We start from the raw sequence: 900,341 nt of genomic DNA on the forward strand, positions 1-900,341 counted from the left end.
ACACCTTGTGGCACAGCGGTGCTCCTGGGCAACATCAACGATTATGCCAAACCCGCCACGTCGTCATCATGGGAACAATATTGTGCACTTCTTGCTGGTTGTAGCTCCCCGACGTCACGTATGCGTGAATGCAGCTGCATCATGATATGACGAGATCTCTCTCTCTCTCTCCTCTTTGGTGTGGGCCAAACATCAGGACGATTAACACTGGGATAAGCGTATGTATGGGGTGATGTTATCCCGCTGTTAACCGCAGCACTTGAACGATCACGGAGCTCGTAACCTCGAAGAAAAGACGCAACCGACATGCAAAGATGGCACTCGTGAAATGGTGTTAATGAATGTGCACACATTATTATGCACCAGCACGGTGCACCCCACTTAGGAAAAGGCGTGTTGCCCTCAAGTGGCCGCCCGCCGGAGAAGACGACGAATTACCGGTAGGACAGCCATCTCGGGTGCGGTTTCGGTTGATTTCCCGCCCAATGTCTGTTTAGGGCTGGTTGGCCCAATTTTACCACACGCTCGCTCTTGCAGCATCGATTGGAAATGCGGTTTTATTTATAACGCCCGAGGGCGTCATCCGTTCCTTGCACTCTCCCTGTCTGTGTGTGTGTTTTTGCTGACGACGAGCGAGGACGATGGGCAAATTAAAATGTGTTTAACCACAGGAGATGAGCTCGACCGGGCCTGGGCTTAAGAAGTTGCATCGCACCGGTCTGCTATAAATAGGAATGCAATTTTATGGAAAGACGCTAGTAATGAAACAAGGCTCACATAAGAGGAAAACAACCTCTACACTTTCCTGGGTACGTAATTATGAGCAGCATCGTGTGTGAACGGGTGCCAAAAACGTGATTTGCCGTAAATTTAATAGCAAAAAGGTGATAAACGCGTATGTCTCCACCGTGAATCATGCCCGTAGTGGCCGGGGAAGCTTGTGGTTTTGAGAAGTTCCGGTTGAACATTCGCCAATCAATCGACCGAGAAATGGCTGTATGTATGGTGCAAAAAATACGACCTGCTTGACCAGCATTCCATCAGGTTCGCTTGATCGTGCCAAATGCTCGTCTTAAATGTATTTCTATCTTCCATTTCATGCCCCAGAGGCATTGGTTGCGATTGAAGCAGAGGGGACATGCGTTTATTGGACAGTAGCGCGCTCCGTTAAACGATCGTTTTATTGATCGTAAACTTGGGCAGTTTTTGTTTTTTGTGTGCTACCACCACTTCCCGCTTTTATCGAAACGCATAAAACACGCACCCTAAACGCTCAATTATTCATTCATAAAAACAACAGCGATCGAAACCGGGTGGGAGCCACGAGAGATCGTAAACCGACGGAACGGAGCTAACTCCAAATGCGCTAAATCAATCATGATCGCACACGCACAAAAAAACCTGCCACCACTCTGTTTGGAAGAGTTTATCATGGTGCAAAAAATTGCACCATTTGCAAACATGCTTCTTCTTCTTCCTCTTAAAGCAAGTGGTTCGCGGTCCCGGGCGCTACACATCATCCATCGCGCGCAGTTGATCTCGCTGCAAATGGAATGGAGAGGTGGAATCGGTGTCACAGCCGCCTAACCCAGCACACACACACACCCTACACCATCTCGCTGCTGATGTTTGTATTTTTAGAGGCGAGCAATGTTCGTCATCACTTGGTTGGCGGTGTTGGCGGTAGATTGTTGTTTCGATAAGCAAACTAATATTGCTTACTTTGAACAATCGAGAATCGCATCGAAAGCGTCGCAAGATTTTATGCAATAAAAGCATACCAATAAAAACCCACGGCAAATGAAAGTGTTGAATTGAGACAGCTGTCTCGGATGGGCGACAGCTTTTATTTAGAAATTAGCGTGCCTGGAATGTGCCGACTGTAAACATCGGGCAGGACTTTAATGATTTATTCGAGTTTACTATTTCCGTAAGCAATCCTCTAGCACGATCAGCACCATCAGCTATTCAATAGAGGTTAGTTTTGGATAAACTGAATAAGTGATTTTATGTATACAGTCTTTCCCCGAGTTTCGTGAATTTTTAATTTTAAAAGTTAATATGTCAAATCAGTACAATTTTCTCCAACAATTGTCAAATGCAAAATAAATTTAATTACAGGCGCCCCCTGAGGTACAATCCCTTTGAGTTACGACGATTTGCAGATACGACGATTTGATTTTCACGGTTTAAAGTTGTCATTGAAATTCCACAACTATCCGATCTTGAATATCTATATCGTGTACACAGCTTTTGGAGCAAAATTAATACATTATCGAACATTGTTTGAAATAAAATACACGATATTATTAATTTTGACTCTCCAACTTCGTTTATTAACGTTATATTCACAAATATTCGACATACGACTATTTTGACCTACGCCTTGCTTTGGGACATTTTTTCGGTCCCAAATATAGTCGTATCTCGAGGGACACCTGTACCGTCCAATATTTGAAATCGCTTAAAAGAAAAAAATAATCTAAAGATTAGATTTATATTAAATATATAATTTAGTGCATCAAAGTACTAGATTTAATTCAAAATAACCATTCATGAACATTATTTTGGCTTAAAACACGTGATATTCGACTTACGCGAATGTCTCCGGGATGCATTATTCGCGTAACTCGGGGAAAGACTGTATAACTAAAATAGAAATACATATACATAAGTACAATACTACCTCTGATCTCTGATTTATGAAAGATTTGCAGAAGCTCTTGATGATTATCTCTAGAATGATATATTTAGCACATGTTGATCAAAAGCATACTGCATCTTTTTGGTGATTATTTAGCTGGAATGAGCTGGACACGTCATATTAATGATACCGGACAACCCTTGAGCTCGAAATATCGCTATAATTAATTGTTAATTTATTACCAATGTGTACCAAGTAGTCAGAATAATCCAATCTTGTATATTATTAATTTCTAAGCTCAATTAAACTATGCATTTCAAAATGGTTATAAAACGGTAAACAGCTCCAGTGAGCAATAGCGTTGATAAAAGTACGCAACACCATTCGATCGTGCACAACCAAGAACTGCTTTTATAATTTTAAAACACAGCATTAAGCCAAAGGGCAATTGTGATCTCATGCGCTCGATTGCGGCGAAACTAACTGCTTTTGCTGCTCTACACAAGTTGTATGTTTGCCTCGTGCGAAAACTTTACACGTTTGCATTTATATTGATGCGGTGTTGCTTTTAAAGTCCGTGAATAAATAATATCGACACGTTTGGTTTGACTCATGCGTATCTGGAGCGTGATGATCAAAAGTGTTGTTTTTTTCTTATGGTTTGGGTCTTATTCTTATTAGAAATATTCTATTAAAAAATCTTGCTAGTTTTATGTTGTTTGCTTCAAACGGTGAAAGACAAAACAAGACTAATTAAATAATCCTAGCTTTAGGTTTAGCAATGTAATGTTAGGACATCCACTCTCCATGCCACGTGAACAGAAGCGTAGAAGCTCTAATAAAGTATATTTATATAAAACCACCATCGCGACGACGGTCGAATCGGTCGAAAATTCCATTTTTCATCCACATGCTGTACAATGTGTACGAACTGACGCAAACATAATTCCTGCTCGCAATATATAACCCTCCCTCTGCTAGAGAGAGCGAGAGCACCAGCACACACTTCCCCATTATGTTGGCGAATTTGTGCGAAACACTGGTTCAAAATTCAAATCGTATTTTACACGCACGCCTAGCACCACATCTCCATCGTGACCAGGGCATCCTGACAAGCAAAGCATCGGCCTGGGGTTGTGCCAAAAGTAGCGTGGGGTTATCATTTGGCAAACAGATTCACTCACTGCATACTGGTTTGGTGGAGTTGGTTGGTAGCACATCAAACAACGTGCAAACGCGTACCACAAGAAGCGCCACAACAAGCTTGGGTATTGTAATATTGCTTTCGCTTGGAAAAGGCGAGCGAATTAGTATGCAGATCAAACACCGTACCGTACCACTTTAATTGAATCCAAAGCACCAAGCACATTCCGCAATGGGACAAGGGTTTGTTTGGAGTTGGGGACACCTGATGCATGGCAGACAGCAGCCACCTGTTGCTTCCGGTTGGTTCGTTCGGCCGTTCGGTCGTTCGGCCAAAGGAGAAGATCTCTTATCCTCTCGTCGTCGGGGTCGGCTTAATTGTGTCTCGAGCATATCTTATCCTGCCCCTGTACACCTATTAATCGAACGTACAACGACCCGATGGAAAGAGAAAGAGAGAGCAAAACCGGAATAATAAATTCCAACCCAAACTGCCCTCGACGACGAAAGGTATTCAGGTCAACCGTGAAGCAGATTGACAGATTCTACCGAACTCCACTGACGCGCAATCCCGGCGCTAAACGAGACACACACACACACACACTGTTGCTGGCTTTATGCTGGCGTTGGACGTTCGCTGCTGGTCCGCCAATTGGCGAATGGCCGCGGGAAAATGGCCAACAAACCCCCCTTTTGCCTGCCTCTCTCAACCAGGCCTCCTCTGTTGGGCCATCGGCGAAGGAAGGAAATTAATTGAATCAACAAATCGCGCATCCTTCCCGCGAGCGCATCTCGTTCGCTTCGATCGAAGCAGACGTGAATTGTGCATAAATTGTTTATAATGGGACCTCTAGTCCCAAGCGACGAAGAGGTTCGCTGTCTTGGCTTGAACCTTCGGCTTAAAAACTGATTACAAATAAAAAAGTCCAACTGACTGAAGGATGAAGATGATGATGATGATGATGATGGTTGCAGTTTCGCACACAATGCACAATTCTTCGTTTGCTCTGTTGCATCCTCTTCATTCAGCCTTGGGCGATTGTCAGCATCATCAGCAGTCAGTCAGTTTCTACGCTCTCCCATGGGACGTATTGTGCTAGTTTTTACGCGAATAAAGCTTCCAAATTCCATTCCTGAAATCATTTTCCTATTGTTCACTACTTGCGCTCACCACCTTTGGGTATTGGGAGAAGTGGGAAAACTTTCAATCCCGAGCGCTTGCGAGAGGATGGCGGTAAAGGATTGGTTGGTTGAGATTTGTTTGTCTTTCTCTTGCCAAACCCCCGGAGAAGCGGAAAACTTTACTCTACGGGTTCCTGGGTCCAGTGTGTACATTGATCAACTCTGCACCCCCCGTGATACTTACACCTGGTTGCTGGCTTTAAACTTTCTGGGCCGGTGAATCCGATCGATCAATAAACAGTTGTTAGCTGTTGGGAACGCGCGTACTTGGGAGGAAAGAAGTCCTGCCAAAAGCAGTACAGCGTGGCAATATGGCTCTCACTTACTTCCTGCTGCGGGCATTATGCATTATTATTACGACGATGGCGTCTTCGCCCGCCACCGTTGTTGACAGGCCGGATATAATTCACGGAGTAAGGTAAGGTATGGTAAGGAAAAGGATTTGCCGTCACTTTCTTTTGCTTAAATTTGTCTTTTTTCTACTCTCTGGGTCTGGGTGCCTGTGTTTCTTCCATTTAATCGATCCTTGAACGCAGACATCCTTCGGGCGTATTTGATGCGATGTATTTAGCTTGTTTCTGTGAAGATAAATAGAGCGAAAGAATTATTAATGATTTCTACACCAGAAGATTCAACATTTTTGTGAATATTTTGTAGTCAATAAATTTTCAATTATCCTAAATATAAACAGGGACAACTATCTCCATGAAAATCTGATAAAATCAAATAATTGTAAAAGTTAAATGGATGAATTTAATTAAAAGCATCAGTGTGTCTTCTAATGATACTAGCGGACAACGTCTATGAGCGTTCACTACCGTAAGGATAATTGTTCAAACCTCCATCCCGACAATGAACGACCCTCAGGCTGAGTGTAATGGTGGAAAAACAGCGCAATTATTATTTCCAATAAATAACAAATCAATTACAAAGTTGCTCACCGTCGCCACATTATGATCGTTCGCATCCTCGTCATGCGCTGAGCGCTATCAGAAGCGGCAATAGCGGCAAACCCAAACGCAGAAAGTTAGTTTAATTGCCATCCTGATATGAACCGGTGGGCCTCGTATACATTCAGCTAGCACGTCAGCAACGAGCTCCGACTTGAATTCCCACTTCCCCGTCGGCTAATTGCCACTGGTTGCTGCTGCTGCTGCTACATTACCTGGAAGTTTAAAATTACTTCCTCCCAGCGGCTACTGGCGCAGCCACCGTGTTTTGTGCGTTTCTCAATAACGCATTGAAAAATAAACGATTTTTGCCGTCTGACTTTTACCGCCCGCAACATCGTCCCCGCCCGTCTCGGGGTTTCGCAAAATAAAGCAAACGGTGTGGGTAGGGAAAACGGCAAAATCAAATAAACAGCATTATCCATTATTGGCATTGCTGGCTTCGAGTAGGAGCAAAACAAATCCGCACTGTCGGTGTTGGTGTACACTGCTCGACTTCACTTCCGGTGGCATCGCACGTTCGATTAATTGGACAACATAAATCATCACGCCGAGGTACTGGGCGTCTCCATGCGGCGTGTACGGACGGATGAACAGGTGCGAAGCTAATTACACGGTTGGACGCATATTAAAATATGATAAATTCCCCATGAAATAAACAGCAAAATGGAGCAAAATAAACTTATTTACAAAATTGTCTAAAATACCTCTTGCAACGAATTTGCTTAGCTTCTACCGATGTGTGAACTGCAGAAAGTAAGCTGCACGGTTTAATCTATGTGTTCCTCTTTACGCTCAGACGAATATGATTGAGTTAGGTCGGAGTTTATTTTCGTCTTTCACACTGTACCCTTTGCGCCTTGCCAACACGTGCAGGCATGAAATGGAACCGCATCGCGGGCTTGCAGCAACACTCTGCTCCGCTGTGCTTCAGGACGTCGGCTTCGCGCGAACGTCAATTTCCATTCCGCTTCCCCATGGCTGTGTGGGTGCGTTTGTACGTACTGCTTCTCGGTATAATTCCTTCGTCCTGTGCGCTCTCCCGCACCCTCTTTGGCAACAGGTTTTAACGATAAGTGGCAAGAAAATCGCATAACAGCCTGTGCCCGCCAACAAACCACCTGTTGAATGTTGAGTTGATTTCGAAACGAAGGGGTGATGAGTAGTGCTTTGAGACCGAAAATCTGACACCGAAAAGAACAAAAAAAAGGTCCATATGGTAGAGTATAAACAGGAGAAAAGGGTTAAATAGGCAATGTTGAACATCTTTTACCTTCATTCGTGACTTGTTTCGTGAAAAATAGTAAAAATGGACGATAATAAGCACATTTTGTATGACAGACTGCATACTTTCAGGCGTTTTTATGCGTTGATTCAACTCTATCTTCGCCACCCGCTTGTGTGATTGAATTAGCAGCCGCGCTCTTCTCATGGCTATTAGTTGTGCGATGCATCCAAGTGGGCTTTGAGTTTCCAATTAGCATCGCGGTAGGTGTTAATAGCAGGCCTCCACCATTCGGGTAGGTCAAACACGCACACGCCTAATCATCAGGAGCGGCGGTATGATGTGTTTGACTCGCGTGCGCTAAAACAATCTCGTCTTTAACATTGACCGTGGAGATAGGAACAGGCCTTCGTCGTCGGGGCGGGTGAGCCAACAAAAAAAGCGTGCAAATGAAGGTCAAATTTTGTTATTTGATGGCTGCAGTAGAGGAATATTTTGTCCAGCTATTTGTCGCTTTGATGAGCGTTACGATGGTTATGGAATTGGAAGGATCCAGTGATGCTGCGGAGGGGGGAAAAGAAATGCTCCGAAACCGTTATTTGTTTGACCCAACACACAAGGCAGGTAGAAAATAAAAGGGATCTTGAAATGGTTTTCTCTTCTTCTTATTCCAAATTCCAAATTTTCACTTTTCTTCAGTGTGGTTCTCCGTTGGCCTGATCGGTGTACAAAGCGGCAGAAGTAGAAAAAGGGCTCCTCACTTCACGCAGCAAAATGTCGTCGTCCCAATTCTAATTTCGATCCCTTTTTCTGCCTTTCCAGGGGTTTAATGCGCGTGTTTTTTGGGACCGACAATAGGGATGGTTTTTTGTGCGTGTGTGTGTCTGTGTGTCTGTGCGTCGTTTAAATTTACTTCAATTCATCCCCAAAAAGGCTCCGCTCGTGTTTGTTACCCCCGCTCCCCGTGACTGCTGCAAGTACCTTCTTAGCTTTTGCGCCTCAAGGACGCATCCATTCCATGCACAGCACCACTTCATACCGCCAGCGCAGGATTGTTTCCCTATCCTGTACTGAAGGAGGAGGTACAAGTGAAAGTGCTGCTGCTGGTGCTGGTGCTGCTCGTGGTATTTCCAGTTAGCGACCGAAAGGCAAATGGAAGCAATTTCAATTCAATGGAAAGATAAATCGCATTTCCGTCAAAATTCAACCCTCCGGTTGGCGGCTATTCATTGCGCGCCTCAATCCGCACCTTCACACTGTGTGTTGAGTGTGTTGGAAACAGCACTCGGAGCAAGTGTGCTGAAGAAAACACTGACAAAAAAAATACTTGCCGCTTTATTTACCCAAACCGAACAATTTCTTCAACTCAACGGGGACAAGAAGGCGCAGGAGAGATAGCACGTCGTTCGGGGTCGGGCTCTCGAGAAGTTTATTTACCGCGCAAAATCTGATTCCTCCTGCACGACGTAAATGACGTCGGAACTTGGCACGCCTGGGAAGTGTTGTGGACTCGAACGCAATTGCACACACACACACACACACACACACACATACAAGATGAGAAAAAGAAGCTGTAAGATGCTCCAAACGTACCGTCCCTTCGTCTCATCGTCTCGGGAGTGCAATGGGAAAGTGATGACTGGTGGCCGTGTGTAAGCGCCCCATCGTCAGTCAACGGCGCTGTAACGAAGACATTCCCATAGACATGCACAGCAAGAAGAAGAAGGAAAAAAAAACAAGGTGCTACGTAGTGGGTGGGTACGGTAAATCTAATTTTCTCCCAAAAAGATTGCCTCCGTACGCTGCACACCACATCCTGTCCTGCTGTTGCCCTGGCTCTGTTCGTGTTTCGTGAGCCTCTACCTAACACGCTCCAGCTGCTTGATCCTTGTTTTACTCATTGCTTCACCATTTGACGTGCTCATCAAACAATCTGCCCCCACTGGTTCCATCCCCAGCCGTCCCTTTTCTACCGGCGGATCGTCCCGTAGTCGAGTTTTTATTTCTAATATTTATGGCACACCGGGAACACCAGGCACCGGGAGCCAGCACGGAGATCATAATTTTAACGATGAAAAGAATTGGGCGGGACAGACTCGGAAGCACCACCACCTCCTATAGCACCAGCGGAGGGACACACTTGAAATGGGATTAATTTTATTTCGTGTTTCTTCACCACCGCGTGTTGAGTGAGGTTGTGATTTCTTCCCGAACTTAATCTTGATAGCTCCGAACCGTTGTCATGGAGATGCTGGGAAAGTGTGCTCACTCTCACTGGAAGAAGAGTGGACGGACCTGGGGAGCTGGCATAATCAACGGTTTGGATAACTTCAGCTCGGAAGCTCTGCAGTGCGGTGCTGGGACAAGATTATTATTTAGCCGTCCCGTTGCCCGTCCGCCCAGCGTTTCGTCTTTCCAGCGCGACAAACCTTGTCCAGCATTGGGTGACCGATCGGGCCAACACCATCATCCCCGTGTGCAAAGGACAAAAAGAGCGCTTTGAAAAGTGGATCCCTCTGCTAGCGCACCCGGACCGGCGAACGACGAATCTGTCAGGATTTGTACTTCGGGGCCGTCCCTGGTTTCTGAGTATTTTGCACACCGCAAAACATCGCGACAATATACAGCAGTTGCTGAAAAAAGGCTAGAAAAAACTGGATAGCGTTTGAACGTCCTCTGTGACGTGAGTAGTACACAAGCGGATTAGCTAGTGTGCGGTCCTCAGGGCAGGGAGAGCACCCTATCCATAACGTCCTTATTGTCCTTTGATGGTATACATATCTCCATCGTAGGGTTGCTTTGAACCACGCGAAACTGAATCCAGGAATATCGTGTCCATCGACCTGCGACACTATCAACCATCACAAAGCACTGTGCCACTGTGTATCATTACTATGCGCAGCATTTCTCAGGACTCGGCACATTGACGGGACCTTTGATTTTAGTGATTTCACCGTGTGGAGGAGCCTCTCGATTCTGTGGAAATTCGCTTCAACTCGCTGCACATGTTTGCAGGCATGTTTTGCGTCAGCACCGGGACCTAAAGTACAGGGAACAACAAGTCCTATAGCACACCAACACCATATGGAAAAAGTATGGGACGAAGAACCAGCATTAGTGGGTGTGGGTTAGTAGAATGGCAACTTTTCAAGTAGTCACATTATTTGGTCCCGGGGTTTGGGGTTATGTGTGTTGTGTGGAGTAGTAGACTTTAAAGTACCGCAAACTGCTGGAGTATGGAGCATGTGGCTTGTTGGTTGCCTTAGTTGTGCTCTTGTTGCGTTTGCTCGGCAGTTTTCAGTTTTCCAGACAAGCACACACCAACACACCGAGTTACAGTGCCCGTGAAGTGTCCTGTTTGCCACTACTAAGAAGCGGAAAAGTGTCCTTTAAATCATGCCCCCGTCCTCCATGAGCGCTGCTGACGAGAGCTGGCGAGGTGGCCCTTGCAATGATGTCAAGTGCGCATTAAACTACCAATGGCTTCCTTTTCAGTTTTCTTCCCCAACAAGGGGCCAGGGATTGCCGTCGGGGGAAACAAGGTTAAGCAAAACATGCCTTACGTTCAAACGAGCCGCGGCGATACGACAACTTGTGGGGAGTTGAGCCTGGAACTCGGTCGTATGTACATTTTTCAAAACACTGCTCAGCGTTCATTTCAACTTCGATCCGACTGTTGATAAACGGCGGCTGCGATAGAACTCCACAAAGCCACGGCGGAGGACGATGAGATCATTTCGCGCCTCTTTTCTACTGTTAGTTGTACGTTTACAGCTGTTTGTTTGTGTCGATGTGCAGCGCTGCTGCTGCTGCTTCTCCGTCGCTCTTCTCTTCCATTGCCATTTGCATTCGCCGGGTTTGACCGTTGCAGCCGTACTTTGGAGCACAGTTCTCGCCGGTGTTGGGCCCAACGTCCACTCGCATATAGATTGTGGTCGGTGGCCCCATCTCCCATCCCATCATCCGTGTCCGTCATCAGAAAGAGTGAGAAAGAGTGGCTAAAGTATGGCCGATAATTGATAGAATCAACTCGCTGACAACACTTAACACATCCCGATGAATGATTTGTATGGATGTTTACTGTTCTATGGGTCGTCGCCGAGTGGTGCGCATGGGGCCGCGCATTCTTCGCGTCTTTTGAAACCATTAGCAATTATAGTAGGACAATGAGGAGTACAGTGGAAAGGGGGTAGTAGGCAATTATTGGGCGGCGGTCAAGTTCGGGCTATCTCCCGGGTGTCCCGCGTGTTTGCCAGGTCACGGGCAGAACGGACTGGACCTTCGAGACGGGCCAGAGCTAAGCGAACTGCTTCCAGCCACTTGTTGAGTGATTGCTGCCACCCTTATCGATCGCAATGCAATAAAACAAGAGCAACGAAAAAAAGTGATTTAATCTTCAATTGGATTGCATGCTTTCGTTAGCGCCAAGCCAGAGGGAGTGGCAGTACGACCAGAAGAATCAGGAAAAAATAGTGTATCTTCAATAGACTGATAGCGGTCGTGCATGGATGGCATACGGTGGACAATCTCACTCTGCTGATAAGCTTAGTGGTGGAGGTGTTTAGAGACTGATTCCAATAATAGCGTCGACGCTACAGTTGCATTGTTGATGTGCAATCTGCAGCTGTCAGTGATTATTCTCGTTAAGATATTGGTAACATCACTAAAATCTTGCGCGTAATTTCATTTCGCTTATCAGAACTCATAAAAAAACGATAGCATATCTTACAATTAGTACCTCCCTTTGGACATCAGTCCAATGATGATGGTCACTTGTGATTGCCCCGAAACTCCCATCACACACACACACACAGACTAATCGTTGGATTGTAATTTATTTCACTCGCCACAGCTGATGGAACTCCGGAATGAACCAGATTGAAGATTGAAGGCAGCAGAATGTGTGCTAACGAACCAGCGTCCTGGTTTGGTTACAGCAAACTCCGCTTCGTGCACCAATTGGGCAGCTACATATTTCAATTAAGAGCTTTCTATAGCATCGCTCAATTTAAAATATTCATTCAGTGACAAAAAATGAAAGTAAATCTTTCGTACATCTTCATTCCAACGATTGATGTGTGTCATCATCGTTTCCAACAGGGCTATTTAAAACTTTCAAAACTTTGAATAACTTCCAACCAAAACAGGGGATTATTTCAATGAAAAAGTTGTAATTGAAATAGCTTTCCTCCCTTCCAAAAGGGACACCACCTTCTTTTCAAGCGAGCAATCACAATAATGGAGGTTGTTTGTTGCGTATTACACCAGCCTTGAACTCCCTCCCATAGCGAAGGTCTATTCAGGCTACGTTTTTGGAGTTCACCCGCACCGCAGCCGTGCTTGTCGCTCGCCCAAATACACTCATTAAATAGGAATATTCCACCCCAGGAGCATCATCGAGAAGACACCAGTGTAATGATAATAGCAACATTTGCTTAACTTTTTATCGCATCCTCTCCTGCGCAGCCCTCAAACCTGTTGGACGCAATTAATCTTACTGCTGTTTGAGGCGCACTACTACCCGGCGTAGAAGCTTATCGTTGTTTTGCTAGATATTCCACTGATTTGCCATAACAATACGGCTTTCAGCAGTAGACAACAGAGCACGAAATCCAGTAGCAAAAAGGTGGAAAGACATCTTAAGGCCCAGAAGATACGAAGAAGCTTGTTGTCATCATACAATTTAATCTTGCTCCAAGATGCCACTGATACTGATACTGCGCCCGTTTGCCATCCTTTTTCTTCGCAGATTTCCCTCAAACACCGAACTCTCCAGAAGGGGTGCGTTTTAGCCAGAACCCGGAACTCGGACCTTACGCATTGAGCCTAAAAACATGTCGAACTCATACGCGACTGCCGGCGCACGGCCAACGTCACGATGGAAGCAGTTCATAAAGTCGAACCTGCTCACCTTTCTGACCGTGCTGGGCGTGTTCGGCGGCACTGCCCTCGGACTGACGCTCAAGAACTCGGCCGAACCGTGGACGCAGCGTGAGGTGATGTACATCCAGTATCCGGGCGATCTGTTCCTACGGTAAGGTATCTGTTTCCGTATCCTGGCGGCCCGTCCGGTCGGGCTATACTAATGGTCTCTCTTCATCTGTCTCTCGCTCCGCTGCTCTGCCCTCAAGGATGCTCAAGTGTCTGATCGTGCCGCTGCTCGTCTCGTCGATCACCAGTGCGATCGGTTCGCTGGATTTGAGCATGTCGAAGAAGATCGCTTTCCGGGCGATCATCTACTACTTCACCACCACGGTCTGTGCCGTCATCTTGGGCATCATACTGGTCAGCACGATCCGGCCGGGTGCGGGCCGTGAGGTGAGCAACCTCGGTGGCAAGGCAACGACGCGGCAGGTCCTGACCGCCGACACGCTGCTCGATCTCGTCAGGTACGTCTCCGAAGGGGGCATTGGAGCTCCGAAGTGTTTGGGCCAATTGATCAAATGTATCGTCTCTTCTTTTTGCAGAAATCTATTCCCACCGAACATCATCCAGGCTACAATGTTCCAGGTACAAAACTGTGTGGCATTGTACACATTTGAGCTTATGAGTTAATAACGATAGTACCGCATTCTCTCTATTACATCCACAGTTCCGAACCATTCTTGTCCCTCCAGCCAATGCCACCGGTGGTAAGTAGTGCGATGTGGGGGGAACGATCTTTCATACTTACAAGCGCACATTGGAATTGATCAGAGGGGGCGGAATTTCGCACCGGAAATTGCACGCTGTGTGCCGCAATTTTGTGCTTTGTTGGCGCACAGACTTGTAGCGGGGTTGTACATCCAACATCAAACAAATAGTAATGTAACGCCCTGAAGCAATGGCAACGACAGGAAACTCTCACGAACCCCAAATCCAAAACGGTTGTGCTTCTAATCACCACCACCCCCCCAGTGTACTGTCGGTTAGAGTTTGGTCTCCTACTCCTGTCCACCCTATCCCATCTGTCCAACAACTGGTGGAATAAATTGCGGAAACGATCACTTGTCACCGTCATATCAATTTTAACCGGGGCGGTAATGCATATACCCCTGTGACAAGTCGTGTGTATATGTGTGGATGTCACTGACGGTGGTCACTGCTGCTGCTGCAGAAAAATACGCAGAACCATTTATCCCATCAATTGACGGGGTGACCTTCTGGGAGGAAATCCCCCCCAAATGCGCTTGCTAATGCTAATTGCTGGCAGTATGAGGAATGCAAAAGAAGGAAGAGTTGCCTCTGCAAATGTGTGACTTTGGGCGTGATATTAATAAGAAACTCCTTTCGTGTTGCGCTTTTTTCCCTCCTCCCGCTCGCAGTTCCATTGACCCAGTACAAGATCACGTCCGAGTTTACCGAGGGCACGAATGTGCTCGGTCTCGTCATGTTTAGCGTGGTGCTCGGCACCTGCATAGGCAAGATGCGCGAGAAGGGCAAGCCGCTGCTCGGGCTCTTTGAAACGCTCAGCGAAGCGATGATGATCATCACCTCGTGGGTGATCTGGATCTCGCCGATCGGTGTGCTGTTTCTGGTCGCGGCCAAGCTGCTGGAGATGGCGTCCTTCGTCGAGGTGCTGGGACAGCTGGGCTGGTACTTTATGACTGTGATGCTGGGGCTGATGCTGCACGGTTTCGGTACGTATCGTAAGGGGGGTTATAGCTTAGCGCGCGAAAAGGTCCTTCAATTCATCCTTCCTTTGGCCACTCCATCCTGCAGGTACGATTTCGGTCATCTTCTTCCTTACCACGCGCAAGATCGCATTCCCGTACATTGCCAAGATGAGCCAGGTGCTGGCCACTGCCTTCGGTACCGGTTCGAGCTCGGCCACGATGCCCATCACGATCCGCTGCCTGGACAATATGGGCATTGATCCGCGCGTGACGCGGTTCGTCATTCCCGTCGGTGCCACGATCAACATGGACGGTACGGCACTGTACGAAGCCGTCGCCGCCCTGTTCATTGCTCAACTGCGTAACATTCATTTGACCTTTGGTCATATCGTTGCTGTGAGGTACGTCAAGGAGTTTCTTCTTGGTTTTTTTTTAACAGTAATTGTCAAAACTTTGATTCATTTGTTGCGTTCAATTCCACTTCTAGTGTGACTGCCACGGCAGCCTCCATCGGTGCGGCTGGTATTCCGCAAGCTGGACTTATCACGATGGTTATGGTGCTGGACACTGTAGGTTTGCCGGCCGAGGATGTTACCATCATTATTGCCGTCGATTGGCTGCTGTAAGGAGAGCACAATGCACAACGCTTTGAAACCTTGTCCGATTGATGATTGATGTGTTTTTTTCCCCCTCTAGCGATCGATTCCGTACGACTATTAACGTTATGTGTGACGCCCTGGGAACGATTCTGGTCAACTCACTTTCCAAAAAGGATCTATCCGGTGATGCCAACGGCCATGTAAGTGTCCATCTTGTACTGTTTATGGGCCTAAGGTGTACAATAAGCAACGTATCTCTTTCCTTTCTACTTCTTTGTCTATTAGCTGGAACTGGCTGAACCACACGAACTGGTAGAACTCCGACCCGACCAGAAGGAATAAGTGTGTCCACCATCCCGTTTCATCGCGGGTCCCTCACCGTCATCCCCGGAGCATATGGAACAATAGAGTTAATTTCATCGCCACTTTAGAACGCGCACTTTCTTTTTGCGCATTTCGGCGCACGTGCCACACGAGTCGATACGTAAAACTTGTACGTAGTAATTGCACACAGTTTTGACATGTCCTCAATGCAGAAAATACACACAAACACACACACACACGATGGTGTAGAAGTCTCTCTGCTGCTGCTAGGCGTACGATTGCGCCACGAAGCACGTGCTTCGAAAAAGCGCAAAGATGGCGCGTAGCGATTGGAGCGAAAACGTTGGCGCATGCGATGGCAACTAGATTGATGCAATGAAATTTTAATGTTACTTTCTCGCTATTAGAGATATGAATAGTAGCGGATAGAAAATGTCGCCTTGTTTCTTTCTCTCTATCTATCTTTCGAGGGCATTTAAGAGTGGAAAGACGTTTTCCACCCAATGGCACATCGAATGGGGTTCAAACTGTGTACCACACACTGCCCTTCAATTTTCGCTTTTCCATAACTTTCTTACCATTTAACAAAAGCCAAAAAGCTCCCTCAAAGTCAGGCGGAAGTGTGTTGGACGTACGTGTGTAGAGAGAGAAGTGTGTACCCCGTGTGCCATGGCAACAATATGACGCGACAATAGCAAAAGTAGGCGAACAAAACCCATTTTTGACCGGTTCGGTTAGGGGCAAAGCATCACTTTCATTTGACCCGATTGTGTTTACCGTGTTTATTAAACTATTAGTGTAAGTCACCACGCGCAAGTAACAAACCAAACACACATAACAGTATATCTATGTAAGAGCAAAACGTGCGGTGCGGTGTGCGTGTGTGCAAAGCACGATCACTTTGCAGCAAGGCGCGCGCGGCATCATTTAGGGGACAGAACCGCGCACTGTAAAAGCGCAGGACCACTCACCCGCTCAACTGACCAGGATACCGATATACGTGGTACGTGAGGCAATGTGAGGATTGTGGCTCCACCGCATGCCCCCTCATCACTCTCATCACATCAGCGCATCAGCGGGGAATATCGATGTTTGTATGTAAACATATCAAAATATCGATGTTTAATCACCAAACACTAATAGTACCGACGGCTCTCGGTCGGTCAAATGTTCCCCACCAACCATTACACATATATGAACTACCGCGAAACGCGATCAACATTCGAAAGTACTCGAGAGAAGAAAAAAAGAAAAAAAAAACAGAACATAGCCGATTGTGTGTGTATGTGCCAAAACAAAAAAAAACAAAAAGAAACGGACGTCCTCCTCACAATCTGCTTCCGGTTTAACTCAGCATTGCATTTTTCACGCGCACACACAACACGTGCGTAACACATTTCCTTTTCATGCGCTTTCTTTACCCGCCCTCCCCAACCCGTACACGCACACAGACGCGCCCGCGCTTGGTTGCAGTTATCGAAATGTGTGCGTGCGCGCGCTCAGATGTAGATTTTAGTTACGTTCGTTTTCCTTCTGTTTTTTTCTGTTTTTTTTTTTGTTCCCTTCGGAGTCGAAAGCGAAAGAAGAGTGTTTGTATATTTCAAAATACTTACAAATATATTTTAATGATTCACCTTTTTCCTTTTGTATCATATACTTTCATCGTTTCTTCTTCTGTGTCTTCACGGTATGATTTCTCCTGCCCTTCATTTTGGGTTTTTGTTTTTTGGGCTCAAGATTCAACGTATTTCTATTTGTGTTCGTCTTTCCGTTCTGTGGGCTGTTCAGTTCGGCTACTACTGTTCATGGTTACTCTATGATTAAAATGCCAAATGCGTCGGCAAGTTCAGCAGTGTGGCACGTTCAGTGGCTACTCTGATGTGGTTCATTTCACCGTTGGTGCAGGAGCGAAATTTTGGAAGGAGGGTTGGTGTTCATTGGTAGGTAAGAGGAGGGAGTTGCAGTTGTCACCCATCAGTTCGTAAGTTGTATTGTAGGAAGAGCTATTCCGATTCGAAGGAATGCGGAAAGCATGCGTGTGCTGCCCCCGAAGGGAAGATTGTGTTAGCTGAGATTGTGAATGTTTAGAGAGCAAATGTAAAACCCGTTGTAAGTGTGCGTGTTGCTGTGTTCACTGTAATTGCTTCTGAAACGAAGCCTAAAAACCCTAACGATGGCAAAAATAAAGATTGTTTAATGTATAATATGATAGCCACGGGAAATTCCGAAGTCCTTGCAGAGAACAATCCAGAGAAGAGCGCGCTCGGTATGTATTGTTAACGTAGTTATTTGTTACATTTATTCAAATATTCCATTAGTTAAATTCAGATATTGTCGAGTAAAGGAGATGAGGGGGGATAGGGGGGTAGTAGTGGGGGGAGTCGACATGCAACTAGTGAAAGAGAGAGAGATAGAGAAAAATAGTAATAATGGGGGGCACAAAAATTTGCGGAAAGATAACCGAAATCATCATTCTAATTCTAAACTCAAACGTCATTAAAAGTAAACCGTCTAGCGTCGCACACGGGATTCGCTCCCGCATCCGTTCCCTGGGCCCGTCGTCTACTGCTCCCTCTCCCGCGCCGCTGCTCTTTCGCACTTAATCTACCTGCGACTGATCGACCGTCTGCCAGATGAGGCGCTCCTCGTAGAAGTCTATCACGAGCTGGGGACAGTGCTTGCGCGCCTCCTTCGATTTGACCAGCTGCGCCTTGTCCTTGTCCTTCCACTGGATCAGGAAGAGCAGCTCATTGTCTCCCTCGGTGGCGCCGAGAATCTTCTCCGGCACGTAGCCCTTCTCGAAGCCATTCAGCTCCTCGACCGCTTCCCCATCCGCCTGCTTGGGATCGCCGCCGTCATCGTTGCTTTTGGATTTGTTCGACTTGGTAGACGCGTTGTCGTCGCGTCCCTCATCGTCCGAGCCGTCGTTGTCGTTCTCCGATTCGCCGCCCGTTCGCTTCTTCTTTGTTGTCGTCCGCTTCTTGCCGGCGGCCGCACCATCCTTTTTCGCCGCATCCGTGCGCGACTGCTCGAACGCTTTGATCAGCTCGGGGCAGTCGAGGTTTTCGCGCGGTTCCCAGGAATTGCTGCCCGAGTCGTACCCCTTCCATTTGAGCAGATATTCTACCTTGCCCTTGCGCTCCCGCCGGTCCACGATCTTCTCCACCACGTACTCTTCCTCGGTGTCACTATCGTTCCCGCTGTTTCCGTTCGTGTTTTTCGGTTCCTTGGTGCGGCCCATGGTGTATTTTTTAACCGCTATTCGCTGTTCTGTGTGGATAGAGAGGGAAGCGGAAAAAAACACACCATCAAACGACGCGCTCACGGGGATGCGAGTGATGCTATGCGGCGAACGCGCCTCGCAGGGCAAAAAATGGCGCCCACCGAGCGCATCTCGCTTTCGCACAAGCCGCAATACAAACCTTGACCTAGATGGAGAGATTCTGCTGCAAGTTGCGTTTTCGGCAAGTTTGTGGAACGTTGCGGCTGGATGATTCTTTTCAGGGATTGTTTTTTGCGCTTTCCTTTCAACGCAGCGTTCCTTTCAGCGACGAATGGTCAAAGCAGTGACGCTTGGCGTGAATGTATTTTGATGGCACTTCTTGCCGCAAAAAAGGGCAGCGTTTACACGGGTTGGTTCAAGCGCGACACCGGCAACCGTTGCGGGGAGCTTGGGTGACAGTTTGGGAATGCATTTTCCGGCGCATCTGTATGCTGTTTGAAGCAAAATCATATTCTGTAAACCAGAAATGTAAATTGAAAGATAAAACAAATACATCAGTCAATAGAAATCGAATTAAATTCAAACATTTTCAAATATTGATGAGCTGTCAGAATGTGTTTGCCTGTCATTCATTTGTCAATCTCTGTTCGGCATGAACCAACCCGCCCATGGCGCTCTTTCCCATCAATCACCACAGGGTGGTGCAGTAAGTTCCTGTTTTGCCGCGCATCCTGTTTATTTCAATATGTTTTTATATGAACAAAAAAACGAAATATTAACGACTTTTTTCTTAGAACATTTGAAACTACACGCAGTTAAATTCAATCGTTATTGTTTTATTTTCATTTCTTTGTCGTGTGTCAAATATACTGAGGATTGAAAGATTATAGTTCGTCCACCGGACGTTGCCGTAATATCATTCTGTACGCAACGATCATCATATCCCTATTGACTGGCAACACACACGCACACTTCACTAAACCGCATTATTAATCGAAAGCATAGAAAGTATGTCCCTATAGCATGAATATGTATGCACTATTTACGCGTTCATTAACGTTAATGGGGTACGAGAGGGGAACAGAATGTCAAAAATAATTTCCATCTACGGTCGGAGTTCGCAAGTAAAGCCGTCGTGAAGTGCCTATCTTCTACTGCTTTGCCCATCTTAAACCGTCTTTTCGATGTTTCACTGATATAGAAGGGAGAAAGAATGTAACAACAAAAAGTACTCTAAACCACGCAAATACACACACACTCGCTCCACCGGTAATCTATCTGTAGAAGGTTAAACAAATAAGAAACAGAACAACGCTTAAAGCTATGCGCCAAAGGCTCCGCGTATTGGGCTTTACTTGGGTCGGTTGGTAAAGGGTGGGGGAGGTGGTGCAGCTCCAGCGGTAGCTTACATCGTGGACGTTGTCGGTCCACCGCCGGTACTGCTACCACTACTGCTGACAACGTTCGTCGCGTCCAGGTTGATCAGGTTGGAGGATACGGATGGGGATTTGGGCAGTCCTTCCACTGGGCCCGGGGACGGTAGACTAGCGGTGCCCAGCTGGGAGGATGCCACTGGGAGCGGTGCCGCTGGTAGCTGTTTGCCACCGCTACTACTGCTCGTGGGTGGCGGAGGTAATGCTATCGCTGGACGGTCCACGGTCATCGGGAAACCGGTAAACGGTGGCAGCCCACCAAACTGTGGCTGCTGCTGCTGATGATGATGCCCGTGGCTATGCCCATGCCCACCGTGATGGTGTTGCCCGTGATGATGATGATGATGATGGTGTTTGCCGGTGGTTTGTGGGAACGATTTCGGCACGGTATTCTGACGGCTGGAGTCGGTCGTTTTCGATAACCGCTCGCTTAATGCTTTCAGTGCAATTTGTCTAAGGAAGAGAAGCGTGTTAGTAAACGATATTGATGGCATGAGCAATACTAGAGCACGCCTTACCGCCGCCGTTCCATGTCGTGTGGATCCACACCGGGCAGCTGCACGCTGACCGAGTGCAGCGAGCCAGAGTTTGACTGCGGTGGGCTTAGCCGCTTCACCAGCCCTATCCGCAGACAGCACAGGTACACAGGGTTCGCGAAGATCGCAATGAACGGTTGCAGCACGTTCGGGAAGAAGCTGGCGAAGCGGAAGTTTTCCGCACTGTCGCCACGCGTACCGTTCGAGTGCCGCTGGTAGAACCGCAGATACACCCAGGACACGTACAGGCCCGACGCGAACATTGCCGGATAGGTGCCATCCAGTAGCCCGACGGCCCATAGCAAAATCGATGCTATGACAACGGTCAATGGTACGTTTCTGCGCAAATCAATGTGAAGTTATTGCAATGCCAATGCGAACGTGCCAGCTAGTATACGTACCGGTTGGAGAATTTACCGATCGGTGTTCGGGCTATCAGATGGTCGGGCATTATCTGCGTAACGGCTACACTTATCGCTGCAACCGGTCGAAAAAGGGTACGAAGGTCAGTGTGCGCACCAACTGGCTCAACTGCTGCTCGCCCACCTGCATACACTTACCTGCATTCATGCCGGCCAGCCCGTAGATGCGAACGTTGAACAGAATCTCCGCATCGGCCGTTGCCATCGAGTAGAGCAGATAGTAGAGGCTGGTCAGGATGGCCACCCCCGTGTTGGTGATGGCGAAGTAGTGCAGCATCTCCATCTGGCCCCAGGACGGTTCGATCAGCTTGCCGCACAGCCCGACCGTCACCAGATCGACCAGCACCTCCCAGAAGTGCTGCTCGATGAAGAAGTAGGTAAAGATGGTCCACACCCAGAAGGTGGGCGGCATCAGGTAGCCGGGCGTCACGCACAGCATCACCGATATGCGCTCGGAGAAGGAAATCAGGTAGCCGACCAGCGTGGCGATGCAGATGAACTTGATCGACGTCGAGGTGCTGCCGAGCAGGGCCGCCATCTGCTGCCGGAGGTACAGTGCATTGTTGCTGCTCGCCATCGCCGCCAATCGAATCGAACACCGGGATCAGCGGAGGAGGGGGAGGAGGAGGGTGTACGCAATCCTCCGGTTCCGGTCGTCGTCGTCGTCGTCGTCCTGCAGCAGCGACCCGTTGCTTCCCGCTCTAGCACGGCCAAAAGCGCACGGATCCCGGCACGGTGCGTGTGCCTTTGTATATCCTTACATTTATGCCGTGTCAGCAGCAGCAGCAGCAGCAGCAGCAGCAGCGACGATAACAGCGGCAACGGCAGTCACGGACAGGGTGGCTGGAGCAGCTCGGGTTGGCGTGCATGCAAACGGGGAACACTTACGGTAAAGGGGAGGTACGTGCACGCCGAAGTAGATATGCGGTCGGAACGGTCCAACTTCTGTGAAAATGGAGAAGGGGTGGTAAATTTGGTAAAGCTGCGTTTTTTTTTGCGGTCGATTGCTTTGTAATGTGTAGATTTACAATCTTAGATCGCTGTGTTGTTTTGCTGCACTGTCAAAATAGCTATTTTGCTACGGTGCAGTGTGGCCAGATTTTTTTGGCGGTTTTGGTAGGAGCATCAAAATTTGTATCGGTAGTTTTCGGTAGGAGTTTCAATTTTTTTTGGTATTTTTCGGAATTTGTTTTTAATTAAAAGAGATGGACCAGATTTGGTCGATAGCGGTCGCATGAAAGAGGCACTCCTGTAGATAATTATGGAAATTGTGAAAACAAATTGATGACTTCTCGGTTAGTATTATGAAAAAATCGCTAATTTTAGGTAGGCTAAATGAAACATCGGTAGTTTTATGGTGCTCATCTGTGAATCGGTTGCCATATCAAAAATCGGTAGGAACACAGATAACTCGATATTTCTGGTCACTCTGAGTGTGCTGATGTGCGTGCGGTTACGCAGTCGAGTTGAGGTGCCCACCGTTACCGGTTGTCAGGGAGGCGCGCGCGGTTTCGGCATTTACCGTTTTATTTCTTTCAACTTTTAAAAATAACTGGTGATCTAATGCGTAACTTGTTTATAAAAAGCTTCACTTTTTACAAGATTGTATGTGACACACTATATGTAAATTTAATATTGCCCTTTTCAAATTCCATATCCACACGTGCTCTCAAACACGTGTGAGAACAGCCGTTGGAGGACAGCTGCAACGTTCGAAAGGCTGGCATAACCCACGAAAAAAAACATCTGGGGGATTGTTTTGCGCAACATTCTTCAATGTTGCAATTATGATTTCCCCACCATACACACACAAACATCTTCCAATGATCATGACCATCACCAATCGATTACTGTTTACGATTGCGCGCATTATCACCAATTCGCAATTCGAAAGGGAAAGCAAACAGTTTGCTATATCACGTGCAAACCGATGCAGAAACCTCCAGCTCCTCCTGCACCGAGACCCAGAAGAAAAATACCCAGCAGCAACGTTTATTTTTAAAAGTGTAGAAATTTGTTATTTTTCCCCGACAAATTCCCCCCCACCCAAACCCGTCGGTCGGTCGCCCATTTCCAATGTAACCCCAAACAAGTACCGGCCCGCCCGGGGGGTGGGCAACTGCACATTAGATTACCACCACCCTCCGGTGGCGTGACGTGGTTGCACCATGTCAGCAGCCTGGCTACACCTTGCGGGCACCTCCGTTATCTTATCTACTGGGCAGTCAAGGTACCAATTATTACGGCCTACGAAGCTTACCTCTCTTCCAGTGGCGTTACCGGGGTTTGGGGTTTTTCAAATGAAACATCTTAGAGCGGCAGCGACCTGTTGCGAAACGGTTTTGTTTATTGGTAACGATAGCTTAGAGACACAAACAATATTACACATATTGAGAAGGAGAGAGAGGGGAATAGTAAAACCTAGATAAATAACACTGTTTATGAAGCACTGGAGAAAAATGGAGCGAAGGCGCTCGAGGAGAGCTGGGAGGAAAACTTAAAGCGTGGTGCGCTGTGGTTTGAAACAGTTCTATGGAAACGGTTGGCGGCGATAGATTCCGGCGATAGATTATTTTATGCTCACACACGCACATGACACGTGTTCGATCGTGAGGCGATGAGATGGGGGGGTTGTGTTTAAGCGTAAATATGTCTCCCACACCGTTCTGCCACACAAAACAAAAAGCTGATACAATACTTGTGCGATTGGTTAACTTTCACTGCAATATTCCCTATAAATGAGCTACACTCGATCATACTTGGTAATAATGTGGTATAATAATTCTTGATTATTGCCCTAACTACCTTCAAATACTAGATTCAATGTATCGACGTTTTAAAGATTCGTTTACTGCTGTGGAGGGTGTGTGTGTAGGTAGTTAAATCGTTATTTTAATTTGTCTATTACAAAATCTAGGTGAATGTTGCTACCGACAGAGAGACCCCATATCTCGGGGTATCTCGGAAAAGCGGGAAAGTAGTGAAAATCGTACCCTTTGTTCGTTAAACGTCCCCTTTCCCCCATTTGCCCCTGTTTTTCGTTTCCGTTTGACTAGCGAATTATCACCCGATAATTAATTTTTACACGTAATTGCACGTAATTTGTTTACACGATAAAAAAAAGAAAACAAAACGGTTGCCCGATAACTAACACCTTTCCTTTCTGCAATAAAACATGCACCACACACCACATACATTGCCCAGCACCTGCACTACCCGTGCGATACACGGTGACTTGCTTTCGTGGCTTCGGCACATTTCATTTTTACGTATTTTGTATATATCCGTATAACTTTGCACAGCACAGCAAACACACACGCAAACACACATTCGTTCGCTGGAGAATGATGTTGGGCCACTTACAGGAAATCGACCGTGCGCAGGGGCGACGTATCGTAAAGGGCTCCCTCGTGCCCGGGCAGACAGTCCGCTATGGGGTGCTCCCGGCCGATCGGTGGTTCCGGCACCGACGAGGTCGGTGATGTTGGAACCGGCAGGGAGCGTATCACGTGCCCGGGCAGCTCACTGGATCAGGATTTGGTGCTGCGGCTGCTCGGCCCAGGGAACACGATGTTGGTCGTGGAACGTTCCGAAATGGCATCCGCATCGGGATCATCCTCGTCCTCCTCGTCCGGATCGTCGGGGGATATTCGGATCGCCTGGTACCATTTGTTGGTCAGATCGGCCATCTGGCTCTTGCAATCGTGAAGCTCCTACGAATAAAAGAAACAAACAAAAAAAAGCTGTTTGTTTATATGCATCTAAATAATAAGCTTATTTTTGGGGTTTAACTCACCTGATGCGTAAAGCGACGCGTAAAGAACGGCGTGAAGAACTTTCGATCCCACCGGGTAAAGCCACCGATGCGGGACTGGGTAAAGCTGACCTCCTCCTCCTCCGTCAGCTCGGACAGATGCTCGGAATCGATTGCCTGGCCCCACTCGCGCGTCTTACTCAGCGACAGGGCCTTTTCCTTGCGCTTGCGGCCCGCACGCCCTGCCCGTGCCGTGCGCTTTACCTTCTTCCCGCCCTGCAGGTACTTCATGAGCGGCATCGTCGACCCGCCAAAGAACAGCGTCGTAAAGAGCACGATGATCAGCGTCGTCGTGATGACCACGTGCCGCGACTCCTCCGTGCTGAACTGCATGTGCAGCGACAGCGCGTACGAGATGGCACCGCGCAACCCCGAGAACCACATGATGAACGCCATCCGGTTGGTGATCTTGTGCTCGCGGAACCGGTTCACCAGCCACGCCAGCGGGAAGATGTTGCAGGCGCGCCCGATCAGGCACAGCACGATCGCCCAGATCACGAACGACAGCTCGCACCGGTGCTTGAAGGAAAAGATGGCCAGCCCGAGGTACGCGAACACGCACGTTTCCGCAATGAACGCGAGCGTGCGCATCGTTTGCTGCATCGTGATTTGCGTCACCGTCGACAGGTTGAAGTGGGTGTAGTGGGACATTACGATGCCGCAGAACAGGATCGCCATTATGCCGGACAGATGGATGCCCTCGGCCAGCACGTACGGCGCGTACGTAAACACCAGCATCAGGCCGAACTCGAGCGACGGGTGCTTGCGCAGATCGACGTGCTTGAGCAGCAGTGCGCTCATCAGCGCAAACACCACGCCAATGCCGGCCGACGCGAAGAACATCATGCAGAATGTGTTCAGTGCGGAGAAGATGGACTCGCCCGTGCTGCTGCCGGAATCGGACACCATCGGCATGACCGTCGTCGTCAGCACGATCGAAATGGCATCGTTCAGGATGGACTCGCCAAACACCAGCATGTTCAGCACCGGGTCCACGTCGAGCGCGTGAAAGATGGCCACCGTCGCGACCGGATCGACGGCCGATATGAGCGATCCGAAGGCGAACGATTCGACAAAGTTCAGCCGGTACGCCACCTCCGCCAGCCCGAGCAGATACACGCCCGATCCGATCACGAGCGCGGAAATTGTCGTCCCAATGATGGCAAACACCAGTATTGAGCCAATGTTTTGGAAAAAGTTGCCCTTGTGCAGGTTGTACCCGGACTCGAAGATGATCGGGGGCAGCAGCACCAGGAAGAACGCGGTCGGCGAGAACACTTCCTCCCGCTCCCAGTTGGCGATGTGCTTGACGGACGATACGTTCAGGATGAGCCCGATCAGGGCGCCCAAAAACACGACCACGATGCTTTCCGGCAGGTACTGGAAGCCGGTCTGCAGCATCATGTGGATCAGTAGGATGCCGAGCGCGATCACGCACAGCACGAAAAAGATCGACATCGAGCTGTAGTGCTCCTGCTCGACCGCGCTCTTCTCCGGCGACATCGTGGCGGATGATGTGCTGGTGTTGCCGCCGTTCGGTGGTGCGGTTGCCGTCGCCGCCGTACCGTTGGCGGTGGCCGGAGCAGGAGCCGGGGAGGCAGACGGTACAGTGGCGACGGTGGACGCAGAGACGGATGCATTGCCGTGGTGGATCGCTGCCAGTACGACGGATGGCGATGCCGCTGTCGTACCGGTGGCGCCGGGCGAACCGGGCACCGTCGGCCGCTGGTTGGCCGCGTCCGACGCGACATTGTAGAACGAGGTGAACAGGAACGCACAGACCACTAGAAAGTAGATTCCGGCCGACTTCATCGTGTCCTTGAGCGATTGAGTCATCGGAGCAAACTGGGTACGCAATCGTTCCGCTGCAGTGGGAAGTGTTGTTTGTTGTTGTTGTGTGCACTCCACTTGGAAAAAGTTGATATCGCAAAAAAAGGGACTGGTTTTACGTTTTCACGCCCGTCGAATGTTCGCGAGCTAGATGGGCCATTGCAGCCGTCCGTTTCGTCGTCGTCGTCGCTGGGTTCTCCGAAGGTGACTAGATTGGCTGATTGCGTTTGGAATGTTTTTCCACCGCAGCAGTCTCACAGACTAAAAACAAGGGGAAGGGGTGTGTATGACAATTTGGTGTGGTGTTGGGTGGGGGGAAGCAAACACACATCCGAAAACGTCAAAGCGAGAAAAAGATAAACAGTGTACGAGGCACCCTGTGCGGGCCCGACTTGATCGAACTGGTGCGCTGCGGAACATTTATCTTTTGTTGTGATGTTTGATGGTTCAAATTTCTTTGAATTTTGCTTTGTTTTAGGGTGAAAGCATCGACAGGGTCTCTTATAAAAAAGGAAAAGGAATAAACAGTGAAAAAGATACCTCTGTTAGCAATGGTGGCAACGTGTAGAAGAGATTGGATGAAGTTGCAAGATTGTATGTCCCCGTCACGAGCAAGAGCAACTTAAAATTCACAACTAACATATGTTTTCATGTGTCTGTTTAATTTTAGGCTGGAAATAGACGAACCGAGATCATCGCGGTACCGCGAAAATCGCGTATGACTTGAGCTGTCAATTATGTTATAAAATCTGACAGATAGGCGAGATAATCGCGGTTCGTGTATGGAACCATCCGAGGTCTAGTGACGATTGAATGTGCCAAGAAGAAATATTTTACTATCAATTTGCGAATCAAATTATCTATTTCACGTAGTTTGTGCAAAATAACATACAAAACTCATTTCTCGACACGAGTTTTCACACAAATCCGCCAGAAAAAGTAAAAATAATCGGTTCGCGCTACCGCGAAAATCTCAGCAATACCGAAGTTGGGTATCTCTGCGAAACAGCAGGCGCGATTGGAGGCGCGGAAGTTTTTGACAGCTCTACTGTTCTACAACTGTTATAAACAAGGCGCGAATTTCGCGGTACCGCGACGATCTCGGTTCGTCTATTTCCAGCCTTAGGTACATGCGGAGTCTGTCCGTCGGTCGGATTTAGAACCGAAATTCAATTTTTAGGAACCGACATACAGCAATAGCTTCAAAGCACCATTTTCGAACGTAATCTTTGGCCTTGATCATCCGTTGAACATGCGTGAGCGGTAGGCTTCTCCGGCTTGGGAGGCTTTACTTTACCATGCACACACACACACGCGCGCGCACCGGAAGAAGGATTGCATTCTATTCTTAGAATCTAACCCATCGGCAAGCGCCTGCAGCCAGTTCCCAGCCTGCCCTGGAGCACGCAAACACGGGTACGAGTAAGGCAAACCGACATTACCATACGAATGGGCACGCTCGTGGTCGCGTGTTTGCTCGAGATCTGCGGGCGGACACGGGTTGTTCCGCATCCGTGCACACAGGCGCAAGCCGGAGGAACGAAACAGCGACACAAAGCGCACGGCTTATCATCGGCATCGGACGACTCGCATCGGCAAGGTATTGCTGTAGCTGTAGCGAGAAGAAGAGGGGAGCCATCCCTCTCAACGGCCGACCATGTGCTGGCGCTCGCCAAGGGTCAACCGTGTTTGGCGAAGTGATTTCAAATAGGCAGCAAAAAAAAAACAACAACAAATCTATGTTGTCGGTCGATCCGCGAACGGGAGCGGGAGGAAGCTGTTTTGCCCGAGCTGCTGTTGCACCGCTACAACCCAACGTAGAGAAATAGGGGGGGGGGGGGGAGAGGGTAGGTTTGGTTATTTTGAATCTTTTGCGATCGCAGCAGGACGGAAAAACCTTATCAACAAGAACACCGCATGACGAGGGCCTCGCCTGGCCCCTGACATGGCCCGAACAGTTTCGGACAGAGCGAAAAATTCACAACACAAGCTTTATAAAATATGCCAGTCTCGGCCAGCGAACGGTTAGTTGTGGCAAGATCGTCGTGCACGAAGCATCCGGTAGCCGTGGTGAAGTGAAACAGAGTTTACGTACGTAGAAAAATCAGCTTCCAGCTCTCATCATACTATTTTTGGTTGGTTTTGATTTTTTTATAGCGTGTTTGTTAATTAGAATATGTTCTCTAAATGGTGCAACTTAAACGACCAAAATTGTCAAAAAAAAAGTTAAACAGAAACAGCTTTTGTAGAGCATTTCTGTTGTGAATTTAAATTTTAAACGTTTGTTATTTAAATTGCTGTTCAACCGGCACACGCGCGACAAACAAAGCAGGCTCCTGGGTTTTCTAATGACATTTCTAACTATCCTACCCCCCTTTATCCCGGCTGCGCACATTTCGACGTTTGACAGCTGAGAGAAAAGAGAAAAAAATAGAGAAAAAAATCACCCCAAAACGGTTCGCTTCGGCCAGAACTGCCCCCTGTCGTTCTCTTTTCCACAAACATTCGCGGCGCTAGGACGGGTTTCACGCGGGCTGCGGGTTTTATTTTTTGCATCATCCTTTGCAAAAGTGTCGAAACAGTAAAAGGTTGCATCCGTTTTCGAAAAGTTGAACTAAAAATAGCCTCCCCCTTCAATCGAGCCCTTTTTTGATACAATATTTTTGCTTTTTTCTGCTCATTTCATACACACGTCCTTCCCGGTGTTGCCGCAAACCGTACCGGAATACTTCGCAAACCGCACCATCTTCACCACCAGCAGCAGTAGCAGCAGCATCCCGCGAAAAGGTCAGCTAGAAAGAGAGAGAGAAGCAGCAGTAGCTCCCTTCTCCTTGCCTGTGTCTGTGTGCGTGAGTGAAAAAAAGCCAAAAAGGAGTAGCAGCAGCAGTGTGAAAAACCTTTTTGGTTAACAAAAGTGTGAAGTTTTTTGTGCGGTGCGGTGTGCTCTGCAAAAAAAGTGCAAAAGGGCGTGTGTTTGTGTGTGCGTTAAAAGCCTAACAAAAAGAAGTTAAAATGCCGCAAACAAACGGATTCGCTGCCAGCAACTCCAACGGCCACAGCGGGTACGAGATGGAGGACGGCTGCTCCTTCCTCTTCACATCCGAGTCGGTCGGCGAGGGCCATCCGGGTAAGCACTAAAGAAAAGCGCGCGTGTGTGTGTGTTTGTGTGTGTTTAATTGCAGCAGTATTTTCAGCCGCAAAAAAGTGTGTTTTTCTGTGCGTTATTCCACCACGCGATGTAAATGCAACTCGGAACGCTTGCAGAAGGAAGAAACAAGGGTGTATGGAGGTGGTGGTGGTGTGTTAAATATCAATTGTGTGTTTCCCTGTCTCTGGGAGGGCACACCAACCCAACCCACCCGCCCGGCAGCCATGCCATGCCGCGCCGCCGTTGTGCATAGGCGGGGAGTGTGTGCGCGCTGCGACGATCTTATTTTTAGGTTAGGATTGCGTGTACGAGAGAGGATGATATTTCGATCGGTCGTGTGCAGTTGTGGTCCCTTGCGAGAGGAAAACCCATCTTTAATTCGACACATCCGTGTCTCGCCTTCGAGGGTGGCCTCAATTAGAAACTCCTATACTCGTCTAGCGTGCCAGCTATAGAGAGGAAATAGTCACAGGAACGATCTCCCCCTATCCCTATGCCGAAGCATGCTGCGATAAGGGCGAAATTCGAGGGATGAAGTTTCACATAGGAATCAAATCTGATTCCAATAGCACTCTGCGGTGATAGAAGATGCTGCCTGTTTGTTGTTTTTCTTGTTATGCAATTTGACAGACAGACAGCCGCGACATAAGGGCGTGTTGGTAGGAAATGGTCGATTCTGCCAAGAAATGGAGGAAATGTGTAGAACCTCTGTATAGACTTTTTTTGTTTCGGGGTACAGTAAAAGGGCCTTTCCGTATGAAGAGATGAAATCCTTATCAGGTCGTAAGAATGAATAGTAAGAAGCGTATAATCTTCTAGGCTTTAGGGCTGTTGCTATGGTGCCTCCCTTTTTAGAGGCGACTTTGCGTTCGCGTTATTGATTTTTTTGTTCCATCATCGCCATCATCATCATCTCCCGGTCGCCAACAACACATACGAGCTGCTAACCGCGACCATATCAGATTCTTTGGTTGGGATTTCCCCTCCCCAGTGCTTCAAATTACACCATTTTTAATACTTTTGCGTCGACATTTAGCGCCGACATTGGAAGCGCCTTCCGGACTTTGCCGTCCCCGTCGCATGGTAAAAACACGTGGAGAATCGCCTGCTTTTATTACGCACTACCTGAACGGCGGCACACACACATACACCTACATTCGTATACGGGTACCAACCCTACGCTCCGCTCCAAGGTTTTTGGGGGCCGGCAATGATGGTTGATGAATAATCATTTGGCGGCGACGGCACCGCGTGGACGACAAGCATGGTCCCTCTCGATGGAGGGGTGTTTTTTTCTTCTATCACCATTACCAACACGGACATGCTTTACATGAAAGGCACACAATGCACGCACAAACACGTTCGCGGCTGCATTACATATATCGTATAGGAACGAGCGCGAATGCATATGTGTGCGCGAGAGCGGGCGCGCGCGCTCGAATGTAACGGTGTGTTTGTTTATGTTTTTTTGCCCCTTTGCTTTCTTCTTTTCCCGGGTGTGTGTGGGGTGATTTCTGTCTCCCGGGGGCAGGGAGTGTGTTTTGGTATTCTTCTTTAATGATGGTTTTATGTTTTGGCTTTTCCTTTTCGGTTCGCATATTCTTTGCCTGCGACTATCTGCGACCCCTTGCCAAAAGGTGATGAACGGCTTGGGAGGGAGAGTGATGGAGAGGCAACAAGAGGGTATCATTAAAGTAAAGATGCAATGGTCCCGTAATTACAGGACAGTGGGGAAAAATATGCTTTTTAATTTTTTCCACAAACGCGGCAACGGAATGTCTACACACACCGCCATGTTGCCAGTTTAACATGAATATTTATAGTTTTTTTTTTAATTTATATATTTTTTCCTTCTCCACTTTTAGACAAGATGTGCGACCAGATTAGTGACGCCATCCTGGACGCTCACCTGCAGCAGGACCCGAACGCAAAGGTGGCATGCGGTAAGCGCTACTTGCTGCGAAAGGCCTTCTACCCCAAGAAGCAGCAGTAGAGCAATGGATAACTGTGTCTTTTCTTCTACTCACAGAAACAATCTCCAAAACCGGCATGATTCTCCTGTGCGGAGAGATCACCTCCAAGGCAGTCATCGATTACCAGCGCGTTGTGCGCGAAACGGTAAAGCACATTGGCTACGATGATTCCTCCAAAGGTAATTGAAGGCGGATCAAAACCGACGACCGAATACATACACTTCCTTACCCGAAACACTTAACTCCTGTTTTCCAACCTCCAACTTCCCTCCTTACTTCACTTAATTCTATTTTTGTTGTTGCTTAATTGCAACCAACCCAGCCATCCAAGAGTCTGTCGTTAAAGCGCGGCCCGGTAGTCTGTTGCCCCGGCCGCATCCGTTTCCGCTTGTAAATTATCCTTCCCGTTTTATAATCTACCATGTTGTCGCTCAACCGTTGTCATAGGATTCGATCACCGTACGCTGAATCTGCTGGTAGCGATCGAGCAGCAGTCGGAGAACATTGCCCAAGGAGTACACATCGATCGCGACGATGACAGCGTCGGTGCGGGCGATCAGGTACGCGGACTGTTTACGCAATTGCGATCCAATATGCGATCCAGCCTAGTTAAGGACACGGACCCCATTTTGACCTCGTGTTCGTGTACGCCTTGCTGTTGTCACTGTGTTGTTAATGTGTTATGTTGTCGTGTTTCACTAGACTACGGGTGCTATCACGCGAGTGCGACGCAGACGCGTGTCCGTTGCTGCCCCAGCCAAGCATGCCATTCTGTGAGGCAAACTCATATAACAACGCCGCCCTTCATTTAATCATCCCCAAATGTAACAGTTTCCAACAGAGCTCCTATATTGGCAAAATGAAGCGTAATGTTTAGTGTAACTTTTCTAAAACAAGGAAACCGTAAATCCACATTAACACTGCATGATTCAGTCTTGAAAGAGCGGCCACCGAGAGATAGAGAGTGAGAGAGATAGACACGTAATCCAAATATTCTAGAAGCTAGTTTTTTTGTTTGTTTCCTTGATCACGATCATCATCTTCCTGTCGAATAACAAGCGATAGGGTCGGAAGGAAGCGTCACGAACTGCAAATCACGCCCAAAGTTCACAGGTTACACTAACACTGTCCATGTACGTCCGATTGTGTTTGTCTGTGAGTCCTTGCGGCTGAGTGGCGTGGAGAAGCCCCCTTCTCGCTCGATTAATCAGCTGAATCTGTAAGGCGGGCCCGTCGCTGATAACATCAGCAGTTGACCAATCAACCGAACGTGTCGAAGAATTTCGTCTGCGTATGCTGCTGTGTTGCTTGGCCACGATGACGACGATGGTGATGATGATGATGTGCACGTGGTCGCAATGCTACTTTGTGTCGTACGATTCCATCACGATGTGTCGTGATCGATTCGGAAGGAATTTGACGTCAATGACCGTCCGAGCTTCGATCTGCTGATAATGGCGGGGTCGTACGGGTTACCCGTCGCTGTAATAAGAAGAAGAAGAAGAAAAAAAGGGATGTCTACATTTTGGGGCAGAAGTATTCCACCCTATCATCATGTCTGGTGTTGTGTGTATGTTACGTCTAGGAGTCCTTTTAGGGTCGAACAACCTTTGTCCCTTCCAGTCCATTTCCATTTCTACCCATGCTCATCTGTCTCTTTTCAGCTACATCTACACACACACACAAGCACATCTGTCGATTGTGTTGATGAAATTAATGGAAGTTAATAATGTTTCCACAATTTTATCTTTCTTTGCATGTTTGGTCGAATCGAATCTCCTCTCGCTCCAAATTTGAAACGCGCGCGCATTTTCCATTTGGTTACATTAAATTCCCATCTACGCATGATGATCGGGGGGGTTATTTTCGGGGGGAATCGGGTTACCTCGTTCGGGGGAATGCACCATTCACCATCAATCTGGTCCGGTCGGGGTGATGCCGCTGAACCGCTTCCATCCATTCCATCCGTGGCGCTGCCGCTGCCCAGGGTTCGACTATAAGACATGCAACGTGCTGCTCGCACTGGACCAGCAATCGCCCAACATTGCCGCCGGGGTGCATGTGAACAGGCCCGAGGAAGAGGTCGGCGCAGGTGACCAGGTTAGCACATTTAAACCCCCGGGGAGGGGAGGGAGGGATGAAAGGGAAGGTGTTTTGCTTTCCCGCTTCCGTTCCCCTCCCCCAAGGGGGCTTTCAGTTTCGATGTGTGTACAGTTTGCTCTTACTTCTTCTTCCTCTTCTTTTTGCTGAACCTTTAAGAATCATTTACCGCACTCCTAATTAACTTTGTTAGAACCCTTTTTTCCTGTTTGGTTTCTGGTAGTACATGTTGCGTTTTGTGGGGGGGGGGGGGATTTAATAATGCACGTTTCACACTATCTCTTGGGCACGGGAAACGGGAAAATCATTCGTTCGTATTCGAACCTTTTACCGTGGAAAAAAGATTGGAATTGGTGGTAGAATGGTTTTTAGGAAGTTATCACAAACACAATTGACTTTAATTTATTGCCAAATTTTGTTAGAAAACTTAAAAAAAGAATGTTTTTATTTTACTCTCTTTCATAATTTCATTAAATTATTTGGTGTAGGGTGGTTAAGTTTCTTCTACTAATCGAACATTATCATCCTCATTCTTGCTTGTTGTAGTTTCTTTTCTTTGTTTTCTGTTGCACTTACTAACTGTTATGTTTTCTATTTTTACTTAGAATTAATATTCCGTGTAATCGCATGTTTGCTTAGCTGTGTATGCGTACTTCAATCTAATCGAATCGAATCAGAGAAGTAGAGCAGCGGGCTCGGTTGGCAGCGCAGACGTGGCTCGGTCTTCGCGCGAAACAGCGCATGTATCTGTTCGGACAGAAGCCACACACGCGCGCCTGGGTATGTGTGTCCAGCTGCTATCAAAGCGGGTGTTTTTACAGCCCAAAATCGTGTGCCCCAGCCTCCAGGGCTTCGAACCTCAGCCACACACACACACACCGCCCAAGAAGGTCAGCTGAAGGCGCCCTTTCAGTCAACCATTCCTTTGCCCCATGCTGGCCATGCTTGCGCGAGTTGTCAAAACAAGTGCCATTCATGATGACCCTCCGGCTTGGCTCTCTCTCTCTCTCTCTCGCATTCGATTCGATTCAGTTGATGTAATATTCTATCAGTAGCGGTTAGGAAGAACAAAATAAAATAGGGGATGGGCCCACTGTTAAAACACTGGCGAGATAAGCCTCTGTTCGGTTTTGCGCACTGGCTGGGTTGGCTGGCTGAACTATTGACATGCTTTTCCAGTAGATTCTCGCGTACGTTTGAACCTTGCGAGCGGGTATACTTTGTAGCGCGAAGGCAAAGCCCCCGTTGCGTACATTGTTTTCGGCCGCAAAACAGGGGCAAAACATGAATGCCAATTCCAACCCGCGAGCGCGCGCTCTCGCCATGACGTCAATGTCGTTGAACTCGGAGCACTATTTTTAGATTAGAAGCGCATTTCCCCGTGCGTGCGCTGCGTTCTGGGCGGGGAGGGCAAGCCCCCCTTCCCCCCATTTCGTTCTATGAACCAAAATTAGGCTACGAGACGAGACGCAGAAAATTCGACGGAAACGCTTGTCAATCGTTCAGCCAGCTAAAACGCTTTGCTTTTGTGCTTTGCTTGGACCGTGTTCATGGTTCTGTGCAACTAAGTACTAATTACTATCTCTCTTTTCTTCCCCAAAACTCTCGCCCCTCCCCTTGAATGTATTTTCCCAGGGTTTGATGTTCGGTTACGCCACCGATGAGACGGAGGAGTGCATGCCGCTGACGGTCGTGCTCGCCCACCGGCTGAACGAGAAGATTGCGGAGCTGCGCCGCAGCGGCGACTTCTGGTGGGCCCGCCCGGACTCGAAGACCCAGGTCACGGCCGAGTACGTGTTCGAGTCGGGCGCGTGCATCCCGCAGCGCGTGCACACGGTCGTCGTGTCGCTGCAGCACTCGGACAAGATTACGCTCGAGGAGCTGCGCAAGGAAATCATGGACAAGGTGATCAAGGACGTGATCCCGGCCAAGTACTTCGACGCGAACACGATCGTGCACATCAACCCGTGCGGGCTGTTCATCATCGGTGGGCCGCAGGGCGACGCCGGCCTGACCGGGCGCAAAATCATCGTCGACACGTACGGCGGCTGGGGTGCGCACGGTGGCGGTGCGTTCTCGGGCAAGGACTTTACGAAGGTGGACCGGTCGGCGGCGTACGCCGCCCGCTGGGTCGCCAAATCGCTCGTGAAGGCGGGCATCTGCCGCCGGTGCCTGGTGCAGGTGGCGTACGCCATCGGGTTGGCCGAGCCGCTGTCCATCACAGTATTCCACTACGGCACGTCCAAGTACAACCAGCAGGAGCTGCTGAAGATCGTCTCGGACAACTTCGATCTGCGCCCGGGCAAGATCGTGAAGGATCTGAACCTGCGCACGCCGTTCTACCAGCGCACCAGCACGTACGGCCACTTTGGCCGCCCGGGCTTCCCGTGGGAGGAGCCGAAGGAGCTGGTGATTGAATGATGCCGGCCGGCGGCCGATGCTGCGGTCGAGCCGCCGGCGCCGGTCGCTGGCGAGGGAGAGCGTGCCACGTACCGTCCGGCGGGCGGTAGTGCTGACGGTGCGGCGACCGGTGCCGGGGCGGCAGCTTCTTGCGCCAGCGCTGGGACGGAAGCGAGCGCTTGCAAGAAAGCGAAACTAGATATTTAAGTGTCTTCAGTGTGGACGTAATAGCTCGTTTATTTTTTGCAATCAACTTTTTTTTTGTCACTTAATGATGCACACACACACACTCCAAGCGGGGGACCGTCTTTTCTGCTGAAGCCCGTCTTTAGCTGTCGCATACAGGTGGGTGTGTACTTCGGTGTTTGTAACGGCTACATCTCTCTATCTCCTTCCATTGTCCATTATCTTCGGCTAACCCGTTTTGGACACTTAATACCATGGCATAAAGCAAAATGACGAAGATAGTGACGTAGATATCCTATCGTATAAACAGAACAAAAAAACAACTACAAGCCATAACAGAAACACACAGAGCATTTCAACACAAAAATGATGGGAATGCAATTGCCAACAATAGCAATGGAGCGCAAAAAGTAATCGCGTTTATGAAAAGACGAAGACAATTTACTATGTAAGAGCCGAGCGAGCGCGCGCGCAGTGTTTGAAAGTGCTAGAATTGTAAGGATTGAAACAACAACAAAAAAACGTTAAATTTATGGGAGTATGTTTCCCCACGTTCGGCGTCGTCCCCGCACTACTCGAGCGGAGCTAGACCATTCGGTAGGCCACAGTAGGACCAACAAAAAAAAAACGAGATCAAAGTACGCACGCACACCCACATTACGCGGGTTTGCGCAGTGTACTGCCTGCTGCAAAACTTGCTGTGCGGTGGGAGGGGAAGATTGGTGCCACCACGGGAGCCACTGTGACACAGGTTTGTTCCACTAGAGCCACTAAACAGCTAGGGAAATGCTTGTGAGAGTGTGCTCTCTCGTGTGTGCCGCATGGTTATCGACATTTCGACGCAGGGCTTTCGAATATTAGATTAAAGGAAGGGCACCACCGTCGTTGCAGCAAAATGTTGCTACCCATGAAGCACGAAGATGATGCGCCTGTAAACCGCATTTAATTTGGACTCTAGATATCGCTATCGAAGAAGCAGGTGTAGTCGTATTGCTAGTGCAGAAGAGGAGCTAGTAGTTCCAGCGTGTATAGGATTCTTCCAAGCTACTAGATGTAGGCAGCTATAGGTGAAACTTTCCTGGTCGGCGCGTTCTCATCCCCGCATAACTTTCCTATCGTGAAAACGGTTTTTACGTTCCTTTCCACTAAATGATGAGTGAGCATTTACACAAAAGCAGGAAGGCAGTGTTCAGGACGAAGCTAGGGCGAAAAGGGCGTTAATGGAATCCAAACGGTGCTGTTGTGGATGCCGGGAGGGCTTAGCCTTCCCGGGAATCCCTCTAAATCTAGGACACGAGAGAGAGAGAGAGAGCAGGAGAAGCTAGGAGAATGATAATTTTACACACTTGATGAACACACGCGCATCAAAATTTGGTTTTGCTTGCCAGGAATGTATCATACTGCCAGTTAAAGACAGAGTTCAGAGGTCAAGAAGACATGTGTTCGCTCAGACACACACTTTTGCACAAATATGTTCATGCTGCCCTCTTCTTCTTCCCCTAATTTTTGAGTTGTTTTGGCATTGAGAGAGAACAAACCAGGACAAAGCAGTGCAATACCTGAATACCGCCTTTGTTTTGTGGTTTTAGGATTTAAAATCCATAAATTTAAATTCTAAGAGTACGAAATCGTGACGCACACACACCGATACACACCGGTAATTGGCATTATTAATTGCACTGAAAAACCCGATATTGTAGAGCAGTCGGCGCACACCCAACAGGTGAGGGGTAGCTTTAGAGTAGGTTTTGGTGTAGGACGTTTGGCAAAGCAGGACCAAAAAAAAAAGTAAGAGACAAACCCCCCCAACAATGCGGGTTTCAGAAAACATTTTTTGGAACATTTTGTCATCGTTGTTCAACCAAACCTAGTGCTCTTAGGGAAAGTCCAAAGGAAATGCGGTTTTATCTTACCCTCCCTTACCAGCACACGTTTTGTGTTGTGTTTACGAAAAGGATTTTATTTGTGGAAAAGAGCTTTTTCGAAAATACTCCGGTTCGCCGATTTGGTCGAAGGGTGCATTCTCGGTACGACAAAAAAATGGAGCAAAATTGTGAAATGAAACAGAAAAAAAGGAAACAAAAAAAAAGAAACTAGATTTATGTACTAAGCAGCGCACAGATCGCGCAAGCAGAGAGGGAGAGAGAGGAATCTGTTGTGCTTTCTAACAATGATACAATTAAACAAACAATGAAAACATACACACATAACATAGATGCCATACACACAGCAGTGGCGGTGGAAGAAGAATCGAAGCAAAAGATCAGTAAATTATGGTACAAAAAGTGTAAAGAATCGGTTCCACGCCACGGGACGCTAACAATCGTACAGCGGTACGAACGTCTTAAAGATCAATCGTACAGCGGTACCACAAGCGCTTGTTAACAACACGCTCTTAGGTTTTTGCACATAGAAACACACACATTTTATAATTTTAAAAAGATGAAACTCCTGCAAAGCACACACAAAAGTATAGAAAACAACAGAAACCGAAAAAGATAGAACGAAAGGAAAAGAAAGGTTTAAAAAAGCGAGAAAGAAAAGCTAGTACCGAGACACGCTCCGTGACAGAGTGCGGGCGAGCACAACACCCTAAGCTAATAAAACAAACAAACAAACAAACAAAGTGTAAAACATATAAGATGCATCTTTAACAAACGAAAGCAAACAAAAAATCATTATAAAAGTGTTTGAAACAAAACCAGATTTTTCCCGCTATTTTTGCATGTGCGACAAGCAAAATCGGAGATAATTGTGAGTAACAAGCAAAAAAAAAAAACAAAACAAAACAAACAAGATGATTTAAAATACACCTACTTCTATTCTATTTCAAGTGATTGAGATACATTAGAACGTTTGTGGAATTTGGTACCTTTTTTATGGCATTTTAGAAAGAAAATCTGCACTCGAAAACAGCATCGGAAGAGAAGTGTGTTCCAAACGGGCATTGCCCGCGTACACACGACGCCCACGGGCCTGCCCGAATGACCGGATGTAGAGCCGATAGAATTCGATCTTCACCATTAACGTAACAGGGATAGGCTTATACCACGAACGTAACCGAAAAGGAATGCATGCCTCACTCATCAGGATATAAGGGAAGCAAAAGGCAAAAGAGACAGGTTATACATGTCCTCTAGATGCCTATGCGTCTCGCTCGGAATCACAGCGGCATACGGCAGGTGAGCAGTACAACTGGTGCAACCAGATACGCACACATGATAAACGAACTATTCGGTTCGGCTCGGTAAATGTCGGGTGGACGGCGGAACGCAAAGGAGCAGACTTTTTCATGATTTTGTATAACTTCGGCTGTTTTGAACCTCACGTGTGGATGCAGGCAATGGGGTTAACGCTTGATTCATTCGCAAAGCTCGTGATCTACACAGGCAAGACTATGTCCGAAGTACGAAGCAGTCAATTAGACAGGGGAAACATTTCCATTAACTCATCACTGACTTTCCTAAACGTTTTAAGGTAATTAGTCCCTATGCAATGATCATTCTTTTACCGCGCCTACCATCCTAAGTAAAGATGTGTCATTAATTTATACAAAATTCTTACATCATTACAGGGCGAAACCGCTACATGAAGGAGTAATGCTTTTGACCGTACATTAATCTCCTCTGCCGTTTACACAACCATAGCGAGGAAGGTCTGCAGCGTGTGTGCAGGAAGTTACGTCGGTGATCGATTGTCAAGTTCAAGTTCATTGCTCATGAGAAGCTGGTTTGCACCTCAAAGGGAGAGCAAAGAAATGTCTCGTGCGAAATGTAGCTGATTTTGTTGAACACAATGCTCTCTCGTTTGTGCGTGTGTTACGGTAAATCGGTTAAATATGGGGTGTGCCGTTGGTGGTGCAGTATTATTTTGTTATGATTGTAGGGTTCGTGCGTGTGATTTGCGCGCCACAAAAAAGTTTGAAGAGCGAGAGAGAAAGGGAGGACGCAGAGTTCATGCCGCTTTCAGCAGGGGTAGGTGAAAAACGGCGTGGGTTGTGGAAGAACCGATTAACCGACGTGCGAACCGACGTGCGAAACGGTGTGAAGTTACAAAAATAGCGGAAGAAGCCATGAGGAGGATAAGAAGGAGAGGACCACATTATTATGCTGCCCGATGATGATAAGATCAGTCGCAGTGGATTTGATTAGGCAGCGAGTGGCGTCGCTTAAGATTGGCAGACTATGGGAAAGGTGAGCGATCGTGCGCCCACACACACACACACACACACCCATCCAGCGGGACTTTATCGGGACGGAAATGTTCTTCCTCCTCTAATCATCTCACCATCTCCCAACTCCGGTCATAATTTGTGGCTTGTTTCGCCCGCACAGCACCGAAGTTCAGTGGTCCAAGCAGGGGGAAGGGTGGCACACTGGCTTGCGTAATCTTTGATCGTGGATTTTCTGCCCGATTCTTCCGCAGTGCGCGCACCGTTCTAGACGGGGGTGGTGGTTTGGTGCATAATTTGTAGCATCTGGTCGGAAAATAGGGTGCCCATTATGGCTGCCCAGAGATGAGTGTGCGATCGATTTTCGCTCGATGGGAAAGGGTCCCTTCCCGTCGACCCGTCCGTCTTCGGCATGGTGCAGATCACATGAAGCCAGCCATAATAATGAGCTGATAATTGGTCATTTTCGCAACGAAACCAGAAGTTGGTGGTTTGGGGCTGTCCGATATCAAAACCCACTGGCTCAGGCTACAGCTGCGCCAGACGTGTTCGGAAACGTGTTTGGAATCATCATCCAGTCATAACGATCGCCTCCAGTTTCAGGGCAATCAGATATTCAAATTTGCCTCCCTCCAATCTTAATGATTGTGGATTTCTCCCTTGTTTTCCTTTTCTGTTGTTTTTTTGCAATTCCAGCAACGAAAACAAATTTAAAATTTATAATTGATTACCATGGGGCAATGGATATGGGCAGAGAGGCCACAGACAGTCGACGGAGTGAGTTCTGCTGCGTTATGACCGTTAAATTGTCAGCACTGCTAAACGTTAGGCGGAAGAGAAAGCGTTTACCATTTTCGCACGCGTTTGTGTGGCCCATTAGAACAGTAAAAACGAAATCATCACCCCTTGGTGAATTGCACGATCGCACCACTCCCGGCGGGCCCGCTTTTGATGTTCAAGGGATGATATGATTCATGGAAATGGTCGGTGAAAATCATTTACAAGCGAGCTGGAAGCAGTGTAACGGCCGTTTGCCAATGCGCTGTTATGTGCTGTTGGTGCAATTTTTGTTTCCTTCTTCTCATCGCCACCAAATTCCAACGGTGGATGATCGATATAAGCAGATTTCTATTATTGGCTGCCATAAATAGGCTCGTTTGTGAGATGATATTTGCAACATTTTCTTATGGTAGCTGTTTTCCAAATTTCGCAGTGAAATGGATAAGCTTTGATTGTCGTATTACAATGTTGAATGTATAAACAAAGCTTTGCAGTCCTTACTAATTATTGTTATTAACTTCAATGAATGACTTTGACTTCAGCTCTTCAATGCTTTCAATGCGCTCTAAAAACGATTTTTTGCTACTTTATGCTAGGATTAGGTAATATATAAATAATTAAGAAGTGTTTCGGTCACAATACTGGCCATACATATATAAATACTCTAAATAAATAAATTAATTAATTAAGTCCATGACGGAATTATCAATACAGTAGAACGTCGATTATCCGGGGGCGGATTAACCGGTGGGTGGCTTAACCGTGCGCATAAATGTGACAGCTGTTCAAACGTACAGCGAACATATACAGCGATAGTCAAGTGGGCAACCAGTTTTTTGTGCAGCTCAGTAGTATCTAGTGGTATTTTCGAAATTCATTTTTGTTAATGAACAGTTGTTAAACCTATGGTTATTCTTCTTCTTTTTCTTCTTCGGCGAGTGAGGATGTATTCTCCTACATTTGACGTTTCAAATGTATTCACCGTAGCAATAGACGATGTGCAATCTCAGATTCCGCATATATTTATCTGTCAAACGGCCCGATTTGATATATTTATCTGTCAAAATTTTTTTATATATCTCGGGCATATATTCTTGTAAATTTATGCGCAATCTTGGCGCAATCTGAAATTGTATGGAAATGACGTTTATAGCTCAGGGTTGGCTACGTGAAATGACATATGTTTTGATAAAACGAATATATGCGCAATCTGAGATAGCGCATCGTGTATTAATACGGTCAGAGTTTTACCCACTCTTTATTTTAACCTGACAGTTGTCATTTGGTTTTTCTTGGTTATTTTTTTTTTATTTTTGTTTTGAATTTATTTTTGTCTTTCTATGCTATTTGGTTTGTATTTTTTTTTATTTTTTTTTGAATTTCCTTCATGAATTTGGTATTTTTTTAATTGGTTATGGTTATTGATTTAAATAATATTCTACTAACGATTAATTGGTTGATTCAAGGCGAATTAATCATAAAACGAGTGAATTTTATAATTTTTATATGAATTTTACACTTCTTGGACCATTATCCGTGCAAATCGATTAACCGGCAACTGTCCGGTCCCGAGCTGCCCGAATAATCGACGTTCTACTGTACTTTATTCGCAAAATAATAATTCAGCGATAGCTCATTCCTCTCTTGTTTACTGTTCGTATCAAGCTTGTCAGCTGGGGGATGCGCGGATTTGTTTTGCGCGGCTTTTTATCTGTCAAATAATCAGTTGCATTGTGTCCGGATTCGCACGAACAGATCAGAGCAATCCGCGTTTTATCCTTGCATCGTTTGCCTCTGGTTGTGCAGAGATTTGGAAGCCGCTACAATTGTTTTTGTGCTAATTAACAGCCATAAATACACACATCGAATTAAATCATATTGTGTGCGATCGTTTTTGAGCGAAGCCGCAATGAATGTCCTCGATCAGGAAGTATTGGACGCTCTGCAGCGGGAGGAACACTGTACGACCCACCTGTTCGAAGAACTGTGGACCGGTTCGCTCGAACCTGCTTTGGACATTGCGATTGGACACAATCCTCATGCGGAACATTCGGTACAGATAATCGCTCGGATAGTGGAGGAATGCCTTAGCGAGTTTCCGTTTCGAGAATTCCTGCAATTGCACAACGAGGTGAAGTACGATGAGCAAGCGGCGAAGCTGCGCACCGAAGGGAACAAAATGGTTGACCCGAAAGTGAAGCGCCTGTACGAGGCAGTGAAGTTGTACAACGAAAGCATCACGTACACGAAGCCTGGATCGACGGAACGATCGCTAGCCTATGCCAACCGATCGGTAGTGTGTCTGCAGATGCACCGGTACGAGGAGTGTTTGGCGAACATCCGGCTTGCTCGCGAGGCCAACTATCCGGCCCGGTTGGCGGACAAGCTGGACAAACGAGAGGAACAAGCGAAAGAAGAGTTGGCAAAGAGCAACGGAAAGAAGAAGAAAAAGGATGATCCGAAGCCAGAACTACCATTGAGCTTTCCGGGCCACGAGAACATGCCACACGTGGCCAACTGTCTGCAACTGCAACAGAACGAACAGTACGGGCGGCATGTGGTCACCACTCGCCGGCTGAAGGTGGGCGATGTGGTGATGCTGGACACGCCGTTCGTGAAAACGCTGCACGATCCGCTCCGGCATGTGCGGTGTGATTTTTGTCACGCCGAGCGCCCATTCACCCTGATACCGTGTGAAGGGTGTACCTGGGTGATGTACTGTTCGGCGGAATGTTTGGGCAAGGCGTACAGCCAGTACCATCGATATGAGTGTGGCGTCATGCGGGACCTGTGGCGAGTGGCGGGAAAGTGTCCCATGACGGCGGTACGCACCGTAGCCTCCGCGTTCGGCACGTTCGATGACGATCCGGACGCACTGCAAGCGCATCTGGATGGGTTGGATGAGTCGCAGGTGAACGGATTCACGATGGACTGGCGAACGGCCACACCGAAGGACGTGTACAGCACGGTGCACGTGCTGTCGACCAACCAAGAGCGCCGACCGTTTATGCAGCTGGTGTTCAAGGTATACCTGGCGATCATTAAGGCCGGGCTACATTGATCGTACTCCTTAGTGTAATTTTTGTGAACGCGTACGCCATCTAGCGGCGGCGGGTTGAAGCTAGATGCTGGCATAATTTATCTGTCAAAAAACGTTTTGGGTCGAGGAGGCTATAATTTTACCCAATGATGGATAGAGATTGTAAGATGGGGAAAAATGTGGCCCAGCGCTTTGTATCAATGACGATTTGTCCAACAACAACAATTAACGGCCTACTTTGTTGCAATTTATAGGCGTATATCAACATTTCAAACGGCATACAAGTAGCCTGTTCAAAACTTGATGAGACACCAAGCATGAATAATTTTGACACATAAATTATACCGACATCTAGCTTGCGCTGGTCGCCGCCAGATGCGCTAGTGAAAATAAAAATTACACTTGCGAGTACGACCAATGTAGCCCGGCCTTTATACACAAGCTCATGCTGGAAAGGACTGAGCTGGGACCGCGGAGCCGGGCAAAGCCCAGCATAGACAAGCTGCTGTTCGATTTGATCTTTCGCCACGTGCAAGTGTTACGAATTAATCGGCAATTTTTGTCCTTCTACGAGCACCGCCCGGACAGGCAGCGGTTCCAGGCGAAAGAGTATGGAACGGCATGCTATCCGTTGGTCAGCATGTTTAACCATTCCTGTGCGTCGAACGTACGGCGGCTTATTTTGCGCGACGGCCGCTGCGCTATGATCGTTATTCGCCCGATCGGGCCGGGTGAACAGCTGTTCGATAGTTACGGGTAAGCGGAGAGTGTAAGGAAAAATGACGTTTTTTTGTTACGCATATTTAATGTAAATTTCGTATGCTTTCAGGTTGCATCACTTTTCGTTTGAACGGTCACACAGACAAAAAGGCACGTTTGTAATGTTCAACTTTGAATGCTCCTGTGAAGCCTGTGCATTGAATTATCCGACGCTAAATCAAATAGTTAACCAGCAGTCAAGAGCACCTATGCCTATGGCCGATGCGATGGAACTGTGCTCGTTTGAGGAAGCTTTGGAAACGCATGACCCGAAGCTGGCACTAGAGGTGAAGGCTAAGCTGCAAACGGATCTCAACCGCAGGGCACGTCGATATCCGTCGGGCGAAATGATGTTGAAAATGTTTAATTACGACTTTAGCCTTTTTGTTGCGTATCAGTATACGTCCGAGAGCTACAAGTACTGGAAGTACTGCAACCCGTGAGCCCAGAGAATGCGGGTGCGTTTCATTGATAGGAGATAACACGGTAGACATGGTTTTACATTCGAACACTTGCATTAGACGTAATGGCTGAGCATATAGAGCTGTGAATATGTACTGCCAAGCTGAACTAGATAATAGAAATACCGGTACCAAAGGATATACCGTTCGAACGAACGAATTGCATTTGTTGAACTAATGCGGAAAAAAGTGGTGAATACATTGAATGAATTCTTCGAAGCTTATTATTAGGTGGACGTTATTATCATAGATGATGCATTCGAAAAGCTTTCTGTTGCTGCGGACTATTTGCTACGAAATGAATAAGATGGGTGTTTACAGAGCTTTTTGAGTCATTTTCCAATGTGGACACAATTAAGAGACAGGTAGGCAATGCTGCTCACAGTTAACCGTTGTCTGAATGGCCAAATTTATGCCTTGAACTCTATGATCTACGGGTATCCCATACATTTTGTTCGGGAAATTGAACTTTTTCTTATCAAAAATTTAATAATTTTTTAACGTACATGATTTTAAAATTTCAAATTGGGTGTAAAGATAATGGTATTTGTCTTATTTACTTTAGTGGCAAAATTGGGATTTAGAAAAAATAGGTTGCTACCATTTTCATTTAAAAAGTGATTTCGATTTGAAAATTAAAATCATACTCCCGGTATCCGGTAGGCATCTGGAGTAGAATTTGGTGTAAATTTGGTAATTGAGATAGCGGTTGAAACAAAAGCATAACATACGAACCTCTGAGATGCCTCAACCTGAGGATATACACTGAATACAAAACAAAGCACGACAGAAAGAGGATATAAAGCGGAATAGAACGAGATAGACAAACCTCTGATTATTTCGCAAAAACAACATACGAGGCCTTAAAGAAGTTGAAGAAGATTCCTTTTTGATAATGAGCGCACGAATAATACGTTGTTGTTCAGGCGAAAAGAGTGTTTATTACAATTTAGGGTTAAAGTAAGGCTCAGCCCTCTACGTTACGCTAGCGTTACGCGTAACGCCTGTTAATCACAAACCCAAGCAACATTTTATAACGTTTGTTTTAACCGCCGTGGATGAGCAAATTAATAGATAATCATGTCTTATTATTGTTTACTTTTATATGATAATTAGAAAAGCTTTGTTGATAATTAGAAAAGTTGTCACAACTTCAAGAATTATAATTTTAACAATCTTATAAATAAAATATGTAAATAATAAAAAAAAGATTATTTATTTATTTACCCAGTTATTGATAAAGTAATATAATGAAATACTTACAAGTATTTATTAACTTCATTGACCTCATTTTAAAAAGAGCCCTTGCATCTAAAGTAATTTTTATTTAAAATGGCCAGAAACATAGATTGAAAAGGTAATAGTTATATTTCATATATATAATTTAATTAAAAAATATTTTAATATTTTATATTTTCTAATCATAGAAAATTTTACTCCAATTGAAAGCTTTTGGGGTGTTCATGAGCTTCCTGATTTCAGACATTTTTTCATTAATCATAATGCAACAATGAAAAATATTAAACCTGTTATTTAATTGTTATTTAAAAATTAAATCTCCTTGAAATCGGTTAATCTTACAGCAATTAACTTTTTTTCATCTCAATTTAAAATATTTTTTATTCAAATAATGTACACTGGTCGGTCGCCTGGATGACAAAACTGTAGTAAAAATGCTGCTTGGGAATATTTTAAGGGATGTAACGCTTCTCCAATGTAACGTAGAGGGCTGAGCCTTACTTTTACCCAATTTAGTGGCATCATATTGCTTGCATATCTCTGCACATTTAGCATTTACTGTTGATGGCTTGATTCGCTCTTGTTTACCGGGCTAAGTTGTTTCGTGTTAAGGTGTCTACTGGGGGGAGTGTATGTATTTGGTTTTACCACCCGACATTTTCAGTGTCAAAAACTCCTTAACCTAGTAGGGCAGTGTGTCGTCCACGAGGTGCCTTTGCACAATTGTTGAAAAAAGCTACATTTCATTTGTTAGTTGCTATCATGCCCTTTCCAACCGTATACAGTCCCCGCTATCATCCAAACTCGGAAATGCATTTTATCGATTTGAATACAATCTATCATAAGGAAGAATGGGGATTGACTGCGCAGTTCGAAACTCTATGGCACAAGACGCTTGGAAGTTCTTTACAAAGTTTTATGTTCTTTCGATCGCAGAGGTGGTCGAATAAAACTCACGCGTTACTAATAAATTTACTAACGTATATATTCAATTTCACTTGGTTACAATTTGGTGTTGGCTTCGAGCACGCTTCCTTGTTGACCGCTAGTTCTTCAGTGCGCGCTGGTGTTTGGCGGTCAACGTCCGTGACCGCGCAACCGATGACCCCCGGATCGATCACACGCATACATTGACGGATGACGCTTTGCTGTCATCCGTGAGTTACCGCCGTGAATGAGTCCGGGCCAGGTTAGCTCACAACATCTCCCCCTCTTAATTACAGACGATACCCCTCGAGCCTACGCGGAAGTCTTCTAAGCCTAGAAGACCGGCGTGGCGACCGTATCGGCTGCTGGCGTTTTGTAGTAGCGAACGGGATTGGGCGTGGAGATGGTTGTGTGGGTGACGCGCTAGTTTGATGGTCCGTCAAGGGAACAGAACTCGATTCCGCTACCGCGCTGTCCGTCAGCAGATCAAACGGCAAATGATCTATGTCCACGTCCTCGCTGGAAGCCCCCACGGCCGAATCACGTTTTCGCAGCTGGTTCACATGGCGCCTGTGAACCCGTTGATTGTTCGTCTGCACCTCGAACATAACGCTGCCCAACTCTCGTATGATTTGCACCGGAACCCACTTCCATGAATTCCGCGCATAGAACTTGGCGTAGACGAGGTCACCGCGCTGAAATCGTCTATCCAAGTTGGCCGGTTCTGCTTGCGCTGCAGGTGGAGGTTTCAGCAATTCCAACGCTGTTCGCATTTTTCTGCCTAGCATGGCTTCAGCTGGCGACTGCATGTCCGGCAAAATAGCGTTGGGAGTTGACCGGTAGCTCGCCAGAAAAACGTCAAGCGCTTCGTCCTGCGTTGTTCCCCCTTCCTGGATCTTCCTCATCGACCGCTTGAAGGTGTCAACAAAGCGCTCCGCCTGCCCATTCGATTGCGGATGGAATGGCGCAGTTGTGACGTGCTGTATACCGCGACTACTGCAATACTCCGAAAACTCAGCACTGACAAATTGTGGCCCGTTGTCGCTCACCATCGTTTCCGGGTATCCAAATCTCGCAAAGATTGACCTCAGTATCGCGATCGTTGCTGCTGATGTGGTACTTCGCGTTCGTATCACCTCTGGCCACTTGGTAAACGCGTCTACCACGATCAGAAAATAGTCACCATCGATTGGCCCAGCGAAATCGATGTGAATACGTTCCCAAGGTTTCTGTGTCGCTGGCCAGGGAACAGGTTTTTCGCGAGGTGAAGTCTTTGCCGCTATCGCACAAGCATGGCATCCCTTTACGTGCTCCGTTATGTCCTTATCAACGGATGGCCAGTACACGTAACTCCGGGCCTTCGACTTCATTCGCTGGATACCGGGGTGCCCTTCATGTAGTTGCTTCAAACAACGCTGCTGCAGCTTGCTAGGGATCACCACTCTTTCCCCAAACAAAATGCAACCACGCACCGTGGTTAGGGCTTCGCTTCTGTGGTAAAAGCAAGCCAGCTCTGCAGCATACGCGACATTTTGGGGCCACCCTTCCATGATGTATCCGTAAACCTTCTTCAGGACAGGGTCGGACTCCGTGGCCTTCGCAACGTCTCTAAAATTGAGTGGAAATATATTAATACAGTATGATGCTATGGAACTTACATCATTTTCCAACTCAGCGCTTGCGATTATGTATTCCGGATCCGGTTTTGCGTGCTCGTGTATCAGCCTTGAGAGCACGTCCGCATTGCCAAACTTATCGGTTTGCACGTACTCGATGGTAAAATCATACATCAGCAACTGCAATGCAAACCGCTGCAACCTATTTGCCGTGTACACTGGTATACCCTTATGTGACCCGAAAATCCGCAACAAGGGTCGATGATCGGTTTGCAGTCGGAAGTGGCGCCCAAACAGCATCTTATGAAACTTTTTCACAGCAAATATAATCGCCAAACCTTCGCGGTCAATTTGGCTGTAATTTGCTTCAGCCTTCGTAAGGGCTCTCGATGCGTGCTGAACAACCTTCAGCGAGCCATCCGCGTACCTGTGGCTTATGGTCGCGCCTAGTCCAACCGACGATGCATCGGCAGAGACCACTATCTCTGCATTCGGGTCGTAGTGCGTCAGCAGCAAGTCGGATGCTAACAGGTCTTTGAACCTGTTAAAAGCATTTGCGCACTCCCGTGTCCAAACAAATTTGGTGTCATTTTTGAGCAATGCATCCAGCGGGTATCGCATCTTTGGTACAAATTTGCCGTAATAATTCACAGCACCCAGAAAGGACCGAACCTCACTAACGTTCGTCGGTGCTGGCATCTTCAGGATCGCATCTATTTTCGCTGGGTTTGGTCTGAGACCCTGTCTGTCGATAACAAAACCCAGGTACTCTATCCTTGGCATTTTAAACGAACACTTTTCCGCTCGGATTGTAAATCCGTACTCCTTTATGCGCCAGAAAAGGTTGAGCAAATTCTCATCGTGCTCGCGTTCTGTTTTGCCTCCAACAACTACATCATCCATGTACCCAGATGTACATTTTAGGCCGGAGAGCATTGCATCGATGAGTTGCTGGAACGCGGCTGGAGCAATTTTAATGCCAGGTGGTAGACGGTTGTAATGGTACAATCCGCGATGCGTGTTAATCGTCAGGAGTGGACGATATTCCTCTTTAATTTGTACCTGCAAGAATGCATCCGTTAGATCAATTTTTGAGAAATACTTGCATTGTGCCAGTTTTGCAAAAATATCCTCTGGGAGTGGAAGTGGATATTCGTACGATTGAAGAGCTGCATTCAACCCAGTTGAATAATCTCCACAAATCCGCACGCTGCCGTTCTGCTTCCTCACCACCACAATTGGGGCCGCCCAGTCCGAATAATCCACCGGAGTAATCACCCCTAGATCCTCTAAGCGATCGAGCTCCTTGTCCACCGTTGCTCGCATCGCGTACGCTACCGGGCGCTTAGGACAAAACACAGAACGGTGATTTGGCTTGAGCTGAATCTGTACATTCGCCTTGGTGCACAATCCGTTGCCTTTAAACAATGCAGGGAATCGGCTCTCCCATTTCACTCCCTCTGCTTCCACCTTGTTGCAAAACTGGTCCATGGGGACGGCACCGAGCTCGAACGTTGCTATCATATCGGCCCCCAAAAGATGCAAGGCCGAGTCCATAACGCGTATAACAGCAGACCGCGTTCTGTCACCGATCGTTATCTGTGCCTCGAATTCACCATCCAATTCAAGGCGGGACCCAGATGCTGTTTTTGCGTGGACTGTTACCGGCTTCAGTGTTGGCTTACCCAGCTGCTGCCACGTTTCTCGTCCGATTACTGTAATATCCGATCCAGTGTCAAGCTGCAGGCGGACCCTGTTACTGTTGATGAAAATGTTAACAAATTTTCTAGCTTGCTGGACATTACAAACATTGACCGTCACCGTACGCATGTCCACCGACGTGCGTTTTTTTTTCTTGTACTTCCCCTTTTTGTTGCCTCTTTTCTGCTGGTTGCAAAAACCTTCTCGGTGACCGGTTACGTTACAATCGCGACACTTGTGCAGAGCATATGAGCACTCACTTGCCCAATGAGCCTCACCACATAACCAACACGGCCCAGGTGGTTTGTTTACATTATCACTGTTCCTCGTATGCTGGTACTGCTTTCTTTGTTTCCACTTGCTCGCCTGCTGTTGTGCATTGCTTCTACTTCTTAGTGCTAGGATTTGCTCCTCCGCCTGAGTAGCGATCATGGCGCTATCCACCTTCAAGCTGGAGATTCGCTCACACTCAGCGGAGAGCTGCTCTAGCGTGACGTCGGTTCTCTCCTCGATACGAGAGAGAAGTCTCGTGCGCACGTCCGCATCAGCATCATCCTGTAAGCCGCACACTAATATCAGGCATTTGAACTGCTCCTCGCTCATTGCGGACAGCTGAAAGTTGACGCAGGAGCGGTTCACGCGGCAAACAAACGACACGAAATCCTCCGTACGAGATTTCGTTAGCTGCAAACACTTGTAGCGCTTACTCACAAGCGTTTCAGCTCTCCCAAAAAGGGCCTTCAGCTTTTTCACCGTTTCATCGAACGGTATCTCCCGAGGAACGCTGGGCAGGATGAAACTAGCGTAGCGTGCGTGCTCCGCAGGGCCTAACTTGCGCACCAGTAAGCGCACCTTTGCTGCATCGTCGAGGCGGGAGGCATCCTGTGCGAACAGGTCCTCGTAGCGCGCGAACCACGTATCGAAAGTTATTTCGGATTCCGCCTCGTACCGGAACTCGGTGATGCTACCCGACAACGCATCAATAATCAACTCCGGATTACTGGGGGCAATGACCTGCGTCGGGAAGGCCTGGCTTTGCTGGTTTGTAACTTGTGACTGCTGCAATACTTGCGTGATTAGTTGCTGCTGTTGCTGCATCTGTTGCTGCACCTGCTGCTGCTGCTGCTGCATCTGCTGTTGCATTAACTGCATCATCTGCATCAGCATCGCAGAATCGGGTGACTGCGCCGGCACTGATGATGATGCAGCAAAATGATGTAGCGATGGCTGCCCCGCTGCATTCTGCGATGGCAGATTCACCGTTGGCACAACATTCTCGTTCGCGGGTGGAAAAATTTGCTGTCCCGTAGCAAAACCAGTCGAACGCAGCAAGGATGATCTTCGCTGCTCTCCTTCCATGGGAAAATCCGATGCACCGTTTTCGCTGGTGCTCATCCTTCTGCGTTTTGCTCGCGGGCGCGTAATTTTTCGAACAGCACAACTTCACTCACAGTCGAAATGCAATAAAAAAAAAAAACCTTTTTTTTTACGTCGCTTTTTTTTTTTACTCGTCGCCACTTTTATGTTCTTTCGATCGCAGAGGTGGTCGAATAAAACTCACGCGTTACTAATAAATTTACTAACGTATATATTCAATTTCACTTGGTTACAATTTGGTGTTGGCTTCGAGCACGCTTCCTTGTTGACCGCTAGTTCTTCAGTGCGCGCTGGTGTTTGGCGGTCAACGTCCGTGACCGCGCAACCGATGACCCCCGGATCGATCACACGCATACATTGACGGATGACGCTTTGCTGTCATCCGTGAGTTACCGCCGTGAATGAGTCCGGGCCAGGTTAGCTCACAACACAAAGTGCGATTATAAACAATCCCAATGCGACACAATCGGTAGAGATGATCGCTGAGATAGTAAGAAATTGTCTTAGCAGCGTTAGCCATCCCAATCTGGAACAATATTATTACGATACAAAGAACAACAAACTAGCGGTCAGTTCTCGCATCAGGGGAAACAAAATGCTAGACAAGAGTGTGAATCGGTTGAACGAAGCTATTGTGTTGTACAACGAGAGTCTTTCGGACACGCAAGCAAATTCGGAGGAACGGTCCCTAGCCTATGCCAACCGATCGATAGTTTGCCTGCAGTTGCACCGGTACGAGGAGTGTTTGGCGAACATCCGGTTAGCTCGCGAGTCCAACTATCCGGCACGGTTGGCGGAAAAGCTGAGTCAGCGAGAAGCCGTAGCTAAGAAAGCGTTGGCGAAGGCCATGAAGCAGGATGCTAAACGGATGGAAGAGGATCCGAAGGAAGAACTACGGCTTAGCCATCCGGGCCACGAGCACATGCCACATGTGGCCAACTGTCTGCAACTGCAACAGAACGAACAGTACGGGCGGCATGTGGTCACCACTCGCCGGCTGAAGGTGGGCGATGTGGTGATGCTGGACACGCCGTTCGTGAAAACGCTGCAGGAAGATTGCCGTTATGTGCGGTGTGATTTTTGTCACGCCGAGCGCCCATTTACCCTGATACCGTGTGAAGGGTGTACCTGTGTAATGTACTGCTCGCAGGAATGTTTGAGTAAGGCGTTCGACCAGTACCATCGCTATGAGTGCGGCGTCATGCGAGTTGCGTACAGTGTTTGTGGAAGATTTCCAGCGACTGCTTTACGCGCGACTGCCACTGCAATCAGTATCTTTGATGGTGACCTAGTGGCATTGCAAAACCATCTGGATGCGCTGGACGAGTCCCAGGTGAACGGATTCACGATGGACTGGAGGATGGCCACACCGAAGGACGTGTACAGCACGATGCACATGCTGACAACCAATCAAGAACGACGAGGTTTGGTCGATCGTACGTACCAAATCCTTGTTGCGATTCTACTGCATAAGGCTATGGTGGAAAGGACTGAGTTGGGACCAAAGTGCAAAGCAAGCCCTAAAATGGATAAGCTTTTGTTCGATCTGATCCTGCGCCATGCGCAAACCATTCGATGTAATCATCAATTGTTATCCTTTTACGAGGGTCAACCGGAGGAGAAAGGTTTCGAACATAAACTATATGGTGCGGCTTGCTATCCGTCGGTCAGCATGTTGAACCATTCCTGTGCCTCGAACGTACGGCGACTTATTTTGCCCGACGGTCGCTGCGCTATGATCGTTATCCGCCCGATCGGCAAGGATTGCCAACTGTTCGATAGTTACGGGTAAGCTAATTTATTATTTATAATTACAGGAATGGTTACCAAAGTTCATTGTAAAGTGGCATACTTCCACCGTATGGTTGCACGATTCCACTAATCAGTTGAAACATAGTGCTAACTGCTTGAACCGCTAATATGCTTCGAACCCCAGTATACGAGTACTTTTTTTTCGCATGCTTTCAGATTGCACCACCTCGTTGAAGATCGGGTACTGAGACAAAGGGTTATTCGATTGCTGTTCAACTTTCAATGTTCGTGTGAAGCATGTACGCACAATTATCGTACATTCAAGGAACTATCATTCCAATATGGAGGTGATTTTACTTTGATAAGTCATAGTCAACAGGAAGGGATTTACAAAACCTTAGCAACCCGTAACCGGAAGTTAGCATTCAAGATCATGAGAGAACTGCAAACTGACTTAAACCGTAAGCATAGCCGGTATCCATCCTATGATGTGTGCGGGAAGATGCGTTGTTATGAGCTCTCCTTATGCCTGGTGTATAAGTACGTGTCGGAAAATTTCCTGTACTGTAGGAAATGCACGGATATTTTGGAACTCCAGCACTTGCATCCAGAATCTTTGTCTTAGAGTACTTAGATGATCCTTCTGAATGCTTTGTTGAGCTATATAACATAATTAACAGTAGAAAAGGGTTTGTTGCTTGAGCGAATGAATCTCTGTCGAACATTTTGCCTTAGAATGCTTAGATGATCCAGCTGAATGATTGGTTGAAGCAGATACGTATGAATATCAGTACTAAATAATGCTGTTGCCACGATTGAATTGCATGTGTTGAAAATAGTTAGGAATTAGGGAATGTTATTACCAGGGATGATGCATTCGCGAAACGTATTCTCTGAAAATTGATTAATTGGCGCAAAATCAGGGGAAATAATGAATTTAAGGAATTTAATTTAATAATGAAATTTGAAATTCATAAGGTAATTTAATACCATTTATACATTTTGTTTCATCTTCGAAACATTTCGCCCGGAGCGATCCGGGTCGTAATTTTGGTTCCAGTAGGTTCAGTGGGTTCAGTACATTCGTTAAACCTCACGACGTAGATGCGACACAGAGAAGAGGATTGCACAGAAAGGAGATGCACAAAATCACAATAAAACGAACCAATAATCATCCTATACAATTCCAGAATGTTTACATGAATCCATTAATCTTAAGAGAACATCACTAGTTATCACTAGTTCAGTGATGGGAAAAATGAACTTTATGTCGGAATCGATTTCGGCTAGTTCCGCAGTTTTCTGGAATAGATTCCGGATAGTATGTCTGGATAGTAGTAGGATAGTAGATCCGGAATCAGTTTTCGGAATCGATTCCAGAATCGGGTCGGGAATCAGAATCGACTCCGGAATTGATTCCGGAATCGGCTCCAGAATCGGAACCGACTCGCGAGTTGGAATCAGTTGTGGATTAGAAATCGGTTCTCGAATCGGAATTGGCTACTATATTAGAATCGGTTTTCAAACGGAGTCAGTTTCGGTATCGCCACTGGACCGGCGTTTGAGTAGAATCATACTACGTATTGATAACCGCAAAAATTCAAAATTTACTTGTAAAAGATCCATTCTCGTGGAGTTTCCCGGACTGTTTTCGCTTCTAAAACTTCTTTTTTCAATTAAAGAACTTCAGAAATTCACATTCTGGAGCTAATTCTAATGCTGGAGTCAATTATGATTCCGTTATCGGGGCAAATAGTGATTTCCAGGTCAATTCCGATTCCGGAGCCGATTCTGATGGCGGGATCGATTCTGGAGACGACTCGGAAATCGGCTCCGGAGTCAACTTCGGAATCGGCTCCGGAGTCAACTCCGGATTCGGCTCCGGAGTCAACTCTGAAATCAGCTCCGGAGTCAACTCTGGAATCGGCTCCGGAGTCAACTCTGAAATCGGCTCCGGTGTCAACACCGGAATCGGCTCCGGAGTCGGCTCCTGAATCGGCTCCGGAATCGGAATCGATTCCAGCATCGGAATCGGCTCCGGAATTGATTCCGGTACACGGATTCGGAATCGGGCACAATGACACTCCATAGCAACACGTTGATTTTGTTACTCTTTTGTGACTAAATTGTACGATCCTTTAAAATTCAACTTAGAGAAATATCGGTTTGGTTCGCTGTTTATTTATTTTTTTTTTAAATATTTATCTAATTTTGTAAGTCTTTTTTCTGTTTCTCCCTTTCCAAAAAAAGTGTCTTTTGAAACGGTTCAATAATCTTCCCGTAGCTAATCAATTAAATTCCCATGAAATGTACACACCGCTGGACCCTGTGCGCTGGAAAGAAAAGCGGCTGGCAACATCGGACGGAAAATCAATCGCCAAGCCGCATCGGATAACGGATAAAAGCAGCCGCTGGTGGCGCTGTAGATAATGGACACTTATCTGACCCGGTCGGCTTAGCGTGTGCGGTGGTTTTCGTAGAACTCGAACCACTTGAGCATGATTAGCATGATCAGTCGCTCAACTCGGTGCTCGGTGCTGTTAGGTAGGTGTAGGGGTATGGCGTTGTATTTAAGCGGGGAGTTGCGTGAGCTAATGAGGCATCAGGAGGGAGCTGGGAAAGATTGGGTTGGCTTCAGTTCGGTTGCTCTCTCTCTTGCTTGGTGCTTTTGTGCTGTTGGGCCCGTTTGGCACTAATTATAAGCATCCTCCCGGAGGCGGACTGACCGCAACCACCACCGACTACACCACCGACAACAACTTTTCATGCTGAAAAGTGCAGATAAACGAGCAGCTTTCCACTCCACATTTACGAAAAAACACACACACACACACACACACACACACACTCCACAGTCAGACACAGTTATCGACCACCGGATCTCGGTGCGATGATGATGATCGGATGACACACAGCGGGGGTACAGGAGGAGGGGGCTGAATTAAAGCACGTTTTTCAATTTTCAGTGTGCCGCCGATTCTGCCACCACAGCCGCAGCAGCGGGAACACCACCACCGGGGTTGGGGGTTGATTACATTTATCTATCGGATCGGACGAGATATGCACGATCGACCAAACGTCCGCACGATCTGGAAGAGAAGAGAAGTTCACGCCCGATTTCCCGCGCCCGCGTCCCATCCGGTCGTAGGTCGAACGACGGTTGCCTCTTCGTTGCCTTCGTTCCTCGCTCGCTATCCTCTCCCTATCCCTCGCCTCGTGGTATGTTTATGTTTGACGTTGTGTTTTTCGTGCTGTGGTACTGGCTTTCGATTGCCATTTTGTACAGTTTCTTCCGCTATCCCGCATTCAGCCAATGCCAGATTTTATCCCAACGGCCGGCGTTTCGAAATTGCTCTAACTGTTTGCGGTAATTGGATTACACTAGTGTACAGGCGGAGTTCTGGTGTAAGCGCGAGCGCGCGCGCGGGAACCTGGTGGATCGAGTACACACGTACGTACGTGTACGTAATCGACTGACCTGAAGACCGAGTGGAAGAACTCAAAAAAAAAAAACCAAAAACGGGAAGCTTAGCATACAGAGAATACACCGGACTTGGTGGGCCAAATTGGCGGGGCCGTTGCGAAGAAGCGGTTGGGAAGAAAAATTCAAAAATTGCTACTGTGTACGTTCTTCTGCAGCAAGTGCTTCAGTGCCCCCCAAAATGTGGGCTAAATCGGGGGTTGCTAGATCGTAATTTCTGGGTAGTGGAATAATTCTAATTTAAACTGCCCGAGACCAATGGGGCGCCGTTGAGTTTGAAGATGTGAGATTGAAACGACACGATTACCTCAATTTGTAGAATTTAGGTTGCTGTCCTGATCGTATCGGACGGTTCTGCGCCTTTTCTTTTGTTGGCTGATGTTGTAGACTAATAGAAAAAGGCTCCCCATTTAATGATGATTGCCAATTTACTCGCAAATTCAAATCAATTACTTAGTGTAATTGAATTTTTGAGACATTTGTGGGGAGCTTTTTTTGTGCCCTAAAGAGGTTCGTCGCTTGCTGACCGCACGAAAGTCTTTTGTTTTTTTTTTTCGAAATTCTTTAACTAGATTTTGTTTTGCGCCTCTTTAAAGAGCAACGGGACAAGAATTCTATAACACCCTATGAGTTTTTTTTTGTTGTTTTTGCATGCCATTTCATGTCAATAATGTCGTTCGATCAAACGTTGACGTGATCGTGGAACGGCGGGAACGGAGGCAAGCGTCCGGGATTTTGATCACGACGTGACAATTTGTTTCCATTCCATTCATCCGAAACCGTTAGCTGCTGCGCCGGCAAATCTGGGAAGGAAATCCCTGTTCCCTGTCCCAGTGGTTTGAAGTGCTTTTACCCAGTGCCGGACTCACCCCACCCCGCCTCCTAGCCTGCCTTCTCTGTCAACATGATGGGTGACAGTAACGGCATTGTGTCCGTTTTGCGGACATGCGATCGTACATCGTACAGCACCGTGTGTGGGTGTTCGAGCTCGGTAACCACATCGAACCCAAGACGGGGACGGATGACAACATCGTAAAGAGGCACGATGTGTGGCACGACATGTGAAGATCGGGTGACAAAAAATATACGGGAGAAGAAAATGATCTTATCCGAGCAGTGGACGGAGCAGAACATAGACAGGAGGGGAACGTTTGTATCGTGTTCAATTTGTCAGCAAATGAAATGGAAGAATTTGTCACCGCCTGCTGGGATGGACAGGGAGAGAGAGAGAGTGCATTGAATGGAAATCAATTGACCCTTGCCTGTTTCTTCCGCCTGGTTGTTGGGAGTGTTTGGTTTGCTGAATGCTTCAACGATCGGCCTGCTTGTTTAGCACACAAGGGATAAACGACATTCCAGCTGAAGAATAATGGGTTGCTGACCACACCGGGAGAATAAATGTTTATTATTTTGAGGTAGTAGACCAACCGCCCCATCCACTAAAAGGGAGCTTTTCGTGCGGACAAGTGTTAAAGAGGCACCACACCATTCCAAACACTTGCTGCGCGCATAGCGCAAAGCTGTTTTTTTTAATAGCGCAACTTTCACACACACTCCATGTGGCGCCTCGATCGAGCTCGTTCGATCGTGCGCCCTTCAGAGAGGAGAAGCTTTATATCGCGCGACTAATTTAAAACCAATTAATTTCCTCCTGATTACAGCAAACGGTTCGATCGTTCTTTGGGCGTGCGCGCGGGCAACTCTCTGCGGCTACTACTTAAACCGAGCGCGCGCGCTCTTGGGATCGGGCCGGGGAACTCACGTGATAACGAGCGATTTCCACCCAAAGGGGAGAGAGGAGGGAAACCGGTTGACGTTGCACGGCAAATTGGAACAGTGATCCGATTTATTGCATTGCGCCGGTCTAGTCCAGTGTGTCTGCTTGCGCTAAGGGCATCGCGGTGACCCAGAAACTGAATGGGGGAAGGAGCGTTCACGCACGCTTGTCGCTTTAATTAGAAGGCACCTGCAATGGGTTCGGTTTGGAAGTGAAAAAAAGCCAACCGTTTGAAGCGTTTCCTACTTACCTTCACCGAGGCCGAGGGATAATTACATGATCCATTGCCTGGGTTGGTATCGGTGGTGCATCAAAGGAGCTGCTGGGAAGAACTAACCATCGTTCACCGACACACGTCCAAGCGCCTACGCTACTTTGATGCCGCGTGTCGCTGCTGCTTTACTGTCACATGTGTTTTATCCCACCGGGGTGACTCTGATCTGATTTTGAAGCGATGAAGCAAACCGAACGAAATATAGAACATCGCAGATAATCGTGCAGATGGTGGTAGGGGTAGTGTGTGCAGCATGGACTGCATGTGTGCACCATGTGGTTTTGGTTGGATCGCTGCTCTTTTGCGCGCGCGCGCGGGTGTGGTTTTAGGTGGTGGGAAAGGGGAAACAATAGCGCTCTAGAAATGAGGAAGCGAGGAACCGACCGATTATTAGCAATTATTGTCATCGTTTTTCATCCAGCCCCATGGTCAAGCCGGTTGTGGTGATGGTGGAGTTGGTGCAGTTTTGTGGTTTTAAAAATTGGGCCACTCCGGTACCTACTGGTTGTGGAAATGGGGAAGCTGGTAGTGGTTACCAGTGTCTTGTTGCACTTAGACTTCCGTTGAAGGAGACACAACATTTATTATTGTTTTTATTATTTGTGTGTCTGTTACTTTCAATCCAATGTTGAATGTCAGTCTTATCGTTGACTTGATGGTGGAGCACAAAGTTACCAAAAACAAAGCCAGCAAAAAGAGGAAACATAAACCCCATTACGCCTGTCTTAGACCGTAAGCAGGCGCAGCACCGACCAAAAACTGTAATCGGTTTTCCCACGTTCGCTGCAGTTTCCGTTCTGGGCCTGTGGAGGGTGGTGGTGGTGGTGGCACCGTTCGAACGATTGCGATTCTCTTGCTCTCTTTAAACGCTTATGCTGAAGCCCGTTTGCCCGGTACCGTAACTCTGATTGAAGCCAAATCTCGCCTCGAGTGCGCCAAAAAAAGTGCAGAAATTAATTGAAAACAAACAAAATTCTGGAACAAAAACGAACGATAAAGCAACACAAAAAACTCCGAAATCGGAAAACAAATGAGAACCATTTCAGCAACAGAAGCAAAGTAATGGGAAGAATCAGATCAGAAGTGCAGCAACGGTTGATCGATGTGCGTTTTTGGCTCTCTGCGTCCAAAAAAAAAAAAAGCCAACGGAAAGAACAGAACAGAACTGAAAACGGAGCGAATTTCATTTTCTGTTCTTGCTGTTTTCTCAACATGTTCTCTACACGAGCAGTGCATCTCGGGGTGAAAAGGTAAGTTGAAAATTGCAACTTTTTTGTTTGTTTCGAATGCACGATGATTCTTCTTTAAAACGGATTCAAACGATGGTTCTGCCCCTCGCATTAGGAGGGCCAGCATGTCTGTGTGCGTGTGTGTGTGTGTGTTCGTTTAGGCAGTTTTGGGCAGCGGAAATATAAAATTGCATTTTTAGCTTTTTTGTTGTTGCTGTTGTAGTGATCGTCGTTGCAGCTTAAGTGATTCTTTGCGTTGCAGGGGTTATCAAGTCGTTTTTATTTGCTATTATTAATTCCAACTCCAACTGTTTCATATTAAATTAATTACAATACTATTACTTTGTGAGTTGATCATGAGTAGGAAAAAAGAATGATTTTAGGATTTCTTGGTCGCAGAATTTTTGAAGAAGTTTGCGTCCAAGAAATTTGCGACCAAGAAGTTTGCAAGCAAGATTTTTGCGACCAAGACTTTTGCGACCAAGCCTTTGAGACCAAGACTTTTGCGACCAGCAGGTTGACGATCAAGAAGTTTGCGACCAAGAAGTTTGCGATCAAGATTTTGGACTAGTGGTGGGAGCTTGGAATCGGACTTACCCGATTACGATTCCGTGTTCGGAATCGATTCCGGAGTTGATTCCGATGCTGGAATCGATTCCGATTTCGGAAACGATTCCGGAGCCGATTCCGGAGCCGATTCCGGAGCCGATTCCGGAGCCGATTCCGGAGCCAATTCCAGAGCCGATTCCGGAGTTGATTCCGAAGTTGACTCCGGAGCCGATTCCCGAGTCGGCTCCAGAATCGATTCCGCGATCAGAATCGGCTCCGGAATCGGAATTGACGTGGGAATAGCTATTTGCCCTGATAATGGAATAAAAATTGACTCCAGAATTAGAATTAGCTGCGGAATGTGAATTAGTTCTTGAATTGAAAAAAGAAGTATTAGAAGCGAAATCAGTCCGGGCATCTCCATAAGAATGGATCTTTCACAAGTAATTTTTGATTTTTTGCGGTTATTAGAACGTAGTATGATTTGGCCCAAACGCCTATTTTTATTGCTATGCCGAAGCGGAAGCCGATTCTAATATAGGAGCCAATTCCGATTCGAGAGTTGATTGCGATTCCGGAACCGATTCCAATTCCGGAGTCAAATCCGGAACCGATTCCGATTCCGGAGCCAATTCCGGAATCAATTATGGAGCCGATTCCGGAACCAATTCCGGAGTCAGTTCCGTTTCTGGAATCGATTCCGGAAACTGATCCCGGACCTATTATCCCGAATCGATTTCAGAAAACTGCGGAGCTAGCCGGAATCAATTCCGACAAAAACTTCATTTTTCCCATTACTATTTTGGACTTCTTGGTTCCAAAAATCTTGGTCGCAAACTTCTTGATCGCTAAAATCCTGGTCGCAAAAGTCTTGTTCGCAAACTTCTTGGTCGCAAAGTTCTTGGTTGCAATCTCCTTAATTGAAAACGTCTTGGTAGCAAAATTATTTGATTTAGATTGATATGATTTGATCACTCATTCCCCACCCTTGACGATAGCGTCTGTTTGTTTGCAACTTTTACTCAGTGTGCTCACTCATTACTCCAGGGAAGCCATTTGCCAATCCCTGCTTGCAAATATGCGCTGTCCGATGCGCATCAGAGTTCCCATGAACGAACACGCTTGCATAATTGGAACCATTCCACTCTTCCCGAGGGGGTGAGTGTTTCGTTTTTCTCTTCACGCCTGTTGCAGTTTTTCATCCTTTTTGCATCTGTTGTAAGTTTCTACACATCAAAGCCGGTTTTGTGTGTGTGTGTGTCTGTATTTTAACATTAATTCCATGCGTCTTCAGAGCTGTCTCAATGATCCTCTTTTCCCTGTCAGGATCGTATCCGCTTAGGGGGAAGGCTTTAACTGTTGTTCTTCGCTACTTTCGCACAGGGCAATCACCTGGCACAAGAAACCAGACCAGATCCTTTTGCCCCACCACTGTTCCACGTTCACAATATACGGGTGTGTGTGTGATCTCCGCATCTTCCACTGAAACCTCACAAGCCCCCAAGAGCGGCAAGATGATCGTGTAATTAGGCTCCGGGTCTGGGCTGCTGATACACGTGCTAATTCTCTTCCCAGTGAGTGGCCCGTTTATTAGCGCGCCCACAAACGGGAAGCAGAAAAACTGCATCCTCAACAAACCCGCTTTCATGCACGGCCACAAATCACAGGTTGCTTCCCCAATCCCGTCCGTAGCAAAATTGCATACAATCCCAACAGCAAGCCAAGTTGCGCGAAAAAAAAAATAGATCGAATTTGAAAATCAGTTCCTCTCGGGAGGAAGAAGGGTGTTAACTTACAAGCCAGGAATCAGCATCGCCAGATCGGGATGAATGGTAGCTTCAAATTACCGTGCAATTCAACCCGGTTTTAGTGGCCGTGCTCCCTAGTTGATGTATGGGTAAAAGGAAGCTATCTCCTCCCTCCCTTGTTGGTCACACCGAAGAAGCCGGCAATGACCGAATTTTTCGGTAAATACATGATCTTCATACACGATCCCGCATAGTTTGGCTTATTAAAGCTGCACCCGTTTCGCGAGCATGGAGGAAATCATACAGAGGAAATCAGTGTGTGTGTGTGTGTGTGTAGTTGTACTGTACAAAGGGCAGCCCGCAAGAAATGAGCCGTTCCGGGAGTCAGTTATTTCCCTAAGCCCTCCCGGAAGCAACACAGGAGTTGCACACAGAAGAGTTCAGTTCGTCATCTTAGTACGGGTGGTTTTGTTTTTCTCCCGACGGGTTTTAGCACTAAACCATCATGCTGGGCAGTGAAATTAGGCGTATTCAAAGCAGGTCAATGTTTACGGCGGATTATGCCGTCCATTATCTGGACGAATTTTCCCGTGCTTTTTCCTTTCTTCCAATTCTTGATTAGATCGTCGTTTTTCGGGGTTTTAGAAAACTCATTTACTCTAAAACTCAACCGGTCGCTCGGTCATCATGATCTATACAAAGTGGTCCGCTGGCTCAACCAGATAAACGGTTCAATGTTCCCTTTTTTCAATTAACTTGGTGTGAGTCTTGCCTTTTATTTCTCGTTTTTTCCCTTTTTTTTGGGTGAAGTCTGCTTTGGACGGAAAATAAAATGCCCATTAAATAATTAAGGCTGATTTTGTGCGACTTATCATACCACCCTTCCCTCTTGCTTCTGGCCATAAAGCGTGATCATGAATTTCGGAGAACTCTGTAAAAGTGACTGATTTTGTGTTGTAGAGCACAAGGAAGTAGAGACAGAGAGAGCGAAAAACAGTTCCCAACATGGTGTGAATGTTTCAATGGGCCGCGTAGTGGCTCCATGTCTCACCCTCAAAACGGGGCCCCGTAAATTCATAAATATCTTCGCCTCGGAGGCACCATAGACACGCCCGGGTCAGATTGGAGCTTGTATATGGCACCTATAAAAGTTTGAAGGTCACGGTTTTGAACGGCGTCTTTCACTCGCGCCAAGACGATCTTCGCGATCGATTCGCGATAAGCAATCTTCGGTGGACCGGGTGGAACAGCGGTGGAGCGACAAAACGCTCTGGACGATCATAAAAATGCCATTTTGTGAAAGAAAAACAAAACAAAAAACTACACCAGAAAAATACTCTAACGATGCTAACGATACGCTTCGACAAACCTACCTTCCCATCCCACCGGTTTGGAATGTTGCGTCTTTTGCGCTGCCTGCCTCGTTTCGCTTTCATTTTTATTATAATCGCCCGTTGAAGAACACAAACGGTTTGTGTGACGGTGCGGGAAGAGGAAACGGTCGTGTATGTTTAGTTTCAATTTATTAAATTACTTTTGAGTATCGGCGAGCAACCCGCGGATCGGGCCGGATCGGTAAAGTCGATCATAATTTTCATATGAAATGTGACGCGGCGTCCAACGTTAACGTTTGTTTTGCAAAACGTCGAGCCATTTAAACGGTGCAGCCGGGTGTGCGGAGTTGCTGTGAGTTTGCACAAAACTTTGAAGATCATATCTTCAGTGGCGAATCGTTTGGTAACATATGCAACTGACAATGCTGGCTCGGAGTGCATCCATTCCTGTCCCCGACAGCGCGGGGCCAGTAATGCGAAACCGATCGGGTGACATTGTTTCACCCGTGCTGGGTGCATATATTGTTTCCTGTCCGCGATGTCTGCCCACGATAATGGTTTTCAAGCGGTTCCAAGAACAAAAAACTGCACATTACACCTTACACCTTATGCGCGGTATGATCATGTTTGCGCAAGGGAAAATGAACGCAACATGCAGGGGTGGGTTTGCTTTCACATTGCGTTGCGCATGTTTTGATTTTATTTAACGCTAGATTCATATTGGAATGTTTAGCTTAAAGGTAGAAAAACACTAAAATGGTTTAACTCAACGCCTTTAGCTATGCAATCGATACGGCAATTGGGCATTATTACATTTTTTTTTTAAATTTTAGTATTCTTATTGCACTCTTCATGCAATTGAACCAACTAAACAAGTGGTTTCATTAATTATTTTGTTATCATTTAAATATTCTTCCTAGAACCTTTCTAGATGAATCAAAACGAGCTGTTATATTAATTAGACGCCTGTAACTATGCAATCGCTACGAATACAATTGATTATTATTTTACTGTTCTTAGTACACTCGTCATAGAGTTGAACCCAAACGAGTTGTTAAATTAACTTAACGCCTATATCTATGCAATTCATTTAACATTTTTGCTTTAATGAAAGATAACGTTTCTATACTTTCTATACAAAAAACGTTTCTACCTTTTTACTATTTTTACTAGAACACTCAAGTAAAACAAAAAAAAAGTTGTAACGTCAACTAAACGCCGCAACCTATGCAATCTGTACGGCATTCGGATTGTTCTATTATTTAAATGCATATTTTGAAATGACTAATGCCTTGTTAAAATATATACAGTAAATATACTTTTCTATCGTTTTGAATGGACTGCATTTTAAATCTTGTAGCGATTGTTGCATTTATTAATAGTCCGAAACGTTGAACGGCCGTTTTGTACTCAAAAACAGCTATTACACATCGTTAATAGCAACGATATGCTAAGCCATTTGCATAATTTTAGGCGTTTATTAATGGAATTTACCAACAAAATGAATGTGAACAAAACCTAGCATCGTACAAGTTTGTCTACACTTTTGTTTGTATTTCTTTAATTACCTTGTAAGCTTTTATATCTCTTACAACAAATTGCATTGCAATTGCATGAAACGAATTTTCCATTCTAAAGGCCAAAGCACCCTGCAGCGAAATGTTAGCCCTTCACATCAGCGGCACGTCTCATAACTCGTCCGTTATGTTGTGGAGTTTCTAGAAATCCACAACACCCCACAACACACACACACCTTTCCACCTCATAAATTAGACCCCCTTTCGAGACGAGCGGGCCTGTTGTTGCGTGTTCTAAAACCCTTTCGGACCACTGCGGCGGCCACCGGTAACGGTTGGTCACACCATGTGATTTACCACGCGCCGCGGCGGATGAAGTTGTTAAATCAAGTGAGCTTCTTTTTTTTTGGACGGCTAGTGCCGCGCACCGGAAGCAACGTACGTCTTACGCGCACAAACAGGAAGTGTGTTACGTACGTAGCCGCTTGCAAATGTGACCCCTTCTCGTAGCTGGCTCTGGAGAACAACCGACCGCAAGACCGAGAACATCGCCGGAGCGCCAACGAGCCTCAAATGGGTCTATTTACGGGGGGGCTCTTAAATTATGGTCGTTTTGGTCGGCATCGAGATCGAGATGATTGGATTTTCTGGATGGGTGGGGAGAGGTGGAATAGCAAACAAACACAAAATGGGGAGAAGAATCAAAAACGCCCAAAATCGATCGAAATCGTGAACCATTAGTGAGGTTGAGGTAACGTTGCATTGGTTGGAGAGTTTCTGAAGCGCTACGGGAAAATAAGGCAATGTGTGGGAGGAAGTAGAGGGAAAGATCTAACGTTCCGGCTTCTCTCCCCACGGCCTCTTGCAAGGGGAAAGATCTCTAATCGATTCTATCAATCGCATTCGAACGGGAGCTCTCTTCAGGGCAGAGAGAGAGAGAGAGAGAGAGAGAGAGAGAGAGAGAGAGAGAGAGAGAGAGACGAAAAAAAAAGGTTGATCTAGAAAAAGATCCGTTTTCTTACGCTAGAAATCTTTCCACCTCGTCATCGTTGTGATGTTTGAAGAACGCGAAGCAAGGGCTTCCCCCCCCTGCGACCCCCTTAAAACCCTAAAACATGCTAATCAAACACAAACGCCCGCCGGTGCGGAAAGTGTGGTAATTAATCCCAAATCTTAAACCCTCACCCCCTCCGGCACCGGTGCAACGTAACCGTAAGGCACCGTTTTCTTGAGGTTCGAGCTTTTGCTGGCTTCTAGAGCCGTTGCTTGGGGGCAGTTTGGGGTCATCTTCCTACGCCTTCCATGTACGGCTAGAACTGCACCCTGTGCAGGGGAAGGGAAAGTTCATACAAATGAACAAATTATGCTAACGATCCCCGAGGCTCAGGGTGGAGCTTCTTGATTAACGGAAACGGTCGGAACCCCTGCCCATAAAATCACGCGGACCTCCCAGGGGTTGAAAAAAGTTCCGCAGGGCACGACGCGTTAGGACGCTTTGCAAGTGACAGATAAAATGGGGATTTGGTGTTTTGACATGCATGTTGGTTGGGCTTCTTAGGTTAGCCTTAAGGCAGATTGAATTATTGCACCATTCTTTGTTGTGCGACGACTTAGAGAGACGTGTCACTCGGAAGATGAACATCGCGCATGGGAGAGATGCAAAAGCCGTTAGCAAAAAAAAATGTGAAATCAGAAAATCTCGTGACCCGGCTGACCGGTGGGCCCCATCCATTCTGGGAGGCTGCAGTAGCTCTCTACAAGCTCTTCCATTTGGAAACTCTCCGTTTACTGTTCCCTCGCACTGGTGGGAATTCGCAACAAACAGCTACTGCTACTGCCGAATGAAATGCTGCTGCGAAAAGCGCACTCATTAGCGCCGTTGATGGAAACAGAACTTTGCTTTGGATGCCCGCAAGATGCCCCAAGACACGGAAACACTGGGCCAGGTTCGTCGCTTGCCTCCCTTAGCGACTGCAAACAGTAAAGGTCAGTACACACGGAGCACAATCGCGCAGCGCAAAAGCAATTTGCGTTAAATGGCCGCACAAGATAACTGTTTTTTCGCCAACAGTGGCTTTGGGAGGGAGGGAGGGAGGGAGGGAGGGAGGGAGGGAGGGAGGGAGGGAGCGAGTTGACCCCACACCCCGAAGGGGCCTGCCCAGTATGTAACTATTCTTTGCTGTATTTCTTTATGATTTGTTTGTGGTCCGATGGTCCGAGGCAAAAGTAACATAGGGAGAGGGAGAGAGAGAGAGAGAGAGAGAGAGAGAGAGAGAGAGAGCGAGAGAGAGAGAGAAAAGCTTTCACCGGTTGAAGGGTGCTTCGGGTTGGGGTGGTGGGTTTCGTTCTTATGCAGATGGGAGATCGCCAGCCCCTGGCTGCTGCACTGTACAGCATCTTTTTGGTGAAAGGGAGCTAGCGGGAAATGGTAAGAATTTTTACACTTTCTTTTGTACACAAAGAGGAAGAAATGCCCCCCTCATATAATATGTTTGTTTGTTTGTTTATCTACTCTTTTGTTTCTTTACCCCCATGTCAAGGAACCCTTGCTGGCTGGTTCAGGAGCTTCCGCAATGAGAAGCATTATAATTGAAGTGCAAATATTGGATGGAGGGTTTACGTCTCTTAAAGTGCCTGAATAGCTTTAATGGCGGCGCTTAATGACACTTCAGTGTATGTATGTGTGTTTGTGTGTATGGGGGCGCCACCTCATGTGAGAGTGCGTTCCTTTTCATCATCATTATTAGCACCGTAATTAGCATGCTGCGCGTTATCTGTGCAGATCGAGGGGACAAACACACACACACACACACACACACACACACACACACGCATTACATAAGAATGATCATTGCATGTAATTTGTTCTTTGTAAGGGTGGGTGGTCATTTTTTGCGTTTCAAAGAAAGTCATTCCAACCCCTCGTAATTATGAGGAAAAGTACAGTTGAAGATCATTTGAGATATTCTCCTGTAGGAATTAGTCCAGTTTAGAGGGCTCAGTAGATCTGGAAGATGATCGAGGGGTCATTGACTTGGTAAATGAACCTTTGTGATTAAAAGAAGCTATGTAAATTGCTTTCCTTTTAGGTACGAAAACTCAGTCTTTTGAGCAAAAAGCATCAAGAATAAACATCAAAACTCTTACGCCTAAATTGTTGCAATACGTAAAACAATAGTCATTCAATAAGGCCGGGGTACATTGTCCGTATTTGCTAGTGTAATTTCGATTTTCACTAGCGCATCTGGCGGTGGCTGGTAGAAGTTTTTTTGGTCATCGAGGGAATGGTCGTGTCGTATCTCATATTTAAGTAGTTTTTTCACCGTTTTTTGATGCCAAAATGGCCCAAATACTTGCACAACATTATTATTTATCAATTACAAAGCTTTTCCAGTTCAGTTTAAATAAAAAAACATAAAGCACTAACATATTTTCTGAAGTGGCTCCAAATTGTTTGGCAAAATGCTTTGGTGCAGTCTCCGTCAGATGCGCTAGTGAAAATTGAAATTACACTAGGGAGTACGGACAATGTGAATCTAAGAAAAGTTATTGCGTAAAAAGCCATTTGGAAGAGAACAAAATACAATTGTATTCTAAGACATTTTTTGCAATGTTTTTAGTACGTTAGGGGTCACTTCAAGAAGAGGGTGAACAATCACAAACGGCAACAAAACAACTTTCGTTCAAAACACAATCTACTTCAAGGGTGAGTTAATTAAAGTTGAATTGAACAGACAGCTGCCCTTCCAAACGGTACAATATCACCACGAAGACCCGTAGATAAAAAAGAGTCAAATAGAAGGGGTCTAAAAGAAATTACAGTTCTATGTGTGTGTGTGTTTGTGTCTCCGTTTTGTTTAGTGAAGAAAGTTCTCGGAACTGTAATCGGATCGCCTTCGCTCCCCCTTGGCAGTGCAGTGGGAGACGTTTAAATTTATGATGTGTGGTAATGTTTTACCGTACGGGCGAGATAAACAAACAAAAAACCATTAAAACCGAAGCGTACATGAAGCCGCCGCGCGCGAGGGGCGAGTCTTCTTGCAACCATTACCCGTTAAGTGGTTAAGCATTGAGGGTCACTTTATAGGTGTGTGCCCTTGACAGACAGATCAGACGGGCCCGTTGGTGATGATGTAACTGAATCCCAGCCCACCTCAAAAACCGCTACAGGAAGCCAAACACGTGCCAAACATGCAGCGCATGCAACGGATTGCAACGTTTCGCACACCACCACCACCACCGTCGCGCACACGTGAATGACAAAGGAATGTCTAATCCCATCTTTATCCCATAATATGGTCAGCGGGTTAATGACCCACCAAGATCTGCACTCGCACGAGGGGCGGTCTTGACATTTAACGCGCAAGGGTGTGTATTGCGTGCTGGAAGTGCAAATTTGATATGATGCAACTAGCCGGGCCAGGTTCGTCGCTTGTGCTGGAAGTCGTTTGATTTTGCTGCATTGAAGTCACCGGGGTCCATTTATGGTCGTTGCTAACCGTATGGGGAGGGTGATATCTCGCGACGATGGAGACGCGATCGGGATCGATCAAAGCAGGCTCGCAGGTAAGATTTCATGGTCGTATATGGAGCGACACTTGAAAGTAGGTTATGTGTGTATTTGTTATTATACAATCACAGAAAGTGAGGCAATTGTTGGATGCAACTTGATAGGGTCTAGGCTGAAACACAAGAAGAAAAAACTCTCAGTCTATAAAACAAAACAAACGCTGATGAATTTGTTTAGTGTTAGAAAGATAGACAAAAGCGCCTTCCCCACTTCCACCTGCCCGTAATTCCGGAGGTGGCAAACCCCGTCTAAACAGATGCGCAATGAATTATGCTCAATTAATGGAGGCACCTTCTTTCGGCCGAGGCTTGATTTCGAGGTTTCAAAACCCTCACCCGGAATGGTGTTAAATTTATGCCAAGGTGGCGAAGATGCGAAGATGCGAACGCATATAATGGCGGATAATTGCCCGGGACATTTATTACACTTTCCCCAAGGCGTCATATTTTGGTTTTGGTGTTTCCCGAAAGCCACCCTCGAAGCACGCCAGTCCCTCCACAACAACAATCTATTAAAAATGGTTTCAGCCACAGCTTCCCCGGACGTCACCTGACAGATGCCGAATTTTGATGCCGAGGTCTAGGAAGGGGGCGTGAGAATCTGGGGCTCGCGCGTATCTTACTGCTGAGGCCAAAACAATAAACATCGCAAATCTGATGTTAATGTTCGCGGTCGACCGTCGGACCAGAGCGTTGGTGGGCATTATTCCTCGCCGGTGGTGCTATTGATGGGTGGTGCGTTGCTGTCCAGTGTCTAACGACTTTCGGGGCTGGAATAGAAAGGCACCCGAAAGCACTGGATAGAGCACACTGTGTGTTTAGGTTTTTTCCTCTCCTTTCTTTCTTGTCTTGGAGTTCTATTGACCCAGTTTTGGTTGGGGCTAAGGAACGTTTCAGATAAGCAGATGCAGTGCAGGCAGGAAACTTAAACACAAACACACACACATTCATTCGACCCGTGCGGAATTGTGGCCGCGCTGGTGTCAAGGAACGTGAATGCCGGCCATTCCGAGCGGTACAAAATTATGAAACAACAAATCATCATTTATCAGCCCGAAACCATGGACTCACGTGAAGCGGGTGGTAAGAGGCAAAGTTACGATTTCAAAGTCAAGATCAGGGTGCACGATCGGGCCCGGCCGGCGCTTGAGCGATCGAGCGAGCGTGCACACCCGTGGGCTGCACAAAGGGGAAAACCGTTTTCACACCCTTTAAAGGCCCCAAAAGGAAGGTGGAAGGACCGGATCAAGTGAAGCCGCCGGCCCAGAAGCGCTGTCGGTAATCGTTTCGGAGGGGGGGGGGGGGAGGGAGGAGCGGGAGGAAAAAAGAGATTGTGGCCGATTCCGATGTGCCCGGGTGAAGGGGTTATTCTCACAATTACGGGGCCATTTTTCTCTGACCGGTCGATAGCCGTAGCAAAGCGCACAATAAAGTGTGTTGAAAGTTTAAATAATTGTTATATCTCTGGGCGGAACGAGAAGCTGAAACTGTTTACCCTGTTTGTGGAAGCCGCAAATGGGGAAGGTTACGGGAGGGGTGGTTGGGACAGCTAGTTGGTTTTGCAAAATGTGAAATCTGCACACACACACACACGATGGGGTCGATTTTGGACGGCGGAAATGGACGCCTAAATCGGGCGGAGACCATTCGCAAAACGTTTCAGCCACAGTTCAGCCACACCACGCACAAAGCGAAGCTCCGCTTCTGTCTCGGACTGGAGAGTAGCTGGCGTAGAGTGCATAGAACGAAAACGAAGCTGCTAGGCGGGGCCGAAAGTAGCACAACCACTTCGGGAAAATAGCATAACCCGTACGCCCGGTACGGGATGGGTTACGAATGTAGACAGTCGGCATTGGGCCGCACTGCTTCCCCTGATGTGGGTTTAATGCTACTAACGTGCCCGCGTGGTGTGCCCGCTTACTATTGCGTTCGTCGCTTACGTTTGCGTTGAAGTCGCTGCTCGAGGGTAGGGGTGTCAAACACGGCGTGTGTGAGGATTGTAGTTTTTGGGCCACAGGAAAGGGGTTTGAACTACTTGGAAGGTCTAAAACTTGTAGATTTTTTATGCAATTAGTGTTCTGTTTTGTCTGCTATTTATTTGCTATTTATTAGTGATTCTGTTACTACTAAACTAGAGATATCGATCATCGTTGATCGCTTGATAATTAATCGATTATCTGAAGGTTGGGCTGAGATTTGATTCATGATGCGGTCTCTGTGACCTTTTATGCTTGATACCAGTTGCTGATAGGCATTATGCTTGCTATGTCGAGTACACTCTGGGGTTAAAAAACCTTATTTGGTAGCTTTGTCTAAAAATAATTCATTTCTAGGGACTTCTAAGTGCTTATTTGTCTTTTGAAAAATGTATTCATGCATCTATGACATCAATTTCGATTAAAAGTACATAATTCTAAACGATTTGAAAGGTTTTTTAAACCAATCTCATACACTACTTCATGTCTGTCATTCGACGACTTGTGTTGGACAACCCTGCCCAAAGCGTGTTCCTAGCGCGCGCGCGTGCGTACAATATATAATGCAACAAAATTTGTACCCCTTTTTTCCTTCCGAGTTTCAGGAGTAATGCTAGCAGTAACCACCACTCCGGCCAGTGGCCGGAATAACGGGTTCGCTGCTGTGCGGACGGGACGGCTGGAACGCTTATTACGCTTTTGGGCCTGTGGGCCTGTGGTACGATATCGGCATCTTCGAACCCGTCCGTGGATGGAAGAAGAAGAAATGGATACGCGGACGGAGACATATAATAATGAAAACAAAAACAAAACGAAAAAAACGTTCAGACAAAATCGGTATGTGCCTACGCGCGTGCGACAATGTAAAGAAAAAAAGCTTCAGTCGGAAAGAGCTTTGCGGGACAGAGAGAGGGACAACAAAACCGGGGCTGTGGTGTCCGTGACAAATCAACCCACGAAATTGAGTCCCCATCGGAGAGTTTCACTTGCTTTCCTTCGGGAACGCTTGTTTTCATTTCGTTCTATCTGGTACTACCCTGATGGCGATCGCTTCAGCCGGGGCAGGTGAAGTCAGACTAAATGACGACCATTTGCTGTTGTTTTTTAGTTCCAACAGGCAGGCGCGTGTTGGTGTGTGTTGGTGGAAAGGAAAGTGGTGCAGTTTCACTGAAGATTTGCCTACGCAAGTGCTTAGCCTTAGCGAGTTGACTACGCATTGACGGTTGACAAATTGCTGATGTCAATTGACGATAAGTGCGCGATCGTGATTGCTTGGGAAAAGTGATATGATGTGGCTAGAGAGATACAATTGTCTTATTTGCGTCGTGTCGTTGAACTCCAATGAGAATAGAGGAGCGTTTCGTGGGGGAGAGTTTTTTATCCACAAAACGCAAACGCCGTTCGTTCTAGCTCTGCTGCAGGCCACGGTTGAGCATCCGCAAACCGCAAGGTGCGATAGCCTTTTCACAACAAACACGCAACACAACACAGGCGCGTTTGCTGTTTTTGTTTAGCATCTAAATCAAGTGCTTCATTAGTCATTAGCACGCCAATTGTTGAACTCTCCCAGCATCTTTCTCCAGAACGAAGCACATATTTCTCTTTTTTTTCGGGGGAACATTAATCTACTGCCCTGTCACAGCGAAATGTGTCTCGCCCCGTGTCTTCCAACGTGGGATCACACGAACTCGGGAACAATCATCCGAAAATCCCATCATGCGTGACCGGTTCGGTTCGGTTTGGGGAGGTGCAAAATCAGGCGCATCCGTGCGCGAACACGATTACTCCGCAGTGGATTAGGTGACTTCCCGCTGGCGCTGGTGCGCGGTGGATGGTGCAAACACAGCACGCTAACGCAACACGAGATGGCGTATATACCACAACCAACCCTAGAATTGTGCGCACATCGCACCCAAGGTACTGGTGTACTGTGGGAGCTGAGAATGAACATATCTCGTACCTGCTGTTCGTTCCCGATGGCTCCCCGTTGGTCTTCAGCAAGGGTGGCGTCTGCGCTACCTCTTTTTCCCAAACACTCTCCTGAGAACGCAACACCGCGCCGGTCGACGTCCTCAGAGAACGCTAGGCTGTGCGCCTTCTTTTCGCCTTCTATTAGCACCAGACAGAACTATGACAAACATCTGCTAATTGGGTACGGGATTTATTTTATTCCACGCTTTGCGTCCCCATGCAAACGGCGCAGGGCAGCGGGGCAGGGCAGTGGAGTCAGCCGGGGCTCAGGTTTCATAATTCCTGATGATCACAGTAACATGTTAATTTAAGTAGACACGATCGTGTTTTAACGTACCTTCCCGGGGTACGGTAGTTGGGATGCTGGTTTGCGGGATCTTCAGGGTGATTGCGTGTCGGGAGCAGGTTTTTTTTGCAGGTATTCTGTGGGATTTTTGCATCTGAATGCATTCTTGGAGTTGACTGTTTGGTGTATTCTGGCCGATCTTTGCAGATAAAATGAGTAAGAAAAGAGAGAGAGACTTGGAAGACCATTGCAGGATGTTCTAAAAATAAATGACTTTATCAGTTTCATGTAACACAAGTTGAAGTCTGGAGAAGGTACCAGATGTTGATAAGAGGCCAATAAAAGCTCAAAAAGGGTTCAAGCTCTAGGTTCCTAAAAACATTTGCCGAATTCTTACAAAACTCGTGAAGGATGGATCTTATGTGCAAGAGTTGTTTTAAAGAGCACTGGAAGTTCTAAATATAAATTATTTTATCTGTTTCATATAAGTAATATAAGTCTAGGTCTAGACATAAGCAATAAGTTCTTTACAAAATGCCAAATTGTTATACAAACAAAGAAGAACAATATTCTAAAAGAATGTGAAATAATGATCTTGTGGAAGAATGATCTTATAACGATGAAAGTGGCATATCTCTGGAGAAATGAGAAGAGGAACTCCCATTCCCATTAAAATGTCCAAACAACTCCATCAAGCAGCCTCATTTGCAATCAAACGCAAACCATTGATCTTCTATAATTAACTTCCTGCATTTCCCGCTCCTCCTTCCCCATAGACATCCCTCATTTCCATTGGCAATTTTCGGCAAAATCCATCCAATTGTCGTGTCTCACGCCTTCAAGAACGCACCAGAAAATGGAGCAAAACACACCACACCAGCGGTCCTGATGATCTGCTTCACTACCATCTTCCGGGATTTTCCCCTGCGCACGGTTGCATTGGTGGTGTTTTCCCAAACCCCGGGTCCGGATCTTATCCCCTTCAAAAGGCGAACTCATTTCCATACACGCGTGGATATAGGCGAGATATTATTGTTTTCTTTCGCCGTTTCTTTTTCCGTTTCGGTCTCTAATGATGGTTTGATAGTCTGATTATGTTTGTCTAACGGGTTTGAGCGTCGTCTCTTTCTCTCATCCTCTCGCCCTTAGTTCTTTTAGGGTTGACCTTACCTTTTGCCTGTGCGGGGTTTAGGTTCTTGAAAGAGGAAGGCCCATTGAAGCGCGTTCTTGCCTGTGAAGAAATCGGAAGCTTGTGGTATCTTTCTCCCCAAATTGGGAGAGATCTTGCAGGTCTGCTGTACCTAAAGTCACCGAGCTAAAGTGAGTATGTACTCCACTGATCATAGTGGAGTCATTTGAAGTCTTAAAGTCTTATGTGGTTTGGTTTTTTGTTTTTATTGTTCGGACAACACATATTGTTGACTTTCGTTTTGTGGTGCTTGTGTGTGGACCAAACCGGGCATAGCTCGTACTCTTCCCTCTACAGGTCCAGCAAGTGAGAGAGAAACAGAGAGAGAGAGAGAGAGAGAGAGAGAAAGAGGTTCGTGAGCGCTTGCGCGCGCGAAATGCTTCGCTTTCGGTGGATTCTTACATTCTTGCGCATACACACGCATCATCCGCTTTACGCTTCGCATCTCTTTCGCTTGGCGTTGGCTTGCATTAGGTCCACCCGTCCACCCGTTAAGACCCCCCCCCACACATTTGCCCGGGCTGGTTGGAAGCATGGCACTTTTTCCCCATCACTGGAGAAAATCCGTTTTCTTCTCCGACCGGATCGCAAGCGGCTCGCGATCATTCGTGGTTGAACCAGCGAACCGAACGGACCGTGGACGCTCTCCGACTCCGGAACCTCTGTGTGTGTTTGTCGCGCAGCAGCAAGTGTACTTGTGTAGTGGGGTCGTGTGGTGCGTGTGATCTTGTGTTTTTTCCATAAATTTGTGAGTGGAACAACACATTAACAAAATAATAGTACAAAATTCTACAATTAAGCTAAAATCACGTGTGTGCGGTGTGTTCAGAAAGAGCGCGCACGCCTCTGTTACGTTCTTCTCCCAATATTGCTTGGCCCGAAATAAAGTGTATCAAAATGATTGATGATGATGAAGTGTGCTATCGACCGCAGTTCGCTAATGTGTTTTGCCCCCTTTGGAGCCACTCTTCCGGTCGCGATTGATTCCAGTTCGACGGTCGACCGCGTGTGTTAAAAGATATTTCCCCCCCGGGGTGGCTTGTGCTTCGCTGAGAGCGTCTTTCAGAAGCATCAGAAGAAACGAAATACTGCGAAGAAGCGTTCAGTGTACGTTTAAAAAGGCAAAAAAAGCTAAAGGAAAGCATTTCTGGCAAACAAAACGATCTGTTGCTCGTGTGTCCTCCGGTTCTTTGGGTGCATCAGTGTGGCGTGGTGCTGGTAAAGTGCTAACGTGCTAAAAAGTGCGCAAAACGTTCTGCCCGAAACGAGTTCTGCACCAGTTTTTTGTTCTTCTCTCAGCCACGATGACCCTCCAAAATACCAAAAGTCACTTGGTGACCGCACGGAAGGGTTCGTCGCCTTCGATAAGGCGCCTGCCAGCGCATCTCGGTCTCCTGTCCGCGATGCTGGTGATGCTGGTCGGGTTGCAATTCCCGTTCGCCGATGGATATCGCATGCAGCGAACCCGTAAGTGCTTTTGCAGGCCCAGGAATGGGGAGATTTTTATTCTTTAAATTTTAATGGAGGAAAAGCTTTTATGGGATGTTTTCTTTTCGATCTTTCTCTCTCTCTCTCTCGCTCGCTTGCTTGCAAAGAGTCCATTTTTACGTGTGGCAGTGTGAAATTGGCATTTTAATGTGCGTATGTCTGTGTTTGTGTGTTGCGTAAAAAGTTTAGATAAGAAGAGTGCGATAAGTGTAAAAGGGTTTAATGGGACGGATTGGATGAGGGAAAAAAAGAAACCGCCTTTGAAAGAATTTTAGCTTTTTCAAAGTGTTTCTTTTTATTGCACGCGAAATTTTACACTTAAGAAGCAGGTTTATGTTGAATTTCAATGATGTTACATTCTTTCACTTTGCTGCAGACAACTTTTGTGTGGATTTTACTCAAGAGGAGTTTGTATAAACACATTCAAATTGCATTATATTTTATTAAAAAGTAATGTTTTGCCAAAAGAACATAAAATTGCCATTTCTTCATTTTTAAATGCTTTTGAAAATTAATTACCTCCACTCAGGGATATTTTTTGGAAATTTATGAGTGTTGCTGGTCATGGTGGGATTCAAATGTGCCTGGTCATTCGTTGGTCAAACACCTCAAATTTGCTACCTTTTTATCATACCGACGATCACTCATCGCAGCATATGATCGTTTGCATAATACCATGCTTCCTTCCGGTCAACTTCTAGAGCACCGTGCTTCGTCATGGTAAGATTCCTTTCTAAATCGACCCCCAAAAAAATGGCACAAAAAAGACACAAAATTCCACTTCATCCAGCTCATTATACTTGCAGAGTGGCACAAGCTAACATGCACTTGAAACATCTTCCACAGCCATGTTCTTTCTGCCAGCTGTGTGGCGCGTCGCTGATCTTCTATTTGGGAGTGCCAAGTAAATGGAACTTTGAAGATGGTCAAACAGCGACCGGACTCTGGCTAACAGCAACAAATATGATGAAAAATGGTTCCTGGAGCTTCCTGGAGCGTATCTATCGCCAGAGATGAAGTTTGGTCTAGAGATTCCCCTTCCTCACCGAGGTGGGTGGATAATTATAAAAGGGGTTTGAACAGGGCCTACCCCATGTGTACAAATTAGTACCTTCTTTATGAGCATTCTGCCGCAGGTCGACCACTGTTTAGCTACTGCGCCGGAGGCTTTACGCAAGCGCTAGAAGAAGGCGGCTTGTCAGATTTCGAGCATCTTGACAGCAGGCTGGTAGGCTGTTTATTTGTGTGAGCGGGGGGCCTTCAAGCGTACCACGGCCACAAATTGGAATCCACACACTCAAGAGGAAGAGCAACAACAACAAAAAAACACTAATCAACAATCCAGCAAGCCCTAAAGTGTTGTTCAGTTTCACTTTTCCATTTTCCGTTTGTAACCTGCCCGACAACGATTATTTGTGCTATTATCTATTCGCGTGCGAGCGAGTGTTTTTCTCTTTCGTGCAGATGAAGCTGGTGGCTGGTGTGCACAGAACACCCGCAGAAGAGTTCGCAGGAGAGGCATTTACCTTTGCTTTGCTAGAGCTCTTGAGTGTAGAGATAGCACACACACACAATTAGGAAGCCGGGTTTGGGTACCGTTTCGCTACGTTATCGAACGAGCGCTATCGTTCGTTTGGCAAACGTTCACCTCGCCGGTGCGGGTCGCGAAGATGATAATTGAATGGCCAAACCGGCATGTCGAAGATGTGTGGGGTTTGTTTTAGAAGGCAGGGCATGACAACCATTTGAAAACGGTTTGCAGTTCAAAAAGTGGGGAGATGTTTTAACATTGTAACTAAAAGGGTAAAATTATTTTATTTTTGGAGACAATTAATAAAATATTGTAATTTTTAAGAAGTTTTAATAGCATTGATACATCTGGGCAGGGTAAAATCAAGCCTATTGTATAATAAAAGCGTTAAGTAAGATGTAAAACTGGCAAGTGAACTTCATGTCTAAGACTCAATGCTCCAGGTTGCACATCCCTGGTGGAAACAAACTGTTCTTGTATGGCATCGTGCTTGGATGTTGGATAAGCCTGGGTGTATTAATTAAGGCGGGGCATCATTGTAATGATGTGTGGCTACTGACTACATCGTGTGAGACAATTAAAGCCCGAAAAGCGGAAGCTTAAGCGGGTGGATGGTGGAAGCAGCAAAGGAAGTAATTCCCAAGAGCGTCCTAGCCTTTGGTAACCAGCGAAGTGTGTTACGCCGGCGCGCACCACAAACACACACACGGATTAGCTTTTATTTTAGCAACAATATTTCCCCCCCCCAACAAACGTGTTTTCCCGTTAGAACTATGTTAACAAGCTCGGAATGGGCTACTCTCGCTGTGGAGAAAAGGAAAGAAAATGTACACATTATAGGCCCAGGTGGGTCGTCAAACACAGGCACATGACACACCAGCTGTCTTTGGCCTCATGCGGGCAAGCACTTTCACGCTTCCCGTTGTGTACTGTGTGTGTGTGTGTATGTGCCAAAAAAGCTTTGGGTAATATCTAGACCACCACACACCCTATAGGGGCTTTTTGGCGAGCAAAAAAACAAGCGTAAAACCTTTGCATTTCTCACTGTGCAACAGTCTAGCCCGAAAAACTAGTTTAAATGAACTGGCCCAATCGAGCTGCTGGTCGTGAAAATGCGACCGCCTAGCGTACAAAATGCGGGAAAAACCTTGACCATTTCCAGCTCAACAACGCTGGATCCATTTCCAGCTCAATTGGGAACCACCACCTGCGAGGAGAGTCCTCATTTTTGCGCTACGTGCATGTACTATCCAAAGGGGAGGCGAGTAAAAGGAGAAGTGAAGCAGCCGGGGAGGGGATCGTGTACAAATTAATTGTATACAAAACTACCCACCCACCCCCATCGAGCGGTGGGGGCAATTGAGCCGATCGTTAAGAATTTAGACAGCAAAACAGAAGAAGCAAACAGAGGGGTTCGTCGCTTGCACTTTGTAGAGGGATCGCGGCCACGGTACCCACCGCGCGAGCCACCTAGTGCTGCAGCCAGTTTCCTGCAAACTGGGTCATGCGGGATGGGTCAGCATTCGGTCAGCGATTCTATGCGCACTCCAAACCCGGCCCCGGAATGCTGTAAGGCTGCTGTCCTTGTTCCCGAGCGAGCGAGCGGGCAAAAAAACAGCACGATCATCACGCAAACCCCGGGTGCGCTCCTGGCTGGTCCCGGCGGAATGTGCCCGGCGGAGGAGCACACATTTGAGCTTGAGAGGAAAAGTAATTCTTGCTGAGTAGGTAACTTTACAAGTACGGGCGAGAGTGCTGATCGTTAATTAAACCCTGCCAGCGTAGCACTTGCAGAGCTTGTTTACTGAGCAGAGTGGAGTAGCAGCATGATAAATTCGTTTGCAAGGGAACGAGATGTTCTTCTCTACTACTCTCTACACAACATGAACAAGGTTTTTGTGTACAGTGAAGATGACCCAAATGTGGAAGCCCTGAGATCGGTTTGATTATGCAAAAAAGGTTCTTCCAAGCGGCGATCGTTTCTCGAAACGAAAGACTTGAACGATCGATCAAGCGAGAAACGGTTCGGTTTTTCTTGTTGTTTGTTTATGGCGCCCTCCTCATTGTGACGTTCTTCATGTCATTATGTAAGTGACGCATAAGACGTATACTCCATGTCAAGACTCTATTGTGCTCGTGTATGCAGCAGGGTTACGAAAAGCGATGCACCTCATCGCCACCCAGAGCCCGGATGACATGATTCGTTCGCTTGTTCGATGATGTTTCACCTCACTTATCTATTTTGTTGCAAACGCCTACCTACACTGCAATCGAAAACAACAGCAGAGAGAGAGAGAGAGCGGGGAAAAAAGGGGAAAAACGGCATGTGTGTTTGACCTGCATTTTTCCCGGAGCGCCCGGGCTGGAGGAGCAAAGTGGAAGAAAAGTGGTCCACAAACGCGAGGTCCGGTACACACACACCGTACCTACGGAGCGAATGCAAATTAGTTCCCGCGCAAGGTGTATCTGTTGCGCTACGGTTTACCGTACGCGCCAAGGTGCGCCATAATTTAGCGCATGGTGGTGGTGCTGGTGGTACGGAGATAATGGGAATCGGTGGTGAAAACAGTGAACCCCTCCCACCCCCGGGCTTGTGGCAGCGACGATGACAGCGATCACCATCATCATCAAGACGGCGACGACGACCACGATCCGAGGATCCCCCATGGCTGACTGAGTGTGAAATTATCGTGTGCTAAATATTATGATCGAGCGCACACATTCCCGCCCAGTGTCGTCCCGAGATCGTTCACCAGCGGGTTGGGTTGGGTTGGGCATGATAGTAGGTTGGAATTTTCACTTTAAACTAGCAGCTCCACCCCAACGCAGCTGGTGACAACGCGGCTTGTGTTTCCTGCCTTGGGTCTTCTCGAGGAAAGTTATGCGGCCTGAATGTAACAGGCAAACAGGTTCACTGGGGTTTAGAGGCATTTCCGATGAGTCCGAAATTTCTTTACAACTCTCCATACCTCCGTTATAGCTGTGCGATGCAGTTCAGTGGGACGATCCACTTGCAAGGCCCTTTACTCGATTGGGTAGTTAAAAAGGTAGAGTCCCAATTTGTGTTGAAGCTTCCATAAATCTAAACCAAAACCGGACGCATTCTAGGGAGCCGTTAAACAATCGATCGATCGTACATAATATAGGGGTAGGTAAATGATCCCCCTGTCACGTTTAGTAGGACACCGAACTGGGCGTCTTCGTGAGTGTTTTGAAAAATAGAACCTGTGTGCCTTGCGAATTGATGTTTTCGAATAGATTTCTTCCTCCATTTCTCCAATTCTTCTAATAGCGCTGTAACGCAGAGGAATGTAAAGCTTTAAAAGATGAACGGTGCATGGGAAACCTCTTTGAGGTCAGTTTCAGGTTCAATCCTCCACCCATAAAGCAGTGGAGATAGGTACACACTGTAAAACGATTAGCTTTAATGAAATATTTATGACCTTTATCTTCATCGTAAACGGTTCTTTGACGGGCGTGTCGTTTTGTTTTATGAATCAAACATGCGGCGAAATTAAATTCGATAACATTAATATTTATAGCAAATTATGGCGGTGAATTGTTGTTCGCTTTGATTTGACAGCCCGTGTGTACAGTCGGAATAGCTTCATTCGCCTCGGCTCAAAACCGTTTGATTTTTAAAGTCAAACAAACTGATTTAGATAAATGACCGATAAATCGGGGGGTTTGCTTTTAACGTCTTTCTTTCAACGTCCGAAGAAAAAAGAACTGTTTAAATGAGGTCCCGAGGGAGGAGCAAATAAAATCGAGGCCAGAACGAAACTTTCGCCTTCCTTTGTACAAAAGCGTCCGCGTCACAATTATGCACACAGTCTTCTTTTTTTTATTTTGTTTGACAAGTGCTGTCCATTTTTTAGCTGTGCGGCTATTGTGGTCAGTTCGTAAAGCCCCCTTGCACGCAAAAACGAGCTTCTTTGCTAAGTGTCCGTCACAAAACAGCACACACACACACCTTGATACACCTTCGCTTACCGTCCCCAATGTTCCCTGTGGTGTTCCCATTTCTCTTGGTGACTTTGTATGGGGAATGGGCCCTCTATTTAGTCGAGCCACTTCCAAGCTTTGGTGGAGAATTGATTTGGTGTGCTCTAGTGTACCGGTGTTATGGAGGGCCTCAGCCACTCCTCGGTTTTCGTTTGAAAAGCGAAAAAGGGGCGTCGGTTGGCCTGTGAAGTGACTAAAGTCAGACAAGTGAGCCAAACCCCTGGATGAATGGAATCTTCTAGTAAAAAAAACACACAAGACGAAACGAAAGGACAACCCCCATTCCGCGAAGGTGTCAAGAATGTACGCGCGAGGCGAGGGTTTAGCAAGCAAAAACAAACACAACACTTGCCCCGGGAAGAAAGTGAAGCGCCAGAGAAAGGGAGAAACCGATCGTAGGAGCAGCAGTCACGTCCTCCGTGGGGGTTTGGAAAAGAATCTCTGGCGCAATTTGTTTTGCGCCGTCCGCCGTTCGGTGTGTTTGTGTTGGAAGGTTCGAGCCCCGGGGTCCCAAATCTAGGACACCGCACGATGAGTGGGCTGAAATTAGTCGGCCGGCGGTCGGGTTTGTCAATGGCGGAGTCGGTCGCGTTGAGTAAATAGCAGGGTTCGCAACGCCCGTCCGAACCTTTCAGCGGCAATTGAAGATATTTCGCGTTCGCGTCTAATCATCTCCGCTGTGATTGCGCACGAGATTCTCGTGCCCAATTAGAGCCTCGCACACTTGAACTCCGCCCGTGTGAGAACTTCGCCCGGGTTGCTCAGCAGTGGGTCGATGAACCGGTCCGCGGTCCGGACCCGGCGTGTGACGTAAACCGGAGCTCCGACCTGGAGAGGCCTTGATCATGGACTACTTTCGCGGCTAGGGCCACGGTTCGTGGTGCGCAGTGTTGACCCTCATTTTCCATTCCCTGGTGTGCGCGCTCTCGGTCGTACCGAACAGGTCAATGGATTGTGTTGTGGGGCGATTCGATTCGCAGTTTTGTTCCGCTCAACATACACACACACATAGTTTGTTGATTTTCGATCGATTCTTTTGCAGTGAGCGCGGTTTTTGGAAAGTGGCGGCAAGCGAGTGTTTGTAAAAAGGTTTGATTAGCTCTCGCACTTTGCGGCACGTTTGGGAGATTAGCCCGTAAAAAAGGCCCCAACATTAAGGGAAGTTTATCTCGCCAAAAACACAAGAAAGCAAAAGATGGGAGGAAAACGATCAATAAACGATATGTTATTGAGGGTTTTTTTTTCAATCATTAGCGCAGACGATCAAATTCACGATCGTGCCGAGTGATTTCATTTTTCTTCTCCTTTATTTTCCTGATCATTATGCAGCTTTGGGTGCTTTTGTTTTTTGGGATTTTTTTTGTTCGATTTCTCATGTCAACATGCATTTAATGTGAATTCCAGAAGGGTTTAGAAATCGGAAATTTTGGAATATTAATTTTGCTATGCGAAGGCAGGAAGCAAAAAAGCCGATTCGGAATGCACACCGAGTGAAAGAATGAATAAGAAGCTGCTGATATAATGGCGAAAAAATGTATATATGATCACGGTGGCGGGACGCCGAAAAATGTGTCACCGGGTGTCTGATGATCTCAGCAAGGGGTAGATCGCGTGTCTTTCATTAATGACGTCCCTTTTTTTGTCACATTCGGTGTCTTCTGTTGCCTTCCCGCCTAATACTCTACCAGAGGGTGTCAATAACCGGGGGCGTTTGTGTGTGTGTCTGTAAATCTAGCGGATTTTGGTGTTATTGTTTGCTATCTTTTTGCCTCAAAAGATCAGTCGCTTCGGGAACAGAATGCTTTAACATATTTATGATGCCGGTCCGGTGTCACCTAATGATGGTGCGAAAGTGGCAAAAAAGTAGCTGCGTGCTTCACACCAATCCTCTCTCTAACGGGAGTTCATCGTGACAGTGGAGTTCATTATTCTTTGTGCTGCTGATCCTGTATCGTGATTAAACAGGGTGGCAGAGGATAGACAACATTTCGTGCATAAATCATCCCAAATTGATTCGGAGCAGCGCGATACTGCCGGAGCACAATAAATAATGTAAATCACACCAATAATCTTACCGGTTTTGTTGTTGTTTTCATCCTATTCCATCCAGAATCCAGTTGCTACTACAATGGGACCCACTTTATGGAGGGTTCGATCGTGCCGACCAAGGAACCCTGCCTGATGTGCAAATGTACGGAGAAGACGCTGATCTGCGCGCTGAAGGTTTGCCCAGGTGCGTATTGCATACCCGCTAGGCGCAAAAGCGCAATATTAACACGTTCTGTTTGCTTGCTTCGCACCACAACACAGAACAACCGATTCCACCACCAAGGGGATGCATTTTGGTGCATAAGGCTGGGTCCTGCTGCCCGTACCTGCAGTGCTCGAAGCTGAATCTGGCCGTCAAGAACAATGGTGATAGGAAGAAGCTCCACTTTCTGGATTACTACGAAAAGGCGGCCCAGGAGCGGTTTGAAAACCCGAACGCGTACCTGCGCCGCTCCGATGACGACGAGGTGGAAGATAATGGAGGTTCGTCGTTCAATGCCAGTTACTGGATCGTTTGCTCAGTTTGCTTATCTTCTTTTCTCGATCGGTTGTTTCATTTTCATTGCAGCTTGCATCGTTAACGGCACGGTGTACAAATCGGGCTCGGCCATGGTTAGCTCCACGCTCTGCTCGTACTGCTACTGCATCAACGGGCGGCAGCAGTGCGTGAAGCCGAAGTGTGCCCTGCCGAGCCAAAAGTGTGCCCCGGTGTTTGTGGACTCGGCCTGCTGCCCGATCCGGTACGATTGTAGTGGCAAAACGCCGATCAAAAACGCCGAGCTGGCGACCACGGAATCGGCCAATCATGTGCGGCGGATTAACAACAAGCACTATCAGCGGATGGCCGAGCGGCGTGGATATCGTAGCAATGGGTGTACCGCTGGTGGACATACGTATCCGGATGGGGAGAAGATGAAGTCGGAAGATCCGTGTGAGGTGTGCTACTGTATCCGGGGGCAGCGCAAGTGTACGCCCAAGAAGTGTGCCCCGACGATTAAGGGCTGTACGCCACGTGTACCGCGTGGGGAGTGCTGTGCGGTGCGCTACGATTGCAGTGAGTAGAAGCTGTTTTTTGCGGTTGAAGAATGAATGTTTTATGAGTTGTTTTCTTCAATTCCAGAGCACGGAGAGCAGAAACCCTTCGGTCGCAAGATGGAAGATGAGGAAGAGTCGTTTGACTTTTTCTCTATCCTCTTCGGACCCGACCCAGATGCACCGAAGGAAGAGACGAAGAATGTTACTGAAGTGATGGAAGCACCAGTCACTGAAACCGCTCCGGTGAGTACCACTTCGGAGAAGAGTTTCCTCGACCTGCTGCGTGCTGGGCTTGACTTTATCGATGATGCCGGTGAAGATGAGCTGCTACTAAGTACGGCAGCCCCATCGGAAGCAAACACCTTGCTCACGTCGACCGAAGTACCACCCGAGCTGCAAACGGTAAAGGTGGAGATCATTCAAGAACCGCAAGCGATCTACATCGAAAAGCCGGACTTTAATTTCCCCGTGCGGAAGATACCGCCGGTACCGATCATGTTTAAACCGCTGCCGAAGATACCGACTCTGATGATGAACGAACCACAGTTCCAGAATTTGGAGTCGGACTCTTTGCTGAAGGAAAATCCGACCGAAGTGTCGAACTCTCTGTTGGAAACAACGGTGAAGAATGTTCCGACTGTTGGTAGTGAGGAGGAGGAGGAACAAACGGAAGCAACAGAAGCGATCATTTCGACGACTACCGAGGAGAGGACCACTACTCGCACTACAACTACGACCACAGTGGCACCGAGTACGGAAAAATCTACACAGCGAACTACGACCACAACGACTCCGAAACCGACTACGACTACTACTACGACAACGATGGCTCCAACTACTACCAGGACAACAACAACTACTACTACAACGGTAATGCCGACTACTAGTACTACAACTACAACGCCTCGTACAACTACTACAAAGCGGACGACTACAGAAGCCCCTACAACGACCACAGAAGCTCCTACGACAACCACGGAACCTCCAACAACTACTACTTTAACCAGTACGACAGTAGTGGCGAAAGCAAAGCCTTTAGAAGATGAAAGTACAATTCTTCCGACAACTACAATAACTCCGACAAAGAAAGCAGAACTGACCACATCCACCACAAGCTATTCTTCTAAGACTAAAACTATCGAGAAGATCTCGTCGACTTCTTTGCCTACAAGTACACTAGAAGTTAATACAACTGCTGAATACATCAAGACCACAACAACACCACCTCCACTACCAACTAAAAAGGTAGTAGTGTCTGAAAAACTACTACAAACAACTCCACCACCGGCTGTTAGCCACTCCACGCCAGTCGATGTCGTCATAAAGATCGATCAATTAGTCGACAAACAAACGGTAGAAACCATCCTCAACTCCCTGAATGCAAAGATTGAAAAGGTAACCAAGGTAACGGAGCCGATTGTCACCACAACCATCGCAACCAAGCGACCCAACAACAAGTTTGTTGGATTTGTGCCGGAAAAAATACCCACGACGGTGTTCTCAAGGGTGACCTCACCGGTGACAACAGAGTCGACCGAATCGACTGTCTTGTTGAATGATCCAACAACATCTGCTACGACGGAGGGTGATATTACTTCCACAATTGAACCGGATGTAACGACCACGCTGCGAGATACAACTACCGATCGACAGTCGGAAGAGATAACCACCAGCACTCAGCGGATGGGAGAGAGTGAAGAATCGACCACCGTCACTTCAACAGTGCCTTCGGAAACATCGACTATGCAAGAGGAAAGCTCTGCGGAAATGTCCACCGAAGTGACGGACACAACGATCGCCAATTCTTACACGGAAACCACACACGAAGAGCTGCGAACGGAACCGTTTGTAGTGGAGAATAACGATACGGCAACAACGACTGAAACGATCACATCAGTCGCACCGACAAAGCAAGCGCCACTGCCGCCGACACGTCCACCGAATCCATTGAAAGAGAACAATCTCCTCTCGGTACTGCTGAGCGGCCTTTCCAACATCTTCGACGCAACGAAGAACGATTCGGGTAAGCAGTCGCAGAAGAATCGCACCGAGTACCGACCCATCACCCCGAAACCGATCCCGATCAGTGGCTTCCACAAGGTGAGCAACATACCGTCGATCCTGGAGTCGGACATCGGGATGGATTACGACGAGCCGACGTTGCCACCCAGTCTGCCAAACCTGAAGATCATCCCATTCCTGCCGGCCGATGCGGTGAAAAAGAACGATCCCCCGAAGCCGGTCAGCATCGTACCGCCGACGTACACGTACTTCAAGAACCACCCGAACAACTACCCGATCGTGAACGATCCGTACGAGGCACCGCCGAGCGGGTATGGCGTGAGCAATGAGCATGAGATCCTACACCCCGGGATGACGTACAAGGCGCCGGGCAAACCGATGACGGCGGAGTACGAGTACGCGTACGATCCGGCGATCAACTATCCGGCGCTGACGGAGAGCTACGATGTGGATGCAAAGAATGGGTACTACAACACGAAGGTGATCCGCGATAAGTACGATACGGTGGATGAGATGGACTATGATTACGATACGGACACGATACACAAGTACGCCGAGCATCCGGCCAAGCAGGATCTGTTCCAGAACGAGCTGAAGAAGTTCATCCCGACCAAGTACGAGGTACCGCAGGAGGGAACGTACGTGCCGGTGTACGACAAGTATGGAGTGGGCTATCCGGAGAAGAATGTTTATTACACGAACCACAAGGAACTGGCGTATGGTGCCGGTGCAAAGCTGGACAAGGTACAGGTACAGAGCACGGATAATCCACTGTTCCGGATCGATGGGACGGATATGAGCGGGTTCTCGCCGCCGACGAAAACGGAAGGTAAGCACTCGGTTGATCGGTTGAAGATATGATAGTGTATAACACTTCTTTGGGCTTTCAACAGGTGGATTTGTACCAAAGGAGCCGATAAAGGATGAGTTTTACTACGAAAGTTACGCGACGACACCGTTCCCGACCGAGCTGACGGACGACCATCATGTGAAGTTACCATACAATGCCACTCCAACCAGTTCCTATGGAGGTAACTTGGTCTAACGACTTCAATTAGAAACTGTTATACTCCAAATTTCATCCAAATTTCTTCCTTTCCAGTGACTCCATCCAATCCGTTCATTGATGTGATCCGAACGGAGCCGGCACCGCCCCTGATGTCACTGATCGAGGACAAGGAGAAGCTTCTCTCGACACTGCAGTCGAAGAATACCTCCCTGGAGGATCTGCTAGGAGATCCGAGCGAGGGAAGCGACGAGTACGAGAAGCAAATCATCTCCATTACGACCGACGCGAACTACCTTTCTTCGATGGCGGAAGAGCACGTGCCAACACAGCGTACGACCTCATCGAAGCCTAACTTTACCGGGTTTGAGTTGAACTTCCCCGTTTCGGTTCATCACCCCGAGGAGCCCGTGTCGGAAGCTACGAAACCGGCCAGTCCGGCTGAAGCACAGCACAGCGAACCGGAACCGAGTGGAATGTTTAGCTTGGAGAACATGCTCAACTATCTGCTGCGCGAGGAAGATCCTATCAATGAGAATCGGCTGAGGAATACTACCAACAGTGAGACGACAGGAGCCGTTAGTGATGGTGTTCCACCGTTCAAAACACTGCCTTCACGACTTACCGCCGTTTACGATCCAACGGTTGGGTTGGAAGCATCCCTTGGGGATGTGAAACCACCCTCAGATGAGGAGTTACACGACGGCACGGTTACTCTCAAGGTGGAGAGTGCCAAAAATGACACGAAAACGCTATACCGACCTTCGCTACTCGATCTACCGTTCCTGAATCCTGGCTTTCACACGAAACCCATCAACCAACCGGAATCGGACCCAGAAACACAGAACGAGCTGGATCGATACGGGTACGGAGGAACTCCCGAGCATCACACCGATCAGTATCAGGTGATTGCTGAAGGTACGCCCGGTGCAAACGCACAATCGTACGTCGTCAACCCGGTGGACATTAACAAGCTGAAGCAGCACCACTCGGAAGGTACGGCGGAGATTACCATGAAGTCGAAGGTGAAGGATACGGTCGGCATACTCAAGCTGGCCGGCTGTAACATCTACGGCCGAATGTACCGGGTGGGACGGATCATATCGGAGCTTTCTGGGCCGTGTCTGGAGTGTAAGTGTACCGAGGTGGGTGTGCACTGTACGCCCCTAGATTGCCGGAGACGGCGGTAAGCGCAGCCCGCCGACACTACCTAGCAGCTAGATTTAGGGACGCGTGGCACGGGTAATGCTACATATGTAAGTGTATAGGACTGTACGTGCATGTATGTATGTCTAGTTTCATCGAGTGAACGCGTACCAACGGATGAACGGGGAGCGAGTGAACGGGTGTTACTGTGATTTTCGTGATATTAATCTATAGGTTTAAGCCGCACCGTCGTCTGATACGGTGTCTGGGGCGGAAATGTCTGGGTGTCTTCGAATCGTAGACACGTACCCCTCTTTATCACGGTGAAGTGGAACTGTAGCGTAAGCAGGTTAAGACAACGAATAACATTCAGGTTAGGGTGAGCTTGTAATCCATTTCCTTACTGTCCGGGTAGCGAACCCCGGAAGACTTACCTTAAGTTTTGCGTAGCCAACCTACACCGGAAGCGTTATTCGATTGGTGTCGGCCACTGTCGGGCCCGAATACGACTTGGATATCGCTTCTGGGAAGCGTGTTTGGCAACGGTAACGGTATTAGCTGGTAGAGTGGTCTAAAGATGTAATGCATAACTCTAAGCACCACCTGTTCGGATGTAAGACGAATAAACGAATCACACTGATAGCGTCGTATTAAATATGTCATAAAAAAACGTTTGTTTCGGTCATTCTTACTTATTCTTACTCTACATGGTAGCTTTGAATAGATCATTGGGCGTTTTTTTCGAAACTTAACTTATGCGTTGACTAATTTGCGATTGACTAATCTGGGCTGCCTAGAGTATCTGAATCACATGGCTTCGTTCGAGGTTGTACAGCACGGTACCGACTACCCAGGCTAGCAGCAGTACGACTGCCAGATAGCGCAGGGATCGAAACATCACGACCGCTTTGGACGCCTCTGGCTCCACCTTGGGCCGATAGATGACGAACCCTATGAGGAGGCCACAAAGCGCCCCACTAATGTGAGCTGCCACACCGATGCGTGGCTGAAGGTTTCCTTTGGTAAGGCAGTGGCGTATCGAGTACAGCACGTCGCTAATGCACAGCATCAGCACGGCAATGAGCCGGTAGTAGCGGTAAGATAGCGTGCGGAAGTTCTACACGTAATTGATGTAGAAAAAGGATATTAGATGAAGGAAGAATGCGTTTTGGAATGAAGGAAAGACTTACCATCATGATATGTGGTATGTGGCTCATCAGTAAACAGTACACGCCCGCGGAAGCACCCACCATCAGCGACGGCTCGAACACGGAAGCACCCAAACCGCCGGCAACGATGCCAGCGAAGTAGACGAGCAGCACCTTACCGTGGCCCTGTTCCGTTTCCAGTGGAAATGCTACTAAAAGCTGTGGATAAAAAGGGAGAATATAATTTGGGGTAAGAAAGAAATTCGCCTGAAGGTATGCAATGTTAGCACTATTGCTTTAAAGCGTGCTCGTTTTTTTTGTATAAATGGACTGCATTTTCTAAGCTATATGTACTTTTGATCAAATAAGAGGCGAATGAGCTAGACCTCAAAGTCTCTATAAAAATAAGAAAAGGTAAAGTAAAGTTTGATCAAATGTGTACAATTTAATGCAGTGCAAAATATCAGAAGGAAGTTTTAGGAAATAAAACGCCTAAAGGTATGCAATTTCTGATACAAAATCACACTGTGACGTTTATTTACGCTACTGTTCAATTAAAACGACCTACATAACAGTTTTTAAACATGCTAAGCCAAGTACGCCTTGAGGTATGCAATATATAAGTAAAATTACGATACAAATAAGAAAAGAATCAATGTAATACTCGTTAACTGTTGAAATGGACTTATTCCCAATAAAGTTATAATACCATTTTCAAAGTTGACTAGTTTTGAGGTCTGAACGCCTGAAAGTATGCAATTACAGTAAAGATGATTATCTCTTCCTGTTTTTTTAAATCAAATCGTACTCTTTTACCAAAACTGGTAATATAATTCTGTTTTACTAACCTGTATGATGATGTTAAGCACCAGATGTACGCTGCCAGCATGTAGAAACGTATAAGTAATAAACCTCCAAACCTGTTCGGAGAGAGTTTTTGAATAATTGAACACACATAACGGCTAACGGTTGAAGGGATTTCAGCAAAAGGAACTGCACCTACCTCGTACTGTTTTACGGGTGAGAAGATGAGTTTCTGGTTAATGGCATCGTTACTGTACGTGAAAGCTGCTATCTGTAAAAAAACAAAGGAAAAGGAAAAAGTTTATTAATAATTGTTACGATGATTTTCAGCACCAAACGATGCATTCACTCCAAGCGAGGGTTTGCTAGCTATCAATGTTTAAGAATATTATGATTTTTAGTACGCGCCAGATTTAAATCCAGTCCCTATCCATATCGCAGCGCCTTACGAATGATTGCTATCTAAACAAACAAAAAATATCATAAAAAAGTGGACTCAATTCCTAGATCAAAAGCAAACGGCAGCCTGTTCGCAACACGGTACACACCAATCGGGGGGGGGGGGGGGGGGGGGGGGGGGGGGAGCCAAAAGCGTCGTTAATTTGTTCGACGTGCAGTGGAATAAAAATATGAGCGAAATGGTACAGAATCGAGGTGCCGTATGGTGTTGTGTGCTCGTAAATCTTGAAGATGTTCTAAAGGACCACGGCCACCGCTTTCCGCCGTTCTCGAGATCGTTCAAGTTGGCGTAGTTTGATTTACGTTTACGACCATCATCACCACCACCACCACCACCACCACCAACCAGTAGTGTGTAAAAGCACGTCATCGCGCCAAGGGGTGGAAAACGGGAACCCAGCGTGAAAAACCAAAACACCACCTACGGTATCGAATGTCTAACAAATAGTCAAATACGCACCATACGCACCATACCACCCTGTGACCTGTGGGGTTTGATTGGTGGGGGGAAAAAGCCAGAAGGGTCCCATTTGTTAGGATTGGTGTTTTTATGACCATTCGTTTCAGTTACCAGAGAGGCGTAAAACAGCTAAAGCAAAATGGGGATTCATGCTCAATGATTAGCCGTTACATTGCTTCGAAATTGAAAATACCTTACCGTCAGCCACGGTATTTGGAGCCAACGGGCATTTACGTTACGCTGTAAATTGAGACGTTTTTCGCGCATGGATTGCCCTGGATGTGGAACCGCTGGCAGTTACGCTAATTATGTCAAACCTTCCCACCAGCGCTTGACTTTGCAGCGACCGCCTTGATCGCGGTCATGCCGGCAGGCCGTGCGTGGCAAATCATTTTCCAAGCAGCAAACAAAGTACGTTAGCGGCGTCCAACACCTTGTTTGGTGCATCCGCCACGGCCAGGACAATGGTTGCATCGAACGGAACAGGGCAGAAAATCAGAGCAGCAAAGCACGCAATACGGGCTGCAGCAGTTGGGTGGCTTTCCTCGTTGTTTGGTGCGCGCTCTCGGAAGCCATACACAAGCCATCCCCTGCGGCTGGGGACGATCTAGTCAGGGTTACAGGCACAAAACATACAAAACATTGGTGACACACAAAGAGAGGCACATCACCACTGTTCTACTGACACAATGCGCGCCCGCTCGATTAGTCACAGCCCCCACACCCGACGTGTGGCGCAATGTTCCCGAATCACTCCCCGTCCTCATCGTGGCTTTTAATCTCAGCGCGATTTACACGCGATGGCGCGACACAGGTTGGGGTTTGGTGGCGATGCAGCAGCATAAAGGTGCACACCGATGTGCTGACAGATGTGGTGCATTGTCCCGCGGGGCAAGCGCGTGAAGTTGTCAACGGCGCGAACGAATCAATCGCTTGCATTAGCCCGGCAACGTGCAACGGCCACAATCGATAGAGTTGTTCCCAATTTACCCATGACCCATTGGCGAGGCAGTAGGGCAGTGTCGGCAAATATTGGATTTGGTTGCCGTTTTCGTTTGGCCGGCGTGTGTGCGCGACCGCGTGCACCCGCGCCTTTGTTTACATTCCGCTGCAGTTAGCCGTTGTTAGGAATTAGATGCGAAACGACCTAAGAGGAGATGGCAACTGCACTGTAAACTGCATTGCACGCTGCACAAAATGCGCTGGTCTTTCCACAGATGTTCATAGCTGCCAACGTTCGAACACCGGTGGAATGTGTGTTTAGCCACCAAAGCGTTCCCTCAATTGAACACATTGAACAATCTCGGAGGCTTTTTATTTCATCTCACGAGGAGGCCGTAAGGCCGTGAGGTAGCACACCCTTACAAGGATGCTGCTCGGTAGTTGCCTGGGCAAGGGAAACTGCATGCGGTCGCGAAACCTCAGTGCCATCAATCAAGCACTGGCACTGGCCGTTGCAACCCGCGAAGGGAGGGGAGTTTGTCATTCTTTAGCCAAAAACGGAACGGAACACCTGGGGCTGGGGAGGAGAAACTGGCCTACCTGAAGGGAATTGATTGGTCGATCGATAGTTCAATGGCGAAGATTATGCTGCAAATGGACCAGACCAGAGGGGGCCCACCGAATGCCGAAGGCCGGAGAAACCTTAAGCCTGCATTTTATTGCAATTTTATTCAATCATTGTCTTTCTTTCCAGTGACAACCATGCCATAATTACTTCTGAAAGCAAGGGGGACGATAGTGAAGTCCTCTCTTGGTCAGAGGTCGGCAAGTCAGCTTTGTTTGATAAAGATTTTGGAATATTTGGGAATAAATTTGAAATAAAAACTGGAAATTACACTTATGTAAAAAGACACAAATTTCAAATAAGCTGGAGCTAGAGTTGGATGACTTTATATTAGGATTATGCTAGTTTTACAGTCGTTGCTATCTAATTTTGGCTCTCATGCATCAATTTTTGACAGTGCGCATCAATTTTTAACTCAAAGGCATCAATTTTTGATTATTTTTGTCTGTAAGTTATCAATTTTTGACTTTTGTAGCAATCATAATAAATTTTACAAAGTATTTGAACAGATTTATGACAATTGTAATATTACATCACAAAAAATTACAAAAAGCGTGTAATTTATTTTTTTCTGAGACAAAATGATGAAATTTTAGAAAATTTCAAAGAGTTTTTTACATCTGAAAATATATGCTAACTTTTTTCACTTCATTAAAATTTCCAAAATTATTAAGCCTACCTTTTTGGACCGTTACTCCTGAATAATTAAAAAATCCAAAATTGGCATAACTATTGTTTTATTTTTAATTCTATCAATGGCATTATTCACTAATTAACTTAATTTCAATAATTTCGGAAAACACAGTTTTGTAAATTACTTAAAGTTTTGTAAATGAAGCGATGGACTCACATTCAAATATTGATACCTCAGAGACAAAAATTAACGTGAACTGTCAAAAATTGATGGCTTCGAGCCAAAAAATAGGTGAGTTAGAGTCAAAATGTAGCGGCAACTACGGTAACATCTCCAAAATGTTCATCACCAAGAGTTGCTTTTAATCCAGCTAGAATATTTCGATAAAATCCCAAAGTTTCTTACCAAAAATCGAACACCAAACATTGAAGTTTGCCAATCCCTGGCTTCAATGATAAGAGCACGGTAGAAGGAAATCCACAACGATGAGGTTAGGGTAGCGTGCCAAGACGTGAAGGACACGTGCCAGGGGATGTATCTACACGCTAGTCTAAAGATGCAGGGCAGAATTAGATCTCTGAAGGGGACATTAAATAGCTCTGCAGACTGCAGTTGACAGTGAGAGGGGACACGAAACGAAGAATTGATTGAAGGAAGCAAAAAGAAACATTAAGAAAAGATGTTATCAGCAGGAATGATGCCTAAGGGTGGACAGTTTTGTTTGTTTGGTTGAGGCCTCTTTAAGATGTGATTCTGAGCCGTCTCGGTAGCATATAGCAAAATATTTGCTTTGCTCATGCTTTGCAAATAGCTGACTTTAAAGCAATATTTACTAAAGCATCAGATGTTGCAACATGGCAACTATTTGAGAACAAACACCGCTTGTTCGTCATGGAAACTGCTCCATGACGATACAGAATTTTCCAAATGAGCAACAAAGAGATCTCTTTTATAAAAAAGTAAAAAATCACTCATCCACCTCCCCTCAAAACAAAGGTGATTGTTCCGTTGGTATCTCCCAACTACGTTGGACGCAGTCTTCGTCGATACGTAGCGACCATCTTCGCTTGACTAAACACAATGCAACGCCGCCAGCAACTCGGTACGAATCATCCGGCGTGCAATGCGTAACATAGATTAAATAAATTAATAGACTCGGAACAGTCCGTCCCGTTTCCGTAGGGACGTAAATCTCGGCGCAAATGACGCAAAGGAGGCTGACCTCCACAGAACAAGACTCCCCGTGCGAAGGGCAAGGTCTAATGCTCTGGTGTTCGATAGTGCCGTTGGTATCGGGGGGTTATTATGTCACACAATCTGTTTCTGAAAATGGCTTGAAAATAGCTTCTAATTGAGGGCTTAGTGTCGCTTTGTTTTGGTGCCGTCAATATTGCGCTACAATGGCGAATCGATGCGCCAAAGAACAGCAAGCCAACGCGACGTAATCAGGTTTCCCCCCCCCCCCCCTTAACGCTCTAATGACTCATTTATCTTGGCTTGTTAGCGCATCAAGCTGCAACAATTTATCAGTCCCCCCAACGGTGCCAGTGTGTCTCGGATAGGGGAATGAGTGGCTCCCAAATAGAAAAAAACAGCATCCCTGAACATCCAAGCGTAAACTGCCACACCCTTCTAGCCTGGCGCTCACGTACTACCTCGGACTTGCCAATCGATTTTTTCGCCATCCGAATCTTCCCTTTCGTTCCGTGCCAAAACCAAAACCAAACCAAGCGTGAGCGTTGTGTCCTTTTCACTTCCCTGGAACGCTTTTCTAGGTTAATGTTCTTTTCACTTCGTACACACGTGAGCGTAACAAGAGCCCACCCAAGCCGGGTGAAAGTGAAACCATTTGACCGGGAACAGCTGAAGACAAGTGGCGCTGCGGTACATGTGGTACAGGGAGATTCAGGGATACGAGGGAAAAATCAGCGCCAAGGGAAAAATCGATATGCAGCGTCTTGTACATATGTGCGAAATATGTGCTAAGAATGGACTGAATTGGGCTGGTTGATTGATCTGGGCATTAGTATAGGGAAGTTTGACCGGAAGAAGCGAACGTTAGCAAAGAAAAGGGTTGGACTGATGGTGTTTATCATTCGCGAAAAAAGGGGCTTTGTAAGGTAGATAGAAGAAGAGGACGATAATACAGTAGCTTTGCAAGATTGTCTGCAAATCGTAAACATAGCTATCAAGAAATTCCGTTGGGTCGTTAAACCAAAAGTGAACGGAGGCTTATCAAAATGTTAGCTTATCAAGCTAGACTGAGCATTTCTGATTGGCATCTGGGTCAAACCGCCACACACAAAAAAAGCCGATGATTCATAAACCGTCACCTCTAACCCGAAGTGTTTAATAAACCAATTTACGCGTTCAAGGCAGCACCTCCAAAACCACAAAAAAAAACCAACGAGGCCACGCGACCCGTGCCTTAGGCGGTACCGAATCACACCACAATCAAAAAATCAAAACTTACCTGCAGGGCACTGACAATCAGCAGACTCCATGGCACGGTCCAAGGACAGCACTGACACAACTGGAGCAGCCGACTCGCCGGCCGTTTCCGCTTCCGCCGGTTCGCCTTTCGGTTCGCCGGCCCACCGGCCCACAGTTTGGCATCGCTGTGAGAATCATCGTTACTGGTACAGTCGCCGCTCCCGTCCGACCCGGACGGCGTTACCTGTCCGCTTGTCTTGCCGTGACCGCCACCACCACGCTCGAGATCGATGGAGAAAATGCGCGCCTTCTTCGGGAACACCTGCACCGTGCAGAGCCGTTCACACTCCAGGCTGGAAGTTTCGCTACCGTCCGAACCGCCCGCGGCGCCAAGGAACGGTTCCCGTTCCGATTCTGGCGGGACCCGGTCGGGTCTATCACTTTCCATCCAGGCTCGCTGACAGGTGTCGGGTTCGGTGGTGGTTGTGGCTTTCCCCCGATGAACGGGCACTATCCTGGCCGGTGGCATCGGTTTGCGCGAATCGGTCATTGTTTTAGGGAGCACCGGGAGCACCGGGGGGTTGTGAGAGGAGTTGTTTTTGGAGGTTTCTTTGGATACGATACGGTGTACGGTCGATGGCTACTGTGCTTCGTCACATTGGCACGTTTGGTTTTATTTGCAGTTGACGGCGTTATGGCATCGTAGTTGTCTGGGCAGGTGAAATCGCCTACTTTGTTGAGGTGTTCATTATCTCCGATCCGATAAGGCGGTTGCGGTGCGATAGGGCGGTATATATTAATTGCAACCAAATGCACTGTTTTAGCTGATAAGAGTGCGCCTGACTGGCGCGAAGGAGTCTATTCGTTGGGGTGCATACACAACCCTGTATCTTAATCCCGCGTCGCTATTGCCTTCGAAATACAAATCCAATTCTTTGTATGTTTGAGATGATTCAGCATCATCTGAACGCTTGCTTGACAAAACCGCACACACTTCCTTGACTATCTAACAAGGAACTGGTCTCCGTCATTTCCCTCTATGACGAAGACTTTCTTGTTTACATTTCCTTGCTCTCCAGCCGTCCATTAAACTCGCCCGCGTGACATCTTCAATCCTGCGTCAAAGTCAAAGGCACCAGATCACTCATCCACAGTACCCCCGCGGGTGGTCAGAACAGATGCGTCCCCGTTTGACGGCGACAAATCGTATGCCTCACTGGCGTATGCCAGCTTCGTTCGGCCGGAGAGTGATAACCTCAGCGAAGAGGCGCTTTGGCATGGTTGTCGTGCCGCCAGTAGGCCCAGCACCAGGGTTGTACGACATTGGCGGCACACGTTTGTTCTCCGGGTTTGTTGTTTGTTTCTGTGTGTGTGTGCGTTTTTTGCGACTTTGACGTTGTCAATTCTGAAAAAATTGATAAGAAAGGGAAAAGAATGCAGAGGATTAATGAATGCTGGTTGCTGGTGTGCAGGCACCATGCCCAATGTCGATCAGCTGGTGTGCATCATTAATGCCGTGAACTTGACAAGAATGTGATGCTTTTTATGTCTGTTCTGGAAGTTCCTATGCCCGTGGAGGACATACAAAAACAACACACACACAAATTCTGAAAATAATCTCTTTTCACAGTTTCACTGGTGGACCCAATTTGTCGGGCGTAAAATAATTAATTAGTACCTCCAAAAACCATTCCCTTGTGGGTGGTTATACTGAAAACATACATCAGCGTACGCGTACTTTGTTTACACAAGCTGCACTAATGACACAAACCAGCGCATCTTCCGAACCTTTAGTTTTGCCTTCTTTCCACCGTTTGGAAGAGGAGTGGCTTGCCTTTCAATTAGAATAACATTCTCACCGTACGCACGCACGCACGCACGGATCGGAATATCTGGATGGCACGGCTGAGAATATAATCAATTACGGTCAACTGCATCAACTGCGCCGATGGAGTCGAAACAGATGTGTCAGACCCTGTAAGGTCGGCCAGCGAGCGAGGGTGACTTAATTGAACAGCTTAGCCGACACCTTCGCGTGATACGTCCTGCTATGGGAATGCTATCAACTTCTTACTTTGACTTTCTCCAAAAGTAAATATGGAAGAAGAAAATAACAAATCTATCCAAATAGCCTCTTCGACATCTGATCGTTCACCCTGGAATGGAATGGATCGGGAATACCCTGAGCGCGCGGTCCCATATCGTCCATCACTCTGCTGCTAGTTGAAGTTGGCATTCTAGCTCCACTATCGAGCGGGAAAAGTGGGATTATTTATAGAACTACTATTGCGCTAGTGCTCTCAGCCAAACGTGACAGCCAACCCGGGCGAGGGAAGCTGTTGGAACCATAAAAAGTGGGTAGCTGGCTCCAAGAAAGCGACGCAGTCGTGTGACGTTTTCGACCGATCGTCATCATTCGGAGTCGCTCCGAGTCGTTAAGTCGATTGACAGATGATCTACATTTCTGTGGTTACGCTGTGGCAGAGAGTCCGCGGAGATATTTCATAATAAGCGCTAGATGGTTGCGGTTTTTTCGGGAGCCTACCCCCGCGAGGGATCTAAATGGAGGCCAACGACGGTGCACCTGTCTTGCGATCATTGGAGAACTTATGAACTTATTTCCAATCTTGCGTGCGATCTTTCTGTGTTTTGTGGACAAGATCTCAATGACGTGCAAGGAAACCTTACGCAGCCAGCCTCTCGCTTCGCTATGGCGTGTCACTAAATCATCGTGATGAGTTTTTTTTTCTACTGGCACAACTTGTTGTTCAATCGCGTGTTTGTGGTTTTTTTCTCCGTTCTTTTTAAATGACATTGCGCGGCGCTAATATTTCGTCAATCAAAACCACAAGTGAAAACCAATTTGCTGGGTTGTACAGCCACTGCACGCGCTTGTAAGGGTATTGGTTCTTTTTTTTATTCTGCAAACTGCAAGGAAGGGTGATCATTAGGCCGAAACTTTGTTGCCAGTTACAGAGTGCTGACTTTGGGTCTCCTGTTTTGCCACCGTCGGCTGGCAAATAATTGTTCCGCGCCAGGGGTGTTATTTCCAAAACGGTCGGCGGTTGCACGCTTTTTAAACGGTTCCGACCAGTTGCATGACGAATGGTGGTAATGGTTGACATTTTACCATTTGGTCATTGAGAACAATTCCATTGAGTCATTGGCGAAGATGCGGATATTTGTGCAAGATTGTAGAAGCAGTGTGTGTGTGGCAATTGATTAGTTTTAAATTGGTATCGATTGAACATGCATATAAAAAAACCCCAACTATTTAATCAAATTGAGGACATTGGGTTGGAAATCCCAGGAAACATTAAGCAGCAGCATCCTGTCACGATGGAATCATCGATGGAGAGAGAGAGTGTGTTTATTGGTTGATTATCTCATACACAGCCTTTGGTGTTCACCGTCACAGTCGATATCAGATACACGGTGGCGGTGCAAATCGAACCACAAACCATGGTGGATTGAAACTTGTAGAGTTTAATTCAAACCAGCTCCGACAAGTCACAAAGCACAAGCGAAAAACTGCACTTTAAAGTCCTTTAAGAAAAAAGCGAAACAAAAAGTCACGTTTTAAAGTACTTTTCACCTGGTACACATACACACACAAACCAAGCTATTTCATTCCAATCAAATGGCTTTGCAAAGAAGCCGAAAAAATGGCTACAAAATCACAAACACGCGCGCACTACCTTTTTCTGTTTACAAATAGCGTAATCCAATAAAACACCGCGAAACGACGGCTTGCAAGGCAGCGATCTAAACAATTGGCGATAATGATCGATAGAAGATCGATGGAGCCAAGGGGGGGTGCTGATCTATTTTAAACCCCATTTCTTCTCGCTGCTGGAAGTGTGCGGCTTTGTAAATGTTTCACAGCACAAATGTTGTGAGTTTGATTTCATTCATGTTTTGTGGCATTTTCAAACAACTCTATGACACGTTTTGATAAGCGAACTGTTTTTGCGAACACTACGAGAACTGCATTATGTTGTGTTGTGTTTATAATACAATTTTGGTGAGGACAAGATTTGCTGCCTTCCACACGTTGTTTCCCTTCTTCTCACCTCAACGATCAGTGCAGCAGTTTGTAAAACGCTCCAACCGTTGCTGGAACACTTTATCTCGATCTCGGTGTATCAATTTTTCTCCTCTACACAAACGCCACACACGCAACGGGTTTTTAAAGAAAAACAAACAAACAGTAAAACCAAAAAAAAAAATCACTGCCACTTGAAATCACCTATTTTGTGTGTAAATTTTTTCGCGGCTTTTTCCCGGCCCACTGCCACTTTCGCACACGCCACACTGACTGCTGCTAGCAGCACACCAGACACACGCAGTTCGACACCGAGGACTGCAAGCCGGCCCCGAGAGCAACACGCAGCATTTTCCACGGCACGCAGTTGCTGCTGGTCTTTAAAAATGCTTCCACTACTACTACTGCTAGCACTGATTACCACTGCCGTCCATGCTAGAACAGCGACCGGAATAGACTGACTGCTGCTCTGCACCGCGAACAACGTCGCGTCGACCGCGTGTAGTGTGCGCGGCTGGGGGCTGGGGCAATGCGATGTCAAGACTAGGGAGCAGCGCTCGTAATGCGGCCCGGCCCCTGTTGTCCTTTCCATACCGCGCGTTCTGTCTGCCGTTCGGGTGACTGTTTCGCGGCGCTTCCGGTAAATCGCTGCTCGATCGTATTGATCAAATGGCAGGGGTTTTCTGGATTGAGAGGCTTTTTCGAATGTGTTTAGTAACAACGAAAGTGAAGATATGGTTTTCAATTCTTCTTGAAAATACATATTAGTAATTGCTTTTATGTGTCTAATTTGCACCATTTCAATCATGTATATCAGGAGCATTATTTACCAAATAAAATGCCATAACGACTTTGTTTAGATGTTCAATTAGCATAACATTTCGCCTATCTAATTTAAAATATAGTTAAAGTATGCAAAAATTAAACAAATATATGCAAAAGGTTGTAAATTCCATAATTATTTAAATTTAGTTTAGAAATTACAGTGTAAATTATCATTTTTCATTTTTTTTTGTGTAATCATCATTTTTATCTTGAGTACAGTCTTTCCCCAAGTTACACGAATAATGCGTTCCGAAGACATTCATGTAACTCGGATATTCGCGTAAGTCTACAATCGTGTTTTACAGTCAAAATATACTTGATTAATGATGATTTTTGATTGAATTTAGTTCATTTATGTAATTTATTACTTATGTGACGAATTGTTTGAAAATTTGATTATTTCTGTCATTTTAGTGATTTACAACTTTTGGAAAAAAGAAAACTATTTTTCATTTAACAATTCACGGAGAAATTTGTACTGATTTGACATCTGAACTGTCAAAAATCAAAATTCAAAAATCAAACTTATTTAATATTCTATAACTTGAGCTACTAATTGACTCCATAGTTACATGTTTTCGTACTTGTAAATTTTATAAAATCTACAATTCACAGAGTATATAAACGTTTCGTGGAAAATATAAATTCACAAGAGCTCTTTTAAAAAACGAAACAATTTAATTTGGAATAGTTTTGATTCTAGTAATTTAAATTTGAAGCGTTGAGCCTGCCGTTAGCAGCCCTGCCGCTTCTTTTTCAACTGTATAACTGAGCTGTATAACTGTATTGAGCTTGAAATGAATGTATTAATGTGCAATCATTTGTTAACCTCGCCGTTTGAGTTTCAGTCAACTAAAATTTAAGTAAATTGTTAATTGTAAATTGTTTGAGTAAATTATAAACTTTCATTTGTTATTGATCTAGTTAGTTCTTATTTTGGTAATATCCAACGAGTATGAAAAAAGTTGTAAAATACACTACAGCTATTGAATTTATAGGTATTAGATTGAAACTTTTAAAAAATATGGATGCTTATTATACATCTCAATCACCATTTTCCCCAGAAGCGTTTATGTTCTAAACGATAACATGTTTTAAACATAAAAATACAAAATCACAAAAATAATTACCACAGCATATGATGGGCAGAAAACCCCTGCATACTTAAATGCATGTCGCGTGCGACTTTTTTACGACTTCTAGCATTAGTCGTGTGACAAAGTTTAAAAAAAGAAACTCCTTACCTTTAATCGATGGGTTTGATTGATATCAAAGGCTTATCCTAAATTAACATTCAACCGTACCTCACACACAATGTGTCAATGTAATCTTATCAAGACGTTGTCCCCTCGCTAAAGTAAGCTGCCATTGCAATCTGTAGCAAATGATTAAACAGAATAGCTTCAAGAAAGCGTTTTACCAGCTGTGTTGCTGGTGCTGCCCCGAACATTCGTCACACCAGACGGCACCACAAATAAGGCAATGCCGTTTGGTGGGTCCGCGGTGCACTCCGAAGCCGGTTTTCCCACGAGCGGCCGTTCGTGTGGTGCGTTTCCGCGTACGCAGCGAAACACACACCGCGGAGAGGAGATGCATTTTTAGAAGAAGTCTTTTAGCTCGTTGTCACGCGTGGTGATGCATTTTCAGTGCCCAGTTGCCAACCCCTCCCCCCCCCCCCCCCCCCCCCCCCTTGCCAGACCCAGAACGGGCCTAGAGAGAACGGATTCTTTTTGGTTCTTTGGGTTAAAAATATACATTTGAATGCTTCGAGCACACGGTGTGGAGTGCAATTAGTGCGACGAAAAACTCCTTGGTGGGTTGCCTGCCTGCATGCCAACGCCCTCGCTGTGGGGCATGCCAAGAAGCCGAACTTGGCGTGTGCTTGTGTGTTTGGCGTACTCCATCGGGGAATCCACTTCCCGTACCACTTTGGTGACACTTGTTCTTGGGCCTCGTTCCAGCCCGATGCCGGAAATGTGACGTGGGCGATCTTCGTGGGAGATTACGAGCGTTTTGTTTGGTTAGGTTTAACGGCAGTTTTTGCTAGAATCGTTAAGGGAATAGTGTTTTGCATTCCCCATCACCATTGGGAAAGTGTTGAAAGAGGCGACAGTGTATGCAAAGTGCAGCTGTCCCGCTTCGTACGTTTGTCCACTAAGCTAGGCTATTAAGAACGTTTTTGGTGGAAACGTATTGTACAAGCTGGAGAAACTAAAATGGGAACTCAGAACTATTACGGTGTCAGCTGATGAGTGAGATATGCTTCAGCAGAATGATGACTAATATACATTTAATTACCAATTCTGATTCACCCCCCATGCACGTGCATCCAACGACAGATGCAATAGAATGCAAACGCATCAGCTCTGCACGGGATAAAATTCCAAACAACTTCCTTCGCGTCCAATAAATCTCTCGCACGATCAATGTCAACGACAGCGGTTGGATTAGGCAAATCTCCTTCGCTGTAATGCTGAACGAGCTGCCACTGATTTATCGCTGCCTGTTTCCGATCGTACCTAGCTAGCGCACGCGAGATTCCCTTCCAATTTCAAACGACGTCCACCGAAGACCCTTTTTTGGAGAGGCACGATAGGCACGGTTTCAATGTTTATATTTGGCAGTGTTTTTTTCGGCAATTAATAGCACCACCACTACCACCAGTTTTGGTAGACTGAGCGCACTGTGAGGGAAGCGCCAATAAACACACACACGGATACTCAGCTGGTGATGACATATGCCCGTTCCCTCCATATCGCCATGCTGCTTAGTAGTCACGGCGTATAACACTTTGACAACCGATTAAGTATTCCATACCGAAGCACAAGCTCTGGTACGTCTGGTGCGTCTGGCAGCGGGTGCAGGTGATCGCAATGTTCTCTCCCCAAAGATGGCATTCGATTATGTACTGCAGGGTGTGTTTGTTGGTGTGCTAAGAAACAGATTTAGGCGCCGCAAACTACACGCAAGCGTTAGTAGTTGTTGTTTTCGAAACGGATATATCCCGCCTGTGCCGCCAGGAACGGAAGTGTTTTCATTGGATTTATTGGCGTTATCGTTGTCGCCATTGTTATGAGCAGAGTGTCGATTGCTGGAATCGATCGCACCCGATCGAACGCTCACTGGATGGGGATGACAGAGAGAAGACGTAATTAACGATTCGTGACACGATTCTCCCAGTGCGCGCAGGAATCAAAGGGGTGTCGTTTGATCACGCCACAATACATACCGATGCGTCATCTGCGTGATCTGCGTGAGCTTGGGAGAACCTATTAATAGGAGAATGGGATGCATTGTTCGGAGTACCAGACAGTTTGTTTGTTGCGAGTTTTTATGAATCGCTTCCCGGTTGGATTGTGTCCCTAGGGATCATTTAGAAGTTATTGTTTTGAATGTGGCGAACGAAGTGGTTAGAAGCAGAAGTGAAACCAAAACACCACGCCACTAAATCAATAAAATATTATGATCTCTTCATTCGGATTTGGGGGGGCTCGTATTCGTACCTTCTACCAATCCCTTAATTTCAGTTTCTTCCTTCCGAATGTCAGAATGCAACGAAAGGGAAGACCGGGAGACAACCCCTCTGGATGAGAAAGTGGGACAAAACTAATGGCATTTCTGTTTCATAAATCTTAGCACCAACTCGTGCACGTGACTCCCCGGGAACAGGGTCGTATGCGCTTAGAAGAGGGAAAGGAAACGGTGCTGATGCTTTATGATCAGTTTGTGGCTACCGTTTATTACGAGGAGAGTCTTTCTTTGCCGTATTCTTCCCAGGATTTGGGATTAAGATTGTTGTTTCGTGTCCCGTTCACCCCGGCAATCGGTGTGTGGCACGTGCCGCGACAATATGACGACACTGCGGTCGGAACTCGTACGGTGGCGACTCGAGGTCTCGCACTGTGCATTTCCTGTGCGTTCCTCGATAGGAATGAAAGTGAAAATATGTTTCTGGTGCTAATGTATGTTCAACATTTTTTCTTATCCTACTTCTTGAGAAAAGATTTCTAACGAGTTTAGTGTCTGCTACTGATTGATTGATTGCGTAGCAGGCGATAAGTTAACGCCACCGTTTTGACTTTTGACAATCAATCACGTGGACGTGCTTTGATGGTTCAGAATGACCATTTAAATGAGGATTTTTTTTATTCCAACACATCTCACGAATGGCAGAAACATTGTTCACCATTAAGATGTTGCCAAGAAACACACAAACAACATTAAAACGTGTCATGTTTGGTGGACTTTTATAATGTCTTACTTTCATGGGAACAGATATTCCTAATGAACTAAAGCATTTCAGTGAGAAAACATGTGTGTACAGCGTAGGAGTGCAAAACACAAACAAACATGCTTTGAAAACTTCCTCAGACAAGAAGCAAGCACTCTCGATCAAACACGTTCCTGGAATGAACCTCTCAGAGGAAGCGAAAAGAATAAAAAAAAAGAGAGAGAGAGAGACCTATCATAACAAGCACACCGGGACGGTGTGGATTTAAATTTAGAACACTTGTTTGCCCATTAAGAAAAACTTCCCAGCCTGCCTGGCCTCCCTGCACGGTGGCCATGTCAATGTGTGGGCAGAAACGGAACTCAACATACATGTTCCGCATTCTTTCGTGATGATTCCCGATGAAAGTGATGAGTATTTGTTTACGGATTCGTTACTTACCGGGTAATGGTGTTCTGTCTGCACGAGTGTTACATTCACCTGTTACGAAACACAACCTTCTTTATCACACTTTCAGCATGATCCGGCTTGCTGTCCCTTACTCTGCAGCGCCAATCACCAACAATCTGCACAAATCCATCGCTGATACAGCGCACTGATAACGACACACACGCACACGAGGACGGGTGAACCGAAACTGACGGGCGAGACAACGACAGCGAAGAGATGCTGTTGCCCGTGTTGCCTACCATTCAGGCGCGCGCGTACTCCCTACTGTTTCTGTGCTGCCGTATGAATGAAAATCGTACGCATTCCGTGGTTCGGTGCGTAGTTACCAAGGCAACGAGGGCTCGTTACAGCATGCAGCAGACAAGTGTGAGTGAGCGAGCACGGGCAAGACGGGTTTTTTAAAACACAGTCTGACGTTTTCGCACGGGTCAGCCCTTCGGTTTTGCGTTCGTCGGGAGGAATGACTTCGCCCATTTCACCCCAACCTTAGACTTTGATGTGTAGAATTATTTTATTACCATCTCGCACCCGGCATTGCCGGAGATGTTGAAAGATTCCAGGACCTGGTGCCGGTTGCAGCATCGCACCCTCTCGTTTTTTCGTGTTTGTGTCACTTGAGGGCGGCTGCGTAAACGAGCGTTTGGGAGGGTTTTTTGGGACGTTTTTTAAGGGGAGCCATGCTGTTCGAGCTGCTGTTTGTGTACGATAAGGACGACGTCCCGGACGGGGTTTCGGGTTTGCAAACAATCGGTACAGCGGCAACGGTTTGACGTTCGACCCAGCGGGAGGTTACACAGGTTTAGGTTGTTGCACTCGACCCACGAACAAATGAGCGCGTCATAAGCAATAATGCACTTTAGATGGTGCAGCAGCATGGAATTACGGGGGGAAGTGGTTTGTTGCGTGTGTGTGGGACGACGCAGCACGGAACAGGACAGTTCGGGGCGTCAATTCAATGTGTAATTGAGTTACCTTTCAAGGGAAAGTGAATTTCATCAACCGTTGGCGTGATTGTGCGCCATCGTTCAAGGGGTAGGGAAAACAACTCGTAAAAAAGGGGGATTGAGAAAATACAAAAATTTGAATCGATACTCGAACGTTGTCGATTGAGCGTCGCGTATATTGCGCTCTGAGCAGCATTTGTTATGGCAGCATATTGTGTGCATCGTTAAAGTGCCTCTAGTCTGGGCTGGGACGGTTTGTACCGTGTTTGTCACCGCGCTGTGTAATCGTACGTCCTCTCGAGAGAATTCATTACCGAATATGAATTATTTGTTCTGGGAAAATGACAAGGCCTCGGTTGAAGCAGTAGTGCAAGGGCGATAGTAAGGTTTTGCTGTATGCAGCCGGAAAACCGACCGATAAACACGTTGCTCTCTGTTTACCGTGTGTGTGTGAGTCCGTGTCTGGTCGTAAACGTTGTGCCAACAGGGGAAAAAGCAATAGGTACTTTCTTTAGGCCGGGGTGGATGGCGGGTGGAGTCAAGGCACACAACTGATTTGCAATTAACTTTATAGCGATAATGTAAACCGTTCCGGCGTCAGCTTGCGTTAATGAGTATGCGTGCCAACGGAGAGACGTGAAGCTAGAAGGAGTTGACGGAAAAGGATATTGAATTGGGCGATTGTGCTGAGGCAGCTGTGGTTGAGGTGAAATGGATGATTTACGAACATTTTCTACTCAAATATAGGTAAACGAATATAGGCTTTTATGTATCGTCGAATCGTAAATATTTTTATATATTGTAATAAACATTTGGAAATTATCATTTATGCTTTCCAAGATTTGCAAAATTTTATCAAAAATAGAAACTAATTTTAAAACATAGTATAATAATAATTATGACGAAATGAACTGATTACTTTAAAAAGCAATTATAAAAAAAAACTAAAATGACGTCACTATATATAATTCTATTCGGTACTGCGCAGCGCTCGGGACAAAAAAGTAACGCCTCTTTGCTGGACAATGCGTTATGCGTTACATTCACTGGTGTTATATGCTTGCATGAAACATTGTACTCCTTCTGTGAAAGTGCTTGTACGTTGTATGCAAGATCGATATAGCACAGGGTGTATCGCTCTACATATGCAGCATGTTCGTGGCGTGATGCATGGCGTATAACAGTGCGCGAAATCAAAAAAAAATTGGAGCTAACGTTTCGCAAGTTTTGCAACATTATGGCCTCAAAATATTAACGCAATGTTAAAAAGTCAGATTGAAAGTAAAAATAAACTCCAACAAAACATGTATTTCACTTGGCTCATAAAGACACGCATAAAAGTAATTTTTTAAATACTAAAAATTCGTTTTTTTCTAATTTGAAATAACGCACGGAAAACACGTTACCTTGTTGTTTCGCTCAATAGTATTATAACACACGCACACAGTTGAAAAACTGTGGTAAACAAACCGTTTCTGACACTTGCCGGCAAAGGTGAGCGCTTGCATGTGTGCGTGTGCTGTAGCAGCATAAACCCGACCAAATCCGAAGTCGAATGCCTTCGGATCGTCTTAAGGGAAACGGCATCGAATGCGAAATAGAAACAGTATTTCAGAATAAATAGCAAAAAATTGCTTGCAATTTTAGTGACAGTATTACCAAAATTGTGGAATTTATAAATTTTGAAAACTATAAAAAAGAAGAAATTGAATGTTTAAAAATTTCAGAGAATATGTGGCAATTGTGTAATTATTGACATTGACTGGTAAATATTTCTTATTTAGATTTTGTTGTTTTTTTTTTTTAATGTAGAAATGTGTAAAATTATTTTTATTGATTTATTTAGACTTAAATTTATAAATTTAATTTTACTTTTATTTAAATTATAATAATTATATTTTTAATAATAGTTTACCTGTGCTTTTAAATTGTTCGTTTCGAGTTTTTACGACCAACTGAATTTTATTAAACGACTAAAAATGAACATTAAAAGTTAAAAATGAGGTAATTCATTTATTGAATCCAATCTCTCCAATCTCTAATAAATCCATTTACTAAATCCTTTTTCAAGCAGAAATAACGAAAAGCAGCACAACCGTTCAAATGTGCTGCAGTTTCCCTCAACTCCAATCCGAAGTCTGTGCCACCTTTGCCGCTTCGTGCAGTTCGTCGGAATTATGCTACCACACACGTACACTAACACACTGTCATCGCTTGCCGGCAGCAAGGCAAGTGTCAGATGAACACACGGTACGCGGTTTGTTTACCACGCGCGCCACGCGTGTCGGTGTGTGCGTGCAACCGACTCGCTCCGTGCCCCGGTTGGAGGGTCTAGTACGCTCTTGTGCGCCCGGGTGCGTTACTCTCCGCTTTAGTCGCTTTCTTATTTTTCTAGCGTTAACACACGCGAGCGAGCGCGTACCCGTTGGTTCGCTCGAAACGGCAATCCCGGCATTCGCGGTTGCGTAAATTTTGATTTCTCCGAACGGTGGGTTTCGATTCGCGCGCGCGCTTACAGAAATTAGCCGTTTGGCTGCAAAGTGGAGATTGGTAAATGCACCGAGTTTGGGGAGCAAAAATTGTTATAGAAAAGAAGTGAAAAAAAAAACATACCGTAAAGTGCCGTTCCAGTGCAGTATTTTTGTTGTTGTTTTTGTGTGGTCACTGTGGTGGTGCATTGTGCGTGAAGGTGAACCGTTGGAAGGAGGCTCCAGCAAAAAGGTGTGTGTTTGTGGCGTGTGTTTTCAGCCGCTTCATCCGCTGGCCCGTTTGCCAAACTTTCACTGCAAAAACACACACGCACGCATGCACGAAATTGCACGACGCGACCGGCATTTTGCGTGTCTGTTATTGTCAGTTGAAAGCAAATTGAAGCAAGCAAAGGATCAAGGGTTGGTTCGAGGAAGAAAGTGGCACTGTACTGTCAATATTACCGATCGCCTTCGGTACGCCTGACAGGTGTGCTCAGTGTATTTGAATGTCATCAAATGATCAAAAACCGGTTGTGTGCGTTCGAAACAAAAGAGTTCTAGTTTACGGAGTTCGCTTCGCACACAGCACGACAATAGAAATAGAGGCAATCGGCGCGAGGGCGAAAGTATTGGTGCCGGTGTGAGTAACAGGGAGCGAGAGAGAGAGAAAGAGGAGGACACGGTGCTGCACACCTGTAGCAGTTCTATGTCTTGTCAGAAGAACGAGATAGCAGACGCAGCGAGCTAAACAATTCACCGCAGTCCGTGTTCTGTGCGCTTTGTAAAAGGGAAGAACAACATAAGGGAATGGGCAAGCCCTGGGAAAGGTATTTCTTCATTACGATCCACCCTTCTCCCCTCTTCCACGTGTGTTACCTGTGTGCGTGTGTGTGTGTATGAGTGTGCCGGTTTGCATCATCCAAGCAGGCAAAAGGTTTTTGTTTTTACTCTAGCGTCTCGCGTCATTGTTGTTCCTCTCGAGACGCGTCTTCTCGAACGTTGAGTGATGGGAAAGGGAGTGAGAGAAGGAGAGGAAGATAGTGCCGCCCTTTTGATAGTGGCCGGTGTGTGTGTGTGCGGGTTCAGGACCAGACCCGAGAACTGGGCTGTATAACAAAAAAACAAGACGCAAAACAAGAGAGAAAAGCTTGAAAATAGCGCAAGATGAAGAAATCTAGTTGATCGTGTGTGTGTGTGTGTGTGTGTGTGTGTGTGTGTGTGTGACGGATCGTATTACTCACCCCTTTGAGCGTAAGAAATGGATCCTCTGATCGATCCTGCTCTCGCTCGCATTAGAACAATAGATGGTGCAGAGGGAGCCAAAAGGAGGCGAAAGTCCGTTCACGATCATGACTTGCTTTACATAGATTTTCGGCTGAGTAATTAGATTCGATTTTCTGTTCCCCCTCGGATGATGATCAAGACGACGGCGATGGGGCGGTTGATGGGTAAATTAGTCATCAGTGGAGCGCACACACACACACACGCGCGCACAGAATATAATGATCTTTAGCATGAAATTACGCAACAAGCGGAGCCTTTCTTTCGCACTTCTACGCACCGTTCAGCGGTATTCGATCTTTGGCGCTTCTGTCCATCCCGCTCACTCAATCTCCCTTCGAGCGACGCGATAAGGCCACTACTGATCGACTGGCTTCATCTCGTACACACGCACCCAGTTTGGCGCGGTTGTAGTGGTACCAGTGGGAATGCTTTATTAGAATACGCACCACACACGGTGACACGGTTTTTGCATTGCTAATCAGTCGGGTCTTTTGGGTAAGAAAACAGTTTCTGTAACGTCCACGCCACGTTTTTCCACGCCACGAGCACGATTGAACCTGTTTCGACGGTGGCGCGAACGATCTCTCCCTCCCCCCCAGCCCGATCGTCCATGTATCGAAGGAGCGCTTATCATCAGGAATAAAAAACCGGTTTATTGGTACTCACGCACACAGAGACACGGGCGCCCGGGTCCAAAACCTCGGGGATTGACGTTTGACGGTGAGGTCTGAGCCGCTGACGATCGCGATCCGATTTAATGACCGCTAACGATCGCTCATCCTTTCGTGTGGTGTGGGAATTGCAGTGGTGCCGATCACAAGATCACTTTTGCTTCTGCTTTTCTCGTTGTTGTTGTGTCCAACAGCGACGTCCTTCTTCTCCCTCGAAGGCCAGTGTGTGTATCGACGAAATTGGATTCTTAACTTTAATTGCCTCCTTAATGGACGCCTTGGAGAGGGCGAGCGCTGGGGAAAGATCGCATAATAATATACCGCTGCCTGCGGGACGACCCCTTGGACACCCCCGGGTTTTTTGGGGCTGTGTTATTATGAGTATTTATTCTTTGCCCACATTGGGGAGGCATTAATGTTTGTCAAAGCTTAATGTGTACCTTAATGTTAAATACTGTGATTTTGGCCCTTTGCGATGATGCTGGAGTTCCAATCGATGGACCGATAAAGTAAACAATAACATTTACGTCGAGGAACCAAATAATCATTGATGCACACTATCAGACATTTTCTGGGTGCAATTTTGTGCCACGCAGTTGTCGGGATACCCGTTTTTGATTCGATGTTAATGGCAAAAGTATCGTTGGGTGCATTGCGCAAGATCACAAAGAACATGATATCATGTAATTTTGCAGAAATTCATTTGCATTTGAATCATAATAATTATTTGTTTGGACCGTTTGGTTGGTTTGCGCTACGGACCTCAAGTGTCTCAAGTATCATCGTGCGTGATTTATTGAGGATTAGTCATGGTGGGATGAATCTCAGAGTTTCTGTATAAAGCAGTGATTCGATCCTGTGAAGTTGTTTTCGGAACTAGGACAGGAACCATCCCAGTCTGATATTGTACTCTTCAATGGGATGGATGTCTAGGTTGAAGTTTTGATGATTTGGGATGAGAAGTGGAAGCAAAATTAGAAGCTCTCGAGTCAAGATGATAGGAACATTCAGATATAGGACCGCACTAGGCAACTCCTCTGTTTTACACCTTCAAACGGGTCACAATATTTTGCAAACTGGACTATTTTAATTTTGAATAATTGTTGATGAAACACAACATTTACGCTTTCAACTTCATCCTCACTCGTTTATAAATGGTTAGAAGTCGCGTTCAGATGAAAACTGAAAATTAAAAGTTAATGGTTTGTTTACATTGACTACAAAACAGGCTGCAGTATGTAGTTGTTTGCTCCAAACGATGAAATTTGCTTAAATTCTCAAATGGATACAAAATATCAAGCTGAATGAACGTTTTGTTAAATATTTCGTCACTATTTTTTTCTTATTTCCTCAGTAATTTGCTTGAAATTATCAGAAAAAATCCAATAAATGTTATTCGGAGGGCGGTTCCCGTAGTACAGTCGTCAACTCGAACGACTCAATAACATGTATGTCATGGGTTAAAGCCTAGAATGGACCGTGCCCCCGTAGCAAGGCTTGACTATCCGGCTACGTGGTAATGAATTAAGTCTCGGAAGCCTGTTGTTTAGGCTGGCATGTCCGCGTAGGACGTTACGCCAAATAGAAGAAGAAGTTATTCGGAGGGTTTAAAAGGATACAAAATGAAATTGAGTCATTGGAAAGCTCTCTTAGCTTACGTCTGGTAGAATTATAATGGGACATCAAAATCTCAGAATAATATTCTCGCTAAAGGCCTTATTAGACGGAGGAAAATACTGTCATTCGATTTTGGAATCTATCCTTCAAGCAGGGTTTGACAGATAGATGCCAGTCGGGAAATCGGAATTCGGCATGCTCAATTCCGATTTGCTCTCGAGTAGATATTTTCTGTCAACGTCGATAGAGCGAATTGGATTTCGTGATGATGATGTACAAAAACAACAAAAATGGGAAATAACGAATGATTATTATGGAAAAAGCCAAGAAAATCAATAAATTAAATAATAAATATGAAAGGTGTCAGAACAATTCTCTTGCCTTATTACACGTACGAGAGGCATTTTTGTGCCAAAGTCTTAGTTTGACAGATAAATGCCAATCGAGAAATGACAGTATTTTCCTCCGTCTAATAAGGCCTTAACTCTGCTTGGTCCTCTAGGAAAAAGTCAAGAATAGAATTGAACTTGTACCTATAAATATGTTGAATAACACTCGTAATTATTGGTAGACTTTTAAATTTGGTAAAAAAACTAAATGAAACACAGGAACTCAACAACAGTGATCTGGATTTAAAGACTTCCGTATGAATCATTTCTAAACAGCTACCGATGAACACCTCACAATGCCCTATCATCCATAATTTGCCACACAGTGGACGTGTCTAGCCCCGGTACATTCTGCCCCGAGTTTAATATCTCCAACATCACTGCACCGGGTGCGCAGCACTCCATCCGATTCATTGCATTTTGTGCCATTTGTGCGCAGCATTACTGCGCGATGCACATTTGTGCATTCGTTTTGCATATTTGCATACACACGCCCTTGCGCGCTGTGCTAATTACAAAGACTGCAGCAGCATCAGTGAGCAGCAGCAGCAGCAGCAGCAGCGCAAAACGGATGCCAGTCGGCTGTGTCACATGCCGTCGTTTCATAGCGGCGGCGCGTTTATATTGCCCAGCGCGCGTGAGTGGCTACGTGCACGCGAAGAAGAAGCATCGCGCACATTACGATCGGTCGCGCACTGCCGTCGTACCGCTGCTGCAACGCGTGCTAAATACGTGCGTTTTGTGGCTGGCCAACGGTCGGAAACTAATCCTAGCACAGTGCACAGTAAAGAAAGCGTGCCATTGTTTTGCACATGTAGTCGTTTAGTTTAATCGATGTAATCTCTTTGCTGATTCCCGTTTTTTTATCTCGTTTTTAGGAATTCTTGTCCGTTGCTCAAGTGTCGCACCCGTCCCCGTGCGGCGCCCCAAAGTGAAGCACGCGATCGACGCTAAACACATACGCGCACCAAGCGGTTGGTGTGATTCATCCCTCATCTGTTGTGGGGTAGAAGGGGGAAGCGAAAAAGGCCGAGAAACCCCAACCATTCTCGACCGTTTGTGTGGAAAGTGTAGAGCATTTAAGAGTGTACCGTGGGCGCCGATGAGATCGTCAAGTAAGTCGATCATACGCACCCGCCACACGGGGAAGGAAAATCCCTAAAGCGAGCATAAAAAATAACGCCAGTGAGTGAAACGAAACGAAAAGAGAGGAAAAATCTCCGCGCGCTCGCACATCAACCCCGAGAAGAGGAAATAGAAATCGTTGCGTGCGGCGTGTGGCTTATGCTGCTGATGATCTATTACAGTGTGTTTGTGTGTGTGTGCGTGTGTATGTAACTGTGCTGTATTGTCGCGATTCCGTCCGGTTTTCCCTCACCCGTGCTCGATCTGTGTCACGCGTCAAGTGAAAAGTCGCCCGCGCAACTAAAAGAAAATACAAGCGCCTTCCCGGCAACCATCGCTACTCCAGCGTTTAAGGAGTAGGACGTGGTGCTGGTGGTTGATCGTTTGTGATAGTGTGTGATTAGTTTTTGCTTATAAAAGAGTGCGTCCACAGAGTGCGTGCGGAACCGGATTGAAGAGCCGGGAAAATAGAGCACGGGCAAAGAAAAACAGCCGTTGACCAAAAATGTGCAGCCTACTTTCGCTGGTTGCGTTCGGGTTGGTCCTGCTGGCCGTCCCTGGGCTGGCCGGGACCCGGCCCCAGGAGGTCCGGATCAACAAATGCTGCCGGCTGGGCGAGTTCTACAACGTGGCCGAGCGGCAGTGCGTGGCGGGCGGTATAGCCAAATGGGTGCCGCGCATCTTCCTCCCCGCCAAGGGTCAACTGTACAAGGATCTCGGTTCGGCACCACCGTTCATGAAGTTTGCCGAACAGCAGCAACCGGACACCTGTCCCCGCCCGAACGTGTACGCCGTCGATCTGGTCACGCTGATGGGCAATGGGTCACTGTTCCTAAATCAAAAGCACGTGCTAGTGCCCGTGCCGGACTACTGCATCGATGAGAAGGTGGCCCTGGTATGTCCGGAACGTCCGACCGAGCTCCCGGCAGCCGACGGTACGAACGGCGGTGGTCAGATGGATTCCCTTCAGGCGCCGGAAAAGACGAGCGTTGTGTTGCGCTGCTGCGGTTCCAACTTTGCGTACGATCGGGGCAATCGGACCTGCTCCAAGTTGCCGCGCGGCCACGAGCTGTACGATTCGCGCATCGTAAACTCCCCGTACGTGGAGCTGAGCTACGGCTTTCCGGCTTGCAAGGAGCACGCGATCGCGGGCGCTTTCGAGGAGTCCCGGCTGCAGGAACAGACCGGCTCGGTAACGACCGACTCCGGCAAGATCTTTGCGTCGGGCGAGTTCTGCCTGGAGCATGTGCGGGACGACGATCGGACGGTGTACGTGTTCACGTGCGCCGAGCACTTCCAGCCGGCTTCGGTGCCGATTGCGAAGCAGGTAAGCAAATCAGAAGTCAAAGTATCATTTCCAAAGCTTGAAGTTGTCGATCCAATCCCCTGAGGGATGAGAGCGTTTTCCGCAGAAAAGCAAGGGGATGGTGTTAAATTTTCCACATCATCGCCATCCCTTCGTGTTGTAGAAGGTTTTTCCCTGCTGTGATACACATCCCACAAGTCTCGTTTCCCCTTGAAATCGTCCACTCAAAATCCTGAAGTCTAGCAGTGGTCGCGTTGAACCCCGGAGAGGGGAATGATTTTATCCTCAATATTCAATCTCCTCCGGGCAAATGTTGCAGAAACTCCACTCGTCTCGATGATGACGATTGTGATGATGATGATGGCAGTGATGATTTTAATAACATTGGCAATATTGTTTTCGAGGTTTCGAGGGGCGCTTGGCGCACTTTTCCGCAAGGGAAATATCGCTGATGAGAATGCAATAAACGTTTTTCGCCCATTTCTGTGCCCGGTGCGCTGCGGGAACGCAAACAGAAGCGTTGTGAAAAGTAAATACAAAACTCTTGTTGTGTAGCGAGGTTTCAATTTATGGCAAAACAGAATGAGAGCAAAATTACTTGTTCGAGTATATTATTGGATGCTTTTTGTTGGGGATTTTTTGAGTTTGTTATGAGTTAGTAGTCCTTTTTGCAATGTTTTGTTGGATTTACATCAGTTTTTTTGTAGTTCAAATGGCCATGGAGCCTTGAAACTCATCCTTCAGGCTATCTTTTTGTCATTTTTCTATTGCATTATGCATCTTCCTGGTAATACTTTGTATTTGAATCACTACAACTTCAATCTGTATCATTTAAAACGCACCCTGAACGATTCTTATCACAATAATCCTCATAATAAACGTTAAGAACCTCCTGCAAAGCAAACATTCACTCTCGTCAACCCCCATAATTCCATCGTTAAAACAATCCCATCGCCACATTCTAACCCTATTTCTCTTCCTGATTTCATTCACAGGACGGCCGGTTGGTCCTCTACTCGGCCGGGCTGCTCATCTCGACCATCTTTCTGGCGGCGACGCTCGCCACCGGTCTGCTCGTACCGTCCCAGCATCACGTGCTGCACTGGCGCTGCCAGACGCACTACGTCGCCTGCCTGCTCGTGGGCGATCTGCTCCTTGCCATCACTCAACTTTCCGGCAACTCCATCACCGGACCGGCCTGCACACTGATAGGTAAGTGGTGTGGTAGTGCGAGCAAAATTATGCAATTATGCAACGGAGATAGGCTTCCCGCCGCCATTCCCTTTTCTCGTTGCGCGCGTAATTGAGTGTCCCCTAAGAATGGGTAGCGATTGTTTCAGTGGTGAAAGTGGCTTCGTAGTCGTACAAGTAGTACAAGAGCACACCCATTTATGGAGGAGAAGGTTATCTATAATTAAGATCTTATTATGTGTTTTTCGCATGCCATGGCGCATGTTTACGAACGGATCGTTTCCGCCTTTTCCGCTTGCGTGGTATTGGAGAGGTGCTAGGGGTCATTTTTCGGGGGGGGGGCACTTCCTGAATGTTGGGCTGCTAGCGGGAAGCGCAAGTGTTGATAATTTACGATTTAAAGAAGGCGTGCTGTCGTCCCTTATCAACGGAACTGTAGCAAAACACGACGACAAGGATGACGATCATGGGCGAACGATTATGAGAGCACTCACTGTTATTCTGACATCGTATGTGTGTGTGTGCGTGTGTGGGTACTGTCCCGGTGTCGTTATCAGGAATGCGTTTCGAATAAATTTCAGCATGAAAATGGGCACAAATGGGCGAAATCCGGCTCCCACGGACCTCTCGCAATCACGCATTCCGAAACCCCAAAGCGAGCCTGGTTTTTGGATTGTTCTTCCTCCTGTTCTCTTGTCTCTGAGGTTAGAGTCTAATAAATGTTTCCGTGTGCATCATCGCACATCGGCACATGCTCTCCTCCTTACCGGGACCGGGGTTCTGTGCGAATGTAGCCGAATACTGGTACAATTTAATATCACCACAGAAGTGTGCTTCGTTCCGTTGGTCCATTCCGTGCCGGGGAGTACTTTTCAAATGGTCAAATATTTAGCAGGCGATTGGTCCGCTTCCCACCATCACCACCACGCGCTGGCACTGAACTGGTTGGTTCATAAATTATAGATCTCTGCTGATAGGATTAAGGTCGGTAGGTGGAGACCAGAGAGGAGATCTCCGCTGCTTCTGTAACCAAAAGGGGCCTCAGTTTTTTGGGGGCGAGAAATTTGTGGAAATTTTCTTCCTACCGTGTCTATCGTACATGTTCGTTCAAGTCGTCGCTCCCAAGGCCAAACGGAGAATTGGAGGTTTTGGAATTTGGATGGATTTATGGTGCACACTCCGAGTGAGATTTGCAACCCGCAAGCCGAGGGAAATCGGTAGAATGGACCAGTTCTCGATGGTTACGGAATGCTCAAGCAGCTTAGAAGCACGTTGCGATAGAATCAAGCAGAGTGCATTGTACATCGTTGGAGAGAAGGAATGTTTGACATTTATTGTATTGTTTCTGTGATTCAGTAGTAGAGAGTCTTGTGTGCCTGGAATGAGAATCTTTCCCAGAGAATATTAACTTAGGATTAAAATATCTATATATTATCTTCAGATATCTTTTCCACAATTTCTCTAGTTAGATTCGCTCACATGAAATTGATCGAATGTTTGTATTTCATTTGAATGACAAAGTGATAGAATCCTGCCATCCATTTCATTGTGATTCGTTCCGACCTGATCCATTGCACCCAGCCGGAGAAGATTTATTGAACATTTTATTATACACTGCGGCAAAGTTGACTGCTGGAAGTTGGGTCGTTCCCTTGCAGAAGTCGCACTGAAGGCAACAACATTGAATAGGAAACAATCTACCCGTACTCCTCACGCTTACTTGTCCAATGCCGTGAAGGTTGGAGTTGGAGTGAAGTTTGTAAATTTTAGGGAGAATTCGTCTCGCTACTTCCTGGTTTCTCCGTCGTTCCCTCTTTTCCTCGGTTTGGATGTAGTTCTTGCCACTATTAAATGTTATTGCAAGCGTGATTGTACGCCCCTCCCGGGCGGGAGGTTCTAAGGATGTTAGGCGGTAGCATAGTAGGGTGTTGCTCGTGTTGCTTTTCCGTCCGACTGATGCTCTACGTGGAGATGTTCGCTGCATCAGTTCGAATTTCAATTTACAAACCTTCCCTCCAGTTTGTCGTTTGCCAAACAGGGCGAGCGGCGGGGCATCGAGTTCTTCCGGTAAGCCGTCCGGGTTTGAATCTAATGTAATCTAAATCACTGCAATCATTTTACTCTGGATCATCTTCGCTCGTAAGCCTGGAATGGTTTAGGTCGATTTGGACGCAAAACGAAATCGCCCGAGCCTGCCGGCAAAGGAATTGGACAAAAATTGAACCAATGTACTGCCAATGGGAAATGGGACTGCTGGACGATTCCTGGACTTTGGGAAATAAACTGCCGCAACTGGGGGTTTACAGCTCTGTGAAGCCCTAGAAGAGCTTAAGCAAAAGGATGAAGAGCATAACATTTAATCAGAGCAGATAGGGCGCATCATAAATTGAAATCTAAAATGTATGGTTCTCGTTTCTGCTTCGGATTTGTGTGGAGCACCCGAGACCGAGATTACCGGGACGGAAATAACCAGTTGAAATTGGAGCCTTTTTGCAGGCTTTCGGTAGGATGATCCCGGGCTATCCCCACAGATGAGAGAACTTCAAACATTGCTTATGATTAGCGAGGGACATGTGTGTGTGTGTGTGGGTATAAAGTGTTGTAGGTTTATATTAGATTACTTGAAATGCTTTCATCATCATTGGAATGGCTATGTAAATGAGTTTTTCTCCAGCTCGAGAAGGGGACATATACGTAAGCTATTTATTCTCCCCTTCCTAATGCATTGGCCGACTCATTGGCCCATAGACACCTTCTGCACATTTGTGCAATAAAATTAATCACCTCCATTTGCGCACGGGAAAAATACCGGGCGCTTGACTACGCCTGGATGGGTGTCGTACGCTCCCTTTATTTCGTTTATGGGCAGATGTGGGAGAGTGTTTAAATGGGGTAAATGAAATTAATTTCATAGGATGTCCAGCGATTAGAGCGATTTCAGAGGATGTCCAGATGATGATGGGGGGGCATTGTGTTAGGGAGAGCATACCTATTTAGAGGTGTCAGTTGCAAGTGGAGGTGTAGGGTGTAAGCTAATGTACGTGCATTTGTTCCGCCGATTAATCTCCAGGGAATAAGCACTTATTTAGTATTTGTTATGTTTTTACGTTAAAATAGATAAAAAATGGTTATTTGATTCTATTTTGATGATATTATGAGTTTGAAGTTCCTAAAATATTGTGCAATAATTACAATTTTAGTTGTAAATAAGGTGTTTTTTCCGTAATTTTAAAGAATATTTAAATTGTTTTAAATCATCCATACATTTCGGATCATTTTAGCAACAATCGAAACTATTTTTGTAGATTATAAAGATGTAATTTGTAGATTTTTTTGGATTTCCGCTAGGAATATCAGGATCACTCTACTTTGAGATGGGACATGAGTTTTATGTCTAATAATGAAGTTGAACATTCTTCACTATCAACAATCAGTAAAGCTTTCAAATTAATCAGCAGATTGCGCAGTAGATAGATTTGTATTTATTGAAGAAGCTACAGCACTATTTGCTCAACTTTTCCCTACGATATCATATCTCCCACCGAGATAAAAAGCATGTAATCTAATTACATGGAGCTCGGGTTGGCAACCTAAGCACATCGATCAATATTTATACGAGCCGGCCGTTCTAACACCACCCTTATAATCAACGCCAACTTCTTGCCAAGAGTGTGTTAAGCGTTGTTTGTTGCCTACGTGCCTACCACCACTAGCCCTAGCTATTGATATATTTTATTAGAACACACTCTTAAGAACTCACTCAGCGCTGCTGGACGAGGGCAGCGTTTTCCGATAATTTCCAGGTTCAATATTATTCCGCACACACCACCTCCACCTCCAGAAGCCAAGGAGTTGTTGAATCCCCGTGCGAGTTTGCACCTCGAGCGCCATTAAACCATTAAAAGCACGTGTCATCGCCGGAAATCATGGCGGCACAGCAACGGCCCGCCGGGAAACCCGCCCGGACATAGGGATAACTCACCAAGCCCTTTTGTTGTTTGCGAAATTGCTTGTTTGCTTTAGTATCTCGTACTGCAGGCGTACAAAAAGGCGGGGAGGTTGCGTGTGTAGGAGGTATAATAATAATACTCTTCTCGGCTCACAATCCTCTTGGAGAGTTCGCCCCCATTGCTGGGTTTGGGTGCACAGTAAACTTCCGCTTTGGAAGTCAAAAGGGCCGAGTAGTGCTTGTGCGCTGCCTGTACAGTCCGTAAGTCAAACGTTTCACCCTGTCTGTCGCATCTTCCGGGGTTGCGAGGTATGGGGTAGAAACCGCAACCATTGGTCACTGATAACAATAAACCACCGAGAGAGAGAACACCGTGTGCTGCTGGGGGTAAAGTATGGCGCCGGGTAATAATAGTAGCAATCAAACTTCGGTATAATTACCGAAAGTTGTCGTCTCCAGTGTCGGGTGCTCTTCTTGTACCACAGCTTGAGATAAGGGGAAGGAATTATTGGCGCTACTCGAAGCGGTGTCCGAAGATGCCGAAGGACTTACTGCATTCGTCGCTCGCGCGTGTCTTTCCTTTTCCGGCGGCGTGTGGGTTTTGCGGTATGGACACACACACACACACACTGACTGGTCAGTGTGGAAAACCCGCAAACCACATTCTGCGGTAAAATCTGGCAATGATGGACGACAATGAGATGTGTCGTTGCAGTGCAGAACCGCTAGTACGCTGCCGATGCAGTCGCGTGGTACAGGGGTGTCTTGCGTTTCGTGTTCTGGTACTGGCAGGTTGCAGAGCAAATTCGCCAGGCATTAGAATGGTGGAACCAATAGGAAAACTAATCGCTTACTGCTCGGCCCTAGGTAACCTAGGGTTGAACATAAATAACGTATTATTGCCGATATACCTCAAACCGCGTGGTTTGCTCGCTCACGCGAAAGGTCCATGGAAACAGGCCTTCCGGAACAGACGCTCCAGGATATTCGTGATAAAAAAATCCCTGATAAATAAATTGATTTTAGGCTTTTTTGTCGAGTGCACTTTAGAGTTCCCCCCACTCCCCCCCAAATCCTGGAGTTGCGGGAGCTGCTGTTAGCTTTTCCATTAAAAAGGGATATCCATTTGCTGTGGCTACGCAACTCACACCACACAGCAAAAAAAAGGAGTGATCTGAGGACCACTCTGGTAGTGTGTTCCGAGGATGCATTAGGTCCGATGAAGCGTAAAAGAAAGAACTCTGTCCGAAAAATCGTTCCGGAGAATCGTTCTCTCCATGGATGGAGGTTCGGTGTGTGTTGTGGTTAGTGCTGCACTGGACACTCTCTAGATGGATTAACGGATCAGATAGGACTGGCGAAGAATAGGGAAATAGCAAAAAAAAAAAAAAAAAACGGAGGGTAACCCAGGCCTCTGCTTCTGACGGTTCTGAGGTTGGCAAAATCGAATATTTGACTGTTTACCGGGTGAGCGAGAGGAAATTGAAAATAGCCATAGGAATCTCATTCGAGGGGGGAGAATTTTTTAATGGAAAAGCTACCGGTAGCCTAGAACCGCTGAGCTCCGATTACTACGGCGTTTTGGAATGGAGAACTAACCCTCATCCCATTTTTGCCTTTTATATTACCGAATCTGATGAAGTAACGGATGGTTTGCAGTGATGGAATTCCGGGACTCGAATTTTCCCGCCCTGGGTGAAGGGAAAATGAAGGAAATGAGTTCACAATAAAAAAAGGAAATAATAGAAAAATGTAAATATGCTCCTGGTTTTTGCTATGCTTTTGATGAAAGTGTAAGGAACAGGAATGGGAAAGAGAAGCAAAAACACACGCGCCCTGCGGGTTAGAAATGGTAGCAAAGTGGAGAGTTATGGTTTATGGGAAAAATATTCATAGTGAAAGTGGATTTTTTTCTCCTTTTGATATTCATAATCTGTTGCTGTTGCGTTTCCCTTCTAGGCTTTTTCTCTTATCAAACAAACAGAGCTGCCAAAAACAGAGGAAAACGAATCTGTCAAAATGGGAACTCCCGTTTGTGCAGGTCAGAATTGTAGTAATTGAGCAGTGATTTTACAACAAGCCCTCGCTCCTCGCCCATTGGGAGATTGTTTGTGTGAGATAGGCTTGCTTTTGAATGTAATCACACACTTCATAAGAGTGTTAAAACCCAATCAAGATTTGAATCAAGAACGCGTGTGTCATAAAACGGTGCGTTACAAGCGTTACAGACGGTCGTGGTCGGGGAGAGACGGCACGCAATGTGTCGTGTAAACAGTGACTTAGTACACACACACACACAGCAAACATTTCCTTGTTGGTGATCGTAAAAAAATGCTCGATCAGCTCTTAATTAAGTTCGTCGTTTGTTGCTTTTCCCGCACTCCCCCCGGGTTTTCCCCCGGGCTGGTTCTCACTCATATCTCGTAATGAATCGTGCCGTCTCATGGGACGCTCATCGTAAAGGAATGAAAAGTCACCTTCCTATCATTAAATATTACTTCCCCCGGTCCCTTTTCCGTCCGTACGTACAATTTCCGTTGCTTAACCTTTACTCGTTTCTTTGAGCCACACGTTGTAACAGTTAAAACGGAAAGTTTTCCCTCTATTTTCGACGCCATTTGGCCCGTTGGTGGTGGTGGTTTTCATTAGGGCCTCTACAGTACACCGACTGCACCACCAAACCACGAACCTTGAACTACCCCCACGTGTCATAATTTTAGCGGTGCGCCATTATTTCGTGCACGGGGAAAACAGTGCTCCAAATCCCAAATCGCAAAAATAGTCATTTATCAAAATCGTCTAGAACGAATTGGTGGTTTTTTTTTCGGGTAGAAAGGTTTGAGTAATACCTCACACACACACACAAACAGCCCTGGAATGCCCGGAGAGCGAGAGACGGCAAGGTTTGCAATTTAAATTTAAAATTAAACGTAAATCTACCGGAACTATACCACGCTTGTACTTCGGTATTCGGTGACGCACGGGGGTGTAGATCTGTGGTTGTAATCGAACCGTGCGTTTGAAGGTTTGAACCTGTCCCTTTAAACGCTGCTTGGAGGATTGCTGCCCAGCGTTTCGGTTCAATTGTACGGATGTTCGCATATGAAGCAGTCCCTCACCGGGGGACTTTGGCGACAGAACAGGGATTCGAAAAGGGATTTAGTTTAATTTTACGCCTTGGCACTCGTCGTCGTGCACGAAGGGTGAAAGAATAATTTGTGCAATACGATGCGGAAACCGCTTTGAAAGTCTCGTGCGCCTAGTGAGAAGCTGCATGAAGTGTCGGGTTTTCGAAACCGCGTCAGCGACATTGGCGAACATTCCAATTTCTCCTCCTCCAAATGGCAATTGTAAGGGAAATTCTCCGGGACAGAGTGAATGGGGAAACAGGTGGGAAGATGGCACCACGAGTTTGAGCCAATTCCAGACCATGCATTTCCTCTCGCGATTTGTAATGGGTGTTGATTTATGGGCAATCCAGGCAAAACGGCCAAACACGGACCAAGGGAAAGCCCGGTCTTTTCCTCCCCAGTGTGGCCTGCTGGATTGTAATTTGGAAAATTTATGATCCGTGATTCGTGCGAAGGAAGAAGCGTCGGGTGGAACATTATGATTGTGCTGGAGGAATGTGATTTGCCTGCGAGAAAGGGGGAAGAATTTGCCACGCATCATCTCACTCTCCACCCCCCTAGGAATATCACACAAACAACCTTTCTCTCGCTCTCGGTACTTTGCAATGTAGCTTCGAATAGAAAGACTGAAAGCTTATGACGCGTGGAACGGACGAGGTGCATGATGTGACGAGTTGCTTCTTTTTAGTTTTGCACTCAACCCATACAGCCGACCCATTGAGGGATGTAGCATTGACCGACGAGCCAGCTTCTCAGCTCTTGACATCAAACGCATCCCACACGCGAGGGATTGGGTGGGCGGGCAAATGTCACGAGTGACGGGGCGAGTTTGATGTAACCCCTTGTTGTCATATGGTACCCCTTGTTCGATGTAATGGTAGGGTTATGGATGCGTTCCTTTCTACAAACTAGAATCGTGTTCGTTGTGCATTTCACCTCTTCAAGACGGGATGTCCGTTGGAAGACATTAGCTGTAGCAAAATGTTATTTATTCATTGCAAAAAAGGGGAAAAAGGAAGGCACAATTGTGCAGGCTGGTGCTATGACAACAATTTAAAAAATTGATTTAATTTGTTTATTAAACTAAGCTCACTGCCTTGAGTAATATTGAATCATTCCAAGATATTCAGAGATTCATGTCGAGAAAGAGAAGAAGACTCATTATTTTAAGTGAGATGAATTAGAGTAGAAGAGAATGAGTAGGACTGCAAGAATTCGTATTTTTAACTTGCTCCTTTTAACCTCTTAACAAAAGTTCCCTTCAGAAATACTGTAAAGTAACATAGTGACTCACTCCAATACACAGTATCGACTAGCAACTAACTCTTTTGCAATTTGAATCTGTCCAACTCACCGTATGGACTAGCTAAAATTGATTTATTTCACTTTCTCTCTATCTTTGAGTTGAATAACTCTTATTATTATTCTACTCTAACGCATCTCCAACGCTCCTTGTCGTTTAGCTACTGGCTCTTTTATGCTCTCTTTTTCCGAATAGCGGCTCGCTATTATGTGATTCAATTCATTTCAAGTGATTCGTTTATTAGCCCAGAGTGTGTGAGGCGAGAGAACTTCGTTGGAGCAAAAGCCTCACAAAACTATACATAAAAAAGCCCCGAGTGTGATTGAATTGAATCACAAAGGCGCCATAAACACTCTTCAAGCTGAGTTTAACTCAAATCAGCTCTTACATCATTCAAATCACTCACTCTAACTCAGAGCGCTCTTTGCAGTTGTTGTTTTCAGCCATTTTAAACCAAAAAGTTACTAGAAATACTTCAATAATATTCTAGAACTCTAGGCTGCTATGATGATTGAAGCTACTGTTGCACTTACAATGCGCATCTAGACTGCATCTAGAACGATCTTACCGAACGTTGCCCCTCAACGTTGTGTCAGAATGGCCCACCAACTCGCCCACTCACACTAGGCAAAGCGAAGGGGTCCAGTAAACTGCAATTAGCAAAACGACGATCTTTTCACACTTCCCAGACCCTCGGGACAGTGTTCGTTTGCTTACGCTGGTGTGAAAATGACGATGATGATGAGTTCCTCTCACTTCCTCTCACACGGCCTGACGGCTTTTAATGCAATCGCACTCGTTGCACTCGCCGCGTATGCACTGTATGTCATTGTTCCCATTTTCTCGATTGGTGTCAATATTGACCATGCGACACCCTCTGCCAACCCTCATTGATTAGACCCCGCGGAGAGACCACCCCGGGGTTAGAAGATGAGAATAATTTCTATTGCGCAGCACAACCACTAGGCATTGCTTGGGCATTTGGGTATAGAGGCGTCGTGTCCACAGCACCATCCCTCGGCAAACACACGACGTTCCATTCCGTCCTTTTGCAATATTGGAGTTTGTTCTCCATAGGTCGCGGCACTACTGTTAATTGATTTCTATATCGTTTGAGCACCGAAAGCTGAGAGTAGGTGTTTACAATTTCCCAGTAAAACAGCAATTCTGGAGACACTCGGTGTTCGAACGGTGTTCGAAGGGAAGAGTGTTGCATGCTACCGCCACCGTAATGATGTCGTTGTAAATGCAATCAACACTAATGAGAGGACACGGAAAGTTCCTGTCCCGATATGAAACACGGAGCACATTCCGCCATCCTGGTTTCTGGTTCCTGTTCCCGTGCGAATGTGTCCGCAGGGGTACTCTGTGTGCGTGCCCGCTTTGTTCCTGGAGTATACTTATGATGGTATTGAATTAATTGCACATGCAGCACATGCCGTGGTGGTTACTAATTTTTGCACCGATTTCCCATCAAAACTTGTGCGCCCGTGCTCAACGGGCTCAAACGGTCTATAACGGAACCCGGTCTGTTGTGGACTGTGTGCCAATCTGTAACCATGAATTAGTTTTCCGCGTGCACCACCGGAAGCGCCTCGCAATGTGTCGTCGCTAAAGTGTGGACTAAAATAATCGCCACCGATCCGATAGGTTTCGCTGTGTGCAGGGGAACGTTAAGCTGCTCAAGTGGAATATTGACACCCTTCCTGGTGAAATGTGTGGATGCGGGTGGGAATTCAATGGTGCTAGGAGGTATTCATGCCTGGTGGTCCCATTCTTCCTTGTTGCAAGCGCTCAGTACGGTGATCGCTCCACGGTTGCAATTGCAGACAAGGTGTGAGACATTAATTATTGGTCCTGGTCGGTCCACGAGGTGCCTGAGGCTGTTGCCCTTCCCCGTCTGGTCTGACGCGGGTGGTCAAACCATTTAGAAAACCATATGCTCAATGTCTCGCTGCGTCCACTGTGATGCATTGTGAAGATGGGGAGTTTTTGGGGAAGGTTTATTAATAGCTCTTTGGGGGAAACGTTGTGCTGAAACGTTGTTTTTCGCTTGTTTTACGCAAATGTCGCAGCAATGTACAAAAAGAGTGTATGAGATGATGCACTGAATGAATGTGATGGAACTTTAATTCAATTATGAGTGCATGAGACGTATTCTACGACAGTGCTTAGTTTCCTTTTAATGTGTTTTTGCTAACGCATTATGAAGAGTTTCATGAGGAATTAAATAATCCTATTTTATTTTCCAAATATTATAAAGGACTTGCTTAGAGGACCATTTTTAGACTGCTTAAGGTCCTCTCAAGTTAACACTTTCATAGCTTTTTTGCAACCATTAATTCCACAAAAGTGTGTGAGATGATGCTCTGAATGAATGTGATGGAATTTTAATTCAATTATGAGTGCATGAGACGTATTCTACGACAGTGCTTAGTTTCCTTTTAATGTGTTTTTGCTAACGCATTATGAAGAGTTTCATGAGGAATTAAATAATCCTATTTTATTTTTCAAATATTATGAAGAACTTGCTTAGATGACCATGCTTAGACTGCTTAAGGACCTCTCAAGTTAACACTTTCGTTCCGGCTTTTTTGCAACCATTAATTCCACAAAAGTATGTGAGATGATGCTCTGAATGAATGTGATGGAGCTTTAATTCAATTATGAGTGCATGAGAGGTATTCTACGACAGTTTTTAGTTTAGTTTACGTTAGTAAAAACACATAATCAATTTTATGTGTTTTTACTAACGCATTATGAAGAGTTTCACGAGGAATTAAATAATCCTATTTTATTTTCTAAATATTATAAAGGATTTGCTTAGAGGACCATTTTTAGACTGCTTAAGGTCCTCTCAAGTTAACATTTTCAAAGAATTTTTTAGCAACCACTAATTAGAGTCCTATGGCAACTCCAAAATATGTCATCCCATATGTCTTGGAAACATAATTGGGAAGTGTTTCTGCCCGCTTTTTGATTGACACAAACTCGCCAGACATGTAATTAGTCATCCCCAGTTACTTTAGCTGAAGACCCACCTCCCACCCCCCCGCCTTCAGCTGACAGATCCCAACCTGCCACTCACCATTCTCGGCACAACACCTTTCTAGCATTTGCGTCTTACATGCCGGTTGGTAGACACGTTACAAAATAGCAATTCGCACGCGCGGTGCCGCGCAAAAGTGCACTTCAAAGTGCATTCAAATGCGCTTAACGACTGTCGGACACGAGGGGATGGTAGGAAGGCTATTTGCCAAATAGAACACATTTTGAGCAGGGCAGAAAAGAAGTGCCAATTTTAAAAGCCGGACGCGAAGAGAACATATGTGTGTGTGTGCTTTTGAGTACGAACTCCTACTCGAGCACCCACTGTGCGCTTTGTTGGTCGGGCAGCGACGTGCCAGACCGTTCGATGCATCGCTGCACCCGTCTAAAGAGCAAGAGGGTGTGCATTGGGTGTGCGTTTTTACATTGTTAAGCTTCTTGTTACTTCTTTTTGTATTATTTTTTTATACAGCATAAGAAACAAAAAGTGCCTCTGTTTATATTAAAGCGTGTGGCATTGTGTGATGTGTGAAATTGTTTATTCCTTTTTTATCTTAAACTCTTTGCAGGTTGTTTATTTAACTTGCACTTGTGGCACGGCGCTTTTTGTGTGTATGTGCTGTTTGTTACCCATTGAAGCTTAATCTCTTAATAAATAACCTCTCTCTCTCTCTCTCGTTCATGGCTGGCGTACGTGTCTTCAAATATTGCGAATAAAATTCGTTTAAAAATGTTTAATACTTTCCAAGAAATAAAACGAAAAAAATGCTTGTTCATTCGTATTTTGCATATACGCCACAGCGCCCTAGAGCGCCGTTATGCATTGCGCTGCTGTTGTGGATTGGGTTGTGTTGTGTTTATAAGAGACGATGGCATTTTATTTTTATGAAATAATAAACATTGCATAAACAACTCTCTCTCTCTGTCTCTCCCGCTTTTCGTTTTGTGCCTTCCAGTGCCATGAAAAACACGTGTGCCTTGTGACGTCATGTCAGATCGTGGTGGAGCATATGTCTTTCTTCCTCTTCTTCGGTCCGTCACAAACGCCAAAATCCGCGTTGCCTGCGCGGACGTTAAAATCAAGAATTTTTTTGATAGCCAGGTTGATAGCCGTGTTCGGTTGAATCCTTGACGTGAGAATGCATTTTAACCGTTCCCATCGTGTGCGCGACGATAACGGATGAGGTTTGAGTAGCGTCTATTCATTTAGTGGCCTTTTTTGTGCGCTGTTCGATCACACCGAGTGATGAGCGATTGGCGTGTATATTTATTAAATCGTTGGGAAATATTTTTATTCATAGCTTATTTTTTGCTCAGAAAGGGGGGGTGCAGGGAAATTGCTTTTTCTCATGTAGCTTGCCGAGTACATCTACAGGCTTTATTAAAAATTGTTCAGAAAATGGTATGTGTGATTGAATGGTTTAGCGTTATTTTCAGTACGAAGTGATTCAACATTTTATTACACTTTTTATCCTTTTTCGTGCTATTTTAGGACTTGTTTTATAGTTTAATGATCCTAGATGAGTTTGTAGTTATGTTTTATCCTCCCAGTTTTTGGTAGAGGAGCTACAAATTCACCTTGGTTTGCCTTGAATTTGGCCTTTCGAGCCATGCAAAATGAACTCACTGAAGGCTTATCTAGGCCGCTGCCTTTTTGTGACATTTTTGCGCGGTGTTTTAGCACAACAAGTGAATAATCCAACATTTTCTTAAGAATCCTGATAAGCAACATTTGTTTTATATTAATACCCACATAAGTCTGCTTTATTTTGCACACCAAACCTCATCGTGCATTAATCGGCATTTTGATTAAATATTAAAAAGACTTCAACAGCAACAAAAAATCGCAACCGTGGCCACATGTTTGTACATTTTACATTTCAAAAAAAAGGTGGTCAGTATACCGTGCTTTCATGTGTTTTTCTCGCTCCCGGTTTGCCATCCCCGATCGTAGGCGCGTGGTAGCATAAACACTCATTAACTATTGAGCGTTCAGTGGTGGTGGGGTGCGCACCAGTGGTTTGGGGTTCTGGTTTTGCAGCTGTTTGGGGCTTAAAACAAAGCTAGGGATGGCAAAAAAAAAACGCGAACGCTATACTCAATTTCCACTCCCCGTTTCGCGAACAGCCGGGTTGGGTTGGGTGTTTTTCCACCACCCAGCTTGGCCCCAGCTTGCTTGGTTGTTTTATTCACAAGCTCACCATACACCACACACATTCAGAGCCTGGAAGCAGCAGCACAGTGACCACATCAAACGGGAAAAATGCGTTGTTGGCGTTGTGTGTTGGCTTGCAGCTATACAGTTTGTAAAATATTGTGTATATTATGTGCGTTTGTTAAGGCTTGGAGGAAGGGATGTGTGTAGACCGAGTGATATAGCGTTTGAAGGCGAAAAAAGAATTGGAAGTAAATTTATGAATTTAAACAACCTCGCTTCCCGTGCCTATGTTCGAGCAACGAAAAAGGGACCCTCGACGGGTGACGCGCTGTGGTTGTTAATTATGTTTGATGTTTACCTAAGTAAACTTGGCATGTGTTGTGTGTCCGTGTGTAGCGCGCATGCTTTGCACTGATACTGGAACTGTACTAAACAACAACAGCGTAGTGGCTTTTTTGCACCAATTTTAAAGTTCCAATAATGAACAAAGCGTTTAAGAAGCGTGCGCCAGCGTTTTATGCTTTACCAAAATGGAGCAATTTTTCACTGCACTGGGAAAATAATTATTCTGTTGTTTTTTTTTTGCAAAAAGAAGACCCTTTTATGCTCGAAAATTAATGGCACTGAGTAGGGTGGGTTTTGGTGCGGCCATAAACTATTTTCCGCACATTTTCGATTTTCGCTCACTATTTTGCAATATTTTCCTTCCCTCCTCCTCAATTTATCAGCTCCGACCCGTAAAATAGGTCGGGAAAATGCTCCATCGTTAATCAGTGCAACAAAAAAAAAAATAGGAAAACCCCTCCAAAAGCCCATTATCGGGCGCACGCCATTGATTCGATGAGCCGCCGAGCCGAGCGGATGAGTGGCGGATAATTAACGGTACGAGGCAGGCTCCCTCGCAAATGCTGCTGGTTTGTTCATTTCGAACTGCCTGTGTGTTTTGTTTGAGTTTTTGCAAAACAGCGCGAAAATAAAAAAAAATAGCAATTCATTCATTCATTCATTTCGGAGCCAACGGATTTTCCGTACGACCTAGTTTTTCGCACGCGCAACCAACACGATGCGCGAATGGTCCGACAGCACCGAAACGGTGCTTCCGCTTTGATTGCCGGTGTGGTAGGATGCTTCGTGTGCGCTTCAAACTGAACCTGTTTTTTTAGTGCACTTTTTTCCCTGTTTTTAATGCAAAATTAAACAGAAAGCAATGTGCACCTCCCCGGGAGTCGTCAAAGCGGTAATTACTATCTCCATTTAACAAGTGACGTAATTTCATGCTTATCTAGATTGCTGTGCGGAGCGGTTTTGTTCCTGCTGGACTTGCTAATTTTGGGAATCGTTTTATTCCCTTTTGGGCTGTGCCGAATAATAATTGCACTCCCAAAATGCTCTGCCTGATAATGGGGGAAATGGGTGATGGAAGTGTGATGGAAAAACCCTTTTCCCGCTCGAAACCTAAACCAATAAAACACAGCCAAGGGAGAAAAGTCGCGATAGAACGGTGCAAATACTGAATTTTGCTTGCCGCAGAGACAGGCACACACAACGGTTTCGGGGTGACTCATTATACCGTTGCGTCCGTTCGTCAAACCGGGCACACGTCCGCAAGGTCCGGTTTTGGTATCGTAAGAAGCTATCATATGTTGGCATTACATCCCCCCCCCCCCCTCGCTAGTTGGTCGGCTTCATTTCGTCATTTGTTCCGTTTCGATTCGCTTTCATTCGGGCGGGCGCGCGCGCGCGAGTGCTCGCTTGCGGAAAAATTATGCACCCAAGAGCGTCCGGCCGTGGCACTGTAACGTGCGGCTTGAACCGGAACCCCGGGCCCGGCCGACCAAACACTCCTACAGCGCGCTGAAAAGAAGAGAAACAGACAGACGTCAGACGGAAGAAGGGGAAGACAAATACGCGCAAAAAAATGCTCAAAGTCCAGCTTTACAAAACCGCAAAATTATATGGCCCTGGCGCGTACTGGCGCGTTCTGCTGCTGCTGCAGCAGCGAAGTTTTTCGGCTGCTTTATTTTATTGGCGCACTTGGTGGTTTGTTTGTTCGCTTCGGGATGGTTTATGAGTGGACTGGTTCGGTTCTCTCCTTTCTTCTTTCACCTCTCTCGGGTGTTTTGTTTTGGCAACCCGTCCGGACGACGCTTTTAGACTTTGCAGACTTTCGTCTGCCGGCGTTTGGGGAAGCGCTTACTTGTTGAGATTATCCATTTCATTCTAATTTGATCCAAATGATCCTATTTTTTGCACTGGTTTACCTTTTTTTTTGGTGTGTGCTTCCCGTTCCTCAACAAGAGGAGTGGGATGTAAATTACACTCCGCGTTTGGTGTGGCGTATTTTCTGCCTTCATCCCCACACCATATCTGCCCTTGGTGTTGTAAAGTAAACAGTTCCTAAATTATATGCTTGCTTGGAATCGGAACGCTAGAGGTGAACGATGGTTTAGAGCTGTATTTTTTGCACACAAAACACACCTAACCCCATCAAAAACCGTTCTCAACATCGTGGATCATCGTACGCGTTTGAGACGCGGGGTTGCATCGTCGCTAGAGCCGCTAATTATGCTGCTGCTGTTGCTGCTGCTGCTGCTACATAGCACCGTAGCAACGCGACCCTGCTGTATGCAACGAGAATGCGCATACCGGCTGCCGAAAGGTTGCAAACATTTGCAAACATTCCCTCGCTTTGCCGCAGGAGACGCGCATTTTCGTCTAGACAGATATTTCCTTCCATTCAGTTTATGATAGGGATCGAGCGGACGCGCCGTGGAGCCTACGGAGAAAGAAACCGAATAAAAAAAGAAAGATAAAATGAAATGAGCGAAACGCAAGCTACTACCATATGATTATTTGGCAGCGGTCGAAATAGGAGCAAAATAAATTAGGAAGGCGTATTTTCTAACGTTCCCCGTTTGTTTGCTGCTCGGCGCTGCTGTGCAATCGCTCTTCCGAAGCCGTCATTTGTCTTGCCGGTCTATTTTTGGTGCGCCGCCGGTGATTATAATGAAGCGTACGAGGGGTCAACACTGAACGGGTTAAAACTTGACGCAGCAGCAAACTAGCAATCATACTGGCTCGAAGGTTTTGCAAACTGCCAATAAGAGTTTCAAGAGCGATTTTGGGGCCCAGTTAATGAGCGTTGCTGTGCCGCTGTTGCGACCAGAAAGCCGGGCCGTTGTTTAGCTGTGATTGAAGGGGGATTAACTTTCTTTCGTTTCGGTATTGTTATTACGTGATTTTATGGTTTTTATCTTTTGACGATGGGTGTAATTTGGAAGACGTTGTAGAATTTGTTGCTTCATTAGTCATTTTTGTTTTGTTTTAATGGAATTATGCAGTGTCCGTGCTGAACGATTTTATCGAACTTTAACGCTGCCCGGAAGAGAGCGCTCAATGGTGCGTGTCGTTAGTGCATGCAGGTAAAAGGTGAAGTCTCTCCGTGCGTGGGTTCAAGTCTCGTGTCGCGCCATTTTGTAATCAAAAATCTTATCATTGGGTAATCATGACTTCTATTTACAAGTGATGACAACATGATCCTAAAAATGTCCTAATCAACAAAAGCCTCCAACTAAAGCCAACGTGATAAATCGCACAAACACAAAACAAGGAAGAAAAGACGCTACTTTGTCGTCATCAAAAGGCATATTGTTGTGTGTTGTGCCCTTAATCTTTCGTGTGCACGTGCGCGAGGTGCCGCTTCCTTCTCGAACATTATCGAGGGCCTCACGTGTCTCCAATTTATTGGCAGTGAATTAGAATTCAATCCCCGTATCCTTCCATATAGATATAGTACATCCCTGCGTCGCTTATTGCGTTGAATTAGATTATCAGCCCAGCCGCGTAGCCACCGCACACGGTATCATATCGGTATCGGTGCATGAAATCATCTCACTTCGCTGTGTTTGCACACACATACAACCACCGTATCGTGTGCTGCTGCACACCGCGCTGTTGTTATCAGTGAAGCATGAACAACGTTTGAACGCCTTTTATGCTAATTTATGCTGGTATCGAGTAACGTTTCGCACGAATGCAAGGGCGAAGCGGGGAAGCTTCTTTATTCAAATCTTATGCTCAAACACGGAAACAGGGGGAACAAAGGTAGGAAGTAGGGAAGTAGAGGGTTTTGTTGTTGTTGTTGCTGTTGGCCTATTTCGTTCGCTAAGCTTTAGGGTGCAATAAGTCAATAGAATTTCCTCCTTTTACGGAGGAAACACTCTTTTAATCATAAATCGGAAATCTGCTGGTAGCAGCAGCGGCATGGTTTGGTTCGGGAACTCGTCGTCGTGGCGGCTTGTTTTGGAAGCGCCACCTCTAATCCATAGGACGGCTTGCCATACAAATATAGACTTCCGCTTAGGCGGCTGCATACATGGGATTGAGTCGCTTTCCGTTGCTGCTCGAGCGCGAATCGTATGAATGAAAATAAATTCGCAATGGCAGCAGCAGCAGCAGCAGCACCGCGGTGACCATGTGGGGATAGCGTTCCTCCCCTTTTTTGCAGCGTTCTTTCCACACTCGACATAATCGATGACACTTGGCGCAATGAGTGTCGCACGAAAGTTTGCTTTTAGTTTATCTTTGCTTCATGCATCGATACACCTTCTCGCTACCCTCGGTGAGGGCGCGCGTATCGCTTCGATGGTCACGATATTGCTGCGGCTGCGGTGTGCTCTTTATTCACGCGCAAAACAGGCCCCCGAAACAGAAGACCCAAGTCCCGTGCAGCAAGCAACCATGTACGAAGTAGGCTCCCCACGCCACACCGGTACAACGAAACTTTATCACCCGAGACAACAACAACTTCATCGTAGTAAGCGTGGCGGGGTGTGCGGAAACTAACCCGTTTTTTGGAGGAGCGTGAGCCTCCTGGCTGGGATGAAAAATCGTCGTCTCTTCATCTTCCTGATGGTAGTGTGCCCGGGCTCACTACAGTTTTGGGAGATTGGTGATGGGAGATCTGCATTATTTCCTTTGTACTCTCGGACCGTTGTTCACCTGTTCGTGTGGTTCTGGAGCTACCGATAAACCGGTTGATGGAGGATGATCGTGTTTGCGATCCAGCTTGGGGCAGTTTGGAGCGCAAGCAAGAGGTGCTTGATTTTCGGACGATGTTCAATCTCGGGACGGGAACTGTACCGGTGCGTACATGTAGCGGCGGCGAGTAATGAATGGGAAAACATTGCACCGGCACACGTTCGACTTGGCCGTTGGTCGTTGCTCGGTATCGTACCACAGGTGCCTGTGTTGTTCTTGGTCGTTATCGACGTTTGGGTTGTGAAGTGAAAGCTGCAGTACAGTCAGGATCGCATGATATCTTCACCAGGGCTTTAGATTTAAAGGAGATTTTAATCAGGCTTTCAAGAGACATGGTTTTGCGGTTTATCCAATAAGTTTGCTTGTTGATAATTTTCACCAATTAATCAAGAATAGCAAGGTACGGTTTCCTGAACTTCACTTCAATTTGGAGATAAGGAGCTGTAGTTATGTTCTCTTTTCAATTTGTGTTCTATCAAGTACTTTAAAGCTATCCTACATCTAATTATAACTACAATAATGCCTCTTCTTGAGGTTTTGAACTCGCACACTGTGTCCACCACTGTAATTACCGCATTTGGAGTTCAATCGAGACGCTGTTTGCTGTCCGCCCTTTCAAACCTACCGTTCCGTGGCCCGGTTGGTTTGCGCTCGTTAGCTCACAATCCATTTCCTTTCGCCCAAACAACGAACCTCCGGTCGTGTCCCCGGTATCAGTAAGAGCCACAGCAATAAACGTGATAGCAACCAAGAACACACCTTTGCCGCGCGTTAGTTGCGCACGGACAACAAAGCTTTACCCCCGTGTGTACTCCATTCCAGCCATCGCCATGTGTACTTCCTCAACGAGCGATTCTGCATCCGGTTCGAACCGTGGTCGAAAAGTTGTTGTTTGGTGTGAGTTTTTCCAAAACCAGAAAAAGGCATCGCTCCAGTTTTTCCGCGCCTTCCCTTAAGCTCGTTGGTGCAATGATAACAACAACAACCTTCTCCCACTCCATGTTTAGCGTCCATAGCTGGTGAAAGGAATCTTTGTGTTGTGGGGTGGGACCCTTTTTGGAGTGTACAACAACGGGCCCGAACCCAAAACCTATGCTCCGAGTGGGCACAAACTTGCATTTGCCCGATAGGTGTGTTGTGCTTTGCTCTGTTGCCTTTCACTGGTGCGGATTTTACGGAGTTGGAGTTTCGAAAGCTTAAAACAATGTGGAAAAGTGTGGGACGACAAAAAGTCGGTGGAAAATCCTCATTCAATTCGGAGGAAAGACTAAACAAAAAACCAGGAAGCTTGATAAGGAAACTGCCGGCAAACCTTTGCTCGGGTTGTTTGGGTGGAAAGGTAACCGAAAGGTGCTCAGGAACCAGCTCCAAATCCTAACGCCCGTTGGTCGTTGTCAATAGCGAGGTGAATCGAATGCAATTTTTATTTCTTCATCATACCCGTGGTGGTTGTTCCTGGCGTGGTGTTCCTTGCTTAATCTACATTAGAGCCGTATTATTGGATGCTTCGTTTCCTGCTGGCCCATTCACCGGGTCCAAAAGTTGCTGCCCGTCCCTGTGACTTTCGCGCGCGCGCCCGCACCCGTTTCGGGTTTGGCTTCCATTATGCTGGAAAATGGCTCGCTTGGATCGCAAAATGTGGAAAATAAGCTTTCCACCGGATACTACACGGTGCGTTCGGATGTGCCGGCGGGCCGGCGACAACGGCACGCTGGTACGCCGTGTTTGCGCTGTGCATTTGAGTGGAAAATGGAAAAGTGAATGGAACGGCTGGGGGATGCATCCGGGGGATAATGCCTTCACGCGGGAGCTGCAAGCGGGTGGAAATGTTATCGATGGGATAGAAAATTGCGTTTATCAACGTTGCTTTTCACGGCGGAGTCTCCGTGTTGCTTGCTCGCTTGCGCTCTCTTCCGTTCAGTGTATCGGAAACGATCGAAAAAGTCATTTTCCAATTCGCGGATGATCAAAGCGGGCAAGTTTTTTTGCTGTTGTTGCATTCGCCTTTTTTGTGTCGCATTCCTGTTTTTTGCTGGCACTTGTTAGAAACATCTGAGTAAAAAAAGTGTCCCCGTGACAGAAAACAAAAGGAAAAAAGCTGAGTGATTGGGGCAATGTTTCCCTCCCGCCGACACACTGCAGTGACAATATTTTAGCAGATCTGTCTGTCAAAGTAAAGTGACAGCGGCAGCCATGGCTTCATGCGTTTCATGAGCTTTTTGGCTTTTAACACAGCACCCCTTTTTGCATGTCCCTCACGGCAAAACCGTCCCCAACAAACCGGAACTGATGCTGGTAATTCCATGTAACGACGACGGGAGTGTGACGCTTTACACCCTGCACCGTCTGTTTGCGGATCTCTGAGTTTGTCTGTCTGCCTTTTTTGTGTATAATGTTTATTGGACCATTGGCTGCCGGTGCTGCTGCTGCTGCTACTGCTGCGGCAGCTGGATGGAATTGATTTTTGCCTGTGTCTGATTTCGAAACATTTGCATCGTGGCATTCGTGTTAGGTTCGTTAGGAGTGTCATTTCGAAGTTTGCGATCGATCGATTGATTAGGATGGCCGGGTCGTACGAATGGACAGGGATGGTTTTTATTAGCCTACCGCGTCTAAATGGGATCAAGCAGCTGCTTTGAAAGTGATATAACAGCGAGACAGGGAGCGAAAAACAAACCTGCAATTAAGCGAAGTGTATTTTTTGTTATTTATTTACACAACACTATGATGTCCTTGCTTTGTATTGAACGCCTAAAATGGCTGTGGATGGATACAAAATGCTTGATATTCAGACTGTTTTTAATCCAACCTTAAGATACAAACCAACGATAACTATTTACGTTCGACATTTGATTTGAAACGGTTGTTTACATGCTCTGTTGCAAAGTGAGCCTGATATATCAAGGGCTTATCCAGTGCAATTTGACGTCTAAAAACGAAAATAGGAAGAAAAGCTGGTTTAACAGTTAGATCCATAACAAACTATATGCTTTGATGATTTTTCTATGGACTCACTTCTAACTCTATCCAAAATTTTCACAATTTTACTCGAAATTTGAGATAAATCGGTGGTCTGTTGAACAGGACCAAAGGATATATGCGCAGGCACTCTGATAAATTCCTCACTTTCAGTATAAAATCACATTTGGTTCGGTTGTTACACTGCTCTTTGCTTGCTGGCAGCAAGGATTCAATAATTGTTGGCTATGTATCAGATTTGGCGAAGGAAATGTTTTTCTTTAACCTAGAGCCTTCAAATCTTTGTTTTAATCCAAGAACTGGCTGCCACGTAAGTTTTTTTGGCTTCTTTCTTCGTGCTACGCCTGAGTAAAACCACATACAATTTCTGCGAGATTTCGTTTAAACTTCAAGGCATACTAGATTTTGTTATGGAACAAACCAAAGTCTATATAATACAGAGGTCGAGTCGTCCAGAACATTTGATCAAAAAGCGTGGGAAAGTTTTGACAGCTGGATGAAAAAGCTTCAATAGTTTCATCGTAGCATACATTGAGGTTTTAGTTGTTGTGCATGCAGTGGTCTGAAAGCATTTTCGGCCATTTTTACATCGTTTTTTGTAATATTGTACATTAAAAAGTTGACGAATATCAAGAAAAGATAGAATTATAGTGAAATTATCAATTACAACAAGATCAGTGCCCGAAATTACGACCACGATTTTAAATCCCGAAAAAATGGCTTCACAAAACAGGAAGACACTACACCAATGCATCAAATGATTAGCATCAATTTGGGCGCCCAACGTTCGCGTGCTTAGCCATCATTCGGCGTCAAATTGCCAAAAAGCATGCCAAAAATTGTGTTTGCAATTTAGCAACATTGCTACCGTATAAAACATCCTCAATATTGGAATTACACATTTTCAACCCCTAACGTACAGGGGCCACCCTCGAAGGGGCACACTATAGTTGTGTGGGGAATGAAGAAGCAACATAAAAAAAACAACACAACCAAACATGTTGATCGCGTGCGGACGGCATTTGCTTCCGGTGAAATTTGTTTGCAATTTGCACTTAACCGGCACCGAAGAATGAAGCGGTTTGTCTGAAGACTCTTGCCAACACACGGACAGACAGCGGCGGCGGCGGTGGTGGTGGTGGTAGCACCACTGTTCTGCCATTTATAAAAACAACAACAGCTAAAGCACCAGCAACAAAAACAAAGCAAAACGGAAAAGATCAAAGATGAAACTACCACCTCCTCCTCGCTGGTGCTACGCTGGCTCTAGCGAGACATGAAACAGAACCTCCGGGACCGGCCGGAGACACATGGCGCCAGCGCCAGCGCTTTTCTCGAACGCGTTCTTTTGCCGTTGCCGGTTCGGTGGCGTCAAGAGTCAAGAGTCTTATCGGTGTAATTAAATCATGCTGCGCTGTGGCGCTGTGGGACCCATCAACTTCCCCGGCAATCGATTCAATTTTTATTGCATTCTCTCGCCTTGCCTCTCTCTTCCCTTCTCTCTGTCTCTCTCTCTAGGGGTAAGGAAAATGTGTTTTTCCTCAATACAAAAGTACACACAAAAAGCGTAGAGCAACAACAAGCATGTCTCTCGTTGATTCGCATTCAAAACGCGCGCGCGCCTCTTTCGTCGCCGTAGCAAATTGAAGTTGTTTGTAGCCCTTGGTTGACTTGAAGTCTAGTATGTGTGTGTTAAGATCACTATCGGGGTAGAAAAAAAAATCACTTCCAACAATTGAGGGAGACAGAGACAGGGCTTCTTTTACCGGGAAAATTGTTTCCTTCGAAAATGTGTCTCGAGTGTAATTAGAGCGATTATGCAAATTGTTTATGGGAAGTTAACTACTGTACCTAAAACACTGCTTCCCTGCAGTAGAAAAGTCCTTCATTCAAGGGTAGAAAAAGGTCTTTGACTCTTAAAAAAATTGAATTCATTTGTTAAGGATGCCTGCCAAAACTAGTCAAACTGGCCAAACACGGCTTCATAAATCGTGTCCCCCAGAACGCATATAAATCCTGTCACGAACAGTCGCGTCCCTGGCATGACGTGTGTGAGTGTCGGTGCCGGTGGAAGAAGAGTTATTGCTTCGAAAAATTTAGTTTAATCTGCACGCAGGAAAATAGTCAGCAGCTTTGCAAATGAAAAGCAAAAACAAAAGGCCGTCATGCAAATAAATTTTGCTACAATAGATATGAGGAGATTGGGGGAAAAAAGCGAGCGCCAGTGCATACCACTACCCATCAAAAACAGATGATATGAACGTGAAATAGGAGATGGTGCCAAAAAAAGACCAAAGCCCGGAATTGGTAATTCTTGTATTTTTGTTTCTACACCGTCACAAAGCTTCCAACTACAAAAACCACAACCACCAGCAACGGAGTATTGAACATGTGACTGACGGATTTATGGTGTGATAATCCTTCTGTTTGGGCTCTTCTGGGTGGTGGGTTTGTTGTTTCTGTCTGCTGCTGTGAGCCTGGAAAGCTTTTTTCGGTTCAGCTTTACGGGGTATTTTGCAAGACTCGTCTGTCACAATTTTTAGTCGCATCGGAGTGAAATTTGGCTCCCTGTATGACTGTGCCAATAAATCATTGTTTCGTGCTACTGCTTTGTTTCGACGAGTTGCATTCTAACTATGCAAATCCCCGTGCCTTTTAAAATCTCAAAGTCTGAAGCTTAACGCAACAAACAACACACAAATGTGTTTGGACTCACACTCCTGTTCTGGTCTAGCTTCTAGGCTTTAGCTGAAGAACAGCTACAAATTCCTCACTTAGTTACCAATCCGTTGACAGCGAAACGTCACTCGGTTGGTGCTTATCGTGGTGTGGTGCATCCAGCTGTCAGCTTCCGGGGTGATTGCGGAAACCTCGCACAGGAATGTGACATTGATTGGATGCCAATCGGCTGGGTTGTGGAGGATGCCAACGGTGTACTACCTGCAATCGCGCCTTCTCCAATCAAGCGTAAAACGCAAATCGAACTCCAAAGTGAGCTTGGTTCGTTCGTACGGTGCAGGGCTATCTGACGGTTGCGATCTTGTAAAACAATTTTATTGCCTATGCTAAAGCCAACTCCAACATCGTTCGGTCTAAATGCACGCCAAGGAGTCTGCTCACTCCTCCCGTCCCGTGGGATCAAATGCACCTTGCACAAATGCGGGATGAAACGCTGACTTACCTTTCGCTTTCGGTGGTAGCCACAAGACATGCTCGTAGTTACCTTTTTACCTCCGTGACGGGCGCTGTCATGGCTTGATGGACTCACTCAGTGCCGTCAGGTGCAGGCACATGGACAGAAACGGTAAGAACTCTTCTCTCTAAGGGGAAAAGAAGGCCTCCATTCCGTCTTCACCTCCAAACAACCCAAAACAGGTAATGGAAGAAAGTTATTAAGCACAGCGAAGTTCATCCAGTTGGTTGAGGTGAACCGGGGTGCGTAAGTTTTTGCATTAAACTCCCCAGCGGAGCGCGGTTTTTGAGAGAAAAGACACGTCGAAGTGCATCGACTTCCTTTTTTGCCGCGGTTGAACATGGTTCGCGTCGTCTCGGAATCTCGGATCGTTCTTGCACCAGTGGGGCGGGAGAATGAACTCAGAAATTTATGAATGAAGAGCAGATCGTGCTGCTTCCTGTTTCTTCGGGGTCTAGGATCTCTTAAGTGCACGGAGAAAACGGTCTTCACATCCTTTCCAGTCGTGTCCCATCTTCAGGTGAGGGTGCGCTCAACTTTTGGACCAGTTTTTGCAGACCAAATTTGTGGAAAGTTGTACCGTACGCGCGCGTTTTTGGAGTTTGGTCCCATCCATCTTTCTGGACCTTTGGGGGGTTCGGTGGGCCCTTCCAGGATGAAAGCATATTTCACTTGCGCACGTAAAGAGAGTCCGCTTTACCGCAGCAGCAGCAGCAGGGCAGCAATACGGGGACGGTGGCAAGGTTTGGCATTATAATTTAGTTTCCCTGTTGACTCGACACGACTCGAACGATGACGGAACCAAACCCGAAACGCTTATAAGATCTTATAAGAGCGCATTGAGTGAAAGTTGATTCACGGTCGGCAGGTGGCTTGGCAGATGAATTATTTCTGCTACTGGAACCAGTGGAGGGAAAACACTGGGAAATTTCCCACCCCGCGAGTGTTCCGAAGCGCATTAAAGCGCGTCTTATTTTCGACGAAACCGTCAACGGTTTTTTGTGTTGGCTACGTTTAGCCAAATTTACGTTGGTGATGATGTGAAAGGTAATTTTTCATCGACTCCGTACTTTGGAGGTGTGTTTTTGTTACTGTTACTCCTACAAGCCGTTGAAGCAGACGTGTTGGGAGTGCAATTTTGATAGCAGCTAGATTAGTTGATTATAATTCTGTCAGTCTCGTTTTTCGGCACTTGGACGGTGGAAGGATGGTCCTTTTTGGGCGAGCTGAAAATGGCAAAGTAATTGCAGGAGTAGTTTGTAATTCTGACGCATTAAATAGTCATGTTTTTAAGCTGTAGTCGGGGCAGGGGCAGAGAAGTCCTTTCGCAAAGCGGCTTTGCTCTATTATGCTAATGGATTGCTTTATTATTCGTCAGCTACTAGAGGTGTGGCGGATGTTATCTAGAAAGTAAGAAAAAAAATGGTTTCATTTTTTGGATTGTATTTCATCCGGCTCGTAGGACCAAAACTGTAAAGCTACCTGTGTGCGATGCAAAAATTGAAAATAAACACAAATATAGTACATATTTGTGAAAAATCTCTGTAGCGCTTGGTGTTGAAAGTTCCTGGATTACTTCCTGCTGTATCCCCCGTCCAGCTTTTATGCTCTGCCGGGGGATTTTGTAGGGATTCTCCATGAATTAAGTATGTATTCGTCTTCGCTAAAAAGAGACGCCAGGAAGTGCAAACCGTAAGTGCCGTAAGAAGCTACCGGTCTTGTTTAAATTCCTGCAATACACGGCAAATGTTACACTGTGACAGGCTGTGCCGGGGAAAAGGTGCAAGAAGTCGGCATGTTATTTAATTTCGCCCCTGTACCGAAAGTGGCGTAAAACAACGGTTGACTTTTCCCGAACGGTTGCTCTTGGCCGGGAGAAAGGCGAAGAAAAATACCGTAGAGCGAAGACTGCTTCTGCTGCTACTAACGTTGTCCATTTAATAAGGCTTGCGCTAGAAGCATGCAAAAGTTATGCAAAAAAAGGGCAACACAAGGGCATGCTTTCATGCTTGGCAGCTATGTTTACACATGTTTTCATGACAAATAGAAGTCTTATTAAATCGTTCGGTTCGGCAATGCGCCAACCTAGCCGCCCGGCGGTGCGTCTGGGCTTTTCACTTCAAAGAATGTTCTGCTGGCACTGTTGGGGTCGGAGAGGTAGTAGGTGCTGACGTTCCTCAGTAAATAAAGGTGAAGCATTTTACGAGAAAATTTTGCGCGCGATAAACAAATAGGTGTCCGCACAAAACCCCTGTGGCGCAACCAGGGAGCGGTTGCTGGTGGTGTGCTCGAAAAAGGTGAGCAAACACATGCACGCTTGCTTTTGGAGTATAGGGCAGTGGGAAATGAATTTTCAATTTTACTCCCGACGCTGGAGGAGCGGTGGTGTGTGCTGGTACGGTCTCGAAGGGAACATTTTGTGAGGTATTTTTTGTGTGTTCGCGAAAGACATAGCGTCCTTTAGAGGGACATTTATACAGATTCTAGCACGTATGTGTGTGTGAGGAAAAATTTACATACAACGTGTACTGTTTTTGTCCTGCTTTCTGCTGTGATATGTGGATATGGAGCACATAAAATGTGAAGTTAACCTGCACTGCTGACCACTGGGAGAAGCCGTAGACATTTATTTCAGTTTGTGAGTTGTTTAATAAAAAAGAACCCCTTTGTTGACTTTTTTTTAACATCAGTTGCAAGATTGCGGGAAAAAAAGGATTTTTTAAAATTATCGTACTAAATGGCAAACAATTCAGTTTAAGTTTCAAAGAACTCGCTTCAAAATAAGGTGTGTTTTGACGTTTTAAACGTTTCAGAAGTAAAATTTAAGTAGTTTATCGTGTTTAACTCTTGATTGTCTAATTTAAAACAGCAAAAAGCCCAAAGAATCTCATGAAATTCAAATTACATAGCGTATTGCATGAGAAATTTGATTTTAAACATTTAATTTGGAAGCAAGGACCCTGAATTTAAACCCATTTAAATATGTATTTTATGAGTTATATATCCAGCTCATCGTTTCCACTGCTTTGTTTATTATTTACTGCCACATTGACACGTCCACGTCCCTCCCCCCTCCCAACTGAGTTCGTGTTCGTACATCCATTTCCTGATAAAGTTCTTGAAGCAACGCGGCAATTACTCATACCCTCAGCAGCGGGCCGTTTAACGGGTAAGACAGCAAACACTTAAACAGATTGATTTGCAGCGATTTCTCACTGTATCGCCTCACACCAAAGCCAGTCCAAAACACTACCAATAGTGCTGACGTTTGTTGTGGAGGGTTCGGTCGTATGAAATTCAATCGCTTTCGGTTTCGTATTTCTTATTGTCCCCCTTTTACCCCGACAATGGAACTACAAGGGCGCAATATGCTTCTTGCAGGGGGAGAGCAAAACAAAGGCGAAAAAATAACTTTGACCATCATCATAAACCACCGCAGTCGCAGGGGTGCGGAGCATCTAGAAGACACTAGAACGCGAGCGCGCGCTCGCTGCCCCCAAGTCTGCCGAAGGTGAAGACGTCTTCCGAGAGAGAGGAAAAAAACGCTACTTCCGACAGTTATGTCTGGGTGAAAGGAGCGGCAAAGAAAAAGGCCCAGTCCGCCAATGTGACGCCAAAGTAACAAATTATTATTACGCTCCCTTCCCCATCTCTGTTGTATCGGTTTGTGTGCTGTGCTTTAAACATGGGAGAAAGAAAATACACACAAAAAAACGCGATGAATTTCCTTTTTGCTCGACGGTACGGCGGTACCGAGCTAGGCAGTAGTACCTCAATTATTAAGCGGAAATTACGGTACGAGTATAATGGTTGAAGAAGTTCTTGTGTTTTTGTTATTTTCACAACGAAACACAACAGCAACATCGAGCGATAAAACAAGTTATCGTGATGTTAATAATGCGATTATTGTTGCAGCGAGCCGGCTTGCCGGTCACCTCACGGACGATCGTTCAAGTCTTTTGTATTTGGTGGGACCAATTTACTCCTATTTGTCAACGGGACCATGGGACCAGCATTGTCATAAGGATAATAATGAACGGCAAACCCGTCCACCACCCGGGTGAGGAATGTGTCCCTCGAGAAATTCCTTTCTTATGCAAATGATTTATGGCTGAACAGCAACGAAACATCCCGAGCGAGTCGCTCGGGGAAGGAAAGTAGTCTCCGCTCCGCCACGATTGTGGCTTATCGAGCCCGTCGCTAAGAAGTAGCAAATTAAATGTTTTCATTAAACATGTAAATGCTTTCACATAGCGTTTTATTTGCTTCCCAATGTGTACCACCTGCTCGGGGCGGGAGGGAGAAGGTTCGATCGCGTTCGGTGTGTAATTGAAATGCCGTTCCCTTTCATGTTCACACACACACACTCTATACGCTCGGCTTTCCTTTTATTGGGTGTGGAATGTGATTGTAATGAAAATAAGCAAGGATATTTGCTGTGCGTTGTGCGTGTTGAAACGCTGGAATGTGTCATGTTTAGCACAGTTTGATCGTTGATTTGTTTGATTTTATTTACCCAACTTGCTGGCGGTCTGTGTCTGTGTGGGAACGTGGAGAAAAAATCCCTTCATGAAACACTGCCGTCTGTCGGATGAAACTGTATTTGCATGCTGCAAACCCTCGCCGTAAAGAAGGAAAAGCGAACGGCGGCAACTCCCTGCTTTTCGGTACGTGACAATAACGTGTAGGGTGTGTTTCTTTCGATCGTTTTTGTTTTTTTGCACACCAAGCAAGCCACGAAGAAAGGTTTCTTCTCAATCAAAACCCATCCCTCGGGAAGGCCCGGACTGCGGTCGTCGGCACGCTCTGTGCAAAACTTTCACCTAAAGGGAAACGACAAACGACGGGTTCGTCGTCTACTTTTTTCAGGACCCGTTTTTAATGAACAATCCTGTGACAGGATCGGAACGAAACAAATTGCTTGGAAAGGGGGAAGGACTTTCTTCTACCACAAGTAGAAAGGTAGGGCATACACATATACAATTCCTGGGGAAGTCTCCTGTGTCACGCCCTTAGATGAAGCGTGTCGTGAAAATAAGGTTTTAATCGAAGTTTTTGACTGACGACAAGGGTTTAGTCGTAGTGTTGGCCAAAGCACAATAGGGGAAGTGCTTCATTAAATTTGAATATTCCGCCCTTTCCGCATGAGCGGTATGTTGGTTGAGTAACTTAGGGAAGCAAGAAATACCCTCTGTGTGTATGTGTTCTTGATGAGTAGTAGCAGTGTGGTGGTTCGGTAAAATTCGGTAGTTTCAGGAAACAATTAAAACCGTTTGGCGGCGAACGCCTTGGGATGTTTTGATGTTTCTTCTGGATGTTTGCTGCCAGCGAGGAGGAGAGTTTGAGCAGAGTTTCGTACATAATTTATGCACGCATCATAGCAGATGGTGGTGGTGTTGGTGTGTAGATGATGAAAAGGTTCGCGCGTTCTAAATGTTGATTTAGGTGTCGTTTAGGAAATTACGTTCTGCTGAACCGAGGGACAGGAGATCGTAAAAGAAAAGGTCCTCTCTGGACACACTGTGGATGCAAGGCGAGGCGTTAAGCTGGAACATAAATATTAGATTAGCCATCAAATGCAAATTCAATTTCTTTTGGGTCCATTCTTTCGAAAATTGGTATACATTTTTTACATCATTTTAATAATTGTTCTTCTCTTTTTCTTCTTTTAGGTAAGTTGATGTCTCTTTCACAAAACTGTCTGGTTCCAAGGACCATAACTTACAGTGGCACATGTGTAAGTGTAAATTCTTATTTAGGAAACATAATGTATTTAAAGCTCCCAACATCTCTAAATGCTTTCTGACGCCAAGAAACAATCTAATTAGAAGGCGCTAACAGTGTCCATCTCGTCATCCCATCCCAGAATCAATCTCGGCACCCTGCCCCGAACTGAATTCCCTCCTCCACCAAAAACCCATTACGTTTGAATCCGGTTTCCTCTACTCCAATGGCTGGAGGAATGCCTGTAGGCAATAAATTAGAGCCTGCGCTGCCTCTGGCAGGAACGCGTTCCTGGAAATTGGAGGAAGAAAAAAAGAGATCCCTTTTTTCCCCATTAACAAGGCTATCCGAGGGTCGCGAAGCCGTGAAGCTGTGATTCACCTTAATTTCCTTAAAAGGATCGATTTATCTTCATGGCCGGGGAGCGAACAAGCACTACGGGGTTTGCTGGTGTTTACGCGCTTGAGTTGAGCTTCTTTTTTGACTGCTAGTGCTCGGGTGCAAGTGAACCCGATTGACGATTTATGGTTTGAGATGTTGAGGCTTTGAGTCCTGTGCGCTGGGGGTTGTAGAGGAGTGTTGATGAGTCATGTAACTGTGGTATCTACTGGAGCGTCCAATAAATGGACATATTGGGATAGGACTTTTTGGTGGAAGATCTCTTCTGAAAATCTCCAAGAATATCTTTAAAAATATCCCTATATTATGGACTATTTATATTCTTCTTCTTCTTCTTTGGCCCAACAACCACTGTCGGACAAGGCCTGCCTGTACCCACTACTGATGAAGTGAGCTTGGCTTTCAGTGACTTATTGTTACCATCGCAGGATAGTCAGTCCTACGCAAGGTCTATTCGGGACTTGAACCCATGACGGGCATGCTGTTACGTCTATTGATCAGTCTCCCGAATATTTCTTCAATAGCAACAGGAATATCCAAGGAACTAATGCTCTAAATGGTCAGCAAATCTTCGACTTACAAGTTGAAAAACAAAGAAATGTCATAAAAAATGAATTACTCTTAAGTTCCAAACGAAGCGACCAAATGGCACCTGATTGACACTCGCACTTAATTTCCACTTGATATCTTTTTGCATTCTTGCACCTGACTCTACTTTCTTGAGGGCCACACTGAAAAGAGGGTTCGTATTTTTTGCTCTCTGTCTCACTCCTTCTCCCATTCTTCGCCCATTTCACTTTTGGGAGGCTCAGAAGATCCTTCTCTGGTGCACCAGGTCATGTTTCAATGTTTTAACCTCATTTAAACGCAGCAAAGCTACCAGCGCAATGAAAGGCGGTGGCGGTGGCATGCACCCCGGGTGCAAAAATTTAGGTCGGAACTGTTCGGTTTTTTGCCATTTCACCAGCTGCGTGGCACGTTTTGTTCCAATTGTGGAGTGTGTAGTTGTTGTTGTTTCCTGTTTTTTGTTGTTATTTATTTTTCATCTTCCAATCGCTAGGTTTCCCCGATCGATGTTTGCACCTTACTCAAGCGCTCGAAAGAGTTGCAGAAGAATGCAGGTGTGTGGTAGGGAGGACCAGGTTGAGCTGTAACTTCTGGATGCTGTGGGTTTGCCAATTTCGATGCGAGGTGCAGTGCGATAATGGTGGTTCAGTGTTGTGATTAAAAGGAAATGAAAATATCATTCGGTAATTGGCGTCTGGGTGTTGTGTTTCTTTCCTTAAGTCCTTGCGTTTCCCAATGTTTCGATGTTGGGGCGGTGCATGCTTTTTTAATCGATATATGGGGTGTTTGTTTCCTCATTTCATCGATTCGGTGGGTAGCAAAGCAAAGCTATAAACCCATTTCGAATGCAGCAGCAGCAGCAGCAGCAAAAAATTGAACACCAGTGCTTTAGCGCGAACGATAAAATTTATGGACTCGCTTAATCTCATCCCGCTTGCTGGTAGTGCCGGCGTAAGTATGATGTTCACATGCAATCGTACAAAAGTTCATTGGCATTTAAAGCGGATAGGGGAACAACAAAACTACAAAACATACTTTAAAAAATGCGAACCAGAACCAGCACCACCGAGCGAGGGTTTTGTTTTATCAACAAATCATTCGACAAGCCGCTTTAATGAAACAACAGTACACACTCGCGCACTGTGTTTTGTTTTGATCCCTTTATCCGGTTTAATGATGGGGCGGTGAGTGGGGAATGAGTGAGTTTCGGTGCAATTGTGCACTGGTACCGAAAAAAAGTGATGCTCGAGCGCAGCTGTAAAAATTAGCGGTAACGAGATGAGTTACAAATCAACGCCACTTCGGTGGATCCACACATTGGTTTAATGGTCCCCGCTGTATGCTGTTGTTTGTGCTGATAAAATCTCATACTGTCCCGGTTGTTTCAACCAGAACAATGCTCGTTCAACTCCTGACGTCCACTTTTTGTCCCGTTTGTTGGTATGTCCTTTCCAAAGCACATCATGTACGGTCAGAGAGTGTATCGCGGCCGGCGAAACATTAACATGTTAAAACATTAATGTCATGTCCCGACCACTCGCTCGGGAAAACAATGCGCCGACTTTACTGACCGTCCATCATCGGGAGTGACTTTTTTTGTGTGGCGTTTTTTGTTGTTGCGAAATGCTGTTTATAGACTTACGCACAATTTATCTACTGAATCTGCCATTGTTACTACCATTGGTGGATTGATAGATCATGTATGTTCCCCGATCGTTTAGATATGGTTTTGATATGATTTTGCAAATTCCCTGAATATGAAAGTTTGCGTTAACCGTTGACAGCTGTCAGTTTTGAGGGTTTGATGCTTCCTTTCACCCGTGATTGAAGGTTTTCAAACAACGCGCCGGGTGGTCAACTGCTGTCCTTTGCTGTGCTATTTCCATGGTAAGTCCTTTCAAACTGAGGTCTGTCTGGGGATTATTCTAACAAAAAAACAGCGACATCATCATCATCAACGCGTCCTCTGTTGAATACAGTCAAATGTAACATTCCTTTCAAGTTGTGAATTGTTGCTCCAGCGCTACCGCAGAGAGGAAGTCTTTGTGTATGCGGTTGATGTTTTAATCAGCATCGCTCTAACAAAACATTCCAAAATTGCTACCAAAAACGCCTTCACGATGAGACGCAACGGCTGACTTGACTGCGTGCTACCTCTCGTACCTCGCAATACGGTCACGGACCATCGTGTGTCGTGCTGGGCGAGCGTGTATGGCTCCTGCTGGGAGCATCTCCGCCTGCGCCTACTTCGACGGTTGAACTTTTCATTTCTTTTGCCAATATTTTTATTTCCTTTTGTTTTGCCCTCGTGGTGGTGTGATTGGCGGTAAAAAAGTGAAAGCGCATGTTGACCTTCTGTGATATGGTATGGAAGGTATTTTTAATACTGATCCTGTACTGATTTTGCTCCCTCATCGGGTTGGTGAAAGATTCCTGCGCTAGAAGAGATTGCTTTTTGCATTGAATTTGTCACTCAAGTACGTGTTTGCGTGACCCGTGACTCGAAGAACGGACGCGAAGCCACCCGGCACAATTTGAAGCGTTTCGGATGGGTAATTCCATTGACGTGGATGCGGCTTGGCCAGATGAAACGACGCCAACTTTCACCACTACTTTGCATGCTTTGCGGGTTTGTATGGCTCTTGCTTGATCGCGTGTGGTTCAGCCTGCTTCTTCTGCGCCTTGTTCCGGCTGCGATCCGGTGGCACAAGGTGAAACAGACTCGCGGCGGCGGCGGCGGCAGCGGTGGTTAGTACCGTACCGTGTTGTAACATTGTCCAACCACACTTGGCACAATTTCGTGCGCTGCGGGAAGGTGTCGAGTGTGCTCGAAACTGTGTGCTTCGTGTGCACAAATGTTCTTCGGCTTCTTTTTTGCTCCGCCTCTCTGGGTGGAAGGTCAGTTATGATGTTGGGTGAGTTGCAGAAAAGGGTGAAAGAAAACAGGCTAGCTAAAAAATGAATGAGTTGCTGAAACTGGTGACAATGACACCGGAACACTTACGAAGAAAGTGAAAATAAGACGTTTGATTGTCAGAGGTGATGGGTGAAAGGTAGCTTTTCAAATAAAGTCATTTTTTAAGACAATCTGAGAAATACTGCAAATCAGTTGTTAAAAACAATATTACTAATTCTTTAAATGAAGTAGTAGTGGCTTCATACAATTGAATTGTACAATTTCAGCCCAACTGTGTTCTTTGAGATCTCCTCTTTCTTCTTCACGAATTGAGCATCTTTACTTACAAATCATTGACTATTTTCTTAAATTGATGTTGTCATAATTCCCATCCGCTGCATCACAGATTCGAACTTACTACCTTCACTATATAAGACCAATGGCTTGACACGCTGCTATGCCGCCCTTGATCTGTTGCCTCGTTACATATTGACCAGTATCAAGATGTTTAATATTCAAACAACCATTTATAACAATTTTTATTTGTTTATTTTGATTCGCTTAGCACTGACCGCGACTGAAATAAATTTGTAAAAATTGCTTAAAAAGAAATAACAATATACCTTATTTATGATATCAACAATGTTGGCGTGAACGCTTTTTTATTGCCACGTCCAAAGCTATATGCAAAATAAAATGTCAATTCCAAACAAGGCTCCTGATGTGACAGTGCGACCATAACGTGATAATACCTTGTCCCTAACCTTGTGACTTATTTGTATACATTTTTTTTGTAGATATTATTATGCATTGTTGTACGATGTGATTCCCATTTTAACAATTTGTCTGCCTTTATACTCAACCACATTCCTTCGCCGCCGCGGTGCACGATTACACTATTTGTTTTCAAAATTGCAACCCATTAGTGGTGCATCATACCCCACCTCCCTCCCCGATGCTCGGTGAGGCAAAGGCAACTAGCAGCGGGTTGGGAAAATATTCCCAACCGGAGCGCCGTAAATAAATGTCACATGTGTGTTTGTATTTAAAATGCATGACAGGTACACTGGCGGTGTGGAGAAAAATGGAACTGTGCAGAAAAAAACAACAGAATCCACAAACAAGCAACGACAGTAACGGTAACAAATAGAAAGGGGAGGGTACAAAAAATATACGTCCACCGTGTGTGCATGGGGCAAGGGGACGATCGTTATGATCGTCGTTCATCGTCGAGCGCTGGGGCATGAAAAATGTTTGCTTGCTGTCCCATTGCCTGTTGAACCATGTTTTTTCGCCGACGCGCTGTGATTTGTGTGAGTGCAGTTGGTTGTCCGTCCCTTGCAGGCTTGTTCCACCTTTCCCAACATACTGACATACTGAAAAAAATCAGCCGATCGAAGCAAACCCGTTGAGAGGAATTGATCATTAATTTAAAACAAAATCACGCCTCACTTATGGCATAACAAAAACCGCCGACCTGTGTGTCACACCCGGGCTTGGGCATTGTTTGGCCCGAGTGGCTGGCAAGCTAGCACCTTTGGTCAGGTGGCGTCAGAATGTGCTTTTTTTAGTGCGAGCCTGCCCTCTGTTTGTTTATCACAATCGTTATTTATTCGATCGTAACGCGTTTCGGTAATAACTCATCTGTTTGCAGGATAAATACATTTAAATCCACGCATGATAAAACTGATCCACTTTTTTGCTTTCCTTCCTCTCTTTTTTGCTACCACATAAATCGCCTTATCATCCACCGGTGTTGTACCGGGCTGATAAAGTGTTGTGGGAAATGCACAATCTGCAGTCTAGTGCAGCCCGGGCAGGGTCAAACATTTGAGAGAATAAAAAAGAATCTACTGTCGTATTTTTGGGAAGAGAGCTTTTTTTTGCGCTGTCATCTCCGCCACCATCATCAGTTCAATCTGATGCCATTATTTGCCATTATATCGAATATATTGGGTGATGAAATGGTAATGATGGGGGTGGGATGTGAGCAAAAGGCTGGTTGCTTCTACGCTGCACTGTAGTAAGTGTGCAGCTTGGCGACAGTTGTGTGCACACGGTGTTATTTGTTTTAATTTAATTTTACGCCATAAATATCCAGGTTTCCAGGGAGCGGAAATAATGCCCCCCGAGGGGGAAGCTGGGGCAGACAGCATCGGAAGCACAATCGGAATATCGGGGTGGTATGGTAAACGGAAAATTATATTGAATCCGGGTCATAAGGGAGGAAGGAAAGCAAAGAAATTGTAAATTGAGGTGTAATTTTTTGCGACCGTTGACCATTACCGGAACAGTTGCAATTAATTCAACGACACATGGGGTTGGTACACGCAAAAAAAAGACCCACACCCACCCCAAACACAAGGTTTCGATTACACTCCACACAGAGCTTCCTGACCCGAAAGGCACCTTGTTGGGCCGGGGGTTCGAAAATATGTATCGTTAATTATATATGTATATACGCGGTGCGCACCGGTGTAAATTGATCTTTCGGGCGGTTTTTTGTCGTTGTTGTTGCCGTTTGTTGTTTGTTTGTGTTCTACACCGTGCTCGCTTTTTTTCATTTTGCATTCGTTTGCAAACGGAAAAATCGGAACATGATACACGGCTCGGTCCTGGCTTTTGGGTGAAAATTGCATTCCCTCGCTTTCTCGGAAATTGCATCGACGATCCGAACGTCTTGCTGCGCACATCGAAAGAGACATAGACAGCGCACACGTGCCGCTCCGTAGAAGGCGATTCGAGATGCGTTTCGAATTCTTTTCAGGTGAAATTTATGTTTGCATTTTTTTTCTCTGCTCACTTGGGCCATGCTCTGGGACATACAATGCATGGGAACATAACGGTGGGTCTCTCGGTTGGTTGCATGTCGCTGACAAAGCGCTTTGCATGCGATACTACTTCATACAGCACCCCTCCCCTCTCGGGCGTTGGCGTTCCGAAGAAGACGCTGCTCGGTTCGGTTCGGTCGACGTTTGATGGTGGATTTTTCCCCGTTTTGTGCCGATGCCGAATGCCGGTGTTTAATTACCCTTTATTGCCCCCCCTGGTTTTGGTTGTTTGCCGATGATGAATGTAGCTGTGTTTTTTGTTGTTGCTTTGTTTAATGTGTCTTTTGGTTGTGGACAGAAAAAGAAGTTCCGAAGTCATAAAATGAGGGGTGAAAGTTTTGGTTTTACTGTGATGAAGATATTGCTTCGCAGCACAGATTTTGTCTGACAGGACAATCAATCATGTGTTGTTTTTTTTGCAGGGATCAATGCAAAATTTTGATTGGTATTTCGTTAAAACGATGTTATTTCGTTGTTTTTGCATTTGTTTTGCATAAAAATGACCAAAATTTGCCGTATCGTGGATAAGAGATGATTTCATCTAATAAATAAAATAATTTTGCTCCAGTTTTCTGACATACAGAAGGTTTTACGTATTCATTTTGAAAATTGAAAACTGGCTGATAGTTTTAGTAAAATATGTATCAACCAGGTTAAATTTTCCATGCGTTTTATGGCCCATAAAGAGTCATAATATATTTGATACATTTGAAACCTTCGTTTAAAACGTTTTTTCACACTATACTTTTCCTTTGTACATCGTCCATCAATTACGTCAATTACGCTTAAAGAGTAAGTGAAAGAAGGGATATTACAGGGCAAACTAAAAAAATATACTTTAAATAACTCTCGACTGAACGATTGTTTGATGGCAAATCTTTCCCCTTCCACCGTCAAAAAAAAAAAAAAAAAAAATCGCGAACTGTTTGGCGTTTCGATGACAAGATTCTTATGTGGATTTCAAAATGGCACTTTTATGAACGTATACACATTGACACTTGTTTTTACTGTATGAATATCACTAAAACCCTTAAACGAATGTTCTCTCATGCTCCAAAAATCCCAGGGATCCCAAAAATATGTTTAAATACCAAAATACACAGTGTTCTTTGCACTTGTCAAAAGATTACAAGTACAGATGCATGCCATCCAGCCTGCGGAGGATGGCGAAAATTGCACGAATAACCGCAAGGCCAGACGAGGCGAAATATACAGCGAAACTATTTGGCAAGCGAAATATTTGACAGGTAAAGCTAAAGGGTTGGGTGTTACAGATAGAATATACAGAACATAGAAGATACAACATCCGCTTTTGAAAATCATTTAAAATGAGTTATTTTTTTTAGCGGAACATTTACAAATGAGAGAAAATGATGATTTTTTGACTGAAAATTAACGAAATATTTAAGTTTTTTAATGGATTTAGTTGTGATTTTGTACACGTTATTTGTTTACATTGCACCTCGGCTGGTTGCTATGATACGTTATCTGGCAGATATTTCACCTGTCAAATAGTTCATTTCGCTGTATTCACCTCGTCTGGCCTTGCGGTAAGATTCGCCGAACTTTGCCCGAGTTTCCATTGCCATGGGAAACGGTGATTTTGGAAAGAGTTTTCAAGCAGAAATCGTTTCGTCGAAACGCGGCTATTGTTAAAAATTGAATGCAATATGTGGGAGTGAGTGAAAAATTTGTCATTTCTGAATTACGGAATTTATGGATAACGCTTTAGTAACAGGCTTATAATTTAAATAAAAATATATTTAAATATTTTTATAAATATATCAATATAATTTAATTTAGAGAATCCTGGCCGTATGACCTATTGTTTTGTACAGATCGTTGACATTTTAGTCGTCAAATGTCAAACTCTAGTTACAAAAAAAAAAAAAATAGAATGAAAACTCACTGTGTTGTAAACAAATGTCTACAGAACATTTCTGTCAATTATATCTATTATTTCAAGAACAGATATCAAAAATGTAGAAATGCTAATTATCATCAGCTGTATAGTTTCCTTAACCAAACATCTCACTAATCAGCTCTAATACCATAACAAAACAAATGAAATGCCGTTTGTTGTAGCAGCAAACAGCATTAAACCAATAATGTGACGAATTGTGCAACGGGATTGCTGAGAACCCGACCGCCAACAACAACAACATATCGTTCCTGTCACACCGCATACACCGATTAAATGTTGTTATCCGTTCCGAGGTCTATCTTGCCTATCGATTTCCTTCTCGCTGCTGTGTCGTCTCAAGCATGTTTACGTTGGTGTCAAAAGAGCAGGGAGGAAGAAATGGCATTCTCCCCCCCCCCCCCTCCGAACACCGAGATGTGATTGCCATCCTCTTGGCCAATGCATTTTGCCCTCGAAAGTTGGATCACATTCCAATGCGCCGCATGGGACACACACATACGGCCGGTCGTGATCATGATGCAATGACAACACACCAGCGGTCTAGCGGTGTTGTAAGTGATATCATCATCGCCCAGTGGAAAAGCAAGACATCAGACACGGCGGCACGGTGTGTGTGGCTGTGTGTTCTTCCCCAAACAAATGATCGTGAAGTGATCGATACGCAGGCAGGAAAAGTCAAACAACAGTTGCTATACATCCTGAAACAATCTTGCTTGCGCCCTTTTCTACCTCCCTGCTTGCTTTCAGCTTAAGCCGAGCCGCGATCCTTTGCTATTGATGATCTCTTCGATTGATGTGGTCGTTGGTGGTGGTAGAGCACTGGTGGTTGCTATAATGAGCTTCAGAATTAGACCGATCCGTCCGTATACATCCATTTCGACCCGGTTCGAGGGTGGGCAAAATGGGAAAAAAAATAAACATCTTCTACCGTGTCAGTGCAGCGAACGCGACTGTGTTTTCCACCCACCCTTTGCGGAACATTGTTTCGGATAAATCCCCCAGCTATTTTCTCTTTTTTTTTATTTCGCCGGTTTGGTTTCGCTTTTCTTTTCCCACCCATCCATCGATTCATCCAGATCCATGCCGCACGGTGGTTTGTTGTTATTTTGTTTATCGAATTTTTGCTCCACTTTCCGAGGGCCAATGAATTTGCCAGCTCGATCCGATTGCTTTCCCCATCTCGCTTCCACCTTTCATCTCCTCTTTGCTTGTGAAGACAGACGGCATTGTTCCTGTTTTTTTACGTGAGTGTTTGTGAAAGTGAAACCGAATTGCGTCGACTGGTGGATTTTTCCCATTATTATAACGTAGCTTTTTACTGCCCAGAGGGAAATGTTCTTTCTATTGCGGAATTGCTTCATTTGCACACTTTTCCACCCTGCTCAAAAATAATGGTGGTGTAGAGGTGAGGTACCTGATGGCGTGGTGGGGCGTAAAGGACTGTAAATAAATTCGCGTTCCACGATCGTAGTCGTATTTCGACGCATGGCGGCTAATGTAAACAACGATTTTTGCACACAAGCACAGCTCGGTGCAGTGTTTGCTTCTCGTAGGTGGAAAATCGAGCAGGAAAAGTGACAGCACACAGCATGGTGGGGTTGTTTCGGGTTCCGGGAAATTGTTTTGACTATTCGACAGACTGTTGCCACCAATAACAACACAAAAAAGCGAATGGTAAGAGTAACCACCTTTCACAGTGTTTTGGGCAAAACGGGTTAGAAGTTATGCATTCGTTTAAGGTACGGCGGGGTTATTTGGACACGTTTATACACAATATTATTTATCACTAAAAGCTTCTAGTTTATGAGAAAACGTTAAGCCTTTTTGATGTAATTGAGTTATAATGCTTTTAATATAATTTTAACTCAATTTATTAAGAGTTTCATACTCCATTTTTCCTACCAAACAGGAGTGTAGTAAGTCATCCTTGCTGGTAACGGGAAAAGTTGCACCTTTGCTGGCGCTATTTGCAAATCAAACCAATTCAAAACCGATGATGACAGCGAGCGGTTCGACTGTTTGCGGTTTGCTCGATCAAACCCGCCCGCACTGTGGTTTATGAATTATTTAGAAAACCCTCCAGCGCCGGGACGAACGATTAGTAGTCATTGGAAGTGCTCGTGCCATTCAGTGAGCTGTCGCCAGAATGTCAAACCCATCAACGTGGTGTTGGATGTCTGTTGGATTATTGGTTTTTGGATTCAGGGTTTTTCGGGGTGGAAGCGACCGAACAATTTCACTTTTCCGTCCGAGTGGCTCTGGATGCGAAATGATGGAAATAATTGTCCCACCGTGCATCTCGCGTCATTATTCGTTTGATTGAATTTTCAATTAACGAAACAGTTTCAGGTCTGCACAGCCTGGGAGACTGGGAATGTTGCCGCCGGAGGGCACTTCCAAGCGCGGTCCGCTTCTTCTCATAATATGAGCTGGACAATAATTATTCAAATCATACGCAGCACCCGAACGTGCGAATCATTTATGAACGGACGATGCAACGGCACTGCATCCGGTACAGTACACCACCGGGACCACGTTTTGGGGGAGAGGGACTGTGTAGACAACATATTTGCACGTCTAAAGATCCGTTTTTTACACCCGGTCCCAGCTCGAGTCGTGGAGGGACCAGCTTCTGTCGCTTTATCTACGCTTTATTTATTCATTATTGTGCAGAAAGCGCAAAGCGGTTTGCTGAAAGTTTGCAATCCATCTCGTCCCAGACTGCACACCAGGCTGGAGTTGCAGCAGCTGTTCCCCGGTTTGGATGGAATTTTATCTCCCATTTCCTACGCTAGACGACCGGCGACGACCCAAAAGGGAGGACAGTTTTACAAGCACGTCTTTTTTCAGGCATTTTCCATCATACCTTCTCCCGGTGGTCTCGCGAGCGGCACGAATGCACATCACGTAGGATGGTTTTCCGTGAAGCGAAGAAAATTGTCCCCAGCGTTGCGTTATGAGAAGTTTTTTTTTATCCTTATCCAACTCCTTCGTTTGTGCGAAAATCCCGCCGGGTTATTGGAGCACTAAATCTATTTCGCTGCGGCCGGGGGTGGGAATTGTATCCCATGAACCGCTGTCGTGGATAGAGCCTAACTTATGGGAACCAGAAATTGAATTGTGCAATTCCCCTTTCGGGGGAAGAATTGCAGGAAATTAGCTACAGCTTCAGGGGCGTGGAGTGACCAGAGATCATTCTGAAGTCACGAGGGGGCGCGCGCAATTGGAGTTAGAGTTGGTCACCGTTCTGTGATTACCAATGAATTGACGTTTGATGTGCGAAATAGACCATCAGCTCCCACGTTCTGTGCCAAAGGGAGTTGTATATTTCGCTCCCAACAGTTTTATGAGATGCAGGGTTTGAGAGTTAAATTGAACCGTAAGTCGTCGTACAAAGTCCGATTGATGCTCTATTACACCGACACGAAACCCAACATGATCCTAGTGCTAGCCGACGATCGTTCAGCTCATTACTCCTCCAACAGAGTTGAGTTGTAGTTTGGCTGTAAAATGCATCCGCTAAACCGTTCTTTTGCCCCTCCCGGTTCGTTAGCCGTGGAAACCTTGAAGGCGTTTGCTTCGTGTTACAGAATTCAGCACGGCGCATTCTATGCCACGGTGTGCCTCAAACTGTAATAACTTCTTTACCGCCAGTCCGCCCGTGGTGGTTTGTAATGATTGGTTTTCCGACCACTCCATTAGTTACGCAGGGCAGCGATCCCGCTACGGTTGCGGTTTGAGAACGTACGTCGCCGCCGCGCGCTACGTCTTAATACGTTTTGCATCCCCCTGGGGGCAACCCCGTTCGGGGGCATTAGAAATGGTGAAGAATGCTCTGCACAACTGCAGCACGATGCCTGCGCACGATGCGAATTTATGGGCGAATGCTGAACAAAAATGGTTACATTTCCTGGTTGCTTTCTTTCGATCCTGTTGCCGCGATGGTGTTCGAGGCGTTCGTAAGTACTTTTTAATAGTCGAATGCAGTACTGCATTGTGGCAGTACCTCGCCGGCAGTACCGTTCGGTTGTGGAGGCGTTTCGGGAAATCAATGCTCCGGGGGTTACGTTTGTTCCCGGTTTGTGGGCTGTTGGCTGAGGTTGGCTGTCGAAGTCGAGATTTCTCTAAACGCACGTGTGCAAGCAAGGCTCCAATCAATCCCTTTTCTATGTGCGTAGGAAGCGCACTACTTTTTCTCTCTCTCTCTTGGGTTGGGTGGACAGTTTGGCGTAGGCTTTTTGTCGTGGGTAATGGCAAATGGGTAGAGAGATCATTACGAAGTTAGAAAATAGGCCTGATTGGCAATGCGATGGCCTAGTTTAAGTGGATGCTTTCAAATCTTGTGAAGCCTTCTGTAGCAGCAGACTTTCGATCACAAATGGAGCTTAATTTCAATTAAGAAGAGCTCAGATTTTGTTTGGAGTCAAATTACACAGGCACGTGCAACCTGTTTGCTGAATTATTCATCGTTACTCAAAAGTGATACCTGATTATTTAATTAGTCGAGCTTAAGAAGCAACGTAAACATCGCATTATAAATGCTTGCTCTTTCCTTTTGTTTTGGGGAAATAAAACTGGAAATCGAAAATAAAAAGAAGGGTTTGATCAAAGGCGCTAATGCGACACAATTTCCAATAGGCAATGCTGGAAATCGAACTCTCGGTGAAAAATGTGAAAGAAATCCTCTCGGACTCGAGGTGAAGTGTGCGCCCGACCGTTTAGATAAGGGAGCGAATAAATCAAGGAATTTTATTTCCAATCCAATCCCGTTCCCCCATTAGGTCGTTGGAGCAACTGGAGTTGGCCCGACCTGGACAGGAAGTTAATAAAACCAACAGATTATTATGGGCATGGAATGTGCATTTCACTTCACTTCAAGCCCGGCACATGGGCTGCTTGGCCATGGTTCGTCGTTCAACTGATTAGAGGTGTCCAGAAGCGGACCGAAAAGGTGAAGGCTTTCTCGTAAATTAACCTCACCAGGTTGTGAACTGTGCTTGTGAGGGCTTTTAACTCTCGGATCTGATACGCGCTGTCACTCATGCGGGTGCGGGTGGTGCTCAGTTCTGTCCTGGTCGGTGGTCTGCAAGCGAGCTGCAAGCGAAGGTTGATATCGTGACCTGAACGGTTTGGATAACCAATACCGGGAGTCATCATCACGCCCCTGCTGCTGCTGCTGCCGCTCGACCTGCAGTGACCTGGAAGAGTCCACATTCGAAAGGTAGATTGTCCGCCAAAGACAGCAGGGTGAAGTTCCATCTTCGATTGTCCGCATGCGCTTGGGAAGGGGAAAAGGCATTAGGAAAGTAGGTCTCCTGATTCTACACACGCGAAGAATTGGAATCGGGTTATGCCCTATTCCGGAATGGCGGAACGAATGCGGCGGACGGGTCAAGATGTGTGTTCTGTCTGTCTGTCGGCTGTCTGCCGACTGTCAGAGTATTAACTTCCACGCACGGTGGTTTGTGACCATGGCTGAACAAGCTTGCGCGAGAAATTCCGTGCGGTACACGCACGGCATGTAATAGCGTCACATTCTTTGGGAAATGGCGATTTGTGAGACGGGCGGCACGACGATGAATCACATTAATTATCACGCATCACTTCAGGGAATGGAATCGTTTGACAAATCGAAATAGGTGAAGAAGAGTCGTTGCCTCTTCTTGAGCTGTAACTACAATGCGTCCCCAATTGCCAATGTTGCGCATTCTTCTGCTCTTGCTCAACATCCGATCGTTCGCTTGGTTTGCGGGTTGTTCCGGACCTCCTGGTTCGTCGCAACTCATCCGCAAATCGATTGCGATGAAGATTTATGACATTTTAAATGGCTACAGAAACAACGTTGGCGTTATATTTACCGACGCTCCAGTGTCTACGAACAGGCGATCACTGTTTGACTTCAAGGACGCGCGCCGTTGGATTCGCTGTTGTACCAACGCAATGCCCGCAAGCGTTCGGTGGCGCCGGAAACTCAAGTGGAAGCAGATGTGGCACACACACACAAACTTGCGGCCCAGAATGCCCGGTTGATCACGAACCAATGTCAAGCTGTTTGGCCGCGTGCCACAAACTGGCACGGTAAACCGGCGTGGCAATTGCAGTAAGCCAGCCTGCAAGAAACTCGCAACGTCGCTCCGCAAGACAACTCGTGAATCAATTGTGTCGAACAGAGAGTTAACAAAAAGGGATGAAATGGAACCAATATGGTGCAGTAATTATTTTGCAAAAATCTGTTTTCTGTACGGTTGCAGCTTGCGCACGCGACCTCCCCGAGTCGGCGTAGAGAGCACGAATGTTCTGCACACCACTCGAAAGATGTTACGTCGGATGAACTCCCGTTTCCCAAGACAGCCGCCTGAGCGAGAACGATGGCAGCGCAATTGGCGCAGTTCTGCTGACCACGGGGGTGGATGATGATGATGATGCCGAGACGATCCGTTGCCGCTGCAAAGAAATTCGAGATTGAGGCCAAATGAAAATTCCTTTCGCAGCGCGCTCGCACACACCAATCAACCACCCGCTGCACGCGGCTGTCTGTCTGTCTGTGGCACTGTCTGTGCCACAGTGCCGCCGGATGCACGCTTGAAAGTGAAATGGATTTCGTGATGCTCGAACTGGCCGGCTCTCTTTGGTTTGATTTCGGTCGAAGATGACGGCTGCAGGGCCCTGTCCAGGCGAAAGCCAGTACAAGCATTGGGGGTGTTGTGATTAGAGAAAGTATGCTCGGCTTGAGATGTACCCCAGAAGCAGAAGCGCCAAAGGTCACGATCGAGATCGCGGGAGGCATTTTAATTTTTCTCTGGAAGCGTTTCGCATGCCGTTCGGACGATGATGGTGGTTGCGTTTTTAATTCTATTTCTGACCGGAATGTCAATTCGCAAACGTAAAGAAGATGGGAAGACATCACACCGTCCGAACGTCATAGAAAAATGTCGCTTGATGGTGCCACCTTTCATCCGGTGGGGTGATGGAATTTCTTAGCGCAAAAACCCCACCAGCATGTGCGCACACACCGCGCGCCAAGTGTGCTGCTTGCAAGCTGCACGGAGCTAATTAAATCAATTATCAACAGCTAATTATATACGCGCAGCAGCAGCAACAGATGCATGAGTGACTGAGTGTATCAGGCACGTTCCACCCACAAGTGGCGTCCCCTCCAGCAAAGGAAAGGGGTAATAGTTGTTGAAGCGAAACATGAAAATCTAGCCCACACACTGGGGGCTGCTTTCTTACGCGCGCAACACCACGGTGACAAATGGTCGGTGCACTCGTCTGTCATTAATCAGCTCACAGGAGGGAGAGAGAGATTGTTACCATGGCGATGAATGGCTTATTATATGCTTTCGCAAAGAAACGTTTCATTTGCTAAACCGTCGGATCGGGGTTTTGGGACATGCGCGAGGAGGTGATGGCACAATTGCCTAGACAACCACCTTTCCGTGCAATTCACGCGCGTCCGCTGCATGAATTGCATTCAGTGAGTTTTATTCCTAGGGAGCTCCAGCAAGCTTCAGCATAATAGTTCGTTCTAGAAGTTGTCCGGGACGAAGCAAGCGAACAAAGTTTGCAACTGTTCCGACACGAACAGATCACTTTCACCGTGACAACCGGGTTTGATGGTGCGAGACAAACGTTCGCACAAGATGTGACTGGTCTCTCTCCCCCAAAAAAAGAGAATTTGGAATACAACTTTCCTTTAATGTTTGAAGTTCCCCGTTCAGAATGCCGCTCAGTTTGTCGCAGAAACTTCCTGTGTATATTATACGCCTTGTCCCGTCTTGTTGCTCCCCAAAGGATCCAAAGTTTGCGCGTTCTTTGAGCCGGAACGCAACAATTGCCTGCGTCTGTAAATATCAAGCTCCATGTGTCCGTGTGTGTGTGTGTACGTCCGAGACGGCAGAAGTTCGGCCCAAAGTAGTAACCCGTTCCTCGGCACTGTCGATTGTGATGAACTGTTCTTTGAACGGTTGTTACCGGTTGTCCCAGTAGAAGCAGAGTAGAAGTCAAAGGCAAGCAGCATGCCATGGACACCGCTTCTTCTGACGAGACCGATTTCATCTTGCATCAAAACCACAAATCTCCGGTTCTTTGCCTGTCCGCTCCAGTAGACGCATCAGGACGCCGTGTCGTGCCGTGTTTGGCTTGTGTGCGGACTTTGGCCGGAGACGTTGGAGACGAGTTTGTAATTATTGTATGACTTCTTGCTGTGCTCAGCTCAGACGTACGGCAACCGCAACATATGAAGTACGTACGTGTGTGTGTACTTTGTGAGTGTATTTGCGAAGGTTTTGGTTTGGATACAGGAAATTCTGACAGTTTTGCTGCTACTTCTAACCGGAGCAAAAGAGGATTCCGAGATGACGAGACAATTCCGGGTCCAGGGTTTCAAGAGTGCAAATGGCATCCGAACCTCGATGCCGAGGTTAGTCGGGATTTTGCTGAAAAGAGAGAGAAAAAACGGAGGCCAAATGAGTCGAATAATTATCACCCCGGATAGCGTTGCAAGCGCGCGTTATGCCGGCAGGCCCTGAAGTGACGCTGGGTGCAAACGTGAAGCCGTGGGGCCCGAGACCGAGAAGTGTCATTGCGGTTGTCTGATGTCATTCGTACGTGACTTTTTAGTGTTTATATTTTCATTCCGAATGCAGGGGAAGAGTGTGTCCTGGATGTGCATCCTGACAGGAAGAAAGGAATGAGCGGAATAAAAAAAAAAGACACTGAAATGCCCTCCGTCACAGGAACCTTCATCCAGTGCCAGTGGCTTCTTTCGACTCCTCTCCCGGGCGCCTCGGGATTCGTGCAAACAGTTGCAGAAAAACCTTGGCAGAAATTCTGCTCTATTCATTCGGTTGACAGTGGTTAAGGTTTAATGGTACCGGTGCAATGGAAATGTGAAGGTCTTTCGGGCTTGCATTAAAAGCCTACCGAAGCGACTATGCGGCGGCTTGTACATCCTGGCGTTTGCCTTCGCCCCGCTTGTTCAAATACTTGAACAAAATAAATGAATAACTTCCTGCACTGTGGGGAGGTACAAGGAACGAAGGAACGAAAATCCCAAGCCTGGGGAAGATTGTTTACTGCTGACATACGCATTCCATTTCTTGCATACCCATGGCGTTTGCGTATTTGCTCTGTTTGCTCAAGGATAAGAGGAGGGGTTTTTTGCCAACATCTGCTCTCGGGTATGTGCTCTCTGTGTCTGTATCCCTCACAAGGGGACTTGTGGCAAATTTTGCAAATAATATACACAGAAGTCGGGTCTTTTCATATGCAAATGCGTGCGTGCAGTAGAAAAGGGTCTTTGGGAGGATGCATTTAGGTGAATTAGGTTTTTAATTATTTAGCTTAAATTGCTCGTGAAGAGTGGCCTGACGTACAGCGAGAGAGAGAGAGAGGAATTACCCGTAATAGTCGTCACAATTTGCCACAGATTGGAAATGTAATTTCAAAAGAAAACATCTGTCCACATGTCGTCATCCGGCACTGTTGACAGCAGCTTCAGCAGCGGTAGAGGTATCTACCAAGAAGTGAAAAGGGTCAATTGCAGGTAATGTACCCTGAAATCTGATCCACCGCCATGAACATGGACAAGTCCGGCTTTTCGGTTTCAATAACGACCAGATTACATGTTTCCTGAGACGGTCAATTTTGTGTCTGGCATTTCTTCCGACCGAAATCACTGTCTTGTTCACGTGAGGGGGGTAACACGATCACGTGCGCTGACCGCTCGCTCTCTCGCCCCAAACCCCGCGGCCTAACCAGCATCGGATTCCAAGAAGTCCTTGAAGGTTTCGAGGAGAAATTGATTCGTTTCTCGGCAGGCAGCCCTACCAGCACTTTGCAACCGTACACCGTTAAAGAGTTCGTGACGTTTAATCTTTGCTTGCCGAAGCGAAATAAATCCACTTCTCAATTTACCTTGCCCAGCAGCGAAGATCCGTGTAACGTGTCCTAACTCACCGTTCTTCTTCTCTTGTTTCATTACAGGTAAGCGCTACAAACGATTCTGACATTTGGGTAGAGGTCCACTGGAGAGGAGGTATGGAATCCTCTCTGGAGAGGAGGAGGAGGTATGATAATGATGAAGGTTTGCTCCCGCACAGTTCGTGATCAGAGATCCGGGGTGTCATAATCATTAACCGTGGTCGTGGCTAATCTTCTTCATCATCCGCCGGTCGTTTGCGGAATCTTCACGCGGTCAGAAGCATTTGCGCGCATGTTGTGCCTCAAGGTTGTGGCACGAGTGAAAGTTTGGCGCATCTCACGACGAGAAGTTGAGACAGCGTCATGTCCGACAGCGAAGATGGGTGCAAAAAGCCCGGGATAAGTATTGTTCTTCTGCCTGCTCCCTTCTTTGTGTCGATGAGTTTCACTTTTTTGCGGGCGTTGGTAAAAAGAAATGTCCCTGCGGGGAGGGTTTTGCCCGTATCCGGATGAATTGAGTCCGGTCGTGAGTCGATCGCGCTAAAAAGCAGGTCAATGCCAAATGGAATGAATCAGTGAGGGAAGGGAATAAAGGTGCATGACGCTTGCTTGCTGTCGTTTCGTGTGCGTTTCTGAGAAGGACCTGCCGGATGTTTGGTGGATTTTTTTTTGTGTGTAACCCGTCAGTGTGACTGTGAAATGTCTGCTGTCAAATCCAAAAGAGTGCAAATCGATCGGCTTCTTCCCCGCAAAATAGCGACAAATGAGCAAATGTTTAAATTTGACATTTTAATGACAGCTGATTCCCCACAGAACAGACCTACCGGCAGTTGCGGTGTGCAATAATGATGTTTGCTTTTGGAATGTGGCAGCCATGTTTTATGCTAACAGTAAATTCTTTCGACGTGGATTTTGTTGTGGATTACCTTCTCCGAAAGAATCGTCTCCGACGGAAGCTGACGTGTGGAATTGAATTTGACAGATTCGTGCCGTTCCAAACACACCAGCCGACAGTTCTGTGAGGGACTAATTAATCAACACCCAACGTACCCCCGGGGAAAGGGTACGGGGTCGCCCGAGAATCTTGTTTTGGTTTACTATTTTTAGAGAGGTTATGAATGCTAATGACCCTCTCTGTAAGGGGTTTGTAAGGGTTCCCAAACCCAGGTAACTGATACCGGGATATGCTCTGAAGTTGCGGGATATGGGGACTGGAATTGGGGGAAAGTGATAATCTTGTACAGAAAGGGCCTTAGCTAAGAAGGAAGCCTACTCGAGTGCTGGAGGAAGTAAATTTGAAACTCCAGTGCGCTCTCCACAGAAACCCCTTTCACTTTCATATTCTTGCACTGCTGTTCTCCATCTTTTCGCCCACCAAAAAAAGAAGGGGGTTTCACGCGTAACGTGAGATGACTGCTGAAGATTTCCCCATGCTTCTTTTGGGCAGCAGTCTTTCGGGCGGTCTTTTGGGGCGGTAGGCGAAGAAGTCTTGGAGAGGAATGTTTTGAGATGAACATTTTATTGACACCTTTTTACTCACGTCTCACTTTCACGTTCGGGGCGAGCAGCCGGATGATGATGATGGTTCGGGCACAGATGAAGATGATGATGTTGGGATGTAACGTTACGAAGGTTAGTAAATAAGTTATTTATACACGGCAGCGGTGAAGATAGTAGTGCTGCACTAGAAATTAAGTTTTGAAATGTGTCACAATATTATGCGCGCTGGTTGGTTGGTTGGTTGCGGTGTGCGTGGGGACATTAAAAAGTTTGGGTTAAGGTTTATGGCCTCGGTCTCGGTTACGTGGAATTAAATTTTAAATGATGCCGCAAACATTCCAACCACAGACGTTGGTTGGTTCTCAGTGGTTCCGAAAAGCAGCAAGGCAAGTGGTGGTGGTACGCTTTGGAGTGCGTTTGGCTTCCATTTTCACACCATTGAGTGGATTGATTTTTGTGGACGATTATTTTTGAGACGCAAAGCAAAAAGAAACAAATGCATAGCTCAAGTGTGGCTGCTGCTGCTGCAACATTTCCAAGCCGCTTGCAGTCGTAAACGAGCAACTTTTAATACTTCTTTTCAATTACTCAAGTCAAGTGTGTGTGTGGAGAAGGTTGGGCCGTGCCGATCGCACGAGATGCATTTCCTGCTGCTCGGATGTCATAAAACTTTTCCAGACACTACTGCTGGAAGGCATTCTGGAAGGAATGTGTTTGGCTCCACAACATTGTTTATAATTGATTCTTTCGACTTTGAAACTGCGTAAAAGGGTTCGTTGAAGACTTCCCCGAGGTTTGTGGTTTGTTAAGAATGCTGTTGTTTTTTCTTCAGCAAATTAAAAGTATGTATATTTGTTTTCCTCTGAATCCACTCCCTTAGTAGAGGGTGAAAAAAACGACAAATTTCCATCAGAACGGTGCTCCAATCTTTGGTCTGCGCTCTCTGGTGCGTACACCAGGCAGCGCTATAAATAAACCATAAAACAAGGATTCACAAGTACGTGTAAATAAAGTTTAATTGCGCCACGGATGAACTCTCTGTATCTCTCTCTGTCTCCTTAGTTCCCTTCATCCAAGCCAAAGTCTCCTAGACATTCTAACGGGGTGTAGCACACAATTTTTCCCACTTTCGCGTATGTGAAGCAAGAACAAAAAAAATGGATTTACGAGAATGTGTTCCAAAAGATAAATTTAAATGCGCGTGTGACAGTGGCAGACACACGAGGCAAAAAAAAAAACAACATACCAGTCACACATGCAATGAGGCTTGGAAAGAGAAAAGGCATGATGATAGATTGTGTTTGGGTGCAAATGCCGAAGAAAAACTCCCCGTTGAAGCAGGATCGCTCATAAGAATTTCTCCCAAACGACAGTTTTGGTTTACCCCAATTAGTCGCTACATCGCGTGAAAGGGCCGGGAGTCCGGGGTTTTCCGAAAATTTCTCATTAAGATTTACGATAATATGCATCATTTTTCGATCTCGCCTGCAATTTTCATCTGTTTTTTTTTTTTTTTGGTGTTGTTCCGGAGTGTGATGGAGTTATCTTCCTGCTTATATGCTGCCTGTTCAAAGGTGGTCTGTGGCAATTAGTCCTCTTGAGAATGCAACCGACGACCGACGTCTGCTGCGCCTATTCTCAAGTTGTTTATGTATGTAGCGCCCTAACATATTCTACACCTCTTCCACGCTGGAAGCTGTATGGAGGAGCCTGGGTGGGCACAGTGTTCCGGTGCTCTTGCGTCGCTAGAAGCGATTGTTTATGTTTGCATGCACGATGTTGTTGTTTTTCACTTTCACTTTCAGCAGAGCGTACATAGGGAAAGATAGGTCTGCTGAACTTGGGTCCCTCTGTGTTATTTGGTTCTGGATATCGATTTGAGTTCTGGGAGTGAGATGACGCTGCGTCACCATGCAGCACAGCACAGCGCAGTCATTAATAAATAAAGTGAAATTATAAAATGTACAAATAAACATCGCTGCCATGTGTGGTTTCGAGCGAGGGAAGAGTGCTGGAGTCTGGAAAGAAAGACGCAGTCGAAAACAGACGCTCGGAGTTGGAAGAATTGTTGAACAGTGTTTTCCATGTTTTTGAATTTTTTTGGGGAAATTCGGTATTCAACATTAAAAATATCATAATTCGACTTCTTGTCGAGTTAGTCCCTCAAATCTGATAGAAGTAATAGCTTCTTACCTTAAACATGAATTTATGTGATGATTCTACACTTAATAATGGATAAAAACTCCCTCCTACTTCCTCAAACTGTTTGTCACACCCTGTAAATCTGAAACACCGCTTGAACCATTACTGTCTCATGGCTTCCGTAGATAAATGGCAAGCAAAAGTGAGAGCCCTAAGCCCCCCCGTCCATAGAACCGTGCAGTGCAACTTCCGTCGCTACCAAACAATCTCACAGCCAACTAGCTCAAGCAAAAGAGCATAGGACGACAGCGTCCAGCCGTGTGTAGTGGCAGTGTGTAGTGGCAGATCCATTCTTCTCGGCCTACTTTACCGCCTGCGATCGCACTTTTGCGCGGCGAAGTGTGCCTGCACGTGAGGCAGATCTTGTTTACCGACCTCTTCTCGCTCGGCAGTCGGTTCTTGGCTACGGCCGGCCACAAAAATAATGAACTTAATTAAAAGTCGACGAGATTGTAAATTGCGCCACCATTTTGCGTGACACCCACACACGCGCGCGCGCACTCGTTCGGTCCCCCATGTTTGGCCGTTTGTGCGGTTTGGCCGCCCCTTTAGGCAAACGTTCCTTTTTACCGTATTTTGCGGAAAGGATTGTGAGGTGGAGGTGATTTTTTCATCTGTTTATCTCAACCACTCGGTAAGGTATAGAACAAAACTCCCCGTACCGCGCAGCGAAAGATTAGTTTAATTTAAAGTTCCAGATAGAGACGATGCGCCTTTCGCGCGCGCGACACACCACTCGATTAAAGGGCTGGCAAGGACAGGCAAAAGCAAGCGATAGAGAGAATGAAGTTTTTCCAAGCATGCGGAGGGGAGGGGGGGGGGGGAATTAATGGCTAGATTATAAATTAAACACCGCTCTGTTTTCCACCGGCAGTTCTTCGGCGTGGGCCGCAGCTTCCGGACATCGTACGGTTGCGATTGCATTAATCCGACCTTGGCGTTTTTCGAGAGATTGGAAAAGGGGAAAAAAATTATGGCTTCTTTCTTACTGTTTCCACCACAACGACGACCACACCACACCGCGATAGCTATTGAACTATTTCCAATTCCAGCACATTGCATCGTTATGTTTCTCGACACCCCATTAGTGTCGTGGCCGTGGTGGAATGTACGGTCTTGGCATTGGCCTTCTGCTAGCCCTCACCGTTCCGTTTGATGTGTTGCGCCAATGTTTAGGGTCAATGTTGGGGATGTTCGGATGCCCCCTCTAGCCGACACAGGGTCGGAATGGTAGTAGGAAGGTGAGTGCCGGTGAGATTTGTGATACGTCTTCAGGGGGAAAAAAACCTCGGAGAGATCATTTTCTAACAAGCGTAGTTTCGAGCTTGTTTACATTGGGGAATTTATTTAGTGAAACGAAATTGTTGTAAATGCACTTTTCCCCACTCTTACACAAGGTAGTGTGTGATATTTTATGTCCAGGATTACATTTATGAGGTAAATCACATCCGGTTATTTTCCCATGTTTCTTCTTCCCCCGCCGCCTTTTTGTCCGTATGCCTTGGTTCATCGTCTACTGGAAGCTGTCATAAATAATGACAGCAGCCTGTTGCCCGAACCATCTGAAACATCGTTTGTTGTTTATTTATTTACCTTGGGTTTTTGAACATCTTGGATTAAGGCGGGGCGTAAATGGCTAAGGGCAGAAAACTAGGGAAACACACAAAAAAATGAGAAAACGAAGCGTTTCTTTCAACATTTTTCCTTGATATGTAATTTCATATGCTGCTGAGTGTCTTCAAAAGCCCGGGATCTTCGCTCTCACTTGTTGTCTTATCGTCAGCAAATTGTCGCATTGTCGACTATACGGGGAGGGGAAAGAGCTTAAGATTGCTCCTGTTACGCGTCAATCGGAAGGGGAGCTTGAGCTCTTTTGCCATTAGCAATACAACAAAAAACGTAGCAAGAACGCCCGGTGACAGGAAGGAAATGAAAATGAAGCGGAAATTCTATTATTTCAGCATCAGCGTTAGAAAAACAAAGCTAGAAACGCCACGCCATGCGTCCCGGTGACTCAGTGGGGAGCGCCTTTACCTTGAAGTATCGCCACCGACGTTTGTGAGATGTTAGGTGGTTTGGTGGTGGAAAAATATGTCATTATCTTTAGAATCCGTCTGCACTGGCGGGAACAAAAAAAAGGACGAAAGCCACACGCGCTATTTTTCCTCCCTAGGTAGCTAGTTGTGTTATGTTTTCATTCTTGCTCCAGTTGCACTGGCTTTCGGTATTGTCTATCGGTTTGGAGCGTCTGGCAGCTCTAAAGAACAAAGCAAAATACCACCTTCCAGACAAATCCGGGCTGGAAGGACCAAGCAAGCAAGCAACGTAACTGGAGAGCTGGAAAGTGCAATGTTATGGGAGATGAAAATTTAAGCGTTAAGAACCAACGGGCTGAGGATCTTGAAGGGTAGACTTTTGTGAAATTAAATCCTTCCCGCTCAGCTTGAGCTGCACTTGAGGAGAGCAGGAATTTTCATTCTGCGACAGAAGATTAAATATATTCTACGCTTTTCATCTCGATGCTTAGGATGTTTTTATTAAAACTTAAGCAACAGGATCGTGCTGGATGGTTCAATAATGGAAGGGACGGAGCTTTAAAGACATAAGCCTTTCTGCAATGCTGCCATTTTGCTCAAGAAAACTAGGCCAAGAAAATCCTCTCGTGTGTGCTCTAACGGAAAAGGCTTTAAGATCGTTTCTGTCCAGAAAAGTACACAAAACTCATGATAAAAGGGAAATGCATACGAGTGACACACTTGGCACAACAACAAACATAAGAAGGAAAGGTGCAGTGAAAGTTTTCGGAGCAAACATTTATTGGGTCCCGTTTCCGGCAATGCCAAAACGGATACCGGGGCCAATCAACGAAGCTAGCAACCGGTCCTTTACTGAGGCCAAAAATCAAGGAAATGGCACACAGCACAAAAAAGAGCGCCAGTCACTCAAGATAAGCTAGTTTTTCCGGGCTTTGTGAGAAGTTTTCCTTGTGAGATCGACGACTGCCTAGGTTCACAATCCTCTTTCCAGGTTTTCTTTTTGTTTGGCTGGGCCAAAGGGAAGGAGCCCTGCTAGCGGAAGAAAAATAAAGTTTTATTGGTCTTCTATCGCTTTTGCGGAAGACCAACAGAAGAAGTAAAGCGTCGAAAAAGTAATGCGTCTGTTGAGTACGAGTTGGGGGATATCTTCTCTCAACGTTTGCATTGTATGCTGTGTGACGTTTGTTTCCATGAAGATAATAAATGTTACGCTCCAAGTTTGTTACGCCCTGGTCAAAGGTAGTTGCCAAAGGTACAGGAGGCATAAAAAATGTGAAACTAGTTTTGTGCTCACAAAACTTCCACCCGGTGCTGGTGGTAAAGATTGACGGGAAAAAAAGCAAGTTATATTTGCGACAGTTATCTTAAGGTTAAGTGGTGACGTAAAAACAGGAACAGCTTTTAAGAGACAATGTGTCAAGCATAGGTTAGTAACAGCTAAAACTTACTTCAAGCTATTTCGGCAAGATTCGTTTTTGTCTGTTTTATGTACCTTTGTTTGGAAGGTTTTGTTGCTTTCTGTTTAAAGTTTTTTATTAATATATCTAGCAAACTGGATATTTTTTCGAATCAAAGTCAAGTCAGTTTCAAACATTTGAAAGTTGAAAGTGACTTTAGCCAGAAACTTTGAACTGCAAACATTTCCAGGAGAACTGAAAACAAGTTTAATTTTTTCTTACCAGATAAGACCAGATAAGACTGGAGTAAGATTCTATATTCTAGGGTCCTAATCCTAACAATCCCTAAAAGAATATGTCCAGTTTTTGGCAAAACTCCAAAATTGTTAGTAGAAATCTTTACAAGGAAGGGAATTTTATTATTCTTCAAAATTAAATTAATCCAACAAAGAAAAAAAAAATGTTGAGATCATGTGTATTTTTCGTTGCGCTACTGTTGAAAATTCTTTCTCCTTGAGCAATCAAAACCATTGCTCGTCTACTGAAGAAGACGAAACCACTCGTGTCACGATCGGTTTGTATAAAAATCTCACAAACGAAGTTGGCCCTGATGTTTGTGTGTTACAGTTTTCTTCCCTGTTCCCTTTTCCTTCCCTTTGGGTAAATCGGTCAAACCTTCTCTCGCCGGCTTTCGTAGTAGTTGTCTTTGCCTCTACTGGGTCAGAGGAGGAAACCCCTTACTGAAGGGATCTTTTCATGGGGGAGGGATTTCGAGATGCTCACTAATTGGGTCATAGATCAAGGGGCTCTAGATATTCGTGCGATTGTCGTGACGATGAGCTGCGGAGGGTGGTACGATGTGTGTAACCGACCTACGGTGTTTTAGATAGCTGCTTCGGAATAAATCAACCGCTCTTGGTTTTTTGAAGATCATCTTTGATCGTGTTTTTCTTATGCCGTTTGCGAAAGGTAAAAGGGTGATACACGTGAGAATTTCGTTGCCGTTGAATTTTAATCAAACGGTTGACTCTTTCTGCTTGAAATGGTTTGTAGAGCATAAAAGTGCGGTTTTGATTTATCGAGTCAACGAAGTGAATGTTTTGCAAAATACACACTACAAAAAAAACTGCGTGCGTGTGTGTATTTTTATCCTTAGAGCAAACAGTCTAGACACCGTTCGCAGCTCTGCAACGTCCATTTGCTGCCATCTTTCAACAGCAACTCTTCAAACGGTTTTTGATCGTCACGCGTGTAGGACGGGAATGGGAATTTATCACATTCCTGACTAAAATGTTGTGGCCTGGGCCCGGGGACGGAGCATGTGCTAAATGTTTTCACCTCACTCAACGCGCGCCTCAAAACACGCTCCACTCGAGGAGTGTGCCAATCTTGACCAGGGCGGGGGAAAAGGACGGCTCCGTCAACAGATCCGTCGACGAGCTGGGACCGAGTCGTCCGGTTGATTTTCCCCTAAATCAAACTGAAACAGTAAATTGATTCAATTACATATCCAGCCCCGTTTAGAGTGGAAACTTTCAACAGGCTTTCCACACGAGGGCCACCTTCCGTGTTATCCCCCGTATTTCCCGTCCGTGATGTATCGTTCAGTGCTATAGTGAAGAGCTCGAGAAAAAAACAATCTTTCCCATACCACTCTTGTCTAGAGAACATACGGCACAAAACGGTTCTAATTTTGGAGCAAATTTAATGGAGCTGAGGTTTTGGAGATCTCGGGGTGTTTTTAGATCTCTGTGTGAGTCGGAACTTTCCAACCAGCTTACACGTATGGCCCAGCTGGCCGACGAAGATGAGACCAATTCCGGAAGAGAATAATTTGTTTGTATTGTCATTGGTCCCGGATGGTCTCTCTCTCGAAAGCTGTTAGAACGTTGGGTTAACTTCACGCCGTCTAAAAACAGATACCGTCCGTTCGGTGTTCCCTTTAAATGAACAGTCTGAACAAACTGTTTTTTTGTTGTTGATCCTTGTGTGCATTATTCTCCTCATGATTGGGAGGGGAAAAAACAAGAAAGAACCCACAGTGTGTGGTGCTTTTGTTCTAAAGGTCCCCGAGGAAAAATGTCGCATCTCTCCCAGACTACGCCCATGGACATGTTATTCACCCTTACCCACAAGGACGTGTTTCCTGTTCCGCCCTGCCGTGCGCTCCCGAGATGAGAAGTTTCGAACACTGACCGTGATACGATGGAATTTGTACCCTATTTCCGGTGCTTTGAAAGCTTCCCAGGTTCTTCCACTCTTACTCGTGACTTCTGGACATCCTTGTCGTACGAGCAAAAGGGGGAACATATTTTCGTCGCAACTGTAATGAATTTAATTTGGGTCTACTTCCTGGTCTACGTTCGTGCAATTCTCTCTCTGCTCCCTCTGCTCTCACTCTCTCCTTTGGAGTTGTCCATGTTGTCAGGAAATAGGTTTCACGGGGTTCTTCTTTTTTGGAGACTAGAGTGGCTTATACTTGTGGTCCTATCATTAGGTATCGGAAGACTAAAGTTCGTGAGGAGCCTGGGATGGGTGAAGCCTGGTAAAATTTATGAAATTCAATTTACTAACACCAGGATCCGGTGTGTGTGACTACTCGGGCTCACTGCGCCTGGAGTGCAGTTACTTCACCGTATGAAGTTACTTACCCATCTCTGGATACACAGTCTGCTGTCGAGGCTTTTGATGATTTAGTACGGTTCCGGAACTGTATCGTTACAAATCCCAGCAGGCGCTTCCCGGTCGGTCGGTCGGTCGGTCGGTTGGACGGTTCGTGCTGTTGTAGGTGGGTGGTCATTTTCCGGAGGTCCGGAAATCGGCAAAAAATTAATGACCGTCTCCACCATGAAAAATGTATTTCCGAAGTCGGCTTGGTCGAGGGAAATCGATAGTTTGTGTCTACTACCGGCTGGCTTGGGGCATCGACGAATTGGTAGAAGCAGTTTTCTTTAATGACCACAGCATATAATGGGTCAATTTGATTAGACATAATTTGAAGGCATTATTTTATGATCGTTTTTTGCGTTTAAAATTACACGCTTTCCCTTACGCTTGATAATATTTCTCCTCTAAACGTTCGCACTAAATCACGCGTATGATGAGAGCGCATTACTTTGGACGTGGCCATCACCTGCGATTTACTGTCGTGTTTCAAAACGGACTGATCACCATGAACTTAATTTTTCAACCGCCCCAAACGCGTGCAAGTCATCGCCGAAACGCTCTCTTTCAGCAGGCACCAAGATCATCAATTACACGGCCGGCAGGCAGGTTAATTTACAGACGGGAGATTAAACAACTTCCATTCCTCGACTTCGACTACTGGCGGGTCCGTTGATTCAACGCCCATGCCTGTTGCTCAGTAGGTGTGTTACGCAGCTCTCCCTCCCGCAGGTCGTCCAGGTCTCACCGCCTTGACCGGCATTGAATTGTGTACTATTTTGGTCATCGCCCATGATCGTCGCGCAATAAAACGAACGCAGCGGTGTAATCTGCAGAGCGTCGCGCGCGCTTCTCTCAATCTTTTTATGGTATCGTGTCGCCCTGCCCAAAAAACGTTGGCAGCATATTATGTGAACGATTTTTATTTGCCATTTATAACGCACCGCAACTGCCATCAAAGGCCGAGCAATACCGATGGGTCGGCCCCCAGTAGCAGTTTGTCAACGGATTACAGTGAAGAGAAATTTGCACAAAAAGAAGATTTTCTGTGCAGCGATATTCTCAAGCCATTACACAAACCAAACAACGCTCAAACAACGTGCTGGAAAAACTGCCGTCATTAAATTGGAGACGTATTGGGGTGTATTTTTGTGACGTTTTTTCTTTTAGCCACACCGTTACTAGAGGAACACTCAATCGTACAAAAAAGTTGGTGAGATCGTTGGGAAAGGTGTTGGCTTCTCTCTTCGCTCCTCCTTTCAGACATGGCTTCAAGATAAATACCACTACCGCCCAGTGAAAAGTTGAACGCAACAACACATCAACAGTCGGAACACCATCGCGGGGAGTTTCTTTTGTGATTTTCCGCAGCGCTCCGCATAATAATGGTTCCGGTGGCAAGCGATTCTTCGCCGACAGTTTTCGACAGAATCTCCCGGATACGATCGAGATTGAGCGTTGAGCGTTGGGGGTTTTTTTATGTCACTTCACAAGAAGTGCGGCTTCTTTCCCCCTTTCTGCTCGAATTGTAGCTCGCGATGAAAAGGGTTCGTTTGCCCCGATCGCGTACGACCCTTTCGAATTTCCTCGACCACCTTAATTAACTCACCGAGCGGAAATGTAGAATTTACGATTCTTCACGGAAATTGCGACCCGGCTGCGAAGAACCGACGATCGTTGGAGCTGGAAGAAAGCAAACAAACACGAATCGAGACCAGCGAGCTGACGAGATCGGGAAGAGGGAGAGAGCAAACATTGATTTTTTCACATTAAAATTGTACAACAACATCATCGTCGGGATTGCGATCCGGTAGCGATCATGCTGCTGCTGCTGCTGATGCTGAGTCCACGTCCCAATGGTCATGATGCTTTGTGTGGGTGCAGGGGAAAAGGGGAGGCCGGTGGTGAAAGTAAGACAGCCAGATTACAACCGAGCGATTGGAAAAATATCTAAGATCACCCGCAGGAATGGAGTGGATGTTTTTCTGTGTGTGTTTGTGTGCTCCGTGATCTTGCTCTCACGCCGGCTCGTTGTAGTGGCGGAAATGGAAAACCTCATCTGATAAGCCTTCCTTTGCCCTTAGTTTTCAAACCTGGAAAGAAAATCGTTAACTGGCGTAGAAAAGGGAATGAGTTCAAAGCGTTTCTCACCTTCTTAAAATCTCGGTGAGTACGCGCGCGAGCGCTCCGACTTGACACAGTTTTGTGCAGCAGCGGTGGCATTTTTAACGTGCAAAAATACACCCGACGTGATCTGATGGTTGTCTAATGATGGTACAGTGTCTGGGACAGAAATGGTTTGCGAGAAAACGGATAATGACCACCACCAGACACAAAGCGTTTTCTCTCGATTAACACACTTTTTGCCCCGTTGTTGTCAAGGAAAGTGAAGATGCGTTAAGGTAAGGTAAGATCATGTCTTTAGAGGTTCACAAAAAGAGGAGTGTATTATTTTGTGATAATTATGAATTCTTGTTGAGGAGTATTGTTGGAGATGAAGTTGTGAGAATGAGGAATGCAACTTAAGTACCATGTTTAAAGCCTACAATTATAGTCTCAAAAGCTGTTTTTGTGGAATGGTTGGAATTGCAATTATGGAAATTCAACTGAGAAATAGAACACACCAAAAATTCATCCATTTTACCTGTCATCGAAATCGTAAACAAATGTTCTCTTTCCAATGGATTCCACAATGCTCTGGATCCACCTAGATTCCAGCTTTAACGTCACATACACATTTCGTACCGCTAAAATTGGGCCACACTTAACGCCCAGCTCACGAACGCGGACTTTGGCTTGGGTCATGGAAACGCTACGTTTCAGCTGGCGTACCATGTACGCCCATATACGCTGGCCCACTGCATGCCGGGCATAATTCACGTACATCGACACCTGTCAGCATTCTTGTTCACATTGCGCGAGAACAGGGAAGGAAAACGCAGCAGCAAATGGTGATTCCGTGCGCGCAAAACTGGGCACGATTGGTAAATTCCAAAATAAACAGCACCGTGCGCTAATGGTCGCAGAAGCCGTAGTAGCAATTAAGTGTGGGGGATAGGAAGACCCACAGCGGAACGAGACGAGATAAGACGAGCGCGCAATCCCTAGGCAGAGAGTGCAAACCGTTATAAAATAAATTCTACGCTAAATACCATAAATTACAATGCAAATTTATTCCGCGAGGTCTTGCGTCGGAGCTCCTGTCGTCAGCGGTTTACAAGACTACACCGCGTGCTTACCTTTCTCGCGCACTACTACGGGTATTAGGTAAAAGTCCGGAAGTGTCTGACACACTGTCTGAAGTCTGTCCCAATCGGGTGAGAGGGAACTGATCGACCAGTGACGATGTGCAATGATGCACGTGGAATCTGCACCTCTCAACAACGCCTCAACGCCACATTTGGGATGATAATTTTTTCAAATGAATTCACCTTAATTGCTTATCACCGAGTGCCAGTGTGCCCACCAAGCGTCTAGCGATTCCAACGGTGGACGCGATTCGTCGTCTTTCGCTTCCCTGTCAGCTTTCTTTTGGCTCCCGTTCCACCGACAATGGCGACGTGTGGCGAACAAGGGTGATCAGTTTTCAGCAGCCGACAGTGGTAACTCGTGCTACTGGTGAGTGTGGTGTTCCCGCAGCTCCCGGATGGATGGGAAGTCTTCATTATCATATGCCCCCAAGGCGTACAGTCGGACGCACACCATGCCTTCCAGAGAAATAGATCATCACGCGCACACTGCGGTCGTTCTACAGCTCCACACAGAGGGCGAGTTCTTTGGTTTTCGAATTCGATTCTAACGGTTCAGAGCTACGCTCCATCTCTCTCTCTCTCTCACTCTGTGGTTTCTTCCGTCTTCTGATGTGCACGTGTACATCCAGGCAGGCCGCAGGCTACTTAGCATAAAGTGAGTTTGCACGATTTACAATGAGTCGGCCTGTATGTGTGTCTGTGTGGATTAGCTGCTTCCTAGGTAGTAGTAGTAGGCGTGTTGCGATCGAATAGGGGAAGAAAACACAAAAAGATCTGTTCTGGAATAAAGCCAGAAGCTAGAATCAAAGGGCGTACGGAGCGTACAGTACAGAGTGCGCGTGTAGTACCAGCAACTAGCGTTTATTAATCGCCCGCGGCAATCAAGGCTAAAGATTGAGAAACCGTTAGCAACACTGCTGATGATGATGTTGCTCTTCTCTGTTACACACAGGTTGCAGGTTCTAGACGAGAACTTCGCTACTGGTGAGAGTGGGTCTGCGTGACTCTGTGACGAATGTGTCGACTCTTCCCGTTCGAATGGCGTCGAAGAATCCGTTTAGCACGCCCGTCGATACATTGTTGATATAATTGGAGGTTATGTTTTCTTCGATAGTCGATCGATCCTCGGCAAAAGTTCTCGACGCTGTAATCGCAACTTTGACACGGTTGTCATCGTTGAAGTATGCGATTGTCAGAACAGGGCTGACGTAACGGTAATTTCTACAGTTCGAGGGGTTAGTTCAATGTATTAACCACCCAGTAATAGATTTGCTGCTAATGAGTTACTTCCTTACGACGAGCGGTTTTGAGGTTATATGCCATAATGTATTCATAAGTTTTATTGCTCCTTGTTTTGGGTTCGTTTTGTTGGTCTCTTTCTTTTCGGCACGCAAATAACAGAAGCTAATTAATTTAAATCACCTTCTTCAAATAATTGGTCACTTCTTTCTGAAGTTCGTATATTGACTTTTCTAATTATGGAGTCATTTCTCCTTCCTCTTCTACACTTTATCAGCGCATAAATCAGCCGCAAGTGGCGCGTTTTATTATGATTGATGTAATACACTGCTGGCCGTTTTCACACCTTCGGTCGTGCACAAACGCCTACCCCGACCGGTGTGTGTATGTTTATTTTGATTCTCGCGTGCCACCGTTAAGCTCTGCTGCTGTTTGTCTTTCCCTCTTTGCGGGGCCTATTAGTATGGCATAATTTAAAGCAATACTCGAGCGCGTGACCGAAAAGCCATCGCCTGTTTATGCTGCTGGCACCACTTGGTGGCAGTTACGGCAGCAAAAGGTGAAAACAATTGAAGTGTATTAGCCTAGCCCTCCTCCTTCTAGATGATGACTTTTGGGGAGGATGCGAGGTCATTGAAACGTTGATTGAAACCAGTAGTGTACCTGCCCCGAAAAGGGAGATCTTACAGCCAACGGGGTTGTAAGGTTAGGATGATTATGACGTTTGATTGTGTGTTGGTTTGCTCGTTTCTCTAACTGCTCGAAACACACTGAGAGGTGTCAAAGGAGTCGCACCAAGACGCATGTACGCCTCACATGTACTTCAACAGCTGCGGGGCGGTGATCGAGCAGGTCACTCGCGTAACAGATGAAACCCTTCAACGTCGAGTGAGATCAAAGTGGACAGAGAGCGCACTGTGTTGCGTAATGTAAATTACAAGTGATCATACACATCACACACACAGTCCAAGCGTACGTACTCCTCGCGTGGTTTCGATGCAATCGAATAGATATTCCGCCGCGGTTAGGGCATGGTCCGCGCACGGTACGCATAGAAACACTCGTCAATCAGAAATTGTCAATATTAATTACAACCGACCGGCCTGGTGCGATCTATCCGGTGATCTAACGGCGGTCTTGATGATTAATGAGATTTAATTACAGCACTGAGCGACTCGCGCGCACCCGTTTCCAGTTCATTCGATTTGCAGTGTGCGAGTTTGCGAGTCATTCTCAGGAGAAAAAAATAGTCATCAAGACCAGTGTTGTATGTCACAAAGGGAGGAAGGTAGTACGCCAAAGGTGGCAAAGGTGTCGCGACCATTTTTCCATAATCTAAATTGTTCTTTTATGACGCAGCGCAGCGGAAAGGGGCTCGATTGTAGTGGACCACGCTCCTGGGTGGAGCTTAATGTTAGTTCGTATTTCCGGACCTTCTATTGAAGGTGGAATGACATCATGGCAGCATGGCTACTCATGGCAGTTAGCGTAACTTGCTAATGAACAAGTCCTTACCGTTTTTTCGAGAGGGATAATAGTTTTGTAACAAATTTCGCCGCTGTCTTGCCAACGGACTTGAACGTGGGTGGAAAATTATGTTGTTTTTTTTTGTTTGTTTTGGCATTAACTAGACTAGTATGAGGAAAACTTACAATGGCACAGACACCGTCCGGACACCTATTGTGAAAAGATTGTTCGCACATCCGGCTTGTGTAAAACTCCAACGCCCCGTGCTGTTGTACGGTGAAAAGCAGTGAAAAGTGAACGATGAAACAAAACCAACGAGCGAAAAGACCCGGGAATGGATCTGCAAGATAAAAGCTCTTTCCGTTTTGCTTCAAAATGGTCATCTCCCCCCGTTGGAGGAGCTGTGGTGGGTTGAAAATAAAAGAAGATTGTTTTGAAAGAACCTTGTGACGTTGGATGGGGTGGAAGAATGAAAAACACATCACGCGATGCGTTGAAGTTTAGCTGGGCATTAACAGGAAACAACTCGAGCGCCCTACCTAGTTCGTACAATGGACCACTGAGGAGCGACCAACAAGCGAAACGTAACAAACGCGCTGGACATTCAGCTTAACTCGCGTATTTTTTTCTCCTCTTTCACTTTCTACCCTTTTCCAACGTTAATGTTTCGCTTTCATCTAATGTTTTGTGTTTTGTTTGTTTTTTTTCTCTCTTTTTAGCAATCTCCATGCATTTCTTCTTCCTGGCTGCGTTCTTCTGGCTCAACACGATGTGCTTCAATATCTGGTGGACTTTCCGGTAAGTTGGACAGCGAGACATATTATTTCACAATTTGTCGACTGCTCTTAGTAGTGGTTTTTTGTTGTTGGACGTGCTGGTAAACTCCATTTCCATCAAAGAGCTATAAAAAATCCAAATTTTGAAAGCAGAAAAAAACCTCGAATCTACACGGATGGTACGTCCTTTCGGTAAACCATCAAACTAATTGACAGCAACTGTTGCGTACATCCTTCAGTCACCATGCCGGATGGCGAAACCTAGCAACCAGGGATATTAGTGACATGTTTTTGGAAGCTTTTCCCAGCATACGCTCACGTGCGGTGTATGTCGTCGGTGTAAATTCCACTCCAAGGAATCTCGTGTCGGCATAATCTCTCCATGCTGGCAACAACGAGGCTGCCCCTATTTCCGTAGTTGGAAAGTTTTGACTGACGAATCCATGAGGATTTGTTGATGCGTTGATGCGTGTTACTTGGGATGGAAAAGTAAGGAAGGAGAGAGAGAAATGCATTTCGTTTCTGCACTCAACTTCCAGGCAACTCATCGAACCGTTGAGCAAGCGTGCAGTGTGAGATGAAATGCAATTAGGGAAAAGTTTTTGGCACATGCACACGACCATGTGTACCTCGTCGACATCATCCGCTGTTTGGTGCGGATGGCATAGCTTCAGCGTGTAACGTAAGGGCGTGTAACGTAATGAAATGGGAGTAAAGATGGTGCAAAACTCGTTGCAAACAACGTCAATATGAAGTGGGTAGGATCATTACTCGTCGGTGCGGAACACAGGAACACTCGCGCGTTAAACTTCGTGGAAAATTCGCGCGAAGCAAAGTTTGTGGCGTCTCCGGGTTTACCCGGAGTTTGTGCAAGATTGGCAGATTGGATTTAGAGCAGTGTCTAAGAATCTCGTGTTTCGTTGCACATTGATTGGATTATCGTGTCCCCGGTATCAGCGATTAGTGCGATCGAGTGTGGCTGCTAGAAGCTGCTGCGGGAAAGTTTTCGCTTGGAAGCTGATATTTTAAGACCCTGGGGATTACCACCAATACCAACTCCGAGCTACTACACGGGACGACTAATGGAGCAGATTTTATCGCTTCTTGCAAACACGCTGCTGAAACCCGGCTTACATTGAAGCTTAATTGCCGTAACATTGCCCAAAAAGTAGGAAGCTTTTTACAGGCTATTTATCTACCAGCCAGTCGCCTTGATTGAAACGTTTTCAGTTTTTGGCACATGCCGACACCGAAAGACAACGTGAAAGAAACTGTAACAATATTATCATTCAATCACGAGGGGGGGGGGAAGGCTTCATTGCCTAATGTACCTGTGCTTACTTGCATTTTTAGACGGTCGCCAAATGTAAGAAGTGCCTCGAGAACAGCCTACTCAACCAGGCTGTGATCGGTAGAATACCTTTACCATGATTTGCAGAAACCATCTGCAGCCACGAGAGTGTGATCTCGTTTCGATCTGCTCCGCCCTTGGGGATCGTGCAAACTTTGTAACGGTTTGCAAATGACAGCAGCACAAAGAACACGCCCGGAGCCCTGAAATCACAATCATGAGTGGGCAATTTTGGGGCACGCTGTTGCTGGTACGACCGTACGGGGCTGCAGGAAGGATGTGGATTGTTATTCTTGTTGAAGTCTAGGCTTGTTGTGGAGCAAGTGGAGCACATTTACTGCGCCGCAGAGCCTTGCAGACTTGCGTTGGGATATTCAGGCTATTGTGCAAGCGAACGACAAACGACAAAAGCCTTTCAAAATATAGTGAACAGAATGGTACTCAAGCTACTGTGGAACGTGGTCGTATGGCTGGAACAAGCAGCTAGTGAACCTTCTCTTCTCGGGTGATCTTGCACCATTAAACGTAACAAGCTGTATAAGTGAGCAACGTTGAATGCGGAAGCGGTGAGTCTAGCAAAAGACTGCGAGCCCGATAAAGCAGCTGCCATTACGTCAAGGTCATCCGACGAGGTGGACACTGTTTACCTACGACGACACTGTGCTCCATCTGTTTACAACGTTTCTTTCGCCCGTCGCGGTAAAGCTCCCGTAGTTCTATTTCCAGTTTTAACCCGGCAGTTACTGTTTTTCGAAAGCGAGTTGGTTGACGAGCGGGGAGAAGCGAAGAAGAGATCTCTTGGGTACGGTAGCAAAACACGGCACCAAAAAGGCGGGTTCGCCAAAGACGATGTGGCGCAAGCAGCACACACAGCATCTCGAATCTGTGAGTTCAGTGCTCCAGGGCATTTCAAGGCAACTCAAGGACGCCCACCTAGGCGGTGGTGCCCCGAGTTGTGTGTTGCACCGTCCAAGCAGTTCGGAACCGCACCAGAACGGCACAAAAATGTGGCGTTCTCTACGCCTTTATGGGCACACGGAGATGACGGTCGTTAACGAGATTGTCTCTCGGGCAGCCGACTCGGCCACCTCGGCACCACATGAATGCGGGCGTGTACGGTAATGGAGTTCTGCATTCTATTAACCAGTGGTTGAAGCGATGATCATCGATCGACGGTGGTTAAAATTGATCCTCTCTTGTACGGCGCAGGGGATGATGGTACTGCTGTACTGATTGAATATCTTGATGTACTTCTTGCCTAGATCGATCGCACTTCGGAGCCAGACAGCATTAGAGAGGATGATTGACAAAAACTGTCGCACAGTGGAGCTGACCAGGTTCAATTAAAATGCGTTGCTGATTTAAATTGAATGCATCAGCTGGTGATTGCAATCGTTCCGTCTGCCAACTACCTCCCCTCCCTTCCTCTTGGTGAGCGAAGAATGCTTTAGTTGGTGTTGGCAACTATTCAGCGGAATTCTTCAACTACGGCGGGATGTATCTTTTCGCCAACACTTGGACGATCGCAACAAAGTTGCAACATAGTATGGCGTGCAAAACGTGTACACACGTGTGCAGCAGCATCAGCGGCATTACTTCAGAAGCCGCCGACGGTGGTATGAAAATGGAATTGGCATGTTTACATTATGTTTTGCAGCGGGAACCTCCCTTCTTGTTGTCCCGAAAAGTGATATCCTCTGGTGGGTGTATTTGTGGTGGTTTTTTTAAAGGCACGCGTCCGCCGGTGAAGATGATGAGGAATTTTTCCAATACCTTTTCGAGAAAACCGGGAGTGGGTCTATGTTTACCATTCATAAATTTAGATTGACTTGGTGGTCTCACCGCGTGTGTGTGCCTCGGTGTGTCTGGTGTGTGCGGTTTCGGTTTCAAAAGACTGATGTTTGCGGAAGGAACTACGTTGTGAAAAGGTTTTCGGTTGTAGCATATCTACGCACCTCGGAACGGCTGTAATGTAAAGTCCCGGCCCGAGAAGGATGGTGAATTTGAATGATTGATTTATGTGTGGCACCAGTTTTTGCACCGGCTCGCCATCTTCTATTGTTTGCACCGACTCTCCGAATCGTGGAAGCGATACTATCGCTAGAGGGCGCTTTTGTTTAGCCAGCGTGCCTTGGCCGGGGGACGGGATGTGGGATGCGCGTGTAGTGCGCTCTCAAGATGGCGTTGATGGAATAGCAACAGTGGTGTAGGAGTGTTTTGGCGAAGTGTTTGCCTTTTAAAATCGACCAAGAGCTGTTCCTGCCACAAGCGGCAAAGAGACACATACACACGGTGTTGCCCCTGGAGATGACTCTACGAGCGACTCAACCGCACCAGAACCGTGGACGACCTACCCATGTGTCGCGGTACGCAAATATGGTTTCCGCTTTGGCAGCAAGACACACGCCTCGTTTGAAAAGGCCTTTGAAATTGAGCGTAAAATTGATGCATTAAATATTTACGAAGACACACGCAGAAAGCTCCTGAGAGAATGGGTGGAAGTTCTGTTTTTTTTCGGCAGACCGGCATTGAATGGCATACGTACTGTAAGTTTGCAGGTCTTTTGCCACTCAATGCTCTTAAGAGCGGATGGTTATCAAAGGGAACAATAAAAAAACTATTCCATTGTGAGCAGCGTTTCACGTGATGCGTGACACGCAGAAGAAGGTGTCCGCCAGAAGTCCTTTGACGCGTAATGATTCGTAGCGTTTTAGGCTTAGAAGCATCATACATGCTTCCCCACTCTCCGACTCCGGTTCTATAAGCTCTGTTTGTTGAATTCTGCTCCCAAAGAAAACCTCGAAAATGTTGGCATTTTTGTATGGCGAGTCACATCGTTTGTCATGCGAATGGTGATTAGCTACATTGTACGGACGGCTCTACGTGCCATTACAATGGGATCGTTATACGGGAATTCGGGAGCTTGTTGAAAAGAAGTCTTAAGAATATTTTGGAAGAGAATAGAGCAGCCGATAAAAGAGCACAGGAAGTGGGTGAGAAGTATTCCAGAAAGCAACACTATACCAAACAGACAAGCACGACTATCAGGCGAGGGATTTAACGTCTGATTCAAATGCAGATTTCCCCGACATCGTTTATACAATGTATGAAAGAACCCTCGTTAAGTCGCTACCTTTGCGAGAAACAGCCAAGAGCTTTGCGCGCGGACTTAAGCCGCCAAAGACACGAATTCAATTTTCCATCAATTATAACTGCCGCGACACAAACATTAGGTAGCGCTTTGGCCACTTAGCCCGGGCCACGTCTCAATCTATCTTGGTGTGTTTGTCCTACGCCCATCGGCACCGCATCCGTTGCACCGTGTGGGTTTTTGTGCGTTTGCGGGGAGAAAATATTTGAGCCTAAACCGTAAGACAAACAACAAATATGAACCAGACCCCGTGTGTGTGTGTGTATCCGTGGGCAAACTGTGGGGTTGACCTTTTTAGCGTGAATCCAAACAGTGTCTGTATGAGCAATGTTTTGAGAGAGAGGCAGGGAAAATAAGATAAAGACTTGAAGCAGCTAAAACCCGGGGCCCCGACTCACCTGTCTCGGCGGGACTTGCAACTCCCGTAGGCGGATGGTGGAGACTGTCATCATCATCATCATCATCGGGCTACTACGGGAGTCTTCCGGCAAGCTCCACCAATCTAAAGAAACCCACCACCACCTTCTGGCTTTACTGTACAGCAGCATAGCACCAGTAGATAAAGTGAGCAAATGTTTACCGTCCGCTGCCTACCGTGCGCTCGGGAGAAAGAAAATCGACTGAGAGACGACCGTGGAAAAGTAAAAATAAATATTGTACAATGAATTATGAGCTTATATCTGGACAAACACGGATCAACACACACACACACATAAATACGCTGTGTGTTCTGTTTCGGCTTGTCAAGTGCGGCTCGAGTCCCAAGAATGGGCCACGGACAAGCTGGATTTTTCATCAGCTTTTGGTTTATTTCTTGGAGATGAAACTCAAATCAATTCGAAAGACACATTCTTTTGGGAAGTATTTTGAGCGCTTTTTTTATTTTTTTTTTTGTGAAATTTCCCCGAGTCAATGACCCTTGCCGATGTCCAGATTTTGTGGAAGAATGAGTGTGGGAGATCGTATGTAAATTGGTGAGTCTGTGTCCATTTATACATCTTCCACAACAAGTCTGGAAGATTCCTCTGACCGCGTCGATCTCGTTCGGACAGTGACGCTTACCATCCGTTAATCCGCATTCCGTCACTGGCACACACACACACAGAGCTCTTTAACTCTTCCCCTTTTTCCTCCCCAAAACCCAAAGACATGATTCACGTGGGAGGGGCGCGTTTTATGCGTGCATCCGATCTTGAGCCCCAGATCTTGACATTGGAGAAATATGAATTTCTCGCACAGCTGTAAACGCTCGTAAGCAACAAGGCTGTGAGAAAGTGACATTGCCAATGCCAGATGATCGTGTCTGGATCGAAATACCCGCCCGCCTTCCTTCCTGCGATCGTGTTAATAGTGATCGTCGGAAAATGGTTCGCCTGCTTTGCTCGAACAACGCTTAAACATGCGTCGTACATGCGTGTGATAAATGGGAATGCATTAATCTTGCTGCCATTTCCACGACTTCCACCTCTCGGGGATCATCCCAGCGACTCGCGATCGTTTTTATGTTGCACCGTCCAAATCCGATAGATTACACACTACTCACCAGTCCTCAGTGGGGCATTTGGTTTAGGGAAAAAAGCGCAATAAACAACACACGCGCACCCCTGGGAAATGGAAGACGAGTGAGCTCACGCTCACGATTTAAAGTTCATCAGTTCTCGGGGCCGATGTTCGAACTCCGTTCGGCCGCCGGGTGAAATGATGGTGTGATTTGTGATGATGATAATGACGGGGGCGCAGAGATGGGTTTCGTTTTGTTTTCTTTCTTCCCCCTCTTGCGCTTGTGACATAGGGTGTGGAAGATACTGTGTTTGTCACATGGTTCGCGTTCCCTTAGCTCACCTTTTGGACCCGAGACCTGGGATGGGAAATGATACCGTTCGCGTCGTTATTGTGATGGAAATGACGGCGGAGGCTTAAGATGAGACCCACGCCTGATCAGTGATTCATTTTCTCACACCTTTTTTTTGTTACGAAACCGAACCGATGCCGATGCGACGGTAATTATGCAGATGATGGGACGATTTTGAGCGGCTTTGTACACAGTAGCGTTGAGGCATTTTTTGAATAAATTTCACTTTCAATAATGAGTCGCTCGAAAAGAAACGGTCGCGAACGGTGGACGAAGCTGTTGAATAAAATGAGCACGGAGCTCGCTTGTTTTTTTGTTGCGTTGAGAAAGATGTTGAAAGGAAACTCGCCCATCCATTGTTAACCCGTCAACGATGCTTGAATAATGTCAAAAGCATATCACAAAACCCGACCCATCTAGGGCTTCAGGGGTATTGAGCGGATGCTCTGTTTAATATGACACGACTAACAAAGCAAGTACCGGCGTGGTTCGCACTCCCGTTCCCCGCCACATTCGACTCAATTGCAACCTGCACTTGAATGCACTTACAAACACACACACAGAAACACAACCAATGTATGCCCTTCATCATCCCGACGCGCTTGCAACAGCTGCTCTTGTGCCGATGGCATTTAATTACAAGCAGTCAGATGAAAATAATTCACCACTTCGATCATTAACCGGTCGGTGGGTGGGTTGGGTTGCTTGCGGTGGGATGCTGTGTTCGTATGCACGACAGTATGGAGTCATTTGAAACCACTGCACCAGTGCCAAAGCCACCGCACACGGCACCATCTGTCGAGCCCCGGTCCATGTGTTGCTTATCACGCATCTCGCATGACACACACGCACCACGATGCGGAGTTGCAATGGACTCTCGCGAACAACTATAGCTATAGTGTGTCCCATCCAGCCCCCCACCCATTCCCACCCCCACCGTGACAGGTTCGGGTGCGTTTTTGCATCGAGTGCATGTTGCATTTTGGTTTTGCCAACGACCGTTGTTAGAGTGTATAATTGTTCGATAGATGGACCACATTGATTTTGCCACGCACCATGTCCCCTCGCCGTCCTCGACAGTGGGCGGTGTGGGCGTAAGTGTAGCGATGTGTAGCGGGTGAAAATGGTACCTATTCATAACTTGGTGCACGCTAATGGGTAACATTAGCGGTGAATCGGTGTGCGGTAAAAAAAGGAATGAGCAATACTGAATGTATCAAAATGCTGAAGGAAAATTTATTCCAGTTGCAGGGAATTGGGAAGCATTGTGGATCCTTTTTATGGATTTTGAAATATGTAATCGGAGCTTAAAATTAAATGTTTTGTGCGACACAATTTTGAAGCGCTATGAAAAATACAAAAAAGTAGTAAAGGGGAGGCGGAAAGTAATAAAAGATAAAGCTTAAATACAATAGAAAGATCAATAAAAAAATAGTAAAATACAAAAGAAAAAAAGGAAAAAGAAGTAATAACATCAAGAAAAGATCAAGAAAAGAAAATGAAAAGAAGAAAAAGATGAGAACAAATAATGAAAGCAAGAGAAAATCCGAAAAGAATAACTAAAGATACTAGTAAGATGCAAAAAACACAAGAAAAATGGTAATATAATAAAGATGACGAAACTACAATACAATCAGAAGAAAATCTTAAAAGAGGAAAGAAAAAAAACAAACTAAATCATGAAAAATATGGAAAACATTTATAGTTCTAACTAAAAATCTAAAGGAAAAATAAAGACTCTAATTAGATTTAAAATAAAAGAAGCAAACATAAAATAAAAACATAAAGAATGAAGATAAACTAATATAATCAGGAAAAAATAGACTTGAATTAAGAAATATGAAATAATATTGTACCTTATTTAGATATTTTCTTTGAAAAATGTATTTACGAACGTAACTGATGAATCCAACAGCTTCAGCTCATTACCCCATGCTACCTTCAACCAAGCTTCCATAGCATTCAACGCGCAACTTACAGAAGGATGCGTTTCAATAGCAAGCAGTACTTGACGATCACCTTTTGTGTGGCCTTTGCCAACGGTCAGTAGTTTTAAAAATATTTGCATGCCCCCCCCCCCCCCCCTCCCGCCCCATATTGCATATACATTAATGTTTCAATAGCAAAAGAGATGCAATGAGACAGGGAGCGAGAGGAGGTTGGAAGGACACAATTTTTTAATTATCGATACGCTGACAAGGCCAACAGACAGTGTCGTCTCGTAACATTTGCCTCTTTGTGCGCGACCCTTGCGCTTGCGGCCGATCGACTGGCTTGCGTATGTGAGCGCGCGCGCGCTGATGGAATGTGGCGCTGCGGAAAAGATCAGCGATCTGGTAAACCAATAAAGATCATCTCTCCACGTCCGCGTCCCTTCTTCCATGGCTTCTTCTTCTTCTTTGCGCGCAATGCTTCCACGAGCCAGGCGAATGTGTGCGAAACCACACGCGCCTGGCGCCATGCTGATGCCGGCGCCAACCCGTTTGACCATCGGAAATTTGCAATGAATGGACCATCGGCTTGACATCTGTGTGCGCCTACATTGCGTACGTGGAGTGGTGGAGGACAGCATAATTTTAGTAGCTGCTGCTCTCTCACACACACACACGCAGCCTCATGTCGCTAACCAATGTCACCGGCACCGGCAGTGGTGTACGGGAACAAGCGTGGAGTGTGGTGAGGATTTTGTTTGACTATGTTTGGTTGTTTGGTGGACGAAAGGCACCAAAAGGCAGCCTCCAGCCATTAGTGGACATTGTAACGAATAAGAGGAGGGAAACCTGGTGTGTGGAGTCGGTTGGCGGAGTCGCGGTAACATGTTTAATCGAACGGCATAAGCCGATGCTACTTCAGTGGCCAATTATTGCCTTTGACATAAATACACACGAATTAAACATCGCTACCATCAGGTTCGTGCGGCATTATTTTATACCAATGGATACGCTGACAGAGTAAGTGGGGAGGGAGATATGTTATGCTGTCGTGTTTACTTTATCAACTGTAATCCGCGTGTCGGCTGGTGGTCGGGTTGGCCATTTTCAACTGAAATGGTCTATCCCTCCCCGGGAAGGTCCAAGGCTTCGTCCGAAAACCACCGAAACCGAAACCTCAATGCAAAGCGGATGGGGGAAAAGTGCATCGAGGACTTGTTGGGTTGACTTCTGAACTCCTGAACCCCTCATTCCTTCATCCAGAATGCCTCATACCCCAAGTCTTTGCACAAGTTGCATTTTGTAGTGCGAAATGGAAAATCTGGGTGAAAGCCCATCTCCCCTCCAACGTTTGCAGAGCGGGCAGCGTTATTAAACTCACTGGCAACTAAAGCGACTAAACATTTGCCATTGCCCCAACGTGTACCCCAACTCTCTGCAATCCGAGAAATCCTGTCGGTTGCCGGCGGCGGTACTTTTAGGAAGATAATCTTGTTTCCGGTGTCGTCATTCGGAATAACATGATTTGTTGAGCGTGATGATGGTGAAAGCCTCGAGCAGAAGAGAGCGAGAGCACGTAGGGTCGTACACAGAGTGAGCTTTGCCGGCAGATGGTTGTAGCATCAAACCGCAACGAAGCCTAGTCTTCTCCTGTCTCCTGTCTGGTCTCCTAAAATTGCAGCTCTTCGTCTCGTGCAATTGCGACCTCAGACACAGAGGAAGGGAGGGTGCCAGTTGCAGCAGTGTTTGCACCAACTGCAACTGCAACTGAAAAGTATAATTTGTTTCACCCGCTCTCTCGTCCGGTTGGCCGGTTTTTGGGCGAAGGCTCCACCAATTTTGTGATTATGTTTTAGCAAAAAGGGGATGGCAGGAACGCGGCTGGGGGGGTTGACTTTTCCGCTAGAGCAAAGCGTAATTGTTAACATAGCTCATCTACTTCATGGTTTTGATTTATTCTGCCAAATGAAACATTCTGACACACACTGGTGCGCCGTGGCGTTTGCGATGCGAGCGAACCGTTTTGACTGTGGAGTAGTGTTGTCTGTTTAAGGGCAGTGGAACAAACACTAGAAAGGACTTCACTTTTGTAGCAGCAACGAGTTGCTATGGGGTTTCGGCCCATGTTTGCTCGCTTAATTTCATCGCATTCTAAATGAATGAGTATATAAATAGCCAGTGATGCCATTATCAAACAACCTAATCCATGGTTATTAAACTCTCGTAGCATTTGCCATGACGCAGAGAGAGAGAGAGAGAGAGAGATAGAGACGCATTTCGGTCATAAAGTACCAAATCTGCGCTGATAAGAAGGTGCTAACTGTTAATCGGTTTGGGCTTAGATTAGTCATAACATGCCTTGAAGTACGCTGATAAGGCAAAAAACATCGATGAAGTATGATGTTTTAATTCTCGTCGATTGTGTAATCTTAATTTGAAGACAAAAACAAAAATAGAAGTATGCATCGGCCGGGAATCGAACCCGGGCCGCCCGCGTGGCAGGCGAGCATTCTACCACTGAACCACCTATGCTTGTGTTAGTTGGCAAGCTTAGAAACGACGCCGTCTGGCATTGCTTTTCTCGATGTTTCCGCGGTATGTTGAAGGGAATAGATTTTCCCACAACAAGGAATAGACTACATTTCGACACAGACAAACACACGCAAACGCTTTTCATGCGCCATCATAAATCCTCCAAGAGCAAAAGGGTAGAGAAAATTAAGCAAAGGGCGCAAACCCACCAGCAAACCGCGCTTCACCATTAATTTTGTGTGTGTGTGTTCAGGGCCTATCTGCTTTCGTCACGTTTTATGCTAAATTGCCAATCATAGTAATATGATATGCTTTATTCTAATTTATAGTTCCTGACCATCGTATTCCACCGCTACTGCATTCGCTACGCGAAGCACGATGCAACGTTGCAGATGAGATGAGCCTCAGTTTAGGTCTTTCGCAGTTCCCAACTCCACGCAGTGCTCCAGGCCGCTGGTTGGGCATACATCTCATTATTCGACATTCTTGTCCGGATGGCCGACTGGGTCCGTGAAATCGCCCTCACGTGATGCATCGCTGAAGGAGTGGTCGCGTTTGTTTGAGGGGACTGAGTAGATGGCATTCCACTGGGCGCGCGCAATAGATTGCTACGGTCTGCGGACGATCGCACAGCAAACCGGGTCTCTCTCCGCCTCCGATTGCATAATGCATGAGCTACAAGTGCATAACGAATGTGCATACGCACTGGCAAAGTGCACTTGTACTTGGGCTGTTGTTGGATCACAGCGAGCAAGAGAGTTATAATACGCTAATGCCGAAATAAGTATAAAAAGCACTAAACGGTTCGCGAAACGAGTGGACAGAAATGACGCCATCAACTGCCTGCCTAGTGCATTCGATCTTGCGGGCCTAGTACCTGCCCGCCCTGTAACCCGGTGGACATTCTCGTAAAATGCACCTTTGCCACGCTTATCGTTCGAACGGGCGAAATGTTTTGACATATTCAAGCACCCTCTCCCAAACGTGGGTAACCTCTGTAGAGTTTACCCACACACGAATCGCGTTTCCACGGTGAAACCGGCCGGATCGGTCACAAGTGCAACCGAAAGCCATCCGACCGGCCGATGTTTATGATGCAATTTAGATTTAAATATGGAACAATTAATCACCGTAAGGTTTATTTATTGTGGCTGCGGTGCTGCGGGAGCACCGCCACTAGGGCCGTGCGTTTCGCTAAATATTGACCATCCCACATTGGGCGGGAGGAGCGCGGGATCGTTGTTTTGTAAAAACGATTACCTCTTCCTTCTCCTCCTCCTCCTCTAACCGCCTGAGGATGCTGCAGCCGGAGGTAGATCGTTTGCGCAATTGCGTGGTACGCTTTTGGTATTGATGATTGTTTGCATAATGTCCGGCATCATGCAGTCACAAACGCCACCTGACGTGAGGCAATACCGTTCACTCTTTGAATGTAACCCGCCAGTTTAACCAGCTTCCCAATAGGTTTGGCCAATTAAAATGACACTCATCCAGGAGTTTACGGGGAGGGAGCAGGGGAACGTTTGTTTTGGAAGAAAATTAAACCCGCCGTAAATGCTAGTGTTGGGTTTTGTGGGTAAATAGACGTTCGATTGCTTTTCCACTTTATTGCTTTTTGAGATGGTTTCCCGTGACGGTGGGTTGATGGGTGATTTGTTTGCGGTGCTGTTTTGGGTATTGAGGTTTTGGGAGTTATTCTTTTCACTGGTTGAGAAGATAGAGCTAAAAACTGTATCATTGCTAATCGCCTGGTTGTGGGCTCATGTATGATTTTTGGAGAAAATAAAGAATAGAAATAAATATTTCTTGTTGATAGAAATTACCCTAAACATGAACATATTTTGCTTCAAAATTAGCAGTTTCGAAACACAAAAGATGACCAAGGCAAACCAAAGGAATGCCATTTTGTGACGAAATATAGCCAGAAAAAAACTGAAATTTTGTGTTGAAAAAAGGATTAAAATTCCTTTCCTTAAACCCAGCCATCTTAATGAACTAGATCGACTCTCTCGCTAACATTTCCCAACCCAATTGCCCTGTTACTAAAATAACGCTCCATCCTTCCCTTCGCGCACCGTTTATTTACATCGATGTCACCGGTACAAGAAATTAACATATTTTAATTGATTTGTTTTAACGCAACAACGCGCCTGATTTTCACGGGGCAGGCATGTATATGTAACTTCAAACAAAAAAAAACCCACCCCACAAGAGTTATGTCGTGTTCCGCTTTTTATCGTGACAATAAAAGAATACCACTTTTTTACGAACTTCGTGAGGTTACAACATGACCACCTCATCGCACACAGTCACAGTCACACACAAAAAACCACCCTTGCGATCATTGAGCGAGGTAATCGTTAGGCGTTTGTCTTTTTTCTTCGGAGCTGCGTAAGAAAGGGACGGGTTTTGGGGCTTAATTTATGCTAATAGATTGTGTATAATTTTCAGGGTCATCAACCGGACATCGCGGCGGGTGGCGATGTGATACAAAACGGTTTTGAGGAGGAGGGACTTGGAATGGGGCGACAGCAAAACACCCGAAACCTCACGCTCGGTTTGGGATGGTTTTGATGAGGGGTGGGAAATTGTAAAATTCAATAATTCATTTGTCTCACGACACGAAACAAGCGGTGGTGCGCGGTGAAAATATCGCCCACATGCTCTTGCCGCCCTTCGACACCTGTTCGGTCGGTGATGATACTGTTCCTTCTTCTGGGCACGAACACTCGAAACGAAAGCAGTGTTTGATCGCGCACAGAGGCTCTGTTTTCCCACTGGGTTGTGAAGATTGTGTCCCATAACTCACTTGCACTTGCACATCCGGTGTAAAGCGGCGTAAAGCGGAGAGAGAGCCACCATGCATTCACTTTCTTCTCGTTTCCGCCCGAGCAGCCCGAGTCTAGTAACCGATAGCGGATAGACGACGAAACAGAGCGCAAAGACCGGGAACGATGTGATGATAAATCGCTAGAGAAAAATATGCCGTGCTAGTCGTTAATCACGGGCTACAAATGCGAGAAAATGTGTGTCTCTGTAGGTGTGTGTGTGTGTACTGTCCCACGGCGTGTTGGAACACCGAGCAAAGGAAGATGGCAGAGTTCTTTCGCGCTATCTTGTTCGCTGCCGGGATGCGTATGGCACACGCGGTCAAAGCAAAACGGGAGGGTTTTGTTCCGAGGGCGATGGAAAATCGACCCTCTCCCGGTTGGATGGGAAAATAAGCATAACGAGCATGTAAGTGGACGAGCGAGCGAGCGGGCAAGGGGAGCCCCGAATGCATGCTTGCGCGCGAGATTTCGCCTAATTGTTGTCATTAATTTTCCACCGCGATGCTGCGCCACTTTCGCCGCCTCTGTGTGTGCGCGCGCGCGTACCGCTCAACGACGAAGGATAGGGTTGAGATTTCGACTTTGGTTTGTCCCTTATGCCGCGAGACACACGCGTACACACGTTTCGCTTTCTTCTCCCATGAGGGAAGCATCCCACGGAGGACCAGGCAGCATAAACGGGCCACGGTGGGCGCATAGAAAGAAGAGGTTTGAAATATCGTACCGATCGATGATTAATTGGGAATCGATCGGGCAGAAGAGTTGTGGCACCCGCTGACAACGTGTTTTGTACACTGGTTGGCTGGCTGGCTGGTTGGCTTGTTTCCATTTTCTCGTTCGGGGTGTGCAAGTGGGAACGCGAATAAATCATCCTGTAATGCTCGAGATTTTATTCAAAATATTAGCTGTACACAGAGACCCATAAATAACGGGTGGACAAATGAAGATAGCAGGGGTGGCCCCGGTTGCTAATGAAACGATCCCATTGAACGATCACGATCGCGGAGCAGTTTGTTGTTGGTCGGTAAATAAACAGCTCAGCCTTTAAGGGTGGGGCGTTTGGGGGGCGCTTATTTTTGGCTCCCTTTCACTTTATCCCTTGTCATCTTGGGGTGGGATTGGTTCTGGTTTGGGTGCGCGTGTGTGTTATGAAAAGGGAGGCTGTTGTCGGTCCACTGCACGCATGCGAGCTGTAGTTGGAGTGGAGTTTATATTGAAGGATAGGCAGTGGGAAAGCAAGCGGCGCCGTGGCTTAGTTGGTTAAAGCGCCTGTCTAGTAAACAGGAGATCGTGAGTTCGAATCTCGCCGGAGCCTAAGCGTTGGATCTTCTCATGACATGAGGTCGTGAAAAGGTACGATGACGTGGAAATATTTTATACGGTGAAATGATGGGTTTGGCCTTGAATATCATACAAAAATGCACTTACCTATCATCTTTAGAACATTATTCTTCTATACATCATCGCTCCGTTGCTGCACTTCTTCAATTTGTGAAACGGACAATTGTGTTGTGGCACTTCGGAGGGATCAATTCAAAGGTCAGTTTGGTGGGACTACAGCGACTACAAACTCGTGACAATTAACTCCATTCTCTGATGTTTGAACATGTCTGATTCACGTCAATGTGTCATTGACGTCTCTCTTGCCGAGACCACCCCAAAAACTGTTCCGATTCCACTGAAGCACAACTCCCCACTCCCAGAGTTTGAATCGTCTTCGGGGGATAAATAACCCTTTGCTCTGCTTTTTCATTTACTTTTACTCGGTGTGGAGTAGACAACCCTCCCGAATCAAAGATAAAAAACTTCTTCCTGATCGAAAAACTAAAGTAAACATTTACGTTACCGCCCAGGTTGATTACACTGGGCACTAGGCCCGATTCGAGCAAAGTAAAGAGGAGAGAAACCCCAGTACATAAAAACACGCTCATAAAACAAACATCAAATCACGGTTGAAGAAGCCCCACCATCGACAGAGAACACTTCATTGTCCGAAAAGGTTGGATGGCTCGTTTTTTTTTTTTCGTTTGAGGCCACCCGAAAGTTGCGGAGTAGCGGGGATTTGATAGGACGGCAATTGAGCGTGCCCCGTACATTTCTGTATCAGGAATAGTTCTAGATTGGATAAGGTAAAATGAGCCACCGGGGGCTTCCCTTTTTTTAAGACTACCATTCCCAAAAACCGGATGGAAATTTGAAACGTAAGCTCTAGATTTGATCAAATCGTTAGAGACCATATGATCAGAGCGATAGAGCGTAATGGACGAAATTGGAATTCAGAGCTCTGCTTTTCTGCGCATACGTTCTCACATTCCCTGCCTTGGCAAACCCATTTCGGATTGATTACGAAACACACCGGCACCGGCTCCGAATCGTACCAATTTAAAGAACTTTGCACTCGTAGTGCTTCCTGTGGCTGTGCTTCAAGAAACTCTGTTGACCAACATTTAACGGCAAACGCCTAGATCTAGAGGTTTTGTGGCTGGGAATTAACATCTACGGGCGAGGTCTTAGAACCTCGCTGCTAGAAGTTTGTGGGAATAGATAGCAGGTTGAAAGTACCGCAAATTATTTATGCCCCCTTTGGCGGGCTCGAGGCCGTATCGAATTCAACTCGGTCGATTCGGTAGCATATAATCATTGACCGCAAAAAATCCCGTGCTCCTCTCGTTAGTGCTTCTCGATTCGGGTGCTTTGCCGGTAGAATGCAAACTAGTCGCAACTAATCAGCATCCGAGCGCAAAACGGGATGGTTTAGTGGGTTGTGTGTGTGTGTGTGCTGTGTGTACTGTGGGTAGCCACGTAGATGTGTTTTTTACTCATCTCTTCTAAATTCTCGTTTGATGTACACCTGACGAATGATTGTGGGAAGGACTCGCTCGTACTAGATTGTTGTGGCGAACACAACACAAACAACTTAATTTGTTTTAACCCGGTGCCAGTGGCCTGTGATCAGCAAAGGAATCAAACCGAAAGGTTGAACACTTCTATATTGTATTCAAAACAGCTATGGTCAGTCTTTAGAGTCGACAGCCACTGGCACTACGTTTGCGTGTCACAGGCACAGAAACACAAGCGTGGTGAAATCAATCCCACACAGCGATGACTGTAGGGCATCCCTGGCTACAATCACAGAACATCGTTGCATCGTTGGTGCATCGGAAGCGTGTTTTTCGGGAATGGATTCAAAATTTTATTGCATCCAAGCATCCTGCTCCGATTTCGATTTTCGAGTTTGCTTCGATCAGCACGGGAGGTACACGGTATTCATTGGACCGGAAATCATGACCTGACTCGAACTCTCAAAACTGCTCGGGCAGGCAAGCCGGAAATTAGATTGATTCGGTCGTGTTTTTCCAAATGGTAATCGGATCCAAAGCGAAAGAGGGTGACGAGAGACGGGGAGCAGAACAGAACACAACACCTGCCGAATAAACGTTTGAAGTGGAGGTAGAACTTCCCTTCTGAAACAAACCGAGACCTCCCCGAGATTGGAGCTGGGATGTTCCGGGGCGCGGACTGAGATTTAATTAAATTTGAAACATTTTTTCACGCTCTCTCTCTCTCTTTCTCTGTTAGCTCAGGTGGTTTTGTGTTCGTTTTAGACCAACAGACACCTGTATGCGACCAGATTCGGTCTGGTGAGCCTGTACCGGGTTTCATAACCGGGTGTTATATTTCCTCCCGGAGTGTCAATAATTTAATATCGTATCACGATCGGATAAGCTAATCTCAACCAGAGGTGTGAAGCAAAATATAAAAGGAACAACAAATTGATAAAACCCTAATGAAACTCTGCAAATATGGCCGTGACCTAGAGTTTTGCTGGAGTTCCCAGCGCGTTTATCACGTATTCTGCGGGGACTGATAAGAACATTAAGTTAGAGAGATGGAGTTGTCATTATGGTGGCACCTGGTGGAAGCTTTATTTATGTTTGTCTCTACGGAGTACTTACCACGATGAATGGTGGACATGCATTGTGTCCTCTGGCATTGTTTGTGACGTCCTACTCGCCTCAATCTACGGCTTCTCCCCGAACGAAACACTGCAGTCCTGCGGGAGTCGTTAGATGACACCGTTCGCGTGTGGTGATTATGAACCCAAATGCCAGCGGGTTCCGTCCAAGCGTTTGTCTCTCGCGTTTGATAACGGATTCCCGACCCGTGCCGCTCACACAGCATGCTGTTGCCAAAATAGAACGGTCCGCCGCGCCAAAGTCCCGTTTAATCTGGTTTTCGGTGGTGTAAAAATAAAATCACACACACACATGCACACAGCGAGTCAGCTGCCGCGATGCCAAATGCCGACTAAAGGAATGCACAAACGTTTGGTCTCTCGGCCGTTGATTGGCAGGTCATTGGAGACAGGGAAGAGCACGGGAGCAGAACAGGTTCTGCTGTGACGTCTCTGTGTGTGCCACTGAAGTGGATCGGGAAGGGAAGAAAAACAAAACCACCGAGCCGCACACAGACACAGCTCTGAAGGGGTTAGAATAAGAGAGGAGATCTTAATCCCAGAAGCACACGACCAGCCTTCATATTCGTTCGTTGACATCGGAGTTCGTTCCAGATGTCTCCGAAACGGTGCACGATCTAATCAATCTGTGACCGGGGCAAAGTCGATTGCGATTGAAGCGTTTGAGGATTTATTGTTTCCTATATGAAACGGGAAGCTGAATCCCATTCCGGCTCCCACCAGCTATCAATTGGGTCGAGTTTACGCGGATAAAGTCGAACACTTCAACATTGTATCAGTACACTCTGCCGCTCACTAATCATAGTCCATCACGACGATCGTGCTCGTTTCGAAATGTCACCCCGGCGGAGGGTAGATCGTTTTGCATAGCCTCAGTTCCCCCCAGATGCTGCGAGTGAACGAGCCAGATATTAGCGCAAGTGTTGGAATGTCGTTCCGTGCAAGGGTAGCTGATTTGAATTTGGACGTCAGTGGTAGCAGCCGGACGTTTCTCACCGTTCACTCGACGGTGCCTAGGATCGTGCGCTCGCTCGCATTTAGCCCATAAATCAACAAGTTCTACACAGCAAACACCTTGAAACACAGACGGAGGGACACACTGTAAACTGTGCACCCTAAAGCCAATGCCAAACATTCCACAACGGCCACCGGCCGGGCTGCGGGGTGGTTCATATGCGGCCTTAAACCGTTGACATTATGCAAACGCACTGCCCGCCCGGTCCCAGCGGTCCATTTCGGGACATTTCCACTTATCAGCTCGTTGTGGCAGTGTGACGAGTGACTTCGCTTCGATGGTGGTGTCCATAACAGATCATTAGATCCTATTTCGATGAACATTTCTGTCATGATGCTGATCGGTGCGTACTTGAAAGACGAGATGATCGGCATGATCAGCCATGATCTTTTGCTAATCGATTCACTGTAATCACTGCGAATTCCGCGATGCTTCATGCTCGGGTCTGTACCTTTCTTCTTCTGTACGTTGTATTTTTAGGCGGTTGTTTATCTACTAATGCGTGTCTTGAATGTTAATTGAATGGAAGGTGTTTCACCTATTTTTTTTGGTTTGCTGGCGTCTTTCGAGGTGCGGGCATTGGGCGAACCTCGTCCGACGACGACGACAACAAAGAGCTACAATTGCGCTTGAACGATCGTATTGCCTCGTGGCCGTCATAAAACAGCGACTGATTGCATCGGCGACCTTCCCTCATATTGCATTCATAATGCAGCGCTCTAACTCCTTGCGAATTGCCAATAAATTAGCTCGTTCAGTTCGACGTCTATTAGCGATGGTTAGCTCTGGGCGGAAGATACCCGATGCCGTCCCGTTTAAGATCTCGTAGCCCCGTTTTCTTCGACCGTCCGGCGGCTCCGGTGCAGCGATCATAAATATTCAAATGATCAAAAGCACTGGGTGCGTTTGGGTTGCGCATTCCACCTTACCGTGTGCATCGTAACAACGGTTGCGCAAAACTTGAAATGGTTATTTTAATGCGTGTTTATATGGTGCTCCTATTGCGAATTGCAGCAGGCGAGCGCGCGCGCCCGATGGTTTTCAAACGTAGTCTTTGCACTGCATCTGTCGCTAAGGCAATTGTTAACGACTTTAAAAGACATTATCCTCAATAGTTGCCGGTGTGTTATGATTGAAAGGGCTCCAATATTGCGCCATCCATTCTTTTGACACCAGACGGCACCCTTGAAGAATGTTTGCCTCGTCCAAAGTGAGTTGTTATGATCGAATGTGACCCATTGGCGGTCCAGAATGCTTTTAGTAAGCATTATTACCTCGAGTTAACCGATCGAAGGTTAATTGCGCCATTGCCATATTGTCAATATGGCTTATGATATAAAATTATTACCGCCAGAGTTGAAAAAATTACCTTCTCACGATCTTACAACCACTACGTTCAGAGAACCGTATGTCTCGTTTGATACCTGTTGCAAGCTCTGCTGCCATCTTCGAAGCCCTAATTGATTGCTTGGGTTTTGATGGGTTTGGTTCGTATGGGCGAGCAAATTGCCGCTCATTACAGCATCCAATTTGATTGATTCTAGCAAGGGCGAGATGGCGGGAGTACGTACAAGGTTTACATTGCATATGACCACCTACATCATCGGTTTCATCATCATCATCATCATCATTCCCATCCCACAACCCTGATCGGCATCTTCGCACATCTTCGATTGATCTTGCCTCGACATGGTTCGGTTGACGTCGAGGCGGGCCAAACGGTGCCGGGATGGAAATGGCTTATCCAAAAGCGGAAAAGACGTCGGTAATATTGGTGGAAAATAGGTTATTATGCGCGGGTCGGTAAAAGGTTAAAACCATTAACATGGGGTTCCACCGTGTGAGCAACGCTCCTCGGGTACATTTTAAAAGCGCCCGAAACAGCTCACGGTACTTCACTCAGGTGCGCTGGTGCTTGAATGTATGTAAAATGACGAGTGTGTTTCGATGCGAGTATGCATTAAATGAAAACATGAAATAGTGCTTGCAGCAGCGTCGTGTAATGTGTGAGTGAGCGCCGTAGAACGTTTGAAGCGCATAGAAGCCACCGTGAAGTAGGAAGGATTAATGTGTGAACTCCCCTCTTTCGTTTGGTGCGTCTTTTCCACCCGAGAGTCGGCAAAGAAGTTACTGAGTGGAAGATTATGTCGTATTCGATAGACATCGATTTTAATGGTGGATATGCGTACGAGGAGCGTAAAGGTGGAGCTACGGTCTGGGAGAAGTCTCTCGACTTGACGACTTATCAACGACGTAAAGAGACGACAATATTTAAGCGGTCTTTAAGGCAAGCAGCGGCTGTAAGTAGAGTCGTTCCCAGAGCAACGACAAGAGGTCAATAAGAGGATAAAACACAACTTGGTTGAATGCTTAATGGCGGGAGACGGGATTCGTTTGTAAACATCGCTCGGTGGTCTTTTAGCTCGAGTCTTTACTTAAGATTTTGAGACGTTAGTCCATCATTAAGGTACTTGAGAACAGAAACAATAATGAGCAAACATTACTGTTGAGGGGTGAGTTTGAACAGCATAAAAGCTTACCTTTTGGATTTCAGTTCCATCACAACTCAAACTCAAGCTCAACTCACTTCAGCCATGCACGTGATTTCCACAATGTATGAACTTTGGATGAAAATTCCAATATTTTCTATCAAACTATTGCCCTTGCCCATAAACCATATCGAGTTGCGATACAGCACACGTACTACAGTAACATTTTAAAATCACTTTAATTGCTCTCCATCTGCCACCGGGAACGTGTTTTAATTTGCCCATCAAAATCGATTCCTGCGCGCTCTCTCTCTCTCTCTGGACACTACGCAAGGACCGCTATGCGCACGATTTTGGGCCAAAAACATTTTTAATTGAATTTTCACACCACCCATGCAACCTGCCAAGCATTTCAATCGTGGTTACGTGACGAAAGCTACGCATAGAAGCGAGGTAGCCCTTGGCTAGTGTGCCGCTATCGAACGACTTCAACCAGACCACGGGATGGGGAGAAGGGGAATGCGGAAGTTTAATTGGAAACGGTTCTTGCGAAATATCAGTCGTCCTGCGGAAAAGACACATCCTTCGGGGCAATGTTTGTGCAACTCGTGTGATGCATGATGTGGGGCGATAGTCATCATCTTGTTTTACCTTTGCCGTACATCACTCATCAGTATGCTCCCGGTGGTATGATGGTTGTTCTGGTCAGCGTTCGTTAGTTCCCTTTGGCTACTCTGCCATAGACAGTTCCACAGTTCGAGTTCCAGGTGCGATGTGTCATGGTCCTCATAAATCCCCTTTATTTCATCTCTCACGCTTCATTCGGTGGAATGGGTGGAAGAGCCAGATGGATGGATCAATATTTATAATTACATCTTGTCTGGCTGTTGGATTTGTGTCCTCTTTGGACTTGGGAAGCGTGGTTGTTCGTGCAAGATGTAAGCAAGTCTGATTACCTTTAATATCATTTAGATATCCCTGCTATTGAAAGTATTAAATAAAAAAGCTTTTGGAAGGATTTTTGAATTGGAAAATGACCTTCCATACATGATGTATATGATGTACCGTAGCATTTTAAAATAAAGTGAGATTAATTATCCAGATGTTCGAAACACCATCGCACTAAAACTAGCCAATGCAGCCTGAAAACAGTTCCATCGATATGATCATCGATTGAAAAGAATCCCCGTGCGATGATAAGTGTCTTGAGCGACCTCCACTGAAAATAGCCGGCATCGACGTCCAAAATGGACATACCATCGTGGAACTGGTTTTATGCCGCGGCTACAGTTCCAGCATCGAGATTTATCGATACCAATCAACAAAATACATCACTATCAGCATGTGCACCGCCACTTGGTGTGAATGAAGAGAGCGGACTTGGCCTGGGCCCTCAACCAGATTCGAACCGTTGCAACGAGTGGCTGCACCTGAAGCACCTTCATATACGGCTTTTAACGAGTAGTGCTTATCGGTGAGTCCACTTACAGATGCGGTTTTTGAATAATTGCGCTTAACAACAAATCGTGCGATTCACTTCAAGAAGCTTGAGGTGGTCATTGCTCAAATTACAATGATCAAGCGATCGTCCGACGTGAAAGCACTACTCAGGGGGACTGTTTTTTGTTGTTGGTGGTGATATGAAACACAACACCACTCGATAAGGTCAGTTGCCATTTTGAGGATGCCATAAAACTGAAGAGCAACGTCACTAACGGACACCATTTGAATGCCACCAAGCGCAGCACCAGCATGGACGCAAGGTGAAAGGACACGGTCGACTTTAGGACGATTAATTTTCAGCTTAATTAAAAACACGAATAATTTGTGTCATTAGAGAGAGAGGACGTCTTCGGAACCGATTAGAGTCGATGAGAACCGAACCACCTTTTTGAGTGTGTGTGATGGTGCTTTAAAAGCTGTTCAACAAAACTGCTCTGCTCTGCTCTTCCCGCTTTGAGCCCGTTGAAGCTGTTTCTCCTGTTAAGAAGACTGTTAAGAAACCCGTTGACGACACACACACGCACTCACACACACATCGAGTGTGCGGATCTTTTTACTTTAATGATGGTGATAAAAACAGCAATCACTAATTGACGATAAATGCCGAGCCGAGCGTTGCTTTGCGGGCTTCTGGAATTGAGCAGCCCAGCAGCAAGCAACCTGACAATTATGGCGATGCGCGTTGCGTTTGCTCGACCGGGGATGTGTTTTGTGCGTCCCCTTTTCAGCTCCTGTTCAGCACAAGATGCTCCCACTGTCCCGCTGTCCGGATGGGAGCATATGTTTTCCAGAGCTCCCCACGAGGAGAAGGCCCCGGCCCTGGGCCGGTGGGCTCACTCGTCATAGAGCTCGAGTTTCGGTGCGGAAGAATTCCTGAAGTGTCTGGCTTCACTGTTTTCCCCCATGGGGCGGGAAGAAATCAAGTCACCGGCTTTGTTGTTGGCACCGGTAAGCGATGGCAACTGTCCATCAGGTCAGCTTGCTGAGCAGTGTGTGTGTGTGTGTGTGGAGCTGGATTCCAACGCATACGTACGTGAAGGATGTACGAACCGGTGGTAAAAGTGGTCCATCCGATGAGTGTCGTCGCAGGAATGTCTTCAATTGCCACATCAGAACAATTCCACCAGTCATCTGGTGCTGCCGAGAAGCATCTCGAACTTGACAGGTAGACCCTCTCGCGCGCGCTTACCTTAGAACGCGTAGAAAGCTAAGCCTTAAATATTGACTTCTTTGGAGTGATCTTTGTGGAGTGCCTTTGTCTAAAAACCAGTAGCCGAAGCTGTGTCTCGTGTCATGTGGAAACCGATTGCGGTGGAGTAGTTTTCAACAGCGATGCGTTAAAGAGCGCTAACGTGGACAGGTGATTTACGGCTCAACCGTATCCATCTCGAGACCTTTGCGCACTTACTAAATCGTGTCCATCAGATCCGTTTATATATACGGCGTCCTGTCAGAACTGCGACGACAAACACGGCGACACGGCGGCGAGAGGTCAAACTTCTCGTTATGATCGGTACAACACTAAAAGAGCTTTCCATCTGGAGAACGAACGAAACGAGTCGTAACGACGACTCGAAACAACGCAACTGATTGTTCTCTCCCCCCCCCCCCCCCCCCTACGCTAGGAAGATCTCTGTTTGTGTTTATGTTGAGCTGAGTTGTGAGCTGGCGGCATTTGTCCAAGGCAAAGTCGCCGTGTCGCTTTCTTCCATCGATCTATCATCTCAGAGTTGTGCGGAGTGCCTCTGCCATTTGCAAATCCCGTTCGGAACCGTTTTCCAGAACTGTCATAAAGATCGTTAGCGTTGATCGTAGCAATCTGGAAAACACGATAATCGACGATAATTATGATAATCTCGATCGCAACGGCGCTCGATTGAATTATCTCTGCATCGACTAAACGATCTCTGGACTGGATCGTTACGATAAGCTTAGCTAAGGCTGGAAGAATTGCAAGGGAAGGTTACACACACGGGGAAGGCCAGAGAGATCGCACAAGATCAACGTGGTTGGTGCCTGTCGCGTTGGGGGCTTGTTCGTGGGCTGGAGGAGCTGTTTGAAGGATGCTGATTCAATTAAAATTGTCCAAGTACCACGAAGCAAGGGGGCAGTTTGTTGGGAACTCGCGCTCTACGTCAGCTATTCAGCACTGGTCTAATGGAGCCGTGTAATATAGGGGATAGGGAGGAATGGTTTAGTAGTGAAGCCTCGGAGAACCAGAAATGATTTATGACAGTACGCAGACACATACACACATGCTCTACGCACTGGAAACTAGTAGCAAAAGAGAGAAAAGACAAAATCTATGATGTGGCGGAGCTTTCCGCCTTCTTCGTGTACACTGACTGCATTGGTCGGGCAATAAAGGTGGCGATAGAAATCGATCACAATCGCCTGCGAGCTATCGCCGACGACAGAATCTGCAAAACGCACCAACTTTATTAGATTGAAACATTGTGTGTGTGTGTGGATATTGGTGCAACGGCTGAGGCTCCAAAAAGGCCCCTGACGGCCCTTATAAGCTGTTTTTTTCCTCTCCAACTAGCCATTCATTTCATTACACCGCTGACGTTGAAATGTAGCCGACGTATAGGCATTCGCTTTAATATAGAATTCAAGATTTAAGGCTTATCTCTTGTCGGCTTGCAGCGTTGCAGGGCCCCAATGTTTGCCAATCTGGCATAAATCATGTGATCAAAGGGATTCTGTGTTTTTTTTCCTCCTCCTCCTCCTCCTCCTCTTCTCGTCAAATGTTTTGTGCAACGAATGGTGTGTGTGAGAAATTGGATCCGGGTGGATTGGGTGTATGGATGCTACTGTCGCGCCGTGGCAGCGTTTGCCCCCGGTTTGACGGTATTAGAAATGCGCATATGATACGAGATTATTTATGCTGCAATGGGGCGGCCGCCCATTTAAAACCCGCGGCCGTGGTTGTGATTGATGGCTGTGACAAAAGGCCGACTCCTCGATGTTGTAGGAGAAGGAGGAGGAGGTGGAAGAGAAGAACTGGAAAATTGATCCATGAACAGAGTGTGTGTGAGAGAGAGCGAGAGTAGGCTCCCTCCAATTCCTCGCGAAGGGAGAGCCATAAATATTGACATGGAAAAGGTTTTGACATGGCTGTGTAATTTTTGTGCCAGACCTTTTTCCCGCACCATCCTCCTTCGCCCCCCTATCTGAGAGGGTTGCATTTTTCCGCTTTCTCCCGCAAGGTATGAACATGGAAATCAATTCCCACCACCGAATCGAAAGGGGCAGGGTGATGTTCTCCCTTCATAGTGTGGCATAAACTTTCACTGCAAGATTCGATGCACTTGGTTCCCGAGGAAAGAATATCCCAATGGGCACACACACACACACACACACACACACACGCACACACACATTCACACATGTGGCTGCATTTATGGAATTGCATTACGTGTTTCCAGTGCCCTCCCCGTTCGGGGGCCCATTCCTCGCAGTCAAACCATTTATTTGCCTATTTATCATAATAATAACAGTTTCTTTCTTCTCTTTTCTCTCTCTTCTTCTCTTCTTCTCTCCTCATAGGTAAGTGATTCATCTGAAAGCGTCTCAGGTGCACACCATAGACGGATACAAACCTTGAAGGGGGACAGGTTTGTTGTGCTCTGTTCACCTTCTCGGAGCGCGCGCATTATGCATCCGGGCCTCCGGGGGGAGGAGTGCAGGGTTTCCATTTCCTTTGCATACAGCTAGCAGCCTCCTGAAGGTAACTTCCAACCATCACCCCCTGGGGGTGGCAACTGTCGTCGGCGGTGTAATGGTGCGGCGGTGAGCATTGAGCGTACCTTGCAGCGAGTTGGGGCTATTTGAAATGGGCAGCCAATGGTCGTTACGGCTGAACCCGTATTCGAGCACACTCTCAATAGAGCATCTGGCCTTGCCAAATTCGCGATGTCACAAGGCAGCAACCATTGATGAGATGCACCTTTTGTCCGCTCCCTTCTCACTCGTTTCTTGCCGCTTGTTCGTTCGTTCGTTTCACTTTCGCCGTTTTGCTCCATCGCAGATTAATGACGGACCCTTTGCATACTTGTCCACGGGAGGTAAGGAATGAAACACGATTTACGACTCGCGACTGTACCGGGCCGCACCGCTGGACGTCCAGACTTGCTCCCCGGTTGGACACGTGCGAATGGAGCAATGCATTTGCCCGGTGCTGACGGTGGCACATGCACATTAACGTTTGTGCATCCGGCACCCGTCTGGGCCCGCCGGTTGTCGAGATGGATGGTCATGGGTTCGACCTGTTCGGGCGCAGACCTTGGGCCGGGATGAGCTGATTTCTTGATCGGTTTCCCGATGAAAGGGAAAAGAACCAACCGACTGCACCGTTTTGACAGTGAAAGTTTATCTTGTTTCTTTCTCCGGGGCTGGTCGTCGTTGTGCCCGGAGAACGTCGCCGTGATGAGCGAACCGGATCACCGGTCGGTGTTTGATGGATGATGGAGTACAATTTGGCGTCGTGGCGTTAGTGAAAGTGAACCGGACAAGAAGAAGGATTAGATTTTGCAGAGAAATTATGATGATTTTCCCCCTAGACTGACATACGATTGACATTACAATCCAATTCAATTGCGATTTTATTACGATCCTACGGAATTCATTCAATGTACCACAAAAAAGTAACTCATAAATCGAGAGCAAAACATTGGCTAATGTTTCAACCGCTCCGGTCAAAAGAAGCCGCATTACTTTTCGTTCGTAATAGCCGTTTCGTTCGTAATTAGAAACAGGCGGTCAGTGAGCATGCTCAAAGGAAAAGGGTCCGACGCTATCTCGGGAACGCAATCTCAAAATTGCGACCTCTGGCCGGGGTCTGAAAGTGAAGGCATACATTCAATTAGCTTTCCTCTTTTTCAGAAACGCACACGTGCAATCTGCAACTCTTGGAGAAAAAAAACGAACCCCATGGACCGGAAGTAAGCAATCTTCAGCGCTTAGATTGCTCCATCGGAATCGGAGCGTTTTTTGTTTGGGTTTGTTAAACTTTCCTTTCACTGTTTGGTGGGCGTTTGGAAGCGATTCTTGGAATCAAGAACGAGCCAATGCCAATGACTTGCGCCCTCCGAAAATCCAAACATTCGTTTCTCCGGACGGCTTTCCCAAGAGTGGAGTTTATTGAAATTAATGAATGAAATTAATTTAGTGCAGATCAGACTGGCCAGACTGGTAGCGGCCAATAATTTACTGCACAAACGAACCACACACACACACACACACATACACTATCAGAGGGCATGTTTTCGGTGCTCTCTCACTCTCATTCTCGCTCCGACGCATCGCCTCGGTGGGCGTAGAACCAGTGTTTGTGCTTGATTTTTAAATATTAAATTGCTTCTTTGAACTTCTGACGAGAGAGAGGAGCAAGAAAAGGCGGCAAAAGAGCATTGCAAGAAACGTCATGCGAGTGGTTGACCAGAACGATACCGTACGCTGATGAGGATATCACTAATTATAGTTACACGGACGGGTTAATTTTCATTCGAGCGTCGTTCTTCGGGACAGGTTTCCCCTATTCCTCAGACATCACAAGAGTTGCCGCGTAAGCAGGTTGACTCTTTGTCGCTGATAAGATTGGGCACTTGGGGAAGTAATTTTTCAATTTCGTTCACTAACTGTCTCTCTCGCCATCAAGAGAGCGGTTCTAATTAATTCAGGCCGTTTCTTTTCCATCGCAATGTCCATTAGAGTCGTCGTCGTGTAACTCTTTTCCTGCTGGATTTAATTGAAATAAAATCACGCCTTAACGACGTGATGTACGGCTGGCGTATGTATAGTTTTAGAAAATAGAGTACGACACTCACGCATACGCAGCAAACTGTACGCAAAAAGGAAGCACTTCGTGTGTCTAGCTTCTAGCTTCCAGTCCGCTTATGCACTGGCGCAAAGAATGTGCAAAGAAACATGTTTCCGCTGGTGGATTTTCATTCTAATTGAATTCACACTCAGCACAGGCCAGCCAGTGGTCGTGGTGGTCGTGCTAGCGTTGTCGTCGTTAGTGTGAAAAACGACCGCATCGCCGACACAGTGTACCAGTACAGTGCGGGGGCCAGGCCCGTCTGGTGACATATTCCTCATTGTTTTCTCTATTTGGAGCTCGCGCCGGACGGGATGGAAACAAATAGAAAACGTGGGATAAAGGGAAGAAAAATTGCGGAAACCTTCGCTCGCACGCATAACCGCCCTCTCAAGTCTCCCCTACCCAAAAGTTCTCGATGTCACTGCCCCGGGACGGCGGTGTCGGCGGCGGCGACGTTTTATTTGCTGTTTGGCAACTGTTCTTTCTATTCTCCTCCAGCCGCCGCGGCATAGACATCTATTCACGCAGCACAAACACGCTGCTGCTGGTAGCCGCACACGCAAAACGCCTACACGTCGTCCACCTACAGGGGAACGAGAGCGAGCGCGTACTTCTTCGCGTATATGTGTTCGATTCCGATCCATAGCTGTGTGGGTGGTGGGTGGAGGGGTATGGCGATAAATAATTGCTTTAATCCGCGTGGCGCGCATTTTTGGTGCTCTTGTAAGTTGCACGACGACAGCTTCCGTTCTCTACTGGTGTTGCGTCGGTGTTGATAGCGTAAGTAGACACAATTTACTGTACACACACGTGTGTATGTGCGTGTAAATACCATTTCTGATCACCATTCACAATTGCATAAAACCTATTAAAAGAATCTGAAAAGTAAAAGTTACTGTGACTATACACATCACTTAGGCTCCGGCGAGATTCGAACTCACGATCTCCTGTTTACTAGACAGGCGCTTTAACCAACTAAGCCACGGCGCCGTTGTGAAGGGAGCACGTTCATAGTCCAATATATAATCTTGTTTGCGACCGACTGCACACCTTTACCGTGTGTTGCGTTTTACAATCTCTTTCGTGCTCGCGTACCGGTGATAAACAGTTTCAATTGCATTTAATATTTATTTTTACTGTCCTTTTCTTTTTTGCTTTCGGGGTGGCCGGTTGAAATCTGGCTCTCGTTTTAAAAGGATAAATAATCCCGATTTGCTATTTTTACCTTATTCGACCCCTATTTTTGCCGTAGTGCAAACTGTTCGAGTGCTCAGACACCTAGTGGAGAGGGGTCGTATGATTCATTTTCATATTTTCACATGATTTATCCGGAAATTTATAGCCTCGAAACGTAGAGCGTTCTATTTGTTGCAGGCGCACGTACGCGATACGCGTGCTGCTCTGAGCAATGGATGTATGGTGGAAGGTTTGGTTTTGTCGTTTTCATTAGGAACCAATGTGTGGCCAAAGGTATTAAAAAGGATGAATGGATACGAGGGAAGCAAGAGACAGAGAGAGAGAAAGCGTAAAAAAACTACATCGCATCCAATTTTCCTCCCTGTGTATGATTTTTGTCGAACGCCAACCGTGGTCGGTGGTCGTGATCTGGAAAGTCTTTCGTAGGTATGAGTTTTGGGTGGTTTTTTGTCTGCGCAAAAAAAAGAAGTTACCTACTCCGCATAGCTTCCATCGTTTCGCTGTTGTGTGGAGCGGAACATGGAACAAACTTTAGCGACCTGCACACACAAACCATGCCCTTTGCAACTGGCTGCATTAAACATGGCAAACACAGCGCACGGGCTGCATCCATTCCCCCACCAGAAGCTCGGGTAATGCTTATTTGTTCAATTTTGATCGTTTGCAAATTTATTGGCTCACTTTTGCAAGCCGTTGTTTTGCTTTCTTCCGTTGTTGCAACACCGTTCTTTCATTTTCTCCCTTTCAGTGTACGGTTCTGCTGCATTCTGCTACTGTTTGGATGATGAGTGCGTTAAGCGCCGAAAATCCGATCGAAAAGGTTTTTAGAGACTAGCAAAAACGTCCTTCCAAAACTCGGAAACGATGACACAAGCCGCCAGTGAGCGAGACGAACATTCGGAGGCGATTAATTATGCTGAATTGGCAGAAAAGTATCCTTCCTGGGTGTGGGCTGTGTATCTCCGGTGCCGCTTTTTGTTGAGTTGTGCAAGGATAATTAATGACACTTGAATGATGGTAAGCGAACGCGAACGGGTGAACAAAAAAGGGCTACCCGTTGTTCGTGTTTATTAAACGTTTCGGTATGCAAGCGCATCGGTATTGATATTTGAAGTGAGCGTCACACACACACTGCACACTCATTTCCGCTTCCGATGGTGACCGACGGTTGCTGTAGTTGCCGGGCGAGCGAACTACCGGATGCTAGGATCAAACGTGCCAAAGTGATTGATGATAAAATGATGGATCAAATTGTCCCGGCTTTGACGATAAGCTGGTGAAATTTGCTTTGATTTACTGCTGGAAACTCAACAGGAAATTGGAGTATTGAAGCGTTCATAATTTATCACACGCATGCGATCGAACGGTGTGTGTGGGTCGTTGTAATTAGGCTTAAGTGATGAGGCTTTATGTCGTCGCCTTTGATGAACGGATAATATTTGGCTTTAGTTACCGATGCAGATGCTATCGATCGGTGCCTTTGGGTGTAATTCATTTGGAAAATGTTACCCTCAAATGTGAATGGATGGTTGTAGGCAAATAAACCGGTATTGCAACGAATGCTGAACGATATGCGTTTTAATGGAAAAATGTCATAAAATATTCTACTTGCTTTGCTCAAACCAAATGATCCAAAATCAACAGCAACGATATGTTATGGGATATTCTAAGGCTGTTTTTCTCCCGTATAAAAACCCTACCTACTCACCAAAACCTTCTTTGCTTAATAATCTGTCTGAGCGATTTCTCGCCATTGAACAAACATAAAAGACGCAGGTCTGAATGGAGAGAGCGAGATGAATTTGCATTTCCTGTTTCATCCAGCGATGCAAATGCCAGACTAGAGGCCAGGCTGAATGAAATTTAATTCCCCCTTGTCCCGGTGCCCTCGGGAACACGGGTCAAATTTCTAATGGAATTGGAAGCAACTGGCAAACAAAGCTTTAGCACACGGATCCGTACTTAAAGGAGTGTGCGAAGCGAAGAAAATCGCCAAACACAACCCAAACAAAAGAACGGGACCCCACGGCTCAACTACGGGACGGAAATCATGCGAGAGTAATTTAATTCAGCAACGTCCGCCTTCGCCCAACGGCGGGATTCATTGCAGGAGGAACCTCCTTTTTTGGACACAATCGTGGGAGTTCTGGCCGGTTCGGTTCGTTCGCGAATACGAATCGCTTAATGACATAATCATTAGCAATGTGACGAGGCGGGAAGGAATGGCAAGAATCGAATATTGACCGGCTGAAGGTGGTTTGGAGTTAATAATCCGGTTCCGGGCGGGCATTGCTGTGGAGCTTTGGCGCTGGAGAACTGTGCAAGGATTTGAACTTGACCACCGGCAATGTGTGGAGGTGGACAGGTTGGTTCTTTTTTTGGCTGGTGAAGTTTGTTGGATGTCTTACAGGAATTAATCGGTTCATGGACCTCCTGTTGAGGGTGATGCAATCCGCTACGAGGGAAATAATAACGATCGGAAATGCACTTATTGGAACACAATGAAGCCTCTTATTGCGTTGGCTGGAGTATTTTTTGTCTGAAGTACATTCAGGAGCTTTTCACACTCTTAATACCATCTCATTGAATAAAAGCTCTTCCAAAGCCTTCATCAGAGTAATGAACTATCATTTTATCCTATTCTACATAAGATTAGCTGTTGAAAATTCCAAAACTCAACCTAATTGATCTGTCGAAGACTTCATCATCAGAATGTTGGAGCGTACCTTTGAAGTTTACATTAGATTCCACCTACACCTGTACCTCCAAATGCTTCAATGGCGTTGCGTTCGATTGCGTGCCTTGAAACAATTTCGCCCCAAAATGGCACTATTTCCAAACCTTCAGAACCTTCCAACATCGCATCATTGTGCGTTTATTTGCTCAAAACGGTGCTGTGTCCCACACAACATTCCATGGCAATAAAACATGATGATCCCACCGGTTTATTTTGGACACACAGGCCTTTTGAAGTGTTCTGGTTTCGCTTGGTTTCGATGTCCCTCCGCGCAAGGCGATCCTTCCCGCGTTTGTTGTTTTGTACATCTGAACTACGCGTGCGTGTGTGCGTGTGGGCGAACGGGAATTGAAGTATTTGGCCAGTTTTGTAGTTTTGAATAATTGATTTTTCGTGCGGAAATTTCAATTCACAGCGCTGTGTGTTGTGCGTAGTTGTGGGTTTGCACGCTGTTCTGTGCACTTGTGCGTTTGGAGAGCAATTGTTTATTGCGCGGAGGTCGCTTTGTCTTTATTTGACGGTGTGGGGGCGTGAGAAATGTTTGTTGTGGAGAGTGCGTTTTGTGAAACAATTTATTTCACATATGGAGAAGGTATTTTATTCTGTTTGTTCATGGGTATAAGCGAGCTCGAAATAACATGTCATTTTAAGCACATCAAACAATAACGAAAGTAGAAAGCATATTGAAACGACGGCAAATGGGAATCGTGGGACATAAATTGAGTTGTGTAAATGTTTTTATTTTCAGATTGATAGTTCAATCTAAATTACCCGCTTTGACGAGTTCATTTCATTTACTCAATTTCATCCGTGCTGGATGAAATCCCAGATACTGGTAATCTAAATGTGTCATCTAAAACAATCACGCCCGGGTGCTGTATCGATAAACTGTAATCAGAAACCGATCAACCATAGTTAAATGCTTCGTCAATTTCCGGCCTCCGTGCGTAGCAACGTTGCGCTAAACAATCCATTTCAAATCAAACAAGCTGTTTTGAAAATTTACGTGTTCGTGTTCGAGAGTGCCGCTTGTCAGCAGCCGGACAATCGAATACGACACCCGTAAACGTAAAATGCCATTCCGGAGTATGTTTGGCACTGTCCCTCTGGTGTCTGGACAGGGCCGGATGAAATTTGATACGAAAATCGGTGGTACCTTCCATTCATTACACGAATGACAGGATCAATAAATGTGTGACATTCGGGGGAAAAGGTGTCACAAGCTCACACCAACAGTTGCGGTGATTTGCGATGCGAAAGAAGGACGGGAACGGGATAATAAACAGAGCCACACACACACAGGACACAGAGCGAAAATGCTCGTCGAACCTTAACCGATCGGATAACAATCGAACATCGAATAATCCGAGCGGGTCTGTGTGTGTGTTCTGGTTGTAATATTGGTTTTTATGATGCACCAACCATTCGACACTGTTTGGGGTGATGTCCCTTAAGGGAAGTTGTAGTCGGTGTGTTGGGAATGTAGCACACCCGAGCACACAAACAATGATTGTTTGACATAATTTCAAGGCTTAAAGGTGTTCGTGTGAAGGGAACTAAAGAGGAGAACGTTTCAACAGCTGGCCATAATAGGCGCTTATGTTGTTGAAGCTTACATGATGGAAGTTTGGCAAAAGAATTGCGCACACAGGCTTCGTCAAAAGCCAAACGCAGTGTATCGTAGAGTTTGATCTATGGAGGAGTGTCTGCCAACGGATAAAGAAGCCAAAGTCGGCTGGTTTTACTGGTGTACGTAGAGAGTTTACGTTTTACAACCCAACCTCTCCACACTGCACCAGAACAATCAAACAATGTGTTGAAGTTAACAGTGACGGAGACAAATACAGTTTGCAAAAAAAACACACACACATTCCTTTCAATAAAACGGATGCTATTCAGGTCTCTTCCTTGTTTCGCTGACTTCCGGTCGTGTCATGGCGACCGAAGTGCGACAGATGATGGGATTCGCACTCACCCGACCGTAACGACGCATGCATGGAACGAATTACGTATCCTTCAGGCGCTCAGAGGACATTGTCACGTCATGCCCGGAATGGAATGAACAGGCTGGTTCGAGAATTTTCAAAAAAAAAAAAAAAAAAAACAATGGCACACGCACAAAAAAGAATGCTCCCAAAAAAACGTCCTCTTTTTCCTTGAAGGCTTTTCCGTTGCTATGCCGATAGTGCACACTAGACTATCTGGCAACATTGCTGTCATGTGGTGCTACGGGCGGGCGTTAGAAAACGCGCCTGAAAGGTAGGCTACACGCAATGCGTTTCTCACGTTGTCCGACACTCCGCAAAACGCAATAGGCAGTGTCGAGCGGGACATGTGACACTGACACTCGCACTGACAGCTTGGGCTCTCGCTGAGCTTGGCCGTCAGCTGCAGGGAAGAAAGATCACCTATTCCCACTGGGAGTGTGCGTGTGTGGGAATGCCGGGCATAGTGTCGTTGCATTAATTTCGTCGAGCAGGCTATAAAACACGGGCATGGTGAATGGAAACTGTCGCGAGCTAATATGTTTATGCTAATGTGGCTGAGCGACACGTTTGATGAGCTTTTCACACCCAGCTGTCACGGGATCTTAAATCCCATTTTCTAGGGCTAGGCGTGGGTACCACGCTGCTGATACTCTGGCCGAGAGCCACCCAAATTTCTTCCGCTCTTTACGTATCGATCGGAAAGGGGTTAAATGGTTTCTTATTGACCTCCGCTAACTAAAGTGTATGTTTTTAGGGTTAATGGGCGCACCCCATTTAGTGTACGAAGTCTCGTGGGAAGGGAGAAATCTAGGTAACGAAGAAGAGCGATCCCTTCTCCCGAAAAAGAAAGAAAATCGATCGATTGGATCCAATGATCGTTCGTTTCACTTTTCAACAAACCTAAAGGGCATTAATAACCCATGTTTACGCCTGATGCCCTCCCATTATCTCGTTATCTTTCTGTGGCGTTTTTCACTGGCGATTGCTTTCAAAAGCTGAATCGTTTTGAGGATTTACTGGGAAGAGTGCAATATATCACTGTTCAGCAACGTAGGGCCCGCTCGCTGACAGGGCGAACTAGTTTCCGTTCTGTTTGCAGAGTGTGTTGGGGTTTTTTTTTACCCCCGCTGAAAAGTCATTACTGCTTTAATCTAACAAACTGTTCGTTTGAAGATAATCAAGCAAAACTTTCGTTTTTCGTGTAGTACATGACACAACACAGTTCATGGTATAAAACCAATCGTGTACGACCTGGTGAAAGGGGTCCTGTTGGGGCACTTGGCTGTCAACTCACGTGCAGCAGACTTCAGATCGCAACGGAATGATCTCTACCCCTTAACGAGCTCTCTAGCCAAATGACGCTGGTTTTGTGATGTACAGATATTATGTACCCTACTTAAGCAAATTGTTATGACATGTGAAAATAACCATAGCCTAATGCGACTTCTGCGCCTCCGCACACAACAAAAACAATAACGAATGCCTCTTTATCGCTTTCCATCAATTCCAGCTATTGAAAAGAAGTTTCATTTCCACTGTTTGTTTCGGTATGGCATGGATGTCACCGTGTCCATCGACTCCTAGACTCCAACTTACCTACCCCCATCACACACACACTCAGGGTCAAGTAGGGCAATTGGGAGAAACCATCGGGTGGTTGACAGTGCGGGTCACAAAAGTATGTGAAAATAATTACCTTTTCCAAATGGATACGAGTGGCTAGAACAGAGAAGCCGCTACCGTAATGGGACGCGGACGACGACAACAACAAAAAAAACGGCATAATGACACCAATTTCTGTACGCAGGAGGGGGGGGAAGGGGGGTCCTACTGTGCGCGACATGCGACAAACCTTACGACGGGACGATGTTTCACGCCTCGCTAGAGCTTACGTCGGTGTAGCCGTTTTTATGAGCCCAGGGAAGCATGTCAGAGGAAGTACAGTGGAGGGAAATGTGTCGTGAAAGGTGTTGAAACGTTCCAGGAAGATCATCACTCTCGCCACACTGCTCTAACGGTATCGGGCGGGCCAGGAAAGAAGAAGTGTCTTTGCCCTTTTCCTGCTTTAAACCCCAAAACGAAACATGTAACATGTCCACTTTATGCCCTCTCTTCCCATTTTAACATTGAAGCAAAATATATTGCCAGTTTTAGGTTAAAAAATAGTTCACCATCATTTAAAGAACGCCTCGAAAACGAAACGACCGGGCTAAAATTGCTCATTGAAATGCATCATTCTTTACTGCGAGCGAGAAAAATGAAACACATGACAAGCAAATTTCAAAAACCCCAGTACAGCTTCATCCCAATTCTCTCGGCGGGTCTTTCTCGGCATAATTTATGTGCTGCATTTAATCTTCTTCCATTTTCCCCACTCCCGAGCGATATATATATATTAGCCTGTTGTTCTGTTAACGCTGCATTCACACGCGCGCAATTCATTCCCCTGTTTTGTGAGTCTGTGAGTAGCGCAAGGGCCAGTGAATAATGGTAACTTTATCGTATTTCCGCTTCATTTCTCAAACGGCGTCAAACGAAACGAGCGCACTGTGCGGATGGAGATCTCAACCAACTATCAATTCGTTGCAGGGTATTGGGATTAAGGTGTCTGTGTGTGTGTGAGGGGTAGTGTCCGCTGAATGGATAAGTAAGGTGCTCTATTCTTTCGCACGATCATGACGCTTCTTTGTGATCTTAAACGGTGGATGAGCTAATGTTTCCAAAAAAAGTCCCTTAAATCATGCCCACCCAAACCGACAGCTGATGTCTACAACGCGTGGGCCAAAAAGGGGACCCTGCAAACTTAAAACCTTGTACAACCTTGTGTACTACCTTCTGCATGCTCTCCCGCGCGCAAATGTGAACGTGCCGTGTCCTTTCCGATCAGATGGACAACAACCGAAACTGTCGCACGTAAAAGTTTTTAATCCGCAACAAAGTCACACCAGCACGCTACAGGGGAGTTTTTTTGCCTAATCCAAGCGTTTTTTAGGCTCTGAAATAGGAAGGTGTTAATAGAAGGGGGACCTACAGAATCGAGAAGATAAATCTGAAACACGAAACAACCAAACAACGTTTCGGTTTGCTACTTGTTCAACAGTACATGTACACACCGTCCCGGCACTCCATGCTCAAGCGTCCTTGACAGTGCTACCCCTCCGCGTAGGGTTGAAAGTTAGAATTCACACCAACCCTGTCCCATGAGGAAAATCCCGCTCGTCAGTCGGAGGCAAACGCTCGGATTCGCACGACAGCTTGCCGAGCTGTGTGTGTTAGCTCGGTTGATAATTCTACTCAATTATGATAATAGCCAATCGTGGGGGAAAGAGTTGTCGTGTGATTTTTCCAGCATTCTGGTAATCCTTTCCAACTGCTGACATGTACACCATGCCGCACTACAAAACCAGACAATAATTGCATTTCGGTGAAACAAGGCAGGACGGGGTTTTTTTTGGGAAGTTGCTAAAAAAGTGTGCTCCAAAATCTCAACCCATAAAAAAGGGGGATGAAATGACACTTTTCAAAGCACTTCCAAAGTCCTCTTTCTCTCTCTCTCTCTCTCTCTCTCTCTCTCTCTCTCTCTCTCTCTCTCTCTCTTTTTGGGCAAACCCAAAAAAAATCCCACCTAACGAGCCTGATGATACTATATTCCGTCAGCTGCAGATGACAAACGGCATGATTGGAGGTGACACATTTTTGGCACCAATCGGAATCATCGCTTTGGTGTTTCAGTAGCCGCTTCCCGGTGGCGCCCTATTTGGTGCCAGATTCTCCTCACCATCCATGGTACAGAGTGCAATCACATTGTGGTCCAGATTTGCTAGTTGCTCTGCCCCAAACGTTATTCAAACGCTCTCGCTTTCGGTTAGCGGCGTCCTGCAACAAGACCTGACAAGTACGTCTGTCACCATCATCATCATCATCATCGTCATTGGCAGCACGGGAGGTTTTTGAAAGCAATCAAATTCAATTTGCATAAATTACATTGTTCTAATGGATTTCATAAAGTTTGTTGGTTTTTCGCTGTCGATCGGGTTCCGGTAGGTGATGGTTCGGGACACACCGGTCGCTTTCAATAACTTTGGAAAGAGTGGACACGTTTTCTGTGTGCTGTTCAAATGAAATTTGATAAAAGCATTACCACCCCGCGCTATGTTCCTTGCACCGGGGGTGTGCGCAAAGAGAAGTGTCGGAATAGTAGGACTATTTTCACGGATTATTATCTTAAACGGTCGCTCGTGTTTGCGCGATTTGAGTGAGTTAATGGAGCGAAGTGGTTGTACCAGATTGGTCCGAAAAGCGGGAAGTATGAGTTACCCAATGTTTACATTTCTATTTTGAGGAGGCAAATCAGTTGAACAAAACGGATGGAATAGTACGAGATGATGTCGAAGTAAACAAAGTTATTAAAATCATTCCTTTAGAGCATAAAACTGTGTCCATTGAAGCTAATTTCGTTTTATCGTTTTTCCTCCTTAATTTCAGGTGAGTTTTGATGACGCTTCTGCAACCTGCCTTCAAAGAAAGATTCCGTAAATATAACCCCATACATGTGGAACCACCACTAGCTACAAAGTCCTAAATGTTTGACTTCATTACGCATTATCACCGGTTACGCATCACGATCACGTCCAGACCGGATCGAATCGTTTCCCCTCTATTTCGTGTCTGTGGTCTGTGTTTTTCAAATATAGGTTAGGGAAGTGATCGACTGTTTGCCGACACCACCACCACTGCTGCTGTTGCTATACAGCAAGCGAGTTCAAACTGTACCGGACAAACAAAGCGCACTACCACCTTTATCATCCTCTCCGTTCCCTTCTCCGTCTTCTTGTGATCGCGTCTGCGTGAAATCAAGTCAGTGGCCATGTCGTTACGTCTGCTAGACGACCGTGAGTTACGTTTTTAACGGTTTTCTGGAGTTCACTGAACAGCAGCACACGCCGTCAAGGCGGAAGAACAGGGCAACAACCGGCACACAAAACGTGTGTGTTTATCGGCAGAACCGGATCAAGAGAGACGGGAGAACACACCACGTGCTACACGTGGTGGATGCCTCCGGGGCATTTCGGACGGGTCTTCGTGGAATGGAATCTTACCCATTTTGATATTGGGAATTGGTTGCTAATGCTTTATCAGTAGTTTTCAAGATTTCTAATGCACTGGAATTACGATCGGTAGATACTCTTCTTATCATCCATCGTCCCTATTTATAGTGTGAGCTAAGATCGTACCATTTCAACAGTTCAATAATGGAGTGCATTTTGATTGATATGATTCGGTATGAACTCAATCCTAGAGTTGCTGACGAGGTACTGGCTGACGCCTTGTATATGCCCCCCTCGTCAGAACACAGTTGTTTGATCAGTGATACCAAACTGATATGCCGTCCCGAATAGATGGGAAATCCGAACGGGATCATGTGTGCTACTGCCACACGGTTCATCGACCGTGCTACACGTGTGCACTGCAACTGGTCAACGTACTTCCCTTTCGGCGAAGAATTATCACCGTACCCGAAACGCTCGTCACTTCACTCTGTGAACTCACATAATCCAACATCAAAACCCATTTCCAAAAGCACCGCGTTTTGACAAGCGACAGAAAGCCTTCTGGGGTTAATTTTTCAAACAACTTCCCACGGCACACGACATCAACGAACGCGAGGGAGTCCTTGAAGGAACAAACCCGGAACTGAAAAAGCTTTCCCAGGGTGAGTGTTTGACTTTATCATAATTAGATTTTCCAATTTGGCGCTCGAGGACGATGTTGGTAGCGAGCAGGACCGGTACCGTTTTCGCCTGCATTTCTGCAATGAAAAGATCAATATGGGTTGTGACATGCTTCCGTGCTTGCTCTGCCAGTGAAGATTGTGATGATGTGGGTCGCGAACAGTGCGCGTCATACGCTCGACGATGAAACATGTTTTCATCATCCATCGTCCGTTTGATGTTTTGCCGGAATCTGTCGCTCGTTTAATGCCAAACCATTGCTGATGTCATGTGCTTTTATTCTACGATTCTTCAAAGGATGAATTTTTAAGATAACTACACCGTATTTAGGTGCAATCATTCAAAGTGATCTAAATTCAGAATGCATTTTAGTGTCACAAGTTCTTGACTGTTATGATAGTTATGTCCTCTACGAAACATTACAAACGACAAATTGCACCAAATTATCACCATTCCTTCACCGATGCGACCTAATGCTTGCATGACTTAACTTAATTGATTTAAAATGATCCATCATCAAGACAGACCCCGCTCCACTGTAGAGAGATCTGATAAATAATCACCTCTGCAAATGGCCGTGAAAAGTTCAGGCATTTGAAGTGAATCATTGCACGCTCGGAATGTACGTTCCGTTCTTCGTTACGGCAAATTATAACGCAGAAATAATGCGACAACTGCAAACTCAAGCAGACACACACACATGTAGACTCAACGTCACGCCATTGCTTTATCTTGTGCACTCTTCTGTGCACAGTTGTTTATGTTTTGCATAGCTTCCGATGTATGCCGAGTCTCGTGTTTCGGTTCGTTTGCACACTTCAGAAGAAGGTGGCCATGCTAGCCAATGTTAGACGAGCTGCAGACGGAAGGTGCCATTAGAATCAGCAAACATTTTACTGCATCTTGGCGTACTGTTTGGGCAGCATTTATTTTCGTGCTTAAAGTGTCGCCGAGTGGCTTTAATGTTACACACTTTGTGTGCCTCCTCTCCCGGCGCAGGCCCTTAATGTTTGCAACTCCAAGGCACCACAGGAATCGGTTTATCTTAAACACATTCAGACCGCGTAACTGTCAGCCGGAGATCGGGGTAGTGGTTTCGACCGTCGCCACCACCACAAGCCATGTCCTTAGTGTGAGATAACAAAATTGTGGAAGAAAAATATGCAAATCGGTTGGAAAAACGTGCCTTTGGTTTTGGTATCTTTTGCTGCAGAGAAAAGAGGGAGAACGATTCAGTTGTACCTATAAAGCATCCCTACGCCCGATGGAAAGTCCCACGCCTGAATGGTATGCAAATGGTAGTGCATCATCAAACATGGCACCCAGAACAAGGGAAGTATCACGAGGGCAAAAGAAGAAAAAAAAAGAAGAAATTCCGGAAGACATCTAACCGAGCAGCTCCTAATTAGTCCACTCTTTCAATTCATTTCCATGTCTCCGGTGACGAGTTCAGCTTTAATCGGTTGGCTCGATGCCAGTGTAAAGTGCTTTTCACCCCCAAAAAACAGTGTCTGAATTCCCCTTGTCGACCAAAGCCGACGGTAATCCAGCAGGTTTTAGCTTAAACGGTTCAGGATATTCATCGTCTCGGTAAAATTTCCGCTCCAGAATGTCATGGAGAAAGTCGACCAATTTACAACTTTCATTCATGAAGCTTCCGGAGCCATGTTTGCAACTTCCCACCCGGCTTCCCGGCACTTCTCCGGAGCTGTCTGGCTGTTTGCACCGGCACAAAAACCGTTTCAGAATTTCCCCAACATTTTCTCATAATGCAAACGGAATGCCAAATATGCCCACTCGCCGTCGCCAATATGTGAGGAAAGTCAAACGAACGGCTGAAGAACGACTTTTTGCTCTCATTTCCTGGAGTGTGTGCAGTTTGCAGTTAAATGTGTAGCAGCAACTCTTTCTCTCGGACTGTGTCCGGGCACAAACTCTTGCCGCGTGTATCGTTACAGCCAACCGGCCAGCACTTCACCAATGTGTACCACACCACAAAGAGAAACCGCCGAACAGAGTCCTCCCGGTCGGTGATCGACTTTTGTGTAAATAAAGACGCACGTTCGACCAAGCAAAACCCTCATCCGACATCCGATCCGACCTCAGTATCCGACGGGTTCGTAACGTTACAGCACAGTGTGTAAAGCCCGACCCCGGATGTGGAACAGCGTACCGCGCGAGAAGAGCCGTTGGTGTCGTGGTTTTGGGAAGTTTTCCTTTACGTTCGTCCGGCGGGCGGTGTGTTTGTATCGCTGTGTGTATCGCTGCTAATTGTGTGAACGGGCAAAGGTCCATATATAGAGAGCGTTAGCTAAGTACTTTGAACCGGGTGGGTGCATCCGGATGTATCGCTTGCTAATGGAAACCCCGGTGCCCCCGTTGTTTGGATACTCATTTACACCCAGCCAGCCCACGCTAGTGATCCACTTTTTGCGCACAAAGTGTATACCGAAGGGCATAAACTTTCTTTGGCCGTTGGGTTTTGCCAAAGAGCCACGAACCCGGTGCTCTTAAAGCCGCCTGTGTTTGAAGGATCGTTTGCGTGGGGCGTTACTGTTTGGGAAAGGCTCGCTCGGGGGAGAGGACAAACTGTTTAGCAAAATCCTACTCCCTCTATTAGCATGCCAGTGATTAAATTACCATAAGCGAAACGAACAAACCTCGTCAGTTTGAGCTCTGTTTGGTGCTCTTTAAAAAAACACACACACGGCAACGAAACCTTTCCAGCCACTGTACCTCACATACCACCACAACCGCGTTCATAAATCAAAACACATGTCACCATTACGGGTGAAGTTTCATCACTCCTGGATCATACGTCACCCCGCCTTTCGTGGTGGTGATTGTGGTGCTGTGATTTAAATAAATTGAAATTTGCACTCCACCGAATGTACTAACCGTGTACCAACCCCCGGGAGGGGCGCTCAAAGGCACGCGACCGAGATTCGTTCCGACCGCGATTTGGATGCAAATTTGAGACACATAGTTTCGGCACAGAATGCCCTGCCGCTGGAAGGCAAATTGGGTGTCACAGCGCGCTCTCTCTCTCTCTCGCACCCACCGTTCTGCTTTCTTCGCGATCAATCAGCTGGGAGCATGTGCAGAGCGCCAGGGCAGAGCGCTAACTTAATTCAATTAAGTTAGATTAATCAAATTCTTATTCAAACTGAAAGCGAGCAATCTGTCCTGTTGCGTGTGCCCTGTGTGCTAGAAATCGGTCCACAGCGATGCAAGAGTGGTTTTGCTGCAGCCCCTGCACCCCGTTTGCAAAATGTCTAGCAAATGTTCAAATCATCCTAGCCAAACAATAAACGGCACCCCACGAAAAGCACATAATAACCGCACGACGGTGACGGCCATACCACATTGAGACATTAAAGTTAATCGGTCGTCTTCGTTTTGTACCGGAACGCAGCGAGCAAGAACGATATGGTATGGTTGATGGTTGGCTGAACGTTGTGCACATTTCCGGTCGGAATGCAATTTGTACTCCTCCGTACTACTGGTCTCACTTGGGAGCGGGCCGTCGTGGTCCCGGGAGGGTCGGTGGTTTGGTTAATTGGATTAAAGCCAATTTCACTCTCGGGTGTTGATAATTATTTGCAAATAATCTAATTGTTTCCAATCGACAAGACCCGAGAGCGCATCATATCGACGGAGCACGGTGTAATGTGACGGTGATGTATCTTGTGGTAGCGTTGTATGTGTGACATATTGATTTGTCGTACCTGCCCACCCACAGGGAAGAACTATCTGAAGTTGGGAAGGTTATTTCGTAGATGATGTTTCAATAAATTGCACTTCTTAATTGGAAATTATTGAATTCACTTCGCTATCCTAAATTACGATGTTATTGCTTACAGGGTTTCCCACGATTTATTGGTCAGTTACCATGATTTTTTGGTGCGTTCCCACGATTTTTTGGTAGTATCCCATAGATTGTTGGTTCGATCCCATAATTTATTGGTATTTTCCGATTGGATATCAATACAATTAGACCAAAAAATTCTGGGAAACGACCAAAAAATCGTGGGAACGCACGAAAAAAATATGGGAATACACCAAAAATTAATGGGAACCAACCAATAAATCGTGGGAAACCCTGTATTCAAGAGAGCATTAAAGCGGCATTCATAAGAACTCCCCAACTTCATTCCATCCAACATTATCCTCCCAATAAAGGCCGAAGAACGAAACTTAAAGGACGTGACGCAACTTTGATGGTGAAAGTACCGCTTAGCGAAATTTTCACTTTCACAATATGCTGCCAAAAAATCTCCCAATCGTAGTCTTTTGTATAATTTCTTCGATTCGATTTCATTTTTATACCACTCTGCTTCTACCATCAGAAAGAAACGTTTCTCTTTCATTTAAAAAATAGCATCAAAACCCTGAAAGCAGGAAACATTCATCATAGTGCTAGTGGGGATCCCTCCGAGCGACGTCCGGCCGAGGGACGCGTGATTTAGCATTCAAACTCAAACTGGTGGAACGAAAACAGCAGCACCCAACAATAAATACGATAACCATCGTTGAGCTTCTGCTCCATTCGTGGTGGAGTTTCGCAAAGCAAGATTCCCTGGTTGAGAGGGGTTGAGGTTTTATTGGTCCTACCGCCATAATGTATCCTCACAATGAACCGTGACCTTTCTCCCGAGGAGACGCTCACTATCTCACCCCCCCTTCGAAGGCATCGTTTCCGGTTGAAGTTAAACACAAAACGCAAAAGCCTGCCTCCCGTCCGGGTATCTGCAAAAAAACCCTGACCTTCCCTGTGGCGGCGAAAGCGAAAGCCCTTCCCGGTTTCTGGAGAGTGTGATAAAACCCCACCGACGATCACGCCGCCGCAGCAGCAGCAGCAGCAGCAGTTGGATAGAAAATTCCTTCTGCTGGTCACACATTTATGGTGGCAATAATTTTAATTTTATTGTCAAATTTTATAACCGCCAATTCATCGTGTCTGAGTACGCTTCATACTGCCATGGGCAAGATAGGGTGCAAAGATTCACGCCAACGGGCTAGAACGGAGTTCACGTGGTTGGCATGCCCGGTACAAAGCGATACATAAAGTTCCAGGAAATGTGTGTCCAGGAATAAAACGGTGAGTGGTTAAAAACGAGACATCTCCAATCACTGTCTGTGTGTGTGTGTGTGTATGTGCCATCTTCTCCAATAATGAGTTTGGGTTCGTCCTCATCGCCGCATATCTTTCTGAAGCATCCCTTTGTCCAACGGACGGGTTTAATTGCCTTGCTAGCCCTGTCATTAAAAACGAATCCAAACGAAAGCACGCACCCGCCGGGTGAGGTTTTGTGGTTTGTTTTGCAAATTAACGTGTCTCGGGGGCCTTGCTTCTTCTGAATTAGCCATTTTGCTCATCAAAATCCACATTAAATGAGATGTCACGATGTGCAGCCTTCAGCGAAACATCCGCAGGCATTAAGCTTAATTCTAGTAATCGAGAAGAGTGATGCTTCCTCAATTTGGGATGTTCCACTGGAAGGCAATCCTCGAGGCTAAAGACTCTTTTGTATCTAAAAAGAGAAAGTGTTGGTTTGTCTAACGGGATCATTCAAATGATACCTCGATCTATCATTCTTATGACTAGAATGTTCTAAAGTGTGTAATAAAGCGAACCTCAGACGTCTCGAAAGTGATACTTGATGGTGCTGATTATTGCTCTTGATTTCGTGGCCTTAGTGTCGTGTCATTAGCGTCTCCCAAAAAAAAACGTGATGCGTAGGGAGACTCTTTGATGTGTTCAACATAACCGGTTTGTGAGGTACACGCCCGTTACCTTAGCAAGGGGCCTGCAATCTAGCGGTAGTTTCCTCAAGATATTGATCACCTCAATCCGCCCTGTGATTTGTTCGTCTCCGTTCTTGCTGCATTTCACTTTTTAATCAAATTAAGATTCATTCTCGATGCCATACTGAGCCGAGCGGAAGGTTTCAACTTCACGCTTTCACTCGCCCGCTGGAGCGTCTTTCAAAAAGACGCTCGTTAGCTACCAAAAACCAGAATCGTCATGATGTTCTTCTCCATTGCAGCAGCATCGTTGCCCTTTTGTTCATTCTGCTGCCCTCGCCAAGAGGAGACCCCAAACCGAAATTGACCGTAAATGATGAGATTTAACGGTTCGTTTACTTTCGGTTATTGAACTCTCCGTCTTCTTCCACCTGTGTACGCGCACCTGGTTGGATAGAGGCAAAACGGAAGACAGAGTGCGGACTACATGGCGATCCACTTCACCAACGCCATACTCAAAGTTCCAGTTGCAGGGGCGAGATGTTTGATAGGATTTCATAGAATCTGTAATCTTCAAAGCCGCGCTTTATAAAGCTTAGCACGAGCGTAAGAGTGACAGAAAGAGAGACAGAGAGAGAGAGAGAGAGAGAGAGAGAGAGAGTGCATATCGAGTAATTCTATTTTGACAAATGTGTCCCTGACAAAGAGCTACAAATTGAACAATAAAACATTGGAATTCATGCATTTTGTGAAGCGATCTTGCATCTACCCCCTTTTTCCCCCATTTCATAATGGACCCTTAATAGCACCGATCTTCATTTAGGATTAAACGCGCTTGCACCGTGGCTCTGATGCTCTTGGATCCTACGCATTCTTCATCCTACACACGTTGACTATTTGGTAAAAACCTGTAACCGTCTCTGCGGGAAAAGGGCGTCCGGGATCAGAAATGGTGTATCGTAAATGAATACGTCGCTTTGGTTGATTTATGCTGCTTTAATAGCATCGATTTCATCGACCGATGATCGCGATCGACGAGCGCAGGGCACTCCGAAAGTGGGGAGTGCAACAATGCGCATGCCGATGAATCAATATGTTACAGGGAGAGATCATCATTTGGGGAGGGTTTTGGAATGGATTTATAATGGGCGATTGCATTCTTCAGATCAAGATGCGTGTTTTTGGAATTTAAACCCTTGTTGATAAATATGTACAAAAGAAAGTTTGTATCACAAACATCCAATCACTGCAATCCAGTCGGGTAAGTTTTGTTATGTGATCTTCAACTTCATCTGCTATAAGAACGATCGCTTTTAACTTACTCTCGACTCCAATAGAGTTTTTGTTGTCCAAGTCTTCCAATGACTAGACTGTAATCGATGCGACAGCTACAAAGGTGTTAAAATAAGTTTAAAAATTGTTTGTAATCCATTCCCTGTTATTCGGTTCCAGTATGCAGTTTGTTGAAGTCTGTTTTGTATTTGTCGTGTACGTGACAGTCTGGTTGGATTTTTGCAGGAAAACTTTTGCTGCTCCCGCTACGTAAAAATACGTTACATTCTTTTGTGATTTTATTTAGCTTTTCGCTGCCCGAAAGCTAGTTGACATGGACACTGCTGTTCCGGCTTTTTCCATTCGTTTTCCACTCGCAAATAACTTTCCGTCGCCGAATACATTCGTGCACGGTGTTTGTCGTTTGTTGTCTACACTGGTATCCGCATAACTATTCGAAATGTAACTCGAACGAAGTAAAGATAACTTCTGCCCTCTCGCGTTTACTTGTTTACATCCCGCAAGGTTAGCGCAACAACACCAGGGCAACCAGCACCAGGCTGTAACGGCTGTCTTTGTGCATACCACAGCTTGCAGAGCGCTGGTGTGTGCCGCCGGAACACTTGGAAAGAAGCGAGGATGAGGATGATAACTTTCAAACGGGCAGAAATAAAACCAGGAACACTTGAGACATCGTCACAGAAAATCGGTAACTGTAACGATCTTCGCTCCCGGTGCCGCTTCGCCGACACAAAGTTTGGCGCACCAAGTGGGAAATAAAGCACTCGTCGTGATGCGATGGTCGTGCCGTCGGTGGTCGCTTGAAGACTGTTTTCGCTTTTAATTAAAACTTGTACAATTTTAAAATGTTTTAATTGATAAAACTCGACCCATTCCCGCCCGGTGGGCAAAATGCAGCCACCGAGCGGGCCGATAGTTTCCTGCTCGGGGCAGCCAGCTACCTCAACCTCTACCGCCGTAGAGCCGTACAATGCCGGAAGAACTTTTGCAAAAACGGTGGAACGGGATTTCTTTTTCAACTCCTCCGCTTCCTTTTCTCTTCAACTATAATTGCACTGGAGGCGCGTGAAAAGAGGCACTTCTTGCTGCTTGTTCGTCCTGGCTTAGCTTGCTCCTGCATCCTCTCTCTCCCTCTTAAACCCCCAATACTTATTCCCTTCCACTTTATCGCATCGAGGCAAAGAGTGCGACAATTAGAGAATCTGTTTCGTGAGTAAATAAGAACAGGCGTGAACACTGCGAGCGTTGCTGTGCAGGGAAATTTAAATTAATTAATTCGTTTACTTAAGAAGTGGTATTTCCCTCCCCCACTGGAAGGGATGAAATTCATCATCCTCACCATCAGCATCAACATCATCAACATCCCACGACACAGAATAATCGTACAACCATGATCCATTACACCACCGTCGCCGCCACCGCCAGAATAGTGTCTCGGGCTGGCACTACTTGTTGGGCTGAAAGTTGTTACAAGTAATTTGAGCCAACTCTTCCGGCACCGGTTCGTCTTCCACCGCACCGCATCGCACGAAATGAAGAAATGTCTCGTTAAACTGACACCACGGATGAATGAGTTAAGAGTTTATTGGACCAGGAAAGTAAGGTTTCTTCCAGGCTTCTGCCATCTGCCGAGAAAAGGTCCCTTTCGAACGGCTAGAACCATCGCAGAAAGTGTTGAAAGTCAATCATCATTGCTGTGGTGTGTAGTGCAGGGGGTACGAAACGAAGAACCACTACAAACTTGTGATTGATTGCTCGGTTGTTTTGTCCGTCGTGGCTGGTAGATTTGATTGTGGCAATTAAAACGTAAATGCAGCTGCCATTTTGTTCTGAGGCTGATGAAGGGAAGGAGTTATGCAATTTGCTGGTTGGTTGGTTCGAATATTCTGAAGCAAGACAGCGCTAACAAGAAGCTTTATGCCAATTTCGCGTAAATTTTAATGCAAATAATTATTAGTTAAAAGAACGTTTTGAAATTGTATACATAACTCAAAGCATATCAAGGTCCTTTAGGTACAATTGGGGCAATTTCGTAAAGGCATGAAATTCCCCTCAAAAACTCCTTCCTTAAACCAATGCTCGATGTCATTTGTTCGTTCGCACCTCATCGACATAGTGTTGACGTTTGATTCGTGTACACTAGGCGATCGAATTCCACCTCTCGGGGCGCGTGATTTGTGATATGCCAAGGTAGGACGTTCAGCTCATCGCCCGGTACGCGGACCCACCCCTTCTTCCTCTTCGGTGGACAGAATTTATCGACCCCCCAAACCATTAGCAAAAGGCATGGTTAATGGTTCCGGCGAAAGAAAAGTGTCGTTCGATCGATTCTCGCCCTTCGGTTGTTTTGTAATGTGCAATAAAAATTTCGTAATTTCACACCGCATAACTCTTTTGCTCCGTGGTGTGTCGGTGTCTACACCCGACGACAAGCGAAGAATTACACAAACACAGAGCTCTACATCCACCGACATTGGCGTGTGAAAATCGAAACCGAACCGACGGCCAAAGCCCCACGGTTCAATGATCGAAGTTTCGATCGCGAATCGATGGACAAGTTGGTGGCGACGCTGGCCGGTGGCCTTGGTGAGTTTAGATGCATTGCGAAAACCATCTTCCACCGCCGTCGTGGCGACGTGTTCATTTAATTGCAACGCTTTTGGACGGAGGAAGTGTGTGGAAAAAGCCGCATAAAACTGCCGGAGAATGCCTTTCAGTTTCTAATTCATTTCCGTGCCGGGTATGCTTTTGTGCCTTTATGTGAGGTTAGAATTCAATTTCCGGCACAATTTCCTCCGGCACAGAAGTCGTTGCAGGCAGGCAGGCTTTGTGGCACACAATTAGTGTGGCACACGATTTATCGATTGATATGCAAATCTGAGCACTTTCCCAAGTGGTTTCCTGCTCGTCTTCTTCCTTTGTGTAGCTGTGTGTAGTTCCAGGAGATAACATCACACAGCTATGATTAATGGTACGAAAGACATTCCTCTTGACGGGCATGATGCCCTCCTGTCGTCGGTTCGTAGCTTGTCTTACTGACATCACGGAAACATCTTGCAAGAAACTTCATTAGTTTGCCTGGGTGTGTGCATGTGTTTGACTTTTATCACGTGTTCGCATTGGAAAAGTGCAAAAGCAGCATCAGACACTTAAACCCGTGTGTGTGTATGTGTGGCCTTTTCGGACGTTCCCGAAGCTCACGTGCCGTCCATAAATCATGCAACCAAATGGTGCCGAATTTCTAATAAAACACAATTTTCACTCAAATATTGAACCCGTCCCGTCCAAGTAAGCAACGGTCTTGGGAGTCCCTATTGGGTGTGAGAAGCATCGAAGTATGCCACATTTTCACATTTTTCGTTCTTTCGGTAAGAGCCATCCCCAAAAGCACCGAGCGCGTTTGTTGGGTCCATTTCCGGGTGTGTCGTCCCGCGCTGTTCGATCATAAATTTTCATAAATTTCGTCCCATATCAACCTCGGATGTTCAGGGCGAACTGTGGCCAATGGTCACGGAACTCTCTCGGTGTGTGTATTTTTTTATCCTCCACATAGAGAAGGATGTTGTAGCATCTCTCGAGCTTACGTGTGCGTTTGATGATGGTGCAGCAGTGTTTCAACACTGTGCAGCGATGCTTTCATAACACACCCCACAAGACACAACCGGAAATCAAAGCTTCCAAAAACGTTGTGAAATGCAATTCATAACGGCCCCAAAGGGCGTCCGGGATTGCAAACCGTCCCCAAAAAAATATGAGATAACGTCGTTACTAGCTTAGTCGGATGTGCCTTCAGTAGTGCCCACTTTTGCGAAGTTGCGAGGAAGGGAGAACATGATGGCAGGAAGAAGGTAACATCTTGAAAAAAAACTCTTATCAAACATCTAGCAGAAGAGGAAAAAATCTACAAGTTCAGAAGAAATGGCAAAAAGTCTTCTCTCCAAAAAAACTGTCCCCACTCGAACAACTTCCCCAAAATGGAGAACATACGCCAAAGCAAAAATCTGCCAAAAACGGATGTGAGATATTGGGAGGAGCACAACATTTGAATAAATCATACCGACGATAGCATTGCCAGGAGTGGAATTCTGGCTTTCCATTTGATTCCTTCCGGTGGTATCTACGTCCTTCCAGACATCCATTCCAATGGCACCAAAAAAAAGAAGCACAGTCTCTGTTTTTTCCTCTGATTTGTTACTTTCCCGAATCGAATCGAACCGATGATAAGAACGAATAACATCGCTGATCAGTGTTTCAAGTTCCGGCGCACTTAAAGCACTTCTAGTGTATGAAACACTTTCGATGCAATTTGCTTCCTTCTTGGATTGAGTCCTAAAAGCAAGATTAAATATTTAAAGCACTTGCCTAGCTTTGTGGTGTGTGAGTGTTCGTGTTTTGTATATTTATAGAGATCCGTTCAACTCGCAAACGAGGGACAAAGGTACTGTTGCCTGGCCTGGCCAATCAATTGTGGTGTGCTCATTTGACCGGTTGGTTAATTTTGTTCTACTAGCTGCTGCTCGTAGTAGTGATGTGAGTAATCAAATTATGGTTCTTAGTTTTGGGAATAGATACATCTGCAGTGCTCAACACAGTGAGTTTGCACAAAAAGTGCTTAAAATAAAGCAATGTGTATGTTATAAACCAAGTCAGGTAGTGCTACTGGAAGTATCTCAATTGCATCCTCACATCCTCCCCATCAGCGCAGCGCAAAGAATGGGGTACTTAAAGCTCACTCAACCGATTTGCTTCGTTCGCTTGGGCTCTGCCAACACCTCTGCCATTCATTTGGCAGCTTTGCACTGTTAGCACTTCATTTACTGATCTCGGGTACGCTGCACTCCACATCTCTCGGGGTGTGTGGACAATCTCCCGGAAAAGCTTCATTTTCCGCATACGCAGACAGTGGCGCAGTCTGGCAGCATCAGCCGGAATCCATCCCAATCGCTGATGCAGCATTACCCCGTCACAATGAGGACGATACTACTGCAGCCAGCCAGCCAGCCAGTGTTTGAGGCAGCGTGTGGCAGGCCAGTCGGTGAAACTATTTATTTATTCATGCATGCATGTCTCTTTATTTATCTTTTCCGTCGATTTCGTCGAGCACACAGTGTGTGTGTGTATGCCTGGCAATGATACAGAAATCTGGCAATAGACAGAGTGTGTGTATACGTCAGGGATAGTGCTAGTGGTCAGTGGTTATAGTCTGGTATTTATAATATTTCCCCCCTCCCTTCTTCTTCTCCTCCACACAGTGATCTACGGCCAACGTCGCTGGAGAAAAGCCAGGAAATCTGTCGGCTGCGCATCTACGAGGTGTACGCGTGGGGTGGCCCGCTGGTCTTTGCCGGCGTGGCGGCGATTCTGGACAACCTGCCGGACAGCAACGATACGTACTTGAGGCCACGCTTTGGTGAAGCAAAATGCTGGTTCTACGGTAAGTGCAAACCACCGAACATGGGGTATATAATCTAACCATCAAATTCCAAACAAATACACACCGCCCCAGCCCGGAACTAAATTCCAACGTCAACGGCATCATCATCATCACCATTGACGGCTCGGGTGAAGTACCTTGGTGCCCACATCCTCAAGGCGTACGTTCAGTCCCGTTAGACATCGATGCATCAATGACGCACGGCACAGCAATCAAACCGACTAACATTTCATTTCATTATGTTAATTATACGAACCAATATGAAGGCGTTGTGCCCACACACACATACACACATGCCTACACGCCCAGAGGAAGCCTTTGGAGAAGCGTAAGCCCCTTGAGTCTTACTTGAGGGCGTACTCCAGCACAGATAGCATTGTGCCACTAGGTTAGTGGCTTCGATTCCATTTTCACGACCAATATTTACCACCAACATCTCTGTCTCGGGGTGGAGCGTTGAGATACCGAGACCGGTGAGATGGAAGCGGAAGAGAAGGATTAAATTACTTCCGCCACAGGAAGCAAGTGAGCCTTTGAACCGGGCTCGGGCTAGGGGGTTTTATGTGGGCTCCAACTGCTTCAATCCCACTCCTTTCCGTGCATGTGCATTCATCAATGTCGACTCCAGTGTGCCACTGGTTTTGCTGCAATTTGCTGAGCATCCCTGAGGAAGCAGGATGCCTTTGTTGTTGGTTGCTCATCATGAGCATCATCCCCCAAAACCGCAAACGCCGCCGTTCTCCAAAAGATGACGAATGTCTAGACGGAACGGGTTTGCTGCCGCCTCTGCCCTTTGTAGGAATGCTTGACGGCATGACGTGGGACTTGAAATGCATTCCGACGTTTGCACTCTGCATGCAGCTTCTGCCGATCGTTTGGCCTGCACAGCTTAAACCAAGCGTGATGGACATTAACGGAAGCATGAAAGCAATCCAAACAGGACCGGCGGATGAGACGGTGGGCGATGGTGTCTATTAGAAAGCATCTTCGCTTTGATTGACCACAACAAACAATCATCCACACTAATTTCCCGGATTGGGTAGAGAAAGTAAGCGTATCATCCAGCGGGTTTACAGGCTTTCGGCATCAACGATCGGTGTTGGTTACAGTTAAAATCAATTGAAATTGCACATACTTTCTGTGGAAGCGCCCTTCGTCCGTTATCACCTTCAAAGTACGCAATGCTTTTAGGCTTTGCACTGAATATTTCAAATGTGTGTACATCTCCATTTGAAACAACTCCTTGGTCGAGGCTTTCTGGTAGGACATGCATAGTGTAGGTGAACAAAGACAGACTTTATATCGATCCATTCGCATTCTTTGGAGAGAGAGGCAGCAATGCTTTGATATTTTTTCAGGAAATATGTACTTGCCTTACCTCCAAACATTCATCTCAACGCAAAACTTGTTGTACTGTTGAGTGTAGAGTATGCAAAATTAATGACTAAAAGAGAGTTTAGTGTGTGTGTCTTTCGTCCTTTCCAACTTGCCTGGAAAAGTTGTTCGTTATCAGTGACTATTCGACAAAACATTTAGGCTCAGAGGAACAGAGTCATCTCGTACGTTTGTGTATCTTCATGTTAGAATCGTCGAGCTGTGCATACATAACTTTCGCAATTATTAATGTAATGGCAAAATTGGGCATGCTATGGAGCAGGGGAAAAGGTGAAAATCTTATCTATGAGAGTAAATAGACGAATGATAAAGAGTTTATCGATTTTGAAACTCTTATCGCTTTTCTAATATTCTTCACACGAGTGTCATTTCAACTTGCGCTGTTCTGTCGATTGTGTTCAATGCTAATAATTAAACCTCTTTCACCACAATCCTTTACTAAAAAGAAGTGGTTTTATAGTGTTATAATTCAATCTGTAGTTGTGTGTATCCATCAGAATGAAGCATTATCCTTGATCAGGCGCAAGGACGCCGGCCATGGGTTTCATATTCACTATCATTGCCCATCTCACACCGGAACACACAAGCACAAGTGAAACTACTGAGACTATCTTGAACTGCATTCAACATGCTCTCATGGTCGATAATTACCGAGGCACATGGGTTATTTTATCTAATCCATCTCCATCCCGGAACCACTCAGAACGCTTGCTAGCGTACCGAGCTGGGGCTTAATGGCTAAAGCAGCAGTAGGTGCTGAAAACGTCCCAAGGCTAACCAGAGTGAAAGGAGAACGAAGACTCAATCGTTGCCCGTTGAAATGGAAATCAATCTCCAATTTATCACTCCTGACATTATCTCCCACGCTCGGAACGCTCCCGGGGTCCCAGTTCCTAGTGTCTGATGGCAAATTGTGCACTGATGTCTACGATAACTACAGTGGACTTGCCGGTAGACCAGCAATCTGCAGCCCGAGGAGTTATCAATTATGGAGGGAAATCGAAGTACTTATCAATATTCAATCGATGACACTTTCACTCCACCCAGGTAACGACGATGTCCAATAATAACCTGAAGCAGCTCTCGAGACGATGAGGCGCTCTTAGATTGCAGATTGGCTGTATCCTTTGTAGCAGGTTTATGTTATTCATAGCAACACACACATACCAACTCCCGTAGGAGGAGAATTAGGCAATTTGATTGGATATCATATTAACATGCGATGACATAAATCATTCCATTAGAAGAACTACACGCTCAGATTGATGCACAGAGTGCATACATGAATAGTAATAAGCGAGATAACGCCGTCTGTGGCATCCTCCAATCGACCCTGCCCAGACGCGCCCATGTTTATTTTTATTTTCCCCTTCATTAACCAATTTTCTTCAACAATGTCGCTGTTTGATGCATTAAAAAGGTGACATGAATTATTGCTCAACGCTCGATGCCTGCCGCAGAGGCAGTGCTAAAGCGGGGATTTGCCACTGGTGGTGGTAGTACCCCAATGGAGCCATCGATTTCGCTAACCTGTTGTAAGACGCGCTCTGCTCCAACTCCAATCGTAAAAGCTGCATCAGACGCTGTTTGCTTGGAAAGCCTGCTAAGGAGCTAAGAAATCACACCGGGTCTCCAGCCGTTTGCTTGTCGGCCTTTTGCATGTCGTGCTGCCTTTTAATTAAACCCGGGCGCACAGCCTTTTTGTCGCCGGTGTCGATCGCTGTTGAGTTGCTTATTGCACCACCGACAGGCGGCTGGGAATGAGGTGGACGGTGTATGGAAGTTTTATTGCCCGCTGGCCAGATTTGCTACTGCTGGTGGTGGTGGTGCTGTTGCTTGTGTTGCTGCTCGGGTGTATCTAGCTTCCGTTTTCCCTGACTACTCGCTCACTCTCCGCCGCTTGCAGAAAGCCAATTTGCACCGATAAAAAGTACGAAGTGAAGGTGTTTGGGAGGGTTGGCAGTCCGTACCGAATGCAACCTGAGCTGAGGGATGCTAATCAAAACGCTTGCGGCCATCGTAATTGGCAGCGAGAGAGAGCAAGAGAGAGAGAGAGTCAGCTATCAAAGTCTATCGAACCAGTCCCCAGGCCTTCTTGCACATCGTGTCCAGTTAAAGTGTCCATGCACAAGGGAGCAGGTCTATCGGCAGCCTGGCGAAGCGGCGGCTTGGTACCACTTGGTATTGGGAAGTGTAATTTAAATCAAATTATGCGATAAATCTCGTTGCCTCCACCACCGTTCCTCCGGTGGTGAGAAATTGCGTGAGAAAGTGAAAATTACGAAACCACATGTCGGGAGCGCTCCTTGGTCAGCGCTACCCGGGAAACCGAAGGAATAGAGCTGTGCGTCTCGTATCGATCGGTATCGCCGGGGCGCCGGCCATCGATCGAGGTGTACAAGCCGCCGTAGCCTTGAAACGTTACAGGCGGTTTTAAAAACACACACACACATCCGACTGGTCGGTGCTTGGTGAAGCGGTGAATCCTCGTTAGTTCAATGACACTCGCCTCGATCGCACCCGCACACACACACACCCGGGGAAATAAATCAGCCAGCATCGGCATGCCGGGAGCATAAAATATTTCTCACCTCGGAACACACGGAGTACACGGATCCGAGCGAAGCATGGACACACTGAACGGCGAATGTTGCGAAAGGTTAAGATCTCTTGTACACCTCGTACGCTTGTGTTCCGTGCTCTTTCCTCTGAGTGGTAGGTCACGAGTTTTACACGGCCAGATTTTTCGGATGTTACTACGGGCGAGTTGTCGGTAAGCAAACACAAACCACCACCACCACCAACCAGGGGTCAAACCAGCAGACCAGCAACGGGAAGAAATTCGAACCAAATCGTGCCCACCTCGCGTCTAGTGATCGTATTCCAAGGAAAGCAAAAAGAAAAAGAATAAACAGCAAAATAAATCAGCCCTCATCGGAAGGGTCCATGCGGGGAGACGGGGGGAGAAAGCGTTGGCAGCTAAAATCAGTGGTCCAGCAACAGCAACACAAAACGGACAAACACATTTCTCGCCTAATAAATATGTCCGCGATTCTCCCCATACACCCAGGGTACGTGACGACAAGCGGAGCAGTACACCTCCACCAGGAGACCGTCGAGATCCCATGTCAACCTCTCTACCCGATCCCTCGTAGGTTCTTCATAGGAAGAGTTTATAAATTTGCTCCGACAACCTCCCCAAAATCCGTCCGACATCGACCACTCGAGACAACGGTATCCTCGCAGCATGTTGCTCGCGCGGGTGGAGAAAGAATTTCCGAGCAATCTGCAAACTTAATCCGACAAACCCTGTTCCTCCAATCCCGTCCTGTTTCGGTGGGGGAGGCTGATGGGAGGTAAAATAGTAAAATCATTCTCCACTCGCCCTATCGAACAAGGTTTGCGGGAGGTTACCTCTCACTCTCCCATTCCCATTTGCCCAATGATTTCTTCGTCCTCTGTGGCCGTATAATTTGATTTGTCTTTGGCCGGAACCGACACGACGACACACAACGACGACGACCATTAAAGCCGGATTTTGACGACGGAACGAAACTGGATCGTTGCCAACGACGACGACGATGATGATGAGGATGACGAGCACGAGATCGTCCCGAATCTCTTGTTGAACATGAACGCGCAGCAGTCGGAGGGGTCGGGACGAGTGTGTACGAGTTTTTGATTATGTTCCATCGAATGTCTGTTATTTCTGCCTATTTAGTTAGTCGTTCCAGCTGGTAGCTCTGGTGTCGTTTTTCTGCCAGCATAGACTGTTGGGTTTGTTTGATGAAGTCGTTGATTGTTGGCAGTGAGAAGTTTGTCTTAACGTTTCTGAACATGATTTTATATTTACAATTTTCAACATTGACTGATCATGATATTGTTTTCTATCTCAATATTTATTCAATGAGAAAATAGAGCCCAATAACTTAGTTTCCCAGTATTATCCGAAGTTAGCAACTTATTCATCAACCTCAACATCCTTCAACAATTTCCCATCCCGCCGGGCGAGTTTTGGCGGTAAAACCTGTCAAGAGCTGTCCCCGCAAAACGAATGGATTATAAATATGTGCCTGATGATGTTCAAACATTGGCATCCGTTTTTGGCATCCAGAGAGACCACCCGCGGGGGATGAAAGAAGTATATACAAATCGTGTTGAAAATTGGATGCAGTTCTCGCACGATGTCAACAAGAAAGTTGAATGCATACATCGGGGTAGTAGCGTTATTTTTCCCCTTCTTTCGTTTGCTGTTTCGTTGGAAAATGGTTGACATTTTCCGATGCTTCAGCTGACATCCAAAACTGGCAAACATATTGACAAATTGGTACAGCAGCGCGCACTGCACTGGATAAATATCGAGAACTCGAGCGCTCTCTTCTGGTCGCAAATCACGCTTCCTTCTTCCTCCGCTGCTCGCTGCAGCTGCAGTGGTTAATTCGATCAGCAACGATGCTGGAAAGTTTATTTGTCCACCACCACCGCCGGCTGTGGAGGTTGTAGGATGGTGTCAACATACACACACAGAGTTTGACCATTTCGAACCCACTTTGGTATGAATAAATGAACAGAGACAATTCGTGGGGCCGTTTGTCCGTTTGTGTGTGGTCTTCGTCACAATGAATCCTCGTCGATAACACGTTCATACGCTTGCTTGATTTTTCCCACCAATGCTTTTCCCCGATCGAGTGTGGTGGATTTATGTCAACTTCGAGTACTCGCATCCGGATTTGCAGGGCGACCGTGTGGCGACCGGACATAATTGAATTATTCTGCAGCGCGGGGAAGAAGAATTTGCTGATGTGCAGATTAAAACACCGTACCACCGTGTTTTTGTGTGGGATTTGGAATATTGAGCTTTATGTGGGAGGTCGATGTGTTGGGATGTTTTCATCACATTTAAAGGATTATTCTATTTTAAGTCCATCAGTCTTTTTTTCATAAAAAATGTCTTTAAAGTGATATTTCTTGACCATTTTTGCATGAATTTTAATATCCAGTACATCAGCAACATGTAGCCACGCAGAAGTACTTCCTGATGTGCGCTAAAACGCTTTGTAAATAGATTATATCCTTCCAGCTTGGAGTGGCGAGTTGGCAGCAAAAGCTGCCTTTCATCCCAGACAGTGGCCAGGGTATACTGCAGCACTTGGCAGTTTGCTGGCACGCTCTCAGACGCCGGTGCAATGCGGAACATCGGCGTTTTTTTTACATCGCCCATTGCACTCGTAATTATGAGCAGCATCATTCAGCTGTTAGCTAACGATATCCGTACCGGATGGTAGTGGTCGTTTATCTTCCCCTCTTGCAAAAAAAGCCAAAGGACCACGCGAGGACTGGGTGTAATTATAACTCTAGAAAATTAATACAATCTCAAAGCCGTTGGTGCGCTAAACGAGGAGGCAATGTAAGAATATTACGGTGTGAGGAAAAGAGTTACTTTCTTCTGCTCGGAATCGCATTTTGTAGTGCAAACATCCCATAAAAAGGGGTTTTCTGTGAGTCTCTGTGCACAGAACTCTAATGCGTTCACTGGCGTACAATCTGGATGAGCTGGGAGTCAATTATTTAATCATGATTTATTCATCACCTTTCACTGTTTTTTTTTTTTCTCCAATCCAAAGCCTCCCAGTGAGCGGGAGAGAGGGAGAATGTTTTTACGGATTAAATCGATCATTTGTACCGCTCTGCTGCTGGTCGGTGGGATGGCGGAAGTATTTACGCATAAAATGGAAGAGCAATATTCATCCCGACGTGGGCAAGTAACTGGCCCGCTTGCTGCAAGGAGCATCCGACAGAGGAACCGGAGGATGGTTGGTAGTGGTGTGCGATACGGGTATTTGCGATTCGTTGCGACCGGTGGCGGCGGCAGTGGCGGAGAATTTGCGATCATTATGCATCAGAATTAACATAATTATAATTGTTAATTGAGCAACTTCATTACCGCGAATTAAAGCGTTTTCCAGATGCATCGGGATTAAGTGGACACAAAGATTATCATAAGAGGGGTATCGGTTGTGGGCAGTGCAGGTAGGTGTATCTCTTGTTGGATGGTAGAAAAAATGTGTGTAATTAATTTTCAATTATGCATCAAAATGGGATGAATTTATGAGCCTGATGGAGGACGTACTGGTTTGATCTTCGGAATCTTCGGTTTATCGAATTCATCTTTGATTGGAGCTTAATACGATTTCGAGGGTAATTTCTAGATCGATAACTTTGCCTACACCATGCTCCCTCTGTTTCAAATCACTTTAAATGCCTCTAATCGGAGGTTAATTTGTCTAATTGCCCCATGGTGTACGATTCAGATTTAATGTGCTTTCACAATCAAAAGCACCAACGATGTATCTCCAAACGCCAAATAAGTCTCGCACAGTATATTGTGCCAAGGTATTGTGCGCATATAAAGCAATAAAAAGTAATCCCCATAACAGCAGCAGCAAACAGCAGGGAAAGGTGCACACACTGAATTTATGACGCAAACGATAATGTGACAATAAAAAGCATTCCCTTCACCCGAATTGAGCCACACCTTGGTTGAGGTTTGTACTGCTCGACAAAGACTTCAAGAATGCATCTCACGTTCACATTCGAATCAACAGTCGGCCCGCAATGTTTAGGCACGCTGCTGGTTTGTTATGCTGATTATGTTTACCCTACCCCTCCGCTATTTCGGTGCTTCTAGAAGGTGACTTTTGAGCGATTTTCAAACCTCAAACCAAATCGGCGTCCACCTTCTCCAAGAAAAGAAAAGGCACAAAAAAGAGTGGTCGTACCAGAGAGTTTATCGCATGTGCAGATCGAGCCGTGCAGATCGCTCGGAGAGTTTAGCAGCGTACCACAATCAATCATGCCATTGTTTTGGAACGGGGATTGCTTTTTGGGGAGTTTTGCCCGCAAAGTGGAGCTGCCGCTTTATCTCATTGTGTGCTGCTTTTATTACTGTTCCCTTTCTTCGCGTGTTGGGCGCTTTTGTGTGGATGCTTTCCCTTTTCGCTGTTAACGATCGTTCAGGATCGGGGCGCTTATCGATCTGGGAGTTATGTTACCGATGTGAATGGGTTTGCGATTATCACATACATATCTCTGTTTTGTATGGGATAAAGCCACCCCAAAATCCTAAATCACATGTAATAAATGTAGGTTAAGGTGGGTTAGAAAGAATCAAGCGAGGGAGAAATCTATGACGTGAAATCTTTGACACAGACATCCCTAGGGGGGATCAACTCCTCCTTTCTTTTTCGCTAATCGGAGGTTTGGGAGTTATGCTCGAAGCGAGAAAGGCGGCATTTGTTAATGTTAATGTGGACATTTGAAAGTGGATTGCACGTGCTTAGAGTTGAAGATATTAGCAAGAAGTTGTATCAGAACATTGCCTAAATTAAGGCGTATACATTACTTCCGTAACAGCTCGTCAGGGAAGCGTTTTCAACCATTTTAGAAACAATTTTAGAAAAACAAATCACAATTGGGTGCTTCCTCTTTTGTTTCCCATTTATGGTAGAACCGTTTTGAGAAAACACATAAATCAACGATGATGATACGATAATGGTTCACGCTGTTTCAAACAACCCCAAGACCAGGCCTACCCCACACGTGGATAGACCGAACGGATGGTCAGAATGAATGGTACAAGCTTGTTTTCACGTCAGTGCGATCTTCAATTAGCACCTGGTTCCACCGGCTTCCAACCCGAAAAAAAGCAGGCCATACAAAGCATACAGCACAAAAAATGTGCTAATCTATTGCCGCTCTTCCTTTGCTCAGCTTTCTTTCGCGAATCGTTGCGGTCTAATTTGCATGTAAAAGGGAAACAACCCGGGCGAAGAGAAATCGGCAGCTCGCGGCCACGATTAATAAGATTACTAATCACTCCACACAGTAGAGCAGTTGTAAAACTGATGCGATGCGATTTCTTCCCCTGTGAGCGCATTCTTCAGCCCGGTAAGCGGAACGATCTGCTTGTCACTTGGGGAGCGCAAGATTGGACAGATGTCGTTTTGGTTGGCTGTGGCGCGGTGTGTTCGCTCTCTAAACTATTCGACTTATCATTCAATTTTGGCCCGATTGAATTGATGTTTGTTTTCGCGCGATGCTGATGAAGTTGCTTTTCATCGCTGTTTTTTTATGGCGGAATCAAAAACCTGCAAGACCGGATCCGATTGATATTAAAGTTGGGAGCAAAAAAGCAAAAGGATAATAACTATTAGGGAACATTTTCACCCTGGGAAGTTTATCCAGCGACTGTACACTCAGAAAAAAAGAGCATCAGAAAATAGCAAATATTGCCACCCCAAAAATCCACCCGTACCCGTTGATTAATAGAAAATGACTCGTGATATTTTGCCAGCTTCTCTTTTTGCTTCACAGAACCGACCGCGTGCTAAGGGGACTATTGCTGGGAGGGTTAAACTTTGCACCACCAGGAATGGAACGTTTAATTTCTAGCCAACGACAGTGTGCGTGTGTGTGTGTATGTCGTTTCAGAAAAGTTGGCACATGGTAAAAACATAAATTGAGTTCGCAAACACGGCGCAACGTTCGTCGTGTGTGAAGAATTTAATTAAAGCTTATGACGTGTTCTGCGTTGTCTAGTGTGGGCCACTTTAATTTAAAATTTTGCTCCGTTTTTCATGCATTTGGCTTAATGCGGAACTGCAGAGGGTATCCATGTACGTTTAAAGAACATTTACTGAGCTCTAGGATATTTGTTTCATAAGATGTTATTGATGTTTTTTTGAGTAGTGGATGGACATGTCCATAGAAATTAAATTAAGTTCAATCTTTTTTATGATTATTTAATTTCATTACATTGCGTAAAAATATAAGCCAAAAACGACCATCATAACAACGATTCAAGGCTGCCAAATTGTTTGCTTCTGTACATTCTAAAACTGGATTTCACTGCATCGCATGTCCGGCATAAATAATTTCCTCTGTAACATGTACAACCTAGGCCCTATAAGTTCCAAATATACCAATTTTCACCGTTCTCACAGTACGATAACGATACGTTTTGCCCGGGGGACATCGCGAAACATTGCGACACGGCAACCCCGTCCAATCGCATGCGATGATAAAGAGATACACCACACAAATACCTCACAAATTGCTATTTTCGACCGCGGTCGGCCCTGTTGAAGATTCCTTCATAATTTGCTGGAACACATCCACCGGGAAGGGAATTCGCAGTTCCCAGAATTACCCCCCCAAAAAAAAAAAAAGAAAGATGAACCAAGATCTGTCGCAACCCTTTTGCTGTGTCTCACATTGAGACAGTTTGTCATTCAGTGGCCGTATGCGTATTCGACTGACACTGAGCAAACCAGACGGACGTAAACGGGCGCACAACCACGCGGGGAAAGGGAAGGAACCCACAAGACACACGTTATTCGCTCCGTTGTAATCGCTCCGGTGGGAAATGGGTCATGAAGTCAGTGAGTTCGGCAAAAGGGAGTGTGGAGTGTGTGTGGTTTTTCGTTTTCGTTTTCGACCCCGATGCTCCTGGTACACATGCAAACGCACGATGAACGATCTGTTTTCACAGATTGTCTGCCCGCGTCTCTGCCCATAGACTCGCAGGCCGCACATCCGGTGTTTTTCTGAGGTCTGTTTCGCCCGTGGCCAGAGATCGTAATTATCCGCACGTTTTCAGAATTTCCAAACTGTTTGCTCTTGAGCTGTTGCTTTTGTTTTTTTTCGCCGGGTTGTTGCAGACAAATTATTACAACCACCGTAATGAGTAATGGTTGAGGGGGAATTGAGACGGGATTGGAAGGATTTTTCGAATTTTCTGTGAAGTCGTCCACAGATGATGTGAATAATTTTCAACATCCGTCAACAGGCGTTCATGGCATTAAAGAAGTTGACACAACACTGGGAACAAGTTTTCAATATCAAAAGCGTACGAGGAACAGATTCAACACGTTACTCCAAGACGAAGCATATCTTCCTTATCGAGTGCTTGAAGTCTCCCAATGCCGGATATCCTCTACTCCATGTATCAAGCCTTAAAAAGGTAGAACTATCTGCAAACTATGCAATCTAAATGCAAATTGTTGCTTTCAAATTGCTATGGCAAAAAAGCTACGTTGCGCCACACACTCGCTTTGATCACGACCAATTCAATGGTGCCGTAAAGAAATTGAATACTGCTTCCTGAGTCCGCATTCTGAGCGGGAGGAAACATTGCTCCAAACGTGCCATAAAAATGGTTCAAAAGCACTCACAATCATATCGTATTGTGTTTAGATCACGAGCTCCTTGGCGTGCTCCAAGAAATAGCAATTGCACGGTTGGTCTGGTGAACTGTTGCTTTTTTGATAGATATTAGAGAGAAGAAAAAGAGAAGAAAAAAACACCCCCGGTCTGCTCTACATCAAACCGGAACCTCATCTGATTTTCTGCCTGAATAAACTAACACAAAAAGTGCGCTGCTCACAAAGGGAGACTTTCGTGGAGGGTTTTCAAATGTGCAAGTATAAAAAAATCTACCAAAAACCTCATCTCAACCACAGGAACAACTCTGCTCTGGTGAAGAGCAGAAATGGCACACAATTTCGTATAAACAAAAACATCCATTTTCCAATGGGCTAGAAAAAACAAAAGCTCCCACAGCACAATCGCGCAATCGATTTGAAGGAACAGACGCAGGAACTGATCACATTAATGTGCAAAATTTCGGGTTTGAAATGACGGGCGAATATTTACGATGTGATTCCTTTTGGTTGTGGTGGGACTAGCCGCCATTCTCACCAGGGGAAAAATGGAGTTGCGTTTTAGTTTAAATGATAACGGACCCTCTCTCGTGGTTATTTGTTGGAAATTCCATTTCTTCTTTGCGAGTGATTTATTTTTGACCCTGTCATCATTACTCGCCCGTGTGGCGTTCATTGCATTAGAAGAAAAATCGCCTAGATCGCGATTACATTACATCCGCTTTTTGACGCTCCACCTCAGATGGAGGCCTAATTTTAAGAAGAAACCATTGGTGATCCCTTGCCATATTGTTTGAGGTGTCTTCGGGCTCTCTTTTTCAACGCGATCACGCATTACTTTCCCCAAAAAAAAGCCTCGACCCTCACCCACACACGGGATGAATAGCTTCAGAGGTACTTGTTAATGGATCCGGAAGAGGATGTTGCCACAACCCCACCGGACCGCGCACACGTTTCCAAGCATAGAGGCATAGAGGCCCGAAGATAAACGACGAAACTGTTCGTCGACAACACAGGTCAGCCCCCGTTGTACAATGTGCGAAAAGTGAAATTTGTTTTTGCATTCCCATCCGTCCACCGGGTGTGTGTTGCGCTATGCGTCTCCCCCTTTGCAGGCGCGAAGCAAACGTAAAGAGTCCGTCCGTCCGACCGTCCAGTTTCTTGACGATCACGGCCATACTGATAGCTGCCGCCACGGGTATAAGGGCAAACAAACGCGCAGGCGGCTCAAGATCGTGCGGCGGGGCGCGCATACATTTGACACCAATCCGCGGAGCCAAAGCTGTCAATCAAAGCCGGCGTGCGGATGGAAAACAGCACCGCAGCAGATCACACCGGGAACAACGACTACGACCCGGGTTGGAGCAACTACAACAAAAAAAAAACGAGAAGAAAATGGGAATAAAAAAACGAGCAACCGGCAGCATCGGGGTGAACGATGTGCGATAGCTCGTGGAAAAGAGCATGAATGAACAAACAAGTAAAGATTAGAGCACCACCACGGTACTACCACGGTGTACACCAAGACGCGGAAGATCGCCGGTGGTTTGTTTTAGAAGAGAAACGCGGAGCGAAACACCCCGGGAGTTCCTGGGGGGAGGTGGTTGGTGTCGTCGGTCCATTTGATGGGGCAGCATCGAGTTGGAATATGCGACTACGGCAACGACGGTGACGAGCAAATAAGTGATGCTGCACATTAAAAATAGAAACGTATTCATGGCCATGATTCATAAATAATGCTGGATTTTGGGTCGCCGATGGTGTGTCTGTGTGATGGATCGACAGACACGGTCAGCAGAGAGGACCGTGCGTTCGATGTGGAGGGTGAGGAGTGGGGTGTTGGGTATTATGCTTGAAATCAATTACATCGATAAAGTGTACGTAATGAATAATGAGGAAGAGCGGAGAGAAATGGGCAACTGTTGTTTGTTTCAATTTAATTAACAGCTTTGCGGAGTTCATAGAGCTGCAGGAATATTTTCCTATAAAACTGTGATTTAAATTATGCATTTGTGTAACAATTCAAAGGCTTTTCATAATGTATGCGTCATAAAAGGGATTTAATTGCAATCGATGCATAGAATAATTAGGAAATATATTTTGCAAATTATTGTCAATTATTTAGGACATTGTGAAGACATTGCATTTAATTCCACGTTTAACGCAAAGAGATGATTGCTGACAAGGTTTATACATATCTATTTATGGCATCTTTTGATCACTTATTTTACAAAACTGCAGCTCCTTGACTGAAATACGCAAAACATAAAATTTATACTTTTTTTTGTAAGAATTAGTATATTTAATCACTATTTAACAAACAGTGTAAGTTAAAACATTAGAGGAACCTTGTTTTGTGCCATAAAACATAAGGTATTGTGCTATAATCAATAGATAAGAAGCAATATTTTTAACCATTTTCATGACGATTTTGTTATGTACCAACTTTCTAGTACCATTGCTCGTAGAGGACACATCTGTAATCTTTACACCTTCACCCTAATATGAACTTTAAAGAAAAGACACTTCCCTCGACAATAGTGATGGGCAAAACGGCTCCGAAGCCGGCTCCGACCGGCTCCGCTCCGACGGCTCCGGAGCCGGTTTTAACACAAAGGACCAAAATAACTTTTTCAATGAAGTTTCAATCGAGAAAATCCGTAAATAGCGGAGTAGGTCATGTTTCAAAGAATTTATCAAAGAAGATATATTCTTTTTTTTATTACGCTATCATACAATGATGTCTCTATTGAACCGTTAGTTCGGAGCCGTTGATCTGGAGCCGTTGATTCGTCGCCGGCCCCGGAACGGTGGGCCTGAAGCTGGCTCCGCAGCCGTTGGAACGGAGCCGTGAGTGCAGAGTCGTTATTCCGGAGCCGACTACGGAGCCGTCGGAGCAGAGCCGGCTCCGGAGCCATGGGTGCGGAGCCGGCTCCGGAGCCGTTGGTGCGGAGCCGGCTCCGGAGCCGTCGGAGCGGAGCCGGCTCCGGGAAAAAGTCGGAGCCGGCTGCGGAGCCGTTAGTCCGGAGCCGGCTCCGGAGCCGTTGGTGCGCTCCGAAACGCCCATCACTACTCGACAACTCGAGACCAGATAAGCAACATCTGGAACGGGGCAAGCAGTGTGCAAAAATATTGATCTTGACCAACCGTCCAATTTTCCAACCCTCACCAACCTGTCCAGTGCTTAAGCATTGACTAATGGAACGATTACACTATCTACGTTACAGCTGCAAGCATACAAAAAAACGATAAAAAGTAAGGGTTCCACAAGATAAAACAGTACCGGCTGGATGCAGCGAGACTGCACCTGACTTGCACTTGAAGGGGAAGTGAAAATTCACCCTCCGGGACAAGCACGCTTGGCCGAGTGTGGCACCCATCCGTGGTAATGTTCGCAAATTTGTAATGAAGAAAACTGTTGTTTTTACTTTTTTTTTGCTGTCGCCCCTTCATCATTTCGTTCCTTTCTTTATCCTGCGGCACTTTTCGTTTCTTACTCTTTACGGTTTAGGCCGGCGAAGGTTTAGCATTAAAGGCTGAAGAGATGACGAGAGTTTTTGTTTTCTCTTCTGTCTCTGTTTTGACTCTGTCGCCAATTCTACGAAGCTATGAAACTAACTCTACGGCAAACGCGCCTAATTGGTGCGACCTTACTTGCCTTGTCCCGTTTCGAGGGATAGCCGAGACCTTTTGGCGTTTGGCCTACTCCCCCCAGCCCAGACCTGACCGTTCGTGATAAGAGAGAAATTCTCCCCCACTTGATGCTCGATTACGATCTCCCCGCCGACCTCGGTGTTGGAAGGCCAAAATAATAGGAAAAAACAGCGCAGAAACGCATCAACAGAAAAGTTCCAAACATTGTTTCTAACCGTTGCGCAAATCGTGGTCGAAGTCCACCAATGCCACCAATAACAAAAAAAAGCCTAACCATAGTGTCTGCAGACCGATCGGAGACGGCTTCTTCCCTTTGGCGGCAAAAGTTTGCAAACGCAGCCCCGCAAGAACCGCAGCATGTCGACCGACCGCTGGATGGGTTGGGTTGCGGCTCGAGTTGATTTATGGACGACCCGCAGTTTGGCCCATAAATTTTACTTCGTTTAGACGTTTAGCCGGTGCCGGTCCATAGGGCCACCCGGCCCGTTTCCCGACTTCCCGACGGGGGGAAAATACAGATTCACGCCGCTCCAAGCCGGCCAGCGGAGATGCGTACCGGCTCCGTTGTGTTTTGTTGTTTGGTGGATGCGTTATTTTTTTCTCTCTATTGGACTATTAACGTTTGCGGGAGGATTCTCGGAAACAGCATCGCGGTACCTGCGCAAGGGTCGATGATGTGTGAGCACACATATATACGTTCGTCTATGAACTGCTCTTTTCGGGCTGCTGTCGCTGTTTTCCCGTTAGTTTATGCGAGCTCCGCTCAGCACGCCTGGGTTATCGTGCGATCTTGTTACTCCGCAACACGATTTATGCTCCAATCCTTGGCCCACCCCACGTTGCATTCGGCTGTTAACGAGAAGCTGTGAATTATGACACGCTGCTCTGTATCAATGCTAAATATTAGTTTTTGAGCTCAGCGGCCTCTCTCACACACGCACACACACACGCGGCACAACATCACTAATCGGCACTATCCATTATGTTATGCCGAAGAACAAAGTGTGGAAGTGAAAGGATATGGAGCGCCCTCCAGGAAGAAGACGAAGGATTGTGTCTTATCACGAAGGATACAACCATTGGCAAGTGGTTGGGATTTGACAAATTAAATGAACATTTGAGTTGCGTGTTGGAAGTAGCAACACCTGTATCTCATTCCTACATTCCATTAGAATCGTTCACATTAATCATCACACACTGTGCGAGCTCTTTGTTTGGTTACTGTTCCGCTTTAAGAACTTATTTCTCGTGTGTTTGCGTTTAAATCATCAATTTGTGTAAAACGGTTGACCGATTCGTGACGATAATTGTGCAACGACTCTTGACTCTATTTCTACAACCTCCTCTTCCTCACTAAAGTGCATCCTAATTGCATTCTAAGCACGCCCGGTCACGCATTGCAATGTTGCAGTGTTTGATTCAATTAAACTTATAATTAATGACGCCCTACCCGTCTGCCCACAACAAGCTACTTCTTCGCAGACTGGGTTTGAGAAAATGGCACGGAAGTTCAATGCACGCCCAGTGTTGGCGCTGCTGCAAACGTGTTGGTTTGATCGATTCCCACCAAGCGATTGTTTTAATTCGTCTTCACGTACAATTTAATTGGCCAACGATTGGATATTAAAAATAACTTAGAGAATGTTATTTTAAAAGTAAACCATTTGGGATCATTTAAATGAGACCAGTTTGTTGTGACTCTACAGTCAGCAAAAGCCCACGTATCGTACGGCATTTGAGTGTCATTGCCCGTTGTTAGGGTAATTTATTTGATAAATCCCTCAAGACCGTTCCTCTACGACTTCCAACCAGACGCTAGCAAAAGAAGGCATAAGCCACGGCACGTCTGTGAGAGGGCGTTTGTTTAATTGAAAATATGTATAGCGTCAAATAAATAAAACGCTTTTCACCACCACCCATTCCACGTGCACGATGTTGGATGCCAATATGCGTGGTAAACACACACACGCAGGCAAGGGTCGTGCATGTTTCGCGCAAACACTGCGCCACCGCCCTCGCGAAACACGCGCTTTCGTTCGACAGAATGACACATTTTATGGCAAACGGGGTGTTTGTGAGTGTGTACGGTTACCATGTTTCAACAAAACCCCGCAAGTACAGTGCACAGGAGCACCTGTCTGGATAATCGTTTCCCGTTTCGTATGTCCACCACCCTGCATGTTGTTCCAGTGGGATGTATTGGCGTGGTCGGGTGTCCGGTAAATAAATAAGTAAATATGACAACATGTAGACAGAGACGCTACTGGACGCTACTTTGCCGATGCAATTGAGGCTGGATGCAGCTTATAAAGTCTACAGTTCGATGACAGCACGACTTCGAAGACAACCGTGGACAGTAGCTGACCATGAGGAAGAGACAGTTGATGTTGCATGTTTTATGTCAGTTGAATTTAAAGACAATTTTAAACAAGAAATTTGCCAACAACTGAAAATGAACAGGATTTTCTAATTGAGTTTTAGTGCACAAAATAACCAATCAATCCCAACAATATTGAGCTTGAAATTGATCGGAAACTGTGCGTTCGTTGCTACTTCTCACACTGCCAGCACCAAATGCGCACCTTCTTTCCTTCATTATTCTGTCAATCACTCAATTGCTCTCTTTATTAGTCAGTCAAATTCGTTTCCGGCGTGCTTGATTGTAATGGAATGGGGGGAAAAGTGAAAGGACCACTCCACTACCAGTAGCCGCCGCAGTCACGGCGGAGCGAAAGGGACCTTGCTATGCTACGCGGAAGCTGTTTTGAATTAGCAGCCAAAGGCATGACCCTTTCATAGAAAACTTACCTTTACTACTACTACGCCACCTTCACTTTCTTTCCGTGCAGGGGTACTAAATCATCCATCGAACGGTTGGTAATTGTTTTCCTGGGGTTTTTTGTTCGGGAGGAATGAAGGTTGTAACGTCAAATCCGCTCCTGCAGGGGGAAACACCAACGACGACGACAACAGCGACGAACGGTGATGGTAATAAAAATTGCGTTCCTTCCCGTCACTCGAGAATCATTAGTGCACGTTCCGGGGGGGAATGTAGACACTCTTTTTGTCCCGTTGAGCTTAAAGTAAGAAAAACACAAACACACACGGTGTATTAACAGTGCGTTTTGTTGCCGCGCAATAAGTTTGGCGATGGCTTTTTAAGTTAGAGCTCTCTCTCCTTCTCTCCCCTTGGAATTGGGTCACTTGTGCCACCTTCGAGTCTTCGAGGAGGACAATCCTTGCGTCGTTTCTAATGCCCTGCGGCGATCATTGCGGCAATTGCTTGCTATTCCATTCGTTCTGCGGAACGAACACAGCTCCACCGCTTGATCGCGCGACGACTTTCGCTTCATTAAACTTCATTTTCGATTAACGCTCAACTGCGAGAAATAACGTTAATGGAATACTGGAATACTGCACTGTTTTTTACTGCACAGCACAGGGTTTGACGATAATGATGGACCAAGAGTTACTGTTCTTTGCGCATCGCCTCGGGCGAAGAATCTCGTGCTGCTGCCTAACGATCAGCGCCTTGGACTTGGAGTGGCCGTCAGTTCGATACACCTTTGCCAAGGTCGTCTTGTTCGAATTGAACCGAAAACAACCCATTGCCGTTTATTAGGCTTTAAACGCGCAGACAGCAGAAACTAACCTACAAAGTTAAGGCTACTCCTTCCCAGCGTCGGGTGTGGTGTGTTTGTTGGAGAAACGCTAATTAAATTATCAGTCCCATCCGGTTTCGCTACCGAGAACCGATCCCGGTCTCCGATATATGTCCATCGTGAGAACTTCCTCGACGTTCGACCACAGCGCACCGGGGGGAGCGCACTTTGAATAATAAATTAAAGCCCCTCTTAACATCTCCTCTCGCGAACGCCATTTGCTTTCGTTCGGATTAAAGGCCTACAAAACAACAACAAAAAACACTGGAAGCGTTTGAGAGTACACCTCCGGAGGCCATTCACTGACCAACTGCTCCACATTTCAACGTCCGCATCATCACCATCATCCGGGCTATAATCAATCATGGCCGTTTGTCGTCTGCGACAGCACAGACAGTCCAAATGGGTGGAGATTCCTTCCGATTTTTATACTCCAAAAAGTGAGGCTCTACTGCTACCGTGTTTGTGTGTTTTTGGAAGTTTCCATTTCAACTGTCGGGCGAGGAGAGAGTGTCATCCATCTATGCACGTAATTAAGTCGGGGATGAAAAATCAATGCCACTCGCTGTCACCATGTGATAACCAACTCTTTCCAAAGCGTCACAGAAGCCATCGGAAATTAGGCTTCCGAAACTGTGTCGCACCCTAATAAGTCGTACGAGTGACTATTAATGGATTATTTTCCAGTTTTTTTGGTGCCCAAATTGTGTTCAACGTGCCCTAAACGCTCTCGTCCCGCGCACCATACACGGTAGGGCGGCTAAGATTTAGCCTTGAAATTGACTTATTTTTTGTTCAGATTTGATTTCTTTCAACCAAAGAGCAACGAAACAAAATTATAATCCAAATCAAGGGCGTAGATAAATGAGCCGAAAGTGTTGAAAATAGCCTCCGGGCCATTACCTATCAACGGACTGTCGCGGAGGTGACGCGAAAATCGGGCGACTTAAAGAAGCGTGAAGTTGGGTGTCGAATTTCCACCCATTATGGGAGGAGGAAAAAATGTGGAACGAATCATATTGCGAACGGCGGTGAAACAAGTGGAGTGTTGTCCAGATGGATTTATTTACAGAGAGAGAGAGAGAGAGAGAGAGAGAGAGCGGGCGAAGTCAGGCGACGTATCGGTGCGATCGGTTCAGATTGACAGCTGGCTCTCTGATCTCTGAGCTCTGATGATCGATGGTTGGAAGTTCGGGACGGACGAGATCGTCGTCCTACGTTCGCAAGCGCTTTGACTATGTATCGAATTAATCATGGAACAGAGCTTGAGCATGCAACGATCGCACAGATCTGGCCCGCTTGTGCCCCGGACCTTGAACATGAAAGTAATGCGTGGTCAGCTTTCCCGATCGGGTTCGAGTTTTGGCCGACACTGCTCGAGTGGGTGGGAAGAAGAGTCAACACAGGAGGGGTGCGCAAGTGTTTCAAAAAGTTCGACCTGTGGCTAAAGGCGTGAAACCGATATAGACTTAGGTGTGCGCGCACGCGGAGAATTGATCTAAAGCAACCTGCCAATCCCCTCCTCAGGGAAAGAGTGATTGAACGATGAAAACAGCGAAAACCAGCGTGCAAATTTATGTGTACTATGTGCGCGCACTTTCACTCATACCTCAGCGGCAATGTATACGGGCTATTGAGGAAGAAAACAGTGAAATGTCGCCTGGAGTGGTTTTCTTATCGTCCGGCAAGCACACGGACAATGTAATCCTTGGTTGTACGCGGTGCGCACACTGTGTGTATTTGTGCTTGGTCGGGCCACATCGATGACCACCAGCTGACAGACACCATAATGGGTGGGTTGGTGGCTTTAGCATAGAAATCGATAGACGATTTGATTTATGTATTGGCATTGCCGTCAGCGACAGGAAACAGGAAACGAGACAGACACAGCTCTCCTTGTCCTGGATCCGTAACAATGTTGCCTTGGAGTTTGCGCGCTTTCTTCCCTTCATAAGGTGGATTAATACCTTTCCAAGCTTCAAATTCATTTCTAATAGCTTTTTGAACATGTAATTCTCAAATTTCAAACATATTCTTACGATCAGTTGAATAAAAACTATTGCTGTAGAAAAAAAGATTGACTGGTAGACGCACAAATCTTAACAAGAATTGTACTCCTCACGGCAAAAATATTTTCCGAAAAAAATGCCACTAAACTCCCGCCAACTCCAATTTGTCACACGATAGCTACATTACAATCTATTTTTATCGAATGATCGCTTTTGTGAAAAGTTTTCCAACCCAGTGGAATTGCTACATCTTCTCCGCTCTTCAATTGTTGCCACGGAGACGGGTCCAACAGGATCGCTGCACGTGCCCGGTTTTGGGTCGTCCTAGCAACTGCCATAAAGTAGCATAAAATTCCCGTTAGTTCCATTCACTGACGCCACCCACCGGAACACCGGGAAAATGTCCACCTTGGCACTACTCCCCTCGGTGGCACGACTCAAGCCACCTTTTATCAAAAAGAATGTGAAAGCAGTGAAGAGATCCTGCATGGAATTCCTCTATTTCCTAGTCCCGAACAATTCGCCGGCACCGTTCCGTGAAGGTGAAGGTAGAGCAGCATTTCGATTTTCCTCGAACCCAACTAGAATGGTGAACCGATTGGAACGTGAGGCTTGGACGAGGAACTGCTCGACAGAGCGCAGAGGATAAGTGGGAAAAGTATTGGCGAAGAAATGCGATATCCTTCCCATCGTCAACAACAGGTGCACACACGGAGACAGAGAGATAATGCAAAACAAATAATGCACGGAAACAGAAGCGTGAAAGAAGGATGGGACGGGTAAAATCGTTAATTTAAAATTCCTTTTTCCGCTTTGTCGATAAAATGTAAATATTTGCACACATCCTCCTGCCGGAGAGAAAGCGGAAATATCCTATCCTTCACCATACATTGTCGATGGGTATCTTTGTTTCATCAATTAACAGCAGTTGCTGTGACGATCGATGGAATCGCGCACGTCCTTCGTACCCGGCAGTCGTTAGAACCCAACGCTGGAAGCGTTCTATTTTCTCGTTCTCGCGTATCTTTCAACGGTGTTTTTTGTTGGTTTGTGTTCTACTGTGTTTTTCTTTGCCGGCATTTCCCGCTTTACATTGTAGACTTTTCCGGGCTAGGGTTCTCTTTGTCGTTCTCTTGCAACGGGTCGGTGTATCCGGGTGTACTCGGTGTCGTTTATCGGAACGGACAAATCTAATCCACTTCAATATCCACCGACTCTGCCCGGGGATTGCCACGAGAGGACGTAGAAGAGTCAATACTGCAAATTTATTGCCATCAGACAATGAGATACACTGTTGTGTTGTGTGTCTGGAGTCCGTCTCCCTATGTTGGGCAACTCTTCCAATGTCTGGAGTGGAACTGGGCAGGATTATACGATACAATCAAATTATACGGTTGAGTTCATTTATTGTGTGGCGTTTGTATTTTCGGTATAAAATTAAGCACCAGCATTTCCAAGACCAGTCAATTTCAAATCGATGATTCAGTTTGCTGTTCATTGGACATCAACGCTTCGAAGTTGGCAAGTTGGTCGCTGTCAGACTACATCCCCGCGATGACATTAATGCTTATTTCATTGCCCATAATAAATGATTTAACACCGGGGCTGACGCGAAGCAACTGATTTGGCCCAGTTTCAGCCAACTTCAAGCTCCAAGTCTCCATCATCAAAACAAAATCCATCTCCACGAAAGAAACGTACACACGCCCCAGAGAAAGGTGTGTGCGCTGCTGACTTGCACCTTGCTTCTTCGCACACGGCCCGCGAGATGAGCACGAGCGGCCTCCGGGGGGAAACAGCGCCGCCGTTGTTGATCCATTAATGATGGGTTGGTCCCTGGATTACATCAAATCGCCTCGGGGGCAAGGTCCCGGAGACAGGGGGACAGATCCGTCTGTGGGTCGTGCGTGCATAACATTTATACAGCTTGTGTGTGTGTGTGTGTGTGTGTGTGTGTGTGTGTGGATCTTTCCGTACGATCGTTTGCTCACATGTGTCAGCACATTATGTTCATTGCGTTTTCTTTGCTTCTCCTTCATCTCATCACCTCACAGGTAATATGGAAATGCTGACCTACTTCTTCGGCCCGATCGGCATCCTGCTCGGCATCAATCTGCTACTGTTCGCCTCGACCGCCCGCCAGCTGACCTGTGGCCTATGGAAGCGGGACGATGTCAAGTCTACGACGGAACGGTAAGACTCTTGGGCACCAATTTGGGTTATCGTTTTCTTTCTTCGCGACTCTTTCCTGTCTATAATTCTATCCGTAACTAGCCTTCACTTGTTGCTTCCCCTGTCTGTGGTTAATCGCTGTAGCGTCACGGGTAGGATCTGCTAGAGATCGCACCCCGAGTAGTTGAGTACTAGCAGTACTAATGCAATGAAACGAACACTAACACACCACGATCTCGTACATACGGACACATACTGGACTGCTCAAAATATGGATTGTGTTAATGCTATTAACGGGATGCTTTTGTTGGAATTTGAGAACGTTTGACAGGACACCACACGAAGACGTTATTCATTATCCATCACAACAGCTTGTCGAATGCTCTGGGATTTAGAGTAAGTGGATGAAACAGAACGATTTTGGACAAATATTAGTAAACACTAAGAATTTTGGGAAATTTAGATAACTGAAGATCCATGTTTGATTCTTCAAATCCTCTTTAATGTTCATATTATTAGACATGAGAGCATATTTGGCAAACATTCAAGCATTGTTTGTGCTCTTTCAAGGTATCTCAAGGACATCAAAGTCAAATTGATATCGTATTTAAAGAACACTGGCAGAATTGAATTTCGTTATTCTTTCCAAAGCATTTTATTCAGGCACTGATCCACTATAGGAATGAAAAAATATGACATTTCAAGCTCCTTTATTTCTATAAAATGCTCACCGATTTGCCATTTTAAAAATATCATCTCCAAATTAATTCCCATTTTTCTTGCCTGCTTTATATGTTCCAAAGAGCTTTATCGGTGCGAAGACAACCAAAACCGGCCACCATGAGCTCCTGTAGCAAACCAATATAAATGGTGGGCAATATATTCTTGTTCACGAACGAGAACGAGTAGTTTCCCCCCGGCAAAATCGTACGACGCTGGTGGTTGTCGTCGTCCACCTTTCGCGATCATAATTTGTCGCTGGCGTTGTTCAAATATTAGTTTCCATTATGAATCCTCCGGTGGTGGTATAAAGCAGGGGTCTCCAAAACGGGTTCGGAAAATCACTTTTGCAAACTTCACTCGCAGAGCGACGACGAGCTGTGTTGCGGTACACGAAACGCCATGTTCACGTTCGATTTTCTCTCCCCAATCCAGCAGAACGGGCAAAAAGCGTTCAATCAGCAGAAAAGTAGCGGTGGCAGCCGCTTAAATCGGATGTTAAACACACTAGAGTTGGAAAAACGTTTGCTTTTCCTTTCCCCCGGAAGTAGAGAGAGAGAGAGCGAGAAAGACTGGTTAAGCTTTCTCTTTCAAGCTCCCCTACTTCTCCGTACATATATGGGTCAGCACATTTTAACGTGCCCCCAGTCGAAAGCAATTTTCGATTTATAGCAAATTTGTACAACCGGACACAGCGGATATCCACATACTGCTTCATAGACGGCTGGTGGAACGATTTTCCGTTCCGAGAAGGTAGAATAAGGAACCGACAAACCGATCCCATTACGCGCGCGCTCAACCTCAATTTCCGGGCGCATGGATCGAGTGGTCCAAAAAGTCGCTCCAAAACTTCGACCTCCGAAAAAATAGAAACCAAAAAAAGGGAATCTGAGGTCATCATCTCCTCCGCTACACACACTTGGTACCCCGACAAGTACTAAAAACCACTCCAATGTGCACAGGAGCATCAAAACGGGTGGAAAATAATTAAAATCCTCCCTAACCCGACTGTTTAGTGTGTGTGTGTGTGTGTCTGCTGTGTTTTTATGCCTTCATTTGGCACTCGATGAAAATCATTTCAAGGACTTCTCCAGTGCCGGTAGAAGCGCAGCCAAAGTTTTCTACTTTTCATTATAGCATAGACGTTGAGTTTTTTTTCCGTTGGAGAGGAAAATTTCCGCTCGATTGTTGCTCGATAGAATTCGTACACCCCCGGTTAACACTGGAATGTGATGTCGTAAATCTGAAAGGAGAAATTGTTTAATTAGGTACAATTACCTCATTCCCTCCCCGTTTTGCCTCCTGCTTGAGAAGGCAATGTTTTACTGTCACATGAACAATAAATTGCCACTTTATCAATGTGTACGTTCTTCGATACAGTTTTGGAGAAGGTCGGCAGTGTAATTTGGCACCATTCGTAAATCTAAAATTGAAATCAAATTAAAAGGATGTTAAAATTGCCAAGAAGCGAAGGAAATGGAACTGATGCTTTGCAGCACCAGAAGAGCCACTCTGGATGGATACACAGCCAAGAGATATCGCAGAAAAGAAACTCGTCCTCAAATGAACGGAGCCTCTCAACGTCATCTCAGAACGCAGCAGGGGGAAAAAGAACAGTTTCCTAATTGAGGCATCCGTCTCAAGCCGACACCGCGAAAAAAAAGGAAACTTTTAAACGATTACCCAAAAAGTGCACTAACTGGCACATTCTACTCACGTTTTTATTCACATTGTTTTCATTGTTCACCTTGAGTGAAGGAAAACGAATGCTGCTAAAAGAGAGGTTGAACTGCATCCAGCCCAAGCAAGATGCACTTTCAGCAAATGAATCAAGATCAATTAGCGTAGGAAAAGGGGCGAAAACTATGCAAAAACCGGGTACAAAACAATTGGTTTCTAATTTTATTTCCAGTGCTTGGAAAACACGAAGCAAGAAAGCTTCAAACGTACTTGCTCACATGTCCTTAAAAAGAGACAAAAAGAGAAAAATCCCCAACCCGCATCATTAGGGAGCACTTCCTTCTGGAGTTATGCGCAAACAGTAGAAGCATGGAGAGATTTTTATGCTTTTTATTCTGTAGCAACTACAAAGACTACAATTTGAAAGCTTGCCCACGAAAACAACAAAATAATGGAGAGGTTTCATTCATAAACAAAGTGCAAGTGAAATTTGATCTCCTCTGCAGAACGGAAGACTTCAAGAGCACCCCTAACGACCAGGTCAATCTGTCGTTCTGCCTCACGGGGCGGAGAATGTTGTTTTCCAATTAAATCTCCGACCCTCCGGGTCCAGGTTGTTAACGAATCTCTATGCCTTAAAGGACACCATGGGAAGGGGACACGGTCGACGACAAGCGTTCGAACCTGCACGCCGACATAAATCGGACTTCACGGCGATAAACTGCCATGGCAACCCGGCGTATTACCAGGCTTTCCCCCGAAATGGGGAGAATTGTTTGAATTTAATTTCATCAGCAGTTTTCATCACATCAATCGTTCAATTACACACACACACACTGATTACTCGGTGAGTTCGATTGGGTCGAGTGGCCACCTGGTAGTTGTCAAGGGCACAAGTGCGCTTCAAAGATCGCGAGAGACTGTACGCTGTACGTTTATCTCGTGTCAGGTTTCCCGTCGTGGTGAATATAGATTTATTGGTGCAAGCCGAGAGTGTGTCTACGTTCAATCTCGCCTGTCTTTTCCGCCCAGCAAATCCAACGCTCGGCCTTGGTAATGAACTCCCTGAAGTAAAAATGGGGTAAAGCTTTTCCCCCGGTTGCCCTCCCGTTTGGCAAAAGACACGAAAGCTGAGGCCAATTTGCTCCAGTGTTTGTGCGAGAGAGGAAGCTGCTGGTTAGGGATGAAGGATGGGACAGTTTCCCACCCCGCCTGGGTGGGCTCTTGCCGCGCGACACAACGAGGCCGGAAAAGTCGACCACCTACGGTGTGTGTACATAGGCCTCGGTACAAGGCCTGGCGCTACGAGTCGGCAAGTACAAAAATCTGTATCATTGCGGGCGATAGTTTTTTTTCCTGTGTCTGTCTGTCTGTATATTTATCCCTCTCTCGCCCTCTTTACGAGGATTTATTGCAACCTTTTTTTGCGCTATTTTTTTTCGGTACACCGTCGTTGTGTTGCTCCTTGTGGCGGAAATCCATTTGTGTGGAGAGAATGCTTGTGTTGTGCTGTGTTTTATCTGTTGGTAGAAAGCAACCTTTTTCCCCCGCTTTCTGTCTGCCGCTTCTGTCTCCGGAATCTGCAATCTGCAAAAGGCGGAACAAGGACGATAGTGCACCGTCGCGGTACTTTGCGCCGATCTCGGTTACCAGGGCAACCGACTATGGGGGGGGTGCGCAAGACGACAGACGAGTGATAAATCTAATAGTAAAATGGTAATAAAATAAAATACACGCCACAGAGCAATGGTGGCCAACGAGTAGCGAGCGGGCAGGTTTTGCTCTACTAATAAATAGGGCTGCTGCAGGGTATCTTGTACCCAGACCACGAGGAATATGAGGACCTACGAAGCGATGTGTAGTTGGCGTAAAAATTATGGCAAAATGGCCACATGCCACATTACCTCCCATGCATTGGGGACGCGCTTTGCATGTTTCCGCCAGCCAACTGTGGCCATTTTTGGTGCACTTTTTAATTCCCCATTCGGGTGGGTCGGGATGGTATGTGCTGTTGTGGAAATTTGGACTTATGTGCTCTCCCCGCCTGTGTGTGTGGGTCTGTGTATCTGTAGAACATGACGTAGTTAGAGTATCTCCCCCCATCTGTGTTGTTGTTTGGTCCGGTTAGAATAAGCAAAAAAAAAACGGGAATATGTTACGTCCTTTCAGGGTGAATGTGTGTATGTGTTCTGTGCGTGCGTTATGTTTCGTTTCTGGCATGATTTAATGACCCACCAACCCCCTTCTTTCTCTCTCCCTCTCTTTGTTTGCCCTCTCCCTTCCCCTCTCTCTCTCTCTCTTTCTCTCTCTCTTTCTCTCTCTCCATGTGGTATGCTTAGCCGCGGTTTGGTTTCTTCTCCCTCTTACAGTGCCGCGCTGGGGCGCGTCTGCCTCAAGCTGGTGGTCGTGATGGGTGTCACCTGGGTGGCGGACGTCATCTCCTGGGCCGTCGGCGGCCCGAACTACATCTGGATCGTGACCGATCTGATCAACGCGCTGCAGGGCGTCTTCATCTTTATCGTCGTCGGCTGTCAACCGCAGGTAAGTTTCTGCTGACTTTTGCTTTACCTTCTGCTGCCAAATCAAGTCGATAATCATCGATCGAACTTTAGCTGTGTGTGTGTGTGTGTCTGTTTTTTTATTATTATTATCGCCAGTCGAAAGGAGTTTCTCTTCCAGCGCTGCTTGTTGTTAGCAGCAAGAAGAGAGCATGGAATGGTTGAACCTGCTGAAGAAGCAGTCCGTTACGCTACGTAGCAGTTTGATAGGTTAGCGTGCTAATAATTAGAGCAAAAAAGGGCATTTAATAATTTTGCTTGAGTTATTTTAAATTGTAAAAATTTAAAACAAACTGCACTTTAATGAAATTGAGAGAATAATTTGCAATTATTTTTAACTTAGTATTTTCCCCATAAAATGAACCCTAAACCTCTAAATTTTTACATTTTAACCGTCTTAAAACACTGTATTGGGATGTTTTACTATTTTGTAGTTATTTTCAAAATCCAAAATATAGAAAACAGCCTTTTGATGATCCAAAAATAGCACAAGACGCTCACCAATACATCTATTTTCACTTCCATAATATTATCCACAACCAACCGCTTCACCTTTTGCGAACCGCGAAACAAACTAGCGCTTCCAACAGATGGTGGCGGCTCCATTGTTAACGCTCCACCAACGTCTCCTTTGCCCTTTGGAAGCATAGAGAGATAGAGAGCGAAAGCTCAAAACCACAAAATCTCATTTGGCACCGGTGTCATCTGCGGATGGCTCCGGACACGAACGATGGTGGTTAGAGCGGCATCCGACCATCGCCGTCCGTCGGACGGACGGACGAACCGAAATTAACCTTTACCGCCCAGGCGTCGTAAAGCCAACCGAAGCGAAGCCTTGTTCTGCCTAGTTGACTGACAATTGGAGCTGTCTTCCTCTGCTGCAATGCACTGTAAGAGTAACTTTGGCACAAACAGGAAGCAAACGAGAGAGAGAAAAAAAAACAAAACTCCGCAAAGCTTATAACAGCATAATGCACTCACTCACCCTCTTCACACCTGCACGGTGCAGTCGAGTGAAATAGGGCAGCATAGGTCAGAAAACTAATGTCCTGTGAGGAAAAACAAAAGCACCGCGAGAAACCCCTTCTCCCGGTTGCGATGCACATTCATATTCATTATCCTAATTTTAGGCATGCGAAAATAAAATCACAATTTATAACTATTCCCATTTTTCCGTCTTTTTTCCCCGCCCTGCGGCCATCTTGTTTTCCCCCTATCTCCCCCTCATAGGTCTGGGCCGCCATGAAGCGCTTGTGGAACTCGAAAACGGGCCGCTCGTTCACGAACACCACGCACGGTCCGCAGCACTCCAGCTCGTCGCACGGGCTGCCCTCGATGGGCGAATCGATCACGAACAACACCTGCACGAACAACACGACCACCACCACCTCCAACCGGGTGCCGATGGAAACGGTCTGCTGAGCTGTCCCCGGGGCCTGTGGGTAAGGGTAGACCACTGCACATAATCGACGGAGACGGGATTGATGCGGGGATCACACAGCTAAGCGGACCAAAAACTCATACAACACACACACAGCTAAACTTCTAACGACGAAGATGCCACCAAGATGTGTCGAAAGCAACCGGTAATCGACGATGGCCAAATGCGTGCCCAAATGTACGCGAAATGGTCGGAAAATAGTGTTTTTATCATCCATCATCATCCTCATCCTTAAGATAGCATCAGTGGGTCGCGCGCGATTAGCAAATCATCCTCTCAGCAATATGATTCTCTCGTGGATGTGTGTGTATTTGTGGGGAAGAGCGTGGAAAAATATTTAATTTAATCACTTGGAAGACTTTTGGGGAAGACTGTGCAGAGTATTCGTAGCGAATTACGAAGCCGAATTTGAAGCCTGGTTTGATGTGGGGGCACATCTTGGGCCAGCTAAAAAACACACTTAAAGTTGTTTTTTTCTGGTTCCATTATCCACCCCGAGCAGTTCGCTTACCTTCATGCTAATAGTTTGTAGAAAAAGTATACATAAATACATAGATCGCCTACATACTTGAAGGACTTGAACGGAGAGCCCCTGTGTTGTACTATGAACAAACAAACAAACAAACAAACAAACAAGCCAGGGAGTAAAGGATGCAAGTAGACATATACTAATACGGATAATATATTTAATAAAATCAGTCATGTTTCGACACTCATTCTCTCACTCACACCAAGTTCATGCTAAACCATGCTAAATAGGCAACGAGCGGCTTCAGGCACAAACAATCCTTTCTTACAAAGGGGAGTTTGTTTGGGAGGGAGAACGAACACGTTGAATGGACGTCAATTGAACATCAATAATGAAGACTGATCATCAAAGATCAATGATTGGGATTAAATTGACAGTTCCCCTTTTTTGAAACGGACGCTTGAATCCTCTGCCTCACAACAAATACGCATTCTTAGTATAGGGATTAGCAATTAACATTAACAATTTTTAATTTAAAAAAACAACGTAGCTACAGAGAAGACGTATACTAAGCACGATGATGCCTCGAACCTCGAATTTGATCGACAGTTATGATCGACTTTCTTTTGTTGTAATAAGTAGTGTAGAATGATTGCCAAAAATCGAAATCCCAAAAAAGTGTCCCTGCAAACCGGGAGAACCGAACAGAACAGGAGAAGAAGGAGCCAATTTGAGTTATGCGAAGGCATGGGGAAGCGCGTTACGATCGAGCGATGATCACGCCGTTGTGTACATTTTATGTTATGACATTAGTTTTAGCTGTTGCTCGGCCCAAAAGGGGGGTAGGCATTGGAGAAGGGCGGTCCCTCTGCCAGGCCAGGCCAACAACAATGCTGTCGCACAAGAATGCATTAGCCTGTACGGTATATATATATATATATATATATATATATATATATATATATATATATATATATATATATATATATATATTGAGTTTAGTTATTGTTATGTTAAACACCCAAAACACTGCCCTACTGCCCCTATTACTCCGGTAGCTTCACCGGTAGCGTTGCTTTTGCTTTGTTTTCATTTCCAACAAATTAAATTGGAGAAAAAGGCGATTTTCGAAGCATTATTTACTGAGCTTTACTTAAGTTTATAAGTCCGTTTGCGTTTCTTTCTAGCGAAGGTTTTGTGGCCGTCTCATGCCAACCACTGTGTAACATGTGTCTTTTAGACTTGTAGACGGAAGAGAGTATTAATTACTTAACACACCTTATATGACTCCCTTTCACGCGCTCCACCACTCATTTGCTGTAACACAATGTGTATTTATGTAAATAGTGTATAAAACTTTGATTCGAATGAGTTATATGCAGCTTCCAGCATCAACAAACAAAAAACGGGACAAATTGTTCTCTTCGTTTTCATCTCCTCGGTTTTGACTGATCCATCTGAAGCCAAGTTCTCAAGTGATCGTGGGTAGGGGCGATTGTTTGAAGTCGAATGTAACACAACACAGTTAAAACACAATATGTATTTAAACGCGCCGTGTTTGATAATCGTGTCCTTTTTAAACTATATACACATACGCATACAAGCACGAGTATAAAGAACGTGTGCATTAAAGGTAATTAAACTATTATACTATTTCTGAACATATAACAGCGAGAAACAAAACAAAACAAAATGGGAAAACAATAACGCAAATAAAACGAAATTAGAGCAATTTACAGTCGAAAGCAGCGGGAGCAGCAAAGGGGAGTAACAATTCGGAATCGGTATCGGTTTTTTTGTGTATGTATTCTACACGTTTTAGAAACGTTTACAAAATTTTATGCCAAAACGGAACGATCGGAAATAAAAAATCGGTACATTTTTTGTGTCGCGAAGCAAGCAAAATAAAATAAAGAAAAACGGAAAATTATTAGAAATTAATAAACGAATAAAAACGTAATAAACAAGCCGCCCACCGGAACTGCACACATTGAAGTCATACGTAGAGATATACAAATACATTTAAAAAACACAGTTTCACAATCGAAATCACAATTACAAATGAATAACCGTTACATATTTCAATCAGAATCAGCCGTTAACGTTCATAATCCACAATAGAAACATTTCACATAAAAAAAAATTTCTACAGTAGAGCATTTTTTCCTCCCAATTAAATTGAAACTAATACGATATAAAATAGCGAGAAAACCCCCACAGGAAACGGTTCTAAAGCGAAGATGGAAGAAGCTTTCCTTGAACTTTCCTATACTCACACCCGCTCACACCGCAGCACATGGAGCTGGGATAGAATTGGGATTTTGCATAATCGAAGCAGGCATCGAAGCATCGGCGCAAAACAAACAAACAAACAGGAGCGAACTGGCAGCAGCAGCGAATGCAGCAGAATCAATTAAACTTTCCTCTCCAATTAAGCTAAAAAGCGTAGTTAATCAATTCACGCGATAGATGTACTAATCCGGCAATAGGGTGATAAATAGCAGTAACATATGCAAAAAAGGGAAAAGCGCACAACAGTAGCAGTATCAGTATTTTTGTTCTGTCTGTTTTTACAGCGGAACATTGAGAAGGGCGTAGAAAGGAGGAACAGGACATTGGCCGTTGCTTAAATAAATCGATCCGGAGCAGCATGCAAGCGAGCGAGCGAGCTAGCAACTGGTTGGTCGTAGCTGGTCGCTTGGCAACTACTGTTTTAGCATTAATCTTGTTCACCCCTTGGTGCGATGGATAACATACATTTTGCTTCGTTTCGGAACATCCTGCCACCTGCCGCAAGCAGCGTAGTCTTGGATCTTTAAACCCCCTTTTCAATGTGCAGCTTTGAAACCAGACAAGCTGCTGTGCACCTAGAAAATGCCATTTGCATTCTTCCACCTTAACGTTGTCAGTGTCACACAACTTTATAACATTATAATCACAATAACAACAACAAAAACACAGAATTTCCCCCATTTTCATCTCATCACTCGCAAATACAAAACAGCTGTAAAGTAACATTAATCGATACCACAATATAGCGTCTTATAAATCGAACCATATACTAGGTGTTAATGCGATATTGCGCCTGCGAAGAATGCACTCTGGCGTGTGTGTTTGTTTGAGGTAACGGAATTTTCGTTTGTTTTTTGGAACAATTTACAAATTTCGAAAAACGATCGGAGCATGTCCCGGCTGCGAAGTGTGCTTATATTGTGCAGTTTACGATGCCGTTTTAACATTCAATACAATAAGCGCAATAAAGCTATACACAAAGGAAGGAACTCCTTCGCTCCCTCCCTCCCCCCTTTAACTATACACGTATTATCAGTGGAAAACTGTAGGAGGAACAAGTGCGTGGAACTGTGTAGATGGAAAATAAAGAGAATAGAAAAAAACAACAAACACTGCATGGAGTGTGGGGGTTGGTTTTTGCTTTGCTTTTCATGTTGTGCTAAAACATCCGAAAATATAGATTTTAATTAATGTATTTCGTATGCTCTCTATTTGCCAGAACCTTCACGATTTTTTATACTTATTGATGAAAATTGTGATGAATAGTAAAAATTGATCTTAAATCTTTGACAATTGAATGTCATTTTCTAGAACAATCAAGAGAATCGAGTGATTCCTGCTCTGGTTGTGTGTTTTTGCTTGTCCAAGCAGCTTCCATGCTGCTTAAAGGCTGCCGAAGGGTTGCTTGAACCTCTAAGCTTATGCAAAGCTGCAAAACCCCAATTCAAATCCTTAATTTGATGTTTAAATTTCTTTCCCTAATGTGTTCAAATAAACACATTAACAGATCCCGCCACTTTGAAGAATATCCGAAGAAAATAGGAAAAACAGGGGAAAAAGGTAAGTCTTCTTAAGCAACAATGTAGTACATCACTTTAAAGCACTATCAACGCATCGTTAAATCATCTTATCAATTTTAAATCGTGACATGTTCGCATTACATCATCTCCGGGCCACCTGCCCCCCTTCCTTCACCATCGAACAAAACACACGCCCAATCTAACATGATTGACACACGCGTAAGAAATGGTTAGAAGGCGACGACCAAGACGACTTGGAAGGCGACGGCTTCCCGGAACTTTATCGCGTGTAAATGATGCTCCACGTTTTGCTTCCCTCACTTTACGTAATCGGGGTGGGGTGAGGGGGGTGGTAGGAAAAAAACGCAAATCCCTTTCCCCCCCCCCCCTCTCCCCCTTGGCAGATCGTCCAGCAAAATGGCAATCAAGTTGTCATCTTGTGCGCACTCCTTTCGCTGGCGCCATCCTGACCACTGCTACCGATGGGCTCAGAAACGCAATGAATGCACACAGTCACACACACACACGTGGCTCTATCGTTGTTGCTTGGTTGGTGTGTTGGTGTGTGAGTAATTATGCATCCGTCATGCGGTGAGCGGAGTGTGCCATGGAAGAAAGCCATTGCGTCGCATGACATAAGTCAACGTGCGCGCGATGACGCCGACGACGACGGTTGGTTTGGCGCGGCACTTGCGCGACACACACACATACACACGCACACCGTACAATTAGCATAATAACTGCCGGGAATTACACTACATAAAGCGGACTGTCCGTCCGTGTGCGCGTGTGTGTTGGTGCGTTTAGGGCTGATTGAAGTAGTAACGTGTTGCGTGAGTGGTTTGACGCACTGGCACAGGTTGATTGCAGAAAGAGGGTTTTTCCTCTCCGTTGCTGAATTTAGTGGGATGATTCACTCTCTGTGGGTTGGGTTAGCTTATTTCCGTCTTAAGCGCGGAGGTCACTACTCATAAGCCACGGGGAGAGAAAGCAGTAATTCACCTTTGTGGTACCCACATGTGGTCACACAGTCATTCATCACGATAGTGCTCATAATCACCATAGAAAGGATGACATCACGACAACAACCATCATCAAACTATGCTTCGGGGCGCCGTGTTGGTTACTGTGTATAATATATCACCTTAGTTTTGACCTACTTGGATTAGAGAGAGGAAGGAAGAGTGTTCGATTTTAGTGTATTGGATTGTAGTTTGATAAAATCCAAAATGTTGATAAGCGCGCGCCGATCACCTCCTCCTAGATCCGATCAAGATTCGAACTGAAACTTGAATGGTACATGGCCGTGCTGTAACTGATTCCACCACACAGGAGCTTGAACTGCTGGACGATAATTGCTCATTTAAATGACTTTCTTTTAAATTAATATCCAAATGAGGAATAGGAAAGGGTTTTTCTTTTACGATTTCAAAGCGATTTTTCAATTTTTTTCTCTTCAACTGCATCCACTGCGTAGGGCCTTTTCCCCCAACCTCCATATCCCAGATGCCCTTTAGTGGTCATCGACCGATAACAGTCCCCTTTTGAGCTCGCTGAGGCCAGGTGGTCTGGTGGAATCGTAAAAGGCATTACGGTATGATAAAATAGACTGAGAAAACTCTTCCATATCGACCCGTACAATGTTTTTCGTTTTATCAGTAGGCTGTGAGAGAGTGTCCATTGTAACCCCCCCGACTGACACTAGCCAAAGACCCCGCTTACTGTTATGGTAATTCCTTTGCTCGAATCTTTTGGAGCTGAATGGAAATGAAACATTTCCTTTAAAGCACTTACCAACTTGCCGATGCGTAGAGAGAGGGCCTGACAATTCGCGGAATTTCACCAAACTCCACCAACAACAACTACAACCACCACTGTCCAAAAAAGCGGCCAAACAAAATGCCCCAGGTGCGGCGCGGGGCGAAAGTAAAGCAAAACATGGCAGCCCCATCATCAACCCCGTGTTTTAACTCGCGCACCCACAGGTGACTTTGTTTTTGCATACACTTACACTTTCCGTGCACCAAGGTTACCGTGGTGCTACACGCCGCCCATGAGTAACCGAACGCAAACGGGGCCTGCAAAGATGAACTTCATTTGGGGAGGCTTTCCTTTGCTTGCCCCCCCCCCCCCCCTCAGGGGAGAAGCCGTGAAATTGGTCGCCAACACATATATATGTATGCGTACACACGTGTCCGAATGCAAATACACAGATGAAGGGGGCGAAAACGGACGGCCTTGGCCGTAGGGAAATTGGTGAGCCCTGGGCGAGCAGGCCGCATACGTAAAGCCGCTTCGGTATCCATCATCACGGCAGAGGAAGTATTTGTTGCAGCTGGGTCAAATGGAGTGCAAGATTTTGGGTAAGCGAAAAAAAAACTGCAGAAAACTAAGGTCGTCACGGTGTGACCGTTTGTGTGTTGAATTTTGGAACCGAAGCGTGTTTCACAATAACGCAACATGCTAAACACATGCTCAATTTTTTTGTGAGTGCAATTTTTTTTTGTAATGATAAAACAGGCCCTTGTTTTATGACCCTTTTTTTGCTTGTTTTTGTACTTGTTGGCGCAGCTTTAATTGCTCCTCAAAGTGCAGTCATTAGTTGATTGCACGATTAGATGACAATCTCTTGCACGGCTTGCTGCGCACAAACTTCCCGATAAAGAGCTGGCGCGCCGTGTCGAATCCGCACCGCCATTAACCAGCCCAAGTAGGCTGTGAATGTTTCATTTAAAACTGTCGTCACATCCTCCAAAAAAAAAAAGAAGCTCCTCGTACGCCGCTAGGTCCACCATCTCGCTAGTGTGTCGCGTCCCAAGTGCGTCCAAACGTCTTTTGATAGCGTTTGATTAGCGGATGTGTGCTTTATTGGACAATTATGCACAAAGTCGCAGCCACCACCACCACCACCAGGGACCCCTTCCACCAGCAAACCAACCGTGCCAAATTGATTCATTGAAGAGTCCAACACTAACACACTCGTCACATCGTTTAAACACGTGACAATTGGGACAAAATAGACTGGCCCGGGGAGGAAGGAGCAGCAGCAGCAGCAGCAGGAGGGTGTTCTACGTACCAAGTACCTACTGACCAAGTTCGAACACAAGCGGAGAAAGAAATCTTCCAAATCCCACTCATAAATCCTCTCACTTCTTGCTCGGCCTGTGAGCATAGAAGCATAGAAGCATAGGAAGAAGAAAGAAAAAACCGGGCGATAAAGAACAAGGCAAATCGGTCCCTGACTGACCTAAAACCTGTCCCGTAGCATAACAAATACTTCAGTCGGCTTAACAAGAGAGACACCCCGAACGCAAATCTGCGCACCGCGCTGCATCGGTGCAAAAAGGGGTTTTCTCCTCTATGACCGGGCCCCTGTACCTGTGGGTGTGTTTGTGGTTCGAGCGTTAAGGGCTCAGGCGTTAAGGGAAAAAAGGAAAGGGAAAAAATACAGTCCACAACACTACCGAAATTGCAATTTCGAAACAAACGACCGAGGCCATTTTCAATGGTAAATCTGGTAAAAAGTGTTCAAGTGCGGTGGAAAAACCCCTGGTCTCATGCTCTTTCTCTGCCTACTACGGCTTGGTTTGCATCCGGTACTGCTGGCTTGGGGTTTGGGTAGGACAATAAACATAAAAGCATAAAAGGCGCTTACATTTCTTCCACCGTCTTTCGCCGAGCGCCGAGCCTGCCTTCCATCACTGTCCATGGGACCGTTGTGCAGTCTTCCGGAGGTTCAGGTACGATTTGAAGTGAACATTTTTGCAAACAATTATGCTTAGAAATTGCTTTAGAATTTATTTTGAAATATTATTTACACTTAATTCAAGGATAAAGTCAGGATTTTAAAATACTCCGCGAAATAATTGAATGAAATAAATCTTTATCCTTAAAAATCAAGTAAAAAATGTCTTTCTTATGGGATTTGCAACAATTGTGCGGAATAGTTTATCAAAACAAATTCAAACCAGAAAGAAAAAAAATAAACAAAATGAGTTGTAGTGATCCCCAGCAGCGGGCATCAAAAACATCGCATAGGGATGGCTTGAACGCATTATTGATGGTGTGCACACTGACATTTGTAACTGCAATTGACATGTTTCTCTTGATGATTTATTTTTACATGTAAAATGCTTTTTTGCTTTTTCTATAATTAGTTGAATTTGCAATAATAATAGTGTAAATAACTTACTCATAACTTTTTTGGACAAATTGAAATCATTAAAGACAATGTGTCACCTTCCAAAGGTGGCAAAACTCGCTCAAAAAGTTTTTTTTACATCGTAAGAATATTCTTGTAATAAAATAAGCGTATTTTTTTATTAAATTGTGCATCAAAACAAAGTTTAAAAACATATCCACACAATTTACGCCATTCCGATCCCTCAAAAGTGCACCCGCTCCATCCACAGTGTGTGTGTCTGCAGCGCGCCAGTGCTCTCTTTGTGTGTTTGCTTTGCGATGTTTTGCGCTCACCAGCCGCAGCGCGACGTTTCGGAACGGAACGGCACGTTCCGCTCGGGCAGCGCAGCCCGACCGGGGTGCTGCCCATCACTAGTTTGTCTCGTTCGCTCATCGCGATAGGGTGCGTCCTGTTCGCGTGCTGCCATTTTTTCGCGAAAAATACGTATTTCAAGCCAGCCTTTTCCACCCACACACGGGGCCGGGCTGCGTGCGTGCGGAGGTGTTCGTGGGCGTGTGTGCGTGTGTGTGTCGCGGGCCGTGTGACGAATGCAATCTGCTTCCGGCGCGCGGTCCACGGTTTGCTGCCAGTGCCGCGGTGCAACGATGTGAAAAGTGTACGCTCAGCCTTCCTCTCTCTCTCTCTCGCTCGCTCGTCCGAACAGCAGAGGGTGTGCGGAAAAGTGCGTGCGTCACACAGTGCCAGTGGAGAACACCGTGTGTGTGTGTGCGCCTCTGTGTTTCGGGTTGTTTCGGTCCCTTCGGTGGCTGTGTTTAGTTTAGTAGCAGCAACAACAGCAAAGGCAACAACAACAACAGCGAGGCCTTTTGTTTCGGATGGTGCTGTCGAACGCGCATACATGTGTGTATGCGTGCGTGCATGTGTGTGCGGTGTGCGTGTACGTGTGTATGTGTGTGCGCGCGTGATGAGATTTAAAGATGGCGGCATCGAATAACAGGCGGAGAGAAAGCACTTTATCAAAGTTATCATGCGCCCGGTGCTGTGGCGATTTCTTCGGCTACCTGCTGCGGCTACGGGTCAGCCCGGAGGAGCTCGAGCAGCGCTATAAATCGCGCGAGATCGACAAAATTCTCGAGAAAGATAAACATGCGTTCCGGCGACAGGTAAAATGTGTTTCACTGTGTGTGTTCATTGGTGGGTGGGTGAATGTGTGTGTGTGGATGTGTCGAAGAGGGGCGAGGAGTGCGGAATGGTGTTGTTTGTTTGCTCTCGTTAAATATTTGGCACGCCGGTTCTAATCATCCGAAACCGCAGCCGTCGTCGTCCCGGCAAGCGTAAAGGAAAGAGAAAGCGAGGGAGAGAAAGAGAGAGAGGCGGTGGTTTGATTAATCGTTTCAGGTGGAATATTTTTAGCTTGTGCTGCTTAAACGCTCCAAAGGAATGCTATTTCCGGTTCATGTCCGATGATGTGACACCCTCCTTCCCCCCCCCCCCCCCTCCACGATCAGCTGATTTGTTGTGGAGTGTGTATTGTGTGTGTGTTTTTATTGTGCAATTATGATGATTACAACAGCAAAAAAGTGTCACCGTTTGTTGTGTTTTCCAGTGTGCCTTGTGTCTGTGTGGTAGTGCTCTTCGCGTTTACGTGGCCATTAAGTGATGATTGTTTTGATCGAATGATTCACCTCCCCTGTGTGTGTATATCCGTGTTCGACACAAGCACAAGTAGGCTGTGTGGCGTCATCCCTCCGGGTGCCGGTTTCAAGGATACAAAACCGCTGCTGGATCGTGTTGAATCGTGAATATTCCCGTAGAAAATGAGCTCCACCGTTGGTTTGGAACGAATCGCGCGTGTGTGTGTGCCTCTGCGGCTTTGTGTGTAGGACGCGTCAACCCCTGCAAACGAGCATATTCAACTCAAACCTCCATATCACACACCGTTGCTAATTTCAAACCCGCTCGAACACTCCAGGCAGCGCAGTAGGCGTATGCAAAAAAGCGCAACAACGGCTTCTCCCCGTCTTCCCCCTTGCACACCACCTTTAATGTCATCCGGTTGAGGAGAGAGGCAGTAGTGCACCTTCAGGGAGGGAGAGTGTGGGTGTATTTCCCCTTATACCGAAACGTACCAACGGCAAACGACGCACTTGCTAAAACACAGCCCCAGGCCTTGCGAGGGTCGTTTTTTGTTTGTTATAAAATTCAACCACACCTTGTCTTTCTTTTGGTGTACGCGGAACAGGCGTAGGAAGAGAGGAGGAGTGGAGGAAGGGGACTACCTACCCCAACACATGTAAAGCTCTGTTGGACGAGGTGAAGGAAAAACCATCTAGAAGCGTATAGAAATTGCCTGGCATCGATTTGATTGGAAAAGTTTTTCATCCCCCCCCCCCCCCCCCCCTTCTCGGTGTGTCTGTAGCAACTACTACCAAGAGGCACGAGCACGCACTAATTTTGATTATTTTTATAATTTCATGTACTCATGCCGGCGGTTCCCTCCTGTGTCCCGTCTCGTCATGAAGACACCCACGATCACAGACGACACAGTGGGGTGGGGGACGAGAGAACAAACCCACGAAAATACCAAGAATCGGTTGTGTTGATAAACAAACAAGCTATGGATTGGATTTGAAAATCCCCCGAAACCCCCTTGGCATACTTGATTGAGGTGGGGTGAGGAGTGTATTGAGCAGCATAAAATGCTTCGAAAATATCGCTCCGCAGCTTGCTACGATATTTGCTCTATCGCACCATCGAGAAGGAATATTTGTCCACATGGCGACACGGTGGTTAGATTGGAGGGGGATGTACTATTTTTAAACTACAAAGAAAGAAAGAGAGAGAGAGTTTACAGGGTTTTCCACGAGTTCTCATAACCGTGGGACACTTAATGAACTCTTTCTAACGTGAAATGAACTAAATGTAATGGGAATTGAACTCTATAGCACCCTTGTTGGACAAATCCAATAGGAATTTCCAAGGAGCCTGTCGAAAAAGGGTCCAATAGAGTCCAATATGGAGCTCATTTCCAACAGGAAAGAGTCAAGGAAGTGTTCCACAACTATGTGAACCCCTGGAAAACCCTGTATTGTCAATTTGAAAGGTAGTTAGGTTAGGAAATGAAGCTAATCCATGTGATGATGACGTGTATTTTCCATTTTATTGCATATATTTTGCAAAACTTCTTAGAACACGTTACAAAAAAGTAAGATAGCTTCTATAAATCTTTGTTGTGGAATGTCGATCACTTGCCAGGGAGGTCTTAAAACACCCTCACCTCTCAGGAGGAGATTCACAATACGATAGACGATCTACAGAGTGGCGAGGGGATGAACGTTACACATTCCGCCACTGTCCGCATTGTCCCGTTCTCTCTCTCTCTTTCTCGGTCTCTCACTTGCCCTTCTCCTCGCGATCACGTTTGTGCGTGATCGTGTTTCATCCTCAAAACGACCTTGCCCCATTCCATCCACCACCTTTCTTTTTTTGCGGCTGCTGCTGCTGCCGCTCCCACTTTCTCGCCAGCACATTTGTGCCCCCTTTCCTTTCCTTTCCGCTCCTGCCTTGCCGTCGTTGTTGTTGGTTCGGCGACGAGCGCACATTTCCGTTTTGTTGCGGTCAACTTTCGCCGCGCGCTCACAAACCACAACGCGAACCCACCGTCGTCCACTCTGTTTTGTATCGTTCTTTTTTCCGTTGTTGTTGCTTCGACACATTCCCACCTGGTGGTGGTGGTGGTGATGCTGCCGGTGGCTTTCTCCCGGCCTATTCGCCGCCTCCACCTCTCTCTCCCCTTTTGCCGGTAGGGCTTTCAGGGAAAACTGTTTTTCTTTTTCGTTTTTTTTGTTGTGTTTGTGTGGCGGAAACAGTCACGTCTCTTGTGTGACAGGCGGCGGCCGGTGCACAGGGAGCCACTTCTTGGCGTCCCATTCCGTACCATGCCTGTACACTTGTGCGTCAAACTTGCGCATACACACATATTAATCTTCCCGTCGGTGGCGTTTTCCCCGTCCTCCTCCGTACATCACCCGGCTTTCGGTTGGAAAAACATTGTCCCTAAGCAAAATTTGGTAAAATAATCAAAACGATGGTGTAAAGTGTAAGTAACCGTTGTTTGGATTGGAGCATCCTGCATCCGGGGTTGTTGAGGAACAGAAATTGTTTCGGTTTTTTTTTGTTGTTGCTTTCTTGCTCTGTACGGTGTTTTTCGATACATTAAGGCGGTTTTTCACTTGTGTTACTTCCCCCTCCCTTAAACAAAAAACACGTGTTATTTTTGGTGGTCATGTTGAAATTATTCATTTTTCTGGTGGGTTTGCCATATAGTTTCCATCAATGAGTAATCGAAGAAAAAGTGCTGCTTCTACTTGGTAATACATTTCCCACGCCTTAATTCTATTCTAAGAAGGCAATGAACACATTTTAACAGAGATTGAACGTTTCTTTACCATTGGAATGACGTAAAAGCTGTTTGAGTTGTTTGTTGTTAACGAATTCAGCGACATTTAAGCAGGTTATTGTGACCTGACGAGTGTTGGGTAAAACTGATTCAGATTCATGAAGTATCTCAATGATTCTGAAACTCAATTTGAAGAATTATCAAACTCAAAGATTCTAGGAGCTCCAGAGAGTCATGAATCTCGAAAGATGAATGTATCTCAAAAGATTCATGAATTTCAAGGAATTAATTAATCTCCATGGATTCATAGAGCTTGAGCTATTCATTATTCTTTTTTCTTGGAATAACATCCTACGTGATCATGCTAGCCTATACAGGCTTTCGAGACTTCTTGACAAGTACCACGCAGCCGGATAGTTTGTTTTGATACGGGGAGACGGTCCATGCATGGCTTGAACCCAAGACAGGCATGTTGTTAGGATTTTAATAGATTTTTGAATCTTTAGAGAAATTGGAGATTATAAATCTTTGGAGATCAGTGGATCTTTGAGGAGTCGAGATTCGAATCATCACTGAAGATTCATATGAATGAATCTCAACGAAAGATTCATGAAACCCAACACTAGACCCAACACTTGTCCTGCACTGTTACTTACTTACTTATCCGGCGCAACAACCGCTTTGCGGTCTTGGCCTGCCTCAGGAGTGTCCGAAACCGCTCACGGTCTCGCGCCTTCGTCTGCCAGTCTGTTATCCCTGCCTTAATGGCGGACGCCTCCACGCCATCTTGCCACCTCAATTTGGGCCTACCACGCCTCCTCTGTCCTTGTGGACGGCCTAAAAAGACTTTACGGGGTGGGTCGTCCGTTTCCAAGCGTACAACATGGCCAGCCCACCGGAGCCTGGCGAGCTTGATACGCTGCTCGACAGTGAGGTCGCTGTACATCTCGTATAGCTCGTCATTATAGCGGCTCCTCCATTGTCCTTCCACATATACGGGGCCAAGTATCCTTCTGAGCATCTTCCTCTCGAACGCGGCTTAGAGGGCTTCGTCAGATTTGGACAGTGTCCATGTCTCAGAGGCGTATGTGAGTACCGGAACTATATAGGTACTATATAGTCCCAGCTTCCCAGACCCAAGATAGGTAAATTGTGGGACGACTTCAAAAGTGCGTTCACCTATCTGCACGTCACGCCTACGTAGATTCTGATTATTTATTGGTAGGCCCGCTGATGTTGCCACCATCAGTTTGGTCTTTGCCTCATTTATCTGCAATCCGAGGCTCTCTGCCGCCTGCTCGATCCCTTGGTAGGCTTCTGCTACATAGGAGAGCCGCAGACCAATGATGTCTATATAATCAGCGTATGACAGGATACTTCCCTGTTACTTCCCTGTAAAATGTAGATTGGGGATCTAGATCTAGGGATCTAAGGAGAAGATCTGCGTAGAAAGTAACTGACGATTCCTTGGTAGCGTAATGACCTCGATAGCGTTAATAACCTCAATAAGAGGATATTCGGGATGTTGTAAGATACCTCAAAAATAGTCCTAAATCGAGTGAGAAATAATGAAAACCCCCTGGCTTGAACCCGATGGCATTTGCAAGTCTCAAACACACACTTTCCAGTCGCTATCGCCTACCGTCTCCCGGAAGTAGCTCGACATTTGACGGGTTTCAAAACCCGCGAAGAAGCGTTACGATGAGCGCAAATACGCGAATGTTTCACGACAGCTCATTATGTGTATACTTCCTTATCAGCATCCCTCTCCCCCCAAAAAAAAAAAGGTCAACGTTGACCTTTTCCTGTTGGTGGAAGAGGTTGGAATAGATTTGGAACCAAATCAAATCAAAAAAACCTAACCGATGTGAGCAAACATGAGGGACATCCCAATCATTTGAACGAATCAAACACCCCAAACCACAACCCGAAACTGGAACGGCCACACTACGATGGAGGGAGAGAGTCAGAAAACGACGAGAACGGCGCGCACTGTTTTGACATTGACCCATGGCAACGAAAGCCTAGCGTCTTTCCACGGGTGTACCGAGGTAGAAGGAAGGAAGGTCGTGATCAATCCCCCTTCCTTGTAGAAGATCCAATCCAGAGACGGAACGCTGACAACCCCAAAACCACCCTCCAAAGACCGATGGTGAAAGAGGCGCTCCCAAACACAGACCCACACACAACAGCAGAGTTCTCTTCACAGACACTGGAAAAGATGCGCTGGTTGTGCGCACTATCGGAAACTTGTTGTAAACAATGTTAATTGGACAAATGAATTACACTTTGGTACGGTCAGCGCACGCGCGCTCGCGCGCAATAGCGCAATTGCAGGCAGGACTCTGGATGATGCGCACGAAGCTGTTGTTGATTCGATTGAGCGGTTCACCCGCTTCACCCCTCATGCAAGGGGGGGGAAAGGGAAAGTATTGAACGAAGAAGACGACGATGCCAAAGCGCAACACTCTCGTTCCGGTTGGAATCATTCGTCACCAAATGGAACAAAGAAAGGACGGAGCAGCAAGGGCTTCGGTGGAGCTGCTGAACGCGAAGGGAGAGTGATCGTCGCCGATTATCAATCCAATTGGATGGCGTTGAATCGAGGGGGACTTCTCTTTTTAGAGCCCTTTGTTTGGTTTGGGTAAAGTGCAAAAAACGGGAAGAAGGGAGCTCAATATCCCGCTCTAACACCACAACCTTTCCCCTACAAAAGTGGGGATGCTATTTGGATTATAATTGTTTTTTGTGTGCTTGTTTTAGGTGAACGTTCCGGCAGAAGAGAAAGCGATTAAGGGACACCGAAGGTCGCAGCAATCTGTCCCGCCGCTGCGCTGAGGACACAATTTCTGATTTATTGCCTATTGATTCATCCGGATCGGAAGCTGCCAAAGGCGCCCGGAGGCGCTCGAGCGCGTGCCATTCGATGCTGCGATCGTCTCAGCCCGTCGTCACGATCTACACTTGAGTTCCGATTGTTGTCTCGAGCCACCCCACGATACGGCCTGCTGTGTGCAGCACACATTCACACACAAATACGCGCGGCAAAAGCAAAAAAAAAACAGCGCTACTTGTTGTGACTGCTGGTGACCCAGAAAGGAGACACCCTTTGGCACCAATCCGACGACCGACCGACGACATCTCGTGATCGCGCTGCGCTCAGATTCCCCGCGTTCTCGACGATGCGCCACGGGTGCCGATTTAAAGTTTTGCCGCGATGCGTCGTCGTCGTCGTCGGGCGGCTGTGATGCTTGCCGACCTTCCCCCCCCCACCCTCTGCGCGTAGTATGCCAACGCGCTTCTGCCCGCTCGGTCGGAATGAACGCCGTCAAGATGAAGGAAGAACGTGCCCGCGCGCGCTTTGTGGTGGTGAGCTGCACGCGGTGCGTGTGCGGTTTAGCGAAAATATTTATGTTTTGTTTTCACCTTTTGCATCAAAACCTGCTGCTGCTGCTGCTGCTGCTGTTGACGCTGTTTGTCATCGTTTTCAATCGCTACTGTGTCACGACCGCGTGTTGGGTGTAGAGCGAGAGCGAGCGAAATCTCTTGTACTTGATTTACTTTTGCGTCTATTACAAGAGGATTAAGCTACTGTTTTTTTTTCGTTTGTATTTATTTACACGCTTCTCACGAGATAAGTCCTAGTGCGAGCTGCGTTGTTTGCATTCTTCCCAGCTGTTTGTTTACACGCCAAGATGCCCCAAAAGAATCGGAGCAGCCGCAACAGCAGCAGAAGAACGCTGCAGGCGGCCACAGTCACGGTGGCGTCTGGGCGGGTTAGTCGTTGTTTAAATATTTGAACAGTCTAAATCTGCATCTAAATGCTCTGTTTTCACACGGATCTCGTATGCGGATCGTGATCCTCTTATCCAAACTGATAAGACAGCATGATAAGCTTTTGCAAAACGAGAAAGTGCAAACAATTTTCTGCTCAAACTCTCACGCAAAAAAACTAGCATTGCCTTTAAAGCGGCTCCTTATTTGATTTTCCTATGGTATTTCTTTTCTTTTTTTTAGTACGGGAACGAAATAGCCGGAAAAAAGAGGCGCCTTTTTGGATCGTTGGCAGGAGAAAAGGTGCTAATGGATGTCGGCTCACGACGATGTCGAGCGACGGCGCTGGCGGAGTGGAAGCGTCGTGATAAAAAGACCGAACCCCACCAACAAACTCGCCAAAAGTGGGTTAACGAAGGAGGGTGGAGGGGAAGGGGGGAGAGGCCACCACGACGCGACGCGTCCATTACCCTCTTCTATGTGAAATGTCCAGCATGCGTCTCTCTGGTGGAGGCAGTGGGCAGCATAAAAGCATTCTTGTAGCATAGTTTTTGTTTTAAAATTCCACTAGCTTGGAGTAGCACAGGAGAGAGAGAGAGACCCGTATCATCACTTTCACTTGGCTCAGTGCTAAAAGGGGAAGGATTGTGGGGGGAGGGTTCAGAGCTCGTTGCAACAAATTCCACACCATAACAAGATCGCGCCGAGTCGAGAGATAGATCACGCCGCTCGTCGTATCTCGCCCGTCCACCCGGGGGGGGGGGGGGGGGGGGGGGGGGGGGAGGTGTAAAAGTGATAAAAGCTTCGATTTAAATGTAAGCCCGCACTCTCGCTTTACCTCGAGTGTGTGCAGCTACATGCAGCGCGTCTCATTAGCGCGGGTCCCTCCACACACCTGCCTTCTAACGGCGTCAGCGAAATGGGCAGATTTATGGTGCAACAAGAGTCTGTTGCTGCTGCTGCTGCTGCTGCGGTGGCTGCTGCTGCATCGAATTGCAGCTAATTGAAAAATCTGATTACCCTTTCACATGGGCGCGCGTCGTACACGGGGGGTGGTGCAAAAGTTACAAGGAGAGGAGGAAAAGAGCACGTGTTGTCGGGCGCTAATTCGTTCAACGGTTTCGAATCAATTCAAACACCCCGTAGCAAGCAAGCAAGTTGGTCAAACCTCTGTAGCAAATCGTTATTTCATTTGCCCTGTGTGTGTGTGTGCGTGTACAGTGGATGTGTGAAAAATTATGAAGAAATATTAAAATTAATAATCTGCTGAACGCGACACCAAAGCGGTAACCGAGGGTTGACGTTCGTCGCTTGCTGCGTTTAAAGGCATCCGAAATTGCACCTGCGTCAGCGGGGTGTACCTGTCCGCAAAACCCCTTTTCCACCCCCGGGGAAAAAAGGGTGATTTACACCTTACCTACCCATACACCCGTTTCGCTGCACCGGCAGCATTACCTGTGACGCGTTATAATCCGTGCAACAAAACGCTTCGCCCCATAAATCGTCTTGTCCTCGGCGGCTCCTTTATCTTTACGTAATCATGTGTGTGTGTGTGTGTATGTGTTTATGTGTATGTTGCAGCGCAGGAAGGAATAGTCCTTCACCCGTTTGTCGCAAAGTGTAAAACCCCCTCCCGGTTTCGGAATGATTATTGAGCCGATGCGTATCGCAATAGAAATTTATGAGCTAACAACACCATTCCGTCGCCCTTTGTACCTGAATGTTCATACCTGAATGTTGTGGGATTTTAATGGCTAATATGTTTATGCATTTTAAGTAACACACCCTCACACACACATCCTCTCTAACTTGCCTTCTTTTTCCCTCGCAGGTTAAGCTACTGTTGCTGGGCGCGGGCGAATCCGGCAAATCGACGTTTCTCAAGCAGATGCGAATCATTCACGGGATCAACTTTGAGCCCGAACTAATTAAAGAATACCAACATGTGATCTACCAAAACATAGTCAAAGGTAAAAAAACCGGGCCCTGCTGGTCTTTAGCTAAAAAAAAAGAAACCATTAATATATTAATTACGCCTTCCCTTTCCCCAGGCATGCAAGTGTTGTGTGACGCTAGAGATAAGCTAGATATACCCTGGGAGCACCCGACATCGCAGCTGGCCGCGAACGAAGCGGTAATGTTTCACAGCGGCTGCCTGCTGGACGCCGAACAGTTCCACCAGTACGTACCGCTCATCAACATCCTGTGGACGGATGGCGCCATCCGGAAGGCGTACGATCGACGAAGGGAGTTCCAAATTGTAAGTCAAATTGTGCGGGAGAAGGGAAACAAAGAATCTTCATGAAGCGCCCCCCCCCGTTCCGTTTGTGCGGGGAATTCCAGTGCAAACTGTCGACGCACACGCTGGACAGAATCGATCGCGAAAAAGAAAGTCATGTCACGTACAGGAGGGTGTTTTTTTCTTTCTTGGACTGTATTCAATCGGTTATAAACGGATAATTAGTCCGTCTTCTTGGCTGAAAAAAACGCTGCTCGGAAAAGGAGTTTTGAGGTGGCCCGGTGGCAGCTGTTGCACTGACGACACTTCACGATAATGGAACAAAGTGACCATGAGACTGCGTTTGACCATAAGAATGAGATTTGAACTCATCACTTGATGCGTGCAATGCTAATATCTTCAGTATTCAGCACTATGCGACCACAGCAAAACATGGCAGTGTGCGCCTTCATTGTTACTAAACACTCGAATTCCAAGGTGCCAAACGACTGTTTGCGACGTTGTGACACATTGTTTTCCAAACCCTTACAACCCGTCGACTGCTGGCAGATGTTCACGTCTCCTGGTCACGTATGAAAGCGATCTTGATCTTGAGAGTGAAAGAGCCAAAGACACTTTATTTGGAGAGACAGCTTAGGTGCATTGGTCTGCTAAATAGGAAGCAAACGGATGATGTCTCCATTAAACGCGAACCTTTGGAGATGCTTTACCAGTGTTTGGCCTAGGTCCAGCTAGTCTCTCAAGAGTCAATTCGCGAAAACGAGCAAAGGTTAAGCAGTTGTAAAAATGGCTTTTTATTGGCGGGTGTCAAATTTTACGAGCTCGCGCGCGCGACCCGCTTTTTGCATACTACTGCTGCTCTTGCTTCTCTAACGGAACGCGTATCGAAGGTCGTACGTAGATCGCCACCCATCCATATACCGCTGGTCGTCATCTCTCCGGGGCCCGAGCAGGGCGAGAGCAATTATAGTGAGACGGAATCAACAACAACACTTCACTCTGGGACTGGGGCTTGGGAATTAGCTCCTACCGGTCGGTTAACACAGCATCGAAGTGCTTTTGCCACATCATCACCCTGAAGCACATTACGCGCTTTTGCGTTTGGCATGCGCGATCATCAAGCGGTATCAAACGACTCTCAATCGACGGCGTGTGTCTTTATCATCATGCAGAAAAGTAGGGAGGGGGGAAGCTTCTTTTTTCCCACGGCAAAACGGCAAACCGGCTCCCGCGCCCGAAGTCGAGAAGATCATATTAATTTGCGTTAAATCACTTCCATGACCTCGACCATGTCGGTGTGCATGTGTGTGAATGTATGCAAATATTTGGCCCGAAAACGTTAGACACCATCGCGCTTCCAAACTAACGACGCTCCAAACAAAACATCTGCCAGCTGTTGCAGTCGTTGGCAGCTAAAAGTTCGCGATTTTATCCCTGCGCAGTGCCTGTCTGACTGGAACCAGCTGCTGCTGCTGCTGCTGCTGCTGGCCAACAACCTCTGGACGGACGGAGTGGCGATATTGTTTTGCTTTTTTGTCCATACACCCGGTGGTGCGCCGGTGTTTAGGAGCAACACGGCCGCCGCAATGTGCAACGACTTTCTTTTGCCTCTCGGGCAAGACGAACAACACACACGCGGCACGGACCGAAGGGACGGCATTCCGCACATACGATTCCCATAACTCACATGTGTGTGTGTTGCTTATTTTTTAGGGAGCTTCTAGCACAGTCTGTTTTCCCTTGGCTGGTGAAACATGGATGCTTCCGCGAATAACGTTGTTTTTTTTGTGTCGATAAGCGACGAGATGATGATGATCATGATCATGATGGAGAGAAACACACACACACTCACCGAATGGGCCTTGACCTAGAAAGTGGGTATTTTTCCCCCTCGCCGGCCTGAAGACTGGAACGGGAAATATACCTCAGCTCAGCCACAGAGTGTGGCCAAATAGACCGAACGGGTTTTTGGGGGGCTATGCCGAGATATGCCCGTGAGGTTGATTATTTGAAAGTGGAAGCGCACACAGCGTCGGGCCCGGGTCGGACGTGCGTGATTTATGTGACGAAAGATGTTCCTTGCGTGCAAGTGGAAGTGAAGGAAATGATCTTTCACCAGGCAGTGCCGACTGACGGCGTGGTTAGTGGCTTCCACAATTCCAAATTGCAAGTGCTGATGCTTGTAACAATATTTACCCCCACGCGGGATGCTGTTCGTTCCTGTTTATGCTCCAGATTGCAAATACAAAAAAGTGGGCATGGAAGGCAGTTTTAATGCCACATTGCGCAGTTCCGCAGTTTCGCACGCTCCTCCGTGGTGTGCCTTCTGAATGGGGGGGGAATTATGAAAAATAAATAAATAGTCTCGATTGGAGCGCGCACTAATTAAATGAAAATTGTGCACCACAATCACCACCACCGTCATTGCTGCTACCGTGCCCACATTTGTATGGTGGTGATCGGCCAACGCGGAGGTCAGGTGATATGAGTATATCCAATCTAGTATCGCTGTTCGCAACGAGCGAACGATCGATCGATCGATCCGCCTGCGTCAATCCAAAGACGGGGTGTTTTACTCGGCAAATGCGAGAGCTGCTGAAGCGAGGTGGCAAAAATGTGCAATGTGTATCACAAACGCCCGCCTTTGCTCTTTGCAAGCACACACACACATTTTCGCGCTTCTAACGTTCTCTCGCTCTCTTTCCTTTCGCCACCCCGGTATGGGATGCTGTGTCATTGCCAATTGACTATGGATTGGATGGGAGTGCGCGCGCGTGCAACCGTATCGGTACCTGGTCCTCCCCCCTCCCTAGGATCGTTAGCGTGTGGAGGCCACCTTTTTTCACTGCGTAATCGACGCATCGGCCTACAACCAATAGGGGAAAAAGCATTGCATTCAATTTCAAAATCGACAACGATTCGGTTTGCGCGCTTAAACTTCACCGCGCACTGGAGGAGATCTCGTAGGCGATCGTGTGGTGATGTGTATGTGTGATTTATCATAATTCAAAACAAACTACACTCGGCCACCGAAGGGAGAGGGACATTCATTCTCTCACGGTGCTCAATGATGTTTTAAAGGCTTTTAAAATGATAAACACATAATCTTGTCCTCTCCACGCCCGCGACCCGTCCAGCAATCTTAAACTGAAACGACGCGGAATGGTTTGATATGGCAGAAACAGTGTGTGTGTGTATGCAGGGGGCAAAGTAAAATAAATAACGACAAATCCGTGTTGGTACGCGGTTCCTGCAAATAAATGCTTGTGCCGCGCGAGTGACGACATCTGGCCTGGTCGCTCCAGGTTTGTGCCGGCTCGTGAAAGGCGCTGTGCGCTTGCTCGAAATGGACACTAATAAAGTCGCTAGAGCGGGTAAGAGAAGGGACAAACACAGGGGCTTCGGAATTGATAGGTTCGCAGGTACGGTTGGTTAGCGATGGAATCAGATCGGTACACAGAACGAGATCAGCCACCACCAGTTAGCGGATTATTCACGTTCGCGAATGTAATGCGTGTATTTAATTTCAATTTTAATTAAATTTATGACAACCACCGCCGCGCCGTGTTGCGTTTTAAATGCTGCTGCTGCTGCTGCTGCACAGCAAACAAAACCAGTAAGGACGTGAACGGCGGGACACACTTTCATGCTTTGGTAATGGAGGAATGTATGAATGAATGTGATACAGGCCGAGCCGAGACGTTGTGTTGGTGGTGCGTTTACGCTGTGTGAGGATTAAGATTTTACGTGTAAGCTGTCGATCTCAGCAGCAAAGAAGCGAAGAGGTATGATGGGAGCATGCGAAACTTCTAGTACCAAGCTTTGCCCCGGTGTGGGCTCACGCGAAGGTGCCAATGGGGACGTCAAATTGGCGGCTGCAGCAGCAGCGACGGTTTTCAGACCCCCACAGCAGCATGTTGCATTCGTGGCGGGGAGAATTTTGAACCATATGGGTGGAGAGAAGTAATAAACCACCACCACCGAGTTAAGGTGTGCGGTATTGCACTCGGATCGGCGCAACAGCGGCTTTCGGTGTGGTGGGTTGTCGCCTCCACAACTGGCAAAGCACAACCGAGAGTGCAACCGAGACGAGAACCAACCACCGCGTTGGCGAGTGTTGTGAACCATATTGGAATGGTAAAATAACACATTAGCAACATTTTCCTGCCACGACGATCCCTTCTGCGTTTAGTGGAAAAGTGCGCCAGCTTTCAAAAGCGGGTGGTGGTTCGGTACGGTTGTGATGGTGGTCACAACATGTGGTGCAATGGTGCTGTGAGGTACACGGTACCTAATCTTTGCGACCGAACTGTCGGTGTGGTGCATGCGTGTGTGGGAGAACAAGAATCCGGGAGATTGATGGTTGGTGGCAATTATACCCGCCAGCGGCAAAGTCTACTAATCGCAATACTTTGGTTGGCCGTTAGTCGCATAGCCGAGCAATAGTGTGCGCTTCCGTCGATCGGTGTTGCTGTCGCTTGACTGATGAGTGGAGCTCTAAACGGCGTATAAATTGACTGTTTAGCGGAACCAGTTTCATTAGGCGACTGGTGGGGGAACCTGTGCCGCTGGTACAGGTGTGGGAATCGTTTTGCCTGAAACTGGAACTTTGTAGGGTTGGATGGGGAGTATCTGTTGCAAGAAATTGCGTTCTTTTAAGACGGTAATTAATGTATATTTAAAACATTAAAGCTAGTAGGATATCAACCAATTACAAGACCTCATAGATTATTTGTTCATCCCTGATACATGACCCTTTTAGTTTTCGATAAGGACCTTACACAGGGTTTTCCGAGAGTATTAAAGGAGAGTTCCTTGAGAAAGTGTTAAAAGCCTCTATTGAAGCACTCTCCATACACAACAGTAGTAGAATTAAAAGACGTCCTAACATAGAATTGCCTGCCTCAGGAGTGTCCGAAACTGCCCGCGATCTCCCACCTTTGTCTGCCAATCCGTTATCCGTTATCTCGGTCTTAATGGCGGACGTCTCCACGCCATTTTGGGCCTAAAAAGACTTTACGGGTTGGTTCGTTCGTTTTCATGTTCCAAAGCCTGGCAAGCTTGGTACGCTACACAACAATGAGAGCTCGCCGTACATCTCGTATAGCTCGTTGTCGTATAGCGATTACTCCATTGCAATATGGGGCGGCCTCTCGAATGCATTGCATTGTATTTAAGACGCGTATGTGAGTACCAGGTTCTTTGAGGTGAATTGATTTTTCAGGCTGTAGAAAGACCGGTTGGCAGCATGCATTCTTGCGTGCAACTCCACGTTCACTGCTGACCTTTGACCCGAGATTGATGAATTCTGTTGTTGTTGGTAGGGGCGCTGATGTTGTCACCATCAGTTTGGTCTTTGCCTCGTTTATCTTCAATCCGAGATTCTCTGCTGGGCTCTCGCTGTTGGCCTGCTAACGACGACGTGCTCTATCGTCGTCGTCACATAGCCCGGTCAACAATAATTCTCCTGAATGTTTGGTCCCTGGTTGCAGCCTCCCGTCCATGTAGACATCCGATCTCCAACAGGTATCATTTCATCTGATCCAGCCATCATCGAGTTCGCTGTGCTCTCTCCTGCGCCTTATGCCGAACTGGAGGTCGCTGGTATCCTCATAACATGCCCCAGCCATCGTAGCCGGCCTGCCTTCATATCCACCGTCAGGATGGTTAATTCTTCTCCTCCACGCTCCACGCTCGAAAACACCGCAAAAGATGGTTCTGAGGATGCGTCGCTCAAACACGCCCAGAGCGGTTGCAACCTCCGCTCGAATGGTCCAAGACTCGGTGTCCATAGAGAACCACAGGATAAAACAGTGTGTGATATATGTAACATTTCGTGCGGGATCGAAATCTTCTGGATCTCAGTCGTCGGCAAAGTCCATAGTATGCACGATTCCTCTGCACAATGCATCTGCGTATTTCGCTGCAGATGTCGTTGTCCGAAGTAACGACCGCCCCAAGATAGTAAAACTCCTTTACTTAATACCTTGAGATTGTCGCCGGCAACTAATACGCTGCTTCCCAGATGGTCTGAGTCTCCAGCAAGCAGGTACTTCGTCTTCGTCGCATTGGTTCTCAAAACCGATTCTTCCTGCTTCGCGTTTGAGTCTGGTCTGGTACGCTGCACACACCTTCGCTGTTGTCCTTCCGATGATTTCAATGTCATCCACGAAGCTAAGAAATTGGAGAAAAAAACTGGTAGAGGATTGTGCCACAGATATCGTTATCTAGCCCTGCGCTTCGAATGACACCTTCCAAGGCGATGTTGAAGGCGCAGACCAATGATGTCTATATCATCAGCGTATGCCAGGATCTGTCAGGTGGACTTATGCCTCCATCGTTGGTTCCCAAAGTCTCTACCTCTCAAGTCCTAGATGGCCCTCTCTAGCCCCAAGTTGACTAGGAGACATGCAAACCAGCCCCCCTCAGGCAAACTTTTGGTGGTAGCAAAAGTTCCTGAGAGTTTTCCATCCACGTTCACCTAGCAAGTGACGTTGGTCATAGTCATTCTAACTAGCCTTATCAATTTGGCCGGGATTCTAAAGGAGCTCATAGCGTCGTCGTATAGTTTAACCCTGGTTAGAAGTCAATGAAGAGATGGTTCATGTTGTGTCTATATTCTGTCATCTTCTCCAAGTTCTGGTGAACATCTGGTCAGTGGTTGATGCTCCGCACTGTGTTTAAAGGGTTAAGAAAATAGGATCAACAATTAAACCCTTAGAAAATGTATTCGAGGTATCAAAAAAGCTCTCTCAACGAACGTCAAATTCATTTCAAATGAAAAGGGAAGCTAAATAGCTCAAACAAAGGAGAAACAAACCGTTTCAATACATCCTTTCTCCCCTTTCTGCCCCGTTTGTATGCAAATTACCATTTTAACTGTACGCGGATGGGGGTGCAGGTGAAGTAGGTGTCTCGAAAAGCGATCTCGTTTATCGTTTTAATAAAGGGCAAAAAGTATGCATACAAAATTCCACCTCCTGCCTGTGCTCTGTGGACACTAGAACACGCAAAACCGGCACGAAAAGCACACCACCCGCCCGCCACTGTCGTGAGGAGCATATGCACGAAATTACACGAGACCACCAAACACTATCGAAGGCGAGAGTGTTATTCAAATTATAATATTTCCGATGCCTTTCTATCGATAAGAAGGAGTCGGGGGTAGAGTGTGTGGGGTGGTCCTGTGAGTTTGTAGGCATGGGTGGTAGTAGTAATCGCCCTACGCCGCCGTCGTCATCGTGGTGGTGGCGTAGAGAAGAAGGTTCGTTTGGGGGTTGGATCAAGAAACAAGTACACGTACTCTCCAGACTCGTTGGATGAAGGTGAGGAGAGGGTTGAGGAAAAAGGTCCAAGGAAGGTAGGTCTGTGTGTGTACAACATGCGCGCGCGATATGTTGTGCCCCATGCTGAATGTAGGGCAATGTTCTTGGCACCGGGGTGGTAGTGTGCAGATTGTTTGCATAAGATTAGCCCTTCGTCGTCGGTCTTGGATCGTGCGCGCGCGCGCGTGTGTGTGTGTGTAGGGCGATCGAATGTGTGCCAGGGAAGGGGGGGGAGGTGGTATTGTGAACGGAGTTCATTATACGATTGATGGTGACGGTTGTTGGTTGGTGAAAACGGAAAGCGATCGAGCGTGGGGCGCAACCACTAGCTGCTGCTGCTGCTGCTGCCCTCCACGACCCGTCCTTAATTGGGCGATTATATTTACGTTAAGATATTCCAACGCTGGGGGAAGAGCGGGAGGAGAGATGTAAGCACCAGGTTACAGTGTTACGAACGATTACAATCCTCAGCCAGCAGCAGGATATTATGCTTGTGATAACGCTTTCAGTTGCAAGTTTCCGTGGACAGAAATCATCGCATTTGCATAACGTTTTTCTGAGGTGTATAATTGAAATCTAATGTCGTTTGCTTTTCCATTTCTTTCTCCCTATTTTTTGCAGAGTGATTCTGTTAGTTATTTCCTAGATGAATTAGACCGAATATCGAGGTTAGATTACAAGCCCACCCATCGTGATATTTTGCACTGTCGCAAAGCAACTAAAGGTGTATTTGAGTTTACGATAAGGATACAGGTAAGATGAACGCCCTCTATTAATAAAGCCCTTGCATTAGACTATTATTAATGCTTTGTTTTTTCTATTTTGCAGAACATTCCATTTGTGTTCGTTGACGTCGGAGGACAGAGGACACAGCGCCAAAAATGGACCAAATGTTTCGACTGCTCCGTCACGTCGATCCTGTTTCTCGTATCGACCTCCGAGTTCGATCAGGTGTTGGCTGAGGATAGGTCAGTACAGTTTCCCTTCGGTTCACCTTGGCCCCCTCGCTCAATCGCACTCTAACGCGCCATCGCTTTCGATTTGCAGAAAAACGAACCGTCTGGAAGAGTCGCGCAACATCTTCGACACGATCGTGAACAATACCACGTTCGAGGGTATTTCGATCATCCTGTTCCTCAACAAGACGGACCTGCTGCAGCAGAAGGTGAAAAACCCGGAGACGGACATCCGCTGGTACTATCCGCAGTTCACCGGCAACCCGCACTCGATCCTGGACGTGCAGAACTTCATCCTGCAGATGTTTATGAACGTGCGGAAAAACACCAAAACGCCCATCTACCATCACTTCACCAACGCGGTCGACACGCAGAACATTCAGGTCGTGTTCAGCTCGGTGAAGGACACGATCCTGCACCGCAACCTGTCCGCGCTGATGCTGCAGTAGTAGGGCACGGATCGGTCGTTGTAGTTTTGTTTAGTGATTAGGTTAGCAGCACGAACTGGAAACTCCTTTTTGTGGCTTTCTGCTCGGGTTTAGTTTTTGTTTTTTTTCCCGATTGTTTTTTTCTCTCTCTCTTTTGCTCGTTTCATCACACTTTCGTTTGCCATAAGGAACGAAACGCAAATGCATCGGAATGTACATTATTACGTTGTTTGGTCCTTTCTCCCGGCGAGGACAGTAGCGGAGGGACAGCCTGAAAGCGGGGCTCTTTTGCTACTGCTAATGTGCGCGGGGAACTTGTAGATATATCGGATAGTGTAAGCGTGCGCTCTCGATTCAGGGTTTTGTTTGCCCTAGCTCGTTGTGTGGCTCTGTTGTTGAGGGAAAAATCGGTTCCCGTTCATCCGTGGTTTCCCCCCTCTTTTGATTTCGCCTCACTCAAACCAAACGTGTATCTCCACTGTCAAAGGGATATGTGTGGCCGGTTTTTCTTTTTGTTCTGGGTACAGCTTTCCACCCGAATGTGCACCGTGAGTGTGTGCGCGTGACGACTGCTCAATGGAAGAATGAATGGTTTGAAATATTATAACCTTAATTACAGTAATGAACTTGATTTCGTGAACTATTCGCTTTTCTGCGGCCGTTGCTCCATTCCAGGGCAAACCAAGCAGCCCTACACTGCCCTCGTTTTCCCCCTCACCCAGCTCCCCTCTCCCGGAATTAGCATTGTAATCGAACTGTTCGACACGACACGGAACTGGGGCGGGAAAGCGTTTACTCTTCTTTGTAATTGTTTATTAGCGCCTTATGAACAAAGTTCTTGAAGAATAGAAATAGAAGTAAACAAAAAGAAAAGGGTACGGATGCAGCATCGAGTGCATTTCCAAAATGAAACGTTCACTAGCCTCCTCACCTAAACGCGCGCTCTCTCTCTATATATATACATATAAATCGTCTCACCGCAATACTGTACTAGACTGGAATTTTTACAACACTACTAAAGAATCTCCTCTTTGTACTGATACACATCTATAGAACAGTTGTTAAGCTAAAGCAAACATGCAGCATCGAGAGGGGATAGAAGAAGAATAACCACTACTACACACACACGTCCGAACAGAGCCGAAAGAGGATGGGAAGGGGCAAACAAAAACGAATGCAAAAAACAGTGCAACACAAACAACACGCATACATACACACATACAAACACACACAAAATCACGTAAAAGAAAGGGATACACACACAATTTACACCAAAAACTAATTTTAATCTTTAAACAAAAACCATGTTCATAAATAACCCACAAATCTCTAATTACGCGGCTATATAGAGCAAGAAACAATCGAACGATCGAACGAACGGTACGGAAGCGATCGAGCACAGCAGTAGCGGTGTGCAGTGTGGCGTGTAAGGTAAATACAATACAACAAGAGTCTCACTGGCGGAGATGGACGAGCGCATATTACGCGGGGTACGATCGGGGGGGTCAATGGAAGGATTATGACGTGTGATTTGCGTGTGAATTGGTGCCGGAAATTTGGGAAGCTTTTTTTAAATGTAAAATAGTATGCAAACAGTGTCATTTGCACACCTTTCTCTTGTACTTGTACTGCTCGTAGTCATACGTTTGTTTGCCATATCTGTATCTCTCTCTTGCATTGCAGTTGGACTGGAATTGTACACTCCAGTCCCACTGGAGTTAGGAGAGAATCGTTTTGCTTGTGTTTTTAAATACGCTCCTTCTTTCCTGTTTTGCACCTAAAAAAACCCTGTTATTTTGTGAAGTGTGCCATAAGAGCGCGCGTGCCTATCGGGCACGGATATATGTTGAACGATTTCTGACTGACTTTCCCTACTGGAGTTTCTAGCAACCAATTACACAAGTCAGCTGAGCGCGAAGTGCAATACACGGCACAATCTTCCGGCGCATTTTCCCCCTCGCTACACACCACCCCCCATGTGTACGCTCCTTCCACCGCTCAGTGTTGGACACGTTTTGAAGAAAGACAAATCATTAGATTGTAGCTAGTGCGAATGTAAAGGGTTTATAGTAGGTCGCTTATGCGTCCCATACCGCCTAATTCCCTATAGTTGGTCCTGGGTGGCGACGTGTAGCGATGTGTGTATATCGAGGAAAACTCCCCTGAAAAGGGGAAAGGAATTTGTGGTTAGTTTATCGTCTTATAACGCCTGTTGTAAATAGCCGGAACATTGAAAATTACATCCTCCCCTCCATTTTTTCCCATTTTATAAAACATGTGCTGTGCTCTGGTACTTTATCATCACACAAAGTAAAGGCACAAAAGCCACTCGCCACTCGTGTAAGCATTTAATCACCTAAAACCCCCGGAGGGGAAAGGAACAGAAGCGAGTGTGTGCGGGAATATAATCGTAAATATGTGAATGAACGTTCGAAAGGAAATTGGGGTGGAAATTGGGTAAAGATGATATTGAACGATAAGCCACCGTCAAGTCGTACTACGGTCAGGTTTAGGTTTTGTGTTTGTCCATCAGCTACCACAAATTTTGTTACAATAATAATAATAATAACGATAATGATGATAATGGAGATAAACACACACACTCACACACAGAGGCACAGATGGATAACGGATCCAGATGAGCACAAATACAAGCATACACACACACACAGCTACCGGAGCAGCATTATACAAAACAGCATTCCTCTATGAAAGTAAGCGGCTGGAGAAAATGGTCGAGAGTTGAGCATAGTAGAAAAAGAAAAACAAGTGTAAACCAAATGAACCAATCTCTACTGTAAGCGATCTTAGAAATCTGCAAACTCTAGGAATTAGGAAAGTGAAACTCTCAACACGAACATAACAAACAAACAAAGCTGATTATCAGGAGGAGAAACACACACACGTAAAAAAGTAAGATTCAACATAAACGAAGCAGAGCAAATTAAGAAAAGGGGAAGTATAGAAGTAAAAGACTTTCGCAGCAATGAAACAAGGAAAAAGAGGCAATACAGCGCAATACCACAAACCCATATTAGCTAGGTTAGCAGCTAGGCGTGTGTGTGAGTGTTGTGGGCCAATTTTTGGCTCCTTTAGGGCTCTTTTTGGGCAATTTTTTCGATATTCGTAAATGTTTTTTATACAAAAATCATTATGCTCGATTTTAAGAGGAAGGATACTAGGTAAGGTCCTTAGACGAAGCTTTCTTTTTGGTAAGCGAACGCAAACGCATTTTGAGACGCAATTTTTAGAGCAAAGTGTGGCTCCTTTCTAAGTGGTATTTTGCGATTGATATACAAGCAGTTTTTCGTCGTGCTCTCCTCGCTAGTTAGTAGAGAGAGCTTTTTTGCTTTTTTTGCCATTGTTTTGATATATACGAATCGCTTTTGCGAACCTGTTTTTGTCGTCGTCGTCGTCGTCACACTTTGGAAAAAGTATGAAATTTTGATACGGAAGTAGGATATGGGAATGCAATGTTCTTTCGTTTGTTTTATCCATAATTGGCTCATATGTTAGAAACAAGATAGAAACACAGTCGTGTTGAGGGATAGGACGGAAACGGATTTCATCTCCTTTTTATTGTATTTTGCGCGAAAGCTGATAAGAAGCAGGAACTTCAGCTCACCACCCTCAAACCAACCCTCCCCCCAAACAAACCAAGATCGAATGATTTTATATGATCTTTTGTAGTGTAGTATTTATGTGGGTTTCTGTTTTCACATATTACAATTATTGATTATTAATTACTATGATTTACATCCTGCCCCATCCCAAACAATTTTCAAAACATATATATGAATATATGTATGTATATGTATTTTGTATATGTATATGCATAAGCAGGACATATATATATATATATTGAAAACCGCGAAAAAAGGATATAAGTTGTTGTTCGATGTTACTTTGTATGGAGATTTTATTTGTATATGTGTACTCTGTATATTCGATTAGAAGGAAGAAGTGGTAATGAGGAAAATGAAGCAGCTAAAACGAAAGTGCGATTTTGTTGTCAACTTACGCTTTCTCTCCAGCACTGTGCTTTTGTTTTGAAAATGAATATTAATAATTCAGCAAAATCCGTGGCTCTTTGGAGGCAGAGAGAGAGAGAGTATTAGCAAGGATTAGGCAACTAATAGGCAGGAGAGATATGGGATGCGAGGTGTGTGTGTGTGTGTGTGTGTTTGTAAAGGGTGGAAAGGAAAGAGTTCTAGTTCCCACCTTTTACACATGCACACGCTAAGGCACAACACTCGCGCAACAAGTTATACGGTCATATATACAACATTTGTTCGATGGCAAAAACATGATTGAAATACGATAATAAAAACAAAACAAACGCATCAATGAAGGCTAATACGCGTAGGAAACATATGAGTGATAGATGGGGTTCATTTATTTGCTTTCTACTAAAGCAGCTTTGCTTGGAGAAACCTTCATTTTCTCTTATCACAGTGTTTACAACTTTCATCCTTTCCATATCACTTCCTCTCCGATCGTTCGATCCTCACCACATAAAGATGTTCCCCCCGTATCCTTCGCTCCTTAATTATGCTACCCTGTAAATTCATTCCCCTAATTTGCTCTAACACTTCCTCCGGTTTGTTCTCCTTCAGCAGCAACAGGTAAAACAGCCCGGTGGGTGAGAGAACCCTCGGCAGGTCGGCCAGCACCCGGTCCGTTACGACTCTCCCATCAGCACCGCCGGCCCAGGCGTGAACCAACGTTTGACCAACGTCCACCGAAGAGCGAAACTCATCGATGTGTTCTTCCAGCGAGGCTGTTGCATGTGCGGTAGTTGCGACTGGTTGCGTCGGCACGTACGGTGGATTGAACACGAGTAAATCGACACTCGTCGGCCGTAGTCCAGCAAGTAAGTCCATATTTACAACATCCACCCGGGAGCCGTTTAAATGGGCAGTTTTTTGGGTCATTCGACATGCGTTTGGATTAAGGTCGAACCCGATGCAGTGCGTCTGCCCGGCGGGAAGATGTTTGCTCAGTGCGACGATAACCACACCGCTGCCGGGACCGATCTCTACGCACAGGGAGGGTTGGCGTGCTTTTATTGTGTCGAGCTCGGCTTCTAGTGCGTCCAGCAGGAGGAACGTATCTTCCGCTGGTTCGTAAACCGTATCGTAATCGTGTGGTTCGAATTTATACACAGGAGTTTCCATTGCTGCGTGCGTGCGTTCGTGCGTGGTTTTGGGTGCCTTTTTGGGGGAAGTGTTTGTTTACAAATAACAAGCACCGCGGTGGTGAAATGTCAAAAGGAGACTGGAAAAGGAAAATGGAAAGAAAAGCATTTGGATAATTTTAAATATTTCCTGCAGACAAATGGAAGAACTTTGTTGATGTCATAATTAGAAATGTAGTTAAATCTTTTTTCTGCCTTATTTTGCTACACAATACAAAGAGACGACACAATTCCAAACAAACGTAGACAATTTGTCATCCACGCGACAAACCATTCCCATCACCACCCATTGCTTTTCGACCAAAAACTGCTCGACTGTATCGAGCGCGCTCGGCAAACGTCAACCGCTCACCGCCTGACAGTCGAGCGGCTAACGTCCGCTTCGGGCTGCTTTTCAAACATAACGAACGCCATTTATGCCGCGCTCGCACCTTGTTTACAACGCTCCACAAATCGTAGTTGGCACCTTTCGTCGCAACATTTCCTGTTGCTGCGTGTTGTAAAAAAACGGTGAAAAACTCGACCAAAAAGACGGGCAACGGCGGTGAAGGCGAAAGGAAACACATACAAACAGAGCGATGGAGGACTTTCAGAAGATTGAAAAGATTGGCGAGGGTACGTACGGTGTGGTGTACAAGGGACGCAACAAGCACACCGGTGAGATCGTGGCCATGAAGAAGATCCGGCTGGAAACGGAGGACGAGGGCATCCCATCCACTGCGATCAGGTAAGGGGACAGTGTTCCCGTTGCACGTGATGTAGCGAATGTGCGTGTGTGCCCGTACTAACTTCCCCCCTTCTTCCTCTCACCGTCTCCACACACAGAGAGATATCCCTGCTGAAGGAGCTGAAGCACCGGAACGTGGTATCGCTGAAGGATGTGCTGATGGAGGAGAACCGGCTCTATCTAATCTTTGAGTTCCTGTCGATGGATCTGAAGAAGTACATGGACAGCCTGCCGCCGGAGAAGATGATCGATGCGGATCTGGTCAAGAGCTACATGTATCAGATCACGGCCGCGATGCTGTTCTGTCACCGTCGGCGCGTCCTGCACCGCGATCTGAAGCCCCAGAATCTGCTCATCAACAAGGAGGGCGTGATCAAGGTGGCCGACTTTGGGTTGGGCCGATCGTTCGGCATCCCCGTGCGCAACTACACACACGAGATCGTGACGCTGTGGTACCGGGCGCCGGAAGTGCTGCTGGGGTCGCTGCGCTACTCCTGCCCCGTGGACATCTGGTCGATTGGGTGTATCTTTGCCGAGATGGCCACCCGGAAGCCACTGTTCCAGGGCGATTCGGAGATCGATCAGCTGTTCCGGATGTTCCGCATACTGCGCACGCCGACGGATGACATCTGGCCGGGGGTGACCTCGCTGCCGGATTACAAATCATCCTTCCCGTGCTGGACGCAGAACAATCTCGCTAGTCAGGTGTCGAATCTGGATTCGGCCGGTATCGATCTGCTGCAGAAGTGCCTTATCTACGATCCGATGCTGCGCATCTCGGCGAAGAAGATCCTCGAGCACAAGTACTTCGATGGGTTCGAGCGGTGCAACATCCCGACGGAGTAATTGTAATTCCCCGTTTTTTTCTTCCCCTCTTGCGCTGTCAGGTGTTTTGCCATTCCTTCCTCTTTTTCTCTCTTTAAAAGGTGTGCTCGTGAATTACGTTACTGAATTTGCGCGCGTGTTTGTCCGCGTGTGCCGAATTATTAGGAATTATTACTGTACATTTTTACACAAACAAAACACACACGCCACCTTTTTTCATTCCAAACTCTTTCTTTCCAATCTTCTCCGCCTCGTCGTCCTCGTCGTCGTCGTCTTCGTTTTGTGTCCATTTTGTTGGACGCATGTCGATGTAAATATTCGTCTCGCGAAGAAAGGCCCTCGTTTGTCGTGTCCCATTTTTCTAAAAGCCATTCCTCCCACCCCCTCCAACACTACTCGACTCTCTGCACCGCTTTTGCGGGCTGTTTAGACACTAGAAATTGTAAGTAATTATTTCACTTCGCTCCGTTATTAAAGAACAAATATTCTACAAAAATTTATTTAATAAACAATGTTCTTAGTAAAGCGACCAAAAATCAATCGAGACGCGTTTACCGTAGAAACTGAGAGAAAAAAAAACAATATTAACGTATCGCTACAACTTTCACTAACATTAATAGCGTAAATAAGTATAAATGCCTAGGGAGAGATTGAGAGGAACGTTCCCACTACTGTTTCTGCTTACAATACACAAGTCTCTAGGGGTTTTAAAGCTAGCATCATTACTTACCCTACGCGACTAAACTAACAAATAACAGCCTCTTGAAAGGAAACGCAAATGGCCTTCGGTGTGTGTGTGATTGCTTCCCATCCCACTGTGCAACCCCCCCCCCACCCTTCCCTTCACCCTTCCTCATCCAACGACATCGTCCGCTGGATGTCCTGAATCTCCTCAAACAGCAACCGCTTCCACTGCTCCACCGTCAAGTTCCGCGCATCGAGCGCATGGTCGTACGGCTTCGGCGGCGGTCGCATCACATCCTCCTCGTAGTACCACACACTAACGTACGGATGGGCCAGCGCCTCGTCCACCGAAATCCTTTCCATCGGATCAAACGCAAGCATGCGGCGCAGAAAGTCCCTTGCCGCATCGTTCGTCAGCTGGGGCACATTCGGCGATGCCATCCCCTCGAACACCTCGTCCGGAAACAGCTCCCCAAACGGACGTCCCGCCACAACCGGCTGATTGCTTATGTATCGCTGCGTGCCGGGCGTTGTGCGTGCGATAAACTCTGGCCGCGGCGTACCGAGCGTTTCGACGATGCGCATCCACTGGTCGACATGGTCGGTGCCGGGGAACAGGACCGCCCCCGTGATCAGCTCCGCCATGATGCAGCCGATCGACCATAGGTCCACCTTGGTGTCGTACTCCATGTTGAGGATGATCTCGGGCGCACGGTAGTGGCGCGTCACGACGTACTGCGTCATCGTGAAGCTGGTGTCGATGCTGCGCGCCAACCCAAAGTCCAGTATCTTGAGCGTACAGTTCTTGCGCACCACAATGTTGGAGGGTTTCAGGTCCCGGTGGATGATGCCGGCCGAGTGGAGGTAGCGAATGCCGCACAGCATTTGGTACACGAGGAAGGATATGCGCTCGTGGTCGAGCTTGGTACCGAACACGTGCTGCAGGCTGCTGTCCATCAGCTCGGTGAAGATGTACACATCGCGGAAGGTGTCGAGCGTTTGCTGCGGGGTGTACGCGTACAGGAGCTTAATGATCTGGAAGATGATGTTAGGAGAAGATGTTAGTGGTGCAGTGGTGAGAAGCAGAGAAAAAAGAAGCCTCTCTCACATTGGGATGATCGACAAGCCGCATCAGCTTCAGCTCACGGTAGGCGCGCTTGGCAAAGGTAACATCCTGGAATGGTTGCGACAGCTTCTTCACTGCTAACCTTCTGCCCGTCTTTATATCCACGGCACTACTGTAATGTTATGATTAGGACATTGATTAAATATTGCTAAATTATTGTTTCTTCTAATTCCAGAGGCTTACCACACGGCACCCTGTACACCGATCCCGATCGGCATCATGTGTGAGGCAGGAAAGCGAGCCGGCAGATGGAAGTAGAACTCATTCGAACTCGGTGGATTTGCTGGAGCAGGGTGGTCACCGCCGGCAGGTTTGTTGTGGACACCCTCCGTGCCCTCTGCAGCTTCCTCTTGAGATTGCATGCTGAAAAGGGAAGATAGAGCGTCAGGTAAGCATTTTAACAATTTTTGAGGAGTGTTCCCCTAAATTGGAGTGTTTATTTAGCTTAATGAAGGGAAAATATCGTACAGACACATTGGGAGACACACACACTGTAGTAGGCTGTGGGAAGACATGTTTGCCCGTTCGATTAGCACCTTTGGCTAATGTGCAATCTTTTGGGCTGTGGGTGCCCCCCTCGAGCACAGTAAGCCGTGGGACATTTTAACGAGCGCTACAAGAAGACACATTGTGCTGCGCATCGGACCCGGAAAAAAGCAGGCTACGGAAAAGGAAGGAAAAGGTGTGCTGACGGCCATTTAGTCCAGTGCATAATGGAACCCATTCAACATGGGCGAGGAATTTATTGCCCTTCAAAACACTGGACGGGGCGCGTCCAGAGAAGCTTGAATCGAAGCGGAAAACAGGTTCGTCGTCTGATAAGAGTGTGATCTCCATTTCTTAAAACAAACGATGACACGTAGGGGGGTACCACCGTAGCTTCTAGTTGATGAGTTTATGACAATCCTCCCCGCACTCGGGGAAGGTATCGGTAATGGAGATGAACTAATGGGTGTCTGATAATGTGAACGACCGCGGTGAGTGTGTGGTAATGGATCGGTATGACATCGGTGTGTGCCATCATTGTTTTTATTTCTAACTTCTCGTTTGCTCCTTCTTTTTAGATGATACGACCACCAAGTGCGGTGTACTGCATGAATCATCCAGTTCCGAATTGTCGGAATCGTTGGAGGTATAGTGGTGGGAACGAACGAGTTTGGAGGGTACGCTCTGGTGTGTGCGGTGATTGATTTGACGCCACATACAATGCGATAAACACGTCATCGTTCGCTAGCGTGAAATTCGCTCAATACGTGAGTGAGAGTGAGAGAGTAACATCATCAGTAGCGTCGTCATCATCATACCGTTCACCACGTGCGAAGGGCACCAGCAGCAACTCACACAGACGGTTTGATGATGATGATGATGCTGGTGATGATTTCGGAAGGTTTTGAGAGAACGGTCGCGCACCCGCCTACTCGATCAGACGGTCGCGGATGTGTGGAGGTGATCGCAAATGTGTGTCTGTGTGTGCAGTATGGAGAGTAGGTCAACAAAGAGCGTACGGAACAACGTTGTCTAGCGCGTCAGGGGTTTTCAAGCGGGTAAGCCCTTAAATTTTGTGTCATTTTTAACATTTTTTTAAATGAAAAAATCCATTTTTTTTAGGATGAAACTTCTCCCAAGTTTTACTTATAGAGCAGGCTGCATTCATTGAATACTGTATATCTAATCATGTTTAATCGTTCATGTGATGCGGATGGAAATTTGACGATACAGGTTTACGAGACTTATTCAGCACCACGCAGTCGGATAAGTCAGTCCTTGCTACGGGGGGACAGTCCATACCAGGCTCAAACCCAACGCGGGCATATTGTTAAGTTGTGCAGGTTGACTGTACCGAGGGACGACCCAGCTCGAAAGTTCCTTTATGCCGGCCACAAGATCAGAGGCGGTGTGGTAAGCCCAAGCTGGGGTGAAAAGATGGCAAAAAAGAAGAAAAGGTGGCAAAAAAGATGGCAAAAAAGAAAAGAAGGTGTTCGCCATTTAAACCGGGATAACGGATACGCTGACGGTACGGATTTTGGACACTCCTACATCTAGCATAGACTACAAATCCATAACACCAGGTAAGTGAATAATCATTGGTCTATATTGCGAGAAATGTGCATCGTTTTATAAGCAAATAATTAATCAACATTTAGTAAAGGTATCATTTTCAAATAAACGCTACAGTCTGTTCCCGAGTTACACGGTTCTCGACTAACGCGGATTCGGAGATGCGCGGTTTTCTAAATGTGACAAATAAAATGTCAAATCAGTACAATTTGCTTCAAGTTCGGTATAAATTGCATTTTTGCTAACAAATTGAAACCGCTAAAAGCCAGAAATATTAGAATTTTCTGCACGAATCATAGCAAATAAATGATAAAGTGTACAAAAGTATTAATTTAAATCAAAAACTGCGAATAATGAACAGTATTTAGTCAAAAAACGTGAAATTCGACTTACGCGGATATTCGAGTTACGCGGATTCGTCGGGAACGCGGAAACCGCGTAACTCGGAAACAGACTGTACAGAGCGAAAGAAGGTTTTTCAATTAATAAAATTAATCATTTTGACAAATAGGTTCGAGATGCAAACATCTGAAGTACAAAACAAATCACAAACGGATAACTCAATACCACCAAAAAGCTCAAAATACCTACAAAAAGTCTCCTTTCAACAACACGATTTTTTCCCGATTTAAATAGTTTCCTCAAAAGATAAATGAAGAACCTTTAGTTACTGTCTAAATAGTATATTACAGCGTTTTCCAGGAGTGCTCATAAATGTGGGACACTTTATTGACTCCTTCTTACGTGTAATGAACTTAATGTATGGGAATTGGGCTATAGCACCCTTGTTGGACAAATCCAATGGGAATTTCCAAGGAGCCTGTCTAACAAGAGAGTCTAATTTCCATCATATGAAGTTCACGGCCCATAAGAAAGAGTCAAGGAAGTGTCCCACAACCATGACGTGTTCATAAGTTTTTGTTTGCGATTATATGACTAAAAATCTTTTCCAAAGGCCACCGTTTGCAGGTTGCTCACCCCTGGCAGAGAGAACAAGCTCGCGCAACGCCCTTTCTAACACAGCTGATCCAGCCAAACACGGGAGGGCAAACGGTTCTAGCTCCACCGTTCACACCGCACTCCGATCGACGGTAAGTAGCAGAAGGGAACACCACCACTACTAAACACACACATAGCGCCCTTTTTGTTACGTACGCGAGAGATGATGCTATAATGCGCGCCGCTTACTCACTCACAGTTCCGCGAACGCGCACGAACACGATCGCGCGACGTCATCGATCGGAGTTTCGCAAATCCAACCGCGAGCGCGCTGCCGCTGTTGGTGCACGGCAGTGTTGGGCCGTAACGCCTGGTATGTCTGCCGTTTCCGACTGCGACGGTTGGGAGCGTGATCGGCCGGGCGCCGGTCTTCGCTTTACTCATCTCGATTTTTTGTTTTGGAAACTCCCAGATCGTGCGTGCGTGCGTCTGGCGTGAGTGCGTGAGTTACAGCTGACTAATGGAATTTTTCGTGTGCTCTCTCTCTCTATCTCTGTCTCTGCAGATCGATGAGTCAGATGGTGTGAAGAAGGATACCACTACTCACCTTGCTGGCGTGACGTTTGCTCGTCTTTTCGGAAGTTTTTGGCACCTTTGGAAGCAAACAGGAACAGCAGGAGGACAGCAGCGCGGACGAACTCGAATTGAACTCTGCACACGATCGCGAACGGTGTTGTGTGTGTACGTGTCTGTTGGCACGCGCTCGCGCACCACCTCCGTTTGAAGAAGCACAACACACCGTAAACAAAGAACTTTACATTCGCATACACACTCACACGCAAACCACACACGATCCAGAGACCCGTCGCAGGGCCAAACACGCGGGTAAGTTCCCTTTCGCACAAACCCACTCACTGGCACTGGCACAACAGCAGGAGCGTGAACTTTCTTTTCGTGTGTTTTTTTCGAACCAAACTGTGCGTTAGAACAATGACACAAAAGCGCAACGTGTGCGCCACCCACAAGTGTTGTATATCCGCGGCAAAACACACTCCTTTGTGTCCGGCTCGTCAAGCGTGCGCGCGCGCGCTCACACACTCTTCAGGTGGCGGGCGCAAACAACACCGATCGCGACAACGGTGGACATCAGCATCATCCGACTCACAACACACAACGCCAACAACATGATCTTTATACCTCGCGCGAAGAAATTGGAAGAGAGCAAAAAACAAACGCGACCGATCGCAGCGCCGGGATGCTTAAGACTGTGTTACCCCGCGCCGATGTTGCGCGAGCGTGCGCGCATGTTCGACTGCGTTCGCGCTCACAAACAACAACCACGACAACGACGACGTCGTCGTTACCGCCAGCCCAACCAGCCGCGGCTACCGCTGTCTTGTGGCCGCGGGACAAGTTTTTGTTCAATGAATCATCAAACGTGCAGAACAAGACACACACAAACAGACAGCCATACGGTGCTGTGGGCCCCCTGCCGTGCCGCGGCCTAAAGGTGTGTTTTGTTAGTCCATTGGCGCACACCTACGGGTCCGGTCGCGCGCAGAGAGCATCAAACTCCCGTTCGCGTACTCTCTCTCTCTCTCTGTCTGTGGTGCGCGCAATCGCTCGCCCAACAAGGGACGTTTTGGAAAGGGACGCTCGTATTGATAATCGAAACCGCAATCAATGCAATCGCTGTTGATGACGTCGTGTTTGGGAGACGGCTTTTCGGCTTCTTTTTGAGGGAAGGGATAGCCCGCTCTCTCTCTCTCTCACTCTCTTTTAAATTGCAACACTCACCCCACCACACCCCCCGGGTTTGCATATTGGGACATACTACGGCTTGTGCTGCTGCGTCTAGTTTACTTAATGCTGGGAAACTCCACAACGCTCCCACCCAAGGTTTTTTTTTTCGGGGCGGATATGCGTTCGTTCAGGGACTTTTGGTAGCTAGATCAATAGGTCGAAGCACGGAATGTCCACAAGGGCCACCGCACGTCCTCGTTGGTTTTTGGGGGGAAACCAGCGTGTTAAAGGTCACAGTTATTGTAGATGTGTTTATCTACCAACCAGTTCCGGGATAGGTTTATTGGACCAGTTTTAACGAGCATAAATGTTCGGAGTAGGGCTTTAGTAGAATATTTGTAAGATATCTTTAGAAAGATAATATGAAAAGTATGATACGGTGTATAGTACAGTGAAGTCTCTCTAAGGTGTAGTCTGTCAAGAATAATTGTTTCTTTAAGATGCAAATGTTAATGGTTTGAAGATGATCGTCTCTATAATTACTCCAAGTTTCATATGCGATTTGGCTAGAGGTGAATACTTGGAATTGTCGAAGGTAGGTCTCTTGGAAATACACCTTAGGCAGACTTCAGTCTAATTCCATCAATAATTCAATATTTTTAAACTTGTCAATGACCTGGGGTGACAATTACGAACCTACAGCGCGTAATTCACGATCTTCTTATCAAAGCTTTTGTTTGTCGTTTAAAGTGTCTTTCCTATACTTTTGTGTGCCAATTCTTGCTGAAGTCTTCATTAGGGCTGGAGTTAATTTCAGGAGGTATATCTTATGTTCTGAAGAATTCTGTTAATTTTAGTTTGATTTAAGTTTTGTATTAATTGAATCCTGAATTCAAAATTGTCTTTGAGTTTTGGGAGCTCTGAAACTACGCGCTTGGGATGCTTTCCAGAATTGTTAAAGGTTTGGACTATTTGGCGAACATAAAGGTTGAAGAAAGATCATTACGAATAGGAATCAAAGTTAGGATAGGGTAAACCTTGAGACCTCTAGTGGTGAACTGGAGATGATGGGAAAAAGATACTGGAGTAGATAAAATGAAGAAACTCTCATCCGGATAGAGTATGGTAAACTATCAGAGATTAAGACTTAGAAAGCCAAGTAGTCAAGAGGATCGAGCGAATTTAGCAGATAAGTTATACTTAATTATCAAAATTTTGAGAAAAAAACGAAACACAAAATCATTAAAATCAGAGTGCAGCATTCACAACAATTTTGGAGATGAAAATTACCAAAGTTTATCGAAAAGCTAAAAAGCATATGTAAAGGCAATCCAGAAGTCATAGGAGCACCTCAAAGTTATTTAAAGCCAACCTATTTATAGGTATGATAAACGCTTTAAAATGTGCTTTTATGACTGGGAGGAGCATCCGGACACCAGACGCGTTCATTACGCGTCTAATGCCCTCCTCCATTCATACTGCGATAAGCTAAGCGCAAATGCAGAGAGCACACACACGGGAGATGATGTGTTACGCTATTGCCAGCTGGTGTGACAAATGGACAACAATGCTATCTTACACGGGGCAGCAAACCGAAAAAGGGAACTGCCTGTCCCATTCGGAAAGACAACAGCACGCACGTGCTTTTTTGCCCGAGTCGCCCGAGTTATAAGCAGAAGGAAGGAGAAGGTGGTGACGCCATCGGTTAGAATGTCAGCGCCTCTGCTTATCTCTCACGCGGGGAGATGATGATTCAAGGTGGTTCCACATGTGTGAAGATAGCGATATGGGATGGTATGGATGACCCCCAAAAGCACGTGCCCCCAAGTGTCCTAGTTGTTGGCTTTAGATACATTTCTAAAGCACAATTTGGAACAGCGTTATCAGGTCAAATCATTCATTCAAAGGCTTTCTGTCGTTATGAATCATATAATAACAAACTTCTAGAATAAACTGGGGGGCGCGCACGTTTTATCGTTAGCCAGTGGGACTTTACGATGGCCTAGTCTGCAGTAAGCCGCTCAGTAAGCCACCATGCCAAACATACACAAGATATGCAGGCGCCTTTATAGCATGATTGAATCATAAATCGCAAACATGTCCAGCTGGGACCCTGAACACTACGTACGGTCCGGCAATTGATAAGGAAGGCCAAACCAAGCAGCAGTTAGCACGCGACAAACCCCCCCCACTAACCGCTTCGCTTTATCATTTTTGTAAACTCAGCCCGATCTTAATGGAAAGTCCAAAAGCCGCTGTTCCCGCACAGACGAGAGCTTGTTGGTTCCTTAATATATGGTACATTTTTTCGGGGGCCCCGGCGCATAAACTGACGTGACTCATCGACGGCTGGCAGATGGCAGATGAAGAAGCTGCCGAGACGCCACCACCAGCGCTTGATCGACAAAGATTCGTCCCGTTGCTTCAAAATGTCACGGCAGTGCCAAGTGAAAAGCTCCGTGTGGCGCGCCTCTATGATCCAGAAAAAGCTGGTTTTTTTTATCACCCAGACACTGGCAACCGGCCTGGCCCGCCGACACACCGACATAGGGAACGCGATCACGATGATGAGTCAGCGATGCTGTTCCTCTCAGCGTTTCACATCGAAGATCGAAGATAGCAGCTCTCTCGCTGCAAATCAAATGCAAATTTTCTCACGAATATTGTGTTACCAAGATTGGCGAGATTTTGGCGCTCAAAGCGCTTCTTCGTGCCGCCGCGCAATGCTCGATCAGCTGTTAATGCGCGAGAAAGGTATCTCTCGCAGAGAGCTGCGCGTATTGCTCTCTGTGGCGCATGTTGGCGCGTTCTCGCTGTCCATTGCGCAACACTGGAGCGGCGGTGGCCGTTGTTTACGACAGTGACGTCAGAGAAGATATGTGTCGGTGCGGTGCCGGTCTTGTGATTGCCATGGTCAGGGTAGGCACGCGCTCGTTGATGATTCATGCGCCTCGCGCGCGCGCGCTTGCCGGCTTCTTCCTGCGTGTGACGAAACGCGCGTTCATTGAAGAGAAAGAGTAGCACAGAGAAAGGGATGGGAAACGGACAGGTTACTATCGTGTGATTGTACGAGATAACCTTACACATACACAATCTATCAATTTCCTGCTGATAAATGGCGTGCATGATGTATCAGTCTAACAGAAAGAGGGAGGAGCAACAACGGGCAATTAGAGATTACTGCTGTGTGGTGGTATGGTCAGCAAATAGCAATCGGGTAAAAGATAATTCATGTGTTGATCGTGATGCTCGACTGTAAACACGTGTTAGTGACACGTGTTAAAAAGGATAAATATGCAGGGATTTTTTTAAATGAGAGAAAACGCCTACGTTCGGTGCTCTCGCGTTTTCTAGTCCTATACTGCCTTCTCTCTGTATACAGTATATGGTTTTCTCTCTGGTATTAGGCGCTGATCACATGCTCTTATCACACGAGAGTAAAGATGACGGACGGAGTGTATCTTTTCTCTCACTCCTTCCGCTACTTCTAAAGGATGCTGCGACCAATCAAAACGCTACTAACGCGGACCAAAATACCAGGCATCGTAACAGGAGATCATCCAAATCAGGAGGTAGCTCTATCGATCCACACTCTCACCATGTCTCGCTCTCGCTAGTGTGAGAAGATCTAACGCTCCTCTCTCTTATTGGGCGCTTATCACATGCTCTTATCATGCGAGAGGAAAGATGACGAGGAGAGTGTGTATCGTTTCTCTCTCGCTCCTTCCGCTACCTCTAAAGGATGCTGCGACCAAAATAGCAGTCATCGTAACAGGAGATCATCCAAATCAGGAGGCAGCTCTATCGATCCACACTCTCACCATGTCTCGCTCTCGCTAGTGTGAGAAGATCTAACGCTCCTCTCTCTTATTGGGCGCTTATCACATGCTCTTATCACACGAGAGGAAAGATGACGAGGAGAGTGTATATCGCTTCTCTCGCTCCTTCCGCTACCTCTGAAGGATGCTGCGACCAATCAAAACGCTACCAGCGCGGAATAAAATACCAGGCATCGTAACAGGAGATCATCCAAATCAGGAGGTAGCTCTATCGATCCACACTCTCACCATGTCTCGCTCTCGCTAGTGTGAGAAGATCTAACGCTCCTCTCTCTTATTGGGCGCTTATCACATGCTCTTATCATGCGAGAGGAAAGATGACGAGGAGAGTGTGTATCGTTTCTCTCTCGCTCCTTCCGCTACCTTTGAGGGATGCTGCGACCAATCAAAACGCTACTAACGCGGGCCAAAATACCAGGCATCGTAACAGGAGATCATCCAAATCAGGAGGCAGCTCTATCGATCCACACTCTCACCATGTCTCGCTCTCGCTAGTGTGAGAAGATCTAACGCTCCTCTCTCTTATTGGGCGCTTATCACATGCTCTTATCACACGAGAGAAAAGGTGACGGGCGGAGAGTGTATTCTTTCTCTCGCTCCTTCCGCTACTTCTAAAGGATGCTGCGACCAATCAAAACCAAAATAGCAGTCATCGTAACAGGAGATCATCCAAATCAGGAGGTAGCTCTATCGATCCACACTCTCACCATGTCTCGCTCTCGCCAGTGTGAGAAGATCTAACGCTCCTCTCTTATTGGGCGCTTATCACATGCTCTTATCACACGAGAGAAAAGGTGACGGGCGGAGTGTGTATCCTTTCCCTCGCTCCTTCCGCTACTTCTAAAGGATGCTGCGACCAATCAAAACGCTACTAACGCGGACCAAAATACCAGGCATCGTAACAGGAGATCATTCAAATCAGGAAGTAGCTCTATCGATCCACACTCTCACCATGTCTCGCTCTCGCTAGTGTGAGAAGATCTAACGCACCTCTCTCTTATTGGGCGCTTATCACATGCTCTTATCACACGAGAGAAAAGGTGACGGGCGGAGAGTGTATTCTTTCTCTCGCTCCTTCCGCTACTTCTAAAGGATGCTGCGACCAATCAAAACCAAAATAGCAGTCATCGTAACAGGAGATCATCCAAATCAGGAGGTAGCTCTATCGATCCACACTCTCACCATGTCTCGCTCTCGCTAGTGTGAGAAGATCTAACGCACCTCTCTCTTATTGGGCGCTTATCACATGCTCTTATCATGCGAGACGAAAGATGACGAGGAGAGTGTGTATCGCTTCTCTCGCTCCTTCCACTACCTTTGAGGGATGCTGCGACCAATCAAAACGCTACTAACGCGGGCCAAAATACCAGGCATCGTAACAGGAGATCATCCAAATCAGGAGGCAGCTCTATCGATCCACACTCTCACCATGTCTCGCTCTCGCTAGTGTGAGAAGATCTAACGCTCCTCTCTCTTATTGGGCGCTTATCACATGCTCTTATCACACGAGAGAAAAGGTGACGGGCGGAGAGTGTATTCTTTCTCTCGCTCCTTCCGCTACTTCTAAAGGATGCTGCGACCAATCAAAACCAAAATAGCAGTCATCGTAACAGGAGATCATCCAAATCAGGAGGTAGCTCTATCGATCCACACTCTCACCATGTCTCGCTCTCGCCAGTGTGAGAAGATCTAACGCTCCTCTCTTATTGGGCGCTTATCACATGCTCTTATCACACGAGAGAAAAGGTGACGGGCGGAGTGTGTATCCTTTCCCTCGCTCCTTCCGCTACTTCTAAAGGATGCTGCGACCAATCAAAACGCTACTAACGCGGACCAAAATACCAGGCATCGTAACAGGAGATCATTCAAATCAGGAAGTAGCTCTATCGATCCACACTCTCACCATGTCTCGCTCTCGCTAGTGTGAGAAGATCTAACGCACCTCTCTCTTATTGGGCGCTTATCACATGCTCTTATCACACGAGAGAAAAGGTGACGGGCGGAGAGTGTATTCTTTCTCTCGCTCCTTCCGCTACTTCTAAAGGATGCTGCGACCAATCAAAACCAAAATAGCAGTCATCGTAACAGGAGATCATCCAAATCAGGAGGTAGCTCTATCGATCCACACTCTCACCATGTCTCGCTCTCGCTAGTGTGAGAAGATCTAACGCACCTCTCTCTTATTGGGCGCTTATCACATGCTCTTATCATGCGAGACGAAAGATGACGAGGAGAGTGTGTATCGCTTCTCTCGCTCCTTCCACTACCTTTGAGGGATGCTGCGACCAATCAAAACGCTATTAACGCGGGCCAAAATACCAGGCATCGTAATCACATGCTCTTATCACACGAGAGAAAAGGTGACGGGCGGAGAGTGTGTGGTGAATAAAGTCGCAAAAGTTTTTGTGACAATCGCAAAAGTCGCAGAAGTTTTTGCGACAATCGCAGAAGTTTTTGCGACAATCGCAAAAGTCGCAGAAGTTTTTGCGACAATCGCAAAAGTCGCAAAAGTTTTTGCGACAATCGCAAAAGTCGCAGAAGTTTTTGCGACAATCGCAGAAGTTTTTGCGACAATCACAAAAGTCGCAAAAGTTTTTGCGACAATCGCAAAAGTCGCAGAAGTTTTTGCGACAATCGCAAAAGTCGCAGAAGTTCTTGCGACAATTGCAAAAGTCGCAGAAGTTTTTGCGACAATCGCAAAAGTCGCAAAAGTTTTTGCGACAATCCCAAAAGTCGCAGAAGTTTTTGCGACAATCGCAAATGTGTATTCTTTCTCTCGCTCCTTCCGCTACTTCTAAAGGATGCTGCGACCAATCGAAACGCTACTAACGCGGACCAAAATACCAGGCATCGTAACAGGAGATTATCCAAATCAGGAGGTAACTCTATCGATCCACTCTCTCACCATGTCTCGCTCTCGCTAGTGTGAGAAGATCTAACGCTCCTCTCTCTTATTGGGCGCTTATCACATGCTCTGATCACACGAGAGGAAAGATGACGAGGAGAGTGTATATCGCTTCTCTCGCTCCTTCCACTACCTTTGAGGGATGCTGCGACCAATCAAAACGCTACTAACGCGGGCCAAAATACCAGGCATCGTAACAGGAGATCATCCAAATCAGGAGGTAGCTCTACCGATCCACACTCTCACCATGTCTCGCTCTCGCTAGTGTGAGAAGATCTAACGTTCCTCTCTCTTATTGGGCGCTTATCACATGCTCTTATCACACGAGAGAAAAGGTAACGGGCGGAGAGTGTGTGGTGAATAAAGTCGCAAAAGTTTTTGTGACAATCGCAAAAGTCGCAGAAGTTTTTGCGACAATCGCAGAAGTTTTTGCGACAATCGCAAAAGTCGCAGAAGTTTTTGCGACAATCGCAAAAGTCGCAAAAGTTTTTGCGACAATCGCAAAAGTCGCAGAAGTTTTTGCGACAATCGCAGAAGTTTTTGCGACAATCGCAAAAATCGCAAAAGTTTTTGCGACAATCGCAAAAGTCGCAAAAGTTTTTGCGACAATCGCAAAAGTCGCAGAAGTTTTTGCGACAATTGCAAAAGTCGCAAAAGTTTTTGCGACAATCGCAAAAGTCGCAGAAGTTTTTGCGACAATCGCAAAAGTCGCAGAAGTTTTTGCGACAATCGCAAAAGTCGCAGAAGTTTTTGCGACAATCGCAAGAGTTTTTGCGACAATCTCAAAAGTCGCAGAAGTTTTTGCGACAATCGCAAAAGTCGCAGAAGTTTTTGCGACAATCACAAAAGTCGCAGAAGTTTTTGCGACAATCGCAAAAGTCGCAGAAGTTTTTGCGACAATCGCAGAAGTTTTTGCGACAATCGCAAAAGTCGCAGAAGTTTTTGCGACAATTGCAAAAGTCGCAGAAGTTTTTGCGACAATCACAAAAGTCGCAGAAGTTTTTGCGACAATCGCAAAAGTCGCAGAAGTTTTTGCGACAATCGCAGAAGTTTTTGCGACAATCGCAGAAGTTTTTGCGACAATTGCAAAAGTCGCAAAAGTTTTTGCGACAATCGCAAGTTTTTGCGAAAATCGCAAAAGTTTTTGCGACAATCGCAAAAGTCGCAGAAGTTTTTGCAAAAATCGCAGAAGTTTTTGCGACAATCGCAAAAGTCGCAAAAGTTTTTGCGACAATCGCAAAAGTCGCAAAAGTTTTTGCGACAATCGCAAAAGTCGCAGAAGTTTTTGCGACAATCGCAGAAGTTTTTGCGACAATCGCAAAAGTCGCAGAAGTTTTTGCGACAATTGCAAAAGTCGCAGAAGTTTTTGCGACAATCGCAAAAGTCGCAAAAGTTTTTGCGACAATCACAAAAGTCGCAAAAGTTTTTGCGACAATCGCAAAAGTCGCAGAAGTTTTTGCGACATTCGCAAAAGTCGCAGAAATTTTCGCGACAATTGCAAAATTCGCAGAAGTTTTTGTGACAATCGCAAAAGTCGCAGAAGTTTTTGCGACAATCGCAAGAGTTTTTGCGACAATCGCAAAAGTCGCAAAAGTTTTTGCGACAATTGCAAAAGTCGCAAAAGTTTTTGCGACGATCGCAAAAGTCGCAGAAGTTTTTGCGACAATTGCAAAAGTCGCAGAAGTTTTTGCGACGATCGCAAAAGTCGCAAAAGTTTTTGCGACAATCGCAAAAGTCGCAGAAGTTTTTGCGACAATCGCAAAAGTCGCAGAAGTTTTTGCGACATTTGCAAAGTCGCAAAAGTTTTTGCGACAGTCGCAAAAGTCGCAAAAGTTTTTGCGACAATCGCAAAAGTCGCAAAAGTTTTTGCGACAATCGCAAAAGTCGCAAAAGTTTTTGCGACAATCGCAAAAGTCGCAGAAGTTTTTGCGACAATCGCAAAAGTCGCAGAAGTTTTTGCGACAATTGCAAAAGTCGCAGAAGTTTTTGCGACGATCGCAAAAGTCGCAAAAGTTTTTGCGACAATCGCAAGTCGCAAAAGTTTTTGCGACAATCGCAAGAGTTTTTGCGACAATCTCAAAAGTCGCAGAAGTTTTTGCGACAATCGCAAAAGTCGCAGAAGTTTTTGCGACAATCACAAAAGTCGCAGAAGTTTTTGCGACAATCGCAAAAGTCGCAGAAGTTTTTGCGACAATCGCAAAAGTCGCAGAAGTTTTTGCGACAATCGCAGAAGTTTTTGCGACAATCGCAGAAGTTTTTGCGACAATTGCAAAAGTCGCAAAAGTTTTTGCGACAATCGCAAAAGTTTTTGCGAAAATCGCAAAAGTTTTTGCGACAATCGCAAAAGTCGCAGAAGTTTTTGCGAAAATCGCAGAAGTTTTTGCGACAATCGCAAAAGTCGCAAAAGTTTTTGCGACAATCGCAAAAGTCGCAAAAGTTTTTGCGACAATCGCAAAAGTCGCAGAAGTTTTTGCGACAATCGCAAAAGTCGCAAAAGTTTTTGCGACAATCACAAAAGTCGCAAAAGTTTTTGCGACAATCGCAAAAGTCGCAAAAGTTTTTGCGACAATCGCAAAAGTCGCAGAAATTTTCGCGACAATTGCAAAATTCGCAGAAGTTTTTGTGACAATCGCAAAAGTCGCAGAAGTTTTTGCGACAATCGCAAGAGTTTTTGCGACAATCGCAAAAGTCGCAAAAGTTTTTGCGACAATTGCAAAAGTCGCAGAAGTTTTTGCGACAATCGCAAAAGTCGCAGAAGTTTTTGCGACAATTGCAAAAGTCGCAGAAGTTTTTGCGACGATCGCAAAAGTCGCAAAAGTTTTTGCGACAATCGCAAAAGTCGCAGAAGTTTTTGCGACAATCGCAAAAGTCGCAGAAGTTTTTGCGACAATTGCAAAGTCGCAAAAGTTTTTGCGACAGTCGCAAAAGTCGCAAAAGTTTTTGCGACAATCGCAAAAGTCGCAAAAGTTTTTGCGACAATCGCAAAAGTCGCAGAAGTTTTTGCGACAATCGCAAAAGTCGCAGAAGTTTTTGCGACAATCGCAAAAGTCGCAGAAGTTTTTGCGACAATCGCAAAAGTCGCAGAAGTTTTTGCGACAATCGCAAAAGTCGCAGAAGTTTTTGCGACAATCGCAAAAGTCGCAAAAGTTTTTGCGACAATCGCAAAAGTCGCAGAAGTTTTTGCGACAATCGCAAAAGTTTTTGCGACAATCGCAGAAGTTTTTGCGACAATTGCAAAAGTCGCAAAAGTTTTTGCGACAATCGCAAAAGTTTTTGCGACAATCGCAAAAGTCGCAAAAGTTTTTGCGACAATCGCAAAAGTCGCAGAAGTTTTTGCGACAATCGCAAAAGTCGCAAAAGTTTTTGCGACAATCCCAAAAGTCGCAGAAGTTTTTGCGACAATCGCAAATGTGTATTCTTTCTCTCGCTCCTTCCGCTACTTCTAAAGGATGCTGCGACCAATCGAAACGCTACTAACGCGGACCAAAATACCAGGCATCGTAACAGGAGATCATCCAAATCAGGAGGTAACTCTATCGATCCACACTCTCACCATGTCTCGCTCTCGCTAGTGTGAGAAGATCTAACGCTCCTCTCTCTTATTGGGCGCTTATCACATGCTCTGATCACACGAGAGGAAAGATGACGAGAGTGTGTATCGCTTCTCTCGCTCCTTCCACTACCTTTGAGGGATGCTGCGACCAATCAAAACGCTACTAACGCGGGCCAACATACCAGGCATCGTAACAGGAGATCATCCAAATCAGGAGGTAGCTCTATCGATCCACACTCTCACCATGTCTCGCTCTCGCTAGTGTGAGAAGCTCTAACGCACCTCTCTCTTATTGGGCGCTTATCACATGCTCTTATCATGCGAGACGAAAGATGACGAGGAGAGTGTGTATCGCTTCTCTCGCTCCTTCCACTACCTTTGAGGGATGCTGCGACCAATCAAAACGCTACTAACGCGGGCCAAAATACCAGGCATCGTAACAGGAGATCATCCAAATCAGGAGGTAGCTCTATCGATCCACACTCTCACCATGTCTCGCTCTCGCTAGTGTGAGAAGATCTAACGTTCCTCTCTCTTATTGGGCGCTTATCACATGCTCTTATCACACGAGAGAAAAGGTGACGGGCGGAGAGTGTATTCTTTCTCTCGCTCCTTCCGCTACTTCTAAAGGATGCTGCGACCAATCGAAACGCTACTAACGCGGACCAAAATACCAGGCATCGTAACAGGAGATCATCCAAATCAGGAGGTAGCTCTATCGATCCACACTCTCACCATGTCTCGCTCTCGCCAGTGTGAGAAGATCTAACGTTCCTCTCTTATTGGGCGCTTATCACATGCTCTTATCATGCGAAAGGAAAGATAACGAGGAGAGTGTGTATCGCTTCTCTCGCTCCTTCCACTACCTTTGAGGGATGCTGCGACCAATCAAAACGCTACTAACGCGGGCCAAAATACCAGGCATCGTAACAGGAGATCATCCAAATCAGGAGGTAGCTCTATCGATCCACACTCTCACCATGTCTCGCTCTCGCTAGTGTGAGAAGCTCTAACGCACCTCTCTCTTATTGGGCGCTTATCACATGCTCTTATCATGCGAGACGAAAGATGACGAGGAGAGTGTGTATCGCTTCTCTCGCTCCTTCCACTACCTTTGAGGGATGCTGCGACCAATCAAAACGCTACTAACGCGGGCCAAAATACCAGGCATCGTAACAGGAGATCATCCAAATCAGGAGGTAGCTCTATCGATCCACACTCTCACCATGTCTCGCTCTCGCTAGTGTGAGAAGATCTAACGTTCCTCTCTTATTGGGCGCTTATCACATGCTCTTATCATGCGAAAGGAAAGATAACGAGGAGAGTGTGTATCGCTTCTCTCGCTCCTTCCACTACCTTTGAGGGATGCTGCGACCAATCAAAACGCTACTAACGCGGGCCAAAATACCAGGCATCGTAACAGGAGATCATCCAAATCAGGAGGTAGCTCTATCGATCCACACTCTCACCATGTCTCGCTCTCGCTAGTGTGAGAAGCTCTAACGCACCTCTCTCTTATTGGGCGCTTATCACATGCTCTTATCATGCGAGACGAAAGATGACGAGGAGAGTGTGTATCGCTTCTCTCGCTCCTTCCACTACCTTTGAGGGATGCTGCGACCAATCAAAACGCTACTAACGCGGGCCAAAATACCAGGCATCGTAACAGGAGATCATCCAAATCAGGAGGTAGCTCTATCGATCCACACTCTCACCATGTCTCGCTCTCGCTAGTGTGAGAAGATCTAACGTTCCTCTCTCTTATTGGGCGCTTATCACATGCTCTTATCACACGAGAGAAAAGGTGACGGGCGGAGAGTGTGTGGTGAATAAAGTCGCAAAAGTTTTTGTGACAATCGCAAAAGTCGCAGAAGTTTTTGCGACAATCGCAGAAGTTTTTGCGACAATCGCAAAAGTCGCAGAAGTTTTTGCGACAATCGCAAAAGTCGCAAAAGTTTTTGCGACAATCGCAAAAGTCGCAGAAGTTTTTGCGACAATCGCAGAAGTTTTTGCGACAATCGCAAAAGTCGCAGAAGTTTTTGCGACAATCGCAAAAGTCGCAGAAGTTTTTGCGACAATCGCAAAAGTCGCAGAAGTTCTTGCGACAATTGCAAAAGTCGCAGAAGTTTTTGCGACAATCGCAAAAGTCGCAAAAGTTTTTGCGACAATCCCAAAAGTCGCAGAAGTTTTTGCGACAATCGCAAATGTGTATTCTTTCTCTCGCTCCTTCCGCTACTTCTAAAGGATGCTGCGACCAATCGAAACGCTACTAACGCGGACCAAAATACCAGGCATCGTAACAGGAGATCATCCAAATCAGGAGGTAACTCTATCGATCCACACTCTCACCATGTCTCGCTCTCGCTAGTGTGAGAAGATCTAACGCTCCTCTCTCTTATTGGGCGCTTATCACATGCTCTGATCACACGAGAGGAAAGATGACGAGGAGAGTGTATATCGCTTCTCTCGCTCCTTCCACTACCTTTGAGGGATGCTGCGACCAATCAAAACGCTACTAACGCGGGCCAAAATACCAGGCATCGTAACAGGAGATCATCCAAATCAGGAGGTAGCTCTACCGATCCACACTCTCACCATGTCTCGCTCTCGCTAGTGTGAGAAGATCTAACGTTCCTCTCTCTTATTGGGCGCTTATCACATGCTCTTATCACACGAGAGAAAAGGTGACGGGCGGAGAGTGTATTCTTTCTCTCGCTCCTTCCGCTACTTCTAAAGGATGCTGCGACCAATCGAAACGCTACTAACGCGGACCAAAATACCAGGCATCGTAACAGGAGATCATCCAAATCAGGAGGTAGCTCTATCGATCCACACTCTCACCATGTCTCGCTCTCGCTAGTGTGAGAAGATCTAACGCTCCTCTCTCTTATTGGGCGCTTATCACATGCTCTTATCACATGAGAGAAAAGGTGACGGGCGGAGAGTGTGTGGTGAATAAAGTCGCAAAAGTTTTTGTGACAATCGCAAAAGTCGCAGAAGTTTTTGCGACAATCGCAGAAGTTTTTGCGACAATCGCAAAAGTCGCAGAAGTTTTTGCGACAATCGCAAAAGTCGCAAAAGTTTTTGCGACAATCGCAAAAGTCGCAGAAGTTTTTGCGACAATCGCAGAAGTTTTTGCGACAATCGCAAAAGTCGCAGAAGTTTTTGCGACAATCGCAGAAGTTTTTGCGACAATCGCAAAAGTCGCAGAAGTTTTTGCGACAATTGCAAAAGTCGCAGAAGTTTTTGCGACAATTGCAAAAGTCGCAAAAGTCGCAGAAGTTTTTGCGACAATTGCAAGAGTCGCAGAAGTTTTCGCGACAATTGCAAAATTCGCAAAAGTTTTTGCGACAATCGCAAAAGTCGCCGAAGTTTTTGCGACAATCGCAAAAGTTTTTGGGACAATCGCAAAAGTCGCAGAAGTTTTTGCGACCATTGCAAAAGTCGCAGAAGTTTTTGCGACAATCGCAAAAGTCGCAAAAGTTTTTGCGACAATCGCAAAAGTCGCAGAAGTTTTTGCGACAATCGCAAAAGTCGCAGAAGTTTTTGCGGCAATTGCAACGTCGCAAAAGTTTTTGCGACAATCGCAAAAGTCGCAAAAGTTTTTGCGACAATCGCAAAAGTCGCAGAAGTTTTTGCGACAATCGCAGAAGTTTTTGCGACAATCGCAAAAGTCGCAGAAGTTTTTGCGACAATCGCAAAAATCGCAAAAGTTTTTGCGACAATCGCAAAAGTCGCAGAAGTTTTTGCGACAATTGCAGAAGTTTTTGCGACAATCGCAAAAGTCGCAGAAGTTTTTGCGACAATCGCAAAAGTCGCAGAAGTTTTTGCGACAATCGCAAAAGTCGCAGAAGTTTTTGGGACAATCGCAAAAGTCGCAGAAGTTTTTGCGACAATTGCAAAAGTCGCAGAAGTTTTTGCGACAATTGCAAAAGTCGCAAAAGTTTTTGTGACAATTGCAAAAGTCGCAGAAGTTTTTGCGACAATCGCAGAAGTTTTTGCGACAATCGCAAAAGTCGCAGAAGTTTTTGCGACAATCGCAAAAGTCGCAGAAGTTTTTGCGACAATCGCAAAAGTCGCAGAAGTTTTTGCGACAATCGCAAAAGTCGCAAAAGTTTTTGCGACAATCGCAAGAGTTTTTGCGACAATCGCAAAAGTCGCAGAAGTTTTTGCGACAATCGCAAAAGTCGCAAATGTTTTTGCGAGAATCACAAAAGTCGCAGAAGTTTTTGCGACAATCGCAAAAGTCGCAGAAGTTTTTGCGACAATCGCAAAAGTTTTTGCGACAATCGCAAAAGTCGCAGAAGTTTTTGCGACAATTGCAAAAGTCGCAGAAGTTTTTGCGACAATTGCAAAAGTCGCAAAAGTTTTTGTGACAATCGCAAAAGTCGCAGAAGTTTTTGCGAAAATCGCAAAAGTTTTTGCGACAGTTGCAAAAGTCGCAAAAGTTTTTGTGACAATCGCAAAAGTCGCAGAAGTTTTTGCGACAATCGCAAAAGTCGCAAAAGTTTTTGCGACAATCGCAAAAGTCGCAGAAGTTTTTGCGACAATTGCAAAAGTCGCAGAAGTTTTTGCGACAATCGCAAAAGTCGCAAAAGTTTTTGTGACAATCGCAAAAGTCGCAGAAGTTTTTGCGAAAATCGCAAAAGTTTTTGCGACAGTTGCAAAAGTCGCAAAAGTTTTTGTGACAATCGCAAAAGTCGCAGAAGTTTTTGCGACAATTGCAAAAGTCGCAGAAGTTTTTGCGACAATCGCAAAAGTCGCAGAAGTTTTTGCGACAATTGCAAAAGTCGCAAAAGTTTTTGCGACAATCGCAAAAGTCGCAAAAGTTTTTGTGACAATCGCAAAAGTCGCAGAAGTTTTTGCGACAATCGCAAAAGTTTTTGCGACAATCGCAAAAGTCGCAGAAGTTTTTGCGACAATTGCAAAAGTCGCAGAAGTTTTTGCAAAAAGTTTTTGCGACAATCGCAAAAGTCGCAGAAGTTTTTGCGACAATCGCAAAAGTCGCAAAAGTTTTTGCGACATTCGCAAAAGTCGCAGAAGTTTTTGCGACAATCGCAAAAGTCGCAGAAGTTTTTGCGACAATCGCAAAAGTCGCAGAAGTTTTTGCGACAATTGCAAAAGTCGCAGAAGGTTTTGCGACAATCGCAAAAGTCGCAGAAGGTTTTGCGAAAATCGCAAAAGTTTTTGCGACAGTTGCAAAAGTCGCAAAAGTTTTTGTGACAATCGCAAAAGTCGCAGAAGTTTTTGCGACAATCGCAAAAGTCGCAGAAGTTTTTGCGACAATCGCAAAAGTCGCAGAAGTTTTTGCGACAATTGCAAAAGTCGCAGAAGTTTTTGCGAAAATCGCAAAAGTTTTTGCGACAATTGCAAAAGTCGCAAAAGTTTTTGTGACAATCGCAGAAGTTTTTGCGACAATCGCAAAAGTCGCAGAAGTTTTTGCGAAAATCGCAAAAGTTTTTGCGACAGTTGCAAAAGTCGCAAAAGTTTTTGTGACAATCGCAAAAGTCGCAGAAGTTTTTGCGACAATCGCAAAAGTCGCAAAAGTTTTTGCGACAATCGCAAAAGTCGCAAAAGTTTTTGCGACAATCGCAAAAGTCGCAAAAGTTTTTGCGACAATCGCAAAAGTCGCAAAAGTTTTTGCGACAATCGAAAAAGTCGCAAAAGTTTTTGCGATAATCGAAAAAGTCGCAAAAGTTTTTGCAACAATCGCAAAAGTCGCAAAAGTTTTTGCGATAATCGCAAAAGTCGCAAAAGTTTTTGCGACAATCGCAAAAGTCGCAAAAGTTTTTGCGACAATCGAAAAAGTCGTAGAAGTTTTTGCGACAATCGCAAAAGTCGCAGAAGTTTTTGCGACAATCGAAAAAGTCGCAAAAGTTTTTGCGATAATCGCAAAAGTCGCAAAAGTTTTTGCGACAATCGAAAAAGTCGCAGAAGTTTTTGCGACAATCGCAAAAGTCGCAGAAGTTTTTGCGACATTCGCAAAAGTCGCAAAAGTTTTTGCGACAATCGCAAAAGTCGCAGAAGTTTTTGCGACAATCGCAAAAGTCGCAGAAGTTTTTGCGGCAATTGCAACGTCGCAAAAGTTTTTGCGACAATCGCAAAAGTCGCAAAAGTTTTTGCGACAATCGCAAAAGTCGCAGAAGTTTTTGCGACAATCGCAGAAGTTTTTGCGACAATCGCAAAAGTCGCAGAAGTTTTTGCGACAATCGCAAAAGTCGCAAAAGATTTTGCGACAATCGCAAAAGTCGCAGAAGTTTTTGCGACAATCGCAGAAGTTTTTGCGACAATCGCAAAAGTCGCAGAAGTTTTTGCGACAATCGCAAAAGTCGCAGAAGTTTTTGCGACAATCGCAAAAGTCGCAGAAGTTTTTGTGACAATCGTAAAAGTCGCAGAAGTTTTTGCGACAATTGCAAAAGCCGCAGAAGTTTTTGCGACAATTGCAAAAGTCGCAAAAGTTTTTGTGACAATTGCAAAAGTCGCAGAAGTTTTTGCGACAATTGCAAAAGTCGCAGAAGTTTTTGCGACAATCGCAAAAGTCGCAGAAGTTTTTGCGACAATCGCAAAAGTCGCAGAAGTTTTTGCGACAATCGCAAAAGTCGCAGAAGTTTTTGCGACAATCGCAAAAGTCGCAAAAGTTTTTGCGACAATCGCAAGAGTTTTTGCGACAATCGCAAAAGTCGCAGAAGTTTTTGCGACAATCGCAAAAGTCGCAAATGTTTTTGCGAGAATCACAAAAGTCGCAGAAGTTTTTGCGACAGTCGCAAAAGTCGCAGAAGTTTTTGCGACAATCGCAGAAGTTTTTGCGACAATCGCAAAAGTCGCAGAAGTTTTTGCGACAATTGCAAAAGTCGCAGAAGTTTTTGCGACAATTGCAAAAGTCGCAAAAGTTTTTGTGACAATCGCAAAAGTCGCAGAAGTTTTTGCGAAAATCGCAAAAGTTTTTGCGACAGTTGCAAAAGTCGCAAAAGTTTTTGTGACAATCGCAAAAGTCGCAGAAGTTTTTGCGACAATCGCAAAAGTCGCAAAAGTTTTTGCGACAATCGCAAAAGTCGCAGAAGTTTTTGCGACAATTGCAAAAGTCGCAGAAGTTTTTGCGACAATCGCAAAAGTCGCAAAAGTTTTTGTGACAATCGCAAAAGTCGCAGAAGTTTTTGCGACAATTGCAAAAGTCGCAGAAGTTTTTGCGACAATCGCAAAAGTCGCAGAAGTTTTTGCGACAATTGCAAAAGTCGCAAAAGTTTTTGCGACAATCGCAAAAGTCGCAAAAGTTTTTGTGACAATCGCAAAAGTCGCAGAAGTTTTTGCGACAATCGCAAAAGTTTTTGCGACAATCGCAAAAGTCGCAGAAGTTTTTGCGACAATTGCAAAAGTCGCAGAAGTTTTTGCAAAAAGTTTTTGCGACAATCGCAAAAGTCGCAGAAGTTTTTGCGACAATCGCAAAAGTCGAAAAAGTTTTTGCGACATTCGCAAAAGTCGCAGAAGTTTTTGCGACAATCGCAAAAGTCGCAGAAGTTTTTGCGACAATCGCAAAAGTCGCAGAAGTTTTTGCGACAATTGCAAAAGTCGCAGAAGGTTTTGCGACAATCGCAAAAGTCGCAGAAGTTTTTGCGAAAATCGCAAAAGTTTTTGCGACAGTTGCAAAAGTCGCAAAAGTTTTTGTGACAATCGCAAAAGTCGCAGAAGTTTTTGCGACAATCGCAAAAGTCGCAGAAGTTTTTGCGACAATCGCAAAAGTCGCAGAAGTTTTTGCGACAATTGCAAAAGTCGCAGAAGTTTTTGCGAAAATCGCAAAAGTTTTTGCGACAATTGCAAAAGTCGCAAAAGTTTTTGTGACAATCGCAGAAGTTTTTGCGACAATCGCAAAAGTCGCAGAAGTTTTTGCGAAAATCGCAAAAGTTTTTGCGACAGTTGCAAAAGTCGCAAAAGTTTTTGTGACAATCGCAAAAGTCGCAGAAGTTTTTGCGACAATCGCAAAAGTCGCAGAAGTTTTTGCGACAATCGCAAAAGTCGCAAAAGTTTTTGCGACAATCGAAAAAGTCGCAAAAGTTTTTGCGACAATCAAAAAGTCGCAAAAGTTTTTGCGACAATCGCAAAAGTCGCAGAAGTTTTTGCGAAAATCGCAAAAGTTTTTGCGACAATTGCAAAAGTCGCAAAAGTTTTTGTGACAATCGCAGAAGTTTTTGCGACAATCGCAAAAGTCGCAGAAGTTTTTGCGACAATTGCAAAAGTCGCAAAAGTTTTTGCGACAATCGCAAAAGTCGCAAAAGTTTTTGTGACAATCGCAAAAGTCGCAGAAGTTTTTGCGACAATCGCAAAAGTTTTTGCGACAATCGCAAAAGTCGCAGAAGTTTTTGCGACAATTGCAAAAGTCGCAGAAGTTTTTGCAAAAAGTTTTTGCGACAATCGCAAAAGTCGCAGAAGTTTTTGCGACAATCGCAAAAGTCGAAAAAGTTTTTGCGACATTCGCAAAAGTCGCAGAAGTTTTTGCGACAATCGCAAAAGTCGCAGAAGTTTTTGCGACAATCGCAAAAGTCGCAGAAGTTTTTGCGACAATTGCAAAAGTCGCAGAAGGTTTTGCGACAATCGCAAAAGTCGCAGAAGTTTTTGCGAAAATCGCAAAAGTTTTTGCGACAGTTGCAAAAGTCGCAAAAGTTTTTGTGACAATCGCAAAAGTCGCAGAAGTTTTTGCGACAATCGCAAAAGTCGCAGAAGTTTTTGCGACAATCGCAAAAGTCGCAGAAGTTTTTGCGACAATTGCAAAAGTCGCAGAAGTTTTTGCGAAAATCGCAAAAGTTTTTGCGACAATTGCAAAAGTCGCAAAAGTTTTTGTGACAATCGCAAAAGTCGCAGAAGTTTTTGCGACAATCGCAAAAGTCGCAGAAGTTTTTGCGAAAATCGCAAAAGTTTTTGCGACAGTTGCAAAAGTCGCAAAAGTTTTTGTGACAATCGCAAAAGTCGCAGAAGTTTTTGCGACAATCGCAAAAGTCGCAGAAGTTTTTGCGACAATCGCAAAAGTCGCAAAAGTTTTTGCGACAATCGAAAAAGTCGCAAAAGTTTTTGCGACAATCAAAAAGTCGCAAAAGTTTTTGCGACAATCGCAAAAGTCGCAGAAGCTTTTGCGACAATCGCAAAAGTTGCAAAAGTTTTTGCGACAATCGAAAAAAAAGTTTTTGCGAAACAGTTTTTGCGACAATCGAAAAAAAAGTCGCAGAAGTTTTTGCGACAATCGCAAAAGTCGCAGAAGTTTTTGCGACAATCGCAAAAGTCGCAAAAGTTTTTGCGACAATCGAAAAAGTCGCAAAAGTTTTTGCGACAATCGAAAAAGTCGCAAAAGTTTTTGCGATAATCGAAAAAGTCGCAAAAGTTTTTGCAACAATCGCAAAAGTCGCAAAAGTTTTTGCGATAATCGCAAAAGTCGCAAAAGTTTTTGTGACAATCGCAAAAGTCGCAAAAGTTTTTGCGACAATCGCAAAAGTCGCAGAAGTTTTTGCGAAAATCGCAAAAGTTTTTGCGACAGTTGCAAAAGTCGCAAAAGTTTTTGTGACAATCGCAAAAGTCGCAGAAGTTTTTGCGACAATCGCAAAAGTCGCAGAAGTTTTTGCGACAATCGCAAAAGTCGCAAAAGTTTTTGCGACAATCGAAAAAGTCGCAAAAGTTTTTGCGACAATCGAAAAAGTCGCAAAAGTTTTTGCGACAATCGCAAAAGTCGCAGAAGTTTTTGCGACAATCGCAAAAGTCGCAGAAGTTTTTGTGACAATCTCAAAAGTCGCAGAAGTTTTTGCGACAATTGCAAAAGTCGCAGAAGTTTTTGCGACAATTGCAAAAGTCGCAAAAGTTTTTGTGACAATTGCAAAAGTCGCAGAAGTTTTTGCGACAATCGCAGAAGTTTTTGCGACAATCGCAAAAGTCGCAGAAGTTTTTGCGACAATCGCAAAAGTCGCAGAAGTTTTTGCGACAATCGCAAAAGTCGCAGAAGTTTTTGCGACAATCGCAAAAGTCGCAAAAGTTTTTGCGACAATCGCAAGAGTTTTTGCGACAATCGCAAAAGTCGCAGAAGTTTTTGCGACAATCGCAAAAGTCGCAAATGTTTTTGCGAGAATCACAAAAGTCGCAGAAGTTTTTGCGACAATCGCAAAAGTCGCAGAAGTTTTTGCGACAATCGCAAAAGTTTTTGCGACAATCGCAAAAGTCGCAGAAGTTTTTGCGACAATTGCAAAAGTCGCAGAAGTTTTTGCGACAATTGCAAAAGTCGCAAAAGTTTTTGTGACAATCGCAAAAGTCGCAGAAGTTTTTGCGAAAATCGCAAAAGTTTTTGCGACAGTTGCAAAAGTCGCAAAAGTTTTTGTGACAATCGCAAAAGTCGCAGAAGTTTTTGCGACAATCGCAAAAGTCGCAAAAGTTTTTGCGACAATCGCAAAAGTCGCAGAAGTTTTTGCGACAATTGCAAAAGTCGCAGAAGTTTTTGCGACAATCGCAAAAGTCGCAAAAGTTTTTGTGACAATCGCAAAAGTCGCAGAAGTTTTTGCGAAAATCGCAAAAGTTTTTGCGACAGTTGCAAAAGTCGCAAAAGTTTTTGTGACAATCGCAAAAGTCGCAGAAGTTTTTGCGACAATTGCAAAAGTCGCAGAAGTTTTTGCGACAATCGCAAAAGTCGCAGAAGTTTTTGCGACAATTGCAAAAGTCGCAAAAGTTTTTGCGACAATCGCAAAAGTCGCAAAAGTTTTTGTGACAATCGCAAAAGTCGCAGAAGTTTTTGCGACAATCGCAAAAGTTTTTGCGACAATCGCAAAAGTCGCAGAAGTTTTTGCGACAATTGCAAAAGTCGCAGAAGTTTTTGCAAAAAGTTTTTGCGACAATCGCAAAAGTCGCAGAAGTTTTTGCGACAATCGCAAAAGTCGCAAAAGTTTTTGCGACATTCGCAAAAGTCGCAGAAGTTTTTGCGACAATCGCAAAAGTCGCAGAAGTTTTTGCGACAATCGCAAAAGTCGCAGAAGTTTTTGCGACAATTGCAAAAGTCGCAGAAGGTTTTGCGACAATCGCAAAAGTCGCAGAAGTTTTTGCGAAAATCGCAAAAGTTTTTGCGACAGTTGCAAAAGTCGCAAAAGTTTTTGTGACAATCGCAAAAGTCGCAGAAGTTTTTGCGACAATCGCAAAAGTCGCAGAAGTTTTTGCGACAATCGCAAAAGTCGCAGAAGTTTTTGCGACAATTGCAAAAGTCGCAGAAGTTTTTGCGAAAATCGCAAAAGTTTTTGCGACAATTGCAAAAGTCGCAAAAGTTTTTGTGACAATCGCAGAAGTTTTTGCGACAATCGCAAAAGTCGCAGAAGTTTTTGCGACAATCGCAAAAGTCGCAGAAGTTTTTGCGAAAATCGCAAAAGTTTTTGCGACAGTTGCAAAAGTCGCAAAAGTTTTTGTGACAATCGCAAAAGTCGCAGAAGTTTTTGCGACAATCGCAAAAGTCGCAGAAGTTTTTGCGACAATCGCAAAAGTCGCAAAAGTTTTTGCGACAATCGAAAAAGTCGCAAAAGTTTTTGCGACAATCAAAAAGTCGCAAAAGTTTTTGCGACAATCGCAAAAGTCGCAGAAGCTTTTGCGACAATCGCAAAAGTTGCAAAAGTTTTTGCGACAATCGAAAAAAAAGTTTTTGCGAAACAGTTTTTGCGACAATCGAAAAAAAAGTCGCAGAAGTTTTTGCGACAATCGCAAAAGTCGCAGAAGTTTTTGCGACAATCGCAAAAGTCGCAAAAGTTTTTGCGACAATCGCAAAAGTCGCAAAAGTTTTTGCGACAATCGAAAAAGTCGCAAAAGTTTTTGCAATAATCGAAAAAGTCGCAAAAGTTTTTGCAACAATCGCAAAAGTCGCAAAAGTTTTTGCGATAATCGCAAAAGTCGCAAAAGTTTTTGCGAGAATCACAAAAGTCGCAGAAGTTTTTGCGACAATCGCAAAAGTCGCAGAAGTTTTTGCGACAATCGCAAAAGTTTTTGCGACAATCGCAAAAGTCGCAGAAGTTTTTGCGACAATTGCAAAAGTCGCAGAAGTTTTTGCGACAATCGCAAAAGTCGCAGAAGTTTTTGCGACAATTGCAAAGTCGCAAAAGTTTTTGCGACAGTCGCAAAAGTCGCAAAAGTTTTTGCGACAATCGCAAAAGTCGCAAAAGTTTTTGCGACAATCGCAAAAGTCGCAGAAGTTTTTGCGACAATCGCAAAAGTCGCAGAAGTTTTTGCGACAATCGCAAAAGTCGCAGAAGTTTTTGTGACAATCGCAAAAGTCGCAGAAGTTTTTGCGACAATTGCAAAAGCCGCAGAAGTTTTTGCGACAATTGCAAAAGTCGCAAAAGTTTTTGTGACAATTGCAAAAGTCGCAGAAGTTTTTGCGACAATCGCAGAAGTTTTTGCGACAATCGCAAAAGTCGCAGAAGTTTTTGCGACAATCGCAAAAGTCGCAGAAGTTTTTGCGACAATCGCAAAAGTCGCAGAAGTTTTTGCGACAATCGCAAAAGTCGCAAAAGTTTTTGCGACAATCGCAAGAGTTTTTGCGACAATCGCAAAAGTCGCAGAAGTTTTTGCGACAATCGCAAAAGTCGCAAATGTTTTTGCGAGAATCACAAAAGTCGCAGAAGTTTTTGCGACAATCGCAAAAGTCGCAGAAGTTTTTGCGACAATCGCAGAAGTTTTTGCGACAATCGCAAAAGTCGCAGAAGTTTTTGCGACAATTGCAAAAGTCGCAGAAGTTTTTGCGACAATTGCAAAAGTCGCAAAAGTTTTTGTGACAATCGCAAAAGTCGCAGAAGTTTTTGCGAAAATCGCAAAAGTTTTTGCGACAGTTGCAAAAGTCGCAAAAGTTTTTGTGACAATCGCAAAAGTCGCAGAAGTTTTTGCGACAATCGCAAAAGTCGCAAAAGTTTTTGCGACAATCGCAAAAGTCGCAGAAGTTTTTGCGACAATTGCAAAAGTCGCAGAAGTTTTTGCGACAATCGCAAAAGTCGCAAAAGTTTTTGTGACAATCGCAAAAGTCGCAGAAGTTTTTGCGACAATTGCAAAAGTCGCAGAAGTTTTTGCGACAATCGCAAAAGTCGCAGAAGTTTTTGCGACAATTGCAAAAGTCGCAAAAGTTTTTGCGACAATCGCAAAAGTCGCAAAAGTTTTTGTGACAATCGCAAAAGTCGCAGAAGTTTTTGCGACAATCGCAAAAGTTTTTGCGACAATCGCAAAAGTCGCAGAAGTTTTTGCGACAATTGCAAAAGTCGCAGAAGTTTTTGCAAAAAGTTTTTGCGACAATCGCAAAAGTCGCAGAAGTTTTTGCGACAATCGCAAAAGTCGAAAAAGTTTTTGCGACATTCGCAAAAGTCGCAGAAGTTTTTGCGACAATCGAAAAAGTCGCAGAAGTTTTTGCGACAATCGCAAAAGTCGCAAAAGTTTTTGCGATAATCGAAAAAGTCGCAAAAGTTTTTGCAACAATCGCAAAAGTCGCAAAAGTTTTTGCGATAATCGCAAAAGTCGCAAAAGTTTTTGTGACAATCGCAAAAGTCGCAAAAGTTTTTGCGACAATCGCAAAAGTCGCAGAAGTTTTTGCGAAAATCGCAAAAGTCGCAGAAGTTTTTGCGACAATCGCAAAAGTCGCAGAAGTTTTTGCGACAATCGCAAAAGTCGCAGAAGTTTTTGCGACAATCGCAAAAGTCGCAAAAGTTTTTGCGACAATCGCAAAAGTCGCAGAAGTTTTTGCGACAATCGCAAAAGTTTTTGCGACAATCGCAGAAGTTTTTGCGACAATTGCAAAAGTCGCAAAAGTTTTTGCGACAATCGCAAAAGTCGCAAAAGTTTTTGTGACAATCGCAAAAGTCGCAGAAGTTTTTGCGACGATCGCAAAAGTCGCAAAAGTTTTTGCGACAATCGCAAAAGTCGCAGAAGTTTTTGCGACAATCGCAAAAGTCGCAGAAGTTTTTGCGACAATTGCAAAGTCGCAAAAGTTTTTGCGACAGTCGCAAAAGTCGCAAAAGTTTTTGCGACAATCGCAAAAGTCGCAAAAGTTTTTGCGACAATCGCAAAAGTCGCAGAAGTTTTTGCGACAATCGCAAAAGTCGCAGAAGTTTTTGCGACAATCGCAAAAGTCGCAGAAGTTTTTGCGACAATCGCAAAAGTCGCAGAAGTTTTTGCGACAATCGCAAAAGTCGCAGAAGTTTTTGCGACAATCGCAAAAGTCGCAAAAGTTTTTGCGACAATCGCAAAAGTCGCAGAAGTTTTTGCGACAATCGCAAAAGTTTTTGCGACAATCGCAGAAGTTTTTGCGACAATTGCAAAAGTCGCAAAAGTTTTTGCGACAATCGCAAAAGTCGCAAAAGTTTTTGCGACAATCGCAAAAGTCGCAGAAGTTTTTGCGACAATCGCAAAAGTCGCAAAAGTTTTTGCGACAATCCCAAAAGTCGCAGAAGTTTTTGCGACAATCGCAAATGTGTATTCTTTCTCTCGCTCCTTCCGCTACTTCTAAAGGATGCTGCGACCAATCGAAACGCTACTAACGCGGACCAAAATACCAGGCATCGTAACAGGAGATCATCCAAATCAGGAGGTAACTCTATCGATCCACACTCTCACCATGTCTCGCTCTCGCTAGTGTGAGAAGATCTAACGCTCCTCTCTCTTATTGGGCGCTTATCACATGCTCTGATCACACGAGAGGAAAGATGACGAGAGTGTGTATCGCTTCTCTCGCTCCTTCCACTACCTTTGAGGGATGCTGCGACCAATCAAAACGCTACTAACGCGGGCCAACATACCAGGCATCGTAACAGGAGATCATCCAAATCAGGAGGTAGCTCTATCGATCCACACTCTCACCATGTCTCGCTCTCGCTAGTGTGAGAAGCTCTAACGCACCTCTCTCTTATTGGGCGCTTATCACTTGCTCTTATCATGCGAGACGAAAGATGACGAGGAGAGTGTGTATCGCTTCTCTCGCTCCTTCCACTACCTTTGAGGGATGCTGCGACCAATCAAAACGCTACTAACGCGGGCCAAAATACCAGGCATCGTAACAGGAGATCATCCAAATCAGGAGGTAGCTCTATCGATCCACACTCTCACCATGTCTCGCTCTCGCTAGTGTGAGAAGATCTAACGTTCCTCTCTCTTATTGGGCGCTTATCACATGCTCTTATCACACGAGAGAAAAGGTGACGGGCGGAGAGTGTATTCTTTCTCTCGCTCCTTCCGCTACTTCTAAAGGATGCTGCGACCAATCGAAACGCTACTAACGCGGACCAAAATACCAGGCATCGTAACAGGAGATCATCCAAATCAGGAGGTAGCTCTATCGATCCACACTCTCACCATGTCTCGCTCTCGCCAGTGTGAGAAGATCTAACGTTCCTCTCTTATTGGGCGCTTATCACATGCTCTTATCATGCGAAAGGAAAGATAACGAGGAGAGTGTGTATCGCTTCTCTCGCTCCTTCCACTACCTTTGAGGGATGCTGCGACCAATCAAAACGCTACTAACGCGGGCCAAAATACCAGGCATCGTAACAGGAGATCATCCAAATCAGGAGGTAGCTCTATCGATCCACACTCTCACCATGTCTCGCTCTCGCTAGTGTGAGAAGATCTAACGCACCTCTCTCTTATTGGGCGCTTATCACATGCTCTTATCATGCGAGACGAAAGATGACGAGGAGAGTGTGTATCGCTTCTCTCGCTCCTTCCACTACCTTTGAGGGATGCTGCGACCAATCAAAACGCTACTAACGCGGGCCAAAATACCAGGCATCGTAACAGGAGATCATCCAAATCAGGAGGTAGCTCTATCGATCCACACTCTCACCATGTCTCGCTCTCGCTAGTGTGAGAAGATCTAACGTTCCTCTCTCTTATTGGGCGCTTATCACATGCTCTTATCACACGAGAGAAAAGGTGACGGGCGGAGAGTGTGTGGTGAATAAAGTCGCAAAAGTTTTTGTGACAATCGCAAAAGTCGCAGAAGTTTTTGCGACAATCGCAGAAGTTTTTGCGACAATCGCAAAAGTCGCAGAAGTTTTTGCGACAATCGCAAAAGTCGCAAAAGTTTTTGCGACAATCGCAAAAGTCGCAGAAGTTTTTGCGACAATCGCAGAAGTTTTTGCGACAATCGCAAAAGTCGCAGAAGTTTTTGCGACAATCGCAAAAGTCGCAGAAGTTTTTGCGACAATCGCAAAAGTCGCAGAAGTTCTTGCGACAATCGCAAAAGTCGCAGAAGTTTTTGCGACAATCGCAAAAGTCGCAAAAGTTTTTGCGACAATCCCAAAAGTCGCAGAAGTTTTTGCGACAATCGCAAATGTGTATTCTTTCTCTCGCTCCTTCCGCTACTTCTAAAGGATGCTGCGACCAATCGAAACGCTACTAACGCGGGCCAAAATACCAGGCATCGTAACAGGAGATCATCCAAATCAGGAGGTAGCTCTACCGATCCACACTCTCACCATGTCTCGCTCTCGCTAGTGTGAGAAGATCTAACGTTCCTCTCTCTTATTGGGCGCTTATCACATGCTCTTATCACACGAGAGAAAAGGTGACGGGCGGAGAGTGTATTCTTTCTCTCGCTCCTTCCGCTACTTCTAAAGGATGCTGCGACCAATCGAAACGCTACTAACGCGGACCAAAATACCAGGCATCGTAACAGGAGATCATCCAAATCAGGAGGTAGCTCTATCGATCCACACTCTCACCATGTCTCGCTCTCGCTAGTGTGAGAAGATCTAACGCTCCTCTCTCTTATTGGGCGCTTATCACATGCTCTTATCACACGAGAGAAAAGGTGACGGGCGGAGAGTGTGTGGTGAATAAAGTCGCAAAAGTTTTTGTGACAATCGCAAAAGTCGCAGAAGTTTTTGCGACAATCGCAGAAGTTTTTGCGACAATCGCAAAAGTCGCAGAAGTTTTTGCGACAATCGCAAAAGTCGCAAAAGTTTTTGCGACAATCGCAAAAGTCGCAGAAGTTTTTGCGACAATCGCAGAAGTTTTTGCGACAATCGCAAAAGTCGCAGAAGTTTTTGCGACAATCGCAAAAGTCGCAGAAGTTTTTGCGACAATCGCAAAAGTCGCAAAAGTTTTTGCGACAATCGCAAAAGTCGCAGAAGTTTTTGCGACAATCGCAGAAGTTTTTGCGACAATCGCAGAAGTTTTTGCGACAATCGCAAAAGTCGCAGAAGTTTTTGCGACAATCGCAAAAGTCGCAAAAGTTTTTGCGACAATTGCAAAAGTCGCAGAAGTTTTTGCGACAATCGCAAAAGTCGCAAAAGTTTTTGCGACAATCGCAGAAGTTTTTGCGACAATCGCAAAAGTCGCAAAAGTTTTTGCGACAATCACAAAAGTCGCAGAAGTTTTTGCGACAATCGCAAAAGTCGCAGAAGTTTTTGCGACAATCGCAGAAGTTTTTGCGACAATCGCAGAAGTTTTTGCGACAATCGCAAAAGTCGCAGAAGTTTTTGCGACAATCGCAAAAGTCGCAAAAGTTTTTGCGACAATCGCAAAAGTCGCAGAAGTTTTTGCGACAATCGCAAAAGTCGCAAAAGTTTTTGCGACAATCGCAAAAGTCGCAGAAGTTTTTGCGACAATCGCAGAAGTTTTTGCGACAATCGCAAAAGTCGCAGAAGTTTTTGCGACAATCGCAAAAGTCGCAGAAGTTTTTGCGACAATCGCAAAAGTCGCAAAAGTTTTTGCGACAATCACAAAAGTCGCAGAAGTTTTTGCGACAATCGCAAAAGTCGCAGAAGTTTTTGCGACAATCGCAGAAGTTTTTGCGACAATCGCAAAAGTCGCAGAAGTTTTTGCGACAATTGCAAAAGTCGCAGAAGTTTTTGCGACAATTGCAAAAGTCGCAAAAGTCGCAGAAGTTTTTGCGACAATTGCAAGAGTCGCAGAAGTTTTCGCGACAATTGCAAAATTCGCAAAAATTTTTGCGACAATCGCAAAAGTCGCCGAAGTTTTTGCGACAATCGCAAAAGTTTTTGGGACAATCGCAAAAGTCGCAGAAGTTTTTGCGACCATTGCAAAAGTCGCAGAAGTTTTTGCGACAATCGCAAAAGTCGCAAAAGTTTTTGCGACAATCACAAAAGTCGCAGAAGTTTTTGCGACAATCGCAAAAGTCGCAGAAGTTTTTGCGGCAATTGCAACGTCGCAAAAGTTTTTGCGACAATCGCAAAAGTCGCAAAAGTTTTTGCGACAATCGCAAAAGTCGCAGAAGTTTTTGCGACAATCGCAGAAGTTTTTGCGACAATCGCAAAAGTCGCAGAAGTTTTTGCGACAATCGCAAAAGTCGCAAAAGTTTTTGCGACAATCGCAAAAGTCGCAGAAGTTTTTGCGACAATCGCAGAAGTTTTTGCGACAATCGCAAAAGTCGCAGAAGTTTTTGCGACAATCGCAAAAGTCGCAGAAGTTTTTGCGACAATCGCAAAAGTCGCAGAAGTTTTTGTGACAATCGCAAAAGTCGCAGAAGTTTTTGCGACAATTGCAAAAGTCGCAGAAGTTTTTGCGACAATTGCAAAAGTCGCAAAAGTTTTTGTGACAATTGCAAAAGTCGCAGAAGTTTTTGCGACAATCGCAGAAGTTTTTGCGACAATCGCAAAAGTCGCAGAAGTTTTTGCGACAATCGCAAAAGTCGCAGAAGTTTTTGCGACAATCGCAAAAGTCGCAGAAGTTTTTGCGACAATCGCAAAAGTCGCAAAAGTTTTTGCGACAATCGCAAGAGTTTTTGCGACAATCGCAAAAGTCGCAGAAGTTTTTGCGACAATCGCAAAAGTCGCAAATGTTTTTGCGAGAATCACAAAAGTCGCAGAAGTTTTTGCGACAATCGCAAAAGTCGCAGAAGTTTTTGCGACAATCGCAGAAGTTTTTGCGACAATCGCAAAAGTCGCAGAAGTTTTTGCGACAATTGCAAAAGTCGCAGAAGTTTTTGCGACAATTGCAAAAGTCGCAAAAGTTTTTGTGACAATCGCAAAAGTCGCAGAAGTTTTTGCGAAAATCGCAAAAGTTTTTGCGACAGTTGCAAAAGTCGCAAAAGTTTTTGTGACAATCGCAAAAGTCGCAGAAGTTTTTGCGACAATCGCAAAAGTCGCAAAAGTTTTTGCGACAATCGCAAAAGTCGCAGAAGTTTTTGCGACAATTGCAAAAGTCGCAGAAGTTTTTGCGACAATCGCAAAAGTCGCAAAAGTTTTTGTGACAATCGCAAAAGTCGCAGAAGTTTTTGCGAAAATCGCAAAAGTTTTTGCGACAGTTGCAAAAGTCGCAAAAGTTTTTGTGACAATCGCAAAAGTCGCAGAAGTTTTTGCGACAATTGCAAAAGTCGCAGAAGTTTTTGCGACAATCGCAAAAGTCGCAGAAGTTTTTGCGACAATTGCAAAAGTCGCAAAAGTTTTTGCGACAATCGCAAAAGTCGCAAAAGTTTTTGTGACAATCGCAAAAGTCGCAGAAGTTTTTGCGACAATCGCAAAAGTTTTTGCGACAATCGCAAAAGTCGCAGAAGTTTTTGCGACAATTGCAAAAGTCGCAGAAGTTTTTGCAAAAAGTTTTTGCGACAATCGCAAAAGTCGCAGAAGTTTTTGCGACAATCGCAAAAGTCGCAAAAGTTTTTGCGACATTCGCAAAAGTCGCAGAAGTTTTTGCGACAATCGCAAAAGTCGCAGAAGTTTTTGCGACAATCGCAAAAGTCGCAGAAGTTTTTGCGACAATTGCAAAAGTCGCAGAAGGTTTTGCGACAATCGCAAAAGTCGCAGAAGTTTTTGCGAAAATCGCAAAAGTTTTTGCGACAGTTGCAAAAGTCGCAAAAGTTTTTGTGACAATCGCAAAAGTCGCAGAAGTTTTTGCGACAATCGCAAAAGTCGCAGAAGTTTTTGCGACAATCGCAAAAGTCGCAGAAGTTTTTGCGACAATTGCAAAAGTCGCAGAAGTTTTTGCGAAAATCGCAAAAGTTTTTGCGACAATTGCAAAAGTCGCAAAAGTTTTTGTGACAATCGCAGAAGTTTTTGCGACAATCGCAAAAGTCGCAGAAGTTTTTGCGAAAATCGCAAAAGTTTTTGCGACAGTTGCAAAAGTCGCAAAAGTTTTTGTGACAATCGCAAAAGTCGCAGAAGTTTTTGCGACAATCGCAAAAGTCGCAGAAGTTTTTGCGACAATTGCAAAAGTCGCAAAAGTTTTTGCGACAATCGAAAAAGTCGCAAAAGTTTTTGCGACAATCGCAAAAGTCGCAAAAGTTTTTGCGACAATCGCAAAAGTCGCAGAAGCTTTTGCGACAATCGCAAAAGTTGCAAAAGTTTTTGCGACAATCGAAAAAAAAGTTTTTGCGAAACAGTTTTTGCGACAATCGAAAAAAAAGTCGCAGAAGTTTTTGCGACAATCGCAAAAGTCGCAGAAGTTTTTGCGACAATCGCAAAAGTCGCAAAAGTTTTTGCGACAATCGAAAAAGTCGCAAAAGTTTTTGCGACAATCGAAAAAGTCGCAAAAGTTTTTGCGATAATCGAAAAAGTCGCAAAAGTTTTTGCAACAATCGCAAAAGTCGCAAAAGTTTTTGCGATAATCGCAAAAGTCGCAAAAGTTTTTGCGACAATCGCAAAAGTCGCAAAAGTTTTTGCGACAATCGAAAAAGTCGTAGAAGTTTTTGCGACAATCGCAAAAGTCGCAGAAGTTTTTGCGACAATCGAAAAAGTCGCAAAAGTTTTTGCGATAATCGCAAAAGTCGCAAAAGTTTTTGCGACAATCGAAAAAGTCGCAGAAGTTTTTGCGACAATCGCAAAAGTCGCAGAAGTTTTTGCGACAATCGCAAAAGTCGCAAAAGTTTTTGCGACAATCGCAAAAGTCGCAGAAGTTTTTGCGACAATCGCAAAAGTCGCAGAAGTTTTTGCGGCAATTGCAACGTCGCAAAAGTTTTTGCGACAATCGCAAAAGTCGCAAAAGTTTTTGCGACAATCGCAAAAGTCGCAGAAGTTTTTGCGACAATCGCAGAAGTTTTTGCGACAATCGCAAAAGTCGCAGAAGTTTTTGCGACAATCGCAAAAGTCGCAAAAGTTTTTGCGACAATCGCAAAAGTCGCAGAAGTTTTTGCGACAATCGCAGAAGTTTTTGCGACAATCGCAAAAGTCGCAAAAGTTTTTGCGACAATCACAAAAGTCGCAGAAGTTTTTGCGACAATCGCAAAAGTCGCAGAAGTTTTTGCGACAATCGCAGAAGTTTTTGCGACAATCGCAGAAGTTTTTGCGACAATCGCAAAAGTCGCAGAAGTTTTTGCGACAATCGCAAAAGTCGCAGAAGTTTTTGCGACAATCGCAAAAGTCGCAGAAGTTTTTGCGACAATCGCAAAAGTCGCAGAAGTTTTTGCGACAATTGCAAAAGTCGCAGAAGTTTTTGCGACAATTGCAAAAGTCGCAAAAGTTTTTGTGACAATCGCAAAAGTCGCAGAAGTTTTTGCGACAATCGCAGAAGTTTTTGCGACAATCGCAAAAGTCGCAGAAGTTTTTGCGACAATCGCAAAAGTCGCAGAAGTTTTTGCGACAATCGCAAAAGTCGCAGAAGTTCTTGCGACAATCGCAAAAGTCGCAAAAGTTTTTGCGACAATCGCAAGAGTTTTTGCGACAATCGCAAAAGTCGCAGAAGTTTTTGCGACAATCGCAAAAGTCGCAAATGTTTTTGCGAGAATCACAAAAGTCGCAGAAGTTTTTGCGACAATCGCAAAAGTCGCAGAAGTTTTTGCGACAATCGCAGAAGTTTTTGCGACAATCGCAGAAGTTTTTGCGACAATCGCAAAAGTCGCAGAAGTTTTTGCGACAATTGCAAAAGTCGCAGAAGTTTTTGCGACAATTGCAAAAGTCGCAAAAGTTTTTGTGACAATCGCAAAAGTCGCAGAAGTTTTTGCGAAAAGTCGCAAAAGTTTTTGCGACAGTTGCAAAAGTCGCAAAAGTTTTTGCGACAATCGCAAAAGTCGCAGAAGTTTTTGCGACAATCGCAAAAGTCGCAAAAGTTTTTGCGACAATCGCAAAAGTCGCAGAAGTTTTTGCGACAATTGCAAAAGTCGCAGAAGTTTTTGCGACAATCGCAAAAGTCGCAAAAGTTTTTGTGACAATCGCAAAAGTCGCAGAAGTTTTTGCGAAAATCGCAAAAGTTTTTGCGACAGTTGCAAAAGTCGCAAAAGTTTTTGTGACAATCGCAAAAGTCGCAGAAGTTTTTGCGACAATTGCAAAAGTCGCAGAAGTTTTTGCGACAATCGCAAAAGTCGCAGAAGTTTTTGCGACAATTGCAAAAGTCGCAAAAGTTTTTGCGACAATCGCAAAAGTCGCAAAAGTTTTTGTGACAATCGCAAAAGTCGCAGAAGTTTTTGCGACAATCGCAAAAGTTTTTGCGACAATCGCAAAAGTCGCAGAAGTTTTTGCAAAAAGTTTTTGCGACAATCGCAAAAGTCGCAGAAGTTTTTGCGACAATCGCAAAAGTCGAAAAAGTTTTTGCGACATTCGCAAAAGTCGCAGAAGTTTTTGCGACAATCGCAAAAGTCGCAGAAGTTTTTGCGACAATCGCAAAAGTCGCAGAAGTTTTTGCGACAATTGCAAAAGTCGCAGAAGGTTTTGCGACAATCGCAAAAGTCGCAGAAGTTTTTGCGAAAATCGCAAAAGTTTTTGCGACAGTTGCAAAAGTCGCAAAAGTTTTTGTGACAATCGCAAAAGTCGCAGAAGTTTTTGCGACAATCGCAAAAGTCGCAGAAGTTTTTGCGACAATCGCAAAAGTCGCAGAAGTTTTTGCGACAATTGCAAAAGTCGCAGAAGTTTTTGCGAAAATCGCAAAAGTTTTTGCGACAATTGCAAAAGTCGCAAAAGTTTTTGTGACAATCGCAGAAGTTTTTGCGACAATCGCAAAAGTCGCAGAAGTTTTTGCGAAAATCGCAAAAGTTTTTGCGACAGTTGCAAAAGTCGCAAAAGTTTTTGTGACAATCGCAAAAGTCGCAGAAGTTTTTGCGACAATCGCAAAAGTCGCAGAAGTTTTTGCGACAATCGCAAAAGTCGCAAAAGTTTTTGCGACAATCGAAAAAGTCGCAAAAGTTTTTGCGACAATCAAAAAGTCGCAAAAGTTTTTGCGACAATCGCAAAAGTCGCAGAAGCTTTTGCGACAATCGCAAAAGTTGCAAAAGTTTTTGCGACAATCGAAAAAAAAGTTTTTGCGAAACAGTTTTTGCGACAATCGAAAAAAAAGTCGCAGAAGTTTTTGCGACAATCGCAAAAGTCGCAGAAGTTTTTGCGACAATCGCAAAAGTCGCAGAAGTTTTTGCGACAATCGCAAAAGTCGCCGAAGTTTTTGCGACAATCGAAAAAGTCGCAAAAGTCGCAAAAGTTTTTGCAATTGCAAAAGTCGCAAAAGTTTTTGCGACAATCGCAGAAGTTTTTGCGACAATCGAAAAAGTCACAAAAGTTTTTGCGACAATTGCAAAAGTCGCAAAAGTTTTTGTGACAATCGCAGAAGTTTTTGCGACAATCGAAAAAGTCGCAAAAGTTTTTGCGATAATCGCAAAAGTTTTTGCGACAATCGAAAAGTCGCAGAAGTTTTTGCGACAATCGCAAAAGTCGCAAAAGTTTTTGCGACAATCGAAAAAGTCGCAGAAGTTTTTGCGACAATCGCAAAAGTCGCCGAAGTTTTTGCGACAATCGAAAAAGTCGCAAAAGTCGCAAAAGTTTTTGCAATTGCAAAAGTCGCAAAAGTTTTTGCGACAATCGCAGAAGTTTTTGCGACAATCGAAAAAGTCACAAAAGTTTTTGCGACAATTGCAAAAGTCGCAAAAGTTTTTGTGACAATCGCAGAAGTTTTTGCGACAATCGAAAAAGTCGCAAAAGTTTTTGCGACAATCGCAAAAGTCGCAAAAGTTTTTGCAACAATCGCAAAAGTCGCAAAAGTTTTTGCGACAATCTCAAAAGTCGCAAAAGTTTTTGCGACAATCGCAAAAGTCGCAAAAGTTTTTGCAACAATCGCAAAAGTCGCAAAAGTTTTTGCGACAATTGCAAAAGTCGCAAAAGTTTTTGCGACAATCAAAAAGTCGCAAAAGTTTTTGCGACAATCGCAAAAGTCGCAGAAGCTTTTGCGACAATCGCAAAAGTTGCAAAAGTTTTTGCGACAATCGAAAAAGTCGCAGAAGTTTTTGCGACAATCGCAAAAGTCGCAGAAGTTTTTGCGACAATCGTAAAAGTCGCAAAAGTTTTTAAGACAATCGCAGAAGTTTTTGCGACAATCGCAAAAGTCGCAAAAGTTTTTGCGACAATCGAAAAAGTCGCAGAAGTTTTTGCGACAATCGAAAAAGTCGCAAAAGTTTTTGCGACAATCGAAAAAGTCGCAGAAGTTTTTGCGATAATCAAAAAAGTCGCAAAAGTTTTTGCAACAATCGCAAAAGTCGCAAAAGTTTTTGCGATAATCGCAAAAGTCGCAAAAGTTTTTGCGACAATAGAAAAAGTCGCAAAAGTTTTTGCGACAATCGCAAAAGTCGCAGAAGCTTTTGCGACAATCGCAAAAGTTGCAAAAGTTTTTGCGACAATCGAAAAAGTCGCAAAAGTTTTTGCGACAATCGAAAAAGTCGCAAAAGTTTTTGCGATAATCGCAAAAGTCGCAAAAGTTTTTGCGACAATCGAAAAAGTCGCAGAAGTTTTTGCGACAATCGAAAAAGTCGCAGAAGTTTTTGTGACAATCGCAAAAGTCGCAAAAGTTTTTGCGACAATCGCAAAAGTCGCAGAAGTTTTTGCGACAATCGTAAAAGTCGCAAAAGTTTTTGCGATAATCGAAAAAGTCGCAAAAGTTTTTGCGACAATCGAAAAAGTCGCAGAAGTTTTTGCGACAATCGCAAAAGTCGCAGAAGTTTTTGCGACAATCGAAAAAGTCGCAAAAGTTTTTGCGATAATCGCAAAAGTTTTTGCGATAATCGCAAAAGTCGCAAAAGTTTTTGCGACAATTGCAAAAGTCGCAAAAGTTTTTGCGACAATCGAAAAAGTCGCAGAAGCTTTTGCGACAATCGCAAAAGTCGCAGAAGTTTTTGCGACAATTGCAAAAGTCGCAGAAGTTTTTGCGACAATTGCAAAAGTCGCAAAAGTTTTTGCGACAATCGCAAAAGTCGCAGAAGTTTTTGCGACAATCGCAAAAGTCGCAAAAGATTTTGCGACAATCGCAAAAGTCGCAGAAGTTTTTGCGACAGTCGCAGAAGTTTTTGCGACAATTGCAAAAGTCGCAAAAGTTTTTGCGACAATCGCAAAAGTCGCAGAAGTTTTTGCGACAATCGCAAAAGTCGCAGAAGATTTTGCGACAATTGCAAAAGTCGCAAAAGTTTTTGCGACAATCGCAAAAGTCGCAGAAGTTTTTGCGACAATCGCAAAAGTCGCAGAAGTTTTTGCGACAATTGAAAAAGTCGCAAAAGTTTTTGCGATAATCGCAAAAGTCGCAAAAGTTTTTGCGACAATCGCAGAAGTTTTTGCGACAATCGCAAAAGTCGCAAAAGTTTTTGCGATAATCGCAAAAGTCGCAAAAGTTTTTGCGACAATTGCAAAAGTCGCAAAAGTTTTTGTGACAATCGTAGAAGTTTTTGCGACAATCGCAAAAGTCGCAAAAGTTTTTGCGACAATCGCAAAAGTTTTTGCGACAATCGCAAAAGTCGCAAAAGTTTTTGCGACAATCGAAAAAGTCGCAGAAGTTTTTGCGACAATCGCAAAAGTCGCAAAAGTTTTTGCGACAATCGAAAAAGTCGCAGAAGTTTTTGCGACAATCGTAAAAGTCGCAAAAGTTTTTAAGACAATCGCAGAAGTTTTTGCGACAATCGCAAAAGTCGCAAAAGTTTTTGCGACAATCGCAAAAGTCGCAAAAGTTTTTGCGACAATCGAAAAAGTCGCAGAAGTTTTTGCGACAATCGCAAAAGTCGCAAAAGTTTTTGCGACAATCGAAAAAGTCGCAGAAGTTTTTGCGACAATCGCAAAAGTCGCAGAAGTTTTTGCGACAATCGCAAAAGTCGCAAAAGTTTTTGCGATAATCGCAAAAGTTTTTGCGACAATCGCAAAAGTCGCAGAAGTTTTTGCGACAATCGCAAAATTCGCAAAAGTTTTTGCGACAATCGCAAAAGTCGCAGAAGTTTTTGCGACAATCGCAAAAGTCGCAAAAGTTTTTGCGACAATCGCAAAAGTCGCAAAAGTTTTTGCGACAATCGAAAAAGTCGCAGAAGTTTTTGCGACAATCGCAAAAGTCGCAAAAGTTTTTGCGACAATCGAAAAAGTCGCAGAAGTTTTTGCGACAATCGCAAAAGTCGCAGAAGTTTTTGCGACAATCGCAAAAGTCGCAAAAGTTTTTGCGATAATCGCAAAAGTTTTTGCGACAATCGCAAAAGTCGCAGAAGTTTTTGCGACAATCGCAAAATTCGCAAAAGTTTTTGCGACAATCGCAAAAGTCGCAGAAGTTTTTGCGACAATCGCAAAAGTCGCAGAAGTTTTTGCGACAATCGCAAAATTCGCAAAAGTTTTTGCGATAATCGCAAAAGTCGCAAAAGTTTTTGCGACAATCGCAAAAGTCGCAAAAGTTTTTGCGACAATCGAAAAAGTCGCAGAAGCTTTTGCGACAATCGCAAAAGTCGCAGAAGTTTTTGCGACAATCGCAAAAGTCGCAAAAGTTTTTGCGACAATCGCAGAAGTTTTTGCGACAATCGCAAAAGTCGCAAAAGTTTTTGCGACAATCGCAAAAGTCGCAAAAGTTTTTGCGACAATCGCAGAAGTTTTTGCGACCATCGAAAAAGTCGCAAAAGTTTTTGCGACAATCGCAAAAGTCGCAAAAGTTTTTGCGATAATCGCAAAAGTCGCAAAAGTTTTTGCAACAATCGCAAAAGTCGCAAAAGTTTTTGCGACAATCTCAAAAGTCGCAAAAGTTTTTGCGACAATCGCAAAAGTCGCAGAAGTTTTTGCGACAATCGTAAAAGTCGCAAAAGTTTTTGCAACAATCTCAAAAGTCGCAAAAGTTTTTGCGATAATCGCAAAAGTCGCAGAAGTTTTTGCGACAATCGCAAAAGTCGCAAAAGTTTTTGCGACAATCGCAGAAGTTTTTGCGACAATCGAAAAAGTCGCAAAAGTTTTTGCGACAATCGCAAAAGTCGCAGAAGTTTTTGCGACAATCGCAGAAGTTTTTGCGACAATCGCAAAAGTCGCAAAAGTTTTTGCGACAATCGCAAAAGTCGCAGAAGTTTTTACGACAATCGCAAAAGTCGCAGAAGTTTTTGCGACAATCGCAGAAGTTTTTGCGACAATCGCAAAAGTCGCAATAGTTTTTGCGATAATCGCAAAAGTCGCAAAAGTTTTTGCAACAATCGCAAAAGTCGCAAAAGTTTTTGCGACAATCTCAAAAGTCGCAGAAGTTTTTGCGACAATCGCAAAAGTCGCAGAAGTTTTTGCGACAATCGTAAAAGTCGCAAAAGTTTTTGCGACAATCTCAAAAGTCGCAAAAGTTTTTGCGACAATCGCAAAAGTCGCAAAAGTTTTTGCAACAATCGCAAAAGTCGCAAAAGTTTTTGCGACAATTGCAAAAGTCGCAAAAGTTTTTGCGACAATCAAAAAGTCGCAAAAGTTTTTGCGACAATCGCAAAAGTCGCAGAAGCTTTTGCGACAATCGCAAAAGTTGCAAAAGTTTTTGCGACAATCGAAAAAGTCGCAGAAGTTTTTGCGACAATCGCAAAAGTCGCAGAAGTTTTTGCGACAATCGTAAAAGTCGCAAAAGTTTTTGCGACAATCGCAGAAGTTTTTGCGACAATCGCAAAAGTCGCAAAAGTTTTTGCGACAATCGAAAAAGTCGCAGAAGTTTTTGCGACAATCGAAAAAGTCGCAGAAGTTTTTGCGACAATCGCAAAAGTCGCAGAAGTTTTTGCGACAATCGCAAAAGTCGCAAAAGTTTTTGCGACAATCGCAAAAGTCGCAGAAGTTTTTGCGACAATCGCAAAAGTCGCAAAAGTTTTTGCGATAATCGAAAAAGTCGCAAAAGTTTTTGCGACAATCGAAAAAGTCGCAGAAGTTTTTGCGACAATCGCAAAAGTCGCAGAAGTTTTTGCGATAATCGCAAAAGTTTTTGCGATAATCGCAAAAGTCGCAAAAGTTTTTGCGACAATTGCAAAAGTCGCAAAAGTTTTTGCGACAATCGAAAAAGTCGCAGAAGCTTTTGCGACAATCGAAAAAGTCGCAGAAGTTTTTGCGACAATCGCAGAAGTTTTTGCGACAATCGCAAAAGTCGCAAAAGTTTTTGCGACAATCGAAAAAGTCGCAGAAGTTTTTGCGACAATCGCAAAAGTCGCAAAAGTTTTTGCGATAATCGCAAAAGTCGCAAAAGTTTTTGCGACAATCGCAAAAGTCGCAGAAGTTCTTGCGACAATCGAAAAAGTCGCAAAAGTTTTTGCGACAATCGCAAAAGTCGCAGAAGTTTTTGCGACAATCGCAAAAGTCGCAAAAGTTTTTGCGATAATCGAAAAAGTCGCAGAAGTTTTTGCGACAATCGCAAAAGTCGCAAAAGTTTTTGCGACAATCGTAAAAGTCGCAAAAGTTTTTGCGATAATCGAAAAAGTCGCAAAAGTTTTTGTGACAATCGCAGAAGTTTTTGGGACAATCGCAAAAGTCGCAAAAGTTTTTGCGACAATCGAAAAAGTCGCAAAAGTTTTTGCGACAATCGCAAAAGTCGCAAAAGTTTTTGCGACAATCGAAAAAGTCGCAGAAGTTTTTGCGACAATCGCAAAAGTCGCAGAAGTTTTTGCGACAATCGTAAAAGTCGCAAAAGTTTTTGCGACAATCGAAAAAGTCGCAAAAGTTTTTGCGATAATCGCAAAAGTCGCAAAAGTTTTTGCGACAACCGAAAAAGTCGCAAAAGCTTTTGCGACAATCGCAAAAGTCGCAAAAGTTTTTGCGACAATCGCAAAAGTTTTTGCGACAATCGCAAAAGTCGCAAAAGTTTTTGCGACAATCGCAAAAGTCGCAGAAGTTTTTGCGACAATCGCAGAAGTCGCAGAAGTTTTTGCGACAATCGAAAAAGTCGCAGAAGTTTTTGCGACAATCGAAAAAGTCGCAAAAGTTTTTGCGACAATCGAAAAAGTCGCAAAAGTTTTTGCGAAAGTCGCAAAAGTTTTTGCGACAATCGCAGAAGTTTTTGCGACAATCGAAAAAGTCGCAAAAGTTTTTGCGACAATCGCAAAAGTCGCAAAAGTTTTTGCGATAATCGCAAAAGTCGCAAAAGTTTTTGCGACAATCGAAAAAGTCGCAGAAGTTTTTGCGACAATCGCAAAAGTCGCAGAAGTTTTTGCGACAATCGTAAAAGTCGCAAAAGTTTTTGCGATAATCGAAAAAGTCGCAAAAGTTTTTGCGACAATCGCAAAAGTCGCAGAAGTTTTTGCGACAATCGAAAAAGTCGCAGAAGTTTTTGCGACAATCGAAAAAGTCGCAAAAGTTTTTGCGACAATCGCAAAAGTCGCAGAAGTTTTTGCGACAATTGCAAAAGTCGCAAAAGTTTTTGCGACAATCGCAAAAGTCGCAAAAGTTTTTGCGACAATCGCAAAAGTTTTTGCGACAATCGCAAAAGTCGCAGAAGCTTTTGCGACAATCGCAAAAGTCGCAAAAGTTTTTGCGACAATCGAAAAAGTCGCAGAAGTTTTTGCGACAATCGTAAAAGTCGCAAAAGCTTTTGCGACAATCGCAAAAGTCGCAGAAGTTTTTGCGACAATCGCAAAAGTTTTTGCGACAATCGCAAAAGTCGCAAAAGTTTTTGCGACAATCGCAAAAGTCGCAGAAGTTTTTGCGACAAATCTCAGAAGTCGCAGAAGTTTTTGCGACAATCGTAAAAGTCGCAAAAGTTTTTGCGATAATCGAAAAAGTCGCAAAAGTTTTTGCGACAATCGCAAAAGTCGCAGAAGTTTTTGCGACAATCGCAAAAGTCGCAGAAGTTTTTGCGACAATCGTAAAAGTCGCAAAAGTTTTTGCGATAATCGAAAAAGTCGCAAAAGTTTTTGCGACAATCGCAAAAGTCGCAAAAGTTTTTGCGACAATCGCAAAAGTCGCAAAAGTTTTTGCGATAATCGCAAAAGTCGCAGAAGTTTTTGCGACAATCGAAAAATTCGCGGAAGTTTTTGCATATCGCAAAAGTCGCAGAAGTTTTTGCGACAATCGCAAAAGTCGCAAAAGTTTTTGCGACAATCAAAAAGTCGCAAAAGTTTTTGCGACAATCGCAAAAGTCGCAGAAGCTTTTGCGACAATCGCAAAAAAGTTTTTGCGACAATCGCAAAAGTCGCAAAAGTTTTTGCGATAATCGCAAAAGTCGCAAAAGTTTTTGCGACAATCGCAAAAGTCGCAAAAGTTTTTGCGACAATCGAAAAAGTCGCAGAAGTTTTTGCGACAATCGCAAAAGTCGCAAAAGTTTTTGCGACAATCAAAAAGTCGCAAAAGTTTTTGCGACAATCGCAAAAGTCGCAGAAGTTTTTGCGACAATCGTAAAAGTCGCAAAAGTTTTTGCGATAATCGAAAAAGTCGCAAAAGTTTTTGCGACAATCGCAAAAGTCGCAAAAGTTTTTGCGACAATCGCAAAAGTCGCAAAAGTTTTTGCGATAATCGCAAAAGTCGCAAAAGTTTTTGCGACAATCGCAAAAGTCGCAAAAGTTTTTGCGACAATCGAAAAAGTCGCAGAAGTTTTTGCGACAATCGCAAAAGCCGCAAAAGTTTTTGCGACAATCGAAAAAGTCGCAGAAGTTTTTGCGACAATCGCAAAAGTCGCAGAAGTTTTTGCGACAATCGTAAAAGTCGCAAAAGTTTTTGCGACAATCGAAAAAGTCGCAAAAGTTTTTGCGACAATCGCAAAAGTCGCAGAAGTTTTTGCGATAATCGAAAAAGTCGCAAAAGTTTTTGCGACAATCGCAAAAGTCGCAAAAGTTTTTGCGACAATCGCAAAAGTCGCTAAAGTTTTTGCGATAATCGCAAAAGTCGCAAAAGTTTTTGCGACAATCGCAAAAGTCGCAAAAGCTTTTGCGACAATCGAAAAAGTCGCAGAAGTTTTTGCGACAATCGAAAAAGTCGCAAAAGTTTTTGCGACAATCGCAAAAGTCGCAGAAGTTTTTGCGACAATCGCAAAAGTCGAAAAAGTTTTTGCGACAATCAAAAAGTCGCAAAAGTTTTTGCGACAATCGCAAAAGTCGCAAAAGTTTTTGCGACAATCGTAAAAGTCGCAAAAGTTTTTGCGATAATCGAAAAAGTCGCAAAAGTTTTTGCGATAATCGCAAAAGTCGCAAAAGTTTTTGCGACAATCGCAAAAGTCGCAAAAGTTTTTGCGACAATCGAAAAAGTCGCAGAAGTTTTTGCGACAATCGAAAAAGTCGCAGAAGTTTTTGCGACAATCGCAAAAGCCGCAGAAGCTTTTGCGACAATCGCAAAAGTCGCAGAAGTTTTTGCGACAATTGAAAAAGTCGCAGAAGTTTTTGCGACAATCGCAAAAGTCGCAGAAGCTTTTGCGACAATCGCAAAAGTCGCAAAAGTTTTTGCGATAATCGAAAAAGTCGCAAAAGTTTTTGCGACAATCGCAGAAGTTTTTGCGACAATCGAAAAAGTCGCAAAAGTTTTTGCGACAATCGAAAAAGTCGCAAAAGTTTTTGCGATAATCAAAAAAGTCGCAGAAGTTTTTGCGACAATCGCAAAAGTCGCAGAAGTTTTTGCGACAATCGCAAAAGTCGCAAAAATTTTTGCGACAATCGAAAAAGTCGCAGAAGTTTTTGCGACAATCGCAAAAGTCGCAGAAGTTTTTGCGACAATCGTAAAAGTCGCAAAAGTTTTTGCGACAATCGAAAAAGTCGCAGAAGTTTTTGTGACAATCGCAAAAGTCGCAGAAGTTTTTGCGACAATCGTAAAAGTCGCAAAAGTTTTTGCGATAATCGAAAAAGTCGCAAAAGTTTTTGCGACAATCGCAGAAGTTTTTGCGACAATCGAAAAAGTCGCAAAAGTTTTTGCGACAATCGTAAAAGTCGCAAAAGTTTTTGCGATAATCGAAAAAGTCGCAAAAGTTTTTGCGACAATCGAAAAAGTCGCAAAAGTTTTTGCGACAATCGAAAAAGTCGCAAAAGTTTTTGCGACAATCGCAAAAGTCGCAGAAGTTTTTGCGACAATCGAAAAAGTCGCAAAAGTTTTTGCGACAATCGCAAAAGTCGCAGAAGTTTTTGCGACAATTGAAAAAGTCGCAGAAGTTTTTGCGACAATCGCAAAAGTCGCAGAAGCTTTTGCGACAATCGCAAAAGTCGCAAAAGTTTTTGCGACAATCGAAAAAGTCGCAGAAGTTTTTGTGACAATCGCAAAAGTCGCAGAAGTTTTTGCGACAATCGTAAAAGTCGCAAAAGTTTTTGCGATAATCGAAAAAGTCGCAAAAGTTTTTGCGACAATCGCAGAAGTTTTTGCGACAATCGAAAAAGTCGCAAAAGTTTTTGCGACAATCGTAAAAGTCGCAAAAGTTTTTGCGATAATCGAAAAAGTCGCAAAAGTTTTTGCGATAATCGAAAAAGTCGCAGAAGTTTTTGCGACAATCGCAAAAGTCGCAGAAGTTTTTGCGACAATCGCAAAAGTCGCAAAAATTTTTGCGACAATCGAAAAAGTCGCAGAAGTTTTTGCGACAATCGCAAAAGTCGCAGAAGTTTTTGCGACAATCGTAAAAGTCGCAAAAGTTTTTGCGATAATCGAAAAAGTCGCAAAAGTTTTTGCGACAATCGCAAAAGTCGCAGAAGTTTTTGCGACAATCGCAAAAGTCGCAAAAGTTTTTGCGATAATCGAAAAAGTCGCAAAAGTTTTTGCGACAATCGCAGAAGTTTTTGCGACAATCGAAAAAGTCGCAAAAGTTATTGCGATAATCGAAAAAGTCGCAAAAGTTTTTGCGACAATCGCAAAAGTCGCAAAAGTTTTTGCGACAATCGCAGAAGTTTTTGCGACAATCGAAAAAGTCGCAAAAGTTTTTGCGACAATCGAAAAAGTCGCAGAAGTTTTTGCGACAATCGCAAAAGTCGCAGAAGTTTTTGCGACAATCGCAAAAGTCGCAAAAGTTTTTGCGATAATCGAAAAAGTCGCAAAAGTTTTTGCGACAATCGCAAAAGTCGCAAAAGTTTTTGCGACAATCGAAAAAGTCGCAGAAGTTTTTGCGACAATCGCAAAAGTCGCAGAAGTTTTTGCGACAATCGCAAAAGTCGCAAAAGTTTTTGCGACAATCGCAGAAGTTTTTGCGACAATCGAAAAAGTCGCAAAAGTTTTTGCGACAATCGCAAAAGCCGCAAAAGTTTTTGCGACAATCGCAGAAGTTTTTGGGACAATCGCAAAAGTCGCAGAAGTTTTTGGGACAATCGCAAAAGTCGCAGAAGTTTTTGCGACAATCGCAAAAGTCGCAAAAGTTTTTGCGACAATCGCAAAAGTCGCAAAAGTTTTTGCGACAATCGCAAAAGTCGCAAAAGTTTTTGCGACAATCGCAAAAGTCGCAGAAGCTTTTGCGACAATCGCAAAAGTCGCAAAAGTTTTTGCGATAATCGCAAAAGTCGCAAAAGTTTTTGCGACAATCGCAAAAGTCGCAAAAGTTTTTGCGACAATCGAAAAAGTCGCAGAAGTTTTTGCGACAATCGCAAAAGTCGCAGAAGTTTTTGCGACAATCGAAAAAGTCGCAAAAGTTTTTGCGACAATCGAAAAAGTCGCAGAAGTTTTTGCGACAATCGCAAAAGTCGCAGAAGTTTTTGCGACAATCGTAAAAGTCGCAAAAGTTTTTGCGACAATCGAAAAAGTCGCAAAAGTTTTTGCGACAATCGCAAAAGTCGCAGAAGTTTTTGCGATAATCGAAAAAGTCGCAAAAGTTTTTGCGACAATCGCAAAAGTCGCAAAAGTTTTTGCGACAATCGCAAAAGTCGCTAAAGTTTTTGCGATAATCGCAAAAGTCGCAAAAGTTTTTGCGACAATCGCAAAAGTCGCAAAAGCTTTTGCGACAATCGAAAAAGTCGCAGAAGTTTTTGCGACAATCGAAAAAGTCGCAAAAGTTTTTGCGACAATCGCAAAAGTCGCAGAAGTTTTTGCGACAATCGCAAAAGTCGAAAAAGTTTTTGCGACAATCAAAAAGTCGCAAAAGTTTTTGCGACAATCGCAAAAGTCGCAAAAGTTTTTGCGACAATCGTAAAAGTCGCAAAAGTTTTTGCGATAATCGAAAAAGTCGCAAAAGTTTTTGCGATAATCGCAAAAGTCGCAAAAGTTTTTGCGACAATCGCAAAAGTCGCAAAAGTTTTTGCGACAATCGAAAAAGTCGCAGAAGTTTTTGCGACAATCGAAAAAGTCGCAGAAGTTTTTGCGACAATCGCAAAAGCCGCAGAAGCTTTTGCGACAATCGCAAAAGTCGCAGAAGTTTTTGCGACAATTGAAAAAGTCGCAGAAGTTTTTGCGACAATCGCAAAAGTCGCAGAAGCTTTTGCGACAATCGCAAAAGTCGCAAAAGTTTTTGCGATAATCGAAAAAGTCGCAAAAGTTTTTGCGACAATCGCAGAAGTTTTTGCGACAATCGAAAAAGTCGCAAAAGTTTTTGCGACAATCGAAAAAGTCGCAAAAGTTTTTGCGATAATCAAAAAAGTCGCAGAAGTTTTTGCGACAATCGCAAAAGTCGCAGAAGTTTTTGCGACAATCGCAAAAGTCGCAAAAATTTTTGCGACAATCGAAAAAGTCGCAGAAGTTTTTGCGACAATCGCAAAAGTCGCAGAAGTTTTTGCGACAATCGTAAAAGTCGCAAAAGTTTTTGCGACAATCGAAAAAGTCGCAGAAGTTTTTGTGACAATCGCAAAAGTCGCAGAAGTTTTTGCGACAATCGTAAAAGTCGCAAAAGTTTTTGTGATAATCGAAAAAGTCGCAAAAGTTTTTGCGACAATCGCAGAAGTTTTTGCGACAATCGAAAAAGTCGCAAAAGTTTTTGCGACAATCGTAAAAGTCGCAAAAGTTTTTGCGATAATCGAAAAAGTCGCAAAAGTTTTTGCGACAATCGAAAAAGTCGCAAAAGTTTTTGCGACAATCGAAAAAGTCGCAAAAGTTTTTGCGACAATCGCAAAAGTCGCAGAAGTTTTTGCGACAATCGAAAAAGTCGCAAAAGTTTTTGCGACAATCGCAAAAGTCGCAGAAGTTTTTGCGACAATTGAAAAAGTCGCAGAAGTTTTTGCGACAATCGCAAAAGTCGCAGAAGCTTTTGCGACAATCGCAAAAGTCGCAAAAGTTTTTGCGACAATCGAAAAAGTCGCAGAAGTTTTTGTGACAATCGCAAAAGTCGCAGAAGTTTTTGCGACAATCGTAAAAGTCGCAAAAGTTTTTGCGATAATCGAAAAAGTCGCAAAAGTTTTTGCGACAATCGCAGAAGTTTTTGCGACAATCGAAAAAGTCGCAAAAGTTTTTGCGACAATCGTAAAAGTCGCAAAAGTTTTTGCGATAATCGAAAAAGTCGCAAAAGTTTTTGCGATAATCGAAAAAGTCGCAGAAGTTTTTGCGACAATCGCAAAAGTCGCAGAAGTTTTTGCGACAATCGCAAAAGTCGCAGAAGTTTTTGCGACAATCGAAAAAGTCGCAAAAGTTTTTGCGACAATCGCAAAAGTCGCAGAAGTTTTTGCGACAATCGAAAAAGTCGCAGAAGTTTTTGTGACAATCGCAAAAGTCGCAGAAGTTTTTGCGACAATCGTAAAAGTCGCAAAAGTTTTTGCGATAATCGAAAAAGTCGCAAAAGTTTTTGCGACAATCGCAGAAGTTTTTGCGACAATCGAAAAAGTCGCAAAAGTTTTTGCGACAATCGTAAAAGTCGCAAAAGTTTTTGCGATAATCGAAAAAGTCGCAAAAGTTATTGCGATAATCGAAAAAGTCGCAAAAGTTTTTGCGACAATCGCAAAAGTCGCAAAAGTTTTTGCGACAATCGCAGAAGTTTTTGCGACAATCGAAAAAGTCGCAAAAGTTTTTGCGACAATCAAAAAAGTCGCAGAAGTTTTTGCGACAATCGCAAAAGTCGCAGAAGTTTTTGCGACAATCGTAAAAGTCGCAAAAGTTTTTGCGATAATCGAAAAAGTCGCAAAAGTTTTTGCGACAATCGCAAAAGTCGCAAAAGTTTTTGCGACAATCGAAAAAGTCGCAGAAGTTTTTGCGACAATCGCAAAAGTCGCAGAAGTTTTTGCGACAATCGCAAAAGTCGCAAAAGTTTTTGCGACAATCGCAGAAGTTTTTGCGACAATCGAAAAAGTCGCAAAAGTTTTTGCGACAATCGCAAAAGTCGCAGAAGTTTTTGCGACAATTGCAAAAGTCGCAAAAGTTTTTGCGATAATCGAAAAAGTCGCAAAAGTTTTTGCGACAATCGCAAAAGTCGCAAAAGTTTTTGCGACAATCGAAAAAGTCGCAGAAGCTTTTGCGACAATCGCAAAAGTCGCAAAAGTTTTTGCGACAATCGAAAAAGTCGCAGAAGTTTTTGCGACAATCGCAAAAGTCGCAGAAGTTTTTGCGACAATCGTAAAAGTCGCAAAAGTTTTTGCGATAATCGAAAAAGTCGCAAAAGTTTTTGCGACAATCGCAAAAGTCGCAAAAGTTTTTGCGACAATCGAAAAATTCGCAGAAGTTTTTGCGACAATCGAAAAAGTCGCAGAAGTTTTTGCGACAATCGCAAAAGTCGCAAAAGTTTTTGCGATAATCGCAAAAGTCGCAAAAGTTTTTGCGACAATCAAAAAGTCGCAAAAGTTTTTGCGACAATCGCAAAAGTCGCAGAAGCTTTTGCGACAATCGCAAAAGTCGCAGAAGTTTTTGCGACAATCGCAGAAGTTTTTGCGACAATCGAAAAAGTCGCAAAAGTTTTTGCGACAATCGCAAAAGTCGCAAAAGTTTTTGCGACAATCGCAGAAGTTTTTGGGACAATCGCAAAAGTCGCAGAAGTTTTTGCGACAATCGCAAAAGTCGCAAAAGTTTTTGCGACAATCGCAAAAGTCGCAAAAGTTTTTGCGACAATCGAAAAAGTCGCAGAAGTTTTTGCGACAATCGCAAAAGTCGCAGAAGTTTTTGCGACAATCGTAAAAGTCGCAAAAGTTTTTGCGATAATCGAAAAAGTCGCAAAAGTTTTTGCGACAATCGCAAAAGTCGCAAAAGTTTTTGCGACAATCGAAAAAGTCGCAGAAGTTTTTGCGACAATCGCAAAAGTCGCAGAAGTTTTTGCGACAATCGCAAAAGTCGCAAAAGTTTTTGCGACAATCGCAGAAGTTTTTGCGACAATCGAAAAAGTTGCAAAAGTTTTTGCGACAATCGCAAAAGTCGCAAAAGTTTTTGCGACAATCGCGGAAGTTTTTGGGACAATCGCAAAAGTCGCAGAAGTTTTTGCGACAATCGCAAAAGTCGCAAAAGTTTTTGCGACAATCGCAAAAGTCGCAAAAGTTTTTGCGACAATCGCAAAAGTCGCAAAAGTTTTTGCGACAATCGCAAAAGTCGCAAAAGTTTTTGCGACAATCGCAAAAGTCGCAGAAGCTTTTGCGACAATCGCAAAAGTCGCAAAAGTTTTTGCGATAATCGCAAAAGTCGCAAAAGTTTTTGCGATAATCGCAAAAGTCGCAAAAGTTTTTGCGACAATCGAAAAAGTCGCAGAAGTTTTTGCGACAATCGCAAAAGTCGCAGAAGTTTTTGCGACAATCGAAAAAGTCGCAGAAGTTTTTGCGACAATCGCAAAAGTCGCAAAAGTTTTTGCGACAATCGAAAAATTCGCAGAAGTTTTTGCGACAATCGAAAAAGTCGCAGAAGTTTTTGCGACAATCGCAAAAGTCGCAAAAGTTTTTGCGATAATCGCAAAAGTCGCAAAAGTTTTTGCGACAATCGAAAAAGTCGCAGAAGTTTTTGCGACAATCGCAAAAGTCGCAAAAGTTTTTGCGACAATCGCAGAAGTTTTTGCGACAATCGAAAAAGTCGCAAAAGTTTTTGCGACAATCGCAAAAGTCGCAAAAGTTTTTGCGACAATCGCAGAAGTTTTTGGGACAATCGTAAAAGTCGCAAAAGTTTTTGCGACAATCGCAAAAGTCGCAGAAGCTTTTGCGACAATCGCAAAAGTCGCAAAAATTTTTGCGACAATCGCAGAAGTTTTTGCGACAATTGAAAAAGTCGCAAAAGTTTTTGCGACAATCGCAAAAGTCGCAAAAGTTTTTGCGACAATCGCAGAAGTTTTTGCGACAATCGAAAAAGTCGCAGAAGTTTTTGCGACAATCGCAAAAGTCGCAGAAGCTTTTGCGACAATCGCAAAAGTCGCAAAAATTTTTGCGACAATCGCAGAAGTTTTTGCGACAATCGAAAAAGTCGCAAAAGTTTTTGCGACAATCGCAAAAGTCGCAAAAGTTTTTGCGACAATCGCAAAAGTCGCAAAAGTTTTTGCGACAATCGCAAAAGTCGCAAAAGTTTTTGCGACAATCGCAAAAGTCGCAGAAGCTTTTGCGACAATCGCAAAAGTCGCAAAAGTTTTTGCGACAATCGAAAAATTCGCAGAAGTTTTTGCGACAATCGAAAAAGTCGCAGAAGTTTTTGCGACAATCGCAAAAGTCGCAAAAGTTTTTGCGATAATCGCAAAAGTCGCAAAAGTTTTTGCGACAATCAAAAAGTCGCAAAAGTTTTTGCGACAATCGCAAAAGTCGCAGAAGCTTTTGCGACAATCGCAAAAGTCGCAAAAATTTTTGCGACAATCGCAGAAGTTTTTGCGACAATCGAAAAAGTCGCAAAAGTTTTTGCGACAATCGCAAAAGTCGCAAAAGTTTTTGCGACAATCGCAAAAGTCGCAAAAGTTTTTGCGACAATCGCAAAAGTCGCAAAAGTTTTTGCGACAATCGCAAAAGTCGCAGAAGCTTTTGCGACAATCGCAAAAGTCGCAAAAGTTTTTGCGATAATCGCAAAAGTCGCAAAAGTTTTTGCGACAATCGCAAAAGTCGCAAAAGTTTTTGCGACAATCGCAAAAGTCGCAAAAGTTTTTGCGACAATCGAAAAATTCGCAGAAGTTTTTGCGACAATCGCAAAAGTCGCAAAAGTTTTTGCGACAATCGCAAAAGTCGCAGAAGCTTTTGCGACAATCGCAAAAGTCGCAAAAGTTTTTGCGATAATCGCAAAAGTCGCAAAAGTTTTTGCGACAATCGCAAAAGTCGCAAAAGTTTTTGCGACAATCGAAAAAGTCGCAGAAGTTTTTGCGACAATCGAAAAAGTCGCAGAAGTTTTTGCGACAATCGCAAAAGTCGCAGAAGTTTTTGCGACAATCGCAAAAGTCGCAAAAGTTTTTGCGACAATCGAAAAATTCGCAGAAGTTTTTGCGACAATCGCAAAAGTCGCAAAAGTTTTTGCGACAATCGCAAAAGTCGCAGAAGCTTTTGCGACAATCGCAAAAGTCGCAAAAGTTTTTGCGACAATCGCAAAAGTCGCAGAAGCTTTTGCGACAATCGCAAAAGTCGCAAAAGTTTTTGCGACAATCGAAAAAGTCGCAAAAGTTTTTGCGACAATCGCAAAAGTCGCAAAAGTTTTTGCGATAATCGAAAAAGTCGCAAAAGTTTTTGCGACAATCGCAAAAGTCGCAAAAGTTTTTGCGACAATCGAAAAATTCGCAGAAGTTTTTGCGACAATCGAAAAAGTCGCAGAAGTTTTTGCGACAATCGCAAAAGTCGCAAAAGTTTTTGCGACAATCGCAAAAGTCGCAAAAGTTTTTGCGACAATCAAAAAGTCGCAAAAGTTTTTGCGACAATCGCAAAAGTCGCAGAAGCTTTTGCGACAATCGCAAAAGTCGCAAAAATTTTTGTGACAATCGCAGAAGTTTTTGCGACAATCGAAAAATTCGCAGAAGTTTTTGCGACAATCGAAAAAGTCGCAGAAGTTTTTGCGACAATCGCAAAAGTCGCAAAAGTTTTTGCGACAATCGCAAAAGTCGCAAAAGTTTTTGCGACAATCAAAAAGTCGCAAAAGTTTTTGCGACAATCGCAAAAGTCGCAAAAGTTTTTGCGACAATCGCAGAAGTTTTTGGGACAATCGCAAAAGTCGCAGAAGTTTTTGCGACAATCGCAAAAGTCGCAAAAGTTTTTGCGACAATCGCAAAAGTCGCAAAAGTTTTTGCGACAATCGCAAAAGTCGCAAAAGTTTTTGCGACAATCGCAAAAGTCGCAAAAGTTTTTGCGACAATCGCAAAAGTCGCAGAAGCTTTTGCGACAATAGCAAAAGTCGCAAAAGTTTTTGCGATAATCGCAAAAGTCGCAAAAGTTTTTGCGACAATCGCAAAAGTCGCAAAAGTTTTTGCGACAATCGAAAAAGTCGCAGAAGTTTTTGCGACAATCGCAAAAGTCGCAGAAGTTTTTGCGACAATCGAAAAAGTCGCAAAAGTTTTTGCGACAATCGAAAAAGTCGCAGAAGTTTTTGCGACAATCGAAAAAGTCGCAGAAGTTTTTGCGACAATCGCAAAAGTCGCAGAAGTTTTTGCGACAATCGCAAAAGTCGCAAAAGTTTTTGCGACAATCGCAAAAGTCGCAAAAGTTTTTGCGACAATCGCAAAAGTCGCAGAAGTTTTTGCGATAATCGAAAAAGTCGCAAAAGTTTTTGCGACAATCGCAAAAGTCGCAAAAGTTTTTGCGACAATCGGAAAAGTCGCAAAAGTTTTTGCGACAATTGCAAAAGTTTTTGCGACAATCGCAAAAGTCGCAAAAGTTTTTGCGACAATCGCAGAAGTTTTTGCGACAATCGCAAAAGTCGCAAAAGTTTTTGCGACAATCGCAGAAGTTTTTGCGACAATCGCAAAAGTCCCAGAAGTTTTTGCGACAATCTAAAAAGTCGCAGAAGTTTTTGCGACAATCGCAAAAGTCGCAAAAGATTTTGCGACCATCGCAAAAGTCGCAGAAGTTTTTGCGACAATCGCAAAAGTCGCAAAAGTTTTTGCGACAATCGCAAAAGTCGCAAAAGTTTTTGCGACAATCGCAAAAGTCGCAAAAGTTGCAGAAGTTTTTGCGACAATCGCAAAAGTCGCAAAAGTTTTTGTGACAATCGCAAAAGTCGCAAAAGTTTTTGCGACAATCGCAAAAGTCGCAGAAGTTTTTGCGACAATCGCAAAAGTCGCAAAAGTTTTTGCAACAATCGCAGAAGTTTTTGCGACAATCGCAAAAGTCGCAAAAGTTTTTGCAACAATCGCAAAAGTCGCAAAAGTTTTTGCGATAATCGCAAAAGTCGCAAAAGTTTTTGCGACAATCGCAAAAGTCGCAGAAGTTTTTGCGACAATCGCAAAAGTCGCAAAAGTTTTTGCGACAATCGCAAAAGTCGCAAAAGATTTTGCGACAATCGCAAAAGTCGCAAAAGTTTTTGCGACAATCGCAAAAGTCGCAAAAGTTCTTGCGACAATCGCAGAAGTTTTTGCGACAATCGCAAAAGTCGCAAAAGTTTTTGCGACAATCGCAAAAGTCGCAAAAGTTTTTGCGACAATCGCAGAAGTTTTTGCGACAATCGCAAAAGTCGCAAAAGTTTTTGCGACAATCGCAGAAGTTTTTGCGACAATCGCAAAAGTCCCAGAAGTTTTTGCGACAATCTAAAAAGTCGCAGAAGTTTTTGCGACAATCGCAGAAGTTTTTGCGACAATCGAAAAAGTCGCAAAAGTTTTTGCGACAATCGCAAAAGTCGCAGAAGTTTTTGCGACAATCGCAGAAGTTTTTGCGACAATCGCAAAAGTCGCAAAAGTTTTTGCGACAATCGCAAAAGTCGCAGAAGTTTTTGCGACAATCGAAAAAGTCGCAAAAGTTTTTGCGACAATCGCTGAAGTTTTTGCGACAATCGCAAAAGTCGCAAAAGTTTTTGCGACAATCGCAAAAGTCGCAGAAGTTTTTGCGACAATCGCAAAAGTTTTTGCGACAATCGCAAAAGTCGCAAAAGTTTTTGCGACAATCGCAAAAGTCGCAGAAGTTTTTGCGACAATCGCAAAAGTTTTTGCGACAATCGCAAAAGTCGCAGAAGTTTTTGCGACAATCGCAGAAGTTTTTGCGACAATCGAAAAAGTCGCAAAAGTTTTTGCGACAATCGCAAAAGTCGCAGAAGTTTTTGCGACAATCGCAGAAGTTTTTGCGACAATCGAAAAAGTCGCAAAAGTTTTTGCGACAATCGCAAAAGTCGCAGAAGTTTTTGCGACAATCGCAGAAGTTTTTGCGACAATCGCAAAAGTCGCAAAAGTTTTTGCGACAATCGCAAAAGTCGCAGAAGTTTTTGCGACAATCGAAAAAGTCGCAAAAGTTTTTGCGACAATCGCTGAAGTTTTTGCGACAATCGCAAAAGTCGCAAAAGTTTTTGCGACAATCGCAAAAGTCGCAGAAGTTTTTGCGACAATCGCAAAAGTTTTTGCGACAATCGCAAAAGTCGCAAAAGTTTTTGCGACAATCGCAAAAGTCGCAGAAGTTTTTGCGACAATCGCAAAAGTTTTTGCGACAATCGCAAAAGTCGCAGAAGTTTTTGCGACAATCGCAGAAGTTTTTGCGACAATCGAAAAAGTCGCAAAAGTTTTTGCGACAATCGCAAAAGTCGCAGAAGTTTTTGCGACAATCGCAGAAGTTTTTGCGACAATCGCAAAAGTCGCAAAAGTTTTTGCGACAATCGCAAAAGTCGCAAAAGTTTTTGCGACAATCGCAAAAGTCGCAGAAGTTTTTGCGACAATCGCAAAAGTCGCAGAAGTTTTTGCGACATTCGCAAAAGTCGCAGAAGTTTTTGCGACAATCGCAAAAGTCGCAAAAGTTTTTGCGACAATCGCAAAAGTCGCAAAAGTTTTTGCGACAATCGCAAAAGTCGCAAAAGTTCTTGCGACAATCGCAGAAGTTTTTGCGACAATCGCAAAAGTCGCAAAAGTTTTTGCGACAATCGCAAAAGTCGCAAAAGTTTTTGCGACAATCGCAGAAGTTTTTGCGACAATCGCAAAAGTCGCAAAAGTTTTTGCGACAATCGCAGAAGTTTTTGCGACAATCGAAAAAGTCCCAGAAGTTTTTGCGACAATCTAAAAAGTCGCAGAAGTTTTTGCGATAATCGCAAAAGTCGCAAAAGATTTTGCGACCATCGCTAAAGTCGCAGAAGTTTTTGCGACAATCGCAAAAGTCGCAAAAGTTTTTGCGACAATCGCAAAAGTCGCAAAAGTTTTTGCGACAATCGCAAAAGTCGCAAAAGTTTTTGCGACAATCGCAAAAGTCGCAGAAGTTTTTGCGACAATCGCAGAAGTTTTTGCGACAATCGCAAAAGTCGCAGAAGTTTTTGCGACAATCGCAAAAGTCGCAAAAGTTTTTGCGACAATCGCAGAAGTTTTTGCGACAATCGCAAAAGTCGCAAAAGTTTTTGCGACAATCGCAAAAGTCGCAAAAGTTTTTGCGACAATCGCAAAAGTCGCAGAAGTTTTTGCGACAATCGCAAAAGTCGCAGAAGTTTTTGCGACATTCGCAAAAGTCGCAGAAGTTTTTGCGACAATCGCAAAAGTCGCAAAAGTTTTTGCGACAATCGCAAAAGTCGCAAAAGTTTTTGCGACAATCGCAAAAGTTTTTGCGACAATCGCAAAAGTCGCAAAAGTTTTTGCGACAATCGCAAAAGTCGCAGAAGTTTTTGCGACAATCGCAGAAGTTTTTGCGACAATCGCAAAAGTCGCAAAAGTTTTTGCGACAATCGCAGAAGTTTTTGCGACAATCGAAAAAGTCGCAAAAGTTTTTGCGACAATCGCAAAAGTCGCAGAAGTTTTTGCGACAATCGCAGAAGTTTTTGCGACAATCGCAAAAGTCGCAGAAGTTTTTGCGACAATCGCAAAAGTCGCAAAAGTTTTTGCGACAATCGCAAAAGTCGCAGAAGTTTTTGCGACAATCGCAGAAATTTTTGCGACAATCGCAAAAGTCGCAAAAGTTTTTGCGACAATCGCAAAAGTCGCAGAAGTTTTTGCGACAATCGAAAAAGTCGCAAAAGTTTTTGCGACAATCGCTGAAGTTTTTGCGACAATCGCAAAAGTCGCAAAAGTTTTTGCGACAATCGCAAAAGTCGCAGAAGTTTTTGCGACAATCGCAAAAGTTTTTGCGACAATCGCAAAAGTCGCAAAAGTTTTTGCGACAATCGCAAAAGTCGCAGAAGTTTTTGCGACAATCGCAAAAGTTTTTGCGACAATCGCAAAAGTCGCAGAAGTTTTTGCGACAATCGCAGAAGTTTTTGCGACAATCGAAAAAGTCGCAAAAGTTTTTGCGACAATCGCAAAAGTCGCAGAAGTTTTTGCGACAATCGCAGAAGTTTTTGCGACAATCGCAAAAGTCGCAAAAGTTTTTGCGACAATCGCAAAAGTCGCAAAAGTTTTTGCGACAATCGCAAAAGTCGCAGAAGTTTTTGCGACAATCGCAAAAGTCGCAGAAGTTTTTGCGACATTCGCAAAAGTCGCAGAAGTTTTTGCGACAATCGCAAAAGTCGCAAAAGTTTTTGCGACAATCGCAAAAGTCGCAAAAGTTTTTGCGACAATCGCAAAAGTTTTTGCGACAATCGCAAAAGTCGCAAAAGTTTTTGCGACAATCGCAAAAGTCGCAGAAGTTTTTGCGACAATCGCAGAAGTTTTTGCGACAATCGCAAAAGTCGCAAAAGTTTTTGCGACAATCGCAGAAGTTTTTGCGACAATCGAAAAAGTCGCAAAAGTTTTTGCGACAATCGCAAAAGTCGCAGAAGTTTTTGCGACAATCGCAGAAGTTTTTGCGACAATCGCAAAAGTCGCAGAAGTTTTTGCGACAATCGCAAAAGTCGCAAAAGTTTTTGCGACAATCGCAAAAGTCGCAGAAGTTTTTGCGACAATCGCAGAAGTTTTTGCGACAATCGCAAAAGTCGCAAAAGTTTTTGCGACAATCGCAAAAGTCGCAGAAGTTTTTGCGACAATCGAAAAAGTCGCAAAAGTTTTTGCTACAATCGCTGAAGTTTTTGCGACAATCGCAAAAGTCGCAAAAGTTTTTGCGACAATCGCAAAAGTCGCAGAAGTTTTTGCGACAATCGCAAAAGTTTTTGCGACAATCGCAAAAGTCGCAAAAGTTTTTGCGACAATCGCAAAAGTCGCAGAAGTTTTTGCGACAATCGCAAAAGTTTTTGCGACAATCGCAAAAGTCGCAGGAGTTTTTGCGACAATCGCAGAAGTTTTTGCGACAATCGAAAAAGTCGCAAAAGTTTTTGCGACAATCGCAAAAGTCGCAGAAGTTTTTGCGACAATCGCAGAAGTTTTTGCGACAATCGCAAAAGTCGCAAAAGTTTTTGCAACAATCGCAAAAGTCGCAGAAGTTTTTGCGACAATCGCAAAAGTCGCAAAAGTTTTTGCGACAATCGCAGAAGTTTTTGCGACAATCGCAAAAGTCGCAAAAGTTTTTGCGACAATCGCAAAAGTCGCAAAAGTTTTTGCGACAATCGAAAAAGTCGCAGAAGTTTTTGCGACAATCGCAAAAGTCGCAGAAGTTTTTGCGACAATCGCAAAAGTCGCAGAAGTTTTTGCGACAATCGCAGAAGTTTTTGCGACAATCGAAAAAGTCGCAAAAGTTTTTGCAACAATCGCAAAAGTCGCAGAAGTTTTTGCGACAATCGCAGAAGTTTTTGCGACAATCGCAAAAGTCGCAGAAGTTTTTGCGACAATCGCAAAAGTCGCAAAAGTTTTTGCGACAATCGCAGAAGTTTTTGCGACAATCGTAGAAGTCGCAAAAGTTTTTGCGACAATCGCAAAAGTCGCAGAAGTTTTTGCGACAATCTCAAAAGTCGCAAAAGTTTTTGCGACAATCGAAAAAGTCGCAGAAGTTTTTGCGACAATCGCAAAAGTCGCAAAAGTTTTTGCGACAATCGCAAAAGTCGCAGAAGTTTTTGCGACAATCGAAAAAGTCGCAGAAGTTTTTGCGACAATCGCAAAAGTCGCAAAAGTTTTTGCGACAATCGCAAAAGTCGCAGAAGTTTTTGCGACAATCGAAAAAGTCGCAAAAGTTTTTGCGACAATCGCAAAAGTCGCAGAAGTTTTTGCGACAATCGCAGAAGTTTTTGCGACAATCGAAAAAGTCGCAAAAGTTTTTGCGACAATCGCAAAAGTCGCAGAAGTTTTTGCGACAATCGCAGAAGTTTTTGCGACAATCGCAAAAGTCGCAAAAGTTTTTGCAACAATCGCAAAAGTCGCAGAAGTTTTTGCGACAATCGCAAAAGTCGCAAAAGTTTTTGCGATAATCGCAAAAGTTTTTGCGACAATCGCAAAAGTCGCAAAAGTTTTTGCGATAATCGCAAAAGTCGCAGAAGTTTTTGCGACAATCGCAGAAGTTTTTGCGACAATCGCAAAAGTCGCAAAAGTTTTTGCGACAATCGCAGAAGTTTTTGCGACAATCGCAAAAGTCCCAGAAGTTTTTGCGACAATCTAAAAAGTCGCAGAAGTTTTTGCGACAATCGCAAAAGTCGCAAAAGATTTTGCGACCATCGCTAAAGTCGCAGAAGTTTTTGCGACAATCGCAAAAGTCGCAAAAGTTTTTGCGACAATCGCAAAAGTCGCAAAAGTTTTTGCGACAATCGCAAAAGTCGCAGAAGTTTTTGCGACAATCGCAGAAGTTTTTGCGACAATCGCAAAAGTCGCAAAAATTTTTGCGACAATCGCAGAAGTTTTTGCGACAATCGAAAAAGTCGCAAAAGTTTTTGCGACAATCGCAAAAGTCGCAAAAGTTTTTGCGACAATCGCAAAAGTCGCAAAAGTTTTTGCGACAATCGCAAAAGTCGCAAAAGTTTTTGCGACAATCGCAAAAGTCGCAGAAGCTTTTGCGACAATCGCAAAAGTCGCAAAAGTTTTTGCGATAATCGCAAAAGTCGCAAAAGTTTTTGCGACAATCGCAAAAGTCGCAAAAGTTTTTGCGACAATCGCAAAAGTCGCAAAAGTTTTTGCGACAATCGAAAAATTCGCAGAAGTTTTTGCGACAATCGCAAAAGTCGCAAAAGTTTTTGCGACAATCGCAAAAGTCGCAGAAGCTTTTGCGACAATCGCAAAAGTCGCAAAAGTTTTTGCGATAATCGCAAAAGTCGCAAAAGTTTTTGCGACAATCGCAAAAGTCGCAAAAGTTTTTGCGACAATCGAAAAAGTCGCAGAAGTTTTTGCGACAATCGAAAAAGTCGCAGAAGTTTTTGCGACAATCGCAAAAGTCGCAGAAGTTTTTGCGACAATTGCAAAAGTCGCAAAAGTTTTTGCGACAATCGCAAAAGTCGCAAAAGTTTTTGCGACAATCGCAAAAGTCGCAAAAGTTTTTGCGACAATCGCAAAAGTCGCAGAAGCTTTTGCGACAATCGCAAAAGTCGCAAAAGTTTTTGCGATAATCGCAAAAGTCGCAAAAGTTTTTGCGACAATCGAAAAAGTCGCAGAAGTTTTTGCGACAATCGCAAAAGTCGCAAAAGTTTTTGCGACAATCGCAAAAGTCGCAAAAGTTTTTGCGACAATCGCAGAAGTTTTTGCGACAATCGAAAAAGTCGCAAAAGTTTTTGCGACAATCGCAAAAGTCGCAAAAGTTTTTGCGATAATCGAAAAAGTCGCAAAAGTTTTTGCGACAATCGCAAAAGTCGCAAAAGTTTTTGCGACAATCGAAAAATTCGCAGAAGTTTTTGCGACAATCGAAAAAGTCGCAGAAGTTTTTGCGACAATCGCAAAAGTCGCAAAAGTTTTTGCGACAATCGCAAAAGTCGCAAAAGTTTTTGCGACAATCAAAAAGTCGCAAAAGTTTTTGCGACAATCGCAAAAGTCGCAGAAGCTTTTGCGACAATCGCAAAAGTCGCAAAAATTTTTGTGACAATCGCAGAAGTTTTTGCGACAATCGAAAAAGTCGCAAAAGTTTTTGCGACAATCGCAAAAGTCGCAAAAGTTTTTAGACAATCGCAGAAGTTTTTGCGACAATCGCAAAAGTCGCAAAAGTTTTTGCGACAATCGCAAAAGTCGCAAAAGTTTTTGCGACAATCGCAAAAGTCGCAAAAGTTTTTGCGACAATCGCAAAAGTTGCAAAAGTTTTTGCGACAATCGCAAAAGTCGCAAAAGTTTTTGCGACAATCGCAAAAGTCGCAAAAGTTTTTGCGACAATCGCAGAAGTTTTTGCGACAATCGCAAAAGTCGCAAAAGTTTTTGCGACAATCGCAGAAGTTTTTGCGACAATCGCAAAAGTCCCAGAAGTTTTTGCGACAATCGCAAAAGTCGCAAAAGTTTTTGCAACAATCGCAGAAGTTTTTGCGACAATCGCAAAAGTCGCAGAAGTTTTTGCGACAATCGCAAAAGTCGCAAAAGTTTTTGCAACAATCGCAGAAGTTTTTGCGACAATCGCAAAAGTCGCAAAAGTTTTTGCGACAATCGCAAAAGTCGCAAAAGTTTTTGCGATAATCGCAAAAGTCGCAAAAGTTTTTGCGACAATCGCAAAAGTCGCAGAAGTTTTTGCGACAATCGCAAAAGTCGCAAAAGTTTTTGCGACAATCGCAAAAGTCGCAAAAGATTTTGCGACAATCGCAAAAGTCGCAAAAGTTTTTGCGACAATCGCAAAAGTCGCAAAAGTTCTTGCGACAATCGCAGAAGTTTTTGCGACAATCGCAAAAGTCGCAAAAGTTTTTGCGACAATCGCAAAAGTCGCAAAAGTTTTTGCGACAATCGCAGAAGTTTTTGCGACAATCGCAAAAGTCGCAAAAGTTTTTGCGACAATCGCAGAAGTTTTTGCGACAATCGCAAAAGTCCCAGAAGTTTTTGCGACAATCTAAAAAGTCGCAGAAGTTTTTGCGACAATCGCAAAAGTCGCAAAAGATTTTGCGACCATCGCTAAAGTCGCAGAAGTTTTTGCGACAATCGCAAAAGTCGCAAAAGTTTTTGCGACAATCGCAAAAGTCGCAAAAGTTTTTGCGACAATCGCAAAAGTCGCAAAAGTTTTTGCGACAATCGCAAAAGTCGCAGAAGTTTTTGCGACAATCGCAGAAGTTTTTGCGACAATCGCAAAAGTCGCAGAAGTTTTTGCGACAATCGCAAAAGTCGCAGAAGTTTTTGCGACAATCGCAAAAGTTTTTGCGACAATCGCAAAAGTCGCAAAAGTTTTTGCGACAATCGCAAAAGTCGCAGAAGTTTTTGCGACAATCGCAAAAGTTTTTGCGACAATCGCAAAAGTCGCAGGAGTTTTTGCGACAATCGCAGAAGTTTTTGCGACAATCGAAAAAGTCGCAAAAGTTTTTGCGACAATCGCAAAAGTCGCAGAAGTTTTTGCGACAATCGCAGAAGTTTTTGCGACAATCGCAAAAGTCGCAAAAGTTTTTGCAACAATCGCAAAAGTCGCAGAAGTTTCTGCGACAATCGCAAAAGTCGCAAAAGTTTTTGCGACAATCGCAGAAGTTTTTGCGACAATCGCAAAACTCGCAAAAGTTTTTGCGACAATCGCAAAAGTCGCAAAAGTTTTTGCGACAATCGAAAAAGTCGCAGAAGTTTTTGCGACAATCGCAAAAGTCGCAGAAGTTTTTGCGACAATCGCAAAAGTCGCAGAAGTTTTTGCGACAATCGCAGAAGTTTTTGCGACAATCGAAAAAGTCGCAAAAGTTTTTGCAACAATCGCAAAAGTCGCAGAAGTTTTTGCGACAATCGCAGAAGTTTTTGCGACAATCGCAAAAGTCGCAGAAGTTTTTGCGACAATCGCAAAAGTCGCAGAAGTTTTTGCGACAATCGCAGAAGTTTTTGCGACAATCGTAGAAGTCGCAAAAGTTTTTGCGACAATCGCAAAAGTCGCAGAAGTTTTTGCGACAATCTCAAAAGTCGCAAAAGTTTTTGCGACAATCGAAAAAGTCGCAGAAGTTTTTGCGACAATCGCAAAAGTCGCAAAAGTTTTTGCGACAATCGCAAAAGTCGCAGAAGTTTTTGCGACAATCGAAAAAGTCGCAGAAGTTTTTGCGACAATCGCAAAAGTCGCAAAAGTTTTTGCGACAATCGCAAAAGTCGCAGAAGTTTTTGCGACAATCGAAAAAGTCGCAAAAGTTTTTGCGACAATCGCAAAAGTCGCAGAAGTTTTTGCGACAATCGCAGAAGTTTTTGCGACAATCGAAAAAGTCGCAAAAGTTTTTGCGACAATCGCAAAAGTCGCAAAAGTTTTTGCGACAATCGCAGAAGTTTTTGCGACAATCGCAAAAGTCGCAAAAGTTTTTGCAACAATCGCAAAAGTCGCAGAAGTTTTTGCGACAATCGCAAAAGTCGCAAAAGTTTTTGCGATAATCGCAAAAGTTTTTGCGACAATCGCAAAAGTCGCAAAAGTTTTTGCGATAATCGCAAAAGTCGCAGAAGTTTTTGCGACAATCGCAGAAGTTTTTGCGACAATCGCAAAAGTCGCAAAAGTTTTTGCGACAATCGCAGAAGTTTTTGCGACAATCGCAAAAGTCCCAGAAGTTTTTGCGACAATCTAAAAAGTCGCAGAAGTTTTTGCGACAATCGCAAAAGTCGCAAAAGATTTTGCGACCATCGCTAAAGTCGCAGAAGTTTTTGCGACAATCGCAAAAGTCGCAAAAGTTTTTGCGACAATCGCAAAAGTCGCAAAAGTTTTTGCGACAATCGCAAAAGTCGCAGAAGTTTTTGCGACAATCGCAGAAGTTTTTGCGACAATCGCAAAAGTCGCAAAAATTTTTGCGACAATCGCAGAAGTTTTTGCGACAATCGAAAAAGTCGCAAAAGTTTTTGCGACAATCGCAAAAGTCGCAAAAGTTTTTGCGACAATCGCAAAAGTCGCAAAAGTTTTTGCGACAATCGCAAAAGTCGCAAAAGTTTTTGCGACAATCGCAAAAGTCGCAGAAGCTTTTGCGACAATCGCAAAAGTCGCAAAAGTTTTTGCGATAATCGCAAAAGTCGCAAAAGTTTTTGCGACAATCGCAAAAGTCGCAAAAGTTTTTGCGACAATCGCAAAAGTCGCAAAAGTTTTTGCGACAATCGAAAAATTCGCAGAAGTTTTTGCGACAATCGCAAAAGTCGCAAAAGTTTTTGCGACAATCGCAAAAGTCGCAGAATCTTTTGCGACAATCGCAAAAGTCGCAAAAGTTTTTGCGATAATCGCAAAAGTCGCAAAAGTTTTTGCGACAATCGCAAAAGTCGCAAAAGTTTTTGCGACAATCGAAAAAGTCGCAGAAGTTTTTGCGACAATCGAAAAAGTCGCAGAAGTTTTTGCGACAATCGCAAAAGTCGCAGAAGTTTTTGCGACAATTGCAAAAGTCGCAAAAGTTTTTGCGACAATCGCAAAAGTCGCAAAAGTTTTTGCGACAATCCCAAAAGTCGCAAAAGTTTTTGCGACAATCGCAAAAGTCGCAGAAGCTTTTGCGACAATCGCAAAAGCCGCAAAAGTTTTTGCGATAATCGCAAAAGTCGCAAAAGTTTTTGCGACAATCGAAAAAGTCGCAGAAGTTTTTGCGACAATCGCAAAAGTCGCAAAAGTTTTTGCGACAATCGCAAAAGTCGCAAAAGTTTTTGCGACAATCGCAGAAGTTTTTGCGACAATCGAAAAAGTCGCAAAAGTTTTTGCGACAATCGCAAAAGTCGCAAAAGTTTTTGCGATAATCGAAAAAGTCGCAAAAGTTTTTGCGACAATCGCAAAAGTCGCAAAAGTTTTTGCGACAATCGAAAAATTCGCAGAAGTTTTTGCGACAATCGAAAAAGTCGCAGAAGTTTTTGCGACAATCGCAAAAGTCGCAAAAGTTTTTGCGACAATCGCAAAAGTCGCAAAAGTTTTTGCGACAATCAAAAAGTCGCAAAAGTTTTTGCGACAATCGCAAAAGTCGCAGAAGCTTTTGCGACAATCGCAAAAGTCGCAAAAATTTTTGTGACAATCGCAGAAGTTTTTGCGACAATCGAAAAAGTCGCAAAAGTTTTTGCGACAATCGCAAAAGTCGCAAAAGTTTTTGCGACAATCGCAGAAGTTTTTGCGACAATCGCAAAAGTCGCAAAAGTTTTTGCGACAATCGCAAAAGTCGCAAAAGTTTTTGCGACAATCGCAAAAGTCGCAAAAGTTTTTGCGACAATCGCAAAAGTCGCAAAAGTTTTTGCGACAATCGCAAAAGTCGCAAAAGTTTTTGCGACAATCGCAAAAGTCGCAAAAGTTTTTGCGACAATCGCAGAAGTTTTTGCGACAATCGCAAAAGTCGCAAAAGTTTTTGCGACAATCGCAGAAGTTTTTGCGACAATCGCAAAAGTCCCAGAAGTTTTTGCGACAATCGCAAAAGTCGCAAAAGTTTTTGCAACAATCGCAGAAGTTTTTGCGACAATCGCAAAAGTCGCAGAAGTTTTTGCGACAATCGCAAAAGTCGCAGAAGTTTTTGCGACAATCGCAGAAGTTTTTGCGACAATCGCAAAAGTCGCAAAAGTTTTTGCGACAATCGCAAAAGTCGCAAAAGTTTTTGCGATAATCGCAAAAGTCGCAAAAGTTTTTGCGACAATCGCAAAAGTCGCAGAAGTTTTTGCGACAATCGCAAAAGTCGCAAAAGTTTTTGCGACAATCGCAAAAGTCGCAAAAGATTTTGCGACAATCGCAAAAGTCGCAAAAGTTCTTGCGACAATCGCAGAAGTTTTTGCGACAATCGCAAAAGTCGCAAAAGTTTTTGCGACAATCGCAAAAGTCGCAAAAGTTTTTGCGACAATCGCAGAAGTTTTTGCGACAATCGCAAAAGTCGCAAAAGTTTTTGCGACAATCGCAGAAGTTTTTGCGACAATCGCAAAAGTCCCAGAAGTTTTTGCGACAATCTAAAAAGTCGCAGAAGTTTTTGCGACAATCGCAAAAGTCGCAAAAGATTTTGCGACCATCGCTGAAGTCGCAGAAGTTTTTGCGACAATCGCAAAAGTCGCAAAAGTTTTTGCGACAATCGCAAAAGTCGCAAAAGTTTTTGCGACAATCGCAAAAGTCGCAAAAGTTTTTGCGACAATCGCAAAAGTCGCAGAAGTTTTTGCGACAATCGCAGAAGTTTTTGCGACAATCGCAAAAGTCGCAGAAGTTTTTGCGACAATCGCAAAAGTCGCAAAAGTTTTTGCGACAATCGCAGAAGTTTTTGCGACAATCGCAAAAGTCGCAAAAGTTTTTGCGACAATCGCAAAAGTCGCAAAAGTTTTTGCGACAATCGCAAAAGTCGCAAAAGTTTTTGCGACAATCGCAAAAGTCGCAGAAGTTTTTGCGACAATCGCAAAAGTCGCAGAAGTTTTTGCGACATTCGCAAAAGTCGCAGAAGTTTTTGCGACAATCGCAAAAGTCGCAAAAGTTTTTGCGACAATCGCAAAAGTCGCAAAAGTTTTTGCGACAATCGCAAAAGTTTTTGCGACAATCGCAAAAGTCGCAAAAGTTTTTGCGACAATCGCAAAAGTCGCAGAAGTTTTTGCGACAATCGCAGAAGTTTTTGCGACAATCGCAAAAGTCGCAAAAATTTTTGCGACAATCGCAGAAGTTTTTGCGACAATCGAAAAAGTCGCAAAAGTTTTTGCGACAATCGCAAAAGTCGCAAAAGTTTTTGCGACAATCGCAAAAGTCGCAAAAGTTTTTGCGACAATCGCAAAAGTCGCAAAAGTTTTTGCGACAATCGCAAAAGTCGCAAAAGTTTTTGCGACAATCGCAAAAGTCGCAAAAGTTTTTGCGACAATCGCAAAAGTCGCAAAAGTTTTTGCGACAATCGCAAAAGTCGCAGAAGTTTTTGCGACAATCGCAGAAGTTTTTGCGACAATCGCAAAAGTCGCAGAAGTTTTTGCGACAATCGCAAAAGTCGCAAAAGTTTTTGCGACAATCGCAGAAGTTTTTGCGACAATCGCAAAAGTCGCAAAAGTTTTTGCGACAATCGCAAAAGTCGCAGAAGTTTTTGCGACAATCGCAAAAGTCGCAGAAGTTTTTGCGACATTCGCAAAAGTCGCAGAAGTTTTTGCGACAATCGCAAAAGTCGCAAAAGTTTTTGCGACAATCGCAAAAGTCGCAAAAGTTTTTGCGACAATCGCAAAAGTTTTTGCGACAATCGCAAAAGTCGCAAAAGTTTTTGCGACAATCGCAAAAGTCGCAGAAGTTTTTGCGACAATCGCAGAAGTTTTTGCGACAATCGAAAAAGTCGCAAAAGTTTTTGCGACAATCGCAAAAGTCGCAGAAGTTTTTGCGACAATCGCAAAAGTCGCAGAAGTTTTTGCGACAATCGCAGAAGTTTTTGCGACAATCGCAAAAGTCGCAAAAGTTTTTGCGACAATCGCAGAAGTTTTTGCGACAATCGAAAAAGTCGCAAAAGTTTTTGCGACAATCGCAAAAGTCGCAGAAGTTTTTGCGACAATCGCAGAAGTTTTTGCGACAATCGCAAAAGTCGCAAAAGTTTTTGCGACAATCGCAAAAGTCGCAGAAGTTTTTGCGACAATCGCAAAAGTCGCAAAAGTTTTTGCGACAATCGCAAAAGTCGCAGAAGTTTTTGCGACAATCGCAGAAGTTTTTGCGACAATCGCAAAAGTCGCAAAAGTTTTTGCGACAATCGCAAAAGTCGCAGAAGTTTTTGCGACAATCGAAAAAGTCGCAAAAGTTTTTGCGACAATCGCTGAAGTTTTTGCGACAATCGCAAAAGTCGCAAAAGTTTTTGCGACAATCGCAAAAGTCGCAGAAGTTTTTGCGACAATCGCAAAAGTTTTTGCGACAATCGCAAAAGTCGCAAAAGTTTTTGCGACAATCGCAAGAGTCGCAGAAGTTTTTGCGACAATCGCAAAAGTTTTTGCGACAATCGCAAAAGTCGCAGAAGTTTTTGCGACAATCGCAGAAGTTTTTGCGACAATCGCAAAAGTCGCAAAAGTTTTTGCGACAATCGCAAAAGTCGCAGAAGTTTTTGCGACAATCGCAAAAGTTTTTGCGACAATCGCAAAAGTCGCAGAAGTTTTTGCGACAATCGCAAAAGTTTTTGCGACAATCGCAAAAGTCGCAGAAGTTTTTGCGACAATCGCAAAAGTTTTTGCGACAATCGCAAAAGTCGCAAAAGTTTTTGCGACAATCGCAAAAGTCGCAGAAGTTTTTGCGACAATCGCAAAAGTTTTTGCGACAATCGCAAAAGTCGCAGAAGTTTTTGCGACAATCGCAGAAGTTTTTGCGACAATCGCAAAAGTCGCAAAAGTTTTTGCGACAATCGCAAAAGTCGCAAAAGTTTTTGCGACAATCGCAAAAGTCGCAGAAGTTTTTGCGACAATCGCAGAAGTCGCAGAAGTTTTTGCGACATTCGCAAAAGTCGCAGAAGTTTTTGCGACAATCGCAAAAGTCGCAAAAGTTTTTGCGACAATCGCAAAAGTCGCTAAAGTTTTTGCGACAATCGCAAAAGTTTTTGCGACAATCGCAAAAGTCGCAAAAGTTTTTGCGACAATCGCAAAAGTCGCAGAAGTTTTTGCGACAATCGCAGAAGTTTTTGCGACAATCGCAAAAGTCGCAAAAGTTTTTGCGACAATCGCAGAAGTTTTTGCGACAATCGAAAAAGTCGCAAAAGTTTTTGCGACAATCGCAAAAGTCGCAGAAGTTTTTGCGACAATCGCAGAAGTTTTTGCGACAATCGCAAAAGTCGCAGAAGTTTTTGCGACAATCGCAAAAGTCGCAAAAGTTTTTGCGACAATCGCAAAAGTCGCAGAAGTTTTTGCGACAATCGCAGAAGTTTTTGCGACAATCGCAAAAGTCGCAAAAGTTTTTGCGACAATCGCAAAAGTCGCAGAAGTTTTTGCGACAATCGCAAAAGTCGCAAAAGTTTTTGCGACAATCGCTGAAGTTTTTGCGACAATCGCAAAAGTCGCAAAAGTTTTTGCGACAATCGCAAAAGTCGCAGAAGTTTTTGCGACAATCGAAAAAGTCGCAGAAGTTTTTGCGACAATCGCAAAAGTCGCAGAAGTTTTTGCGACAATCGCAAAAGTCGCAGAAGTTTTTGCGACAATCGCAGAAGTTTTTGCGACAATCGAAAAAGTCGCAAAAGTTTTTGCAACAATCGCAAAAGTCGCAGAAGTTTTTGCGACAATCGCAGAAGTTTTTGCGACAATCGCAAAAGTCGCAGAAGTTTTTGCGACAATCGCAAAAGTCGCAGAAGTTTTTGCGACAATCGCAGAAGTTTTTGCGACAATCGTAGAAGTCGCAAAAGTTTTTGCGACAATCGCAAAAGTCGCAGAAGTTTTTGCGACAATCTCAAAAGTCGCAAAAGTTTTTGCGACAATCGAAAAAGTCGCAGAAGTTTTTGCGACAATCGCAAAAGTCGCAAAAGTTTTTGCGACAATCGCAAAAGTCGCAGAAGTTTTTGCGACAATCGAAAAAGTCGCAGAAGTTTTTGCGACAATCGAAAAAGTCGCAAAAGTTTTTGCAACAATCGCAAAAGTCGCAGAAGTTTTTGCGACAATCGCAGAAGTTTTTGCGACAATCGCAAAAGTCGCAGAAGTTTTTGCGACAATCGCAAAAGTCGCAGAAGTTTTTGCGACAATCGCAGAAGTTTTTGCGACAATCGAAAAAGTCGCAAAAGTTTTTGCGACAATCGCAAAAGTCGCAGAAGTTTTTGCGACAATCACAGAAGTTTTTGCGACAATCGAAAAAGTCGCAAAAGTTTTTGCGACAATCGCAAAAGTCGCAGAAGTTTTTGCGACAATCGCAGAAGTTTTTGCGACAATCGCAAAAGTCGCAAAAGTTTTTGCAACAATCGCAAAAGTCGCAGAAGTTTTTGCGACAATCGCAAAAGTCGCAAAAGTTTTTGCGATAATCGCAAAAGTTTTTGCGACAATCGCAAAAGTCGCAAAAGTTTTTGCGATAATCGCAAAAGTCGCAGAAGTTTTTGCGACAATCGCAGAAGTTTTTGCGACAATCGCAAAAGTCGCAGAAGTTTTTGCGACAATCGCAGAAGTTTTTGCGACAATCGCAAAAGTCGCAAAAGTTTTTGCGACAATCGCAAAAGTCCCAGAAGTTTTTGCGACAATCGCAAAAGTCGCAGAAGTTTTTGCGACAATCGCAAAAGTCGCAAAAGATTTTGCGACCATCGCTAAAGTCGCAGAAGTTTTTGCGACAATCGAAAAAGTCGCAAAAGTTTTTGCGACAATCGCAAAAGTCGCAGAAGTTTTTGCGACAATCACAGAAGTTTTTGCGACAATCGAAAAAGTCGCAAAAGTTTTTGCGACAATCGCAAAAGTTGCAGAAGTTTTTGCGACAATCGCAGAAGTTTTTGCGACAATCGCAAAAGTCGCAAAAGTTTTTGCAACAATCGCAAAAGTCGCAGAAGTTTTTGCGACAATCGCAAAAGTCGCAAAAGTTTTTGCGATAATCGCAAAAGTTTTTGCGACAATCGCAAAAGTCGCAAAAGTTTTTGCGATAATCGCAAAAGTCGCAGAAGTTTTTGCGACAATCGCAGAAGTTTTTGCGACAATCGCAAAAGTCGCAGAAGTTTTTGCGACAATCGCAAAAGTCGCAAAAGTTTTTGCGACAATCGCAGAAGTTTTTGCGACAATCGCAAAAGTCGCAAAAGTTTTTGCGACAATCGCAAAAGTCGCAAAAGTTTTTGCGACAATCGCAAAAGTCGCAAAAGTTTTTGCGACAATCGCAAAAGTCGCAGAAGTTTTTGCGACAATCGCAGAAGTTTTTGCGACAATCGCAAAAGTCGCAGAAGTTTTTGCGACAATCGCAAAAGTCGCAGAAGTTTTTGCGACAATCGCAGAAGTTTTTGCGACAATCGCAAAAGTCGCAAAAGTTTTTGCGACAATCGCAAAAGTCGCAAAAGTTTTTGCGACAATCGCAAAAGTCGCAAAAGTTTTTGCGACAATCGCAAAAGTCGCAGAAGTTTTTGCGACAATCGCAAAAGTCGCAGAAGTTTTTGCGACATTCGCAAAAGTCGCAGAAGTTTTTGCGACAATCGCAAAAGTCGCAAAAGTTTTTGCGACAATCGCAAAAGTCGCAAAAGTTTTTGCGACAATCGCAAAAGTTTTTGCGACAATCGCAAAAGTCGCAAAAGTTTTTGCGACAATCGCAAAAGTCGCAGAAGTTTTTGCGACAATCGCAGAAGTTTTTGCGACAATCGCAAAAGTCGCAAAAGTTTTTGCGACAATCGCAGAAGTTTTTGCGACAATCGAAAAAGTCGCAAAAGTTTTTGCGACAATCGCAGAAGTTTTTGCGACAATCGCAAAAGTCGCAAAAGTTTTTGCGACAATCGCAAAAGTCGCAGAAGTTTTTGCGACAATCGAAAAAGTCGCAAAAGTTTTGCGCAATCGCGTCGTTTGCGTCGTTTCGTCAAAAACTTTTGCGACTTTTGCGATTGTCGCAAAAACTTTTGCGATTGTCGCAAAAACTTCTGCGACTTTTGCGATTGTCGCAAAAACTTTTGCGACTTTTGCGATTGTCGCAAAAACTTCAGCGATTGTCGCAAAAACTTTTGCGACTTTTTCGATTGTCGCAAAAACTTCTGCGACTTTTGCGATTGTCGCAAAAACTTTTGCGACTTTTGCGATTGTCGCAAAAACTTCTGCGATTGTCGCAAAAACTTCTGCGACTTTTGCGATTGTCGCAAAAACTTTTGCGACTTTTGCGATTGTCGCAAAAACTTCTGCGACTTTTGCGATTGTCGCAAAAACTTCTGCGATTGTCGCAAAAACTTCTGCGACTTTTGCGATTGTCGCAAAAACTTTTGCGACTTTTTCGATTGTCGCAAAAACTTCTGCGATTGTCGCAAAAACTTTTGCGACTTTTGCGATTGTCGCAAAAACTTCTGCGATTGTCGCAAAAACTTCTGCGACTTTTGCGATTGTCGCAAAAACTTTTGCGACTTTTGCGATTGTCGCAAAAACTTTTGCGATTGTCGCAAAAACTTTTGCGACTTTTGCGATTGTCGCAAAAACTTTTGCGACTTTTGCGATTGTCGCAAAAACTTCTGCGAATTTTGCGAATGTCGCAAAAACTTCTGCGACTTTTGCGATTGTCGCAAAAACTTCTGCGACTTTTGCGATTGTCGCAAAAACTTTTGCGACTTTTGCGATTGTCGCAAAAACTTTTGCGACTTTTGCGATTGTCGCAAAAACTTCTGCGATTGTCGCAAAAACTTCTGCGACTTTTGCGATTGTCGCAAAAACTTCTGCGACTTTTGCGATTGTCGCAAAAACTTCTGCGATTGTCGCAAAAACTTCTGCGACTTTTGCGATTGTCGCAAAAACTTTTGCGACTTTTGCGATTGTCGCAAAAACTTTTGCGACTTTTGCGATTGTCGCAAAAACTTTTGCGACTTTTGCGATTGTCGCAAAAACTTCTGCGACTTTAGCGATGGTCGCAAAATCTTTTGCGACTTTTGCGATTGTCGCAAAAACTTCTGCGACTTTTTAGATTGTCGCGAAAACTTCTGGGACTTTTGCGATTGTCGCAAAAACTTCTGCGATTGTCGCAAAAACTTTTGCGACTTTTGCGATTGTCGCAAAAACTTCTGCGATTGTCGCAAAAACTTCTGCGACTTTTGCGATTATCGCAAAAACTTTTGCGACTTTTGCGATTGTCGCAAAAACTTTTGCGATTATCGCAAAAACTTTTGCGACTTTTGCGATTGTCGCAAAAACTTCTGCGACTTTTGCGATTGTTGCAAAAACTTTTGCGACTTTTGCGATTGTCGCAAAAACTTCTGCGATTGTCGCAAAAACTTCTGCGACTTTTGCGATTGTCGCAAAAACTTTTGCGACTTTTTCGATTGTCGCAAAAACTTCTGTGATTGTCGCAAAAACTTCTGCGACTTTTGCGATTGTCGCAAAAACTTTTGCGACTTTTTCGATTGTCGCAAAAACTTCTGCGACTTTTGCGATTGTCGCAAAAACTTTTGCGACTTTTGCGATTGTCGCAAAAACTTCTGCGACTTTTTCGATTGTCGCAAAAACTTCTGCGACTTTTGCGATTGTCGCAAAAACTTTTGCGACTTTTGCGATTGTCGCAAAAACTTCTGCGACTTTTTCGATTGTCGCAAAAACTTTTGCGACTTTTGAGATTGTCGCAAAAACTTCTGCGACTTTTGCGATTGTCGCAAAAACTTTTGCGACTTCTACGATTGTCGCAAAAACTTCTGCGATTGTCGCAAAAACTTCTGCGACTTTTGCGATTGTCGCAAAAACTTCTGCGACTTTTGCGATTGTCGCAAAAACTTCTGCGATTGTCGCAAAAACTTCTGCGACTTTTGCGATTGTTGCAAAAACTTTTGCGACTTTTTCGATTGTCGCAAAAACTTCTGCGATTGTCGCAAAAACTTCTGCGACTTTTGCGATTGTCGCAAAAACTTCTGCGACTTTTGCGATTGTCGCAAAAACTTCTGCGACTTTTTCGATTGTCGCAAAAACTTCTGCGACTTTTGCGATTGTCGCAAAAACTTTTGCGACTTTTGCGATTGTCGCAAAAACTTCAGCGATTGTCGCAAAAACTTTTGCGACTTTTGCGATTGTCGCAAAAACTTCTGCGACTTTTGCGATTGTCGCAAAAACTTTTGCGACTTTTGCGATTGTCGCAAAAACTTCTGCGATTGTCGCAAAAACTTCTGCGACTTTTGCGATTGTCGCAAAAACTTTTGCGACTTTTGCGATTGTCGCAAAAACTTCTGCGACTTTTGCGATTGTCGCAAAAACTTCTGCGATTGTCGCAAAAACTTCTGCGACTTTTGCGATTGTCGCAAAAACTTTTGCGACTTTTTCGATTGTCGCAAAAACTTCTGCGATTGTCGTAAAAACTTTTGCGACTTTTGCGATTGTCGCAAAAACTTCTGCGATTGTCGCAAAAACTTCTGCGACTTTTGCGATTGTCGTTTTTGTTTTTGCGACAATCGCAAAAGTCGCAGAAGTTTTTGCGACAATCGCAGAAGTTTTTGCGACAATCGCAAAAGTCGCAAAAGTTTTTGCGACAATCGCAAAAGTCGCAGAAGTTTTTGCGACAATCGAAAAAGTCGCAAAAGTTTTTGCGACAATCGCTGAAGTTTTTGCGACAATCGCAAAAGTCGCAAAAGTTTTTGCGACAATCGCAAAAGTCGCAGAAGTTTTTGCGACAATCGCAAAAGTCGCAAAAGTTTTTGCGACAATCGCAAAAGTCGCAGAAGTTTTTGCGACAATCGCAAAAGTTTTTGCGACAATCGCAAAAGTCGCAGAAGTTTTTGCGACAATCGCAGAAGTTTTTGCGACAATCGAAAAAGTCGCAAAAGTTTTTGCGACAATCGCAAAAGTCGCAGAAGTTTTTGCGACAATCGCAGAAGTTTTTGCGACAATCGCAAAAGTCGCAAAAGTTTTTGCGACAATCGCAAAAGTCGCAAAAGTTTTTGCGACAATCGCAAAAGTCGCAGAAGTTTTTGCGACAATCGCAAAAGTCGCAGAAGTTTTTGCGACATTCGCAAAAGTCGCAGAAGTTTTTGCGACAATCGCAAAAGTCGCAAAAGTTTTTGCGACAATCGCAAAAGTCGCAAAAGTTTTTGCGACAATCGCAAAAGTTTTTGCGACAATCGCAAAAGTCGCAAAAGTTTTTGCGACAATCGCAAAAGTCGCAGAAGTTTTTGCGACAATCGCAGAAGTTTTTGCGACAATCGCAAAAGTCGCAAAAGTTTTTGCGACAATCGCAAAAGTCGCAGAAGTTTTTGCGACAATCGAAAAAGTCGCAAAAGTTTTTGCGACAATCGCTGAAGTTTTTGCGACAATCGCAAAAGTCGCAAAAGTTTTTGCGACAATCGCAAAAGTCGCAGAAGTTTTTGCGACAATCGCAAAAGTTTTTGCGACAATCGCAAAAGTCGCAAAAGTTTTTGCGACAATCGCAAAAGTCGCAGAAGTTTTTGCGACAATCGCAAAAGTTTTTGCGACAATCGCAAAAGTCGCAGAAGTTTTTGCGACAATCGCAGAAGTTTTTGCGACAATCGAAAAAGTCGCAAAAGTTTTTGCGACAATCGCAAAAGTCGCAGAAGTTTTTGCGACAATCGCAGAAGTTTTTGCGACAATCGCAAAAGTCGCAAAAGTTTTTGCAACAATCGCAAAAGTCGCAGAAGTTTTTGCGACAATCGCAAAAGTCGCAAAAGTTTTTGCGACAATCGCAGAAGTTTTTGCGACAATCGCAAAACTCGCAAAAGTTTTTGCGACAATCGCAAAAGTCGCAAAAGTTTTTGCGACAATCGTAGAATTCGCAGAAGTTTTTGCGACAATCGCAAAAGTCGCAGAAGTTTTTGCGACAATCGCAAAAGTCGCAGAAGTTTTTGCGACAATCGCAGAAGTTTTTGCGACAATCGAAAAAGTTGCAAAAGTTTTTGCAACAATCGCAAAAGTCGCAGAAGTTTTTGCGACAATCGCAGAAGTTTTTGCGACAATCGCAAAAGTCGCAGAAGTTTTTGCGACAATCGCAAAAGTCGCAGAAGTTTTTGCGACAATCGCAGAAGTTTTTGCGACAATCGTAGAAGTCGCAAAAGTTTTTGCGACAATCGCAAAAGTCGCAGAAGTTTTTGCGACAATCTCAAAAGTCGCAAAAGTTTTTGCGACAATCGAAAAAGTCGCAGAAGTTTTTGCGACAATCGCAAAAGTCGCAAAAGTTTTTGCGACAATCGCAAAAGTCGCAGAAGTTTTTGCGACAATCGAAAAAGTCGCAGAAGTTTTTGCGACAATCGCAAAAGTCGCAAAAGTTTTTGCGACAATCGCAAAAGTCGCAAAAGTTTTTGCGACAATCGCAAAAGTCGCAGAAGTTTTTGCGACAATCGCAAAAGTCGCAGAAGTTTTTGCGACAATCGCAAAAGTCGCAGACGTTTTTGCGACAATCGCAGAAGTTTTTGCGACAATCGAAAAAGTCGCAAAAGTTTTTGCGACAATCGCAAAAGTCGCAGAAGTTTTTGCGACAATCGCAGAAGTTTTTGCGACAATCGCAAAAGTCGCAAAAGTTTTTGCGACAATCGAAAAAGTCGCAGAAGTTTTTGCGACAATCGAAAAAGTCGCAGAAGTTTTTGCGACAATCGCAGAATTTTTGCGACAATCGCAAAAGTCGCAAAAGTTTTTGCAACAATCGCAAAAGTCGCAGAAGTTTTTGCGACAATCGCAAAAGTCGCAAAAGTTTTTGCGACAATCGCAGAAGTTTTTGCGACAATCGCAAAACTCGCAAAAGTTTTTGCGACAATCGCAAAAGTCGCAAAAGTTTTTGCGACAATCGCAAAAGTCGCAGAAGTTTTTGCGACAATCGCAAAAGTCGCAAAAGTTTTTGCGACAATCGAAAAATTCGCAGAAGTTTTTGCGACAATCGCAAAAGTCGCAAAAGTTTTTGCGACAATCGCAAAAGTCGCAGAAGTTTTTGCGACAATCGAAAAAGTCGCAGAAGTTTTTGCGACAATCGCAAAAGTCGCAAAAGTTTTTGCGACAATCGCAAAAGTCGCAGAAGTTTTTGCGACAATCGCAAAAGTCGCAGAAGTTTTTGCGACAATCGCAAAAGTCGCAGAAGTTTTTGCGACAATCGCAGAAGTTTTTGCGACAATCGAAAAAGTCGCAAAAGTTTTTGCGACAATCGCAAAAGTCGCAGAAGTTTTTGCGACAATCGCAGAAGTTTTTGCGACAATCGCAAAAGTCGCAAAAGTTTTTGCGACAATCGCAAAAGTCGCAGAAGTTTTTGCGACAATCGTAGAATTCGCAAAAGTTTTTGCAATAATCGCAAAAGTCGCAAAAGTTTTTGCGACAATCGCAAAAGTCGCAAAAGTTTTTGCGACAATCGCAAAAGTCGCAGAAGTTTTTGCGACAATCGCAGAAGTTTTTGCGACAATCGTAGAATTCGCAAAAGTTTTTGCAACAATCGCAAAAGTCGCAAAAGTTTTTGCGACAATCGCAAAAGTCGCAGAAGTTTTTGCGACAATCGCAAAAGTCGCAAAAGTTTTTGCGACAATCACAAAAGTCGCAAAAGTTTTTGCGACAATCGCAGAAGTTTTTGCGACAATCGCAAAAGTCGCAAAAGTTTTTGCGACACTCGCAGAAGTTTTTGCGACAATCGCAAAAGTCGCAAAAGTTTTTGCGACAATCGAAAAAGTCGCAAAAGGTTTTGCGACAATCGCAAAAGTCGCAGAAGTTTTTGCGACAATCGCAAAAGTCGCAAAAGTTTTTGCGACAATCGCAAAAGTCACAAAAGTTTTTGCGACAATCGCAAAAGTCGCAGAAGTTTTTACGACAATCGCAAAAGTCGCAAAAGTTTTTGCGACAATCGCAAAAGTCACAAAAGTTTTTGCGACAATCGCAGAAGTTTTTGCGACAATCGCAAAAGTCGCAAAAGTTTTTGCGACAATCGCAAAAGTCGCAAAAGTTTTTGCGACAATCGCAGAAGTTTTTGCGACAATCGCAAAAGTCGCAAAAGTTTTTGCGACAATCTCAAAAGTCGCAAAAGGTTTTGCGACAATCGCAAAAGTCGCAGAAGTTTTTGCGACAATTGCATAAGTCGCAAAAATTTTTGCGACAATCGCAAAAGTCGCAAAACTTTTTGCGACAATCGCAAAAGTCGCAAAAGTTTTTGCGACAATCGCAAAAGTCGCAAAAGTTTTTGCGACAATCGCAAAAGTTTTTGCGACAATCGCAAAAGTCGCAAAAGTTTTTGCGACAATCGCAAAAGTCGCAGAAGTTTTTGCGACAATTGCATAAGTCGCAAAAATTTTTGCGACAATCGCAAAAGTCGCAAAACTTTTTGCGACAATCGCAAAAGTCGCAAAAGTTTTTGCGACAATCGCAAAAGTCGCAGAAGTTTTTGCGACAATCGCAAAAGTCGCAAAAGTTTTTGCAACAATCGCAAAAGTCACAAAAGTTTTTGCGACAATCGCAAAAGTCGCAGAAGTTTTTACGACAATCGCAAAAGTCGCAAAAGTTTTTGCGACAATCGCAAAAGTCACAAAAGTTTTTGCGACAATCGCAGAAGTTTTTGCGACAATCGCAAAAGTCGCAAAAGTTTTTGCGACAATCGCAAAAGTCGCAAAAGTTTTTGCGACAATCTCAAAAGTCGCAAAAGATTATGCGACAATCGCAAAAGTCGCAAAAGTTTTTGCGACAATCGCAAAAGTCGCAAAAGTTTTTGCGACAATCGCAAAAGTCGCAAAAGTTTTTGCGACAATCGCAGAAGTTTTTGCGACAATCGTAGAAGTCGCAAAAATTTTTGCGACAATCGCAAAAGTCGCAAAAGTTTTTGTGACAATCGCAAAAGTCGCAAAAGTTTTTGCGACAATCGCAGAAGTTTTTGCGACAATCGCAAAAGTCGCAAAAGTTTTTGTGACAATCGCAAAAGTCGCAAAAGTTTTTGCGACAATCGCAGAAGTTTTTGCGACAATCGCAAAAGTCGCAAAAGTTTTTGCGACAATCGCAAAAGTCGCAAAAGTTTTTGCGACAATCGCAAAAGTCGCAAAAGTTTTTGCGACAATCGCAGAAGTTTTTGCAACAATCGCAAAAGTCGCAAAAGTTTTTGCGACAATCGCAAAAGTCGCAAAAGTTTTTGCGACAATCGCAAAAGTCGCAAAAGTTTTTGCGACAATCGCAAAAGTCGCAGAAGTTTTTGCGATAATCGCAAAAGTCGCAAAAGTTTTTGCAACAATCGCAAAAGTCGCAAAAGTTTTTGCGACAATCGCAGAAGTTTTTGGGACCATCGCAAAAGTCGCAAAAGTTTTTGCGACAATCGCAAAAGTCGCAGAAGCTTTTGCGACAATCGCAGAAGTTTTTGCGACAATCGCAAAAGTCGCAGAAGTTTTTGCGACAATCGTAAAAGTCGCAAAAGTTTTTGCGATAATCGCAAAAGTCGCAAAAGTTTTTGCAACAATCGCAAAAGTCGCAAAAGTTTTTGCGATAATCGCAAAAGTCGCAAAAGTTTTTGCGATAATCGAAAAAGTCGCAAAAGTTTTTGCAACAATCGCAAAAGTCGCAAAAGTTTTTGCGATAATCGCAAAAGTCGTAAAAGTTTTTGCGACAATCGCAAAAGTCGCAAAAGTTTTTGCGACAATCGAAAAAGTCGTAGAAGTTTTTGCGACAATCGCAAAACTCGCAGAAGTTTTTGCGACAATCGAAAAAGTCGCAAAAGTTTTTGCGATAATCGCAAAAGTCGCAAAAGTTTTTGCGACAATCGAAAAAGTCGCAAAAGTTTTTGCGACAATCGCAAAAGTCGCAGAAGTTTTTGCGACAATCGCAAAAGTCGCAGAAGTTTTTGCGACAATTGCAAAAGTCGCAAAAGTTTTTGCGACAATCGCAAAAGTCGCAGAAGTTTTTGCGACAATCGCAAAAGTCGCAGAAGTTTTTGCGACAATCGCAGAAGTTTTTGGGACCATCGCAAAAGTCGCAAAAGTTTTTGCGACAATCGCAAAAGTCGCAGAAGCTTTTGCGACAATCGCAGAAGTTTTTGCGACAATCGCAAAAGTCGCAGAAGTTTTTGCGACAATCGTAAAAGTCGCAAAAGTTTTTGCGATAATCGAAAAAGTCGCAAAAGTTTTTGCAACAATCGCAAAAGTCGCAAAAGTTTTTGCGATAATCGCAAAAGTCGCAAAAGTTTTTGCGATAATCGAAAAAGTCGCAAAAGTTTTTGCAACAATCGCAAAAGTCGCAAAAGTTTTTGCGATAATCGAAAAAGTCGCAAAAGTTTTTGCGACAATCGCAAAAGTCGCAAAAGTTTTTGCGACAATCGAAAAAGTCGTAGAAGTTTTTGCGACAATCGCAAAAGTCGCAGAAGTTTTTGCGACAATCGAAAAAGTCGCAAAAGTTTTTGCGATAATCGCAAAAGTCGCAAAAGTTTTTGCGACAATCGAAAAAGTCGCAAAAGTTTTTGCGACAATCGCAAAAGTCGCAGAAGTTTTTGCGACAATCGCAAAAGTCGCAGAAGTTTTTGCGACAATTGCAAAAGTCGCAAAAGTTTTTGCGACAATCGCAAAAGTCGCAGAAGTTTTTGCGACAATCGCAAAAGTCGCAGAAGTTTTTGCGACAATCGAAAAAGTCGCAAAAGTTTTTGCGATAATCGCAAAAGTCGCAAAAGTTTTTGCGAAAATTGCAAAAGTCGCAAAAGTTTTTGCGACAATCGCAGAAGTTTTTGCGACAATCGCAAAAGTCGCAAAAGTTTTTGCGATAATCGCAAAAGTCGCAAAAGTTTTTGCGACAATTGCAAAAGTCGCAGAAGTTTTTGTGACAATCGCAGAAGTTTTTGCGACAATCGAAAAAGTCGCAAAAGTTTTTGCGACAATCGCAAAAGTCGCAAAAGTTTTTGCGACAATCGCAAAAGTCGCAAAAGTTTTTGCGACAATCGCAAAAGTCGCAAAAGTTTTTGCGACAATCGCAAAAGTCGCAAAAGTTTTTGCGACAATCGCAAAAGTCGCAGAAGTTTTTGTGACAATCGCAGAAGTTTTTGCGACAATCGCAAAAGTCGCAAAAGTTTTTGCGATAATCGCAAAAGTCGCAAAAGTTTTTGCGACAATTGCAAAAGTCGCAGAAGTTTTTGTGACAATCGCAGAAGTTTTTGCGACAATCGAAAAAGTCGCAAAAGTTTTTGCGACAATCGCAAAAGTCGCAGAAGTTTTTGCGACAATCGAAAAAGTCGCAAAAGTTTTTGCGACAATCGCAAAAGTCGCAAAAGTTTTTGCGACAATCGCAAAAGTCGCAAAAGTTTTTGCGACAATCGAAAAAGTCGCAGAAGTTTTTGCGACAATCGCAAAAGTCGCAAAAGTTTTTGCGACAATCGAAAAAGTCGCAGAAGTTTTTACGACAATCGCAAAAGTCGCAGAAGTTTTTGCGACAATCGCAGAAGTTTTTGCGACAATCGCAAAAGTCGCAAAAGTTTTTGCGACAATCGAAAAAGTCGCAAAAGTTTTTGCGACAATCGCAAAAGTCGCAGAAGTTTTTGCGACAATCGCAAAAGTCGCAGAAGTTTTTGCGACAATTGCAAAAGTCGCAAAAGTTTTTGCGACAATCGCAAAAGTCGCAGAAGTTTTTGCGACAATCGCAAAAGTCGCAGAAGTTTTTGCGACAATCGCAAAAGTCGCAAAAGTTTTTGCGACAATCGCAGAAGTTTTTGCGACAATCGCAAAAGTCGCAAAAGTTTTTGCGACAATCGCAAAAGTCGCAAAAGTTTTTGCGACAATCGCAAAAGTCGCAAAAGTTTTTGCGACAATCGCAAAAGTCGCAAAAGTTTTTGCGACAATCGCAAAAGTCGCAAAAGTTTTTGCGACAATCGCAAAAGTCGCAAAAGTTTTTGCGACAATCGCAGAAGTTTTTGCGACAATCGCAAAAGTCGCAAAAGTTTTTGCGACAATCGCAGAAGTTTTTGCGACAATCGCAAAAGTCCCAGAAGTTTTTGCGACAATCGCAAAAGTCGCAAAAGTTTTTGCAACAATCGCAGAAGTTTTTGCGACAATCGCAAAAGTCGCAGAAGTTTTTGCGACAATCGCAAAAGTCGCAAAAGTTTTTGCAACAATCGCAGAAGTTTTTGCGACAATCGCAAAAGTCGCAAAAGTTTTTGCGACAATCGCAAAAGTCGCAAAAGTTTTTGCGATAATCGCAAAAGTCGCAAAAGTTTTTGCGACAATCGCAAAAGTCGCAGAAGTTTTTGCGACAATCGCAAAAGTCGCAAAAGTTTTTGCGACAATCGCAAAAGTCGCAAAAGATTTTGCGACAATCGCAAAAGTCGCAAAAGTTTTTGCGACAATCGCAAAAGTCGCAAAAGTTCTTGCGACAATCGCAGAAGTTTTTGCGACAATCGCAAAAGTCGCAAAAGTTTTTGCGACAATCGCAAAAGTCGCAAAAGTTTTTGCGACAATCGCAGAAGTTTTTGCGACAATCGCAAAAGTCGCAAAAGTTTTTGCGACAATCGCAGAAGTTTTTGCGACAATCGCAAAAGTCCCAGAAGTTTTTGCGACAATCTAAAAAGTCGCAGAAGTTTTTGCGACAATCGCAAAAGTCGCAAAAGATTTTGCGACCATCGCTAAAGTCGCAGAAGTTTTTGCGACAATCGCAAAAGTCGCAAAAGTTTTTGCGACAATCGCAAAAGTCGCAAAAGTTTTTGCGACAATCGCAAAAGTCGCAAAAGTTTTTGCGACAATCGCAAAAGTCGCAGAAGTTTTTGCGACAATCGCAGAAGTTTTTGCGACAATCGCAAAAGTCGCAGAAGTTTTTGCGACAATCGCAAAAGTCGCAAAAGTTTTTGCGACAATCGCAAAAGTCGCAAAAGTTTTTGCGACAATCGCAAAAGTCGCAGAAGTTTTTGCGACAATCGCAAAAGTCGCAGAAGTTTTTGCGACATTCGCAAAAGTCGCAGAAGTTTTTGCGACAATCGCAAAAGTCGCAAAAGTTTTTGCGACAATCGCAAAAGTCGCAAAAGTTTTTGCGACAATCGCAAAAGTTTTTGCGACAATCGCAAAAGTCGCAAAAGTTTTTGCGACAATCGCAAAAGTCGCAGAAGTTTTTGCGACAATCGCAGAAGTTTTTGCGACAATCGCAAAAGTCGCAAAAATTTTTGCGACAATCGCAGAAGTTTTTGCGACAATCGAAAAAGTCGCAAAAGTTTTTGCGACAATCGCAAAAGTCGCAAAAGTTTTTGCGACAATCGCAAAAGTCGCAAAAGTTTTTGCGACAATCGCAAAAGTCGCAAAAGTTTTTGCGACAATCGCAAAAGTCGCAAAAGTTTTTGCGACAATCGCAAAAGTCGCAAAAGTTTTTGCGACAATCGCAAAAGTCGCAAAAGTTTTTGCGACAATCGCAAAAGTCGCAGAAGTTTTTGCGACAATCGCAGAAGTTTTTGCGACAATCGCAAAAGTCGCAGAAGTTTTTGCGACAATCGCAAAAGTCGCAAAAGTTTTTGCGACAATCGCAGAAGTTTTTGCGACAATCGCAAAAGTCGCAAAAGTTTTTGCGACAATCGCAAAAGTCGCAGAAGTTTTTGCGACAATCGCAAAAGTCGCAGAAGTTTTTGCGACATTCGCAAAAGTCGCAGAAGTTTTTGCGACAATCGCAAAAGTCGCAAAAGTTTTTGCGACAATCGCAAAAGTCGCAAAAGTTTTTGCGACAATCGCAAAAGTTTTTGCGACAATCGCAAAAGTCGCAAAAGTTTTTGCGACAATCGCAAAAGTCGCAGAAGTTTTTGCGACAATCGCAGAAGTTTTTGCGACAATCGAAAAAGTCGCAAAAGTTTTTGCGACAATCGCAAAAGTCGCAAAAGTTTTTGCGACAATCGCAAAAGTCGCAGAAGTTTTTGCGACAATCGCAGAAGTTTTTGCGACAATCGCAAAAGTCGCAAAAGTTTTTGCGACAATCGCAGAAGTTTTTGCGACAATCGAAAAAGTCGCAAAAGTTTTTGCGACAATCGCAAAAGTCGCAGAAGTTTTTGCGACAATCGCAGAAGTTTTTGCGACAATCGCAAAAGTCGCAAAAGTTTTTGCGACAATCGCAAAAGTCGCAGAAGTTTTTGCGACAATCGCAAAAGTCGCAAAAGTTTTTGCGACAATCGCAAAAGTCGCAGAAGTTTTTGCGACAATCGCAGAAGTTTTTGCGACAATCGCAAAAGTCGCAAAAGTTTTTGCGACAATCGCAAAAGTCGCAGAAGTTTTTGCGACAATCGAAAAAGTCGCAAAAGTTTTTGCGACAATCGCAGAAGTTTTTGCGACAATCGCAAAAGTCGCAAAAGTTTTTGCGACAATCGCAAAAGTCGCAGAAGTTTTTGCGACAATCGCAGAAGTTTTTGCGACATTCGCAAAAGTCGCAGAAGTTTTTGCGACAATCGCAAAAGTCGCAAAAGTTTTTGCGACAATCGCAAAAGTCGCAAAAGTTTTTGCGACAATCGCAAAAGTTTTTGCGACAATCGCAAAAGTCGCAAAAGTTTTTGCGACAATCGCAAAAGTCGCAGAAGTTTTTGCGACAATCGCAGAAGTTTTTGCGACAATCGCAAAAGTCGCAAAAGTTTTTGCGACAATCGCAGAAGTTTTTGCGACAATCGAAAAAGTCGCAAAAGTTTTTGCGACAATCGCAAAAGTCGCAGAAGTTTTTGCGACAATCGCAGAAGTTTTTGCGACAATCGCAAAAGTCGCAGAAGTTTTTGCGACAATCGCAAAAGTCGCAAAAGTTTTTGCGACAATCGCAAAAGTCGCAGAAGTTTTTGCGACAATCGCAGAAGTTTTTGCGACAATCGCAAAAGTCGCAAAAGTTTTTGCGACAATCGCAAAAGTCGCAGAAGTTTTTGCGACAATCGCAAAAGTCGCAAAAGTTTTTGCGACAATCGCTGAAGTTTTTGCGACAATCGCAAAAGTCGCAAAAGTTTTTGCGACAATCGCAAAAGTCGCAGAAGTTTTTGCGACAATCGAAAAAGTCGCAGAAGTTTTTGCGACAATCGCAAAAGTCGCAGAAGTTTTTGCGACAATCGCAAAAGTCGCAGAAGTTTTTGCGACAATCGCAGAAGTTTTTGCGACAATCGAAAAAGTCGCAAAAGTTTTTGCAACAATCGCAAAAGTCGCAGAAGTTTTTGCGACAATCGCAGAAGTTTTTGCGACAATCGCAAAAGTCGCAGAAGTTTTTGCGACAATCGCAAAAGTCGCAGAAGTTTTTGCGACAATCGCAGAAGTTTTTGCGACAATCGTAGAAGTCGCAAAAGTTTTTGCGACAATCGCAAAAGTCGCAGAAGTTTTTGCGACAATCTCAAAAGTCGCAAAAGTTTTTGCGACAATCGAAAAAGTCGCAGAAGTTTTTGCGACAATCGCAAAAGTCGCAAAAGTTTTTGCGACAATCGCAAAAGTCGCAGAAGTTTTTGCGACAATCGAAAAAGTCGCAGAAGTTTTTGCGACAATCGCAAAAGTCGCAAAAGTTTTTGCGACAATCGCAAAAGTCGCAGAAGTTTTTGCGACAATCGAAAAAGTCGCAAAAGTTTTTGCGACAATCGCAAAAGTCGCAGAAGTTTTTGCGACAATCACAGAAGTTTTTGCGACAATCGAAAAAGTCGCAAAAGTTTTTGCGACAATCGCAAAAGTCGCAGAAGTTTTTGCGACAATCGCAGAAGTTTTTGCGACAATCGCAAAAGTCGCAAAAGTTTTTGCAACAATCGCAAAAGTCGCAGAAGTTTTTGCGACAATCGCAAAAGTCGCAAAAGTTTTTGCGATAATCGCAAAAGTCGCAGAAGTTTTTGCGACAATCGCAGAAGTTTTTGCGACAATCGCAAAAGTCGCAAAAGTTTTTGCGACAATCGCAGAAGTTTTTGCGACAATCGCAAAAGTCCCAGAAGTTTTTGCGACAATCTAAAAAGTCGCAGAAGTTTTTGCGACAATCGCAAAAGTCGCAAAAGATTTTGCGACCATCGCTAAAGTCGCAGAAGTTTTTGCGACAATCGAAAAAGTCGCAAAAGTTTTTGCGACAATCGCAAAAGTCGCAGAAGTTTTTGCGACAATCACAGAAGTTTTTGCGACAATCGAAAAAGTCGCAAAAGTTTTTGCGACAATCGCAAAAGTCGCAGAAGTTTTTGCGACAATCGCAGAAGTTTTTGCGACAATCGCAAAAGTCGCAAAAGTTTTTGCAACAATCGCAAAAGTCGCAGAAGTTTTTGCGACAATCGCAAAAGTCGCAAAAGTTTTTGCGATAATCGCAAAAGTTTTTGCGACAATCGCAAAAGTCGCAAAAGTTTTTGCGATAATCGCAAAAGTCGCAGAAGTTTTTGCGACAATCGCAGAAGTTTTTGCGACAATCGCAAAAGTCGCAGAAGTTTTTGCGACAATCGCAAAAGTCGCAGAAGTTTTTGCGACAATCGCAGAAGTTTTTGCGACAATCGCAAAAGTCGCAAAAGTTTTTGCGACAATCGCAAAAGTCGCAAAAGTTTTTGCGACAATCGCAAAAGTCGCAAAAGTTTTTGCGACAATCGCAAAAGTCGCAGAAGTTTTTGCGACAATCGCAGAAGTTTTTGCGACAATCGCAAAAGTCGCAGAAGTTTTTGCGACAATCGCAAAAGTCGCAGAAGTTTTTGCGACAATCGCAGAAGTTTTTGCGACAATCGCAAAAGTCGCAAAAGTTTTTGCGACAATCGCAAAAGTCGCAAAAGTTTTTGCGACAATCGCAAAAGTCGCAGAAGTTTTTGCGACAATCGCAAAAGTCGCAGAAGTTTTTGCGACATTCGCAAAAGTCGCAGAAGTTTTTGCGACAATCGCAAAAGTCGCAAAAGTTTTTGCGACAATCGCAAAAGTCGCAAAAGTTTTTGCGACAATCGCAAAAGTTTTTGCGACAATCGCAAAAGTCGCAAAAGTTTTTGCGACAATCGCAAAAGTCGCAGAAGTTTTTGCGACAATCGCAGAAGTTTTTGCGACAATCGCAAAAGTCGCAAAAGTTTTTGCGACAATCGCAGAAGTTTTTGCGACAATCGAAAAAGTCGCAAAAGTTTTTGCGACAATCGCAGAAGTTTTTGCGACAATCGCAAAAGTCGCAAAAGTTTTTGCGACAATCGCAAAAGTCGCAGAAGTTTTTGCGACAATCGAAAAAGTCGCAAAAGTTTTGCGCAATCGCGTCGTTTGCGTCGTTTCGTCAAAAACTTTTGCGACTTTTGCGATTGTCGCAAAAACTTTTGCGATTGTCGCAAAAACTTCTGCGACTTTTGCGATTGTCGCAAAAACTTTTGCGACTTTTGCGATTGTCGCAAAAACTTCAGCGATTGTCGCAAAAACTTTTGCGACTTTTTCGATTGTCGCAAAAACTTCTGCGACTTTTGCGATTGTCGCAAAAACTTTTGCGACTTTTGCGATTGTCGCAAAAACTTCTGCGATTGTCGCAAAAACTTCTGCGACTTTTGCGATTGTCGCAAAAACTTTTGCGACTTTTGCGATTGTCGCAAAAACTTCTGCGACTTTTGCGATTGTCGCAAAAACTTCTGCGATTGTCGCAAAAACTTCTGCGACTTTTGCGATTGTCGCAAAAACTTTTGCGACTTTTTCGATTGTCGCAAAAACTTCTGCGATTGTCGCAAAAACTTTTGCGACTTTTGCGATTGTCGCAAAAACTTCTGCGATTGTCGCAAAAACTTCTGCGACTTTTGCGATTGTCGCAAAAACTTTTGCGACTTTTGCGATTGTCGCAAAAACTTTTGCGATTGTCGCAAAAACTTTTGCGACTTTTGCGATTGTCGCAAAAACTTTTGCGACTTTTGCGATTGTCGCAAAAACTTCTGCGACTTTTGCGAATGTCGCAAAAACTTCTGCGACTTTTGCGATTGTCGCAAAAACTTCTGCGACTTTTGCGATTGTCGCAAAAACTTTTGCGACTTTTGCGATTGTCGCAAAAACTTTTGCGACTTTTGCGATTGTCGCAAAAACTTCTGCGATTGTCGCAAAAACTTCTGCGACTTTTGCGATTGTCGCAAAAACTTCTGCGACTTTTGCGATTGTCGCAAAAACTTCTGCGATTGTCGCAAAAACTTCTGCGACTTTTGCGATTGTCGCAAAAACTTTTGCGACTTTTGCGATTGTCGCAAAAACTTTTGCGACTTTTGCGATTGTCGCAAAAACTTTTGCGACTTTTGCGATTGTCGCAAAAACTTCTGCGACTTTAGCGATGGTCGCAAAATCTTTTGCGACTTTTGCGATTGTCGCAAAAACTTCTGCGACTTTTTAGATTGTCGCAAAAACTTCTGGGACTTTTGCGATTGTCGCAAAAACTTCTGCGATTGTCGCAAAAACTTTTGCGACTTTTGCGATTGTCGCAAAAACTTCTGCGATTGTCGCAAAAACTTCTGCGACTTTTGCGATTGTCGCAAAAACTTTTGCGACTTTTGCGATTGTCGCAAAAACTTTTGCGATTATCGCAAAAACTTTTGCGACTTTTGCGATTGTCGCAAAAACTTCTGCGACTTTTGCGATTGTTGCAAAAACTTTTGCGACTTTTGCGATTGTCGCAAAAACTTCTGCGATTGTCGCAAAAACTTCTGCGACTTTTGCGATTGTCGCAAAAACTTTTGCGACTTTTTCGATTGTCGCAAAAACTTCTGTGATTGTCGCAAAAACTTCTGCGACTTTTGCGATTGTCGCAAAAACTTTTGCGACTTTTTCGATTGTCGCAAAAACTTCTGCGACTTTTGCGATTGTCGCAAAAACTTTTGCGACTTTTGCGATTGTCGCAAAAACTTCTGCGACTTTTTCGATTGTCGCAAAAACTTCTGCGACTTTTGCGATTGTCGCAAAAACTTTTGCGACTTTTGCGATTGTCGCAAAAACTTCTGCGACTTTTTCGATTGTCGCAAAAACTTTTGCGACTTTTGAGATTGTCGCAAAAACTTCTGCGACTTTTGCGATTGTCGCAAAAACTTTTGCGACTTTTGCGATTGTCGCAAAAACTTCTGCGATTGTCGCAAAAACTTCTGCGACTTTTGCGATTGTCGCAAAAACTTCTGCGACTTTTGCGATTGTCGCAAAAACTTCTGCGATTGTCGCAAAAACTTCTGCGACTTTTGCGATTGTTGCAAAAACTTTTGCGACTTTTTCGATTGTCGCAAAAACTTCTGCGATTGTCGCAAAAACTTCTGCGACTTTTGCGATTGTCGCAAAAACTTCTGCGACTTTTGCGATTGTCGCAAAAACTTCTGCGACTTTTTCGATTGTCGCAAAAACTTCTGCGACTTTTGCGATTGTCGCAAAAACTTTTGCGACTTTTGCGATTGTCGCAAAAACTTCAGCGATTGTCGCAAAAACTTTTGCGACTTTTGCGATTGTCGCAAAAACTTCTGCGACTTTTGCGATTGTCGCAAAAACTTTTGCGACTTTTGCGATTGTCGCAAAAACTTCTGCGATTGTCGCAAAAACTTCTGCGACTTTTGCGATTGTCGCAAAAACTTTTGCGACTTTTGCGATTGTCGCAAAAACTTCTGCGACTTTTGCGATTGTCGCAAAAACTTCTGCGATTGTCGCAAAAACTTCTGCGACTTTTGCGATTGTCGCAAAAACTTTTGCGACTTTTTCGATTGTCGCAAAAACTTCTGCGATTGTCGTAAAAACTTTTGCGACTTTTGCGATTGTCGCAAAAACTTCTGCGATTGTCGCAAAAACTTCTGCGACTTTTGCGATTGTCGTTTTTGTTTTTGCGACAATCGCAAAAGTCGCAGAAGTTTTTGCGACAATCGCAGAAGTTTTTGCGACAATCGCAAAAGTCGCAAAAGTTTTTGCGACAATCGCAAAAGTCGCAGAAGTTTTTGCGACAATCGAAAAAGTCGCAAAAGTTTTTGCGACAATCGCTGAAGTTTTTGCGACAATCGCAAAAGTCGCAAAAGTTTTTGCGACAATCGCAAAAGTCGCAGAAGTTTTTGCGACAATCGCAAAAGTTTTTGCGACAATCGCAAAAGTCGCAAAAGTTTTTGCGACAATCGCAAAAGTCGCAGAAGTTTTTGCGACAATCGCAAAAGTTTTTGCGACAATCGCAAAAGTCGCAGAAGTTTTTGCGACAATCGCAGAAGTTTTTGCGACAATCGAAAAAGTCGCAAAAGTTTTTGCGACAATCGCAAAAGTCGCAGAAGTTTTTGCGACAATCGCAGAAGTTTTTGCGACAATCGCAAAAGTCGCAAAAGTTTTTGCGACAATCGCAAAAGTCGCAAAAGTTTTTGCGACAATCGCAAAAGTCGCAGAAGTTTTTGCGACAATCGCAAAAGTCGCAGAAGTTTTTGCGACATTCGCAAAAGTCGCAGAAGTTTTTGCGACAATCGCAAAAGTCGCAAAAGTTTTTGCGACAATCGCAAAAGTCGCAAAAGTTTTTGCGACAATCGCAAAAGTTTTTGCGACAATCGCAAAAGTCGCAAAAGTTTTTGCGACAATCGCAAAAGTCGCAGAAGTTTTTGCGACAATCGCAGAAGTTTTTGCGACAATCGCAAAAGTCGCAAAAGTTTTTGCGACAATCGCAGAAGTTTTTGCGACAATCGAAAAAGTCGCAAAAGTTTTTGCGACAATCGCAAAAGTCGCAGAAGTTTTTGCGACAATCGCAGAAGTTTTTGCGACAATCGCAAAAGTCGCAGAAGTTTTTGCGACAATCGCAAAAGTCGCAAAAGTTTTTGCGACAATCGCAAAAGTCGCAGAAGTTTTTGCGACAATCGCAGAAGTTTTTGCGACAATCGCAAAAGTCGCAAAAGTTTTTGCGACAATCGCAAAAGTCGCAGAAGTTTTTGCGACAATCGAAAAAGTCGCAAAAGTTTTTGCGACAATCGCTGAAGTTTTTGCGACAATCGCAAAAGTCGCAAAAGTTTTTGCGACAATCGCAAAAGTCGCAGAAGTTTTTGCGACAATCGCAAAAGTTTTTGCGACAATCGCAAAAGTCGCAAAAGTTTTTGCGACAATCGCAAAAGTCGCAGAAGTTTTTGCGACAATCGCAAAAGTTTTTGCGACAATCGCAAAAGTCGCAGAAGTTTTTGCGACAATCGCAGAAGTTTTTGCGACAATCGAAAAAGTCGCAAAAGTTTTTGCGACAATCGCAAAAGTCGCAGAAGTTTTTGCGACAATCGCAGAAGTTTTTGCGACAATCGCAAAAGTCGCAAAAGTTTTTGCAACAATCGCAAAAGTCGCAGAAGTTTTTGCGACAATCGCAAAAGTCGCAAAAGTTTTTGCGACAATCGCAGAAGTTTTTGCGACAATCGCAAAACTCGCAAAAGTTTTTGCGACAATCGCAAAAGTCGCAAAAGTTTTTGCGACAATCGAAAAAGTCGCAGAAGTTTTTGCGACAATCGCAAAAGTCGCAGAAGTTTTTGCGACAATCGCAAAAGTCGCAGAAGTTTTTGCGACAATCGCAGAAGTTTTTGCGACAATCGCAAAAGTCGCAAAAGTTTTTGCAACAATCGCAAAAGTCGCAGAAGTTTTTGCGACAATCGCAGAAGTTTTTGCGACAATCGCAAAAGTCGCAGAAGTTTTTGCGACAATCGCAAAAGTCGCAGAAGTTTTTGCGACAATCGCAGAAGTTTTTGCGACAATCGTAGAAGTCGCAAAAGTTTTTGCGACAATCGCAAAAGTCGCAGAAGTTTTTGCGACAATCTCAAAAGTCGCAAAAGTTTTTGCGACAATCGAAAAAGTCGCAGAAGTTTTTGCGACAATCGCAAAAGTCGCAAAAGTTTTTGCGACAATCGCAAAAGTCGCAGAAGTTTTTGCGACAATCGAAAAAGTCGCAGAAGTTTTTGCGACAATCGCAAAAGTCGCAAAAGTTTTTGCGACAATCGCAAAAGTCGCAAAAGTTTTTGCGACAATCGCAAAAGTCGCAGAAGTTTTTGCGACAATCGCAAAAGTCGCAGAAGTTTTTGCGACAATCGCAAAAGTCGCAGAAGTTTTTGCGACAATCGCAGAAGTTTTTGCGACAATCGAAAAAGTCGCAAAAGTTTTTGCGACAATCGCAAAAGTCGCAGAAGTTTTTGCGACAATCGCAGAAGTTTTTGCGACAATCGCAAAAGTCGCAAAAGTTTTTGCGACAATCGAAAAAGTCGCAGAAGTTTTTGCGACAATCGAAAAAGTCGCAGAAGTTTTTGCGACAATCGCAGAAGTTTTTGCGACAATCGCAAAAGTCGCAAAAGTTTTTGCAACAATCGCAAAAGTCGCAGAAGTTTTTGCGACAATCGCAAAAGTCGCAAAAGTTTTTGCGACAATCGCAGAAGTTTTTGCGACAATCGCAAAACTCGCAAAAGTTTTTGCGACAATCGCAAAAGTCGCAAAAGTTTTTGCGACAATCGCAAAAGTCGCAGAAGTTTTTGCGACAATCGCAAAAGTCGCAAAAGTTTTTGCGACAATCGAAAAATTCGCAGAAGTTTTTGCGACAATCGCAAAAGTCGCAAAAGTTTTTGCGACAATCGCAAAAGTCGCAGAAGTTTTTGCGACAATCGAAAAAGTCGCAGAAGTTTTTGCGACAATCGCAAAAGTCGCAAAAGTTTTTGCGACAATCGCAAAAGTCGCAGAAGTTTTTGCGACAATCGCAAAAGTCGCAGAAGTTTTTGCGACAATCGCAAAAGTCGCAGAAGTTTTTGCGACAATCGCAGAAGTTTTTGCGACAATCGAAAAAGTCGCAAAAGTTTTTGCGACAATCGCAAAAGTCGCAGAAGTTTTTGCGACAATCGCAGAAGTTTTTGCGACAATCGCAAAAGTCGCAAAAGTTTTTGCGACAATCGCAAAAGTCGCAGAAGTTTTTGCGACAATCGTAGAATTCGCAAAAGTTTTTGCAATAATCGCAAAAGTCGCAAAAGTTTTTGCGACAATCGCAAAAGTCGCAAAAGTTTTTGCGACAATCGCAAAAGTCGCAGAAGTTTTTGCGACAATCGCAGAAGTTTTTGCGACAATCGTAGAATTCGCAAAAGTTTTTGCAACAATCGCAAAAGTCGCAAAAGTTTTTGCGACAATCGCAAAAGTCGCAGAAGTTTTTGCGACAATCGCAAAAGTCGCAAAAGTTTTTGCGACAATCACAAAAGTCGCAAAAGTTTTTGCGACAATCGCAGAAGTTTTTGCGACAATCGCAAAAGTCGCAAAAGTTTTTGCGACACTCGCAGAAGTTTTTGCGACAATCGCAAAAGTCGCAAAAGTTTTTGCGACAATCGAAAAAGTCGCAAAAGGTTTTGCGACAATCGCAAAAGTCGCAGAAGTTTTTGCGACAATCGCAAAAGTCGCAAAAGTTTTTGCGACAATCGCAAAAGTCACAAAAGTTTTTGCGACAATCGCAAAAGTCGCAGAAGTTTTTACGACAATCGCAAAAGTCGCAAAAGTTTTTGCGACAATCGCAAAAGTCACAAAAGTTTTTGCGACAATCGCAGAAGTTTTTGCGACAATCGCAAAAGTCGCAAAAGTTTTTGCGACAATCGCAAAAGTCGCAAAAGTTTTTGCGACAATCGCAGAAGTTTTTGCGACAATCGCAAAAGTCGCAAAAGTTTTTGCGACAATCTCAAAAGTCGCAAAAGGTTTTGCGACAATCGCAAAAGTCGCAGAAGTTTTTGCGACAATTGCATAAGTCGCAAAAATTTTTGCGACAATCGCAAAAGTCGCAAAACTTTTTGCGACAATCGCAAAAGTCGCAAAAGTTTTTGCGACAATCGCAAAAGTCGCAAAAGTTTTTGCGACAATCGCAAAAGTTTTTGCGACAATCGCAAAAGTCGCAAAAGTTTTTGCGACAATCGCAAAAGTCGCAGAAGTTTTTGCGACAATTGCATAAGTCGCAAAAATTTTTGCGACAATCGCAAAAGTCGCAAAACTTTTTGCGACAATCGCAAAAGTCGCAAAAGTTTTTGCGACAATCGCAAAAGTCGCAGAAGTTTTTGCGACAATCGCAAAAGTCGCAAAAGTTTTTGCAACAATCGCAAAAGTCGCAAAAGTTTTTGCGACAATCGCAAAAGTCGCAGAAGTTTTTGCGACAATCGCAAAAGTCGCAAAAGTTTTTGCAACAATCGCAAAAGTCGCAGAAGTTTTTGCGACAATTGCATAAGTCGCAAAAATTTTTGCGACAATCGCAAAAGTCGCAAAAGTTTTTGCGACAATCGCAAAAGTCGCAGAAGTTTTTACGACAATCGCAAAAGTCGCAAAAGTTTTTGCGACAATCGCAAAAGTCACAAAAGTTTTTGCGACAATCGCAGAAGTTTTTGCGACAATCGCAAAAGTCGCAAAAGTTTTTGCGACAATCGCAAAAGTCGCAAAAGTTTTTGCGACAATCTCAAAAGTCGCAAAAGATTATGCGACAATCGCAAAAGTCGCAAAAGTTTTTGCGACAATCGCAAAAGTCGCAAAAGTTTTTGCGACAATCGCAAAAGTCGCAAAAGTTTTTGCGACAATCGCAGAAGTTTTTGCGACAATCGTAGAAGTCGCAAAAATTTTTGCGACAATCGCAAAAGTCGCAAAAGTTTTTGTGACAATCGCAAAAGTCGCAAAAGTTTTTGCGACAATCGCAGAAGTTTTTGCGACAATCGCAAAAGTCGCAAAAGTTTTTGTGACAATCGCAAAAGTCGCAAAAGTTTTTGCGACAATCGCAGAAGTTTTTGCGACAATCGCAAAAGTCGCAAAAGTTTTTGCGACAATCGCAAAAGTCGCAAAAGTTTTTGCGACAATCGCAAAAGTCGCAAAAGTTTTTGCGACAATCGCAGAAGTTTTTGCAACAATCGCAAAAGTCGCAAAAGTTTTTGCGACAATCGCAAAAGTCGCAAAAGTTTTTGCGACAATCGCAAAAGTCGCAAAAGTTTTTGCGACAATCGCAAAAGTCGCAGAAGTTTTTGCGATAATCGCAAAAGTCGCAAAAGTTTTTGCAACAATCGCAAAAGTCGCAAAAGTTTTTGCGACAATCGCAGAAGTTTTTGGGACCATCGCAAAAGTCGCAAAAGTTTTTGCGACAATCGCAAAAGTCGCAGAAGCTTTTGCGACAATCGCAGAAGTTTTTGCGACAATCGCAAAAGTCGCAGAAGTTTTTGCGACAATCGTAAAAGTCGCAAAAGTTTTTGCGATAATCGCAAAAGTCGCAAAAGTTTTTGCAACAATCGCAAAAGTCGCAAAAGTTTTTGCGATAATCGCAAAAGTCGCAAAAGTTTTTGCGATAATCGAAAAAGTCGCAAAAGTTTTTGCAACAATCGCAAAAGTCGCAAAAGTTTTTGCGATAATCGCAAAAGTCGTAAAAGTTTTTGCGACAATCGCAAAAGTCGCAAAAGTTTTTGCGACAATCGAAAAAGTCGTAGAAGTTTTTGCGACAATCGCAAAACTCGCAGAAGTTTTTGCGACAATCGAAAAAGTCGCAAAAGTTTTTGCGATAATCGCAAAAGTCGCAAAAGTTTTTGCGACAATCGAAAAAGTCGCAAAAGTTTTTGCGACAATCGCAAAAGTCGCAGAAGTTTTTGCGACAATCGCAAAAGTCGCAGAAGTTTTTGCGACAATTGCAAAAGTCGCAAAAGTTTTTGCGACAATCGCAAAAGTCGCAGAAGTTTTTGCGACAATCGCAAAAGTCGCAGAAGTTTTTGCGACAATCGCAGAAGTTTTTGGGACCATCGCAAAAGTCGCAAAAGTTTTTGCGACAATCGCAAAAGTCGCAGAAGCTTTTGCGACAATCGCAGAAGTTTTTGCGACAATCGCAAAAGTCGCAGAAGTTTTTGCGACAATCGTAAAAGTCGCAAAAGTTTTTGCGATAATCGAAAAAGTCGCAAAAGTTTTTGCAACAATCGCAAAAGTCGCAAAAGTTTTTGCGATAATCGCAAAAGTCGCAAAAGTTTTTGCGATAATCGAAAAAGTCGCAAAAGTTTTTGCAACAATCGCAAAAGTCGCAAAAGTTTTTGCGATAATCGAAAAAGTCGCAAAAGTTTTTGCGACAATCGCAAAAGTCGCAAAAGTTTTTGCGACAATCGAAAAAGTCGTAGAAGTTTTTGCGACAATCGCAAAAGTCGCAGAAGTTTTTGCGACAATCGAAAAAGTCGCAAAAGTTTTTGCGATAATCGCAAAAGTCGCAAAAGTTTTTGCGACAATCGAAAAAGTCGCAAAAGTTTTTGCGACAATCGCAAAAGTCGCAGAAGTTTTTGCGACAATCGCAAAAGTCGCAGAAGTTTTTGCGACAATTGCAAAAGTCGCAAAAGTTTTTGCGACAATCGCAAAAGTCGCAGAAGTTTTTGCGACAATCGCAAAAGTCGCAGAAGTTTTTGCGACAATCGAAAAAGTCGCAAAAGTTTTTGCGATAATCGCAAAAGTCGCAAAAGTTTTTGCGAAAATTGCAAAAGTCGCAAAAGTTTTTGCGACAATCGCAGAAGTTTTTGCGACAATCGCAAAAGTCGCAAAAGTTTTTGCGATAATCGCAAAAGTCGCAAAAGTTTTTGCGACAATTGCAAAAGTAGCAGAAGTTTTTGTGACAATCGCAGAAGTTTTTGCGACAATCGAAAAAGTCGCAAAAGTTTTTGCGACAATCGCAAAAGTCGCAAAAGTTTTTGCGACAATCGCAAAAGTCGCAAAAGTTTTTGCGACAATCGAAAAAGTCGCAGAAGTTTTTGCGACAATCGCAAAAGTCGCAAAAGTTTTTGCGACAATCGAAAAAGTCGCAGAAGTTTTTACGACAATCGCAAAAGTCGCAGAAGTTTTTGCGACAATCGCAGAAGTTTTTGCGACAATCGCAAAAGTCGCAAAAGTTTTTGCGACAATCGCAAAAGTCGCAAAAGTTTTTGCGACAATCGCAGAAGTTTTTGCGACAATCGTAGAATTCGCAAAAGTTTTTGCAACAATCGCAAAAGTCGCAAAAGTTTTTGCGACAATCGCAAAAGTCGCAGAAGTTTTTGCGACAATCGCAAAAGTCGCAAAAGTTTTTGCGACAATCACAAAAGTCGCAAAAGTTTTTGCGACAATCGCAAAAGTCGCAGAAGTTTTTGCGACAATCGCAAAAGTTTTTGCGACAATCGCAAAAGTCGCAAAAGTTTTTGCGACAATCGCAAAAGTCGCAGAAGTTTTTACGACAATCGCAAAAGTCGCAGAAGTTTTTGCGACAATCGCAGAAGTTTTTGCGACAATCGCAAAAGTCGCAAAAGTTTTTGCGACAATCGCAAAAGTCGCAAAAGTTTTTGCGACAATCGCAGAAGTTTTTGCGACAATCGTAGAATTCGCAAAAGTTTTTGCGACAATCGCAAAAGTCGCAAAAGTTTTTGCGACAATTGAAAAAGTCGCAAAAGTTTTGCGACAATCGCAAAAGTCGCAAAAGTTTTTGCGACAATCGCAGAAGTTTTTGCGACAATCGCAAAAGTCGCAAAAGTTTTTGCGACAATCGCAAAAGTCGCAGAAGTTTTTGCGACAATCGCAAAAGTCGCAAAAGTTTTTGCGACAATCGAAAAAGTCGCTAAAGTTTTTGCGACAATCGCAAAAGTCGCAGAAGTTTTTGCGACAATCGCAAAAGTCGCAGAAGTTTTTGCGACAATTGCAAAAGTCGCAAAAGTTTTTGCGACAATCGCAAAAGTCGCAGAAGTTTTTGCGACAATCGCAAAAGTCGCAGAAGTTTTTGCGACAATCGAAAAAGTCGCAAAAGTTTTTGCGATAATCGCAAAAGTCGCAAAAGTTTTTGCGAAAATTGCAAAAGTCGCAAAAGTTTTTGCGACAATCGCAGAAGTTTTTGCGACAATCGCAAAAGTCGCAAAAGTTTTTGCGATAATCGCAAAAGTCGCAAAAGTTTTTGCGACAATTGCAAAAGTCGCAGAAGTTTTTGTGACAATCGCAGAAGTTTTTGCGACAATCGAAAAAGTCGCAAAAGTTTTTGCGACAATCGCAAAAGTCGCAAAAGTTTTTGCGACAATCGCAAAAGTCGCAAAAGTTTTTGCGACAATCGAAAAAGTCGTAGAAGTTTTTGCGACAATCGCAAAAGTCGCAGAAGTTTTTGCGACAATCGAAAAAGTCGCAAAAGTTTTTGCGATAATCGCAAAAGTCGCAAAAGTTTTTGCGACAATCGAAAAAGTCGCAAAAGTTTTTGCGACAATCGCAAAAGTCGCAGAAGTTTTTGCGACAATCGCAAAAGTCGCAGAAGTTTTTGCGACAATTGCAAAAGTCGCAAAAGTTTTTGCGACAATCGCAAAAGTCGCAGAAGTTTTTGCGACAATCGCAAAAGTCGCAGAAGTTTTTGCGACAATCGAAAAAGTCGCAAAAGTTTTTGCGATAATCGCAAAAGTCGCAAAAGTTTTTGCGAAAATTGCAAAAGTCGCAAAAGTTTTTGCGACAATCGCATAAGTTTTTGCGACAATCGCAAAAGTCGCAAAAGTTTTTGCGATAATCGCAAAAGTCGCAAAAGTTTTTGCGACAATTGCAAAAGTCGCAGAAGTTTTTGTGACAATCGCAGAAGTTTTTGCGACAATCGAAAAAGTCGCAAAAGTTTTTGCGACAATCGCAAAAGTCGCAAAAGTTTTTGCGACAATCGCAAAAGTCGCAAAAGTTTTTGCGACAATCGAAAAAGTCGCAGAAGTTTTTGCGACAATCGCAAAAGTCGCAAAAGTTTTTGCGACAATCGAAAAAGTCGCAGAAGTTTTTACGACAATCGCAAAAGTCGCAGAAGTTTTTGCGACAATCGCAGAAGTTTTTGCGACAATCGCAAAAGTCGCAAAAGTTTTTGCGACAATCGCAAAAGTCGCAAAAGTTTTTGCGACAATCGCAGAAGTTTTTGCGACAATCGTAGAATTCGCAAAAGTTTTTGCAACAATCGCAAAAGTCGCAAAAGTTTTTGCGACAATCGCAAAAGTCGCAGAAGTTTTTGCGACAATCGCAAAAGTCGCAAAAGTTTTTGCGACAATCACAAAAGTCGCAAAAGTTTTTGCGACAATCGCAAAAGTCGCAGAAGTTTTTGCGACAATCGCAAAAGTTTTTGCGACAATCGCAAAAGTCGTAAAAGTTTTTGCGACAATCGCAAAAGTCGCAGAAGTTTTTACGACAATCGCAAAAGTCGCAGAAGTTTTTGCGACAATCGCAGAAGTTTTTGCGACAATCGCAAAAGTCGCAAAAGTTTTTGCGACAATCGCAAAAGTCGCAAAAGTTTTTGCGACAATCGCAGAAGTTTTTGCGACAATCGTAGAATTCGCAAAAGTTTTTGCGACAATCGCAAAAGTCGCAAAAGTTTTTGCGACAATTGAAAAAGTCGCAAAAGTTTTGCGACAATCGCAAAAGTCGCAAAAGTTTTTGCGACAATCGCAGAAGTTTTTGCGACAATCGCAAAAGTCGCAAAAGTTTTTGCGACAATCGCAAAAGTCGCAGAAGTTTTTGCGACAATCGCAAAAGTCGCAAAAGTTTTTGCGACAATCGAAAAAGTCGCTAAAGTTTTTGCGACAATCGCAAAAGTCGCAGAAGTTTTTGCGACAATCGCAGCAGTTTTTGCGACAATCGCAAAAGTCGCAAAAGTTTTTGCGACACTCGCAGAAGTTTTTGCGACAATCGCAAAAGTCGCAAAAGTTTTTGCGACAATCGCAAAAGTCGCAGAAGTTTTTGCGACAATCGCAAAAGTCGCAAAAGGTTTTGCGACAATCGCAAAAGTCGCAGAAGTTTTTGCGACAATCGCAAAAGTCGCAAAAGTTTTTGCGACAATCGCAAAAGTCACAAAAGTTTTTGCGACAATCGCAAAAGTCGCAGAAGTTTTTACGACAATCGCAAAAGTCGCAAAAGTTTTTGCGACAATCGCAAAAGTCGCAAAAGTTTTTGCGACAATCGCAAAAGTCGCAAAAGTTTTTGCGACAATCGAAAAAGTCGCAGAAGTTTTTGCGACAATCGCAAAAGTCGCAAAAGTTTTTGCGACAATCGAAAAAGTCGCAGAAGTTTTTACGACAATCGCAAAAGTCGCAGAAGTTTTTGCGACAATCGCAGAAGTTTTTGCGACAATCGCAAAAGTCGCAAAAGTTTTTGCGACAATCGCAAAAGTCGCAAAAGTTTTTGCGACAATCGCAGAAGTTTTTGCGACAATCGTAGAATTCGCAAAAGTTTTTGCAACAATCGCAAAAGTCGCAAAAGTTTTTGCGACAATCGCAAAAGTCGCAGAAGTTTTTGCGACAATCGCAAAAGTCGCAAAAGTTTTTGCGACAATCACAAAAGTCGCAAAAGTTTTTGCGACAATCGCAAAAGTCGCAGAAGTTTTTGCGACAATCGCAAAAGTTTTTGCGACAATCGCAAAAGTCGCAAAAGTTTTTGCGACAATCGCAGAAGTTTTTGCGACAATCGTAGAATTCGCAAAAGTTTTTGCGACAATCGCAAAAGTCGCAAAAGTTTTTGCGACAATTGAAAAAGTCGCAAAAGTTTTTGCGACAATCGCAAAAGTCGCAAAAGTTTTTGCGACAATCGCAGAAGTTTTTGCGACAATCGCAAAAGTCGCAAAAGTTTTTGCGACAATCGCAAAAGTCGCAGAAGTTTTTGCGACAATCGCAAAAGTCGCAAAAGTTTTTGCGACAATCGAAAAAGTCGCTAAAGTTTTTGCGACAATCGCAAAAGTCGCAGAAGTTTTTGCGACAATCGCAGCAGTTTTTGCGACAATCGCAAAAGTCGCAAAAGTTTTTGCGACACTCGCAGAAGTTTTTGCGACAATCGCAAAAGTCGCAAAAGTTTTTGCGACAATCGCAAAAGTCGCAAAAGTTTTTGCGACAATCGCAAAAGTCGCAAAAGGTTTTGCGACAATCGCAAAAGTCGCAGAAGTTTTTGCGACAATCGCAAAAGTCGCAAAAGTTTTTGCGACAATCGCAAAAGTCACAAAAGTTTTTGCGACAATCGCAAAAGTCGCAGAAGTTTTTACGACAATCGCAAAAGTCGCAAAAGTTTTTGCGACAATCGCAAAAGTCACAAAAGTTTTTGCGACAATCGCAGAAGTTTTTGCGACAATCGCAAAAGTCGCAAAAGTTTTTGCGACAATCTCAAAAGTCGCAAAAGGTTTTGCGACAATCGCAAAAGTCGCAGAAGTTTTTGCGACAATTGCATAAGTCGCAAAAATTTTTGCGACAATCGCAAAAGTCGCAAAACTTTTTGCGACAATCGCAAAAGTCGCAAAAGTTTTTGCGACAATCGCAGAAGTTTTTGCGACAATCGCAAAAGTCGCAAAAGTTTTTGCGACAATTGCAAAAGTTTTTGCGACAATTGCAAAAGTTTTTAAGACAATCGCAAAAGTCGCAAAAGTTTTTGCGACAATCGCAAAAGTCGCAGAAGTTTTTGCGACAATTGCATAAGTCGCAAAAATTTTTGCGACAATCGCAAAAGTCGCAAAACTTTTTGCGACAATCGCAAAAGTCGCAAAAGTTTTTGCGACAATCGCAAAAGTCGCAGAAGTTTTTGCGACAATCGCAAAAGTCGCAAAAGTTTTTGCAACAATCGCAAAAGTCACAAAAGTTTTTGCGACAATCGCAAAAGTCGCAGAAGTTTTTACGACAATCGCAAAAGTCGCAAAAGTTTTTGCGACAACCGCAAAAGTCACAAAAGTTTTTGCGACAATCGCAGAAGTTTTTGCGACAATCGCAAAAGTCGCAAAAGTTTTTGCGACAATCGCAAAAGTCGCAAAAGTTTTTGCGACAATCGCAGAAGTTTTTGCGACAATCGCAAAAGTCGCAAAAGTTTTTGCGACAATCTCAAAAGTCGCAAAAGGTTTTGCGACAATCGCAAAAGTCGCAGAAGTTTTTGCGACAATTGCATAAGTCGCAAAAATTTTTGCGACAATCGCAAAAGTCGCAAAACTTTTTGCGACAATCGCAAAAGTCGCAAAAGTTTTTGCGACAATCGCAGAAGTTTTTGCGACAACCGCAAAAGTCGCAAAAGTTTTTGCGACAATCGCAGAAGTTTTTGCGACAATCGCAAAAGTCGCAAAAGTTTTTGCGACAATCTCAAAAGTCGCAAAAGGTTTTGCGACAATCGCAAAAGTCGCAGAAGTTTTTGCGACAATTGCATAAGTCGCAAAAATTTTTGCGACAATCGCAAAAGTCGCAAAACTTTTTGCGACAATCGCAAAAGTCGCAAAAGTTTTTGCGACAATCGCAGAAGTTTTTGCGACAATCGCAAAAGTCGCAGAAGTTTTTGCGACAATCGCAGAAGTTTTTGCGACAATCGCAAAAGTCGTAGAAGTTTTTGCGACAATTGCAAAAGTCGCAAAAGTTTTTGCGACAATCGCAAAAGTCGCAAAAGTTTTTGCGACAATCTCAAAAGTCGCAAAAGATTATGCGACAATCGCAAAAGTCGCAAAAGTTTTTGCGACAATCGCAAAAGTCGCAGAAGTTTTTGCGACAATCGCAAAAGTCGCAAAAGTTTTTGCGACAATCGCAGAAGTTTTTGCGACAATCGTAGAAGTCGCAAAAATTTTTGCGACAATCGCAAAAGTCGCAAAAGTTTTTGTGACAATCGCAAAAGTCGCAAAAGTTTTTGCGACAATCGCAGAAGTTTTTGCGACAATCGCAAAAGTCGCAAAAGTTTTTGCGACAATCGCAAAAGTCGCAAAAGTTTTTGCGACAATCGCAGAAGTTTTTGCGACAATCGCAAAAGTCGCAAAAGTTTTTGCGACAATCGTAGAAGTCGCAAAAGTTTTTGCGACAATCGCAAAAGTCGCAAAAGTTTTTGCGACAATCGCAAAAGTCGCAAAAGTTTTTGCGACAATCGCAAAAGTCGCAAAAGTTTTTGCGACAATCGCAAAAGTCGCAAAAGTTTTTGCAACAATCGCAAAAGTCACAAAAGTTTTTGCGACAATCGCAAAAGTCGCAGAAGTTTTTACGACAATCGCAAAAGTCGCAAAAGTTTTTGCGACAACCGCAAAAGTCACAAAAGTTTTTGCGACAATCGCAGAAGTTTTTGCGACAATCGCAAAAGTCGCAAAAGTTTTTGCGACAATCGCAAAAGTCGCAAAAGTTTTTGCGACAATCGCAGAAGTTTTTGCGACAATCGCAAAAGTCGCAAAAGTTTTTGCGACAATCTCAAAAGTCGCAAAAGGTTTTGCGACAATCGCAAAAGTCGCAGAAGTTTTTGCGACAATTGCATAAGTCGCAGAAATTTTTGCGACAATCGCAAAAGTCGCAAAACTTTTTGCGACAATCGCAAAAGTCGCAAAAGTTTTTGCGACAATCGCAGAAGTTTTTGCGACAATCGCAAAAGTCGCAAAAGTTTTTGCGACAATCGCAGAAGTTTTTGCGACAATCGCAAAAGTCGCAAAAGTTTTTGCGACAATCTCAAAAGTCGCAAAAGGTTTTGCGACAATCGCAAAAGTCGCAGAAGTTTTTGCGACAATTGCATAAGTCGCAAAAATTTTTGCGACAATCGCAAAAGTCGCAAAACTTTTTGCGACAATCGCAAAAGTCGCAAAAGTTTTTGCGACAATCGCAGAAGTTTTTGCGACAATCGCAAAAGTCGCAGAAGTTTTTGCGACAATCGCAGAAGTTTTTGCGACAATCGCAAAAGTCGTAGAAGTTTTTGCGACAATTGCAAAAGTCGCAAAAGTTTTTGCGACAATCGCAAAAGTCGCAAAAGTTTTTGCGACAATCTCAAAAGTCGCAAAAGATTATGCGACAATCGCAAAAGTCGCAAAAGTTTTTGCGACAATCGCAAAAGTCGCAAAAGTTTTTGCGACAATCGCAAAAGTCGCAAAAGTTTTTGCGACAATCGCAGAAGTTTTTGCGACAATCGTAGAAGTCGCAAAAATTTTTGCGACAATCGCAAAAGTCGCAAAAGTTTTTGTGACAATCGCAAAAGTCGCAAAAGTTTTTGCGACAATCGCAGAAGTTTTTGCGACAATCGCAAAAGTCGCAAAAGTTTTTGCGACAATCGCAAAAGTCGCAAAAGTTTTTGCGACAATCGCAGAAGTTTTTGCGACAATCGCAAAAGTCGCAAAAGTTTTTGCGACAATCGTAGAAGTCGCAAAAGTTTTTGCGACAATCGCAAAAGTCGCAAAAGTTTTTGCGACAATCGCAAAAGTCGCAAAAGTTTTTGCGACAATCGCAAAAGTCGCAAAAGTTTTTGCGACAATCGCAGAAGTTTTTGCAACAATCGCAAAAGTCGCAAAAGTTTTTGCGACAATCGCAAAAGTCGCAAAAGTTTTTGCGACAATCGCAAAAGTCGCAAAAGTTTTTGCGACAATCGCAAAAGTCGCAGAAGTTTTTGCGATAATCGCAAAAGTCGCAAAAGTTTTTGCAACAATCGCAAAAGTCGCAGAAGTTTTTGCGACAATCGCAAAAGTCGCAGAAGTTTTTGCGACAATCGTAAAAGTCGCAAAAGTTTTTGCGATAATCGCAAAAGTCGCAAAAGTTTTTGCGACAATCGTAAAAGTCGCAAAAGTTTTTGCGATAATCGCAAAAGTCGCAAAAGTTTTTGCGACAATCGTAAAAGTCGCAAAAGTTTTTGCGACAATCGCAGAAGTTTTTGGGACAATCGCAAAAGTCGCAAAAGTTTTTGCGACAATCGCAAAAGTCGCAGAAGCTTTTGCGACAATCGCAGAAGTTTTTGCGACAATCGCAACAGTCGCAAAAGTTTTTGCGACAATCGAAAAAGTCGCAGAAGTTTTTGCGACAATCGCAAAAGTCGCAGAAGTTTTTGCGACAATCGTAAAAGTCGCAAAAGTTTTTGCGATAATCGCAAAAGTCGTAAAAGTTTTTGCGACAATCGCAAAAGTCGCAAAAGTTTTTGCGACAATCGAAAAAGTCGTAGAAGTTTTTGCGACAATCGCAAAAGTCGCAGAAGTTTTTGCGACAATCGAAAAAGTCGCAAAAGTTTTTGCGATAATCGCAAAAGTCGCAAAAGTTTTTGCGACAATCGAAAAAGTCGCAAAAGTTTTTGCGACAATCGCAAAAGTCGCAGAAGTTTTTGCGACAATCGCAAAAGTCGCAGAAGTTTTTGCGAAAATTGCAAAAGTCGCAAAAGTTTTTGCGACAATCGCAAAAGTCGCAGAAGTTTTTGCGACAATCGCAAAAGTCGCAGAAGTTTTTGCGACAATCGAAAAAGTCGCAAAAGTTTTTGCGATAATCGCAAAAGTCGCAAAAGTTTTTGCGAAAATTGCAAAAGTCGCAAAAGTTTTTGCGACAATCGCAGAAGTTTTTGCGACAATCGCAAAAGTCGCAAAAGTTTTTGCGATAATCGCAAAAGTCGCAAAAGTTTTTGCGACAATTGCAAAAGTCGCAAAAGTTTTTGTGACAATCGCAGAAGTTTTTGCGACAATCGAAAAAGTCGCAAAAGTTTTTGCGACAATCGCAAAAGTCGCAAAAGTTTTTGCGACAATCGCAAAAGTCGCAAAAGTTTTTGCGACAATCGAAAAAGTCGCAGAAGTTTTTGCGACAATCGCAAAAGTCGCAAAAGTTTTTGCGACAATCGAAAAAGTCGCAGAAGTTTTTGCGACAATCGCAAAAGTCGCAGAAGTTTTTGCGACAATCGCAAAAGTCGCAAAAGTTTTTGCGATAATCGCAAAAGTTTTTGCGACAATCGCAAAAGTCGCAAAAGTTTTTGCGACAATCGCAAAAGTCGCAAAAGTTTTTGCGACAATCGAAAAAGTCGCAGAAGTTTTTGCGACAATCGCAAAAGTCGCAGAAGTTTTTGCGACAATCGCAAAAGTCGCAAAAGTTTTTGCGATAATCGCAAAAGTCGCAAAAGTTTTTGCGACATCGCAAAAGTCGCAAAAGTTTTTGCGACAATCGAAAAAGTCGCAGAAGTTTTTGCGACAATCGCAAAAGTCGCAGAAGTTTTTGCGACAATCGCAAAAGTCGCAAAAGTTTTTGCGATAATCGCAAAAGTCGCAAAAGTTTTTGCGACATCGCAAAAGTCGCAAAAGTTTTTGCGACAATCGAAAAAGTCGCAGAAGTTTTTGCGACAATCGCAAAAGTCGCAGAAGTTTTTGCGACAATCGCAAAAGTCGCAAAAGTTTTTGCAATTGCAAAAGTCGCAAAAGTTTTTGCGACAATCGCAGAAGTTTTTGCGACAATCGAAAAAGTCGCAAAAGTTTTTGCGACAATCGTAAAAGTCGCAGAAGCTTTTGCGACAATCGCAGAAGTTTTTGCGACAATCGCAACAGTCGCAAAAGTTTTTGCGACAATCGAAAAAGTCGCAGAAGTTTTTGCGACAATCGCAAAAGTCGCAGAAGTTTTTGCGACAATCGTAAAAGTCGCAAAAGTTTTTGCGATAATCGCAAAAGTCGCAAAAGTTTTTGCGATAATCGAAAAAGTCGCAAAAGTTTTTGCAACAATCGCAAAAGTCGCAAAAGTTTTTGCGATAATCGCAAAAGCCGTAAAAGTTTTTGCGACAATCGCAAAAGTCGCAAAAGTTTTTGCGACAATCGAAAAAGTCGTAGAAGTTTTTGCGACAATCGCAAAAGTCGCAGAAGTTTTTGCGACAATCGAAAAAGTCGCAAAAGTTTTTGCGATAATCGCAAAAGTCGCAAAAGTTTTTGCGACAATCGAAAAAGTCGCAAAAGTTTTTGCGACAATCGCAAAAGTCGCAGAAGTTTTTGCGACAATCGCAAAAGTCGCAGAAGTTTTTGCGAAAATTGCAAAAGTCGCAAAAGTTTTTGCGACAATCGCAAAAGTCGCAAAAGTTTTTGCGACAATCGCAAAAGTCGCAGAAGTTTTTGCGACAATCGCAAAAGTCGCAAAAGTTTTTGCGATAATCGCAAAAGTCGCAAAAGTTTTTGCGACAATTGCAAAAGTCGCAAAAGTTTTTGTGACAATCGCAGAAGTTTTTGCGACAATCGAAAAAGTCGCAAAAGTTTTTGCGACAATCGCAAAAGTCGCAAAAGTTTTTGCGACAATCGCAAAAGTCGCAAAAGTTTTTGCGACAATCGAAAAAGTCGCAGAAGTTTTTGCGACAATCGCAAAATTCGCAAAAGTTTTTGCGACAATCGAAAAAGTCGCAGAAGTTTTTGCGACAATCGCAAAAGTCGCAGAAGTTTTTGCGACAATCGCAAAAGTCGCAAAAGTTTTTGCGATAATCGCAAAAGTTTTTGCGACAATCGCAAAAGTCGCAAAAGTTTTTGCGACAATCGAAAAAGTCGCAGAAGTTTTTGCGACAATCGCAAAAGTCGCAGAAGTTTTTGCGACAATCGCAAAAGTCGCAAAAGTTTTTGCGATAATCGCAAAAGTCGCAAAAGTTTTTGCGACATCGCAAAAGTCGCAAAAGTTTTTGCGACAATCGAAAAAGTCGCAGAAGTTTTTGCGACAATCGCAAAAGTCGCAGAAGTTTTTGCGACAATCGCAAAAGTCGCAAAAGTTTTTGCAATTGCAAAAGTCGCAAAAGTTTTTGCGACAATCGCAGAAGTTTTTGCGACAATCGAAAAAGTCGCAAAAGTTTTTGCGACAATCGTAAAAGTCGCAAAAGTTTTTGCGACAATCGCAGAAGTTTTTGGGACAATCGCAAAAGTCGCAAAAGTTTTTGCGACAATCGCAAAAGTCGCAAAAGTTTTTGCGACAATCGCAAAAGTCGCAAAAGTTTTTGCGACAATCACAAAAGTCGCAGAAGTTTTTACGACAATCGCAAAAGTCGCAAAAGTTTTTGCGACAATCGCAGAAGTTTTTGCGACAATCGCAAAAGTCGCAAAAGTTTTTGCGATAATCGCAAAAGTCGCAAAAGTTTTTGCGACAATTGCAAAAGTCGCAAAAGTTTTTGTGACAATCGCAGAAGTTTTTGCGACAATCGCAAAAGTCGCAAAAGTTTTTGCGACAATCGCAAAAGTCGCAAAAGTTTTTACGACAATCGCAAAAGTCGCAAAAGTTTTTGCGATAATCGAAAAAGTCGCAGAAGTTTTTGCGACAATCGAAAAAGTCGCAAAAGTTTTTGCGACAATCGCAAAAGTCGCAAAAGTTTTTGCGACAATCGAAAAAGTCGCAGAAGTTTTTGCGACAATCGTAAAAGTCGCAAAAGTTTTTGCGACAATCGTAAAAGTCGCAAAAGTTTTTGCGATAATCGAAAAAGTCGCAGAAGTTTTTGCGACAATCGTAAAAGTCGCAGAAGTTTTTGCGACAATCGCAAAAGTCGCAAAAGTTTTTGCGACAATCGAAAAAGTCGCAAAAGTTTTTGCGATAATCGAAAAAGTCGCAAAAGTTTTTGCGACAATCGCAAAAGTTTTTGCGACAATCGAAAAAGTCGCAGAAGTTTTTGCGACAATCGCAAAAGTGGCAGATGTTTTTGCGACAATCGCAAAAGTCGCAGAAGCTTTTGCGACAATCGCAAAAGTCGCAAAAGTTTTTGCGACAATCGCAAAAGTCGCAGTAGCTTTTGCGACAATCGCAAAAGTCGCAAAAGTTTTTGCGACAATCGCAGAAGTTTTTGCGACAATCGAAAAAGTCGCAAAAGTTTTTGCGACAATCGCAAAAGTCGCAAAAGTTTTTGCGACAATCGCAAAAGTCGCAAAAGTTTTTGCGACAATCGCAAAAGTCGCAGAAGTTTTTGCGACAATCGCAGAAGTTTTTGCGACAATCGAAAAAGTCGCAGAAGTTTTTACGACAATCGCAAAAGACGCAAAAGTTTTTGCGAAAATCGCAAAAGTTTTTGCGACAATCGCAAAAGTCGCAAAAGTTTTTGCGACAATCGCAAAAGTCGCAAAAATTTTTGCGACAATCGAAAAAGTCGCAGAAGTTTTTGCGACAATCGCAAAAGTCGCAAAAGTTTTTGCGACAATCGAAAAAGTCGCAGAAGTTTTTGCGACAATCGCAAAAGTCGCAGAAGTTTTTGCGACAATCGAAAAAGTCGCAGAAGTTTTTGCGACAATCGCAGAAGTTTTTGCGACAATCGCAAAAGTCGCAAAAGTTTTTGCGATAATCGAAAAAGTCGCAAAAGTTTTTGCGACAATCGCAAAAGTCGCAGAAGTTTTTGCGACAATCGCAGAAGTTTTTGCGACAATCGCAAAAGTCGCAAAAGTTTTTGCGATAATCGAAAAAGTCGCAAAAGTTTTTGCGACAATCGCAAAAGTCGCAAAAGTTTTTGCGACAATCGAAAAAGTCGCAGAAGTTTTTGCGACAATCGCAAAAGTGGCAGAAGTTTTTGCAACAATCGCAAAAGTCTCAGAAGCTTTTGCGACAATCGCAAAAGTCGCAAAAGTTTTTGCGACAATCGCAAAAGTCGCAGTAGCTTTTGCGACAATCGCAAAAGTCGCAAAAGTTTTTGCGACAATCGCAGAAGTTTTTGCGACAATCGAAAAAGTCGCAAAAGTTTTTGCGACAATCGCAAAAGTCGCAAAAGTTTTTGCGACAATCGCAAAAGTCGCAAAAGTTTTTGCGACAATCGCAAAAGTCGCAGAAGTTTTTGCGACAATCGCAGAAGTTTTTGCGACAATCGCAAAAGTCGCAAAAGTTTTTGCGACAATCGAAAAAGTCGCAGAAGTTTTTACGACAATCGCAAAAGTCGCAAAAGTTTTTGCGACAATCGCAAAAGTCGCAAAAGTTTTTGCGACAATCGAAAAAGTCGCAGAAGTTTTTGCGACAATCGCAGAAGTTTTTGCGACAATCGCAAAAGTCGCAAAAGTTTTTGTGACAATCGCAAAAGTCGCAAAAGTTTTTGCGACAATCGAAAAAGTCGCAGAAGTTTTTGCGACAATCGCAAAAGTGGCAGAAGTTTTTGCGACAATCGCAAAAGTCTCAGAAGCTTTTGCGACAATCGCAAAAGTCGCAAAAGTTTTTGCGACAATCGCAGAAGTTTTTGCGACAATCGCAAAAGTCGCAAAAGTTTTTGCGACAATCGAAAAAGTCGCAGAAGTTTTTGTGACAATCGCAAAAGTCGCAAAAGTTTTTGCGACAATCGAAAAAGTCGCAGAAGTTTTTGCGACAATCGCAAAAGTGGCAGAAGTTTTTGCGACAATCGCAAAAGTCTCAGAAGTTTTTGCGACAATCGCAAAAGTCGCAGAAGTTTTTGCGACAATCGCAGAAGTTTTTGCGACAATCGCAAAAGTCGCAAAAGTTTTTGCGACAATCGAAAAAGTCGCAGAAGTTTTTACGACAATCGCAAAAGTCGCAAAAGTTTTTGCGACAATCGCAAAAGTCGCAAAAGTTTTTGCGACAATCGAAAAAGTCGCAGAAGTTTTTGCGACAATCGCAGAAGTTTTTGCGATAATCGAAAAAGTCGCAAAAGTTTTTGCGACAATCGCAAAAGTCGCAAAAGTTTTTGCGACAATCGAAAAAGTCGCAGAAGTTTTTGCGACAATCGCAAAAGTGGCAGAAGTTTTTGCGACAATCGCAAAAGTCTCAGAAGCTTTTGCGACAATCGCAAAAGTCGCAAAAGTTTTTGCGACAATCGCAAAAGTCGCAGTAGCTTTTGCGACAATCGCAAAAGTCGCAAAAGTTTTTGCGACAATCGCAGAAGTTTTTGCGACAATCGAAAAAGTCGCAAAAGTTTTTGCGACAATCGCAAAAGTCGCAAAAGTTTTTGCGACAATCGCAAAAGTCGCAAAAGTTTTTGCGACAATCGCAAAAGTCGCAGAAGTTTTTGCGACAATCGCAGAAGTTTTTGCGACAATCGCAAAAGTCGCAAAAGTTTTTGCGACAATCGAAAAAGTCGCAGAAGTTTTTACGACAATCGCAAAAGTCGCAAAAGTTTTTGCGAAAATCGCAGAAGTTTTTGCGACAATCGCAAAAGTCGCAAAAGTTTTTGCGACAATCGCAAAAGTCGCAAAAGTTTTTGCGACAATCGAAAAAGTCGCAGAAGTTTTTGCGACAATCGCAAAAGTCGCAAAAGTTTTTGCGACAATCGAAAAAGTCGCAGAAGTTTTTGCGACAATCGCAGAAGTTTTTGCGACAATCGCAAAAGTCGCAAAAGTTTTTGCGACAATCGCAAAAGTCGCAGAAGTTTTTGCGACAATCGCAAAAGTCGCAAAAGTTTTTGCGACAATCGAAAAAGTCGCAGAAGTTTTTGCGACAATCGCAAAAGTCGCAAAAGTTTTTGCGACAATCGAAAAAGTCGCAGAAGTTTTTGCGACAATCGCAGAAGTTTTTGCGACAATCGCAAAAGTCGCAGAAGTTTTTGCGACAATCGCAAAAGTCGCAGAAGTTTTTGCGACAATCGCAAAAGTCGCAAAAGTTTTTGCGACAATCGCAAAAGTCGCAGAAGGTTTTGCGACAGTCGCAGAAGTTTTTGCGACAATTGCAAAAGTCGCAAAAGTATTTGCGACAATCGCAAAAGTCGCAGAAGTTTTTGCGACAATCGCAAAAGTCACAGAAGTTTTTGCGACAATCGAAAAAGTTTTTGCGACAATCGCAAAAGTCGCAAAAGTTTTTGCGACAATCGCAAAAGTCGCAAAAGTTTTTGCGACAATCGAAAAAGTCGCAGAAGTTTTTGCGACAATCGCAAAAGTCGCAAAAGTTTTTGCGACAATCGAAAAAGTCGCAGAAGTTTTTACGACAATCGCAAAAGTCGCAGAAGTTTTTGCGAAAATCGCAAAAGTTTTTGCGACAATCGCAAAAGTCGCAAAAGTTTTTGCGACAATCGCAAAAGTCGCAAAAGTTTTTGCGACAATCGAAAAAGTCGCAGAAGTTTTTGCGACAATCGCAAAAGTCGCAAAAGTTTTTGCGACAATCGAAAAAGTCGCAGAAGTTTTTGCGACAATCGCAAAAGTCGCAGAAGTTTTTGCGACAATCGCAAAAGTCGCAAAAGTTTTTGCGATAATCGCAAAAGTTTTTGCGACAATCGCAAAAGTCGCAAAAGTTTTTGCGACAATCGCAAAAGTCGCAGAAGTTTTTGCGACAATCGCAAAAGTCGCAAAAGTTTTTGCGACAATCGAAAAAGTCGCAGAAGTTTTTGCGATAATCGCAAAAGTTTTTGCGACAATCGAAAAAGTCGCAAAAGTTTTTGCGACAATCGCAAAAGTCGCAGAAGTTTTTGCGACAATCGCAAAAGTCGCAAAAGTTTTTGCGATAATCGCAAAAGTTTTTGCGACAATCGAAAAAGTCGCAAAAGTTTTTGCGACAATCGCAAAAGTCGCAGAAGTTTTTGCGACAATCGCAAAAGTCGCAAAAGTTTTTGCGATAATCGCAAAAGTTTTTGCGACAATCGAAAAAGTCGCAAAAGTTTTTGCGACAATCGCAAAAGTCGCAAAAGTTTTTGCGACAATCGAAAAAGTCGCAGAAGTTTTTGCGACAATCGCAAAAGTCGCAAAAGTTTTTGCGACAATCGAAAAAGTCGCAGAAGTTTTTGCGACAATCGCAAAAGTCGCAGAAGTTTTTGCGTCAATTGCAAAAGTCGCAGAAGTTTTTGCGACAATTGCAAAAGTCGCAGAAGTTTTTGCGACAATCGCGAAAGTCGCAGAAGTTTTTGCGACAATCGCAAAAGTCGCAAAAGTTTTTGCGACAATCGCAAAAGTCGCAGAAGTTTTTGCGACAGTCGCAGAAGTTTTTGCGACAATTGCAAAAGTCGCAAAAGTATTTGCGACAATCGCAAAAGTCGCAGAAGTTTTTGCGACAATCGCAAAAGTCGCAGAAGTTTTTGCGACAATCGAAAAAGTCGCAAAAGTTTTTGCGACAATCGCAAAAGTCGCAAAAGTTTTTGCGACAATCGAAAAAGTCGCAGAAGTTTTTGCGACAATCGCAAAAGTCGCAGAAGTTTTTGCGACAATCGCAAAAGTCGCAAAAGTTTTTGCGATAATCGCAAAAGTTTTTGCGACAATCGCAAAAGTCGCAAAAGTTTTTGCGACAATCGAAAAAGTCGCAGAAGTTTTTGCGACAATCGCAAAAGTCGCAGAAGTTTTTGCGACAATCGCAAAAGTCGCAAAAGTTTTTGCGATAATCGCAAAAGTCGCAGAAGTTTTTGCGACAATCGCAGAAGTTTTTGCGACAATCGCAAAAGTCGCAGAAGTTTTTGCGACAATTGCAAAAGTCGCAAAAGTTTTTGCGACAATTGCAAAAGTCGCAGAAGTTTTTGCGACAATCGCAAAAGTCGCAGAAGTTTTTGCGACAATCACAAAAGTCGCAGAAGTTTTTGCGACAATTGCAAAAGTCGCAGAAGTTTTTGCGACAATTGCAAAAGTCGCAAAAGTTTTTGCGACAATTGCAAAAGTCGCAGAAGTTTTTGCGACAATCGCAAAAGTCGCAGAAGTTTTTGCGACAATCGCAAAAGTCGCAGAAGTTTTTGCGACAATCGCAAAAGTCGCAAAAGTTTTTGCGATAATCGCAAAAGTCGCAGAAGTTTTTGCGACAATCGCAGAAGTTTTTGCGACAATCGCAAAAGTCGCAGAAGTTTTTGCGACAATTGCAAAAGTCGCAAAAGTTTTTGCGACAATTGCAAAAGTCGCAGAAGTTTTTGCGACAATCGCAAAAGTCGCAGAAGTTTTTGCGACAATCACAAAAGTCGCAAAAGTATTTGCGACAATCGCAAAAGTCGCAGAAGTTTTTGCGACAATCGCAAAAGTCGCAGAAGTTTTTGCGACAATCGAAAAAGTCGCAAAAGTTTTTGCGACAATCGCAAAAGTCGCAAAAGTTTTTGCGACAATCGCAAAAGTCGCAGAAGTTTTTGCGACAATCGCAGAAGTTTTTGCGACAATCGCAAAAGTCGCAGAAGTTTTTGCGACAATTGCAAAAGTCGCAAAAGTTTTTGCGACAATTGCAAAAGTCGCAGAAGTTTTTGCGACAATCGCAAAAGTCGCAGAAGTTTTTGCGACAATCGCAAAAGTCGCAGAAGTTTTTGCGACAATCGCAAAAGTCGCAAAAGTTTTTGCGACAATTGCAAAAGTCGCAGAAGTTTTTGCGACAATCGCAAAAGTCGCAAAAGTTTTTGCGATAATCGCAAAAGTTTTTGCGACAATCGCAAAAGTCGCAAAAGTTTTTGCGACAATCGCAAAAGTCGCAGAAGTTTTTGCGACAATTGCAAAAGTCGCAGAAATTTTCGCGACAATTGCAAAATTCGCAAAAGTTTTTGTGACAATCGCAAAAGTCGCAGAAGTTTTTGCGACAATCGCAAGAGTTTTTGCGACAATCGCAAAAGTCGCAGAAGTTTTTGCGACAATTGCAAAAGTCGCAGAAGTTTTTGCGACAATCGCAAAAGTCGCAGAAGTTTTTGCGACAATCGCAAAAGTCGCAGAAGTTTTTGCGACAATTGCAAAGTCGCAAAAGTTTTTGCGACAATCGCAAAAGTCGCAAAAGTTTTTGCGACAATCGCAAAAGTCGCAAAAGTTTTTGCGACAATCGCAAAAGTCGCAGAAGTTTTTGCGACAATCGCAAAAGTCGCAGAAGTTTTTGCGACAATCGCAAAAGTTTTTGCGACAATCGCAAAAGTCGCAGAAGTTTTTGCGACAATCGCAAAAGTCGCAGAAGTTTTTGCGACAATCTCAAGAGTTTTTGCGACAATTGCAAAAGTCGCAGAAGTTTTTGCGACAATCGCAAAAGTCGCAAAAGTTTTTGCGACAATCGCAAAAGTCGCAGAAGTTTTTGCGACAATCGCAAAAGTCGCAAAAGTTTTTGCGACAATCGCAAAAGTCGCAGAATTTTTTGCGACAATTGCAAAAGTCGCAAAAGTTTTTGCGACAATCGCAAAAGTTTTTGCGACAATCGCAAAAGTTTTTGCGACAATCGCAAAAGTCGCAAAAGTTTTTGCGACAATCGCAAAAGTCGCAAAAGTTTTTGCGACAATCGCAAAAGTCGCAAAAGTTTTTGCGACAATCCCAAAAGTCGCAGAAGTTTTTGCGACAATCGCAAATGTGTATTCTTTCTCTCGCTCCTTCCGCTACTTTTAAAGGATGCTGCGACCAATCGAAACGCTACTAACGCGGACCAAAATACCAGGCATCGTAACAGGAGATCATCCAAATCAGGAGGTAACTCTATCGATCCACACTCTCACCATGTCTCGCTCTCGCTAGTGTGAGAAGATCTAACGCACCTCTCTCTTATTGGGCGCTTATCACATGCTCTTATCACACGAGAGGAAAGATGACGAGAGTGTGTATCGCTTCTCTCGCTCCTTCCACTACCTTTGAGGGATGCTGCGACCAATCAAAACGCTACTAACGCGGGCCAAAATACCAGGCATCGTAACAGGAGATCATCCAAATCAGGAGGTAGCTATATCGATCCACACTCTCACCATGTCTCGCTCTCGCTAGTGTGAGAAGATCTAACGTTCCTCTCTCTTATTGTGCGCTTATCACATGCTCTTATCACACGAGAGAAAAGGTGACGGGCGGAGAGTGTGTGGTGAATAAAGTCGCAAAAGTTTTTGTGACAATCGCAAAAGTCGCAGAAGTTTTTGCGACAATCGCAGAAGTTTTTGCGACAATCGCAAAAGTCGCAGAAGTTTTTGCGACAATCGCAAAAGTCGCAAAAGTTTTTGCGACAATCGCAAAAGTCGCAGAAGTTTTTGCGACAATCGCAAGAGTTTTTGCGACAATCGCAAAAGTCGCAGAAGTTTTTGCGACAATCGCAAAAGTTTTTGCGACAATCGCAAAAGTCGCAGAAGTTTTTGCGACAATTGCAAAAGTCGCAGAAGTTTTTGCGACAATCGCAAAAGTCGCAAAAGTTTTTGCGACAATCGCAAAAGTCGCAAAAGTTTTTGCGACAATCGCAAAAGTCGCAGAAGTTTTTGCGACAATTGCAAAAGTCGCAAAAGTTTTTGCGACAATCGCAAAAGTCGCAGAAGTTTTTGCGACAATCGCAAAAGTCGCAGAAGTTTTTGCGACAATCGCAAGAGTTTTTGCGACAATCTCAAAAGTCGCAGAAGTTTTTGCGACAATCGCAAAAGTCGCAAAAGTTTTTGCGACAATCACAAAAGTCGCAGAAGTTTTTGCGACAATCGCAAAAGTCGCAGAAGTTTTTGCGACAATCGCAGAAGTTTTTGCGACAATCGCAAAAGTCGCAGAAGTTTTTGCGACAATTGCAAAAGTCGCAGAAGTTTTTTCGACAATCACAAAAGTCGCAGAAGTTTTTGCGACAATCGCAAAAGTCGCAGAAGTTTTTGCGACAATCGCAGAAGTTTTTGCGACAATCGCAGAAGTTTTTGCGACAATTGCAAAAGTCGCAAAAGTTTTTGCGACAATCGCAAAAGTTTTTGCGAAAATCGCAAAAGTTTTTGCGACAATCGCAAAAGTCGCAAAAGTTTTTGCGAAAATCGCAGAAGTTTTTGCGACAATCGCAAAAGTCGCAAAAGTTTTTGCGACAATCACAAAAGTCGCAAAACTTTTTGCGACAATCGCAAAAGTCGCAGAAGTTTTTGCGACAATCGCAGAAGTTTTTGCGACAATCGCAAAAGTCGCAAAAGTTTTTGCGACAATTGCAAAAGTCGCAGAAGTTTTTGCGACAATCGCAAAAGTCGCAAAAGTTTTTGTGACAATCGCAAAAGTCGCAGAAGTTTTTGCGACAATCGCAAAAGTTTTTGCGACAATCGCAAAAGTCGCAGAAGTTTTTGCGACAATTGCAAAAGTCGCAGAAGTTTTTGCGACAATCGCAAAAGTCGCAAAAGTTTTTGCGACAATCGCAAAAGTCGCAAAAGTTTTTGCGACATTCGCAAAAGTCGCAAAAGTTTTTGCGACAATCGCAAAAGTCGCAGAAGTTTTTGCGACAATTGCAAAAGTCGCAGAAGTTTTTGCGACAATCGCAAAAGTCGCAGAAGTTTTAGCGACAATCGCAAAAGTTTTTGCGACATTCGCAAAAGTCGCAGAAGTTTTTGTGACAATCGCAAAAGCCGCAGAAGTTTTTGCGACAATTGCAAAAGTCGCAGAAGTTTTTGCGACAATCGCAAAAGTCGCAGAAGTTTTCGCGACAATTGCAAAATTCGCAAAAGTTTTTGCGACAATCGCAAAAGTCGCAGAAGTTTTTGCGACAATCGCAAAAGTTTTTGTGACAATCGCAAAAGTCGCAGAAGTTTTTGCGACAATCGCAAAAGTTTTTGCGACAATCGCAAAAGTCGCAGAAGTTTTTGCGACAATTGCAAAAGTCGCAGAAGTTTTTGCGACAATCGCAAAAGTCGCAAAAGTTTTTGCGACATTCGCAAAAGTCGCAAAAGTTTTTGTGACAATCGCAAAAGTCGCAGAAGTTTTTGCGACAATTGCAAAAGTCGCAGAAGTTTTCGCGACAATTGCAAAATTCGCAAAAGTTTTTGTGACAATCGCAAAAGTCGCAGAAGTTTTTGCGACAATCGCAAAAGTCGCAGAAGTTTTTGCGACAATCGCAAAAGTCGCAGAAGTTTTTGCGACAATTGCAAAAGTCGCAGAAGTTTTTGCGACAATCGCAAAAGTCGCAAAAGTTTTTGCGACAATCGCAAAAGTCGCAGAAGTTTTTGCGACAATCGCAAAAGTCGCAGAAGTTTTTGCGACAATTGCAAAGTCGCAAAAGTTTTTGCGACAATCGCAAAAGTCGCAAAAGTTTTTGCGACATTCGCAAAAGTCGCAAAAGTTTTTGCGACAATCGCAAAAGTCGCAGAAGTTTTTGCGACAATTGCAAAAGTCGCAGAAGTTTTTGCGACAATCGCAAAAGTCGCAGAAGTTTTAGCGACAATCGCAAAAGTCGCAGAAGTTTTTGCGACAATCGCAAAAGTCGCAAAAGTTTTTGCGACAATTGCAAAGTCGCAAAAGTTTTTGCGACAATCGCAAAAGTCGCAAAAGTTTTTGCGACAATCGCAAAAGTCGCAGAAGTTTTTGCGACAATCGCAAAAGTCGCAGAAGTTTTTGCGACAATCGCAAAAGTCGCAGAAGTTTTTGCGACAATCGCAAAAGTCGCAGAAGTTTTTGCGACAATCGCAAAAGTCGCAGAAGTTTTTGCGACAATCGCAAAAGTCGCAGAAGTTTTTGCGACAATCGCAAAAGTCGCAAAAGTTTTTGCGACAATCGCAAAAGTCGCAGAAGTTTTTGCGACAATCGCAAAAGTTTTTGCGACAATCGCAAAAGTCGCAGAAGTTTTTGCGACAATTGCAAAAGTCGCAAAAGTTTTTGCGACAATCGCAAAAGTTTTTGCGACAATCGCAAAAGTCGCAAAAGTTTTTGCGACAATCGCAAAAGTCGCAAAAGTTTTTGCGACAATCGCAAAAGTCGCAAAAGTTTTTGCGACAATCCCAAAAGTCGCAGAAGTTTTTGCGACAATCGCAAATGTGTATTCTTTCTCTCGCTCCTTCCGCTACTTCTAAAGGATGCTGCGACCAATCGAAACGCTACTAACGCGGACCAAAATACCAGGCATCGTAACAGGAGATCATCCAAATCAGGAGGTAGCTCTATCGATCCACACTCTCACCATGTCTCGCTCTCGCTAGTGTGAGAAGATCTAACGCTCCTCGCTCTTGTTGGGCGCTTATCACATGCTCTTATCACACGAGAGAAAAGGTGACGGGCGGAGTGTGTATCCTTTCCCTCGCTCCTTCAGCTACTTCTAAAGGATGCTGCGACCAATCGAAACGCTACTAACGCGGACCAAAATACCAGGCATCGTAACAGGATATCATCCAAATCAGGAGGTAGCTCTATCGATCCACACTCTCACCATGTCTCGCTCTCGCTAGTGTGAGAAGATCTAACGCTCCTCTCTCTTATTGGGCGCTTATCACATGCTCTTATCATGCGAGAGGAAAGATGACGAGGAGAGTGTGTATCGCTTCTCTCGCTCCTTCCACTACCTTTGAGGGATGCTGCGACCAATCGAAACGCTACTAACGCGGACCAAAATACCAGGCATCGTAACAGGAGATCATCCAAATCAGGAGGTAGTTCTATCGATTCACACTCTCACCATGTCTCGCTCTCGCTAGTGTGAGAAGCTCTAACGCACCTCTCTCTTATTGGGCGCTTATCACATGCTCTTATCATGCGAGACGAAAGATGACGAGGACAGTGAGTATCGCTTCTCTCGCTCCTTCCACTACCTTTGAGGGATGCTGCGACCAATCAAAACGCTACTAACGCGGGCCAAAATACCAGGCATCGTAACAGGAGATCATCCAAATCAGGAGGTAGCTCTATCGATCCACACTCTCACCATGTCTCGCTCTCGCTAGGGTGAGGAGATCTAACGCTCCTCTCTCTTATTGGGCGCTTATCACATGCTCTTATCACACGAGAGGAAAGATGACGAGGAGAGTGTATATCGCTTCTCTCGCTCCTTCCGCTACCTTTGAAGGATGCTGCGACCAATCGAAACGCTACTAACGCGGACCAAAATACCAGGCATCGTAACAGGAGATCATCCAAATCAGGAGGTAGCTCTATCGATCCACACTCTCACCATGTCTCGCTCTCGCTAGTGTGAGAAGATCTAACGCTCCTCTCTTATTGGGCGCTTATCACATGCTCTTATCACACGAGAGAAAAGGTGACGGGCGGAGAGTGTGTGGTGAATAAAGTCGCAAAAGTTTTTGTGACAATCGCAAAAGTTGCAGAAGTTTTTGCGACAATCGCAGAAGTTTTTGTGACAATCGCAAAAGTCGCAGAAGTTTTTGCGACAATCGCAAAAGTCGCAAAAGTTTTTGCGACAATCGCAAAAGTCGCAGAAGTTTTTGCGACAATCGCAAGAGTTTTTGCGACAATTGCAAAAGTCGCAGAAGTTTTTGCGACAATCGCAAAAGTCGCAGAAGTTTTTGCGACAATCGCAAAAGTCACAGAAGTTTTCGCGACAGTTGCAAAATTCGCAAAAGTTTTTGTGACAATCGCAAAAGTCGCAGAAGTTTTTGCGACAATCGCAAAAGTTTTTGCGACAATCGCAAAAGTCGCAGAAGTTTTTGCGACAATTGCAAAAGTCGCAGAAGTTTTTGCGACAATCGCAAAAGTCGCAAAAGTTTTTGCGACAATCGCAAAAGTCGCAAAAGTTTTTGCGACATTCGCAAAAGTCGCAAAAGTTTTTGCGACAATCGCAAAAGTCGCAGAAGTTTTTGCGACAATTGCAAAAGTCGCAGAAGTTTTTGCGACAATCGCAAAAGTCGCAGAAGTTTTAGCGACAATCGCAAAAGTTTTTGCGACATTCGCAAAAGTCGCAGAAGTTTTTGTGACAATCGCAAAAGTCGCAGAAGTTTTTGCGACAATTGCAAAAGTCGCAGAAGTTTTTGCGACAATCGCAAAAGTCGCAGAAGTTTTCGCGACAATTGCAAAATTCGCAAAAGTTTTTGCGACAATCGCAAAAGTCGCAGAAGTTTTTGCGACAATCGCAAAAGTTTTTGTGACAATCGCAAAAGTCGCAGAAGTTTTTGCGACAATCGCAAAAGTTTTTGCGACAATCGCAAAAGTCGCAGAAGTTTTTGCGACAATTGCAAAAGTCGCAGAAGTTTTTGCGACAATCGCAAAAGTCGCAAAAGTTTTTGCGACATTCGCAAAAGTCGCAAAAGTTTTTGTGACAATCGCAAAAGTCGCAGAAGTTTTTGCGACAATTGCAAAAGTCGCAGAAGTTTTCGCGACAATTGCAAAATTCGCAAAAGTTTTTGTGACAATCGCAAAAGTCGCAGAAGTTTTTGCGACAATCGCAAAAGTCGCAGAAGTTTTTGCGACAATCGCAAAAGTCGCAGAAGTTTTTGCGACAATTGCAAAAGTCGCAGAAGTTTTTGCGACAATCGCAAAAGTCGCAAAAGTTTTTGCGACAATCGCAAAAGTCGCAGAAGTTTTTGCGACAATCGCAAAAGTCGCAGAAGTTTTTGCGACAATTGCAAAGTCGCAAAAGTTTTTGCGACAATCGCAAAAGTCGCAAAAGTTTTTGCGACAATCGCAAAAGTCGCAAAAATTTTTGCGACAATCGCAAAAGTCGCAAAAGTTTTTGCGACAATCGCAAAAGTCGCAGAAGTTTTTGCGACAATCGCAAAAGTTTTTGCGACAATCGCAGAAGTTTTTGCGACAATTGCAAAAGTCGCAGAAGTTTTTGCGACAATCGCAAAAGTCGCAGAAGTTTTTGCGACAATCGCAAAAGTCGCAAAAGTTTTTGCGACAATCGCAAAAGTCGCAGAAGTTTTTGCGACAATCGCAAAAGTTTTTGCGACAATCGCAGAAGTTTTTGCGACAATTGCAAAAGTCGCAAAAGTTTTTGCGACAATCGCAAAAGTTTTTGCGACAATCGCAAAAGTTTTTGCGACAATCGCAAAAGTCGCAAAAGGTTTTGCGACAATCGCAAAAGTCGCAAAAGTTTTTGCGACAATCGCAAAAGTCGCAGAAGTTCTTGCGACAATTGCAAAAGTCGCAGAAGTTTTTGCGACAATCGCAAATGTGTTTTCTTTCTCTCGCTCCTTCCGCTACTTCTAAAGGATGCTGCGACCAATCAAAACGCTACTAACGCGGGCCAAAATACCAGGCATCGTAACAGGAGATCATTCAAATCAGGAAGTAGCTCTATCGATCCACACTCTCACCATGTCTCGCTCTCGCTAGTGTGAGAAGCTCTAACGCACCTCTCTCTTATTGGGCGCTTATCACATGCTCTTATCATGCGAGACGAAAGATGACGAGGAGAGTGTGTATCGCTTCTCTCGCTCCTTCCACTACCTTTGAGGGATGCTGCGACCAATCAAAACGCTACTAACGCGGGCCAAAATACCAGGCATCGTAACAGGAGATCATCCAAATCAGGAGGTAACTCTATCGATCCACACTCTCACCATGTCTCGCTCTCGCTAGTGTGAGAAGATCTAACGCTCCTCTCTCTTATTGGGCGCTTATCACATGCTCTTATCACACGAGAGAAAAGATGACGGATGGAGTGTGTATCTTTTCCCTCACTTCCCCATACTACAAGCGTTACGTTGATGGATTACGCCTTATGAAGAAATCATTTACCCACGTGGATTATTGGTAGTTATTAATTCATTTATTTTCATTTATCGCGTGCATTCGAATAATTCTTCCTTTGTTTTTTTTTTTCTTCAGTTTTTTTCTTACTGCTTCTTCCAATCTTTCCTCTCACACACGTGTTTCGCTTGTTCACTTCTTCTTCTTCTTCTTCTTGTCTTATGAACTTTTACCAATCCCTGCTCTGCTTCTGCTGCTGCTGCTGCTATTACTATTGTGATTTTCCTCGTCTTTGCTCGTCTCCTACTTCAGTTCAACCGTTCAGCAGCACACTTATCCCTCTAAACGCAACTGCTTGCGTACGAAGAAGTGGAACTCTCTCTCTCTCTCTCTCCCATGTTTCAGCCTTTCAAACGCACACCAACGCACAACACGCGGATTTTTTTTTATTATTATATGTCGCCCACTACACGGTTTTGCTTTTTTTGTTGCTGTTCTTTTCTTCCTTCCTTCTTCCCAGCTGCTCTTGCTAAATTATGCTTTTATTTATATATCTGCTTGTTTTAATTTCCACTGCAGCACACATGGCTTTCGGGAGGGTTGGAGCGGTTCAGAGCCTAACTGGTTTGTCATTTTCTTCCGTTTGTTTGCTCTTCCTTTGCTTTCATTTTTAATATCTTTTTGTTTTTGCTTTTTGGAGTTCCCTTACTTTTTGCTCCTTCTGCCAGTGTGTGTGTGTGTGTATCTGTGTGTGTTTTGTTTTATTCTTTTTTGTTTGTTATGTTTTGTTATCACTCTCACGAAATCATTTATTACGCTTTTATAATCTTGGTAGTTCTTCATGTATTCTTTTCTTCTTTTTTTGAATTTATTTTCCTTTTTTTCCTGCCAGTACAAGTATACACACATGGAGGCGCGTCTGTTTTCTTTTATCTAGATGTGTTTTTTCTTCTTTCTCTTTCTCTCTTTTTCTTTTTCTTTCTCTTTAGTCAATTTTGTTATCTTCTTCATTCGTTTTATAATAACAGACACAACTCTCTCTCTCTCTCTCTATCTCAATCGCTTGCAAATGCATAATGCTAATGCCTGCTCCTAATTAGAGGCTTGTATGGCGGGTGCAGTACCTATTGCCTATTTCCCCCCGCCACTGGGGACTGGGGAACTTTCGCTTACGTCCCAGGCACCGAGCGAAGGGAAAAATACGAACAAAACGCACCGGAAAAGATGGATTAACGGATGCAGATGATGATAATCCAGCATATTTTGCTATTGCTTTCTGTGTGTTGGTTTGCACTACGAGCTTAGTGTGAGCTGGGTTGCGACGGTCACTCTCCTTTATTCTCTATTATTAAGGGGGGTTGTTTCTCTCTGTTTTGCTGTTTTTTTTAAATCTGTTTCTAACAAACGAGCTGAAAGGGAATGAGATTTTGTTGGAGAGAGGTAAGTAAGTTCACATTAGTTTTGTGGTTGCTGTTGTCTGTTTCTACTATGTGGTATGTACGTTTTGTTGCTCTCTTTATCATTATCTCTCTCTCTATATAGTAGTGGCTTTGTTTTGCTGTGGTGTTGCTTTTATAAGTGTTTAGAGCTACGAATATATCATGGTAAGCAGCATTTCCCCGCGCTTTGCCTCGACTATGGACGCATGAAAGAGTGTGTGCATGTACGTGTGTGTGTGTGTCTTGTAATTCCATTCGACTGATCCTTTCGAACGTCTTTCGGGTTCCAACCGGACGCTTTTCTTCTATTGCTGATGGACAAAAGGAAGGCAGAACTGTGTACTGAGGCGACCAAAAGTTGAAGCGATTGTCACTAGGTGTGTGTGGGTGTGCGTGTGTATGTCCCGTGTATGTTACTTTTACTCTGCAAATAGGATCATTTCGTTCACTTCACCCCCTTCACTATGCAGGTTGTAAAGAGTCGAGAAGATGTACGCTTAAGTAGAGAAGAACTCGAGTTTCTGTATGGCTGTGTGTTTTTCTTCGTAATTCGGAAAGCTTCTACTTATAAATCCACAATATTATTAGTTTCTTCCTAAGCCATATGTAGCGTAGTTTGTGTCTGTGTGTGAGTGTTTGTGAACGTTTTTTCCCCCCATCACGCATTGTCCAAAAAATTCCCCCTTGATTCACCCTATTTCTTCACTGAAAGGGGCGCGTGCGCGGGCATCCCAACGGGGAGGGGGGCAAAACAGTGTTTGTGAACAAGTGTTTCTTCTGTTTCTGTTGTTGTTGGTTTAGCTTGTAGTTTTAGCGGACAATACAATGTTTTTTTTTTTGTTTGTTTTTGGGACATATTTTTTTGTTTTTTTTTTCTCTATTATTTTATCATGTTTCAGAGCAAATTGTTTTCCCCTTCTAACGTCTGCTTCACCTTTAACTTTTGTTTTTATAAAAAGGGCGGATTCGTAAAACTGTACCATCTTGTTTTCTTCTTCTTCTTCTTCTTCTTCTTCTTCTTCTTCTTTTGCTTCAAATGTGTGCTACTTCTTTTCTGTCTCTCTCCTCTTTTCTCTCTGTGTTTCATCTTTTCTTTTTGTTTGTTTGTTTGTTTTGGTTATTTGTTTGTTTTTTTTTTCATGTAAGCTTGCTTAATGTTTTATTATTTTTTTTAATTTCTTTACCACTCGCTACCTTCATCTAACTCCGAGTCCTTTTTCTCTATTTTTCTGTGTCCGAGTGTGTGTGTGTGTACGAATTGCTTGCGCTCTATTTTGCACTAAATTGTTTGCTTTGCTTTAGAGTGTGTTTTGTTTGTTTGTTCGCAATGTTTATGTTTTTTGCTGCTGCTTTTCGTTTTAAAGTTTTAATTTTTCCTACTACACTCTTTTTTCTTCTTCATTTTCCACGTTTGTTTTCCTTCGACTGTTGATACGATTGAGAAGAGAGCGGGTGGAAAAACTTTAAACCGCAATTAACATTCGATTAGTTTAGAGAAATAGAGGGGAGGTTTTCCTTTTTCCTTTTCATAGAATGTTGCAGCATACGGGACGAGGAGGTGTTGTGCCAACGGGGAGACAAACAAAGCTACTGCTGTCTGCTGCTGTGTGTGTGTTTTGTTTTGCGCTTGAAGAATTGGATATTTGTTTCATTAATTTGTGTCCTTGTGTTGTGTTACGATCTATTCCGAGGATGCTTTTCGTTTTCATTATTCGAACTAATCACTCTCAATACACAGCAGCGTTTCCCCATAATGTCTCCTTGTTCTTCCCCAAAAGAGTGAGGGGTATGATTGTGTATGTGTGTGAGTCAAAACCGTGGCGTGTGACGCCCGGTCAGTTGTTTTCACCTCTCTCTACACAAATGATGAGAATTGGTAGAAGGAAGAGAGACTTCCTGCCTTCCTTCCTTCCTGCGCATTGCGTTTCAATAGTCTGCTGTTTTTGTAATAGTCTTTTTCCAGTAACCATAATTATTTAGCTTGATTATTTGCGAAATCTGCCGCTCTCTCTCTTTCTCGCGCACACGGCTCCTCTGTACGCATTTTCCCTACCCCATTTCGATAGCGTTATAAAGTGAGGGGAACACACTAGAGCTGTTTGCTATGTACACGGATATTTCCTGCTACGGTATCATATATTCATTATAAGGTATTATTGTATTATGGTATTTAATGATATATATATATATAGACTAAAGTAATATTTACTGCCTTACTGCCGACGACGTCTTTATTCAAATGAGTTTGCAATTAACAAATACACATGACGCGCACCCCACTCTTCCTTAAACTCTTCCCGAAGGATGCGTGTCTGTCTCCTTACTGTGAGTCAAATAATTTATCAATACCTTCCATTTTTTGCTTGTTTTTGTTTGTTTTACTTTGCTGTACCGTTGTTGTCAATTTTAGCGTTTTTATGGAGGCATGGTATGCTCATGAACTGAATCAAAGATGCTTTAACTATTTCTTTTTCCCCCTTCTCGTGTCTGTCTGTCGGTTTAAGTACGTGTTTTTATTTTTGTTCCTTTTCTGCATCGATTTTCTGACAGTGCGGGGGGTGTGTGGTGGTATTGGTTCAACCCTTATTTGAGGCTGTCTTTCTGTCTGTGTTCGGTGTCTTTGCCTTTGTCGTTTCGAGTTTGCTTCTTAAATTCAAAATAGAGGGCAGTGGGTGGGTGTGTATGTGTATTGAGCACTGCAGCTATACAATGTTGGAATCCATAGTACAGTTTGTCCCTAACGTTTAGTGCTCTCGGTAAATCAACAACAGCCTAATCCGTCGATGGTGATGTATCATCGGTCCATAATTCAATTAAAGAGCGAAATAAGATAACAAACAGTACTGCAACGGGGGTAAAAGTGTTTGAACTTTGAACTCTGTGTGATTACTACTATCGACAGTAGTTGATCGAGCACTTGCGAAACAATTAATAACAAAAGAAAAGGGAAAACTTACCTCGAAACGAAATGAAAACGGAAATGTGAACCTAAAATTCCAACTAAACGTTTGTCTTCACAGTTCCCTCTCGCTCGCTCTAGTTCTTGAGTTTTCTGTAGTTCTGGTTCATTCGCTTGACTGCTCTACTCTTCTGTTCTTAGTGTTCTCGGTTACTAATCATTCGGAATACCGACCAGACACCGATCGCAATTTCTACTAAGGACATTCTCGTTCTTTGTCAGGCTGTAAATATCACTTTTTTCGCTCTCTCTCTCTCGATCTATCTATCCCTCACATTCCTCATTCATGCCACTGTTGCTTCCTCTTTTTTTCTCCAAGCAGGCTGCCGTGTGGACGACACATTATTGCACTTATTCATATGACCAGATACGGAAGAGATAGAGAGAAGGAGAGAGAGAGGACGACGTACAAAGGGAAATGTCCCACCACACATACACACACATACACACACACACACACACTACCATCACCAACCAAAAGACGCACAGCTGCCGGCATCACTTCAGCAACTCCCTTTTTTTCCTTTCTCTACGCTAGGATAGATACTTGAAACCATATCACTCTCTCTCTCTCTCTCTCTCTCTCTCTCTCTCTCTCTCTCTCTCTTTCTCTCTCTCTCTCTTTTTCCTCTGGCTCCCTCTGGTGTTGCATTTGCATCCAGACACTTTTTAGTTGCGTGTGTGTGTGTCTTGGTTTTCCCTCTCGAAACTGACCGCAACGCCGCACGTGTGAGCGCCGATGAGCTTCAACCGAGGGTCAGGTCTCCTTGGTCTCCAGGGTTAATGGTGGTGGTTTTTTGTTTGCTAAAAAGGTAGCATATTATTGCTTTCACTTGTTCTTGCTTGTGCATGTGCGCGCGTCAGGGTGGAGGAGAGGGAACAAAGAGTGGCCTGGCGCCTCACTCCTCAGCAGTAGGCTCCTCCTGCTCCGCCGTCGTCGTCGTCGTTCCTTCTTCTACCGGGTGGTGGTGTGGTGGTGCGGTTGTTGCTGCTCCTGCTGCCTCGTCCGTCGCTAAAGAGGAAGAAGTTGGCTGTGAACCGGACCGAGCGGTACAGCTGCCCTCTGGTTTCTACCGTGGAGCGCCCTCCCCGTCCGCCAGATTATTGCGCGCCTCGTACTCCATCACCTCCTGGTAGATCAGCTCCTTCCACTGCTCGACCGTGTGCTCACGCTCGTCCACGCTGTGATCGTACGGGCCGGGTGCGGGCTGCAAAAGCGAAGGTGAATGCAATACATTATCATCTAATCTTGTCATGTTCTTTGCTCAACAGATTAACTCTTACCGCATTCACTTCGCTCTCGTCGAACCACACGTTGATGTAGCTGTGCACCAGCGCCTGGTCGACCGAGATGCGGTGCTCCGGATCGACCACCAGCATCCTGCTGAGCAGATCCCGCGCCTGACTAGCCTTCAGTCGGTTGTGCTCGTTCGAGTCGGTCGGGAACAGCACGTCCGGGAAGAGCCGATCGAACGCGTACCCCGAGTAGCGGGGCCTGTTCTCCACGTAGTTCCGCACGGTCGGTTGCAACCGTGTCATAAAGTTCTGGGACGGAGTACCCAATTGTTCTGAAGAAGAAGAAGAAGAGTTGCTATTATTCGCGTACTTTTGATCACGCGGGATTTCGAGAGCACTCACCAATGATTTTATTCCACTGATCAATATGATCTGTACCGGGGAACAGGACGCCGCCGCGTATCATCTCCCCCATGATGCAGCCGACCGACCAGATGTCGACGTTCTCCTTGTACCCCATCCCGAGGATGACCTCCGGCGCACGGTAGTACCGCGTAACGACGTACGGCGTCATCATGAAGGTGGTGCCGGCCGTACGGGCCAGCCCAAAGTCGAGGATTTTCAGTGTGCAGTCCGACTTTACCACAATGTTGGAGGGCTTCAAATCCTGCAAAGGCGCAACGAGAATCATGTTAATACGATGTAAGTACTAGAGCAGCAGATACACGATTGTGAGATCAGTGCTGCAAAATGTCACTGTCAATGTCATACAAAAAATCTGACTTAAAAAAAATCCATGTCAGCGTCACGTACAGAATTGTGATGATTAGAGGTGATACTCAATCAGTTGCTGTGTCCAATTATATGCTTTGTGACATTTTAGCAATCAACGTTTGGTCAGTCATTTTTGATGACTTTTTTTAAAACAGTGATCAGTTATGCAAAATGTCACTGACATTGTCATGACAAATTCCGACTGAAACAAAATCATGTCAGTGTCAAGAGCTCTACTTCAATGATCAGAGGTTGGCGCGACCATCACTTGCTTGGTGACATTTTGTGCAGCCAACTCTTGGTCAGTCACTTGGTCGCCAGTTTTAGGGAGTAAATGTCATAACCAAGTGAGTGACCAAGAGTTTGATGCTAAAAAAATATCACGAAGCATATGATTGATCCACCAACTGTTTGAGTTTCACATCATCACAGTAGTGTACGAGAGCTGACTTGCACTTCGTTCATGCTTGCGACGGCATTAGGCTCAGCTTGTCAGTCAAAGTATCGTGTTAGACTCAAGCATTCACATGTCGCACTTTCATGGAGTATCAGCATCGTGAACACCAAGCTACCACAGATACGTTCATTGGTTGCGGTTGTGATTAACAGCACGTGTTGCACATGACATTTTTGCCGCGCTGCTAATTGTTGACCACCTACCCGGTGAATAATTCCCGCCGAGTGGAGATGCTTGATGCCGCACAGCATCTGGTAGAGCAGGTAGGACATCCGCTCGTGGTCCAGATCCATCTGTATGACCTGGCAGAGGTTCGCATCCATAAGCTCCATGACCAGGTACACATCCTGGAACTCTTCTAGTGTGCGCTGGGGCGTGAACGCGTTCAGCAGTCCAATGATCTACGGACGGGGGAGGAGAGAGAAAAAAAACACAAATCACAGTTTAATATGATTATTCTGTTGCAATAACACACACAGACCGGGTCGTGTGCACTTACATTTTTATGATTGACTAATTTCATAAGCTTAAACTCCCTGTAGGCTCGTTTGGCGTGAGTGACATTTTGGAAAGGTCTGGATAGCTTTTTGATGGCAACGTTCTGCTGTGTTACTGTATCGTATGCGGCACTGGAGGTAAAAGAGAGAAAGAAAGAAAAAAAAAAGAACGAACGGTAAGTGACATTGGTTTCTGGGATTTTTGCATCAATTTTGTAGCGTGTTTTGCTGCAAAACGTGTGCACACACAGAGAAAGAGAAGGAAATGTAAGACAAGTAAAGAAGAGGGCAGGAAAATGTTAATATTACTGCGGACATCTGCAGCGTGTAGTATGCCTGCAGGCATGGTATTCGTGTTCTTTCTTGCGGATATCTTGAAGCAGCAAACGACATAAAGCGAACCAACCAATCACCGAGAACCACCACCACCGGTAAAGGGGACCACCGGCAACTACTAATCTGATTGACAAAGAGGTTTGGTTAGATGTAAAAGACACAGGACAGGCAAGGGGAACGGAGATTTTTCTTAATAACGTTAGAGGCACATCAGTGACGGCAGAGGGTTGTAAGTAAAACGTGTGTTAGCGTCCTTTCCATGTTAGGGAGTGGTTGTTAATCTGTAATCTCTTTCGATTGGCGAGAGGATTATGTTAGCGAACGGACGACGACGACGACGGCGACGACGGGGAGATGAGCAGGGAGGCGTTGTAATCAATTTCGCTCGCTTTTGCATGCACATTAATAATGGAAGATTCTACTTGTCTACACACACACACATCTCCGCCGGGAGCTCCAATTTTGCTGAGCTTTTGGTACTTAATAGGGTGCTTTTAGTCGGAAGTCGGAAAGCGCTCTAAAACACAGATTATAAAAGACTTTAATTTCATCCTACACAAAGCATTTCAAACAGCGGCGTCGTTACACATTAAGACAACTCTCTCGTTCTCTGCACCATCGCCGTCTTTTTGGGGCTTGCTGTTGCTGCGTGCGGTTAACGTTCACATAACATAGTAGAGAGGCGAGAGGCGTACGGGGACTTACCAAACCGTGCCCTGGGCACCGAACCCTTTCGCCTCCAGTTTGGTGTACCGCTCCGGGACCTCGAACTCCGTGTCCGAGAACTGGTACCGCACATAGTTTGTCGTTCTTCGGCTCATGGTTTTTTTTTCTCTTCTTCTATTGCCTCAAGCGGAGCTCTTCTGTGAGCTTTTTTTTGCTTTCTTTAGGGATATGAGGGGCTCTTGACTAGACCAAAAGGCTTGGTGGGTGTAACAACACAACACAGAGAGAAACAGGAAATTGCACCGCCCGGGAAAGGACCGGACCTTCTCGAACGCAACGGAATCGCGTTTCGAACACACTTGGTAGCAACGTAACGACAACGACAACAGTTGCTAAATTAAAAACACGGCAATTGCAACTGCACACACACACACACTCAACTAAAATGAAATAAGAAAAAAAGGATCAAACACTATTAAAAGCATAATAAAAGAATGTGAAAATCATAGTTACAATGAAGAATAATATAAAACAAAGAAAAAAAAATTGTAAAAAATCAAGCAAAATTATCAACAGAAGAAAGCAAAAGAAGGAAATGAAAATGAGAAAAATACAAACAAAAAAGACAATCCCAAATGAATCATTCTCAAGCTTGTGTTCGGTTCATTTAGCTTAAGCTTAATAAACGATGTTCGTGAGCCATGCCCACTATGGTCCCTTCCCATTCCTCAATTTTTCTTCCTCCCAGCTGGACACACTGAATTGACCATTAAAATTAATGACCTGTTTTGCTTTCACCATCATATCCACAGCCGCAGCGCGTATAGAGATGGAGACGACCACACACACACACACTCCTCCAGAAAGCAACAACCATTTTGGGGCACGCCAAAGCCAAGTCTTTGCCGTCTCCCAAACCCTGTAACGATTCTGACGGGTCGATTTGACGCGCAGTTGATTGCCGTTACTGGATGCGGCTCGCAAAAACCATCGGGCTGCAGCAGTAAATCTCTCACACACACACACACACACGCATACGTAAATCCGCAGTGATTTACGACTTCGAGCTTCGAGGATGTACCGGATAATGGAGAAGAAAGGACATTTTCCGAATGCCAAAAATCCACTCGATTACACAACGAATTTTGGACCCCAAGCAGCAGCAAAGGAAGAGAGTATGGCATCGAGATGATGTCAATGTTTGTGATGGAAGAGGCCTGTATCCCTCCCCTAGGAGTGTTATACATACAGCAGCAGCTCTTCAAGCAGCGTCAAACCCACACAGACTGGTGGAACTGAACATCCTGGTGCAATAACCTTTTAATTACTCTCCTGTGTTTGCGATTAATTACTACTTCCAGCGACATATCCGGGGGTATGGTGGTACGTGCAGTCGCGGACAGGACTACCGGCTTCCTCTTTCCTTTCTGGCCGGTCTACTGGTTGGTTGTTTGGTAGGTTGTTGTACTTATATGCAAATTGGTAAACAATTCTGCAACATAATCCCCGATGTTCCCCGTCGTCTGCAGCTCGCCGGGCCAATCATATCGCACGCCAATGCATCACTCGCAGCAGTAACCCTTCTCCCAGGCATTCCCCCCCCCTCATTTGGTGTGTGTGTGTGGTTGCACCACAGTTGCACACGAAAATGCCATTATTTCTGGGAGGTCTGCACTCACAGCAATTCTCAATCGACCGGAAGATTGTGGTTGATGTTCGAGTTTTGAGGCCTCTCTCGAATCATAAATTTAGACGCAACGCGGCACACATACACATGCGAACACAGCCACAATGGTACACAAAGGTGATTAGTGGCAGATTTTCTCTTGGCAAACCAGTTTTGGTGGTGGTTCCCCTGTCTCTCCTATCCAGCCGCAGGCCGGGCACCAAAACCCGAACCGGTGTTGGTCTCTAATGGCGGCCGTTTCTCGTTCGGCGGTCGACGTAGGCAAATGCTGTGTGTGTGCTGTGCCTGCATCCTCTGCAAAAGAAGGGGAGTGGGTGATGGGAGGGCCATAAAAATAATAAAAATTATTATTATCATCACAGGCACAAATTTCATGCATGGAAAAGTTACTCATGCCGAGCTCACGGAGAGCTTGCTGCTACAGACGGGCTCTCGTTTCTGTTGTTTTCCAGCTTTGTGCATGAAACACGATTCCATATGTGTACTTGGTACGGCATAGGGGCGCACACAGCAACATCCATTTTCATAGAAAATATATGTGCAACTACTCCTTCTCCTGCTCCACCACCTCGAGAAAGCTCCCGGAAGAGATACAGCCGGAAAAATGAAACGACTTATGCCGTCTCGTACCGCGAGGGCTGCTTTGGGAAATGTATTCCAGAAAGCAGCGCACGAGACACGACTCAAGATCTATATTCCCATGTTTTGCTGCGCTGCTTTCCTGCTGCTAGAGCAAGCAAATTAGGCGCACGAAATAACTTCACTTCAGCTTTCTTCTTCAGCAAGCTCTGCACCGGGTTGCAAGCAGAGTGTACCACTGCCACCACTGCCACCAGAGGGTGTGAAACGCCAGAATTGGGTAGAGATTTAAGGGGCAATATTAATATTTGTCAAACGATATTTCCCGCCACGGTATAACGGTGGAGTGAGAATTCAAAATTTGCTCTGCTTACGCCCCCGGGGAAGTGGCGAGATTAAAGGTTGCGTAGCGCGGGCGATGTATGAAAACATCACCTGACTGTGCGTGTGTGTGTGTGTGTGTGTGTGTGTGTGTGTGTGTGTGTGTGTGTGTGTGTGTGTGTGTGTGTGTGTGTGTGTGTGTGTGTGTGTGTGTGTGTGTGTGTGTGTGTGTGTGTGTGTGTGTGTGTGTGTGTGTGTGTGTGTGTGTGTGTGTGTATGTGTGTGTGTGTGTGTGTGTGTGTGTGTGTGTGTGTGTGTGTGTGTGTGTAAATAAATAAATTAAAAAATATTTCCCAAAGGAAAGAAGCACGTTCGCGCGCAGAGAGTGGAACGAACATTAACCATATTTCATGGCTTTAAAGTGTAAAAACACACCTTTTGAGCCGCAAATTGCATACATCCAGGCGCTTAGCTGTTTGTGAAAGCTCGTACACTTGCTCGCAAATTGGAAATCCGCCTAAATATATGCAATTTACAACACAATGTTCTCCCTTTTTAAAGGCGAAAATCGGCCCAACACGATGGGTCTGTGTTGAAGTGATAAAACATTAAAGCTGTGCACAGGCAGCAGTGCAAAACTCAATCAGGCAATTAAAGTGACTGGGGAAGCACTTCCCCATTGTGCTGTTGGGGAATGGTTTTTGTAACAAGCCAACCCTCATCAAACCTGCCCCGTCGCCGTGGGGCAAATCTTTTGGAAAATGGGGGAAACAGACCAAAAAAAATGGCAGAAGAACGCAAATCCATTTCAATCCAAGCAGCCAGGACTCGAGGAGTGCTCGAGTGCAATGCGATATTCGCAAACTGCACACACACACACAAACGAGAGATAGCAGTTACATTTCCTCCCGAGTTAGCAGTGGAGGAAGAGCCCACATACAGTGAATGAAAAGTATTCTTCTCTTCTGGGGCAAACCCATCTCCAAATGCCCGAACAAAAAAAAAAAAAACTAAACGAGGCTTGCTGCTTTCCATTCAATAATGCACTAACGCACACACCAACACACACACATGTTGAGGGGTTTTGTGTGGGTTTGAACTTTCTGCATAATTGAAAATTGTTTCGCCCTTTGCACTTCGGGAACCAAAGCGCGCCCCCTCCTCTCGCGATGGATGCACACACGCTGGCAAACCTGAAACTTGCTGCTTCTTTATTCATCAACAGGCATGCTCACACATACGTTTTGGGGGCGCAAACCTATATCCCAACCAAGGAGCAATGGTAGAAGCAGCACAATAGAGGCTGCACAGCCGGAGAGATTGACTTTTTGCCGTTTGGAAACTGCAACCTCTCAAGGGAATATAATAGGACGTGTCCTGAGCAGCAGCAGCAGCAGTAAAACGCGGTTCAACTAATCTAAAAGCGTTGTAAAAGGTGTATGCTCACAGCAGTGTGTGTGACACTCCCGTCCCCGTCGTCGTCCGTCTGTCTGTGCGTGTTTAATTGCAAAGGAATGTGTCCGGTTGGCGGCGGATGCCGTAAGCTGTAGGTGTGTGTGGGTTTGGGGGCATATTAGTACACTTACCATACAATGCCTTGAGCACCGGAACCGATCGGTTTCAGGTTTTGGTATCGCTTTAGAATGGTAAACTTGGTGTCGCCCACCTCGACGGTGTAGAAGGCGTGACGCGAGCTCATGTTGAAGCCCCGAAGTTATTATTCACTTGCTTCTCAATGGTTGTTATTGTCTGTAAAGAGAGCAGAAGAAGAAGAAGAAGAGGGGAGTTTTGAATTGATTATTTACTTTTAACATCGCATGCTGTTAACTGTAGAAATGTAAAGTTAGTTTCCTGTAATTACGGAAAGAATCATCGTTTGCCGCCAAGTCACATAAAAAGCCTTTACAGCTTTCATTTACGCTGCTGTTTCGCCTGCACACAGAACGAGTAGGTACACTACAAGAAGCACCTCAAGCAGTAATGATAATTATTCGTGCCGGGTCGTTCAAGAACGGCTTCGGGCAAAGTTCATTCTAAATTCTTCGGTGCAAAGAAGCGTTTCGGGGCAGCCGAGACGGGGCATCTGCTCTGCTCTGTTCAACCTTTTCTCCCGAAACCGATTTCGCAATGGCCTTTTCTCGAAGTGATTTAGGAAAAACTTTACTCGTTTCGAAATAGTTCCCTTCAGAATAAAAAAAAAAACAACCCCAGCCCCGGGAGCACACACAAAGGATTGCGAGCGTCCGTTGTGCAAGGGAATGTGTGCTGCTGTTCGATGTGCAGGGAGCTGCAAAGCGTTGTTCGAGCATGGTCGTACGGAAAGAAGGAACACAATTGTACCCGGCAAGCGCATTTTTGTTCGGCTCGAGGATGGTTTTGAAGCTTTTGAGTGCATTTTAGAGAGCATTTTGTACCAATTGAAGCAGAGTAGAGCAACGTAAAAAGTACTGTTTTAGAGAGTAATGTTATGAAATGTAGAAGCTCGGCATAAAATGATTAAAATAAAAATTGAATAAAATGACATTCACCAGGCAGAATGATGACGATCAGTCACAATATTGTGCCACAGTCACTACGACGCGATTGCTGTGTAGTCAATATCGCCTCTAAACACTGCAATAAGGAATTTAATCTGCTGCTCATATAAATTCCATCCACAATCGCATAGTCGTACGCTTTATTGTGCAATCTAGAGAGCTAAAATACCTTCCGAGAATAGAACGAGTCAAGAAAAAAACGAAACATTAAAAGGGCAAGGTGAAACTGGCAGTGCGTTGCAGCCCAACATCAAAGAACATTGTGCAAAAAAACACGCACCACATGCCCGAACAAAAAAAAAACAAAAAGCTCAAAAAAGCCCACCCGCTGGCTTCTGCTTTCTGCTGGAGTGGAAGTCCCATTCGTTAAGAGTTAAACTGAACCGTAGGGTTGTTAAGAAAAAAATGCTTGGTTTAGTAGCGAAACAAGAAGAATGCAACCAAACGATACTGGGCTCGTTCTGTTCGCTTTGGGTCGACGTCCACGCGCGCACCCGAGTGAAGTACCAAGCGCCTCCATCGAACCGTGTGGTGGTCGCTCTCCAAAATTACCAAAGCGAAAATACAGCACACCGTCCGCACCACGTCGTAAGTACAATTATTACGTTAGATTAATTAAATGCTACAGCACAAAAAACAAGAGCACTGTTTGCTATTGCTGATTGGCGCGCACGAATTTGTCGTTCGGAAAAGTTCTTGCCGCATGTAGAGAGAAGAAAGTTGGCAAAAGTTAGCAACTCTCTACCGTCTGGGTGAAAGAAAAACAACCCCCCCCCACCGAATCGAAGAAACATCCGCCCAATCACTTATTTCGTTTGCCTGTAATGTAACTGCCTTATCCGGGCAGGGAGGCAGCAAAGCAAATTACTTATTCGCACTCTCTCCTCCAATTGGGTGAAATTTGTTTTGCACAACGCTGCGCTTCCAAGAGCTTTTATCGCGTTTGCTTTGTAAGTGTGTGTGTGTGTGTGTGAGCTGATTTTTTTGTTTGCTACAATAAACAGCTAAGGTAGATACGGAGCCACTTTTCATTCAGCGTGAATGCCCACGTTCGGTAAAAGTCTCGCTCGGGCTGGGCCCTCCCCAGTGACGCATGAAGGTAAAATCGGCTCTCTGACACGACCGTAAAGTGATCGTTTCTTTTCATAATGTTTGAGCACCAAAGCCACAAAAAAAGAATACCTTACGTCAAACCTCACGGTTCCACGGTCGTTGTTCACCTTCTTCTCCCCCCTTTGTGCACCCCCGGGGGAAAACAGTGCCCTCAGTTCGTTCATCGACGTCATTGTGGCTGTACGTTCGTTCTTTCGTTCATTCGCGTTCGGATTGGTCGATGGAGAAGCGATTGAAATGATTGCGAATCCGTTTGGTAGCAATCTAAACTGAATGGAATAAAACACTGTAGAGCAAATAAAAAAAAAATAGAAACACAGAAGATAAAGCTTTTCGCAGAACCGGGAAGCTTTTCGCGGGACTGTGTGGAGCGGAACCTGATTTTCATTGTGAACTTTTGCTCCAGTTTCGAGATCGTTGGGCGTCAGATAGGGCCGCGCAGCCGTTTCGCCATTTACAAGGGGATTTTGTTTTCAGTTTTTTTTACCATTTTCAACATTACGTGCCTAACTTTTGATGTCGGGTCTATTTTTGGCATTTGAAGTTTTTTGCTTTTAGTAGCAAAGTGGTAAAACAAATGTCATTTTGTTAATTACATAATATCAGAGCAATTATTTTAATCAATCCATTCGATATTGTGTCACAAAAACGGTTTGTTGGTAACACAAAAAACGCCTAAAGTTATGCAATTTGTTTACAAAAATTGACCTTACTCCGTGTTCGTGGAAACAAAATATACAAACAGTGCTGCAAAATATCAATGTCAATGTCATAAAAAATCTGACTGATAAAAACTCCATGTCAGCGTCACGTACTGAATTGTGATAATCAGAAATGATACTCAAAATGATTGGTGTGACCAATACCAATTTTACTTTTGCGACCAACGCTTGGTCATGACACATTCACTATGTCATGACTTTTTTTTCCTGTGATCAGTTCTGCATAATGTCACTGACATAGTCATGACAAATTCCGGCTGAAACAAAATCATATCACCGTCCCGAGCTCTACTGTGATGATCAGAGGTGAGACTCAAGCAGTTATTGCGACCATCACGTTCTTCGTGACTCAAACTAAACAGAGCGAGAAAGCATGCTAATTTTGCTGCTTGGGACCACACGCCATGTATATTCCAAGAATGTCGTGATTATCATCGACAGAAAATGTCGTTACCAAGTGAGTGATCAAGAGTTGGGTGCTAAACAAAATGTCACCAAGCATGTGATTGATCCAACAACTGTTGAGAGTGTCACATCTGATCATCTCAGATGTGTACGTGAGCTGGTTTGAGCTTCGTTTCAGTCATGAGTGTTGGTGACTGAAAAAGTGTCATTTGGCAAGCACTGTTCACAGCCAGCAAAAAATCATGATTATGCTTGCGCCGACATTAAGCTCAGTTTGTCAGTAAGAGTGTCGCTTTGGACTCAAGCATTCGCATGTCGCGTTCGGCATGTCATGGCGCACTTTCATTGCGTATCAGCAGTGAGCATCAAGCTACCACGGATAGGTTCATTGTTTTCGTTGGTGAACAATCTCGTGATGGTCATGAGATTTTACAGCACTGCATACAAATACATGATTAAAAACCTAAAGTTATTCAACAAGCGGGATACAATTTGCGTTTTTTTTTTTCAATTTAGCGAGCGGGACAGTGAACAATGTGTATTTTCAGCAGTTTCTTTGAGCTAAATTCGTTGGAATATTCGATTGGAGTTCGTTTGTAACTCATTCACGATACAAATATATACATATTATTGAACATGAAATTTCATCTCGCACTCAATCTGCTCTGTCGTTGACGTTTACAAGGCAAATTAAGCATCCGTTGATGTGTTACAGGGTACAAATAAATTCCCCAACCGTATTGCTACTGTGCAGTAACAGCCAGAATGGGAATTGACTACATCCACACCACCATCATTCAATGACAATGGTTCGTTATTATGCAAAAAAAAAACGGGGCTCGAGTAGCACAACCTAGAGCAGCATGATGTTCATTTTGGTTCTGGTGGTGGTGCTGCGCTGGCCGCACAGGAAACATCAAATAGGAGGGAGAGCTTATCCGCCGGCAAGCACCGAAAGTTAATGTACCGCGAACACCGGGGAGGCGGAGGAGTGTGCTTGTGTTCACGACGACGATTCGGCGGTCTTCTCGCTTGTTCGATTGTCCCATCGGTTCGCATTCCCACCCTCCCCTGGGGCATACCATCCCCACCCCATTTGCTTGTTCAGCCCGTGTATCTGTCAACACAGTAACTCTCCTCGCTATCCGCTGCCCGTGCTCATGAATAAATGAATTCCATTTCCACATCAATCCTGACTGGTTTTTCTTTTTCCGCTTGCCCCTTCCGGTATGCTGATTATGCTGTTCGGTAGTAGCATGTCGATTGTCCAGCCCGTGTCCCAGCGCACTTTTCCCTTGCAGGCGCGCTACTGAGTGTACGTGTGTGTGCTCATTAAAAATGATTGATTGAGGAAATAATAAACACTCCTGTATGGGGGGCAAGTGTGCTTTGGCTACCACCTTCTGTTAGCCGTTTCCTGTCGCATTGCTGCCGGGGATTAAACGGTCAAGCTCAACGTACACGTGGCGGGCAATGCGCTAAAACGAACATCGAATGACCGATCGCCATTTAATGAACGTACGATCAAACACACACACGGACAACATGTCACAAGGATGCAGGCTTTTCCCGTCCTGTCCAAATTGCCAATTGGCACACATCCCCGGCCTCTGACACTGATCTTTTCACGGCGAAAGTAGCGTTGTCTCCTGAACACGAGCGTAATGATGCAGTTTTCCCATCATTTTGCACAAATGGCGAAGTTTCTTTCACACACACACAGCAGCTGTATGTGTTGTGCCAAGGAATTAAGCGCGTGAAAATTGCGCCCAACTTAATGATTCATTTTTGGTGCTCGTGATTATCATCCGTGGTCATGTGAGCGCAGTTCAGCGTAGTTAGAAGCGCGAACAATTACTTATTCAGTAGCTTCTGCTTTCCATCACAGCCACAGGAGCATGCAGCAGCGTGTGTGTGTGCCTTTTCTAAGTACCAAAAACCACCGAGTTTGTGAGCTTTCGCTGGAAGAGAAGCGCACTTTTAACATATTACTTCCACATAACCGTAACACGAGCGGGGTTTGTTTGCTAGAAGCAGCGCAGTAAAATGACAACATTGCTTCACATTGCTTTACCGAGAATAAAGCTTTCCCCAGATACCCCGGTAGTAGTACCATTGCTTTCCCACGGCACAGAGTTCATTAGCAAATTTTGCAAATCCTTTCTTTCCACCATTTACATGGGGTTATGCAAATAAACTTCTGCAGACATTATGTCTCTTTCTCTCTTCTCGCCATTGCCTCTAAGAAGGATGTGCATACATCTTTGTCACACAAATTTGCAATTCGCCTCACTTCTTCGGACATCTCGCGCAGGCAGTGGGCCAACCGGAAATGGGGAAAAATGACAAAATTAAATTCCAACTGTGAGGCACACTTAAGTCGAGAAACGATGACCCCAAGGGACCTTACACCACCTCCCATCGTCCCATTGACGACTCTTTCCAATGAAAATCAGCTCTCGAGGCTGCACAGCAGGAGTAGGAGAGCGCGAGCCAAGCTTCAGATTTTAACCTCTTTCTGAGAAGCAGTGAAAATCTCCCGCAATGTAAGAAGAAAAAGAACATTTCGATGAGCTTGAAAAAAAACAGATCCTCAACATGAAGGTATTGCTTTGCAACCGCTAGCAGATGGAGAAACGTTCAGTTGGACGTACGATTTGGATCGAGAATCTATTGGGACGCTGCTACCAACGCCATAAGACACTTCTTCCCAGCGTGAGCTTGCTTTCGTTTGCTCTGCAGTTGGTCCATTCTGTCCACAGCACAGAGCAAATGGACCCCCAAAAGAAAGAAGAAAGCTTCAATGTTCCAAAAATAGCAAAACTATTGGAAAGATATGACGAGAAAGAGAAGGAAAGAGTTTAGCTGCAGCTTTTACACCCGATTTGATGACGATGATGATGATGATGCTCAACTTTGGAGTCACGCAGTCTGTGTGTCGTAACAGGGCACTATACTTGTGTCCTTCCTTGCCTTGCGTTCTTCCCATATGCTTCCTAACGATGCCTACTGACCGAAGCGGCAGCAGCAGCAGCAGCAAGTCGATGGAAAACAAAAGGGCACCGCGCACAAGGTTTTCAGTTGCACCATCGGAGGGGGCCCTTGCCTTTAATGACCCTATTTGGGATGAAGGCTACTGGGTGTGTGTGTATGTTCGAACGCCCCATTTGGCCCTCGTTCGGTGCGATCCGTTTGGCTGTGGTCCAAAAATAACACAATGCCAAAAGCACGAAAGCTGTCCGCCCAGTTTAACCCACGGCTTGCGTTCGTTCGTATGCATCCTCACCGCAGTCCTTGCAATGCTCTCTGTGTGTGTTTCCTGCGTGTAGTAGGAATGTGTAGGTCTGTGTGTGTTTGTGTGTGTCGAAGTTGCTTCCGAGGCATTCTGGCGCCACATGATGAAGAACTTTTCGTCTCTTTGCCCTGTTCTGTACCCAGAGCATTTTGTGCGGGTTTGAAAGCATTTTGCGAGGCATTTTTGGAACAATAGGGTTGCCTTCTTGTTTGCCAACATCTCTGGGCGCGTGTTGAAAACGTAGAAACATACCAGCATAACATGTAATCCCGAGCCTGGATTTGGTTCGTTAAAAAATAACAAATAAAAACAACAAATAATACCCTGCGCTCTGCGGTGGAGTTAGGTAAAGCTTTGCACCAAGCGACGAACCGGATTGGTGGCGGCGATCGGGCATCGCCATACATAACGCGCCCATCATCGCGACTGCCGGGCATAATGGTGGGGAAACTATTGCCACGCAAAAGGGAAAGATTTATCACTGCGAAAAAGGAAAAATATAAAAAACAGAAAACAGGAAAGCTCGGGGTAAAATAAAAACCCAGCGCATTCCATTCCTTTGCAGCATCTACTAAATCATTCTTCATGTCTTTTCATCCGCGTCCCATCACTCTGGCATGTGGTGTTTTTGGGACAGGTGCAAGTACAACAACAAAAAACTCACATCCAAACGGGCAGAGTAGTTTTGCGAAATGGCAGCATCACTTACCATAATGCAGAAGATCCCGTCATAGTTCGGAAGCTGTCAACGCAATGGTGGCCGTCTTTATGTCTTAACACCTGCCCGGAGAAGAGAGGAAGAGAGAGAGAGAAAATTAGCACACACACACACACACAAAGACACAGTACACACCAGTTACTCAAGCACTGGTGGAAAATGGTAAAACCGACTCAGCAGGGCGAATGGAAATGTGTAAGCCGCGGACGACAGAGCGGGACGGTTTGGGAAGCTTAACGGGAACACCGAACCAGAGGGTAAATGTAAAGTTAAATCCTTTAGCTGCAGTAATTTTATTCAAGCACACATCATCATCATCATACTGAGTGTGGTGAGCGCGCCCGTTCTGTAAAAGGCACAATTTTAAATGCATTCTTTGAACTTTGGGCATTTCTCACTTTCGGAAGTCTCGTGGCGGTGTTTTGAGAATTTATCACTGCCTGGGAGCTGCACCAGTTTGGTAGATCTCCAACTGAGGGGTTTGGGTACCAAAAGGACCAATTTTCAACTACCTTTTCCCACAAAGAGTTTCGCATAAGCCCTTCAGGAATTGCCAGAAAAGATTGCCAGAAGAGCTGTGGATAGAATAATACATTTTAATGGATTTTTGTGAAGGTATATGTAAAGAGTTCCATGGAGATCAATAAATCCATATCCCTACCACTTCATCCGAAAAGAGAGAAAATGTCATGCTCCATTACTTAGGTACAATTTTCATCTTAAAAGGTAAGAAGGAATGTTTCAACTAGTTTCTACGTAAAGAACAATGCGAATAAAATACAAGATTGATCTGAAGTCACTCATTTTAGCCGTTAATTTAACCTAAAAGTAGTGCAAAAATGTGATTACTATTCTCAACCAACATTTGATTAAAGCTAACGCTGTAGTTAATCAAAAGCACGACACGAGTTCATGGTACATGTCCCTTTCCCCCTGTTCAGAAGTAAACGTGATCGATAAGGATCAATTACATTCCCTTTAGCAAACACATGCACATAAACGAATAAAACCGAGAAAACAGCGAAAAGGTAGGTAGAAACGGATGCATTTATTTTGTTGCGGCTGGCTTTCCCGGGATTTTGATCGGAGTTCCACAAACACACCTCCATGTTGTCCCACTGTGTGTGGGATTCGTTACCGTGTATCATCAAGTGCGCGGGATCTCCCCGTACTGTCGATGGTAATTTATGGCATATTTTAAAAAAGAAAGAAAAGTACAAAACACTGACATTGTCCATATGCTGACACTGCTGCTGCTGCTGCTGCTGCTTCTGAACGTTAGGAATTGGATTGCAATAGCGAAAGGTATGAAAATATGCAAAATAAAATCAGCGCGACAAACACCCAGCCCTGCCACCTGTTTCCGTAGAATAGAGCAGGAGTAGGTGTGTTTGCTTTTTTGTGGGATTTTGTTTTTTACAATGCTAACTGATTTTACAGATTTTTTTCTGGATTTTATTTTGCTTTCAAATTGTTGATTGTTACACGTTTTGCTTTCCTCTTTGATATGAGTGCAACAACATTTTTTGCCTCCGTTTTTCCTATTTGAATAGCAATCATGGGATAAAAACGGTGTAAAAGTGAGGGAAAAATCAATGCAAAATCGTCCCAACATGCATCCCAAACGATGCTAACAATACGTAACGCCAAAGCCATTAACCGCAAACCATGATGATGCTGCTGCTCCCAACAGTGCACAGGGTAGGTCAAATATGGTGTCCTACTCTGCGTTATCAAGATGCACATTCCTCACACACATTGGGGTACGAAAATACAATCCCTGACAACGAGACGAACAGTGACAGTAGCACGAGTAGCGAAAGAAAGGGCTAAGCACAAAGAAAAAAGGACTTCAACGCTATCAATCGATTGATTGGCATGTGTGTGTGTGTCCGGAGGTGTCCGGACGTTGACGTTGGATTGGGTGGGTGTACCATCCGTTTCTGCACGATGCTGTCAGCCCATTCGGGAGGCAAATAGAAGAAAAGCGATCTATTTTTAGTGCTGACAGGTCGCGCGTGCTTTCATCGATTTTCATACAAAAGTGTACACACACACACACACACACGCACCGTTTGGTGCAAACGTCCTGCCCAAGTTGTGGTTTATTTGTCGCTAGAACGTTTCCCTCCGACAACACCTCCAACAGCAGCAACTCCAACTCAAAGAAGTCGAGGTACGCAAGAATCCATTTATTATACTCCGTTTCTGCACACGTAATGATTTTCCTTCTTTTATTATTACAAACTCTCTGTGTGTCTGTGTCTTTAATAAAGCGTTACACATCTTCGGTTTGCCAAGGGTGGGCGGGCGCATGAGTGGGCGCTAACAAACCGAGCTGGAGGAGAGCTGAGTGCGAGAATATGTTAATGGGACGCTGCTCAGAATGCTTTTATCATAATTGAGAAGCACACGCTTATTGATAAAGTGTTTCGTGGGGGAGGGATGTTTGTGGCGTCGTTATGTTTCCGGAAAATGAAGGCGAAAAGGACATTCGATGACAGCGAACACACACACCGGAACGAACACGTGTGTGTCCCTATCACTCAAACTTTTGCTGCAACAGAGTGGCCATTCCCAGGACACAGGACACAGGTTAGTTGGACAAAACTTTGTGCAACAAAACCACAAACCCACCATAGCGGAGCATCACCATGCAGCATCATCATTTCTGTCCATGTCCATTTGGACAGAAGCATCCAAAAAACACGCTTCAGTGTCACAGCTTTGGACACAGTTTTAGCACAGCCTTTTTTTTGGAGAGAAGTGGACAGTTTTATCGGCGTGATTAAATTTGCTTTGGTTCATAACTTTTTTATGGTCCATTGCTCACTCGCATCGCAATGGGACACAGTCGTTAGAGTCAGCAGCAGCGCCTTTCCCTTTTTTTGGGAATGTTGTGAGTCGAGATATATTACAAAAAATAAAAAAGAAAGATTCAAACGCTACACAAACACAATTTGTTGTGGAATTGGAAATGTTTGCGGTGCTGGTGACACAGAGCACGTAAACATTCGGAATTATCTACCGTGGCAACAGAGACCCATCATCATGGCAATTATACCTTCAGCTTCCTTACCTTGTGTATGAAGGGCGACTGGAGACAGCTGTTGGCTCTTGGGTGACAGCACGAGAGCGCATTAAATTGTACCAATTGCTTCTGTTTTTCAAGATAACATTAAACATAAGAAAACACCTTGTCTACTAAAACGCTAAGCATATCCAATGTCTTATAAAATATAATTTATATGAGTTCTTCTCGAATTTCTATAAATAGATCCATTAAACCATTAAACATTCGTTTTGGGGAAATGTACTCTACACCAAGCCAAACAAGAATATTCTAATATCATTCGGTAAATCATTTCAACAACGATTGGTGCCAGGCCTCATTTAGAATTTCAGCCATTCTTTACACCCCATTACTCAATCCGTTCCGTGTGTGGCCCGTTTCGCTACAGCGAGGCTATAAATTGTTTATCACTTTTGTCATCTTTCTTGACATCTACAACACAGGCGACATGTGGAAAAGGCGACACTCTCCAAAAGTCCCTTTGCAAAAGACTGCTTGGATGCTTCCTCCCCTCACCTACCCTTCAGGCAGGACACGTATCGACTCCATGGAAGCGTGTCGAAATTAATGTCTCCATGTGAAATCGTACGTTCCGTACGCCCATTTGTGGCTGGAATTAATTCTTCCGAAAATCTTAAACACCAGGCACCAGTAGCAGCAGCAAAGGCTGACGGTAACGATTGTTACCAGTACCAGTTCTCTTGTACTCACACACACAGTTACACATGCAGCACATTCCATTTGTTCCGTCCGCCTGCTAATGGACAGAGCATACACTGACAGCGCCATAAGAACGACATCTCAATTTGGCAGACAGGCACCACCACCCGGCAACACAAGGACATACTGTTGTCACTGGTGCTGCTGCTGATATGTATCTTATTTACATTTCCCCCTCTGCTGCCTCTACAATGCCCTCTCGCTTGAATCAAACATACACACACCACCACCCAAAAGCATCCCGAAAAGTGACACAACACACACACACACGTCATGCAAAGAGGGTCACACACATATACACAGAGCGGGCCCCTTTTTTCGCCTTCGGTTGATTGCTTCGAGGCTGCGAGGCGAACGAATTTAACATTTCAAATATTTTATGAACATAAACCTCCTCCAAAACGTTGCTGCGGCAATACTCAGGGAAGGCAATGTTAGGTTTTGATGATTTTGTTGTGGTTCTGTTCTCGATGCGCCGTTCCGCCAGACTGTCACGTATGTCACCCCCAAAGGGAGAGCCGCACACGAAGTGTTGGGACAGCGTTTGTAAACACGATGGAATGCTTCTCAACACGCCTAACACGAAACTAACGTGCTGGACGAAACTAACGTACTCTTGCACTGTTGACTGGAGTAAATAGGCTATTAAAAATGTATTTTGTTGGTGCACATTGCATAAATACGGGCGACCTTTGTTGAACTGCATTAGGCATAGAGCACTACGGAGCGCCTACAAGTATGCAATTCGCATGGCAAAATTATCCTAACAAAACCTTTCTGGCAGCATATTGGTAGCTGTATTAAGCAAATATAAGGACGGATGACGGGATGCGATATTTTACCAACTAAAAGGATCCGTACCAACAGAAGGCACCGGACCAATCCATCAAACAACAGTGTTGAGCCGAGCACCACAGCACTTTGACGAAATGTAACGAAATCATCCCGAAAATCGATAAAACCCTAACAGCATCCACGAAGAACGTTCCATTTTTCGAACCATGCCACGGGATGGTGGCATCATCACGGGAAAACCGGGCACGACAAAAATACCGCCCGCCTAGATGCGTTTGCATACATTTTCATCTGCCGGGACACGTATAATGGAAACACACACTACACAACCCCAGGTTGGCTACTAGGTTGATGACTACTGCTACCGGTCGGTAGGAAGTAATACAAAATTGATGTCATGACTTGCTCTTCATTAAGCTACCACCCAGAAGCAAGTACCGACTCCGCGGTGGTCTTGTTTAAGTTTTTTATTTTATGTACAGATGGAATTTTTGGAAACATGCTAGCTAACAATAAAACGAATGAAGATCCATTTCGAAACTGGGAAAAAGGGATGAAAATGGAATCCACCGACAAAAGCTGAACGGAAGCAGCGTACAGTGGCCCATTTTTCCGACCGAAAAAAAAACCCTGTTAGGGGATAAATTTGAATACACAATAACCATGAAAAGGATACTGAGTACCTTTTCGCTAATACTACCTTCACACACACACACACATACACCCACAGTTGATTTGAGCCGCTTGATTCGTTACTCGGTACCACACCGTGCGCTGAGTGTTTCATTGCAACGGTGCTTGTTCAGTACGGCAAGACCGACAACGACGCAGCATGTTGCTGGTCGCAATGAAGAAAGGCTTTTCAAATATTCCAATTCTAGATCCCATCGTATATCCCTGCAGCCATAGAGAGAGAGCTTGGGACACTGCGGGTGACGCATACTCACATCAAGCGACCGACCGCGCGTCCATTTTTCGTATCGAGGTCGAGATAATTAATCTGACAAACCCCTTTTTCGGCCGGAAAACCGGACTGCAGCGGCGACCGTTTGTTAATCCTTTTTATGGGTGAATTCCTTCGCTTTTGTTTCGTTCGGTACCGACACACAGAGGTCGAGATTCCATCGCTTGGTGGGAGGTGGGATTGATAACGCCATAAACCGGAAAACCGATGGGTACGGGGAAAAAGCGAAATCTTGCTCCGACGACACGAACGACGAGCGCACAAAGATGATGTATGCAAAAGGGGGAGTGGATTTTTTAAATACGTAAAACACTCTCTTCCAATCAACGCAGATCACAACATACACGCAGAACACGCCTAGGATGAGATCTGCAGCAAAGGAGGAAGGAAATGATGGGAAGAAATTTAACACCAGCCGTACCTTTTTCGGCAATTTGGTAAAGAAGGGGCTGAAAAGGATGGCACGGCTCGTGCGTTTAATGAACACAAAGGGGGATGGTTATCATCCACGATGGTTCGATCGGTTTCTACGTGTTTGGTTAAACAGCGAGAGTTGGATGAGGTCGGGGGCTTCAGTCGATAAATGTGCCCTAATAAGCGGAGAGTTCAAACATGTGAATCCTTTTTGGAAATTAGGTTACACCGTACGCATTAGAGCGTATCTTGGTTTTGGTTTTGTCGAGCGACAAGACCACCGTCCCATTTTAGCTTCATTGTACCGCACACAAACACTCACTAATATCGTCAATAATCGTATTACTTAAATTAAAGAGGCTTCATGAAAAAGCTCACTTCTATCAGCTCAAAGTGCAGAAGCATTACCTTTTCCACCGAATCCTGCCGGTGGCGTAGAAAGTTATAATTCCTTAACGTAAAATGGCTTACTATTAGGAACGCTTTTTCTCGGAAAAGAATTTGTGCCCACTGAACGGACCTGCTGCTTACGTAGGACGGCGCGCACGGGTAGGACTTATTGGTGTGTTTAATTATTGTATTTTGTATTTTACAGTTAATCTTCCAAGAATGTAGCATCTCGGACGGCAGCTGAAAAGAAACCTGTTCGAAAGTTCGTTTCCTGTTCAATAGCCCATCGATTAGAGCTTTTTTTTATTTTGCTCGGTTAGGAGGCTTTATCTCGAAGCGCCCGGCTAACTTTTATCATCAGCAACTGATGAAGAAAGTTTTCGGTTTAAACGAAGAACAGAAAAAATGAAAATTATCAGAAGTTGGAAGGCAAAGCGCCTGCAAGTATGCACTTTGTTCGTATGAACAGACAAGCGCTTTCAAGCGCAATGAATTCAAGCGATTTTATGTTGTTATAATTACTCTTACCACAAACGAGATGTATTTTATCTTTTTTTAGTGAAGGTTTAAAGTATAAGCAGGATTTAAAAATATAAATCGAGCGCCACTGCAGGTAATTTGAGTTGTTTTTGCACCTAAAAGTATACAACCCGCATACCAAATCCCGTTTATTAGCGTCACAAAATCAGCTTTATTGCGGCAATCTTTGTAAAGTTTACAAATTGAACCATAAAAACCGAACAGAACACAGTCATAATCATCACCGCATCACAATCGCTTCATTAGTTTCCTGTGTGTGCGTTAGTGTGCGTTGAAAAATGGAACGCAACATGATAAACAATAGGGGCCAATTATCTGTTCAATTTGCATTCAACATGTAACTGCCAGGTGAACCTGAAAACCACCACAAACACACACACACGTCCAAACACGCTTTCATTTGCATGTCTGTGCATAGTTTATTTCTGTCCCGGTTCTGTAATTACATACGCAACAGTAGCGACATGTCGGGCACACTAGCAACAGCAGCATCGCGCAACAGGGAATCGAGTGCATAAATATTAAAACATCAAAAATGAGCTTACCGGCCAATAAAACGGTGCAAACCATGCTGCGCATGTTAATTGTGTTCCATGCGGCAGGAAATAAAAACAATCCTCTAAAAGTATGACCGTTTTTCCCGTCCAGTAGCTGTATTTATTTTTAAATCATTTCAATTAAACTAACCACCATAAAAAGGGCACTCAGCACAGCCCCAAGCGGGTACAAGCGAACTGTGAGAAGGTTAATACGTTGGACACAAAGCCCGCCCCAGAGCCCCGCGTAAACACTAAAGGAAGTTGCGAAGGCGGCAGCGGCACATTGTCCATTTATTCTATTTTAATTACTTTGAAACATAATCACATTAATCATGCTGCGTTTTGTTTGTTATTAATTTTCCGCCACTCTTTGCAGTGGACGCGTGTGCGAGGCTTGTTTGCACCACCTCCCTCCTGCCTTTAGAGCTAGCACAAACAACAACGCGGTAAAAGGGTTGGTTGCTTACGCTACCATCTCACCTTCTCTCTACACAGCTCAACAATGCAGCTGTCAGTTATCGTTCCGTGAAGCGAAATGAAATATTTAAAACTTTACGGAGAGAGAAATCCCGGCACAACGCAATCGTTTGCTCAGAATTGTGAAGTTTGCACTCATGTTCGTGGTATGAAGCCCTTCTACCGTACTGCAGCTGGAAGCGCAATAAAGCACGGTAAATATATAGATAGCGCAAGGCTACACATTATGGCAGTATTTATAGGAGCTACTTTTTTCCACAATAAATGCACGTTTGTGTGTGGTGAGTGTACGGTTCATTCGACGATCGATTTATTGCACAGCGCAATACATTAAATCTTCTTCTATTTTTAGCGATGTTTGTCGTATCTTTTCCCCGTTGCATCCCACGATGAAGCATGCGGTAAAGGGATGCTGCCAAAATACCCGGATGTGTTTGTTTTGTATGTTTGTGTCCCTTTTGTGTCCTCTAATGTAGCGGAAGCGCTCTTGTTTAACGAGACCATCCTTTTCTCGACGTGAGTAGTGAAACATTTCCTCCAAACTGTTTGAGCATTATTCATTTATCTCACTGTATCGCCCGTTCCCGCTATAGGGCAAATGTCATCCTATCTACCGCAGGCATTTCCACCCCCAGAAAGGTTGAGGTTTTGGCATCAATCAGGAAGCGAAGATTCTACGATACAAAGAAATCTATTACAAGAATGAAAAGGAAGGAGTCTCTCGATAAAGTAGAAGCCAGCTCGCCGTCGCGGTTAAAAAGGAAAACGAATAGATAGTGGTGGAGTGGCAGATACTTACAGGAAAGTAAGCCGAAAGAAACAGCCAACAACAAAATAGCCCGCAGTCAGATTTCCCTGGGCGACTTAACGTTCCGCTCAATTGTGTTGTGGCGCAACGAGAAAATGTAGAAAATCTCGAGTTCGGCCGGAATAGGCCGCCCGCTACTACTCGTTGGCTGGCTAAAAAGTTTTGCGTCGAGTTTAAACATTGATTTTATGGCACTTTTTATGTTTCTTTACTTTTCCACACTCTCTGCGCTAGCCTCTGCTAGAAGAAGCGAAGAAAAGGGGGGTTTTTTGTTGTTGTTCGACAACGGGGAAAAGTTTTTCGATTTTCCATGCACCGATTGATTCTGCGTCGAAAAGTGTAATTTGAAATTTAAACTAAGTAGGCAAGATGAAGCATGACCATTTTTTTTACTTTTTTTTTTCGGGGAGCGGTACGCATACAGATCAATTTCAAAAAGGATTTTATTTTTTGGGATTAAAAAAGGAAAGTTAAAAATGAAAAGACAATTTCAACAAATAAGCAACTCGTTTTGAGCGCGCAAACTTTAACCATTATGGGCGGGTGAGAAAAAAACGACACGTTTTGGGGTTTTGTAAGTTACGATTACCGGGAGAGGCCATAGTTTGCCGACGGTGGTGGTCACGATTTCAGATTCAGCAGCCAACAGCAATTGACCTTGTCCAAAACGGAGCAATGTCATATGGTTCGTCCAACACGGACAAAATATTGCCGCCGGGGTGAAATGATTACAATCGAGCATCAAACTCGCCTGTCCACCGCTAAAACCAAAAACCGACATCGCCAGAAGTCGTGTTTTGTTTCCAACGCCCTGCTCGATAATGCTCGGTTTGTCCTGACTGATTTAGCTTCCAGGTATACTGTAACACACACGCACGCCTTGTTTTGCCCTTCCGGATCGATATGCGAATGTCCAAGCGCACAATAATCGAGCACACGGCGAAGTATATCAAGGTCCGGCACCGCCCTTTGCTTTTTCTATTTCCCCACGCACGCACGGCTCATGTTTTCTGTTCCTTTGTAATATTTAGCGCCCGTCTAGCACGCGGCTTATAACACGATCACAACGAACAGCACACGGCGGTTCAATACTTGCTGTTCCCTTCCTTTTTTCCCAAAAATAGGCACACACACACACACACATTCCAAGGCGAGGATGAGCCGACAGACAGACAGCCGCGACAGTGCGCAGCAGAGTTTTAATAACAAAAAATACGAGAAAAGATGCCCGACACAAGCGCAACTACGGGCCGCAAAATTCCGATGCACGCACGCGGCGTTGTGGTGGAACGGAAATCCAATGTTGCGTATTTATTTATTTATGCATTTATTTATGGGACTTTTGCCGCGCGCGCTCCACACACGGTCACTGCAGAAAAGGACAGGAAAGATAGAGAAAGAGACCAAGCGAGGACGCGATTTATTTCGAGTGTGGCAAGTATTTTATTTCCAGCATGCCAACAACTGTCGTCTGTATTTACGGCTTCCGACGGGGTACAGCTTCGGTCCAGGGCATCATGAGAATCCCCCCAAGGGTCCCTCCTTTTCTGCTCCTCAAGCGTTGTGTTGCATTGCGGGTGCACCTGATACACACTCTGGTTGACATTTATTTTTGAACCGACCATCAATGCCCAACCTTCGCAACCAGCCACGAGAGAAAGGCGCCATGGCAAAGAGGGAATTCTCCTCAATGATCCATTATCGTTAGCGCTCTTGTTGGAATTTCGAGCAAGGCACACCGACACACACACCGAGTGAGCGGAGTGTTTAAGCATTTGGACAAATAGTTTCAAACTTTGGTAAATGGTCACAAAACGGCCGGGCTAACTGCGACTCGATCGACAATCAATATTCCATTTACCCCTAAAACAAGAGCAATACGCCGTCCAAAGTCGTCCAACACAATGACTGCCCGCCAGGGTAACATGATTTGTTGGTACGATTGTCATCGAACAATTTGTAATTCTGTCACTGGCAGCGCACCGGCAGCTCCCAATATCGCCATGTCAGTCGGGATTATCCTTCAGCCCGGAAGCACAACCGAACCATTGGCTGGTTGTCATCTTCTAAGTGGATCCTCTGCAGCGGACACGCACAAACACAATCTGTGTTTTCACCGGGTCGGATGGCAGCGCCTTATCCATGTAAAACAATGCACAGACAATGTCAAATTCATAAACACTTTACCCCGAACCCAACAAGACAAAGGGGAACCGTTCAAATGAGGGGCACAGTGGCAGTGTGTAAAATCGAGGTTTTAAGACAAGGGGAGGACACCACAAAGGGAAAGGACAAAACCCTGGGAAACCCTGGGTGGGAAACCGCATCCAATTTGTACCGAAGGCTCTGTGCTCTGTCTCAAGCAGTTATACCCTTGATCACCGTCTCTACCGGCAGCAGCAGGGCTACCACAATTTTCCCTATCACATGCCATGCTTTGCAAACATTCAGGCGCAAACAGGGGATTGGGGTTATGGAACTGGAGCGCGATCGGCGGGAGAAGTGAGAAAACTTCGCATACGGCAAATGACTTGCGATCGATATTCAATTTCATCCTGCTCTCCTCGCTCGCTACCTCACACACACAGTCGTCGATGGCACGAGTAGTGCCCGGTGGGACGAAGGGCAGAGCAGCAGCAGCAGAGGTCACGCTCTAAATCGTCGTTGGTACGCGAATAAATGATTTACTTGTCTTCGGGGCAAACCGACCCCCCGTCCGTCCACTGCGGTGACTTTCACCATATTCGCCTCTGTCATCCTCTCTCATTCACCCCTCGCCCCGTCCTCCTCCTTGGAGGTTTAACTGGGTGGGAAAATGGAAGCCGAGATTTAGTGAAACGTGAGGCGATTGGTTTTGGAAACCGAGCCATTCCATTAGGTTGATGTCAAATAAAATTATCGCCCGTATCATCGCAAACAGACGAAGCGAGCACCGGCTTACGCTTCCCACCGGGACAGACCCGCTTGATACTCGGTTGTTGCTGTTGCGATACTGCGAGGCATACACAAGCGCTAGTAAGGTTCGCAGTTTTCGTATTAAAATTTGATCTCAATCTGTACCGGCTGTAATGATGATGCAGACCACCTTTTTAAGGGTTTTATAAAATTTGCTCTTTGTTTTGCTCTCTCACTTTTTTTCGGTTGTGACAGTAACAAAATAAATTAAAACATGAAAATAAGCCAATTTTGCTGTGCGGGTTGCATACATTGAGGCGTATAAAATTAAAGTAAACTGGTAAACAAACAAACCATCAGGCTTGTTGACATTGACAGGAGCTATTGCTTATCTTTCCTCAACGGAACCGATTTTCCGCATTGAACAGAGCGCTTGCTTCCCTACCTAACCTTTGCACTACATTTCTCTACCACTCCTGAAGCGGAGCGGGGGCTGAAGCGGAACCCAATTCCAAGCACTGGCAAACTCCCGTTCCGTGTAAATGTCAGCAGCGCTGGCAGTGAAATCCAGGTCGATCAACAACGACAGGAGAAGATGTGTTTGCATCAACCATTCAATAGCCGTACAGCCGGAGGTTCGAATGGGGCAAAAGGAGAGAGAGGCCGGATCCATTTGTGCACTCTGCCCACTCTGCTTGTTTTATGCCTATTTACACCCCCACCGGGTCTCGGGGAGGGGGGAGGGGGGGCTGATGCAGAGAGGCATGCAGTCCTTGCAGATGCAGAAATGGAACGGTGTGCTAGAAAAAATTACCCCGCCTGGTTTAATGACCATGAGAGAGAGAGAGAGGGTGAAAGTGGAAATGGAAAACTGGGTCTCGCTTTTATGGTTTTAGTTTTTTGTTTGTTTCTTCTCTGTGTACACAGAAAACAAACTGCTCTAAAACCCTGCTAGAGGCGAAACGGACGCTCATCAAAAGTACCGGAATGCAATGACCTGGTTTTTAATCAATAGTCACTCGACGTCATGGGCCGCCTGCATATCACACGCTGGATCCTTTGGCATCTTGATTATAATTATTTTCTCATGGTCCTACGATTCATAGCGTAGCAGTGAAGTAGAAGAGCTCAGCGAAGCTCAGCTTTAGCGAGGTAGTAACGCTCCTGCTTCACTCCAACGATGTTACTCCGTGTCTTCAGCCTTAAAGCTGGAACAGAGCAAACGAACGATGAGCCAAAAATAGCTCACCATACACAAGGAGGTACACAGCATTTCATGCATGATGATATTGCTATTGGGATCCCTTTTCAGCGCTGATTAGTGAAACGAACAACCAGAATCGATCGGTCCTGAGGTGCATCAACTCACTCCTCCTTTGTTCCCATTGCTCATTGCTTTCGCTTCCCATTCATCGAGCGCTACCTTTCCTTTCCAGCACTGCTACACAGGGCTCACGGAAGCAGAATTATCATCCGGCAGCCTTAATGCTCTAATAATTAAGCTCTTAAGCGTAAGCGAAAGCCGTCCTCTGATTGGAAGGACATGGGCCTGGGCTGTGGCTCGATTGCATGACGATAAAGCGCCTATTATGTGAACACCTTCACTCTTTGCGCGTTCGTGGGCTGACTGGCGCAAAAGGCCAGCCCCACCATCATTAAAAAGGTTTATTGAGGTAGAGAAAATTACGCGCCAGCTACCGAAGCATGTGTGTCTGTGTGGAAAACGCCGTCTAGCAAAAACGGGGGAAAAACTTCAACATGAGAGTGGTTTTGCTAGGATTGCTGCATCAAACCGAGATCAGACTTCTGCTTGCGTTTGTCGGAGTTTTTGTGTGTGTGTATGTGTGTGTCTAGTTGGATAGACAAAGAGAACGCTTTTTCCGCGAGGAGGAGTTGGCGGACTCGTTTTCAGTAAAGTAGCTCACCGTAACGGACCACCGTTCGTTCTCTGTTTTGCCAGCCGGATTTCCCAGCCACCGTTCGTTCGCGTCATCTATCGACGCTTCGTCCGCCGCAAGGCAGGATTTTCTTGCTTTGGTAGCAAACAAAAAGAAGAAAAAAACGAAGATGGATCAGACGGTGACACCGTGATAACTTCGTATTGTGACACCACCACATCCGGCGGCAGGGGATTAGATTTCCTGTCACCAGCATGCAGCACGTTTTTCGTACACGCATCTTTGCAGAAACGGGAGAGAAAAGGGGGCGCGCGTTTGTTGAGACACCGGGATAGATGCAAGGGTAGTGGGTTGGAGAGAGCCAACGGGCTGCTGGATAGGATTGCGCGACAGACTTTACAACCCGTGCACTCGTGGATGAATTTCATGCGAAACAGTATCCCTGAGCTAGTCAGTTGCATCCGCTTACGGGGTGTCGTACGGGACCCGTGCCAGACGGTTTGGCCATTGTTTCGCTCGAAGCCGGCCGTGCTTCCGGTCTAGCTGCAAAGAAGTGGTAGCGCACATGTAAGAAACCCTTTTTGCTGTCTTCACCGACACAGCCAAGAAAAGTGCCAGCAAACGATCCCTTTTTCCGCTGGTTGTGTCTGGTGTATAAGGCGCTCTAAAGGTCATCTGTCAGTAACAGTAATTCAGGGAAGAAGAGTCGCAAGAAAGTGTTGCGATACGAATTTCCAGGGATGCCATGCTCTACAATGACGCAAAAGAATACATTTATTACAAAAAGTGGGATTTTGTCATACCCGTTGCATACATTTAGGCGCTTTTGTTTCTTAATTTGCATAGATTTAGGGGACTTTTTTTTTGCTCAAATTGATTCCGATGTAGTTCAAAAACAAACCTTGAATTTTTTAAAATTTGATATTTACTAGCATTTTCTGAAACCCCTTTTCTGTATCAACAAACCACGAAGGAACGCACAAAGAAACTGGCTGAGCTGTCGAGGTCCAGTTGGCGCGCTTTGCTCCTACAGCACCGAGCATCAATAAAACATTACTTTGATCTCCCCCTCTGCTCGCTCAACCCTCTTTTTCAAACAATCTTTTTCGGGGATAAAACGGTTACAATGCTCGTTTTCAACAGCAAATCCACTTGGCGCGCTGGTGATGCTTTCTAGGGCCAGCCTTCTTCTTTCCCCACCTTCCACGAAAGGCTAATGGTCCTAATGCCCGGCGTCCAAGTCATAGGATGAAAGAGAATTTTGCAAACGGCAGCGCAAATCCAGCCAACGTCTCCTAATGGGAACGTCAAGTTGGGGATTTATTTTCGCTTCCACCTGTCCGATAGAATAATTCAAAATCGTGCACGATGGAAAGAAAGTTGTTAGAGAGGGGTGAGAATGGGAGTTTTTTTTATTTGGCACATTGTACAGGCAACAGGCAGTGGAATCTTTAACAAACACCTGTTTCCTTACGTGCGACGACCAACATTCGCCTTCGTTTTATCGAGATAAATTCGATCAAGCAGCATATGGAGCAGAAATGAAGCGAGAAAAGGCAGCAGGAGGATAGAATGACCCTTCAGTTTTATCATATTTTAAAATTTATATCGTCATTCTCCGAACTCACAAGCAGAAACCGTAAAAAAAAGGAAACCCTCTCTAGAATATTCCTTCGCAAACTCGACCAAAAATTGTTTTACATTTTCCTTGTCATTCCGTTTCAATAATGTTACAGCTTCCGATAGATATTTTACCTTATACCTCCTCCCTCTCCCTCGGAATGTCCGCGTACCATGTAGGAAAATGCTTCCCAACACAGCACACACAAGGCCCCGCGGGCACTGGTGACGCAATTTTCAGCACATTCTTGACCATTTTGCGGAAAAGCATAACGACCGTCGAGGTCTAGCGTGGCCGTACCTAATCATAAATCAATTTCCATCGCTTCACGCCGGCTCCTCACTATTCCGGTGATAGAGCAGCAGTTGGGGTCTTCCCATGGCAACTATAACAAGAACACCACTTCACACACACACACATACCAGACCATGTATAAAATATATACATTATTGCGTTCCATAAAGGAAAAAAAAAAACACAGAACAGAACGCGCGAACCGACGAACCCAGCCACAATAAATTATCGCTTTAAATAACCGAACCCGAACTTTCTTCTCTGCACCAAACAAAACGGGTAGTGCGTGTCTGCTCTTGGGTCCAGCAGCAGCATAATATCGGCCCCAATTCCATGGGCTAGTGTAGGCAGTGTGCTGGTTCGGTTTTATATCACACTCAATGAGCCATCGGGCCGAAAAAAAGGACGTCTACCATGGCATTTCGTTCGTGACTGCGTCTCTCTTTCGCACTCTCTAGGCTGGAAACATCTGTTCTTCGATGGTCGAAACATAATAAATTGGATTTCATAATCGATCTACAGCACCCTGCACATGGGCGTGTGTGTGTGATTCTACAGCACTGCCGTCCAATCCGCTGTGTCCAGTGTGTTCGTGTACTACACACGCCTCACCAAAAAAAGATGTTTCGCAAGCAGGGGAACATAAAAGGGGTAAATATTTTATCGCCGCGAGCGTGTCATTAAAAGTTTCATTACCGCCGGAGGATATTATTAGACGGAGGAGAGCAGCCGTGTGGTGGGGAGATAAAATATATGAAACTTTCTCCCAACGTTTCTTATCATGACGCCCCGCCAGCAAAACATCTTATGCGAGGACACTAGAGTTTTCTATCGCCTTCAGGGAAAAGTTACCCCTTTTTGCAACTGCAAAACCATATCTAATAAGACGAGAGCGCACGAATGTTTGCAGTGTTCTACTGCAAACACAGACACTTTTCCCGGTAGATTTTTCCATTTCCTTCAACATTCCTTGTTGACACACCCCGCCGACCATGGGTCAATGTTTGCGCGTCTGGTAAGCTACAATATCCGGTAGTAAACTGCTGCCTGCTACAGAGCGGAACGGGTGAATATGAAATGGAAGTAAAAAAATGCAATTTATCACACCGTTTTTCACAGTAACTGGCACATCGAAAACATTAGTGGAGCTGTTATACTGCTATAAAACACATACGCCACCGGCGGGATACAAGCGACTTTGTTGCGTGTTGCACGCGCTTAGGCTCCTAGGCAACTGTTACCTTATATTTTTACTTTCTTTTGCAACATTCATTTTTGCCTGCCTTTGAACGTTGTTTGTCTATCAGATAGAAATGGAATACAGTGGGCCAGTCCGCACTGCTCAGCGGCACAGCACATGGGAAAGATGAAGGCTGTGTGCGCACATTCAGTCGTCTTCTGTGCAGCATTGGGGGAGGAAGTGCACGCGAGAGACGGCACTGTCCTTCGCTAATCCTATTTGTACGGGGAGTGGATTGTCCGTCGACATTCGTAAAGACATTACATTACAGGTCCCCGGTAGGTAGGTTTGGACCGTACGGATTCTAATGTAAGAAGCATTTATAAATATCCGAGAGCTTGCGATAAGAGCCCCGGGGAGTGCCTGTATGAAGTATTGTGTATTGCAGGTGTTATTTCATGCTAACCTTAGTCATACACTCTGCAACGCATTGAACCAAATCATTGGTTCTATTTCATGTTTGAAGAATGAATTAAATGTGTTCTTTGTATGAAAGATACCAATGCGCAATACAATCTTTGTGAGAGAAATAAGCAAAGAAACAGCGTAAAGCTTTAAAACATTTGCTTCTGTCGGTACTACTCCAACATACTCTTAAGAGATGCAGATTCTTTTCTTTTCCTACGAAAAGGAACCCCTTTCCAAAGGATCTAAACACAAATCTTGTACAGTACATTAAAGCTACCAAAGGATATAAATTGAAACGAAACATTAAGCAGCCGGAACGTATCAGAAGTCCTTCTCTTGATTTTTTTCTCTCTCCATTTCTATCCTATCTTGCGGCTGGTTCACCCGCACAAATCACACCCAAGGACCCGAGGCTCGGCCCGGTGTGTGCTTCCGATAAGGTGTGTCTAAAAGAAACAATTTATGTGTTTGGTGGCTATCCTTCTTGGTTTGTTTCATCCCAACGGAGAATAACCTTGCAACGCCGCCCCAGCACAGGGAAGGCGAGAGATGCCGGCTCTATACAACATTCGGTGCAGAGAATGTGCTAATCTAACTAAAAATAAATTCCACCTCCAGCACGGCGCCAAAGACAAAACCGAACAATAGCTCACCCGCACCACCACCACCACTACATTCCCTCCTCACCAACGGCTGGCACACTTCGGAACGCTCGCTCTCGTCAGTGGGGAACTTTTTCGCCAAGAATGCAAATTACATTCTCACAAAAGCTTTCGGGGTTTAGAATTTTCTTGCCAATGTGTTGGCATTGTTTCTTTTAGCTACTCGTTGTACCCTCCTCCTCCGTTCCGATTTGAAGAGAAAGAGCTTTTCTTTTTTGCGCAAGCGATACCTTTTCATGTGCAAAAAATGATGCAGAAAAAAGGGTTTCAACAATCCACAACCCCAAAAGCCGATCCGAAAGACCGATGGGAAATCCAAAGTGGGGTAGAGTAGGCGGTAGCCCTCGCCATGCACATGTTCGATTATCTGTCAGATCGATGATAGAACATGATATCTCGGGCAAAAGCGATGATCAGGAAAATGGCGTCCGATGGGGAGACCCGCAGAAGAAAGGAGAGCTTTTCAATACGAATAAAAAAAAGAAAGCAGGAGAAGCCACATAATCTCTAGACAGCTACTCGATTCTTCTAGCTGAATAAACTAGCCTTATAAATACGCTCGAGAGGATACAATATACACACACGCAAATCATGAGTATTTGTTGGATCAGTGGTGTGGAACAAACAATCATATAAAAAAGCAAAGAAGTCGATTTTATAGAGCTTTTTGTATGCTAAGCCACACCAGTACATCGACACGGATGATGTTTTTGCTTAGATACAGCATGACGTCTTTTTGCTGCCTTTGGTAACCTGTCTCTGTTTATTCAGAATGGTTCACGCGAATCTATGGCCTCATAAATCTGCTTGTCGTAGCAGTAGAATGTAGATTGGCATTAATTTTTGTTATTGATAAGATGAATCTCAGTTTTGGATACGTTTTTATTCTTATTAATAATAAATTGATATCCTTGGAGGTTTGTAAAAGCCTGTATTTTTCTGATTGTGATCTATTTGTCTGATTGTGTGCTACAAATACATTCAGGAAATGATATTTACTTGTATTTAAATCATCCTTTTATTTATATTACTATTATAAGATATGTTACTCAAAATATTATCAATATCAGCAATATCTCAATACTATACACAGCTCCTGCGGCACGTGAAGGCTCCTCCACCTTTAAAAGCCAATTATTCTTGAATAGCTCCTATTTTTAACCTCTTTGTTTAGACATCTCTTTACAACAGAGTAAAAGAAAAAAAGGGCACCAACATTGGGAAACCCCATCAAAAGAATCGAAAGAAACAGGAGAGAAAAAAAACCCCAGCTAAAAGTAGCAACAGAATCCACCATTTGCGCTCAATAAGCTGACAGCAGCATGGGGGGAAGCGCCCATGAATTCGGGCGACCGCTTTTTTATTCGACCCCAGAGAAGAGCAGACGCAGAACGCAGCACACGCTGGAATGCTCCTCACCACACGCCGCGGTTCGCCAACCCAGAGAGAATAAAAATAGCGGGCGCAATAGAAAGGCGCATCCCGGAAAATCCGACGCGCAAACAGAAACCTTGCTCTCGTTCTTGCGAGGGCCCCATCGAAACACGGGACGGGACGCGAGGACACGGAGCACAGGGACACAACAACAAAAAATGACACACTAAAACAGGGCCCGTAACCGCAACCTGTCATGGGCGCGATTTTCGAAGGATGGCACACAGCAGCGGTAGGTTAAGGACTGGTTTATGTTGCGTTTTGCGAAACGTCCAAAGGTGATTATGATGGTGCCGTGGCGCTGCTCTACCGACGATGATGATGATGGTAGGCCACCATCGAATCGATAGGATCCTGCCTGCAATGCCCTTGTACTATTGGTTTGGCATAGAAACGAGAAAAAAGAGTATTTCAAGCGCCCCAAAAGAGAAGCCTACAGTGTCTGCCAATTGCGGGTTTTCGCATCGCTCAGAAGAGCTTTTGTTTTTTCCCTGCCCCCGAACGAGGTACGAGGGAAAGCTGATCGCAACAACACGCAGCGTTTTCAGTGCCCTTTTTGTGTCTGTATGTGTGTATTTGGCCGCAGAAAACGTCTACATCAATACGGGTGAAAGAAAAAAAATGGAGCGCGGCCACTGTGTTTTGTGCCCACACGCCGGTGAGGCTCACTAATGGTGGCAAGCGCTGACAAGGATCCTTCATGCCAAACAAAAAAATAACGGAGGCAGGGGAAGCACATCAGAGCACCCCGTCCGCCCCGTCCATGATGATGATGAGTGGGGTGTCTGGGAGGAGAGGAAATTAGACGCGAGAGCTGCTCCGTTGTGAAATATGTATCGTCGATTGACGGGCACGTTAGTGGCACCTGATGACATTTTGGAGGACACGACAAAGCGGAAAAGTGAGAGTGGTGTCACCTTCTGCGCGTGTAATTGGGTTCGTTAAGCAGGGCGCACGAAGGTGGAAGAGGCGGAAGGCCCGTTCTGCAACACGCTCTGCAACACGCCATCGTCATCGTTCGTATCGCGCTGTTGTAGGGTGAAGTCTGTTGTTGGTTTTGTGGTTTTTGGTTTTGATTAATGGCTGCAAGCCATCGTCCACCGCAAATAGAAGCCGCTTCTCCTACGCCGAGGCCGCCGCCAAACAAGCACTGACAAACTTCGTTAGCGTCGGTGAGACACACACACACACATTTCAACTTGCATTTGTGCTCGGTAAGCGAAGTTGCGATGATTTAATGGGTACAACATTCTTGGGCAAAAGGTAAAAGCATTAGGGAACATTGGCAGCAGCAAGCCTACCGGTCACAGCTGTGATAACCATTCTCCCCGTCGTCCATTATACGCGCGCGCGTCGGGAAATGAGGCTTGAAAAATCATCCACACAACTACAAACACACACACACACACACACACAAAATAAAGCTTCAACGCTGGTTGACTTTCCCGATAAATCCTCTCAAAACCATGAGCCCTAGTCCTGGTGGTAAGCACGCTTAACCAACGGCTCAAACGCGCGATGATGGTTGAAATGTTAAGTGGAGGGGATTTGAGCGATCGATTTTTCTAATCCACACCGAGTAGCAGAGCACGACACGCGAAATGCCGCGGACGTGGAAAACAAAACTCCCCCCGACGACAGTGCGGATGATTGAAAAGCTTTGAAATATCCCCGTTCGAAGGTGTTTTTGATCTCATTGGGTAACTCCGTCCGCTGGGCCACAACACACAGCCAGTGGGGATAATTTTGCTATCACGAAGCGCTCTCCCAGGAATGGGATTATCAATCAACCCAAGCGTGGATATCTGGATGATGACTAGCGGAATTAAATTATACACCGACTACTCCGAAAGGCGGAATTACGCAAATCAAGAGCCAACTTCATCCCAAATTGCTCCGATTGTGTGGTGTTTGCAAGCGAGAAGGTGTGAAAAGGCGCATAAATTAGGCACCTTTTCCTAATTAAATGCTCATCAGTGCGAAATTGATAGGTAGGTGACGTCGGGGCAACGAACCCCTTTGCATCGATTCTCCCGGTCATTTCCAGAGGAAGTCATTTTCAAGTTTTGTGAAGGAAAACGGCGACTAATTTGACATCGGAATGAATCGGCTTGGAGAGCCCCCGTCCGTTTTTCCGACAAAACTTTACCCTCAAAAGAAAAACAGATCTGCTTCCGCTAGTCAAAGATCCGCTTTTGCAAAGTCGTACAGTTCTTGGACAGATCTTTCATTTCATTAGGAATTAAGTAATTAAACAATCAACCCTCCCTCTCTCTCACGGCTGTCATCTCTGTTATAGAATCCTCTACTAACCTGTCCCGAAGAATGAACCAAAAATCCGTTGATTGAGTGCGCGCTCGGGGTTCTACAAACCGGGGAGAGGTTGCCGTCGACGATCTGTAACGGAAAAACCAGAAAAAAGGAAAACATTTTCATTCAATGCAAAATAAGGCAGGCCCCGCAGGAAAAAGACGTCACGAGATTGGGTTGAGCGTGAGCGTGGCTCTAGCGTGAGCTCTAGTTGACGACGACAACGGTGGCAACGTTGCATGTTTAATATTTCTTTTCTGAGTTCTGGCCCCGACTTAATTTATCGTTCCCGCTGGCATGAATATCCCAACGACCGCAAGCATAAACTAACGATGGGAGGTTTGGGCACGAAATGGGAGAGAAAATTTTCCGATTGCCATCTCGATAAGGAGGAAACACGACGGTTCGCGTCTTGAGGCTCGCGTGTGCTGTGGTGATGCCTTCTCAGCAGTTTCAACAAGAAGCAACAGCAAAAAAAAAACAGGCTCTGAGTTGCTGCTCCGAAAGATCCGTCCAACGAGATTTTAGTTGCGCCAGGACCTGGTGTGTGACGAGGTTTTGGAGAAGTTGAAACGCTTACGGCAAACTTTGGACCGATCTAAACTGTTTAATCTGATACTGGTAGCCTCGGGACTCCACCGCTACTTCAGAAAGCTTGTTTTTTTTTTTTTTTGGAAAATAAACCTCCTTTCGGGTTGTCGTCCTTTGCGAACTGCTGCTGCTAGCGCTATTTGAAACTACTCACATGAGCCCAGAGTAAAAGGGGTGGACGACACGCGTTCGTTCGTACCTTGCTCCTGCGGCAATGAAGTTTGATTTTGGTGTGAATTATTAAGCAGCGACGTTATTAAACCAATACACACACACCACTCCCCGCCCAGCGGCGCCACCGTTTCATTCCCCACGATCTGCCGGGAAAAAGGAACCGCTTGGCTTTTGGAGGTCAAGTTGCCGGCGTGGGAGATGTCGTGCAAGATATGGCCCTTGGCAAAGGTCCTTCGGTCCGTACTAGGAAGTTTATTCGATTGCTTACCAAGAAATGTCGACCCAAGAAGTCGACAGTCGGTTTGGAAGTTGGAAAGTGCTTTTTTTTCCTTTTGGCAGCCATCGCGCCAGCAGAGCTTGCCGTCCCCGTGTGTGTGTCTTGTTTTGGAAAGAAAAAATGGAAACGCCTTTCCCAAGGCAAACGAGTGGTGCCGTGCGGTGCCACTACAACCAAACCACACAATGCCATTATTTTCGATTAAGCACGGGGGTAGCCCAACCAACACGGACACGGACGACTTAATGTATATTTCATGTGGCAGCGAAGAAGCGGAGGTGCACAAAGCTGGTTTTTGGGACGGTAAATGTGTGTCCCCTTTTTGTCCGTCCCTCCTGTGTGTGTGTGTGTGTTCCAGATCTTTGTCACATACTGGGCCGCAGTGCAATCGATAATTGTTAGAGGGGGAACAGGGAAGACAGACAGCAAAAACTTAGTTTTGCTCCTGGCAAATGGCCGGTTTTATGTGGACCGGAGGCGCGCGTGTTGTGTGTGGTATGTGGATCAAAAATTTATCATCCTTTGATAAATTGATGAAGTTATCCACATACAGACACACACATACAAACGCTGCGACAAAGAATGTGTTTGTGGGTTTTTGGCTCGACCCAAAGACGCTTGACCGCAGCAGCAAGGATAAGAGGCACCGAGCGACAACAGCAGGAGGCACATAATTATGAAAATTAGATTATTCCATTCTCGATTATTGCGAAAACAAAAGTGCGACAACACACACACACACACATGTCCAGCAATGAAGTCCACCAACCATATGTGTGCGTCTTGTTTTTCGGGCTCGGTTGCGAAATCCATTCCATGCCCTGTCAACATGCCCTTTCTTGAACGACACTTGCCAAAAGGTTGAATTTATCCCACAGTCCGCACTGAGGCGACACATTATGAGGGAAGTATGTTTGAATCCGCAACACTCACAAACACACACACATTAAACCCACACATGTTCAGCAACGGGACACGCGTCTGCCCAAAGAAAAGGAATGGGAGAAAGGAACGTCTGAAGCCCCCGAAACGTGTGCTGCAGGCAAGCGCAGGCCAGGGTTCAATAAACATATGGCATTGCGTGACTGGGGCACGTTTTTGCCCGCCTGACGAAGAAGTATTTTAGGTGCAGCCCGGTCGCCAGAGGTCGTGGTTTGTTAGTCGGGTTTTTTTTGCTATCCAAAACGAAGGACTGCGAGTGCAGAAAGCTCCCTTCCTTCTTCGTTTGGGTGTGAGCACCATAAGCCACATACACACAGGCAAACACATTCCGACTACTCAAACATAGAAATTACTTTCCTTCTAGAACGAGCGCCACGCCATAACATAAGACCGAAGGCGATTCTAAAGCAGTAGTAAGGGCCTTTTCGAGAAAGAATCGAGGAAAACGCATTGAGCAGCCGGGGAAAACTTATTGAAAATTCAAACCACGCAACCTCCACCGCCATGCTTTCAGCGTGGGGAAGGAATTCATGTGAGTTTGTGCGCGGAGCACTACTCCTTGGTTAAACTTACTGGACCGTCGTTTTGTTCGCGATGGTGGTGCGTTGTGGTTCGTTTTTTCCATTTTTCTTTACCTATGAACTGTATGTTTTTTTCTTATTATTATTTTTCCAGCCTTCTGCTAGTTTTTCCTACCACACGGGTAATGGACGGACTGGCCTTGCTCCCCTTTCTTTACCGCTAATATTTGGTCAGCTGTTTCTCCCTTCGGAGAAGGGAGTTTCCCTGGAGCACACGAACAGTACACACCCTTTTCTACTTTTTTTCGCTTCTTTTTCTTTTCGATATCCACTTCAGACCACAGTCACAGAATTCAATTAAAAAGTTACTCTCCCCCACCCTTCAGGCCGTGTACTTTAACCTCCGTGTGCTCCGAGCTTCAACCTCCAGTGCGGGAGGGAGTGAAACGTGCAAAACAAAAAGGTAGATATTTATGTAATGCTACAAATTGTTGACCGATGCTGCTGGTCGTATGCACAGAGGTACAGGCGCAACGAGGGCAACACATTAGCGGGGTACTGGCGTAGTGTGGTAGAGGGGCTGATGGGGGTGTATACTAATTTATTTTCGCACGCGTCCGATACACTTCCAACTCGGCAGCCCGACCGGAAGTGCGGCTAACGATAAACAGTTGCGGGCCAAGTTCTTGGTGAGCGCCTGAAGAAACAAGTTTGTGGGTATGTGTGTATGTGTACTACCTCAAAAGGTAGTAAAAATAGGGTATTTTGAGTGGCATTGTTTATCTGCAATGCTTAAATTGTGTAAACTGTCACTCAGAAGCAAACAAACATGTTCAAAATAAATAAGATTAAACTGCAAATCATTTACTTGTAATATTCAGTTTTTATTTTCTCAATAGTAATTAATATTTTGAAACTAGTTTTAATAAACATATTGCATACTATTAGGCGCAAATAGTAACCCAAGTGACATTTGCTCGAAATTGTGTTTCCATATCTGCTCGATTAGTACTCGATACGCCTGAAATTGTGGATTTGTGGGTGATCAAGTCCGTTGTAAGCGCCAAGATTTGGTGGGTTCGTAAATTAAACTTTCTTCAATCGATGGACGATACCGTCGAAGTCATTTTTACATTCATAGCTTTGTTTTTTGATGAAAAACGAAAGCAAATTTTGAGTGACATTATTTTTAGAAAAATCGGTATTATTTAAGTATAAAATGACTATACTACCAACGGTAGCGATAGGAAACATCACAGTTGATTTTAAAGGACTTTTTCTAAATTCCCTTAAACTGATGCAGTTTAAGGGAAGTTTAATTCTCCAGTTTAAGGGAATTTTCTCGAATTTTCGGTTATTCATGCTCGAAAATGTCAATTGGAAAGTGTTGAAACATTGAAGGCAAAAAACCAACATACAGTGGAGCGCCGATTATCCGGGCTATTCGGGACTCGATCTCGCACGGATAGTCGAAAAACACGGATAATGAGTCAAAGTATTTATTTTATCACAAATTCCCGATTTGTTTTTCAAATTTATTTTATGTTTTGGTAAAACCTAGCCAATTTTTATAAACTACATGTTCTTCCGATGATAATATTGGAAATGTGCCATGAATTATAGCGTTTTGTTGTTAAGAAAATGTGCTCTGATAACCGTTTTTTTTTTCAAATATCCTCTTCAGCACGCAATAGTATTTTTGTATTGAACTGTCATTTTTCAACAGCACGAATAAACGAACGACCGGATAAAAGGTACCCGTATAAAAGGCGCTCCACTGTAATTACAAAACAAATAAATTAACATATTTCCATTTAAATGCGATACATGCTCAAACACTGTCTGCATTGTACGTAATTTGCATCATTAAGCGCCTAACATTATGCAATTGGCACATCTAAAGCACTTTTTTGTGGTTTAATTTGTTGTTCATTCGCCAGTTTATTTTACTCCGAGTTTGAATCTTTTTTTTCCATTTACGATTCAAATTCAAACGCCAGAATTGCTGCTGCTCGTTATACCATACGTACCCGGTAATTGAGCACCTCCCTGCAGCAGTACTTAACTTCTGCCGCGATGCAGTCGATGCAAATCGACACCGAACACAGGCGCACAACATATGGGTATGTGTTTTAATTGAAATTCTTTTCACTTTCCACTGTCACTTCCGTAGCTACAACTGCTGCTATTGCTTCATTTTTCTTGCCTTTATTTGCCTTCACCATTCATTCAGGATGTGCATCAAACGTATCCTTCCCGGCTCATGCACCATTGCTGCAGCATACATCCTTGAAAGTTGTTACGCGATGAACGTCAATGACATTTTGACGCGGCTGGCCAAAGTATGCCAACAGGGAGAAGAGTGAAAACAATACGCAATCATCCCGATAAATGTGTGTTTTCAACACACAGCACACGGAGAGCAAAAGGCAGGGCGAGAAAATGGCGTTCCGTTTCCGTTTTGGGTGGGAATGGAGAGAAAAAAACCATCCACAAGAAGGACACTCCTTGAAAATCTGAACCAGCGTCGGTGTTAAAAATCAACTCGAAACTCGAGCCTACCGCCGGGAAGAAGGGTTCCGGTTTCAGCAGCAGCAAAATAACAAAAACAACCGAGTTGGGAGAGGGATGAGAGGGTTCCCCCCACATCCACTTAACTGCGCCAAATTGTGCAAAGCGTTTGAAAGGAAGGAAACAACTTCCCCCTCGGAAAAAACGCACCGCGCATCGTGTCGTTTTTACTTTTTCGCTGTGTGTTTTTTCATTCACTCTCTCTCTCTTCTTCTTTCCCATTGCAATGCTGGCTGTTTGTGTATTGCTTGTCGAGTGGCGATGGCATTAGAGCAAAAGCAGTCTTAAATATTTCACCCAACACACGAACGCAAGACGGAAGGCAGCACCACCACTGCCACCTACAATAACAACCTCCGAATGCGTCCGAAAGCGTGCAGGAGGAAAACACACACACAGACACATACACTCACACACTCACAGGCCAGCATAACACACCAGAGCCTTTGCAAGCCTTGGGGGGCTTTTCCTGTCCTGTTGTTAAGGGACAGAATTTATTGTGACATCGTGTGCTGCAACAACATTGCATTCATTTGCCACTTACCAGCGGGCAGGACGACGTGCTTGAGCCCCACAACACTACCAGGCACACCAACTTTTAGGAGGTGAAAATACGGCAAGCACAACGACATAACGACAAACAAAACGTGCGCCAAGCGTCTTGTTTTCCCGTTCCGGTGCGTGCGGAAAAACAGGTCTGCTGCCACAGAACGGAGCCACTTTTGCACTGTCGGACCAATTGAGGCTTGAGCTGAACACAAAAACAAACTAAGCAATACGATACAAACAAAATGAATCTGCTGGATGCGTCTGTTTGTATAGGTTTTTTTGTGAAGCAATTCTATCACACGCTAAGAAAAAATACAGTCAAATAAGGCGCATTTTTCACAACGTCCCTCTGCCCTTTCCATGTCGATGGATTTCAATTGCACACATACATACACACTGATTCCACCAAAAAAGGCCAAAAGATGAATGCCCCAAACTCTGCTTCACCACCACTGTGCGTGGAAAACAAGAACGGAAAGAGAAAGAGAGCAAAAATAGACGACGAACCTCTTTTGCTGGTACGCAGGCGTTCCAAGCACAAGCGATTCAAGCAACGCAAAACCTCCACCCTCCACCCTGAAACTGGGGACGAAAAACATATTATCAGCATCATTCCGCACATTCCATTTCCCCGTCTCCCCACCGGCAAACATCCCGTGACCGATCAATAAAGTGGAAAATAAACTTCGGATAAAAATAACACCTTCGTGTGCAGGAAGCACACCATTTCCGGGGAATGGGACGCTGTGACTGTTACGCACACCCAATGCCACCATCACCACCATCAGCAAACGGAACTTTGTGGAAGGATCTTTCGCTCGCGTCAATATCGGTTTCCCTTCGCAACCGATGTCTTGCTGCCAAGGCAGAGATGAAAATACTTTTTAATGAAATTAAACACTCCCGCCGCTCGGTAAGGTGAGCAGAAGCAAAACAATTCTCTCTGACACACCACCTACAAAACAACAGCATTTGAAATCGATGCTGCTGCAGGTGCATTCGGAGAAGGCAAAAGGCATTGCAGCGAATTACGCAAAAAAACTATTTTCAATTTGTCTGATTGTTTTCGCAGGTGCCGCACAGGTGCACGATTGAGCAATTTATCAGGGACGCCCCGCCCGTGGCATTGCAGGCAGTGTAGTGTGTGTGTGTTCCCTCACTCATTGCAACTCGACAATTACGATAATTAAAAACCATTGAGAGGGGGAAAGTACCATTTATTAAAGCGCCCACAAACGGGGAGGAGAGTTTAAAACATTCAAACTTTAACACGTTAAAATGAAGAGGGTTTCTGAAACTTCCGCGGTACGTGACTACACAGAGATCCAAGATGTGTTCTTGGATTTAATAAATTTCCACCAGATCTAAGATGTGTTCTTGGATTTAATAAATTTCCACCATTGTGCTTCATTCGAGCAAATAAACTGAAGCACTGAAACAAGCTCATCCATAATAAGAGCGCTCCGGTGTTTGCCACATATTCAGCACACGCAGCCACACTCGAAAAGAAGCGAACTTTCGGCATGTTCTATCTATGGAAAGGAGCCGCCCAGTACTCCACCCTAGCGATCCACTTCCAATAGCTCGAATAGCTTGCATCAGCAGGAGCGGGCAGCTTCGACCCATTTTCTATCGTTGAGAAAAGCACGGAACCACCATCGAACGAAACGCCAATAGAAAGCCATAAAACCAATAGACTGCTAGGACTATGTGGTCGTCTTTTCTCCTTTTTCCTTCTGTCCCACTTACGCGGGCATGCCGGATTTGCGGACAGCAAGGAAAGCAAGGAACGCTCTCACACACGGATGGCGGGGAGAGTGCGGTTTAGAGAAAATAAACGACGGTTGGAAGCACACCTCATAACTCATGAAGTATCGATTCGAAATATTATTGGAAAATTCAATAGGCAGCGTGCGCGGGAATGCGCGCTGAAGAGCACGCGGCTTTCTCTCGCACGCCTTCCGCCACACTTCCGCCCACCCATTCGCTTCGGGCACTGCTGCCCCCCTCACGAGGCAGCAGCACGGCTCCACACCCAGTGCACACGCGTGGCGGTACGTGACTAAGATAATTTTTACCAAACCATCAGCCACCCGTTGTGGCCCGTTTTCATTCGACACTCATCCGTCTTGTCTGCAGCCTGCGGGGTTGTTGCTGCTGCTTCAAACAAACAAAAAAGTGAAAAACCTTGCCCAGAAAGAAAGAGGACACACCCGGAGGAGTCTCCCAACCCCACCACCACCACCATCACCCATCGCACACACAGCGTGAACGAAACAAAAATCTCAAGTAGCAGCACACGACGACGACGACGATGATGATGGTGCTGCTAGCAGCTAGAGGCGGCTCAACCCTTTTCTCCGCAACCGAGCAGCCGCACGGGCGTATCCTTTCACTTAAGCCCTTGAAGATATTATATGGTTAAAATGGTGTTTCTTTCAAGAAGTCTGAACCGCAACGGTTGCCTGGGTTGTACTTTGCCGCGCCACATGGATTCGCTCTTTCCGAGAAAAACCTCGCGTAGAAAGATGAAACGAATGCAGGAGCATGTTTTTCCCCGTACAACGCATCGTTTTGAGCATGTAAATTGCTTTGAGAAATAGGGGGAGTAGTGGAACGGGAAGGAGCTAAGTCCTGCTGCCTGTCGATACGGGAGAAGGAAATAAATCAAACAAGTGGGTTGTACGGACTATTGGCGTGGAAGAGCTAATCTTATTGCTTTATCGAGCCCGTTTCGATGCTGCGCATCGGCGATTGTTTCACGCGTGCAGATATGGAAAACCCACTCAAGTGGTAGTTTTCAGTTCGATGAAAATAAGAAAATTCAACTTCGCCTCGTTGTTATACTACATGCATACGAAGTGGCTTTTTTCATACAGAGAAATTCCGTGGAATTCAATAAAAAGAGCTTAAAAGGATTGTCTCGTAGCGTTTTTGCATACATTGCATTGCATACATTTAGGCGTTTTTTGGAATGTGCTCCATAATCTTGTGAGGCTGTTAAGCATCACATCCATCAACAAAAAGAAGTCATTTTCACTCTTTTTCCTAAATTTTTCTAAAAAGTATCAGCGCATAGCTTCAACACGTTCAGTGTCACGCGCTGTCGCTTCTATCCTTCTCTGTATTAGCTGTCCTGCGGTGCAATGCTTAAATTGTCACTACCGATGTCAACAATCAGCAAAACATACCACACCTTGGTTGGGGGCCCTTCCCATTCCCATCCAACCGAGCGAAGAGAAGAGTCAAATTGTCAATTCAATGAAAATTTGTTCAATACAATCTACAGCCGCCCTTTCACCATCAATTCGCACACGCGTTGCAGCAGAGAAATTAGGTGGCCGGCTTTACCAATGGGGAGTTCTCCGTGCTACACACACAAGGTTGTCGTGTAAATGGCGCACGTACGCGCGCGTTCGAATATAAATTTAAATTCGTCCTGAGAACGGAAGCGATGCTCGCCTCTACCGTTCAACAAATTTCTGTTCAAACCAGCCGCCACCAACCAGCAAGTTCAATATATTCTGGTTTCTCCGTCGATTTGAATCCGGTTACATGCCGATTTGATTGTGAAAAGTGTCGGCAAAAGGTTGGAACAGGAGACGCCTATGGGCTGGCGGGTGGTGGATGATGATTCCCATTTCCCATCGAGCGAAATAAACCGGCTCGAGCTCGTTCGGAAAAACAGGAAGTGCCGCAAGCATGTTTACGCCAACGGGAGACGACGTGATGGGAAAAGACAGATTGTTCAAACACTTGCGCAAAACGCAAAATCTGATTCTGGTGCTCCTCTCTCACTCCTGTCATTCCAGTTGATTCCAGTGAATGGACAGTTGGAAAACCGCCCGGGTACAAAGGGGCGTCATCAGTGTTTAGACAACTGCTCACGTTCCCCACGCTGGACGTTCCCTTCGATAAGTACACAGCCCGGCGCACACACACAAACGTAATTTGAAGCTGGGGACACAATTTCGTCCTTTCAAACAGGGTGATTTTAACACACAGACAGACACGCATGCTGAGGACAACGATATTTGGGGGAATGCGTGCGATTGAATTTATGAATAAATTAGCAAATTCAATTTCACATTTCCGGTCACCATCGGGCAGGGCAGGGTGGCCGGACTGGTCACGCGAATGTCTGGCTAAGCGGCGTTGCTGTGGTGGATATAAATTTGCCAACAACCGAGACAGTAACAAACAAACACACACACAGCTCTTAGAATGCTTAGAATGCAGTTTGCAGCACACAAACACGTAGATCTGTTTCATAAGCTTTGGTTTTGTCGTTAAATTACCCCCCAAAGAGAATATGGCCCGGCAGGGGGTTTAGTTCACGCTCAGGTAGATAAGGGTTCACACACACACCACCGGAAACAACAATCGCATAAGGATATCGCACGTCGAAATCCACCCCCCTATATGTTAGTTCTTCCCACAGTCGCCACAGCACAGCACAAACAGAAGGGTCATTTCGGCAAACGAAAACAAACCAACCCCGGGAAAAGAACGTTCGATAGCGCACTGGCAACGCCTAGCATCGCTTTTTGTGGGTTGTATTTTTCCCAATACTAGCCCTTCTACAGCAAGACTAGAGACAGTCGGTGGTGTGTTCGAGAACATGACATGTACGCAAACAGTTGTTCACAGTGACCAATCTTCTTAGCCCGCTCGGCTTAATTTATCGTACAAATATTAGCCACTTGCCGCGTGGCACAGGCCGGGCCAAACCTCGGTGGTGCAAGTGACGATCCCCTTGCTGTTCACGGTCTGTGTACACAAAACGGATACTTTACACACGCTGGGGAGATGTGTCGAAGCCGCCGATTAAATGTGGTCCATTCAAATGGGATTACTATCAGTATTAATTGCGGAATAATTTAGCAGCGATACAGATATGTACGCTCAAGCACACGTGAAAAGCCTACCGTTGACATTACGCATAGCGGTTTTGGGCATAGTGGTGGGAGCTCGGAATCGGACCTACCCGATTCCGATTCCTTGTGCGGAATCAATTCCTGAGCCAATTTCGATGCTGGAATCGATTCTGAGCTCCGGAATGAGAATCAGTTCTTGAATTGAAATAAGAAGTTTCAGAAGCGAAAACAGTACGGGATTGTACATGATAATGGATCGGAGCGGCTACCAATGCGTAGCAACATTGGATCCAAACGTTTCTTCTTATGGAGATACCAAGAACGATTTCGATTTCGAAGCCGATTCGGATTTCAGATTTAAATCCAATTCCGGAGCCGATTTCAATTCCGTAACTGATTCCGATTCCGGAACTGATTCCGATTCCGGTGCCGATTCCGGAGCCGTTCCCGGAGCCATTCCCGGAGCCGATTCCGGTGCCGATTCCGGAGCCGTTCCCGGAGCCGATTCCGGAGCCAAGTCCGGACCTACTATCCGGTATCGATTCCAGAAAACTTCGGAGCTTGCCGAAATCGATTCCGACGAAAACTTCACTTTTCCCATCACCAGTTGGGCGGTATTACAGGGTTTTCCAAATCAGTTTCGAAAGTTATTTCACACCACTCTGATATTTCATTTTCATCATAATAATTTAGTTATTTAGTTAAAGTGTTGAAAATCATGTTGAAGAAATTAAAAATTGTGATGATGAAAATGAAATACAGGGTCGACGTAGAACAACATTTTGCAGGCGGTGAATAATAATGTTTACATTCGAAACTAACTTGGAAACCCATGTAAGGGATGCAGGGAAGAGATGATACTGTTGAATAATGGGCAAAGCAAAATCTTAAACCATACCACTAATTAGATGCGTTCTTTTGCCGAGAATTTGGAGCAGCACCTCCGCATTATGTTAAATCATTATTCACCATCTTAAACATGTTTTTCAACAGCTGCCAAATGGTGCATTTCCATCATCATAAAATTAAAATTCTTACACATGACTTTCAACACGTTTCAAGCTGGATTGAGTTTGACAGTTTTTTGTGGTGTGTTGAAAATCATGTGGAAGAATTAAAATTTTAGTGGGTTACAAATACACCATTTGACAATTGTTGAAAAACATCTTGCAATTAGTGAATAATGATGTGCTAATGATAAAAATGATGATAGTAATGATTCGAAAGTGATTTGGAAAACCCTGTAATTCACTCAGTGTGAGTAGCTGATTTGAATTTTCATATAGAATGAAAGATCAGTTCCAAAGATTATGGATCAATATTCTGCTTTAATTCATTCAGCGTAAACAGTTGGTGTGAAATGAATCGAAAAGCGAATTTGTTTGTTTTGTTCCAAATTGTTTGGAAGTTTTGTTTTCTCGTTATCCTGCTTCCTTTTCCCTTATCCTTAGGCTTGTAATAAAAAGAATGCCATAAAAACGAATTCCCCAAAGGAATTAACCACCAGCGACCGTAGCCCGCGGTGGTGCTTCAAGCATGCACCTACTTTTTTTTATTTTTCCGCTGTTTTTCAATGAAATGAAATTAATTTGCTTGTTTCCTCGTCTTGTTTTGTGCGTGTTGCTTTTGTTTTTTGCCTTTTCGTCTCAAACATTGCACACCATAATCTCCGGGTTTGTGAGTGGCGCCGCCGCTATCGGGCAAAATAAACGGTCGCTACATGCCCGGCCATAGAAGAAGCAACCTCCGGGAGCGGCCAAAACCTTCTCCCCATCCCCCAAACAAAAACAGCCGAATCATTGCCATTCGCACAAACATGACATGCGCAATACAAATTCTATCGACTCCCGGCAAGAACCGAAAACTCCACCAACAGCCAGACGGCGACGGGCGAAAAGGGTGGGCGCGCTACGGATTCCCGTAACCATTAAGGGACCCTCCTACTATAAAATGGCTCCCTCTCCCCCATCACTTTTCCTCGCTTAAGAAAATCAGCCTACCATCAAGGGTTGCCGCCGGTGCTGCGAGGCGTAGGGAAAAGACAAGAGACGTAGACAAAAAGCCAAAAAGGATATACAGCACTTCTCGCTGGCACAGCCGAGCGCGCGCGTGTTAGGACTGCCAAGAAGAGATTCCGAAGGTGTTTGGCACGGGGTGGCGGGGGGGAGAGATAGGAGGAACCCATCATAAACTTCTCGTGACACCGTCGATACCGACACGCCTCGTAACAGACACTCGGCTTCGGCTCCTTTTGGGGTGTAAAATGCGTTACGAAAGTTCCGGGACTTCTACACGCACAAAACTTGTGCTGGAAAATTTGCGAATAGACAAAAAAAAGGGCAAACGATTCCATCAGCCAGTTTGACGCTCTCAAGGATCGAAGGTTTTTTTTATGGAGCATAGAAATATTTGCAGATAACGATTCAAATCATGCCCCGCGTGACGCTTTCCTGCGCAAGCTATTTTTAGTAACTCTCATTTGCGTCTCCACTTCCTTTCACTCGTCCAAACACACCGCCCTTTCTTAACCGAATATCATCATTCTGGCGATTTATTTCCATATCTTTAGTCCTTTTCCGTTCGTGCGCGTGTGGTAAAAAAGCGCCGAAAGAAAGAATCTGTTTGGCGGCGTTAAGCGCGTCCTATTCCGAAACGTTTGCTGGCGCACTAACCATCCTTCTTGAAGGGGAAGCGCTGCTTCGTGATAAATGTAGCTACATATTTTTTGACGGCAAAAAGCTTCTCTTTTAGGAATGGTAATGGCGCGCACGGCTCTGTCGAATTGTCGGTGTATTAATTAATCACGGCCTCGGCTGGTTCTACCCCCGGCTGGCAATTACGGCAAGCAAGTTAATGAGATAGCCCATAACGAGTGAGCGAGGGACAGAGAGAGAGAGAGAGAGAGCGAACCAACGGGAAGTCATGGAGTCTTATCAAACATGCGAATCCATGTTTTTATGCCTTCATTCCGTCACGCCACATTTTGACGGATGAATCTAGCAATAGTCATAATAACATAGAAAATCCCATAGCCCGGACCATAATCTATTGCGACTGGCGGCAATAAAGCAGCGAAAAAAAAAGACACTGAAGGTAGCAAATCCGTCCACACAGTTTGCCGTTTAATTATCGCGATAAAATAGTGTTTTAGAAAAAGGACAAGCCTAATTACGTTACGGTACGGTTGCTTGGTTGGGATTTTTCGTCCGCGCAAAGGTAGGGACATAATTCATTTTTATGATATTACTGTTTTTATTTCCATTTAGGGCATTCAAAACCTTAAAAAGCTAGTACTGCAATGAAAAAAGGCATAGTATTAGGAAATTTGCAATGTAGATTGCATAGCTTTAGGCGCATTTTTGCAGCGTATTGAAGAAAACGCCAAAATGTATGCTCTTTTGCAAGACATTTCAAGCTTAATAGCTTAAATTTTTAGATGATATTAGCATGAGCTTTTTTGATCCCAAAATAGAAAGATTTTACTTCTCAGCAGCTTGTAAATTAGGAAACCCCCGTCCATTCCATCTTCAACGGCGAACCCTTGAGCGGTTCAAGCGAACTATATCATTTTAAGTAGCTGCTAGATTAATCGCTCCCTGCCAACGCAGTCTCTTTCGCAAATCATCCCCATCCGCACAATCTCTTGGGCGCACTCTGCACCGAACCTGGAATGGCTGGAACCCCCCGATAATTGGCTCGCTAAGCGGCACAGACACGGCAATTATGGTCTAATCAGCGAGTTTCAATCTGATTTTAATTACTCCCTCCCCCATGGCTTCGACACGCGCTAACGCCAACGGGCGCCTTTTTCGCCAGAAATAAGTGGCAACCGACCGCGTCCAGGACACTTTATACTACCAAGGGCCGCGGCTACATTTGCGCATACGGTTCCGCATAACATCTCCACGCGGTAATGGTAAAAACGGATTAGATTACGATTTTTACTTATGCCGACGTTGGACTAAATTGGCTCGTCACGTTTTTGCTGGTCCCTTGTCACCGTCGTGCATGATTTTGAGTTTGGCCATCCTAGAGGGCGACACCGCCACAAGACCAGGACACCACACCAAATGAGAAAAAGCTTCTCAGTTCTCCGTTCGCAAAAAAAAAACAGTGCAGTAATACCCCTCAGCACACGTGCGCATCGTTTGCGATTCACTTCTTGGCTCTGTGTTGGCGCTTAATTCCAATTTGTTTAAATATGCAGAAAATTACGACCAGATATCATACTCGGTGGTTTTGCCGCGGATGTCTTTTTTCCACCAGAAAGTAAGTACCTCCCCGACCGCGTGTACGCAACTGTAACCACATTACGGCATTATTTTTTTTTTTGTTATTTGGTCGGGGACGATGGAAACAAGCAAGGAGCAAGAAAAACTCCACCAACAGCTACGGTTGCGAAAGTAATGCTCACTAACAGCTCGGGCCGAAGCGAACCGTCTTGGGTACACCTTTTGGAAAATTATCCAAACCCAGCCCGAAGTAATGTGCGTTTCTTTTCGTTTTTTTTTTTATTCCAGTGGTGGGCCGATAGTAGGGAAGAAGGATCCTTTGCCGACGGCTTCTCCATGGGGTGGCGCCATGGCAGGCAGGCAGGGTCCCATGAGGGAGCGGCGAAACCTTTGCGCAAAACTTTACGCGACACAAACACACACCCGGATGATGCGCCGGGGAGCACATTTCACGCTCGCGTGCTCTTTGAGGTTTTGTGTGTGTGTTTTACTTCCTACCATTGCCGTTGGCGTTCGCCCCCTATGTCTTGTGTGGTTGAACTTTTTGCTTTGTTTTATAGGACAGCCGCATCCTTGCCGTTTATGATGGTGGGGAGGCTTTCGGTACTGTCGTCTTATCGCTAAGATTGCAAGAAAATGGTACCTTTTTGCTACCGCCGGCCGCTGCATGTGTGGGTTTGGTTTACATTTATGCATGATTCACAGGAATCGTTGCGTTTTTTTGGAGGGCGAAAACGGAAAGTTTGCCTTTGTGGATACGCCTACAGTTGTTGAGACTTTGAACGCATTTTTTTGTGAAACTTGCTTCGTCTTTTAACATATTTCTTGAACGTCTTCTAATATTATTCATAGCGCCAATGGTTCTAGGAAATAAAATAAAAAGCAAAATGTCAAAATATGCATCGAATTCAGTGTTTGCTACCCAAGACAAATCAAACAATCGCATCACGTCTTAACATGTCATAAACACGCGATAAAGTGCGTTAAAACCCGTCGGGATGCTCTTAATTGATTTAATAAACGAAACCTTAACCTTACTTAGTGTACCGTCGGGTCAGCAAAAAAAAAAAGTCATTAGCTACAAACAGTTTCGGTCCTGATAAGGAAGCAAGCTAAGCTGTGTATTAAAACACGAGGCGGCTTTACCGCCGGACCCCTTTGCATGACCGCTCATTTCCCCCCAAATCTTTACTAAGAATTAATTAACCATTTGTTTCCATTATTCTTCTGCTTCCTTCTGCCTCTACTTACCTGGAACGGCTTCCGGACGCTTCGCTCGCTCGCAGTAGTAGCTGGTGGTTTGACAGCGCAAAACGGTTCTCCCTTCGTTAGGTTAGCTCAATTCAGGATTTGTTCCAAAAATAGCACCACACGTACAGGAATTGCTTTTCCTTGAAGTGCGAACAACAACCACCAACACAGGAAGTAGCGGCAGTGCCGGAAACACAAATCTATCACACAGTCTCCACCACCACCACCAACACCACTGGGACCCGTTTTCCACACCACAACGGGATGGGACCGTGATTTGTTTTACTCCCTTATTTTCCCTCACACACACACAAACACACACACTAGATAACAACCGGTTATACACACACACGTATACAAAACACTTTCTTGTTGCAATTTCTTTGGCTAAGACGAGTCACCCACCGCCTACGATTGACCGCCGTATCGTTAGATCAATTCAGACAAGGTTTTTCCGCCTGCTATTATCCTTCCACACACACACACTGCTATTCCCACAATCCTCCCTAAAAAAGCATAAGAAACTTTTACTTCTCAGTCACGAAGAAACGTTTAAATTTCGCGTGTGTGTAAGCTGTGTGTCTGTAAGTTCGTCCGTTCCTGCCACGAACGAGCCGTCGTGTGTGCAACAATAGGGATAAGGATAACGACCAACACGGTACGCGCAAAATGTGCTGTTGGGTCCTCCTGCTTACCGGAAACACCGGACACCTGACTAGAGACGGTTCGGCACACACACAAACACAAACGCACACAACCCTTTCAAGTGTTAGCCGAGTGGTGTTGGGTCGCAAACACTACCACCGCTGCTCGGGTAGCCGCAGCAAGTGGAACGGGCCGAACACATCAACAGGAGAGACGGTTCAACGCAGATCCTAAAAATAAAAGAAAAGATGAGAAGAAAGAAACAGAATACATTAGTGAAAGACACGGCTAAATTGGACATATTATTTTACACAACAGAGCTACATCATTGTGAAATTAGACAGAGCGAGCGATGTGGGTGACATGTGTCAAAAAAGCGGTGCAGTACTTCTGTCATACGGCTCACGAAGACACGGAGAGAGGAAGCCCTTAAACACGTCCGCTAAATTAGTGGATCCTCCACTTGTGTCCTACCAGCCTTGACATGTTTGCCACTTGTAATGGAAACTATTTGGACACGAGCTGCTGCTTGCAGAGCCAGAGACCAGCATTGGCCAGCACACGGCAACGCGTACACCTCGTTGCAGTCAGAAAAGTGTCAGTAGGTCAGCATCTGTGATTGGTTACATAAACTGATCGAATCGGCCCCGCTCAGGGACGTCCGTTGCAAGCTTCCTTCCGCCAGAGCGGAATGCAATTGTACAGGAATGTTCTCCCCTGCTTTCTATTACTGTGTGATGACGGAACGCAGAATAGATCTAGTCCTTGCACAATTCTTCGCCAATCAAAGGAAACGATTGGAAAGTAAAAATTCACCGACTCTAAAGGATAGCCGTGTAACACGCGATTTTCCACTATCTCTCTCTGTCTGATTTTCTGCATCTATATTACACACACATAACTAAACACACACATACACACACACCTTTTGGGCTGGAGCGCACGCCACACGGCGGCACAGAGTACGCGTGCGAACGCAAACACCCACACACACACTGCGTGTACCGTTCGTCCCTTTGCGAATCGCACCAAAGGCTGAGGCTCGCGCAGCAAAACGCAACGACCGGCGGCAACGACTCACTCGCGACTGACGACCAACCCGTCGAAAAGCGTCGTCCTCGTCGTCGTCGGCACTCTGCTACTGCTCGAGTGTGGTAGAGCGTTGTCCGCAAAGCGCGGCGAGACTTTTCGGGTGACTCGGGAAAGCTCGGGAAAAACAGCACGAAGCTACCAAGACACCACTACTACTAGCACGGCAGCTGCAGGGAAGCAAAAGGGACGACCTTTTAGGTTACACTGGTGTGTGTTTGTGTGTGTGTTTGTACGGGGCTTTCTCGATTGGAAAAACCATATGGCACCGAATGTGTGCGCGTGTTCGTCGCTTGCCTCTGTGTGGATGTGTTTCCCACAGGGAAGTTCATGCGCATGCGCACCTGTGCTCGCAGGACATACGCACCAGACCATCGGAGAGGGCACACCAACACCGGTGCGGCAACGTGCACAAAGGTTTCCTGTGGAAGTATTTGTGTGTGTGTTGGGCGAGCAGCAGCAAAAAAGGGAGACCGGCATTTTCGGTCGCCTGATGTTCGAAGCCATACACCGGGATGAAGGGGGGGAATCGCGGCAGTATGGGTGTTACATCCTGCTACTATGGGGGAAAAAGAGTACTCAGGGATGTGCAAAGAGGGTGAGAAGGGGATATGTTTTTTTGCCTCTTCCCATCCCCTTACCGCACATATTCACACTTCCTTTTTTGAGGACAGGGAATAGCAAAAAAACACACACACCCTTACACACGCGATGTCGCCTGAGGGAAGCAACATTAGCACCCACCGGCTCCATAAAATATTCTCCCCATCGCCTTACTTTTATGCTTTGCTTTGCCATTCCTTCATGCAGGATGTTATTCGTCCTTTGCCAAGCGCTTCTCTTCCTACGGCAAGCGACGAACCCACCCGAATATGGGAGATAGAGAGAGACAGAGAGAGAGCAATGCCTTTTGGTGGTATCGTTGAGTTGGAGGAAACCCGGAACAGGAGATTCCCACTTCCTTTGTAACGGCAATGCTGACAAGGCTGGGCGTCTTACATAAAAGCGGCAGTCCCTCTTTCCCAAGGAAAAGAAAAGCTTCCGATTCCGTCTGTTATAACTCTTTCAACAAGGTCAATCTACAATAAAAGGGAAACTACAAGCTTATTATTAAATGTTGTCACTCATTGCTAAATAAATTAGTGTAGCGCTTACTTTTAAACGCAGCAAAGCAAGCGGGCACGTCCCTTTAGGTGGATACACATCTTCTAAGGTATCGTTCCTTGTACTTCCTTTCATTGACTGCCTTTTTTCATTTCGTCCCCATTTCGGTTCACCACATCACACACATCCACACAAGGGAGAGAAGAGAGAGAGAGAGAGAGTCTGCCGCAGCCCGTTGGCACGTTTGCATAAAGCACCTGCACTGCACTTCCTTGTGCAAAATGTGTTTTCGTCCAGTGTGTGTTGTCGCACTAGGACCTTCTGCTGCCTCCCCCGTGTTATGCCCTGTTCCGTGTTATGTCCGTGTGGTGAGCGTTAAGGCTTTTTTCTTCCTCTGCGGTTTATGCGAATGGCATAATTAGGCAGCCCAGAATGGTACTGTAACACACATACACACGCCGGCGACGCTTCCAGTCCTCATTGACACGTGCGGCGTGTCGTTCCGTTTTGTTTGTACAACTGTTACCGTTGCTCCAGCAGATTCCATTTTCCACTCGTTTCACGGTACAAACAATAGATTTCCTTCTCGCCGATTCGTCATTTACATTTCGAGCAGATGACAACACCTTCCTGCAGCAGTTGCGGGTGCATTAAAACGGAGCATTACTTCCTTGTTGTAAAGGCGAAGGAAACACGACAGTGAACGTGCATCAAGTGACAATTTGAAGGATGCTGGCAAGGAAAAACCCATGCTTGTGGTTGGCGAACAGGTGCATGTTGATTGAAGCGCCTTACACCTTCCCTCTAAGCCAGCTTCAACGGGCTTCAAACAGTAAAAAGTGGGGGAAAAAGAGCGAACAGATATTTGATACATTGACCGCCTTTCTTTTCCTAACCTTGTTGCATTTCCGGTGTATCCCGGCAGCGGTTTGCAGCAAAGGATCAGCAGCTAACAAAGGGTTCCAGTTTCTGTGCCATTTTTTACCCTCCATTTTTCGTTCCGAATACGGCAGGGTGGCCTCGTAACATTGATAGGTTTTCATTTACTGCGAATCAATATTGCGAATGCGCCTGTCAGCTGTCCTCCGGGGAGTGCTCGGTGAATTAATTATTGTTTAGTAATTTAATTTGCACAACAATAAGTTCTCTTTTACAGTGTCAAGGAATTATCGACAATAAAGCATGATATTTACTGTCGAGAAGGACGAAGGAAGTCCAGCAGTTGCCCTCTGAAGAGCCCTTACACGATCCAATGCAGCAGGCACGTGTGACGATTGCGAGTGTGCGTGCGTGTGCCTGGAATGTCGGCAAAATGCGGGCTTTCGTGCAAGCCGCTGCTGCTGCTGCCGATGACGCTTTCCACGCGGCTACTCCCGAAAAGTGGCAGCCGAAAAAACGCGCTCGAGCGGTTCCATTCTGTTTGCTATGACGTCAAACGGCAACAGCAAGAGCGTCCGACCGAAATCGATTTTCCCTTCGGAGACCCTTTTCCCTTTCCGTGCACGCACCAAACACGCCAAGAAAGCGTGCTGCTTCCTGCTCCCTGCCGTACTCGACATACCCCCGCCGGGGGATGAGGCCCGAGTTCCAGCTGTACAATCAAAGCCAAGCGCTCTGCCAGGGGAAGGCCGGGCAGGCCAGCATCCTTCGGGCAGCAAAGTAAAGATACGCGCGCGACGGTGACAAACGCGCGTTGAATCTCAAAATGATGATCAAAAGATTGGCCCTTAGAGAGCGGGCGCGCGCGTGTGTAGAGGGAAGCGGAATAGTGCCGAACTGTACCGGAATGCTGCTGTTCGTGCTCGGAGATGGAACCAACAAAAAAAAAACAACCCCCCGAGTGGAAATCTGAAATCCTCGTTCCAGCGCGCATCCACACCGCAACACAACACACATACAGCCGCAAACGATGCACGATGCTTTTGATGGCTGAGTGTTCGGAAAATTGGTGGCTATAGCCATGCCGTGGGTACGATTTTCATACTTGGCGGCGCTCTGTGCGCTTGTAGTGGTGCGGGCCAAGGCTTCGATAGCGGCGTCAGTTGCCGCAGCCTGCAGGAAAAGTGTCGGTACAGGGAAAATTGTGTGCGAAGAGGCAACACACTGGTGAAATGTGTGTAGATTCTTCATACATTTTCCATTCGTTTTTTTGCAATTTTCTCGGCCTATATGTTCTCCTAAAAATAAAATAAACTGATTACTACACACTTCAGTATCATACAGTAAGCACAAAAAGGAATAATTACAACAATTCCTCTCCAATAAAATCGGTTGAAAAATGTGCAGCAATTCGAGAGGCGAAAAAAGAAGGCGGAAAAAACATGACATCCCATCATAAACTTTTACTACCGTTCTAGACCATCGATATCGCCCATTTACTTGAAAGACGCATTCGCGTGTGTGTGTTTGTATGTGTGTCACACAAAACGACAAGGACACACATTTATTTTCAGCTTTTCCACATAAAAATCGTTCCACACTGCCCGTGTTTTCCCCCGTGTGTTCCTTTAGCACAGATGTGTAGCCACCACCACCACCACTTTTATCCTGTGTATGTGTGTGTATTGGTAAGTTGGTTCCACATCACTGTATTGGTTGGTGCAGGACGCTGGCAGTACGCTGGTGTTAGTGTGCAGGCCTCGTTTTTCCCTTCGAGCACACGATTTTCCGAGCGATTTTCCAGCGGCAGCAGATCAATAGAAGGTTCTGCGCTCGTAACCACGCCTGAAAGCGCTTTTTACTGTACTGGCATGCACACGCACACACACACACTTAAAGCTTTATTGCCATTTTGTCAGTGTGTGTGTGTGTTTGTGTTTTATAGGAAAAATCGAGTAACGGCGACCCGAAGCAAAGGAACCATGTGGAAATCCATTTACCTGTGAAAACCGGTAAAGCTTTCGCGTTGTGAGACGGCAGACGGATCACCCTGTGCTGAGACGTCCTTTCTGTGCTACGGTATGTGTGTTGAGAGAGAGAAAGAGAGAGAAATGGAGAGAACACAGATAAAGCACACACGACGTCACACTTCGGGGACCGTTTCATCACCATCATGACAACGACGACGGCGAACGGTGAGGATAATCACTCCCGAATAGCACCTTCTTTCCTCTAGTTTTCTTTTTTGTTTTCGCCCAGAAAGGGACGAAGATTGAAGCGGCTATTATCGAACGGGATCGTCGTCGTTCGGGGGGCAACTTTGCGCTGACCTGGCGGCCACCGCCATCGAAAGCCTCCTGCCCTCGTGGGTCGATGTCGGTGTGCTTGAAAGGGAAGCCATCATTTATCACCATCAAACTGCACTTTTGGGATTGTTGACCGGGTGTGTGCCCGATGTGTGGGTGTGGGTGGGAAAAGTTAATCTTGCGACCTACTCAAGCCAGCAGCCAGCGGGCAGGGAATTTGCACACGTACCCCGCTTTTCTTACACCGAAAGAAATGCACCAGAGATTCCGGTGTGCGAAATGGCAGCTTTGCTGCTGGACACGCTTGGAATATTAAGTGATAGTGGAAAAAAGGAATAAAAATCCACAATTAAACGGAGCCACTTTTGCATACTGATAAGGCGAAGGCTTGCGCGAAGAGGATAGCGCTGACAGTCGGGGATGCAATCCTCAAAAGCATCCGGAATTCAATTACGCCAACAAGACATGATTTGCAGTCAAGAAACGGGGCCTTACATTCATGAAAGGTTCATTTTAGAAAGGGGTTTAAAGTCCTTCATGGAATGGTCCAATGCTTCACTTTACGCACCACGTTATCGATCGGAACCGTGGAATTACTTCGCGCATCGTTAGATCGATGGCCCGCCGTTTCGTTGACGGATCCCGGGGCTCGATAGAGATAAAATCCATTTCCGGTTCTCGATGCGATTAGTCAAGGTACACACAGATACACACAATATTATACCGTATCGATGACGGGTGGGTGAATTGGTGCTATGTAGCCTACTGCGCTATCTAAGTGCGTGTGTGTGTTTACTTTGGCCGTGGAAATAAAACAACATTTCGGTCACGGTAGCAGCAGGCCCTTCTTGTGTTGAAACATGCAAGTAAAAAAGAGAGTGAGTGTGAGAGAGAGAGAGCGAGAGAGAGCGGGTCCCGGTCGGGATTGACAGATAATCAATATCACCCGCTAATGAAGCGGTCGGAAATGCAGCAGCTTACCCTTATGCTTATTCCTCCTCCCCCACACGGTCGTCTTGCCTACTGAACGGTGGTCAGTATCTTATCAGTTTGAAGGGGAGGAGGACGAATGTGATTTTTTGTTTCCTTGCGTTTTCTTCGTTCCCCCCACCCCCCCACTGCCTGGAAGAAGATTATTCAAATTTCGCAATCGCTCCGCGCGAAGTAAACAACATCACAGGCGGAGGAGGTGTGTGCCGGAAGAGGGCAGCGAGTACGCGCGTGTGTGTTTGTGTGATTTGCAGCCTCAGCAGGGGGTTGGCATTGGGGATGGTTGGGTTTTTCCCAATGTTACCCCGCTTACTATCACAGTCACCGCCACCGCCTTCTCCCTGTTTGTTTTCCTACACTAGGAAGGGGTTGACGGGTTGGCTGCTGCTGCTGCTGCTGCTACTTGCGGTACCATTTGATAAGTCGAAGCAAGGCAACTTACCGGGTATTCGCGGGTCGATCGATTTGGTGGAGCCACAGGGAAAAACCACTCACCCACCCACCCCTGCGCGCCTGGGGACTGGGGAAGCGAGTGGAAAGCTTCTTGGAGCGGAGTGTCAACCACCGCAATGTCACCTTCCTTGCCAATGCTGATGGGACGACCACGAAAGGTGTTCGCACTTTTCTTTTCACTCCACTTTTGTGTTATTTTTCACAATCCAGAAATATATGCACACAGACACACACTCACACAAACAGAGCGGCCGTGTCTTTCACTTCTGATGCGGTTGTGCCGCACCACTCTCTGGCTGGCTCGGCTGTTCCTGGCGACCAGCACACACGTCACACGAACAAACTGCTCTAAGGCTCGCACACAAAGGAAGCACCCCGTCCAGCCGGGAGAAGGAATGTGACCCTTTTCCGGTCCCGATTTGGTTGGCACCGCAGCACCACACACACACAAAACATCAACGTTTTCGAACGCACAGAAATTCCGAACGGCACAGGAAAATAATGACAGCGACACGGAGCGGCAGGCATGGGCAGAGTGACCAGAAATACCGATTTATCTGTATTCCTACCGAATTTTTGTTATGTCTATCGATTTACAGACGACCACCCTAAAACTACCAATTTTTCATTTATCCTACCGAAAATCACAGATATTTGATTTTTCAGTCGTTTAAGCTTAATCTGTGGCGCTTGGGATGCTGTTTCAAGGATCACTATTTGTTACTCATTTGTTACGCGATCTCAACATTACTCCTGCCGAAAACCGCCAAAATAATCTGGCCACACTGGGCACGAGCGAACCGCTTTTTGACAGGCGGCGGCCGATTTTGAGCGAAAGCGTTGAACAGTGGGCGATGCCGCATGACGTTGGGCGAAATGTGATTTTAATTTATCGCTGTTGCTGAGGGTGGCGAAAATTTGAAAACAAGCAGCGAAAAATCCGTTGGCTTTTTATGAGATACGAGTAATAACATTTTGATATTTTCGTGAACGAGTTTTTGTTTCGTTGGACCCTATTGTATCAATTTCTAGAAGATTTGATACAGATAGAACTCCATTTTGATACAGATAGAACTCCACGTATTCTTTGTGGCACAGCATAACGAAAAAATGATTCATTCTATTCTGCTGTCCTGCATAGGGTAATGATTCATATAGACTTATTGATAAAACCCAATCATGACTATTTTCTATTTGAACTCCATTAGAATGCGATTAGTTCAAGCTAGCGAGCTGAAAGGAGAAAGTTGATTGCTTCTGCAATGGATCAACGTGTTTTTCGGTGCTACTGTTACTCAACCCACGTGCTCGTTGTGTTGCTGATAGTGATGAACTTCGTAGGTTCGTAGTCAAAAATGTTGCTGTAAGCCAAACATTTACTGTGAATTGTTTACATTTCTGTTCAGTACCGCATGATATTGGTGAAATAATTAAAATTCAAGCTCCTCGCATTGTGCCAGAGCGTGCTGATCTTACGTTGGAGTGCGAGCTTCAAGTGCATGACGAACAAGAATTATCCATTAATTGGTACTTTTCGGAAATAAAGACCCCTGTTCAGGTAAGTGAAAGCGACTGAACACGAGAGAAGAAATTAGTAATTTAATTAAAACCCACTTTTAGTCCATCTCAAACATGCAAGTAGCACAGGTCGGTGTAAAAAGCACTCTGCACATCAAAAGCGTCCTTAAACAGCAGAGTAACTTGTACTACTGTTGCTTGGAAAGTGCCACAACCGTACCAAATGGATGCGTTTCACACAGCTTACTCGTGCTGTACACAACACTCGGACAGAAGATAATGGAAATGGATGATAGTACGGCTGTGCTGGTCCTTACAAGATCTGCAGACACTACACTACCTGCGGAGGACAGCACTTTAAGCTTCGCCATTTGTTTGCGCTATCGTTGGAAGTTGGAGCAGGTGCAACTATTCGCCTTTCCGGACACTTTAATCCAGGATAGCCATCCGAACGGCTCGCTAGACATGGAGAAAGGCACCGAAAAGCCACTCTGTAAATACATCAATTACAATATGGAAGCTACATCACCTACCGACAATCGGTTGTTTTTGATTAAATCCTTCGACTTTCGACGGGTGTCTACAGTAACGTACCATCTGCATGTCCTTTTGAATGGTAAAAACTTTGATTTGTAAAAGCTCAAATTGAAATGTGTAGCTCAATTATTCGATTTTATTGGGCAGGAAAACCAAAACCAAAAATGAATGGGATGATGGTTCTACCAGACGAGGGATATTTTGAGATATTCTGCTGGGGTACAGCATTTCCTGCCCCGAGAGTAAAATTCTTCTTCACACCGTGCCCATCCCTTGAGTGGCATAATTGCAACAATCCGCCAGTACAATTGGATGAGGTATAGAAAAATGTATCCAGTAAACATCCTTTTCCCTTTCAATTGACCTTACTTAAGCTTCTTCCAGGTAATCTCCACCAGCAGTACGATCACCTTCAACGAAAGTCTACCAGTGAGCTTCGGATCACACATCACAGCAGGAATAGTGCAGTGCCAGGCGTCCAATGCCGACGGTACCGCCATCGCTCACTCCAAGATATTCAAGCACCACCAGCGCAAAATGATGAGCCTGCAAATCCTACACCCAACCGACACGATCTATCAGGGCGACTCCATCATCGTTCAATGTTCCGCCGATCGGCACATCTTCACCAACAGCTTCACTTTTCGCACGGAAGACGAACAGCGCTCTATTGCCGTACATGACGTACCAGACGCAGAACATTCCTTCAATTGGGTTGCAAATTTTACGATAAGCAACGTCACGATAACCGGCGACTATGGGGTAGAGTGTGAAGCGATGCATCACAATGGAACGTTGTCGAGCCGGCGCTTATCGCTGAAGATCGTGCGACCCTACCTTACCGTTCGGGAACGGTTGATACGCGTGGTTGCTAGAGGTGATCCGGAGCCGTTGCTGCTGAGCTGCAATGCCGCAGGACGTCCAATGCCACAGTACCGGTGGTACAGGAATGGGGAACTGCTGCCCAACACAAACTTTATGCTGGTGGTAACCTCTTCAGTGAAGGATGGGTACGCTTGCTACACGTGGAACAGGGCGGGCGAGGAGTGGATTAGATGGGATATAGTGCATCGGGAAGAAGCGGACGAACACGTGCTTTATCAAACCATTGTAGCGGGTGTACTTTTAATCATAGCTGTTCTTGGATGTGTTATGTGTTATATAAAAATTAGACAACTTTACACGTTTCTTCGTATTTATAGAGCTGCAAAAAATCGGCAATCCTCATTGTATGCCAATAATTTATGTCAAGAGCTCCACTCTCACGAATAAAGTATTCTTGACATAAAGTGTCCACGTAAGAGGCAACAGGACTTTGAACCTTTACCAAGAAACCAACGTGGAGGAGTTCCGATTACACCTTGTGATATCAGTCAAAGGCAGGAGTGGGAGTGAAGCAAAGTTCAACCTTTTAGATTTCGAACCCCTGATTACAACCAGGTGGTAAGCGAGATAGCATTCGACACAAACCTGCGGGAGCTCACAATGCGTTGTGACAAAACGGCGCAGTATGTAACCACCAATTCCACCCAAATCAAATCAACTTGCCAAGTCAACGTGTGTAGTCAAAACATCGGACAAATCGGTAATATTTTTAATTACCGCATCGCAATATGCTAATGAACGTTAAACCTTGCCCCACGGACCGCATCCGAAGTTTGTTTCGATTGTTTTTTTTTAGGAACCTATGTCGACACGTTTCCCACACATGCCACAAAACTGCCGAACTTCGGGACCACAACAAGACGGCAGAACTGATAAGAACCATACTTCCACCCTTCCGGGGGAGGCTGCTGCTGCTGCTGGTGCTGCGTTTACATTTCGACCATCGACCTCCATTCTGCTGCTTTGGAGAAGCTAATGTTAAGGCAATATTTACTAGGCCAATGAACAGAAGGCCATCGGTGGCTCCCGGGAGGCCGTAGGGCCAGTGTCAGTTACTCGCTTGACGTCAGAGCCACATGGGTTGCACTTTGTCCCGGGCACGCTTGGCCTGCGCGTTCGGCGCAGAAGACGGCGCGAAGATGTGCCGCCCTGGGCGTAGGGGACTAAGGGTTCGCTCGAGTTCTTACTGATGTGGTAATACAAGCACGTTGGGGGTGGTTGGGGAGGTTAAGCTCTGTTTTGTTTTGTGCGAACGGATGCCTCTTAACGGGAGCGCTTTCTACGGCACTGGGGGCCGCTACGGGTTTTGGGCCGCGCTTATCAATCGCTTGCCAGTGCCATGGGGATCCGAGAGTGTGATTGTTTTGCACTTGCTGGTTGATTGAATGGGCACACAACGCGCATCGGCAACGCGGAAGGCGCGCATCAAACGCACATTGAAGATAGTGCGCTGCTGCGTGGGGCCCGCAAAGGGGGGAGCCGAGTGAGATTTTTGACATGTTTTGCACGCTGCACGCTTCATTACATCAGGCCTTTGTGGCCTTTGTGGTGCATTACGGGTGCGTCCCAGCTTTTCAGACCAGCCGGACAGAGGGATGAGACGGCAAACAAAAATCGCCCTCTCATAGCACGGTTGTTGCAGTAAAAATTGTTTCATAATTTGCGTTTTTCTCGCCCACCTCCCCCCGGGAAGGGAACAGTACGCGGTCAACGTCAGGATGGAAGCGGCATGCGCATGTCCCGCATCTGTGTCCCATCTTCCAACATCACGTTGCCGCGTATTTAATGAGGGCAACCGGCTACCCGGTACGATCAAGCGAGCGAAAGCGGAAGTGTCAACCGACCGAAGGTTTGCCCGTTGTTAAAGCGGCAAAATTAATGGTTCTAGCTGTGAGTGTGTCTCCCGGGGGGTGGAGTAGAGTAACAGGGGTGCCCACTAGGTACCGTCACCGTGTCATTACCGTTCACTGAGTGCCGGGTTAACAATTATTGCTTGTTTGGGTGGGGGAAGAACGAAACCGTAGAAGCAGCGATCATTCCGATATAGATCTCGGGTCGCGTTCAAGATCTCACACGATCTTGAAGGGTCACAATCTGATGCTTATTAGAGAGAAAATTGAATTTCTATATCATATTGGGGGGCAACAAAAATTCCAAGAACATCCACAGAAGATCAAAGATTACCTTCCTGATTCAAGAACATGTCAAAAAGATCAAAGATTACATGCTTTCCAATAAAATGCCCGGGGATTTCCGATGTACTAATGGCGCAAACTTGCCTTTCTTCCCGCTAACGCTACAATCGTGACCAATCCGGTCTGCAAAACGATTCCAGCGATCGCACATTACATGACAGCAACTCTCTGTTCCACTGAAATATGATGGAAATTTTTTGCATAATTATTACTGCATTTGACGTCAAGCCTGCCAGCATTTACTCTGGCCTTAGCTTCGCCAGATCTCGTGGGCCGACTGTGCTGAGAACTGGTTCTCAGGTGTGCCTTTTCTAGCCATGTTGCCATTTAATTAGTGCTTTAAGAAGCTCTTCGAAGCTGTTGAGGTGACGGCAGTGGATTGAAATGGATTTTAAATGATTTAAACTCATCGATCACTCGCTCACTCAATGGTGATGCTCAATGTCTTTCGCGATGTTATTTTTATGTAAACGATGAGATGACAAAAAGAAAGACCGACAAAAGCAAACGCTTCAGTGGTTCAAGATCCGTTGAGGATCGTCCCCAGGCAAGGCGTGGCGCCAAATATGCCAAGTCATTCCACTCACCGCGATGTTTACAAGCTCGAGAAGTACAAATAGTTACAAAACAGTTGAGAGAGCAGTCGTTTTTTTGCGACTCCAGCAAAATCAAGAAAGCGTTTTGTTCTGGACGATCTTCAATGACGATCGGGAGTACATCATGTTCGGCACGTATTTCCCCTGTACCAGAGCGATTCAAAAACAAAAGCGCAAAGTGCTGTTTTTTTCGGACTTTCAACCTCCCACATACTGACTCATTAGAGTGAGTGGTGGAAAGAGATCGATTGTTGGCGTGGCGTGGAGTAATGCATTTTCTCACGTTGCCGGGGTCAATCCGACCGGTGCACACGGAGTCGAGATCAGGGATGATGCAAAGCTACTCACCCTATCCCTATCCGGTTCTACAAAAAGCCCGGTCAGAAGTTCAACTCATTAGCCGGCGCGTGTGGTCGCAGTTCCGGCATGGGATGACCTTTTCCCCCGCCCTCTTTTGAACATGATCGGGCGACTTTCGCCACCTGTTGCAAGCGATGCAGTAATAGTGCAACTGTGGGAGTTGTGTGATCGTTACAGTTTGGCGCTAGAAATACGAACGCAACAAAAAAACGCACCCAAGAAAGAAGCTGGCGGCGGCGCTCGCGTTATGAGTCAGCGAAGTTGGCACGAATTGGCAATCGCATTTATTGCCCTGTGCGCCTTGCGTTAACAAAGCCTTTATTGGGCTTCCCCGGGTACAGTGTTTGGCAAAGAAAATCAAAACGTCATTGCGTTTTGGTGAGGCGGAGGGGGAGAGAAATAATCGAACGGAATTCGTTTGGATTAACGCGATTCCGTCCAAGGTCTTTGTGAGGTACGTTTAATTCCGAACGCCTTCAAAACTGTTATCAGCACAAATCGAACTAGCAGTGATAAGAAGCGTTGAAGGTCCCCCACCCCTAGTACAAGAAATGCCCCAAAACGGATCCGGCAAGATAACCGCCAGTGCCGCCGTGTGGGTGCGTAATTCGCCTTCGCCGTAAGCTCCAACATCTCACAAGACACATCGTTACGGATGGGAAAGGGGTAAAAGAAAGAAGAGCTCCCTACGTTGCAATACTCCCAAATCGAACCGTTATCAGCCCATCAGCTGGGGCCAGCCGATGCGATTCAACGTTCCGTCTCGCTCGTCCATTCTATCGGTTCCCACTGCCCCGCGAACTACACCCGCGAGGAGAGTACGCTACCGGAGAGTCAACTAACAAAGACATATGCGCACATATGTGTGTGGCCGTCTCTGTCGCGGCGCGGATTTGTTCGCGATACTGCGCGATGACGATCGCGCAACGGGCTGTGCTGCTGACTTGCGATTGCGTTCGCTCAGCAGTTCAGTAGTACTTGGTCGCTGGATCGGGTTAGAAGCAGAAGTTCTCGGTGCGCACCCGTCCCATCCGTCCGTCCGAAAAACCAATCGTCGCTGGTGGGGTTCGTTGCCTGTGTCTCTACGGCAGTTTTGTGTGTGTGCGCGCGCGCACGAAGTGTTTGTGTGAGTGAGTGTTGCTGAAGTACTCTCTACCTCTTTCTCTCTCTCTCTCTCTTGCCTACCCTATCGGGTCCTGCGAAAGCTTAGTGTTGGTTCGATTTGTACGTTTCGTTTATCGGGCAAGTTACTAAGGAGCGCGAAGGTAGAGTGCCAGCTAACGCCCAGTGTCAGAAGTTCACTGGACGTCGGTCAGAGTGAACGTGATCGCGGGTGGCGTTTGTCGCGGAGGATGCAACAGTGACTCAACGAAAGCAGTTCGTTTGTACCGTTCAAGTGTTCCTAAAGCAAAAGAAGTGAAGGTGACAGCAAGCGCTCTAAGCAACAAACCCCCATTGCGTGTGGGTTTTGAGTGTGTGTGTGTTTTTTTTTGACAATTTTAAACCAAATTCCCGTGTAGTGTGTGAACGAACAAGAACCTCCAGCACCATGGACATCCTGCAGCAGGAGGTGCGCGGTATCGCGCTGGCCAACCTGTCCGAGGTCCAGTCGGGCCCAGTGTACAACCAAACGACGGTGCCCCTGAATCGCAAGGACTCGCGCAACATGGACCAGGCAGTGATACGGAACAACACGGCCAACGCGGTGTCGAACCACGAGCTGCGGCCGTTCCAAAACTTGCCAGCCCGCGAACCCGTCGACATCCAGTTCAAAGACGTGTCGTACTGCGTGAGCCTCGGGTTTCGCAAAGGTAAGCACAATCCCGCAGGGCTCGCCATATTCCAGTTCCAGCTGGGCTGAAAGCACACACACACACACACACACACACACACACACACACACACACACACACACACACACACACATAAACGTGATCAATGGTTGTTTGAAGTGGTGCAAAAAAACGGTGATACAGAAACCATGCTTGGTTGGCGTGAAGGGGGCCACCCTTTGTGCTGATGGGTGTAAAAAAAAGGCGGAGGACGATCACCTTCGTTTCACCGATGCATTCGCGCGCGGTTTTGAGTGCAATTTTTATGGGTGTGTTTTAGTTTTTGTTTGTTTGTTTGTTTGTTTGCTGGTTGGTTACCGATGGTGCTCTTGTTCTCCTTTTTCCCAGAGCACCTCGATCGTTGGGGTGATAATTTTCCTTTGTGCACGTGTCTGTGTGTGTGTAGCATTGCAACAAAGACCGCGGCCGGAAGATGCACTAGTCTGATAATTGGATTATTGTATTTCTTTCTTTTTCTTTTTGCTGTGTGGGTTGATTTTAAAATGGATCATCTTGAGCGAAGGCTTGCCCGAGGGTTAGGTTGAGATAGGTCAGGATGCATTGGATGGGGTGGACGTTTTTTGCTTTCAGTTCGCGCATTTGCTCCCTCAGCAACACAAAGTAAAGATGTCATTCGTTGCGGAGAACAGAACAGCGCTAAGCCAACGTGCAACCCATTTGCATTCATTAGCAACCCTGTCTCGTAAAGCGGGGGTTGTAAAAATTAGAAGAAAAAACGGGAAAGACACCCCAACGATCGCATGATTATAGATGCTTCTGAGAAGCTGTGATCGATTTCGCTTTCAAGGTGTAATGTTTACAGCGATTCAGGAAGGATAAAGCAGTAAAAATCCATTTTAATTTAAATCTAACAAAAGATCATCTTTTCAATGTCCTCGAAGACTTAAAAAAAGCCTTGAAGATAGATGACAAAAATATACAATCAGCATCCGTTGGCGCCACAACAACATCAACAGCTCGCAATGATGCATAGCAAGCTTCCTCTAGTTGGGTTATTATTTCAAACTTCCAGCCCGTGTGCTTTGTAAACAACTACTGTGAGCGTCGTTTAAATCTCAGAGAAGACGAACCTTTTCAGATGATTCGGCGCAAATAGCTGAAAGTGTCCAAGTGATAGAGACAAATGAAGAAATCTTCAACAAAAAAGCGCGTTCATTCTACGTCCTATCAATGTGTAGCACACGTTCCGATAGACAGTTTGAACAGGTGTATAATTAAACCGCTTCTAGAAGCAACCGCCCCACCGCCACGATAATGTCAACTTCCAATCGTTGTTCCAAAGTTCATTTCCTGTCTCTCTGGTACAGCACATGTTTCGCTCTGGGCCCACCGAACGTGATTCATTCACCAGCGTGTCGCATCGATCCTTCAAGCGGAGCTTCTTAATATTCTAATCACCCACACGGCTAATCATGTTTGTCTAACGGCGTTTGTAGTTCACCTTTTGCAGAACAACAAACGGGCGGTGCGTGATCGGTGTGCGTCTTTCGGTGCTCTGTTCTGTTCACCTCAGCGCAGCTTGGAAGCGCCACAACGGCACTGCCCGATCGTGTTCGTGTCCTTGAGGTGTCAGGCCTGTTGCATGATCGAAGAAAGACGAGACCGCGGACACCGATCGGTACACAAAGACGCCCAGCTGCGAGAAGTGATGTACAGAAGAAAGAAAGAAAGTGTGATGATAAGGTCCGAGAGCGTGCGATGTCGTTTGCTGATTGTCGGGTGTCAAATGATTGAAAAACGCGCTGTTGTCGATTTCACGATTGAATGATCGTGCGTTGGTCAACGGGCAGGGAGAAAAAAAAATCACATCAAAACACACGCTCGCGTCGTCTATCAGCAATGCAACACCCTGGGACAGTGTACAGAGCTAACCGGCAAGCTTGTACACCACGGTCAACTGGTTCGCTGATTTGACGTAGTGTGACGATCGTCAAAGCCGCTAATTTCTCACCGCTCTGTTGCCAGTTGGAAGCAAACCCGGCCACTTCCTCGTCGTTTGAATGCGTCGTTCGTGTCTCTCTTTGCTCAGTGACTCACGTGTGCGTGTGCGGCGGGACCCTTCGCAGTACACGCGTCCATGAGCTGCAGCGAGAGGCTCGTTGTTTGTTAGCTTGACTGGGGGGAGCCGGTTTTTTTTTTTGCTGCAGTCGCAGTCGTAGCTGCAACTGCGTTGTCCTTTAACATTTTGTCCTGTGCCAGAGCGAGCGTCGCACATGAACTTGAACTCGGCAGCGTTAGGAGTGGCGTTTGATGCACGACGAAGACAAATGATTGCTTCACGTGCTCGGCGTGCACTGCAATCGAAGACTGCAGAGTTGGAGAAGTTGAAAACAGGTATTTAGAGCCTCGGTGACTGAAACCTCACCTCGAGAATTTTAATAAGGCTGTGGAGCTTGGTAGTCTAGATTGTGCTCCAAGAGATTGTTTACCACCTGTAGCAGGGAGTAACAAATATCGTAAATCGTATCATATTCTTTTGAAGTTGAAGCTTTTCCTATTGCCCTAGAAGCTCTATCAGGCACTCCAAACTCGCATAATCAACCTGCTAAAGCGGGCCGGCACTTGAGGATCGACCTTTGGCCAGCCAATTGTCGTCTCCAAGCGATTGGTCATTTTGTTCTCCCTTATCGTACACATCGGGGCCGGATAAGAGAACGCCATTATTTTGCGACACCTGCTGATAACTGTGTTACATGACGACCGATGAGGACCGTACGGCATCCGTAATCCTTCCTGGCCCTCTTCAGAAGACGTCTTAATCACGGGAGCCTACGGGGAACGTTGTTTTGAACGCTTTCTAGGTATGCAAGGCACCTTTTGTGGGGTGCAGGGTTTAGGTAAGATGGGGGAAGGGTCGCTTGTATATGTTTGTCGCTGAGTCCCTTCGTGAGCGGGAATGCTTATCATGCGTTTTGCTTACGTCAAAGGGCTGTTGGCTTTGGAATCAGGAACGATTGTACGCTAATGCTTGTAGATGAAATCTCGCATAAAAATACTATAAGTACGCTCGACACTCGATTGGGAAGACACAAAACAAGACAACAAGTGGGTTATCAAAAAAACGCTCATAAATAAGATGCCCCGAGCGTTTACCGGTCGGGATCTGGATTGTCAACTTCCTTTCGCTTTTTCTGTTGTACTCGCAGCGGTAAAAAAGAAACATAGACGGAGCAAAAACATCCTCTCGTGGACTTGGACCGGACTGGACTTAGAACGTCGTTTACTAGCCGTACTTTGCCCGGCCCAGACAAGGATGTTGTTCTAAAATGATACATACACAAAAAAAAGGGTGGCATAAACACGGACACCACCGATCGTGAGGATTGATCGCTCGGAGAGGCGTTGATAGAATTAATGTTTCCATTTTCCAATTGTACACAAATACACACTGTACTCAACACACTCAGACACCTTGCCCTGCGGTGCTTATCGGCGACTTCCTTACGCAAAGGGAAGGAACCCGGTCGGGGAAGCTGGGAGCCCTAGAAGCTTGCTGATAAGATATCGATTGCTGATATTTTGTCACGGATCGTGGCATTTTTTGTGTGAATTTTTAAACAAGGCCCTCGTTAATGCGTCTGAGTGTATATGTGTAAAAACAGTCATCAAAATAAGAAGGCAACTTGTGTGTAAATTTAACGGTCTAGTGACGGCTCGTGGCTCAAGGTTAATTAGGATGATGGAGGGATGGTAGTTCGGGATCTTATACAATCACACACGACCATCGTATTAACTCATCGGATTACATTCTCATTCCAGGCCAGAAGGAGATCCTGCACAACGTGAATGGCAAATTCCCAGGCTCGCAGCTGATCGCCATCATGGGCCCGTCCGGTGCGGGTAAGTCGACGCTGCTGGACGTCCTGTCCGGCTACCGACGGACGGGCGTCGAGGGCGCAGTGTACGTGAACGGACGCATCCGCAACCTGAACAGCTTCCGGCGGATGACCTGCTACATTACGCAGGACGATCGCCTGCAGACGCTGCTGACCGTGGTGGAGAACATGCGCATTGCGGCGGATTTGAAGCTAGGACCGGAGGTGTCACGCCACGAGAAAGAGTCGATCGTAAGTAGAGGAAATTTAAAATTGATTTAAAGATGGATCTTTATAGAATAATTATCTGATTTGTAGGTTGAAGACATCTTGACGGTGCTGGGACTGTACAATCATCAGTTCACCATTACGAAGCTGCTGTCGGGCGGACAGCGGAAACGGCTGTCGATAGCACTGGAGCTCATCAACAACCCTACGATCATGTTCCTGGATGAACCCACGACGTAAGTAGAGAAGTTGTTTTGTGGAATTCTTGAACTTCTTTGTGATGCCTCTATAAACATCGTCCCATCTCTCACAAACTTCCAGCGGGTTGGATAGCTCCTCGTGCAACCAGGTGGTGGATCTGCTGAAGCAGCTCGCCAAACAGGGCCGCACGATCATCTGCACAATCCATCAACCGTCCGCCAAGCTGTTCCAGGAGTTCGACCAGGTGTACGTACTGTCGAACGGGGAGTGCATGTACCAGGGCTGCACCAACAGCCTGGTGCCGTTCCTGCAGTCCGTCGATATGCCCTGCCCGGTGTACCACAATCCTGCCGATTACGGTAAGCATGACTGCTACCCACTGTCTGGGTATATTTGACGCATGCATACTGATCTTGCAACTTCCCCAACACAGTGATTGAGCTAGCCTGCGGTGAGTACGGCGAGGAACGCATCCAGCGCATGGTGATGGAGATGGGCAACGGTGAATGTACGGAATGGTTCACCGACAAGCGGAAGCTACTGAAGCCGGAGCAGCTACGCCAGAAGTACCCGCTGAAGAAGATCATCGAACAGAACGAGGACCTGACCGCCACGTCCCAGGTCCACCAGCTGCAGGTCCTGATCAAGCGCGGCATTATCAAGGCGAAGCGGGACGCTACCCTTACCCATCTGCGGATCGGCGTGAACATCATCATCGCGGCCATGCTGGGCTTCCTGTTCATTGACGCCGGCAACGAGGGTTCGCGCGTACTCGACAACTACAATCTGCTGTTCTCGATCCTGATGCACCACATGATGGCCACGATGATGCTTACCGTGCTGACATGTAAGTTGTACAAACAATCCTGACAGGCGTCTTCCCCATTTTGCGAGCCGTTTGTCGGCAGGCCGTCTGCGTCGGATGCCGTGTCGGGCCATTGAACAGTTGCGTTACTCTTTTTACTCATTTATCAACTCCCTCCCTCCATTCTCCCGTTCTCCGCAGTCCCCACCGAGATGGGCGTCATACTCAAGGAGCACTTCAATCGGTGGTACACGCTCAAGTGTTACTACCTCTCCGTTTCCATCATCGATCTGCCGCTGTCCGTGTTCTGCTGTCTGATCTTCACCATCATCATCTACTTGATGAGCGGGCAGCCGATGGAGTGGTTCCGTTTCGGCATGTTTTTCACCATCAGCCTGCTGATCGTGCTGATAGCGCAGAGCATCGGGTTGACGATCGGAGCCTGGTTTAACGTGGTGGTGAGTAATTGAGACTGACCTGTCCGTCTTTTGTTTCGCTTATCTGGTCCGGGGCGGCTCAGCGCAACTCATACCATTGACTCTTCTATTTCTATGTATGTACGCGTAGAATGGTACGTTCCTCGGACCGGTGCTAACGATCCCGATGATGATGTTCGCCGGTTTCGGTGTGACGCTGCGCGATCTACCGAGCTACCTGAAATGGGGCAGTCACATCTCTTATCTGCGCTACGGGTTAGAGGGCTACGTGAATGCAATCTATGGCGAAAATCGGGAAACGCTCGACTGCGAGCTGAAACCGTACTGCCATTACAGGTGAGTGACCTTGTAGCAAAGCCCTTTACATTGGCTCGGCCGGCGATACTATAACATGCTGCCCCTTCTCCACACAGATATCCTGCCAAGTTCCTGTCGGAGATCTCGATGGAAGGCGATCAGTTCTGGAAGGACGTGTACGCGCTCTGCGCCACGTTGCTGCTGGTGCGTGTGTGCTGCTACTTCTGCCTCCGGTGGAAGGTCATTTCGGTGCGGTAAACTGTTCTAGAAGTAGACGCTTAAAAGCCAGGGGAAAGCTGCCCGCAGGAGCGCTGTGCTGATGCCGTGATGCAAAATCGCTAACCAATTGTGATGGAACAGCAATTAAACGAATGTGATTTTCTGTTGATGCCTCTGTTATCAGACGCCTGAAGAGCCCAAATCGGTTCGTTACCACGTGACGAGCGCAAAAACGAAGCCAAAAAAATGGGTTGCCAAATGATTCCGTTTCAAATTCGATCCAAATTCCAAGCAAGGAAAAAACCTTATCGCGGTGCAAGGAATGCGCCCCGCGATAAGCAATACCGCAGTGCATTTCTACTGTACATATAATGCGCCAGAGGGAGAGGTGGAGATATGTGTGTGTGTGTTTTTTCATTATTTTATATGAACCACCGTGCTGTAGAATTATTTTTAGCTTAGTTTGTGGTTACAGAAAAAAAGGAAAAAAAAACAAAACAACAAAACCAAGCGCCATTTCGTTCTGCAGATTTCGTGAAGGTGTTCTAGGTGTAAGACGTTATGCAATATCCCGTAGTGAGTAGTGCTGCTGATACCCGTTAGTCATTCAGAGAGATAGTCAATAAAATGTTACACCAACTTTTTACAACTTATCTGCCGTGAGGGTTTTGCCTTTTAATTTCTTCCTCCTGCTAATCGAACGGTGGTTCGTCGTCACGTGCGCCGCTTGATTGATGAGTTAATTGCTATCGTCGTGCTCGTTCCGCAGGTCTGTATTTAAGCATGTTTAAATATTAGCGAGCACATTAAACTAGCCATTTTAGATTCCGTGACGATTGGTTCGGTGGTGCAATTATCGATCGACACCGATGCTTTTTGTGATACATTGTAGGCATGTGTAATGATGCATGCACGAGGGCAGTTAACAACATGTAATCAAGCAATTACGTTGAACGGTTTGACATGATGTACGATTTTTTAACACTTTAGATGTGCATGGAATCCATTTTTGGAGCAATTTGGGTCCCTATTTAATTTAAATATTGAATTAAAAGATAAAAAGAATTGCTATGGCATATCTTTGAATGCTGGTTGAATGGTTTATAGAAAGCCCAAAAAAGTCATTTAAATCGTTTAATAAATGTTTTTCATGTTCTTTTTATAACTTTATTCAATCCATGTTGATTTTCATTAAAATTTTATTTTTTACATATTTTATAAATACAAAATCGCAACACACATATCATAATCGCTTTTTTACGGTAACTTCAGAAATAACACCGTGAAGACAACAACCTAGGCCAGGGGTCTCCAAACTACGGCCCACGGGCCGCATGCGGCCCTCAATCGCCTTTAATGCGGCCCGCGATGACTGGGTGAAGGTTAAATTAAATAGCTTTCTTTTCTGACTAACCAATCAAAATTTATTTTTTTAGTTCTGGAAGACGAAAATCTAAATTAAATAAAAGAAAGCTCCAGAAATTTTATGTATTTTGCTAGTATTTTCTTATTAAAACAAGATTTGAACTTCCACCCATTCTAAAGGTAGCGTCAAAATGGTCCTCAACAAAGTTGATTGTGAAGCAATGCGGCCCGCGAACTGAAAAGTTTGAAGTCCCCTGACCTAGGCGATTAACCAAATTTAACGAAAGTACGCTACTTGACGAATGATTGTATTTTGAGCATGTAATGCTGGTTTGCATAACTTGAGGGGTATAAGAAATCGAAGCTTAAATGCATAATGATCAAAAAACTTCACAAAAAAGGACAATATTTTATTTTGTTTTGTACAACGATTAAAAATAATGCTGCTTTAATAAAAAAAACTTGAAATTAATAAATGGTGATTGTAACACCGTATTCAATCGACAATAACGAAGCTAGGTGTAGTAAGAACAAACAAATGCGTTGTTTTTGAAAAGACACTGAATAAACAAAACAAAAACAGGATATTCACGCAAACCGGTACTCCATCGCCTCCGCCAAAATTCTTTTAATTATGTTTAATTTCGCAACGCACTCTTGAACTGTCTGCGCCACATCGAATATCGCTCAATCATGTCAACCTGTGTTCGGCTCTAATCCCCCAAGGACGTACGCTTAATACGGCAAGGACAGCGCGTTCCTCATTAGATGGAGCTGTTCCGCCATAAACCAAACTGCACGACGCTCAAACTCAAGCTCACTCCAGCCACGCGGAGGGATAAGACAACCGAGCCGCGAACAATGCCCACATGCACTAACTAACGGCAAATGTGATAAGTTCATCGTGATCATGTCACGCTCGGTCTGCCCGCTCCACCGGGAGGCATGCATGGCCGATCGCTTTCGTTACACAGCGCGCGCTCTCGCATAGCACAGCAAGTTGTGCACTGTGACACACTAATTGCTGCTAATGGGGAGGTTAAACGCAGCGAATCGGTAGTCATTCTTTTGTGCTGCGAGATATCTGTGATGGGGCGAGTGAGTGTTTCCTCTTTTTACGCGATAGTGTACGACGTCGCGAGCGGATTTCGTAAACAACGTTAGGATTTATTCCGCAATCAGAACTTGGAAGTCTAGCGCTGGCAATAATGGTCGAATTGTATTGCTTTTATTATAACAAAAGTAGACCATTGCAAATGCAACTCTCCTGTATCATGAAACAATGAGAGTGAGTAACTCGAGCGAATGATTCAACGCTTTCTTACGCAGCCTCGTCCTCCAGAATTCCTACCGATCGCACTGAAAACCTCACCAGATAAAGCAAAAAGGGCGTAAAAGAGTGTGACAGTGCAAACTAAAATCAATTGTAACGATGAAACAATTTGATCATTCGCACAGCAAATTGAATGCCTCGAGGCAATAATGATAGTCACTGCTAATTATCAAACCTTGGACTGGTCGATTCTCAAATGTCGAAAAACAACCGTTCCTTAATTAAAAATCGATTAAGACTCCCCTCCCCATGTGGTAGAGCAAATATATGTTTGGGTAGGCATTTGGGGCTAATGCCTGCTTATTAAAGCTATAATTAGATGTTATAAGATCAGCGACATTGCAAAAACTAAACATTCGTCCGTCGAAGTCCAATGTCTACAGCGCGGAACAGACACAGACAACGAGCAAAGCTCAAAGCGATAGCAAATACCTTTAACTATTAACAAATTCGTCGGAAATAACCAGCAGGAAATGATTTATGTCTCGGGTACTCGTCGCAGTCTATCGTGCCGGTTCCGTTAATGTCGGAACCTGACCTTGAACGATAAGAATTCGGAGGCCTTCCCAAAAAAAAGGAAGGTTTCCCGATGCCGACTCCTTAGTAACTTAACACGATTTTTTAAATCCATTCATAGCCCCAAAAGCCTCAATGTGCGTGCGCGTTATCTCGGTCCTAGCTCGTCAATCCATAAGCTTAAAACCGGCGCGTCTTATCACTGACTCACGATAAACCAGGGCCGGCCCCGGGTGCATTGAAGCTGCAAAATAAAAAGTGCAACGGTCTGGAGGCACGGTATCATCCGTTTCGGATCGAGCCCAAAACCATTATCAACAAAAGCCAGGTGCACCGTTGCCTTCCCGAATCCAGGCTGAAAATCAAGTCCCTTATCTATTGCAGCGGTATGAGCTTGGCCGATTCTTTGACATTGTGGTGACGTCCTGTACGTGTGCCATTGGAGCACGAGCTTGAACGCGTCCGCGTTTAATGACAAGGTGCGCGTAGATAGCGTGGATGGAACGGTGGCAGCGAGAAGCGAGATAGAACGGTGCACTAGTCTATCGACTATAGGTTGCAAAGCTGAAGGTAACTCACGTCACGAGCTGGAGGGCGTTCGCGGATCCGCTAGTTTGCCGTGCGGTGCTTTGTTTACTACTACTCCACTCCGCCGCTGTGACACACTTGCCGAATGCTCGGTGATGCTGATGTCCCTGGATAGGGGAAAAGAACGACGCCTTCCAGCCACAATATAGGTCGTCGGGGTGGAAACAGAGAACCACTTATCCTATTAGTAACCGAGCTCGGGTCAGCCCCGGTGGGGAACCGCTCAGGTGAGTCGGTTGTCTTGCATCAATCATCAAGAACACGGTGCCCCCCGCTGTAGTTCCTTGGATCATCGATAAAGCCAACCGATCCGGTACGGTTGATTACGGTGGCGCCCACTTTATGTTTCGCATTTTAAAACAGGGGTTTTAATTAATCAAAATCCCAATCTGGTCGAGTTCTCATCGGAACTGGTGTTGCATATGGTGAACGAATCATGTTCGCATTTCCCCCCCTCAAACTAGATCAAACTAGATGCACAAATAGTGCGTCCGCAGCAGGAAAAGGGTTTTGACCGTACACGCGCCCTTCGATCGATCCACTGACCATGAACTGTCGATAGAGCGAAAGAGAGATGGAGAGACAGGGAGAGAGAGCTAGAGAGCAAGTGGATGAGAGTGAATTTCCAACTAATATAATTCTTTGATGCAACTGCCATGCGCTTATCAACTGACCGCAGCTGCCGACCCAACTCACAGGCTCCGTTGCACAATCGACGGTTGCGTCGGGAAGCAGCAGCAGGAAATCGTTCGAATGTCATGTGTCAAGTGCAAGCTGGGGAAAAAAGATGCTGCAAAGTTCACGCAAAGGGAATCTCCGACTCGTACGACTGCAAACCGATGTCGATGATCGTGCCGAAGGAGAGAGCGCGCACCCGATGGCTTTTGGTAAACAAAAGCCTCCCTCCCATCGAGCCACTGAACTGTGCTCAAGATTCACGGTTGCGGTGATCGTGGCAAATGATTCATAATTTTTTCGGGGAGCGCATAAAAAAGGGCTCCAAAACGCGCGTCCCTCAATTGTCACTCACCAACGAAAGCGAGAGATGAAGTGAGAGAAAGAACGAGAGAACAATGCTGAGAAAGTTGCCCATCCGCCCAGCGCGATCTCCAGAAAGGGCAGCAAACGACCTTCTAGGGTAGCGTTCCCTTGGCCGTTGGCATAATTATTTTGGGGGTTTATTTATTCATATATATTTCTGTGCATATGTATGCGTACTGTTGTGCAGCACCACACAAACTGCTACGAAAAATAATTGCAAACCGTACGAAACCGTTGTTTTTTTCTTTCTCTTTGCTTAAACCTTGCACCAATTGCACCAGCCACTTGTCACGGGCGGATGTTGCCTTACGCGAGGGGTAGCGAAAGGGGAATGGGGAATTTTTTAAATTTTTATCTTTCGAAAGTAAAAGAAGAAAACAAAAGTTCGGCCAGGCTTGTACCACATGTGCTGCATTCTTCGATGCAGTTTGCCGTTGCGACGCGCGGTTGCTCGCTTTTCTCACGGTGCCTTTCTTGCTCACGCTCACGCCATTGGCATTGAGGAAGGGTCGGTTCGGAATCGTGCATCGATGTTCGAGTGTGTGTGTGTGTGCAAAGGTTTTCCGTTCGGCTGTTCCGTCGGAGTGCTTCACCAACAGCGGCCGTGAGGAACAGTGGGAACGGAGACAGATGGACAGAATTTAATTGTATTTCTGAATAAACGAATGAAATACAGCCAAATTCTACAGGCGTTTATGTCCGATGTGACATTATATGAATAAAAAATAAACTACAGTGTCGAGCAGTAGCCTTAAAAGGTGAAAAAGAGGCAGCAGACCAGTAAGTATCATAACTTGATTTTTTTTAAAATAAAGTAGCGTTAATATGTATATAATTTTCATACTATAAATGATAAATGATGAAAAGCCCTTTTTGCCATTCTTTGCAAAGGTCACTCAAAACAAGTATAAAAAATCAAATAATCAATCAACCAACTAGGATCAAATTGATTTATTGCTGCACGTTTTAGCACTGCTTTAATGTATTTAATGGCAATATAGGCTGATTAAAAAGCTCTTTAACTTTCGCTTTTCATTCAAAAAGTGCATCACAATGGGTCTTTTTTTAGAGTTTATTCGTGTGCAAGGTATTTCGAGATATAAGAACATCTGAAGATCTTGGGCTAGTTTGGGTATAACACTCCAGAGCTATATTCCAGAGTGGTAGTATATTTTGATTTTGAGTCTAGCGGCTACATTCAACTCTTTGCAGATGGTAAAGATGGCTTAAAATTGAGTTGATTTCTTAATTAAATTTTGTTAAATAGGTCAGTTTCTTTCCCAAAGTGTCAAGAGATTCTTTTTGTGCTGTGTGTTATAGGATAGACCGTCGATAATAGCTATATTCCAGAGCACTCATGTTCAGTTGAGCCATCATACAACAGCAGGTTAAATTTAAACTAATAAAAAGCCCAAAAAATCCCCCAAAAAGCATGTATCAAATTAAATTATTTATTTTTTAATGAAACCTTTCTAAGCAATTTTGACCATTCGCTGGCACCCACCGTGCAGGCACGACCACGCGCCAGCAGCATCGCTATATACCCGCAGTTCGTAATCGCGGGTTCAGTTTTCTCCGAGCCGCGACCGCGCTTGAACCAAACAACAAGGCAGGCGACGACGCTCCGTTCGTCCCTCATTTACTCGCCCATTTACTGGTAGATCGCGCCGGTCTACCAACAAGTGTTGTTTTTGGGAGAAATTAGAAAAGGTTTGTGCTAGAAGTGTCTGTCGTGCTCGGTGTTTGTGTGCTTAGAGAAGTGTTTTCGCTCAGACGAGTGTTCCGTGCGGATCGGGCTGGTCGATTGATTAGATTGGTGACGGTGGCGTGTGTTGTGTGTGTGATGCACGACGGAAGAAAAGCCGCGTGTGTCTAGTGTAGATGGGTCGATGGGAGGGCAAAACCTTAGGCACTGACCGGAACTGATGTGTTTGTTTAGCTGCGTCGTGTTCTTGTTGGTTTTTGAAATCGATTTTCGATACTCTAGCCCTTCAGTGCGTTTTTAAGTGTGTGTGTGTGTGTGTGAATGGGTGTGCCAGTTCTACGTGAGTGTCGGTTGGCGAGATGCCAACTGCACCACAGCCCGGTCGAACTATCCAAACCCTTTGGAGCAATGAACCAAACGCACCATCGATATTTCTGGACGATGACGATGACCTGCCCCAAAGTGTTTTGGGATGAAGATCACACACACGCATTGGCCATTCCTTCCACCCTCCCTTTTTGTGCAACAAACCACCCCCAAAGTGTGCGTCATTTAGTGAAAAGAATTATGATGAAATCTGGCACGATTTCCGCGGAGCAAAGATGAGTCGAGCCGAGCTCCGCGGGCACGACAACGGAATGGCAAATTGCGCACACTATTTGTATGCGCTTCCGCGTGCTGCAATAAAACGCTCCTACCCGCGTGCGCGCATTGGGGTGGTGCGATAGGGTGGCCACGGGGTTCTAGGGGGCTCTGTTTACATTTCCTACGACGACGACGACGACGCCGCGCTGCGATAAGAGAAGCGCAACCACAGTGAACAAACGATAACAACCGACGCAGAGCAGCGAGTCGATCAATTCCCCGCGTGGCCTGCTGCTGCTGCTGCTGCTGCTACCCGGCCGAAGGGAGTCACGCGTTGCATGACTCGTCGCTGTTGTTGTTGTTGATTTCGGTTTGTGGTTGATTTTGTACAAAAGTTGAACATTGTTGCACAAAACTATTTTTGGTGGCAACGTCAAGCAACGTCATCGTTGACAGGAGAACCGAGCGACCGTTTAAATCTTTTCCGGGAGTAATTAAACTTTGACATTGTCGGTGCCACTACACTACTACTACAGCTGCGAAGTGGGCTTGACAGCACCGACCGACGTGTCTGACGAAACCCTTCAGAACGCTTGCCGCTCCAAACCGGGCAGACAATTGTGCTATGATAATGATTCGAACGCGTTCGATTTGTACCGTGGTCGATTTACGAAAAGAAAAGTACTGTGCTTGCATAAAATCCGTTCACTACTACCACCCAGAAGGCATCCAATCGGCACTGTGGGGTAGATGGGTGCAGCGAGGTACTTTGCCATGGCAAACCGGGTTCGTGTTTTGGGTGGGGAAGCAACGGAAAGCATCGGCACGATCGGGGTGAAACCCTCCACCGGACACGTGAAGGCGAACATAAACATTCGCCCAATGCTGCACCGTACACGATGCACCGTTGCAACTCGGTGGCAGTTGTAAAAGTAGCAAAACAAACCACCCCGTCATTGAGCGCGGTGTCGGTCGGCGGAGGTTCGTCTCTTGCTGTTGTTCTCTCGTGCACTTTATCGCTGTGTATGGTAGGCGTAGATTATTGCGTTGAGCTAGGCTCATCCACAAACAAAATCAGTGCACTTTCTATTGCACTGAACGGAAGCACAGAGAGTGAAGATGACGGATGACACATATTCCTGGTAACGAGCTTATCATGGTGACCATGACACTGAAACGGATGCTTGCGGGAAGCTTGTTTGACAAGCCTGCAGGTCTTCATCCTGTGGAAGATGTGTTTTGCTTTGTATTTGACACACCAAAAGCAGATTGGAACATTCTTCTCGGTGGCCCACAATTTGTGGTTAGTCATCGTCGAGCTGCGCAATTATCTACCCATATAGTTCCAACTCCAAGAACGAGTTTCACAAAGGCGCAATCGAACAGAAAAAAGCCAGATGTTTTTGTATGACGCCTGACCGACTCCATCTTGTTTATCTGCTCGAATCTATCTCAGGATGAAGAATTTAAGACGCAACCCGCGGTGTGGTAGGTGCTGCCTACTGCCGGAGTGTAATTAAATTGTTCTAGACGGGCTGATGTAGTTTGGAATGGGAATGGGTTGCAAAAAAGAAGCACGACCCGAAATGGTATGCATTAAGGTAGCACCATGGTCATAAGCATTTGCCCTTGCCTGCGTGCCCGCTCGCTCCCATGCGGTTTGATGAACATTACTTTTAATGCCCATTCAGGTGCTCCAGCAAAAGCGCCTTCTACATTAAGGCATCTTAGTAATATTCTAACGCGTGTAAGAACACAGCACATCGAAGGGTAGAGTCTGTACCCTTGAGGGGGTCGAACACGCAAAGGTCGGTGTATTGGGAACTTCATAGTAAATGCACATCTTAGCCGGGGAGAGAGAGACATTCATTGGGCGTAGAATTAATATTCAAATCACGCATTGCACCGTGCAGTGCATCCTCCAAAAGACTGTGAGCCGGTCGGATCCAGCGACCTCCTGGAAAGGGCGTACACAAAAGAGGGGATAAAACTGAGCCGTAATAATTCACCATGTGTCACCAGTGTGCCGGTTGAGGTTTAATTTCCGTTCCGTGTTTTTTCGTGTCGTTCAGAGTGGGAGCAAGCAAGTCGGCGACAGTGACGGAACCTTCAGGCGCGTGACATGAGAGTGAAAAATGTTGTTAAACCGATCATCGTTTTTGCAGTTGAAGTTCCTCCCCGTAGTCTAGGCGGCGAAGATGATCAATTGGATCGGTTATTGAGCGGCAAAAGATTAATGAATTCTAGCTGTCACTCGCCATAAAGCGCCACGTGTGGCAAGAGGCCCTTCGCATCGGTGTCATTTCTACAAGCGGTGGTCGCGTCGTCGATAGTGATTGACGGTGTCTTGTTTTTTGCCGGCACTTTACGGTGAACTTTAGCTTTCCACCCGTGTCGTGTGCTCTCGAATGCAAATAGCAAACTGCGGCTTTAAACCGGCCATGTTGGTTAATGTCGGAAGGTTTACGGAAAAGTCGTATGATGGATGGAAGGTTAGTAGTCGCTTAGAATCCGGAAAGCAGACGCCTGGCAGCTTGGAAGCGATACACGTACGATCATCTGCTTGTGTCGTGATTAGGGGCCGAAACCTCCGGGACCGTACGCGTTCCATAGTTCGCAGACACGCACACACACTCATAATCGTCCGAAGAGGCGTCGGCTGTTGTCAGCTGCCTGCCCTTTTGCAGGTGATGGTGATAAGCGAGTCCAGCGAGTCGATTGAACCACGAGCCGTCTACAGCGTCTCTCTCGCTGTTTTGTGTTCGGTTTCTTTTTTTTCTTTCTCCTCGGCTAACGAAAGTGAATCATTATCAAAATGGTTCGTGCTGGTTTGTGCCGACTTTGACCGGAACCGGCAAAGGAACTTCCCCATCTGTGTGCGGTACGCTTGTTCTATGATAAGCAAATTTGGTTAATAGGTTGCTCTTGGGGCTATAATGGTGTCGTTGGTTATTGTGTAATAGGCTGACACGGGATTTCAGGGTAATTGGTGCATGGACAATGCACATCCGACTGGGTCGTGAGTGTCTCGAGAGCGAGTCGATCCAAGCTAGAGGTTGGTTGTTTAGTGATAGAAATAGGCAGTGAGTGTATATCTTGCTTGATGCATCTGAAAACAAGCGACAAGATGGTAGTTCACGCTGGGGTATTTTGTTGAGCGGGAATGTTTGAGACGATACAAAAATAGACGACTAAAGCGATCGTATAGGGTTCTATAAAGATGAGGCATGAAGGTACTTGAGGCGTAAAATGTAGTATGGAAATAGGCTCTCAATCAGTGGGAGATCTGGAAACGATTGGAAATTTGCTGCTGCGAGGATTATCTCAGCAGGGTGATTAAAGACTTGTCCACAGATGGAACTACCCTGGTTTAGAAGAAAATCCCAATCCCTTCTTCGTTCGACGTGTCTGATTCATTGTGTAATGTGTAATCCAACATTACTAGCGTTGACGAGACAATTAGATCATTACCGCCCTTAATTCCTAAGGAACTAACTGGTAATTATCTTTTCCTCTTTATTTGCCTCTCCTCCACCATCGAACCAACGATCGAAAGGTCGATCGCGTGGCGGTGATGAACTATGAGTAATAGATCTGTCGCGATGCATATATTATCCTCAACTCCAACACACTGCTAGTAGCTCTCCACTATCAAAGATTGTACCGGCTGCAGGATACGTTACAGATGGCGATAGCAAGGTCGATCGTTTAGCAAACATTATTAGCCGTGATGAGTATCACATTTTTCACTGTTCACTGTGCTGTGCGTAGCTGGGCTAGAATTCGCGTAACAAACTCCCCGTGTTTTGCATTCCGCGTACTTCCTTGTTTAGTGCGGTGAGTGGGATTTCGTTCACTCCGATCGTAGGGCACAGCAACGTACGCACGATGGGTAAAATGTTAGAAAAGATCATGTTTTGTTACGTTACGCTCCACTAACGCTCCAATTGACGTGCGGAGATCGAGAGTGTGAGATTAGCGCGAAAAACCTGCGCGCACATGCCGCCATTTTATCGGCCCAGCAAATTAATGCCCGCAATTGTATTCAAACGAGATGCTGGGATGCGATAGAACGGCTGCTGCTGCGTTAATCTCGTTGTTCGATGTGAAGCACTGTGGGTTTAGGTTCGGATTCGTTCTGAGCGTTGGAAAGAGTTCCGCCTCACGTGCGCATTTTCTCACTCAGTTGTTCGGTAGACCGCTGACGTGGAGTACTAGCGTGCCTCGGACGTTGCGGTAGTCAGTTGCCGGCATCAGGGGCAGTACACAGCACACGCCGGAGAGCCGTTCTGGCACGATAAGGTCGTCGCCGTTTGGGAGGCATTCAGTCGAGGTAACCTTTGGGATGTTAGGGATGTAAGAGATCTGGCAGTTGTTTTCGTTTCGTGTGGTCTTTGTTTGTAAATAAGGTGCAGCTGGTGTCGGTAAGATTAGAATCAATCGCATAAAGAGGGGAAGCACCCGCGGAGCCGGCTAGCTGCACCGAAATTGGGTCAGATGAGTTCCAGTACCAAAGGTGCACTTACCGAGCGAGGATCGGGAAAAAGTGTGAATATTCTCTAAACATCTTGAACTCTTTGGTTTAGAGGACTTGCTAGTTCAAAGGCTTCTTATTAATTTCTCATATTTCGTTTATAACTGTTACAGTTTTTTAAAGATCGTGAGTGAATGTGCGTAACAAAAAGCTTTCATATATGAGTGACATAAGGCTACACTGACGTATTCGAATCGTTTCAGACATTGGCTTTTGTAGCTTGCCCAATCATCTCGTGCCAATACTCTGTGCGAAAAACCGTGAATACGCAAATTGCCAACAACAAGAAGAACCCAAAACCCACGCCAGGTGAAAGTGTGCGCCAGGAAGAACTACTTCCGATACGTTCCGAATGTGCCGAAGATGAACGTCCAGCAGAGTGAAGTGCGCAATCCTAGACCCACGAACAACGTCAGCAATCCGACTGCAGCCATGGCGGCGACGGCACTGGCAATTACGACGACCGCCAACACCACCAGCTCATCCGGTGCGTTCGGCTGCTGCCCGACGGCCAACGGTGAAAGCTCCTCGATCGACGACTCGATCGAGCTGAACGACAGCCAGGAGGGAGGCAACAACAACACGCTGTACCATAATGGGCTGCTCGAGAAGCAGGACTATCACTTCCCGAAGCGGCCGCCGGTCGATATCGTGTTTCGCGACATTCGCTACGACGTCAGGCGTTTCAACATTGCCAAGGCAAAGTTCGGTAAGTATGTTTGGGGCGAGTTTCTGACACGGACGGGTTGGGATTTTATGTGCGTAGGCCTGCGAGGGATTAAGAAGACGGTGTCTCGCAACGGACTTACCTCGACCTTAGGCAGTTTTGGCATCGATCTGTGGTCCATGGTCAAATATTCTGTTGACACTTCGCGTACCGTTAGGTGTTGCATGTGGAGTGGGGGCAGTCTGGACGCATGCCCGGTTTCAAAAACCTGTATCAATTTGGTCAATCGCGCTGCAAAGTCGTTAGTCGAGTGGATCAAATTCCCACAGCACTGGTGCGCCTTTAACGAGTTTGCTTCCAGTTAATCTTAATTTGCGTCAGTCAGGTCGTTTTTTTTTTTTTGGAAAACCTTGCTTGTCTTCTGAAAACAAAGCAAAGTGGACCTTCTTCTCCCTTTCGAATCTGTTGCTAAAGCAGCTGGAAACCAACTTTGGAGTGGTTTTATGGTGAGAAACTGATCCAGTGAGAAACAAACGATAGGCAAATTCGATTGAAAGCGTTTGCCAACTGTCTGATAACTGGAGAGCTAAGGTTTCGTGCATTTAAATTCGGAACAGCACTTTAATGATGAACCTTTTCAACCAGCATGATACAACCTAAGCTGAAATGCCCTTCCAAATACCTTTTCATGGAGTCTGTACGGACGAGCAGCCACGCAAACAATGTTATGCATTATTTATTTCTACCTTGCCTGCGGTGGGCTGAGTTTGAAAATCACCGCTTTGATGAGGTAGCGCACCCGGCGAAGCATATCCGCTAATTACGATTATCAACCCAGTCAATGATTACGATTACGCCGTGGCGAGAATAAAAGTGTTCTAAATGATAAATGCGGAGTGCTCTCTGCAATCGGCAGCGAAGTGGAATAAAATAAATACTAAGTATACTATTACTTGACCAGTCATTAGCACAGTAAAGCGTTGTAGTAACCCTCGTGCCGCTGTAACATCAGAAGCTCAACATCATCATAACCGGTCACGAGCGCTGCTACCAAGATAGGCGGGTGTTGTAACAGGGTTGCGAGAATGGATTGAAAACAAATAAATCCCTCTAATGAATGGCATAACATTAGGCGTTAATGCCCGCTGCATTCGTTGTCGTGCAGTTCATTTACACCGCCACAGCCGGTGGGATCTCTGAAGCTGAACGAGAGGCAGTAGGGAATATTCAAATGTTCTTACCCATTACTTTCAAAGGGATGGTTTACTGGTTCAAAGCCACCAAGGAGTTGGCATTATTAGCATAGCCCCGTGGTGTTGATGGAGTGATGATGAGTATTAGCATCCCGGTTTGTTGGCACATTTATGCAGGCAATCTTCCCGTCAGTGGGGCTGGTTTTCTAACGTGTTACTTGAGGCATTCCGCACGTGAACGTGGATTCCCTCGTGATCTGTCGATCGATTGCAGTGGTTTCCTGTGAGAATTTCCTCTGGTCACTTTTTGCAATGCTGTTCGGGTGACTTTTGCAGGGGATTCCAGCATTCCTGTGCAAAGAAAAGGCTTTAAGTCGTGATGTGAGAATTACATGAAATTCCACTTCAAATTTGATAGTTTCTATGAAATCCCTGATTGTAAATACCAGTATTTCAGATTTGAGAGGGGTTTTTTTCGAACCAGAGGAGCAAATATGTTCTGAACATTAAGGAGTTTTCAAAAATGCACTTATTAGAGAGTGTTTACGGGTCAAATGGTTGGGATATGAGACAAATTGCATTGTATGCATTGTTGAATAAGCAAGTTAATCCTTCTATTTTGGTATGAAACCATATCTTCTAACACGTCAATAATTTATGCAAGTAGCGCTACAAAAGTACAGGAGAGCAGGAAACTGCATCACACAAGGACGTCCTACTTCCGATGAGCCCACTGCGCACTGCGCTTAGTGCAGGCGAAGGTGTCAAGGTGGTTATGTCGGTTAGGTGGTCAGGTTAGTGCCTAACTATGCCTGCGGGCAGATGTCATTCTAATGAGAACCGTACGCTGTAACGTGAGCCAAGAACGTTTGGACCAAGACACAGACACATACCTAAACTGTACCTGAAGTACGGAATATGTTCTAAGTCTTGTTGAGTGCTTCGTCGATGCACGAGGGTAGTTCTAACAGAACACACAAACCGAAACGCCCTCACGTAGCAAAAGTGGCCTCGTTTCTTTTTTTTTTGCGCAATCTTTTCTTCCCTCGTTATCTGTGTCTGGTCGGTATCACACACAGCGCCATAAAAAAAACCAACTTGCCAATCCAAGGTGGTCCAGTCGATGCAATCAGAACGGATGTGTGTGAGCATATAGTGCGAGGAGTTTGCGGCTGGCGCCTTCAAACACGATGTATAAACATTTCGAGGTGAATTGCTTCGTGCGATGGACGATCATTAGAGCGTGGTTAGGGCCTGGGTTAGTTGTGGTGGTGGCAGTACATTCATAAAAAAGCTCCTCCAGTGTTGCCAGTGTGTTACGCACACGAAGGGCGGTTATGTGTGGTTGCATAGCTCTCCAGCGAGCTCTCAATGTTGCGCTGTCGCCTACCCCCTTTATGTGTGCATAACGATCGATAATTATAGAGCATGAGCTTGGTGCGTCCGCTGGCTAGCCTATTGCATACAGCCGTGACTGCGCCGGCTTACTCCAAAGATGTGGTACTGTGGACCATGCAAAAGAACCCGTTGTGCGTTAGAGAAATCAGTGAGAGTGATAGAATGCGCATTGCTTTGGCTGATAATTAAAGACCAGCGGTTGTGGAATGGTTCCCAATGCGTTGCTCTACAGCAGCTATCGAACCTTCTCCAAAAGCTCGGAAATCGCGATCGCAAATCGATGCTAATTATGGAATCGAGTTCCGCCCGAGTTGCGTAATGTGTTGCAAAGGACGCAGCCATGGGCAATCGTTTGCTTCCTGGGAGTTGAGTGTTACTTACCATATGTTTTGATCGTTTGCAAAATAAAAACAAAAAAACCCGTTCATCGATACCAACCGGGAAAAATGCCCCAATATAAACCCAAACGGTTTGATGTTCTGTAACGAGAAAGAAGAATTGGCAGACCAGAATACATTAACCTCCCATCGTCGTGTCCGATGACTTTTCGTATTTTTCGGTGCAAATTTAAACCCTATCAATATTCAGCACCCCGAAGCAAACCGGTTCCAAGCAAGAAGGAGGACACCGTAGAATCCAGGGCTGCCAGTTTGGTCCAAAAGAGCATCGAAATCCACCGAAAGCCGTGCACGCTCCTAATAACGATCACACATATGCAAATCTTCCACCCAATCTTTGGAAACAGTCATCCACTTTTGTGAACCTTTTTTATGTGGAATGTGTTTGCTGGGGTGAAGGAAAATTGAACATGATCAACAAGCTATAAAGCCACACGTTTTCGGTCGGGGAGCCCGGGTTGCACAATCGATCGTCCCCGAGGGTCGGTCCACCATCGAATAGTTTCCAGTCATTATTTATGATGGCTGTTGAAGCGAACGGTGCATTTGGTAACAATTTGCAAACGGTCAATCGGTGCGAGCTCTTGACCCAAAAACGCCAGAATTTCCATCGGTTCGTTTCGAGTTGGAGCTGCCGACCCAACCGACCCCCGGCAACTTCACCGTGGAGCAACACACGCAGGCACGTGCGCAAAGCGTAGAATCATTACGCGCAGCGCTGCGGACGCATCTTCCACTTTCCAAGTGAATGCATTCCACCTGGTACGGTGTCTCTCTCTCTCTCTTTCTCTTTCTCGGTTGCGTTGCAGAGGTCGCCTGTTTGCCAAGCGAACCTCGAGAGCTTGGTGCATGTGCGTTAGATGAGGTAATGCAGGTGGTTATCCACATAAATCTCGTACCAGTGCGAGTGAAGGCTTATCAATGTGCGTACGGTGAAATATGGCATGGAGTAGAAACGGGGGTTCCTCGCATGCTGTTTTTGCATACGCGAACGCACCTTGACGTAACTCAATCCACACGCTCCGATGGGAGGTGTCAATGATCTTGAAATAGAAGCTCACACCTACCAGCGAGATGCAGCGCTCGATGGAGCTGAAGGTGGGCAGGTGTCTGGTGAACTTGAGAAGCCTTGGAATAAAAAGAAAACATTCCGCAACGATCTCCAGTTGCTAGTAACAATTGAATGTGGCGTGCAATGCGTTTAAATCGGTCGCAATTTAGCTTCAAACATGAAGTTGTTAGGAAGATCGTTAAACAAAATGGACCTATTTCTCCAATTTTACGTAGTTCGCTCACGCCGCATCTAACGTTCGGGGTAATTTATTGTATTTTTATAGCATGTACGCCACCGGGCAGTTGCTACAGTGTAAGATTTATCAGCCAATAAAATGTTTATGGTGGGTAAATATATCAACAAAATCCACCGAACGTCGATTGGTTTGGAGTAGGTATTAGGCAGGACAGGTGATCATATACTTCTCGAACGAGTCGGCATTTGCCGCACCGATCGATCGTACATCACCGGCAGCAGCGTGTTAACCTTGGCATCGATCGTGAACGAACGGTCCCTTGGTTGCTGCGCTGAAACCTTCCTCATCATCACATTCTACGTACTGTTTGAACATAATTAATGTCAAAACTAGACACTAAATCCCAACCGAACCATTCCGGCAGGCGCTCGTCGGAATGGAATGGTGCTTGCTGTCAACAGAACAAGAAGCATTTACACTGTGCCAATATTGAACCAGACGACGAGAAAGACATCAACCGCGCACTATAGGGTGGTTCTGGTTTGGGCGGCAATCTTGTGAGAGAGTTCCGCTTGCAGCCACCCATCTCGCGCCATTCGCAGAGTTCAATTGGAGTTCAATTAATTTAAAAAGCAAGCCGACGAGAAATGACCTCCGCCCGTACGTACGCGTTCAGATCGTACGTTCATTGTCGTCTGACCAGTCCTTGAGTGTGTCTGCTTCTCAAGACGCTTCGTCGGTGCATGACGGCTAGGAGTGGATGGAATGGAGAAAATGTGATGAAATTACGCATGATTTGCGAGGGACAGCCAGATCACACAAGCAGCAGGGTGGAGCAGCGAGTAGTTCGATTCTTACGCGCCCTTCTCAGTCTGCACTCTCCTTCGGTACACCTGAATGTCGTTGGCCGGAAGAAAGGTTCACGCGCGTATGCACGAACCCGCTGCATACGAGTTGAAGTTGAGCTGGTTGTGCTTTGCTTACAGTGTGCACAAATGCAGATGCATTTTTTTACCATCGAACATTCGTGGAAAGGGAGGGAAAACGTGCTAGAGGAAATAATTGCACTTTCTAATGCTCGGGCGAAATGATGGTGGTTGGCTTTTCTTTGCCATCACCACCGTCATCGAGATTGTGAAGTTTTCTTCCGCCTTTTGCAGTTGACGATGATCGGTGCGGAAGCGGTGTATCGATAGCCGTCGACCGCATCGTGGCGAAGGGAGTCCCGCACGTGCTGGTGTCTCCGTGCAGGGCCTCGGAAATATCTCGGTTGCATAATTCCAGGCAGCAGTGGCCGAGCTTCCTGCAGCATTGAAGCAAGCGGTTGGAGAATCGTGTAACGCAACGGAGGCAGGATTCCACGTGTTCGTCCGATCGGTTGTCGTCTAACACCCGGAACTTACGGGTTAGCAACAGTGGAAGAGTTGGATATTGAAGCGGCTTACCACAAATCTCGATGTAAATTTATCCCAAGTTTATCTCGATGTAAATTTATGCCCCCAATAGGCTTTAAAAGCGTAAGGGTAATCCCTGCGGTTCCACAACAGAACGATCAAAACCCCAAAAAAACCTAAACCTAAACCGAATCGCCGGTTCTTGGTGTGGCTCTGTAAAAACCAGTTCTGGGCTTTTTTAAAGGTTTCAATTCAATTTCGGAAACCGGTTTCTTTGCAATAAGTAAATGAGTTTGGCATAAGTTTAGAGTGGATTCATCGGCCAGCAGGAACTTGGTGATTATTTTAGGGCGAATCTTGGTATCTTGCCTAGTAACAACAGCCAAATTGGGCCTTTTTTGATCAATTCTACCTTATTTGAAAGCAAAAAAGGGGAATTAAAATGCCTCTTCGACAATATCCTGGAGCTCAATTAAACTTGAATCTTTCGATGGAATTTGAAGCCTGCGGGGTTTATGTTTTGTGCGATCATTGGAAATCACTGTGTGATCGATGATATATTGAAGAGCGTTTCATCGTCGACGTCGGTTGAGAAGATCCTCGATATCGACCCCAGAGCAGACCGTGAAATAGCGCGAATTAAAGCTTCCAAATTGTTTCGTTCGATCGACCTTGAACGGTGATAAAGTTAGTCGATTTCGAAGCGGCATGGATTCCTTGTTTGACGCAAATTGGGCGCAACGATGATCTCACGGAAAATATATACGAAAGCAGAGAAAAATGCAATAACTCCACGACTGGAATGTTTTGTTGCTGCTGTCATACAATAAAACGTAGAAATAACATTTTCTTATTGAATTCACGTTTTATTTTTATTAATTCTTCTTCATCTTTCCTTCCCTGCAGAATCAAAAGAAATTCTTCACGGCCTTAACGGGTCGTTCAAGTCGGGCGAACTGACAGCAATTATGGGCCCGTCCGGTGCGGGCAAGAGCACGCTGCTTAACATTATGGCAGGTTATGTGTAAGTAGTGAGGCAGCAGTGATCTTCCCTCCACAAAGCCCAAACCCATCATCAACATCATGTTTGCACCTTTTCTCCCAACTCCCGACAGGTCGTCCGGCGTGAGCGGCATGGTGCAGGTGAACGGCAAGAGCCGTTCGCACAACTCGGAAAGCTTCCGCAAGCTGTCCTGCTACATCCAGCAGCACGACGCCCTGCGACCCTGGCTGACGGTGACGGAGGCTATGACCTGCGCGACCCATCTGAAGCTCGGCTTCGGCATCGGCATGGCCGAGAAGCGCAGGCTGATCGAGAAGATTCTCTTCATGCTCGGGCTGGAGCAGAAGGGCAACACGCCAACGATGGGCCTGTCGGGCGGGCAGAAGAAGCGGTTAGCGATCGCGCTGGAGATGATCAGCAATCCACCGATCCTGTTTCTGGACGAACCGACGACCGGGCTGGACAGTTCGTCCTGTGCGCAGTGCATTTCGCTGCTGAAACGGTTGGCTCAGGACGGACGGACGATCGTGTGCACGATCCACACGCCGAGTGCGCTGCTGTTCGAGATGTTTGATCAGCTTTATACGGTGGTGCAAGGGCACTGCTTCTATCAGGGGCCGACGAAGGAGATGCTCCCGTTTCTCGGTGACCTTGGCTACCACTGTCCGAGCTATCACAATCCGGCTGATTTTAGTGAGTCTTGCGATGAAGATGCTTTACTTGGGTGGGATGTTTCTAACAAGCCATTTGTTGTGCTCTTTCTCATTTTCCAGTGATGGAGATCGCTGTTGGCGAGTACGGGGCCGACGTCGGTAAGGTGATCAAGGCGGCGCTCAAGAAATATTACGAAATCAGCAGCCGCTGCATCGAGCTAGATTCGACGTTCGACGACAACGGTAAGCTTCTTCGACGTCACCCCCCTTTCGAGATCGGCCCTTTATCGGCACTTCCTCTGCTCTGCTTTGCCGTGCCATCTTTAGATCGGAGCGCGGTGACCTCCGCGTCTTTGGTCGGTTCTTGCACTTAACGCGCGCGCACATGTACAAACTATTAATTACACACCGCGCGTGAACACGGGTAGGGCGGCAAGCCAATTTCATCAGCCTTAGAAGTGGCTTGCTCGCTCGAGGACGAGCCTTCGGATCAATCATTGAACTGAGTGCGTTAGTGCACACCCGAGACCACCCTGCAAAGCCCGGCCAGTAGGGTTTAGTTAGAAACGCAACTCCTCAGAGCAACCTTTTTAACCACATCGTGGCCACGAATTGCACACTGCAACTTACCTTCTTGGGTCGATCGACATCACATCATAACCGATCGATAGATAGTTGTTTTTTCCTGTCACTGTCTTCAGTTTCCATTGTACAATTGATTGGTTTGTTTGACCAATCGGTAGGGCTTGGTCATTCGCTATGTTTGCGCGTTGTGTACAACCTGCCGTCAGGCTGGTAATTTAAATTTCCCAATTCATTAGCGCGTAATTAATGGCATATCCGGGGTAAAGATCATGTCGCCCTGCTTGTCTTTGGTTGCTTTGGAATCAGCCTCATCAGCTAGATTGTTTCAGTCAGTTGTACCTTTCTGGTGTGACATTTCACACGCAATATTTTTATTGTATTGTTGGTTTTAGCAGGTGGTTGTAGCTTCAATATTGATTCTAGAACTCCACACATTGTCACAGTAATCTACAGTAACAGTGTGTACGAGGTTGGGTGTTTTGTTTTGATTCTTCTGGAATTATGATGCAAATGACTGCCTGAAACCCGGTTTTTGACGTTTGAACTGGAAGTGAGGTTGAGAGAGATATTTTAAGCAAACATACGAGACAAGAAACAAAACCCTCACAAACCACTGTGTAAATCCTTGAAGACCTTCAGTCCCAACCGAATGTCACACCCTTTGCTGATTGTTTCGGCACACAGGTCAGCCATAAAAGGTTTACTAATTGATTAAGAGATTGGAGCCTCCGTAACTCCAAGCCAACCCCTTCTTTTGGACGGCGCAAAAGAGCCGGTTTATTGTCGTTTCAATTCTTACCTCATGCATTCTAAACATAATGTGGCCGATGGTGCCTTTCAGAGTCATCTTCAACGGGACCCAACAGCAGCAGCGAGGTGCTAATTTTGTTACTGTGTCGCATATTCCAGAAGAACGCAGGCAAGCCACGCGCGCGTGTATATGGCGAGACTTAATTATATCCAAACACAAAAACCCGGGGCACACTTTTGACGAGCTCTGCCGGTTACTGTTCGATGAGCCCGGCGGAGCAAATAAAACAGCACTGAGCCTGTTGGAAAATACAAACACTCACTGCTGGTTTTCAGTTGGTTTGGTTGAATCCGTTTGGCGGGAAAAATGAGTGTGTGTGTGTTTTTGCGCTGGGAATTCGTTCCGTTCGTTTGCTCACCAAACACGACGCACGGCGTGGCGTGGACTGGTGCCCGCGACACGTTTATTGCCCGTTTTCCAGTTTCGCCTTCCTTATTGCTACAAAGTCAGCAGTCCGTGACAGTTTGTGGGGTGGCTTTTGCTTCTTCCCTTTACTTTGCTATAGCTACTTATGCTTGGCTATACAAATGCTGACCGTAGCAAACAATCTCGTTTGGAAAAAAAGGTGGTATAAAAAAGAGTCGGACTCCACACACTGTCCCAGATTGGGTGGAATAGATAAAAGGTCGCTAATTTGTACCTTTCGCTCAATTAAGTCGCACACACACACGCGGAGAGTCGATTGAATTTGGTTCTTCACAGGGTTGAGTGTGATCGCAACAATCGCACCCCCAAAAGCGCTCAGCGAATCAGTTTGCAAAGATTTTCAAAAAGCGCCAGCCATTGATTTTATGTCCCATTCACCGTTTATTGCTGACCTTTGGTGTCTATTTTTCCCTCTCTCATTTTCTTTCTGTTTTTTTTTCCAGTAAAACTGATGGAAAGCTACTCGATCGGTGGCGGTGGCAAGGCGGAAGAGATGTGCAAGCTGCAGAAGCAGCAGGAAGCGCTGGACAACTCGTCGTACGAGGAGGAGGACATCTTCTCCAAAACGAAACCCGCCTCGCTGGTGATGCAATTTTTGCTCCTGTTCTACCGGAACTTGCTCATGACAAGGCGGAATTATGTAAGTAATGCGAGCGGTTGGAAGATGTTAAACACACCATTGTGTGAAACTGATAGGTGTTTCAAGATCATGCGCCACTAAATAGAGTGTTTTAAAACTAATGCCTGGAATGAGTACTATTCCTCCTTCCCAGCATTATTTCCAATGCGTTCCCATTGTTTGGTGCCTGCTGTCTTGTCAGTCAGGTTTATTGACAATCCTCAATTAAAAACGAGTGTTCCACATTTCAAACCACCTCTTGGCCGTTTTTACCGCCTGTGTCTGAATGGTGATTGTTGGGAAGGGCGATGCGTGTTGATTTTATGTGTTCCCGGTTGGTGGATTGTTTTGTATACAATGCTCACACGTTGGATAATTTTATTGGTTAAATAATCATAATAGCGTGTAGATAATTGGTACCGTGTAGAAGGCGTTTTGCCGGTTGCAAAATTATACCCCAATCAATCCATCCGATCGTGCGATCGAGATTGAATGTAAGTGCGAATAACGGCTGTCGATCGATTGTGTTGCGACTGTGTTAGAAAGCATTTGCGATTCAGGCTTTCAGAACAAGGAACGGGAAAACTAGTTCAAGTGCGCTGCATTTGCAAATCAAGGTGGCTCAAGGTGACCAATAGTAGCGCTTAATGGGGACAGCTAATCGTTAGGTCATTCTTCATTTAATCGCTCTAATTTCGTATCCACCTCCTTTTTCTTAGTTCCTTTTGTTCTGTAGAATCATTGCCCATGCGGCAGTGGCCACCATCTTCGGCTACCTGTACCTTGGTGTCGGGCCAAACGCTAACCAGGTGCTGGCGAACTATGTCTACCTTTACGGATCGATGCTGATGATGGTTTATACTGGAAAGATGGCCGTTGTGCTTTCGTGTAAGTATCTTCGTCTTCAAGAGGAAGAAAGCGGGTTTTTTTGAAACTGTGTTTTTTACTTCAACATCTTTTTCGTTTCCCTCCAGTTCAAATCGAGATGGAATCGCTAACGAGAGAGCATTTCAACCGGTGGTACAAGCTCGGCCCGTACTTCCTGTCCGTGCTGGTTCTTGAAATTCCGATACAGGTAAGTCGGGGCAATTGCTGGTGAAAGTGTTGCAATGATGATGATGAAAAAAGCTGAACGTCCACCCGCTCTTCAGAAACCATTCACATGCATTGTGTTCCTTTTGAGGGTTTTGCTTTTGGATTCAAGTTGGAGTTCAAGTGTTGCATGAATCACGCGAACCAATGCCTATGCGCCATGACGGGCAGATTTTTCGTAGCACCTTAAGTGATAAATTGTCTTTTTTTGTGTGTGTTTTGTTTTACTTCTCGGTTTTGTTTTGGTACGGCTTTACTCCGGCTTCGGCAGATCTGTTGCTCTCTCATTTACGTCGTGATCAGCTACCATCTAACGGGCAACTACGTAAACATGGAGCGCTTCTGCATATTCGCGCTGTTCTGCGTGGCCGGTTCGATCTGCGCCCAGTCGTGGGGCTTCTTCGTCGGAGCAACGCTGTCGGTGAAGGTAAGTGGTGACAAGATGATGCAACGTGAGATTGAGGCGTTAAGCTAAATAAAGGGTTTCAATGAGTTGCACAACAAAAAAGGAAAAGAGATAGATAGAGAGAGAAAAAAACGAATGATTGTGATAGACACTGATATTGAAGATTAGGAGATAATGTTGAATGGCTTGAATGTCGTCTGGTAGTGGTTAAAACTGATTGTAGTGAATTAAACATTCCTTCACTAAAATGTATAAGCGTATTGTTGCAGACTATCCAGTAATACATTCATCAATTTCAATTTTTCAATTTCAATGCAGTCATACAACTCTTAAACACTCAAAACCCACAAATCATGATAAGCTCATTTGCATCCTTTGTCATTTAAAAAATATGGCAAATTAATTTGTGACAGTTTAGCTGAAAATTAACAAAACCATAATTTAATGTAGTTGTAGCCGCAACATTCGATCCAACCCTGAACGTTCGTGCAAAGGTTGCATGCAACCCTGCTGTGCAAGTTGTATGGCAGTTCAATTTTTAGGACGCTAGATGGCGTTGAAGTTGAACGCCTTTGCAAATCCGTTACAATTTTCAAATAATTTATAAAAGAGCCTTTCAAATACTAATTTTATCCTTCTTTTCTCCCTCCTTTTGACACTTTTCTGACCAGCTCGCCGTATTTATCGGTCCAATTTTGGCGGTACTGTTCTCCGTGTTTGGCTTCTGCACCCGGTACGTCGACATTACGCCCGTGTTCAAGTGGATGTGGCACATCAGCTACTACCGGGCGAGCTTTCACGGCATAATGAACTCGGTGTACGGCATGAACCGGGGTGATCTGCACTGTCCGGAGACGCAGATCTACTGCCACTTCAAGAACCCGGTCCTGTTCCAGAAGGACATGGACATCGAGCACGTGGACATGCAGTCGAACTTTGTGCTGATTATGCTGATCATCATCACGATGTACATCAGCACCGTGTTAGTGCTGTGGTACAAGCTGAACAAGCGATAAACCGAAGGGAATTGCGGGTATAGGCCATCGATTTTTACTAATTATTTTGCCGTCTCTTAGCCAACCAGCAGTATGTTAAGGGAAAAGCCTAAAGGGGAGAGCTAGAATCTTGCAATCTTGTAATGGAAAGCAAACGAAGAATGAAAAAAAAACGCACTAGAATTGTATCACCCAACCCAACACCCAGGAATCTGCAAAGAATGAATGCGCACACTTAGCCCAAGGGTCGAAGACGAAGTGTAGTACACGTGTGTGGTTGTGTAGATTTGTAAGTTTAGCAATCGATATCTGTGATCAAATGCACTAGCAAAAGGTGTTTTGCTGTTGTTTCTTTTGTATACCGTATACTGTATGGAGAATGTGGAGTTTAATGGAATTTTTATATACTTGTAGTAATATACACCAAGTTTTTGTACTTTTTTTTTGCAGACAGTGGTTTGTTCCATGTTCAAGACCACGAATTGGCCAAGAATCTTCAGTGCTAGCCAGATAGTACGACAGACAGGGTGTGAAGGTTTCGAGTGTATTAAGAGGAATATGAATAAGATATGACAAAAAAGCATCACAAAATTATCGTTCCATTAACTTCGGGAAGACAAACAGAGTGCGTAAAAGAACGAGAAAAAGAACGTGTAAATATTAGAAATAGTTTATCCGCCGTTAATCCACTGGTGACTTTGCAACAATAAAACAACAAAACGATAATAATAGCACAAAGAAACCTGTCCAACTGTCTTTGATTGACCAGCTTTAGCCCAGTGACTGTTACAGGAAACGGCAGCTAATGCCGCTCTCAACAGCTCCACTGAAGTACATGATTGATTTGCACCCAACAAAGACTCATCGGTTCGTCGCTCGTTGCCAGCATTGATAAGCTTAGCCTAATCGCTCTAGGAGCCCGTCCAAGATTGTCATTTCTGTCCGGCGTGTGTGCGCTATTGTTCACTTAGACTATTGTCGGTTAAGAAGACTACATCCCAATAGAAGACGGTCGCACACAGCCACTGGCGATAAGTTCACAGAGCACTGGGAGAAGAATGAAGTGTGATTACTTACCGAATTGACCAGTTTTAATCGAGACCAGCTTATCATCAAGAGCCTAGAGATAGAAAGAGAGAGAGAGAGAGAGAGAGAGAGAGAGAGAGAGAGAGAGAGAGGGAGCGTGACCGCTTGAGGACACTTGTTGTAAAATGTGGAACAGCTGCTGCACTGGTTACGAGGCTTAACCACGTGCTGGAGATTTGGACGGGTTCAGGACGGCTAACGGGTTGTTCACCTCATCTGCTGGTCGATTGAAGTTCCTTTGTATCGTAAATAGACCACCTCGATGACCTTACATTGATTCCAATTTGTTGATCGCAAAACAATTCAAAGTGTAGATGGGGATATTGTTTTGTTCCCTTTCATTTCATCCCTTCCTAGAATGCTTATGACGTAAATTGAAAGAAATGTATAATCGCTGGAATCTGCTGGTAGAACAACACACTGCTACAGTAAGCGCGTTCAGCGCGTTATCAGCAAATGGTGGCGAGTGCCAAGCGTTTCAATTGAAGCCCTTTTTCAGTTCAGTTGACGCGTTTGACGCATTGCTAGTGTCACTAATGTGTTTGGTTAATGAATTTGAATCGTGATAACCTTAGAGGGAGGCGAACCTGAAGGGCATGAAATTCGATTCCAAAGGTCAGCACGGCCACACTTTCGGTGTTAAAAATAGGCACGGAAGCATGTAAACTGATATAGTTTCAATAGTTGGAGGCACAAAAAACGACTTCTAGGTTGAAAGTTTTAATGCCCGACATCTGAGCCTACTTCAGGTCCAAGTCCATGTTCTAATTTGACCTGGTCTTATGCTGATAATGGCCTCTTTTAAGGCAGCTGTCTTCTCCCCATCGTCAGCTGATGGACACAGAAAATCTGGCACAGCGTCTCATTCGTTTCAGCTGCACCGCTGAACAGTTGAGCAGGACAGTTCAAAGATAACCGAACTTCGATGCCCTCATTGACATCCGCCCAGAAGCGTCGTTCTTGTTCAAGCTCGGGCCGCCCAGTCGTGATAAGTACATTGTAGTGCAAGTGTACCGAGAGCGCACACGGCTGTGTTTGTAATGGGTCATTTGCTTCCCCATAGCGGTTTCAAATGTTTGCTAAAAAATGCGATACGCGCCCGTTATCAACACGCTTATGCTGTGACGGGATGGCCAGGCCGGATCAGCATAATCGTGGTGCCTGAATGCCCAATGGAACATCCGCGTAGATCCGTGTTCTCCGCTACTGTTTTGTGATTTGAAGGAACCTTTTTTCTGGTTTTATTGCACGGAAAGAACCTTAAAGATCATCGACTGGCCAAGGATGTGCACATGAGCCCGAGTGCATGCGAAGAAGGTTGTCTGCATAATAAACAACGAAAAAAGAACTAACCCTGTTTGCGCGTGCGATGCAGTTGGAGTTGGTTCACGTGTTACGCGCGAGAGAGCGAAAGGCAGGTGCGCTCTGGGGCCAGTCATTTCACGCACACCGTGTTGTTTGGTTTGGTGAGCACAGCAGGCTAGATGAGAATCGTGTTCGAAGGGCCGTAACTCTGCGGTGTGTAAAAATGAAACCGGAGTTGTGTTTGAGGCGTTTAATGCTTTTATGCAGCAAAAGAGAGAAATTTTATATCGTTTTTAGGATGCTTACTGTGTACATTTTAGTGCGTTTTAAAAAATGTTACGACAAATATCATGTATGTGCTACGTTATCATTGTTTTTTTAATTTCAATAATAAAGTAACGCTTTAACCAAACCAACCTCCAACAAAATCCCACCATGCGGTGCCGCTTTGCTGCTCCAACCGTTGCTTTGTTGTGCGCGCGGCTTCGCGGATCAGCTGAGCCGCTCGGTGCCTTCAGTATTCTCCGAGAGGCAAGCGAACGTGGATGCGTGCCCAGCTCATTCCCAGGTCGGTCCGATTGCATCGAACAACCCATCCGCGACTTCTCACCCGCGTCGGTCGGTCGGTGGCCGCGGTCGTTGTGCCGTTGTTTGTGGTTATTTCGGTGCGGGTGCACTTAGAGCCATCGTACCTTAGGGAGCCTCGACGAGAAAAAGGGCGGAGTGTGTGAGTGTGTTGATACCGAATGCCGTTGTTTGGTTTTCGGTACCCGAGTCACGGAGAAAAGAAGGGCAGGGAAGAAGGGATCACGACGTTATCGTTTGGGAAGGAAGCTTGGTTGTACCGCATCGCAGCCCTTCTTTGTGCAACTCAGCGTGTGTGTGTTGTTTTGTGTAGGTTTTGTGTGTGAAGAATAAAAGCGCATACTGGGGGAGAGTGATGCGTTTCCCGCTGTGCTAACAGAATCGATGGGCTCTTTGGCTGGCGTCGAACCCGTTGTAGAATGGTCCAGTGGAGCACCCGAGAGTGAACGGTGAGCGAGAAGATAGCTCTCGTGGGATGTGTTACTAAGAGAGTGTGTTTCTTAGGTTCTAGTTTGGCACGAAACGTATTTTTAGCCAAATTGCTGGTTGCCAACATCCCAACCATGTGCTAACCATTTCGCGCATTCTTAACCGGTAGACCATTAGTTGGGATTAGTTTATCTGTGTGTGTGACTGAGTGTCTGGCATCAGCTACAGAGAACTAGGGAGCAAGAACTAGTGAACAAAACACGAAAACATCCAAAACGTCTTCCTCGAGTCGAGCCTTGAGATGGCCGAGGAATCGTATGAAATGAACCCGGCCAGCTCGGCAGAGCTGAACGGTGGACCCGCAGATCCAGAGGCGGGAACATCCCCGGTATCCGGTGTCGGTGGTCGGCGGGCCGGTGCAGCAAAGCTAGAGCCCCTACAGATACCGGCGGTACCGGCCGTGGAGCAGGAGATAGCGGCACCGTCGCTGATTGCCGCTCGGCTGTTCAAACCGGTAACGGTCAGCTTCAAGAACCTGTCGTACTCGGTACGCAATGGAATATTTCGCAAAGGTAAGACTCGTCGACCTGCCGGCTCTTGTTTTACAGGTGTTTCACAGGTGGGACGTCTTATCAATCTCAATCCCATCCATCCTGCCATCATCCAAGGACGGGGCAGGTGTTGAGTGTCGGGGTGTCTTCGGGGTGATAGCGTAGCCTACAAGTCCAAAAAGGGCAGTTTCGTTCTGCAGCTGGTTGTACGGAAATTGGGGACAACAACCCAAAATCCCAACAACATTGAGCGCTTGTTACGAAGTGTCTGCTGAAGGTGTACCGTGTCGTTCTTCCCCCTTCTTCTTCGGGTTGGAGTGGTGTAATGCAGGAGATATTGATAAGACAGGCCTCACAGACAGGCGTTACTTATCGCTTGTCGGGCGTTCGGGAGGATCAGCTTCGAAGCTCACTGGTGGCATAGTTGCAGCTATATTAGCCGTGACGATTAATAGAAGTCACTTCGAAGGCCTTTTTGCAGGGGCCAGCTGGCAGAAGGCCAATCGGTTGGTTAGTCACGAACAAGTTTGCAAGGGAAAGCGGCAAAAACAGGTGGAAATTCGTGTATGGTTTTAACTTTTTTTTCTTTTTTGTACATTTTGGCAGATGTTAAAAAGCGAAAGTGACGGTGGCACGTGTGTTAACGTCACTTTTCATTGTGCAGGTTGGAAATGCAGCTCATGTCGTGCCGGACATGACACTGCCCAATGCGTTGCGTTTATCAGAGAGATCTTCCGATTGAAGGATTACAATAAGATCATTAAACGAATGAAGATTTTTAGGAATTTTAGTTGAACTTGTAAGGTTCTAGGCATCTCAAAAATTAGTCTCCTCATAGAAGAGTTTATTCCCAAACACTATACTTTATTATGTCTACAGGACCAACAAGAACCTGTACTGCCCCATTATTCATTTTCAAGCGCACCAGCCTCAGGCTTTCGCTTATCTCCCACTGCAACACAGGCACTATGTCTGTATGTGCTCGCGCCATACACCCCCGAAAAGTGAAAACAAACACATTTTGTGCCGTCGTTAAATTATCGTCAACATGTGGCCGTTCCACTTTTACGAGGAGGTTTTTGAGGAATTATTTTTAAACCCTACCCCCTCGGCCTGATCACGGGACCACAATTTTCCGTCTGGTACATTTGGTGCAAGATCGTACTTTCAGGAAGCGTGCCTTTAAGCACCAAGCAGCAGCAGCTTGTGAAAGGGCGTGTTTGTTTTACACTTTTGAAATGTTAGTTCGTTGTGCTTTCATTGGTGTAGGTGCCATTGGTCCGAGTGGAAACAGGCAGGTTGGATTGAATGAACCCAGCACAATGCAGCAGTGACTCGAACTCAAACGATCGGCGTGCAAGCCGGTCAATGTCGTGGCTGGTTCGTTCTATCAATCACACACATACGGCGCACAGGGCAGGGTGTGCTGGATGCTAATTAAATATCTGATTCATTGCTAGAAACAAGGCAAGGAAGCGCGGTTTGAAGCGTGGCCTCACAGAGGGGACACATTCTCACCGGACCAAAGCTTCACTCATCAGCACTGCTGCTCTTCTGCCGTCGTGTGTTGTCAAGTGAAGTTGGCAACACGCTTCTTTTCGCCTCTTTCTTTATGTTGTTTCTCTTCCTGAAGCGCCTCTTCATTTGCGCCTACTTCATGCTGGTTAAGAATGGCTCGCCAAACGATCCTTCCTCTTGCGCATGGGGCTGGTGCGCACGCTGTTTGCCTACGCGATTATGTTTTTCGCAGATGATTCTTCCTTCTCTCCTCGGTTTTTGCTGGTTGTTTTGGGGTCCGCTTTTGGGGAAGGTATCAAAAATGTTTTTGGGGCTCTTTCGTTAAAATTCATGAGACATGAGACCAAAAATGAAGCGTCCGCACTTTTCTGTTCTTTCTCTTTCTTCTTCGCAAAGGTTTGGCTTGATGATGGCGTTTTGAAGGCAAACCACAGCCAACTAGATCGAACCGTTGGCTCGGGCGAAGGAAAGATCACGCACACACACATGTGTGTGTTTTGCACGCAACGTTAACTTGTTGAACGGTTGAAGGCACAGTTTTGAATTTTTAAAAATGTTAAGGTTCGCTGTGTTTCGAGTTGAAGGCTTGAGTTTGTATTGTAGGGTTCGACACACACGAACGAAAACTTTGTAATATAAATTCATTTAACAATGAGTTACCGAATTTCTCTTTTAGAAAACGAAAGTTAAGAAAATTATGCATGTCATATTCTCACAAAAACTCTAATTAATGAACAACAACAACAGCTCCATTCATTCTCATGTTCTAGTTTTGCTTTCAGTTTTAGACATCGGACACCCTGTACTGTGCGTTAGGCTCCAGACCTCTTAATTATTATGTCATCGCGCGCCGCACTACCAACCCATCTCTTGCCCAGATCTGCTCGGTACGATCATCGATCGCCATATTGCACGCTCCCCATCCCTCCTTTTTTCCTCGTTTGTTAAAACGACCGCGTGGTCGCGGCTTTTCGTGCACGATGGGGATGTGCGCGCGCGCACAGCGACACACATCGCGTCCCTTGCCTGCACGCATTTTGCACGGGTTGAACGAACTTCAGATAACCTTCGGCGAGATTATTTTCGACTGTGTGTTGGCTTTTTTGTTTGTTCGTTTTTTTCTCTCCCTCCATCTCACTGTTTGGATCGGTGTCATGTTGCCGGGACGCTCGTTTATCGTTGGAAAAAAGTACACACGTTCCTCTGCGTTTCTATGGGGATGGCGGTGTGCGTGTGAGTGACATCTAAACCACACTGCTGCGTACTGTTCGTTGAGTGTGCTGTCGATTCCGGCCGTCTGTTTACACGGCTGGTTTGCGAGCTCTGTTTCGAGTCTCGTTCTGCTGTCTCCCCCACAGTCCAGCTTTGTCAAGTCTGTCTTTGGCCTTTAGGGCGTTAATCGAAACATGCATTGCCCTTGTAGCGGCCGAGTGATGCAGTTGCTGCACTGCCCCAGAGATGCAGATTCGCGAGCGCGTGTGGAGCGGCGGAACCGGTTCCGACCAGCTTTTGCGCGGACGAGGCGAGATCATGATCTCCGAGAGCTCGAGACACGGCGCTCCGGAACTGGAGCGTACGGGTAAGCGAGTGAAACACAAAGGATGCGCTCTCTGTTCGTGGCCCCGTGTTTGGGTGTGGCGTCTGTCACCGGATTCACACCCATACAGACAAAAACAGAGAGCCGTTGTTTCTATTGCAATTTCAAATCGGTTGCGAATCCCACGGGGTAGTTCTGGGGAGCGGTTGCACAACACACACACACACTCGAGAACCAGGCACTATCTGGGGGTAGTAAGGAGTTAAATAAAGATGATCATGCAAACGGTCCTCTTCCCGCGGAAACCGCACTCCAGAAGTGATGAGTTATGAGGGGATGAGAATCGTCCTCGACCGTCCAGAAGATTCGCGACACGCGTAATCATACCCGCGGGCCTGTCGGAGTTGACCCCGTTTCAACCATTCCTCCCTGGGCGCGCCTAATAAATAAACACACTCGCAGCACTCGACTTCTCGACAAATCTCGCCCAAGACAAAGGCGTCTAGGGTAGCGCGTGTGGCACTGTGTTGCGCGTGTGTGTGTGTATGCCGGCGTTCGTGCACGTATCTCAATCGACGGTGGCATATGCGGGGCATGTTGATATTTGCAAATACAGTGCATGGTGTTAGATTACCAATGAGTAAAATGATGATTTTTTACAGCAAAATTAGTAAAAAGTGCATGGGCTGAAAAAACGGTAACGAAAAACGAGAATGCTGCACATCAATGGTAGCAATCTCAAGAGTGTCCTTTGTTACCCATATCCACTCCTAATCATTTCCAGAGTCTTGTACGATCAAAATTGGAACCAAACTTAGTCATTTCTAGCCATTCTGTCTTATTTTTGGAGATGGATTAGTGGCTACTTTTGCAGTATTTTACCAAATTTGTACAGATCTGAAGCTGCATTTGTTGAAATCCGAATCTGAAGCGCTCTCGCTAACAGTACTTTGATCCGTACGAACACGTCGAGAAATATCAAGACTAGGATGGACATGGGGTCAATATTAGTTTTAATATGGACTAGGACTCGCATTCTTGCTTCAGCTTAGGATTCTTCTTCTTCGATATACAGTAGAACGTCGATTATCCGGGGGCGGATTAACCGGCGGGTGGCTTAACCGTGCGCATAAATGTAATGGGCAACCAGTTTTTGGTGCAGCTCTGTAGTGTCTAGTGGTGTTTTCGAAATTTAGTTTTGTTCATGAACTGTGGTCCAATCTATAGTTATTGATTAAAATAATATTCTAATAACGATTTATCGATTAATTCAAGGTGAATTAATCATAAAACTAGTGGATTTTTTAATTTTTAAATGAATTTGACATTTCTTGGACCATTATCCGTGCAAATCGATTAACCGGCATCCGCCCGGTCCCGAGCTGCCCGGATAATCGACGTTCCACTGTATTTGTTTGTTTGCTTATTTCTTCTTATGCGGTGCTATATTGATACAAGCTTATAGGATAGGCATAGCTTATAGGATTTTTTTGACTAGTCAGAATCATATAAGTACTTTAGATTAAGGGTTTCTCTGTATGTAAGAGATATATTTTATATTTTATATTTTCATCATCTGAAGTTTGACATCAACCATATCTATGTACTTATTTACGCCTCCCAATCTCTTAACCCCGGTTATTCGTATAAAATGTGCTGGAACAGAGCTATTTCTTAAGCGACCAGGAGAAGAGATCTTAAACGGCAGTACTGGCCGATCATGTTTTTTTGTACTGAACGAAAAATTCAAGGAAAAGCTTCCTCGATCTTATGCTACTCTTTGAGCTGTCGTTCAATGGAATTGATAGTAGGCAATTCTTTTCTTTTATACTTCAAAACTAGAACTGACTGTCATTGAAGCGACCTGGTTTTGAACAAATAATGCTTACGATCTTTGACGATTTTACGTATCACTAGCCAGGGTTTGGAGCTTTTTACAAGTTAAATTATGTTTAATTCAAATTAAAAACTTTAGCTGACCTTAAAACTATTCATACCACTGTCCTCTTGACCGCCCCGTGCGTACAGCTCGCTTGGCCGCACCACTTGGCTACCACTTATCAATCCGATGGTGGCTGTATTTGCTGTTTTTTTTCTAATCTAACCCCGTCCACCCTGAGTGGGACGACGCATCGCTTTGCAAATTCACGACCGGCAAAAACACACACACAAACGCACCGAGGAAAAAAGTAGAATTGATAATCAAACCCACCCGACAGCCGTTCCGGTCAACGGTGTCCCCGGTGCGCTTGTGTGCTGGCAGACGAATTGTTTGACTTCCCGGTTGGTATGTTTTCTTAGTCACCGCGAGTTCGAATGTCTTGCGATTGGAGGGGTTTGATTGCTGAGCGCGCTAGCAAACAGTTGCTCGCCAAAGTTTAATCGCCGATAGGGCTGAGCGATTGGCCCTCTTTGTCGCGCTGAAACTACGCTCCATTTCGCGCAGGGCTTGATAAGCTCGACCGGGAAACATCACGCATTGAGCATTGAATTTCACAGCCACTGGGAGCAATGGCAGAAATTCTACTCCCTGTGTATCCAAAGCTAACAAGATGTGTTGTCGTTAGAAAATGAAACCATTTCATTGCTCTCTGGCGAGCATGCTCTGCCTCTCTGGTTCGTCCCTTAGTGCACGATCGTCACCCTTAGATTCCATTGTGCTGCACACCGACAAGTGCAGCGAATGTGCACTCCATCGCGGGGCATAAACCGTGCTTGATGGAAGCGCACGCGAAAGTATCGCTCACTGCGCAATGAAGCGCGACGAAACGGCGCACCGTGCTGCATTTTAAATAAAATATTTTGCATTTCATGTGCATGTGTGTATGCGTTTGAGCTGCGGCGCGAAGCATATGAGCACGCGCGAACGATTGCAACTGCGTTGCGGTACGGGAAATTCGCGACGCGATTACGTTAGCAAACGGTTAATATAATTTTACGTCAAGCTTGTTTGATATGATTGTTGAATGGCTGTGAAGGTTGGAGATGCTTGAAATGTGTAAAGAATGGGTTGTTGTAAATGATTGTTTACGAAAATAAATCGATACAGAAACGGCCGGCTCGATCAATTTCACCACACAAAAGCGTTGATTTTTGTACATTCAGCGTGCACACGCGGACCGCAAGTTTGAGGTCAACTTCCACCTTGTTTACGAATTGATATCGTGTGGCAGAACCAAAACACCATAACCCTCTCTCTATCTCTCTCACACACAAACACACGCGGGTGCACCCAATTATCAATTTCCTATTCCCTACTGCAGTTAATGCAATTTACAAACAACCCCATTTTTTTCGAACCGAATCGAATGCAAACAACGCAAAACGAACCAAGGCATTCTTAACGCTTGCCGAATTGCGTTAGGTTAGGTATATTTCGTGGTTCATTCGTCACGGGGATGGGAGAAAGAATATAAACATTTATGACGCACATAACCTCTGTTTTTTTGATGATCGGGAACACGCGCTTTGCAAGTGTTGGAGGATTTTCCGAAGGTCATCCGTACAAAGCTGTCAAGAGTAAGTCCACCATCGCGGAAAGAGAATTAGGTTAATGTCTCTCGGCCACTGGCAACAGGTGTAGAGAGCAGGATTGAAGGAAGATTTGCAATTCCTGATACGATTGTACATTGTAGCAGCGACAGCCAACACCAATCCATTCAGATGCGCATCTGATGTACGCAAATATATTCCCCAGTTTGTCGCTTAAAGCAATCGCGAGTCCATGCTTGTGATGACACATTCCCATGGTGGCCAGGGAACTGGACAGTTTATGATAATCTTTCCGTTCCCCGCAGCTAACATTGACCCGTGTGCCATTTTTTTGCCAAGGCAAGGACAGCTAATGCGCTCAGCCGCTGCTCCAAAGCGAAGACGAACGGCCGGCGGTCACAGATACGTTCGTTCGATTGTTTTAATTGAGCTCAATTGGAGGATCACGAGGATCACGAGGTTAGATGATGATGATGATGATTCCTCCCACAAATCGTATTGCCTTGGGCGTAGTTTGTGCACGGCATTTGTGTGCTCTACGTGCTCTAGAATTAGATCCTTCTTGGAAGTTTCGGTGTCCCAAAAAACCCTTTGCTCTGCTGCTGGTTTGCGATGCACTCTCCAGCGTGTTCTTCATCAACGCGACGACAATGTCTTGATTCGAAACCGGTTTCTGACACGTAGTGGTTGAATATTACCCGAGGAAAGGAGAATAAGAAACACGCAGCGCGATGTTATTGATCGGCGTTCTTCCCTTGGCGGAGTTCCAGCAGTACGGGAGCACGGGAGGTTTGAAATTTGAGTCCAACGTGGAACCTCTCTCGGCTTCCAACTTCTGCCCGTGGAAAACCTGTTCTGGGCACGTTCAGCTTTGCGTTGAATGTGTGATGCCTTCTTCTAAGAGTGAGGTTGGTTGGTTCTGCTGGAGTTTAGCGGAGGTTAGCTAAAGCAAATGCAACCGAAGCAGCTGATCGGCTTATAACTTTCCTGCACTGGTGGCCTGAAGACTGGCCTAGTTATTGCATGGATTTCCGCTGGCTTTGCATCGATAACCGGTTCTGGTTGCGTAGAGCGAGAAGCATGTGTGCGTGTGTCAATGTATTCAAGATCAATCCCTGAACTGTGAACCAGGGAGTCAAATTTAGGGTTGGGATTTTTTCGGACCTAAAAGGAACAAAATTGGTTCATTTCAACATCCCAATCAGAAGAGATCTTTTTATTTTGTGATTAATTCAATCATAATTTACCGTCCCTCGTGGAAGACAGTGAAATTGGAGTGAACAGTAAAGTATATAAAACCATAAACCAAACCAGAATGAAATCTTTGAGTCAACAAAAGGACTGGGACTACCTTGCAAAGTTCTTTTTGGAACGGCCACCACCAAGAATAATTTCTAAGTATATCACTCCCTTGCGTAGGAGCAACTGGGAAAGCATTCACTGAAGTCTAAGTCATGCACACAAATATGTCATGTGCACACGGTCCGCCTCGTAGGCGCCGAGACTGGAATTAGAAGTTGCAAGATGCTACTTTGTTGCGTGTGAAGTCTCGATATAGTATATTCCAAGCAATTGATCTTGCGTGTTAATGATGTACAAATACATGTGACTTGCATAACCGTTTGTTTAGCTTATGTGAGAAAAAACAGGTTTTTGATGAGAACGGAGTGTCTTCGATCGGTCGATAAGCGTTTTTTCACAAGCCGCGTGCAAATGAATGGTGTAAAAATTCTAGAACTATTCCTCCGACACTCATCTTTACCTCCACCCCTGATTAAATGTTTAAACCCCAACTTATTGCCCAACTTTAGGCCTCAATCAGGCTGTTTAGTTTCCCCCCTATCTCATTACGACACATCGTAAATCCCATTTGTGTAGTGTTTCATCATCCCCAATTTGTGCTGGAAATGACGACACCAACCATGTTTCTGTTTCCTGTTTTCGTCCAATACTGACACCTTACCATTTATCGGGCGAAGGTTAAAGCTTCCCCAGTTTTACACCTACTAAATGCATGCATGCAGGCGCGTGCTGTGTGTTTTATCTATCTATAACCGCCCGTATCGTATCCCATTATCTTCCGCAGGTCGGGACATACTGAAAGATATCAGCGGCGAGTTCCGGGCCGGGGAGCTAACCGCCATCATGGGCCCGTCCGGGGCGGGCAAGAGCACCCTGCTGGACATTTTGGCGGGCTTTACGTAAGTTTTGCAGTGCGAGTTTATTTGCATTTAATAGCAGGTTTATTGGGATGGCGGTGGCTGGTGCTGGTGCAGTGACTTCGACAACCTTAGACGTGTGGATAGCCAGTTCTGGAAAAAGGCGCTCGGCATCGATCGTCGGGAGAAGCTTTTGCACTTCCTGCTGTTGCTACGTGGTGATCGTTACTTTGTAACCAAGAAACGGGACAGTTGAGGAGGTAGAATTTATTTCCTATACTGTTCATCAATCATAGCCTTGGATGTAACCTTTTGCCGTTATGGGAATTGTTACCAAGAGAACCTAGCACACGAGCCTTCGGATACGATTCTTGGATTAAACACAGCTTATAGGACCAGCATAAACATCAACATGTCTTGCCTACCCTACCACGGAGTTTCTAATAACAAAGAGGAATGGAGAGGTGATGCACTTTGAAATCGCCATTGTCCGATTGCTTAGTCGGTGCGCGTTTCGTGCCGTAGACGGTGGTGTTTAATCTTCGGTCTGCGAAACAGTGGAGCTGGAGGTGTAGAAAAAATAAGCCGCTACAAACGCGCACACCCCGCAGTAAACGGTCATTAGTGGTGATCGATGAATCCAGGGGTTGATTGACACTTTGAACGGTTGCTAATCGGACACGCAGGAGGCATTGTACTGCTAGACCATACGCGTGCGTCTTCTTTTGACTTCGACTGACTCCACCATACAGAGCTTACAGCAGTGTAGTGCAGTGTATGACGTCATATGAAATGGAGCTCTGCTACCGCAACGATTTCATGTCGCATAGGATAAAGCCCTTGTTATGGTTCTTGGTACACCAGTGGTTACAAACAAAGAGCACTCGGTTGGTTGTGATATGAATCACGCAAGCGAGATCGCTGGAAAGGCCATTAGGAACCTTCAGAATGACACTCTCCAAGGGGTGGCGCCATAGACGATCGCTTTCTAATCTCACGGCACGGAATTCTTCAAACAGTTTGATGGGGAAATAGTATCAGTATCGCTCCCTTTTTCCCCCACGGTACATATTTATGTTTACTGGCTTATCGTTTGTACACCGACACCGACCGCCACATGCCTACTAAATCAACATATTTTTGGCGCCATCATAATCACCATTATGCGTTTCCTGTTCCTCTTTCCTCCTCCCCCAGTGAGGGTGGCTTCACGGGTGAACTTCTGGTCAACAAGCAGCCGCGGGATCTGAAACGGTTCCGGCGGATGTCCGCCTACATCATGCAGGATCACGATCTGCAGCCCCATCTGACCGTGCTGGAGGCGATGCATTTCTCCGCCAATCTCAAAATCGGAGCCGAACTCAGCCCGGCGAGCAAAAAGATTCGCGTAAGTGCAAGCGCAACAGTAGCGGGCGTTACCGTATGTGTGCACATCGGCAAAATCTCACCTCACCTTTGTTGTTTCAGATGAACGAAATACTCCGTGCCATTGGACTGCACGAGGCGAAGAAAACGCGCACCGGAAGGTTATCCGGAGGTCAGAAGAAGCGGCTAGCGATCGCGCTGGAAATCGTGAACAATCCGCCGGTAATGTTCTTCGACGAGCCGACGAGCGGCCTGGACAGCTCCACGTCCACGCAGTGTGTCGCACTGTTGAAGCAGCTGGCCCGCGAAGGCCGCACGATCATCTGCACGATACACCAACCGTCCGCGCTGCTGTTCAACATGTTTGACCATCTGTACGCGGTCGCGGAGGGCGAATGCATCTATACCGGTGGCACCGGGAACATTGTGTCGTTCCTGAAGGAGCTCGACATCGTCTGCCCTGAGCATTACAATCCGTCCGATTACTGTAAGTATTTGGGGAGGGTGCGGTTGCACTTGTTTAATGGGCGTACTTTTGAGGGTTGTTTTTTTTAAACATTATGATCGAGCAAGGTCTTCTGAGCTTCTTCCAATTTCTCACGATGAGGTGGCTAAACTGCTCGTGATACTGTATATTGCTCTATAGATAATACACTGGAACGTTCCGGGCAGAGCAGTGAAAGATAAGCGTGTTATTGATATGGGGAACATTACAGGCAAAATTTGTCTGTTGTTGATGAGTCATTTTCGATTTCAAAAGGGTTTTTTTTTGTACAAAAAAAATCAAATACTAGAAGAAGATTTTTATGTAAAATATGTAGAATTGATTTGAAAAAATTATGCTCATAATTTATTTCCGTTTTATCAAATATTCAAAAAGCTTAATTGGAATGTAAATATTGCCAGCAGTGTAATTTTCATTGCAGCGCGTCCAAAGCTAAGAACAAAAAGCTTCACTGCTCTGACGCATAGATGGCGCTGATCATGAGTTTGCCTGAACGTTTTATGTTCCCATGAGGCGCTCTTGTTAAGAGTAGACAACAAGGCAGTAACAAGGTTTTTGTATTTTTTTGTTTACTAGTTAATTTGGCTCGGTTTAGACTAGTTAATAGTATAACAGAATAATATATAGCATTATTGTAACAGGGTTTGATGCGTATTTGTATTTTAATGCTGAATCTATATCTATATTATTTTATTTCCATAGAAATAGACGTTTGAATTTAATTTGACAATTCGCTGGCAAACCAGTTGATAATTGATATTTAAATTTTTAAATGATATATTAGAAAAAAACTGAAACAAGGTTCTAACTGTAACCTTTTGACTATCTTATTTCAGTGTTAGAAATAGCAACGCACGACTACGGCCGGCTGAACGACAGTCTGGTGGAAAAGATGATGAACGGGCAGAGCAACTTCTACCGCAATCCGGAACCGTTCTCGCCGACGTTCGAGAGCAAGCTGCTGCCGATCAAGGAATCGTCCCCGGACGGACCGATGGTGCTGCTCGAGATGCCCCTGTTTCCCGAGCACGACAACGGCGACGCCCGCAACCAGCAGCGGCCCGTCTCGCCCGTGCTGGCCACGCCAAAGAAACTCGCCAAAAAGCTGTCGTTCAACCCGGAGCGGTGGTGCGGTCGGGATGAGATCTACACCACCAGCTTCTGCCGGCAGTTTTCGCTGCTGCTGCTCCGCACCTTTCTCATACTGAGCCGGGATCGGTCGCTGATGACGATGCGGTTCGCGATCCACTGTCTGATTGCGCCACTGATCGGGATGCTGTACTTCGGGATCGGTAATCAGGCGGCGCAGATCTTCAACAACTACAACTACGTGTTCTTCTCGATCATGTTTCTGATGTTTACCGCGTTCAGCTCAATGACCATGGCGTGTAAGTAGAAAGCACGCAATTTGCTTTGTTTTTATGGGGCTTTTCTAATTTAGTGTCATTTTTTCCCCTTCTCCAAAACAGTTCCACTCGAGCTGCCGATCATTACGCGGGAGCACTTTAACCGCTGGTACTCGTTGCGGGCGTACTACATCGCCATGACGGTGGCCGACATTCCGATCCAGCTGCTCTGCACCGTCACGTACATACTCATCACGTACTACATGACCGGCCAGCCGCCGGAAGCGTTCCGGGTCGGTCTGTTTACCCTGATCTGTCTGATGGTCGCCTGGGTTGCGCAGGGGCTCGGCCTGCTGGTCGCATCACTGTTTGACGTGAAGGTAAGCCAAACAGAGGCGCCCGAAAGTGAATGAGAATATTTAAAAGCTTTAATACTCTAATATTCCCCAAACAGAACGGCGCAATCTTTGGACCCTTCTTCATCTGTCCGTTCCTGATATTTTCCGGCTTCTTCATACACCTGACCGATGCGCACCCGATCATGCACTGGCTGTTCCACATCTCGTTCCTTAAGTACGCGCTGCAGGGCGCCGCGTTGGCCATCTTCGGCTACGACCGGCCCCGGATGGACTGTGACGAAACGTACTGTCACTTTGTGTTGCCAAAGAAGTTCCTGAAGGAGGTCGACATGCTCGAGGCGGACTTTGTCGAGGCTGTGATAGCGCTCGGTGTGATATTTTTCGTCTTCCGGGTGTCCGCCTTCTACGTGATGCAGTACCGGATGAAGAATAAGATTTAACTGTCCCCAATTCTGCTAGGAAGCTAGTCAGTTTGCACCGCCTCCCGTCCCGTCACACAGAGCTTTTTTTTTGGAGGGGGCCGCCAGCTTCGCTCACAACTCTCACATTCCATCGCATTGGAAAGCAAGGGGTGCGCACCGCCTCGAGGGGAATACAAATTTTACGGTAGATGGTAGTAGCACGGGAAGGAGCGTTTGCGTTATTATTGTAAGGTAGTAAGGTGGTGCAAGTAGGCGCTTTTTGTTTTGCAAGGAGGCGGAAAAGGAGGATCAGCTTTTCGCAGCAGTAGCATTTAAGAAACGCAGAAGACTAAAAGATTGTCGTACCCTGGGAGGGAGTGTGCGTACAACTCAACACGGCTCATATCTCTCGCCTAGCTTGCACGGTGTAAAACGAGGGCGGGACACTAATCCAAAAAAAATGAGAAGAAGCACAATTGGGAAGTATGCTGGTTACGTTTTATGCTGCTTCGTAGGGTGGTAAGTTGTTTTTGAATAATGTTTGCAAGTAATCATGTGATATGTGATGTAAATATAGCGCGCCTTTTACGAATGGGTTTAAGAGCGAATTTTGAGCGTCCATGTGAAAGAAATGTCTATTAGCGCTAGATTTTTCAGATGCTTCCTATTTTTTTTAAATTGGTCCCTGGATCTATCGATGGCAATATCCAACGATGGCATCGTTCTAGCACTTTTGAAACAACTGTTATTACAAAAATTAAGCAACAAGTGATAGACAATATTGTAGCACAAATCCTAAAAATTTAAAATTGGAAATCATTCAGAAATAATTGAGAACTCTCAATGGTAATTCTCTTATAAGAAATAACTATCTTGCCTAAATATTATTGAAGTTCTATAAATTCTACCATTTAATCTAGAATTGCTTGCTGTATTCGAATTGATCAATTCACTCCGGTTCTACTATTCCAATTATTCTCGATGCTGATGGTATCAATTGTAATTGACAATAAATTGTGATAAATACACAAAATTCAAATTGATGCCGGAGCTCAAGTCGATGCAATTTACACAGATCTGAAAGCAGCATTCGACTCTCTTCCGCACGCAATTCTTCTCGCTAAACTCGATAAGCTAGGATTTCCCTGCTCGCTCGTACAGTGGCTTAAGTCTTACCTAATTAATCGCACATCGTGAAAATTGATAAGCACATGTCCAAAGAAATAGTTAGCAGCTCGGGTGTGCCACAAGGAAGCAATATTGGCCCGCTTCTCTTCATATTGTTCATCAACGATGTTACCCTCGCTTTACCTCCCGACAGTGTCAGTCTGTTTGCCGACAAACAAAAAAAAAATGCAAAAAATTTTGCGCCTATTCACAACACAGGTGATTGTACATTCCTGCAAGACTGCATCGAAATCTTCTGTTCGTGGTGCAAGCGTAATGGACTGACTATCTGCATCGAGAAATGCTACTGTGTGTCTTTTAGTCGATGCAGGAGCCCAGTCACTGGTACCTACTTCATGGACGGCACTGCAGTTAATCGACAAAATCATGCCAAAGACCTGGGCGTTCTGCTTGACTCTAGTTTGAACTTTAAACAGCATATCGATGACGTTGTAGCCAGAGGAAATCAATTACTTGGCGTGGTTATCCGGACAACTAATGAATTCCGCAACCCCATGAGCATCAAAGCTATCTACAACTGTATCGTTCGTTCGGTTCTGGAATATTCGTGCGTAGTCTGGAGCCCAACTACTGCTTCTTCAATTGCTCGACTTGAGGCGATTCAATGAATGAACTGTTACATCTTAATTAGACCATACGGCCCGTTGAAGATTAAATAAATAAATAATAATAATAATAATAATAATAATAATAATCATAATAATAATAATAAAAATTATCAAAACTAAACCAGTAAATTCATGCCCAATACATGCTCATTCACTTTCATATAAATTATGTTTTCTAAAAACAAATTTTCATTCAATGCCTTAACATTTCATGGAGCTCTATTGCAAGATGGTTACCAAGTTGGTTTCTAAAAATTCTTATCAATTGTTACACTATTTTCTAATTTTTTTAGAAGAATGTTTTGAAATTTTGATGTTATGCAGCTTTATTTTCAAGCTTGAGCACGATAAAGATGAGTTCGTTTTATCCAATCAGATTATATTTCAAAGCATGTTTCAAAGAACAGGTTATGCACTCGTTGGATTGTGAGTTTTTGTTTAAACAATTTATGTTTAAAGCAAATTTTCATTTAAAAAACACAACAATTGTTTTGTTTTGAGAACTCTTGGACTGTAACAGACAAATTCAATCGAAATCTTAATGACCTTAATAACCTGTTTTGCGAACAATGGCACTACGCTAGCGAGTATATTGTTATACTATGGTACAGAAGGGAGGATCTAATCCCATCCATGATAATAGATAAACTGAGAAGATAGACTACATTACAAGCGTATTGGAAAACAAACATGAATCAGATAGATATCACAACAAATATCCATGTTTTCATGCAAATTAATGTGCTCAGCATTTGAGAAACAGGCACTGGATGGCCTGGATGATCTCATCGATCTTAAAACTCACGATCATTTCTTCGCACTTTCTTCCACCTAGAATGTAGACCAACATTCTCATAAGCGACAGTATTATCCCACGCAAAAGAAAACAACCAAAATGTTAATCATACTTCCCACCCACTGCATCCGATCTGAAGCGATCGCAGATTCTCACTATTGTTGAGTAGGGCGTTTCGCACTACCCCTAAGCTAATTCTGAAAGCGCCAGAGTTTGATAAACACCGTTCACCCCATTCGCGGGGTTTCGTTACGTGCTCGGGCGTTTAAATTATGCTCCGCGTAACCGATTACCGTGTGCGTGTGTGAAAACGATATTGATTAAATCAATAAGGTCCACCCGTAGCCACCGTAGCTCTCACAGTGAAGGAAAACGAGTTAGAAGCTGCTTCTAATGGTTGGCACACATACAGGCCCCGGGCGCGAAAAAAAGGGCAGTCGAGCCTCTGATTCTCTGAGGTGGCGCTGAAACACAAATCCGATCAACGGTGTGAGTAAGCCTTGCGGGAAGGGAGACCGGGACCGCGATTCGCGCGCGCTCGTCCAAAGCAGCGATCGCCGACAGTTGCATTGGAGCGTCGAGCGTGAGCGGTTGGGCGCGTTAGTCAGCCAACCGTGTGTGAACCGTGGTGCATATGAGTCGTTGCAATTGAAGTGAACGGTAATGTGGTCCATATCGTAGAGCTATAAGTAGTAAGAAAAGTGTCGCCAGTGTGTCAAGTGTTCCATCAATCAATGCCGCCGATCAATGATCCGAGAGCAAGTTTCGCTCGATCATTAGCGTAGACATTCTCTGCTGTTTGCTAATCAACAACAACGACTAGAGTAGAGGTACTAGTCGGTGGTGGTGGTGGTGGTTGTGCTGGTCGCGTGTCAACCCCCCCCCCCCACACGAACAGTCGGCCTGCAACGATGGAGTTGGCAGACGGTGAGTGTGTCGATGCAGTTGCACTTAATGTGAACGATGCCGTACTGGGGCAGAGGTTAACGCTAACCTTCCGCAACATCTACTATCGACGCAAGGATCGGAATGGCGGGCGGCCCAAGGACATCATCAAGGGTGTGTCGGGACGGTTTGAGCCTGGCAGGTTGGTGGCAGTGCTGGGTCCATCCGGAGCAGGGAAATCTTCCCTTCTGAGTATCCTTTCCGGATTAAGGTAGGCTTAAGAGTGATAGATGACAAACTCCACATCACAATTCTTACACTTCACTATACTTCCAACAGACAGACTGGGTTCATCGGTACGATCGAGGTGAATGGGTACATGCTGGATAGGCGCCGGTATCGCCAGCAGTGTGTCTACATCCAACAGGACTTTAACCTAATCGACCACCTAACCGTGCTGGAAACGATGAACTACGCAGCCGAGCTGAAGATGCCGAACCGATCAGAAATGGTGCGCAAGAAGAAGGTGAACGACGTGCTGCACATCCTCGGGCTGGACAATGCGATGCGTACGGCGGTGAAGAAGCTTTCCGGTGGTGAAAAGAAGCGTCTCTCGATCGGTATTGAGATGGTCAGCAATCCACCCATAATACTGCTGGACGAACCAACCAGCGGGTTGGACAGTGTGGCCGCAATGGAGCTTATAAGCTACGTGAAAACAGTGGCAGCCGAGGGTCGTACCGTTGTCTGCGTCATCCATCAACCGTCTTCCAGCCTGTTCCAGCTGTTCGATGATCTCTATCTGCTGGCGGGCGGTGTTTGCATTTACAGTGGCCCACTGGACGGTATGGTCGGCATGTTTGCGGAAGCCGGTCACCAGTGTCCGAAGTTCTACAACCGAGCCGACTTTGGTAGGGTCGCATTCGCACAGTTGTTTTTGTTTGGATGAGCCCCGCCTTATCAGCGTTATTGTTTCTTGCAGCGCTCGAAGTAGCGTCTAAGCCGTTGCGTGAGCTGGAACAGCTGGTGCATCGGTATGGCAAGCTGGACGCGATCGACCGGAAGCAGACACGGCAGGAAAACAACATCAAGGACGAGAACGACCCGCTGGACGAAGATATTGACGTGGCGACGAAATCAAATCGCCAAAGACGCGGCCGATATCAAGTCTCCCAGTGGAGACAGTTTTACGTGCTATTGCGTAGGTCGTTGCGAGTGACTTCGAGAGATTTTGTGAGTAACTTTTCGAGTGGTTTTAAATGGTTCATGAATATTCAGATGAATCTAATTCTGATATCGGCTTTTCCGTGTGTGATGTTCCAGTTTTTTGCTCAGCTGCGTGTTATTGCCCACATACTGGTGGGATGTTTGCTCGGCGCCGTCTTCTATCAAGCCGGACAGGATGGGGCGCTGGTCATGGTGAACGGTGCCTGCCTGTTCTTCTTCCAGCTGTTCATCTTCTTCGGTAACGCGATGCCGTGTGTTATCACCTGTGAGTTGTTGTTTTAAAAGTCGTATTTATTTTTGTGTTTATCGGTTGAATCCTAACTCCTCGTCTCTCTCTCTCTCTCTTTCCGTTTTTTTTAGTTCCACTCGAAACCAAAGTGTTCGTGCGGGAGCGGCTCAACAACTGGTACTCGCTGGAGGCGTACTACCTCTCCAAGATCGTTGCCGATCTGCCGCTTCAGCTCATCTGCCCGTCAGTGTTTCTAGCGATCGCCTACTACCTTACCGGCCAACCGCTCGAATGGGAACGGTTCGGCAAGCTCGCTCTCGTACTGCTCCTGCTCGGCATCTTCGCCCAAACGGTGGGACTCCTCTCCGGCGCCGCGTTCGACATCCAGATGGCAACCTTCTTTGTGCCATGCTTCAGCATACCGTCGCTACTGTTTTCGGGCTTTTTTGTCAAACCGTACGAAATGAACGAATACCTCGGGTATGTGGCGTACACCTCCTTCTTCCGCTACAGCCTGCAGGGTTCGCTGCAGGCCGTCTACGGCGATGGCCGGGGAGCGTTTCCCTGCTCCAAGGATATCTGCTACTACAACAAACCGGGTAAATTTCTCAAGTTCATGGACACGCGCGAAGATGGCTACTGGGAGAATGTGTACGTGCTGGTTGGGTTTATTGTTGCGTTTCAAGCCATACTGTATGTGGTGTTGCGCTTTCGATTGAAAATATACCAATAATGTTGCGGTTGAAGGGGTGTTGGTTGTAGAGTACGAATGCCTTATGTTCTCATCACCGGCGAGAAGATCCGAAAACAATGTCTGGAGTAGAACAACACGCGCCTTAGCTTCTCAGACCTTGAGCATGAACCTTAACCTCATATCTTTCGTTAGAAGGTGTGAGATCAAGATGTTGGGTTGGAGTGCAGCTGCTTTTAATTACAAATTTCTTGGAATTCACTTATACGTGACCAGCTCCGCTGGAATGGAGTACAAAATCCCCTGACACACATGTTGCGTTGTCGGCATCAAAATGCCAAAGCTAATTGTTGACTATCGGCGCTCGTTAGCGCTCTAAACTCGGCGTCACTTACTGACTAAGTCGTTGCCAATGCAGCATGAGTTGCAGTGTATCTCGCTCTTTCTCTCGCACGAACCGATGACGCAATGTTCGCTTGGTTGTGGCGGTGGGGTTTGCTGTGGTCGTGGAAAAAAATGTTTATTTGTACATCATGAGCGTCCCCGCGTCCAATGCATTGCTATGAATGGGAATGCATACGATCGTGTGCACTTGTGCAGGGAGGTGGGGGAGGGTTACAATTTTCCGCTCAAGGTCTCGTGCACTTGCATAGCCCCGTATAGTGCGACTGATTAGTTCGGTCTGGTCGAGCGCGTCTAAGCGCGCGGAGTGAGCCGAACTCAGTGTTGCCTCGGTAGCGCCATGCGGCAGTAGTACACGCGATGGCAGGCAGCGAAGAGATCGAGCTGAACCGCCTGTCGGCCGCAACTCCGCTGCAAAACTTTGTCCCCTCAACGATACGATTTCGCAATGTAGTCTACAGGACAAATGGTGAGGTTGTAAAGTGACGTTTAACGGAGTTCTTTTGAAGGTAATCAGGTTGATTGTGTTTCAGAGAAAGAAATATTGGGCAATGTGTCGGGACGCTTCCAACATGGTCGTCTAGTGGCGCTCATGGGACCTTCCGGCGCGGGCAAGTCTTCACTCCTGAACGTACTGTCCGGTGCGCAAGTGTTCGGCATGATTGGTACCGTCACGATCAACGGTGAGCCGGTGGAAGAGAACGATCCACGCAGCGTGTACGTCGAGCAGGAGTGCCCACTGCTGGCGTTTCTCACCGTCCAGGAAACGATGCAGTTTGCCGTGGACATGAAGATGCCGCAGAGTTCCCCGAAATCGGCCAAGCAGGCCAAAATCGATGACATTTTGAAGATGGTCGGTTTGGATACGGCTCGAAACACGGTCGTTCGCAGTCTGTCCGGGGGCGAGCAGCGCCGACTGGCGGTAGCGGTTGAGCTAATCACCAATCCACCGATAATGCTGTTCGACGAGCCAACGAGCGGGCTGGACAGTGTGTCGTCGACGCAGGTGATTGCACACCTTAAATCGTTGGCGATGAGTGGCCGTACAATCGTCTGTACGATCCACCAGCCGGCTTCCAGTCTGTTCCAGCTGTTCGACGATGTGTATCTGCTGCGACAGGGACGCTGTTTGTATGCTGGGCCGGTTGAGCAGATGCTGACACGGTTTGCCCGGGTTGGATTGCGCTGTCCGGAGTATTACAATCCGGCCGATTTTGCGCTGGAATCGATATCGGCCAACCAGCCGGAAGCGCACCGGATGCTGTGCCAGCTGGTAGACGAGGAGATGCGAGAGGTTAATGCGGGTGCACCGTCCAGCCCGACGACGCTCGCTGCTCAGCTCGGACAGGGTGGGAAGAGGATTGCTCGTTATCAGACAGCTGGCTATTATCAGTTGTACACACTGTTGAAGCGATCGGTGGTGTCGTCGGCGAGGGATGAGTTTTTCCTCAAGATTCGACTCGGTATGCATCTGGCGCTGGGGCTCGTCTTCGGTGCGGTACACTATGATGCTGGGTCGGATGCGGCCAAGGTGCTGGCAAACGTTGGTTGCTTCTTCCAGCTGTTTGCGTTCGTGTATTTTACGAACGCAGTGTCGGTGGTTAACTGTAAGTGTTTATGCGAATGTGGAGTGATGATGGCAATGAGTGAGTTACAATAGAGTGAATGACATCAGCCTTGTGAAACTACAGTGAATAAGTTAATAGTTGACGTTGGTAGATGAGTCACTCATTGAGATTAAACTCTAGAATGAGTTATTTAACTCATGATTGACTCTATTCACTGCGAGAGATTTGCTGGTCAGCGTGAAGAGGTAAATTTCTCCTTTGAATTTTACTCTAGAAAGAGTAAATAAACTCACGAATAATTTAATTCACTCGAATTGAGTTGTTTTTCACCGCAAAGAGTGAAAATGTTCAAAAAGATCTAACTCTCAAATGATTTATCTAACTCACAAATCACTCTCAATGACTTACTAGTCTCTTCGAAGAATTAGAATAGTCGTTGAGGTTGAACTGTTGCAAGACTTATTCAATTAATGAACTAAATTGTTTTATTATATAAAACAGTGATAATAAAACTTAATGTTAGTGAGTTATAAGTCAGAGCAAGGAGTTTAACAAAAAAAAACTTAAAAGAGTTAAATGATAAAAAGATAAATTCTTCTTGTCGATTCAACTCACTCACTGCCATGATCGAGCTCACCCTAACCCATTCTAACTCCTTTTGCACATCACTAATGACACTTCCACTTCCAGATGCGGATGAGGTGAGCGTCGCGATCAAGGAAATCGCCAACAACTGGTACAGCCGGGAGGCGTACTTTGCCGCCAAGCTGATCCACGACCTACCGCTCCAGCTGTTCTGTCCCTCGTTTCTGCTCGCAATCGTGTACTACCTAACCGGCCAGCCGCTCGAGTGGGCCCGGTTCGGCATGCTGCTCGGTGTGTTCGCGATCGGTGGCGTCATCGGTCAAAGCCTGGGCCTGATCGGGGGCATCTGTTTCGAGGTGAAGATGCAAAACTTTTTCGTAGCGAACGCGTGCATCGTGCCGATACTGTTTTCGGGCTTCTTTGTCAATGCGGGCGACATGATTGCGATCCTGCGACCGCTCAGTACGGTGTCGTTCTTTCGGTACCAGTTCCACGGCGCGATGCAGGCACTGTACGGGTACGATCGGGGCAATATACCGTGCGGACAGGTGTACTGCTATTACAAGAAACCGACCACGCTGCTGGAGCAGTTCGATATCGACGAGTACGGGTATGGGACGAGCATTGCGAAGGCGTTGGTGTTGGTGCTGATAATGCAGCTGATAATTTACGTCGGGTTTGTGGTGCGATTGCGACGAATAAAGTGAGCCAGCGTGTTGAGCGAGCTAGTGTTGTTTTGTACAGGAGTGTAGCCATTGCATTAATGATATGGGTCAGTGGTCGGCAGAAACGTGACGTTGCGCCTGGTCAGGGTTAGTGTGGTTAGCGTTAGTGGCTTTTACGCTATAAAATGAGGTATTGCATTTGTTGTTAGTATTGTGCATTGCATAAGAGACCGGTCATAATTTGTATATTTTCTACGATTTGTTCCATTCCTCGTGCGATTAAATCACTTGGTGTAAATTATTACGTATCAGTGTATAAAAGGTTATTAAAAATAAATGAACATCTCATTATGTGTGACTATGTGTGACTGTGACAAATAAAAAGAAGGCTACATTCTTTAAAAATGAATGCTCTTTATAATATTAAAAAACTGCTTAAAATGACTGCTGTTAAGAAATTAAATTTTAATTTTTAAACCACATAATAAATAAAATTTGTCAAACGTAAGATTACTTAATATTGTTTGCTCCCCTCATGCATTATTCATTATTTCCTCCCTGTTGTTTTGAGTAGACCACAACAACACTACCCCAAACAATGCTCCGCTCTCGTATTTGTCTGTTTTCACTCGCTCTCTTTCGGGCTGCATGTGGCTACACTACTCCACTTGAAGTGGTTTGGTGTACGCTGCATCCAACTTTCTCTTCCCATGATTGCCATTTCCGTGCAGTGCTTGAAACCGGTAACAGCTGTATCTCGATCTTCCTATTGCATTGAAAACATACTTTTAGGTCAACCTTCAAAAAGTGAGAGTGTTCCAAATAAAAGACATTCAGTTCCAGTAGACAAAGAGTTCCAGTTACTTGAGACATAGTGTCCTCCCTGTTGCTCTTATGCCAAACGTCCAGTGCGCCCTTTACACACACTGACAAAGGAAAGATTATCAACGAAGCTTAATTGAACGAAGCACGCTTGCCGGGGTCTGTTCGGTCTTGTATTCACGTACACAGCCCACTAGCTATCTTGCTCTTGGCAGGGACCGACCGACCGACCCGACCGTCGATAAACCGTACGCTGGCGTGGAGTCAATCAAACACTTCGCACACTTCCCGGCAGACAGCCCTCGCAGCCAAAGTCCTCCACATTCCTGTGTAAACATTCGCGCGAACCGTTCACGCCGCACCGCGCTTTGCTTATCAGTCCAAACGCCGGAAAGATTGTGCCGTCCGTGAATTGCGAAAACAGATGTTGAGCACAGTGGCGTCCTGAGCGTGTCGAAGTGTAGAGTGTAGAGTGGTTCGGGCTTACCACACAGTCGATTCGGGATCGCCACAGTGCCAGTACAACAGGCGCAGAAGGTAAGAAACAAGGGCTTACAGCTCACTAGTTCGTGCTCTGTGGTTTCCACATATTTATTGTGTCTCGCGTGAAGCGATCGTGTCTTGAAAGTAGTGATGCAAAATGACGCGAAATTAAACTGTAGTGTCGTTTAATGGACTTGCTGTGACCCTTGGTGTGACTCTGTAATTGATACCTTGGAGAGGAACTCCGAAGACAGGCGGTGTGTGTTGTGACGATAAAACTGGACTCAATTGAACGTGGACTCAATTTTCAACTCATACAAGGGTTTGTACTACTAAAAAACATTTTCCAGTTTGTTGAATGTGTTTTAATACTGTTTTCGCCTAGAGTTATGCAATTGTTCAGTTTGTGTTTAATTTATACCAAATAGTGTACAAGTATGTGTTGGTACGTTTGTATAAACATTGAGTGAAGAGCACCAAAGCGACAATCAAACTACGAAGCAGCTAGCAGCCATCAGTCCTAACTTGCATGACTTTCGCCAAACGACAGTGTGATACGGGTTGCCTCGAACGGTGCCGTTCTTTTTCGATCAGTAGCTGTCGATCGGTTGACCTTGATTAGAGATCAAGACGGCACCAAAAAAACATATGACATAAAAGTCCGGGTTCATCCAAAAACTCCACACGTACGCCACCACACACACGCCGTGTGTTGAGTTATCAGCCGGCCAGGCCAGTGTGTTGGGTTGAGCCAGCCGCCCCGATTAGCCGTAACCTTACGAGTCGAAGTTTTCAAGTGCGTGCTGTGAACTGGGCTCAGGGCCGCCACTCTGTGAGATTATGTTTAGTCTTTGGATTTGGCGCACAAGCATAGCACCAAAATAGCAAGCCTACAGAGATGATAATGCCATCGCCCGGGAAGTTGAAGCGCTTTTCGATGGGTCGATTTGATACACCGGATTTGATACTCCATAAGGGAAGGTGCGCGCTGAAGTCGCTTTCAATGTTATCATTTCGTGTGCGCGATAAGAGCTAATGATGCATTGCGAGTTATGAATCGATGAAATGGTTCAGAAGTATCAAATGGATCGATTGTGTGCGTTTTTTTATTGCCCATTTCGATTATTGTGCAGCAGGAATTAATTAAAAGTATAAACGTGAACATTGAAAAATAGCAGCAAAACAGCGTGCCCTGATATTGGCAGTGTATGGGTAAACAAACACCGATTACAACATCCGTGGTGGTGATTGTCGGTACCTGATAATCGACAATCCAGGGTTTGACAAGCTACAGGATTGTACAAAAATACGATTGATTGATATTGGAAAATTCTTTAGAATAGATAGTGTGATACAAGATAGTGTAAATGTGTGCAAATTAAATCAGTTTTGAAAAAAAAAAAAATTATAGCTTAATGTAACAAAAAGAAATTGAAAAAAGTAATAGAAGATACCTGCAGCAATGGATAATATAAAAAAAGATAGAAATGAGCAACAGAAACATTAAAACAAGTACATCAAACTCCTAAGCCACTAATAAAAACACACGCATGCAACTGGTAAAAAAGTGCTAGCGTATTAAAAAATGGTAATGCACCGAAGGGGGTCATTTTGTCCCTCTTATGTCACATATCAGTACATCTTACAACAAGTTTTTGTAATGATACCTCGTTAACTGCGGAGTAAGATACCGCTCCATCACTTTATTGCAGCGTCCATGGGGAATTAAGATGCCAGGTTCAAGAGCTATTAATCTTGCACCTCTTAGCCTTTCATGCGCTGTAATTAACTTGTTTTCCCCCCATTTTGTTCTTTTTACAGCGACGTAAACCCCAGCAGTGGTGCACTTCTCACAGTATGAACTGGTGATTTCGCGACAACAACGCGCCTCGTAGAATAGCAACGAAAATCTCCACCAAAATGGGAACCGATACAACCATTGCGATCGAGCGCACTAAAACGCCTTCGACTCCTCCAACGACACTCGAGTTCCGGGACATCTGCTACCAGGTGCGCCATAAGGATGGACAGAACAAGCAACTGCTGAATAGTGTGTCCGGCGCGTTCCATTCTGGAAGGCTTGCCGGTATACTCGGTCCTTCTGGGGCCGGAAAGTCTACTCTTCTTAACATTTTGAGTGGATTCAAGTGAGTAAGCTGCATATAGCTTCTTCAATGAAAAGGAATAACAAAAGGTTTTACATTCTTCTAGAACAAACAATGTGTCCGGCAACATACTCATCAACGGTACACCGATCGATCGCCGGAAATATCGTCGCGAGGTTTCGTACACACCGCAGGACATATGCCTGCTCGGTAACATAACCGTCACGGAAAGTTTGGAGTTTGCAGCCGACCTGAAACTCTCACCCACCACCACAATTGCCCAAAAGTCGGCGATGGTAGTGGACGTCCTGAAGCTGCTCGGTCTCTCCAAATGTGCCCACAACCCGGTAGCAAACATATCCGGCGGTGAAAAGAAGCGTCTCTCGATCGGGCTAGAACTGATCTCCAACCCATCGATCATGTTCTTCGACGAGCCAACGAGCGGGCTGGACATTATAGCGGCGATGCAGGTTGTCGCCCATCTTAAAGATCTGGCCGCCAGTGGACGCTGTGTGATCTGCGTCATCCACCAGCCCAGCTCGAGCATTCTGCAGATGTTTGACGATCTGTTCGTCCTGTCCGAGGGACACTGTCTGTACCGGGGCCCGCTGGATGGGCTTGTCGACACGTTTAAGGCGTGCGGGTTCGAGTGTCCCAACTATTACAACCGCGCAGACTTTGCGCTGGAAATTGCAAGCCTCAAGCACGAGGGGAACTTGCTGCAGCTAAGAGAGCGTGCCAAGCAGCAGGCGATCGAAGCGGTCGGCGAGAAAGTTGTCCCAAATGAAGGATCGAACTGTGGGGAGAAAGATGCCATGTTGATGCCTCCGGGAGTTGTTGAAGATCAGGAGAATAGCACAAGCTCAGCTTCAGACCGTCAATATCTAACTTCTGAATGGGGGCAGTTTATCACGCTTACTCGTCGTACAATGCTGTGCACATTTCGTGATCTTCAACTAACGAAGATGCGGCTGCTGGCCCATTTGTTTGTGGGATTGTTGATCGCGGTCGTGTTTTACGACGTCGGTAACGATGGATCGAAGATGCTGAGCAATGCGTCTTGCCTGTTCTTCTTCCTCATTTTTGTATTCTTCGCCAACTCGATGCCTTTAGTCATGACGTGTAAGTGTTGCCGAAGTCAATATCTCTTATTGAAAGTCCATACATAACACTCCTCTACTTCTCCACAGTCCCTCTGGAGACGTCTGTGTTTGTTCGGGAGAGAATGAACAACTGGTACTCACTTAAGGCCTATTACTTCTCCAAGCTAGTGGCGGACTTTCCATTTCTGGTAAGTTATCATACCTGGTTACTCTTATTCCTCAAACTGAAGTGTTCCCTTCGTCTTTTCCAGATACTGGGTCCATCCGTATTCCTTGCCGGTGCTTACTACCTAACCTCCCAACCAATGGAGCTCGATCGCATCGTAATGCTGTGGAGCATCTGTATCTTCACCAGCTGGATCGCCCAGATGACGGGACTGCTGGCGGGCAGTGTGCTACCACTCGAGCTGAGCGTCTTCTGCGTCCCCTGTTCCGTCATTCCGATGCTAATCTTTTGCGGGTTTTTTGTCCGCTTCCGTGAGATGTTTGACTTTCTCATTCCGTTCACGTACGTTGCCTACTTCCGGTACAGCTTCGAGGGAGCGATGCAAGCGATCTACGGGTTCGATCGTGCGAATCTACCCTGCTCGGGTGATTTCTGCTACTTTAGCAAGGTGCCCAAGTTTCTGGACAGCTTCGACATGCTGGAAAACACGTTCGTGATGGACGTTTGCGGGCTGCTCGGGTGGATCTTTGTGCTGCACGTGGGACTGTACGCGAGTCTCGCGTGGAGACTGAAGCGAACTCGATGATCGCTGCCGGTGTGTGGTGGAGTTGGGTTGCTCTATCCCTAGTGACACTTGTACGTAATAAGTTGGCATTTATTTTATCGAGTAAGCGACACGTTTGTATGTTAAGTTTTAAAGGATGTTTTTATGTCTGTCAGAGTATACTTTTTAGTGATTAAGAGAACTTGTTTCGTTCTCCCCCCAGATCGGGAGGGTGGCACAATAAAAATGGGAATCAATTTACACTTTTAATACCCTTCGCGCCATGTGAAGCGACACGTGATGACGGACACATTGTATAACACGCGTCGTGCACGTTGTGGTGTTTGCAGGCATTTGCTGGTTTAAATTATTCCATCAGGTTCGCGTTACACCGTCACTACCGTACCCGTAAGTGCCGTAGAGAATAGCGGGAACTGATCTGGCGAATGAAACTTGCTGTAAAAGGTGGATGTAAATTTGTTTACCAACAAGTGCATATGTTCGATAATTCAATCCAAGGCGAGCATTTGTGTACAGAGTCGTTAATATATATATGTGAGTGTATGTTTGTCGTCGTGGTACTGAGTGAAACTCGTCTCATCTTCAACACTCCAATCGGTAGTTGACATTCCACTTCCACTGCGGTAAGCGTCGAACATAAATCTTCCTCGTTTCTTTTCGACCTCTCTCTCTCTCCCCCTCTCTCTCTCGTTCGTTTACTCCCATGAATGATTCTTCGTCGAAAAAAAGGAAAACATCTTCATTCAAATGAAGACAGCGCGTGGTGGTGCGGTAAGTGATCATTGGAGATGAAGTTGACTCACTGACGTTCGCACCCGAACGGTGGACACACAGTGGAGCGGTATGCGTGTTTGGTTTTATATTTTCGTCCACAACAATGCTTAAATAATCTCCCATCTATATGCTTGCGAGGGGCTGAAAAGAACACACTTGGTTTAGCAAAACAAGAAAAAAAAGTAAATAGAAACGAACGCAGCGAGAATGTCCGGATAAACCCTAAGCCGTACACACTATGGGATCATCCATGAAATACGGTACGCTCAAACCTATCGGTGTAACAATTTGTTACATAGCGCAGGGGTCTCCAAACTTTTCAATTCGCGGGCCGCATTGCTTCTTAAATAACGTTGTTGAGGGCCATTTTGACGTTACTTTTGGTAATGAGAACGTTTAAATCTCGTTTTCATATGAAAATACTTAATGAATATTTGAAAATTCTGCTTTTTTCTTTTATAGTAATTTGATTTTTTGTCAAGGTTTAGTAGAAATTAAAAATTTGATGAAAATGGTCAAACTAATAGGATATTTACATTATCCTTTGCAATATCATCGCGGGCCGCATTATAGGCTTTCGAGGGCCGCATGCGGCCCGCGGACCGTAGTTTGGGGACCCCTGAAATAGGGGATAGAGACTTGATATTCTGTAGCATACCACAAAGCAAGATGTTCCAAAACTTCCATGTTAACATTAAAGGGTTGGTCAAGGATTATGAACAGTTTTTCAAATATTTCTGAACGAATTGTATGGATTATTGTGGAGAACGTAGTCAATGTAGAATAAATATAGAAATTGGTGAGATTTTTTTTATAAAAAGCTTGTTAGTTCGTAAGTTGTTTATGTTCCGTTAACAATAATATCAAAACAGTCTTTCCTATCAAAATCTTAAAAAGAAAATGAAAAGTATGCCTAGGAGTTTGCGTTTGTTGCGTTTGAACAGAACATGTGTTTCTGCTTTGTTCATGAACTATTGATTTGAACAGTTTATGTTAAATAATCAATGGGTCCAAGCAAACAACAAATTATAGTTCTCTAATTAAAATTATTCATTTTTATTTATTAATTTTTCTATTTATTAATTATAAGAAGCAGCCCAAGACCGCAAAGCGGTTGTAGCGCCGGATAACTTGAATGAATGATTACGTCTCGACCGTAAAATCTCAACCTTGTCATCACGTATTCCATGGATGATACCCCATATGTGCGCCATGTGGACTGCCAGCTATTCCGAATCGCCCCATCTAATTCTTAGTGGCCGGAACCGGTGGAAAATCTCTCCCAAACGGACTCCATCTCCCCAACCCCGTCCCTATTGTAGCTGGGTGGGTGGAAGATTTAAGCGTGTATGTGTGTCCATTTGTATATATGAATAAAAGAGAGCGGGCGCGTGTGTTTTCGCCGAGATCGGTTCATGGGTGCGCGCGCGCGCGTGAGAGGAGAATGCGCGAGCGCGCTACGAACGAAATTTTGTCGAACGTCCGGAACGCCCGAAACTCGCCGGCACAAAAGCAGCAACACATTTATGCTCAGTCAGCCAAGTCGCTCCGCGGTGTTCGCTCGCGCGATCGTCTTAACGTGTGGTCCGTGGAGGGGGGCCTTTGCGTTTTGATCCGGATATCGGGCAGTTTTAGTTGTCGGGCGGTTTTCAGAGGATCCGGGCGAAGAAGTAAGTGGATACCAAACAAGCTGCTCGGTCTTGTCGTTCGGAGTGTTGAGTGTGTGTTATAATATCTGGACGTGATTTCTGATCAAACGATCGTTCCAAGATGTCTACGTCTGGACGGAGCGCAGCGCTTTAGATCATTAGCGTTGGAGATCATTAATATGCATATTCCGACCGAGTGTGTGATCATTTAAACTCGGGGTGTGTTTCTCTATGCGTGTGTGGGTGTGTTAGTGTGTGTGCGTGCGTAAGAATGTGGCGCGCACATTGACCTTTTCCGACCCCACTGTGAGTGCCTAAATTGATCTTTGTTAGCTGGAGCCTCTTCGCTCCCAGGGTGACAGTTTGACGAAGCACGACTCATCGGCGGAAGTTATTGGCGATCATTGATAGTTTGTTGTCCGAAATTGGATTGTGAAATGGCGACAAAGGGGGTGCGCATAAATTGCGTGCACTGCATACCACATCACAGTGACAGGAAATCATCACAGTGCCTGCGACGATATGCAGGAAGAGTGGACAGGGTTCTGCACCAGTAATGCCAGATGGTGTGTGCGCGCTTGCTGGAAAGATCACCTTCCTCGATCGTGACGTCATGCCGGTGATTTAATGAGCCCACCCCATTAAAGACCTCCATGTTTCTGCTCCATGGAAAGGTGTAATGTGGAAGAATGAAAGAAAAGAGAGAGAGAGAGAGAGAGAGAGAGAGAGAGAGAGAGAGAGACAGAGAGAGAGAATGAGAGAGGTTTGCTGCAGTGAGAGCATAAACAGCAATAAACAAAGAAGAGATTGTAAGAGAGTCTCGGAATAGGGTGAGCACGACGGAGAGCAAGCGCATGATCGTGCGGTCAGGTGAATTTTTGACAGATCACACAGAGCACCACGTGACGTCACTGTGGGTTGTTGTTGGTGGTGGTGCGGTGGTGGTGTCTGTGGCATCTGAGGATCACGCCTAATGTTTACAAACATTGTCGGTTCATTAAAAAAAGCGTTCAGCACTACGATTATGTTTATACGACGCGCTCTCCGTCTCCAGTGCGTCCAGCACGTCGTTAAATGCGTTTGTTTGTGTTTATTAAAACAACAATTACGAGTGGAGTTTTTAATGTGATGGTTTTTTTTGTTTTGTTTTGTGGTTCCTTCCAGTCACCGAAACATGAGTTCGGAGGAAACGGTTGAGGTGGTCATACCACTTGTGAAAACCATCACCAACCTGACCTTTCGGAACCTGTCGTACAGTGCGGGGCAGAAGCAGCTGCTGCGCAACATCTCCGGCACGCTCAAGTCTGGCCGATTGACTGCAATTCTGGGCCCATCGGGAGCCGGTAAATCGACGCTACTCAACATACTCAGTGGCTTTAAGTGAGGATTAAACTGCAAATTATTTGCACCGATGTTAGATAAAAAAAAGATCTCGTTTTTTGCTTTCCAGAACGCAAGGAGTTAGCGGAAGAATACTCATCAACAATGAGGCGGTGGATTGTCACAAGTACCGCCAGCTAGTCGCGTACACCGAGCAGGATGTACCTTTGCTGCAGAACCTTACCGTACGAGAAACGCTTCACTATGTTGCAGATTTGAAGCTGTCGAAGAACGTTTCCTACATCCACAAGACGAAGATCGTGAACGATATCGTAGCCCTGCTGGGGCTACAGAAGTGCTCGCACAGTCAGGCGAAAACACTGTCCGGTGGAGAGCGGAAGCGACTCTCCATCGGGCTGGAGTTGGTGTCAAACCCGAAGATTATGTTCTTCGATGAACCGACCAGTGGGTTGGACAGTGTGGCGTCCTATCAGGTGATCTCGTACATGAGGGATCTCGCCCGGCAGGGCCGCTGTGTGGCTACTGTGGTGCATCAACCCAGCTCGGAGTTGCTGGAGCTATTTGACGATGTTTATATCGTGGTGGATGGGCGCTGTATGTATCAGGGATCACTAGACGACCTAATACCGACACTGGAGGAGGTCGGCTTCACCTGTCCGCCGTACTACAATCGAGCCGATTTTGGTACGTGTTTGAGATGATTGAGCACATTGAAATGGTTGCTAATGAGCCCCTTTGTTTGTCTAATTGCAGTATTAAAAATAGCGTCTCAGAGGACCGACGATATGGACAGTGTGGAGAAGCTGATAGCACGGGCCGATACCGCCATTAATGGATACCTGGAGAATGGTAATCGATTTGGCGCCGACGTCATGATCGAGAGCAGGCACACCTAATCTAACCACTTCCCGTCCCCCAGGTAGCACACACTTGGAGGAGTGTAACAACCTGATGGCAGAGAGCAGAGCCTCCGCACAGTATCCCATCGCCTGGTGGCGTCAGTTTGTCGTGCTGGTACGCCGAACCGCGCTCTGTACGCTGCGAAACATCACGCTGACCCGGTTCCGGCTGTTGGGCCATCTGCTGTTCGGCCTGACGATAGGGAGCGTGTTCTACGACGTGGGTGACGACGGTGCCAAAGTGTTATCTAACGTGTCCTGCCTCATACTCTTCCTCATGTTTATCGTGTTTGCGAACGCGATGACGGTGGTGCTGACGTGTAAGGGAAAGCTGGCATGCAAATGTAGTTGCAAATCTACGAACCTTCAACACACAATCATCCCCCTACTCTACTTACAGTCCCCCTTGAGATGGCCGTATTTGTGCGGGAGCACAAGAGCAACTACTACCCAGTGTCCGCCTACTACTGCTCGAAGCTGGTAGCTGACTTCCCGCTGATGCTGGCCGGGGTGAGCTGCTTTCAACTGATCGTGTACTACTTAACCGGCCAACCGAACGAAACGGACCGGGTCGTGGCGTTCTGGGGCATCTGCGTATTGTTCGGATGGTTGGCGCAGATGTACGGCATGGTCGCAGGCAGTGTCTTCCCCCTAGACGTCAGTCCATTCGTGGTGCCGGCGTCCATCATACCGGCGGTCATGTTTTCCGGCTTCTTTATCCGGTACAGCGAACTGTTGGCCGCGTTTCGACCGCTCACCTACGTCAGCTACTTTCGGTACGGGTTCGAGGGGCTGGCCCAGGTAGCGTACGGGTTCAATCGAACGCAGCTCGGGTGTAGCGAGATGTTTTGCTACTATCGCAAAACGAGCAAAGTGATGGAAATGCTGCAGATGGAACCGAACCGTTACTGGTACGATGTGGCGGGCCTGTCCGTGTGGGTTGCCGTCCTTCACGTGCTGCTGTACGTGAGCCTGAAGGTACGGTTACGGCGCAACCGGTGAATGGGCTGTTGCTGGAATGGAATCTTGCATCAAAACCCCGAACGACCTTGGGCGGTTTCGGTGCAGGCGAGCGTCTGGATGGTGATCGTGACATTGAATGCGTGAAGTGTTGTTGAGTGCAACAACCTCAGACAAGACAAGGAGCACAGCAGAGCAAGAGCGAGATGCAAAAGAGTACACATAGTCAACGCGGGAAATGCGATACCGTAGCTTTTTTGCTTATTAATCCGACCGTCTATAGATAGAGCGACAGTGCTGAGAACCCCCAGTAATTGTAGCAAGACTAAGTGTAAACTATTAAAGATCGCATTTACTGACTTTTTTTTTACAAAAAACTAGTTGTGTTTCTTACTCCCATTGACGTCACCGACTAGACGAGATCTAACCGATGTGTGAATATCTTGTTTGAGTAAAAACTATACTCGGCCCCCGAGTATCATTTTGTTTGCCCTTCCAGTTAGAGCCCGGACAGCTTGGAGCTTGGATTTGACGCGTGTTTATATCTGTCTCTGCTTTCCTTGCTACCTTTCGCTGCTATTTTCTCCCTAGGTCTGATGCGAAATTAGCCCCTTAGGCCCCGAACTGCAAGAGCCGGACTGACTTCCGCGACTATCGCCCCAAGCGGAGCGTGACCTCCAACCAGTCGGTTGGTGGTGGCCGGTAGGTGAGCATCGTGTTGTTTGAAGTTTGTCACACGGCTTTGGGGGAACGCCGTGTTATCAGGGGTTAAACAGCGCTCGGAACGTGTATGTGAAAGTGTCTGTATCTCTGGGTGTGCGTTTGCATATGCGAAACGATTTAACACGCCTCATCAGTTTCTGGGAACTCCCCCGGGCAAGCAGACGTTCGCTCGATAAGTCCTCGTTAGCACATTTTCGCCCCCCGAAAACAAAGCTCTCCGTCGATCAGTTCTAGTTTCTAGGCAAAGCGTTACATGGGCTTGTCAGTTATCAAGTCCAAAAAACGGGTTTCGTTGTGCCGTAAGAAACTCTCGAAGGTACTGCGGAAATAGCTGCACGAGTAGGAGTAGTCCACCCCTCGAGACACTGGAGGTAGGTATGCCGTTGTTCGTTGGCAATGCCATCCATGCATCACCATGTGGTTGGTAGATCGTGTAGCGGGTGCAGCAGCTAGCAGAATCGCAGAAACCGCCAGAAGAAATGCACTTCCCACAGCACGGAGTGTGTGTCTGTGTAATTGTACTCCCGCCGGTGCACTCGCGCGCCCGAGACCGGTTTGAGAACTAGTGACGGGCCAGGTGATAGACGTACAGGGAACGGAAAAGTGATTGTCGTGTCTCAGGGCTTGGGCTGCACTGTAGCAAGCAGGTATGTTAAATATCAACCCGGACTGCGTGTGACGTCTACGTGTGTGTGTGCGCGCGTCAATCCCCCACCTAGTTGCGGAAAATTTTCAATAAATCTAGTAGAAAAATGAGCCACTACTGGATTGCGGGGTTTCGTGCTACCGGGACCTAAGATGAATCGGCGCCGAGATGGATCAGTCGCGACTAAGGTGCCGTGTAGACTGGAAGCTAGTGGCTCAGGTAGTGCTCAGCGTACTTTACAGGCAGTGTCTTTATCCCCTTTCGGTGTAGGTGATCTTTTAGCAGTTAAAGTTACTGCCTTAAAGGAAAAGAAGATAGAGACAGTAGCAATCAAGTTGTAAGTGTCATTTGTGAAGCAAATTTCAATCACAGCATTGGTGAAAAGTAAACGGAACTGGGTGTGGCGGGCGTTAGAATTGTGTGTGACGCATCTTCCCATCTGAATCAACGGTGCCGCATGCAATAAGCGTGCTTCCCGCTTCAAGATGAGCGTAGATAAGAACAGCATCGAGATAACGATACCGCTAATGCAGGGCGGTACGAATCTACACTTTCAAAATATCGCCTATCAAGTGCGGCATCAGAAGGAGGACAAACTGTTGCTGAAGAATATTTCCGGCACTTTCCGAACAGGGCGGCTTACTGCAGTTCTCGGTCCATCTGGAGCTGGCAAATCAACGCTGCTGAATGTGCTGAGTGGCTTTAAGTGAGTGTAATCCCAACAGCTCCTGAAACTCTTCTGCTAACCATATCTCCCACAGGACGCAGGGCGTTAGCGGGAACATCATTGTCAACAATGAAATCATTGACCGGCAGCGTTATCGACAGCTGGTCGCGTACACCGCACAAGATGTAACGCTACTACCCAACATAACGCTACGTGAGAACCTTCACTACGCGGCCGATTTGAAGCTGGCAACGAACGTACCGCTAGCGCACAAGGTCGAGATTGTGAATGGGGTGATTGCCCTGCTGGGGCTGCAAAAGTGTGCCCACAATCAGTCGCAGGTGCTGTCCGGGGGTGAAAAGAAGCGACTGTCGATCGGGCTGGAGCTGGTGTCGAATCCGGCAATCATGTTCTTCGATGAGCCTACCAGCGGGCTAGACAGTGTGTCCTCGTTCCAGGTGATCTCGTACATGAAGGATCTCGCCCGGCAGGGTCGGTGTGTGATTAGTGTGATCCACCAGCCAAGCTCGGAGTTGTTGGAGCTGTTCGATGATATCTATGTGGTGGTGGATGGTCGGTGTATGTACCAGGGTTCGCTGGACGAGCTGATACCGACGTTTGCGGAGGCTGGATTTCACTGTCCGCCGTACTACAATCGGGCAGATTTTGGTAGGAATTTGTGTTTTTAATCAATTTTAAGCCCTACTTAAACTTACTTTTTGCTCTACAGTGCTAAAAATAGCGTCCCAGTACGACTCCAAATGCGCCGAGGTGGAGAAGCTGATGGTCAAGTCCGAAAAATCCGTCAGCGCCTCAATGAACTTGGGTAAGTAGTGCGCCTAAATGTAGGCAATGGATGTGTTTCGAATTTGAAATGTATACAGATGGGCTCAACGGTTGTTTTTAAATTATTTCAGGCATTCAGCGCGAGTACGATTCGACCGAGTTTCTGGTGGAAGGACGAGGCCCTCAGTATCCGATCAGCTGGTGGAACCAGTTCACCACCCTAACACGCCGTACGACACTAGGCACGGTCCGGAATCCGCAGCTGATGGGGCTACGCTTTTTCGGCCACGTTCTGTTCGGCTTTACGATCGGCTTTGTGTTTCACAACGTCGGTGACGATGCGTCCAAAGTGCTGTCCAACATTTCCCTGCTGATCGCTTTTCTGATGTTTATCACGTTCGCTAATGCGATGACGGTTATATTGACCTGTAAGAATATCTGCCGAATAGAACTTTGGAATTTTGGAGCGTAATGGGAGCCTTTATTTCCACTTCTTTCCAGTCCCGCTCGAGATGGCTGTGTTTGTGCGGGAGCACAAGAGCAACTACTACTCCGTGTCGGCGTACTACTTCTCCAAGCTGGTGGCCGACTTCCCGTGGATGCTGTCTGGGGTGACGGCCTTTCAGCTGATCATGTACTTTCTCAGCGGGCAGCTGTACGAGACGGATCGTGTGCTGATGTTCTGGGGCATCTGCGCGTTGTTTGGGTGGCTGGCGCAGGTGTATGGGTTGATCGCGGGGTGTTTGTTTCCGATCGAAGTCAGTCCATTTATTGTGCCGGCTTCAATCATTCCTGCGCTGCTGTTTAGTGGGTTCTTTATACGGTACAACGAGCTGCTGGATTTCTTTAAGCCACTCACGCTGGTAAGCTACTTTCGGTACGGGTTTGAGGGGTTGGTGCAGGCTACGTACGGACACAACCGGACGGAGGTGGGTTGTAGTGAGATCTTTTGCTACTATCGCAAAACGAGCAAAATCCTGGAAGCCCTCCACATGGAACCGAACCGCTACTGGACGGATGTGCTCGGGCTTAGCATCTGGATTGCGTTCCTGCACATCGTGCTGTATCTGAGCCTGCGGCTACGACTCCGATGGAACCGTTGAGGGATGTAGAAAGATAGCAAAAGAAGTAGAAAAAAGGTAAAAAAAGCAACCTCCATCACAAATTACAAAGTAAAGTTCGAGTTCTCTTCATTGGCCTTACTACTAGTGTTACGTTGCAAATGGATAATCCAGCTCTACCAAGGGTAACGCGCACACATGGAATGTGTGTTCCGTCGTAGTTGCGCTGCAACAGCGCAGCACACGGGCGGTGTAGTATTTGCGCAAGCTGCAGGAGCGATATTTCATTCTGGTTAGCGTAAGCGGCAGCTATGAATGAATAATTTTGTAGAATATTAACCACGTCAACGCGGGCGCAAGTCAACAACATCTAGCGCGAAACACGCGTTTCGTATAATGTGACAGAATAATCCCCCAACCTCCAGGAGGGTGGAGGATGCAACTCATGGCTAGTTGTTTAACTTGATAAGCTAACGTTAAGCAGTTTAAGAACGGTGGCAGATCTATTATGAATCATGCAGTTTTCTTGTGAAAGTGTGTGTCTGTGTGGGAAAGATGAAAAACAGCAAATAAAGTGTATTTATCGACTAAATGGTGTGTCTGACTGCCTTAAGCACAAATCTAGAGCGTTGTTTGTGTTGCGTGTTTTCGAGTTTTCTTTCTTTTCTGCTGAGGCGTCTGTGGATCCGTTCAATAAACTCACCTCAGGAGATGGCGGGCGATCGTTCGAAAGTGATTATGATGCTTCTTAAAGCGATGTTGAATGGTGCAAAAGTCCGTATATTTGTCTTGATGTGGCAACTCGCTCCAGCATGAAGCGCCACTCGAGAGCCCAACGCCAAGTACCCCAAGAGCTGCTGCTTGACCTCTAAGACTGAGGCGCCGCAACTGTTGGCTAACCTGTTGGTTTGAAGATCGTTTCTTCGATACATTGGCCAATATTATCGGGGCCAGTTGAAAAGGGCAAAAGGCTAAGACGATCGCAGAAAGATGCCGATCCGAAACAGATGGGGATTCGGTTTTTTGTTAGAAAAAGCACCGTTCGATTGTTGTGCACAATCTGGGCCAGTTTTGCGACTTGAAGACGACCGTAGCCTCAACGACCGTCAGCAGCAGGAGGAGATGAATGAATAAAGATCGGGCATTGGGGGAGGCAATTGGACAGGTAAATCCGGTTGCAGATTATTCTCGTCGATCGTGCACGATTGAAAACGAAAACGTGTTCTAGCGGGGGATGGTTCGATTCACGATGCAAACATTTGCAAACTTGCTCTTAGGAGCAGTGGAGACACGGATACGGGAGGATTGATCGGTTTTGCCTTCAGATGTGCCGATTGGTCACCTACAAGGCGTGAAACGTGCGCATCTTCGCACTACAATTACAGACAATTGCAACCGCAAGTCCTACCCTGTCCCTAGCAGCGCGTCTAATCCGGAGCCCGATAAATCATTGACGAAAGGGATCGGAAGACGCAGATTGAACAGTGCACGTGCCCACGAAATGTGCAGTTGGATGCACTTGAAATCGGTGCACTTGGCACGGGGTAACGAACTTGTCTGCGGGCGGAGCGGGAACAAATCTAACGATCTGCGGGCATGAGCGATTAAATTGCGCATCTTTCGCGGTGCACCGATTAATCTTGTACTGGGCGCAATTAAAGCGCCGTTTTGGCATTGGAAGTTAATCACGACAATCAAAGCCATTGCATAACCACCTTGACCGAATCAGAGATTCGGTGAGGTTAAGTGGGAAATTATCAAGAAGAAGTCGTCGTTGAACATTAAATTGGGCGAATGTTTTGGAGGAAAAATATGCCGCTAACTGCACGGGAAGATGTCATTTTCGACTAATTGAAAATGAATCATCGGGAGCTTTAAGATCACAACAACAAAAAAGTTTGGATAACTGTTTTTTTCTTTCTACAATCAAATATGCTTCCGGTTATTCACACAATACGATATTATGCGGGTTTGTAGTAAACAAAACCCCTCCAAGTTTCACTTTTTTCTTGTGCTGAGTAATCCATGTAACTGCTGGTGCCATCTATTATTCACCTCCCCATCCCCCATGTACAGCTTCTGTAAACCGAACAGAGCTGCTATTGTGTAATGTGATAACTCAACAGAGCACTGGGGAGGTATCACGGTACGCCGGGTGGCTCTGACTAAGCGAGCGGACATCGACCACCTGTGTCATCGTTGACGCTGATCGCTTCTAGAAGCTTATCTGTCAACAAAGCAAATTGAAACAAAGCGCAATGTAAAGCGCTGCAAACATGTTACACTTCTTTCGCGGTGTCCCTTGGGTCGGAAAAAAGTCACGATGTCGTACATAGCAACCGCTGGAAAGATCTACTGAACTAGATCTTGGTTTGTTGGCGCAATCGGAAAAGAATGTTCCCTGGTCCATTAACAACTTGGTCTGAAGATAAGGAACCATTAGACCATTGTTTAGAGCGAAAGAGAAAGTGAAAATGAATAATTGGGTAATTTGATAAATGTATTCCCAAAAATACTGAAATATAACTTTTATGCAACCATCAAATGATTTTTAGCCGAATCATCTGCCCTAATTTCTACGTTTATTTACATTGAGGTCTATTTAAGGAGAAATTCGAAGGGACCTAACGCATTCTTCTTCCAGAGACCAGAAACATGCATCTTAGGATTTGCAAAAGAGTATCATTACTAACAAATTAGTAAAAGTAGTAATCTTGTGATCTCATTCTCCTGTGAACTTTCATTTCATGATTCAACTTCAAGAATATTGATAGTTTTGTCCAAATAAATCATTAAAATATTCAAACTGAGCTCCTGAATTACACTGATGCTGCTTCTTGAAGGAATTCCAACCACGGCCATAGAGAATAATTAAACATGCCATTGCGCTGAACGCGGAACACAATAGATTAACACGCCTCGATCATATCTGTCTGTCTGCGCATCATTAGGGTGGTTGCAGTTTTCCACCCAAGTTCAGTGATCGTCATCATCACAGAACACACCGGAGGAATGCCATCCGTCGCTTCGATCGGTTAGCAGCAGCCGGCCGGGTGGCAAGCGAGGCCACCCTATTAGAACATACAACAAACCGCGACGACCTTTACCAGTGCACAGAGCAAAACCTTCACTCCACCTGCAAACCACCCCACCTGCCGCATGGTGTGACCTTGACCAAGGCGCTGTGTTGTGATGAGTGAACGATTTTCATCCACCGATCGACGGCCGATCAGTTGCAGTCGATCAATCGCCGAAGGTTTCAATAGTTCAGTGAGACACCCCTGCGTTGCTGTAGGCCATAGGAAAAAGTGTCACTCAGCTGGTATGTGCGCGATTGATCTCTGTGCTGACACTCCTGTTTGCAAATAAACACGGTCAGTCAAAAAGCAAGAGAGAGGAAGAGAGTGTCATGTCATGGGTAGCGAAACGATTCGCTAAGGATGGGCACACGTCACCTCCGGGAGGGGTTTTTGAAGGGTGACGCAGTGTGCTAAACGGTACAGTAACGGACATTAAGATAGGACCCTTTTTTTTCAATGCACCGTGCACTTGTTTTGCCACGTTACTCGTGTTTGTGTGTGTGTATGTGTGTATTTGTGTGTGTATGTGTGTGTGTGAGTGTGTGTGTGTGTGTGTGTTTGTGTGTTTGTGTGTGTGTGTGTGTGTGTGTGTAGTAGTAGAAAGTGAATGTGCTTTTTAATGTGTATTTGCAAGTGCGCGGGTTTGTGTCTGAAAAACATAGCTTGCCATGATGTCATATTGCGTTGAAATTATTCTTATTATGTGTGTTATCATGTGAAACATTGTGCGTTTACACTTGGATAAAAACTAAAGTTTGCATCGACAGCAGCCCTTGTTCCTCGGACGAAAACGCAGGTGTGCTGTTTCATGAATGTGAATGCGACACCGGTGCGAAATGGACACACGCACAATAGCAATGAACTCGGCATTCTCTCACAGGTGTTTCTCCAGTGCACACCATTGAAAGGCCTTCGTGCATCTCTGCGTTGCACGTTGTGTGCGAATGGTAAACTTTGTGCGTGCATTGAGCTGGCGCGCAGTTGTTCTTTTCAATGGGCGTTTTGTTTCATGAGCGCGGCAGTATTCTTTTCTCGATTTTGAAGGGAAGACGCTTACTCGCGTACTCGTTGATAGTTTTTATCCATGCGATGTTTTCGCTGCTCGACAACGATGTAATTCATCGCGTATAGAAGTAGAACGCAGGCAGAGCACGGGATCAGCCGTGTCCAAGTTTTTAACCAGCGCGTTCTTGACGGTCCAAGCAAGCAATGTTAGTAACAATGGGTCGAGGTAAACGTTGTACCGATTATCAGCGCCATATGTAAAAGCGAATGGCTGCTGCTGGCATTAAGCGCAAAAGGATCGAGTTCGTAATGGAACGATCGCGCACTTTTGTGGCAAACGCGCTTCGGACAACCGAAACGTGCTTAGACAACTGAAACGCGCTTGGACAACCGAAACGCGCAAGTCAACCGGATGTCCTCAGAAGACCACGGCGAAAGAAGACCGTAACATTGTTAATATATCGAAAACACACTGATCGCGAGGGCGGTGGTCCTGCTTATCACACCAAAAACCTAACCCAAAACACAAAAAAGCTACTTACAAATCTATACGAAACGACCTACTTGTGAAACAAACACACACATCACTACACATTCAAACATACATCCACACACACACACACACACATGCACACACACATACACACACACATACACACACATACACACACACACAAACACATACAAACCACACATAAACTTGGCCCAACGGGTGCACGGTGCGTTAAAAACCCAATGCCCTATCTTTCTGTCCGATACTGTACCGGTCGCCTCATGCCAAACGCGTCGACATCAATGGGCGCGCGCCACTGCGTTGACAAATGGGCACGGGACTTGTACGGGTGTACGAGTGCAGTAGCGAATGGAATTGCGTTTGCCCCGGGACCGAGAAAGTCGTTCGCTTTTGGTGCGCGGGGCAAACCAATAGAATGCCATATCATAAGTGTATTTTTAATGTTTTTTTTTCGCACACAGACCGGAGAGGTGTTAATCGTGCGCTCGCTATATTAGTGAATTCTAGCGTTAGCTGGCCTTAGAACTTTCATGATTGGCGATCATCGATCGATCGATCAGATTGGAATGTCACAACGGGAGTTGGCTTTATCGACTTGTACGGAGACCCGTTTCCCAGGAAGATGGATTATGTTGCACTGGCGTAAAATGGAGTTGCTCGATTGCCTATTCACCTTCGCCGTGTGTACATCTTTCGCCTAGAATTGGCAAAGGTGAAGCGGCCAGCTTGTGCTTCTTTTTTACGATCAATTGATATTTAATCAGTGTCCGGGTAAGGGGTTAAACGTTCCGTTTTGCAGGAAATGTCAAACTTTCAATAGGTATGCCCTTTCGTGTTTGTCAACGCTAAACAAGACTTCGGCTTTGGAGTTTTTTTTTAATTTTGTGTCATATTTGGCATCCGGATACATTGTCTACTAGTTCGGTCGGCTGTAAATGGCAGGCAGTAAGACAAGTTGCTAATTTTGTGTCCTTCAGTACAGACATTGTATTGAAGTTAGCAGGAAAAAAAGAAGCTAAAATGTAATACAATAGAAGGTTTATTCTAGAATTGTTTAAGTTTGAAGCAATTACTTTTGATTCTACGTTCTTTTCAATGATTAGATTTTTTGTGTCAAGTATAAGGGTTAGAAGTTAAGGTTAAAAAACAGTTTAAAGATTGAGAGAATGTTCCAGAAATACGGTGATGATTGGTGACTTGGTATACAGCTTGATATTTCTAGATTTTCCTGTAGAGTGTTTAATTACTATTATCATTATCCTTAAGTTTCATACAAATTACAGAATAAAACATGACTCTTTTATCAAATTATTCAAATTTGAGCACTGCAGGTCGAAATCGTGATATGGTTATAATTACATTTTTTATATTATTTTACTGGTTGTTTACCACCCATGATCTATGTAATTCTTCAGGCAAGACAGACACGTTTTCAAACGGGACTCCATACAGATCGCGTCTTGTGAGAACCGACTCGTTTATTCATTCAACCATCGAGCCAATATGTATCGTATAGCTTAAATCTGCATATGTTTCGTCACTTCATCTGTGTAATAGTACATTGATAAAATTCATTACTTATAATAGTTATGGAGCTACTTGTTCTTATATTTGTATTGTTTTAAACGATATGAACATTATATTTATGGTAAACGCAAGCCATAATGTATATTTTATTTATTCCTCCTTTATTTTTCCTCCCTCTAATTGAAAAATATGTAAAGCATTCTCTTTGAACCTCTTTTGCGTCACTATCTAGCTCTTGTAAAAATGCCTAATTTACTGTTTAAAATTCAACGACGTTCCGCACACATGCAACCAATATTTTGTTATCTTTCGCCATTCGGGACACCGAGAACACGTCCCGTCACAACACGGCAACGCGGTCGGGCACCGTTTAGCGTCAACGGCGGCGATGGTACCGGGCCAACCCCGGCAAACGCAATTGAGGGCGAGAGCGAGACACAACTCGACACAACGAATGCTGCGAGTGCGTGGAAGCGAACCCGCATCAGCGCGACACGGCAAACCAAAACACACCAAAAGGGAGAGTCTGACTCACCATTATCGCCATCACCACCACTGCTGCCGGCGTCTAACGTTGCGGCGTCCAGATCGCATATATAGACGTGGAGCGTACCGTTGCCACCGGACCAGTCGAGAGAACGTGCTCGGAGAGTAACGAACAAGTGTGGTGTATTGTGCGACCCTTACAGGTACGTGTGGAAGGGGGTGGGTGTGTGTGTGGTTAGCGCAATCTCATTCCTCCAGTGAACTGCAGCCCTTGGTAGGAAGTGGTTGGAAGTGTTTACTGTTTTTACTCTCACCGGGTCTCATCAATCGGTCCCATCTCTCCCACCGGCTGTTTTGTCTGTGCCTAAAAGTACTGTGTTATGACATTTCGTTGTTGATATTGTTGAGGTGGTGGCTGATGTGAATCCCACCAAACGGATCGAAGTAATCAATGCATTTCCCTTGTGTCGCTTTTCTCTCTACAGAAACGCAACCTACGAGCCAAACAGAGAGATAGAGAGTGTGTGTGTACGGTGCAGTTTTGTGCAGTGAGAGGTAACAAACGTCGGTAAATACGCAATCCTCGTGAAGGTTTCCTGGTGGAAAGTTCTGGAAAATTCGCCGTCTTCACCCCCAACAATCGCCGTGCGACAGAAATGCGTCGATTCGCGACCAGCCTGCTGCTGGTGGTTGCCTTGACCGTGACCGCCACCGTCGCCTATCCAGGTATGTTTGTGTGTGTGTGTGAATAAAGCATAAAATATGTCGACCACTTTCCATATGGCAGTGCCAGTGCAAGGGCAGGTGGAGGGCGATTTAAATTTAAAGATAGACCGCAAAACCGGTATCGCCAAGACGCAGTTTTTAAACGGTGTTCATGCCCAATCGATCGTTGGGGACATGAAAAATCAATTTTTACTGTGCAAATTTCAATATTCTAGAAACTGAAACACACTGAGCTGATCTTTTCTAGAGCATTCAATCGTTCAACGACGTTTCAATGCTGTGATAAGAGTTCGCGCCACCTCTGCCAGCCTGATGTTAGATAAAGATTCGCTTCTCTCACAGCGCAATGTTCGTGACTTTCGTGACTGGGTTTGCAGTGCGTGTGATGTTTCTCTCATGCCGGTAGCAATTTTAATTTTAGAGTCATGCACGAAGGCTGCTTTCTACTGGAGGAGGCGTAGTTTGCAGTCAATTTCCTGAAACCTGACGTGGTGTTCGACGACTGGAACGTATCGTATCTTTCTACCAGCCCCCTTATTTAGGGTTCTGGTACGAAACAAGTTTTTGGAGAACCAGAACTTGAGCCCCCAAAAATTCCCCAAAAAGCGATGCGAGAGTTATTGAGAACCTGTTTTCGATCTAGTTTTTCAGTTGTTGGGTTTTTTTAAGTCATTAGCAACTTTAAAGAACAAAACAGGCTCAATCAACGAAGATCTTGGGGCCACATATGCTTCAAGAGCGATCGCACAACAGGTACTAAGAACCAATCTGTTTTAATCCCAACAGATTGTGCACGGATTTTAATTGCCATGCGCCATAATTTTGTAGCCCCCAGAAAAGCCGCAGCTTCCGTTTGGCGTCTGTTTCGTTCTAGCAGCTTGCATAATTCCGACAAAAATTGTTGTAGAAGCGCGCGCGAGCGCGTGCGATCACGCTGGAGCTAATTAAAATCCATCCAACTCGCGCATGATATGTACCTAGCGTGTGTGTGTAAAACCACCGTACGTGCCCCGTTGGGAGATTTGTTGGATTGCCCACCTCGGGGCGCACGTATTTATAAACCATACCACCGGCCGGCCTCACTCATCAACATTGGGTCCGTTTTCGGCGAAGATGTTTACGAACGGAAAAATACGCGAACGCGCTTGCTATATGCACTGATGAGCTTCATTCATCTTTTGCGCTAGATATTCAGCATCTTTGGTTTCATTTCCTTTTCTTCGAATCTTCCGGTTCAGCATCTGTACGGTCACTGCTTCATTTGACCTTGGCAAGGTGTTGTGAACGTTATTTTTTATTTTTTCATCTTGTTTGGGGTACTTTGCGGTGAGCAATTTAGTGCGTCATCAACATCACACCGGCAGCTGAGCGTAGTGGCTGTATTGCTGGGATGTTTTTCATTTCCATTTCAAAAGTAATGACCCATCGGGGCACCATATGATTGCCACCGGAGTGGTTAATGGGAAAGTAAATTAGGAAGGTGGCGTAGCACTCACCAGCTCACTTCCGAGATGACTCGGTAGAGATTAAACTTGGTACGATGTGTCTACCATCTATTAGATGCACTTCCCGTGAGCATGACTTCTACGCCGCATCCATGCATTATCGCCCTGCCGGGAAGTCTCCGTATTGCCCCCTCGGTGGTGGGACATACAATTTTATTAACAATTTCGGTTGATTGTTGTGCTGTGCGTCCATTGGTCCGGCTACGCAGGGGTAGCCCTTTTCACACGCTGTACTCTTACAACGACCTGCACCCTCTCCGTTCGGTTCGCAACGTTGTGTACACTGCCTCATCATTGTGCTGCGTCGCTATTTCATTGACCGCGGATGGATGAGTTCTCGCTGTTGTGTCGGTACCTTGTGTGGGCTGGCAATGGAGCAATGGGTGTTGTGTTGCTGTAGTGTAAAAAGAATTCAATCGACCGGAGGGGGTCGTTTCAACGCGTTGAAGTGGACCGCAGGCAAATGCGCGCCAATCTGTTGGTAGGTGTTGGCGTACGACCAGTAATTTTGTTTCGTTTTTGTTACTGATTTAGATGGTCTTTTGCTGAATAATGGAAAAAGATTAGAAAGAAGCAAAAACTGGGGAAGCGTGTGTCAGAATTGGTCTTAGTTGATGATCCATAATTTAAATAACAGTTTCTTAGTAGCCTCTTTATGATTAATCCGTCTAATTTAGGCGTTTTGCCAAGGTGGACCATGGACATGCTCACTTTTCTTGTCATCAAATATGGTTTTAAATGGGGCTTTTTGCAGTACCTTTGTAAGAGCATAGCCTCATTAAATAATCGCTATTAGTCAGGGTTGTCAAAGCAACGTAACTTCTACGATACTGAATCTGCCCACAGTGATGATAGGTCACTGAAATGAATGTTTAAATAATATTTGTGTTGTTTCGGTCCATGCAAATCATGAAATCCACGAAAGAGTTTGTTTTGAGTTTGAAGAGTCCACAAAGTTTGATACTATGAAATTCGATGTTAAAAGTGAACTAGATGTAGATTTCACGAACAATATCATTGGTTGTATAAAGTAATATACAAACAGCCTCGATGGAGAGTGAACATGCTACCTTAACGATCTTTAACTCATCTCTTCCGTTGAAATGGATGCAACCAGGCTCAACGTCTTTAAAGTAACTTTGAAAGGAAAATATAGAATCTACTTCACCCCAACCCTCCATTCCCTTTCATTTGTGCGAATTTCAATCGAGAAGCTTGGCAGGAATTTCCGGCCCCGGAAGGCACACTTGAACGATTGGGCGATTGAGATGAAGCTAATTAAAATACTTTCGCGGTCGGCAAAGGTGGCAAAAGGTTGGAAGGGGGGCCATTCAAGAATGCCAAGAAGCGTTCGTCAAGTATTTGAAATTCTTCGGCGTTGTAGTTCCATCGCGGGGGGGGGGGGGGGGGGGTGGTGGAGGGAGAAAGCTCGCACATAACAGTTCGAACACCGCCCACCGCTGTAGTTGGATGCAAATGTTTTGATTTGAGTCGATGATTTACAATTGGTACCGTTTCGAAGGGAATTCCAGGGCAGGGACTAAAAACCGAATTCACTCCACAACCTTTTGCACACGGAAGGCAATGGTTCACCTAATTTCTCTGTGCAATTGACGTCTGGCATGCAGACAGGCCGTATGTGTGTTACTGGACCTCCCACACCACGATCTAGCGGCATGAGCAAGCGACGATTAGATTGTCGGTTGAATTTATTTCGTTGCGTGTTTTGAATACAGTTCCAGAACTTACAGGGTGTTGATGCAGGCTTCAGATTCCATCGGCTAGATGTTGAGTAAGTACGGGGGGTGCATTGCATTGTCAGCCACCGGTGCAGTTGTTGTGGGAGATGTGGGATTGCAAAGTACACTGACGGCACGTGACATTTGTAAAACCAGTTTTTACCGAAACGTTTGCCGTTTGCGGTCGTGCTATGTAACTACCCAAGATTAATAACCCTTGAAACTGTGAGGTGTCGATATGGCGTTTACCTCGAAAAATTGAAGCTCATTCACACACACATAATGCTCACACATTTGAGCGTACTCCGTCTGGGCATTGCTGTCAAAATGTTAAGACGAACGAGCAGCAGCAAACACGGAATTTGATTGTTCGAAACGCGCGTGGAAGCCGTATTGTTAGACGTTAGACATCACTCACGAAAGCAAACGCATTGTGCATTGAAAAGTGTTGCAATTACAGATAATTTGATTATCGTGTTTTTTTTCTACTACCACTCAATTGTTGCCATTTTTGTGTTGCTTTTGCCAATTCAATCCTGCGGAGAAGGGCATCTTCTTGGAGATGGATGCATCTTCGCAATAAACCCAGGCTCGACCTGAGCTTGTGTTTCGGGTGTACCGGTAGGTAGCTTCGAGTAGGTCATTGTGCTTGTGTAACTACTGTTATGTACTGTACTGTAGAATGGAAACAGCCTGTAGACACGATCTTACACGGTCCAGAGTAGGTCAACATTGCTCATGAACTGGTCGATCGGCTGAACGGAGGCAACAGTCACGTCGTAGAATACGCGCTGTCGCTAATAACAATGTCAACAGTGTCAATACAATACAGAGTACGATCGTGATCGACATGTTTAGTGGGGCGGAGGAGCGTTTGTTGAGAAATGGTTTGACAAGAATTCATCTTGGTCTTGATCTCTCGGATGAGTTTTCTTTCTTTTATTGAGAAGAGTGAGTTCATGTAGATCAAATACGATATTTAGATACTCGTGATAATTGAAGTGCTGGAAATAATCAAAAAGAGTCTCTTTCCCTTCAAGGTAATAACCATTACTGAAATGAATATGTAAGTACATTACCACAATTATTGGAAATTGGAACCATTCAGCAACCATTTTCATAAACATTTATATGAATTTCAAATGAATTCATACAGCATTTTTTCCTTATCAATGCAAATTGTGCACATCCATAAGGGTTGCAGCTTGTTTGGAACATCGTCGTCCTCCTGTAGACACCTATTTACCATTGATAATTTTAAAAACACGCATTAAGCGGGCACCCTCATGGGAGATACATTTCCAAATTGCACCAATTATGAAACAAAAGCCTGGTGCTTCGGCACAGCACTAGCGTTTCTCTGCGTGTTGGCCACGCCATCTAAGTGGTTGGTCACACGCGATTCTGTCATTTTGTGTGATTCAACGCCGCTCATCATCGCGGTCGTTTTTTTTGGAATTATTATTATGTGAACGATTCTTCCGCCGTTCGCTTCTGATCAGCATGGCAACGAAAGTGTGTCTGAAATTAGCGAGTCATGTGTGCAAGTGGAGGGTATGGAAGGTGCTTCTCGAGTGTAGAGAAGAACACTTCCACACCGGGCGCTAGTGTCATTCCAAAAGATCTTCATCGCAAAGAAACGGCCTAGTTGCATGCCCTCGGATGAATAATGATCGTTTTCCATTTATTTTGAATAATAACAACAACATCTACTGCTGATGGTGCTCCTACCTCTCCAACATCTTCATTACGTTTGAGCACATCAATTATGGCCGATTAGTGTGGCCACGGTTGCAATTATTCGTCCCCACTGCACGAAGCACCTGGAGGTAAAGGGGTACTCCGAAAAAGCGATTGAAACGTAAGGCTCCACCCCATTTTAGTGAGGGGGTTTTTTGCCCATCCTCTACTCTGCTCCGTAACAAATCGATTTCACCTTGATCGTGTCTCTTAGCCTTCCCTCCCCGCCAATGATGAAGCAGTTTTTCCAAATGGTGCGCAATAAACTTGAGACGATTTCGGAGATGACGAATGGACGATAAATTGTTCGCTTATGAGCATTATGGCTAACCGATTTTTTTAAAATCACTGATGTTTTTGTTCTTTTTTTGGCAGCGAGCTACGAGAAGGATGCAAACTCTGATGCCTCGGATGATGCAGAGTATATTGTGGTGCCGCTGTCACACCATCGCCCCACGTACTACAACCGTTATCCGTCGTCGTTCGAAGGCTTTGATGGTGTGGTAGATACCGGTGACTTTGCACCAGTGCCGGCTAGACCCGTGTACTTCCCATCGTACAATCCGTTCTCGTGGCATCTATCCGGATATCTGGATGGTGAGTAGCATCGGAAATTTGTGAAGTTGTTTCAGAATTCCTCAATTCTATATCCAAAACATTGTAGATCTTCTAAAGCGTGTCCGCGATCGTTTCTCTGGATCGTGGAATCCATTCTACGGTGGTGACTACCTGCCATCCGGACCAGGCTTCTTCCCAGTGGAAATTCCGGATGACTCGTCGGAAGATGGGGTCACTAACACCACCTCCACTGTGAAGGTAAGTGCCAATCGGGCATTGGCATTGGTTATGTGACTCATGTAATGATATCTTCTTCGTTGTAGGTCATCGATGGGCACAAGGTCGTCATTAATGATACGTACTACACGAAGAAGACGGAGTTCGGTACCTCAATCTTTAAGGTGCGTGTCATCGACGTGAAGCCAACGGACGATGGTAGCGCCGAGGCTACGACCCCCAAAGCACCGACCGATGTTGAGGTGGGCAATCGTAACGGTGACGATGGTGCGGAGTCGGACAAGGAACCGGCTGCACCTGCGACCGATGCGCCCAAGCGCGATACCGAGCTGGAATCGAGCGATGAAGACAAGACGACGGTGGACGATGACAATCTGAACACGATCGATACGTCCAACGTGGACATTGACGAGGCGAAGGAAAGGTTGGCCCCGGAGGAGGCGGAGGAGGTAAATACGGAAAGCTCTACCGATGCTGCGGAAGCTGCGGAACCTACTACTGCTACCTCAGCCGCTGCTGACGCTGCCTAACTCTATGCTGAACAGCTCTCGCTAGTGCAGCGCTTGCGCTCTAATACTTTCTCTGCTCCTTCCGGACTGATCTTCCCCTCCCCCCTTTTCAACCCCCTCTAAACATTCTCCCAAATGTGCATCCGATTAATTGTAACTCTACAAAGCCGTTCGTCGGGTGTTGCCATCTCTCATTCCATCACAGTCTTCCTGGAGATGCCTTCTTTTGGTGGTTGTATTGTAGCGAATCTGAAGGATGAAGGATCTCGATTTTTGTACACCTTTTTTCGAACTATTCCACTATCTATACATTATCTCATGCTCGCATATCTTCTAAAAATTATATCTAACGTTAAGCTCCTGTGATTGGATTACCATGTACCATTCATTCCCTACCAAGCTTGTGTCTCTCTGATTGCTCTGCTCCATTCCGATTAACCTTCATATCTTGGCGATCTTCCCCATTACCTTTTAGTAGCATGTACATAGGCATAGCTCTGGTATGAATGGTTCCATTCATTATTTTGCATTTTGTCTCATTACCGTCTTCTTGCCAAATGTCGTACCAACAAAACGTAGCAGAACTAGAAGCGGTTGCCAGAAGTGACATTTCACACGTCGGTGGTGCGGCTCCAGATGCGGCTGTACTTCACGCAACGCAATGCATCTTACATCGGCACGGAGAATAGAACACGGAGAGAGGGAAGGGAATGGGAGCTTAATGATGCCTTGGAGAGTGAAGTTTCAGGGTGTGATGGCATGATATTCCATTTCTTGCAGGAATGTTTTTAACTCACAACCCCAAAAACCCTGCTCTTCTACTGTACAGTGTGGCGATGGAACGTGATAGAAGTTTGTTGTTGAAAGATTTGTTCTTCCCGATTTCCGTTCCTACGAGAACGCTAACCAGTTAAGCTTTACACAGTGAACGATGTAAATAAAAGTTGATAAGAACTTACCTCTTGTGCCTTTCTACTTCTCTATTTCTTTCCTATTTTGTAACGTTTCACTCTGACCCTTTTCGTTTGCCGCTAGAAAGAGTTTGTTTTTTGCTAAGTTTATACATCTTAATACTACTGCGGAGTTTTCCGACGTAACCAACAAAACTGACAAGCATGAGAGCCTGTTTTGAGTGGTTTGACCACATAACGCGTGCTTAAAAATCTACTGTAAATATTTTACATTTCTAAGCAAAAACAACACAGATTGTACAGAAGTTCATTTAGAAGTAACAATGCTTGGCCATTAATGCCTTAAAGTTTCCTCTTTTTCAAGACATAAGATCACTAAGCTAGTGCAAATGGAATAGAATAGACAACAAAAGTTATAACGCACATCTCAAACAGTCCTCAGAAAAGTGGTCAGGACTGGAATCGTTCGAGGCAGCATCCGGACCGATGGGCGCGCAGCTAGTGGACGGTTCACCCGAGACGACCGTTCAGCGCAACCGTGAGAATAGTGAACTGCTGGAATCAAGCTCGGAAGAGGACTTTGTCGAACCGAACGTCAATGTACCCGCCCAATCCGTATCCAACGAATGGCCCAAACAGGACGATCGTCAACGCATCATCGTATCGTTGAACCGGTACAACGATCCCAAGTTCAACGCCAACCAGGAACGACCCGTCGGTGATGCTCCACCAGGATCACCGCCAGCCAGCGGGCACGATCTTTCCAACGACATTGCGATCAACTTCCGACTGGCGGCGGATAAAACGGTCACCACCAACCCGAACGCAATTACGTTCAACCCGATGAACCCACCGACAGTAGTCGTGCAGCGCGATCCTTTCCCCGTCGTTCCGGGCAGATTCCCTGGCGCTGTTCCTGGCGGACGGCCGGCGATGGGATTCCCTCCCCAGCAACCGGTCGGCGGTGGAGTGGGTTTTCCCTCTAATGTACCGTTTCCCGGCTTTCCCGGCGGCCAGTTTCCGGTGCAACCGTTCCCGATGTTTGGTGCACCGGTACCGGGTACAAACTTCGGACTGGCAGCAGTACCGCAGAACCCGCAGATACCGCCGTACTTCTTCGGCAATGGACAGTTCCGACGGCCTTAAACACGCTTCAAAGTTTGCGGGGAACTGGGTGGGTACGAAACTTGTAGCACGTAAGAGAAATGCTCATTTATTTATTGATCTAAATTATTGTAACTCAAGCGAGAAAGGTTTAGTAAGTGGCCGTTTCTTGGCAGACGCGTGGTTATTGTGTAAGGATAGTGGACTAGCACAGCAGGGATTGACGGCACCGTGCAGGGCTGGGTCGACGCGGTCGGGTTTTCAACCAATACCAAAGAAGTTCCCCCAATCAGCGTCGTACCTAGCGGCGTGAAATGCCGGGCAGCGTGAAAAACTTTGGAAAGAACTCAGACGAGGACTGCGGCAGCCACGGAGCAAAACAAGCCACACCAATACACGACCGGATGGTTTGGAAAATCAGGCGAAGAATGGGTGATTTTATTCTTCATTGGAAAATAATTTATTTACAACAGTTTTCGGACATTCTTTCGTGCTTCCGTGTGGCTTAAAACTTTCCCATCAACGGAAATCTCCCCCGCATCCCCTTCCCTTCGGTTGGTTCAAAATCATTGGAGATGCATGTGTGTAGTGGGCAAAAACTTCGATTGCAGGGAAACTGGCCCCTGGGAACTTTCGCCCCGATCGGCCAAAGTAACTTTGCTACAAATCCTTTTCCCTTTTATTCGTAAAGTATCGAAGTTCGGTTGGGATAGTTTGTGTGTTTGGGTTCGACTCTTCCGTTTGCCTGTTTCCGCATTATTGGAAAGATTAGTGAAGGCTAGAGAGCGCAAAGTTGGAGGATGAGCGGGAAAAGTGAATAAAGCGAAAACGGGATGGTCTATTAGTGGAAGTGGGTAGTGCAAGTTTGCGCCTTGAAGAAACTCTCACTCGCATGAAACTGAGCTGTGGATGGGGGAGGAAGGAAATTTTAAACATAATATTTTAAGAAGTGGCTTGAAGTTGTCTTCTTGCAATGTAAAGCAAGGCTGAGAAGCTGAAGTTGTATATTAATTTTGTAAATTGCAAGAAGGCAAATGTTTTTCGAGCTACAAACAAACACGAAACTCATGGATGCGCCTGCGGAGAGGAATGGGAAGCCGAACCCCTCAATGGAAGATGTGCTTTTGTGCAGCCCAAGGTAGACTAATTAATTTGTGCATTGTGTCTGACAAATGGTGCTAAATTTGGGAATGGAAGTACGGTACTGCGCTGCTGCACCTTGCCAGAAAAAAGGGAACAAAGGTGCGAACTGGTGAGAGGTTTTCGCGTTCGACTGCTGCAGCAAATAGAAGCATTTAGCAAATGGATGTAAAGGCAAAGGCAAACAATTCAATAAATCTAGTCTTCCCTGACAGATCCGCTGGCAACGTCGAACCGGCAAACGGGGAAGGATTTTAATTTGAGAAGATCTTTTTTTTTCACGTGTGCGCTGAAAGGCTGGAAGATTGTGGACTGGGGAATGGTTTTCTTCTGTTTGTTCGGACATTATACGGATTGAGAGGAGAAGGAAAAACAATCCCTGCTGCTACTGCTGCTCGCTGCTGCTGGAAAATAAGATTTTAATTAACACTTTCAAAAATTAATTCATTTTTTTTCACTTCTCTCAGCTCGGCTAGGAAAGGATAATCCTGTTCCAAGGAATATTACTCTTCCTTAACGGCCTGCACAGACGTATGGTTGGCCGACGCCGGACTGAGTGTAACACAGTGCTCAATCTGATACACATTCTTAGTGCAAACGTACGGCAGCTGGTCAATAGATTCGATACGGTAGCTTGGGCGGAAAAGCAAACAGCAGACGAAAAAAAAACAGATGAAGAAGGAACACGAATGGTTTGGATGGAGCAGGCGTATGCTTGTCTGGTGGTGGATTTTCTTCTAGATTGATCTCGTTCTGGCTTGCCGGAGGTGTTCCGTACAATGAGCAAGCAGTTGCCTTGAGGATTCTTCTGCTTTACAGGGGTAGTGTTGTTAGGTATAAAATGCAAACAATTGGTAATATAATTTGTATAACAAATGCCTAAATGCCAAAAATTTCTTACAAAACTTTGCAAAACTGTTTACTGTGAAGCGTCCGATAATTATACGGCGCACTGGCACCAATCGTACATGAAAAAAGTAAGGAATTTGACATGTTCGATATGTCGGTTGTCAAATTGAATCTGTCAAACCCATACTTTTTATTTGTTTTATATGTTCGATGTCGTGTTCGATTGGTGCCAGAGCGCCGTCCTAAAATGTAAAAAATCGCCTCGATAACTCGTAACGTTTTGTCAACGCCTAAAAGTATGCAATATGTAAAAATTAACTGCTTTCGTTGGACAAATAAAGCAGTCTATAATAAAAACAGGACAAATTTATTGCATATTTTCAGGCGTTTCAGCTATCCGCCCTTTAGTAAGCTCAGGCTAAATGTTAATACTTCAAGTATAATTGTACAATTTTCTAAAATGAATTAAAACGTTTTGACTGATCAATATCGAGTTTAATATACCAAGATGAAATTAAAAATGTATAGCGCCTAGATGTATGCTATAACCAATGTAACGCTGTGTAACGCAAAGCTTACTTGGCTCTATCAATTGAGCTAGATGTTACACATTAAATTTGGTTCTTTACAATGTCATTGCAATTTTTTATTTAAATAGTGTTGGCATGTTTTCACTTCTAAATTAATGATAGCAATATAAACAATGTAAAAATAATCATGTGAAAACCCCTGCACTGCAAGCGGCCATCACCGGCAGCTTTTACTTGCAACTGGTTTCCGTTTGTTCTGTTCCGTTGCGCCCCCCTTGCCAGAGCATCGTATCGAAAGGTATTGAGTTTCGTTTGTTCACTTCACAATCACTCTCACCTCCCTTGCTGCGCTCCTCCTACTGCACAGAGCGATGATATCAAATTATATTTATTGAAAATTACTTTTTATTTAATTTCTTCTGCTTTTCAATCCTTAGCAGCTCCCGCTTCCCGAAAGGATGATAGATTTCTTCGATGGAAGCGAACACAAAAAAAAGAAATATGAAAAAAGACTAAGAGCAAGGATTCTGCACAGATCTTTTGCGGTTGTAGCCTTTGGAGCATTGGTTTACTCGGGCTGTAGCAGCCGCCGCATCCCTATCCCCCCTCCATTCGGCCGAACATCAATCGTATCCGGAAACAAGGAAAAATGCTGGCATGCTTCGGGATGGGAAGGCAAAAAAAGAGAAGGCAACGCTGCGCTTGAGAAACGATATGCTGGCAGACGCTGAAGCAGACGCTTTGTTTGCCTTTCGATTGCATTCAGCTCTGTTTAAACTATGGGTTTTGAACGCTCGGGGGAAATTTTGTACGACCATTCGCTCTTTTTGTTACACTCTTCTCTTCACCCACCCACAAATGGGAGTGGGAAAACTGATGCCTCAGCACAAAGCCACCCCGCCTGTTCTAAAGAAGACAATCTTTTCCTGCTACACGGGTTTTGGGTGGCACTTTGGTGTCAACTGGCGACCACTTCCACTGCCGGCGAAGCCGCCTGTGTGCATTTGCAGTTCGACAGGGAAAATCTGCTCTGCTTTTCTTATCACTCCGTTCCGTTTGCCCCGCTCCAAAGGACTTCCAATCACTATTGCTTCAAACGGACGAACAGAGAGTTGAGCAGCACCAATCGTGCCAGAGGAGGGGAAATAGCAACACCCGAATGTAGCCAACCCCGTGGATGACACTTTGCGCGCGTACCTTTTGAAAGTGGAAAAGAAACGGTCAAAGTCAAATACTCGTGCCGTCGCCGGAACAGATTTATCTGCCCCCTGGATATTTACCCGAACAAGAAGCAATTTGAAGGATCGCTTTCGCAGAGTTTCATGGCTTGTGCTTTACATAAATTACGCTTCCGCCTAGTACCAGCCCCCGCACGGACAGCACGGACAATGAAGATGAAGATCAGATGAGTGGATAAGACAACTCCGTCTTACCGGATGGTTGGATGGTTTTTGAAGAAATGTGTCCGTGTCTTGCTTTCTGCTGTCGAGGGTATTTAAATCGATGTTTTCCGGTGTCGAAACATTGTAGCAGTAGCAGCAGCTTAAATGTAACGCTTAAGCTTTTGACCCTGGGCTTCAGGTGAATTGCAATACCGTGGATAGCAGGTGAGCTTGCCTCAATGATTCCAAAAAACCGATTCGAATCATCATGTTGGAGGCGTTTTTTTGTTGTTGCCTCCTCGAACAATAGTAACGTTACACAATGGCTACCGATCCTTGCTTTTCCCATTTGGGGGAGGCAAGACACTCACCCCCTGGAGCGTTCGTTCGGTGCGAGATAACAGAATGATTTAGTGCTTTGTTTTTAAGAAAATATGGCTGTAGCCTCTTCTTCACTGGGTATGGATGAGCAGGCCCTAGAACGGTACCACACTGTAGCGAGATGAGTTTGCACTTCCTGACCATACCCTGTGTGTGTGTGTGTTCTGTGCGCGCAATGGATACCCATAAATCAAACGCACATCCAGATCCGGTGCATTTGGGGTTTGTAGTGGTGTTAGCAGCTCTCCAGTAACGGACGTTCCACCCCGCCCTACATACGGGTCAGACTATTTGTTTGATAATTATTCCGATTAATCTTTGGACTCAAATAATCCAATTACTTTTTCCTCGGTGTTGCAAATTGGAGCATCAACACACCAACAGTATCGTGTGCTGGAGAAGATAAAACCACTTGAAGGTGGTATTCACTCGTGTGGTGTTACGGTTTCCTGCACTCGGTGTAGCGGCTCGGTCTTTGTCTTCAAAAGATCCCCTGTGACCTGTGAAGAGAAGATGCAACAATAACCGTCACCTTCGAAGCGCATCACAGCTTGAATGTTCACTTGACCCAAATTGCTGGAGAACCTTTTCAGATTGACATTACTTCCCGGGTGTGTGTTTCTGTGACGCAATTAGTACAGCTTATCGAGTGGCCATATATAACCTCGTCCTTTAAGGAGAAAGTGGATAACCGCAATGAAGAGCCAGATGACGAACATATTAAGAAATAATCTAATTATTTTAAACTAACGAGCATTTATGCGTTTTACATAACTTCAGACATTGCTACGTTACGCCATTTCGCCTTAAAGTATGCAATTGAAAGTATCTTAATGGAATTTAGCCTGTATGTTCTGTTAAACTAAAACAATTTTAACAGTTTTGCATAACTGTAGGCGTGCTTGTGTATCGAGTTTACTAAATGCGCCTTAAAGTATGCAGTTTTGTTCATTATCAATGCTTATTAACCTACTTATAACTTCCAACAGCACATTCTTTATAACTCGATACGAATCTGCGTGCGTCCTTTGAAGCAGAGTTCTTGCCATTATACCATCGATTCGATCCTTGGCCTTCGTAAGTACGTTCCATATCGCACATCTATGCAATATCTTCTATCTTGCCTTCAGTTAACCCCACCACAAGAGGCTCTTCAAGGATCCAAGGACATCCAAGGACGACACAACCGGCAGCAGATGCTCTATAATAAATTCCCCCATCCGCCAAAGGAAGGATTTGTCAAAGGCGAGCGCCACTGATCTCAAAGATCAATTAACGGCATGTCGCTGGAGTGAGCTGTCGAAGATGCCAACCATTAGGCGATGCATCGTGCTTGGGTATGTGTGTGTGTTTGCGTGAATGTCTTCATTCCTTTCCCGTATGCACTTTACATACATGTGACAGCGGTCGTGTCCTGCAGCGTGTAAATTGCTGCCATGCATACAGCCCGAGCAATCCGGGCCTGCTCGCCGCTGAACAAATATTTACCAACGCTGAGATGAATTTAATTTCCATTCGAAATGCGTGTGAGCCTCTGTGTGTGTGTGTGTGTGTGATTCCATTGGGAAAAGGATGCGTTGAAGCATGTCCTTTCAACAGTGGAGCAGACAAAGACGTCTTCTCGCACAGGGCTGGCAGCGTTGGTGTCAATTGTGGCCGGGTTAAGTTTTCCCTTTCACTGGTTTTGCAAAGTGATTTCTGATGTGTATCGCGTGACTGGGATGACGCTGTGTGCATGTGTGTGTGTGTGCGTATATAGACATTAAATTAATTGCTGTTCGAATTCGATCGGGACCAATCAATCCAATCGCACCGACGAACTATATATTGACGCATTAATGTAATGATGGTTGCAATTAATCAACGCAAGGACCCGCACAGGAGTGCTGCATCGAGAGTGGCAATTGATTTGTGCAAGAAGGAGTAGCAGCAGCTTGAGAGCGCAAAATTTGCCTCATTTTCACGTCGGTCACAAATTAACCTGTAATTTGAGATGGTGGACGGATTTAGGGTACCATTTATCGGAACGAAACGTTCGAAAACTGTGTCACTCTTTGTCGAGCCATGCAGCACTCAATTATCAGAAGTGCCGCTTCTCTGGTACTTATCGCTAGTTTGGAATGGTTTAATTTCTGTTCCCTTTTCTTTTCAACAACCCATAAATGGCTCTCTTCATAAACAACGCAAGCCAGTAGTGGAATGCTACGAGTTGTGAAATGCCAAATGGTGCCAAAGCGCCCATCGAAAGAGGACAAAACGACAATGCTGGAATGTTCGCGCCGCGAGGTAAATCTCGCAGCACAAATTGCTTGTAAATCGTGTGTGATTGTCGTCATCATTTTACGCTTAAAGCGCTAAATCTCGTTTCTCGTGTTGTAGGTGTCTGTGCCATTTCTCTTGTACGGCCCTTTCCGGTGCGGAAAATGGTGAAAATGACAACGCCACGAATGTGTCCCGTGCTCGCTCGTACCCCACGCGCAAGGATAATGATTCCCCAAAGTGCTCCCCAGTGCCCGGAACGCTTGCTGAACGCTGGCAGCACACTCAGACAATGGCTGTCACACTAGTCGGCAAACTATTGGGTATTGTGTATTTATAGGATGCCTGTAATTTTCTCCCTTTCTTTGCCGACTGCCACTGCTCGAGCCAGTGGCAGCACAACTTCCTGCCCGCAGGGAATGCAATTGTTACAAGCAGGCCACACACACAAAAGCGTCTTATCTGCGCCGTTGGGGAGTGGGGAGTTCTAATGTTACGCTTCGCCTTCAATTATGGTTGTTTATGAATTCCTTCCAGGCGCTCGCGACTCTAGTACTGAGCTTCCCGTTGCTAGTAGTGCCACGTGATACACCTTTAAGTACCCCGTTTTTCGCAAGTAAGGACTGTGTCGAGCACTCTCCGAGGCCGGAATCCGGCGGTAGTCTCTTAAGGGTCTCTCCATAGCTCCATCCTTTGTCCGGCAGCGCGTTTGCCACTCTTGAGCTGTACCACGCTAAAGATAGCCACAGAACTATGCTCTTGACGCACCAAACTTCAACCCGACACCCATCAACTCCTTTGAAGGTGTCGTCTTCCACCGTCGGTTGCGTTGAATGTTTGCTCGATTTAATATTTGATTTCAACGCCCGCCAGGCACTTTGCGGAGGAATTTATCAGCAAAACGTCAATGTTAATTTTGATCGAACACTACACCACCAGCTCCCCCTCAGCTGCTGGGAACGGAGGGAACAAAAAGCGACAGCCAGCTTCCTCACACAATGTACACGCAATATGATGCCAGACAGAGTGCAGAGTACGAGTCATCGGGGGGAGGCTTACGGTAAGCTCCATGGATTTGTGACAGATTGAATCTGTCATCCATTCTCTCGGTACTGGGGTGGTTTCAAATTAGACCGGCCGGATGTGTGTGCTGTTGCGTAACCGCTTCCCTCCTCACCCAAGCCCACACTTTTTCCGAAAACTGACGGGAAAAAGGGGTTACACGCTTAAAGCGGAGCGGAGTGGAAAATGCTCATTTACATGCTGTGCTGGCGCTCGGAGGCTTTATTCGGCAACATTTTCCCCAGCAACGGATGAACCGTTTTTGTGGGGAAGCCGTGTTCTAGGCGATTAGTTTTATCGTTTTCCGGTGTTTTCCTTCCCTGTCTTTACCCCATCTCAAACGTACGCGAGGGATGCAAAGATCTGGCAAGCGAACGGTAAGTATGATGCTCGATATCAACAGTTTCTAATTAAATTTCCGTTTGAATAAAGTAAGCGGTGGCGTCGTTGTGTTGCTTAAGAAACGTTCGGTTTGCCTAACTAGCAAAGCATCATCATTTTCGGCGGTATCATGCGTTTTGCGTGACATCGTGTGATGAAGCGGATACAATGGAACGGAGCCGTGCCAGCTACAATACCAAGTACTGCTAATATCAACGCGTTGTACATGTGAATATTGAATGTCGGCTTGAGCGGATTATGTTTGCGGGACGCTGTCAAATCAGTTAAGCAGTCGTGCAGGAAACAGGGCGTTAAGTTGCCAAATTAATCGTGCGTTTAATCCGAAACAGAGCCGTGGTGGTGTGGAGAGCCGGGTTTGAAAATTAGGTAGTTTAGGCATCGACTGCGCCTGGATTGGTGTAATTTGAAGAATAAAATTTAATTTAATGCAGCTCTTTAAATTATTGTCTTGATTGTTTGTTTTTCATTTGGAAAATATAACAAAAAGGATAAGCTTTGTAATATGCGTGAACAACGGCGTGGTAACAAAGCGCCTAACGATATGCAACCTAATTTTTGCATTGCAGGTATTCCACTATATACACTATTAATGCAGACCGGAGGCAATAGCGTGCATCGTTTATTAGCGCATATTGAATTTCGAGGTTTTATATAGTCAAATTATAGCTTATTGTTGTATAATTTAGCCGGAGGTGGTAGTTTTTAGCCACTAGAATACTGAATCGAGCTGATTTTGATCTGATCTGATGGTTTTCAAAATTCGACCATAACGGCATTTATTTTATTTTTGTTAATTGATATGTCAAATCAGTACAATTTGCTCAAATGACTGTCCAATTAAAACAACGCGATAGCAAAATTGCCAATATCGCGTATAGCGTATATAGAGAACCATCTGTTTCCTGTAGTTCTTAGAACACATGTATGAATATATTGATGATTGTCCTGTATATTTTCACGAAAAACCTTAAAAAATATAATTTACTTACTTTATCTTTCCAAAGTTTTCAAACATTGAACTCAAACAAGTACCAAAAACCATAAATATTTTAAGCTGAGATGTAAGATAATAGGCCTGATTATATTGCGTTCGGCATTCGAGAATATTCACTCGCACGTTCATTATGTTCATTTTCGTATCGTTTTGCTAGCGACGTTCCGCTTCGAGTAACTCATGGGCAGATTCGAGTCGACGAAGTAAAAATCGGTACCGTATTGCTCGAACAGGAAGGTGCATTCGAAAGATTTTCTCCCGACAGCTCAAGCTGTCGGAAACGCGCAAATTTAACCTCACAAAGAATTTAAGCTACTGTCTACTTGTGTAATTAAGTTTAACGTAAGTTTATCAACACGCTCATCACTCATATTTACCTCATTTCCAACAAAATTATGGGAAAAAATGATTTTAAAGAAGTGCTGAATCCGTTTGTTTACACTCACTCCGACCGTCGGTTGCTTCGACCAACTGTCAAACACACAGATGCTAGAACAAAAATGTCGACGAAACCTTCATCGATTCGAATGGCGAAAACGATACCAATTTTTCTCCTGTTCGACTCGAGTACTTCCGACGGAATCGAAAGTCATTCGAGTAAAATAATAGGCCTGTATATCTCGCTGAAAGAGTCTATTATATGCCTGAACGAATCTACAACTCGCTGAACATGTCTATATAATCCTCGAAACCCCTATAATGTAGGATTTAGATTTTTGAATACTTATGTATGTAATATTGTATCATCGTTGAATTTAACATGCGACATCGATGTCAACAAAATTATTTTATTTGAATGTTGGTCAATTTTAGAAAGTGTTTTTTTTTCTTAAAAGTTGTCAATTGTAGGAATATTGCATACTTATAGGCGTCGTGTTATTAGCTTTAGTGCAGCAGCAAACAACAAACACAAGAATACTGTGCTAAAAATATGTTTTAAAATCCAGTTTCTTCCTCGTTTAAGCTAGCTTGATGGCAACACTCGTTAAATAATTTCATCTTCAATCTGTTGCTGTTGCTCCAATCAAACTGACGATCCTTATAAAATGACTTGAATTGATGTACAATCGAGCATTTGACGATGCTTCAACATACTGCCTGCCTAAGCCTGGCAAATTGTTGCGTTTTACCTTAATAAAATTACACCTCCTTATTGGTATCTTTATGAGGAACTCACCCAGAAGCATCAACCAGATTGATGTAACGCACACACGTGTCACGCATTGGTGCTTCGTTAGAAGAAGAAGACGAGAAGAAAAAATCAAGCGAAATGAAAGCAGGGGCAAACACAAACTCAATTGTTTTCGTGCCTTGCCTCCCTTCACGACGCAAGGCCCAATCACCAGCAAGGTGGCGTTCGTTTCCAATCAATTCAAATAAAAATCCATACCATATTTGCCCCGTCTTCGGTGACGCGCCATGTACTCGGATAAACATGTTCCCCGTGTACCGGTTTTCGCCGAGGACACATTTCCGAACCCGTTTGGCTTCGCTGCAATTGTTTACCTTTCTCATTTCATGTGACTTTGCGGTGGGTGAGGGAGGAGAGTTGAGATACGAAACGGGAAAGGAGGGAACATTCCCTTGAGAAGACTTTGCAGACGAGGGAGGAGGAAGCGATCCGCTCGGTAATATGATTCGATCCAATCTCATATCATAAAATGAGTTTCCAACCAAACCGCAAACCCTCCCACAGTGTCCTTAGAGGGGAGTGGGAGCTTCGGGCTTTATATGCAGCCCTTCGCGTCCTTCGAGTTATTCTTTTGCTTCATCACCCCACTTTCTCCCCTTTCTTCGCCGATGCTACACTCATATCCGTTACATTCACAAGCTGCAGTGCAAGCAAAAGCCAGACCCTCGCCAAGCGCCCTCATTTCGGGCACACCAGACAACGGTTTTGCTGACTATTGATACATCCTTCACGTCACAGGATGCCCGATGCCGTTCCGACAATCTGTCTGGTGTGGTGTGGTGTCTACGGAACGGAAAAAAAGCAAGGGATCTCAGTACCGGCTGCTAGTAACTTTTCACTACTCAATAAAACGGGTGCCGAGCAGAGCAGAAAGGGAAGGCGCAAAAGAAAGAGCGGGGCCATCATTTGCACCCAAAATCCCGCGTCTCACCGCGCGACGGACATGTGTTATTGGAAAACATAACAATTTGATATCGTTAAAACACTCCATAAGTGGTGTCCCCGCAACGAACTCATCGCTTCAATGGCCGGCGGCGCGGTAGTGTCCCTTTTTCGCCCGTGTAAAGGTAAGGAGGGTACACCAAAGCTACATTTTTTTCAATATTCCCCTTCACTCGGTCTGATCGAAAAATTGTGGAATTCGATTCGCTCATCAGCATAATGCAAATAGCCACTCCCGGTGCTTTCGATCCCGGTGGTGGCCAAAGGTGGAATGGAAGCAATCTTACAGTGAAAATCACTTTGAAAATCACCCAACCTTTGAGAATATGTGGACGCCGAGACAGTGGCTTTCACGTGTTATCCACTCGTGCAAGAGCCAGTGTTCTATCGCCAACATGTCCGCAACAGTTCAGCAACAGTAGCGGGCACTATATGTCGCTCCATATTGATCAGAGACGCCCGTAGAAGTCCGTCGAGGGGGAAACGGCAGACCGACAGCTTGATTGTTGTTGATGCCGAACGCCAATCTCTTATCTCGGCGAATTATGTTTTATGTTACGGCTTCGATTTCCATTACTTTCTGCACTCAACCGCATCCGGCGCCGGTTCGTGGAGGAAAGTGCGGCGACGGTGCCAATTAGGTCAGCAGTGGAAGAATGGAATTTGTGCGTTCACCCACCTAGCAGGCAAGCAAACACAAAAAAAGCAATAAAAGAAGGTACAAATCGAGTGGGAAGCTGCCAAGCTGCCAAGATAGATAGGATAGGTGCGCTTAGATTGTGGTGGAATGGGCCAAAGGCGATAAGTAGAAATGTAAAGAGCGGAAATCATTCGCCGCCCGGAAGCGTCGTAAATCGGGTTGACCGTAGGGAGCAGTTGAGAACTTATTGATTTTAATTAAATTCTCTCCATGGTTTCCACCTTTCCCGTCAACGTGCTGAGAAGCTCCCCCGGGGGTGGCGTCTTTCCTGTAAGATTTCCAATTTCTTAATCGCCTTTATTTGAAAACCGATGGCTCCTGGTACCAAGCGCAGGTCAGCGGATCTGTTCGGAAAGGATCGGAATCAGAAGAAAGAAGTGAAATATCACAAATCAAGAGTAAGCCCTATGTATGCAATGCAATTTGGTACTAAATTAGTTAATTAATTAGCTTAGAAATCATGATTTTTGCATCGAACAGGTCGATAAATCCTTTGTCTAATATCGTACACTCATTTGCATACTTTTAGGCGGTTTGCGTCGTACAGCACAGTGCTACACAGAATTTAATCACATTCAAGTGATTTCACGTAAAACAATACACACACACACACACACACACACTGAAGCGAAATTAGTTCATGCTGCTTTATCCACCTGTTGTTTTATCTACCCCGTGCCCTTTTCTTCATTAGTTTCGAAAACTAATAAACTAAGGGACATTGCATAAAGGCCACATCACACGCCGGTGGAGATCGAAAGTGTTATTAAAAAGATTAAATCGATTGTTTGTCCTCGGGTGGTATGTTTTGGGGAGGGAAGTATAGCACAGGAGGGAATCGTATCGGATGAATCAATTGATGGAAAAGGACAGTGACCGCTGGTGTGTGATTGCCAAGACAACGCATGTATGAAGGGAACATCAGGTAGTAAGGTTCGTCTAACAGTTCGTCTACACGTTGTGGATTTGAATCCTTTGGAGCATTCAAAATAAACAATAAATATTATTCCAATTTTCTATTGCTACCATTAAAACAACTTTCCTTACGTTTTTGTTTCAACACATTATTACAGGTGATTTATAATACTTTTATGAATCAGTTCTACAACGTGCAGAACGGCACAACCAAATAGAGATGTCGCCCTTGTCCGACCGACGTGGCCGAACAGCAAACCATTGCCGGGCTAGCGTCACAGCACGTTCCAATTTTCCCTCGGCTTAACGGTCGGTTACACCAGATCCATGCTGATTTTTATCTGCTTTCGTCTAAAACCGGTCCATCGGCGATCCCGGCTGGCGGTTGGGCTGGCGGTTTGGTAGGATTCGCTTCTCCGCACCTTGTCTCACCAAGGGAACGCAATCACTTTGTAATTAATTAATTAAGTTGGGAGTGTGTTCTTTTTTTCCGTGGGACGGGTCGGTTTGGCTGTTAAGCCCCACTTTGACGACGGTTGCACTGGCAGGGGGTCGATCGACGACGATTACACTTTATCGTGTGCAGGCGGACCATCCCTCCCGGGTGTGTTTGATTGAATTTGATTTCAGCAATGGGTAGCCATTTGATGCGCCATACCGTTTGTGTGTGCGTGTGTGTGTGTGTGATTTTAGCGAAGAATAACATGCATGCATCTCACACCGCACCGTGCACAGACTGACGACTGCATACACCGAACAATGCGCGAAGGAACAGGTGTTGCTACGTAAAATATGTCTTGCTCACTACCCGCGACAAATCCTATTACGCGCGCAGGCAGATGCGACACGGCGCGGTCTGCGAACAAACGGACGACAGCAGGGCTCCATCGGCAGCGTCAGTAGGGTCCCGCCTTTGCGGTACGAAGGTGTACAGAGAACGCGCTGCTAAGTGAAATGGCGGAACGTTTGCAGGAAAATGGCAAACGATGAATATCTCAGATTACAACTTCTTCACGCTCGAGAGCAATGATGTGACGCGTGTGCGGGGTAGGGACTAGCGTTATGGTGGGCCGTGTGTGCGGTTCGTCGAACCATCGGCGCTACGATTTATTCGCAACGACTATACCAAAACTTTCTCGCAGACCGATTTTTCAACCAAACGCATCGTGAGCGGGAGAGGAAGGAAAACGAACGCTCAAGTGGCGGGCATCATGCATCATTCTCACCATTGGGGTTGGGTTTTTTGTGCTGCTGCAAGCCGTCCTTCGAGCCGTCCTTTGCGATCCTGCGAGGTGTTGTGTGGGTTGCTAGGATGTTTTTTCGTGTCTGCAGTTCCACCCGCAGCGGCAGGATGCGCTCCCAAAACTTGTGAAATGTGTGTGTGTGTGTGTGTGTGTGTGTTTGCGCCGTTCCATCATCTTAATCTTAATCTATTTATTGTGTAAGCGCAAGCACAATGTGACACGCAGTGACACGCACGCTGCGATATTTATAACCTCAAACAGTTGACGTGCGTTCTTGGTAGGGGGGGAGGGGAGTTGGCGAAAGTGATGGCCCCCCTGGACCGGGACAGGTTAGAATCGTTTGTACGGCGGTGAAGGTGATAAGATGCGCACAGGATGATGTGCGAGTGCGTTTGGGGTGGAGGGTTAAGCGTTCTAGATGGAGGCGTATTTATCATAATCCGCGTGGAGCTTCCAGTTTGGGGCGTTGGTGGATGCACACTAGCGGGAAATGGTGCCAGTGCCATGATGCTTGAAATGTGCAATGAATCAAGACGACTAGCAAGTTTGGGACGAGTTTTTGTACGGCATATGAAGTGTTGCTGGTTGGTACATACTATTAAAATGAATCGTAAAGACCTGTTTTGTACCCATGATCGTGAATTTTGAGCAAACTTCTACACAGAATGTAACTTTTCTTGTGAGCGTTTGAAAAGTTTGGTATTCATAGCTTTCTTAAGGATATACAGTTGTTTCCACTAAATTTTGACAATAACTTACCATTTATTGTCTTTCAGGCATCAATTTATGAAAGTGCACTTCAATTTTGGTCATACATTTTGACTGTAAGGCATAAATTTTTGACTGTAAGTCAATAGCTTTATTTATTTACAAAATTTAACCTAATGCCTTAAACTGTGTGTTCCCTTAAACAGTGTGTATTGAATTTAAGTTAAGTAATTACTAATTGCATTGACAGAATGTATTTCCAGGTGCAAATAATCGCTGGAGAATTCATTAAATTTCTCTTTTTTTCATTAAAAAAAACAATCCATTTTAGCGGTTTTTGCAGTGTTTTGTGATGTCAAATCACAGTTGTCATAAAACTGCTCAAATACCTTGTAAATTTATCTTGATTCCTAGGGAAAGGTAGGTAAAGACGGACACTGCGGGTAGGATGGACACTTCTCATAAATACATGAAAAAGGTAATTTTCGAAAAAAATCAACAATACAGCATCCTAACTTAAAGTTAACTTAAAGACATTTGAGAACATTTTTGGCATAATATATGCAAAATATTTTAAATCCACGAAAAAATAAATTTTCAATCGTGTGCACCCTTGTGGATCTAATTTGACTACTGCGGATCTTAAGCTCTACAACTTGTGTTGTTTATATTTGCGGAAGTTTTATTTCATGAATGAGTTGTCGTGATCATTAATGAAAAAACTGGAGAAAGAACGAGAATGAGAGCAATACAAAATATAGTTTTCTGGTGTTTTAAACATCCTTACACCAAAGCGGGAAAGATGGACACCGAATTTATTGATTTATTTTACATCTTATATCAATTGGTGATGAATATATTTCTTCAAATACCTTAAATAAGGGTATTCCGAAGCTATACACCAATCAGCAACTAGAAAAAGCACTGAAATTAGCGGAAAATGAAACACCGGTAAAAAAGTAGCCATTCGTTATGCTATTACTGGCTCGACACTGATGAGGCGCTTCACGAAATCCAATATCTTGTCACGACTTGGACAACTTTAAGCAATAAAAAGATGAGGCATTGATACGACATCGTTCAGGAATAGATGAGAAATTCTATGGGATTACAAATATCAAATGTTGAATTTTGACATGGATTATAAAACTTGATAAACTATTATCAAGTCCCTCAAATAAATACTGGGGTCGTGGACTTTTCGCGGAGTAATTTCCTAAAAGGAAGTTCTAGACTGTTGTTCTGTAAGCTGGAGCAACGTCAGCTGTTAGTGCGCGATATTTGAATGCAGGGTTTATTTAGCCAATCGGGCGTCGTCAAAGCGTTATCGGTCGCCGTAAATACTTTTTCGGGCGGCGTAAACCCTCAATTGGGCACTGTCATTTCTATTCGGGCCTTATGAAGTATGAATCGGGCATAGTGCAGAATGAATACGGCCTACTTTATATTTTCTTACTTTTTAGTTGTAAAACAATACTTTTTTGCGAATAGTTTTTCTGATCTGTAAAAATTCACTATTTTTAAGTTAAATTACAAACAAAAATGATTCAAATTCCTTATTTTAAATTTTTAATTCAAGCCCATAAAATGCAATTTGGTTTTATATTTTTTAAATAATAAAGTATGCTTGGTGATTAAATTAGGTTGAAATTCTAAAATAATACATACTAAGTTAAACAACATGCAAAATACATATTTTTAAACAACTTAATGGATCAAACACATCGAGGCTACCGATTTGACACCTTCAAGAGTAAGACGCTTTCATTCTGTACTTTGCCCGATTCATACTTCACAAGGCTCAAATAGAAATGACAGTGCCCAATTGAGGGTTTACGTCGCCCGAAAAAGTATTTACGCCGACCGATAACGCTTTGACGACGCCCGATTGGCTAGGTAAACCCTGTAATGCTTTAGAGGCTGCATTCTACGATATATTATAGATATAGACAAGCGCCGCGTACAATTTCTAAATTCATGGCTGAATGAACCATCGTTGCAATTGGTCTAGAATTGGTTTATGTACGTACCATGATGTGGAAAGCAATAGGATATGTTAAAATACTATAAACCTCTTCAATTTCTAACGTTTTTTATAAGAGTCTTTCTTACCCTACATGGTGTCCATCTTTCCCATATCAGGTGTCCGTCTTACCCGAACATTTCAAAACTGCACGAAAAAAAATCATTCATGAAAAACGCAAAAATCGATGGAAACTTAAACATTTCAACACATTTTCTGATAAAACATGAGTGTAAGATAATGTATGCACATTTTCATGGTCGTTGCACTTATATATTTTTATCATTTTTACCTAGATTTTTACCATTTCCCTTAACGTGTCCGTCTTTACCTACGTTCCCCTACTAGAATCATTTTTTTTACTAAGAGAATAGAAAATAGGCGAGTTAGAGTCTAAAATTGATGCGTACTGTCAAAACTGTATTGCTTAGAGGCGTAATGCATTGCGTAACCTTGATGCACTTAATCAAAAAGTGATGATTTAGAGCCTAGAGTGTTAAAAATATCATAAACTATTGAATATAATCAATATCTGGTAAAGACCCTTATATATCAATGATCTGGATCAATTCTGGAGGTATGAAACCTTTCCTGCTAGGGTAAATTAATAAATTCAGTTGAATTCGTCATGCGAAGAGCAAATTCCTTATTTTCACGAGGCTAGTTCATTAGAATTATTATTCGTACATTTACCCTAGACACATGGTTGTTTCGTGATCGGGTGGATATCTTCCATTAGTAACGCCAAATATCCATCAGATACATCACAGACCATCACGTCCTAATCATCAATGCTACGTCCAACTGTGACAAAGCCAGTGGAATGAAAAAAGCAAAAAATTGCATTTGGTTTCTATTTGTTTGTGGATGAGAACTGATGTAATGAGTTCTATTATTACAATGAAACCATTATTAGTCTGTTTGTAGTTGCACTATGACCTATTTTCAAGATGATTGTGACGTAAGAACGACATCAGGGAGCTCTTAAAATATGCCCTAGTCATCGAACGAATAATGTGATTTGTTGTAAGTTTATTTGGAATGTTATGCCACAGTCGACACAGTGTCATTCAGAGCTCTATGACGCTTCACTTTTTACAATTCCGTCCACCATATTTACACTGCCAACAAAGTCTACATAGTCACGTACCAGATCAGTGCCAAGCGTTATCAATCGATCGGAGCCGGATTTTGTCAACAACCGATCACGACATACTCACAGAAACAGACACAAACATCAGACACACATAAGAGATCATTCATGAGTGCCATCAGCCCCTGTTCGCATGAAGCCGAGCGAGATTCTAAAATAAAAAAGAGTACAACATTGCGCTGCGCGATAAGAAAAATCCCGAATGCATCGGAAATGAATTCAAAACAATCATCCGGTGGAACGCGCGAACGATTTTTTTTCTCAACCACGTGTCACGCGGGAAAGAGTGCAAAGAAAACACACCACAAAACGACCACAAACCCTTGCTTTCACATTTTTTTCTGAGCGTGGGTGAGGCATCTTTAAGCGGAAACAGGATGTCTGTCACAGCGCGGAACTTGTGTTTTCGCACTCTCACCCCTCGGTCCCACAGGGAAAGATCGGCGACCAAACCCTCATGGCCCATGGGGTGTCATCTTCTTCGTACAGCAACGATTATCACACCACCACCACCACCAACAGCCGGGGCGGTCTTCGCGCCGGCTGTGAACGACGAACCCGAACAGCGACGGAGACGATCGTCTCATCAGTTCTCACGTTGGCGCTTTCCACTCAGGGTGTGCGCGCGCGCACATATACTCTCGCTTGCTGTTCCTGTGTTCTATGTGTTCAAAGGGTCGCGAATACTTCCGTACATTCTTTCGCCGATCACGCTTCATGCCAACGTAAGATCGATTGTTCCCATCGTAGGCGTAGGCTGAGTGTTTGTTCGAGTAGCGAAGAGATCTTTCACTTTCATCGAGCTAGTTTGCAAACGATTAAGAAGAGTTTCTGGTGAGCAAGGGTGGGCGATGCACCCGGTTGGGATTTCTACGGCAACGTGGTGGTCCACACGGTGCGGTTGGGAAGTGTGAACAGAAACCAGATTATTGTAATTCACACCTGCAACCTGCCACAAGGCGCATATCAACCGGCTTCTTTACTGTCCGGCATTAGTAGGGGAAAACCCCTGCAATATCATTACCTCAACACCAGCAAAAAAAAACCCTACTATCCGTGTGTGTTTGTGTATCTGTGCTTGTGTGCGTACGTGTGTTTACTAAATGCTGTCGCGTTTAGAGCAAATTAAAAACGTCTCACTCACTGTGCACCCGCTGGTGTAGTAAAGAAAAATGTTGTGTTTGCTACACTAAATGTTTCATTGCGCTACCCCCGCATTGGCATTGATCTTGTTGTTAATGTGTCTATGTATATGTGTGTGTGTTTGTGTTTGTTTGTATGTATGTGTGTTTAACTGTATGTGTGCTCAATGTTTATGCTCGCTCGCAACGTGTTGTAGTCCAAGTAGCCCTGTTCCCTTGGTAACGTTCGTTAACCTTGATAATAGAAGATCGTTTAAAAAATAACGATCGTGTGATTGTTTCATCGAAACAGCTCTCGATCTATGTCACGATAGTGTGTGTGTGTGTGTGTAAATTGCGGTATAAATGTAGCTATGCTTTCACCACTTTTCCTGTACCAAGCAAAATACATATGTGGCTTATGTGTTGCTCTGTAGTTTTGAATCGATTTATGTTGTAAAAAACAAAACCTACTGTCCTGTCCCTGTCAGTAGTTGCGTCCAGTCCCGCCCATAAACCCACACTGCTTGGACATCATTCGGGAATTAACATTTATCTGAAAGTGGTAAGTGAAGGAATTTTCCTGCCTAATTTTAACATACCTTCGTTTCGTTTCATTGATTTTCACGGAACTCTACCTATTTTTCTCTCTATGCTGTATTTGTCATTGTCGTCTGTTACGATCTCTGTTGTCTGTGACGTTTTCTTTTTGTGTGTGCGCCTGGTGTGTCTGTAGCATCCGTATTATGATCATTAGGAAGGTGCATTCCTGGTGGTGTACCTAAATACTTGGTGTGTTCTATCCGTTCTTCCCCTTTTGCTTGCACACGGATGGTTCTTTCGCGTTCGCTCTTCTCTCGATTTATCCGTGCGTTCGTGCGTGACACTCGCCGTGCGCGTTGTTTCGTCTTGTTTCCTTAGAATTTCAGCTCAATTTGCAATTATTTTTAAATCATGCGGACCTGCTGCCTGCCGCCTGCCCGTCCTGCCATCATCTCGCAACTCATATATACACCGCTGATTGTTGTGGTCTGCCTGCTGTCTAGCGCTTGCCCGCTGTGTGTTGTGTGTGTTTGCTCTCTTGTATGTATTCCTGTATGTATGTACGTGTACGTTTGCTCTATTTGTCGCACTGTTTTGCTGATGGTACAGAATCTAGGAAGCGCATACGCGCCGTCCAAACGTCCAAACATAGAATTCCTATTCGTCCCTCCGGGCTCACCTCCCTCCCCCCAAAATGGTGCATTTAATTTTCGTGCATTTTCTAGATTTTATGATGCGACGAAACGAACCCTACGGAACCGACGAACAGGCACAAACACGTGCCATGCGTTCATCATGCACGCGGCGCCCCATTATGCCTTCGAACTAGATGCCGCACTTCTCGAACAGTCTTTATTTTTTCTTTTTATTTCTCGTAAAAACTCATCGCTTCTTTTCAACAAAACCCCACACACATACACACACGTTCCAACCCCGACGAACCCTGCACCAAGAGTGTCTTATCTTATCTGGTGCTCGCGAGGCCGCAGTAAAGCCGATGAGTAAACACAAACACACACCACACGTACACCACGGTGTTAGGGTGCGCTGTTTTGTAGCGCGCTGCTTGAGAGCCCGCGCAAAAGGTACAATTATCAGCATTATCAGGCCGGCGACGTCGACCGGCTCGGCTCGGGATCGTGTGCACGGGGCAGCGCATTTCAAAACAGCAACGGTTTTCAAACCCCGGGCCGCGAGAGCTCGCGTCCGCATCGGGGTGGACGACATAGCCTCCTATTGACACAGCCGGTATTTGAGCAGCGCCGACACCGACGCACCGAACCGCTGACGAAACGAAATGTGACACCAAACCAAACCGGGCCGAATGTGGTGCAGCAGCGAGGCTAGATGGCGATGGTGGTGGCGGCGGTCGTGGTGCTGGTGTTCCCGGACAACAAACAGCCTAAAAATCGGCCAGCATAATGTATTTCGGCGTGGAATCGATGATAGTTGCAGTTTTGTGGGGTTGATGAGGGTTGTGCACCGTTGGCACAAAAGAAGTAGATGTTCGATTGGGTTTGTGTGGTTGAAGATACATTCAAAGGTGTAGATTAAGATCAGTGTTGAAAATGAGGAAGCAAATGGCAGTTGCTAGGTACAAATTATGTTAGTACATCCACAAAACATCGACACAAATAAGGAAGAAGTTCTCAAAAAGACATCAACAATATTCAAACATATTCACAATCAAATAGATATTTTCCTAATTTCAATCGTGTAGCCATTTATGAACCCAGTTCATTGTTGAACTTTTACAGGGTGTCTTGAAGTTTTTTTTTGTTACTTCCAGCAATTGCATGATTTTGATTTGCAATTTACAGGGCAATTTTCGCAATTTACAAGACAGTTTCGAATTTAAACATTGTTATTCACCGCGTTCAAAATGTTATTCTACATCGATCTGACACTTCGATTCAATAATTATTCTCAATCAATCTTCAATCAACCAATTATTATAAATTATAAATTATAAAAACAATTAAATTTTGAATAAATTTGAATTGAATCGAATTACACGAGGTTTTTTCCTCCTGAATAAAAAAAAAGGTCTTCAAAGTCACTTTCTAATGTGCACATAATTATTCCCCGCAGCCATTATGTTTTTCAACAGCTGTCAAATGGTTTATTTGCTTCAAAATTTCAAATTTCAGTTTCAACACATGGTTTTCAACACATAACAAAGAACTGTCAAACTCAATCCAGCTTGAGTCGTGTTGAAAATCATTTTGAAGAAATTAAAAATTATTGTGGAGAAATAAATTGTCAGATCGATGTAAATTAACATCTTGCACGCGATGAATACAGGGTTTTCCAAGTCAGTTTCGAATATCAAAATCCAAAATGTTGTTCCACAACGATCTGATATTTCATTTCCATCATAATAATGTCCAAAATCTAGCAATACGGCCTTTTTGGACCGTTACTCCTGAATAAAAAAAAAATGTTCAAAATCTACAGCATGATTTTCAACACGTCTCAAGTTGGATTGAGTTTGGCAACTCTTTTTTATGTGTTGTAAATCATGTGTTTATACTGAAATTTCATTTTGAAACAAATAAATCATTTGACAGCTGTTGAAAAACATTTTGAATGCAGTGAATAACAATTTTTGTATTCGAAACTGACTTGGAAAACCCTGTTACAATGTTTACATTCGAAAGTGAGTTAGAAAATTCTTTAATATTGATGTGGATAAACATGTTGCACGCGATGAAACAATCGAAAGTGGCTTGAAAACCCTGTAATGTTTAATATCTTTATTTATTTATTTAATATTTTATTTTCAACGCTTCAACGGGCTATCTTCGTTTTTTCACCAAGGTTTGATGCCGGGTCGGATCGACCGTTGACAGTTTGAGTGTTGAAAATCATGCTGAAGAAATTTAAAATTATTATTATGAAAATGAAACATCAGAATGATGTGGAATAACTACTTGCACGCGATGAACAACAACATTTGCATTCGAAAGTGACTTAAAGAACTCTGTAATGAAATCGAGGGAGTGTTTCAAAAATATACGACCAATGAATCGGGAGACGACATTTTGGAAAACAACCAAAAAACTATAAGTAGCTCTGTAACACAGTTTGTTTGATTATTTTGCAGTTTATTTTAAGTTACCTTGTCTCTTTACAAACAGTATTAAAAGGTTATTTTCGAGCAATATACTTCTAATTCAAAAATAGTTTATTACTGCATGATACATTTTCAAGACTAGATAGTTTCAATAAATTTTACGATACAAATGTAATGTTATTTAGTTTTGTAGTTGTAATATTCCGCAAAATTTTAGCAATTCAACGTGAAATTTAAGATTTTTCTGTTTTATTTCAATAAATTTACATCAGAATATGGCTCATCGTACACCAAAAGAAAGAATATTCAACTCCCCAGCTATTTAGACTATAAATAATATTGATTTAATAAATTAAATGCATTTCCTTGTGTTTCTCCGCTTTGTTCACGATGGAACAATAATGGTCATCGGGGAAAGATAAGAAAATGTATTTAATTAATTATATCTGCATGTTTTAATGTCTAAATAGTTGGGGAATTAAATTTCCTTTCTTTTGGTGTACGATAAGCCATAATCTGATAAATATTCAATGAAAAAATAATAAAAAAAAAACAAAAATTTCACGTTCACGCAAGCTCTAAAAGCGATTATTAAAGTTGAAATAAAAAAAAAAACCAAGCAAAACAATATTTCTCAATGTCATACTTTTTCTGGATAGACGGCCTTGACGTATTGCGCAATTACTAATAAACTACTCATAGAAATGTTTTATGTACAGTATTGTACGACACAAGATTATTTTCTACATATTTTATTCTGTACAACAAAATCATTCCATAAAAGTGTGATTTTAGTGTGTAAAACACTATCCATCTCATGGAATTGACATTTTTAGTTATAGAGACATTTTAATGTCAGAACAAAATATAGTCAAAGGCAAAATAAATGAAAAAGTCTAACAATCTGTCAAATATTATAAAAAAATCCATTCACTGTGGCAGAGCATGAAATAATAAACATTATAACACGGTGATAACTAGACAATTCTACGTTTTATGCCAATCCGAAACATAATCCTTTTTTGAGTTTTACTGTTAATGTGTGGTCGGCCAACACTATTCGTCACATTTCTCCTTCACAGTTCGCGTTTGCCGCTCGGTTGAAGTGTTCCCGCGTGCGACGGGAATGTTCATTTCGTAATGTTCGTTCTAGCCCGTGGTGCCACGTTTTCCCATTCGTCATAAATCGTCATCAAGAACAAACCCATAAACCTATTCTCAATCCTATCGGTCTAGCGTGCTGCCGATGGGTGGTTGAGTGTGTTTTTCAGCTCAATGATCGTAAAACATCTCTCCACACATTACATCACCACATTTCGGTATGTTAGTTTGATGAGTGAGTGGGTCTGTTTTTTTGCAATGGAAGCAACGACCAAAAAACTCCCTTTTCGGACCTTCGATGGCGCGTGTTGCTGGGCCGTGCAGTGGGTAGCGCTAATTAAAACACCTGCCAGGAACGATCAACCGCACTCTGTGTCACGTACGAACGCCTGCACTTGCGTTTGCGAAAACAGCTGGAAATGATCCGCAGTTGGGAATGCGTCGACGGGGGGAGTATGTGTTGGCCTTGGTTGTAAGTGGTTTCAGGGGTTGTTTACATAATATGAGCACAAGCAAGAGAGTGTATCTTGCAGGCGGAGTTGACGGAACATAATAAAAAAAATGGACAAGCAAGCAATTAACAGTTTTCTTTTTAATTTTTTTTTCACATTTTCATTTGATAAGAATGGAAAAAAAGTTAAAAAATTTAGTAAAATTTTCAAAACCCCTAAATGAATGCAATCGGCCCAAAAAATCATGATCATTAAGCTATAAGGCAGGCATAATGAGTAACTTTCTTCAGTAAAATGTCGACTGCGAGTACATTTAATATAAATTGCACCAACTGCAATGTTTATCAAAAAGTCATCTTGTTGAAGAACTAAAAAAACAAAAACCAATTCAAAGCAAGTTTCACCCTAAGTACAATCTATGCGTTCCGAGTCTGAGAAGTCGTTGTTCAAGACGATCCTCAACAAAGCACGGAACTCCTTTTCCGAAACAAGCGTGCACTGCGCTCGCACTGCAGCTGATCTTTAGGGTCGTTTGCATCCGTTGAAACACCCCAGCCAAGACGCCAAGCATCTGCAGTTGATGAAGTGGCACTTGCCGGTCCACCTCCTGCCGGTGGGTGGGGGTAGTGCATCCCCGTGCGCCCGAAGCGAACCAGACGACACCGAGACAAATTGTTTTGCTGCAATTCAATTATCGGCTCGTTGGACAAGAAAAATGAAGACACAAACCCCGGACCGGCACGGCGAGCCGCTTTGTTCGTAATTTTGTGCCCAATTGTGTGTCGGTACTACTTGGAGTACGTTTGTGTGTGTGAGAGAGCAAACAGAAGGCAATATGGCAGCCCGTTCGAGTTTTCATGCCTGCTGCAGTTGAAGTCGCTGAGATGAGGAATTAAATTTACATAGAATTTCCCTTCAGTTTGCTCACTTCACTGTCTCTCGTTCTCTCCCCCCTTCTCTTTATCTCTCTCTCTCTCTCTATCTCTATCTCTCTTGTTATGTGGTTGTGAGTTGGTTAGAGCACGCGTTTAGAGTTCTTACACACGTTTGTTGCATCTGCTGCATCGAGTTTTGAATTCAATTTAGTAAATTCAATTTGTGGGCTGCTACCGTCGACCAGGTCCATCCATCGTTCCATCTCCACCCGGAAGCAATCACTTGTTGGAATGGGTTGGTTTTCCGTCTCACCGCATCCGAGGGGACTTTGGCTTGCTTTTGGGGCTCAATTCTAGCTAACTAACTAACCTCAAAATGGGGCGCAACAACGGCGACCGCGCTGAGTGATTGGTTCGATTGACGATCGACGAGAGTCGTATGTGTGTGGATCGGGTTAGCGGGTGACAGCTGCGAATTGCTCATAAATAAGCGCTTTGAGACATTGCCAGACCATTTGCCGTTCGCGTTCGTTCAGTCCAATCGTCCCATTTTGCTATAAATCGATGCAATTGGGATGCGAATCCTGGCTGCGGGAAGAGAGTGAGAGAGAGCAGAACTCTCGATGAAAATTTATCGCAACAGGTGCCCTGCTAGTCGCCGCACACGGTGGCCAACGCGGAACTGTGTCACTGTTGGTGAGGGAAAGCGGCTGACGGAACGAATTATCGTTTCGCGTGGCCGTAAGGTGCTAAGGATTTACCGATGGCACGCACACAGCAAAAAAAAGCCCTTACAGTGGTGAGTGCTTTATGAATCGGTGCCGAATACGGTACGCCACGGTTTTTTTCCAGGTGGCCGAGCAGGAATGCGACTAGAAATGCTTGTTTATGGAATGTTCGTTGGTAAGAGCCGTACCATCGATAACCTTGGCGACGGGGTAAGACGATGATTTACACCGTGAAACGTGCTGGTTGAAGCAAATTTTCTAAGAATCGGACAAAAAATAGACGAAGGCATACTCCACTGAGGCAGGGCTGTAAATGCCCATTACCAGCTGCTTTACATTAACGCGTGCAAAGAGAGCCAATTACGGTGCCCGACAAGCCGTGTAGCCTGCCGAAAACATGTCATGCCACCGCTATCGTCTGATTTGTATGGTGTAAAAATAGAACCATCCCATTACCATACAACGATGTTCGCCGCTCTTGCCCATCCCTGAGACCATCGTCGCATTCAAAGTCGATTGAATTTAATTTGTTTTCTCCTTGCAGCAGTGACAATATTCGAAATCGTCGCTCTAATGCACTTTCCCTATCATATGCTGCTTTTATTTACCTCCGCTTTCGGGCGTTTGCACGTTGCAATTGTATTGTTGGCCGTTGTTGTTGTGGTGTGCGACTGTATTTAAATATTGTAAATTTAAATCGACATTGACTGGGCTATTTCTGGTCAGCGAATGTGACAGACTTAACGACAAATCCCGATAAGTGCCCCACCTACATTATATTGCTTTTGGGCAGGGCTTTGACACCCAATATACTTTAGGAGCATTCAAGTGAATAGGATAGTTGATTTCTAACCTTCCAAAGGTTACAACAATTAACAGAACATATAAATTAAAAAGTAATATTGTATCGTTGGCGTAGCAAATGCATTTTTTGGGGTTTTATTAACTCATTTAGTGTTTTTTTTTTATATGGAGTTTGACAGTTGACTGATGAACTTATGTCAACACATTGTGACATATGGTGAAAATTCAATATGACGGGAAAATATGTAATAATGGAACAAAAATACATTTAAGCCTTTGTTCCAATGGCTGATTATTTTATTTTTTTAACTAACTAAACATTATGTTTCCTCTGTTCAATACGAGTTACTTGACTACCCCTGATAGTGCCAAAAGAAAGGCACTTCTGAGTATATTTGCATCCCGTCTGTGACACTGACTTCATCTCGATTCTCAAGCGCAGTCTCCTCCCGTCGCTGCTGTCTACTTTCGTTCGGCAAAAAAGCTTGTACAACAAATTGTACATACACACGAGCATGCGAGTGCGCGCGCTCGTATCCTAGTCACCGCACCAGGCAGAAAAAAAACCTCGCAGACCGTCGATCGATGACAATTTAGTCAAATTGTTGCAAACCTACCGATCCCTCCGCTACACCCTTGCACAAGTTTCGTATTGGTGGGATGTTCGGAGGGGAATGCGGGGAAAGTTCACACCAAAACCATTCGACGCATCCGATCCGTAAGCGGGCGAGAATTCGAACCTTTTGCTTCGAAATTGAACACCATCGTGCGGGGCTCCCGCTTCCCTGCAGCTGGGGTGGGAGCTGACAAACGTTTAGCGAACGATCTGTTGCCGCCGATAAAGTTAATTATAAACTTGGCCAATCGAGACACGATGGAAAAGGGGGGGGGGGGGGTTTCTTTGGTTTGTTAGGGAAAGTAAAAACGAAATACACTGTTTGAAAGGCAAGAGGAACGGTTGGGCAGAAGAAGAAACGATGCAATAGAAGCGGCGTGCCAAAAACGTGTTCTTATCGAACGGCGTTAGAGTTGCAGACAGAGAGAGATAGAGAGAGAGAAGCAAAACCTCTAGGAAGAAAAATGAAAAACCTATACCGACGAACTTAAAATTACATGTCGTTTAGTTGGCAAATGGAAAGCAAAGAAGCATAACAGAAGTCAACACAACTAAAAAGGCATTGGAGATGCAAAAGGAAGGATAAAAATAAGGCTTCACCAGTAAATAATGGAACAAAAACTGGACAGCTGAGCTCAACCAATTGATGAGGTTCTTTCGAGGAACCGTTCATTTCATTGCATATTTTAATGCGATTCGTTGCGAGCACAAGCCGAACTAGCCGAACTCCTAAACGGTGGCTGTGTGATGTGGTGTTTAATTTGAAAAATCGCTCACTACAGTTTGTAGCTCACCATCGCAAATTGGTGGACAATTTGTCAACGGGAAAGCGCACACAAGGAAGCGCACGCTGCAAACACCAAAACGGACACTTGGAAAAGAATGTACACTATTTTGTTCATTTGTTTCCGCGAAACCGAAACGGCGCAGCATCATGGGCAGAGGAAAGAAATAGGATCCACAACCGCTCGCTATTGTTTAGCATGATTTTTCACATTTTTCTCCCGCCAAGACCGTTTGCTCGCTAGGATTGATTTGGTTCCCGTACCGGTCGCTCCGTACTGTTGAGAGCAAAGCGTTCGCGCAATAAAAGACGCGTACCATGTCTTTTCTGCTACGAGGATAGCTTTCTGCAAGTGGCCGGCTAGAAAATGACGGGTAAGAAAAGAATGCAGCCAGCCAAACGGACGGTCACACTAATAAAGCGACGAAAGAAGCAACCCTCCTGAACCTGGCTAGTTGGGAAGGGGAACGCGTGTACGGTTGATTGTTTACAATTTTACTTCCTACGGGAAATCGCGTCTTCAAGCGCACTTTCATCTTTGTCTTCCGCACTTCCGGTTCCGCTTTCAGCTCGGTCGCACTCTAGTTTGGAATGTCCTGCCCCGCGGGCGTTAACACTCGGTAGTAACCATCGGGCCAGGGGGGTTGTTATGGGAAGGGGATGAAGGTTCCGACAAGCAATCAGTTTTCCACTACAGTTTTCCATCAAGCGAATACCCAAGGGACAAGCTTATGTACAGTGCTTAACGAGGGGTTTATAAGAGTAAGATAAGCTTCTTTTGTTTTGAAAATTGCATAGTTTTAGGCGCTATTCTTTTGATTTGATCATGTAAGCTATTTAAGGCGCCTAAATATATGCAACCTACAAACAAAATCAATGTAACACTAAGATGCTTACTTTTTCTTGCTAAAACAGTCATCTGGGTCTTTCTGGCACTATTTGCTACTATTCCACTGTGGACCAAAAATCCAAACCAAGCCTCGAATCCCCCGTTCAAAGGCAACCCGTCAACGCCTCAGGCCCATTGGTACAAGCATGTTTTCGCCTGGTAACCAACCCAATCCCGAACACCTTTTTATAACCGTCGAAAGCCACCGTCCAATGAATGAGTGAATCAATGGCGAGCCGGCAAATGCTTAATGCACCCACCGGCCCTAAGCCCTTACCCATCGTCCCTGGTTTGCCTTTTAGTCCGCGTGTCTTGTCGAACGCTTTCTTCCGAAAGCTAAAAATTACCTTCCAACCTAGTGGAGAACCAAGAAGGGAGGAGGAGGAGGGAGGTGGAGAGAAGTGGGAAGCACTTTACCGCCTGCGGCGACCGTAATGCTCCGGCCAGGATTAATGAAGCTTAGTTTATGATTAATTTCGAGAAATATTGTACTTACGGTACGGTTCACTGCCAGCAGTTTTGCTCGCTCGCTCCGTTTCGTTTGTCTGTTTTCGGTGCTTGCTATTTTGATGGAGCGTGGGGGTTGGCCACGATGCTCAGCTGGCCAGAAGGATGTTGCAATTCATTTCCTTTCTGCGACGGCCGTCGTCATAGCCGTCGTACGCCGTGCGACTACACCGTAGCTAGCGCGAGATGAGAACAGTAAAGGATGAGTACTTTCGGCCCCCGGGGCGGCAAAGCGAGGGCGGCAAAATAGTGCCGCCACTTTGTTGTAACACTTTCATTGTTGTGTTTACCCTTTTTTGTGTCTTTGCCGCGTGAGGAAGGGGTGACGTAGGCAGGGCTAAATAAAAAGGCAACGAGTTTGTTGCTAGTGAAGTGCTATTTATGTTGAACAAATCTGCTTTAGCTGCTGTTGCTGCTGCTTAAATAGAGGCGGATTTGTTTGAATATTAATTTACCTTTCGGAAAAGGTGGCTTTATTCAGTGCGTACAATCGTTGGAGGGTGATTTCCTGATTGTGTACTGCAAACAATAGAGTTGTTTTAAGAATATACAACCATTTACTTCTGACGTTTGAACAATATTTTCGAATAAATTCGTTAAATACAGTAAGTTACCCTATTTAGTAACATTTTGTAATGCAGGTAGTATACATTTAGGCGTGTTTTTCTTCAATTTCAGCTACAAATGTTAAAAAATCATGAACATTTGTTTCTTTTTAAAGCGTCTTTTAACATTATTTAAACTTTATACCTCAAATCTAACGAATTTAAAAACATGTTTGTATCAATCGAAAGAATAATTTCAGGTTTTAACAATACAGATCAAAATCCGAACAGATTCCTGAAATCAATCGAATAACGAAGAACGTCAAAGATCCTATCGATGAATACCAAAGGAAAGCTGCACGCAGCACATGCTTGCCGGCGAAAAATAAAGTAACCTAGGGTGTGTTTTATAAACCATTTCCATGGTTTAGCATCTAGCTCCCAGCAAGGAGGACTCGTGGCACACAGACGCTCTCAGCAACGTCTATCAGCTTCTCCCATCAACCCACCACAACCATTGTAGCGCGTCTCGATTCCGATCCTTCGAACTGTCACACAAATATTTATTGTTATCAGACGACCGAAGAGCGACGACGACGACAAAGATGACACATTTCCTTGGGAAACATGTGCTATCGTGGAGTGAGATTTCTTTGCACGGGGAAGCTTTCCTGCGGTAGAAGAAACCCTTACCACACGAACCACACCAGAAGACACACAAAACATAACACGCCGAAGCGATTGACAAACCATACGGTGAAACAGTTTTCCCACCTGCGTTATGAATCACAATCGCACAGTGACTGCCGTCTCCGCAGCATTACACATCCGGTTCGGTGGTGGAAAAAAGGGAACCGCTACCACGATTTGCAGGTGGTACCAAGCGTTGTTAGTTCTGTATCGTCTTTCGCCGATTTGATCGCTCCACCTTCGATCGCTTCCACCGTGTGCATGTGTCAACAGATGGAAAATCATTCCAGGCCCCCCCCCCCCCCACTGAGGGCGTCTCCTCCTCTTCATCCACGAAACTGTGCCCGGTGGCTGGTGGCTCGTTATTTTACCACTTTTGATGTCAAACTAGCGAAACACTTACAAAGGTCAACCACTCTCAGACTGCTCCGGACGTGGTACGGTTGGCGGTTTGTCACACACGGACAGGCCGCACAATCTCCACACAAACGGAACTGCTAGTTCTTCCGTGGATGTAGCGAACAATGGTGAAGGAACTTTCAACTACAAGCTTCCTGTGTCGTGTTTTTCTCTTCTTTCTGTTGCGTATTTCTTATGTCAACCTAGCCAGTCCCCGTATCCTGTAGGACTTTCGTCCTGTGTTTGACAAGTAACGAAAATTTTATTGATTCAATTCCACCAGCAGGTGGCCACTTCCGGGTAACGAGTGTGTGTGTGTGCGTGTGTCTGTCGGATGTGTAGATTATTGTTTCGTGTGGATGGTGAAGGGATGTTATTCCGGGAGTTAATGATCTCTACCGTGCGCATCATCGACTTCTTCGGAGGAATTGCAGGTGTGTGTTGGGGCGATGTTACTTTTTTGCATTTCAGCTCAGCATGAGTGGAACATGGCACTATTAACGGTAGTTTTCCAGCTAGTTAGAGACTCCCAGACACGCATGCAGGAGTCATCCGGTCTAATGGTTGATGCTCTGGAGCTGGAGGAGCAAGTTTCGATGCAATATTGTTACATCGACGAGTTCACTACGAAACTCCATGTATTCATCCCGATTATGAACTGACTGACTGACTGTGTGTGTGGCGGGGTTTTTTTTTGTTGGAGGGAAGAAAGGCCTGTTTCCTTCCAACTAAAAAGCGTCATACATCAGCACCGGTCTGCCTTCAAACTGATGCAAACGTTGATGGATCCTTTTGTAGTTGCATCCTGCATCCCCGGGAGATGGGATGTGATTTTTGCACCCATTCCACCGCTATGTTGTGTCGATGTAAGCTTCCCATTCGACGTGCAGCACATGTGGCGGAGGGAAACCATAGCAACGTCAGGTGTACACCGGCAGGGAAAGTCACTACACGCGAACCGGGACGGAATGTGCTCAGCAGCAAAAAACGATGACAGACCGGCGTCCTACTGTTGCGTGACGTACGGGATGCAATGACGCGACACTGTACCTATGTGCGTGTGTGTGTGCGTGTGTGTGTGTGGGATAAAAGTTTCATAGTTCTAAGCTTTGCACTACTGAACAGTTGAACAAAAAAAAACTGACGCACCATGGTTATGGAGGACGACCACTTGAGTTTTTGCTTTTCCACCCTGGTTAGGTCGTTGGTATAGCAAAATCCAGCCAATTTTTTTGTATTTGGTTGATGTTGGTGCTCCTTTAGCTCACCTCTACATGCTGCATTATTCACAAAACCATCAAACTTCTAGCAACAAGGCCCAAAAAAAGGGTCGCTGAAAGGGAGAAAACGCTTTGCCGAAGAAGGATGTACGCAACAACCGGGATGGAAGCTTCATCGACATCGACATGGCGTAGCGTACTACGCACGAGCGCAGCTTGTCTGTTCGTGATGGACCTGTTTTTTGGAAGGTTGCTCACACACAGTCGGGACCGTCGGTAGCCATTGCGATTGAACTCGAACTTTGCGCAAGCAAAAAACAACCCAAAAATCGAGTGTTTCCCGTCAACATCATACACGCTCGTGTGATATAATGTTTGGGTTTGGCAAAACAAAACAAAAAATCACAACTCACAAGAATGTATGTGAGCGGGTGGGAGTCTGAAACAATAGCAATTAAAAATTCATCACCCGTAAGGGCTTGAGGCACTTTCCTGTTCACTGTGCTTATTATCTACCGTTCAGCTGCATCTAATCGTACCGAAATGTCACAATTTTCAAGCAACGAATGGAGCAAGAAGGGATAAAAAAAAGTATCGATACCCAGTTACCCGCCATTCCACTGCGGTTGATTAGGAGCTGTGGCATCCAATTCCCGGTAGACCTTCGTAGTGTTTGGCCTTCTTGGTACGCGGTCCGGCGGCTGTGTGTTATTGAAACTTCCGTTGAAATTAATAACATTTCTTCGCCGCTTCCCGTGTGCCCTTGGAACAAGTCCAGTGACTTGGTGGTTGGTGCTGTACATTAACAGCAAGCAGTAGGTGATAGCAAATAAATAATCCAACATCGTTATGAGAAAGCAAGAAAGACGACGGCCAGTTGTGTAGAATTGATTCTATTACCATTATATGGCCGTAGGGGACGACGGGCGTTTGGGCGGTATAATAAAAATAATTGAACATTGGCTTGTGGGTTGAAAAAGCGTGTGAAGGGTGTGATTGTACGCACGGTTAGGGTTGGGATTCGACGAGTAAATCATCTTAATAGGGGTATTCGTGGAAAGTGCTGTCCACGCAAGAATATTTTATTAAAGTAGTAAGCTACGGTTTGGGTAAAGGTACGCGTAACAATTGCATTAAATGTTACAAAAATTAGAGAAAAAAAGAAACATACAAGAGAAATATAAAGAACGAAAGGGAAAGAAAACATTTTTAGTGTCACAAACACACGCTTCAAGAACAAGGATTACAGAAAAAGCTTGGAGGCATATCAGATTTTCATGTAATGAAGCGGGTCCGAACGAGGTTTCGATATACAACCTGTTAGTTACAAGACTTTGTACTTACCAACTGAACCATTCAGGACTCAACCATCATATGAATTAAATTCGAATATAAACAACTACACAATATCCTTTCGACGTACATTGGAGAACATATTTTCCACCTCAACTGTATCCAAATTGAATTTCATCCACAATCTAATAATTCTCTCAAACGGAAGAGCAGCACAAATGCGATCTCATAACCCACACAAAATTGCCTATCAATATACAAAATGGCTACAAATTATTCACCACTCAATCAAAAGTCGGACGTCGCGGGCAAGTGCATGCGTGTGTTCCTGTTTTCTACTTCGCCGTTACGCACGGTAGTACGAAATAAAATTAATAATAATTGTCATTAAGAAAGCACCCGTCAGCCGGTGCCTGTGCATCAGCCGATCGTAGGGGTCGAAATACGCCCACCAGCTAAGTGGCTTTATTGGGCTTGCAAAAAACGAACACTGGACAACAGTCAACTGTGGACGGAGCTTCATCAGACGAATCGTGAACCGCGGCGGTAGTGTTCAGTGGGGTGGGATGATTTCCCACCATCCCATTTTCCACCATCCCGTACAATAAGTCCTGCGACAGGTCAGACGTTTGGAAGGCTCAGTTTGGAAAGGTCGGTGCCCGCTAGACCCAGGGCCGTGTGGTGTTAATTTATAATGAATTTTAATTTCATGCCCATTGTTTCACGGTTGGCACGGTTGGCGTCCAGTTGGCGCCTGATGGCGTCAGGAAAATTGGGCGCAAAAAACGAGCGGAGCGGATGTATCGTTCGACGGGATGAAATGGCCGCTACTGGCGTAATAGGGGATTCGAAGCTAAATGAGCGAGGAAAGGGCAAGGGTTTTGACGGGTGCTCGGTTGAGTACTCCGATTGCTAAATAGAGCATCGCGTTGGTCAAACGCACATACGGTTTTTTGGCTAATTTTAAGGGCGAACCTCCAAATACATGCCCATTCTATTGCTTGGTTGAGTGTTATGGTGTGTCCTGGTACGGTGAAATCGTATTAAATAGTAAAAAGCATCAAATGCGGATTCGGGAGGGAAAAGGTTGGACTCGCAATAACATCAATTGACAAGCAATTAAATTCGGAAGTGATCCAAAAATTAGCGAACCGATTTGTTTGCATTTTTCCTCTGCTCTCGGTCTCTGCCTCTCTCTCTCTGTCTCTTTGTTCAATTTATGTGGTTAGCAGGAAGCGTACGCGTACGATGAATACGTAAAAAGTATTTAAACGAAGCGCGAAGGGGCACAGAGCAGAGCAGATCCGTTTTTTTAAATTGCAAAATTTAAACAGTTTGAGCGTTTGAGACACGAAGGAGGGCTGGATTTGAATTAGCTCACATTCGACATTTACATTAATAAATTATACTGCCAGTCGGCTAAACACAACGAGGGAAAGCCTCGCACACGTATCAAGCGAATGATTTGAATTGGAGTTTTTACCAGGAACACACAGCACAAACCTTTGCCAAAGCAATCGATTTGCCATCGGTGCGCTGCAAAGAGGTTGGCACCTTTTTGCCACCTTATTGATGATGCCGATTCTACCGACTGCGGGATTGAACCGGCTAAACTTTGCCCATCAGCAAACGAGTGATTTCTGTGTTCTTTTTTGTGTGTTTTTCACTGTGTGTTGAGCTGTTATGATTTTCTACCCAGCTTGTGCCGTTCGGGCTGAAGATTGGGAGTTGATTTGAAGCGATTGCTCTACCACACTCTCCCCAGCTCTTGTTACTGTCCCAAATGCAGAAAATGAAGGTGGAAGTTATGTTATCTTATTTAAAGTTTTTCCTGTCCAGTGACGGTGGTGCAACGAAAAGGAAAAGAAAGAAAGAAGGCAACCGTTACAAGCGGGACACACATTTCGTCACAGAACCGTTGTAACGCGGCAAACGGGAAGGGAAAACGGCAGACGGAGAAGTAAACTGTAAAAGGCCACATTTGAGGTTACGGTACAAGCAAAGTGGATGGAGAACCAAAAATCGAACCAAACCTCACACACACACGCAGTGGCTTTTTGGTGAAAGGACAACACGAAAATAAGAAGAGAGAAAAAAGAATCGGACGAAAACTGTTCACCGTTTGTCGCTGTCCGCGTATCACACACACACACCCACCCACAATCCAACCAGGGCTTTCGAGGTTGGAAAGTTTGTCATTTTTCTCTCGTGTCTCGTGTCGGTGGCCTGCCTGCCTGCCTGCCGTGATTTTTTCCGGGTAACGCGGGCAACATTCGGCTCCGAAGGTTGAAAGTATTTTTTGGTGATGAATTACTTTTTAATGATGCGTGCTGTACGCGAGATTACTTTGTCGACATTTCAATCGGTTGAGCTAAAGAGAGCGGGGAAGGGGGAAAAACCCGCACCAGAAGGAGTTTTTTTGGTTGTTGTTTGGTGTGGGGAAGGGTAACTTTTGTCGAGTGAAACTTTACTACGCTGCCAGCTTTGCTGCTGCAGTTTGTGGTGTGAAGTTTTGTAAGTAAGATTTTTCTGTATGTGGAAAAGTTTGATTTACTTTTGAACCGATTGTGTACTCGAAAAGAAGAAAAAAGGGTTGCATTTGTTATTGCAAGTGTTTGTGGGAGAATATTGTTAAAAAAACACTAAAAAGGCAACGAACACGCGCTGACGGACTGTTAAAGAAATCGCATGTTAGGGATCTTCTTCAATGCAGTCGTCCTGGGAATTGCTTGATTCGAGCAGTCGAGCAGCCTTACAAAACCCGGCAAAAGCAAGCAAAACCCGCGCCGTATCGACTTCCCTAACTCGAATGGAACTGACATTTACAGCAAAAGCAGCAGCAGAGTTTTCCGGGCGCCTGCGCACCGGCGGGAAAACAATTCCTCCAGCGGCTGGCTAGACCATTTTGACGTTTCCCGACGGTGCGTTTGTGCTAGAAGAAAAAAAAATAGCATCCTGAACATCAACAAAACACACTGGTGTAGGTGTATATGTGTGAGACGGAGCGAAACTCTCACTAAAGAGAGAGAGCGAGGGAGTTTGACAGGACAAAGAGACAGAGAGAGAGAGAGTGCTACTTACTAATGAGAGTGAGTGCCCTTTTTATCGTGGAAAACACACATCACCTCGTCCTGGCAGTTCGCTTGGAGCGAGCCTTTCGGGATTCGATTGCCCGAGTCGAGTCGAAATTTCTAACCCGTACGGATGACGGCCGCCGGTTCGGAACCGGAACGGTACGCGTTTTTCGCGTTTGTGATATTAAGGAAGTGATTTTCGTTTCAATACCTACCTAACACGAGCCTATTAATCGATCGGTGATAGGCAGGGGTGCGTGCATTTAGGCGCATACAGGTTAAACGCAAGGTTTGCGCCGTGCAGCGAAAGTGATGACGAGTCTGGATGGGCTGGGAAAACCCACCTTCCAGTGAAAAGGTGAGCCTCGGTCTGCTTCCTACCTTTAAGGTTGTTTTTTTTGTTGTTGTGTATTGTGTTGTGTCGCTTCTCGCTCAACCCAAAGCATCGTGCACCTTGTGAGTGGTCTGTGCGCTGAGTGGTGTTTACATGTTCGCTCGCCTTTCTTTCCGGTAACGAAAACCCGGAACCAGAGCGAGCAGCGCGAGAGAGAGCGAGAATGCAATTTTCCGAAAAGTGTTCCAACGCTCTCTCGCACGCGTCTTTTGCTCTCTCTCTCCTTCCGCTCTATTCACGGCCGATGGACGTGCATCGGTTTTCCTTCGATCACCCTCTTGCGCGTCCCTGCTACAATCCCCTCTCGAATGGCGGGGAAAATTCACTCGTGCGAGCTGAGAAGGCATACGGCGGCGAAAACCGATCCGAGCAGCGGCAGCAGCAGCAGCAGGCGGCCGATGAAAAATCGGACGAAATTATCAATCCACCGCTCACGTTCTGGCAGTCAGTCTTGCAGTGGGTATCCGGTCGTGCGCGTCGCTTGCTACCAGACCGCTTGTTGGTGTCGTTTGGTCGGTCGTGTCGGTCGCGTAACGGGCAGAAATCTCTCACTTTCGTCATCGACGAAGTGTGGTGGTTTACACAAATACGCGCGGGTTTGTGTGTGAGGAAAATTAAAGAAGGAAAAAATACAACAACAAAAAACCGAAAGGAAAATAACACACATTCGTGTGGGAAGTGGTTGTGTGCGAGCGCAGCCTTTCCAGTGTTGTTAATTTTCCATACGCAACCCGCCACTTGGTAAGGAAATGACGTGTGCATTGCGTGCATTAAAGTGAAAACCGGTCGAAAGACTGTGCCACCAGCGAGCCTAGCGAGCCGGAGTCATGTTCAGCTGTTACGTGTGAGGTGCGATTTTAAAACTCTGCAATTTAACGGTGCAACGCATGGGAGCTCGCTCGCTTTTTGCACGAAACCGACACAAGTGGGGGATACTACCCCGGTGTAATTAAAGCCTCGCCATTCTTATCCTTAAAGGGGGAAAAGAAGGGAAAAATAAAACACGCTGAGGCCTCAAACCTCATCAAGGCGACGACGAAGTTTGACGTGCTCGAGCAAAGGGGGTTGGGAAATGGCAAATGGAAAGCAGCAGGTCCTTGCCACGCGTTTGTTGTGGTTAACCAGCAGAAATTAATCAAAGCCGTCTTTGTGCTGCCATCGCCTTGATCGCGACACACAAACACACGGTGATGAGTGCGTACAAGCCACAACGAATGATGGTGGAGTGCTGTGACGGGTGGTGCTAGTGGAAAGTTTGCTTGATCCTTGAGCCTTTCAGAAAAAGGGTTCTCCACTTAGTGCGCGCGTGTGTGTGTTGGTGGTTTTGTGATGAAAATTCCTTCAAAGTGCCTCTCTCTCTCTAAAATGCTAATTTAATCCGTTTTGAAAAATGTTTCTTTTTGCAGCGAAATGCTTCGATAAGCCGGCAAAAGTGTGATTGAATTAATTGTAAACACATGCACAGTCGCCACCACGGTGCCGTGATAAGCATTTTAGTGTAATTGTGAGTGTGTAAGTGTGTGTGTGTGGGAGAGCGAGCGTGTGTCTGTGTGTGGTTTTATTCCTGTTTACACATTAAAGGTGCACACCAGCGAGTGTCAACCGCTTCATGCAGAGTGTTAATGCGAAAGAATGTGGCGCAAGTGTTATTTGTCAGCCGAAGCTTATCTGATGTAAGTTTGCTTTCCCAACACCCCACGGCCTAAAGGGGGATTACATTTCAAAGGGGGAATGCGGAAGAAGAAATATGACTTTGTGGCAATTTATGGGGGATAGGGATAATAAATTCAATGGGAAGTTATTTTTAAATTGCAAGAAGAAAAAACAAGTTTTCAAACGAACCCAATTGTAGCATATCGAATAAATCTAATTTGAATACTATCACCCCTTTTCAAAACTCTCATCGTTGAGGTTTTCTTTTGAAACGTTCGCGCCCACCCCGATAAGAAGCAAAAAAAAAAAAAAAGGATACGTCTAATCAATGAGCAAGTGTTTCCTCAGGCTTGGAATGGAATTAGTTCTGAAGCGTAACATTCCACAGTTTCCATAGCCGTGCCCATCTGTTCCATCATTATCCTTTACTCCCTCTGTCCCTAGGCAACGGCAACGGCGGAACTTGCTGCTGGAAGCGATTATGAGACCGGCCCCCACTTTAACATTGCCTGTTCGCTTGTGAGGGCTACAAATTTAAAGCAAAACCTTCCCGCTTGTCAAATAGGAAACTGGCGGGGTGGTGCGATTCTTTTAATAAGCCCACCAAGACAGCTCTCGCCACTTCCTGCCGTGAAATTGGAACGGGAAGAACGGGCGATGGGCGATGCCGATTTTGTGTGCAATAATATTTTTACACGCCTCCTCTCTCGCTTTCGCTGGCTCGTGGACGCACGCGTTCGAAGGACGCACACAGGCAGCGCGAACCCTGCGGAACGAATCGTTGCCATCGCTGCTTGCAGCGGACACCCTTCGGGCGCGCTTTTACGGTATCGCTTCATTTGATTCGTCGAAGGGCAGGGTGGCAGGAGGGTGAGCGATGAAATGATATAACAGAAATTTAATTTCCTGTACGCCTGTGAGTTCCGAGATTTTCACCCTCCCGTGGCTTTAAACCGTGTGCAGGGGCCATACGCACGCAATGGCTAAGGGTAGGGCTCAATTTCTTTCGGTTTTTTTTGGGATCTATGTGGCTGAGCCGATGATGCCGTTTGTTTGCATTTATAGAGTTGTTTGAAGTGAAGTTTCCGTTTCTGGTTTGAGCAGGACGAGGGGATGAGAATCGACGAGGGAATAAAAATGTCTAGGGAAGGTTTTTTTGTTCTTCATGCAGAGTTAGTGTTTAAGTCGAAGACTTCATAAAATTCACATCCCAAGATAGTTGTGTGTCATTTAATTTTAGACCGTAAATGTATTGATTTTTGTACACCAAATTACTCCCCTCGTAGAATTGCTAGAGTCTACTGGAGAATGTACTTACTCCTGCTGCTCTATTCTGTGAGTGCCCTTAAAAAAGTACGTTTGTTGATGCATAACCTTTGTATTACTTCTTAGCCACACGCTTAAGAATTGCCAGACATTACCCAACATTCCATTGTTACTAGGGCACCTTGCCCTAGCTCGTAAGCTATGACCTAAAGCCTTTTGAAGAGCCCTATCTTCTACCCAAAAGCTACGCTTACCTTCGCGATCGATCGTATCGATTGGATATTAATTGAAAACGTGCCATTTGCAATCGGCACGCGAATGGGCAAAGTAGAACGACTTTCTTTATCTTCGGCTCTTTGGTGGATGTTTTTCTTTAGGACCTTAGTGGTGGTGGTGGTGGTGATGGTTGGTCTGTTCGCTTCATTTCTAGGGCGCTCATTGGTATGCACGGAAGATGGAGCGCGCCTTTACTTGCCCGTTAAATGACGACCAGATCGTTTTTCCAGGCCACCAGGGTGGTTTACCTTCTTCGTGATACTGCGGGATAATACTTTCTCGCTGTTGCTCGGGATATAAAAAAGCGAAATTAAAGCTGAGAAAGGTCGATCACACGAATTAATAGGCACAACACACACTTTAATGAATAAAACATCATAAGGTTTGTTGAGCTGTTCGAAGCGCAGCAACAAGCGTATTTTAGCATGCAGTGTGTATAACTTTAGGCGCTTAAGATAGCAAAGTGCAACTGTTGCCTAAAAGTATGTAATCTGCATTACTTCAGCTTTAAAGCAACTCAAAATAAAGCAGCTTGTGCTAGCAAAACCCATTTTTTATCGCCTTCTGGTACAACCATATAAAAGCAATTCCCCCTTGCCGCTCGAAAAACCTGATACACTATAAACTGAAACCAAACGGGTTACCAAAACGGGAGTTACGCTCGCAACCCTACCCGCGAACAACACCGATTCTATCACATAAAAGCGCGCCAGTATAAACATGATTAACTCTAATGAGCTTAAGGTATGGGCACAGGTATGTCAATAGCGTTTCAGGCTCATTTAACCGACTAAACCGAGCGGTGGGCCAACCGCTTCCACCATCGCTCCCTGTTCGTGCGATGAGTGAGGCGGGAGTGAATATAACATATAAACTTCAGCTTCGCATTCTTTATGGTTTAGCTTCATATTTCCAGCATCATTATGATGGACCGCCCTTTGCTGGCAGTAATCAGTAACAACGACAACCGCCACAAAAAAGATGTAGTTTTTTTTACGATACATTAAGCAGGATCGGAACTTACGGGGTTCGTAAAACCAAAGGCAATGCATGTTTTACTGCTAGTGTAGTGGTGGCGCGTTGTGGTACTACATCCACCGGTAACTAGGGTGCCCCATTAAATGGGATGTAAATAGCTCGGATGTAAAATATTACTTGTAACTTTCGATAACGCTCATCCGCGTGTACGCTGGAATGAAGTTAAGCCTTTGCAGGCCATTTTTCGTCTGTTTACTATTTTTATCACTCTTGCCTATCTGGCCTGCGTACGGTGAAGATGAAGATGTGACACAACACAGCAGCAGACGACGAACGCTTAACGCATCGTTATCACTAAAATAAACACTACCGGTGTGTTAATTTCAGATCTGGACCGGTTGCAAAACACAGCTTTAAACGGGGGGGAGCAATTTGTGGCAAGCAAGGGCAGCCACTTCACACTGAAAATGTATCATCTTGTGGATCTGTGTCAGGTTGTTTTTTCTGTTGTTGAATAAAACCCTTGAAACATCCTTCACCGGGAAGCCGTGAGTGCTGTGGAATGTAATTAAAAATTCAAAATATTTATCTTTACAGCAACACATCCAACAGGGCGGGCAGGCTTCTTCACTTTCCGTTCTGGGAAAAAGGCAAGCACGATATGTTGTAAAAAAAAGGGTCACCATGGCCCGTAGAAACCATACAGGCTCGGGTTGATACACTCTATCTCTACACGCAAAATACGCGTCCGCCCCGTTGCTGTTGGCAATTCCTCCCGGGGGTTGTTGTGTGTCTCGCACGAGCTTGTTTCAAGCACAAAAAACCACAACAACAGGATCGGGGTGCCGTTGAGCTACATCCTCTGCGCTGTGGCGTACGGGGTTCATTTTAAATTCCATGCCCCCGTACGCAGCAAACCCTCAGTATGCTGGGGAAGCATGTGTTTTGTTGCGGCGTTTGTGCAGCCCCGAAAATGAAGACAAATGTCTTGTTGCCACCGGGAATACATCAAGAAGCTTGCTAAAGTGTGCTTTTGCCTCTTACCGCTTGAGACTCGCGCACTTTGTTCACGCTGCAACGGGATCCGCAGCATGCTCGAGAACGCTGATTTTTGGACGGATAAGAGCGGCTGAGTGCTTAGCAGAAGCTACCACACACGGAGCGGGTTGATCGGTGCGGCAAGATAAAGTGAATCGTCACGAAGTGGCGCCCACTTCCGCGTGCTCCGAGTGGGTGACAAACACACCGTGAAATGATATAAATAAATAACAACTTTCTGTCCTGTTGATTCGCGTTGCGGTGGTTCTGGGGCGTTGGGTTTGAAGGAGCTTTTGCGACTGATAACGATACCGGTGTGCGAATTGCAAGGATAAGCATCGGTAGAGAGTAGTGCGCTTAAGTGGAGCATCACAACGAAGCTGTGGATCCAATTTTACAAGCAGAATGGTTTTAGAACCAGCGCCTAAATGTAGGCAGTGTGCAAAACTTAATGTGCTCATTAAGGCAAAAGTTCTAAGGATGAAGGACAGTACGGACAGGGTTTTGCTAGCGAAACGATCAATATTCGAAACGGAAAATCAATCCAACCATGACTGGGCAGGAATTTGGGGAGGAATGCCGTGGTCGTGCTTCTATTCTTTATACGCTTACGCACACCGGAGCAGAAAATCGTTTCCCCAGAAATGCTTGATGCCGTTCGCAAAGGTTGGTCCATTACGAATCATCCACTGGACGTTGTTTGTTGATTTTGTTCTCTCTTTCTTCACTTCATTGTTCCCAACGGTTCCCAAAATGCCTGGTTAAACAAAATGTTTGGCCTGGTTCAATGCCGGTTCGTTTAAGCCTGAATGGAATTGGTCTTTTCTTGGACTTGGAGTTGGGCCCAAGTCCGTGGTAGAAAGGCGTAGAGCATCCGTTTGTTGTTCGTACAGCCATTCGGCAACAGGGACAGAGCCCGCACACCGGGCTTTCTAGCTGAAAATTGGTTTCTGCCGAAAACTTTCCCTGTCCTTCCCTCACTATGCTCGCTTTCTGGGAAATATTTATAGACCGATGTTCCCACTTCCGGACCAGCTGGCGGATGGAGGTTTGTTTTTTTTGTTGTTGGTGCTACTTCTCTGCACCACCGCTAAAATCCGTAGAAAAATTGATCTTATTTGCGGGAAAAACTGGCGAAAAACAAGGAAAAACTAACGTTCACAAACTTCCGCGCGCAATAAGGTGGATAACCGTTTTCTGGGTGTGTGTGTGTTTTTTGTTTGTGTCTACTTGCCCTTACTTTCAACGAAGCGGAGGATGTTTAGAATGGTTAAAATCTTCATAACAAGCTGTGCGCGGGGCGTACAAACTTCTTCCAAGCGAGAGCCCATTTTACTTCTATTTTTGTTGTTGCAGCTTTGTTAGCTTTCCAGAATCAAGTGGTCAAAAGAACAAACAGCGGTTGCGACCACCCCAACGGTTGCTCCTCGAGCGGTTCCACGAAAGTGGACTAACACTTTCACACCCGTCCGGCGCTTTAATCTTTGAGTAATTGCTCGCTAAACACGCGCGCGGCTGTGCTCGGGGAAAAAAAGGTGTTTTTCGGCAGAATAAAGTCCGGGCAGGCAAAATGTTAATGACGGAGGGCAGCAATAATTATAAAAACAGCGGGCGGGTGGGCGCAATCTGTGCCGGTGTTTGGTTGGAGTTTGGTGCAAACCGCACAGCAAAGGGGTAGCGCAACTGTGCAGTGCAACAGTGGCAGGTGGCATTTGCTGCAACAAAACGCCTCGTCCTTTTCGCTAAACCTGTGAGAATGTGTGTGGGTGTGTGCATTTCTTATTAAACAAAACAAAAATACGATGTCCTTTTTCACAGCAAACAATGACTTCCAGCCGAACGACTTGGGAGAAGTTTCAGTGGTGGACAATTTCGCGAGAAAATAAAACCCCCAGACACCGCGTTGCAGGTGTTGCTGGGCTTCTTGGCTGAATCGCTTCCTTCCTACCTTCCCCCCCCCCCCCCCCCCACTTCAATGGGGAAGAAAGCTGCGCTTTTAGTTGGAACGGGAAAGCTAAACTCCGGAAATCTGGTCGCTGGTTGTAGTTTTTGTGCTGTCTGTGTGCTGTCTGTAGAGGGTTTCGTGGATCGTTTACGCTTTCCCAAACCCCCGAAAAAAGTACTACAACTGTGTTGGGGTGGGTGCGCCCACGAGTTTTGTGTCGCTTTGTGTTCGTTGTGGCTCACACACACACACACCCGACCAGGTGACGCTGCTAGTTGGTGCATGCAGGAGAAAAGCATCGTAAAAACCACCAGAGAACCACAAAAGAGCGATAAATTTCTGGTCCTCCTCCTTGGAGAGCGAGAGAGGCTGTACGAGACGACAGCAGCAGCAGCAGCAGCAACAACAACAGGCAAAAAGGTACAAACTTCCTGCGGAAAGTGTTGAACGCCAAGCTTCAGAGGTTCGTGCCTTATTCCCTGCCAAACGAAAAGAAAAAAAGTCCCTCAAACACTCGGTTCCAATGTTTTAGACTTCATTGTACCCCGCTGGAGGTCGCTGGAGGTCTTTTGGGGCTGTAAGAAGCACACACACACACAAAAAACGGACGCAAAAGAGTCTGGTGCAAAGATTGCAGCGCTGGAAAGTGGCTCGGAAGCGGGCCATATCTGCAATCCCACCGCTGGGTATGCTGGGAGTGAAGACAAAAACAACTCCCTTTCCCACGGCAAAGCTGCAGTAACAGAGCCGCCAATGTGGGGAAAGAGTTGGAGCAATTCGCCCGGCATACAGCGAGATTGGGGATGCTCAAATTACCTGCTGCTGGGTGGTACCTTTGGGTGGGTGGAAAACGACGCCAAAACTGTTGTTCGTCGCCTCGTCAGGACAGCGTGTGTGTGTGCATTGGGAAACTCCTGCTCGAGACAAATAAATACCTGCTTCTATACGTGTCCAGGCATGCGGCAGGCGGTACAAAGCTTATTACTCCTCCAGCAAACCCGCTTGGCGCACACCCCAGAGGCGGGTTAGGGTTAGGCGACGCTAGTGGTCTTTGTGACTTCAGCTTCGCCGGAAGTCGAACGGAACGGCAGGCATCGGCAGGCACACAGACTCCTTCGTTCCGTCGCAGGAAACGAACCTGCCCCGAAAGGATATTCCATTTTGTCCCATCCTGTCCGAACGCTATCCTGTCTGTTGCTCGGCTAGATGCGGACGCCTTCCTGAGCTTTGGAGCGTTTCCTGTGGCCGATCGCTTGCTACCATGCACCGTTGCCGAACGACTTGGTGACTTCGCGAGCAGTCATGCAGCATTCAAAAGGCGAAGAGGAAAGAAAACAACTCCTCCCAAGCGCTTCTTTTTCAGAAGCATTTTTTTGTTTTCCTTCTTTTCCGGACGCCGCACTCTCGGGTTTAATATTTGGAGAGTTTACTGCTCTATTCGGCGCCGAATGGAATGCACCGTTGGGAGGACGGGGCACTGTGGACAGGCAAAAGAAAAGCTCGTGTGACGTTATTATGTGTTTTGTTTTCCGTGACATCCCCTACACACACACACACAGTCACACAGTGTGCACAGTGGTTCGCTTCCTGCGTAACAATGCAGCCGCGTGTGCAGCGGTCCGCGTGCACCCTATTGTGGTTTTTACATAATGGACAGTGGCCTTTTTCTGTGCCGGTGTGTGTGTGTGTTTGTGAACTTTGGCCCTGCCAAACGGGCAGAAAATGCTTGCCGCTTCCCGTGGACAAAAGCGGTCCGTGCATCATTATAAAAAGGCAAAAAAGATCCTACAGCACCCGTTTGCTTGCAATGTGCAACGTGTTTTTGCAATGCGCGAGAGGGTAAAGTCAAATGCGAAGAAACGGCCCCCTGCGCCGGAAACTTTTACCGTCGGGTAGAACGGGAAGGAGAGGAGAAAAACTCTTCCCATTTTTCGAAAATTCGTGCCGCAAACCCCCGGTTCGCGAAAGGGCAACACGCGAGAAACAGCCACAGCTAAACTCCTGTGGTCACAGTGAAAATGGACTAAGAGGTGCGAGGGCAAGCAGACCGGGGCCGGAATTCATTTAAATATGATGGATTCACTGTAGGTGACAGTGGTTGGTTGGTTAATATTTTAAAATTCGTACCGGAAAACTATTTCACCGCGCGGCTTGCAGCGGCCCCCGCGGATGGAGCATTTTCTTCGTTCGGTGTACGGTTAATATTCTTGTGGTTGGAGTCCGGAGTTTTTTTTGGCCCGACTTCTCACCGGGCTAGACTTCTAAAATTATGCATTTCGCATAACAAAATTCACTTATTTTGTTGTGTTTTTTTTTGCTTTTTTATATGATTATTGGAGGCTTTTTGCCTTCTCACCTACACAACTACGGTACGCAATCATAAAAACGTTGTTATAAAGTTAATTGTAATGTTTATTAGAAATACAAAAAAAAAACATTTTTAATACAAGCAATTGTTAGTTTTGGTGATTATTAACATTAAAGTGATTTCAACAAAGATGTCAGAGGACAACATTGCATACATTTAGGGGTATTTGAACCATCCTGACCCAAAACCCCGGAATTTATGTATTTTGCATTACAATATTGACTTATTAGGAAGCATTTTTTGCATTTTAATTTGATTTTCAAGAGCTTTTTCATTATTATGACTCCAATTGAATAATGTTCTGTTCAGTACCCAATTGGAGAGTGTTCTAATGGTTTTCCGTAGTTTGCTAAGCACTTTTACAACCCTTTTGCAGACTAAATTTAAATCAAAAGCCATACAACAGCCATACAACAAAGCCATCGCGTTCCAAATACTTTCCCCATCTATTAGAAGAATTGAAAAATTTCGTCAATTGCTTGGAACGGATTGTGAGCGACCCCTGTCGCGCCTTTGTAACACCTCCATCCTTACAATACATTCCATATTTTACATGCATAGCTCAAACATTACCATCGATTGAGCGAGGGAAAACAAAAAACCTTTCATCGCGGTACTTCTAGCAATGAAGAATAGTCGATTTACTCATGCCCACCCTTTGCCGCGACCCACGATTTTCCACTTTGTTTTAACCGTGCTTCACCCTGTGATGGAGGGGTGTACCGGAAAAGCCCGGCATGGACGGAACAGGGCGATAAAGGTTTCCGGCGGCCGAGACGGCGGCGTGCGGGTTTGAAATTTCAACAGGAAGGAAAATTTATGTACCACATGATAAAAATGTTACTCGAGCAAAATGGATGGCAATATTTCGTGCTCGTCGCTCGTGTGTCCTTTGGTACTTCTTTTGCTTCCCCCCGCTGTACTCCCGGCGACAGCTCCGCCGGACAGTAGTGCGCGCACGGGTAATCGAATGACTGGGCGCGACAAATGGTGCGAGTGCGACAGTAGCAGCATTATTTGTTGTTAGGTTTTGGTGACCGTAATCTGACCTGTCTTGCTTTCCTTTGCCCCTGCCTTTTATCTTCTTTTTTTGTTCACAAGCATGTCGTTTCCTGTTTGAAGAGGCGCGGAACCTTCTTTTTTCTATATTAAACGGGATTATTTTTATCGGGAACGAGTGCAATTGGAAGAAGGAGCAGTGGGACAGAATGTTTATTTCCTTTTTTTATTTTTATCCTCCAAAGCAACAGGACATTCGAAGTACTGTGCCCTTCTCCTGTTCAATAGAGCTGCATAAGTACACCCAGTGTCCTCGAACCTGCTCCCCGCACTGTACACTATGCACGCGCCTTCACTAGCAATTATCGTAAATTGTCGAGTGTCACGAGACACAGCATAAGAAATATATTCCACCCATGGTTCGAGGATTTATAGAGTGTGCATCGCTCAGCCGGATCGGTCCGGATGCTTCACCACGTTGAGGTTGAATGCAGTGCGCGTGGCTTCGGTGTCACTAGGAACAACAGTCTTTGCCCTGCGAATGGACTAGACTATCCGGGATTAGCGACACTCACAGAAAAGCAGAAGGAGAGAAAGCTGTGATAGTGAAATCCCTGCCCCATCGCCAGCATGATCATCATCATCAGCATTATCATCAGTTGTGTTGTTATTGGTTGATTTTGCTGTTCCTTTTTTTTCCTCTACTCCTTCTCACTGTTGACTGTGTCCGATCATGAGTCTGTGTGCAAACAAATAGGCGGGTGAAAAAAAAGGAACGTACAAATAAGAAGCGAAATCCCCCGACAAGAGCTCATTGCAATTCTCAATGCGGTCGATGTACCAGGATGTGTCAGGAAGTGAGTGCACAGTGCACATTCGGAATGAGATGATAGAAAAATCCACAAACACAGCCACGAAACAGGAACAAGGCAAAAAACAAGCATCCAAAAGGGCGAAGCACTGCAGTGGCTTGGCGGGCACAAGGGAAATAGCAAATGGACACGCCCCCGCCGCTGCTGGTTTCGGATGTGGATGTGTTGCTAAAGTACGGTGAACGGAGGAAATCGTACCAGCAACAGCAGCAGCAACAGCAAGAAAGAAAGAACATCGGTTGTGCAGGAGCTGAAATCGAATGAAAGAAAAACCCTTGTCGCATGTTCTCGCCCGTATCGCAACCACGGCGTGACTACACAGAACTGCTGTGCGAATGAAATTGTGTTAAGCCGTGTTTTGTCCACTTGTGTTTCGATCCCGGGAAAGGATGCAACAAGCAAATAAAAGCGTAACAGAAAGTAAAGGGATTTTTGTAGTTCTACCTCAACGGGCAGGGAAGCGCATCGTGCGATTGATGGAGACGCCCGGTAGTTAATGGAAATGATTAAAAAGCTAACAGCGTCCGTTTGTGATACTGTTTTATTGGTGGACGTGAGCCGGTGAAGGATCCGTGCAATAGATTTAAAAGAATAAAAAGCAACAAACAAGAAGGTTGCAATGAAAAGCACTAAGTTTTTCAATAAAACCAGCCCAACAAGAAACACACATAAAGTGGCTTTAAAGCGAAAAGACTTGCTCAATTGCACGCTATTTCACCGAGCAAAGGGAGCATTTCACGAGCTGTCTGCTAGTGTTGGGCTTTTATTTTACTGTCTCTTAGGGCGGCGACAGCCCACCGTCTAGGCTGCGCACACTTGTTGGCTACTGCCACCCGTGGAAGGCAACAAACCTCGTCGTAGACGACGAACCTGAGCATTCTCCTGCAGCAGCTTCCAGCCTGTATCGTTAAGACGTTGTGTGATTTACGAGCATCTCGAGCAGCCCATCGCAGCGAAGTTGTTCTGGACTGTTGCTTAGGGGCTTTACCTATCTTTGGCTATGCCCATGGAGCAGTGCCGTTCCCCAGAGCAGAGTGCTCTTAGTTTTAGCGCGCTTCCCGTGCAGCACACAACACTGATGCCCGTGGATCATTTCGAGGGCGCTCCAGCTCAACCAATGTGTTGGATGGGGTTCCATTTTTTTATGTCGTACTCATTTGACGGATTCTTGGGATGGAACAGCAACAAAAAAGGGACAAGCCTCATTGGACTGTATAAAAGAATTCATTACGCTCTGTTTTTTTCCTACCTTTTTATGGGGGTTTAACAAGTTCCTCATCAACAAAACCCTTTCTGAGCCTGCTTTGCCTCTTTCTTGCGAGTAGCCACTCATTTCCGGCGAACTGTCGTACCCGTACCCGATGCAGGTCTCTGTATCGCTTCCAAACCCTCTGCCGGCTCCAGTTTAATTGAAAAACTATCGCAATCGCTCTCGCTCAGTGCACACCACCACAACGGGTTAATTTTTGCTTCATTGCATCGGGGGGATGAGTACGTGGTTTTGCGATTGAGCCTCTGCTCATGCACTCCGTGCCGGGGTGTATTATTTGGGTGGATGAAATGATGTACTTCTTTTAATACAGAGCAAAAAACGTGGGCTCATTATGCCGGGGATTGTGAGTGCATTTTCCTATGGGCGGGGAATTATTTTTGAGGGCTGTTTAAATGGGGGGGGGGGGGGGGGTGCATACGTGCATTTATGATTTATTATTCTATCTTTTGTTTCCAATGTATCTCCCTGCTTGCCGTTGCAATTCAATTCCCCAAACCGCACCGAATTGGTGGCCATAATTATGTTCACTTTCGTCGTTAATAAGCTCTCAGGAATGCTTGAATTCATCGAATTCTTCTCTTCTGCGTAGGGACCAAAAAAAAAAGCACCCAAAAGCAATATCATTTAAATTGTGATTCAAATTGTTTCCTACACACGCCTCGCACTACTTCAGTAACACACAATAGAATGAGGGAAAATTAAGAGAGAAAAAAAAACAACTTTAATTCCTTTCTCTTCAGCCCACGCAAACGGATATATCAACCCGACTTCAATGCTGCAGCACTGCTGCAAGAGGTTTTCGTTACGGCGCCAATCCTTCGCTGACCCAGCCACAATCAGGGACGGAGCGATAAGGGCATTTTTTCGTATGTGTGTATGTGTGTGGAAATTAACTTCCAATTGGATAATTCCAATTTGTTGCCGCTCCCGCAGGCCACCATAATGGAAAGCCCATTTATTTTCCAATTATTACCACCATTTATCATCATATCGGATGCTTTCGGGTGTGATCGGGTGGTTCTGTGGTGGCGGCTACCGGTGGGTTCTCTCTTGGTAAGCAGCCTTTTCCCCCCGAACAGCGTTTTCACTGGCCGTGGGGAAGCTTTATCACGGACGTGGATCAGATCTCTGTCGTGGAAAATGGCAGAGCCGAGGGTGCGCGTGAGCCGATTTTCTCGTTATCCTGCCTGATGCATCCATGCACGCATACAGATACACAGGGCGGTGGTGCAAAATGTAACGCAAAATGAACGACGGCGATGGCGCAAAAACCGATGGATGAGTAAACAGCAACATCCTTCTGCGTAGCGTTCTCTGGTTTGTCCTCTCGACGTCATTCTGCTACTGTGTGGTAGTGTTTCCCCATACTCGATGTGCATGTTTTGTCTGTTCTTTATTTATTTGCTTCCTGCATCCTTGTGATTATTACACACACGGAGAGGAAAAAGAAATGAAAAAAAGGTTAAATTGACCCGTTTTTTTCTACTGCACTCGACCGGAACCGATCAGCATTGTGTAATGGTTGCTTTTAGTTGATAAAGTGCCCATCACAACAACACACACACACTCTGGAGCAAGAAAAGCCGGTACGCTTTGGTGCATACGTTTACGCGATTTAAAAGCTTAAATTGTGTGCCCAGCTCGTTGGGAACGCCCCGAGGGCGGCCTGAGGGCATCATAAATAGTGAGGTTTTAGTGTGACACAGTGCACACACCGCACAGTGCAGTAATAATGGTCCAACCTCTAAAAGGGTAGGCAGTAAATATGTGTGTGTGAGTGTGACACAGATAAAATAGCACACTGGCCGTCCGGTGTGTCCATGATTACAGGGCTGCGTGATTAAAATGGCTTTCAATAAAAATGAACCGGCGAGGAGCAACAAAAAAAAGCAAAAACCCGAGTAATGTGAAAAATAAATAGGAAATATAACCTTCTAGCGTGTGGCCCACGCAACTGCGCTCACACGGGTCCCGGGTCAGCCAAAGTGTCGGAAAAGTGCGATGGCAAAAGTTGATAATTGCTTTTAATGAGTGGAGCTTGGGCGGAATAAAAGACACTGTTGTCCACCGTGCACTACTACCTCCCTCCCGGCATCACAACCAACCCGGGCAGGCCGGGCAGCACCGATGTAGGTCGATCGGAAAAGAGAGAAGGATTCTGTACCAGTGTGCTCGTATGTAATATCCGGTCACTTGATTGCTGGGACCGGCTGGTGAGTGGGTGTGATTGTAGCGGATCTGAGGGTGTGTGTGTGTGTGTGGCGTTATTTTTATGTTTCCAGTGCCGCAAAGCAGAAAGATTAATCACCTCTCCGAGCAGATGATAACGTCGGCTGGGAAGGGATAAAGCGGTTTGCTCTCGGTGTGTTCCCGGGCCGTATGGAGTGGATCCAGCGTGTGTGTGTGTGCATATGTTACATAATCTGACAGGCGACAGACGATGGACAAGGTTTGTGTCACACTTTTCCACGCCAGGGCCGCTTTGTGCTCAGCCAGGGCCGGAGAGTTTAAGGTCGAGCGATGGGGCGTGGTTTTTTTTTGTTGTTTGTCGTTCTGGATAAGATGATGTTAAAGTGACTAAAGCTACCAGTGTAAACGGTGGTTTAGAGTTGAACCAAGTGCAGTTGAAAGTGAAAGCAGAATTGAGAAAACCACGAAAGAATTAGTGGGAATTAAAGAAGAGCCTGTTAGTTATGACTTTTGTTGCACATTGCATAACTTTAGGCGCTTTTGCTCTTGTTTATTGATTTTTAAAGGCGAATTTGGAGGTTTGAATTTACTTTTAGCTTGGAATGTCTTTTGCTTTTCTAAATGTACTTGTTATACGCACAACAAATTGAGGAGGAAAACATTAATATCTTTTAAAACAATTGTCTTTAATTACTTCTCTCCCTCCCAAAAAATATCGTTCAAACAAGCAATTCAAAACAATTTCCTCAAAAACTCATTCACTGTTAATGGGCAGCTCCAGCATATCAAGATTGCAAAGCAAGCGAGTTCATTAAATTAAATCAAAACCGTGGCAAAAATGCCCTCGAGGCCTTATCTGAGACCCATTGAGGTTCGTGCCACTGACGTGCTGCTCCGGCTGCTGTCCGTTCCATCGCACAGAAAAGGCTCGCGCCCGTAGACGATGCAATCTGCAAACACAGTCGCCTGTTTATAGCATCCGTGTCAAGAAAACGTCTTGCCCTTGCTGGTGCTTGCTGAAATTAAAACAGTTGTTTGTAGTGTTTGCCTTTTTTTACTCTCACTCCCCGCACGTACTGACGAACAGCGCAAACACAGTGAGTTTAAATCACGACCACGCGAAGTAAGAGGGAGGCGTAGCATTTTTACTACATATAATTTATCTTTCATACAGTCGCTCGCTTTTCGTATGCTTTGATGCTTGCTTACAAATGGTTAGCCCTGGTTGGTCTACAAAAAGGAAAAGAAGAGAAGCAGCAGGACACAAAGAGGAGTTGCGTTATCATTTTCACTAACGAACGGTAGGGTTTGTGGTTCCAGTTGTTTAGTTCGCGAATATACATATGGTGACATTCCATTCCACAGCTGTCTTTGTGCACATTGTTCGCCCTGGGTGCGCCGCCGTCCTTTTGTAAGAGCTTGGGCAAACAATAAGAGTATCGCATCTCAGACACCACACACACACACACGCAGTCCCCCAGTGGACTGATGACATCGTGTCAACGATAGTAGAATCTTGCCCTGGCAGATGGGGCAGGCTGAGTGTAAAAAAGAGCACAGCACCACGCACGGGAGGACGCGCATTTCCCGCGCAAATAAAATGACACTGGGCGCTGCTGCTAGACGACACAAAAATACGCCAGTAGAAGCGAGCGGTGGCACAGGGAGCAAGATTTATGATTTCCAGCGCCAGCTAGAATAGAGTGTCCTTTTGCAAGCCCTATGGGTGGCCCACTCGCAGGCCGCAGGTGACCCGGTCGTCCCGTTGGCAAAGCGCGGCGTGATCTTCACACAATTTTCGCTTAAAGTGTGTGTGTTCTCGCGCTCGCCTTGTGTGTGTGTGTGTGTTTGAACGTGATCCATATGATGAACGGCTGCTGCTGCCGTCTGTGCACCGATTCTGCGATCACCGGAGCCGAAGAATGTCTCCGGGCAAGGGCCGGTGACAGTGAGAAATGATGAAGCTTGGTTTCTGAGGGTTCGGGACCCGGGCCCAGGGTTTTGGTTGCACGCCAATATGTGCAACAATGTGTCGCGTGAACTGAAACGAAAATGCACCGCCGAAGAAATACGCATCGTGGATGGTGTGGACGCTGTGTGTTTAGTGCACCGGCGTGTGGTTGTAATGATGAGCATTTCCTCCCTTCACTTTATAGCTGCGGAAAGGTTCGGGGAAAATTATGTTTTGCAAGGAAGTGGGGGCAAGCGGTGAAAATTAGGTGATAGTTGTCTCTGGTCCAGCGAGACAAATTGTGGACGTATGATGGATCGCAGGTGCGAGACAGATCTTTGCAGAAATCGGGCCGAAATTTATGAGACATCGACATCATCAAAGAAACTTGCAATGAGTTGAAGTGGGTCAGCAAGGGAAGAAGAGTTGCTACTTGGAGGGAAGAAATCACACATTTGAGCGAATTTGAGTTCCAAAATTAATTAAAATTCATTTATCAGCTCCGGCAAGACGCTTGCTTTAAACATTACGTCTAGGCGTTGAAGAATTTCGCAATTTTTTATCTGTACGTATGTGTGTGTGTCTATGTGTTTAAGTAGAATGTTTCAAACTTCTTCATTACATTTCAACTGCTGCTAGTACTTGCTGGAAGAAAGATTTCGCGGAAGCACTCGTACTCTCAGGCGCAGTAGGAATTCGGTGTGTGAATTATGTTGATCCACAGTGCCACAGAGGCCGTACAGGATTCGTGGAAAGCATGGAAGGACACACACACACACACAGCTAGGACCTTACGATGCTGCAACGGGGGTAAACACACATTCGTCACAAATGTGACGCAACGGAACCTTCATGGCTCGTCCCGTCGGTATGTGGGATGAATTTTTCATGTGGCGGATTTTTGGAAGGGCGCGGCAGCGGGTCGTAAAGAATATTAATAAATATTTGTTTGCACCGAACAAATGCCGCCAGTACGTTTGTAGCTGAGTGTGGTGTAGTCCACACACACACACAGACACACACTCACACTGAAGGTAGGATGTGTGGAAGTTTGGAAAATTAATTGAAAATTCTTGCCACCCCGTGATCTACACGAGCGCCTGTCACAGCTGCGTGTAGATAGGGGTGGCAATCTAAGCTGGCGGGTTGGCCCGGGGCTGGAGGAGAGATAGATGTTGATGATGATGCTCTTGATTAAAGTCCTTGAGATGGGTGGGGTAGTGGGGTTGAGTGTGTGCAGCTTCTGCCCACATTCAGCTCGCACACACCAAAGAGAACCAAATAAAAGCGGCCGGGGAGGAGTGGTGATGTGTATTTGAATATGTTGCAAACATTTTAAAGGAAGAGGGAGAGACAGAGGGGAATAAAGTCAGTTGAGAAAAGGGGTCATAGGCCAGCAGAGTTATGATATGGCGAAAGAGGGGAAAGGATTTTTCCTTCAGCTTTTGAACCACACAGAAAAAGACATGACAGCGCACGGGAACAGTCGCCTCCGGAGCAAGGCCTGTTTTATCAGTACTTCACAGTGTGTGCGTGTCGGTGTGTGTTTGTCTAGAAGCTGAACTTTATCCTTGCCTTTGCTGCAATACCAGCTACAGAAGGGAAATAAAAGAATGCCTTCTGCGCTGTGATAAAGGATGAAGTTTTGCACCAGCACCGGAGCGTTCGGAGTCCGGAAGTCAAACAGCATTTTTTTGCGTTCCTGTTCCTGTGAGTTTATTTGTGTATTATTTTGAGATAATTCTTCTCGAGTAGAGGAAGCCCCCAGCGGGCGGGGCTGTTTGGCAGGACAATGGTTTGGTTTGTAGCCCGGGAGCGCATAACTTGCACGGTGTTGGACGCTTAATTAGAGACAATTGTTTTTCGTCACTCGGCGCCGACGCGCTTGGAATTGGAATGGACGCGGGGGAAAGTTTATCTCTGCACATTAATAGGGATCTGTTTAACGCCCTGTGCACAGCCACAGACACATCATCCGAGCAGTTTAAATGGGCTGACACAGTGTTGTTGTCTTGCATTAAATTGGACAAGTGTTTGGTTGTTTGATTGTTGCAGAGGGAGAGAACTTCTTTTTTTCGGTTTCGACCCCGCAAGGGATAACAAGTTCCCACTACAATACGCACTCGAATCAGTGGACGTCACCGCTTAAAGTCCTCGCCCCTCCCCTCTTTGTCATTTTCTACCACTCCACAATGTATGTTTAGGATCGGGTGCCGACATTGAAAAGCGATTTCCCCGAGGGCGTCTCCTGCCGTCACTGGCTTGAATGAGACGAGTGTGGCCCAATCATACACCAGCCCTGCTGCTGACAGCTTGATGCTAGAGACGCATAGCGTGCGTGCGTGTGTGTGTGTGTGAGAGAGAGCTGAAGTGCCTGGCAAGCAGTAAAACAACCGAAACAACAACAGCAACAACAAAAAAAGGAAACACTTTCCTAATCAGGTGCCCTAACAATGCGAATGGTTCGAGTGGTTGCGGGAGGGACTTTTGATTGTCGAGAAGTTTGCCTCGAGTTGTTAATGCAAATCCGTCCTTCTCCTGCTCTCAATCTCCCTTACGACCGTTGCCAATCTTCTAAGCGTTTCTGGAAGAAAAAAAGAAACAGCACACGACACACACACACACACACAAGTGCGCCTGGGAAATGTCCGGTAGAGTCAATATTTTACTTTCGAATTTGTACGAATTTTCTTCCCCCGTGGTAAGGTGCTGGAGGTGCTTTAGCGTGCATCGAGGGAGAAGGGACAAGGAAGCTGGAGGTGGAGAGGTTTGTTTTGGGAAGGATTTTGTTATCACGCGGCGAACGATGAACGGTAGCGTCACGCGCACGGCTTTGTTTGTGTTAGTGTTCGAGAAGGTGCGGTGCGTGCGTGCGCGCGGCCGAGTGCAAAGGGCTGTGCGCGGGAAGTGTGATAATCTGCTGTAAGTGTCAAATCCTAGCGAGTTTGGGATTTCGGACGAGTGCGGCTTGATAGAAATTGGAAGGCAATTGTTTGTTTACTGTTGAAGAGCATTGCGACACAAAGTTTTAATGAAATCAAACAAAACGATTAATGGAACGGAGCGTTGAGAAAACGGATTGAGCCTACAAATGTGCGAGATATATCCTATATTGCTTTATTGATGTAGTTAGTGTTGGAAACTAAATCAATCTGCTCTATTGAGGAAACAATTTTTTTTATGTTGCTTCATCATCATCATCCTTAAGACAGTTTTAGTGTAGAGAATGCGAATAGCGCCTAAATGCAGGCAAAACAAGCGACATTACATGCTTTTTGGCGAATTAACACTTACAAAAAAAGATAATAAACCCTTTACGCATCTTTTTTGCATTGTCTAAAAACGCTGTAGGTACAACTTGATAAGATTTTGATTAAAATGGAAAGTAATATTCAATCCCTGCTATCTATAAATTTATAACTTCTTGTTTATTACAGTCGCAGTCGTGTAACACAAACTCACCTTATTTTGTCTCTAAAGTTCCAATTTTGTCAGAATCATGGTTTTTCCTTCTAGGGCATCATTTCTTTTGTCTCTAAGGCATCAATTTTGAACTTTAACTCAATCGTTTCATTAAAAAAAAATAGTGCAATCTCTGAAACTGTGTGTTTTCAAAATTATTGAGTTTAAGTTAAGTAGTTTATAATTTAATTGATAAAATTTGAAACAAAATAATTGTTATGTCAATTTTGGAAGCGTCAATGGTGTAAAGAAAGTTGGCATGTATTTCCGGGATAAAACGATGTCTTGAGAATTTATTGTTTTTCATTAGTTTTTTTTTTTTCAGAAACAAGCATCGAATTATTCGATTTTTGTAGTGTTTTTTTTAATGTTAAGTTACAATTGTTATAAATCGCCTCAAATAGCTTGTAAATGTATTGTGATTTCTTAATACAGTCTGTTTTCGAGTTACGCGGATCCTGCGTGCCCGACGAATCCGCGTAACTCGAATATCCGCGTAAGTCGAATTTCACGTTTTTTGACTAAAATACTTTTGATTACTCAGAGTTTGGTGATATAATTTAGTACTTTTATACACTGTATCATTTATTTGATATGATTCGTGCAGAAAATTCTAATATTTCTGGCTCTTAAGCAGTTTCAATTTGTTAGCAAAAATGCAATTTATACCGAATTGTACTTATTTGCCATTTAATCTATCAAATTTAGAAAACAGCGATTCTCCGAATCCGCGTAAGTCGAGATACGTGTAACTCGGGAACAGACTGTAGTTACAAAAGTGACTTAAAGACAAAAATAGGTCCATTAGAGTCAAAAATGGATGCCTTAGTGCCAACCTTTGGTGACAACAACGGTATTTTATTCATGTAGTGTCCGCATTATAGGGCCAACATTTTAACTCCAAATAATTTGATTTGATGTCAATTACATGTTTAAACGGCTCATCCTTAACAAAAAAAACTATTCGATTACGGAGCTACTCGAATCGAAATGTTTTAAAAATAGTTATAACAATCTAAACGATAAGATTTGAACTAGGATCCATAAAAATAACTATTGAGATTGTCTTCTTATTTTTTTTTCAATCACCTCAAACACAGTCTGTGTAAATATCATTAAAATCCAAAATTGTTTATGCGTCTGCCCCATCTCTACACTGTGAGACGCGCGTCTGTGTGTGTGTGTGTGTATGTGAGGTTTATTGCGCACAGCTCCGATCTGTCGCCACAAACGATCTATCTTTATCTGTTCCACATTCGCCACCTAATACTCCTCCACCTTTTCCTCTGGAACGCCAGAATTTCATCTTCTTCCCGCCTTCGGCCCCCTTGCAGCAGCCGGAAGGAAACAAATATCCAGCGGTAAGGTGAAATGATAAATAAACCACTCCGTCACTTGTGTCACCAACGTCACGCCGTGCATGGGACGGGAGCGCAACCACTAGCAACCACGCGCCAAGTGTATCGCGCCCAGCGTCCGAGCACGGTTACACCCCGATGGTGGCGATAAATCATCGGCAAAAACCCCTCCACCATTCCCCCCAAACCAACCAGCTCTTTGCAACAGTCTGCGCGGGAAAATCCTCCCAAAATACATTGCGTTGAATGTGGTAGTGATTCCATGTTTTCTCTTAGCTCGTCGGGGTCGCTACACAGGCCTAAGGCATGTGAAAATTGGAACAGACATTTTCACATCCACGCACTGTAGGGCGGGCTTCCGATGATGGTGATACCTACGATCTGATAAAAAGAACTTGAAGCATGCTTTGCCCTCACCCGTATGGATTCGGGCGAGTTTTCCCGAACCAAAAATTGCCTCCCCGAAACAGATGTCACGTTCAGCATTGGTCACCTTGTCCCTGCGTTGTATCGTTTTTGAATCGGGGTGGAAAATTTTAATTAGCTCTCAGCAGCATTTTTCCTCCCTCTACTACGCCCCTTAAACCCCACGCCCCAGTGCCACAATCATCGTACGGGTAAAGCAGAACACTTTCTCGCTTTCACTTTTGCTGCCGAAACCCGAAACGACGCAATCGGCGATCGATTCGTTTTCGCTGATTTTCGTCAACCGTGGCATGGGGGGAAAAACAGCATTTCAGCTTTGCCGGAGACAGTTCAATCTGCGGGTTCATCAACATCATTAATATTTATAGCATTGACAGAATGTAAACATCGCCTGTGTCGGCGGAGTGGCAGCGTTTTGTGTCTGCCTTCGGGGTGGGTCGAACGCTTCGCGATCGATTTTTTATCATTCATTTATTGCTTGTGTTAGTGTGTTTTTGTCGTTCTTTTTTCGGAGAAACTCAAACGCTTAAAGAAAGTGCCTTCAAAAATGATTTGACAGACGAGCGGCGCGCGCGCGCGGGAGAAGCTTTTCACCACCCTGAAGGTCAATATTTCATCGAGTTCAATTTGATCCAACCGATTGACAGATCCCTTCCCGTCTCTCGATCGTCCCGTCCGCGACGACGTAATCATTCAAAAACAAAACGCTGACAGCCGTCAGCTTAAAGTGTCATGTTTTGCTCATTAAAATGTATCACTCAGTATTGCTCAGCGGTGACCGAAAAAAAAACCGAGCATCCGTAGGCCGCGGCGCTGTGTTTTATCGGTTCCCGCAGTGGATTTATGTGATCGTGTCTCCTCTCCTCGTGTTGATTGATTTGCAGCTGCCACTACAGTTTTCAAGGGTAGCCACGACGGTGTACGGCCACGTGCTTGAACCAATGCGCGAGCGATCAATTATGCAAATCGGGGATGCAAATACAGATTACGCGGGTGAAGCGATTACACGGCCGCCCTCTGTATGGCTGTCCGGGCAGCCGAGTCCTTGTTTGCTGGTGTTTAAAGAGCGATGAATGATTTTTAAATGGCTTTGTGTAATGAAATGTCACAGTTTATTTAAAAGATGAAAAGAATACTAATTTTTACTTCAAAAGTAAAAATAAAACAATCAATTTTTATTCATTTATTCACATTCTATGCTTTTTGAATGTCGCTTTTACAAAATCAAAGGTTCAATCTAAACTCTTGCGGCTTTAAAGTGATCCAATTTGAACAGGTATAAAGTGAAAATGTGCAAAAATGAACGAGATGTAACCAGTGGCGGATTTAACGGTGCGCGGACTGAGCGGCCGCGGGGGCCCCGTTATTGTAGGGGCCGCGTGTATGGAAATTCCAGCATATAGAACAATGTGTACAATAGTCTCAGCAAGAACTTCTGTGCTAGAACTAGTGCTCTGGGCCCCATGGATGAAAGGACTCATAAACTATGGGTGTTCAGTAGAGAGATCCTAAGATAAAGTGTGTTTGATTCAAAACCTTATGCAACACTATGCAACCCCCCCCCCCTCGTTCGACACCAACCAGGGGGGCCTCCACTCCTTTTAACTCTTAGGGCCCCCAACACCCTAAATCCGCCACTGGATGTAACAAAATAATCTAAAAATGCGTCTTTTTCCACACTACATCAATAGAAATGGTTCAATTCAAACAAAATCCTACTCACAAACTTAATCCCTTTCAACAATGAAATGCGAATCCAATCAACGCACAGTGTGCCTACCTGAAGCTTCGTTTTACTGTGACCATTTCGTGGCACTCCAAAAATTACCTCCATTGCCATCAAAAACAGCAACCGACCAATTCCGTGCGTTACTCTGTGACACCCCGACCCGCACAGAACGACTGGGAGGCGCACTGTTTCACAGCGCGGCGCTTCAGCGGACGAGTAAAATTTAATTAATTTGCCAAAATCGTCAAGCCATGATCTTGTTTTCGTATGCAATTGTTCCGCTTTCTATGCTATTGCTTCGGGATAGAGGGTTGAAAGCGGTGCACAACCGGCAGCCTCAACAGAATGACGAATGAAAGGCAACAAGCGCAAGAGAAGCAATAATAGTCCAAAAAATAACTATCCCGGAAACTATCTGTTCGCACAAAAATGCACACCCCCTAAAACTCCTGAACATCCCAACAGCATACCAGCACAGGAAAAGAAATCAACATCGCCGTGCTGTGCCGCACTCTGAAGCAGCAGTTAGCCGATGCTTTATTTCGCCGTTTTATGGCTTCAACGAGCTGCAACCATTGCATTCGCGTTTGGTTCGCATTGCAGTTGCGAATGCGTTTTCGGTGTACAGTTTGTGTTTACAATTTTATTTCGGAAAAGTTTTTTTTTCTTTTCCTCTTGTCTCCTTTTCCCTCACGAGTTTTGATGTTGTCACCATCTGTTTCTGCTGATTGCCCCCGATTGCCGGTGCCGAAGGAACCCCGTATTTTGGGGACAGGAAAAGAAGGGAGCGAATTTTAAATGAAACTGACACCCCAACAACTTGCACCAGTGCCACACGGACCAACTGGCCGTCCGTGACTCTTCCTCTCAGGGTTTGGGGATCCCTGCTGTGTCCAACACACAGTGGGAGAAACAGAGAGAGAGAATTGTGCGTTTGGTGCTATGCTGCTGGGGTTATTTGTGTACTCGCGTGTGCCACATGTCAGCTTCATCAAACTCATGTGCTCTCGAATGTACAGCGCTCGAAACAGGAACATAAACAGGAAAGGTGAGGAAGAGGTTTATGTTTCTACACGTCGCGGGACGCGTATTTATCCTCTCTCTCTTTTCCCTGTTTTTTTGGCGCGAGGAAGTTTTCCAACGTGAAAACACTGGTCACTTCAACCGCCCTGTGGTTCCCCGCTGCGTTTCATCGCTTGGGGGAACACACGTGGGGATTCGAAGTGCGTCAAAAAAAAGTCAGCCCCACCCCAACCGGACCCTTGTGTTGACGCACTCCAAACGAATTTGGCGATTTTTTTTGTCTCGTTCGGCTCCGTCATTCCGTCATCCTAAATTGGATGATCGGTTTTGCGGTGCTAGTGTGTGAGTGTTATGTGTGAGTAAGAGTAAGTGTTTGTACCGTCCATCGGAACGCTTTCGGTTTCAAAATTAAATCAGCACGCATGTGTTGGAAAAATTTAATATGTGAGCTATCGTGTGTGATTCGTTTTTTTTGCTTGTCTCTCTCTTTCTCTGTTTTGACTCTGTTTTGCTGTACATTATCTTCATTTTTTTATTTTTCGTTCACTAATGGGCTTACATTGAGAAATATAAGCACACACACACTGACATTTTTGCCTTGAATTATGTCGCCCATCGTTCGGACAGTTCCTCCGCTAAATGATTACAACTACACTGCCGAGTGGACACCACTGCCGGTGACACAATTTATGTACATTCCTAACGACATTACCGCCCTGTGTTCTTCATCCCTCCGCGCTCCTTTTTATTTTGCCTGCACTGTCAATGCCGCGGCAAAAATAAAATCTCCTGAATCCGCCGATTTGGATCGTTCCAAAATTCCAATGGGTGAGAAATACCGATATTAACACGCAAGTGATGCGTTTCCTGCGCCTCTTCAACGTGAGGGTGGGAAGGTTGATTTATGATCGATTTAAATTGGTGGTAAAGAGAGAGCGAGAGAGGTGTGCGAAACACATTTGGTGTTTGAAAGTTGCTTTGATATTTCCTGCTCGATGCACGATATACGATTTGGGCTTGTGTGTCCGCTTTATGTGCTCTGGTTATGTGGTGGTTTTTGTTTTGGTAGTACACTCGACCACGCTGCAAAACATCGTGCTTGGATGAAAATGAAACAATTTGTTATTTTAATGACAGCTCGTTTGGAGTGGTTGTTAAAAATTTAATTGCCAGACACGGTTCCCCAAAACGCCATCTTGGCGCTGCACCTTGCCGCTCTGACACTTTGCGCACTAGACAGCGACAGAGTTTGGTTTGATTGAAATGGTTTAATCACAGGAAAATGTGCAGGTTTGTCACATCAGTATTTGGGGTAAGTTTAAATATGATTTCCAGATTTTGTTTTGCAAGCAAACGGTCGATTGCAGAGCCCCAGTTACAGAGTAGATAAATTAAAAACGTCGTTTATTAGCAAACGTTTCAGGATTGTGTTGGAATAAATATGAAAATTAACGCATAGATATGTGTTCAGGTCTGGTGGCCGTGCGTTAGACGCTTCAGCACGCGTACAGCCGGACGTGGTTCGTGACTCATCCACATCTGCTATCACTTTCCATATTTGGAATATATATACACGTAGAAAATTCGATGAAACACACCCAATTTGTGTTCCAACACCATTCTTAACTCTTTAAGAGCTAATATAACAACTCATGCTAAAAGATTTAATATCATTCTCCCTTAAAAGGAAATCAAAATAAATCTAAACCTATCTTTTTCGAGGCTCTCTCAGGCCCCGGCATCGGCACAAAACTGTAAATCGAAATTGCAATTTTCTTTCTCCAACCACCGTATACGCTTGTGCGTTTTGAAACAATAATTCAACCACCTGCCTGCTGCCTACCTTGGTGGGACCCCTCGCCTAGACCTTTAGCGTGCACACTGCACGTCAATTTCATTCGAGAGCCCCCTCGACTCACATTCCATTTCATTTCGGTCGGTTGTGCGTACGCCGAAACCCATCAACATCAACCCTGATGCCAATCAACAATCTTCCGCTCGAATTCAGATGAAATACGGAAGCGAAAGGTGCGTGTTGTGTTGTGTTCAGTGCCTCTCTGCGCCTTCTCCGGTAACGTATCAATCTTCTGGCCCCGGGTATACACACACACACACACAGGTACATCCGGTACCAGATCGGATCCAATGTGCGTCGCTCAATTGGATTTGAATTTAATATCAGAGCCCTATTTTCAATTCCCGGAGCGCTCAGCATCGTCGGCAGGCTGTGGAGAGCCGAAGTGATTCATCACATGTGAACTTTCTTCCTATCCTGTGCTTTTCCCATCTACACCTGTGTGGGGCCTGTGCGAAATAAGACAATGCACCTGACAGCTGGAGCAGGCCAGGAGGTAAAGGAAATCGGCAGATAAAACGCTTAAAACGGATGCCACAAAATTAATATTGTCGGCTGGCTTCCGTTCGCTATCTCCTTTTGCCAATCTTTATGAAGATCTCGGGTGCACTGGGTGTGCAAGTGTGAGAAAGAGAGAGAAGTAGGCAAAATCGTTGTTCGGGTTTCAGTTCCGGTCGACGCAATTTATGTCCGTGTACCCTGAAACCCTGACACACACATACACACCTTGTAAGCACTTCAGACACTTGTCTGCACTTCCGATCGATGATGATCTGCGCTCTATGACGGTGTAATCACGTCGCTTCCGGGAACGGGGGCCTTTTACTTGAAAGCATGAGCAGGGGGGAAGTATGTAAACGGTAACATCGACCGCTGCTTACCAGGCTTTCCGGCGACGGCTGCGGCCAAAGATATCGACGGGCAAAGGATACCTTTCCTCCATGGTGATATCCGGTCTCCGACCGCACTTTATCCGGTGGCCTTACGTGGGCCGCCTGCCATGGAAGATTTATCAATCGGAAATTGGCTCTTTTGGGTCGCTCATTTGGGAAGCGCTTCACATTCTGTTGCTCCCTGTTTTCCACAGTAAAAAAAGAAAAGAAACGGATGCTTAGCGTAAAGCAACCGGCTGCTTTCTGCAACCAGGGGAACGACTCGTTCCAAGCCCGCAAAAGATGTCGTCCCACTGCTAATCCGCTGATCAATTAAGCTCGTATCTTTTGGCTGGCGCCCGCAAGATTACGGCGTCCGCTATGGTACCATCGCTCGCCGAGTGGATGCACCACAGCCGGAAGCCATCGGAGCACAGAAATAAAGGAGTAAATGCTTGCTCTAATTGAATCAAGGTAAAAAGTTCTGCCCCGGCAACGATAAATTGAGCACCGGGGCTTCCAACAAGTGAGTAATTTCTCCGAATGCACCCAAGCTAATGGGATTACGGGTTTTTTGGGGGGAGGGATCGATTCTGGCTTCCACTGGGGCAGAAGTAACGGAGACTGTGCTCCAATTAATAGTGCGGATTGTTTTTTTTTCTTGTTCTCAATATTTGAGACAAAAAAGCAGTTGCTTTTGGATGCTGTGCGCTGGCTTTGGGGGAATTAAAGTAAAATTTTATCCTTTATCCTAGCTTTGCACAAAAAAATAAAGGGTTCGTTTCCACAGCTTTGCAATCAACATTCTCAGACAGCATGGTATGTTTGAATTTTTTTCGTGTGTGTGAGTGTTTAGTGGACGGGAAAGAGTTTCAGTGAATTTTTTTTTAAGTTTTTGCTCCAATCTGGCTCTGTTTCATTGATTTTTTGATCCCACATGCAGTGCTGCACAATGTCGCTGTCAATGTCATAAAAAAATCTGACTGAAACAAAATCCATATCACCGTCACTTACTCAATTGGGATAATCAGAGGTGATACTCAGAACGGTTGGTGTGACTAATACATGCTCATGACATGTTTGCGTTTTTGCTGTGATCAGTTTTGCAAAATGTCACTGACATAGGCATGACAAATTCCGGCTGAAACAAAATCATCTCAGCGTCACGAGCTCTACTGTAAGGATTAGAGGCGAGCCTCAAACAGTTGGTGCGACCATCACATGCTTGGTGACATTGTGTGCAACCAACTCTTGGTCAGTCACTTGGTCGCGACATTTTCAGTCGGTGATCACCGCGATGGAGATATGCGGTGCGTGCAAGTGGTTCCAAGAAACAAAATGAGCATGTTTTCTTGCTCTGTTCGACCCGACAGATAATAAAAACAGATAGAGGGAGAAAGTATGCTTATTTTGTTGCTAGAGCCCACGCGCCAAGTATATTCCAAGAATGTCGTGATTATCGCCGACAAAAATGTCGTGACCAAGTGAGTGACCAAAAGTTGGGTGCTAAACTAAATGTCACCAAGCAAGTGATTGATTGTCCAACTGTTTGAGTATCCTCACTGATCATCTCAGTTGTGTACGTGATCTGATTTGAGCTTCGTTTCAGTCATGAGTGTTGATGACTGAAACTAATTGCACCAAGGCGCTCTATTGCTTACTTATCCGGTCGTTGATGGAATATGCAAATATCGTTTGGTGGCCAACTGCAGCGCGTCCATTAGCTCGATTGGAATCAATCCAGCGCAAAATTTCACGATTTGCACTTTGCTCATGTAACCAAAGGCTCGATTACCGGACTAGGTGTTTACTACTCGGGCTACCCACCCTAAGTGAGCGAATACGAAAAGTCAGGTTGTCGTTCATCACGGGACTTCTCGACGGCCGTATTGACTCTCCGTCACTACTGGCTGCCATCAACCTGTACCTTCCGGCCAGGCGGCTCCGGACTCGGGCAATGTTGGCCCTCGACGACCGTAGAACGCAATTTGGCTCCTCTGACCCGTTCCTACTCATGTGCCGTGCTTTCAACGCAGTCAGCGACGCTTTTGAGCCGAGGATTTCGCCAACTGAGCTTAATGATCGTGTTTCTGTGTTAAATTTGGTTCCATAGTGCACATTTTTATGTTCTATGTAATTGTAATCCACTGTAAGGAACTCATTGTAAAACATTGCTAAATTGGTTCGAGAGGGCATTATTGTCCATCGTTAGACAAATAAACATAAGCTTGTCAGTCAGAGTATCGCGTTGGACTCAAGATTTCACATGTCGTGTTCTGCATGTCATGAGGCACTTTTATTGACTATCAGCAATGAGCATCAAGCTACCATGGATATGATCATTGTGTTCGTTAGTGAAAATCTCGTGATGCTCATGACATTTTGCAGCACTGCCCACATATATGTGCTTACATATACGTTGATGATGCTGGCGATGTTGAAAGTAATCATTTGCGTATTTGAGAGGACTTAGTTCAATATGTTTAGCAACAATAATTGAATTTTAAGGCTTCAAAAAGCTGAACAACGACAAAAATAATGTTTTCAAAAATGATAAGTACCAAAATTACATGTTCTTGAGATTTTTGGTGACATCTCACCTGACATTACTTATGGCAGTAACTAGCAAAGGACACATGTGGTACCCTCAGTAGCCATAAGTTATAGGAAAAATGAGTTTGACATAATAATTAATCTGTTGAAAAGGACATTTGATCATTTATTACATCTTAGAACATTTTGTTCAGCAAATTAACGCTAACTGAACATATTAACTTATTTTCTTATTAGAAATGGTATGTTTATGCTTTAAAAAAAAGCTAAAACCATTTACTGAGCCCTGTTTTACCTTTATGAAGATCATAGAGGATTGAACAACACCAAAAACGGACAAAATAGTTGCTTGATAACCATATCGATTATCGTTCTAAAATATCATAAGAATCGTTGTCAACGACTTGTCCTACAATTCTAGCAAATTTTACCGAAGCCTTTCAGAGTTCTGCATTTTAAACACATACAGCATGTGAACACAACCACTCGAACAGAGCTAAAATATCCAGCATAGAAAAACACACACGCACATCGTGGTGCTTTGTCTGCCTACTCCAGACCAGCATCCGCTCATCGGCAAAACTTTGCATGCATGCATGTCCACCCTTTAACAAAGCACTGGCCCCACTCGACCACTCAGAACAAAAACGGCCAAAGGTAATCAATGCACAGCAGAAGCACTATCATACATGCCCTCATCCACTCGCCATTTAAATTTGTTCGCTTTATTTTATTTGGGAGCGTTTTTTTCCGGAGGTTCGATTCGCTATTTCAACCGCCCGGCCGGAGACTGCTGCAGCTGGCTGCCTAAAAACCCGCGCCGTTCGTTAGTCGGCGCACGGGTTGCACTCTACCAGTGCGATAGCGATCGGTTTCGGGGTCACATCAACCGGACCCGGAACGGCTAGACACCAAAGCTATCCTGGTTGGTGGAGGGAGGAGTATGGTGTTCGCGTTCGGGTCGTCCGGGTGCACACACGTATCGGAAATGAACATCAGCGGTTCCGCGTTTCATTTCGGCGGTCCTAATCGATTTGGGAGCTCTTGTTTTTTGGGGGGGGGGGGGGGGGGGGGTTAGGCACACTCAAAACCGGGGGTTCAAGCGATGTACGTGATACAGGGATGGCACCAGGCAGACGAGATGATTTCCCCTGGTGGATGTGGGGTTTCTCTCGATTGCAGAGTGCCGCGGGGAAAAAACATTAGTCGAGCTAGTTCTTAATTTTGAGGTGCATTTCAGTTGCAAAGCGAAAAGCCATCCTTTTGTTAAATTTTCGTTTAAAAAGTATTTCAAAAATGATTACATTGATGCAATCTAATACCAACACTCTTCCATCATAACCGCTGAAGCGTACGGCAATAATTTCAATAAAATGCGAATATACACACTGCTAACCACCAGCGCCAGTGTCCCTGCGTTGCAATCATAATTTAATCAACATAAATACATAGGAAATGCAAACGCGAACCACGGACCAATCGCACTTTTGATTCGGCTGTGCCGGCCGGTCCATTCCCCGCGAATGGAAGGAAATTGAAACAACATTGTGTGTGTGTGTGGTTTGTCAGAAAGAAGAACGCGATCGACAACCACACACGATCCGCGGGTATAGCTTCGTTTGTGCAGACGAACTCCTGGGGACGAACGATTTCCCATCGCACAATTTCCGTTTGGTTTTGTTTTTTTTTTTATTTTTTTGTGTGTTCACAACACAATTCTATTTCTACAATTGTGCACGCATTGCAGGGGTGTTGTCGGTGGCGGTAGTACTCGCTGTAGCATCACCCGTTGGCACCGAAATAGATATTTCAATTATTTGAAGCTCACCGTCCTGCGGTGCGCGGTGAGCATGGTGAGTCGAGCGATCGAGTTTTGCAGACACGGACACCAATCAAACCGAGACACACGCAGCCGGGTTGAGTGACGAATGTGGGTAGCGGGTTCGATCCCTCTTTGGTGCATGTCACTGGCATTGTCAACGGCTCGCCGGGGAACACAATGTATCGCGGTGCAGGAGAGGAAAAGTGCACCCAATGCGCACTGCTGCATTTGTGTATGTGCGTGGTAAATTCAATTAATATTCTACGTGATGTGACGATAACGGCGTGAAACAAAACCTGCCACACACTCACACACACACACACACACACACACACACACACACACACACACACACACAATGGACCCTAGTTTTGAATTATTTCCCAGCGCAACAAGCGTTTTCATAAAACCATTATCCGGTAAGTTCGGCGGAGTGATGGATATGGATGAGCCTCGGATGTCCCTTCCAACTCCGATGTCCTTTACGTATTGTCGCACGCTGTGTGTGTCCTGTTCAAAAATAAAAGATACCCAACAGCAGCACATGTCAGAGTTGTCGAACGTAATAATAGCCAGCCTTCCCTCTCCTGCCATTTCGTTGCACTTTTTAACTGCAGCGCAAGACGGTCGGGGGACTGTCGGAGAATCGTGGGAGCATCGGAATAAATTAATATCAAAACGTGCCCGACTCGAGCCCGAGCTTCAACAATTGGTTGATAGTTGTAGTGCCGGCAGGTCCTTCCCAATCGAGCACTAGAGTCCAGGAATCCAAGGACCACTGATTGACATAAATAAAGCCAAACCCAACGCCCTGCCACACTGCCACCTGTGTCAGTTGGAACGTTTCGCACTGCTCGAAGGAATAATTGATGCGCACGTTTGCGCTGCCGGACCGACCGCCACGACGGCACGTTTATTCCAGCACTTCTGTCAAGAAATTGAAAGTGACAGTTAAAATCCAAAACCACTACCATTGCCACTGCTGTTCGGGAAACGGGAACCGAAGTCAGCACAAATTTTACCATCGACATGTCCCGCTCGGTGCCCCCTTTTTTGGCTGTGGACGGGTTTCCCCCCCATTTCAGTTTGCAGTGCTGGAAATGGTTTCGAAATAATCGACCAAATAGTGATAGTGAGGTGGGTTGATGGTAGCTGCTGACGGTGTGTCAGCGGTTCTCCGAAGAAACGTCAAACCATTATCAAACCCTATCAACCCAAAGCTCCTACACACACCTTCGCCCACATGCCCGATGATCACACATAATCAAATCAAGCTGGGCGAATTCAATTAATCTCAATAAAACATTAATAAACCCTCAGCTCTCGGGGCTTCGGGCGAATTTCGGGGTTTCACGCAGACGGCAAACCTTCGGATCTGTCGGAAACCTCCACCCCCCCTCGGCGCTTCACGGAGGGTGGGAATGTCAAAAAATCGCAAAATTAATTATTCAAACAGTGAAACGATTGGCAGGAACGATTGGAGTGGTGAGCTTGCTGGTGCGGGCACGTCAATTCGCTTGGTCGCCTGTCACTCTGCACGGTGTATGATACTTTGTAGTAGTTTTCTGCATTCCCTGGGAGGGATTTTTTTTAATTTGTGCGCATCTCCGCCAAGTTACTAGCAAGTGTCAAAGCGGAAATAAAAATCAATTAAATGTGTATCAATGGTGCTGCGCGCAATCGGGTTTTTGGGGCTGTTCCCTGCGGTGCCCATCGAGCAGAGCTGTCCGTGCACGTCAATGTTGCTGCAATGTGGACAGCAAAATGAAACGGGGGAGTTTTTTTACTGTTCCACTTTCGCTCAAATCGTGGTTCATAGTATTATAATATCGGAAAATCAAGTCAAATTGTTTTACGTGTCACTGGGTAATAATTGTTGAGGCGTGCTTTATTACATAGTATCAGCTTTGCACGATACAGCGAGCTGCAAATCAGTTGGAAAAAATAATTTGAATTTCATTTTCAATTAAAATCACACACATTTCGAGATTCAGTGAGCTGTGCAATGATATTTGAACGTTAATAAAGTCGTTCAAATGGTAGCGTTACGTTTACTAAAAGGGTAAATTTAAATTTCAGCTTACTTATCTCTTGCTTAACCATACCTATCATACTCCTAAATGTATGCAATCGATTAGTCTGATCAGTGAAAAATGACAATTGCGCAATCAATTACAATTTGTATGGCGAGTGGCGTGCATTTAGGCGTTTAATATTGTTTTCAGTCAATATCTGTGGCGTGATCTTTAATTTATAACGCACGTCGATTCGTATTTAATGCAGAAAGCTCTTTAAATTATAACTAAGAAGCAAAAAGTCTCCCAAGCATTCATTTTTTGCGGTGAGGTTCATCACTCACATTACTCTAATAGTTCATTTTTTCTTGTTTGTCTAAGCGGTCTTTCCTATATAAAAACATATCCTCTGTTTCATTAATCAAACCGTTTGCGGCCAAAAGCACTCACATTGAACACACTTGATTAGTTTTCTTCCCTTTCGATGGGACCCCTCCACCCTCCTGTTGGAAATGGCCGATTGATTGTTATAAAATAAATAACCCATATTTCGTTATTAATTTTCTACCCCCTCAAAACCGGCCCCGTCATACCCGTCATACAAACACGAACTTAGACAGATTGAAGTGGGTAGTAGTGGTATCGTTTTGTTCCACTCTTCACAGACACAAACACACACATACACACACGATAGCTGAATTAAATCCTCCAATCGGTTGCCACCACCATGCCCATGCTTGCCCATGTCGCTCGTCATACGGTACCACCTCCGGGAGGTATATTATCGTTATTATTATGTCATTTTGGGGAAAATTTATCGTGACAGCAATCGCTGGTATTAGTTTGATGATTCGACTACGGTTGAACGCTCAAGGATCGGTTTGGGAATGCAATCGATACGTTACGATTCCCTGGAAAGAAGGTACACACGCTTCACTGCTACGGAGGAAGGCACCGGAGGCCTCATAAAAGCAGCAGACCTTCACCCTCTTTTTTTTGTTTGAGACCACATAATGCTGGCTGCTTCCTCGTGGTGTGTGCTGCACGTGCACAGAGGGGACCCCTTACTATCAATCGATAAGAATGCTTTCGCCCCCCCCTTTTTTGTTGGGGAGGGTGAAGCGAGCATTGGACACAAATAAAGGGAACCATCGGGCTTGATTGAGGATAGAAAGGCAATTTTCTCCCCGCTGTTCCCGGTTTTGGGGGAGCAAAAGGGTTCTTCACTTTGCCTACCCATCGGCTACAGGCCCGTTCGTGGGAGGTCATTTTTGCATTTTTTTTGTTGTTGTAGTTTTTTGTATTTCTTTACCCCATATCGGGGGTCTCCCTTTTTCTACTGTTTTCGTCGTCAAAATCGATGGTTCGAACATGATTGACAGGAACGAGTAAACAAAGGGATAAACAATAGACCGGTTGTCCCTACCCTTTCAGAATGTGACAAAGGCGGTAGTGGTAGCATAGCATGTTGCTGGCTGACCGAAAAAGAAAGGATAAATATTTAATCGGTCACATCATAAACGCAAACCAGCCATCAACAATCAAACCAATTCGGGATGGTGGTGACCTTCTTCTCTAGGGAGAACCCCTGGGGGTGGAGCTCATTTGCTGCAAAGTCCCCCCCCCACCCCGCCACGTTGACCATGTCGACATTTCCGGAGTGCGGGACCGAAATTGGATCAGCAAGATGCCGGCCGACCGGAGCAGCACAGCGGGACATGCAAGACAAAAAGAAAAAACAATGTCCTGCATGTCCTGCGCTGCGAGAAAGCGAACGTCGTGCCAAGGCCCCAATCACCTATCCAGGCAGAGGTCCCGTGGCCGTTGTGCGTCCCCTGTCAATTGATTGAATCAATTTGTGCTTTATTACTTTCACGCTTCATGCTTGCGCATCGGCTCGGGGACATTAGAAGGACGGGCGATGCGGGCCAGTTGTTTATTATAACATTTGTTGTTGTTGTTGCTGCGTTTCTGTCCCAACTCGCAGGCTTCTAATGGTATTGTTTCTTGCACAAGGGTGCCTACCGTAGGAGTAAACATAATCAACTGGGAAAGCTCTCCTGAGGTTGGTGGGTTTATGTAATCCTATGTTTTCTATTTCTTTTACATTTATGACAAAACGTATCAAAAGCTACCAATAGGACAGTTTTGTAATATGAATTGCATAACGTTAGGGGGCAACAAGGCACTTTTAATATAGAAAAACGCCTGAAAGTATACAATTTTCATTACCAAAGTGATCCAACATCATAGCTCGAAAGGTTATTGGCTGCTCTGTAACCAGTCTTTTCGCTTGGGAATCGTGTCCCTGGGGTGGTTCGAACATTGAACCAGTATAAACTGACCGGTTCGCTGTTCTTCCTGCTCTTTACAATACACACGCCATTTTATACCATGTCAACAAAGGGACGGTCGTGAGCGAGGGACATTTACCGTCCAGAGCCATGGCCAGACTTTAACCTTTACCTTTAATGTTTGGATTTAGCGCCGTGTAGAGCGAGCGCACGTTTATTGGACGGTGGAGCAGTGGCAAATGATGTGGTACTGGACAGGGCGAAAGCTCTCCCAATCAAAGAAGCGAGCGGAAGGAGAACCGATGGCTTTTCCCCCGTGAGCGGGTAGGGGGCGAACAAAATTACACAACTTTTACCGTCCGTGTTCGTCCGTTCGTTTTCGTCGAACATCATTAAAGTCCCGAGCTCGAGCTAGCCCTTCACCGTTCGGGAAAACGGGGCAGACAGGGCAGGGGCATAAGAGGGGAAAAAAGTGACAGCAAAACAATCCCCCCGTGAACAGCCAGTTCAAAGGGAAAGCGAGAAAGCACACAAAAGCGAGAATCGAGAAGGAAGAGAAGCCGAAGTCGGGACAAAAAAGGGCGAGCTTTGCCACTGCCACGGGAAAGAGTCGTGCAAGTAGTTCCAGTTCCCAGTAAGGCGTAGAGTGTCCATTCTCCCCCTGGAGTTTACCCACCCCCCCCCTCCTCCCCCCCTCCCCACCGAGTAGTTTCGCTCCAACGGGAGAACAACGGGCCCGGTTCGTGTGTTTTGTTGCGCCGTGCCCGTGGCTGGAAGCGAAATGGAAATCCGTCATTAAATTTAATAATAGAAATTGAATTTTTCCATTAAGAGTCCCGAGCCCCCCTTGTGTTTCGTTCTCTCTGCACTAGCCGGCGCCGTTTTTCTGTGTGCGAAATGGCAGACAGTGTCGTGGAAAGGGGAGAAGCAAAAAAGAGAGAATATTTAGTTGATTATGTCCTGGGCGGTATATCCTTTTGGCCCACTAGTTCCGTGGCTTTGCCTTTCCATTGCACTCGAATATGCATTGTTGGTGTGCCGTCGAGTGTCTAGTGAACAATCGTAAAGAATGGTATAGGGAAACCCCGAACAGAGAGAGAGAAAAAGCTCCACATCTGGACATGGGCTGAGGTGGGACAATTTCGTTCGACAGGATTCGATTACGGTGTGTGAGTGAGTTCCTCCTCTACGATCTAGCATCTTTTGAGGGGAGGGGAGGGGGGTGCAAGAGGTAAGGAAGCTGCTAGTCGTAGCTTTCCTTTCGCTTCACGAGCTTTGTCACTGCTGTTTTGCTTTTGTGCACCCGCTCTTAAGCATTAACTCGTACATCTGTGTTTTATTACTCATGAATATTGATGTAGTACTATTCCGGATGCAGCAGCAGCAGTGTACAGCGACCGTACGAACGATTCGATGCACACACACACACGGTAACGATGTGGCGAAGGAGCGCCGGCGATACTGCTTGTTTGCACCGATCTGCGGAACTACTAGAGAAACCGATTACCGATTGCAAATGACTGCATCGCGAGCAGAGCACGAGTGACGATAAAACAAAGCTTTTATTGGATTCGTTACCGTGTGGCGTTACTTACATGCTAGTGAGGCGTGATGTACAAAATCGCCAGCAGGCAATAAATTCCTCCAAAACAGGTTTATACACTTGCTGAATCAAATGACTGTTTTTTTTTATAGAAGATCTTCAACGTTTTTTATTCGTTGAAGCATGCTTAAAAATGCTGATTTGTATACCGAGCTTCATACATTGCATAGCTTTAGGCGCAATTTGGTCCTAATCTGAGCAGTAGCAGGCTAAACAACATCAGCATTATTGTTTTTCTGATTTCGTAAATTATTCCAAAATCTAAAACGTAGAATGAAAGATGCGTTGAATTGTTAATTCAACTCTAAATTTGCTATTTGAGTACCAAGAACTATTTCATAGCTTTGGGCGCAGCTTTGTCGTATTGTAAGTACCCAATTGACATTTTGACCCAATTGACATGATTGAGTTCTAAAATCGAAGTTTCGAGCTATTTCCCTTAAACTGGCACCTTAAACTTCCCTTAAACTGCACCAGAACAAGCCCTTTAAAATCGACTGTGAAGTGTATTTTTCGATGCTTTCTTCTCTATCCTTTGGGAAATAACTTTTCCAATGCTTATTACTGGTCGTATAGTTTTTTTATACAAAAAACCGTCGAATTTTTACCAAATAACGTCGTACAAAAAGTACCTTCTATTTTCGCCAAATATTAAAGCAAATTAATCTAAAACGAATTGGACGCCATCTTCATCCAATATAAGAACGCCATTCGCACGCACAAACGAAATTGTGACACTTTCTACATGGTTTATCACACACAAATACACATTTTTTTGGTATTTCGAGTACCATTCGAGCAAATCGTGGTTAAAAATTTAGTACAAATGTCACTTGGGTAGTTCAATAAAAGCCTTCTTGTTGAATTCTGAGCATTTCTCCACTGCATGGAAGTAGCTCTCACGATTAGTAGCACCAGAGTTTACCAACATAGTATCATATATTAATTTTAATAATTCTAATAAAAATTCATTACAAACTGAAGGTGCAGAACGATTAGATATTGAATACGTACAACAATAAGCTCACACAGATAAAAATGTACATTTTTGATGACGCACATTCAAGTCAATTCTTCAATTGTTAAAAGCTCGTATACTTCATGCTTGACGTATCCAAGCCGAACCGGATTATCATCATTCGAAATAGATTTCGTATCGCGCAAAGAAACTGCGTCATCCAACAAGAACATTATTTGTTTTGTTTTTCGTTGTTTTTCTCTTGCTGCCCTCGTACAACGCTCGTTTACTTTCCCGGAACAATTCTTGTGGAGCGCACACAAAAAAAAGCCGATTGTTCAGTTACTCCAGTTCAAATACATGATTTCCAATAAATGTTCTTCATTTTCTCTGGCCGATCCGGGCATTCTTCCAACGAGATGGAGGAGATTTTCTCCATCCTGGGCCGCCTCCATTAATACCCACTCGTGGGCCAGGAGCCTGAATATCACTCGGTCATTCTTGCCGGTCAGTGAAGAATCTCATCCTTCCTGCACCGGGTACCACTATCATCCACTAGCCATTCGAGCGAGCGCAAAACCTAACGACCAAACTCAATAATTTATCGGCTACCCAGATCGGTCGAACGTATTATATTCAGCCTCCATTTTCTTTACCACCACTACTACTCCTCTGGCTGAAACTTTTCTTTTCAACTCCTTCCTTTTTTCTCTGTTGCTTCTCATTTCAGCGCCTGAATCATTCATCTCGTCCCAGCAGATCGTAGCGTAGTAAGAGGTGCGGCCACCACACTCGACACTGCACCAGTGCGCGGCACATACCGGCGGCCAGTAAAAACAGCAGCAGCAGCGGCAGCAGCAAACACGCTGCCAATAAGGATCATGACAGTGCGGAAAAATAATCTCCTTCGTTCGCCGCCTGCCAGCCGCGCCTGCACGACCAGCACGCGGAAAAAAGCGGAATAAGAAACCGGTAGATTTTAATTAGCGTCCTGCTGTAGTTGTGGTGAAGCATCGAGCGGTGCGTTTTCTCCCTTTTTTTCTGTGCTATGCCATGCCAACCTTCGATTTTGCTCCCATTCGGAGCAACGGATCTATCCCGTGCTCGGCTGAAGGTGGTAATTAAACTCCGGATGGAACAGGAAATAGTTCGGCACTGGAAAGGTGAAGCTGTGAGCAGGAAGTGGCTTTTGTATTGGTCGAGTTGGTCATCGTAAACCATCTCCTCCTCGATCGCGTTTGTTTGTCTCGTCCGACATGGACGAGAAATATCCGTGTCCGTGGATGGACATAGAATGGGAAGGATTGTGTAAATTGTTTGGATAAGCTGTACAATGATAACATTTTCCTGTCCCGGGGCAGGAAAATACTTATATTCAGGCCGATGCCCGAGATCGAGGACACAAGCGATTTATTCGTTATTTTTCTACTTCATCCCGGACCTTCGATGCTACAGGAGCAGTAAGGCGTTGAGTACCGGCGAACGCTTCACCAAACCGCCCGTGTACAGGTGGATTTTCATTAAGTTCTTATGAAATATTAATTGGCCTAAGTAAAACTGTCACTGTCACTGGGTGGCAGCATGGCAGAAGCGCTTGGTAAGCACTTGGCAGCCCACCAGCACCACAAAGTTGACCCATGTTTGTTTGGCTGGCTGGCGTATTTGTTTATCCTTCTGGCAGCGATGGCAGCATGACATGAAGAGGATCGTCGAAAAGCAAAGGGCCGACGACGACGACGACGATGCCGTCACGCGATGGGATGTAATTAAAACGAGTGAAGCCTCGTACAGCATTGGGAGGGCTGTCTATTTTGGTGTTCTTTATTTGACCGATGAATACAGCCAACAGAAAGAAAATAACAAAAAAGCAAAACAACAAACACCACGACAGCGCATCTTTCTCTCAACACGCGCGTGTCCTTACGTCAGGCCACGGTTGCGTGAGGAGCTTGATACACACACACACGGGTGGCGGGCTTAAATAATACCCGTGGGGAAAAGATAAGTGCGCCAGAATGCCCCCCCCCCCCACGGGGACACTAACACACACGCACACATACAATCCCTTTTTCCCCGTGACATGTGGGCGCTGGTGTTTAGGGATTTTCGGTTCGCGGTGCTAACGGCAAGCAAATAAAAGGGGACGAATTATACCACCGAGGACGTACACAAATACACATTGTATGTGGGGCGTAGTGGTGCATACACACACACATGCTCGAGTCGTGTTTTTTTTTCTTTCGTTTTGTTGTGAAAAGTCTGCCAGTTGAGCAGCTGTTTCGTAAGCGGATCATTAGCGGGTGAAAAATCAAGCCGCCCTTGCCGGAAGCCAACGGCAACAGCCGTCAGGAGCCGCGGGAACCGACAGCAAGCGGCACAGCGAGTCACAGTGGGGAGACTAAAGTTTGACGCAAAGCGTGTGTTTAAGTTGGTGTTTGTTTAGAATTAAGCGTGTTACATCGTGGGTGCTTTTTGGGGTGTACATGTGTGTGTTGGAGTTGATTTTAGAAGAAAAAGAAATAACATGAAATCGAATTCATCGGCAATCAAAGCATTTTCATGCTTTTTTTTAATCAGGACAGGGGTTGGCAATTCAGTTTTGAAAATTTAAACGCAAACTATTAAAAATAATTAATAAAATATAAACAATAGTGTATCGATGTATGCAACTATTAATACTTTTAAAAAGAAATATAAGAATATTTTTAATTTTGTATAATTTGATCGATTTGCTGGACAGTTTTGGACTTGTAAACTCGGAAATAATAAGGAGATAGTAAGAAAACGTACAATAAACATTAAGGAATCATGTTGATTTCACCATCAGATAATCAGATCTCCAAATTTGATGAAAATAGCTAACATATGGAATAGTATGCTAGACTTACAATTATAGCAAAAAACTCATCTTTTCACTTGTATGTAATTTACACGCATTTGTAGCTTGTAAATTCAGTTCAGGACCTTTCTATCAGTTTGAATTAATTTTATTTCGATCTGAAACTACCAAAATACTCCTCCAAAACTTGCCAACCCCTGTCACCTACGTCGATGAGCACCGAGTGCGTGTGCGTGAGTCCCTAAAAATTGATAAAGATAAAAATTGCCCACGGATGTGCAGTGGGAGTGTGCTGGCAGGCAGGCAGGCAGCAAACTAGGGAAAACGCAGTCCCAGGGCACAGAGAGTGAGAGATAGATAAGACACGCGACGTAGCGCGACCGAAGAAGCAGCAGCAAACAGGGCGCACGACCGCACGAGAGGGTGATGCGATAACGGGGCTGGCTTCGTAATGCGAGGCACCCTAGGCCCCCACGTTCCAGGCAGCGTCAGTTCCCTGATTTCTGTCGTTTAGTCACTAATCAGCCGTGTCACTTATCGCCTCGCAGTATCCGCGGTTTAGTCGTCCCTGTTCGGTGCGCACTTGCGTGTTATGTGCTTCAAGTTTTACAGTTTTATGAAAGAGCTTAAGTAGGGAAAGGTTGTGTGAAAGTTTCCACATTTTTTTATAGTGAAATATTGTAGTGAAACTTGTTGTTAAAAGTATTTTAGGTAATTCGATCACTTCAACATCCTCTACATCCTTTTGTGTACCTATGGTGCAGTATTTCGACGTACATCGACTTAAAAATGCCCTCCCTACGAGGCTGACACATCACAATTTGAACCACGCGGTCCACCTATTACAACACCAAAGCGAACAGAGCAAACATATGCGCAAGAAACTTGTCCCAGCGAAACAACTCATTTGTCTGCATGTTCCCCTGTTCCCACACACACCGGGCTTGCGTACTCACAAACATATACAGACCGGCGCGGCGTTTATCTTAGATAAGAAAAACTCACCTTTCCTTCTTACCGCCTTCCACCACACGCCATGGACGTTTATTTACGTTTTCCTTACCCCGTTTTTCTTCTCTCTTGCAGTGGTCGAGCACGTTATCTCCTGCTGTTGCCTTTTGCCGCAAGCAAGTGTCCCTGCGACAGAGCGACAGGGAGACGAAGTCGCTTCACTCAACAAGTGTTTCCCGGTTGGGCCGTTTTCGTAAAAAAAAGAGCGCGTTGAAGTGTTGTATGCCGCAGAGCAGTGTGCGTTATCAAGTGTATTTGTGTTCATGTGTGTGTGTGTATTTGTGTCCTAGGCTGTGTGTGTAAGTGTGTTAGCCGCGAGGAGAAGTAATTAAAAGAGCAAGAAGAAATAAAGAAAAGAAAGTAAAAAGAAAGTAAAGCAAAGCGATTGCGATCTTATCCTTTGACGAGAAAGCGTGGAAATTCTGTTAGTTGTGATTGTGTGTGTGAGTGTTTTGGGGTGATCAAAGCCGTATTCAGTGTTGTCACTAAGCCTCCCAGCGTTTTAGGGAAATTTGCTAGTGTATCATTGTTTGTGTGTGTTCTGTGATCTGTGTGTTTATATCACACAGTTGCGCGATTGATTCCTGGTTTTCGGTTTTCTCCGACCTCCCCCCCGTGTGTTCGTAAGTGTCGGCGGCAGGAAAGCGACTCCTGCGCGGCACTTTCCCACCTATACCAAACCGGCAGCATCGTGGTATCTCCTCCACTCGCCCGGGAGGCTACGGTTGGCCCCGGTATCGCACCGTTACCCGTTACCGCCACGATGCTGAATTCGCTCGAGGCGCTCGCGGGCAAGATTTCGCCCGGCTCGGGCAAGAACTCGCCCTCGAACGGTACGGCCGGCGGCGGTGGCGGCAGCGAGATGATCGACAGCAACGGCAACAACAAGCTGCTCGCCGGCTACCAGCTCCGGACCAAGCTGCCCTACCAGAAGCCCGGCCTCAGCAACAACAACAACAACTGTAACGTGGTCAACAATACGCCGGCCGCGGCCGGTATCGTACCCGGCGGCGGTGGCCTACCGGTCGGGTTGCTCAGTCCGCAAGCGGTCGCCCTGCTGGGGGTCAGCAGTATCGCCACCAGCAACACGAACGGCAACGGTGGCAATGGCGGTACGGCCAACCTCGGTAACCTGAGCGCCACCACTGGAGCGGCGGCAGCGGCAGCAGCAGCCGCCATCGCCGCAAACAGCCACCGTACGACGAACGGGACCAGCGACGCCATGATCGTGGACGACGTGCAGATGATGGGCGTATCGTCGAAGGAAAAGTGAGTGAACTCTCTCTCTCTATCTTGCTATGTTTTTACTATCTATCTATTTCGTTGTGTGCGTGTATGTAACGTTGTGGTGAATTGGTTTTGGGTTACAATTTTTCCCTTTTTTCCTCCTTCCACTCAACGCAATGTTTGCCCACACTGCAAGCAATTTGAGGTGGTGCTTGACGGTCGGGCGATGGTACGCCGTCGCGTTGCTCAGGTTTCGAGCCAACGCATGGGAACGGACACCACACGCTCACGACCGATAAGGAAGATAAATGGGCCGCACAGAGTGTGACTGATAACGGTGTCAGGGCGCTCACGAAGTCGATAGGAAAAAGGGTGGATTAGTCTCGAGGGACTCGCTCGAGTGCCGTCTACATCTGGGACAGGTTACTGGCGTCAGAGTTTGAAGAGAGACTGTAGCAAAAGTCATACAAAGTAGCTTGAATAGGAGGATAGTTTTAATTCCAAAACTCTTCAGTTTTTACTCTTGACATACTTTACTCAAAATGTTTGAAAATAATATGTTAACTTCCAACTTCCAAAGGAACGTCTACAAATGGGACTCCATTTGCTTTCTAATCTATCCCAAACAAGAAAGGCAGTCGATCAGATATCTCTCCACTCCAGTTAGAAATTCCGAAAGCTAATAAATCCAAAACAACACAGCCCAAGAAACATTAGCGACAATGATTAACACACTGCCAATCGATACTAACGGCCCCGTGGCGTCATGGTACGAAACTTTTGCCACCGGAATGTGGAACTTCCCCGGCTCCGGAGGGCGGGCGGCTCAACACAATAGCACTGAATATCGTCGTCACATTCAGGCGATGCCTATCGCAAGGGGCCCGCTGAGTAACTGTCTGGCTTGTGGCTCACGTCAAACCCCGAAACGCTAGCCCGCAAAAGCTTCCAGAAAAGGGAAACAATAATCATAATTCCGAAACCGAAAACTTTCCGCCGCGGCCTAGTGGCCACGGACCAAGAACGTAACGAGACATTTCCGTCGCCGCGTGGTGGTTCTTACTGGTAGTACTGGTGTGGAACCAAACCATATCCATCCGCAGTTACGAGCGACCGCCGGGCGTTGCTTGAAACCTGTAAGGACCTCTCCTTTCTACCATCCATTCCATCCACTTTGGTGGACTTTATCGAAACTTTCTTCCAAACTCGCCAAACACACACGCACGCACGCATGCACACTCGTTCTGTTGTATTTCTGTTCATAAATCGGACTGATGCGATAACTGGCAGACACGCGGGTAGAGAGAGGCAGGATGTGTAAGGTTACGCGACTTTCATTGCGGAAAGCAAAGGAGCATAAGATAATGAATTAGTTCGGACCGGGAAGTTTCACCCGTTGTCGATCTTGAGAATGAGGTTTGGCGAAAAGACGACCATTGCTACCCTCGGAACTCTATCAAGCAGGATTTTATGGCCACGAAGACTAGCCCAAGAGCCCTCTTTAGTGTGAAAGAGCTTCAACCGACCAACCAACCGAATCTTCTATCAATGTTTTCGGTAGTGTTTTCGTTCTCTTAGCTATTTGCCACGGTTGCTACAGAAACTCTTATATTCCCTCTTGTGTGGTATGGTCGTAAAATTTTGGGACTTTTTGTTTTTCTGCGGATCGTGCCCTGCCTGGTCCTTTTTTCCATTTCCACAGTCACCGAGCTTGTTATCCATACATTGAGGCTCTTTTTGCTACTCGCTCGACCGGTGCATCGATACCACTGACGTAACCCTTAAATCATGCGACAAGTTCCGCTAGCGTCTGTGTGCCATGAAATGTGTACTCCGTTCTCGCTTTGGAGTTCGGAGTTCAGAGTTCAGAAGTTCAGACAAGCATACACACCTTGTGCACTTGTGATGCAATCGTATGATAACAGTGTGTGTGGATGATGCATGCGCTTGCAGGTTCGACCACACCTTCTAACCACAAAGTCGCTCCGAAAGGACGCTCGCTTCGATGTGTCACCGTAGGAAAGTGCTCGTTGTGATTCATAAGTTCCGATATCCTCTTTTTCGATGGACCAGATGGGGACCAGTTTGGGAGGAAAGATCGATGTGTAGATCAATTTCATACTGCCGTAGGAGGGGTGGATGGGAAATCGAATGCATACTTTTAGTGTAGACATGGGGCGAAGCGAACATTAATGTTCAATTCCGTGCTCGGAACTCTCCAGGCGGTACAAACTACTCCGTTTGCACATTACCAGTGTTACTGATGACCGTACAACGCCACGGCAACAAACATTGTTTCCCCCATACTCCCAACACCGGTCTCGATTGTTCGACCGGTGCATTTGGAAATAATAATCAGAGAAGCCTCATAATGATAGCAATAATAATTCCACCTGCTGCCGCCACCGTCCGCGGAGTCCTCCGGAGCTGATGCGCATTCGTGGTCATCAGTTACTCGGAACCTTAAAGCTATCATCCTTTCCCATGGTCCACCCTTCCACCCTTTACACGAGTCTTGTAGCCCTGCCTCTACTGACAAACATTGGCTGTGGTACATAGCCTCCACAATCGATGTCCACCGCACTGGACTGGGCTGAATGGTTCGTGTGCGTTCAAAGTTCCCTACGGCGACGGTGGATGACGTTACCAGGACAATCCGACAATCGTGCCTAGAGTAGTTCTGTGCCCGTCCAGATAGCACAATCAGTCGTGGCATCTCGCCGCCACCACCACCACCAGCATGAATCGACCGAATCCACACGTACCAACAGTGTCCCAAGCAAAGTTAGTCCATTTAGTACGGATGTTTTGCACCGACTACTGTGTGTACCTTTACGAGCCACAAAAGACACCTGTACGTGTGTGTATGTATGACTCTACCAGAGAGAGAGAGAGAGAGGAGTGGGTTGATGGTGGCGGTGGGAAAGCGCAAATAGTACGTCGCACCGGAATAACTTATGTGCGCGTCGTTCCGACATATCGGAAGGCATTTCAGGACATTCCATGCTGTATCTGGCGTGCTTTTGTTCCGCTTCTGTGTTTGTCCGAGCAAGAGAGAAAGAGAGAGATAGATAGATAGATAGAGAGAGAGAGAGAGAGAGAGAGAGAGCGAGAGAAGGAGCCCGGAAAGCCTGCACCATTGTCTGCGTACATTGGCGTACAGTGCTTATATTGCTCTGTCATGGCCGTGTGTGCGATTCAGCGTCACTGTGTTCACCGGGCGGTTGTTGTCGCAGCGCCAGGAGGTGTGCCCGCGCGCGCTCGGATACGGGAATCAATAAATTTACGATATGACAGCGATATGAAAACATATGTAGATTTTATTACTACACAAGTGCCCATACATACATACAGAGGGCGAGCTGCTGTTTGGTTGGGCAATGTTTTTGCACGGCTTTCGCTTAGTACACGCTCATCGAACATCTCTGTAGCCACTTGATTGTCGATGCATTCATGGTGACGTCGGACTCGGTCTCGACACAGCAAGCCGCGACATTTTCTCGCTACATCCCCAGGGACACAAGAGAGCTCGTAGACACACACATACATAGGGACCGCTGATTGACACTTTCACTTGAATGACGCGTATGTGTCACGTCCATTGAAAGGGACGCCATTTTCGGCGACAGATGCCAAGTGGGGAGAATTGAAATAGCTCAGCGTTGGCGGAGGCTGATTGAATGATACGCAAAGAGGACACAACAGGTAGGGCAAATTCCTGCCAAGTCTATTCCCAAGGCATACATTCTTCAGGATTTTTTTTTTTTGCCTGAATTCTGAACAAATTTAGACTTTTAAGCACACATCCACTTTTTTTTCTTTGGTGAAAAGCTGAGCAAAAAGTTTTTAACGACTTTTTTGTTGTTGTTGTTGTTGTTGTTTGACAAGGCAAGAAACTCCACACTAATGGCACCTGTTTTGGGGATGATTGTTATGCAGGATTCAAAAACACACGCGATGCGCGAACGCTAGCAGGAGTCTATATTTGGGACATACTTTCCACGAAATATGCTTGCGAAGAAATTCGTATAAATTCACCTCAATGGAGTTCACTTTTTGCGCTGGAGGTGATGGTAGAAGAGGCATCTCTTCTTTGGAGTTTCATAATGATAAGCGTGCATAAAGGAACGCGCCACATGATTACCGATGAATGCGCCATTTTGGCGCACGTAAAAGTTTCCGCACGTAGGCAGAGAAGCATGACGCGCTGAGCTGTGTGTTCAACATTGGATTTCAGCTGAAGCGCGCGTTGAAGTTTATCTCAACCAGCTTGGAAGGGGAGGAGGAGAAGGAGGAGTTAAATTGTGTACTGTAATTGAAATGATTTTGCAAAAGAGTTCTGGAAGGATTTTGGAATACACATATCCACAGCCATCCTTGCAGGGGCACGCAATCAAGTGTGAATAATTATTCAAATTGACGTACTGCAGATGTGGCAGGCAGGAAATTGTTACGCAAAAGTAAGCAATCATCATAAAAAACTGATTGCAGAGTCAAAAGATTCATCTTCTTGTTTGTTTTTGTTGTTGTTGCGCTTACGTATCTCTTACTCCAGCAATTTCATAAACTATTGAGCATTGCATCAAGCGCTTAATGAAGATCATGTCGTTTAGATATTCCACACCAAACTACCAACTACTCCTCACAGCTTTGCGGCTTACCGTCATGCTCCTTTTCGTTCGCTCTACGGAACTTACCGGAAAAGATCACGAGAAAGTCATTGCAAAAAGGCTACGACTCTGTTTATTGTACTGATCAAGTCGTTGCAAAAGCGACGAACTTAGCCATCAAAAACAGAACAACAAAAAAAGTAAACCTCAACCGGCCATACCGGATTTGCTTACTTGCTTGCCCTGGAACCTGGGGTGTATGACGGCATAGCACACGGAGAGGGGTAGGAATGGGGGGAGGAGGGCCGGGAATTTGTTTACCAGATCACCAGCCCATCCGGTGCGCTCGATTGCAGTGGTGCGAAAACACCAAGTGCGGCTTGGTTTCGGAAGAAAGCGAAAGCTTCAAGCATTTGCATGAATAAGTAAACGGTTTCTTTCGGGTTTTCCAGTTGACGTGGGAAGATGATGCAGGCCGAGCACCGAGGACGTTGTTTGTGGATTGTTGCCTTATCAAGGATCCCCCCGCTAAGGCTTTGCTTTAGAAGCAGCATATCAAAACGATAGATTCTGGCCCAAACGCACACACAAAAGCACAAAAAATTCCAGCTGATTATTTTGTGCGCCTTTGCTGTCTCTTCCTTCAAGAACGTTAGTTCACCAGCGGCCTACAGAGCAAAAGGGAAAGCAAACCAACTCGACTCATTTTTACCTTGATCAACTTAATCCAGACGAATGGCAGGACGGCCAACCACCAGTCCAGAGCCCGGGCTCCATGCGGACGGATGCGGGCGCATTCCGCTAAATAATTTACATATTTTCGTGCAGATCGACGATGGCATTTGTTGTTGTCGTTGTTGTTTCATGGGTCGTTTTTTTCGTTTTCTGTTTTTGTTTTGCCCTTAGTAAGAATAGGTACCATTCGCCTGCCCGTGCTGCGGCGGATTCATGCAGATTTTTTACCGCATCATTCCCATGCGGAGCGAAAGCAAAGGAACGGCAAGTTGAGCCGATTTGGGAGTGTAGCAAAAAAAAAAAAAGATTTTCCCATGGAAAATCTCACGCACCAAACGCACACCTTTCCCGCCTGCTCTCGGTGCGTTCGTGTAGGGTCTCACCAAGACTCGGGTGAGAACAGCCCAGTCGTGACCGAACGTTTTTGGAGGAAGTTTCAAGAGGGCGACGAGAGACTCTGTGGTGCGTGTGGTGGAAGGTCTTCCACCGGGGCGTGATGGGTTGTTTCAAAGTTGAAGAGATTATGTTACTTCCGTTTTCTTTTTTTCTCTCTCTCTCTCTCTCTTCGCTTCCCCCTCCCCTTCCCCCAAAGAGAATATGTACAATTCCTATGCCTTCGCTTTACTCCTGCACTGAAACATTCTTTCGAACGCTTGAGTTCCTATCGTTGGGCGGAAAATCGAATGAAAATCAAAGCGACCATCAACGAAAAGGAACGGTAAGGATGATTTTTCTTTTTTTCCCGCTTTTCATCACACACCAGGCGACCCCCCTCCCCCTGTTGAAAGGTTGCGGTGTGTTCATTTGCGAATCATTTTGAAAGAATGCAAAAAGCAGGGTTTTTTCAACTTTTTGTGGTAAAAATCTCACCACAACCATCACGGCTGGCGGTGGCTTTTCTTAGTAAACACTGAATCGTTCTGTCGAAACCATTTTCGTAGCTCAAGCCCAAGATTTACAAGCGGCACAGGGCTACGGAGAGGGTGGATAATGCTAAACGAAAGTCACAACCGGGGTCGCCAAATCGGGGGTTTTTTTCCCCCGTTCGACGGAAATGATGGAGAACCAAGCGCCGGTGGTGATTTACATACATTATTGTGTTTTGTTCGATGGAAATGATGTAGCGGTTTTGTGTATGTGTATGTTTTTCACCTCTTTTGGGGCACAACCTTTTCCCAGTGAGGAACAATTCTCGAAGAAAAAATCCCCTTTAGGAGCCTACACGATCTAAACGATCATCTTGAAGGTACTGTCAATATACCGAACCAAACAAAAAAATATCCACTTCGATGTTTATACCTTTTTTGTGTTGAGCTGGATCGGTTTTTGTTGTAAAACACACGGCGCTACGCTGTTTTACCCTTCGTAGTGCTCGAAGCTTCGACAACCCGCCCCCCATTCCCGTCTTCCTTTCTTCACCAAAAGTGTATTGATAAACGCCGAGCCGAGATTAATGATAAAACCTGCCGTGCCCAAAGCCCCGAGCCGCCCGCTAATCCCTGCGTAAGCCGGTGAAGGAATAGGCAGGATACTTCGGGTGTAACATCATCTCCGACGCTAACCGCTGCTGGCCCTTCCCGACCGACCCGTGGCCAAAATTGAAAGCGTCAATCAAGATGATAAAGATTGCTGTTTTGTGCCCGGTCAATCCCCGCAGAATTTGATTATGACTCTTACTCTCCCTCTCTCTTTCTCTCTCTCTCTCTCTCTCCCTGTCCCTCTGTGTGTCACGGGGTTTTTGTTGTTCCTTTTTTGACTGATGATGATTTTTTGGCGAACGCGAGGTAAATCAATGGGGGTAGACGAGGCAAAGCAAAGGACCGGGAACGAGCGGCTTCATGCCCCGTAGATGATAATCCTTGGTTTTACACGAGTGCTTAACACGACGAGGATGAGTTTCATGATGTTTTTTTTTTTTTGTGGAGTTGGGAAAATGTGGAAAGGGAATGAAAATGATGAAAACAACAACAAAATACGAAACTCACGCTGTATGGGTCTCTAATAAAAAAAAAATCAGTTTTAACAGACTTTCAATAAAGTTAAGCCATGGCCACTTCGGTCCAACGACGGCACAAACGTTTTTCGGGGTGTAATTGGATGGAAAATTGATTGGCACACTTGGAGACGAATGATTAGATTTGGCTGGTTCTTGTGGGTGGTCTCAATCCATTCCACCTTTATGGACGCAAAAGGGGTAAGTTCTCGGTAGGCGAAAATAAGCTCATTATCATGATTTGCTCGGGCCTGATTGGAGACACAATTTCTACCAGGATTACCGATTTGTGGAGTGGAGAGTTCCGGGAACAATTTCACGATGAAAGGGACATCAAATTGAAGATGGATGTTAATGGGAAACCACAACAACAACAACAACAACAACAACAACAATAGACACACGTACACAGAGACATGTAGAAATGTACGTAAACATGTGGACACACAGAGCAGCAAGTAGCTGGAACCATTTTTGTTTTCGCTTCCTTGTCGTAGCAGCTGACCCTTTTACGGTGGACATCTTGTAGCGCTTTTCGGCCTGTTTGTTGCGTGTTTTTCGGTGCTCCAGATTTGTTCATTTGTAGCCGGCAGACAATTCGGCAAAGGGGTTGAGAAACTATGCTGTACCTGTACCACTAACATCCCTTTTCCCTGTTTAACTGTTAAGGTTAAGGCCTGTGCCGTTGAACACGCACTAAACCAGACACATCGGTATGCTCGGGCAGGCCCTTCCCGTTTGTGTTACCGAGCCGAAATAAACTCTTGAATTGGACCATTTCGACAAGCCGACATGCTGGCATTGTCGTCCAGTATGGGTGTTTGTGCCCTGCTTGAAGAACGAAGCAGTGAGGCAAAGCGACAAGAACAACTAGAAATTCTCCAACAAGCGGTACAGCAACAAAATACCCATCCCGAATCTAACCCCACAAAAATATTGGGGCGAGAAAAGAGAAGAAAAATTGGAGTCCGTTTTCCCCCTCTTCTCGGGAGCCTTTGCAAGGCGCGCTGTTTGCTCTGCGTTGCCATTTAATCGTGTCCGGTCCGTCGAAGGAAATTCGCCCGGAAACCTGTCCTGTAGCCGGGAAATGCTGCTGCTGCTGCCAGATTACTGAATCGTAACGATAGAATGGGAAGTGGACTGGACTGGCAACTGTTACTCGGACAACCGGTGATGGTAACACGGTCCAGTGACGGTACCAGAGGGTACCAGGCAGGCAGGTTTACGGGCTAATCGTTAGGAAGACCCTAAGCAAGACTCACCGGTCGTCGTCGTTGCTGTTGCCGTGGAGGAAGTCCCAGGGAATGGCATAGCTGCTGCTGCTGCTGCTGCTGCTGTTGTTGGGTTGGCAATATTTACCTTCGTAAAACATTGCAATCGATCGAAACGACCCACACATACGACAGCTCGTTGCCTTGTAGCATGACAGCCGGTGCGCACCTTGGAATTCCCCTTCCCACCAATGGATGGACGGATGAAAAATGCTCGATTTGGAAAAGGTGTAATCGCCTTTTATTTTTCCCACCCGTGGGTAGGTCCCAGTTTGCTGTGCAGTGGATCTCGCTGTTGGGACCGATCCCGAGAGTTCTAAAGCTTTATCGATTCCGAATCAAACGGGTTCCTTACTTTGATCCGTCGCCGTCCACAGACACACACACAACGGTCTGCTCTCTCTCTGTACCGGGCTGCTGTCGGTTTCTTCTCTTTGGTGATAAATTTTCATCATTTGTCGTCCATTGAGTGGTGGTTAGTCGATTTTTCATCCATCTATCGGACCTAGTGATGTGGGTTTTCCCCCACGGGGACCTCTTTTAGCCGTGTGTACACAGCAACATTAAGCTGCCAGTGGGTCTTGTGTTGGGTGTTGACTGATGGGACGTGAAAGAATAAAGACTAGTTAAAGAGCACACACACACTGGATGAAGGACAGAAGTCCGTTGGGCCAAGAACGTTCCTACGTGGGAACAAACGGATCCCCTTTCTGGAGGAAACCCCTGGAGGCAAACAGTACCGAGTGCCGAGAGTCGGGAGGGATTAAATCAGAGATCATTCAGTGACACGTTACGGTGTGGAGGTTTTCCTCCGTGATTGGGGTTGTTCCACCACCGAGGCGATTGATAGCTTTTGATTCCCATCCGGAGTGACTGGAGCGGTGAGTTGGGAAGATTATTGCCCCGGGAGTATGACCGTGGGGGGATGGGAGATACAGCGATACATCCGCATCCCATAGCTGTCAACTGACTCAGCTCTAAATGTCTCTCGGCGGACGTTCGGACATTTGAGACTCCTTTTGGCGGCAATTATTTTTGATAAATTATCCGCAAACCCCTCGATGGATGGATTGATGGGTTTGCCGTCGTGTGTGTGTGTGTGTTTCTTCTGTTACGAAACGGTCAAGCGTTCATCCCATTTACGTGAGGACAAATAGTCCAAAATGGTTTGTTTCTGTCGGTGGAAAGGGAGCAAAAACGTGGCCATGGACAACTTCAAATTCAGCTGATGGTTGCGAATTTCTCGCAAAGAGAGAGAAGACAACACACACACCCAATTCTGCTGACATGTGCGAGCGTGCGCGTCTGTGTGTATCTTTGTGTATCTGATGCATGAAATGTTCCTCTCGATAATGGTCCTACTAATGGTGTTCGCCTGCCCTCGAAAAGGGTAGGCCGGGTTGATTCGGATTGCTGACCTTCGTAGTTTTTTTTTTCTCTTTCCCGTTTTGTTGCTTCCATCCGGAGGAGTTTACCTTTTGCCGACTTTATCAACGATTTGCCAAAATCAAGTCATTATCGAAAGCCACCAACCGTGGTCCCCCGCGTGCGACGTTCTGAAACGTAAACGGAAATCCGTTCCGAGGCCGGAAACCTCAGCATAAAATGCGAAGAAGAGGGCACAGAGTTTTAGTTCACATCTTTTCCCATCGTTCTAAATGACAGTTGTCCCTTTTTCCTGATTTGTTCGCTGATGTTATTACAGCGTGATGATCGTTATGGTACAGGAAAGGGCAAATATAATGACGCACTATTACGAACAGCGGATGTGTGTTTTGCTGATGAGGTGCGAGCGAGTGAATAGATATTAGTTAGAGGTAATCATCTTGTTCCATATGCATAAAGGGGGGCAAAAAATAAAAAAGAGTTGATTGTGCATCAAATTGAGATGTAATAATTTACTTCACGGAAGGTCTTTGCTTCAGAATAGAAAGCATCGCCTAAAAGTATGCAACTCCCATGACAAAATCAACTTTTTATATCAAATTCTTGCATTCTGATGTTAACAAATTCATATTAAACGACTATTACTAAAACGTATTCAAATTAGATTATGGATTTTACAAGTACAGTTGTTCGCGCTCTATTTGCCAGATAAAGGAACTCAATCCATTCGAGGAAACCACAAACAATCATCAGCGCAATGTTCACCAAACTAATGTTAGCTTTGGTAGCAAGAATATGAAACCTTCTAAGGATAGGCATAAAAACCTCCAGATTCCAGAGCTAACCGCAACGACTGGCTGGTTGCCCTTACTGATGCCTCACAGACCACTTAACGTGTGAGGTTTCATTTAATTAGTCCAAAAACTGTGCTCTCTCGCTCTCAAGTTTCTCCGACTCTTTTCCCAATGCTCATCTCATCCCGGATTGGATGAGGGATGTTTGAACTCGTATCAATGTTGATTTTTTACCCTCACCCTCCAAGCTACATCCCAAAATGCATTTTCGGACGATTGCGAAGCCCTTCGGTCGAGCATCAACCCAATCCAACTGGTCAGCCGGACTGGCCGGTGTGTTATGTTGCGAGGAAGCAGTGTAAAAACCGTATCGTACCCCAAATCGTACTCGTACCGCAACTCGGATGACTGATAAGTGTTGGGTTGCTGCTTCAACGCCGTGCACTTCTCGCCGTCGATGACGATGCAGGGGAGTTTGAAGATTCATGTGCATCATGACAACGCGCACTGCACTGCTCAACGGATTGTGAATGCTGATTGCACAAGCTGCAGTTCCGCAGACTCTCACAGACACAAGTGGTGTATTTTCGGTTGTTTCGCTTCACCTCCGCGCGGAACACGACGCAAGACCCGAAACTAATCACCATTTCAAACAACCAACGTCATGTGTTTTATATAACTGGTGCGCGCAAGTGGCCCTTGCGCCTAACAAGTGAGCAAATAAGCCGTTCGTCACGCGGGTGTGTGTGTGTGTGAGGGGATGTGGTTCATCCCTGCCGAAATGCTGCCATTGATCCGAAGATCTAACGCAACCTACTACTGTTTCACCCTCCTGCGTTCGATGGAGTGGCAATGCTTGTGACGACCGTCTGTCGTTTAACAAATTGTTTCGCATTTGCCAAACCTGGACATGATTCTTGGCACGCTGTGCATCCCTGGAAAAGGACACACACACACATAGACACACGTCTGAAGGGCGCACCAGTGTACAGTTCATTAAATCACGCCGAATGTGTCCTGATGCGTTTGGCTGACACCGACCGTCCGCAGTGTAGTGGTGCGCATTCGGGTAAACCTAATTATCGCACGTACACAGCCGGGGCTGCAAAGAGATGATGTCCGATGATGTAATTAAGACTTTCTGGTCAACTTCGGCCATGTCCAATGCGTTTGGACGAATGTGGTTATGGTGCACGCATCCAGCGTGCACGTGTTGAAAGTGACGCATCAAAGGGCACACACAAATTGAGGCGATAGAGAGGCTGTGACGGCTATGGAAACATTACACTATTTTGAGTGATGAATGTGTACGATCGGTGATACGAATCAAATAATGATGTAATGAAGAATTACATTTGTACCATTTGTCACAAACTCATGAAAATATTATTGTTGTTTGAGTTTGTAACGTGTTAATTTACTACACCCTTTTTCCCAACCGATCAGTTACGATTAAGCCAAGTTTAATACACCAAACAAACATCCGTCTCGGTGGCGGTCGTACACTTCATTAGCCGACATCCGCCCAAGTATCACAGTGAGTCAGGGCTTTCTGACTTTCGCCAGGATCGCTCGGACGACTTGCCTAGAACTGACAACCGGAAACTACAAGCCCTTCTCCACTCCAATTAGTGAACGCGATGACAGAAGCGACTCATTCACTCACTAACCAACCAGCCAGCAGAACAAAAAACCAGTCCTTTCTAGTGCCTAACCTACACAATCATCACGCGTAGCGTTGAAAGGGAAAGTCATGGTCCTCCGCAAACCTCTGGCAGCACTGGAAAACCGTGCAAAAGGATAAACGAATTATTATTTGCATAAATTACAATGAACTTGTAGCCCTTAACTCTGTGGATGAGCGTGCGACCGATGAGGGGGCTACAAACGCGTCGGCCAGTGGGCAGCGGCTGTCGGTTTTCAAACGGATCCGAAGGGTGTCCTTTGCACACACACACACACAAAGTTGAAAATGTGCGTGCGTGCCGGGTCCATTGTTTGTGGAATAAATTTAACCCAAATGAGTAACGCCAACCCCTGAAAAGGAGCTCAGGTTTTGTTTGGTTTTGTTTTTTGGAGGCGTTCGGGTTTCATCATTTCCCTCACGCAAAGTGGTTGCGTTTGAGTGTTTTGGAGGGAAGGAAATTAGGGAAAGAGTTGGAGTTGGTTCATGCGAGTGGTGGGATTTTCATAGGAAAAGGATATGTAATGAAGTTCCATAGAAATGGTAGGAAAAAGATTTATAGTAATTATGAACCAACTCGGAACGATCCATACGTCATTTTGATACGCTAACGTACACACAAACAAAGTGAAAAAGCTTTACAAAACGATTACAGTGCAGGAAAATTCTTGAAAAAGGTAATTTGTAATGCAAAATACATACATTTAGGCGTTTTTGTTGTGTGGAATTACCGCTATAGCTATTGGAACATTGTGAGTGATACTTTTTGATTCCAAACTCATAGAATTTTTACAAAAATTTCACCAGCTAGACCTAGGATGTTTATTAGATCTATCTTCATCCTACGTTTCGAACTTTATCTAAATGATAAAGCCACTACAGCGACCAGAACGGTAAAAATAACCTGCTGTCAATCGTTGCCGTCTGTGTAAATTTACTTTTTACCATTGCGCTATACTTTCACAATTGGCTCCACTAAAACCACCACATAGAGAAAAAAAGGGCAGCAAAAGTAGCTCCTCTTCCAATAGCTGTAGCTTCATGACGACACACTAGGGAGAGCGAACGAACGAAAAACAAAAACCTTTCCCCCTGGACACACTGGAACACACTGTGCCCGATTGTGTGCCACTGTGCCATGGCGCGCATTACTGGGTGCTCCTCGTGACGTGAAGGTATCTTCCCCCGGTGGGTCACAAGGAAGGAGAAAGACCCCGCGGGGTTTTGGTAGAGTTTGACGGCGCACAAAAAGTTTCGCTTCACGATTGCTCGCTTTTTTGACGGAGTTTTGCCTGTGTGCCTGTGCCTCCATTCTGCTCGCTTTCACTTTTACTGTCTCGCGCGCGCTGCTGCCTCCTTTCGGTAACTTATTCTTCTCGTTGTGTTATGCACCTTCCACTACCGGTCCCTCTTTTTATGACCCTCCCCATGATTCACCCATGGGGCCGACTGCCTCAATTAGCATAACGAGTCTGATGTTTGCTGATTAATTTTCAAACTGCGCCACTGAGGAAAAACAGTCACCCCACGGCTCAGTGTGTGTGTGTGTGCTCGTTCCGTTTTCCGCCGAAGTTTCCTGCTTCGTCAGCTTTGTATGGTAGTCGAGGAGCAAAAAAAAAAAGAAACAAAATAAAGCCCCCACGTGCCGCCCGGAGGGAAGTCACCAAGGAGCAAACTTCTTGCATCCTAAGGCAACTGCTTTTTTCCGGGAGTTGGAAAAAAAAGGAAAGATACTGTAAGGGTACTTCACTACACGAGCGGCGTCTAGTAGCTGTGGGAAGCTTCCGAACGGCCACGTGGAGACCAGGAGACAGGGCCAAACATCCGGCCAAATGACGTGTTGAAAACTATAAATTTCGAAATAATTTCCGATTTTGCGCTTTTTTGTTGTGTGACCCGGCCGGCAGGATAACCATCTTCCGCCTGAACGATCGCCTTTAAAGACTGACCGCAAAAGCTAACAGACCATTTCCCTCTTTTGCATGGCGAAGGGTGGTTGGCTGGCTGGGCTGACGAATTTCCCGCCACGGTGCTTGTGTTTTTCTGCGCGGTCCCAGTGCACGAGACGAATGAGTTCCGGTCGTTACCCTTGTCCTAAATTTACGTAATTGTGGCACGCAAACGAGGCCCAGTCCTGCTTAAACGCTTACGTCGTGCGGCATCACTGCCCACTACAAACTCACACGTGAGCGATCTTGCACGGTTTGGGAGTGGGGTGGTTGAGAACGAGTTCAAGAAGCAGAACAGTGTCTACTTGCCGTTCGACGAGGTTGTGGGTTGCGTGTTCTTGGGCAATAGGTGCGTTTGTAATGGTTTCGCTTTTTTGCCCCCGCACGAACAAGCTCAATGGCAAGAATTAGAGGAAAGCTTTCGCAAGACTGGAATAATGTTATTTTCAATTATCCAAGTCCAAGGAAACGATGTGCTTTCGGATGAAGAAATCCATCAAAAGAAAGGCAGCCCTTTAATGGGATAGCCTTTCGTGCTCAGGAAGAATATCTTTGAATGAAGTTTTGGTTGTTTGAGCTAGTTTTTTAAGTAAATATGGAGTAGAGTTATGCCTTTTCTTTAATAAACTTCAGATCCATTACTACGCAGAACGAGAGACAGAGATAAAGAGAAATAGTAAAAATAAAATCGTTTATTGACGGTCCGAAGGAATCCAGCAGTAATCTCCCAGACTTATCCCCACGGGGCAGATAAATGTTTAAAATTATCGATAATTTATGAATCCAATCTTTACCGCTTTTCTACCATTCTACCATCCTGTTTCCTTTGCCATAAGCTGTGCCTCGTTATCGGAAAGTGATAGTGACAGTATCTGAAGAAAAAATATCCCTCCTCCAAGCATAAGATTACGCACCAACGCAGCAGTGCAGTAAAGAAGCTGAAATATCTTCTTGGCCGGAATAAGTTTTCCATTCTTCAACCAATAACTGAACCCAAACCGCCACCCCCAGTCTGCCCCATGGTAAGAGGATCCCCGTGGAGCGTTAAGTGTACGGGAGGAATAAATGCAAAAATGGATAACTTTTCTGGAATGCAAATCGGAACGGACCAAACCAATAAGAAGCTAGCAGTTGAATGTAGTTCTTCAGGGGAAAGAGAAATGGAAACTGTAACACAACGCACAACTTTGCGCACGTTCGACTTGAAATGGGGAAAATGAAGCAGTACTTTAGTGGCAAGGCAAGTGAAAATCTCGGGAGGAATGAAAGTTGGACTTTTATTTTACCTTCCCTCATCTTGTTAATGCTCTTTAATGGTTGAAAATATTGTGCGAAGTCACTAACGCTTATTATGTGGGCGTGTAGAAGAAGAATGTCAAAACTCTATTCTTAAATTCTTTTAGATGATCTGAAAAGCAAGCGCCTAAATTGCTGCAACCTTTTTGACAAAGCTTGTTTTTTTTTTAAGTACGTTGAAGTGTTTCTGATATTTTTAAATGAGCAATAATACATCTTTTTGGAAGAAATAACAATTTTAATCCTATTTCAACTGAATCCAGAGTAAGTTAAAGTATAACATTGAAATAATTTACAATAAAATGTATCTTTTGCAAGGCAACACCGGTGCAAAACAAAATCAAAGGTAAACTATTCCAAAACAGTAATAAAATGATAAGAAAACTCACACTCCAAAACAAAAACCAGGAAAAACAGCTGGAAATGGAGGTGGGTATCTGGAGAGCGGTACCATTCGCTCCTTCCCCCCCTCCCAAGCTAGTAAACAGTCGGATAACGTCGGATAGGAAATTGGCAACAACTTTGATCACCACCGGATTGTGTGCCTCTGTGTATACGTGGATGCCAATTTGCATAAATTTCTGACACATTTCATGGGCTCCGCTGGTTCGCGGCATTCCATCGGCATTCCATGGGACACACGCAACGAACGGCGCAAGCGGCTCTGTTAGGCAGTAAGTAGCAACAGCACCCCGAACGACCTAATCCAGGCGAAAGGATTACAGAACGCTACTTTCGTTTGCTACCCGCTGGTAGTCTTTATTGGATCATCTGAGTCACAGACACACACACACACACACACACACACACACACACACACACACACACACACACACACACACACACACACACACACACACACACACACACACCAATACCCGGAACTTGGTATGTTAAGTGGGAACGATCCAAAAGGCACCTCTCTTCTGCCATGGGGACGGGTTGTCACCTTCCCGCTGCTTCTGTGCGATTGCGTAAAATTTATTGAACCCATTCGATTCGAATCGATTTGAGCGACTGGATCGGCATCGATTGGGGAGGACCAACCCCCACAAACAAAATCCCTCTTAGACAAGGCATGAAAAGAAGGCGCAGAAAGGCAACATCCCCATTTTGGAGACAGTTTGATGTCTCTCGATATCTTGATAACATGCGCGCCGTTGCTATGGCGAAATGGGAATGTGCGAAACATGGGAGTGCCTTTTAGTGGAGAAATATGATTTTTTTATGATGCTCGCGTCTTTGCCTACACGCAGTACAACATGATCGGGCGAGCCGTATTCTTCTGCTCAGCTGCGCTGATTGGAATCAATCAATCAAAAAATCCGGTACGTCATATTACCACCACCAGCACCACCACCCATGGGCGTAAAAATATTACTTCCGCCGCCCGTAATGGAGCGCACGCGTGTACGCGGTAACGTGTTGCGTTGTTTTACCTTGTAGCGCCTTATGCCCTTATCATATGTGGCACGAACACGGTTGCTTTTGGTGTCGTTTGATGTCGGATTGCAGGATTTTATTTCCGCCTGGCTTAGGTGTATAGAGCGTCCTATTGGTGTCATAAATTGTGCTTTGTGGACGGGCCCGATTCGTGCGTAGATGTGTAGTGATGGAAGAAAAATTGGATCGAATTGCATAGCTTCCATCAGCGAAGTAAAATGGGAACGGGCAGTAAAAAGGTGCTTACTCGTAAGTCGGCGTTTATTCCTCGCAAGAGATTTGCTTTTTGAACGTTGCTTGATTATTACAAATACTTACGTCAGACGACTTTCCATTTACATTGAAAAATGCTCCTCAAATGATCCTTCTGCAATGCGCATTGCATAATGTTAGGCACGTTTAACTCCTGAATTTATGTAATTAATTTGTAAACCTACAGCAGAGCTTCAGTAGACAGCAAACAGAGCAGACAATTAATTAAAAAAAAACCAAGTCAACTTTAATTTAAATGAAACCAAAACCACACTCAACCCACATCCTTTCCTATGTGCCAAGCATTTGATATAAATCTCAAACTAGCTATTACAAACAACCGACCATCTCGGTGTGCCCGAAATGCAACTTTTTACAGCAGTGCAATTGGTACCACAACAAAATCCGCAAGCGGTAAACCGGCTGCCTCCGTTTGTTTAAATCTACCAGAGAGTGAGACACACATACGTACACAATCCAGGAAACCGAAAGGAAAACAAACAACTTCGATTTGAACGTCGCTTTTGCCAACACTTTCCCCCACTTGCTATGTGTTGCCTTCGTTCGTTTTCCCTTGTGACCAAAACGAATGCCCGCCTTTCCGTGCGAAAGTCTACCGTTCGATTTACGTTTCGTTTTTCCTCTCCACTGTTTCACTCTGTCTGTCTCTCTCTCTCTCTCTGTTCCCTCTACTGGAGCTACTTTTTTATTCCATTTTCCCGCTTTGCCCCTCGCGTATATCGCCCGGAGGGCTGTAAATTTTAATCGAGAAAAACGAAACCATTCCATTCGTTTCGGAACATAAACCTGAAATTCGAAAACGGGGAAAAACCGTCGTCCTTGCCCCTTCCGGAATGCGTCCCTAAATCGGTCTCTTTGAGATAGGGCGAAAAAGAGAGATCGGGAACCCTCTGGGGTTCTTTGGGTTTAAGGATTATTGAGCTAGCCATATCTAACCCAGCCCTGGAGCTTGGGAGTGTTTGGGTGTGTGCTTGGTTGCCCGCGCCTTCACCGGTGGAATTAGAAACCGATTTTCCTGGACACAAAGTAGCTAAAATAAATAAAAACTTCTCACCTTTCCCTGGTCCCACTCTCTCTTCACCTTCCGTTTTTGCTCCGGTACCGCCAGCGCCACCGTAAATCTTCCCCGTACCCGTACCAACGAGTTTGGAAAACGGAAAGAAAGCGGTACTGGCTGCGTTTGGGGCTGCCCTGGTTAGAAAACAGTTTTCCCCCCAAAATCGTACACACAAACACACAAACAGGTGAGCTTGCACCGGCAAAAGCGGCAGGCGAGTAAAAATGCGCGAGGTAAAAATTATTTTAATCTATCTTCGAGGCAGATTAGGTGTCAGGGGAAATATTTATCACTACCATTAAAATGGGATACATTTCCGGGGGCGCATGAGAGAGAAAGAGAGAGAAAAACAGCGTAGTTTGTTTTCTACATTTTACTATCGGAATCGGTTGCGGAGAAAAGGGCAACGCTGAATACAGGGGTTTTAGTTTTTTTTATTTTCCATGCTACAAACTTCCTGTTGCATTTCCCAAAACGAATTCGATCAATAACTGCCGCACCAGTTTTTGTTTTTTGCTGGAAGGATATCGTATTAAAGCGTTTTTTTTCTCTTTTCTGCTTTTTCTATTTCCAGGTAAGTTTCGCATCCCTAAACAAACGCTGTGGAACCTGGTTTGCACAAGAGTCAGCGGAAGATGAGTAGAAATGTGTGCTTTTACTACCAAACTAACATTTTCCCCCCAATATCCCTGTGCTTTCATACAAAAAAGAGTAAAAATGTGTTTCCCACAGTGTGTGCAGAGTAATATGTTTGAGTGAAAATCAATATTTTGCTTCCATTACGCGGACCAACACTGTCAGGTGTGAAACTGCAAAGTGTGTCCACCGCTGCTGGCAGCCACTCAAAATGGACTTTTGCATTGCGTTTAGTATAACTTTAGGCGTATTCGTTATCTTCACTCTTATTTTTATATTTTTGTTAGTTATTTCTTTTTTAGCATTTTTTGATACAAGTCACACACAAAGGTGTGATACTATTACACTTAAATCGTCCCACTACGCCACTGCACAATTCGTCGTCAATTTTATTACACTTGTTTATTGCATTCTGGTCCTGCTCTTGCACCCTCCTCCACAAGGGCGCAAATGACTAAATCTCGGTAAGCAAATCCAAGCCAAAAAAAAAAGTCACAAAAGACCACCAAGTACTTTTACGATCATCGGGGCGGGTCCACGGAGCCGCGCGAACATTCCCATGTCGCACGTTTACGATTTAATTAAATTCACTCAAATCATTGGTCCGAGACGCGTAGGTGCGCGCAGGACACACAGAGCTCCGCGGGCAAACCCCGCCGGTTTCCCGATTATGCCTCGGCTCGTAACCTTAGCGCGCAATAAAATTCGTTTCGATTTTGTGGCACACAGTGTGCTGCATGCATCATAAACCACCGACGATGCCACCCTACGGCTGTGTTTAAAGGTGCGACAACATTTTCGGTCACTTTTGATGGGCCAAGATTAAGAGCCTTTGTTACAAGGTCCGTCCCTTTCCGTCCGGTAAGCTGTTGCATTGAGCGGTAGTTAGCCATCATTGCCGGGGGGCTTTGCTGCGAAGTGTCTCAGCTTTATGTGCCACTAAGCGTTATGTTCGTTTCGATAAGTGCAGCAACAAAATCCACCTACCATTCGATTCATGGCGTTCTAATGCTGCTGGAGATTGAGCGATCGACTGCAGGAGCCGTTTTAACCTACGCTAGACGGCCAATTGGAATAATTCTTAAAGCCAATTGGAAGAATGCGGAGCAACCGAATGCAATCAGCTTCGTGCTGCTACGTGCTTGGAACGTGATTTGCAAAATGTCAAAAATCAATTTTCACTCCTCCAATACAGTCAAACAGAGCCCAGTGCCAGCGTGCGTTGGAAGTTCTTGCTTTAAAAACGCGATCCACTTCGCACACTTCCGAAAGGGGTACGGGTGTTGTGCGAATCTTCCAACTGTTTCCAATCCCCCCCGGAGTTTCAATCCTACTGTGATACCGTGATAGCACCACACTCACACACACACACACACACACACACGCTCACTCGCCTCGAAGCCAGTGTGACTGGCGCCAGTGTAGAAGCCGTGAAAGTTTTCATTTTAAACACGCGATAAAATTATGAAACTATAATCATAAACGGACGGCAACGACGCCAACGACGCCAACGACGACGATGGTTACGGCTCGGCTTTGCCACCTCCATTGCTTCCTTACCATCCCTTACCAGTATCCCTTTTTTAAGGCGATTGGGGGTGTGTTGTTACCCTGCCTGACGACTGTGGCAAGCTGACGTTTTGTCGATATTAATTTTTAATTCAACTTTTTTACGACAACGTCGTTATTACTGCCGCTCAAACTGCTGCCAACTGACACTTGCCGTGCACGAGAGAGGCGCGTTTTTTTACTATAGCGAAAGCATTTGTACGGAGTGTTTATTTGTCTTGCTTTTGTGCAATGGTTTTGTGTGTTCGCATGAAAGGGTGAAAGTGTGATAGAGATAATGTTTTGAAATAGAGCGAAATTTACACTAGTTTAATTCCCAGCTTCATACATTAGGATTAATTTTGAGCTTAAAGGTAGAGGTTTTGAAATAAATAGTCAGTAAAAAATACTTTTAAAATTAATGTACAGCTACACCCTTTCAAACACAAAACCAAATCATTATCGTTCAACACAAAACCAACTCTCATTGGCGCTCGAGCTCATCACGAGCGCTGTCCAATTGCCATCAACTCTGTTTAGCGGCGGGTTCGTCGTTTTGTGCTGGTTTTATTTCACACTTTGGAAATTCAATTTGGACCGGCTGAATAAGGCCGGGGGTGGGCCTGCGCCGCCACTGCACGGCACCGGAAGCTCGATTGCATGTGAATACGATTTTGCGTTTAAATTGATTTAGACCGCTCGAATGTGCAGCAAAAAAAAACCCACTAAAACCTCGTCCTGTACATCACACACCGTTCCAGCCGCTTGTGGATGAAAATTCGATCGATGAGCAGATTGTGAATATTATTTAGCTCCCTTCCGCCCAGGGAAACACTGCTGAAACGGTGTTGAATGTGCTCCATATGCATGTTTGGAGGGGTTGATTTTGACGGTTTATGCTTGCGCCCCGCCACTTGTATAAATCGCGCTCATTTAAGTTTAACTCAACTTCTCAAAAACCATTGCCATTCCACACACGAACACGAACTTAAAGTTTTACGACCCAGTAGAATCATAAATGGGCAGCGGCACTGCGACGCACGCTGTTCTGGTGGTGTCGATGAAGTTGTTTTGCTCGTGTGCGAAGACGCATGTTGCAGCATGGGTGAAAATGAACAACCACACTCCGCCGGACGCACACCGGAAGCCGCACCGGGGTGTACCTTATTCCTGGCGCACCATTAAAAGGGAAAGGGATTCGGAGCCGGAGGGAATGGGGGCTTTGAAAAAGGAAAATGATCAGCCGAAACAGCAATGAACAACCTTTAGCACGGGCGAAGCGAAAATGATGTTGCCGCTTGAGAAAGTAAATAAAAGTTGGAAGTGCTTTATTAATTTCTTTCCACAAGCGCCCCGTTTGCGTTCGCTTTCTCTCACTCTGGACGTGCCGGAAGCGAAAAAGAAAGGGCAACTGGCGTAGACGATATCGGCGCCAGCAATCGTGACGATGATGTTGTCCAGCAGTTCCAATCGCTTCGACTCTGATCAATACAAACAGAAACGTTTCGGAAGGAGATGCCGGAAGTACCGGAGCAGCAAATGCCCGGCAGGGACGAAAGGCAAACGTTTACGATCGATCATTAAAGGAACTTTGTTGATTACGTTTATCAAAACATGTCGTTTAATATTCGATTTCCGAACGATAATAACGCTCTGGCGTTGGGAGGAGTTACAAGCACAGAACAAACACAGACACACACACACAGTGCGGATGATGACGGTGATTATGATGGAAGCTGAGCGGGAAATTGTTTGGGTGTAATGTGTTTTTCTGCTTCCAGCTTTTTTGTACGATGACATCCACCGACTACACCGTGGGAGTTCAGCACTGCCTCCGGCCACGATGGTAAATGGAGAGCGATGAGCTATTAATCGGCAACACAAGTTTCATATTGCGAACAAATTTGTTGTGAATTTGGCCGCTCGGTATCGGTTTTTGATGCGAGTCTTTTCCTATTTGAACGGTTTTGAACTAGTTTTGTCATGCTGGTTATATGCTTTCAGACGTTTATTGCTAGCATCACAGTTCATAAATATGAAAAAGACATAAAGAAGAAATTAGATGTTATTGGACATGAAGAAAGTATGACCTAAATCAGCTCTACGATCAAATATTCCTCAACACTCCTCGTCAATTCCAGAACATTTCCAAAGCCAAAAACCCCAAAACAAGATGAGCTTATTCGAACATAATAGCCTCACATTGCGGCCCAAGAGTGTGCCCAATGCCGATTATGACGCTGATGAAGATGGTGACGACGGTTTACCATGCATAATACCGTCACCGCACTGTGTGCCATCATCTCGACCATTACGGTACCGACCGGATCCACCCGGTGCCTCTTAGTTACAAATTGATCCGAACCGTGCAGAACCATACTTGTGACCAAATTTCTAATCCACTGGCCAAGCGCTAGACACCACACCAGTGCTTCACCGGGCTGCCATAACTTTCGGCACACACACTAAAATGAGCATTCTGGTCCAGCAGCTTCATTGACCACAAAAACGGTCATCCAGGTTCATGGATGCGGTGGTATCCTCTCCACCATGGTATGCCCTTGCACACACGGTGTACATCGGAAATATCTCATGCAACATTTATTTGATTAGATTTCGAACGTCCATGTTTTCAACTACGGATGGGTCCTGTGGACCTCGTTTTTTTGGAGAGAGGACGCTGGGCGACACAGTTTACAAAGAAGAGTCCTTGAATGCCTCACTGATACCCGGTGAGATGTCGGCTACAGACCGGCCAACAGACTTGGGATACTTGCTGGGATACGATGATGAGCCAGCCCTTGGACCGGAGGTTCTGCTGGCCATTTATCGAGGGCTTCGGTGGATCAATGGCAGAAAATGGGCTTCCGGTGGAGCAGATTGAGAGTAGCAAGAGAATAGGATGGGGGCAAAATATTCGGGCAGACTCTTTCATCCGTTCGTCATCACCATATCCTCTGCTGGAGATCTAGGGCCCGGTTTGATTGGCTTTGCCCAATCTGGACGCATCCCAAAACTAGCCAAGAATCACTCTGGAGGGATTTTTTCGTGTGTGTAGGATCCACAATGCCCAAACGGTGCCAACTGATTACCAATGACGAACTTATTCAAACACCGAATTCAAAATCCCTCAAATTTTTCCACGTCCTACTGCTTTCGTGGACAACCCCAGAACACACGGGATGTTCATTGAAATCTCAACGGTCCCATCGATCTTTTGGAGGTCAAAATCCTGAAGTCAGACACAACAAATAATGGAATATTATTCTTAGACTCCACTAGGTGTCACTGTCTCTGACGTTCAGGTCACTCTAATGAAGAAGGATTTGTTTAATGAATTTTTGAAAGCACAATGTCACAATGAAAATCATGTCCATCGATACACTCCCTAGACAGATACTCGAGTTTAAACGTTCGAACAACAACAAAACTTTGAATACGGTAATGAAAACTTTTCCAGACGACATCAATAGACACCTCCAACAAAGCGGACCTCTTCCCAAAAAACAAAGGCTCGAGGTTGCAAATGACCGAAAGATTGCTTTTCCATTACCTAGTCATAATCTGCTGGTTCCCATTGTAAGCCTGCACGTCTTCCTACACCCGCCCAACAAACATCAACACTCTTGGCTACTCCAGGGAAATGAGAACCTCCCAGCAGCAGCAGCAGCAGGGAGACTTGCTGCAAGTTCTAGCTTCTATTAGCCTGATTGAACGATGTTGTGCTCTGTGCTCTGTACCTTTAAAAATCCCCCATGAAACCCTCTCAAAATTGATACTGCCCGCCCAACGAAGCAATCGACTTCGTCTGGTGTTGAATTTAGAGTGAACGTCCGAAATATCCCCTCGCCGAAAGTAGACGATGATGATGAGCTTCTTTGTTGGGGAGAGAGGGACCGGGATAAAAAAGAACGCAACGGTGCGGTTTTACCTCGACAAAATACATTGTGTCCTGGTGCTTGGTGCTTCATCAAGAGTCCCCGTTCTTGTACGGTAGTTGCTGCTATTTTGAGACAGCATCCGATACTGTCCAATGTGATGATGACTACGATGATACCGATGATGATGATGTTGCTGCTAAAGTTGATGAGTACCCAAGGTTTGACGGTTCTGTTTGCTCGTCTGGCCGACCAGGATGAGTTTATTTTCGGTATAAAGCTAACACACACACGCACACACACTAACGTATACAGATACACACCGATCAGACAGTGCAAACAACCCCGGGAGAGTGCACACAAAACCTCGGCGGTCTAACTCATCGATGCATTTAATTAGATGAATGCCTGCTTCATCCATAATTGGATTACTCAAGATTTACGAACGAACACAGCAGGAGGTTCGGAGTTGTTTTGTGTGTGTCTGTTAGTGTGAAGGCAGGTTGGAGGATCGTCAACAGGGATCCTTCGGAATGCTGGCAACAGTGCTGAAAGAGTGTCTGTTGTTTGCTGCTACACATACACACACAGAACCCCATTTCGGCCGGAAGACCTTACCAAAAACGGACCAGCCGCTTTTCGACCGGCCGGATTAAGTTGTACCACTTATCTGGCGACGGTGAATTTCCCGTGCGATGACCGTTTGTGTCAACTGGCCGATACAGCAACAACGGTTGCCGAGCCTCAAAACAGCAAGATTTCGGAGTTTTCCCCGTTCGGCGCAAGGAACCTTTCAGGGTAAATGGCCATGTAATTTTAAAAGGTATTAAGAACCGGATCCCTCAACAACACCCAAAAACCGAGCCTGAACCGAGACCCGGGCCCGTTCGGTTTAAACAAGACAAGATGTAATGGGTGGAGGAAATCGAAAAACACAAGCTAAACTATGGCTCGTTTTGCGAAACCCAGGGACTGGGGATTTGCTGTCGTCGAGTGGATTTGCTTGTCTTGTCGGAGGGGCCGGAGGGGACGACCCACTGTCAGGTGTGATTGTCCTTGGTGGTGGTGGTGGCGTTTTCTGTAGGCTCTTCTGCAGGCATTAAGCGACGACAAACCCGTCCGGATGAAGAGAGTGCCGCCGTTTTGTGCTAAAACTTTTGCCAAGCCGACGCTGTAATTAATGTTTCACTTCACTCGAGCTCGTCGGGGTTGGGTGCTCGCTTGCCCGAGGTGTCAACCTGCCCTGAATTGTATGAAAGAGCTAGAAAGGAATGCTTTCAGTGTTTCTCTATAGAGAGCAACTGCTTACCGTTGATGCAGAGTCCGGGTTTGGTGCCGTTTCCGGTGCTGCATCTGCAGCAGCATTCCCTTGCCGTTCACGGTCTAATAAAATAATCATTAAATTTTATTTCATCATCGTCTAGTTAAATACCGTGCCGGTTTGTCAGCTTTGGCTGACTGCTGCACAGCGTTTTGCACACGAAGCCGGTGCTGGTGCCGGTGTGGTTGACGTTTACGGAAAGGGAGGTGTAATGTGTCAGCAAAGGTAATCACAAACAGTTTGGCTAAGTGGTCGGTCTGGCGATGCTTGGCAGTGCTGGCCCTAAAAGGACTCCAAAAAAGGGTGTTGGTTGCTACATTTAATTCCAATCATCTTTTTTTGTATCACCATATAGAACCTTTTCAAGAGGAAATTGATTTCGCCTTGATTTTCCATCAGCGTCTACGGCAAAATAAAAACCGACATTTGATTAAACCTTAAAGTATATCGTTCACTCCCAAGGCCCAAATCGTGAATTTGCTTTCCATTTCATCGGCAAAGCGTATGTTTGTCTTTTTAGGCTCTACTTTTTTGCCGTTGTCTGTATCACAAGCCTTGTAAGCGACATGAAATTCATATCCGTTTTGACAACCCTCGACAACCTTCATCTCGATCAACCGGAACGGAAGCAGCGACACATACACACAGAGTCTGTCAATCAAAAAAGATGAAAATCAAACACGCAACAACAAAAAATACACACACACATATTGAAGTCAGGTGCCTGTTTGAAAAATCAAAAATCCCCAGCGGACACAAAATATCAGCAACCGGATGAGGAGCGCTGCGATGAAGAGAATGGAATTCATTCCCGAGTACCCGAGACGGGTAAAGAACGGGCCGAGTCGTTGGGCGCTTCACTGAACCGGAAGCCGGAAACGAATGCCGACAACGTGCTGTCCTCTCAGCCTTCTCCCGCACTTTAGAAGCGTTCCTTCGATCTTTCCTCCCCTATATCCAACTCGATAGGGGACACTCGATTGAATCAATCACTATCCGTTTTCCTGCCTGTCATGAATTGATTTCCCTCAAGCGTTGTCTCGCTCTCTCTTTGGCTCTCTTCAGGATAATGCCGATTGGGATCCATTCCCTTCCCTAGTTGCCGGTTGGTACTTCAGCTGTCGATTGCAAAGGAGTTCTTGGAAAGGGGAGGGATTCCAACGTTTTTCAATCGAACCCTCTAATGCTCCCCGTCACGATCAGGTGCAGTGTCGAGGGAGTCTCCCCGGAGCCCCGGTGCACGGGAGCGAGAATGCAATAAGGCAGAAACTGTTGACCTGACACTTGCACATTCGTATCATGCTGGCTGCTTTGCTGGGACATCGCTCGAGCAGAGGAAAATCATTCATTATTTGTTCCCCAACAAGGGAATCATGTGAGACCGGACACCATTAAAGCGCATAGACAAGAGCTCCAGAGAAGGAGGGCGGACAGCAACAAAAAAGAAGTCTCCTCAGGGTCGTAATGGTCTGCAAAAGGACACCCCTGATGCTTCATGCGCAAAGCAGAAAAGGGCAGACGATGAAATTGATGTATCTGTTTACTTTGCGAGGCGCGCAAATTGGTTTCATAAACATAATCGAGTGGGAAAATAAATTTCCATCGAATTCCATCCTTAAGGTTTGGAAGTGGGGCAAACCGGTCCCTTCCAGGTCCGTACGATCGGATGCTCGTGCTGGATCGGATATCTCGTTATGGCTATTATTTTTCACGCACGCCCAAAACGTTCTACATACACACACACGCACACACATACCTTCGCCTTCTCCAGGATCATCTGCCATCCCTCGCGCGGTTAGGTGATAAGTGACACGAACCGGGCGATAAAAAGTAATGTTTATGTTGGCATTCTTCCCTCGGCAAGATAATGGCGAGGGCGGATTTTTGGAGCAGGGCGAGCCAACTTCGGTTAGTATCGAAGAGCCTTGGCTCGGGGTTGGCAGGGATCGGAAATATGATATTTTAAGCAGCCATTTTGCGAAAGCACAACACGGTGAAGTGAAACACGGTCGGAAGTGTCAGTGTTTGCAGATTGCACAGCGCATAGAGTCGGTCGGTCGTGGATTTCGGTGGTGGTGGCTCATCAGAGATCGTGCAGCGGTAACATGAGCGCCGGCGTAATGTGCGACACGTTGATGGGATTTTTGATATCTTTGGCACCTTTCCACCATTCCGGTTCCTGCACTGCGGGTTCCGATTTCCAAAATCAGCTATTGCTCATCGGTATGGATGAGAGGAGCCTGTTGCATGATAAACTCGTCCCATTACTCGGTAAAGCAGGTGATGATGTTGTTTTGGTGTTGTTTGTTTGGGTTTTTGATGGTACAACATGTTTGCGTACTTTTGTGTCAGGTGTTTTCATTGCTTGGAAATAGGCTGGATGATCAAGTAACAAATCAAAGCAGTAGTAACGGTTATGGGATGCTTTGGAGAGTTTCCAACATGGCAGAATCTAATGACGGATGATAGAAATTCAGGATTTTGTGATTTTTGAGAAGGCTTGAAGTGAAGTAATACATAAAAAAAAGTTATTCTAATAAGACACTGTTTTGTTATTCCCCAATTAACTTATACAACAACATCAATCAGAATCACATTAACATCTTGTTAGATTTTGAGTTGTTGGTATAAACGTTATTTGAAAAAACTCTGAGCTCTGATTGATAATTTTATTTAAAAAAATCATTAAAATCACTGATTTAACGTATTTTCAATCTTCGGCACGCACTGTTTGGATTTGGCAACGATTAGACCAAAGCATTTTCTGCTCATAATTCCTTTCATTACTCAAAAATTGTGAAAACGAAGTTTTCAGCGCTTCGCTTGTAGCAATGTAGCCTTAAGCGTATTCCAAGAATGTTTCCATGCAATTTCACGACGCACATGTGCCGGCACAGGAAAACGGAAAATCGCTTATCCTTTGCAAAAACGGGACCAAAGTCTGCCGATGGCAGCTCCCGGAACGGCCCTAAGCCGAACAACAAACGCTGCATAAACTTACATTTTACCGGCTCTACTCGTCTTCTGCCAGTACGCGTTGGCAGTCCCTTCCCCCCGGGAGCAACATTGCACACCAAACCCCGAAAGGTTCCGTTTTCGGGTGACTTTTCTAATCGCTTTTCCAACACCGACGGTTTTTCATCCGACGGGGGTTTTTTTTGTCTGCCTCGCCACCATGTGGAAAGACTCAACTTCATTCTACAGTTTCCCGCTGCGCTCCTTTATCACTCGCTCACTCACGCTGTCTCACACTTGCTTCCCCCTTCAAACGCGCCCCGCACACAGAGACCACCCGGTTGCAAAGTGTCGTTTTCTCAAGAGTCATGATAAAAGTAAGTTAACGAGATAAGAACGACCGATGCCGGCAAGCATGCAAACAAACAAGCCGGCGACAACAAGCGGCAGCAGCAGCAGCAGCCGTCCCATGCGCTCACGGGATTACTTAAGCGTAAGGGCGGGCAACCAGCGCGCGATTTCGCTCGCACAAGGAAAAGTGCCAAGAAAAACATATTAATCCGATCTCGTTGAAAGTTTTGCGGAGGCCTCGTGCTGCGACCTTTCCCTGGCGCGCACACAACGCCATAGAGGGCTTGTGTCTGACGAGCGAGGGGGAGTGGGAGCGCAAAACACATTTCCATCATGTGCTTCATGTGCTCCCCGGTTTGGTGCTTGATTTTCCTACTTCGCGGTTACCAGCCAAGCAGACGCGCCGTTTAATTACAGACGCTCGTAGACGTCGGGAGTGGGGCCTCCGTTGCCTGCCACCGTTTTTTAATGCCACAGTGAAAGATTTTACATAAACAGCTAAACACGGCACCAGACGCTTGTCTGGCGCATAAATCAGCACGAGCGTCAGCTAAATCAGCAACAACTTGTCAGGCGGGTGGTGGGGAGCATGGACGTAGTTTTTTTTTTCATCATTTTCAAACGCAAACCCCATCCTTTTTGAGCAAACAAGGCATGTTTCGCTTTTGTTTCGGTTCAGTTGTTTCACTGCTAGTATCTTTCCCAGCGTTTTTAGATGAGCAACGCAACAACCACAAGCACACACACACACACACACACACACACACACACATACGCGGAGTACAGGGAGCAAAACTTTAGATTAGACATTAATCCTCGTCCCACACACACTGCCAGAAGTACAACAAAATGCCATACAGGAAAATGGACGAGCAGAAGGAACGAAAACAAAAAGGATAAGGGAAAAAGCGGAGAACAACTTTAACACCATCGTATGTTTGTGTGTGTATGTGTGGAAAAGCGTTGCTATTTTGACGGATAAAAATGAATCCCTTCCCCCGCCATGGTCGGACAACAGGGCGACCAGGAAAGCGGAAGAGAAAGCACAGTGAATTGCACGTTCGTTTGCTAATTGGCAACTAATTGGCTGTGTCAGCGTCTCAGCGATTGGGAAGGGTGGAAAGTAGGAGTGGCGAGGGAAGAAAAACTTTGCCACCCGAGTTTGAATCGAGCCGATGGCCGGGACGGGAGCTGCCGAACTATTTGATGAAGGCATTGGGAAGGGGGTGAAGCAATTGCTGTTTGATAAGTGGTACGGAAGGGGTCATCTCCTGAAGGATGGTGGCAGCGTGCTGCTGCTAAGCGTTGATTTTGATACTGAGATACCATTAAGTATCGAATAACGAGCAATCATGTGGGGGACTTGAGTGAAAGTACTGCTTGCGGATGTGTGGAGGAGCAAAATAGGTGGTTTTATTAGGTTCGGGCAGCTTGATAGAATCAAATAAAGAAAAAACAACCCTAAAAACGTCAAAAACAAATTAAAGAGTAAATAAAATAATGAAAAAAATGGGGAATTGTAATGCCATTTGCTTACTTTTAGGCGCTTACATAATAAAACTTAAATTTAAGCTATCAGTAGAATCATCCAATCAAAATATACGTTCAATAATCACACAAAATGGACATTTACGGTCTTAAAATCGTCTATTTGTAATGCTGATTGCATACTTTAAGGCGCTATTGTTGAATCAGTATTTGAGGGGATTACATTATCGCAAACACAAAGTTCAAATAATGATTCGATCCAAACGAATTGCTTACGTTTCAACAACCTTTCTCAACCTTTCATTCTAATTAGCGCATCATGCCAACCCTTTCAAGTACGATCCTTTACATCCCACATCCAACCGATGATGCTATTTAGCATAGTCAACATTCTTCCGACTAAGCACTCAACAACCGGAAACGGAAACGGAGAAAGATTGCCAAAAATGAGAAAAATCTCATTTTCATCTTAATTAATCGTTACGCAGCCTTTGCTTTGGGCAACGAATTGCTCCCAATTTCGGCTCACGCAACACCGCTTGATGGGATTGGGCCTGATGGGACCTTTCAGTGATGCACCATTTACCTCTAGCAAAAGCAACTTTTTTTCCCCTTTTACTTCCCCCCCCCCCCCTCCCCCCATTCGCATTCTTTTGCACATTACGTTTCCATCTGGCTGGCCGAAGCAACAACCACCAAAACGCAGCTACAAACAACACACCCTTGTGCAGCGCGCGCGCGCGCCTACGCTTGTGCAAACCCTTCGGATTGCGGGGTTATTTCAACGCCAAACCCCAAGACCCTGCTGGCCAAACAAAACACCCACAAAACCGGCCGCTGGAAAAATCCTTCAGCAAAAGAGCGAAGTGGCCGCACCAAACGGCCCCGTCCGAAATATGCTCGCCACCTTTCTGCTGGCGCAGAAGTTGCTGCCGAGCCCGTTTGTTGTTGGTTTACTCGGTTTTTTGCCCCGGTTTTTCGCAGAACAGTAAAGTGCGCTGATGTAAAGAAAAGAAGCAACACTCAACCGATGAATTTTTATGCTTCGTAATAATTAATTTCATCTGTTTTTTCCTTCGCTCCCTCTATTCGCACAATTCTTTGTGCATGCAACAACTTTAATAATTGTTCCGGAGTTTTGTTTGTGGGAGGGAGCAAACTTTATCCTGATTTCCGTCCCGTCGTCTGCGCGGGTGCACTTTTCCTTCCCGCAAACGGTTTGAAGGATCGATCCGGAAGGCGTTGGTAACAGTTGTGAAACAATATACAAGTTAAAGGATGTTATTAAGTGCGTGCCAAACAAGATGAATGATTGGTCGTGGGGTTCCCATTTTCCTTTTACCTTTTTGTGTATGAATAATGCATTATTATTTCAATCTCGAATGCCGTACACGTACCACTGTTGTTCTGTATTTTCAATTCGCTATTCCATACATCCGCCAAAGCCTAATCGTGCTTCACGTCGATGAAAACGGCAAAGCGACTGGAGCGCAAAGACAAAACGAAACAAAATGGATGATCTCCCATTAGTCATTAGCTGCAATTCGATCCAGGGCGGTTTTAGATCACCATTTGGAAAAAGGCGTTTTGGGTGGCCCAGCTTTTCAAGATGAGTAGCGATGCCAGCTTTGCTTTTGTTTCATTTTCACCAAATTCGCTTCCACTTCTGGAGCAAGGGAAATTTTCTTGCAAGTAATTGTGTAGCTCTCTACCGCTTGTCTACAGATGAGGCCCTCCGACGAACGACCAGCATAAATCAAACGCAGCCATTTGCCGCATCGCGGCACCCAGCACCGTTCCGCTCTTTGCATGAATGTTTCTAATTTTTGCCGGCAAAACGAAAAAAAAACGAGCCAAAAATGGAAAGCATCTTAGGTCTCCCGTCACACCAAGCCTCACCAACGGCGACTGGCGGCCGCCATTGGTGCGTGAAAATTCTCAAATGAAAAATCATCCAATAATCAATCAACTGCAATACAATGAAGCGCCACCCGGAGCGGGGGTGGAAATACAACAGCACAGACAGGGTCTGACCCGCCATTTTTTGGGCACCCGTTGTTGGGAAAGTCGTTTGAAGGGGGGGCTATTCTCACCGAACACCTCAAGTCACCGGCCCTCTGGGCTGAAGCTCCCCAATCGATGGTGAGTTTAATAAATTGACAGATTTGGTTTTTTTTTTGCTTTATTCCTGTTTTGTTCGCATTTTTCGCGCCACAAAGTTTGTCCATTTTTCGGCCACCACAAAGCGACATTTTTTCTCGCGCTGTTTCTTGTTTCCTTTCTCCCGTGAAAAGTATCACATTATGCGCTCACGCTGGAGATATAATTTCAATCACATTTTCAGCCTGTTTTGGCCTTCCCGCTCGTGTGCGGGAACAGATCGTCCTATTTTAGACTGCAAAAGGCAGCGCGCCCCGTCCTTAAGTGGATCAAGCAGTTTAGTGATCATCTATTCGGGAGGGGATAACTTCTTAGGAACGATGCCCCCCTCCCCCCATCTCTCATACACTCTCGGAGATCATTTGCTGGTGAGCCTCCGCAAAGCTAGACAGTGTCATAAATCGACCATTTTCCTTAGCACTGGCGGGCGCACAAAACGGAACGGAAGCGTGAGGTGGAATTCATTTTTATCTTGTTATCAAGCAAATTGGAATGCGTATTTCTTCGCGGCTGCTCCTCTCCTACCAGACTGCCAGAGTGCTTACAGGATCAACGGCAGCATTATGCTCTGCTTTTCTTTTCTCTTTTTTTGTCGGAGCCACTCTTAAATGAAAACATTATCTGCAAATTGCGGTGAAATTGATATTAATTTTGGCCTGCCACAGGTCCACCACAACAAACGACGGCTGGCGATGGTGTGTGTGTGTGTGTTGTAGACTTCTGGATAAATTTTCAAACTCTCACCTAGGGGACTGTGGCTATGGAAACCTCTGGTTTAGCCGTAGGACATTGAACATTATGCTAATGTGTTTGTGTGGAAGAATATGCGTTTGCCTGCTAGGTGGGTACAGGGAGTGAGACGAATTAGAAGGAAACACGCTTGGTAAAATTAAATAAATTCACTTAAAGCGTAAGCTATGAATGGTTTGCATTGCGGGGAAGATAAAGTATATTGAGTTAATGCGTGTAATGTAGAGTAATTTTAATTGTATATATGTTTGTATGAAGCAATTATGAATTAATTACGGAATGAGCATGTTTTATTATCTACACAACATTTAATAAATTTTGACGCCTAAATGAATGCAATTTTTAAAACAAAAGTTTCTTATTAGATTGTATTGCTTTAGCTGAAGTTTTGCTTCCATTTCATTATTCAAAATTAACATTAACAAGCATTAACAAATAAACAAATTAACATTAACATTAACAAACTTGTTAGCGGATCTTTAGACGCCCCGTCAATTCTTAGTAAATTGAACTTGCAGGCCCCCAGTAAAATGTTAAGAACCAGGACATTATTCAACATAAAATTCAGAATGATCAATTTTGGATCTAACGGTCCTTCATTAAAAATGATAAGTACCTTTAACTCGCTAGGAAACAATGTCGACTTGAACTTAAACTTAAACAATTGACGGACCTTTTTACATAGCTTAGTATGACGCATCCACAGTTTATGTTTTATATTTATTTATTTGGTTAATTGACTTGTTTTGTTAAGTTAAACTAGTTATGTCTTTTGATGTGTTTTTGTTAGCACTGTTCTATAGCATTAAATATAGAAATAAGTATGTTATGTAAGCTTACGCCAGCTGGATAAATTTTAGAATAAATTCTAATAATAATAATAATAATAATACTAATAATAATAATAATAATAATAATAATAGTGACGTTTCGAACTGTGTCTTTTATGCTTAAGCATCACTGCTTTTAATTAAATTTGATCAATTTCCATAAAGAAAACGCCTAAATGAATGCAATTGTCGGAACAAAAGTTCGTTAGTAGTTTGTATTGTTGTGAATTAAAGTTTTTTTTCCAATTCATGATTAACATATAACGTTCAATATTGTTTCAGCTAAATGTTTTACCTCTGCTGGAAAATGGAAAAGGACCAAAAAATATCATCTCTCAGGGTGACAATTTCAACCCTTGCACGCTTCATTTACATCAATTTATTTGCGGCTCAAGCGAAAGAGCCGCCCTTAATCGGTATCCCACACCGAACCTCACATACACATAAGCGCACACGCACACGACCACCATTCAATCAGGCGTAGATAATTTTCCCGCAAGACCAACCGGCTTCTTCAGCGTCAAGCTAAGGGGATCTCTTCCTAATCCTTTGGGCGTATGCATTGTCGCAAACCCGGCCCTATTCGCACAAGGGTAACCCCTCTCGTAAAAATTTCAAACTTATTGCCCCTTTCACTTTGCGTGTGTGTGAGTGTGCCTGCTCATGTGAGGCGACTGCTGCTACCATCTCACCACCATTCCAATCACATTTTGTAGTGGGAAAAATGGAGGAAAAACTTTTCATCTCTATTAACCCCCAAACCTAGCAGAGCAACTCGCAACATAGCCGGAGCGGTCGTGTGCAATATCCTTATGAAGTGCTTAGGTTTCGATAAAAATTTACGCACGCACAGGATAATAAAATCATAGAATCCTAATTGTTATCTTCCAAAGCGCAGCAGCAGGGGCAGCATCAACACACACAAAAAACCGGATACTCTAGGAATAATAATCCGCTCATATCTGCGCTGGTGCAGCAAGTCATTGGATGCGACAGCGTGCGTGCGTGCTGGAAAATGCTCCGGACGGAGCACGGTAAAACAAAAAATCTACCCATCCCAAAGCAAGATGAAACGAAGGTTTGCGTGTGTATTAATAAACATTTGCTTTCATCTCATCGCTCTGTCAGCCAGGGTGGCGGGTGAGTAAGCTGGTATTGTTTTACCAAAACCAGGGGAAAACGAGAAAAGCCAGCTATGAGCTGGCTTGTTTATTGTTCTTTATTTTCATTATTTTCCTCTCACTCACGCTTAGCTTTGATGGTACCAGTAGTACCAGAAGCAGTAGCAGAAATGTGAGTTTATGTGTTGCTGTTTTTTTGTGCGTTCCTTTTTAAGCATTTTTATCCCAAAGTCACATACAGGCATACACATGCCGCTCTGGAGAGTTTTAGTTTCGCGGATAAAAAAGGATCACCTTTGGCGTGCGTGTGGTGTGTGCCTCGCCCGATATGGACCGGAAATTTTCATCACATGGCACACTCACACACGGTGCTGGGAAGATAATCGAAGGTTTTTTCTCCAACGCAACACACTGTACGCCAGCGGGAAAATGAATAATGCATGGATGAGATGAGCCGGTGGCAGAAATGAAAACGATTGACAGCGGAGGACCCGTAGTCGGACGAATAGGACTATTCGCGCTTGCCCATTTGCAGAGAGAAAGAAAAGGAGGGAAATACCCCCGTGGCAAAAATGAAATAACATTTAATGCGTTTATTCGCACCCAATCTTCGCCTTAATGTGTGCAAACACGGTTTGGTTTGGTTTGGCCGATTTGGCGCCTCTCCACCGAAGAAGGCATCCCCCGGGGACTCGGACTGGTGTCACAGAGCACGTCCAGGCCCAGGTTTGATGAGGGATAATAAATTCCGTATTAATGCACCAAATTGACTTTAAAAACAACAACCACGCGTTGTTTTGCAGCCTGGTTTCCGGTGCGGTGTGTGTGTTTTTTGCTGTTGCTCTGCTTTGTTTTCCCTTCTCATGAGTTATACAATCTGCTGCAACTTGGAAACGAGTGGCCACTCAGAGCACGAAAGCAGCAGCAGGGATGACGCACGGAATGAGAAGTTTAATTGCAAATCGTAAAATGGGTCTTCTTCCCTTTCCCGAGCATTTGGCGTATGTCTCTTGGGAGGGTTTTATTCTCGTACGCGTATCATGATTTTTTTTTGCCGTGCACGCATCCTTTTAGCGGGGGACATAAAACAGAGGATGCGTCTAGAAAAGAGGCCTCCCAGTTGGTGTAGGAATGCTGCAGGAAAAAAACAAAACTGAACTGTTTTCAAAGCACGATAAAAAATGCGAAACGTTGAATAGGGAAGTAGGAGTGCTTAATGGAGGGCATAAGGTTTTATTGAAGGATTCAGCGTGCACTGCAGCAAGATGAGCTATTTATTCATTGTGATAATGGAATGGTTATCGTAAAATGGAGGTATCACTTGAAATAAATCTTTTGTTGCTTATGAATTGATGGAAAACTTTTTAAAACGTAAGATTTGGATTTGTTCATGTGAAGTTCCAATTTACATCACTTGAAATCATAAATTGACACTTTTTTGTACATTATTTTTCTGCCAAAATCATTCGAAATTCAACATATTGACTTCACAAATACTGTACCCAGAAAGAACCCAAATAGCCAGCTCGAACTTCATAGCTGATTCGGGGATGTTTAAAGAATAATCGTTCCGATGCACACGGTACTCTTTGGAATTTTGCGGCTGATTAGCACTCTGTGTAGGGTTCATGATAGAACTTTAAGGCTTGTTAAGAACTTGGTGGAACTTCATAGCTGTTTGATGTATGACATCGATACAAGGTGGCTCTTGTCAAAGTGTCAAATACTGACGCCGTCACTCATCTCATTGCTGTTGCACAAGACAGATTCGTTAATTGAAGAAATAATATTGAGTGAAGTGATTGTGATTGTACAGTAAATTGTGTGAATTTTTGTGTACAAAAGATTTAAAAATATATACATGTGCACACAACACTCAGTTGAATTTGCAAAAATGTTAAGCTAGCAACAGAATTATTGTGTATGAAATGAAAACCACACAGCATCATTCAGTTAAATCTCTCTAAGGTGAATCTTCAAGGAACCGTTAGCTTAGAGAGTGATTCATATTGAGGAAAACTAATGAAGATGTTGCTATGAACTATCCAAAACCCCAAGGTAAAACCCTAGCATCCTTTGACGATTCTTGTGAACTGTCATCCAAACAATCATCTTGGGGATTTTAGGCAGCCAAATCGCATATGCAGCTTAGAGAATATTCGCCATAGCTAGACATTCATTCTGAGGAGACATAAAAGACATGGAATATAACAAGACCGTTGAGATGTTCATCCTAAAGAAACATTTCATCTAGGAGAGCCTACACCTTAGTGAGATTTCACTGTATTTAGAGAGATGACACTACAGCATAACGGCATCTCCCTCGAAATTTGAATAAGAAGAATTGGAACTAATGTGATTCCCAAAATTGATTCGATTTCCCCAACAAACAGTTCTTCCCCGGAAAATTGCTCATTTACACGAGCGCTCTTTCAATATGCAGAAATCAAATCCGGTATCTTCCTTACCGAATGTCTTGTTCATCCGTACCAAATCCAAGAATGCGAACCCGAGTCAGTTTACTTACAATTTTCTCATCCCGTTTAAGGCGCATCCGATTTTTTGTTGTTGTGGGTTCGTTTCCTGTTTCTACATTCTCTTTCTCTCTCTCTCTCTCTCTCTCTGTTATATCGAGATTCACTCATTTCCCACCATCGAATTGATATCTCGTCTCGTCCTTATGTTGCGGTCCAAATGGTTGTCATGGAGGGTTTTCCTTTATTTTTCACCCCAGGCAACGGTTTCGGCATTCTGGTCGGCGTAAAATCGCACCCAGTTTGTCGCAGAAACAGAAAATTTAAGCGCCCCAAAATGAAGGATGGATGGATAACTACAGCACCGGTGATGATCCTTTCCCCTTGCATTTACGCCCCTGCTGCCCGTTCCGCACACACACACAACAAATCAAACAGCAACACCCGAGTGAAATTCTATAAAAGAATCGTCCCGAGCAAGAAAGCAAGCAAAACCACCAGTCATAAAAATATGATACCTCGAAGTAAAAAAGGGAAAAGCGAGGGCCAAAATTCTTTTTGTTCCCCGTTTCAAATGCACGATCCCCCCCCGAGTCTGTCTGTTTGATGTTTCCCGCCTGTGAAGGGCCTGTGTGTGTCTGCTAGCAGAAATGATTCGTCTTCTTTCACGATTGGAATGGGAGGATGTAGGAAAGGAAAAAAAATCCACGGCAAACATCCAGAACAGCTGGAAGGGAGCGTTACTATGGAGAAAGTGAGAGAAGGCGAGCCATGGCAGAACGTGGATGACGATTTCTAAACATATAATAAAATTTTCATTTCGACCTCGATCTACGTGTCGATTCCGGGAAGGATGTTGCCGCAAGGAAGGAGCAGGATAAGCTAACAGGAAAAAGGGAAGCCCCGTTTGCGCGGCGCCAACACTATCCCACTTCCAGCCGAACCGACCATAGAATCCACACACACATTTTCCACCTTCCCAAGCTGTTGCCGTCCCGTTTTACGGCCTTTGTTGTGTTGTCACCGTTGATGGGTAGCGACGGTTTTGACGGCTGGTGGCTCAAAGTTTAGTGGGTTTTGGGGACACTTTCACCATGCGCTCTCCACGGGTTGCAGGGCATGTTTCACACGAGCAAAGGGACGCACGATGCAAGGCAAGGGGCGACCATCACCCGGGGAGCCACACATCAGCGTTTGACGACTTGCTTTCATACCCCGGTTCTTCTTTGCTTTGTGTTCTTTTATTTATTTCTCGACCGCCCGCTTTGTTGGCCAACCATTAAGGGGTCCCCTGTTGCCCACCAACGCACACACACGCGCGCGCGCGCTGCCTTTACAAAATTTTAGCTTTCGCACCGGTTTGGCAACGTGAGGTTCTGTTTTTTAGTCTCCCGTTTGCCAAACCGCTTTTTGTTATGTTTTTCTTTACTTTCTTCCTCCCCCGTCATCGGCCTATCCCTGCGGGACACTCCTAACACTTCCTAAAAGCCTCTGCGAAGGTTTTTGGGGGCTTTCAGTGCTGTTCGTTTTCCGGGTCGCGGCGTCCCTCGAAATCGCCTCCTCTTTTGGCAACCTCGGGCGCCGCACAAAAAGCATCCCAGCGAGGGCTCGTTTTGGGAGTCATTTGCAGCGTTTTTTTTTCTTCTTCTCTTCGTTTGCTATCACTTTTGTACGCTGCACACGGGGAAAATCTTTTCTTCAGCCGGAAAACACCGCCCCGTTCCGGGTTTGCAAACGAAGAAAGCGAGTTGCCCCCCTCGCATAAAGGTGAGGAGTGGCACAGTGGTTTGGGAAGACGCTGGAAAATATGTACGCTTTCAGCTGGAAATTGGGGTGCATCCAGGAAAAAGGTGTCAAAATGAGACACGTTTAGCTTTGAGTTTCCTTCTTTCAAAGATGTCAAGTATGGCTATAGATTTAAAGAAAAAATGCCTCCATAGCCTTCTATATTGTTTAAAATTATCTAGTCAACTTATTTAAACTTGGAATAAATAATTATTTTGTCATAATTTTGTAACAATAACTACTGATACAAAAAATACTTCTAGGAGTTATGAAAGCAGTCCTAGAAAGCTTATTTGTGTGGAATAGCATATTTTACAAACCATTTTGCAATACAAATTGCATACATTTAGGCGTATTTATTAAAATACATAAATATCTGGTTTTTAATATTTTTTGTTCAAAATTAATTCCAATTTAAAACATTTTTCGCCTCTTCATAACAATCTTAATCAACATAGAGGTCAACATCATCAAATCTTCATAATTTGTTTGTTTTGCAAGCAGTTGACATTATTACTGTCACTTTTTTACTCTCTCGTCGCTCAGACATGATACACATGTAAGACAAAGTTACTTATGTTTGATTTGACCCAATTTTTCTCCAAGTAGGAAAACAATCCTTCAAACCACTATCATCATAAGTTTATTTTCCCGGCCTGCCTGGACACACACAACCTCCCAGGGTCACCGCACACATGTTTACGTACTTCAAACACCAAACCTCCGCTCTGCTTTCAACCCTTGACGTCAAGCTTGTGGGCTAAAATGTGACTGACGATGTGCTATAATGTGCTACGTCAGCCAAAAAGAAAGGAAATCACTCAGCAATTTGTTCCACTTGACTCCTGCTGCTGCTGTTGCTGCGTTGGCACGGGAATACGACAAAGCGCGCAAAAAAGGAGTCCTTCCCAGCTGGATACCGATGGTTTGATGCTGATAAGTCTCCCGATCATCGCGCAATGTTTTCTGTCCAACGCTGCAGGCTTCCGTCGACCCACTGGCGCGGCGTGCAGTGCTGACCCATTAGTGCTGGTTCACGTACCGTCCTCCCCGGCGGGTGCTAACGTGCCACTTGCTCCCTAAAGAACATGCTCAAGGATACTTGGCGGGGCAAAGGAGACGATGTATAACGAATACACACACACACACACACACACACACACACACACACACACACTACAACAAAAAAAGCTCCCGTTCGGCTGGAAGCCAAAGAGCACCGTAGCAGGTGATTTGCATTGACTAATAGCTCCGACGACGGACGCCATTTCTCATGTGTTTTTGTGTGCTCGGGAGCGGTTCAATTCACAATCGGTCGCGGTTGGATTCCGTATTATCGGTGCTATCTGATTCAATTTTTCCCTCCCTCCTCGGCCTGGTCTGGCTGCGGCCACCACTTTGCCCTCTTGAGTCTATTGGTGCTCTGTCTCCGCTCGGTTTGCGCACATTCCCTTGCCCCATCGACACAGGGAAGGATGGCCCAGAAAGTGGAAAGTGTTGAATAAATTTGCATAAATTTCTCAATCACCAATCGGTTCGCCCGACCACCATCAGCGAGTTTTGCCCGAGTTTCAAAAGGAGACCTTCACACTTCCACCCTTGCCGGCAACGACACCCTCAGCCAAGACATTCGAGAATCCATAAATTTGAAAAGACACGAGACGAGTGCATGAAAAAATCATAAGCGATCCGCGAAATGACCGGAAAATCGATACTTTGAACCGCAGATTTTTTTTTAAGACAAATGGATGGAAATGAGGCCGCAAACTTTGTGCAAATGAATGAGCGACACCGGGGCATTGACGGAAGGGAGCAAAAAAAAGAACACAAGGTGTCAGAAAATAAACCCTCCATTAGCGACCGGGAGTGAGTTTTGCAGAGCAATTCCAAAGCAAACAGCAAAAAACCTGACCCATATTAGACAAACCACATTTCGCTGGTGGCGGAAATGAAAGTTTGAAAATGAAATGGCAATGGCTCTTGAATAGCCGAACGATTTAGAAGCATTCTTTGCGGTCGGTGATTGACACCGGCACAGAGTTGAGCGAACCACATTTGGAAAATTCCGGGATATTGACATTCAACGACATTGAAACGATTATTTGACCTTGCCATACACAAAAAAAAAGTACAGAAATCAATGTCAAACGGAAAGCTCATTAAAAATGGACTCTACCGAACACATTTCACAAATATTCTAATTATCTTCAGCTAGCTTATGGAATGTCTTTGGCCTTGAGATGCAATTAACGTGAAACTAACCAGCCATTGGTTTGGTTTTCGTTTTCCCTGCGGGACAAAAAGCTCCCCCCGTAGCTGTTAGATTAAGCACACTGCTTGGTCTCCGCTAAGCAGTAATAATCGTAAATTTTATCTTAATTTAATCACAGTATAAAACAACTGAACATGCCCGTGAGTGGCAAGGGTTCCTTTTGGGCAGCACAATTTTAATGGGTTTCATGCTTTTTGTGGGTCAAATAAGCCGGATGGAACCATTTTCACGCTCCGAATGTTTGTTTAGTATTTCAACACCTCACAATTTCACACACATGGCTGCTAAATGCGAAAAGTGAAACTTTTGTTCCACAAATTGCATAACTTTGGGCGTTTTTTAATGCTAATTTAATTGTCGTCAGAGCTTTTATAGCTTGTGCAACACGTACATTGCATACATTTAGGAGTATATCAATCTGAATTGAATAAGTTGAGCGAACTATCATTGACTCCCCTAAAAGTATGCAAAATAACACAACCGTGCCATAATAATGATCTATTTTAGCTCTGTTCAGCTTGGTGGAGCAGTGGAGCACTAATAAATTCTCAAAAATTTCTGGAGCATGTTTTATTGCGCTCCCTTTCGCCGCATTTCCATTTCCGCATAAAAACAAAACACTTCTGCCGGCGCAACTGGTTTTCAACACTCCGCAAAGCGTGGAAGTTGTTTTTTTTGACAAAGTCCAGCACCACCATTTGTTAATTCGTTAATTCTCCACATTACCAACCAGGCCAGCGCGCTTTGCGATTAATTGCACGAATGGATTTCACGTTTCCGCACCGACCGCAGCGTTAAGTTTGGCGCCCATTTCCCGCTAACGGGGGAAGTGATTCCATTGCCGTGACCGGTTTTAATTGGTGAGCCCTGTGCGATAGCGATCGTGGGCGGGTGGGCCACAATTTAAAGCTCGTTAGTGTGGGTTGTGTGATACGCTTAATGCGTCTGCCGTGCTTCACGCAATCCACCCACTCACCAAGCAGGCGGGGCGGGGAAAAGCAGACCGGATTTTCGCCTGTGCTTGACTGCCACTTGAGGACGCCCATTGGAATGGGAAAACAACATACACAATCGAAAGTAAATATACAGCTCTTAGCTCCCATCCAGCAGTACCAGCAGTTTTGTGCACGGCGGGAAAACTCTACGGCATTACCGAAAAAGGCTAAGAAGTTGAAAACTCGACTCGTTTGCTCGTTGTGCAGTGTCGCACACCAGGCCCGGGACTTAAGGACATGTTTGAAATATTGCCCGCAAAAGTTTTGTCACCACCATTAAGGTTAATGCCGAAGCGAAACATGAGCGGTACGCGGAGGAGACCATTACTTTGCAAAAACCCGGCCGACAAACGGTTTCCCTCGCCAACGGGCCCCATGTGCCCGTGTTGTGTATGGGAAGTACGCAGCCAGGATGGAAAACTTTTTGTTGTCTAGCGCTTCCCCGTTGACAAGTCGGGAGCGAGCGCGCGCTCGCAAAGTCCGTGCCAATCCCCGAAAACGATCCCTAAATGGCGCAAGAAATTCGGCACCGAAGTGCCCTCCGAGAAACGCCTGCCCTGGTAGGCCGCACAGAAAAAGATAGAGAGGGATGTGGCGGGGGATAGGAGGAGGATGTTAGTGAAAGTTTTCTGCACGTCACACGGCGCAACTGCGAGTGCGGTCGGAAGTGGAATAAAATATTTAATATAATAATGCCTTTCCGGTGTAATGTGTCGTCCAGGACGCCGGTTGTGAAATTGTGTTGGGGTTTTGCTCTTAAAAGGCGGCCCGGGCAAGTGAGGGCTGGAAAAGTACATTCGTGTGTCGTACCGACGGAAACAAGCCGCCCGGTGTGGGAGCGGGAGCAGAGAGCATCGAAAACATTTCCATCTATTCCCCCCCATTTCGCTTGAACGGCACTGTATTATCAGAAGGACAGGGAAACACTTTACAACCATTTTCTCACTCAATGAAATTTGCTGTAACGTATCACTTAATCCTCTCGGTGTGGAGAAAAAGGAAGAAGAAACAAATCCCATCCTACACAGACCCATAGACAGCCGTCACATTCGCGGAGAGCCGTCGTAAATTCCGTCAAACGGTGTGACGAACACCGATACTGATGAGGGTAGTGATAAACGGGTCCACGGTCTCTCGCTCTTTCCCTTCCAGGTTGTTCGCACTACTTCCGCTTCAGCTGAGCTGTCTAACTGTCAAGCAGTTTTCTTGCACGGCAGGGAGAAAAAGGGAAAATGCTGTCCCCCGTTTGGGCCGCAGTGGCCAGGGCCAACCCGAAGGATTGATGGCAACCGTCTGGGTTTGGTTGTGTGTTTGGTTAGAAAATTTGCATTTTAATGAAGGCGTATACGCGCGGCGGTGACGGAGGACGAAACAAAGCTTCTGTGTCTCTTGCTATCATCGTGCGCACACACACACACTCTCTCTCTCTCTCTTTAGTTAACAGTTGTGTTGTGGGGTAGACTTTGTGGATTTATAATTGGAAGCGTCTTGTCGAGAGGAAGATCCACCGTTTGCTCCACACCCGCGAGTCGCACGGATTTTCCTTTTTTGCCAGGTGGCGAGTAGTGGATGGAGTGAATATGTCTCCATCTCTCCCTCTACACCGCGAGTCAACCGTGAACGATTTACACCCATTTTGTCAGTCAACTGCAAATGGGAAGCATTTTGTACACGGCTCAGCAGTTTTGCTGCCGCTACAGTTGGTCTCTTTAGAGCGGTTGTGTGAGAGTGAAAGCGGAAGACCAACGGTTGGGAAATGCTTGTGAATAATTAAAGCCCCTCCTGGAATCGAGGAAGGAGCGTAACAAAATATCGCACCCCAATTATGACGAGTTCTTAAGCTCTTGTAGCAGCGACTACAAGAGGCTTGATTTATACACAACTCTTCATTTCACTTGCTTGAAATTATTCTCTTTCTTTGGAGCGTTCGAGCCCTCCTCGATAACCTTGCAACGGAAAACTTTAAAGACTTCAAGAAGAAAGCCACAACCTCTGCAAAGAACTGTGATGAACTACACGGCCCTTTCGCGGGCTGTGTCCGCGCACAAGGACGCATCAAATTATTCCGCGTCATTAAATTTTCACTCCGTTCCAAACCTGAGCGCGGACGAGGAAAGTCCTAGCCCATCGCTTCACTTCATAGAACCACCCGGCACCCTCGGTGTGGTGGAATTTTACGCTGACGGTCATGTTTTCTGCTGGCAAGATCGAGGAATCGAGGTGGGTACGTTTATCAAAATTTGTTTACCGTCGCTTTCCTGCGGTGTCACGACGCTGATGAGGTGTCACTAGCCCGCTGACGTTACAGTGAGCTTCGCGGCAAGCTTCAGGCTGCTCCGGGAGCTGTAGACAATCAACCTTTGAGGTGGCAGGATGGGCTGACTAGGGTCAAAACGAAATAAGTAATTAGTTTTTGCACTGAATAGTGGCGGTGTACAATTTGTTCGTCTCAAGACAATTTTGCGCTGCAATTATGTCCGAGCCACAAAGCGGTGGCTGGAATCGTTACTTGAAGACACTTTGGCTGAATGGATGGAAGCAAACAGGCGATGAAACGAGTATGATCGTAGTTGGGAAAAGAGATCGTCTTTTAAGTCATCAAATGCGCCTAAATGTACGCCTTCCCCAGGACAAACCTTACCTTCCAAGGGGTTTATTGTACGATTTGTAGAAATATGCATGAAAATATACCTTAAAGGTGTAGTAATTTACGCTTTATTATATGATCGTCATTTCAGTCATGACATGCGCCTAAATGTATGCTTTCCCCAAGACAAACCTTACCTTGAAAGCGGTTTATTGTACGTTTTGCAGAAATATGCATGGAAATAAACCTTAGTGTAGTAGTAATTTACGCTTTATTATACGACGGAACTCATCTGACGCTCAAGCTTGAACCGAATCCTTAATGAACGAGAAATTTATGAGTGAAAATAAATGGGTGAAAATATTCATCTCTGCATTGAAACAAACAAAAGTTTATTTTCAAACCAATCAACACTTCCGAGACCCGCGTTCCACGCAATGAGCACGAACAAACAAAGACGCACACAAATCTCATCAGTCAAAACTTTTTCGCATAGAAACAAAAACAAAAAAAAAAATAGGAAAAAGGCGCTTTCCATCAGACAACACAAGAAATCCTTTCTACGGTCCTTTCGCTCATCAAACGTGTTCCTTTTTGCCCTGCAGCTATTGCTCTGGGTAAGCTGCATCGTAAAATGGTGACAGACAGACAGAAAGCTGCGTGAAAAAGTGTGACAAACAACGTTTATAAAGCAGCACGAAAAAAGGTAGACATTGTCCACCGAAAACAAATTTGAAGAAGTATTTAAAAAAAGAAAAACTTTTTCCCCCCAAAAAAAAAACACACACACACAGGGCCACCGAAAACCAAGACATTTAATTGGATTACGAAATGTTTTCGGCGTTCTTCTTTCTCTCTTTCTCGGTTTCGCCACCCCCGGTTCCCGAACACTGTGGCGATCGATATACCGATGCTCTTGATTCGCTTGCGCGTTTGCTCAGTTGTTGGTTTCCTTTCCTGGAATTTCGGGTTCGGGGTTTTCTTCATCACACCAAGGTGTTCATTTTCCCCTGCGGGTCACAGGCGGCGCTCTGTTTTCTTTTTCGTCTCCCGCAGGTCTGCCAGGCTAGAGGTACCCACTGCCACTTCCACACAATTGTGTCGTTGCCCTCGTTGAAAAGTAGCACAAAGAAGCGAAAGGTATTAAAATGCTTTTCAAGCGCTTTTCCGCATTGTTATCGAGGAGAGTGTTGAGAGGACGAAGAGGAAAAAATATAAAAAAAAGTATTTGGAGACCATCGAAAAGTGCGTGGCTTTTTTCCGTGAAAGTGGCGCGACCGGCCGGATCAAAAGACCATCCATCGTTCGTTCGTTACGCTCAGTGCCGTTAGTTCGTGCTAGTGTTTAGCGGGGAGGGATTTTCCCCCACTGTTCGCGGGTGGAATCAGTGGACAAAACGTTGGTGTGGATGAGGGTGTACACACGCTTTTGAAAAACCATTTTGTTCAACAAACACCTTCAAGAGGCGAAAAACGCACTTCACCCCCGAAAAAGAGCTATCAGAATCGGTCAGAAAAGCGCGACAATATTATAAAAGGGAATGAGTGGAACTTCATGAGATAGCGGGTATTCCTAAGCTCTGTGACGAAACGGTCTAAGTAAACAAAATTACACAATGGTCCATCTCGATGTTGTACTGTTTGAGGTATTTTTTCCATTGTATTGTTTGGCTAACTTTTTTAAATATTTCATATTTTATTAACAGCTAGCAACAATAACAATTTACAAAGAATACGCAGTTAATATTTAAAATAAAAACAAAAAAGGATTTAAAAATTGAGCTCTGTAACGTCAATTGCATACTTTCAGGCTGATTGCTCACTTGAAACCAATCAAAGTATGTAAGCTTGTAAGCGCTTGTTTACAGCTTCGCTGACGATTTCAACAAGCTTGTCAACCTTTACTTCGCCCGCGTACTTTCCTCCACTCCTCACTCATGCATGTTGCCAGTCACGAACAGTTTAACGTTTGCGAAAGTCCACACTTTAGAGGCGTGTGCTTTACTGTTCCCTTATTTCTTTTTTGCTTCCCTTTTTCATCTCTCGCTCAACGCACAGCCAGTTGGAAACAGTTGAACTTTCAATAACATCGCTTGCATAAAGGGGGTAATAATAATATTTTCATACACAACAACCGAAACAACAACCTCAGCCGGTTTGGTGCCCTTTACGTGGCCAAAGACCGTGTGTTGCCGCACGTGTGCACGGTTTGCCGTGTTTTGCCGAATGCGGGTGAAAGAAACTTCTAAACATGAAACTTGTGGCAGAGAAGAAACAATAAAAAATACACCATCCTTCCCACAAACACACACTCAACCACAACTCAATCTGAGAAAAAAGGGAAATGGAAGAAAGAGAGAGAGAGAGAGTAAAGGGCAACATGCACCAAGGGGGAGAAGGAACCGGTAAAACCTTACCCAAAAATCAAAAACTCTCGCATTTGCGTTTGTTGCTAAAACTTTGATTACTTTTCTTTTTTTATTCCCTTTTCCCAAAACATTCTCCCCCAGCCCAATAGGTCGATTGTGAAGTTTCTCACCGAGCACTTATGCTGTTCTTGCGCAGGATAGGTGCCTCATGCCTTTGTGTGTGGGAAAGTGTGTGTTTGTGTGTGCACTGTTGGTTTGAATGATGATGCTCAATGTTGAAAAATATTTGCAGAATAACATCAAACCACGCGGGGCGAATCGGTTCAATTATAATACAAAAACCGCGGAAACCCCCGCCGCTTGTTTGGAGTGGCGAAAGGATTCCTTAAAAAATGGGATTTTTCCAACCCGGAAAATAAAGCCCGCGCTTTCCCCCGGTTTTTGTTTTCAACGTACAAAACACAGCAAGGGCGAAATAAAACAAAACCCTCCCCAAAAATTGAAGCATAAACAACTCGCTCCCCTCGAACGCCTTGTGGTAGACGAACCTTGCTGTTTGGGTCAATGTTTGCATTGCATCCTATTGTGTTGTGTCTTCTTTGGTATTTATTCTGACTTTTGCCTGGCAGGATGCTAAACCATCAAGCATCTAGTTTTTGGTTCCGCATCCGCTTACCCATTCATCTCGCCACATCATGAAGGCTCACTCTAACATAATCCAACATGCTCCACACGGTATCGTTGCGCCGCAACAACACGGAACGATAATAATCAATTTCAACCTGTAATAATATTATTTCAACATGTTCAACATACACGGCCACGATCCATCCCGAAAGGGTCGCTTTTACCAGCGCTACTCGAGCCAGTGCTTGATAAAGTAATAACGCCGTAGTGAACATGAATAAAACCGAGCATAAGTAACCGAGAAAGTAACTATGGGTCGTTCACAGCACAGCACACATACACACAAGATTCGCATTTGACAAGCTTACCCCGGTGCCGGTGCGGTTAAGTCAGTTCGCGACGCCGCGCCAAAACTCCCAGCTCGGCTAACTATTAACTCAATTTCCTCCGTCACTTTTGCCACCTTTTGCCAGCTTTAAATATTCACACCTCGGTTGTGCTACAGCACGACTGTAGCGAACCCTTTGCTACAAATAGCAGGACGATGCTAAAGGAGCGCTGCGTTGCGAAAAACCCCCAGGTTTGTTTATGTGGCGAGCAAGTTATTCAAATAAATTTTCCCTTTATTATTTCCATCGCCCGCCATGGGAAAGCGGCATCCTAACGACATTGTGCCCGACCGATGGAAGACGGCAAAGGTGGGGCAAAAGGGGCCAGTAAAAATCGAAAATCGAGTAAACCAACACCTGGGGAATGGTTTTAAGTTTCTCAGCATACCCGCTCCGGTGCCCTGTGTGTGTGTGTGTCTGTGCGTACCACGCCAGCGCTCGTAAACTGTAACCAGCGATGATGTATGTTAAGCTGGAAGCATAGTTTTCAGTTATGCCCGTTACGCGCTTTAGCGGAACGGAAACGGAAACGGTGCGAGGTGCAGTAACTTGAGCCGACTGACGTGACGTGTGTGTGTTTCGACCTGGTGGTTGGCGATTCAGGCGATACACCGGGTTTTGATGGACAGTGAAGAAACTTCAACGCCGCCTGCACCGGTTTTCGTGTTGTTTCTGGGGTGAATGCATTATTAAGCTCCGTAAAATATGTAGTGTGCAACCTTGTACGAATGGAGAGGTGGGAGTGTCTAAGGAGCTGATTTTATGAGGCTCTTTCGTGTTAGCTCTGTATAAGCTTCCATACTCCCTGGCTGGTTTGCCGCACCATTTTGCCATGCCATGGTCACGGCAGCTAAATAATTTATAGTTTTGCAGCATCAGCAAAGCATCTGCGCACGGGTTTGTTTGTTTTTTTTTTCAGCGCACGTGAACGAAGAAGCAATGTGAAATGTGAGTGCAAATAGCTTGAAATAGAATTCTTCGTAAAAGCAATCAAAATCGGTATGCGAGTTTATCGGCGGCGTTTTGAGCTGGAATTTTCTGAGAAAAGCTTCAACCAATGTTTGCAGAGTTGGTGTACATTGGCTGGCGGAAAATCAATCCACGATAAACTTTAAATAGCAATCGACCAATATGCGAAAATGAAATCGAAACCAGGCCACGATTTACATATAAATTAATTAAACATTACGGAAATCGAGAATGATAACATCTGAAATTGTACTTACCAGGTTCAAGAAATTGAAAATGTCCATTACAATACCTTGCAAAGAAAAGAAAATAGTCAAAGAAATTGTTTTAATATTTGCTTAAAGATATATGAAACTATAAGACAAAAGATTAATGAAAAAAGTAACACTTTTAAATTAATACTATTAAAAATAAAATGTAAAATATACCGACACAAGAAAATATAAAGCAAAATGCTTGAAAATAAAATATAAACAGGATGGAGAATAAGCAGAAGAACATAAAAAATATAAAGGATAAAGAAAAGAGAAGAAGAAGGGTGAAAAAGGAGATGAGTGATGATGAAGACGAAGAAGAAGAAGAGAAAAGTGAAGAAAAAGTAGAAAAATAGAAAGTAGTAGTAGAAGTAGAAGGAAGAAAAAGGAGGAAAAGAAAAAGAAAGAAGTAAAAAAAGTAGAACTACGAAACAGAAAAAGCACATGAAAAAAACAGAACTAGAAGAATAAATAAGTAGGAAAAGAATAAGAAGAAGTAGAAAAGATCAATAACGAAGCAGAAGAAGAAGAATAAGAAGAAGAAGAAGAATGAGAAGAAGAAGAAGATGATGAAGAAGATGATGATGATGAAGAAGAAGAAGAAGAAGAAGAAGAAGAAGAAGAAGAAGAAGAAGAAGAAGAAGAAGAAGAAGAAGAAGAAGAAAAAGAAGAAGAAGAAAAGGAAGCAACCAGCTCAACATAACGCAAATATTTCACATCGTGCAATATAAATCTACACATTAACAGCATTTCCTTTAAAACGCCACTTTTCCCAGGGCAATTTCCATAGAAACTCTGCAAACTCTCCACTAAAAAAAAGAAGAAAAAATGGCACCCGACAAATAAAATCGAACACTCATAAATAACCACCACTACAAACGGTAACCGTTTGCCTGTGCCACCACCAACCAATTCGCTAGGTGAAAGCATTACTCTTCATCGTGCACTTTATAAAACAAATGGTTGTCGAGGTAATTTATTCGCCTATTGACACTCGTAATCAATCGTATCCACACCCCTGTACAATAAAATGCGCGAAGAGTGGCCGCCCCTTTAAGGTGGGCGCCAAAAGGGACTCATTTTCTTTCTTTCATCAGAATTCCCAATACTTCGAACGTAGAAATCGTGATAAGAATCGTGCTTTCACGTCACGCTTTCGTACTCTTTTCCGGACGGTTGTTCGCCCATCGGTTCGGAGTTGGTTGTTCTTTCCGCGTGCGTCCGCTTCAGAAAGCAACCGAAAAAAAAAGAAACAACGACCATTAATTTTGATTTCAATTTCATTACCTTTGGTGTGTCGGATATCCCACCACGGTCGCGGTGCTGAATGCTAAAATTCGCTCCTTCGATTTCCATTTCCACCTTCCCATTTCTTCAGTATATCGAATTGAGCTTTCAAAGGTTATTGTACCAGTTGTGGCGGTGTTGGGGTTGTTCTCGTTACAGCTTTAGAAAAGCGGTGTACCTTACGGGCCTCACAGCAAGCATTCAGCTCGGGTTTTCTTAACATCAAAACCAAACTCTCCAAACATCAGTGCAAAGTTGATGAAAGGGACCCGTTAGGGGAAATTACTTTTCGCCCTCAGAACGGTCTTATGAATAATCTTTCTTCACTGGGCAAGCCAAAGGGATGAAAGAAGTATCGCGTAAAGGTATCGAAAGAAAGGAGGCAAAAAAAACCAGCCAGCAAGCCTTACACAAAAGCACAACATTACATGTTCACGACCTTTTCCAAATGTCTTTCCCTTGCGCACTCAGTCAACATTTACTAATTCACCTTCTTACCGCAATTTTTCTTCTCCATTTACAGGTAAGTAGCCGCTGATGGGAAGCGTTTCGTTAGAAGTCGGCCTCTGCGCCTTGGCGTTGGCTGGCGTTGGTGGTTATTCGTCACTCGGGCACCCATTTCCGGGGTGAGAGCTTTCAGCGACCCGGCTCGCCGTGCTTTTCTGTTCGCGTTTTCTTTCAGCCTTACCATTTGGCGTAAAGGTGGGGTAAGTTTGGGTAACAAATGGTATTTATCAAGTTTTCATCTTGACCTTCTTCCCTCCTTGTTTTGTTGGTTGCGTTCACCCGCAACAACAACACCAACAACAGAAAAAAGACCTAGACCACCCTAGACCACTCGAAACAAAGTGCCCTGGCAGCACTAACCGAATTACCCAGCGTGTCCCGCCGCGTCACCATTTTCATTTGGGTCCATCTGGCTAGGCTGCTGCTCGATACAACTTTCCTGATCGAGCACAAGATACGGGCCGGCTTCGTGGTGGTAGCAGCAGGCCAGAGGAAAATCCTTCCCTGTCGAAGAAAAGTGAAAGCTAAAGAAAAATGTTGCTCCTTCGCGGTCACAGTAAAGGAGAACGGCAAAGCGAACCGCATCAAACTGAGCGCACTCCGCCATTAAAGAGACCCATTTGCTTGGCGCTTTCCCTCCGGTGCCAGTAAATGGAGCCAAGCAGGAGGAAGGGATCGGGGGGGGGGAGTATAAAGCACAAGCCCACTGGCTTTTCCGGGTCGGGGAGAGAAGAAGAAGAAGCAGAAAAAAACTCCCACCACCAGAGTGAAATGAATATTTATGGCAAATATAATTTATCAATTTGCTTGTAACATTTCACTCCCGTCGGGCCTTTCGGTCGACACCGACAACTACTCCAGTGCCTTTTCTTTTTGCTATTTTTGTTCCACTTCCCTCGGGGTGGCCGTGTATACCGAAGTAAAGCCTCCGTTTTGTTTACTTTGTACTTGGTGAGCGAAATAGTGAGAGCAAAAAAAAAACGAAGCAAGAAAAGCGCTCCACAGTTAGTTTGTCCTACTGTTTTTCGCACCTAACTTGGGAAGGAGCTTTCCGGGCTTTCTTTCATTTCCATTCAATGGGAGAGCTGGTTGCTTTTTCTTTCCGCGTTGCACAACTCTCCTGCAATGTGGCTTTAATTAATGTCGATAGAAAGCGCTGGCTCGCTGCCTCGGCGAAGGTATGCCTCGACCGCGTTGCGTTGTATTGTGCTGCCCGCACCGAAACGGGCATCGGGTCGAACACCGTGACCTGCCGAAACCCGTGGGAATGGTAAAATATTACTTTCGATAATTGATTTTCTTCGTTTCCACGCTAATTTGATTCGACTCCCGTTTGGGGGCGCACGTTGCACCTTCACTATCAACCGAAAGGTGCTATACGTGGGTTTGTACCGGGGAAAACTTAGGGAAGAGAGATGTTTCGGGAGAAGTAGCGGATGGATGCTTTAATGATTAAGGTACGAGAGCAAAATAGCATCCTTAAACATGTTCCATAATCAACGAACTTAAAGATTACGCAATAATAATTTAAGAAGCGTCTATCGGAATCAAATACCACCCCAAAGTATGCAATACACTTAACAATTTCAAGTTATTAATGCCTTTTGAATTATCTTCGGTTGACATTATATGTTTAAAAAATGCTTCTTCATAGCCACACCAAAACATCAATACAAACCGTTACAAACCGGAATTTAAGTATAACGCCTAAAGTTATACAATGTATGATTATGGCAGCAAATGATGGCAATAGAAGCAATCGATAAACTTAAAAGGATAATACTGCAGTGCATACTTTCAGGCGTTTTAAAAGAAAACAAGCGCTTCGCTTGAAAGTATTGCAACTTGCCTGCTTAAATCATGCAATTACAGTTCACCCTGTGTATCTGTTACTTAATCGAATTTTTATTGTTGAAATGTATTTTATGAGACTGAATTGTTCGTTTCCGATGTTGAGCTCTAGCCAGCCTGTAATGACCCTGTAATGATTACGCAATAATAATTTAAGAAGCGTCTATCGCAAGCAAATATCGCCCCAAAGTATGCAATCCGCTTAACAATTTCAAGTTATTAATGCCTTCTGAATTATCTTCGGTTGACATTATATGATAAAAAAACGCCTTTTTTTCGGTTGACATTATATGACAAAAAAACACCAAAACATCTATACAAACCGTTAGAATCGTTATTTAAGTTTAACGCCTAAAGTTATACAATGTATGCAGCAAATGATGGTAATAGAAGCTATCGATAAACTTAAAAGGATAATACTGCAATGCATACTTTCAGGCGTTTTCATAGAAAACAAGCGCTTAACTTGAAAGTATTGCAACTTGCCTGCATAAACAACGTAATTACAGTTCACCCTGTTTGTCTGTTACTTAATCGTCTTTATCATTTTCATGAATATCCCTCTGCCCAAACGATATCGTTCTTCATCATTGGCTGCGACCATAATAAGCAATATCTTCATTATGGAACCATCATATGCGGGAAACAGAGGAGCAGCAAAAAAAAAACAAACAAACAGGAAGACATATTTTACACTCCGAAAACCGCGAAACAACGACCAATAAACAGCGGAACCATGCTGCGATTGGCTTTTCGTAAAATATACCCATACACACCCAGAAACACGCCCCACACCCTTGCCGGGTGCAATTTAAAACGCGCTCCAAATCCAATACCAAAACCGTTTTTCAAAACGGAACCGAAGCAACAAAAAAATATCCACGTCCTCCCCGCAAATATGTTGTTGCTGATAAAATGTTCGTACCACACTGCTGCGCCGTTTGTGTGACATTCGGGCGAGTAATGGGGGGAACGAAAAAAAAATCACAAAAATGAGAAAAATATGTGTCCACACCCACCGTAACAGGGGTGCTTGCTTTTAGGGCACAGTTACACACACACACACACACACACTCCGTTATTTACGGGCACATTGGGGGCGGCCAGGGGCCGCCGCTGTGACTGTATCAATAAATGCAAACGCTATACATTTTCCGTTCGGAAGAAAACACATTTTCCACCGTTGATGGTGAAAGGAGGGAAGCGATTTTGAACGGTGCAAAATCTGTATCTTTGCCTTCGAACGCTTTTTCTTCCGGAAAAGGAATGCAAAAAAAAGGGGGAACCATGGAAACGGAGAGCGTATTCCCCATAAATTGAGGATCGTCTGGAAGGCTATAAATTGTGCCACAAATACGTTCCGAAACCCACCGGAAAAGTAGAGATTGGGGCACTGGTACGACAATCGCACATTTACTTCCCCTATAAAGCTAACCTTTAAACTGGTTAAATCGGCTCGTTCGTTCAGCCAGCCGCACACAAGATAAAATGTGCCGAACGGGAGGACATTCCATTCGTTTGCACGCGTGCACTTCATTATGATTAGCATGTGAAAAGCGAAGTAAGTGTTGGGCAAATATTCCGTCTCCGTCGTGATCCGGGCCGGAACAAGCCGTGACCGTGATGATAATACATCACGTTTCAGCATATTTCATTCGTCGCTTTACTTGCATTACTTGCACTGCAGTGAATGCCCGCGCTCGCATGAAGAAATATCAACCGCCGATGGTTTGGTGGGGAGGGGGGGGGGTGGAGGAATGAACAATCCCGGGAGCAAGGGAAGAGGGCAAGCGGGTCGAGCAACATAATTCATATTTATTCAAATCGCTTCAATTTATGCTGTATTTCGGTGCACATGAATAGAAATTGCTTTTGTCATCGCTGTGTCATGGCTCGAACACGCTCTTTCGGATGCGTAAACGTAGTGCGTGTGCATGTAGTGTGGAGGCGAACAGTGGTGGTTTCGTGATAAGGATGGCTGAGCAGAGTCATCACATTGGTTGGCTCCTTTTTTGTTGGCATTAAAAGAGCTACAGAAAGAATCTTTTCACTCGTTCGATGCCTCTTTCTCGGGTCTCCCTTGAGACTCGATGTGTGAGTGACGATGGGCTAAAGATGCTTGTGTGCCCAGTGCGCTTCCACATCATGCAAAAGCAAGGAGGCCGAACGTCACGCGGTGGAGGATGTTTCCACTCCATTAAATTTATCGCATTTTAAGTGAAATATGTTTCCGATATGGTGCTGTCATTTCTTGGTGGGCTGCTTCCCTCGCTTTCCACGATGTCTGCACACTGTCCACTGTCATTACCGGATCAGTCAGGCAAAACGTGCGAGCCGCAAACCATTTTATGCAAAGTTGACAGCACGGCGCACGAACGGCGCTTTGCTTCGTTCGATCGTGCACCGTGCTAATGGAGTAGTCGGTCCGGAAGGATCCGCTTTCAAGCGATTTCCGACGTTGGAAGAAATGTGCAATGAAGCAATTATTATCTGCAGAAGCGTGCAAGTGCTGCTAATGGAAGGTTTTTTTCAGCCTGATTGAAGTAAATCATTGTGAAGAGGATGGCTTTTTACACGAAATGCACATTTGTTTGGTTTGGAAAAGGTTAAAACGAATAAATACAACATTCCAACTAAATTGTAACGTTACGCATTAAAAAAGGAGGAAATGATTCACAGAAAGCATGCATTCAGGCGCTCGTTGAAGCAAATTGCATAACTTTAGGCGTAACATAGCATTTAAGGCCAATCGAAGGTTCTGTAGCATATCTGCTATTTATTCCTGATTGAAGCAAATTATTAGAAAGAGGATCTTGTTTCGCGAAATGCACATTGCTTGTTTGGCGAATAAATTTTAATGAATAAATACAACATTCGAAGTAAATTTAAACGTTACACAGAGCAGCTGATTCACAGAAATCATGCATTCAGGCGCTTTTTAATGCTTGTTGCATACCTTTAGGCGTAACATTTCAATGCCTGTTTTGTACGAAGTATTTTAATTCACAAAATGAATACGATGTATTACTTTAGCTATTATGTATGCTTTAAAAACGCTTTAAACGTGCCATATCGTTTCTTCCTGCTGCAACATTCCATACATTCGCTGTAATCTTTCATCGAGCTAAGCACTCCACTTACACAGGTCAGGAAAGGTGGTAATTATTATTACCCATTCGAATCCATTCCATGCCCATTTACCAAGCACATCCGCCTGCAGACGAATCGAAAGCCGGGCGTACGAAAAAAACACAAAAACGGAACCGGAAACGTTTTCTTGTGTGTTTCACATTCTCGGCTTCCAATCCCTCGTCCCGTACGGTACACCGGTACACCATCGTTGGCATCGTTGCCTCCTCTGTTCATTGCAAATGAAACGACGAACGGTATTCGAAATGCTGAAAACAAATACCACCTCGAACCGGCTTCGGTTGGGTACAAGAAAGGGAGCAAATTCTTCAACCTTCAGGCCACCGGTATGCTTTGAGTACGAAGTGCGTATGTGTGTGTGTGTGTGTGCTCGGCCACCCTTGGAGCGGCACCCCTTATCAGATGTGTACGAATGGATAAACACAAAGCAGAATGGCAAACCGAACCGAACCCGGCAGGCAAGAAGAAAACACGTGTAAATATAAAACTGCATAATTTACAAGTGCAATTAAGCTTTGAATGATTTTCCTCTCTTCCTGCTATTTCTTTCTCTGTGTTTGCAATGGTTCTGCACAGTTCGCAGGCAGGTTGTACATGGTGCAGAAAATAGCAAGCTCTAAACTGCCCTGCACGGCAATCAACGATGAGCGACACATACACACACACACACACACACACACACACACACCGACAGCGAGCGTGAAATGAAGTAGAAATGAAACGGAAACGGAATGGATTCGGTGCACGGGGTGGTGTTCCGTCCACTAAGCGAAGGAAACGCTTGCTTGCTTTGGCCCATTGAAGGCAAAGAGATCCTGTTGACGCTCTGGAAACTCTGCAATGGAAAATCGCTTTGCTTTCTATGGCTCTGCTTGGTAAATTGATCTCGGCGAGCACTCGGGCTCCTCTACATTCCTGTCACAAGTGTAAGAGATGCAACTCTTTGGCAGTTCTTTGGTGCGGAAGTGCAAAACGGGGGTTGATGAAAGTGTAATTAAAATAATAATTACAGTACGTCCCTAGAGCCGGACGCCCATTGTGGGCACAAGAAGTGCAGTGATGGTAAAAAACGTCCTTGCACATTTAACGTACTGCTGTAGGTACAAGCAGGTGATACGTAACGATGAAAAGAAAATTTGTCTGGCAATGAAATTTAGAAAAATATTCTTTAAAGAAGCTTTAAGAAAAAATGATAACTTCTTCTGAACCCTGTGCGCGCCTTAAATTATGCAATGCGCGTTGAAAAATCGTCTTTTTAGTGCCTGCTTGCTGCTCCACTTCATAGACCCATATCTCAAACACATACTTTTACAACACAAAGCCCATCCAAATGAACTAGATATGGTCCAGGAAATTCTTTGCTTACCCCAGAAAGCCTGCTGATGGTGCTGCAACCCCATGAAGTAGGCTTAAGCTCACCGGAAGATTTAGTCAATTTTCTACAAGCTCTCAAGTCAAACGATCCATCATCCATCATCGCCGGACCGGACATGGTACGCTCTGGGCGGGGGCTTCCAACCCCTCGGGGTAGTAAAACCCTCAAAACTGAGCCCGTCCTTGGGTGAAAGATTATGAAGCACCGCCGCAACGAAATATGGTACAGCATCTTGGTTGGTAAATGGAAGAAAAAACAACAAAAAACACCGTCCAAGGGTTAGGCGTCCAAGATTGGCTTTACAAATCTGTGCAACGTCGTTACTGCGCGGGGCGAAATGCGAATCCCTTCCCCAACTGGGAGCCCCAACTAAACCGACTAACCTAAAGGTTGGCTAGTTCCTGGAAAGCGTGCGCGCGCGCTCGTTGACCTTCGTTTTTGTTGGGTCAGCCGGACGTTTGCAGCCCCCACACCAAAATCAACCTTCAATCCAATGTCCAAACGATAAATGAATAATTGCATTGCTGTGGTAATCCGCTTTATGAAGCGAGAGCAGGGGATTTTTTCGAATCTTCCTTTTCGTGGCGGTCAAGTCAGACCGGTTGCGAGGAAGAAAGTTTCGCAAGCTGAAATCCCTTTTCTAACGGACATCCAGCCGGAGATGGCTATCCAGTAGTGTCCATTTGCCCAGCAAATGGGCACCGCTTTGAACTACTGGTGCGTTAGCATTTTGATGATGAAATAAGTATGAGCTTCGTGGTTGCTATTCTGATAAACCCGAGCCCGCACATGGATGGTTTCTGCGTTCCGTGATCATCAACTGCTTGACAGTTCCTGATGGCACGAGTATGCTCAAAATATTACATTGCAACTGTTTCTTTTGCAACAAAAAAAACTGCAGTTGAAAGGTATCCAAGAATTGCTGGATAAAGAGCAACACAGGAAGCAGCAAAAACTATTTCCAAAATGATACAACATTTTACAGCGTACGGGTGATGAAGGGGGCAAACGTAACCACCCTGTAATCCGGGAAAATTGTGCGATGAATGTCAACCCAGAAACCTCACTAACAAATCCCGGACAACTTTTCGGATTACACCATTGCTGCTGCTGCAGTCGGGGCCGGAATTGCTGGGAAATTAATATCTCGGTTTTTTTTTTGGAAAGTCGCTACAGAGCAGAGCTTATCATCAAACTGTACAACCCAATCAAGAATTTCTGTGCGACCAGTAATGTGTGTAGATCTGTCTTTTCTGTCTGCTGGTCTCGTTATTGAAGCCCAATGGTTTGCAATTCTAAGACCGGACTACACCTGCTTATTACGTACCCAGTCCTGTCCCATCTGCTGGGAGATAGAAAAAGTTTCCTGACCACCGTTTTGCCGCTGCCTTTACAGCCAGTTGCAGTTGGAAACCCAAAATGGAACCGATAGCACATATTGGTAACGAGTATGATTAGAAATAACTTTTCGTCCATCTCGCACGACTGCTATCATTTTACAGCCAAATACCCAATTTTGGGGGGTTCACTTTTTGACGCCGGAATGGAATGGTTTTGCTGCCTGGCGGAAACTACACGGATGGCACCTACATGGATCACTGCGGAGAGTTGTTCCCTTGTGCTGTCCCAAAACCAACTCCCAGACTGTGACACGGTGGAATAAAATCCCGTCCTGAGGTCCCTCCTTTCATGCATACATACATACAATACGTGACTGAAATGTGAAATTCTAGTCAAGCGGGGAAAGCACAGCCCCAAAAGGGATCAAGTAATGATTAATTCTTTTCCTATTCCGGTGGCGTGTGCGCTATCATATTTTGGACGATTTCGTTCCCTGGGTTTGTGTGTGTGTGCGTGCGGACCCGTTATCAGTTTCATCATCTTTTAACTAGTCTTGGGATTTTTTTGCTTCTTTCTCTGGTGTTGCTTTTATGGCACCCATAGAATCATAAATGCGGGATTGAAGAAGACCAACGACGGCAATGAGCAGAGGCACAAAAAACCCACATCCCAATCAGTAGACCATAAAATCCTTGCGTTTTTATTCTTCCAGAAATGTCCTCCAGCTCCCCGGCGGCTGAACGGTTCGTTAATTCAGCCAAATGGTTTTCGTCTTCGTGTGGCAGGAGCGATAAACACGTTCTCTAAAGCCCACCCGATTTTAAGCTGGAAGCCAACCCGGCGAGGACACTTTTATGGAGCGCGAGCGTGCGCTTATATAGGAGTGTCATCGAATGGAGTTCATTCTGCGTAATAAAAGTGAAACGATGTCACAAATGGTTTTGGTATTTAAAGTAAGCTTTAATAGTTTCGTCCGTACGTGATTTACACGATGGTTTACGTAGGCGAAAAGGGATTGAATGTTGTGCGTTAATTCGAATTGATTTGATAATGATGGGATTAGAGACTTGGATTTTTTTAACAAAAAAAGGAAGGACTTTTGGTAGTGACAATTGCCCGAAATTGTTTTCCCATATCTGCTCGATTAGTATTCGATACACCTGAAATTGTGGATTTGTGTGTGACCAAGGGTGTTGAAAGCGCTAAGTTCGTTGTAAAGCATGAGTTCGTTAATTATATTTTCTTCTATCGATTGATGATGCCGTCGAACTCATTTTACATTCGTAGCTAAACAACGAAAAAGCAGCATTACAGTTGATTTTAAAGGCCTTTTACTAAATTCCCTTAAACTGGTACAGTTTAAGGGAATTTGCTCGAATCTCCGATTATTCGCGCTCGAAAATGTCAATTGGGAAAGGACAGTACAAAGGATTGGCTTTCTTTTAATTCCTAATCGAAAATTAGAATCACTTAAGGTGAAGCATTTTAAAATAAAGTATTTAAATCATAAACATTTCAACTCAAAACCACAATGCTTCATAATAGAGCCTTTCAGTCCTTCTCCTTGCCAAACGAATTCACTAAACGGCTACAAATCAGGGCAAATCATTCCCATTCAACGCTGTGTACAAACGAGGTAGAATGAGTTCCCATTTCCCCCCGACACTTTCCACCTTACTCCGAACTTCCCCAGCACACGTACACATACACATTCGGGGGCACAAATTTTCCTGTTTCGGGAAGCATACTTTTAAACGATTTCCCCCCGAAGGTTCTGATGTTCTGCTTCTTGCACTGTGAAGCCTGTGTTGACTTTCATAGTGCATGCACGTTGCACGGGAGCTCGAGTTTGAGTGCGGCTGAACAAAAAAAAAAACCTCAAGAGGTTCACAACGTATTCCAACCAAAGAGAGGGTTAGTTTAAGTTTCTACCTTTCCCTTTGGATAAGAACCAGCACAGAAGTATGAGATGAGATGGAGTTTGGAGTGCTGAAATGATTTTGCCATGGGCGAGGGAGCATTTCCAACTATTTTTCGAAAGAAATAACTCTTTCCATGCGAGGAGAAAGCGATTAAGTGAAGGAATGTTGCTGCGTTTTGTTGTTGGGAACGTTAGTATAAACAGTTATCGCATGGATTCATATCAAGATAACTAATCTTTTACAGATCCGCACCAGATACATTGCTATTTCATTGCGTTTCGAAGTCAAATCCTCATTCCTTTCTCGTGTTTTTTATCTGGAATAACACTCACATCACCTCATCAGTGGCGTTAAACGACCATTTGTGCTTGATCCTTAACATCTTCTTGCCCCGAACACACACACACACCAAGACACACTAAAACGATTGTACGAAATGATACGTACGAGTTAACTGAACCATGTCCGCAGAAGAAAAAAAAGAAAAGGAAATGAAAAGCCGAGAGCAAGCCGGTTAGCCTTAGGGGAAAATCAATAACAAATAGACCTGCTGCAAAAACCTACCTTTTCGCTTTCCAACATCCCGTACAAACGGGGGAGGGGGGTTGCGACCCTTCCGCCGACGCGAAATCAATCGATCGGAACGGAAAATTCTTCTGCCCCGGCAAGGATTTCACAGCTCAAAACAATAAACCCCGAACTCGGACGAACCCGGACGAGACCCATCGACGGAGCAACTCAGGGTGGAATCGATAAAAATTGGACATCCTAATACCAATTCCATTCCTTGTTCCTTGTTTAACCGGCCACCACCGGGCCCGGCGGGCATCGAAGCCTGGACGAACAAACAACAATCCCCGGCGCCTGTGGATGGATGGATGGGATATCCTCGCCGGCACAAATAACTGAGTCGAATGAAGGGGGGTTTTCTCGTTTGATTTTTACTACCACCCGGGGGGCATGGATGGGCCAGCTCTGACGATGTTCCTCTCCTGTTTTATAGCAAGAAGGATAGTGCAAAGCAAGGGAGCATAGCAACAGCAAAACACATCCCTCCTTGCCCGACCAAGGAATGGGAACCAAAATCGGTTTTATTGAAATTGGCAACCAGATGCTTGTTGACGGAGGCAAACGGATGCTGAAAGTTAAATAAGCCTAGCTTTATCGAACAATCTCCAATCCGGAGGACGGAGCGGGAACAATAAACGGGATCAACCGCCCTCCGGGTCAGCTTGCCATCCATGGCTAAAACCCCAACCGATTTGCAGAACGATTAAATTTTACGCGCCGCATGATGAGGCGCGCCGGCGTCTTGTTTGACGCAAGCTCACCCAACCAACCAAACAACAGCTAAAGGGCCTTTTTTTTTGGTTCACCAACTCTTTTCCTTCTTTGGATGATGCCACAAAGATCGGGCGGGGTTTTTCGGTGCATTTTTCCGCGTGAGAAAACAATCAAGCTGACAAAACTCCAGCAAAGTCGGTACGGTAGCGATACCGCGCGCGATCACTTTGCAACGGCAAAAGAAGCACAAAATGCACCTCCTAAGTGTGTGTGTGAGAGATTGAGGGAAAGTTTTTCTCCCACCGAAAAGATGTGCCACTGATATGCTTTTGCTGCATTGAAAAGATTTCCGCGACAATCCATTCCAACGATTTCCAGCATGTCGGTGGAGGTTGGGCGCAAAAAATCTATCAAAGATTGCTAGAAAATCACCGACAGTTGCTGCCAGCTCCACCTTCCCCATTTTCCGCTCCAACACGGTACATACCAACGGTGCAACGCGAAATAGTTGCACGAAAACGGGGATTGTTGAGATAGTTTTTCCTTCCTTCCTTCTCCCAAACTAGCAGCAGCGCCATTCAGCGGGATCTGGTGCCTGGTTGTTATCGAAATCGTGATGGAAAACTGTCAAAAGAAGATGATGCAACAGCAACCTACCTGCCGGGCTCTAGCGTATGAATATCTTTAATCCAAAATGCACCAGACCAACCAGCCGAAGCAACAGTACGAGTGAAGCGATGCAAATCACGGACCGTTCGGTCGCGAAAACCCACCATTCAGTCACATTTTCCCGCTCGAAAAAGCGCGCAGAAAAGCGAGAAGTGAGGCTGCAGGCTGCTTTCAACCGTAGGAAAGTATTGGAGTGCTGGATTTTTCCCAACTTTTACGTTTTTCGTCATTTTTTTTTTTCTTTTGGAACATACAACCCGTTCGGTAATGGGCAGGAAATTTGTACCGAAGCTCCCAAGCAACCCGGAACTCGGGCGCTCTCGATGGGTGACACTTTTGTCTGCCTCCGTTCCCACCGAATGCGACCAGGGAGTTTCGAAAAAACGGATTCAAAATCGCTACGGAAAAATCCAGACACACACAAACACAATTGATGTGCAAGCGCAAGATGCATCCCACCTGTAAGAGGAATCCCACCTGGCTGGCTCGTTCCTCGCAGCATAGAAACGGCGCAGCGAAGCAAAAGCATGAATTGCCGCAGCAAAGAATGCGCCGTGAAGTGGAAAGCCACTTCTGGTAAAGAAAGAAAATATTTCGTCCTCCCGTCTGAAGCGCGGCGGAAACTTCTTGGCGAAAGTACGAGAGATGTGCACTGCCGAATGACTAACGGGGCGGGAGAAACTGTTACGTTCAAGTAACTCACCAGTCAACGTTCGCCATGAAAGAGAGAAGGAGAAAGAGAGAGAGAGAGAGAGAGAGAAAGAGAGAGAGAGAGAGAAAGAGAGAGAGAGAGAAAGAGAGAGAGAAAGCGAGAGAGAGAAAGAGAGAGAAAGAAGGAAACTTATCATGATGCAACGGGACGCCCTTTCGGGAAAACAGCTAACAAGAAAGTACAAACTTACACCCCTTGCAGATCATAAGAGGGGAAAATTCCATTTTTTGCTTCTACATTTTCCACCCACCTTCGCCTGGTAGAAATGAAGGAACGGAACCAAGAAACGGAAATGAACTTTTCCGCATAAGCTCCTCGTTTTGTAAGTGTGTTTAAGATTCTTCTCCCTGCGGGGACCAACTCTAACCTTCCAGCCGCACTTGAAGAAGTGAAAGCAGGAATAAACATTTGCAGCGGAAAAATCAAAGCAAAATGCGTTTACTGTTTAGCGTTACTGGGGCAAAGGCAACAGAATACACCCCCAAGTACTCGCTCATTGAGTGGGCAGTCGTTTCGTTTCGTCCGTTTTTTTTTTTTTGTTTAGTTGTACAGCTCATCAAACGTGTATAGCTACGACTTCCAACTGTCCTACACTAACGAACTGCGCTTACTTTTGGTCCTTCGATACGGAATCAATGTCGATGAACTGCACGGCACGGCTACTACGTCACTGTCATCGATTGTCTTAAAGCGATCTGCTGTGGGGCCCCTTCAAGCGATTGCTTATTATAGGATTGGAAAATTGGATGCGCCCTTAAGGAAGCTTGTAACATCCGTGCAGTAGTAAACTGACTAAGCACAACCACCACCCACGTGCGGTAACCTTCTTGGGGTGCATTAACTTTTGAGCGCCCGCGAAAAAGGTAGGAAGAGATAACGAACCTGTTGAATCAGCCCTAAGCTGCTGCCGTTGCTCTTTGAAGCTAGACCGAGGCATCGATCGATCCGTCTCGGACCGTGAAAGCAAACCCCCTGGATGCTGAGAATACAACATAACCTCAAAAACAACAACAACCAAAACCCCTCATAGCCTGCGGGAGCCAATAATAGTAGCAAACGAAACGATAGGAATACGGATCCAATTTTTCTACAACCTAGATCTTGCTCCTCGTCGCTGCTCGCTCGCTTCTATGGTAGCTCTCAATTTAATGTGATTTTTGTAGAACAAGACTACCCGTGTCCCGGTGCTAAGCGTACGCTAACAGCAGCAGCAACATCAGCTGCCCCCTACTTGCTACGCTCTTCAAGGTGAATCAGATTATGCCGCTTAGCGTATGGCGAACGAAACAAGACTTTTAATAAGCCCCATGCCTCGTTAACCTAGATATGGGCGCCTCTCAGCAACCGGCACTCTTTTGCCTATTTTGAGCCTGTAGGATCTTGTTGGTAACAAAAAAAGAGGAAAAAAACTTGGTTAAAGTACGCCCCATGCTTGCGCTATAATTTAATATTTTTCGAAAGCTGGTGCGTGGAGCAGACTGGAATGGCGTACACGCGTACGGGCAAATCTGCGAAAGATCATTCAAAATTACGACGACAACAGATTCACCGTTGTTGTTGAGGAAGATGATGATGCTGCCGCTGGGATGATGCTGTGATCAATCTATTGATTTGTTTACATGTCTTTCGAATGGAAACATGAGCATAGGCCTAAAATAATCAATTTTAAGATGAAACTGAGCTTTTTCGTAAGATTATGAGACAAAAAATAGCATACATTTAGGCGCTGTTAGTTTATTTTCAATTGCAGTATAAGTTGAGGCCCCCAAAGAGGAACGCCTAAATGTATGCAAATTCACAATTATTCATTTAAAGCATTCTTTTCAGCGAATTTAACAGTTGGAAGTAGTGCTTAAAGTTCATTAAAGTAGTTTGTGCGGCTGTCCGATCCACCGCTCTGTACGCAAAACCTCACAACAAAACATTTTGCCAGCCGAAACGACACACAACCCCTCCCCAAAACGGTTCATTGTGGCCGCCAGACCGAGGGGCGCGGGAAGTACTTGGCACACATGCCAAAAAAAAGAATGCAAAAGATGCCTATACAACGAGCCCCGGTAACTGAGCACTCTCTTGCTGCCGCCGCCGCGTTGTCATCGTCCTTGCATAATGGCGGTTAAGTGGCACTTTGCTTCTGGCTCGCTTCGTTTTTTTCCTTCTTTCCATTTCAAGAGAAACCGTCCGGCCCAGTATTGCTAGTTTGCTATACCCCTGTTCTCAAATGCCCGCCATGTGCTACCGCTGCTGCTTTACTCACGTTTCCGGGGGTGCTTTTGGGGCCAAGGACGGATAGCACACTCCCGCGCTTGAGTGTGATGCTTCGGAACAACCCCCGTAGCAGATAGGTAGGAAACGATGCCACTCAGCAAACACACAGCGACCGTCGTCCTAGACCCCCTAGAGTGAGCACTCCCAACCGGCGACAGCCAGCGGAAGGTTTTCATTAAAGCAGCGGACGCATAAAAAATGTACGCCGATTTAAAGAAGGCTAGCGGGAGGATGGAAAAAAAAACCCGGCTTCGGGCGTAAGCGACCCTCCAGATAAAGGATCGATAGCGCGCACAGAGGGACGAGCGGGATGGGGTTGTTTTTTTCTTCTTCTATCGGGCGCTTTTAACCTTTAACCATTTTGCGCCATCCCGAGGTAGCGAAAGTACGGGAAAGATAATTTAATAGGTTTATCGTTTTCTTATCTTCGCTTCGTCCAGGGCGGGAACGGCTGTAACGGCTAAGCCACCGGCTACTCCGTGCCGTGCGCTGTCAGTCGGCTACCGGCAACCGGATATTGAACGAGTATCGAGGATCGATTTCATTCAATTTTCCACCACTTCCGTGATGATGTTGATGGGGTGGAAAGGGGGAGGCTGAAACTCATGCAAAAAATAGGCGTTATTTCCGCCATTTTCATGCGCGCTTTGCCGCGCGAAGTGTAAGCAGCGAGTTTAGTGCAAGTTGAACAACAATAAAGCAGGGACGGCAGAATTTTGTCCCTTTTTTCACTAGAATCCTCTCCTGTTCTGGTGGTAGAGTGTGAAAAAGGAAATTTCGGTTGTTTCCTGCTTCGTCCCCCTTCCCGTGGGGGCTGAAACTGAGTGATAAAAAAAATATAAATGACCTTCAACAAGGGATCCGGGAGCACTTTGCTTAGCACATTCAATTTCGCCTAGCATCCGGATCGACCGATGGAATTTCTTCCGGCGCCGGGGGAAGCGAAGAATTCAGACACAGACAAAAAAAACTGTCGAATAAATCGATGGCATGCATGGAGCACCACTCTACCAGAGGGCTACATCACGCCGAGAAAGCTAAATCAACCCCATGTCGGCATGTAAAAACACTGCTCCAAACTGTCCGCCAACTGTAAAAAAAAGAAGACATTGCCAGACATTACCCAGATGCCGCCACGACCACAATCGCTGTGCCCTGCTGTGTCTGCTAGCACCGTACGGCTCTCCCCATTTTCCCGCACGTTGCTTGGTGCCGTAAATCATTGCTGCGGTGACGGCTGCCGCTGACGATGGCACTCGCGATGGCCGAGAGGTCTGATGGCCCAAAATGTTGCTCATTTCCCGATCCCCAGCCCCCACTTCCCCTCGATCGGTTTAAACGGTTCACTTTCGTTCGCATTACGAACACCGCCAGAGCACTACAGCGGGGTTAGCAAGAAAAACAGCCTCCAACGACTGGGACAAACTTGCCATTTATCACCATCAACGCTTCCCGCTTTCCAGCCAGTGCCAGTGCAGTGCCGCAGCAGAACAGAAACGGAGACTATTATTAGCCAAATTATAAGCGATGTCGCGCCACGCGAACCGTTTGCCAAAGTGTGCATTAATAAATGAGTTAGCTGCAACGCACCGTTTTTTGTTTTGGCACGGTGCTCTTATCCGGTGGATGGGACGTTTTGTGAGGAATATCCAAAAAAGGGACAAGTTATGCACTTTGCATGGCAAATGGAGGGGTAAAAATTTCTACTAGCTTTACTTCAAATGTCAAAATTGGTCTCAATTGGTCTTAAAATCAAATTGGTATAAAATGTTTTAAAAGTTCTGTCTAATAAGGATTAGCTGTAGTTATTGGCTGAAAAGCTCTTTTTTGTTCAACGTTTTCATGTTGAATGTCAAATATTGCCATTCAAAACTTGATAAGCTAACATGTATATTCAGTGCAGATACTTTTTCTTAAAGGAAGACAAGAAAACGCCTAAAGGTATGCTATCTTCCTGTCAAATATGTCTTAATAATGACAATTTTTACAAAATCTTATTAATACGAATCACATCGTCATAAGAGCAACGCAGTTATTGACATTTGCTGGGTGTTTGATAAACTCTTTCAATTCCTAACTTTCATCTGACATGCCAGTACGCATATCAAGATGACAAGCTTTGCAAATAGGACACACACGAAAGCGCCAAACGTTATGCAATTTGTCCGCCAAATGTGGCTTTATTGTATCTGCTTTGATTGGCTTTAATTAAAACGAATAAAATCATGATTATAGACGCAATGGTCGGTGTTCCTAATGGTTTATAATGCAACATGAAATTGTGACAATAATGCCTTCCTAAGAAAATTGATTAAAAGGCTTAAAATTATGCAATTCTCCTACCAAATGTGGCTTTATGGTATCGATTATCTTCTCTTAACACGAAGCTCAGCGCAATGAAATATTACCTGAGTACGTTCTGAATGATTATAAGTGAACTAAACAACACAATAGGTCTGTTTGAGAGTTGTCACAAACTATCAAAAACCTGGCCAACATTCCATATGCTATGCACTACTCTCGGAATTAAAAACAGCATCTATTCATCATTGAAATTTTTAATGGGAATTAAAAACAGCATCTATTCATCATTGAAACTTATTGCTGTAACCATTACTGCTTTGCAACTGCTTCTACTCATCAGCATAAAACATTCTGCATTCACGTACCCGAGTGTAGAATACGCTATTGTGTGTTGCGGCTCTCGTACAGAACCACTACTGAGTATGATTTCTTTCCCCAGCCCCCACCACCCGCCGCCCGTTACTCGTAGCAAAGACATTAATGCCTTCGGAGCAGAGATTGGGGACCGAACATGTTCTAAGCGCCATTGTTCTAGCGCCATTGCCAAGACTGGCGTTTGCAACGGTGTAATACGCCATTTGCTTAATCCTTTCGCCGGCATTCGTTCGGCACACATGGTCCGAGGCTTTCGAGCGTAAAGAAAAGAACCGAGAACATTGGCCCAGCCAGCCACACACTCACCGCCAATATCCGCCAGTGACTTCTAATTTCGAACTTTTATCAGACATCCCACTAGTTCCCCCACAACACTCTCGGTGCTGCGGTGTAATGCCCTGAATGTCCCGAACAATGGTTCGACGGAGTTCGCTGAAAATTACTCCCATCAAACAAAAGCGTACTGCTAACAGAGCGCGGCTAGCAGTGGCACACTACTGTGAACTAACCTCAAAAAGTGCAAAATGGAACCGGCTCCTTCCGTAGTTTGAAAATCAGATTTCGGTTCACCCGCCCAGTTTCATTGTTTCACAAGTCGGTGCCATTTTTTGCTACTACCGCTACTGCTGCCATGTTCTTTGTACATGTCCATTGGCACAGTAACATGACCTAACCTCACATCGGAAGTGTTGCCGAACCCCCCGGTTTGCTTCTGTTCCCCATTTGCGGAGGCCATTGCTGATCATCAACCCGGTTTGTCAAACACTGGCGCCAGTAGTCATAGAGCTGCTGCCGAGAAAGGGAGCTAGGGAGAGAGTGAGCTAACGCCAACCAGTGTGTCCGGATGTGTTGAAAATTGTAACAAAATCGTAAAACATTGAAATCATAAATTTGCCAAACAATGAACGACCTAAAGAGTGCTGACCGACAATGGGTTTGTCTGGTGATGGTGGTGGTGGTGGATGCTACTGCATCTCATTTTTGGCCGGCCAACGACCGGATTATTATCCAGTCGAAAGTGGCATGCTGACATGGCCATGGTTCGCGTTCTTCGGGCGATAGTATGCCGGAAATGTGAAACATTAGTTCCATGGTTATATACTTTTGGCTAGAATTTTGGAGGGGGGAGCAGCGAGACACGACGTACAGTATGCCAACGCGACCACTCTTCAAATAGATGACGCGATAGCGTCAAGTGTATTTCAGCTCGGGGGAAGAGAAACGAATTTTTGGCAGTCAGTCGCATTCACTGTCTGTCCATTTCTGGGTATCATCCAGTAGTTGAGCACACACACACACTCTTTCCAGTGGATGAAACTGTTGCGATAGCAACTAGCATCAACCACGCGAGCTCATAGTTACTACCCTGTGTAGGCATTCATGTATCCCTTCAGGTCTTTCCCTACGTGTGGCTTTGCATTGTCCACGTTTGGCCAGCAGAAAAGATAATGTTACATCAGTCTGCCTGAGCCATTGAATCTATGAAAAGGCACTATACGCTGTCGCTGTAACGAACCCTCGCTCACACGACCCACGGACACGATCTTGCCTAATCCCAGAGCATTCTCAAAGCCTCACAAATGAAACGCTCTTCACGCGGGTTGTGCAACCAAAACGTGACCATTGTGCAGAGCCGTTCGACACATCCCTGCAATCGGGATGCGCAACTCTGGGCATTCCAGGAAGATGCTATACCACGCTACGGCTGATTGTCCGCAATCAAATCTATTTCCTGAAGGATTGGAGCAGGAAAAAAGAAAGCCTCACGCCACACAATATGTACGTGCATAAATTGATGACCTATCCAATGGCAATAGTGAAGTTGTTATTTATTGGGTTCAATTTACTACCCTTAGAATTCCCAAGAATTCCCACGCGCGCCTCGAGCCCCTCGAGCAATGCATCACAAGCTCGGGTGCAAAAGCGTTGCAAAAGCTCTGAAAGATGGCAAGGAATAATTTGCAAACAATCGATATAAATCAATTATGCAACGTGGCTGTTGCAATGAATCAACGCCTTTTGGGATCTGAAGCGTACTGTTGAAACTTACAATAGCCAATCGAATGCCCCAATCGGGAGCAGAGTGCCCCACCCAAGGGAGGAAAGGGCAATTCTTTCGCCATTCGCTGTCCAAGAATGGCGTCGTGTCTGTTCGCAGAGCACATGACGGCTACGGTAGCGTCGCTCATAGCTTTCCCCGGGATTAAAGCGTTGTCCATTGAGTATTTCCCTTGCGGGTCATAAATTTCATTCCATTTTGCATGCGCACCGTTTCCCAACAAGGTGCGTTTTCCCACAACGAGTGCTTACATTGCCCGCAATCTTCCGGGGTGAGCTTATTCGCTCAATAGCACTAAGCACTACAATGGGATGGCGATTGTCAAATTGTTTACCGATGCATGAAGGAACCAAATAGTAGCAATAGCAGTAGCACGATGCCTAGTATCCACTCCCCCGAAGAAGATAGATTTTAATCGAGTTTTTAAGCTAATTGAAAGTAAAATGATGAATTGCAACCACTTGCACCCGAAGCTCCCCCCGGTAAAGCCACAAAGCGATGGGAAGAACTTAATTTGCGTAGCTTGTTGGATGGATCCGACATCCCCTTCAGAGGATGCGTGAACGTCCTCAGGAAGCCCCGATATGAGTTCAGTTCATTAATTACGATGCCAATCCGGTGAAACGTCTTGGGTTTGCCGTTCGAGACACGCCGAGCTTGATGGAACACCAACTAACGAAGAGCTGGGTTGGCGCAAAGGCCAAAGCCAATCAATAGCTTATGGCGTTGGGAGTGATTCCTATCACCACCTAGATCGTACCACCTGCTTCAGGAGAGGCAGAGGCGCATGACGCATGCAGTATTCAGGCAGGCTAAATAGCCATATCTGGAACGCATCGATTCCAGCGCCCACTTCCGCCGGATGACGTAGTTTTGAAAGGAAATTGTCTTCGGTGCCAGCGTGCCCACAACACTTCAAACGGGAATTGATGTGTGTGTATGCGTGTATCTACTGTGTATGATTAGCTGTTCTTGGAGGGCAAACTGATAGATTGTCCATTACATCAAACATAAACACTTTACCCGGGAGGTGTGCTGCTCCCAGGTCACAGGATGTCCATGCAAACATCGGATAGGATGACAGTAAGGCGCTTCGGTCGCCTATTTGTCTTCAAGATGGTAAGCAGGAAGCTCTCAACGGTGGCAGTTGCCTTTGTGCGGCAGCGGAAGTCAATTTTGCAACAATATTCTGTTGCTACCGCACAGAAGTGTAGCTTCCCGGAAAATCAGCCATTGCCTGTTGGACGCACGCATGCGGACGGTATACATAAATAGCAACTGCAAGCGGGTTGTCTTAGAGCGTGTGTACCTTGGCCCATAATTATTGGAAGTTGGGCTTTGAACGGAATGCACTGACAGGATGTTACAGGACCACCTTTTTCAATTTCCTGATTAAAACGATTATTGGTACCACTTGTATCTACATCTTTCCAATCGATCATCTTGGAATAGTTGTTACTTTGCAGTGATAAACTTATTATTGGTCTATATTGGAGCGTTTTAGTGCCTCACTGACCCAAAGAAGGACAAAAATGAGTCATATGAAAAGCACAAGAGCTATTACATTGTTTGTCCTCACTTTAAACCAGACACATCCGGCACAGCCAGATTGCCAATGGCAGTTCAAGCAACAACCGTGACCCCAATCGCAGTTTATCATTGTTTCGAGACCGTTCTGCCGGTGGCACCAACTGCCACCAAAAACTCCTCGGTCCTATCTTATACCAATTTTAGGCTTTAGCCTAAAAGGATCGGAAATGGGCAACTGATTGCTTTCATGTTTAGAGATTATGAAGGCTTCACGGCAGAAGCAACCTACGGCCCCTCATGCGCTTGCCTTCTTCAGGCACCAACACAACTCATGCGGCCCCACCGTGAAACGTGACAAGAATATCGGTTTGCAGATGCAGAGGATGGTTTCCGGATTGGAAGTTTGGCCGCCTTTTCGTGCTGGACGTTTGTCACCGAATACATTGCCGTAATCTAGTCAAGCGAATGTGGACGAACGTGAACGTCACGTCAATGTCAATCTATTGCCCCGAGGATGGATTGGAGGAGAAGGTTCATGGCCCAAGATCAGTAATTTCGTATAGCATTTCGTTAATGCTAACGATAGTATTGGATTGGTATGCGCCCAGGGGGAAGAAAACACATTTTCTTTAGGTCAACAACTTTGTAGTCGTTTGTAGCAATGGGATGCTGTATTGGAGCAGTATTGGTTTTATGGTTTCTTGAGGAAATGTGTGTGTGTTTGGAATATGAGATTATACTTGCATGCAAAATAGGAAGATTTAAGCTGAAGAATTTGAAGAAAGCAATAATTCTGAATTTTGGATCACTTTTACTGAGTTAAATCACAAGTTGTTTTAGTAAGAGGCATTTTCCAAATATATTTATACCTATTCCTTAGTTAAGCGAGTACTGACTCATTTCAGGGAAGCGATGAATTTGAATTTTGACATTATATAAAGGAATGTGATTTATTTTCTGGACAAAATTGAATTAATAATTAAATAAGTTTCTTAATGTCCCATCAACTCATTCAGATTTAGATCTTATAATGGTATGTTTTACAAAGAAGGACAAGCAACCCTAGAAAGTCCCTAATCAACTCCTAAAACCACGATGTGTCGAAGCAAAAACTTATCACAAATTCAACACATCTGAACTTATTATCGATCGCAATGGAAACTGCAATAAATAACGCTCAGTGACGTCAATTGTTCCTCATCTAGAAATCATCACAAGTATCTTCTCGCACCACTCTCTCTTTCTCTCTCTCTTGCCGGAAGTAAATCTTCCCTTCGTCTCATGACCGAGAAACTACTCACTACCATCGCTCTCCTCTTCATCATATTTTACCCAATCTTGGCATCTAGCAGGTACCACACCACGGTTCATCAGAAAAAGGCGAAGCATCAGCAGCCAGGAAAGGTATGCTCACCGGGATTTTCGACGGAAGTGGCCCACTTGTGCGAGTTTGCGCTTCCCAAGGCATGGTTAAGAATTTTATTTTTTCAACCCGAGGTCGTGTCCGATAAGCATCAACCCGGCGTGACGGAGCGTACTGTGCCATCGCTTTCTGGAATAGTTCACTTCCTGTGGTGGCCTCTCCCTTCCCCACCGGGAGATGGTTATTCTTTTTGCAACCTCCAGCACCTGCACCGGAAGCTCATCTTTAACCTCAATTTTTATCCCACCACATGGTTGTGCGCTGTGGGTGTGTGTGTGCATTACAAAAGCAGTAGCAGGCATCATTTTATCGTAAAAATAAGGTTATGAGATGGATGGCAAAGATATGACAATGTGCTCCATTCGGGCCTGTATGCCGCGATGCTTATCCCTGCCACATATATGTAAAGGTATTAAGGTAAGGGTGGTTGGCTTTGTAACACAACCCCAAGGGGATTGGGGCTAGAAAACGCTTTTCGCTTTTCCACGCTTCCGTCGTGATGGCAAATTTTCTTTCAACCACTCACATACACACACAGATAGGGCAGGAAATGAGGATAGTTTGAAGGTATTTCTTACTTCCTCCAGATTCTTTTGGTAGGAACTTTTCAATTACTCAACCTAACGCTTTACCATTGTGAAGGGTAATGATGTGGACATTAAGGTTAATTGGTCAGTAGTTTATTCATTTTTGAGCAGTTTTTGCTCTGTTCTAAACGTGTATCTTCCCATCACGAATTTCTTTGCAATTTTAAAAGTTTTTAAACTTGAAAACGGATCAGGTTAATATAAAAAAATAATAAAGATGATTACATAATGTCACTTTTGATAAGATAATTGACAAATATCCCAAAGCGCATGTCCTACTAACCTCTCAAATGCTCCACCACACGTTTGTTGATTGTCACAAGAGTCGCCAAATATACCACACGTGTCACTGATTGCGGTCGTTTGCACTAGTTTTGCACAAACAAGCATCACACAAGATTCACACAACATTTCAAAAAATCAAAGAAATAAACACACCCAAAAAACATCGCCTCCCAGACCAATCTTCGAAAACACAGCGTACCATAACTTTTTATAGCTTTTTATGGATGGTTTCTCTGCATGATAACACTGATAAACGACATCCAGCACTGGCGAGAGAGTGGCAAAAAGGCAAACTTTACCTCTGGCAGGCGTATGTGTGTGTGTAGGTGTGGCCATTTCTCCAACGGAAACAAATTCTCAACATGTGAGTGAGTGTATATGTGTTAAACACGTTGCACTTTGACCTCGAGAGCTAGCGCGTGTGTGGGTAGCCCGGCTGCCAAATTGGAAGCAAAAGAGAGAGCGCCGACAGCACTCTTTCTCGTTGTCGAGTTAAAGGGGGGTGAGAGTGTGTGTTTTGCACAAAAATTTTGGACACCCACCTACACCGTGTCGCACAAAAAAGCCGTTATTTTTGCTGGCTTGAAGCGTGTGATGCCACCAACAGCTGATAACGGTGACGGTGGGTTGCTGGCTTGCTTTCCAGGGAAAGACATGAACAAAACAGCAGACGAGCTTGCGGGAACGGACACTTTCAAGGTTATAAAAGAGCCAAAAAAGTGGGTTAAAGTGGGTAGGAAAGGACAAACACAGACACACCTCCCCGTGCCCGATTTCGCACGCTCATTCTCGCATCAACAAAAGCCAATTTCTCGTGATTGCCGATGGGATATGTGGGTCAAATTTTAAAGGGAAAATCACAACAGACTCCTGTAAGGATTGCAAAACAGTTCCTATTTCGCGAACGTTTCATGGAAAGGCATTTTAAATGCAAGAATAAAAAAGCGTTAAATCTGCAACAGGAGCGGGACAGCAATACTAAGCACCTTCGATGTACGAGAAGAGGATCTCTCGTTGCGAGCATATGCCGTGCAGTAGTGTGCGTTACACGAGATCAAGGGACGTTCAAACGTTCATCTCGCACGTATCACACGCACCTGAGCGCACCTAACGGATAGCACACGGAGAGCCGCTCACCAACACACGCACACACATGTTCAATTGCGTTATCGCGTTCGGCTTATCTCCGGCGGGACAGACGATCGAAGCGCATCTCGTCGCACCTGCTCGATCATTTCGTTCGCGTTAATCTTTCAATCCGGTCGCGCGCTTGTGTGCCGTTGTGCTACGTCACAGGATCCCTTAACCTCACAAATTGCACACCGTTGAGTAAAAGTTGCGTGTGAGTGTGTCTGTATGCGCTTGTGTAAAAATTGAGATCTACGCACACGGTGAATCTGTATCAAGCCGCCACCCGAAATCGAAAAAAAAGAAAGAAAGAACCACGTGTTGATCACGTGGTCGCGTTTTGTGCAAGAGTGTGTTTTTTGCTTTTTCCACCCCCCTCCAAAAGTTCCATAAGAAAGGGAGGAGAAAGCACAGCTACCTTTCTTTCGTTCCTTGCAAACGTCCCCAAAGCAAGTCCCACGTGCGTGACCCTGTCCCGCGTCCGTCGTGTCCGTCGTGTTGTCGGTTTCAGTGGACGTCAAATTTTCCTACAAAAGTAATACCCCTTAGCAAGTGTGGTATAGTGATTAGTTTCTTTTATTATTTTTTTAAAATATATTTTAAAACGAAAACTCAAGTTTTGTGAGCTGAACGTCAGGTGAACGGTGTGAAAGGAACTGCCATTGAATTTTTACTCACATTACCCCGTGCTCGAACGACGATCTCTCGTTTAGCTTTATTTCGCATGTTACGGAATTTGCAAGACATTTTACGGTCGAAAAGCAAGGGCATGAAGATGCTTACCTACCAAGCGCACCAAACGCTGGATGCTGCGAAGAGCGTGGAGCTGTACCCGTGCACGATGACGATCGATGCGTCGCCGGACGAGCTGGAGGATGCGTAAGTATTGGAGAGAGAGTGAGAGTATGTGTGTGATGGACGCCATTTTGTGATCACGATGTATCGCCCAACGATCGTGCACGTGCTGTTTGCCCTTTAGTATGCCGATCGGACAGCATTGATCTTTGGCTTAAAAGGTTCGCTTGTAAGGTCATTGTTCATCAGTCGCTTCTACAGCAAAAGGATGCTGACTTTACCCCCTAACCAGTTCCAGTAGGTCTACTGTCTCTAAGGTCTTGTTCATGCTTTTTTTCGTGCAAAACTGTAACAAAAAGCAAAACACTTCTGTACAGAACTGCTTGACCCGATGCTAACCCTACCAACTCTATGGAACTGTCTTCTGCTGCATGTTCGTAGTTCTCTGTCGCCTTTGTTTCTCTCTATTTCGATGCACTACTCCCGACATGACCGAGTCCGTCCAACACAGTGGCTGAAGTGCTTAACCTTTTCACACACAAAAAAAGTCGGCAAAAAGTCACATTACATTCCAGAAGGGCTGCAAGTCCCGGCCTTTGGTCAAACCGTCGACGCAAGCGACATGACAGCTGGCATGCACCACAATCCCCACCCGAACACAGATATTGCCGCTTTATGAGAGCGGGTTTTCCCTTCTTTGAGCATTAGAGCGAATAGAGTGAGTATTATCGGTGAGAAAAAATAAACCTCAAAAAGGATAAAAACTTACTAAATGTTGCTTTTATTTTTAGAAACTTCCCCCTTCTCAAAACGGGTGTGCAATATCGGCAAAGAAAGCAAAACTTAGAAGGGAAGATAAAAATCTCTTTCAAAAGCAGTAGAGGAATGAGTTCGAAACGCAACAGACACATCCCAGAGCCAGAAAGTCAACCTGCTCGTTAAGTTTGCAGGTGCGCCCTGCACAACTGTACAACTACGAGCACGAGAATGATCTTGTAATGGCATTACGGCATTAATCCTTGCACTGTGTGGCTCACACTTTCCCACACAAAACACACACACACACATAGAGGAGAAGAGAGGGGAAAGGAAACGGAGACTTCAAGGCAAGCTCGAGTGTCACGATGGAAAGGCGACAAGCTTTGGCTTGGAGGGAGAGCATTAGAGAGCGAGAGATGGACCTGACCGTTATTCACACTGTTGGTTTTTCATAATTCCACACCACCGCTGCTGCGTGTTGAAAGGGGAACGGGACTCAGGAAGTGCGGAACAAACAGCAAGAAAACAGCCTCTCCATACCCTCCAAGGAAAGAATCTTTCACGAGCGCTTACGGCAAGCAAAAAACGGGAGCAAAGAAACGCCAACCGACGACTGTTGGAAGCGAACTTACACGAGACGGCTGGGGAGGGAGGCAGCACTTTCCCGCGGCAGCACTTTCCGTTTGCATTCGCAAAGCAAGATAAACGTTTAAAGACTTACTCAGTTTTGTTTTAAAATGTTATTAATTAGTTTCACCGGTGCACCGGGGCAGCAGTCGAGGCTTTGGTTGTGCTGTGTACACAGGGGAACCTGAAGCAGCAGAGCCACGAGACACACGAGGACGTTCGCTGCTTATCCTGTTGTGTTGCCCTGTCGTCTGGTAGTTTCTTTTAACCTTTTTTTTCCCACACACTTTCCCTCACTCTCTTAAGCGAAAGTTGGTGTCTGTTTGGGGTCAGATAACGTTAACGCGACAGGGGCAGACGACAGGCTCGCGCTTAAACCTGTTCAACGCAGCATTGCAACGAAGGGAGAGGTGTACAGCCAAGGCTGCAAAATACTTAAGTCAAACGAATTGCTTTAGCCCCGTTGAGCATTTGCTCCGTACAGAGACGGCATAGTAAAGTCGACACTTGCGCAACCGAAATGCAGCCAAACGCACACACACACAGCGCAGCGTGTACAACGGAACAAAGCGATTCGTCACACGCTTGCGTCTGGGCGGTACGGGATGGGAAAGGAATTTCGGTCTGCTTTCCTTCCTGTCCTTGACGTGGACCACGCGAAGCGCTTTACGACATACCATGATGTCCTTTGGCTTTGCGACGAAAGTAATTAGATTGTCCGTACGTGATACACCGTCCCGCTACACCCTCCGGATGGGAATGGGAAAATGCAACTTGAATTTAGTTTTCCCCACGTTTTGTGTGTTTGATCAAAATCTTGTCTGTAAAACAGAGCGTGCGAAAAAAGTGCTTTCTTTTTAAAATATTCCTACACCTTGATGTTAATTTGGAACAGAATATAGCAGCTACCAAGCCAGTTGTGCTTGTGCGTCTTGTGCATGGTTTCCCGCTGCCAACCGGCCACCCAATGTAGCATGTTGATGTTGCATTTGCAGACGAAAAACTTCTTTTGCAACCAACTGGTTTTGCTCCCGGTGCTTCCTTGGAACGTTCTTGCCATTAACGAAAGTATCATTGGCCCGGTTGGTGTGGCAGGGAAAGTTTATAATTAGCTGTGAAGCAATTTTGCTTTAGCATGAATAGTAATTAATCGACAACTGGTCGTCCCGCTCGCGCCCACTCCGGCCGGTTAGTGGTAATTAGTGGCCTGTGTTTACATACAAGCGAAATAGGAACGTTTCTCCTTCACTTTGTTACCGTTACCGTGTTTGCTTTTGATGGAGAAAAAGCGTTATTTTTGATTATTTTTTTTTTTGCTCAAACTCTACCATTTAATTGCATGAAGTTGTTCACGCAAATTATGAATCTCTTTAAAATATTCCAGCAAATTCCAAAAAAATATTGTCAAATGCGCCACTGTAAATTAAATTTTATAATCAAATGATGAAGAAACAAAAAACTGCGCCTAATTCACGTTACGGACGACTTGGAATCGAATTTTTGTAATAGCATTTACCGGGAATCATTATCCATCCTGTTGGCACCTTTTTTAAGGCAGATGACACCCACCCCTGTTTAAATTCGTCCTTTTTCGAGAAGTATTTTTCCTTAGTAAAATTCCCCAATTTCACTCACCATTGCGAGAAATACAACACCACAAAGCAGCAGCATCCCGCCTCCCCTGCCTGTTCAACATTCTCCACAAACGTTCGGTTGGAATGCAGAAGCGTAAAGTTGAACTTTCGGTATCAAAAATAGTCTTCCTTACCGTGCGCGTTCTGCTTCTTCCCCCCAAAGAAACAAAAATCCCTCCCACAGCACCAGACATCAGCGTTGTGTTGTGCTGCTGGCCCACTGATTGTGGCCGTGTCCGAGAGCAATCGCATTCGACCAGCGCGAGCGCGCGTAATGAAATTATATCAGCTACAGTGAGCGCCATCTGCTAAATCACTCAATTTATTCGTAATTACGTTTTTTTTTTCGCTTCTTGCAGAAGGTAAGGCCTCCTTGCTCTTCCTCTGTGTTATCAATTTAATTCCATTTCCTTTGGATTCAATTAAGTGTCCTGTGCGAAGGGACAAGGTGCCGAATGTGCGTGTCGGCGCGCGTCTGTCAAATATGTTTCGCGCGCGCGCGCGCGTTGCTCCTCATTTTCGGCCTCTTCAATGTAACCATTCAATAAGGGTGCCACATTTCCCCCGCGCCTGTTTAATTTGATTTCAGCCCCAGTCTTCTCCTCGCTCCTCAGGCTCTGTTTTCGGCGCGTCAAAACAAAAGCAAGTTGTACAGCAGCAGAGCAAATTATTCAAATGACTTTTGCTGCTCGGTATTTTTGGAATTCGGCCTCCGTCTTCGGTACAATTAGTCGTGGACTCGAAAGTCCTTTCCTTGGACTCCCTCTCCGGTCAGGCTTTTGGGTACTACTTGCGCCAGCTCCTACACAGGCAAGGGGGAAGGTTTTTATCCTCTTTTCCACCATTTGCACACGGGAAATGTCTGTAAGGAGCGGACCATTCATCCCAATACCTGTACTTCCTTTTATTGCTCCGGCAAAGCTGGCGTGATTGATGGTTGAAGATGATGCGTTTGTGTGTGTGTGTGTGTCTGTTTCATCCACTTCAGAGATACCAGAGAAACGACCATCATCAATTCGAGAGCGACGTCGTGTCAGCAATCGTGGGTTCGTCTTCGATTCAGTGATTTGGAAAATTATAATCCCACACTCCTCTTTGCCGTACTCACAAGGCAAAAACTAAAACAATCGAGACCGAAGAATTGGACCGAAGTGCGGGCTGCGCTGTCGTTTATCAATCGTCAACCTGGTTTGTGCTCTGCCAGCAAGTGAAGACTACCCCCGCTACTCTCGATACTGATTGATCAGCAGCTCATAAAAAACCCATTCTTATAAACCTTATTCGGCGCTTCCCGCCGGTGGTGTCTGCCAACGAAGAGGCAGAAACGGTGTTTGCTAGGACGAACATATTTATCATCCTCGTTTCGGACTCATCTTCCATCATCCATGTGCTGTGCTCTTGCCTTCCCGTGTTACCTGTCGCTCTGTCTAGAGGTTGGTATTTTCCACACCCCATCATGTCCTTTGCACCCCCGGCATGCCCAGAATACGTGCCCAGAGCAGGGCGAGGCCAGCAACACACAGCCAGCACGGGTGAGTTCATTAAATTCGCCACGGATCGGCGAACACAAATGCAATATCGAAAATAATTGAATCTAATATTTCATCCCCATGCCCACTTTTTGCAGGGTCTTCGTCGCAAAATCACAATATAGATGACCGTGACGAGCGGCGTCCGCTAGAGCGACCGGGAAAAGTGCGCGAGACAGAGAGATACTGAAATGAAGAAGTGCATCCTCTTGCATGAATGGGGACGGACATACACGTACAACGCTCCAACGCTGTGGCCCACAACACATTCGATAATAGCAAAGTGGTGTGTCGTGGCCATCGATGCGGTCGCCCACGTTTAGCTTGAAATTGGCGGATCGATCTAAATATATAGATAGAGCGAGAGAGAGCCACCACAACCACCGCACGCGTGGCGCATCTTCACAACGATTCTTTTGCGCACAACACAACACGTGCTCGTACGTCCTGTTTGCTCCTGCGATAACCATGGTAACCAACCAACCAACACGACGATGATGCTGCTGATGGTGCGCGGTTTTGAGAAATCGTTGTTGTCACGCTGTTTATCACCCACCCCGTCCCAACAGATGGTTTCACTCGTTTACGAGCCACCGGGACATTTTATCCCTTTTTTGTGTGTGTGTGCACCATCCCAGCTGACCGCAGCTCATCCCCGTCGATTGCCGGATGATAGACAAAAAACCCGCTCCCCGGCCACATTTCCTTTATTGTTGGACGATTCCGGCTTGATTGCTTGGCTCCCCCGCCGACACCGTAGATGATGCGGATCTTTTCGCGCTAATCAGCATTCCCGGTCCCGGGAACACTGTCGGTGGAGGGTGTGTGTGTGTGTGTGGTCATCTTTAATATTGTACGTGCTTGCGGTTGTAGCACTTGACCACCACCATCATTCCGTGTCCCCGAACGCAAGGCTCTCTCCATGGCTTTGCCTCGCTTAATGAGTGATGCGTTTTTATTTCAGCCTTGGTTTTTTTGTTTTGCCGTCGTCCGCCGGTCCGTTTTATTGGACGATAAAATTTTTACCAAACCCCCCCGCCAGCGAGCTCTTTCCGAGGATCCGTGGGGCTTGTTTGGGGGGCGGAAAAAGATGGCACGGATGGCCCATCCTGCTGAACGTCATCGCTTCCCCAATCATTATTATGACGGTCGTGCTCGTTTGCTTTTTTCGAGTCAGAATTGTTGTCTCCGTCGCTCAAAAAAAAAGCTCTCTCACACCCCTCTGTCGACCCCCGGGGGCAAGGGCAGGCACAAGCATAAACATCCTTCCCATCAATACAAGGTGTGACGAGATTAGGTTTTTGCTCTGCTGCTCTGCCGGCGTCATTCGCCTGATCCGACAACCAATTTCGCTTGTTTCATGGGATGATGATGGTGATGGCCACCGACGGGGCTGCATTCAGCATTCGGGGCACGTCCCGGTGAACGCGCACGCCGGTCCAAGAATCGTCCCAAGGGAGGGAGCGCAAGCAAGCAGCAGCGGAGAGCGTCTGCCGTTAAATTGCCACATCGTGACAAATGATTTTCATAACGAACGATGCGAGAGAGAGAGTGAACCACCAAGGTTCCTTTCCACTGTTTCTCATCTACTCTTCCGCCGCTCTTGATTGTGTCGTTGAGAAGCGGGAAGAAAAGGGGCAACACCCAGGGCGGAAGCAATCATTTGATGCAGGGAGATTTTTGAAATTGAATTTGCGAACAGACACTTCCGGTTGCTTTTTCAGGGGGGAACAAAACGAACTATTGTGATTGGAAGAAGGTCGATTATCCTTGTTGTATGAAAGCTTTCAATATTTTAAGGTGTTCTTTGTTGTATGAATCGTTTTTAAATTATTATTTTTTGAATAAAGATATTTAATTTCAAGCTAAATTACTCTGTCATAACAAGCCACAATTTTCCACCAGCTCCATCTTGCTGTTTGATACACCCAAAACGACGACAACAACAACCCCCAGCCAAAACACAGTTACTGACTGACGTGCTTTTTGTTCTCTCTCTCCTTCTTCTCCCTCACAGTGCCATGCTGAACATGAGCAACAGCAGCACCACCGCCGGCAGCATCAATGCGAACGTCGTCGTCACCAGCCTGAACCTCGGCAGCCCCGGAAGCAACAACAATAACAATCACACGCTGAACAACAACAATCCGAAGGTGATAAACAACAACACGGCGACGGCGATGACGACGGGGTCGGCCGCCGGCTCGGACGGTACGGCGTCCCCGTGCCACCAGGACATGCACCTTAACATGCACCACCAGCCCGGTGACGAGGAGGTGGTCGGGGACCAGCCCGATCCGGACTATATCAAGATGTTCGTCGGCCAGGTGCCCCGGTCGATGGACGAGCAGCAGCTGAAGGAGATGTTCGAGGAGTTCGGGCGGGTCCACCAGATCAACGTGCTGCGGGACAAAACATCCGGCCAGAGCAAGGGTGAGTGCCCTTTTTCCGAGCGATAAGCGTGTGTACAAGGCGTGGGAATGGGACGATATTTTCCCGTTAATTGATTTGCCACTCAAGAGACAACACCGCCGTGGTAGTCGTAGCAAGGCGACGGAAAACAGCGCAAGTGACATGCAAGGAGATCTTGTTGCGTTTTTTTACTGTAGTTGCTTGATTCCCCTGTTGGGTGTTGCTCCCGTATTGAGCGCAGGAATTTTGTCGGAAACAGGAGGGGTCGGGTTCGAGTTGACGTCACCTCAGTCACCTGGAGCGAATAGGCGTCTTTTAAAGTTTCGTTTTTTTTTTTCTTGAAGTGTGTTTAGTACTTTCAATCGAGCATCGAGCGAACGGGAAGGGACATAGAAGAACAAAGTACAGTTTTGTGCTCCAAAAAAACGACGTATATTGCCGGATGTGATCCGGGTGGCGCACTCGGGGACGTCACGTCATTGTTCCTAAAAGCATTGGAGAAACCCAAACAACACGGAACAACAAAGATAGATTTTTTAGAATATCTGCAATCGCTTCAAAACAAAAAATTGAGGCGTCTATTTTACCTGCTGGAACCTGGTGTCCTTGGTAAGAGATTTTTGACGCCACTGTGGCAACAAAAGCACTCAAACTCTTTTGGGTATATCCGCACGGCAAAAACGGTCTCTATCATGGTGACGCGTTTTGCCGCGTAGCTTGCGTCAGTGTCACACGCTCATCGTCGTCCTCAGAATCAGAATCCGTAACGCTCCGGACGACCTGAGCGAGCGAGCGAGCGCACGCGACTGACAAGTGAACGGTGGCTACGAGGACGAAAAGGAATTGGAAATCTCGTGACCGCTTGAGGCGTCGAATGCGCTTGATGCTTGTGACATGTCGTACAGCCCCTTTCTTCCCCTTTGTTGGCCCTTGCCACATCCATTTGACCAGCTGCGCTCCGAGATCCGATCAACGTTCTTCAGCTGTGCAAACGAACGAAAGCGGCAGCAGCAGCAGACCAAGGATTGTTGGGAGTTGCCACACACAATGCCACCGAGCCCGCGGCGGACGTATCCGGCAGCGCAACCGGGAACTGTTGATTTCCAATCCATTACTCATTTTGCCCGTTCGTTGATGTTGACCGGGACACACCAGTGGTACCAGTGCTGACCCGTCGGGGTGCACCTTCCAGCAAAGAAAGCCGAAGCGAGTGAGAAAATGGTGCCACCGGACATTTCGTCAATTGACTTTTTTTTTTGGGAACGATGTGTTGAAGGATGGCCGAGCTGCTGATAATGGCCGTGCGACCTCGTTTTTTCGTTCCTTTGCACTAGAGTGCATGGTGAAGATTGGCGAGAGACCGCCAGGCCCCCAATGGTCAGTGCAATACCGGGTCGATTTATTCTACCGGTTCCACGGTGTAACGCACAAACGAGAGATGCCTGAAGACTGATGGACGACCATGGGAATCGACACACAAAAAAAGGTCACAAAATAAAGGCATCACACTTTTGAACAGTTACTACCGTTTTTGTTCCGGGGATTGGTTATTGTGTGTCCGTTGGGATTGAACTGAAAACTTTCTACACTTCGGGAACGCTTCAGACACAAGTGATCGACACACAAGGAGGGGAAACAAGTGCATTCACCGCTCACAGCGATTCAAGTGGAAAAGAGCACAGATTAGAGTGCCTTTTGGGGCAGCATTTTTTGTGTGTGTGTGTCTCCCGGTCTGTCATATGGGTGTTGTTTGCTTAGCTTTCGAAAGTTAGGCAAAGGTTGAAGGGTGAAAGAATGCTTTGGCCAAATCAATCGAACCATCGTTCACTTATAGGGGTGAACAATGCGTTAAAGGATCGTACTTTTTTGGTGGAATGCAACGGAAAATCTTGAGATAATATTATAAATTAAATTTGATTTATCTTATATAAGACTTACGGGATTATCCATAAGTTACGTAACGCCAAACATGTTTTTTTATTGTTATATTCCTTCTAATGTAGCAACAGATAAGGTTAGAATATTAAAAGACTCATCTCTTTTAATTGCGCATCGGGTTGAGTCTATCAACTCTACCACAGAGTCAAAGGGGATCTCTCTTATTTTTGAATTATTAAGACTACATAGACTAATACAACCACATTCCAGTTCACGAACGAAAGACGAACCCTTCTTCTAATTGGCGTAACGTCCTACGCGGACATGCCGGCCTATACAGGCTTTCGAGACTTAATTCATTACCACGCAGCCGGATAGTCAATCCTTGCTACGCTACGGGGGGATGGTCCATTCTAGGATTAAACCCATGACGGGCATTTTATTGAGTCGTTCGAGTTGATGACTGTTCCATGGGAACGCCCCCACGAACTTATAGTATGACCCTCATAGTATGTGTAACTGATCCTGAAAGTATACTTCTTCTTCTTCTTTGGCTCAACAACCGATGTCGGTCAAGGCCTGCCTGTACCCACTTGTGGAGTTGGCGTTTAGCGACTTTTTTGGATTACACCCCATAGCAGGATAGTCAGTCCTACGTATGGCGGCGCGGTCTATTTGGGGATTGAACTCATGACGGGTATGTTGTTAAGTCGTACGAGTTGACGACTGTACTACGAGACCGGCACCTGAAACTATACTAGTTCTGGCTATTATTTATACCTGTTTTGGTTTTGGAAATGATCTTGGATCCAGGTCAGTTCCTGGACTAATTTTGATTCCGTACCGGCCCTGGAATCTATATCGGTCGTGAAACTGATCCAAACAAACCTATATCAGCACTTGAACTGCTTCTGATCCTGATCTCACCAGTTTGGGATCTGATCATAATATCTCCCAAATATGTACGGTTTTTGAAACTGATTCGGAATCCATAACGATTCTGGAACTTTTTCCAAGCCAATACCGGTCATAGAACTGACCCTGAACACATCCCAGTCGGGCAATAGATTAAGGACCTATCAGTCTTGGAACTGATTCTAAACTTGTATAAATCTTGGAACAGATCCTGCATAGAATCAGATTTATAGAGATATTGTAATCATTTTAATCAATACCAGTCGCATGTAAGCGTTACGTAGTTTATGGATAGTCTCTAAACATTACAATTTATCCCGAATTAATGACGCCGTCATTTTGGAAAACACAACCCTCAATGTCAGCAACAAAACCGCAGGAGAAATGTACATCTAATGATATAAAATGATGATCGAATTAGGGAGAGAGTGTAAGAGAGGACCTACCAGCAAACTGCAATGCCTCAATCTCCGAACACAGATACATCATGATTCATCATTATGCCAACGTTCAATCGTATGATTTCCGGGGGACATTTCCATGATTTCCTTTGGCAAGATTTGTTATACATTTCATGAGAAGAAGAAAAAAAAATACCCCTCCACAAAATTTCAATTACCCAATGTGTAGTCATGATTACCGCGATGAGTTTTCTCTTTATCGAATATTCCAATTGGTGGGCGCACGTACTGCACGATGCCAGCAGGATGATACGTACGTGTGTCCCCCTCCCCCAAAAACGTCCTGATACCCATCAATATCCACAACACGGGACATGATGGGACAGATGAAACAAAAATCCACTCACGTCGCCCGGTGGCGTACGGAGCCCGCATTTTGTAGCCGCTCCAGGCACTGGTAGGACAAACCCAACCCCCCCCCCCCCCTCATCCCCTGGAACACGTCTCTTCGGGAAGCCAAAAACATACAACCCGCACAAAAATTTTGCAACATTTTTCGATTACCTCATCACTCGCTTTGCGCTCGTTCGCAGCTCACTGAGCCACTGAGGGAAAGAGGGAACTTGAACGTGTCATGACCCCGATTTTCTTCTCCACACTCTTTCTCTGTTAAAAGAAGAAAATGTTAAATCAGTGATCTGGAGAAGCCCGGTCCCGGATCGTTTGAGGGTGAAATCCGATTCTTCAAAGCCGCCGGTTGGTTGGTTCATATGCTTTTTCCACCCCCTTTTTGCTTCATTTTTGTGCCACCCCTGTTTGTGCCATCCCCTTTCCTTATTGTCATGTTTTGTTTTCGGTGCGGTCGGGACGCAACGACTTTCTTCTGAGGTTTTTGGAAAATTATGTATCACTTCCGTGTTTTGCCTTTTCTTTTCCGCCAGTTTTCCACTCACACACACAGTGAGTGTTCTGAGGCTTTTGCTTACCCATTTAAGATGATGGTTTTTCTGGGTTTTTTTTTTTCTTACGTCGTCATCTCTTCCTCCCCCCCCCCCCTCCCCACCAGCGCTCCCGTGACGCAGTGACATCGGCGTGACACTGCGTGACGCACTTGAAACGCACGTTTGGCTAACATCTTTTTCCTATTTTCGGAATCCCCGAAGGATTTACCCAAAGTGAGCGGAGAGGATGAACAAACAAAAAAAAAAACGAACGTAAAAGAAGGGAGAGCATCAGCCTCTGAAGAGGAAAATCAACGTGACAAAGCGCTATTTTTCAGCGGGCAGAGATTGTGGTGGTTTTTTTTTGGTTTGTTTCTTTTCTATCCCCACAGAAAGCCTTCTCTTTCGTTTCGTTCACTTTTCTACCATACTTGACATGTTTTCCCCTCCCCGGCGGTTCCTGCAGTGTCCTCCGGGTGTATTGGTTTTACTCTAATTTAAATTCAAGTCGAAATTGAATCAAAACGCACTTCACATGCTTGAAACCAGATTGTCAGCTGGTGCGGAAGGTTGAGTTGGTGGGTGTTTTTTTTTTTTTGGTTGGTCGAAGAAGCTAACCCAACGGGTGAGTGTGGGGGTGCGTTGAGTGCTTTGTGGTTATGGGTGGTTGGTGATGAACTCAGGACACCGAGCAGTAATCAAAATGTGGAGCATGAGTGGTGCGTGCCTGTTCAGCCTGGGTAGCAGCGAAAGGAGCCGCGTTGAGCGTTTACCTAACAATGAGTTAACTTTTTTGTCAAGATTTGTTTTTTTTTGTATGTGTTGATTTTTTGTGTGATTTAGGCCGAGATGACCTACGAAACTCGTAGTGAAGTGCAGATCTTGTTGGAAGAATTTTAATTACACACGAACCTTCACTTTCAGTGACAAGTTGAACGATTGAAGAATTTTATAATGAATGTAGCAGTAATTTGTGGTATGAAGCAGTAATTAAAAGTAGGATGTAGTTAAAAAGGAATGCTTTGTACGTCTGTTTGTTATAGTAACTGGAAAACAAGCTTTGATATGATAAAGAATAAATTCATGAAACGATAGTTGAGTTGAAATTTAAGTCACTTTTCGAGATTGTTTGGTCAAAATTGTATTGTATCAATTATTTCCACATTTTCCAACATCATCGACGTGAAATGAGAGGATTATGCGATGGTTAATAAAGTCAAATACGTTTAAGAATCGAAATTCAAAATTTATTATTTTTACTTTTACGCTCTCTAGGATCAATTTGATATTTTACACCATAACTTTCGAGCTTCAATCACATTAAAGACATATGAACAGTGCTTAATAAAGCTCGATTAAGTCTCATAAAATTGTAATGTATGAAAAACTATTTTAAACTATTATTTTGTGGTAAGAAGAAGGCAAGGCTAGCATTAAGATTAAGCTTTTAAATTAATCAAGAAAGCGTTCATACATTGTTCCTTTATCATATCTGCATGGTTTGGCCTTTTCTGTGTTTTTGTGCAAAGTATTCAAAAACCTTAATCGAATTATGAAAGTATTAAATGTGTGTTTCCTTTATATTTGTGCACCTCATTGCTTAAGCGAACGGATTTCAGTTCAAACAGCAAAACAGTCAAGTAATAATGCCCCAAAACAAAAACCAAACAAAAAAACCAAAGCCATCAACATTCTTTCACGGCTCAACTCAGCAAAGCTCCTTATAGCCCTTAGTCTTATTGGCGAAAGTCTTTGTGGGGTATTAGCGCCGTGAAAGCGCCACCGGTTTTTAACACCGTCTGCACCGATCCGGATTTAGCTGATCGAAGGAAGAACTAGAGGCCGCGGTAGCCGCGAGATTCCATTCCAGTTAGGTCCTTTGACAGAAGTAGAAGCAAACTTTAAACGCAGTGACAGGCGTATTCGAAACAGACGAATTCCGAGGAGTTATTTTGCGAAAAATAGGGAAACGGGGGCAAATAAAATACTTTTCCCCAAACTTCATTTCAAGCGATGCCCGATCGGTTTAGATTGGCGTTTGGATGTTTTGCAGCCTTTCAAGGGCTGACTTCAGTGTCAGTGTTTTTTTTTTTTAACCCAGGCAGCACACCGGCCAAACCAGTAATTCCGAGGCGAGCCGGGCTAATAATGGCAAAAAAGGGATTAACCGTGATAATAACCTTGTAGCCTTTTCCAGAGGAACGCACCACCGCACGCGCTTCATCTGACCCCATTTTCCGTCTCCCTTAACCTCTAACGCCCAACCCCCTGTTTGAGGTTCTCTTTCATGTTTCATGTGCGCACAATCATTGACCCCAGGGCGGCTGGGAAGGTCCCGTGCCCGGGTCAATTTCTACTTGGGAAAAACTTGATTTAGGTCCGGTTGGATTTGTAATTAGCCGCCGGATGATTTTTCTCCCTCCCAGCTCTCCTCCCCTACTACCCAAAGCCCTGAAAGATGAAAGGGCTGTCAAATTGTCGGTTTGAGTAAAATTGCGTGCTCTGGTGCTCCCGTCGGTCAGCTTGCTGGCTTTTGCTGGCTTTGGAAGCTTCGAAGCGAAATTAGGCTTCTGAAAAATTCATTCCCTTTTTTGGTGTGTTTGTGTGTGTAACCGCTAGCGGATACAGGAAGGTGGTTAAGAGTGGTTGCTGCTACCGAGGAAACTGGGACAAGCATTTCAACGCTTAAAGCGCAAATAGCAAACCAGTACCGCGTTCATTCGTTTTAAAATTGACGCTAAATTAATGTCACACAGGGCTGGGATGTTGCAGGCGGTGGCCACCAAAGCCACCAAACTCTGATCTATTTCCGTATGTGTATTTGTGTGTGTGTAAGCACACAACCAATATCCGGGGGACCTGTGTGGTACTGGTGGTTAATTATGAGCGCATTATTTAGGGCAGCCAACAGAGAGCGTTGTGCGCTGAAATTTGCTTCGACAAAAGCTTCAGCCGGAAAAGCATCTGTCATTAGTTTATTTTTAGCAAATGGCCATTCTGTGTGTCCGATAAAGGGAAAATCAATTAAGGTGTTGTATCAGGGCGTAAAAGCAATAGAAAAAAAAACGGGAAAACTAAAGCAGCGCACTGTGTCAGCCAATTGAACAGGACAAACGCACACGCACAAAACTCTCGATCGAGCGCTGTGCGGAAAAGGTGTGTTTATTATGATTAAATTTTAAACGTGAAAGGTACAACGCATTCCCCACATTCCACCCGTTAATACGTGAGCTAATGCTCGGTATACAGCTTAAAACTGTTATGCCTGGCAAGCTTCAGCGCAGAACAAAAAGGTTCCCTATTTTCCGAGCTGCACACCACACACACCCGACCCGATCCATGAGCGAGGTGATCAATTTTCTCACGTCTTTCATGCTGCAGATTTGCTTTTATTGTAACGATCAGTGCACCTTTTTGTGTCCTTTTTTTAAAGTCCAAAGTCTCTTGCTGGGACGAAAAAAAAAACAAGAAGCAACCATTCCTTCATGTCGGCAGCACTTGCTGAAATTGCAAATTTGACAATCTGCTTACGAGGATTATTGCTGAAAGTGCTGTGCGACGCAACTTTTTCTTTTCGTCTTTCGGCTGCGTAAAACCGGTGACACCGGTGGGAGCAGATTATTTGCCAAAAAACCTCCCACCCACACCCCCCCCTCCGCGAGTGTTGGGCTAAAGGTGGCCCACAAAGTGTGTACCATCTGGTTGGTATGTGTTCCCTGTTTTTTTTATTTTATTTTTTTCAAAGGCTTTTAACGGCCTTTCTCCCTTCTGAAGGTTTTCTGAGCCATAAAAAGGTTTAATCTTGGCAGCATAGAGAAAGTGTGTGCCGATTATGTGCTGTCGTGGGAAGGTCGCAGCACGTCAATTCGTTTTTTGGGCGATTTGGGCGAGACATTTTAAAGAATTTTCAAAGGTATTTTCGTATTTGGTTTTCACTTCAATTCTTCAAAACTACCCAATCAAAAAAAAAAAAAACGAAGGCAACTTCAAAACTAAGAACACATTGTCTCATGATTTAGCGATGACACAGAAGGTAAAAAACCCACTCTCCGCAGGAAACCATGCGGACAATGTAGAAGCCTTTTTTTATGCCGTACGAGAACCGTCCTCGACGGGCCCCCGACGAGAACGACTCGGGGAGTATTTCAATTTTTAATGATTCCAATTTTCATCCCTCATTCAGAGCGGCAGGGGGGGGGGGGGGGGTTGGGAGTTGGTGGAACAAAGGAGTTGGACCTCCAAATCCAGGCACGGGCGACCCTGGATAAAGGTTTGGCTTTCTTCTTTTTGTGTTATTCTCACTCCTTAAGCTCCAGCGAGCGAGCGAGCGAGCTCCAAAAAAAAGGGGAAGAAGAAAAGCCCGCTTCCAGAATAAACCTAGTTTGTGCCAGATTGCATAGTTTCCACGCCCTAAAACTGCCGTTCTCTTCGCTCCCTGTATGTATGTGTGTGTGTGTGTCAAATTTCTGTCCCATATTTAGTGAAGGACGTGAGAAAGATCATCTGCTGCAGAGTCACGTACCACCAGTACCACCATCACCTGGGAAATAAAGGTCACGAGTTTAGGAGGCAGAATTGGATATGGAAAAAAGAACCTAACGCGAAGGTCCTAACGAATGAGGTACGATTTTACCTTCCGAAATTTAAATTCCAGCTCTTGTCTGACCTGGTGGTTTGGTGCTCTGCTAGGAGTGACCTGATAATGGAAAATTAAAAAAAAGGAACAAAGAAGGTTGTTTTAAAGATTTGTGCATTTTAAACTAACGAAACAAGCGTGCATTGGATGAGAGTCAGCTGGAGGGTTTAATTTTAGAAGCTGAAATTAAATGAAGAATTCTTCTCTTTTAGGCTCCAAATGAACCTTTAAATGAACACGCAAAAGGTTAAGGTTGATGTTTTGTAGTGAAGTAAGAAAAAAATCCCATTTTTCCCAACAGCGCTGCTACGACAAAAAGTTTAGTTCCTAATTAACAGCAGTCCACCGCTCTCTCACACACACCGGCTCACCGGCAGCACGCAATTTGGGCGCAACTTTGTGTGTTAGAAGTTCCTCCTCTAGCCACGCGTGGAAGCTAAATAATATTTCGTAAACAGTTTTGCCCTCCAGAAATGGTGAAACTTTTCCCCCAACAATCCCCATTTTGATGAAGTTGAGAAAGACCTTTTGGTTCTGCCCCGCCGTCGGGGTGAAAATCACTTCATTGCGAGCTTAATTAGTTAATAAGGAGATGATTATTTTTTTCCACCAATTTCACCCATCATCAAATCCTTCCAGCCAGCCCGCACTTCGGCCCACCTGAGTGCAACTTTTGCTACTTGCACTAATTATCCGGTTGCATCTCGAACGGACGATACAGTAGCAGCGCCAGCGTTTGGAGACGTAAAAAGTGGAATACAGGGTTTCCCAGGGGTTCTCATAGTTGTCGGACACTTCCTTGACTCTTTCATATTGGAAGTGAACTTCATATATTGGAAATTGGACTCTATGGCACACTTTTTGGAAAGGCTCCTTTGAAATTCCTTTAGATTTGTCCAACAAGGGTGCTATAGAGTCCAATTCCCATTACATTAAGTTCATTTCACGTAAGAAGGAGTCAATAAAGTGTCCCACAGCTATGAGAACTCCTGGAAACCCCTGTAATGTTGCTAGTAACTTGCCCACAAATGGAGAAACTGAAAAGGGAAGAGGGGGTGCCAATCATATCTTTTTCCATTAATCCGACACCCACACCGCGATGGCGATGATCTACTTTCCCTTCCCCGTAGCTTCCAGGCAGCAGTAAAAATTGACACTCTAGCACTCTCTAGCTCTCCTTGCGACAGTCGCTGGAAAGGGTTAAGCAACTTTGGCGATTGTAATTAAGTTGACAATCTTAATTAGAGCGCACCCGCGCCCACACCCAGAGCGAATGCACTCTGCCCGAAGTAATTACAGATAACGAGACCGTCCGACCCGACCGATCGCCAACTGACCATTACTTCGTTGTCCCATGCCTCTGTCGCTCTCTCTTGCACCAGCTAAAGAGTTTCCCGAAGCTCTAATTCCGAGAAGTTCGATTAAAATCGATGATCGAGAACGGAGCACCACTCATTCATGGGGAGCTGTGTTGCACCATTCAACAACCACAAGGACTCCACAAACCCCCCCTTTCCACGTGTGAAGAGCGCCGGTCAGTGATGGCAGTTTTCGAAGGGATGGCATCAATTGATATATTCAGGTTATTGAAGTATCGATTTTCGCCAGCCCTCACGTTGCCAATTTGCTTCCACTTGGTGGTGGTTCGCTAGATGATGCCAGTTGCACACCGTTTTCCCCCTTGTGTTGGATCTCTGGTGGGCGCAAGTTCATACTGGAACCCGTTCCACTGCTGGACGATGTTGATTTGTGTTGCTATTTTTAGCCATCAATACTTTGTGTTCCCTTCGCTTGGTTGGTGCGTTGAATATGTTGGGCATCGAAAAAAGACCACTTTTACACACACAGAGTTGTACTGTGTGCAATAGAACATATTGATCGAGGAACTAATCGATCGGGGAGATGCATACAAAAAACGAGTTCTAGGAAAAATCGATTTTTCCTGGACAACGAAAAACAGTCCAAAGCTCAACAGTAGTAGAACGAGCTCGAGCTTGTAACGAGTAGTGTGGGTCAGTCCGGTGAGTTTTATTTGCCATAGATGGAAGTTGATAGATAAAAACGGTTGATATCTGTGTCCGCAGTTGGGTGACTGGTCAGTTGGGTGAGTTGGAGCAGTTGCTAGCAAATGGGGAAATTCTTTTTTATTTCTTTCCTCAGCGTTAGCTATTTTGAATCAATTTTTACTCGATCCTAGAAATGGGACCGGGTTTTTTTGCTCCCTTTTTGTGTGTGTGCGCGCGCGTCCAGAACGGTGCAGCGCTCAGTAGAATGTTTTGTGACGTCCACTTCGTCTCCAGTCCGTCGTCCCGAACAAAGCAATCAAATGAAATTCCACAAATAATCAAATACATGCGCCATAATTGAGCTAGTCTGCTTTTTTCTCCACTCCAACCACCATTGCAACAGTCCATTGACCTCGTTTTTCCTTGCTACGGAGGGTACACATCACCACAACCCATCACGACTTTATGTGGAGAAAATGGTCAATTTAATACAAAAAAAAAAACAAAAAAAACGAGGCAAAATCTAAAGTGAAATAAAATTGAAAATAACGAGCACATCAGTTCCTGTATGTGGGTGTGTCAAATGTAGACAGCTAGCCAAGCTCTAATTAGCGATAATCCATAGCTGTGGGTAGGACAGAATAGACACAGAACAATACTATAAAACGAAGCAACAACAAAACAAAACTGCTGCTAACAACTATCACGTAATAGGGAAAGAAACACTTCAACACTAGTCGACTAGCTAATAACGCGAGTTTTTCATTCCCATTTTTTTTTGACATCGCGGACAGTTCTCTTCCCATCGGGTACATTTCTCGGCGATAGAGCCGGCACTGTCGATAGTTTAGCATGAATAATTAAATCGAAACACAGAGCCTGGCACAGCTGGCGGCGGCGGCTGCTGCTGGCTAGCTAGTCACCGCCATCGATTCCGATGAAAGCCAATCAATTATGAAAGCAGCAAAAATTGAGGCACGCAAACACATATAAAAAGGCGTGTACAGCTATCGATTTGATAACAATTCCATGTTGCATATTTCAGGGCGGGAGTTTCGATTTGTTCTCGTTTTTTCTATAAAACTGAAGCTTTTTTATTTCTTCTTCCATAGAATGTGGTAAAACCCATTTAACTTGATGTTAGCGGACACGTTCGTGGAAGTATTTTCACGGCAATTAAAACCGTTTAGCTATGCATGTCGAGGCTGTTGAATTCCACTAGTACATGGTGTATGACTTTCACAGCACATTTACAATGTTTGCCTAATTGATGTTAACCTTTTTGTTTAAAGCCAACTTCTGATATTTCCTTAGAAAAATCTCTTTGATGGCTCCTGATCGTTTGGAAGATTGACTTTTCTTGTTGACCTTTGTTGGGATGGCCTTGTCTGTGTCATTAGCACTCGCACGGGACAGCTCCCGAAAGCTGTTACTATCGACCACATGCTAGCATTCCATCCCTTTCACCAGTCGATTAAAATTAAATGCTGCAAGGGAAAGCATTCTGTTCCATATGGCTATCCCAATGGCTCTACGTTTGCTCCATAAACATAGTCACTTTTCCAAAATGACACCCTCGCCGTATGCGTGCGCCCGGGAGATTGTCTGTAATTATGTGTGTCCACCCACCACACCGCAGCTGTGCAGCTGACAACGAACCACCGACCGAGATCATGTGCCACCTGTCCATTTCGGTAGCACAGGCCCGCCCCGGCGCAATAAGGCAGCACGCAACACAACGAGCTTTGCTCCGAAACTACACACCGGCTATTAACACAGCAAAACGGTCCAATTTGTTTGCCTGTGGAAGCTTCTGAAAGACCCTGGGAGAGACATCAAACTTCTGCCAGGTCTGGCTGCTTGCTGGCAGTGCTGGGGGAGTGCTTTTTGGCACCCTGCCCGGTTTGCCGAAGAAAACCTTCGAACATTTACACTTTCATCGCCTGTGTGCAGGGGCATTCATCGTTGTTTTGGCAAGCCGACGAGGGCGTTGTTCCGAATGTTGCAATTGTTAGTAGTTATGGGCACATGAGCCAGTGGACACAGTAACGAAAGCTCATGATGTAACTTTAATTCTCTTAAAGAAACACATTCGTTTCTATTGTCTTGAATTGATAGTTAACACACAATTTTCGTTCGTGCGTTTATATGTCTAACATTATCTCAATCATTATATGTAATAAAAAAGGATGCAATGCAATATTGAACATGGTTTGCTAAGCAGGTTGCCTACAGTTAGGCGCTTTCGAATGAACAATAGTAAACTTTAGGCACATTAGTCCAGGAAAGCTTCTAACATACAATTAAATTACTTTAAGTATGATTGATTACTCCAATCAACAAATCCATATCATCATACGCAGTTGGAAGAAATTTAATACTGCTATTGGCATGGTCTGTCACACCGTTTACAAACTATTAGGAGCTTTGTAATTAAATATGCACAATTAGGCACAAGTTGATATGCAGTTTGCATACCTTTAAGCACACTTTGCAATGCAAATGGCACTATTTTTGGTAAATTAGTAAAAGAATTCGAAATCTAGCAATTTGAAATGAACAGATTATTTGCTTTACAGGGTTCCCCACGATTTATTGGTCAGTTCCCATGATTTTTTGGTGCATTCACACGATTTTTTTATCGTATCCCATAGATTTTTGGTTCGTTCCCATAATTTATTGGTTTTTTCCGATTGGATGTCAATACAATTGGACCAAAAAATTCAGGGAAATTGCCAAAAAATCGTGGAAACGCACCAAAAAAATATGGGAACCCACCAAAAATTGATGGGAACCAACCAATAAATGGTGGGAAACCCTGTAAGCAACGATACAACAACCTCAATCAACACATTAACTCAATCAACCTAAGCACTGGATTATTATGTTGCATTGGACATGGTTTGCTACGCCGTTTGCATACTTTTAGGCGGTTTGTAATGAAAATAGCTCTTGCCAATGCTCTTTATTGCTCCGATAGCCATGATTGTATATACCATTTGCATACCTTTAGGCGCTTTGCAATAAAAAATATAAATTTAGGTAAATTATTCAAATAACGCCAGCAATTCAAAATGAAACGATTAAATTAATTAAAGCATCAGCTATTTGATTTCATCACTCATACAAATCACAATGCTAGCAGGTATGATTGCCCTCCGTGCATCAATTATAACTACTTTCTTATCATCATTTGTTACATGCCATGTGCCATTATTATTCAACATTCATGTTTACGGTAATGCCTGCTTAAGGCATTATTTGCCAACTGCCGTTTACATTTAATATAATGCTGCTCTCATAAAGTGAGTTCAACTGATAAAGTTTACCTACAATTGCTGTGATGCTCGCATTCTCTCTTTCTCTCTCAAACGAACATTGCCAACGTATGACAATGTCGAAACTTTCCCGCCCCCCCTGCTCGTATTTAATACGTCATTCAACTTTTGAAAACATATCAGCGCTAGCAACCGTATCTTAATTCTGTAAAACGTCACAGGGCAAAAGTGCGCTTCTGGTGGTGAACGATGACGCATCGACGCGGGTGACAGGATCGTCATAAAAAGTGCTTTGAAGCTTGCACGTGTACGAGCGACAGTTGATCGTCATGGAAAAAGAACGCACGAGGGAGACAGGGGTTTGCAATAAACATTAAAGGTAACGATCGCACACGGGACGGCATCTCCCGTTTGGGTTGCTGTGTCCTCATACACTGCAGTCACACACACACACACACACACACACACACACACACACACACATGCTCAGATCACCTCTCAAGCTGACGTGTGTCCTACACCCGATTTCTTCGCTCGCCATTTTATTAGTGGCAATAAAATCTTACTCATACGAGCGCCGGCGCCAATTTCATTTTTGGGTGGTGTACCTTGCGATGTCTCCAGTTCCTTCCGGGGAAGAGAGTGTGGCTTTCAAGTGGTGGTAGAATGCAGCTCTGTTCGCTCTACACTGTTTCTCTTTCTCTCTCTCTTGTGGACCAAAAACCCCAGTCCCAGGGTCGATGTGTTAGAGTCCGCTCGTAAAATGTGCTTAATTTATGTGACCTCCAACGTTCCTTTTTTCCCGAGAAACCCAGAGATGAAAAGAGGGAACACACCTTTCGGGTAAAGGCCAAAGCCTCTTCTTCTGCAGGGCATGCCAGGGAATGCTTCCCCGAATGCGCTGAGCAGGCAAGAAACTGTCACGCATCATTAAGCCTTATCCGTTTTGAACGCAACCATCTCGGAACCAACTGACGAAGCTAAAACCATTTGCTGCTCGACCCTTTGGGGTGGGAGTTCATTTCAGACTGCACTGTTGCTTTGATCCTAGATGCGCCCCCGGGGTGAGTCGGGAGGACCAAACCGATACCGATGATTCATTGCCGAGTACCCGCTCGGTAACCTTCACACTGCGCTCTATCTCTCCAAATTTGCCCAGTTTTCCCGGGGACAGTCCACAATGCCAGCATAATAAAGCAATTACCATAAATTTGACAATGTCAATTGGAATTTAAACATAATTTGCATATAATTCATTTCACCCACGGAACGGGTGAACCATCCTTTTTGACGCCCCTGCCCTGCCTTGCCCTGAGCAACCGACCGATCAGGCCCAAATCCAAACACCGCCAAAAGCCGGACATTGGCTAGAAAGTTAACTTCCGGTTCCGGACATTGAAATGGAGGCTCGGTTAACGTCCCCGCATTTTCACAAACAAACCAATCGTTCGACGATCGTACCAATCCCGCTCAGCAAGGTAGAAACGATAAATGAAATTAACAACCAGACCTCGGGGTGTGGCGGTGTTTGTGTGTGTGTGTGTGCGCCAGCCAGTCAGCCACCAACACCAGCCAGCAAGGTTTGGTTTGTGTGGTTTTTCAGCTGTGCACGAAATTGGGCCACCCGTAAGGTGTGTAACCCGAGATGAGCGTATCATCAACTCTCTCTCTCTCTCTCGTCTCGTTTCGCTTCCATTTCCAGGTCACCTAAAACTGTCGTTTTCGTGTTTCCGGGCTCACCGTGGGGTCCGTTCCGGTGTAGTTGTAGTTGAACTCCAAACTCTCCGGGGTCTGTGTGTGTGTGTGTGTTTGTGTGTGCGTGGGGCATGAAATTAATTATACTATTTGCTCGACGACCAATAAAATTTGCTCGAATTAATATTGCCACACTCCGGTGCAGCCGCGGTCACACTTATGCCGCGGCTAGTTAGCGGGCTTTTTTGGTGGATGGGGAGTGGGTATCACAACATTACACACGCAACCACACACACACACACACACACTACCCACGGTGTGTAGTGGAACCCGTTGCACTGCGTACAACTTTTGCACGAAGTGTGTGTGTATGCATGTTTAATTATTCATAAACGATACTTTTGCGCAATTTATGCGTGACACCAGGCGACGAACCAACGCGGCGAAGCTGTTACTACTTACAACACTGCCTGCCACCTCCGCTGTGCGTCAAACGTCAATCGTCACACACACACAAAACACCGGGTCGGCGCCGGTTCGACACACGCACCTGGCGTGTCGCTTTAAGTGGCGTGGGTTCTGCACCCCCTTAGCTCTCCCCCCCTCCCCCAACAAACTCTGTCCCTGTGTAATCGATCACCCACCATCTCCATTAGCGCGCGCGCCTGAAGGTGGAAGGTGTTAGGAGTAAGAATTTAAGACAAGCCCCCGGGGACAAACACAACACCGCTTCGCTTGAGCCGAAATGGAGGCGCCCAGTCAGTTTCGGCGGGAGTGGAGTAATACATGCGCGTCGTCATGGAACGCGAGGGGGAGGAATATTAACCGATTCGGGGTTCACAAGCACCGGAACGATCCGGTTTCGGTTCCGGTTTGCCGATTAGAATGAACGGTTTTAATTGATTGAGTTACACCAGTGCTCTTGTGCTGAGGGTGGGGTGAGCCCCGTCGGAAACGGTTTCGCGAAACCGGTGAATTGGGTCGTTTCTGGGGCTTGTTTCTTTGGGTGTTTGTTGGGAGGCTAATTTGATGGGCGGTTGTTTGCGCTTTGTGGTAGGTATTGGGGACATATTGGCAGACAGCACAGGGAGTGGAATTAAATTGTGAACTTTAATCAGAATCTAATCGTAAAATCGAGGGCAAACATGTTAATTCGAATATTGTCTTCGTTTAATTGTTTTTCATGTTTAACATATCAATTTTGTGAGCTTTATTTGACTCTTTTTCGAAACTTTAAGCTACTTTCATAAAGCTTACAACTAGCTTTATTTAAAAATAAATTTTTGATTTGATAAAAATATATTGCTTTTCACACCATGAAACAAGACATACAATACCCAAGAATCAACATTCAAAATCAGTTATCAATCCAAATTGCTTTCTGTGTGGATTTACTGAAACAGTGGAGTAAAAATTAAAAACTGATAAGAAATGGAAGCCAGTTGGAAAATGTTGTTCAAAATTGTAAATTATCAATTAGGGTAAATGTACCAATGGTGGTGCAATTTGTAGTGGTACAGATGTGTTTTAATGGATTGAAAGTGTCAGGAAAGACAATTACTGAAGATTTTAACACATAACGAAGAGAATATGTATTATTTTTGCAATGACAACCATTTTTACCATGAAACACATCAAATTTACGAAAAAATACATATTTTTGAAACTACTTCGTTGTACCTATTATGGTGGTATAGTTCTTATAGTCGTCGTATTGTGTAAACAAAGATGCCTCAAAACATTGTGTAATATCAATGTAACTTAGTTTTAAGCTGTTTTCGTATGAACAGCAAGGATTACTGCCATTAGATTGATTTCTTTTGTAATTTGATCGTAAAAAATGTATGAATTTAGTTGATGGAAATATTGACTAAAGTACTGAATAACACCAGTGGTCAACCCACACCCAGAAGAATTTGCTTGATTTAAAGTCAATCTTCACTTAGCCAGATAAGCGATTTTTGGCTTTTTTTGGTAAATTACTTACAGAAAACTAATTTTTGTTGCTTATTTTAATGAAAACAGTACATGTCAAAAATGTCGTCGAAAAAAATCTAAAATTACCTGTTTTTATTGATTTTAAAACTAGGACCATTATAGGAACATGCCTGTTTGGTGTACCTATAATGGCACTATCGTAAAAAAACACTTAAAAATACGTAAATATGGTGAAAGGTCAATGAATTTGAATAGAACAATATTATTTCATAACAATTATGTTAAAAAATTAATAGTTGCGTTGTTATATTTTCATTTAGAACGTTAACAAAAATATGAGTATCGTTATAAAATCTTAAGGATTTTGGAAAAATGTTGATACCTTTCACAAAATAATGGATTTTTCGGTCACTAAGTAACGGAATGGCCCCATTTAACTTTTAAACCCTTTGTAAAAGGCTAAAGAACATTTCACACTAACGTAAATAACTTAATTACTTTTAATTTGTCGTAGGAGACGTATTTTAGTGCAATACCGCCACTATTGGTACATTTACCATATCAATTATTTAATATTATTAAACTTTTCCCGTTCAAAGAATTAATCAGACTATAACGGAATACATAAGTAAAATGACATTACAATCATGAATCTTGTCTTGACACTACATCGAATGAATGGACAATAATTAAATTAAAAGAGTTATGGATAAAAAGACGTTTCGGCTTTAAAAATGATAAATTTTCCATCATTTCATAAGTGTATCTCTTATAACTAAAAGAGAAGAGATGCTTCAACAATACGTTGCTTTTTCAATATTTTATAATTAATTGTATTTTTCAAAACAATTCATAGATTCACCATAGAGTTATCGATAATTATTGTTAAACATTATATAATGTTTCTTACAATGCATTTTATGGAAATGTGTAACAAAGCTTTCATCTCATAAATACAAACTACATTGCGGGCAGCCAATTTCAACCACAAACTCCCATTGAAAGAGCGCATTAAATCCCAACCAAACGCTCCTGTGTCCAACTGCAGCTGCAGCTTACGCTCGACCTGTAATGAGCGAAAAATAATACATTCGCGGCCTGCAATCGTGTTTCGATCCGCAAACCTCCTTCCGGAACTTGCAGCGAGCGCGCGCCCAGCGCCATCTTGGAATGTATAATTCAGCACACGCTTCGAATCACGTCACGGGCTCGGGTGGTTCGCTTCGGTGGGGCTCAGAGAGAGCTGGAGCAAAAACACCAGCGCCAGCGCAAGTACGGCGTAAGACGGTGTTTAATAATTCAAACATATTGACGTATGTTTTTGTAGCTCTTGCCAGCACACTGCAGCTGTAATATCGGGACCCCGCAGAACTGTGGTGCCATGTGTGCTGCTAAGGTTCCAATCGAAGGGTCCGCAAGTTTTGCGCATTTCCAACCGAACGATGCAATGCAATTGTGGTTGCACGTCAATTTCAAACCCTTCTTCCCGGGCACAAAGGCACTGCACACACACACACAAACACACCGATGTATAAGACGTCCAGCTGTGAATGCCTTCCTTGCTCTAACACAAAGACACACCCTGCACAGAAGACGTCGACGATGCAACGGCGATGTTCGGCGTGATGGCGAAATTCATAAGTTATTTAGAAAACGCTGACATCAAGCATGTTACAAGCTACATGAGAGGGAGAGCAGGGAACGGTTCTGGCAATGATGAAGAACCTATAATTTGCCTTGGCAAAATGGAAGTTACATCATCGGCCCGAAACCTCGAAACAAGAACGCGGGAGGTGCAGTTTGTATTTCCCGTGCCGGCCTTAAATGACCCCAAGAGGAGGTCTTCGTTTCCTTTATTCGTGCCCGGCAATGTACGGCCTGAAGACGAAGGACCTGCAAGAATAATGACAAAGCGAAGGTAATTTTCCCACCAGTGTTGTTTTATTAAAGCACCATTCGGGGTAGAGGAACGAAGTCGTCGTCCCGAAGGTTTTGCTAAGCAACCATTAAAATCAATCCCCAACCGATAAAGTTCAAAGATATTGGCGTGTTTTTATTCTGCGTTCACTCGGAACTTAGTACATTTGGCCAATGGTTCAGGTGCGTTCAGAGCATCAGCAGCAGCAGCATTTGGTTTGAATATATACATTTTGCGTACAACTTCCTCGGATGTGCATAATTGATGGGCGATTGCTTGCTCGCATTCAATCAATAATAATCCTGATTGGAAATGTTGGTCGAGTCAACAGCCCATCGAACGAGACCGGATCCCAGGCCACAGCTGCCAGCCGGGTGGGCAATAAGTGGGTTTGCTTGCTGCCAACATTTAGGGAGGCCTCCTGCCGGTGTTTGCCGTTCGAAATCAATTCATTTCGGGCGCACTGTGTTGCTATCTAAAAATCAACACCAACTCTTCATTGCTCCCATCATTGATTATACCTCGTGGCTCTTCGTGCTCGGCTGGAGGAGAGTTTTGGCAAGGGGAAGGGGAAATATGGAATTTTATCTTGTTTTGTTCTGGTGAAAGGGTAAATAAAGTTTTTTTCCCTTCTTTTGTCTGACGTCTGAAGGCCTTCCGGGGAGGGGTTTGAACATTTCAAGTTTGAAAGTTGGCTTTTCTTTACCTTTCCCAAATGCTTCTGGGGATCGATTTCTTGGTTTTTGGGAGAAATTGAAAGAGCAATTCATTCGATTATCTAATGGTTTGTTTTTGTGTTTGTTTTCTCTCACACGCAAGATGCTTTTATGGCTCAGCCCACGCAAAACCTCCCATGCCGGTTGCAAATTGAACTGAACCTGAAATTATAATTAAACAAACATCTTTCCAAGAAATGGAACATCAACACCAAAACTCTAAACGATTGCCGTGCCGTCGGAATCGTTCTGTTAAGGCGTGTGTTTCCCTTATCCTGTTTGGACCAAAGGATACCGATCCAGGAAAGTTGCGTCATCTTGAAAGTGTATCGTACCGTGTGGCTAACCATACCAGAGAGATGCATGAAGAATGCGGGAAGAATCCATTTCCCTGCTAGACCACAAAATCTCAAACCAAACGAACTAAACTAAAACCAAAGCCAAACACACAAAACGAGTCCAGCTTGGGTGCTACTTTTACTAACCACCACCCCCATTCCTCTCCCTTGAGGGAGTGTGTGTGTGTGTGTGTGTGTGTGTGTGTGTGTGTGGGTGTAGGAATGGAAAACAAAGACTCGTACCCAAGAGCCTTCAGCTTCAGCAACGAATCGATTCGAGAAGGCGATACCGAACAACAAACAACGATCACTATTTGTATGGGGAAACCCCGTTCCGCCTCCTACACACACACACACGGTGGTCATTGTCTGGATTGGATGGGGTATAAGAAACACCACTCTCATCCCTTGCTTGGGAACGGGAAGAATCGGATAAGATTGTGATGAGGAGAAATCAAACATTGGACGCCTCCGGTGGTTACACGCGTGTAGCCAGAGAGGGAGAGAGAGCGCGCGCTGGAGTGAAATGGACTTTCAAACAGGGAGTGACCATTGCGGTTGATGACCAACCAGTCCTTCTTCTGGTGCTGGTGATGGTCCTGGTCCTGGTTCCTGGTGGAGGTAAAGGAAACAAACCCCAGCTCCGTCTCCAAGCCGAAGATTAGTTACTTAATTAGGTTTCGTTCTGGGCAGTGAGCGGGTCGTCTTAACCCAAGACACGATTCCTGCGTAGTCCAGAAGTGGGCCCATACGAAACACGCACACGTTAAATCCGCAACACTCGTTGTACTCGTCGTGCTGCTGGCGGTGGCGTTGGTGGTGATGTTTTCGGTCGTTGGAAGATAATCAATAGAAAACGAAGCAGCGCGTCGTATGACAACGTCCCTCGTAAACGATATCGATACACATCCCTTTGCAGCCCGAATCTGTGAACTGACAACGTGTGGGGGGGGGGGGGGGGGGGAGAAAGGGGGAAAAACAATCGATCGGAACCACTCTGCTCATTTTCATTAGAACTCATCCTACCTTTGGAAGGAGAGGCTTCCAGAGGGAGGAGCGGTTTGTGTTCAATCCCTGTTGTTGGCCGCACCGACGACCGATGATGGTGATTGTTTCCGATCTGTTCCGTATCGAAAACCCCACAGACTGAACTGAAGGGGAGAAATGCGAGAACTGGAACCACTCAAAGCATTAAAGGCCTGTCCACTGGTGATTTTGCTGGTGCCGTCTTGTGCCTGTGCGCCTCTCGAGACGGATTGAGACCGATGTGACCGATTTCGTCGTAACTCATCGTTATCGTAAGCTGCTGTTACACGTTTGCTTCTTTATCAAGCTCCGTGACGGTTGCGTGCATGGAACTCCGAACCTCGCGGTAATGTGCGCTGTGTGGACGATGGTCAACTAGATAGGTTCCTCCCTTACATTCCCCACTGTCACTTTTAGGAAGAATTGCGTGTAGCAGACGTGCGTGTAATGGGGTAAAGTGAATTAAACGATGGAATTGGAACGAGCTTTCCTTCTGCTGATTGCAACTAAATCCTTCCGATAAGAAGCAATGCTCTGCAACCGTACCGTTGGTTGTGTGTTGTGATATGTTGTACACACATCCACAAATGGGTTGAGGAGGGTGTGTGTGTGTATGTGTTTGTTTTGTCCTTTGTTGCTGGTGGTTGGTGGACAATTTTCATCTCGAGTTCTTTTAACAACCCACTACTATCTTCTATCTTTTCTACCCTCTCTCGACTGACCAATCGATCGATGCAGGTATCGGCTCTCTGTTGCTAAGTGTATACAGATAAAGCGATGAACATACTCTCGCCCATGAAAACAAATCGCCCACACTACTGTACATACAAATTGGGTGGAAAGTGTACTGTTTACGATATCGTTTTTATAAAGCTATTTACTCTTCGTTGACCAGATATTGCTTATGGTCGACGAGGTGGGTAGTGGGTTTGATTTCTGCTAGGGGAAGTATGATGAAGAAATGAAGCAATCAAGCACGCAATACACTTTAAGGGTGTCTAATTTATTTTTTATATGACATAATCAGCAACCTCAAATGGACCGACGTTAAATCGTACAAAAACGTAAGAATCACTTGGTGTTAATTTGTTAAGCCTTCTGTGTATACAACACATCTTAATACACAAGATTTGTATCGCAAAAAGCATAACTTAGGGCGTTTTGTATCAAAAAAGCCTTTTTAAAACAGAACGTTCTCCAGCACTAGATTCTATAACTAATTCAATCTTTTTCATTTTCACGTTATGTTGTTTCATTTTTTGCGATTTTTTTGTCTTGTGTGTAAAGTAAAATTCTAAAGTAAAGTAAAGTTAAGTTGTTAACTTTTTTTTTTTGCGAGAAGCATAACTTCAGGCGCATGACGTCAGGTGTTGTGTCGCCTTAAATTAGTTGATTTTTTTTACTAATAAAATGATCATGGTTACAGTACAGGTGTCCCCCGAGATACGACTGTATTTGGGACCGAAAAAATGTCCCAAAGCAAGGCGTAAGTCGAAAAAGTCGTATGTCGAATATCTATGAATATGAAGTTTATAACCGAAGTTGAAGAGTTGGAATCTATGATATCGTGTATTTTATTTAAAATAATGTTCGGTAATGTAATAATTTTATTTTAAAAGCCGTACACAATATAGATATTCAAGATAGGGTAGTTGTGGAATCTTTGGAAATATGTGTATAACGGTTATCAGAAAAGAAATTCAAAAAAATACATCAATTTCTGGTCAATGACAACTTTTAACTGTCAAAATCAAAATCGTCGTATCTGCGAATCGTCGTAACTCGAGGTGGTCGTAACTCGGGGGACGCCTGTACATTATCCAGAACAAAGAATACATGTTTAAAACATCTTCGGAAACCCCGTTCGCTCATAGGACCATCTACTATCAAAAACGTATTTTTATCTTTCCACAATATGTGTAATATAAATACATAAAATAAAACTTCATATGGCTAAACTTCCATTGAACGCTTTTTTTTATTTTTCGTTTTCTTAAAATCGAAACAATTACGTTTTTGTTTAATGCGCCTTCTGTACCTACTAAAAAGCTTAATATACTCGCTTTGTTTCGCGCGAAGCATACCTTCAGGCGTTTTGTGTCAAATAAACCATTCATTTCGCATCACTAGTTCGTTCATATTTCTATTAAATCATACAGAATGAGATACATTCTCATGAAAAACATGCTCTTTTTCTGTGGAAAAAAAGAACTTTTCAAATGTACTCATATGGCAGTTTTATAAATAAAATCTTCAAAGAGATAAAGCTATCTTCTGTTGAAAAATTGTTGTTTGTTATTTTTTAAGCTACATGTTATCATTTTTTCTCATTTTTTCTCAAATCAAACGGATCAAACGATACATCCGATCCGCATAAACGAATGAGCTTTCGCTCGAATCGGTTCCTTCCGCGAATGCCAGCACCAGGCCACGGTGTGGCGGCGCGGCGCTGCGCACAGCATCCATATATAATTTCAAAATTCATCAACATTGACGATGAGCGGACGACATATCGCCGCAGGGGCGCTAGTGGCGTTGGTGGAATCCGTTTCGTTCGATCAACAAAATTCCGTACAATAGCCGGGCCTGCTGATTCTGACGCATTTCTCTCTCTCTCTCTAGCTGTGTGGTGCGCCCTGATATACACACAGTTTGTTTGCTGCTTTATCTTTTTTTAACACGAAGCCCATGTACCCGGGGGTTCTACCAAGCCAAGTAAAATACTTCCGGCCCCGGTGTGAAGAGGATGAGAGTAGTAGCAGCAGTGTGGGTTTGGGTTGACTTTGTCTCCCGCGTTTTTTTGTTGCCTCATGACGACTCAGCGTGACAGCTTTACACAAAGGCGGCCAACACAAAACCTGGCCCGGGGTTTCCCCGCCATTCGGGGAGGGTTCATTTTAAGTCAAAGCGCTTCCGCGAACCGCTGTCCGCGTGTGTCCTTGTGTTTGCTGCGATTGAATCTTTTTAATATCCGGTCCACCGGGCGGGCGGTGGGAGTGGACGATGGCGTAAATCCGTCCGCTTGATCCGGTTGTCACTGGATCGCGCACTAAGGGTGGCCTCTTTTGTTGGGAGTATTGGGGAGAGTTCTTTTTTTCTTTGCGAGCCAGAAGATGATGAAGGATAGCGAAGAGACCGGAAGGTCATTTTTCTTTAAGCTTTTGGACGCTTTTGGGGTCCCCGCGCAATCTTCTTCGGGGTCAGTCAGGCTTTGGGGTAGTAATCCCCATGCGAAATGGAATCAGAGGATGAAAAAAATGGGGGGGGGGGGATGCTTGACAAAAGGGATACACATCCATATTCCGTTAGAAATCCAATCATGCTGACATTAAGGGAGGTATTAGCTTTGGCGGAATGATGCTCCTTTAGAGTGCAATCATTATTATTAGTTGTATTATTTCGTGCTGGCGTGAAAAAAATAAATCTGCAACCAAAGGAGAAGAGCAAGCCGCGCCAACATGTTCACGCTGCTTGTGCTGTTGTTGCTGCTGCTGCTGCTGTGCCGATGTGTTTATGGGTTCGTCGCCTGTTTTCGTAAATCACCTTATTTTTTTAACGAGCATTAAAGTTAATCCGTTGCGTCCACCAACACCAAACAAAAAAGTTCGATGCCGCTGTGTTATATGTTACGTTTGTTTTTGTTTTTTTTTTTGTTGCGTGGGGTTTTCTTTTTCTCTTTTAATGATAATTTTACATGTTCCAATGTACTGTGCTTGTGTTTTGCCACGTGTGTGTGTGCTCGCCTCTTTGGCTTCTCCGTATGTGAAGCCGATGACGCTGGAATTGTACTACGCTGTACATACTGTTGTTCCGTCGCGCGCTCCGTCCTTTTGCCTAAAACGTTGGGAGCCGCCTTCCCAATGGGTTTCAATGTGTTCGTTTTGTACATTAAAATAAAGAAACAATGTTACTGTTTGTATATATATCAACTCATAAACACTGACAGTGCGTCTTCTCTCCCATCCTGCTCTCGATTGAAAAAAGGCATTTAAACATATACAATCTGACCGATATGTTTTATTGTGTCTTTGTCTGCGCTCCCTCAATCCATTACCTCCCCATATGCAGTGTTCTCTACATCCCCTGTTAATTGTGTGCCAATGGCTTTTATCCCTAAAAGAAAACAAATCTACAGAGCAAAGAACAAAATTTGCGCGCTCGTCTCTACCTGTGCTCCGATCCGTACCAATGTTGTGCCAATGTGTTGTTTTCGTTGCTTTATCGTGCTTCTCTGTTTCCGTCTCTCTACCTCTTCCACAGGGTGCTGTTTTGTGACGTTTTACACTCGCAAGGCTGCGCTCAAGGCGCAGGACGCGCTGCACAACATCAAGACGCTCGTCGGGGTAAGTAGAGTTGCCGATTTACATTTACATGTTTTAGCAGCCCGGCACACACAGATACAGAACATCCAGAGCCTGCCACTATCAAATCACTGCTCAAAATATTGACACCATTCTGCCGCTTGCCGTCGATTTCATTCATCCCGTGAGATTTGTTAAACAACCACAAAAAAAATGTGTTACATGTACTGCCGACCAGTCCAACGTGCGTCTTGCTATGTTCCTTTCCCATGCGGCGACCATCGTTTTTTGATGATTATTCGTTCAGTGTAAACCTCCGTGTATTCGTGTGTGTATGTCGGGTATTTGCGTACGTCAAAGTCAAAGTCTTTTTGTGGCGTCCTGTGGCGCGTCCCATGTCGTCGTCCCTCTATGGTGTGTTGCTGACCACACAACCATTGCTGCACCTAAGCACTCGTCACAGCTTTAACCAGAGCTTCTAAATCCGGCAAAAAAAAACGAGAGCTTTACATCATCGGTTCATTGTAAACTGCCACGCCGCAGTCAGGCTTACGCGCGCTCTCTGCCAGCTAGCTGGTTGCGAAATATCATCAGCACCGTATGTGCTACCATTCGCGAGCACGGGGCAGTAATATCTAGCTTATCACAGCGTTTGTTAGTGTACGGGTACGGGAGTGCACCAAGTCAGTCAAACAAATCTTTTACTACGACCACCGTGTTTGCTGCACTATTGTAAAGCAGAATGAGAGCTTCTTTAAACATTTATGTAGCAAAAGCACACAACGGGAGTAGAAGAACTCGGCTTATATGTTCGAGAAACATCGGGGAGGGAAGGGGAAACACGGAATGTGTGTGTGTGTGGTGATGACACTGTCAAGTGCTGGATGGATGAATTGGACGAGTGTGGTGTGCACTATTCAACGGCTGATGTGCTTATCTGTCCGCTTTGCCCGAGCAGCTATCAACGAGGAGCTGCCAAATCGCATGGTCGTGTTTTACCTTGCCCGATAAAATGGGAGAAGGAATGTGCAACGTAGCCCTGTGTTTTTTTTGCGTACAGCTCTGTGTGCCGATAAAGTAACGATGGAGCTGACGAACCTGGGGTTTTTTGTTTCTTCGAGTTGTTAAATTCATGTCATTCTCATCACTTTTTAGCGAGCATTTGGGGCATAGAACAAGCGGACCAACGGTCAGACAAATCAATTGTGATGAGAGAGAGAGAGAGAGAGAGAGTAGGAAAAAAGCGCTCCACAAATACACAGAAAGTCACTTCGCTCCATCACTGTCAGGCGCGTACTTGTAAGCAGCAGCAACAGTGGATGGATGGGAGCCACATGATTGATTCAAGTACAACGGAAGCCAGAGTGTAGAAAGCTATCAACATCGTAAAATGAAATGCAAAAAAATGGTCTGAAAACTCGTCAGTAGGGGCAAGAGGGAAACCGGCAGTGTTTTACGATTTGTTCGTAATATTTTATTAAATCCTTTGTAACGTGGCATCGTATGATTCTTTAGCGCCCAAATGCAGGCAAACAAGATGAAATACTCCCGAAAGTATGCAACAGTTTTTACAAAATGTGATTAGTACTAAGTTTGTGTTTTCAGCTTGCGTTTCAAAAAAAGATTCTTTTTAATAAAAAAATCGAGAAATATAGTATTTTAAATGAATGTGTATAACATAGAAAAGGGGTAAGAGTATAAAGCGATGCTAATAGATACCTCAATGTCTGCTTATTTTCGCGTATATTTAGTCGGCGAGAACACTTTTAGTAGCTATAACAAGGCATGGACGAGCTTGCTTATAACGTGACCGTGCATTAAGACATATTATAGCATGACAAGTCTGAAGAAAGAGTGAAAATGATTGAACACACGGTTGGGCTATGTATGCGCCTTAATTTAGGCAAATGTGTTGTAACACTCCTGAAAGTATGCAATATGTATTACAAATAGTGTTCAATATTGCTGTTTGACACAAAATATAGGGTTTTCATACCTGACAACAAGTTTTAACTTTAATTTTCCTCTTTTTATGTTTTAAACAAACCAAAAAAATATTTAAGGTTGATTCATCTAAAAAAAAGGACTGATAGAGAACGAAACCTGAGGGGAAGAGTAAAGACTAAAAGCCATGCTAATGAATACCTCAACGCCTGATTATACCAGCACCGAACAAAGCTTCATCGAGCTTGCTCCTGGTGACGTGCTGTCATGTGAAGAATTCTTTAGAATCTCTCCGTTTTTGCTTACAACCCCAGCGGCACACACACATCAAAAGCATGATCGTTCCGCGCCAAAACCCCTTTCTTTGTGAGCCGTTTTTTTTTCCTCTTTGATACGCGGCAAGTAATCGTCTTTTGAGCGCGTTTGAAGGTGTCCAAGCGCACCAAAGCCCTTGATGAGTTAGGTTGCTTTTTTGCGTGTGAAAAGCGCGACTCGCGACTAAATCACGGCTAAATCCCTGCCAACCACGGCGGTGACCCTAAAGGATGACACACGCTGATGATGATGATGCCTTGTCGTTGGGTTGGGAGCTTTCAATAATTCATGGATATTGATTTTTATTTTTTTTGTCTGGTGGACCTCAACACAATCTATGGGGTGCACTAGTCCTCCCGTGGTTTTGTAGTGGCACCATGTGGTAGCAGCAGCTGTGTCCTGTCAACAAAACGGCTTTCCCAGTTGACGACAGCTTTAGCCTTGGTGTGTTGGTAGGGTGTGTCATCAAATTGTTATGCTTTCTCGAACAGAAAAACTTTTCCCCAATCATACACGAACACATACCGTGCCACCCGTCGCCACAGTTTTCGTTGGATTTGTGGGCAAAGTCTTTCGATTTAACAACCTCACTCAACAAAGCCCATCGTGGAAGGTATATTGAAACAAAACAAACTACCGAACAAAGTATGTTGAATGTTTCACCAAACTGTGTCCCTGAAGTGATGAAGCCGGGCTCAAACCAGGATATGCTTGATCCATTCCATCGGTACATTTCCCTCATAGCGAGTTCACATGCACCAAACCTCCTCCCCGGGAATGACTATTTCTGTGCAAGTGGAGCAAAAAAAAAAAAAGGAAAATCGAAACAACTTGCTCACATCATTATTAAACAGCAAATATTGAAAAGTTTGCCCGATAGCGTGTCATGCTTTCACCGTCTCAATCACTCCACCGACTGCTGGCAGACGACCGAAAAAAAAACGAACGTTGCCGAACGAATATTACAACACTGATACACCACCAAAGCGCAGCCCGTTTCACTTTATCCCAACAAAAAATCAACTCCACAGAGTGCTTCACGCGACCACCACACACCGGAAATCCGGGCCCTTTCCGCCCTTGAAGCCTTTGTAAGCGAGATATAGTGTAAGGTTGATGGGAACGAAAAAAAAAAATGCTCAACACTCATTTATTCCAACACCCGTCCTGTTGACTTGCGATTTTTGGTTTGCGTGCTGGAAAAATTCTTTCCAAACGGCCGCGCCACGATGGGTGGTTGATGATGATTTGATCCTGTTCGGAGCAGCGGAAGCATCACTTCGTTCCCTAGCATCACAACAGAGTAATTTGGCCGGTTCCCGGGAAGTGCTTCTGGAGTTTCTCAATAATCAAAGCACATCGATGACTGTACTCAAAAGCGGCGAGAAGGTTGGGAACAAAAAAAAAACAAACAGTCATTTGAATGCAGCCACATACTTACACGTGAAGCTCGTGTAAGTGCGCGTCCGGAAAACATGGTTCGCTCGCATCACAGCAACTTCAGCAAGGAAAGGTTCAGCAGCAGCGTGGCTGAGGTTCGATGTCGAGCATTGATGAAAGCAAAATGAAAATCCCTGCCAAATCATTTACCCACCACCACCACCACCACCACTGCCACCATCATATCGGAGAGAGCGGGCCGAAAAGGCAGTGAATGAAGCAGTGCGAGTGTTTTTGAATGTACGGAGCATCATATTTCCTTTCTGCAGCTGGCTCTCCAATGATGTGCGCTGCGATGCTGCTCGAACGTTGTGGGGCTGACAAGAAAAAAAAAGAAACTAGATTTTTTCCTTTTCTCCTTATCGATTTTCTTCGTTTGTGCTGGCCCACATCGACGGAGGATCCACTTAGGTTCGACAGAAACGACACGGGGAAGCTGTGGGAGAGCGTTGCTACTACCTGCATACAAGCTCCACAGCAGCCCCTTAAGTTGATCCTTCAAATCACCGTAATTTTATATTAATACACATCCAGTCTCATATTCGCGCCCACCCACTCCAGAACGGTTCTTTAATCTACGAAAAAGCACTGATTTTCACTTCCTTTACACTACGCTACACTGCTGGATCAGCACATCAACTTCCGTGCACTGGTTTTCGTACGACTTTGCGTATTGAATGGCGTATCCGTTTGCGTTTTGCAGCAAACGGCACAAGCTCAACAAACTCGAGATACATACTTGCTGAGCGGGAGTATTAGCACCTTTTGCATTACCGGATTCTTTCTCCCCCCGTTTTTCTTGCTTGTTTGTAGGAAAATGGTTCATCAAAGACACATTCAAGGCATCATGAGAAAGGACGGAAATTTGCAAAACGATGAACCATCCTTTACCGCCCCCCGGGTGCGTCATTTGGGAAAAGCTTTTCACCATCATCACTTCTGCGGGGGGTGGGTTTGATGCGTGTGTGTGTCTGGTGTAGCGACAAGGAGTATTTTCCATTTTCCATCGATGTTCGATGGAGAATTTTCCATTCCACAAAAGTTTGAAATGGCCCCTCACAATGTCTAAAAACGGACAGCTTGAGAAACCGGATGTTAAACTCGTTTCACTCATTTCACCAGCCAGGCATCTACTTTTAGGTTTGGTATCATTTATTTATTTTTTTAACCGAACAGATGCCGACAAAGTTTCTTTCTCCGGGTTCGATAGGCTTTTGTTGGGAGAGGCTACGTTTTTTGAGCTTTCTGGGAATAAGCAGCGAAACGTTCCGTTTTTGTACAGCAAACTTCGAAAGGCGAGTGATGTGCGGATAGCATAACTTGGGGCGTATTAGCATAATTTGGTGTGTATGCAATCTGCTTGCCATAACACAGCTAACAAACATCGGAAAGAGGTTTATAAAGCATTCTTTAAACTATTTACAAAGATTATTTTAAACTCTTGTAGTGTCTTTTAGAGTAAATAAACTACTTTGATAAGTGTTCAGCTTTTGATAAAACAGATACTATCCGCATCGTGAAAATAGTTGTTAATCGAGTGCTAAATCGCTTGCAACGACCGACAAGTCTGCCTTTAATTGTTATTTAAATACAAAAAACGAAAAAAAGCTACAAAATCCCACACTGACAAGAGTGGTCATCGCGTGGGAGGGCTGTCCTATTATGTCTAAACCCTCACTCTCTCCACGCCGTCATGAAAACGAATTAAGTAATTAGCAACGGACGGGTGTTGCACCAACACAGCGCACCCCGAGGGCTGGAGAAGCGTTCGTGATCCACGGTGACACACACACACAACGCCTCCATCATCATCATCATCCTTCACATCAACACGACCGGTAGTGATTTTGCATGCTCTGCTGTTCCGGAAGGTGTGGCGGCCTGGTAGTCCAGTGTGCAACAAACTGTAAAATTGATCGAAGCTGTGTGGAAATTAAACTTTAATCGATCTATTATTTTCAATTTACATAATCATAATCGTTTAAACTCATAATCAGTCGACTCTACTTCGTGATGTGCGATTGCACGCGGGAGGATGGGGCTCGCTACACAGCGCGTTTGTTTGACCGATCGTGTGCTGGATCGCGTCCCGGACGCGTTAGCAAGCTGTAAAGAGGGTGTGTTTGTGATAATCCACTGCCAGCTCGCTGTTGGCTGTACGAAACGGACAGATAGGTTGAGAATTGTTTTTCAAGGGTAGTCTCGATGTGGAGTCTCTCTGGACATCACGACCTGTTTGCGTACGAACCAACCATGAACGAGCGTGTGTTTATGTGTGGCACCGATGGATGCCACATGGAGTTGAAAATTAATTGCTTTCCATGGGGCGCTGTTGTTTTGATGCGTTGTGTGTGGGTTTTAGGTATGAAATGGAGTGAGTTTTGCATACTTTTAGGCGGGGAAATTTCGATATATTTTCTGCTAAATCTAACCAGCTAGAAACTCTCAAATATTCATCAAAACATAAGCCACTCATGCTCTCAAACAAACAGACCAAAAATTTAAATACTTTTTGGAACCTGTCCAGCTCAAAAAAAAAAACGAAAGGCCAGTCAGCACCGAAAAATGCCATCATTTCTCAGCTCACAAAGGGGCACAGGGGCACCAAAGAAATGACCACTGCAGAGCGTTGGCATGCTTTAGACTTTCGTTTTGCAAAAAAAAGCTCATTTACACACCCGCTTTCACTACGAAACCAATCGCCTGGAAGGGATGATTGAAAGGAAACAGTGTTTCCGTGTATGTGTGCTTAAGCGAAAATGGATAAAAATCATCTTCCGAAAGTGTCGGGAGTGTGTCGGAACCAGCAGTGCTGTACGGCATGAATAAGTGCTCGAGTCGTGTTTGAGTTTCTGAAATAGCAAAAAAAAAACGAATCAACCAACTGCGCGCTCGGTAAACGAGGAAGTGGATAAGATGAATGACACCTAAATGCATTTTCATTAACTCTCCTCCAGTGCCTGGGTTATTCCTTTGTGTGAGTGTATATAGCCAACACACATACACACACACACATACCTTTGGTTCATCAATTGCTGAAAAAGAAGCGGAGATGATGGTTTGGGGTAAAACACTGCTGGCACTATATTTTGTGCCACCATCATGCAATCCCGCTCCTTCCCGGATGTGAGCAGTTCAAAGATTCATTTGAATACCGACTTGCTTGAATGCGACAAATTTGCTACCGAAGCACACCGAAGCTGCTGCAGCATCAGCTCTTGTGCCTTGGTTGTTAAAAGGTACGGTTTTAGCTTCCTTTTTTCTCTCTCTCTCTCTCTCTCTCTGCTGTCACCGCTGGTTCCTTTTTCACCGTGTGCAGCGTCACGGGGGCGGCAAACGACTGCTATGAACGCTCCGGTGAAGGATGGGTTGCGAGCAGGGATTAAGATAGGTATGCGATGCTTTAGATTGTGATGATACCGCTTCAAAACTCAGGTGTGCTTCCTTCGGTTTTTATCGGGCTTTTTCAGCAAGCTTTAGCGGCCACCTTTTATTTTTATGGTATCAACATCTGGTTGTGCTAACTCGCTTTTTGGCATCTCATTTATTTGGTTTATGATGTTCCTATTAAATCGTGTTCATGCATAATTTCAAAACTTTATGATGTCATTTTATAAAATAACGCTATTAAGTTTTTTTTATATTAAAGAAAAAAAATTCTCATTTAAAAATGCTTAAAAATCAAATTAATTAATTTCAACAAAAAATTATCCAATATTTCTAAATCTCACCACATCGCTCTACAACTCGCACCCAGTGTGCCACTTCCTTCCGTATGCTAGCGCTGCGCCGGTTGCATACGACCAGGCGCTTCGCCACTCAACCGTGCCTCACACGTACGCCCGGTTGCATAGCGCCTGGGCGCGTGCGGTGCAAAGATTGAAGAGTAATTTGCGATAAATTTAGCTGTTGAAAAACGATTATGTTCTAATTTTATCAGCACATTGCCGCGCCGGTTGCAACCATCACCGGTAAATGTGTGCAATGAGGGGCGTCTCGTCTTTCGAGTGATCTCGCCCCATTTCTTCCGCCATTGCTCTACAGCGGAGCGGGACACAATCTGTTCAGCTGCAGCCATCATCATCTTCATCAAGGCGACGATGCTGTGTCTTCGTGTTTGAACTTTCTAATGAAGGTTGGCGCATACTCTGCTGGAAATGTTGGAAATGTTAAGTTAAGCGCCGTTGATACACACCAAAAACGCACTGTAGTCTATTTTCGGGGAGATAAGGCAAGCGATGAAGAAATACACACTCACACCCAGAGAAGCAAACCATCCTTTTCTCCTTATCGTTCTTCTCTGGTGTGGTGTTGGAAAAGCTTTTGAAAATTTGCTACAGCTTCTTCAGAGCGTACTAAACCCCCACACACTAACCGTTGGAGATTCTTTTGCACATAAAATCGGTTAAAATGCTGGCCCAGTTGCCAGTTTTGAGCCGGTGGTAATTTGCTTAAAGGCTTCATCGATTCCCGGGACCGTCCTTGGTTGGTGCTTGAGTGAACCTTTCCCATAATTTGCAGCATTGCGGCAGCATTCCTTTTTTGTTGCTAGCGTCGTTCCCCTTATCTATGGCCGGCCAGCTGGCAGGGCTGTTTTGAAGTGGGACCACAGCTACTGAAACGCCTGAAATCAGACACCATGACCGACGATCGGCGTATGCGCACTCCTTTCGAGGAAAGGGAAGAGATTGTGTGTGTGTGTGCGCCGCACATGTGGAATTTATTTAAACTTCTAAACAGCTTCTTCAACCTCATCCGAACTACCCAGCGATATCGTGCAGCAGCCGGGTGTGGCGTGAGCCTTTATCGAACCTCTCTCGGCCCAGCATCAGTCGAACCTCGAGAAAGGCAACCCAAACCCAGTTCCGCTTCTTCTCGCATTTTGATGCAGGCAATTCTGAAAGGGGTTTAAATAGCACAACAGCACAACAACAGCGACTGGAGCTCTGGGGGGGATGGACCATTAACCGGAAACCCCGTCTGAAGAAGAACTAGCCAGCGGGCAATCGGGGGCAAACGAGACCAAAATGAAGCCATTTCGAATTAGAGTTGGGGCAAGTGTGCACGATACGAAAGTAGAAATTACTGCCCCAAATCATGCCGGCAAACAACAAAAAAGGTTTGGGGCAGGGTGCCGATAATGCCGAAGAAAATGAGCAGCAACTTAGAACAGTGTGTTTCTGCACCATCTTCCCGACGCCTGGACGGACGGCCAAAAGCGCAACGGGATCCTTCCCAACGCCTCCATGGCATGGCTTCTGGTGTCATAATCGTGCAATTATTTCCTTCGCTTCACGAGCGTCAAGTGGGTTTTTCGGTGGAGCATGGTGCCAGCGTTTGGCAAGTGTACCCTCGGCGCCGATTTTCACAACAAGAGGTGATAATTCTTGAGAGAGTGGGAAGTTTTCAACTTCAGACAAAGACAAAGATCGACATGAGGCAGCCTGGAATGGACGAAAAAAACCCCCCGAAGCCTTTAGCATTAGCGTTCAAACGTGAAGGAACTAGACGACGAACCCAGGTCTTCCCGCTTATCCCGGATATGGTTGCAATATGGCCGTTAAAATTCATTTTTATATCTCCCAGGTGAGGGAATTAACGGCAATAACACTTGCCGACGGGTCTTTGGGGCTTACTCGGGATCTCCCTCCATATACACACTCACAGTACCGGATCTCCCCTAGCAGTCTAGACGGCGACCACTGATGAACGACCAAACCAAAATGATTGTTTTAAGGAGAGTGGTTGCAATACAATAAAAAAAAAACTCGCTGAACTAATACGAACGATATTCCGGTACGTTCTTTGTGTTGGCTTTCGATTGAGTGGACGCTTGGAAAATTCCCACTCAACAACAACAAAACATCCCAAACAAACTACCTACAACACATCCACATTCCCTTCTATATAACCAACATTGGGTTCTCTGCCTGTGTCGCGTTCGCGTGCCGACTTCAGAGAGGCAGCAATCATCATCAACCCCAGAGCGGGGGAAGTCTTTTATACATATGTGAAGAGCGCGCATTACGTCGCATTTTAAAACCCCAAACTCCTGATGACACCGGGAATCGCGCTCAAAGGACGAGTGTCTGTGTGTCTGTGCAAAAGGATAAATCCCTTTGTGGTGGTGGTGGTGGTGGTAGAAATCCTGTTAATCCTTTGCGGGTAGGATTTTGGGGAGGGAGTATGTATGGCGCGAGGATTATATGGGCAACACATCTTCTTTTCCCATCAATGTTGTCCTTCCAGCGTCCGAGAGTGGACAGAGTTTGGATAGAATTGAGTGTGTGTGCACACACACACACACACATACACACCAGGTCGTGTTCTGCAGGCATTGTCGATTGTCGACGATGGCACCTCAAAAACCCCCACTGGCTGCACCATTGGGACTCGGAGAGCGAGACAACAGCCGGACAGTAGAAGCGTGTGTGACCGGTTTTCTAACACGACGTCGAGATTTCTCAACCCGAGCCCCGACGATGTGTGCCAACGATTCTGCAGCGATGCGCTCTAATTGAATTTAATCTGTCTCGTATTTATATTTGGATTCTCTTGCCCCCGTCCCCGAACAGCTCGCCAGAAGCGATTGCAAGGGACCAGAAGAGAAGGCAGAGAAGGGTAGGCAAAGGACCCGAGGACACTGCTCTACTCCAGGGAATCTCTTCAGGAAATTCTGGAGCACAAGGAGGGGAGTGTTGGTGATAGTAGTAGTGGAAGAGTGAAGAACCGATTATTATGCTACCAACTCGTTGCGCAGTAGAGGTGACATTTCGATTCCGATTCCGACGTGTAGTCGTGTCGTTCCTTCAAACTCTTCTAACACAATACATAGATCGGTGAGGGTGGAAGGTTGGTGACTTGTGACGACGCACTGCCGGTGCTATATGTGCTTAAGGATATGGTCCCTGCAGGCAAACCGGCAAGAGTGACCTGTTGCTGGGTCCAACACACTTTTCAGCTACGCAAGCGGCAGAGACACACATGCCTCTAGTATGTAGAGTCTTGCCGTCTATTTCCCCTCGAGGTTCTTGCCACTCTCATACATCTGTATGCAACCAAACACACACACACATATACTCACACACAAGCACGTTTTTCTCTCCCAGTTTTGCCAGCCTCTGTGTGTCGTGTGACCCCGTAATTGGCTTCTAAGCCGATGGGTATTTTCCATTTTAATCCCTTCATAAGCTTGTTTTCTGTGCAATTGTTGCTCCTGCACGACTACTGCCCCCGGGCAGTCGGGCTCGAACGGAACGAGCCCCGATTGTCTTTGTTAGGTGGTGGTCGAGCCTGTTCGGCAAACGGAGGTTTCATACAAGAGCGGAGATGATGTAGGCTAGGCTTAAATTGAAGCTTTAATAAATTAAAAAGGGAGAGATAACCGGTGAAGAAATCTATACCTTTGGCAGCTGTTTTGGATGAGCTTTTTTGTGGGGTCAGTTTCCACAAGCTCTCAGCACTCAGCACTATTTATAATAAATGCAGCAGCTACAGCATGCGAGCTACACAAGTTCTTGGAGTGCATATCCATAGAATGTCACCAAACAGACCATCCATCTGTAGCATAAAGTCTTACTTGGAATAAGATTAAAAACGCACACTATAAGGAGCTTTTAATTGCAATCACCACACACACACATGACACGATATAAAGCAACTCAAGTGAGCGCAAAACCCTCGAGCTTTAAGCACGGTGGGCTTTAACCTTCATGATGTGTTCTCAGTGGCCTGCAGCATAACCACCGTAAGCGTATCCTGTACTATCATACCTGAAACACAGCTATTACCACTACGCTCGTTAGCAGCGCTTTCGGAGATGGGAGGCAGCTTTTAAGCAGCATCTGACGGGGAGCCTTAATTAGCCTCTTAAAGCGGGAAAAAGGCTTAGGTAAAACTGCAAGGCTCGTTTTATCATACGATGCTCTTCCTTTTTCTTGATGAAACAGGTTCTAGCTGGATGATGCACCATGTAATAATCTTGTGTGGAGGTGGTACCGAGCTTGACAAGTAAACAAAAATTGGTAACATATCGGAAGGATCGGCTTGACTGCTTTCACAAAGTAAAGTTTCGACAGGTTGGGCCGAATAAGTTTAAACCTCTGCCCTGGTTCGTTCCCCCTTAACGAGCACCACAACCCTGAACGCCCTGTTTCAATGCATGTCACTCTCTCTCTCTCCTTTTAGTTGGAAATATGCTTGGAAGGGGATATGCATGCCACACATCACCAAGGAAAACGGGGGGGAACTTTCATTAATGGGCCACACCACCTCACCTGTGGCTTTGAGTTTCGGGAGCTCGGGGAAGTAATAAATTTACCAACACACCACCACACCGGGGGCGGTTGGTTTGGTGGGTGTAAAAGTTGGACCACCGCCTGTGCACTACTAGGGGTAAAACAGAGGTTCGCCACCTTCGGCTTGGGAGCGCTGGCCCATGGAGGCTTTGGTGTGTGTGTACATGCATTTTCCATATTTTGCCCGTGTTTCGTTGCTGCTTAAAATGTTCTTTTAAGCGCTTGAGTAAGTTTGATTTGCCCTTTTTTGTACCTTTTTGAGGCGACATTCATCTGTGGAGGAACACCTTCAGTGGCTGGTAGTTCATATTTTATAAAGTTGCCCATGCCCATGCCAAGTTTGCACATTAAAACCCTTCTTCCAACGGTTGGAAGTAAATTGACTGCACTCGTTGCCCCAAACTCTGGCAGGTGATGGTCGTGCATGCAAGGGATTGTCCTTTCCGTTATGGTGCAGCTTTTGATGGAAGCGCGACGTCGCCTTCCACCTACCGATAATGTACGTTTCAATAGACTTTGTGGCCGGTTGGAGCATATGTGTGCTAGTGTATTGGAAGGGTTTTGTTGCTTGATGAGCGAACGAGCGGGCACGATTAACAAGAGTAATGATCCTCGTTCCCAGCTGACGGTAGCCGTGATGATGATGATGATGATGATGATGCAGTTTAGCGCCGATAAAGACGTTGACTGACCGGAAATGGGTGGTTTCCCTATGTGTGTTTGGTGCAGGATCTAGCACGAGGTATCGTCACGCAACACCGCGATAGCTTACGCCATGCGCCGTTCGAACTCAATTAGAAGGGGGCGTAAGGATACACGTGGTTTGTGCATTTGTGGGGAGCAAAAGTATACATAGAAGAACGGGTTGTGTTGATACGCGAAGGGGTCCCCAAAAAGGACACCGCACTTCAGGACGTCGTATAGTGTGTGACTGCTACGTTAAATCATACCCCGGGACAGAACGAACCGAAATTGAAGCCTGTGTTTTAAATGTGCTACGTTATATTTCTCGGGCACAGGCCGGCGTATCGTAGAGTGCTCAAATTTAGGTGCCATCGGGTGGCACATATGAACGCAAAAAAACCTCCACCGAGTGCCTCACTCAATCCGACACAGGACCAACTCGATACGACCGACCGTTACCGCCATCGAAACCCTTAATTGAATCATTTCAGAATGCATCTCTTCCACGAGGTTTGGCTCCGAAACTCATGGCGACGTACTGTTGGAACAACCCACTGTACTACTGTTACTACCTCACACATACACACACATACATGTCCACTAGCACGTCGTCCTGCTGCTGATGATTGTGAATGGCCGGCACGTTTGCTAGGGGGAATGGTTTTTTTACCGAAATTTGGCGTGAGATTAGTGTGTTTGGTCGTGGCGTTTGGTGGTGTCGAGTTCACTTCAGTGTGGGAGGCGAAGGAAAAACGGAAAAGCCCGAAATGAATTTACCCAATAGATATCGCAACGGTTTCGAAAACTGGGAAAAATACTACTGCACGGCATGTGAGCCATCGTACTGTGCAATATTGGCGTGTGTGTGTGACCGGAGTGGACGAGTGCCAATAAAAGAAATGTAAACCTCGTTAAGCGATCAGTTTAAACGATATAGTTGGTGGTTGTGGTGATGCGTCGTGTGCATGTGGTTCTTTCCATTCCATCACATCTCGCGGAGTCGAAATCGAAACCAATCAAGATGAGACGCGGTTCCGTAAATTGAAATAGAGATATATTTTAGAAGCCTGAAATGCAAAAGACCTGAAAAAAATGGAATGAAATAATAGTAAATAGGCTAAAGATGGATCGTTTGCAACACAGTTCATTAAAGACTTACTCTGTCACGCACAAACGTCCCAAAAGCCGACATTATCCGCACTATTAGTTAGCTGACTGTCTCTTGGAACGCTCCCGCTGTGTCTCCATCGTTCAAACTCGTTCCACGAAAAGGCTGAAGACAGCATGAACACACGCCATCGCCTGACGGTGCAAACATACACACAATTATTGAATAATAATGTGTTTATTGTGTATTATTAACGTGCGGCTCGGTGCACTACTACTTGCATGATACTCCCGCAACAACAGTCTCTCGCAATAGTGGCTTGCGAGTGGACAGCACAAATAGTGCTCGATGTTTAGCATCCCATCAAGGACGTACGTTTCAGAAGGAGCTGGCAGGCTGGATGCAATGTCTTCTGCCTGTTTGCTATTTCTGTGCAATGAAATAATGAACGTCACCGGAATATGGACACGGAATAGAATTCCAGCCAGTAGCGTTGTCATGCTTGGGCTATTTCCGTCCAGCGTGTTAACGGTTTGGTGTGGACGCTGTCAAGGTTTCGGCAGTGAAACATTCCCGCAGGCATTATTATTCCAATTATTGTCGGATACGCCTGAAGCTAGAGTGTATGAGCGTGTGTTTGAAGATTGAACAAAGAGCAAACATATTTCAACTGTCTAATGGAAGCTATAAACCAAATACGCCTGCAGTTATGCAATTCGTACAGCGAAATGCCTAAATTTATGCAATTCATGCAACGGAACGCCTAAATTTATGCAATTTATACAACGAAACGCCTTAAGTTATGCAGATGAAGATGCATAATGGTAGTATTACGATTTTCATGCTAAAATGTATCAATTTCTTGTTAGGTTTTCACATTTTTATTAAAACTATTCAAAACAATTGCAAACCAACAACCAACAATTGCAAACGAGCAAGAAAACTTTACGACAAGCGATAAAGCAGTACAAATTTGCACTTTGAATTACTCCAACGCCCGGCGAGTCGACAACTGCTTAAAAACCAGCCCACCCATCCACCCTGCTGGTAGAAAACTATAAGTGTTTTCTCGCTCCCCGAGTACTGCTTAAATGCTAAAGTCAAACAACCTGACTCGCTGACTACTTCACAAACAATACCACTCGCACCTCAACAGTCAAAATTATTTCCCTGTTTGCTTTCCTTTGTCCCCATTTCGTGAGACGAGACAGAGAGAGGAAGAGAGAAAGAGAAAGAGAGTGAGTTACGCAAAGTCCTTTGGAGGGCTGTTTTCTTAAGATGTCTTCCCAAATCGACTCCGACTGTACACCCATTACGCAACGGCAAAGCACTTACCCAATAGTCACCCTTGCAGCAAGCAGCACAACAACACAACAACCACACACCAGGCCAGAAATAATGGACCTCCCGGGCCTCTCCAGGAAAGCATCGCAAGAAGCTGCGAAGACAACAATACTGTGGGGTGCACTCGAGCAACAACGGGGTGTAGTGACTTATTGTCGTTGTGTTGGTGGAGTTCTCCTCTCCTCCGATTGGTAGGTTAGGGAAGATGAAGGATGTACAGGTTTTGCTGGAAGTTTTGGGGTTTCCCACTTAAGAATAACTACATCTCCCCGCTTGCATCCTTACCCGCAGCGCCCGTTCACAGGACAGCAGAGAGAGGGTGAACTTGGTGTGAGAGAAAGTTTTAATTAAGGAAATATTTGCTCTACCGCTCTACCCACTCGATGATGGAGCACCTTTTGGCAGCAGATCTGCGTGGTTACACCGTTCCCGACTCCAGTCGGTTAGATCCGGTGCAAAGGATAAGGCTCCGATGGCAGGTAGGGCAGGGCAAACTACTACTTCTACCAGGGACAGTGTGCGTTGTCTTTAATTCGAGCCGCTTTCCAGGGCAATGGTGTGTGTAAACGATAGTGCCTGATCCTGCCAGTGTTGGGGGTTGTTGTTTTAGTTTCGGGAACAAACGGAACGTTTCCCTCCACACGTGCTCTCCGTTCTAGATCCGGTGCTAATAGTTGTGTGATGATGATTTCATCATCATCTCGCAACACTCATCAAAACCATCAATACAAGGATGGGGAGAGAGGTAGACTGGAAGCTTTGGGCTTTGCTTCTCTAATCATTTCCTAATTATGTGCATCACTCGCACATACACATACATGCGTGCCTGCGTAGCGCGTAATCTGATTCGCCATTTATGTGAGTGTGTGTGTGTGTGTGTGTGTGTGTCTGCTAGCCGGAAAATGCGCACCTTGTTCACTCCATAAATTGTCCATTACGCTAATTATGCGACCAATGGCGCATGCAGCATGCACAGTGAAGCCGCCATTGCGTGGGAATATAGGGTAGGCGCGCACGCGGGAGGTTGTGTTTCACGGGACTAATTTCATCGCTGTCCGATCCGAATCGAATTAGTGACTGCTTAGGGTATTTAGTGTGCTTTCCCTACTATTATGCTCCTTTACAAACACGCACACACACACACACGCACACAGCATGCCAATAACGCTGCTGACTCTAGTGGTGGAGATATCCATTATCCTGCCAATCGGTGGCCTGTGACGGCAGCAGTCGCCATCGCAACTACTACTGCCTCTTGTGTACCCCATTTGCCCCCCGCGGGTAATTTACTTTCTTCAACACTAATATGTGTCTTTCTTCTTATTCTTCTTTTTCTCTAACACAGATGCACCATCCGATCCAGATGAAGCCGGCTGACAGCGAGAATCGAAATGGTAAGTGGAAAAGCGGGTTCACTTTACGGGGCTGGGTTGGCTTGAGTTGTTTGCCGGTTTTTCTTTCCATTTCTCCAATTACAACACACGGCACCGAGTGTGTGTGTGTGTGTTTGAGTTCTATCCCCTTCATTATTTACCGATTTCATTTCCACTGTCTCAAGCCAACAGTAGCACTCAATAGTATTTTAATTAAATTCAATTGACCTCAAATGAACGTTGACTGGAGTGTTGCGTATGAGAGATGCAAAAGTTTCTCTTGTGCCGGGAATTAGGTTTATCGGTTTAACCCGAACCACACACCGACACAGCACAAAACATGAAACATGGTGGGGAATATCCTTCCGGGGTTGGAGAAGGTGCACAGGACCATCTTCTGCCCCATCCTGTCGATACCATTCCAGCAAAGCGAATGTCAATTTCAATTCTTCCGCAATGCCTCATTGACTGCTTCAATGCCTGGAGTGGAAGTGGATGCACTCATGCCTTAAATTAAATGTGAATTGTTTGGAATTTCTGTCCAGAGTGTAAGCGATAAGCGCTAGGTTTAAGCCTTCTTTCCCTTCGACGCAGTTCATTTTGGAGTTGGAAGCAGTGTGCAGTCTCAGACTTTGAAGTTTTGATTCCTTGTACAGAGAGATATCTGGAGCATAGGGTCTGGAGGATTATGTCAATTTTAATCTCTTCCTGATGCGGCAGGATGTGCTCCAGAGTGCGAGAGAGATTAGCCATCACTGTGTCCGAGTATCAACCATTCCAACTGGATGATCACTGTGCTAATATGCCAAGGAATCGCCGATGCCAAGCTTCGTTTTTTCCCTCCCTGTTAATAAATCAAGCCCTAGCACAGGATTAGCCCCAAACAGTGATAGTCGTAATGGAAACATCATCCGCTTAACTCTTCACTGTTCCTATCGATGGGGTTTACATATGGATCTCCTTCCATCCTTCGTTTGCAGTAAAGCCAGGTGTAAAAAGGTGCCAACAGACCACAGAGCAACACACCCCAGAACTCCTTGTACCCGCGGTTAAGGGCAATCTAGTTGACGCTCTTCTTGCCAGCAAATAACAACAACTTTCCCAATTAAACTTTTTCGTTTTCGCTTTGGCTTTTCCAAATTTGGACCACCAAATCGTGACATGATATCGTTCTACAACCAGGGGAGCAAAACCAGGGAGCAAACGACGACAATTGACGCGGGACCAATGTATAGGCTGATAAATGTTTGCCAGACACGACACGGGTATCCCATGGAAAGTCAGTCTACCTGTGTTTTTTAAGAGTCGTTCTATAGTGGGGTTTACAGCAAAAAAGAAACAAACATCAGGTTGTGTCGATGGGAGGTTTCTGTGTCGGTTGCCCACTTTTTATCGATGCACACGGACAAAGTGGACGAACTGCTGTACAGCGTATTTTGCAATGGTTCTCAGAAGTACTTAGGCGAACGATTCGATCTACAAATTCCGTATCTACTTATTACCTCGTGTTTATCACATTCTTTCGCTCTCCAATCGTAACTTGTTTCTGTGTGAACGTAGAGAAAGGTTTACGCAGAAAATGAAGTAAAAAAGCAAACCCCTTAAGGACTTGCTAACGATGGCAAAGGTTGATAGACACAAGAGAAATAAACGAATGCAGCCAGCACACACACAAAAAAAGATGAAAAATTGCCTTTTTCTCTCGGTTCACTCTAGTCTAGAGCAGGCAAAAAGGGGGATCTTCTCTTGTACCGAGACACCGATCTATCCGTCCCATCCCGCAAGGTCCCCAAAGCATGGGGAAACCCATGCACAAGAAGTTTGGGAAATTGAAGCGCGTCGGTCCGGAAATTTGAAGAATTCAATTATTGGTGTCACTTTTCTGTACATTAATACCGCCAGTATCTAGGAGTCCAGAACCTTTTACTTTTTTTTTACTTGCTCTCGATTCTAAAAGCCCAAGATTGATGAGAACCGTGACCGCCATCCGCCAAACGGAAATGAAGTAACCGATAACAAGCGTCAATGCGGTTCCAGCAGCCTGATTATCATTTCAAGCTGAGCTAGCACGTCTTTTCGATTTTGAAATGGCCTTGTCCATTATGTCCGGGACAGTGTCTACCGTCGGATCAATTAATTTGATGTCTACCGACCATTTTCCCCCCTCTAAAACGTATAATATCTTTTGTTCTGAAGACTTGGGGAAGAGCTGTAATAACTCAGTGCATTTTAGTGTTTTTTCCCTCTACCTCTGTCCTTTTAAAGAGCTCTCCTTTTTTAAAATACTCACAACTCTCGCTGCAAAATCCTCAGATTCGGTTATTGTTTCTTCTTTGCAATTCAAATCCATCCAAAATGCGAATGAATAGCAAAACGCGCTGGGTAAAGAGGTTCCAAGGATCCCGTACCAAAACGGCTCTCCAGCTCCAATGCTGGAAATATTCAAATAGAAATGATTCCTTTCATTAAATTTAATTTTAATAATTAAGGGCTTGATGATGCTGACCCGAGAAACAGAGCCGAACTCCGAGGCACGGCAAATCCCGGGGAAAGCCACCGCCGGGATTGAGGGGACGACAGAGGTTCGCACGAGGTTGCCCGGGCATCCTCCGGGCACATTCTGTAGATTGGTTTTTGAATGTTGCATTTTATTCACTGGAGTCTCCATTTGTGTCTGTGTGGATTCCTTTTTTTCGGTTCTTTCTCGTCCCCAACGCCGCGGCGCTTTTCTTTTCTTCAAACAACCGCAACAATTTGCACTGGCTGAGGGAGAAGCGGGAAGGGAGAATCAGCACCAGTTAAAAGGATACAGAAGGTTCGACGCGAGAAGGATTTTGCTTTTCCATGATGTTGCTGCTGACTGTGTGGCGGTTGGGTTTAGGTTCGGCGCATATTTGCCACCGGGAGAAGGAAGGTTCATGCCCTTGGAACAAAAAAAAAAACTCCGAGTAAATAAAGAACACATGTTTATTGGTAGGAAATGGCCGACGCTGTTAGTTGCACGATTGGCATTTCGCTAATTTCACTTACCAGCGGAACAGGGGTAGTACGGTGGGTAATTCAATAATGGGATTTTCGTATGTTAGGTCCACCCGGTTCACCACGAGCTTAGCCAGTGTATTTTGGGGGATTTTCGGCTGAAAGTAAAAGGGAAAAAGATGTAAAACGAATTTCTAGAAGAAATGGAATAAGTGTTTTGAGCTTTTTTTTTAACTAACCTAATTCCATATTCAGTATGTAATCACAAGAGTATACGCTACAGAATATTGGAGGGACGTTAAAATACTCCATTTGCAGGCCAAAAACCAGTTTTTGTAAGCTCGCTATCGCTTCCAAATCGGTGCGAATTTCCTTCGCTGGCGACGTCGTTTGAGAGTAGTTGTGACGGTTTTTGACGTTTCGAGGTTTTGAAGTAAACAACAGTAGAGTCCGTCGCGGCGGTGTGACAGCTTCGTTAAGAAGAATGCCCCCCCTTTTTAGGGTTAAACATTTCTTCGTTAAGTCACAACAGCCGCTCATGTTTGACTGGTTGATGGTGGGAAATTTGTTCTTGTAGCGTGATTTTACCGAGGCAAAATCATCATGCACGCATTTCAAACGCTGGACAATGTGTTCATGTTTCGCAAGGAAAAGTGCAAGGAGTGCATGAAGCAGCCGATCGCTTCGCTCGGCCTGCAGGAGTCGGGCTATTCGTACTTCATCAGTTCCATGTGCAAACGGTGCCGGTGGTTCGGTGATCGGATGCTGTGCCAAGAGCAAGGTGCAAACTGTCCGCTTTGTGGTGCAAGTTTTACAATATTAATCGTTTGCTTTTTTACTTGTATTCTTTTAGGTAAGTGACGAGCTGGGTAGAACATTACATTGAACCATCTGGGCGACGTGCGCTAGTGTTGTGCGTAAGTAAACAAATCAATGGTCGGGATTGAACAGCGTTGTATCATATTGTAGGGATTGGTCCTCTATCCTGTTGCTGGGAAAAACTCAATCAACGTTGCAAAATACACCGATCAAATGTCTGGGACTAGCTGCTGATGTCCAAAAGCCATAGCTTAAAAGTAGTACAACACAGCCAGGAATCAAGCTCACTGCGGCACTTTTCCCGGTTAATATTCATAATATTCTGCACCGGGACAGCCTGTGTTGTATGTACCCAAGCGTAGGACAACTACTTCAAAAGCAAACTCTCGCTTGTTTTTACGGCAGCTTCACCAGCTCCTGATTGTTGGTCCCCTGCCGTTACCAAACACATTTTTTAAAAGTCACTTTTTAGTGCAATTCTTTCAGTCGCCGCCGCTGCTGCTGCTGCGGTAGTAGTGCAAGGAGAGCGAGAACACGGATGACAGCAACGATTGTGCAGCCTTTTTTATGTTCCGCCTGCTTGGAGGAATTGTTTTAGATTTTCCTCCTCTTCACGACCCATTCCCGGGACCGGGAGCTAAACAGATTCTTTCGATTTTTTGTTTTTGTTTTCGGGTACGTTCCTACAGCAGACGGCCGCTTCGGTGCACGCTGAACCAATTTTATGGACGTGTAGTGCATATAAACAATTTTTCACATACTCCTTAACCCCCGGGTATCCGGGAGCCGTTAGTTGCGCCCAGTTCAAACACACTGTGCTGCCGGTTAGGACCGGACCGGGTGATTGTCCGAGTCCTAAGAAATGCTTTATTTTGCACTCCAACCTGCAATACGCGAACGGAGCGAGCGAGCGAGCGAAAGCGCCAAAAGCGCCAACGGTTCCGTTGTAACAAACGATGTCCGAGTACATAAAGCGGCAGAGCATAAAGCAACAAAAGGGCTGCGTCCCTGTGTCCGCCTCGTCGAGCCTACGCTGGGAGACTTTTTTACCAGCATTTTAGAAACAGCACTAAACTACAGCTCCGAACTTCTTTTTTGCCATTTCTTGTGCCGCTGTGCTTTTCGATACGTTTCAATGTTTAGTGCCACCGTGTTATCGTGTGTATGGCTAGGCGGTATTAGTTTATGGGGAGCTTGCACTATCCGGGAGCGCGCATTGTCCTATGAATTGTAGCTGAGCGCAGTCTGTCTGGTAATAACTAGTTTTCGGCAGTTTTATAACGCCGCTCCCTGGAGGGTGGTAGTAGCTTTCCAGATTTAATGTCAATTGCAGGGTCATTCAGGGACGCGCAGATGGATGGCACGTTTTATGACACATCGGAAAGGATAACACGCCGAGCGAGATGAATTGCAAGCGCAGTGCCGTTTGGGTACTGCTAGTTGATGTTGTCTAAGGGTAGGCCAAGTTTGGGCATCGCCCTGGACAACTGTAGGGGATCAAATGATGTCAATTGTCAGTCATTCCGCTTTAATGTACTTTAGAAAACCAAAATTAAACCAACAAGAATTCCAAGATAATTTAATAACTTCCATTTCGACTGTATAAGAAGATCCGTCTTAACGCATCGGAAAGCATTGAAGTAATCTCTACTTGTTCAAGGGCCATCCTGCCGAATGTCAGCATAATGCAAACCACGCCTAGCCGGTTGATCCTTAACTAATTAAAACCTCCCCGAAAACTTTATCGTACCTTCAGCCGTACCAAAAAAAGAAGCCAAAAGAATCGATTGAATATCGGAGCAACGTAAATGTCAACCACCACGGGAGAGGTGGTTTGGCGCAACTGCTTCTGCTGCGGCCGGTTTAATTGAAACCAACGATCTCGAACGATGGCGAACGGTGGCGACAATTGGACGGTTGCGAACTCCTATCCATGTTGGAGAAGCAGCGGGGAGAATCGAATCTTCTTAAACGGCATCTCTCAGCAGCTACGACACCGGCGGTTGCAGTGGGTTTGTTGGTGGCCATGAAGGAGTAAGCAATGCGAGATTTATTGGGTGTAAAATTGTCATTTGCATCTGATGCCACTCTTTGCAGCTAGACGGCGACCGCACTGCGGCACACACACACACCACAAACACACACACACTGTGCAAAATCCCGATATTGTGGGGCGATTGGGATTTCGGATTTCGGTGTCAGATTCGGGGGAGGTTGAAGGAAAACATTTCCATTCGTTGTCGTCGCCGCCGTCGTGGGTTTAAAATAGAAACCGCGCGTCTTGTGCGTTTTCGGAAGGAAATCACCGTGGCATGCGTGTCCTCCCCGTGTGTGTGTGTTGGGTGTGGGGTGTGTTTGGGTCGGGGTGGATGTAAATTTGTCACTCTTTTTTTTAATTATTTTTGTTTGTTTGCGGGTGCAGCATTCTTACCGCGCACCGAGTTTACCGCAGGGCATTGACATATAAATTCGAATGCACCGGTTAGAGTGAAATGGGAAATGTTTCATTCTGCGAACCCCCGGCGAGTTCAAGGAACCGATTCATTTCAAACACAACGACAAATGGTCTTATTTTGGGAGCGTTTGTTCTTTCTTTCTTTATTTTTAGCATTAAATCGAAAGGATGTTGCATCTTCGGACCACCCGAACGCACTAAACGCCAAATGCATTGAACGGAGGGAAACACGCGGCAGACACTTGTTCGTCGCTACACGTGACCGTAGAGCGCGATGCAACGACCACTGCGCACAGTGGTCTCTCTCTATTGCTCTCTTGGTTCAATAACAGCACAATGATACCCGTTTCCGGTTGCTAGTGCGAATGGCGATGGTGTCTTCCTTTCCATTCTTTGACGGCTTCTTTACCCATCTGTTACCAACCACCACCACCGCTATGGCGGTTAGACGACAGACGACACACATCGACACATTCCGCGCACGGTTCCAGTAGTCGGAGGTTTATGTTTTATGTCACTCTTTTTTACCCCGTGGTCGTCGCCAACGCTTACGCGCCAGATGGCGGATGTGCGGACATGTGCCGCTTCCTCTTCCTGTTGAGCTTCGGAACGTCACACACCGCGCCCCGTGGTTGGGTTTTTGTGTCACCCCTTCCGATCTCCCGATCCCCGCCGGCAGTCTTCGGGCTGTCCGGCCGGTGTGATGATCGTGCGAGAACAACCATGTTTTGCGGTTGACCTGTTAATTTATGCTGAATGCGTCTGCCGACCCCACAAAACCAGCCACCCCGGGGGCGCGCGTTTATATTGGTGTCGGAGTGCGATTATGGATGTTGTCACCATTTTTTAATGGGCGATTTTTCGTCCCTCGCGCTTCCTATCCATCCCGCCCTGCGTGTGCTATTGGTTGGGGTTTGGTGAAATTGGATGAGCTTCTTTCGGTTTCCCGCTCCTGGTTCTCTCTCCTTTGCCACGCGCGTTATAACGATGCCATGCCTGTGTTCTCCGGGGGGCTGTCGGTGGTCACTTTGGCTATTAATCAGTGTGCTGGCGGGAACTAGCAATTGGTTTGCGGGGTGTTTTTCCCTCTCTCTTTTTCGTTTAATTTTGACTCTTCTCTTGAAGAACGGGATGTGCGCTTACTGGTCGTGAAAAGATTGTCCGTCCCGCTTGTTGCTTACCCGGTAGCACAGTACGCTCGTGTGTGTGTAGGCGGAAGCAACGTTTCTCCATCTCTAGAATGTATAACGCAAGCGAGCGCGCGCTCGCGCAAACACACGCGGATTAGGATCATGATCGGCCGCCGGCAACTGTCGCATCGGTGGCGGAACAGCTGTGTCCGTGTTTGGCAGCCACTTAATTATCCGCTGCCCAAAACGGCTCGAGGTTAAATATTTTAGAAAATGAGCGTGAGTGTGTGTGTTCCAATGAATTTGGCTGACTATGTTCTAACAAAATGTTTTCTTTTTGTAGATACTCTGTGCGCTCCCTTATACCACGTCTCTGTGCAATGGTGTTGGAAATTAGAAGAAGCATTAGATGGAACAAAACGGACGGACGGACAGGAGGGGGGACCATTGCTTTTACGCTGTTAATTAGAAACTGAAAGTGAAATTTAATCATCTTCCCACGAGCGCTCGACCGCGTCCGTCCACTTAAGCATGAAAACGGACGACCGAAGGCAGTGTGACGAGCGCACTCCTCTGCTTTGCCCTTCGGGTCCGACCCGAGTGGTCCAGAGCTGTCGTCAGCACGAGTCAAAATGAAGTGTGTGCCATGACAGACGGGGCATGGGACAGACTTAACTGTCGCTGTCTCCACTATTACTGCTGCTTCTGCTACTGTGTTGCTACGTACTCTGCTGATTGTTACAGATTCTACCTCAAACTAGTGGGTACCGTACAAGCAAAGGCAGCGCAAGGTACGGTACGTTCCGGCTGTTCCCTGTTTTCCAGCGGGTATCACATTGCCCGGGAGCGTATAGTTTGTCATGATATTTCTTTAATTTGTGCCTTGTTGCTCTTTCACTACGCTTCTCCCACTCCCACGCGGTGCAGCAACTTGTGTTGGTGCGAGTGGTACACCATTGCACTCTGGTAATAGTTGTAGCAACTAGCGTTTACTCATTAATTATGGTTTCTTTTGCGCCTCTTCGGGGTCAGCAGAGATCCGGTGGCGGGGTCGCGTTTTTTTTTGCAGCGTGTTGGTGGGAGCGGGTGTTGAGCGAGTGAAAAGATCGGCCAGACGTCCAGGTCCGAGGGACCGGTGGTTTATAGCAAGTGGTCAAGTTGCTGCTTCCGGGTTAAAGAAGCACCATGCGCCGGCGTGTCCTCTGTGCGGCGTCAGTGTGGCAGCAACGAAACCACAGGAACGAACCCCGGCGATGTCCACGAGAGTGTGGAAACGGGGTAGGAAATTTAATCAACGAAACATACAAACTCTACACAGGGTTTCTTCGTTTCCGAGGCAGCGACGGTCGCGAAACGCGGGCAGAGACAACACACAGCGTTTGGGTAAATTGGTTGGCTTTTCATTATGAATGGAAGCCGGATGGCCGTTTTGTCGTGTGGCGTTTTTCTGTGCGCCTGGAAGCTTATTAAATGAGCTATCAGTAGCAGCCGAGTCGAGATTTTGTCAGCATCTCGGCGGGAGATTTGAGAGATCAAGGCATGTGAGTTTTCAGTTTTTGGGCATCTCCGGGAGGAACTTCCACAGAGGTGTTTTGTGTGGAAGAGTTAAGCCTTCAGGAATAGGAGCTTGTTTGGATATACAATCTCCTTTGTACTTGTTTGTGATTGGAAGTGGAGCTTTTATTTAAAATGTGTGTTCTGCTTCCTTCCAGCATCCTTTCAGAAGAACTGCATAATGAATGCACCTTTGTGGTGCTTGTATGCACACTTCTCATTTCTGGTTGAATTTTGAAGAACCGTTACAGCGCGATTCCTCTGTTTCCTTTACACAAACCATAATTGCACACGTCAACACACAACTCCTATTCTTGATAGTGAACCCATTTCATTTCGATTTGTCATCATGTTTTCGCTAGTTTTCGAAGACCGTTTTGGGTTGGTGCACACTACCAAAAGAATGCATGCTTTTGTCCGTTACTAGAGGCCACCCTCTGTACGGCACAGTAAACTACCTACGACCTGGGCTGGAGCTACATTTGAGCGTGATATATCGTATTGCCTTCGGCGAAGACGTCCTGCAGCGTGTGCAATTTCTGTGCGCATATTACTGTGCTTGGAAGTCAGCATATGCGTTGTGCAAAAGACACACGCGCCACCCTGGAGTGCTTCTTGCTTTGTGAACGATTGACGTATTCCATCACGTTAAAAGTGGTGCAGGAGGAAGCCATTCTTTCTGGGGTGTAAGCCATGTTGTGCTTGCTCTATAGCATATGCTTTTCGCATGTGCAACCGTTCGGAAGTTGATGGCAAACCAAACCATCGCTTTTTTGAGTCGAAGAAAGGGTCTCTCCGGTGAGACAGAGAGAAAGTGTGCTGCCTCCTACCCAGCCATCAGTGGGAAGGAAATCACACTGGATGTGTAGTGTGTGCATCTGTCTACAAAGCGATGCCCCTAGTTTTGGGAAAGCAATATGGAACCGGCATTGATTTGCGGAAATGAAAAATCTAAAGCCTGACTCAGTGAGTCCTACCAAAAAGGACTGTACGGACAGGTGCAGAGGTAGGCAGAGAGCGTACCTTATTCATGTCTTCAACTGTGTTTATATGTGTGTGCATATAGCAGAAGGATGATTTTGAATCGTACAGCCTTTTGATGTGCGAAAATAGAAACTGTTACCAAGCCACCGCCCCGAGAACATCTCCCAATGTGTACCGAGGAGGTGAATCCTTTATGTCAGTTTCCTTTCATCTTCCGGTTTTGGGAGAGTAGAGTCAGCAGTTAGGTTTGTTTTCTCCATAAGTGAGTCCAAAATAGTTTTTAATCATGCAGTAGCCGCCGAAGCACAAACGCCGCCGAAGCACAAACGGGCGTTTTGTGGAGATTCTAATTTGCCTGCTCATCTATAGTCAGTGAACTGTTCAGTAGCTTGTTTGCAGCAGCTCCAGCTGGGAATGATTTAGCAACCGTCGCCTCCCAGTTGTTCGTCTTACAACGATACAATTTGAGGCTCAAAACTGAGTGATACATTCAGCAGCAGTTTCAAACTGTCGTCGTGTGCCGGACGTCAGCAGGGAAGAAGCGCATCTTAACACGACCCGACGTAATGTATTCGTCGCATAGGAACGGACGTTTTTGACAAGCGCCACATCCTCCGACATGAAACAGTATGAGAGAGAGAGAGAGAGAGAGAGAGAGAGAGAGAGAGAGAGAGAGAGAGAGAGTGGTGGCATCAATCAAAACCCCGGCAGTGGTGGTTGGTTGTTCGGACTTTCTCGGACTCTTCGTTTTGCCCCCCTTTTCTAAATGGGTTCCTTTTAACTGCACGGAGCACACGACATGCATGTACGATGACATCGGGGAACCATGCGTGTCCTCCCTGCTTGACTGTCCGCGGTCGCGGTCTTTCTCGAGCTCTAATGTCTGCGCACACGTATGCGTTACGTCAGCTGTAAGCAATCTCGGGTAGAGGCAGCGCCGACTTGTTGCGTGCGTGAATCTCAAACCGAACGGAGCGACGAAGAATGATGCCGTTTGTTCGTTCGGATACATTCGTCGTCTGCTGCTGCTGTTGCGGCGGCGGCGGCAAGCCTATTAGTCATATAGAGGGAGAGCATTTTTCGGTGCTGATGTTTGATCTGGCTTGTTTTACTTTTATTGCACATTCCAAGCTGTCGAGAGAATGACCAGGAGAGGATTCGGGAGAGAAAGGGGCAGAAGAAATGGTGACAGGAAATTGTTGGCATGTTTGAAATGAACCGTGAAAGAGTGTTAATATGCTCGTCATTTTAATGAATCCTGCACTTATACTACACGAAAGATTCGAAGCGTTTCTTTCGTAATTCAATTTCGTAATGTAATTCCCTCATATAATTTACGCACATTTGTCATTCGTACAACAACTTGTTTGAGTGTTGCATACACAGTAGATGTGTTTGTCCATCTTACTGCACTTGACACGATCTCCGTGACTGTACACGCGATCTCTCCAATAAAAATCCCCCGTCCATGTGGTGGGGAGCACCAACCAACAAGTGGGAATTCCATCCCACTAGAGATCGTGGTTGGATCTTCGCAAACGCACACGCGATCGTGAGAGAAAATCTAATTCCATGCTGCACTCACCGTACGCTACACGGTTGTTTGAGTGCCACCCGGCGGTGAGTGATCTTTGTTTACAGCTGATCTTGTGGTTCCCACATGCCCACGCTTTCAAGCTCTGAGCTGGTTTTGCTCCAGGCTGGAAAAGATGTGCAGTAGCGCATCGCGGGAATAATGAAATCGTTTTGTCTGATCTGCCTTGTATGTATTTCTTTTAATCCCTAGCGCTACTCGACGCAAGATAGTATTTGGGTGGACATATAACTTATATATTTATTCCCCAATATTTAAAACGCAAGATGATGAACTGAATTTAAGATAATTACTTAGTAACAATTCGAAATTTCATTTGTTTCGATCCATTAGTTGGAGTAATATGACAATTGGAATAATTTGAGAAGTTCTTATTGAATATGAAATATTTAAGGGTTTATTTGCTTGAAATTCAACTATACCAAAACAAACATTTATGATCGGCAAAAAACTACTTTATAAGATTTTTTCCTTCTTTTACGGATTTTCGTCCATAGCATAATTCATACAATAATTCGAATGATAAATAACATCAAATATTATGCTACACGTATCGTCCACAATGTTTTGGTACAGTGGTGCCATGTATATGTCCAAATCGTCATCTGTAGATCATCCAAATCATAAAAGTAGGCAAACGATCCATAAGCAACCGAGAAAAGTGAAACCTAAATCACCGAAGGTCCACCCATTGCTCTGAAGAGATCTCACTGTGCGACGTGATGATGGGTCTTGAGCGTGATTTATGTTTCTTTTCGTCTCTTCGCTTTGCTTCTCCAGAGCCCTTGCTCCCTTGCACGGAGCGCTGTGTATGGGATGCGGGATCGTGCATAGAACTCCCAGTCCGTAGGTATGTGTGAAGAAAAAGGCCCGAATAAGTATTGATGCTTTGCATTTGAATGGGGATCTTGGGATCGCTTGTAACGGACCAGCTGATGGATTTACCGACTGGCGGAGAACTGCCGGAGCGAATGTGTGCCTGCGCCAGGGATTTACAGATTTCTGGAAACTACGATACTGATCGCGGATCGCGCCGGTTGGGCTCGGGCCGTCAAACGGAGTGAGAATTTTAAACGCGGAGCTCGCTCATCGTCCAGAGCGGAGGTGTGCTCTGCTGTGTTGGTTGGAGCTGGCGTGACACACCTTTGCAGACCTTTGCGCAGACCTTAGGCACACGATTAAATTCCACCGAGTCTTCCCTCCACACACACACCTTGTTTTTTTGTTGTTGTCGCTTTTCGATGCACAACCGTGCTGAGTTCCTGACGCTCTCAAACTGAACAGAGAGAGAGAGAGAGAGAGAGAGAGAGAGAGAGAGAGAGAGAGAGAGAGAGAGAGAGAGAGAGAGAGAGCAAAAGAGTTACGCGAGAGATATTATAAAGCGTTTGCCACTCATGCAGCCCTCTCTGCTTCTTCCCGCCCGGTGGGTTCAAATAGACAACAAATGGCGCGGACCTGCGCCAGGGGCCAAACCTGCGGCCTGCCCACGTTTCCCGCGCCATTGTATGCTCTGCCCCAGCCATGCAATATACATTAGCCTTTGCCTTGGCTGCGTCGCGAGTTTTGTTTCAGCAACGGCCGCGTGTGCACTGTTCGTGTTCGAGGGCCGCCGCGCGTACACACCAAACACAGTCGCGTTTTGCCGCACGGGAAGCGGTTGTGTTGCGTCGGTCGTGAGCGCACACCGGAGTTTTCGTGCGTGTTTTTGTCTAGCTGTCGTGATAGAGAGAGAGAGAGAGAGAGAGAAAGAGAGAGAGAGAGAGAGAGAAAGAGAGAGAGAGAGAGAGAGAGGCAGCAAGGGAGTGGAAGAGCGAGAGAGAGAGAGATACAACTCGTGAAAGAGGGTTAGTGAGCACGATAGTGGCGTAGCAGGCCGCTCTCACGCCGCTAGTGTGTGCATTCCTGGCGTGTGCGCGCACTATTTTGTTCAAGTCGCGATCGATCGATCGAGCAGCTGCATGCACACAAAACGTGTATGCGTGTGTTTGTGCGCGAAAATCTAATTCCAATTGCAATTGTTCGGTGCCGAGAACGTTAGTGCATTTTGTTAAGTGATCGATCGCACGTTCCAGTGGGTGTGTGTGAGGGAGCGCATGTTCCAGTAGCCTAGTTCTGGAAGTCGTTGTCATCGACTGTGTTGGTGGTGGGCTGCAGCTGTATAAGTGATCTGAAACGGAAACGACGACAGAGTTCTGATGAATCAAACGGCAACGGCAACGGCGGCGGCAACGGTGGTGCATTACGACGAGTTGACATCACCGCCCCTGCTGCACTTCTACGGAGGTGGTGGTGGTGGTGGTGGGGGCGGTGGAGTTGGCAGTAACAACCTGCCGGATGTAGCAACTTCGATTGCGGCCGGCATTGCACAACAGCACCGACTGCTCGGTACCACTGCGTCCGTAGCACCAGTTCCAGCAACTCCAACGTCAGTGGTACCGGCGGCCATTTCTTACACCGAGACCTCGCCATCTCAATCACCATTGTCATCATCATCGTTGTCATCTTCGTCCTGTGTCGAGTGAGTGTGAGATCCCCAACCTTGTGGGGATGTGTGCGGGATGATCATGTGATCTTGTGTGTCTGCGTGTGTACATTAAGCATTCTTGAAGGTCCTGTGTGAGCTCGTCGTGATCCATACATTCACAAAATTTCTTGTAGTTCCCTTGCTGGAACTCTGCCATAGAAAAGTCACCCTTATTACGTACTTGCTGCACGTCGTCGTCGTCAACAGCCACAGACCGGACGTTGAAACAGAAGAAGGGGGAGTGCTATCGACACTGCTGCGGTGGTGTGCCTCACGCACCTCTGCAAGGGAATGTCGAAAGCCGAAGCGATCGCTTGCGCGACAATGTCATTTGAATTTGAAATTACTCCTGGAACACAGCAACGCGCCGCCCTGACCGTCGTACACAGCGACTGTGTTTGCTGAATGCGTGTGTGTTTGTGCAGAGTTTGTTCTGCGTCATTCGGTGTCTTCGGATACTTCTGGAGTATGCCCGTGGCAGAGTTCCAGAGGATTGATGTTGGCTTTACGCTTCCAATCTCCAAATCTGATGTTCCCTGAGAGAGGAGGATGTCCACACCGTGTGCTGGGTCGACTTGATTAGCGCCCGGGTCTTTAGTGTTGCTGATGCGCATCGAGTTCCAACCCGCTCCGATGTCCTCTTACACCTCCACGAGCTCCAATAGTTCGCGAGGTGGTAATTGGAGCTGTGTTTAACAGATCGGTCACGAGTTTTAGTGTTTTGTGTCCAACCTTCTGGGGCGGCTATCCGGTGAACAAGTGTAGAGTGCCTGCATGCATGCTCTCACTGCCCCCCCCCCCCCCCCCCCCCCCCACATGGCAAGAGACGATGTGTAGCACCAGTGAGGTCCGAGTAAATAGGCGGTAAATGGACGTGTTTTGTGCTTGACTGCAAATGGAACAGCAACACTGATTAGCATCAGTGGTTCGTCAATATGCAAAGTGTCACGTTTTCAGCTGCATGAAGCGTTGGACGGACGTTTTGCGTGAAGTTGAAGACATCTCTAGGCCTTTTTGGATATCCAAGACAAGCAGAGGCCGACTTGAAAGAGGTACTAGTACGTAGGTACTAGGTAGAGTTTCAGGTACTCTCTGCTGTATTTCAATACATTGGAAATTGGTTTCTAAACACACTCTGTACAACTTATTCACTTGCAAAGCTTGAACTTTCAATTCCAAAATGCGAAATGTCTTCGCTTCTGGAATGAAAATCTTTCTTCACACATTTTTCCAGAAGATTTCAAAATGAGGTCAATTATAAAAAAAGGTCTTGTGACGGCAAGAAAAACGCTTCTTGGCTGGCAACAGCAGTATCAGTTCAGTTGGCCGCGGGACCCCAACAAAAACCCTCCCGAAACGAAACGCAGACAATTTCACGGCCCATTGGATCGATTATGGGTTGTGGGTTTGGGTGCTGCTGCTGCTGATGCTGCTGCTGTGTGCGCGCGCTATTGCCACTGCTATTTCTGCTCGTGACGACATTGTACGGCTCATTCTGTGTGTTCTTTTTTTCGTTTTCTTGCTGGTGTGATGTCTCCTCCAGCAGCAAGACAGAAGCTGCCCTTCCGTTTTCGTGCTGCAGTAGTGTGGTGGCGGGTTAAGATCACTTTCCACTCAAATTTCCAACGGGTCAACTCCACAAGCGGGTGGTAGTCTGGGATGGGCTGTCTGCTTGTGTGTGTGTGTGTCTACGGATGGTGGAAAACCACCGCGTACCAGACGTGCGTCCGGAAAAAGCGCTTAAAACAGCAAATCAGCAGCAGACAGACGGGTGTGTGGTGAGGTCACGGAAGGGTTCTCGAACCGCCCACCCGCAGCGCATTTTCCATATTTTCTTTTCGCAATCGATTCCACCAGGCTCTGGCGGTTTGGGTGGGTTGGTGGGCCCACCAGTGGGCGTACGCTGCTCGGACGCGCTTCCACAGGCCACAAGAGCGAGCTGCCAGCCGCATTATGAGGGAGAATAAATCGTATTTAATGTTGGCATTTTGGGTCTCGTACGACTCGGGCAATTTTCCTTTTTTTTCTTTTTTTTTCTTTTTCGGGACGAGCGATGGAGTCCATTTATTGGAATAAAAATTCAAAAACAAACTTCTCATGTTTGTGCACCGCCCTTGGGAGGAGTTGCTGTGTGTGCTTTGGGGATGAAGAAATTGGGATCCTAAAAATAATACCATCGCTCGCGAGAGCAAGGAGACACCAGTGGCATAAGTTACGATCGAAGGGAGGCAGAACAGCCAGAAGGGAGAAGGGAGGGTGTCGGAAAACTCATCCATACACACTTTACGTTTCCGATTCCGCCTCTTCCGCCACCATTAAGACGACTGTCTGCGAATAAAACCAAACCAAAATACAATAATCACAACGAAATCTGAGATCGCTTTTTAGTAGGACGCGCTACAGCGAAGGACGCGGGAGTGAGACGTATGGTCGATTTTCGCGCTTCGTTGGTAGTGGAGCAGCCGGCCGCCCAGTGGTCGCTGTCCTCTCTGACGATGACTGTTTTGCTATGATGTTCAATTTTGTGGAAATGAATGGAAAGTAAATAGCGCCTGGCGTGGTGTGGTGGTGGTGCCCATCTCGAGTAGAGGACGTTCTCTCCGTGTCGCATGGTGCGGTAAATATTATTTTTACTTTCCGGCGTTTTTGTTTTAAGAAGAGCACAGCACGCCGCTGCTGCTGCTGGCACGTTAATTCCTAGACCGCGTTTTTTTTGTTTACATTCGCTTAATTTTGTTCCGGCTTGACCTTCCCGAATTTCCCCGCGAGTGCAGGTTACGCATGATGGAAAGCTTTTCGCTGGATGATCAAGAGCCAGGGCGGGGAGGGGTCTGGTTCTAATGTTTTATTTTATTAGGATTTTCGGGGAAATTTGTTAGAAGGGAAAGCAAAGCAAAAAAAGTAGCGCCGATAGAAACTTAATTAAAAATAGAAAATGGTTTTTCATGTTTAAGACCATTTTCAATCATCTACCTTCAAACGTGCGTTTGAGCCAATCATGTTTTATGTGTTTCTGTGCATTGATTTATGTGGCGTTTGTTTATGTTTTTTTTTTTTTGCTCATTTGCCGCGCAAAGCAGAAAAACCAAACTGCTGCCACTGAATTAACTCTTTCGCCGATGATGAACCCCTCGGGCGTTTAAAATCTGTAACTCACCGTCGGCCGGCGGCTCAACCGGCGACCGTAAATTAATTGAGAGGAAACACTTTTATGAGATTTGTTTAAGGTTCGTAAAACACACTTCTCTGTGCTACACACACACACAGCAAGTCGTCAAGTAAAAGACGGCACTGGGCTATGTCTTCTTCGGACCGCCCGGCAGCTTCTGTTTGAAATTATGCATTACCGTTCATTACTGCTGCGTTGCGAGAAGTGGGTCATGTGTATATTAACCTATTAACGCGGCAAGGCAACAAAACAAAAATTGCACGCTCACTATAAACCTAGAAACGGAATACTGAGTAAGTGTACTCAGGTTCTATTGGTCGGTTTCAAGTGGATCGGCTTTGTGTACGCGATGCTAGTTGTTGCGTTCTTGTGCTTCTCAGCTATCACCGACACAAGCATCTTCTGTCTATCAGCTCGCTCCGTCGTTGTCGCGTTGTCCTCAATTGTGTATGCAAATTTTCCGTGCCAGCTTTATTTTCCCAGCCCATTAGATGTAGTCGCGGGCTTTAATCGCTGCACACGGTGCGCTTACCACTGAGTAGCGCTTGCTGTGCTAGTGTTTGATATATGTGCGTGTGGGTTTGATAGTGAAGCGTCTGTCTAGCTTTGGGTCCAAAGGTAGTGGTGGAATCTTTTTCAACGGCAAGTAAGCAAATAGCGAGGGACTGTCAGTACGTGCTATTGAGCGTTCAAGGAAGGATAACGTCAATAGATGTGTGATAAGTTTAGAGAGAGAGAGAGAGGGCACCGGAAAGTGAGTGGACACACCTTGGGAGTAGAGTATGTTAACAAAGATCACGATTGAAGTGGATGCGGCATTAACCTGTTTGAAGAAAGGAGTGTCTTCAGTTGTAAGCAAACCTCTCTTGATACCTTGTTGTGTTCGAGCTGAACACAATGTTTCCAAAGTTATGAAAATGGTATTGTAATGCCTTTCCTGATGCTTAACAGTGCTTTCCAGGAGTTCTCATAGTTGTGGGAAACTTTATAGACTCTTTCTTACATGAAATGAACTTATTGTAATGGGAATTGTACTCTCCAGCACCCTTGTTGGACAGATGCAATAGGAATTTCCAACGAGCCTGTCTAAAAAGGGTGCCATAGATCCAACGTATGAAGTTCACTTCCAATAGGAAAGAGTCTAGGAAGTGTCCCACAACTATAAAAACCTCTGGAAAACCCTGTATCAAAAACATTAAAATTACGCCTGAATGTATGCAATACGCGCTGCAGAATTGGCTTATTAGGACCATGGTTAAGATTTGCCCAATAATTCGGTTTATTTTGGGAAGAAAAAGTGACCTAAAGCCATAATGGTTGAATTCGTCGGCTTTTGCGATTCATTTTGTTTGTATTTTAACAAATTTATTTATTTTTTAGAACTTTGTTATGATCGAAATAATATATTCCTACTTTAATAACATTTCAATCCACACCACAACTTACAAGAACGGTGCGAACGGCTGGCAAGCGATATGAATATGCTTGAAATATGCCGTTCCGATCGTATGCAAATACTGAGATCGTTCCCTCTCATGCGGGGGACGTGTTGGGAGGGTTTTTTTTTTTTTTTTTTTTTTGATGCACTCATGCACTTCGTCGAATCCGTAATGGATGAGTCGCAAAACGCATCAAGCGCGAAGGGTGTGGTATACACGCCATGCCCCATCATCATCGCCATGCCCTAGTAACATGCATCCGTCAATGTCTGCATCGGTTGTGCACCCGGTGAGCGGAAAATGTGAGAGTGTGTGGGTGATGCTGCATAATTGTAACATGTGTACTTGTGTGTGCGTGTATGTGCGCCAGCGAATCAACAGTGAACGTTATGATTTGGCAGCAGCATATCTATCAGTCGGTGGTTTGAGATTTTATGACATGCTAAGGCGACGCAAATCGCTGGGCTGGGGGTGATGGTTATGCAAGAAAAGCGGGAAAATGAACCAACAAAAAAAAGCGTTATCGTGTGCCAATTCATGGAGCATAAAAAATCAAAACAACATTCAAATCGGAGCGTTTTGCTCTGTCTCTTTTATGCTTTCTTTTTTGTGGTTGGTTCGTACCTTCTAAACCTCTTGCTATTGTTTTGCTGCCCAGTGTGCTACACAATGCTTCGACTGTCGCGATCGTCGCAATCGGTTGCATCCAGAGAGCTTCTCCACACTGTTGTGCTGTGTGTGTGTGTCTAACTTTTGCTTTTTGCCTCACAAATGCGGAATGATGCATTTTTTTTCTTCTAGCGCTACCGGTTTACTCCACCGGGAAAGGTAAATTCACCTGCCTTAGAAGAAGCGTTACAAAAGCCCCCCGGTTGAGGGAGAGATAATGGGTGGTAAACCGCGACCAACTCAACCCGCACAAAACTCCCTCGCCTCTATTGGGATTCACCAGTATGGCGTTTTTTTTCTGTGTTATTACCGTGCATAATACACTGTTAGCGGGTTAGCAATGCGTTCGGATTGTTGTTCGGTAGGTTGGTGTCTTTTTCCCCCCTCCCGCTCTACCGTCTTTCGTTTTTATGCTATTGTTGTGGTCGGTCGTTGTGGTGGGAACAATCGGTTCGCTGTGGAGACTGTGCGAGAGAGAGAGAGAGAGAACGGGGAGCACACGGTTACCTATTTTATGCTGGCCGGGGGCCTCGCCGGGTCGTGTGTTATGTCACATTTCCGCTTCTTCGCGGGCAATTTCTATAGCGGCACGGCAGCCCTTATTAATTTCCTCACTGACTGGGGCCCATCCAACTGTGACGATGGAGCGGAAGGGCTGTGTGGGGTATAGTAAGTAAGGGCTGGTAAGAAGAATGGTGCGTTACATGTAAATTTTGAACAAGGTAAAACATGGTTTTCCGATAAGAAATGTTGAGTTTAAAACAAATTTTTAGGCGACTCAATAGAAGAAGACACACTGCAACTGTTGTTCCTCACTAAATCAGTTCCTCTTCTTGAGATGGACGGTAAAAACGATGATTTAAGCAGGCATTTAATCGTCCGCCTGAGGTCGTCCGCAATGCAACATAAAGCAACTATTTTAGTGGCCTTTTTGCGTAACCGCAATTTGAATGATAGTGAGAGAGAGAGAGAAAGACTCCGCCGCCGCAAAACTTTCGCCATTCGGTATGGAAGATACTTACTGCGTCGTCTTTCCGTTCCTTGCGTACTTAGCTTTAGTTCCAGCGAGGAGGAGGCAAAGTTGCAGACACACGGGGCTGGGGTTGGCAGTGCTATTACTTACGACAACGACTCAACGGTGGTGGTTTGTTTGTGTATGCCGCACGCATAACTGGTACCGGCCTACCGACCATCAATTTCATGGCACTGGTTGTTGTTGTTGGGTCTATTGCGCTCATTGCGACAACTTTGGAGTTGGTGCGGCAGACGCAGTACTGTGTCTCCAACGCACACGGAATATCTCTATGTTTTTTGTATGCACGTGTCTGTGTGTCTGTGTAGTGTGCAATGTTGATAAAGAGTTTAACGCTGGTGGCAAACCCTGAGCAAACGTCTCCGGTGTGCAAAACCGCAAAATATGGCGCGCTGCGCTTGTGTATGTAAATGCCTGGTGCCTGGTGCCTGGTGCCTCTTTCATTACCTGGCCGTCTTAATTGAAGCAAAAAAAGGGAAGACAACCGTGGACCGCGTAGAAGAAGTGGGGGAGTTTTCACTTTTTTCCTTCTTTCTAATTTACTGTGACAATAATATGAGCCTGCAGCAGAGCTCCCAGAGAGAGCAAGCTCTGAACTCATCCGCTCGTGCAGGTCCCCAGCGGAACTCGCGAGCCCCGTAGGGGCTGTTTCTGTTTGCCAGAGGGCAATATGGTTTTCTATATCTCTTTAAGTTACACGCTAGCCAGTTGGCAGCTTAATATGACTAAGCTGTGCTAGGGCTATATCGTTGCATAGTAACGAAAAATGATGCGGGAAGAGGGAGTGCTTTATGCAACTTACTGTGCACGAACGAAGATCGAAGATAGCGGCGCGTTCAGTTGCTAATTGCTCTCAATCAGTGGTCGGCACTAGCCGAGCAGTATAAACTCCTAATTGAATTGTGTTTTTATTGTTTTTTTCTTCAAATTTTGGTATAATTTTGAAATAATCAGTAATTATCCATAAATTACTGAGCGTATCCATAAATCGTCAACTCGTACGACTTAACAACATGCCCGTCATGGGTTCAATCCCCAAATAGACCGTGCCGCCATACGTAGGACTGACTATCCTGCTATGGGGGGGAATCAATTAGTCACTGAAAGCCAAGCCCACAAGTGGGTACAGGCAGGCTTTGACCGACATCAGTTGTTGAGCCAAAGAAGAAGAAGAAGATCCATAAATTACGTAACGGCTTTCATGTACATTTATGACACGTTTTAGAATCTTCCATCCCCTCTATGTGGAACACATGTCATTCCAGAAGATGCATGCTCGATCCACCTGTGAGCGTTACGTAACGCATGGACGATCCCTTTTATTGATAGATTGATTTTAAATATTATCAACATATTGTTTAAATATTATCAACATATTATTGTTGCTTGTCGACCACTGCTTTTTTTAAACGATCTTCGCTTTTCAACAACAGCGACATTTGATTGACACACGATAGAAAAACTGATACACTCATCAGCATGACGGTGTGTTGTTTTTTAACTGTTTTTCAACGCCAAACGTCTCTCCTGTGTGGTCTCGCACCATCCGTCCAAAGAGGCGGGTGGCCAACTTGCACTTGGCTGACAAAAGTCGGCAGCCGGTCGTAAGTAAGTGACTCTTGGAGTTGGATTTTAGCGGCTCATCCCGCGGCTTCGCTTCCCAACGGTCGACAGTTAAATGAGAGTTTGTGTGTGCGGGCTGGAAGCGTTTGTAACACCTGTCCCACACAAAGCCAACACACACACACATGCACATACATATCCTCAGAAGACCATTAAACTGAGCCACTGTACCCCGCGAGCCAGATGCACACGACGGCTCTACAGGTTGCAAGCTGTACGGAGAGAGCTGCACGGCGGTGGCACATTGCCACGAGCTGTTTTTAAGCTTTTGGGCTGGATAAGTGGAGGCAAATTTCACCGAGGAAGGTGCATGCTCGTGTACCGTGTGCAACACCGTGGTATCTGTGGTGCTATTTTGTGCTTAAGGGAATGAAGCAGATAAGCAGACCACCAGCTTGCTGGTCGTCTCTTACGGCGGGTGTCTGTGGTACAAACGCTTGGTGCCGTGACCAGGATACTGGTGTCGGATAAAGGTTTGCTGATGACGTTCATGTATGGAGAGCGGGGGATGTAGGCAACAAACAAAAGACAGAACCAAGAACAGGGTGGTTCAGCTCAGATGTTTTGGGAAATGTTAATTAGAAATACAATACTTTTTGGTAAACTGTGGATTTGTTTTCATTCAAAGTCTAGAGTCTAGAGAAAGAGCGACTGTTATGGTCCCCCCTGTATGCGAAGTAAAACCAGCTCTGGCATGCATGCAGTGCTGCTCCACTTCTGCACTTTTGTTTGTTGTCCTTTTTACATCCTCTTTTACTGCCTCTCTCCCCACAGACAGGTTCATTACTAGCCTCAATGTATGTTGGGCTAATTTTTATCTCTCACTCACTTTGACAATGTGAGGAGGTTTTGTGGCTCTTGGGCCGTGTTAGTCACTTTCGCTTGTTGATGTGTGACGGAGGGTTTGTTTTGTTTTTGACTCTTCCACCTGCTCTGTAAACACTTTTCCCTTAATCTCTCTCTACACCTTCTGTGGATGATACACCCAGACAAGTGTGGAGACAGTTTTACAGTCGCCGCCGTCTACTAGGAGAAGAGACTGTTATTGTTATTATGACGAGATAAAGAAGTGACTGAACACCGTTCTCCCCGTTTGCGTGCTCTCCACACGGCGATAGAGTTAATTACGCTTTATGGCCGGCGGGATGTTAAGGAACTAGTGCTTAACGAAGTACGGCCACCTAGTTTTTGATCGTTTCGAGCGCTGGTCTGTTCTAGCGAAATTTCGCTTCAAACTTGACGATTCATCAACAGAAACACAAGACCTTCGTACGGGCAGGCATCATATTTCGTAATTAGATGTTTATGATAGTGTCGGTGTGTGTGTGTGTGTGTGTGTGAACTGTGAAGCAAGCGTTAAGAGCGGAACCCCTCGTGTGGTTTGGGCGTGTATTTTGCTCTTAAGTGTGCAAACAATCAAACACAAGTTTTCCCGCGCGGCGTGACGCGCGTGCTGGTGTCGTCATCTGCGTGCGTGTGCCAGGTGCTAGAATGATTTGGGTGAAGGCGAAAGGCCAAACCTCTCCACCACGACAGGTTGGACGGTGTTATTGTGTGTGTGTGTGTGTATCCAAGCGACCAGCATATTTATGCTGTCTGTCGGTTAAGGTCGGTCACCAAATGTGTAATATCATCAACAGTGGCGACGGCACACGACGAAGAAATCCCGCCATGAAATGTCCCTACCGAAAACGGGGGTCGAATAACCTTTGCGCCCTCCCCGAGGGGGAGAAGACCTAACCAACTTTCCGGAAGCAGGCATAGAAGCGAATACGCTTCCGGCTTCTGTCTTTTCTGTTGGCGAAAATTAATAACGCTGGCGAGGAACGTCTCCACACATCACCCGGAGCAACAACACCCACACTCCATACAATTCGGTTTATGAGATGTGGCTTTTGGTGTGATCTTATGGGTGGTGTGCGTACACCGACGCTCTAAAAGTTATCACAATTTTGGGGTGTTTTTCAGTAAGAAGTTGGGGAGTCACTCCGTTTGATGTTCGGTAATTAGCCGGGCGCTTTAATAACCTTGTTGGTGCGCATTTCTATGGTTATCCTTTGGGGTGTTGGGGGTTATGGTTCAAATTTCTCTCGGAGGAGTTGTGTTGCTGGTTGTGCTCTCTCTCTGCCGTGGCGTTTTCATATTCACAACCTGAGGAGCAAGAGCATAATTTTCCCGAATGCGCTAGTCATCGACAATCAACGTCACATCCTACTCACATTCCTTCTGCCACAGCATTGTTTATTTTCTGCTGAAATCGAAGGAGAGAGAGAGGGAGATGGTGAGGACGAGTCTCGAAGTGCGTACGATAATTGCATTCTCGGACAAGACCTGTTCCCTCTCACTCTCTGAAATTAGAAAACAATGGATAATGGGGAACGAGAAGACTAACGGCAAATGAAAGGCGCTTTGAAATATGAGAACACCTCACTTCACAAGCCGAGAGCTATGGAATAGTGATGGGAAAAATTAAGATTTCGTCGGAATCGATTCCGGCTAGCTCCAAAGTTGTCTGGAATCGATTCCTGATAGTAGGTCGGGAATCAGTTTCCGGAATCGATTCCGGAATCGGCTCTGGAATTGGTTCCAGAATTGGTTCCGGAATCGGATCCGGAATTGGTTCCGGAATCAGAATTAGCTCCGGAAACGAAATAGACTAAGGAATCGAAATTGCCTCGGAGTCGGATTCGGCTCCGGAATCGGATTTAGCTACGGAATCAGAATTAGCTCCGGAATCAAAATCGGCTCCGACATTCAAAACGAATTCTCATTCAATTCAAAAACTAATTCTCATTCGGAGCTAACTCCATTTCTGGAGTCAAGCCTGATTCCGTTACCGGAGCAAATTGTGATTCCCAGGTCGATTCCGAAGACGATTCTGATGCCGGAGCCGATTCCGATCCTGGAATCGATTCCGAATCCGATTCCGGAATCAGCTCTGGTTTCAACTCCGGAATCGGTTCCGGAACCAACTCCGGAATCAGCTTTCGATTTAACTCCGGAATCGGCTCCGGAACCAACTCCGGACTTGATTACGATCACGGAATCGGAATCGAGTAGGTCCGATTCAAAGCTCCCACCACTACTATGGAAGAAGTCTTTCAACGCCATCGGGGTGTACATGGTTATTTGTGGAAAGAAGCGCGCGCCATGCGCTCTTAGGCTTTAAACGGAACCGAACAACTAACTAAATGTGTGTCAGTCGACGACAAACAGCGCAGCCAGTATGTGTGTTTGCACGTTCGCAAAGTGCACTCGTCAACACCTTTTTGCCACGCCCCCCCCCTGCGATTCTTCTTCTGTCTCTTCCCATTGCCGTCGGTGTATCGTTTTCTGGAAGATGTTGTGCATCACTTCTCTTGTGGATCACTTCATGATTGTTATTAAGTTGATCGTAAAGACAGGCACAGGGTGTCTTTTTTGCTGAGCTTCTGTAAAACTTTCGCACTTTAATATGCTCAAGCGCGGTTGCTATATGTTGTACGTTGAAGTTCTATGCTGTGTAGCATCAAACGTGAACATAATTAAGCCACGGTTGATAGGCTCGTGCGCAAGATTTAATGCTCGTTTTTTGCGAGTCTCGACACTCACACATACACTTCTCGTTAGCCTTAATTACCAAAGCCTCGTTTCTTCCGCCATTTTTTTGTTTCCTGTTTTTACCAACTAAGGAGAGAAAATTAGGACACAAACTCAAGGCATAGCTTTAACACAGTTTGTGTTTGATGCAAATTTTTGTTTGAAGTTTGTGTTTTTTTTCTCTTTCTGCTTTGGTTGATTTTGCTGCTTTTGGTGGGCAATGTTTTTCATTCAATTATAAACAATCCTTGTTTTTGGTATGCTTTATTGGATTGAGATTGAATTGTATCGTCACAGGCGGAACAATTTTGCAAGAGAAGCACAAAAATCGATAATTTAATTAATTTCCAAGCGTCTTGATTAGCGTTTAAAGCGTTTTTAAGCGTACGTTTTCGAGCTTAAAGTGGACGAATTTGGTTACTTTTTGTGACATCGGTTGGTTATTAATTATTTACTGTGCCTGTGTGACCGAGGGCTGTATTTTATGACTCAATCTTTACTACTCAAGCATTTGATTTATCGCCAGCTGCCTTCACTATTCAGTAAGTGTCGAAGCGCGGGCCTCGTTAGTGCAATAAAGCAAACAATAGCAAAACGAAACAAAAGTAATGCAATATTGCATCCATTTTTGTGTTTTTTTTTTTTGGTTTTAATGACTTTACTGTTACGATGGGTTTGTGTCGAGTTCATTAAACTCTTTCAACTTCCTCGCCATTGGAACCAAACCACCGGGGGGGGGGGGGCTGTTGTGTTTGTTGCTGACCGCATAAGAAAAGTGTTGAAAAAGTGTTCTTTTGTGCTTTTCAATTGACCGTATTGTTTTCGCGCCCTCCACACACACACACACACACTCATATTTATCAACCCACTTGCAGTGCGGGGTGGAAAAGTGCACTTTTTGGGGGAGGTCCCTTGGGGACGACGAAACACACCGCAAAAAAGCGGCGAATTCACCAGCGCATATAAACCCCCTTCCGAGGTGTGGCTGAATCATGGTGTTGTGTGCTCCCGCTAAGTGGTTCTTGTCAGTCAACCAGCAAAATGTGTGATCGTAGTTTTACTGTCTGTTTTTTTTTTTTTTTTTTTTGCTGTTCCGTCTGCTGCCCACATTAAAGGATAGTGTCAAATGCAGATAAAACATTATCGGTAAGGCAACAAAAAAAAAAAAACATAAAATTGCGGTCGCTTCGAGGGTAACAAACATGTGAAATTCCATGGTAAAAGAGGCCCCAAAACCAAACCTGGTGTGTGTACACATTTTTGCCTACCGGCCTTTTTTTACACCACCCGCCCCAGTGCTCCTTAAATGCGTTGAAATTTTATGCAGCGGTTAGCAGAACAAGTGCAACAGAAAGCAACAAAAAAGAAACGAAAATGATAAATTCCCACCCAACGCCCAACCGAGAACTCTCGTCACTTTCGTGTCCTGTCTGTGCGTTTGAATTTTAGTAACAAAAAATACCGCTTTTTTGGTACAAACGAAAAAAAAGGAAACCCATCATGGTGCAAATTGGTGTGGTGAAGTACTAATTTGCATTTTTGTGTGTCACTTGAGGGGTTTTTTTTTTAAATTTATTTTTGTTTTAGTTGTGTGGAACCATATCTTCATCACGGTTCTCTGGTGCAACATGTGAAAAATATAGTGTTGAGGTTTTCTGACATAAAAAACCAGGCCTAAATATTTCCCTCTTTTTTATTGCTTTGCTTTGTGCACATGTTGGTGTGTTTTATGAAAATTTTGACAAACATTCCTCAACATAAAACCCCCCATTTTAGGTCCAATTGTATTCTTCCGGCGAGATGAGACGCGACGTGAGAGGGATATGCAATTTGGCAAACAGACTTGTTGAAATTGATGGCTTGATAATGGAATGTTGCACATACTGCTGCCAGCATGATCCATCTCGCGCACCGGAATGCGAAACATTCTTGGATTGTCGGGGGGCCCACATTATGTTTTAAGGGTCGCGGTAGAAGACGCATCTTTTTAACGAAACCCCCAATGTTGGCCCCTTCGTGTTGCCACGCGCAACTACTTACGACTTTGTGGCGTAGCCTCACTGAGGTAATAATAATGTGTGTATTTGTTCTGTTTGTGAGCGAACCATTTGTTTGCAAAACAACCTGTATGGAGAGGGTCGCGGGGGGTGGGGGAGGGTGAAGAGGAAACCAAAATCATCCCAGACGGTGCAGCCGATCTTTACGGATTCGGAAGAGGGCAATAAGTCTCTCCGGTGCGCCGTAGGTTTGAAGTGGGAGTTTTGAAACTTAAAAAAGAAGAAGAAGAAGAAGAAGAGGAAGAAGAAGAAGCGAAGTGTAATGTTTGCAAGATGTACAGGTATGTACCAACACACTGGTGGAAGACACTTGAAGTTGAAGTGGAGATGCCAAAGTTGTTCCAGCGGGTGCCTGCGCTGGTGTGCCTCCCTTCTGGTCTTGTATATGTGTCGATAGGAGGGTGTGTGTGTGTGTGTGTGTGTGTGTGTGTGTGTTTGTGTGTGGTTAATTAATCGTCAATTGTACGCTCTTGTTCAGTGCGTGAAGCGACAGGTGGCGCGGAATGGTACGGGCAAGTGTACAACAAACGTAAATCATTAGCCACCGAAGCGGTATAAACGACTGGGATTACATCAACTCCTCCTGTCGCCCGTTGGTCTGCTGTGCGTTTGTGTATTCTTTTCAGTGCTGATGCTGCACCCATCAAACAAATAGCGCTAAATCACTCAACTAAAAAAAACGCCTGACAGGAAATTAACTAACTCCTCCTCCTCGTCTTGAGGGATCGTCATCGGACTCACAAAACCTCCCTCATAATGTTTGCAGAGAGCATCTCCATTCATGAAACCGTTTTGAAATGGTTAAACTGTGGCAAACAGTCACACACGCACACACGCACAAGGGTGTGGTTTTTCATTCTTCACATGTTTCGTTTTGATATTGGAGCGGTAGCAGTGATTTGTGTTGGGAATGAAAAGCATTTTACCAAATTAGCAACATTCGTTTTCATCTGACATACCCCGTTGTGGGTGGGATACTGCTATTGGGGGAGGCACGGCGGCGGCTACCTAATCCGAGTAAAACCACCTGTCAACCAGCTGACGACGATATGAGTTATTTTAAGAGCTCGGGATCGGGTTTGAGGAGAGAACTCGGCTCTTGTCATAGCAGATTTCATTTGATCCTCATCTTCACAATATATTTTCATTAAATTTTCATAATGCCTGATTAACATGCGTTAAGACTAAAGATCAATTTAGACATTGGGTGAAATCGAATGCAAATTTTGTTTGTTTTTTTTTTCATTTTTTTTCAATCGTGGTTCCAGAATATTCAATTCTCCAACTTTTGAGACCGTAAAACATTTTGAAATAATGAATTATTTTGTTTTATAAAATTACTTTAAAGACATTAAAACTTTGTTACTTTTGAATAAAATTTGATTGGAGAATGTAAATATCATGCATCATTCTACAGTATTCAAGAAAAACTACATATTTACACCAGCATCACAACACTCCCATGTCGTGCGACATCGCGTTCGTGTTGCATCCACTGCATTTTGTTGCACGGTGAATGCACTGCAACGCTTCAAAATGCAACCTTGTATGTGTGTGTGTCTGTGTGTGCTGTCGTGCTTGTTGCTGTGTGTGCATACTCGAGTTTTCACACAGCACACGGCGGTGTCACCTTGAACGAATGCTTTCGGAAGCTTCCGATCGGGCTCTGGGGCAGGTTTCATCTACTACAGTGTGTGATGGCGTCGTACTGGGGGAGCAAAGCACACCACGAGGCTATCAATTGTATTTTTATGCACGGTTGTACCTTTACTCTATCACTGTAGCTTTACATTCGGCTACAAAGCATGTGTGGCGCTGCATGCCCTCTCACTCTCTGCAGGCTCCAGCATACACACTTCCACCGGGTGGCTATGCTTTTGACGTAGATGATTTTACTATTCCATTCATCATCGGAGCTGGTCGGAGCGAAAGGCGAGCAAACCGGTTCACTCTACCAACGTTGCTTTACTCGTTCATATTCGAGATCGAAAGCACCACCACGCGAAGACCACGACGACGGACGACGGAACGCGTGATGTAAGCGCGGCAAACTGCATTCATGTCGTCAGCGTCGGTTGCGCTAGCTTTACATGACGGATCGCTAAGATACGGGCGAAAGAAGGAAGATGAAGTGAGCGGGAACCGCGTTATCGGTTAAAGTTTATGTGTGGATGAGGAAAAAACATGCGCTTTACAAGATAAAATTCATGTTTACTTCATGTGTTTATTTTAAGACGTATTCAAATAATTGCATAATGAATAATTTATGAAGCATTTGTATGATGCTCCGTTCAAATTTTCGATTTATTTATGTATGTTGAATAACTAACTTTTTTTTTTAAGATATGTACTCACCAAAAAATCAATATATTTGTCGTCTTTTGATCCCACTCTTGAAGCTTCTTCTCTACGTGCCCCAGCGAGAGATGGTGCGTGTGCAGCATGACGTTTTCATCGATTTGCCTCCCGAAAGTCAACTGCTCTCTAAGCATCCATCGCACGTAAACACCCATACACACACACTCACTGGCATCATTGCCAAGTGGAAGTCAAATTGCGTAGGTCATCAATTCGAAACGATCAGGAACGAACGAGAGGCTGCGTGTGTGCGATGCGTTTATGCTGTGTATGTTCGGTTCCTCTCCCCTTTTGCTTAGGGAGAAAGTGGATGAAAACCCGCACATAACCCACCGCTATGCATCGGCGTCAAACGAATGCGAAGAAATGGAGAGGGCAATGCAATGCTTCGCTCCTCCGGGCTCTCTAGCACTATTGATTGCTGATTTATTTATTTTTGCTTCCCTCGGCTGCAGCCAGCCAGTCAGAGCCCCCGAGGGAAGGACAAGCTCAGGCAGCAGCATATCGGGGAGCTTGTGGCCTGGTCTGTGTGTGCGTGTGTCTGGTTGGAGCATCATCTTTTTGAAGATGTTTTAACCAACCAGCCAGTCAGAGAGTGAGCCAGACTGGCCCGCCAGCAATCGACGGGAATGAAAGTGGATGGGATCGGTAACCCATCCTCGGGTTCAGTGTGTGACAGTAGAATCAATATGGCTAATGTGTGTGTGTGGCAAGAAAAGAGGGTCGATGAGGAGAGAAGAAGCCGTGTCTGTATGTCATCTGTTGGTTGAGTTTTATTTCCTTGTTTTCCCCGTCCCGACTCAGCAAATGAATTAGAAGATGTCACAAAGGAGAAGGATCCGTTCGGTGTGCTCATTTTAGTGTGTATGAATTTTAAAAGCACACACATGTCGAACGCATTCATTGGATTCTTACACACTATTAGTAGACTTGTTCGTTTCTTATGGGAAAAGTGCACTTGCATTTGCATGCAAAATTGTATTCCCATTGACCGAGGGAAAAAAACATGTTGGAAAAAGGGTTCAACTATAAAAATGCAAAATCTAATAGGAATCTCTTCCCAGCAACGACTGATAAAAGTGTAAAAACAAGTTTTTTGTTTGCGCTGGTGCAACGTTTTACGCTGACAAAACCTTTCTTCAACCGGCTGCAGCACAATCAAAACCCGCACTTTTACTGTCAGTGCAGTTCACACATGCACACACACACACACACACACACACACACACACACACACACACACACACACACACACACACACACACACACACACACATGCGTCATTTCCTTTTCTTCTTCCACCGCGTAGAATGTGTCGCGTTTTTTCGCCCAACACCGATCTCAACGGTTGTGCCGTCCACTGTTGTCACAAGAACTGCTGCGCCACCGTGCACGGATGGGGGAAAATGCAACAAATTTTCCCGCCCCACCATGTCTGGGTATGCAGCCAGCAGCGGCAACGGAATGCTCCCCCACCATTACACCCCCCTGCCCGTGGCCATCTTCAGCCAGTGATGGGGAGGGAGATGTGCTGACTCAATTTATCTGACGCGCGTTTTCGCGTTCGATTGGCGGGTTGAGTGTATCGTCACGATCTTGTGCAAATAAAATTCTGATGAGCGAATGGGAAACTGCGCACCGCGCGCATCCTTTTGCACCAAGGAATGCCAAGAGTAGTTGTCAGCGTACAATGGATCGCGTGGTGTATCATTGAACTCTCTCGCACTTTCGAGCAGCTCGATGTTTGAAATATGTTTGAACATGTGAAGAAGTGAAATTGACTGCGCTTAATAGGGAAACGAGTTTATTGCGCTTTGCACTCCCGGGCGTGTAATGGGTCGGGAAAAAGGGGTAGGTGACTGTGATGGAACAGCTTTTTTCCCTTTTTTGCGTTGCTGTGGATGCATTTTTTGTCGCCTGGGGGTCTTTTTTTTTCTTTCTCCCCTATCAAATTGTCATCCGTCACTCACTTGCAGTGTTTGATGGGTTTTTTGGATGGTGCTTTGATACTTTCGCACTGATGGTTGGCATGCATCGTATTACACTACTCCTCGATTGGTTTGGGATCTGAGAAAAACACTCTCGGAAAAGCTGTTTTGTGCTTATTTTGTTTGCGTAAATTGGGCTCTTCTCTTGAACAGTGGAGGACAGCGGATCAAACAACGTGCAACAACCCCTCGATGAACTCATTGATGCGTGGAAAATAAATTATGACTGGACGGATTTATTTCAGCTGACTGGTTTTTGCGAGGCTCTGAGGCTGGTTTGTTTGACTAGTATTGATAATTAGCAGTTGACTGTCGTGCTGTTGTGGTGTCGATTGGAGCAGCAGCGTTCCCGTTTGTGAAATGACTAAAAATAATTTAATTTACATTCATCGAGCGTGTGTTTCAAGTTTTGGAAGCGAGGGGAATCAGGAAGCAAAGGCGAGGGTCATTTTATTATGATTTCGATCTCTAATTAGTGACAGATTGTAGCGGGATTGATACTTTGCTCTCTGGCTAATTGATAAGCAGCGTGAGCTTTTAATTACTGCTGGTTGCAAGGGAGAGCAAAGGAGGACACACGTGCGGTCCTTGGTTTGATGTATTTAATGGCTGGAAAAATGTGGTCGTTGGTGTGGCATTATCATCATTAACTGCTACGGGATATTTCGTGATTGTATTGTCAGCTTCTAATTCTGAGTTCGTATCATAAGTTGGATGCATCTGGATTAGTGATGTGCTCTCTGGAGCACACACCCACTGCTCCTATCCGACTCCGACTATTGTTAGTCCGATTCCGGCTCCGGCAAAATGGGAACCATTAGTTTCGCGAAGAATCGGAGTCGTAGTTGTCTGTATCGGAGCCGTTCGGAGTCGTTCGGAGTCACCGGGAGACGTCCGGAGTCGTTCGGAGTTGCCCGAAATCGATCGGAATTGGAATCGGTCCGAGTCAACTGGAGCAGTCCGGAGCAATGTGCTTGTGATCAGGCATTTCATTTCGTAACGTTTTTTTGTCTTTCACTTTGCGCGTACATTTCGTTTAAAGACCTTTGTTTCGAAGGCCGACTCTGGACTCCAGACGACTCCGACTCCGGACGACTCCGACTCTGGATGACTCCGGATGACTCTGGACGACTTCGGGCGATTCCAGGCAACTCCAACTCCGGGCGACTCTGGACGACTCTGGACGACTCGAGACGACTCTGGATGACTCTGGACGACTCTGGAGGACTCTGGATGACTTTGGAGGACTCTGGACGACTCTGGAGGACTCTGGAGGACTCTGGACGACTCTGGATGACTCTGGACAACTCCGAAGGACTCTGGACGACTACCTCATGGCGTCTCCGGAAAATGTTGGGTGGATCTACTTTTCGGAGTCGATTCTGAAATTATTGGAGTTGGATTGGAGTTTGATTGGAGTTGACGTCGGATTTTTGTCAAGTTTATTTAATACTAATTTGGATACATTCTTGTGGGAAATAAGTTCTCGCAAGGAATTGAAGCGTTTAGCTATTATAAGATTATCTCAACCCATGTTTCATGGGCATGGATATCCGGTGTTATTTGAATGATATAATCAAGACATCCTAAAACTTGACGTAGACTGACTTGGCTTTTAAAAAAGATACTTAAAAATAACCAACGACGTCAAACGAAACAGAAAATTGCAAAACACTTCAACATGCATTACAACATCGTTTATGGGATGAATATCAAGTAATATAACAGATTCTTTACGGAATATTGCGTAACAACTACCCCTTCAATGTTATACTATTCCATTTTCACTATCCATCAGCGCCCGAGCGGGTCAATTGGTAAGGGTAAAGTATTCTTTTTAACGCAAACTAGGCCTGCGTATCGATCGTTAAGTGTTTGGCACCCCTTCTTTTCGCCTGGTAAGGTGTGTGGTGTTACGGTCGCAGTGCTAATCAAACTCCACTTCTTCCCGCCTGCAAACATTCCACACAGACATCCAGTTATCTTGTTCGCAGCAGCATCCGTCACGTAGTATTGATTTTCTGTAGCACACAAAAAAAGTAGACTCTGCACTGCTCTGGTTATCGCCAATGCGAGCCACATCCTAAAATTAGCACCTTCTTTTCGTGTGATACTTTGACTAGCGGCAGCCACACAACAACAACAGCTCGATCGTGTTGAGGTGCGGTGGTAGGATGAGATTGGTGACCAGATTCTGGGCGCTCGGAGGCTGTGCTTATGTACCGATTACTTGTCGCTTTGTGGGGTTGTTTTTTTTGTGTGTGTGCTGTTTTTGTTGAGTTTTATAATTAGCGTCCTGATCGTAATGGAATCTGTGGTTTTCCACCAGCTCGATTTGTTCACCGTGTGTCTAACACAACAATTCCCTGTGTGTGTGTCTGTGTGCTTGTGTGTAAATGTGTGTGTGTCCTGTGCTAACCGAGCTCGTGTAACACTGTCTAATGCCATCGAATTGTCGTCGCAGATCGAATACTTAAGGCGGATATTGATGCTCGGATCGGTCGCGTCCCGGTTTGCAATCGACAGAAGAATCTTCCCTGTCCTCACCACCACCGTGTCCCCGTGTCTTGCTCCGGGTGTTCTTTACCATTCTCAACTGTTTCTAAGTGTGTTTGAGTATCGTCAGCCTAACATTAATTGCACCATTAGCTTTTGGGAACTATTTGATTTGTGTTCCTTTTGTACGTTGTCGATTTTTTGCCCCGATGTGGGGCTCTATTTTTATGCCTTTCGTGCGGCCTCGTGGTATGTGGTGACATTTTACCTCCGCCTCACCAACACACCGAAGGCTCCGGTCCGAAGAGGCGGTGACGTTGGCAGGCAAATCCAACCTACGACGACGAGAAGACTACGGCGAAGATGACAATGATGGTGATGATTAGCGAAGAAAAAGATCGCGCAGCGAAACGATCGATCGCGCGCGCTGATGATCGGGAAAAGGAGCCCCTAAAAGGTGTGCGTGTGCTTATTGCTGTGCTGCAGATGCTGTTGTACCCACCATCACCTGCTTCTTCTCCTGCTCACCGCCGGTGTGTGGCGTGCGCGGCACTGTTCGAGGTGCGCGCCTTCGGTCGGGTGTGAAGCAGTGCTCGCGGTTCATTCCACGATTTGCCGGTTCGAAGTTTGCATCGGGACGTTGCTACCGGTACAGCACCGTTTGCGCGCCCCCCCCCAAAACGAGCACAAAGTGCTTTGATTTTGTAATTTGACTTTGCGCTTCTTAAGCCATTCACTTGAGCCGCCGCCGGCGCTTGAACGAACGAAGAAACAGCGGCCGAGAGACAGAACGAAATCAAACGACAATTTGGAATATTAATAATCGTGTGTTTGTGTATTTGTGTTTTTTTTTATTTTATTTGGTGTTTGTGTTTATTTGTGTGTTTTTATGTGTACTTTGAGCAAAGGGTTACGTTACAAACTCAATTGGTGTCATTTTCTCGTTCTGTTTGTATTATATAATTTTTAATTAAATTTTCATTTGTGTAAAATTTACTTTTAATTATGCAAATGAAACATAACAAAATGATAAATTATTAAAAACCAATTTAACCACTAATTAAGAACGAAAAAATGAAACAATAATCCTTCGCTCGTTGAAAAAGAAACAAACAAAAAGAGTAGATAAGCGAATCAACCAAAAAAAGAATGTGCAAACATCAATCTGTAAAACGGTGTTTTTTATGTGCTTCTGTGAATGATTAACGATCACTGGACGTAGCCATTAAAGTGTGTGTCTCTGTGTTGTTACATAAATCAACCCATTCGAGGCGAGGGTGAAACTAAAACTGTATGTGTTTGTGTGTGTGTATAATAGATAACAAACCCAGCTCAATCGAGGATGATTCCATTCTGTGCAGTGTATGTGTGTGTGTGTTATCTAAAAATCAGACATCCCTTCTTTCTCTCCCTCGCTCTCGCCCTCGCTCTCTCTCTCTCCATTATCCTTTCGGCATTTGTTTTTCACCATTAAGCGTGCCCGTGCCGCCGGCTGTCGTTATATATTCTTTATCTATGATTTATCTTTGTCGTGTGTTAATTGAGTGTAATTTTCATCCTCTGCAGCGCCGCCGCGCCCAGCCTTTCTGTGTAGCAATCGTCACCACCACCACCACCACCTCCATCAATCTTTCTTGTGCTATTCTCTCTATCTCTGCACCGTCGTCTCTACCGAGCCATCATTATTCTGAATGTGTGATCGTGTGTTCGTGAATGTTTTGTGATATGAGGTTTGGCGTTAATGATAGAATGATTACAGCGCTGCGAAAACAAACAAAAAAAAAACAAATTATGTATCAATAGTCTCGTTTTGATCGTCGCCCGAGAGATATATGCAAAACACCCAAAATGGATTGTGCATCCAATCAAAAACACTGCTCTGAAATAGTTTCCCGATAGATCGAGAGCAGCCAGGAAACGACACATACACGCACAGAAGCGAAGAAAAAAAAAAACAAGTGCAACCGATATCAATTGTACTGTCTGGGTGGAAATGGGGTTGTGTAAAAAGAGCGGCGGTTGCGTTTTACCCCACCAATTGAGGTTGGGCGGGAAAAATGTGTCGAAAAGCGAAACGCACACTCACCTTGGGGTGAAATAAAATGCTGGAAAAATATCAATAATTCGCCCCGAAGCGAACCACATTCACACATAGACAGTGCGATAATTGTGTATCATGTGTGTTTTTTCCATGTTTTAATTTTTCCCTATTGAAGGGAAACGAAGGGCAGGGTGCTCGAAGCGGAAGAAACGTATGTGCGTGTAACACCATTGCGGGGAGGAATGTGGGGTATGTGTTGCAGTATGTTGTTAATTAACAAAAATTATCAACCGTGCGTATGATTATAATGACACATAAATCAATGTTGGTGTTCTTTCTGCTCGTCGCCACCCATCCCTACCCGTGCATAACGCTCGCGCTCGGTCTGCCGGCCGGGTTCGGGTTCGTGCGGTTTGTTGGTGAAATTTTGGTGGAAACTTTGATCTTCCTGTTGCTGTGGTGAGAACACACGGCCGTGTGCATCTTTTTTGTTTATTGTTGCTGTTCACATTAAACTGTTTCATCACACGCAGTGGCGTAGAGAGCTGGATGTGATGCTTCCTCCGCATTTTATAAAAAGAGTAACACACCAAAAAAGCTGGTGGAAAAATGAACATAATAAGCAACCTGCGTGAAAACATCTGAAATAAAGATGTATGTGATGGCTGTCGATTGAAAAAAAAAACAAAAAAATTGAAATAAATCATTCTCATCACTGATATGATACACACTACCCCCTGCGGTACAGCGAATTGTAGAGTGGATGAGAGGAGGACGTGTTTTACTTCATTTGCCGTAGCATAATTTGCCAATAATTACGTGTGTGTGTGTGTATATATTTGTGTACGTGTACGTAGCTTGGAATTGCTTCATCTCCCCCCTGCTGTGTTCCCAGCATTACTCATTCAGGACGATTTTTTTGTATGAGTGTTCATTCTGTGTCCAATCACAACACACCGTGTGATTTAATGTTTTGCACACATACGCAAAAAAAAAATCGCAACCACATTGCCTACGAAAGGGAAAAGTGAGCAAAAATCGTACTCCAATAAACAAATAAACAAACAAATAGGCACCCCCAGAGTTCGGTGCGTTGATGCTTGATGCTAGTGCACAAGCATACAGTAGAGCAGGGGAAGCTGCGTTTTGTGCGCTTTTGGTTCCGCAAACTAGTTAACAAACCACCTAAACAGATTTTTTGTGAACCCATTCTGGGGTCTGGTTACGCCGATAATTACTATCTCTACCTTCTGTCCACGCCAGACAGGCGCGAGGGCTGAATGCAGAGAAGAATGAGCGGTAATGGCAGTAATGAAACGATATGTGTAACATAATTATTTTCCGCTTACTGCTGGTAGCTAACATTACCGCAACGTGCACCAGTGCGCCATCATCAAATCAATCATGGCGTTTGTGCTTCGATCAACACAACAAAAAATCCCTTGTGCCACCACGCTCGCTGATTTAGTTTTGTATTACAATGTGCTGTATTTTCACCCGCACCCCGTCGACTCTCGAATGGTACATTTGAAATTCAACTGGTGGAAAATAAATCAAATATGGTTTTTGTAATACGAGCGTTGTCTGTGTATTCACGTGGGAGCGTTCTGGCCTGTTTTTCTAATGCTTTTTTTATCGGCTATTAATTGAATGAAAAATGATATGCACACCAACAACTCTCAAAACTCTATTCTCTCTGATGCAACATAAACGGTGCTCTGTATGTGCGTGTATGTGTGTGTGTGTTTCTGGGAAAATGTAATCAATGGTAAAATTCTAAACCACCACGATGCGCTCCTTTGGTTCCTATGTGTGCCGATGAAATCTATCGGGAACATCTGCTTGCGACGAACAAAACGTGATAAATCAATGTGTGTGTGTACAATTGCCCGTTTCGCACTGTGCTGTAAATCCCCAAATGCCAATTCCGAAATCATTTTGTTCTTTTCGGTGGGTGTTCTCATCGGTTATATCTGTTGAAATTGAATTAAAAAAAAATGTAACTACGCGTCGCGTGTGTTTGTGTGTGTGTGTGAAACAATTGGTTGAAATCATGAAAAGTCGTACAAAATCACCCAGCAGTCCATGTGGAGGAGGAGTGGGCGGCGGAGGGGCCGGAGTTGGCCCCATCTGTCCGCTGCGAAATGAGGAATCCGCCAAATCGTACCCGTCGATCAGTGCAGCCTACTGGTTGCCGGCACCGACGCCGACACCATACCAAGTGCCAGGTTAGTATTAGTTTGTTGGATGGTGTGTGCTTATTCCTATCCAGAACAAACAAGGTTGTTAAGATTAAACGCATCGCTTTTAACAAATTACATGTTCATACAAACGAGAACTCAACTAAAATCGAGAAATAACTCGCTCATCAACTTACAAGATTTGAACCCACGACAGGTGTTGTAGAAAGACGCAGCGCATGTCACAGCACCATTGGACCACTCTCATACCGTAGCGTTAAAACTTCAATATTAATCACACAAGGCACACACTACCGTTCAACACGAACCAAACACAAACGAGTGCTTAGCGCAGTCTCACTCTTCTGAAGTACATTTCCTTTTTTGGTTGCACCGGATTTGAACTGCAATTTGCCAATTGCTGCACTAAAATGCACATTAATTTACTCTCCCTTGCATACCTAACCCAGCCTTAAAATGCGAACCCCTAATGTCCTTACGCCCCATTGTGTCCCCGAAAATCTCTAACGAGAGACATTTCTCCTCTATCCGGCCATGTAACCGTCGGTCTCGGCGTGAATCGGAAGAGGTCGTAAAAATTTCAATTTGATCTGACATTTATTTCATTAGCGCTCATTAATTTAATGACGTACTCATCGAACCCTCCCGTCGGGCAACGGGCCAAGTTACACTAGGCTGCACTTTCTTCGCCTTTTCTTCTCGCACCGACAGTCGATGCTCGGGGTGTCGGTCCTTGTCCCCTGCCGTTAGCTCTGGATGAAAACGAAGTACAACAGAGGACACCGAAAGCACTCGGCGTCGTCCTTTCGGCTCGATTTGTTGCCGCTTATCGGTAAGGGCGATTATTGATTGCATTTGCTGCCGCTGCGCTGGCTGGGCACTAATTATTATGCACTTCACGGGCACTGGCTGTGCAGCGGGCGGGCGGGTAGGACGTAACATTTACATGTACGAATGCGCAGAAGGTTGAAGAATGCTGGGGGAGGAATCGTAAGAGGGCTCTTTCTCCGGAACAGTGGCAGCACTTGTCTCCAAGGAGTTATCTTTAGCTGGGATGGAGCAAAGACACTGCAAGAAGTGGTGGTGGTACTGTTGCGGTGCTTCATTACGACTATTGCCGCACCAGTAGTGGTGGGAGCAGAAAGGAGAACTTTCCAAGAAACACTCACTCTGGCCGTAGTGTGCCGTCTTTAATGAGAATTTGCCGAGGCAGAGACACTCCTAAGTACTGCAGAGTTTAGCTCTCGAAGAAGCTAAGGGAAAGAAAAATGTCTTTCTAAAGACACCGTCCAGCAGCAGCAGCAGCAGTAGCACGGGCACACAGTTACGAGAGGTGAGGATCCTTATCCCTGTCGTCCTCCGGATTCGTTGCTGCTCTGGTACTTCGCGTTGAGTGGAGTTTAATGAAAATGACTTTCCGTCTTTGTACTTTTTTTCTTCTTCTTCTTGGGAAAACCTTTACGAAAAACAAAAAATCCACCCTCTCTTGTTTCGGGAAGAAGACAAACTTTGCGACACTTTCCACAAACGGGGGGACATTTTCCTCATCCGTTCGGAATCTACATGACACACAGGTCCATGGCGCAAAAAAGACAAAACGAGGAGTTCGTTCTTCTCCAATCGGTGAAATTAGTGCGCTGCAGAGAATGGTCGTTCCTAGACACTTTGCTACGGCAGGACATCCCAACTAACCATCCCACGGGAACCTCTCGGGTATGCTGCGGACGTGCCGGACCGACTGCTTGTGGGCAGTAGAAGCATAGTTTATGTAATATGAATATCAATTAATTTACCATCTTCTGCTGCCACAGACGGGGAAGTGGCAGGAAGTGTGCATGAAGTCTTCGTCACTGCACATTACGTTCAACCTCCCCGCAGTTGGCTTGCCTGCTCTCTGTGTCTGTTTGTATGCATTAGTGCGGGACCTCTCTTATCTTAGGAAGAGCGCAATTCCCCACACGGGACCAAAGCGAACCTTTAGCTGCAGTGTGTCTTTCCGCTGCATGTGTTTTGTTTAGCTTCTACTTCCGTCTTATGGTGATCGTCATTTTCTGCTGCTGCTGATACTCTCGCCACACATACTCCTCGCCCCTTACTATCTCTCAGTGCGGGACGTGACTTTTATTCCTGTGTTTTGCTGCCTGCATATTCTCCATCCCTTCAATAGCAGAGGGAAGCAAGAAAAACGAGCACCACGGTAAAGAAAGCGATTGTTAGCTGTCCACGTCGTCGTCGTAATGGAAGTGTTTATGTGCATAAGCAAAACACCGAGCTTCTTCTTCTTCTCGATGACGATGTGTACCTACGGATAAGCCAGAACGGAGGAGAGCATTGGCTGCCGGCGTTGTTTCTTCCTTCCTTACATTGCTCAATTGACGGTCATTGTTGGTTAATTTCTTTGCCCTCGGTGCTTCCTCCAGAGCCCTCCAGGGCAGTTGAAAGTGGGAGGATATGTTTTTTTGGGGTTGTACATTACAATAGAATTGTAAAATGTGTTGTCAATGTTTACGATGTGCTGCGGATGTGTAACAGCTCTTTCGAAGGTTTGTAACTCAATCACCGGCAAAGGTGATAAATCTTCAAACTATCCACAACTCAATTTAGTTTGTCGGTTTTTGCTTGCTTCTTCTGTTTTCTCGTCCCCATCTCTCACTCTCTCTCTCTCTCTATCTGTGCAAAACTTATTATTAATCTCGTTTAAAACAGTTTTGCCTTTTCGCCTGTAACTGGAAGGGAAGCGGATAACTTTGAAGCAAAGTTGTGATGTACAACTTCCAAAGTTTCGGTGTTAGTTTTTTTTTGTTGTGTGTCTGTAGCTTGTTGTGATGAAATCTTTCACCAGAAGTTTGCGCACGCTCTCCATCTGGACATCGCTCTTTTTTTTCGTCGTATGCTTCACCCGTTTCTATTCATCCCGTTGCTCCGTTCGGCAAAAGGGAAGAGCCAGCGGAAGCAACCCATGTTATCCAGCACTATAATAACTTTATTATGTTATATGCACACGGCGTCAAGAGCGCATCAGGGAGCGGGACGCCATCATCTTCTTTGCTGCCAGCGTGTCCGCAACTGGTTCAACCTTCCTTTTTTTTACAACCGAGCGTAAACACAGCCTCAATAAACCAAAGACGTCGGTCATCTTTTTGCCCGTGCTTGTGGACAGCGTGAACGCGAACGGAAGAAGAACGCTCTGTGTGTGTGTGTGTGTATGTATCTAAAATCTAGCGACCGCCGCCGCTGCTCATATGGTTTTATATGCTTTCATCTCGATTATTTTCTTACGCTCTCGCTCCTTCGCTCTTTCGTGGATGATCCCCGTCCCGAGCTGGCAAGAAGATTTCTGAAGAAAGGAACACACATACAAAAACTCTTCATCTTCCGTTCTGTTCTCTGCTGACTTCCACCGTTCCGTATGGTTCTGTGCCTCTTTGCCTCGGGGTTTATGTTTCGCTTATGGTATTGTACAATTTAGCCCATTCATTGGAGTGGATTGAACCCCGCAACTAGGGAACTAAGATAGTAGGTCATCCGATTGAAGTAAGCATTTCTTCCTTCCACGAGGCGAGCGTTTGTTTTTTCTTGCTGTTTTTGGAGAAGATGCCTCCGCCCAACACACATGCCGACACATTCGTCGCTTTGGAGAGTGTGTCTTAGATTTATTTTCTCATCGACCGGGGGTAATGCCGGACGGAATGGGATGGTTGTAACACAACATTGATTTAACGTCCCAGCTTGCACCAGTGGTGGTGCAATTTTTGAACCAGTAGCAGTAGCATCCGTGTTCTGTCTGTTGACGGTGTCTCATTTGATGGTTCGCTTCGATATACGACGCCGCCTGTGTTCATTTATTTGTGCTTTCCTTGCCTTGCTGCTGCTGCTAACCTCCTCCGAGAGGGCAGTTTGCGTTGTTTTCTGCCGCCGCCGCTTGGTTTATTGAAGCGCTGAATAAACTGCTACTGATGCTCAAGATTTGCTCAAGAAATCGATAGTCTTAAGCCCGGTTGCTGCTGCCTGCACGTTCGTTTGTGTTTGTGTTTACGTTGCGTCGTTGCAATCCCCTCCTGGTTGCTCCCAAGAGATAGGGAAGAGGACAGTCATCGTCATCTGATATTATGAGTTCGTTTCAGTTGAAGATCTCCCATTTCTGGGTTGTTCTGTCTCCTCCGCTGTGCCTAGAACGCGCCCATTCGGAAGATTTAAGTTTATTTTGCTGGGACCTAAATTGCAAACTAAAAACCCCCCATCCGCCTTTCAACCAAGACGTCCCGAGGCCCTTGAGACACAAGATGTGTGAGTTTGGAGGACTTGGGCCTTCCAGTTTGCCTTATCTTGCCCCGGCGTGTGCCAAACCAATAAAATCGAAACTCTTGGTCTCCGTCCGGGCAAGGATGCATTGCCGGGCGGCTTTTTGGGGTGCCGTTGCAACTCTGCTACCGCTCCTGCTATTGCCAAGTGCCACTTGGCAGCTGTCGAGTGTGTATATGTGCAAGGTGCCTAAACAAATGAGAAAAGTTTTTCTGTCCCCATTTTCCTGTATCCTCAAGTTGGCAAAATAATGTCTTTTCAATACGCACGCCTTCTGCGGCTGCTGCTGCTGCTACAACTCTCTGTACTGCTGGAGTGTTGGGGAAAGGTAAAAGATATAAAACTACCAACACCATCCACTCAACCGATCTAAAGTGGATCAGTTGATGTTTTATGAAATTTTGCTTGCCGAAACTGCAGCGCAGTAGCGAATAAGGCGTGTGTCGGGCGAAGATATCCCGTTCGGTAGCCAAACTTTACAGGGATTTGCTTTCGTTTTTGCCCGCTTATGCCGCCGCGCACGCAAGATAAGTCATTGTGTCGTTCGGCAGAAAGAAATAAAGTTGCTGCTCCATTTTATGAACTTGAAACACCCGCAAGACGATGAAGCTTCTGTGTGTGTGAAGGAAAATAAAAAAAAGTAAAAAAGAAGCTTAAAATTAACTTCGGCGAAAGGCATTCCAATATAAGTTTCGCTCTTAAAAAGGAGAACAATCTCGGCTTCCACTGCGCAAAGGCAGACCACTCCCGGGGTGACACTTTCAAGTTTCGATCCCTTAAACCTTTCATTAGTTCGGTTGTTTAACTTTTATGGCGCGCTGATCAGGATGGCTGTGTACACTGGTTTGCCGCGAGTTTTAACTAAGGTATGCTTTTTTTGTGTCTTGCATGGCTGGTGCGCGAGTTTATTTTTACGCGATTTTCGTGCAAACGAGATTTTCATGCGAAAGGAGGATACTTTTAGGCGCAATGGTCCTTTTTTATGTTGCATAATATCTATGAAAACTTCGCAATTGCAATAAAACGATCAGCCAAAGGTCATTTATTTCGGGATGGAATGAAAAGGTTGCGTAAAAGCGCCTGAAGGTATGCAAACCGCTCATCTTTAATATCCTTTTAAACGTCTGGTTTGATCTATTAACGTTTAGTGCGATGAGTTTTTCAAAGTTTGTTGTTTTACAACATGAAAATAATCGCTAATTTCTTCAAATTTTCTTCTCTATATTAAACAAAATTACAGTAAAAATTTTATGTTACAATAATTTATTTCGTCAACTCAAACATTGGCATCTGTCGCACCCTCAAATAGTTTTGTTCACATATTTCTTAAATCTAAACAACCGAAACAAAAGAGCAAAATTTACCATCTGCAAGAGCATCCAGCGATCGCTGGCGCCCATTCATTATTCCTTATCCCGAACCCTCCCGAAGTGTAAATGCAGTGCCGATATGGAACAACATGCCATGCCAAATCCAAGCCAAGCCAAATCGAACTCGTCGCCAATGAGAAAGGCCAATGTTGCAACATTTTCTTCCGGTTCAATTTTTCACCCCGCATACCATTTGTTTGTCCGTTCAAGATTTCCGCCAGTTCACACCACACTCTGGGCTGCTGTTGCTGCTGCTGTACTGCCAAGATGGGAAGTAAACCTGTGAGTGTGTCGTCGTATATTGCGATTAGTTATTCTGGTCTTTGGCTTTCCCTGGGTCTCGCGTCGGAATGATTGGAGCGAAAGGAAATTTATTTTACGACATGCAGAGGCAAATCGTATACACGCTCTTTCTTCCCTTCAACATGTTTCGATTCCGCAGCCAACAAGGAGCAACACTCAAGTGTGCCAGAGCGAGGTGTGCATACCTTTTTGATACGTTCGTGTTAAACCCGGACGGCGGCGTTGGTGGCGTTTTATGTGTGGTGAGACTTTTCTGTGGGTAATATCGAATCGAGCGTAGTAAGTCCCAAACCTTTCGCCGTATCAGTTCGGTGTTTCTGGAGAAGAAAGGAGCTTGTTCTGCTGGTTTCGGTTCCAAAAGAACTTCTGCTTTCTTGTGTTTAACCGATCAAACTCTTCCGACCCGGAGAACCCGGTAGCAATGAAGCAAAGCTATATCAGGAAACTGTGCTGAATGGAGAACAAAAAAAACTCCCCATTAGAGCAAAGCGAGAATGAATTTATGCGCCAATAAAAGTGGCAGTGGCCGAAAAACGTTCACCAACACTACACCGTTCGTGTGTGTGTGCCATTCGGTGCAAAATGTTTCGATGACTTTCCGGTTCGGTGCAAATGCTAGCGGTAGTACCGGAAACCCAAGGGGAGTTTTCTCTCTCAATCTCCTCCGTTTCTTCGGTGCATGGGAGAAAGTGCCTGGGAGGAGAGGAGGCTGCTCTAGCGTAGAATCTTCAGCAACGTTCCTCGAATCACAGGGAGGGACACACACACGCAAACACGAAGCTCTGCCGCAAACCGAAACTCGGGGCAGCATAAATTCATTTCGCTACCTTGACGCTTTGAATATGGTCAAGTTATGTTAAAAGTTTTGGCATGACTGTTTCGAGCAAAAAGTTCGAAACAGACACACACCACTGTTCCGGGGAGGGATTTTTTGGGGTGCACATCCGAGTAACGAGACACACACACACACACACACCACACTGCATCTCTTCCGTGCATTGTTCGTTCGGTGCACTTTCCCATGGAAAGTGGAAAATCAATGGGGTACGATTTATCTGCATCCTGTGCGTCCTTCTACACTTTCCTCCCGTCTCCAACATTCCCAACTGTCGCTACCGTTTTCTTCGGGGATTTTCGATGAGTTTTTCGGTTTCATTTTTTGGGAGGATAATATCATCAGCAGTTGTTGTTTTCGTCGCCTTGTGCTTGTGCAAGCGGTGGTGGACTTGCACTCTGCAGCAGTGCTTGAATGTTTGGGCTGTCTCCCGGGAATGCTGCTGCTGCTGTTTGGAATGGCTTCCGAACAGTGTGTATTGTGTTGATGGTGCTTCTTACTTTGGTCGAAAATTAAATGAATGATTCACGAGCGTTACGTGTGCAGTGCTGTGCGCTTTCCTTTCATGGTGGAATATGCTAGATGGCTTAACCCGTGGGTTCCCGTTGGCATTGGAGGGCAACTCTTGATTAAAAATCTGCTTTACGTGTGCTTGGGGCAGAGTTTTCGTGTGCCAGAGCACTCAGAAACTCTTAATAAATAGATTTTGTATCGTGCTTTGTACAATTGCATAACTTCAGGCGCAAAGTATGATGTCATGCTGAACGTTTTATATTTTAATTCGATTAAACTTTTAGTCAAATGTGTTGAAAAATGTGGCATTTCAAGCTTCAATTTTACATACTAAAACATTTTGATACAATTAAATGAATTAATCTTGAAAGTATCTTTAAAGCTTTTAAGAGTAACGCATCACGATGATGAAGTGTCTTTAAGACTTATCTTTCGCCACGAAGCACGAACACTTTCCGGAGCATTCAAGGCTGCACGTTTGTGTGTGTATTTAATTAAATTAAACCCTTTGAACGGCAATCTGCTTCCCTCTTAGAATGTGCAGCGCGCGTCTTTGAACAAACGTGTTAGTTAACAGCTCCGAGAAGTCACAAACGATCTTGGGATCAAAACGGGAAACACTGACAGATCCCCAGAAAAATAAAAACCTGTTGACTCCGTGTTGACAACAACACCTTTACCAGCACGGAAGGTTGCTCGTGCGTGCCACCGATGTGAGGCACGTGCTAAAAATTAGAACCCGAGTACCAGTGGACTAACATTTATGTTGTTATATCCCTCTGGGGCGTCCCCTTAAAACTGATTTCTGTTTAGCTTGATTGTGGAGGGGACGGGCAACGCGCACTGACCGCATAATGTGACAACTGCTGTCTTCATTAGAACTATCACAATTCGGGATTGTTTTTCAGAGAGCTTCATGTTGGTGATTAACAAAACGCAAACTCCGTGACAGAAGGGTGTGTGGCTGCTGTGGAGAAGCTGCACACAATGCATCCCACGAGCTACGTGCAGCTGCAGTTCACACTCACTGTATCTATCCACGTGACGAGTACTGTTTTTTTTTTTTGTTGGTGTCTGCCATCGCATGGTTGGCGCCTCTCTCTCTCTATATTTCTACTCGTTCTCTGCAACTTTTGATGTCGTAATCCTAACGAGATTTGCGTGACATGTTTATTAGCTGTTAGTTAGCGGAGAATCTTCCACCCGCGCGCCACACAGTGACGATGGAAGGGATCGAACAGCCGTGTCACCCATGTGTAGCTTGTGTAGAATAATAATTGCGTTGATTATTTTGTACTCAAGCAAACCACAGTCCCACTCGTTATGATGGTAGCGCTCATGATTGGGGATGGTTGTCAGCAGCAAAACCAGGCGGGGAAATCTCCGTTTGCTCTAGAGCTTGTGTCGCTCGTTAATTGTAACGTGTGTGTTTGTGTTGGTGTCTGTTCTACCATCGTAAGGGAAATTATGTTCGCTTACGTATCATTGCTCACGCTCAGCGCATTCCGATACATCAATAAGCAGTCGCATAAGCAAACTTTGCTCGTTTCTCTCGAAACGCGAACGTAAAGTTTTTCGATTGAAGTTTGTGTTCGCACGACGACGAACGATAAATAAATCATCGCTGGAAGTTTTTAATTTCATGTCGCCGCCGCCTTCCTGCAGCTGATGCTCGGTCGGCCGCGGTCCTCGTCGGCAATCGGAAAGGGAATCAGAAAACTTTGCTTTGACACTTGAAATTATTGATTGTGCTGTGTGTGTGTTTATGTGTGTCTGGCTGCATCATCAGTCTAAGTTTGGTAAAGTTTTGCTGTCTGCCAATATTTCATATTTACATTTATGACACAGTTGCAGACTCTGCCTAATGGATTGTGATTTAATTAAAAAAAATGTCACTTTATTCCCATGCAACAGCGCTAAAATTAGCTTTCCGCTCACATGGAGCAGTCGCTCCCTTTGCCGAACAGCCATTTGACATACGATTGACATTGGCAGCTTTTGTTTTTCATAAAAATGGCAATGGTTGGGACGTTACGGAATGCGGGACGGTCCCGGAAAGGCATCGCGCTTTGTATGCAGCGATTCAAAGCACGTGCTTTGCGATCGAAAGTGTGTTAATCCATCCAGGAAGAGAGGGAGTGTTTGCAAGCAAATGTCATTAAAAGTCACACTTACTTCCGAAAATGGCAATGGGGTTGGGAGGTAAAAAGGGATGCGTGCAATGAAATCATTGCTCACCACAAACCCCGGAGCTTGAGGCTCACTTTTTTGGGGAACAATAAAGCAAACTTTTCGGTATGATCGTTGACGAAAACACTAAACGCAATATTGAATACAGCGTATAGTTTGGTTTTTTACTTACAGTTGTCAGTGTCATAGGTTTGCTTGACACGCTCACACTATACCAAACCCACACCCTCCTTGTGCCGTGTGCTCGTTAGATTCTCAAGATCTCAAGATAAGTCCCTTGAAACCGACAAACATCCCAAGGCGACTCACTGTGTGATGGAGACAATGTAGCTGCTGCTGTCCATATGAAGATTACACATTTCTCGAGATAGCTTGTAACGATGTAGAAGAGGAAAGACCAGCCATGTTCCGTCGCTAGCTCGGACGGCAGTATTAAATTTTGTCCGATCTCCCTCCCTTCACAGACACTTGGTTATGTGTGTAACTTTGCCCTACCACCATCTCTATTCTTTAGAAAAGTAAACATCCTGACCATCGCACGAACCAGCGCCGTCACTCAAACCTATCTCGCCTCGCCAACCAAATGACCCATGGCATATATCGTTTTCACACCTGATTAATAAATGTTTGTTTTCCCTCTCTCTCTCTCTCTCCGTGTCTTTGTAGGTAAGTGCGAGAAACGAACGAACGAGCTTCGTTGCAGACGAGGCCGTATCGATAGCTTCCAGGAAAAAGGGCTACGATGTGTCGACGTCTAAGCGTTCCGGTTTCCCGCAACAAATGTCAGCAGTTCGGCAATGATGCCGGTGGTGGTGATTGAAGGCAAAGCAATGTGTTAAAAATATGCTGTTGGTACCATCTAACGAGCGTTTGTAACGAGCAGATGCGTTTTTTTTGTTCTCCCAGTGTGTGCTGTTCTTCACACACACACTCTAAGGCAGTCTCGTGAGGAAAGACAAACAGTGATTTGTGTGTTTCATCATTACGCCCTTCATTGTTATTGCATTCCACCTATTGCTAAAAAAAAGAAGGCAAAACAAAGCAAATGATATCTGCATTGGGTCACTCACACTGTCCGGACACTGCTGGTGCTGCTGCTGGTGCTGCTGCAATGCAATAGAAAAATTCTTGAAACCTACTATTAGCGATGACAAAACCGAACACAAGCACAGAAAACCCCTTTCGTGGTGAACGCGATGCATCCGCTGGATTTATGTTGCCCGCAGTCGAAGGTTGACTGAAATACGAGTCAGAAAGAACCTGATAGAACAAAGCAGCAGCAAAAAAAAAAAGCGCACACAAACGAATGTTGGAATGTGTTACAACGGCACAAGCGAGAGAGACCCGTTTTGCCTTGCAACCAGAGGGTTGATGGAGGAGGTCAGACTGAACCAGCAAATTACCCCCAGCGCTGTGGCAAACACTGTTTTTTTTTTCTCTGCCTCCTCCCGTTTGTGTGTCCAGCGTAACGTTTTTGGCCCTTGGCCAGAGAGATACAGAGAGACAGCGGTCGGGGCGTCGGCAGAGAGGCACAGTTAGTGTGTGTACCCCAAGTGCTTGCTTGTGTGAGCGTGAGTATGCGTGGGGGGGACTGTTGCCGTAGAATATATACTAATCTATGACGAAGCTCGTTTTAGCTCGCGAGATTGCCGAACACATCATCCCGTCCCTAGCTCCCAGAGCCAGCCTTCAGGAGCGCGCGCGAGAGAGCGTCGGGGGGGGGGGGGAAGCGATTAGTGCACTTTAAATCGACTCCAATTGCCGACAGCGAGGCAAGCTGCTGCCGCTGCTGCCTTGCGGTGATGCGGTAATAAAATTGCAACGGTTTCGCTCCCCGAACTGCCTCGCCATTCCACACACACACACCCCTATGTGGGGGTGGTGTATGCACAACGAACGAAACAACGAATTTATATGGGGGCACCACACCACCATCACACGATGCGTTTGTGTGCAGCAGCAATTGCACACGCCTAGTGGAAGACGAACATGTCTCTCTGTGATGTGACGCGGAAATGGTGGAAGTACTGAACCACCACCACACTGCTGTGCTGTTCCTGCTAACCATCGACACTTCCACCAGCCCGGAATGGCACTGGCAGGAATGTTTGATGGGCGACATTTTATGATTTGCTCATCCCGAAACACCCGAAAAATGAGCATTATGTAAATGTGATTTTGATTGCATTGTGACGCATGAAATGTCCTATTGGGAAGGGCCGCGCGGGCAGGAGAAATCTCTCAAGTGGATGCAATGGTGCGGAACAAGCGCTACGACAAAATGTGCTATCGATTGCAGCTGGAGCGCTTTTTTTTTCTTTGTCCCCTTCTGTCATTCTGTCTTTCAACAGCAGCAGCAGCAGCAGCAGCATCATCAGCATGAGGCAATATGCGTTTTATGCGTTTGACATAGTACGCCACACAAAAGCCAAACGGGCGTAGGGAGGCGGCTATTGATTATGAAGTGGTGGCTTGTTAGCGGCAAGCGGTTGGACAGTGAACACAGTCCACTTCACATGCGTTATGCTGCTGCTGTGAACGGTGCTGTTGTCAATTGATGTTTTCTTCAAGTGTCACCGGGCTGACGAGATGAATGAAGGTGATATGCACATGATGCTCTCTCTCCCTGCGGACACAAAGGTGTGACACATGTGACAAACGAATGTTGCACTTATGCGAGCGAGTTTCGAGTGTGTGTGTTTGCACTCGAGTGTGCTTGTTTGAGTGACGTTAGGATAGTATTAATATTCGATGCAGCTTTCTTAGGAACTAGCAAAATTAGTTGAAGCGGTTCTCTCCAGAGCGCCACGCTACAATGTATGGTTAGGAGATGTGGCTTATAAATTTAAATTGAATGCAAAATATGCTCCTAACCCGCTTAAAAACCCCGCGCATCCCCCATGTAGTTGTCGATACACAGCCTTTACCGTGTGTTTGTGGACGCTTCCCCGCCGGGTTCGGGAATTATATAGTTTACAGAGCAAACAGATTAGTGCCCCCCATTCGGTCAGAGTGTGCACAGTGCTTTGCAACTCCAACTCCACCTCACACACACACACAGCAGGGTAGGGACGGACTGGGCCGCCGTGCATTATACAAAAACCCCCTCCCGTTTTGCCGAAACGTTGCAAACCGACTCGTTAGCATTTGCTTACAATATTTTACATGCAGTTGCAAAGTGAAAATCTAGGACACGCAGCCTAGGCCAGCAGCAGCAGCAGCGCACCGGACCTCTTTTGTCCGGTTGTTACCGTAGTCCGCGGTAGTTGTTGGATAATTGGAAGGCAGGGAATGGGCAGGGGCCGGAAGGTTTAAATGGAGCAAAGTGGCTAATTATTTGGTTTGGTCGTACTTACCGCCATTTAGCGTGTGCGGACAGGAAAAGGCCATGATGGCCGTTTTGAAAATGAATCCAAACAGTTCGCCGTTGTACAATGGGAAAGTGCGCTGTTCTTTGATTTGTTTCGCACAGCCAATTTGTGCGGACATTTGTGGAGGTTTTTCGGGATTTCGGGCGTGTTTCAGGGAAAGGATGCGCGTAGCATTTGCATGAATATTGTACCCAACCGGCGGGATGTGATCGAATTGCAGAAAAGGCATTGGACACAAATTTCTAATCGATTAGTTTCGGGAGATGAAATTACTCGCCAGGCTTTTGTGTGTGTGTGTGCGTGGAAATTGGACAGCTTTTGTTGCTGCGTAATGTTTGTGATTGCGTTTTTGCGAGGGAGAGAGGTAAATCCATTTTATCCATTTTACGGCACACCAATCTGTAATAGCGTTGAGCTTCTGACTTTCAACGCACGCAGGAGTGATTGGTGCATGTGTGTCTCTGTGTCTGTGTGTCCGTGTGTGTGTGTCCTTTGTACAATATGATTGGAGGACGGCCAAGCTAGCAAAGTGTGTCACTGGAACGACCGCTACCCGCCCCCACCAAATCACGACAGAATGGAAATGCATAATCCTCTCTTAAAATATGTATTTTCCCAATGTCCCGGAAGTTTTACTCCCCACACGTTTTGTTTCCTTTCCCTCCTCCCTTATTGCATTCTACCGCAATCTCTGATGCTTTTTGTCAGCGGTGTGTTACCGTGGGGTGGTTTTTTCTATCCCCAAACGAAGCCCAATGGGTTGGAAACACACGTGCACAGCGAGCTTCTCGTCCTCGTGAGCGCCTAAACTAATATTTCTAAACGCCTGCCCCAATCAGCAGTCGCTTGGGCCTCCGGTTATCGGACGACGGGGGCCAGTGTTTGCGTAACTGCGTATATGTGTGTGTGTGTGTGTGTGCTTCGAAACTGTGTCTGTAGGTAAATGGCCCCGGTGCGCGCGGTCTTTATGAGGGATGAATAATAATGACGCCGGCGGAAATCCTTTCACCCGGTTCGGTGGATTGCTGCCCCGCTGGCTGCAGTGGGGTACGGTGGTCCAGTGTGCAGTGCAAAGGGCTCATCTCTCTTTCGCTCTCGGTGCATTAGTTGGAACGAGCTTCTTTTTTTTTTTTGTAAACTACAGCGCAGCGCAAACCACCATCATTCTGTCGCGTTTGCCAGAATCACATAATTTCCGCCCGAGCTGGGGAACGACGAGGTGGTATAAATTCCTTTCGAGAGGAAAAGGGAGGGGGGGATTACGGTTGCTGCACATCGTCGTCCACCTCCGTCCACCTCGTGCTATAGTGCTGACCGTTTTCGTCGCGTGCAGTGATAAACGTTTTCCGAATTAATCTCTCGCCGCTGGGAAAATGGATTAGAGCTGGTCACCGAGGGCTGATCCTTGTGTCCCACATTTGATACCTCCCTCCCTCCCCCCGTAATCCTCCTTCTGCGAACTACCGGCCGCACTGTGGCACACAAATTCATCCATATTCTTGTGCGGATGCGGGAAAATGCGGCCGTCCTCGGCGTTGATAAAGCTCAGCGAACGAGAACACTTTTGATGGACACACGTTTTCGTTTTTATTGGGAAGAGAAGGTTGGAACATTTCGCAGCACTTTAGGACACACAAACACACACACACACATACTATACACCGATACAAATTCAGCCGAAACGTATGTGTGTTTGTGGTCTGCGCGCTGGAAGAAGAGGATGTATGGAGGTCACACTTCAGCTGCGGATGAATGAACGAGCTAAATTGTGTAGTAGCTGTAGTAGCAAATTGAATAACGCGACCGCACGAAATGAATGTCTCGTCGCTGCTGCAACTGTGGAATGCAATGGAACTGTAGCTCCAAAAATGTACACTGGAGCAACTTTCCACTGTGACAGTTCGGGGTGCAAAAGTAGTAGTTGGACGAAAATTAATGCATCAAACTCTGGGAACTTTAATTCAATTAGCAAATTCTAATGATTTTTCATCTTCCGGGAAAAGGAGAGAGAGAGAGAGAGAGTGTAAGAGAGGACGCACGGGTTTTTTGTCCGGGCTAGATGGGGTGGTTAACGTGACGAGTGGACGAACCCCAGTATCAGCACGTCCACATTACCACAGTGACGCCAGCAGTTTGTAAATGAATGAGAAACATGTTTCATTCAACCTTTACGCCCCAGGGGGATAGCTGTGCGGCAAAAAAAACTATATGAATTAGCTCGGTATAAATAGTGTATGTGCTTTGAAATTAGATCCCATTATATGCATCCTCTGCAAACCCGTTGGTCGTATTCTATAGCATGTAGTAGTATATTCCCCTTTTTTTAAAAAGATGGGATGTAAGTATGAATAGAGAAAATCCTACATGACCGTAACATTTATTTCTGTAAACCGTTCATTCATTAAAGAATAGCACGACATAACTCGACCGCTCATTTATGTTTCATGAAGGGTGCTTTCTAAATATAATTAAACGAATACGTCATCATGGCTGAAATGGTTGAATTAAGTCCCTTTGTTCATGACGTATCCAGGGGTTTTTCCATTGTCATTGCCATTTTCCAGGATTGTTTTCGGTTGTTTTATTAAGGACTCAAAAATACGTTGTTACCCTGTCCGCAAATTCCACGTTTGGCTGCAAATTTTTAACCTAAACCCTTAAAGTATGCATTATACGCCCAAAAACGCCTAAATGTATGCAATTCGTTAGACAAAACTCTGGTGTTAAGCCTTTGTTACAAGCATTATCCTTTCTTTGATATCAAAAAAGGCATCTTCTTTGCGCCTAAATGTATACTGACTCTCAAAAGTGTGTTTTGATACTGTGTGTGTGCATTCATACTGTCTGATGGGACTTATCAAGAATCTTGTGTAGACACATCATAGCGAAAAATAATATACAAATCGTACTAAATACGAGCCTACCAGTACGTGATGAGAACTTCACCACAGCCCAAAAGACATACCAAAAACGGAAACGAAGGTCAGAGGCTTTTTGACCCGGCTGGAAAATACTTCTATTATGCAGTTCCAAATAAACATGAACCCCCGGGTAGTTAACCACCTTCTTCACCGACCACATCTTTTCTGTACCAAATACATATATATATATATGCTTTCGTTTGGTAGAACTTTTGCTCTGATGCAAGCAGTGTGTTTTTTGCTGTTGTCTTGCTTCCCGTTTTGCTTGATCTATGCTGCATATGCAACATTCCCCGGGCAAGCCGAACCGGATGTGTGGTAATCGTTTCATCGGTGTTTGGAGTGCTTTTCTGTGTGCCCCGGTGGCTTCTCCTGCCGCACACCGTGTCCTCATCCTTTCCCCCTTGCTCTCCTCGGTTATGATTTCAATCTGTCTGATTAGATGCAAATGTACATGACCGTAGAGACACTGTCTCGGGCTGCACGCTGGCAGCCCTCCATTGCCTACGGGGCTGATGAAACATGTCGAACGACGATAACGGAAGCAAGACGTCGTAGAGCGCATCATACGTTTGCCCTCGTCGTCGTCGTCGTCGTCGTCTAGCCAAGAAATTGGGTAGTGTGCTCTCGAGCCAAGACTAGAAGCGACCGAATCGGTTTGAAGATAGTTGATAGAACTATGAATAGTGCAGTACAGCTGGGCCTTGTGGGAATGGAAATGCTCGGGATGTCGTTGGCGTACTACGCATCATCGTGGTACCGGCTTCCCTCTTCCGGAGCCTAGTCAACTCCAACTCTCACCCACAAACACAGAAGACAGACAGAAACATTGCAGCAATGGTTACAATTTCCGTCATCCGCTTTCGTCCTTGGCCCGCTGTGATCTTCACCATTTCGGAACCGGAAACGGCTGATGGCTCTCTCATTCGTTGGCCTTTCGTTGGGTGGCTTCTTGCCTCTTGTTGTACCATTATCATTGCCATCGGTCGGTCTCACGATCACGCTTTCAATTCCTCCCAGAGCTTCCATTGAGAGACGGCTGGATGGTTCCAGGAGAGTCGCCAGCACTGGTCAAGGATGATGGTGTACGGATAATTGAAAGAAAATACCAAGACCTTAACGACATGTAGGCGCTCCGCTGTGTCCGACTAGTAGCCAGCCCCAAGTGACCGTTTGCTGTGATACCGCCGTCGAGGTTCCTATTTAATGATTTGCAGAGCCAAAGGCATGCTTTAAGCCTCTGGTCTGGTATTGGGATTATAAATTCATTATCTTCACTCCGTAGTAGTAGTCTCGGGCAAGAGGAGCAGCAAACAGTCAAGTGAGGGTTGAGATTTAGTGACGTTTCTTATTGTTGAATGTACAATTTTTGCTCCCAAGAAAAGGGATTTTGTGGGACGGATTACTGTTCTTCCCTAGAGGAGCATCAATAATCAGGCATCATTTCATGTTGGGATAGATTTACAAGCATTCAGAATGCATACCACGGTCTCAGTATTCCTGGAAAAGGTACAAAGCAGCTTATATTTAATGATGAAGGAGAAAACTTAGGAAAAGCATAACTTTTCCAACATACTTTAGGTCCAATAGTTCCTAAAAAGTAAACTATTCTGTACCTACGATGAATAAGCATGCCTTCCTGCATTCTTGACTACTTGTTTATCTAACGGTCGTTGAACTTTTTTCGCCTTTCTAGTCCTTGTCTTTCCCATTATTGCTGTTAAGTTCCAAGAAATCCTCCTTCCACCATCACATGCTGGCGGTGGTGGAGTCATGCATTACTTTCTGGATGGTTGATCCGGACCGATCGGTGAGTGCATTTGTAAGGGATGTGCCCGCCAAGACCAACCAAAACCTCCTCCTCACTGCTCTTCATTGCAACCATTTGCAATGTTCTGTTCCATCGTCATCGCAACCTCCTGAACCGTTGGACATGCAATACAACCCCAAACCCCAAAGTCGTGTGTGTATGCGTGTGGGGAGAGAACGGGTTTTGCAAAACAAATAAAGCGTGAATGAGCTTGGAACGTTTAGGAAAACCTCCCCTTTTTTGTATAAAAGATCGGGATGGGGGCAGGGACGGTGAAAGTTCATGCAAAAGTGGTGGTGGTGGTTTCGGGTATCATATGCGCACCGCTTCTGTGTCTGCTGCTCTTTGCTCCGGCCACCGGTAGTGCACTTTCCTTACACCAAACAACAAACCGTCCCGACCTCTCGGAGGTTTAGCCTGTGGTTGACTCCATTGCATGTGCTCGGTGTGTGTGTGTGTGTTTTGTTGTGCTTTACCGAGCGCTTCATGATCCTTTTCTGATGCTCAGTGTGTGTCTGCTGTTGGATGCTGTGCTCTGTTGATGTTGCCAGGAGTTGCGGTTGTTGTGGAGAAATCAATACAGAAACTTGAGAGTGCCCAGGAGAGAGTGGAGGACTTTTTCTAACTAAGAAGCGAGAATGTATGTGTGCTGCGTGTTTGAATATCGGTTGCACTGGATGGATTCTTTATCTTCCGTATCCTTGTAGAGCTATCTTTTCTATGGTTCCAGTAGTACCATACCTCTTATCACATTGTTCTCGAGCACATTTAATAAGTGTGTGCTCTTTTCCTTTTTTCTCCCACTGCTTTGTATTCTTTCCGGACATCTCCGCTGTCGTTATTTAGTAGAAGCGGACCTGACGGTACTTCCGGGCAACTGTTAACATCCTTGAAATCGAATGTGAATAATTCGTTTTTTGTGTTCTGTCTAGGCACTAACCACATACATCTCCCAACATCAAACCGGCCCTCCCCCATCTGGACCCTGTATGTGTGAAATAATAAATTTCCGTCTGTCAAAAAAGCAGATCGGTTCCGTCAGGTTCCTCTCTGCCACATCCTGCCGGTATTCCAAGGGCTTCTCCCGACCGGGAAATACGACTGATACGTACAGATCTGTCTGGGGATGTTTTTATTTTATATCATCTTGACACACACTGTGCCCAGGTGTCTCGGGGAAGCGTGTCGGTTGGGAACACGCTCCTTGGAGAACTACGTGGTGCACACCACATACACAGAGAGAAATGGTATTTCCACTTTGTTCTTTTTCCCCTTTTTTCCTTCATCTTCCGGCTAGAGGATTCAACTCCCCTTCGAGTGTCCACATCTTACCCTTCAAGGAAGACCGCAAACTATTCCGATAGTGTATGGGAGGGATGGATGGATTTATTTTGCTGATCTCGGGGTTAACCATAAAGAACCGATGGCAAAAACAAGAACCTCTTGCACCACCCCTCTCCCCCCCAATCGGCAGTTCACTTTCGCAGCCCGATATTTGTTGCAGTCAGTTGATACACGTTTGTCTTACCGTTTTGCTGAAGCTCATTGGTGATGGTGCCGTCGGATGATGGTCATTTGTTGGTGGTTGATTTCTTAACCTTTTTGCGTTTGCTATCTGGCGCTGGCAGCAGTATGTTGGTCGTCTTCTTCGCTGGACGGGAATGATTCATGGAATGCTTTTGAGGAGGAAGGAAAAAAACGACATACAATCCCGCAAGAAGGCAGAAGTCACGCACCTTGCATCTATCTCAACCTTAGGATTGGCCATCATTTTATCTTACTGTTCTGCTTGCTCTAGTAGTTTGAGTAACAGAAGCGAGTAGCACACTCTCACGAGGTGCTGATAATGTTTTTCGTTGCTCCTAAAGTAATGATCCCTCAAAAACGGCTTCGGGGAGTTCGTCCACCACCAAAGCGCTCCTCGGTTGAGGTGATGTAGCGTGTGCTACGGGCAGTCAAAACACATACACTTTTCGGTGCTACAATGCGGTGATAGTCCTCGATGTCTTTTTTTTTGTGGGTTGATTTTCCAAGCCTGTGTTGTTGCGGTGGAAAACCACACCCGGGGAAGGTCCCAAGATGAAGATAAAAGTCAGCAGGCAATTAATTTATGGTGGAAACGAATTGAGCCTACCAAGTACTGCTCGTGTTAAGTATTTGCAGCGCGGAGGTCATAGGGATTAATCTTCCCCCACAACCGTTGATTGAAAGCATCAAAATCCCCGTGGTGGTTTTGAAGCAAATGCGAAAGGAAAAAGGTTTTTTGGGGGACCAACGTCCGCAACAGGCCTCCAGAGAGATGCACCCCCACTGTTGGAAGCAAAGATTAACGAGAATTAAGCACCTGTTAGATAATCCTTGAAAGCACATAAATAGAGCACATTCAGAACATCCCTACCACGCTGAAACTGTTCGTTTCTAATTAGACAATCTACCTCCCAAGGCTTGCAAATTCACTACTTCTTGCCAAACGTGTAAGTTGGCTGTCATCGCACGGCTTTGTCGCAAATTTATTTGACACGCCTGCGTCGGCTGGCAGAACGCATTTATTGTCGAAGTTTGTTACGCAAAACTCACAGATGCATGCGACAATCCAGAAACAGTGGTGTTTGAAGCAAGTGAATGTTTCGTTGGGATTATTGGAGATATTCAGAAGGTTCACTCTTTTCGTGAATTCTACTTTGTGCGACATGTTATAAGCGAGTTGCAAAATTATCTTACTAATCGAAAACATTGCCGTTTGTCTGAATGCCCCCCTTTAAAACTACCGGCTAGATCTACGCGAAGCACATGATTATGTCGGCATATGCGATCCGCGCACGATGTGGACACTTACACTGACGCACTCTGCTCACTTGCAACCGCAACCGGTGCACACTCAGCAAAATTGCAATTTTACCAGACACATTCCCAACCGGTGCTGCAGACTTCCATTACGCCTTCCATTATTTGCCTCGGCCGCAAGAAACGCAAACGAACGCACTGAGTGTGTGTGTGTTTGCATTTGCAGTTTGTGGCAGTAACGGAATCGCACGAACGTAGAGTGTAAAGCTGCTCTCTTACAGTGCAAAAAACTTGCAGCGCTCACGTTTGCCATAATCATCGCGATGATTGGGGAGGGAAGAATAATGCATGGGAATCATTTCGTTGGTATAGGGGCATGTCATGAGCAAAAAGTCAGCAAAATGCCTAGTTGCCTAGAGTCGTCGTCGTCGTCATATTCAATTGCTTTTGCTGTGGCTGCATCGGGTTTGCCACCAAAGGGGGGGTCACTGTCAATTGGGGACCACAACCACCATCATCATTGCTGCGAAGGTTGACAGTCGGGCGAGTTTTCGCTCGATTGGAGATGGTGATTGTTGGTGGGAACAGGCGAAGCATAGTACTATTGCAACGCAATCATTGTTGGGCTGTTGCTGAGTTGTTGGAGCGTTCGAGATCTCGGTCTCTGAGCTCAGCAGACCTGTTTCTCATTTTTTGATTTATTTAGTATGCTTAAACGGTCCTTGGAATATTTTAATGCTGAATAATCCATAAATATACGATCATAATATAAAACAGTTTGTTATCCGCTGCTGTAGGGAGTAATCTTCAACAAAATTTAGCCGATGAAGAAATATTGGAGTTTGCTGATCTAGCTAAAGGCCGGGACATCAATAAATAGGGTGCAACAATTTATGGAATACATCAACACAGATGTCAGAAGTTTTCCAAAACACAACTTAACTTAAATTCATTTATAATTTTGACATCAGATTGATATGTTCCATATGATATACAGGATATGATTTCAATTTCAATAACAATTGTTCTTCTCCAACTCATTAATGTGTGAAAGTTTCTAAAGAACTTCTTCAAGATGTCTTATATAATTTGCATTCTTAGAGCCTTCTTACGATTCCCAGTTGTCTATCTCGGTGCTTACAATCCCTCTTGCTCTGTGATCTGTGACCTTAAGGCCACTTCTTCCTCACAACCAGTAACCACCTCAATCTTACTCTCTGTCACCTTTTTTCCATTACCCAACACGTCTCCTTTCAATTACGACATCTTCATTTCCATCGCCGGTAATCTACCCGCTACCGTGTAACGTGTGCTGGTGGGAGTGCCTTTTCTTTAGCCGGCTTTATTATTCTTTGGAAGTTTGTGTTTGTGGGGACTGTGTATGATTGCTCATTTGAATGTCGGTTTTACGGTCTGGCAAGCAGCAGCTCTAGTGAGTTTTGTGTGTCCTTCCCGTGTTCCATCATTTCACGGCGGCCTAATCCGGAATGTGGTCTTCCACGGTATATAAAGCACTCACACACACACACACGGTCCTTTCCCCCTGTCAGCTTTCTCACTTTCATTATGATGAGCTTGTCTCGGTGTTATGGTCGCCCGGGCGAAGAATTGACAACTGCTATCTGGCTGTCGATATCTCTATCATCCAGCTCATCATAGTCGCCTTACTAACAACAACTATTCACATAGACAGTACCATTATGCGCATATATCATTGTTACAGAGCCAACATCAAAGTACATTAACATACACACGTCGCTCGGGTGTTGTAATGAATGAATGTTCAACTCGGCAAGGTAGAAAGTGCGTTCGTCGCCGCGTTGCCATACGAATCGCAAAACAATCCGGTTCCGGCCCACCACATCACAAACAGGACATACCCAGGACTGGGAATGGTCCCGCCGGGGTACGCCTGGCGGACTATTGTTTGTGTTGTGAATGCAAAACCACCCATCTCGTACGACACGGACACACTCGTCACAGTTATCAAAGAGGGCCAGGCGACGGCAAGCACGAGCAGCAGAAACCGCGCGCCAGCTTTGAATAATGACTAAATCTAAAGACTGCTTTGCGCGTGGTACGTGTGGTGTGTGGTGGTACCTTTGCGGAACATTGTCGTTGTCGGTTATGGCTTATGACTTTATTATGATTGCTCTGCACTACCTTTTGCGTAGGTCTCTCTCGCTGTGTGTATGTGTGTTTTGTAGCGCGGCAAATCGAAATGTTGTTCCAACGGATGAACCTGTGAGCGCTTTAGCTGTCGAAAGTCGGCAGCAGTTGAGACGGTCTCGCTTGTGATAAATTCAATATTTCGTACACTGTGCATTCCAAAGTCTAATCCAAATATTTTATTTATCTTTCTTCCAGGTAAGCGAATCCGGGAAATGCGTAAAAGCAAATAAACCTGCTCGTTGGAACGTTTTCGTCCCTTTTCAACACCGAAACATACAGTCAGTTAAACGTATTTATGGTGAGATAAGCTCTCTAATATCAAATTACAGCCCTCCCGTGTTCGGGTTTCGTCGCCTATTTTCATCTTTTTTCTTCTTTTAGTTCGTGACAAATCCGGGAAAGAGAGTGAGAGCCTGGACCATAAAATGAATGTTTTGAATTGCATTAGTTTTAAATTTTTAATTGCCACGCGGGCGACCAACAAAACCGACCCGCCGCCGTCCAGCGGCGCTGTTTTATGCGAGCGCCAGCCAACCAGCCAGCCTGCCTGTTCCGTTTTATGACAGCGCTTGGAAAGTTTGCTGATCCTTTTAACACTCATTTTCCCGGGCACATTTCGCTGGCGCGACAAACGGCTGGCGGCGTGGCGCTCTCGACGTTTGTCGGTATGGGCATGGGAGATTTGTTGCAGCAGCAGCACCAGCAGCTGGGACACTACTGATGCTTCCGTCGTCTCATCAGCACCGCATCAAGCGCCCTCTCAACCCTCATAAACACTGCAATAAAATGGCCATAAAGCTCCGGTTGATAGAATTGCGAAGAGGGACAGAGCGCGAGAAGACGAAAGAGAGGCGTGCGATAAAAACCTCAAACATTAGAAAAAAGAACAAATCCTCGCGCTCTTTGTTCCGCGGCTGCCGCGCAACGTAAAACTTTACATCGTTGACAATTTGTGCTAGCAGTTTTTTTTTTTGTTGTTCTTTGCTTCTGCTCTTGTTGTTATTTTGTAGTTTTGACCTTTTTTTCTCCTCTTCTGTCACTTGCGCGAACGATACAGCGCAGTATGCATGGATCATAAAAGTCAGAGCCGGTGCGAGAGATAGAGGTTCGTTTCTTGTCGCTTAATGCGCCAGACCCTCGTGCCCCGGGTATGTTACATTGCATTGCAGGCCGCAAGCTAAGCCCGCCCGCTCCCCCGGTGCAAGCCAAACCCCGTTGGAGGCACAGGACACGCGCGCAGGAGCAGGGAGCCACTGCTGAAAAGGCATTAAAATGTGTCAGAACCAAAATTAAAAAATATGAAATATGCAAATCCCAGGCCTTTTTTAGGTGCCCGGTGCGTTTACTACTGTCTTGACCCGGGAGCATGTTTGCATTCACAATGGGGTGGGTCGTCGCTGGACGTGCGCAGTGCAATATAATACGTGCCCGCCACGCGGGCGGACCAACGGCGGACAAAATTTGAAATTTGATGATTTTTTTGTCACCTTGCTTGAAGCGGGATGGAAGGAGGCTTTTTTATATTAAATTTTTGAAGGATAGTTTTTTTTTAATTCTGTTTCTTCACGACACACTACAACAAACGCGTCAGCGTCAGCGATTTTAAGTCACTGATTTGCAAATAATCAACACTGCGCACCATTCGTCAAACGTTCTTTCTGTCGACCTCTGCCGGCCGCCCATTAATGTCGAATTGTGTTGCCCAGGCCGTTACTCCTTTTGCGGCTGTGGCAAACGCGACTGACTGCACGATTGCGGGAAGTGCGGGACTGCAAGTCTTTCAACACGCCGTCCACGGCGCAAAAGGTGTAAATCATGACAAGACGTTTGACTGGCGGTACGTGATCAATTTGTCGCATTGAAATTGAAACAATTCATTCGCACGCCCCGCGCCCGAGACATGACAGAGAGAGAGAGGTGCAGTCTCGTGTGGATGCTTCGATTGAAGATGATGACCGAAGAGGATGAGAGACCTTGTGCATAATGTGCAACGCTTTACACGCTTGTGGTGACGACTTTAAATCAAAATAAATCTTCCCATTTGCCGTATCGCCCATCCTTTCGGGGCAAATCTTTTCGACACTACTCCTTTCTCGGCACACACAATGCTCTGCTGCGGGGTATGTGTGTGTCAAAAATTTGGCTGATCCCTGTTTCTGGTGTGCAATTTAAAAGAGCCGAAAAATTACGATGCATTCAAATGTGAAGCTCGGAACACCGGCTGAGGTGTGTGCACCTCGGCGTAGGAAATAAAACACGGTCTTTTCCTATGTGAGTACCAAAAGGCAATCATAAAAACGTTTGCTGAAAACCCCCGCCATCCACAGTGTACATCCCATTTTGAAGATGGCGACACAGGGCGCTGTTGTGCCCCTGCCGGTGTGTAGCAGTGGTGGTGTTGAAAATTTTCCACATTCTTATCACGTATGCAGTAAATTTTACGGTAGGGGAATGTCAAAACTTGCCACATCCCTCATACTCCCTGCGTGTGTGCGTTTCTTGCTGATCCAGCCCGGAAAGTACAGAAGGAGTGGGCAACGTGAGACAGTGTCCACCAAGTACGGAAGGGAAAGCAGGGAATAAAATTGTTTCGATTTTTGGGAACGCTCCTTCCGCACAGAAATGCCTCACACTTTTGTCCGCAGACGTGTTGGCAATAACGTGCAAGAAAGTATTTCGCTTTTTAGGCGGCTACAGTTGTTGCCACAAAATGTTGTGCTTCTAAGATTCTAATGGTGGAGCCCTTTCCGTTTTAAGTTCGTACGCTTCGTAAGTTCGTAGTTCGTAGAGATTTCAGCCTGTCAGCTGTTTGCATTGTATAGCAGTTTTTGAGCAGCTATCTAAATGGGTATAATATACAGGTGGGATTATCCCAAGGTGTATGAATTTAGAAGACAGATTTTTATCGCTTCTGTTTCTGAATGAAGATTTTAAGAGTATTTTGAGTATTCGTCAAGCCTCCAGAAAGCTTGTTCCAGAAGGCTCCTGTCAAAAAGTGATATTCAAAATTGGTTATAAAAAACATGCTATGAGACCACTTGATACACTTTGATTCTGGATTCCACCACCAGATCTCTTTAATGCACCTTGGGATAAATGTAAACACCAACTTGTTTGGCCATTTTTCGAGCATGTACTCGAATTTAATTCTAGCTTTGAGGCTAGAATAATCTAGACTGAAAATTGCAGGCTAGTTTTGTGTGTGGTTTTGTATGGAGTGTTTACATGATTTCAGTCTCCAACTGTCAAACTTCATATAAAGAACGGACTACAATCGTAAAGGGCCCCGTTGACAGTTTTGCAACAATTGCTGCCTGTAAAATCTAAACTTTTGACTGTTTGGATTACCCTTTTTGTCTTTAAATTATACATTTTTCCACTTATAAATTTTATAAAGATATTATATATTTTCCAAGGCATTAGCTAATTTTTAAACTCTTTTAAGTTCTTATCGGTAAATTAAACACATAATTCAAATGTTTTTTTTTTTAAAGAAAATCAGAATTAGTTTTAACCAAGTTTCAATTCAACTGGAAATTATTTCTCATCTTATTAAAGTCTCTGGGAGCTTCCAAAATCGCCACAAACATTGTAATATTTTGACCACTTAATATTAATTACAATTGTTATTTAATATTTTGACGACTAGACAAAACTATGTTCGCTAAAGGCAAAATTTGAAACACACTGTCTACATTTAAAATCAAATTAGGCGACTCGGATGCACTATTGTGCGGCAACCACTGTATCTGATTTGGAAAACTGGAAATGCAAATAAGAAAACTGCTCCCTAGATTTCATTCACCTTATTTGACATTTTATTTCAAATTCCACGCCATTTTTAGCTCGAAATCATTAAAAAGAAACCAGCGAGACGGTAATAAATTGAAGAGATCATTGACACCTGTCACTCATATTTCTAATAATAGAAGCGAATTTTCCCCCTCTGTATCTTGCAAAACACATTCCTCTTGTGCCCTCTTCTCCAACGTGCAAATAATAGAAAATCTTTCCCCGTATTCCCCATTTTTCCACTTATTATAATGCTGCACTGCAACCAAAAGCCATGCTGAAAGCATAAAAGGACACAGCCACACATAGAGAGTAGATTAGAATGGTGTGTTTCATCTGCTGACACCGAACATTCATTTCATGCCGTTTCATTTTTTCTCCCCTACCCCCCCCCCCCTCCCCCTCTGCGTGTGGTATGTAATGTGAAGAAGATGTTTTATCACGTGGTAGCGTACCGAACGTGCGCTATGATGGGTGTTTCTTGTTTTTGCATCGCAATATGAAGCATTATTATTTGCCTCTACAGAAGCAGCAGCAGCGTCAATTGTGAAGGTGTCTTTTTCTTTTCCACCTTAGAAAATACTTAACAGACTTATGTGTGCGGGTACTGTTGCAGTTGAAATAGGAGACCATTTTGTGATGAGCAGTGTGGGAGTGCTCGTTAGAGCAGGTGTGCCCAGGCAGGTGCTTCCTACACACCAAACACAGCGATTGGTCGTTCCAGATAAGACGCGCAGTGCAGAGGAATAACTTATGCCACAGTTTCTCTGTGTGTTCCCTTTTGTATCTATTAGAGGAAGCTTGTCCAATTCAGGGGAGTCTTCAAGAGGTGTAGCGTTGTATTTGCTGACGCCCACACGGTGGTATGCCTGTTGAGATAATGCAATATAATGTATACGAGTTGATAACTTGTAACGTCAAACGATCGCGATGCTGTGCTGATGAATAATGTTGTTGATGATTGCCTATCGATGATTTTTCCAGTGCCTTGAGAAAGGATGCCCATTCCCTTTGGGAGTGTGTTATAGTTCCACGAAAAAAGGTAGAATCTCATTAAAAACGTAGAGTTGATGTTAGTGCATTGGTTCCATGCTATCGGCTTCGGCTTGCAACGAGCTATGAAGCGTTCGGTTTACGCTTTCTTGTCTGTTTTTGGATTTTTTTTTTAAACCATACGGACCAGCGTTTGTTGCTACATACACAATGTTGTACATAAATTGACTCTTTTTCTGTCTGTTGTATACCGGTTTGACATACACTTTAATTACTTTCTTTCCGAGAACTCGTTACCACAGCATCGGTAGCAAAAATTGCCTGCTGAAATCAGGAACTTCAATTTGTTGTATATTTGCATTTCATCTTTTTTATTTTTTGTAAAATGATTTATGTTTCTGAGTATTTCATCGTAATAATTAGTTTTTCCTTTTCTCATTGTTGTACAAAATCGTTTCATATTGTCACATAATGCGTATTTATTCCTATTATTTCAATTTTCATTTATTTGTTGTCTTTTTTTTTAAGACCTACGAAAACAGTTTGTAGTTTCGCTGCCCACTTCAACGACACACCGTATGACAGAAGAAGAAGGTCAAAGTTGTGATTGCGAACAATGGAAGTGCAGGAAATTGTTAGCTGACAAAGGAACTGCTGATCCATCAACAGAATTACGGTTTGCTTCGGTCGGGTTATTCCTATCCTTTCGCTCCGTGCCGTGCCGTGTGCGGTTCGTCGTGCTTTCCACATCACTTGCTAAAGAACTTCACCCGGGGTAGCCCGAATGTAGGCCTCTTTTTTGTTGCTTCTACTTTCTGTCGTGAAGTATGTTACCGCATTCCTTAGCCAACTGGTACAACCCTCCCCCGGAGGAGAGTAACCAAAACCAGGCCGTAGAATGCCGAACAATAATAATGGTCGGTGGTGTGTTTATTGAGGCAGCAAATTTTACAGGAAAATAGTTTTTTTTCTTCTTTCTACTGCTTTCCATCTTCTCCGATTGTTATCGGTCGCCAATGGGAGGCAGCTTTTCGCTTTGCTTTCACTTCTTAATTCCCCCCACCCACATTGCTGGTTTCCTGCAGGTTTGTGCAGTTGTGAAGCTCCACTAAATCGGGGTTTTTCAATGCCAAGCATTTATTCAGCCGTGGATTGGATGGGTTGCCTCCTGCACAGCTGCACCTTATTGTACGGATAAGGGATTGTTGCAACGCTGTTCTGGATGCTGGTTTGGATTGGTCTTTTGTTCTCTGTCGAAAACTGTCCATTCGGGCAAGTTGATTCAGGAATAATGATGGAGGAATGTTTTGGCGATGCATTTAATTTGGATTGCGTCGAAAGGGCACCGAACTGGGCTGAAATGCTTTGCTAGAGTTAACTCAATCTCAATCCAAGTCATCAAATTAATTTCATCGTTGTGGATGGCTTAAAAGAGTCAAATAGTATACAAAAAGCTGTAAAATTCTTAGCCCTGTATGACTGGAATTTTAAATTCCCTGCAGTTATGCACCTTATTACCCATTTTTCCCAACTTTGAATCTATTTTAAAGCTGTTTTACATACGGGTATGGGGGGTAACATTTGCTAGTTCCACTTCCTGGCACTGTTACTTCCCCTTTTTTTGAGTCCCGTTTGTGGGTAACATATCCTTCCCCAGTCCATCATATGCATGCGGTTGCCGCAAATAGTCTTCCTGTGCCATAGTGGAGGGGACTACTCAACGACACAAAACCAGTAACCGGAACGCGAAATTAGACGACAATCCCAAACCATCCTCAACACACAGAAAATCCAACTCAAACTGTTTGGACAAAAACTAACATCAACCACTGGGCTGCACTACTGGGTGGTGGTGGTAGTGGTGGTGCATGTAAAAGACAGGCGCATGTTTTGTGGAAAATTAAAATGTGCACTGACATTAAAAATAATATTTCATAAACCCACCACCGACAACATGTTGGTTGCGCTCTTTCTCTCTGCGTTTTGTTTTTTTCTTTTTCCTTTTGGTTCCACTCTCTGTGGATAGTGGAGCCAGAGAAAGAGGTTTTCAGGGTGAGGCAAAAAGCGGGTCCGCACCAGAGATGCATTCAACCAATCGCATAAAATCCGGCGAAACAACCGGCACAGAAGCCGGAAAACTTTAAGTACAGCTACGTGATTTCGCTGCCGCCGAGGACACACCAACACACCTCCCCTTGGTGTGCTTCACCACAGTTTATGTGTGTGCGTTTGGTTCGCGAGCGCTTCGAACCTACACCGGCGGGGGAATGGAGAGCGCATAAAGAATATTAATTCCATCCTGGGAGCATAGAATAATGCGCTCCTTCCCGTTGTCGTCGTCACAATGACTTTTCCTCCATTCCGCCTTGCAATGGTTTGCTGTGGGGCTCTGGGTTTGTCCCCTGGACATCTTTATGCACGGTCCCGTGTGGATAAGGGGGGGGGGGGGGGGGGAGCACAGCACAATATGCTTCCGTTTGGTCGGTGCATCGTGCACATCAACCCGAGTGTGCAACCGAACTGCCTTCCTTCTTTGCCCGCACGCTAAGTACAATTATGATTTTACCCTTTTGTGGTGTGGCCTTTGCTCTCGCTCACACACGCACACAGATCCAAACAGCCACAGAGACTCTTGCGAAGGACTTTGTGCAGGATATAGGGGAGCAAAGGACGGGAATGTGGCCAAGGTTTGTGGTAATGAATGAATAAGTGGTACGCTGTGTGGCAGCAGCAGTGGTGCTTATGCAAATCCATCCTCCACCCCAGCCCTCCCAGAGAGCGCACAAGGATAATGATAATGTAAAAACCGGGACTAAAAATGCACCAAACACGGAGACAGAGGCCGCGCTGGCTGGCTCAAAAAGCGGCGCAAGCAACGAACCCTGCGCACCGAAATGTGTTCGTATGTGTGCGTTTGTTTTTATTTATCTTTAATTACAAAATGCCTGACATGATTTCGAGTTCATCGTGTGTTGTGTTTGTGTGTTATGCGGTTGTTATTTTTATGACTTTTGTGGTTTTTGTGTTTTTTTTTTTAATGAAAACCCCGCTTTTTCAATTTGCTCACAAAAACCACAAAAAACGCTGTGGCAAAACTCATTTCTGATTTTAATTTAAATTGCCCTAAAAAATAACTATCCCTACGATTTAATTAATTGACATATATTAATTCATGATTTAAACGTTTTCCCAAAACGAGCAGCTTGGGAGCTTAGCTTTTTAATCATTAATGGGCAAAATGCATCGAATGTATTATTTGCACACACCACCACATACGATCAGGTGTGTGTTTGCGTGTAAAAGCAGCACCAGTTTTGCTTGCCGCGCACCGCGTGTTGATTGGTATTGAATTATTTCATCAATTTTTCGGTGGTGATTGCTATTGATATCGGGAGCAGGTTTTGTCGGGATTTTAATGACGCGCTCCTCCTCCTTTCGTTCAAAATTCCCTGCAACGGAAAGCTGTTGAACCAATTTGCGCGTTTTTGGCGCTAATCACCGCGGTGCAGAGCCTTTTGACACACGGGCGCCGCTTAAATTGCGTTTCGGTGCGTGAGAGGAAGGCACAACTACTAAAACATGAATGTTCAATCAAAAACTAGCGTAATTCACACACGTCTGGTGCAATTTTCGAAGGGCATTAAAATTTCATTAATTAAAAGCGTGACTATAAACCTAAAAGATACGCAAAAATTCGTTTTATATGTATTGAACGTAAAGGGCAATATTCAAACCCGTTGTTCGAATTCCAAAATTTCTGACACGCAGTCGCGTGCGTTTCGCAGCCACACTAAATGCAACTTAAATTGCTTTTGTGTCTCTTCTGGCTGTCACGTCACCGTTGTGTGGTTTCAGTGTCTATGTTAAGCGCCACGTGTTGGCACTCGTCTGACGCCTAGGCATTGGCATTAGCTCTGGCCGTTTCGACGATGACAAACGATTAGCCAACACTCCTTCCCCCCCGGGAGGAGAGTGGACAGTGTGCAATGAGTGTGCAATTGTGTGCAATTTGCAGCAGCAGCAGCAGCCAGGCTTGTTGCTGACCAACTGTTGTATTTGACTGTGCACACGTCCTTCCTATAGGGAGGGGAGCCTGGGCAAGAGCAAAAGGCAAGGCTAAAGTGTCTCGTCGTTGTCGTGCCTTCGCTCGTTTCGCGCTTTATGGCCACGCGGAAGTATTATGCTCGGTGTTAGTGTACAGCAGGGCACCGGTGGATTTCGCGGATCATGCGGTGGTGGGAACCGAGTCGAGTCGTAAAATTTGATGGCAATGATCAGCATTTACAACTGCACTCACACACATGCACACTGGCGTCCGTGGCGCTCATGTCAGAGCACAGCGTAAAGGAGGGGGAAAATGGGAAAAATTAAGAGTCAAGTCGCATATGGTTTTAATTACATTTTAACTGCAGCCACCATTAGAGCGGCGGCAGACGAAAATCTCTCTCTCCGTCTGGACGTTTCCCGTTTGTGGCTGCAGGGCCAACGGGTTTTGGAAAGTGGAAGAAAAAAGAGTGAATATTTAAACCATTTCGCTTGATAAAATTCAGTTTGGTAGTGCAACTTGCCACACAAGAACATTAAATCTGAGGACAATATTTGTGTGCCTAAGTAAAATGGTAAAGATAAGGACATTTGGTTCCATTTTCTTTTCATTTCCATTGTATTTTATTGTAGTTTTTTGTGAGTTTCTTTTGCCTAAACCTGTTCTGCATCATCAACACATTCGTCATTGTTGCACCAGGCATCCTAAACCGGATTTCCGAAGCAAAAGATTGGAATTTATGGCTGATTTATGCTGAACCATGACTGTGTGATGCCTTGCCACCCTGTCAACGTACTAAATGCAACCGATCAAAACATCGATTGCGTACGTTCCGTCCAGGTTTTTGTCGTCATAAAACATGCTAGGCCATTTTTTAATTTAAGTTTTTTGGGGCGTTACCTTCCCCTAACATGCCCGATGCATTATTTGCATATTTTTTGCCACCCACCGCTGCATCCACATCAATAAACCCGAAATGCGACGAAAAGAGTGTGCGACGGTCATCGGTATAAATCTTTACACCATCGATGCGGCTGCATTTTGTTCACTGAGCTAGGAGGAGATAGATTAACTCAACCTCCATTCTCCATTTTCGAAGCCCCAGAACTATGGAGGAAGTTGGCGTACAAAAACACGTCCCTCGTTGCTCAATAATTCTTCCCCCCAAAACCGAGCATCCTTTCTTGCGTATTGAAATGTAGCCAACCCCCCGCTCAGTAACTGACTTCTCGGAAAGTTTTTCCCCCGGTACGAAGGGAATAGTGAAACATGTCGATGTGCCCAATCTTACCGTCGTGCCGGATGAGTGTAGAGATCGTGAGAAAGGGTGAAGAAAAGAAACGCCACTTCATGAACAACGATGGAGAACACTCTTTTGCATCGGGACAAAAGGGAGTAGCGCGTAGAGATAGCACTGGTGAACGTGGGGAAGACGTCGTATGAATATAATTCACGCATTAGTTCACATATATAGCTGCAGCGCACCGCACGCCGTCTTCCTCTCAGGGGTTACGACCCCACCCAGTGATGCAGGGGGCGAATAGAAATAATTCTTTTCTTTCACCGCACCTTTTATCCCAACGGAAGACGGAGTGGGCCCCTTTCAGGAAGTGGAAGTCAGCCGGATGGCCAAAAAGTACGTGAGACAAAAATGAACACACAGACACACACATACCGGACAGCTACTACTGCTGCTGCAGCATCGGATTCCCTTTTTTTGGAGGAGGGAATGGAATTTATTCGTGCAGAAGATGTTCATTCTTTGGAGCTTCATAAATTTCGTACACTTTTCTAGTGAGGAAATGTAAAACTTTGGGTGTCACTGAGTGTATAGTTGAAAGTAGTACATTATTGTGTGAGTTAGCTCATTGTCATTTGAATATTGAAATATAGATTGAGGAAGTATTGGTCTATTTATATTTCAAAAATAAAATATTTTCTAAATATTCAGACTTTTGAACTGATAATCTCCATCAAACCATATAACGACCTGCAATAACCGAGTGTAGACAAAACTGAGTTTCGTCGCTTGTTTTTTGTTTTAATTTACAGTCGTTGCCACTTAATTATGGCTCTAAGGCATCAATTTTTGGCAGTGCGCGTCAACTTTTGACTCTAACGCACCTATTTTTGTCTGTAAGTCATCAATTTTTGACTCCTGTAGGAATCGTGACAGTTTTACAAGGTATTTAAGCAGATTTTTTAACATCTCATAAAATCTCTTACATCTCATCTCATATTACATCTCATAAAAAAATACAAAAACTGTGTAAATTGATTGTTTCTTGAGAAAAAATTATGAAATTTAGAAATTCAAAAGCTTTTGTTTACAGCTGAAAATACGTGCCAATTTTTTTCACTCCATTAAAACTTCCAAAATTGGCAAAACAACTGTTTTATTTTAAATTCTATCAATAATATGTTTCACTGCTTAACTTAATTTCAATCATTTCAAAACACACAGTTTCAGAAATTACTTAAAATTTTGTTAATAAAGCGATTGACTCACAGTCAAAAATTGATGTCTTGGAGGCAAAAATTGATTCGCACTGTCAACAATTGAAGATTTCGAGGTAAAAATCGTGACACACTGCCAAAACTTGGTGCCTTCGAGACCAAAATAGGTGAATTAGAGTCAAAATTTAGCGGCATCAACTGTATTTCAAATTTTATATAGAATTACATACGTCATTGAAGCTGCAGTGGTATGTTTGTGGTGACATACCTGATGTATGCTACAAGTGTCATACAATGGGATGACTGTTGGAAAACATGCGTTTAAGCATCAAAAAAAGGAAATTGTGTTATTTCTCGTGTTGATTGTAATTACGCACTACCTTCAATAATAGATCATTGCACATGACATGCAGAACAGTTTTCAATTACAAATGATTCCTTTGGCATGTATCGAATGCCACATCATGCTTGCAGGAAAAAAGGATCTAATTAAATCCTGTCTTCTGCAGCAAGCAAACTTCACCAACAGAAATGCCTATGCTTCGGAAGGAAACAGAGTTACTCTTAATTAGTTAATTTCCCCCCGAAGTCACAACCGTCATGAATGACAATGCGCTCTAGCCAGTTTTCTCGGTATCCGGGGATAGTTAATTAAAAAAAATCCTTATCACACTACTACCCAGAACCACCAGCAGCAGCAGCGACAGCCGCATCATTTTCACATCTCATTAGCGCGCGTGTCGTCGCGTCATCGTCATATACAGAGCAGCCGGAACCAGCTTCGGCTGAAACCACAGTGTCGACTTGTTGTTGTTCTCTAGCCCGAAAGCATTTCCTTCCGCTATCAAATTGATTGATAGTGTGGTGGTGGTCGTATCACCATCACACTTCCATCATGAATCTGTTTCTAATGGGGGGAAAAGGAAGCGGCAAGAATGGTCCACGAAGCGCCGGCTTCATCCATCTTGTTGCTGGGCTGTGTATGTGTCAGGAAAACAGGCAAGATGACACTGTTGCACGTTTTCCCTGCCCTGTCCTGTGTGTGTACTACGTTCCGAGAAGCTGTTGGACAGTGCCGAAAAGCGGGGCTCTAATTCGTGTAATTACAACCAATTCTTCTCGCATTCGCTAACTGGAATGTAAATATTTGGCCTCCTGTTTTTACCCCGAAGCGCCACCGATGATGATGATGATGTGTTGTTACACGACGCTCACGACTACTGCTCGATGTTCCCTTCTTGTGAGAATTGTGTCCCGATAAAAAAAAGGCACAACAACATCTCCTGCAGCGTGTTCCGCACACACTATAGCTCGTTTTGAGGCATCATCAAGTGCCACCAGGACACAAACCCCCAGCACAACAAGCACACAGCCTGTGCCGATAAATGGGGCACGTATCACTTTCCGCGATTGTTTGGTTGGTTGTTTGTTCGCGTTATTGTTGATTTAAGAGTGGGAAAAATCAACTATCAAATAGCGTGGCGAATATAGGAGGCAATGGGGAGCAAGCTTTCCCGCAAGGATGGGGCAACGCATGGGATCGAGCACACTTTTGCAGCCACTACTACTGCTGCTGCTTGAAAAATAAGATAAAGCGTACTGGGGAAAAGCGCATCTCACCACGTGGAAAACAAACACAAACACACACACAGACAGACACATGCTCATATGGGATGTGATATACCAGTCTGGGTTTCGAATTGGAGAGTTGAAGTTGTCAGTCAGAGCGACCGTTTTCGTTCAACCGGTGCGACGCGGAACCCGCCACCATTTGCTGCTAGGGCACCACCACTACGGGAAGGAAAATATGTTTACTTCCCACCTTCCCTTATCATCCGCATCCATATCCACCACTAGCAATGGTATGTGAGGAGGCAGTGGTGCTCTTTTCGGTGTTTGACGAGCTCCGCTCCTGTGTTGTTCCTGCCATCGCTGGTGGTTGTTTGCACATTTATTATGCTATTGTTCTCGCGCGTTTGGAGCAACTCGATTCCCTCGACTCCTTCCATCCCTGGCCATGCTTTCCCTTTCACCATCACAGCTCCTAGCCTAGCCTCCTCCGAACAGCTGCTCTGAGCTGAGTTGTGGCTAAATACGATAGCAAATACTAAAGCACGCCACACACATCACACCCGCCGCCCGATATAACGAAGATTGGGTATCGTTTCCACGTCATCATATGCAACGCACACGTACACAGAGGGAAGCAGGCAAAGGAAGGAGGCGCGCGGATATGAGATTGTAGGATTTTGACAAATCACTATCGTTATAATTATGGATGGTTGGAGCATTCTATCTGCCATTTTGTGGCGATGCCGCCAGCGCCGCGATATTCGCGATGACAAAGCACGCGAAACGTTGAAGTGTGTATGTGTGTGTGTGTTGTGTGCCGGCTGGTGGTACACAATGTTGTGCGCGCCATTCGTATTTGATTGCTGCTGGTTTGTGTGTGTTTTGGGGTGCAAGCTGCTGTGGGGCCGTACCACACCGGCGTCCAATATGTTTTAGGGATGGAGATAACAGAGGCGCGCACTGGAAGACAACACGCGCATTGGCATTGCGATGACGGGTGCAATTTCAATGCTGCGCCGTAATTGATACGCCGTAAGAGCGGTGTGCGAGCCCGCGGAAGCTCCCATTTTGCCCTGAAGGGTGCAATTTTTGTGCTTCCGTTCCGTTGCATAACCAATGCATCCGCGGAAAAGGCGTGTTTTGCGCGTAGAGAGCGGGAGCGGAATGGAGTGTGAAACATTTATTTGCGAATCATTATCGCATAAGCAGTGCAGGCCCAGGTCATCCAACGGATACAACACTGTGGTTTGTGAGGAGGCCGTGATAATTTTTCCACCAACCGATTCGGGGCAAGCTTTTATGCTGCTGCTGCTGTGCCTCCCTAACATATGTGTGATATAGTGATGTACTCTCTGGAACCCTCCCACGACTCCGAACCGACTCCAACTATTGTTAGTCCCATTCCGACTCCGGCAAAATGGAACTACTAGATCCGCCCGGAGTCGTCCGGAGCTTTCCGGAGTCGAGCGGAGTCGTTCGGAGTCGACCGGAATTGGAGTTGGTCGGAGTCAACAGGATCCTTTGTGCTTGTGATCAGACATTTCCTTTCGTTGAGTTTTTTGTATTTCACTTTGCGTGTGCAACTTCTTATACAGGCCTTTGTTTCGAAGGTCAACCTCGGCCGACAACAGACGACTCCGGATGACTCCTTCTGTAGCCGATTTCGGATGAATCCAGAATCCAGAAGACTCCGGTGGACTCCGAAGACCACGAAAGATTTCGAACGACTCCGAACGACTCCGTACTACTGCGACTCCGGACGACTCCGATCGACTCCGAACGACTCCGAACGACTCCGATCGACTCCGAACGACTCCGAACAACTCCGGACGACTCCGGACAAATCCGGACGACTCCAGACGACTCCGACTCCGAACGACTCCGGACGACTCCGGACGACTCCGACTCCGAACGACTTCGGACGACTCCAAACGACTCCGGACGACTCCGACTCCGAACGACTCTGGACAACTCCGAACGACTCCGGACGACTCCGGACGACTCCGAACGACTCCGAACGATTCCGAACGACTCCGATTCCGAACGACTCCGGACGACTCCAGGCGATTCCGGATGACTCCGACTCCGATCGACTCCGATCGACTCCGAATGACTCCAAACGACTCCGAACGACTACGGATGACTCCGATTCCCAACGACTCCGAACGACTCCGGACGACTCCGAACGACTCCGGACGACTCCGGACGACTCCGGACGATTCCGACTCCGAACGACTCCGGTCGACTCCGAACGACTCCGGACGCCTCCGAACGACTCCAGACGACTCCGAATGGCTCCGAACGACTCCGCACGACTCCGAATGGCTCCGGATGACTCCGACTCCGAACGACTCCGAACGACTCCGGACGACTCCGGGTGATACCGGGCGATTCCAAACGACTTCGGATAATGCAGGGCGGAACTACCTTCCGGAATCGATTCCGAATTTATCGGAGTCGGATCGGAGTCGACTCCGGATTTATGCCAACTTTACCCATCACAAGTGTGATATGGTTGGTTTTTTTTTGGTGGGAAAGGGCGACCCATGAAGAGTGCTAGAACGCTCGATGCGCTCGATGATTACCAATTTGCACCAGAAGTGCTCCGCAGCACTCGGGATGAGATTTTTGCTCATTTCGTACGATTATTGTTTGCATTTCGGAGATATGTATCATTGCTGCCGCTGCTGCTGCTACTGCTGTGCCGATGATGGTGTTTTGGGTGTTATTTGGTTGTCTGATAGGATCGGATGCAGCCCCCCACACCCGCTTTCCGTCGGAAAGTTGCTCTTGCAACTGCAGAACGAGAGGATTTTCCAGCGATAACAAACGCGCGCAGTGCACGCTGGGTTGGAAGTTATCGGAGCGATCCGGGAAAATCCGAACTGGGAGGGAAATTGCACCACAAACAGACAGCCACCATCAACATCATCCCGGCTGAAATCATAATTCTAATTGCTTGCTCCATTGAGGCGTTAGATTATGGGGCGAGAAGTTTAAAAATCCCGTTCGCCATAAATCGAGGAAAGGAATATGGAGCTGCTGGGGGTGTTGTAGTGGAAGTTCATTGTTTTTGGGCTGGGAAATGTTCAACGTTAGCTTCAGATGTAATGGGAGCTCGTCGCTTACATACGGTCAGGCCTTCCACTACATCCTTCCCTGGCAAACCATCAAACCATCGAATCTCGAATCTAAAGTATCGGATAACATCATTCTGAAGGGGAGAGAACATGGTCCTGTGGTTGTATCCTCCTGCACACGGATTATCAGCCCGCAACGTGATTTCTCCTTCGCTGAGGAGCGGTTTGTTGTTTGCGGTGCAAAGCGTATGTTTTGCGAACTTCATTTGCAGCTGGTGTGCAGCAGATTGGGGTTTTTTTTTAATGTCCAGCCACACACTACTAGCACAACAACAGAGAATGGTTGTGAGAGTGCAAATTATTTCGGTTTTTTTGTGCGCTTTTCCACAATATTAGGATGTGGTAGGAGGGGCAAACAAATCCTCTCGTTCGATGATGTGTTGTGCACGTGTATTGTTATCAGCAGCAAAAGGTTTGCATAACACAGGTGTCCAAATACAATGACGGGCGTGGGTTCTTTGTTTCTTTGTGGTTGGCATGTGAATGGACAGCATTCTGTTTTTAATTTCCAAAACCCTATGTAACTTTATCTGTTGTATGCTATATTGCATGGTTTCTGAATGTTGCCGTTTGTCGACTACAAAAATAACCGCTTTTCCGAGCACAAAAAGTTTCCAAAATATCGTCAACATCATAGCAACATTGTCGCTCTGGACAACTAGACACGGGTCCAGATAATTATAAAATTTTGAAATAGAAAAACGGCTTTTCCCTCACGCTTTTGTACCATCAATCACCCTGCCCCGTGTGTAAGAGGATTTGTGATTTCAATAAACACAAAAGCGCAAAGCTTAGTGAGGGAGGAGTAATGTCTGTTTCCCCCACTTTTCACTGACAAGCTCTGGAAAATTCAATATCTCTGCTCCGTGTGTAGCAATTATTCGAACGCAGTAATACCCAGCCGCGGGAGCGTGATATCAGGTTTATTTGTCGTTGAATAGGATAGAATTCACCGTCACTGCTGCTGCTGCTAACCGGCTTCACGCGGTTTTGAAAAGGCTTGTCCCGGTGCTGGGGAATAAGTATATTTAGTAAGCGAGGCCTTTTAGTGAGGAGCTCAACATTCATCGACAATTTTAGTAAGGATTGTCGTCCTCTGATTCTTCCACCTTCCACTCCTTCAACCCATTGACACCAGGCGACGAACCTCTCTATTTCCTATTCCCTTTTTCGCGATAAAGATGCTAAAGAAAGGAGATGTATTGACATGGTTTGAATTGTGGCAACGGGCTGGAAAACTAGTGGGAGTGGAGAAGACTTGGGAGTTGAATTTATACATAATATTTCCATCCGAACGCCTGGGATGCACAGATGTGGCCTCGGACCGCAAAAGCGGCGGGCGAGTTTTGAAATCATAATAATACTCTATTGGCTGTCGGTTTTCCAGTCAAACTACCTTTCGGATGGGCAAATCGGAACAAAGTACACATCCTCGGCCATATGTATCGTGCATTTCAAAAACGGCAGCTATACCACGGAGGCGCAGTCCTCGCTAATTGCCAATTAGTGGCGATACTAACCGACTTAACCGTTACTGAAAGGGAAGAACAAGAAGCAGCGGGGGCATTTGCTTGTTACAGCGTAAAACACACTAAGCCTCTTCGTCGCTGTACTGTCAAAGGGGGAAATTATGATAGAAAGACATGGTACGGCGTCGCATTGTGTGTGCCTATCAATTTCCGGTAGAAGATCAAGCTCCAGTAGTTTTACCGATGCTGCACACACACACACACACACACACACGCACAGACATCATACACACGCCCGATGGAGAAAAGCCGATTCAAATCATAACTGGCTGCCGCTAACGCTTCTCCTGCAGCACCACCTCCGTCACTGTCTCGAGATCTGCATTACGGTGCGAAGTGAGATCCAGCAATTTTCCATCATCTTGTCGGATTTTCTTCCCCAGCACTCTGAAGAAACAATAAACCACCACTGCATGTCGGAAAATTGCAGAACGACGCTCGGAACTCGGCTCCGGATTGTGCAAGCCGCCAAGCCTATTTTGCCAAGCACTCAAATTATCCGGATGTGTTAAACACGTACCGCCGTGCTTGTTCCAGCAATCAGTTTCCTGGAGTTTCTCCTGGAGGAGCTCCTGGAGGAACTCGGTGCGGTACAGGAGCCATATAGATTATCATGTAATGTAATGAGTCTGCTTTTCAAGTCAGTCCGAATAGGAGAAAAGCCCGTCAAATGCGCCCCATTTTGTTCGTTCAGAATTGTGGAACAACAAAAGATAAAACCATATTAGTTCGCATCATTCAGTCCGGGGCGCACTAGCGCCAGTACACACAGACCTAGAAGCAGAGCCGATTTGTGTGAGTTTTTTTTGTCGAAAGGATTCATTTATCCTTCGCTACGACGGGAAGGAAAGGAACACCAATTCTGGTGAAGGTAAAAATCCAAAAGCCGCAAATGCTCTCTGTATCCTTCACCGATTACTTCAACGCTTCGAAGACTAATGGAACGATTTTCATGTTTTGTTCGGTGTGGCAGTTGCATGCCCTTCCATCCACAGGGGTGAAGGGATGAGCGGCCCTCCAGCGTGGATTTTAGCCTCACGAACCACAAAATGGAAATCTAAAAATCCCTTTTTGGTTTGGATGGAGTTTGTGCTGTATGATTGTGTTGTTAGTTGCCGGCAATTGGAGGAAAAAAACTCTTACTTGCTTTCCGTAGCAGAACGTTGGATTAATAACTATCTCTCTCTCCACCTCTGCCTCTTTATGCTACTCCTAGTACCCTTACTTGCTCTGTTCGGTGTAGTGCTGGGGTAGAGGAACTCTCTCTTAGATGCATTTTCTTTTCAACAGTCGAAACGCACATTAACTGCGATGCGGTTCGACCACGGAACTGGTAAACAACCTTCGCCCGAATGAGCAAACTTGGCCCAAACTAAACCACACGCTCTAAACTTCCGCATGTCGAAGATGCCTGCCTGCCTGGATGATCGCTGAAATGCATACAATGCGCTCAAAGTTTCGTCCCTAAAGTTTGGGGTAAAGTTCCCATCGCAAGTAAACTAACTGCAAAGCACAGCACAACCACCACATGCTCTTCTTTCGCTGCAGCTTTTGTTTGGAACGCATTTGGTACATGGAAATAAGACGGGAAAAACATCCTTGTTTTAGTTCTGCTTGTACTGATGTACGGCGTGCAACCGCAAAATGATGTACAGATAGTGGAATTTGATATTAAGCTTCATTCTGATTTAATTGAACAAGTAATTTTAGTTGTTTGCTTCAATATTTTTTAACTGTCTGATCATATTGACTCCTTCAATTTGAAGGTTCTTAAATTTAATGATTTGATTATTATTTCTAATGTTCTTATTTACTTGTTTTTGCTTTATTTACTTTATTGATTGATTTCCTTCTATAAATATATTAAAAATGCCAATGTATTTTAGCTTGTTTTGCTGAATTATCAATGTCACAGGTTTACAAGCAATTAACGTCAATGTAAAAACAAAGCTAGAACTGCTTAACACTTCTGTCCTCCGATTAAACTTCCTTCTACTGTTGACATTTATTCCTCCTGTTCACAATACAATCCGTGGCTTATTCACTTCCCCAAATTCTTACCACTTTCTGCGACAGAAGCATAAGCGATACGCCCAGATGAAGTTGTGATACACGGGTCACGATTTAGTTCCGAGGTGACATAATCTCTTGCCGAGCAAAAAGGTGTGAAGATGTGCTTGCTACTACTAGCACATTCCGCATAGGAATTGGCCTCATATTTTCTGCCGACCATTATGCTAACGCCAGGAATGCCGTTTTTCCGCTTTTCACTTGCGAATTCCTCGGCGCGAACTGCTGCGCGCAACCGTGAAGGCCGAGAAGCCGACACTGCAATCTTCGCGTCCAACTCCACGAGGGTGTTTCTTCTGTAGCTCCTTTTGGTATAATGCCCGCTGGAAAGTATTTGCAGTGTCCATTTGCATAACGGGCTCATTTTTTGTCTCGCCCCCCCATCATCCCCATTCTACGTAGCAAACGTCTTTTATTAGGTTTGAATAAAAATAGAAATTTTTCCTGCCCGCTTCAGCTTGTGCGCGGGAGCTCAAAAATGTGCTTTAACGGGCAAACTGCATCGCTCCAAGAAGGTGGTTGCTCCCTACAGTACGTGTTAGGTATTCTAATGGACAAACAATTCATCTGGAGAAAATACGATGCACGTCAGCGGGGCCGGATATGCCGGATTTGGTGCCGGAAGAAACAGTGCTTAAAAAAATGGAGTTTAAGTAGATTAGAGACCACCGAGGGTCGCGTCCAATCAACAGATTGGGCAGCATAATTTAGCCATTATGTGAAGTTTTATGTGAACAATATGGAACAGGCTGCTGCTGCTGGATGGCGTTAAAAAGGTTTTAATACAAGCTGGCCAATTGGCAGGGCATCTGCCGTCCAATTGAGAAGAGGAGAGGTGTATGTTAATGCGCAGTATTCGTGCCCTCTTTAAAATGCCCAATTTAAAGTAGAAGCAAGTCTAACAATGAGGAAACAGGGGATCACATGGGAATGGTTGAGGGAGTAATTTATTCTTATTCATAAAAAAAGCCTATTTTATTTACACATCTTAAATAGTAATTTAATTCCCCTCGCACAACAACACGTTTTGCAGCGTCTCTTTATGTGTCCTTGTTTGAAAAGCAATATAAAATTATAAGCGGATTTCATTAGTGATTCTTATGTTGCTCGGTCGGTCGTGTTGATTGTCAATCAATGACTCGGCAAAGATGATCGGATCAGAGCAAATAGGAACGATCTGGTGACGATAAACACAACACGGAGTGACACTAACGGGATGGTAGAAGGACGTGAACAAGGCAGCCAACCAGCCAAGTCAATGGAAATCGTTCACCCTTGATGATGTAAAACATCCTTCCCTCGTTTGGGTCGAAAAGACTGACAGAAGGAGGACAAACGGTATAAGAGGAGGGTGATGGTCCTTTTTTCGTGCGTTATTAAGAAAAATCTGACATCAAGATGAATGAGCGGGATGATTTATTGTTAAACAGTGCTTTGAAGCGCGGGTCGTTGTAATACTATGCAGAAGAACACGCCATAGAACATTGCAAAAAATATTAAAAATACTTTCCTTCTAATAATCGTGTTTATTCCACCAGGTACCATGCGTCTCCATCGGTCCGACAAGTGACTAATCCGTTCTTTTCCTCTTTTTTCGCTTTCTTTTCCACCTTCCAGAGCGCAAGCTGTTCGTCGGCATGCTTAGCAAAAAGTACAACGAGAACGATGTTCGACAGCTGTTCTCGGGCCACGGTACGATCGAGGAGTGTACGGTGCTGCGCGACCCGTCCGGGCAGAGTAAAGGCTGTGCTTTCGTAACATTCGCAACCAAACAGGCCGCGATCGGTGCAATTAAGGTGAGTGTATTCGGTGTCTGTATGGGTGCTTGTGTAGCCATTCTGGGAAATCCTGTGAAAGAGCCCCGTCCCACACAGGTCGCAGGAGGTCTCCTGTAGCGATGATTAATGAGAACACGAGAACAATTAGAAGCTGACTCCGACTTTTCCTTCCCTGCTAGAAATGCCAAACCCGCGTCTCCTCATCCGTCGCCTCCATTACAGTAAGCTTCAAATAATCCTTTTCTAGTTCAACTGTAATGTATTTTGTAGCTGTCGTCCCCCCCTTAAAGGTGAAACAGACGCGCTCACACGCAAGCCAAAACCATAAGCACTGCAGCAATTTGTGGTTTGGAAATTGTGGCTTCACAGTGTAAACGTGTGTGTGTTGCAGCAAACCTTCGATCCAGGTCGGGTGACCCTGGGTGGTCGGATCGATAAATAAATCATTTTTTTATATATATATTTGCAACCATGAAACACTTCATACACTGTGGAGATTGTTTGTTTTTTTTTTCGATATCAAACACTACCCAGCAGAGCTGTACTCCGTCCTATGTAGTGTTTGTGTATCTTTCCATAACGTTTTTACCAACTACTATGCACCGTCTCTCCTTCTCTCTCCCTCTCTGTCGATGATGAGACGGGCACAGAGGCGGGTGCGGGTGAAACGCCGAACCACAAACCCTCCTATTTGATTTATGACTTCGAAGAAAGGGTGATAAGCTCTCTGATGCTGCTTTCAGACCATGCGAGAGGGGGGCAATGCAATATGGAGAGAAGAAGGGGTTGTGAGATAAAAAATGGGTTATTTATTTATCGCTTTCACCACCCTCAGCACGAATTCGCGGGCTGTGGACTGTGAGGGAGGTGTGCGGATCATTCGGTAGCAGCGTGGGCAAAAGCAGTTGAAAGCAGGCATATCTAGCATGTGGTGTTCTTGCCCTCCCATTCCACCACCATTATAACCACTATCGCCCGTAAGAGCGATGGTAAATTTATCCTGCCCGATAGCAGCAGCAGCACGCATCATCCCACCGCTCAATCCATTATTTATTTCTATATCAATTTAATGAATGTGGTGCGCGCGCGGGCCTGGCCTGTGCCTCTGGTGGTGGTGGTTGTGAGTGAATGTGTGGCTGATGGGTTTTAGCCGGCAGGGCTTTTGCACAAGTCAGTTGGTCAGTTAAAGTCCCATTCTGCCGGTGGGTAACGCCGGTGGTGGAGGAAGAAGTGTCTGTTTGTTCAAGGAATGTTACGCTACAGTCGCAACCATATATCAACGAAATTAATTTCAGTAGCGACACGCGAGGGTTGAAAGAGGGTTTGGGGAAGAGCATCAAAATTAACAAACCGAAAAAATACCTCACGTGTATAATTTTCACTTAGTAATGAGTTAAATATTTGCTGTCGAATGGTTTAGTTTTATGACCACAAAGAGTTGATTTACATATTTTGCTATTTAAACTCTTTGCAGCAACTGACACACAGTGAGTGAACTCATTTGTGAGAAAAACAGCTCTTCGGAGTGCTCACATCTCGATGAGTGATTTAATACTCCTCGTTAACTAGCTGATAGTGGAATACATACATTCTAGGGGTGTATAACTATTTCGAGAACTAAATATAGATGAGTAATTTAAAGCTCCGTACCTTCTAGTAGCTCATTTGCATCGGGTTAGCTCTTTTGTGAGTTTAAAAACTCTTTCGAGAGCTCATGCTCGATTACTACTATTCACTTTCCATGCTACTTTCCATAACTACTATTAGCTCTCTTACAGCGAGTTGACTCATTTGTTTCAGTGATACAAAGCTCTCCCGTGAGCGTGAGCTTGAGAATGAGTTACTTTACGCTCCGCACAGATTGTTAGCTCATTTGTATTGAGTGAACTCTTTTGTGAGTTAAATCATTGTTATGAGAGTTAAGTCGCAAAGAGGCATTTGAATCTGCACACTGACTCGTAACTCACTAAATGCAAAGTAAATTTCATGTCAAATCGAGAACTCTTTTGAGAGTTTAAGCTCGATGAACGATTTAACTACAATCACTAACATAACACCACCACATTTGCTAGTGCTTTTGAGCATAAACACAGTTTTAATTTAAGTGTATTTGAAGTGTATTTGAAAATACACTTCAAATGCGTTGTAATGTGATACATTTTCTCTCTTTAAACCAGTGTGTAATTAGCGTGCGATGATTGGATCGAGCATTACACGAAATAGAAACGAAACGCTTTGTACGCGTTCAATAGAAAAAAAAAGAATAAATGGCCATCATTAAACCATCAACCGTAATACGCAAAAATGCCCCCGAAACGCTAATGGGGCGCACAAACACACACACACACGCATGAGATATGATGCCTTAGTGAAATCGAATTAATTGGTTCTGTTTAATTAAATCGAAAATGTGTACATTTGCCAGGCAAAATGAGCCATCCCCGTTTTTCCTGTCCACTGAATCGATTGATTGAGATTTGGATTTGTGCGTATATATCCCCCACGTGCGTTCGTTTGTTGGTGGCACACACGCAGCAACAAAAAAAGTGAGATAAAACAGAAGCCATCAAACCATGTCCCACCCGAGCCAATAATATATCGATTTCATTTCATTTGAATTCCCAGGGAAAAGCTTCGTTTTTTTTCTGGGAAAAAGGAAAGCCATTCGTCCAACCGAAAACAAAAGGTTGGATGCACCTTTTTGATGTGCCATCGCACCATTTGGTGACTGACGAGGTGGAGGGCGCTCTGGGTGTAGAATGCAAAACGTTTTTAATGATTCGTTATCCTTCAGCGCGATCGTCCAGGGTCCGGGTGCCGTTGGTGGCGGCACAAAACGATCGCATTATGATTGATGATGTGGAATTAACGATTTTTATTATATTAATCTGTTAGCCAGCGGTCGGGATGAGTTATTACAGCGTGGATTTTCAATTATTTTACCATAAGGTCGTCCCCCTCCCAAACACACCACAAACGAAGTTTGAAGTTTACTTTAACCGTGTGCGAGCGCGGTGCCCTTTCGTTTTAAGCTGTTGCGTTTTGGTGTGTGCGCGTTAGGGACAGGGGGAAAAGTTGGCAAACGAATTTCCAACAAACGATGGTGCATAATTGATGTATTTCGGTACCGATTGTTGCGTTGTTGCTGCTGCATACTAAGCGTGGTTTTTATGTTTAGAAAGATTTCCCTCAAACTCCTGCCCGTGCAAAACTCCCCACTCAATCTACCCACATGGGGAATGAGGGGAGGGCAACATTATGCAAATCACGCCATGCTTTTGGGGGGAGAAAAAAATCCTGTTTGACGTAGTAACGTAGTATCTACGAGAAAAGGGATCTCAGCTAGAGGGTGAAAGAGATTCGCAAACCCTCTCGCACAAGTGGTTTTGTCTCGTTTATCTTTCTCAATCCCCGCCAAAAAAAGGGTTAAAATGGAAGCCAACTAGCCTTTGCATGTGGCTTAATACCAACCTGAGTGGAGAGGGAGTGATGCTGTGAGTGTGAGATTTCTCGTCGATGAATTAAAAATGCTGCTGCTGCTGCTATATGTTTTGTGGCGGTGGTGGTGCCCTACGGTATGAAGTTTTGGTTTGTTTGGGGCAAGTTGTAACAACTCTGCACCACAAAAAAAATTGAGATTCAATTTGGGCTTAAATCGAGTGGTTTTTCCATTTAATGATGCCAGCTTCAATCGTCCGTTTTACGCTTTACCCACATCCTACCGGGAAGGACGGCGACGATGTGATGACTTTCGGGGTGATTAAATTCATAGTTGATTTTTGGCGTGTGTAGTACTCAACAAACTTCAAACGATTATGTTTTGGAAGGTTTTGTTTTTGTTTTGCCTGCCGTTCATTCGCGATATTTATTTAGGAATAATCTATACTTTTTTTCTCTTTTGGGGTACTCCAAAGTGTCGATGAGGATTTTGTGATGTTCGGCGCGATAATGATGCATATTTTAAAGCGGTATAAATCATCCCTCCCGATTTTGAATGCAATTGAACTGAACTGAATTGAATCTGTTTGTGGCGGGGTTTTGTTGTTGAATCCTCAAAAAATGAAAATAAAATAATACAAAAACGTTGATTGGCGGAGGAAAAAAACATTTTACACTTATTCTCCCCTCCCATCACGATTAACGAAAGGTCAGAGACGCTCGATGGTGGTCGCCACATTGTCTGCGACTCATCATTCGGTGCAGTAAAATTTAATGATGGGTCAGAACACAGCAGAACACACTCACAGGGTGCTGTGTGTCCGAGCGGTGACTGTGTCCTCATCGCAAAATGGGTGGGGATGGAAAAAGTTTGTCGTTTGTGTCCGTGATCCTGACGAGTTCGTTGCTTTTGATCCCTCTTCCTGTGTGAGTTTTGTTCCATCCGCTTGTGTTTCGATGCCAAAAACACAGCCCCTCCCCCCGTAAGCTAAAACCATTTCCATCCACTTGCCTTCCTTTTTAGCCTGTATTTTCTCGCTGTTGTAAGAACAAATGGAGGAGGGATGAGCGGATGCCCCATTAGTGCAGCAACATTGCCACCGCAGCATAACGCCATGCAAAACATCAATAACAATAATCATCGTTTATGTGATTGTGATGGTTGTTTTGGAATGGGAACATTTTTTACTTTCTTTTTTACTTTCTTTTGTTTGTGTTACTGTTGTCGTTTGCTTGTTCTTGTGCCACATCCCTTCTTGTTATGTTTGACATCCCGTGTGCGTGTGTGTGTTTGTATCTCTCTCAGGGCGAAACCCAACCATTATCGCCATCAACAACATCAACCCTCTCAGCAACAACGAAAAAGTCGTCATCTTTTCACATTCGCCAAAAAACACGCCATGTTAAACAGCACGGAAAGCGTCAAAAGAGCGCTAGAAACTGGAAGAAAGGCGGGCGCTTTTCCTTCTCTTCTTGCAGTGTTAAAACAGAGCCAGTCGTATACTTCAGTTCGCAATCGCGTTTGTGGTGCTGGTAGTGTGTTTATGATAAAAATTGGGTACGGTTGGTTTCCCGTTCTTTCCTTTTTTTTTGTTTCCAGTGCTGACGCCTGCTTCTTGGCGTGCGCGTTAACGGGCCGTCCTTCCCGGGGAGATAGTTTTGTGTGTATTGCTGCAGAAAGAAAAGCGCCACAAGCATAACAGGCAACTTTTTCTTTGCCATTCATTGAGCTATCGCTTCCCATTTCTTGCTTGGCAAACGGAAAGAAGCGCACGGTCGTTATGATATTTATTTATGTTACAACACCATCAATTCGGTTTGTTTCATCGAAGGAAAAAAAACATGGAAATAAAATGAATATAGGCAAGCCGCGTCCCCGTGTCGTGCGTTGGCATCGTTTGTGTGCGCCCCCGGCCAAAGCGGTAACGATTATTTCTTATTGCTTTCGAATTGACAACGCGAGCCGTATTTGAACCCCCCCGCTGAATTGCTGAGAAGGAGAGTAGGGCTGCCCGCAGAAGCCGCCTTTTCCCCCCCCAACACAACGTTCAATGGTTGTGTTGTGTTGTAGTGGGAATAAATGTAATTTTTATTTTTCATAAGCTTATAATTATGTGCCCGTTAAATGTTCGCTTCATGATTGTAACGAGAGCATGTACCCCACCACCCACGCACCTACCCACACCCATTTCTGCGGGGCGAAGGTAGGAGGCGTACTTTCGTCAATGGGGCGTCATTAGCAGTGGCAAGCATTATTGCTACATTTCCCTTCCCCACGCTTCAAAAACGCTTTGCTTCTCTCGCAGGACGCCGGGGACACTTGTCAAGAAACGCTGCCCCTTAATGAGCCCTTGTGTGTTGCGCCAAAAGACTCCTGCTTTGGTGTTCGCTCTGCTGGAAATCGAAAGATTCACGGTTCGTGTTCGCCTTACGCTTTTGTGAAGATATCGGTGCGAGTTTTTGGTATCGAGAATGGTTCGCTTGTCAATGTGTGGTGGAAAGTGTGCCAAAAAGAGAGAAATAGAGGGAGTGTGAGCGGCGCAACATGACACACCACAACCCCAAGTATGACGACACACTTGGGATCATCCAAAAACAGCCGGAACGGCGGAAACGTTCTATGTAAATTTTATGATTTTTAAGCACGGTATCACACAAACACACACTTACAAAGAGACACAAACGCTACCCACACGCGATTCATTTACAACAAAGAATGGCGTGGTTTTCTCACCTTTCCGCACCACTTGCTTGCACCGGCGAGAAAACGACCCCCAACTGTCCCCTGTTTATCTCTCTCTCTTGTCTGCCTGCAAAAGACACGACAACGACGATATTACGGCGAACGAGGCCTGCTCAGGTTAAGGATAACAACAGCACACGACGGGAACGCCGTTGCTGCTCGTCGTCAGCTACCGCGCTTGGCTAAATGTTGCACCAGGGATCGACTTTACCGCACAACGGTGGAAGCGTGACACGGCCATTAAGTATAATTCGGCTAGAAATTAACACTCGCATTTAGCGAAACGACGACGTTCGTTCGGCTGTGTACGGTACGGGCGAGAGATATTGACGCGCTCTGGCGTCTCTGACGACGGTTGGTTTAATGTCGATGATTATAATATGCGCCACAAACGTGTTATCACGTGTTCTTTTGCGCGTGGGAAGGGCCCGCGGAATGTTGGTGGTAAGGATCAGTAGCAGAAAATAAAACAAAACAACAGGATTGTTGTTGTTTAAATTGCTTCATTTCGTGGACGATACTGTATAGTTTTATGCGGTGAGGGAATGATCCAGCCGCATAGTGTAGTTGTTATATGGAAGACTTCTGATTACGGTCGTCGTGAGTTCAATTCCCGTAACTCACCAGTGCCGAAGATGATTTTTAAAGGATTATAAACAACTTATTTCGACCCATTACGATTAATGAACAGCATTTAACCTCCAACCACTGATAAATCGCTGCAGTTACGCGCTGATTCATTTACCTTATTTGACTATTCATTCCATGTTTAGCCATTCAATCGTACGATATCCCCCAAGAAAAAAAACGACACCTCCTTCTTAATGCTTCTCATCCATTTCGAAACCCAAACCGACGTCCTTTTTATCAGCATTTTCACTAATCCTAATGTTTGCTCTCCTTCTTCCTCTTCCAGCAACTACACCAGAGCAAGACGATGGAGGGCTGCTCGGCACCGCTGGTGGTAAAGTTTGCCGACACGCAGAAGGAAAAGGATGCCAAACGGATGCAACAGATGCAGACGAACCTGTGGGGCATGACCGGTATCAATCAGCCGATCACGCAATCGGTAACGCCGCTGACCGCGTCCGCCCATCCGAACCCACCGCAGCAGCAGACCCCGTTCCTGGCGGCCGATGCGATCTCCCCGCCGCTCTCGCTGCTGCAGCAGCTGCAGGCCGTCGCCCAGCAGCAGCATCTTTTGCAAGGTACGGGGCCCGCGCACGTCACCGCATTGAAGCTGCAAGTCACGAAGCCACCTAACAGCAACAGTTTGCAAACGGGGAGCTAGAAAGATGTTTTAGATGTGCTAGAAACGGGTGTCTGTGGAATCCTCCAAGTCTCTGTAGAAGGGAGGAAACACATTTAAATAATCAATCAAGTCTTTTACCCCGTCCCCGTTGCTCGGCGTAGAGCGCAAGCAGTGGCATCAGTTTAGAGCGAAGTAACAGGAAAGACCACGCCATAATGAGATTAGGGTAGGGGTCGGACCTGGTAGCGCCAGCACAATCCAGTTAATCAAACAAATCAGATTGCCTAATCGATTTAAGGTTACCGTCGGGGCACACCGTACCTTACACTCTACGCGCGCTACAGATGTTCTGTTACATAATTACCTGCTTCTCTTGATTCCCTATGCTCCCCGTAACTCGAAAAGAACGACTTCAATATCCCCGTCCGACGGCAAACGGTCCAGGTCCAGGTTGGTGTGGACTCTGTTCGTACGGGGTTTTACGTTCATTATGGGTCAGATTTTATCGCTCCAGCACGTGAAAATTTGGGGACAGAAACACACACGCACACACAGCTCATTGCCAGTGTACCGACTGCCAAAATTGCCATTGTTGTGTCCGGTGCCGACGACAAAACCTCCGCACGAAAGCTAGAAACCAGCGCAATATGTGCTCTCCGGTACTCACGCTAACTTTGCTCTCTACACTCTAGTCCGTAACGCGGGTGCGTGCGTGCAACGATAGTGTCGAAAAGGCGCAAAATGACGACGGTTCCGTACCGACATCCGGTGGGCATTCCCTCCTCCCGGTACGCGTCACTCTGGTCACCTTCATTTAAACGTGGCAATTGCTGAAAGGATCACCACACCACAGCCAGCTAACGTAACACTAAAAGCGCCGTCACCGACCGGCCAGGGTTGCGGCTGGACATCAAAAACCCGTTGGCACACTAAATGGGAATTAGAAATGATTTAATATCCACGTGCTGGTTTGGAACCGGTGCTGATGGCTGGCACAGCTCGCATCCCCCCCTGATTGATGTATGTGGTAGTTAGGGTCTGTGTGTTTCCCCTACTTCTACTCAGAATAATAAGAAACGGTTTAAAAAACTGGGGGAGAGGAAAACGATTACAAAACGGTGCCAACCCCATTACACGATGCGTTCTCTCTCTCTCTCTCTCTCTCTCTCTCTCTCTGTCTTTCTGTCAGCTTTTTTATAATTTTGCGACTCCGCCACTTTGCGGCGATTTCTTCCACAACCCTCTTAAATGAGCGTGTTGTGTTGGCATTGTTCAATGGATCATAAATAAACGAATTTAACGCACGTCACGCACGCCGTTTGCTGGACTTTGGGCCTGTTTTGGTCGAGGTTCGGGGGTGGTGGTGTTGGTTGGCATCAAATCCTTTCAAGCCCGCTAGAAGACGGCAGGAACTACCGGCCGGTTCCAACTATAACCGCAAATGGGTAGTCACACCGACGACGATGTTGCGTCACGCGCTGAATGTGAACCACCATCACCACCATCACCGTGTGTGTGTCTCAAAATCTTTGCTCCGCACACACACACACACAGACCCGCCACACAGCTACGTGACGAAGATGAATGGGTTTTTATCAGGAAAAAGGGTGGGGTTGGGTGGGATTTAGCCGCACACACGCAATGTGCAAGCGTGTCCATCGCTCCTTTCGTCCGAATTGAACGATTAGCTTTTGATGGTGTTTTGGTCTCACTCTCTCACTCTCTCTCTCTCTCTCTCTCTCTCTCTCTTTTCTTGTCATTCTCGGTGTATCCTCGGCAGGACTTAGTGCTCAGACTGATACGACCTCCGCCGCCGCCGCAAGCCTTCTCGCGCCGATCTCGTTGCAGAATCTGGTGACGCTAGCCGGTATCACGCAACCGTCGCTGCAAACGGCCGCCGCCGCCGCTGCCCAGACGCCGGCCACGGCCATCAGCAATGCAGCGACCTCCTTGTGTAAGTATGCTCTGTCGTACGCTAATTTGTCAAGCCTCCGAGCGCCGGGAGAGCGCTTGACTCGTTGACGTTTCACAGGTTGTGTGTGTGTTCTAAATAGAAGTTGAAGGACATTCAGTGGGGGACAAGGATATTATTTTCTAGATTTGCGATAACTCAAACCAACAAGATGTTGTTTTTGCTTCAACGATTTCGTCTAAGACATCTTGCGCAGGCTTTGCGTGAGAGGCTTTTGGAAAAGTTTTAGTACATCTAAATGTGTTCACCGGAGTAAGCGCACAATTGCAATAAAATTTCGCCCCACCCATCTCTCGTTGCTGAAATGTCCATCCTACGCGTAAAGCACTCTGTGTCCCACTTGAGACACTCAAGTAGCGCACCCACTTATGCGAAAAGAAAAATGGAAGCCCTTAGCCCTTAGAAAGTAAATCCTTGTGCGCGTCTTGAACTTATCAACACAGGGCTGCAAGAAATGGAATGGAAACTTTACCTTCAAGTGCACATCGGTGTACAGTTTTTTGTTGTTGTTTAGAGTGGTTGGCCATTTTTGTTTCCCTTACACCCAGGCGTCCATGTTGGGGCTAAAAGAGCAACAGCAAAAAAATGGAAATCCCGTAAAAAAAGTAAAATTAATATCGAACCGCGCGCGCCCGCTCGATGATGCTTCGATGTGGCCATGGCACAGGAAAACACCGCAACACCGACCCGAACCCGTCGAACCAAAATCATAACAGCCAACAACAGCAACAACAACAATGTCCCATTAAAACAGTCGTAAAAGTTATAAAGATGAACGATTTTACTTTTATCTGTTTTATGGCTTCTTCACCTGTGCGTTGTTGGCCACACTCGCCCGGGAAGGTTAGCCTCCTCCTCCCTTCTGCACTGTCTGTGATGTTGTGTGTGTGCATGTGCCACCAGGACCACCAGCGCTTGTTGCGCGCCGTAATGGAGGATAGCAATCATCCTGCGTACCATAAAAAGTGTGCTCCTTGTCGAGGCAATAAACTGTTTTATGGCTCACACCGGAATGGATTCGCCAACTGTGAACGCGACCCGCCCTTCGATCGATGGCCGATGGTGCGGGAGGGGGGCCAATGGTTGTGCCCTATTTCGCCCCATTCCAAAAACGCGACTCGAGCTAGATGTGTGTGTGTGTGTATCGTTGCACTCTTGCGGTGCGCGGCAAAAGCGTGCTTATATTAAATTAAATTAGCGTCGATTCCTGCAATTCCCGATGAATGATAGCGCTCCCGCGCGGCTCCGGGCGAAAGGTGGCGCTGTGACCGTTTCATTTCCAGCGAAAGGGACATTTTAGATACAGTTAAAGTGATTTTTCTACCATTTTGAGCAGTTCAACACATCAACAAATCGATATTTTCTGTCTTTTGTGTGATTTCTTATACCTACAACAACGATTCTCTTTGTCTTTCTTTTCACTGGTGTCCGTGTCTCCCGTGTTCCGTCCCCTTCTGCAACATGAATCTGGCTTCTCCTCGTCGGCACATCCACAAACCACATATTTGACATGTTATTACAACATTGTGCTTTGTTACCTCAAAAACTCCTTTGTACGTCAATTCAAAATCGAACGTTTCTCACCACCACCACCAACAACAACAACACCCATCACCACCAGCCGGTCTGTTAGGGAAAACAGCAACGTCAGGTGAGCCCCGCTGCAGCAGCTCCTTCTCTTCCCATCTTAAGAAGCTCCCTCCTTTCCCCGTATTTTTTTTTGTTTTATTTTGTTTTGGAATGCTCTCTAGTGTGTCTTTTGGTTCGGTTTTGGTTGGCATGAGGTGTGTTGATTATTCCCTCCCAAGCTCCCCATCGTTTGCTCGCTCGCTCTATCTCTTTTTGCTCTCTTTTTTCTCTCTCTCTCTCTGTTTATATAATGTGCATAATCATTTTGACAATTTAAACAGTTTTTTCCCTATTTTTTACTGGTTGTTTGTGGTAATTTGTTATTTTTATTCTTTTTTCTGTAATTGTATATGGCGCTTTAAAACGACAGCGTTTGTAATAACACCATACAAACATTACTTCTTTGTTTAAAGCTTTTTGGTTTTTTTATGTGTGTGTTTGCGTGTATTGTTTTAAGATAATTCTTGTGTGGTCGTTTTATATTTTATTTTATTAGTTTTCTAAAGTGCATGTTTTTTTCTGAATGTTACGCGTTGTGTTACACTACATTGTTAATAACTCTTTCTGGACATACACACACACATTGACCAGCTGTTCAGAAACTCTCCAATACCTAGTTACTTCGCTCGTGGTAATAGTTTAGCTTTAACTTTGCCTTTTACAATAATACACAGCGTGTGTGTGTGTGCACGCGCGAACCGGAAAACTAAAAAACCCACATTTCCTGGTCCCGGGCGGCGTCACACGTGTGTGTGTCCGTTCTCTCTACAACGCGCGTAAATGTGATCTGCGGTTTTGCAACCATTAACATCATACCCGACCATGTGTGTGAAAATTTAATTTGTACCATCATGCTTCCATCACCGCACCCGTCTCTCCCTGGCGCGCGCGCGCGAAAAACCCTTTTAAAAATCGTTGAAAATTTAAAATGATGATAATTACCCACTTTGCTCACAAACGAACGAGTGTGTGTGTGTGTTAGTCATTTCTGGACACAAAATGATACGGTTTGCACGACGGGCCGAGCGAGCCATCCTGCCCGGACGGATGTACAGATGGACGACGACTCGTGGCATAGCTAGACAGACCAACACACACACACACACACAGACACACCCATAATAGTCGCACAACGATCGTGTTCATTATTATCGTCCCGCTGTGGCACCGCGACACATCATTGCGATTCAGAATCGAGTAATGTATCCGTCATAACTTTGCTGAAACTACTAACACACGCCTCTTCTCGCTCTATGATGATGATGATGGTGAACTCGTCCGGGTCCCCAGTCCGTCCGACACAGATGGATTCGATCGACCGTGCACATACTGGGGGCTAGCTCCCCATCGCTTTGCCCCGCTCTACCTGCATGTGCTTGTACCGTCCGTTCGGTTCGGAAACATCCTTTTAAGCTACCACCGGTTGGTCGGTTGGACCTACCAAATGAGTGGAAAAACTCACATGAAATTCATAAAAATTTAATTAGACCCCATTTTGCTCCATCCTCCTCCAGGCGGCAGGCGAGGCCGACGGACCTGCCGACCAGTTGGCAGTAATAAGTGAGGTCTGCCAAAAGGGGGAGGGAAAGGTAGCTTCTGGGCAATTTCACATGGGTGGCGTGACAGAAAAATCGTTATTTATAGCACTTCATTTAACACTGCTGGTGGGTGGGTGTACGATGCGTCAAACAGGATGTAAATGGTATTTTATTTTATTTTTTTTTTGTAATATAAAATTTCAAAAAACATCTATAAAGTAAACCATTACTCATTTACCTTAAATTGTATGTATAAAAAAACATGTTGTAATAATACGCTATAAGTTGTTGTTAATGTTTGCAACTATTTTAATTAAATATCATGTTTTCAAGCTCCGCTGCATGGCTTTATCTACGATCTCCTTATCTTGTGTATAAATTAATCTTTTTTATTAAATTACTTTTACACTATTCAATTCCTACTCCTACGTTTCTTTAGCCAAGTTGACGGAACGATCCGTTTTGTAGTGTGTTTTAAATACTAAACCATTATATATAACCATATAGGTTTGTGCATTGATTATTCGGTTTCGGTTGTTTTGGCTTGACACACCCCATTTGGCAAATAATAATATCATCTAAAATGTCCCCCCCGTTTTTTTAACTACCTAATAAGCACCCTACCATACCCAACCTCCCTTTGCGGACGATGGAGGAAAAAAAGCGCTTCTCATTTCACTAATAGAAGTTGTGTTCCACTTTTTCTCTTTCTCTCTCTCTCTATTTTTCCTTCTATCTGCCCGATTTTTGGTTTTATTTCCCCTGGCTTTGTTGTTGCTACTACTGTGACCGGTATAGGGACAACCGGTGCTGATACAGCCACGGGCCTGACTTCGTACGCCGCCTTACCGCAGTTTGGTGCAGCAGCAGCCACTGCAGCCGCATTCACCCCGACGCCTTTAACCACGCCGACGCTAGCGCAAGCGGTGGCTGCCGCCGCCGGGAAGCAGATTGAAGGTACGTATCAACACTAAACGCTTACACTAACACCATGCGCTTCTCTCCTGCCCCTTCTCAATTTCGAGTTAAGCGAACCGCAGAGTTCTCAGAGTGCCCAAATCGCTTTCTAAATGCTTTCCCCCTTTTTGCACATTAGAAATTGCTTAAGGCTGAGTTTGTTTGGTTTTTTTTAGATATTTTTCGTTTCAATTCCTCCCTATCTTCCTACTACAATCCTAAATTTAGTGTATTTGTGTACCTTCAACTAACTGAGTTGTTTATTAATTCGTATGTTTTGCTCTACTTTTCACCCATCCATCAACGCCCACCGAACAGGACCGGAAGGTTGCAATCTGTTCATCTACCACCTGCCGCAGGAGTTCACCGACACCGATCTCGCCTCGACCTTCCTGCCGTTCGGCAACGTCGTCTCGGCGAAGGTGTTCATCGACAAGCAGACGAACCTGTCCAAGTGCTTCGGCTTCGTGTCGTTCGACAACGTGTCGTCGGCCCAGGCCGCGATCCAGGCGATGCACGGGTTCCAGATCGGCACCAAGCGGCTGAAGGTGCAGCTCAAGCGCTCCAAGGACGCCTCCAAACCCTACTAGGAGTTGGGGCAGCTGGCGGCGACAGTGAACGCGCAGCTGCTGAGGTACTGCGCGGCTGCCGTCGCCACCGCTACCGCCACGATCATCGCAAGCGCAACAATCAATCGGCATGGAGGGGGAGCAGCAGCTCCGGCGTCCATCCGGACGCTGTCACCTGCCGGTGCCGGCACCAGCAGCAGCAGTAGTAGTAGCCGCTTTGTCACCACAAACAACCTCAAATTTACTACCAGCACCACCACCACCACCACCACTAGCAACAACAGCAGCAACCGGCGGGATCACTTGTCGTCCGGGGTCACAAGTAAGTCGTGAAAGTGTCACACGATGGGTGCATTCTTTGCCCGTTCGCTGCAGGAAAAAATACGCCACCCACCACAGTCCTTCACCAGCCCAGTACGAGAGACAAATCGGTGTGTGTATGTGTGTGGGGACCGCCCCTGTATCTGTACAGCAAACCGGGCTGTACGACGCGCCGGTACGGTTCTGTAAGCGGAAAACGGCGGGCAACGTTAACAAGTCAGAACAAGTTAGCATATTAGTTTCGCGCTGAGGATCATTCGCTCTAGCTTTGATTAGGTTTAACGCTATAAGTTTTACACACATTATCACACACACACACAGACACGCACGATCAAGTACGATCGATCGTACATTTTGCGGTAGCTAAAGCAAAGGTTAGTTTCACAAACAAGTCTGTGCGCGGTACAAATGCTGACAGCCAAGCGCTTGCGATCTTATTAGCGGCGGTTTAGTGTGAGGTTTTGAACTGATTTTCACGTCAAATGGCCATTATTTTTCAACTTTCTCTTATACTACTACTACTACTACTCAAGCCCATCCCGATTCAATTACTTTTACATGGTTTGATTTTCGTTTCACTGCGTTATGGAATACTTTTCGTTTTTATCTCTTATGCTATTATTAATTATTCTGTTTCTGAACTCACGAGCCCATGGATTGGACGTTTTCTCGTTATTATCATCCCTCTCACTAGAGTAGAGGAATTTTCATCCTTAGCACAATGATTGTTATTTGCTTAGCTTTTTCCTTTGTAGTTTTTTTTAATTCATCATCCTTTTTTCATTATTTTGATCTGCAAGCAGCGTGAAGTGTTCTTCGCACTACTTCGCTCACAATTTTTTGACTGCTAGGTGTATAAAGTCTGTGGCGCTCCCTTCCCTTTTTTTCTTTCTTTGCCAACATAACTAACATTATTGCTGCTGTTCTTGCAAAGTTTTATCAGTCAGTGCTGCTCTTTTTGTTGTCATTTTTTTGGAGGCGGACATTAAGAACAGCAGCAATAGCAATGGAGCAATCGTACAAAAAAGGGTGGGGACTCAAATATTACTATTTAAAAATGGGGGTGTTTTCTTTTTTGTGTTTATCTGTTTTATGTTGCATCCCACTAAAGAAAAACTTGCTTCGTAAGAATCAACTTCACGTTAAATATTGCATGTAAACACATCCCACATGATGCAGAAGAGTGGTGGGTACACTACTGTAGCGCATACCCCGAAATGAATGAGGGTTTTTTTCTGTTTATTTGGTTTAACTGTTTTAACTTTGTTTAAACATAATTCAATGCATGTTTCTTTGTTAACTGTTGCAAGACGCCTGAAAAGAGATTCTCGCTGCTATACTTTTTCGAAGTGAAGCGACAGTACCACCTTGAAAACAGTACTTTATACACCGTAATCGTAATTAAACAACCTTCTTATTCGTTTGATTCCTTCTTTTTTTTTGTTAGTTAGTTTGTTTAATTGCATATAAATTTAGTGAATTTGTGCACTTAGCAGGATACACAAAAACAAAAGTATCGTTTTAAGTTCGTTGATGAAATTGAGGAAAAGGTAGATTTTCCCCCTACAATATGTAATTGTACTTTGGGTTTGAATATTGCTCCCATTATCTTTTTATGTTCCTTTTTGATTTGTTAATCTTAATTTTCGTTTTTTTTTTTTGCTTTATTTCTACAATGTATAAGTTATACAGCAATTGGCTTTGATCAGTTCAAAAAAAGAAATGAAATACGCGCATTTGTTACACAGTGCAGCAGTTAGTTCAGGAAACTTGCGTACGCAACCCAGGTGTGTGTGTGTGTATGTCATCTCCCGTTTAAAATGTAGAAGAAGAAACAAAAAAACAGCTCAGCGAACTTAAAGCAAACGCTCATAGCTCTTAAGTATGTTTGGTTTGTAGAAACCTTTTCTGTTTTCCTTCGAAAATGTTCAGATCGGTATCAAGCACCTGGAAAGAGCGAGCTAGGTAATGATAGGCAATTGAAGAGCGAGATAGAGAGAGGAAAATCGTGTTTCATTCACCGGGAAGTTAGCTGTGTTTGATGTATCAAGAAGTATCAGCGCGTTTGTGTCGATGTGTAAAACCCCGTACTTATCTCGCACCTTGCTTGTCGTCAATGTCAATGGTAGTGTGCCGGAAGCGGGGCACGCACACACAAGAACAAGGTGCACCCGTTCCGAGGGTACAACCATGGAAAAACCAAATCAAACCGCGCGTGTATAGGGAGAAAAACAGGAAAGGGACGCGCACTGGGCTGGGTACATTCTCTGTGCTCACGTCAATTGTGTTTTGGCGTATTACATGTATAACTGTTTATGTACAATCGAATTAAATGTCATTTATTCATTCAGCAGTTCCGTTTTTTTTTGTGGCCGCGTGGGGCAACAGCAACAGCTGTGTACATTGCAAGCCTGCAAGATCGATCACAGCCGGACGGGCGGTGTGTGTGTGTATCGGGGCTGCTGCACCAATGCGAAAAACCCTTGGCACGCGCGCGCGCTCTCTGTTGGTGGACACACATGCTTGATAATGATTATAATTTCAAATTACAGGCGTAATTAGATAAATTGATAGGGAAGTTCGCTTCGGTTCGATTTGTGTGAGGAAAGGACGAACGGGGAATGGGAGGGTCAGATAACCACAAATGACATCCCGGCCCATGGTCGACCACCTGGACGCTGCTGCCACATTGGTATTAATCAGCTAGCGGCGGCGGCAGCCTACGGTTTTAGCTCATATTTCAAAACTCCCTTTCGCGCTGCCGACCACGGTGGCGCGGGCGTTGGTTTGTGGCATTGGTTCCGGTGAAAGAAGCACACACACAACCACACACCTGACCTGACCCCCTACCAAGTGGGTGGTGGGTGGAAGCGTTTGAATTTGTATGGCGGCTCCCGTGTGCACACAACTAGTTTATGTGGCACGTCATTTGATCTCTGATCTATAATCATTTGCCAGAAGGATATCCATATTCATTGGCTTTCCTCTCCCCCCCCCCCATTCCCTGCCATCGTAGCCCTAGTGAGCTACAAAAGGACGGCGGAGGACAGGTGTGAGGTTTGCGGCCGTTTGCGGGGCAAATCCGGAACGAAATACATCCGGTGGCGAAATACTCTCTCTCTCTCTCTGCAATTAGTTCGCGTTGGGTGTCAAGCCACCACCGGTGTGGTTTGACGGTGTGTGTGTGTGTGTGTGGGTGGCAGATTGAGAGAAAGGGATCGCACACACACACACATCCGGTTGGCGGATCAATTTTCATTAGCGTGGAATTAGCGCAATATGAGTAATGGCAACACACACACACACCCGGCTACCCGGTTGGTGTGGTTTTGTTTTGTTTGGAGGCACTCAGTGTGTTTGTGTGTGTATATGTTTGACCGGTGCCCAGTGTTAATATCGTGGTTTTACTTCCCTCTGTGCGAGAGAGAGAGAGAGAGAGGAAGCAGTATCCTTGGTTGCGCTTGGTCACTGCATCCATCTTGAACAGGTGCCAAGGCAAGAAGGCAAGCGGTTTCAGAGGAAATTTAACAAGCGTGTTGAGGTCAGATCTGGTTGACAATGAGACACGTGTGTACCGTGGAAAACAATGCGCCAATGAGAAGCGGCAGGTAGAAGAGAAGATGGAGGTCAGTTACACACGGTGCACATATGCCCAGTACCTCCGACGACAACCGCCAATATTGTGTGTCATCAATAGGTGTAATAATGTTGGCATTGAGGTGTGAATGTGAGCGAATGCGATGGGGGTGGGTCGTGCCGTGTGCACCGTCCGATAGTTACTTCTAATTTAAACCCCATTGATTATGATTAATTATTTAATTATGTAAATCCGACAAGGTGCGCTCACGGCCCGCGGTGTACGTGTAAGCCAACACTCTTGCAGTGTGCAGTGTGGATAAGGATAAGGTGTAGCAAGGTGATGATGAGTGTATGCGAATACTAACCTTCCATCTGCACGAAGCGGCCCGCAAGCTTCCGGGGCAAGTTGCGGTTGATTAGGTGTTAAGTTTTGGCATCACATTCAATTAACCGCCCCAGCCCCAGGCCACATGGGAGCATGTCCTTGTGAAATACTGGCGAAAATTTGATCCCATTTGTGCTTCTAGTTGCCCTAAATACGCGGACACAAATTAGTGTCGCTTGTTTTCGGGTATAGATCGATCGTTCTTTCCTTCTTTGTTGATTGGGTCATGTCCGTTTTTGTCACGAAATGCTCTTTCATTTCGATTTTTTCAGAGAATGCTCTTTAAATTACGCCTTTTTAAGAACAGCCAAATGCCGCGTCCGTCCGGTTTTGATAAGTGTAGTGATCGTGCTATCCTTTTTGTGTGCGAAAACCGGTTTTATTGGTTCACGGCTTGCAAGACACGTGGTCGTCCCTACAAAAAATCCTCTTTTTCAACAATTATTAGCAAAATAAAACGAAAGCAGTCTTGTGATGTGATCGGAGGGGGGAAAAGGTTAACAAACACATTACTTTCCGCGTACGACGAACGTCTGTTTTTTGTAAATGTTTAGAAATTGTAGGATAAATTAATTCGCGTATCAAAGGGCCACACCAGCACAGAAGTACGGGGCGCCTCCATCAAAAGAGCAAAAACGCACTAAGGCCCCAGATAGAAGAGGATGAGAGGTAGAGGTGATGTGTAGAGTGTTTAATTTCTGTTTCATCGTCGCCATTTTGTCACAAACTACAACCGTACATTGCCATCTTCAATGCGCAAACGTCATTTGTATAATGTACAGTGTATAAAGTTGCAAAAAAAATTATACGCGAAAGGTAGAGTGCGCAGTGGAATGTGCACCACCAGCACCAGCCACCACCACCACCAACAGCAAAAACACAAAGAAAACACGGCAAAAAAACCAAATCTTGTTTGTATAATTAATAACCATTTTCGTTCGATAAGTGGGGTTGGTTTCCCTTTTCCGCTTCTTAGTTAAGGGCCAAAAGCATAATTAAATAGTAATAATTTTCTTCGCTCTTTGTCAGTTACTTATGCTTTCTTTAATTCTCTACTGAGCGTTTTGTTTTCACTTGTTCGTTTGTTTGCTCTTTTCTTTGTTGTGCTGTTTTTTTGTTTTGACTTTATCTTTTCTTTTTGTTTTGTCGTTGCTTGATTTTCTTCGTACTCAACGTTTCATTTCTTATTTTCTATATCTATTATACGAAGCAGTGCGAGCAGCGCGCGCAGAAGAGAGCCTGTGTGTAGTGTTTGTAGTAGTGTTTTAGTTTAGTTAGGTAGTTAGTAGTAGTGCTCCGGCAAAGAAGCAAACAAACAAACAGAAACGGCAGCGGCAAACAGCGGAACGAAACTCGTCGTTCATCGTTGTGTGTGTGGCACTGGTATTTGGTGCTTTGTAATGTATCTACGGACTATATTGTGTAGCTCGCGTCTGTGTGTGTGTGTGAATGTTTGTGTGTGTGTGGTGTGTATCACAACAGGATGGGATGTTTAAGGATAGACAATTACACAAACAAACAAAAAAGAAGAAATCATTAGTGTGAACGTGCAGACAGTGCAACAGTAGATAATAGAGCAAAGAAAGAGAGTTGCAAAATAACGCAAAAGGATTAAAAAAAAAACAAGTAAAACACACGCACCCTTGTTCAACAAAGAAAAGGGGAAAGAAAGCAAGCACACTGGATGGTGAATGTTAAAAGTACTATTGTAAAAAAAAGCAAAGATTTAAAAATGTGTTAGTGGCTACCCTCTTTTGGTTTGTGTAAGAAGAGTCACGGTGTTTGTGTGTGTGATTTGGTCCGAACTTTCACACACAATCAGATTGATCGTGATGATGTATAGATAACGGATAACTTTCAAAAGCGTGTTTCCCTCCTGCTGTGGAAAGCTTCAGAAAAACTGTACACTTACACCGATAAGAAGAAGAAGAAGAAGAAGAAGAATAATAAATAAAAAAAAACACAAAACAAACAAAAGCGGTGAAAGAGCGGTGTGTGGAAAATACTAAATGTGCCAGTTTATAGGAAAAATGTAAAATGAAAAAACGAAAGGGAGGAGAGCAACCAAAAACAAACAAAAAAATCGAAACCTAACAAGAGAAGAAATGTGTTCGAAATAAAACAGAAACAAACAAAAAACACTGAAACAATGATTTGATGAAATAGTAAATAAGGAAGAAGTGTAGTAGTAAAAAGAAAACACACACACAACCACATACACAACAAACAGAAAAGATGTGAAAAAGTCTATTAGTAAAAAAAAAAGAAAAGAAAACAAGTAGAGAGAGCCCAGCCGTAGGTGCGCGAAATTCGGTTTAAAAAGAGAGATAAAAAAAAACAGAGAGAAAAGAAGAAAAACTTAACTATATATATATTATATACACTAGGTACTTATATATGAATATATATATTATATACAACAGAGGCGAGAAAAGAGGGCGGAGAAGAAGAAAAACTGTACACGAGAAGAAAGAGGAGTAAAGAAAAGAAGCGAAGAAGGGTCCCTATTCCGGCTTTTGTTTCCTCCGTTAATGTTGTGTCCCCTCTATGGCAGCTCTCGGTCGGGTCGGGTGTATTCCCGTTGTGTTTCCCCTCTTGGCATTAAGATTTCCTTACCTTACCTCTCGCTGGTCAGCAGTAAAGTCAGCAGCAGCAGCGCCATTAGTTGATTTGTTATCACAAATCAGTTGTCCCCACACAAATAATGCTTTCTTTATTTGGTTGTTCCTTAAAATAAGGGAAGAAAGAGATAAAAAAAACAGTTCAATAATCCTGAAAAAAGCAAAGACACAACATAACAAAAGCGAACAATGTCTCATCTCATCAATGCTGCGGCAACAAGGCGACTATCACCGAGCAAAATTCAGGAAACCAGGTTAACGTTCCTGAAGTTTTATGTTGCGTTTTTTTGGGCTATTTATGGCCCCAAACGCTCCCTTTTGTGTCCTTTGGCAGCTATTGTGAACTTTTCGAAAGCCCAAATCCTTTGGGCCTCAATTGCCTTCACCTTCTTATCCTTAGTACATCAGTTTGCTCATCATCATGTGCCAACGGGGGGAAAACACTGGGAAATAGTACCCCGCCTCCCTCCCCTCAAAACCTTCTAATTTTCTTTATCATTCTCCCACCTCGATAAAGATGATTCTTTGCTCCTTGCTTCTTCTACACACCAACACTTCAAAAAACTTTCTTTGTATGGTTTACTACTATTATTTGATTTTACTTTGAAATTTGATAAGAATAAAACCGTTTCGTTTCTTCGGCAGAGAGCGAGAGAGATGGAGGAAGAAACTCGTGAAAAATCACAAAACTGAAAACAACTGACTGTGAAATGTGTGTTGCATTTTTTTGTTTGTGAAGCTTGTGAAACAAATGTCCGAAAAAAAGTGAAGAAATCAGAACGAGAAAGTGTCGAAAGAAAATCATTGTACATCACGCGGTCGAGAACGCTGCCAGGGCTGCACCATAATTGAAGAATCGAAAGACAAGACATGAACATTTCTTCCTCGCCTACGCGTCCAAACTAGAGTTGGGCCAAATTCACTGAAAAGCGGCATCAATTATTGGAAACCAGCTCCAAAAGGTAAGTTCAAACACGTCCGGAATCGTCCGGTACAGTTCGGAATCGTCTGGAATCGTTCAGAAGTGTGGGAATCGGCTGGAATTGTCCGGAATTGTCCCTAAAATGTTTGGAGCATAGTATACTGGCAATAAAAGGCCTTTAACACTGCCCGTTTTACAGTATTCTAGTGTTTCGATGCGATCGGTAGGGAGACAGTGAACTCCGATCACTCCAGAATAGTTTCGGTTATGAAAAAGGACCATTTTTCTTCGTATTGTTCCGTTGTTTTGTTGTTCTAAGCTAAGGCGCAGTTCACTTGACACCTACTGATCGTTTAAGCCAACTGTGACTTATGGTTGTATTCATAGTAGGTATGTGGGCTTGGTACATTCCGAAATCGATTCTTTAACGATCGTGTTATTAAAGTCGTACGCACATTCACTAGTATCGATCCACTACGTTTCCGGACGATTCCGATGACTCCGGACGATTCCGATGACTCCAGACGATGCCGACGATTCTGAACGATTCTAGACGATTCCGCACGATTCCAGACGATTCCGGACGATTCCGATGACTCCGGACGATTCCGATGACTCCAGACGATGCCGACGATTCTGAACGATTCCAGTCGATTCCGCACGATTCCAGACGATTCCGGACGATTCCAGTCGATTCCGCACGATTCCAGACGATTCCGGACGATTCCGATGACTCCGGTCGATTCTGATGATTCCAGACGACGCCGATGATTCTGTATGATTCTAGATGATTCCGGACGATTCCGACGATTCCGCACGATTCCAGACGATTCCGGACGATTCCGATGACTCCGGACGATTCCGACGATTCCACAAGATTCCAGACGATGCCGACGATTCTGAACGACTCCAGTCGATTCCGGACGATTCCGAAGATTCCGCACGATTCCAGACGATTCCGGACGATTCTGATGACTCCGGACGATTCCGATGACTCCAGACGATGCCGACGATTCTGAACGATTCCAGACGATTCCGGACGATTCCGATGATTCCGCACGATTCCAGACGATTCCGGACGATTCCGATGACTCCGGACGATTCCGATGACTCAAGACGTTGCCGACGATTCTGAACGATTCCAGACGATTCCGAACGATTCCGACGATTCCGCACGATTCCAGACGATTCCAGACGATTCCGGACGATTCCGACGATTCCAGCGGAGCTAGCAATTCCATTGAAGTCAGGAATCCGAATCAATCTTGCCAAAACCTTAGCGGAACTGTGAGAACGATCCGGAGAACTCATCTCTAGTCCAAACTAGCGTCTGTCTACTCTTTGGTGTGTGTGTGTGTGTGCGCCTTCCGGCACCGGCCCTATCACCTACTCCGGTGTGATAAATGATGCCACAGAGTTTGCCCAGCGCGCGTGCCTGTGTCTGCCTGTGTCCGCCTGTGTCCGCTCCCAGATCGGATATTGAAACTATCTATTATTCTTCAATTAGCCCTGACACTAGCTCCTACTGCTGCTGCTGTTGGACCAAGAAGACCTGCTGTCCCCGAGAAGACCTGCTGGTCCTCCCAAGAAGAAGCAGACCGCCGGCCTTTTGAGGAGAAGTATTCATTTGCATAATCACTAAATTAGTTCACCAATGGACTGTTATTGCTTCTTCGTATTTTGCTGCACCGAGAGTGTGAGAGAGAGAGAGAGAAAGGATCCCCAATGATGAGGACGACGACGACGACGACGACTACCACACTATTGGACTGTCGGGTGACGATGATGATGATGGTGTTGATGGCGATCCTTCTTCGTTTGGCGCGCCGAAGACGACGGCGAACTCGGTGAGGCGTGAGCTTGCCGCTTGACAACAAGGACACTGTTCACCGTCCCCATCCCCCCTCTGCGCGCGTAATTGCTCTCTCTCCCTCTCTGTCCGTGGCGCGTGGCCATTATTATGAGTGCTTTATACGTTCCGACGTTGACGCGCTGCCGTGTGTTCTGCCTGTCCGCAAAAGGTGGTGAACTTTTAATTACTCCGTCCTTTGCACCCGATCTATGTGTATCCGAGAATGGGGGCTGAGACAGGCCAGGAGACAGGAGACCGTTCCAAATGGCCGTTGTGGCATTATTGCTGGAATTTGTTTACAAGCACCAAAACGAGCCCCGATGCCTAATTGCTTTGTCTCTTTGCATCGTTTGCATAGAGGAAGGAAAATCGTGTCGTGTCGTGCGCTTCGTACCGGCCACTGGTCCTCCCCAATTTCTCCGGTACACGGTTGAAATGTTTATTTTGATTGGATTAAAAGCGAAATCGAAAAAGCGACAGCGTGGAACGAACCACCAACTGGCAATGAAAGGGAATCGGCCGCTGCCGCCCGGTGAAATTAGTTTGCCCGTTTTGTCATGTTCCGCTGTTTAATCATTCATGGGCGCTGTTTTTCCACAGCGATGGGCACACTAGCTCCGGAGCGTTTTTAATGAATATTACCAGGCATTACAAACAGAGCTTGCAAAGTGGTTTTCCAAGGAAGCAGGGAAGCTTTTTGCTAAGGGGAAATTTCGCAGGAAAGCTACAAAAGGGACAGAATAAGATGAAATTGTTTGTACGGTTTTGTGGATTCGATCTGAGTCTGAGTCGTCTTCCGTTTTAAGTGGAAGTAATTTTCCAATCCATTTTCCCACCAAAATCTCATCGATGTGGAACATCTTCCAAACGAACTTCAAATGATGTTACACGGCGCCACTTGATGCTTTGTTTTAGCGCCTGTCGTGTGGGATAATGACGGCCAGGGTATATCCGGCAGCACAGCTTTTCCATCTTGTGACACTTCTTGCTGTAACTTTGAAGTGATTATTGAGGAATAAAATAAAATGATGCCTTTTATGTTTAAAGAGTCGGGCTTTAGTTAATGTTGCTCGGTTACAGGGCTACTCAGCACAACTTCAAGGGCAAAATGGCATAGCTCATTGACTCCGACATTGGTGTTGATGCAAATAAAAAAAGAATTAAAAACCCGTTTCAGAAATAAGGACAAATCTTAAATGGAACTGACACCCGACATCGAACCCATGCCGGTCCTGGAATTCATATTGAACCTATACCGATCCTGAAATTAATACTGGGTGGTAAGGACGCACTTGCATGATGGACTGATGCTAAACCCGTATCGGTCCAGGAACGCATATTGAATTCATATTGCCTCTAAAACTGATCATGAACCCATGATACCGGTTCTGGAGCTGAGCACGATCCCATATTAGATGAAACTAATACTACTGAAGCCATATTCGGCCTGGAAATGATACTTCATATCGGTCCTGGAACGGATCATGAACTCATACTGCTATAGGAATTGATTCTGGAACCATATCACTCCAAGAACTGATACGGAGCTTATACCGGCTCTGAAACTTATACAGTGGAGCGCCGTTTATCCGGGCTTCTCGGGACTTGACCTCGCTCGGATATGCGAATAACACGGAAAATGAGTCATATGATATATTTTATCACCAAATCCTGATAATTTTTTGGAAAATTATCTTACTTACTTACTTATCCGGCGCTACAACCGCTTTGCGGTCTTGGCCTGCCTCAGGAGTGTCCGAAACCGAAAAAAGTTTTGATAAAAATAACCCAGTTTTTATTACCTTCATGTTTTTTTCCATAAGAATATTCGAAATTTGCTTGAATTATCGTGTCTTTTGTTACGACAATGTGCTCTTGTAACCGCTTTTTCAAATATCCTCCTCATTACGCAATGTCACCATTGTATTGAACTGTCATTTCTCAACCGC

The 900,341-nt window shown here is 45.1% G+C and overlaps 26 protein-coding genes, 1 long non-coding RNA gene and 3 other non-coding genes across 62 annotated transcripts in view; 19 read left to right on the forward strand and 11 right to left on the reverse strand.

Moving 5' to 3' along the window:
* Positions 1-17,300, forward strand: part of LOC120955400 (excitatory amino acid transporter 3) — a 23,315-nt gene extending 6,015 nt beyond the window's left edge. For both annotated transcript variants that reach the window (XM_040376238.2, XM_040376239.2), the window contains exons 2-10: positions 12,894-13,178; positions 13,276-13,533; positions 13,612-13,654; positions 13,737-13,776; positions 14,449-14,763; positions 14,846-15,140; positions 15,227-15,361; positions 15,436-15,538; positions 15,624-17,300. In XM_040376238.2, coding sequence (XP_040232172.1) covers positions 12,979-13,178; positions 13,276-13,533; positions 13,612-13,654; positions 13,737-13,776; positions 14,449-14,763; positions 14,846-15,140; positions 15,227-15,361; positions 15,436-15,538; positions 15,624-15,680 — 1,446 coding nt within the window. In that variant the 5' untranslated portion in view covers positions 12,894-12,978 and the 3' untranslated portion in view covers positions 15,681-17,300. The remainder of the gene's footprint in view (positions 1-12,893; positions 13,179-13,275; positions 13,534-13,611; positions 13,655-13,736; positions 13,777-14,448; positions 14,764-14,845; positions 15,141-15,226; positions 15,362-15,435; positions 15,539-15,623) is intronic.
* A 633-nt stretch (positions 17,301-17,933) lies between these two features.
* LOC120955403 (chromobox protein homolog 3-like) lies at positions 17,934-19,263 on the reverse strand. Its single transcript, XM_040376247.2, has 2 exons — positions 19,085-19,263; positions 17,934-18,932 (listed from the first exon to the last, which is right to left on the reverse strand). Exon 2 carries the CDS (start codon positions 18,901-18,903, stop codon positions 18,262-18,264), a length of 642 nt encoding a protein of 213 aa, XP_040232181.1. The 5' UTR covers positions 18,904-18,932; positions 19,085-19,263; the 3' UTR covers positions 17,934-18,261.
* Positions 19,264-19,700: 437 nt separating this feature from the next.
* Positions 19,701-22,394, reverse strand: LOC120955401 (transmembrane protein 115). 2 transcript variants are annotated; one of them, XM_040376241.2, is made up of 5 exons: positions 22,305-22,394; positions 21,415-22,221; positions 21,256-21,331; positions 20,837-21,193; positions 19,701-20,771 (listed from the first exon to the last, which is right to left on the reverse strand). In XM_040376241.2, the coding sequence occupies exons 2-5, from the start codon at positions 21,851-21,853 to the stop codon at positions 20,291-20,293; spliced, it is 1,353 nt and encodes a 450-aa protein (XP_040232175.2). In that variant the 5' UTR covers positions 21,854-22,221; positions 22,305-22,394; the 3' UTR covers positions 19,701-20,290. The 2 variants fall into 2 exon arrangements, with proteins under 2 accessions (XP_040232175.2, XP_040232174.2); XM_040376240.2 differs by lacking the exon at positions 22,305-22,394 and having other exon boundaries at positions 21,415-22,298.
* Positions 22,395-23,599: 1,205 nt separating this feature from the next.
* LOC120955399 (sodium/hydrogen exchanger 8) lies at positions 23,600-27,191 on the reverse strand. Its single transcript, XM_040376237.2, has 2 exons — positions 25,073-27,191; positions 23,600-24,989 (listed from the first exon to the last, which is right to left on the reverse strand). The coding sequence occupies exons 1-2, from the start codon at positions 26,924-26,926 to the stop codon at positions 24,807-24,809; spliced, it is 2,037 nt and encodes a 678-aa protein (XP_040232171.2). The 5' UTR covers positions 26,927-27,191; the 3' UTR covers positions 23,600-24,806.
* A 1,732-nt stretch (positions 27,192-28,923) lies between these two features.
* On the forward strand, positions 28,924-39,580 carry LOC120955402 (S-adenosylmethionine synthase). 7 transcript variants are annotated; one of them, XM_049610533.1, is made up of 7 exons: positions 29,386-29,508; positions 29,682-30,047; positions 31,934-32,011; positions 32,098-32,220; positions 32,489-32,601; positions 34,029-34,141; positions 35,777-35,888. In XM_049610533.1, the coding sequence occupies exons 2-6, from the start codon at positions 29,933-29,935 to the stop codon at positions 34,104-34,106; spliced, it is 507 nt and encodes a 168-aa protein (XP_049466490.1). In that variant the 5' UTR covers positions 29,386-29,508; positions 29,682-29,932; the 3' UTR covers positions 34,107-34,141; positions 35,777-35,888. The 7 variants fall into 7 exon arrangements, with proteins under 7 accessions (XP_049466488.1, XP_040232177.1, XP_049466489.1 ...); XM_049610531.1 differs by lacking the exons at positions 29,386-29,508; positions 32,489-32,601 and adding an exon at positions 28,924-29,011 and having other exon boundaries at positions 35,777-39,580; XM_040376243.2 differs by lacking the exons at positions 29,386-29,508; positions 32,489-32,601 and adding an exon at positions 28,941-29,055 and having other exon boundaries at positions 35,777-39,580.
* Positions 39,581-43,093: 3,513 nt separating this feature from the next.
* Positions 43,094-46,162, forward strand: LOC120959315 (SET and MYND domain-containing protein 4-like). Its single transcript, XM_040382613.2, has 2 exons — positions 43,094-45,474; positions 45,548-46,162. Exon 1 carries the CDS (start codon positions 43,588-43,590, stop codon positions 44,737-44,739), a length of 1,152 nt encoding a protein of 383 aa, XP_040238547.2. The 5' UTR covers positions 43,094-43,587; the 3' UTR covers positions 44,740-45,474; positions 45,548-46,162.
* Positions 46,163-48,394: 2,232 nt separating this feature from the next.
* LOC120956279 (uncharacterized protein K02A2.6-like) lies at positions 48,395-52,519 on the reverse strand. Its single transcript, XM_040377662.2, has one exon. It carries the CDS (start codon positions 52,517-52,519, stop codon positions 48,395-48,397), a length of 4,125 nt encoding a protein of 1,374 aa, XP_040233596.2.
* A 709-nt stretch (positions 52,520-53,228) lies between these two features.
* LOC120954746 (SET and MYND domain-containing protein 4-like) lies at positions 53,229-55,338 on the forward strand. The gene has a single exon (XM_040374925.2). It carries the CDS (start codon positions 53,274-53,276, stop codon positions 54,588-54,590), a length of 1,317 nt encoding a protein of 438 aa, XP_040230859.2. The 5' UTR covers positions 53,229-53,273; the 3' UTR covers positions 54,591-55,338.
* A 21,837-nt stretch (positions 55,339-77,175) lies between these two features.
* LOC120957428 (uncharacterized) lies at positions 77,176-91,269 on the forward strand. Its single transcript, XM_040379632.2, has 7 exons — positions 77,176-77,917; positions 85,585-85,707; positions 85,785-86,006; positions 86,092-86,577; positions 86,644-89,409; positions 89,474-89,611; positions 89,683-91,269. Exons 1-7 carry the CDS (start codon positions 77,755-77,757, stop codon positions 90,774-90,776), a joined length of 4,992 nt encoding a protein of 1,663 aa, XP_040235566.2. The 5' UTR covers positions 77,176-77,754; the 3' UTR covers positions 90,777-91,269.
* Positions 91,270-91,377: 108 nt separating this feature from the next.
* LOC120957429 (rhomboid-related protein 2) lies at positions 91,378-107,966 on the reverse strand. 3 transcript variants are annotated; one of them, XM_049610535.1, is made up of 6 exons: positions 107,780-107,966; positions 98,278-99,642; positions 92,884-92,955; positions 92,729-92,800; positions 91,923-92,099; positions 91,378-91,849 (listed from the first exon to the last, which is right to left on the reverse strand). In XM_049610535.1, exons 2-6 carry the CDS (start codon positions 98,785-98,787, stop codon positions 91,526-91,528), a joined length of 1,155 nt encoding a protein of 384 aa, XP_049466492.1. In that variant the 5' UTR covers positions 98,788-99,642; positions 107,780-107,966; the 3' UTR covers positions 91,378-91,525. The 3 variants fall into 3 exon arrangements, with proteins under 3 accessions (XP_049466492.1, XP_049466491.1, XP_040235567.2); XM_049610534.1 differs by lacking the exon at positions 107,780-107,966 and adding an exon at positions 102,311-102,854 and having other exon boundaries at positions 92,884-92,951; positions 98,274-99,642; XM_040379633.2 differs by lacking the exon at positions 107,780-107,966 and adding an exon at positions 102,311-102,853.
* A 2,924-nt stretch (positions 107,967-110,890) lies between these two features.
* Positions 110,891-267,882, forward strand: LOC120955577 (probable G-protein coupled receptor Mth-like 1). Of its 3 annotated transcripts, none has more exons than XM_040376573.2 (8): positions 110,891-111,453; positions 116,043-117,616; positions 118,591-118,807; positions 184,328-184,406; positions 236,790-236,971; positions 259,966-260,104; positions 264,823-265,024; positions 266,272-267,882. In XM_040376573.2, the coding sequence occupies exons 2-8, from the start codon at positions 116,795-116,797 to the stop codon at positions 266,461-266,463; spliced, it is 1,833 nt and encodes a 610-aa protein (XP_040232507.2). In that variant the 5' UTR covers positions 110,891-111,453; positions 116,043-116,794; the 3' UTR covers positions 266,464-267,882. The 3 variants fall into 3 exon arrangements, with proteins under 3 accessions (XP_040232507.2, XP_040232508.2, XP_040232509.2); XM_040376574.2 differs by having other exon boundaries at positions 110,891-111,220; XM_040376575.2 differs by having other exon boundaries at positions 110,897-111,453; positions 264,853-265,024.
* Positions 195,131-195,201, reverse strand: Trnag-gcc (transfer RNA glycine (anticodon GCC)). Its single transcript has one exon. It is a non-coding gene; the product is annotated as a tRNA-Gly (tRNA).
* On the forward strand, positions 199,274-199,347 carry Trnat-agu (transfer RNA threonine (anticodon AGU)). Its single transcript has one exon. It is a non-coding gene; the product is annotated as a tRNA-Thr (tRNA).
* Trnat-agu (transfer RNA threonine (anticodon AGU)) lies at positions 213,759-213,832 on the reverse strand. The gene has a single exon. It is a non-coding gene; the product is annotated as a tRNA-Thr (tRNA).
* Positions 267,883-275,303: 7,421 nt separating the features above from the next.
* Positions 275,304-528,081, forward strand: LOC120955650 (guanine nucleotide-binding protein subunit alpha homolog). Of its 2 annotated transcripts, XR_007452762.1 has the most exons (7): positions 275,304-276,070; positions 284,912-285,050; positions 285,132-285,340; positions 293,266-293,397; positions 293,473-293,612; positions 293,692-295,625; positions 528,072-528,081. XR_007452762.1 is itself a non-coding variant. In XM_040376707.2 (6 exons), exons 1-6 carry the CDS (start codon positions 275,885-275,887, stop codon positions 294,047-294,049), a joined length of 1,164 nt encoding a protein of 387 aa, XP_040232641.1. In that variant the 5' UTR covers positions 275,304-275,884; the 3' UTR covers positions 294,050-298,402. The 2 variants fall into 2 exon arrangements, 1 of the variants encoding a protein (XP_040232641.1); XM_040376707.2 differs by lacking the exon at positions 528,072-528,081 and having other exon boundaries at positions 293,692-298,402.
* Positions 298,415-299,288, reverse strand: LOC120955653 (methyltransferase N6AMT1). Its single transcript, XM_040376709.2, has one exon. It carries the CDS (start codon positions 299,203-299,205, stop codon positions 298,510-298,512), a length of 696 nt encoding a protein of 231 aa, XP_040232643.2. The 5' UTR covers positions 299,206-299,288; the 3' UTR covers positions 298,415-298,509.
* Positions 299,603-301,317, forward strand: LOC120955652 (cyclin-dependent kinase 1). The gene is made up of 2 exons (XM_040376708.2): positions 299,603-299,952; positions 300,051-301,317. The coding sequence occupies exons 1-2, from the start codon at positions 299,804-299,806 to the stop codon at positions 300,796-300,798; spliced, it is 897 nt and encodes a 298-aa protein (XP_040232642.1). The 5' UTR covers positions 299,603-299,803; the 3' UTR covers positions 300,799-301,317.
* On the reverse strand, positions 301,422-307,136 carry LOC120955649 (stress-activated protein kinase JNK-like). Its single transcript, XM_040376705.2, has 4 exons — positions 306,192-307,136; positions 302,771-302,950; positions 302,570-302,699; positions 301,422-302,496 (listed from the first exon to the last, which is right to left on the reverse strand). Exons 2-4 carry the CDS (start codon positions 302,947-302,949, stop codon positions 301,621-301,623), a joined length of 1,185 nt encoding a protein of 394 aa, XP_040232639.2. The 5' UTR covers position 302,950; positions 306,192-307,136; the 3' UTR covers positions 301,422-301,620.
* LOC120954773 (stress-activated protein kinase JNK) lies at positions 425,586-490,730 on the reverse strand. 11 transcript variants are annotated; one of them, XM_040375003.2, is made up of 11 exons: positions 490,192-490,730; positions 483,432-483,611; positions 482,737-483,242; positions 466,755-466,838; positions 445,261-445,331; positions 438,066-438,228; positions 432,893-433,022; positions 432,597-432,794; positions 431,565-431,829; positions 431,211-431,494; positions 425,586-431,134 (listed from the first exon to the last, which is right to left on the reverse strand). In XM_040375003.2, the coding sequence occupies exons 6-11, from the start codon at positions 438,176-438,178 to the stop codon at positions 430,997-430,999; spliced, it is 1,128 nt and encodes a 375-aa protein (XP_040230937.1). In that variant the 5' UTR covers positions 438,179-438,228; positions 445,261-445,331; positions 466,755-466,838; positions 482,737-483,242; positions 483,432-483,611; positions 490,192-490,730; the 3' UTR covers positions 425,586-430,996. The 11 variants fall into 11 exon arrangements, with proteins under 11 accessions (XP_040230937.1, XP_040230938.1, XP_049466493.1 ...); XM_040375004.2 differs by lacking the exon at positions 483,432-483,611 and having other exon boundaries at positions 490,441-490,730; XM_049610536.1 differs by lacking the exon at positions 483,432-483,611 and having other exon boundaries at positions 482,737-483,238; positions 490,326-490,730.
* LOC120954774 (neural cell adhesion molecule 2-like) lies at positions 491,831-493,756 on the forward strand. Its single transcript, XM_040375007.2, has 2 exons — positions 491,831-492,574; positions 492,642-493,756. The coding sequence occupies exons 1-2, from the start codon at positions 492,371-492,373 to the stop codon at positions 493,527-493,529; spliced, it is 1,092 nt and encodes a 363-aa protein (XP_040230941.2). The 5' UTR covers positions 491,831-492,370; the 3' UTR covers positions 493,530-493,756.
* Positions 497,249-504,801, forward strand: LOC120956819 (ATP-binding cassette sub-family G member 4). Its single transcript, XM_040378566.2, has 8 exons — positions 497,249-498,104; positions 501,906-502,213; positions 502,280-502,425; positions 502,511-502,749; positions 502,824-503,237; positions 503,397-503,653; positions 503,763-503,968; positions 504,046-504,801. The coding sequence occupies exons 1-8, from the start codon at positions 497,843-497,845 to the stop codon at positions 504,185-504,187; spliced, it is 1,974 nt and encodes a 657-aa protein (XP_040234500.1). The 5' UTR covers positions 497,249-497,842; the 3' UTR covers positions 504,188-504,801.
* On the forward strand, positions 510,565-545,944 carry LOC120954747 (uncharacterized). The gene is made up of 17 exons (XM_049608226.1): positions 510,565-510,701; positions 515,929-516,524; positions 523,022-523,139; positions 523,231-523,811; positions 523,892-524,014; positions 526,037-526,233; positions 526,932-527,100; positions 527,187-527,287; positions 527,576-527,731; positions 528,382-528,723; positions 532,367-532,682; positions 541,295-541,409; positions 542,565-542,754; positions 542,835-543,219; positions 544,074-544,625; positions 544,707-544,963; positions 545,038-545,944. Exons 2-17 carry the CDS (start codon positions 516,179-516,181, stop codon positions 545,380-545,382), a joined length of 4,293 nt encoding a protein of 1,430 aa, XP_049464183.1. The 5' UTR covers positions 510,565-510,701; positions 515,929-516,178; the 3' UTR covers positions 545,383-545,944.
* Positions 545,945-548,300: 2,356 nt separating this feature from the next.
* Positions 548,301-551,042, forward strand: LOC120957887 (ATP-binding cassette sub-family G member 4-like). Its single transcript, XM_040380311.2, has 5 exons — positions 548,301-549,091; positions 549,160-549,731; positions 549,803-550,053; positions 550,144-550,312; positions 550,408-551,042. Exons 1-5 carry the CDS (start codon positions 548,847-548,849, stop codon positions 551,007-551,009), a joined length of 1,839 nt encoding a protein of 612 aa, XP_040236245.2. The 5' UTR covers positions 548,301-548,846; the 3' UTR covers positions 551,010-551,042.
* Positions 551,043-551,250: 208 nt separating this feature from the next.
* Positions 551,251-554,628, forward strand: LOC120957888 (ATP-binding cassette sub-family G member 4-like). Its single transcript, XM_040380312.2, has 3 exons — positions 551,251-551,838; positions 551,903-552,976; positions 553,628-554,628. The coding sequence occupies exons 1-3, from the start codon at positions 551,730-551,732 to the stop codon at positions 554,227-554,229; spliced, it is 1,785 nt and encodes a 594-aa protein (XP_040236246.2). The 5' UTR covers positions 551,251-551,729; the 3' UTR covers positions 554,230-554,628.
* A 291-nt stretch (positions 554,629-554,919) lies between these two features.
* On the forward strand, positions 554,920-569,543 carry LOC120954750 (ABC transporter G family member 2-like). The gene is made up of 15 exons (XM_049608227.1): positions 554,920-555,546; positions 557,314-557,639; positions 557,704-558,719; positions 558,788-558,888; positions 558,952-559,448; positions 563,019-563,234; positions 563,305-563,879; positions 563,949-564,044; positions 564,115-564,414; positions 564,495-565,072; positions 566,867-567,129; positions 567,185-567,759; positions 567,821-567,916; positions 568,008-568,304; positions 568,378-569,543. Exons 2-15 carry the CDS (start codon positions 557,413-557,415, stop codon positions 568,977-568,979), a joined length of 5,439 nt encoding a protein of 1,812 aa, XP_049464184.1. The 5' UTR covers positions 554,920-555,546; positions 557,314-557,412; the 3' UTR covers positions 568,980-569,543.
* Positions 561,665-565,433, forward strand: LOC120957889 (ATP-binding cassette sub-family G member 1-like). The gene is made up of 6 exons (XM_040380313.2): positions 561,665-561,875; positions 563,019-563,234; positions 563,305-563,879; positions 563,949-564,044; positions 564,115-564,414; positions 564,495-565,433. The coding sequence occupies exons 2-6, from the start codon at positions 563,029-563,031 to the stop codon at positions 565,094-565,096; spliced, it is 1,779 nt and encodes a 592-aa protein (XP_040236247.2). The 5' UTR covers positions 561,665-561,875; positions 563,019-563,028; the 3' UTR covers positions 565,097-565,433.
* A 6,074-nt stretch (positions 569,544-575,617) lies between the features above and the next one.
* Positions 575,618-585,976, forward strand: LOC120955657 (uncharacterized). Of its 4 annotated transcripts, none has more exons than XM_040376720.2 (6): positions 575,618-575,752; positions 576,035-576,275; positions 581,635-581,856; positions 581,924-582,075; positions 582,141-582,503; positions 583,910-585,976. In XM_040376720.2, exons 2-6 carry the CDS (start codon positions 576,206-576,208, stop codon positions 584,618-584,620), a joined length of 1,518 nt encoding a protein of 505 aa, XP_040232654.2. In that variant the 5' UTR covers positions 575,618-575,752; positions 576,035-576,205; the 3' UTR covers positions 584,621-585,976. The 4 variants fall into 4 exon arrangements, with proteins under 4 accessions (XP_040232654.2, XP_040232657.2, XP_040232656.2 ...); XM_040376723.2 differs by having other exon boundaries at positions 575,664-575,768; XM_040376722.2 differs by lacking the exon at positions 575,618-575,752 and adding an exon at positions 575,793-575,919.
* Positions 585,977-603,001: 17,025 nt separating this feature from the next.
* On the forward strand, positions 603,002-896,329 carry LOC120955419 (CUGBP Elav-like family member 2). 7 transcript variants are annotated; one of them, XM_040376279.2, is made up of 13 exons: positions 622,004-622,306; positions 622,972-623,238; positions 661,075-661,316; positions 664,270-665,463; positions 749,089-749,504; positions 775,430-775,512; positions 791,948-791,996; positions 874,454-874,632; positions 881,712-882,003; positions 883,828-884,001; positions 885,641-885,670; positions 887,985-888,143; positions 888,462-896,329. In XM_040376279.2, the coding sequence occupies exons 4-13, from the start codon at positions 664,958-664,960 to the stop codon at positions 888,731-888,733; spliced, it is 2,160 nt and encodes a 719-aa protein (XP_040232213.2). In that variant the 5' UTR covers positions 622,004-622,306; positions 622,972-623,238; positions 661,075-661,316; positions 664,270-664,957; the 3' UTR covers positions 888,734-896,329. The 7 variants fall into 7 exon arrangements, with proteins under 7 accessions (XP_040232211.2, XP_049465132.1, XP_049465133.1 ...); XM_040376277.2 differs by lacking the exons at positions 622,004-622,306; positions 622,972-623,238 and adding an exon at positions 603,002-604,140; XM_049609175.1 differs by lacking the exons at positions 622,004-622,306; positions 622,972-623,238 and adding an exon at positions 603,002-603,288.
* Positions 794,271-795,387, reverse strand: LOC120955421 (uncharacterized). Its single transcript, XR_007452600.1, has 3 exons — positions 795,194-795,387; positions 795,006-795,112; positions 794,271-794,898 (listed from the first exon to the last, which is right to left on the reverse strand). It is a non-coding gene; the product is annotated as an uncharacterized LOC120955421 (long non-coding RNA).
* LOC120955420 (dachshund homolog 1-like) lies at positions 805,341-830,640 on the forward strand. Its single transcript, XM_040376284.2, has 3 exons — positions 805,341-806,008; positions 827,992-828,155; positions 830,528-830,640. The coding sequence occupies exons 1-2, from the start codon at positions 805,686-805,688 to the stop codon at positions 828,017-828,019; spliced, it is 351 nt and encodes a 116-aa protein (XP_040232218.2). The 5' UTR covers positions 805,341-805,685; the 3' UTR covers positions 828,020-828,155; positions 830,528-830,640.
* Positions 896,330-900,341: the final 4,012 nt, after the last annotated feature.

This window comes from Anopheles coluzzii, chromosome 3 (assembly GCF_943734685.1).
Source record: "Anopheles coluzzii chromosome 3, AcolN3, whole genome shotgun sequence".
Taxonomy (NCBI): Eukaryota; Metazoa; Arthropoda; class Insecta; order Diptera; family Culicidae; genus Anopheles; species Anopheles coluzzii.

What these genes read in the sequence shown, in the direction of transcription:
- LOC120955403 (XM_040376247.2), bottom strand. Translation starts at nt 18,903, where the DNA reads ATGGGCCGCACCAAGGAACCGAAAAACACGAACGGAAACAGCGGGAAC.
- LOC120955401 (XM_040376241.2), bottom strand. Translation starts at nt 21,853, where the DNA reads ATGGCGAGCAGCAACAATGCACTGTACCTCCGGCAGCAGATGGCGGCC. An exon ending in GCTGGCCGGCATGAATGCAG is followed by an intron (nt 21,332 to 21,414) that starts GTAAGTGTATGC and finishes GACCGGTTGCAG; the next exon opens with CGATAAGTGTAGCCGTTACG. An exon ending in CACGACATGGAACGGCGGCG is followed by an intron (nt 20,772 to 20,836) that starts GTAAGGCGTGCT and finishes TCTCTTCCTTAG; the next exon opens with ACAAATTGCACTGAAAGCAT.
- LOC120955399 (XM_040376237.2), bottom strand. Translation starts at nt 26,926, where the DNA reads ATGACTCAATCGCTCAAGGACACGATGAAGTCGGCCGGAATCTACTTT. An exon ending in CGCGTCGCTTTACGCATCAG is followed by an intron (nt 24,990 to 25,072) that starts GTGAGTTAAACC and finishes TTTTATTCGTAG; the next exon opens with GAGCTTCACGATTGCAAGAG.
- LOC120955402 (XM_049610531.1), top strand. Translation starts at nt 29,933, where the DNA reads ATGCCGCAAACAAACGGATTCGCTGCCAGCAACTCCAACGGCCACAGC. An exon ending in GGTCGGCGAGGGCCATCCGG is followed by an intron (nt 30,048 to 31,933) that starts GTAAGCACTAAA and finishes CTCCACTTTTAG; the next exon opens with ACAAGATGTGCGACCAGATT. An exon ending in GAACGCAAAGGTGGCATGCG is followed by an intron (nt 32,012 to 32,097) that starts GTAAGCGCTACT and finishes TTCTACTCACAG; the next exon opens with AAACAATCTCCAAAACCGGC.
- LOC120959315 (XM_040382613.2), top strand. Translation starts at nt 43,588, where the DNA reads ATGAATGTCCTCGATCAGGAAGTATTGGACGCTCTGCAGCGGGAGGAA.
- LOC120956279 (XM_040377662.2), bottom strand. Translation starts at nt 52,519, where the DNA reads ATGCAGCAACAGCAGCAACTAATCACGCAAGTATTGCAGCAGTCACAA.
- LOC120954746 (XM_040374925.2), top strand. Translation starts at nt 53,274, where the DNA reads ATGATCGCTGAGATAGTAAGAAATTGTCTTAGCAGCGTTAGCCATCCC.
- LOC120957428 (XM_040379632.2), top strand. Translation starts at nt 77,755, where the DNA reads ATGACCCTCCAAAATACCAAAAGTCACTTGGTGACCGCACGGAAGGGT. An exon ending in ATATCGCATGCAGCGAACCC is followed by an intron (nt 77,918 to 85,584) that starts GTAAGTGCTTTT and finishes TATTCCATCCAG; the next exon opens with AATCCAGTTGCTACTACAAT. An exon ending in CGCGCTGAAGGTTTGCCCAG is followed by an intron (nt 85,708 to 85,784) that starts GTGCGTATTGCA and finishes ACCACAACACAG; the next exon opens with AACAACCGATTCCACCACCA.
- LOC120957429 (XM_049610535.1), bottom strand. Translation starts at nt 98,787, where the DNA reads ATGACCGATTCGCGCAAACCGATGCCACCGGCCAGGATAGTGCCCGTT. An exon ending in CACCCGTAAAACAGTACGAG is followed by an intron (nt 92,801 to 92,883) that starts GTAGGTGCAGTT and finishes CTCTCCGAACAG; the next exon opens with GTTTGGAGGTTTATTACTTA. An exon ending in TGCTTAACATCATCATACAG is followed by an intron (nt 92,100 to 92,728) that starts GTTAGTAAAACA and finishes TTTTATCCACAG; the next exon opens with CTTTTAGTAGCATTTCCACT.
- LOC120955577 (XM_040376573.2), top strand. Translation starts at nt 116,795, where the DNA reads ATGTGCAGCCTACTTTCGCTGGTTGCGTTCGGGTTGGTCCTGCTGGCC. An exon ending in AGCAAAATGCTGGTTCTACG is followed by an intron (nt 236,972 to 259,965) that starts GTAAGTGCAAAC and finishes ATCACCTCACAG; the next exon opens with GTAATATGGAAATGCTGACC. An exon ending in TCGTCGGCTGTCAACCGCAG is followed by an intron (nt 265,025 to 266,271) that starts GTAAGTTTCTGC and finishes TCCCCCTCATAG; the next exon opens with GTCTGGGCCGCCATGAAGCG.
- LOC120955650 (XM_040376707.2), top strand. Translation starts at nt 275,885, where the DNA reads ATGGCGGCATCGAATAACAGGCGGAGAGAAAGCACTTTATCAAAGTTA. An exon ending in AACATGCGTTCCGGCGACAG is followed by an intron (nt 276,071 to 284,911) that starts GTAAAATGTGTT and finishes TTTCCCTCGCAG; the next exon opens with GTTAAGCTACTGTTGCTGGG. An exon ending in CAGGTGTTGGCTGAGGATAG is followed by an intron (nt 293,613 to 293,691) that starts GTCAGTACAGTT and finishes TTCGATTTGCAG; the next exon opens with AAAAACGAACCGTCTGGAAG.
- LOC120955653 (XM_040376709.2), bottom strand. Translation starts at nt 299,205, where the DNA reads ATGGAAACTCCTGTGTATAAATTCGAACCACACGATTACGATACGGTT.
- LOC120955652 (XM_040376708.2), top strand. Translation starts at nt 299,804, where the DNA reads ATGGAGGACTTTCAGAAGATTGAAAAGATTGGCGAGGGTACGTACGGT. An exon ending in ATCCCATCCACTGCGATCAG is followed by an intron (nt 299,953 to 300,050) that starts GTAAGGGGACAG and finishes CTCCACACACAG; the next exon opens with AGAGATATCCCTGCTGAAGG.
- LOC120955649 (XM_040376705.2), bottom strand. Translation starts at nt 302,949, where the DNA reads ATGCAATCTCAAGAGGAAGCTGCAGAGGGCACGGAGGGTGTCCACAAC. An exon ending in GGTGTACAGGGTGCCGTGTG is followed by an intron (nt 302,700 to 302,770) that starts GTAAGCCTCTGG and finishes ATAACATTACAG; the next exon opens with TAGTGCCGTGGATATAAAGA. An exon ending in GGCTTGTCGATCATCCCAAT is followed by an intron (nt 302,497 to 302,569) that starts GTGAGAGAGGCT and finishes ATCATCTTCCAG; the next exon opens with ATCATTAAGCTCCTGTACGC.
- LOC120954773 (XM_040375000.2), bottom strand. Translation starts at nt 434,047, where the DNA reads ATGAGCCGAAGAACGACAAACTATGTGCGGTACCAGTTCTCGGACACG. An exon ending in AATTAGTCAATCATAAAAAT is followed by an intron (nt 432,795 to 432,892) that starts GTAAGTGCACAC and finishes CCCCGTCCGTAG; the next exon opens with ATCATTGGACTGCTGAACGC. An exon ending in TCAGTGGAATAAAATCATTG is followed by an intron (nt 431,495 to 431,564) that starts GTGAGTGCTCTC and finishes CTTCTTCTTCAG; the next exon opens with AACAATTGGGTACTCCGTCC.
- LOC120954774 (XM_040375007.2), top strand. Translation starts at nt 492,371, where the DNA reads ATGTGTAGCTCAATTATTCGATTTTATTGGGCAGGAAAACCAAAACCA. An exon ending in CGCCAGTACAATTGGATGAG is followed by an intron (nt 492,575 to 492,641) that starts GTATAGAAAAAT and finishes AGCTTCTTCCAG; the next exon opens with GTAATCTCCACCAGCAGTAC.
- LOC120956819 (XM_040378566.2), top strand. Translation starts at nt 497,843, where the DNA reads ATGGACATCCTGCAGCAGGAGGTGCGCGGTATCGCGCTGGCCAACCTG. An exon ending in TTCCTGGATGAACCCACGAC is followed by an intron (nt 502,426 to 502,510) that starts GTAAGTAGAGAA and finishes ACAAACTTCCAG; the next exon opens with CGGGTTGGATAGCTCCTCGT. An exon ending in CCACAATCCTGCCGATTACG is followed by an intron (nt 502,750 to 502,823) that starts GTAAGCATGACT and finishes TCCCCAACACAG; the next exon opens with TGATTGAGCTAGCCTGCGGT.
- LOC120954747 (XM_049608226.1), top strand. Translation starts at nt 516,179, where the DNA reads ATGAACGTCCAGCAGAGTGAAGTGCGCAATCCTAGACCCACGAACAAC. An exon ending in TTCTTGAAATTCCGATACAG is followed by an intron (nt 527,288 to 527,575) that starts GTAAGTCGGGGC and finishes CGGCTTCGGCAG; the next exon opens with ATCTGTTGCTCTCTCATTTA. An exon ending in CGGCGAGCAAAAAGATTCGC is followed by an intron (nt 542,755 to 542,834) that starts GTAAGTGCAAGC and finishes TTGTTGTTTCAG; the next exon opens with ATGAACGAAATACTCCGTGC.
- LOC120957887 (XM_040380311.2), top strand. Translation starts at nt 548,847, where the DNA reads ATGGAGTTGGCAGACGGTGAGTGTGTCGATGCAGTTGCACTTAATGTG. An exon ending in AGTATCCTTTCCGGATTAAG is followed by an intron (nt 549,092 to 549,159) that starts GTAGGCTTAAGA and finishes TACTTCCAACAG; the next exon opens with ACAGACTGGGTTCATCGGTA. An exon ending in GATGCCGTGTGTTATCACCT is followed by an intron (nt 550,313 to 550,407) that starts GTGAGTTGTTGT and finishes CGTTTTTTTTAG; the next exon opens with TTCCACTCGAAACCAAAGTG.
- LOC120957888 (XM_040380312.2), top strand. Translation starts at nt 551,730, where the DNA reads ATGGCAGGCAGCGAAGAGATCGAGCTGAACCGCCTGTCGGCCGCAACT. An exon ending in TGTAGTCTACAGGACAAATG is followed by an intron (nt 551,839 to 551,902) that starts GTGAGGTTGTAA and finishes ATTGTGTTTCAG; the next exon opens with AGAAAGAAATATTGGGCAAT. An exon ending in CGCAGTGTCGGTGGTTAACT is followed by an intron (nt 552,977 to 553,627) that starts GTAAGTGTTTAT and finishes TTCCACTTCCAG; the next exon opens with ATGCGGATGAGGTGAGCGTC.
- LOC120954750 (XM_049608227.1), top strand. Translation starts at nt 557,413, where the DNA reads ATGGGAACCGATACAACCATTGCGATCGAGCGCACTAAAACGCCTTCG. An exon ending in AACATACTCAGTGGCTTTAA is followed by an intron (nt 563,235 to 563,304) that starts GTGAGGATTAAA and finishes TTTGCTTTCCAG; the next exon opens with AACGCAAGGAGTTAGCGGAA. An exon ending in CAGCGCCTCAATGAACTTGG is followed by an intron (nt 567,917 to 568,007) that starts GTAAGTAGTGCG and finishes AAATTATTTCAG; the next exon opens with GCATTCAGCGCGAGTACGAT.
- LOC120957889 (XM_040380313.2), top strand. Translation starts at nt 563,029, where the DNA reads ATGAGTTCGGAGGAAACGGTTGAGGTGGTCATACCACTTGTGAAAACC. An exon ending in AACATACTCAGTGGCTTTAA is followed by an intron (nt 563,235 to 563,304) that starts GTGAGGATTAAA and finishes TTTGCTTTCCAG; the next exon opens with AACGCAAGGAGTTAGCGGAA. An exon ending in CTACAATCGAGCCGATTTTG is followed by an intron (nt 563,880 to 563,948) that starts GTACGTGTTTGA and finishes GTCTAATTGCAG; the next exon opens with TATTAAAAATAGCGTCTCAG.
- LOC120955657 (XM_040376720.2), top strand. Translation starts at nt 576,206, where the DNA reads ATGCGTCGATTCGCGACCAGCCTGCTGCTGGTGGTTGCCTTGACCGTG. An exon ending in TCTATCCGGATATCTGGATG is followed by an intron (nt 581,857 to 581,923) that starts GTGAGTAGCATC and finishes AAAACATTGTAG; the next exon opens with ATCTTCTAAAGCGTGTCCGC. An exon ending in CCCCGGAGGAGGCGGAGGAG is followed by an intron (nt 582,504 to 583,909) that starts GTAAATACGGAA and finishes CATCTCAAACAG; the next exon opens with TCCTCAGAAAAGTGGTCAGG.
- LOC120955419 (XM_040376277.2), top strand. Translation starts at nt 664,958, where the DNA reads ATGCTGAATTCGCTCGAGGCGCTCGCGGGCAAGATTTCGCCCGGCTCG. An exon ending in GGCGTATCGTCGAAGGAAAA is followed by an intron (nt 665,464 to 749,088) that starts GTGAGTGAACTC and finishes TCTCCCTCACAG; the next exon opens with TGCCATGCTGAACATGAGCA. An exon ending in AGGGAAAACAGCAACGTCAG is followed by an intron (nt 885,671 to 887,984) that starts GTGAGCCCCGCT and finishes TGACCGGTATAG; the next exon opens with GGACAACCGGTGCTGATACA.
- LOC120955420 (XM_040376284.2), top strand. Translation starts at nt 805,686, where the DNA reads ATGAATCAAACGGCAACGGCAACGGCGGCGGCAACGGTGGTGCATTAC. An exon ending in TCATCTTCGTCCTGTGTCGA is followed by an intron (nt 806,009 to 827,991) that starts GTGAGTGTGAGA and finishes CATCCTCTGCAG; the next exon opens with CGCCGCCGCGCCCAGCCTTT.